This window comes from Chelonia mydas, chromosome 3, assembly GCF_015237465.2.
Source record: "Chelonia mydas isolate rCheMyd1 chromosome 3, rCheMyd1.pri.v2, whole genome shotgun sequence".
In the NCBI taxonomy this organism is placed as follows: domain Eukaryota; kingdom Metazoa; phylum Chordata; order Testudines; family Cheloniidae; genus Chelonia; species Chelonia mydas.
Genome location: NC_057851.1, coordinates 37860682 through 38912932, shown reverse-complemented (window position 1 = coordinate 38912932; position 1052251 = coordinate 37860682). Strand labels below are relative to the sequence as shown.

The 1052251-nt window shown below is 42.1% G+C and overlaps 6 protein-coding genes and 5 long non-coding RNA genes across 31 annotated transcripts; 6 read left to right on the top strand and 5 right to left on the bottom strand.

Annotated features, from left to right (window-relative positions):
* Positions 1-13180: 13180 nt before the first annotated feature.
* LOC102943044 (protein CLN8) lies at positions 13181-30067 on the bottom strand. 3 transcript variants are annotated; one of them, XM_037894190.2, is made up of 4 exons: positions 26192-26394; positions 23886-23974; positions 22183-22836; positions 13181-18871 (listed from the first exon to the last, which is right to left on the bottom strand). In XM_037894190.2, the coding sequence occupies exons 3-4, from the start codon at positions 22723-22725 to the stop codon at positions 18548-18550; spliced, it is 867 nt and encodes a 288-aa protein (XP_037750118.1). In that variant the 5' UTR covers positions 22726-22836; positions 23886-23974; positions 26192-26394; the 3' UTR covers positions 13181-18547. The 3 variants fall into 3 exon arrangements, with proteins under 3 accessions (XP_037750118.1, XP_037750117.1, XP_007058806.1); XM_037894189.2 differs by lacking the exons at positions 23886-23974; positions 26192-26394 and adding an exon at positions 29977-30067; XM_007058744.4 differs by lacking the exon at positions 23886-23974 and having other exon boundaries at positions 26192-26397.
* Positions 26515-32567, top strand: LOC114019253. 2 transcript variants are annotated; one of them, XR_005224596.2, is made up of 3 exons: positions 26515-26855; positions 30024-30109; positions 32025-32567. It is a non-coding gene; the product is annotated as an uncharacterized LOC114019253 (long non-coding RNA). The 2 variants fall into 2 exon arrangements; XR_005224595.2 differs by having other exon boundaries at positions 32022-32567.
* A 42916-nt stretch (positions 32568-75483) lies between these two features.
* LOC102944149 (protein CLN8) lies at positions 75484-94366 on the bottom strand. Of its 2 annotated transcripts, XM_037894187.2 has the most exons (4): positions 94288-94366; positions 90922-91053; positions 83404-84056; positions 75484-81473 (listed from the first exon to the last, which is right to left on the bottom strand). In XM_037894187.2, the coding sequence occupies exons 3-4, from the start codon at positions 83944-83946 to the stop codon at positions 81150-81152; spliced, it is 867 nt and encodes a 288-aa protein (XP_037750115.1). In that variant the 5' UTR covers positions 83947-84056; positions 90922-91053; positions 94288-94366; the 3' UTR covers positions 75484-81149. The 2 variants fall into 2 exon arrangements, with proteins under 2 accessions (XP_037750115.1, XP_007058811.2); XM_007058749.4 differs by lacking the exon at positions 94288-94366 and having other exon boundaries at positions 90922-91367.
* Positions 94367-99118: 4752 nt separating this feature from the next.
* On the bottom strand, positions 99119-111803 carry LOC102942825 (protein CLN8). Of its 4 annotated transcripts, none has more exons than XM_037894183.2 (4): positions 111752-111803; positions 110544-110629; positions 103699-104348; positions 99119-102609 (listed from the first exon to the last, which is right to left on the bottom strand). In XM_037894183.2, the coding sequence occupies exons 3-4, from the start codon at positions 104251-104253 to the stop codon at positions 102286-102288; spliced, it is 879 nt and encodes a 292-aa protein (XP_037750111.1). In that variant the 5' UTR covers positions 104254-104348; positions 110544-110629; positions 111752-111803; the 3' UTR covers positions 99119-102285. The 4 variants fall into 4 exon arrangements, with proteins under 4 accessions (XP_037750111.1, XP_043398268.1, XP_037750113.1 ...); XM_043542333.1 differs by lacking the exon at positions 111752-111803 and adding an exon at positions 105306-105477 and having other exon boundaries at positions 110443-110577; XM_037894185.2 differs by lacking the exon at positions 111752-111803 and having other exon boundaries at positions 110475-110609.
* LOC119565751 lies at positions 110371-119968 on the top strand. 3 transcript variants are annotated; one of them, XR_006289407.1, is made up of 4 exons: positions 110371-110485; positions 112036-112171; positions 117135-117223; positions 117743-119968. It is a non-coding gene; the product is annotated as an uncharacterized LOC119565751 (long non-coding RNA). The 3 variants fall into 3 exon arrangements; XR_006289408.1 differs by lacking the exon at positions 110371-110485 and adding an exon at positions 111427-111477; XR_005224594.2 differs by lacking the exon at positions 117135-117223.
* An 11872-nt stretch (positions 119969-131840) lies between these two features.
* On the bottom strand, positions 131841-147541 carry LOC102942600 (protein CLN8). Of its 3 annotated transcripts, none has more exons than XM_007058742.4 (3): positions 147140-147541; positions 135778-136430; positions 131841-134498 (listed from the first exon to the last, which is right to left on the bottom strand). In XM_007058742.4, exons 2-3 carry the CDS (start codon positions 136318-136320, stop codon positions 134175-134177), a joined length of 867 nt encoding a protein of 288 aa, XP_007058804.2. In that variant the 5' UTR covers positions 136321-136430; positions 147140-147541; the 3' UTR covers positions 131841-134174. The 3 variants fall into 3 exon arrangements, with proteins under 3 accessions (XP_007058804.2, XP_027677034.2, XP_043398269.1); XM_027821233.3 differs by lacking the exon at positions 147140-147541 and adding an exon at positions 141012-141468; XM_043542334.1 differs by lacking the exon at positions 147140-147541 and adding an exon at positions 140911-140929.
* Positions 147542-148959: 1418 nt separating this feature from the next.
* On the top strand, positions 148960-156663 carry LOC122464946. Its single transcript, XR_006289409.1, has 3 exons — positions 148960-149014; positions 149814-150202; positions 156301-156663. It is a non-coding gene; the product is annotated as an uncharacterized LOC122464946 (long non-coding RNA).
* Positions 156664-172370: 15707 nt separating this feature from the next.
* On the bottom strand, positions 172371-867309 carry DLGAP2 (DLG associated protein 2). Of its 5 annotated transcripts, none has more exons than XM_043542330.1 (15): positions 867017-867309; positions 814139-814248; positions 730692-730746; positions 520703-520735; positions 366893-366925; positions 268117-269186; positions 252733-252944; positions 237583-237730; positions 228961-229180; positions 208179-208528; positions 195221-195306; positions 193533-193948; positions 181822-181913; positions 178111-178263; positions 172371-175867 (listed from the first exon to the last, which is right to left on the bottom strand). In XM_043542330.1, the coding sequence occupies exons 2-15, from the start codon at positions 814151-814153 to the stop codon at positions 175649-175651; spliced, it is 3102 nt and encodes a 1033-aa protein (XP_043398265.1). In that variant the 5' UTR covers positions 814154-814248; positions 867017-867309; the 3' UTR covers positions 172371-175648. The 5 variants fall into 5 exon arrangements, with proteins under 5 accessions (XP_043398265.1, XP_007058803.3, XP_043398264.1 ...); XM_007058741.4 differs by lacking the exon at positions 814139-814248 and adding an exon at positions 294039-294104; XM_043542329.1 differs by lacking the exon at positions 814139-814248.
* On the top strand, positions 379867-391228 carry LOC122464944. The gene is made up of 3 exons (XR_006289405.1): positions 379867-379991; positions 380649-381008; positions 391147-391228. It is a non-coding gene; the product is annotated as an uncharacterized LOC122464944 (long non-coding RNA).
* LOC122464945 lies at positions 855182-866144 on the top strand. Its single transcript, XR_006289406.1, has 3 exons — positions 855182-855608; positions 860718-860778; positions 865222-866144. It is a non-coding gene; the product is annotated as an uncharacterized LOC122464945 (long non-coding RNA).
* A 110-nt stretch (positions 867310-867419) lies between the features above and the next one.
* Positions 867420-976564, top strand: ERICH1 (glutamate rich 1). 6 transcript variants are annotated; one of them, XR_005224590.2, is made up of 7 exons: positions 867420-867559; positions 884454-884618; positions 912617-912748; positions 959486-959860; positions 965278-965472; positions 973298-973478; positions 974669-976564. XR_005224590.2 is itself a non-coding variant. In XM_037894181.2 (7 exons), exons 2-7 carry the CDS (start codon positions 877444-877446, stop codon positions 973369-973371), a joined length of 966 nt encoding a protein of 321 aa, XP_037750109.1. In that variant the 5' UTR covers positions 867428-867559; positions 877301-877443; the 3' UTR covers positions 973372-976564. The 6 variants fall into 6 exon arrangements, 3 of the variants coding, with proteins under 3 accessions (XP_037750107.1, XP_037750108.1, XP_037750109.1); XM_037894181.2 differs by adding an exon at positions 877301-877468 and having other exon boundaries at positions 867428-867559; positions 973298-976564; XR_006289404.1 differs by having other exon boundaries at positions 867467-867788.
* The last annotated feature ends 75687 nt before the right edge of the window (positions 976565-1052251 follow it).

Here is a 1052251-nt window from a genome sequence, read left to right as displayed (position 1 = left end):
TGTTTTCAAGGGCGGCTCTTTCCGTCAACTTCTAGCGGGACGGATTCAGGCAAAGGCAGCTGCTCTAGTCGCCCAGAGGATGTGACACACATATGCCAGCAGTCACCTCCACAGCCTCAGCAGAATATTAGAGAAGGCACCCCACCGCATTTCACGGAACAGACCAACAGCAGTGACTGCAATTAATTAGCACATTTTGTAATGATGGGGAGTTATGGGTGTGAGAAGCTTCCCCCAGGGTGCCACCTGGAACTGGGGTACCACTGAGCTCTCTGACCCACCAGCCTGGGATCCCTCTCACACTCTGCTGCTGTGATAAGTTGCAAAGCCCTCCCAGCTTGCACTTTCACCAGCATTCACACAGGTAGGGACACACCAAGCTGCAGTTACATGCAGGCTCTTTAACTGCCAGCCTCGGACCCCAGAGCAGTACTGTCCTGCCTTGGTCAAACCTGGCCAGTATATGGGTTTAATACCCAGTCTGCCTCTCCCTCAATGTGAAGAGGACCATGCACACTTGTGGTAATCAAGTTGAGATTTTCCCCAGATCCCTTAGTCAAGCGCATGCTGGTTTGGATTAAAACATAAGATACATTTATTAATTACAAAAAGATAGATTTTAAGTGATTATAAGTGATAGCAATCAGATCAAAGCAGATTTCCTAGTAAATAAACAAAACTGCAAACTGAGCTTAACATACTAGATAAGTAAGATATGAATTAGCAGATTCCCACCCTGAGTGATAAAGAGGCTGACAGATTCTTAAGGCACAAGCTGCCTTGGCTCTGCAGCTTGGGTTTCCCAGGTTTTCATACACAGGCTAGAAATCCCTTCAGCCTGGGACCATCACTTCCTCCAATTCAATCTTTTTTTCTCAGGTGTTTCCAGGTGTGTCGTTGTAGGAAGAGTGAGGTACCATTATGATGTCTTTTATATCTTCTTCTCACTTGCTGGCAAGCTCTTTTGCTGTGACCTGGGTCAAACAGTTCCCATTGTGTAGTGCTATCTCTGAGAGGTTTCTATTGTAAGCAGTTCCTGGGGTAATCCTGGTGCTTGTGTGCATTTCCTTAGTAAGACATTAACATTGTTTGGCCTTTTTACTGTTGTACCTGAAAGGCTGCTTGTGAGTGTTTTCAACCTCAGAACATGTTTCAGTAACACATACATAGTCATATGTATGTACTTCTCATACGACAATAGCACATACAATCCAATGAGAGATGAATGTCTACCAGATCAAGACTTTTAAAATGATACCTCACAAGGCATACTTCGTGCAAAACATATCCTACTTAAACGACAGTGGTGAATAAGGGGGTTCTAGGGTGTCACAATGGGAGGGGTCTACCTACATTTTTGATCCTGAGCCACCATTAGATTGACTCCTGTTACAGACGGCTGGTGCCACTCCAGAGGGGCAGACCATCCCTCATGATTTAGAAAAGCCACAGAGTGGGTCTCTGATGCTCCAATTTAGGGTGCATGAAGTATGGTAGCTCCCAAATGACTTAGCAAGGCTGCAATCTGCGAAGCATCACTTTCCCCATTCCCACTTGCCCCGTGGCCATGCCCTTGACATCCAAACCTGCACACAGCTCGCCTTTATAGCAGTGACTTAGAAGGAGATAGACAGCTGTCCAGGGGAGGAAGTAAATGCTCCCTGGCCCTTCTCACAACCCTCCTCTGTTGGATGCGGTCCATTGAGCTCCACTCCACTTACACAGCGAAGAGGAAGGGAGACAGAAAGTGGCATAGGCTTGTGTCAGTGTGACTGCCTATAAAGCCAATGAACATGCCTGGATATCACTAAGGACCCGATCCAAAGCCAATGGAAAGACTCCCATTGATGTCAATGAACACTGGATCATGCCTTCAGGGCAGAATTGTGAGACAAGTGCAAGTGAAGGCATAATTTGGTCTTTAGAATCTTTTCTACTATTGCTGCATGAGATGCAGAGCATGGAGCTTGGCTTTTAAAACCCAAGCTGAGTTTGCGAGGCCCACAGTAAGGAAAAAGACCAAATCTCTTTACCTAGATGCTGAACCTATTTAATACAGAAATCCTTGTAAGACAATAAAACATGGAACACCACAGGGCCATTTTTACAGTCACATCTCAGAGAAGCAACAAGCTTTAAACAAGACTTGGGAAAACTTCACAATATTTTCACAGTGGCTCAGTCGTTTCTCCTGTTCTGATTTCAGTTTTTAAAAACATTTGACAGCTTGCTCCTGCCAGGTGCTGAGGCCTCCTGAAGATTGCTTAGTACCTTCTGAAGTCAATGTCCAAACAAACCTTCCTCTTCTCACTACTGATACTCTCCCACTTTGTAAAGCGGTCCAGCCTCCTTCCCTCCACGCTGACAGACAAAAGCAGAACAGACCATGAGGCAGTTCCCTTTACATTTCAGCAATTCCAATTTATGAAATTTTAATTTCTTGACAGCATGGTGTAGAGTTATGTCTTCCACGCTAGATTGTGGCTGGAATTTTAGGGCCAAATGCTGCCTTGGATCTACCTTATCTATCAAGGTATCTAAAAAAATACCTCTGACCTGAATATCTAAAGCTTACACTCTTAACAGCTATTAGTGGGTTTGGTGGCCTCAATTTTTGGGTCCCCAAATTAACAAACCTAAAAGAAACCAGATTTCCAGATATGCTGAACAACCCATCTTCTGTAAATCAGGTCTTTTAAGGTGTCTCAAGCTGGGCGCCCAGAATCACAAGCCTTTTTGAAAGAGTAAGTGTAACTCCATGCAGGATGGAGGCACACATGTCTGATTCACTCTCACTTCACAGTGGATATTGTGTGTGCACAGCATAGGCCAGAATTTAGCCTTTATTGGGAGTTTACCTGGTTAGAGGCCTAAAGCTTTAAGCTGAAGTGCATGCATGAGTTTTAAATGTGTTGGCTACTGTCCATGCATGCCACTGGCTGCTCTCTACTGGACAGAATGTGAGACTTGCTCAAAAGTGTTTGTCATATAATGGCTGATAGTTAACTCCCACCTTAAACTTAAATCCCTCCCAATACAAGGCATTCCACTGTGCATTTCTCTCCCTGAGGAGAAGATGAAAGAACAAACAAGTTCCTGGTTAAATCTACCATATTACAGTGCACAATGGATCTGATGATTTCAAAGCCCTGTGTCACTATGGCTGCAAATAATTTGTTGAAGCTCTAGTTCAAATATAAGCCCTCTTCCCCTCACTTCAGTGAGATCTCCAGTGGCCTGGTAAATTGAGATTAAAGTGCCGTGGAGGTATCTTTCACTTATGCACAATATTGTTTAAACTGAAAATGTTTGAGAAAATGTGCTGCTTATTTGCTTGGACCGCTACTTCTCTCTTCTGTCTCATATACATTACCACAAGATACTCCTGCAGCTTCCTATTGCTGCCCTATGAATGGAGTATGATTTCCTGGTTCTGGCCCCCATTGTGACTGCTTTCCACTGGTTTGCTGCTGTTAAGCAGCTGCTCAGCCACACAACAGGCCGTTCCAACATTGAAGAGGTCTTGTCAGATGGAAGCGAAGCTGGGCTCTGGAAATCCTTGGCTGCAGGAACAGCCCTTAGTGTGGGTGCAAAATAGCACAGCTCTGAGACTGGTGCTCACGGGGGCATTACAAACCAACCTCTGAGCAGCTGGATATATAATCAGCTTTGCTCCTCAGCTGTATGTCCTACTGAGCAACTCAGCTGGATGAAAGGATCTAGGCCACTGTAGCTATTCTGGAGTCACTTTAATTTCCAGATACAAAGGAAATTAAACTCATTTAAAATCAATAGATTCAAAAATGTCAGTTTGTTTAACAATGTATTCTCTACAATTGCTGTCAATTTTAATTTAATCTCTTCCAATGTTTTCTGTTTATATCTTTTTCTGCTTAATACAGTTAATTATCATGTTAAGTGAAAAAGTATCTTAATACGAATCACACAGAATCAATATAGCCCAGGTCCAAAACTGATGTAAGGCAAACCATTGCAACCCTAGCTTGTAGTGCTTATTCTTTTGAGTAGTATATTAAACAGTTTGTGCATTTCCTATGCTTTGGATTGAGCACGTCACATATGTGCATTTTCCTGTAACTGAACTGAAGACCATTATTAGTTTTTATATATTTGTTGTAACAAACTGAAATAAAAATACTCCTGTAAAAGTTGATGGCTTTGGGACCATATGTGCACTATCCTATATATTCATATAGAGATACTGCCACCTTGTGTGGAGAAATATAGATGTTTTTAAATACTCTTTCAACACTTCATGTACTCTAGGGATGATTGCACTGACCAATGATAATATATTACAGTTATTGCTGTACTATGTAACGTGCTTTGGGATACTTGGAGTATGAAAGGTTCCTATAACTAAATGCTATTCTAGGCTCACTACATTGTCCTATTGTTTGATGGTGAAGTGTTTTAGGCCCATATTTTTAAAGCTATTTAGGAATTGCCACACTCAGTGTCACAACACCTAACCAATCTAGGAGCCTAAATCCTCTTTTCAAAAGAGATTTAGACATGTAGGAGTCTAAATCCTATCAACGAACAATGGGATTTAGGCTCCTAAGTGCTTTTATCCCTTTTAAGCACAACAAAGCATAAATAAATTTAAAAATATGGGTATCTAAGTGCTTTGTTGATGGGAGCATGCTAGCACAATCAAACAGAATTGTATAATGATAGACAATTCAATATGCTATACTAAAGTTTAAGTAGAGATTTTATTCTGCAGTATGACAATTCAACAAAAAGAAAAGGAGTACTTGTGGTACCTTAGAGACTAACCAATTTATCTGAGCATAAGCTTTCGTGAGCTACAGCTCACTTCATCGGATGCATAAAGTGGAAAGTACAGTGAGGAGATTTTATATACACACAGACCATGAAAAAATATACATTGTAAGGAGAGTGATCACTTAAGATGAGCTATTACCAGCAGGAGAGTGGGGTGGGGGGAGAGAAAACCTTTTGAAGTGATAATCAAGGTGGGCCATTTCCAGCACATTTCCAGGAGTTAACAAGAACGTCTGAGGAACAGTGGGAGTGGTTGAGTCATTATACTAAGTGAAGCTATTTCCCCTTGTTTATTCCTCCCTCCTCCCCCCGCACTGTTCCTCAGACGTTCTTGTTAACTCCTGGAAATGGCCCACCTTGATTATCACTTCAAAAGGTTTTCTCTCCCCCCACCCCACTCTCCTGCTGGTAATAGCTCATCTTAAGTGATCACTCTCCTTACAATGTATATTTTTTCATGGTCTGTGTGTATATAAAATCTCCTCACTGTATTTTCCACTTTATGCATCCGATGAAGTGAGCTGTAGCTCACAAAAGCTTATGCTTAGATAAATTGGTTAGTCTCTAAGGTGCCACAACTACTCCTTTTCTTTTTGCGAATACAGACTAACACGGCTGCTACTCTGAAATTCAACAAAAGAAAATGCTTCTTAAGTTGCCCAGCTTTCATCTACATTTTTAGTCAGGTTGTATTTTACGTATTTGCTCACATTGTGATCATGTACAACTATGCATTATCAGTACACAGGTACACCATACTACTAAACTAGCACTTAAAATCCTCACACCCAAAATGCATGGAAAAAATTACAAGATAATATCTTTTGAAGTGACTATAAAATGGTTAATTAAATTAATTTTCATATTACTTAATTTGTTTTAAAAAATCAGAAAAAGGAAAATAGAGAAATAAAAGTGATATCATTTATAAGCTTTAAGACCAGAAAAGACCGTTATGATCATCTAGTTCAGGGGTGGGCAAATGTTTTGGCCTGAGGGCCACATCTGGGTATGGACATTGTATGGTGGGCCATGAATTCTCATGAAATTGGAGGTTGGGGTGCAGGAGGTGGTGAGGGCTCCATCTGGGGGTGCAGGCTCTGGGGTGGGTCCAGAAATGAGGAGTTCAGGGTGCAGGAGGGGGCTCTAGGCTGGGGCAGCGGGTTGGGGTGTGTGGGGGCTCCAGCTGGGGGTGCGGGCTCTGGGGTGGGTCTGGGGGTGAGGGGTTGGGAATGAGGGATTGGGGGTGGAGGAGGGTGCTCTGGGCTGGCACCAAGGGGTTCAGAAGGTGAGAGGGGGATCAGGGCTGGGGGTTGGGGTGCAGGAGGAGTTCAGGCGTGCAGGCTCCAGGCGGCACTTACCTCAAGCAGCTCCCAGAAGCAGCGGCATGTCCCCCCTCTACGTCCTACGCGGAGGCGTGGCCAGGCAGCACATGCGGGGCAAGCCCCAGACCCTGCTCCCCAGTGGGAGCTCGAGGGCTGGATTAAAACATCTGAAGGGCTGGATGTGGCCCCTGGGCCGTAGTTTGCCCCCCTGATCTAGTTTGACCTCCTACATAACAGAAGCCATGGAATTAATTTAGCCAATAATTTCTTATCAAGCCCATATGCTGTGATTGAGTTAGAGCATGTTTTTAGAATGACCTCCAATCTTAATTTAACGATTTCACGGGATGGAGAATCCACCTCATCCCTTGGTAATCTGATCCAATGGTTAATTATCATTAAAGGTAATGTTAAAACTGTGTTCCTTATTTCTAGCCTTAATTTATTTAGCACAGCTTCAAGCCTTTGTCTGACTGCAACATTATAAACATCTCTAATTGTCACAAATCTTCTCTTCGCTTGTAGATTGTGATCAAATCAACCTATTAATCTTCTCTTCGATAGCTAAATAGATAGAGCATCCTAAATCTTGCACTATAGAGCAGGTTTTCCAGACCCCAAATCCTTCCTGTTCTTTTCTGCCTTTTGTCGTGTCTTCTTTTCAGTGTGATCACTAGAACTGGACACCATTCCAGTAGTGCTCACACCAATGCTGTAATTCCTCCTTGCTACTTTTACTAAATTCCCATCCGATGAAGTGAGCTGTAGCTCACGAAAGCTTATGCTCAAATAAATTGGTTAGTCTCTAAGGTGCCACAAGTACTCCTTTTTCTTTTTGCGAATACAGACTAACACGGCTGCTACTCTGAAACCATTTATACATCTGTAATTCTTCTGCCAGGTGCTGTCAGCAGCAACAAGTGCCAGGTTCAAAAGCTAGAGGATCGTTTAAGGGGTACATCTACACAGGGATGTGTAGGGTCCCAGAGCTCAGGCTCCAGCCCGAGCCCAAATGTCTACACAGCAATTTTTCAGCCCTGGAACCCAAGTCCTGCCAACCTAAATCAACTGATTCCAACCAGCCCTGGGGTTTTTATTCCTGTGTAGATATATCCTAAAATTCTAACAAATACCACCAGGTGGCACCCCTTCCTGGAAAAACTAAGTACTTTCCCTGGACTCCATTAACAGGCAATATTTCCCCACTCACAAGCACTGAGTTCGTGTATGAAACAGGGGAAACTTTTTAAAGGGGAAAAGGGGATACAGAATCAACTTGGAAGAACAAAACAACAATAGAACTCTCTCTCCCCCCCCCCCACCCAAATACCCACCATCACTGTATGTTCAGCAGTAGTACTTTAACAGTTTCCCACCTGTTGGTGTCATGCTTTATAAGGCAATGTCCCTTTAACAGTCAAGTTCCCCTCCATATCCACTTACAGCCCACTCACCACTGGTGTCAGCAGTTAGAGAATCCCGGAGTTCAAGTGTGTCTCTAGCTTCTAGGGGAAGTATTGCTTGGTTCATTAAGGTCAGTACCACCAGCTATGGTGGTTTCAGCTTTATTGGTGCTGGGGGACCTCACTGGAATTCACTCAGCTCTGATGCTGCTCTCTGTTGCTTCAGCAAACATCCACCTTTCACTGCCAAGCCACAAAGCTGTCATTGCACTGTCTCTTTGATATGTGTGTAGGGATTTGTGGCATATAGGGCCCTTGAGCAGAGTCCTTGCCATCTGGAATGCACTCCCTGCCAGAAAGTAAGAACCCCTCTCTCACTGACTTGTATCTATTCCACCACGCAACCATGCTAGACTGGTGTTAGATTAGGATGACCCCTCACCCAGGTGCCCTTTTGCCACCCAACAAGGATAACAACATTTCATTGTCCTTTCACCCAAAACTAGCTTTTCTCCAAAGCAACCAAAACTTGCACATAACGAAGATGCAAATGAGGCCTCGCTCATTCATTCTCTTGCCCCTGTTCACAAGTAGATAGTGGCAGAGAGATCCTTCCCTTTTGGTTTCAGAATAGCAGCCGCGTTAGTCTGTATTCGCAAAAAGAAAAGGAGTACTTGTGGCACCTTAGAGGCTAACAAATTTATTTGAGCATAAGCTTTCGTGAGCTACAGCTCACTTCATCAGATGCATTCAGTGGAAAATACAGTGGGGAGATTTATATACATAGAAAACATGAAACAATGGGTGTTACCATACAAACTGTAACCAGAGTGATCACTTAAGGTGAGCTATTACCAGCAGGAGAGCCGGGGGGGGGGGAACCTTTTGTAGTGATAATCAAGGTGGGCCATTTCCAGCAGTTGATAAGAACGTCAACTGTGGATGTGGATGGCTTACAGTCCTTCTGCACCGTCCGCTGCCAGCCAAAGATGTAAAAGATAGATGGAGTGGATCAAAACAAGAAATAGACCAGATTTGTTTTGTACTCATTTGCCCCCCCCGCCCCGTCTAGGGGACTCATTCCTCTAGGTCACACTGCAGTCACTCACAGAGAAAGTGCAGTGAGGTAAATCTAGCCACGTATCAATCAGAGGCCAGACCAACCTGCTTGTTCCAATAAGAACAATTACTTAGGCGCACCATTTCTTATTGGAACCCTCCGTGAAGTCCTGCCTGAAATACTCATTGATGTAAAGCCACCCCCTTTGTTGATTTAAATTCCCTGTAAGCCAACCCTGTAAGCCGTGTTGTCAGTCGCCCCTCCCTCTGTCAGAACAACGGCAGACAATCGTTCCGCGCCTTTTTTCTGTGCGGACGCCATACCAAGGCAAGCATGGAGGCCGCTCAGCTCACTTTGGCAATTAGGAGCACATTAAACACCACACGCATTATCCAGCAGTATATGCAGCACCAGAACCTGGCAGAGCGATACCGGGCGAGAAGGCGACGTCAGCGCGGTCACGTGAGTGATCAGGACATGGACACAGATTTCTCTGAAAGCATGGGCCCTGCCAATGCATGCATCATGGTGCTAATGGGGCAGGTTCATGCGGTGGAACGCCGATTCTGGGCTTGGGAAACAAGCACAGACTAGTGGGACCACATAGTGTTGCAGGTCTGGGACGATTCCCAGTGGCTGGGAAACTTTTGCATGCGTAAGGGCACTTTCATGGAACTTTGTGACTTGCTTTCCCCTGCCCTGAAGCACATGAATACCAAGATGAGACCAGCCCTCACAGTTGAGAAGCGAGTGGCGATAGCCCTGTGGAAGCTTGCAACGCCAGACAGCTATCGGTCAGTTGGGAACCAATTTGGAGTGGGCAAATCTACTGTGGGGGCTCCTGTGATGCAAGTAGCCCACGCAATCAAAGATCTGCTGATATCAAGGGTAGTGAACCTGGGAAATGTGCAGGTCATAGTGGATGGCTTTGCTGCAATGGGATTCCCTAATTGTGGTGGGGCCATAGACGGAACCCATGTCCCTATCTTGGCACCGGAGCACCAAGCCGGCAAGTACATAAACCGCAAGGGGTACTTTTCAATAGTGCTGCAAGCTCCGGTGGATCACAAGGGACGTTTCACCAACATCAATGTGGGATGGCCGGGAACGGTTTATGACGCTCGCATCTTCAGGAACTCTGGTCTGTTTCAAAAGCTGCAGAAAGGGACTTTATTCCCAGACCAGAAAATAACCGTTGGGGATGTTGAAATGCCTATAGTTATCCTTGGGGACCCAGCCTACCCCTTAATGCCCTGGCTCATGAAGCCGTACACAGGCAGCCTGGACAGTAGTCAGGAGCTGTTCAACTACAGGCTGAGCAAGTGCAGAATGGTGGTAGAATGTGCATTTGGACGTTTAAAGGCACGCTGGCGCAGTTTACTGACTCGCTTAGATCTCAGCAAAACCAATATTCCCACTGTTATTACTGCTTGCTGTGCGCTCCACAATATCTGTGAGAGTAAGGGGGAGATGTTTATGGCAGGGTGGGAGGTTGAGGCAAATCGCCTGGCTGCTGGTTACGCGCAGCCAGACACCAGGGTGGTTAAAGAGCACAGGAGGGTGCGGTGCGCATCAGAGAAGCTTTGAAAACCAGTTTCATGACTGGCCAGGCTACAGTGTGAAAGTTCTGTTTGTTTCTCCTTGATGGAAACCCCCCGCCCTTGGTTCACTCTACTTCCCTGTAAGCTAACCACCCTCCCCTCCTCCCTTCAATCACCGCTTGCAGAGGCAAATAAAGTCATTGTTGCTTCACATTCATGCATTCTTTATTCATTCATCACACAAATAGGGGGATGACTACCAAGGTAGCCCAGGAGGGGTGGTGGAGGAGGGAAGGAAAATGCCACACAGCACTTTAAAAGTTTACAACTTTAAAATTCATTGAATGCCAGCCTTCTGTTTTTTGGGCAATCCTCTGTGGTGGAGTGGCTGGTTGGCCGGAGGTCCCCCAACCGCGTTCTTGGGCATCTGGGCGAGGAGGCTATGGCACTTGGGGAGGAGGGCGGTCGGTTACACAGGGGGTGTAGGGGCAGTCTGTGCTCCAGCTGCCTTTGCTGCAGCTCAACCATACACTGAGGCATATTGGTTTGATCCTCAAGGAGCCTCAGTATTGAATCCTGCCTCCTCTCATCATGCTGCTGCCACATTTGAGCTTCAGCCCTCTCTTCAGCCCACCACTTACTCTCTTCAGCACGCCACCTCTCCTCCCGGTCATTTTGTGCTTTCCTACACTCTGACATTATTTGCCTCCACCCATTCGTCTGTGCTCTGTCAGTGTGGGAGGACAGCATGAGCTCAGAGAACATTTCATCACGAGTGTGTTTTTTTTTTCTCCTTTCTTTCTAATCTTCACTAGCCTCTGGGAAGGAGAAGATCCTGTGATCATTGAAACACATGCAGCTGGTGGAGGGAAAAAAAGGGACAGCGGTATTTAAAAAGACACATTTTATAAAACAGCGGCTACACTCTTTCAGGGTAAACCTTGCTGTTAACACTACATACATAGCACATGTGCTTTCGTTACAAGGTCGCATTTTGCCTCCCCCCACCGCGTGGCTACCACCTCAACCCTCCCCGTGGCTAACAGCAGGGAACATTTCTGTTCAGCCACAGGCAAACAGCCCAGCAGGAACGGGCACCTCTGAGTGCCCCCTGAACAAAAGCACCCTATTTCAACCAGGTGACCATGAACGATATCTCACTCTCCTGAGGATAACACAGAGAGATAAAGAACTGATGTTGTTTGAACGCCAGCAAACGTACACTGCAATGCTTTGTTGTACAATGATTCCCGAGTACGTGCTACTGGCCTGGAGTGGTAAAGTGTCCTACCATGGAGGATGCAATAAGGCTGCCCTCCCCAGAAACCTTTTGCAAAGGCTTTGGGAGTACAGCCAGGAGAGCCGCGAATGCCAGGGCAAATTAATCCTTTCACATGCTTGCTTTTAAACCATGTATAGTATTTTAAAAGGTACACTCACCGGAGGTCCCTTCTCCGCCTGCTGGGTTCAGGAGGCAACCTTGGGTGGGTTCGGGGGGTACTGGCTCCAGGTCCAGGGTGAGAAACAGCTCCTGGCTGTCGGGAAAACCGGTTTCTCCGCTTGCTTGCTGTGAGCTGCTATCATCATCATCTTCTTCTTCTTCTTCTTCTTCGTCGTCCCCAAAACCTGCTTCCATGTTGCCTCCATCTCCATTGAAGGAGTCAAACAACACGGCTGGGGTAGTGGTGGCTGAGCCCCCTAAAATGACATGCAGCTCATCATAGAAGCGGCATGTTTGGGGCTCTGACCTGGAGCGGCCGTTCACCTCTCTGGTAGGCTTGCCTCAGCTCCTTAAGTTTCACGCGGCACTGCTTCAGGTCCCTGTTATGGCCTCTGTCCTTCATGCCCTGGGAGATTTTGACAAAGGTTTTGGCATTTCGAAAACTGGAACGGAGTTTGATAGCACGGATTCCTCTCCCCATACAGCGATCAGATCCCGTACCTCCCGTTCAGTCCATGCTGGAGCTCTTTTGCGATTCTGGGACTCCATCATGGTCACCTCTGCTGATGAGCTCTGCATGGTCACCTGCAGCTTGCCACGCTGGCCAAACAGGAAATGAGATTCAAAAGTTCGCGGTTCTTTTCCTGTCTACCTGGCCAGTGCATCTGAGTTGAGAGTGCTGTCCAGAGCGGTCACAATGGAGCACTCTGGGATAGCTCCCGGAGACCAATACTGTCGAATTGTGTCCACAGTATCCCAAAGTCGACCCGGCAAGGCCAATTTAAGCGCTAATCCACTTGTCAGGAGTGGAGTAAGGAAATCAATTTTAAGAGCCCTTTAAGTCGAAAAAAAGGGCTTCATCGTGTGGACGGGTGCAGGTTTACACCGATTTAATGCTGCTAAATTCGACCTAAGTCCCAGTGTAAGTGTAAGTGTAAGTCCCAGTGTAAGTCCCAGGGCAATCTGCCACATTAGGCACCACTGAGATCCTCAGAATGCTCGTTCAACTGCCACTTAACCTTGTGGGTGCCTATGCTTCCACTGCTCAAGTCCCCAGCTGTCTACGTTTCTGCTAGTGAACATATGCACAGTAATCTCAGTTTAGGCAGATGGGTGCCTCGTTCATGCCTAAACCCCAGCAGGATCCTCAAAATAAGCATTCCCCCAGCTATCTCACCTGTGGGGCCCAATTGAGTAGATGTGCTCTGAGTAAAGCTAACCCCACACAAAACAGCTAGAAGAGGAGATGGTTGTGGTGATGGTGCCCCTAATAATATTTAGGCCGGTGGTTAGAGCACTCACACAGTTTTTATTTGGCTGGAGGGGATTTTTTTCGGGGGTGGGGGCTGGGAGGGATTGGCATCAAGGCAATTCGTTTAAGCAACATTTTAAAAACAAGTTAATGTTATTTTTTAAAAGGCTGGAATAGTACATCTTTTAAACATTGAATTGTAATTTATTTCACTAGACCTCTTCGGTTAAGATAAACCTGAAAATACTTATACATGTGTAAAGTTACTAACATGCAGGTACTCAAGCAGGGTCTAACTCAGACACAGACCACACGGCTGGGACACACAATACACAGACTCAAGGAGTAATGTCAAAGTGCTGCATTTTTAATCCCCTTTATAAAAGAAAAACATTCTGACCCTGCATTGATATTAATGATCTGTAATCATTAAATGGGCAGTTTTTCACCTGTTTCTTTATAAACATTGTTAATATGAAGACCTTTATCCTTTAGTTATTCACAATTGCTGAACATGATGTTATCCTTATCAAATGTAACAAAACATTATAAATACACAAAATGATACATTTAGTATATACATTGCAAGCTTATTTAATCACTGCAGGTTACCAGTGGACAAAGTTGAATAGTCAAAAAGCAGACATTTCATCAGTAAAAACAGTGAATGGAAGAGTCACACAAATTATAATAATTCCACAAAATACTTTTAAGGATGCAAAGAAGCCAAAGACAGAGTGCCATCTAAAAAAATGTTATATTGTACAATGAACCCAACTACATTCAGTATTTTAAAAGACAGTTTAAACGGACTTCTAAATCCATGTCAAGTGGGAGTCTCCCTGAGGGCAAGAGTAGAGTGTTATAGAAAGAGAGGGCACGGTATATAAATCCTCAATTACTATACAAGAAGAAAAATTTGCAGGACTTGGATACAGTTGGCAATGTAGAGGAGGGCTTGAGAGTTTGGGCTGGAATCTATACAGCACGGATGTCTATGTGCTTAATGCATGATCATGCTAGGTTTGTAGTTAAAAACAAAAACATTGATTTAACAAACGAAAAGAAAACACAACACCAAGTCAATGCAAAGTACACAGCCCAGAAGAGTGGAAATCAGAACAAGATACGTGGCTGGAGTGTTTTGGATCTGTTTGAAAAGGTATGGAGCACTGGCAAGAAGGCTGACAAGAAGTACTACTGTTGTAGCTGTGTTAGTCCCAGGATATTAGAGACACAAGGTGGTTGAGGTAATATCTGATGTTGGTCCAATAAAAGGTATTACCTCAAACACCTTGTTTCTCTAAGAAGCACTAAAATGATTAATCCTGTTCATGACAAAGGCAAAGATAAAGTCTGGAGCATTGAACTGGGGAAGGGTGTACATTAACTGGCCAGCATTCAGGGTTATCCAAAAATTTTGCAAGTGATGGCAGCAACATACTACGGGCTTGATCCAACTCTTGCTGAAGTCAATGGGAGCTTTTCCATATGGGAGTGTGATGAGGTCCTCCTAAAGGAGTACACTAAGTTTTACATTAGCAAAACCTACAAATGAACTACAATTAGTCTGGGCCTACAGCAATAAAGTCTTAGCAGCATTTAGACAGGATTAATATCTCATCCTTCAGAACTAAAGAAACAAAGAAAATAGATGCTACTGGTCTAGGTCCAGAAGAAAGAGATATCTGTATGCATCCGCGTAACAGCAATAAACCCGACCAAACTGCCTACAAGTGGCAGCATAGCTAGTACAGATAGGTAATTTTGTACACGTAAGGTTACTTGTTGAGATTATAATTTTAGAGGGATTCATGTTATACCAATAAAATAAAAAACCAGCAGGATCTTATTAAAGGGGAAAAGGCAAAATACCACATTTATTTTGAATACAGAAAGAATCATAGTAAGCAGTTAGTTATCGCTATAACATTCCATTCAATCTCATATTTATTCACACACACACACACACACACACACACACAGGTTCTGCAAGGTTATCATCATAGTTACCAGCCTTAGAGTCGCTCACGCCAAGCCACTGGCCTGGACATGAGGAGGGAGCAGGGCCTTGTCAGATGCTCATCTGATGCTCCTGGAAGTTGGTTTGCAGAATCAGACCCTAAAGTTCTCACTTTCTAGAGTCCATTTTTATAGGAATTTCTTCCTATGCCAGTCTATGGGAATTGCTTCATCATGCTGTTGCTGAATCAATCAGCAGATGGCACATTCCTGACGGCTCCGTGCTGCCAGATATTATCTTGTTCTTTGGTTCTCCCATTCTTGAGGCTGTTGGGTGGATTCCAGTCTGCCCTCCGGGGGTCCTCTGGTTATTTCCACTTGACGCCTTCTTCAGCCGATGGACACTGGATTCTTAGGCTGGCACCTCCCTGATCATTCAGTTATTATCCACACCAAGCATCCATCCACATACATCCTCTATCTCTATTTTAATCACAATTGTTAACAAAGTGAGATGAATACAACAAAAGGGTGGGGAGTCTCTGGGTGCTGTTTCTGTTGTTACAGAGTATTGCTTTGAGTCTCTCTGTGTGAGTGGTTGTTGTTACAAAGAATTGCTTTGAGAACAGACTTTGTCTTAGAATGTACTAACACAATTAGCAGCTTGCAAGTTTCACACAGAGGGAGAGAAACGGTTCCAAAAACCAAGAGACTTCTAAATTCCAGGGTATTACTAATTAAAACTATGGGGAATCAAACTCATTTGTGATTTTAATACAGAACTTCTTTAATATGATCCAACATTCAGACCAGAAGAACTTCCTTTAACAAGTTCTGAGCCTCCCTCCTTCTCCACTGCCCCTCTTCAAATAAAGCAAAATAAAGTATACTACACCCAAGATATCTCGGTGCTCAAGGTACACTATCAAGGTGAAAGTCACATTAATAAAAATAATGCCCTAGCTACATTTTTCACAAGACCAAAGAACACTTCCTCCACCCAAATAAAAATTCAGTTTAGATACATAACATCACTCTCTGGCTCTTTTGTGTTAGCAAACACTGGTAGGTTAATAAAATTATTCATAAAATACCACTGAGGTGCAGGATGCTTTAAGAAGTATAAAATATTACAAGGTTCCTGTCCTGAGCATTTTACACTGGCTCCAGGATTATGTTAAAATTTCCTTTCTCGACCTTTTCCTAAAAAAGAAATGCTATTAAAATTGTATATATATCCGTGTAATAAAAGCTATTCTGTTCATAACAGGTTTTATAAACTCAGTTTTACAAAACCTATTATTTCCCCAATTGTTTAAAAAACAAAACAAAAAACTACACGGTTCCTTCAAGATACCTATCCAGCTGCCTAATCCCACTGGAGAACACCCTTCCAATATCCTTTTGAATCTCCAGCACTACGGCTAATCCCAGCCCCTCCAAGTGCTAAAACCAAGGCCACGCAAACTACTACAAAAATTACAAGTATATCCCAATCTCCTGTTTCACCCACTTCTGAGGCTACTTCTCTCCTGTCCTTAGGCCTCTACAAATTCTCCAGTCTCCTGGTTTCAAGAAATTCCCCAACCTCTGTGTCTTCTCATCTCCATGCCTTCTCCAGGTAGCATCTTGCTCCCAAGTGACCAGACTTGCTGAGCACCCAACACAAACCTCTGGCAGTGAGGTATGGCCTCTCTACACATTTGGGTCCCAGATTTTCTTTTCTGTTTATGAGGAATTGATTCATCCTCAGCTCTTTTCTCAAGCATTTTGTGTGTGACTTTTCTGCTCCTGAAAAGTGCTTGATTGGATTCCCTAGGGCAGTCAGTTCTTTATCTGCAGGACAGGATCAATGTGTGCCACGCTGCCCAAACAACAAGACTTTACTCTGATCTGGAGGGGCCACACCTATGGATAACAGAGTAACTGATTTTCATGGCCTCTCTCATAAGACTGCCAAAAAGGTGGGGGTTTGGAGTACTGTCCACTGGGAACTGGACTGAGACCACAAAATATATTTCATGTAGTTCATTAGACAACCTTCAGATAATCACTCTATTGCCATCAACTGGGGCTGGATTTGAACCTAGGATCTAGAGGTGAAAGGGTCTATATCTCAGGAACAGATTTTTGATGTGTTCCCTAATACGTTTCTGCTTGGGCCCCACATCATTCTGATCATTCAGAATTTCCCCATTCCACCTGGTATGCGCCAGTGAAATGCTTCATTTACACTACATACAATGTGCTAATTTATGCTTTTCCCTTATAATTAGGAAAACAGTGTATGTTACCCACACGTCCACATACAAAACGGTTAGGAAAATGAGCCTTGACCTAAAATACTTCCATGCGTCTTATAGAAGCTAGTTACTTTGGGAAATAAATTTACAATTAAGCAGAGTTCTTGTCAGATTGTGGGACGTGCCCCAAGCACATTTTTGTTTTTGCCAGTTTTATATGTTAAAACTAATGCATCACTCCTGCCATTAGGTGCTACTCCTGCACAGAAGAGTCTATTAGTCACTTGTCTACAACCTCAACCAGTACTGATCCAATCAAGCCTGTAACTGGGTATGATTGCTTTAGCCAGTTGTCCAAGGCTAGTTAGCCTTAAACCAACAAATATTTTCTTTATATCAGGGAAAGATTTAGGGTTGTGCTAGACAGATGCTAGCAAAGTATTATCATCCTCAATGAGCCATTTTATTGTAAAGAAAATAAAGATCCTAAATAAAAAACCAGAGAAGATGCCAAAAGTATGTTGTAGGAGTGTTATCATACAGAGGAGTGTTCCTGAAGATTAAAGCTCTCTGTGTGGTCACAGAAGAGGTTCCAGAACAGGCAACAACCACATCCTTCATTTGGAGGAAACATCTGCACAAGTGAAAAAGATAGCTCAATTTCCCCTCTAGTCAGCTGGCCAACCAACCAGGTTGTCAATCAGTGCCGACAGCTGGGATGATTTTGTGCAATGGACCCTTGTACACTAGAAATTGGGCTAACAAACAGCTCATTATGGACTCTTGTGGTACTTTGCATTTTCATAGATTTTTAAGGCCTGGGGACCAATATGATCATCCTCCTGCATAACCCAGGCCATGGAACCTCACCCAGTGATTTCAGCTCTGCACCAAGCCCACATCTTCTGTTTGACCTACAGCATTCTCTCATATCTTTCAGAAAGATATCTAGTTTTGATTTAAAGGACTTCAAATGATGGAGAATTCATTATAGAATTTTATGAGCTAATGGTAAAAGCATGGGTCTGGGAGCCAGGTGTTCTGCATTCTAGTCCTACTTTTGCCACTGACTAGCAATTTAACTTTGGACAAGTTACTATCAATATCTCCCATGCATATTCAGTGGGACTATGCTAATCTCCCTCAAGGGAGGAGCTGTGTGGCTTAATTGGCTATTTGTAAAGCACTTGGAGAGTCTAAAATGAACAATGGAAGCTTACTTTTCACTGCTAAATGACAGAGCACTGTCCAACATCAGAAAAATGCTGGCATAAATCCTGACTGAGTTAAAGATTTTGACTGTTATTTATATTATATATATATATTATATAAATAAAACAAATTTTAAACACTTGATAAATGAGTATAGAATACGGATATCAATCTACCAACTGATCAATATGTTTATAAACATCTTGTAAGCAATTCTATTTTCATGCACTCAGCAGTAAACCTGCCCCATATTCTTCTGGCCTTATTTTACTGTTACCATAATATCTGTTGCAGCACTATAGCCTCTTCTTTTCACCTGTTTCACCATTTAATTTTCCAGAAGATCCATTTTTCACTGCTGTCTTTGAAAAGTTCCAGTCAACTGGCCTGAGGAGCTGATGAGTCTTTTTGTATGTCCAGTATGGGTTAAGTACTATTGTAAGTGCACATAATCCAATGAAAAAGACAGTAAAATATGGAAGTCCCATATTTTCCACCACATCATTCCAATTGGAAACGCACACCCACCACATGTGATAAGTAAGGATCATGCGACAGTGAAAAAGGTGGATCATTACCCACTGGTTTGCCTTCCAAAAAAGGGTATTAGACCAGCCAATCTGGAAAAGACAACAAACAAAGAGAAATGAGATTGCTGCTTCAAGATAAGGCAGTCAGTTTTTTCCTATAAATAAGACACATATTTAGCTTTCCTGTTGTGTTAGATGCAAACAGACATACACATATATTCTCATTTTCCTCTGGAGTGCTAAGAGGTGCTATATAAATGTGCAATCTTTTGCCCACAAGAATTATAAACCATTTCATAAACTACGGGCATCTAAGCTCCCTCTAAGCTGCGTGGCAGACTACAAAGGGTCACCCAGGCGTGCAGCCACAGGGGCCTGAAGAGAAGAGAGGTAGGGGATGGGCGGGGAGGGTGTTGGATCATATTAAAGAAGTTCTGTATTAAAATCACAAATGAGTTTGATTCCCCATAGTTTAAATTCCAGGGTATTACTAATTAAGAGGTCTCTTGGTTTTTGGTACTGTTTCTCTCCCTCTATGTGTCAAACTTGCAAGCTGCTAATTGTGTTAGTACATTCTAAGACAGAGCCTGTTCTCAAAGCAATTCACAGAGAGAGAGAGAGAGAGACTCAAAGCAATACTCTAACAACAGAAACAGGACCCAGAGACTCCCCGCCCTTTTGTTGTATTAACAATTGTGATTAAAATAGAGATAGAGGATGTATGTGGATGGATGCTTGGTGTGGATAATAACTGAATGATCAGGGAGGTGCCAGCCTAAGAATCCAGTGTCCATCGGCTGAAGAAGGCGTCAAGTGGAAATAACCAGAGGACTCCTGGAGGGCAGACTGGAATCCACCCAACAGCCTCAAGAATGGGAGAACCAAAGAACAAGATAACATCTAGCAGCACAGAGCCGTCAGGAATGTGCTATCTGCTGATTGATTCAGCAACAGCATGATGAAGCAATTCGCATAGACTGGCACAGGAAGAAATTCCTATAAAAATAGACTCTAGAAAGTGAGAACTTTGGGGTCTGATTCTGCAAACCAACTTCCAGGAGCATCAGACAAGGCCCTGCTCCCTCCTCATGTCCAGGCCACCTGGCCAGCGGCTTGGCGTGAGCAACTCTAAGGCTGGTAACTATGATGATAACCTTGCAGAACCTGTGTGTGCGTGTGTGAATAAATATGAGATTGAATGGAATGTTATAGCTATAACTAACTGCTTACTATGATTCTTTCTGTATTCACAATAAATGTGGTATTTTGCCTTTCCCTTTCATAAGATCCTGCTGGTTTTTATTTTATTGGCATAACAAGGGGAGCAAGTTGAGGTATACAGGGCTGCCGTGGGCCTCGGCCCCGGAGCTGCTGCTGGCAGGGAGAGGGCTTGGAGGAGTCCTCTAGCCCCAGTCCCAGGGCTGCGGCAGGTGTGGAGAGGGCTGGGGGAAGAGGGGTCCTCTGGCCCCAGCCCCGAGGCAGCCTGCACCCCAAACTCCTCATCCCCAGCCCCACCCCAATTCTCTGCCCCAGTCCTGAGCCCCCTCCCACACCCCTCATCCCCGGCCCCCCCGGAGCCTGCACCCCCAGCGAGAGCCCTCACCCCCCTGCACGCCAAGCCCAACCCTCTGCCCTAGCCCTGAGCCCCCTCCTGCACCCCAAACCCCTCATCCCGGTCCTCCCAAGAGCCTGCACCACCCACACCACATCCCAACCCCCTCGGCCCCACCCCTGCCACACATCACCTCCATATTCGTGCACATAACAAAATTAATTCCGTACATGGATATAAAAAAGTTAGAGGGAACATTGATGGGCATACATCACTTACATGCACATTGTCTTCCTCCATAAACCATTTCATAAAGTATCCGAACAAAGCACATGTCACAATAGTGCAGTGGGGGCTAGTAGGGTCTGGGAATTTTGGCTAACACCACTTAGGCAAACGATGACTCTCTGCCTGCTCTAGCATCTATATGCACAAAAAGTACCTCTGCGTTTTTTTTTTAAAGTTTTTATCAAAAGCACCTCAGAAGGGCTGAGGCGAGCTGCAGTTTTAAAGAATCCAAATATTTTCGAACTGAAGTTTAAACCACTAAGACATACCCTTTGGAACTGATTAAGGCTTGGGAAGCAGGGCTGATTTCTTCTTTCCCTACAAGCATGGCAGATCTCTTCTAGTCTATTCTCCCTTCCCCACATCCACAGAGGATATAGAACATACATAAACACTCATGTGTGAGCACACATCTTTATTCTCCAGCAGTAATTTAATGGCCTATATCATGGCTTGTTGGACCTGATGAGCCACTCTCACGTTACTATTTAGACATAATAAAAAACCTTCTAAAATTAGAATTTAATCATCTAATTTTTGGTCCTATGCACAAGATCCCAACAAGTGAGTCAGAAAACTAACTTTTTTAAAAGAAAAGGAGTACTTGTGGCACCTTAGAGACTAACCAATTTATTTGAGCATGAGCTTTCGTGAGCTACAGCTCACTTCATCGGATGCATACTGTGGAAGCTGCAGAAGACATTATATACACACAGAGACCATAAAACAATACCTCCTCCCACCCCACTCTCCTGCTGGTAATAGCTTATCTAAAGTGATCATCAAGTTGGGCCATTTCCAGCACAAATCCAGGTTCTCTCACCCTCCACACACACACACACTCACTCTCCTGCTGGTAATAGCCCATCCAAAGTGACCACTCTCCTTACAATGTGCATGAAAATCAAGGTGGGACATTTCCAGCACAAATACAGGTTATTACCAGCAGGAGAGTGAGTTTGCGTGTGTGGTTTTTGGAGGGGGTGAGAGAACCTGGATTTGTGCAGGAAATGGCCCACCTTGATGATCACTTTAGATAAGCTATTACCAGCAGGAGAGTGGGGTGGGAGGAGGTATTGTTTTATGGTCTCTGTGTGTATATAATGTCTTCTGCAGCTTCCACAGTATGCATCCGATGAAGTGAGCTGTAGCTCACGAAAGCTCATGCTCAAATAAATTGGTTAGTCTCTAAGGTGCCACAAGTACTCCTTTTCTTTTTGCAAATACAGACTAACACGGCTGCTACTCTGAAACCTATTTTTTTTAAATCTCTTACATTTTGTTTCTTTGTTATGAAATAGGGAAAACAAAAAAATGTTTGTTTTACACTAGTTAACTATTTTTAGGGTGTTCTAATTAAGGATTCTCTTGGTCAATTCATTTTCAGTTTGGAAGAAAAAAAAAAGTCTACCTTGATCGCAGAACTCATCTCCAAATTTGGAGGCCATTATTTATTTGTTTGCAGATATATATATTCATGGGGAGGGGAGTGAAGGGGCAACATTTTTAAAGGAAACTTCTACCACCAGTAATTAACACAAAATCATGAGCAAGTTCTTACCTTTAAAAGTACCCAGGAGAAGCAGGTTGAAGGAGTGCTCATCTCAAGTAGCAGTCCAATCAGTGGTAGATAGTGTCCAGATTTTATGTTTGTTATCAGCCCAAGAAAGCCACCAAGGGCCAGTAAATGATGAACTACCAAGAACCCATCAAACGTTTTGAAAACAATATTATTCAGATGAACGCCTACATTTTCAAGCAAAAAGAAGCCAGAGGCTATTAAGCAATTAAACCAGCTCCACTTTTGCTGTGAATACACTTTGTCAGCTTGAAAAACTGGATCTACAAGCATGGCCCACAACCCAGCTACGCAACTCTGAACTCCAAACACGCCACGTGTGATAGTCATATTCCAGAAGACCTTCTCCTTTGCTGACAAAACACAATAAGTGGCACTGATCCATGAGGACAGCCAGTGAGCTAGAAGAAATACTCCCAGGTAGATGAAAAAACCAGCTGCTATTAATGTCAAACGAACTTCCCACAGAACATAGTCCCAGTCAAATATGGCTCTGGACATCGCACCATCATTTGCAAGATTCATTTCTTTCTTCTATACTTCGAAATATCAGGAGGGAGTCTGAAGCACCTTATTCACAGGTTGGTCTATTTTAAGGCTGCTGAGCCTGTGCCATTACATACAGCAGGTACCCATCTGAAATTTAAAAAAGAAGAAGAAAGGAGACTTGTAAAGAATAGTTCTGTGTGTGCGCGCGCGCACACATGTATATAATATAAATAAATAAAACACAGGCACAGCCATTCTTGAAAGAGTCATTTATGAAAGCTCACTAGTTTCACTACAGTAAAGAGTTTGTCCTTCCTGGTCTTTCTTCCCTTCCTGTTACTTCTACATACATAGAATAATTTTTTTTTTTTTTTTTTTTAAATCTTCAAGTCTTCTGTTGCCTTTCAAAATCATTCCTCAGGAAGACCTAGTAGCGTTAGCAAAACATCTCAACTGTCAATACCGTCAACACACTGCTAAAATAATTCGACAGTTTATCTGCCAGTTCCTTACAGAATACTTGGCAATTGTTATATGACCAATGTTTATTACTTCTAACAAGGTTCACAATTCAAGTGCAAAGAGCAACAACTACCATGGGCATATTAACAGACCTTTGAAACAAAGAAGAATGTACTTTTTGTCTGTTATAATGCGAAGCTTTTACAGTCTTTTTCTCTATTAAGTCCTATGTTGTGAAAAATAAATACAACTTTTCAAAGTTGTAAAATAAAAAAAAAAAAAAAAAAAAGACAGCCCTGCTTCATAGTTCTTTCTTCTGTGAGTTGTTTTAATTATGTATGCAGGATCAGAGGTGTGCATGTTGTTTTGTTTGCAATTTGTAATATCAGACACCAAAAAAAACAAGGCACAATTTGACAACACCTTATGCTAGTAAATGAGACTATTTACATGAGCAAGGGGCTTGCAGATCATCTGGTGAACAGAACTGTACAGTCAATTTCTGAACAGAATTAGACCACTTTCCAAAACGTCATTTATTCCTGAAGCTAACTAACAGGATAGGACATAGAGAAACAACCTCTCTATTGTCTCCCCCACCATCACAGTAATATCATTATTAACTATATAGTCCAGAATTTTCAAACTTGGGAGTATAAAGTTACATTAAAACTTCCTCAACATGATGTGGTTTAAAGATGCTGAACTTTTTTGTTTGAAAATATCATAATCACCAGTTCATTTTGCTGATGCATCAGAGTGGAGTCAGCAGTCCACCACCACTGGACACAGCACATCCTGTCAAATATGACCATGGGAAGAACTGCCAAAAGAATATCTAATTTAACACAGTTTGGAGGGGGATGCAGAAGAGGAGGCCATATGGATCGTTAATAACAAATAAAAAGATTCTGTGAAAATGCTCTCCCTCCCTGCTCCCCAATATAATAAATCACAGAAAAGGGGGACAATATCCTCATAGCTACAGAGCAAAGGAATGTTGCTTATCATCATTTACACCAGAGCAATCCCACTGCTTTGCATCTTGGACAAGTGGGAGTTAGTGATCCTCATTTGATACAATATTACACTCTCTCTGCACAGATGTATACAACTATGCAACATGAAAGCAAGTAGAGAATCAGGTCCGTTAACATAAGTGTAAGGGGACTGTTGCCCCCTTACTAACATTCAGTGGGGGTGTTTTGATTGGCTAGCTCCCAGTACTAAAAGGGGAAGGGTCTATGGGAAACCAGGACCTTAAGACTGATAGTCCCCAGGAACAAAGGGGAGAGGCCAATGCTCCAGGTCAGCCTGAATGACAGGGCGGGCAGGCTAATCAGAGAGTCAGGAGGACAGGGAGGTCCCGTCCGCGTGAGCTGGAATTGCCTGGGTCAGACAGAGTGGGGCAAAGCTAAGGAGAAAGCAGGGGCCCCAAGCTGAGCTGGGGAGCAGAGCCGTGCCAGATCCAGAGGGACCAGAAAAGCAGCCCAGAGAGAGCAGACACTGTCCTGGGAGCAGAGCTGCAGCCCCAAAGCTAGAGGCACGGCCCAGAGAAAGCGGACTTGCCCTGGGAGCAGAGCTGCAGCAACCAGAGCCAGAGGGGCCAGAAAAGCAGCCCACGAAGCAGGTCAGTGCTGGGAGCAGAGCTGCAGCAGCAGCCTGCAGAGCAGACCTGTCCTGGGAGCAGAGCTGCAGCAACCAGAGCCAGAGGGGCCAGAAAAGCAGCCCATGAAGCAGGTCAGTGCTGGGAGCAGTCACAGAAGCAGCCTGCAGAGCAGACCTGTCCTGGGAGCAGAGCTGTAGCAACCAGAGGCAGAGGGGCCAAAGAAGCAGCCCAGGGAGCTGGAGGCAGAGCAGCAGCGCTGAGACAGAGTGGTGGAGCTGGGGCTGGAGCAGTCCGGAGCTGGGTGTGGTGAGCAGCTGGGGAGAGCGAGGGGGACCCTGGGCAGCGGGCCCAGCACAGGGAGATGCCTCAGCCAAGAGGCTCTGCAGGCCAGGCCTGGATCGTAACCCCGACAGGGTGGGGGCGACACAGGGAAAGAGGGTCCTACCACTTAGAGCCTGAGAACATGTGGCCACCACCAGAGCAAGCGTCCACCCCACAGCATCCCTGCAGCACAGCCAGGGCCTGAGAAGAAGGCCTGGGACTTACAAGGAACAGACTGAACTGCCCTGACATTCCAGAGACATTGTTTGTGATGTTCCCTGCCACAGAGCGGGTTGATGCGTTTCCTTTAACCTTTCCCATTTTTCCTTATTCTTTTTAAAATTAATTCTTGATTAAATAACTTGCATTTGCTTTAATTTGTATATAATGGTCAGTGGGTCAGAGAAGTGCCCAGTGCAGAGAGAGAGAGTACCCCGGAGTGGGGAAACCCTAGCCCCTGTCCTAGGTGACCACAGCAGGGTTGGGGGTCGAGCCCCTCAGGAATCCTGGGCTCAGCCTTGTTGGGGTTATGAGGCCTCTGCCAGAGAGGAGAGTGGAAGGGGAGTCCTCAAGGGCAGGGAGGCCTCTGGGTAAAGGAAGTGGGAGCGAGGACTTGGATCCTTTCGCTAACTCACTTCACTGGGGTAATGCAGAAGCCAGGAAAGTTCCCCACAATAGCGGGACTATTCCCCCGCTTACATAAGCATAGATACATTGGTGTGAAGAGAAAGCCCCAAAAACATTTCCTCTCTAAACTCCCCACAAAAAAAAACCAAAAACAAAACACAACACACTCACCCCACCCCAACTACATTCAGAACTCCCCTAACTTCACGCAGTGCCATCATACTTCCAAGATAGCGGCTCTCCTGAGCATTTAACGAAACCAGCGGTTACCAGCGCTGTCTAATCCCCATTTCCTCCTCAGAAGAGGAAACAATACAACACACAGAAAGTATTTGCGAATGAATCAGCTCAGGAGGGGGAAACAACAACAACAACAAAATAACCACGTGCGGGTTCTCCGAGGCCCACCCTTAACATTCAGCAAAGCGAGGGCGATAGTTAATAAACCCCTTCTCCCCCCGGCACCCTTTGCTTGCTACTTACTGGCTGGTCTGCTTCAGCAGCACGCAGGCCTCCTGCGGGCTGTGAGCTTTCTCCCCGCGGCCTCTGTGCTTTCCTGTCATGCGCTCAACACACAGCGATCAGCCGACTGCATAACAGTGAAGTCTGGGCGGCTGCTGCTTCTGCTTCTGCCTTCGCAGAGGCAGCTGGAAAGGAAGTGAAGCAGCCTTAAGCCCCAGCTCTCCGCTGCTGCAAAGGGACATACCCGCATACGGGATAATATGCAGCTGCTCCGGTCCCACCCTTTGCGTCCGGCTGACGTAAACCATCGCTCCCTCCCCGGCGGGGGGAGGGCAGCGCAGCAAATACCCCGCCCTAGCGCTCCCCTCGCCTTGGAGCATGATTCCGCAGCGCCGGAGGGAGGGTCAGGCCAGGCCAGGCCAGGCTCTGCCAAGTTTCGTGTCGCACTGAGGGAAAGGGCGATCGCGCCCCGCCCAGCACGGAGTCCTGACAAAGCACTGCACGGTGGAGTGTGTTGTCATGGGCAGCCGCAGCGAGAACCACTGAGCTGTGGAGACACGTGGGAGCTGGAGCCGAGGGACAGACCCCTCCAAGACCCCGCTGTGGGGCAGGACGTGTGTGCGTCCTGCACAGAAATCGTGTGTCACACACGTGGGTTGGCTGTCTCGTATGTGTCCGCACTGTGGTATGTTGTTATACCATGCCATGTTATTTTATCAGGGCTGCCACGTTTTGTGCAACTTGCTGTGGGGCATTTCTCGGGGAGAACAGTCGAGTGATTGCCCTCGTTGGGGCCGGGGGTGCGGTAGGAGCCAGGGGTGTCCAGGGAAATCGGTGGGGATTAGGGTTGTGGAGGGAATCGGGGAAGGACAAGAAGTAAGATGCTTGGGGTTTGTTGAGTGGGGCAGGGAGGAAGAGAATAAATTAACCGGGGTGGGGAAGAGCCCGGACCAGCTGGTGTCCGGAGACAGGAGGTTGGGAAGCTTTGCGATCCTCACGCCTGCCTAATGCGGGGGATATTTGGAACAGCCTCCCCCAGCTTGCATTTCTTCCAGTTATCTAGTCCCCTCCCCAGCTCCTTTCCCTGTCTGCCCATCCCCCAGCTTTTCTTCTCCGGGAGTTTGCGTCTCGCTGTTGCCTGGGGCGCCACCATCTGATGTTTGCTGCTGACAGCGGCTCACATGGGCTGAGCACCAGCGTGGGGAGCGGGGCAAGTCCTGGTTAGTGACGTGTAAGTTTGCTTTGCAGTTCTGCCCTAGCCCAATGCTGCAGCCTTTGGGTTCCTGCTTTTTTTGTGTGTTTGTTTATTTAATTCTCAAGATTTCTATTAGGTTTTATTTATTTATTTAAATGTGGGGCTTAAGCAACCTGGCACTGGCCCTCAGGACAAGGTGTTATACCAATAAAATAAAAACCAGCAGGATCTTATTAAAGAGGAAAAGGCAAAATACCACATTTATTGTGAATACAGAAAGAATCATAGTAAGCAGTTAGTTATCGCTATAACATTCCATTCAATCTCATATTTATTCACACATTCATTCATACACACACACACACACAGAGGTTCTGCAAGGTTGTTATCATAGTTACCAGCCTTAGAGTTGCTCATGCCAAGCCACTGGCCAGGTGGCCTGGACATGAGGAGGGAGCAGGGCCTTGTCAGATGCTCATCTGATGCGCCTGGAAGTTGGTTTGCAGAATCAGACCCCAAAGTTCTCACTTTCTGGAGTCCATTTTTATAGGAATTTCTTCCTATGCCAGTCTATGGGAATTGCTTCATCATGCTGTTGCTGAATCAATCAGCAGATAGCACATTCCTGACGGCTCCGTGCTGCTAGATGAAAAGGAGTACTTGTGGCACCTTAGAGATTAACTAATTTATTTGAGCATAAGCTTTCCTGAGCTACAGCTCACTTCATCAGATGCATTCAGTGGAAAATCCGATGAAGTGAGCTGTAGCTCACGAAAGCTTATGCTCAAATAAATTGGTTAGTCTCTAAGGTGCCACAAGTACTCCTTTTCTTTTTGCGAATACAGACTAACACCGCTGTTACTCTGAAACCTGTCATTGTGCTGCTAGATGTTATCTTGTTCTTTGGTTCTCCCATGCTTGAGGCTGTTGGGTGGATTCCAGTCTGCCCTTCTGGGGGTCCTCTGGTTATTTCCACTTGACGCCTTCTTCAGCCGATGGACACTGGATTCTTAGGTTGGCACCTCCCTGATCATGCAGTTATTATCCACACCAAGCATCCATCCACATACATCCTCTATCTCTATTTTAATCACAATTGTTAACAAAGCAAGATGAATACAACAAAAGGGCGGGGAGCCTCTTGGTGCTGTTTCTGTTGTTACAAAGTATTGCTTTGAGTCTCTCTCTGTGTGAGTAGTTGTTGTTACAAAGAATTGCTTTGAGAACAGACTCTGTCTTAGAATGTACTAACACAATTAGCAGCTTGCAAGTTTCATACACAGAGAGAGAGAAACAGTACCAAAAACCAAGAGACCTCTTAATTAGTAATACCCTGGAATTTAAACTATGGGGAATCAAACTCATTTGTGATTTTAATACAGAACTTCTTTAATATGATCCAACAAAGGCATTTAATTAGGAACACCCTAATACAGCAGTATAAAGTACATTTAATCCCAATCGATTTAGTCATTTAAATATCTGCAACAGAGTTGGTATCTCACTGGCATCTATTCTCTTCCTTTCACACTGACTGCAAATTGGCCCCCAGTTCAGCCAATTTTTCTCTGCCCCTGACACTTCAGCATTTGTCCCTGCACTGTGTACTCCAGAGCTTTTCCAAGTCCAGATTGAAATGTCTCAAGAAATGAGGATAACATTCTCGTTTTATTCAGTTAATAGTTACAAAGTGTACCAGCTGAATTATTTCAGTAATTCACCTGTTAGTTTCTTCCCAGTACTTATCCTTGTTGGCAAAGCACCTTAAGGATTAATGGATAAAAAGCTCTGTGTAAAACCTAGGTATTAATTATTCTGCAGTACCATAGTAGACAAGAGAAGTACTTTCAAAGAATTACACTGCTGCCTGTCTTTTACCCCCTGCCTATGTTTCTTCCTTTCTTGTGCTTTCTTGCTCTTTGCAAAATTCCTCTCCTAACTCAGAAACACATTAGAGTGACTGGAATTCAGTAGCTTTCATTTATATCAGTGCACATCACACACCTTATTACTATAATAGATTAAAGCAAAATAGCATGGATTTATTATGGCACACCTGTAATTTTTAGTACACCTTACAGTTAAAAACAATGCAGAAGGTAGACTTGTTCACAATGTATTTACCCTATAATTTGCAAGGTGTGTTTTTAAAGCCTTGCATCCAACAAATACAATTTCTAAATAGTCATGTACAGCTAACATTTCCAGAAATACCTATGAAACAAGGAGTACTAAGACAAGGGAAAACAATTTAAACTTATGGGCCAAATTCATCTCTGGTGTATCTGTACTGCCTTCAATACAATCACACCAGGGAAGGATTTGGCCTAATTTTTGTAAACAGGTTGTATTATTTTTAAAATCTTAATTTCCTAGCTAGAGATTTTGAAAAATTAAGTTAAATATGCATGTTAAATCAAAGATATGGGTCTTTTCTTTCTGAGTTAGTGTTGGTTTGTACTCTATAGCAAATATTAAAATGGCCAGTAACATATTAAAGCGCAGTATTTTAAAGATGTTTTGTTACAATCATAAATCTAAATGCTGCAATAGTCACATAAAGTGTTAATGATACGTTCACATAGGAAGATAGTCAAAAATTGTAACTTACAGTTCACCCAAGGTTTTTCCCTTATTTTTTATCCTCCTTCTTTACAGAGCCTGCTGCTCAACTTTAACTTCTTTTTGCTGCTTCCCGAGAAGAGCAGAAACAAATAATTAGAGATGTGAAACTATCAAATCAGGTGATCAGAAGTCACATTCTATAGTTACAAAACTCTATCCCTTTAGTGCAAAAGGCCAAAGCAATATATAGAAATAGAAACAACCTCTGATTTTATAGTTAAAATTAGCTGATTGTAATTGATTGCTTTGTCTCAGTTTCATGTTTTGAGTGTCAACTCTTAATGAGCAACAAAGCTGAACTACCACTCCAGTTTTAATCATACAGTAGGGAAGGATGTCAGTGGCCAAACTGTGCATAATCTGTTAGTCTTTAAAGTGCCACCGGACTCCTTGTTGTTTTTGTCAGTGCACAAGATGATCTGAGGCTTACAACATGGAGATCAAGGGCCTAATTCACCACTGTCATGCACCTTGGGTGCTCATTTACACTTCATTATGAATTATTATTTGTATTATGGTAGTGCCTATGGACCAATGAAAAATGGTGCCCCAGTGTGCTAGGTGCTGTACAAGGAGACTAGTAGACAGTCCTTGGCCTGAAGAACTTAGAATTTAAATAGACAAGAGGGATAAAGGGTGGATGATTGGGATATAGGATATTCCAGCACATTTCCAGGAGTTAACAAGAACGTCTGAGGAACAGTGGGGACAAAGAGGGGAGGAACAAACAAGGGGAAATAGTTTTACTTAGTATAATGACTCAAGGTGAGTCATTATACTAAGTAAAACTATTTCCCCTTGTTTGTTCCTCCCCCCCCCCCCCAGCCCGTGAGTCATTATACTAAGTAAAACTATTTCCCCATGTTTATTCCTCCCCCTCCCCGCCTGTGAGTCATTATACTAAGTAAAACTATTTCCCCTTGTTCATTCCTGCCCCCCCACCTGTTCCTCAGAAGTTCTTGTTGAAATGGCCCACCTTGACTATCACTTCAAAAGGTTTTCTCTCCCCCACCCCACTCTCCTGCTGGTAATAGCCCACCTTAAGTGATCACTCTCCTTACAATGTGTATTTTTTTCATGGTCTGTGTGTATATAAATCTCCTCACTGTATTTTCCAGACTAACACGACTGCTACTCTGAAACAGGCCTAAGTTAGAAGTTCTAAAGAAAAGTTGCCATGAGCTTGTGATGCTCCCCAGAACTACCCAGATTTCTGAGGCATCTAGTCACTACTTGCCCTTAGTGTGAAACAGTCTTGTCTTTGCCTGCTGTGGTTCTGCTCCCTAAACCCAACAGCCTCTGGACCACCCCCCCCCCCCCCCCCCCGAGCATTGCCTTCCAGTGTTCGCAGACCTAGCCCTCTCTGTGCAGGCTAGTGCTGAGTACACACCAGCCCCCTCAGGGTGCTCCCTGCAGTATCCAGCCCCTGTGTCTAGACCAGGGATCGGTAAGCCCCCTGGCAGGCCGGTCCAGTTTGTTTACCTGCTGTGTCTGCAGGTTCGGCCAGTCGCGGCTCCAACTGGCCGCAGTTTGCCGTTCCAGGCCAATGGGGGCTGTGAGAAGCCGCAGCCAGCACATCCCATGGCCTGCACTGCTTCCTGCAGCCCCCATTGGCTCGGAACGGCGAACCAGAGCCAGTGGGAGCCGCGATCAGCTGAACCTGCGGATGCGGCAGGTAAACAAACCGGCCTGGCCCACCCCGCCAGGGGGCTTGCTCTGGCGGGCCGTGTGCTGAAGATTGCCGATCCCTGATATAGACTGTGAAGGTTATTACCAGGTAAGCCATTTCCAAAAAGAGAGAGAGTACACATAGCTTGAGTGGTACAGCTCAGGATCAGGTCCTTTATAACATTACAGCACTGAAATATATTTACAGCGAAAACAATCTTAAGTTTATTAACAGATTAAGACTTCAGATACGCTGAGAAAGGAAAATGAGTGGAAACAGATCTGGTTACACATATAAAACAAAACATAAAATGCAATCCTAAGTCTATACTTATTAATGGTTATCTTTCCTATTTTATCAAGTAGATATTCTCCCAAAGATCAGGGCCGGCTCCAGCTTTTTTGCCACCCCAAGCGAAGGAAAAAACAAAAAAACCAAGCCTGGTTGAGCTGCCACCGAAGAGGAAGAGAGAGACTGCAGGGCCCGCCGCCGAATTGCCGCCAAAGACCTGGACGTGCCGCCCCGATGACGGACAGAGTGCTGCCCCTTTCTATTGGCCGCCCCAGGCACCCGCTTCCTTCGCTGGTGCCTGGAGCCGGCCCTGCCAAGGATTCAGTCTTTGACGGAACAGCTGGTTTTCAGACAAAACCAGGATCCAAATTTTCATGAATATCCCTACACTCTTCCAGTGGTTTCGTCAGTATATGGATTCCAAGATGGCTTTTTGCTTGTCCTTATGCAGTACTGAAGTGTAGTACTTGGTAGTATTTAAGTAAGCCAATATAAGCAATACAAGGAAGAAGTTTATAAGGGAGGGGTATACAGCTCCCAAAAATTGGATCTAATTCTTAGCCTGTACGCTGTATCCAAAAAACAAACATTAAAAATGTGGTGTGATGTTATTGACATAAACTGTGATGGTATAGATCACTGTTGCAACCAAGGTCCTATAGTTGCACCAAATCTTGTACAAAGGAGGTCAAGTAAGGTGTCTATGAAAAGGTTGTAATTTGCTGGTTATGATTATGCTGTCTGTATGTGTGTATCATTTTTGTATTTGAAGTTATGAATATTGGCTATGTACTTGTATCTCAATGTGTTTGATTCTAATTAGCATCAGTGAAGCATTTGGTCAGCTTCTTGAGAAAGGACTATTCTGAGTAAGTGCCCAGTCAAGAAACATTTGAGTGACAATGGACCTTGGGAGACTCCAGTCCACATCTGAGGAGCCTTCCTGAGACCAAGGTAGCACATTCAAGGTAGCATGTGAGCAATGGCTGCTGCCTGCAAACTGAGTCATGGCTGGACATGTGACTTGCCCATGTGACTCCAAACTCCATCTTGCTGCTGTGATTTTCCACAGTAAGAACAAAGGGGTCCTTCCACATGGCAGAGGATATAAAAGGCCCTGGAAACTCCTCCATTTTGTCTTCAGTCCTGCTTCTGACCGCTGGATGAACTATGCTTGAAACTAAAGCTCTGAACAAAGGATTGAACAACCCATCCAAACTGGGATGTTTGTACTCCAGAGACTTGATTGGTTTAAATCAGCAGTAATCCCATCAAGCCTGAAACAAGCCTGAACTAAGAACTTTGCAATTGTTGTATGTATTTGATTCCATTTAACCAATTCTAACTCTCTTCTATATTTATTTCTTTTTATGAATCAACCTTTTAGATTTTAAAGGATTGGCAACAGCGTGATTTGTGGGTAAGATCTAACTGGTATATTGATCTGGGTCTGGGGCTTGGTCCTTTGAGATCAGGAGAACCTCTTTTTATTTTACAGGGGTATTGGTTTTTATAACCATTCATCCCCATAAGGAGCAGTGCTGATGGTGATACTGGGAAACTGGAGTGTCTAAGGGAATTGCTCGTATGACTTCTGGTTAGCCAGTGGGGTAAAACTGAAGTCCTCTCCATTTGGCTGGTTTGGTGTGCCTTAGTAGTAAAGGACCCCTGACCTTGGGCTGTAACTGCCCTGCTCTAAGCAATTTGTCCTGAATTGATACTCTCAGTAGTGTCACACCAAAGGCCGCTTTATTACATGCAGCCAACATAAATTAGGAGAAATCTTAAAGGAAAAAACTCTAACAGGTGAGAGAATTTGGGCTTGTGAAGTGGGATTTCTCCTCCTCTCTAGAGACTGAAACCAAGCAATATGGACTGAGGATGCTTTGCATATGCCCAAAACGGAATTATCCTTGGACATGCAGCAGAGACTGCCTGTAGGGAGCCAAGGTGGCTTCCCTCCAAACCAGAGGGTAAAGAGCCACCCTCTCAACCTGAGTGGGCGGGGCCAGACCAAGCTTATACCAATCCCCGGAAGGGGAGGGGTGGGACAGGAAGTACAAAGGGCAGGGCCCTTTGCCCAGTGGGGAGTGCACCGGGGGGGAGACAGAGACAGGCCGCTGGCTGCTCCCTTGCGATCCTGCTGCCGACCCAGGGGAGGCCCTGGGCCAGGAGGAACCTGAACAGGAGGAAGGCCTGTGGCCAGCCACTGCGTACCTGGAGGGGCCCGGCTGTAACCCGAGCCAGCATGAGTCAGACACAGAGGGGGAGCTGGAGCTGCCAGCGGCAGAATACCCGGACGAGCTGGAGGGACCAGAGAGACCCGCTGGAGAGACCGGGTAGGAAGTAGCCCAGGGGCAGAACTGCACCGTGGATGTGGGTGTGTTTGGTCAGTGGGCGCAGATGGCCCCCGCTGACCGAGTGGCAGGACCTTCGCCTCCTGCCACTGTCAGGGCCCTGGGCTGGAACACAGTGGAGTTGGGTGGGCCTGCGTTCCCCTACCCCGGCCAACCTGCCTTGGGTAGCAGAACTGCGCGACAAACCCGTGCCGGCGCTCCCCTGCCTGAGGGGCGTGCTGCAGACTCGTGCTGGCGCTCCCCTGCCTGAGGGGCGTGCTGCAGACTCGTGCTGGCGCTCCCCTGCCTGAGGGGCGTGCTGCAGACTCGTGCCGGCGCTCCCCTGCCTGAGGGGCGCGCTGCAGACTCCGGCCAGCACACCTTTCCCGCTAATTCCCCAGCACCCGAAAGGCGTGACTAAGGCCCGCCAGTGGGACCATTGCTCTCCATCGCCCCCTAGGGGCTCGGAGGACCGATTGAAACCTGTCACAAGTGGTGGAGAATGCGGGCAGGCGATCCCTATCCCTGCAGAAAGGGGTTAGCGCGAGGGGGCCTCTGAAGCTCCCCTACTGGAAAGATGGAAAGGCTTATCAAGTTCCTGGCTGAGAGCCAGCAACAGCAGCAGCACCAACTCGTACAGCAGCTGGGGGCCCACCAGCAGCAGTTGCTTCAAACCCTGGGGGCCCAGCACTATGAACACCAAATCCAATGCTTCCAGCAGCTTGCAACCCTGTGGCCAGGCCATGTTGGGGCTCAACTGGAGAGGGTAGCCACCCCAACCCCTCCTACCCCACCGATCAGTCTGGCCAAGATGGGGCCTGAGGATGACCCAGAGGCCTATCTGGTGACCTTCGAGCTGGTTGCCTCAGTGGCTGGTTGGGCACCTGACCAATGGGCGACCCTCCTCACCCCATATCTGATGGGGTTGGCCCAGAAGGCTTACCGTGGGCTCCCAGATGATGAGGCCCGCATTTATGCTCAAGTGAAAACATCTATCTTGGATGCCTTTGACATTACCCCAGAGACTTTTCGGCGACAGATTCAGGAAAAGGTCTACCCACCGGGCGCCAGACCCCGGGCCGTGGCCCAGGAACTGAAGGACGCAGGTACCCGATGGCTCCAACCCGAGCGTCGAACCGCAGCTGAGGTGACTGAACAGGTCATCCTCGAACAATTCGTGCACATCCTCCCGCCCCAGGGGAGGGCTTGGGTGTTGCGGCACGGGCCACAAAGTCTGAGCACAGCCATCGCGCTTATGGAGGACTTTCTCACGATAGGACCGGCCATCTGTCTCCCAAACCCTGGACCCAATGCACAGAAACTTGAAAGGAGGGTGCCCACCTCCAAAACCAACGCACCCCACCGTACCAGACGACCAGATGGCAGCAGGACCGAGTTTTCCCGACACCCCGAGTCCTCACCACGCTTCGGCCCTGGAAGCTTAACCCAACCACCGGGCCCCAGCCAACTCTGCAGCCCCACTGGTGCCCCCACGCGGCTGGCGCGCCCAGAGGTAGGACCTTGTTTCCGATGTGGCGAGCATGGTCATCTGCAACGGGGCTGTCCTGTGATGGACGGCAACTTTGGTCTGGTGTGCACCGGGGAGCGGCGGGCCAGTCCGCCCTCCGTGGCCAAACTGACAGCGCCCATGGAAGTCGCCGGGGTCCCCGTGGTGGGTCTAGTTGATTCGGTCTGTGGGTAGACCCTTGTCCACCAGGCACTCTTCTTGGACACCAAGCGAACCATTGGGAAAGTACGGATTCAATGCATCCACGGAGACGTAAAATCGTACCCCACGGTTCGGGTCCCCATCACGGTGAACGGAGCAACTCGGTTAATGAATGTGGCGGTGGCATCATCCCTCGCCTATCCAGTGATCCTGGGCCATGACTGGCCAGACTTCGTCTAGGTGCTCCAATCCCTACTCACCAAAGAAGCGCTCAAGGGAGCCCCACCTGAGAGGAAGACAGGACCTGACTCGAGCTCCAACCCTGGAGCTGACCCAGGTCCCACCCCTGGGCAGGATCGCCTGGAAATGGCTGGTCCCCCTCCTGACCTGGTGGACTTTAGCCAGGATCAAAGGGAGGACCCTACGCTCCAGTTTGCCTATGAGCAGCTGGCCCGGGTGGATGGTGAGGTCGTGGAGGCTCGGCGCACCACCCAATGGCCCAGGTTTGAACTCAACCATGAGCGGCTCTACCGCCTTGACCGAGACCCCCAGACCCAAGAGGTCCGGACCCAACTCGTGGTCCCACGTATTCTTCATCGGGCTGTCCTGAAGCTTGCACATGACATCCCGGCTACCGGCCATTTAGGGCAGGAAAAAACTGTGGCTAGAGTCCTGGCCAGGTTCTTCTGGCCCGGCGTCCACCGTGAGGTGAAGGATTACTGTGCGTCGTGCCCGGACTGCCAAAACTTGCAGCCCCAGCAGGGGTACAGAAGGCCCCCCGGTCCCTTTACCAGTCATAGGTGTACCGTTTGAATGGGTAGCAATGGACCTGGTCGGGCCTTTTCCAAAAAGTAAGGCAGGCCATCAATACATCCTGGTCCTGATGGACTTCGCCACCCGCTTCCCCGAGGCCGTCCCCTTAAGAAGTATCACCGCCTGCACTATCGCTGCGGCGCTCATGAAGATCTTCGCAAGGGTGGGCCTCCCACGGGAGATACTCACTGATCAGGGGACCAACTTCACATCTAAGCTGTTCCATCACGTATGTGCCCTATTGGGGATTAAGAAATTGCAGACCTTGGTCTACCATACCCAGACTGACGGATTGGTTGAACGGTTTAACCGGACCCTGAAGGGAATGTTGCGGCATTTCCACATCCAGGACCTCCGCCAGTGGGACCAGCTGCTCCCTCCTTTACTACTGGCAATTCGAGAAGTCCCACAGGTGTCCATGAAGTTCTCCCCGTTCGAGCTCCTCTATGGACGGCAACCCTGCGGGGTGTTGGACCTCTTGAGGGAGACTTGGGAACCCAACCCGTCCGCAACACAGGGTCTCTTGCAATACGTCTTACAACTGCAGGGGCAGCTGGCGAGGGCGGGTGAGCTCGCGAGGGAGAACTTACACACAGCCCAAAGAGCCCAGGAGCAGCACTACAATCGGGGCGCCCAGGCTCGATCATTTGGGCCAGGGGACCGAGTGCTCCTCCTGCTCCCCTCAGAGTAATCAAAGCTTTTTGCCCGCTGGCAGGGTCCGCATGGTAGGGCCTGTCACCTACGAAATTCGGCAACCTGGTCGCCGTAAGGGAAAAACAGATTTACCATGTAAACCTCTTAAAACCCTGGCAGGACTGGGAAGGGCTCCTAGTTGCCCCATATTCCCCTGAACTGGACCTGGGGCCCCAACCGCCCGAGGAGTCGGATAATGGTGAGCCCCAGCTAGCAGAGACACTCACAGTCGAGCAGCAAGAACAGGCACTCTGCTTAGTAAGGGCATTCCCCAAGACATTCACCATGAAACCCGGGCGGACTACGCTCACCTACCATGTGATCCAGACGGAACCCGGGGTGGTGGTCCGAGAGACAACCTGGCCATTGCCTAGGCGAATGCGGGAGGCCGTAGAGGAGGAAGTCCAGGCGATGGTGGATCTGGGTGTTATTGAGCGCTCCCAGAGCGAGTGGCGGAGCCCCGTCGTCCTCATACCAAAGCCAGATGGGAGCCGGCGGTTTTGCATTGACTTCCGGAGGGTAAACGCCATTTCAAAATTTGACGCCTATCCGATGCCCCGCGTCAATGAGCTCCTCAACCAGCTCAGGGAGGCCTGTTATATCACCACTTTAGACCTCACCAAGGGGTACTGGCAGATCCCCTTGGATCCCAGGTCCAAGGAGAAGACCGCGTTTGCCACCCCTTCAGGGTTATACCATTTCACCCGGATGCCTTTCGGCCTACATGGGGCCCCGGCAACCTTCCAGCGTTTGATGGACCGGGTGTTGCAACCACACACGAAGTACGCTGCGGCCTACCTGGATGATGTAGTCATCTATGGCAATAACTGGGAGGAACATCTTAACCAAGTAGCGGCGGTCCTCTGGGACCTCTGTGCAGCCGGGCTTACGGCCAATCCAAAAAAATGCCGACTTGGGCAGGAGGAAACCACTTACCTGGGATACACCTTGGGCCGGGGACAGGTCCACCCCCTCATCGGGAAAGTCCAAGCACTCCTGGAATGTCCGGCGCCGACCACGAAGAGGCAGGTGCGTCAATTCTTGGGCTTAGCTGGTTATTACCGGTGGTTTGTACCCCACTTCGCAAGCATTACGGCCCCGCTAATGGAGCTCCTGACCAAGGACAGTCCCCGCCGGGTGCATTGGTCCAACGAGTGCGAGATGGCCTTTTGAACTATGAAAGAACGGCTGTGTAGCGATTCAGTACTCTTCAGCCCTGACTTTCATCGTGCCTTTATCGTTCAGACTGATGCGTCAGGTGTAGGGCTTGGGGCGGTCCTCTCACAGGAGGTGGACGGGGAGGAACACCCTATTGTTTACCTCAGTCGGAAGCTGTTCCCCAGAGAATGGAACTACTCCGTCGTGGAGAAAGAGGCCCTAGCAGTTAAGTGGGCAGTCGATGCTCTCCGCTACTACATCCTCGGGGCCCCCTTTATACTGGTTACGGACCACGCACCCCTGAAGTGGCTTAATAAGATGAAGGACAATAATGCCAGGCTGATGCGGTGGCATCTAGCCCTGCAGCCCTATGCCTTCACGATTCACCATCGGGCGGGATAAGACAACGCCAATGCGGATTTCCTATCCCGTCTCGGAGAGGGTGAGGATGCCAGCTCCGAAGATCGGGAGCTGGATTTGAGGGGTGGGGCATGTAGGGAGCCAGGGTGGCTTCCCTCCGAACCAGAGGGTAAAGAGCCACCCTCTCAACCTGAGTGGGCAGGGCCAGACCAAGCTTACGCCAGTCCCCCACCTAGTGTTACCATACACACTGTAATGAGAGTGATCAGGTAAGGTGAGCTATTACCAGCAGGAGAGCGGGGGAGGAAAAAACCTTTTGTAGTGATAATCAAAGTGGGCCATTTCAGCAGTTGACAAGAACATCTGAGGAACAGTCAACTGCTGGAAATGGCCCACTTTGATTATCACTACAAAAGGTTTTTTCCGCCCCCCCCCCCCCCCCCTTTAGTAATAACTCACCTTACCTGATCACTCTCCTTACAGTGTGTATGGTAACACCCATTGTTTCATGTTCTCTTTGTATATAAATCTCCCCACTGTATTTTCTACTGAATGCATCCGATGAAGTGAGCTGTAGCTCACGAAAGCTTATGCTCAAATAAATGTTAGTCTCTAAGGTGCCATAAGTACTCCTTTTCTAATATGCCACAGTATCTGGGGTCACTTATAGTATCTGACACTACGGCCAGGCTTAGCGAGTGCTGTCTAATAGGTCCTTCATTATTACTATAATTACAATTTCTAGAAGTATTTGAAAATGGCCTTCGGGTTATGTCCTCCTGAATGTGATGTAGATCATGTCTTACCTCATTTCTCAGAGCCAGGTTCATAGTATCAGAGTTCTCCCTGTTCTCCGTGCCTGAGATTTGTTAAGATAGTTAGTTCCTGGGTAACTCCCTGGGTTGCCTTGTAGGAGGTGTAGTCATCTAATCTGTATTATTCCTGGCCTGTTCTCAGGTGAAATCTCTGGCTTTCTGTGGTAAGCCAAAAATACTGACCTACCAGGGAGAGACAAGGCCATTCCCCTGATAGCTAGATGTAGCATGGAAGGGTAGCATTGGCTGAGAGTGGCTCTCTTTATGATTTATACAATATGTCAAATATGCCTGATCAGGGCTCTAGGTACCTTTGCTGTAAATTAAAAGTACTGTCCTAGTAGTTCAAACCAAGGTTAACAAAGCCAAAAACCAGAGAGGAAAAACCTGTCTGTTACAAATACCAGCACGCAGTGTAAAGGTCTCAGCCCCTGATCCCAAAATCATGGGGTAGGAAATGGAGAGGGCACTCTATTCTGGTGGATTTTTCCATATGGAAAATTTGATGATCTTTTATGTCGTCACATAGTTTTAACACGAAATTTTGCCTGACATCTTCATCTTTATTGAGATCTGTTCTTCTAATAGCCGCTAATCTGCATTCTATATTAAAACCTCTGGGTCTCGATCTCTGGGATACATATATGCACACCCTGCCTCCAGGGCGTCAGCTGCAATACTAAATGCACGATCTCACTTAATAAATATTTTATACTCCCCCTCAAAGTTCCTCTGGGTGGTGTCCAGTGAGAACAGAGGCCAAATTCTTACATACAAAGCTACAGTTATCCCAAGCAGAAACATTGAGCATATGTTCATTTAATGCAATCCCATATTTTAGATACCTTTCTTAACATACAAAACTTATTCTACCACAAAATCACCTGTCATGCAGCTCAGAACTTGGCAAGTATCTTGGATAAACTCAGGAGCTGCTGTACTGCATAGTACATTCATTCGCCAGAGCTACTTTGCCTAGTTCTGCTTTGCAAGCTCTGCGTGAGGTCCTCCTGGCTCTGCCTATAGTTCACAGTTTTCACTTTCATACTGTTTTGTGAAGGCCTCAACCCTTTTAAATCAATGTCATAGAAGGAGGCTGTGATGATAAAATACTTTGTGAAGTGTTTGAGATTTTCAGATGGGAAAACTAAAAAATACAGTTAAATTTTGCTGACCTCGGTTAGGAGCTAACCATTAACGGAGAGTAACTATGGATGGACCAGATAGGCTTTTGTTTGAACCTGCTGGAATTTTGCTGGGTAGCACAGATAGTTTAGGATTATAAGAACCTCCAGAGGGATGATTCTGTCCCCCATCCACCAAAATTATTGCCTACTCTCCCCCACCCAAAAAAGACACTGTGTGGAAATGCTGAAGGGACACACATGCTCCTGAGAAGCGCCAGACGTTCCCTCCTCCCTTATTGGAGTCATCTGAACACAATTTGGAGCTGCTCATCCTGCTGTGTCCAGCTTCCCTGGGGCCTGACCCTTTCCTGCCTGATGCTCTTTCAAGCCTCACCAGTAGCAGCTCTGAGATCATTATTTCTTCACAATTTCCTACTTTCCTGTGAAGGCTGTGTGAATCTCATCCTTTTGTTCTCCTCTGAGCCCCATTTCTTCCCATTTTGTGAAAGATCCTCTCAGGATCTCTTTCCCTTCCCCCTTCTCCCTCAAAGAGGCTCTCTAAATCTCAGACTCTCAGTCTCCCTCATATCATTCACCCCAAGCCTTACCTGTTTCTCTCCCCTGAATGTCCTGGTTCATGAAGAGAAGGGGCTGCTGCTGGTGCTCCACTTCCATCCCCACTTCCTGTAACCTTCTCCACCTCGTCTCCTTCTCATCCTCCTTTCTCCCTGTCACCACAAGGTCCACAGTCTTGCTTTCTCATTTCCTTTCCCTCCCCTATACTCATGTCTCTCTCTAAATGTCCAAATCTCTCTAACCACATTGCTTCCTCCTATCTCAAACCCATACAATATGCAAATTTTTCCCTTGTCTTCTCCCTGGGTCCCAGCTCCTTAAGAAAAGATGGACTCTCCCTCCCCTCTCTTTTTAGGTGTCTAGAAACAAACACTGGTGGTACTACTATCTCCCCCTTTTGTCCCTAGAAATAAATAAATAATAAATATTAACATACCCAGGTTTGGTGAAACTTCTGGTTATTGTTGGTTCCCACTGAGTAGGATACTGTGGGTGACAGCTCAGCCCTCAAGCTCTTCCCTTATGTCTGGACAAGTCTTAACAGTGTTGGCTGCATCAGACCAATCTGCACTGGTAGTCAGACTCTTTCTTCATAGCTTTACTCTTCAGGGGCTGGTCTAACTGGTCTTTTAGGCATAGCCTGCCTCTTTAGAACTCGTTTCTCTACCTTTCTTCTCAGATTCCTCACATCAGGTACATCTGATGCCTCTGTAGGAGCTGGTGAAATAAATCCTTTAATCTGTATCTCGCTTGGGGTATTTATAAGACCTCTTAGGCCACCATTTCTCACCAGTGGCCACCAGGGGGTTTCCCTGCGGCCACGGCAGTTTCCTGGGCAGTGTGTGTGGGGGGAGCATTAGCCCCTGCCCTTCCTCCCTGTTGCTCCTACATGCCCCGCCACTCTGGAGACACAGGTGGGATGCACAACGCTTAAGGAGCAAGGTGAGGAGGCAAGCAGCAAGATGCGGGGGGGGGGGAAGGCAGGGCAGTAAGGAGATGAGCGGCAAGCCAGCAGCAGGGTGAGCAGGCAGGCGGGGGGGTCTGGCTGTGAGGAGGTGAGTGGGGGTTCTCGCAGCGGGCTAGGGGGTGAGTGGCGGGTGGGCGGGTGAGAGGAGGCAAGCGGCGGTTGGAGGACTGAGGAGGGATGCAGGAGGCAAGCAGCAGGCAGGGGACTGAGGAGGCAAGCGGTGGGCGCATGGGCAGCAGGTGGAGCCCCCCTTTGGGGAGGCTAACCCCCAACTCCACCCCTTCCACCCATGTCTCCCCCCTACTCCCAGCAGCCGGATCCCCAAGACCCCCGACTTCCCCTGCAACTGGAGCCACAAGCCCCCCGCCTAGAGAAGCCCCGAGCACCACCCCCCTCAGCTGGAGGAGCTCCAGGTCGGCCGAAGCCCCGAGCCCCCCTCCACTTGCCTAGAGGAGCCCCGGGTCAGTTGCAGCCGTGCCTCCCCTCCCCAGACCCAAGCCACCCAATTATGTTTTTCATTATTATTTGGACTTCTGTTATGTCAAAGAATTTTTAAATTTATTTCAGAATTGTTGTACAGACAACCACATTTAATAAAAAAGCAAAAGAAACAATAATAAAAAAAAGACAAGAACATGCAAAGCACCTTATTTGTGTTTCTATTCTGTTATCTCTGTTCTTTACTAGACCTAACTGTGCATTATTTTTATTGAGTCTGCAAAAAAACCAAAAACAACCCCCCCCGCAACCTTACATGAATAAATAACTATGATTCGTATGTATAATATGTGCATATTACTTAATTAACTTCAGTAAAAATAAACAATTTTAGGAAAAAGTGTCAGTGCAGCCACCTGCAAGAGTTGGTGGCTACACTGAGGCCACCAAAAATTTGTTGCAAGAACCCCTGGCTCAAGATAATTTCTGCTCAGGCAAGGCTAGGAGTTTTGTTTTTGTTTTTTTTCCCCCTCTCTCTCAAACTATAGCAACAATTTAGGGAAAGAACTCTGAAGGGTTTATTTAGATTATGCTGGGCTCAGATGTACTAAAAGTTTGGTGCCCCTTTCAGATCATCACATACATCTCTAGGTAGAAAATCAGCATTGCACTGTACTATCATTTTCTAATTTAGCTTTGTATTGAGAGTGCCTACCTGTTACTGTTTTGTCTTGTTCTTAGACTATTAGATGATTTACACCAACTGATGATCTGGCCCTCCCTCTCTGTTTTGTACTGACACATCCCACTTCTTTCTCCCTAGTCCTTGCTGACTGCTTCAATTTTTCTGAATTATCCCTATCTCTTTTACATTGTTTCACATCTGTTCCTGCTGCTTGTGATGAGTTTGTCAGATGTTCCAATTCTGAGTGGATAAAACTGTAGATTCTTGTTAGCCTTCTCTATGGAAATATCCACAACACAGTGAGATAACAGAAGAAACGCTTCTTTTTTTCTTTTTTGTGATCCTATTGAAGCCTGCCCACTGCTAAAAGACCTATCCCCAGCCTAAGGGGAGAATCCACAGGACCTGGAAGCCAAATGATTCCGGGGGGCAACTAATGAGATAACAGGGACAGGAGTGAGGTCAAAGGGTCAAACGAAGGGAACCTGACGGGGACACCGAGCAGAGAACCACAGACAGTGCCCACTGCTCCTTGAAGGCGTCAAGGGAGCCAGTGGATGCCGCCCGGAGGAAATTTGCGGATGATACTAAACTGGGAGGAGTGGTAGATACGCTGGAGGGCAGGGATAGGATACAGAGGAAACTAGACAAATTGGAGGATTGGGCCAAAAGAAACCAGATGAGGTTCAATAAGGATAAGTGCAGGGTCCTGCACTTAGGACGGAAGAACCCAATGCACAGCTACAGACTAGGGACCGAATGGCTAGGCAGCAGTTCTGCGGAAAAAGGACCTAGGGGTTACAGTGGATGAGAAGCTGGATATGAGTCAGCAGTGTGCCCTTGTTACCAAGAAGGCCAATGGCATTTTGGGATGTATAAGTAGGGGCATAGCGAGCAGATCGAGGGACGTGATCGTTCCCCTCTATTCGACATTGGTGAGGCCTCATCTGGAGTACTGTGTCCAGTTTTGGGCCCCACACTACCAGAAGGACGTGGATAAATTGGAGAGAGTCCAGCGAAGGGCAACAAAAATGATTAGGGGTCTGGAACACATGACTTATGAGGAGAGGCTGAGGGAACTGGGATTGTTTAGTCTGCAGAAGAGAAGAATAAGGGGGGATTTGATAGCTGCTTTCAACTACCTGAGAGGTGGTTCCAGAGAGGATGGTTCTAGACTATTCTCAGTGGTAGAAGAGCACAGGACAAGGAGTAATGGTCTCAAGTTGCAGTGGGGGAGGTTTAGGTTGGATATTAGGAAAAACTTTTTCACTAGGAGGGTGGTGAAACACTGGAATGCGTTACCTAGGGAGGTGGTAGAATCTCCTTCCTTGGAAGTTTTTAAGGTCAGGCTTGACAAAGCCCTGGCTGGGATGATTTGATTGGGGATTGGTCCTGCTTTGAGCAGGGGGTTGGACTAGATGACCTCCTGAGGTCCCTTCCAACCCTGATATTCTATGATTCTATGAACTCTGCCTGTATGTGTGAGTGGACAGAGGATCGGAAATAGACTCCACAGTCACAGGAGACCCCCTTGATGGGCAAAAGGAAAAGAAGTTGCAGGGTATGAGAGGAACGCAACAGACAAACACGATTTTTAGCAGCCAGTTATATTCTAGTATTCTTACAGGAATCTTTCCATTGACATCAATGGACTTTGGATAAAACCCACAGTCTTTTCTCTTATATCGCCGAGTGTATCTCTGTTTGCCTGAAAGGAGTATTGTTTTGGCTTCCAAAGCCAAGGAGTTAAAAATCAGCAAAATGAGATGATGCAATTGTTTTAACTTCACTAGCAACAACTGTTCAGATTAAGGTCTGGCAGGCTCTTGAGGTCCCAACCTTGCAAAGATTCACTCATATGCTTAAATTGACACATTGAGGGTCAGCCCATTGACTTCAGTGGGACTACTCACAATGGATAAACAAGTACGTTTTTTTGGGATAATGGCCAAATCTAGTAAAATGGGTCTAAGGTTTCCTCAGACAAAGATGATGCTATGCATGGTCCCCCTAACGGGCCTAGTGATTGCCAGGCTAGAAAAGTCAAACCTCTTTGCACTCTGCGGATTATGCTGTCTATACAGTCTTTTGACCATAACCCCTTCTTTTCAGACTGACAATTATTGCCTACAGTGCTTTAGCAATTTGCTAGCTGTAGCGTGTATGCTGTTGCTTGCTGCACCATTTCGTTTGGAAAGCGCTTGAAGATGTTCTCACTTAGCATTTCCGAGATTCAGCACAATGAGATGTAAAGCATATTCAGTACAGTTTTGCAACACCCTTAAGGCAGAATTGATAAGACACATGGGCATTTCTGAACAAAGCACTTTTCACCAGAGGAACTCTCCCCACTTGTATAGAATGAGAATACAGCAAATATGAAGTGGATTTTGTTTCCATCTTAGAAAAGAGGAACAGCTTTTATAACTAGAAGTCTTTTAACCATTCCTAGCTCTTTATGTTGGTGTTTTGGTTGTTACAGCAGAATCATGTAGAACAATGATAAAGACTGAGAATGAAAGCCCTGCTAGGAGGCATATTAAGAGGTCTTTACTGTGAACAGAGAGTAAGCTAAGCGACCAAGGAAAGAGCTGGTACTGTACTTTCAATGCTGCCTATATCAATGTGCAGAGAACAGACACTTGCTCAGCCAGGGCTGCAGGAATCAATGGATCTGATTCTGCATTCTGTTACACCAATGTAAATCAGAAGTAAGTCCACCGAATACAGTAGACTAACACTGCTGAGAACAGAATATGGGCCAATTAGTTTGTCTCTCTCTGCAACACAGGTTTCACTGTGCAGATCTGGCCATGTGACAGACTGATGGGATGAAGTTGTGAGACCTACACTACTCAAACATTCAAGTACATAAAAGGTTGTTACAAAGGAGGAGGGAGAAAAATTTTTCTTCTTAAGCTCTGAGGATAGGACAAGAAGCAATGGTCTTAAATTGCAGAAAGGGCAGTTTAGATTGGACATTAGGAAAAGCTTCCTAACTGTCAGAGTGGTTAAGCACTGGAATAAATTGCCTAGGTAGGTTGTGGAATCTCCATCATTGGGGATTTTTAAGAGCAGGTTGAACAAACACCTGTCAGGGATGGTCTAGCTAACACTTAGTCCTGCCTTAAGTGCAGGGGACTGGACTACGTGACCTCTCGAGGTCCCGTCCAGTTCTATGATTCAGTGTTCCACCAACAGCTAGCCCATATCTATAAAGCTTATGTTGTTGATTCAAATTTCCACCTTGCCTTTTTGAAAGCGTCTGACTTTTTGATGGGCTAGTGGGATGTCCCACTGTGACCATCTGTAGCTCTTGTATAGTGGGTCATGAGCAGAGAACACCTAGGGTTTGTATGGAATAAAACCCTCCTTAAGGTCTGCCCTTGTATGTATTAGGACTTTTATTTTAGACTCTATACTTGCAATGATAAAAGTCAAACTCTGATTACATGGATTGCACATTTGCACATGGAATAATTTCATGGGATTTTGCAGCTCTTTCAAATCCACCACACATTTCAAGGGACAGTGCTGTACATTTTAGCCAACAGAGATGATGCTTGCTTCTCATATAGAAATGTGGTGAAGTATGAGTAGGCCCCAGAAATGTATTTCCTAAAAGTAGACTTGACAATTGTCAAGCAAGGCCTGGTAAAATAAAAGGAAACTGAAGTGATACAAATCAGAGGCAAGTTAGAGATAAATTAGGGCATAACCCCAGGTGATGTTGAACATATGTTTTGGTCCTAACTAGTTTTTATAAGTGTTTTAGATAAGATGTTCATGTTTTGGAAAACACTATCTATATTGATAGTTACTGGTATGGCACTGTTGGGGACACTGGGGCATGGCCACTAGGTAGCTCGAGGGATAGAAGACCACGAGTGTCGATGAAGCCCTCTCGCACTAGGCCCAAGTGTCCTTGGCCCCCCCTCTCCCACCTGGAGGCACTCGCAACAGCTCTGCATACTAGGCCCAAGTGTCCTTGGCCCCCCGCATCTGGAGGCACTCACAGCAGTTATGCTGAGGATCTGCAACAATATGTTGCAGAGTCAGACTGCCTGAAACTAAGCAAGGCCACACAGGGCAGATATGGAAGAAAAATGCTGAATAAAGCAGCTTTATGTATAGTTTAACAAATGATACAAAAAACAAGGGAACTAGCTGGTAACTGGATTGGCTGGCTATATGGATACTTAGGGCAGCTTGCTATTGGATAAGTATGCTGAAGAAAGGATGTATAAAAGCCTGTGTAACTTCCTGTTCTGTGTGCAGGATTTGAGATTCTATTCTCCCTGTATCTTTTTGAAGCTTCAAATAAACTTTTCTGCTTCTCCACCCCGTTGTGATTATTGGGTGAAGCACACCGGGTAGCGAACCAACCCCTGCTATTGTTTTGCCTCTTGGCACTGGGTGCCGGCAACAGCTTTTGGCATCCCTGGGTGGGCGACGAGGCTGCTATTTAGCCTTGCCCAGACCCCTCCTGGAGGTTGAGGATTGCGGCGAGAACCGACGCCCACCGCGCACCGGTGCGTTCATCGGGGGCCTCGGAAGAGACGCGAATTGATCGACCTCGGAGGGCACAACGGTGCAACGCACTCATATAGTGGAGAAGCAGCTGTGGACGACGGTGAGGAACCAGTCCCTTGGACATAGGGGAGAAACAGCTGCGGACGACGGTAAGGAACCGGTCCCTTGGATAAGGTAGGAACCTTTTGAAATCCGGATTGTATGCTCTGTTGGAACCTGGGGACGCCTGGGGACGCCTATATTACCCTGTAGGTATGGGACAGGGACAGAGCTCGGGGGTTAGAGCACGGTATACGCCCCTAGAGTGCATTCTAGCAAACTGGAAGGTATTTGGTGCGGATCCGATGACTAAGAGCCAATTAAAACGATTCTGTACAGTTGACTGGCCTCAATATCAACTAGAGGACCAGGAGTGGTGGCCACCAGGAGGGTCAATTGATTACAACACGATACTCCAATTAGTTTTGTTTTGTCAGTGAATGGGTGAATGGAATAAACATTTGCAGGCACAAGCGTTTATGGCTTTAAGAGACAGAACAGAGTTGTAATTCTGCAGAGCTGTAATTTGACTCCAACTGGTTCGGTATTAGCTAATGTTAGTCCCCAGACCCCCACCCCCACTGTAATGGCAGAGCCGGTGTCCCCTTCGGCCCCCACACCCCCACCTTATAAGGGTAGGATGCCTTGGGTTACAGAGATTGCCCCCTCAGTGGGACTCTATCCTTTGCTTACCAAGACTGTTGTGGCTTGCCCAGGGGCAGAGGGATGTCAGGCTACCACCATGCAAGTTTACACCCATGTGCCATTCAATCCAATAGACTTAGCAACTTTTAAAACACAAGCTGGGGAATTCTCCACGAACCCAAGCTGGTTTATTTCAGTCTTTGAGGGGTGCCTCAGTAGTCACAAGACAGATTGAGACGACTGTAATATCCTCCTGAGAACCCTGTTGTCTGAGGTACAGTGGAATCAGGTTACAGCTAAGGCAAGGGGAGCGTCAGCTTTCAAGAGAAAGAAAGGAAGCTATCTGTCAAGTTCCTATCCCAAGTAATCGTAAGCGGCTCAGGGCATTTCTGGGTATGGCAGGCTTTTGCAGGATATGGATCCGAGAGTTTGGACTGTGGGCTAAACCCCTGTATGACTGTGTAAAAGGAGCAGATCATGACCCCTTCTATTGGACCCCAGAGGCTGACAGGGCATTTAAAATCCTGAAAAGAAAATTGATGGAAGCCCCGGCACTGGGCCTGCCGGATCGCTCTAAGCCGTTTCAGTTGTATGTACATGAACGAAAGGGGGTGGCCCTAGGAGTGCTCACACAGCTATTAGGAGCATGGAGACATCCCGTGGCTTATTTTTCTAAGCAACTGGATCAGGTTGCAAAGGGTTGGCCGGCATGTTTACGGGCGGTCGCAGCTACTGCCCTAGTGCTTGAGGAAGCCGAGAAGCTAACATTGGGAGGGGTTATGCAAATCTATACTCCCCATATGGTCTGAGCCTTATTGGATGCAAAGAGAGGGCTTTGGCTCACCCAGGCTCGGATTGCTCAGTATCAGGCTAAGCTGTTAGAGAACTCTGAAGTCACCTTACAACCTTGCCCCTTCATTAACCCAGCCACCCTCTTGCCAGAAACAGAGGAACAGAAACATGACTGTTTAGAGATCATAGATGCCCAGTACTCCAGCCGTCCGGATTTAAAGGATGTACCCCTCCCACCTGCAGATTATGAGTGGTACATTGATGGTAGCAGTACTGTAATAGATGGGCAAAGGAAGGCGGGTTATGCTGTTGTGACCCTCCATGACACTGTGGAAGCTGAAGGTTTGCCTGCTGGGACCTCTGCCCAGCTTGCCGAACTAATAGCCCTGACCCGTGCACTTGAACTGTCAAAAGGAAAGCGAGTCAACATTTTTATCGATTCAAAGTATGCTTTTGGTGTGCTACATGCTCATGCTGGCCTATGGAAGCAAAGGGGAACGCTGACAGCCCAAGGCTCCCCAGTCAACTGCGGGCCCCAAATCCTCCGGCTCCTAGAAGCCGTACAACTTCCCTCAGAAGTGGCGGTGGTACACTGTAAAGCCCATCAAAGGGAAGATCAAGACGTGGCCAGAGGTAACGCCTGGGCAGATAGAGAGGCTAAGCATGCTGCCACCCTGCCATCCCCTCAGACTGAGAACGCCCATATGCATGCCCTTATCCCATCAGTAGGGGAGCTTCCAACCCCTCAGTACTCTGGGGAGGAGAGACAGCTAACTGACAAACTCGGTCTCCGGGAAAAGGAGGGATGGCTCCATTCCCCGGAAGGGAAGGTCCTCCTACCAAAGGGCCTGATCCAGCCGGTGCTGCAGAAACTACATCAAACCACTCATGCTGGCAGGGAAGCACTTATCCAGCTAATGGGAAAATACTTTATCACTTCCGGACTCCGACCCCTGGCTGCCCAGGTAAAAGCGGACTACTTAGTCTGCCAAAAGAATAACCCCCGACCAGGACATCCTGTGCCACCAGCTGCCCTAGAACCCACTCTGGGCCCTGGACAAGTGTGGCAAATAGACTTTACTGAGTTTCCCCGGAGGCAAGGGTTCAAATATCTCCTTGTCATAGTGGATCGGTTCAGCGGATGGCCAGAAGCCTTCCCATGCCGTAATTGCACTGCCAGAATAGTGGCCCTCAAGTTTGTTAAGGAGATCATTCCTCGCTTTGGACTCCCCCTGTGGATGGAATCTGACAACGGGACACATTTCACATCAAAAATCATTCAAAGCATCTCACATGCCTTACAGATCCCCTGGAAACGCCATACGCCCTGGAGACCGCAAGCCAGTGGTGTAGTGGTACCAATCAGACCCTTAAACGGCATCTCTCAAAAGTGTGCCAAGAAGCTTCACTGCGATGGCCTGATGCTTTGCCCCTCGTCCTACTTCGTATCCACGTTCTCCCTAAGGGTAGATTAGGGCTTAGGCCCTTTGAAATTATGTTTGGAAGGGCATGGCCTATGAATGGCACCCCGGTTCAGTCAGGGGAATGGGAGCTGGGTAATGGTTTTTGGTCACAGTATATGTGTTCCCTGTCTGCTGTTCTCTTGTCTCTTCACAGGTATACCAAGGATTCCCAGCCTCTCCCCTTGGACTCTCCCGTCCACTCCTTACAGCCCTGTGCTTGTTTGTACCTGAAAAGACGCGCCTCTCCAGGAAAAGTGGAAAGGACCCTATACCGTCCTGCTGATCTCCCATACAGCGGCAAAGATCGAGGGACACAAGAACTGGATCGATCACTCTCGTCTGAAGGCAGTACCCGCCCCCTCGTCAGCAGAACAGTGGACCATCCAACCTGCTGACTCCTCATCTAGTGACGATCTCGGGCTAAAGCTATTGTTTAAAAGTCACAAATAGTGGGCACCTTAACGCTAAAATGGGCCCACCCAGGTACTGGAGACCCTGGGTTGGGAAGACTCCGGTGATAATTAATTGGGTAACATTGTTATTCTCTGTATTGGTATTTCCAAACCGTGCATATCGGGAGCATAACTCCTTTGTTTCGCTTGCGCACCATGTTGCTACTTTAACAAACCAGACTGATTGCTGGGTATGTGCTCCAACTCCACTATCCCCCAAAACGGGAATGCCCCTTGATATGCTGCCCCTGACCCTAGCAGAATTAGCTGCCACCAAAGAGCAGGAAAGAAAGGACTCACCGTTCTGGAATAAGACCTCTTTACAGCAAGCCACCTATCAGGACCAGGAGTATTCAGTTGCAGTACTCACTGAGGGAGTATTATGTTTTATCCAAAACCAGTCTGATTACTATGGGCGTCCTGTGTTTTTACACAGTGGGCTGATGGGTATTGGATAAAGACCAAAAGGGGAGGACAGCAGTGTGGGTGTAATGGTTCCTCCCCTTTTAGGGAAACTCTTACAAATAATCTTACCACAAAAAAAAGTGTTTGGAAATATAACTTGCCGTCCAGTTAATATCTCCAATGTAGCAAGCCAATGGTGAGTTTGTAGTGGTCCCTAGGGTGAGTGTAATTTGAACGGTACAATTAGAAACACCCCCACTTGTACCCAATCAGGAGGATGGGATGCCCCCTTAGGGGCATATGAACTGTTTGGAAAAACAGCCTTAAATATCCCAGGAATCCCCTTAAGAAACAGTCCTTAATGGGCCCTACAGGGTCACTATTTTGTATGTGGCCGAAAGGCTTACAAGGTGCTGCCAGCCAACTGGACAGGTAGCTGTTATATAGCTCATGGAGTTCCTCATCTGTCAGTAACTGCCACACTGCCCAAAGGAAAGTTTAGAAATGCCCAAGACACCTTTGTTGAGTCATGAGAAAAGACCCTGCGGTGACTGACTACGGCATTGGAGGGCAATATGAAGAATTCCCTCACAACCGAGAAGCTTGTAGGGTGCTCTGTACTGGGAATAGCACCACTGTTTTCAGGGCCAGCCATGGCATGCATAGGCCGCTATACTGTAAGGCTGAAAATGGTACTTGAGAAAGTGACCCTAGAGTTAGAGGACTCAGTTAGTGATTTAGGGTCAGCAGTAAAAACATTAAATAAAGAGGTACAGCAGCTCAGGACGTTTTCCCTCCAAAACAGGCTGGCTTTGGACTATCTCTTGGCATCCCAAGGAGGGGTTTGTGCCCTCGTCGGGCCCTGATGTTGTGTATATGTAAATGATAGCAGTTATGAAATCTATGAAAAGGTGGTACAGGCTGAGGGCCATGCCCGAGCCAGAGCACAGGTTGCCTATACTGCCCCAGAGAGCGATTGGTTGCAAACCTTGTTTTCAGGCTGGGGTTTGTCGTCTTGGCTTGGTGGTTTATTTAGCCTGTTATTGAAATTTCTCTTTCCTGTATTGCTTGTATTAATGGTATTATGCTGTGCAGTATCATGTGTCAGGGCCCTTTTGCAAAAGTTAATAAGTCATTCTCTTCAGGGCTATCACAAAGTGCTTATCAAAGTCCTACTGTAAAAAAAAATAAGTAGCCCAAGTGAGAAAACTCAGAGCCAAGGCTGTTGAGCGTTCTCAAAGGAGGGAGTTGTTGGGGACACTGGGGCATGGCCACTAGGTAACTCGAGGGGATAGAAGACCACGAGTGTCGACGAAGCCCCCTTGCACTAGGCCCAAGTGTCCTTGGCCCCCCCTCTCCTGCCTGGAGGCACTCGCAGCAGCTCTGCGTACTAGGCCCAAGTGTCCCCCCGGCCTGGAGGCACTCACAGCAGTTATGCTGAGGATCTGCAACAATATGTTGCAGAGTCAGACTGCCTGAAACTAAACAAGGCCAAACAGGGCAGATATGGAAGAAAAATGCTGAATATGTATAGTTTTAGTTTAGCTTTATGTATAGTTTAACAAATGATACAAAAAACAAGGGAACTAGCTGGTAACTGGATTGGCTGGCTATATGGATACTTAGGGCAGCTAGCTATTGGATAAGTATGCTGAAGAAAGGATGTATAAAAGCCTGTGTAACTTCCTGCTCTGTGTGCAGGATTTGAGATTCTATTCTCCCTGTACCTTTTTGAAGCTTCAAATAAACTTTTCTGCTTCTCCACCCTGTTGTGATTATTGGGTGAAGCACACCAGGTAGTGAACCAACCCCTGCTGTTGTTTTGCCTCTCGGCACTGGGTGCTGGCAACAGCACCTACACAGATGTTAATTAAGACAATGCTTAATGTTAAATAGCCAATGAGAAAATAAAAATTTTTTATTGTAAAAAGGTGGATTTAATGCTAACTAATTAAGGGGCATTAATATAACTGATTATAAAAAGGGTAGTATGCTGAGTTTAGATAGGTGCAGCCATCCACCCATAAGGAACCATGAGAGAAAAGATTATAACAATTCTTCCTATTTAGGATCTGATCTCCCCTGGATGCATCATTTCATCTTAGGATGTGAGTATCAACATAGTGTATGGTTATACTGCAATACGTGCTTGCTTTAACTCATGGTTTTCAATCTTTTTTCATTTTCAGACTCCTAAACATTTTCAAATGGAGGTATGGACCCCTTTGGAAATCTTAGGCATAATCTGCGGACCCCAAGGGTCTGCAGACCACAGGTTGAAAACCACTGTTCTGTGGTAATGACAACCTTTCACTGACCCATTAGACATAGTCTGTGGGTCTCCAGGGGTTCATGGACCTCAGGTTGAAAGCCATGGCTTGAGCTCATTATTTTATTTTCAATCAAGTCTAATTTTTGTGATGCTGGCAAAATCAGATCCCAACTCTTGCCCAGGAGGCAGGCATAAACTCAGAACTAACAAACTCATAGCTGGAGACCAGACCAGTTCACTTGTATGTTAGTTTTGTTCAAAACAGGTATTAGTTCGATAAGAATATTTAGTGTTTAGGCTCTATGAAATGCAAGTAAGTTGCTGCATGCGTTAATCTCACTTGAAATGTCTGAATTCCATGTGATAAGAAAATATGTAAGTTTTACTTTATAATGTTGAAAATGTTTGTTCTGAACTTGTGAACTCTGGACCAGGAATCGTCACCCCTGCCTATCCAGAAGGGCTGTCAAAATCAGATGGGTCATCAAGGAATATCGCAATACTAAGGATTGGCAAATGGCCCTATTACTACTGGGAAATGCTACAGGCACGGAAGCTCGTCCTGTGGTCTTAGAAGCTGAATGAAGGAAATAAAACAAAGCCACAGGAAAATTTTCCATCTTTGGCTGTTTGAACTCTGAAGGGACAGAAACTCTAAATTGAAGCTAGAGATCCCCTAGCTGCCTCCTGGGGCTGCCCTGAAAAACACTTTGAATTGACAGATCACCACAATTCTGTCACTCTTAGGATTTAGGTGTTAACTCATTTGTGTGTATATGTTTGCTTTAATCTGTAAATATCTCTTATTCCTTTATCCTAGTTAATAAATCTTCAGATAGTTTATTACAGGATTGGTTACTGGCATTGTCTTTGGTGTAAGATCTAGGGTACCAATTGATCTGGGGTAAGTGACAGGTCTCTTGGGACTGGAGCAACCAGAATGTGATGTGATTTTTTGGTGGAAATGACCATTTATCACTAAGCCCTGTTTGTCTGGATGGCATGATAGACTGGAGAGTCTAAAGGGACTGTCTGTGACTCCATGGTGAGACTGTTATAATCCAGGAGTTCACGTTTGGTACTGGTTTGGTGAAATCTAATTATAGAACATCTCACCAGTTTGGGGTATATGTCCTGTTTTTGACAGTCTGCCCTGTAGTAGGCACTCACAGTTGTGACTCACTCTAGATAGCATGACAATTTTATCACTCATTGTGTCATTCACAGCCCTCCACTAAATTAAATTATCTGTAACCACCCTGGAGGCGCAAACCTTCAAGAACTCAGTTTGATCTTATTGCTTCTGTTTAAACTACTAACTGGGAACACAAAAAAATCAAAGTTACAACATGCTGTCACAAGCTGCTTATGATATACACTGTTAAGAACATAGGGCCTATTTTCTTTTCTGTATGTTCATTTTACACTGTTGTTATTCCACTAAAGTCAATGGGTTTACTCCTGCTTTACACTTTTATGACAGGAGATTCAGGCCAATAGAAATCACCAGTGAAGGGAGGCAATCAGGGCCATGCCGTACATTGCAAACGACTACTCTAATAACAAAAGGAAAGACAGAAACTTCCGGGGAAACCTGATCAGCTGCAATGTTCTCCAGTAGCAACAAGAAGTGAAACACTGAATTCCTGGAATCCAAATATAAGGGGCCGGATCCTATACTTTGCCCTGCTGTGATTTACTCCCTTTTGCAGTAGTTACAAAACAAAGGAAAGTAAAAGTTCTGCATACTCTACATTATGTACCGCGTGCAGATCTATGGGAGTGGTTGGAAGACAGTGGCTGCCAAGGTGAGGCGCAGGTTTCCCTCAGCAACAGATTGCTGGCCAACAGCAATCTAATAAACTAATCATTGGTGACATCAGCTGCATGCATGTAAACTCATCATGTCACACTGGAACAAGGTTCTCAACGCCTTAAATGATTTCTTCTTGGAACAGCTAGACCTGGAGCATGGAAGATGAGAAGCTGTTTTCAACTTCATTCAAAGTAGGAGGGGTTAGGTCAAACAGTCCCACCATTTAGCAGCCATCACACTGCATGGGGCTGGTCTTGACTCCCAGAGGAGAGCCCAACGTCCTCTGCAAATCATGTTCTCCATCCTTTATTGGGCAGAGCTGGGCTAATGAAGACAACTGCCCAACTGACTCTAGACAATATGCAGTTACTGCAATGTGTGCCATGTAATGCAATTTCTGATACAAAAGGGTCCTAAGACATCTATCCATTACATTAGAAAGTGTGCTGCAAGGGACCCACAGGAAGGAATACTTGTGCAAATAGTAATCATTACAGCACAGACCAAACTTCCCGCAGGCCAGGCACATTGTATAGCTACAAGGTGTGAAACATGGACTTGTTATCAATGACACATTCAGAAGCCTGACTGCTTCCATTTGTGACACCTACAACAATTCCTGGGTATCAAATGGCAGGACCAGGTTTCCCACACTAAAGTCCTGGTGAAGGCTGGCTTAGTCGGCATTGAGGCTCATTTGATCTGCGCCCAATGGAGATAGACTGGCCATAAAATTTGAATGCCTGAGATCCATCTACCAAAACAAGTCTTATATTCCAAATTAAGCTCCAGCAACTATAAGCATGGAGCACAGATGAAATGCTTTAGAGTCACAAAAATTTCAGACTCAACCTTTAAACAACTGGTGATTGATCGCATTGCATGGTGCCACTCTAATGGTTGGTGTTCACAACTTTGGGAAGAGTCCCGTTGAACAGCTGGAAGCACGGCACCAGGCAGAGAAAAAAAACATACAGCTCAATTAGCACAGCTAGGGAAATGGCTCTGTGGCCAGTGGTAAAACACAGTTCTTCCTGAATTGGTCTATGGAGTTATGTGAAGACCCATTTGTACAAAGTATGATTGTCAACATCGTCCTCAAAATCAAGGTGACTAGCATCGTGGCTATAAGTGGTAGGAGAAACAAACCCCTGGGACAAAGAACAAAATACAGTAAGATTTGGTTAGAACAGGATGGGAGACACAGAATCCACAACTCCGGCACATGAATGACTGGTACACAGGGGGGATGCTAGCAGTTGTTGAAATAGCCCCACACCTGAAACCACTACTCATACTTACCCTCACAAAAACTTAGCTGTCAGCAAACATCACATGGAAGAGAAGGAACAAACTGTACTAAAGGAGATGGGCAAAGGACTGTCATAGCGCTGCAAATACAAGTGATAAGGGAGTGGTACATGCAGTCCATTAGATAGTTAGACATCCATATTACAAATCCAATGGCCACTTTTCTTGTCTGTTTTCCAGTGTGTAAGAGCTGTGTATGCCTTCAGTCTCACAGTGATTCCTGTAGGCTCAGACAACAGCTTACATCGATCTGATGACCGTAGGCCATGGCATTTGTCAGCCTGTGTGCCACCAATCCTGTTGTACAGAGTTAGGTCAGTCACCATAGCAGTAGCAGTTACATAGGAGGTGTTATCACATGGCTACTCTGTCTGAAGGAACTGAGAGGGACATCAGTCACCCTAGTAGCTTTACAACTTCAGAATACTGTATAAACATTACCTAATCCTCCCTACATCCTGAACAGAGGTTAGAACTGTTCTTCCCATTGGACAGATGAAGAAACCGAGTCACACAGAGGTTAAATGAGTCACCCGCAAACAAACAGCAAGTCATTAGTCGAACCAAAATTAGGACTCAAGAATGTGCGACTTCCAGTACAGATCACTAGATTATGCTGCCCTGCATATCCCCAAGATGCCAACCCTAGCACTAATTTGTGCTCAGAAATATGGTAATACCATGTGTGATGGGGGTGCGACTCACCACTGCAGCGCCTCTAGCTGGCTGTCTTCGGAATTAGCTCTGCACCCTTTTGGTGGTGCCTTGTCCACTGTCACATCTGCTCCTGGACCACTGTTGCCCCAAATACCATGGCATCCTCTTCAGGACACAGCTCTCCGACTGTGTCACACTCAGTTCTTCCCCCTTCTGGGGGAACTGGGGTCAACAGTCCAGCCACTTCCTTCAGTGGCAACCACAGCCAATTGTTTGGCTACTTCCTCAGTAGCAAGGGGGGACCCAGGTCCACCCACTACTCCGGGTCCTGGCCCAGGGACCCTGTAGATGGTAGCCACGATCTGTGTCCCCTCCAACCTCTCTGTACCTCTCCCTGGGCCACTTCCCCAAAACCCTCAGCACTTTCTTCACCCTTACCTCAGGGTTTCAGTCTGCCAGTGTTAGCAGCTAGTCAGGAGCTCTCTCTAGCTTCCCTGGTCCCTGCCGGTAGCACTGCTCTGTCCAGGTGCTGGCACTCATTCCTCATGCTAGGAGCCTGATTTTCCCTCCTCAAGCTCCAGGCAGCTACTGAACTCTGCTCTGCCCTGCAGTCCTTATATGAGCCTCCAAGGCCATGATTGGGTAACTTCTCTCAGCCCCTTTCTAATTGGCTGCCTCCAACACAGCCTCCCTAGGGCTACATTAACCCCTTACAGGCCAGTGTGGGACAGGTGCCCCATCACACCAAGATTCACACATGACAGTGCCATAAGTAGTGCCATACCTGGCAGCTGCACATTTATATTCATTGTGGTGTATGTAGCTGTGTTTTAGGAGTATAACACTACAGCTGTGTGATACATAACAAGTTAACCTATTGGCTCACCAGCACATTGCTCCTAGAAAGTGGTGCAGTACCTTCAGAAAGCGTGCAGGGAATGGAAACCAGGAATTTCATGATGGATAATGGCATGAGACACCCATAAGTAGTATGTAAATACAGCCCTAAGTTATGATAGCCTCCCTGGGCTGCCCTGTGGGCAATTGTGCCATGGAGAATGCTCTTTTGTGCTGCTACCATGTCCCCATGCTAGAGCTTTCTGGAGAAGGGCTGGTGAGACTCTTAGGGCAGTATAAGCTACTCAAAGGAATTCTCCCATGGTCAGGCCTAGTGTTTATACTGCCCTGTATTAGGCTGCTGCAACAGCATACAGGGGCTGTGGCAAAATGGAGAATCCCTCCCCAGTGTACTCTGGGATATTAAGGACCAGATGTGGACTCTGGGCTCAGAGCAGAGACTGTAGCTGTGGGGTCACTGCAGTACAGTAAATTCCGCTTATTAGCAACTCCTTGGCTTCCAGCAAAAAGTTGTAGGAAGAGGAGACCCGAAACATAAACTCTTGTATCAGAGGCTCAGTCTGAGGCCTGAAGCCTGAACCAAAGTACTTCCAGGCAGTGTTAAGCAAAGCTGGGCTGTGAGCCAGAGGCAGGTCCCACTCACAGAAGTTGCCAAGAAAAGGTTGTTAGAGGCACGTGCACACACACAAGTGCTAACGAGAGGAACTTGTGCCAAGACGGCATCAAAACACTCCACAGACATAACAAGGAACAGGCAGGTGCATCTTAAAGACAGGGTCAAAAGGACAACATGACGGATAGATTCCTTTGAACTATGATGAGTAATCTGTCCTGCAACTGTATAAAAGTACGTCCGGGAGCGCACATGTTTGTCCAGCCGAGGGGGCAATGGAGTGTCCCGCCACTGACTGAGCTGTGTCCATTGCCAGGGAGCACATATTTGTAGTATGTCCGGTAGAGTCTATAGGGAACTATTACTGTGCTTTGTTTGACAATAAACCTGGCTTGGGTTCCTTCGTACCTTACTAGAGTCTGTGGTTTTGGGGGGTTCTCTCGGGGTCTGCTGTGTCAGCTATCTGCGCAGCTATCTGCGCAGAGCTGGGGCAGCACACAGAGGGAACACGCACGCAGCCGACTATTATCATCATCGAACAAGAGCAGAACACCACACCGGTAGCTATCGACAACAAAAGTTATTACTCGGTAGTTGCTGATAAAGCAGGTGTGTAGGGCAGCAGACAGGGAGGGAAGTGCTGGGATGAGTCTTCCCTGGCTGCAGCCCTGCAAATCTGTCTACAGCCAGGGCGGCAGTAGAGAGCTGAAGCCCCGATGAGGGGACTTTCTATGTGGAGCAAGGGCCCTAGGGGTCTGTGGTGCTGCATTATACTCTCTTCAGGAGCCAGGGCTCATAACATCCCACCGCTTTCTTCCCTGCTTGCAATCTTGTGGCAGAGTGCAGCCTGGAGAAGGCATGGTAAGGTAAAGTGCAGCTCTGACATTCAGGCCGCGTTTCCTTTCCCTACTACTGCCCTGCCCACAGCCTCCCCTGCCACCTCGCAGCCCCTGACCTCCTGGTGCAGTCCCTGGGCACAGGTTTGCCAGGCTGCAGCCCCACAAGGAAGCACTGGGGCAGGGCCACAGGCAAGTTTGCAGGGCTGCAGCCAGGGACGGCATGTCCCGGTGCTTCCTTCCCTGGCTGCAGCCTCACAAACCTGCATGTAGGTGGGGACTTTCTTCAAAGAAAGTTGCTAATAAGCAGCATGTCATCGCCACTCTCTGCAACTTCCTTCATCTTGGCTGGAAATTCAGGGTCGTATTCTGCCCTGGAGCTACCTTATCTAATCTAATAAGGTATTTTAAAAGGCCCCTCTCAACAAACCATCCAAAGCTTACTTTCTCAAGAGCTATTACTGGTTTTCATTGCCTCAATTTTTGTGTCCCCAGATTTCCACACCTAAAAGGAACCAGATTTCCAGATATGCTGAACACTCTTCTTCTGAAAATCAGGCCTTTTCTGATGTCTCAAGTTGGTTACCCAAAATCACAAGCGTTTTTTAAAATATAGGTGTAACTGCATGCAGGATGGAGGCACACATATCTGATTCACTCTGGCTTCAATGGGAGTTGTGTGTGTGCACAGCACAGGGCAATGAGAGGCCTAAACCTTTTAGGTTGAAGTGCATCATGAGCTTTTAAGTGTATTGGGTAGTGTCCATGAATGCCACTGACTGCTCTCTACTTCACAGACTATTAGACCCACTCCAGTGTTTATGATAAATGGCCCCTTCAAAATCTCATAAATCCCCTCTCAAAACCTAAAATCCTAGGAAAACAAGACACTCCACTGTAAACTTCCCACCCTCTCCCCTGGAGGAGAAAACAACCCTGGGTTAGATCTACCATATTACAGGTGTGCAGTGCATCTGATGGCTTCAAAGCCCTCTGTGGCTATGGCTTCAAATAGTTTGCTGAAGCTCTAGTTCACATATAAGCCCCTCACTTCAGTGAGATCTCATATCATCTGGTAAAAAAAGTGCTGGTCATTCAGATTTAAGTGCCATGTTGGCATCTTTAAATTATGCACAATATTTTTTTACATTTTTAAACAGATATGAGAATATCTCCCTTATAGCTTACGTGTTCGGACCACTTCCTCTCTCTTCTCCACACACCTTGTGCACAAACTCTCACGTAAGTAAATATTTCTCAGAATTGCACACAATTCTATGAACGGAAGGGTCTTATCCTATTTTGTCAAATGGAACCAACCACATAATTTCAATTCCAATGTTTATGTGTGTGACAGAGCTGTGTATCTGTGAATAAGAGTTTTAAAAAGCCCTAGAGCTGTGTTATCCTATAGAATCAAGTTAAAATTGATGTTAAAATGTACTTGACAAATATCATGTTCCGTTCCTTTAAAAGGAAGTTAAGTGCAAGGAGCTTGCATTTTTTAGATCACATGTTTTTAAATTTGCTGTAGGGAGAATGATTTTGGATACCACATTCTCATTTCACAGACTTACATCTGACTTTTGATGTTCCCGCAGGTGTGGCCTTGCTGCAATATACATATAATTTACTTTTAAATCTCATACCTGTTACTACAAGATATTCCCGCTGAGCTCTATTACACAACAATGAGTAGAGTAAGATATACTGGGCCTGGTTCTGGTCCCCATTGTGGCTGCTTTCCACTGGTTTGCTAAGCAGCTGCTCAGACATGCCATATATCTTCTCAAAGGTGAAGAGGATTTGTCAGATGGAAGTGAAGCTGGGCTCTGGCAATCGTTGGTTGCAGGAACAGCCTCTAGGGAGTGTTACAGATGGGTACAAAGCACAGCTATGAGGCTGCTTGTGCAGAGGGCAGTTCAAACCAGCCCTGAGCAGCTACTTATATAATCAGCTTTGCTCCCCAGCTGTATGTCCTGCTGAGCAGCTCAGCTGGATGCTAGGATCTAGGCCCCTGTATTCTGGAATCACTTTGATTTCCTTTTATCTTGAAATTAAGCTCATTTAAAATTAATAGATTCAAAAAAGTCCACTTGATTAGCAATGTATCAAAAACTTAACAATTCTCCATTACAATTACTATCAATTTTAACTTGATCATTTCCAAATTTTTATTGTTTACTCCTTTTCCCCCTTACAGTTCCTTTTTCTTTGAATATGATAATTATCTTACTATAAATCACAGAAAATCAATATGTTCCAGGTCCAAAGCCAATGAAAACTAAAGCACTGCAACAGTAGCTCGTAGTGCTTATTGCTGTAAGTAGTATATTAAATAGTTTGTGCATTTCCTATGCCTTGGATTGAGCACGTCACATATGTGCATTTTTCTCTAACTGAACTGAAGACCATTATTAGTTTTTTGTTGTAACAAACTGAAAAAGTTGATGGAAAACTGGAATGGTTGATGTCGTTGGGAACATATGTGCACTGTCCTGTATATCCATAAAGAGATACTGCCACCTTGTGTGGAGAAATGTAGATGCTTTTAAATACTCTTTCAATATTTCATCTATTCTAGGGATAATTGCACTGTATAATATATTACAGTTATTGCTGTACTGTGTAACGTGCTTTGGGATACTTGGAGTATGAAAGGTTCCTATAACTAAATGCTGTTCTAGGATCAATACATCCTCCTGTTGTTTGATGCTGAAGTGTTTTAGACCCAGATTTTTAAAGCAATTTAGGCACTGCTACACTCAGTGTCACAACACCTACCAATCTAGGAGCCTAAATCTTGTTTTCCAAATAGATTTAGGCATGTAGGAGTCTAAATCCTATCAACAGACAATGGGATTTAGGCTCCTAAGTGCTTTTATCCCTTTTAAGACAACAAAGCATAAATAACTTTAAAATATGAACATCTACATGATGGGATGGGAAATTGATTGGAGCATGCAAGCACAATCAAACAGAATATGTACAATGATAGACAATTCAATATGCTACACTAAAGATTAAGTAGAGATTTTATTTTGCAGTATGGCAATTCAACAAAAGAAAATGCTTTTTATGTTGCCTGGCTTTTGTCTATAATTTTAGTCAGGCTATATTTTATCTATTTGTTCACATTGTGAATGTGTACAACTATACAGTAGCCAGTACACAGGTAAATTTACACCATCTTACTAAACTAGCAATTAAAAGCATCACACCCATGAATGGGAAAAATGACAAGATGTTTTCTTTTTAAGTAACTTTAACGTGGTGAGTTTAATTAATGTTCTTATTACTTAATTTTTCAAAAAAAAAATCTGCAAGAGGAAAAATAAAGGAAGTTAAGTGATATCACTCATAAGTTTTCAGGCCAGAAGGGACCATTATGATCATCTAGTTTGATCTACTACATCACAGAAGCAATGGAATTTACACAATAATTTTTGCATTAAGCCCATATGCTGTGATTGAGCTACAGCATGATTTAGAATGATGTCCAATTGTGATTTAAAGTAATCAAGTGATGGAGAATCCAACACATACCTTGTAAATTGCCATTGGAGGTAATGTTCCTTATTTCTAGCCTTAATTTATCTAGCATTGCTTCCAGCCTATGTCTGCGATATTAAAAAACCCTCTACCTATCAGAAATCTTCTTTTCTAGCAGGTATTTGTAGACTGTTATCAAATTGCCTATTAACCTTCTCTTTGATAGATAAATAGATAAGAGTGTCCTAAGTCTTACACTGTTAGGTAGGTTTTCAAGAAATTAAATCGTTCCTGTAGCTTTTTTCTGAACCCTTTCCATTTTTGTCTATATCTTCTTTTAAATGTGGCCACCAGAACTGGACACAGCATTCCAGGAATGCTCACACCAATACTGTAATTCCTCCTGCCTACTACTACTCAATATTTCCTTTTATACATCTTTCAGAGTAGTAGCCTTGTTAGTCTGTATCCGCAAAAAGAAAAGGAGGACTTGTGGCACCTTAGAGACTAACAAATTTATTTGAGCATAAGCTTTCATGAGCTACAGCTCACTTCATCGGATGCATTCCGATGAAGTGAGCTGTAGCTCACGAAAGCTTCTGCTCAAATAAATTTTTTAGTCTCTAAGGTGCCACAAGTACTCCTTTTCTTTTTATACATCTGTAACCCTTCTGCCTGGTGTTGTCAGCAGCAAGATGAGCTGGGCTCAAATATTTAGAGGGGCCTTTTTAAAATCTAACAAATGCCACCAGGTGGAGCTACCTCCCAGAAACCTGAGGAAAAACTAAAGAAAAGGAGTACTTGTGGCACCTTAGAGACTAAACAATTTATTTGAGCATAAGCTTTCGTGAGCTACAGCTCACTTCATCGGATGTAGCTCACGAAAGCTTATGCTCAAATAAATTGGTTAGTCTCGAAGGTGCCACAAGTACTCCTTTTCTTTTTGCGAAGACAGACTAACACGGCTGTTACTCTGAAACCTGAGAAAAACTAAATACCTTCTCTGGGCTCCCTTAACAAGCAATACTTCCACACTCACAAACAGTCTGTGTGAAAAAAGGAAAACTGTATACAGGGAACACAGAATTAACTTGGGTATGGGGGAAAGGAACAATAGAACTCTCTCCACACATACATATATACTCACACACACTCTCTCTCTCTCTCCCTAAAATACCCACCACCACTGTATCTTTCGCAACAGTACTCAGTTCCACACCCGCCAGAGTTAAAATATTGTAAGGCAATGTCCCATTAACAGTCACCTTTCCCGTCTACTACAATCCACTCACAGCTGGTGTCAGTGGCTAGAGAAGTCCCTGACTTCAGGCAGGTCTGTCTCTGGCTCCTAGGGGAAGTGTTGCTTGGTCCGGTCAGATCAGTACCACCACGTAACCCAGCTATGGTGATTTCAGTTTTTGTGGATCTACTGGAATTCAGCAAACATCCACCTTTCACTGCCAAGCCACTTCAGATCACAAAGCTGTCACTGTACTTGCTGCTTCTTAGTAATGTCTACAGGGATTGTGACAGATAGGCCCCTTGAGCAGACTCCTTGACATCTGGGATATACTCCCTGCCAGAAAGTAAGAGCCCCTCTCTCACTGGCTTGTATCCATACTCCACTACGCAACCACCCCAGACTGGTGTTAGGTCAGGGTGACTCCTCACCCAGGATATATTTGGTGAAGTTCTTTTGCCCTTTTGTCACCCAACAAGGATAGCAACCAAAATAAATAGTTACCTACCTTTCTGTCGCTGTTGTTCTTCAAGATGTGTTGCACATACAATTGTAGATCTGTGCATGCCTTGTGCACAGATTTTTTCCATCAGCAATAGCTGTCAGTATGGCTTGAGGGTACTGTCAGTGTGTGCCACTGCATACCGGTATAAGAGAGCAGAGTACTCTCATCCCTGGCTGCACTCCAGAGCCCGCACCCCCAGCTGGAGCCCTCATCCTCCTGCCTCCCCTGCCCCAACCCCCTTCACCAGCCCTGATCCCCCTCCTGCACCCGGAACTCCTCATTTCTGGCCCCACCCCAGAGCCCGCACCCCCAGCCATAGCCCTCACCCCCTCCTGCACCCAACCCCAATTTCATGAGCATTCACGGCCCGCCATACAATTTCCATACCCAGATGTGGCCCTCGGCCAAAAAGTTTGCCTACCCCTGACTTAAAACCTGGCGAGCGAGGCATCCTGCTGATATCAATCCCAGTGCCAAAAGAGAAGAAACAGTCCACAAAGGATGCAAAAAAGAGAAACTTATCACTAGTTTATGTAAAGAACTATCTAACACAGACAGCTGCAGTGGCACAGGAGCTCGCAAACACAGCTGTAAACAGGGGAGTTTCAGGGGGAGTTTGTATTGTGGTGTTTGTTTGGGCTTTGTTTTTGCTGTGGGTGGTGGTGTTTTGGTGTGGTTTGTGTTTCCCAGATTAACAGGATTTAGGTGGGAAGGCTATGACAGATACAGAGGCAGCAGTGGGAGTGACCCATGTAGTGGAAGACACAATGAGGATGACTGGATGTGGAAGCTGCGGTATGTACCTGATCTTGGAGGGGGTACCTGGTAAGAGTTTTGTCTGCATGAAATGCCGTCCGATAGAGCTGATGGAGGAAAAGATGTGAGGTCTGGAGATGCAGGTGGAAAGCAGAAAGCCTACAGGGAGTGGAAGATGGGAGGGATCAGCAAGGAAAGCTACCTAATTGAGGTCAGAACATGTAGGGATAAAGTGAGACAGGCTAAAAGTCAAGTAGAGTTGGACCTTGCAAAGGGAATTAAAACCAATAGTAAAAGGCTCTATAGCCATATAAATAAGAAGAAAACAAAGAAAGAAGAAGTGGGACCGCTAAACACTGAGGATGGAGTGGAGGTCAAAGATAATCTAGGCCCAATATCTAAACAAATACTTTGCCTCAGTCTTTAATAAGGCTAATGAGGATCTTAGGGATAATGGTAGCATGACAAATGGGAATGAGGATATGGAGGTAGATATTACCATATCTGAGGTAGAAGCGAAACTCGAACAGCTTAATGGGACTAAATCGGGGGGCCCAGATAATCTTCATCCAAGAATATTAAAGGAATTAGCACATGAAATTGCAAGCCTATTAGCAAGAATTTTTAATGAATCTGTAAACTCAGGGGTTGTACTGTATGACTGGAGAATTGCTAACATAGTTCCTATTTTTAAGAAAGGAAAAAAAAGTGAACCGGGTAACTACAGGCCTGTTAGTTTGACATCTGTAGTACGCAAGGTCTTGGAAAAAATTTTGAAGGGGAAAGTAGTTAAGGACATTGAGGTCAGTGGTAAATGGGACAAAATACAACATGGTTTTACAAAAGGTAAATCGTGCCAAACCAACCTGATCTCCTTCTTTGAGAAAGTAACAGATTTTTTAGACAAGGGAAACGCAGTGGATCTAATTTACCTAGATTTCAGTAAGGCGTTTGATACTGTGCCACATGAGGAATTATTAGTTAAATTGGAAAAGATAGGGATCAATACGAAAATTGAAAGTTGGATAATGAAATGGTTAATAACAAGAATTTTAGTTATAAACTGGGAACGCATCAATTAGAAGTAACGGAGGAGGAGAATGACCTTGGAGTATTGGTTGATCATAGGATGACTATGAGCCGCCAATGTGATATGGCCGTGAAAAAAGCTAATGCGGTCTTGGGATGCATCAGGCGAGGTATTTTCAGTAGAGATAAGGAGGTTTTAGTACCGTTATACAAGGCACTGGTGAGATCTCACCTGGAATGCTGTGTGTGCAGTTTTGGTCTCCCATGTTTAAGAAGGATGAATTCAAACTGGAACAGGTACAGAGAAGCTACTAGGATGATCCAAGGAATGGAAAACCTGTCTTATGAAAAGAAACTCAAGGAGCTTGGCTTGTTTAGCCTAACTAAAAGAAGGTTGAGGGGAGATATGATTGCTCTCTATAAATACATCAGAGGGATAAATACCGGAGAGGGAGAGGAATTATTTAAGCTCAGTACCAATGTGGACACAAGAACAAATGGATATAAACTGGTCATTGGGAAGTTTAGACATGAAATTAGACGAAGGTTTCTAACCATCAGAGGAGTGAAGTTTTGGAAGAGCCTTCAAAGGGAAGCAGTGGGGGCAAAAGACCTATCTGGCTTTAAGATTAAACTCGATAAGTTTATGGAGGAGATGGTATGATGGGATAACATGATTTTGGCAATTAATTGATCTTTAAATATTCATGGTAAATAGGTCCAATGGCCTATGATGGGATGTTAGATGGGGTGGGATCTGAGTTACTACAGAAAACTCTTTCCTGGGTATCTGGCTGGTGAATCTTGCCCATATGCTCAGGGTTTAGCTGATCGCCATATTTGGGGTTGGGAAGGAATTTTCCTCCAGGGCAGATTGGAAGAGGCCCTGGAGGTTTTTCGCCTTCCTCTGTAGCATGGGGCACGGGTCACTTGCTGGAGGATTCTCTGCTCCTTGAAGTCTTTAAACCACGATTTGAGGACTTCAATAGCTCAGACATAGGTGAGAGGTTTTTCGCAGGAGTGGATGGGTGAGATTCTGTGGCCTGTGTTGTGCAGGAGGTCAGACTAGATGATCATAATGGTCCCTTCTGACCTTAATATCTATGAATCTATGAATTACTAAGTATAACTATTTACAATGAGTGAGCAAACCACTTGAATTAGCAAGTCTGGGATCTCGCTGACAACCATCACTGACAGTAAGAAGGAAAGGGTGGGGAGGGAGAAGGACAGGAGGCTGGGGTGGCTCCCCTCTCTTATACCAGCATGCAGTGGCACACGGTGGTGACAGAGGGTGCTTGAGCCATCCCAACGGAGGGAAAAAAACTACGACATCTGTGCACAAATCACACACAGACCTACAGTGGAATGGACATGAGCAATCACTCAAAGAAGAACTGAGCTGGATCCAAAACAACCACACTTTCACATAACAAAAATGCAAATAAGGCCTGGCACATTCAGTCTCTTCCCCCTGTTCACAAGTAGATGGTGGCAGAGAGTTCATGCCCCTATGGAGTTTCTGTGTTTGGAGTTCTGAAGCTACTCTGGGCTGCTTTTTCCTTTGTTCACCAACAAACGATAGAATTGAGTGCCCTACCCTCCAGAGCTTCAGGCCACAGGGCTTACACATCTAAGAATCGCATTAGCCCACTTAGCCACAGCACCACACTGGAGCTCCTGTTCAATTGGTTATCTATTATGACCCCTAGATCCTTTCCAGAGTCACTGCTTTCCAGGATACAGTCCCCCATCTTGTAAATGTAACCTACAAGTTAGAAATGAACTTTCCTTGTTGGATGCTCCTTGTCTTCTCAAAGTGCAGCCTGTGACAGATATGGCAATGTCCTGCAATGTCCCTGGAAAACCTTATTGAATTAAGTTTCATTATCTTTAGAGCCCGTTGTATGAAATGCAGAGGTTATGTAATACTCTGAGCCTGGATGCTCAAAGAACTATATTGAACATTGTGGCAGACAAGAACGGTATTTTGGGACAATGTCTGACATAGATTTCCTGGGAAATATCTAGTGGGCTGTGAATGCAAATTCCTCCCCCACTCCCTCTGGTTATGCAAAATCCCAGCCTTTTGAAGCTGCACCCTTTTGAAGAAGGATCCACTGGAATCTGAAGATCAAAGGCTGACGCTGTAGAAAGAAACAGGCTGATCTACCCAGTCTGGTTGCTAGTTCTGAGCCAAGGCTATTATAGACTCGTAAACACAGAAAAAACCCTCTGTGGGGTTTGAAGGACAGACTCCTACTCCTGTGCTTGTTGGTGCTGAAGGGGTGACCACTGGTAAGTCTTTAGCGTGCATGTAAGAACTTCTATTGTTTTTTAAATGTTTTCTCTGCAATGCTTTCACCTTAGGAATAAATGTGCTTGCTTATAAGAGACTGTGTGGTAACTTATAACTGCTGGTAGCTATGCTGTTCATAAGCCTTCAAAAAGAAAGCAAAGCGTAGCTGTTGGCCTGTTTAGGCAGTCTGTATCACTGAGAATATCCTGGTCAGGAGGGAGAGAGAATGGATCTCCGCCCAACAGAGGTGACAGCTCGGGAAGCTGAAGTGGGTGTACGCAAGGGATCATGGAGGAGGAATAATGATGCAGTTCCCCTGAATTGTGACACAACCATTAGTTCACTGAACACATCTAGCTTTTTGTGCATGAGAGGCGTACATCAGACTGGCACTGACTTGATTTAGTGGTAACTGGATCAGGTGCAAAAAATGACTAGTACCAAAGCAATGTCTCTGGCTCTCATGAGGATGTGAGCATGTTGGGTGTTACTATATCTCTGAGAACAACTTCAATTTATACAGTGCTCGAAGAAGTCAATGATCTAGTAAGGATAAAAACAGTAAAAACGGCTAGTGCAAGACATTGTATGCGGGGGGAAAGGAGGATGGGAGATTGTTGGGGAAAGACAATTACAAATAAAAGTTATGCTTAATAAAGCAATAAAAAAAATCAATTAGGTCATCAATTAACGTCTCCCACATCTCTGGGCTGCTCTTCCTTCAAGTCCCTTGGGCCTCAGAAGGTGACCCTGTTGGTCTCATCAGAACACACATGCTCGTGCTGGCAGCTCAAAAGGTGACACGGTCTAAAAGAACTGCAGGAATTCAAACAACGTGGTCAAAACAAGCTACATATTTCTTATAAACACAAACACAGAGTAGTGCTGCAAACCTCAAAATTTAAAAAATCATGGGTCTGTCCTAAAAATCATGAGAGTTTTTTAAACAATTACATAATGTTTTTGGTCTATCTTTTGAGTTTTTAACTGCCTCTAGTCACCCCCACTGTGTATGTATTAATTGCAGCACTGCCATCTCTCATGAATTTATGGAATAAGGTCATTTTGGTTCTACCTGCAGGAGCTCTCGGTGGAAGACTCGAGATTAAATTACACAGAATTGTATGAAATGCTGCCTGAGCTTCCAGCTACTCCCTAAGCCCAAATATTCTAACTAATTGATTCTCTTCCCCTCCAACCCTACATCTGCTCATCCCCATGTCAGCAATTAATTATACACTTCCAACCCTCACATCAGCTTTGCCCCACCAGTCACAGTTTAATTCTGCCCAAGCTCAGCATCTGCCCCTCAGCAAGTCTACTCCTCCTACAGGTCCAGGAGTTCATCACCCCACTCTCTCCTTTCCCAGGCCTACCGTTGCAGGGATGGAGGAGGGAGCAGAGAACAGTAAGCAATTTTCTGTAAGGGGAGATCAAAGCAGCCTAAACCGCTGCACTCCTTCTGCTTCCTCCTCCGCTCTTGTGAAAATGGCATGGCTCCTCCCACTCCCTCTCCTTCCATACCCCAAAACTCCTCTTCGTTCTTGAAGGGAGAGCTCTGTCTGTTGTGACGTTGCACTCCATACGTTTATGGAAATATGCTTATGAGTGTGAATATGATGTAACTGGAATATGCTTTATGCAAAAGGTCTCTTGTAAGGTATCATAACAAAGGTAACAAATACTGAATATATTCCTACTATTTGTATGCATGTATCATTCTTGTATCTGAAGCTAGAAATATGAAGTATAACTCTGAAGTCCTATTGTAATTATGCAAAGTGTGGGCCATCAATGGTGGTTTAGAATCTTGATGGCTCCCATTGACTAAGATAATTGGTTGTAAATGGTTTATTTACCTGCAAGCCTTCCTGATTACGTGTGGGCCAGCCCATGGGGAATAGAGACAACGGGTCTTACAGTGAATGTGACATGTCACCTGATAATGAAATCCATCTTAAATCTGGTACTTTTCCATTTAGAAGGAGGGGTGGGGACCCAGAGAGACAAAAGATTCCCGCCTTGTGCCAAAGCTATAAAAGGGGGTGGAGCAGGACAAAGGGGGCTGCCAGTCATAAGAAAATCTCTGCTTACCACCTGAGATGTCTGCTGAATCTAACAAAGACTGTACCAGGGGAAAGGATTGGGCCCAGACGAGGAAGGCGTCTAGTCTGTGAAAGAAGCTTATTGGAACATCTCTCAGGGTGAGATATTACCTGTAATCAGTTTCTTAATGTATTAGGCTTAGACTTGCGTGTTTTGTTTCATTTTGCTTGGTGACTTACTTTGTTCTGTCTGTTATTACTTGAAACCACTTAAATCCTACTTTCTATACTTAATAAAATCACTTTTGTTTATTAATAAACCCAGAGTAAGTGATTAATACCTGGGGGAGCAAACAGCTGTGGATATCTCTCTACCAGTGTTATGGAGGGTGGACAATTTATGAATTTATCCTGTATAAGCTTTATACAGAGTAAAACGGATTTATTGGGGGTTTGGATCCCAGTGGGAACTGGTTGTCTGGGTGCTGGAGATAGGTAACCTGCTGAGCTGTTTTCAGTTAAGTCTGCAGCTTTGGGAGCGTCGACGAGACCCTGGGTCTGTGTTGCAGCAGGTTAGTGTGTCTGGCTCAACAAGACAGGGTTCTGGAGTCCCAAGCTGGCAGGAAAAACGGGCTCAGAGGTAATTTCAGCACGTCAGGCGACAGTCCCAAGGGGGTCTCTGTGACTGAACCCGTCACAGCTGTCTCCTGCATCTGCCCTTATTGGCTGCACTTCCTCAGGAGGCAGGGAAGTGAAAAAGGCAGTCAGTCAATTACAGAGCAGTTTCCACAGGACAAAGCTGGAACTCTGTGTAGGTGGAGCTTCTGGTGTCATAAGAACAGCCATACTGGATCAGACCAATAGTACATCTAGCCCAGTATCCTGTCTTCCGCCAGTGGCCAATGCTAGGCGCTTCAGAGGGAATGAACAGAATACAGCAATTATCAAGTGATCCATCCCGTTGTCCACTCCCCGCTTATGGTGGTCAGAGGCTGGGGACACCCATAGAACCGATTTATCTGATGATCTTGGCTAATAGCCTTTAATGAACTTACCCTCCGTGAACTTATCGAATTGTTCTTTGAACTCAATTATAGTTGTGGCCTTCACAACATCCCTTGGCAACAAGTTCCACAGATTGACTGTGCAGTGTATGAAGAAATACTTCCTTTTGTTTGTTTTAAATCTGCTGCCTATTAATTTCATTGGATCCCCCCTGGTTCTTGTGTTACATGAAGGAGTAAATAACACATTCATTTTCTCCACACCATTCGTAATTTTATAGACCTCTATCATAACCCACACTCCTTTGTCTCTTTTCCAAGCTGAAAAAGCTCAGTCTTTTTAAGTTCTCCTCAGATGGAAGTTGTTTCATACTCTTCATCATGTATGTTGCCCTTCTCTATATGTTATCCAATTCTAATATATCATTTTTGAGATGGCGTGACCAGAACTGCACAGAGAATCATGGCTTCCTCAAGGGCTAAAATCATGGCTACACTAAGTTTAGTGCCTAACCCATCTGTTCATTAAGATTCTTATACTGTCTTGTCCTTCCCTGAGAACTGTCTGCAGAGAAACAGTGGTTGCAGGACATCCTCTGAGTTACACACAGCAGCAGATTTGCATTCTCTTTTCTCCCATGCTAGGGGTTTGAAAGCAAAGGACTGCAGATTGCTTCCTTTAAACTCTGCCTATGTCTGCTCCCTCCAAAAATTGTGGAGTCCTTTCAGTAGTTTGCTGTGTTTCAGCATTAACTCCCCTCCATCCCAGATCACTAAGTACTACTTTGCCTAGGGGAAAAACACAGTATTGTTAACTTCAAGAGATCAAAAATCATGAGTTGAACCCCACAAAATCATGAGATTGGCCCAAATATACCATTTTTAAAAAAAGATTGCATTGTGTTTTTCAGGTCAGTCTCTTGATTTTTGAACTCCTCTGCCCACCCCCAGGGTATGTACATGTGACAATTAGTGTTGCCCACTCTTTCTCATGTACTGGCTAAGGCGATTTTGGCCCCTGCCACAGGAGCTCTCACCCCTACATCTGCCCATTTCCTGCCCAGCAATTAATCCTGTCTCCCAGTCTCCCATCAGTTTTCTCCACACTCAACCCCCCTCAATTCAGCCCTCCCCATTTCAGTCCCCCAGCCCCCATCATCACTCCATCAGTTCAGCCCTCATACCCCATTGACCCTCCACCACCCACAATACAGCCTCCCACCCTCCTAAATTCAGTCCCCCTGCATCCTCAAGGACATAGTTCAGCTCTCCCAGCCTCACATCTGCTCTTCTTAGGGTTCTCCACCCTCCCCAGGCCTGGGGGTGGGGGGAAGCGGTGGAGCCCCCTCCCACTTCCCAGCGGCAGGGGAGCAGTCGCCCCAGGCTGACAGCAGTGGCCTCCACCGGGCCTGGGGCAGATGACAGCATTTCTAAGTAAAATTAAGCCTCACTTTTTGAACTCTCAAATGTCAGGATTTTCCCCCCCAGACATTTGAGAGGTCTATCACAAGATAATGAGTGACGCTTAATTTTACTCAGAGATCATGACTCTCACAATCAATTTGCGAGAGTTGGCATGTCTGCAAACAGGAAGGAACAACAGGAACATGTGTCCCTGCACCCCCATTCAGCCACCCCTCCTCCCCACTCCCATTCAGCCCCTCGCTCAATGCTGTCATCCCATTAACTCCTGTGCCCCATCCCAGTCTGTCCCCCTAACTAGCCCTTCTGAACTCCAGTCTATGTGACCCCCCAGTAGCCCTGTGTTGCAAGCTCTGTCTAACCCCCTGTATCCCGTGTCTCCTCACCTGGCCCCATAGGCAGGGCACTTTGAGGAATGCAACCTCTCCTGCTTTCTATCCACAGCTGGCTGCTCCAGCCTGTGAACCAGCAGCCATCTGTTCTGGTGCCACAGCAGCCCCTGCTGAATGAAAGGAATCTATTTTCTGCAGCGAAAAAAAAAAAATCTGTGGGGGATATGAATTCTGCACCGGCACAGCAGCACAGAATTCCCCCAGGAGTACCACTTTATACAAATCTAATGTAGTTAGTCACATCACCCTGCCCTTAGATTCATGGATATTCTAATGCTATTCTTAAATGTCAAACACGGGGGGTTTATACTGCATCCTGCAATCTAAAACTTTCTTCCCAATTTACAAAAGATGAGCTGATTAAGAAGCCTATGTCTGGCTACGTCTACACTATGGACCTTACAGCGGTACCGCTGCAGCTGTGCCACTGTAAGGTCTCCTGTGTAGCCGCTCTATGCCGGCGGGAGAGAGCTCTCCTGCCAGCATAATTAAACCACCCCCAACGAGTGGCGGTAGCTATGTCAGTGGGAGACTCTCTCCCCCTGACATAGCGCTGTCCAAACTAAAGTTTTTCACACCCCTGACCAACAAAAGTGCTAGTGTAGGCATAGCCTATGTTAGTAAACTGCCTTTAGAAAGTTTTTATTCGGTTGGTTGGGGTTTTTTGCATGCTGAGCAATTTATTTAGGCAAAACTTTAAGAACAAACTAATGCTTTTTTTTAAAAGGTTGGTATGGTTTCTCTTCTAAATATTGTACTGTAATTTTTATTTCACTAGACCTCTTCCTCTTTGGTTAGGATAAACCTTAAATTACTCACGTACATGTATAAACTTATTCACATGCATGTCTTTGGGCTCATGGCCTAACAAACACAGGCCACACAGCTGAGACACACAATACACAGACTGAAGGAATAAGCTCGAAGTGGCGCAATTTTTAATCACTTGTACAGAAGACAAACACTGTGAAGCTGCACAGACATTAAGAATCTGTAATACATTCAAAGTGCTCGATTTTCTACCTATTCCTTTATAAACAGTGTTAATGTGAGAAATTTATACTGGGGTTATTTCCGGTTGGTAAACATGAAGTTATCCTTAACGTGTAATAAAACATTGTCAATACACGGAATGATACTTTAGTACACACATTGTAAAATTTATTTCATCACTGCAAGGCCCCAATGCAAAAATGTTGAACAGCGAAGAAGCAGACATTTCATCAGTAAAACAGAGAATGGAAGTGCCACACACATTATAATTATTCAACAAAATACTGATTTATTCAAAAAGCCAAAGATAGCATATCATTCAAACATGCTTTGTTGTACAATGAACCCAGCTACATTCAGTGTTTTCAGAGACAGTATAAACTGACTTCTAAATCCATGTAAAGTGGGAGTCTCCCTGAGATCAACACTAGAGCATTCTAGAAAGAGAGGGCACTGTATATAAATCCTCAATTACTGTACAAGAAAAAAAATTATTACAGGATTTGGACACCGCTAGCAATCTGTGAGAGTTTGAGCTGAAATCTATAATACAAAGAATTCTGCATTGTTGTGCTAGATAATGGTAGGCTTTGTAAGTAAGAATTAAAATTGATTTAACAAACAAATCAGGTCAATGTGAAGAACACGGCACGTGAAAGCTGCAATCAGAACCCAATACCCAGCTGGAGTGTTTGGATCTGTTTGACAGGATATGAAGCACTGGATGATAAAAAGTACTACAATAATTAAGCCCATTCTTGATGAGGGCAAAGATTAAGTCTACAGCACTCAACAGGGGAAGGGAGTATATTCACTTGCCAACATTCAGGGTTAGGCAAAAATTTTCCAAGTGATGGCAGCAACATACTAAGGGCCTGATCCAACTCTTGCTGAAGTCAAATGGGAGCTTTTATTTTATATTATATATATGGGAGTGTGATAAAGCCCTGCTAAAGGACTACACCAATTTTACATTAGCAAAACCTACAAATGCACTACACCTAGTTTGGGCCTGCAACAGCAACAAAGTCTTAGTAGCATTTAGGCATAAGTAATTTCTCATCCTTCAGAGCTAAAGAAACCTAAAGGAAACAGACACTACTGGTCTAGGTCTAGAGGAATGAGAGATCAGCATAACCTCAGTAAACCTGACCAAACTGTCTACAAGTGGCAGCTCAGATGAGGAACATACATAAGGGCTTGTCTTCACGACGGGGGTAAGTTGACCTAACTCACGCTACTCCAGCTATGTGAATAATGTAGCTGGAGTTGACGTAGCTTAGATCGACTTACCGCGGTGTCTTCACTGCACTGTGTTGACAGGTGACACTCTCTCGTCGACGTACCTTTACTCCTGAAGGCATTCTGCACCAAAAAGTTAAAAATTCTCTGCACAATATTTTAAAATTCTGCGAATTTTATTTGTCAAATAAATGTGGAGGCTCCATCATGGCATTGGGGAGCACAGGCCACTGGGTACACAGAGGTGGGGGGACACGTACTCAGCAGTGAGGCTGCACCCAACCCTGACAAAGTGCAAGGGCCAGGCCTGTCCCAGAAACACCCAGGAGCCATGCCCCTCCATGCCAGGTGCACCAGGTGTGGGCACGCAGGCTCAGCAAGGCAGGATCCAAGTGTGGAGGTACTTGGGGGTGGGGGTTGAGAGGGTTCTGTGTGGGGCAATCTGGGTGTGGGCAGCTCAGTGGGGGATCCGGATGTGTGTGTGTAGGGGGGATCTGGATGCACAGGGGCTTGTTGGGGGGTTCTGGGTGCAACGGGACTCTGCAGGTGGGTCCAGGTGAAGATAGTTGGGGCTCAGCAGGAGGGGTGTCTGGGTGTGGGGGGCTCATTGGTGATGGGATTCAGATGCTGCAGGAGTGGGGTTCAGTGGGATGGGGATCTAGGTGCAGCTGGTTGGAGCTTTGTACATTGGGGATCTGAGTGCGGGGCTTGTCGGAGGTTCTGGGTGTGGGGGAGGGGGTAAGGCTCAGCAGGAGGGTTTGGGTATGAGCAGGTCTGGGGCATGGGGATTGTGCAGCTGGGGGAGCAGATCCCTGTACAGCCATCCTTCCCCCTACAGCTGAGGAGGGATGGTGCAGGAAGCGCAGGGCGGGAGTTTGCAGAGCTTCCTACAGCTGGGAGAGAAATCTGGGAGTGGGTCTGACACAGCCCCGGATGCCGTACAGGGGAAGAGGAAGTCCCGTCCTCCCTAGCCAATCTGGGACTAGCAGCTGACCCTAGTGCAAGTACGAGCCACCATGCCAGTCCCGCCTTCTGCCCCACAGTGGTTCACCTCTCTGCCGGCTGCCTTGGCACCTGAAACATATTGCTGGGGAGGGTCACATGACCGCTCTTTTGGCTTCCTTTTGTTTCCCCATCAGAAAGTCTGTGGGGAAGCAAAGAAATCTGCAGGGGACATAAATTCTGCGCATGCTCAGTGGCGCAGAATTCCCCCAGGAGTACACCTTACTCTTCGCAGGGAACTGGAGTACCAGGGTCAACCAGAGAGTGCTCTGTCGTTGATTTGGCGGATCTTCACTAGACCTGCTAAATCAACACACGCTGCATTGATTGCAGCAGCATAGATCTCCCCGGTAGTGAAGACAAGCCCTTACTTGTATATAAAGGTGATTTTGTACACTTAAATTTACTTGATGAGATTATAATTTTTGGAGGGATACAGACCAGTAGAACTTCCCTTTAATAAGTTCTGAACCTCTCTCCTTTCCTGCCACCCCTCTTCAAATAATGTAAATGAGTTTGATCCAGCTTCTTATACTATACCCATGATATCTGGGTGCTCAAGACACACTATCAAGGTGAAAGTCACATTAACAAAAATCAGCATTTCTCAACCTGTGGGTCAGGGTAATGAGATGAGTTATTGGGAGCGGGGGGTCGTAAGTGCAGGGCTGGTATTGCAGGAGAGAAGCAGGGCAATTGCCCTAGGCCCCTCGGCACAAGGGGCCCTAGGAAGCAAAGTTACAAGCTAAGTTACACCCCAGGAGGTGGGGCTCAGGCTTCGGCTTCTGCCCCATCACCTAAGGGTCAAGACAGAGCCCAAGCCCCACCTCCCGGGGCTGAAGCATGTAACTTAGATTCATGGGGCATCCTGTGGCCCCGGGCAATTATTGCCACACACCCCCCCCGAGTATTATTCATAATTTACTAAATGATATTTCAGGTGGGGGGGTGTCACAATTTTTTTTTTTCAAATCCAAAGGTTGAGAAACACCACAAGCAGCCTGAGAAACACTGATAAAAGTAATGCTCTAGCTACATTTTTCACAAGACCAAAGAACACATCCCTCTCCAAAATAAGAATTAAGTTTAGGTACATATCAACTTCACTTTCTGGTTCCTTTGCACTAAAACACTGGTAGGTTAACAGTATTATTCACTAAATACTACTGTTGTACAGGATGCTTTAAAATAGGGGTCAGCCATCTTCGGCACGTGGCCCATCAGAGTAATTCACTGGTGGGCCGCGAGACATTTTGTTTATGTTGACCATCTACAGGTACGGCCCCCTGCAGCTCCCAGTGGCTGCAGTTCGCCATTCCTGGCCAATGGGAGCTGTGTTAAACGGTGGCCAGCACATCCCTGCGGCCCACGCCGCTTTCCACAGCTCCCATTGGCTGGGAACAGCAATCCGCTGCCACTGGGAGCTGCAGGGAGCCGTGCCTCTGGACGGTCAATGTAAACAAAATGTCTCGCAGCCCACCAGCGGACTACCCTGATGGGCCATGTGCCGAATGTTGCTGACCCATGCTTTAGAAGGCATAAGATATAACAAGGTTCCTGCCCTGAGCAGCTTACACTGGCTTGGGAGTATTTTAAGTTTCCTTTCCCTACTTTTTCCTTAAAAAAAAAAAAGCTTTTAATTGAAAATTCAAAAATCAGTGTAATACAAACTATTCTGTTCATAGAAAGTTTTATGATCTCAGATTTACAAAACCCTATTTATAGTTTAAAACAAAAAAAGTAGGAGAGAGCTGCACAGCTCCGTTAAGATATCTATCCAGCTGCGTAAGCCCATTAGGGCCCACCCTTCTTATATCGTTTTGCATCCCCCAGCACTACAGCAAATCCCAGCCCCTCCAAGTGCTAAAATCAAGACCGGATTCATTAAGTACTGCTTTGCTGAAGAGACTGAACATGGACCTTCAAATGATCCAAACACCCCAGACATACCATACCACACATTCCAGGAGACGGATACATTCCAACATGGTCAGCCTTTAACTTGGCACTACACAACGTGCCTGAGTGAATGACCCGAGTATGATTGCTGGCAGTCATACATGCTAGCTCCACAGATCACTCAGTTCAGTTAACATTCCTTATGCAGCTGGAACACATGAACAAATACATCTTCAGAACTGAATGAAAATGACATGGGTCTCTGCAGGCCTGTTCAACAGCCGCACTGCCAGGTTTCCATACCTTTTCAGAATGTGACCGTACTGGAAGGTTGGCTGGAAAGACCAAATTATTTTACAGGAAGGCATTTCATTCAGCCTCTGAAGACTCTCTCCTCGCTCTCAAGGTGCTCAGACGGTCACTGTTGAGGTCACAAGCGCGCTACAGGCGTTCATATGCTGAGTTTACCATTTGAAAACCAACTTATGACACTTTCAGAGCTACATAGGTGGATGTTTTCCAAGCAGCAGACAAACAAATATTGCCATTGACAAGAAATGCATTTACACCTACTATCAAGCAATGGAATAGCTCCAGGATGATCGAGTGCATCCAAAACTACCCTCCCCCACTAGGCACAGATGGGTCTTGGAGGATAGACTGATCACACCAATTATGCAGGAAACACCATGCACTCCCAAATCAATCCTTCTGCTAATCAAAATATCATGTGCAAAGACCAGATGCTCACTGTCTCACAAATGTCTGGCTAGCCATCTGCCTTATACAGAGATGTGTTAGTGTGACACTGATGAGGATCAATGTGACAACATGTCTAGCAGTGGAGCCATAGATGGAGATGACCCTGATGATGACTTTGACGAATAAATGTTTTCAGTCCTACATGTCAAAGTTAAGCTCCCTGGGATTACCAAAGGTCAATGTGTTTTTTTCATGTTAACAATGCATTTCTGTATTCAAGAATAATTAAAAAAAGGGGATATATATATTATAGAAAATAATGAACTATCTACATAATTGTTTTGGGTTGGTCATGCTTCGTACCACTGTGTTCATGGGAGAAAGGGCTTTTGAATAATACCCAGCTTGACCAATTTCTGACAGTTATATTATCAGAATTTCCACTAACAGGAGACCCAGAGATGGGGCAAGCAGGTGCCAGTGAGACCCACCCTGCCACATTGCAGAGGGTGACACCATTGAAATTATGATTCTCTAGATTTTTACAAATCAAACAATGCCTCCCTTACCTATCACTAACTTGCCACTTTCCCAAAAATAAGATTTTATTACATAATGCTCTGACATGAATCCTGACTGAGTCAAAGATTGTGTGTGTGTATTTTAAATATAGACACAATTTTAAAACACTTTTGATAAATGAGTATAGTGCACTAATAGCAATCTACAAAGCGATCAATATATTCATAGACTTCTTGTAAGCAATTCTGTTTTCATGGACTCAGTAGTAAACCTGCACCATATTCTTCTGGCCATACTTTACTATTATCCCAATAACTGTTGCAACACTATATCATCTTCTTTTGGAATGTTTCACTATTTAATTTTCCAGAGGATCCAGAAACAGCAGTGAAAAATGAAAAGTTCCAGTCCACTGGACCAAAGAGCCGCTGAGTTGATCTGTATATCCAGTACGGATTAAGTATTAATGTAAGTGTACTTAACCCCACGAAAAAGACGATAAAATGTGGAAGTCCCAGATTTTCCACTACACCATTCCAATTGGAAATACACACCCACCACATGTGATAAATAAGGACCATGCGGCAGTGTTGCATATGGATCAGTACCCATTGGTTTGCCTTCCATAAAAGGGTCTTAGCATAGCCAGTCTGAAGAGAAAACAACAAAGAGAGAAATGAAACTGCACCTTCAAGCTAAAGCAGTCAGCATTTTCTAGAATTAAGATATTGTGACAAAGTTCCTCCTCTGCCTTGGTGGGTCCTGTACTTTTTGGCGGATTTGCTCGCCTCAGAGGTTCACGGCAGCCCTCAGTTTGGCCGCTTCTGCTAGAGGCTCAAACCTGCTGTTCACTCAGCTAACCTCATCACTGGCCAGCATGGGGGAAAACGGAGAACAATCTCCCCAGTCTCTGTTGTCCCACCTAGTGGGTCGGGACAGGCCAGATCCCTTTCCAAATTAGACCTTCCCTTTGGGTGTTGCTCACAGACCAGGTCAACTCCTCCTGTGTCCGATCAGGAGTTGGAGGGGGGGGCAGGCCCGCCCTCTACACCAGGTTCCAGCCCAGGGCCCTGTGGATAGCAGCTGTCTATGTCTCCTGTATCAGCTGCACGACAGCTACAGCTACAACTCCCTGGACTACTTCCTCATGGCCTCCCCCCAGCACCTTCTTTATCCTCACCACAGGATCTTCCTCCTGAGGTCTGATCACGCTCGTACTCCTCAGTCCTCCAGCAGCACTCCTTCTCACTCTCTGCTCCTTGCACGCCCTCCACTAACTGATGGGAGTCCTTTATAAACCAGGTGTCCTGATTAGTCTGCCTGCCATAACTGATTCTAATATGTTCTTAATTGGCTCCAGGTGTCTTAATTAGCTTGCCTGTCTTAATTGGTTCTAGCAGGTGCCTGATTGCTCTAGGGCAGTCCCTGCTCTGGTCACTCAAGGAACAGAAAACTATTCATCTAGTGGCCAGTATATTTGCCTTCTGGCGAGCTTTGCCCGCCCACTTCCTGGATCCCAATAGGGCCAGACTCCTGTAACCCCCCCTTAGGCTTCGCCCGCCCACTTCCTGGATCCCAATAAGGCCGGACTCCTGTACCCCACTGCTCTGGGTCTGTCACAATATATATTAACTATATTAACAGTGTTTAGTGTAAACTGTCAAACAAACCTTCTCTAAATCATTTTTCTCGAGTGCCAAGAGATTGCACATTTACATAGCACCTTTTGCCCAGAAGAATTCTAAACCACTTTGCAAACTATGTGCATACAGCATCACTTAGATGCAGCCACCTGTTGGATGGAGGAAGACAATCAAAACAAAGCACATGTTACAAAAGTGCAGGGGGGACCAGGGTCTGGGAAGTTTTGGTTAACACCACTCAGGCAAACCATGACTCTCTGACTGCTCTAGCATCTATATGCACAGATAGGACCTTCATGTTTAAGGTCTCATTAAAAGCACTGCAGAAGGGCTGAGGTGATCCTGCCAAGGCTTGTGGCTGTAATTCTAAAGAGTCCAGATATTTTATAATTTAAGATTAAACTACTAAAAATTTATTGCTGGGAACAGATTACAGTTTGGAAAGCAGGGCTGATTTCTTTTCTCCCCACAAGCATGGAAGATCTCTTCAAGGCTGTCCTCCCTCTCTGCATCCACAGAAGATACATAAACACTTATCAGCTCCACCATTCTCATGTTACTATTTTCACTCTTTAAAAATATCTTTAAAAAAATAGAGTTTAGTCACCTAATCTTTAGTCCTGTGCACTAGATCCCAACTAGTGAGTCTGTAAAGTAATTTTTAAAATCTTCCCTTTTCATTTCTTTGCTACAAAATGGGTAAAACAGATTTAAAAAACATTTGAACAATATTTAAGTATTTTAGGGTGTTATAATTAAGGATTCCCAGGACTTCAAGTTTGGAAGAAAAATTCTTCCCTGATCCCATCACTAATCTCCCAATTTGAAGGCCAATATTTCTTTGCAGATTTTTTTTTTTTTTTTTTTTGAGGGGGAAGCAATGGGAGTTTTATAATGGAAACTTCTATCACCAACAATTAATACAGCAAGTTCTTACCCTTCGAAGCAGCCAGTACATGCAGATTGAAGGAGTGCTCATCTCAAGTAGCAGTCCCATCAGGGGTAGATAGTGTCCAGATTTTATGTTAATTATCAGACCAAGAAGCCCACCAAAGGCAAATAAATGATGAACTACCAAGAACACATCACATGTCCTGAAAACAATATTAGACACATGAACAACTACATTTTCAAACAAGATGAAGCCAGAGGTTAGTAAGCAATGAAACCAACTCCACTTTTGCTGTGAATATACTTTGTCAGCTTGGAAAACTGGATCTATGAGCAAGGCCCACAACCCAGCTACACAACTCTGAATTCCAAGCAGGCCACGAGTGATAGCTATATTCGAGAAGACTTTGTCCTTCCCTGACAAAGTGCGATAACTGGCACTGATCCATGAGGCCAGCCAGTGAGCTAGAAGAAATACAATGAGGTAGAAGAAAAATCCAGCTGCCACTAACTTCAAACGAACTTCCCACAGAACATAGTCCCAATCAAATATGACACTCAAGGTTTCAGCAGCATATGCAAAATTCATTTCTTCTTCTCTAATTCAAAATATTTGGAGAGAGTCTGAAGCTTCTCAGCCACACGTTGGTCTATCGTAAGGCTACTGAGCCTTTGCTGTTACATGGAGCAGAAACCCACCTGCAATTTAAAAAAAAAAAAAAAAAAAAAAAAGATAGAAGAGACTTGTAGAGACTAGCTGTGTGCATTTTACACACACACACACACACACACACACACACACACACACCCCATTTATGAAATCTCACTAGTTTCACTACAGTTTAGAGTTTGTCTTTCCACTGATATTTCCAAACAATTTAGAACTGACATAAAAAAAACCTACTCAAGGCTGATAATTAGCCTTCAAGAACTCTACTGGGTATATAAAAGAGAAGATGAGAGAGGGAAACTCTTTGTTTCCTTACTGGCAGAATGATTAGTGTCAATGGATGTTACAGTCACAAAACCTTTACTTTTTGTTCCCAAGTTATATAAAAATATAATACTTTTTCCTGGTCATTTTCCTTACTGGTTTTTCTTCCCTTCCTGTTACTTCTATATACGTAGAATACACACTATTCTTTATCTTTTTCAAGTCTTCCTTTGCCTTTATAAATCATCCCTCAAGAAGTCCGTCTGGCTGAAGTGTTTTGCTAATGCTACTGACACCACATTTTTAAAACAATCTTTCACCAGCTTATATGCTACTAGCATCCCCCCCACACCTTCCTCACAGAAGACTTGAAAATTGTTCTATGACCAATGATTTTTACTTCTAACAAAGTTAACATTCTAGGTGTGAACAGAAACAACTCCTATGAACATAAACAAAGGGGGCCAGTGCTAAAGGGAGAAAAAACAAAACCACTGAGGCTTACAATTCTTTAGCAGCATGTTTAAGCATAACTGAACCTTCATTTTTCACCTGTACAGCCCTCTGGATAGGTCTACACAGTGAGTCTCGAGCTCCGATCTACACACTCGGGCTTGCACCATGGTGCTACAGACTCAGGCTCGAGCTACAGCACTAAAAACAGCTGTGTAGATGTTCAGGCTCCAACTGGTGCTTGGATTCTGAAATCCAGGGAGGAGGTGAGTTTGAGAGCCTGAGCCATGATGTCTACAGCGCTGTTTAGTGCCATAGCGTGAGCCCGAGTCTGTAGACAGAGTAGACGTACCCTAGGAATTTTTAGGAATCAAATGTACACACCCAGTTTACAGGGTATAGATCAAAACTGCAACAAACCAGCCACTCTGAGCCTGATTCTCATTTACACTAAGGCCACTTTACACTGCCTGGAAGTATAAAGGAGCCCTGAATTGTTGGAACAGAATAACATGGTTGTGACGTTATTGACATAAACTGTGACCATATAGATCATTGTTGCAACCAGGGTCCTATGGTTGCACCAGGTCTTGTACAGAGGAGGCCAAGTGGGGTGTCTATGGCAAGGTTGTAGTTTGCTGGTTATGATTATGCTGTCTGTATGTGTGTATCATTTTTTTGTATTTGAAGTTATGAATATTGGCTATGTACTTGTTTGATTCTAAGTAGCCTCAGTGAAGCATTTGGTCAGCTTCTTGAGAAAGGACTATTCTCACTAGGTGCCCAATCAAGAAACGCTTAGGTGACAAGAAGAAAAGGAGTACTTGTGGCACCTTAGAGACTAACCAATTTATTTGAGCATAAGCTTTCGTGAGCTACAGCTCACTTCATCGGATGCATACTGTGGAAACTGCAGAAGACATTATATACACAGAGACCATGAAACAATACCTCCTCCCACCTCACTCTCCTGCTGATAATAGCTTATCTAAAGTGATCACTCTCTGGAATGCTGGAAATGGCCCACCTTGATTATCATGCACATTGTAGGGAGAGTGGTCACTTTGGATGAGCTATTACCAGCAGGGGAGTGAGTTTGTGTGTGTATGGGGGTGGGGGGGGGTGAGAAAACCTGGATTTGTGCTGGAAATGGCCCACCTTGATTTTCATACACATTGTAAGGAGAGTAGTCACTTTGGATAAGCTATTACCAGCAGGAGAATGAGTTTGTGTGTGTGGTTTTTTGAAAAAGAGGGGGAGGGGGGTGAGAAAACCTGGATTTGTGCTGGAAATGGCCCAACTTGATTATCATACACATTGTAAAGAGAGTGGTCACTTTGGATGGGCTATTACCATCAGGAGAGTGAGTTTGTGTGTGGGGGGGTGGAGGGTGAGAAAACCTGGATTTGTGCTGGAAATGGCCCAACTTGATTATCATACACATTGTAAGGAGAGTGACCACTTTAGATAAGCTATTACCAGCAGGAGAGTGGGGTGGGAGGAGGTATTGTTTCATGGTCTCTGTGTATATAATGTCTTCTGCAGTTTCCACAGTATGCATCCAATGAAGTGAGCTGTAGCTCACGAAAGCTTATGCTCAAATAAATTGGTTAGTCTCTAAGGTGCCACAAGTACTCCTTTTCCTTTTGCGAATACAGACTAACACGGCTGTTACTCTGAAACTTAGGTGACAATGGACTTTGGGAGACGCCAATCCACATCTGAGCTTTCCTGCAAACGTTCAAACTAACATGTAAACAATGGCGTCAGCCTGCAAAAAGCTGAATCATTCACAGACATGTGACTTGCCCAGGTGACTGCAAACTCCATCTTGTTGAGGGGATTTTACACAGGAGAATAAAGGGGTTTCCACACACAAGAGAAAGACTATATAAGGCCCTGGAAACCCCTCCATTTTGTCTTCAGCTGGCTCAAGAGATAGCCTCTCCACCCCAAAGAGATGCCTGAAAGAAACTGGAACAAAGGACAGTAACTATGGGGGCATGAGTGATTGCTGGACCCAGACTAGGAAGGAGTCTAGTCTGTGAAAGAAGCTTATTGGAACATCTCTGAGGGTGAGATTTACCTGCATTTAGTTTCCTACTGTATTAGGCTTAGCCTTGCGTGTTTTTGTTTTATTTTCTTTGGTAATTTACTTTATTCTATCTGTTATTACTTGGAACCACTTAAATCACTTTTTGCTTATTAATTAACCCAGAGCAAGTAATTAATTCCTGGGGGAGCAAACAGTTGTGCATATCTCTATCAGTGTTATACAGGGCAAACAATTTATGAGTTTACCCTGTATAAGCTTTATACAGAGTAAAACAGATCTATTTGGGGTTTGGATCCCATTGGGAACTGAGTATCTGGGTGCTAGAGACAAGAGCACTTCTTAAGCTGTTTTCAGTTAGGCCTGCAGCTTTTGGGGGACGTGGTTCAGACCTGGGCCTGTGTTTGCAGCAGGCTAGCGTGTCTGGCTCAGCGAGACGGGGTACTGAAGTCCCAAGCTGCCAGGGAAAACGGGCTCAGAAGTAGTCTCAGCACATCAGGTGGCAGTCCCAAGGGGGTCTCTGTGACCCAACCCGTCACAGTGGCCTCAATGCAAATGAGAATTGCGTCCTATATCTATAGTACATATGTACACACACTTTATTATTTTGTTTAGGAAAAAAAGAAAATCAGTAATGTTATAAATATTCTTCATTACAGGTTTACATAAATGGACCTTTGATACACGCAAGCATGTACTATTGGCCTGTTATAATTAGAACTTTTTAATCTTTTTCTATATTAAGTCACAGTATGAAGAACAAATAAACTTTTCAAAGTTTAAAAAAAAAAAAAAAACAGCCCTCCTTAGAGTTCTGTCTTCTGTGAGGTGTTTTAATTATGCATGCAGCATCACAGGAGTGCATGTTTGTAGTCTTGCATACACAAAGAAAAACAGAAGTAGGAAAACAGAGGTTAACAATGGACAAAGCATGAATTCCCAAGGGATCTTGTAAATAATATGAAGCTAGTATATAAAGAAATAGAAAAAGAGTAAAGTGTGATAGACTTGCAGCTACAGCTTTGCTTACTAGTAGTTTGTAGCACATGGATAGCTTGTGATTCATACAGGGCCTGTTTCACCGAATTAGTAAGCCAATCATAAAGCATGTGATACAATGTAGAATATAATGCATGTGTTAGTCTGTTTTAGAATATGTATATAATCTGATTTATAACTATGTACTTTGGAGTTGTGATGCACCCTAACCTGCCCCATTACACCTGAGTCTGATCACCTCAGGTACAGATTTCCGAAATGCCAATAGAGAAACCTTAGTAACGAGTCCTGATCTGGACTGAGTTTTTGGATTCCACAGAACTGGATAAAAGTGTTCTTGCAGAACTGAAGTGTTCTGAATCAGTCGAGCGGAAAAGGTCTCGGAGGGAATCCCAACAGTGTTGTTTTGCTTGCAATTTGGAATATCAGACACCAAAAAACAGAACATAATTCTACAAAATGATAGTCTAGTAAATGCATGAGTAAGGGCTTGTAGGATCATCTTGTGAACAAAATTGCATGGTCAACTTCTGAACAGAATTAGACCACATTCTAAAAAGGTCTTTTATTCCTGAAGCTAATTAAGGACATAGAGAAACAACCTCCTTATTGTCCACCCCAGCATCACAATTATTATTAATTGTATCGTCCCGAATTTTTAAGCTTGGGGGCATAAAGTTAATTAAAACGCCCTCCACATGGTATGGTTTAAAGAAGATGAACATTTTATTATGTTTTAAAGTATCCATAAGCACAGGTCCATTTTGCTGACGTATTGGACAAGATTGCCATGACCGCTGGACACAGCACATCCTGTCAATGTGGCCAGGGGAAGAACAGCCCAGAGAGTATCTAATTTCACAGTTTGACTGGCAGCTCTGGTGGCAGGCAGAAGAGGAAGCCATATGGATCGTTAGCAGTATAGGTAAAAAGCTTCTACAGAGATGCCTTCCTTTCCTGCTCCCCAATATAATAAATAACAGAAAAGGAAGATGGCAGCCTTACAGCTAGAGAGCAAAGGAATATTGCTTATTTATATTCTCAGGGGGCCTGATTCTGCTCTCCTTACACCAGAGCAACCCCACTGGCCCTTCCTTCCCACTCCCTTGCATCCTGAAACAGTGAGAGAGTTAAGAATTCTAATTTGCTAGCATTTTCACTCACTCTGCACAGATATATAGTAGACACCAGAATTACAAACACCTCAGGAATGGAGGTTGTTCATAACTCTAACAAAACGTTATGTTCTTACTTTCAAAAGCTTACAACTGAACATTGACTTAATACAACTTTGAAACTTTACGATACAGAAGAAAAATGCTGCTGTCAACCGTCTTAATTTAAATGAAACAAGCAAAGAAAGTTTCCTTATCTTGTCAAATTTTTTTTTTAAAGTCTCCCCTTTTTTTCAGTAGTTCACATTTAACACAGTACTGTACTGTATTTGGGGGGTTTTTTTGGCTCTGCCGCTGCCAGATTTCTTACTTCGGGTGTAGTGTAGTAAACTGCTCTGCATCGTAATGTACTACCTATGGGTCCTGAGCATGCTCAGTTCATCTGCTGAAGCCACTGCCCTTCACCCTGCCCTTATTAGCCGTATGTGTGTGAGAAATTCCTATCTGTAGGATAGTACCACCTGCAGCAGTGACAGGTTCTACTTTGCTAAAAAGGCCATCTGATGTAGCTAATTCAAGAAGTCTCACATGTAAAAGCAACCTGATAGCTTTCTTTAACAGTGTAACAAGCCTTGTGGATTGGGGGGGGGGGGGAAGGAAGATGGTCGACATGGTCTCTCTTGCCTTTAGTGAGGCTTTTGATACTGTCTCCCATGACCTTCTCATAAACAAACTATGGAAATGCAACCTAGATGGAGCTAAAATAAGACTGGTGCAAAACTAGTTGGGAAAACAGTTCCGACAGTAGTTATCAGTGATTCACAGGCTGAAAGGGCTGAGTCAGGCTGAAAGGGGATAACAAGTAGGGTTCTCCAGGAATCAGTTCTGGATAGGTTTCTATTCAAAATCTTAATCAATGATTGAGATATGTAATAGAGAGTACACTTACAAAGTTTATGAATGATAACCTAGGAAGGAGTACTGGGGAAAGGGATCTGCCGGTCACAGTGGACCACAAACTGAATATGAGTACTGTGGAAAGGGATCTAGGGGTCCTAGTGGACCACAACCTGAATGAGTGAACAGTGTAACGTTGCTGCAAAAAAACAGAACATCACTCTGGGACGTCCGCTCTACTCTGCGCGGATTAGGCCTCAACTGGAGTATTGTGTCCAGTTCTGGGTGCCACATTTCAGGAAAGATGTGGACAAATTGGAGAAAGTCCAGAGAAGAGGGGGGGGGAAAAAGTAAGGTCTAGAAAACATGACCTATGAGGGAAGTAGCATTTTTTTACAAAAGCTGTTTCTTACAATCTAAACCTATCAATAATTGCTACAGATAGCACTTTTCTACCTGTAGCAATTTCACATACACTATAGTGCAAGGAACTGCTACCTGTATGCATTTGTTACATCAGTAGCAGTTTACTGCAAGAGCAGTTTCTTACAATCTATACACATCAATAACTGCTACTGGTAGCACATTACTACACTGAGCAGTTTACTACACTACAGCTGTTCCCAAAGAGGTGTGTGGTTAGCGTGAAAAATCGGGACAGGGGGTGGAAAGTAACAGGAGCCTCTATAAGAAAGAGACCCCAAAATCGGGACTGCCCCTATAAAATCAGAACATCTGGTCACCCTATGTGTGGTTGACTGAGCAGTTCCTGACTCCGGTGACATTCTCCTGTATATAAATAGGCAACGTATAAGGAAGTGGAGAATCAGGCCATTAACATCAGCATAGTTACAAGGGTGTGAAGAGAAAGCCCCAGAAACTTTCCACTCTCAACTCCCCACAAAAAAAGACAAACACCTCCCCCCACAGCTACATACAGCCCTCTAAATATGGTGGTTCACAGGCTGTGTGAAATTCCCCTGACTTCATACAATAGCCTCTCCTGGAAGTAGGATGTTTTCTCAGCATTTAAGCAAAACCAGCAGTTAGTTAACGCTGACTCATCCCCATTTCCTCCCCCTCCTCACAAAAAGCAACAGTAATGCTACTTACTGGCAGGTCTGCTTCAGTTACTCTGCAGTTCCTCCCCGCAGCCTCTGCGCTTTCCTGTCTTGTGTTCAACAGCTACAATCAGCCGAAAAGTCCGGGCTGCTTCTTCCACCTTTTATGCAGAAGTAGCTACCCCTAGAATGGAAATGCAACAGCGTGGAGCCCTAGTTCAGCACCGCAGAAAGAAGAGGCTCCTGAACGCGGAATAGTGTTAAATTTATCGCTTTTCCTGCCCCACCCTTTGTTTCCTGCCCCACCCTTTGTTTCCGCCCGACGTAAACTGTCGCTCCTGCCCCGAGGGGGGGGAGTGGAGCGCACGAAATAACCCGCACTGGCAAACCGGACTCTGGGGTTGTTCACAGTTTACCTTGGATCTCAATTCTGCAGCGCAGGAGGCGGTCAGGCCGCATTCTGCCTTGCTGCTGCAGCCAACTTTCGCGTTGCACTGAGCAAAAGGGCGGTCGCCCCCGTACAGAGGCGTGAGAAACATTGCATGGTGGAGTGTGTTGTCATTGGCAGCCGCAGGTGGTAGGATGCAAAAACATGTCCGCTGCAAAGCCAGCCTGAGCCCAGCTAGAGCCACGGAGAGAAACGTGGAAGCTGGAACCGAGGAAGAGACCGCCACCTCTCCAATACCCCGCTGTGGGCAGGACGTGTGTCTGTCCTGCTCAGAAATAGTGTGTCACGCGTGTGTTGGCGGTATCGTGCCTCGACTGGGGTCTATGAAGGGACCCACGTCTTGGTTTTGTGCAGCTTGGTGTGTGACATTTCTCACCGGCCATAGAATCCCAGATTTCCCTCACCGGCCCCGGCAGGGTGGGGATGCGGCAGGATACTCTCCAATGTGCCCTGCAGAAGCAGGACTGGGGTGCAGTACCGGGTTTACCACGGCACCGTGGCACCATGGCGCCGGGACCAGAGTGAGAAGGGGCCCCGGGGAGCCCGATCCCCCGGCCGGCTGAGACGGCCACGCAAGCTGCCCCCACCCCTGCTCCTCCCCCGCCCTGCCTCTTCCCACCCCTGCTCCGCCCCAGCCCCACTCGATTCCTTCCCCTGAGGACTGCAGCCGGTGTCGGGCGTGCACTCACTGGGGGGCAGTAAGTGGAGCGACCCGGCCCCAGCCTGCTCCGCTCCGCCGGCTCGCAGCTGCGCCACCGGTGAATGCTGGGGGGCGGTTCGCCCCCACCCACCCCCCAAATCCCGAGCCAGGCGAGCAGAGCAGAGCGGGCTGGGGTCGGGTCACTCCACTTCCCACCGCCCCGTGAGCGCGGGGTTGGGCCTGCCCTGCAATCACTGGGCAGCAGGAAGTGACCCGGCCCCAACCCGCTCCCCTGGGTCGTGCTGGGGGGCCAGTTTCCAAGCCTGGGGAGGAGATGGAGAGGTGGGGAAGGGGCATGGGATGGGGAAGAGAAGGGGATAGGGGAAGTGGGGGCAGAGGGGAAGCTGGAGCCCAGCATATGGCATCCCCTTGACCGACTGGGTTACACTTGGAATCACACTTTCAGGCTTTTCTTCCCAACCAGAGGGGTATAAACTTTTTTTTTTTAATTACAATCTGAATCACACAAATGTAGGTGCTGGACTTTAAAAAAAACACCTAGTATTGAGAGACTCTATAAAATCCCACCAGTTGCAAACATACTGTGACAAATTTTATTTACCAAATTAAGTTGGTTCCTCAGGAGAAATTAAGTGCATTCAACTATCTTTGGCATTTTGTGCTAAAAGATCACTGCACCAAAAGCTGGTTTTGAGACACAGATGAGGTGCTTTGTTCCTTTGTAAAGTTTATCTGATTGAAGATTATTCAGGACTAGCCAATTACATCTGGAAACAAGCTCCCCTGTTAAGCAGGCCCATCGAACCCTCACCCTGAAAAGCGCCACCTCCCCTGCATCTGTACCTCCCTGATGAGCCTTAACCACCTCTCCCTGGACTCCCACCCAAATGAACCCCACCTCCCCTGCACCTCGACCCCCCTGCTGAGCCCCAAACACCTTCACCTGGATCCCCTGCAGAGTCCCATTGCCCCTGCACATGGAACCCCCCAATGAGCTTCTGTGCATCCAGATCCCCCCCAGTGAGCCACCCACACCCAGATTGCCCCACAGAGAACTCTCTTACCCCACCTGGATCCCCCCACACTAAGTCCCTCTGCACTTGGATCCTGCTGCCGGGCTGAGCCTGCTCACCCATATCTGGTGCGCCTGGCACAGGGGGGCAGGGCCCCAGAGCGTTTCTGAGGCACGCCTGGCCCTTGCACTGTGTCAGGGTCAGGTGCAGCCTCACTGCTGAGTCCCTGTCCTGAGGTGGTGTGGAGGGAGGCTGTAGGGTATTCTCCCGCCTCATGCAACCAGTGGCCTGTGCTCCCTACTGCCCTGTTGGAGCCTCCACATTTATTTATTGACAAATAAAATTTTCAGAATTTTAAAATATTGTGCACAGAATTTTTAATTTTTTGGTGCAGAATCCCCTCAGGAATATGGGGTGCTGTGCAGCTGTTATGGTGGGACTGTGAGGAAGGACGTGGGCAGTGGGGAGTTCTATGGGCAGGGGGCGCTGGGCGAGTGGTGTGGTGTGCAGAGTGCTGTGCAGTTGTAGTGGGAGGCCAGCAGGGGAGGTCTCTGGGCGGGGTGGGGGCTGGGCATAGAGATCTGTGGTAGAGGTCTCTGGGTGAGGGGGCACTGGGCATAAGGGGGGGCCCTGGGCAGGGGGGCGATGTGGTGCGGGCCCGCCCTCAAGGGGAAGGGGCATGCTGGCAGCACAGGGATGGACAGGCCAGTGTGTGTCTTGCAGCTGCAGGTTCGTAAACAGTGCACTCCTGCTGGGCTGCGCAGAGCGGGGCTGCTCCCGCCGTGCTGTGCCTCACTGCCCCCAGCCTGCCCTTCACTCTGGAGGCTGACCATCCCACCCCCTGCAACTTGCCCCATGGGGGCCCGCAAATATGTTTGGTGCCAGGCCCACAAAAAGTTAATCTGGCCCTGCTGTGGTAGTGATGAGCGGGGTTGGCGAAGGCAGGGTGACTGGGGAAATCGGTGAGGATTTAGGGTACTAGAGAGAGTCTGGGGGAGCACGTGGAGTAAGATGTCTGGGGGTTGTTTGGAGGGGAGGAGAACAGGCTAACTGGGGGTGGGGGGCGGAGGAGAGAGAGGAGAGGTGGGTGATGGAGCCTGGACCAGATAGGGAAGGGTGATTGGAAGCATTGAGACCCTCAAGCATTACTGGGGGCGGGGGGGAGTTTGGAGCTGCCTCCCCCACCTACATTACTTCCACTTAGCTTCCCCCACTCTAGCTCTGTGCCCCACTATTTAGCTCCTTTCCCTGTCTGCCCCTTCCACCTTCCGCCCAGCCCCCAACTTTGCAGCTCACCAAGTCTCCTCTCGCTGTTGCCTGGAGCGCGGCCATCTGCTGCTTCCTGCTGATACTGGCTGGGAACGAGCGTGGGGAGTGGGTTAAGCCATGGTTAGTATGGTTTCAGTTTCATCTTGCAGTTCTCTTGCCCTGGCAAAATGCTGCCGTGTTTGGGTTCTTGCTTTTCAAAAAATTCTTAGAATCTAACATGAATAGAAATATGTATTTATTTCTAATTGATGGAACCTAAATTTGGGGCTTAAAGAACCTGATATTGTCCCTTTAATTATCAAAAAATTAATTTTAGAAGCCAGGGCCGGCCCACAACATTTTGGCACCTGAAGCGGGGAGCTCAAATGACACCCCCATGCCCACTCGCTTGGGCCAAAGCTTTGAAAGGTCTCAACTCTGCCTTCTTCCTGTTCTACTTCTCTCATGGAAATGCTCTGCTACCTACCCCAATAAAGAAGAACTAACAACTTAAAATGCCTTGTTCAAAAATTTTAGTAACACTTAACTTTCAGATGCCTGAACAGCAAATGTAACTTTTCTTGTCTGCATAGTAAACACTGGCATTTTTATCTGTTTTGTTGGATCATATTAAAGAAGTTCTGTATTAAAATCACAAATGAATTTGATTCCCCATAGTTTAAATTCCAGGGTATTATTAATTAAGAGGTCTCTTGGTTTTTGGTACTGTTTCTCTCCCTCTATGTGTGAAACTTGCAAGCTGCTAATTGTGTTAGTACATTCTAAGACAGAGTCTGTTCTCAAAGCAATTCACAGAGAGAGAGACTCAAAGCAATACTCTAACAACAGAAACAGCACCCAGAGACTCCCCGCCCTTTTGTTGTATTAACAATTGTGATTAAAATAGAGATAGAGGATGTATGTGGATGGATGCTTGGTGTGGATAATAACTGAATGATCAGGGAGGTGTCAGCCTAAGAATCCAGTGTCCATCGGCTGAAGAAGGCGTCAAGTGGAAATAACCAGAGGACCCCCGGAGGGCAGACTGGAATCCACCCAACAGCCTCAAGAATGGGAGAACCAAAGAACAAGATAACATCTAGCAGCACAGAGCCATCACGAATGTGCTATCTGCTGATTGATTCAGCAACAGCATGATGAAGCAATTCCCATAGACTGGCATAGGAAGAAATTCCTATAAAAATGGACTCTAGAAAGTGAGAACTTTGGGGTCTGATTCTGCAAACCAACTTCCAGGAGCATCAGATGAGCATCTGACAAGGCCCTGCTCCCTCCTCATGTCCAGGCCACCTGGCCAGTGGCTTGGCATGAGCAACTCTAAGACTGGTAACTATGATAACAACCTTGCAGAACCTGTGTGTGTGTGTGTTTGTATGAATGAATGTGTGAATAAATATGAGATTGAATGGAATGTTATAGCTATAACTAACTGCTTACTATGATTCTGTCTGTATTCACAATAAATGTGGTATTTTGCCTTTTCCTCTTTAATAAGATCCTGCTGGTTTTTATTTTTTTGGTATAACAGTTTGAATAATCACAGTGATGCTTTCCGTACCTTCTTGGTTGCAAAGATTTGAACTGCTTCCTGAAAGTCCACAGTCTGGGCCAGCTCATGCTCTATTGAGATGGTTGCAAGGCCGACCAGCCTCTCCTGTGTCATTGTGGAGCATAGATGTATTTTTCTTAACTTCAGCTTGGAGAAGCTGTGTTCTCCACTGGCAACTGTTACAGGAAGCAGCCTCAGTTCGCCTCATGGTAAGGCCAGCCCTGTAGGTAGGATTAATCTCTCATCCTTCAGAGCTAAAGAAACTTTAAAAGAAAAGATGCTACCGCTCTAGGTCTAGAGAACTGAGAGCAATCTATGTATATCTGCATAACAGCAATAACCTGACCAAATGGTAATTCTGTACACATAAGCTTACTTGTTGATGTTATAATTTTAGAGGGATACATACCAGGTGAACTTCTCTTATCCTCCCCTTTAACAAGTTCTGAGCCTCCCTCCTTCTCTGCCTCCTCCCCACCCCCCTTCAAATAAAGTAAATGAATTTGATCCAGCTTCTTATATTATGCCCATGATATCTGGGTGCTCAAGGTACACAACCAAGGTTAAAGTCACATTAATAAAAATAATGCCCTAGCTATATTTTTAACAATACTGAAGAACACTCCCCCCTTCCAAATAAGAATTCAGTTTTGATACATATCAGCTTCTCTTTCTGGTTCTTTTGTGCTAGCAAACACTGGTAGGTGAACAATGTTGTTCATTAAATACCACTGATGTGCCGGATGCTTTAGGAGGTATAAAATATAACTAGGCTCCTGCCCTGCCCCTGAGCAGTTTACACTGGCTCAGGAGAATGTTAGGGGAAGGAAATTTACTTTTTCCTAAAGGGAAATACTTTTAATTGAAATTGTAAAAGTGTAATAAAAGCTATTCTGTTCATTATAGGTTTTATAAAATCAGTTTTAGAAAACCTATTTTTCCCTATTAATACTTAAAAAATAAGAGATACAGCGCGCACTGCACAGATCTATGGAAATACTTATTCATCTGCCTAAACCCATTGGGGCCCACCCTTCTAATATCCTTTTGCACCCCCAGCCCTACTGTTAATTCCAGTACTAAAATCAAGGCCGGCTTCACTGAGTACTGCTTCACTGAAGAGACAAAAGCTGTATCCTCAAATGATCCAGACACCCAGGATATACCATACTGCACAATTTCAGGAGAAAGGTACATTCCGACATGGTCAGCCTTTAACTCAGCACTACATGAGGTGCCAGACTTCCTGTCAGAATTTACTACATACATTATACTGAGCATGCTCACACGAACTGAGTACGCTCAGTAACATCTGCTGAAGCCACTGTCCTCACTCTGCCCTTACTTGGAATCAGATTCTGCTGTATGCTCTTTGGCGGGGTAAAAAGGGGGCAAATCGGAGGGGGGGGGGGATAGGCACGGTCTGAGCAGGAGGCGGAAATTTACTGGATGGTGGAGTCAAGCAGCTGGAGGCAGGGGCAGGAGAGGGGCTGAAGAGGAAAATCAGGGATGGGGGGGCTAGAAGCCAGGGTTCACCTCAGGGGGACAGCGCTGCACAACCATGGCAGAGGGCAAAGCCCTGGCACAGGGAGGGGCAGAGGGGGGTAACAGTTACCCCAATGGGATGAGCCACCTGCTGTGTTTTCAAAAACAGAGAGGGGGGAAAATGGGCTTTTTTATTTCCCTTCTCACAGGACAGTATGCCTCAGCACGGGCTTCCCAGGGCTAGGTTCTTAAAGGCACAGTGTATCCCAATGCTGAGACACTACAGCTCCTCTCTATCTGATATAACATGCTGAGGTGCTACAGGAGACTTGATTCAGTGAAATATTTTACATATAGCCCCTCAAAAACTGTGTGTCACATATTTTAAAAATAAAAAGAAACCCTTATCAGTTTGTCTACATGAAGTCTCATAACAGTTCACAAATTTGTCTTATCTGCTGCGATTCCCTGAATTGTGCTCCTTCCTTGTAATCCATTTTGAATATAGCTTTGCTCCTTTTACAATGTTATTTTTATTACTCTTATTACTCTTACCACGTCATCATTTACCTTTTTTATCATTGTGCAGATGCATGTCATTGTGCTATTTTTATTTTAATAGCAAATAGTCATCAAAATATTTATATGTAAATAGTTGCTAGGAGTTTGAGCAATGATTCTAGTATAGCACTAGCTATGTTTTTTACTGTGATTTTTAATTCTAACTTTTTCTTCTTATTTTTATAACACAAGTTTATTCTGTTGGATCATGTGACTTCCAGTCTGACTGATGTCCTGGCCTGTTGTCAAAACTTCACTGGCATTTGATCCACCGAAGGGGATTGCCTTTTGCAACGGTTATTTTGCCTCTCAATCCCAGCCCCAAGTGCTTTTTCACGTCATTGCTTGTGTGTAGAACTTGAGTCTCAAATATTCAATAAGAGCAGTACACTATCTCATATTACATCCATCTCAAGGGCAAAAATCTTCTGTAACTGCTGAACATAAGAACGACCACAGTAGGGGAGACTAATGGTCCATCTAGCCCAGTATCCTGTCTTCCAACAATGGCCAGTGCCAATGCTTCAGAGGGAATAAACAGAACAGGCAATCATTCAGTGATCCATCCCCTGAAGTCCACTCTCAGCATCTGGCAGTCAGAGGTTTAGGAACATCCAGCCTCAGAGCATGGGATTGCATCCCTCATCATCTTGGCTAATAGCCACTGATGGACCGATTGTGAGGAAATTATCAATTTTTTTTTTTTAACCCAGTTAATAGTTTTGGCTTTCACAACATAATGAAAACACATCTACAACCCCAAGATAGCATGAAAACCACAAGAATTCCAAAATCATGAATTATACACCCTCAAGTCATGACATTAAAAAACAAGAAATTAATTATACTGTTTCTTTTTATGTGCCTCTTTGTTCTTCAGCCTTTAGGATGCAGTAGGCCTAGTTCCACAAAAGCAGGAGCCTAAACACTTGAATGAATCTTAGCCTAGCCTCATACTTTTCCTGTTACCTCTCCCAAACATTTCATATACCTAAGGCCATACCTACATTACAAACTTATATTAACTCAAGTTACATCACCATAGAATCTCCACGTTAGTATGTCACATGTGCGCATGTCGATTTGACTCCTTGTATTGGCACTGAGCATATAGAAATCCTTGTATCGATTAAAAGTGTGGTGCATCATGGATAGATATCCCACTGTGCAACTCGCCACGGTTGACTGTACTGTATTTTTGAGAATTTTGGCAATGCACACTGGGGCCAAAATGCGTCGCACATTGATCAACTTCACATAGTGCGGTGTTCACCATCCCATAATTTTATACATATCCCATATGTAAAATTATACATAATTTTTGCACCTTTTTTCCCTAAATCCCACAAACCCACGTGACCCTCCTTACCATCTGCCATCTCTGACAGAAGCATAGACCCTGCATAGCTCTGCACGTGACACAGCAAATTGAGTGATATAGAGCATAAGACTGATATGATCATATGAAACCAAGTGTGTATATATATATATATATGAGCACTAAGTCATTGCAACCATTCATTAAATAGAGAAACGATCACAAAACATGTACAGCAACTGTAAGAAAAAGCGAAACCTACTTACACATTTCTATTTAGAGTTTTGGTCACAACGTAATTATCATTTGAGTACATTGTATTGATTTTTCAGAGCGCATGGTGTACTGCATATACTGCAACTTTGTCACTTGCAGAAAAGAAAACGAAGCTTGCATGATAGTAAGAACACAACATTGTATGAGAAACACACACCGTATGTTGGAACGGATAAGTAAGCAGAATATGATGGTCTGTCGTACAAAAACAAAAGCCATGGCTCAACATCTAGCCTATTGCATAGAGACCCAATGTAATAACCAGCCTAAGGATCAAGATTCTTGCAATAATTCTAGTAATAAACATTTTCACCACTGCTGATAGTCATATCTTGAGTAATGATTATATGTTGAAGGAATATCATTTTATAAATGTTATGAGTAAACAGAAATTATGTTTAGTATTGGTAGTTCTGTAATTTCATTTTCTCATCTAGTACTTATCAAAGATCCAGTGTGACTCTTGTAAGAGGAGGGAACATATGCCTTGCCTTCCAGAGGGAACTAATGAAGAAAACCTAATTGATGAGAAGAAAGAGTACAGGTGCAACAAGTATGCATAGTTCAGATGTTAACATAATATGTACATTATATCATTGTTTTTTTAAGAGAAATATTTTAGTTTTCTTGGAATAACGCAGCTGGAATATAAACAAGTAATAGAGAAGTTTAATTTTACTGTTCATTTCAGTATAGAAAAAAGGTGTTAATAACTATCAATACATATATTTTGATGCTTGTTTTTTAAAATTTTTTGGAACGGAAAGTAAACAGTTCTTGTTTATATACCTGGTTACAATAATAAAGTTTGTAAATACCTCTCTTTATTTGAGTCCATGTTTACAATGGTGATTTCAAAATGGTAGAAAATTGTAATAGGACATCAATATGCACCATGGCTTGCTACCTTTCACCTTTGTCCAGGGGTAGCTAATTGAGATGGGTGGTGATGCCCTGTCACAATCTGTAACCCATGGACCAGAGGATGTGAAAGGTACCCTGAATCAGATGATGTGAAAGGGGAGAGGTAGCAAATTGCAACAGATGACCCACCCATCACGATTAGCTACACTGACCAGACAAAAGCTCAAAGGTAGCAAATTACCACAAAGGGAACCTACTTCTTCAGAATTCACTACCATTGCCCCAAAATTGGGGAAATGTAGCAAATTCTGATAGGGCAGCTTATGTATCAGAGGCTGTTACTGGTAGCACAATGTGTCGGTAGCAGCTTTTCATGCCTCGCTGGCCAGCCATACGTGCTAGACCCAGGGATCGCTCAGTTCAGTTAACATTCCTTATGCAGCTGGAACACATGAACAAATACATTGTCAGAACTGAATAAAAATGACATGGGTGTTTACAGCCCTGTTCAACAGCCGCACTGCCAAGTTTCAACACCTTTTCAGAATGTGACACTACTGGAAGGATGGCTGGAAAGACCACATTATCTTACAAAAAGAAAAGGAGTACTTGTGGCACCTTAGAGACTAACCAATTTATTTGGGCATAAGCTTTCGTGAGCTACAGCTCACTTCATCGGATGCATACAGTACTCCTTTTCTTTTTGCGAATACAGACTAACACGGCTGTTACTCTGAAACCTGTCATTATCTTACAGGAAGGCATTTCATTCAGACTCCGGAGTCTCTCTCTCCTTGCTCTCAAGGTGCTCAGAATGGCTGAGACAGTCACTGATGAGGTCATAAATGCACACTAGGGGCGTTCATATGCCTAGTTTACCATTTGAAGAACAACATTATGACACTTGCAGAGCTACGTTGGTGGATGTTTACCAAGCATCAGACAAACGGAGAAAAAGCGTCATTGACAAGGGATGCACTTGTACCTGCTGTCAAGAGGGTAAAGTATCAGGCAATAGAATGGCTCTGGGACAATTGACCGCATCCAAAACTGTCTTCCCCTATCGGGCACTAATGGGTCTTGGAGGATGGAACGATCACACCAGTTATGCATAAAATACCATGTGCTCCTTCAGCTAATCAAAAGCTCATGTACAAAGACCAGATGCTCACGACCCTGCAAATGTCTGGCTAGCCGTCTGCCTTAACAAAGATGTGTGAGTGTGTTGTGGATGATGATCCATGTGACAATGTGTCTAGCAGTGGAGCCCTAGATGGAGATCACACAGATAATGACTTTGATGAATAAATGTTTTCAGTCCTACATGTCAAGGCTAAACTCCTTGGATTACCACAGGTCAATATCATTTTCATCTAAGCAATGCATCCCTCTGTTAAAGTATAATTTTAAAAAGTTGATATTTCAATATTTTCTCAAATAGATATATACACAATTGTTTTACGTTTGTCACCATTATGTTCGTGGAGAAGGATGTTATTCAAAAGGCCTAACTTGACCCATTTCTGACAAAGTTGTATTATCAAAAATTCCACCAGCTGGAGGACCTGGAGATGGCAGCTGAGGGAGGGGAGAGGATGGGTAGGCAGTTAGTCCCTCTTGCCACTGAAATTATGATTCTGTAGATTTTTACATACCTTGCCTTTTTATCACTAATTTGTCACTTCCCCCAGAATGAGATTTTACTACTTTATGCTCAGGCTAAAATTATTGGTATGAATCCTGACTGAGTCAAAGATTGTGTGTGTGTGTGTGTTTGTGTACTTTAAATATAGACAGAAACAATTTTAAAACACTTTTGATAAATGAGTATAGTACACTGATAGCAATCTGTGAGAGGATCAATATATTCATAGACTTCTTATAAACAATTCTATTTTCATGGACTTGGAAGTAAACCTGCACCACATTCTTCCGGACAGATTTTCCAGTTACCCTAACAGCTATTGCAGCACTATAACCTCTTCTTCTGAAATGTTTCACTATTTAATTTACCAGAAGATCCATTTTCCACTTCTGTATTTGGAAAGTTCCTGTCAACTAGACCAAAGAGCCGCTGAGTTGATCTGTACGTCCAGTATGGATTAAGTATTAATGTAAGTGTACTTAACCCCATGAAAAAGACAATAAAATATGGAAGTCCCAGATTTTCCACCACATCATTCCAATGGGAAATACACACCCACCACATGTGATAAATAAGGACCATGCGGCAGTGAAACATATGGATATTTACCCATTGGTTTGCCTTCCAAAAAAGGGTATTAGCACAGCCAATCTGGAAGAGACAACAACAAAGAAAGAGAAATGAGATTGCAGCTTCAAGATAAGACAGTCAGTGTTTTCTATAAATAAGGGACATATTTAGCTTTCCTGTTGTGTTTAGTGTAAACTGCCATACAAATATTCTCTCAATCATTTTTCTCTTGAGTGCTAAGAGATTGCACATTTATATAGCACCTTTTGTCCAGCAGAATTCTAAACCACTTTGCCACCTGTGTGCATACAACATCACTTAGATGCAGCCACCTGTTGAAGGGAGAAAGACAATCAAAACAAAGCACCTCTCACAAAAGTTCAGGGGGGCTACCAGGGTCTGGGAAGTTATGGCAAACACCTCCCAAGCAAACCTGGACTCTAACTGCTCTAGCACCTCCATGCACAGACAGGACCTTCAAGTTTAAGTTCTCATGAAAAGCATCACAGGAGGGCTGAGGTGAACCTGTCAGGGCTTGTGGCTGTAGTTTGAGAGTCCAGATATTTTAGAATTTATGCTTAAACCACTAAGACAGACCGCTTGGAACTCACTGCGGTTTCAGAAGCAAGGCTGATTTCTTCTCTCCCTACAAGCATGGCAGATCTCTTCAAAGCTGCTCTCCCTCTCTGCATCCATAGAATATATATACACACTCAGATGTGTGAGCAAGCATGCACACACCTTTAGTCTCCAGCAGAAATGGAATGGTCTATATTAAGCTTGTTGGAGCTGATGAGCTAGTCTTATGTTACTATTTTCAGTCTTAAACAAATATTTTAAAAATAGAGTTTAGTCACCTAATCTTTAGTCCTCTGCACTAGATCTCAACTAGTGAATCTGTAAAGTAATTTTTTAAAAATCTTTCGATTTTCTTTCTTTGCTACAAAGTGGGCAAAATTTTTTAATATCTAACTATTTTAGCATGATATAAATAAGGATTCCCATGGTCATTTCACTTCAAGTTTGGAAGGAAAAGTTCTTCCTTGATCCCAGAACTAATCTCTTAATTTGGAGGCCAATATTCCTTTGCAGATATTTTTTGAGCAGGAGGCAATGTGAGCTTTATAATGGAAACTTCTATCAGCAATAATAAATACACCAAGTTATTACCTTTAAAAGCACATTGGAGATGCAGGTTGAAGGAGCACTCATCTCAAGTAGCAGTCCCATCAGTGGTAGATAGTGTCCAGACTTTATGTTTGTTATCACGCCAAGAAGCCCACCAAAGGCAAATAAATGATGAACCACTGAGAACACATCAAACATCCTGAAAACAATATTAGACACATGAATAACTACATTTTCATGCAAGAAGAAGCCAGCAGCTATTATGCAGTGAAACCAGCTCCACTTTTGCTGCGAATGCACTTGGTCAACTTGAAAAACTGGATCTATGAACAAGGCCCACAAGCCAGCTCCACAACTCTGAACTGCAAACAGGCCACGTGTTATAGACATATTCCAGAAGGCCTTCTCCTTTCCTGACAAAGTGCGATAACTGGCACTGATCCATGATGACAGCAAGTGAGCTAGAAGAAAGAGTCCCAGGTAGATAAAAAAGCCAGCTGCTAGTAACTTCCAACGAACTTCCCACAGAACGTAGTCCCAGTCAAATATGTCTCTGGATGCTGCACTGTTTGCAAGATTCATTTCTTCTTCTCTCATTTGAAATATCTAGAGGGAGTCTGAAGGTTCTCAGCTATGTGTTGGTCTATGTTGAAGCTACTGAGCCTGTGCTGTTATACGGAGCAGAAACCCATCTGCAATTAAAAAAAAAAAAAGAGAGAGACATGTACGGAATGGCCCAGTGTATGTATATATATGATCTCCCCATTTATGAAAGCTCCACTAATATTTCCCAACACTTCAGAACTGACAGAAAGACCCTCAAAATAAAATAACCTACAAAAAGATGGCCCAGTGGGCTAAACACTGTTAGGTGGCTACCTTACTTTTTTCAATAACCTAAAGAAACCACAACTGAGGTGTACAATTCTCCAGCGAAATATTTAAGCATTTCTGAACCTTCATTTTTTCATCTGTAGAGCCCTCTGGAAATGTCTACATCAGTGGTTCCCAAACTTGTTCCGTCGCTTGTGCAGGGAAAGCCCCTGGCAGGCCGGGCCGGTTTACCTGTCGCGTCCGCAGGTTCGGCCGATCGCGGCTCCCAGTGGCCGCGGTTCGCTGCTCCAGGCCAATGGGAGCTACTGGAAGCAGTGGCCAGTAGGTCCCTCAGCCTGCGCCGCTTCCAGCAGCTCCCATTGGGTCTGGAGTTCCTGACTGATTGCTTGACTCAGCAGGGAATCTCCACAACTGTGTGATGGGGTGTATCGACTCTACACTGGGCAAACAGAAGCGATCCCCGCTTGATACACCGAGCCCCCATGAAATACCCTAAAAGTCTTAGGAATCAAACACACACCCAGTTTATAGGGTACAGATTAAAGCTGCAACAAACCAGATGCTCTGGGCCTCATTCTCATTCACACCAAGTCCACTTTACAATGCTTTGAAGTATAAAAGAGTCTTAAACTGTTGGAGCAGAATAACCGTAAATGAGAACTGAGCCCTTGTAGACATGGTTTTTTTTGTTTTTTTTTAAACACAAAATAATAATCAGTAATAGTGTAAATATTCTTCTTTATTATATGTTTACATTAACCGACCTTTTATACATGCAAATATGTACTTTGTTATCAGAAAAAACTCTTACCTACCTTTCATAACTGTTGTTCTTCGAGATGTGTTGCTCATGTCCATTCCATGCTAGGTGTGTGCACACTCACGTGCATGGCTGCCAGAATCAGCTGTGTACAGGATGGTCTATAGGGAGGCCCTGGCTACTGCCTTGCCCTCGTCCATGACGGCCAAGAATTCCTGTCTCAACTCCTGAGACAGGGAGTTCGTAAATTTGGCCACTGAGTTCCAGACACTGAAGTCATATCTCCCCAGCAATGCTTGCTGGTTGGAGAGACGCAGTTGCAGGCTGGCCGTTGAATAAACCTTTCTCTTGAGTAAATCCAGCTTTTTAGCATCTTTATTTTTAGGGATTGCTCTCATTTGCCTCAGCCTGTCTTGTTCATTGGCAGCTGAGACCACCAGTGACCCTGGAGGAGGGTGGGAATACCTGTACTCATTGTCCTTGGCAGGGACATAGTAGTACTTCTCTGCCCGTTTAGGTGTTGGGGCAGAGAGGACGGGGTATGCCACAGTGTCTTGAATTGCTTGAGTACCCTGTCATGCACTGGGAGTGCCACCTTAGAGGGAGCTGCAGCAGCCAATATATCAAAAAGGCTGTCCGTAGGCTCCTTAAGCTGCTCTGCCTCCAACCCCAAGTTCGAGGTGACAAATCTGAGGAGCTCCTGGTGGGCTCGAAAATCATCTGGTGGCAGCAGGTTGTCTCATCTGGAGAGGACAAGGAAGAGGCCATCATCACGGGAGGGACTGACTCCTCCTCCACAACCAGGGCAGACGGTCCCGGGGCCATTGTGGGTTTTGGTACCGGGGTCTGGTTCCAATTCAATCTCCGGTGGCCAGGTCGGTGCTAGGCTCTGCCTCTCAGAGACTACTGAGGACATTGGCGAGGAATACGATCCTGACATCGGTGGGAGCCCCTAGGAGTCCAATAAGGCCATTGCACTGGCCATTGTCCCAGTGGCCAACCCATCGATGGACCCACAGCGAAGTCTGGTCCAGACGGCCAGTGTCATGAAGGGGAAGGGATAGCTTCCTCCTCAGACTCACACTCCTCCCTCAGTGACCCAGAAGGAGCTGTTGCTACTGTCTCCAGCTGGCTGTGATGCAGAGACAGAGGTGGTGCTGCACTGGAAACTGGTGGCGGGGGCTGGAGACTGGTGCCAGAGACATACGGTGTGGTGATGGGGAGCGGTGCCAGGGGGCCAATGACCGGGAAGCTGGAGAACGGTGTCATGACGCTGGAGATCAATGCCGTGGATCTGGCGACTGGTGACAGGACAGGCACCTGCACCAGGTTGAGGCCCACTGGGGCAGCCCTCTTCCCTCTTGAAGTGAGGGCTTCCCTCTTGAAGTGACCACCTTCGCCAACTCCACAGACGGGCGAGAGTCTCTAGGCATGGACAGAGCTGAGAATGACATGAGGTCCTTTTCTTCCTGAAAAGCCTCCAACATTGAGGGAGCTTGTAGGTGTACGGGTTCCGAGCTGTTCCCAGGTGTCAGTGGTGGGTCCTTAACAGGCTGGATGCCTTAGAAGGCATAGCTACCGCCAACTACAGCTCTAGGGAAGACGAGCAACCTGGCACGGGTCTCACTTTGTCAGAAGTTCCGCACCTGTCCTTCCGCAGCACTGGGGAGCGTCTCCTGTTGCCGTGCTGTTTTTTTGTGCCTCTTCTTTGGCATAGGGGAAGGGGAACGGTGCCAGGAAGAGCCCGATGCTGGCGGAGCACTCCACACCAAGGCTGACATGCTTGGTGCCAAGTTGGAGTGGCAAAGCTCTGAAGCTGGACGAAGGGCAGCTTCTATTAACAAGGCCTTCAAACAAATGTCCCTGCCCTTAAGCATGAGAAGCCTGAAGCCCTTGCAGATCCTGCACTTTCTTTGATGTGAGCTTCCCCGAGGGACTTTAAGCAGCTCACCACTCTAACTGAACTACTACTAACACTAAAAATTATGTCTAGAGAAAAGTCCAAGGAAGTCCACAGACAAAACCACAAGGGAGCTTCCAATTGTAAGAGACAGTCCAGCAACCATCGTGGGTAGTAAGGAACTGAAAGGGCACGGAGTTGGTAGCACCCCATATACCGGCGCATGAGCGTGGGGCACCAGGGGCGCTGGTGCTGTCCGTATGGATACCACTGGAGCTGTCCGTATGGAAAAAGTTCCAGCAGTCATGCACACACCTACCACGTAATCGACATGAGCAAACACTCAAACTTTTTAAACTTTTTGTGCATTAAGTCATGTTATGAAAAATTTAGGTCCGTCAAGCAATTAAAACAATTAATTGCAATTAATTGCATGATTAATCGTGCTGTTAAACAATAGAATACTATTTATATAAATATTTTTGGATGTTTTCCACAATCGCTCAGACAAACAAGTTTGTTTACATTTGCAAGAGATAATGCTGCCCGCTTCTTGTTTACAATGTTACCTGAAAGCAAGAACAGGCATTCACATGGCACTGTTGTAGCTGGTGCTGAAAGATATTTACATGTCAGCTGCTCTAAAGATTCATATGTCCCTTCATGCTTCAACCACCATTCCAGAGGACATGGGTCCATGCTGCTGATGGGTTCTGCTTGTTAAAGATCCAAAGCAGTGCATACTGATGCATGTTCATTTTCATCATCAGAGTCAGATGCCACGAGCAGAAGGCTGATTTTCTTTTTTGGTGGTTTGGGTTCTGTAGTTTCCGCATTGAAGTGTTGCTCTTTTAAGATTTCTGAAAGCATGCTCCACACTCCGTCCTGATCAGATTTTGGAAGGCACTTCAGATTCTTAAATCTTGGGTCAAGTGCTGTAATTATCTTTAGGAAATCTCACATTGGTACCTTCTTTGTGTTTTGTAAAATCTGCAGTGAAAGTGTTCTTAAAACGAACAACATGCTGGGTCATCATTCAAGACTGCTATAACATGAAATATATGGCAGAATGCGGGTAAAACACAGAGCAGGACACATACAATTCTCCCTCAAGGAGTTCAGTCACAAATTTTATTAACACATTATTTTTTTAACTAGCGTCCTCAGCATGGAAGCATGTCCTCTGGAATGGTGGCGAAAGCATTGGGGGGCATACAAATGTTTAGCATATCTGGCATGTAAATACCTTGCAGTGCTGGCTACAAAAGTGCCATGCGAACATCTGTTCTCACTTTCAGGTGACACTGTAAATAAGAAGCGGGCAACATTATCTCTCGTAAATGTAAACAAACTTGTTTCTCTTAGCGATTGGCTGAACAAGAAGTAGGACTGAGTGGACTTGTAGGCTCTAAAGTTTTATATTTTGTTTTTGAGTGCAGGTATGCAACAACAAAAATCTACATTTATAAGTTGCGCTTTCACAATAAAGAGATTGCACTACAATACTTGTATGAGATGAGTTGAAAAATACTATTTCTTTTGTTTATCATTTTTACAGTGCAAGTATTTGTAACAAAAATAATATAAAGTGAGTACTGTACATTTTGTATTCTGTGTTGTAATTGAAATCAATATATTTGAAAATATAGAAAAACATCCAAAATATTTAATAGATTTCAATTGGTATTCTATTGTTTTTAGAGTGCGATTAAAACTGCAATTAATCATTATTACTTTTTTTACTCATGATTAATTTTTTTAGTTAATCACACTAGTTAACTGGAACTAATTGACAGCCCTAGAAACATTATTTAAAGTTTTCAAAGTTTACAAAAAGACAGCCCTGTTTCTTACAGTTCTCTTCTGTGAGGTGTTTTCACAAAGTATGCAGCATCACAGGTGTGCACATTTGCAGGCCTTGCATGCACAAAAAAACCAGAAGTAAGGAAATAGGACAAATGGACCAAGCATTAATTCACAAATGTCCCTGGAAATAATATGTAGCTAGTAGATGAAGAAATAGTCAGAAAAAGAGTAAAGTGTGATAAGCTTGCAGCTGCAGCTTTGATTACTAGCACAGTTTGTAGTGCATGGATACCTCATGATGAAGGATACGATTTGGGCATGGATTCCATGACTTTAACAGATCTCTGTAAATTTGGGAGTGCTCTGGCTGTGCAACTCTCCCCCAGTGTGGGGCTCCCCAGAAGCTCCCCCATGCTCCCGGAACAGTGGGGCTCCAGCTGTCAGCCCAACCCCCTCACCTCCAACCCCTTTACCCCCAGCGTGGTGGGGCTCAGGCTTTGGCTGTCAGCCCCATGCAGCGTGGCTCAGACTTTGGCTGTCAGCCCCACCATGACTTGATTTTGTACCTTTTTACAATGACTGTTCTGTGAATTTGGGTTAATTTAACACAGTTTGACTGGGAGATAGAAGAGGAAGCCATATGGATGCTTAGCAGCATAAGTAAAAAGCTTCTACAGCGATGCCTTCCTTTCCTGCTCCCCAATATAATAAAAAGAAAAGGAGTACTTGTGGCACTTTAGAGACTAACCAATTTATTTGAGCATGAGCTTTCGTGAGCTACAGCTCACTTCATCGGATGCTGTAGCTCACGAAAGCTCATGCTCAAATAAATTGGTTAGTCTCTAAGATGCCACAAGTACTCCTTTTCTTTTTGCGAATACAGACTAACACGGCTGTTACTCTGAAACCTGCCAATATAATAAATAACAGAAGCATCCTTATAGCTAGAGAGCAATGGAATATTGTTTGTTTATATTCTCAGAGGGCCTGACTCTGCGCTCCTTTGCACCAGAGTAACTCCACTGGCCCTTCCTTCCCACTGCCTTGCACCTTGGACCGGTGGGGAGAGAGTTAAGAATTCTAATTTGGTAGCATTTTACACTCACCCTGCTCAGATGTAGACAACTATGCACCGTACAAGGAAGTGGGGAATCAGGCCATTAACGTCAGCATAGTTTACACTGGTGTGAAGAGAGAGTCCCAGAAACTTTCCTTTCCCGACAGAGAAAGCAAAACACCCTCCAACCCACTCCCTCCCCTCAGCACAAGCACAGTTACATCCAAGCTGTGTGAAATTCCCCGCACTTCATGCAGTAGCCTCTCTCCAGGAAGTAGGATGTTTTCTCAGCATTTAACCAAAAACAAAAGTTACTTAACGCTGTCGAATCCCCATTTCCTCCTCCCCACATGAAGGAACAGTACAACACACAGGAAACTATTTGCAAAAGAATCAGAACAGGAGGGGAAAACAACAACAACGAAATACCAAGATGCAGGTTCTCCGAGGCCCGCCCTCACCATTCAGCAAAGTGAGCGCTGTAGTTAATAAATCCCTTCTCCACGCGGCAGCCTTTGCAGGCTACTTACTGGCTGGTCTGCTTCACTTGCTCTGCACTTTCTCCCCGCAGCCTCTGTGCTTTCCTCTCACCTGCTCGACAGCAGCGACCGGCCGACTGCAAAACAGAGAAGTCCGGGCTGCTTCTTCCACCTTTGCAGAAGCAGCTGCAATAGCCTTGAGTCCCAGCTCCCCACAGCAGCAAGGAGAGACACCTGCACACACGGGATAATGTTGCTTCCTCCTGCCCCACCCTTTGTTTCTGCCTGAAGCAAACCGTCCCGCTCTTCCTGGAGCGGAGAGTGGAGTGCAGCAAATGACCCGCTTTGGCAAGCCCGACTCTGGGGTGGTGGTTCCCAGTTCTTGGATTTGAATTCCGCAGCGCAGGAGCGGGGGTCAGCCCACACTCTGCCTCGCCGCTGTATCCAAGTTTCTCGTTGCACTGAACAAAAGGGCGATCGCCCCCCAGTACAGAGTCCTGAAGTTTGTTGCACCCTGGAGTGTGTTGCTATTGGCGAGGATGCAAAACGTGTCTGGTGAAAAGCCAGCCTGAGCCCAGCTCGAACCACTGAGCTGTGTAGGAACGTGGGAGCTGGAACCGAGGGACAGACCCCTCCAAGACCCGGCTGTGGGCAGGAAGTGTGTGTGTGTGTGTGTATCCTGCACTGAAACAGTGTGTCACACACGTGTGTTGGCTGTATCGTGCCTCGACTGTGGTATACGAAGGGGCCCACGTCTTGGTTTTGTGCAGCTTGGTGTGGGACGTTTCTCACCGGCCATAGTCACGGATTTCCCTCTCTGGGTGGCGCCCCTCCCCAGGGCAGGGTGCGGGTGCGGCAGGAGCCTCTCCAATGTGCCCTGCAGAAGCAGGACTGGGGCGGGGATGAGCGGGGGTTGGGGAAGGCAGGGTGACTGGGGAAATCGGTGGAGAGTACTGGAGAGAGTCTGGGGAGCACGTGGAGTAAGGTGCCTGGGGGTTGTTTGGGGGGGGACTGCGGAAGAGAACAGGTTAACGGGGGGTGGGAGGAGGAGAGGCGGGTAACTGAGCCTAGACCAGGTGGGGAAGGGTGACTGGAAGCACTGAGAGCCTCAAGCATTATTGGGGGGAGGGGAGATATTGGAGCAGCCTCCCGCATCTACATTACTTCCACTTAGCTTCCCTCACTCTAGCTCTGTGCCCCATTATTCTGCTCCTTTCCCTGTCTGCCCTTTCCGCCCAGCCCCCAGCTTTGCTACTCACCGAGTCTCCTCTCACTGCTGCCCGGAGCGCTGCCACCTGCCGCTTCCTGCTGACACTGGCTGGGAACCAGCGTGGGGAAGTGGGAAGTTGTCCCGCTTAGTCTTCTTTCAGTTTCATTTTGCTTATCTTACGCCCTAGCAAAATGCTGCCGTGTTCGCGTTCCTGCTTTTAAAAAAAAATCGTAATATTAGGTTTTATGTATCTCTTTTTCTCTGACGGAACCTAAAGTTGGGGCTTAACCAATCTGACATTTGTCCCTTTAATTATCACAACATTAATTTTAGAAGCCAACACCGAGATGGCCCTGATCAGGAATTTCCAAATGCAACTTTCTGGTGGCAGCTTCAGAATGAAATTCACCTTGTGAAGGGGTTCAAGTAAGGTTCTGTCTACCAGTGATTAGTACTCAGGCTTAAGCAGGTAAGGTGAATTTCAGCCCCCCCCCCCCCCCCGCCAGGACTTCTCCCCACCCCCTCAACAAGCTTAAACCAGCTTTTCTAGATAGCATTTAGATTACCGTCCATCTATTAACCAGACAGAGTACATGTAGATTCTTCTGTATGTAACCCTTCTGCCCATCAGAGTTGACAGCAACAAGGGCTGGGTTCAGTATCAAATTTGGGACAGGGAGTGCCTGGACAGACACTGGAAGTGGTATTTCTTATGAAACCCTTCTACCAGGTTCAGTCAGCAGCAACAAGGGCTAGCTTCAATATCTAGGGTTTCCTTCTGACAATACAACACAGATCAGGCTCGAGCACCACTCATTAATGTGGGAAAATTACATACCACCCGTGGGTGCCTCTAGAGACAATACTTCCCCTTTTGCAAGCACTGAGTTTGTGTATACAAAAGAAAACTTTTACTAAAAAGGGGAAAGGAACGGATCCAGGAATTAATTTGGGAACACACCACAGGCATGATTCAAAATCATATGACCATGATGAAAACACCCACCCTAGAGTACATTGGGCAATATCCTTGGCCTCAGGTTCTCAGCTTGCAGTGAGAAAGTCTAACGAACAAATGTTCATTTCACACCCCACTCTCCACTCCCTCCACTGCACCCCTCACAGTTCTTCCCCTTGGTCAGTGAAGACTCATAGTTCAAATGAGTTCATCTCCCACTCCAGGTATGCCACTCCACCATCGTTCACTCTGCCCCTGTGCTATCAGCCACTGCATCATCCACTCACTTCACCACTGCGCTGTTGGCCACTGGGTCACTGTTCACTCCACCTCTGTACAGCAACATCTGTGATGATGTGATGGGGTGACCACCCCACACAGGACTGGAAGGGGTTAAGATGACCTGATGGGCCAATGAACTCCACAAGCTGCCCCCAGAGGAGAAGCCAGGGATCAGGGAATTGACTGGAAGCAGGCTCAGCTGGAGGGACCTATATAAGTCAGGAAGCTGGCACAAATGAGGCTTCAGAGGTATAGTCTGTAGTCACTCCTTGGGAGGCACGTTTGGGACTATAAAGGGTCCACAGTTACTCCCTGAAAGGAGAGTGTGGTTTGGCAAACCCAGAGAGGGGAAGAGCCAGAGACGTAGGTAAGGCTCCAGGGAAAAGCAGCGAGGTATGGGATAGGTCAAACCTTGGCTGCTGATGAGAGGGCCTCTGAGCTGGGACCCAGAGTAGAGGGCCAGCCCAGGTCCTCTACTAGCCATTGGTGAAGTTGCACCAGCGGAGCAGCAAGCAGGAAGACTCCTTGAGCCCATTTGTTAAGGGAGACTTTGATACCCCGGAAGGGGGGAAACACAGATGGTGACCCACCAGAGCTAAGTCATGGAAAGGAGGCTGCGGTTCCTGGAGTGAGAGGGATCTACAGGGCGAGAGGACGACAGAAGAGACCCCATGGGGGGAGGGCACAATGCCTGGCTGGAGCTAATACCCAGGATGGCCATCAGAAGGCACTACCAGCAGTGAGTGAACCCCATGACAGAAGTTTTGAGGTCCCACCACTTAGCACAGTTTTCAGTGATTTCAGCTTGTTAGTGGGGGAGCCTCACCGCTAGTGCTGGCTGTGGCAGTCTTTCACTGGAGACACTATCCCACAGCAGGCTTAAGGCCTAGGCCTGATTATCAGTGATTTCAACTCCAGTGGTCTATAAAAAACCAAAAGACTCTTAATTAAGTTTAATCAGCTCGGTCTTTACACAGTGGAGGGGGCAAAGTCAAAGTTGTGTCTAGGACTGTTAGGCAGAACCCACACCACGATTTATACTTTATTATGAATTATTATTTGTATTATGGAAGTGCCTAAGGACCAATGGAGAATGGTCCCGCGGGCGCTAGATGTTGTACAGAGTCACAAAGGTCTGTAGGCCTAACTTGACATGAGTAAGTTGACATAAGTAAGGGGAGGGATAGCTCAGTGGGTTGAGCATTGGCCTGCTAAACCCAGGGTTGTGAGCTCAATCCTTGAGGGGGCCATTTAGGGATGGGGCAAAAATTGGGGATTGGCCCTACTTTGAGCAGGGGGTTGGACTAGATGACCTCTTGAGGTCTCTTCTAACCCTGATATTCTATGAACTGACTGAGTTCTATGAACTAAGACCTTATTTCTCAGTGGGCCAGACTGAGAAGGTGAATGGAGGACTAAGCTGTAAATAAGGGCTTAACAAGCACTGGACTGGAGTCAGTCTAGCTAAGATAAACAGGGACACCTTAAACTAGGGACAAATAGACCAAATAAACTTGGAATGTGGAGAGCAGCTTATACTTGAACAGCACATATAGAGCATGATGTAGAGGGATTGGTTCCTGAAAAAAGGGTAGCATAAAATCCCTCCTTTACCTGTAAAGGGTTAATCAGTTCCATTAACCTAGTTGACACCTAACCAGAAGGACCAATGGGGAAAGAAGATACTTTCAAATCTGGTGGGGGGAAGGTTTTTGTTTGTGCTCTTTGTTGCTCTCTCCAAGACCAAGAGAGACCAAGGAAGTAATCCAGCTCCTACTGAATGATACATCTAAAATTACAGAAATAGTAAGTAATAGCAAGGAAATGCGTTAGAGTATCTTTTGTTTTAGCTTGTGAATTTTCCCTATGCTAAGAGGAAGGTTTATTCCTGTGTTCTGTAACTTTAAAGTTTTGCCTCGAGGGGAATCCTCTGTGTTTTAAATCTTATTACCCTGTAAAATTACCTTCCATCCTGATTTTACAGAGGTGCTTCTTTTACTTTTTTTCTTTATAATAAAGTTCATAGAATATCAGGGTTGGAAGGGACCTCAGGAGGTCATCTAGTCCAACCCCCTGCTCAAAGCAGGACCAATCCCCAACTAAATCGTCCCAGCCAGGGCTTTGTCAAGCCTGACCTTAAAAATATCTAAGGAAGGAGATTCCACCACCTCCCTAGGTAACGCATTCCAGTGTTTCACCACCCTCCTAGTGAAAGTTTTTCCTAATATCCAACCTAAACCTCCGCCACCGCAACTTGAGACCATTACTCCTTGTTCTGTCATCAGCTACCACTGAGAACAGTCTAGATCCATCCTCTTTGGAACCCCCTTTCAGGTAGTTGAAAGCAGCTATCAAATCCCCCCTCATTCTTCTCTTCTGCAGACTAAACAATCCCAGTTCCCTCAGCCTCTCCTCGTAAGTCATGTGTTCCAGTCCCCTAATCATTTTTGTTGCCCTCTGCTGGATGTTTTCCAATTTTTCCACATCCTTCTTGTAGTGTGGGGCCCAAAACTGGACACAGTACTCCAGATGAGGCCTCACCAATGTCGAATAGAGGGGAACGATCACGTCCCTCGATCTGCTGGCCATGCCCCTACTTATACATTCCAAAATGCCATTGGCCTTCTTGGCAACAAGGGCACACTGTTGACTCATATCCGGCTTCTCGTCCACTGTAACCCCTAGGTCCTTTTCTGCAGAACTGCTGCCGAGCGATTCGGTCCCTCGTCTGTAGCGGTGCATGGGATTCTTCTGTCCTAAGTGCAGGACTCTGCACTTGTCCTTGTTGAACCTCATCAGATTTCTTTTGGCCCAATCCTCCATTTGTCTAGGTCCCTCTGTATCCTATCCCTACCCTCCAGCGTATCTACCTCTCCTCCCAGTTTAGTGTCATCTGCAAACTTGCTGAGGGTGCAATCCACACCATCCTCCAGATCATTTATGAAGATATTGAACAAAACCGGTCCCAGGATCGACCCTTGGGGCACTCCACTTGATACCGGCTGCCAACTAGACATGGAGCCATTGATCACTACCTGTTGAGCCCGACAATCTAGCCAACTTTCTATCCACCTTATAGTCCATTCATCCAGCCCATAGTCTTTAACTTGCTGGCAAGAATACTGTGGGAGACCGTGTCAAAAGCTTTGCTAAAGTCAAGGAACAACACGTCCACTGCTTTCCCCTCATCCACAGAGCCAGTTATCTCGTCATAGAAGGCAATTAGATTAGTCAGGCATGACTTGCCCTTGGTGAATCCATGCTGACTGTTCCTGATCACTTTCCTCTCCTCGAAGTGCTTCAGAATTGATTCCTTGAGGACCTGCTCCATGATTTTTCCAGGGACTGAAGTGAGGCTGACTGGCCTGTAGTTCCCAGGATCCTCCTCCTTCCCTTTTTTAAAGATGGGCACTACATTAGCCTTTTTCCAGTCGTCCGTGCCTTCCCCCGATTGCCATGAGTTTTCAAAGATAATGGCCAACGGCTCTGCAATCACATCCACCAACTCCTTTAGCACTCTCGGATGCAGCACATCCGGCCCCATGGACTTGTGCTCGTCCAGTTTTTCTAAATAGTTCTGTTTTTAAGAATCTGATGGGGGTTTTAGTGTCCTAAAAACCCAAGGGTCTGGTCTGTGCTCACCTTGTTTACTCTCAAGCCTCCCCAGGAAAGGGGGTGAACGGGCTTGGGGGGGATATTTTGGGAAAACAGGAACTCCAAGTGGACCATTTGCTTAATCTCATTTGGTGGTGGCAGCGATATCGTCCAAGGACAAGGAAGAATTTGTGCCTTGGGGAAGTTTTTAATCTAAGCTGGTAGAAATAAGCTTAGGGAGTCTTGCATGCGGGTCCCCACATCTGTACCCGAGAGCTCAGAGTGGGGAGGGAACCCTGACAGGCACATGACACACTTTGCAACCAGGTTGCCTAGTTCATTTCTAAACCCAGGCTGGCTCCTCAGACTAGGCACTTCCCCAGCTATCTTGCCTGTCCGGCCTGATCCAGAAGACGTGGTCCGAGCAAGTCTCACCCCACACAAAACAGCTAGCTGAGGTGGTAATGGTAGTGATGGTGCCTCTAATAACATTTAGCTCAATGGTCAGAGCACTCACCCAGGATATGAGAGAGCTGGGCTCAGTACCCCCTCTACCTGATATGGAGAAAGATTTTAAACATGGTCTCCCTCCTCTTAGGAGAAACCCTAATCACTGAGATATGGGGTATTCTGGAACCAGTGTCTCTTCTGTTTGGAGGCTAGGGACAGTTGTCAAAAGGATAGGAGGTAAGGCGAAGACATTTGCATGCTTAATTTGTACTTTTATATTTTATACTTCATCAAACACAACAGTATTCTGTGTGTTCCTCTGAGAAGGGCCACGTTTTCTTGAGCATCTGGTAGGTGTATGTGCGGTGGGGAATCAGACAGCATAAAGTACCCCGAGCCACGCAGCTTCTCTTTTCTTCAAGTCTCCTCTTAAATCATACACTCTTCAACTGGGTCTTTATTTCTCCCCAATCACTCTGCAGTAAAACTTATTGAGTGTAACGCCATTATTTTCAATGATTTCTCAGGTCTTTCATCTACTATCTTGTGTTATTTAATGCTACAAAGTATCTAGGATTACAGCTCAGTAAAAGTAAAATGTAGAGTGTTTTATGAATAGATAAATTAATTCTTTAGGGGGCCTGTTGCTGTGATGATAAATACAAAAAATATAATTATTGCTCTGCAAGTACTGCTAGAAAATATCACCTAAATATATAATTCTACCAATGCTTTTGATTGTTTTTTTTTTTTCAGTTTGACACCTCATAAATGATTAGAAATTTGGCAAGACAATGGAAGAAATAATGCCTCATAAAGATATGGATCGTTTCTGTATGACCAACGCGTACTGATGCTAACTCACGGTAGCTAACACAGAATGGATAAAAAACTGTTTCACTAAAAAAGGATTTCAGTCATTTGTCAGTTTCCCTAAAATCTGTGTAAGCTCTCTTAACCCCATGCCCTGTTTTTTTTTCATATTAACCTTTTAAATGTTTAGGATCGTTTAATTTTTTTTAAAATGTATGCAATTAAAAACAGAATGTTTAGCAAAAGGATATGGAGAAGCTGTCAATTTTAGGTTTTTTTTAAAAAAAAAAAAAAGCTCGGGAGCGGAGGATGTAGAGGGGGTGGACATGTCTCATCGGGGAACGGTAGTAGTTAACGGCTCCCAGTGTCTGATGCTACAGCTATTATTTCTGTCCTTCATACAGTTACAAAGCTATGGCTTTTCTTTTGAAATGTGGTTATTTTTAAAACCCTTCTCAAAATTTGTATATTTCTTCCCAATTTACAAACAATGAGCCGATTTAGAATCCTACATCTTAGCTCTGTAAATAGCCTTTAGAAAGTTTTTATTTGGTTGTGGGGTTTTTTTGCATGCTGAGCAATTCATTTAGGCAAAACTTTAAAAACAAGCTAATGCTTTTTTTTTTTTTTTTTTTTTTAAAAAGCTTAGGATAGTATCTCTTTGAAACATTGTACTGTAATTTTTATTTCACTAGACCTCTTCCTCTTTGGTTAAGATAAACCTGAAAATGTTTATGCACATGTGTAAAGTTATTCACATGCACGTCCTCAGGATCAGGGCCTATCTGAGACACACAATACACAAACTAAAGGAACAATCTCAAAGTGGAGCATTTTTCAAATCACCTGTACACAAGACAAACATTGTGAAGCTGCATTGACAATAATCCATAATACATGAAAAGTGGGCAACTTTTTTTACTTATCCTTTTCTAATCAATGCTAACATGAAAAGTTTATACTATGGTATTTCCCAGTTGCTGAACTTGAAGTTATCCTTAACCTATGTAATAAAACAGGTCAGCAGTCTTTGGCACATGGCCTATCAGGGTAATCCACTGGTGGGCCACGAGACATTTTGTTTACTTTGACCATTGCAGGCACAGCCACCTTGCAGCTCCCATTGTCAATACACAAATGATATTTTTAGTACATATATTGCAAAGCTTATTTCATCACTGCAAGTCACCAAAGGAAAAATGTTGAGCAGTGAAGAAGCAGACATTTCATCAGTAAAACAAATGTACACTCCTGAATTACTATATTAACCTGGCCGTGAAGTCACAAATAGTCCCCTTAGACACTCCTGCCACTCTCTACCACCCAGACAAACTGGACTTTATGATGAAAAGGTTGTTAAAACCAAATTTCATCACACATTAGGTCTTTCAGCCCCAAGGGGTCAGTTACTCACCCAGGTCAATGGATTCTCAGGATCTTCCCCAAAAACAATGCTGTAGCCAATCCTTTAGTAAACTCTAACTAAAGAATTATAAGATAAGAAAGAATATAGAGTTATTGCAAGGTTAAAGCAGATGAACTGTATTACACCTGAATTAGAGTTTGTAGTTCAAATGATAGCAGAGATTAAATAATCTGCCAGTTTTGGAGTCTTTTCATAAATCTCTTCGGGCTTCCCAAAAGGTTTTTTAGGTATCTCAGTCTTGTATGTGGAACACCCCTTGACCGTGTTCAGATGGATCAGAGATAAAAGAATCGCTCTGTGCCTTCTTATAGAAGAAAACAGTCTAGCGCTTGTCTCTAGTCCAGCATAGGTTCTTGTGTGTATTCCTGAAGCCAGCTAAGACAATAGGATGTACAGAAACAACCTCCCTATTGCCTCTCCAGCATCATAGTTAATATTAACTATATAGTCCAGAATTTTCAAGCTTGGGGGCAAAAAGTTGATTAAAACGTCCTCCACAGGAGGTGATTAAAAGAAGCTGAACGTTTTCTTTCATTTTTGTTTTAAAATATCCATGATCCCAGGTCCATTTTCCTGATCCATTAGACTAGATTGCTGTGACTGCAGGACACAGCACATTTTATCAAAGTGGCCAAGGGAAGAATTTGAGATATTCCCAGAGAATATCTAATTTAACACACTTTGATTGGGAGCCCTGGTGGGAGGCAGAAGAGGAAGCCATATGGATCACTAGCAGCATAAATAAAAAGATTCTTCTGACAAGTTTTCCCTCCCTGCTCCCCAGTAAATAACAGAAAAGGAGGATGGCATTCTTATAGGTACAAAGAAAAGACATGTCCAGGTTCCTTCCCCACTCTGAACTCTAGGATACAGGTGTGGGGACTTGCATGAAAACCTCCTAAGCTTACTTTTACCAGCTTAGGTTAAAACTTCCCCAAGGTACAAACTATTTTACCCTTTGCCCTTGGACTTCCACTGCCACCACCAAACGTTTATCTGGGTTTATTGGGAAAACATTGTTTGGAAACGTCTTTCCCCCCAAAATCCTCCCAACTCTTGCACCCCACTTCCTGGGGAAGGTTTGGTAAAAATCCTCACCAATTTGCTTAGGTGACCACAGACCCAAACCCTTGGATCTTAGAACAATGAAAAAAGCATTCAGTTCTTAAAAAGAAACATTTTAATAGAAGAAACAGTAAAAAAGAATCACCTCTGTAAAATCAGGATGGTAAATACCTTACAGGGTAATTAGATTCAAAACACAGAGAATCCCTCTAGGCAAAACCTTAAGTTACAAAAAGACACACAGACAGGAATATTCATTCTATTCAGCACTACTTAATTTCTCAGCCATTTAAAGAAATCATAATCTAACGCATATCTAGCTAGATTACTTACTAAGTTCTAAGACTCCATTCCTGTTCTGTCCCCGGCAAAAGCATCACACAGACAGACTCAGACCCTTTTTCTCCCTCCTCCCAGCTTTTGAAAGTATCTTGTCTCCTCATTGGTCATTTTGGTCAGGTGCCAGAGAGGTTATCCTAGTTTCTTAACCCTTTACAGGTGAAAGGATTTTTCCTCTGGTCAGGAGGGATTTTAAAGGTGTTTACCCTTCCCTTTATATTTATGACACTTAGCTATATTATAATTTACACCAGAGAAACTCCACTGTACTGGCCCTTATTTCCCACTGCTTTGCATCTTGGATAACTGAGAGATAAGGATCCTCATTTGGTAGCATTTTACACTCACTCAGCACAGATGTATACACCTGTGCACCGTACAAGGAAGTGGATAATCAGGCCATTAGTGTCAGCATATTTACTCTGGTGTGAAGTGAAAGCCCCAGAAACCTTCCTCTCCCACCTCCCCATAAAAAAGACAAAGAAAGCAAAACACCCCTTTCCCCCACCTCTCCAGTACCAGCACAGCTACATACAACCCTCTAAATACAGTGGTTCACAGGCTGTGTGGCATTCCCCGACTTCATGCAGTAACCTCTCTCCTGGAAGTATGACGTTTTCTCAGCATTTAACCAAAACAAGCAGTTATTAGACAATGTTAACTCCCCATTTCCCCCTCCTCACAAGAAGGAACAGTACGACATATGGAAAATATTTGCAAAAGAATCAGTACAGAAGGGAAAAACAACAACAAAATAAGAATATGCAAGTTCGCTGAGGCCCACTCTTTACATTCAGCATGAGTGCTTAATAGTAGAACCTCGGAGTTATGAACACCAGATTACAAAGTGACTGGTTAACCACATACCTCATTTGGAACCAGAAGTACGCAATCAGGCAGCAACAGAGACAAAAAAAAAAAAGAAAAGCAAATACAGTACAGTACTGTGTTAAACATAAACTACTAGAAAAATAAAGGGAATAATTAAACCAAAAGATTTGACAAGGTAAGGTAACTGTTTTTGTGCTTGGTTTCAGAGTAGCAGCCGTGTTAGTCTGTGTCCACAAAAAGAAAAGGAGTACTTGTGGCACCTTAGAGACTAACCAGTTTATTTGAGCATAAGCTTTCATGGGCTTGTTTCATTTAAATTAAGATGGTTAAAAGCAGCATTTTTCTTCTGCACAGTAAAGTTTCAAAGCTGTGTTAAGTCAATGTTCCATTGTAAACTTTGGAAAGAACAACCCTGCCATTTTGTTCAGACTTATGAACACCTTCCATTCCTGAGATGTTCCTAACTCTGAGGTTCTAATGTAGCATCCTTTGCATGCTACTGACTGGCTGGTCTGCTTCAGTTTTTCTGCTCTCAGCCTCTGTTTTTTCCTCTGTGCTTTCCTGTCATGTGCTCAACACCAATCACCAGAAGTCAGAGCCGCTTCTTCCACCTTTGCAGAGGCAGCTAGAAAAAAAATGGAACAGCCTGTAGCGGTTAGAGATACTTGCACACCGGGTAATATTGCCTATTATGTCCTCCTGCCCCACCCACTCTTTGTTTCTGCCTGAACTAAACTATCACGCCCTGACAGGAGGAGGGAGTACAGGCAACAAATAACCCGCTTTGACAAGCCAGACTCTGGGGTTGTTCACAGTTCTCCACACACTGCCCTGGTGCTGTAGCCAAGTTTTGCATTGCACTGAGCAAAAGGGCGTTCACCCTCCAGTACAGTGTATGATTGGAAAACATATGACCACGAGTAAAATGCCAGCGTACATTGTGCAGCATCCTTTTCCTCAGTTTCTCACCTTGTGGTGTGAAAGTCAAACAAATGTTCCTTTAACACACCACTCCCCTCTCACAGAATCACAGGGTTGGAAGGGACTTCAGGAGGTCATCTAGTCCAACCCCCTGCTCAAAGCAGGACCAATCCCCAATTTTTGCCCCAGATCCCTAAATGGCCCCCTCAAGGATTGAACTCTCAACCTTGGGTTTAGCAGGCCAATGCTCAAACCTCAAATGCTGAGCTATCCCTCCCTCCACTGCACCTTACTCACAGATGTTGTCCTTGGTTAGTGAAGGCCCAGAATGCAGAGGTGTGTTCACGTGAGTTCGCCTCCCAACCTGCGGAAGAAAATGCATCAAGCAATGCCTCAGCTGTTGCTGCCATGCCACTTTGTGTCGCTGCCTGCTGCCGTGCCGGTGTTCACTCCACTGCTGGGTGCTCTGCTGTTGTCCACTCTGCCACTGCGTTGCCGTTCACTCTGCTGCTGCGCTGTAAGCTACTGCATTGTCACTCAAGCACGGTGCCAGTGGTCCCTGTGTTGTCATTCACGCCGCTGCTGTCCCTGTACTGCAACCTCTGCAATATCTTGAGGTACCACCTCTCAGCACAGTCTAAGTGATTTCAGCTTGTTAGTGGGGCAGCCTCTTTCGCTTGTGATGCTGTCCCACAGCAGCTCTAAGGCTTAGTCCTGATTATATGTGATTTCAACTCTAGTGAGCCATAAGGAAACAAAAGACTCTGAGTTTAATTAGGTCTGTCTTTAAACAGTGGAGTGGGGCAAAATCAAATGGTGTCTAGACTCTTAGGCAGAGCCCACACCACCATGTACACTTTATTATGAATTATCTGTATTATTGCAATGCCTAGAGACCAATGGAGAATGGTGCCCCAGTGTGCTAGGTGCTGTACAAACAGAATCACAGACAGTCCTTTATTGGACTAACTTGGCATGAGTAAGTTGACATAAGTAAGACCTTATTTCTCAGTGGGCCTGACTGAACAAGTGAATGGAAGACTAACTTGTAAGTAAGAGTTTAACTAGCATTAGAATAGAGTCAGTTTAGTTATGGTAAGCAGGAACATCCGGGTAGTAGGGACAAATGGACCAACTAATCTTGTAATGTAGAGATCAGGTTATACGTGAACAGCACACAGAGCATGCTGTACAGGGATTGGTTCCTAAAAAGTAGCCAAGCCAATCATGAAATGCATAATGCAATGTACAGTCAGGAATACAGGTCTTAGTAATGACGTATATAAGGAAAAGTTTTGCTGTGTAACTTTGGATTTGTAGTGAATCCTGCAACCACCCCCTGCATTTAAGCCTGGCCAGAGTGTGCATAGTGTTGCTATATGTCCAATAAAAGGTACCTGAATGAAAAATTCTGAAGTCAAACTGAGTTTTTGGGAACCGAGTGAAAGAGGGTCTCAGGGGATTCAACATGCTTTCCCTGAAGAACTTAGAATTAAAAAAGACAAAAGAGACAGACAGGGTGGGAGAAAGAGATATAGAAACATAACTCCTCTTTGCTTCCCAGGTTACTCGGGAGCAGGCAACACTCGCATGTATGCCAGGTATGATGCTGTCAACAGTAGAGGAGATCCTGAGTATCCCAGTGGTGATGTTGCATAGATGAGAATCTCTATCCACCCCTCTGCCGCCCTTCTATTTCTATGGAAATTAACCTTGGTGGCATTTCCACCTGGCTGGGCCCTGCACACGCGCGCGCGCGCACACACACACACACACACACAGAGTCTGACTGTAACAAGAAATAACTAGAAAGAGTAACAGGCCTAAGTTTAAGACGTTCTAAAGAAACATTTCCATGAATTATAACTGAATACAGACTAACACGGCTGCTATTCTGAAACCTGAGTTACTATGTTTAGGTGTATAGAGAAGGGAAACATTTTTCTTCTGATTCTCTGAAGATCTTCAGTCCTGGGATTCTCAGTCCTGGGTCATGGCACTCAAGGGAGAGAGACAGGCAGAACTTTCCAGTCTCTCAAGATTTCTGAGCTTCCTAAGGGTAGCAGTGGCATGTAGAAGTGTGTACTTTCCTTCCTTCCCTCCCACTGATTGTTGAAACACTACCCCTGAGCTTAACTGCTGCTCTTGAAACTTTCCCTTCTCCTCCCAGTTAGAGCTGAAAGCAAAGGTTCCCCAAAGAACAATAAATCAAGCAACAAAAAACTGAACAATCAAGACCTTAAATGAACAGAAAAATAACAGCCTGAAACTGGAGAGATAGACACCACCTCAAACAGATCTCCCTCCAACCTCTGATGGAGAGGAGTGAACAGATGAGGATCTATCAAGAAGATACTTTCAGAGAATCAGAATCAGCAGGTAATTTGTCTAAAGAGAGCATCTAGCCAGGATTCTCAAGCTAGGGAGTAAGCAGCTGAGGGATACCACAAAACCTAAACAACAACACTAAATGTTGTCAGCAAGAACTAGGTCAATGCAAGCAATGTAAGGAAGAGATATGACAGGTCTCATGTTCTTTTTGGGAGCTAACTCTTAACCTGTATGGTGTATCCAAAACACAGCAATGTGGCCAACTTAAATTAGAGGACATTCAAAGGAAATAAACCCTAATGGGTGAGAGAGATTGGGCTTGTGAAGTGGGATTCCCTCTCCCCTCTAAAGCCTGAAACCAAGAAACAGGGGTTTTTAAATGCATGGAGTGAGGATGCTGTACATTTGTCCAAGATGGAATCCTCCTTGGACACGCAACAGAGACTTCCTTACCTGAGATCAAAGGACCCCAATATGGCCTTCCAGATTTAGGCCCGCCAGATTGCATTTTGCAGTAGTACAATCAGGAAGCCATTTTTATATGGTTCACTCAGTGATGTCACTGCCCAAAGAACTGGTGTCAATTAAACAAATAGAACCCTTGAACATAAAGCATATGGAAAAGGACATCTCTGGGATAGACATATGGCCATGGAAAGAGAATAAGTAACTCTTGATGTCAGATAGGAGGGATTGTGGCTGGAGTATGGTGTCTTCCAGGAATTTCATCAACCATTGATGAAATGGTTCCTAAGAAGCTGGTATGAACTAGTGCACATTATAATAGCTTCAAGGGTGCTTTAACATGTGCTATGTGATCAATCAGATCCCAGTCAAACCCAGGATTGGGGGAAGGAAAATGGCTGAAAGTCATCTTTGCCCCTCACCTCCTCTGCACCAAGCACAGCTTCCACATCCCTGAGGATCTGACTCTATTTACCAAGAATGATTGGACTTCTCACAGTATCTTTTCTTGACAAATTGTCCAAGAGTACATGAATGAGGGATTGAGATACCTAAGGCTCAAGTATAGCAACAAGTAGAAAGCAGGGCTGTCAATTAATCAAAGTAAACTCACACAATTACCTAAAAAAAATTAAGCACAATTACAAAAATTAATCACGATTAATTGCACTGTTAAACAATAGAATACCAATTGAAATTTATTAAATATTTTTCAGATGTTTTCTACATTTTCAAATATACAGTGCTCACTTTATATTATTTTTATTACAAATATTTGCACTGTAAAATGATAAACAAAAGAAATAGTATTTTTCAATTCACCTCATACAAGTATTGTAGTGCAATCTCTTTATCATGAAAGTGCAACTAACAAATGTAGATTTTTTTGGTTACCTAACTGCTCTGAAAAACAAAACAGTGTAAAACTTTAGAGCCTACAAGTCCACTGAGTCCGACTTCTTGTTCAGCCAATCGCTAAGACAAACAAGTTTGTTCACATTTACAGGAGATGCTGCTGCCTGCCTTGTAACCAAGCTTGTTTGTCTGAGCAATTGGCTGAAATAGGACTGAGTGGGCTTGTAGGCTCTAAAGTGTTACATTTTTTTATTTTTCAGAGCAGTTATGTAAAAAAACAAAATCTACATTTGTAAGTTGCACTTTCATGATAAAAAGATTGCACTACAGTACTTGTAGTAGGTAAATTGAATTGAAAAACACTATTTCTTTTGTTTTTTACACTGCAAATATTTGTAATAAAAATCTTATAAAGTGAGCACTGTACTGTTGTAATTGAAATCAATATATTTGAAAATGTAGAAAACATCCAAAAATATTTAAATAACTGGTATTCCATTATTGCTTAACAATGCAATTAATCGCGATTAATTTTTTTAATCGCTTGACAGCCCTAGTAAAAAGGATGGCAAACAGTGCAAGCAGGGTTGAGAAATTCAGTTTAAAAACAGATTTCAGTTATGAGCTTTTAAGATGTATTTTGCAACTTAGTAAATTATGTAACACATTCATGAAATTTGCTCTTTATGCCATGACCAACCCGGGAAAAATATGTGATTTCTCTGCAATTTAAGTTGACCACCTTCCTAACAGAACACAATTGTTTTATGACCAATTTTTTTTACTTCTAACAAAGTTAACATGCCAGGTGTGAACAGAAATGACTCCTATGGACATAAATGAAGGGGGCCAGTGCTAAAGGAATAAAAACACAACAACAACAGAGGCTTACAATCCTTTAGCACCATGTTTAAGCATCACTGAACCCTCATTTTTTTCAGCTGTAGAGCCCTCTGGATACACCTACACTGCATTTTAAAACCCACAACAGTGAGTCTTTGCGTCCCGATCTACAGACTCGGGGTTGCGCTATGGTGCTAAAAACAGCTGTCTAAATGTTCAGGCTCAGGCTGGAGCTTGGGTTCTGAAATCCAGGAAGGGGGTGAGTTTGAGAGCCTGAGCCGCAACATTTACAGCCCTGTTTAGTGCTGTAGCGTTAGCTGGAATCTGTAAACTTGGTCTCAGAGACTTGCTGCCACTGATTTTAAAACTCAACATAGACACATCCTAAGAGTCATTAGGAATCAAATGCATGAACACAATTTACAGGGTACAGATCAAAGCTGCAGCAAACCAGCCACTATTGGCCTCCTTCTCAGTTACACTAAGACGACTTTACACTGCCTGGAAGTATGAAGGAGCCTTGAAGTGCTGGAGAAGAATAACATGGCCTCAATCCCTAGCTCTATAGTACACACACTTTATTATTTTGTCTAGGAAAAAAGAAAATCAGTAATATTGTAAATATTCTTCTTTATTATATGTTTACATAAATGGACCCTTGATACACACAAGTATGTACACACAAGTCTGTACTTTTGGTCTGTACAGGTGTAGGAGAGGGCTCCGGGCTGAGGCAGTGGGTTGGGGTGTGAGAGAGGGTGAAGGCTCTGGCTGGGCAGTGCAGGCTCTGGAGTGAGGCTGGGGATCAGGGGTTAGGGGTGCAGGAGGGGGTGCTGGGCTGGGGGGGGTGGAGCCAAGGGGTTAGGAGTATGGAAGGGGGCTCCAGGCTGAGGCAGAAGGTTGGGGTGTTGGAGGGGGTACGGGCTCTGGGCTGGGGATGCGGGTTCCAGGGTGGGGCCAGAAATGAGGGTTTCAGAGTGTGTGAGGGGGCTCCAGGCTGGGGCAGGGGGTTGGGGTGCAGGGGATGTGAAGCTGGGGGTGCGGGCCCTGGAGTGGGGCTGGGGATGAGGGGTTTGGGATATAGGAGGGGGCTCCGGGCTGTGATCAAGGGGTTTGGAGGTGGAGCAGAGCTGGGGCAGGGGGTTGTGGGGGGACAGGGCAGGGGTGCAGGCTCCGGGCAGCGCTTACCTCAAGCAGCTCCCAGAAACAGCGGCATGTCCCCCCTATGGCTCCTACACGGAGGCATGGCCAGGCGGCTCTGTGCACTGCCCCGTCTGCAGGCACCGCCCCCGCAGCTCCCACTGGCCATGGTTCCTGGCCAAAGGGAGCTGCAAAGCTAGTGCTTGGGGTGGGGGCAGCGCGCGGAGCTCCCTGGCTGCCCCTGTGTGTAGGAGCCAGAGGGGGGGCATGCTGCTGCTTCTGGGAGCCACGTGGAGCATGGCAGGCAGAGAACCTGCCTTAGCCCCGCTGCACTGCCGACTGGACTTTTAACCGCCTGGTCAGCAGTGATGACTGAAGCCGCCAGGGTCCCTTTTCGATGGGGTGTTCCGGTCAAAACCAGACACCTGGCAACCCTATTTGTAAATAATATGTAGCTAGTACATAAAGAAATAGAAGAGTAAAGTGTGATAAGCTTGCAGCTTTGCTTACTAGCACAGTTTGTAGTACAAGGATAAATAATGATCTAAACAGGGCCTGGTTCACACAATTAGTAAGCCAATCATAAAGCGTGTGATACAATGTAGAACAAAAAGAAAAGGAGTACTTGTGGCACCTTAGAGACTAACCAATTTATTTGAGCATGAGCTTTCGTGAGCTACAGCTCACTTCATCGGATGCATACTGTGGAAACTGCAGAAGACATTATATACACAGAGACCATGAAACAATACCTCCTCCCACCCCACTCTCCTGCTGGTAATAGCTTATCTAAAGTGATCATCAAGTTGGGCCATTTCCAGCACAAATCCACGTTTTCTCACCCCCCCCCCCCCACACACACACACAAACTCACTCTCCTGCTGGTAATAGCCCATCCAAAGTGACCACTCTCTTCACAATGTGTATGATAATCAAGGTGGGCCATTTCCTGCACAAATCCAGGTTCTCTCACCCCCTCACCCCCCTCCAAAAACCACACACACAAACTCACTCTCCTGTGCTGGAAATGGCCCAACTTGATGATCACTTTAGATAAGCTATTACCAGCAGGAGAGTGGGGTGGGAGGAGGTATTGTTTCATGGTCTCTGTGTATATAATGTCTTCTGCAGTTTCCACAGTATGCATCCGATGAAGTGAGCTGTAGCTCACGAAAGCTCATGCTCAAATAAATTGGTTAGTCTCTAAGGTGCCACAAGTACTCCTTTTCTTTTTGCGAATACAGACTAACACGGCTGTTACTCTGAAACCTGTCAATGTAGAACAAGCGTTCTCAAACTTTATTGCATCACGACCCCCTTCTGACAACAAAAATTACTACATGACCCCGGGGTGTGTGGGGGGAGACAAAGCCCAAGCCCTGCTGCCTTGGGGAGTGGGGGGGCACAAAGCCAAAGCCCAAGTCTTCAGCCCCAGGCAGGGGGCCTGTAACCTGAGCCCCGCCATCCAGGGTTGAAGCACTCATGTTTTGGCCTTGGGTGCTGGGGCTCAGGCTTTGGCCCCAGGCAGTTGGGCTCGGGCTTCACCCCTGGCCCCAGCAAGTCTAATGCCAGTCCTGGCGACTCCATTAAAACAGGGTCGCGACCCGCAGTTTGAGAACCACTGATGTAGAATGTAATGCATGTGTTAGTCTGTTTTCGAATAGATAGGTATAAAATCTGATTTATAGCTATGTACTTTGGAGTTGTGATGCACCCTAACCTACCCCCTACACTTGAGCCTGATCACCTCAGGTGCAGATTTCTGAAAAGCCAATCAAGGAACCTTAATGATGAATCCCAATTTGAACTGAGTTTTTGGATTCCACAGAATTGGATAAAGTGTTCTCCCAGAACTGGACCAAATGTTCTGGGTAAGTTGAATGGAAAAGGTCTTGCGGGGTGATGGGGGAAATCCCAACAATGCTATTTTGATTGCTATTTGTCATATCAGACACCAAAACAGAGCATAATTCTACAAAACCATAGTCTAGTAAATGGGACTACTTGCATGAGTAAGTGCTTACAGGATCATCTTGTGAAGAGAATTGCACCGTCAACTTCTGAAAAGAATTAGACCACATTCTAAAAGGTCTATTATTCCTGAAGCTAACTAAGAGGATAGGACTTAGAGAAACAACCTCTCTATTGTCTCTCCCAGCATCACAATTATTATTAATTGTATAGCCCAGAATTTTCAAGCTTGGGGGCATAAAGTTAATAAAAACTTCCTCCACATGATGTGGTTAAAAGAAGCTGAACATTTTCTTTCATTTTTATTTTAAAATATCCATAATCACAGATCCATTTTGATGATGCATTAGACTAGATTGCCATGACCGCTGGATATAGCATATCCTGTGAATGTGGCCAGGAAAATAACTGCCCACAGAATATCTTCTAATTTCATATAGCTTAACTGGAAACTCTAGTGGGAGTTAGAAGAGGAACCATGGGGATTGTTATCAGCATAAATAAAACAATCCTACAGAGTTGCTTTGCCTTCCTGCTCCTATACTAAATCACACAAATGAAGATATTATCCCCCTAGCTATAGAGCAAAAGAATGTTGCTTATTTATAGTCTCATTTACACCAGAGGAAATCCACAGGGCCTTATTTCCCACTGCCTTGCATCTTGGACCACTGAGAGTTAAGGATCCTCATTTGGTAGCATTTTACACTCGCTCTGCACTTATGTTTTTATTATACACCTTGGCAAAGTACAAGGAAGTGGAGAATCAGTCTCATTAACGTCAACATATTTACACTGGGGCATAGGTGCAGGGTGTGCTGCAGCACCCCTGGTTTGAAGTGATTTCCATTATATACATGGTTTACAGTTTGGTTCAGTGGATCACAGCACACTCTGTTCTAGCACCCTGCACTGGGGTGAAGAGAAACACCCAGAGACCTTCCTTGCTCAACTCCCCACAAAAAAAGAAAGCAAAACACCTCCCTTTCACCCAGCACCAGCACAGTTACAGACAGACCTCTAAATATAGTGGTTTGCAGTGTGAAATTCCCCTGACTACATGCAATAACAGTTTGGGACTACAATGAGGTAATGCTCACCTGACTCTGAAGGGGGGGGGCAAAGCCAAGAGGGAAGAAAGGACATGATAAAAGGGAGAGACGATTGCCATGCTCTTCCTCTCTCTTCCACCTCCATCTTCAGACACTACCACCAAGCAACTGAAGTGCTGATCAAAGGGGAGAGCCTGGCTGAAGGGCAACCAGACAGCCTATGGTGAGAAGCATCTATGTTTGTAAGGGCATTGAAAATGTTAAAATCAGCTTAGAATGTGTTTTGCTTTTATTTCATTTGACCAAATCTGACTTGTTATGCTTTGATTTATAATCACTTAAAATCTATCTTTTGTAGTTAATAAATTTATTTGGGATAACAAGCCTGGTACATATCAATTTCTTTGTTAAATTGACAAACTCATATAAGCTTGCAGTGTCCAGTGGGCATAACTGGAGGTTCCTAGGGTTGTGTCTGGGACCGGAGATATTGGCTAGTGTCATTCAGTTGCACAATCCAAGCAGTGGCTCGCCAAAAGTGCTAACTCACGTAGCTGGGAGCAGCTTCCAGGCTAGAGGCTATGCGTGAACAGCCTGGGAGTGGGGATTCTCACAGCAGAGCAGGATAAGGCTGGCTCCCAGAGTTGAGAATTGGAATGACCTAGCAGATCACAGTCCAGATTTCACTAGGGGAACATCACACTATGTTGACAACAGGGGGCGCTACTACCCCTGAAATGGATCTTAACTGGCTCCCGGTGGAGCAGATTATGGTCATACCAGTGAAAAAGGTCCACAGTAATTATCTTCAATACACAACAGTTTATTGAGAAGGAATTACAGAAGTGGTAAAGGGTTATATTAAACACATAACTCCTATGTGAGACATTAAGAGCTACACATTAAGAGCTATACATTCCTCTTAATGAGTCTCTCTTTCACAAACATACATAAAAAGGCCCTGCGCTGGTCCCACAGTTCCTGCTTGGCAAACAGAGAAGGTGGTTGCCAATTTTATAGACGGCTTCTTCTCTCCTGGTCTGTTTTTCTCAGCCCTCTGGTCTGTCTCGGATTCTCTTGAGGCAAGGTCTTGGTTGCCTTGAGGCCCCTCTGGTTCACAGTCCTACTCGAGCCCACGGAACAGAGTTTTGACTACTCTGTCGAGCAGCGTTGCTTCTTCAAACATCAATTAAGGAATCCCAAACACAGTAATTTACTTTGCTTGACTCTTATACTCTTTTTCCTCAGAGGAGTCACATGTCTTAAAAGCATGCCCAGTGGGTGTGTGATGACTAATTTTTACCTAATTAGTGTTTTAGAAGGAGCTGGGGGTGGTGGTACCAAACGAAGATCACCCCACCTTTACTCATCAGTCATTCACTCTGGCTCTCTGTGTGAGTCCTTGCGCTAGGGTCACTATAATCAGGTCGACCTGTGCTCCATGCTAGAACTTTATACATGTGATATTTATTTTTGCATGGGTCCATATTTGCTGACCAATAGGTTCAATATTGATTGTACACGCAGACTTTTCCAGTTTTTTATCAAATTTGCTTCTGCTTAAGAGGAACCTGCTCCCAGGATCCTCCGCAGCCCTTCAGCCATGTTTAAGTTATGTCAGGTTATGCTCTCACCGTTCATTCCGTATGGCCACACCAATTTGGCACCATCCCAACAATGCTATTCCCCACTCATCGCTCAGTTCAGTTAACATTCCTTATGGAGCTGGAATATATGAACAAATACATCTTCAAAATTGAATCAAAATGTGTTGTGTCACTAGACCTGGGTCTTTATAGACCTGTTCAACAGCCGCATTGCCAGGTTTCCAGACCCTTTTTGGAATGTGGCACTGCTTGGAGGCTGGCTAGAAAGACCAGATCATTTTACAGGAAGGCATTTCATTCAGCCTCCGAAGACTCTGTCCTTGCGCTGAAGGTGCTCACAATGGCTGAGACAGTCACAGATGAGGATGTAAATGCACTAGAGGCGTACATATGCTCAATTTACCATTTGAAGATGAACATTATGACACTTACAGAGATTCATGGTGGATGTTTTAAAAAAAAGAAGAAAAATGGAGAAAAATTGCCATTGACAAAGGATGCATTTATGTCCGCTATCAAGAGGGCAAATTATCAAGCAATGGAATGGCTCCAGGATGACTGCGTGCATCTAAAACTTACCCTCTCTTACTGGGGACGGATAGGTCTTGGAGGATGCACTGATTGTACCAGTTATGCATGAAATACCATGCACTCCTAAATCAATCCTTCAGCTAATCAAAATTTCATGCACAAAGACGAGATGCTCAACATCTTGCTGATGTCTGGCCAGCTGTCTGCCTTATACAGAGATGTGTGAGCGTGGCATGGATGAGTATCAATGTGATAACGGGTCTATCACTAGCCCTAGACAGTAATGACACTGATGACAATGTTGACCAATAAATATTTTCAATCCTCCATGTCAAGACTAAACTTGTTAGGATTACCAAAGGTCAGTGTCTTTTTCATGCAATCAATGCTTCCTTGTGTTAAAGAACAACTTTAAAAGTTGATATTTCAATATTTTCTCCAATATATATCTACCTAACTGTTTTGGGTTTCTCATGTTTGGTACCATTGTGTTCATGGGAGAAAGGGCTTTCAATAATAGGTAATTTGACCCATTTCTGACAAAGTTCTATCATAAAATTTCCACCAACTGGGAGGACCTGGAGATGGGGAGCAGGGGAGAGGAAAGTCAGTGAATCCCTCCTGCCATGCTCCAGACAGTAACATCATTGAAATTATGATTCTGTAGATTTTTATGAATCAAATGACACCTCCCTTACATTTCTATCACTAATTTGCCCCTCCCCCCCAGAATGAGATTTTATTACATTATGCTCCCAGACTAAGATTACTGGCATAAATCCGACTGAGTCAAAGAGTGTGTGTGTATTTTAAAGACGGACAGCAACAATTTTAAAACATTTTTGACAAATGAGTATAGTACACTGATAGCAAACTGCAAACAGATCAATACATTCATAGACTTCTTGTACGCAATTCTATTTTCATGGACTGGCTAGTAAACCTGCACCATTTTCTCCTGGACATATTTTACTGTAACCCGAATAGCTGTTGCAGAACTATATCCTCTTCTTTTGGAATGTTTCACTAGTTAAATTTTCATAGGATGCATTTTTCACTGCTGTTTTTGGAAATTTCCTGTCAACTGGACCAAAGAGCCGCTGAGTCGATTTGAATATCCAGTATGGATTAAGTATTAATGTAAGTGTACTTAACCCCATGAAAAAAACAATAAAATATGGAAGTCCCAGATTTTCCACCACATCATTCCAATGGGAAATACACACCCACCACATGTGATAAATAAGGACCATGCGGCAGTGAAGCATATGGATATTTATCCATTGGTTTGCCTTCCAAAAAATGGTATTAGCACAGCCAATCTGGAAGAGACAACAACAAAGAGAAAGAAATGAGATTGCACCTTCAAGTTAAGGCAGTCAGAATTTTCTAGAAATAAGAGACACACATATTTAGTTTTCCTGTTTTGTTTACTGTAAACTGCCATACAAACATTCTCTCAATCATTTTTCTCTAGAATGCTAAAAGATTGCACACTTATATGGCACCTTTTGTCTAGCAGAATTCTAAATCACTTTGCATAATACAGCATCAGTCAGATGCAGCCAGCTGATGATGGAGGAAAATGATCAAAACAAAACATATGTCACAAAAGTGTGCAAGGACTAGCAGGATCTGGGAAGTTTTGGCCAACACCACTCAGGTAGACCATGACTCTCAAATTGCTCTAGCATCTACACATGCAGAAGGGTTGAGGTGATCGTGCCAGGACTTGTGGCTGTAGTTCTAAAGAGTCAGGATATTTTAGGATTTAAGTTTAAACCTCTAAGACAGTGGTTCCCAAACTTGTTCCGCCGCTTGTGCAGGGAAAGCCCCTAGCGGCCCAGGCCAGGCCGGTTTGTTTACCTGCCGCGTCTGCAGGTTCAGCCGAACCTACAGATGCGGCAGGTAAACAAACTGGCCCGGCCCGCCAGGGGCTTTCCTTGCACAAGCGGCGGAACAAGTTTGGAAACCACTGCTCTAAGACACACTCTTTGGAACAGATTATGGTTTGGGAAGCAAGGCCGATTTCTTCTCTCCCTACAAGCATGACAGCTCTTCTCAAGGCTATTCTCCCTCTCTGCATCCACAGAATATACATAATGTACATAAACACTTGTTTGTGTGTGAGCACACATGGACATATTTTTAATCTCCAGCAGATATATAATGGTCTGCATTAAGCTTGTTGGAGGTGATCACACATTCTCATGTTACTATTTTCAGTCTTAAAAAAAAAATCTTTTAAAAATAGAGTTTAATCACCTAATCTTTGCTCCTGTGCACTAGATCCCAACTAGTGAGTCTGTAAACTAATTTCTTAAAATTTCTTTCTTTTTGTTTCTTTGCTACAAAATGGGTAAAAAAAAAGTTAAAAGATTTTCCAGAAAATATTTAATTATTGTTAGGGTGTTATAATTAAGGATTCCAATGGACACATCACTTCAAGTTTGGAAGAAAAATTTCTTTCTTGACCCCAGAACTAATCTGCCATTTTAGAGGCCAATATTTCTTTGTTTGCTGATTTGTTTTGAGGAGGAGGCACTACGAAGACTATGATGGTAACTTCTCTCACCCATAATTAATACAGCAAGTTCTTACCCTTGCAAGAATAGAGGATATGCAGTATGAAGGATTATTCATCTCAAGTAGCAGTCCCATCAGGGGTAGATAGTGTCCAGACTTTATGTTAATTATCAGACCAAGAAGCCCACCAAAGGCAAATAAATGATGAACTCCATCGAACACATCAAATATCCTGAAAACAATGTTAGACACATTAACAACTACATTTTCAAGCAAGAAGTAGCCAGCGGCTATTAAGCAATGAAACCAGCTCCATTTTTGCTGTGCATACACTTGGTCAACTTGAAAAACTGGATCTATAAGCAAGGCCCACAAGCCAGCTCCACAACTCTGAACTGCAAACAGGCCACGTGTGATATCCATATTCCAGAAGATCTTCTGCTTTGCTGACAAAGTGCAATAAGTGGCACTGATCCATGAGGACAGCCAGTGAGCTAGAAGAAATACTCCCAGGTAGCTGAAAAAACCAGCTGCTAGTAACTTCAAACGAACTTCCCACAGAACATAGTTCCAGTCATAAATGGCACTGAACGTTGCACCATCATTTGCAAGATTCATTTCTTCTTCTATTATTCAAAATATCTGGAAGGAGTCTGAAGTGTCTTATTCACACGTTGGTCTACTATAAGACTACTGAGCCTGGGCTGTTACATAGAGCAGAAACCCATCTGCAAATAAATAAAATAAAATAAATAACTCAATACTTGCAGAGAATGGTTGTATGTGTGTATATGTGATCTCCCCATTTATGAAAGCTCGCTAGTTTCACTACAGTTTAGCATTTGTTACTGTTTCCACTAGTATTTCCCAACAGTTTAGAACTGACATAAAAAAACCTTGGTCAAGGCTGATAATTAACCTTCAGGGTCTCAACGAGGTACATAAAAGAGAAGATGAGCTATAGAGAGAGACTCCCTGTTTCCTTACTTGCAGAACTGTTCATGCCAATGGATGTTACAGTCACAAAACATTCACCTTTTGTTCCCTAGTTATGTAAAAATATAATACCTTTTCCTTATCATTTTCCTTACTGGTTTTTATGTAGACTACATACTGTTCTTTATCTTCTTCAAGACTTCCATTGCCTTTATAAATCATTCCTCAAGAAGTCCGTCTGGCTGAAGTGTTTTGCTAACACTACTGACAACACATTTGTAAAACAATCCTTCACCAGCTTATATGCCAGAATCATTCCCCCCCACGCCTTCCTCACGTATCAGTTGAAATCTGCTTTATGACCAATGTTTTTTACTTCTAACAAAGTTAACATTCCAGGTGTGAACAGAAACAACTCCTACATAAACATAAACAAAGGAGGCTAGTGTTAAAGGGAGAAAAACACAACCACAGCCGAGGCTTACAATTCTTTAGCAGCATGTTTAAGCATCATTGAACCTTCATTTTTCACCTGTAGAGCCCTCTGGATAGGTCTACACTGTATCTTAAAATCCACAGCAGTGAGTCTCTGAGCCCTAATGTACAGACTCAGGTTTGCGCTATTGTGCTACAGACTCAGGCTCCTGCTACGGTGCTAAAAACAGCTGTGTAGATGTTTGGGCTCCAGTTGGATCTTGGGTTCTGAAATCCATGGAAGGGGGTGAGTTTGAGAGCTTCCTGCAGTAACCATTGGCCAGGAATGACGAACCATGGCCACTGGGAGCTGCAGATGGCCGTGCCTGCAGTCAATGTAGTCAACGGTCCATGTAAATACTGTCTCGCGGCCCACCAGTGGATTACCCTGATGGGCCGCGAGCAGCCCGTGGGCTGCAGGTTGCCCACCACTGGGTCAGTGCCATAGCATAAGCTTTGGGCTCTGAGGCTCTCTGCCACTGATTTTACAAGGCAACATAGACAGGAGATTTTAGGAATTTATGAGTCTTTAGGAACAAACGTACACGCCCAGTTTACAGGATACAGATTAAAGCTGCCACAAACCAGCCACTATGGGCCTCATTCTCAGTTACACTAAGGCTACTTTACACTGCGTGGAAGTATAAAGGAGCCTGGAACTGTTGAAGCAGAAAAATGTGTGCTAAATGTAAATGAGAACTGAGCCCTACCTCTATAGTACATGTACACACACTTTTTTTTAAAGATAAAATAATATCAGTAATAGTGTAAATATTTTTCTTTATTATATGTTTACATTAACAGAACTTTTGATACATGCAAGTGCATAGTTTTTGTCTGTTATAATTAGAACTTTTTAATCTTTTTCTGTATTAATTCATATTATGAAAAATAATTAAAACTTTTCAAAGTGTACAAAAAGGTAGCCCTGCTTCTTACAGTTCTCTCTTCTGTGAGGTGTTTTAACTATGTATGTAGCATCACAGGTAAGCACATTTGTATGCCTTGCATGCACAAAATAAAACCAGAAATAAGGAAACAGGACAAATGGACAATGGACAAAGCATGAATTCACAAGTGCCCTGTAAATAATAAATAGGAAGTAGATGAAGAAATAGTCAGAAAACTAGTAAAGTATGATAAGCTTGCAGCTGCAGCTTTGCTTACTAGCACAGTTTGTAGTGTATGGATAGCTCATGATGAAGGATACAATTTGGTCATGGAGGTCATGGATTCCATGACTTTAACAGATCTCCGTGACTTTGGCAGGGCTCTGTCTGTGCATGTCCCCCTCTCTGCCCTCAATGTGGCGGGGTTCAGGCTTCATCTCTCAATCCTTTGCGGTATGGCTCAGGCTTCAACTTCAGTCCCACTGTGACCATAACTGATTTTGTACATTTTTACCATGACTGTGAATTTGGCTTAACTTTACTGTGACAAAATTGTATCCATACTCATATGATCTATACAGGGCCTGGTTCACACAATTAGCAAGCCAATCATAAAGCCTGTGACACAGTGTAGAATGTAATACACGTGTTAGTCTGGTTTAGAACCTGTATATAATCTGATTTATAACTATGGACTTTGGAGTTGTGATGCTCCCTAACCTACCCCACTACACCGGACCTGATCACTGGAGATGCAGCTTTCTGAAATACCAATAAAGAAACCTCAGTGACACGCCTAGATTTGAACTGAGTTTTTGGATTCCAGAGAACTGGGTAAAGTGTTTTCCCAGAACTGGAAAAAGCATTTTGGATAAGCCGAATGGAAAAGATCTCAGATGGAATCTCAACAATGTTGTTTTGCTAGCAAATTGGAACATCAGATACCAAAAAAAAATAAATAGGGCATAATACTACAAAATCTTATTCTAGTAAACAGGACTACTTGCATGAGAAAGGGCTTGCAGGATCATCTTGTGAATACAATTGCATGGTCAACTTCTCAACAAAATTAGACCACTTTCTAAAAGTTTTATTTTTCCTGAAGCTAACTAAGAGGGTAGGACATACAGAAATAACCTCTCTATTGCTTCTTCAGCATCACAGTTATTATTAACTGTATAGCCCAGAATTTTCAAGCGTGGGGGCACAAAGTTAATTAAAACTTTCTCCACATGAGGTGTTTTAAAGAAGATGAACATTTTGTTTCTTTGTTTTAAAACATCCATGCCACAGATCCATTTTGCTGATGCATTAGACTAGATCGCGGTGACTGCTGGACACAGCACATCCCGCCAATATGACCAGGGGAAGAACTAATTTAACACGGTCTGACTGGGACCTCTGGTAGGAGATAGATGAGGAAGCCATATGGATTGTTAGCAAAACAAGTAAAAAGCTTCTACAGAGATGCCTTCCTTCTCTACTCCTCAATAGAATAAATAAAAAGAAAAAGAGGATGACAGCCTAATAGCTAGAGAGCAAAGGAATATTGCTTATTTATATTCTCAGAGGGCCTGATTCTGCTCTCCTTTAAACCACAGTAACTCCACTGGCCCTTCCTTCCCACTGCCTTGCATCTTGGACCAGTTAAGAAGAGTTAAGAATTCTAATTTGATAGCATTTTTCACTCACACTGCACAGATGTACACAACTACGCAACATACAAGAGAGTAGAGAATCAGGCCATTAACATCATCATAGTTACATTGGTGTGACGAGAAACCCCTGAAAACCTTCATATCTCAACTCCCCATATAAAAGACAAAGAAAGCAAAATGCCCCTTCCCTGCCCTCCCCCTGCCCAGCACAGTTACCTACAGCTCTCTAAATACAGTGATTCACAGGCTGTGTGACATTCCCCTGATTTCAAGAAACAGCCTCTCTCCTGGAAATAGGGTTGCCAGGCGTCCAGTTTTCAGCCGGAACGCCTGGTCGAAAAGGGATCCCGGCACCTCCAGTCAGCACAGCTGACCAGGCTGCTAAAAGTCCAGTTGGCCACAGTGGGGCAGGCAGGCTCCATGCAGCTCTACACAGCTCCTGGGAAGCAATGGCATGTCCCTCCGGCTCCTAGGTGAAGGGGCGGCCAGGGGGACTCTGTGCGCTGCCCCCGCCCGCAAACACCGTCCCAAGTGCCAGCTCTGCAGCTCCCTCCGCATAGAAGCCGGAGGAACATGCCAGCCACTTCCTGGGAGTCGCATGGACTTCCTCCATCCCGGGAAATGCCAGGGCTGCCCAAGGTCAGTGCTGCTCAGACTCCGCACCCCCCCACACCCGCCAACCTCCTGCCCCAGCCGTGAACCCCCTCCTGCCCTCCAAACCCCTCATCCCTGGCCCCACCACACAGCCCACACCCCCAGCTGGAGCCCTCATCCCCTCCCACACCCCAACTCCCTGCCCCAGCCCAGAGCCCCCTCCCACACTCCAAAAATCCTCAGCCCCTCTCCCCAGCCTGGAGCCCCCTCCTGCACGCCAAACCCCTCATCCTCAGCTCCACCCCAGAGCTCGCACCACCAGCCGGAGCCCTCACCCTTTTCCGCACCCTAAACCCCTGCCTCAGCCCCGTGAAAATGAGCAAGTGAGCTAGGGTGAGGGGAAAGCACAGGAGGGACAGAGGGAGTGGAGGCAGGGCATTGGAGAAGGGGCAGAGCAGGGGTATTTGGCTTTCTGCAATTAGAAAGTTGGCAACGCTATTCTGGAAGTATGATGTTTTCTCAGCATTTAACTAAAACCAGCAGGTAGTTAACGCCGTCTAATCCCCACTTCCTCCTCCCACAAGAAGGAACAGTACAACACACAGAAAATATCTGCAAAAGAATCAGTACAGGAGGGGAAAACAACAACGAAATACCAATATGCAGGTTCTCCTAGGTCCACCCTTTACATTCAGTAAAGTGAGTGCTGTAGTTAATGAAGCCCTTCTCCACGCACCACCCTTTGCATGCTACTTACCAGCTAGTCTGTTTCCGTTGTTCTACAGTTTCTCCCCGCAGCCTCTGTGTTTTCCTGTCATGTGCTCAACAGCAGTGAATTCAGTGAAGTCAGGCCTGCTTCTTCCACCTTTGCAGAGTCAGCTAGGTATAGTTTGACTTCTATATTTGGGAGGCTGGCTCCAGATAGGCCAGTGAGGTATGCGTGGCGAGAGGGGCAAATTCTGGGCCTGCCCACAGGGGTGTCATTTCAGATTGGACAGGGGGCACAATTTTAACCATGACTCCAGGGGCTACTTAGGCAACTGAAAACGCTAACGTTTTTCCAGATAATAACTTAGCAATATCTGACAGGAGCATTGTATCTAATTCTTATATCAAGAAAGAAAATTAAATAAATATTAGACCCACTCAGCTCTAACACTAATATGTTCTGACATCTTGTGGCAAGTCACTTAAGGGCCACTGGTTAGGTTTAAAATTGTAATGTATATTCTTACTCAGATACTTTTACTAAAGTCAGAAGGGACCATTATGATCATCTAGTCTGACCTCCTGCATATTGCAGGCCCCAGAACCTCACCCACTCACTCCTGTCATAGATCCAGAACCTCTGGCTGAGTTACTGAAGTCCTCAAATCATGATTTAAAAACTGCAAGTTACAGAGAATTCACCATTTACATTAGTTTAAACCTGCAAGTGACCCCATGCCCCATGCTTGGGGCTGGCAGTAGGGGAGGGAGCTAGGGGACAGAGAGGGGGTATGGGCTCCTGGGTTAGGGTGCAGGCTCTGGGGTGGGGCCGAGGATGAGGGGTTCGGGGTGCAGGAGGGGGCTCCAGGCTGGGGGGTGGGGCCGAGGGGTTCGAAGTGTGAGAGGGGGCTCCGGGCTGGGGCAGAGGGTTGGGTTGTGGGAGGGGGTATGAGCTCCGGGTATGGGCTCAGGGGTACAGGCTCTAGGGTGAGGTCAGGGATGATGGGTTTGGGGTGCAGGAGGGGGCACTGGACTGGGGGTGGGTGGGACCGAGGTTCAGAGTGCAGAAAGGGCTCAGGGCTGGGCAAGGGGTTGGGGTGCAGGACGGGGGTGTGAGATGCATGCTCCGGGATGGAGCGGGAGGGGGGTTCCAAACTGGGGCAGGGGGTTGGGGCTTGGGGGGCGGGCTCCGGGCAGCTCTGGCTGGTGCAGTTCGCAGGGGCTCCATGACGTGCTGACCTCAGATGGCCCCTTAAATAGCAGCCTTACCAGTTCTTCCCCGGCATTTCCTGGGGATGAAGGAAGCTGGATGCGTCTGGGATTCACTCCCACCGCAGATTCCCAGCCAATGGGAGCTGCGGAGCCAGCGCTTGGGGTGGTGCTGGCAGGCGGCGGCAGCATGCAAAGCTCCCCTGCCCCAGGCCGCCCCTCCGCCTAGGAGTCAGATGTGCTGCCGTTTCCTGGGAGCTGTGCAGAGCCGGGCCTGGAGCCTGCCTTAGCCCCGCTGCCCCCTCCCCCCGCACAGCCTGGTGCTCGCTACCTGTAGCAGTTACTCATCTGTAAGGGATTATAAAAAACTGCTATCTAATGTAGCAAATTCCTACAGACAGCAGTTTCTCGCACTATACCAGCAAAGTGCGTGCTCAGTCACAGTCTGCTGACTCTGGGAATCCAGAGCTGCAGCTACTGCTCCCTGTGCGGCAGTATACTTTCCCCTAAGCAGCAATTTTGCTCCCTTAACATCATAATTATCTGCTGCTGCTTGTCACAAGTGTGCTGCAGCCTTTCAATCTGCAGTGCTTCCTTTACCGCTTTTACTTGCAGTGTGGAATTCTCAGTCTTGCACTGAGCCTTCTCCCCAAGGCAAAACTCCAGTTGCTGCTGAATCTGATTTAAGGACTCTCCCAACATTTTTGACTCCTCTAACCATAGGCGCCGACTCCATGGGTGCTCTGGGGCTGGAGCACCCACAGGGAAAAAATGGTGAGTGCTGAGTACCCACCGGCAGCCCCCATCAGCTTCCCCCCACGCCCCTAGCACCTGCGGACCGTCGGTGGGCCCCACAGATCAGCACCTCTCCCTCCCTCCCTGCGCCTCCCGCCCACTGCGATCAGCTGTTTCGCAGCATGCAGGAGGCTGGGAGGGAGGGGGGAGGAGGGAGGATGCAGCACGCTTGCGGGAGGGGGTGGAACTGGGCAGGAAGAGGTGGGGCGGGGTGGAGAGGGGCTGGGAAGAGGCAGGGCAAGGGTGGAGCTGAGTGGGAAGAGGCGGGGGTGGGGCCTTGGGGTAGACCGGGGGCTCAAGCACCCCCGGCACTTTGGAAAGTCGGCACCTGTGCCTCTAACTTCTGTATTCTGAAACTGTACTCCTTATTCAGGGGACCCATGAACTTGCCCAATGCCCTAATTGGTTCTGGGGTGTAAAGTCTCTGAGAAAGAGGGGTTGTCCCTCTCATAGTACAAATCAGAGAAGTCCTTGTCCCAAGGGTTGGTCCCTTCCTCTTCGTTGCACAATTTAGGGAAATCACCATCAAAGTTTCTTCCTTTGCCCCTTTACTGCCACTATCACCTCTTTTCTCGCTTGCAACGCACCTTTCAGAGCACATTTCTGGCACGGACCAACCATTCTTCTCTTTCGTATCGGTGGGCACAGCTCTTACTGCAGCTTGCCCATCTGATGCTTTTTGTTTCCACGCTGTCACTTCCTGCCTTAACTTGCCCTGTTCTAGCGGTGCATCATTTGCCTCTTTCTGCACGGCTACAATCTGAGCTCCTTGTGTTATGATAGTTGCTCTTAGAGTGTCAGCCTCTACTTCCAGCATATTAGTGTCTGCTTTTAAGTTAGCTGTTTCGGCCTTTGCATTAGCTACTTTCTTTTCTTTCTCCTCTGATTCCTTCTGTGAGGTATGACTCTAGCGCTAACATATGCTGTGCTTTCCACATATTAGCCTCCACTCTTAGACTAACCAATTCCTTGTCCTTGTCTTTTAATGCCTGCATTTCTGCCCTCAGATTGTTCACTAATTCTTCTTCTTCTAATTCTTCTTTCCTCATCCTTAGGCTAGTCACTTCTTTATTTAGGATCACAGCTACCATTTGCAAATGTTGTAGAGAAGGAGTTCTCAACCTTTTTCTTTCCAAGGCTCCCCCCGACATGCTATAAAACTCCAGGATGCAACGGGAGGGGCTCCAGGCTTCAGCCACCAGGAGGCGGGGAAGCTCGGGCATAGGCAAAGTTTGACTGATATTTTGGAGGAGGGGGCAGGGCCTGGCGGGTCTTGGGCCAGCTCCACACGGTGGTGCCCAAGGAGGGAGCATCACCTCCACCCCCTAAATTCATCCCTAGTGTATCTAGACTGCCTTCAATTCAATCACATGAGGGAAGGATTTGACCTAATTTTTGTACATAGTTAGGGTGACCATCCATCCCATTTTTAATGGGACAGTCCTGTATTTAAGCCTTATTGCAGGTGTCCCGCCTTTTTTTTAAAAAACGGGCAAATTGTCCCATATTTCCTGCTCCCCCTGCTGCTCAGTCAGTGGTCAGTCAGCGCAGCCCCAGCTGTGTCCTGGCTTGAGCCCTGCTGGCCCCTGACCCCCAAAATAGAAGTCATACTACGCCTACGCCCGAGGCCACCCCCCCAAGACCCCTGAGGCCCCCCTTTCCCTGCTGGACTCTGGAGTTTTTATAGCATGTTGGGGGGCTACTGCATAGTTCTGATTGATTGCTGTGGAATACAAGCAATTTTACAAGGTGTCCCGTATTCAGCATAGGGAAATACGGTCACCCTATACATAGCTGGAATTATTTTTAAAAGTTTACAGGGTACAGATTAAAGCTGTAACAAACCAGCCACTATGGGCCTTATTCTCATTTACACTAAGGTCATTTTACACTGACTGGAAGTATAAAAGAGCCTTGAACTGCTGGAGCAGAATTACGTGACCTAAATGAAAATTGAGCCCAATATCTAAGGTTCATGTGAACACATTTAATTTTGTCTAGGAAAAAAAAAAAGAAATTATTCATTATATGTTTACATTAACAGACCTTTGATACATACAAATATGTACTTTGTTGTAATCAGAACTGTTTTATCTTTTTCTGTATTAAGTCATATTATGAAAAAATAAATACAACTTTTCAAAGTTTAAAGAAAAGACAGCCCTGTTCTATGAGGTGTTTTAATTATGTATGCAGCATCACAGGTCTTGTATGGACAATGAAAATTAGAAGTAAGAACACAGGACAAATGGACAATGGACAAAGCATGAATTGACAAGGGGCCTTGTGAATAACATGTAGCTAGTAGATAAAGAAATGGAAGATGCGTGATAAGGTTGCCTCTGCTGCTTTGCTTACCAGCACAGTTTGTAGCACATGGATAGCTCATGATGATCTATACAGGGCCTGGTTCACAAAATTGGTAAGCCAATCATGCCTGTGATACAATGTAGAATGTAATGTGCATGTGTTAGTCTCTTTTAGAATAGGTGTATAATCTGATTTAAAACTATGTACTTTGGAGTTGTGCACCCTAACCTACCCCACTACACCTGACCTGATCACCTCAGGTGCAGCTTTCTAAAATGCCAGTAAAGAAACCTCAGTCACAAGCCCAGCTTTGAACTGAGTTTTTGGGTTCCAGAGAACGGGATAGAAGTGTTCTCGCAGAACTCAAGTGTTCTGGATCAGTTGAGTGGAAAAGGTCTTGAAGGGAATCCCAACAATGTTGTTTTGCTTGCAATTTGGAATATCAGACACCAAAGGGCATAATTCTACAAAGCCTTAGTCTAGTAAACGGGACTACTTGCATGAGAAAGAGCTTGCAGGATCATCTTGTGAACAAAATTGCACGGTCAGCTTCTGACCAGAACTGGACCACATTCTAAAAGGTCTTTTATTCCTGAAGCTAACTAAGCGGATAGGACATAGAGACACAACCTGCATATTTTCTCAGCCAGCATTACAGTTAATATTATTAACTATAAAAGCAACGAGGACTCCTTGTGGTACCTTAGAGACTAACAAATTTATTTGGGTGTAAGCTTTTGTGGGTTAGAGTCCACGAAAGCTTATGCCCAAATAAATTTGTTTGTTAGTCTCTAAGGTGTCACAAGGACTCCTCGTTGTTTTTACTGATACAGACTAACACAGCTACCCCTCTGAAGCCTGTCATCATTAACTATATAGTCCAGAACTTTCAAGCTTGGGGGCATAAAGTTAATTAAAACTTCCTCCACATGAGGTGGTTAAAAGAAGCTCAATGTTTTCTTTCACTTTTGTTTGAAAATATCCATGATCACAGTTCCATTTTGCTGAAGCATCAGACTAGATTGCTGAGACTGCCAGAAAGCACATCCTGTCAATATGGGCAGGGGGAGAACTGCCCAGAGTGTATCTCATTTCACACAGTTTGACTGGGAGCTCCAGTGGGAAGCAGAAGAGGAAGACATATGGATCGTTAGCAGCATAAGTAAACAGATTCTACAGAGATGCTTTGCCTCTCCGCTCCTTATAGGTACACAGCAAAGGAATATTGCTTATTTATATTCTGAGAGGGCCTGATTCTGCTCTCCTGAACAACTCCACTGGCCTTTCCTTACCACCGCCTTGCATCCTGAATCAGGGGGAGAGTTAAGAATTCTAATTTGGTAGCATTTCGCACTCATCCTGCACAGATGTAGACAACTAGACAATGTACAAGGAAGTGGAGAATCAGTCCATTCATATCAGCATAGTTACACTGGGGTGACCAGAAAGCCCCAGAAATCTTCCTCTCATATCTCCACTAAAAACGAGAACGAAAGCAAAACGCCCTCCCCCGCAGCACCACCCACAGTTACGTACAGCCCTCTAAATACAGTGGTTAACAGGCTGCATGAAATTCCCCTGACTTCATGCAATAATCTCTCCTTGAAGTATGATATTTTGCAGCATTTAACCAAAACCAGCACTCAGTTAACGTTATCTAATCCCCATTTCCTCCTCCTCACAAGAAGGAACAGCACCGTACAACACACAGAAAATATTTGCAAAAGAATCAATACAGGAGGGGGAAAGAACAACAACGAAATAACCATATGCAGGTTCTGCTAGAGTTTTAGGCTCACCCTAAAATGAGTGCTGTAGTTAATAAACCCCTTCTCCACACAGCACCCACTGCATGGTACTTACTGGCTCGTTTCTGCTGTGCTTCCAACCGCAGCAGCGATCAGTCGACTGCAAGGTAATGAAGTCAGGGTTGCTTCTTCCACCTTTGCAGAAGCAGCTGCAATGCAATAGCTTGGAGCCTCAGCTCGTCACTACAGTAAACAGCTAATATTGCTTTTCGCTTCCTCCTGCCCCACCCTTTGTTTTGGCCTGATGTAAACCATCGCTCCCTCCCCGGAGGGGTGAGTGGAGTGCGCCAAATACCCCGCTTTGGCAAGCGGGACTTTGTGGTTGTTCACAGTTCCCCTTGGAACTTAATTTGCAGTGGCAGGAGTGGGGTCAGACCACAGCCTGCCCTGGTGCTGCAGCCAGGTTTTGTGTTGCACTGAGTAAAAGGGCGATCGACTCCACTAGCGAGTCCTAACAAAACATTGCACAGTGGGGTGTGTTAGTCTCCACAGCCCCGCTTAGTCTCCTTTCAGTTTCACTTTGCGTATCTTATGCCCTAGCAAATGATGCCGTGTTCGGGTTCTTGCTTTTTTAAAAAAATCCTAATAATTCGGTTAATATTAGGTTTTGTTTATTTATTTCTGCTAACGGAACTTAATTTTGGGGCTTAAACACTGTCCTTTTATTTATTAGGAAATTTTAGAAGCCAGTATGTCTGTGTGACACTGAGATGGCCCTGATCAATAGTTTCCAAGAGCACACTTTCAATCTCACCACACCTACAGCGTGAAATTCACCTCGTGCAGGGTTACAAATAAGGCTCTAGCTAACAGTGATAAGTACTCAGCCTTTAAGTAGGCAAACAGTGAATGTCAGCCCTGTTGAACAAGCTTAAATTAGCTTTGATACACCACATTTAGAACAGGGTCCATCTGTTAACCAGATAGAGTAAATGTAAATTATTCTGTAATTTTTCAGTACATGAGCAGTTTTTATTTTACAAAGATTGCTAGAGTTTTTCATAAATTGCTAAATTCTCCTGCATGTATTTTTTATTCCTAGTGTTGTATTAAAACAATATTCAGATGATTTTATTCACTGTACAAAATGTTTCCCAGTCTTATGACATACGTGCAAGCAGGGATTTCCCGATCCCTCCCCCATTTCCCCCACCCCACCCCCCAGTTTTGTGAACTAGTTACATGCAATGTTGCCAATTTAGTGATTGTTTGGAAATTTGAATTGAAATTGAAACGTTAATGCACACTTTAAAAGCATCCGAGTCCTATACTGATTTGTATATTGCACAAGAGATGTGTAATAGATTTGCAACCGGCACATGATAAGTAAACAAACACGGAGGACTAGAAGTTTAGTCTAGAATCCTGCACGTTTACTTATGACCCAGCCAGACCTATTTCAATGCCCATTTGTCCACGTTGCCACTACCATATGCAAAGCTGGTACATAGGGTGCCTGGGCAGAGACTGGAAATGTTATTATTTATGAAACCCTTCTGCCAGGTGGAGTTGTTGGCAACAAGGGCCAGGTGCAATATCCCAGGGGTTCCTTTTGCTCATACAACACAGAACCAGCTCGGGCCCCACCCAGCAACCTGGGAAAATTACACGCAACCCTTGGGTACCTCTAAGAGGCAATACTTCCCCTCTTGCAAACACTGAGGCCTGGTCTCCACTGAGGGGCTGGGGGTGAGCTAAGTCGGTCTAAGTTACGCAACTTCAGCTACAAAAATAGCGTAGCTGAAGTCGACGTACTTAAAGCTACTTACCGCGGTGTCTTCACTGCAGCAGGTCGACTGCTGACGCTCCCCCACAGACTCCGCCTACCGGAGTAGAGTACCGGAGTTGACGTGAGAGCGCTCGGTGGTCGATTTATCGTGTCTTCACTAGACGTGATGAATCGACCCCCGCTGGATCAATCGCTCCGGAGGTAAGTGTAGACATGCCCCAAGTCTGTATAGAAAAGAAATCTTTTTCCACAGCCTCACATCCCGTGTAGTTCCCTCGGGCAGGCAGGTTTGCTGGATTGCAGCCCCAGTAGGAAGCCCTGGCCATAGGCAGGTGTGTAGGGCTGCCAGCAGGGAAGGCACTTCCCCGCACTTCCTTCCCGGCTGCAGCTTTGCAAGCCTGCCTGCAGGTGGGGCCTTTCTTTAAAAAAAAATTGCTGGTAAGCAGCACACCATTGCCTGTATCTGAATCCAATTAATACTGATGTTAATGGGATTGGCTCTGAGCAATAGGTTCCCATTAACAGAAGTTGCTAATATCCTAATATCAGGATTGCTATTAATTGTAATCTACTGTACATAGATTCACAGCTTTTGTGGCTAGAAAGGACCTTTGTTATGATAATTCTAGTCTGACATCCTGCATAACACAGGCCATAGGACTTCCCTGAATTAATTCCTTCTTCAGGTCGGTTGTACTACAGCATGGCTAGATTTAAAAATTCCCAGTGATGGAGAATGCACCACAACTGTTGGTAAATTGTTCCAGTGGTTAACAATTATCCTCACTGTTAAAATTTGTATCTTATTTCTAGTCTGAATTTGTCTAGCTTTAGCATCCAACCATGGGATCTTTTTATACCTGTGTCATGTAAGTACTTACAGACTGTGATCAAGTCACCCCTTACCCTCCCTTTGGTAAGAAAAATAAATTGATCTCCTTGAATCTATCATTGAGACATGTCTTCCGTTCCTTTAATCATTCTCATGACTCTCTTCCAGTTTTGCCAACATTGTTCTTGAATTGTGAACACCAGAAAAGGACACTGTAGTGAGGAGGAGTGGCCCCCTCAGATGCAGACGCGGAGGGAACGCTACAAGCTGCCTGGTGGGAGGAGTCAGGAGGGCCACGCCCTGCACGCCGGAAGCAAAGGGGCAGGACAGGAAGGGGAATTATAAAAGGCCAGCCCAGCTGCACAGTTGGGAAGAAGCTGCTGGAGGCAATAGATGCTTCTTCCTCACTGCTGGAGGTGAGCACCAAGGAGAACTGCTGTTGCCCCAGGGACCAGCAGGAGCTTCCAGGGAGCCCTGTTGCTCTCAAGGCAGAGGAGCTGCTACCACTACCCTTGACCGTGTACCCAGAGGAGGTTGAGGATGACCCCTGGATCCAGGTACGCCCGAGGGGGAGAGAAGGAAGCAACCCAGGGGAACCAGGCAGTCTGGTGGAGAGCAAGCCTGAAACCAGGTCAGCGTGTTGTGGGTGGATCCCCGCTGACCCAATAGTAGATGGGGCCCTGGGTTGGGACATGATGGAGTTGGGTGGGCCTGTGTCCCCCCGCCACCCTACCCCTGGGGTGGCAGTACTCCCCCCTCAGTAGGCCAGGAGGCCTGTACTCCTCAGCACGCCCCAATCCCGAGCCCCATGGACTGCATGTGTGTGTGGCACTTGCCCCAGACCCGAGCCCCATAGACTGGACTGGGGCTACACCTAGGCTGGATTGCAGGCCTTAGACTTAACTGGCAGCTGCCCTGCCCTGCCTAAGGGCTAGGTGAATAGACAACTGCAGCTCTCCCTGGTCACGAGCCAGAGCCCAGTTTATGTACGGACCGCCCCACTTGAAGGACGCACCCCGCTGTGAATTGCTAATTCTCCCCTCCCCCACACTTTTCCTCTGATTAGAGAAGGCTCTAGCAGACCCAACTCACTGTAGTGAGGAGGCATGGTCCCCTCAGATGCAGACTTGGAGGAATGGCCCCGCCAGCCTACGGACACAGTATTCCATCAGTGGTCACAGCAATGCCAAACACAGAGGTAAAATAACCTCCCTTCTCCTGTTGAAGATTCACTCTGTTCAGACATCCAAGGGTCACATTAGCCTTTTTAGCCACAGCATCACACTGGGGGCTCACGTTCAGCTGATTATCCACCTTGAGCCCAGATTCTTTTTCAAGATTCTTGCTTTCCAGGACAGAACCTCTCATTCAGTGAGTGCATGTCTACACTACAGCAGCTACAGTGGCACAGCTATGGTGCTGTAGATGCGTCCTACACTGACAGAAGGGTTTTTCCTGTTGCTGGTGTTAATCCATCCCTCTGAGAGGTGGTCTCCAGGTCAAAGGAAGAATCTGATATTTCTAGGTATACATCAGGCCAACATATGGCCTATATTCTTTGTTCCTATATGGATGACCTTACATTTGGCCATACTGAAATGTAAATTGATTCTCATCATATCAAATCTGGTATGTGTTTATTTTTATGTCAGCTCGGAACATCTGCATCCCGTCTCCACTCACTTGCTCCAGCGTTGGAGGTTCCCTGTGACAGAGACTTAATGCAATATTGTATAAATACTTCTGTATGCATCTTGTTCAGTATCATAGACCCATTCCAGACACACTGTGACAGTGAGAAGGTTCAGTTTGCTTTCCCTCCATTCTTGGGTTCATTCTGGCCCTGCTGAAGGCAAGTTTTGTCACTGATTTCAGTGGGCCCAGGATTTCCCCCTTGGTGTTTAAGTAACCCACACACCTTCTGGGTGCGGTGTTCTGTCCCATCTAGTGGCACTGAGACCACTTAACGAGAGAGATAAAATGAGTCTGCTCTACAGCCTTAGCTAATAGCCAGTTGGCTTTTAGCTCACGCAGTAGAGGCTCATGCACTAGGCTCCAGAGGACCCTGGTTTGATCCCGCCCACCGAGAACCAGGGTCTGTCGGTGTTACATTTACACTTACACCATTTGTCAACCTTCAAGACTCTTTTTAGATATCTCAGATCAAAGATGCCTTTAGTCTTCCCTCAAATCAATCACTCCATCCCTTCAAATCATTTTTGTTGCTGTTCTCAGAAGTCCTTCCAATTTGTCAATATCTTTCTTGGCATGGCCAGAAATGCAATTTTGCAAAAACCATTTTGTTAAAAAAAGAAAAGAAAATCTGGTGGAATCCAGATCTGTCACCAATACTGTATCTGTTCTTTAACATTATTAGAGGGGGCACTGGTAGCAGCTCCTATATCTAGTTTGCCTAACACTTTCCATTATAAAAGATTTGCAACATTTTTGAGAGACTTTAACACCTCCATTGTTTGAAGCAGGCTTTTGAAGTTAGGCTGAGAGAAAGCTTTGGGGCCAGAGAAATGCCTTTTCTTTTTCTATTGAAATTCCAGTCAGATTAGATGGAGATATAAGCTTTAGAAAACTCTCATTTCACTTCTGTCACATGTGCTGTGAGCCACATGTTGGCAGCCTGAACAAATAACACCTGACCATGAACATTATAATATAATGCTGCTACCTGAGAAGGCTGGCTCTTGTAGACCATCCTCCAGCATCTCCTGGGCAGACCACATAGGGATGGAGCAATACTTGCAGGGGCAGGACTCCCTGACAGTGGCCCATCCTACCAGGCCTCAAACAGCTGACCATGGCATGACAGCTCCCCCTGAGTCAGTTTTCCATTCTTCAGTCCTCAGATCCAACCAAGGCCCATCCTTAGTTTCTGCCACAGAGCCACAGAGCAGCAGCCATCAAACCCACCCAGGAAAGGAATGCTGTCCCTCTCAGTCTAACAAAAGGCCTGCCTCTGGGCGTTATTTATTAATGTAAGTGCATCCATTTTCATGCCCTGCCAAGTGAAACAGTTCTCTGATCCTGAGGTAAAACAAGTAAAAAGGCAGCCATCTCAACTGTACTAATCCACAGCTAAAAACGACTAGTTTCGAGCAATGAATTTATCTGTGCTTGGTTGAGGCCTAAAGCCTTGACAAGAGCAGGCATCTGGTCTGCCAGCATCACACTCAGTGCCCTTGCCTTCCGTAGAGATTGGACTGTATACTGGAGAACATGGTCATACGGTACGGCCAAGATTTTCAGAAGGAATTAGTAATTTTGGGGGCCCAATTTGGAACACCTCTGAAAATCAGGCCCCTCTAAGGTGCCTCATATTGGCCACCCAAAATTACTCGTCACTCTTTGAAATCTTGGCCTGTATTCCTACCATTTAGGTATTTTACCCCTTTGATTTCAAACTACGAAAACAAATATAAAATTAATTGTAATTTGATCTCCTTAAAATAACCATAAAGTTGTTTTCCAAAGTCTTCTAGCCATATTTCCGGTAACACTAAAAGCACTGTAAAAAATAATAGGGCTATCAAGCGATTCAAAAAATTAATCGTGATTCATCGCGCTGTTAAACAATAATGGAATACCATTTATTTTAATATTTTTGGATGTTTTCTACATTTTCAAATATATTGATTTTAATTACAACACAGAATACAAAGTGTACAGTGCTCACTTTATATTTTTTATTATAAATATCTGCACTATAAGAAACAATTCATCAATTCATCTAATACAAGTACTGTAGTGCAATCTCTTTATCATGAAAGTTGAACTTACAAATGTAGAATTAGGTACCAAAAAACCTGCATTCAAAAACAAAACAATGTAAAACTTTAGAGCCTATAAGTCCACTCAGTCGTACTTCAGCCAATCGCTCAGACAAAGAAGTTTGGTCACAATTTGCAGGAGTTAATGCTGTCTGCTTCTTGTTGACAATGTCACCTGAAAGTGAGAACAGGCGTTCGCATGGCACTGGTGTAGCCGGTGTAGAAAGATATTTACATTCCAGATTCACTAAAGATTCATGTCCCTTCATGCTTCAGCCACTATTCCAGAGGACATTCGTCCATGCTTATGACAGGTTCTGCTCAATAATGGTCCAAAGCAGAGCAGACTCATTTTCATCATCTGAGTCAGATGCCACCAGCAGAAGGTTGATTTTCTTTTTTGGTGATTCAGGTTCTGTAGTTTACGCATCGGAGTGTTGCTCTTTTTAGACTTATGAGAGCGTGCTCCACACCTTGTCCCTCTCAAATTATGGATGGCACTTCAGATTCTTAAACCTTGGGTTGAGTGCTGTAGCGATCCTTAGAAATCTCACATTGGTACCTTCTTTGCGTTTTATCAAGTCTGCCGTGAAAGTGTTCTTAAAACAAACAACATTCTGGGTCATCATCTGAGACTGCTGTAACATGAAATATATGGCAGAATGCAGGTAAAACAGATCAGGAGACATACAATTCTCCCCCAAGGAGTTCAGTCACAAATTTAATTAACGCATTATTTTTTTTAACGAGCATCATTATCATGGAAGCATGACTTCTGGAATGGTAGCTGATGCATGAAGGGGTATACGAATGTTTAGCATATCTGGCACATAAATACCTTGCAATGCCGGCTGCGGAAGTGCCATGCAAACGCCTGTTCTCACTCTCAGGTGACATTGTAAATAAGAAGCAGGCAGCATTATTTTCCGTAAATGTAAATAAACTTGTTTGTCTGAGCGATTGGCTGAACAAGAAGTATCATTGAGTGGACTTGTAGGCTCAAAAGTTTTACATTGTTTTGTTTTTGAGTCAGATATGTAACACCAAAAAATCTACATTTGTAAGTTACACTTTCACGATAGATTGCACTACAATACTTGTATGAGGTGAATTGAAAAATACTCTTTCTTTTGTTTATCATTTTTACAGTGCAAATATTTGTAATCAAAAGTAATATAAAGTGAGCACTGTACATTTTGTATTCTGTGTTATAACTGAAATCAATATATTTGAAAATTGTAGAAAAACATCCAAAAATATTTTTAATAAATATCAATTGGTATTCTATTGTTTAACAATGTGATTAATTACAATTAATTTTTTAATCAAGATTAATTTTTTTGAGTTAATCGCATGAGTTAACTGTAATTAATTGACAGCCCTAAAAAATAACAACAAAAAAGAAAGTAAAAACCACCTTATACTTACAGGTCTAGATAAATGCTGCTTCACCGTGTCACTTTACTGCCATCTTGTGTGAAAGCAGAAACACTACACGAGTTTATTTTCTATGTATCACTAAGAAAAGGTACCCTTAAAATATACTAACAAGAGTCAGAAGGAAAAATGGGATGGGTACGGGAGGGGTTATAATAAAATCTGCAATTTAAACATTTGGCCATATTTAGTCCCTCTCAGAGCCTGAGCTGGAACTCCAAGAGTACCTTTCAGAGGACCAGGAAAAGGGATTCATTTATCCTCAGCAGGCACCCCAATTTTCTTTGTGGCTAAGAAGGATGGCTTCCTGTGCCCTTGTGTGGACTATCAGGCTCTGAACAAGGTTACCATTCTGAACTGATGCCTTTGGCCACTCATGAATGTATTTCTTGAGAGACTTCATTCCACAAACATTTTCACCAACTTGAACCTCCACAGGGTCTACAACCTGGTCTGTGTCCAGGCAGGGAATGAATGGAAAATGATGTTCTGCACCCACTACAGGGTCTTCGAATACCTAGCCATTCCCTTCTGGCTATGCAGTGCTCCCACAACCTTTCAGGACTTTATCAACAACACATGTAGGGATATGTTGGACCAGTTTGTAGTTATCTATCTTGATGACATTCTTATCTTTTTTGAGAACCAGACCCTTCCTGACCAACATGCACTCCATGTTCTGGAAAGGCTCCACCAAAACTACCTCTGTTGTAAATTAGAGAAAGGCTAATTTGATTGTAGCACAATCAAGTTCCTTGGATAGGTAGTGTCCTCAGACAGGTTAATTATGGATCAATGCAAAGTGTCTGGCATCTCCAAGTGGCCTGTTCCCATCGACATATGTGGGGTATAATGGTTCCTCGGCTTCACCAACTTCTATCTGCATTTCATCAAAGGATTTTCCCACCTGGTAGTTCCAATTACAGCACTCCTTCAGAAGAGGAGCCTATTCATCTGGTCCCCTGAGGCCCAGTTCACCTTTGACCAGCTGATGAAGGCTTTTACTATTTCTCCCATCCTTGTCTATCCTGACCCTACCAGAGTTTTCATAGTGGAGACTGATGCATCAAACTTTGCTATAGGAACTGTGTTATTGGAATAAGAAGGGCTGTTGACTGGTTTTAATCAACTGGGGACCAGTCCTAGAGATTCATTTCCCTTGTCTCACATCTATCAACAGGGTTTATATGCCCCAATGTAAAATTAACAAAATTTGTGGGTGCAAAATACAAGGTATGTTTATTAATCAAAGCAACAGTTAATCAGGTAAGGATAAACAGGTGTAAACTATAAGGACTCCCAACACAGATAACAAAGAAAACAGGTAAGGGTGAGACTGCGATACTAGCTGTGACCAAAAAGGATTTACTCCCTCCCCAGAACAGGTCCCAGGCAGGGGTATGGAGGACTAAAAGGTCTCTACCATCTTCTTGCAGCTTTATCCGAGGGCCTCAAGATGGGGACCGGCTCCAGATTCCATTCAGGTGGACCAGCAGGTGAAGAGTGGACCTCAGGATACAGGCAGGTGTTGGCTCTGTTCAATGTTGATGCCTCTTCTGTTCTTCCCCTGCGACATCATGGGCATAAGTAAAATCCCGAACAAGGATGGCAGTTGGCAGCTCACCCTCGCGTGCAAGTATGATAAACCCTCCCACAACCCTACAGCACGATGCTCAGGCCTGCACACCTGAGGTAAACACAGCACTGTGATATTCCCCTTTCGAGGTAGATAGCAGCACTACCAGCACTCTGCCACTCAGATGGGCAGCCCTGTGTTGCTGACGTGCTAGCCCCATATATATATATATATATATATATATATATATATATATATATATATATATATAAGTGCTAGACTGCTCCCACACACACTTGGTAAGGCAACTCCCATCTTTTCATGTGCTGTGTATTTATAACTGCCTACTGTATTTTCCACTCCATGCATCTGATGAAGTGGGTTTTAGCCCATGAAAGCTTATGCCCAAATAAATTTGTTAGTCTCTAAGGTGCCACAAGGACTCCTCGTTGTTTTTTAGAAAATACATTGACTCTGTGACCTGTGTTCCTGGACCAAAAATCCTCACAGAAGGGCATTCAGTCTCTTTGAGCCCTGACCCTCCCCGTCACAGCCCTGGTCAACTGTGTCCCTGGATTTCACAGTAGAACTACTCTGCTCCCATGGATGTACAGTTGTATTGGTCACTCTCCTGACCAAGATGGCACACTTTTGTGTGGTTCCTACTGCCCTGGGAATCTCCAACCTCTTTCTTGAATATGTCTTCTGTCTCAGTGGATACTGACTGACATTGTATTGGTCCAAGGCCCACAGTTTGTTGCCTGTTTCTGGCAAGAGCTCTTCAAACTGTGGATTGTAGAACGCCTGACCTTGTCTGCATATCATCCACTGCTTAACTGGCAGGTGGAGCAGATAAAATGGATTCTTGAAGAGCACCTCTGATGCATCCTGAATTACCATCAGGGTGACTGGGTCTCCATGCTCCCTTTTAGCAAATTTCCTGATAGCAAAATGATCTATGCCTCCATGCAGCAGAGCCTGTTCTATGCCAATTACAGCTTGCACCCTCACTTCCATCCAGCACTTCCTAAGAGCTCCTCAGTCGCTGAACCTGCTGATCTGGTCACCTATCTGCATCACATACCACAAGAGCTCATAGACTATCTAGAAGCTGCTAAAATGCTCTATCAGCAGTATGAAGATAAGAGCTGTCAAACCACGCCTAACATAGCTATCAGGGACAAGGTCTCGGTGCCAACATCTGGTCTCCCCAATCTGTGGCCAGGTTAGATCACCAGTATGTGAGGTTGTTCGAGATCATCGAGCAGGTCAATCCTGTAACATTCAGGCCTTGTCTGTCAGAGTCAATAAAAATCCACCCAATCCAATATGAGCCAACAATGTGATGCTTTTTCCCTTCTAGCCCTATATTTCTATGATTCTATATGAATTTCCAACATACATTTGTACTGCTGTGGCTAGAACCTGTGACATAGGCCAGGTCTCCACTAAAAAGTTATGTCAACCCAGCTACGTTGCTTGGAGATGTGAAAAATCCACACCCCTGAGCAATGTAGCTAAGCCCTGGCGAAGACGGTACTAGGTTGATGGAAGAATTCTTCCATCGACGTTGCTACTGTCTCTCTGGGAGGTGGATTAACCACAGCGACAGAGACAACTCCTCCCATTTCTGTAGTGAGCGTCTACACTGAACTGCTATTGCAGCACAGCTGTGGCTGCACTGCTGCAGCATTTCTAATGAAGACGTAGCCTTAGTTGGCTTTTGTAGCCATTGCCAATGACTTTTATTTTATTTTTAGTATGTGACACTAAAGCCACACTGTAAACCTCAACGGTTGTTCCTCTTTAACTCGTTACTTATCTCCATAACATTACTCAGCACAGAGATTACTAAATCAAAGTAAGAAAGAGATGGACATCACAGGCATGTTATTGATGCAGCCTAGTGGGTGGAGTGTCTATTTCTAACAGGAAACTGACGTCAAAAGAACTTGAGACAGAAGGTACAGATGACAGGGAGCAGCCACTGTCCTCCATACTCTGCTGGAATTCCAACTAGGCTCTCTAACAGTTCCTTTTGCTTCTCTGCCTTGATTCTCTCCTCAAACAGTGACTATTAGTAGCCTCTGGGAATTGATCCCTTACTGATGCTTTGAAAGTCCACAAAAGTAAGGCCTAACTCGTCTCTGAACTCTTTTCTAGAGAGGTAAACAGAACACATATTTAAACTTCAGAGGATGAGAATGGAGATACCTGCAAGGTCTTTTCCACATCCTACCTGGAAGTTATGTTACAATCCTCATCAGAGAAAGGTTACTGGGCATGGCACAGTGCCACCTGGAAGCTAGATTTCCTTTACTGACTGTTCTTCTCAGCCACCCCAGATGTTGGATACTCCTGGGGGAATTCTGCACCATTGCACGTGCGCAGAATTCATGTCCCCTGCAGATTTCTTTGCTTCCCCACAGAAAAATGACGTTCTGACAGGGAAACTGCAAGAGCAGTCACGCACCACTCCCAGCTGCATGGGCACATTGTTTCAGGCACCTGGAGCATCCATCAGAGAGGTGAATCACTGCAGGGCTGGGGACACCCCAGCCAATGGCTCCTACCCTGAGCCAGGATCGGCTTCTAGTCCCAGCTGGGTTGGAGTCAGGAGAGGATGGGACTTCATCTTCCCCTGCAAGAAGTGGCTGAGGTGGTGTCCAACCCATCCCCAGAAACCTCCCCCAGCTGCAGGAAACTCAGCATCCTCCCCTGCTTCCTGCCCGCATCGATGCTCAGCTGTGGGGAGAGGGGGGTCACTATACGGAATCCTCTGCAGAGTCCCATTGCCCCTGCGCCCCCCCGAACAAGCCTCTCTGCATCCAGATTCCCCCACACCTAGACCCACCTACTGAGCTGCCTGCACCCAGATTGTCCTACACAGAATCCTCTCACCCCACACCTGGATCACCCCCATATTGCATCCCTCTACACTTGGATCCTGCCTGGTTGAGCCTGCCCACCCATACCTGGTGCAGAGGGGCAGGGCCCTGGAGTGTTTCTGGGGCAGGCCAGGGCCTTGTGCTGAGACAGGTGCAGCCTCACCACCGACTCAGTGTCTGTGGGGTGGGAAGGCTGAAGGGTGATCTCCCACCTTTGTGCAGCCAGTGGCCTGTGCTTCCCACTGTCATGCGAGAGCTTCTGCATTTATTGATTGACAAATAGAACATGCAGAATTTTAAAATATTGTGTGCAAAATTTTTAATTTTTTGGCGCAGAATGCCCTCAGGAGTAATTGAAGAGGGATAGCTGAAATCCTCTCAGGACTCATATATTGAGAGCCTATAGTTACAAAGAAAAAAGTGAGGGATACTAATGGACAATTTGTGGCACCTTAGAGACTAACCAATTTATTTGAGCATAAGCTTTCGTGAGCTACAGCTCACTTCATCGGATGCATACGATGAAGAGAGCTGTAGCTCACGAAAGCTTATGCTCAAATAAATTGGTTAGTCTCTAAGGTGCCACAAGTACTCCTTTTCTTTTTGCGAATACAGACTAACACGGCTGTTACTCTGAAACCTGTCATAATGGACAATTGTTTTTCTCAAGTCAGCCTTCCATCCACTGTGGAAAAAATCAGTCTGCTTTTAACTTGCTGTTCTGAGTTCTCTTTTCATCTCCAGATTCCATTTTTCTTTCCAAATCATAAAATTAATTTTTAAAGAACTTTGTAAAACGTCACTAATTCTCAGGCCACCAGTCTACATATCCCACAATTTTCCACACACAGAGTGGCAGCCTGTTTGCTAAAGCAAAGATTTAATGGCCATCTATTGTAGTATGGTTTCATGTAGCTGACACTCCATTATATTTACAAAATATACCGCAACTGGGAGACTGTGACTTATTATACATTATTGAAATTAGATGCCCTTTTTTGTTGTTCTGTGCTATTTTTGATCTATTGAGTTTTTCATGCACTAACAAGGATTATACATCACCTAGAGCTCTGCTTAGATGTTTCTGTAATTTGAATAAAAAACCAATAAATAAAATAAATGAACACCATATATTTTGTGATGCAGCATCCTTGCTTCTTTTTTTAACTCCCCCTACGCCTTTTTGCTTGTCCAGTAATTTACAATGGGTCTCCACGTCATTAATTAAAATTAGTGAAGTTCTCCTGTGTTCAGGTAGGAACTTATCTTAATGCCATAGTGTAGAACTCTGCTTGCTCGACTATAAATTCCTGAATTTGCTTGTAGCCTCCTCTTGCTTACATGCAACACAAGAGCACTGACATTGGAATAAGAAGGACATGCAAACAGAATGCAAAAGAAACATAACTCACACTCTGCTGCCCAGGACTTTCTTTGTGACTAGTGGGCTCTGAAGGAAGCTGAGATTTTTCTAGTGGTGACATTTGCCTGATTCTAAAATGGAGCTGTTAGAGCACCTCAGTAAGATGGGTGCAAGAATTTTTAAATATGGGCAAAACAATGTATTTTTCCTTGATCTTGTTTTTGCAACTGGCTAAACTATTTTTGTTGACATATTGCAAAAACTTCAGCCCGAAGCTGACACCTGTCATGAAAATTTTCAGGTTAAAGTGTGGCAAAATAATAAGCAATTAAAATCAGAGTCTTATGCTATTAACTCTAGGTGGCACTACCCGCTCTGCCTGCAAGTATAGTCACTTTCAATGGTGACTCTTTGTGGGTGTGAGTGTGAGTGTGGGTGCGCGTGGCAGGTGGGAAGGGAGAGGAGATTATACTGAATGTTTCCAAAGGGTTAAAAGAAACACAAAATAAAAATAAAGGTCTTGATTGCAATGGTATGGAATCCGTCATAGAACTGGATATATATAAATAGACCCACATTTAATGTTATGAATAGCTTGTTGCATAGGGCATTTTTTGTTCAAAAGCATATAGACACATGCAAAATTTTGTAGGCTACAATATACATTCAGTACAATTGACAGACACACTAAATAAAGTCTTTTGCCCTCCACTGCCCTCCCAAAAAAACTACATGGACAAGCAAGGAAGCAACTACATCCTCCCCATGGAAAATGCTTTGTTGTTCCACCAGCTGCAGCTAGCTAGTTATATGTAATTAATCCATCTTCATATACCTTTAAGGCTTCAGCTATGTAAGAAAAATTGGGACCCATGGTAAAGTGACTGGAATAAAATAGCTGAAATAATAGGAGCTACTGCCCAAAACAAAACAGATCGCATGCTAAGCCAATCAGGAGCTGAGCTGGGGGGAGGGACGAGCTGAATGACAGTGCTATTCTGTGCCACTGCACAATGCAGAATTTTGCAGAAATTAATGTTAATGTGTGTGCAGAATTTCCTTTTTTCATTCCAGTAATGGGCTGCAGAGCTGTTGGCTGCCATTAGGGGCCGCTGGACCTGACAGAACCCAGCTTGCAAGTAGAAGACAAGGCCAGGGGGAGGGGAAAGGAACTGGAGGGGTCCCAGAGGCTGTAGTTCTCAGCATGCCCTGAAGGAAGGAGGAGGTGATACGCAGGAAACTCTGTGCAAGCCCAGGACTGAGCATCAGGCTGTTTCTCCCGCTGGCTGCCTGGGCTCTGGGGGGTAGAGGGTGTGAGTGTCTGGGCTGGGCAAGGCTGTGGTTGGGCTCTGCAGGGACAGAGTGAGAGTGTCTGGGTCATGGGGGACCTGGCAGTGGACCTCTGGGGAGTAGAGGATGTGAGTGTCTGGGCTTGTGGCTAGGTGCTGGTGGGGAGGAGTGTGAGTGTCTGGAATGTGGGGGAGGGAGTTTCTGCACTTGGCGGGAGGGCGCAGTTGGCCTCTGGGGAGTAGAGAATGTTAGTGTCTGGGCTGGGGGGGCATGTGTGGGCTCGGGGGGGGGGGTAGGGGGGCGAGTTTCTGTGGTGGGGGAGGCGCCCTGAAGCTGGCCTTGGGGGATAGGAGGTGTGAGTGTCTGGGATGGGGGGGTACGGCTGGGCTCTGTGAGGGACGCGGTGTGAGTGTCTGGGCTGGGGAGGGCCCCATGGCTGGGCTTTGGGCGGTAGTGGGTGTGAGTGTCTGGCCCCCCCCGGTTGGGCTCTGGAGGGGAGGGGGCAGAGAAACAGGTTGTCACAGGAGTTTCTTTAACTCTCTGCTACTGTTACAGACATACTTGCTGACAGGTTTTTGAAATAAATAACCAAAATAATTGAAATTGGTTTGATTATATAGTATTATTTTGATAATTAAAATTTGCAGAATTTTAAAATATTGTGCGCAGAATTTTTAATTTTTTTGCGCAGGAGTACAGTGCAGAGGGCTGTGTATTGTGTCGGTGGAGCTGTGTGTAAGAGTTTGAGCATGAGAGAGAGCAAGAGCAGACAGAACTAAAAACACCACAGAAGCAGACAAAGCAGAAAGCCCAAGAATAGCTAGGGAAGCACTGAAGCTGAGAGCGATCTAAAACAGAGAACTTTTTGGGGAGAGTGCTGGCTGGAGAGAGTCCTGAGATATTGAGCAAGGAACCTGTCTCCTGGTTGATTCCTACTGGGTTCAGGAAAACAGAACTTTTGAAATCTAAATATGGGGGATCAGATTATGAGCTGCTCAAATCAGCCGGCACAGCCCATGTGCGCTGGGAATAAGGTGGCATTAACCTTTTTTTATGCCGTCTGAATTTTGGACCTGGCTGGAGGGTGAAAATTAGAACAACCCCAGAGGCCTGGGTAGAAACAACTGAGAACATATTCCAAGTAATGTATTTGATTTTCAGCTACTGCAAACATGTTTGTGAATTTCCTTGTTCTCTGTTACCATCTGTGACAATATGGTTCCCACCCATTTTTGCTCCCTATGTAATTTCCCCTAGGTATTTTCTATGCGTACCACACCTTTTTCTTCCTTCCATCCTGACTCAGAGTTGTTGCCACATCTTGCCCTCCATAATCTTTTCCTAGCACAACTGGAAATACAGCAGCAGCGTAATCAGAAGCATTAAAACTTTCTGCAGAGAGACCAGGGTCCCAGTGTACTATCTGACACAATATTCCATGATGGATCATCCCAGAAAACATCTACAAATGTGTCACTTGTGACAATAAAGTCAAATATCATGCAACTTATGGGCTAGACATACTGTCATACTTCCTGACAGTGAGATGCTAGGTCCCAGAAAAATGAGAAATGGTCGCAACATTTTAGGGCATGCGGGTCAAATGGCACTGAAGTGAAATACTTGTCCTAGTTGTCAAAGGCTCAATGGAAATTGCTTCATATGACAAGTCTTTCGAATTGCCAAGCGGCATGCCTCATTCAATGAAATAGTGCAAACTGCCACTCCAGTTGTGTAAGCAATTTCTCTTTCGTTGTACTATTTCAATACGTTCTGAAATGGTTAATTAAAGAGAATACTTTAACTCTGAACATAACAAACTGTTTTGATTATGCTTGGTTTATTTCACATATGAAAAACATCCATATAAAATATCAAAGATAAGGAGAAAATACCTACATATAGCATCATATTCACGTCAGTCATTTATTCATGATCCTTAAGGTCCCCTCTTTGGCTATGAGGATACAAATCCATACTATCCCCAAGTGTTGGATTCTTTGCTCTTCGATTATGATTATGATCAGAAAGTAAAATCAGATATAGTTGTACAGCTTCCTATGGATTATTACAAAGGATATCTGTACATTGTTTATTCTACCTGCACATAGAATAAGTTAATTGAGATTTCTTGCTGATATGTCTGCTTGAGTAAAGTCATGAGAACAAATGATGAATAAGAGGTCTTGATTTTGACCAAACATTGTGGCATTCCATCCCTCCTACAAAGAAGTAGGTAGCTGTCCTAATTCACAGCCTGCAGGATGCCAGGATGCTGTGAAGTAGTCATCTAAAGCAGGGCTCTCAACCTTTCCAGACTACTGTATCCCATTCAGGAGTCTGATTTGTCTTGTGTACCCCCAAGTTTCACCTCACTTAAAAAGTACTTGCTTACCAAATCAGACATAAAAAACACAAAAGTGTCACAGCACATTATTACTGAAAAAATTGCTTACTTTCTCATTTTTACCATATAATTCCAAAATAAATCAATCGGAATATAAATATTATTTCAGTGTATAGTATATAGAGCAGCTGTCTGTGTGAAATTTTAGTTTGTACTGACTTCGCTAGTGCTTTTTATGTAGCCGTTTGTAAAAGCAGGCAAATATCTAGATGAGTTGATGTACCCTCTCAGAAGACCTTTGCATACCCATGGTTGATAACCACAGCTCTAAAGTCAGATTATTGGCAACCGCTGGAGGCAGGAGCCTTACAGAGAGGTTCATAATAGGAACTAATCAAAAGTTGCTCCTTCACATATGTACTTTAAGCAAGATATGGTGAAATAAATTTTTACATCCCCAGAATTAAGCTTACATTCCTGATTTGATCATAAGAAATGTAGAATTTCTAGCTGTATTAATCTGTACATTTCCTTTCCCCAGCAGCTTTCTCTTTAGCTTCCTTTTCAGCTTCCCCTTTCTGTGTTCCTTTCAGCAGTACTCACTGAGCAGCTGTGCATGTAAACACTTTGAATCAGTTCCTCTGCTGGTGTAAATCATTAGCCCCAGTGGAACCACACTGCCTTTCACCAGCAAGTGGTGCGGTCCATCATATCTATCAGTTTAATTGTATGTATAGATACACTTTAAAAATCAGGTCAGTTTTTTCTAAGGTGTTGTCAATTTCTTTCTAGTTTAGATGCATTTGATCAAATTTATTTGGACATATTCCAATACCAGATAATATTTATGTGTCTTCTTCACTCCTCATTTGGAGTTTGTTTCCTGAACTGTCAAAAGTATATTATGTCACATCTCTAATATTATTTCTGATGTCATTTGTAATACGTCATTTCTTTACAATATTATTAATAGTTATGTATTCATTGCATTACAGCTTAATTTCCTTTTTATAGCCTTTCATTTAAAGGAGTTTATTCTATTGAGTTCCCAGATTCCCTATAGAGCTGTATTGCAATTGGTGGCCATGATATCACACATCACCGACTTAAATACGGAGATTTCTGAAGCATTTCAGTGCCAGGTTCTGCATCAAGTGTGATGGGGTTCAGCTGCAGTGGCACTGAGTTCTTGTAGCATTTTAGGGTCTGATTTTCAGAACTGCTGAGTGTCACAGCTCCAGTTAAAGTTATGGATGCTTAGCACCTCTGAAAATCGGGTCCTTGGGAACCCTGCAGAAGACTGTCGTTAGGTATTTGTAGCTAGTAATAAACAACATTAGCACACAGCAACACTAAACAGTTTAACTGACTACAAACTATTCAGTTTCAAGTATTTGAAATCTGTAAGGGGCCATTACTCTCTGTTAATGAAAAATACTGCATCCACTGGAAATTTCAAAGAGACTTTAGACAGGCACAATATTATTACCCAAACTGGAACTTGGTCAGGACACCAGGCTTACCAGCTTTGTTCACATGGGAAAAGCTAAGGGATCTTTAATGATCACCAGTAGTCAGGACCTTTCTTTTATGTCTCTATCTAAAGACTGCATCTCTAGCGTCCCATTTCCTGCTAATACTGTGCTGGGACATCAGCCCAGTATGGACTCGGGGGGAAGAACATCACCAAAAAGTCACAAGCACTTCGGTGGCACCTACATTTACCTTGAAGGCCTTTATCGAAGCACTAACCTTGCCTCATGTTGCTTTTCTTTAGATTGGACAGAAACACAGCTCACAGTAATGGCCTACCCTTCTCTACACTTAAAAGTATAACTATGCTGGCATAGTTAAAGCAGCAACTCCCTCTCCACCTCCGAGTGTGTACACAATTATAGTAGTATAAAAGTGCTTATAGCAGGATAGCTTTGCTTATTCCAGTTCTGGAACTAAGCTATACTGAAATAACTGTATACCTGGATAACTGTGGCCACAACTAGGGCTTTTAGCAGCTGGCATATTTATGTTGGCAAATAAGCACACACATCTCAACCCCACATATGTACATGTCAGTAAAACTATGTAAGTGCAGCCCAGCCCTAAAACTACTGTGCAAGAAACAGTATACTTTTTAAGAAAAACAACATTAACAATTCTGAGAGCAAATGCATTTCCAGAAAGGATCCTTGATTTTAGAGAACCCCCAAAAGTTGATTAGGGAAATGGGTATTGGAATGGCCGCCGCTTGTGATCAAGGCACATCTTGGTTGCAGAATATCAATGCAGAACTGCTACTAATGCCTCTTTCTGCCAAAACAGAACTTGGACTGGAGACAGATACAGACAGAAAGAAAAGCTAGGCTGCCTTAGGCCCTCTCCCTGAATTTCAGTTCTTATAAGAAAATCACAGACTTTTAGCACCGAGAAAAAAATTCTTGGGATTTCCCCCATCTTAATATTAAAAGCAAAAATCCTCTCATCCAAATTGTGGGCAGGCAGACTACTGAGTTTCAAACAGATACTAAGCCAGCTAAGTAATTTCCCCCTAATACCTCTGCCTGCCCCCAATAAATTCATGATTCTCACAGTGTCTCTTGTACCTCCTTCTTCTAGTCTCAGAGATTCCAAACTCATCTTCATGCACTTCGATTGGCATATCAAGAAGTGTGGGCAGTGCAAAGCACTACTCAGGTTTTCTTCTGAGACAACTTTGACCATTTACTCTGGAAGGAGCTACAAAAACATGACACACTAAAGTTCTTATTGGCTAATTAGTTGCTAAAAGGTCAAATACATACATGGAGAAACACTGGGATACATCTTGTACAACCAATATGATCTTCTGTTGTTTTTTTACATTCCAGTACAAACTAATTGCAAACAATTCAGCTTCAATTATTTTAAATCTGTACGAGGCCATTATTTTCTCTGTTAATGAAGCACAATGAATTGATTCAAAATGTATGCAGATTAGATTCTATATCTCTTGTATGAATATTAATCAAACAGTGTAACTGTTAGTATTGCTCAATTCCAAATTGATTTATCACATTCCTTCAGATATTAAGTATGCATTGCTTTGGCATTCAAACAACTATTTGTTAAAACTATTACATTTAAGTTGAAATTGCAGGTACATGAAACTTTGCATCTGTAAAGTTCTTTCACAGTTATCATATGATTTGTTACACAATAATAGTAGGGGGGTCTACGAGTTTCCTGATTGGGGCGGATATTCATTTTCCTGTGTATTTTCAACTAATGCAAATTGTTGAATTCAATAAAGAGTAAATTCCAGTTTTCTCAAAAAATTTAATTGCAGAATTATGTACAGGAGATGAACATAAACAATACATAAACCAGTTGAAAGAGGCAACTTCATAAAAGAGCCTGGGGCAAAAGAGTGAAGCACATTTTCTTACAATCAGCTGGAGGTGAGTAGAGAATCATGAAAAGGAATAACTCAAGAATAAAACAATTCTCAAATATGTCTTCAAAGTAACAAGTAACATTCAGGTAAAGAAGATATTACCTAGAAGCAAGAAATTATTGTAGCAATGAAACAGCATACTGTACATTCAATTTAGGTATCCTGCATGCTACTAAATAGAATTTATCAAAAGAACCATAAAAGCATGAAAAGAGAATTACATAAAATAGTTTAATTCTAGTGAAGTGTAGCTTTGTACAGATGGTGAATATTTGGCACTCAGTTCATCCTCATTGTTGATATGATTTCTTATGTATATATATTTATATATATATATATTTATATATATTTTAATGTTAACTAAACAGCTAGTTTCCTGGTTCTAACATTCCTTGAAATTTTATAGGAGGCATTTAATTTAGTCCTTAGGCCACACTTAAATATTTTGGCATGTTACATGGTAAATGGATGTAGGAGTTTCATCTCTGTACAGAAGAAACTGCACAGTCATAGTGTCTTTTCTTCAAGAAAGAACAGTTCTAGAGCAGTAGAAGTCACACGACTTCAAAGGGAAATTTTGTTAATTCAGAAAAATCGCTATATAAAATGGAGTAAAGAATACATACATGCTGAGCCCTTTTAAAGTGAGATGGCCATACTATTTAAACCTCCAAGGGGAAAATCAAAGATGGATATGAGGATGTGGATTCCACAGGTAACTATAAACAAAGCTAGTAGTTTTCTCTGTAATGACAGTTTTCATAGACTTGAGCCCAGTTTCAAGCACTCTGTGGTGACTATGACCTAGTTGAAAGGGAAGATCTACTACAAAAAGATCTGCATGCGCTAACTTCCCCAGTAAGTGTTTTCTACTTCAATAGGACATGCTGCATCAGATTCTGATCTCGGTTGTACTGGTACAAATCTGGCATAAACTCCATGGACTTCAGTGGAGTTTATCAGGGTTTACATTAATGTAACTGAGATCAGAATCTAGTCCCAAAGCTAAAGAATATTTATCACATAGAGCTGGAGCTTTGATTGCAGTTCAGCCCCAAAGATGGAAACAGCTTTGTGTAGAATGACAAACTAGAAAGAGAAAATTCTCAAAATGGGCTATACTGATTTGTGGATTTTAAACATCTCTGCGGCAAAACTAATGAGCATGTCTTCAAATAAACTCCCATTCGTTCCTCGTTTAAATACTGTTTTGTCTGTCAGCTCAGTGTTAAAAGAGTGCAAGACTGTTTTGCAACAAATTACCAATTTAGAAATGTGACTACCAATGATCGTTAACTGCAGATATAAGGCTAGATTCTCATCTGGCATATATCGGCATTAATGTCAGTGGAGCTACAGGGATTTACACCTGCTGAGACTCTGACCCATAAAGCTCAATTCTGACCTCAGCGAATGGTAAAGGGTACAACACCCGTATCACCAAGGGCAAAATTAGGACCATAATGTCGTTCCCTAGTCATTACCTTTTATGAAAGGTGGTACATGTTTAGTAACAGGGGTTCTGGGATGTGTCTTTCATATGTAATGAAAACATTGTACTGGCCACATACAGTCATTAAGAATTACATTTATTTGTTTATTTTGTAAATACAAGGAGGTGTGTTAATCTCAGTATCCTAGAGAAATTCAATGTTGGGCAAGTTTCCTTTTTACTTTCACTTTTACACATAGTGTCCTGAACATACTGTTATGTAGTGTTTCAGCTGCTATATTTCACCTCAGAGATGGGTGCATTTCAGTGATGGACTAAGTGATCCCTATGCGTCTAGAGAACTTAATTCTAGCTAGGAATTTGGGTGTGCACATGAGCATGCCACAAAAATGTGGCATCACTTATGATGGATGATGGCTGCCCCTAATCTGCCCCCGCCCAAATATTGCATAGAGGTTGTCTTATCAATCTTTCATAAAATGAACTGTTAGGGTCATAAAAGGTGTAATCAAAGAGCCTGGTCCACGCACGTGCAAATGCCTGCTCTCTCAATTTCAGAATATTTTATTTCTTTTTACTTCTACTTGTGGCCTTACTACAGTCCACAAGGGGGCAGTGAATAGAGCAGGTTTCTCCTATAATACAGGCATACATTGACTGCTTTTGCAGCAGATAGTCCAGATCATCCTCTGCTGAAAAAAACCCATGGGAAGGAGTTCTGGTGGAGGAGATATCTGCTGAAGATCCCTAATGGAGATTCCTCCATATCATCCCTTGTGGGAGAGGGATGGTTTGCCTCAATGGAAAAGACTGAGAGGCGAGATAGAAAAAACCTGGCAAACCTGTACTACCCACATACTCTGTGCCTTCTGCACTGGTTGTGGCTCCTTCATGAATCATTATCCAGTTCCCTGATAGAATAGCTCCTAATAGACTCTCCCTTGGCCACAGTGGCCCTAAAGACTATCAAGTATGAAGGAGAGGCAAAGGCTATTTCTGAAAAGGTGCCATAACCTGAGGATGCACTCTCTCTTCTGCCTAATTTCTTGAGGGACGACCATGTGCATTGCCCGCACCCCTGTTATGGTCACTCCTTTCTCTTGACTCATCCAATTTCTACCTCTTCCTCCTCCAGCCCAGACCCTGGACTATGCAAAGAGGCCTCCATACTGTTCTGAGGGGATTATAAAACTCCCTTTTGGTGTGGAGGGAATGAGGACATGATCTAGCCCTATACCAGTTAAACCACTTTCCCTGCATGAGCCAGAATTTTGCCAACCCTTTGCAAACCAGCTAGTAAAGTGCTTTGAGATCCTTCTGGATGAAAGGCACTATATAAATGTAAGTGTTGACCTCCCGTACACCGGGGAAGCACCACTCTGAATATTAAAGGAGTTACTGATATTTGTCACCTGAATTTCAATTTATGTGTGACAGCATTGTCTAGTGATTTGCTCTGAAAGCAGTGCGGAGGAATAACTGACTACTGTTGAGCATTTTAACTCAACTATCAATCAGCATTTCTAAAGCCCTTCTCACAGTGGACTTTATGCTTTTATACAATATTAAAGGAGGCAGCTGTACGTAATTTCCTATGGGATAAATTCAGCCTTCAGATTAACATGCACAACACACAATGCAGTCAGACAGGCCAAACACTGGCCTCCTCCACTGACATTAATTCTGTAGTCCAGGTGTAAACAGGAACAGAATTTGTCTCAGAATGTGCTGCATGCAAATGACTGAGATGAATCTGGTCCTTAGTTTGCTAATATAGCTACCAAGTAGACTAAATACGTACCGGAATAAAACAGTTCAGGGACCTAACACAAAGTTTACGTTCAGAAGAGTTGGCAATGAGCAGTAGAACTGGATAATGTGTGTTGTGAGAGAGGAATGAACAAAGAAGCCCAGGAAGAAAGAGAGGCTGTTGAGAAGCAAAAGTCAAAGAAGGATTCGGTGAGATTCCTGGTACATTTATGGCCGATAGCTAAACTACAGTGCACAGTCTCTTAGTAGTAAATTCTATCCCTTTCAGTATCACCAGCTGAGTGGAAGTTTCCCCAATTTGTAGAATCAACAGTGTTAATGTAGTGAAAATTAGGGCACTGATTTACTGATACAGCAGGAATTATGATTTAAAAAAAAATAACTTGTGTTATATGAAGTGCATTATGTGTATGAAATCCACATTCCTTTCTATTTATGCTTCAATTCTTTTCTAATTGACCTCAAATTTAACATACAGTGACAAAGTTTAAGCATGAACTAAAATGTAATTTTTGGTATTAAACTGTACAACATTTTCAGTTTTTACACACTGCCAAGGGCCATTCTGATCGAAGCTGTCAAGAAATAATAAAATGCATTTTAACGTATTTCAGCAATTTACAATGAACTTTAAATCTAAAAAAATATACAAAGCAAAAAATAAGTATAACAAATATCGAACCTTAAACCGGTCAGGTCTTGTTCCTACGTCAAATATAATACTCTTGAGAATTCTGTTTATTATACTTGTGTTTTACGGACAATGAAATAACAAATGACTGTATCTTTCATCCTTTACGGATAAAATCTAGTATACAAATGGCCTAGCTAATGAAATATTTTGTTGTTATGAGAATTCTGACTTTTAAAGATGTTCTAAGTATCTGTACAGCATGAAGTCGCTAAGAAAGAGATATTCAGCTACACCTCTACCCTGATATAACGCGACCTGATATAACACAGGTTCGCATACAACGCAGTAAAGCAGGTCCTCCCCCCCTCCAGGGTGTGGGAGGCAGGAGCTGTGCAGGGGCACTTCTGGGGGATCCGCAGGCCCAGAGTGGCCCGGGTGATTAGCGGGGGGCCAGGAGCAGCCTGCTTCGCTTCCCTTGCCGCGGCCCCAGCCGTGTCGCTCAGGGGAGGGGGCTTGGCAGAAGGGATTCCCCCTCCCCCCCGCACTCACCGGCGTGGCGGAAGTGAAGCAGCCCAGCTCCAGCCCACAGAGTGGACAGGGCTGGGGCCACGTTGCTCCGCTTCCCGCCGCCGGCGGTGAGTGACTGTCAGGGGGCAGGGGTGTGGATAGGGGTCGGGGCAGTCAGGGGACAGAGAGGTTGTGTAGGGGGTGGGGTCCTGGGGGTGATTAGGGATGGGGAGGTTTCTGGAGGGGGCCGTCAGGGGACAAGGAGCAGGGGGGCCAAAGCAAGTTCGACATAACGTGGTTTCACATATAACGCGGTAAGATTTTTTGGCTCCTGCGGACCGCGTTATATTGGGGTAGAAGTGTATTATGTTAATAGAACATTGTAAGTTACTGAATTTTCTCCTACATGGTCCTGTAATCCATTCCTATGCATGAAATGAATGCAATTTCCAGATTTGACAGGGCCTCTCTATAAGCGATAGTTACTGAATACTGTGTATCTTATAGCAATGATTCAAGCAGATCGGGTGTGACTGACTTTCAACACAAGTATTATAAACATAATTTTATTTTTTCCAACTAATTAGATGTACAATACATAGGTAAACATGGCTTATCATCTGCCTTTATTGATACAATGTTACCTGCACAACAAGTTGAATATATTGCACTTAAAAATGTAACATGCACAGATAACATTTTATCAGCTTTAGCAGTAGGCATCTATTTTACTTTTAATTCTTCTTCTTTGGAACAAAGAGGTGGAACAGACAGGGAATCATACATATCCAAAGACTCACGGTGAGTATATTCCCATCATTGCATGGACATTGTAAAATTTAGGGTCTGATTTGCTCACACAGGTCTGTTTTAGCCAGACATTTAGAGTCCAATTTAGTGATGACACACTAACATAAAATACCCCAAAATATTTACCAAAATCTGATGTGTAATTAAAACCTTTATGGACTGCTCCAAGTCAACATTATAACATAATCTGGTATCTAAATTTAACAGCTAGTCTAATTTTTACAATTGGACTTTACAAGTTCTGAATACTGACAGGTCAAATGCTGTTTGCCTTAATCATGTGATCCCTTTGTCTTATGTGGGATTACTCAAGTGAATAAAGCAAGTGTGATTTAGCCTGGAAGTATCCAAGGAAATGAGATAAAACATATCAGGTGCCATAAATATATATATAGGTCTATTTTAAATTTCCTACATCTAGGAAATACACTGGCTTTATTTTCATGTGGATAGTTCTAATTCGCAGCTCCACTTAACATTAAATATCACTTTTAAAGACTAAAGATGCCAATAGGTATTTAACATTTGTATTTAAAATAGTACAACAAATATAGGAAGCAGCATCAATATTGTACACTACCCAGGATTCAGCTCTTTCTGTATACAGAAAACGCTTTGAACACCCTGGGGGGTGAGGGTATACTAAGTTTTCATTTATATAAGAATACTTCAGGGAGGGGCTTTTTGTTGTTGTTGTTTTTGGAAGGATATACATTCATCTTGGTTTTTGCTTCCAAATATAGTTTAAGGCTATTTGGTAAAATATATACCAGATATCAGGCTCAATTTACAAAGTTTTCTCCTTACAGAAACTTCTCAGCTATTCAACTCTAAAGATTCATATCTTGAAGCTAAACATGCTTATATCAGCTTTGCTCCAAAACCAGAACTCATGCTTAACAAAATGCTCAGAAGGAAAAAAACCGAAGAAACTATCCCCAGATTTGAAGCAATGTCAGATCTATGTAACCTGTGTTACTTAATGTTCTCAGTCATGTGGCAGGCTGCAGGGTGTACCAAGTACATATTTAAAGTGCTCATCAAGGTGAACAAACCAAAGTGCTGGAGTATAATTAAGTAGCTGTTCTGCCTATGGCGAAGTATATAGTATTTGTTAAAGCAGTAAACAAAAAATGAGTTAGTTGGGACTGTCTGTGCCATAGTATTCAGAGTAGCAGCCGTGTTAGTCTGTATTCGCAAAAAGAAAAGGAGTACTTGTGGCACCTTAGAGACTAACCATAGTTGTAATACTCTTTTGACCTAGAGCAGGAATCAGAACCCTGGTATCAGGATCTGTGGGTTATATCTTTTATTACATCTTTATCTGAAGACGTCTAAGAGCTGGGATGCTCAATTATGTCTGGGAAGGTAGATGAAGTGGAATAATACGATCTAAATTTATTTCAAATGAACATTTAAAGCCTCTTGATTGTCATGGTTCCTACTTTTCTCTTGTAATAATCAGAGGCTTGAAAAAATTACTTTCCTTATATTCCATGTCTGGAAGTCATTTTACAATCAAATCATTCCTTTAAGTCTGACACAAGCAAGAGAATCATCTTGCCTTAACTGATACTGCATAGGAAAAAGATTTCTGGAAAAAAAATGTAAACAACAGTTCACCTTTACCTTAAGATAACCATTTAAACTTAGATATACTTACCACTCACATTCATATTTCTTAAACTGGTTACAACATCACAACTGGCATTTTAAACAAGCAAATATTTTTTTTCAAGGATACCCTGGAAACTCAATTGATATAGCATTTTGAGAGTTTAAAATATCACATGTAGCATAGCTTTTGAAATTAAAGAGAGAAGATTGTTGGTAAAATAAAAAGTTAACACATAAAAGAACTGTTAAAATGCAATGAGTGTTCCAAAGGAGTAAGTATAACTGTTCTCTTTACACATCTTGCTACAGAAGATCTAACTTTTTAAGGCTTCCACTTTCCTTTCCCCATCACTCAAGTTTTCTTGCATTATAATTTTGCTTTGATTTCTGAATGTCGTTATACTGCTATCACAAACATTTCTCAGTGGGCATTCCCAGTAGGACCAGGTTTGTATGCTTCTTGGTTCCTGATGAACTTCGGAGTTTTAGTGGCTGGATATTCCTGTTCATCTCCAGAAACTTGACTTGACATGAGAGGCCTAATGTTATTCTGCAGTAACAAAGATGGGTAGAATGGCAGAGCACATGGGCAAATATTTTAGCTGGGTTCAAGGAAAAGAAACTGGAGGTCAGAGAGATAAATGGGTTCTTTCTTTCCTGCACTTCACATTTGTAGCACCTTCTACTTGGATTAGCTAATGCCTCTAGTGAATGGTGAGATGCACCCATTTATAGTTTGTTATTCTTATCCTTAATTATCACATAATTTATAAAAATATAAATAACAAAAAAGTAAGCTGGGTTCCATCTCAAGAGGTGTTTCTTGTTGTCCTCTGAGAACATATTGGATAAGTCAGGTCTCAACAAGCCCTATCCATTGTAGCTGATTGTAAGTCAGACAATAAATACAAAAAGAAGTAGTTCTTGCAATGAGCTCAGCAAACTCTGAGGAAATCAAAAGCATTCCACTGTGCTTATGGCACAAAGAACACAACAGCAAGGGCATATTCAGTGGAGAGAATGAGACAAAAATTACCAGGTAAGTGACAAACTGTACAAGCATTTCTTTTAAAAAAGGACACTCTGCAGCGCTCTGTCTTTAAAGCCGGGTTTGGGCTTCTGGGATATAGATCTCAATGCTGTCTGCCCGCTCTGTGGCTGAATTCTGCCGAAAGGAGGCTGCTCTCTTAGCAGCCATTAGTCGTCTTCTGGCTTCTTGACGTTGTCTGTCAGGTAGGTCGAGAGATTTTTCTCTCGTTATAGGGAATTTTCCTTTTGGGGGCTTCTTTGGTACTGGAGGAGGAACCTTCCTTTCTTCCTGCAATGGTTATTGAAAATTGAAAAGTGAGTTAAATGTGAAAGGCACCATATCAATAAAACATGCACATTAGAGAAATGTCAATTGAAAAAATACTTGTCACACAACTAATAAACATGCTCAATTTATACTCTGAGATGAGCTAATTAATGTAAAACATTAATCATCATCAGTTCTGGGGACTCTGGGGGCGAAACCAGCTATTGCAGAATCCAGTGCAAATTCCAATGCATTGCATTGCAGTACAATAGCACAGTATAAAGAGTGTCTCTCCATTTACTCTCATTGCAGGTACTGTACACATGCATGCTGCAAACCTCACTTTCATCTTTGTGATAATTTTATTTTACCTGGCACATCATTATATCCATTATGTTCAGAAACACAGGCTGATAAGAACTCAGTGTATCTGGATGTTCTGGTCCAATGAAAAGCCTGTCTAAGATTAGCAGGACATGATTTTAATTAAATTAATCATACTGAGTTTAGCCTCAGCTGGGTATGAGATAGCAGCTGTGTATATATCTCTATTAGTTTAGTCTCCTCTCTGAATTGCAAAAAGGTAACGTACAAAAACAAACTAGACAGATGGAAATGTAGGGCTAATTGTTCCATACATCAGCCCAGAATACCTTAAAAAATCATATTGAGAAATTATTAGAATATAAAGTGATTCTTAATACATGTTTGTATAATGCTTGTGGGAGCTCAATTCTGCAGCTATTAAGCCTGATATTGTTTTGAAAAATGAAATGCAGATTTTATTTTAAAATTTGGATCTCCCATTTTGACTCATTTGCTGAGTGGGACTGTGAACTGAAAGCTTTGGATGATATGTATCCTCCTGCATCAGTGGCATTGTTATCATGATGCAGCTTTTCGCCATTAGTACATGTTAATGCTGCAATAATTATCGATACAGTGGGTCACTATTTACATAGGACACACTGGTAAATTGTTAATTTAATCCACTGCAAGACCTATGTCATAAAGATCTTTTGAGGGGCATGAATTGTGTAGGTTTTCTTATTGCAACTGGTGAACCTAATAGTCAAATGCACTTATCACTGGTTAGATTTTACAGTATTTGGCAGTCTTGTTCCAACTTTCCAAAATAAAGGACTTATTGCAGAGTCCTGAGAGGGGACACAGGCACCGTTCTTCCTGAAAGCATGTTCTGACAGAATACTTTGTTTTTATTTGCTATTTTCAGCCAGGAGCATTACATCCCAGTGCCTTTCCTCCCATCTTCTCTCTCTTTACTAGGATTTAGTTTCCTCCTTAGACAATCACCAATGCTGCCACTATAATCATCTTTTACTTTCACCCCCACCATCAGCAAAAGCGAAACTCCCTACCCACCAGCTACCTGGCCAAGCAACTCAAGATGAGGAGCAGGCAGTTATACTAAATGCCTGAAGAAGTGACAGAGCACATCAACTTCTGACAAGATACCTCCGGTCGCATTCCAAAGCCAAATAAGTATTCAGTTGGGGCCAGCTTCACTGACTCTAAGCTAAAGACACCCTCCCTGTTAGTACAATATTGTAATCAGCAGAGATGGAGCCAGGAGCGTAAAGAAGAAAGCAGATACACAGCAATATTGCCACTGTGGCTCATTTGCAATCTGTGCTGCTACTGGTGTGAACAAGGGGGGCCGCAGGGATGTGGAGCCCGAGAGCCCAAGTGCAGACAGCATGAAATTCACAAGGATGCAACCTCTATCCACACAATGTTCACAGGCCGATGTGCAGTCCTCGAGATTCTCAGAGGGGATGGTGCACAGCCCCAGAGATCTTGGGGAGTCAGATCTCCCCATTAGGAAGGAAGTAGAGGATGCAGTCCCCAGATATTAACTGCTCACAGTGTGACAGCATGAGGGACTTTATTTCAGTTGCATTTTCAATCTGAATGAATCAGAGCATCTTTCAATTCCAATCTGCTCCTAGTCATTTGTTATCAGAATTCAAGGGGCCAAATGACAGTGGCTAGGCACAGGGCTGGTAGGGATATTTATACCTTTATTATTTATATCTTACAATTTAAACCAAAAATGGGAGAAGAACGTAAAAATAAATCTCAAGGCCCTGATTCTGGACCGTGTCATCTGTTAATGAGGCAATGGAAAATAGTCACTTTCTATTTTCAGGTTTGAAACCAATCACTTTCTGGACTGACTGTAACACCAGGAGGCCTTATCACTACAATCTGAAGGGAAATTTTATTGTATCTGGCCTGCTTACCTTCCTTTCAGGTGATTCTATTAGTTTCCATTCATTGAGTTTCAGCTGGTGCAATTCATCAAACTTCATGCTGACGTCTTCAATTGAAAGCTGCAATAAGTCCCAGAATCCTGCTAGGTCCTGGGAAGTTGGCCTTGGCATGGCACTGGGGTCCTGACATATGCACAATAGAGAAAATATAAATAGACCGGAAGCCATTGAACAACATTCTTTAAAGCGCCTTTGTATACAGTTGAAAATGCCTGGTGACCGTTTCTATTGTTACAGTGATACACAGTGCTGAGGCAATGTAAATTATGAGGCTGGGAACTGTGACTGAAAATAACAACCCCAAAATCTATGAGTTATACATTATACACTGATTCTTGTAGCTTGTGCAGATTCTTGTGCAAAGCTGACCTGCACTTTTAAAATGTAGTAAGCTGTCATACAGACTATGTTTGCGGATCATTACAGAGGAAGGAGAACATGAGAAACCAATTTTTTTTATCCCACTAGTGATATCTGAGTAGAAGACAAAAATAATCATGTTATGAATTAATTTCCAGCTTATGCTTACTGTTGCTATTACATTTTCTCAGGTATTAGGGTTTATGTACAGCACAAATATCTTATCTAAGACATTTTAAAAGTTCTATTGGTTGGTCCCAAAAGGGCTGGGCAAGCTCTTCCCTCAAGATATTTTGATTAGGTAGTTTCTAGGCCAAGGGCAGGCAGCATGACTTAATGGACAGCCAATAATAGTGGTAATGAGTTGTCCTGAAGACCCTTCATCTGATTATGAATCCATTTCGGTACTAAAGGGAAATTATATAAGAAAAGCTATTATGGGGACATAATCCTTTGCTGTGTAGGCATTTTCTTGAGAGTGCTAATCCAGGTAGGGACCAGCTGGACGACTTTAAAGAGAGATGGCCTGAGTGGTAAGGATCTCTGTGAAGACAGCAGTAAGGAATCTTTCCCTCTAGGCCTCAGAGCAGCAGTAGAGACAATCTACAACCACCACAGTAGACCTTTGCCTGCAGCAGCCTCCACACACACTGTAGCCCAGTCTGTGGGGAGTCAATGGCTGGTGAATCTGATAAGAAGGGGGAAGGACATCCCCCTTCATGAGTAGGTCTCTAATTAGTTCACTTGAAACCCCGCCTTTCGCTGCTAAAGGAAGTATCTTTTTTTATGGGAGCTCAGTGGATTCAGTGGAAACTTCCTATGGGGAAAGATGACGTTTAGAGGGACTTAAAACATTTAATTTTAAAATTGTATCTATTCCAACATAATTTGTAGCCTGTGTCCAAGTAAGTCACAGGAGCCAGATCCTGAACTGGTGTGTAAACTGGTGTGACTCCACTCATTTTAAGCTATTGGTCCCCTATATGCAGCCCACCAGGTGAGTCTTGTGGCAATGTACAACATTTAATATAGCTTGTATTTCAACCTGTTCTTCCTCCACTACAACACAGCCTTCTCAATTCTTCTTGTCATTTTTCCAATTTACTTTACAGACCCATAAGAAGATGCCTGCTGGAGGCTACTTATTGTGCGTTGTCATCCCCTTCTGAATTGAAGGCAACGGCTCTTCTGTACACCTAGTTCTGCTCATACCTATTTCAGTACAGTATATTTTCCAACGTAGCTGCTGTTGACTGGAGCTTGTTTTGTATTCTCTGGACCACAAGGGGGCTGCCTCCTGCTGCTAATATGTATAAATCCATAATGTACATTATTTTCGAAGGGTAACCCCAGCCAAAAGGACTAATATTAGAAACATCTAAGCTTGGAAAAGCCTTGTTCAAGTTTGAATTTATTCAGCAACTTTTCATTTTTTGGATCTAATTTTGAATTCAGGCTTTGCTTCTAAAACTAGATTATTTATGACTGCAGCCTTTATCCTGCAGGGAGCAAAGAACTAACAAAAAGGGCCTTGACAATGCTTATGTGTTGGTCTGCTGCAACCATGACACCCTTGAGTGTGATCTCATTAGATCTCACAAGCTGAGCAGGATCAGTGCTGAATAGAACATTGGTGAGGAATCATCAAAGAAAACTCAGCAGTTACAAACAGTGGTGCAGGTGATTGTGTAGGGAGTAGTAATGAACCAACAATGCTCTTTCTAGTTGTTAGTATGGGCCAGATTCTCAGCTGATGTAAGTTGGCATATCTCCTTTGAAGTTGAAAGAGCAATGTGATTTACACCAGTTGAGAGTCTTTTCTAAGACTTTTAACCAAGAGCTTGACCAATTGTGCTACTAAAAGATCTCAGAGCACTTCTCGCAAGTCTAAGGATGAGGGTTCATTGTCTTAGATAAATTCTTTTTTGGGTAATTACATTCTGTCTTCCTAAATCCTCACTGTAGTTTCAACTGGTATAAGGTGGAATTTTCCCACTTCTTGTCCTAAATATTTATTTAGTCTTACTGTGTGCTGTTGGAAAGCTGCTGTGTTCTACCCCAAAGAGAGGTGATTGCATTTAAGTGGTGGATTTAATGCTAAATGATCTGTATCTGGCTAAGTTCCCCACTGATGTCAGTGGGGTGGGATCAGGACCATACACAATATTCAAAGTAAGACATTTTTTAAATGACTTTCTCAGTAACATTTTGGATACAATTTTCAAACCCTGGATGTTTAACTTTGTAGGTGACAAGCAACAAAATGTGCATCTGCAGGGTGAATATACTGTCATGCCTTTAAAAGGTTATTCAGTAAATATTAATGAATGATCAATTTTGTATAGCTAGTCACCTAGGTCATGTCTTCTGTGACACATGCTACAGAATTTAGCACTTTTTAAATAGAAGCAGAGAGGGAAACAAAAGGTAAAGATTATATTCAATGTTGAAAATGAACCTGAGGAAGTAGGAATGGGTTTATCACAAAATGTACTTCACTAGAAGAATGATGTTCTTGTACAGATAAATATCTTGTACCAACAGTTTCCATATCCCTGATAGCAGTTGTCATATTATATTAATGAAAATAACATTTAGAACTGAATTAGACTCTTGGGGACTTCCAAAACAATCATTTTACCAGATAATGCATTGGAGTTCCTCTAGCTCTAGGACTTTTTATATATTATTGGCTAGGCAAAATATGGGGCCCAATGCTGCAAGCACTCCGTGCGTTCATTTCCCATTGATTTGACAGGATCAGACCTGTATATATGTAGTTATATAACTGAAACACATGCCATTCTGTTCTCTTTGTACTGCAACTTTAAATCAAGGGAAGTCTTCTCTTCCCTACTACTAAGGTGGCTGCCATTCTCAGTTTAGATACAGAATATTACAAAATGAAGTCACTGTGTTTTCTGTCTCACAGAGAGTTTATATTTGTTTATTTTCTTTAATCTGAAATAAAAGTTGCCTAGCCTGAAATTACATGTTTACTCTGTGGGAAAAATAAGAAGCTCCATTCTATATTTTTATGGCCAGACTCAGCTTAAGAAGAAAAAAAGAGAGTTCTAGGACAAATAAGGGCCATGGGAAGCCTCCAAAGTGAAACGGCAGGACTTCTACAACTTTATGCAGGTGCAGTAACTAGATGGTTAAATTTGGCTCTGAACTGGAATGTTAAAACCAATTTTTTGTGGATCAATGTAGGTATCAACTTGCTTAAACTATCCAGTAATATGTATGCCATGCAGTTGTAACTGCCAGTCCCAGGATATTGGAGGGATTAGAGAGAGGTGGGTAGGGATATTGACTTACCAGATTCTGTTGACAAAGCCAATAAAACTGCTGGAATTTCTGAGACATAAGGAGCTGAGCACTTCCAACAGCACTTCGGATCTTACCTAGAACTGAACAAGCAGACAGGTTTTTGCCAACCGGTGTCTTTGAAGCAACGTTAATGCAAAACTGTAATGAGATACAAGTACTGAGTTGAACTCCTATTATTTCAGACTATTAGTAACTATTTTGTTATGTTTTAGAGACTATGTAGACAAACTACTTCTGAGGAAGATGCAGTTATCAGGAGGCTCTGAGGCTGTGTATAGCATTATACCCAACCTCCCTGCTCCCCTGGCAATAATAAACAATACATTACTAATTGGAAAGAATGCAGGGATGGTTAACGTAGGAAAAGAGGGCAAGCCTAACACTGTCTCCACTTCCTAGGAAATCAAAGATTTGAGAAAATATTAAATAACTTGCTGAGGCAGGCACTCAGATTTTAGTTTTAAGGCAAACCTTGATTTATACAGTAAATGACAAAAACCAAAGCTCAGTCCCAAGGGTCATCATCCTGATGTTATTTTACCAAATGCTTTAGTCCCTATCCAGCAAAGCACTTAAGTATGCACTTAACTTTAAATACTTCAGCAGCCTATGAAAGTCAATAAGACCAGTGGATTGTCACAAGCACTGTTCTAAATTGTTATTCAACTCCACAGTCCATCAGTTTTTCTAACCTTATCTCACAAGCATCATCAGGCACAACTAACAATCTGGAGCTCAACCCAATAATATCTTTACTCCACAGTGGAATATGATTTATTGATGATGCTAACAGGCTTGGGATCAGGGCCTAAGAGCACATCATAGGCAGCAGACTCTGTTAACTAGCCAGGGCTTATTCCATGCATTAACATTCTAGTAACTAATTAAAGTACTACATCTTTCTAAAGCACAGTCTCTATAAAATATTAAGTGCTAGCTCATGTGTTAATATCTTAATATAAAATAATTATGAATCAAGAACAATATTGTATTCGTTTTCCTTAAAACATTGTTTTATACTGAAAAGAGACTTTGTAAAATGACATTCACAAAAACAACAAGGAGTCCGGTGGCATCTTAAAGACTAACAGATTTATTTGAGCATAAGCTTTCGTGGGTAAAAACCCCACTTCTTCAGATGCCTGGAAAATGGCATTCAGGACTTCTTCGTTAATTGTCTTTGAATGATGTTAATACTAAATTTGCCCAGTTTATGGGTAAAAAGATGATGCCTGCCTTGTAAACCCAGTCTGGGAATCTCACAATCAAAATGTTCTCTCTCCTGGTGAAATCCAGCCCCCACTGGAGTTTTGCCATTGATTTCAATGAAGCCAGGATTTTACCCTCTAGCTCTGAAAGCTCAAATGATAAAGATCCTTCACTCGGAACTCCACTAACAATTCTGTGGATGCTGCCCCGACCCTGACCAGAACCCAGTACCCTACTACAAGAACCTCAGAGGAACCTGAGCCTGAATGCCTCCCAGGGATCTTCCTGGTATGGTGCAGGTACATGTTGACCCATACTTAGGACTATCCATAAAGGCCCAAATTCAACAGAGCACCTAAGCATATGAGCTTACCTTAGAGACTAACAAAGCATATGAGCTTACCTTAGAGACTAGCAAATTTATTTGTAGCTCACGAAAGCTTATGCTCAAACAAATTTGTTAGTTTCTGAGGAGCCACAAGTACTCCTTTTCTTTCTACCAAATTCAGTAAACCCTACTATACTGATTTGTGTCAGTCTTGTAGAGGTCTAGAATGATATTTCAGCAGTGCTAGAAACAAAGGACTGAAGCAGATACTGTATCAGAAGTACACTGCAACACATCACGTTTCAAAAGTTAGCTCTTAGCAGGGGGTAACATGTTATAGCACTGGGATTGGTGAACCAATATGTATTATTAAGAGCCTACCTTTTGCTACAATCTTTCTTAACTTTATTTACATTTAAATAAGTAAATCATACTTAGAAAGTTATAACAAGTGAGAATCTCTCTTATTCATGTTTCTCAGCTTTACTGTAATTAAATTAAGTATTGAAATACTTCAGTTCATAATCTTTAGCACAGAATTAATACACAGCCAAAATCTTGTTATTAATTTCATGCATTGGGGAGTTATTCTGATGAGTGCAGATTGATTATCTCCATGAAGGGATGATGAATGTTAGAGACTGTAGAGGTTGAGATGTTTGTAATCCGTAGAAAGAATTTTGCTAATCAAAGAACGATGATGAAATTAACCAACATATCTATCAATTCCATATAAGAAAAACCTACTAAGAGAAAATCAAGGTTGTACAGGTAAGCACTCAAAAGTCAGGAAATGGTCATGCAACTTTAGCTTTGTTCCCTCATGAGTGTGAATTACAATACACTCTTTAATTAATTAACTAATCTTCTCCCATTGAGTACCACTATTTAGGACCCTGCTCGTGCTCCATCTGAAGAGAATGGGAATTGTACCACTGACTTCAACAGGAATAGGTTCAGGTCTTATAGAGAGATTGTGAAAGTTATTTGTATACAAGATGCACAAATAATGCCACAGAAAATTTTCCACATGGACCAAGCATGTTATAATACTGCAGAAAAAAATCCTGTGTGATACTAGATCATATTATTTGGGATTTATGATGTAATCATACAATTAAATACAGTTCTATATCACATGTGCACAAAGGGGTAGATAAAGGTTATACAGATTTACACAAAAGTAACCATGATTCTGCTTAAGCACTACTCCCCGTAGGTTAAAATAGTTCTGCTCAGTTGCAGTCAATATGATAATAATGAGGAAACTACCAATAATAAATGTGTTACTGAACCTCTTAAAACACTATCATTTTTTAATTCTCAGGCATTAACATCTAAGTTATATATAATACATATATATGAAATCATAATTCTATATGAAAGTTGTCATTTTGATTGTAATCTACTTCTAATTTTTTGTGCTTGTGAGTAAATTATATTCAGTACTTACTATATAATTTTTTTTTAAACTTAAATCTTCTTACTGAACTGCAAACCTCGTTCACAACACGCATGTTTTTTAGCACTATGTATAGGTTTGTTAGTCTGGGATGGCATTTTACTGCAGCACAAGTTGTGTCAGTTAAAAATGTCAAATAGTGTAACTGTCAAATATGTCTATTTTAGTTCAATAACTTGTATAACCATGAGAATGGAAGATTAAAAATATATGACATATGTCAGTGGGGTGGTTTGGAAATCAGAACTAAACCTTCCTCTACTGAGTCAGTGGGAGTTTTGCCATTGACTTTAACAAGCACAGAATCAGGCCTATGCCATGAATCTTACATAATTGATAAAGTACACTACAGAGTCTTGACTACATACCAAACCATTGACATTCTAGCTGCTTTTTAAAAATGAAAGTGGGGAGCCGCTGTCTCAAATCTGCAGTGAAATCTTACAGGGCACGCTCAAAAGCACGACACGCTTAATTTTAGCTTGAGTAATCCCACAGCTTTTCATGCTATTGAGATATTACCTAACTGACAAATTTCCATGGAATTAATCTTACATTATGTCTACTGTCACAAAAGTTGCACAGTGGAATCCTTGGGAACAGAATAAGAATATATGTAGATCCACTTTCCAGCTAACTGAAGGAGGATTCAAAGAGGGGGAAGATATAGGCAGAACACTTAATGTGCTAAGAGAGATTCTTAGATTCCCTACACAGTGTTTTATTGGCTTTAAAATACTGTTTTGGGGAAACAAAGATATTCTTTAGCCATTTAATTTTCTATTTAAATTCCAACAGATGCTGATGGACTGGATACCTGAACAGGAAAGGGAAAATATGTAAGTAAGCTTTTTAGTTAAAATAAAAGTATAACTTTTACTTAGAATAAGACACCTGGAAAGCTTTCTTATTAATTGGTGGACATACTAAAATATACTAATTGAGATTTTCAGAGCAGTATAGGGGATTTAGCCACACCTCTTTCATTAATTTTAATATATATTGCTAAATTTCCTGCACTGCTTAGGAAATGTGAACCATTCCACTTAGGAAATGTGTCTCCAAAGCATGGATTCAAGACGAAGAAGACCCCAGTTGCAGACTGAGCTTGCTCCCCTCCTGTCCAGGCGTCAAGTATTATGCTAATCCCTTCATTGGGAAAGCAATTTTCCCCTCCACTGGGCAGTGTTAGCTTTTAAAAGCTCTAGAGGGCTGCATCCAATTTTCATCATTGTGGGGAAGGGTCACTTCACTGTGGCCCAAGACTGCTGTGGTGAGAAGGGAAGGCAAAGTAAACTTGTTCATTTCTAATGAGAATCTTGCTTTGCTACTGTTAGGATTTGTAACATGCTGCTGGGGATACCCAGAATTGTGAGACACTGTGTTACCTCTCTTCCTCAGCAAGAGTTAGCTTTGCTGGCAGTTAGACTGTGTGTCAGCTCCCGGTCACCCTAATCTATCTCCTTCACCAGCAAACTGCTCCAGGCTTGCCTGGCCCAGATCTTGCCTAGGAGGTAACGATCAATAAACTTCAGCCCCTGAGTGCCTCAGAGATGTTTCTCTGCAATGCACAGCCCCTACCACTGTGCATCCAAGGACAATATTAAGATTGCTGCTCTGTTAATTGGTCAGTACCTCACATCTTATTAATTTAACTGGGGTAGATAACACCCTTCCCTTCAAATACAGCACAGAACTGGCTTATAATAAATGTAAAACAAGTTTACTAACAAAAGAGCATGGATTAAGTGATACCAACTAAAAGAGATAAAAAGTGGAGATAGTTACAAGCAAATAAAAGTGAAAACACGCATCTGAAAGTCTAAACTTTAATGTAGCAAGTTACAGTCTTTGTTCAAAAAGGTTTATTTTACCCCCAGTCTCTTACCCAACTTTTTACTGGCCAGGACACATCACAGATATCAAATCACTTGGTTTCTTTGTCTCCCAAGGTGAAGGATCAAGATGGAGTCTCTCTGTGTTCCTTATATCCCAAAGGGATGTCACTGTCTTACAAGTCAGGACGGCCTCCTGGGGGCTCAGTCTGCTCTCTCGAGTTTAGGACCAGGATAACCCCTGCTAGTTTAGCAATGGCTTTGTTTACTGCTAATATGTAAATCGAGGTCAATCCACATTCCTTTGTCTAGCACAGACCTGTTTATCGCCTTTACCTAGATTAGGCTGTCTTGTCTTAAACATGCTCTAGTAACATCATACAGAGGGAATTTCTAACTTCACATATAAGGTTAACACATGCATTTTATAATAGTATTAATAATCAGCAGGTTCCTAGCTTTCACATGATACCTTACAAGGCATACTTTGTACATATATCATTGCAGTTGTATGTAGGGTGTGACTACAGGTGTGCCTAGGGTCACAGTATTTTGCTGCAGATAACCATCTCGTCCCTGAAAATCCAGAGTGGTGCAAATCTATGGGTGCTGCAAGGTAGGTGGAGCTTCTGGTATATAGGTCTTTGTGTGGATTCTGGAGAAACTTGGAAGGAACAGCAGCATGGGAAGGGAGAAAGAGTAACAGGTAACCAAAGAAAAGGGGCTCCACCAAGACCTGGAAAGTAGAAGGAATAGTAGCAGGAACAGGTGAGGGAAGGCAAGAGGGAAAGCTGGAGAATCAGAACAGAGGCATGCAAGCAGGATGGGAAAAAAGTAGTGAGGAAAAGGTAGGCATGAGGTGGAAGAAGGGTCATGTGAGCAAAACAGGTGGTGGTGGGTGAAGCGAATGTGTCGAGATGATGAGTCAGGAACATATCAAGAAGGTGGGGGAACTGATCAGAGAAGCTAGGAGGAGACACAACACTGTAAAAGAGAGATAGTCTGCAAGAGAGGAGGAGATGCTGCTTTCTGTCTGTGTAAGAATCAGGATTGCAGTGCAATAGGACCTACCATGAGAAATCCAAATATACACCTTCCACCCGGAGGAATCTACTGTCTTATGGACTGAAGTGGTTACAAAATGAATCAAGGTAGTTTGAACAGTAAATTTCATTCCAAATCTTTCCAAGTCTGTTTTCTTTTCATACAGAATTCCACAAATAGTAGACTACTTTTTAAAAGTTTGCATTTTAGGCCTACACACACAAGTTGCCCTGATATACGTAAAGGTGTGATTTTAAATCAGTTTAGTTAATTCAGTAAAACTTTGTGTGTGGACACTTAAATTAATTTAAAGTTGGTTTATATCCATTTAGCTGGCCCTGCAAATTTACAGGGCCAAGCTAAGCTGATATAAGTCTGTCCACGCAGGGGTTTTCACTAGTTTAATTAACCAATTTAACTAACTTGGTGCAAACTGATATACAGACAAGCCTTTAGTGGATCTTGAAAGCTGCCAGATTCACAACATTAGAATTTAACTCCTCCCAGTATATTTAGCAATTCAATAGATCCAGCTCAGGTAGCAGCAATGTAGATCTTCTCCATAGTGCTCTGCTACTATGCCTCTCCCATCTAACCTAGAGACACTGCCTCAGGGGCCATAGGATATCATAGTTGCCATACCCATTCTGTGGCCTCTCACATCAGCAACAAGCGAGCCAATGGTTGAGGTACTTTGTGATATGGAGAATTTTGCCAGAGAAACGCATTGCCACTGACAAGTAATTTTCACCCAAAGCCCTGAACATCTGGAATCAGAGTGTAGTGACATTTGGGCTGTCTTAGGCATTCACTGCGTGTAATTCACCATAGTACTTGGGAATTGGGTACAGTATCTAGACTAGGTTGGGTGACTACACTGAGGCAGAATGAAAATGCTTTTGGACTAGGCATACTTATTTAGGGTACTGTATGAACTGTAAATGTATCTGAGTGTTTATCTACTTTCCCTCATCTCTTAATTTCCATATATTTGAATGTTTGGGTGGCTTTGGCTGTTGGTTTGGCTTTCCACTGTAACATTCCTTGATGTGCTACTCCTAGAGGTATTCTGTGCCTCTGTGTGTGTGCAGAATTCATGTCCCCCCACAGATTTTTTTTTCTCCACAGAAAACACATTCTGACAAAGAGTCACTGCAGTTATGCCTTTTGCCCATCAGGGGCCTCTGTAGCACCAGAACAGAGGGCAGCCGGCTCACTGGCTGTAGCAGTGAGCTATGGAGGAAGGAAGGAAGAGGAGGCTGTGTTCCTCACAGCGCCCTGCCCCTGGGGCCAGGTCAGGAGGCACATATGGGTGGGAGGATAGACAGAACAGGGTACGTGGGGTTGTTGGGGGGGGTCACATAGACTGGGGTTCAGAAGGGCTAGTGGAGTGTCATAACCTGGGGTGGGGGCTGAATGGGAGTGGGGAGGGGGATGCAGGGACACATGAGGACACAGGCAGATGTGCCTGACTGATTGGGAGAGGCTAGGGGTCAGCCAGGGTCTGCATGGGGGAGGCTCCCCAACTCCCTAACAATCCTCCAAAAAACCCTCCAAAAACCCCCAAAAAACTGTTCCATACTTCTCTCACACTCAACAACCCTCCTGGTTCACTCCCAGGCTCCTTTCCAGAAATTATTTCCCCCTCCGTCAGCTCCTCTGTTACCCCTGACTCCCCCAAGCCTTTGCACTGCTTCTTAGGGGTGCAGGAAACTCTTTTCTGTATTGTAGTTTAAATGAAGTATTATTCAAAGTTCTGTATTAATATGCCTAGTAAGGAATCTATTTGTAAAAAAAAAAATCCCGAATCTTTTTTATCATCTGTATTGTAACAGACATACTTGTTGACAAGTATTTTGAAGTAAATTACCAAAATAACTGAAACTGGCATGATCATATTGTGTTATTTTGACATATAACATATGCAGAATTTTGCAGAACTTTAAAATATTGTGCACATCATTTTAAATTTTTTGCTGCAGAATTCCCTCAGGCATAACAATGCACACAGGTAGTGTCTGCTCGTTAATTTCCAGGTTCTGAAGAAACAGGACAAATGTGGAACTTAAGAGTACCACAGTATTCCTGGCTCCCCTGCCTCTCCCTATGTTGTGGTGTGGTGTCTTTAGTTCCCACAACTCTCAGTGCCCTGCACAGCTTACTTACTCACTGCCTTATTTTGCAAGTCTCCCAGCTGCCATTAGAAATCACTTGCCTGCAGCACTCTGAGCACCACATGGCTCCTCACTCTCCTTGTGCTGTGGAGCTCTGGAACATGGATAGTGATCTTCTCATTACCACCCCTCCAACAGTGGTAAGCCTAACGTGGTTTCCTGAATACAAAACTGAGACTCTAATTGCTATTGTTTAGAAACACATATCTTTGCAAAATAGCGTGGGCCACTTTTCCAGTGAACATGGTCAAATGACTTACCCTGGAAACAGCCAGAATTTCCTAACTATAAAAACACCAATATCTACCCACATAAATAATAAATGACATTTACAGAAATAAATGCACTAGTATAATTTACTGTTAACTGAGCAAATAAATAAGTAAATAGATAAATAAAGAGAGGGACTTCGAGACATGAAAGGTTATTTTTGGTGCAGTGATTATTCTTTCCTTCTCAATGAGTGAAGATCTTAAAACAACATTATGGGAGAAAGGCTACAGTAAAAGAAAAAAATCAATAGGGCAATCAAACAGTTTTCTAAGATCTCAAGGCTATTGTGCTAACACAAAGTGAAATTGCTTTTTAAAACATAACTCTATTTTAAGCCCTCTTTTTCAAGATTATCTGTGAAATATAAATAGTTGTGTAAAGTACGAGGTTCGCCTATGGGATATACATCTATATCTACACTTGTGGTACAATTAATAGATCTGACACTCAAATAAGGGATTCAGCATTAACAGTGACATTTTGAATGGGCAAACTCTGCTGTGAAGTTTCTTGGGTATAGTATGTTCCAGTGGAAGATGAAAAAATACACTTGGCTGCCTCTGGCCCAGGCACTTCTGATTATTTTCTTCATGGATCTGCCAAATGTTTAAATACATCAAGATAAATTTCATGCTGGGTTATCACTAAACCTGGGGTATGGTAGATAGAATAGCACTCAATCTGCCAAGGCCTAAATGTGGGATGCAGTGTGTGAAAAAGACCCCAAAATGAATAAAATTATTCATGCAGAAGACTCAAAATGCTGTGGAATTCATTCCTTTAATATAAATAACTCTGTTGATAACTTCATGATTCTTTTTTTTCCTGAAGCAAATCATATCAATGCAAATTTGTTTGTAGTTAATGCATGTAAATTTGAGAGTAAAAGGAGGGATGTCCATTGAAATGGGGGACCTTTGAGACGTATAGCTATATAACGCAGCAGTATGAATGCCACATGTTACAATTAGTTGGAGCCAAAATCTGCTCTCAATTACACCACGTAAACCTGTAATAACTCAATTGACTTCAGTGTCAGCAACAGCAGAATCTCCGCCAAAGTGCAGCTCTCTGAAACATAATCCTGTAAAAACCCCATCACAGGGAGTCCATGTTTAGTTTATCTCAGTGACTCCATCTCAGCAACAAGAAACTGGGTTTTCTCCTTCTCTTGCACCACCACCAGTAATAGAGTTGTTCAGCAAATGGGAGAAAAATAAAATCATGACATTTCAATTCTCATTTCCTCCACATTTATTTTTTGTTGAAATTGTCTCACCAGATCTAAACAGCAATAAAAATGTAGCAAGCCAAATGATGCCCTCATTGACATCTGTCCCACACAACTATCTGAAAAGTATGGTTACACCGGTGCAGCACTGTACTTTATGGTAATCTAAACTGCAGGATGCTCTAAGCACAGGGGATGTTAAGGATCCAGATATCAATATTAATCCAACATGACATAATCAAAGCTTCCTAAGGTATTTAGAAAACTGTTTTATGTTCCGGAAAGTAATGACCCCAACCAAATGCAGCTGTATCTACCAGTTGAGGACTGAACAGTGACTGAGAACAACAGAGAACCTTGGAATCTGTGTCTTTAAGCTACTTGACTTCATCAAAGCAAATGATTTACAGATTGCAATAGTACAAGGGCATTCGATTTGGGGGAACTGAGAAATCTGATGAATAAGGTACATGAGAGGGGATATTAAAATCCACTATTATGGAAGAAGTCTAGGGAGTCTTAAAAGCCACTCTAACAAAAGCACAATATTATAAAATTATTATTATTATTATTATTTAATAGCACCTAAGAGTGTACTAAGAAGTTCACAGAATGAAGATAAACTTCCTCATCTGAATTGCTTACAATCCAATCTCAGACATAACACAATGAAAGGAATGACAAAAGAGAAAAGGAGGGGGTTGAGGTGGAAAGACTGGCCTTGCAGCAGTATGATAATGCAGTTACTCAGCAAAGGCTTTTGCACAGCATGGTGGAGCAAAATAATTAAGGATAAATAAAAATGAATTAATAACAGAACAGCCTGTCTTTCCTCTGAAAAAGAGGAGTCAAGAAGTAGAAATGGGACAGTGGACTGTGCGACTGTCCAGAGATGTGAGGGTAAAACATGAATCTGACATAGAAGAGAGGAAGCAGTCAAACAAGAACATTCAGAGTCAGGCAGGGCTTGAAGAGTAAATATGTGGGCAGCAAAAGTCTAAATGAATTGATCCTGTGCCTGAGGAAGTCTGAACTGAAAAAAAACAACTCAAATTGGCTGCGATAGGAACATTGTCATGCAAACTGAAAACTGGCCAAAAAGCCTGTCGATAAAGGCTAAAATATACATGGCAATGGATAGAGTTGTGGGGAGGCATCTAACAGATTGGTAGGAGCAGTTTTATTTATCAGCATCATTCATGCCAACATGGCTCTGGCTCCAAGAAACCTGCATTACTTTTTAGTTCACTCCATCACTTCTCTCATGGTGTCCACAAGAAGCGAGCAAATAATAATGATTCTCTCTAAAAATGCAACAACAAAATGTAACTGAACCATCTAAAAGGACACATGCCCAAATAACTACAGAATCCCGTTGCTGTAACCATTGTCTTTCCTCACTCTATTTCCTCTCCAATCTTTGTTTCCCCCACCATCACTCCCGCCCCTTTATGCCAGGAAAAGGGCTGGAGTAGAGTAAAAGGGTTCTAAAAGGCCTGGATCCAGCTGGGAGAAAAGTTTTGTGGTGCGGAACTGAAGAAGACTGTTGGAGGCTGTCTCTCAAGAATCCTCTCACATGCCCTGGCGCAGGATTGCCAGAAAGGTTGTGTCAGGGGTGGGGCTCAAGCATGTAGCACTAAAGAGATTCTGGGCAATGCTCCTGCCATACTTAGGCATGGACAGGTTGCCATAAGATAGAAGCTCCTCAGGACTAAATTACACCGAGGCCTGCTATGACCCCTGGAGCAATTCAGAATCAGGTGAGCACAAGAGTGACTTATTGTGACATTAGCTCCTCCTCTCTCTCTTAGAGGCAGAGCACAGAATCTCACTCATGATGTCAAAAACCATGGCTGATCCTGCAACTGACTGTACAGATGGACCCTCATTGACTTCAGTGGGGCTCCATTCAGATACAGCAGTTTGCCTGCACAGTCAACTGCGGGATTGGGGGCTTTAACTGTAAGCGCCTCAGAGCGGAAACCTTCTCTCTGTTTGTCTTGTAGAGGGTCTAAGACATTTCCAAGTGGTATAGAAATTGATTAATATATAAAATTAATATATACAATTAATAATAAATATAAACCACAGCTTCACATTCTCTGTCAAATGTATATAACAAAAGATACTGAGGTGTTCTTACTTTCTTCAGAAAGATCATTTTCTTCTGCTTCTCTCTCCATCTCTTTACACCATCCTTCCATCCTCTTCGTTTCAGTATGTAGCAACTTCATAAACCAAGACCCATCCCGTCGACATGGGGACATCCGACCAGTTTCAACTGTCTCAATGGCTGGCTCCAGCCAGGGTTCTGGTGGTGGAAGATTTGAGGTGTCAACCTGGGTCCTGTAATCTTCTCTGTAACTGAACAGTCCCTGTGTCCGTACAGTTCTTACTGCACCATATTGGGTAGGAGTGCTAGGCTCTGAATGCCTCTGGAATGATGAACCAAACTGAAGTCCCTTGTCCTCCATTGTTATGTGTCCTGGAAAGCCCTCCAGTTCCAGGTCAGCCTGAACAGCTGCTGTCACACTATTTGAACGTTTAAACCGTCCATGTCTTGGGCAAGGAAAAAAAAGAAAGAAAAATACGTACGTTGAGAGGGAATAATGTACTGGCAAAACACATCTGATTTTCTTTCTGCATCTAATAGTAAAAAATATTTTTGCTGGCATACAGGATATTTTTCAATTAATCTTTGTCAAAATCCACCCTACAACTGATTTAGTTACTTAACGTAAGAGAGTGAACGACAACGCAAAAAATCTATATGTCGTCTATATGGTGTCATTATTGATCTGAACAAAGATATAAATGAAAATGGTTTAAACCACCTTTGGAAGCAAATATTGATCTTTTCTCACATTACATTATATTGCACAACATTAATAAACAGAACTGGAAATCGCACCAAAGACCTGCAGTGCTGCATGTACTGTTGAAATGAAGACTATCAAATAAATATTTACAATTATTTCAAGTACTAAGTGTCCTACTCAAAGACATTCTGAGTTAAGGCTGTCAAGAATTTTGTAATAAATGTAAAAAGTGGTAGGAGGCTGGTGTGGTTTTATGTTTGTTCACGTTTAAACACTATATAGAACTATCATGAAATGGTGAGTGTCTTGTGATATACTTATCTTGGATACTGAAATATTAGAATAAATTCATGTTCAGTAGTTGTAACAGAGGCTCAAAGGATTGTTCATGAAATATACAGGTCAATTGTTCAAATTTAGCTCATGTCAGTTGTAAGCAAAGGTGATTACTATCCCCAAAGGCTGTTTGATGGCTTCTGTGAAATTAGATAGCAGTCCCAGTCCAAAGCCAGGTGGACAAGTGTCTAAATAAAAAAACCTACCACCACCAGAATTAGCACATTTGTCAGCAGTCTCAGCAGACTGGACAAGGATTGATTGACCATGGAAACTGACTCCTAGAAGTAGTCCCTTTAGGTCAGGGTTGAGGTAGGCCCCATCCTGCAAATGGACTGTATAGCATAAAGATTCAGCCATGGGGATCCCTTTGCAGGGCTGGCGCTTCAGTGTGCTTGCACCTGTTCTGTGATTCCTCTGATTAAGTAGGAGCACTAAATTCACCTTACAAACATTAACTTCCTCCCAATCGAAGAAAAAAAACCCTGGAAACTCTGAGTAAATATGAAGGGAGAGCTAAAGCATCTCTTACAACATTAGCAGTTGGCCAACATGCACGTATGAGCCTGGCCTTGTGAATTATTTCTAGACAGCATCATCTATGTGTTTGCTAGCAGTTTGTTCACAAAAGTGTTTTGTCTTCTGAAAGGTTACACTTTTATTTTGCATGAGTTACCGTTTGTCATCTTCCACTTGCACTCCAACGGAATGGTATTCCCGTAGGCCTCTGCTCTCGGTATCTGAATCAGTTGCCGTTTCCACCTAATTCAACACAAAAGATACATCTGCAGAAGTGAACATTGACAATCCAACATTATATCTACCTACCTTTATATCAATTAATTATATATTTCTTTAATCACTTCAAAGAAACACCTAACCCACTAAAATCATTTAAATAAGCATTCAGTCTGGCATCATTGTTTTGGTGCTGTGTTTTATAAAACTGTGCATAACCACTTCTACTCTGCTCTGTAATTCCCTTTCTTAAATGTATACAGATACAATTACTCAGTTTAATGCAGGCAGAAAGTAAGATTGGCTTGACTATTCTATTATTAGAACTGGGAACCCATAGTTTAGCCCCTTTATATATTATTAGAATACAACCTTGTTATTTCCCAGGATTTACAAAATAAAATAAAGAAAATAGCCCCATAAAAATTGCAAGTCATAAAAAGAAATGTTACAATGAATGGATTCTATTGACAACTGTGCCGACAAACAAAGAAATATTTAAGTGATAAAGAAGATACAGCATAATACCATAGCTCACCTTTCTTAACAACATAATCTTGAGAATACTGTATCAACTAAGTCAAGAATTTTTAAATAGTATTCCCCTCTGCAATACTCTTACAAAATATATTCACAATAGAGTTTTCACCTTTATTGGCACTACACATCAAAAAAACGACTACTACTACTACAACAAAAATTACTGCAGGATTTACTGTAAACACACACACAAACACACATGTTGCAGCATGAAAATTATGTGGAATCTAAGAAGAGTCAAAGAAAAAATAATTAAAATAGAACGTTTTTCTCTTTTGGAGGATATTTTGTTTGTTAAACAAAATGAACGGTAGTTACCCATAAATATAGTTAACATTACAAAAATATGTTTCCATAATATATTGGAAATATATATATTCCATTATATATTAGAAATAATTGTTAACTTAAGATACAGTGTTACTTTGAAATGGGATTGTATAAAACTGGCAACTTTTTATTCGCCAGGTCTCTCTCTGTGCATTCAGAGTCACATCTGCTGACTTAGTAACAAACATATATTTCTAGTAGCTTTTACTCCTGTTAGTTAATCATGTTGAGCCAACACAGCTAAGGTAGAGTAAACTGGTTTCTATTCCTTCTAGTCCAGTGGTTCTCAACTGTGGTCCACCGCCTGTTCAGGGAAAGCCCCTGGCGCACCGGGCTGGTTTGTTTACCTGCTGCGTCCGCAGGTTCGGCTGATTGCGGCTCCCACTGGCCACGGTTTGCCACTCCAGACCAAGGGAGCTGCGGGAAGGGCGGCCAGCACGTCCCTCGGCCTGTGCCGCTTTCTGCAGCCCCCCATTGGCCTGGAGCGGTGAACCACGGCCACTGGGAGCCGTGATTGGCCGAACCTGCGGACCTGGCGGGTAAACAAACCGGCCCGGCGCGCCAGGGGCTTTCCCTGAACAAGCGGTGGACCACAGTTGAGAACCACTGTTCTAGTCCATCATCAACAGAATTATTCACTAAATTACATTTAAGAAGCAAATAAATTAAACCTGCATAAATATACTGAAGATAATGGTGTTGCACAGATCTCACTAGATCTTTGCACTAATGGAATGATTTGGAAACATCTCCATGGAGAGAGCATTTCAGAGAGTTCCTCTTCCAAAGTGCCTTCCTATGGGCATTTCTGCAGGAGCTTTGGATGACTATAATTTACCTAATATGTAACTGACACAGGAATTTATAGGAATGTATATATAGTTGATCTACACTGAACTTTTATGTGACTGAAAACACAGTTATCAGTAAAATTACAGTCCAGGTGTCAAAATGGCCCTGGCACGCGTTCCTTCTAAACAGGAAACTCTGCCAAATTATCCTCCCATCCAGCTTGCCAAAGCTGACACTAAGTAAATGCTCTGGTGATTGCTTTCACATTTTAATACCTTTCATTTGCTTGCTGTGCCCTGCAGCAGGAGGAGGATGCCAAATAAGGACTTTTGATGTAATTTGGAGAGCAAATATTGTAACACCTGACAAACAGAAAACAAACCTGCAAAATGGAAGCAAAGGCTGAAACAAGTAAAAGCGGGAAAACATCAGTTTCATCTAACAATGGTGGGGGGGGAGTGGTGAACAATTTCTGCGAAACATAGGCAGTGTAAGGTCACCTTCTGGGAAAAAAGGGAGATAATTCAAATTTGATCAGATTGGCCAGGCTTCAATTAGAGCTGGTTGATAATTTTTCAACTAAATGTTTCTTTGTAAAAACAAACAAACAAAAAACAGACTTTTTGTGGAAACGTATCCATTTCAACAAAACCTTCAAGCAGGGTTTCTCAGGATGAAATTTCTGGTCAAAAACAGAGACCCACTCCAGAACAGCTAATAGCCCAGTGGTTGGGGCACTCCCCAGGGATGCAGAAACCCATGTTCAAATCTCTCTCTATTTGATTTGAAGCAGGAACTTGACCATGAATCTCCCACATCCCAGGAAAGGGCCCTAACTACTAGGCTCATGGCTATCCTGAGGTGGGTTTCCCTGTTTTTTGTGAAATATTTTGAAAGGTCTTAGTTTCACCTTGATGCAGAACAAAAAACAAATGTAGAGACCTTGAAATATTTTGCAAAACAGAATTCTTGTCTTCCAGCCAGCCTTAGCTTAATTTACATAAGATCGGGCATACAGACCAATGGTCCAATTAGCCCAACATCCTGTCTTCTGACAGTGGCTAGTGCCAGACGCTTCAGAGTGAATTAAAAGAGCAGGGTAATTATCGAGTGATCTATCCCCTATCATCCAGTCCCAGCTTCTGGCAGTCAGAGGATTAGGGACACCCAGAGCATGAGGCTGTGTCCTGATGATCTTGGCTAATAGCTATTGAGGTACCTATCTTCCACAAACTTATCTAGGTCTTTTTTTTAACCCAGTTATACTTTTGGCCTTCATAACATCCGCTGACAAAGAGTTCCACATGTTGACTGTGCACTGTGTGAAGAGGTACTTCCTTATGTTTGTTTTAAACCTGCTACCTATTAATTTCATTGGGTGACCCTGTTTCTTGTGTTATGTAAAGGGGTAAATAACACTTCCTTATTTACTTTCTTCACACCAAAGTCATGATTTTATAGACCTCTATCAGATCCCCCTTTAGTCGTCTCTTTTCTAAGCTTAAGAGTCCCAGTCTTTTTAATCTCTCCTTGCATTTTTGCTGCCCTTCTCTTTACCTTTTCCAGTTCTAATATATCTTTTTTGAGTTGGGACGACAAGAACTGCATGCAGCATTCAAGGTGTGGGCATACCAGAGATTTATATAGTAGCATTGTGATAATTTCTGTCTTATTATCTATCCCTTTCCTAACAGTTTCTAACATTGTTAGCCTTTTTGACTGATGTACATTGAGCAGATGTTTTCAGAGAACTATCCACAAGGACTCCAAGATCTCTTTCTTGAGTGGTAACAGCAAACTGAGACCCTGTCATTTCGTATGTATAGTTGGAATTATGTTTTCCAAAGTGCATTACTTTGCATTTATCAACACTGAATTTCATCTTACATTTTTTTGCCCAATCACCCAGTTTTGTGAGATCCCTTTGTAACTCTTTGCAGCCTGCTTTGGACTTCACTATCTTGAGTAACGTTGTATCATCTGCAAACTTTACAACCTTACTGTTTACATAATTTTCCAGTTCATTTATGAATATGTTGAACAACGAGTACAGATACTTGGAGGAGCCCGTTATTTACCACTTTCCATTGTGAAAACTGACCATTTATTCCTACTCTTTCCCCCCCGTTTTTTAACCTGTTACTAATCAATAATAGGACCTTCCCTTCTTATCCAATGACTGCTTACTTTGCTTAAGAATTTTTGGTGTGGGGCCTTGTCAAAGGCTTTCTGAAAGTCGCAGTATACTATGTCAACTGGGTCACCCTTGTCCACCTGTTTGTTGACCCCCCTCAAAGAATTCTAATAGATTGGTGAGGCATGACTTCCCTTTACAGCATATCATGTTCATCTACATGTCTGGTAATCACGTTCTTTACTATAGTTTCAACCAATTTGTCTGGTACTGAAATTATTTGCCTGGTATCAACTCAGTTCAAGTTATTTGCCTGGTATCAACTCAAGTTCAACTCAGCACAGGGGAAAAGGTAACACGTTTGGTTTTGTGGTGTGGCTCCCAAAACTTGGATGAATCTTACCGAAGTAGATTTATTCTCTGTGATCCTTGAATATTTTATTACTCACTAGCATGCATTCCAAATAGTTTAATATTTGAAACCCTGGCCATGCCATCAGCAATATGATATATGGTGACAGACAGTCATGTAGCCCCAGCTCCACAAAGTGACTTAGGTGTTGCAACACTGAGCATCACAACGCCTAACTTTTAGGCACCCAGAAAATCACTGGAACTACACTGGTATCCACAAAGCCTGAGTTAGGCACCTACATTCCCTATATGATGAACAGGGAGAGACAGGTGCCTAAAATGAGATTCACAAAATCCAGCACACTATGTGGGGTGCCACCTAAAGTAAGAAATGGGAGATGCAGAGGAGAGGATTGTGTGCTAAACCCCACCCTTCTTATGTAGTTAGAATCATAGAAATGTAGGGCTGGAAGGGACCTTGAGAGTTATCCAGTCCATCCCCCTGTGCTGAGGCAGGACCAAGTATATCTAGAGCATCCCTGACAGGTGCTCTCCTCCAATGTGCTTGCAACCAAGGTCGGTATCATCCCAAATTTTATAAGCATATGTGGACTTTCAGAAAGCCTTTGACAAGGTCCCTCACAACAGTCTCTTAAGCAAAGTAAGCAGTCATGGGATAAGAGGGAAGGTCCTCCCATGGATCAGTAACTCGTTAAAAGGCAGGAAACAAAGGGTAGGAATAAATGGTCAGTTTTCAGAGTGGAGAGAGGTAAATAGTGGTGTCCCCCAGGGATCTGTACTGGGACCAGTGCTGTTCAACATATTCATAAATGATTTTGAAAAAAGGGTAAACAATGAGATGGCAAAGTTTGCAGACAATACACCATTACTCAAGAGAGTTAAGTTGAAAGCAGACTGAGAAGAGTTACAAAGGAATCTCACAAAACTGAATAAACGCAGAGCATAAATTAGAGTATAGCTTGATTTGTTTTGCAGCCACTCAGCGAACTGAAAAAAAGATACATGAATTGACTAAACTATTTTTTGCAAATTATTTGCTCAGCTCTTTTAGCTATTAATGTTTAGCCAATAGATGGCACCGCTTATTTCAGCATTATTTGTCTGCTCTGAACATTGACTCTGTGAAAATCGCATAATGGAGTTTCAGATTTACTGTCTCTCAATGAATTCCAAACCAAATACGCTCAGTTTTGAAGACAACAGACCTCAACCTACTATCTGAAAGCAAAGCCGGGCTCTTCCCTTTTCCCTTATCATCACCAGCAATAAAAAGTTTTGCAGGCCACATTATGCCTCTCATGACCCCATGCAACCTCATTGCCCGCAGTGGCTTTGCCCTGCTATAACTGCTTGGCTCTGTGTGCAATTATAATTTAATAAACATTTCTGTTGATGGAGAAGAGTTCAGCTCACTCTCCCTTACCTCTATTGGCTTTTCAGAGCTAACAAGAGTAAAAAGCAAGAAAACCTGACTTTTGACACAATAACAAGCAAATCTGACTCTAAACACACAAGGATTAGCACTTACACACACTAATCTGATGTATGAGAAAGTTTCATTTGTACATAGTCACTTTTCAAAGTAGAATAATAGCTTAAAGTAAAACTGCTGTGAGAACTTCCACTGCTTTAATTAGCTGAAGGAATATTTACAACTAACAGATGCATATGTTTCAATTTTCAAAACACTTTTTAGAAATGCACATCAGGGATTATCTCTCTCTGTATCTGTGAATGATTTCTGTGTTGTAGAGGGGGAGCATTTTACTGCTATAATACTTCTCAGCAGGAAGTCCAGGTTGCTGAATATGGTGGGTGACAAAATAAGTGCTAATTATCAGATGAATGCATGAAGCAGGTTGGAAACTTTCATGGTTCTTTTAAGTGAGTTCTATTGGATAAAAGAAATAATTCAGAAAATTTAGAAAACAGGATTCATATTAAACTAAAGTTAGATTACCAACAACAAATTCTAATACATAACAGAACGGTGACTATTTTCAACATCTTTTATGCATTCAGAGGCTAAATGGCAATTCTTCCGTAACAAACTAAATGAGCAGACAGTCTGCATGACAACATCCTGGATCTTTCGTAATATGAACTTTTCATTATGTTACATGACAATTAAGAAAATCAATAGGATAATTTGTGAAAGAAGATTACATTATTACAAGCTTTTTTTTAAAAAAAAGTCGTTTTGTTTCAACTACAACCACTTCTGCTAAGCTTTTTAGCAAGGGAAGAAATAGCTATTGGATGAGGCAAGTCCATTAATTGGTTACATCCATTATTTTATGTGCACATATGGGCAAAGAACAACTTTAGGGGTCAAATTATGGCTGCTTCACAATGGATGTGCTGGTGGGGGACAGGGCGCACAGGGAGATCCTTCCCTGTGCTCTGCCCTCATTGCTCCCATATTTAGTATCATCATTTGATAGCCAGTGCTCTTCAAGTACCTAGTGAGCGTGTACGTGTGATGAGGGTGAGGGGGAGTGAGGGTGAAGGTGGGAATGCTAGTGTGGCCAACGCTGGTTTCCTGCTCAGAGAAGGTGTGTGTAGGGGTGGTATAAGGAGTGATTATGATTCAGAGATTTTTAGGGCCAGAAGGCACAGCATAGCTCATATAATTTACCAAGTGATTCCTGCATCAAGCCCATAACTTCTGGTTGGGCTACAGCATATTCTTTAGAAAGCCATCCAGTCATATCTTAAAGATTTCAAGTGAGAGAGGATAAGTTGTGTCAACGGTTATTACCCGCACTGGGTGTGTCTACACTTCAATTAAGAACCCCTGGCTGGCCTCTGTCAGCTGACTCGATGCAAACATTTGAGCTCGGATATGGGATCCTGTGGGGAGAGGGACCAGCCCGAGCCCGGGCCCAACCTTCTATGCTGCAATTAAACAGCCCTTAGCTCAAGCCCCATGATCCCAATTTGGCTGACACGGGCCAGCCGCAGGTGTTTGATTGCAGTATACACATACCCACTATTAACAATGTGCACTTTATTTCTCGTCTGGATTGAGTTTCCAACCACTGGCTCTTGTTATGCCTCTGTCTGCTAGACTGAAGAGCCCTCTGCTATCAGAAACCTTCTCTCCATGTAGGAACTTACAGACCATGATTAAGTCACCATTAAAGCTCTACTTGAATAAACTACATCGACTGAACTTCATAAGTCTTTTGTTATAAGGCAGATTTTCCAGACCTCCACCAATTCGTGTAGATCTTTTCTGAACCCTTTCCAATTTGTTTACATCTTTTTAAAAGTGTGGACATTAGTATTCCAGTAGTGGTCTCCTAATGAATATACAGAGGTAGTAATGCCTCCCTACTTCTAGTAAATATCCCCCTGCTTATACATCCAAGGTTTGTATTTGCTGTCTTAGGATTAGTCTACACACAAAATTTGTACTGCTTTAAGTATACCTGTACAGTTAAAGCAGTACAACCCCCTAACATGCATGCAGTTATATTGGTAAAGGTGCTTTATACAGGCATAACTGTATGATTAGGGCTAGTGCCAGTGTTGCTGTTTCAGTAAAAAAAGAAAAAAGAAAAGAAAAAAATAATCACACTTGTAAGTGCAATAGTTAAAGAAAGACAAAAATCGTGTTTAGACCAGTCTTTAGCATCAGACTGGCAGCTCATGTTCAGCTGGTTATTCACCACAACCCTAACTCCTTTTCTGAGTCACTTCTTTCCAAAATACAGTTCCCTAGCTTCTGCGCATGACCAACATTCTTAGTTCCTGGATGTATGACCTTGGATTTAGCTGTAGTAAACTGCATGTTGTTCAAGCTTATCATGCAATACAGATAGCTCTGTAGAAGTGACCTGGCCTTATCATTATTTGCCACTCCACCAATTTTTGTCTCATCCACAAACTTTAATAGCAACAATTTTATGTTTCCTCCCAGATCATAGATAACAATATTGAACAGCACTTGACCAAGAACAGATCTTTATGTGCCTCCAATAGAAACACCCTCACTGGATGATGATTCTCCATCTACAATTACTTTTTGAATTTGCTCACCTCCATGGTGACAAGGCTGCATTTAGAGGACTGTTTGCTATACCTGTTTAAAAAGTATAGCAAGGGCATATGTACAAACACTACCACTTGGGAGGTGCCATGAATGCAACTCTTGCTCTTAAGATAGTGCTGCAGAAATCTGCATTTTGGAGTTGCCCAAGAAAGGTTGATACCACAGTAGGGTCTTCCAATTAAATGCCTGTATCGTGACTGTGACTCAGGAAAGTGGCACTTGATAGGTTCTTGTCTCACAGAATGCTACTATGAGAGAAAGGAGAAAAATAAAACAAGAAATTTCTAATAATCTCTAATGTTTTCCATGCAATATATACAAAAATAGTGGAATCCACTTCGCCTTTCATCCAAGGCACGTATTCGGTTACATCATGTCATAATGTAAAAAACTCATGGAGTACAGCTGAGACTAATTGTACCACTGCAGCCCATGAAGCTTCATACTACAGCAATCATACAGTGGATTGGCATAACATCATAGAAATGTAGGGCTGGAAGTGACCTCAAGAGGTCATCTAGGTCATTTCCCTGTGATGAAGCAGGATTAAGTATACACAGACCATCCCTGACAGGTGCTGTCCTCCAACGTGCTTGTAACCTTCCCATCTTGGGGCAATCTGAAAATTTTAAAAGCATACTATCCACTCCATTATCCAAGTCATTAATGAGGATGGTGAATAGTACCAGACCCAGGACAGATCCCTGCATGACCCCACTAGATACATCCTCCCAGATTAAGAGCAAACCATTGATAACTGGTCTGTGAGTACAGTCTTTCAACCAGTTTTGCACCTACCTTACAGTACTTTCACCTATGTCGTATTTCCCTAGTTTGCTTATGAGAATGTCATGCCGGACAGTGTCAAGAGCCTTACCAAAAACAAGATATATCACATCTACTGCTTCCCCCCATTCACTAGGCCAGTAACCCTGTCAAAGAAGGAAACTAGCTGGGTTGGCATGATTTGTTCTTGACAAGTCCATGCTGACTATTCCTTATAATCCTATTATCCTCCAGGTGCTTACTAACTCGTTGCTTAATAATTTGTTCCATTATCTTTCCAGGTATCAAAGTTAAAATGACTGTTCCATAATTCATCAGGTTCTCTTCGTTCCCCTTCTTTAAAGATAGGTACTGTCCCCAGTACTGTCCCCTTCCCCAGTCCCAGATGACCCGTACCTGCTGATAGTGGGAGCGCAGAGTAAGAGCAGCAGCTTCAACAGTCCATGTGAGCATGCTCAGTACAAGCAAAGCAGCAAATGTGGGAGGGCATGTGACCCTGTGTGGTACCCCCCCCCAATGTCACCTCTGCCCAGTCCTCTGGGACCTCACCCACCCTCCAGGAGTTCCCAAATATAAATGCCAACAGTTTTGAGATTGCTTCATCTACTTCCTTAAGTACCCTAGGATGAATTTCATCAGGCCCTGCCGACTTGAATACATCCAACTTATCTACATAATCTTTAGCCCATTCCCTTCTTATTTTGGCTTGCATTCCTTCCCCCTTGTTGTTAATATTAATTGTGTTGAGTATCCGGTCACCATTAACATTTTTAGTGCAGACTAAAGCAAAATAGGTTTTGCATTTGTAACAATTACTGTAGAGAGGGTCCTGCAAAAAATAAATACAAATTACCCATTTTGAAGGGTCCCTGTACATGACAAATGAAGGGAAAAGAGTCCATTTTTCTATACTACATATCACAACTTTCTCCAATAATGTAATCATGATTTGGTCTTGGCATACATTGGGTTTGTTTTTATATCAAAGTGCTTTCTTGTACTCCCATGACTTTCTGGTACTTTCATGACTCTCACTACAGCAATGACAAAACTGCAGACTTAACTGCAATTAATGTAATAGAACAGTGTCTAAATTTTAACCCAAGTGTAACATTTTACAGTTTGCCCATCTTTGGGAATAGAGGGCTATTGAAGTCAATGACAAAACTCCCTGGCTTGAATGGTGCAGGATTAAGGACAGAAAATGTTTCTTTTTCATATAAAGGGCCAGGCTCGGTAGCTGTTCCACATGCAGGAACTCTACAGTTCCACATGCAGCAGCATTGCTAGATTGGTGTTAATGTTAGTAATCTATCATCTTCACAACCTGTAGGGTAGCAAGACTTTCATAGGAGCAGACTGCCTTATGTTTCAGACGGTCTCATATTGTCTAGAACCGTAATAGCAGTCATTTTCACACCAATTTGTTAAATCAATGCAACATTAATAATGCACTAATTATCCATCCTCGAAGATGCAAAATTTATTAATGCAAATATATTCAGATGCAACATAACAGCACTGCATTGCATTCTAATGAGAAAGCTAATAATGCAGTCTATCAAGGTAATATGTAAATAAAAACCATCCTTATCTTAGGTGCTTTGATGCAGAAGGCTAACATAACTGAAGTTGTTTAGTCTTATTTCTGAGGCAGGAACTAAATTTTTTCTGTATTTTGAAATAAAATTATTCTACTCTGCTTTATTATTCATAGCAAACAAAGCAAAGGAATATGACAAAATGTATCTTCTGCTAAGAAATGTTGCCAATGAATATTTTTCACACAGATGTAACATTTGGAACCTACTGGAGAAATCACCAGTACAAATATATTGTGTCCTGGGATAATTTTGTAATTTTAATCTTACATACAAAATCCTCCAAAAGATGCCCAGGAGGTATCTGCACTTCTGAAAATATGTGCTTCAGCCTTTTTAGACTCTGACCTTTCACAAACAGCTTTTATCATTTACAGTGATCAAACCTGAAAACCAGAATTAGGAGCCAAGCACCAAATGCTGTGTGGCTGCAGATATTCCACTGTGCCTGTGTAAATCACTGCATGGATGTATTAAGGGATTACGAGCACACATTACCAAAAATACTGCACACAAAGAATCATCAGAACCCTACTAAAAATGTTGGTCATCAGCTGTAGGAAGAGACTGATGTAATCAAAGCTTCCGAATTAATTGTTCAAAGACAGGAGTTGAGGGGAGGCACCACTATTGTTATATACCTTTAGTTCCAGCGGCTGTCAAGAACAGACGAGAACACCACACATACCTTTCCTGTTTGAACTGTGAATTCTGGGTTAAAAGTCTAAAAGTACCAAAATTACGCACTGCTCTTTTCAGCTTTCCATCATTATCCACTTAGCCCCCTTTTTGAACAACCTCATAGGATGCACTACTGTAATGGATAGTGGCAAGACTTAATTCCTTCCTAAAGCATTTGAAAAGTGATACCTGAGTATTTTGCTGCTAATGTCAAATTGGATTCTAGTCTTTAATATAACCAGCTGTGGCAAAGAACCTTTACACTGAGAGGTGAGCAGGCAATGTTACCCAAATCCTGTGCCTTTTCATAGGTCCAACACCTGAGCTGTGTAACACCAAAATGTTATCATACTGTGATGTCAGTTACGAAAGTTCTTCATCTTGGTTGGTTAATCAGTATTTTTTCAGGGAACATATTTAAGCCTAATGGCAATGGAAGAACTGCTGTATAAAAAGAACAGTAGATCCACTTAATGGGCTTGCCTCTTAATGGGGACTACAGGCCATCCACTGGGATGTCTCGATTTACTAGATTCCATTGCACTGTCCTCTGGAATGATGCTGCAATATCAGTACGGTCACTGTCACATGTACCCTTATTCCAGGAGTGGTGTAAAAACCCATGGCAATTACTTTGTGTGTAATGAAAGGCAGAGGAATTTAAACAGATGAGTAGTCCCACTGCAGTTAATGGGAACATTTGCATGCTTAAAGTTAAGTTTATGCCTTAAGTGTTTGCAGGCACAGAGCCTGCTCCTCCCTCCTCAAAAGTTCCTGAACTGTTTGCACGGTTACCTGCAGTATATTTATTAATAATCAACATTTGCTAGAGATATAACTAAATGACAACCAGCACCTAGTGTCTGCCAGTCAGCAGAAGAAATATGATTTAAAATTTGCATTCTAGATCATCATATTTCATTCACCTGAAACGACAGTGTGACAGTATGTTCTATAGACTGGCAGACATTTTGTAACCAAAAAAATATTTTTTGTGTCACACAAATTTACTCAAAGGACTTTCTTATTAATTCTACATAATGTCTGTTCAGTTTACAATTCCCTGTTCATCTATACTGACACATTTTTTATCTTTTTATCCCCAACAAAGCTCCCGGTCCTGGTTTGCTTTGGGTGAGTTGAAGAAGTTATTTTTAAGTAATAATTAAAAAAACCCCAAACCAAACAACCATCTAGCCAAACAATAAACACAGAAGCAGCATCAGTACCTATCCCCCATGGTCAAAAAGGAAAGATAATGAAAAAATGCAGTCCAGGATTTTAAAGCTGACATATTTCTATAAAAAAGACTATGAATTCACAGAGTGAAGGAGATGAACATTCTGTTCACCTGTAGATCCTCAATATAATTTCATATCAAGTGTGAATGACAGGTAACCTCCCTAGAGATTTATTCATTCATTTCACTTCCAGGTTATTGCACAGCCACTTTGCCATGAAGCGAATTACAATTAATGCTAAGCAGCCAGGGGTTGTTTGTTAAATTATTAGAGTCAGTGAAGCTCAATGACTCATTCTATGCTATTTACAGAACCAAGGCAAGCAATTCATCACAGAACAGATGTTAATGATAGGCTACCTGAATCCCTATAGAGGACCGTCGACTCTTAAGAAACTCCTCAGCTTTTGTCACTAAAATGGCCTTGTCACTGGTTCGTACTGAAGTGATTTGACTCTCAGAAGCATGGCGCTGTGCAGCGGCAGTTTCCATGGCAAGATTCATGGCCTTGTTACTGTCCAAACTGTCTGTAGAGTTGTACATCCCTCGACCATCTTGTGGCCATGGGGAAATCCTCTGAGTCCGGCTATCATGATATGCATCCTGGGTGGATTCTGTGCTGCTCTGTGCTGTAATTGAGATGAGTGGCTTGGAAGTGGTACGTGGGGGTACCGGTGGTGGCGTTTTTTTGTAACTTGTATAAGTTACAGCTACAGAAGGAATAAAAAAAAAAAGAAATCAAGATTAATTTGTTAATGGCAATATTGTGCTTTATTGGAGAAAAATGTAAAACAGAGACTGTGCTACTTAAAAACCAAAGACAATTGCAAAATAGTGTTCATCTGCAAAGCTCGCTATCAGCACAAACTCTTTCTCATCCTAAGATGGGTATCCATAGCAACAGGTTTATTTTATTTCATCAGGGAAGCAAGGATTGAAAACGCTCCTCATACTAAAATGAGAACCCTTGATTACAGTGAAGATGAAAGGAGTTAGCACAGATTTGTGTGTGTGTTTGTGTTTGAGTACTGAGAGTGATGTTCAGATTTGTACCCGTTAGTGCCCATGGGTTGGTTCTACATGGGAGAAAGCTGATAACAGGAATGAGGGATGATTTTTTCACCTCATATAATCATTTGAACTCTGGACTCTTCACTGATTCAGTGGGGATTTAAGAAAATGACAGCAATATATTGAAACAAGGAATTCTTCGACAGACTCTTCCACTGAGCAGCAGCACATTACACTTTTGATCTTTTTAATACTAATTTTAGGTTTACTGTTGGATATAGATTTACTATCTGACAATAATATGACTACTCAAATGGGAATAAGGATTAAAATATATATGATTAAAACAAGCTACAAATATTAGTCAAGCAGGAAATTCTGTACATACAAATGTTTCTAAAATGCAAAGGCTAAGAATGACCTTTAAAACCAAAACAGACTAAAATACTTTAATCTACAGTGACATTTTATCCCTATTCCTATCGTAAATTTTAAATGCAGTGAGAGTATATTGAAGGGTACTATTTTGAAATAGACAAAACCAGCAAAAGTACAGATCTAAAAAGTAGGATGACATTGATGCTGAAAGAACAGGCTACACATCAGAGGGACAGTGAACTAATATCAACAGGATGAATCAGGTTTGCTTCTGGTTTGACTCTAATCCCATCACACAGCAGAGAGTTTGACAAAGCATCAGGTGCATCCAGGAGAGACTAAAAAAGGGAGAATCCCGACCAGGAGAAATCTCTTGCTTTTTGGTATTTCAGGGAACAGAAAAATAAGTTTGCAGAGTGGTAGAAAACACTTTATTTATTTTGTGATCACTATCATACCATAAACAATCTGAATTTTTAAATCCAACCCACCTGACTCGAAAGGGGCTGCTCTAGCACCAGGTCCATTCACCAGTTCGTACTGTTTTGGTAGAGGAGTGATTTGTTACTGAAATAGACCAGTACAACTCCTAGGGTGGATGCAATTATATGGATACAATAGTGCCTTATAGCAGTATAACTCACTCCCCTTCCCATACAGGAATAGCTATAGCACTTTTACATTGATATACTTGTGCCCACACGAGCGGAGTTCTACTACTTTAACTATTCCACTCTAGCTAGCGGCACAACTTGTGAGTGCAGATACAGCCTAATAAATCTACTGTTAACAGCAAGGGTTTGCATTCTGCAGGATTTTGTAAAGGTGACTCAGGTAAGCCAGCGACTCAGGCAAAGAGTGCCTCCCGCTGGAGAGAGGTCACATGATAAGCAAAGAAATAGGACGATCCAGTTTTTTCCAGCTAGTATGAGTTCTATGTTACAGTTAGAGAGAGGAGGGGCTGGCTAAGAAGCTGCTAGCCATTGTAACTTCTGCTGAGCAAGAATGAGAGGGTTACCACATGGGGAAAGTGGAGCCAGGAGAAAACCGCTATTCTTCCATTTTCTTTTTATCATTGGTAATCACAGATGAAATAGGAAAAAAGAGTGAGTACTGCGGAAGAAAATCCTTCAGTAGGAGCCCAGTTTGAACTTACCACTTATTTAAACTGCTCCAATTCTGGTGGAAATTTGAGGAGGCTCTTGCCTTTGAGTTAAAGAAGTTTAAAGGAACAGGGTCAATAGATAGTGCCATCAGATTCAAGAGATGTCAAAGACCTCACAGACCAGACCATGAAATGTTTGAAATACAGAAGGTGTTGTGGTGTTAGTGGTGGGCTGAGTGGACATTGGTGACCAAATTCTAGACATAGGACAAACAGTTCTTGTTTGTCACTGCACTGACTATTGTTACTTTACTTAAAGGGCACTTGTGGTGACACATAGACATAGCAATCTTAAACTGATTATAATGAGTGGGAATGGGCAAATGACAGGTTAATGTGTAAAGTGTTTGAATAAAGAGGAAATATGTTTAAAATGTTGAATTATAAAACTGGAAAGTTCATCATTATATATCCTTACATACTATTCAGAAATCAGATTATGATTTTTCTGCCTAATTCTGCTTTTGCCTTGTCTTGCTTCCTTGACATGGAAGGGAAACTGCAAAACTGGGAAGGGGTCCTGAGTATAAATCTGAACCTGGGGCTCAAAAACATAACTGTTCCAAGTGTGGTGCTACCATCTAGGTCTGGTGGTCATTCTGTAGTGGACTGTATGCCCAGGTAACTAGATTCTAGACAGTAAACATTAAGGTTACCGGACTGAAATGGCTGTTCAGGAATACTGAAACAACACTGAACGATCTAGAAAAACATAAAACATTTATCTTTAATCAATAATTACAAATATCTTGATTTATAATTTTAATCAACTATGAATATTTTCACTTCTCCTTAAAACAATGGAATGCCTGTCTCATCAATTTCCCTTAAGCCATCCTTGTCTGTAAACACTAGGGCAACTATTCATAAAAATCAGAATAGACTATAATAAGAACAGACTTTAATAAAAGAGTTTATTTGAGAAAATGAGACGGAAGAGACAGTCCAGATTCTGAGAGTTGATGCATTTTTTTAAAGGATGGTTGTGCTGTTCCATCACCAAACTTATCTCCTATCAGATTTGTAACTACTGGTTGAGAAGACAAAACCAAATAAAAACAAAACAAAAACACTTTTCAAATGCCAAGTAAGAGGGCAGCTTTTCAGAATATAGTTGTCCTCTCAGAGATGGAGATGACCACAGTATTTGGAAATTACGATAGTATCTGCAAAGCTTAAACAATAGCTCAAATTAATGATGGTGCTAGAAAAGGTAGATGCAGGTGGTCATAGTGCTGGAAAGCATTAGAAATAGGGCTACTGGGATGAAATGAAGTGGGTGAAATCCAGATAAGGAGATTAAACTAAGACAGGTTATCTGCGTTATAACTAATTTATTATGTTTCACCAGCTGTCTTCATCCCAAAGAACAGCAGTGAGCAATGAAGCATATGGTGAATGTGATAGTGAAACCTCGTGGGCAAGCATAATCCTAATATACAGGCAATAGGTCCCATTTCTACCTAACAAATGTAAATATTGAACTTGTTCAACATACTTCCACTGTTAGCTTAATTTCTATCTAGCTTTTCTAAAGGTCCTCTCTTAGAAGTTTTAGTGTGGTTGTTGTTTGAATATTACTTTTTGGGGGTAAGATTTAAGAGTTACTTCTGTGAACTTTCAGAGTAACAGCCGTGTTAGTCTGTATTCGCAAAAAGAAAAGGAGTACTTGTGGCACCTTAGAGACTAATCAATTTATTTGAGCATGAGCTTTCGTGAGCTACAGCTCACTTCATCGGATGCATACTGCTTTTGGCCTTCTGCTGGGTGAGCTGTCTTACAAATACATTTTATGACTTATTTCTGCAAAACACTGGAAAGCATTTGCGTCATAATTTACCCCCCCTGCACCCCTAGATGTGCAATGAGAGGGAGAAACCAGGAAAGAGGTAATGATGAAAAAAGATCTAAGCACATAAGCAATCTTAATATATATTTACAGTGAGACATAGCAGCAAAAAAGTCCAATGAATTTCCAGGTTGCAGACACAGAGACAGGGTTTCCAACTTTCTAATCGCACAAAACCGAACACCCTTGCTCCGCCCCTTCCCTGATGCCCTGCCCCGTCTCCAAGGCCCCGACTCCCACCGTCGTGCTCTCTCCACCACCCTCACTCACTTTCACTGGGCTGGGGCAGGGGGTTGGGGTGTGGGACGGGGGTGAGGACTCCGGCTGGGGTTGCAGGCTCTCTGCTGGGGATGAGGGGTTTGGGGTTCAGGAGGGGCTGTGGGCTCCGGCTGGGGGTGTGGACTCTGGGGTGGAGCAGGGATGAGGGGTTTAGGGTGAAGGAGGGGACTCCAGTCTGGGGCAAGGGGTTGGGGTGCAGGAGAGGGTTCGGGGTGCAGGGTCCCGGCGGCGCTTACCGCAGCTCCTGAGAAGCGGCAGCCAGGTCCCTGCAGCCCCTAGATGGATGGGCAGCTCCTGGCCAATGGGAGCTGCGGAACTTCCCTGGTCGCCCATGCATCTAGGGGCTGCAGGGACCTGGCGGCCACTTCCGGGAGCCATGCAGAGCTAGGGCAGGCAGTGAGCCTGCCTTAGCCCCGGCCCCCACTGCCTGGACTTTTAACGGCCCAGTCTGCAGTGCCAACTGGTGCCGCTAGGGTCCCTTTTCAACCAGAATGGTTGAAAACTGGATGCCTGGCAACCCTACACAGAGATCAGATCATTAGGCAGGGAAGTTAAAATCCATAGCTACACAGCTGGTGAGAGCACACCTGGATCTGTGTTCTATAAGGGCTGCTTTACTGCCAGAGAGAAATAGAAACTTGGAGGCACTAACAAAAATTGTTCAAATACTGGAGGGGCTGATTTATGGGGAAAGATTAAAGGGCCAATCCCAGTAGTTTAATCACTCAAGTAGTTCCAGTGAAGCCAATGGGATTATTTGTATGACCAAGATGAGCAGGATTTTGCTCTAAATGAACACAAAATGTATTGCTTAGCTAAGTGATAACTAAATAGAAGGTGATGGGGGCAAAAGAACCCTGCAGTAGGCAGATGTGGGAGCTGTCCCCTACATTAGGCCTCATCTTGATCTCTAATATTTATAGATTTGCTAAAACCTGAAGCATCAGGGTTAGTATCCCTTCCAAAACTTTTGTCAGCATTAACTATTATGCCTCTGGATATTCTTCTTATCTATAAAAGTGTCCAATTCCTTCTGAATCTTGCAAAGTTCCTTGCCTCAGTGATCCTCTGCGGCAATGAGTTCCAGAGTCCCCTGTGGCAATGAGTTCTAATTGCATGTTGTGTGAAAAAATATTTCCTTTTCTCAATTTTGAATTTGCCACCTTTTAATTTCATTAAATTTCCCCTTGTTCTTATGTTCTGGGGAGAACAGAAGCTCTCAATCTACCTGCTCTTTACCATTCGCTATTTTGTACACTTTTATCATGCCTCCTTTTATTTGTCTCCTTTCTAACATAAACAATTCCAGTCTTTTCAATCTCTCCTTAACTCAGTTTTTTCCTATACCATTTTTCCTATAATGTTCTATTAGCTCCGAAGTCCTGCCCTTCAGTGGAACAATTCACACACACAGTGTGAGGAGGCCTGGAGCAAGTCAGTGCGGCCACTGAATACATAGTGCGGGTTGAGCAGAGGCATGCCCAAGCTTCCTTGGAAATGCCCTGATTCCGTTTTTATGTAAAAGCTTATTTTCAATGTAAAACAGCATTCTTGGATAACACAGAAAATGCCCAATATATTGTGAAACATGCAAAATTTGATGTGAGTTTTTTATTTCTCCATTTTGCATGAATGATTTTGGCGTTTAATCGCTGGCCATTTTCAATACACTGTGCAACAATCTTGCTGCTGAACACAGAGGCACATATAAAGCAAAAATGACAGATTGGTTCCACACTGACAATTGATCTGTGACATCTGCAGCAGCTCTGAAGCAGAAACAGAAAAATGAGTTGGCACCAGTAGTCAAGACATATTATGGGATAGTTTTAACCTGAACACATAAAGAAGTACGAATGAAAGAGGTTGAGACTGTCTTTCCTTTTACATTTGTAGGTTACCTCAGCAAAGATAGTTTTAAATTTATAAACAGGAAAAACCTTTTTATGGAAATCAGAATTTACAGCTTGTCTTCATCAGTTAGTTACTGATCATCCCAAAGCAAGGAAATGAAGTGTACAGGTCAAGATACACAAAAACCTCCCTCCTTATGCTAAATTATACAGATGTTTTATAGGCCCCTTTGAATAACAGTATGGGCTATTTAGATACTTGCCCATTGTTATTACAAACATATACAAGCAATTCCCTTGTGTTTTCCTATTAGAAAATAAATTTTTAGGCAAATTTATGTCAGGACAATAAAATGCTTCTATGTTGATTCACAGTGGACTCGATGTCTAGTTGGCAGCCGGTATCAAGCAGAGTGCCCCAGGGGTTGGTCCTGGGGCCGGTTTTGTTCAAGATCTTTATTAATGATTTGGATGATGGGATTAATTGCACCCTCAGCAAATTCGCAGATGACACTAAGCTGGGAGGCGAGGTAGATACGCTGGAGGGTAGGGATAGGGTCCAGCGTGACCTAGACAAATTGGAGGATTGGGCGAAAAGAAATCTGATGACGTTCAACAAGGACAAGTGCAGAGTCCTGCACTTAGGAAGGAAGAATCCCAATCACTGCTACAGGCTGGAGACCGACTGGTTAAGAAGCAGTTCTGCAGAAAAGGACCTGGGGATTACAGTGGACGAGAAGCTGGATATGAGTCAACAGTGTGCCCTTGTTGCCAAGAAGGCCAAAGGCATATTGGGCTGTATTAGTAGAAGCATTGCCTGTAGATCGAGGGAAGTGATTATTCCCATCTATTCGGCACTGGTGAGGCCACGCCTGGAGTATTGTGTCCAGTTTTGGTTCCCCAACTACAGAAGGGATGTGAACAAATTGGAGAGAGTCCAGCGGAGGGCAACAAAAATGATTAGGGAGCTGGGGCACATGACTTACTAGGAGAGGCTGAGGGAACAGGGGTTATTTAGTCTGCAGAAGAGAAGAGTAAGGGGGGATTTGACAGCAGCCTTCAACTACCTGAAGGGGGGTTCCAAAGAGGATGGAGCTAGGCTGTTCTCAGTGGTGGCAGATGACAGAACAAGAAGCAATGGTCTCAAGTTGCAGTGGGGGAGGTGCTATCTTCCCTCAAGTTACACGTGGTTTGCACACTATATAGTCCCTTATTACATCACGTATAATATATATAACTCTCTATCACCACTGAGTTTGGCCCAAATATGCCCATTAATGACGCATCCTCTAAACCATGTTCAACTTTCATTAGTATTTGCATTATGATATCTCTTATGAAGCATAATCAGAAATCAGTATGGTAGGCACTGTACAGATACGTTGTACAGAAGACAATCTCTGCCTCAGAAAGCTTACAGTTTAGGTTTCAGACGGGACACAACTGGTATAAATCCAAAGTATTTCTACTGATTTATCTCTTCAATGAAAGGTATTTTTAGATGTAACTGGTATAACTGAAAGCAGATTTTCCCCCTTACACCTCGTTGCATTTTGCTGAATTTTCTGAGTATTGTAGAAACAGTTCTAGGAATAATTCAGTTACTCAGTCTAACCAATTTTTTTCAATGCAAATATAATTTCTACTAGAAATGAAATGCTCTTCAGACTGAGATTATTACAAATAACTAGGCCTAGGATTATCTAAGTGAATCAGAAGATTTCAAGACGAAAGGCAAGAGGTGAGACCTAGTATTTTGGATAGGACATCGAATTTCATGAGGTCACAGTTCAGCCATCTTCAACAGATGCAGCTTTCTAATTCACCCACAGTTGTCAGTGCATGTGCACAATGTGATCACCCTTTTCTTATGAATCAATATAACCATTAATTTAATGACATTAAACACTAACTCAAGGGGAAGATGCCATTATCCAGGCTGACAGGAATAAAGTTAATTGCATGATGAATTTACTCAAAGATACCAGCAATTAAGAAGAATGGTTTCCCCTTGCAACACTTGGAAGAAGACAGGGAAAGCGCAACAGAGTTCCTGAGTAACAAGCTTTATTCATCCTGGGTCTGGTTACTTGCTTCAGGAAGACACAATGTGCCCCAGATTTTAGAGGAGCAAGACAACTGAGCTGCTGTTGGAAAGAATGCACTATGTTTTCTCCTATTCTCTTGACTAGTGCAGAAGGAAGGCGAGGCTAGTACTACCTTGGAACTTCTTTTGCTCTGCCAGAGTGCAAAACCTGCAACTGTGCAAGAGGAAAGTTTCCTTGTGCCAGCCAGTTTAAGGGCGTAACAAAATTTGGACCCAAACATAGAGAGTACTAAATTCATTATGTGATCTTCTGATCGTTATGAGAATTCTTATAATCAAATTCATTTACATCATTGAAAATGGTCACCTGTCAAGTGTCCTTAAAGCACCGCCTTGCTTTGTTAGAAATGCTTTCGCATGCAGCAGGAATATGGAACTCTTTTTTTTTTTTTTTAAGTACGCATGGCTGCAAAAAAAAATCACTTTTAAAAACAAAGAATAATGAACATTAAAAGGACTACTGACTGCAGAAAGCAAATGGAGCTTTTGAATTATGATATCTTGAGCACTTAAATGATTTTATTTGCTGATCAAAGGATGACCCCTTTGAGGGATTTCCTATAAATCCATGCCCCATTTGAAGGATAAAAGCCCTTCCTTTAAAAAAGAGGTGTCTGAGACATGGTTTTTACATTTAATAAGCAGGTCATCAATCGACTTCACAATCTGGTCTCTAATGGCCATGTAAAACAACTTTAAGAGATTAGGATAATGTCACATAGGTTCATTTCATATGTACATAGACAAAAGGAAAGTAGAAGTGTGAGATCTAGCCAGTGGTTTCTTACCTGCATCAATACATTTCTGCGCTCAATAATAATGAGATGCTTTAGAAATGATTAGATATAATGACAGGTTTCAGAGTAGCAGCCGTGTTAGTCTGTATTCGCAAAAAGAAAAGGAGTACTTGTGGCACCTTAGAGACTAATCAATTTATTTGAGCATAATGCTCAAATAAATTGGTTAGTCTCTAAGGTGCCACAAGTACTCCTTTTCTTTTTGCGATTAGATATAATGCATATGTGGCTTTGGGTAAACAAAGATGGATCAACTGAAGGAATGGGCAAAAGTTAACATAAATTAGTCACTTGGGCCTAGCCGGAGAGTCTAGTAGCACTTGTAATGCACAGGATCCACATTTACAGTCTTGAGCTTGGTCCCTCTCTTACATGCAGAAACAGTATATACTCAGTATGGACCACAAGGAAAGAATGCCTCCCCTTGCTGTGACCCTCCCCACTACCTGACATTGAGTGCTGACGGGCTCCCGAGGGAAAACAGGTCACCATGATGTAGGGCATTTAAAAAGGAGAGCCACAAGAAACTGGGAGGATTCTGAAACATCTCAAACAAAAACAAGTCTTCTGGGTATAGATCTTAGGGAAATATTCCAATTCGTAGGAATTTTTCTTGATCTGAATAGAGGAAAATACATTTTTGCACTTCTCCACAGACAACTGTTACAATGCCCATTCCTTGCCATCCAATTTAATTACTCCATGCAATTATTATTATTTAAAATCAAAACTGATCAGAGAGCAAAAAGCACATGAAAGTCAATTAATCTGGGCCAAAGAAAGTTAAATTGCAGGGAAACTTGTAATTTATAGAATACTATTTAAGACACAAAATAGAAGGAGACACAACACTTGCACCTGGTGAAATCAATAGTATGTGTGCAAAGTGAATGTAAAATGCTACCATATCAGAATGGCAGTGTTTCACAGACACTTTGCATTTACATTGGACAAGTGTAAATGACTACATAAGGTGCAGGATGCTGGCAAATCAGGCTTCAAGAATATATCCTTGTTATCCACTGGCCCTTCCACCCTGCTGGTCTGCTCTTTGGTTTCTCAGTCATTTCCTGCCTGGGTGCCCACTTCGGCCTTTTGTTCTACGGGAAAATGATCTTTTCATCCTTATCCTGGAACCAGAGTGCCCCAGACTCCAGAGCCCTTCTCTTTTGGAATATTTCTGGGTGTTTTACTTCTAGGACAGAATTGGATATTGCAAACTTACAACCAAATTCTTTAAAAAACAAGTTATTTTGGAAATTAAAGAAAGAGTATATTTTAAACAAAAATTAATGATTTTCTTATCATAGCTACATTTTTACTTTTCCCCAAAAGCTAATTAGATTGGTGATCTTAATCACCATTCCAGGACAAAGAGGCTTACATGCTCACATGTTTCCAGAGATCAAATCTGAGGCTTGGGCTATGCTACCAACTTATGTCGGGATAACTATGTGGCTCAGGGGTATGCAAAATCCACCCCCTTCAGTGACATAGTTATGCCGACCTAACCCCTGGTGTAGAAAGCAATATGTTGATGAGAGGGTCTCTCCCATTGACATAGCTACTGTCTCTCATGGAGATGGAGTCCCCACACCAATGGGAGAAGCTCTCCTATTGGCTTAGTAGCCTCTTCACTAAGCACTACAGTGGAACAGTTGCACTGCTGCAGCGCTGTAAGTGTAGTCAAGCCCCTAGTTTGGCCCACTAGCATGCCCTCCTGCCCATTGCCAGGGAGTTTCTCTTGTCTCTCTCTCTCTGTCTCTTTAAAAAGAATCATTCTTGCTGCTTTCCAGAGATGGGCAGGTGGGAAACCGTTAATATAGTCACAGTGACCTTTGTGTGCTGGTACTTCCTCGGGGAGTGCTCTGCTTTCCCTGCACTTCAGTTCTACCCGAACTTTTATCTGTTTTTATCACAGACTAGAGTGAAATCTAGCTAAATATTTAAAGTTAAATAGCTTCTTACATAGTTTGGTTGTTGGGCCATTGTGTTGTAATAGTTCCTATTCATTTTCCCTGATGGTCACTCAAAGGTAGATTGGTTGTCAGAGATCAGATTTAACTGATCACAAAATACAGTGTTTAGAAATCAAGGATAGGAGTACACATCTGTCACACATCTAATATATAATTAAGAATTGGCCACATATTACCACATTCTGGCACAATCCTTAAGATTAAAAAGCTGCAATTAACCATGTGCTCAGGTTTTTTGATGGAGCGGGTTAGTTACAAAGAATTCTATCATGCCTTTAAGGCACTGGCCTTACGTGGGGGGCAGTACATACGTGCTTCATCTCAGGGTATATCTATACGGCCATCAGAGGTGCAGATGCACCGTGTGCAGATGTACCCAAGCTAGCTTTCCTCTGGATAACACAAGTACCAATAGCAGTGAAGCTGCGGCAGGACAGACTTCAGTGTGGGCTAGCTGCCCAAGGAAGTACCCAACACACTGGGCAGGTTTGTACAGCTCATGCTGAAGCCCGTGCTGCTGCAGTTTCAATGTTATTGCTACTTGTGTTAGCTAGAGTCAAGATAGTTTGGTTGTGCTGCAATCATACCCCCTCGCCCTCCCGACTGCAGTATAGACATACCCTCAGTGGCAGCTCATCTGGAGCATTCTGGCATGCAGCAGAGCAAAGCAACTGCACTGTGTGTTCCTCTCTGCAGCCAACCAACTTTACTGGTCCAGGGCAAGGGTTGCTGGTTGTGACTGGCTTCTGCAGGAAGAGAGGAGATAGCTCCACGATCTCTTTCCCCATGCACAGCCACACAGCAAATCGTAATAATCTGGTCCAAAGTCTTGTCTGAAGACCTGCTGTATAGAAATGTTAATGGATGGGACCAAATCCTATATATTTCTGTAGTTTTGAATTTGCTTGTAAAGTATTAAACATTGGGCCAGATCCTCAGCTGGCGTAAATCAGTGTAGCTCCAATGAAGTCACCAACATGGAAGTCAATGGAGCTAGGCCAATTTGCACCAGGAGAGGATCTGGCACATTATCATTATCACTGTGTGCAGTACAGATGGGCTAGGTTAGTGTCTATTGTGTCTGTATTTAAAAAAATATCGGACTGTTTTCTGAAACACCAGGTCACTGCTGCTGGACAAGTCTTATACCAAATGATACTTTTAATGCAGCATGTGATGTATCATCTGTTCTTGACATCTCAGCACTGAATCGAATCCATGAAGCCATTTGAGACAATACAAAAGCTTTATTGTTCATGCGATATGCAAGATGAATTACAAGCCATTGGGTGTGGTGCAGAAATGACTAGTTACAATTCTGTGGCTTACTTGATGATCATAACAGACCCTTCTAGCTGTAAAATCGATGAATCTATGTGATATCGTACAGGAAACCAACAAAACAAATAAACTGGGAAATGTGACCACTAAATTTTGAAAATGTTGAAGTCTAAAGAGTAGCATTTTAACACACAGCAATCTCCTAATTAGAACTTGAAGGAGAACAATATAAAAGGAATTACAATATTCAAGTCATTCAGTGTGTAAATCATTGCCTCCATATTGGAAGAATCTAGCTCTGAAGGCAGCTCATTCTACATAGACGGTAAGATCTATTTTGACAGTGTAATTAATGTTAGTCTCAGAACAGAAATGTAAATCAAGCAAGACATCAAGGTCACACACTGTAAGCGTGTACTAAAGTTAAAAGAGAGATGTGGGCAACACCAACGTTGTGGAATCGTTGATGGACTAGTTACGAAGGGTTCTATTTTAGATCAGTTAATTAGCAAGAAATTATAGTCTAACCAGAATTTAGCATCCTGTAGACAGCAAAGTAGTGTTGACAGCTGTTTCACCGTTCTAGACAATTTCTTTGTTCTTCTAAAATATTTAAATTGCACTACAAAACATGATCTTAGATTTTCAGCAGCAGGAAGGAGGTGGGAAAAATGTGAATTTAATAATGCGGCATTTAAAAAATATATTACAAGCACTGAAAATATGTTCTTCGCTTATCAAAGGGCAGCAGAGAGGAAAAGGAACTACTGGGTAATCCTGCTCCTGTTAAAATCAATGGGAGTTTTGCCACTGGCTTTAAGTGAAGTAGGGTCAGTCCCCATATTAGTATAATTCAGTGTTTCTCAACACCCTCCCTGGCCCAAGAAGGGTCATGAAATACGATCAGGGGAGTCACAGGCTATTGAATATATTATTACAATCTACAGCCAAGAAAATCTTCTCCCCCAGCCCGCCTTCCCACACACGTTTATCCTTCAACGTCAAGTATTTCTGCCAATCTCTAAACACACACATACACACAGGGTTATCATTATGATTGTTGATACGTTTTTACTCTTACTTTTATAGGTGGTTGTGAAAATGTTTGACTTTCATTAAGGAGTCACCAACCTGAAAAAGCTGAGAAATACTGGTATAATCAATTAACCTTAAAAGAAGTATCATGCAATGAAATGGTACAAGATGGTGCAAGATGACAGTTCTCCTAGATTAATGATAATTATAAATTACTAAACCAACTTTAATAATAAAAATAATACAACAATTCATTTTTATATGGTGCCTGTCATTTTAAAAGGCTCTACAAACAGCTAACCCACACAATACCCAAGTGAGATGGATAATCATACCCTGTGTGTACAGATGGGGAAACCCACTTACCCAAGGATACAGGAGTCACTATCAGAGCCAAAAATAGAGTGGCTTCCAGTCCTGTGTTCAGACCAAACATCTGACTCTTTTGTACACAGCATGACTGATACATTTCCCTATATTCAGTATCTCCATAGCCTTGAAGAGGAAGTGTAACTCATCTTTATGGTTCAGATGGCAAGAAGAATGCTTGCTGGTTTAGTAACAGGCACCGTGCTGAACTGCAGCTCACCAGCTAAATGAAATATCAGGCATCAGGGGAGTCCTGAAGCATGGTTGTTGGAACATAACCTCACAAGTCTCATTTTCATTAACAGGACTTCTGTGACTAAATACCTACAGATCACACTCAAAACTTCCCCATTTGATCTAGTTATTAGAGATAGTTTTATAATGACAGAACTGAAAATAATTTTCAGCAAGAGAAAGGAAATCTGAAAGTCTGAGGATATTTTATTATTGACTGGTGGAGTGAACTATAACTAGGGCCCTACCAAATTCACGGTTCACTTTGGTCAATTTCATGGTCATAGGATTTTAAAAATAGTAAATTTCATTATTTCAGCTATTTAAATCTGAAATATTTCATGATGTTGTAATTGTAGGGTCCTAACCCCCCAAAAAGTTGTGGGGGGGTCACAAGGTTATTGTAGGTGGGGTTGTGGTACAGCTATCCTGACTTCTGCGCTGCTGCCTGCAGAGCTGGGCCCTCAATCTGCAGCCACCACTCTCCGGCCGCCCAGCTCTGAAGGCAGCAGCGCAGGAGTAAGGGTGGCCTGGTATGGTATTGCCACTCTTCTGCGCTGCTGCTGGTGGAGAGCAGCCTTCAGAGCTGGGCACCCGGCTAACAGCCGCCGCTCTCTGGCTGCCCAGCTCTGAAGGCAGCAGCGCAGAAGTAAGGGTGGCAATACTGCGACCCCCCTAAAATAGCCTTGCGACCCCCCCACAACTCCTTTTTGGGTGAGGACCCCCAATTTGAGAAACGCTGGTCTCCTCTGTGAAATCTATATAGTATAGGGTAAAAGGACACAAAAGGCCAGATTTCATTGGGGGAGACAAGATTTCATGGCCGGTATGCATTTTTCGTGGTCATGAATTTGGGAGACCCCTAGCTATAACTCAAACTATCTCGTGCTATGTGACCAATTGGATTTGGAATTACAGTTCAATAGTTTAATAAATATGGAATTCTATTTATTGTACCCTTTACTAGTCTGAGTGCAACTGGTTGAGATAGGTTCATTTAACTAAACAAATTCCCCATTATTCACCAGTGGCTATTTGCTAATCCATAGATTCTCCCAGCTACCAGCTGACAGAAAAGGGTCAAATACTGGTTCAAATTATGGTGAATGATTCCAAGGAACAGGTACCTTACAAGTTCCAGAACTGGTTATTGGTCACTTTACCACCCTCTAGAGCAAGAGTTTTCTGCTATACCAATATAACCCTTCCCTCCAGTTGTTAAAACCTAAATGGGTCTGGGATTCCTGTCTGAGAGACAGCCTCTCACCTTACATCCCAGTGACTCAGTGAAGATCAACTGCAGTGCACTCATTACTCATTCCTTTGGGGTAAAATTCTCCTAGTCCAGAGTTGGGTCTTTTTTCATTTAAGAGCCCCTGGCTTTGGACCTCATTCCCTTTGGTGGTGCTCCAAGACCAGTTTAATGAGCTTCAGGGCACACAGGAAGATGATTACTATGCAGATCAGCTCTGTTTGAATGTGATTGTTTTTTTTTTTCCTCTTTTGGTTTTATTTTAACTGATAGTTTGGGGATTTTTTTTCCTATTAAGGCATTAGGATCAAATAATCTCTCTCTCTCTCTCTCTCTCTCTCTCTCTCTCTCTCACACACACACACACTCACACACACACACACAAATCCTCTATCTAAACCTTTAGTGGGCAGCACACACCCGGAACACTACTGAATGGCAAGGGGGAAGCAGCAGACACCCGGCTTGCCTTAGAGATGGGACTATGGATGCTAGTGTCACCATTTGATGTACTTGTTCAGGTTACATTGATCCACCTTTCATCTTGGAAATAAGAAAGTAACAGGAATAGAAACCCTCTCCTTTGCTGCTGAGGGACCTCCTCTATAGCAAGCATTTGGAGGAGGCAGATGATTTCATTCTTTAGTGCCTTCTCCTGATACGGATCATTGAAGAAGTATTAGGAAGGGAAGGTCGGGAGACTGCAGAGTGTGAATTGGATGGAATAAACCGTTGAATAACCTCAGAACTGACTGGTCTGAAGTAATTCCACTCCCTGCTGCCTGAAAAAAAGAATGTAAGTGGTTGGAAATGGAGTGTACTGGCCTTTTAAACTGTTGAAAAAAATCCACTGGGCCCAGCAGTGTTGCATTCTAGGTTTTTACTCTGGGAACATACCTGGGCAACAAGGAAGGCAGCTAACAAGGAAGAAGAAGTGGTCTCAGGGTTGCAGTGTGCAGTTTGGAAGAAAAATCCAGGCTGCTAACTCTGTTTAGAGCCTGAGGCCACAGTTTCAGAGTGTAGGTGGGTACAAGCTCCATATTCCTGCAGTAATGAGGACACACTGAGCATTGTAGTTTCTTGGCAATGCTGAGAGTCATAGAGCAGGATTTCAGCACGGCATGCTGGGAAGCAGATTTTGTATATTAGTAGCTTTCTTCCCTCATAAGGAGAATTTGACAGACCTGCAGAGATCCAGAAATACTAAGGGTCTCTTGCTGAGACAGGAAAGTAAGGTGTCAGTTTAAGCTATATTTTTCCTTTCAGGCCAGTGTTGTCCTGGGAAAAGTTTGGGGGTATGCATGTTTGATTTTGAACTTAGCTATAAAGAAGAGTTTGTGATATGTAAACAAGAGTGGGGAAAAAGGCATCTCTGGGAATGGGAATTCTTGGTGTTTGCTTTGGACTTTGCCATATACCCTCTTAACCAAAATAAGAACGGGGCTGGGCAGTGGAATCTCAGAATATGGCATCACTACTAGCAGCAGCGACAAGGGTGAGCAGCTTCAGTGACAGTATAGCTACAGTGGCAAAGAAATCACTTGTTCACTCTCCCCACTCCCCTGGGGATGGAGGTTAACCCACTTGAGCACACCCCTGGACTCAGGGACTTCATTGCGCTCAAGCAACAAACTGTGAGTGAGGTGCAACAGTGGGGAGTGGAATGTTAAAGGGACATTTGTCCACTGAACTATCACAGCACAAGATGGGAAACTGAGGCAAAGTGTTGCCCAAGATACAATGGGGCAAGTGTTTTACTTATTGTCGGCATATTGCCAAGTCATTTTTTTCCCAGATTAATGCTGGACAACACAGCATTAATGCTCCCCTTAATAAAATTTTCTTTTGTTATACACAGACTCAATGCTTGTAAGTAGGAAAGTGATGCCTATCACAGGTGCCCAGGGGTGGTGTTTAGTTTTCCCAGATTTCTGGGTGGGGGCTTGAGCTGGTTTTGTTTAAAAATTGAATTCAGCCTTTCCTGCTACTGCCACCACTTGGCAGAAAGGTTACAACATTATCCATTTAACAAAACAATGGAACATAAGAACGGCCATACTGGGTCAGACTAAAGGTCCATTAGCCCAGTATCCAGTCTTCCAACAGTGGCCAGTGCCTGGTGCCCCAGAGGGAATCAACAGAACAGATTATCATCAAGTGATCCATCCATTCCCAAATTCTGGCCATTCTTATAGAAGATGGACAGAAAGTTCTTAACCACAGTGAAGCATAATTAGTCTTGGCAAGAGTCATACAGACGAGTGGGATTTACCATTGGCCACCAACAATGTGGACTGCTTTGGGGTCATTGTCACTTATTCTCACTGGACCATAAGGATGAGTGGGGCACTGGCTTCTTCCTGATTTAGATAAGGCCAAAAGTATAGTTACTGTCCCTGAGTCTTCATGTTCACATTCATCGCTAATTTGGTGTTTCCTTTCTTGGAGTAAGATTACATCATTTTGAATTCTACCAAGTAAGTAGCCTCAGTTCACTGTTTAGGTGGTATGGCAAAAAATAACCCTGTTTTACAACCTGGCTGAGGTTAGGAGAGAGTTTTGCTTCCTCCCACAGAAGAAAAAAATCAATCTGACAAGCAAGGATGGATAGGGATTCGTCCAATGGATAGCCCAGTTTACCGGCACAAAAAGCTAACCCACAGTAATCATCAATATTCAAGAGCATGTCCTGGGATCACGTATGTCTCTCGAAAGTGGTTTAAATATTGGAAGAGTTGACTATTGTAACCCTCTTTCCAAATGTTATGAGGACATCCTAATGTTTCTAACAGGATGAGCAAATATGTCCTACGTACTATTGAATAAAGCGGTAGCTTTCCTGCCATTCTGAATGAAACCTATGTGTCTATCCACATTTGTAAGCATCTTTTGACAAACTAAGTTTTATAAATGTATATATAAATATACATCCAAAATAGATAGTTCCATAATTAAATTCAGAGATGAAATATTTACATTTTCTCTTACATTATTAAATCTTTTAGCTAAGTCTAGTGCTACAATTTCTAGTCTGTGCTACAATTTCATTTCTTTACAACATTGATAAAAGGCAGCCACGGCTCCTATTACTAATATTTAAACTAATAATGAAATTGTGTTTCCTGTTAATTTTCTAAGAAATGGCTTTAATGACTTTGCCAAGAAGGGCTTATAATAGCAGCAGCGGGGAAAAAATCTGACCAAAATTAATCTTCCTAAAGATTCAAAAGGGTGAATTTGCATTGAAGATTGAAATGGAACTTTAACCTTTGTCGCTTTTATTTGAAAGAAGCCTATGGGCATGTTAAATATCGGCCAGCCTTTTACATTGTATTGTATCTAATAACTTCTTTTACAATTTTCAGATAAGTAAAGGAGGAAGTAAGGGGTTATTTGAAATGTAGCAATAATATGAAATGAAGCATCTGTCTCTAAAGTGCTAAATGCTGAAGACAGAAATATGAAACAGTTATTCCATGGTTTTACAGCTAATGACTTGTTTGGAAACTGGAAATTTCAATTAATATTGAACCACATAATCAGTGCTCTCCCTTGCAAATCTAATAAATATTTCTGATTTGAATATTTGTCTTAGGTCAGTAACCCCATAAAAGTTACGAACAAACTTGTTCAGTGGCACAGGGATAATAATTTTTATTAGAGAATGTCACAAACTGAAAAATCTGAAAACAGATCCAGATTTGGAACCTTCTAAAGTCTATGGCATTTGGAAACAGAGTTCTCTTTAGGGCCCCATTTCTAATTACCAGTTTTCCTATAGTCTTTTTTTTGCTATGGTGTCACTATTCCCTGACCTTGACTAATAAGAAATATTATGTATTTAGACAACAAAATCTATCTGATAAATCATTCCAGAAATAGGAAGGAAATCATGCGTGAAATGAAGGTTAGAGTTTTCAAAACCACATAATTTCACCAGCAGACTGCTAATCAATGTATAGCATTTTTCATGAGGAAAGAACAATGGGACGCAGTCATATTTATTGTCTAATCTGATGATTTTGCCAAACATATCATATTCTATTCAACTTTATGACTCCAGGAAAAAGAAAGTGCTCTCCTGAATGGGAAGGCTGTGTTTAAGTTGAAATGCAAAGTCACAGCATCTCAGGTAGATAAGTCAACCAACTTGTCTTCTAAGTTAGATCTAGAAATATTCTAACTTTGGTGCCTAAAGTCAGGTACCAAAATCCATATTTAGGCACCCACGTTTGACTGCTCTGGTCTCAGTCCATGCAACAGTATCTTCATATTCATCATACAGCGCTATACAACAGCTGGGAAGAATGTAGTCCCATTGGTGGCTATTAAAAGTTTTATTGCTTTATATATTTTATCCCTTGATGACAGAGTTATTAAAGCTTCTAAACGTGGGATGGAAATGTGTATACATGTGGTGAGGGAAGTAACAATAACTATTTGTATTTTAGGAGTTGCTTACAATATTCCATTAAGCTGTGTTGTATAAAATGATACATTGAAGATAAAATAACACAGAATGCTCTTGGTAGCACTGTATGCTAATGATAATGAAAGACAACAATTGCTTTCTGCTCAAAAGCTCCTACTGCTCTGCTGTATAGTAAATATGTCAAAAATCAATTTAAGTAGGCTTGTTTCATTTTTTGTTTGGGCTATATTTTTACTTTCTGTGAATGTGGAATCTCATTTCAGCAATATGAGGATAGGTCAGTATCACTGAGTGTGACAGGAATATATTTGGGAATGTAAAAATAGATTTGGATAACTTCACAAATGTTATAATGGATTCAGTTTAGTTTTCTAACTTATCTGTACAATCTTTGCTCACCTTTCTCTATAAATGACAGTTTAAAATAATAAAATAATAAAATTAATCTCTTTGTTAAGCAACTTAAAAGAAAAAAAGTAGCTCTAAAGGTGTGAAAGAATCCTAAAAATGAGTGGAATAATAATGAATGATAATGATTACTGATGAGTAACAGTGAAGATACGTGAAATATGCCACTGTATATGATCCTTATCTGTCATACCCTTTCCAGAGTTAAGTAACTTACACCCTACCCTATCCCTAAGAGTTTGGACCAGATATTTAAACCCCATCTTCCCTTCTTGCACCGGCAATTTAAGGGCCTAACTGATTGTGAATGTAACTGATCTCTTTTAGATGTTTAACTTCAAGATAGGCAGGTGCAATCAGTTATTTAAATATCTAAATAACACCATTTTTTACCTGCAATTATTTGCACTTGCAAAACTGTGCAGGTGAGCAAAGCAGGTGAAGTTAAGTCTAGGCTCAAATTCAGGCCCATTATATTCCAGGCCCACTTACAAGTTCTAATGAAAATGAAATTATTCAAAACTACACATTCAAACATGCAGGCACTACAGTACAATATTAAAGGAAGGCCTGATTCTCAATGTACTATATCAATATAAAAGACAATATCAATTATGATAATTACACAGGGAAAAACAGGCTTTCAGTCTCATGCACCATTTTCCATCCTGATTATTTTTACATGTGAAGGAGGCCAGAATAGATTTTCTTACCTGTTGTTGACCTGACAGTTGAGGTGATGTTGGAAGATCCCATAGCAGGGATACATTCATCATCTTGGGAGTAACCTGCCTGAATGGCCCTCAGGTAACTGTGGCTTCTTGTTCGGAAGCATCCAGGGAGGTCAAGGGCATCCATTGCCTGAGCTTCAACTTCACTAAACACTGATTCACACACCGACTCAAATTGCCCATTGACCTCTGCTTCACTCATCTGAATAAATAACAACAATGCATTTGATTTTTGACTTGCTTTGTTTTGTGATCATCATGGCTTCAACGTCTCTCAAGTGGACACCTGTGCGTTGATGAAGAACTGTTTAGCAAATAATTAAAGATTAGGAAACCCTTCTGAACACATTCACATTTTAGCACTTTACATTAGCCATATATAGTATGTTTTAGATGACCATCGTTAGTTTCCATTTGGTTTATTTATATTTAATAAATATGAAGAACACTAACAGATACATCCAACAATCCAAATCTCTATACACTGATTAGGAAATCTATCCACTATCACAACTGGAGAGACAAGACCCATTCAATACCATTTAATTATATCTGGTCTTCTACCTGAGACATTGAATCAAATGAGTCTGAATTTTCAGACTCTTGAGTTATATTTACCGTAGCCTGCAAGCATAGTGGAGAAGTGGGCTGAATAGTACCTTCTGTGCACAACTCAACAAATTTACTGGCCACATTGCTGTGTGTGTACAGCACCCTTTAAAGGGGATGTTGCAGATTGTTCTTTTCCCCTTGCTGTGCGGGAGCTCCAGGAGCTATCTATGTCACCCAGTGCCACAATTTAAGCCCAAAGTGTGCTAACTGACAGAAGAAAAGAATCACTTGCCACTTGCATTGCAACAGAACAGATGCGTCTGCAGCTGTATGAGTTGCCCTCGATTGGGATGGTGAAGTGTCTGTCTGTGACTGAGAGCTACACCACACTCTGGACCTTTTTTATTAAAAATTGTCAACAAAAATCAGTACCTGGTCCATGAGTAATTGGACATGGGCGAGGCCTTATTTTTTTCTCTAGAGACAGGATTAGGGAGGTAAATAGACCAGCAGGCTGGAAACAGAATGTCTGTATTTAGCTAGGGGACACCAAGGAAACCATTTACAATGGACAAAATAACAATGGATAAGATAAGTTGGGACCATAAAGATGAGGTAAACAGTAAGCTGTACATGGACAGTGCAGGGGGCAGGGATTGGTTTCTATAAAGTACGGTAACTAAGTCAAACCCCAAACACATGATGGAATGTCTAGTGAATGAAATGTGATGTGTACATGTATATAAAGGAAGGGTTTTTTTGTGTGACTTTGGATGTGTGGTGCACCCCATACCCAGCCCTTACGGTTGAGTAGGATCAACTCACCATAGCTTTGATGCATGCCAAATAAAGGAACCAAACTGACAAGACTGGAGTCAGACTGAATTCATGAGGAACTAAGTGGAAGGGGCCTCAGAAGAACCCTAACATAGTGGTGCCGTGACTTGGATACGCTCGTCTAGAGCTGGTAACATATATACCCTTAGTATGAGGGTCGCAACCTAACATTAAGAGAAATGGCATTGGTAGGGTTTAAGGGTTTAAATATGAGGAAGTTAGTATCATGCTGGAGAAGTGGATTAAATCTAAGGGAGGACCCTATAGAGAAAGATTAGAGGGAGACTGGATCCAGGTGAAAAAGGAACTCCAGGGAGTCGTATTCAATTTTTTTTTAAAAAGAATGTTTGGCAAAGCACAGCAGAGGTCTATTGAATGTCACTGACATTTTCAAAAAATAGGATCCATTGGCAGCCATAAAAATAGTATCTAGTGTGTTTGTTTTTATATTAATGCAAAGAAAGCCCAGATCAAAGCAGCAGCTTTACAAGGATTATTTCTAGTGGCTAAAACATTACAAACAAAATGTACTACTTTGAAAAATGAATGCTAAAAGCATAAAAAGCAAATCAAAGTTGTAAGAGGAGGAAAGAAACTAAATGGAAAAGATTCCTTAAAAAGTTAAAAAAAAATCCAAAGTAAAAAGCAGCCATTCAATTTAGAGAGTACAGTTGTGCAGGCAAAGTATACTAACTTAAGAAATAAGAGCAAAAATCATAAAAAATAAGCTTAGACCACTGAGGAAAAGTCAGTAAGAAATGTGTTATTCTAGGAAATAAAATAGAAGAGTTACAGTCCCAGAATTTGGTAGCTAGTAAGGTCTAGGGAAATGTCTTATTAAACAGTGAAAAACTGAAGTGAGTACTTTAAAAAAAGTACATGCAGCTAAATTTTTGCACAAATTAACACTGGAGATCTTGGAGGGGACTAAATAGTCAGGGGCAGTAAAAGTAATAAAGTGTTAAAAAGGACTTTATTACTTTTTACTACCCCTAACTATTTAGTGTTTAGTGTATAAAATGTTAAAAGGGACTTTAAAGTGTTAAGAAAAAGAAAGAAAATAAAAAGAATACTTGGTTTAATAATGAAACCCAGTTATGGCAATATAACTCAGTGCAGTCATGCCTAGTGAAATTCTTAGTAATCAAATTATGCAAAGGAAGGTCAAGTGGTGACAACTACCACCACTATGCTTTTCTCTCCAACATGACTTACAGCCACTCTAAAAAAAGGGGGTGGGGCACTTTGTGTCTGTAATAAATTAATTGTGCTGGCTGCTGCAGGTATAGGGACAATCTGATTTAAATTGTCTGACTATGGATGAGTTAGTTAAAATCACTGAAGGAATTAGGGATTTCTGCATGGCTTAACTGCTTCTGAATGTAGTAGAGGAAATGCAACCTGGGTACAGCAAAGTAGTGGAAATGGAATCTGTGTAAAAAAATAATTTAAAGCAATGCAAGGGGCATTGATCAGCTCAAACAGCAAACTGTGAAAAAAGAAAAAAATGTTTTAAAAAAACTTCCTGTCAAAAAAAGCGAAGTGTAACAGTCAACTTACTAAAATCTCAAGTAGCTAAAACGCAAAGAAAAAAAGAGAAAGAAAAAAGGTAACAACAGTAAAACAAAATGTTGCTAAAATACAGCGGTTTTTTTATTTTAGCTATTTGAGATTTTAGTAAGTTTATGTTACACTCTATATAGTATACATATTGCTGTAATTGCTTTTAAAGAAGTATGGCATTAAGTCAATGTGTTCTAATAATAATATCTTGTGTAATATATGAGGGATACATGCTATACAAAGTAAAAGCAGCCTCGAGTGATATGGATCAAGAAAAACTTGCCCTCTTCTATCACCACATAAAAGTTAAAAATTTGGCACAAGATAGGTAACACCAGTTGGAGAAGGGCACGAAAATTAACTAGGGTCCAATACCATGAAGTTAAATGTAAAACCACTGTAACCCATACAGTGTGGAAGAAATTTATTCTCCCTCCTCAAATACTGTGGAAAGACCATGCAAGATCTGGAAAGCCCTAGACTTGTCCTGCTGTTGGCATCTAGGAGACACTTATGGGTGCAGGTGTACTGGTTTACAGACAGAGTTGTCAGCATGTATGTTCATTCTGGGGGAACAGTCTCTGAATTTCACAGTTCAGTTGAGATGCTGGGACACTGGTGAAGTAAAAACTGCTCATGGAGGTAATAAGTATTGTGTGGTGGCTGAAGAAGACCACTCCTGGTACAGACCCAGGAAATGTTATTTTAATTGGCCTATATTTTGTTTCATACCTACATTTCCTGTATTAATAAATGAAAAAGTACCAGTTTTTATAATGTAATTAAAATAAAAGCAAAGTTAAAATTACAGAAGGAGGCTTTAAAGGCAGAGCAAGCCTATAATGTCATGGTAGGATAGACCACCAAACCAGGAAGAAGAAGTGGATGAGGCTTTTTTAAAAAAGAACAATATAATCCAAAATACAGGGTTTGGTGGTGATGGGGAACTTCAACTACCCAGATATCCATTTGGAAAATAATACAGCAAGGCAGATTATCCAGCAAGTTCTTGGAATGCATTGGAAACTATTTTTTCTTTCAGAAGGTAGAGAAAGCAACTAGGAGACAGACTGTTCTAGATTTGATTTTGACAAATAGGGAGGAACTGGTTGAGAATTTGAAAGTGGAAGGCAGCTTGGGTGAAAGTGATCATGAAATGATAGAGTTCATGATTCTAAGGAATAGTAGGAGGGAAAACAGCAGAATAAAAATAATGGATTTCAAGAAGTTAGACTTTAGCAAACTCAGGGTGTTGGTAGGTAAGATACCAAGGGAAGCAAACAGTTCAAGAGAGTTGGCAGTTTTTGAAAGTGATATTATTTGGGGGACAAGAACAAACTATCCCACTATGTAAGAAAGATAAGAAGTATGGCAAGAGACCACCCTGGCTTAGCTAGGAGATCTTCAGTGATCTGAAACTCAAAAAAGAGTCCTACAAAAAGTGGAAACTAGGTCAAATTACAAAGGATGAATATAAAAAACAACACAAGCATGTAGAGACAAAATTAGAAAGGCCAAGGCACAAAATGAGATTAAACTAGCTAGAGACATAAAGGGAAACAAGAAAGCATTCTACAAATACATTAAAAGCAAGAAGAAAATCAAGGACAGGGTAGGCCCATTACTCAATGAGTGGGAAAGACATTAGCAGAAGTGCTAAATGCCTTTTGTGTTTCAGTTTTCACCAGAACGGTTAATAGCAATTGGACGTCTAACAAGTGAATGCCAGTGAAAATGAGGTAGGATCTGAGGTTAAAATAAGAAAAGAACAAGTTAAAAGTTACTTAGACAAGTTAGATGTCTTCAAGTTGGCAGGGCCTGATGCAATACATTCTAGAATTCTCAGAGATCTGACTGAAGAGATATCTGAGCCGTTAGTGATTATTTTTGAAAACTCATGGAAGATGGGAGAGATTCCCGAGGACTAGAAGAGCGCAAATATAGTGCCAATCTATAAAATGGGGAATAAGGACAACCTGGGGAATTATAGGCCAGTCAGCTTACCTTCAGTACCTGAAAAAATAATGGAGCAAATAATCAAGCAATCAATTTGCAAACACCTAAAAGATAATAAGATGATAAGTAACTGTCAACATGGATTTGTCAAGAACCAATCATGTCAAACCAACCTGATAGCTTTCTTCGACAGGGTAACAAGCCTTGTGGATGTGGGGAAGTGGTAGATGTGGTATACCTTTATTTAGTAAGGCTTTTGATACTATCTTGCATGACCTTCTCATAAACAAACTAGGGAAATATAGCCTAGATGGAGCTACCTAAAGTTGAGTGCATAGCTGGTTGGAAAAACCATTCCCACAGAGTTGTATCAATGGTTCACAGTCAAGCTGGCAGGGCAGAACGAGTGGGGTTGTTTCAAGGAGGAGGGTGAAAAATTGTACTCCTTAACTTCTGAGGACAGAACAAGCAATGGGCTTAAATTGAAGTAAGGGAGGATTAGGTTGGACATTAGGAAAAACTTCCTAAGCGTGCGGGTAGTTAAGCACTGGAACAAATTGCCTAGGGAGGTTGTGGAATCTCTGTCATTGGAGGGTTTTAAGAACAGGTTAGAAAAACACCTGTTAGGAATTGTCTAGTTGTTACTTAGTCCTTCCTTGAGTGCAAGGTACTGGACTAGATGACCTATTGAGGTAGCTTCCAGTCCTACATTTCTAGGATTCTATGTAGAATTACACTCTAGTGGGCTATACCAGAGGAGGCAAGTTTGCACACCCCAGTTTGTACACCGAGCCTATTATTAATGTTGGTTCAAATTACTAAAACTACTGTTGTCATGGGGAAAAGAGTAAGTTGTACATGGACAGTGAGTGGACAGAGCATGGTGTACAGGCAGTGATTCCTACAAAGCAACCAAGCCAATGCCAAAATGAGTGATGCAATGTAAGTGAATGTATGTATATATAGAAAGGGGGTTTCTGTGTCCCATAGGTATACCCTATGCCCACCCCTTATGGTTCAGTCTGATTAATTCAGCACAGGTTTGCTGTATGACAAATAAAGAAGTTTAAGTGATGAAACTGGAATTACACTGAATTCTTAGGGAACGCAGTGGAAGAGATCTTGGGGAAACCCCAACAGAAATAATCTGCTCTGTACTGACAGAAACTATGTAAATACCATGTGTCACAGCCATAAATGGTGTTAACTGGTGCTGCTCCATTAAATATAGTGAATTAGGCTGATTTAAAATCAGGTGAGCATCAGTTCCCACATACTGATTTCATTTTTAAACACTCTTTCTAGCCCTATTCACGTCATATTTTTCTTTTTTATTATTTTTATTTAGCCAATCACAACATGGACTGAAATATGTTAACGTCAAGTGCTTGGTGTTAAAAAAGAGCTTAGTTTTACTATGTCCATTTACTATGTCTATTTACACTGGACAATTGTTAATTTCACCATGAATTTGTATGATTCATTTTGGAGACATTCTCGGATAATTATTAGGAATGTACTAAATATCAAATTGTAGCATTTGGCTGGATAAGTGGAAATAATATTCGTTCAAAGAGAATTTAGAAGTTGAATAATGGAGAGAGCAGTAAATGACAATAATATGTATTTTATTTAATCATTTATTAAAGCAGAATGAAAGAAACAAAATCATATAAATATCTAGTCAACCTCATAACCTCACCAGCCTCCACATCTGGATGATATTGCTTTTTATTATATATTGTGGTCAATAACTCTTATTCATTTTTTGGGGGGAAATCACTGCAAATTTTCCATAGTTTTCATTAATCAAGCATACAGAAATTTCTTACAGAACCTCTGAGCCCCATGAAAGGCTGTTATTCTAATTTTCTAGAAAGGCATCTTGGCAATTAAGTTCACTGTGAAATGAATTATTTTGTCCTTCATAAAATTATCATTTTTATATTTCTAATAAATGAAGTCTGGGAAGGGAAAAAAAAACTTATTCTAAATCATCTTTTGCTTACACGATTGACCAAGAGAGTTATGATAACTTATGCCAAGATTTTCAAAAGTGACCAGTAATTTTTGGAGCCTCCCAATTTGAGATACTTTAACAGTGCTTAATTCAAAGTATTAACATTCATCACTTTGTGAAAATCAGGGCCCTTGAAGGCATCTCAGGTTGGGCACCCACAAATGGAGGCACCCAGAATCACCTGTAACATTTGAAAACCTTGGCCTCAGTCAATAATTACATGATGAAATTCCTTACTACTTTTTTCAAACAAAGTTTGTTGACACTTGCAAAATAATAATTTTAAAATACAAATTGCAAGAGTGAATATATACTTCTTAAATATATAGTCCACCAGTATCCCTCAATTCAGTCCTGAGCAGTAGAGGGTGGGAAGGGAACCCATTGATATAACAGAAATAAAAACACTGAATTGCTATCATATTGATGGAACATGCAGAGTGCAATGTCATAGGAAGGGACCAGGAAATAGCAAAGGCTCAGAACTTGTTAACTGAATGTATTTAGTTTATATTCTGTGTTATTTAATATATATGTTTCTGAGTTGGAAAAAATTGAACAGTGAAATGGCAAAATATGTAGATGACACAAAATTATTTAGGTTGGTCAAGACCGAAGGACATAGTGAGGAACTTCAGTAGGATCTAATTAAGCAAGCTAATTGAGCAAAGGATGGCAAATGAAATTCATTGTGGACAATAGCAAGATTGCGCATCCTGAAATAATATGAACCATCATATACACTACTCTAATGAGTTAGGAAAAGGTCCTAGTCATCATTATGGACAGCTCAATGAAAAACACTTTCTCCATGCATAGTGATTGTCAAATAAGGCAAAGGATATTAATGTATATTAAGGAAGAAACAGAATACTACTTAACATAATATCATTATATAAAGTGATGGTATACCTCACTGAATTCTGGTCATCCCATCTCGACAAGGATGAAGCAGAAATGGTAAATGTCCAGACAGGGGCAATGACATTTTTTAAAAGCCTGGACAGACTTCCACATGAAGGGACATTGAAAAGGTTAGGTTTGTTTAATTTAGAGAGGTATGAAGATGAAAAGGTGACATGAGAGAGGTATACATAATAATGAATGGTCTAGAGAACAGTCTCTGAGCGTTCCTGTTCATGCCCTCTTCCTGTACAAGACAAAGTGGAAACCCAGTGAAACAAAAGGCAACATTGAATATATTTATATGTAGGGTGGATTTCTTAAAAGGTTTCAGAGTAACAGCCGTGTTAGTCTGTATTCGTAAAAAGAAAAGGAGTACTTGTGGCACCTTAGAGACTAACCAGTTTATTTGAGCATGAGCTTTCGTGAGCTACAGCTCACTTCACGCATCCGATGAAGTGAGCTGTAGCTCACGAAAGCTCATGCTCAAATAAACTGGTTAGTCTCTAAGGTGCCACAAGTACTCCTTTTCTTTTTTCTTAAAAGGGAAATTCTGATTTTGCAGTTTTTTGGCATAATTTGCAATTTGACTGTCTCTTTTTAATCATACCATCTTCATTCAATATTAAATTACTTGAAGCTTGAATTACTTTGTGACTACTTACATCCTCAGTCCTCTAATATTAATCAAGAAAAACAAATTTTCCATTTTTAGTAGCTAGTCCTGTATATGTAAATAGCCCACAGTAAAAGATTTAACAATAGATTCCCACCTGACTAACACAGCTGGCCTGACTGAGTGTGCTCACTGCTCTCATATAGCTCTGATTCCTTGATCGGAACTTTGGGGAATTGTAGTTTGCGGAGGGATCCATGTTGTGGCCCCCAGGCACATCACTTGCAGCTTGAAGGTAGCTCTGACTATAAAAGAAAGGGGAAAAAAGAGGAGGCTATAAAAAAACTCCAGATGGAATCAGTTATGACACTGAAAACAGCAATTGGTATTAGCATCATAAATGCACTCCCTGGGACCAAATTCTTGATCAACGTAAAAGGCACAGTGCTACTGAAGTCAGGAGAGCTGCATCATTTAATATAAGCAGAGAATTTGGCCTTAAGTTTACTACCAAAATGATCTGAAGCATTCAGCATTTTTACTGTAAATTAATATCACTAATATTCCCCTGGCTACAAATGTTACATTTTACTAAAATAAAATGTGAACATCAATATGAACAACAACTACTGCAGGAATGGAAATGTATCTACAGGGATAAAAATCACTCTTCTCTGTCATCTTGTTTCATCAAGGTGCTGGATTTCAAGATGCCTTATAGGTTAAAAGTATCAATACATTTACAGAAGATCAAAATATCCTGTGGATCAGCTAAAGAACATGATTTGTAATGGCACACAACACAACAGCATAAATCTCCTGAACCGGTCTTTTTACAACACACCTCTCAAGGTACTTTTCCCTGAGTGTACTGTAGACCTTACACCACCACCATCACCTCCTGTCCCAGAGGATGGTCTTGTTTAAAGAGACACTGGCTATGTCTTCCCTGCCAAAAAAGTTTTCTTTTTTCTTTAAACTTGATAACTAACCTGCATTAAGTTCTCTTGCTCTCCTAGTGGAGAAAAGACACAAATAGGGTTTACTATGATGTAGCTAAGCAAGGTCAACACTATATTCCCAGCGGCAGCTGACCTCCCCTAGCTACATCACATTAAAAACTACAGAGCCGTGTCTCCAGTAGGATTTTACAGCAGGATACTGCATGTCATTATCTCGCTGTAAAGTCATAGCTTTTTAGGCAGCTTGAGTTAAAAGCAGCTGCCCTCAATTCTCCCCTTGCCAATGTCTGCAGTTTTACTACATAGGCCTGGTCTGCTATGCCCATTGCTGTAACTGACTTTTATGGGACTGGGAAGGAATGTTCCCCTCACTGCTGGATTGATCAGGGTGGGTTTTTTTGCCTTTCCCACAGGAGCTCACATACCCAGTGGGTAGGTCAGGAGTTTTAAGGTTCAAGTTGTCTCATCTTAACAGGTGTCCAGGTACTTGTTCTGTAGTGGGTCCAGTTCCGTGATACCTGGCATTGGAAGGGGACTCAGGGAAAACATCACCTAAGGAAGCTGAGGAATGGGGTTGGGGGTCCCAATGTATGGTACAGCAAGGGGATAACACCCTTTCCTCAGCCCCTTAACCCTCAGATGGGAGGAGGGCCGTGGTATCCCAGCAATGGGCTGGGATGAGCTGTGGAGGGCTTAGGGTCTGACTCATTTCCACCTAATGACTAAGAAAGGAATCATGCCCTGCACTGTACAAGCTGTAGTTCCTAGATAATTTAATACGTTTGCTGCCCACTTAAACCACATCCCTCACATCTTGTCTTTCCTTCCATGCTTCTGGGACAAAGATGCTCATTCCTCCCTCTCCCTTACACCTCATGCACTAGCACGGGCACTAAAGCAACCGGCACTTGCATTCCAGGCCTGGGACTAGATCTCTGCATGTTCACAGGGTGCAGGAAAAAGAGCAGTGAGCCTCCGCATCCATTTACAGCATGCTCAAGCACCATGCACAGTCTAGGCACACTAGGAACAGGGAACTCTAACGCCAACAAGATATGGCAACACTAGACTTCTTTTATCTTGAGTTAATTGGCAATTAATTTGAGGTAGTTAGCGCATTGGTGCCAGTCTGAACACTCCACAAACATTTGATGCAAACTACAAATATTTATTCTTTACCCCAGGTGAAGTAAAGTTCTTTGTCCCAAGTTAGCAGAATCTTATCATTATTAATTATTATTATTTGTATTATAGTAGCATCTAGGAGCCTCAATCATGGACCAAGACTGTACTGTGCTAGGCACCGTATAAGCAAGAACACAAAAATGGAATGCTAGGTTTGTTCTTTACCCACGGCAGATGGGCAATTAATTCATCTGAGGGTTAAAAAAATACCCTAGTACCAACAAACCTCAACAGTGTTAGGAAACTCAAAATGGGCTGCAATATGGTTCCTTTCCCCCTATGTTGGTATGTCATGGGGACAGCACATATTGCATGCACTCTGTTACAACATAGCATGTAGCAGCAGCTGCTCTGTGCTCTGACCCAACGTTGCTGGAGGCACGGTCTGCCTCATCATCCAACATACTGTGTTTGCACCACTGTACTTCCTCACCACGCCATTGTAGCAGTAGATTAAAGTCAAAGATTGCCTTTTTGCCAAAGAAAAATCACTTTTCTGATCCCAGTGTCTGCTTCTCAGCAGGCTGCTGAATGCTCTACATATATTATTGCAAATAGTGTTAAAATAAATTAAAATAAAAATCATTTTTTAAAATAAAATGAAATAAGCGTCAAAGTTTGGTTTCTAATTTGTCCTCACTGGAAATGTATTTGTAGATATGGGGTTCAATTAATAAACTTGTTATGTCATTTTTCTGCTGATCAGAATGTGGAATATGATTGCCCAATATTATTTATGGACTAAAATTGTGCAACTGTGACAGCCAAAGGTCACAGTTCTACCACTTGATCGAGAAGATAACTGTAATTTATTCTTAGTACCAGAAGATCTTATATTCTCCTCACAGACCAATAGCAGAGGCCAAGACACTGCTAAATGCTGGAGAAGGTCTAACATTCCATACAGCAGAGCTCTATAGTACATATACACACATTCCAGTCATGAGGGTTGCAGCCATTTCCTCTCCTCTTCCCCTTTTGTAGTGGTGGATGTTAATGGAGGAGATTTGGCTACCAGCTCTTTGCCTCTTCAGTTGCTTTCCCAGGAATCCAGGCTCTTTTCCCAATAGATAGCCCAGCATCCATAACAGGAACTGGAAACAAGGAACATCTAGCTCTGCCTAGACTATCAGCAACTGCCCTGCAGAGCACAGTGTGAGAACCACTGCCCTAAGAAGAAAGGCTTAGGGGTTATTGAGAATTGCTCAGTGCAGATTTCCTATTCTGCCACAGCACTTAGCATACTAAACTGGTTGCTCATGTGCAACTAAAGAGGGCAACATGCTGTGTTATGATGATATAACTGAACAATGGCATGGCATGGCATCTTCTGGAGTACTGCGAACAGATTTGGTCATTTCACCTTGAAGATACAGTGGATTTTGAACACGTCCAAAGAAGGACAAGAAGGATAGAGACACAGCAAGAAAAAACTTAAGAGCTAGCAAAAACTATTTATTTACCTTTGAAGATGCCCTTAATTTTTTTCTTTTATCTTTTTTCCCATTTAAGGGCAACCACTGGACACTGTATTTATCTCAGGCTTTATTTATGCTTGGAGCTCAGGGTGTGATTTCCATCTTGTGTAGATGCACCTGCGCTAGCTCTACTCAAGCCAGTGCAAGAGAAATAACAGCGTAGCTGGGGTACTGATGGTGGCTTGGGCTAGCCACCCGAGTATGTATCCAGTGGGTCTAAGTGAGTATATACTCAGGCGGCAATGGACAGGCAGCAATCAGCTGGCTTGCGGCGTTTTGGAGGCACGAGGGAGGAGCGAGGACTTGGCGCACAGGCTCCCCTTGCCTCCCGAATGCCGCAAGCCAGCTGACTGCCCCGGGCAGGAGGGAGCTGGAAGGAGCGAGGACCCAGTGTGCCTTCCCCCTCCCTCCCCTGCCTCTGCCCACAGCAATCAGCTGGCTTCTGGCATTTAGAAGGGAGTGAGGGGGAGCCTGCGCGCCAAGTCCTCACTCCTCTCCCCCCCCCTCGCCTCCAAAACGCTGCAAGCCAGCTGATTGCTGCTGGGGGGGCGCAAGGGGGGAGGCGTGCCGAGTCCTTTTGTCTGGCAAAAAAAAATTTCCCTGGAACCTAACCCCCCCATTTACATTAATTCTTATGGGGAAATTGGATTCTCTTAATATCATTTCACTTAAAGTCGCATTTTTCAGGAACATAACTACAACGTTAAGTGAAGAGTTACTGTATTTAGGAACCAGGTCTAATTTTATTTATCCTGAAAAGGAAAAAAAGAGGAGATTTGAGAAAATTATGAAAGACTTAGTGAAATGTAATCTGTCCATCTTTTCCTCCTACCCAATTTTAGAAGAAGAAAAAGGAGATGCTAAAAGAAATTAAAGGGTAGTAATGTATGTTTAGAACCAAAGAAAGGAAGGATTTTTTGTTTTATTGTTTTGGCTTTTTTAAGGTAGCATAATATCTCGTCAACCTGTGGAATTCATTGAACCAAGGAGTAAACATAAAAACTAGTGTGGCTGAATTTTAAAAGACTGGAATTGCTAATAACATCTGCAGTTAGGCAAGATAAGCTAATATCATGGATGATCAAATATCATGCTGTGCCTAGGGATCCATTTCCTCCAGCATTACATATCTAGCTTTGTACTTTACAGCTGAATTTTCAAAAGTAACCGCTGGTTTTCTCTGCTGCCAGAGAAAATAACAATTAGTTTGAACCTTTGTGTCTGCTATGGTCTATTGCTATTTTTATTGCAAAGCTAATTTGAAATCAATAATTTTAATCATTATTTTTAAAGTACGCATTTCTGAGGAGAGCGAAGTGCTAACTTCATATGATTTATAAATGGCCATATCTCTTCAGACTATCATCACAAAAGGGTCTTCTGTTAAGTTAACAGCAAGCACTTTTATTTTCAGAAATCTGCCTTCCTTTACTTTTTATGTGGCCGTTAAACAGATACAATGGACACAAAATATATTCACATTGGTACAGTCCAATCCTGGGCTTTAGCAGATTTTAGGCAGTGCTACTCACTGGGAACAGGCTGTTTTAACTTAGGGCTGGTCTTCACTACAGGGAGATTGATGCTGCAATCGATGCAGCAGGGGTCAATCTAATAAAGACCTGCTAAATCAACTGCAGAGCACTTTCCAGTTGACCCCGGTACTCCACCTCTCCGAGAAGAGTAAGAGAAGTCGACTGGAGAGCGTCTCCCATTGATGCAGCACAGGGAAGACACAGGCGTAAGTCGACCTAAGCTATGTCGACTCCAGCTACATTGTTCACATAGCTGGAGTAGCGTAACTTAGGTCGACTTACCCCGGTAGTGAAGACAAGCCCTTGGACACCTCTCTAGAGTTACAGTGGGAGTTGGTTCAGCCTCTGGAGCAGCCCAGGGCTAGAAGGGTGCAAACGGTATGTTAAAACCATGTTAGTTGCACTCCCCAGGGCTGTGAGTTCTGTGCTTAGAGGCGAAGCACAGAATCTCACTGTTGAGTTCTTAAAATTCCACCAAGTTTATGAAAGGTGTGTCTGATTTACAGGAACCCAATATCATTCAATGGAATTCACTCTGAGGGCAAAACATGCCCTGTAGGACATAGGTAACTGTAATGTTCCAACACTGTATTTCTGACTTTTTAAAAAAATGTCCAGGATCACCACCATATTAGTACAAAATCTAAGAATGAATGATAACGTTAAAGAAAATACAACCACCTTTAACTGTCAGTAAGTGAGATGCAGAAGCATTATTTTGTGATAAAAAGGTTACATAAAATTTGTTAAAGACCTGAGGCTTCACACTTAACAAGCAGGTATATTAATATTAGCAGTGTTTCATCAGTCATCATAACCTATTTTATTGAGGGATTTGCATTTCAATGGATATTCATTTCTCTACCCAGATGTATCTTAATTCAATGTTTGGATATGCATAAAATAGCTCAGAAACCTGGATCTTACAAATGAACAGTGCCATTCTGTAGAAGCTGAGATTCACACAGTAATTGTGGAGCCCTGCTGACGTCAATGGGGCTTTCTGCATGGGAGAGTGGAAGTGCCCACCTTCAGTCAATTGCAAACCCAGGACTGTAGATACTAAGTTTGACTTTCCCTTAAGGATAGCATAGCTATTTTGGGTTCCTTGAAATATAGCAGGTGCCTATAAATCTAGTTAATTTCTCTATAGTGGAAAATTTACTTTCTATGCTTTGCCAAACTATAATACTTTCTTTTTGGTCTGACTATGATAGAGATCAGGTTTTGGGCCAAATGAAATTAAAAAGGTTTTCTGCATAGGAAAGTAGCCATCCATTTTCCTTTTTTGACAAACTCATCTTAGATATTGCACATTCCATTTATTAAAATGAGACCATGTTAGGAACAGGGCATAGGATGCTGTTTCTTTCCCTGTGAAATTTCTATTAATTATTGGAAGGAAACGGAGGTCCTCTTTTTTATGTCAGAGAAATTTAATGCCTTCTTAATTCTGTAATATTATCTTTAAAGGAACACTTAAAGATGATTTAATGGCTGGTTGTTATGGTGAACGATCTATGATGTAAAATTTTGAAATTTTTTTTTAAAGTTGGTTCTGTTTAGTTGTGATTAATGTATTTAGGCAGGAGCACGACCAACACTGTGATTTATATCATAATTCAGTATGCAGAATATTTTTATTGTAGCAATTTTCTAATCATTACCCTCACTTCATGCTTTTCTTCCCAAAACGGTGGCCTACAGAAATCAGAGATACAGGGTAAAATTGTCAAAAGCCTCTACATGACTTAGGCACCTAAGTCCCATTGACTTTCAATTAAACTTAGGCTTCTAAGTCACTTAGGTACTTTTGAAAACTTTACCCATTTTCTCTGACAGGCTGCTTCTCATATTCTTCTGCTTTTACTTGATTTATTTTTCCATTATGTACATATCTATATTTTTGTAACAGGCCCTAATTCAGCAAAACACTTAAACATGGGCTAAAGTCCATCTGTACTGAACAAGGCACGTAAGCATGTGCTTAAGTTCCATTATAGTTGATGGGATTTAATCACACAAGTACTGTACTGAATAGGGCCCTCACAAGATGACTTCATGTAACTTAAAAAATGAAATAAAAGTCACATCAGGAAAACCAGAATTTAATTTATGCATTTTTTTCTGCTTCTCTAACTAAAAACCCCCTTTTTTTTCAAATTCTTGCCTCTGGCAGAGAGCATTTATATGCATTGACTTTTTATGGTAGGAGATTAAATAAGAAAAACAAAAACGCCTCTTAACTCAGCCTTTTAAATTAAAAGAAAAGTAAAAGTAAGATACAAGTTGAGAGCAGAAGTGAACAGGCAACTTTGGGAAAAAAGGCTTTGTCATCAGAAGTTGTAAATTCATGGTTGTGATACTTGCCCTTGTACATGATTGTTTCTGTACATCACTGGGATGAATTACAGCTTTGTGAAGCTTCACACACTCTTGTCAGAGCCTGAAGATTTACCCCCATCACCCACTGACATTCCCATCCTAATCTGGTGGCTTTGTATTTCAAGCCAATAACATAGTGGTAGTGTTCTCTACTGGTCAGGAGTTTGGGGTTAGATTATTTCCTGGGTTTGGAATGAATGCTGGTAAAGGGCAACATGCTCAGCAACTGGGGGAACAAAGGTATCTTGCATTGATCAAGAGCAACGACTATTCTTTCTGCAAGGAAGAATGGATGGGATTTCCTTCTGAACCCATAAAACAGTGATACTCAACAGGTGGCCCATGGGCCAAATGTGACCTGTCAAGGCTTCCTGTGTGGCCCACCAGCTCACCTTAAAAATATTTATAATTAAATTTCCAAACAGTGATGATCGGCCTATCATTTGCCTATGACTTCCTTAATAAGTAACTTACTGGCAGTGCTTAATTTGTAATGAAAGAAGTGCCGGGCTCAGTCCTGGCAAGCCCCGGCACAAATTAAGCACTGGCTGGGTGGCTGGAGAATGGCCGGGTGCTGGGGTTATGAACTGCCAAGCTTAGAGGTGCCGGGACAAATTCAGCCCCAGAACAAATGAAGCACTGCTTACTGGATCTTAAGTTCTCAAGATCGCATTGGCTACGATTGAGCTAGGACACCACCCATTTTTCATTAGTGATGGAAATGGAGCCAAAAATGAATGTGAGTGGGAGTAAACGTCATAAAGTCGACAGCAAAAAACAAGCTTTTAACCCAAACTGGACAGCAGATTTTCTTTTTATTATGCCACCTCATTTAAACACAAAACCTTTGTATTTAATATGCCAAACCACCATATCCATCTATAAGATGGTCAACATGAGCACCAATTTGAATCAAAGCAAAGTAACTTCAACACGGCTTATCCTCCTGGCAGTGTTGCAAGGTGTGACAAACCTGAAAATCTGAAGTCTTCATATCACACTTCAAATGTCATTCTTACAACATCATTGACTGTGCAGGAAAAAGCAACAGCTGCTCAGAGACATCCCGTGCCTACTGATAGTGGGGAAGCAGAGTGAGGGTGGCTGGCTTCAGGAGCGTTACTGAGATCAGTCTGTGTGACCATGCTCAGTACAAGCAAAGCAGCAAATCCTGGGGGAAGGCACGTGACCCTGCATGTCCCCCTCTCCCATGCATTGCCTTTGCAGCTGGTTCTCTTTGGATAATGTTGGTACTAGCTAAAAAGAAAAAGCCTTTCCTGGATGCCAAGTCTGCGAAGGAGTGCATGTTGGAAATGCTGGAGGAGTTTTTTCACGGAGACAAAAACAAAGATGACATTTCATTGACATTGTGAACCATGTGAAGCAAGATCCCTCTCTGATTCCACGGCAATGTGAAGATTGGAAGTAATTTATGAGGATGATTTGTCAGTCCTCCTTTCCAATAAAAAAAAAAACGCCAAATACATGTCTCTTGCAGTGGACGAATCAAGTGATTTAAGTGACACTGCCCAGCTATCACTGTTTGTTACATTTTACGAGGGTAAAATTTTCAAGGAAGAAGTTTTGTGCTTAATACCATTAGAAACCTACACAACAGGAGAGATCATTTTTGAAAAGGTAAAAGGCATTTTTGAAAAAAACAGTTTAGATCTGCAGAAAGTAAACTTACTTGTTACACATGGAGGTCCCTCCAGGACAGGGAAAGAGAAGGGCTTTGCTTCACATTTGGCAGCAATACACCCATCATTCACCAGACTGTCCTGGGCGGTAATTTGTCTGGGGACTTTAAAAAAAGAATGGGTCTTGTAATCAGATTGGTGAACTACATATGCTCAACTTCTAGCTTGCAACATCATCTTTTTAAAGCTCTTTTACTTGACGTTTCAGACGAATATAGTGACCTGTAGCAGCACAACGTTAGTTGGTTAAGTGGGGGATACATGTTACAAAGGTTTTTTGAACTTCAGAAAGAAATAATATAATTTCTTTCAAACCACGAGACCAACAAGGGTTGCAAGTTCTTGGAATTTATGAATTATGCCCCCTCTATGTCACAGGTAGCTTTTCTGTGGGATATTACTGGTCACTTCAATTTCCTCAACTTGCAGCTCCAAGGCTGTGCAAGCAGTGTTGGGGAATCTGTTTGAAAAAGTATGTGCCTTTCAGAGGAATCTTGACATCTTTCAGACAAGCTTAACAGGAAAGATGTTGCACTTTCCCACATGTTGTGTTGTTTCTACAGATGAAATTTAGATGAAAACTGAAGTAGAATGAGAAAGCTTGACACATGAGGCCTGGTATGAAGCTTAGGGCCTGAACTAAAGTAGTCAGGGCCTGCTGATATAAAGCAAAATCAGGCTGTGAGCCGAAGTCAGGTCCTGTTACAAAACATGCCTACTTGCAGGTTCCCAGAACAGGCAAGAACAGGGCTGGTATTTCAAAAACGCAAATGTTCCTAAGAAGTGCTATGCACAGGACACTCACGTAAACACATTCCAGAAGGGTGGTACCAGAACACCCTGATATCAAGTATAGTCTACACACACTTTCCGAAGATAATAGGGACACACTGACTCCTCCTGAAGATAAGATCAGGATGACAGCTGATGGATAGAGATGTTTTGATCAAATTGAACCAACATGTACAATGCAAAGAGTGGTAACTAACCATGTCAGAGGGGCAACAAGTAACTTATTTGTAACAGTATATAAAAGAGGGATCACAGAAGGTGTGTCTTTGTCCAGCCGAGAGGGGAACAGAAAGTACCGCTGTTCACTGAGCTGAGTCCATTGTAATGGGCATACATTGATCCAGGAAACCAGGAACATGCTTTGTTGACAATAAACCTGGCCAAGCGTTTTCGCTGCTGATCAGAGTCTGTGGTCTTCTTGGGCAGTTCCATCAGAGCCTGCTGTACAGGTTATCTGGCCAGAGCCAGTGCAGCACGCAGAGAACACACACATGAAACAAACAACTGATGACAAAAACAATGCACGAAATTCTAAACAATCTGACTGAAAATTTTAAAATGTGATTTGAGAATCTTAAAATTCCCAAGGATTTGCTTTTATTTGTTCATGAACGGTTTGCTGGCTCTGCTAATGGACCTTGCCCTTCTGATGCAAAGAACATTCTTGATTCAATTGATGACGATGTCTTTCAATTAGAAATTGTAAAGTTTCAGAGCTCAGTTGTCTTCAAAGCAAAATTGAAAGAAGTGAGACTTTGTAATTTCTGGACTCAATAGGCTGACCAGTTTCAGAATAGCCAGAATCTAGTCTTTTAATGATGTTCAAATCAACGTACCTCTGCAAATCTGGATTTTTTACCATGAACATCATAAAAAACCAACATCACAATCATCTGACAGGTAAGTATCTTCACTAATGCACGCGCCTTGTCCTGACCTCCTACAAATCACTCTTCACAAAGCTTGCCAGAGATTGTTGATGTCACCTCTCCCATTAGAGACTGCCAGAAACAAAGGTAATAATGTTGATTTATAAACTTTGTTAGAAGATAGAACACTAATACTTATGTTGCAATTAAGGTCTTTATGTATTGGCAGCTGAAGTTTTTTTTGTTTTTGTTTTTTTGCCAGCCTTCTGCGCAAATGGCCTGCCTCTTGTTATAAAATTCTCAAATGGGTCCATGGGTAGATCTAATTGAGTATCACTGGCATAAAAGATACTTTTTACTTTACAGGCTCATGGATTCCAAGGCCAGAATGAATGATTGTGACCTCCTGTATAGCACAGGCCACTTAACTTCCTCAAAATAATGCTTAAATTATATCTTTCAGACAAACATCCAATCTTGCTTTAAAAATTTACAGTGATGGCGAATCCACCATAACCCTGGTAAACTGTTCCAAGGGCTAATTATTCTCACTTAAAAAAAAATCACACCTTCTTTCCAGTCTGAATTTGTCCAGTTTCAACATCCAGCCATTAGCCAGATGGCTTGCCCTTCAGCACTGCAAAACATCTCTTTTCCCAGGGGCTAAGCCTGTTACCCCTCAAGCATTCTCTCCCAACCCAGGGAGCAGTCTAACCCAGATCTCCTGAATGACAGTAGAGGAAGTAGCTATGCCATTGGCCTGGCAATTGCCCTGTTAGTTTGATAAGGCTTTGTAAAAAGCTATCTTGTTCTTGGTAAATCTCCACTTTCAGCCCTTTGGGTAAGTCTACATGGGGATAAAAAACTCGCTGTATGACTGCCAGGGCTGGCCTGAGTCAGCTGACTTGGGCTAATGGGGCTCGGGCTGCAGGGCTAAAAATTCCTTTGTAGATGTTCAGACTTGGGCTGGAGACCAAGCTCTGGGACCCTGCAACCCCAGCCTGAGCCTGAATATCTACACAGCAATTTTCAGCTCCAGAGCCTCAGCCCTGCAAGTGCGAGTCAGCTGACCCAGGGGAGCTGTGGATTTTTTGTTCCTGTATAGATGTACCGTCTGAGACTCCTAGCTGGCTGCTGGTTCACTGCAGAAACTTGGAAAGCTGCTAATGAAGTGTGCAGCTGGACTTCTACTGTCAGGAGGATGAAAAAAAGCAACGATTAATAAAAAGAGCAAATACAAGATTAACATAATTTTTCTGCAGCTAATTATTCTTCCCATCTCCTCAACTGAAATTATTCCCTCAGCACCACACTCTACAGAAGCCATGTCTAAATAAATACAGAACATATTTTAAAAAAATAAGTTTTAAACTTAACAATTTAAACAGGGATGGATCAGCTACATGCAGCAAAGGGTGACAGTGAAATAGTGTATTAATTAATATAGCATGGAAGCAGGATTAAATTTGGCCCTGCATGATCCTTCACAAGACTATACAAAGACAAGCTTCCTGTCTGCATGCCTACCAAGCAGTCTTTCATGAGAAGGATGCTATATCCAAACTCACCATAACTGCCACCACCCTGGGATCATGGGGTGCTGGCCACTGTCCGAGGCAGATGATTGCAGAACAGATCCGGTACAACAAATTCTATATTTCTTTTTTGTTCTTATGTTATACTTGGGCTATAAAGGGTTAAGCTTCAGCAGGAAGTTCAAACGTTTTAAATGACACCATGCAATGTCATACTTCCTGTTCACTCCAATGGACTCACTCACACACATAGACAGGAGAGTCTCTCCTGAATACAGAATACTGAGTACAGCCAGGCTAGATTATAGCAGTATCAATACTGTGCTTATTTCTTGTTATTGGTCAAATACATAATTTGTCCTCAATACCTGTCAGATTCATAAATTAAATATCACAACACATACCATATATATCCAATGCATATGGAGGATCTATTGCTATAGTAAAGTCTGTTATTTAGAGAAGCAGTAGGCAAAATATACACAACACATTGTCATTTTTATTGTTACCTGACCTAGCTCATTTTCACTTCACTCTTCATATTTACAAAGGTAAGTTTCTCTTGAGGTGCTTCAAAAGCATAATGGAAAACTCTAGCACCACATGATTATTCATCTGCATGACTGTTGCCAATAAGATCAGAAATTCTATAACTTGAGGTTAAATGCTTTTCTACCAGCAAACAGTGGATTGAATGGAAAAAGTTAGTGTTTTACTTCCTAAAGTCCATATTTTGATGTAGGATCCCAGATTATATATCAGACAGCCCCCTTGCAAACCTAACCACAAAGCAAAAAATGTTGAATTTTTCCACTCCTGACCAAAGGAAGTCAAGACAATTTCCAAGACAAATATGAGCATTGGCACTATTCCAAGAAGGAACAAACATGAAATAGGACAGATATTTGAATCCGCTTCTGTTTCCAACACAGAAGGCTTTTTTATATTATATTTTACTTAAATGCATTAAATTACACTGGTAAGTCTTTCACACAATGTTATAGCAGTAGGATTTGCACTATTCTAGTGTTTGCTTTGTGTATCATAATACTATTAAAAGAAAATGCATCTGTCAGATGAGAGACTAAGGGACAGATTTTTAAAGGGATTTAAAGGTATGCTATCTTTTGAAAAAGCCACTATCGGAGCCTACCTGCATCTTTAGCCACCTAAATACTTAAAAAACCTCTTCCTTAGGGCTTGTCTACACTTAAAATGTCGGTGCAGTTTTTTTTTTGAGTCAAAGACATTAGTGCTCTTGTAGAGCTCAATTCTGAACCATTTTATGTACCGGAACAAGGGAGTAAGGAGTATAAGTACCTACTTACTTCTCTGTACAAGCTACCTGATCACTGTGGACAAGCCAATCAATGCAGCTGAGCTGGTGCATCAGGGGACATAACTGTATCTGGTATTGGGCAAGTTGATACCAGGAATCAGAAAGTGGCTCGCAGTCACAATCTTGTTCATGGTCTGGTCCTGAAACAGTTCACATACGTGCTGCCCTTGGCTCAGGGCTTGTGGCAAAGCCACAAATAAGCCTTTAATCATTTTCTACAATGCTAAAATGAACCTGATCCTGCTACAATTGAAATCAGCAGCAAATCTGCCATTGATTTCCGTCATTTGTAGTATACTGCATTAGTACTGTTCTGTGTTTTTAATATTTTGGTTTTGTACAGTATATTTGCAAAACATGGCAAAATCGATAGACTATTTTCACAATGACCTACTGATAAGCTCCTGCATTATGAATACAGTGGATTATAAAAAGCTGCCCTTTATAACATATATCTTATTTAAACGTGTAATTTTTGATTTCTACAAAGAGAACAGAACGTCCTTTACGTTGCATAAATAAATAGCACACTACACTCTTAGAACTGTCTTCTGAAGCAAGATTTTAGATTCCATGTTGCTTTCATGACATTGGTTATTGTTGGTACTGTGAACATTATTTTTCTTCCAATCTGCTAACTAAATTCTTTTATTTAATGAAGCCAAACAGATGATAATTTAATTGAGGTTTTTTATTATTACTATTATTATTATAAAAGTGTGCATCACCAAGGTACTGCATATATGGTAATATCTACAGCACAGTTAATGGATAAAGGTCAAATTGTCAATCAGCCTCAGTCTCAGTTTCTTCGCTTGGTGCATTTCTCACAGAATTCCGAAGCTATGTGGAATGTCCATTAATGGAAGTTGCAGAGTTGGAGCTATGCTACCACTTTGAACATTTACCTCTCAAAAATACTCCAATGTGTAGTGTTGTAATGGTACATTTTTAAAAAAAGACAAAAATAAAAACCTACTAGAAGCATAAGGCTGGCTCCATTATGTAAATACATATCCAGACAATTATAATATGTAGAATCATAGAATATCAGGGTTGGAAGGGACCCCAGGAGGTCATCTAGCCCAACACCCCGCTCAAAGCAGGACCAATCCCCAATTTTTGCCCCAGATCCCTAAATGGCTCCCTCAAGGATTGAACTCACAACCCTGGGTTTAGCAGGCCAATGCTCAAACCACTGAGCTATGTACATTACTTATTTGACAGACCACCCATTATGGATGCTCAGAAAAACACGTTATACTGTTTTTTTAAATGAGTGTGATACAATATACTTGATACATGGGAAAGTTGCAATATGGAAAGAATCATGTTGATAACGAAAAGTTATAGATGACACAAATGTAGTATTGCTGTATTTTTTGCTGTGTGTATTTATCTATTTATATATTAAATATATATATTTCATGAAACCCGTTTGTCGTAATCACATCAAAACATCATAAAAAATGACCTGAGTCATTGTGGCTTTCAGTAAGATATGTGACAAAGTTTGGTGAAGCTTACTTTGGGTGATCTCCAAGTGGTCTCTGTCCAATGGATTTTAATAATGACTCTGGTCGAACTGCTACCTTTGGTGATGTTTTAGGGCTAGTGTCAGAATCTCCGCTTTCCTCATCTCCCATGGCTTTAATATAACTCCCACTTCTCATTCTCCTGCAGGGGATCTCCTCGTCTTTACCGCCAACAGGGTACCCTCCCCATTCATCTTGAGGCACCTGGTACCAAACACAAAATATGCAGGAATCTCATCATATTTTAAGAGACAGCCTTAGATATTCCATACTTCAAAGACATAGTCATTTAGGTTTGACTCTTCAGGCACAATGACACTGGGTAAAATTTTCAAAAGTTCCTAAGTGACATAAGAGCCTAAGTCACACTTTTGAAAGTGGCTTATGTGCATAGGAGCCTAAAACTCATCGAGAGTCAAGCACTTCTGAATACTTTACCCATTATCCTCATATTGGGATTCTGTAGCCTTTCAGACATACCATCGCTAATGAAATATAAAAAAACTACATTTAAATAACATTAAGATGTAGTTCTGTTACAACCTGATGGAATTCAGAGAGATGGCTACTGTTGTTCATAATTCAGACTCTTATGAAACAAGCGTAATGGCGGGAGTTTTCTACAGTAATTTTTGTAAAGAACGATAAATAAATAACTCAGAGAAGGCTGTAGTATAATCTCATTCTATACCAGCAAAACAGGCAATTAATTACTAATACATACATTTTAGGCAGTTTTTGAAATGCTCATTATGTTTAGTTACTAGACAATCCATCACTCCTCACTAGCTTTGTACATCAGGAGATCTAGGTTCAAATTCTGACTTAGGAAACAAGTGAAAATGAGTTTGATGGCTACATGCTCATAACTGTCTGCATCACAAATCTTCCAAGTAATTCAGCATGAGATGAAGTCTCTACCCAACGTAAACTCAGAATTGGAAGCAGTGCTGTTTCAAGCTATGATATGGGCATGCAGAAACTCACATGGTTAAAATTAAGGGCATACATCGGTGCTTTGCTAGATCTGGGCCATAGATCTCAGCACCTTGGAAGATCAAGCCCTTTATCAGCATAATGCCTTCATATATTATATAGAACCATTAAAAATATATATATATAGATACCCTATAAAGCTGGAGGACTGCGAGGTAAGAATTTATAGTGGAGATTCTGAAAAGTTAGAAGGTCTAGTCAAGTCTGTCAAACTAAATATATTTGGAGCTGATCCAAAGTCCATTCAGCTCAATAGAAAGGCTCCCATTGACTTCAACAGGCCTTGCATCAGATCCATGGAGAGTGACACCAACTTATTCTCTCAGCTCCTCACTCTCCAAAATGCACTCATACCCCACATGTAGGTGAGCAGGACTTGTGCTGTGGACCCCATCCAAAGAGGGTCAAGGGGGAAATGAAAAAAGAGGAGGAACAAGGGGAGGGGGAGAGAGAGAGAGACAGAGAGACAGAGAGTGAGTGGGAGGGAGATGCTGAACCAAAGACAGAGAGAGAGACACACACACTCTAAACACTAAAGGTAACACTTGATAGGGAGAGCATGCGCAAATCAGAAAAGAAAAACAGCTTGAAAAGAGAAATTGTATTAGAGAAAAATATACTCTGAAGTATTTTAAAAGAAGAAAAAACATAGGGAAAACACCGGCAGGAGAGAAGAAAGAAAAGATGCAACAAGAAGGAAGAATAACAAATAAACAAAAAAGTTGCCATCTGAAGCACTGGAACAAATCTTAAAGTTAGCCAGATTTGGATTCTGGAAGGAGATGATGGGAAGCTAAGAGAAGAGGGTGATTATTTCTCCCCAAGCTTGAGATCTCTAGATACAATAAATCACCCACATTTTCCTTTTAAAACTAAACACATATGGAAGCTCTCTGTGGGGAAGGATTTTCAAGGTTTGCTGAGAACTCAAGAATATCTGCGAGCAGTGTTAGGGTAACAGATGGAAATCTTTAACATTTTGAAAAATCAATACTTTTTCTTAAACTTTATTACAACACATCTGTCAATTCTCTTGACTGCCAAAGACTGAACAATATATTGCTAAAGAATTAGATCAGTAAATTCATTATGATGAAATACTTGATACCAAACAAACTTATTTATACCTTTTGTTTTGTTGCTAGTGTTCTGATGCCAGCATGGCTACGAACAAGGTTCAAGTAACTGAAAAGCATTCTGGTTACTGGCATAGAAGTGGGTTCCTATGTGCTTTATTTCATTTCTCAATTTCCAACATTAAGGATGAATTGCAGCCTCTTGTCTAAACACACTTTTCCAAATGTCCATAACTTATTGTAACAACTTGATTTTGCTCTGAGATTTACACTGCTTTGTCTCAACTCTAAGATGATTTTTTTTTTAAAAAAAAAAGTGTGAGAAAAATCAGGTCAGTTGTTTTTGAGTTATTCAAGTAAGAAAAAGCCTACTTTCCCCATATGCTCCAATCTGAAATTCTGTACTTCTACAACTCAAAAATGGCTGAAAGCTAAACATGTTAAAAACAAGTTTATATTTTGAGATTCTTATTTGCGACTCAAGCTCAACTCAAGCCTTGTTTGTAAAGTTATGAATGTTTAAAGTTTGCAATTTCATCCTAACAGCAGTTCTACCTAGAAAGCTGGTAAACAGCTTTTCCAGGACAAGTTTTCCACCATGGACACATTAATATTTCATCCTGTTTGGGCTGATTAGATTTGTATGGCTAAGTGACCTGATACAGATAAAGTTGGTTTTGCAGCTAAGTTCATAAGGACACTGGAATCAGGAAAAGCCCTCCACCGAATTATTCTTGCATGTAATATAACAGAGAGAACACAGGTACACCCAGAACCACTCTGCCCCTTTTACATTAAGAGCCCTTACTGGCTAACAAAAGACCCCTGTGATTGAAGAAGGTGATTGGTAGTCCAGTCCTCAAAAAGGAAAAAAACCTTCTGGAAGATCCAGAAGAGAGAAAAGGCCACTAACCCCATAGCAAGTGGTAACTGTGAGTGGGATTTTCCGGATCCTGGGTAGAAGGAGGGATGTTGCATAGTGGCTCAATGGAAACATGTTTTAGTGGGGTACACATTTCCTCACATGGGACAAGAGCCAAGCCCCAGAGAAGATAATTGGAGTCTTTCCATTGACTTCAAAGGACCCTGCATCAGCCCCTGTGAACTTCTTCCTACAAGATTTGAAAAACTTGGCAATACTAAAGCTCAGCTTCAGTATGAGCAGGTTCAAGATTCACTTCGGCTCTTTGTACAGTCATTATACTGTAGGTTAAACACCTGCATTTTTTTTTTAAAATTCAGCCCATCTCAGATGCCAACATTTTCCTGAACCACAGCACAGCACAGCATGAACATAGTTCTCCTTTTTTATTATTTTGAAACACTAACAAAAATCTGTGACAGATCGTGTAGGGGGTATTAAATGTATGCATTCCAAAACGTTAAAGTGGTTTTACAGCTTGCAAAAATGCCTTTTACAATAGTTATCAGCCCCTGAAATTCCCATCTGCAGAGTTTGCAGCTGCTAATTGGGAATAATTACCCTAATTACCTACTTGCATATAGTGATGAGTGCTGATATTTATAATTTCAAAAGAGCCTTCTTCCTGTTCTAGATGTTCACATAAAAACTTGTATTTGAAGTTTTTATCCACAAAGCAATAGGACTGCATATTACCATATGCATTTTCCTTCAAAAGAACAATAAGCTGATAAGGTCAAGATCTTTTTATTTAATTTGTCATTTGCTGCTGATTTGGTTATAACAATTATGGACAATGATGAGTTTTCTTTAACAAATTCTGTGCTCTCATGGTGTGAGGAGGAGAAGGGAGTGCAGGAGTTAGGGAATCTCTTCATTCTTGTGTTCCTGTTCCACTGTGGGATCTTAGGCTAATCACATAGGGTCAGATTTTCCAAAGAGCCCAACCCCAGCATTTGAGATCAGATTTTCACATCAGGCTCAGCTTCCATTTAGGTATGTAGCTAATTTCCTGAGTTTCAGAAGTGTTCCACAGTGCTGGACTCATACAAATCAGGCTGCTTATTTGGTGTTTAAACAGGAGCTGATGGCTTTTGAAAATCTGGCCTCAGTTGTGGGTTCTGAGCTCCTTTGAAAATCTGACTGTAATCTTTGTTGCTGCAAGGTTAAAATGAGAATTACCTACCTCACAGAAACACTGTGATGTTTAATTATCATGTAAATGTAAAATGCTTTGAAATTTTCAGATGAATGGGGCTATATAAGTTAAAATTATCATCAAAATCTTACTTTATTAAGATAAATCTAAAATCTTATCATCATACACAATCTATGCATGAAATTAGGCTAGAAATATAAGAACAAGAGTTGAAGCTGTAGCCAAGGATAAAAGTATCAGGTATATTTAGGACATAGAGATGAAATTAATGTTGTAACACAAGACCTATAGTCCCCAGGCTTGTAAAATATTTAGTTTAGCCAAATTAGACTTTAGGAGTTAGGATAAATTACCATAAGTAAGTCAATAGTAAACCTGCTGAGCTTCTGTTTATGTTTGTGATATGCTGATGTTTTGAAAATAACTGCTGAGTTTGAAAATAACTGCTGTACTATACCTACAAGAGATCTGTAGACACCACAAGATGAGGTAGGTAGAGTGAAATGTTGGAGACTTCCTTAATTGCCTGTTCCTATGGTGATAACATGACATAAATGTTAATGAGTATTAGTGGGGTGTGGAAGTTCAAATAAGGAAAAGGGGTTAAAACCTTCATAAATATGTATGAACCCCACTCAGTGTCAGCATAAGACATTATAAAGGCTGTACCACAGTCTGTGTGTCTTGGGGTGGGAGACTCTAGGATGGCAACCTAGATGATGATGATGGTGACTGTGAGGACTAACACTTCAGGTTTTTCCACAAGGGATGATGTAAGTAATGCAAACATTGTGCATTTTGTACTGGCCTCTCTACTTTACCAGATTGCAGTGTGTATTGTTTTGATGGCTAAAAAATATAATCGTTATAGAAAGAGAACTATGTAGTCTCTGCTGGGCATCATGGGGTTCCCCCTTCTATTGATAACCGCTCTACTGTAGTCAATCTTGCGGGCTAAACTCTCACAGATTATAGTAGAGGTAAACCCTCACTTTGGGATGGGTAATTGGTTAAACTAAGTAACTCATTACTATAGATAAGGCTACACATGCAAGTCTTGTTTTCATTTAAAACTTTCTAAGCCTGATCAAGAAGATGCCCCAACAAAAAGGAGAGGGCAAGAACTAAAATTTAGATGACAGATTCCTTTCCCCACCCCCAATCTAAGATTTCTTCAAGAGTACCCAGCATGTCATTGTATATAGCTATAGATGGGCAGATAAATGCATGCACTAGAAACTACTTCTAGATGTGTAGAAAATGTCTCTGCAGCCATGAAGAAAACTTCCCAAGATGATGGAGGAACCATTCAACTAGAGTGCTAGCTTTTTTGAAAGACCCACATGCTTCTTCAGAGGGTCCCTATAGGTGAGGGTAAGCAATTCTTCCTAGCATAACCATCCACTACAGAATCTACATTAAGGCTAGTGCCCACACTCTGATTTTGTCATGAGTATAACATGTATAATTTGGAGGAAAAAGTGTATAAATTAAAGTAGATATTGATGCTTGCCTGAATGTTTACTAGTATTTGGTCTGCTGTGTGGGAAGCATGAACACTGATGAGCTTATTCTCTTGAGAGTTAATAGGAAGTACCCAGCATTCCTATGAAGAAGGCTTAGGAGAACCTTAGAGGTTTGCACAGAGCTGGCAGTTTCTCCATGGAAAACTGCCAGGACTAGTCTGGAACTTACTTGCTAGTCCTTGCTCTTGTTTTGCTCTTGGATTTCTCCATTTTGTTTTCTCAGAAAACCCACTTTGGAGGCCTATCCAATCAGAAGAAACTAAACTAGAGAAAGTTCTGGAACCAGAGGGAGCTCAGTCATGCTGTTTTTTTGGAAGACACCTGAATCGCTGTTCAGAAAATCGAAAAGGACAAAAATACTACCCTGATCTAAATGTTTTCACCTTGGGGTGACGGTGATGGCTCTATAAAACCCAAACTGAGTAGACTATTCCTGGAATTAGATGTGAAAGGACAAGAAGAATACTGTGAGCCTGACTGATAGATACACTGAGACTTGGATTCTTAATAGCTTCTCTGTTTGTTGCTTTTTTTCCTGAAGCTTCTCCTTCGCTTTGTGACTTTTCTCTGAATATAGAGGGCTATGCTTTTTGTTTTCTCCTCAAGCAGCACCTGTTCAATAAGCATCTAAAGACAATATTCTATTGCTGCACTTTAAAAAGAAAATAAAAATAAGAGATTCATTAGGCATTGACTGTTTTCCTTGATTTACTGTGTCCTTGGAGGGTAAATGCCACAATGTCATGCTTGGCATTGTGGCAAGCTCCTGTTGGCATATGAAATATTTGCAGCAAAATTTGAAATGGTACAATTGAAAGTCTTTTCACCTTAGATTGTGGATTTGAGAATTTGGTTCCAGTTTTGAAGGAAATATTTTTTTCCTGAGAAAACACAAAACCTTGTGAGTAAATGTTTTTTGAGCCAGTTACTGGGCCAAAAAAAAAAAAAAAAAGGGGAGAGAAATTCTATGAAAAATATGTATGCAATTTTCCATAAACATAAAAACGCAAATAACTTTATTGTCACAAATTCTAGAATCAGATGTCTCTAACCCCATACAAATTTGACTGGCTCTATCTCCTCCAGCCCTATTGACTATGACTCTCAAGATTTTGGAAGTAGGGAGGAGTTATAGGATGAATCTGTACCTATAAAGAAGGCCTTGTTTCCTTAAATACATAACCTTTTATCTCCTCAACACCATTTTCAGTGCACATATCTTTCTCAATGCACATATTATTTAGTTATTCTGATTTTTTTTAAAGTGCTGATTCATTGCTCTACGTACATGTATTATATAATTAAAAACATTCAAAATGCTTTATAAAATGTACCAGGAATTCCTCCTCAACATCAGTGAAAGCCACCGCCTCCATTCCCTTCAAATTTCATAAGCCGCCCCCATCCCTGAGCATGTGGGAGAACAGAGAGATCTTGCAGCATGCCCTGAAGATCAACTGACACTGTCAAACAAGTGGGTAGTTAATTTCAGAGCTGAGGACCCCTTGCTGGGAATGTCCTACCAACAACTCTCCCATTTAAACCAGGGGGACATCATCGTGAGAACCTCATCTGATATAATCTGTCATGGTATCACATGCAGAAGGAGGTGGTCAGATAGATCCCAAACCATTTAGGGCTTTTATAGGTCAAAATCACACCTTCAGTTGCACCTGGAAATGACCTGGAAGCCAATGCAGATCACAAAGCACAAGCGTAATATGCTGTGTGTGAGACACTTCATGAAGAAAGTCAGCCGATACATTCTGTATTAGCTGCCATTACCAAACTTTTTTTTCAAGAGTAGCTCCAAGCAGAGCACAACTGCAGGAACTGAAATTTGAGGTGAAGAAGACATGGGTCCCATGTATTCATGGATTCTGTATCCACAGAATATCCACTTGCTACAGAACTGTGCTCCAAAATCTCAGCTTAAACTGAAAGACATGAATCTAGTATAAATATATGAAGTGTCACCTGCCTTACTCTTCAGAGAGCCTGGAAGCAAAAGCTCAAAGAGACATGAAATGCCCCAATCAGGGCCCCATAGTCTCTGTGATTCCATGGCAAAGGACTCCATAGCCAGAGATGAAGAATGGTTTAGTGGCTAAGGTACTAGCATGAGACTCTGGAGATCTAGGTTTGCGTCCCTGCTTTTCCACAGACTTCTTGTGTGACCTTGGCCAAGTCTCTTTGTGCCTCAGGTCCCCATCTGTAAAACAGGGACAACAGAACTTCCCTACCCCACAGGAGTGTTGGGAGGATAAATACATTCTAGATGGTGAAGTGCTCAGATACATACCATGGTAATGGGGCCACACTGTGGCACAGATAAATAGAGGGACTTTTCCAAGTTGCCACAGAATCCAGTCTTTCTGATATGGTAGTCGCTATTTTGTTGTAGCCACACACCCCCTTTTCTACCTACCCTTTGTTTCCCTACCCTTACTGGGACCTGCCTGTAGATGCACCTTGTTCTCTAGCTTTCCCCAAAAGCTGAGTTAATTGAATTACAGAGCAAGTTATAGGGAGCAAAGAACAGGGCATAGGGAGCTAGAGCTGGAGTCCAGCTTGTAACCAGGGGGATCTGGAAATGTAGGCTAGCCAGCTGGGCTGCCTGGATGATGGGACAAGGCCCAGAGGACTAGGAAGATGACCAAATGAACCTGACCACAAGCTTCCCTGGCACATATGGGAGGAAAAAGGCTTTGAATGATTCCGGGACCTTTGCCTGGAGTGTGGAGCCAGGCTACCTAGAGGATATAATGGAAACAAAAAAAAAATCCTCATCCATTCACTATAAAAAGAATCACTGTAAGAATACTCAGATGAATTTTGCATCCATTAGTATTTTAAACCAGGAACCATAGTTGTGCATCTTTATATGAAGAGGTGCGAATAAAGTGTGTTTATATGAGGAGGCGGGAATGAAGGGTATTTCATAGTGACAGACAAAATTACATTGCTCTGGAATTTAAGGGTGGTGGTTGTGTAATTTGTTTTCATTGTGCCACAGAAGTAGATGGAGCTCTGGGCATATCTTTTTTGCCACAAGTCTTCTCAGGCAAGAAAGGCTGAGTAAAAGCTGACTCTTGGAATTATTGGTAACTAACCCCTTCTGAGGAGCTACATCATTCTACCTTTGCATTTCTCCAATCACTCTACCTCACCTAAGGGTAATCATGCGTCTTCCCTCTCTGTGGCCACAAAAGGCCCTGCCTGAAGTACAAGTGGTGTCGTTCTGATGTACAGAGGAAAGAAATCCCACATGCTGGATTCAAGCCCTCCGCAGACGACAGAGCCAAGACTATGGGGCTCCCTCTGCATCTTCCACAGATGGGTTTGGTGTGGGAGAAGGGTGAGTTGGAATATCAATCACTGACCATTATTTCAAATAGTGAGGACACAGCACAGCCTACAGTAGAGACAAGGAGAAGCTCTGCTGTTGCTCTGGAGTCTGGGGAGAAGAGAAAAGCCTTTATTTCCTGCTGTCCTGGAAATCCGCACACCAACTTTGGCTATTCAGACTTGATGGGAGGCAAGAGGATTTGGCCCATAAGGAGCAAGTGACATCCAGGGCATTATTTCTAGATAACCTAGCTGGCCTAATGTACCCTTGCTGCATGAACCAAAAAGTGTAGCCCACTTTTTAAAAATATTCACTTTCAGGACTCCAAAAATCTTAGATGTTAAACAACTGTAAAATCTACAAGAGTGCATCAGTTTATAATCACTGAGGTACATGCAGAAGGTTGTTGATTGTAGGAGTTGTAACAGAAAGCCTATTTTGTGATTGAGTAAAGTAATAATGGAACAAGAAAAGTTCTCTGACTGCATTTCCGGGCACCAACACTTACTGCACAGCAAACTGGGGTGTAAATCTGCATTGCTGCAGCATGCTGTGCACTAACTGTTGGGGTGAACCCTGCTGCTGTGCACTAGACGTTCCGTAGAGCACATTGACTTACTGCTGTTTCAAGCCACCTATTTATTCCAAGCAAGACACCTTTTTCCTCGATGGGCTTTTCCCTCAGTCATTATGTGGGCATTACTGAAATGACAGCACAAATGTCTTTTAAAACGCCTCTTTTTAAAAGGGCTATATAGAAATGCACATATATTTTATCTCTCATCCACTCTTCTCATCCTAACAAATGAGTTTTATGGTTCTGATCAGCTGACTCAAAACTCCATTGGCAATTATTTAGCCGCCAGAGGAAAGTCAGTATTTTTGTTACTTTGCAGCTGTTAGGAGACATTTTACTGTCTGTACAATTCTAAAGGGGGGTATATTTATTCCCTTACTTGAAGTAAGAGGGACCATGAATACATAGCCTCTAAGATATTTAAGCACATAAGCAACTAACTTCAAAAACATCCTTTAAAGATGGGACTATAAGATGACCCAGAAAGGGTGGTAAAATCATGACCATTTGGGGTCAGAGTCCATTCTTTATAAGATGTTTTTAAAGTGAGTGCTGTGACCTCCATGACCGAAAACTGCACTATCTGATCAGCTCAGTCCTAGGCAGCCAAGGGGAGTGTGTGGTTATCTAGCCTCAGTGGCAGTAATCTGAGCAAGTACCCCCAGCACATGTGTGAATTGGTCCAGGGCTCTAGAATATCAAGTTACTTGTGGCTGCAGGCTTCTTGGGCCCCTGCGGGTAGCCCTGGACAAATGTGGCAAAGACCAACTTTCAGCCTACCTCTCTGTTTAATGTTGAACCTTATTTTGACAACAAAAACACGCTGGAAATATAAAGGAGAATCATTCTTAATAAAATATTGGTAGGAATACAGCCTCTCCTTTCCCATCCTGGTGACACCACTTGTGCAATAATGTCCGCTTGCACTGGCTGTTAGAAAGATATGAAACTATGAATATTTTTGTTACTTTGTTTGGAAAACCCGCCTCGGCACATCTGCAGCAGTATTTTAATCAGAAATGGTAAGTGGCTTCTTAGCACTTAGAGGCAGCACACTATCATGTCATCAATCACTGTAATTACTGGAGATGCTCAGTGGTTTTAGTCATAACCTTGACCAATGGTGGAGTCCATATAATTATTTCACTTTTCTCTTGCAAAGAGCAGCACTCCAGCCTTGGCCATGTAGAGACCTCTGTATCCCTGGAAACTGGGAAGGAGGAGTGTCAGTTTAGTGTAAAGTTCCTAGATCTTTAAAGCCGTTCAGGGAGCACGTACAGAATTGTACAGAGATATATAATGGATACTGGGAACATTATGAAATGAATGCATATGAGTAGTTCATTGTAACACACATTAGGAGTAATTTATACTCAATAGTTATTCAGCACTGGAAGTAGTTTTGTATAGTTGGAATATAGGGTTTCATGTGACAAAATCTGGAGCTTGTAATCTGCCTTCATGACAGTGTAGTGCATATAGAGTTGGGTTAGGATGAATTCCACCCTCCCAGCCAAGAGACAGCACACAGCTGTGGCACAGACCTTCTGAGGCTGTAACTCTACCGTATTGAAGCAACAGTGGCCTCAGTGGGGTTCCAAAACTAGGACCTGTGTAAGTGACAATTCAGTGGTCCCCTCCGCTGGCCCCTCCTCAGCGCTCTTCTCCACATCGGCGTACCTGAATCCAGAGTGCAGCCCAACTGACACTGGGTCTGTTTTTTTAAGATAACATGAAACGGAAGGACAGATAAACCCAGTGTTTTCCTTTCACGCTACAGAGTCCACTGCTGCTATTATTACCTGCATGCTAGCAATGTCAATGCAGATAACGGATGACGCTAGCACTTCAATGCATCAGGAAGGCAGAAGGGGGCGGTAGCCATTTTTAGCACAACATGCTAGTTTCTTTTTTAAGTGCTGACTCATTCGCAGTACCATTGATGTGTTTACCTCGATTTTATGCTGCTGCTTCAAATACTGTTGAATGGCTGAGGACGGAATATCAATCAATGGCACATAACACTACGCTCCCAAACTGTACTGATTGTTAGTTGTACATTTTTGCCTGAAGTAGTTTCCTTTTCTCTTCCAGCTGTGCTCAGAGATATTTGAATACTGGAAACTGTAAAATCCTTTTAAGTTTATAATTTTACTATTGATACTTAGTTCACTTCCAGCTTTCTCCCTGAAAATCCTTGTCACACCTAGGGATTCATGTCAAACAGTAAAATAAATCAAATAATAGGCTTCAGCTTCAAATGTGTTGTACCTAATTAGCCAAAGAATCCGATAACTGAAGATTAAAGACATTTCCTTGCTCCCAACATCTTTCTACATAAAGGGATAAATTCTTTGGGGAGCAGCAGCAACCACTATAGTTAAAGCTGCACAAGAGTTTCCATTCTAACCCTCTGTTTTCAGTTATTCATATTTTTTCAAAATTGTCATCTTTCACATTGAAATTTTCCTGGCTTGGTCACTCCCCAAAGATGAAAATCTGAGTACACACAGTTCAGCTGTTTCTCAGCAAGAGGAAGAGTAAGGATGAGACAGTGATTAGGGGGTAGCCTGGGACTTGGGACACCTAGATTTACGCGCCAGACCTCAGGCTCTGCCACAGGGTTCCTAAGTGACCTCAGGCAAGTCACTGGTCTCTCTGCGCCCCAGATCATCACCTGTAAGGGGGGGCAGTAGCATTTCCCTACCTCATAGGGGTGTTGTGAGGATAAATAGATGGACAATTGTGAGGTGCTCAGATACCAAAAGTGATTCAGGCCATATAAATACCCAAGATAAACAGAAAGGAGTTAAAAATATACACTTCCTCTGTGTGAAAAAAAATATCTGCCTAGGATTCCATAGTTACATGGCCATGATCTAAAGGGACAGTTCGAAGTTTAAATTTGGTATGGAAAACACCCTTGTCTTTGAACCTTTGAATGTCACATACTTTTAACGCTATACCCAGAGAGGTTTTACATGAATTTTTTTTTTCTGCAAAACTGATCATGTGGGCACCTCAGGTAAATGCTTTGCATGGCTGATTTAGCTGAATAATCAACACCTTAATATCTTCAATTATTCTGAACTAGCCAGGATCCATTTCCAAATATGTCTGTCAAAAAGAGGTGCTAGCAGTGCCTTTATTTTTACCATGGGGTCCTGAGAACTGTCTCTACCTTTCTGATTGACCAGCCTGAGTAAATCTTATCATTTAGTAGGCACTCCCATGTAAGGTAGGAAAATATTCTCCAATTTTACACATGATGTAACTGAAGCCAGGGAGATTAACAAATGATTTAATCCACTTCTGATAGGAAATATGTGACAGAGCTGCTAACACAGCCCATCTCTCTTATATGAATGATTCATGTCTCATCTAATAGATAGTACATCTCAAAGAAAATGCCTCAAAGCTATCTTTTTAATTACGTCATCTGTAGAATGGGATTTCTCATACTTGCTTACCCAACTAGGTCTAGTGCAGACGTGTCTAACACCCAGCCAGCTTGATGGATTTATGTGACCTACATGTCATGTTCAGAGTCCACAGAATACAAACTTCAATACAAAAATTAACCATCATATTTCTGAAAAAACTCTCTCTAAAATAGAGCTAGGTGCAGTACTCTTTTTTGGTACTTCTGTGGCTCCTATTATTGTGGCATCTAAGCACCTCACAATCTTTAATGAATTTATCCTTGAAATATCCCATGAGTTAGGGAAGTTCTATTATCTCCATTTTACAGATGCAGATCTGAGGGAGAGGCTAAATGATTTGCCCAACGTCACACAGGAATGTCTCTGGCAAAGTACAAGCTTGAACCGGGCCTCCCTAATCCTAGTTTAGAATCCTAATCTTTGGACTGTCCTTCCTTTCTAATATTTTCCTGAATTTGCAAACAGCCTAAAATAATGATTTTGAGAAGAATGAAGTCTCCTGCATCCCACTCATCTCACTGGGCTGTTGACTCTAAAGCTTAATGATAACGCTTCCAATTTCAGCATTAACTGTTTCACTACTGATCATTTTAGCAGAATGAAGTGTGGGGGAGTGAGGCTAACTGGGGTTAAGAACTGAGAGTTGCTCGGGGGAGAAAGAAGGAGACACAAAGACAGGATTGAGTGAGAGAGAGAGAGAGAGAGAGAGCGCAACACAGAAAGGACGGAGAGAAAGAAAGTGAAACAAAGGACAGAAATCGGAAAGATATGGAATGTTTCTACAGATGTTTGACAAGATACAGCTCTTGCAGCATTGGTTGTTGAGGGAGCATGCTATTTCACAGCCGACCCCCTGGCGGCATGGGTGTGGCCCTGCTGACATGCCATCCTCGTTCTCTCCTGCTTCTCCCAAATTACTTTAAGTAATATTTAACTGCAATCAAGTTATATTCACTTTCTTGGGGCCTAGTCTTTACAAAAATACAGTCTCTCTGGGCACACCTGGCCCAAACCCTATCCCCTGGTTAAGGGAGTCCACAGCCGTCCTTCATGAGGCTGTGCAGTGCTTCAAGCCAGTTTCCCCAGAGCATCAGTAGCTGGGTTCCAGTGCTGTTTCACAGACTCTCCTTTCTCTCTCCTCCGTTAACAGCTGGGTTTTTATCCTATTCAGGAGATAGCTCCCTGATTAACACCTGGGCCCTATTCCCCTGTTTGTCTGCTGCTCCCTTAAATACCTGGTCCTTAAAAGGGCCATGTTGTGGCATAGGGTTGGCTGCATGAAGTCCCACTTCCTTCAAGGGGCCAGACCACCCTGTTACAGTCCTGTTCAGCTTGGAGAGACCAAAAGCACTGCACAGGACTAGAACAAACATTCCTCCCTTTATTCTACATTTATTGGCTTCCACAGAAACCAAAGAGATTTGGAGATACTTACGACACAAAAGGTGAGAAGGGATAGAGTGGGTTAATGTATGGGACAAACAATTTCTATAGAGAGAAAATCTGATTTTAAAAGAAAATGAGAGTGAAGGCACTCACAACAGCAATGGAGTTTTCAGGCTAGTTAAGTTGTCTAAATATCAAGATTTGAAATATTTACTCTCCCTGAGGCCATCTATTCAAATTTCAACAGGAATGGCTCACACCTTCATCCTCATGTTAGATACACTAAATGTCATGCAGCTCAGTACCTGAGTTTTTCAGACAAAGCCTTAAAGAGACAGGACCAGATTCACTGGTACCCTCAGCTGCTTTGCACCACTTCAGGGATGCAAAGCAGCCATAAACCCAGTTTCTCCAGCCAATTAAACTACTTTGCAACACGACATCAGAGCAGCAAAAGCAACTGAGCTTACCAGTAAATTTAGCCCTGTGTTGTTAAGAAGGTTTGGGAGGAGACGTGGGAGTGACAGAACAGAAGGAAAGATCTCTCAAGCTCTCACCCTGACTAGCTTAATATCTTTAATTTATAATGGTCTTCTATACATTTATTCTAGACAAAAACTGCTGTGCAAAGTGCCCCTTTTTGTAATCTGAAACACAGACTTCATTAAGATTTAAATACAGTGTAAACCCAGGTACTGAAAACAAATTCATTAAAATTAGACTAGTTAACATTACGTCAATTTTATTCACATTTCAATCTGAATCCTATTAATAAAGAATAAATACTGCAGATTTCTCACCTCCAAGATATCTGCAGTAGGTGAATACCATAATGTTTGAGAGACATTTACAGGGCACCCATGTAGTTTTACAATGACTTTCTGGCATAAATTATAACTAATTGCTTTTCTATTACAAATATTAACCAAATCTGGCTTTTACCTGAAGGTAATGGCACGGCCTCAAGGAAGGTTTGATTTCCTGATGAACCAGAGGCTTATCTAGGTTAAGGGATGACTTGCGATATGCTTCTTTAGCCTGGCTTACTGTAAGTGTAGACCAAGAACTCCTTTTCATGTATTTACCATCAGGGGTCATTGCTAGCCCTTCACAAGCAGAACATTTCACATCATTGTTACTTTTGGAAGTCTTTAGTGAGAGATCCCCAAAGTGCCCCTGGAGAGCTTCAGGGTAGCAGTGGGAGATATGATCTACATGATGCCTATTAATCACGCTAGGTGTGCGATAAGTGCTATCGCTGTCCAAATTATCATCAGAACTCCACCAGCTACTCATTCCAGATTTATGCTTGGTCTCTGGTTTTCGCTCCTTACTTTTACTCCTTTTGCTATGCTTGGAATGATGTCCATGATGATGGTCGTCCCCTCGACTGTCTCCCTTTGTCCCATTGACATTGCCCTTGGATGATCCTTCCAAAGAATGAGACTTAGTGAAAAGTTTCTGGACTGAATGAACAAGATGGCGTATTCTTCCTGGGCTTTCACTGCGTTGTTCTGCAGCTGTTGAGGTCCTCTGATATTGTAAAGTGTGAAATCCATCCCTGTGGAGAGGAAGTTGTTTCTCAAACTGATCCAGGAGATTGGCAGGAATTCGGTTAATCTTAGGGTTAGCGTGAGACATGGCGCAATCGTCCCTCGTTTCGTAATGTGAGCTGTAGTGCATTCTGGGGAAAGTGCTACTTGACATGTGATCGCCCATAACCATGGGCATCATCATGCACTCTGAATGGATGGAGCTTCGTGGTGAGCAGCGATGATGGTCCAGTGGGCAGCTCTCTGTAGGGCTGAGAAGATAGGATTGCCTTGGCTCCTGCCCATGGTGGATATGATCGTGGGTATGTTCACAATCTTCAGGGGATGCTAAGCCACAAGTATGAGCAGAACATAATTGTGGTTGGTTGCGACTACCAGATAATCCTTTCATGTTCCTCGGAGCAGGCGAGAATCTTTCTTCATTGAAGTGCTGAGAAGGTGACCAGGAGTACTGCTGGTCTGTTGACAGAACACACACAGTTCAGTATTGTAGCTAATTAAAATATTAATTTTAAAAGTACAAATATGAAAATAAAGCATTTTTTTCATAGAAGGTCTCAGGGACTTCAATCAGAGACTTCAGTTTTCAAATTAAAGCTGGTTAAATATTTGCTGTGAACAATTTATTTGGTGAATTTAGACCTTTTTTTCCTGTTTACAAGTTGTCTACAAACAGATCTAGATTTTTCTGAATGTGTTCATTATGCAAATCCATTCAAATAATTTTGATGGATACATTATGAGCATTTAGTTAATTAATTGATATTTTGACTTCACTACTCAAGTTTTGTGACTGGTCACCTAAGTTATGTGGTATTGTTTCTGTTCCCCAATTGGATGACCTAACCCTTATAAACTATTTTGTCACAAACTGAACTTCATTTTTGATTAAGTGAATCTCAGCAACAGACCCCGAATTTGCTATTCAAAAACATATATACAAACTAAACTACAAGTAAGAAACAGCAAATAATAAAGGACTATGAACACACTGAATTCAACCTGGTTTCCATTTCCCTAAACTTTTCATGAGCAGGTGTCTGACATTATTTGAGCATCTCTCATCAGTAAGGCTATGTTTTAGTCACAAGTTTTTTAGTGAAAGTCATGGACAGGTCATGGGCAGTAAACAAAAATTCACAGCCTGTGACGTGTCCATGACTCTTATTAAATACCCCTGACAAAATTTTGGGGGGAGGGGTGGCTCGGGAGGGCAGCCCCAGGGGGATCTGTGGGTACTTAGGGGAAGGCACAGCCCAGGGGGCACCACGGGTGCTCGGGGGGGGGGGGGGCGGGCGCTGCAGGTACTGGAGGGAGGGGTTGGCAGGGCTGGGGCAGGTTCCCTACCTGGCTCCTGAGAAGCGGCTACCCCAGCTCCTAGCTTCACATGCAGCCTCCGCTCCACCCCTAGCCCCGGTTTGGCAGCTCCCATTGGCTGGGAACAGCGGCCAATGGGAGCTGCGGGAGCGGTGTTTGCAGGCGGAGGCAGCATGTGGAGATAAGATCTGAGGGATGGGAGTTGCTGTCACCCTTCTGAGGCGACCCCCCAAAGTAAGCACCGCCCCACACCCCAACCCCCAGCCCTGAGCCCCTGAACTCCTGCTGCTGCGAGGTGGGGGGGCCTGAGACTGCCCCAGCAGCAGCCAGTGCGCCTGGCCCAGGGGCTGCCCGAGCTGCTCAGGCTGCCCCCAGTCCAGGTTTACCAGCCGCTGCAGAAGATACAGAGGTCACGGAAAGTTACAGAATCCATGACTTCCGTGACCTCTGTGACAAACACGGAGCCTTACTCATCAGCTATCTAGATGCACTCCCATAGCAGTCACTTTCTTATACTGTACAGTCATCTCCAAAACGTACTATTTGTCCCAATTATACATTTGTCCCAGAATACTGTACATTTCTTTCAACCACTCTGTGTTATTGCTGGTGACAGCAGATACCATATATATATACATGTAGAAGCTATCGCTTCTATTATAGTTAATTATTTGCTCCTGTAGTTTTTGTAGTAAAGTTGTGGCTACTAAACAAGGGTGATTACTAATCAAGGGTGGCTTGTAAATGAAGGTATACGGTATTCAGTTTTTGATTAATTCGTCTCCTTTTCTTATGCAAGTCCTTGCAGCTGTCAAATTCTGCAAACAAAAATTTGAAAACCCAAGGAATATTTCAGTTTGATTTCGGCATTCATATTCCTCCTCAAAATTCAGCTTATGAAGGCAAACTTTTCAAAAGCCGATAAATATCTAGGCTATTTAAACCAATCCTTTAGAGGATCATCTATGCATTTAAGAATTTACACTTCCAACTCACTTCAGCACCATCTTTCTGCAAACTTGCTCTTGAGAACGCAGTAGTGGGTAAGTTACTGCAGGTGCATGCTACAAACAAGTAGAGACTTCAACAGAAATGGAAGCCGGAGAATATGCTTCTTGTCATAATCTGACATCAGCAATCAGCTTTCAAAGGCAACACAATAGTGAGGGAGCAGCTGGAGTGATCTTTATACACCTATGAAAAGTCTCTCTCCCCTCTCAGGACCCCATTGGTTGCCTAAAAATCAAAGCCTGGCTCTGGCTACAGTGCAAATGGGTATCTTCCTCTTTGCAAATAATACAATACCCATGATAAAATAGCAATTCATTGATATTCTTTGGCAAGAGCAAAGTTATAACCAGAGCAGTCTGGTATATTGTTGGATACTTAAGTAATAATTTATTATATTTAATAGAATTTTAAGTAAGGTTTTAAAGGAAATTCAATATTCAATTAAAACAACAAAATCTTATTCTGTATCTTGGGTGAAATCCTGACCTCACAAAAGTCTAAACTGACTTAAACGGGATCAAGATCTCATCCCCCGGCTTTACTATGGTATTAAATTAATCTTTCTCTACTCTTTTCTACTTCTGTTTTGCTTATATCAATCTATTTTACCTATTTCTGGCCTGTTATCATATTAAAATGAAAACTCATTGTTCTATACACAGATTCTAGTCTATTGTAGTGGTTAGCGCAGAATCTCCAGCACAAATATGGCTACCCAAAAGAAACAAAAATAGAAATGTTCCACTGGAATGACCTAATTTTGATTATCCAATGAAAAGCAGAACTATTATATAGACAAAGCAGTAAATTATTATAACAGTCCATTTGGATTTAGTCACATCACTAGCACAGTATTTAATGGTAGTTAACCCACTATATCACCAAGAAGTATCATGAAAATAGTAATACTCCATGCTTTGCATTTACAAAGCATCTCCCATTAAAGGATCTCATAGAACCTAACAAACATTACTGAATTAGTCCTCACAACATCTCTGTGAGATAGAGAAGGTATTACTTACCTCTTTTTTAAAGATGGAGAAACTGAAATACACACAAACTTATGGCAACTTTTTCCAAAGTGGCCAGTACTTTTAGTTGACAGCCTAAGAGCAGTGAAAGAAGGCCCCTCAGTCAAATCAAGGAACCAGAAAAAGTCAACTCTCCAGCACCGGTTAGGGTTGCCAACCCTCCCGGATTGGCTGGGAGTCTCCCGGAATCGGCCTCAAACTCCCTGTGACTATTAAAGGCAATACGGGAGATTTTAATAGGCCAAAGTCCGGTTGGCAGCGCAGCAGGGCTAAGGCAGGCTCCCTACCTGTCCTTGCTCCGGGTGGCTCCCAGAAGTGACTGACAGGTGCCTGCACCCGCTAGGCACAGGGGCGGCCAACAGGTCTCTACGTGCTGGCCCCGGCCCGAGTGCTAACTCCGCAGCTCCCATTGGCCGGGAACCACAGCCAATGGGAGCTGTGGGGGCAGTGCCTGCAGGTAGGGGCAGAGCATCAAGCCACCCTGGGTGCCCTTGAGCCTATGAGCTGGACACGCAAGTCGCTTCTGAGAGCCGCCCGAGGTAAGCGCTGCCCAGCCAGAGCCTGCACCGCAGTAGGTTGCAAATATTTTCAGCTGGCTATAGCTCTAGGGGTGTAATCACGTTAGAATGGGTGATCTAAGAGCAACTTTTCCATCTCTAACATCTATGATTCTTGCACAGTAAGATTGCACAATGATTGGGTATAATTGCTTGTATACTGTTATATAAAATCACATCTTTCACATACTTGGGTGGGATTTATGTATTTTTGTCACCATTAATTGTGTTCTCATTGACTATTGTGCAACTTTATTACAAAGCATATTTTAAAAAATTAAAAATCAAAACGAAAAGGAGATTTTTTTCCAAGGAGAAATATCTTATAATAAATAAAATTCATAATTACATTGATATGCCAACAATCACCTAGAGCAAGGTCCCAAATCACTCAGCTAAGAACTCTACTTTGGACACAAAACAGAATGTTCTAGAGCATCACTCGTGTCCCATTACAAGTCTTCTAAAGAATTTCATTTACTTATTTACTTTCAATATGAATTTATCAAATTCTTGGGGTTTGTCCTGTACATTTCCTCTCCCCACTATCTGCCCTACTCCTGAGGATCCCAGTACCTGGCCTAATTTGAATATCAATGTCAGAGCAAGCTTAAAAAATATAATATAAACAAGCCAGAATGTGGCAGGATTTTTGCCCTGTTTCTTAAAGGACACAATAAAAATGACAGAATGATCTTATTCAGTCACTTTTCTACAAGAGCAGGCCTTATATTTTCTTATAACAATATTTTACATTTTTTCATAATTGAAGATACTAATGTCTCCTACAAATAAAGTTGCACTGCCAGTTAGTATATAAAACTAAGGAAGCTTTGAACATAGCAAATTAGAGTAATCCAGACCAGTTTGGCCAGAGTAACTAGGGGCTGAGGAAATATATCATGTTAATCCTGCAACAAGAGCTGTGGCTTTTACTGGGGTTCTATTGGAGAAAGAGAGGAATCTTTCATTGACTTCAAGGGACTTTGGATGAGGCCATTAGAGACAACAGGACTAGTCCATATATACGATTTATTCCTTTCATGGCAATGACCCAAATATATGTTGGCATACATGGATAGCATATAAGGATGGCACTTGACCCTTAGTTTGAAGACCTATTAACAATTTTTAAAATCCTGTAAAACTCTTTAAAGCTGCCCTTTCTATGCTATGGAACACTGCAGCAAACTTAAACTCTGACGGATGTCAGAATTGCATCCTTTCCCATCCATTTCCTCTATTCCCCCAGCATCTGTCCCCTCCTCTTCCTTCTTCCACCTTCTCCTGGGTACTCCTTTGCACTTTCCAATTTTAAAAATGCTGCTCTTCTATTTCAAGTAGCTGCTAGGCTGTTCTCTTCTCTCTAAGCACTGACCATAATTCTTGAGAACATGCCAGTTTCTCTACCTTGTGTCAGCATCAAGGGAGGGGAGGCAGCTAGCATCAGCTTTGATTACTGAAAGCATTGCTTGAAATTGTGAAGTAGCTCTGTTAACATTAGTGTGCTAGGGCAAGAGACCTGAAAAGCTTTAAGCAATGACAAATCAAGGATCTGCATCTGTAACTTCCTGGAACTCTGCTCTTTGCTAAAGGGAATCAGTGTGAAAAGAACTGGAAATTTCTCAGACATTCAAATCAAGTATCTATCACTGCAAATTTAGCTCTACAAATCTGTCTGTATGTCTCATATTGAATGCAAACTGAGAAAGCATAAAAAATGATAATGCCTGGAAGTAATGAACCATACCCACTTGTATTGGAAAATTGCTCTGATTTTCATTGAAAAATTAATTTATATTTGCAAATGTTTCATCAGTAAAGCAACACGTATCTGGCTGGTGAATCTTGCCCATATGCTCAGGGTTTAGCTGATCGCCATATTTGGGGTCGGGAAGGAATTTTCCTCCAGGGCAGATTGAAAGAGGCCCTGGAGGTTTTTCACCTTCCTCTGTAGCATGGGGCCCGGGTCACTTGCTGGAGGATTCTCTGCTCCTTGAAATATTTAAACCACGATTTGAGGACTTCAATAGCTCAGACATAGGTGAGAGGTTTTTCGCAGGAGTGGGTGGGTGAGATTTTGTGGCCTGCGTTGTGCAGGAGGTCAGACTAGATGATCATACTGGTCCCTTCTGACCTTAGTATCAATGAATAAACACACTTAACTGCTCACATTTTAAGTAGACTAGTTCTTTATTTCTAAGTATGCCATGCAAATAACTTAGGAGCCTAACTACAGCTCATTGCAGGGACTCTGGCACACAAGTAGGAGGAAAAAGAACTAATAATTTAAAAAAAGCTTGCATGGATGTTTTGCCAATATACAGAGGGAATTTAAAAGAATTCTTCTGTTTTTGCAAAATTTTGAGGACCTCTGTCACTTAGGGCCTGAGCCAATGGTCCTGAACTGAAGAGGTGTTGAGCAACCACACTTCCAGTTGTATTTAATGGAGCTGCAACTGCTCAGCACCTCTGAAATCTTGCCATAGGTTTCAACGGGAGCAGGAACAGGCTGTAGGGCCCATTCCTACAGACATTGTGGCTTTAAAGGGAATTTTGCCTGAATAACAACACCAGAGCAGTTTTCCTCTGTTAAATTGTTTGCTTATAACTTATTCCAGCACTGAAATTGAACCTTTTGTTGGTTGCAATGGTTGACTAACTGGCCAACTGGAAGTAGAGTGACCAGATGTCCCAATTTTACAGGGACAGTCCCGATTTTGGGGCTTTTTCTTATATAAGCACCTATTGCCACCCACCCCAGTCCCAATTTTTTACACTTGCTATCTGGTCACCCTAACTGGAAGGAACAAATACTGGAAAGGAGCTATTCTAGTCTCATGAGATTTCCACTAGATTTTCTAGTCTCAAGGAGCTAGTCTAGTCTCATGAGATTTCCAGCCTATTTATGGAGACCAAAGAGGTTCAAATAACATTTACATAAGCATCCAAATCATTTGGATGCTTACCTGATCTGAACCTCTGAATTTCAGAGGTTGGCTTTTTACTACCTTTATACTCACTCTGCAGCTGCATTTGCAAATGAGGATGTGTATACAATATGCCATATGTATGGATCCAGGCATAACACAATTGCAATTTTATCTGAACCAAGCATTTATGCACTAAGGCCCCAATTTTGCTATTCATCCTGCATGGGGGCATCTCTTGTCCTGCATGGAACCCCAGTGAGATAAATTTAGTGAATGGGGCTGGGTATGGGTGCAGTGGGTGACTGATGCACAGTGAACTACAGGATCAAGGCCTTTGTTACTCTGGTGTATATTTTAATAGAAAGGAAATTCAAGCTCTTTGAATTGCTCTGTGGTATGATAAAGATGCTTCAGGGAAGGGATACCTAATATTAAATCTGTATAAAAGCTTCGATAACCCAAGATAACGGTGGGAGGCACAATACAAAAGATGTCTACGGATAGGGTAACACCTCTGCTAGATGACTGTGAAGCTGCAGTGATGGAAGAGAGCCACACATCCTACCTCTAGACTAAAGATAAAGCACTGGATTGCTCTTGCTACAGTGAAGGGACCAAGAATAAATTTTTGAAAAGTGCTTCTGTGACGTGGGAGGCTAAATCCCATTTTCAAAAATGATTTCAGTATTTAGAAACCTACATCCCATTGAAATTCAGTGAGACTAGGGCTCTGTCTGAAGTGCCTGAGTCATTTTTAAAATTGGGTTTTAAGTATCTAAGTCACTTGGGTGTTTTCAAAATTTTACCTCATGTTTCAATTTTAGGCAATCATCATAATTAGGGCTGTCAAGCGATTAAAAAAATTAATTTCGTGATTAATCGTACTGTTAATAATAGAAGACCATTTATTTAAATATTTTAGATGTTTTCTACATTTTCAAATATATTGATTTCAATTATAACATATAATACAAAGTGTACAGTGCTCACTTTATTTTTATTACAAATATTTGCATTGTAAAAAACAAAATAAATAGTATTTTTCAATTCACCTAATACAAGTACTGTAGTGCAATCTCTTTATCATAAAAGTTGAACTTACAAATGTATAATTATGTAAAAAAAATAACTGCATTCAAAAATAAAATGATGTAAAACTTTAGAGCCTAAAAGTCCACTCAGTCCTATTTCTTGTTCAGCCAATCGCTCAAACAAGTTTGTTTACTTTTGCAGGAGATAATGCTGCCCACTTCTTGTTCACAATGTCACCTAAAAGTGAGAACAGGTGTTCTCATGGCCCTGTTGTAGCCGGCGTTGCAAGATATTTACGTGCCAGATGCGCTAAAGATTCATATGGCCCTGGATGTTTTAAAAACCATTCCAGAGGACATGCGTCCATGCTGATGATGGGTTCTGCTTGATATGATCCAAAGCAGTGCAGACGAATGCATGTTCATTTTCATCATCTGAGTCAGAAGGTTGATTTCTTTTTTGGTGGTTCGGGTTCTGTAGTTTCCGCATCCGAGTCTCTTTTAAAACTTCTGAAAGCAATCTCCACACATCGTCTCTCTCAGATTTTGGAAAGCACTTCAGATTCTTAAACCTTGGGTTAAGTGCTGTAGCTATCTTTAGAAATCTCACATTGGTACCTTCTTTGCATTTTGTCAAATCTGCAGCGAAAGTGTTCTTAAAATGAACATGTGCTGAGTCATCATTCAAGACTACTATAACATGAAATATATGTCAGAATGTGGGTAAAACAAAGCAGAGACATACAGTTCTCCCCCCAAGGAGTTCAGTCACAAATTTAATTAACACATTATTTTTTTAACGAGCTTCATCAGCATGTCCTCTGGAATGGTGGCCGAAGCATGAAGGGGCATACAAATGTCTAGCATATCTGGCACATAAATAGCTTGCAATGCTGGCTACAAAAGCCCTATGTGAATGCCTGTTCTTTCTGGTGACATTGTAAATAAGAAGTGGGCAGTATTATTTCCTGTAAATGCAAACAAACTTGTTTGTCTTAGCGATTCGCTGAACGAGAAGTAGGATTGAGTAGACTTGTAGGCTCTAAATTTTTTGCATTGTTTTGTTTTTGAGTGCAGTATGTAACAAAAAAAAATCTATATTTGTAAATTGCACTTTCACGATAGAGAGATTGCATTACAGTACTTGGATGAGGTGAATTGAAAAATACAGTTTCTTTTGTTTATTATTTTTACAGTGCAAATATTTGTCATCAAAAATAATATAAGTGAGCAGTGTACACTTTGTATTCTGTGTTGTAATTGAAATAAATATATTTGAAAATGTAGAAAAACATCCAAAATATTTAATAAATTTAAATTGGAATTCTGTTTAACAATGAGATTAAAACTGCAATTAATTGCGCTTAATTTTTTTGAGTTAATAACTGGAGTTAATCGACAGCCCTAATCATTATCTAAAGGATACCTCTCATTTTGGGCCCAATCCTGCAGCTTTCTTACCCCACTGACTTGAGTGGAACTACTTGCGTAAGTCAAGGATGCAAGACAGAGCCCTTCAGATGTAAGTTTACCGCCTCATCTTCTTATACACAGAATTTCATGTCAATTTAAGTTATTTACATCCGTTCATAAAGATATTGGACATTCAGTTGTCACTCATCCTATGCTAGAGGACATATTTCAATGTTGTCGTTAAAATGTACATTCCCACGGAAATTCTTGTATAAATAATATAACTTAACTGCCTGTTCATTGTACCACAATAAAAAAAAATATTTGGCACAAACACAAATGAAGCTCCCAAGCCCTTCAGACAACCTGCTCCCAAATACCTGGAAAAAAAAGATGGACCTTGCACAATGTCCAAGTAGGTTCACAAATTTATGGGCATCAGAAACGCCAATCATGAATCTGACGTTATGGTTTCAGGTTGACTTAGAACTTGCTATCTTATATAAGTAAAAGAATTGGAATTCACAGGCTTGCAAATGCTATGGGTCTGATCCTGCAAGCCTGCCACTTGCAGCACTCCCATTTAAGACTGGCCCCTGTAAATCCTTATGCACATAAGTAACTTTACACACATGAACAATCCCACTGAGTTTAATGGGACAACTCATGTGCATAAATGCATGCAGGACTGGATCCTAAGTCAATAAGAGCTCTGCATGTGCAGGAATTGTAGGATGGTACCATATGTTGGTATTTTTACTGACATTTTTCTGCAAAGCTGACTGCATTTAAATCTACAGTACATTTAGCCACAGAAGAAAGGTTACCTTTTCAAAGAAGAGGCCCCAAAACTTCATTTTTTTACATGAAAATTTGGATTCCATAGAATACAACAAAATCTGTGAAAGTAATAATAATACTTAATACTTAGCACTTCACAGTGCTTTACAATTTCAAAGTGCTGAACAAACATTTCATTATTCTTCACAATATCACTGTGAGGGAGGAGGTAAGTGAGCAAAATGATGTTTTAACCCATCATTTTTCACAGAATCTGTCCATATGTGGAATCTAGTGAAAAAATATGAAGATCAGAGTCTGACAAGAACATAAAGCACTGGCTTTTGCTGACCCATGTAAGTGTCATCTTAGAAAGAGCTAAACTAACTTATCAGTTATTTCCTGCCACCTTTTATAGACAGAGCTGTTTGGAATTGAAAGATGAATACCTTGTAGTTAGTAGGCCAAATACAGCCTGGAAGTAACACCTCAAACTCCACTGACATCACTGGAATTGCAACTGTGTATTCCAGGGCTGAGTTTGGGAAACTCACCAGTTCACCAGGAAACTCAGTAAGAAAGGACAGCAAAATCAAAGACCCATATGAATTTGTCCACTATTCTCCATGTACAGATGAAATCCTGGTCCCATTAAAATCAAGGGCAAACTTCCCATTGACTTCAGTGGAGCCAGGATTTCACCCTAAATGCTTACTGGATCAGCTTTAGCTAGGGTTGAATATTATCAAATTGCAATTTGAGCCTGATTGGTACAAGTACATTAGAAGCCTCGACAAATCACACAGCACAAGAAAGTAACACTCAACAAACTAGACATTTACATGGTACAATTCCAAGTAAGCATTGTTTGACATTTACCAGGCCAAATCATTTAGCAATGGCTATCAGTTTTAATGAGTTTTAAAATTTCTGTCAGATGCCATTTCAAGCCTAATAGGTAGCAGATTTGCTTAAAGTGGAATTGAGTTAACGGGAGGTTGCTGTAGTTGATAGACATTTATGCAAATATTCCCCTAGGTACAGAAAATGGCCATTTTGGTCAAAGAACCTAAAGGCATCATTGACTGATTAATTCTCAAAGTGTTCCCATTTCACTATTTTAATGTGGTTTATTTAAAAAAAGGTAGACCATGATAATCTTTCAGATTCCCTATTTTTTTTACATCATTCACCCAGTGATGTTCCCTAGTCCTACAATCTATGTCTGGTTGAATAACTAGTCCCAGGGGTATTTACGATTTCAAGTTAAAGACAAATTTTTCTTCTTTTTTCCCCTTATGTTAAATAAATCTAAAGATTTAACCTCATTTTGTTGGAGTGGGAGAGTTATGATGGAAATGGAAAGGACAGGAGAGGAGTTCCTAGGGAGTGGCTGAAAAGGAGGAAAACTGAGGGTGGCCGCTAATTGAGGGTTACAGAAGGTGAGGATCAAGCTGGAGGACTATCAGAAAATAGTATGATTTTTCTGAGCCAAGGCAGAAAGTTCAGTAGTGAAATCCCGACTCTTCTGAAGTAAATGGGAGTTTTGCCATTGATTCCAGTGGGGCAAGGATTTCACCTCAAGGATCCAAACCTTTCACTGTTCATCAGAATTAAACCACCAATCCCTTTTGGATTCTTCCCATTTCTGTAGTAAGAAACATTTCTCACCATTAATAAACTGCATTGGAAAAATAAAATTTGCATTTCTGAACCTTGTCCTGGCAGTGCTCCTCTGTCTGATTTCAGAAATATGGGAGCCCGATGTAAGAGAAAATAAAATGCAGGCTCACTTAAATTACTTCTATGTCAGTTCACTGGGTAAGCATGATCTACCATTTGCACCTCTATTGTATATTACAATAATGTACCTTTCACAGCACATAAGTGCTTTCATAAAGCTCTTCTGGCCTTAGATATAGTGGATACCATTTAGAGGCCAGCATTTGCCAACAGTTATAATGCAATGGTATCTGAAATATATATCACAAGTCTCCCCTATACTTAGACACCTATAAATGTTGACTTTTTAAATGGTAATAGGTACATAATATATTTCATTTTTCTAATGTAGTTTATAAATATGCTATATTCATAATTCTTAACCAAGCTCAGGCAACCAAGCTCAGGCAACATGACAGCAGATGAAATTTTGTGTTAATAAATGCAAAGTAATGCATGGTTCATGGAAAAATCTGAATCACTCATACATCTAACTGGGTTCTAAAGTAACTCTAATCATCTCAGGAAAAGGACCTGGCAACCCGCTCAATGAAGACCTCTGTTCAATATAGAGCTGAAGTCAAAAAGCTAACAAAATGCTAGACTACATAAGAAATGGGATGGAGAAAAATATGGAAAATATTATGAAGATGTTATATAAATCAATGGTTCATCCTCCTCTGGAATACTACTGCAATACTGGTCACCCCATCTCAAAAAGCTTTTCAGATTAAAAGGGGTTCAGAGATGAGCATGAAAAAATCACTAGGGCATAGGAAAGCTCTCATCTGAAGAAAAATGGAAAAGATAAGGACTAGCAAGGAAATGATTAAGAAGAGACAATAAAAGTATACAAAAATAATGAATGCTATTGAGAAAGTGGTTAAAGAACTTCTATTCTCACTGTTTCATAACCCAAAACCAAAGGGACATTCAGTAAAACTGAAAGGCAGCAAATTGAAAATTGATAAAAGAAAATATTCTTTCACATACTGTGGAACTCATTGCCTCAGGATGTCATTGAAGTCAAGTGCTTAGCAAGATTCAAAGAGAAATACATACACACATACATGAATAGCAAGAACATCCACAGCTATAATAGTAAGAACTACAATGAGAAGTTTTAAAGTGTATCTAAAGCTCATGCTTCAGAGTTTAAGCCAATCTCTAAATATTAAGGGTTAGGTGGAAACTCCCCTAGAGGCCAGATTATACAACCTTTGCCTATTGCAGGATTTCTTGTACCTTCCTCTGAAGTGTCTATCACTGTCCACTGCCAGATACAGGATACTGTAGTACATGGACCACAGCTCTGAGCCAATATGGCAAATTCCTATGTTTGAGCTGCACTCAGCAACAGCATAGAGCCTCTTAACTTCAGCAAGAGCAGATGCTCCTTGGACAGCTGAGAAGAGATGATAAAAGATAGGTCAGGGGGTGGAGCTGGCATTGCAATGAAGGTAACCAGGTGGCTGGAAGCGCACACATAGTCTGGGTTTCTGGTTGGTGCCCTCACAATCTCTCACCAAATCCAAGTCCTGAAAGGGAGGAACTAACTGAACATTTCCCAGCCTCATTGAGCCTTAAATCCCAAGTGGACATTCAGAATTAAAAGACAACATCTGAGATGGTCTGGTTAGGGCATCAGAGGAGAACTCAGGAGACCTACAGACATCTTATACAGTTTTGGAGAAGTCACTTAATCACTTTCTACCTCAGTTCCCCACCTGTAAAATGACTGAAATAATCCTATTTAGTTTGTACACTCTTCAGAGCAAGTATAAGGGATTATCTCTCACTGTATGCTATATAAGGCCTCTCACAATGAGGTTCCAATCTAATTTGGGGCCATAGGTGTTACTGTAATACAAATAATAAATTAAAATATAGTTTTATCATAAAAAGACAGTAAATATCCAGTCAAAAGAATGGGAACAAGTACGCAGAGTCTAATACAATATGACAACTGAGCAGTTCATGAGGGGCCACAGCTAAAATTAAACCTGTGTCACTCAGCATTCTTAGCCCTGCCTTGGATATGGCTGTACAGTTGAACAAATCAGTGCCTCATTTGAATGCTGTATTATGCAGATATTCTGACAAGATATTGTCTAATATAAGGGTTAGTGAGAAAATATTGGATAATAGCCCAGAATACAAATATATATTCTTCCAAACACACTTCAAACTCTGAAATCTGTATTGGCCCCTTGAATACGCAGCAAGAGCACAGCAGCCTAGATAAACACAACGCTACAGTGCTGAATATGAGTAAAAGAAAGTTGGACTGTAATTGCTATGATTTTCCTTTGTTATTTGAAACTTTTCATTTGGATGGAGTTTGAGTGTTAGGAAAACAGCAAGAGAAACTGCCATTCAAGCCTAGTTCTTTTACATATGAAAATATCAACACAGCTGGTGGCTTGTCTTTTTAAGCACTTTGATCTGCTTTGGGAGAGAATTCCACCGTGGACATTTGCTACAAAGTAGTAGAACTTGTTACCTTTAATGGCTCTTAAATATGCCAGCACATCAAAACAATGGTCCCTCGTGTTTGACAGTAGGAACTACTTTAATGCCTGGACGTTCCAAGGCAAGTTTTATATATTGTAGATACTGTTCCTAGAAAAGTATATTCTGAGAATCTGTCTATTTGTCTGTAACATCTTCATGTACCTAAGCAGAGGGTGTTCTAATAAATTGTTTCTTTATTTAAAGACTGTCTTTATCAGCCAATGACTATTCTCTGTGCAAATACTGAGATTCCAAAATGGCCCCCAAAAGAAGAAAATAGAGATGCCTTAACCAGAACAAAGAAACTTTATACCTATTAATAACCATCACTGAACGGCAGTAAACTTTAAATGAGAAGGGAAATGTCTATCTGCGATCTTGTATAGGCCTTTTCAAGGTCTCCAGTTGTCCCTTGCTATGGCTAAAGTTACACACAGAGACTTTCACTTAGGAATCCCCAGAAGGATTTCTCATTAAAAAGCCCTCCAAAACTGGCAGATCCCTTTGATCCATGGGAAGCTAGTGCCACTCTGGCTCCTGGCTCCATTTGCTCCCAGGGACCCAGGGCTGTACTAACTTTTTTGAGAGGTTTCAGAGTTGTAGCTGTGTTAATCTGTATCAGCAAAAAGAACAAAGAATACTTGTGGCACCTTAGAGACTAACAAATTTATTTGGGCATAAGCTTTCATGGGCTAAACCCACTTCATCAGATGTATGCAGTGGAAAATACAGTAGGAAGTTATAGATAGAGAGAACATGAAAAATGGGGGTTGCCGTACCAACTCTAATGAGAGTAATCAATTAAGGTGGGCTATTATCAGCAGGAGAAAAAAAACTTTTGTGGTGATAATCAGGATGTCTCATTTCAAATAGTTGACAAGAAGGTGTGAGTAACAGTAGGGGAAAAATTAGCATGGGGAAATAGTTTTTAGTTTGTGTAATGACTCATCCACTCCCAGTCTTTATTCAAGCCTAATTTAATGGTGTCCAGTTTGCAAATTAATTCCAGTTCTGCAGTTTCTCATTTGAGAATTGATACCCTTAACTGATTACTCCCATTAGAGTTGGTATGGCAACCCCCATTTTTTCATGTTCTCTATGTGTGTGTGTGTATATATATATATATATATATATATATATATATCTTCCTACTGTATTTTCCACTGCATGCATCTGATGAAGTGGGTTTAGTCCACAAAAGCTTATGCCCAAATAAATTTGTTAATCTCTAAGGTGCCACAAGTACTCCTTGTTCTTTTAACCTTTTTAGTAACTTTTGGTACTGAGTGTGAACCGCCCCTGTCCTTCCCTATTTCTTCCCTGCCTTACCCAGCTCCATTCCCTTCTCTGTCTACCTGGGCATGTGGAGAGATTTAGGGTGGCTGTATTCACATCCTACATACTGTTGTAATAATCTTTGTAAAAAATATGCCCAGTTTGGTATAATTTGAAAACTAATAACTCACTGATCATTAATATTCATGTGTGATTATGAAAATAGCATGTATTAAGAGTTATGGATATATGCTGGGATTATGACTAAAATGTATTTAACCAGGCATGTCGGGGCAGATGATAAACAGATCTGCCCTGGCAAAGAAATGAGTTTACTTCTCTGACCAACCCAGTCATCAGGCAGACAATGAAGGCACATTTACATGTAAACAGTAAATAGGGCCATCAAACTAACAAGGGGAATGGGGGAGATTGCAGGAAATAGAACAATTTGCATTTTAGCAGGTACCAGCAGGGGAAGAAAGAGCATGGAGCTTCCTCCACCACTAGACTCCACTTCACATTCCTCACAGTTTGAATAAACTTTACTTTGAGAGGTGACCCTCAGAAGAATCCATTTCAGAGGTTTACTGATCGATAAACACAGGGGGACCGAACCTCAAGTGATAAGCAATTGAATCGAAGAACTCAAGGATCTGAATGTGCAGGAGGCTTGGAATTACTTGGACGTATGCCACCAGTAGAAAAGAAACCTAGATATAATATATACATTTTTAAAGTTACCATAGGGATAATTACTCCAGCCAGGACAGGCTGGGCATTTTAGAACTCACTACTCAAAGAATTAAATTTAAGCGTAAGAGAGAAATAAAAATTATGAAATGCATAGAACAGTCAAAAAACTAGAACAACACACTTTGAAAGAAGTATCAAGTAATAACAACAACAATAATACAAGTATGTGTTGGGAGGTGAGTGTGAAAGACAGAGTGTGTGTGTGTGTGTGTGTGTGCGCGACAGACACACACAGTGTGTGTGTGTATGTGTGTGTGTGTGACAGAGAGAGAGAGAGACACGCGGTGCCCTGTACGTACACTGCCCTTTGTAGATCGACACTCAGCAGTCTGAAACCTGCTTGTTCAGACACAGCAACAGCTGACAGCAAGCTCCCTCCGTCCTGAGCCCTGTTGTGTCCCTCTCCGCCGCTCTGTGGAGATGCGGTACAGGGGCAGGGGTACACCCTGACATAAGTGCCCTCTCCTCCCCTCCACCCCCCGCTCTGCACACAAAAGTAGAAATTCTACAAGGAATGGAAGATGGGAAGGATCAGCACAAAAAGCTACCTCTTGGAGGTCAGAAAGTGAAGGAGAAAAGTGAGAAATGCCAAAAGCCAAGCAGAGTTGGACCTTGCACAGGAAACTAAAACCATCAGTAAAAGGTTCAAATAGCCATATAAATAAAAAGAAAACAAGGAAAAAAGAAGTGGGACTGCTACACACTGAGGAGGGGATGGAGATTAAAGATAATCTAGGCATGGCCCAACAAATACTTTGCCTCAGTTTTTAATAAGGCTAATGAAGAATTTAGGGCAGTGGCAGGGTGGCCAACGGCAATGAGGAAATGGAAGTAGAAATTACCACATCAGAGGTGGAAGTCAAACTCAAATATCTTAATGCGACCAAATTGGGAGGCCCAGATAAACTCCATCCAAGAATATTAAAGGAATTGGAATGTGAAATTTAAAGATCAGTAGCAAGGATTTTTAATGAATCCATAAACTAAGGGATCGTACCTTGTGACTGAAGAATTGCGAATATAGCACCTAGTTTTAAGAAAGGAAAAAAAAGTGATCCAGGAAACTAGAGGCCTTTTAGGTTGACCTCGATTGTATGCAAGGTATTGGGACAAATTTTGAAAGCAAAAGTAGTTAAGGACATAAAGGTAAATGGTAATTGGGATAAAATACAAGATGGTTTTACAAAAGATAGATCATGCCAGACCAACCTGATCCCTTTCTTTGAGAAGATAAGTTATATTTTACACAAAGGAAATGCAGTAGATCTAATCTACCTGGATTTCAGTAAGGCATCTGATACAGTTCCACTTGGGAAATTATTAATTAAATTGGAGAAGACAGGGATTAACATGAAAATTGAAAGGTGGATAAGGAACTGGTTAAAGGGGAGACTACAATGGGTCATACTGAAAGGTGAACTGTCAGGCTGGAGAGAGGTTACCAGTGGAGTTCCTCAGGAATTGGTCTTGGGACCAATCTTAATTAACATTTTTATTAATGACCTTGGCACAAAAAGTGAGAGCATGCTAATAAAATATGTGGATGACACAAAGTTGGGAGGACTGGAAATACCATACAAGAACATCTAGACAACCTTGAAAACTGGAGTAATAGAATCGGGATGAAATTTAATAGTGCAAAGTCATGCACTTAGGGACTAACTACAAGAATTTTTGCTACAAGCTGGGGACTTATCAGTTGGAAGTGATGGAGAAGGAAAAAGACCAGGGTGTACTGGTTGATCACAGGATAACTATGAGCTGCCAATGTGATGTGGCTATGAAAAAGGCTAATGCAAACCTAGGATTTCCAATAGAGATAGGGAAGTGTTAGCACCATTATAAAAAGCACTGGTGAGACGTCATCCGGAATACTGTGTGAAATTTAGTTTCCCATGTTTAAGAAAAATGAATTCAAACTGGAACAGATGCAGAGAAGGTCTACTAGGATGATCAGAGGAATGGAAACCCTACATTATGAGAGGAGACTCAAAAAGCTTGGCACATTTAGCCAAATCAAATGAAGGCTGAGGGGAGATATGACTGCTCTCTATAAATACAGCAGAGGGATAAATACCAGGGAGGGAGAGAAGTTATTTAAGTTAAGTGTCAGTGTTGACACAAGAACAAATGGCTATAAACTGGCCATCAACAAGTTTAGGCTTGAAATTAGATGAAATTTTCTAACACTCAGATGAGTGACATTCTGGAACAGACTTGCAAGGGGAGTGCTGGGAGCAAAAACCTAACTGGCTTCACGACTGAGCTCTCATATTGGTTATTAGTGCTATGTTACATTTTAACCTTATGTTTGTAGAGCTGTAGAAAGTGATACTGTTTTAACAAATTTGGAACTAATGCCCAGGCTGGTTTATGTGTCTGTAAGGAGTAGAGCATGACTAGACAGCTGAACTCAGGGTCAGCTGAGCCTGTGCATTGGTTGACTTGGGGCTAAAGGTAAGCAGAGGAGAATAGCACCTGTTCCACTGTTGAAACTGTATAGCTACTCAGGGATTTTCAGGAGCTACTGCTTGCCACAACCTCTAACAGCTCTACCACGTATAATGAATTTTCTCTCCCACTCAAGCCACCAGAACTGAAGAGCTTTCTTCATCCATAATGAGTTCCTACAGAGAGCAGGGAGAGAGTCTAGACTGGGAAAAAATTATTTTCAAATATACTACCATGGTAGGCAGGTGGAAAATACCCTTCTCTCTGCTACCTTCAGACTGAAATTTTTTAACCAGTGTCACTCTCTCTTTTCTACTCGGCTGACAGCTCCATTCTGGGTGTTTGGGAGATAATGCAAGTTCTCAGTGCCTCCCCTAATTTTCATTGGGACCTAGTGCATCTATATGGCAGGCAAGGAGGACTGTCATAGACTCAGCCCATGAGAAGGTGTGACTGTGTATGTGCTACATGACAGTCTCCAAAGTGCTGAGCTATAGCCCTGAGAGTGAATGGTCTAATTCTGCCATTGTCTGATTACTGATGAAGACAAAGTTACTTTTGGCAGTTATGAACTGCACAAAGGAAAGGGAACTGTGTGTGAAACTCTCAGTTTTAAAATCTTCGAGATAGCAAATGAACTCAGAACTGAAGTTTCTGAGCATCTGTATAAGAGCTTGGCTAGAGTTGGGAAATTTGACCTGGTATAATTATGCTGATTTAATTACACTGGTGTAAACCCCTAATGGAGACACACTGCACCAGTGCCAACTGTGACTGGTACTTTGTGAGATTTCCCATGGTCACTTATATCCACTCTGGGGCTTGGACTGGCATAGCTATATCAGTTCAAAAATTCCAGCAAAGATAGGGTCTAAGACTTACTACGGAAGAGCAGCAAGTGGAGGAAAGGACACTGAGTGCAAATCAGGATAATTATTTTGTTTTTAAGGAATAAAATAAGAAACCCCAGCATATTAGCTGTCTGTAATGAGAGTAAATTTAAAACATACAATATGTCTTTGCAAGATGTAAAGATGGAGGGAGGCATAGCTCAGTGGTTTGAGCCTTGGCCTGCTAAACCCAGGGTTGTGAGTTCAATCCTTGAGGGGGGCCATTTAGGGATCTGGGGCAAAAATTGGGGATTGGTCCTGCTTTGAGCAGGGGGCTGGACTGGATGACCTCCTGAGGTCCCTTCCAACCCTGATATTCTATGATGTAACATCACACTGAAAGTACTTGTGCATCCCTAGCAAGCTGGCCAGGTAAGAGGGCAAAAATCATTTGTACCAAAAACCCACTTTACTTCTTGACAAACAAATGAACAAATAAAACCACTGTCTAGTCAATAGTAGAAATGGGCAAATAATTCATTATGAATATTAGCTCTTTTCCTGTTTGAAAATTGACTGCGAGATGAAGTGGCGCTAAAGCAGAGGAGAATAGCACTTGCCCCACTGTTTTCATTTTCTAAATGAATTATTTGGAATTATGAGCTGCATCATAATTATTGGTCAATAGACATAGGTAAGCAGTTAATTGCCAGGGGTCAGTAATTAAAATCCAGGCTGTTTAATCAGTTTTCATTGGATATTTAGGTTACATGGCATGGTTCTGTTCCCTGGTTGGATGGGTAACACTTAGAATCAGATTTCAGGTAAGAATATATGCAATTTCAAGTTCAAATTTGTTTTCCAAAAATATTCTCCAATATTTGATTAAAATTCTCTGTGTTTATGGCCATTCCTGACAGTAAATGCTCCACTAAAATATTTGCAGCTGGGGAACAGAAAGGGCACATAGTAGCTATATTTAAAAATATGAATATGTGTTCATAGAACTATTTTTCTTTTTAGAATTTGCACAGGTATAAAGTACACAACACAGATATGTAAAGAAATATTAGCACACCTTCTATTTAAGAGGCAGCAGATAAATTTTAAGCTTAAGAGGGACTTTCATGCCTAAATATAAAAGCATAATTTTATATCTTTTTCAGCATATAAGGAGGAAGTATCATCCTTGGGACTTGTGAGACCTGGCTTCAATTCCCTACCCTGCCACAGACTTCCTGTGTGACCTTATGCAAGTCACTTTGGCTCTTTGTGCCTCAGTTTCCATACGTAAAATGGGAATAATAGCATTTCCCTCCCTGTCGGGGCTATTTTTAGGATAAATATATTAAAGATTCTGAAGTCCTCAGATCCTAATGGGGGCCATATAAGCACCTAAGATCCATTTTTTCTTAGTGTGTTTACTAATTACAAATTTACATACCACTCCGGCAATCTGGGGTGTGTGGGGGGAAGGCCTCTGAGTCTCATTGACTCCCATTACATTCCATGATGCTCTAATGATCTGCCATTAGGAATCATTAAGAAGAGAGATAGTCTAGTGGATAGGATACTGGACTGGGATACAGGAGTGTTGAGTTTTATTCACACTTTTTGTGACACCTTAGGCAAGTCTGTAAAATGGTGATAATACTTCCCCCTACATCACCAGGCAGTTATGAGTGTAAAATCATTTAATAACTGAGAGATGCTCAGTGATAAGGGTTGTATAAGTACCTGGCGAGACATATCAAACTGAAGGATCAGGGTTTAAATGTTTATTTCAGAAAAAGTTGTATCCATCCTAGCTTTCTTTCCTATCAATACTGCCTTAAGTCATAATGTTCAATTTGTGACATTAAAACCATTTTTACAGCAATTCCTCATATGAATAGAGTCAAACACAAGACGCTGCCCACTGAGTGGTAAAAACTTGTAAAACACAAATATCTTTATTGCTACAAATGGGAATTAAAAAACCAACTGTCTCAATACATTTTTAATAATGGTTATCTTTTCCCTATCTATTCCAGTATGAAAATCACCCATTAAAACTTTTTTGAAATGCAGCCTCTCCTCTCACCCCGGACCCCAAACTTTTCTTTTACAATTTGGTCCCTTTAAATATAATACATTTTCTTTATTTCGCTCAGTGACCTTAGGCTAGCATTATTTCTGTGGTGTCCAAAGTGAACAGTCACTTTACAGGCCAAAACAAGATGAGGTCTCTGCTCTAGGACTTTACAGTTTAAATACTAGCATAAAGCATAGCTTCACAGAATGCTACTCTCTATGGGCCCAATCCTACATTAATAATAATATTAATAAAACTGTGTATTTAGAGATCACACATCATCATAGATCTCAACATATTGCATTGCAGCCGGCAAGTTTTAATAACTTAAGTTTTGCAGATCCAGAGATTTAAAGTGACTTGTTCAAGGTCATGCAGCACGTCAGACTTTATGACTCCCACTCTGAGGCCCTTCCTTGTTGACCATGTTGCCTCTCAGTGGATGTTCCCAGTGGAAACAATGGGGATTTGGGTATGGGAGGAATGCTGGATCAAGCTGGATAGTAGATTTAATAATAACGAAAGCTCTTTCAATACTGTGATCTCCATTAAACAAACAACAATGTAGAAACCTCTGAAATATTACCCTACAGAATAAAGTGGGTTCAAAAGCTTTGGTAAGCCTTTTTAAAAGAATCCAATAAGCTTTTGGCTGTATAAACTGATGAGCTGTTTTGCAGAATCAATACTATGCCAGAGTTGATCTCGGTCCTGTCCCTTGATAGCTTCTCTCACTTTATGCAGGGGATTATTAATAATTCTATTTGGCACTTATACAGTGCTTTAAAATTTGTGAAATACTGTACACACATTAGTTAATCCTGACAATATCCCTGAAAGGTAGGCAGGTAATATTATCCAAATTTTAGAAACAGGAGAATGGAGGCAGAGAGATGAAGTGATTTGCCCTAGATTAGGGGCAAATCTGTGTCAAAACCAGGACTTCTCGGATCAGCGTTCTATGCCCAGATCAAAAGCCCACACCTATGGGGTTGGAGTTCATCAAAGACATCATGTATTTTTTCTCTACTGCAGGCTGTTTCTAATATCATTTTAATCTTAGAAAACAGGGGCCCTGTTCTCTGCCAATAGGAGACTTCCACTGATTTCAATTGGAATTATCCATATCCTGCTGGGGACAATAGGTGCCTACACTTCTCCTGTACTAACTGTTGTTTGGGTTAGAGTACAAGTGATAAAAGCAAGCTTCCCTTTTAGGATCTGATCTGGTTCCCACTGATTTCAATGAGCACAAGACCAAAAGCCTTATCAGAGACATCTTACTCTGGTTCACATAATAATGAATTGGAAATAATGGAACAAATTCTATGGAATCCTGCACCCCCAGTCATGCATACCGAGGCTTTACATAAAATTGCCATGAGGGTGCCTCTTGTCTATCACGTATCTTGGTGATCTGTCGGTTAAGGAAGCAGAATCCCTGGTTTCTTCTGCAGAAGTAAGGTGGGAGGATGCACAACAGGTCCATGAGGAAAGAATTAATTGGAAGCTTACACTGAAACTCACAGAACTTCCTACCCCTACATGCCCCTTCTCCTATATGGGAAGAATGGAGACCTCAGATTCTTTGGACTTAGAATCCAAGAGAACAATACTGTGACGCTGCACCCCATATTCAAAAAAATATTGTTGTAATATGAATATGACATAACTTTGCATATGTTTTATGCAAGATGTGACATGTGAGGTATCATTGGAAAGGTTATGATTTGCTGAATGTGATTATCCACTTTGTATGCATGTATCAGTTCTGTATCTGAAGTTAGGAATATTGACTATGTAACAATTACAACTGTGTGTGTACTTGGGGAACGCCTACCAGACAGTAGGCAATCAGCCTGAATGGGCCATTAGAAAAGACAACAGAATGTGTCTTTGAAGATGACAATATCATTTTGGGTTTACACTCCAGAGGATGTGTGCACAGGAGAGCTCGGCATTCCCCTAGCTGAGCCCTCTTACAGAGAGCTAATCCCAGACTCTGTGTGATTCTACAGCTGGATGTGTTCCTGCCTCTGTGTGTGCTGAAAAGGGGCTTGAGAGCCTGTCACAGCAGCACAGAGTAAGGTAAACTCAGGCTGGTAGGACAGGCAGGCTCAGTGGGACCCCAGCACATCCGGTGGCACCCCAAAAGGGGGGTCCAACCCAACACAAATACCTTTGTGTGGTATGACTGGTATGACAGCACACAGTATTTAGTGAATGCTTATACTGTAACAATATCACCTCTCTTTGTGTCTTCTGTTCCTTTCCTGATGCAGCTTTTTTTCTGATTGACTGTTCTTTACATTTGCTACTGGTTTTAATTACTTTTATACAATAACCCCACAATCTTTTCCTAATCAGGATGCTGGATGATAGATCAATTTAGCACATATTCCCGAGGCTGGTTCCTTATTCCTTGATTAATTATTTTCCATTTGCTTACATGGAACTCCACTAGCTACCGCCTACCCCATCACCTAAAGGAGCCGCATATTTCTGCACCAGCTTGCATTGACCTATATATTATTTGCTTTGTCTTCAGAAACGCTGCAGGGGAAAGTTCCCAGTAGGTAGGCTGCAGTGGCACAACGTGTCTACAACTCCCACGTGCTAGGGAAGGGGACAGCTGGGAGCCAGAGCGGCATAAAAAGGAGGAAGAAAAGGAGTACTTGTGGCACCTTAGAGACTAACCAATTTATTTGAGGAGGCGCAGTGTTGCCTCCATTGATAGCAATCCGGTGTTGCGTCCATCGATAGGGACCCTACTGAGCCAGAATTTTAAACTATGCCTACCCCCATACAGTATGAGAACACACAGAGGCCAGAGATGGAAATATTTAACTTGTGACCCTTTACTAAACTGAATAGTTTTCATCACTTCTTAGTACAATCTTCTATCCAGCACTATTAATGCCATATCCCATAACTCTTTCCCTTAACCTTTAATCTGTAATGTGCAATCTTGGTAAATGCACATTTTTCAAAACTCATATATTCTTCTAGTGATATCTACAAAACTCCCACTGACTTCAGTAGGTGCAGAGTTAGGCCAGCACTGATTGCTTTTGAAAATCCTACCCCAAGAGATGAGCTAAACACAATGGCCTCCTGTCCCTGAATCACTACTCCTTAATCAAACTGTGGTCTTTTGGGGTTTTTTTCTTAACCAGACCCTTTAGGATAATGATCAAGATTTACTTTCAGTTTACAATGTAGTGGTCTAGACAGAAATGCTAAATATTCCTAACAAAATGCAAAACTACTCAAAAAGAAAAACAAATAAATAAACCACACCCCTAAGATTTTAATTAATTTGAAAATATGCACATATGGGTGAAGACCTTTACTAAGGTACATTAACATTTTGATAAAGACTATATACCTTCTTAGTTTATTTTCCTTTCGGGTCTTTTTAAAGAAAAAAAAAAGGTTTTCTGTAGTACTTCCCAAATAATTGGGAATTGAATCTAGATAGCTTAGGAAAAATTAAAGCTCCATCAATTTCCTTCCTCACTACTTGGTTGCATATTATCCAGACCTGATTCTTAGTCTCTTTTAAGTGCCTCTAACCTTGCTTAGCATAAAGTTATCTGAGAGAGAATATCTGTACCTAGCTCCTCCTCTGTTGTCCCCGGAAAACTGATCCCCGACTTGAGCAGATCGCCACCCTCTTCCTCTGTAAAGACAGAAACAAAGTAACTATTTAATAACTCTGATATTTCCATATTCCTGGCTATAAGCTCTCCATTCATTTTTAAATGACTCACCATACTGTATGTGCTGAATGATGTGGCCAGGGTGAGGGGAAAGGGATCTTAAATTCTCAAATACTTGTTGCCCTTCTTGCTTTTCTAAATTTATTTTCATGCTTTTTGTTTGGTTTTGTAACTTTCCCACCTGGGCAGATTCTTTGTATCAATAAATGCCTTTTGTTTTAGCTTGCATGTTGCTTTTTCCATCTCTGCTTAGTCCCATTGATTTCTGGTGCCCTTTTAGGTTTTCCTTTTTTAGTTACTTTGGAAAGAATTCTTATTGTAACTTCTCCAGCTGTGTCGTAAATACTTCCCATTTCTCTCTGCTTATTTTACTGCTATAAATGCTTTTCAGCCTATTTTCTTTCACTCACGACTTAATCTTTTGAAGTCTGAATGTATAAGGTCCAGTAATTTTCTGTTTTTGACTCTTCTGCCATTTTAGCTCATTTTAGTTCTGCCATTTTAGTTCTCTTCACCACAGATTTCCTTGTGACCTTGGGAGAGTCACTTAGCCTCACTGTGCCTTAGAATAACTTTACTTGCTCAGAAACTACAGTAACAAAGAGCATATAAGTACCTAAAATTATCCTTATCCTTACATTCTCTATTTTTTGTCATGTCCCTTTTTTGGTCCTTTCTTCACTTTTTTTTCTGATACAGTTCCCAGGAAATTCTTTGAGTCAAAACAGTCTTTCATAGTATTTCTCCCCATACCCTGTTTTTTAATCAAAAGTGCAAGTGGTCCAAAGTAGAAGAGTGAGTGGAAGTGAAGGGGGAGGTACTTCCTGTCTACCACTGCTTAGGCAACTGGGAAACGGGGCACACATTTTCAGGGAACAAACACAGTGACATATTGGGCTTCTCTAGACTACTTTTTGTTGAGTTGTAACCTGAGTAGCTGATTTCCAATTAACTCACATTCATGAATACAACTGTTATTCTGAGGTGGACATTCAACGTTTGAAATAGGCTACAAATTAGGCCACACCTGCTTTTCTTTTCAGGTACCAAGATTATATAACCACCACATCAGGTATGTAGTTTGTGCGGTTTGACTTATAATGAAAACAAAATTACAGTTTTTGCAGATTTCAATGCTGTATTTAATAAATGTATACACCTTGTATATTTCTTGGCCTAGTAAATTTTCTAGTCTGCAGTTTTTAGTTGTGTTGTAATGTGAATTAACTGATTTCCAATTAACTCAAATTAAATAACATGGTTGCAAATGTTAATTTAGACACTTACAGATGTTTGTTCCTGGTCATGCTTCACTCTAGGCTTCAGCTAATACAACTGATTTTATAAGAGTGGGAAGTAGAATCCAGATAGTGTATGGAAAAAAGAATTAGAAAATATTTTAAAAGTTTCAGAAAAAGTAACATGTATTCCTACACTTATCATAGTTAAATAAACTTTTTTATTCACGTTCAACCTCCTAGAAATCTAGTCAGTCAAATGACAGAAAAGGAATATCATATGATTTTAAAAAATGACTGGCACATGTATTCAAATTAAATTTCATTTGGAGAGGTAATGGACAATTCTAATTGAATATAAGCACAAATTAGACAGTTTCCATGGAGACTGTGTCCATGTGATCTGCATATACTGTAACTCATAAGTGAAGCCTCTAATTCTGCTGCACTGGAGTCTGGAATCAAGAGGAAGGCATGAGAAAAATAGAGTCCCCCCAAAACCTAGAAGATCCTTTAAATTCTTGCAAATAGTTAGCAAATATCACAGGAAACTTAGTGAAAAAGAAGTTTTCCTTTAAGACAGTAATTTTGTGCAAGTAGCTGTATTTTGAAATCACAAATGATGTATCCATCCAAAACACCTAAACCATCATCAAAAGAAAACAAAAAGGAAAACAGAAATGTATGCAGTAACTCCTCCCACGCTAGAAGTCTGTAAAATTCATATTTACTCAACCCCAAACCACACTAAGATTGTAAGAAAATTTCTGAAAATACCCTGCATATGTTTGACATATTTTAGACAGAAGAGGAATATAACTCTTCTGTCTAACTTAATTCTTTTTCAACTGCCCTTGCTGCTAAGGAGCGGGGGCATGGGAGGGGAGAGGAGAGAATGGCTGCTACACAAGCAAAGGGAGATGAAGAAGATGGATGAATAAACCCAAAAGAGGTCAGAGAAAAGATGTAGAAATGGGATATTAGCACAAACAATCAAGGAAGGATGGTTACAGCACAGGATCAAGATTCAGGAGACCATGACTGTGATTCTGGCTCTGACACATGATTTCCTGTGTGACCTTGAACAAGTCATTTAATCTCTCTGTGCCTCAGTTCCCCATCTGTAAAATGAAGATAATCCTTCCCTACCTTATAGGTCCCTTGTAAGAATAAACTCCTTACTGCTTGAGATGCATTCCACTAGTATAATGTATGGCAGTAGGTAGATAGTTAAATTGCATAAGGATGTAAGAACTGCCATACTGCAGAGTAGTCTTCTGCCTTGAATGGTGGCCAAATGCTTCAGAGCAAGGCATAATACTCATGTAAAACACCTTGATCTATAACTCTGCTGTGGGGGAGAGAATTACTTCTAGTTTATGTCCCAGGCACGAGGAGTAATTCTCCTTATATTTTTTATCATAAATTTATAACTATTCACATGTAACCTCACTGCTTAGATTTTTTTCCCCCCAAATGGCTAGTGTCAGTTCAGTCAGCCTTTGAATAAATTCAGTTCATGCCTTCTGCACTGATGAAGCCAAAGTTAATCAAAGTTCTCAGTGACTGTTGTGGCATTACAAGGATAATCTTTGTCTGAGGTTCTTAAACAATTATTCCAACATACTGTAATTCCTTTAACAAAGGCATGGATGGCTTTTGTTTGGTCTGGTTACATTTTTTCCCATGAACAATCATTTTTATTACCGACTAACAAAATTAAAATAATCTGTCCGTCATTAGTGTTTTTCCTATGTAATGGTAATGCAGCAGGGCACATTGTGTGGCATGCTCATAGCATTCTTGTGTCATTCTAGCATTCTTCTAACATTCCAAAATACTTACATGCAGGGATCACCTGTTACTTTCCTCATTCTAGAACATAGATCCAAATTGTGCCAGCTGCCCCACCGCCTGCAGTGGCACTAACTCCAGAGGATTTGAAAGCAGCTGCTTTACATGATAATGCTAACCTTAACGTGAAACTACTCGATGAGGGATAAAGTGCAAGGGCTTAGAAAAAAAAAAGACATTGACAATAAAGGTGAGATTATGAAAATAGGATGATTTACATTTTAAGGATTTGAATAATATAAAGAACTCACATTCTGCAGACAACAGATGCAATTACTAGTTAAGTCTCCTTCAAGTGCACACATTCTCACATTACAGATTAATATAAAGTGAAGTCCAAAATCTGTCCTCAGAAGAACATAACACTCCTGTTGACTTCAATAGGAGTTGTATGCAAGTCTCATGGGGAAAATGAACAGGCTAAAAAATGCCTGGATATCTATTTGCTTTTGTGAAAGCTGAATTTCTAAGAAAGCGATGCGGTGATGCACTCATCTATGAAAGCAGCCATGCCTCAGGCCCCAATTTTCTGTTCTGGCTGAACTCTGCTTGGTGCAGGAATAAGAACATAAGAATGGCCATACTGGGTCAGACCAAAGATCCATCCAGCCCAGTATCCTGTCTACCAAGAATGGCCATTGCCAGGTGCCCCAGAGGGAGTGAACCTAACAGGTAATGATCAAGTGATCTCTCTCCTGCCATCCATCTCCACCCTCTGACAAACAGAGGCTAGGGACACCATTCCTTACCCATCCTGGCTAATAGCCATTAATGGTCTTAACCCCCATGAATTTCTCCAGTTCTCTTTTAAACCCTGTTATATGTAAGGGGACTGTTGCCCCCTTACTAACATTCAGTGGGGGCGTTTTGGTTGGCTAGCTCCCAGTGCTAAAAAGGGAAGGGTCTATGGGAAATCAGGACTCCGAGACTGATAGTCTCCAGGAACAATGGGGAGAGGCCAATGCTCCAGGTCAGCCTGAATGACAGGGCGGGCAGGCTAATAAGCGAGTCAGGAGGCCAGGGAGGTCCCGCCCTCCGTGTGAGCTGGAATTGCCTGGGTCAGACAGAGTGGGGCCGAGCTAAGGAGAAAGCAGGGGCGCAAGCTGTGCTGGGGAGCAGAGCCGTGCCAGATCCAGAAAGAGCAGACGCTGTCCTGGGAGCAGAGCTGCAGCCCCAAAGCCAGAGGCACAGCCCAGAGAGAGCAGACTTGCCCTGGGAGGAGAGCTGCAGCAACCAGAGCCAGACGGGCAGAAAAGCAGCCCAGGAAGCAGGTCAGTGCTGGCAGCAGAGTCACAGAAGCAGCCTGCAGAGCAGATCTGTCCTGGGAGCAGAGCTGCAGCAACCAGAGGCAGAGGGGCCAAAGAAGCAGCCCAGGGAGCTGGAGGCAGAGCAGCAGCAGTGCTGAGACAGAGTGGTGGAGCTGGGGCTGGAGCAGTCCGGAGCTGGGTGTGGTGAGCAGCTGGGGAGAACGAGGGGGACCCTGGGCAGCGGGCCCAGCACAGGGAGACACCTCAGCCAAGAGGCTCTGCAGGCCAGGCTTGGATCGTAACCCCGACAGGGCGGGGGCGACACTGGGAAGAAGGGTCCTACCACTTAGAGCCTGAGCATGTGGCCACCACCAGAGTAAGCGTCCAACCCACAGCATCCCTGCAGCACAGCCAGGGCCTGAGAAGAAGGCCTGGGACTTACAAGGAACAGACTGTGAACTGCCCTGACATTCCAGAGACATTGTTTGTGATGTTCCCTGCCACAGAGCAGGTTGATGTGTTTCCTTTAACCTTTCCCATTTTTCCTTATTCTTTTTAAAATTAATTGTTGATTAAATAACTTGCATTTGCTTTAAATTGTATGTAATAGTCAGTGGGTCAGAGAAGTGCCCAGTGCAGAGAGAGAGAGTACCCCGGAGTGGGAACACCCTAGCCCCTGTCCTAGGTGACCACAGCAGGGTTGGGGGTCGAGCCTCCCAGGAATCCTGGGCCCAGCCTTGTTGGGGTTACGAGGACTCTGCCAGACAGGAGAGTGGAAGGGGAGTCCTCAAGGGCAGGGAGGCCTCTGGGTAAAGGAAGTGGGAGCGAGGACTCAGATCCTTTCGCTAGCCCACTTCACCGGGGTGGTGGTGAAGTCAGGAAAGTTCCCCACAATAGCGGGACTATTCCCCCCGCTTAATATAGTCCTAGCCTGAATTGAGGTTCAGCGAGTCGAGGTGGTCACTTTATGTTCCTCATATTCTGGGGCCAGTCAGCAGAAGGTTCAGGCTCCAGTATAGGTTTAAAGCAGTCTCAGGTCAACTCTCACTACCTCCCCACTGTTTGTCTGCTCTCCAAGGAACTCTGCTGGCAACCAGGAAGAGCCTCAGCCTGATGAAACACTTCATCTACACTTCAGTTTTTTTTATCTGAATTAAAACATATGCTCTTAACTGTTGCTCAGAGCGTAAATTGTAAAATAATATTTTAGTGAACATGACTGAGCCCTGGTCCCTTCCTACCTTTATAACAGCAACTGCCTCCTCTTAGGCAGCACCGATTCCCACACCATATCCACCCTGTTCATATAGCATGCTTCTACTAATAATTGCCTCCTCCCACACTGTCAATCCCCTGTAACCTTCCGGGGAACAAGCTCCCAATCCAAGTGCAGTAAGGGCTCACCCTCTGCTCATTGACATCCCTTCCAAAGGTGCTCTTCAGCAAGGCTCCTAATCAGTTATCTGCCTTCACCACCACAATGCTGCATGGGAGACAGACTGAGCTAAAATTGATATTAAACTTCGTAAATAAATTAAAAATCGATGAACTGAGTTATCAGCCTCCTCTGGGTCTCCTAGTGCATCTTGCCTCAGCTATGTCTCTCTTTTAGCCTGTAAACTCTTTAGGCAGGTACTGTTCTTTTTTGTGTTTTGTATAGCACCTGGCATATTGCCAGTGGTTAGCAAATAATGGACTACCCTTGTACGTTGTTTTGACAGTATACCAGTGTGTGGCAGATACACAGAGCAGGGGAAGCAGTGGATTTAAATTGGAAACCATGATTGTAACAAAAATTAAAGATTACATGAAAAGGTTTAAACTCTTGGGGGCCACTTTTTTGGGTGCCCTCCTTGGGTAATGGGAATAAAAAAAGAAATTTGGTCACTTTGCCAAGTTGCTCTTATTTTTCCTATCAACACCACTATTGGTTTTATCCCATTTCCTTTTACATCCCATCTGGCCACTTCACAAACTGGAGAATTCATTGCGCATGTAAATTAAGATAATGATTAGTTTGGCTTTTCTCCTTATACAGGCAAAGTTTTCTGATAGGTTATGTTAGTAAATGTTGAATAAGTCCTTGTATTTAATTTAGTGCCGTTTGCTACTATCAGTGCAGCAGATAAGAAAGAAGGATTGATGAAGCCTGGATCTCTCTTTCTAGTCTAATCCTTCCACTTTGTACATACAACATAGTTCCAGCCAGCTGAAACCTGACTACACAATCTGGCTGTTTGAAAATGCTAGTCAGTCACGGAGCCTGTTAAATAAAGCTGAAGAAGTTGCCTGTGTCTGTATGGTTCTGTTTCCCAGGAAGCCTAAACGAAATATGCTGTTGGGGATCGCTGGATCCATCTGGGTGCAGCATATCCTCCCTTTTAGCTGGAAAGCATACATGGAGCCCAGGATGCCTTGGCACTGCTCTAGTGATTGCACTCTGAGGTCATGGATCCAGAGGGTAGCCCTTTCAAGCTAGCCAGTAAGTGGGTGTTCACAGAGCCAGCCAGAATAGCTACATTGCTTGGACTCCTTTCCAAGCTCCTCCATTTATTTTGTGCAAAACGTTTGCATGCCCACCTCTGCCCCAAGAAGTATTAAGGAGTTTTAAAGATTGTCACAGCAGATACACTTTCAGTCACTGCAGAATTTCAGCAGCCTATTTCCTTAAAAAGCTGATTTGTCCTTACCGAAATCAGCAATGATCTTATAACGAAAAGAGGAAACCTGCAATAATGGCCCTGTAGAGAAAAACTCTTAGTTCTGTGAGACAGTGTGCTTCATAGATCCTAAAAATTCCCCAAAGCCCTTTTCTGCTGACTTTTCAAAACTAGAAGGGTTCGAGTCCCATTTCAAGCTCCATGGTAGACAACCAAAAATGTACACCGTTAAATAACAATTCGTTACTAAATAAAATTCATTAGCTAAGCAGCATGAATGATGTCCTTATTCAGCAAGCCAAATACTTCTGAATCTCCTGACTAAATCTCCAGTCCTTTGACTTCCTTCTGGGCTGATCTCAGGGCTTTGGCTCCATCCTCCAAGACTTCCTCAATAAAATCAATATGGTAAAAATGTTGTACAGTAGATTCCATTTGTTGGCAACCCCACAGCTGCCAACATTATCCAGCAGCTGCTAATAAGCAGAAGGCAGGTTTACAGGGCAGAAGCCAGGGAAGGAAGCACTGGGATACGCCTTCCCTGGCTGTATTGCTGCAAACCTGCCTGTAGGCAGGGCAGCAGCAGGGAGCAGGAGCTACACCCCAGAGGTTGGGGCTTTTTACAGGGAGTAGGGATCATGCTGGGCACATGTGGAGCTGTACACCTCTGTGCACTCTCCAGGGGTCGGGGCTCAGTACGTCCCAGTGCTTCCTTCACTGGGTGCAGTCCCCCAGCAGGACATAGTCCAAAGAGCACAGAAAGAGGTACCATGCACCTCCAACATCCAGGCTGCTGCTCCCCTCCCCATAGCTTCCCCTCCCAGCCTGCAGCCCCTTGCCTCCTGTGTAGTCCCTGTATGCAGACAGGTTTGCGGAGCTGCAGCCCCAAAAGGAAGTGCTGGGACGAGCTGAGAACCGGCCGCAAGCAAGTGTGCAAGGCTGCAGGCAAGGGAGACACGTTCCAGCACATCCTTCCTTGGCTAGAGCCCCGGAAACCGGCCTGAGGTGGGTGCTCAGGACCCTTCACCACTTTCTTCCCTGGCTGCAGCCTCGCAAACCTGCCTGAATCTGGGGCCTCTCTTCCAAAAATGTTGTTAATAAGCAGCATGCCATTGCTGATATCTGAATCCCACTGGCTTGAAAGTCGATGGGATTGGTTCCGGCAAAATGGTGCTATTAAGCAGAAGTTGTCAATATCCGGCTTCCTATTAATCGGAATCTGCTGTATATGTTTTCTGTGCCTATTGTACCCTTCCTCAGATGGGAGCATGTAGAGGGTGCTTTCACAATGATCTTCTGCTGATGTTTATACATTCTTCATACGTCCTTGCTGTACACTGAATGGTAAATGGGGAAGCCATGTCAGGAAACTATGTTGAGTAACTCTGGCATCATTGTGTGCTTGTCATTTCAAAACGAATGCTGCATCTTGGTGTCAGAATGCTTGTTTAGTGTGTTAATTTACCTGAAATCTTACTAGAAATGAGATCAAACTGTGGGTCAATGCACAGACTAATGATTAGTGTGGAACTTATGGTAATTGTAGTTGTGAGAATGTACTAGTGGTGAGTCAGACATTATAGGCCTGGAATCTCCCCAGGCAAGACAAATTTCCATTGCTTTCAGTTGAGTTGATCATGTTTGTGGAAGAAGAATCTGGTGCCTGGGTTTTATTCACTGATTTTCAGGTTACATTGACCAGCTACTATATGACTCTGTATCTCAGCATATCTACCTGGGAAATGGAGATAGGCATTGATCATTTGTAAAACATTTTGAGATCTAAGGCATCATTGTAAGTGCAGTATGAGTCCATCTAGAATGCACTTTAAGTCAGCATTTTAAAATCCAATAACTTCTTGCTTTAAATGATTAAGAACATCATGTCAAATTATATTAGGCACAACACAATTTTTGTAGCATTGTAGCTGCAAATGGAAAGATAGACAAGCAATTGTTCCTTACTACATTTGCGTCCAATATGTATTACTTGGCTGTAAGAAATATATACAGCTTTATTGTAATTATTACCTAGGAAATCATGGCATTCTACTTTTATAACGTTGTTTGACTGGATTGCAAGAGGCCCACAAGTACTTTCAGTCACTGCCAGGTTTGTCCCAGTTTTCCAGATGTGCTGTCAATATAACCTCTAACATCAGAGACAAACTGAATTTGCTGAACAAGAAATATTGGATTAATCATAGTATTCACTGGTTTATGAATACTGAAGACATTTAATATGAGAAGGATCTGTCCCTGATGAGGTATGGAATATGAACAAAAGCAGGAGTTCTCCTTCTGGAACTAAAAGAAAACAGTAATTAGTGTCAGTTGTAGCTTTGATCACTTACAATAAAGCCTTTTGGCACTAGATCACAAGGCCACCATATATTTGTAGAGATGGGACAAGTCTGGGTAGTTTGTTTTTGCAAATCCGCACTCATATTTTGTAAGCTCCAAACCAACACAATGAAGCTTCTTCTGAATACACATGCCTCGTGAGGAGAGAGAAGGATTCAATTAGAAGAGACTCAAAATCGTTCCCCTCTATTCGACATTGGTGAGGCCTCATCTGGAGCACCGTGTCCAGTTTTGGGCCCCACACTACAAGAAGGATGTGGAAAAATTGGAAAACGTCCAGCGGAGGGCAACAAAAATGATTAGGGACTGGAACACATGACTTATGAGGAGAGGCTGAGAGAACTGGGATTGTTTAGTCTGCGGAAGAGAAGAATGAGGAGGGATTTGATAGCTGCTTTCAATTACCTGAAAGGGAGTTCCAAAGAGGATGGATCTAGACTGTTCTCAGTGGGAGCTGATGACAGAACAAGGAGTAATGGTCTCAAGTTGCAGTGGGGGAGGTTTAGGTTGGATATTAGGAAAAACTTTTTCACTAGGAGGGTGGTGAAACACTGGAATGTGTTACCTAGGGAGTTGGTGGACTCTCCTTCCTTAGATATTTTTAAGGTCAGGCTTGACAAAGCCCTGGCTGGGATGATTTAGTTGGGGATTGGTCCTGCTTTGAGCAGGGGGTTGAACTAGATGACCTCCTGAGGTCCCTTCCAATCCTGATATTCTATGATTCTATGATCTGATCTCCTTTAGCATTTTTCTAACCAAGTGGGGAATTTAAGTATCGATTGTAAACAATGCACCATTCCCTCTCAGATATAAGAGTAACCAAAACAAGGAGCCAGAGATCAGTTGCCCCTTTTCAGATATAGTCCTGTCCCTCAGCTCCCATGAGCACTTCAGGGCTTTCACTTTAGTACAGGGACTTTGGGGTCTGGGCCCTTGAAGAGTCAAGGTCTTCCCCAGCTGCACCCCCTACCAAGTTAAAGGCTTCTATTGTCCGGTCGTTGGGAAGGGGGCAGGGGAGCCCAGGCTCACCCTCTCCACCAGGCTCCAATCCAGGGTCTGATGGCAGGCAGCTACATTCTACACTTTGAGGTGCTACGCAGCTGACCCCAGGACCACTTCCTACCCAAGTTTCCCTTTTCCCCATGGAGTAAATTACAGAATTACACATAAAATCTCTGACCTTCCAGTCAGTCACCAGTCTCTCCTTTGTAAGTTTCTATCGGGTCTGTTTTTCTAGGTCTCTGGCCATGAGAGCTCCTGGGAAGTACTTCCTCATAGCTCAGAGCAGAGGTCTGCTCCCTCCCTGCCTGACCCCTTCTGAGCTACTCTGCATCCCCTTTAAAACCACACCTCCAGCTGGTGCAGGCTTTGCAGGTGCAACTGGGCAGGGCTGCCTGGGCCCAGAGGTGCTCCTTAACCCCTTGCTCTCCAATGTGTGATTTCTATACCCCATCACATACTCCAGTACAAATAAATAATAATAATGATGATGTTGATGCATAAAGAAAAATATAGGGCAGTCTCAAGATGTGTGTGTGGAAAGAGGGGAAAGGGGAGAATCAACGTATAGGATTTTATTTAAAAATGTGTACAAATGTATTTTGTTCATTTCCTAAACACTGAACAAAGAGTAAAGGACAAATCAGAAACTTGAAAGGGTCCTTAATGTCTATTTCTGCTCTTAGAATAATGATAGGTTTCAGAGTAACAGCTGTGTTAGTCTGTATTAGCAAAATGAAAAGGAGTAATTGTGGCACCTTAGAGACTAACCAATTTATTTGACCATAAGCTTTCGTGAGCTGCAGCTCACTTCATTGGATGCATACTGTGGAAAAAACAGAAGATGTTTGTTTTTATACACACAGATCATAAAAAAATGGGTGTTTATCACTACAAAAGGTTTTCTCTCCCCCCACCCCACTCTCCTGCTGGTAATAGCTTATGTAAAGTGATCACTTTCCTTACAATGTGTATGATAAACAAGGTGGGCCATTTCCAGCAGAAATCCAGGGTTTAACAAGAACGTCTGAGGAAGGGGGGGTAGGGGGGTTAGGAAAACAAGGGGAAATAGGTTACCTTGCATAATGACTTAGCCACTCCCAGTCTCTATTCAAGCCTAAGTTAATTGTATCCAATTTGCAAATGAATTCCAATTCAGCCGTCTCTCGCTGGAGTCTGGATTTGAAGTTTTTCTGTTGTAATATCGCAACTTTCATGTCTGTAATCGCGTGACCAGAGAGATTGAAGTGTTCTCCGACTGGTTTATGAATGTTATAATTCTTGACATCTGATTTGTGTCCATTTATTTTTTTACGTAGAGACTGTCCAGTTTGACTAATGTACATGGCAGAGGGGCATTGCTGGCACATGATGGCATATATCACATTGGTAGATGTGTAGGTGAACGAGCTTCTGATAGTGTGGCTGATGTTATTAGGCCCTGTGATGGTGTCCCCTGAATAGATATGTGGGCACAGTTGGCAATGGGCTTTGTTGCAAGGATAGGTTCCTGGGTTAGCGGTTCTGTTGTGTGGTATGTGGTTGCTGGTGAGTATTCGCTTCAGTTTGGGGGGCTGTCTGTAAGCAAAGACTGGCCTGTCTCCCAAGATTTGTGAGAGTGTTGGGTCACTGTCAAGGTTCCTCCCCCACTCTGAACTCTAGGGTACAGATGTGGGGACCTGCATGAAAACCTCCTAAGCTTACTTTTACCAGCTTAGGTTAAAACTTCCCCAAGGTACAAATTAATTTTATCCTTTGTCCTTGGAATAACCACTGCCACCACCAAACTCTAACTGGGTTTACTGGGAAATGTAGTTTGGACACATCTTTCCCCCAAAAATCCTCCCAACCCTTGCACCCCACTTCCTGGGAAAGGTTTGGTAAAAATCCTCACCAATTTGCATAGGTGACCACAGACCCAAATCCTTGGATCTGAGAACAATGAAAAAACATTCAGTTTTCTTACAAGAAGACTTTTAATAGAAATAGAAGTAAATAGGAGTAAAGGAATCACCCTGGTAAAATCAGGATGGTAGGTACCTTACAGGGTAATTAGATTCAAAACATAGAGAATCCCTCTAGGCAAAACCTTAAGTTACAAAAAAGACACACAGACAGAAATAGTCATTCTATTCAGTACAATTCTTTTCTCAGCCATTTAAAGAAATCATAGTCTAACGCATACCTAGCTAGATTACTTACTAAAAGTTCTAAGACTCCATTCCTGTTCTATCCCCAGCAAAGCAGCATACCGACAGACACAGACCCTTTGTTTCTCTTCCTCCTCCCAGCTTTTGAAAGTATCTTGTCTCCTCATTGGTCATTTGGTCAGGTGCCAGCGAGGTTACGTTTAGCTTCTTAACCCTTTACAGGTGAGAGGATTTTTCCTCTGGCCAGGAGGGATTTTAAAGGGGTTTACCCTTCCCTTTACATTTATGACAGTCATCCTTCAGGATAGGTTGTCGATCCTTGATAATGCGTTGGAGGGGTTTTAGTTGGGGGCTGAAGGTGACGGCTGGTGGCATTCTGTTATTTGGGAGTGGCTAAGTCATTATGCAAGGTAACCTATTTCCCCTTGTTTTCCTACCCGCCCCCCCCCAGACGTTCTTGTTAAACCCTGGATTTCTGCTGGAAATGGCCCACCTTGATTATCATACACATTGTAAGGAAAGTGATCACTTTACATAAGCTATTACCAGCAGGAGAGTGGGGTGGGGGGAGAGAAAACCTTTTGTAGTGATAAACACCCATTTTTTCATGATTTGTGTGTATAAAAACAAACATCTTCTGTTTTTTCCACAGTATGCATCCGATGAAGTGAGCTGTAGCTCACGAAAGCTTATGCTCAAATAAATTGGTTAGTCTCTAAGGTGCCACAAGTACTCCTTTTCTTTCTTAGAATAATGACACCTTTTTTCACAGATCTGCACCCTGTGTGCATTCAGAGTCATAATTTCTTAATCTGGGAACAAAAGTATGTACCACCATTCACTTCTGGTAATCCAGCTCAGATAACACAGCTAAAAAAGAATAAGCCAGATTCTATTCTTTCCAGTTCATCAACAGAATCACTCACTAAGGTCCTGATCCTGCAAGCTATTGTACATGGGCAGACACCTGCAACTATGCAGAGCTGAAGTCAATGGCATTCCACAGAAGCACAGGGGTTCACTTACACAGTACAGCTTACAAAGGCAATCACGTACACCTTAGCTAACCCACTAAAGGCACTGGCATTAGATAAATGTCACTGGAGCATAAATTGGCCTTTTCCCCCCACTTGTAACAATGCGTGTTCAGGAAAGAACCCCGCCTGAGTCTTGGCTCTTAGGATGAGTTTGCAGTTAGAAGAAAAACTATGTATCTATTTGTAAACTGAAAATATTTGAACTGGGAATGACTGAGCCCCTGTAAACACGTAACTTCACAATATTATTTTTACAGCGTCACTTAGCAGAAAATAATTTCACTTTAAGCATGTCAGAATACATGCAATAAAATATTAAATATAGTATATCTGTATTCAGTGATTTCTTTTTGAAGTGTATTTGTTTTAATAATCTTTAGGTATAGCATTATACATTTGCTATTGTGTTATTCAATTCTGGGAGACTGGAAGGAGAATTGTGTGGTAGTCTTAAAGTTCACATTGAAAAAGTAAAACCAATTACTGGCCTTCGAAACCATATTTTTTTCTGCTCCATGTCTTTGTTTACTGAAAGATATAAATAGGGGCATAGAGTGGGTCAGGGAAGTGGAACTAGAATATTAACATTATCACTTCTGCTTCAGTGCTCAGTTCAAGACTGAAATGGTAGTGGCAAACTCATTGGCTGAAAATGAATCGGTAGGGTCTGTACAATTCCCAAGGGAAAGGTGTCTACATCTCAAAAACCAACACTCACAATTAGCTGTCTCAGGAGCAAAGGGGCAAGGAGAATAAACTAAGCTCTCAACCATTTAGATGCCCTCTTGGTCAAGGTCGAGTCACATCAGTATGGCAATGTGGGGAATTTTGCCTCCACATGACCATTATTTACATCTAATTAGACAAATTCCAGGGCTGTCCCTCTGGCATTTTAAAAAGATACTGCAATTGCTTTAAAATTTAGAGTTTGTTTTATTTTCCAGAAAGCCATGAATAAGACCCATATGTTTTCAGCCAGTTGGTTCCCCAAGCACGGGATTTCCAATGTGTTTAATTAATGCTTCATTGCTGCTCTGTTAGGACAATGGCAGTGATTAGTTTTAATGTTGGACTTCCAGCTCCAGTTTGTGTACAACCAGTCCACATTCCACCGCTGCTCTAACAATTGCTAATGGCTTACTTGGAGAGCAATACAATTTTTGCATTTGTACTCTGGATTCAGGGTAAAAAAATAATCTGAATGAAATTATACAGCCTGTCTACCCACAACCTTCACATCTGAAACAGACCAGAGGGAAATTCATAGTCACCAAAACCACACCACGTATTAATGTATGACAGAACGAACATGATTGTGTGAAAGTGGACAGCCGTTAAAATTAATTACAGCAAAGTCACATTCAGAGAAACAGCATACACAAATCAATTCTACAACTCTTCCTCTCTAGCCTAGAGGGCCTTATCATGTTAAAGCCAACCACTGCCACCACAGGTTTCTCATGCAGGTTATGAAGTCATCTCCTAAAAGAAGTCAGCTATGACTATAAGATAAAACACCTTAATTCCAAAAAGATGTGCATAGCCAGGGAATGCATAAAAAGGATCCATTTGTGAAGCACTAAAATGGCTTCCATTTAAATACTGTAAAATCTTCATCATGAACTAGTGAGGTTTTCATTTTTAAGTGCTATCTGTGTTGAGTAAGGCAGTCAGTCTAAGCATCATCCATACTAAAAGCAGTATTCATTATATCCTAATCTAATTTAAATACAAGTCCGACCTGAATGCAAAGCTGAAGCCTTCATTCTACCACTATAATTGCATTAGGCTCTATGTTAAAACTTCTGCATGGACTGAGTATCTTATTTTATAAGATGACTATGTTCTAATGTCAATATACTGACATTTATCAACAGTTATAGTCCTTTAGATATTCCCAGGCTTAATCAGCAAACAAAATGTGTCTGTTTAAAAACTTCTGAAAGATTTCTGAGGAAATGTGTTAAAAGGTTTTCTTTTGGTTAGTAATGCACAGATGTATCATTGGTAACAGAAATATGTTATATCTTGTCCTCTCATACCTATGCAGATTGTCTGATTTACTGTCTAAGGCCACTTCTGACTCCTGGTTTTTGGGATGAAAGGCATGAGAAATCCCACAGGTTAATGGAGCTAAACTCATTTCTTACACAGAACTATTCCAGGAAGGTGAGGAAACGTGTGGGAAGGAAATGTATTTCTCATCCCAATCCAGGGATTTATTTCACACATTTTGTTCTAAACTATAATGCTAGGGCACACCTATTGTTTTCTAGTGTTGTGCAACATGCCAAAATTATAATTCATGTATATGTACTCTGTGTATGAAACCTGTCTACAGTACAGCTGGATACATGCTGTACTGTACACACAATAGCAGTCTCTTCATCAGAACAAATCTTTCAATCCCATTCTGGGGAGAGATCCTGCATTCCTGGATTTCAGTGGGACTTTAGTTGTTCACAGAATGGGAGGATCATCTAGCTCTGTGGTTCTCAACTCTGGTCCACTGCTTGTTCAGGTAAAGTCCCTGGTGCACCAGGCCGGTTTGTTTATCTGCCACGTCCACAGGTTCAGCCAATCGCGGCTCCCACTGGCTGTAGTTCGCCGCTCCAAGCCAATGGGGGCTGTGGGAAGGGCGGCCAGCACATCCCTCGGCCCGCACCTCTTTCTGCAGCCCCCATTGGCCTGGAGCGGCGAACCGCAGCCAGTGGGAGCCGCCATCGGCTGAACCTGTAGACACGGCAGATAAATAAACCAGCCCGGCATGCCAGGGGCTTTCCGTGAACAAGCGGTGGACCAGAGTTGAGAACCACTGACTTAGCTAGAGTTATGTCTGTGGAGCATTTAGAACCAATGGGGCTATTTTATTAGCTATTTTATGCTATGCCTTGCATCTTGTATAGTTATTTATTTCTGGGCAAAGTGTGGGCCAAACACGTGTAAGACACTCCTAATGAGAGTAGTAGCATTTTGTGCTTGCTTCGCACAGCTGCAAATGACTTCACAAGATGCATAAGAGTTTGGGGGTATTGGATGAGGATTCATTTCATTACATTTGGGAGAAATGTCATAATCACTGATGTAGTTGCTGATACCCATTCTCTGAAGTTTTCAGTTATGGAAGAAAGGGGAAATGAAATTATCCAATTCCAGAGGAAAGTTCCATCTGACATTATGGTATCCTCTAAGAACTCAGGGAGCCTCAGGACACGGGAATTAGGCATCTTTTGTGAAAATTCCAATCTTATCGTTACGGCATGCGAGCAAGAGGCACTTATCAAAAGCTGATAAGAATAATGCGTAAGCCACCCACAGCTCTCAACTCGGAACCATGCAGAAGAGATCCTCTCTTCTGGGAGCACTAGGGCTATGTGGTCCCACTCCTCCCACAAGCGATGCATGTGGCCTTGGGGCAAGAAATTGCAGGAAGGAACCAGCCAGAGACTTAAGGTAGGTCTACACTAGAAAAGGTTTTCTAATATAGCGATACCAGAAAACCCTCTTAGTGTAGTCATATCTTATGCGGGCAAAAAAGTACTTTTGCTTGTGTAGCTTATACCCATGGTTTCCCAATCAAAATAAACTTTCTTGCTGGTTTAACTAAATCAACAGTAGAGTAGGGGTTTTGCTGGTATAGAAATGTAAAAAAAAATTCACACTCCCAACTTACATTATTATACCAGCAAAAGTTATTATTGTGGATGTGGCCTTAAACTGGCAGGAGCTGCTGTGAAGTAGTGTAAGCAAGCATGCCGGATAGTGATGTCATCAGGCTGCTTTCTGCAGTCTTCACTCTGAATGTTCTTCTCCTCTGTACTGGTTGGCTGTTCACTCCAACCCCCTCCCATCTCCTTCCTCACAGGCTCCAGCTCTTGCTAGCATGCTTCCTTCCTTTGTCTTTCCATTTAGCCACTTCCCTTCTAACAAAACCCCATCCAAAAGAGTTCACAACAAACACAAACCAATAAAAAGCACAATCATAGAATTTAAAGTTTACAAACCATCATGACTCCCTCTGCTTGTGTGTTGTATCCCTTTCCTCTCTATTTTGTCTTGGCTATTTAGAGTGCAAGCTCTTTGGGGAAAGGACTGTCTCTTATCTTGTGTTTACACAATGCCTTGCACAAGGGGGCCCCATTCTCAGTTAGCCCATAGGCAGTACCATAACAAACATAATACATACATAATCATAATGAAATAAATATGTATGATTGTTTGGCCACAAAATTATGGTGCTGCATATAATGCACTTACGACAGAATCATTACAGTGCGGTGCAACACTGAAAAGAAATTCAGACAGCTCCAACTAGACTGAAAGCACTTTAACAATGGCATTTCCCTCCCTCCTCATTTTGTGGAAGACAATAAGAGTGAAGATGAGAGACAAGATCAGGAAGAACAATATAAAACATCAAGAAAACAAATGCTTGAGAGTGGTAAGTAGGAAGATGAAATTAAGGCATTTAACTTCAGTTGCTGACAAAGACTGGAATAAAATAAATGGCAAGTAAATATCATGACAAAATATGGAAACACAATAGACTTCCAGATTTTTAAACTCATCAGCCTACGGTAATACTTATACAAAAGTACCTATGAATGGATTAGCAGTGTACCTTTACCCTTGTAGCATGGAACCTGCATTGGCAACTTGTCTCAACCTGAGGGCCATGAATAACTTGCATATATATTTACTTTAATTTACATGACTCTGAATTGCCCCCAGTGATGAATCCAAAAATAAACAAAACGTAGTATGAATTAAAATAATTGTTAACATTACATCCAACATTAATATAGCTTCTTCAAAAGCACTGTAGCACTGTAAGTGGTTTATATTTTATGATATGTAAGGTACTATAATTATGCTATTGTAAACTATTTCTGGGTCCCCTTCCACTGGTGGCTACTGACTCCCTTTTTCTCTTGGTGGCTTTGTTTCGTCTCCCTGGCATACAACTAGGAGCCATGTGAAGAATTTATGAAAAAGAAAATGTAAACATGAAATATAAAAGCTATCCACAGAGAGATTAATTAATGGAATAATATTCTTCTAAGGGCAGTGACAGAAGCCCCATTGCTTGTTGTTTGACAATAGACTAGACAAAACTGTGGAAAATATGTCATTTGAAAAACATTTTCCATTAGCTGAGGAATATGTTTCTAGACCTTTTCTGTCACTAATTTCTAAGACACCAAAACGTAGGCATAAATGCATAACATTGATAAAAAATGTTAACGCTGGTGAAATGAGAATTAAATATTATTTTAGCTGTATTAGCTGAAACTGATGCAACCCTGTGGTTAGTTTGACAAAATTATGAGCTTGCCATGCCAAAAACCATGGTGTATATTGATAGGAATATGTTTATATAAAACAAGACCATTTGTAACTTTCTCACAAGAAACCAAAGGAGTCAGAAAAAAATCCAACAAAATGTTTTCATCGAAATTCATGGATTCATCAAAATGTTCCACGTAGATGGTTTGATTTTGACTATTTCCTCCAGAACACTGCTTGCCAGGCAACTTTTGAAACCTGCCTGGTTTCCTGCCAGCTTGCCTGGCCGGCCCACCTGGAGGGCTGCTGGGCCTTCCATGGTCCACAGCTCTAGGGCACCCAGCCAGGTGGACTGCCTCAGAGTTGGGGACCCTAGGGACTTTCAGGATCTGTCGTTCCAGAACAGCCATTCAGGCAGACTGCTGATGAACCTGGATCCCAGGGCTTAATGTCCGTGCCCTCAGTGCAGCCCGTCATGCGAACTATCCCAGAGTCATGCAAGTGAGACTTTCCCTTTCACAGAGATTTTTTGAAATTTTTGGTTTCAAATCTGAATTGAAATGAAACTAAGTTTCAAAATATTTCTCTGTGACTTTTTTTCTCCTTTGTTTGCTATTCTCCAGTCATACAGTGCCACCCTGATTTGATAGATATTTTTAAAATCCTTGCTACCAAACTTGCAATTTCATGTGCCAGTTCTTTCAGTATTCTGGGATGGAGATTATTGTGTGTGTGTCCCCCCGCCACCCTGACCTGAGTGTATTAAACTCTCTGAGAGTTTTGCTTCCACTTCAGATGTGGTAATTTCTATTTCTATGTCCTCATTCCCATTAGTCATCCTGCCTTGTCCCTCATGTTCTACATTGTCATCCTTACTGAAAACTGAGGCAAAGTATTCATTTAGTTTTTGGGCCATACCTAGATTATCCTCAATCTCTATCCCCTCCTTGCTGCACGGCAACTCCAGTTCTTCTTTTCTTGTTTCTTTTTATACATACATGGGGAAAAAACCCTTTTACTATGGATTTGAATTTCCTTTACAAGGTCTAACTCAGCTTGACTTTTGGCCAGTCTCACTTTATCTCTACAATTTCTGACTTCCAAGACGTAGCTTTATTTGCTGATCAGTCCCTCCTCCATTCTAGGTAGGCTCTCTGCTTACTCCTACTATCATTGAGTTATGTCTGGAGCTCTTTCCTATGTCCTCCCCCCTTCACCTTACTTAGGATACAAATTCCAGATAGCTTTTGCACTTTTGACTTAAAGAGGATTTATTTTCTACAACCAGCTCGTCTATAACATCCTCACTACTTAGGCAAAGCAGCTTAAAATAGCATCACCTATTGCTGTTCAGTGACTATTTGGTAAAGAAATCTGCCAGCTATTACATCAGAAAGCCACAGATGGTACCATTACTAGTAGCATTTGTTCGCTAATATATATATGGAATGTTAAGGTCTCCCATCAGTTCACAGCCTTTCCATACTTACTCCCCTCACTTTTCCCCCTCCTTCCCGTCAATATCCCTCATCCTTTTGCTACCCTCTTATCCCTGTTGACTCATCCTTTCCACACTGACCTTGTCTGGAACAAGCATGGCATTTGCCAAGCACCACTCTGACCACTTTATTTTTATGCTATCTCTTTTAGCTACTCTTGTCAGTTTTCTATTTATATTGTAAACTGCTTGGGGCAGGAACCTTGTCACGTTGTGATTGTACAGCAAGTAACAAAATGAAGCCAAGAATAGAGACTTTGGGTGTTACAATATTTTGGGTCAATACAAACAACAGTAAGAACAAAGAGTCTTTAAAGTGAAGGTAAGGAGCTTGAACTTACTGTGGAAGATAATGGGAAAACAAGTGATGGGGAATCACACAGTCAAAGTAATAGAAAAGGAAAATGATGTTAACTATGGCTTTTTGGATACACTGGATGGGAAAGAGAGGAGAGCAGAGAGAGGATGATATTGCTGTGGTTAATAGTGCAGCATATCATGACAGAGAACATGTTTTAGAGACAAGAAGGGGTAGTTTTGAAAAAGGATTTTAAAGAGATGATGACGACAACCAGCTTTCAGAGAATAAGAGAGAAAGGAGTCAAATACTACACTGGGAGCACGTCTGAAACTAGACAAAAAGTTCTGCAGCTACTGATGGGGCTGCCAGCAGGCTGCAAAAGAAAACCTTGCAGGTCATATGCAGACTGCATATAAAGACTTTTGTCAGCTAGGAGAGGATCCAGGATTTCCAAGTAATTTCCTACTTGTAGATCATTTGCAGATAATGAATCAGGCCCTAGATAAAGCTATTGATTATCATGAATCATTTTAAATAGATTTTGACTCTGCAGAACCACTTCTAACTGTGGAGAACACGGTGCAGCAGCAGCTGCAGGCACTGGAGGGATAAAAGAGAAAAGAACAGTATATAAGAATCCAGAAGCATAACTCTCTTAGATGAATGGCAATGGGCCAAAGCTTGGTGAGATAAGTGGAGAGACTGAATTGAAGCCTGGAGGTAGATAAAGAGCTGTTTTCACTTCAGGTATTCATTGGAGATCTTAACAACTTTCTGTCAACTTCTTTGTTACCATGCCATAATGGGAAAATTTACCTTTTCAACAGAGATTCAGGCTATAAGATTGAAAAAAGTTTTCCCAATATTTCTATGATACATATTTTACCTGACAACAGGCAAAATTCATGTCAAATTCTCCATTTCAATTTTCAAGGGGAAAACGGAAGTAGGTCTAATTCCTGGTTCTTTTGAAAACAGAAAAATTAAGATCAGAGACTTTATGCTAAATATTAATGAAGCAGAGACACAAACAGATCTCGGGGAATAAGGTCAGCGTTGGGAGTCAGGAATTCCTGGGTCCAAATCACTGTTCTGCTACTGACTTGTTGTGTGACCTTGAGCAATTCACACAATCATTCCGCCTCAACTTCTCCATCTGTACAATTTACTTATGTGCCCAACACATATTGTGAAGATTAATTCACGGTGCACAGTACTTACAAAGCACCATACAATTGCTAAGAATAACTGCACTATCAAAGGGCCAAATCCTGAGTGTCTGTCTTAAGTTTTACTCAGCAATATAAGTTTTGCAAAGCGGGAATGCTCGCTCCTCAGCCAGCGTGTCTGCAATGACCCTCTGAAAACAACCTTACTGAAACCTGGATAAGAGAGAAGCAGTAATTTCAGGGCTATGAGCAAATCTGATCTATTTTGCTGGTGCCACCATTAGTCATCCTTCAGAGTGGGGGGTTGTTCTGGGAAGAGTACGCTTACATAAACCTAGATTTAGGGTGACCTTGGGTTCCCTCCAAATTCAGAACATAGATCTGTTGACCTTCCCTAAGTCCAGCGAAGTATGTTATCAGGTAGATATGTGATATATAAAGTGTTTTATTTTTTGGATACGAAGACAACTTGTTTTCTTCCTGGCATTCTAGTCTTCCATGGTTTTTCATTCAAAATAACTGAAGAAGAGAACACAAAACCTATTGAATGGCTTTCTTTTGGGTGAAAAATTTAATTTCACTCACATGCTATTTTTTATACAGCAGAACAGATATATGTGGGGGAGGTTTTCCAATCTTATGAGAAGAGAGGGTCCCTGCTACAGGGAGCTTACGATTTACGGGCTTGATCCTGCACACACTGATTTCACTTGGAGTAGTTAGACAGATGATTTCAGAGTATGACCTCATCCCATGAAGGGAGGGAGAAGGAAACAGGGAGATAACAAAACAAGAGAACCATGAGAAAAAAAAATAAGGGGAACAATTTTTCCTTGTCCTTTAAACTCATGTCATATAAAGGGCAAGTGTTAACATGAAATATAAAAAGTGTCCTTATTCACCTCAACTATATTTTAATTTTGTATTTTGGCAGCTAGACTATCTGCCTAGTCTCATATACATTTGAGTTTTCTTTTCAATTTGATAACATAACTTCAGGTTGTGTAGATGCTGATGATGGTAGAAATTTTCAGTGTGTTTAAAAGTAATTATATTTTATTATTTTTACAGTAAAAATAAGGCGAAGAAATCAAACTTGAGTATGTATTCAGAGGCTATATATGATACCCGAGAGAGAGAAGATGGGTAAGGTAATGGTTTTTATTCGACCAACTTCTGTTGGTGGAAGTCACAGCTAAATACAAGGTAGGACAGATTGTTACACATAGGAGGCTAACACACATATTTAGCTGTGACATTCTGGTTACCTTCTCCAGACCTGAAGAAGAGCTCTGTGAACCTCAAAACCTTGTCTCTTCTACTAACAGACTTTGGCACAATAAAATATATTACCTCACCCACCTTGTCGCTCTCATATCCTTGGACCAACATGGCTACAACAATATGGCAAATAAACTATAAAATACATGGCAGTTACTGTGACACTCTGGGGTTCAACTCAGACCAGTAAGGGGTTGTGTCACCACCTGCCCTGTAACCTGGGTGCCTCTGTGTCATGCAGCTTTGGTTCAGAGCCCTGACACCAGGAGCATGTTTACAGCACCACAGCCTCAACCCAGGCTTCCACCAACCTGGTTACTCCTTCCAGGGTGACACCAACACCCTCCCAGTCCCAGCTTCTCCCCAAAAATGTCTTTCTCTACCATGCTCAGCCTTTCTTACTGTAGCATCCACAAAACCGTAACAAATTCACTGCTCCTTTAAACAAACTGTACACGGCAGTTTATTACTTAACTGGGATTGGCAAACCTTCTGCTTCAGTCAAAGCACTGAGTTTGTTTGTGGTAAAAGTAAAACATGTTTACTAACAAAATGACATAGGATTAAGTGATACTAAGTATAAGGAATAAGGATGGAGATGGTTGGAAACAAACTAAAGTAAAAATAACTTCTAAGCCTAAAGAATTTTTTCTCCCCAAAGTCATTCTTTCATCATGGCTGGCCTGTTTTTGAGCCAGGACCCAATACACAGAGCTCAAAGCGCTTTGACTCCTTACGTGAGGGATCAGTTAGGGGTTCTCTCCCCCTCTCTCTACAGTCTAGTAAACCTATGAAATATATCCTTCTGAAGTGCATCCCTCGAAGTGTAGATGCCATGCTGTCTGGTGTAGACACCAAACTGGCCTCTCCTACACTTGTGATTTTTACAATGCCAATGAAGGTCTTGGTATTTCTGACACACTGTCCTTGGGCATACCTGGCTTGAGGTGTTAGTCCCTTTTCTTTGTCTGGAAAAACCTGTTTATCAACTTCAACTGACATTTCTGGTTTAAGCACATTTTAGTCACATATTTCCAGCACATCTGTATAATTCTTTGAAGGTTAACAACACATATAACATACAAGAATATTAATTATCAGTGAGTTATTAGTTTTCTAATGATATATTACATGCCAACTTTTGGATAAATATCATGAGAACATTGTGTGAGGTGTAGTAAGTATGTCAGGCCTGACATGAGCTGCTGAGACAGAATAGTGAACCACCACTAGGCTTCTGTGTCACAGTTACTAACGAAACCTTCAGAAGAGGGGGTCAAACCCCTCATATGATTATGGTCCCATATTTCAATGCCACGTGAGTTAGACATTTTATAATCATTTGAAAGGAGGCTCACACCTGGAATTGCCACATTTGGAATGCATCATCTGTAAATATTATACATGACTCTGTTAGCCCTAGACTATGCTGCCCTGGACTATGTGTAAAGCCTGTTTCCACAGCATCCTTTACTTTTAGATGTACTGTGTACATTATTTAAAAGCCTTATGAAACGCGAAATATTTCTCTGTACTGAGTCATCATAAGCTGAGGGAAGGAGGAAACAAAGTAACGCAAGTTATAAAAAAAATCACTGGACTTCTTCCTCCACCTTCTCCATATCCCACAGGTCACTGCCTTTTAAAAAAAAAAATTCAGCTTGAGCCTACCTTTATACTACAGGAAGGACCAAGGCACTCCGGTTTACACACACCATTACTGTATTGCTTTAGGTTTTAACTATATTTAAGGCAAAGATTTTGTCACGGATATTTTCAGTGAAAATCACAGAAAGGTCACAAACAAAAAAGAAAAATTCATGGAAGCCGTGACCATTCAGTGACTTTTACTAAAAATGTCCAGGAGAAAATGGGGATCTGCGGATCCCCAGGCTGCCTAAAAGGGGGCAGCTGCACAGTGACTAGGAGTTGCCTGCAGTAGCTGGGGGCTGCGGGATACCCCTGCCACCTGCAGCTCCAATTTTATAGGGACAGTCCCAATATTTGGGACTTTCTCTTATATAGGCACCTATTACCCCTAACCCCATCCTGATTTTTCACACTGGTCACCCTAATTACAACCCTGACTGAGCTCCCCCTTGTGGGTGGTGACCAGGGACTACCAGCGTGAGTGAAAGCCGAACACCTTCAGCCATGTAGGCTGAAAGCACGTGAGGTAGATCAGGGCAGCACCTGAGGAAGAACCCAGGCTAACTCTGCGGTGGAGGAATAACTGATGTTCCCCAGAGAAGACTAAGCTTTTCTTTATTTTAAAGAGGCATTTATATGGCAGTCACCATAGTAATCTAAGTGCCTTTCAAACAGTGATAGATTTAGCCTCACAATTCCCCATAAAGTAGAGAAGTATTTAATATCCCCATTTTGTAGATAGAAAATAGGGAAACTAAAAGATTACAATTCAGATTTTTGAAAGTGATTGTGGAAGTTTCTGGTTTTGGGTGCTTTAAGTGGGACCTGATTTGCAGGCAGTGCTGAGCACCTACCCTTTGAAAAATCAAGCTTCTTTAAGGGGTCTCAAGTTGGGCAGCCAAAAACTGAAGCACACAAAATACCTTGGCATTTCTAAACTTTGTTGTTTGTAAAAAACACCATCCTTCCTCCTTAAGGTCCTAAGGTGATAGTAAGGACATGGATCATGCCTTGGTCAGCACCAAGCATGAGCAAATCCTCATCAAATCAGCAATAAATCATCCACCAGAGTCCATCTGCTAACCGGTATGATGGCCTGGGGAATAATATTCAGAATTGTCGATCTTCTGCTCCTCCCAAAATACAGGCTTCTACCAGTTAAGCTTAGGAGAATCTCTATTAGTTGTAACCACTTTTGAAGGTTTTTATAAGCTTTTCAAATCAGCTGCCAGATGGGGAGACGTTCACAAATGTTTAATTTCTTGATTTTATCCAGTGGAAGGCAGTGGTGCAGAGCCATTGTCATCAGTGCATCACAATGCCCCAGATGCCATCATCCACTTTGAAGATGAGACCTGTATCATGTGATCTGTTCATGTTCTAGGGCAGAGGTGGTGAAACTCACTGACTCTCTGATCCACATCTGAAAATCTTCAGAAGTTCGAAAGCTGCACCCCGGCAGCCCTCTGTAGCTGAAGCCCCGAGACTCCCTTCCCTGCTGAACAGAAAGAAGCCTCTACCCCCACCACAGGTCAGAAGCCCCAAGCTCCCCACCACATCTGGTAGGTGGAGAATGGTGGGGTTGGAAGCGGTTCTGCAAGATGCACTTTAACTGTAAAAGAGCCCATGCCGCTCACATACTGCAGTTTGGCCACCCCTGTTCTAGGGCAAAGGTTCCTAGGTCCATGGACCTCTGGTAGTGTACAGGGAGCAGTCTTCTCCTCCCTATTTCCACATGCTAAATGGCATTAAAATGTTAGAATAGTTTTCCAAGACTACTTTCCCATGAAAGCAATTGTTGTAGTTGCTACAGGGATATTATGTAACTAGATGGAGAAGTGGTCTGGGAAACAGTCTCTATATTAAAAAAGTGGTCCAAAATATTCTGCACCCCCTCTCCTCCTGCCTGGCCTTCTCTTTTGGTTCTGGTCTGGTCCTTTTAACAGCTCTTTCTCATGCCATGTGTATTCCTTCACTCCACTGGGGTTTTTATATTTGCCAATCCTCTGCGTTTGTTACTGTAGATAAAAACAAGTCAATAGTCTTTGACTAGTAATCTACATTGTCATGCTAGGGCTGCTGGCTCTGCCTTAAGATGGGGTTGGTTGTTTTCCCTCTGGACGGGGCAAAACAACAACAGGTCATGGCACCTGTATTGTTTGTTAAGTATCCATGATTGTGCTGTCTACAACCATGTCTGCCGTTCTGCAGGACTCTGCCTCATCTGTGCTTGAAAGGATTTGCTAGCCTTGCTATAGAAGTAAACCTATGGCAAAGATACAGCTTATACAAGGGATATATCTACATTACAGTGGCTACAGTGGCACAGCCACAGAATAGTGCTGCAGTATACACAGTTCCTACATCGATGGAAGGGGTTTTTCTATCGATATAATTAATCCATCTCTCCAAGAGGCATTAACTAGGTCAATGGAAGAATTGTTCCGTCGACCTAGCTGCACCTACGGGGAGCATTAGTTCCATCGCTCAGGATGCAAAATTTTTCACAGCCCTGAGCAATGTAGACAGGTTGATCTAATTTTTAGGTGTAGACCAGGCCTGGCAAAAAAAGAGTTATTTTGCCGATATAGCTTAAACCAGTTCCCTGAACGGATTGCGCTATATCTGCAAAATGACTTTTTTGCAGGTGTAACTGTGCTTGCACTAGGGCTTTCAGCAGCATAGCTGTTAGTCGGGGGTGAGGGGAAAAAAAAATCACACCTCTGACTGACAGTTATGCTGTCAAAACTTATAAAACAGGCCAGACTTACGTTATCACTTTGCACCCATGCAGCAGACATTATGATAGCAATCAGATGGACAGGGTACATATAATAATCATTAAAAATAATACAGGCATCTCATACATTCTTCACAATGGGTATAGGTCCGTCCATTAGCTACAGTGGGACTACACACATCCTTAAAAAGTAACGCATGTTGCTTTGCTGGATTGGGGTCACAGTGCTCAGTACCTGGCAGGACTCAGCCCTTAGTAACATGGGCCCTGATCTTGCTCCCATTTAAATCAACAACAATACTTCCATTGACGTCAATGTGCAGAATGGGGTCCTTGAGCAGTCTTTCAGTGTCTAAATGGCCATTTACATCCATATTCATTCTTAACCCTGAATTCCCTTACTTACGAGAATTTCAGTCAGAACCATTTTTAACATTCTTTTTTTCAACAATCCTGAAGTTGATGAATCAAGTGGCTGACTGCTTTGGAATTTCTATATTTACATCAGCGTGCACCTCAGGAATATCAAACTGCACAACTTTTTAAAGTACTAAAGAGTGCTCTAAAAATTGAAATTTGGTGATTTTCACTGAAAAATACTTCTGAATTTCAACATACAGGAAAGTTATTTGTTAAAATTTATGCAATTCTATAGATCTACCTGTTATTCCCTTGAGGACTATTGTCCAAGGTGTCCTATCACATTAAAGCATAAAAAACTACAGTATGTTATTCATAAAACCATACAACCTCACAATAGTTAACAAGCACCTTACTTACTTCTATTGATTTTCCTCGTCCCTTGAATTTCAGATTAATTTTTTGCTGAACTGATTTTGTAAATCTTGACATGATATTGTTACCAGAAACTGTGTTTGGCAAACAGTGGCATCTTGGCCAACTACAATATTTTCAAACACAATGTGATGGCTGATGTCTGTGGGTTACCTAGCAATGATAACAGTAACAAAAGAACAGAAAGATTCCCACAGCGACTCTTCCAGGTATTCCTTCTGTTAATGTTTCACAGGGTTAGCAACTGCATAAATGCATGTATTTTTATGTAATTTAGTGACACAAGTGCATGATTATCACACTGACAGCTTCTCTGAAAATATATTTGCCTTCAACGATTTATCTTTTCAACAATGAGAATTCTGGCAATTTCATTCCGTTTGGCACAAGGCACTTAAATATTATTCACAGGCTGGAAAAACAACAGAACATAAATACCCCACCATTAATGCTGTAGCTTTGCCCCGCCATGTTTACAAGCCCTCAGCTGTGCCACAGCTGATACTAACCTGTTGCTAAGGAAATCAAACGATATGAATAAGCAACCTTTTTTTTTTTTTGGTCTCTTCGAATGTGCCAAGGAGATGGTGCTTTAATAGAATTTCCTTGTGGTTTCTGCAGCAAAATCATTTGGGGCATGTTGGGCCCATGACAAACATACTGAAGGTTCTGATAAATGTGATTCCATCCTATACTGCATTTTGTATTAGCACATATCCTCCACTTTCTTTCTTATTTTTGTCCTTTACACTCTGTTGTTTCCTAGTATTATAAAATTGTAATTAATGGAAAAAAGGAAAAACTTTGTCCACATCTTTGTAGAAATGGATGAATCTATGTAATTGCAGCCTACTTGTCATGACTGGGATGTGGGCGCTCTGGTCTACCAGGTAGGACCGGGGATCATGCCTACTGGTCACAGTAGGACTAGGGCCTGGTGGTTGGAGCAGGAGTGAGGCCTAAGGTCAGAGCCAGAGTCAGCAGTCTAGCCAGGGATCAGAACTGGAGTCAAGGATCAGAAGTAAAGCCATTAATCCCTTCATGCTTAAATAGTGCACCTAGACCAATCAGCGGTCACAGGGGGCTACCAACCAGGTCTCCCATAGGTAGAATTTCGTGTGATGCTTAGCTCCACAGGCTTGATAGTGCATAGATCATGGCTGTCCCATGGGTAGTGGCATAGACGTGTCAGTCATAAGGAGCCCTGCAGCCCCAGCATCTAGTTCTCTTGATCCTGTCACTGCTTTATCTGTGGGAATTATTCTGTGTACATGTATTACTCCCTTGAAGTTCACATTTGTTTATTTTTTATTTAAGGGATGTTGGCTATATTTTCTTGAGAGGAAGGATGGTCTGGTGGTTAGCTCAGAACTTGGGAGACTTAAGTTCCTTGGCCTGCCACAGACTTCCTATGTGAATTTGGGTATGTCACAGTCACTCTGGGATTCAATTCCTCATCTGTAAAACAAGGTTAAAGCCGTACAGGGGTATTGTAAGGACAAATATATTAACAATTGTGAGATACTCACATCACATCACAAGAGGGCAGGGGCATATATCTACCATAGATAGAGAAGTTTAAAGGAATGGGTATGCTTCTTAGTTAAAGTAGTTTATAGGGGAGAGGAAATTTGACAAACCAATCTATTATATATACCCTTGCCTATCATCTTTTCGCTCACAACATCCACTCTGTGCCTACAGATTCCAAGAGGAACAGGCAGCTCAAAGCTCCTTACAAATTTCCTATTTGTAGTGTAAAGTGCATGTAGAACTGGACAGAATGTATGTAACACCTCTCTTTGATCCCCACCTTGAGTAAAGTCAAGCAATAAATAAAGTCTGGGAAATAGAAAAGACAGAGGCAGCAGAAATGCCAGTCATTTTCACAGTCTAATGATTACCCTTTACTCAGTTTTCCATTGCAATGCAGAAAACATGGTAAAATTAAGAGCATACTGTTACCCCTTTGGCCGAGGAGAAAGCTGAGATTCAGGGCCTTATAGGGTGGTTTCTGTTTGGATGAGAAATTCGTGATATGCAGTCAGGTTAATCTTTGATGTAATCCATTTATTTGTAGAAATATACACCAATCCTGATTCCCTGAGCCGCAGTAGAACTCTAGGGCAAACAGCCTTTGCAGAAAATCCAAGCTACACACTCCAGCCCTGTGCTCAAGAAGCCAGTCGCTCAGCCTCCGCTTCTTTTCAGGGTCACACTGCAACTGTTTCTGTGTCAGGGCTCACTCAGACCTCCAACTCAACACTATTTCCAGCAGCTTAACACAAAGGGTCTCTCCAAAATGACATAATATTACATTAGTGTTTGGAAACAGCCTCCAATTGAGTGCGTAACCCACAATACCTTTAATTACCCTTTGGGGGTGCTAATTATATATCATTTCAACTTTCTAATGGCAGTTTTGCCCTGGCTGACTAAATCATGGAGTGACAACCATTATAGGTGGTCATTTCCTATTTAAAAACAATATATTATCTTTGCACGTGCTTTTCTAACACAACCATAATCATAGTGTCTAAGTGTCATAGGAGGATAACTGTGTTATTCAGTCTCCTAAAATGATGATGTAATCTTAGTTAAAGAAAAGAGATTCAATATAAAAAGTCTGTACAATGCATCATTTGTAGAGCTATAGCCAGCACACGCGTATGCTGTACCTTTGTATGTACTAGTACTACTCTTGTTGAAGGTGATGAGTACACTCCTGTGTGGAGCTGAATGCAGGACTGGGGCCTGTGTTGCCCATCTGTTCCTGTAGAGGCAGCTCAAAGAGACTGCTTAGCCACTGCTTTATTGAGCTACTTTTGCCTGAGTATAACTGTTTATACCTTTGTAAAGAAAAACTAACAATGCAATTACTCAATTTAGGAATATAACTATGTGCAAATTTGTAAATGCTCATCATAATGCACTGAAATAATGTAAACCCCCCGCCCCCCCCCCCAAAAAAAACCCCAAAAAAACAAACCCCAATCCTGGAAAAACTGGGGAGAGTCTCAACCAATACCTCATGTAGATTTTATGAAGTTTCCTGTCTTGTTTTTTTACTAGGTATGTTTTCCTCTATGAAGTCTTTCAGGAAGATGCTTTGCACTTCAGAAGTGGCAGAAGTACCAAGTGATGCAATGGTTGCCATGGTGAGAAGATTTTTTAACTGAATGGCAAAGTGCTGCAATACATAAAATCTGCATACCTTGTTAGCACATAGGTTACCGCCATCCTGGGGCTGCAGTAACACGTAGCCTGTCTTTTGAAAAGCAGAGTATGAAGCTGTGCTTCATTTTCAGTCGCGGCTATTTCTTTTGGGGCTGAGTGCCCCCTTGGGTGCACAACTGAAACATCCACTGAGGCAGAATTCAAATCAGGCACATTAATTACAATTTTTACATGATACAAGCACACCCTAAATTGGTTTTGTTGCATATGCAATGTGACTTTCACAGGGACACAGAGCATGCTCTTTTTTATCTTTGTATATATTTATTTAGGAATTAGGCCTCCGGTCACACAGAAGCCTTTCTGCCTCCATAGAAAATATCCAGGTAAACATTTACTATTAATTAATGGTTAAAGATGCCCCTAAGTTTTGGCACTTCAGGAGTACAGTAAATCCTGTTATGTCAAAGACACAAAGGAGTAACATGCATAAAGATGCTGAGGTCACTTTCATCTCTACTTACTACATCTGTAGCCAAAAGAGCTACATGCAGTGCTGGTGAATGGTGTAATTGATCTCTTTGATGTTCACATTTTATAACAAAGACATGGGACAGATACCTGAGTTTTGTGGTTTTTAATAATGAAAAGATATAGTCTACCTTCACATTGGGAGAGCTCACACTAATATGACCACATCTATTATTTGTTTTATGGAGACTCAGTTCATAAGGATCCTGAAGTTCAAATGCTTATCTGAACCTCTGATTCTGTCTGCTTTGTCCTTCTTTACCCAAACAGCCTCACATACGACCATAGATCCTACCACACTTTGGCAGGAAGTACAATCTATGCAGATCCCCTGAATATGGAGAGGAAAAATGGGCCACTCTGTCACCTTTTTCTCCATTTGCCACCAGAAAAGACAGGAGCAGGCAACCTGACCCCATAGGTGCAGGAATTAGGGGTGTGTGTGGGGATGCTGCAGTACCTCCTACTTTTGTGCGGGGTCCTGGCTGTGGCCCCAGACTTGGCCCCCTTACTCCGTCCATGTTCCCCACTCCCGAAGCCACAAACCTGCTCCCAGCCACAGCTCTAAGGGGCAGTGAGGGGTGTGGATAGAAGTAAGGGGGGAGCACAGTTCAGCACCCCCACTCTAAAAACTGCTCCAGCGCCATTGCCTGACCCCATACTTGTGTGAAATAGGGGAGGAAAAAAACCTTTCCCTGACATGATAAAAGGTTTTGTTCAAGTTTAGTTATACGCTCTTCCACATCTGGGGGAGAGATATGAGTACATTTCACACACGTCCCCTGAGTAAGGCACTATTCTAGCCCAAACTCCTGTCTACTTGCCTCTTGCCATGCCCCACAATCACTCTTGATCTCAGGACTGCTTCCTTCTCTCTCCCCAGTAAGGTACCCTGTCCTGTGATTGGTCCCCACCTAGCCTGGGAGGGGGAGTCCCCTAAACCATGGCCGATTGCTCTCTTTCACACACACACTCTCTCTCTCTCTCTCTTACTAGAAGGTGTGTGCTAATGAAGGGGAGGCCAGAATTGGGAAGAACTTCCACATAAGCGGCTGCTGATCAAAAGGTTTGGTGTTTATGTTCAGAAAAGTTCCCCAGAGTTTAGCTGCTTACCATTATCCACACACCCAACAGCTTGGATGCTTCATCTTACAACTGAGCTGCAAGTCTTATACTAGAATAGATTTCACGTAAGGCTGGGAATACGTCAGTAAAGCTTATTCTTATAGTATTTCTGCACTTCACTCACCTATGATCCCTGCCAGTTAATATTTTAATTTTAGCTAAAAACTTTAAACTTTAACTTTTTGCAGAGGTTATAATTTGAAATGAAAGTTTAGATGTGTATAAGTGGGCCTAATTAGAACCCTCTTTCAGGGGGTGAGAGTGGTCCAGCTACAAAGTTCCTTGGAAATGTTTGGGCTATGACTCAACTTAAGGACAGGATGGCATAAGGTTGACTTTGGCCAGTATTGTACATTACTGGTCAGATTCTGATTTGTATTGACAATGCATAAAAACACTTAGGCAGAGCTTCCTTTTAAAATCTATTAATTTAAACTATTTCCAGAAAAGGAGAGCATAAGATATAGGTACAGATACATGTTTTCAAATGCGACTAGTGATTTTGAGTGCCTAATTGAAGGTGCTCAGCTTTCAAAAAATCTGGCTCAATAAGGTGTCTCAAGTTGTGAACCCCGAACAGAGGCATCCAAAGATCATCAGGTTTCAGAGTAGCAGCCGTGTTAGTTTGTATCCGCAAAAAGAAAAGGAATACTTGTGGCACCTTAGAGACTAACAAATTTATTTGAGCATAAGCTTTCGTGAGCTACAGCTCACTTCAGTCACTTTGAAAATTTTGTGAGTTGTCCCTTTCTATGGATTAGTCAAACAAACACGATTCTGCATCTTGAATACTGCATGCAGATGTGGTCGCCCCATCTCAAAAAAGATATATTGGAATTGGAAAAGGTTCAGAAAAGGGCAACAAAAATGATTAGGGGTATGGAATGGCTGACATATGAGGAGAGATTAATAAGACTGGAACTTTTCAGCTTGGAAAAGAGACGACTAAGGGGGCATATGACAGAGGTCTATAAAATCATGACTGATGTGGAGAAAATAAATAAGGAAGTGTTATTTACTCCTTCTAATAACACAAGAACTAGGGGTCACCTAACGAAATTAATAGGTAGCAGGTTTAAAACAAACAAAAGGACGTATTTCTTCACATGACACACAGTCAACCTGTGGAACTCCTTGCCAGAGGATGTTGTGAAGACCAAGACTATAATAGGGTTCAAAAAAGAACTAGATAAATTCATGGAGGATAGGTCCATTAATGGCTATTAGCCAGGATGGACACAGATGGTGTCCCTAGCCTCTGTTTGCCAGAAACTGGGAATGGGCAACAGGGGAGAGATCACTTGATGATCACCTGTTCTATTCATTCCCTCTGGGGCACCTGGCATCAGCTATTGTTGGGAGAGAGGACACTAAGCTAGATGGATCTTTGGCCTGACTCAATATGGCTGTTCTTATGCAGAAGCTCCATGATCCTTTCTGGCTCAACAACAATACAGAATGTTTCCTACATGGTGGCTGAATAGATATTTATGAATTCACCCAAACTCTCATCCTCTTATGGAGTGAAGTCTGTTATTCTACTAGATGATAAATGGGGATGTACAAGCATATTCACTGCCTCCTCTGGTATCTTATCAGGACTTCAAGTTGACCCACTGCTGTCTGAGAGGAAAAAGACTAATATGGGCCATGTGGCCCAAAGCCTACATATAGGTTCCTATTTTTACTTGTTGCATGTTCTCAGGTCACTTTGACAGTTCTATAGCTTTTAATTAGATCAGTACTGATTATACAGTTGAGTCATATGTGCTGATTAGTAATGAAGCCAGCTCATATCTGCATTCATAATCGGATCTAAAGAGAAATACTTATTATCTTTTTTCCTAGGAGATACAAAAGAAATATTTCATCGAAGGATAAAATGCAGAAAAGTATTCTTGTACTTAATTATAATAAGGATGAAATTCATTGATCATTCTGATTGGCTGTTCTCCACTGTGAAAGTTCGTTTGTGAACCACACACTTGAAACCACATTGAATAATTTATTAACCTTTCATTAACATGAACTATGTGGTTCCACAGTGTCAAGGAGGTGATTCCAGGCATTGAATATTATGAGATAATTGGTTGTGATTTATTTACCTCATGATGTCCTGGGCTAGGGTGGTTAGGAAAGACTTCATTGCTAGTGGGTTTGAGCCCAATACTGTAAACCTTCAGTATGAACTTCACAGGAGTTACACACATGGGAGCTGCAGGATTTGATTTGATTTTATGTGGGGATTAATGTCTGGTTGGGAATTACAGGCCTGAAACAAACCTGAACTGGGGAGTAATCCTCAAATTCATATTGGTATTAAAAAAAAGTAATGCAACAGTCCCTGCTGACAGACAAAACAGAAAAAAAGTGTAGGAATGGGCTGGGAGAAAGAGGTAATAGTAAAATGACAGTTTAGCAGATTGAGTACAAGACACAAGTTGTCTATAATATTACTTAAAAACAGCTGCATTCACAGACAGTCAAATAGAGAAATGTCATTGATTTGAGTGTTAGGCCTTACTTTGCTCAGAAAATTACTTAAATGCAGCAGACTAAAAACATCTTAAAACAATAACAATATAGCCATTCAACACACTGACACAGATAAACTGTAAGAAGATTTATAATTGCTGCTGTACTGTGAACGTATTCTTTACGTTATATTGCGATATAGTAGTTTTTTACTATTAAAGTGTTTTTCCATTGTGCTACCAGAGGTGTAATATCTCAGTCACCCTAAATTGTACTGGACTAACTGGCATTATAATAAAATGAAATTGTCTCAGTCATTCAGGAATTCACAAATGCTGTATAGTTAGTGCAGCCCAACATGAGTATTTAGTTGCAAAGAGACTATCTAGGTAATTAAGGTGATCAGGAGCTGTCTCTTAGTCTTTCAGTGTAAGAGCTATAAAATAATATGCTCTCCTGAACAACTGTAATAGTGGTTCAATTTCTTATAACAGACTTATGGCTCCCTGATTCTCAGTCTATTTCTGATATATGTTAGAGCTAGCTAACAGTCTAATGACCATAAACCAGCTGGGTTTAGCCAAGTCAAAGCATGGTCTGGACACTCCTCATTCTCTGAACCTGACACATCTCCACTGGCCCCTTCCACACTTCTTGTACCAGAAGAGGTAACAAGGGAGGTATAGGAACTGGTTATGCTCCCTGTTGGTGGTTATCACTCAAGAATCAGCCCCATATCTAAAACTCAGTAAAATGTTTTCTGTTAAAACCAAAATCTCATGAAACTAACCAGGTTTTAGTTTTTATTATTAACTTGAAACTTGCCAAATTAGAAACTAACATTTAATTTCCCTAGATTATGCTTTCTAAGGCTGCCTATGTGGAACCAACTCCAGGACATCATGAACAAGCTGAAGTCCCAAAGAAGAAGGCTATAGGCATTCCCTTGTGCAGGTTACAACATCAAGTGATGCAGGTTCGATAACAAGAACAACAGAAAATACAAATACACATTCATTTAATGCCACTTTCTGCTATTCTGGTATCCACTTGGGGCTTGAAAAAGTGACCGTTTCATCAAAACTACATTGTTATTGATTATTCACAGGGTAGCAGAACTTGAGAAAAGGCTAATGGACATTAATGCCTATATTTTTAAAAAAAACAGGTGATGATAGCTGTGATGCTGCACTCCGTTTGTTTTATGGAAATATGCTTATGAGTGTGAATATGATGTAACTGGAATATGCTTTATGCAAAAGGTCTCTTGTAAGCTAACATAACAAAAGTTATAACCTTCTGAATATATTCCTCCTATTTGTATGCATGTATCATTCTTGTATCTGAAGCTAGAAATATGAAGTATAACTCTGAGGTCCTATTGTAATTATGCAAAGTGTGGGCCATCAATAGTGGTTTAGAATCTTAATGGCTCCCATTGACTAGGACAATTCATTGTAAATGGTTTATTTACCTGCAAACCTTCCTGTGTACGTGTGGGTCAACCCAGGAAGAATGAAGACTAGGGGACTTACAGACCATGTCACATGATCCTGGAATCCATCTAAATCCTTGTACTTTTCCATTGATGAGGCGGGGGTGGGGACAAGCAGAGACAAAAGATTCCCACCTTGTGCCAAAGATATAAAAAGGGGGTGGAGCAGGACAAAGGGGGCTGCCAGTCATGAGAAAACCCCTGCTTACCACCTTAGATGTCTGCTGGAACTAACAAGGACCGTAACAGGGGAAAGGATTGGGCCCAGACTAGGAAGGAGTCTAGTCTGTGAAAGAAACTTATTGGAACATCTCTGAGAGTGAGATATTACCTGTAATCAGTTTCTTAATGTATTAGGTTTAGACTTGTGTGTTTTTGCCTCATTTTGCTAGGTGACTTGCTTTGTTCTGTCTGTTATTACTTGAAACCACTTAAATCCTACTTGTTATACTTAATAAAATCACTTTTGTTTATTAATAAACCCAGAGTAAGTGATTAATATCTGGGGGAGCAAACAGCTGTGCATAGCTCTTTATCGGTGTTATAGAGGGCAGACAATTTATGGATTTACCCTGTATAAGCTTTATACAAAGTAAAATGGATTTATTTGGGGTTTGGATCCCATTGGGAACTAGGTGTCTGGGTGCTGGAGAAGTAACCTGCTGAGCTGTTTTTGGTTAAAGTCTTCAGCTTTGGGGGCGTGGCCCAGACCCTGAGTCTGTGTTGCAGCAGGCTAGCATGTCTGGCTCAACAAGGCAGGGTTCTGGAGTCCCAAGCCGGCAGGGAAAATGGACTCAGAGGTTATTTCAGCACATCAGGTGACAGTCCCAAAGGGGTCTCTGTGACCGAACCCGTCACAATGGCAACTACAGACCATTTAGTTTAACCTACCCCCAAATAACATACTCAGTTAATCATTAAGAGAAAGATTATGGGCTTGCCTACACTACCGCTTTGGTCAACGTAACTTATGTTGCTCACGAGCGTGAAAAACCCACCTCCTAAGCAATGCAACTTACATCGACCTATGCGCTGTCCACACCAGCACTAAGTCGGCAGGAGATGCTCTCCCACCGACATAGCTTCTGCCTCTCGCTGAGGTGAAGTAATTATGCCGATGGGAGAGCACTCTCCTGTTGGCATAGTGCATCTTCACCAGATGTGCTGCAGCTGCGCCAATGTAGCGTGGTAGTGTAGACTAGCCCAATGTAATTAGAGGACTATGGGCTAAAAAACAAACATCAAGATAGATTTCCTATGAATGTATCTTGTCAGTGAAATATGAATAAGTTTTTTAAAAAGATGATCAAGGAAGTAGATGATGGGAAGGTGATAGAAGCAATCTATCAGAATTTCAGCAATGCAGTTGATAAAGTGTCACATAAGAAACTGGTGGATAAAATAGAGGGTAGGCACAAGTACTATACTGACAACTTGGATTAAAACTCGGCTGTCAGCCAGACCTAACAAACATGAAATATTTGGGTAACTGGCTAAGATAAATAGTCCGGGAAGCTTCAGCTTCAGCATTTCCAGACATTTGACTTCATCTTAATATTCTCTTAAATATTTTATGTGGAATTTCTTAGGTTTCCTTTAAAAGGAAAAAAAGAGGTCTGGGGAAATCCACAGAAGGAGCTACAGCCTTCATGGTTTTGAAACTCTTCTGGAACAACAGATCCCACCATCTTTGACTAAGCCACAAGAACTAAACAGCATCTGGAACTCACCCCTCTCTGCTTATTTCCCCCCATTCCGTCTATTTCCAAACAGCTAAACTGTTCTTCCTCAAACTTAACAGAATAATTCACCTCTGGACAAAAAAATCACTCAAAAAATTGCAGCCTTAATGGTTAAAGTTTCTGGAAGGTCTGAGCTAACAAAACAAGAAGTTACTTTGGAAATTATTTCATGATCAGGGCCCTGTTGTGAGTGATGCTGTGGAAGACACAGAGTAAAACTCTGGCCCACTGCAGTCAATGGCAAAAGTCCCCTTGACTTCAATAGGAACAAGATTTCAGCCACAGTCTCTGCCCTAAAGTACTCACAGTGTAAGCCCCTACATAATGCTGAGGGACCTATGCATCCATGTGGAGCCCTATTGAAGTCAGTGAGCCTGCATGAAGGTAGGCATGTGAAAAGTGACGATTTCAGGACAAATCTTTGAAACAGAAAGCAAAACTGAGTGGAGAGGCATGAGAATCCATGTGGATTGAAACAAAAGGAAATATTTGCTCAAAGGTCATTTCACACAGCCCTCTATGGTTTAAAACTTGCATTTACTTCAGTGGGAGCTGAGAGCCCTCAGCAGCTCAGAGTCATGAAGGAGGTAAGTATATCTCAGGATCAGACCTTGTGTAACGTATCAGTTTCCATAAAAAAACATACATTTCAGTTTACATTCAGACTTCATGTAAAAAGAGAAACCTATGCAGATTAAAGCAATTGTGACAGAATAAAGCAAAAGAGTATACTTGCCTGACACAAATATCTGCAAAAACATTCTCTAGCTTTATTAATAATAAATGTATAAAGAATATTAACAACTACAAAACAAAAATATGTCATACATAGCTTTTCTTTATTTTGCAATGTTCTAAGTAATTGCTCATGAAAGCTTTAGCCTAGTCTCATAAGACTTACTTACAGAGATGTACATTTTCATCTGGATATGTGATCAAGCCTTTAAAAGTCCCATGAACAGTGTAATGTTTTAATGCATAGCCTGTGTTCAAGGCTTTTCCTCAACCCTCCCACTTCTCTGGTTTTTGTCATGCAGACAGCAAGCAGCAAAAGACCAGAAGTCCAAAGTGCAGACAATGTGATGTTTACTGGGGTTAGTTTCTAAGCAAGCATATTCCGAAGCCCTTCACATCAGTCGGGCTTATCTCTATACACCAACAGAGTCTGTTCCCCAGTGTTCTGTTCCCAGCTCTGACGCCGCAGAGCATTTACGCCATGTTCCCCTTCCCAGCTCTGACAACGCAGAACCTTGCCTGTGTCCCTGTTCCCCATTCCTGTTTCCTGCCCAGCCTTAGCAAGCATGATTCCAATTTCCCTTCCCCCCACTTTCTGTTTGACCCCAGTTTATATAGTAATATTCTCAGCTGTACCTCAACCAATCATTTTACTGAAATTTAATTAACCAATCCTAACATATTGTAACATAATTCTCGAACCAATTATATCCCACTACCCTAATTAACTTACACCTAGCAAAATTAATTATACAGCAGACAGAAACAATTAGAGAACCAGACAGATTAACAATAGAAAAGTGGGGGCCATAAAGATAAAACATACAATAATGAGGGTTTCACAACCACAACCATTGATAAGTGATTTCTTGCCAGACAGGATGCTATCTTAAGATCCGTTTCTTTATCTGGTGGTGATGGGTATTATCAGGACAGGATTGTATTCCTAACAGCCCGATACCACCTTATTTCAATGTGACTGGTTTGGAATGTGAGGATGTGACTGTACACTTCCCAGTTTATGGCTGCCCCTGCTGCTTAGCCAAAGGCCTTAGCCTAAGAACAAGGCCTCAGAATATCCTAGTGAGAGAAAGCCTTTACACAGATGGACTGTGATTTTGAGTCTGTTTTTATACCCCTAGCTAAGTGATAAAAATACACCTAAGTTCTTAAAGTATAGGCTTTACAGGCAGGCTTGAATATCTATATTCTAACAGCCTGTACAAGAGAAGTATAATATCAAGGAAGTAAATAACTCAAATTTCAGCTTTTATGATATGCATAGATGTATTTTCAGATATAGCGCAGTAAATACAAATTGTATGCTGGGCTAGTCTATGCAAAAACGTGTTCTTATTAGTTACCTTATCACTGTTTTATCCTCCTGCCACAATGGAACCCTAATTCCTTACTTCTGTAGGTACCACTGTAATCTAAACAAACATCATCATCATGAAGGCAACCTCTGGGAGATAAGGAATAGAGTAACTGCAACAATGCAAAGGATATAGTGGAATAAAATAATATACTGCAAAATAACACGGGAGATGCTTGGAATGAAAGTTACTGATCCTATTCAATGTATATTTGAACTGCCGGCTAGTGCTGGGTGAAATTTTTCAGACAACATTTTTGCCAAAAAATGCAGATTCAGACCAAAACATTTATAAATTTGTGCTGCATTTGCTAAATTGTGCTAAATTGTGTCAGTCAATACAAAACAATGTTTTCATTTAGAATTTTATTTAAAAATATCCTGCAAAATACATTTTGTTTGACCCAAAATTAAGTTGTTTGATTTGCCAAATATACATTACTTACTATTCTAGGATATATAACTCTGCTTTCATTTGGGTCATTTGGTTTATAGAGCAGAAAGTGAATGAATGAAAGGAGGCATTTCGTTTTACTACAAAATGTGGTCAAAAGGAATCACCTACCTTGTCTTATCAGCAATTACTAGTGAGATTTTCACTTGGCTGCTTAGACTGCCTCTGTCTAAGACATGCGGTAGGATTCAAATTGTTAATGAAAAGGTTTATTAAAGCCAGCTAAAAAAAGAGCATAAAAGGATGTCTGAATAAATAATAGGCCTTCTCTAGGGAAACTCCTTGATGTAATTATATTTTAAATAATGTGTAAAACAATGGTACTTGTTTTAGAAAAAGATGGTTGAAATACCATAATATTCCCCTTGGCCTCCTTTAAATCTTATCTCATTTTATCTTTAACTTCTGTATTGGAATTATGCTATAGATTTCCTCCCTCTATTATTTGAGGCCAACTACAGACACAATATGAGGGATCAGGGTCTCTCAGACCCCAATACCAAGTAGACAAATTCATGTATGCATAGATCTGCCTTATAGGAGGAGTGTACTTTGTTGTTTTAATTTATTTATGAGTATAATCAAGCTGGGAGCATCATCTTTTTTGAAATTTCAGAATACTGACCTAAAAATAATGGCTGTAAACCCTCCTTCAAAATGCCATCACACCTTCGGGAGCAGGATTATATTTCTCCAAACACATACAAGTAACTGCTCATACATGGAAGCAAAAACTTCCAGGGAGCATCTCAGATCCGCATGTTTGTGAGTGCTAAAGTTAGTATAGGGACATGTACACATTTGAAAATGCAGCCAGTCAGGCATTTCTCTAGACTACTCATGGAGAGAGTGCAAGTTATTCTAAGAGTAGGAAAGTTACATGATTTTCAGAAATCAGAATAGAAATCTGGGGATAATTTCTGGACTGGTGTTCTACTACAAAAACATCCAAAAAGCAATGGCTGAGAGAGCCATAAGGCAAAACTGTTATGCTCCAATGCTGGCTCCTCCCTAACTTGTAAAATTCTTTTGTTGTTTATTTGTTATTATATGGTGTTTTTCACCGTAACATCTTGGCCCCTAACATGTCACCAGCCATCCACACGTGCCTCATGTACTGAGACATGAGTGGCCATTTCACGGTAAGGGCCTTGCAGACACTATAGAGCATGCTGGCTTCAAATGTTTTTGTTTCTGTCTTGCTGGAGGCTGTGCAGGAGTCTAGAGTTGGCCAGAATGTGGCTATAAAATGCTGCTATTTTAGCACTATGAGGACATGATCCTGCATTTCTTGCATTTCCAAAACTCCGTAAAGAGCATTGTCCTTTTTTGGAAAATGCCCTTCCTGTGTGGCAAACCATTCTGCATGGACATGAGTACTTGTAACAAAGCACTTTTGAAAGCATGGTAGAGTCCTGAAGATCAAGTCAGGTGTTTTAAATTACAACTACACTGTATTCACACTTGAGTGTTATGTTGATAGCATACACACAGAGAAGCTAGATAAAAAGATATATACTTTTGCTGGAAGGTTGCAACCAAACATTAATTTATTTCTTAGACTCCAGAATGTTAACACACACAGTAACCAAAAACAGAGAGAGAGAGAAACAGAGCAGGTTGCTCCTTAAACAAGGAGGCACAACTCTCCCACCTCACTGTAGACTGTCTGGCTGCAAACTGCTAGGTTCAGATTGCACGTTTCCCCACAGAGCCACCTACCCTGTAAGCAGGACCAGGAAACACCCCCACTCTTAAAGTGATAGCTTGCAATTCCAACATAGTCCTCAACACACATTGAGACACTTTCTTGAGGTCTTATTCTGCTCATACTTACACCAATTTTTCAGTGGTGTTACTCCATTCACTTCACTCATGTGTGAGAAGAATCAACCTCTTGGAATTAAGCAAAAAGTCTGATTCAAAGTCCACTGAAATCAATGGGAATCTTTTCATTGACTTCAGTGGCCTTTAGATCAGGCCCATATAGAGCCGATGTCATCATCTGTCCCCAATGACTACTTTTGAAATATTCACTTATCAATTCATTAGGAATAGCACTCAAACACAGGATAAAAAACCCCACAGTCTCCGCTCATTTCCCCCCACCCCCCAACCTCCCAAAAAACCCATCACTGAAGGCCTTTGGGGACTTGAAGTAAGAACAACTCAACAGCTAGAAACAGCTCACTGCATTTACTGACTATATATTTAATCATTTATTGAAGTGTCATTTACACTTTCTAGGACAGAACAACAACAAAAATCAATTAATTAGGATTAAGGAACATCATTAACATTTTCTATAAATGTATAGACAAATAGGTTTATAAAACACAAATAGTGCATGTATATTTTATAGTAAATTACAAAAAGTTTAAATATGGTAGATATTTTATCAATCATTCTCTGCCCATTTTTCTATTGAATGAATAGATTTGTGTTTCAGAGCTTTCTTTGGACACCATATTTAGTATAATGCTCAATTCAGCAGAAGACAGGGGCACTTTTGATTTAATTAAAAGAAAAATAGTTTTGCAAACCAAGGCTGCAAGATCAAAAGATTAAAGTAAAGCTTGCTCACAAGCTGGCTATTTTCTATCTAACAAGATATTTGCTGGAGTCTGGTTTATATGGTTTAGTGACCACACTAAGTCTGCATTCTATTTGTAGCATTCACTTTTTGCCTGATAAATCTAATGAACAATTTTTCTTCCTATCTCTGGTAAACCAATTTTTCTCAGCATAAAAAGGGTAAAAAAAGAGATTTAATAACTTTGTATATACCGTGAGGCAGCAACTATGCAGCACTGTGGATATATTGCATAAAACGTGCCATTCGATTGCAAACAATGTTGGGTAGTTAAAAGGCATATCTCTGAGTATCCATAACAACCTGTCATATGGAAGTTAAATGTACTAATTTCTTTTTTGACAACTGACCTATTTTGTATCTTTCCTTGAACTTTACTTAACTTGCTTTCCTTGAAATGTCTTTTTAGAAGCCTGTGGATTTTCATTACTAGCAAACTGAAGAAATGGCTGGATGGAGTTAGCTGGCAGCCTTTGAAGAGACATTAGAGACTGTTCTGTGCAGTAGCTTGGAGGCAGCAAAGTTCTTTACTGCTGAGATATATTATATGCTCATGTTCTTGTCACAGCATCGGTATAAGTATCAAGCTTGTTCTCTGTTGTATGTTGATAATTTTCTAGCTCTGCCTGTCTGAATTGCTAGGTTCCGGGTGTCATTTTTCTCGTTTCCTGTGGTTTCTCATTTCTCCTTACTTTGGCTATTTTCTCCTTCCTGACTTTTCCTAGAACATAAAGCACTGAACAAATGTAATATTGATGCATGTGGCTTATATTGTAACCCCCTTTGTTTTGGGTTTCTATTCTCCCTTATTTCATTGTAACTGTTGTAGTTCTTCATACAATGAAAATATATTTAATTAAAAAAATCAGAGCAAGCAAATACTTTATGAAGAAGAAAGCCATAAGGGGAGAGAGAGAGAGCTACTAATCTCCTTTCATGTTATTTATTGGGATGAGGGGTGTTTTGTTTAGTACTAACATACCACACTAAAAAGAAAAGGAGTACTAGTGAATAAATTGGTTAGTCTCTAAGGTGCCACTAGTACTCCTTTTCTTTTTGCGAATACAGACTAACACGGCTGCTACTCTGAATACACCACTAAGTAATCACAAAATACCCACTACTCTACCTTCCTGTAATTTAATATCAGATATTATCAACATCCCAGTAACAGCGCTGTGAAGGAATAACAGCAAAAATAACCGATATTGCCATTTCCTCTTTCAGGGATAAAGTAACTGTTCACCTTGCTCTTGAGTTAGTGAGGTACCAGAATGTTACTCTTTGTGAGGCTACCAGAGATTGCTTTACTTGATTTGGAATTAAGTAATACAGTGCTTCTTCATTAAAAGACGATTCTAAAGAGCCAAGAAAAAATAGCTTTGATTTAACTGTAGTGGTTTTTCCTCTTCCTTTTCCTGTTTCTGCTGGAATACAAAGAGCCAGTTGAAGTGGAATGTCACACTGCCCATATTGATAATTGTCTGTTTCAGGCCTTCCACCATTTCAACTGAATTGGGGGGAGGAGAAGAGGTCCAGCAGCAGTGTGCTGACCATGCATATTCTAAACATTGGACAATATAGTTCACTGGACAGAATTTTTACAATCAAGTAAAAAAAATAGACATCGTGTGTACCATACTGCGGGAGACCTGTATTTATCCCTTCAAAGAAATCATTTTTGCCACGCCAGTCATTCAAAAAGATCTCACTAGCCTGCTGACAGTACATATGGCAACACCATTTAATTGGGATTTCACAGGTTGTCCCCCCCACCACCACCAGCACATATCCAAATTTTGTGGCACATAAAGACTCGAAAGACAAAAATAACACATTTGAACATTCAGTTTCTATGGAGACTGAAATAAAAGTAAAATGTCTAATGTAGTTCTTATTCTGCCTGATGTTCCACAGATTAGAGTACTTCACAATGCCTTAGGGACAGTTATTATTCCAAAAAAGAATTTTTCTGATATGCAACCATGTGTTCTAGTTACATAAGAATTACTGCTGACAGTTATTCCAACCCCACCCTACCCCACCTTCTTCATTTAGGGTATTTCATGTCATTTTCAATACCAAAATTAGTCAGAACATGTGATGAATTTCAGAGGTCAGGACTCTGAGAACTCTACTGTTTACCCCCAAAGAATTAGAGAATCATGGTTGCCATCCATAAGAGTAAGCAGCTCTAGGATGTCTGATGCTGCTGGCACAGAGTAATGAATGTTACATTAACTGTCTGACCTTTTTATTCAGTATCAGCAAAAAATTCCTGAAAAGCACAGCTTTGTGATTAGAGTTGTAGCAGTACTCATGAGACTTCTAGCTGACAGCTGTTACAGAGACCAGCTTAAAAAAAATCCATTTTAATTGGCACGCCATTCAGGCTTAAAGATAATAATTTAAAAGATCCTGTTCAAAGTGATCATCAGCATTAACAGTGTTTTCCTGATTTTTGTGCTTCTTTAAGGCTCATTAGCTAGCCTAACATATCAGCCAACTTTTATTTTGCATATGCTGCAGGTAAATTTTATTCAGATGAGCTAGAAACATACAAGATTCAATATATATAAATATGGATTCCATCTAGAGGGCCAGAATCTCAACATAGCTCCACTGATTTCCATGCTGATATGCCTGTTTGCACCAGCTACGGATCTGGCCTGGTTTGTTTTGTTATAAAGAGTTGATTCTCTGGTCCGCTAAGCTCAGTTTGTACCAAAATGGAACAAAGTTGCTTAAAAGTGGCTGGAGGAGGCTGTGAGGCAGACTTGAAGCCAAACCAGGGCTGTTCCCTCAGCTGCCCTCAAACAGCCCGTATTAATTTGAGACCTGGGTTCAGAAGCTCCTCCCGTTAGGCTGGAGGGGGGCCGTTAGATGTGGGCAGGCCAGAGATGAAAATAAGCCGGTACGCCCTGGTACCGGCTTTCCCAGGGGGCAATTTAAAGGGCCTGGGGCTCCCAGCAGTGGCTGGAGCCCCAGGCCCTTTAAATTGCCTCCAGAGCCTCGCTGCTGGAGCCCTGGGGTAGCAGCTGCAGGGCTCCGGAGGCTATTTAAGGGCCCGGGGCTCCCCTGTTTCTACTGCCCTGGCCCTTTAAATAGCCGCCGGAGCCCCGCCACTGTTACTCCAGGGACTATTTAAAGGACCAGGGCAGTAGAAGCAGGGGAGCCGCAGACCCTTTAAACAGCCCCCAGAGCCCTGGGGTAACGGGGGCTCCAGGGGCTATTTAAAGGGTCAGGGCTCTAGCTGCCTTTGCTGCCCCGGTCCTTTAAATAGCTGCTGGAGCCCCGCCGCTTCCCCAGGGCTCCGGCAGCTAATTAAAGGACCAGGGCAGTAGAAGCAGGGGAGCCCCCTTTAAATAGCCCCCGGAGCCTTTAAATAACCCCCGGAGCCCTGGGCTGCTGCTGCCCCGGTTGGAGGGGGAGGAGGAGGAGAATGGGGGGCACTTACCTTACAGGGTGGGCTGGGGCTGGCTCTGACCCCCTCAGCCCCGCCCCTTCCGCCCTAGGTCCCGCCCTTTCCGGGACCCAGAGCTGGCCCCAGCGTACTGGTAAGTCACTCGACTTACTTTCACCCCGGGGCAGGCTTGCATCCACCGATTCCTTTCGACACTTAATAACTGCCTCTCCAACAGAGTTGTAGTGAGTCACCAATCAGGTATGAGGCACCAACTCAGCTGCACTAACTTATTCTTCCTGCAGGTTTCAGAGTAACAGCCGTGTTAGTCTGTATTCGCAAAAAGAAAAGGAGTACTTGTGGCACCTTAGAGACTAACCAATTTATTTGAGCATAAGCTTTCGTGAGCTACAGCTCATTTCATCGGATGCATACTGTGGAAAGTACAGAAGATCTTTTTATACGCACAAACCATGAAAAAATGGGTGTTTACCACTACAAAAGGTTTTCTCTCCCCCCACCCCACTCTCCTGCTGGTAATAGCTTATCTAAAGTGACCACTCTCCTTACAATGTGTATGATAATCAAGGTGGGCCATCTCCAGCACAAATCCAGGGTTTAACAAGAACGTCTGAGGGGGTTGGGGGGTAGGAAGCCACACTATCAGAGGCTCGTTCACCTGCACATCCACCAATGTGATATATGCCATCATTTAGCAAGAAATGTCAAGAGTAACAAGAAGGGTTTCTTCAGGTATGTTGGCAACAAGAAGAAAGCCAAGGAAAGTGTGGGCCCCTTACTGAATGAGGGAGGCAACCTAGTGACAGAGGATGTGGAAAAAGCTAATGTACTCAATGCTTTTTTTGCCTCTGTTTTCACTAACAAGGTCAGCTCCCAGACTGCTGCGCTGGGCATCACAAAATGGGGAAGAGATGGCCAGCCCTCTGTGGAGATAGAGGTGGTTAGGGACTATTTAGAAAAGCTGGACGTGCACAAGTCCATGGGGCCGGACGAGTTGCATCCGAGAGTGCTGAAGGAATTGGCGGCTGTGATTGCAGAGCCCTTGGCCATTATCTTTGAAAACTCGTGGCGAACGGGGGAAGTCCCAGATGACTGGAAAAAGGCTAATGTGGTGCCAATCTTTAAAAAAGGGAAGAAGGAGGATCCTGGGAACTACAGGCCAGTCAGCCTCACCTCAGTCCCCGGAAAAATCATGGAGCAGGTCCTCAAAAAATCAATCCTGAAGCGCTTACACGAGAGGAAAGTGATCAGGAACAGTCAGCATGGATTCACCAAGGGAAGGTCATGCCTGACTAACCTAATTGCCTTTTATGATGAGATTACTGGTTCTGTGGATAAGGGAAAGCAGTGGATGTATTGTTTCTTGACTTTAGCAAAGCTTTTGACACGGTCTCCCACAGTATTCTTGTCAGCAAGTGAAGGAAGTATGGGCTAGATGAATGCACTATAAGGTGGGTAGAAAGCTGGCTAGATTGTCGGGCTCAACGGGTAGTGATCAATGGCTCCATGTCTAGTTGGCAGCCGGTGTCAAGTGGAGTGCCCCAGGGGTCGGTCCTGGGGCCGGTTTTGTTCCATATCTTCATAAATGATCTGGAGGATGGTGTGGATTGCACTCTCAGCAAATTTGCGGATGATACTAAACTGGGAGGAGTGTTAGATACGCTGGAGGGGAGGGATAGGATACAGAAGGACCTAGACAAATTGGAGGATTGGGCCAAAAGAAATCTGATGAGGTTCAATAAGGATAAGTGCAGGGTCCTGCACTTAGGATGGAAGAATCCAATGCACCACTACAGACTAGGGACCGAATGGCTAGGCAGCAGTTCTGCGGAAAAGGACCTAGGGGTGACGGTGGATGAGAAGCTGGATATGAGTCAGCAGTGTGCCCTTGTTGCCAAGAAGGCCAATGGCATTTTGGGATGTATAAGTAGGGGCATAGCGAGCAGATCGAGGGATGTGATCGTTCCCCTCTATTCGACACTGGTGAGGCCTCATCTGGAGTACTGTGTCCAGTTTTGGGCCCCACACTACAAGAAGGATGTGGAGAAATTGGAGAGAGTCCAGCGAAGGGCAACAAAAATGATTAGGGGTCTAGAGCACATGACTTATGAGGAGAGGCTGAGGGAGCTGGGATTGTTTAGTCTGCAGAAGAGAAGAATGAGGGGGGATTTGATAGCTGCTTTCAACTACCTGAAAGGGGGTTCCAAAGAGGATGGCTCTAGACTGTTCTCAATGGTAGCAGATGACAGAACGAGGAGTAATGGTCTCAAGTTGCAATGGGGGAGGTTTAGATTGGATATTAGGAAAAACTTTTTCACTAATGTGAAACACTGGAATGCGTTACCTAGGGAGGTGGTAGAATCTCCTTCCTTAGAGGTTTTTAAGGTCAGGCTTGACAAAGCCCTGGCTGGGATGATTTAACTGGGAATTGGTCCTGCTTCGAGCAGGGGGTTGGACTAGATGACCTTCTGGGGTCCCTTCCAACCCTGATATTCTACGATTCTATGATTCTATGTGCCAGCAATGCCCCTCTGCCATGTACATTGGTCAAACTGGACAGTCTCTACGTAAAAGAATAAATGGACACAAATCAGATGTCAAGAATTATAACATTCATAAACCAGTCGGAGAACACTTCAATCTCTCTGGTCACGCGATTACGGACATGGAAGTTGCGATATTACAACAGAAAAACTTCAAAACCAGACTCCAGCGAGAAACTGTTGAATTGGAATTCATTTGCAAATTGGATACTATTAACTTAGGCTTGAACAGAGACTGGAAGTGGCTAAGTCATTATGCAAGGTAACCTATTTCCCCTTGTTTTTTCCTCCCCCCCCCTCCCCCCCAGACGTTTTTGTTAAACCCTGGATTTGTGCTGGAGATGGCCCACCTTGATTATCATACACATTGTAAGGAGAGTGGTCACTTTAGATAAGCTATTACCAGCAGGAGAGTGGGGTGGGGGGAGAGAAAACCTTTTGTAGTGGTAAACACCCATTTTTTCATGGTTTGTGCGTATAAAAAGATCTTCTGTACTTTCCACAGTTTGCATCCGATGAAGTGAGCTGTAGCTCACGAAAGCTTATGCTCAAATAAATTGGTTAGTCTCTAAGGTGCCATAAGTACTCCTTTTCTTTATTCTTCCTGCAGTGACTCATTCTTCGGGCATGTGGCAGCAGCCTATCCAGGGGCAGAGCCTAGGTCAGATGATGCACAGGCTAAGGTATTTCCCCCATCATGCCAGAGCTACAGATCAGTCTGTGCAAATAGCACAACCCTGCCAGGAATTCTCTTGGTACCTCACAGTGTATCAAATTCTTGAGACTCCCAGACTGCTCTTGACCCTCTTCCTGTTCCTGCCCACACTTGCCTGAGCCCTATTCCAGTCTTGTCCTTGCCCTATCCTAATCTAGTTCCAGCCCTGTTGCTGACCTACTCCAGCCTTGCTTCTGCTTCCTCACTCTCCCTGGACCCTCAGACTCTGACTGCCCAGCATCAACCTTTGGCCTGTATCTGGACCCCAGCTACAACACTGACTTGGCTTGTCCCTAGACTCTGACCACCCAGGTTCAACCTCTGGTTTCACCTGGACTCCAGCTATGGTACTATTTCTGGCTTGACTATGTACTCCAATTTCTGTTCTGATCCTGGCTTGTGCCTTCAAGGAACCACCTTTTCCCAGTCCCGACCAGATGTCCAGCTTTGACCTCAGCTCCAACCACTGTTCCTCCACTTATTCTAATGGTGTAAATTAGTGCTGCTCCTGTTCAACCCTGACTTGCACCAGGACCATATGGCTCTGAATTGAAGAGCCACAACTGCCTCCTTGCACCACCTCTTCTCCATAGCCTTGTTTTATTTATGGTTCTATTCTGCACTACTAGTACCGTATATTATCGTTCTTTACTGGCAATGTACACAAGTGATACCCTTTCCAACTAACTTAGTGTAGTACCAATGTTACTGCAGAATAGCTCGTGGAGAATGACTTGGCTTATTCCTCACTAGAACTCAACTGGCAATTTTATAATACATCATAAGGTCTAGGTTTAAATGCCTGAAATGACAGATAAATTTATAGTCACCTTAGAATGGGTATAATCTTTAATTCCTTGCATATCTAAACTTCCATTTGAATCAATGAAAGCTTTGGGTGCACATGAATGAAGAATTGGGTGCTTAATAAATAAAAGTTTTACACCATTACAGTACCTCAATATTCCACTGATAACTCATATGAAATTGCATAATAGTGAAAGATGGATGAAGCTTACAGAATATGAGGTAAAACTTTCAAACTAATTACTTAGATGAGTTTATAAATACTTTTGTCCTATAATTTTAAAGAGTAAGTCAGTTTAAACACCTTCCTAGCTGAAGAGGAACTCTTTGCGACATATTAGATACAGAACCACAATCCTAAAAGCAATTAGGCTGATATACAGGCCTGTCGAGAGAAATTTAGGGCCCAGGACATCATATTTGCTGGCGCCTCCACCCTCCCATTTCATCCCACTTGCAGATGTTTTGGGGAGCATCCTGAGCTCAGGGGCCCAGTACAATTGCCCCCTTTCTCCACACCCCCATCAGCCCTGTTGATACATAAAGTTCATGTGTATACAGTATATGTGTATATGGCTGGGGGGGAAGGACATTGGACAGAAACACTGGTTACTGGGCATGCATGGTTTGTGAAGGTGGGGAAAATATGCTGCATTGTTACTGCTTTCCCCTTTCATGGTTTTAACATAGCTTGTCCCTTTTTTCTACATATTGCCTCCCTGCACATAGTGGAGAACAGCCTAAGTGTGCTCAACTGTAAATATTCTCTAGTCAAAGAAATCAACAGTTAAGGTGATATTAACATTTAGACCAACCTCAGTTCCTGTTTTACCAGGAGCCTTTCCATTGATTTAAATGGACCTGGGAGCAGGCCACACAGAGGGTATGATAGAATCCAATGTCCTAACAATACCAAAATGTACTCAAAGACATATCTCCCCTTTGGATCTTACAGCATCCATCTATCCAAAATGTACATATCCAGCACACTCAGAGGCATAACCTTAACTCTGCCCGAGATGAAGGTCACTTACTAATGGATATGCTTTCACTTTCTTACTACCTAAATAAACCTGAGTGCTTTTTCTATTATATTAATTCTATCTCTAAAAGAGTCTTCAATTATTAAGCATCAGAGGGGTATCCGTGTTAGTCTGGATCTGACTATTAAGCTATCAAGGGCCCAAATGTACTCACAAGCCCTGTGGTGAGTTGGTGTGCAGCCACCATATCACATGGGAGCTAAAGGGGTATTCTGCAGGCTCAGGAGGTGCATACTCCCGTGAGAGTGGTGGAGGGAGTGGGCAATGACATGGCCCCACTTTCTCCACGCCTTTTTCACTACAGCTATGCCTGTTTGCTGTATAGAAGTACAAGGGGGGAGGGTCCTCACTATGCCCTCTCTCATTTGCACACTAGTGAAAAAGTTGTGGATAATCTGATCCTACATATATGTGCTTATCTACAGTAAAACAGTATGGGATTTATAAACTAACAGGGTACTAATTTAGTGCTTGAGATTAGCTATCAGCTCCTTTTCTGAAGAGCTGATGGGAGAGACCAGAGGGGCTGGTGTGGTATTTCTGCAAATGGGTAAGAATGATTTTACTTTCTTATTTTTGCAAGAGTTTTAGAACATATAGGGTACCATCAAACAGTTCCAATCCTGAAGGGCCTATGGTCTGCATCTTGCGCTACATAACTGTGCTAAAATCTAATCCAGTACTCCTTGTGCACCCAACACTCCCAGTGGAAGCTCTCTGGAGGAAGGAAAGATGGATTAGACTTTAACCATGTAACTATAAAAATAAAGAATAAAAACAAAATTATTATTCATCCTTGCTTGAAACAGACATGCTACTTTTTAATGCCACTGCATTTCTCACGAAAACAGAGTAATAGATTTCTTTTTAATCTTAGAAGTTTCTGTTTGTGATCAGACTTTTTTCTTGCTGGTCATAAAAAAAAGCCTGCAGAGAGACTTAAAGAAACTGCAGTTTTAATAATTCACATTATCATCTCAATACATTCTGACTTCACTCTGCTTCATATCATACTACACTCTGTATTTGAAAATGAACTGCAAAAGATGTTGACCAGGTACTACATGTGTTATTTTAAAGACTGAGGATTGCAATATTGTATGAGAATTCAAAAAAGTCAACCAATAAAAGCTAAAAACTTAAACAACAAAACAAAATATTTTACATCAACTTTTTATACTTTGTCGAGACTGAATAAGTCAACATTTATTCAAAACATAATGTTCATTAACACAGAAAATATATGCAATAGTCAATTAATACAGCCCCACTGCAATCTAACTCTTTGCATCGGTTACTGAAGTTTTGACTTGAATGGGGTCAGGATTTCACCCAATAACTTTATTTTCTCTCATAGTAAGACCTGTAAACCTTTATCAGGTTAATTGATACCAAGAGAAGACAGAAATTTAAAAAATGAGACAAAGGAGAAAAGTTTCCGATCAGATTTGAAAACAGAAAGAGGTGGTTAGGGACTATTTAGAAAAGCTGGACGTGCACAAGTCCATGGGGCCGGACGAGTTGCATCCGAGAGTGCTAAAGGAATTGGCGGATGTGATTGCAGAGCCATTGGCCATTATCTTTGAAAACTCGTGGCGAACGGGGGAAGTCCCAGATGACTGGAAAAAGGCTAATGTAGTGCCAATCTTTATAAAAGGGAAGAAGGAGGATCCTGGGAACTACAGGCCAGTCAGCCTCACCTCAGTCCCCGGAAAAATCATGGAGCAGGTCCTCAAGGAATCAATCCTGAAGCACTTACAAGAGATGAAAGTGATCAGGAACAGTCAGCATGGATTCACCAAGGGTAGGTCATGCCTGACTAATCTAATAGCCTTCTATGATGAGATTACTGGTTCTGTGGATGAAGGGAAAGAAGTGGATGTATTGTTTCTTGACTTTAGCAAAGCTTTTGACACGGTCTCCCACAGTATTCTTGTCAGCAAGTTAAAGAAGTATGGGCTGGATGAATGGACTATAAGGTGGGTAGAAAGTTGGCTAGATTGTCGGGCTCAACGGGTAGTGATCAATGGCTCCATGTCTAGTTGGCAGCCGGTGTCAAGTGGAGTGCCCCAGGGGTCGGTCCTGGGGCCGGTTTTGTTCCATATCTTCATAAATGATCTGGAGGATGGTGTGGATTGCACTCTCAGCAAATTTGCGGATGATACTAAACTGGGAGGAGTGTTAGATACGCTGGAGGGCAGGGATAGGATACAGAGGGACCTAGACAAATTGGAGGATTGGGCCAAAAGAAACCTGATGCGGTTCAATAAGGATAAGTGCAGGGTCCTGCACTTAGGATGGAAGAACCCAATGCACAGCTACAGACTAGGGGCCGAATGGCTAGGCAGCAGTTCTGCGGAAAAGGACCTAGGGGTTACAGTGGATGAGAAGCTGGATATGAGTCAGCAGTGTGCCCTTGTTGCCAAGAAGGCCAATGGCATTTTGGGATGTATAAGTAGGGGCATAGCGAGCAGATCGAGGGATGTGATCGTTCCCCTCTATTCGACATTGGTGAGGCCTCATCTGGAGTACTGTGTCCAGTTTTGGGCCCCACACTACAAGAAGGACGTGGATAAATTGGAGAGAGTCCAGCGAAGCGCAACAAAAATGATTAGGGGTCTGGAACACATGACTTATGAGGAGAGGCTGAGGGAACTGGGACTGTTTAGTCTGCAGAAAAGAAGAATGAGGGGGGATTTGATAGCTGCTTTCAACTACCTGAGAGGTGGTTCCAGAGAGGATGGTTCTAGACTATTCTCAGTGGTAGAAGAGGACAGGACAAGGAGTAATGGTCTCAAGTTGCAGTTGGGGAGGTTTAGGTTGGATATTAGGAAAAACTTTTTCACTAGGAGGGTGGTGAAACACTGGAATGCGTTACCTAGGGAGGTGGTAGAATCTCCTTCCTTGGAAGTTTTTAAGGTCAGGCTTGACAAAGCCTTGGCTGGGATGATTTGATTGGGGATTGGTCCTGCTTTGAGCAGGGGGTTGGACTAGATGACCTCCTGAGGTCCCTTCCAACCCTGATATTCTATGATTCTATGATTCAGAGACAACTGCTGGAAAGCTATTGCTGATAACAGAAGGAAAGGCTCCCTTAACAAAAGTAGCAAGATAATGTGCTGGAACATGGTCTATGAGACAGGGTGAGGTAAGTTCAGAGAAGTTTGAAAACAACAGTCAATTTTGAATAGGATCATGAAATGTATCCCCATGAGCCAGTGCTTGGAGAGCAGGGATGACACAGTTAATCTTCTTTGTGCAGGTCAGAAAACAAACAGCAGGGGGCAGATTCTCAGATGATGTTAACTGTCCAAACTCCACTGATTGGTGTCATAGCTCCTCCACGGATGTAAATGGGCATAGCTCTGTTAATGTCAATGGAGCTATGATATTTACACCAGATCAGGATCTACCCCCCAGACTTCTGCGCTGGCTGGAGTCTGGAAAGCTCAATCATAAGAAGACTTTAGAGAAGGCAGTTGCAGTGGCCAAGGTGAAAGCAAACTAAGGCATGGATGAGGATTTCAGTCCAGGTAGAGGCATTGTCAATAATATGGGGCTGAACCAAAGGTCCACTGAAGTTGATGGGAGCCTTTCCATTGATTTAAATGGATCTGGGAGCAGGCCATACAGAGGGAATGATAGAATCATAGACAGATGTAGGAAAAGAAGAGCTGAGGGGTCAAAGTGGCATAAGGAAAGTAGAGGGAAACTGAATAACTGAGTCAAGAAGGGAGATAGAAGGTACAGAGCTGTGGCTGAGGATGCTTCTCTTGGCGCAGCAAAGCATTCTCTCAAAGTGATTGGAGATGAAGGAAGCTCAGATGAACCAACAAGTTCACTTGATCAAAACAGGCAGATAAGAGTCATAAAAGTGTTGGAAGATCTGTATGCAGCTGAATAACTGTAAAAGTGGAAGTTAATGTTAGAGTAGAAGAAAATGAAGAGACAAAATGCAGATAAAAGGCCAAAGGGCTAAATGATACCTTTGTTATTGATGGCTAAGGTGAAATAGGATATGAGAATACTATTTGGAAGAAATGATAATCACACATTGCAACAAAGTGGGAATTTTCTGTAATATTTTTATGATGCTTATGTGTGCCTCAGTTTCCCCCTATACTTTGCACTGCTACCTAGTGGTTGGCGGGGGAGGGATTAAGTTTGCTCTCAGGGTAGACTAGGAGACATAAGTGCGTGTATGTCACTTCCCTGTCTGGAGGGAATAAATAGAGCTGTTAAGAAACTGGCTGAAACTGACCCAGTCCAACAAGGGGTCCAGAGATACAATGCAAGCTCCAATGACTCATGGATTGACACTCTCAGCAAGGACTATGAGCAGAGAACTCAAGAACAAAGGACTGAGAGATATACAGTTGGGAAATAAGTGTGGTCTTTGAGCTCTGGAGGAAGCATGGGCTGTCACCTGGGAAGTGACTGAAGGAAGGAAGGAAAATCAGAGAGAGACAGAGCCTGAAAACAGAGTTCATTGCAGCTTGGCTGGTGAAATGTGGCTTGGCCGGTGAATTGTGGCTTGGCCAGAATGAACTATGCTAACCTAAGGACTTCCTATGCTGTGTTCCAGCTGACTAATAAATCCCACTCTGTTTTGAAAGCACGGTTTGGGGTACCTGCAAACAATTGTTGCGGGGCATTAGTCCCTGAAGAGTGTACAAGTGCCTACCAAGAGTCTATCTCCTCACTGGGCAGAGTGCTGAAATAAGAGTGCTAAAGTCCCAGAGGCTGAAACTGGGAGGCTGAGAGTTTGAGTGGCCTACCCTGAAGGAAGAGTGTTATCCCTTGGGTCTGGCTCACACGAGGGGTTCCTTCTAGAGACTGTTCAAAAGCTGGAGGTGTAGCACAGATCCTGTGGATCTGTGACAAATGTTATTTTATAATAAACCAAGACAAAATCACTTTGCTTTTTTCAACTACGGGTAGGGTGACCAGATAGCAAATATGGAAATTCAGGACAAGGGGTATGGAGTAATATGCACCTATTTAAGACAAAGCCCAGAATATCAGGACTGTCCCTATAAAATCGGGACCCCTGGTCATCCTAACTACAGGTATATGAAAAGTAAAGGATTACTATGACATCTGGGCATTATTTAAAAAGAAATCTGAAATCTCACCTATCACAATCCATATGTAGTGTTGGATCTTTAGTTTTCCAAAAGCTGCTTATTTTAATAATGCTTTGAAATAGGATGTTTTGTTTATTGTAATGAAAACATGAGGCCATTCCATACTTAAAATAATTTAAAGTAGGAGAAAGTTCCCTCACTTAAAAAAAGTTGCCTATACTGTTCAAAGTGACTATTCCATGCTATTAGATGAATGAAAAGTATTATCCTGCTTGAGGGAGAAATACTGTTTGGAACATTTTTACATTAATTTTATTTATGAATATAGAGCTGCATTAATTATTAATTGCTTTCCTCTTTTATTTTTTTTTACATGGATCAGCACTTAATATAAATTCAGTTTTTCCACCCAAGGCAGCCTCAAATCAATTTACTTCCAGTCTCTTGCGTACAGGTAGATAAACCTCAGTTTCTTACTGGGTGCACAACTTCATAAAACAGTGTCCAGGGGGAAAACAGGCATTTCCAACTCAAGCATATAAAATGTGTGTATTCCAATTTTAAAAAAAAGACAACACAAAACAGTTTCAAACATGAAAATAAATAGTTTGTCTTTGAGAAAACTATAGTACTTGGTACTAAATAAGAAATGAACAGTTATCATAACAGCTGCTTCCTACTATGGTATAGCATGCATGGTACCAATTTGTACTGAATGTTTGCAGAGACAAAAAATTATTATGGATGCATTGGTGTGAAATTTCATATAGTGTTAGATTTCACGCAATTTGGACTTTTTTATAGTTTAGTTCAATGTAATAATTTGTTTAATAGAAAGTATTTGAAATTGGGCTCTGACTAAAATTCCTCAGGGTTTCTAATATTTTATCATGGACTAATATCGATAAACAACATTGCCTTTCTACATAAAAGTGGATGACAGGTGAATCTTGAGTATAGGGGGTACAATGCAGTTTTTTAAAAGAAATACTTAGGATGAAAGCTCATATTTTGCTGTTATTTGTTGTTACCTCCACAAATAATAATTTAGTGGTAAAGAGACTGTGCAGAAGAGAAGGGTGAGATGAAGTCTAGCGCATGATTGCAATGTCCTGAATACATAGTGTGTGGTAGCCTTGTTCAAAGCTCAGACTTCAAAAATCACATTCTTCTATACCTTTATGTATTTTAAAACATCAGTAATGTCTAACTTAAGTCAGGATGCTATCTCCCCATTGTATTGAAAATTGCTAAGTCTATCTTTATGAGGGATGTTTCCAGGGGATAGTATATTATTTTCTCCAGTAGAATTATTGCTCCATATTGCCAATAAAAATAAAAATCTAAAACTGCAGGAAGTATTAATATTATTATGTTAGCATAAGATGCCATATAAATTCTAGATAAAGTTCTTATATAAAACATTCTACAGTTCCCATAGCAACAGGCAACATCCTTGAGCTAACACAGGTGCTTTCCATTCTAAGACCTTCATTGTCATCACAAATACAAAAGTGATTCTTCTAAGAAGCTCATACTGTGACAGATAAAACACCAGAAAACGTCTGATGGCGGTATAGCCCTCATTTCAGAGGGAGCTTGACAAATTGTTCCCCTCTCTACCCACCTGACTTTCATAGGGTTTTCTAGGGTGCCCATCACTGTAGTGTTTTAAGTTAAATATGCCAGGCAAGGTTCCTAATCTTCTGCTTTTCTCTATTAATTGATAGAGAAGGCACTAGTTATGATACTCATCTACATGGTTTCCCATCTTCCATTAGTTGGTTATGGTGGGAAGGTCCAAATGAGAGCCTTTCACCAGGCACTTAAAGTTTGTCAAACTCTGAATTAATCTGACTCCCTCTGGAACTTGAGGAACAAGCTGGAGCTACTCCCGTGGGCTCCATCTTCCCCCCCACCAGTCAGACAATATGGGTAACATTCACCCTGTCTTGTTGCAGGAAGGCCAGCACAACAAGTACGCTGAACTGCTTAAGTCTCTTGTGCTTACTCCACCCTAAATGCACTCAAGTCAGATATACACAGTCCCAAGTTCCAAAATGGATCTTGTTATCAGGCCTGAAGCACTTTCAATGTTGCATTAAAAAAACCCTGGTTTTTTTCAATACTTCATAATCAGCAAAAAGTGGCTGTGAAAATTTTAAACAGCTGATGTAGCATGATGCCAAAGCATATTCTCACCAAAGTGATACTTGATTTCCATACCCGGGTAGTTGTGGCCTAAGTCAGAAGTTTGGAGCACCATAATCTTTACATATGCTCAGAGCCAGATTGAAATGCCCTGGCTCACAGTGAGAAGTTTATCTTATCCTGAGTAGCGTCTTTTGCCAAAAGTGGTTCCAATGAAGGCAAAAGGATTCTTTCTGCAGAACTATTCAACCACTGAGTCTCATTATGAGTAAGAGTACCACAATCTGTCCCCTTATCATTAATGGTACATTTGAAAGTGATCTTAAGACCTCCACTGAGCCTGACACCCATCCTGACACCCCCAACCCACAATATTTGGAAGGTGAAAGTGCAACACTGTTAACTTAACAGCTGTCAATTAATTATGCATGTTTTGGGGATAAAGATAATTTTTTTGACTTTCAATTTATTTTCTCATATTTTTGTGTTGGACAGTGCCTCAAAGGCAAAACTGACACAGTTACTTGGACAAGCAAATGTGGTGCTAGAATATAAATACCCAGCACTGTGGGTAAGTACGGGAAACGTGAAACAAAACAAAGAGACAATATTACAGTTCAAGGATGAACATCTGAAGTACAGCTTCTAATGCTGATGAAACTAAACTAAAAGATGCATTTAAAAATTAAATCCTGGCAACTAGTATTTTTCCATCTGCAGTACAGCATCTCTCTGTTTTGTGCACCCACACAAAGTAGTAATCCTTTTTTTTAATTTTGTCTTAACTCCTCCTATCGACCCTTCTTCTGAACATACATGGCCTGCCTCTGATCTCATTTACTCCAGTATCAATCAGGAACAAGTCTAATTAAGTAAAGAGAATTAAACTGATGTAAAACCAGAATTAGGCCTACCAGGTAGAGAAGGAAAATTACCACTAGAAATAAATAGTAATTATTATTACCACAGTAATTTGCTCTATGCATTTTTACTCCACACACAGGCTACTGTACTTGCTCACATATGATACATAGCAAATTAACCCCTATACTAAGGGTCAGCACAAAGCCATAACGCTCAAGTGGAACTTAAAGAGTGCATTTGCTTTCTACTGACCCACAGCACAGGCATGAGTTTTACCCTCATGATGAAGTACTTCCTCCCATACAGATTTCAACACAGTAGTCTGCTCTTGAGTCACAGGGCAGGTTATCTGCTCCTAGAGGATAGAATAAGCAGCAAATTTCCTGCATCTGCACAGTGACAAAGTACTAGCCACCAAGCCAGGAACTGGCTGTCTCCATAGTGTACCAGCAGCGCACAAACTCCAATATTAGAAACCCAGAAAAATCACTGATTTTTAATAAACAAATCTCAACTCTAGGACATCAAAGACAACTACAAAATTACAGAATTTTCCAAAATTTCTGGACACAGAACTCATGACCACGTTAGGTAAGAGGGGGAAAAAACCCAATTTTTAAAATATATTGTCTGCAGTAAACCTGATTCTCCTCTGATTTACACTGGAGTAAGATCAGTCAGTCAGCATTTACTGGACTAACTAAAAAAGAAAAATGGCAAACGCAAGCTTTCAAGAATTACACTAAAATCATACCATCCATCAGTCTAATCTTAAAACAGTAAATACTATGGTTTATATTTCTACTTTTAACATTCTTATTATAGTAACTGTCTGGAGAGTAGATTCATGTCATACCACTACTTATTCTTGTTAAAATCTTTGCAACAGGAAAAGGTATCAGAATTTTATTCTATGCAATACATTAAACTTGTCTTAGTACCCATTCAGTTTTCATTAAGTTGGTTAGCTGCCAATTCCTCCCCTTCACAGCCTTGGTAACATGTGGGCTAGGCTGGTTGCTTATCACGTCAAGAACTAAGTAGAAGTCATGGCTTTGTCACAGTAAAAAATGTAAATGTTAAAAATGTACTTAGAAAAAAACCAAAAAGCGTACTGGTGTCACATTATTTTGAGGACGCTGTCCTTTATGTATAATAATAATGATTAACTAATAGCTTAAAACTATTTTAAAATATAGGTTGCTCTCCCATATTCCACTGTGCTGGATATATAAAGAGCCAAAATTCATAGAGGAACCTTACTTAATATTGAGCTGTCTGGGGTCATAAAGATTATGAATGTTCTTGTAACCCTGACAAAAAGCATACTGTGGTATAGAAAAATGTATGATACTAAATGAAGCTGTCATTTTGTAAAGTGTTCTGGGAATAATCTACAGCTGGTGTAAATTGGAATTGCTCCATTGAAGTCATGAACTCTGAACTACGGAGCAACATCTATATGGTATGTTTCAGAGTAGCAGCCGTGTTAGTCTGTATCCTCAAAAAGAAAAGGAGGACTTGTGGCACCTTAGAGACTAACAAATTTATTTGAGCATAAGCTTTCGTGAGCTACAGCTATATGGTATGTTAGCGAGGTTAGTTAGAAATGTTACCAAATATTTAATAATACCACCTCTGTATTTTAGAGCACCTCCTAGATGAAGGTATCAAAGCATATGATACATGTTAATGAATTTAGCCTTGGAGATTTTTTATCCATATTTTTAAGATAAGGAAACTAAGTGACTTGCCGAAGATCACACAAGAATCTACTTAGAACTGTAACTTCTGACTTTTAGACCACAGACCTTAACAACCATTCTTTCTATTCCAGACAGTATGTTATGCAAAGTAGTTAGTTTCTTTTCAAGCAAATGTAGGATTTAATGCAATATCAGAACAGTACTTTTACATTTTCTGCATGCGTCTAACAGCTACAATAATTTTATACACAATAATTCAGAGAACTGCCAGAACCTATATTTTAAAATATCATGTTGGCCGATTAATGACACAAGCAAACCTAATTGACCACTTCTGCAACCCTTAGTCCAAATTAATTTCCTTTAGGATTTGCCCTTGGCTATAATTCCAATTTTACACCTTCCTTCACATGAGTTCCCATAGAATATAGAATTAGCTTACAACATCTGAATATCATTCTTTTGAAAGAATGGAATAGATTCTTCATTCTGACCTGTTTCCTTCAACATACTGATGCATTGGAGCTATTTAAGATGTATTGCAATTTAACAGGCTTTTGACAATGTCATTTCGAGCTGCGTCCCAGACTAATGTAGAGCAAGAACGGATGACTGACAATGCAGAAAAATCACTGCCTTAGTAGAATGTTCAGAATAACTTGACAAGCCCAACATCAGAATTACTGCTGCCTCTGCAGCCCTCAAATAATTATGTTTCAGATTTTCAAGGAAGAAAATGTTTAATTGAATAGAGATCAAGTAATGAATTAATTTATTTTGTAAATCAAAGATACATCATCCTGCAATAACTATGGTCCAGATGAAATTTTCATTTTCCCTTCAATTCTGTTTTAAAGTAAAGAATGAGACATATAATCACGCTGTTTTTATATTGCAGCCTTAATGTCAAGCACCCCCAGAGCACTTTACAACAACAACAATTAATTAATAAAATGACAAACAAAATTAATTAAAAGCACAACTGAAAAAATAAGTCATTAACTTAACATTATATACAGTCAGGAGTTCACCAGACTTTATCTAGAAGGACAGCAAGTTTCACAAATGACTGGGAAGGAAAAGATAAAATCTCTCGCACTTCAGCTATATTCAACTGTTATCAAAGAAAAGAAAAGAAAAGAAAAGAGTGGCGATAGACAAAGGAGAGGGAAGCCAACTAATCATGTGGTGAGAAATATACCCCTCTGCAGAGGGTCACCACCTTACCTCTCACATGTACCTCTTTTCAAAGAATGTTACTCATTTTGGTTCCAAAGTTATCTTAATTCCAGTGTCCTCTTGGTTTTTCTTGTTGAAAAGTATTTATTTACATCCAGAATAAAGTATCATGAAACTGAGATTATAGAAAGAGTTATTTTCACCAAAGGAAAGAACCCCACATCATTTTCAGATTCCTGCATGAGTAATTTTCTGTGTCCCTCATTTTGGGTCTTTAACACACACTGTGTTCCATGTTTGGCAACAGAGCTATTGGCAATTTTCTAACAAACCATTTTTAATTGAAATTGAAACATTCCACTGGGAATGTTTTCATTTTGACAAAAAACAGTCATGTTTCCAACAGATGCCTGCCTTGTTTCCTGCCTCCTCAGCAGAATGCCTTTCTGGCTACCAGATAGATCAAGCTCCTTGGCCTTCCAGGCTCCTCAGCAGCTCACCTGGTGGACTGCCACAGAGCCGGGGATCTCAGGGCTTCCAGCCTCTCAGCACCTTGGCAGCTCATCTAGCAAGCTCCTGGGGAGCTCAGGCTCCCAGGCTTCCAAGTGGCTCAGTAGGCAGGCTGCTGAGAACTCAGAAAGTCCTGGGAGCTCTAGCTCTCAGGCTCCTTGACAGCTTTCCCAGCAGGCTGCTGCAGATCCAGAAAACTGAAAAGCCCCTGGGAGGTGGGACTGGAACTTTTGGAAAAATTTCATATTAGTTCTTCTGAAACTGATTTTTTTTATATTCCTCCCAAGAAAAATTCTGTATCTCTGTCTTTTTGTTCTGATTCCGAATGTTTTTTTTTTTTTTGGAACTGCAAAATTTTCCGTGGAAGAGAAATTCCGGTTCCCACACAGCTCTGCTTGGCAGACTGAGAGTTACGGTCAGCAAAAAGCATATGAACCACTTAAATTCCACTTCAGATGTTGAGGGCTTACGTGAAATTTATTTGGTGTATAGGCCTTTTACTGGCATTCTGCTCAGGTGAAAATTTCATCCAAGTTGAGCCGCGAAAGGCCATGCAAAAAGTATCCAGAATTAATGCAACTTTAAAATTACTGCTGAACCATGGACCAGTGGCGCCCACCAAGACAAGGGCAATTTATGAGAATATTCACTCATTTCTGACCTTACCCACAGAATTCTGCAAAACATGGGAAATACCAGGAATAGCCAATGAGTCACAATAGTTCTTTTTGTTTTGTCATCACACCATTCCCCATACATCGGTGATTTGATGTCTTTACTTTTTTTGTGTTATCTATCAAGATTGCATTGTTCGTTCCTCAGCTTGGGTCCTCTGCTCTGATTTATTGTGGTGTAAATCAGGATTAATCCCAACTAAACTTCAGTTTAAGTGTGAGATTGGAATTGAATCAGTCTTCAAGAGGATAGTTAGAAAGTAGCATCTTTATAATATAATATCTCCCACAATGTCTTTGAACAGATTGATTTGTCATCCAAATGGTAATGACTTTAGATGTCACAGATTTTTGATGCTGAGAATCTTGGATTAAACACAGCCCCTGATCATCTGTTTTACAATGTCCACCTCTCCCTAATGTTCCAAAGAATTCTGAAAAATCACACGGAAAATTTAGAGAATGTAGTTAGACAATGTAAGATTTACTCTAACTTATTACTGAATGCCACAGTTGCCAACAGCATGATTGAGCAGGCACTGGCTGGTAAACTATGATTTCAACCACAAGCAATGGAGAAGAATACAATGTTCACATAACATCTAAACTTAACAGGATGGTTAGTCTGAAATATGAACAGTTCAACAGATTACTTACTAGCTGTAACCCGTGGAATAACACACACTCTCTAAAAGGACAAAGTGCCATTTCTTCAGGTATAAAAGTAGTCACAAACCAACTATCTTTCATTGTCAGGTGCATTCAAGGAGTTAGAATGTATTCTTATTGGCATTTTTTAGCCATCCCTCCCCTAATTCTTCCTATAAGACAATATACAACAGCTGTATGAAGATTCGAGAAAGACATATCCTGTTTGCCTCTTGAAAGTCACTGAGTTACCATGCAAATCTGTATCTAAGGATAGATTTTTGAGTTCAGAGTACAATGCTGAAACCTCAAGTACCACAAACCCTGAAGATTCTTTTGCCAGCATTGGTGAAAAGCTATCAGAATAAAAAATGAGGCATTTTAAAGTTTGGCTTCATTACCCAAAATGAATGAAGAACTGTTGGAACAAGTATTCACCCACAATCTTAATCCTGAAAGAGGTTTGGGCTTCATAAACTGTGAGCTACGCAAAAGATGTGCAAAAGCTCAGCCTTTGGATCTTATTGAAAAGGGCCTATCAGGAAGCTTTTATCAATTTGGGAAGTTAGTAAAGAAAGGAGGAAACATTCCAGAGCTGGTGTTGGAATGGAATTTGAAGAAGATACAACAAAAAGCTAAACTACTACAGAACAATTATACAACCTATATATCAGCCGAAGGGAGAAAAATCAAGCATCTGGACATCCTGAAGTCTCTAGTAACTTCTATGCAACTATGTCAATTTATATCAGCTGAGAATCTGGCATTATGAATAGACCCTTTTTTTCATCCACGACGATGTATATTGATATGTATTTGGCAAGTCCTGTGGATGACAAACACAAAAAGAACAGGGTGTACCTGGAAGTGAGATATGCTTGTGATACATCACTTTCTCTACTTAAAACAAGTGACATTTTCCACCTGGTAAAAATCTATCAGAAACTTCTAATAGACACTATTCTACCTATCTCTAATTCTACTTAGGCATGCTGTACTCAAGACACAAGTTACAATACAGGATTTGAATCTTAGAGTGGAAAAGATTTCTATATATTATAGATTCCTAAAATCACATCAATTTTAAAATTATATTACTAAGTTTGCCTAATGATTCATGTGAAAAGAATGCCAAAGGCTTGTAGAACATATTTTATATGAACTTTATATTGCTATTATTATGTTTAAGCACTGAACAGATTAACATTTGTAATACTAAAAAGAAAAGGAGTACTTGTGGCACCTTAGAGACTAACCAGTTTATTTGAGCATGAGCTTTCGTGAGCTACAGCTCACTTCATCGGATGCATAGTCTCTAAGGTGCCACAAGTACTCCTTTTCTTTTTACGAATACAGACTAACACGGCTGTTACTCTGAAATTTGTAATACTGGTACTGCAGGAAATAACTATATTGTTGAATCATTTCAAAATTTCTACAATAGTCATGAAGAAAATTCAGACCATATGTACAGCAGAGTTAAAATAGTTGACTTCTTGTTTTCAAATGTGTTTTTCTATCTTAAGTGTTTCTTCTCCATATTTTAAGACCTGCACAACATAAAACAGATTGTTATTAATAACCACCTTTAACCTAAGGCACTATGTAAATAATACAAACAGTCCTATATCTGTCCCAATTTACAAGAGTCTAACATATAGGCTTGAGGCAGAAATTACTGAGGGAGATCCAATGTCCTGTGGTATGCAGGAGGACAGACTAGATAATCATAATTCATTAACAGATTCAAACGCCAGAAGGGTCCATTGTGATTATCTAGTCCAACCTTGTGAATAACACAGGCAAAAACTTCCCCGAATCAATTCCTGTTTCAACTAGAGCACATCTTTTAGAAACAGATCTAACCTTGATTTAAAAATCACCAGTCATGGAGAATCCATCAAAACCTTTGGCAAATTGCTCTGGGGGTTATTTCCTTTCTGTAAAATATATATGCCTTATATCCCGTCTAAATTTATCTAGCTTCATATTATACCTTTGTCTGCCAGATTGAAGGGCCCGTTATCAAATATTTGTTCCCCATGTAGGTACTTAGAGACTGTGATCAAGTCACTCCTTAACCTTCTCTTTGTTAAGCTAAATAGATTGAGCTTCCAGCATCTACCACTGTAAGGCATGTTTTCTAACCTTTTGAAGTGAGCTGTAGCTCACGAAAGCTTATGCTCAAATAAATCTGTTAGTCTCTAAGGTGCCACAAGTACTCCTTTTCTTTTTGCGAATATAGACTAACACGGCTGCTACTCTGAAACCTGTTAATTGTTCTTGTGGCTCTTCTCTGAACTCTCTCCAATTTATTAATGTCCTTCTAGAATTGTGGTCACCAGAACTGGACACACCATTCCAGCAGTGGTTGCACCACTGCCAAAAAAAAGAGAGGTAAAATAACCTCTTTACTCTTAATCTATGTATGTCGAGTCCAAAAACCCTTCTAGTTTTTTGTCTGCTTTGCTTCTGACTGGGACAGTCACATTGGACTTCTGGGGAAAGTGAATCTATATAGTGAAAGCTGCCAGTAAGGGAGTACTGGCATCAGACCCACTTAATTCCTTCCTTTAAAGACTAAAAGCATTAGTGGCAGTTGCCCTTCTTTTTTCCCTTCTCTCCAGCATCACAATGGAGAAAGCACAAGGAGTATATGAGGGAGGAAAGAAGAGGCTGATACGATCTGTCTCTTTAATGCAGCACCGTAGAGCGCAGTCAGGGAAAGAGGGACTAGTAGCATCCAGTCCCATCAATACAGCAGCACCAGAGTGCACCCCGGGGAGCAAGGGGCAGGCCGGGCTTGTTGAGGTCTTGCCCCTCAAGTGAGCTACTTCGTTCATTGAAAGGGTGCAGAGCTAAGAGCTGCACATGCTTGCAGGCTGCCTTTGTAGCCCCTCTGGGCAGAATCAGGATACTCCAAAAGTTTGTGACTTAGATGCAGAGCTCCATGCCCCCCCCCCCCCCAGCAGCAGCAACAGGGACCAATCAAAGGAAAGCTGAGGCAGAAGAAAGGAGGAGCTAGCCAGCCGTGATTTCAAGAGGGCAGAAGGTCGGAGCCTGTACTTGGGAGGAAAGGAAGAGGAAGGGTGCTATGCCCTGGCAAGGTAAGTGGGGTAGATAAAAGTGGAAACAGAGGGCTGTCACCTGGAGAAAGGGAGGGAGGGAAGCAAGCAAAAGGGGCTACCCTCTCATTGTCAGGAGAAGCAGTGGAATGATGGCGCGAGTTATAGCCCAGGAGCTGTTGGGGAGCTAATGTATGTATTGAGGTAATGGAGAGAGCCCCTAATGGATTTGTCAAGAACAAATCATGCCAAACCAACCTCACTTCCTTCTAGGGTTACTGGCCTAGAGGATGGGGGCAGGGAAGCAGCTGGTATAGTGATATATCTTGATTTTAATAAGGCTGTTGATACTATCCCACATGACAGTCTTATAAGTAAACTAGGGGAGTGTGGTCTATATGAAATTACTGCAAAATGGGTGCATTGACGGTTGAAAAATAGTACTCAGAGAGAGTTACCAATGGTTTCCTTTCAACCTGGGAGGCCATATTTAATGGGATTCTACAAGCATCTGTCCTGGCTCCCGTACTGTTCAGTATATTCATTAGTGGCTTGGATAATCAGTGTATGCTTATAAAGTTTGAAGAGGACACCAACCTGGGAGGGATGAAAGCACTTTGGTGGACAGGATTAGAATTCAAAATGACCTTGATAAACTGGAGAACTGGAGAACTAAAATCAACAAGATGAAATTAAATAAAGACAAGTGTAAAGTAAGAAAGAAAAAAAATCAAAAGAATACATGCAAAATGGGGAACAACATGTTAGGTGGCAGTACTGTAGAAAAAAACAACCCATAAGAACGGCCATATTGGGTCAGACCAAAGGTCCATCGAGCCCAGGATCCTGTCTACTGACAGTGGCCAATGCCAGGTGCCCCAGAGGGAATGAACAGAACAGGTAATCTTCAAGTGATCCATCCCCTGTCATCCATTCCTAACTTCTGGCAGTCAGAGGCTAGGGACACCCAGAGTATGGGGTTGCATCCAGTGTTCCCTCCCATGTGCGGAATGAATTTTGTTACGTACACCAATATGGAGGTGATGTGTGGTGAGGGTGGAGCTGAGGGGTCCGGCGTGTGGGAGGTGGCTCAGGGCTGGGGCAGAGGCTTGGGGTGCAGGAGAGTGAGTGCTCTCGCTGGGGGTGTGGGCTCTGGGGTGGGGATGGTGATGAGGGGTTTGGGGTACAGGCTGCCCCAGGGCTGCAGTAGGGAGACAGAGGAGTCCCTCAGCCCTCTCTTGCCGTAGCAGCTGGGGGTCAAGTGAGAGGCGCCTCTCCCTGGCCACAGCAGCTCCGGTGGGGCTGGGTTGGGCTAGGCCAGGGAAGAGGCACCTCTCCTGGGCTGCGGCAGTTCTGGCAGGGCTGGGCCGCGCTGGGCCGGGGAGGGGCTCCTCTCCCTGGCAACGCTGGGGGCCTGGGCTGGGCCAGGCCGGGGAAGGGGCTTCTCTCCCCGGCAGCTCACCTCATCTCAAAAAAGATAAATTAAAATTGGAAAAGGTACAGAAAAGAGCAACAACTATGATTAAGAGTATGGAACAGAGCCCATATGAGGGGAGATTAATACGACTAGGACTTTTCAGGCTTGGAAAAGAGATGACTAAGGGGGGATATAAAATCATGAAAGGTGTGGAGAAAGTGAATAAAAGTGTTACTCCTTCACATAACACAAGAACCAGGGGTCACCCAATGAAATTAATAGGCAGCAGGTTTAAAACAAAAGGAAGTACTTCTTCACATAATGCACAGTCAATAAGTTCATGGAGGATAGATCCATCAATGGCTATTAGCCAAGATGGTCAGGGATGCAACCTAAGTTCCCTGTAAGGTGGCTGCACAGCAGGCTATCAAAAGCCATGCAGGCGGGGGGGCGCCCCTCCCCTGGCCCGGCCCAGCCCAGCCCCACCGGAGCTTCCAGGGAGAGGTGCCCCTCCCCCAGCCCAGCCCTGCCAGAGTAGATCACAAATTGAACATGAGCCAATTATGTGATGCTGTCGTGAAAAAGGCTAACATAATTATTGCATGTACTGACAGTAAGACGCAGGAAGTAACTGTTCCATTCTGCTCAGCACGGGTAAGACCTCAGCTGGAATATTGCATCCTGGTTTGGGCACCTCACTTTAAGAAAGATGTGGACAAACTAGAGAGTGTAGGGGAGAGCAACAAAAATACAAAGACCCATACATTTTGGGTGGTTAGAGTTTCCTTCGATGAAGAGCCTTAAATCACATAACTAACATGTCCATACAACATAGTGATTTTATGCTAGGGGTGTGAATCCACTTAAAGATCCACAGCTTTAGACCCTTACACCCCCATAGTATCTGTGTGAAGTCAGTGGGGATCCATATGAATATAAACAGGACAAGGGCCTAAGTCAGCAAAGCCAACATAGTTACACATGTGACTAGCTGAACTACCACAGTAGGAGCCAATTAATAACTAATGACCAAAGATAAGCATACAGTCTTCGCCTCGGGGGCACTGTAAAGCATCCCACACTGGGGATAAATCTCTCTGTGAGGAAAGAAAGTGTCCCAGCTCTGCCAGAAAAATTGTGTGTGTGCAGGGGACAGGTTATTGGCTGCATTTGCCAGGGAACGACATCTCCTTCCATAACAAATGCTAACAAACCAAAAGCTGGTGCCTTGGCTAAACTAAGCTATGATGAAGAAACAGCAGCCAACTGAGCAATATCAAGCAGCACTGAAACTGAGGAAATTGTTTCTCTGGGCTAAATAGATCTCCATTTTGAACCTATATAAATCAAATCCCCATTTCCAGGCTTTTACTCCTCATGGACACAGATATTATCAATCTGCATCTCTTTGATGGTCGACTATGCACAGGATATATGTATCCCTGTTATGCAAAGGGCCACTTGATAGAGTTGCATGTGCTTACACTTGGGATGCATTTGGCCTTTACACTGGATGTTTTCTTAGCAGAACAAACATGGAGTCTCCTTCCCACTACTTTGCTTCACACAAAATAATACTGAAGCCCTACTGTTAGTCTGCTTGAGTAATCTCCTTCTGTTAAAGTGGCCATATTTTCAAACTAAAAAGGCTGTTTTTTGTTGTTTTTAATGAATGTGTACTGATGCTACTTCTGCCAACTTCTGACTCAACAGTGATTTTATTCCTGTCTTAAGAAACAGATTTACAGAACCCTTAGATTGACTGGGGGTACATTACTCCATGAGTATTCTCATTTATACCAGTGGGACTACTCATAAAGTACTTAATGAGTAAGGATGGTGAAATCTTGCCCCCACATAAGCATCTGAAAAGCCAAGCACAAAACCTCCCCCCTTCTGTAGTTATTTAAAACAACACCTTTATTGATTGCATGAAAACAAAGATAAACTTGATGTGTCCCAAAAGACATTCGGGCACTTAGATATCATATGAAAGACCAAGACTGTTCTAATAAAACGGAGACATACAATCTCTACCTTTGGGTCAACAGCTCCTTGGATACCTAACATGTTATGACTTGGATTTCACCACCTGTTTCATTTTATTGGACTCATTGCTCTACCATGAAGGGAGATTTTGAGTAGAGGTGGACATCTGGACATTTGTAAAACAGAGAAAGCTTGCAGCATTACGGAGACCGCTTATTTAAATGGACTAATGCATCATAATTTTGATTGATTACGTAAAAACGACATTCCAGGCACAATGTAGAAATTCACTTGATCAATGAGCATCAAATCTAGCTCCTGACTGGAAAATTCCCAACCCAAAACGTTTACATTGGTTAAGTAAATTATGGCTCTGAGGATATAATAATGCTAATCCAGCCATCACAGGGACTATTTTTATTTTAAATCATGTTGGTCATGTCATATTAGATATAATTGTGTGCAGGAAAGTTGTGAGAATTACTATAATGGTGTACCCCACCCTTGTTTGTCTCTCTACAGGACACCATCCCGTGACTGTTCAAAACTTCAGCAGGGTGGAAACAGAATCTTACACTTCCTAAATCATTATCCAGGCATAGGCTTGTTAATGTTACCAGATTATTAAACTGATCTCCACTTTGAACTCATTTCAATTATTCTAATTTGGATCTGAAATTTTTAGTTCCACAATCTTTTTCCTCTGGTTTGTTTTTACTTTTTAAAGACGGTGTTATTCCCATTGCAAACAGATTTTCAGTTATATTTTTTTAAGATTGATATTGGTATCTCCTTTTCATGTACCTGGACTAAAAATCTTAAGGCATAGCCTTCACATGAAATGGCATGTGGGGGAAACCACACAATTTGACAAAAAAACAAACAAAGAAAAAAGCATATAAACAAAATAAATATAAAACGCACAAGGTTACACAATATCTAACTGAAACTTTACCTGGAAATGCATGCCCTGTTAGAGAATCCAAACCTGAAATTAAAACAGTAAAAAAAAAAATCTTTAACACTAATTTAATTGGCACCACGATCACGTATCATTAATATAAAATTTGTCACAGGCAGCAAAGATAAAAACCTCATTAGGTAGTGTGTATAAATTTGGGTCCGTATGACATAGAAAAAAGCAGTATGTAAATATGAAACTCTTGTACAATTTAACAAGTTCACTTGCTTTGTTATAACAACTTTAATCATGCTTCACTATAGTTAGGTTGGGTTTCGCAAGTAATTCCTTTACAAACCACGGTTTTCAGAGGTTTATTCCTTGAATGTGAACATGCGTTCTGAGGTTGTACATATGAATTTTTAGCCCATAGTAATATTTTTCTTTTTCTTACAAATATAAAAAAAATGATTCTTTAAAGATCTACGTTCAAAAGATGATGAGTCTGATATACTACTGCAGGAGTAGGGAAGTGTAAATTACTCCCGTATCCCAGGAGAATTCACTTTGAGGGAAAGCAGACAATGATACCAACACAGCAAATCCTTCAGGCTTTTTCCTACTGGTAGGACAAGAATCGAGAATTGTAGCTGTCTGGAGTAGTACCCTGCCATTTACAATTCTTTATTTTTAACAGAGACACATTCGGTAACTTATGAAAGATGCTCTATAACTCACACACTTGCGTTCATATTTAGGTCTGTAGATGGAATTGAACCCAAGCTCTGCTTTGTAAAACAGGGTCACAGAATCATGACTATTTAACAAGATTAGCAAGGGCTCCTTTTGTATTAGGAAGACAAAAGTAAAATATATTTGATTGGCCAAAAAAGTCTTCCTACCTAATGTAATATGGAATGGGGTGTGCAGACCTTTTGATCATACAGCAAACCCTCATAGGTCAATAGCACCCCATCCCAATTCACGACTATCACCCTCACAATGGTATTATAAAAGATATGCCACCATCAAGAGTTCCCTCCTCCCTCCACTCAGATTGTGAGATAAAAGTAAGCAGCTGTGTGTTCTCCAGGACAGCAGAGCAGGGGAGTTCTGTGCTTCCCATTAAAAGAGAAGAAGAGAAAAGGTGTTGGAGGAGGAATTGGAGGAGAAAAGCTCAGTGGCTAGTTTACTCCCCTATGTGCTTACTCCCCTATGTGAGTTCACTTGGTGTTATTCTGAAATTAATTTAGTCTTTATTTTTACCTGGAGATTGGTTGCTCAAGGATCTGAGTAAATTTATTAGAAATGTGCAGTAGGAGTTTTAAATAAACACAGCCTTGAAAAAGGATTTTCCTTCCTGTTTGTAACAAACATACAAAAAAGCAGATGTGATTTGAATATTTGTCGATGCAGCTCAAATGTTGAGCCTCCTATAGTACAGTTTTTATTTTTTTTTAAAACAGTTGTGGTGAGAAAATATATATTCTGCTGGATAGGCTGACACACAGCTTCTCCCATTAGAAGGTAGAAGGAAAACATTCCTGACTGTGATAATATATAAATGTCCAAATGAGAGAAATTTACTGAGTACCAATAACATGCTCAATGCTATAAAAGAACAAAGAAAACATGATTCCTGCCCTAGAAAATACGGCTTTCCAAAAATCATACAAAGACACTGCACACTACACATATTCTACATGCATGTTAGGTCAGTGGTTCTCAACTTTTACCATCTGAGTTACAACAGAAAAAAACATTTTTAGATCTCCCTCTCCCATAAGAAAGGGATCATGGTCATGACTACTTTCAGTACCTGTTCATGACCCCTTGACCATCCATGTGTTACAGATTATACACAAGTGCTAACACTCACCTTCCCCCAAGTTAGGCGCCTAAATCCTTTGGTGGATCTGGGGCTTGAGTAATTGCTTGTTTATATAAAATAAAATAAAAATAAAAACATGGACATAGACTGTTACCTATGAAATACATGTGTACATCCACTGGGACTCTGGGTAGAATGACTGCAAAACTGGATACTCTGCAGGCAATGCACATAATGCATCTGTCTCAAAATAAATCAGCACTAGTTTGTTGTACTACATGGATAGCATGTGTTTATTTCCTTGCAACTAGACCTACATGAGTTGAAAATAAGGTAGTTCGTCACCCTCTTACAACTCTACTGTATGAAGTTTTGAATAAAGTAAGTCCTCCTTTGCTAGTTGAAACCACTGAATTTTAGGATACATTGAACTCACAAATCATGATCCACAAGCCCCGCTTCCATCATTACTTTCCCACAATAAGTGATATGAACGGATACTAAAGAAGGCGAGCAGTGTAAAGGTTTCCCAAATGCAGACAAATACAGTCTGCTGCTCTTCCTTGCTAAACTTAAATACATGCAATTATTACAGTTAATAATGGAATGAAATCTTTGCTGGGTGCCTGGAACAACTGGGGTTTCCAGTCTCTGCCATAGGGATTCTATAACTCTGTTACACCAATTAAAGGCCAGGATGATAGGAAGGGTTTTGAGCTGCTCTATTTTGTTTGTTATGCACAGAACTGAAAATGGGAAGAATTGAACTAAAATTAACTAAATTGGTAAGAAACAGGGTGGCAGTGATAAATCATAACATTAAGGTCCATATGTTACCATTAAGCATATATTAAAGAAATAAGAAGATGGTTTATAGTTCAAACGGTTGGTAATTTAAGTGTGCATACAATGTTGGCACACAGCCAAGGACAGAGAGATGGCAGTTTTGGTCTATGGCTAGTGCGTTGGTAGGCGGATATGGACAGAGGTCAAGTAAAGGTCACTCCAACGCTGCAAGGAGAGGTCAGTCCAAAACTAGGTTAGGGTCACCATCCCATAATAGCAAATATCCCCTAATACTACAACTGATTGTGTAACAGCTTTAATTGACAGTTATAGACCAATCACAACTGCTAAATGTAAGTATGGCCCAATCAGAGAGGATCTGAAGGTGATTAGAGGATAGGTATGCTAATGCTAGGATTGGGAGACAAGCCAATCAGAACAGGCCAAAAATTTTATAAAAGACAGAGCGAGCAGGCAAAAGTCAGTCAAGTAAGGAGCAGGAGATAAAGAAGGAGAACCAAAAGAACATCAGAAGAAGCAGCAGCAGTGCTTCTAGTGCAGAGCAGAAGGATCCTGACAAAACAGAGGAAGAATAACCTATGGAGAGTAAGCATGCTAGGTATAGTGTAGGATATAAAACAGAAGTAGGGTTAATGAATATGTATGGTTGGGATACTAAAGATGAGTGTCTGTAGTGTGTATGTTTATGTTACCATGTATAAAGTTTAGAGTTTATTAAAATTGCTGGCAGTGTCCTATGTATGACTGATCACCAGGTGCAGAACATAATCACTTAAGCCATTCCAACTGTATAACATTACAATATTGGGTACTTCAGCTTGTATACCTGTGCTAAGGGATTTATGTTTTAACTGATGTTTAGATGAATTGCATTAGGAAAGGCTGCTTACACTAAATAAAGAAAATACTTTTGGAAAAGTATTGCCTGGGTGTCAATCTTTTGACCAGAGGGCTGTATCCATGTTCTCCCAGGAGTGAGCAAATCTAGTCTGTTCTGGGGAGTTTCCTGAAGGACATAGGGAGATCCTTGGTTAAGCCCAGCAATTCTACTAGGGCAGGCCACCTCCTTTCTCCTTGCAGGAACAGATTAACAGATCAACATCTTGGGAACCTGGAAGTAAGATACAGGAGGGATACTCGGGGATCCCTGAGTCTGTTCTTGGGATAACAAGAAGAAAAGCAATAGTCCTTATTATCAAAAAGACTTTGCATTCCCTGGACTGATTTTCAACTAAGTATACGGGATCAGGTGGAATACAAGTTTCTTGCATTCCATTTATCATATCTATTGCTCTGATGTGGTGGTTTTCAGTTTGATTCACACAAGATTTCCCAAACAAAAAATAGGAACATTGATTAAAGTGATGTACATGCAGATGAAACACATTTCCAAACTGCATAACTACTATGTCCACAGTAGCAATTAGCAATAAATTATATTCACAAAATGCATACCTGATTGAGACAGTAATTCATTCATTTAAATAGAAGGGAAAAAAAGACTGATTTGAAGTTAGTACTGACTTCTATTTACACTGTAGAAAATGTAGATGATTTTAGAAAGGGAATGGGGATATACTGTTCTTTAGTACGCTGCAATCATTTCATTAGCTCAGTGCAGAACAGGCATTAGAGAGAGTACAGGCTTTTTATATAGATAAGATCATTGTTTATTTCTTAGCATTGATTTGATTAGGATTTCCAGCATCACAAAGATGAAGTCTTCTCTATTTCCTGTCTCCAGGGCACAATTCCTCACATTTGAATAATAGCACATATTGTACACTGCCATATGCAGAGCTTCGTCTTTCACCTGGGTGGTTCCTCTAAAGCAGGATTTGCACTAAAATAGTGATGTACAATATATCTTCTTCCTGGATTAACATCCCAGGGTTGTACTGCTGCTGCATTGTATTGAAAGAACACTGACACCTACTCTGGAAGCACAGTCATTGTGATGCCACACTGGGAAATGTATTTCAGGTGTAGAACACATGTAAGTAATTGTAATGTTAGGAATCCTTCCCTGGAATATTAGTGAGATACTGAAATGCCAAATTTAATATCTGTGCACTGATTCATTCATAGCAGAGTGAAGAGAAGCCAAAGAAACTCTAAACTATGCTTCTTTGCAAATATATGTTCCTTGGTTCTAAATGTTCAATAACTTCCCTGCCAGGAATTACATTTTCTCCTCTAATTCTTTGTGGTAGGCAAAAAATATTACAAGAAGGCTGGATCCTAATTTACTCTGGGCAGGAGAACAAGAAAGCAGCAGTAGAAATAAGGGACCAAGAGTCATTCTAGGTGTGTACTGTAAAATAGCTCAGAGGACCTGGGAACAGTGCATTTTATAGTGGTCCTTTAGAAAGAAAAAGGCGTGGAGTCAAGGGCCGAGGACTGGATCCAGAAGAACTGCCCTACAAAAGTTTGGGACATGAAGGAGGGATATGAAGAGATGTGAAAGACTGGTCAGGGCCTCACAGAAGCAGGAGAAGTGGAGTGGGGATGGACAGCAGAGCTGCAGTGGCTGGAGAACTGGGATGACTTGCACAGGTCAGAAGCTGCAGTTGCAGCTCTTCCAGCCAGGACATGGGAAATAAAAATCTATGTCAGCCAGTGTGGGGATGGGGGAGGGAGCAGAAGCAGTGGTGGAGCAGCAGTTGGAAAGTATCTGAGTTCTAAAGTTATCTATTAAAAGTTGATGAGAGCTTTTGTGTTTTAGTCCCATTATTTTTTCCCCTGATTTTGGAGAAGTGAGACATGAATCTCAAGTTCTTCTCTTGCATGTCCTATCTGGCAGACAAAGTGGGCTGTTTTTGGCAGGATGCATTTTCTCCATCTCTTCCATTCTCTATCTCTTCCCTTACTTTGTTTTCTTTTCTCTCTTGTGTTCCATCTCCCCAAGCCTCTCCTGATTTTCTTTCGGTCCCCTCATCCTTCTTAGATTTGGGATGTTGGGAGCTCAGCGCCTTCTTCCCACCCTGGGATCTAGCTGAGACTCTTGTGAAAAACATCCCAAGTGACAAGTCTGCACTCCCTAGAAGAAGATGGCCACTAGTGGATATACCTTTTAGGTTTGGGGACCATCCTTAAATAAAACTAGTAGGTAAGACAGAACGGCATCTGTGCCTCTGTATGATGGCACTATAATGGAAATTTGCTTCCGCTGCAGAAACAATATACATTATTAATTAAAAGACTGTTGTTGCTGTAAAGACAATTCCCAAACAATTCTCATTTCTAGACCTAGATCTTCAGTAATTATTGTTATTTTATCCTCTTGCCCCTATCTCAATTAATAAGACTCAGTTTTCAGACTCTTTCTCATGGTCATTGTTACATTATCACACTTGTTTGTCATTATTTCTGTTAACAGTGCAATTATGATTTTGAATGTGAATTTATGTTTTCTATAATGATCCATCTGATAAAAATGGAGAAAAATGAGTTTGCAGATTACACAGACATTCATAATGTTACAGTAGTCAGCTTAAGAACCCCATAAATCATTTGCACTGGTTGTTTGAACTCTGTTTTTCTACCATCTCAGCAATAATTCAAGAAGAAAAATAATAGTTTGGTTAGATAGTTATGAAAACTGTCCAACAATGCACTATATAAACCTATTTATTTCTTGGTTTTATCTAGGTACAGCATAGTAGTGATTAAACTACACATCAAAATGGGCCATTCAAATCAAATCCACAGGGGCAATCATGAATTGGTTCTGTCAGGTTTCGATCCAGTGCTGTCACTCGTTTCCCAAAGACACTAAATTCATTTTTATCTATTCTGAGTATAACCACATGAACAATGCAAGAACTGTTTGGGATAAATGGTTGTATGGAAAATTAAGTATCTTACTGTTAATAAACCTGATAGTCGGACATCTCTAAAAAGCACAAGTTAAAGTGTCAGGACAAAAATGAACTTAGTATAGCCAAACCAAAGCATTCAAAATTCATGAGTCAGGCCCTCAGAATCATGACACTGGTTTAAAAAATCACGAGATGACAAAATATAATGAAGGTTGGGTTCTTTTTATTTGTATTCTGATTTTTGAGTCTTTAGGCTTGAACTTTCAAGCCTTTCACTGCAACGAGGGCTAGAAACACACTTTTTTTTAAACTAAAGTTGGGATTTTCAGGAGCTGGGGCTATAAAAAAAACCACCAAATATTGTAAGATTTGTGATAAAATCCCAAGAATTGGTAATGTTGTAAAATGTACGCTACCTCCAAAGCTACATTATTCCCGGGACATTGTCAACTTACATAATATTATAAAATTTCTGTACCTATCTTACTAGAAACACCTTATTAACACAGAAAGAACTGTAAAAAATACTGTTGACTCTTGCATTTATTTCAGCTTGGACAATGAAAACCAATTAAATCAATTATCTTTAGTTTAATTAGTTTCACTTCGTCATTCTTGGTACTACAGAAACTGCAGTGGAATGTGTATTTGTAAAATAAATAACTCTCGCATGGACTTTTTTAAAAATGGTTTTAGGTTTTAGATTTAACTTCCTCAAAAATGTAAAGCTAAGCTCCAGGTCAACTTTGAATCGATGGAGTCCCATTAAGGCAGCCTCTGATGAGCATACCCAGAAACATTTTTTCAAAAGAGAAAAACTCGGGATCTATTGAAACCAGCCATCTTAACTGGATCGCACTTTATATTGTCCTCCCACATTCCTTCTGTTTTCCTTCCCCCCTCCCCCTTTTTTTTTAAACTCTGCTGACTGAAAAATTACATTTTCTGTATATTTAGGTAGTGTTCATTGGTCCATCTTTTTCCTTCTGTTGATCCCAAGCAAGCTGCTTGCTTAATGTTTCTGAGCGTAACCACAGTCTTGAGACTGCTTTATCTAAACTCAATAGAGTAAAAAAAAACAACCCTATTCTTTAATATCCTACAGAACATTCAGCCACATACAAGTGCCTCAAGTTTGAAATACTAATGCTTTGTATTTGTCTTACTGCCTTTCATCACAGCAATTCAAAGAACATTACACCACATTCCTCTAATTCACACTCTGACAAAACACTGTAACTCAGCAAGGTCCCCATGTACATAATACATAAATGCACACCTGATGCATTAAAAGTAAACAAGAAAAGTCTAAAATTGGTAATAAGGTTTTGTGTTAAGAGTGTCAGAGAAATATGGTGTGTGTATTGTATTATTTAAATGTTGCCAATGCAAGGCAGATTTTTATGAAGGACCATTACTGTGAGGTTTAGCTCTTAGACTCATAGACTTTAAGGTCAGAAGGGATCATCATGATCATCTAGTCTGACCTCCTGCACATTGCAGGCTACAGAACCTTGCTCACCTACGTCCATGATAGACCCATAACCTGTGGCTGAGTTACTGAAGTCCTCAAATCATTATTTAAAGACTTCAAGTTACAGAGAATCCACCATTTTCACTAGTTTCACAAGTGAACTGGACCATATGCTGCAGAAAAATCCTCAGCGTCTCTGTCAATCTGACCTGGGAGAAAATTTCTTCCCTACCCCAAATGCAGCAATCAGTTGGACCCCGAGTATGTGGGCATGCTCGATCCTGAGTGATCCCTTTTAAGGGATTGTGTTGGAGATTTAACACTTAAGTAACCTAAACTGCAATGAAACTAAGTTTTTGTTTGAATTATATCGATTTACTGATGGATAAACTAAGACACAGAGGTATACAAGATCCGAAGCTGGTCATTCTGCAGTGGATGGAAGCAAGCACTAAAGGGCTCTGAGAAAGCAAGGTGAAATCTTAAAGCAGAACATGGACAGTTCTTGTGTTCTGAAAATCTCTTGTCTAGCTATTAAACTCCTGAGTCCTCACTTGCAATATTATTAAAAATAAACCGATTTTCACCATAGCCTTTTCTTTCTTTTAAGGAGACTCAAATGAAAGGCTGCTTTTTGACCACTCTCATGGTTCCAGGGAAAGCTGTACCTTTGATTTCTCTCTCAGTCCCTCATGTGACAATCCTATATCTACCCTTCTCATACCATGGAATCCCACAATTCATCCACTTTGAGATAGAATCAACAGGGTACAGCACCTCTGTTTATCAACCAAGTTTCCTCAGCAGGTCCAACTGGGTTTGACCCCTGCCATAGACCTCCACCCGGGAGCCATGACACAAGACAGCTTCTTCAAAACAAAGTAATATTTATTTGTCCATAGGAAAATACCTATAGGATAGCAAAAGGTTAAAACTCAAAAGCCTAGCATTTCCCTCGTGGCTTAAGTGGGCCAAACTACTATTACTCTGCAGACCTTATATCTCTTTCTTTCCTACCAGAGGCTCGGCTTTTAACTGCTTTCAGTCTCTGTGTTTTGGATTTCCCACCTGGATCCCCTTGAGGCTACAAACTGCAAGGGTCTCCCTCCTCTCAGTTTGACTCCTGATTCCACACTAGTTAAGGTAAATGTCAAAGGAATTAACACAGTGATACTCAGACTGAGGCTTACAAATTGCAAGTGGATCTTTAATGTGTCTTCTGTGGCTCTTTGTAGCACATGATATTAAAACACTGTTATATTTAACTATTAACAAATCTAAGTTATTAACCAATCAGGATGCTTTTGTTATGCTCTTAACCAATTGTAGTTGATAAAATAATATTTCAGTCATTTTGCTGTAAGAATCTATCTATATGAATTGTAAATGAAACCATGAATTCACACTATTGTGGCTCTTTTGGGTAATGTTGATCACTAATTTGGCACCTGAGCCACTGAGGTCTGAGTATCACTGAATTAACATCTACATTGTCCATTTGAATATCAGCAGCTGATGTTGTCTACAGCCATTGACTTTTGTTCCTACAGACTGAGGTCTAATGAAGACTGATTTAACTCCGAGTTAACATTTAGCCAGCAACACAGTAATGACCAAACCCACAGGAATCCTCCATGTTGTCAGGGGGTTAGATTAGATGACCCTTGCCATCCCTTCTAACCCTATGGTTCTATGAATACAGATATCTATACATTCTTTACAAGCCCTTTACTTTTACCCCTGGTTTAGTCATGCCTGACTAAGTGAAGCCGCGCTTATCAGCGCTGAGTTCTTTTGAAAATACTGGTTAGGTGATAATTCTGTAAGGGGTATTCCCTCAATATTGCTGCAAAATGGCTATCAATAAAATTATAATTTATTCTTATGTTAGGTCCTTATAAACTTGCCTGCACTGTTACTGAATTTAAGAGATACATGTTTTTCTACATGAGTCTTGGAGAATATAATAATTTACATGCCAACATTTTTGATTGCTTGTTTTATTAAATAAGAAGTTTAGGTTAACTATAGATTTCAGAGTAACAGCCGTGTTAGTCTGTATTCGCAAAAAGAAAAGGAGTACTTGTGGCACCTTAGAGACTAACCAATTTATCTGAGCATAAGCTTTTGTGAGCTACAGCTCACTTCATCGGATGCACACTGTGGAAAGTGTAGAAGATCTTTTTATACACACAAAGCATGAAAAAATACCTCCTCCCACCCCACTCTCCTGCTGGTAATAGCTTATCTAAAGTGATCACTCTCCTTACAATGTGTATGATAATCAAGTTGGGCCATTTCCAGCACAAATCCAGGTTTTCTCACTCCCCCGCCCCCCCCACAAACCCACTCTCCTGCTGGTAATAGCTTATCTAAAGTGACCACTCTCCTTACAATGTGTATGATAATCAAGGTGGGCCATTTCCAGCACAAATCCAGGGTTTAACAAGAACGTCTGGGGGGGGGGGGGTAGGAAAAAACAAGGGGAAATAGGGGCACAGTTGGCAACAGGCTAAAGGAACCTATCCTTGCAACAAAGCCCGTTGCCAACTGTGCCCACATATCTATTCAGGGGACACCATCACAGGGCCTAATAACATCAGCCACACTATCAGAGGCTCGTTCACCTGCACATCCACCAATGTGATATATGCCATCATGTGCCAGCAATGCCCCTCTGCCATGTACATTGGTCAAACTGGACAGTCTCTACATAAAAGAATAAATGGACACAAATCAGATGTCAAGAATTATAACATTCATAAACCAGTTGGAGAACACTTCAATCTCTCTGGTCACGCGATTACAGACATGAAAGTTGCGATAATAAAACAAAAAAACTTCAAATCCAGACTCCAGCGAGAAACTGTTGAATTGGAATTCATTTGCAAATTGGATACAATTAACTTAGGCTTGAATAGAGACTGGGAGTGGCTAAGTCATTATGCAAGGTAACCTATTTCCCCTTGTTTTTTCCTACCCCCTGCCCCCCAGACGTTCTTGTTAAACCCTGGATTTGTGCTGGAAATGGCCCACCTTGATTATCATACACATTGTAAGGAGAGTGATCACATTAGATAAGCTATTACCAGCAGGAGAGTGGGGTGGGAGGAGGTATTTTCCATGCTTTGTGTGTATAAAAAGATCTTCTACACTTTCCACAGTGTGCATCCGATGAAGTGAGCTGTAGCTCACGAAAGCTTATGCTCAAATAAATTGGTTAGTCTCTAAGGTGCCACAAGTACACCTTTTCTTTTAGGTTAACTATAGAAATTCAGGAGATTTTTGCCAAAAGACAAGCCGAGCATCAGGAAAGAGAGCACCTTTTTGACTATAAAACCATATTCGTTAAACCCAAGTATGTTTATACAGACTCTAAAATGCAGCTTTTATAACATCAATCTTGGTTTAACTTTCAATACTATATTCTTTTCTGCTATGATTTGGAAGGTGTATTTAAGCATTGGTTACTGTGATCTGTGCTGTGTATAAAATCTATATTAGAAATCTTTAGTGGAACATTGTAAATATACTGCAAATGGCAGGACATAAATCCAAGAACCATTTTGGTCAAAAGACAAACAACCAATGAATTGTCTTATTAAAGAACAGGACATGTCTCTTGTAGAAAATATCATCTGATTCAGATAAGGTTTTATCTAAACAACAGGCTTTACAAAATATTTAGTTGTGAGAAAGATTCCTGACTTTAAAAGAATATAAGGATTCACAAAGAAGTGATTCATAAGGAATGTTACCAAAAGCTACAAACCTAAGTCATAAAAGCAGGCTTCTCTTTACCCCATTCTCCTTTGCAAGAAAAAAGCCTCAGTTTCAAAGCCTCCAAAAAAAATTATAGAAATACTGAAAATAATTTCTTACAGTTGGAAAAATGAAGTCTTATGGTTGGGAAATGTTTTGCGGAAGACCTTTCTTCTAAACTCCGGTTTCTGCATAAAGGTGAAATCTTTCTAATTCCTTAGATTCTTAAAGATGGCATGAGCCTCTTTTGAGATGTATGTTTGCAAACATTTTGCATTTAAATGCAAGCATCTAATGTAATAACTTCCTATCAATGCTATGGTAAGATATTTTATGTACTGATATGGCGTTCAGTGACCTCATTTTAACTGATTACTAAAGAAAGAAGCCATTTGAGTATATACTATTTATATTAATTGGGGAATTAATTAGTTATCTGGCAATGCTTAAGCAATTTCCTTACCAAGCAGAGATAGACAAGAGCTCCCTCTCTAAAGACCATTTAGAAGAAGAGACGATGAATTCCTGGATGGCTATTTAAAAGACACTAAAAAGAGTTTTAAAAGACTATTTTAGAACTGAAAAACTTTTACATAGAAAGTAAAGGTCGGGACTTATTTGAAATAGAATTTCAGTTGGTATTGGCCCCTAATGAAACTGACCAGATCTCTCAGAAAGTGGACTGAATTAGAGAAAAAGCTAACTCTAACTTTAAAGATGTTCTGAGGATTTCCTAAAAAGGAATGAGGAGTACTCGTGGCACCTTAGAGACTAACAAATTTATTTGGGCATAAGCTTTTGTGGGCTAAAACCCACTTCATCAGATGCATGCAGTGGAAAATACAGTAGGAAGATGTATATACATACACACAGAGAACATGAAAAAATCGGTGTTGCCATACCAACTCTAATGCGATTAATCAATTAAGGTGGGCTATTATCAGCAAGAGAAAAAAAAACTTTTGTAGTGATAATCAGGATGGCCCATTTCAAACAGTGGACAAGAAGGTGTGAGTAACAGTAGGGGGAAAATTAGCATGGGGAAATAGTTTTAAGTTTGTGTAATATTTCCCCATGCTAATTTTCCCCCTACTGTTACTCACACCTTCTTGTCCACTGTTTGAAATGGGCCATCCTGATTATCACTGTAGCGGGGCGGTCACCCCACTTCGGCTCAGAAGGGGTTAAAAGCCAGCCCTTGGAGAGGGCCAGGGCTGAGAGAAAAGGCTAGGCTGATTGGGGAAACAGCCACAGCTGGGGCCACGCCCCAATCAGGCCACAGCAGGCCTATAAAAGGGCTGTGAGCCAGGAGCTCAGAGAGACTCTCTCTAGGTTTTAAGAGAGAAGGACTGGCTGCTTGGGAGAAAAGAGTACCTGGAGCGGAGCAGGGCCCAAGGAGCTGGGGAGCTCCAGCCTGGAAAATCCCCAGGCTGCAGGCCTTACTAAAGGCCAGGAAAGGTATGGAGGCTACAGAGGTGTAACCTGGGAATAGGCAGAGGCAGCTGGTCCAACCCCCTTGCCAATGATAGTGTTTTTACAGACTGCAGTCTGCCCCAGTGAGTGGGGGCTAGATGGTGACTGAGACAAGGAGGGGATAGAGGGTTGGGGGTTCCCCTGGGAAGGGGGACCTAGAATGCAGGGGCACTGCCAGGGGGAAGTACCCCAAGGTAAAGGGGCACCGGGGTCCGGGAGGGACATGGGGCCAGTGGAAGGTGAGACACCGGCCTGCAGGGGGCGCTCCAAGCTGGATGAACTAATTCCCAAGACAACCAGCAGGAGGTGTGGCACCTGAGAGTCTCAACCTTGCTACAATCACTACAAAAGTTTTTTTTCTCCTGCTGATAATAGCCCACCTTAATTGATTAGTCTTGTTAGAGTTGGTATGGCAGCCCCCATTTTTTCATGTTCTCTGTGTGTATACACACACACACAAACACACACACCTACCTTCCTACTGTATTTTCCACAGCATGCATCTGAAGTGGGTTTTAGCCAACGAAAGCTTATGCCCAAATAAATTTGTTAGTCTCTAAGGTGCCACAAGTACTCCTGATTCTTTCTGCTGATCAGACTAACACGGGTACCACTCTGAAACCTGAGACTTTCCTGTTACAGGGACAAAGGCAGTATAACCATCAGCTGAGGAAAAATTACAACTCCACCACATATGTAGTAGCAGATCACCTATTTATCAGCTGAAACTGCTAATAAGCAACCCATGAAGATGCTGAGCCAATGACAGGATAACAGCCAAGCCTGAAAAAGGTGTGTGTTTTCCTTCTTGTATGAGGTTATAAAACCATCTAGATTGAACAACCAATGCACTCAGATCTTCATCCACTCATCACAGCCACACATCTTTGCTCAGCCTGTCTCTAGAAGCAAGGCTACTAAGAAGATAGTCACAAAGCGCCATCAAGAAGCAGCAACCTTTCATTTCAGAGGACACCACCACCAAAACTTCAATATGAATTGGTGAGATGAAGTTGTAAAGCACTGCCAAGGAATCTGATTTCTACTTTCCTATGATTATTTTAAGGAGAAACTGAAATGCAAATGTAATTTAAAATACTAAAAACTTCTCTTGTTAAACTCCAAATTGTTTAGACCATGTATTCCTAGAGAGGAGATACAGGCTAACCTTTTGTAAACATTAGGAAACAGTGGGATTTAATTTTGGTCTTGAGATCCTTGCATGAATTCTTTTGAGTAACAAGGTGGGTGAGGTAATATCTTTTATTGGACCAACTTCTGTTGGTGAAAGACAAGCTTTCAGGCTACAAAGAGCTCTTCTTGAGATCTGTGCAGAAGAATGAAAGATTTTTTTTCTTCTTTTGAGTAACTGATGTAAATACTTCCTTTTCATAGGACTTAATTAAGATTACTCACTTTTGCCCATTTATAACCTGAATGTGATCTATGGTATACCAAACAGGACTCACTATATCCTTAAATGAAATTTGTTTGCCCATCTACAAACTGTTTTAGTTATCTATGATACACAAAGAGGACCCTCTATTAGTTTTGGGAATATAATACTTCAGTCCCTTTCAAGGTTAGGCCCACTCTCAAAGGTGTAATCTATACATAAGGCTCTCCAGAAGAGATTGTAGCAACCACTGAAATAACCCATTGTTTTCTGTTTGTGGGTTTTTTCTTTTCCTTTCTTTTATAAGAGTCAGCGTTAATAATTGTGATTTTGCTTGTCTTTAATTGTGGCGTCCACTAAGGCATGGCAAAGAATGTAGGAGTAGGATTTTATATTTGTATTAGAGATTATAATGATTGACGGTTATAATGATGTAGTATGTATTAATGTATGAAAGTTATAATGTTTACTATGTAAATATTTAGCATGTTGAAGGCCCGGGCCCCAATGTGAACTGTTTTGGTCACAAGATTTAGTAAGGTTTAATTTATAATGTCTTTTGCTCAACGTAAAACACTGCTGTTTGTAGACCTTTGAAGGTCTCTGTACAAGACAGTGTGAATGAGGAGTGTATGCATCAGGAAAAGATAAGGTGTGAAAGCCATTGTTAAAGTCAGATCCTCAAGGAAGGAGGAGTGAAGAGACTTAGGGTATGTCTACACTACGGAATAAGGTCGAATTTATAGAAGTCGGTTTTTTAGAAATTGGTTTTATATATTCGAGTGTGTGTGTCCCCACAGAAGTGCATTAAGTGCATTAACTCGGCGGAGTGCTTCCACAGTACCGAGGCTAGAGTCGACTTCCGGAGCGTTGCACTGTGGGTAGCTATCCCACAGTTCCCGCAGTCTCCGCGGCCCATTGGAATTCTGGGTTGAGATCCCAATGCCTGATGGGGCTGAAACATTGTCGCGGGTGGTTCTGGGTGCATATCGTCAGTCCCCCCTTCCCTCCCTCCCTCCGTGAAAGCAAGGGCAGACAATCGTTTCGCGCCTTTTTTCCTGAGTTACCTGTGCGGATGCCATACCACCGCAAGCATGGAGCCCGCTCAGGTAACCGTCACCGTATGTCTCCTGGGTGCTGGCAGACGTGGTTCTGCATTGCTACACAGTAGCAGCAACCCCTTGCCTTCTGGCAGCAGACAGTACAATACGACTGGTAGCCGTCCTCGTCATGTCCGAGGTGCTCCTGGCCACGTCGGCTGGGAGCGCCTGGGCAGACATGGGCTCAGGGACTAAATTTTTGGTGACTTGACCAGGTCATTCTCTTAAGTCCGGCAGTCAGTCCTATTGAACCATCTTATGGTGAGCAGGTAGGCAATATGTCCTTCTGCACCGTCTGCTGCCAGCCAAAGATGTAAAAGATAGATGGAGTGGATCAAAACAAGAAATAGACCAGATTTGTTTTGTACTCATTTGCCTCTTCCCCTGTCTAGGGGACTCATTCCTCTAGGTTACACTGCAGTCACTCACAGAGAAGGTGCAGCGAGCTAAATCTAGCCATGTATCAATCAGAGGCCAGGCTAACCTCCTTGTTCCAATAAGAACAATAACTTAGGTGCACCATTTCTTATTGGAACCCTCCGTGAAGTCAACCCTGTAAGCCGTGTCCTCAGTCGCCCCTCCCTGCGTCAGAGCAACGGCAAATAATCGTGCATCTGAGTTGAGAGTGCTGTCCAGAGCAGTCACAATGGAGCACTCTGACTGGGCTAAAACATTGTCGCGGGTGGTTCTGGGTACATATTGTCCGGCCCCCGTTCCCTCCCTCCCTCCGTGAAGGCAAGGGCAGACAATCGATTCGCGCCTTTTTTCCTGAGTTACCTGTGCGGACGCCATACCACCTCAAGCATGGAGCCCGCTCAGGTAACCGTCACCGTATGTCTCCTGGGTGCTGGAAGACGTGGTACGGCATTGCTACACAGTAGCAGCAACCCATTGCCTTCTGGCAGCAGACGGTGCAGTATGACTGTTACCCGTCCTCGTCGTGTCCGAGGTGGTCCTGGCCACATCGGCTGGGAGCGTCTGGGCAGACATGGGCGCAGGGACTAAATTTTTGGTGACTTGACCAGGTCATTCTCTTTAGTCCTGCAGTCAGTCCTATTGAACCGTCTTATGGTGATCAGGCAGGCAATACGGATTGCTAGCAGTCATATTGTACCGTCTTCTGCCGGGCAGGCAAGAGATGACGATGGCTAGCAATCGTATTGTACCATCTTCTGCCAGGCAGGCAAGAGATGAGGATGGCTAGCAGTCATATTGCACCATCTTCTGCCAGGGAGGCAAGAGATGAGGATGGCTAGCAGTCGTACTGTACCATCTTCTGCCGAGCAGCCATGAGATGTGGATGGCATGCAGTCCTTCTGCACCGTCTGCTGCCAACCAAAGATGTAAAAGATAGATGGAGTGGATCGAAACAAGAAATAGACCAGATTTGTTTTGTACTCATTTGCCTCTTCCCCTGTCTAGGGGACTCATTCCTCTAGGTCACACTGCAGTCACTCACAGAGAAGGTGCAGCGAGCTAAATCTAGCCATGTATCAATCAGAGGCCACGCTAACCTCCTTGTTCCAATAAGAACAGTAACTTAGGTGCACCATTTCTTATTGGAACCCTCCATGAACTCCTGCCTGAACTACTCCTTGATTTAAAGCCACCCCCTTTGTGGATTTTAGCTCCCTGAAGCCAACCCTGTAAGCCGTGTCGTCAGTCGCCCCTCCCTCCGTCAGAGCAATGGCAGACAATCATTCTGCGCCTTTTTTCTGTGCGGACGCCATACCAAGGCAAGCATGGAGTCCGCTCAGCTCACTTTGGCAATTAGGAGCACATTAAACACCACACGCATTATCCAGCAGTATATGCAGCACCAGAACCTGGCAAAGCGCTACCGGGCGAGGAGGCAACGTCAGCGCGGTCACGTGAGTGATCAGGACATGGACACAGATTTCTCTGAAAGCATGGGCCCTGCCAATGCATGCATCATGGTGCTAATGGGGCAGGTTCATGCTGTGGAACGCCGATTCTGGGCTCGGGAAACAAGCACAGACTGGTGGGACCGCATAGTGTTGCAGGTCTGGGACGATTCCCAGTGGCTGCGAAACTTTCGCATGCGTAAGGGCACTTTCATGGAACTCTGTGACTTGCTTTTCCCTGCCCTGAAGCGCATGAATACCAAGATGAGAGCAGCCCTCACAGTTGAGAAGCGAGTGGCGATAGCCCTGTGGAAGCTTACAACGCCAGACAGCTACCAGTCAGTTGGGAATCAATTTGGAGTGGGCAAATCTACTGTTGGGACTGCTGTGATGCAAGTAGCCCACGCAATCAAAGATCTGCTGATATCAAGGGTAGTGAACCTGGGAAATGTGCAGGTCCTAGTGGATGGCTTTGCTGCAATGGGATTCCCTAACTGTGGTGGGGCCATAGACGGAACCCATATCCCTATCTTGGCACCGGAGCACCAAGCCGGCGAGTACATAAACCGCAAGGGGTACTTTTCAATAGTGCTGCAAGCTCTGGTGGATCACAAGGGACGTTTCACCAACATCAACGTGGGATGGCCGGGAAAGGTACATGACGCTCGCATCTTCAGGAACTCTGGTCTGTTTCAAAAGCTGCAAGAAGGGACTTTATTCCCAGACCAGAAAATAACTGTTGGGGATGTTGAAATGCCTATATGTATCCTTGGGGACCCAGCCTACCCCTTAATGCCATGGCTCATGAAGCCATACACAGGCAGCCTGGACAGTAGTCAGGAGCTGTTCAACTACAGGCTGAGCAAGTGCAGAATGGTGGTAGAATGTGCATTTGGACGTTTAAAGGCGCGCTGGTGCAGTTTACTGACTCGCTTAGACCTCAGCGAAACCAATATTCCCACTGTTATTACTGCTTGCTGTGTGCTCCACAATATCTGTGAGAGTAAGGGGGAGACGTTTATGGCGGGGTGGGAGGTTGAGGCAAATCGCCTGGCTGCTGGTTACGCGCAGCCAGACACCAGGGCGGTTAGAAGAGCACAGGAGGGCGCGGTACGCATCAGAGAGGCTTTGAAAACCAGTTTCGTGACTGGCCAGGCTACGGTGTGAAAGTTCTGTTTGTTTCTCCTTGATGAAACCCCCCGCCCCTTGGTTCACTCTACTTCCCTGTAAGCTAACCACCCTCCCCTCCTCCCTTCGATCACCGCTTGCAGAGGCAATAAAGTCATTGTTGCTTCACATTCATGCATTCTTCATTCATTCATCACACAAACAGGGGGATGAATACCAAGGTAGCCCAGGAGGGGTGGTGGAGGAGGGAAGGAAAATGCCACACAGCACTTTAAAAGTTTACAACTTTAAAATTTATTGAATGACAGCCTTCTTTTTTTTGGGCAATCCTCTGTGGTGGAGTGGCTGGTTGGCCGGAGGCCCCCCCAGCGCGTTCTTGGGCGTCTGGGTGTGGAGGCTATGGAACTTGGGGAGGAGGGCGGTTGGTTACACAGGGGCTGTAGTGGCAGTCTGTTCTCCAGCTGCCTTTGCTGCAGCTCAACCATACACTGGAGCATACTGGTTTGGTCCTCCAGCAGCCTCAGCATTGAATCCTGCCTCCTCTCATCACGCTGCCGCCACATTCGAGCTTCAGCCCTCTCTTCAGCCCGCCACTTACTCTCTTCAGCCCGCCACCTCTCCTCCCGGTCATTTTGTGCTTTCCTGCAGTCTGACATTATTTGCCTCCACGCATTCGTCTGTGCTCTGTCAGTGTGGGAGGACAGCATCAGCTCGGAGAACATTTCATCTCGAGTGCGTTTTTTTTTCTTTCTAATCTTCACTAGCCTCTGGGAAGGAGAAGATCCTGTGATCATTGAAACACATGCAGCTGGTGGAGGAAAAAAAAAGGGACAGCAGTATTTAAAAAGACACATTTTATAAAACACTGGCTACACTCTTTCAGGGTAAACCTTGCTGTTAACATTACATACATAGCACATGTGCTTTCGTTACAAGGTCGCATTTTGCCTCCCCCCACCGCGTGGCTACCCCCTCAACCCTCCCCCCTCCCTGTGGCTAACAGCGGGGAACATTTCTGTTCAGCCGCAGGCAAACAGCCCAGCAGGAATGGGCTCCTCTGAGTGTCCCCTGAAGAAAAGCACCCTATTTCAACCAGGTGACCATGGATTATATCTCACTCTCCTGAGGATAACACAGAGAGATAAAGAACGGATGTTGCTTGAACGCCAGCAAACATACACTGCAATGCTTTGTTGTACAATGATTCCCGAGTACGTGTTACTGGCCTGGACTTGTAAAGTGTCCTACCATGAAGGACGCAATAAGTCTGCCCTCCCCAGAAACCTTTTGCAAAGGCTTTGGGAGTATATCCAGGAGAGCCGCGAATGCCAGGGCAAAGTAATCCTTTCACATGCTTGCTTTTACACCATGTATAGTATTTTAAAAGGTACACTCACCGGAGGTCCCTTCTCTGCCTGCTGGGTCCAGGAGGCAGCCTTGGGTGGGTTCGGGGGGTACTGGCTCCAGGTCCAGGGTGAGAAACAGTTCCTGGCCGTCGGGAAAACCGGTTTCTCCGCTTGTTTGCTGTGAGCTATCTACAACCTCCTCCTCATCATCATCTTCTTCGTCCCCAAAACCTGCTTCCGTATTGCCTCCATCTCCATTGAGGGAGTCAAACAACACGGCTGGGGTAGTGGTGGCTGAACCCCCTAAAATGGCATGCAGCTCATCATAGAAGCGGCATGTTTGGGGCTCTGACCCAGAGCGGCCGTTCGCCTCTCTGGTTTTCTGGTAGGCTTGCCTCAGCTCCTTCAGTTTCACGCGGCACTGCTTCGGGTCCCTGTTATGGCCTCTGTCCTTCATGCCCTGGGAGATTTTGACAAAGGTTTTGGCATTTCGAAAACTGGAACGGAGTTCTGATAGCACGGATTCCTCTCCCCATACAGCGATCAGATCCCGTACCTCCCGTTCAGTCCATGCTGGAGCTCTTTTGCGATTCTGAGACTCCATCATGGTCACCTCTGCTGATGAGCTCTGCATGGTCACCTGCAGCTTGCCACGCTGGCCAAACAGGAAATGAGATTCAAAAGTTCGCGGTTCTTTTCCTGTCTACCTGGCCAGTGCATCTGAGTTGAGAGTGCTGTCCAGAGCGGTCAAAATGGAGCACTCTGGGATAGCTCCCGGAGGCCAATACCGTCGAATTGTGTCCACAGTACCCCAAATTTGACCCGGCAAGGGCGATTTAAGCGCTAATCCACTTGTCAGGGGTGGAGTAAGGAAATCAATTTTAAGAGCCCTTTAAGTCGAAATAAATGGCTTCATCGTGTGGACAGGTACGGGTTTACATCGATTTAACGCTGCTAAATTCGACCTAAAGTCCTAGTGTAGACCAGGGCTTAATGACACCAGAGAACCACCAGAGCGCATCCATATTTGAGGAAGGGCAGATTGACGACCCTGTGGTGGAGGCTGGCACCCCTAAAGACAAGGTAATTGATTAAATCGAAACCAGGACAGGATGACCCTCTCGGAAGTGCTTTGGAGTGTTAACATCAAAAGATAACACCAATTAAGGTAATAAATAACACAGCAAAATCCACAGACTTCAGTGGAGAAAAAGGACTATAAGTACAGTGTGCTTTGCCATGGAACTTTGGGTTCGTCTCGCGACAACTCCAGGAGCATCGGATCGCGACCGACAGAGGCTGGCTCCCCTCTGCGACCAATCGAGCTGGCCACTAGATTGATCCAGATTCTGGATTGGTAACTATAAACATCTACTGGGGGGACTGTATGCATGGTGTATGTGTTGTGTAATAGAAGATATGCTAACTGCTGTATTTTCAATAAATGCGGCGTATTGGGATCTTTTCAGGGAAAAAAGACGTGCTTTTTATAAGCATAACATTTTTGGTGGAGAATGCAAAGGGGGAAGAATATGCTTTGTAATAGTTGAAAATACTGCCAAATATTACTAAAAGGTATACCATATGTATAAAGTGATAATTCAGGTGCGCACACCCCCAGTCATAGAAGTGCCAGGCAATAGGGGGAGGATTAGAGTCCTCGCTCTGACCTGTCTGCATGGCAAAACTATATCGATAAGAGATATATACAAACTGTCTAGGTATATACACCCCTGGTTGCAGGGGTGTCAGGTCATAAGGGGGAGGATTAGAGTTCTCACTCCTACCCATCTGTTGGGGAAATTTGCATAGGTGAATATACCCTCAGTTGTAGCAGGATTGAGCCCAAAAGGTAGGGGGCTTAGAGTTTCCCCCTCCTGTTCCATCAGGCAGATTTCTTTTTTAGTGGGTATAGACTTTTGTGTTTTATAAGTCCCAGCACAAGTGTGGGCATGGAAGAGTTATAAAGGTAAAAGATTCATAAAGAAATATGTTCAGGCGGTATTTTCTATGTGAGACCCAAATCTGAAGGATATAGGAGTGTGGGCAAATAATGTTAGCACTTGTGTAAGAAATGTTTAAAAGGAAGCAATCCAAAGATGATACTTTGTTAAAGAGATTAATCCTTTTAAATAAATCTTGTTCTGTTAAACCAAACTCTGAAGGATATAGGAGTTTGGGCAGTGTAGTATTTTTTGTCAGTGATATTGTGGTGATTTCACAACTTTGAAAGAAATGTTTAAGGAAAGGGACCAGGAGTGGTAGGGGCTAGTTGAGGAGCCCACCCTCCTTGCTAAATTGGTAGTGGAACAAAGCGTGTGCCCATGGAAAAGGATCATTCAGCGAGGAAAGCAGGATTGGGCCCAGACAAGCAGGCTGGCAACAGATAAAGAAATTGGAAAACAGGTTGGAAGCCCTGAGGGCATAGTGGCAGGAGTAAGAAATGGAGTAAGTGCAGGCATGGGGAATTCAGATCCCTGAAACAATACTTGGAATGGTAAAATCTGAGTTGATTAAGGTGTCCTTTTGGGAGATAAGCAAGTGATTTAAGGAAAGAGTGAAAAGTTAACTCTACAGAGACTGCAGGGAATTAAGCAGTTAAACTTTGTAAAAATGTTAAAAAGGAAAAGTGTTAGAGAAAAAGCATTCTTGGTTTCCTTGCAGCTATTCTGAAGGAAAAATGGGCCCTTTTCCAAAGGAATGTTTGTAAATAAGCCAGGCAAAAAGAGACAACCTGATTTAAATAATTTGACTATGGACAATTTAGTCAAATTTTCATTTGCTAAAAGAACATAAGGAGTTTCTATTGGAACTTAACTGCCCCCAAATGTATAAAGGTAGTGTAATCTATGTAAAAACGGAGCAGTGTAGAAGAGATGTAAAGAAAATGTGTATGTGTCTCTGTGTGTAAATATGTAAGGTTCTAAGGACCAACTGATTTTGTTTTGAATAATGCCACTAAAAATCCATTTGACTCCTTAATTCTAAGTTGCAAAACTGTCCGACCTTTTTGCCAGACACAGGTAATTAGTATTGTTTGGCTTTGGAATTTAGCATTTAACCCTTAAGGGGTAACTCAATACTTTACAAAATTTAAAATGTTTTTAAATACAGACCAAAGTCGTGGCTGCAGCAAAGCAGTCAAAATCAGGAGAATAGGAAGAGATTCTGGATTCCTTTTGTTTGGTTGTTTTTTGTAACAAACTAGCAGATGAGAGCTGTAGTAAAAGAATAAGAAATTTTAAAAAAGACAGTGCCCCTCTGAAGCAACAGCAGGGATGAGGTGCACAAAACAAAAATAAGCAGTGGTAGAAACTCTGAGCCTTAAGATGGCTCTGTGTAATCAGACTGTCACTTTGATAAGGATACATGAAAACTCTAAGCACAAAAGAAACAGTTACACCTTATGTAAAAATTGATATGACTAATATAATGTTATAGAAGTTAAACTACAGAAGGAATGTGCATTTTCCCCAGGACATGTGCAGTGTATATTGTAGAAGGGGTAAAAGAAATGCAAACATACCATGCTACTTAATTAAAATCCTATTAGGGCTCCAAAGGGAGCCACAATAGGTTGTGTTTTCTTTTTCAGATCGCTGTATGTTTTGAAAGCAGGAGTTAAAAGTGAAAAGTAATCAAAACTCTGAAAGTTGATTGTGCCCCTTTTTAAAACAGAATCTCTGAGCTGCTGATGGCTTTGAATCCAAAAGCAAGCCAGAAAGCATCTGTGTTGATGCAAATTACCTAACTGATTAAAAAAAAAGAGAGAACTGCCCATAAATTAAATAAATAAAGCTGCAGATAAAGGACATACAAATTGTCTAAATAAAAGGTATAGTATAACAAGATACCTTTAATAGATTTAATGCTAATATTATTGTTAATATTAAACATTGAAATAAATTTAATGTTAATAAGTACCCCTGTAACAATGTATAGTGTATATGATTTTTGGAAAATCCTTTAAGGTCATATGGTAATGATGCCTCTCACTATTACCTATAAATAAACTTAAAGCTTAACACAGCAGGAAAAACATTACAAACCTGGTCTGCTGTATGAAAAGGGAAACTGAGGTACATCACCTCATGAATTTAATAACTGAACAGTGGAACAATTTCCCCTAAACCCCTAAAAGGTAGAAGCCATTAAAACTTGGCCTGCTATAGAACAAACACAGAAAAGTATGCAGGTAATTCCTCTGTTTTGCCTGCAATTAGCAAGGGTATTTGTAAAAGAAAGGGATATTTTAAGCAATCTGCCACCCCAACAGGGGTAGAAACACGTTTTTTTGTCTTTCAGAAAATCAGGAAAAGCTGATACCAGCTGAAGAGCAACCCAAAATACCATGACCATCAACTGGCGGGACTGTGTGTGTGTGAGACAGTAAAAAGCATATGCTAACTACTGTATTCTCAATAAATGTGGCGTGTTGCCTTCTCCCCTATATAAAAAGCACACAAGATCTTTTTAAGCATAAGAACCCCATGTGACTGAAATAGCGTGAGTCAAGTACCCAGACAAGCATTAAGAGAGGAAAATTATACCACTTCTTGCTTCTCTAAACTATGAATTTTAGTAGTTTGAGATAAAATTACTTGGCTCTTAAACTGAAATGCCCCTTTCATCCCTACAATTCCCCAGATAACATTTTAAACCAATTTTCTATGAGTCCACAACTCCAAGTGATTTGGACATGCCCACCAACAACTTAATTTGAAAATCAACTAGATACTGGTGTATATAGGCATCCAAATGGCTTTTTTTTTCCAAAGGCTGCATAGGAGAAATGTGCCTTAAGTGACTTAAGATCATACAGCACTGATGGGAATAAAAACCAGGCATTCTGACTCCTAATAGCCACATAACCATTCAATTGCATTCACTCCCTACCTGCATACATTTATAAATCATTGCTTTATAAAGCAATGACTGTTTTGCATGAGTTAGTGTAAAACACATGCATGCCAAAACACAGGACAGGCAATGTTAATTTCTGTACTTCATGTCATTACTGATAATATTGCAACATCATGCCATCACAATTTGCATCTGTCAGAAATATAAAGGGAAGGCTAACCACCTTTAAATCCCTCCTGGCCAGAGGAAAAACCCTTTCACCTGTAAAGGGTTAAGAAGCTAAAGATAACCTTACTGGCACCTGACCAAAATGACTAATGAGGAGACAAGATACTTTCAAAGCTGGAGTGGGGGACGACACACAGGGTTTGCTCTGTGTGTGTCTTTTGCCGGGACCAGAGCAGGAATGCAGGTCTTAACTCCTGTAAAGGGTTAATAAGCAATCTAGTTAGATATGTGTTAGATTCTGTTTTATTTAAATGGCTGATCAAATAAATTGTGCTGAATGGAATGTATATTCCTGTTTTTGTGTCTTTGTAACTTACTGTTTTGCCTAAAGGGATTCTCTATGTTTTGAATCTGATTACCCTGTAAGGTATTTACCATCCTGATTTTACAGAGGTGATTCTTTTACTTTTTCTTCAATTAAAATTCTTCTTTTAAGAACCTGATTGCTTTTTCATTGGTCTTAAGATCCAAGGGTTTGGGTCTGTGTTCACCTATGCAAATTGGTGAGGATTTTTATCAAGCCTTCCCCAGGAAAGGGGGTGTAGGGCTTGGGGGGATTTTGGGGAGAAAGACGTTTCCAAGTAGGCTCTTTCCCTGTTTATATTTGTTAGATGCTTGGTGGTGGCAGCAATAAAGTCCAGGGACAAAAGGTAAAATAGTTTGTACCTTGGGGAAGTTTTAACCTAAGCTGGTAAAAATAAGCTTAGGGGGGTTTTCATGCAGGTCCCCTCATCTGTACCCTAGAGTTCAGAGTGGGGAAGGAATCTTGACAGCATCCCTGCATTTTAAGGCAGGATGATAGATTAAATAGAGTATAAAACAGATTTGTATCTAGTACTTTATGCAAATCTCAGTGTAGAGAGACTTGTGGACTAGCAACGGAAGTCTACTGCTCAAATTATGGGTGTGGGCATTGGACATAAGTGCCAGGTTAGATTCAATAGTGATGTAAACAAAGGCTTGTGTTACACGAGAGCTCATTGCATATTAGGTCTAAATGGTAAACTTGTTTAATATAGACTGAATGCAAAAATTAGTGTATGTACAAAACAAATCACCTTACATGCAGAAAGTGATAGCAGGCCAAGCAACTAACAAAAGTATAATACAAACTACACCAGCCCTTCACACATGGCATCTTTGTGTCACTCAACAACACCCAATATGTAACATCCAAGACTGTTTCGGTCATCATGGAATCTGGCCAGAGATGCTTACACCAGGTTTCATTTGGCCCATCATGCCTAGTTGTACACATTTATTTCATTAAAAGTGCACAGTTGCATGCAGTCAGACCTAAGAATATACTTAAAATATGTAGAATGTTATTCCCCAAAAGTTTAAAGCTGACTGTGTTAATTTATTTACTAGGTTTTATTTTAACTAACCTAACTCTGCATAAAATATGGGCAGAAAAATGCAGAATGCAATTGTCCTATCTAATGCTGCCATTCATGTCAAACATACCAACATATTCCTTTGAGACCATTCCTTCCTGACTCCTAATTCTTTCATTCTGTCTTAACCCTGCTCTTTTTTTCTTAACTACTCCATTCCTCTCCTCTGACTTTTCCTGCTTTGTTCAAGTACACTATAGTAAATACTTATCCTGAAATAATAATACTCTCTTGGCCCAACCAACATCTGCAAGCACAACACCAATTTCCTCGTGTTTTACATCTAGAATCTTTGAGTGTGCTATCTCCTCCCACTGCATCAGCTTCCTTTCCTCTAATTCTTTTCAGAGCACTCTCCAATTTGGGCTGCAACCCTCCACTCAGCTGAAACGACTCTCACTAACATCATTGATAACATCGTCCTCACCATCAAAGGGCTTTTTCTGTCTTCATCCTACTTGAGCTTTTGCTTGTATTAGATACCATTGAACACTCTCTCCTCTGTGGGTTTTAGTGACTCTGTGCTCTCCTAGCTCTTCTCTGTAAGGGTAGAGATCATCTTCTATCAGAGGGGTAGCTGTGTTAGTCCGTAGTCACAAAAACAATGAGTCCAGTGCCACCTTAACGACTAACAGATTTATTTGGGCATAAGCTTTCATGGGTAAAACAAAACACTTCCTCAGATGCATGGAGTCAAAATTACAGATTTTCACTCCATGCATCTGAATAAGTGGGTTTTTTAGCCCATGAAAGCTTATGCCTGATCATCTTCTAGACACTGGTATGGGAATGACCATGCTAATAACTGTGTTAAGCCTCTGAGCATGTCCTGTGTGAACTGGATGTTTTCAAATGCCTGTGAGGAATCTAGTTGAGCTGAGTGTCACAAAATGGACTCAATTACTGTGACTCGAGGCACCCCTGTATTCACACCCAACATGCTACTGCAATTATTTTTGTACAAAATATGCCTTGTGAGGTATCATTTGAAAACTAACACCACATTGGTCAATAATATTGTAAAATATATGTAACCGTGCTGTATGTGAAATTATGGATATTTAGCGATATTATGCTTTAAAGTCTGAGACTAAAAGGTGTTTAAACTAGCCATACTGTGGGAGTTGATAAACAGGTTTTCTCCTGACAAAGAAAAGAGGCAGACACCTCAAAGCAGGTGCAGCCAAATGGGCTATTTATTTGCATGGGAGGCTGAAGGAGGAAGAGATAATTTGCATAGCAGCAATCACCATTAGGGTGGGAAGAACCAGTATGGAGCTTATCCTCCAGACTTCATGGCTCCTTTAGTTAGCATGAACTAAGGAATTTATCTGGGGGTGCGTTCAGAAAAATACATTTCAACGAATCACTGGACTATACAGAGAGGGGGTGAGAACTCAAATTATCCTTCATTTTAAGGAGACAAAGAAACTGAGCTATTTGATCTCTGCCATGGGTCCTGGCCAAGCCAGCCAGTAAAAAACTAGAAAGACAACTGTGGGTGAGAGAAACCATCTTGAACACAGGCTGTTGCTAGATTAAGTTTTAGAATTTTAAATGCACGTTTCACTTGTTTGTTTGTAATCCTATCTATCTTTATTTCTTTTACTTGGTGTCACTTAAGCCATGCTCTTTGGTTAATAAACTTGTTTTGCTTTTGTTATAAATCATCAGTGCTGGGTAAGTTCAGTAACGTGGGTGTTTATAGTAAGCTGACACAGGTTGGAGTTTTTTACTGACTCCGCAGAGGCAGCAAACTTAACACTTTTTCTGTGAGGGTCCAGCAAGGGACTGGACTCTACAGTAGGATGATTGGAAAGGTACAAAGGTCAGCCTGCAAGGAGTAACCAAGTTGGGCAAAGCTAGGGTGAGGCTGGTGGGCTGCTGGCAAGCTCTTGGGGTCAGAGCTCTGAACAAAATATGCACAGCCACCAACGGTTACAAGGCAGACATTCACTGACCCTCTTACTGGCCTGGGTGAATCCCCAAATGTTACTATTACTTATTAGACAGTAGATGGAGCTGTCCCAGTCACAGGGTTAGCTGCACTGCTGTCAACTCTTGTTGGCTCTCTTAGTGCACCCTCGATAGCTGCCAGGTCTCAGGCTTTTTCCTCTCCCGGGTGGAACTCCAGAGTTCATCCACTTTCACATCTGGAATACAGCCCCCTGGCACCAACCATGACTAATCCCGCAGGTTCCCCTGGGGTTGAACCCTACTTTGGGATTGTCATAAACATAAAGGGAAGGGTAAACCCCTTTAAAATCCCTCTTGGCCAGAGGAAAAATCCTCTCACCTGTAAAGGGTTAAGAAGCTAAAGGTAACCTTGCTGGCACCTGACCAAAATGACCAGTGAGGAGACAAGATACTTTCAAAAGCTGGGAGGAGGGAGAAAAACAAAGGGTCTGTGTCTGTCTGTATGCTGCTTTTGCCAGGGACAGAACAGGAATGGAGTCTTAGAACTTTTAGTAAGTAATCTAGCTAGGTATGTGTTAGATTATGATTTCTTTAAATGGCTGAGAAAAGAACTGTGCTGAATAGAATGACTATCCCTGTCTGTGTGTCTTTTTTGTAACTTAAGGTTTTGCCTAGAGAGATTCTCTATGTTTTGAATCTAGTTACCCTGTAAGGTATCTACCATCCTGATTTTACAGAGGTGATTCCTTTACTTCTATTAAAAGTCTTCTTGTAAGAGCACTGAATGCTTTTTCATTGTTCTAAGATCCAAGGGTTTGGGTCTGTGGTCACGTATGCAAATTGGTGAGGATTTTTACCAAACCTTTCCCAGGAAGTGGGGTGCAAGGGTTGGGAGGATTTTGGGGGGAAAGACGTGTCCAAACTACATTTCCCAGTAAACCCAGTTAAAGTTTGGTGGTGGCAGTGGAAATTCCAAGGGCAAAGGGTAAAATTAATTTGTACCTTGGGGAAGTTTTAACCTAAGCTGGTAAAAGTAAGCTTAGGTTTTCATGCAGGTCCCCACATCTGTACCCTAGAGTTCAGAGTGGGGAAGGAACCTTGACAGGGATCTTGGATAGCATATGTTTGCAGCGATACAGAAAAAAAGCTTCTTCAGAATAAAGCATCATTTATTTTGCCAAAAGATTTTTGCAGTGCTTAAAGAAGCAGATTTTAAAATGACAATGAGAAGTGCACACATATTCCCTTACCTAAGCTGTTACCTCTCTATCCACAGCTCAGGCAGTGTGCCTAAATGCAGCCTGTATTCACACCCTACACACTGTTGTAGTAATCTTTGTACAATATGCCCTCTCTGAGGTATCATCTGAAAACTAATAACTCACTGGTCAATAATATCACAGTGAAATGTCTGTAAAGTTAGATGTAAAGTTAGATGTAAAGTTATGGACATAAATAGAAGTGATGACTGAAATGCGTTTACCAAACACGTCTAAGGAGGGGGTAAATCTGTTCCTCAAAGACAAAGGACAAACTAAAACTTCTAGTCAGGTGTCATCAAAGCTGACCGGCAATCACCTGTCAAGTGGCCATTTTTTGGCAATGAAGGGGGGCAGGAACAGATTGATTTGCATTTTAACAACCAACAACACGGAACCTCTTTCACCATGAGACTCCATGTCTCCATCCTCACAGCGGAAAGGAATTTTATCTAGGGATAACCTTCCGGAAAATGATGACAGGTTTCAGAGTGGTAGCTGTGTTAGTCTGTATCGGCAAAAAGAATGAGGAGTACTTATGGCACCTTAGAGACTAACAAATATATTTGAGCATAAGCTTTCGTGGGCTAAAACCCACTTCATCAGATGCATGCAGTAGAAAATACAGTAGGAAGATACACACACACCCCCTATGAAAAAATGGGTGTTGCCATACCAACTATAACGAGAGTAATCAGTTAAGGTGAGCTATTATCAACAGGAGAAAAAAACCTTTTGTAGTGATAATCAGGATGGCCCATTTCCAAGAGTTGACAAGAAGGTGTGAGTAACAGTAGGGGGGAAAAATATACAAAGTAAAACTATTTTCCCATATTTAATGACCCATCCACTCCCAGTCTTTATTCAAGTCTAATTTAATGGTGTCCAGTTTGTAAATTAATTCCAATTCAGCACTTTCTCATTGGAGTCTGTTTCTGAAGTTTTTTTGTTGAAGTATTGTGATTTTTAGGTCTGTAATCGAGGGACCAGGGAGATTGACGTGTTCTCTGACTGGTTTTTGAATGTTATAATTCTTGACGTCTGATTTGTGTCCATTTATTCTTTTACGTAGAGACTGTCCAGTTTGACCAATGTACATGGCAGAGGGGCATTGCTGGCACATGATGGCATATCTCTCATTGGCAGATGTGCAGGTGAACGAGCCTCTTATGGTGTGGCTAATGTGATTAGGTCTTATGTTGGTGTCCCCTGAATAGATATGTGGACACAGCTGGCAACGGGCTTTGTTGCAAGGATAGGTTCCTGGGTTAGTGTTTTTGTTGTGTGGTTGCTGGTGAGTATTTGCTTCAGGTTGGGGGGCTGTCTGTAAGCAAGGACTGGCCTGTCTCCCAAGATCTGTGAGAGTGAGGGATCGTCCTTCAGGATAGGTTGTAGATCCTTGATGATGTGCTGGAGAGGTTTTAGTTGGGGGCTGAAGGTGACGGCTAGTGGCGTTCTGTTACTTTCTTTGTTGGGCCTGTCCTGTAGTAGGTGACTTCTGGGTATGCTTCTGGCTCTGTCAATCTGTTTCTTCACTTCAGCAGGTGGGTATTGTAGTTGTAAGAACGCTTGATAGAGATCTTGTAGGTGTTTGTCTCTGTCTGAGGGGTTGGAGCAAATGCGGTTGTATCTTAGAGCTTGACTGTAGACAAATGGATCATGTGGTGTGGTCTTGTAAGCAGAGTCAGGATGAGCTCCACCCTGACATCTGGTGGTGAGGGGTGGCAAGTTGTGGAAAAGAACTTCAGGGGCTGATCGCATTTGCACAGGCACACCCACCCCACCTAGAATGAGGCCATAACTGCCCAAATGGTCACTTTGGCTGTTGTGGGATCCCCAGTGTCTCTGTTATTGGGGCGGGAAGAATAAATTGTTACTACCCTGATTGTGGGAACTGTGCTTGGAACTGTACTTGGCCTTTTGTTATGATGGAGGGACTCACCATCAACTAAGTAGCACTCGCTAGGCAAGGGACATGGGTTCCAAAACTCTGTGAATTGAGAGAGGCTTGAGACAGGTATTAGTACCTGGTGGTGTGGGCCCCTTTGTGAGGGCCTGAAACACCAATTGCACCTCTGTCTCTCTCCACTGTGGAATGTCAGAGCTAATTTTGGGTCTATTACGAGTCTTGCTACAGGTACTGTGCTGAATTCACTTTGGCCTTATGGTGCACCAGCATTAAGGCTCCCACTACTATGAGCTGGAATCACTGAGCACTGTGTCAAATAGCCGGGAGCCGGAAGATCTAGTGTGCAGTGGTGATGTTCGTGGATAGGCTAGCAGAGTGTTCGTGAGATGGCGAGCTGAGCAGAGCTGTTCGTGAGACGGTGAGCTGTGCAGAGCAGAGCCATTCGTGAGACGGCGAGGAGAGCTGAGCAGAGCTGTTCGTGAGACGGCGGAGTGGAGTGTTGGTGAGATGGTGAGCTGTGCAGAGCGGAGCCGTTCGTGAGACGGCGAGGCGAGCTGAGCAGAGCTGTTTGTGAGACGCCGGAGCGGAGTGTTCGTGAGACAGCGAGCTGTGCAGAGCGGAGCCGGTCGTGAGACAGCGGAGCGGAGCAGAGCAGAGCCCTGTGGGGCAGTCAGCTTCAGGACACGTAAGGTGCCCCTTACCTCTTTCCCCCCCACACAGGCACATTTTAGCCAGACTGGGGAGTAACACTATGCAGATGAACTTTTGAACTCTGGGGCTGGACTTTTTGGACTTTGGGTGATTTGTGGATTGCTGGACTCAAGAGACGTTTGGGTTCTGGGACTCAAGAACCCGAGGAAAAGGATGTGGCCCAATTTGCTGGGGTGGGTCTTTGCTCATGGTTTGGTTAATGAACACTAGTTGTGGTGTTTCCCCAATTTAATGCTGATATTGTTTACCTCATGTTATTAAAGATTCTCTGCTACACCGAGACTCTGTGCTTGCGAGAGGGGAAGTATTGCCTCTTTGAGGCGCCCAGGGGGTGTGTAAGATTTTCCCAGGTCACTGGGTGGGGACTTGAGCCACTTTTGCATTTGCTTTGATGAGAGGGAACCCCTGTGTACTGAACCTGGCCCTTGCTGCTATCAACTTGGCCTGGCAGAAGGGTTACAGTCTGAATGAAAGCTGGAGGCATGTAGGTAAGTATAGCGGTCAGTAGGTTTCCGGTATAGGGTGGTGTTTATGTGACCATCACTTATTAGCACTGTAGTGTCAAGGAAGTGGATCTCTTGTGTGGACCGGTCTAGGCTGAGGTTGATGGTGGGATGGAAATTGTTGAAATCATGGTGGAATTCCTCAAGGGCTTCTTTTCCATGGATCCAGATGATGAAGATGTCATCAATGTACCACAGGTAAAGTAGGGGCATTAGGGAAAGAGAACTGAGAAAGCGTTGTTCTAAGTCAGCCATAAAAATGTTGGCATACCGTGGGGCCATGCGGGTACCCATAGCAGTGCCGCTGACTTGAAGGTATACATTGGCCCCAAATGTGAAACAGTTATGGGTGAGGACAAAGTCACAATGTTCAGCCACCAGGTTTGCCGTGACATTATCGGGGATACTGTTCCTGACGGCTTGTAGTCACTCTGTGTGGAATGTTGGTGTAGAGGGCTTCTGCATCCATAGTGGCCAGGATGGTGTTTTCTGGAAGATCACCGATGGATTGTAGTTTTCGCAGGAAGTCAGTGGTGTCTCGAAGATAGCTGGGAGTGCTGATAGCGTAGGGCCTGAGGAGAGAGTCTACATCGCCGGACAATCCTGCTATCAGGGTGCCAATACCTGAGATGATGGGGCAAAAATACCCCAGGTTCTCTCTCCTTCACTCTTCAGCTCTCAAGCTTCAGCCTGAGCTGCAGAGTCTACACAACTATTTTTAGAGCACCAGCATAAGCCCTGCTAGCATGACTCTGTGGGCCTGGGATGGGGGGCTTGGTCTCAGAGGCAGTGTAGACATACTCTGAGTGTCTCAGTCAGACTGCCACCTTTTCACCACCATCCTGGCAGCCTCTGGCAGCTCACAAAAAACACCCCTCCTTTTCTGCTCGGGGCACCTTTTTAGCTGGTCAGTGTCTTTTTAGATCTCAGGTTTAGGCTTGGGAAGAGTAAAATATCCTAGCCTGGATGGAGCCAGCTAGGTAACTTGTCCCCGCAGCTGATGGCCCAGCCATTGTTACCTTAACTCCTTTGAAGCTGGGTACCTGAGAGTTTGTGGCATTGTTTTACCTCTCCTGCTAGGCCCTTTACCAGGTCCTTTACAGGACCTCCTTTGATATAGCTTGATGCATTCAAGCAGACAGCAGTAGACAATTCAACAAGGAAACCAAGTCACACATAATGTTCATATGAAATAAAAACAGACCATTTTCTCTGTTTGTCATGTGTGTCATGTTATATGACTAAAAGAGCAACTATTTCCTCTGAGTACACTGGATTTGCAAAGAAACCTTGTAGAAAAAAAAATGGCACCTACTTAAGCAACACTGAAATTTCTCACATCACCGTGAAGGCTGCAGAGAAATCACCAACGTGCAGGCAATGATGTGTTCCATGTGGCAAGCCCAAGAGTGCTGCTGGTTAATAATGCTTTTACGTGGGGAAAGGAACAGGAGGCAGAAGATAAAGGGGATTTGGCATAGATTATGCATAAATTTTGTAACCTCCAAAAATGCTACTTATGAGAGATGTTTAATAGTCTCAGGAGAAATCTGAAGCAAAGCTTGTCTAATTATCAGGAGGATATAAAATAACAGGGCAAAGGCATGCAAAGTGACTAATACAGCTTATTTGAAAAAACACTGTAACTTGACTTTCCATACAGAAAATGCAGATATACGACCTCTGTTAGGATTAAAAACCTGCCAAGGCACGAAGCTGGTATAAGTAGTAGTTTGTTGTAAATGCCACAGAACTAAACACAGAGAGTACAGACAACATACTGGGAGAATTCTCAGATGTCTTCCAAGGCATGGGGTGTCTGGAAGGAAGACCACAGATTAAGACTGACAGATTAGTATCAGGAGTGATCCACCCACCAACATGAAAACTTACTGTAGATTTAGCAGCTAAAGTAAAAATTGAACTTGATTATACGGGAGTTATTGAAAGAATAGAACAACCTATACACTGAGTTAGTTAATTCCATTATTGCAATAGGAAAGCCAAATAAAATATGGATATGCATTAATCCAAATGATTTAAATAAAACAATATAATTAATATTGCTGACAAAATGGCAGCGATGCTTGAAAGAGAAAAAATATTCTCAATATTATATATGGGATATTTTTAGAATCTGAAATAGAAACTTTTAATTAATTGCCTTAATACACTAATAGTCTTTGTGTGTGTAAGCAAATGCTATTTGGAATTAGTTCTACTCCCAAGATGTCTCATGAAGTTTAAAGTGGTAAAGTTCTAAATGGATGATTTTCTAATTTAAAGACAGGACTCTTTTGGAGGCCAAAGGTTTGTCAGATCAACATACTGGTGTTGTGGTTCAAGGAGAAAAAAAATCCCTTTTCAAGTCTGTTTTAATTATGGAGAGATGATTGCAGTCAACTCCAATTATAAAGCCCTATTTTAGCTCCCCCCCACCCCAAATCTTGGCTTGGAAAATAAAGTATGATCTGAAAATGGCCAGATTTACTATGAAGGGAAAGGAGAATAGTTAGCTTCAGACTTTGCAGAAACAGTCAAATTGTCTATGAGTTACAGGACGTTAAAAATATACCCTAAAATGAAATTTAGATTTCTCGGTCTCCCTCCAGCTCAAACAGATTACTATCCTTTCAAACTTTCCATATATATCCACATGCCCATGGCTATATTTGAAGAGATTAGATTAAAATTAAGCAAATCTATTACTAATTTTTGGGCCCAATCCTCCTTCTACTGATATTGATGGGAGTTTTCTTCCTACTGAGATCAGTGAAAGCAGCATCAGGTCAATAGCTGTCAGCTGTTCTCTCAACACAACCAACAGAAGCCTGTATTTTTAGTTGGGGGGGTAAGGCAGGGGGATCGGTAGTTTGGATTTTTAGCTAGAATGCCAGGTTCAAGTCGTGTCTATGACAGTCTCTGTGCTATTTCATTATGGAGAGGTGATAGCCTCTCATTAGTTAAGCTTTCACAATCCCATTTATAAGGCTAATTTTGACCCTCCTAAAAATAGAATTTCTGCTGCTTTCACATTTTTAAAGTGAAGTCTCATTGACAGCTACAATGTTTTATGAAAATTTTGGTTAGATGGATGAAATCTTTGAGATTAAAAGACAAACACAGCTCCTCTTTTAATTTTTTTTAAAAAAAGGAGTACTTGTGGCACCTTAGAGACTAACCAATTTATTTGAGCATGAGCTTTCGTGAGCTACAGCTCACTTCACTGTAGCTCACGAAAGCTCATGCTCAAATAAATTGGTTAGTCTCTAAGGTGCCACAAGTACTCCCTTTTCTTTTTGCGAATACAGACTAACACGGCTGTTACTCTGAAACCTTTAATTTTTTTGTGTCTTAATTTTTCCTTCAGTCCTTTTATTACATTACATCACAGCATTTGAGATGTAGATACCTTTCGACTATGGTTTGTGTAAGAAGCTGTTTTCAAGGGAAGAATAATAAAATATTTAAGGAACTATCATTAACTGTAAATTAAACACGAGTCTCTGTCAATGAAGCAAACAGGAAAAATAACAATGACAGATAATATATTAATGCTGTATTTGTGAGCAAGCTAGGTCTGCTTGGATGAACAGCTAGGTATCAGTACATAACAGTTAGGTATTACTATAATTTTCAAATATGCAAATAAACAGCTCCAGGATGTAGTAAAATAATCCATCCTGCATACACCACCAAAATGCCCATTTGGCTTATGTACATGTCCAGTCTTCAGAGGAATAACTGAGGTTCAGAGAGTTTAAGTGACTTGATATAGGTGACACAGGCAGCTGCGTCAGAGATGGGACCCTATTTTATCCACTAGACCACAGTGTCTCTCATAGAATTGATTCACATAGTGGCTCGGAGGCCAAATATGAAATGGTAACAGTAGTGCCTCTCAACTTTTGTACAGTGCTTTGAGAGCCGCAGATGACAAGACAAGTTGTAAATGCAAAGAATTAGCTGCCACTTTTTTTTTTTAAATAGGGCAACTAAGCCAGAGTGGTTCAGTGACAGCTGCTAGGCATTGTGGTCAAGTTTGTCAGGCACTGGCTCTAGAATCAAGATACTAAGTTCTAGCCTTAGGTTAGACACTTTTTGTGCTATCATTTTTCATGAAGTACTCTTCACCATCATTCAGAATGACAGAAGGCTGTTCTGTGTAAAGTTGTGACCTATGCATTTCTTTATATTGGATAAGCATCTCGTTTGTTTATGTGGACAAGAAAAGATTTTTGATGTGCTTGACTACTCATTTCCTTATTTTTAAGTGCTTGAGTCCGTAAAATATGTGGTAAGTTACTGTAATCTAGTTACCTAGCAATCTTAACCGGTCTTTGAAATGAAGTTATTTTTGTTTGTTTTGGATTTAAAACTCAATCTCGTCTCTATAAAATAATAAAGTGTCCCAGACATCTGAATCCAGATACTACTCACAGTTAAGATATGGTACACTCATCCAGGTCCTTCAAAGTCAGACAGTAAGTCATTCTCTCTGAGGAGGGTCCTTTCTATTATAGAAATAATAACCCTATCTGATCTTACAAGTGTGGCTGCCTTCCCTCTTCCTGCCATCAAAGCAGCGGGAGGGTGGCAGTCATTTCCAGATAACCCATGATATAGAATTTGGACTGCATGCAATGGATGAGGTAAGGCACCACACAATGAATAATGAACATAACAATAATCTTACTTATCTGTCTCATTCACTGAGCAACATCCAACCTATGCACTGAGGGCACAATCATGTTTCCATTGAAGTCAGTAGGAAAACTCCTAGGGCGTAAAACTGACTCCACTGAAGTCAATGGCAAAACTTCCGTTGACTTCAGTGGGATCAGGATTTTGTTCCTATTGATTACAATGGGAGTAGAAGAGAGCCCTAAACAGGGCAGAGGTCTTGTGGGGCAAAATAATATAGTATATGATAATAGAACTAAAATCTGTACCATCCTACATATTTACAAGGGGCAAAGCTAAGGCTGCACCGACATTTCCAGACTTTTGACTGCTTCACTCGGCTACCTTAGAATTCTTTTATAATATTCTTTACGTTTTTTGTATGAAATGTATGATCAGAATAGGTCACATTCTTCTATGATATAATCCCATTGGAGACAGTGGAGTTACTCCAGTATTGCCTTTGGTCCAACATTTAATATACTTACTTTTATAGGTATTAAATACTGAATAGCCATAGTAGCACTTAATAGGCTTAATCCTGGACATAGTCCTTCTGAACATGCTTAGATTAAAAAAACACACACACTCACATGGCTGTGGCAGAATAAGCCTTTGAGTTGGACTCTAAGTAATCTCTAGACAACATACCTGAGAGTTGGAAATTAAATCTTGCTACTGATATGCAAACAAGTACACAAAGCATCATATTTGATTTAAAAAGCCAAATTTTCAGTGGCTTGGTCTCCCTCTGAGCCTGCAAATAATCTCTGGTAAAAATCTTAATGAAATATCTAACTATAGATCAGGGTGGGGGGCAAGTTGTTAGATGTGCAGCTACTAAGATTTTCACCCCCAGCTTAACCTCTGGATGCAAAATCATAGAATATCAGGGTTGGAAGGGACCCCAGAAGGTCATCTAGTCCAACCCCCTGCTCAAAGCAGGACCAAGTCCCAGTTAAATCATCCCAGCCAGGGCTTTGTCAAGCCTGACCTTAAAAACCTCTAAGGAAGGAGATTCTACCACCTCCCTAGGTAACGCATTCCAGTGTTTCACCACCCTCTTAGTGAAAAAGTTTTTCCTAATATCCAATCTAAACCTCCCCCATTGCAACTTGAGACCATTACTCCTCGTTCTGTCATCTGCTACCATTGAGAACAGTCTAGAGCCATCCTCTTTGGAACCCCCTTTCAGGTAGTTGAAAGCAGCTATCAAATCCCCCCTCGTTCTTCTCTTCTGCAGACTAAACAATCCCAGCTCCCTCAGCCTCTCCTCATAAGTCATGTGCTCTAGACCCCTAATCATTTTTGTTGCCCTTCGCTGGACTCTTTCCAATTTATCCACATCCTTCTTGTAGTGTGGGGCCCAAAACTGGACACAGTACTCCAGATGAGGCCTCACCAGTGTCGAATAGAGGGGAACGATCACATCCCTCGATCTGCTCGCTATGCCCCTACTTATACATCCCAAAATGCCATTGGCCTTCTTGGCAACAAGGGCACACTGCTGACTCATATCCAGCTTCTCGTGTACTGTCACCCCTAGGTCCTTTTCCGCAGAACTGCTGCCTAGCCATTCGGTCCCTAGTCTGTAGCGGTGCATTGGATTCTTCCATCCCTGCACTTATCCTTATTGAACCTCATCAGATTTCTTTTGGCCCAATCCTCCAATTTGTATAAAAACCTGTATTTACATTTTTGTGGGCATAAATTATAACGACAAATTGAAAGTCTAGGTCTCAGCCGCAAAATAGTCTTGTCATAATACAACACTCAGTCGGGAGTTGGTTTCACCCTGGCTTGATATTCAGTCACAGACAGACACTTTGCATCCTTTCTGATGAGACCTAAATTACAACATCAGAGAGGATTCCAATGAAACATATCACACAGTTAGGACCATTGTAAGACTTGAAGGTACGTGATGTCTTGGCATGAAGCATTTATTTAATTAAACACAGAATAAGAGTAGTTTTCTATAGCTGCTACTGATCATAAGGTTATAGATGAACACAGAGAGTGCCAAATTCTGCACTGTTACTCTTGTGTAACTCTGGAGCATCCCCAGTAAAGTTAATGGAACTACTTTGGAATTACACCAGGGTAACTGAAAGCTGAATCGGGCCCAAATATGTAGTTTTCTATAATGGTATTTAAACAACAACCTCTCCTTTCCATGATTTTAGCATACCTAAATACTGAATGTTCTACACTATTTTATAAAGAGTATTACTTAGATATGGGATGGAATATTCATAAACTGAGTAATTGTGCTCAAAAACTGGATCTGTGTAGTCCCTATTTCTCTAATGGATTGAACCAGACCTCTGGAATACCCCCTGATTTGGGGACAGTTTGGATTTAGAACTGACCTTTGTATGTCAGGCTCATCTCTCATTCTTGCATGAGATACTAATTTTCATGTCATGTTAGCAGTAAAGAATACATAGCAGCTATAACAAAATATGTTCTGCAATTTACAGAGCTATCACACAAAATCTTTCAATGGCCCATTACCAGGAAAAGAAACTCTTGTTTCCATTGGTAACAGTAAAAAGTGTTAATTGCCTTTGTAGCAATACTTGTGTCACTTTATTTTATAGTATCCCTGCCAGAAACTTGAGTTACACTGCACGAAAAATCAATATTTCCAGCTACAAACAACTTGTGGTTCTTTTTCTCAAGTTTAAATTTAATGGTTAAACTGAATGGTTTTGTGCTTATTTATTAGGCATAATATCTTCACTGAGTTACATTCATGAAATATTTTATCCATCTTTTGCATTGATTATTTTAATTGTTTTATTGCAATTGAACGTAGCATGTAGAATGTGTGAAAGATTGAAGCTATAACAGTGAGGTAAGAGAGAATTGCAGTCAACAGCCCAAGGCAAGTTACGTTCTCAGAATTTGCTTTCAAAATCTTGGGAAAGATACAATCATACTCAAACAATTTTGCATTCTTCATCTTTTTGCTGGGAGGTATATTTTTACTCAAGACTATAGCACTCCAGGGGATGCTTTTCAGGCTGATTTTTATTCTGTAAGCAAATCTGCAGTCTTCCAGTTTTTAAACAAATATATTTTTCAGTGATTGCAGAAGTGTTAAATCCTTAAGGTGTTTCATCCAAAGCTTTGATTTTTATTTATTGCTTCTGAAACTTGCTTAGAGTCACAAGTGTTATAAATAAACAAACATGATGGTGTTCTATAGTTGCTGTCATAATTGTCAGAGGATTATCTATTATAGATTTCATTTTTGTTTGCTTTCTGTATTTGAATGAACAACACCTTCTTCTTCTCTTACATGGAATCCTAAAATATCTCAATTAACTCTTGGCCCCAAAAGATAAGTATTCTTAGATCCTGTACCTAAAGAGCTCCTAGATAAATATTTTCTACTCCAGTACCACTCTTTCCACTCCACTAGAATCCCTACCTTTTTGCTTCTCCTCTTCCCTTAGATTTCTCCTTTCTTCTTCCTGCACCAATCACCAAAATACCTTGCTTCCTCTCTCAGCAGGTCAGCATCTGAATATTGACGACATATATCCCCTTCCACTGCTCAACCTATCTTTCTGCATGTGGCCATTCTGGGTCCTACATCACTTCTCCTCTTCCGCAAGCTTTAGATCCCAACGTGTCCCACCTTTCCCTGATGGTTCCTGGCCACAACAAGGCATGAGAATCAGATCACCATCACGACAAGAGGTAGGCTGGGACTCATTCCTTAAAAAAGTCCTAACCTGTACTATCTCACAACAGCCAGAAACCCTCCATCCACCACAGCACATTACTTCCCAGCAGTTTGGCAGTAACCACAGCTCTCAGGCTGTACGAGCTGGCTAGCTCCCAGGGAGCAGCCAGTGCTCTAAGGATTAAGGACCAAATTTTGTCCTTGGAAACATACCCAAGGGCTCCCACTAAATCAGAAGGGATCCTGGTGGATTCAGCCAAGGGCAGAATTAGATCCTAGGTATAATTTATTAATGTGATCAAGTTCCCCTCTTCATAAGAGCTCACCATTCTTATTAATGTCAACAACCGTGGAGTAGCACATACCATCTCAACATTTCATCGCAAGAATATAAAAATGCTGTGAACCTTGCCATATTTAGCCTGCAGGAACCAAATGAGCAAGAAAAAAAAACAGTATTAAATGGCTCAGTCATACTTGACACATACTATAACCTCCATTTCAATTTCCCCTCCAATCACCTGGCTGTGTGTGTTGAAAACTGGGTAATATAACATAATCAATAAAAAATAAAATAGGGAATTCGATAAAGTAGAACTAAACTGACCTCCTTAAGTATGATGTACACTACCTCAAACTGCTATGGTAATTTTCCAACTTATGCCTTATGGTGTGTTGCATAATAGTTGGAATAAAAAAAAATTAAAAAAAGATTCTTACGAAATTCAAGAACTGTATAAAACTGTGTAACTCAGCATTCCTCCCTCAACCCCCCACTGATTACCCAAGTCCATAAGAAAATGCTGAATAGCAATCAAGAGATATCAGTAGTTAGATTTCTTAAACTTCAGTGGCACACCAAGCTTATGCTGGAGAGTTGCTCTTGGGCTACAGTTCACAAAGAGTTAATTTAGCAGGCAGTATGACCTAGTGGATAGGGCACTAGATTGGCACCCAGGAAACTTTGATCCTATTTTCAGCTCTGCTGCTGGCCTGCTTGGTGACTTTATGCAAGTCACTTCATGCTTGTTCCTCAGTTTTCCCATCTGTAAAATGGAAATCATTAGACTTATCTGCTCTTTGGAGCTATGCAAGAGCCAAGTATTATTAATTATTAGTATTCTACAGTATCACCTTTTCTACTGCAATGTTCATTAATTCTGTCTCAAGCATGTCATTTGTACACAATTAGAATAATGTGTACATGCTGTGTATATTACAGGAAGCTGCCAGCAGTATTTTGAACAAACAGTGGATTGGAGTTTGTCAGCCAGTCAATAATAAATCTATATAGTTTTTATTCTATCAACACAGGAGGATTTTATACAAAGTTGCAATGCACTACAAACAAACCATTTTAAAAAATACTGAATCAAACAGGTAGTTTAAGACTTACAATGTGATAGTGGAATTCCAATACAAAAGTACATTCTATGACTGAGTGCAGAGTGTAAATGCACACAAGCCCTGAGAGAAACAATCTGTTCAGACGGCAGTCCAGATCAAACCAATGTAGAAGAAAAAAATAAGTGAACAAAATAATGTAGAATATTGTAAATAACAAAACCTAGCTGTCAAAGCACTACCTTATAATGAGTGCAAATTGTTCTCTTATTGCCTGCAATGTGATGAATGCTTACAACTCCATACTAAAATCACTGGGATCTGAGGGGAGTGAGCACCTCCCTGGACTAGGCCCTTAATATGACAGTAAAAGTAATGGATATTCTTGCAACTGGTGAAACTACCTATTAAATCCTTTGCTAAGTGTTAATATTGGCAGACTGACAAACAAAGAGTTGCAAACTGGCATGAAAAGGTTTCATCTTAGTGATTGGCTTAGAAAGTGATGGTCTCTTGACAATAAGACATTTTACATGATCAGTGTGAGCTAAAAAATAAAACGCAGTATTTTATGTGAATGAAACCCTCAGTATTAATGCAAAAAGATTATTTTTTAAAATGATTTAACTGAAATTTATTTTTGGGTTAGAGGCATGGTATGAAGCCATTGTTTCATCTTTCATGAGCTGTAAGAGATGCACAGCTTCACATATTTCTACTCATTATACTTATCGGTGTATTATACTATTATTATTATTATTATTAATGTTATGCTGGAGCTAAGGCCTCCCAGGGAGTGTGTCTTTGATCTATGGGAAGTCACAAAACTCTTTTAAGCTCTGGGCATGACAGCAGCCTTCAATTCAAGCTAAATGAGGGAGCAGTTTATGAATAGCTAAAACAATAGAAGCCACTGCCCAAATCACAGATGAGCATGGCGAGGCCTTAGTAGGAGTTTTGAGCTATGTGGTCTGAGGGGTTTTCCCTGGGGTGTGAGTGCAAATGCAGGGGCTGGATATTGTTTGGTTGAACTGTGTACATGTCTGTTAAGCAGAAAAGCTAGCAGAAAAAGCAGAAAATCAAGAGAAACGCTGATAATGTGACCCTGAAAGAAAGCTGAGAGAGAGCTTTTGGGGCAGAACGCTGGCTGGAAAGAGGCTTGGAATTATAAGCAAGTAAATAGTCTCCTCTTGTTTGATTCCCACTGTTTGGGAAAACAGGACTTCATGAACATTTTTTGTGAGAATACAGGATTGCATCAGAGAAATACCTGATTCCATCATCAATTTCTCCTCCTAATATCAACAACCTGCAAGGCCCCAAATACTACCTCAGCCGAAAAAGGAATAACTCTCTCTCTTATTATTGGTTTTTGTATTACATAAATAATCAGAAATCTGGAATAAGGAGGTAAGAATGAGGGGACTTCTCCCCCTTCAGTGCATTCAGAGAGAGCACAAGTTTCAGGGTATAAAACTTGAATCTCAGGCAACTGTGACAAAATCTCATTATGCAACAGGAAAAAAAGATCCTGTATACAACAGAAGAATATCAAAAAGATAAATTTGAAGGCCACAGAGCCCAAAGAACACAGGAAAATGGAGACAGGGCAGAGACCAGACAGACAAGAAGCCTCAGCATGAAGAAAGGACCAGCAATGAGCCCAGCTGTCAGAAAGAATGTCCTTCAACAAGAAGCCATCATCAAGCCTCAAGCTTCATTTGGTGAGAGAAAGTCTTGCATCTGTGGAGCCAAGGATTATGTTAACTTTATTTTTGACCCTTACATTTTATTTAATTTGAAGTTAAACAAACAGCTTCTGCTATTAAACCTTGAACAACTGGACATCATGTACCTGTGAAGAAAATATAAGATGGCGGAGTTAAATAAATAGATTTTGTGGCATTGAAACTTGAATGTAAGATTCTTAATTTTTATTTATCCTTTATTAGTTGTATGGCAGTAGTGCTTAGAGGCCTTGACCAGGCACTGTACAAAATGATAGTAACATGCCTGTTTTAAATCCCTCTTTAAGTGAGTCAATGGTGTGACAGACATTTCAAACACCTGCAATATCTTTGGGGACCTGTCATAAATATAAAGGGAAGGGTAACCACCTTTCTGCATACAGAACTATAAAATCCCTCCTCACCAGAGGCAAAACCCTTTCACCTGTAAAGGGTTAAGAAGCTAAAGATAACCTCCCTGGTACCTGACCAAAATGACCAATGAGGAGACAAGTTACTTTCAAAGTTGGAGGGTTGCGGGAGAGGAAACAAAGGGTCTGTCTGTATGTGTGATGCTTTTGCTGGGAACAGAACAGGAATGGAATATTAGAACTTGTTCATAAGTAATCTAGCTACAAATGCGTTAGATTTCCTTTTGTTTAAATTGCTGGTAAATAAGCTGTGCTGAATGGAATGTATATTCCTGTTTTTGTGTCTTTTTGTAACTTAAGGTTTTGCCTAGAGGGATTCTCTATGTTTTGAATCTGATTACCCCATAAGGTAGTTACCATCCTGATTTTACAGAGGTGATTCTTTTACTTTTTCTTTAATTAAAATTCTTCTTTTAAGATCCTGATTGCTTTTTCATTGTTCTTAAGATCCAAGGGTTTGGGTCTGTGTTCAATTGGTGAGGATTTTTATCAAGCCTTCCCCAGGAAAGGGGGTGTAGGGCTTGGGGGGATATTTTGGGGGGGAAGACGTCTCCAAGTGGGCTCTTTTCCTGTTCTTTATTTAACACACTTGCTGGTGGCAGCATAAGGTCCAAGGACAAAAGGTAAAAGTTTGTACCTTGGGGAAGTTTTAACCTAAGCTGGTAAGAATAAGCTTAGGGGGTCTTTCATGCAGGTCCCCATATCTGTACCCTAGAGTTCAGAGTGGGGAAGGAACCTTGACAGGACCATACTGTATTAAGTGTATTAATAGTGTATGTATTGCTGAGGGCCCGCAACTGTAAGCAACTGCAGGGGTGAGGGTTCCTATAGCTCCTCCAGGAATCAAAAACAGTGGGGGGTGATTAAGGTGACTCACTTAGGTTGTAAACATCTCCAGAGGGGTGCCACCAGAGAGGCTAGCATATACTGGTTTAAACTGGGTTTTTGTTTTTTTTTAAGAGACAAAGAAAGTGATTCTGGCACAAAAAGGGTAGATTTAAACTGACTCAGGACCTTCTTTCTGATCCAGCAAATGGACAGGACTTTCTGTACAAGGGAGGCCCCAACCCTGGCAGAAGGGTTGGAAAGGCTTTGGCTTACTAAGGCCCCATAAAACCAATGGGTGATTCCTGATATGTTTTGTGTGTGTTTAAATCGGTTTAATATTTTTATGAGTCTTCTGTAATATTTTTACCTTAAGAATAAATGTACTTGCTTAGAGAGAGCGGTGTGGTAACTTGCAACTTCTGGCAATATGCTGTTCATAGCCCTCAGAGAGAACACAGTGCAGCCTTTAAACCTCCAGTCAGAAAGGAGAGGTATCAGGGTCCCTGCCAGACACAAGTGATGGCTTAAGACCTGATACCTGAGTGGGAACTCCTGGAGTAGACCACAGAGGGGGCGCACAGGTGCAGTTACCCTGAAACAGAGACAGATGGACTAAGAGAAAGTTGAGAATATTGAGCAATTTGTTTTAGTAATTATTTAAAACATTCCTCCAATCCTTGTTGGGGCCTTTGGGTGCTTCCATAGTACAATGAATACAACTAAAAATAATATGGGCTTCTACCAGAGGCAGGATAGAAAATTAGCCTGATCAGCATTTTCTGGTCAGATATGGCAGTGTTTCCCAAACTTGGGAAGCCGCTTGTTCAGGGAAAGCCCCTGGCGGGCCGGGCTGGTTTGTTTACCTGCCGCATCCAGAGGTGGGATGTACCGGCCGCCGCTTCCTGCAGCTCCCATTGGCCTGGAGCGGCGAACCGCGGCCAGTGGGAGCCGCATTGGCCGAACCTGCAGATGCAGCAGGTAAACAAACCGTCCTGGCCCACCAGGGGCTTTCTCTGAACCAGTGGCGTCCCAAATTTGAGAAACACTGAGGTATGGCAACTCTTATGCTTGTAAAGGGACACTACTCGCATTCAATGTCAAACATCAGAGAAAGAAAAGGAGTCTCTAAGGTGCCACAAGTACTCCTTTTCTTTTTGCGAATACAGACTAACATGGCTGCTACGCTGAAACATCAGAGAGTTTTCTCACTCCCATAAAAACTAAGTATGAAAACTGGTTTTGTTCTCCTGCTACCTGACAGTGCCAAGAGAACCTTCCATGCAAACAGGATTGTTCCTGTTGGAAAAAAGTTTGGAAGAGAGCATTGAAAATGGCTAAAGTGGAAGTAAAATGACAGCCCTGATTAAAATTACTAAAGCAAATAAATATGGTACTTGTTCACTTTGTTAATACTACTGCCTAACCTTAATATTAAGGGAAACTGAACTGGGGCTTTAGATTCCTCCTGACAATAAAAAGGTGTGAGAATTGTTATGTTCCTCAAAAAACGTACCACAATATTGAGCCCATTTTGCCACCTAGTCCTGGGTGTGGGGGAGGGAGTCTGATGTAAGTGGCAGAGGGCATGGCAAATTAAACCATCCATGCCCCCTGCTTGCTCAACTGACAGAGTTCTTACAAGCAAGTACCCAAGCACTGAATACCAAATAGGAAAGTGGGGCATAAAGGGGTCATTTTGCAGTGCAGGATATTTTACTGCAATATTTTAATGCAATTTAAATGACTGTGGTGATTTCATATTAATTTAAGAGCTTTCATAGTAAATGAACATGAAGCACTAATTCATCAGGATGGGGAGAGGGGAAGAATCCTACAATAGCTGCAACTGCAGTTTTATATTACTAATTAGCTACTCAATACAACATACATTAATGCAGCTGTTCTGGTGAACCATTAAACTATAAAGATATGAAGACAATGAAAGGAGAATGACCTTCTATATGTCAGAGTATATTGCTGAAGGCATCTGCAGCTAATGAGCCTGTGCTTGATCATTCAGAAAGAGTAAACAGGTTTATTAGCTTACTCAGCTGGAAAATGCTTACTGAAACAAGTATTTGTTGCTGCTGCTGCTGTTGTTGCTGCTGGTCATATGACACCAAATTTAATTCATGGCTCCTTTAGCTCTAAACTGAACACGATGTTTTCAAGCTGTTATTCAAATGTCCTGAAATGTGAGTGGGGAGCAAGCGATTAATGTGAACACTGGAGAGAAAAAAAGTCTCTCTATTTGCTGTCCTAAACTCTTACAACATCTGATTTCAATTTGGGGCTCTTACAACTTTAAGTACCTATTTAAGTACTTGAGGCTATGTCTACACTACAGCTGGGATCCACGCTCTGAGATCGATCCACCGGTGGTCGATTTAGCAGGTCTAGTGAAGACCCGCCAAATCGATAGCAGATCGCTCTCCAGTTGACCCCTGTACTCTACTTCCGACGAGAAGAGTAAAGTAAGTCAACGGGCGAGTTTCTCCCATCGACCCTCCACGGTGTAGACCCTGCGGTAACTTGACCTAAAATACACTGACTCCAGCTACGTTACTAACGCAGCTGGAGTTGCGTAGCTTAGGTTGACTTACCACGGTAGTGTAGACGTAGCCTAAGGAATCAAACAAAGCAATTTCAAAGCTGCCTGAAGTCCATATCAAGGTTACTACAACTGTAAAATTAGAGTCCCGCATAGGTACCTCACATTGTCTTCATAATTTCATATTATCAGACCTAAATCAGCATGTATATTCAGAGTAAAACTATAAAATTTATTTTTCAAAATACATTTCATTGGATTACATTGGATCTGATTCTGCCACTCATACTCACATTGAATAGTACCATACTCCACCAGCTATGCACTACACCTGGAATCATGGTCAGGCACTTGAGCCTTCGGATAAGCCTGTACAACCTAGATCCACAGGTGGAAGGGACCCTTTACACCCTCCCCCACATTAGATACAGAAGGAGTTTACATCCACCGCAGTGACACCTTTCCCACCCTAACTCTGGCCCTATGGAAGCCTTTCCACATGATCTGTTGAGGAAGGAATTGGAGATAAGACTGACTAAAAGGTGCGCTGGGTGGGCAGGGAAGGATACAATTTACACATGTACTTGCTCCTCAAAAATTAGTAAAAAGGAGATAATACAACTTTGGGCCTGTTATTTTTTCCAAGGAACCCTGCTACTCATCAGAGGCCACTGCAACCAAGCAGAAGCTCTAGTAGTACAGATCCAACAGACTCTTGCTTCCAGAGAACCCAAGTGGAGGCCGTCAGGCTCTAGAGCTGATGTAAATGGCCTGGGGTTGCACCAGGTTTAGAGTGTCCCTTGAGGACTTTTCCATAGGGGTGACAAATTCCACCCCCACATTGGACAATATTGGAGAGGTTTCTGCAAAGGGTGTCCTCTGGAGAATTCTTTCCTCTGAGCCCCACTTTGACTGGTTTTTCCATGGGAGGGGATGATCTGGATCTTTTAACTAAGTACACCTAAGAAGGATTTAACAGGTATTTGGGAATCAATCTTGCACCACTGAATTCAATGGGAGCTTTGCCATTGACTTCAATGGGATCAGGATCAAACTCTTTGTTTGGGTACAATAATTCTCTAATATTTCATTCCTTGAGCCACTTCTACTTCTATGCAGTCATATTTGTTGCTACGTTTTTATATATATGTACAGGATGTTTGCCAGAATGAGATTTTAGATGAACAAAATAATGATGTTAATAGAAATGTTTCTGTGGAAACTCAATTGCTTTTTTTTTTTGCTTTCTGGAGACAAGTAAGTATGGCCATTACCATTAACTCCCAATGTGGCTATTTTGTGATGAAGTTAAAAAAAATAAAAAGTTACTGTAGAAAACAGCAGGGCTTTGCTAAATTCCTGAGTTATGCTTTACAAACCCTAGTAAAATTTGGTAGCTCGTATTGTGGTCTGAAATATTATTCAATTTTGCAAATTGTCCATTTTGTAAATTATGTGATTATTCTGAATATTTTCACGTAATTTTGAGAACTCGAACATACTTCAGAAAATTTCCCATTATTGTATTTCATTGTACAAACCACAAGCCAGGTTTTGCTGAATGAAACTTGCCTTTTGCTTGTGATAGCATATATGTAAAACTGCCATGACGACAAGTGATTCTAATCAAACTTGCCAGTTTCACTTATCAGTGTGAACCTTCCACACAGTCATACAAAGCACATCCAAGAAGTTGCGGGTTTGTGACCTTATCGTCATTTTTTAAAGATATGATACATATATTTAAATGAAGGTAAAGTATGTATATTATAAGTCTGTTTTAAAATAAGTTAATACACATCTTCACTTATAACTGCATATTCAGTATTGCAGCTTAAAATGGTATTTACCATATTGATCTGATTACAATACATTTTGGCATTTTCCTGTCCGTTGAATGTAGCTTAGAGGTGAGGGATTTATAGTAAGATAAAATAAATGCTTCCTTTTGAACTTGCCAAGTATAATACATTGCTAAAAGAAGCAGCAATACTGGGTATGATTTTTATTAGAAATTTTATAGTTTTCATATACAATGTTAGGTTTAATAATATGTTTCAGATATATGATAAGCATATGAATTCATATCTGCTAACTTACTGAAAGGACACGTGTACTAAAACTGGATACATCATCCCACACTACAGCTGCCTGCATCAACTGCAAAACCCATATAAAAAAATCCAAACAGCTTTTTCAAGTGAACACATTATTCTTGCAACGCGGCCATGAAGGAAACAAGTTTTATTGAATCTGGCCCTCCAGAAATAGAATCTAAGCAATTTTCAATAACTTAAATTACTGTATCTTTAACATTTCACCTTTTCATAGAAGATTAGGGTTGGAGGGGACCTCAGGAGGTCATCTAGTCCAACCCCCTGCTCAAAGCAGGGGCAACACCAACTAAATCATCCCAGCCAGGGCTTTGTCAAGCAGGGCCTTAAAAACCTCTATGGACAGAGATTCCACCACCTCCATATGTAACCCATTGCAGTGTTCACCACCCTCCTAGTGAAATAGTGTTTCCTAATATCCAATCTAGACCTCCCGCACTGCAACTTGAGACCATTGCTCCTTGTTCTGTCATCTCCCACCACTGAGAAAAAGCCGAGCTCCATCCTCTTTAGAAGGCTGCTATCAAATCCCTCCTCGCTCCTCTCTTCTGAAGACTAAACAATCCCAGGTCCCTCAGCCTCTCCTCGTAAGTCATGTTCCCAGCCCCCTGATCATTTTCGTTGTTCTCCGCTGGACTTTCTCCAATTTTTCCACATCCTTTCTGAAGTGGGAGGCCCAAAACTGGACACAATATTCCAGATGTGGCCTCACCAGTGCCGAATAAAGGGGAATAATCACTTCCCTCGATCTGCTGGCAATTCTCCTACTAATGCAGCCCAATATGCCATTACCCTTCTTGGCAACAAGGGGCACACTGTTGACTCATATCCAGCTTCTTGTCCACTGTAATCCCCAGGTCCTTTTCTGCAGAACTGCTGCTTAGCCAGTCAGTCCCCAGCCTGTAGCAGTGCATGGGATTCTTCTGTCCTAAGTGCAGGACTCTGCACTTTTTCTTGTTGAACCTCATCAGATTTCTTTTGGCCCAATCCTCCAATTTGTCTAGGTCACTCTGGACCCTATCCCTACCCTCCAGCATACCTACCTCTCCCCCCAGCTTAGTGTCATCTGCGAACTTTCTGAGGATGCAATCCATCCCATCATCCAGATCATTAATAAAGATCTTGAACAAAAACAGCCCCAGGACCAACCCCTGGGGTACTCCGCTTGATACCAGCTGCCAACAAGACATGGAGCCATTGATCAGTAGCCATTGAACCTGACAATCTAGCCAGCTTTCTATCCACCTTATAATCCATTCATCCAATCCTTTTTTAACTTGCTGGCAAGAATACTGTGGGAGACCGTATCAAAAGCTTTGCTAAATTCAGGGCATATCAAGTCCAGTGCTTTCTCCTTATCCACAGAGCCAGTTAACTCATCATAGAAGGCAATCAGGTTGGTCAGGCATGACTTGCCCTTGGTAAATCCATGTTGACTGTTCCTGATCACCTTCCTCTCCTCCAAGTGCTTCAAAATGGTTTCCTTGAGGACCTGCTCCATGATTTTTCACCATAAATCTTTCTGGTTTTACTTAAAACATGTTAAACATATCCAGCTAGACAGAAATGCCTAATCAAGTGATCTTTTTCGAGAAAATGCTTATTGTAAATAAATTTTCTGACTTGTTACTCCTGAATGCAGATCTTTAAGATGCTATTTACTCTTGTTACTCTATTTACTCTCTTTACATCACAAAGGCTACGTCTACACTGTCACTTATGTCAGTATAATTTATGTCGCTGAGGGGTGTGAATAAACTCCGCCCCTGAGCAACATAAATGATACTAACCTAAGCGCCGGTGTGGACAGCGCTATATCGGCATGAGAGCTTCTCTCATCAACATAGCTACTGCCACTTATTGAGGGTGGATTAATTAAATCGACAGGAAAACTCTTGGTTTACAGCGGCTACACTAGAAAGCTTACAGCAGCCCAGCTACATTGGTGCAGCTGCGCCGCTGTAAGGTTTCTAGTTTAGCCACAATCTAAATTACACACACACTTTTGATGGAAATTATATACTGTATTACTTGTATTATGGTATGGCCTAGAGACCCAAGTCAGGACGTCCATTGTGTTAAAATGCTGAACAGAGACAGTGGCACAGTCCATACCACAAACATCTTATATAAATAAAATCTAAGCATGTGATACTAATTTTCATAAGATTTGTAAATATTTCATCATAAACTTCTAATTTTTAGTACATTTACAGCTAATAGACTTTTTATATTGAGGATACTTTAGAAATCTTACATACACAAAATACACATGTGCAGATACATGCACACGTTCACACACTCTTCTGTAGTGGAAGACCTATATAAATTGTTATATTCTAAAGTAACAAGTACCCCATAGTATTGTGAGACAAAAGGCCCCCATTGTTGTTTAATTCTCAGGAAGGCTGCGAGTTTATCCCACAGACAACAGTGTAGGCTTATTCCCCCAGTATTTTTATGAATATAGATTTTTGCCATATGATACTCGACTCCTAGGCAGGGAAAATGTATAATTTGTAATAAAAGATTAGAATATTTTAGAATACGATTATTTTACTACTGGATTTTGCATCCAATCATTTAATACTGCCCAGCTCCAGAAGAAATCACTGGAACCATGACACTTAAAGGATCGCTTTCATATTTGTCATCCTCTTTGCAACAGTTTGCCCTTCGAACAGCACCAGGAGAAATATGAGAGTGGTAATTTTTTTGGTTCAGGTTAAAATTAATTTTTAACATCCATCTGGTAGCGGTTATCAGGCTGCTATCCCCAGTATCCTAGCCATTTTTCAGTTTGGTTAATTAAATTCTGCCTCTCTAAAATTTTCACCTGCAGTTTACAATTGCTTATAGTATTCTTTACCACTCATTCTAAAGTACGGTGTAGAGTTACTGTGGGATTTCATGTTCTATCCCAGAATCTATATCTATCTAGATATGCCCCATTCACACAATGAATTCCACGTGGGAAATGGGGCCATAGGCTATTAATCATAACAGGCATTACATATTAGAGTGGTCATTGTTTTACTGTATGTTGGAGCCATTGTACTTATTAGGACCTTGACACAATCAAACAATTTAAATAAAAAGTATGTTACATTTAGTTACACATGTTAAGCACAATTATAACTATTATACATCACTTTACTATCACAGAGCACAAGTGCTCCAGAATTAATAACAACTTGGTATGGCATACAACCTCACATGGTGGGTGCTAAGTAAAATTTGAAACATCTGACCCCAACTGTGGGTACTGAGCACTTCTGAACTTGTGGCCCTACATACACAACTCCTATAAGAAAGAAAATGCCATGTGAATTTAGTCATACGTGTATAAATAAATCCATACATGCTGGGATGTTTACATGGATGAAATTCACCCTAGTGCAGAGACCACAGCACCACTTCAGCATTCAAAACAGGGAAAATTCAGACTTGCACTAAAAGGGTATCTTTCTGATCTGTTTGGGCAACAAAAGTGACACAACAGGGCCAGAGCAGGTGCTGAGGATCTGGCCTTGTGATGGGGTGCACAAATCCCACGCTAGAGAAGGAGGAGCTAAGGAGCAGCTCTGGAAGTGGCCCTGCCCTTCTGCACCGGCAAAGCCTGCACAAGCTGGAGGCAGAGATTGCAACAGGAGGCTGACAGTGGAAGGGAGCAGACCTATGCTCTGGGCTCTTGGGAAGGAGCCCCCCCCCCAGGAGCACTTGCTGCCTGAGGCTTGGCGATACTGACCACCTAGCCTGCAAAGAAGGGACAGGTGACTTTTGAAGGTCAGAAATTTTAATTTTGTGTTTGGTTCCTTATTTTTCCTGTGGCAAGAGGAGACACTGGTAGGAAGTGATCAAGGGAGGCAGCTACATAGCACCCCAAGGTGCAGGTTTTAGCTGCCTAACTTTTGGCCCTGAATTAGAGTCCAGTGGAGAGTGTGGGCCTGGGCTACCCTACCAACTCCTTAGGAGGGCACAATGACCAAAGTCTCTCCCTTGCTAGGGAATCTAAATTGGGGAAGATCCTGAAGGTGCAAGGGTCTGGACCCTAAGACCCCCATCCAAGAAGGAAGCGCTGAAGCCCTTGCTGACTTCTGAAGATTTTCACAAAACTGGATTCCTTATGTGTACCCTGAAAGAGGTGACTTGAATCTGTGACCTGGCCAGAGGGCTGAGTTGCTAAAAGGACAGATCCCCCACACAGCGGATCTGTAGTGAGAACAGGAAATGCCTGGGAGGAGGATAGCATGCCACACCCAGCCTGACCATTAGGTGTCACTGCAGGTGAGCATTCCCCTTCACAGGCCTATAACGTCAAATTTTGCAGCTCAATATTGTATTAATTTCTCCACTGGGTTTGTAATGTTTAAAAACAATCACTCTAGTAATGCTGGAATTAAAAGAGCAATGTGTGCTTCTGTACCAGGTCATCTTTGGGGACTGAATGAATTTATAAAATTAATGTTACATATGAGAAAGGGACCCGTCTGTCTTTACGTACTATTGTTTCTTAAGTAGTTCTTCACAAGGAAGCGTATATTGTTTACTTTTGCAGGTCTGCCTTATAGCCCAGTGATGTTATGTATGCGGACTTCCAGATCTAACCACCCACATGCAAAACATAGTTTGCATGTGAATCACTCACTGCAGCAGAAAAGACTCACCCGATTTCCAAAAGGGATTATGTGTATCTAAAAGGAAAGCATATATAAGTCGTAAAATAACAGTAGAGGACATTTTTATATATATCACTGTTTTTACTTATTTATTTATCATGGCTATTATGGCAGTGTCAGGGTGCCAACTAAGAATGGGACGCTATTGTGCTAGGTACTGCAGAAAAACAGAATGAGGGACAGTCATTGCCCCAAAATGGTTTAATCTAAACAGACAAGACAAACACTGGGGGGAAATATAGAACCCACAATGGGATGGTGACTGTTAGTTCTACAATTTTATTTATTTGCTTTTGTTTTATGATGTAAATCCTTTGAGGTTATGTTAGATGGGGACTAGTTAGATGGAAAGGCAAAGGAAGGGAGGGGCAGTAGAGGTTGGAGAAAACAGCGATTAAACACAGGGGAGAGGAAGTTCAGAGTGAAAACTATAGAAAGCAGTGTGATATGAGTGTCTATTAGTCCCTGCTTGAACTTTTCTAAACCTGCTGTGCTGACTTCAATCTCTGGCCGGCTCCCCCCGCAATCTCTTCCCCAAAGCCCACGATGGGGAGGAGGAGAAACCACATGGGCCATAGTGGTCCCAGAGGAAGATGGGGTGTCACCTGCACAGTTCAGAGTCTGCTGCTCAATGTTTAAACAGAAACTACTACTACTACTTTTTTTTTTTTTAAGATGGGATTTATGTAAAATTCTGGTGGGAGAAGGTACCACAGACTCTGCAGTGAGGATATTGCCTCTTTCAGTGGGCTTTACCATGACCCTTTTTTAAAATACAGTTATAGAGTCTTCATTACTAGTAACTCATGAAGACATACTTATCCCAGTGGATATTTGTGATCATATGTATTTTATCATAAAAATAAACATCACAGTGCAACACAGTGTTCTCATTATGCAGCATGTTTGATCATTTTGCCTTCAGTACTTTGTTTTGTTTGCCACCTTTTAGTATACATGCCTTTTCTGTGTCTCCATGTAAGCTACAAGATCCTATTTTCCCATTAGCCTGAAAACCTGAAGAAACCTGCAATGAAATTGATGTGGGTGTTCTGCATCTTGTAAACAGGCCAGGCATATGATAGTCCTTTTCACTTCCCCCACATTTTTCCTCAATATACTTTGGAAAAGAAGAATCAGGCGAACTGTAGGAAAAACACCACAACTCATGCTGTGTGAGGTATTACCTGGCAGAGTTTTGTTCTTGGGAGTTTCAAATAGGTAACTATAAAAAGATCTAAATCCATAACATTTGCTCTTTTGTTGCTTGTTTTAATCTCACTCTCTTCACCTGTGTTGCACTGGGAATGCTTTGGACTGTTGTAGGTGAGATACATGCGCCTCAGAAAAAAGTGGAAGACGATGATGGTCAGAAGAGCTAACCATTAAGTACTGTGCTATCAAGAACAGTTCATCTTTTTGCATAAGGCAGTGGGACCCGAGAAAAGTATTTTAGCATTGAAACAGTACACTTATTTAACAGCATACTGTGCTGTAGGATGATCACGTGATGGGTTCCCCCCAGGGTACCACCTGGAACTGGGGTACTGCTAAGCCCTCTGACCCACCAGCCTGGGCTCCCTCTCACACTGTGCTGCTGTGCCAAGCTGCAGACACGCTCCCGGTATTACACTTCCACCGGCATACACACAGGTCAGGACCTATCCAGCTGCAGTTACATGCAGGCTCTCTGACTTGCCACTGCACGAACCAACAGTAGAAAGGCTAAATCCAAGGTAACACTCAGCTCCCCAGGCACACTCAGCTCAGCTCAGCCCCTGCCCCTCAATGTGGAGAGGAATATGCATCAGCCTCTCTGAGCGAAGATTCCTACGCACTTCACTCCAAACTCACTGGTTTAGATTAAAACATAAAATTTTATTAATCACAAAAGTTAGATTTTAAGTAATTATAAGTGATAGCAAACAGATCAAAGCAGATTACCTAGCAAACAAACAAAAATGCAACCTAAACTTTAATATACTAGATAGATTGGATATGAATTACCAGATTTTCACCCTAACTGATGGTACAGGCAAGATTCTTAAGGTACAAGCTGCATTAGCTTTACAGCTTGGGTTTCTCAGGTCTTTATACACAGGCTAGAAATCTCTTTAGCTTGGGTTCAGCACTTCCCCCAGTTCAGGCTTTGTTCCTCAGGTGTTTCCAGAAGTCTTCTTGTGGGGGGAGTGAAGAACCCCAGGTGATGTCTCTCCCTGCCTTATATAGCTTAGCATATGACAGGAACCCTTTGTTTCAAAACTTGGTTTCCAGACCAGTTTGTGGAAAAATATTGACATCTCAAGATGGAGTCCAGAATGACGTGGCCTGGTCACATGTTCTTGTGGAGTCATAGCAGCCATTACTTACACACTGTGTGGAGTGTTGTCAGGAAGACTCACCAGGTGGGAGATAAGCTTCTCCTAAGGCCTATTGGTTATCCTAATGGCTCACTGCCTTGAATAGGCCCTTCCCAACCAGATATCTAGACTGAAAGCATCTTGTCTAGTGGGCGTTACTCAGGAATAACTACATCTGAAGTCTAGATACATATTCAGTATTTATATCTTCAGATACAAAAATGATACATGCATACAAATAGGATAATATTCAGCAAATCATAACTTTTCCAAATACACCTTACATGACCCGTCCTGCATACATCATAATTTTGCTATAATCATATCAGAATTATATCACTATGAATAAAAAGCGGTGCAGTGTACATATTACTCCTAATTTTATATTATTTGAAAGGAAAGCTTTTGTATTATGTCTATTTTAAAAATAATGTAGGGAAATCCAGCAAATCTGAAACAAGTTGCAGTTACCAGGAGATTAAAAATTAGTTCTTTACTTTCAAACTGGCCTACCTAAGGTAGGTGGACACCTAAATCCATATTTAAACACTTAAGCTATAGTGGTCTGGTTTTAAGAGTTGCTGAGAAACTTGTAGCTTCTACTGAAGTTCCTGGAAGCAGCAACTCAGAAAAAGAGGACACTTGTTTAAGTTCCTAACTTCAGACACCAAGTCTGAAAATTTGGATCTGTATCTCAGACCAAGCTTTGAGAGGGCTACAGACAAACTGACTCACCTGAAGATCTACATGTACTGGCTCAGAATCGATGATGAAAGACGAAGAAAATACAGCAGCAAAACAAAATACTTGTTGTTAGATAACAAATATTGCCACATAAAGGAACAAATCCAGTTCTCTTCTGTATGAGAGTGAAGGCTCCCCAGGAAGTAAAATGGGTGTGCAGAGGCAGGCAGGCATAGGTGAGCCAGTGGAGGGAATAGAGACTAAGGGGCTGCATAGGCACATTCAGCTTTGGGGGATGAAGTAACCTATAGAAGCGTAACATCGACATACCCCAGTTAGGATCTGTGACCTCTGAACTTAGTGTATGAGCCTCTCCTGCATTAGTTAAAAGCCCCATGACTCTTAGCCAAGGCTGTAGCAGACTCATCAGTCTCTAGCTGGGGTAGGTTCTACACCAAGGGGGCATGGGTTACATTAGTAGATCTGCAATCACAACGAAGCCTGCTGGTAAGATTTTTGCCCTCTCTCTCCAGCTAGTTAGGCCCCAGGGTTCTTGGCTCAAGTTTGTGTCAAGGAAAATTAATTAGATAAAAGATATTTGAGATTTGTCCTAGAAATACATGTATGAGTAGCCCAGCCATGTGAAAACTAAGACCTGAATTACTAAATTTGCCACTTCTCTTCTCTTAAAAAAAAAAAAGGGGGGGGGGGGGAAGAAATGCCTAGCTTTGTGTAACTGTTACCACAAGTTCTCCACTTTCTTTACAGTTATATGACCAAATAAGAAAAGTTAAGTTAAGCAGATACAAGACTGAATGTCTCCTTTGGAGAATGAACATGAGTACTGTAGATACATGCCAGGGAAATACCACACTATAGCATAACTATAAGCATTTTTTGATGTCTTCGAGATAAGAAAGCTTTCATGTAAGCAACGTTAGCCCTACAAGTTGTGAAATAATCTTAGGAATCTAGAACTAATGCAATGCTCTCTCCTTAAAACTGCAGGTAGACAATCCCTCTTGGAAAGGAGTTAAATTCCCCATTTATCTCAATGGGGTGTTAACTCTGAAAACTAATGGTAATTATTTTAAATAAATTCAAAAATGCAAATAATTCATTAAACATTTGATATTTGGAGACTCTGCTAGGGAGGAAAGAGTAATGTTAGGGAGGGGCTGAAGGAATGGGAAGTTCTGGGGGCAATGAAGACTCTGAGATAAATGTATTTGGGAAAAGAAAGAAAACTGAGAAGAGGATAGATTTTTTTTAAACAAGCATTCATTACTCTCCTGGGGATTCAGAAGTTCTGAAAATCTGAAGGTTCAGATCTCACACTGGAACTGTAAACTCCCAGAATATAATTCTAATTAACTATGGCTAGGCAAAATTACATACATTAGAATTTACAAAGCAGGTTCCACAAAAAATAATTTGAACATTATGCAAGAGCTGTTTAGACAAGTCCTGCTCTATAAATTAATATTATATATATATATATATATATACACACACACACGCACACACATATATATATGTATACACAGAGAGAGCGAGCGAGCACGTGCGCTTCGGACTGAAGAAATATTGAAGGAAAAGAATTAGCAGTTGTGAATATTTGATATCTAAAAGTAGCATAATGTACAGGGATCAAGGATGTGCCATGTTTTGAAAATGTCAGGGTTTTTATGGGCACCCCAGTTAAAAACCACAGAAAAACACAGATATATGTCTATGTAGCCATGGTATATTGTATTTAAAAACCCAGAGACTGGCCAACTCTTCCAGTAACACAGTACGTGGCTATGCAGGAGATACTTTCAGGACTAAAGCTCCTACACCAGTGAGGATTGAATATGCAAGGGTGGCAGAAGTGTCACCCTCCTGCTAGACGAAGATCATGGCTAATGTTACTCTATAATTCACCTCTGAAAAAGCAGCTATGAGTGGTTACAGAGGGAGCTCTGAACTGGCCCCTTTGGCCAGGAAGATGCATATAATAAACTTGATGATTCAGAGAGATAGAAAAATGGAGGAGAGCATGAGGGGTCTGGAGAGAACTTTGAAGAGATACAGGGGACCCCTAGAAAAAAAAATGTATACTTCTGAATTCAACATGACAATGACTATAATTATACCCCGCAGTAAGCACCCTGCACACACACACACACACACACACTTAGCACTCAACAATGATTTCTAAATGCTTGTTAGTCACTTCTGACTTAATCTACCCATTGTTCCTTGAATATGGATTGCTGAGAATTTTGTGGTCTATTGTAAATTTTGACTGTAGAAGGTAAAGGTAACATGTCTGTTTATAGTGCACAGGCAACCAGCCTATCATTAATCCTAACTGACTAACTACCGCCCTCACCAAAAACTTGACATCAGGATGAAATTGTCAGAAAAAATATCAAGGGAAGTTTTAGGGATTGCTTTCAGAAGCTGTTCTGAATAACCAAATAATTAATCCTGATATAAATCAGTTGGCTTCTCTCAAAAGTGAGAAATAGTTGGCAACATTATCTTTATAGTACAGTAAAAGCTTTGTTATCCGGCATGTTGCGGGAATGGGGGGTGCCAGTCAGTCAAAAATTCCAGTTAACTAAGAGTTATACTTACCAATGGAATACCAATTTTCAAAGAATTAGAATACAATTAAATGAATAAAGTATAAAATACTATACAGGTTCTCACCAATCCAGTAATAGTACTGCACTGCAGAGTGGTTGGTTTCTTAAAGCACTTAGGTGTTGTCATAAATATAAAGGGAAGGGTAAATCCCTTTGAAATCCCTCCTGGCCAGGGGAAAGCTCCTCTCACCTGTAAAGGGTTAAGAAGCTAAAGGTAACCTCGCTGGCACCTGACCAAAATGACCAATGAGGAGACAAGATACTTTCAAAAGCTGGGAGGAGGGAGAGAAACAAAGGGTCTGTGTCTGTCGGTACGCTGCTTTTGCCGGGGATAGAACAGGAATGGAGTCTTAGAACTTTTAGTAAGTAATCTAGCTAGGTATGTGTTAGATTATGATTTTTTTAAATGGCTGAGAAAAGAACTGTGCTGAATAGAATGACTATCCCTGTCTGTGTGTCTTTTTGTAACTTAAGGTTTTGCCTAGAGGGATTCTCTCTGTTTTGAAACTAATTACCCTGTAAGGTATCTACCATCCTGATTTTACAGAGGTGATTCCTTTACCTCTATTTACTTCTATTTCTATTAAAAGTCTTCTTGTAAGAGAACTGAATGCTTTTTCATTGTTCTCAGATCCAAGGGTTTGGGTCTGTGGTCACCTATGCAAATTGGTGAGGATTTTTACCAAACCTTTCCCAGGAAGTGGGGTGCAAGGGTTGGGAGGATTTGGGGGGGAAAGACGTGTCCAAACTACATTTCCCAGTAAACCCAGTTAGAGTTTGGTGGTGGCAGTGGATATTCCAAGGACAAAGGATAAATTAATTTGTACCTTGGGGAAGTTTTAACCTAAGCTGGTAAAAGTAAGCTTAGGAGATTTTCATGCAGGTCCTCACATCTGTACCCTAGAGTTCAGAGGGGGGGAGGAACCTTGACAGGTGTATTCAGGTAAATTTTTCTATACAGTAGGTTATCTTATGACACTACATACAGTATCACTACGGGCAGCACATGGCATATGCCCAGATCACTAAAAATACACTTAACACTAAAACTATACTGCAGATAATTTAATCTTTCTTTGATGATTCAGAAGGCACATCAGGATCTTGCAGTGCCTCAGGGTCATCATTATCAACATCACTCATCATTGTAGAGGTAAAAGGTGTAGAAGATTGGGCTGAACCTGTAATGACCCTATGACACACCCTGGAAGCTGTTCTTTTGAATAAATCCCTGATATCAACTTGCTTACTTGTCTGCTTTTTTGCATAAAAGTAGAGTGCAGAATGTGCAATTGCATAACCTCCTGGGCAGTATACTAGTTCCGATTACTAGATTGAAGATTTTTATTGGGAGATATCAGAAATGCTGGTTAATAGAGCTTTCCAGTTGATAAAGTGCCAGATAACACAGCTTTTACTGTACAACTACACTTAGCATTATTCACCATTCCTTTAAATTTAAAATACCATATGTGGAATCTATTCCTACACTGACTTCCTTGTCTAAATTGCTAAATATTCATAATTATTATTAAGTTATATTACAATAGCAACTAAATCCCCAGGCAAGGGCCAGGGACCCAGTGTGTTAGCTGTTGTCAACACACGAAATAAAGCAGACCCTGCCCACGAAAGTTCATACTCTTGGCTCCTGACAAAATGTAACAGGTAGCTGAAAGGGGAACTAAATCAAGGTAACAGTAAAATGAACATACTGTATATTGCAGACCAGGGATTGGCAACCTTCGGCACGTGGCCCATAAGGGTAATCCGCTGGGGGGCCGTGAGACATTTTGTTTACATTGACTGTCCACAGGCATGGCCTCCCGCAGCTCCTACTGGCCGCAGTTCATCGTTCCTGGGCAGTGGGAGCTGCGGGAAGTGGTGGCCAAGATGTCCCTGCGGCCCGCACCGTTTTCCGGAGCTCCCATTGGCCAGGAACGATGAACTGCAGCCACTGGGAGCTGCGGGAGGCCATGCTTGCGGTCGGACAACGTAAACAAAATGTCTCATGGTTCACCAGCAGATTGCCCCGATGGACCACATGCTTACGGTTGCCGACCCCTGTTGCAGACAATACTCTCAGCTCACCACCTGCCTACCCAAGAATACAATTTAGACTATGTTGTCAGATTGCAGTTCAGCAGCATTTGCCATCTTGTATGAACAATATTTATTACTGAACTGTATTGACAAAGTATTACAGCTCAGTGTTCTTGGTATTTCTAAATTTGACTCTGACAGAAAATGTGACTATTACAGGACAGGAAAGAACATGAGAAGCAAGTTTTAATTAATATCAATTACTTCATCAGGTGTATTTCTACTGTGGTTCCACAGGGATTGGTTCTGTTTAACATTTTTATAAATAACCAGGAAGAAAACATAAAATTGTCAGTGATAAAGTTCACAGATCCACCAAAAATTGGGGGAATGGTAACTAATATGGAACAATCTGGATCATTTGATAATCTGGGCACAAGCAAATCATATGCATTTTAATATGGCTAAGTGTATACATCTTGGAACAAAGAACGTAGGCGTACTTACAGGATGGGGGACTCTAGCCTACAAAACAGTGCTTCTGAAAAAGATTTGGGGTTTGTGGTAGATAATGAGCTGAACATGAGCGTCTAGTGTAATGCTGTGGACAAAGGAGCTAATGTGATCCTGAGATGCATAAACAGGGGAATCTTGAGAAGGAGTAGAGAGATTTGCTTCTGTATTTGGCACTGGTGTGACCACTGTTGGAATACTGTGTCCAGGTCTCTGGTCCACAATTCAAGAAGGATGTTGAAAAATTGGAGAGGGTTCAGAGAGGAGCCATGGCAATAATTAAAGGATTAGAAAACACGTTTTATAATTGAACTCTCTAAATCTATCTATTTAGCTTAACAAAGAGAAGATTAAGGGGAAACTTGATTACAGTCTATAATTACCTACATGGGGAAAAATATTTATTAATGGGTTCTTCAATCTAGCAGACAAACAATGTCTGGAAGTTGAAGCTAGACAAATTCAGACTGGAAGTAAGGCACAATTTTTTAAGCATGAGAGTAATTAGCCATTGGAATAATTTACCAGGGGTCACAGTGAATTCTCCATAACCGCTGATTTTTAAATCAAGATTGGATGTTTTTCTAAAAGATATGATTTAGGAATTATTTTTGGGAAGTTCTCTGGCCTGTTATACAGGAGGTTGGATTGGATTATCACAATTGTCCTTTCTGGCCTTGAAATCTATGAATCTTTTATAGTCTTTATAAAAAACATTTAACCATGTCTGGGGAAAAAAAAACACTAGCCTGTCACGTGTGTCAAACAAGAGGCTGCTGATCAACACTTAGTCAATTAAAACATAAGAATGGTCATACAGGGTCAGACCAAAGGTCCATCTAGCCCAGAATCCTGTCTTCCAACAGTGGCCAATGCCAGGTGCCCCAGAGGGAATGACTAGAACAGGTAATCATCCAGCGATCCATCCCCTGTCGCCCATTCTCAGCTTCTGGCAAACAGAGGCTAGGGACACCATCCCTGCCAATCCTGGCTAATAGCCACTGATGGACCTATCCTCCATGAACTTATCTAGTTCTTTTCTGAACACTATTATAGTCTTGGTCTTCACAACATCCTCTGGCAAGGAGTTCCACAGGTTGTCTGTGTGATGTGTGAAAAAATAATTCCTTTTGTTTTAAACCTGCTGCCTATTATTTTCATTTGGTGATCCCTAGTTCATGTGTTATGAAAAGGAATAAATTACACTTCCTTCATTACTTTCTCCACATCAGTCATGATTTTATAGACCTCTATCATATCCCCCCTTAGTCGTCTCTTTTCCAAGATGAAAAGTCCCAATCATATTAATCTCTCCTCATATGTCAGCCGTTCTATATCCCTAATAATTTTTGTTGCCCTTTTCTGAACCTTTTCCAATTCCAATATATCTTTTTTGAGATGAGGTGACCACATCTGCATGCAGTATTCAAGATGTGGGCATACCATGGATTTATATAGAGGCAATATGACATTTTCTGTCTTATTATGTATCCCTTTCTTAATGGATTCCCAATGTTTTGTTCACTTTTTTGACTGCCACTGCACAATAGCGGATGTTTTCAGAGAACTATCCACAATGACTCCAAGAACAATTGAGTGGTAACAGCTAATTTAGACCCCATCATTTTATATGTATAGTTGGGATTATGTTTTCCAATGTGCATGACTTTGCATTTACCAACACTGAATTTCATCTGCCATTTTGTTGCCCAGTCACCCAGTTTTGAGTGATCCTTTGGTAGCTTTTTGCAGTCTGTTTGGGACTTAACTATCTTGAGTAGTTTTGTATTGTTTGAAAATTTTGCCACCACACTATTTACCCCATTTTTCCAGATCATTTATGAATAGGACTTGTCCTAGTACAGACCCTTGGTGGACACCAGTATTTACCTCTCTCCATTCTGAAAACTAACCATTAATTCCTATCCTTTGTTTCCTACCTTTTAACCAGTTACCAATCCATGAGAGGATCTTCCCTCTTATCCCATGACAGCTTGCTCTGCTGAGAGCCTTTGGTGAGGGATCTTGTTAAAGGCTTTCTGAAAATCTAAGTATACTAAATCCACTGGATCCTCCTTGTCCACATGGTTGTTGATCCCCTCACAGAATTCTAGTAGATTGGTTAGGTATTGTTTCCCTTTACAAAAACCATGTTGACTATTCCCCAACAAATTATGTTAATCTATGTGTCTGACAATTTTGTTCTTTACTATAGTTTCAACCAGTTTGCCTAGTATATCACATGTGGAGCCCTTTTTAAAAATTGGCATCACATGAGCTATTCTCCAGTCATTTGGTACAGAAGCTGTTTTAAATGATAGGCTACAGACTACAGTTAGTAGTTCTGCAATTTCACATTTGAGTTCCTTCAGAACTCTTGGGTGAATACCATCTGGTTCTGGTGACTTATTACTGTTTAGTTTATTGATTTGTTCCAAAATCTCCTCTAATGACACCCTCTGACGCCATATTATCTTATGCCAACAATTGATACCTGAGCCAATCTGATTTCCTGGCTTGTTTAGCTGAGTGTTAACCTATGATAGGATGGAGTTTGACTTTGCGATGATGTGCCAATTTAGGGAATTCCTCTGTACAAATTATGAATTCTTTGTGAGGTTATGCACTCTATGAATAGATCTGTGCCAGACTGCAAACTCCATTTTGAAGATGCAGGCTTTTGTCTTCTCTATCCTTTCACCGCTTTGTTGGACTGAAATTCCAACAGGGGTAGTGGCAAAGACCTAACAATAGGCAGCTGTTACATTGTGATGGACCATATTCAAAAAGGCAAGGCAAAAGGCTGGTTTCTATTCAGGAAACTGGTTGGTTAGGGAAGAGGTGCAAGATGCAAGGTCTGTGCCCTGAGAGTTTGCCTAGGGAACCAAAGACTTGTGAAGTGGCTGGGCTCTGTTCAGGCTCCAGAGGCTTAAAACACCTAGGGACCCAGCAGCTGGGCCCCTTGACAGTATTCTGGTGGGTGGTCAGTAAGGGAAGCCCAACCGGATCTGTGACAGAAAACAGAACCTTGCAAAAACCATTTAAGGTCTAGTTTGACAAGTTTTCTGTTTTAAAATTGTTCTAATACACTTAGAGAACTTCACAAATATTGTTTAAGAAAATAACTAACATCTCTATTGTAGCCATACATTGTGAGTTCTTTGGGAAATGACCACGGAATCTGGACAACACTGGGAGTGAAGCTCAAAAGGGGGAATCCAGTTGCTGAGCTAGGAATCCAGGTGCTGAACTGAGCTGCCAGGGATTCAAGACCCTCTCCTAGTAACATTTCGGACCTGAATTTGTCTGAAAAACAGAGTGCATATGTTAGACTAGTGTGATACAGCATGGCCAGAGGGCAGCAGGAGAGTGTCAGAAGGGAGCCTTATTCCCTGTAGAAGGAAGAAAGTTTGCTATAAAATTAATTAAAGCACCTGAAGCCAATTAAAGCACCTGAAGCCAGTCACGTGATAAAAACTCCCTGCTTCAATCAGACAAGAGGAGGACTTAAAGGAGAGTGGATTGGTGTTGGAGCAGAGAGCAGTTTGGAAGGAAGCAGAGAATATGGAGAAGTGCTGCGGTGGGCTAAGAAGACCAAGATCCTAGGTAAAGGGACACCTGGTTTGTGCAGAGGGAGGGCAGGAAGCCTCACAAGCTGAAGGGCAGGAGAGGGAAGTAGCCCGGGGAAGGAACCGTTAGTTCTAGTGGTTTACCACTATCCCTAGGGCCCCTGGGCTGGGACCCGGAGTAGAGGGTGCGCCCAGGTCCCTCCCTCTCCACTCCTCTCCTCTAGGACACTAGTGGGGCAGTTAATACCCCAGTTCAGGGGCAAGAAATGGTGCCCTGAACCTCCCCCCAAGAAGAGAAAGCGCAAGATCTATCGTAGTAGTGCTGGCAATTTGCCACACTAGGCTGGAGGAAAATCATCCATATGTAGTTCATCAGCAATCCCTTGGAGTTTGAGGATGACTGTCTTCTATAAAAAGATAGCCAGTTATCACTGGTGGATCTGCAGTTGGCTAATGAGATCCACAGATCTTGTCACAATTGGGGCAGGTATTTCCCAATGGAAGGAGAGGATCTGGATTGTTGAATCAGGCTGAGGGGCATACTTTCCTCGTTTCTCCATTTCTTGTTGTCTCAGTCGGATCTCAAAATACTTGGATCCTTGCCACAGGGTCCCTTTCCATTTTGCTTGGTTGAGGGGTGGGTTTCCTATGAGCTTGTCAATATTGCACTTCTTCATGTTACCTTATTTGGCTATCACATATATGGTAAATAATTTACAACCAGATTCTGCCACTTATGCGGAGTATCAATTTACTATGCATATAGTCCTAGTGATTTCAGTGAGATTAACTGCAAAGTAAGGTGCTATATTAGTATGACACAGCATGAATAAGAGAGGCAGAATCTGGTTGTAAGTTTTTGATATAATTACAGGGAAAATATTTTACAAGGAAACGGCTATTGAACAATTTCTCTAATGTATTAGGCACAAATGTGTTATCTTTCAGCATCAGACATATATGTCTCTTCCCCCCCCTGCAGACCACCACCCCCACACCATCTGTTATAGAATGTCCAAGAAGATCGAAGTGTTCTCCTACTGGCTTTTGTATGTTATCATTCCTGATGTCCGATTTGTGTCCATTTATTCTTTTACGTAGGGACTGTCTGGTTTGGCCAATGTACATGGCAGAGGGGCATTGCTGGCACATATAACGTTAGTAGACGTGCAGGTGAATGAGCCTCTGATGGTGTGGCTGATGTGGTTGGGTCTTCTGATGGTGTCGCTAGAGTAGATATGGGGACAGGGATTGGTTCCTGGGTTTGTTTTTGTGGATGGCAGAGGTTGAAAGCAAACACAAAGCAATGAGAAAGCCAAGAGAGAACACTGGGCGTCCTTCAGAGGGAGAAGAGAGACTGTTCTTTGGGACCGGCGGGGTGAGGGGTGGGAGGGGCTTGGACGTTGTGAGCAAGGAAACTGCCTGCTATTATTTGTTCTTAAAGGCCTTTGTGTACATTCTATGTAAATAAACATGATTGCACCAAAGAAATAGCTGACTCGTATCATCAATTCTTCCTTGATGGCAAGGCTTCAAATATTAAGAACATAAGAATGACCATGCTGGGTCAGAGCAATGGTCCATCTAGTCCAGTATCCTATCTTCCAAAAGTGGCCAGTGTTAGTGTTTCTGTGGTGTGGCGTGTGATTGCTGGTGAGTATTTGCTTCAGGTTGCAGGGCTATCTGTAAGCGGGGACTGGCCTGCCTCCAAGGTCTGGGAGAGTGAGGGATTGTTTTCCAGGACAGGTTGTAGATCGTTGATAATGTGCTGGAGAGATTTTAGCTGGTGGCTGTACGTGTGTCAGCAATGCCCCTCTGCCATGAACACTTCAATCTTCCTGCACATTCTATAACAGATTTGAAAGTAGCTACACTTGAACAAAAAAAATCAGATACAGACTTCAAAGAGAATCAGCAGAACAAAAATTCATTTGCAAATTCAACACCATTAATCTGAGCTTGAATAGGGACTGCGAGTGGCTGGCTCATTACAAAAGCAGCTTTGCCTCCCCTGGAATTGAAACCTCCTCATCTATTGTTGGGAGTGGACTACATCGACACTGATCGAATTGGCCCTGTCAACACTGATTCTCCACTTGTGAGGTAACCCCCTTCTCTTCATATGCGGGTATATTTATGTCTGCATCTGTAATTTTCACTCCAGGCATCTGAAGAAGTGGGGTTTTTACTCACGAAAGCTTATGCTCAAATAAATCTGTTAGTCTTTAAGGTGCCATCAGACTCCTTGTTGTTCAAGGTAAAGTGGCCCACTAACACCTCTCCAGTCAAAGGGGGGAAAGGGGAAACAATGTTGTCCGGGGGGGGGGGGACCTTAAATGGGTTATAAGCCATAAATTCAGTGTGTCTATTCAGTCCATGATTGTTAGTGTCTAGCAACATTATGAACTTAAATTCCCAGGCTCATCTTTTGAAGGTTTCCTTTGAGGATGAGGACTGAGAAGTAAGATATAGAGAAGTGGAGAACCTTTCATTCAAGAGTGTTGTGATTATCTTATCTCTCCCACATAGCTGTTATTTTGGGGCACCAAGTGCACTGGATGAGGTACATCACACGTTGTGATAGACATGTGAAGGATTCATAGATCTTGAAAGGTATGTTGTGCGGGGTGTTAATCATCATAGCAATGGAAATATGTCAACAGGTTTTTCATCTGGCAGGGTCTGGTACCACTTTGACTACCCCAGGGACTTTCTACATGCTTCCCAAGATGCACAAACAAGGGAACCAAGGCAGATCCATCATATTTGGCTACAGCAGTCTTACTGAAGGAATATCAGGACTCTCAGAAACCATCATCAAACCACTCACCACACAAAGGGCCAGCTTTGTCTAGGACACAGCTGACTTCCTCCAGAAAATCCGAAACAATAAAACGCCATCTCTCAAAAGACCATCCTGGTCACTATGCATGTCACTTCCCTATACACCAGCATCCCTCACAATGATGACTTTTACAAGACCATGGCCAGCCCTCAGATATACACTCTAAATAGATCACCAAACTCATCCATTTCATGCACCCCAAAAATCAATGGCATACCTTAGATATATCTATGATATTTTCATCTTCTGGAGAGATGACCTAAATTACCTCACAGATTTCCACCACAAATTCAACAACTACCACCCATCCATTAAACTCTCTCTAGAAAACTACCACACTGGCATCCACTTCCTGGACACCACAATCAGCTTCAACAGTCCTTTGACCCTACAGACAACTGTCTGTTGTCTGGAATGGCTCATACCTGTGAGTGCCTGCCAGAGGGCAGACTGTCACAAACAGAGCAGACACTCCAAATCTGTAGTACGTTCTATAATTAGATTTCACCACGCCAGTGAAAAGACAAGGGAAGAACTCCTGGATCATTGTAACAGTTTTACCATGGAGTCATAGACAGTCCCCTTAGACTCTCCAGTCAATCTTGCACCAAGACAAGCTGAACTTAGTGATGAATGGTCACTTACACTAAAAAAAAAAAAAAAAAAAAATCACAAAATATTCAGGTTGCTTCCAGTCCCAGGAGACCAGCCACTTATTCCAGATCATTTGGTACCCTAGGTCTTACACTAAATACAACACCTGTAGCCAATCCTGTAATAATTATCTAAAGGTTTATTAGCTGGGAAAAAGAAATAAGAGTAATTTACAGGTTAAAGCAAACAAACATATACTGTACACACAAATGAGTTGCAATCTAAATTCTAAGAGTGACCAATTCAAAATGTCTTTCAGAGTGGACCCAAGGGGAACCCTTGGGGATCTGACTTCAGCTGAGTGTGTCTGGCTCTGTGAGAGTTCAGACAACTTTAGATGAAAAATATTCATGTCCACTATTTTTATTTCCCTCTTCCAGCATTCAAATGGATGGGGCAAGGTCTTCGGCACATAATTGTCCCATCCAGACATGGTGAAGTAACAAGGCTTTTGTCTTATAATGGCCCACTTACTTTTCGAAAGTACAACATTTTCATGTGTGTTAAGGTGCATATCCCAGATTTTCTGCTCCAGAGCATATTCTGTGATGTCTGAGTGGCTGGCTAAGAGATTTCTTGGCGTATTTGGAGTGGTTACGGGATCTGTGAAAGTAGGTGAGGGGGATGATTCCCGAGCCTGGGAAGTTCACAAGATCAGAGCAAACATTTTCACAGTTACTAAGCAAATCTTACATATTTCCTTATACTATGGAATACAGATATTACAAGCAAGATTAATGCATGCATCAACAGACAAGTGTTTCTTAGATTCTAAACACATTCTTATAAGACTAATACTGATTTTGAACAAAATTAACATACAGATGAGCTGGTTTGGTCTCCAGCTATGAGTTTATCAGTTCTTAGATAATGCCTGCAGCCTTGGCAAGAGCTGGCACTTGGTTTACCAGTGTCACAACAACCATATATAATTGCAACACCTACTTTCACAGATCCCGTAACCACTCCAAATACGCCAAGAAATCTCTTAGCCAGCCACTCAGACATCACAGAATATGCTCTGGAGCAGAAAATCTGGGATATGCACCTTAACACACATGAAAATGTTGTACAGTTTTTCTTTGAAGATGAGGACTTGTAACAGGGCACAGGTGGGCCCCTCGATCTTCTACTGCTTCTGCGCCCACAAACCAGCCAGAAACCTCTGCTTTGGTGCAATCTCCTGTGCTCTTTATTTACAGTACAAGTTCCCACCACCTTGTAGCTACAGACAGCATCAGGCTGACAGTCTCAGGGACTCCTAGCTTCTGCAGCCAACAGGGGAGAGCAGCCTCTAACTCCCTGGTTCCTCCCCTTCCTCTCTCCTTGGCTTCCTTCCTGCCAGCCTTTATGTAGACCCTGGCTAACGAGGCCAGCAGATGTTCCCTATTTGTTAGTTAGGCCTGGGCTTACTCAGCCAGCTCCAATTCCCCTTTTCTGATTGGCGCTGGTGTGACAGAGGTCTGGCTCAGGGTTTCCTAGCCAGCACCCTGTCACAGGACTCATAGGTCAGACACAGAGTGATCACTTAGTGAAAATTGTTCACCAGAGGTGTTTTTGTCTTTCACAAAGCAATCACCCTGTATCTGACCTATCAGTCCTCATCCTCAAAGGAAACCTGCACAACATTTTCAAAAGATGAGCCTGAGAGTTTAAAAATCATCACTCTGCTAGATACTAAAAATCACAACCTGAACAGAGACACTAGATTTATGGCTTATTACAACAATCTGTAACCCACTAACCCCTCTTTTTGTCCTACGTCTGCAGTGGTGTTAACAAGCCACTCTACCTTGAATGGTCCCTTACAATATGTGCTAACTGTGCTAAACAATCTGTTCCACCTTGCATTTTACTGTGACACTAGCCCTGCCTTTCCCAGATCTGAAGAAGAGCTCTGTGTGACTTGAAAGCTTGTCTGTCTCACCAACAGAAGTTGGTTCAACAAAAGCTATTACCTCACCCACCTGGTCTATCACAACATATGGTGTACCTCAACCAGTGCACTAAATGCCCCAATAACAACTATGTGCGTGAAATGAGACAATCACTGTGCTTTTGAATGAAAACACCATTTCACCCACAGGTGAACACTTTTCACAAAGCAACCACTCTATAACTGGCCTCTCAGTCCTCATCCTCAAAGGAAACCTGCACAACACTTTCAAAAGATGAGCCTGGAAGTTTAAGTTCATCATGATTGTTAGTGTCTAGCAACACTGACTGAATAGAGACATTGGATTTATGGCTTATTACCACAGTCTATAACCTGTTTCAGAGTAACAGCCGTGTTAGTCTGTATTCACAAAAAGAAAAGGAGTACTTGTGGCACCTTAGAGACTAACCAATTTATTTGAGCATAAGCTTTCGTGAGCTACAGCTCACTTCATTGGATGCATACTGTGGAAACCTGTTATCCCACCCCACCACCTCCATCCCCCTCCCGCTCCTTTCCTAACTATGACTGGGGAGGTTTTACCAGGCCACTTCAGCTTGAATGGTTCCTTGAAATATGTGTTAACTACTTATGCTAAACAATCTGTTCCACCTTGTATTTATCTGTGACACTGAGTACATTTCCTAAACCTGAAGAACACCTCTGTGTAATCAAAAGCTTGTATCTCTCACCACAGAAGTTGGTCCAATAAAAGATATTACCTCACCCTCTTTGTTTCTCTCATGTCCAGGGACCAACTCGGAATACACGAATGACAAATGGCACACTTTGTCATATCATTTTGTTATTGTTTTCATACAAAGTGAGCAGCAGCAATGACAAATGGAATTTATTACTGATTAATATGAAAAAGGCATGTCTATGAACAGCTCAACAAGAACATTTGGGCATCAATCCTGCTGCCATTGAAATAAATGGAAAAGGAGTACTTGTGGCACGTTAGAGACTAACCAATTTATTTGAGCATAAGAATTTTGCAATTGACTTCAGTGGAAGCAGAATCAGACCCTACATAAATGTGTTCATAACTATGTGATAATAATTCAAAAATTAAGCAGAGATAAGAGTAAGGTGGCTGAAAATAATGTAGACAGGAAAGAGATTATATTACATAGACTGTCTAGAACAAGGGTTCTTAAACTGGGGTCGGACCCCTCAGGGGGTCATTAGGTTATTACATCAGGGGTCACGAGCTGTCAGCCTCCACCTCAAACCCCACTTTGCCTCCAGCATTTATAGTAGTTTTGAATATATAAAAAGTTTTTTTTAATTTATAAGCGGGGGGCAGGGGAGGGTCGCACTCAGAGGCTTGCTGTGTGAAAGCGGTCACCAGTACAAAACTTTGAGAACCACTGGTCTAGAACATATAAGACAGAATGCCTCTTCTGGAAGTTTCTGCTGGTCAGTCCTGTACCACTGGAACATTTGTTTAGAAAACAAAACCCTAAGCTTTGTACTGGAAGAAAACCTTGTGATTATGAATGGATGCCCTGATGCATTCCTGAGTTAACAGAAGGGAGTTCTTGAAGAGGCATCAATGGGGAGTTAATTCTAAAGCTTATTTATGTAGCTGTAAAGTGCTGACTAACTATTTCACATCTAATCAAATTAGATGATGAACCACCCAGACTGATGTTATATAACAGATACCTAAGACAGAAAAGATTTGGGCTATTGTCATCATATCCAGCCACTGCATGATTGTTCCTGACAATATTATTTGGGCATAAGCTTTCGTGGGTAAAAAAGTGGGTTTTTTACCCATGAAAGCTTATAACCAAATAAATCTGTTAGTCTTCAAGGTGCCACTGGACTCCCTGACAATATTGTTGACCTACCAATCAAGCAGTTAGCCAATATTTGGAGCCTTGCCAGGTTGTTTCCATTAGGAGGTTAGGAGAAAAAATTAGAACATAAGAAGGGACAGGATACGGAGATAAAGTTTCTAGATACCATTAGTGACTGTTTCTTGGGGCAGCTAGTCCTGAAACCCACAAGGGGAGAGACAATTCTTGATTTAGTCCTAAGTGGAACACAGGATCTGATCCAAGAAGTGAATATAGCTGAACCACTTGGTAATAGTGACCATAAATTTCATTATATTAACATCTTTGTGATGACAGGTGAGGGGTGGAGGGGAATACCAAAGAAGCCCACCATTAACTTCAGAAAGGGGAACTACACAAAAATGAGGAAGCTAATTAAACAGAAAATAAAAAGAACAGTCACAAGAATTAATGTTAGGAACCAGTAGGAAAGAGAGAGAGAATAAGTCAGAAAAATCATAATGCCACTGTATAAATCCATAGCACACCCACACCTTGAATACTGCATGCAGTTCTGGTCACCCCACCTCAAAAAAGATATGTTAGAAATGGAAGAGATACAGAGAAGGGCAACAAAAATGATGAAGGGTACGGAACAGCTTCCATAGGAGGAGACATTAAAAAGACTGGGACTTTTCAGCTTGAAAAAGAGACGATTAAGGGGGGATATGATAGAGGTCTATAAAATCATGAATGGTGTGGAGAAAGTGAATAAGAAAACGTTATTTACCCCCTCACATAACACAAGAATCAGGGGTAACCCAATGAAATTAATAGGCATCAGGTGTAAAATAAACAAAAGGAAGTACTTCTTCATACAACACACAGTTAACCTGTGGAACTCATTGCAAGGGGATATTGTGAAGGCCAAAACTATAATGGGGTTCAAAAAATAATGAGATAATTTCTTGGAGAATAGGTCCATCAAAGTCTATAGTCAAAATGGGCAGGGAGGGATGCAACCATGAAGCCTCGGATTGCCAGATGCTGGGACAGGACAATAGGGGATGGATCACTTGATAATTGCTCTGTTCTGTTCATTCCCTCTGAAACATCTGGCACTGGCCACTTTTGGAAGATAGGATACTGGACTAGATGGACCATTGGTCTGACCCAGCATGGTCATTCTTATGTTCTTAATATTTGAAGCCTTGCCATCAAGGAAGAATTGATGATACGAGTCAGCTATTTCTTTGGTGCAGTCATGTTTATTTACATAGAATGTACACAAAGGCCTTTAAGAACAAATAATAGCAGGCAGTTTCCTTGCTCATAACGTCCAAGCCCCTCCCACCTCTCACCCCGCCAGTCCCAAAGAAGGGTCTCTCTTCTCCCTCTGAAGGGCACCCAGTGTTCTGTTTGTTCTCTCTTGGCTTTCTCATTGCTTTGTGTTTGCTTTCAATCTCTGACATCCACAAAAACAAACACAGCTGCAATCAGTCAATGCCCATCCCCCTTCATTTACAGTCAATCCCCAGGAGACTCCTCTTACTCTCCTTGAGTTACTTCTTGCTCAGGCCTTTTCATCAGGCCCAAAAAGGTGGCTTCTATTGTTTCAGCTATTTTACTCTATAAAAGAGCTTAATGGCTTCTTCCATTGAGCTGGAATGAAAAGTGATTACCACATCCATCAGTTTTAGTAATGTCTGTGATTGCCTATAGATCAAAGACATGACCACTGGCAGCTGTTAACACCTTCCAGAATAACAGTGTATTTTCCAGTCCAGTTTCAAATGTCCAAGCAATGAGCACACAGTTTCCCAAGGGAAGTGGTGTATTTCATAGAGTCCCAGATCTTGCTGTTAGGAAGGTCCCTGATTTTACCAGCCTACATTTTTCTACATTCTGCCCCTTTTCTTCCACTGCCCACGTCACCCACCCTGTCATCATTGCTCCTCTGCATTATTCTCTCCCTCCTTTCTTCACACTCCCTTGTTTTATTTACTCACCTTCCTCCTGTAATCTGCCTTATTTCAACTCTGTCTCCATAATAATTTAAAAAAAATAAAAAATGAAAAATGAATATTTTTAGAAAGAGCACTACCAAGAGGTACCCATTGTTACCTGATCACTTTGTTTGCATGGCCTGCCCCTTCCTCCAATCTTTTGTCTGTAACCTTACTTTTATACTGTAAACTCTTCAGGACAGGCGCTTTTCTGTGTCCGTGCAGAACCTAGCACCACAAGGTTCTTATAATGATTAGGGCATTTGAATATAATAAATAAATAACCACACTTCTAGCTAGCCTCCAGAACTATGTGTGCCACGAGATAAGGGGCAGAAGCAGAGGAGGAAGATGGGCAACAATTTCCAGGTGTGAAGAGAAGGAGTTTACCATCCACTAATGAGAAGGTATGAGCAAACAAGGAAGATGACAAGGTAAGTTGAACAAGAGAATTCCACCAGATTTTTCCTATACTTTGACCCCTGAATAAGAATGAGAGCGCAGCTAGCCAACCAAATAATTTCTTCAACAGTCTGCTCACTGCTTTAAATCTATGTCAGGCATATGGGCAAGGATGACTTCACAAATATATAGAACCAATATTCAGAGTAAGATTGAGGCAGTTCTTCTATTTAAAAGGCAGTTCCATAAGTCAGAAACCATAAATTGGTGGAATTCAACTGTAGTAGTTACAAGTATAAACAGAAGGTAAAGATAATTACTCTTTGTGATGATTTCTCTCTCTGGGAATTTCTGCTTCTGTACGATTTTCATAAAAATTGGGACTCAAGATAAGAGCTCACATTTTTCAGTTATGATGGTAAGAGCATCATTTGACCTCACAGAGTCATAATTAAGGAACAAAAGTTAAAAGTATTGTTTTGAATATTGATTTTTTCTATTAACCAATTTTTTATATTCTTGTATCCAAGTGTCCCTCCACACTCTATGTAAAATAATCAAAGCGTCCCTTTGGATGTATCATTGAAAATTTAATATTGTTTAGGTCTGCACATTCATTCTGTTTTCGAAGTTCAATCAATCCTTTGCTGAGTAATGATTAGTCCCTAGAATGTAATAGGACTAGGCCTTTTTCTGTTTTATGACAAGAATTTTTACTGCTTTTCTACCTCAGGCATGGTAGCAAATTAAAAATTGCAATTTAGGAAGAAAATTAGTCCTCTTTATCTTAAGACGTTTATTCTCAACAGAGTTTGCAAAGAGATGACTCCATCAATTAGAATGCAGTTTATTTAGGAGTAAACAAAAGCTGTGGACTTGGAGCTGAAGTTAATACAATGTTCATTTCCCAGTTGCAAAGACCTGGTCAGTACTGCTGTGCTACAGTGGAAGGAACCCATCCATCTTGAAAGAATAGTCAAATTAATGTGAGCAGAGCAGATGCCTCAGCTGATCAATAATATCCCCTTGACAGTCGCTAACATATGGCAAAACATAACATCTGAAAAACAATGAGGAAGAATAAAACAATAAGCACCTGTTACACTACCCTGATTTTATAGCCAAGGTGACACTTAGCATTTTGAGTTGAATGCAGAGCATCAGATACAAAATTTGATATCTTGTCTAAATGTTTAATCTATACCAAAATCAGTCAAACTGGGGGTCCTGATCCAAAAGGGAGTCACCAGAAGTGTTCCCTCTATTTTTTCTCATGCATGTGCAGAATAAATTGTTATGTGCACTAATATGGAGATGATGTGTGACATATCACCTCCATATTGGTGCACATAACAAAATTCATGTGGCGGGTATGGGGCTGAGGGGTTCAGAGTGTAGGAGGGGGCTCAGGGCTGGGGCAGAGGTTTGGAGTGCAGGGGGGTGAGGATTCCAGCTGGGGGTGCAGGCTCTGGGGCTGGGGATGAGGGGTTTGGGGTGCAGCCTGCCCTGGGTGCGGCAGGTCCGGGGCTGGATTGGGGCCGGGGAGGGGTGCCTCTTCCACAGCCGCAGCAGGTCTGGGGCTGGGCTGGGGCCGGTTGGGAGAGGCGCCTCTCCTTGCTGTGGCAGGTCCGGGGCCGGGGCCCTGAGCACCTGCGCGGCACGTAATAGGCTGCTGCATGGCCACACATCTTAGAGGGAATTTAGGTGACAAGGCTATTGTAGGAGGGTTACAAGATCAGAACATAACCAAGGTAGGGTGAGTGGGGCAGCCACTCAGGGTGCAAAGCCAGGGAGGGGAGGAGTAGAAAAAAGGGGCAGAAAATTCCAAAAAAACCCCGATACGGGGTAGAGCCCTGCAGCGAGCACGGTATTGCAACCTTTACTTCTGCACTGCTGCTGGCGGTAGTGCTGCCTTCAGAGCTGGGCGGCTGGAGAGCAGCGGCTGCTGGCTGAGCACCCAACTCTGAAGGCAGCGCCACCACTGCCTTACCATTGGGGCTTGCTGTTCATAAATATTCCAGCAAGTGAACTCACTTGCAGTTTACAGGAGTGTTTCTGCCACCTATAAGGAACAAGTGCCCATTATTAATAGAAAGTGAATTATGAATTAGTGAAAATTAGCATTTGCATTCTTGAACTTCACGGCCTGATATGATTATTGCAGGACAAGGCAAGAACAACAACATTTGCATCAGAAGTCTGAGTCTATGAATTATGCTCATCCAATCAGGAATCAAATGTATCATGTGACCTCTGTGTCCAATATGATTTGAATTTCAATTACTCAATTTACTGAATACTTGGAACAAATTGCACATGGACAGTCTAGATACTAAAAAGTTTTGGAAGAAATTATTTGCCACGTGATTTTGCATAAGAATAGATTTGAGACAAATATACTGTTCACCAAGAATTTGCAGAGATCAATGAAATTCAACCATTACTCACTGCAAAATTGTTCACTCACCTCTAATTCTTACAATAGTTATTGGTCATAAAGGGTTAGGTTCTGCCTGGCCTTAATGTCAGCTCACCGAAGTCTCCCTCAGTCTAAACAACATGCATCTGGCCACATGAAGGGTAATACATTGCATCTCATAAAGGGGTGCAGAGGTGTAGCTGCCTCTGCAAACCCAAGAACCCTGAAAGTCTTTTTTCTCCAGCCACTCACTATTACTTACTCAGAGCTGTGCCTAACTGCCACAGTGTGGTCCAAAGGAAGCATATTTGTTGCAAAACTGATCACCAGTAAGGACAAAAATCATTTGAACAACAGGGGAAGAATATGTACTACATCAGACATCCATGTAGGAGAATGGGTCTCCCACTGGCTCCAGATCATGGCCTGCCACAAAGCAGTAACAGAGCAACTACTCTGAAGAAATATATTACTGAATGCAAGAATATTAATAACCTAACAAATGGTATTCTCCAAAAAATATGAATGACCTCTGGAAAAAAAAAAAGGAAAAGCGAACAGCAATATTGCATTTTGAAAAAAGGACCAAGTACAGCTAACAAATCACGCAGCAAAACAGAACACAAAGGAGTCTATTACTGTTAGACATTGAAAAGACAACAACCCACTGATCAAAATCTAACAATCTCCCACACAATAGATAGCTCTGTAAGAGTCCCATTAACAGCACACAAAAGCAGCTGCAGTTTCTATAAACCCACAAGGGACATAATACAGGTACACAAAGAAAAACTGTGTCTATACATGTAAAAGCAACAAACCAGAGAATTGCCTCTACTTCTAGATATTAGCTCTACTAGCAAAATTAATATCTGTATTTGTAATTATAAGGCTCTTTGCAAATCAGCAATGGGGCCTGATCCTGATTGGGGCCTCTGGGTACTATTATAATACAAATAATAACAGCAGCAGATAAAAGCTAGAGTAGCACTGCAGAGCTATAAAACAATGTATTTATTCGCATCTGAGAACTTTACGAATATCTTTACGAATATTTACAAACTTAATCCAGGGCAGATTTGCATATTTTCAGTTCTGCTCTGAGCAGGGGCGGCTCTACCAATTTTGCCACCACAAGCAGTCACCGCCGAATTGCTGCCGCGGGACATGGACTGCCACCCCATTCTAAATGCCGCCCCAAGGACCTGCTTGCAAAGCTGGTGCCTGGAGCCGGCCCTGGATCTGAGTCATATTATAACTAGATTAAAACATGCCATGATAGATTGCTGGCATTCAAAAGATGTACAGTATAAACTGCCTCACAGAAAAAATCAGCCATGATAATTCACTGAATCTAGGACAGGAAAGGTACCAGATGCTAAAGGAGGGTCCAGATTTCAGCAGGGATCTGGGGTTTTGGTTTGGGCCATGTCTACCAAAAAATACCTAAACAGAATTTACACCATGTAAAATATACAGTATACCTATATGCATCAGAACAGTTCCCTTTAGTAGCAAAGCTAAACTACACAGTGCTCAGGGTGCTACTTTGATTGCCCCACCAACCCCCCCCAAAAGTGAGGAAATTTAGAAGTAAGGCTGCAAATCCAGGTGAAACCCTGGCCTCATCAAAGTGAATGGCAGTACTCTCACTCACGTCACTGAGGCCAGGATTTCACCATCTGTCATGAATCAATTTATTGTGCCTATGTCAGAATGGATTTTCAACCTTCCCTTTGAACTTCCTTACACTAGTGGCTTTAAATCAAATCCTTTACTATATTTTATTTTGGTATTATCAAAGGAATAATACATGTGTAAAAACAAAAGTTTGTTCACTGGATATTATATTGATAGTTTATTCCTTAAACACATCGAAAAGCTAGGCACAACACATGGCAAAGTGAAAAGAGTTTTTGCCTATTCCATGTGTTCACAGTGACTTACAAATATATTTTAATTTTATTCAAAGACATTCATTCCTCCCTCCAGTATCTCTCTTACACTTAGGTTTTAGCTGCATGTCTCTACACTACTCAACACACTTATAATGTACCCCACACACCGCAGAATCTCCTGTTCACTATGAGCTTTGGTGTGTCATTTGAAGGACTTAAAAATATGCACTAATTCCAGCAAACTTGGTCATCATTTATTATCTTTCAAGAACATCCTTTTTATTTTTGCCTTATAATTGGAAAAGGGAGCAGGGGGAGAAAATTTTGAAACTAAAACCCAGGAAATGACATCACTGAAGGAACGTTGGGGAGTTTTTCTTTCTCTCTCTCTTATTATGTATTATTTGTATTTGACATGCATTGGGACCCCACTGTCCTTGGCATTGTAAATGCATAAAATTCCTCCCCCATACAGCTTACAGTCTAATAGGGACCAGATGTGAGGTGTGGGTGGAAATCCCAATGGAGAAAGGAAGGGGTAAGACAACAACTACTGCAATAGCAACATTAGCTAACATCAGAATCACTGCTTCCCAGGATAGAGTCCCCCATCCTGTAATTATGGCCTACGTTCTTTGTTCCTAGATGTATATACATTTACATTTTGCTGTATTAAAACACATACTGTTTGCTTGTGCCCAGCTTAGCAAGTGATTCAGACAGCTCTGTGTCCGTGACCTGTCCTCTTCATTATTTACCACTCCTCAATTTTTGTGTCATCTACAAACTTTATCACTGATGATTTTACGTTTTTTTCCTGATCATTAATAAAAATGTTAAATAGCATTGGGCCAAGAACCGATCCCTGCTAGAAAACACACCTGCCCAATTATGATTCAATGTTTACAACAGACCCATCAGTTAGCCAGCTTTTAATCCATTTAATATGTATCATGTTAATTTTATATCATTCTAGTTTTCTCGTCAAAATGTCATGGGGTAACAAGTCAAAGCACCCTAAAGACGTCTAAGTTCATCAACACTCTTATCTTCGTCAACCAAACTTGTAATCTCATCAAACAATTATATCACGCTAATTTGACAGGATCTATTTTCCATAAACCCATGTAAATTGGCATTAATTATATTACCCTCCGTTAATTCTTTATTAACCGAGTCCTGTATCACAGTTCCATTATCTTCCCCAGGATTGATGTCAGACTGCAGGCCTATAATTACCCAGACAGGCCTTTTAAAATATTGAGACATTAACATTCTTCCAGTCTCTTGAAGCTTCCCCAGTGGTCCAAGACTTATTGAAAATCAATAGTAATGGTCTAGTAAGCTACACAGTCAGCTCTTTTAAAACTCTTGGATGCAAGTTATCTGGACCTGCTGTTTAACATCCTCCTAAGATATTAGCAGAATGGAAAGAGTATTATCATCGTCATAAGATAAGACTTCATCATCTGTTCTTTTCCAACAAATACAGAACACGAATATTTATTGAACACTTCTGGCTTTTCTGGGTTATTATAGATAATTCTACTGATTCCATCTAGGAATGGACCTATACAATTGTTAGGATTCTTTTTTCTTTCTAACATACTTAAGCAACTGCTTCTTATTGTCCTTAATTCTGCTGGCCATAGATTTCTCATTGTGTCCCCTTGCGTCCCTTATCAATTTTCTACAATTTCCAGCTTCTGATTTATATTCATTATCATCAACTTCCCCTTTCTTCCACTTGTTACATTTTTTATTATTATTTTTACAGCTACCTTCATTTCTTCTCTAAAGCAGGTTATTTTTTAACCTTCTTCCTCAGTTGTGGGACTGTGGCTTTTTGGGCATCTAGTGCAGTGTTCTTAAACAATTCCCAATTATCATTCAAATTTTTCTGATTGAATTCTTCCTTTCAGTTGATCGGGTTCATAATTGTTTTCAGCTTTGTGCAGTTGACCCTGTTAAAGCAGCAAGTATATCTATTACTGGTCTGGACTTTATTCTGTTTGCACATTATAAATGTGATCAAGTCCTTTCCACTTGCACCTAAACTGCCATTAATTTTTAGTTCTGTGATTTAGAATTCCCCCATTTTGGATGTAACACTTTGTAAGTTAGAAAATTGTCATCTGCAATACTTAGAAATTCCAAGGATGTTTTAGTCCTCGCAGCATGAGACCTCCAACATAAGTCACTTAGATTGAAGTCCCTGATGATTACACCGTTTATTCCCTTACGCATTGTAGATGGTCCGGAGTAGACACCAACTAATACCCCATCTTGTGCTTATCCATTAGATCATTGATCCATCCGCATTCAAATCCTTTTCCTCTGAGTTATCAGTGACTCAGAAACAGGTAATGCCATTTTTTACATAGAGTACCACTTCCCTTATTTTTTTTTGCCCATAAATCCTTCCTAATAGGTAATAACTATCGATTTTAACGTTCCAGTAATGCAAATCACCCCACCACGTTTCAGAAATCAAATTTATGATAATAAATTAGCAACTCCAATTCCTCTTGTATTTTACCCAGGCTACTACCATTTGTGTATAGGCAATTAAAGAATTTCTTCTCTTCATGCCCCTTGGTTCCTTGATACATTTTGTTTTCACCATCTCGATTTTATGCTAGATTGGTGCTTATTTCTTCCCTTTTTTTACCCTCCCCCTTTCTGTTATCAGTTTAACACCTTCTTGACTATTGTAGTCTGTTTGCACTTGAGGAGATTGGTTTCCCTTCTACTGAGGTGGAGGCCATCCAAACTATACAGCCCCCTTTTCCCATAGAATGGAGACTGATGTTCCACAAAATTGAAACCCTACAACCTGCACCAATTACCTAGTCAGACAGATACTTGTGCAAGCTTAGAAATGCATAGTTGTGCCCCAATTCTGCAAAAACTTATGCACAGGAGTATCTTTGTTAGTCAAAAGTGTTCTGTCAACAAGCTTTTTTTGACAGAACGACCCAAAAATTCAAAAAAAGATTTCTATGAAAACAGAACTCTGAAGCTGAACTCCTCCCCTGAGAAAATTTCAGTGAAAATAATAATCAGTGGGACTCAGGCTCCTAAGTGACTTAAGCATTTTTGAAAATTTTATCCATATTCTTTACATTTGTGATTACATTATCAATGTTATGTTAATGCTACATATACTGTATGACAAATATCTGCTGACATATTTTAATATTTATCATAACCCATAGACTCAAGAGGGTACTTAAGGTCACCTTCATCAGGTTTATCATCAGTTACTGAATCAGGATAACTCAGTCATACCCATTTTACAGATGGAGTAAACTAAAACAGAGAGAGAGGGATTATACCTAATGTCACGCAAGGTAGAATTCACCCCCATCGAAAGGACCAGCCTGAGACCTGTGCACCACTTAATTTCCTGTCTTGGGGACTCAAGTGGTGTATGGATGTTGTACTGATCCTCTGCACAGGGTTGAATTTCTCCAAGACAAATGAAGTGACAGACACACAAACAGGTCCCAGAAGTCCTAATTCACGGTCTGTTGCTCTAACTAGAGAGATCTATTACAAGCACTACTACTGCCACCAAACAGAAATACTTTCTCGATCACCTTTGGTAATTTCTTCAACATTTTTGCTTTCTGAAAAGGGACAGATTTGTAATGGAACTAGGGACTGGAAACAATTAGCTTATATAAATATATATGTATATCGTACTCCTTTAGTATCACATTAACTTTGTCTTTAGCAATCCTAACACTGAAATGCTCCAAGATGGATTAAAAGTTTGTCTACTCATTAGAAATATTTATACATATTCCTATGAGGCTGGCAGTAGTGTGTTTAAAAGATATTTACACAAAAGTATACCTATAATTCAAACCTACCCACAAAAGTAAAGGAAACTGTTCAGTGTTTAAAATTTATAGCTGTGTTTTAGAAAGACACAGATGTTATCAAAAACAGGAGATGTAGTCAAACAAGTGATAATAGCAACTATGCATTGGTTTTATAGCTGAAAGACCCAACAGATGGCCCAAGATGGTAGCAAGTGAGCTCAACATGTATGTGATGTGTCTAGTGTTAAAGAACAGGACTACAGTCACAATATTAATTTATTTAACACTAAAATGCTTGGAAGCACGATTATTGCTTTTCTTTCCCACAACACATTTTTAAACACTAGCTGTACTCATGATCAATGCGAATTGCATTGCATAATTCCATTTTGAGCAAGCTATGAGCAGGAAGATGGCACCCGGACATCCATTAGACCAGTGGTTCCCAAACTTGTTCCGCCACTTGTGCAGGGAAAGCCCTGCCAGGCCGGGCCGGTTTGTTTACCTGCTGCGTCCGCAGGTTCGGCCGATCGCAGCTCCCAGTGGCTGCGGTTCGCTGCTCCAGGCCAATGGGAGATGCTGGAAGCGGTGCAGGCCGAGGGACGTACTGGTACCGGCCCGGCCTGCCAGGGGCTTTCCCTGCACAAGCGGCAGAACAAGTTTGGGAACCACTGCATTAGACTAATAGAGGGATGTGGAATGGAGTAAAAAAAGCCTTGCAATGATGGGAAAATGCCAGCCTGTAATAGCATAAGGAAACTATCCCTTTTTCCAAGAAACTTTCTCCAGTCTTAAGAGCTCTAATAGATTGCATCCTCACATTACTGTTCTGCCAGCAAAGGGTCTATTGGCAATAGGGTGACCAGATGTCCCGATTTTACAGGGACGGTCCCGATTTTGGGGGATTTTTCTTATATAGGCACCTATTACTCCCCACCATCTGTCCTGATTTTTCTCACTTGTTATCTGGTCACCTTAACTGGCAATAAAGGCAGATTTTTCATTCATTTCACTGTGATTTTACTGTACACACTTCAGGCAGAAATGATTGTTCTTAATTCAGAGGAACTAATAAAAAATCAGAACTGAACCAGTTTCGCTTTCCATTTACTTCTCCTGTTAAAACCAAAGGACCTGATTCTCATCTGGTGTACACTTGCATAGCTCCATTGACTTCAAAGCCCCAGCACTGATTTATATCACTGAAGGATCTGGTCCATGATATGATTACACACAACAATAAGCTAATGGAACCATCAAGCATACAGAAGAATATCACTTGCAATGTTTGCTACCTTACACTTTCCATTATATATCTTAGTTTTTTATACAGTTTCTGTGATGGGGTGTATGGATCCCACACAGATCAGGAAGATGCCAGTGAGGCCCTGGGAGCAGAGGTAGCCCCTCCCCTGAAACCCTGTCAATCATGTATAGGGAGAAGGCCTATAAAAGGGAGGAAACTGTAGCCATCGGGGGCATGGGGGAGAATTTAGGATTGCCATAAACAGCAGATTGCAGGAGCAACTCCTGAAGTTACAGAGTGAACTCCCAGCCAGAAGACCTTCACCCTGACCCTATAGAGAGTGCAGCAAACTCCCAGGGTAAACCTGACAGACTGAGCTTGACTCAGAAGCCGAGCCAGGGAGATTTCTCAAAACCCTTGATGTGGGTGCTGTATCATTGGCATTTTCCCCTACCTTCCTTTTGAGGGGCCCTGGGAAGGGGAGGTACCCTTGAATGCATTGGTGTTTGTGACTTTCGTTTTGATCCCCCATCTGGAGAGACTTAAGAAGGCCTACAAAGGCCTGCAAGGAACTGGGGCCTGTGTTGGAGCCTCCCAGTGCAAATAACTGGGTGTAGTCAGGTTCTCCCACTACCTGGGGGAAGAACCGCAGGGGACTCTGTTACAGTTTCATATGGTTTTTATATCATCTATCACTGTGGTATTAACATTAGATATGTTAGTAGTTCCATTGACATCAACAGGACTATCTCCATGCTTAACATTAAGCGCATGCTAAAATGCTCTGCTGGATTGAGGCAGGAAGTATTTCACTTGTCATCTCAGGGAGAGACTCTGTAAAGTCTCCATACTTCATGGAAGTTCCTAGTAGTCTTTTTAGTTTATCTTTAACATGAACAATTTTCTCCTTGGTAATGAGGTAGGGAAAAACAAAGAAATTCCAAGTTTATTAACAGTGCACTAAACATCTTCAGGAGACTAAGGAAAATCAGCAATACTAGTTTTTGTTGTGTTTTTGTTTTTTCTTTTTTTGCGGGGGGGCTTCCGGTAATTGGTATTGGTTAGTTTGTTTGCATTATGGGGCAGCGTTCTCTCCTTACCGACTGCAGAAAAGAAAAAACAGCAAAAGAAGGAAAAACACTTAAATATAATAACAATAATGCAGAGTTTCTTTTTGTTTGTGATTTATGCATTTGTTTAACTTTTCTTGATGCAGCTGAGCTAATTATAATAAAGGAACAAATTCTACCCTGGCATAACAAGGTACAACTCCCAATCTTGTTCTTGGATGTTATGTGGTTAAAAAGCCCTCCGCTCCAGTGGAGCCCATATTAATAAAATGTCTGGGCTTGTATCTCCATGTATTTTGATAAATATGCAACATTGAGGATAGTTACAAGGTACACACTGGTATATGATCATATAAGGCATTAAAGAATTTAATGCAACATATGCAATTTGTAGCAGTGATTGCAATAAATCACTTCACAGCCTTAAAGACTGGTATAGGTTCATCTTACATGCACTTTACTAAAGTAATAAAGACATTTCATTGTCTGCAGTTCCTCTTCTCCTTCCATCACCATCCACAACCAGAAGACCCGTCCATATCTATCCCGATGTTTCCTCTCTCCTTCCTCACCAGTCACCTCTTCTAAATGAGCCTTCTTTCACCTTTCTAGCCTGACTAGTTCCTCTCAAAAATCCCAGTCTGACTTGGCACTCATTTCCCAAAACATGCTCTCTTTCCTTGTACAGCCCTTGGGCTATGCTCCAGCAACCCAACTGATTTAGTAGCAAACTGTACCAAATCTCCTACAGTGACTATTTCGGAAACTTCTCTCTTGGCTAGCCTGGGCACTGGGACAAGATTTCATTTCCTTTGCACTGCAATGACAGCAAAGTCACACCTCTTTAAGTTAATAAGACTGAAAAATGTAAGTGTCGGTGCACAAGTGTGTAATGTTTTTAGTGTTTAGGCTCATTGAACACAGCCACTGACTTCATTCTCCACACACTGCACTGATAGCAATGTCACATACTCATAAGTTAATGTGTGAGAGAAGAAATAATAATAAAGAAGGATAGCCAGAGGCAGACAGGACCAAGGGCAAAAACAGAAGTTTTAACAATAGTATGGGAGGTTTTCTAAGGTCTGTTTTAAAGTTAGATACAGAACAGAAATACACAATAGCTACCACATAAATGTTTTTACATGTCCATCCTTGCTTTCAGTCCTGCTTGACACTGAACTATGCTGGGTGCAGATGCGTGTATGATATACTTGTGGGGAGTGTGTGTGCGTGCCCTATCCCTATCATCAAGATATTGACATGCCATGGGAAGACTAGCTGGCCCAATTATTGTAGCCCAATAAATAGCTTCCTGAGTCATGAAAAAGCTAAAAAAACAAGTACAAATAAACAACAGTATTGAAAATACAAAGAGAAATTCCCATGCTCAGGCCTGGTCTCAGACCAGAATGCTAGAATTTACTTGTAATCCTAACTTACTCTTTTCTCCCTTATGTCTCTAGTTTGCTAATTTACCCAACACCTCCAGAACATTGTGAGAGCTCATCCTGACTGATTAAATCACTATTTATCTCTTAGCTTCCTGCCTCAATCATTTTACTATGTACTATAGTCTTCCAAAATCTCTATTCTCCAAACCTCAGGGTTTCCTGAATGCTGTAGCCAGAACTCTCATTCCAGAAAGCAAGACCACATCACCTCTGTCTTTACTGGCATCCTACCCCATCCTAAATCGTATTCAAAAGCTAGTTCCTAGCCATGGGCAGAGGGTGAAACGCCGGCTGGGGGAGGCTAGCCCCCAGCCAGTTCCGCCCCCTGTTCTGGCCCCACCCCTCCTTCCCCCGTCGGAGCCACCAGCCCACTCTCCCTGCCGCCACCAGCCTCCACCCTTGTCCCAGGCCCAGGCCCAGAATACCGAGTGCTGGCAGGCAGCGTGTGGCCCTCCCCTGCCCTCAAGCCGTGGGTGGGCAGGCAGGCAGCACACGGCTCCCGTGGCCCCGATGCCCCCAGGGCCCCCCTGACACAGGGCAGGCAGCCTCAGCACCACCCTCTCCCCCCCCCCCCCAAGAACTGGGCGGTGGAGCAGCACTGGGCAGCCCAAGCCACGCCAAGTCCCGGCCGCAGAAGGACTGAAGAGGAGCAGCCTGCCTGGGCTGGGGCAAAGGGGGAAAGTGCAAGCAGGAAGGGGCTTCAGGGAGGAGCATGGGCAGGGCCAGGGCTGTTTGGGGAAGCACAGCCTTCCCCAACCTATTGGACGCACCACTCATGTTCCTAGCCATTCACTACACTCTGGTTGTGGCCTTCCTGTTGTCCTTTCTTGTCTATTCCCCATTGTTGTGGGGGGTTATTCTTTGTTCTGTGCTGTCCTAAACAACTGGCACATAATCTTCTTGCACTCAGTAATTTTATTTCTGTACATCATATGATAAAACTTTCGTTTACGCCCTCAGTGGTGAAAGAACAGGTTAAGGACTATTTAGAAAAGCTGGACATGCACAAGTCCATGGGTCCAGATCTAATGCATCCAAGGCTGCTGAGAGGGTTGGCTGATGTGATTGCAGAGGCATTGACCATTATCTTTGAAAATTTGTGGCGATCGGGGGAGGTCCCGGACGATTGGAAAAAGGCAAATATAGTGCCCATATTTTAAAAAAGGGAAGAAAGAGAACTCAGGGAACTACAGATCGGTCAGCCTCACTTCAGTCCCCAGCAAAATCATGGAGCAGGTCCTCAAGGAATCCATTTTGAAGCACTTGGAGGAGAGGAAGGTGATCAAGAACAGTCAACATGGATTCACCAAGGGCAAGTCATGCCTGACCAACCTGATTGCCTTCTATGATGAGATAACTGGTTCTGTGGATATGGGGAAAGTGGTGGATGTGATATAGCTTGACTTTAGCAAAGCTTCTGATACGGTCTCCCACAGTATTGTTGCCAGCAAGTTAAAGAAGTATGGATTGGATGAATGGACTATAAGGTGGATAGAAAGCTGGCTAGATTGTCGGGCTCAACAGGTAATGATCAACGACTCGATGTCTAGTTGGCAGCCGGTATCAAGCAGAGTGCCCCACGGGTCGGTCCTGGGGCCAGTTTTGTTCACCATCTTTATTAATGATCTGGATGATGGGATGAATTGCACTCTCAGCAAGTTCGCAGCAAGCTGGGGGGAGAGGTAGGTATGCTGGAGGGTAGGGATAGGGTCCAGAGTGACCTAGACAAATTGGAGGATTGGGCCAAAAGAAATCTGATGAGGTTCAACAAGGACAAGTACAGAGTCCTGCACTTAGGAAGGAAGAAAGAATCCCATGCACCGCTACAGGCTGGGGACCGATTGGCCAAGCAGCAGTTCTGGAGAAAAGGACCTGGGGATTACAGTGGACGAGAAGCTGGATATGAGTCAGCAGCGTGCCCTCGTTGCCAAGAAGGCCAACGGCATATTGGGTTGTATTACTAGGAGCATTGCCAGCAGATCGAGGGAAGTGATTATTCCCCTCGATTCGGCACTGGTGTGGCCACACCTGCAGTACTGTGTCCAGTTTTGGGCTCACCACTACAGAATGGATGTGGACAAACTGGAGAGAGTCCAGCAGAGGGCAACGGAAAAGATCAGGGGGCTGGGATACATGCCTTACGAGGAGAGGCTGAGGGAACAGGGGCTATTTAGTCTGCAGAAGAGAAGAGTGAGGGGGGATTTGATTGCAGTCTTCAACTACTCAAAGGGGGGTTCCAAAGAGGAAGGAGTTAGGCTGTTCTCAGTGGTGGGAGATGACAGAACAAGAAGCAATGGTCTCAAGTTGCAGTGGGAGAGGTCTAGGTTGGATATTAGGAAACACTATTTCACTAGGAGGGTGGTGAAGCCCTGGAATGGGTTACCTAGGGAGGTGGTGGAATCTCCATCCTTAGAGGTTTTTAAGGCCTGGTTTGACAAAGCCCTGGCTGGGATGATTTAGTTGGCGTTGGTCCTGCTCTGAGCAGGGGATTAGACTAGATGACCTCCTGAGGTCTCTTCCAATCCTAATATTCTATGGTTTTCTGTGTAGAGCTTTTTCTGACACTCTATAGGAAGGATGCTATAGATACAAATCACATTCTGCTCTGGAATGGATATCACTACTAGCTACACATGGTTTGGAAACAAACCACACCTTTTGTATTATTTCACAGGAGTGTTGAGTGCGTAGGAACAATTTACAGCAGGGGCTAAGGGTTTTGACAAAAACTAATGCAATGTGGTGCACAGATGAAATCCAGACTCCTATTTCTTACTGGTTGCACTGGATTTTTAATTTAATCACAGCAGGTAGGATAATGTCAGACCTACATGGATTTTAAAAGATCTTACACATGTATGCATTAACATACTTTTTATTAACTCTATCTAAACCGTTACTGCTTTAGCAGTACTTAACTCATTAACTTGGGAACCACCTTCCATAGCTTGAATATGAAAGTTCCTGTATTCTGTTCCATATTTTTATTCTGAGTTAATATCTCATTGCTTATAGAAAATTTTTGGTCTAACAACATTTCTGTAGAAAAGAAATACACAGAAATATTTTAAATTTCTGTTTACATATTATTTGAATAGGATGCAAATAAAAAATCCCACATATAATTTTTGGCACTCAATGGAAGCATTTATTATATCTCCCAGTAAATGTTCCTGGTGCAAAATGTATTTGGCCCATTGAACAAAAAGGACATTTATAGAAAATCACTTGAAAAAGTTCCCAAGAAGTTACGCTAGCTAGAAAATAGCGGAGCCCAGCCCGGGTTCCTCACTCCTCTGCGTGGCCAAGAAATGGATGTAAAAATCCATTACTGAAACGTTGTGCTACTACTGGCTTGCTAACACAAGCAACACAGGCACCAACTCCATGGGTACTCCCGGGCGCAAGCACTCACAAAAGAAAAAAAAAAGGGGGGGTGCTCAGCAGCCACCAGCCACTGCTTTCCAGCGGGGCCACCGATCAGCTGTTTAGCTGCTGGCAGGGGGCACTTGGGGCAGGGCGGAGAGCAATGAGCGGTGGGCCTAGGGGAGAGGACATAGTGGGGACAGGAAGAGGTGGAGCAAAGGCAGGGCATCAGGGAGGGGTGGAGCCTCAGGGCAGAGTAGGGGTGGAGCATCCTCGGGGAAAAATGGAAGTCGGCACCTGTGAGAAGCAGTACATTCCCATAGAGAGAGTCTGCCAAGTTGTATAGCTGTGGCATTGATATTAAAGGCCCTGTTCTTGTTGAATATACTTCTCATGGGGAGGAGAGCTGAGGGATAAGTGTCTTTCTATAGTCTTCCTTTATACAAACAGCACATGTTCGGTCCTTCCAGGTGCTGCTGGAGCGTTATCAGAGCTGTTGCCAAATTGTACATTTCTTCTACTGATGTTAAGGGTCCCCTCTATATGTGTCACTGCTGCTTGTGAGGCACTGTGAATCTGTCTCTCTCTGAAACAGCACATGTGCTTCCATCATGCCCCTAAATATTTTACTCAGTGCCTATTTCAACAAAATTTGTAAGTTGGAGTCCCAGGATAATTTCCAGTACAATCGAGCAGCTGAGATTCCCCATGTCCAAAACCGCTTGAAATTGTTTGCGCTTCTTTAGGATTTTGACTAAAGGAACAGCCCCATGTGAAGTGATCTTTCAAAGTTTTCTTCACTGATTACATAGCACTGGCTTCCCGTAGCAGTAAAACAGATTTGAAAACTGAATCGCCTTTAAAAGAGTGAGGGCGTCATTTACAGAAAAAAAGAAAGATTTTTTAAAATGAGCTCCTTTGTAAATTGGCCAGATTTTTTTAAACACACTGTGACACTTGCAATCTCTCTCTGCCCTGGCTTTGCCCATCCCTAATTAAGAACATAAGAAGGGCCATACTGGGTCAGACCACAGGTATATGTAGCCCAATATCTTTCGACAGTGGCCAATGCCAGGTGCCGCAGAGGGAATACACAGAACAGGTAATCACCAAGTGACCCATCCCCTGTTGCCCATTCCGAGCTTCCGGCAAACAGAGGCTAGGGACACCATCCCTGTTCATGCTGGGTAATAGCCATTGATGGACTTCTCCATGAACTTATCTAGGTCTTTTTTGAACCCTGTTATAGTCTTGGCCTTCACAACACCCTCTGACAAGGAGTTCACAGGTTGACTGTGTGTTGTGTGAAGAAATACTTCGTTTTGTTTGTTTTAAACCTGCTGCCTATTAATTTCATTGGGTGACCCCTAGTTCTTATGTTATGAGAAGGAGTAAATAACACTTCCTTTTTTCCTTTCTCCACACCAGTCATGATTTTATAGACAGCTATCATATCCCCTGAGTCATCTCTTTTCCAAGTTGAAAAGTCCCAGTTTTATTAATCTCGCCTCATATGTCAGCCATTCCATACCCCTAATCATTTTTGTTGCCCTTTTCTGAACGTTTTCCAATTCCAATATATCTTTTTTGAGATGGAGCGACCACATCGGCGTGCAGTATTGAAGATGTGGGCATACCATGGATTTATAGAGAGGCAATATGATATTTTCTGTATTATCATCTCTCCCTTTCCTAATGATTCTCAACAGCCTGTCCGCTTTTTTGACTGCTGCTGCACATTCAGTGGATGTTTTCAGAGAACTATCCACAATGACTCCAAAATCTCTTTCTTGAGTGGTAACAGTTAATTTAGACCCCATCATTTTATAGGTATAGTTGGGATGATGTTTTCCAATGTGCATTACTTTGCATTTATCAACACTGAATTTCAATTATGAATACTATATGACAGAGAAGACACATAACTCCAGTACTGATTTAATAACAATGGCGGCTCAGATTCTGCGTTAGTTTCAGAATGGAGTACACACTTCATTTGATCTACCAAGCTCTTCAATCTTTGTCCAAGTGGACTTTCTGACCAAGCCTGCTTTTCAGTCACTACTGACAGTGGAGGTAATCTGATGCTATCCTACATTCATCACCAGTATCTACACAGTAGGTGCTAGGTGGAATGGCTATTGCTTTAACCATTCATCACATTCTTTGTGGAACTCTACACCCAGCTATGTCAGGGATATTCACTCTCTAAATCAGAACTGATAACTCACTTCTTTCCCCTTTGTGCTTTCTGTCATTTTGATCAGCATTAGAGACTGTATTATTAAATGATTGTACATCTTCTGCAAAGTGCCTTGAGATGTAATGGCATGATAAGGTGATACAGCACATAACTCAAAGCTGTTTTCTCTAGCTGTCTTTCTTACAAGGTACACCAACTCCCTTTCATAAGATGTATAACTTAGTGCACTGCAAAAGGTAAACGCCAGGGCCATTGAGTGGTTCTGCAGCTATGGAAAAAGGAATGTACAAGTGAGAGAGCTTCAGGAATTAGGTAACAGACAGTGGAATTGTCATTGGTTAAAAAATGTTACCACTGCAACAGAAGGTTGCAAAATACCATCAAATCTAAGGGATTCTTTGCATTGAACTCAGCCGTGGAGTATCATGCTACCTCAGAAAATGTAGAGAAAAGCTGCTTTATGAAGGATTCCACCCTCTAACACTTGCTTTTATTAAGAAAATGTAATCCCAAAGTGGACTGGAAACTGAATTTTACCTGACGTTTCATCTTTCCAGCTGTCAGATCTTTTAATAATCATAATTTGAAAAAAGAAAACAAATCTTGGTGTAAACAGAATCAAAAGTAGTAGTATATGAGGCAAGATTAAATGGCATATGGGATCAGGGAGATGATAGAGATGTTATGGGAGAAAGTGTGAAGGCCCTTTTGTAAGCAGATTACATAGACAGAATGAAAGGAAGCAGAGTGCATTGTGCAAGTGTAACTCACATGTCTTCTGGGTGTGGTGTTCTGTCGCATCTAGTGGCACTGAGACCACTTAAAGAGAGAGATAAAATAAATTTACACTACAGCCTTAGCTAACAGGCAGTTGGCTTTTAGCTTATGCTGTAGAGGCTCATGCACTAAGCTCCAGAAGTCCCTGGTTCGATCCTGCCTGCCGACTACCAGGGTCTGTCGGTGTTATACAAGCAGGAAAAAAGAGGCAACATGTAGAAAGGAACTGAACTGTAAACAGTCTTGAAGGTGAGGAGAAGAGTTTGAATATGATTTAGATACACAGGCGGTGAAAGGAAATGAAAGGTGGAAGGATTATCGGTAAGAGTAATGTGAGAGAAAAGTAAGTATGGAGGTGGCATACTGAGTAGAGGGGAGAAGTGCAACATGATAGTCAAATAGGCCAGAAAGAAACAGGCTGTAATAATCCAGCAGAAGATTACTAGTGCACAGTCAAAGGTTTTGGTAGCAGGGATTGCTTTTGGAAGCAAGGTTTGCTTTTGGAGATGTGCTATGATAAGAAACGTAAGTTAGCAACAGCTTGGATGAAGGAGAGAAAAGCCAAAGAAGAGTTGAGCCCAGGAGAAGGGACAATGGTTGTGTTATCTAGTGTGACGAGAAGGGAGTGGGCAGGGAAGATCTGAAGGGGGAAAGATGATGGTTCTGACAAATACTGACAGTAAATGAAATTCTCCCTCAGAAAACCACATGCATAATTAGTTCTGGTGAGTACTGGTGATCTAACTCTGCAAGGATCTGCTTTTAATATTTCCTCCCTCTTCTTGTTTGAAATGATCAGTTCCAGTGAAAAGCATATAAAATCCAAATACTGTACCTCCTTTGCTCCAAGAATTTTTGATAAATTAACTATATTTTCTGGCACAGTCAATACAATTGTTGCTTATAAGGTCACTATGCCCTACAATCAAAAGTGATTAAAAATTATTTGTTTCTTCAAAAATACAATACAAAAAGTCTATTAATATAGGGAAATAGTTTATAAATAAATACAATTATCCCAGTGCTTTAAATCAGAAGTACTGTAGATGCACATTACTATTTTATGAACTAAACTTTAATCTTTTATGAATTGTCAAGAAAATTACCTACTTCTGAGATAACAGAAAATTTACATGTATCCATTCAGGGGAAAAGTACAGAACAGAACTACAATATCTTATTCAACACCCCTCCTGTGCAGTCCAGCAGAAAATGAAGAACGCACAATTAGTGACCATCTCTGAAAAGTTTGGTTTAAGTGACTTGACGAGCATCACACAGAAACTCTATGGCAGAGACAGCGAGACACCCCAGTTTTCCAGGGCAGCATCCAACTGACTAAATCGTAAGACCATCCTTTTCTTCCTGCAGTCTCCTGCCTCATTCACAACACAACACTGATCCTTCCCCAGAGCAGGTCCATCCTGTGGACCGAATGAGGAAGGGGCTCTGTGGAAAAAATAGTAGGTAATCATGTAATAAATGATTGTATCATAATACATGCACATATGGGAGCTGGATTAATGTTGCACAGCAAACCTTAAGTTTTGGTACTTCCTAACTTTGGAGCACTTGACTATGCATCCTTCAGTTTTACTGGGGCAGCAAAACACACACCATGGCCACGGCCCTCCCAAATTTCAGGTCACTGCTCCAATATATAAGTCCCTGCTCCCAAAAAAAAGTTACCTTTTTTTTTTTTTTTAAAACACGGACAACTTATTTTTCCCAAGCTTCATTCTTGGTAAGGGCTGAACCGTTTTGGCTGAAATTTTCCAAAACCCAGACTGAAGAAGACACCTGGCATGGAAAGTTTCAGCACGAAGGGTTAAATTTGGCAAAGTATAAGCTACTAGGAAACTGAATCTTATAATGGACAGGTTTGGATAATCTTAATAATAGGCAGTGTTAGCGGTCCCACTTTAACATATAAATATGCATACAAAACAAATCAAAGCAGCAGCTTTAGCACCATTCAGTGACATATCCTCAAATTTCCCTCCAAGACCTGTCAAACATCATTTTCAGACTATTTCAAACCACGGAGCAGAGCAACCTCCAAAGTCTAAGGGACATCACAAAAGCCCTCTATAAATGTGGTCTGGCTGAAACCATACTCCTTTGCAACTTAGAAAAAAAACCTGTATACTAAATATCCTCACAAGTTCACAAATTGTACCTTAGTCTGTGCAGCTGAACCTGTATGCATTATACCACAGGTAAAAAACAAAAGACGACAACAGCAGAATTTAAAATTTTGTTGTAACTAAATGAGAAAAGTCCTATTCTGCATTAAGAACAAACAACTGAAATTGGATATTTTAGTGTACTTTAATCAGGATCTTTTTATAAAGACCAAGAATGTGAAGTATTTTTCATAACTAAGTACCATATAGTCAAAATTGTCTTTGATTAAGATTGAACATGAAACCATTCGGCCTCTAAAAACACTGCAATGCCATGTGTGATTATGTCAAATTTGATTTCCATTTTTAGTTCCTTTCAAAGTGATTGTCTTCTATCAGCTCCTTATATATTAGATGGGGCTGTTAGTAAGGGTCACTAACTTCCCCTGAAATCTACCTCTGGAAACTGACACATTAGCAGTTATACACATTTTATATTTCTTTTTAATAAAACATTACATTAAAAAAACACTTTTGGTACAAGAAGCCCAGTGCAAACTTAAACACTCAAAAGTCAGGAAATGTCAGAAATAAGATTGTCTGTGCGATCATAATGTTATGTGTATGCATTTTGATATGGTCTTTACATTACACGATCACATACTATTTTTTCCCACAGGGCCCCTGCTTCATTCAGTTCATAGGAAACTTTCTTCCACATCACCTCTCTCTCTCTCTCTCTCAGACTTTACACTTAAACATATGTAATGTTACTCTTAACCAAATTGTTTCTGTTATTTTCATCTTCAAATAGCACCATTTAAATAAATACAAAATCAACTCAGATTAAGCATCCATCTTTTCTTTTCTAAGGCCCAGCCCTGCATATTAAGCATATTCATGCATTAGTCATGTGAACAGTCCCATGCAAGTATGTGGGTTATTCATATGAGTAAAGCTATGGAAGGGCTTAAGAACCCTCAGGATCAGGGCTGACATGCATATTTATGTCAGAAAATGGGGGCTGATTTTCTGTTGCCCTATACCTTGTATAGTCATCACCTGTGGCAAGTGATTGTAAAGTGGATGTAAAATGCTACCCAACCAGAATGGTGGTAGTTTAACATACTCAGTCTCCTGCCCCACTCTACACCCTCCACTCGCCCCCCACCCCGGGTTCTATAGTAGTCACATTGCTTCACAAGTTATAAGCCCATAAGGAGGAACATGAAAGAATAAGGATATACAAGGCATGTAACCCCAGGCTCTGGGCATCCCTAAACCTCTGACTGCCAGAAGCTGGGACTGGATGACAGATGATGGATCACTCAGTAAATTGCCCTGATCTGTTCACTTGGTCTGAAGCATCTGGCACCAACCATTGGTGGAAGACAGGATACCAGGCTAGATGGACCATAGGTCTGACCTAGTATGGCCATTTTTGTGTTTTACACTTTCAACTATTCTGATGATGATGTCTGCTCTATCAGCTATTTTTAAAAACTGCACCATTTCAAATTGCGTGAGACGGCATTGAGCCTTTGAAGTCCACATAACGGTATGAAAAAGAGTGTACAAGTGTCTGTTCCAGTGTGTGTGCTGTTTTTCCACTAAAGATGAAATTATTTCAGCTGGTCTATAAAATATCATCTGGCACCCATACTTCTTAACCTTCCAATTACTTTTCGACCCAAGCAACTGGAAAACAACCAGTAATGACTGGTAACTTTAAATTATAGCTGGCCTGGGCCAGATTCCAAACAGCAACCTAGAATTGAAAAGCTGTGAATCTCATCAACCTCCTTAAACTTTTACTATTACTATCAGAATAATTCTGGAATGATAAATTATGTTAAATAAATCATGCTCATAAACACAATACATTGCATCTTGCAACAAAACCAAACCAAAACCAGGATGAAGAGAGAAGAAACATCTGCAAAAATGGTCAAAATACATTTAGAATATCTATCCACTCTGGATCCAATCCTGCTCCCAGTGAAGTCAATTTAAAAGATATGTCTTTTGAAGATTTACTACTGTTCTTTTTGGGGAGAAATTTTCTTAAAGACCTTATACCCTAGACCAGAGATTCAGATGAAATTATAACAGTAGCACTGCAAATAGGAGAACAGATGCATATTCTGCATACCTTTAGGTTTGTTCCCTTGCAAAAGAATTTGTGTACCAGGAATGCATACTGACCTCAGCAGCGGAACTGCAGATCATGACGTGATTCTACTACAGTACTACAATATAAATCAAAGGAGGTTTGTAATTTCCATTGTGGATTTTGGTGGACACACATGGGGAATCAGAAGATTCAGACTAAGCCCCGGTCTACACTACAGGGTTAAGTCGAATTTAGCCGCATTAGGTCGATTTTTAAATGAATGCGTCTACAGAACCAACCCCATTCCATCGGCCTAAAGGGCTTTTAATATGGACTTCTGTACTCCTCCCCGGTGAGGGGAGTTGTGCTAAAATCGACCTGGCTTGGTTGAATTTGGGGTAGTGCAGACACAATTCGATGGTATTGGCCTCCAGGAGCTACCCCAGAGTGATCCAATGTGACTGCTCTGGACAGCACTTTGAACTCTGATGCCAGGTACACAGTAAAAACCCCGGGAAATTTTGAATTTCATTTCCTGTTTGGTCAGCGTGGCGAGCTCAGCAGCACAGGTGACCATGCAGTCTCCCCAGAATCGCAAACGAGCTCCAGCATGGACCGAAAGGGAGATACTGGATCTGACTGCTGTATGGGGAGAAGAATCTGTACAGGCAGGCCAAACTCCAATCAAAAAGAAGAAATGCTAATATATATGCCAAAATCGCACAGAGCATGGTGGAGAGAGGCTACAACAGGGACACACAACAGTGCCGCGTGAAAGTTAAGGAGCTCAGGCAAGCCTACCAAAAGACAAAGGAGGCAAATGGGTCACTCCAGCTCAGAGCCCCATACATGTCGCTTCTATGATCAGCTGCATTGCATTCTGGGGGGGACCCTACCACTACCCCACCACTGTCTGTGGACACCTGCAAGGGGGGAGTCTCATGCAACAGGGAGGAGGATTTTGTGGATGAGGAAGAGGAGAAGGAGAATGCACAGCAGGCAAGTGGTGAATCCGTTCTCCCCGGCAGCCAGGACCTTTTCGTCACCCTGGAGCCAATACCCTCCCAAGGCGGGATCCCCTGAAGCCGGAGAAGGCAGCTCTGGTGAATGCACATTTGTAACTACAGTATAGGGTTTAAAAACCAATAGTGTTTAGTGTTTGATTTGCCTTGAAGAATTTGGATGCATTCGCAGCCAGTACAGCTAATGGAAAATTCTGTTAACGTGTCTGGGGATGGAGCAGAAATCCTCCAGGGACATCTCCATGAAGCTGTCCTGGAGGTACTCTGAAAACCTTTGCAGAAGGTTTCTGGGGAGGGCTGCCTTATTTCATCCTCCATGGTAGGACACTTTACCACGCCAAGCCAGTAGCAAGTAGTCTGGAATCATTGCAGCACAAAGCATGGCAGCGAATGGTCCTGGGTTTTGGTCGCATTCAAGTAACATTCGGTCTTTATCTTTCTGTGTTAGCCTCAGCAGAGTGATATCATTCATGGTCACCTGGTTGAAATAGGAGAATTTTTGTAAGGGAACAGTAAAAGGACCCCATTCATGCTGGGTTGTTTGCGCTTGGCTAACAGGGATCATCCTGGAGAATAGCCATGCGGTGAGGTGGGGGAAGGTGTGTGCTGCACATCCACCCGAAAACCGCAGCCCCTCCTTTTAAATGTGAAACCCAACCAGCATTGCTTGTTATGGGAAAGGATGGCGCTGCAGTTTGAAACCATTTCCACATGTTATGAAGGTGGAAGAAGCCAACCCTGCATACCAAAAGGCTTACCATGGCTGCCTGGAAACCAAATTCTGTTGCCCAGCCGTGTGTGATGTGTCACCATACCAGAAGGCACTCAATATAAAAGGCAAAATGCGATCTTGTACCTAAAGCACATGTGCTGTCTGCTGTGAATTGCTTGATTCACTGTGAAAGAGTCTCCCTTTTGTTCTCAGAAATGTATCATCTTAAATTTTACTCTCCCTTTTTATCTCCCCCCAGGTTCAAATGTTTCTATGCTTCCCCTATCATCTCCATCCCTGAGGTTATCGCAGATTAGAAAGCAAAAAAAATGCACTCGCAATGACATGTTTTCTGAGCTCATGCAGTCCTCCTGCACTGAAGTGCACAGTTTAATGCATGGCAGTGGCAGAGGCCAGGAAAGCATTAACTGAGCGCAAAAAGCAGAGGCAGGAGGTGATGCTGAGGCTAATGGGGGAACAAATGGACATGATGAAGCATCTGTTGGAGCTGCAGGAAAGCCAACAAGAGCACAAACCCCTGCTGTATCCATTGTATAACCGCCTACCCTCCTCCCCAAGTTCCATATCCTCCTCACCCAGATGCCCAAGAACGCGGTGGGGGGGGGAAGGGGGGGGGCGGGAGGAGGATCTCTGGGCACCCAGCCACTCCACTCCAGAGGATGACCCAAGCAACAGAAGGCTGTCATTCAAACAGTTTTGATTTGTAGTGTGGCTACAATAAGCAGCGTGGCCTTGTCCTTCCCTCTTCCCACACCCCACCCCATCCATGCTACCTTGTCAGTTATCTCACTTTTTTCTTTATTAATAAAGAAAGAATGCATGGTTTCAAAACAATAGTTACTTTATTACCTTTGCCAGCTGTGATCGAAGGTGGGAGGGTGGTTGGCTTACAGGGAATTAAAATCAACAAAGGGGATTTGCAGCAAGGAGAAACACACAGCTGTCACACCGTAGCCTGGCCAATCACGAAACTGGTTTTCAAAGCCTCTCTGATGAGCAGTGCGCTGAGCTGGGCTCTTCTAATTGCCCTGGTGTCTGGCTGCTCAAAATTGGCCACGAGGCGATTTGCCTCAACCTCCCATCCTGCCATAAATGTCTCCCCCTTACTCTCACAGATATTATGGAGCACAAAGCAAGCAGCAATAACAATGGGAACGTTGGTTGTGCTGAGGTCTAATCTAGTCAGCAAACAGAGCCAGCGAGCTTTTAAACGTCCAAAGGCACATTGTACCACCATTCTGTACTTGCTCAGCCTATAGTTGAACTGCTTCTTACTACTGTCCAGGCTGCCTGTGTACGGCTTCATGAGCCACGGGAGCAAGGGGTAGGCTGGGTCCCCAAGGATAACTATTGGCATTTCAACATCCCCAGTGGTAATTTTCTGGTCTGGTAAGTAAGTCCCTTCTTACAATTGCTTGAACAGCCCTGAATTCCTAAAGATGTGAGCATCATGCACCTTTCCCGGTCATCCCACGCTGATGTCGGTGAAATGTCCCTTGTGATCCACCAGTGCTTGCAGCACCATTGAGAAGTACCCCTTGCAGTTTATGTACTGGTTGGCAAGGTGGTCTGGTGCCAAGATAGGGATATGCGTTCCGTCTATCGCCCCACCACAGTTAGGGAACCCCGTTGTAGCAAAGCCATCCAGTATGACCTGCACATTTCTCAGAGTCACTACCCTTGATGGCAGAACGTCAGTGATTGCATTGGCTACTTGGATCACAGCAGTCCCCACAGTAGATTTGCCCACTCCAAATTGATTCCCGGCTGACCGATAGCAGTCAGGTGTTGCAAGCTTCCAAAGGGCTATCACTACTCGCTTCTCAACTGTCATGGCAGCTCTCATCTTGGTATTCCTGCGCTTCAGGGCAGGGGAAAGCAACTCACAAATTTCAAGGAAAGTGGCCTTAAGCATGCGAAAGTTTCGCAGCCACTGTGAATCATCCCAGACCTGCAACACTATGCGGTCCCACCAGTCTGTGCTTGTTTGCCGGGCCCAGAATCGGCGTTCCACTGTATCAACCAGCCCCACTGCCGCCATGATGTCCCAATTGCCACAGCCTGTGCTTTCAGGAACGTGTGTGTCCATGTCCTCATTAAAATCCTCCTCGTGCTGGCGTCTCTTAGCCCGGTTCTGCATGTACTCTAGGATAATTCACAAGGTGCTTACAATGCTCACAACAGCAGTGGTAAGCTGAGCGGGCTCCATGCTTGCCGTGGTATGGCATCTGCATGGGTAACCCAGGAAAAAAGGCGTGAAACGATTGTCTGCTGTTGCTTTCACGGAGGGAAGGGAGACTGATGACATGTAACCAAAACCACCCTTGACAATGTTTTTGCCTCATCAGGCTTTGGGAGCTTAACCCAGAATTCCAATGGGCAGCAGAGACTGCAGGAACTGTGGAATAGCTACCCATAGTGCACCGCTCCGTAAGTAAATGCTAGCCACGGTATTGAGGACACACTCTGCCGACTTAATGCTCTTAGTGGGGACATACACAATTGACTGTATAAAATCAATTTCTAAAAATCGACTTCTATAAAATTGACCTAATTTCATAGTGTAGACATACACTACGAAAATGTATGTGACAATTTCTGTATGTTATTTTCTCTGTTGCTTTCAATAGCCACTTAGAAATAATCATAGAATCACAGAATATTAGGGTTGGAAGAGACCTCAGGAGGTCATCGAGTCCAATCCCCTGCTCAAAGCAGGACCAACACCAATTAAATCATCCCAGCCAGGGCTTTGTCAAACCAGGCCTTAAAAACCTCTAAGGTTACCACCTCCCTAAGTAATTGATTCCAGGGCTTCACCACCCTCCTGGTGAAATAGTGTTTCCTAATATCCAATCTAGACCTCCCCCCACTGCAACTTGAGACCATTGCTTCTTGTTCTGTCATTTCCCACCACTGAGAACAGCCTAACTCCATCCTCTTCGGAACCCGCCTTCGGGTAGTTGAAGACTGCTATCAAATCCCCCCCTCACTCTTCTCTTCTGCAGACTAAATAACACCTGTTCCCTCAGCCTCTCCTCATAAGGCATGTACCCCAGCCCCCTAATCTTTTCCGTTGCCCTCTGCTGGACTCTCTCCAATTTGTTCACATCCCTTCTGTAGTGGTGAGCCCAAAACTGGACACAGTACTCCAGGCGTGGCCACACCAGTGCTGAATCGAGGGGAATAATCACTTCCCTCGATCTGCTGACAATACTTCTACTAATACAGCCCAATATGCCACTAGCCTTCTTGGCAACGAGGGCACGCTGCTGACTCATATCCAGCTTCTCATCCACTGTAATCCCCAGGTCCTTTTCTCCAGAACTGCTGCTTGGCCAATCGGTCCCCAGCCTGTAGCGGTGCATGGGATTCTTTCTTCCTTCCTAAGTGCAGGACTCTGTACTTGTCCTTGTTGAACCTCATCAGATTTCTTTTGGCCCAATCGTCCAATTTGTCTAGGTCACTCTGGACCCTATCCCTACCCTCCAGCATACCTACCTCTCCCCCCAGCTTGCTGCGAACTTGCTGAGAGTGCAATTCATCCCATCATCCAGATCATTAATAAAGATGGTGAACAAAACTGGCCCCAGGACCGACCCGTGGGGCACTCTGCTTGATACCGGCTGCCAACTAGACATCGAGTCGTTGATCATTACCTATTGAGCCCGACAATCTAACCAGCTTTCTATCCACCTTATAGTCCATTCATCCAATCCATACTTCTTTAACTTGCTGGCAACAATACTGTGGGAGACCGTATCAAAAGCTTTGCTAAAGTCAAGCTATATCACATCCACCACTTTCCCCATATCCACAGAACCAGTTATCTCATCATAGAAGGCAATCAGGTTGGTCAGGCATGACTTGCCCTTGGTGAATCCATGTTGACTGTTCTTGATCACCTTCCTCTCCTCCAAGTGCTTCAAAATGGATTCCTTGAGGACCCGCTCCATGATTTAGCCGGGGACTGAAGTGAGGCTGACCGGTCTGTAGTTCCCTGGGTTCTTTTTCTTCCCTTTTTTAAAATATGGGCACTATATTTGCCTTTTTCCAATCGTCCGGGACCTCCCCCGATTGCCAAGAATTTTCAAAGATAATGGCCAATGGCTCTGCAATCACACCAGCCAACTCCCTCAGCACCATACATATTTGTTTTGTATTTTATTCTTTTTTACCCAGCAAGCATCCATTTCTCTTATGATTCCTTTAGGGAACTGCAAACAGCAACATGGCTATGGCTTGTTTAAATTTTCTGTTGACCAGTGTTAAAAGTATGAGGACAGTTTGTTAGTTGACTTGCTCTCTCTCTCAAGAGGCTGCCGGAGTGGCAACCAAGCAACCAACCAGAGTAGTCATTCAGACATCATATAGTCTTGCCTGACAGCAGAGTGAATTTTATATATATCTGCAGTGTGTGTGTGTGATAAACCTATATACATATTAGATCCAATTCTGGACCTTAGTTACTTCATAATAGCTCTTTAAATTATAAAGACTCTTTAGAAAGAAAATGAGTCTCAGCTGGATCTCACATGTCTCATTTTTTGTAAAAGCAAGGACTTAACCTGCTACTGGATCTGTATGGGTGCAGTATCTTCCCTTGCAGACCCTTTTTGTGGCTTTAATGTATATAAGGAATGCATGTTTTATATATTATAAGGCAAATCCTGCTCCACACTCCCACTAGGACTAGTCATGTGAGAAAGGAGAGCAGGATTTGACCTTGTGTCATTGATGATGTATTTTCAAAACAAGGTTTTGGTTATATTCAAACCAGGCATGTAGATTTGTTCCCATACTACACTGCCACAAACAAAATGATTTTTTAAAAAAGGCAGACACAATAAGAAGTTACTTCAAAATCTAGTTGACTTTGATAAGGAAGTGACAGTGCAACTTGATCATTTTTTGCAATCCATGTCTGTACAAAGGCAGACTGGAGACAGTATTGATAGTCTTGGCTGGGTCAAAATGACCTGTAGCTCACTAAGATCAGCAGCTACTGAATTATACAAAACAGACTTTTTATTTGGTATAAGCATTGAATAGTTTGTCCCAATTTAGAAAAGGTTAAGGGATATGCAAAACAGGCTGTATTAGTAAACACATCTGTGCATATCTTGCAAATATGTTCTATTAAAAGAGTAAGAATATTCAACAGGCCTTGCTAAATTGAGACACTGTTCTCCGGACTGGGAGTGCATAGGAAAATGATGATAGACTTATCTATCCATCATCTAAAAAAAGGAAATGACTACTGAAATCACCCTCATTTGAGAAAAGGAATTGATTTCATCAAGAATAATTTTTTACACTCTTCCTTACTATCTCAAAAATGTAAGCATCAATCCTACTAAATGGTAATTAACACATCCAATGATCCTCGAAGCATATGTTTTTGTTGTACAGTATAATTACCCATAGCTTTCTACTAAAGAAGGAATTGTGTTAAGATTTATGAGAAAAGTAAAGGATTAAGCAGTTTTTATGTTGTGAGATTTTTAAAGTGCAGAAAAATGTTTTCTGCACTAGTCAGACAGCCTGGAAAATGCATAAAGTCTTCATGATGTTATGCAATACAAGGATTTAAATAATATGCCACGGTCTTACTGTTGTGGGGCTGTCACTATTCTTCACATACCTTAGGTCATTGCTGGTTGTGAAGTAAGATACCACAGAGCATGACAATGCTAGCTAATGTTCCCACTTTCACAAAGCGCTTACCACCAAGGGTTCACTTTCCTGCATGAGGCTGATGGCTGGCGCTAGTGGGGGCCAATGCCTCTGCTTCCTTAGCTGACAAAAGAACAAATTCGTGCCGGGGAGAAACAGACACAGCTAATTTCATCCATTGTCGGTTCTGCTATACTGTATATTAGAACCGTCCTGCTACACTACATATTAGATTTCAGCGATACAGGAAAGCCTCCGATTTATGTGCTTGAGCTGTGCTTAATTACATGGTAAGGATAATTGCTTCTGAAACCATTCAGTGATATTCCATTTTAATCAGATACTTCTAGCAACATAACACATGCTTATTGCATTAAAGTGAAATCCAAACTACAGAAGAAAAACGCTTGAAAAAAGAATCTGTTTAAAAAAAAAATCAGGAGTGGCTGAGCATCTCAGGAGATCATCATGGCAGTTATTTGCCCTCCCTGTGCAGCTGCCAAATTAAACTTCCACTCTGTCACGCTCAGTTCGGCTCCGGACTAAGTTCAGAGGTGATATGTAAAGGTGATGGGCAAGTGACCCACTGGAAAGTGAGTATGAGTCTAGGTAAGTAAGCGTATGGGATTCTAGAGGGGGGTCTACCTTGGGGTAAAATATATTTAGAGGGAGCTAAAAGACGGTATAAATTCCATCAGTTCAGACGCCCTTATTTAGGCTGAACTCTCAACTTCACCCTACATTTTTAAGCGCAGAATCCTGGTGCTCTGCAGTCCAGTTTTGAACTGTTGAGTTGCTTGTAGTAGTGAATGGGCTCTGCCTTGAGTGGAGGAGTGAAATGGAGAATGCAGCTTAGCAACACGAGTCTGCCTGTTTCTAAAATAGAAAGCTTTTTGTCCTCTACTCACTTGTCTAGAACTGCTTAAATAAAACCCGTATTATATGTGTACCAAAAATAATTACAAAATGTCCAAAGCAAAGCAAAGCTGGTTTTGTTTTCTTCCAGCACAAGGATTGAAGCAAAGCAAAATGTCGCAATGCCTCCTGTCATAAATATAAAGGGAAGGGTAACCACCTTTCTGTATACAGTGCTATAAAATCCCTCCTGGCCAGAGGCAACATCCTGTTACCTGTGAAAGGTTAAGAAGCTCAGCTAACCTGGCTGGCACCTGACCCAAAGGACCAATAAGGGAACAAGATACTTTCAAATCTTGGGGGAAGGAAGGCTTTTGTTTTGTGCTCTTTTTTTTTTTTACGTGTTTGTTCTCTCCTGGGACTGTGAGAGGCCAGACAAAAATCCATCTTCTCCAACCCATCCTAATCCAAGTCTCCAATATTGCAACCAGTATAGGGTAAGCAAGGCAAGGCGGATTAGTTTATCTTTTGTTTTATGTGAATTTTCCCTGGGTTAAGGGGGAGGTTTATTCCTGTTTTTTCTGTAACTTTAAGGTTTTGCCCAGAGGGGGATCTTCTATGTTTTGAATCTGAATACCCTGTAAAGTATTTTCTATCCTAATTTTACAGAGGTAATTCTTTTACCTTTTCTTTAATTAAAATTCTTCTTTTAAAAACCTAATTGATTTTTCATTGTTCTTAAAATCCAAGGGTTTGGGTCTGTGTTCACCTGTACAAATTGGTGAGAATTATTTTCAAGCCTTCCCCAGGAAAGGGGTTGTAGGGCTTGGGGGGATATTTGGGGGGAAAAGTCTCCAAGTGGTTTCTTTCCCTGTTTTGTTACAAACGCTTGGTGATGGCAGCATACTGTTCAAGGACAAGGTAAAGTTTGTACCTTGGGGAAGTTTTTAACCTGGCACAGGAGCCAGCAAACAGAGCTGTAAACAGGGGAGTTTCAGTGGGAGTTTGTATTGTGGTACTTGTTAGGGGTTTGTTTTTGCTGTGGGTGGTGGTGTTTTGGTGTGGTTTGTGTTTCCCAGATTAACAGGATTTAGGTGGGAAGGCAATGACAGATAGCACAGAGGCAGCAGTGGGAGTGACCCATGTGGTGGAAGACACAATGAAGATGACTGGATGTGAAAGCTGAGGTATGTACATGATCCTGGAGGGGGTACCTGGTAAGAGTTTTGTCTGCATGAAATGCCGTCTGATAGAGCTGATTGAGGAAAAGATCCAAGGATTGGAGATGCAGGTGGAAAGTCTGGCTGAGTTTAGAAGGGGGTTCGAGCAGATTATGGAGCAAAGACATGAGGCAGCTGAAGGGAAAAGCTCAGACTTGCAGATGGGGAGACTGCTGGGTGAGGAAAGTAGACAGTGGAAGCATATGACTAAAAGAACCAGGCAGAGGAATAGACGGGCTAGTGAAGGAGAAATAGAGCTCAAGAATAGGTTTGCAGAGTTGGAAAATGAAGAAGGGGCTCAGCAGGTGGTCACTGAAGGTGGAAGGGCAAGGAAGAAGAGAAGAGCAGCTAGCCCTATAGGAAAAGGGAAAGAGCCAATGGAGACTACACCAAATATGAGTCCAGGAAGATACAGGATGGGTTGAAGAGGATTATAAGGGAGAACAGGAATAGAAAGAACTTGTAGCCAGAAGAAACAGGGGATAGACTGGAGAATAGCACAGTCACCAGGAAAAGGCAGGTCTATGTGATCGGGGACTCTTTACTGAGAAGAATAGACAGGCCTGTAACCAGAACTGATCCAGAGAATAGAACGGTGTGCTGTCTTCCAGGTGCTAAGATACGGGATGTAGACCTGAGGTTGAAAAGGATCCTAAAGGGAGTAGGAAAGAATCCCCTAATTATCCTTCATGTGAGAACAAATGATACCGGTAGATTCTTGCTGGAACGTATCAAGGAAGACTATGCTAGGCTGGGGAAGATGCTTAAGGAAATCAAGGCTCAGATGATCTTTAGTGGGATTCTGCCTGTTCCTAGAGAAGGGCAACAAAGGTGTGACAAGATTATGACTACCAACAGTTGGCTTAGGCAGTGGTGCTATAAGGAGGGCTTTGGGATGTATGGCCACTGGGAGGCATTCATGGACAGAGGACAGTTCTCTCGGGATGGACTTCATCGGAGTAGGGAAGGAAATAGACTTCTAGGATGGAGGCTGACACAACTGATTAAGAAACCTTTAAACTAGGAATTTGGGGGAGATGGTTGGGAGATGTCCAGGTAATCTCCATGCCGGATTTTAGCACTGAGAGGGAAGAAAACAAAGTAAGAAAGGATACAGCCATGGGTAGGAGAATGGACATAAGGAGGAAGGAGAGTGAGGATACAAGTCTAATAGGTCATACTGGTAGAATGACCATGCCCAGTTGGGTACAGAATGTGAGGCCAAACATCAAAAATTAAGATGTTTGTACACCAATGCGAGAAGCCTAGGTAACAAAATGGAGGAACTAGAGCTACTGGTGCAGGAAGTGAAACCAGATATTATAGGGATAACAGAAACATGGTGGAATAATATTCATGACTGGACTACAGGTATTGAAGGTATGTGCTGTTTAGGAAAGACAGAAATAAAGGTAAAGGTGGTGGAGTAGCATTGTATATCAATGATGAGGTAGAATGTAAAGAAATAAGAAGTGATGGAATGGATAAGACAGAGTCCGTCTGGGCAAAAATCACATTGGGGAAGAAAACTACTAGAGCCTCCCCTGGGATAGTGCTTGGGGTGTGCTATAGACCTCCGGGATCTAATTTGGATATGGATAGAGCCCTCTTTAATGTTTTTAATGAAGTAAATACTAATGGAAATTGCGTGATCATGGGAGACTTTAACTTCCCAGATACAGACTGGAGGACAAGTGCTAGTAATAAAAATAGGGCTCAGATTTTCCTAGATGCGATAGCTGATGGATTCCTTCAGCAAGTAGTTGCTGAACCGACTAGAGGGGATGCCATTTTAGATTTGGTTTTGGTGAGTAGTGAGGACCTCATAGAAGAAATGGTTGTAGGGGACAACCTTGGTTCAAGTGATCATTAGCTAATTAAGTTTAAACTGAACGGAAGTTCAAACAAAAATAAATCTGTGACTAGTGTTTACTTCAAAAGGGCTGACTTTCAAAAATTAAGGAAATTAGTTAGGGAAGTGGATTGGACTGAAGAACTTATGGAACTAAAGGCAGAGGAGGCCTGGGATTACTTTAAATCAAAGCTGAAAAAGCCATCGGAAGCCTGCATCCCAAGAAAGGGGAAAAAATTCATAGGCAGGAGTTCGCAAAAAGAAAAGGAGTACTTGTGGCACCTTAGAGACTAACCAATTTATTTGAGCATAAGCTTTCGTGATGAAGTGAGCTGTAGCTGAAGCTCACGAAAGCTTATGCTCAAATAAATTGGTTAGTCTCTAAGGTGCCACAAGTACTCCTTTTCTTTTTGCGAATACAGACTAACAAGGCTGTTACTCCAAAACCTGTCATAGGCAGGAGTTGTAGACCAAGCTGGATGAGCAAGCATCTCAGAGAGGTGATTAAGAAAAAGCAGAAAGCCTACAGGAAGTGGAAGATGGGAAAGATCAGCAAGGAAAGCTACCTTATTGAGGTCAGAACATGTAGGGATAAAGTGAAAAAGGCTAAAAGTAGAGTTAGACCTTGCAAAAGGGAATTAAAACCAATAGTAAAAGGTTCTATAACCATATAAATAAGAAGAAAACAAAGAAAGAAGAAGTGGGACCGCTAAACATTGAGGATGGAGTGGAGGTTAAGCATAATCTAGGCATGGCCCAATATCTAAACAAACACTTTGCCTCAGTCTTTAATAAGGCTAATGAGGATCTTAGAGATAATGGTAGCATGACAAATGGGAATGAGGATATGGAGGTAGATATTACCATATCTGAGGTAGAAGAAAAACTCGAACAGCTTAATGGGACTAAATCGGGGGGCCCAGATAATCTTCATCCATGAATATTAAAGGAATTAAAAGGAACATGAAATTGCCAGCCCATTAGCAAGAATTTTTAATGAATCTGTAAACTCAGGGGTTGTACTGTATGACTGGAGAATTGCTAACATAGTACCTATTTTTAAGAAAGGAATAAAAAAAAGTGATCCGGGTAACTACAGGCCTGTTAGTTTGACATCTGTACTATGCAAGGTCTTGGAAAAAATTTTGAAGGAGAAAGTAGTTAAGGACATTGAGGTCAATGGTAAATGGGACAAAATACAACATGGTTTTACAAAAGGTAGATCTGCCAAACCAACCTGATCTCCTTCTTTGAGAAAGTAACCGATTTTTTTAGACAAAGGAAACCCAGTGGATCTAATTTACCTAGATTTCAGTAAGGCATTTGATACTGTGCCACATAGGGAATTATTAGTTAAATTGGAAAAGATGGGGATCCATATGAAAATTGAAAGGTGGATAAGGAACTGGTTAACAGGGAAACTACAGCGGGTCATACTGAAAGGTGAACTGTCAGGCTGGACGGAGGTTACCAGTGGAGTTCCTCAGGGATCGGTTTTGGGACCAATCTTATTTAATCTTTTTATTACTGACCTCGGCACAAAAAGTGGGAGTGTACTAATAAAGTCTGCGGATGATACAAAGCTGGGAGGTATTGCCAATTTAGGGAGAGACCGGGATATCATACAGGAAGATCTGGATGACCTTATAAACTGGAGTAACAGTAATAGGATGAAATTTAATAGTGAGAAGTATAAGGTCATGCATTTAGGGATTAATAACAAAAATTTTAGTTATAAGCTGGGGACGCATCAATTAGAAGTAACAGAGGAGGAGAAGGACATTGGAGTATTGGTTGATCACAGGATGACTATGAGCCGCCAATGTGATGTGGCCGTGAAGAAAGCTAATGCGGTCTTGGGATGCATCAGGAGAGGTATTTCCAGTAAAGATAAGGAGGTGTTAGTACTGTTATACGAGGCACTGGTGAGACCTCACCTGGAATACTGTGTGCAGTTCTGGTCTCCCATGTTTAAGAAGGATGAATTTAAACTGGAACAGGTACAGAGAAGGGCTACTAGGATGATCCGAGGAATGGAAAACCTGTCTTATGAAAGGAGACTCAAGGAGCTTGGCTTGTTTAGCCTAACCAAAAGAAGGTTGAGGGGAGATATGATTGCTCTCTATAAATATATCAGAGGGATAAATGCCGGAGAGGGAGAGGAATTATTTAAGCTCAGTACCAATGTGGACACAAGAACAAATGGATATAAACTGGTCATCGGAAAGTTTAGACTTGAAATTAGATGAAGGTTTCTAAACATCAGAGGAGTGAAGTTCTGGAATAGCCTTCCAAGGGAAGCAGTGGGGGCAAAAGACCTATCTGGCTTTAAGATTAAACTCGATAAGTTTATGGAGGAGATGGTATGATGGGATAACATGATTGTGGCAATTAACTGATCTTCATGGTAACTATTCATGGTAAATAGGCCCAATGGCCTGTGATGGAATGTTAGATGGGGTGGGATCGGAGTTACTACAGAGAATTCTTTCCTGGGTATCTGGCTGGTGAATCTCGCCCATATGCTCAGTGTTTGCTGATCGCCATATTTGGGGTTGGGAAGGAATTTTCCTCCAGGGCAGATTGGAAGAGGCCCTGGAGGTTTTTCGCCTTCCTCTGTAGCATGGGGCACGGGTCACTTGCTGGAGGCTTTTCTGCTCCTTGAAGTCTTTAAACCATGATTTGAGAACTTCAATAGCTCAGACATAGGTGCGAGGTTTATCACAGGAGTGGGTGGGTGAGATTCTGTGGCCTGCATTGTGAAGGAGGTCAGACTAGATGATCATAATGGTCCCTTCTGACCTTAATATCTATGAATCTATGAAACCTAAGAATAAGCTTAGGGGGACTTTCATGCGTGTCCCCACATCTGTACCCTGAGTTCAGAGTGAGGAAGGAACCCTAACACCTCCATTCAAAGTGAAAAACAGCATGAGGAACTGAAAATGATAGACCCCTGAAATTCATACCAGGCAGACAGCCAGTACAAGGCCAATGTACTCAATATGGGACCTAAGTGATGTATGGTAACTAATCCTGAGTTGCCACCAGGATCTCTAGTACTAAAAGCGTGGGCCTCTATCATTTGAGTTAATGACAAATAATTATGCGAGCTGGTTTTAGTAACAGTCTCATGTTTTCTGTGGAATAGTCACTAGAGGGGGATGCATGATAGAACACTAATCATGTAGGCTTAATGCTGACCTGCACAAGAATGTGCTCCACCCTCAGTCCCCATGAGTAACAGATCTAATCCCTCTGTCCTTTTAAGGGTCCAAAGCCAAAAAAACCGCCAAAAATATATAAAAAATGCAGTTGAAATGTCTGGAGTAAATGGAAGTGTATAACTCCACTTAGAAAAAGTACATAAAACAATCCAGAGGAGGAGTTCAATATTCTGTGTGTGTTAGACAATGCAGATTGAACAGACTGGAGCATTTATGAAGGGTTTTTTTTTAATCTACTCCTTACCTTAAATCAAGAGATGTAAATTGACACCATAACTGCTCAGGAAAAATCGTCCTGGGATGGAGCTATGGGTCATGACTGTTGACTCTTCTATATGTGATGTAGATCATGTGGTTATGTATGTGACTGATGTGTTGTGTTTCACACATGTATGATGTATACATTTCTAACCAGACAGATCTGAATTAAGCCCCAGTGGCTCCTCCTCAGCCTTTTGGAACACTGTCACTACAGGCTAGGAATCAATTCAGATGGGACTCTGTGTTGGTGTAGCATCCTCTTTCTCCTCTCCCCTCAGTCCCCACCAGAATATATACCAGCTTTGTTCCCTCTAGACCTACTTAGCCTAACACTGTTATTGTAGGTCTGATAGGTCTTAGTTTTCAAAAGAAAAGGAGAAAAACATTCTTAATATGGCACTAAAGTAATAAGGAGCACCTGTGCTATCTAATGAGTACTTATACTCAACAAAACACATTGATGGAACATGCATGACAGAAGAAACTAGATCTATATAGTTTACATTCCAGTCAATATTTTGAATCTTCCTACACAACCTTCAAAAATCAAAACAGATTAGTAAAGGGAGTGCAAATGTTGAGCTAAAACTGAATTGTTGGTTTTAGAATTCAAATGAGGGCTCCAATCCCCCAAAGATTTGCAGAACATCTGTCACTGTTAGAGTGTGTCATATGATGTAGTTCATACTTACAGGCAGTGCTTAATTTGTGCCAGGGATGAGCTCCAGGACCGCTAGGCTTGGCAGTTCATAGCCCTGGTACCTCTGGGATTGCTGCATCAGTTATGAATGTAATGAAATTGCTTGAGCTGCTACACCTCTTTCATTACAAATTAAACACTGCTTACAAGATAGGGAAGCAGTGACTGAAAAAGATTTGGGGGACGTGGTGGATAATCGGTTGAACATGAGTTCCCAGTGTGATGCTCTGGTCAAAAGAGTTACTAATATCCTTGGATACCTAAACGGGGGAATCTCAAGTAGGAGTAGAGAAGTTAGGTTATTTTACCTCTGTACTTGGCACTGGTGTGACTGCTGCTGGAGTACTGTGTCCAGATCTGGTGCCAACAATACAAGGATATTGATAAATTGGAGAAGGTTTAGATTGAAGTATTAAAAAACATCCCTTGCATGACTCAGGGAGCTCAGAGTATTTAGCTTAACAAAGAGAAGGTTAAGGGTGACTTTATTACAGAGTATAAGTACCTACATGGGGAACCAATATTTAATAATGGGCTCTTCCATCTAGCAGAGAAAGGTATAATACAATCCAAGGGTGGAAGTTAAAGCTAGACAAATTCAGACTGGAAGTAAGGCTCACATTTTTTAACAGTGAGGGTAATTAGCCGCTGGAACAAGTTACCAGAGGTTATGGTGGATTCTCCATCACTGACATTTTTAAATCAAGATTGGATGTTTTTCTAAAATATATGCTCTAGGAGTTATTTTGTGGAAGTTCTGTGGCCTGTGTTATACAGGAGGTCAGACTAGATGATCACAAGCAGCCCTTCTGGCCTTGGAATCTATGACTCTATTATGGCAACCATGCAATTACCCACTGATGGGAAGAAGGCCATGAGTGGTTCCCCCAGGAATTATATTTCAAATCTAGAAATGATAATATATTTAGCCTGTAATGTCATTCCAACTGAGTTTTTCTAAAGATGGTGTTGTTAGGCCAAGGCTGCCTGCAGGAACTAAACTAACTCAGCAGCCACTTGGGAGTCCCACTCAGTCCTGCACAGAAACTCACCGCTCATCCCTCATTCTCCCCGCCCCCTTAGCAATAGAACCAGAAGTGGAAACAATTTTCTTCCCCCTTTCCTGCAGCTGTTTGAGTCCCAGATGGTTGTAAAGCTGGCCTTGTCCCAGGAATGGCATGGTACTGCAACATGCCTTTTGGAAGAGGGTAGTTTAAAATTGGATAGATTAATGAGCCTGGCAGGTATGGGTATAAAAGGCAACATAGTCAGCAAATGATGACCCTCTGCCCCTTATGTAGCTCCTGCTCCTTCCTCTCCTTGCAAGGAATTACCTGCCTGCCTCATCCCACTGGCAAATAAACTCTCCTCCTCAGGGTGAGATTAGCCATTAGGCAGTACTCCATGGTGGTGCCCTAGAGTGCCTTACTTCCAGATGCTCTGACTCCAGCAACACTAACACTTTTCCCCCCTTCCAGCTAGCATGCCCCAACTCACCTTCCTGCTGTGCAGAGGTCAGTAGCACTCCCTCCTAAAGGGGAGGATTAGAAGACCTTGTGGAGGCCCCAGAGGTAGGGCCAGGGAACCCAGCTGGCATTTACTGGCCTCACTTGCTAGGTATGTTATTAAACATGCCAGGACTTCCAAAATAGGTGCTGCAACTGAGAGCTCTTCAGGGTAAGTGCTGCCAGTTACTAAATGTTTAGACTTTATAGCACATAGTTCCATGGGGCTCTGACCTGGTTAAGGCCACAAAACACCACTACAAGAGACATGTTAAACAATAAATAATAATGCAGTGTATCATGTAATGTCAAAAGGAGACAAAAAAATCAGGATGCAAAGCAATGAAAATGGAATATAATGGCAATATACAGAGAGAAGCACTGGGACAGGTGGGAGAGAGTCAACCAAGAACTGGATACGGGAAAGGAGACAGAAAGAGGAAGGGAAAATGAGAGAAATCTCTACTTTGAAGAACAAACACTAGAGGATTAGTGGTTTCTATTTATTCAGGCTCCTAATTGAATTGCTTGAATTATTACTGATTCTTTACATAGTACAATTGGTGCACTCAGCATTTTAAAGACATAAGGAGAAAGTTTACAATCGAACAGACTCAAACCAGAACTAAGATTTATTTTTTTTAAACACTGAAGGTAATTAACCATAGGAACAGATTACGAAGGGTTATGGCACTTTTCCCATCACTCAGAGTCTTTAAATGAAGAGTAGATGACTTCCTAGAAGACAGTGTGTGCCTAGTTCAACCACAAGTTGTTCAGCTACATTCAGGAATCACAGGGAGAAATCAATGGCCTGTGTTATACAGAAAGTGAGACCAGATGATCATAATGGTCCTGACTGGCCATAAAAATCTATCAATCTATGAAACTACTGATATCATTTGTGGGAAGGGAAAGTTTGTTAATAATTTCATTTAACTCAATTTAAGTGGTTGAAGGGCAGTGGGATGCTAACTGGAAGAGGTGGATTTTAAGGTGTGAAGGAGGACAGAAGTTGTTCAAGGCACAAGGAGCAAGATGACTATATTGTAGATGTTAAAGTTTCTGAAAGGAGGGTAGAGTGTAACATGCCCAGAGTTCTGGATGCGGGCATTTTGATTAAACAAACGTATAGCAGGCCATAGTTCAGCCCCCAACTAAAACCTCTCCAATGCATCATCAAGGATCTACAACCTATCCTGAAGGATGACCCATCACTCTCACAGATCTTGGGAGACAGGCCAGTCCTTGCTTACAGACAGCCCCCCAACCTGAAGCAAATACTCACCAGCAACCACATACCACACAACAAAAACACTAACCCAGGAACCTATCCTTGCAACAAAGCCTGTTGCCAACTGTGTCCACATATCTATTCAGGGGACACCCCCATCATAGGGCCTAATCACATCAGCCACAGTATAAGAAGCTCGTTCACCTGCGCATCTACCAATGCGATATATGCCATCATGTGCCATGTACATTGGTCAAACTGGACAGTCTCTACGTAAAAGAATAAATGGACACAAATCAGATGTCAAGAATTGTAACATTCAAAAACCAGTCGGAGAACACTTCAATCTCTTTGGTCACTCGATTACAGATCTAAAAGTGGCAATTCTTCAACAAAAAAACTTCAAAAACACACTCCAATGAGAGACTGCTGAATTGGAATTAATTTGCAAACTGGATACAATTAACTTAGGCTTGAATAAAGACTGGGAGTGGATGTGTCATTACACAAAGTAAAACTATTTCCCCTTGTTTATTCCCCCCCCCCCCCCCACTGTCCTTGTCAACTGCTGGAAATGGCCCACCTTGCTTATCACTACAAAAGGAGCCCTCCCCCCTCCTGCTGGTAATAGCTCACCTTTCCTGATCACTCTTTTTACAGTCTGTATGGTAACACCCATTGTTTCATGTTCTCTGTGTATATAAAATCTCCCCACTATATTTTCCACTGTATGCATCCAATGAAGTGAGCTGTAGCTCACGAAAGCTTATGCTCTAATACATTTGTTAGTCTCTAAGGTACCACAAGTACTCCTCTTCTTTTTGTGGATACAGACTAACACGGCTGCTACTCTGAAATAGACAGGGTTGTCACTATATAGATACTTAAAGGTGAGAGTGAGGAAATGTGAAGATGCTGAAGAATGAGATTGGACAAAGACAAAGGAATATGAGAACTGAGTGACATGCACAGAGTGAAGAGCAAGGATCGTAACTGCAGCTGCAGTATGATGGAGGGACCAGAGAAGACAGACTGGAGAGTAAATGGCATTAATTCCCTGGCAGATGCCTCATAACTCATGCAGACTCTGCCTTTGGGGGGATTCCCAGTTTATTTGCCTTGTGGGCCGTTACCTTTAATTCTAAGATATAGCACACTCCCAACTTTTAAAATAATGTGTAAAGTTATATATACACCATTCACTATTCTGCTGTTAGCTAGCATTATAATGCACAATTTGTATATTTACATATTAGATACATAGATTCACATATAGATGGTTGGATTCATCTACCTAAAAACACACATTTTGCACTTCAAAGCAAGTTGGCCCTTTATCTGGTAATTCCTCACACTGGGGAATTGTGCAGCAGGTTAGTAATCGACAGATAATCTACTTAGGTTCTTAGAAACAAGTTTATGAATCTCTATAGAGATTAATAATAAAACATGCTATTCAATTTTGTTCCCCAGGAATACTACAAGTTGGATTTTTGTGTTTGAAAAGCAGATTAGCATTTAGCTCTTACAGAGAGAGCCAACACTTTTAAAAATTGTTTTATGTAATTACAAAAGTAGTTAAGTGGATTGTGGGGTGCAGAAATATACCTGCACAAAACAAAAGCAAAACAAATGTTCATTCAAAACTAATATTATAGAAATAAGTGTCCTTGTGTTAGATTACTGCCATAGCAACATATTCCCACCACCCCAAGAGTACTCTTTTTCCCTGATTTTTTTTTAACCTTATATCAATAAAGGAACAAACAGCAATCAAGTTGCAATCTAAGATAATAAGAATGTCATCTTATGAGCAATGTGGGTGTGAGGCCAGTCAAACTAACCTTTCTACCGTGGCTGGTACTTTGCTGTCAAATCACAAAGTGAGGTATCAGAGTAGCAGCCGTGTTAGTCTGTATCCGCAAAAAGAACAGGAGTACTTGTGGCACCTTAGAGACTAACAAATTTATTTGAGCATAAGCTTTCGTGGGCTACAGCCCACTTAGATTCATAGATACTGAGGTCAGAAGGGACCATTATGATCATCTAGTCTGACCTCCTGCACAACGCAGGCCACAGAATTTCACCCACCCACTCCTGCGAGAAACCTCACCTATGTCTGAGCTATTGAAGTCCTCAAATCGTGGTTTAAAGACTTCAAGGAGCAGAGAATCCTCCAGCGAGTGACCCGTGCCCCATGCTACAGAGGAAGGCGAAAAACCTCCAGGGCCTCTTCCAATCTGCCCTGGAGGAAAATTCCTTCCCGACCCCAAATATGGTGATCAGCTAAACCCTGAGCATATGGTCACTTTCATTGGATGCATGCAGTGGAAAATACAGTAGGATGATTTTTCTACCCAGAGAACATGAAACAATGGGTGTTACCATGCACACTATAACTAGAGTGATCAGTTAAGGTGAGCTATTGCCAAGAGGAGAGAAAAAAAGGCATTATGGCTGTGATTCACCAAAGAACATGTAGACGCCAGTCACTTAAAATTGAGCATATGCTTCAGTGCTCTGCTGAATCAAGACCTTAAATAATAATCTGCTAAATTATTTTAAATACTGAGCAATTTACCATAGTTGTATTTTATATTCAGTGATGTGTCTACTGCTCTTGATCCAAGGTGCTGACAGCCAAGTACTTCAGAATGTCTCCTGAGATCCTGCTGAGAGATTTCTTTCATTTCCTCATGGCCCTGTGGGTCAGTAGCATAATGCAAAAGTGTCTTGTGATAATGATACTTTGATTAACTCATAGGCCTATCTACTTCATAATACGGCATGAGCAATCTTTTCACTGCTCCCAAGCCAGATTACAGACTCCAGAAAAGGATTCTCTCCATGTACAAAATACTTCAGCTTCTTCTGCTGAAGGTGTTAATAGGAAGTTTGTTCATCTTTAGGTACTGAAATATTTATCTTATGCTCATTCCAAACACGGCCCACATCACATTAGTAGTTGCTGCACATCCCAAAACATTTCAACTAACTGTGATTCTGTTGTTTTTATTCAGTCCGCTCAGTCACACTGTGCTTTGGGACAAACCAATGCCCAGAGATGTCTATTCTTTGTAGTTACTGAAATACTTCAATCTCCCTAGATCTTTAATAGTTATGCCATCATTGATCAAACTTGCTGCAGACCTCCTGAGAGCTGTAACAGTTTTCATTCATCATCACGGAGCCCAAGTAATTGAAGCTCCAGGGCAACTCTGTCAACTGTCATACTTACTGGGATATGATACTTACTGTGTTGTCATGACTGCAGTTTCATGGACAATGTGTTAGAGAATGCATTGGAAATGGAGCAAGATTACTCTTTTTACAGATATAGACACTGTTTTCTATATGAGATGAGTAATAAACTGTTCCTAAATCTTGAATTACAGTTAATTTTGTCATCCGTTCTCTCTGTCCACAGAGCACCAAGCTGATTTTTTCTCCTTTGAATAAGGGCCTGGCAAATAACTGGTAAGTGACCTGAAAGATAATGAGAGGTGATGACCTGATACTTGACTCAGTTTTGTAAGAAATCTACTGTACTGAAGAAGCAAGAAGAACATGAGGTAAATACATAATATTTCAAGAGTGGCAGAAAACTCTTTGTCAGTGTCAATTAATCTAATCTTCCATGTAGATCAGCATTTGGCCTAAACTGCAAAAATCTGTATCTGGATTTGGATCTCAACTTCCCCAAGCTCAAGGGTTTTGCTTCAATTCCAATTTTATGTTTAATTACATTATTATTTGATATCTTTGAACACCTAATTTAAATACCTAATTTTTCATAACAAGAACACACTACAGAGCTGTAAATGTCACTGAGATAGCTGAGCTATTGAGACTGTTACCTCCCATTTCCTTCGTGTGTGTCCATTTGATTTGAGGATCATGACCATTTCATCACTCACCCTAGTAAAACGGTAGGAGTCACAATTAATTTGCCAGTAAACAAAACTGGCTAAGGAATAGGATATTTCTCCTTCTCCTTTAGCCTCTCATAAACATTGAAAGCATGAAATTGAACATTAAATGGCCAAGCTTGGATTAGTCAGTTATTGTAGGTTTCAGAGTAACAGCCATGTTAGTCTGTATTCGCAAAAAAAAAAAAGGAGTACTTGTGGCAGCTTAGAGACTAACTAATTTATCTGAGCATAACCTTTCGTAAGCTACAGCTCACTTCATCGGATGCATACTGTGGAAAGTGTAGAAGATCTTTTTATATACACACAAAGCATGAAAAAATACCTCCTCCCACCCCACTCTCCTGCTGCTAATAGCTTATCTAAAGTGATCACTCTCCTTACAATGTGTATGATAATCAAGGTGGGCCATTTCCAGCACAAATCCAGGGTTTAACAAGAACGTCGGGGGGGGGGGTACGAAAAAACAAGGGGAAATAGGTTACCTTGCATAATGACTTAGCCACTCCCAGTCTCTATTCAAGCCTAAGTTAACTGTATCAAATTTGCAAATGAATTCCAATTCAACAGTTTCTCGCTGGAGTCTGGATTTGAAGTTTTTTTGTTGTAATATCACAACTTTCATGTCTGTAATCGCGTGACCAGAGAGATTGAAGTGTTCTCCGACTGGTTTATGAATGTTATAATTCTTGACATCTGATTTGTGTCCATTTATTCTTTTACGTAGAGACTGTCCAGTTTGACCAATGTACATGGCAGAGGGGCATTGCTGGCACATGATGGCATATATCATATTGATGGATGTGCAGGTGAACAAGCCTCTGATAGTGTGGCTGATGTTATTAGGCCCTGTGATGGTGTCCCCTGAATAGATATGTGGGCACAGTTGGCAACGGGCTTTGTTGCAAGGATAGGTTCCTGGGTTAGTGGTTCTGTTGTGTGGTATGTGGTTGCTGGTGAGTATTTGCTTCAGGTTGGGGGGCTGTCTGTAGGCAAGGACTGGCCTGTCTCCCGAGATTTGTGAGTGTGTTGGATCATCCTTCAGGATAGGTTGTAGATCCTTAATAATGTGTTGGAGGGGTTTTAGTTGGGGGCTGAAGGTGACGGCTAGTGGCGTTCTGTCATTTTCTTTGTTTGGCCTGTCCTGTAGTAGGAGACTTCTGAGAACTCTTCTGGCTCTATCAATCTGTTTCTTCACTTCCGCAGGTGGGTTCTGTAGTTGTAAGAATGCTTGATAGAGCTCTTGTAGGTGTTTGTCTCTGTCTGAGGGGTTGGAGCAAATGCGGTTGTATCACAGAGCTTGGCTGTAGACGATGGATCGTGTGGTGTGGTCAGGGTGAAAGCTGGAGGCATGTAGGTAGGAATAGCGGTCAGTAGGTTTCCGGTATAGGGTGGTGTTTATGTGACCATCGTTTATTAGCACTGTAGTGTCCAGGAAGTGGATCTCTTGTGTGGACTGGACCAGGCTGAGGTTGATGGTGGGATGGAAATTGTTGAAATCATGGTGGAATTCCTCAAGGGCTTCTTTTCCATGGATCCAGATGATGAAGATGTCATCAATATAGCGCAAGTAGAGTAGGGGCATTAGGGGACGAGAGCTGAGGAAGCGTTGTTCTAAATCAGCCATAAAAATGTTGGCATACTGTGGCGCCACGCGGGTACCCATAGCAGTGCCGCTGATCTGAAGGTATACATAGTCCCCAAATGTAAAATAGTTATAGGTAAAATAGGTAAGGACAAAGTCACAAAGTTCAGCCACCAGGTTAGCCGTGACATTCTTGGGGATAGTGTTCTTGATGGCTTGTAGTCCATCTTTGTGTGATCACCGATGGATTGTAGTTTCCGCAGGAAGTCAGTGGTGTCTCGAAGGTAGCTGGGAGTGCTGGTAGCATAGGGCCTGAGGAGGGAGTCTACATAGCCAGACAATCCTACTGTCAGGGTGCCAATGCCTGAGATGATGGCGCGCCCAGGATTTCCAGGTTTATGGATCTTGGGTAGCAGATAGAATATCCCAGGTCGGGGTTCCAGGGGTGTGCCTGTGCAGATTTGATCTTGTGCTTTTTCAGGGAGTTTCTTGAGCAAATGCTGTAGTTTCTTTTGGTAACTCTCAATGGGATCAGAGGGTAATGGCTTGTAGAAAGTGGTGTTGGAGAGCTGCCGAGCAGCCTCTTGTTCATATTCCGACCTATTCATGATGACAACAGCACCTCCTTTGTCAGCCTTTTTGATTATGATGTCAGAGTTATTTCTGAGGCTGTGGATGGCATTGTGTTCCACACGGCTGAGGTTATGGGGCAAGTGATGCTGCTTTTCCACAATTTCAGCCCATGCACGTCGGTGGAAGCACTCTATGTAGAAATGCAGTCTGCTGTTTCGACCTTCAGGAGGAGTCCACCTAGAATCCTTCTTTTTGTAGTGTTGGTAGGGAGGTCTCTGTGGATTACTATGTTGTTCAGAGGTATGTTGGAAATATTCCTTGAGTCGGAGACGTCAAAAATAGGATTCTAGGTCACCACAGAACTGTATCATGTTCGTGGGGGTGGAGGGGCAGAAGGAGAGGCTCCAAGATAGGACAGCTGCTTCTGCTGGGCTGAGAGTATAGTTGGATAGGTTAACAATATTGCTGGGTGGGTTGAGGGAACCATTGCTGTGGCCCCTTGTGGCATGTAGTAGTTTAGAAAGTTTAGTGTCCTTTTTCTTTTGTAGAGAAGCAAAGTGTGTGTTGTAAATGGCTTGTCTAGTTTTAGTAAAGTCCAGCCATGAGGAAGTTTGTGTGGAAGGTTGGTTTTTTATGAGAGTATCCAGTTTTGAGAGCTCATTCTTAATCTTTCCCTGTTTGCTGTAGAAGATGTTGATCAGGTGATTCCGCAGTTTCTTTGAGAGCGTGTGGCACAAGCTGTCAGCATAGTCTGTGTGGTATGTAGATTGTAATGGATTTTTTACCTTCAGTCCTTTTGGTACGATGTCCATCTGTTTGCATTTGGAAAGGAAGATGATGTCTGTCTGTATCTGTACAAGTTTTTTCATGCAGTTGATAGATTTCCACTCCAAAAGGCTAAATGCAGTGCCTTGCATAATGACAGGTTTCAGAGTAACAGCCGTGTTAGTCTGTATTCGCAAAAAGAAAAGGAGTACTTGTAGCACCTTAGAGACTAACCAATTTATTTGAGCATAAGCTTTCGTGAGCTACAGCTCACTTCATCGGATGCATACTGTGGAAAGTGTAGAAGATCTTTTTATATACACACAAAGCATGAAAAAATACCTCCTCCCACCCCACTCTCCTGCTGCTAATAGCTTATCTAAAGTGACCACTCTCCTTACAATGTGTATGATAATCAAGTTGGGCCATTTCCAGCACAAATCCAGGTTTTCTCACCCCCCCTACACACAAACCCACTCTCCAGCGAGAAACTGTTGAATTGGAATTAATTTGCAAATTTGATACAATTAACTTAGGCTTGAATAGAGACTGGGAGTGGCTAAGTCATTATGCAAGATAACCTATTTCCCCTTGTTTTTTCCCACCCCCTCCCCCCCAGACGTTCTTGTTAAACCCTGGATTTGTGCTGGAAATGGCCCACCTTGATTATCATACACATTGTAAGGAGAGTGGTCAATTTAGATAAGCTATTACCAGCAGGAGAGTGGGTTTGTGTGTGTGTGTGGGGGGGGGGGGTGAGAAAACCTGGATTTGTGCTGGAAATGGCCCAACTTGATTATCATACACATTGTAAGGAGAGTGATCACTTTAGATAAGCTATGAGCAGCGGGAGAGTGGGGTGGGAGGAGGTATTTTTTCATGCTTTGTGTGTATATAAAAAGATCTTCTACACTTTCCACAGTATGCATCCGATGAAGTGAGCTGTAGCTCATGAAAGCTTATGCTCAAATAAATTGGTTAGTCTCTAAGGTGCCACAAGTACTCCTTTTCTTTTTTCAGTTATTGTAGGAAGTCATTTGTTCTAGATCCAAAGTTTGAAATTAACACTTGGGTACAGATGACTACAGGAAAGACTGCTCCAAAAGGCTGTACCCACAGGAACCAATCACCTTCCTATTGTTTAAACTGGGACTGTCAACTCAAGCACCTGAGCTGGTGCAACTGCTGCAGTGTCACACAAAGGGTATGTCTACACTGGCAGAGTTACTCTGCCAGCAGTTACAGCACCGCTCAGAGAGCGGTGAAGGGAAACCACTGTTGTGTGTTCACACGGTCAGCTGCCTGCACAATAGCATGTTCACAGTTATGGCACTTGCACTGTTATTTGGAACGATGCACTCTGGGCAACTATCCCATAAAGCATCTCTTTCTCTTCTTCTGCTAAGAGTTGTGGGAAGGCGGAAGGGCATCCTGGGTCCTGGGTCCTGTCCCAGTGCAGGGCACCCTGGGTCCTGTCCCAATGCCCCTGTGAAGCATTGCTTTGCATCCCAGCAATCCCTGTGCTTCTGTCCACATTTGGTGCCATCTTTCAATGGTTTGTGTACTGCGCGCTCTGCCTCTTTGGTCTGCAGGAATGGATCCTGCATTGTTCACCAATATGCTGCTCACTCTCACTAACATGTCACAAGTGGCGGTGGAGTTATTCCTTAAACTACAAAGGCAAGAGGAGTTCGACATTGATCTCGCCACGCATAGCAGCTACGACACGAGATTGTTTGTGGCATTCACGGAGGTGCTGACCACAGTGGAACGCTGCTTCTGGGCTCAGGAAACAAGCACTGAGTGGTGGGATTGCATCGTCATACCTGTCTGGGATGACGAGCAGTGGCTGCAGAACTTTCAGATGAGGAAAGCCACATCCATGGGACTGTGTGATGAGCTCGCTCCAGCCCTGCGGCGCAAGGATATGAGAATGAGAGCTGCCCTGTTGTTGGAGAAGCAAGTGGCAATTGCACTGTGGAAGCTGGCTACTCCAGACTGCTACCAAATAGTCGCTAATCAGTTCGGAATGGGACTCGTTGGACTCATGTTGACGGAAGTGTGCAGGGCCATTAATCGCATCCTGCTCCGAAAGACTGACTCTGGGCAACGTGCGTGACATTGCGGATGGCTTTGCACAAATGGGCTTCCCTAACTGCAGAGGGGCGATAGATCACATACATGTTCCAATTCTGGCACCAGATCACCTAGCCACTGAGTACATTAATTGGAAGGGGTATTTCTCAGTGGTTCTCCAGGCACTTGTGGATCACCGTGGGCGTTTCACAGATATTAATGCAGGATGGTCCAGAAAGGTGCATGATGCATGCATCTTTCGGAACACTAACCTGTTCAGGAAGCTGCAAGCAGAGACTTTCTTCCAGGACCAGAAGATCACCATAGGGGAAGTCGAAATGCCCATTGTGATCCTGAGAGACCATGCCTACCCCTTAATGCTGTGGTTTATGAAGCCATACATGGGGCACCTTGACAGTGGCAGGGAGAGTTCAACAACAGGCTGAATGAGTGCAGAATGACGGTTGAATGTATTTTTGGCCATTTAAAGGCCCGCTGGCACTGTCTATATGGGAGGCTGGACCTGGCTGATGACGATATTGCTATGCTTACAGCTGCGTGCTGTACACTCCATAATATTTGTGAAGGGAAGAGTGAAAGCTTCACACAGGGCTGTACCACTGAGACTCAGTGCCTAGAGGCTGCATTTGAACAGTCAGAGACCAGGGCTATTAGAGGGGCACAGCGTGAGGCCATAAGGATCAGGGATGCCTTGAGGCAGCAATTTGAAGCTGAAAGCGAATAATATTTGTTGCTATGCTCAGGATTGCAGTGCTTGTAATGCTAGGAGGTAATTGTGATTGGTACAGACGATGCACTGTGAAGGTTTAAGAAAATTTGCTCTTGCTTTGTTGGGCTCTGTTTGCGTTCAATTAATGGAAGAAAGACTGCTTTCAAACCAAAACAATTCTTTTATTAAAAAACAACAACTGGAGGAGAGAGACAAAACAAAAAAAACACATCAGCACTGTGGGGGATGGGGGAAGGGAGGGTCCCAGGAGGAGGTGAAGTCCCAGGATGGTTAAAGATTTGTGTATGTCCAGGTATCATATGCAACCTTGTCCTTTGGAGTACAGTGAAGTGGGTACTGTTCTTCAGCAGGGCTAAACTGCAGAGGGATGGGTGTTGAGTGCAGAGGGCATTGGGAGTCCGCAGGGCTGGATTGTGATGGGGGAGGAATGGTATGCAGTGGGTACAGACTGGAGCGAAGAGGTTGATAAGAGTGTGTTGGCAGCGTGCGTGGAGGGCGCATGGAAAAGAGTTTTGCGACAGCGGCTGCGGAGCTGCTTGGTTTGCAGTGCTAGTAGCTGCTGGAGCGTGTCTGCTTGGCGCTCCATAATGTTTAAGAGCCGCTCCATGGCTTCGTTCTGGCACGCCACATGCTCCTTCCTCTCACTGTCCTGCCACTCCTTCAACTCCTGTTTTTTGGCTGTGGAGCGCATCATGACATCACGCAGAAAGTCCTTTTTAGTTCTTCATGGCCACTTTCTAATTCTGCACAGCCATTCAGTCGGCAGGAATGAGGGAGGTTGGGCTCCCTAGGTCATATCTGTGAAACCAAAATGCAACATTTTACAGAAGCAGTACTGTTTGCAACACACAGACCACTGATTCCATGATTTAAAACCCAGCCACTATTCACATACTTGTCACTAACTGGCTGACCCCAGGCAAGCACACATGAGCCACAAGACCCCCAAAATGGTGAGTAACCGCAGGGGCAGGGGAAATCAGTGTACCAGGATCATACTGTACACTGGTTATGTGGCTCTTGGGGAGACCCAGCCTTATCATCATTACTGTCCTCACATTTTCCACAGGCTGTGTTCATTATGGAAGATATCTCGCTGCTGAGGGAGAGCAGGGAATCAAGGGAGGGTCTTCTCCAAGACTGCGGCTTCCGCCTTGACCCTTATGCGGCTCACCTGTGTGCAGAAATGGTCCCTCCCCGCAGTGACAGCAGAGTGGCGTAGGAAAGTTACCCTTAATGGGGAAAGAAACAAAGCAGCTCTGCCAAAGAACCTGTGGCCGCGGATTGCCCAGTATCTCCGTAAGAATTTTGTGGAGATCTGAGGCAGATTCCCGGGAAGTGAGGGAGTCAATCAACACCCTGTTCCACCGCTCAGAGTAGGCATGTGGTGGTACGTGCATCATACAGACACAAGCCTGCTTTCTGCAACCCTCCTGCCTCCAACAACTTGCTTCGGCGATTCCAAAAATCAAAGCCACTTACCAGGGGCCTCCTCTCCTGTTTGCGCTTTGCCAACATCTAACAGCTGTGACTGGCTAGCCTCCTCCGAGATAGAGAAGAACTCCTGGCTGCATGCATCTCTGACCTCCAAGTCGTCCTCTGCCCCTGGGTCCCTCTGCCCCTCCACATGCTTGTCCAAGATCTCCTCCTCCTCCTGGCTTGGTCCACTCTCGACTAGCATGCGAGCCATCAAAGTATCCACAGTGGTCTTCACAGTGGAGGTGGGGTCGCCACCATGTATCACGTCCAGCTCTTTGTAGAACCAGCAGCTCATGGGCTCAGCACTGAGACCAATGCATGTGTCACCGAGCAAACAGGAAGGGGACTTTCAAAATTCCCAAGGAATTTAAAGGGTGTGGCTCACGGTTGGTCACCTGAGAGCAGCAGGGCAGTAGAGTTCAAACCGATGACCAGAGAGGCGAGAACAGGCATTGTGGGACACCTCCCCAAAGCCACTTGCAGTGCTGTAACAACCAGGGTTTCTACACTGGCACTGCGGTGCTGTAGCCCCAGCACAGAAAGCTGTATGCCTCTTCAGGGTGGGTTTTTTACAGTGCTGCAACAGCGCAGCTTGGCAGTGTGTACACTTCGGGAGTTACACCGCAGAAAGCTGCTTTACTGCTTAGAAACTTGCCAGCGTAGACAAAGCCCCAGAGGCAGTCAGGATGATAACCGGAAATGAAAATATATAGGTAAAAACTAGCTCCAGAAACTTCATCCAGAAATCAGCTGGCAACCAGTGCAGTAATATTTTTGTTTTAGTATTCCAAGTAATAAACATTAAATTTGCCTTTGTAAATACGGAGTCATTAACCCTATTAATTTAGCTTGTGTTCCGTCCAAAACATGACATTTTTGTAAAATGTCACCAAAACACTGGTTTTGTTCATTTTGTTTTTGATTATCCACATCAACATTGTTTATGAGGAAAATGTGACAAAGGGAAATATTAGACTTGCAGTTAGTCACTCAGGAGAACATGGAACAATTCACTAACTGCGTGATCTCAGCTGTATGCAGCAATGTGATGAGTTCTCCTTCATTTCACTCTTCCACCATGTATAACTTGGGACTGCACAAACAGGACAGCAGAGAAGTTCACAGTCATTTACTTCCATTAGTGGAGGCCCATAACACCCCACATAGATTGCACCTTTTGTCCACAAAACAAACCACACCCCTGAAAAGGTGAGTTTATATTGACTGTTGACACTCAAAGGGGCCCACTTCTGTTCTCAGTTACATTACTGTAAATCAGGAGCAACACTGAAAACTGAAGTCAATGGAACTGAACAAGTATAAGCAGTGTCAAAAATAGGTCCAGTATGTGCATCCCTACTGATATTGCCATAGTATGAATTTTGAGATGGAGACAAATATAACCCTAATCATGTTAATGTTATTACCTATTCTCCTGAGCACAGAAGATGTTGAATGAGTTTATTTTAACTAATATTAGAAGTATAAGAAACAGAAATAGGGGTTTGGCAAGAAGTCAATAGTGCTGGGAAGCTAGACTTATCACAATAAGAGCAATCATTTCTCCAATAAATTATGCAACACTCAATAATCAGTGGTACCTGTGCAAACACGTAAAAGCCCCTGTGTACATATATAAACACTGTTTAGAGTAGTCTTCATTTTTCTGAAAGGAAACAGAATGAAGAGTGGTGTGGGAATCCAGAGTTATAAATACAAGGTGTGACAGAGGAGATGATTTCCACTGGGCGAAAAATATTGTGTAAGGAGGTAGTGAGTTGGAGGGAATGCTAAAGCTGTGAATATTTACAATGTGTTTACCTATTTCTACATTGGTATGAGAATATTTACAATGGTTTACCTATTTCTACATTGGTATGAGAATATTTACAATGTGTTTACCTATTTCTACATTGGTATGAGAGGAAAAATCCAGTGTTTCCTGGAATCACCCTGCTGTGTTCCCACATTTTGGTGTAAAAATAATTACCATTTGTTTCCTTAAATTACACTGCAGTGTTGCTTCTTCTGAAAAGTGTCACTTAACCTGTGCAAATTTTATTTGGCTTGGCTGTAATGTATTATTGATTCTTTTCTTAGATCGCTAGGCCAATCAAAAGTATATCAAGGAAGTTAGCCAAAAACACAGTAGATTTGACCTTATAGTTCCAATGTACAAACACTGTCATAATACTCCCAGAGATTATTTTAATACATATAATTTTGGGGGCCAGATTCTCAGCCACTGCAAATCAAGCATGCTCCACTGACTTCAATAAAGCTAGACCAATTTACACCAGTTGAGGACCTGCCCTTGATTTTTTATTGCAACTTATTTTTAAAAGTGATTCCCCAAAGGAGTACTCATTTATAATCAGGGGCTATAAACGCACCAAAATATCCTTATCTGGCATACCTACAGCACCCACATATTTTAACAATTGTTTTAGAATATAAAATGCACTGCTTAGTACTACATCTCTGAATGTTTGAAGGTCATCTAGGCATGATTTGTTTTCTTCATAGTTCTCAACTAGAGCACTTATATTCTCTTTAGGCAATGCTATCCATTATAATTTATCCTGGAAAAAGGACCTCTGAGATAGAAAATAATAATCCCCCATATCTTGTTGGTCATTCTCTCCTTTTCTAGCTGGATCATTAGCTGTAATTATATGTTATATTTAATAATGGATCAGACACAGTGGCCTCAAAATGCCAGTGTCGAGCCACTTTTGTTCTTTTTATTTATTAATTTTTAAAGTAATTCTCTCACCATTTTCTTTCTAAAGATACCCTTGGAAAAAAATAAACTGACATATAGTGATACAGTCCAGCTGCTACAACTGACAGTCTGTCACTATGATTTTTCCTAAAAATAATAGTTTATTCATGGGGTCCAGGGTTGGCTTTGAGACACAAGACCCACAAGCATAATTCTTTTGATTATTGTGGATCTCAGCAGACCAGACCAGTTTTCCGCTGTAGAAATAACGCTTGATCGCTACAAGTTCCCTCCAGCCACTTCTTACAGGTAAGCTGGCTCCTCTGCTGAGAAGTCAAGGTGGCCTCTACACACAAGGCACACACTCAGTATCATGCGACTCAACATGGTCAAGTGAAATAAGCGTAGGACTGAGAACAAGGGACCCCATATTCTTTGTCTAGCTCAGGTGGTGACTCCCTTGGTCACCCTGGTCAAGTCCTGTAGCCTTCTGTCTGTGTTATTTCCATCTGCAACCTCCCTATCTTCCTGCAGAAATGTGATAATTAGTTAGTTAATGACTAGTTAAAATTCTTTACAAAGCCTCAAGCATCCCCCTATACCCTCACTATGGTTGCAGACTTGGCCTTTTGAAAAGTTAAAATGCTGGCAATGATGAACGGCCCCTGGCACAAGGATCTGGGCTCCTGTGTCTTACAGCAGGAGGCTAGTGAAAAGTTCCTCAATTCCCCTTTTTCACTATTTAATCAGTTAAGTTTGGTGTGTGCGAAAGAATCCTCTTACTTATCCAACCCCAAATCCTGTGGCTGTTACAGTGGACAGTGATTTAACCATGATGGACAGGAGTCGGTTGGGCCGGGCAGAATAGAAAAACTGTTTTACAGGCCTACTCTAAAGCAGGTATTTTATTACAAAAATCACTGTAGGCTTTAATACTACCATCACTAGCCTAAAGTAAATTCTAGTTAGTGACTACTAGCAGCTATCAAAAGATTTGTGCTAGAAATAGACGATCTATATCAGCCAGTTATCCCTGAAGTCAAAGAGAGTTCTGCAATTGCAGGATCAGTCCTCTTCCATGTTTTAAAGGAAAGAGGTGGTTATGGGCTAGAATTCATTACCACTCATTTAAATTCTAAAATATGCCACTCCAAGGAAAAGGTATCTAAGGCAATTGTTTACTTTTTCCCCCCAGACCTGTGCTCTCAGCAGCTGGCTAGCTAAAATATACAAGGATGTAGAGTAGGATTCAGATAAAGAAGAAAGACAGAAGTTGAATAGATAGACTTTGTTTGATCATAAACTCTCTACTATCTTTGTGTAGGCATAAATTGAATATTTTGGCCAAATTCACAAGCACCTTACAGCTAATTTGTGCTGCTCCTTTGAGGCAAAGCAACCATTAACTTAAACAGCCAGTTAAGCCAAGTTTTCAGCTGCTTCTTTGCCAGAGAAGTTCAAAATGATCAGAATATAGCAATGAATCTGGCATTTTAATTTTATTTTTAAGCCACTTATATACCCCCACCTCTCCAAAAAACCTAACAAAAACAAAAAAGAAGCCACATACATGTTTTTCTTCAGCACCAAAGTATTTTACTTTTCTTCCGTGCCAATAAAATGATCTAAAGATTATTGAAGAAAAGGTGAAAGTCATAATCTCATGGGCTACAGTTCATGCTCACACTAAACTGTTGAATGAAACAAACTTAGAAGCCTCAGTTCAGTTCATGATTAACAATAATGCACATCATAAATGTGATTCTGTTGCTTTAGTTTTGAGCTCTCTCCCTGAAACGTATCAAAGTATGGGCTATTGAGTTAGAATACTCTTTCTAATCTCTGAACACTATAATCTCTGAACACTGTAACCTCTGAAGGACATCTTTTATATGAGTGATAAAGCAATAATTTGTAAACCAGGTTCAGCTGTGCTCTATTCACAGCTAAACCTGGTTTATAAATACTGACATTCAAAATTTTTCAAAACAGATTACAGTTTATTGATAGGACTTGAAAGATGCAGTATTAGCAGTTTCAGAAGTTGCTATTGTCACGCCGACAGACCTCGGTTGTTGGTGGGCGGGACCGAACCTGGGGTCTCTGCAGCTTAGTGAATGAGTCTCTCCACATGAGCTAAAAGCCAACTGACTGTTAGCTAAAGCTGTAGCGCAGACTCATTTTATCTCTCTCTCTAAGTGGTCTCGGTGCCACTAGGTGGGACAGAACACCACACCCAGAAGGTGTATGGGTTACACTATGAACAAAGAACATTCAAGTTAAACTTTTATCATGTATGTAATAGTATAATGAAAATATAACATTAAATAAATCCTGTGGGATAAAGGTTTCTACAACATTGTGGAAGGCAAAGGCTTCTCCTTATTAAATATGGGCACATTATATAAAAGAAGTTTGTATTGCAATGCACACGAATTAACACAAGTGCAACAATGGATGTTTCTTGTAGCCAATTATTTTAGTTTATTATCCATTTATTGTATGATGTTATGATTAATCAATATGTTGTATGACATTCATTTTATGTTAATTAGAGTTCATTTGTAGGATTATAAACGTATAAGATTGATAGGACTATAACAGGGTTTAAAAGAGAACTAGATAAATTCATGGAAGTTAAGTCTGTTAATGGCTATTATCCAGGATGGGTAAGGAATGGTGTCCCTAGCCTCTGTTTGTCAGAGGGTGTAGATGAATGGCAGGAGAGAGATCACTGATCATTACCTGTTAGGTTCACTCCCTCTGGGGCACCTGGCGTTGGCCACTGTCAGCAGACAGGATACTGGGCTGGATGGACCTTTGGTCTGACCCAGTATGGCCATTCTTATGTTCTTATGATCAGTATTTAGAAGAATCATGTATTAGACCTGAGTAAGACAAGCTAAAATGCAAGAACCTGTAGGCTGAGGCCTAAAAGAGTTTAGCTTAGCTATTTTAGGCCATGGAGACAAGAAATGGATGACATAAGTGACCAGAAAATAACCTGATGCCCTAAGGTTATGGGAAAAGAGGTACCAAATATTGCAAAAAATTACCCAGAAGGTTAATAAAGATCATATTAATAATCATAAGATAATAAAAATACTGTAAAGGTGCATCTGTCTCCGACATGCATCATAACCACAGCATACTAGTTGTGCGTCAATGCTAATGAGAATAAAGGGAATGTACACAGCCTATAGAAAATTAGGGTTCCTTAAGTTTCCAGGGGACACAGACCAATAAGAGAAAAGAGGGTTGACACTTTTATGGACATGTGCACAATGTATGTATAGACAGAATCACATTATAAAAAGGGGATGCCCAGAACGGGAAAATCGAGCTTCCTATGGGAAACTCCAGGAGGAACCCTCCCTCTACTGATGATCAAGCCACGAGAGACCCATCAGACCCTAACATTATTGTTAAGGATGGGAGTATAACTGTATTTGTAACTTGTGTATAGGTCTGTATAGAATTTCGATATGTTTGGGTAATCATAACTTTAATTGTAACTTGAATAAAACTTGTAAAACAGTCTAAACATTGTACTTGTGAATATATGTGTGGTCACTACCCTTGGTCTTTATGTGTTTCTAGAGACTGACACTAAAACAAGTAGCAAAGGTGACTTTCACTCTGTTAAGCTTGAAACTGTAGCTGCCAGAGCTGAACCCACGGTGGTATAATACCACATTACAAAATTCACTTCAAATAAAATAAAAGGGCTGCATTCTAATTTAAAGAATGGGTCCACTCTGAAAAGTGACTAAGTAAAAATGATTCTCCTTTTCTTAGTTAAGCCACCTGTTCCATTTATGTATTTGAGTCACATCTGTGACAAAACAGATTTTACCGTCATTACTGCAGAGTTTACGAAGGTAAGAGAAAAGGAGCTGGACTACCATCCATTGTGTATTATATCACAGAACAGTTTATTGCATCACAACAGTTACACCTCTAGAAACACAGTGAAGGCAGTGGATTTGTAAAAGCGGCACTCAGGAAAAAATACTGGGAGTCTAATTTGGCCGGCAGAATCTTTAGAATAGGTGAGAATGTGTAAGAAGAAAGAATCCACGCTGACTCTCAAATCTCAGCGAGATGATCCAGGGCTAGCAGTTAGAAAATTATCTTTTTATTTGTAAAATGAGCATATTAGAGCTGGAAGTCAAATTAAAAACTGAACTACACAATAACTTATGGGGGGGAGGGGTAGCTCAGTGGTTTGAGCACTGGCCTGCTAAACCCAGGGTTGTGAGTTCAATTCTTGAGGGGGCCACTTAGGGATCTAGGGGCAAAAATTGGGGATTGGTCCTGTTTTGAGCAGAGGGTTGGACTAGATGACCTCCTGAGGTCCCTTCCAACCCTGATATTCTAGGATTATGATTTATTTCAGAGTCAAGCAAAAATGTTCTAAATACTATGAATGGAGCACCAAAGAGTATGCATATCACAGACCTGTGCAATGCCATTGCAATTAACAGTCATTTGTATCATATAACTTATAATAGGCAGTCAGTTACAAAATACAATAAGGTTCCAGCCACATATTCAGTGCTATATATTTATCACAGACAAATTTTGCCTCTAACATTTTACTAGATGTCTGAGCTAGTCTCATGTCTAAAGAGGATGGGAGAGCTGATGGAAAAGGATCAGAAAGTCCATAAGCCAAAAAGCATTCTGCTTGAAGGTACGCACTTTAAAATTCTATTGCATGGTCTGCACTCCATCTCCACAGAATACTTTGATTAATATCAACAATAGTTCGGCACATGGTAAAAGTGCACAATTTTCATGGATCATAGAAGTGAATGGTGCCCTAAATTATCTAAAATTTGTGACTCACTGGTTCAGTAACACTTCATCTGATACTTTTTGGAATACCAAGGGACAGACAGCATCTTTGCACCTTGCTGGTGAGGAATTCTGCCTATAAAGCTGGCTTAACTGGTTAGCACAAGGGGGAAGGGTATTCTCCAATAGCACAGAAGCTCCTACCAAGAGGTTCTCAACCTATTCACCACTGCGGGCCGCATATGCGACTCTCTAGGTGTTATTTGGAGTGGGCGGCATCCACACAATATATATATTACCTGTGTAGTCCTGAGGATGTCACATGGGCTGCAAACGTGTGCTGATTGGGCCAAGAGTTGAGAACCTCTGCCTACACAAAGGTTGTGTATTCAGTAGAATTATACACTGTTTCTCATCAATCAAAGGTTGAACAGGGATAGTGAAGATATACAAAGTAACAAGATTGAGGAAAAATTTGGGAGATGTTACCGTGTAACTTAAAGGCTTACAAGTTGCTGCTTTACATATTCCAAGGAATACAGTTTAAAAAAAAAAAGATAAACCTGAGCATTACAATCTATTGAAATGAGCAGTTAAGGGAAAGCAGATAATCTTCAAACACTCAGACTATTCATACAGTCTTAAATAAAAAATGGGTAAGATACTGCACTGCATATTCAAAGAACAACCTTAACCCTGCTAAGAAGTTTCAACAAAATGCTGAAGTAGAAGTCGGCATATAAAAAGGAGACTTGAAATCCTCCTACCTGCCCTCAGGTAGTGCAGTACTTATGTCCACTTTTATTTTTAAAAAATGCAGTATAACAAATAGTAGAATAGCAGTAACCAACCAGCCAAAGAATTTATTCCTAAACCAAAGATACCCACATCTTGGAGGTGGTATTGACCTTGTTTATAATGGTTCTGATCCTGCAAATGCTTAAATATGAATGTAACTTTATTCATGTGGATAGTCCAATTGACATGAATAGAACTAAAGAATGTGTGTAACTTTACTCAGATGAACAGACCCATTATTATCCCTAGGAATATTCACCTTATAAACGTTACATACATCCATAAGTGTTTGCAGAATGTGGGCCCTTGAGACTGACTCTCCAATTATTGAAATGAAACAGGGTTTTGCCATTGACTTCAAATGAGAGCAGGTTAGATGCACATTTATTTTAACCAGTGGCATGTAAAACGAATGGACAGACCTCGCTTTCTATGGCTGGGATTACATTTCATTTGAACAGATTAATTTGGTTTGTCTTTATCTGCACATCCCCAGTAAAGTGAATGAGGAGTTCAGAAAATGAAGCCCAGTGGTGTAGGATTTCATACATTTGAAAAACAGGAGTATCTGAACAATAATGTGCTGAATTTCTCTTCAACACAAGTGACATGTAAAGAAAGAGAGACTTTGCCCTGGTCTACACTAGGACTTTAGGTCGAATTTAGCAGCTTTAAATCGATGTAAACCTGCACCCGTCCACACGATGAAGCCCTTTATTTCGACTTAAAGGGCTCTTAAAATCGATTTCCTTACTCCACCCCTGACAAGTGGATTAGTGCTTAAATCGGCCTTGCCGGGTCGAATTTGGGGTACTGTGGACACAATTCGACGGTATTGGCCTCCGGGAGCTATTCCAGAGTGCTCCATTGTGACGGCTCCGGACAGCACTCTCAACTCAGATGCACTGGCCAGGTAGACAGGAAAAGAACAGCGAACTTTTGAATCTCATTTCCTGTTTGGCCAGCGTGGCAAGCTGCAGGTGACCATGCAGAGCTCATCAGCAGAGGTGACCATGATGGAGTCCCAGAATCGCAAAAGAGCTCCAGCATGGACCGAACGGGAGGTACGGGATCTGATCACTGTATGGGGAGAGGAATCCGTGCTATCAGAACTCCGTTCCAGTTTTCGAAATGCCAAAACCTTTGTCAAAATCTCCCAGGGCATGAAGGACAGAGGCCATAACAGGGACCCGAAGCAGTGCCGCGTGAAACTTAAGGAGCTGAGGCAAGCCTACCAGAAAACCAGAGAGGCGAACGGCCGCTCCGGGTCAGAGCCCCAAACATGCCGCTTCTATGATGAGCTGCATGCCATTTTAGGGGGTTCAGCCACCACTATCCCGGCCGTGTTGTTTGACTCCTTCAATGGAGATGGAGGCAACACGGAAGCAGGTTTTGGGGACGAAGAAGAAGATGATGATGAGGTTGTAGATAGCTCACAGCAAGCAAGCGGAGAAACCGGTTTTCCCGACAGCCAGGAACTGTTTCTCACCCTGGACCTGGAACCAGTACCCCCCGAACCCACCCAAGGCTGCCTCCTGGACCCAGCAGGCGGAGAAGGGACCTCCAGTGAGTGTACCTTTTAAAATACTATACATGGTTTAAAAGCAAGCATGTGAAAGGATTAATTTGCCCTGGCATTCGCGGCTCTCCTGGATGTACTCCCAAAGCCTTTGCAAAAGGTTTCTGGGGAGGGCAGCCTTATTGCGTCCTCCATGGTAGGACACTTTACCACTCCAGGCCAGTAACACGTACTCGGGAATCATTGTACAACAAAGCATTGCAGTGTATGTTTGCTGGCGTTCAAACAACATCCGTTGTTTATCTCTCTGTGTTATCCTCAGGAGAGTGAGATATCATTCATGGTCACCTGGTTGACATAGTGTGCTTTTCTTCAGGGGACACTCAGCGGAGCCCGTTCCTGCTGGGCTGTTTGCCTATGGCTGAACAGAAATGTTCCCCGCTGTTAGCCACGGGGAGGGGGGAGGGTTGAGGGGGTAGCCACGCGGTGGGGGGGAGGCAAAATGCGACCTTGTAACGAAAGCACGTGTGCATATATGTAATGTTAACAGCAAGGTTTACCCTGAAAGAGTGTAGCCACTGTTTTATAAAATGTGTCTTTTTAAATACCGCTGTCCCTTTTTTTTCCCTCCACCAGCTGCATGTGTTTCAATGATCACAGGATCTTCTCCTTCCCAGAGGCTAGTGAAGATTAGAAAGAAAAAAAACCACACTCGTGATTAAATGTTCTCCGAGCTCATGCTGTCCTCCCACACTGACAGAGCACAGACGAATACATGGAGGCAAATAATGTCAGAGTGCAGGAAAGCACAAAATGACCGGGAGGAGAAGTGGCGGGCTGAAGAGAGGGCTGAAGCTCAAATGTGGCGGCAGCGTGATGAGAGGAGGCAGGATTCAATGCTGAGGCTGCTGAGGATCAAACCAATATGCTCCAGTGTATGGTTGAGCTGCAGCAAAGGCAGCTGGAGCACAGACTGCCACTACAGCCCCTGTGTAACCGACCGCCCTCCTCCCCAAGTTCCATAGCCTCCACACCCAGGCACCCAAGAACGCCGTGGGGGGGCCTCCGGCCAACCAGCCACTCCACCACAGAGCATTGCCCAAAAAACGGAAGGCTGGCATTCAATAAATTTTAAAGTTGTAAACTTTTAAAGTGCTGTGTGGCATTTTCCTTCCCTCCTCCACCACCCCTCCTGGGCTACCTTGGTAGTCATCCCCCTATTTGTGTGATGAATGAATAAAGAATGCATGAATGTGAAGCAACAATGACTTTATTGCCTCTGCAAGCGGTGATCGAAGGGAGGAGGGGAGGGTGGTTAGCTTACAGGGAAGTAGAGTGAACCAAGGGCGGGGGGTTTCCATCAAGGAGAAACAAAGAGAACTTTCACACTGTAGCCTGGCCAGTCATGAAACTGGTTTTCAAAGCCTCTCTGATGTGCACCACGCCCTCCTGTGCTCTTCTAACCGCCCTGGTGTCTGGCTGTACGAAACCAGCAGCCAGGCGATTTGCCTTAACCTCCCACCTCACCATAAACGTCTCCCCCTTACTCTCACAGATATTGTGGAGCGCACAGCAAGCAGTAATAACAGTGGGAATATTGGTTTCGCTGAGGTCTAAGCGAATCAGTGAACTGCGCCAGGGCGCCTTTAAACATCCAAATGCACATTCTACCACCATTCTGCACTTGCTCAGCCTGTAGTTGAACAGCTCCTGACTACTGTCCAGGCTGCCTGTGTATGGCTTCATGAGCCATGGCATTAAGGGGTAGGCTGGGTCCCCAAGGGTAACTATAGGCATTTCAACATCCCCAACAGTTATTTTCTGGTCTGGGACTAAAGTCCCTTCGTGCAGCTTTTGAAACAGACCAGAGTTCCTGAAGATGCGAGCGTCATGTACCTTTCCCGGCCATCCCACGTTGATATTGGTGAAACGTCCCTTGTGATCCACCAGAGCTTGCAGCACTATTGAAAAGTACCCCTTGCGGTTTATGTACTCGCCGGTTTGGTGCTCCGGTGCCAAGATAGGGACATGGGTTCCGTCTATGGCCCCACCACAGTTAGGGAATCCCATTGCAGCAAAGCCATCCACTATGACCTGCACATTTCCCAGGGTCACTACCCTTGATATCAGCAGATCTTTGATTGCGTGGGCTACTTGTATCACAGCAGCCCCCACAGTAGATTTGCCCACTCCAAATTGGTTCCCAACTGACCAGTAGCTGTCTGGCGTTCCAAGCTTCCACAGGGCTATCGCCACTCGCTTCTCAACTGTGAGGGCTGCTCTCATCTTGGTATTCATGCGCTTCAGGGCAGGGGAAAGCAAGTCACAAAGTTCCATGAAAGTGCCCTTACGCATGCAAAAGTTTTGCAGCCACTGGGAATCGTCCCAGACCTGCAACACTATGCGGTCCCACCAGTCTGTGCTTGTTTCCCAAGCCCAGAATCAGCGTTTCACAGCATGAACCTGCCCCATTAGCACCATGATGCATGCATTGGCAGGGCCCATGCTTTCAGAGAAATCTGTGTCCATGTCCTGATCACTCACGTGACCGCGCTGACGTCGCCTTCTCGCCCGGTATTGCTCTGCCAGGTTCTGGTGCTGCATATACTGCTGGATAATGCGTGTGGTGTTCAATGTGCTCCTAATTGCCAAAGTGAGCTGAGCGGCCTCCATGCTTGCCTTGGTATGGCGTCCGCACAGAAAAAAGGCGGGGAATGATTGTCTGCCATTGCTCTGACGGAGGGAGGGGCGACTGACGACACGGCTTACAGGGTTGGCTTCAGGGAGCTAAAATCAACAAAGGGGGTGGCTTTACATCAAGGAGTATTTCAGGCAGGACTTCACGGAGGGTTCCAGTAAGAAATGGTGCACCTAAGTTATTGTTCTTATTGGAACAAGGAGGTTAGTCTGGCCTCTGATTGATACATGGCTAGATTTACCTCGCTGCACCTTCTCTGTGAGTGACTGCAGTGTGACATAGAGGAATGAGTCCCCTAGACGGGGAAGGGGGGGAAGCAAATGAGTACAAAACAAATCTGGTCTATTTCTTGTTTGATCCACTCCATCTATCTTTTACATCTTTGGCTGGCAGCAGACGGTGCAGAAGGACTGCAAGCCATCCACATCTCATGGCTGCTCGGCAGAAGATGGTGCAGTAGGACTGCTAGCAATCCGTATCGCCTGCCTGCTCACCATAAGATGGTTCAATAGGACTGACTGCAGGACTAAAGAGAATGACCTGGTCAAGTCACTCCAAATTTAGTCCCTGCGCCCATGTCTGCCCAGGCGCTCCTGGCCGACGTGGCCAGGAGCACCTCAGACATGACGATGATGGCTACCAGTCCTATTGCACCATCTGCTGCCACAAGGCAATGGGTTGCTTCTACTGTGTAGCAATGCAGTACCGTGTTTGCCAGCACCCAGGAAACATACGGTGACAGTGAGCTGAGCGGGCTCCATGCTTGCCGTGGTATGGCGTCTGCACAGGTAACTCAGGAAAAAAGGCGCGAAACGATCGTCTGCCCTTGCTTTCACGGAGGGAGGGAGAGAACGGGGGCCTGACGATATGTACTCAGAACCACCCGCGACAATGTTTTAGCCCCATCAGGCATTGGGATCTCAACCCAGAATTCCAATGGGCAGCGGAGACTGCGGGAACTGTGGGATAGCTACCCACAGTGCAACACTCCGGAAGTCGACTCTACCCTCGGTACTGTGGAAGCACTCTGCCAAGTTAATGCACTTAATGCACTTAGAGCATTTTCTGTGGGGACACACACACTCGAATATATAAAAACGATTTCTAAAAAACCGACTTCTATAAATTCGACCTAATTTCGTAGTGTAGACATACCCTTTGTGAAAAAGAATTTGCGCCCTTAAATTAGAGTAATCTCACCACAAATTAAATCAGTGGGGGCCATTGTCTGGCTTTTTGGAAAGACTTCCTGCTGCAGCGGCAGACAAGATCAGCATGGGGATTCTGACCCATTTCCCCACCACCCAGGGGACTGGAAGAGAAGGGGGACTATATACGTCCCCACCGGTCCCCAAAAGCCCTCTTACTTGGACCAGGTGAGGCAGCACCCACCCTCCTAACCATGTGAGTGGTGAAATACTGAGGTTTTTTGGATCCACTGTGGGCATTGCGCTAGTCATTCATTTCTTGGGGGGCTGGGAAAGAATTTCCACCTGATCATCTGATTGGCCAAGGTGAGGGGGAGTCCCCTTCCCCACAGTGAGTTTGGAGGAGAGGGAACTTATCTGGGGTAAAACATGGAACGGGAATTACGCTATAATGTTGCAACTCATTATATAAACAGGGTGTTTGTCCAGAGCAGCAGAGGGCCAACTCTCCCCTCCTTTATAGGCCCGCCCCCTTAACCCTCAATTGAGAGGGCTGGGGAATGGTGAGGTCCTAGCAGGGGGTTGGCTGGGGATCAGGATGGGTAATGGGGAGGGCTGGCTGAAGCCCCCTGGGTATATATTTAAATGATTATGGGATTACTTGCACTGTGCACTTTTATCTGCTGAGTACTCCCAGACATTTAAGAATAAAGTTGCTGCCTAATTAAACCACATCCAGTGTCTTCCAACATAACCAGACAACATGATATTGCAGCATTTTCAGCATTGCAGCATGTTGAGATCCTTGGTTTAATTCCCAAAGGATCCACTGTAGAGAAAACTTTTATCAAGTGTTAGAACAACACATGCATAAAATACAAATATTGGAAGGATTTCACTGTTGCTTCAGCAGTTTGAGAAATGCTCTAGACTGCACTAAGTGTAATCAGCTGCGGAGAGTTTCTTTTCATAAACTAGTCCATTAGCTGACAGACTACCTGAATAAATCACTTCCTCTATGTGCCCAAATGCAGTTTTGAAGACTATCATGTCAATACAATAGCAACATGCTGCTCAACGCTGTTTTAAAATATTAAAATTATTGTAATTTATTAGACAGCATTGCTTAAAAACCATAGCAGACTCCATGAACTGTCATAAGATACATATATTACAGAAGAAAATGACAGGAAGCAGTACATTTCATCTCCTCGCATCATGTCAAAAAACAAAACAAAAGCGCACACACACAAAACAAGGCTCAATGAATCATGTAGAAAACATGCTAATTTGTTGCTATCAAAAGATATTAAAGAACCATGTCAAGATGCATCAACATTAGAGATATTGAAAGACATACAGGACTATTTGATCTCCATTCTGTTTCACTGATACCTGAACATCTATTAGGAGCAATGCATACAACTGATGAAAATGCAGATGAGTTGGTTAATCCAAATTGTCAGCATTTTTATTTTAATATTTTATTAATCTCATTTCAAAAATCTCTAACACATCCTTTTGATTTCCTATGACCATTAGTCTTATTTAAGCTAGGTGAAATATAAATACTATGGAGCCATCATATAGCCATACAGATGGAACATTATCTATATTGTGAACAGTATATTGCAATATTAAGAAATTCTTTTGGAACTAAATATTGCCCAGATTCCTTATTTTAATAAGGAAAACAATGAGAATTTCTCCAGAAACACTCATCTTAACCAAAAACACAGCTGACATGAAAGCTGGCAGTATCTGAAATAGTATAGTTCCAGTACTTTAATAATGACCTTTAAAATGACGGATCTTAATTTAAAGAAGGAACTTTTTGCATAGAGCAGGGTTTTTTGTAACTAAACGTTATTCTTCAGTTTAGTTTTTAAATTTTTCAAAATATTACCAGATAATTAAGCATAAGTAGAATTAGGCAGCCAAAAAAGAATTTGAAGAGCAACTAGCCAAAGGCTCAAAAACTAATAGCAAAAAAATGTTTGAGCGCATCAGAATCAGTGGGGCTACTGGATAACAGAAGTGCTAAAGGAGCACTCAAGGAAGATAAGGCCCTTGAGGAGAAACTAAATGAATTATTTGCATCAGTCTTCACTGCAGAGGCGTGAGGGAGATTCCCACACCTCAGCCATTCTTTTTAGGTGACAAATCTGAGGAACTGTCCCAGATTGAGGTGTCAACAGAGCAGGTATTGGAACAACATGATAAATTAAACAGTAATAAGTTACCAGGACCAGATGGTATTCACCCAAGAGTTCTGAAAGAACTCAGATATGAAATTGCAGAACTGTAGTATGTAACCTATCATTGAAATCAGCTTCAGTACCAGATGACTGGAGGCTCAATTACAGGCCAGTAAGCCTAACTTCAGTACCAACAAATTGGTAGAAATTATAGTGAAGAGTACAATTATCGGACACATAGATGGACACGATTTGATAGGGACGAGAAAACATGGCTTTTGTAAAGAGAAATCATGCCTCACCAATATATTGGAATTCTTTGGAAGGGATCAACAAACATGTGGACAAGGGTGATCCAGTGAATATAGTGTACTTAGATTTTCAGAAAGCTTCTGACAAGGTCCCTCACCAAAGGCTCTTAAGCAAAGTCAACAGTCATGGGATAAGAGGGAAAGGTTCTCTCATGAATTAGTCACTGGTTAAAAGATAGGAAACAAAGGATAGGAAAAAAAGGGTCAGTTTTCAGAATGGAGAGAGGTAAATAGTGGTGTCCCCCAGGAGTCTGTACTAGGACCAGTGCTGTTCAACATATCCATAAATAATTTGGAAAAAAGGTGGAAAACAGTGAGTTGACAACATTTGCAGAAAATGCAAAATTACTCCAGACAGTTAAGTCCAAAGCAGACTGTGAAGAGTTAACGAAGGGATCTTACAAAACTGGGTGACTGGGCAACAAAATGTCAGATGAAATTCAGTGTTGATAAATGCAAAGAAATGCACATTACAAAACGTAATCTCCATACAAAATGATGGGGTCTAAATTAGCTGTTGCCACTCGAGAAAAAGATCTCACTCATTCTGGATAGTTCTGACAGTTCTAGATATTTTATACATTTGGCTAGTTGTCCAAAACTCAACAATATTGTTGGTTTTGATTACAAAATATTCATAATTTGTTTTCTTTTATTTGGATAAAACCCTAACAAAAATCGGTATTTCTAGCTGTTTTTTCCCCAAGCGAGCTGGTAGAAAGATATTAATATGTGGAAATTAGCATATTTATCTGTCCAGGAAAAAAATGATTTAAAAAACAAAATCACATAAAAAAGTCTTTGATCAGATCAACCACTTGCTAGTGTCAGCAATGTGAAGGTATTTAGAGTCTAGCAATCTTGAAACTTCAGTTTTTTGCCAAAATGTAGTACTTAACACAAGTTGGTTTCTCCTTAGACAAAAATACAACAATCTAGATATGTTCTTCATTTGAAAATGTAAATCTGCAGCAATACAAACAACTCATCTTTTCATTATTAATATGTATCCAATTTGTTACTTCGAAATGTCCGGGGTCAGAACAACTGAACAAGACTTCTTCACGAGCTGTAAAGGCAACGAGAATAAACCCTATCTTAATTTACAGGCACTTGAAATTAAAACAAAAACAAAACAAAAAAAACATGTATTCCACATCTTGCAGCCCTTCCTCCAACTTTGCAGGACATAATATTATCACATATAATATTCTGTATGCTGATATAACTTTGCACATGCAACCCCAGAATATTTTCTGAAGTTCTTTAATGGTACAATTAAGATGACAAGATGACCAGCCCTGATTTGCTGAGTCACCAGTGAGGCTCAATTGTCTTGTCTGAGCTCACACAGTGTGGAGAGGGAGAAAGGCACCTGAGAATCTGGGCCTAACTCCCATTGATTTCAGTGAATTGGCCCAGATCCTCAAACAGTATTTAGGTACCTAAATTCTTCCCTTCCCACTCACTCAGAGGTCTGACTCTCAGGGACCCACATGATCCAATTAAAATCAAGATTCACAGGACCATAAGAATTGTCATACCAGATGAGACCAATTAGGACTACATCCAGTATCCTATCTGACTACAGCCAATACCAGATGGTTCAGAGGAATGGGCAAGAAAATGGGTAATTATGGGATAACTTGCTTGTACAGTCAAATTTCTTCCTAATCTCTTCAATTAGAGCTTGGTCTCTGCACTAATGCCTAAGAATTTATGTACCTAAAATTTGTTTTTCTTTAAATTTTTTCTAATATAGCTGTGGACATTCTCATTATTCATGGAAGCATCTAGTGCTTTTAAAACCCTCTGTAACTCTTCTCCTCCTCCTCAAAGGTATGTTGTGGCAATGAGTTCCACAGGTGAATTGAGCATTGTGTAAAATAGTATTTCCTTTGATTAGTTTTGAATTTTCAGTCTTTGTAATTCACTCACTGTCCTCTTGCTTTGGTATAAGTATGAATAATTGAAAGGGCCCATTTTTAATAGAATTTGTTGTTTTGTACTTGTTACGTTCCCTCATTTGCATCCTCTTTAGAGTAAAGGGTCCCAATCTTTTCAATTTCTATTGATGCAACTTTTTCCTCAATGCATCTGATTGCATTTGTCATCTGTTTCTACATCTCTGCTATTTCTAATAAATCCTATTTGAGATGGAGTGACTGCCAGATCATCCAACCTGACATTCTGCACATCACAAGCCACTAAACCACACCCAGTTATTCCTGTATTGAGTCCAATGACCTGAATCAGTCTAAAGTATTACAGCCCTTTGGAGACTAAGCTAGTGTGTGCCACAGGCTAAGAATAGGAGATACCAAGGTGCACTATTATGTGCCACAGGCAGAGACCAAGAGGGAAGGAGGGGCATCAATTCCTAAGGCCCTTGTAATGGGAACCAATTTGGAGAGATATACCCAGATGAATCCTATCAGTGGGGCCAGAATCATACCCACAGCCTCTGACATTACTCTCATATATATGGCATAGTATTTCTTGTTCCCCACTCCCTCTTCACATCCTAATCTTTTCCATATGCATCAGATGGAGAAAAGGTATAAAACAAATTTCATTGTTCACTTTTAGTGTGATTTAAAGGCAAGCCCTTAAATGAACATCGTCTCCCTGATGTTTGTTCTGTAACATGAAGCACTAACAGTAGTTTGTATTTGCTCTAATCAAGGTCTTCATCCTTCTGTTTTTCTGGCAGAGTTGACAGCAGCTTAGTATGGTATATTATCTTCCACTTTTTCTGCCCCTAGTTCTGAAGCCAATTGTGCATAGCTTGATGAATGAACACTCACTCCCTCTCCTTGCATATGGAATGTTCAGAGGAAAAAAAATCTCATCAAAATATGATCTGATATGTAAATTACCTCGTGAATATGTAAATATGTGTATTCCTTAAACTCACTGAAGCAAAAGAGTGTCAGTGGCACTTCAGCGGGTACATATCTAAAAACAACATGTAAAAACAACTACCTTTAAATTCCATAGGCAAATTAAGGGCTTCATTCAACCTTTTTTGTGTATATGTGCATAAATACAAAATCACGACAGATCCTGCAATGCTATAAGGTCCGCCAAGATCCTTCTTTTTAGATCTGTCTGAGAGCATAGTCTGAGTATGTTTGGAAGTAGTCCTGATAAACTTCCAAAGGGAAGGTTTTAAAGAAAAAAAGGTATCGATCTGTTCAAAGTGACACTTGTATCAAATTCTGAGTGAAAAGAAATGAAAAGTGATGATCTCCAAATAGTCACATGATTGAACATGGGTACTGTTCTGATACTCCATTCATTTAAGACCAGACAGCACAGGGAGCTCTCCACATTCTACAACAATATGAAGCTCTCATACGAATACATCTGGACTTTTGGAAAATTCAATCCAAGTTGCTACACACTAAGGGATAATTTTACACAGGGTTGAAGCCAGCCTCCTTCTTGTAGGCCAAATTTGTGCAGGCATTTTGCACCTTCAAAAAATCAACAACTCAGGGGTGGAGAGAATCTGAATACTTGTCCCTCTGAAGTGCCTGACTGGCATCCAAATGCAGGAAGTAGGTTTGTGGGTACATGCTCAGGTTGTGCTCACACATGAATTGTATGCGCAAACTGCACCAATAATTCAAGCGTGGTTGCAATTACTATGGAATACTTGGCCCTAAGATCCCAATTGTAAAGTCTAACCCCTTCATAACATACATTTAAGATACGATTATATTGAATACATACAAAAATATATTAAATATTAAGTTGCTAAGTCAAGCATTTAAAAGTTAGGATATGCTAGAATGAAAGTTAACTTAATTGACCCATCTTTTGTATATGTCTTATGAGGCAGCCTTTAATTATATGATCACATACATCCCACCCACAAGACACAGGATGGACCTGCTTTGGGGATGAATCAGGACTGTGTAATAAAGAAAGAGCCTATGACGGACAGGGAAACTTCTTGCAATATCTTTGGGGGTCCATTGTTTTAAATGAATGGTTTGTGTGTGATTGTGTTCTACTTCCTGGGGAAGGGCTACTACAACTCCTCCTCAACAACAACAAAAGTGATGATTAATGCAAGTCAGCCAGGTTGAAACCCCGCCAGAGAGGTACCACCTTCTGGGAAAGCTCATATAAGATAGTTGAAACTGGATCTTTCAGAGACTAGACAAAGAAAGGGTTTCTTGGATAAACAGCTTGAGTTTAAACCGACTCTTGGGGTTCTTTCTAGTGCAAAAAACAGACAGAACCTTCTGTCCAAGGCTGGGCTCCAATCCTTGTGAAAAGGATGGAAAGACTTGACCTACTAAGGGCCACATAAGACTAATAGATGACCTTTAGTAAGTTCTTAGCAGATGTGTAGGTTCTTCTACTGTTTTAATGTGTTTTTTTTTGTAATGCTTTCCCCATAAGAATAAATGTGCTTGCTTAGAAGGAGTTGTGTGGTAACATAACTGCAGACAATACACTGACCATACCCTTTTGAAAGAAAGAAAAGCACAGGTGTGCAGTGAATAAGGCAAGGGACTGCAGGAAGAGAAAAGGATGGTCTCAGGTTTCAAGTAGTTGAATGCTGCCCTTGAGAACTGGATTCTATCCCTGCCTTAGCCACAGAGTTCCTGTATCATGTTAGTCAAGTAACTTAAACCAAACTTGTGACAGGTGGTCACTAACTGTATGTTCCTCCTTTTCTAGTGCCTGATTTAGGACCCTGAGATCTGAGTTGTAGAAGTGCTGCGCACTCAGAGCTGCCACCGTAAGTCAGTGTGTCAAGGGAGCTGTGCTTTGAACACTAAAAAGCACCTTATAGGTTCAATATTGTGAAAGATCAGGTTGTAGGCATCTCACACTAGACATCCAGAAAAAAAAAATCACTGGATACTTTGAATTAAGTCTTCAGCTTCCTGCATTGGTGGTTCTTATGTTGTTCTCTGCTAGATTAAAGACTCCTTGACTACCTGGCATTTTCACTCCATGAAAGTTCTTATACTTTTCAAAAAAGTCACCTCTTACTCTTTACCATCCTTTAAATGTGGACACCAAAATTTTACACAGTATTCTAGTATCAGTCTCATCTATAACCTATACAGAAGTAAAAATCACTTCCCTGCTCATATGCATTACTCCCTTGTTTACACATTTAAGGATTGCATTAGCCCTCTTTGCCACAAGATCGCACTGAGAGCTCATGGTCAGTTGCTAATCCACTCTGACCCCTAAATCTTTTCAGAGTCACTGTGTTCCAGGATCAACCCCCCATTTTGTAGGTAAGGCCTCTATTGTTTGTATCTGTAGAACTTTGCATCTGGTTGTATTAAAGGACATTTTGTTTGAATAGACCCAACTTCTCAAGCAACCCAGATCACTCTGTATGACTTCTCTGTCATCATTATTTAGCATTACATCAATATTTGTGTCACCCGCTAATTTTATCTGCAGTGATTTTCTATTTACTTCTGGATCATTGGTAAAAATAGGGAATAGCCCAGGGCTAGTCCCAATCCCTGTAGAATCCTGCTAGAAACACTCAAATTCAATGATGATTCCCCTTTGACAACTACTTGGAGATTTGTCAGTTAGCCAGTTCTTAGTCCATTTAATTTGTGCTTTATTTTATTGTGCTAATTTTTTAATCAAAAGGCAGTGCAGTACTAAGTCAAACACCCTACAAAAGTCAAAGTATATTACATTTATGCAGTTACCTTTGTCAACACAAGGAAAACCATAACGATGGAATACATAAGCTACAAGCTAAAAATGGAAGTGAAAGCTTTATGAGAGCGCTGGCATGTGTTATTAATATTGTAAGCAATATGAAGGTGGAAAAGAATGCATAAGTCTCTCCCCATAACTTAGTTCCATACTTTTAAGGTTCTGAGTAGCTGGAGTGTGCCCTGCTACCAAATGTAGTTTTTGTTTGCTAATTTCCCAATTTTTTTTAATATAGGTTTAGTGTATTTCAGAGGACAGCTCATGAAAGTCAGGAAAAAGAAGAGCTGCATATGCCTAGAGATCACAGGGAGCAACTGCTGCTGAAGTTACTCTTGACTTCATCCACACTCCTCAAGAACATGAGAAGCTATGTTCTGCCTCAGTAAATTCTTTGTCTAGAACATTTTCTCTCTGTTTAAAAAGTTACTCAAAGTCAGTACAGCAAGAGCAACCCTTCATGTTTAGCACCAACAACCTTTCAGCACAAGGGAACTTCGGTGAAGGAATCTGCACCATCCCTCACTTCCCAAAACAGCTTGTAGCCTCTCATGGACTCCTGGAAATTAGATGCCACCAGCAGCAGCCGCAGCAATAGGGTGAGAATGTCTGTATTGTACCAGCAGATCTGACTAATGCACTCCCCCTTCCCTACTAATATGAGGAATACCTCTCAACAATTAAATATGCTAATGTGGTACAGCTGCAAGTGTGACAATCGCCATCTTAGACAGTAAAAGGGACTGAACTGATGAGCTCTGGATATAAACACTTGAATCTTTACAACTTGTGCTAAAGAACCAGGCTTTCAAGCTGAATGTTGTCACAGTCTCATATCCTCTGTGAGCTTAGACAAGGCCATGTTACACATACACTGAAGAGTTGATCGCACAAGCAAAATGTGTGATAAATAACAAATATGAAAAATGCATTTTATTGATTCACATGACTATTTACAGATCATAGGGTTTTAAGTAAAAAACCTGTTTTGAAGTGGCCTTTTCATCATGGGAATCACATAATCCTTACCATGCCTCCAAACAGATCAGCAGCAGGGTTTGAATCCCTTAACTTTCAGATCACTACCTTAAGTTCTTATTATTTGAGCTGCAGGAGTAAGCACAAACTCCTGTCTAGATGAGCCACTGGAGAAGGACTTCACATGCTCTTCCCAGTGTGTTTCACAACTAGTTACTAGTCCACAGTAGAATACTGGTGATCAGGAATCCTGGATTCCTCCTGGTTCTGGCAGAGCAATGTGGTTTTTAGTGGCTAGAAATAGGATAACTCAGTGTGACTAAACCCATATGGAAAGCAATGTGGTATAGTGGATCAGATGGGGGTTTGTCATGTTAAAGACCTGGTGTCCGGGCCTGCTCAACCTTGAATAAACATTCTGCTGATTTATTTTAAAATGGGGGAGGAGGGGAGGAGTGTTCAGAAGCACTTTTCTAACTGTCTTCTAGGGAAGGTTCCCAGCCTTAGTCAATCATGAGCATAATCAACTGGATAGAAATTTAAACAGCATTTAGAAGAGGTAAGAACCTTGCGGCAGCCTCTTTCCTAGATTAGGGAACTGCCCCCTAAGCTACAGGGGTAGAGGATGAAACAGTCTCTGACTCCCTCCCTTGGAAATGAATAGAAGTGTATTTTCCATGACTAAAAAAACTTGGAAAATTCTCTAACGACAAATACTACCTAGCTGAGCAACAGTGTAGCCAATGGACAGATCCTATAGTGTTTTAGATTTCTGGAGCCGGGAGGAAGAGACAATCCAATGAAATAATTGCCAAAATGGGTGATTTTTGAACTCTCATTAGTCTCTCCCTATCAATTCATTTTTCATCAAACCACAATGAAAAATTCATATAGTGCTCAAAATTTATATTGTGTGTGTGGAGTTTTTTGCCATTTTATTGAAACTGCTACAAAACAAAAGTGTAAAGCTCATGTTAAAATGAAACTCTGTAAAGCAACCTTAACTCTGGTGCAGCTACCACCGCTCCATAATATTATGGTTAAAACCACTGAGTTTGCTCTGCACCTGGAGATCAGAAAGTACACTCAGAAGCAAAGAAAAAACAGACTGTAAAAATCCTTTTCACTTATCTTTGCTGAACTTAATGAGTATGCTTTAAAAACTGTAGCTAAGATTTAACAATTAGCATACCAGCAGCACTGCACTCAAGGAGTTAGTTGGTGCGCCAGAAGAAATTCTCAGCTATAACAGTTTGTTTCTGCTCATCTAAACAGCTGAATACCAAGTTAATACAGGTCCCACCAACAACACACTCACTGACCATTTGATACATTTTTTTTAAACACAGAAAAATAAAGGGCTTGTTATTGAGTAACTGTTTTTAAAAAAAAGTCTGAACCCTGTTGTTCACTTTTAAGGACATGAGTTTTTGAATTCAAGTTTGCAAAACTGAGTATGTACTTCTGGTTTTCTGGGGAAAATGAGCATGATTGTGGAAAATCAGTTTAGTCATGCACAACAACAACAGTATTAATCCAACACACAATTGTACACTGAGATAGTGAAGTCCTCAGTTTGCCACATAAGGCCACTGAACATCTGTTTTATGCTTTTCCTTTGTTTGGTCTAATTTTTTATAAAGTGCATGGAAAAAGCACTGCAACTAGAACGGTAACTTTTTGTAAAAGGAACACAAAAACATCAAAACAAACCTCTCAGGATGACTAATAAATCAATACGAGCAGATGAAAAATGTTCTTATGAACTGGATTGTTTCATTAGTTGCAACACCCCAAGACTTATCACATCAGACACCATCTTTAAATCTCCTGAATACAGTTATTAGCTTCTCCTCCCCACCTCAAAATATAGAAAGCTTTGTTTTGCTTTTCAGAAACTATTCTGAACAGATAAAGTGCTGAAAAATTAAGCTGCTAGTGCATAATCATGCTTCTGAGTTCTGTAAAATGGCTGGACATGGATCCATCATGGCCAGTATTTTGGATTACTTTTGACAGAGAGGTTCCAGATAGCTGAGTTAGAAGATAAAATGTAAGAGGAAAATTGTTTAATAGCAATAAGGGTAATAGAATATGAGGTTTTTCTCCAGTAATGGACTCTCTGCTTCAAAGAGTAAAACCCTCAGATTCACCTCAATGCTTATTTAGGTAAATCCTACATCTCATTTTAGTGTTAATCTGGCACTGAAAAATAAATATCATTGGTGCATATGTTTGCATTAATGTTATTGCCTAATTATCCTTGTTTCAAAAGTAGTATTTATTCACTTTACCTGTTAAAAAAGAGCCTCTCTTAGTACTCTGAGTTACAATAAACATGAAAATGTGACCCTTTACAGATTAAGTCATTTTCATTTACATTATCCAATGTCCTTTTTTTCCAAATGATGTCTTCAAGTGCCTCATCAGTGCTTCATATCCAAAATTACACTGGCAAACACAAAAACTGAACAAAAAGCAAATATTTCCATTTTTACTGTAATGGAATATTTGTCATTTAAGATAATTTCCTTCTGCCTGGAGCGTGTACTGTGCTTTACTCAGTTTAATTTGATTCATTTTGGTATCTAGCACAGCAAAGTGTGAGTGTTTCTTGTGTTAGCATCATTTCTAATACCATGTTCAATCTACTGTTACCCGTACAAATGAACTAACAGACTAAACAGATCACTTGAGTCAAGCCTGTGCATTATCAGCTTTGAAAATGATTAAGAATATAGAAACACACTCACCCTCAGGCTCACCACAGAGTGTACACTGTGACTCTGAAAAGAAAAAAGAAGAGATAAAAGTCATTTCTTCTGCTCATATTTGAGATCATTACTTCTGCTCAAGAGATACCAAATCACAATCATTTACAAATGTAACTCAAACTGGCAGTACTCAAATTGTGCATGAATGAGAAGTATCACAAGAACGGCCATACTAGCTCAGACCAATGGTCCATCTAGCCCAGTATCTTCGTTTTCGACAGTGACCAATGCCACTTGCTTCAGAGGGAATGAACAGAACAGGGAAATTATCAAGTGATCCATCCTCTTTCATCCAGTCCCAGCATCTGGCAGTCAGAGTATGGGGTTGCATCCCTGACCATCTTGGCTAATAGCTATTGATGGACCTATCCTCCATGAACTTATCTAATTCTGTTTTGAACCCTATTATACTTTTGGCCTTCACACCATCCACTGACCACAAGTTCCACAGATTGACTGCATTGTGTGAAGAAGTACTTCCTTTAGTTTGTTTTAAACTTGTTGCCGATAAATTTCATTGGGTGACCCCTGAATCTTGTATTATGTGAAGGGGTAAACAAACACTTCTTTATTCACTTTCTCCATACCACTCATGATTTCATAGATCTCTATCATATCTCCCTTTACTTGTCTCTTTTCCAAACTGAACAGTCCTAGTTTTTTAATCTCTCCTCATATGAAAGCTGTTCCATACCCTTCATTATTTTTGTTGTTCTTCTCTGCACCTTTTCAATTTTTAATATATCTTTTTTATATGGGGTAACCAGAACTGCATGCAGTATTCAAGATGTGGCCATACCATGAATTTATATAATGGCATTATGATATTTACTGTCTTAGTATCCAACCCTTTCTTAATGCTTCCTAACATTCAGTTAAGCTTTTTTGAACGACGCTGCACACTGTGTGGATATTTTTCCAAAAACTACCCATAATGACTCCAAGATCTCTTTCTTGTGTGGTAATAGCAAATTGAAACCTCATAATTTTGTATGTATAATTGGCGTGGTGTTTTCCAATGTGCATTACTTTGCATTTATCATCATTGAATTTCATCTGACATTTTGTTGTCTAGTCACCCAGTTTTGTGAGATCCCTTTGTTAAGTCCAAAGGGAACGGCAAAGAGTTAACTATCTTGAGCAACTTTGTGTTGTCTGCAAGCTGTGCCACCTCACTGTTTACCCCTTTTTCCAGATCATTTATGAAAATACTGAACAGCAGTGGTACCTGTGGGACACTGCTATTTATCTTGGTTCATTCTGAAAACCGATCACATATTCCTACCCTTTATTTCCTGTCTTTTAATCAGTTATTGATCTTCACGAGAACTTTCCCTCTTATCCCATGGCTGCTTGCTTTCCTTAAGTCTTTGGTGAGGGACCTTGTCAAAGGCTTTCTGAAGTTCAAGTACACGATAGCCACTGGATCACCCTAGTCCACCGGCTTGTTGAACTCCTCAAAGAATTCTATTAGATTGGTGAGGCATGATTTCCCTTTATAAAGCCATGTTGACTCTTCCCCATCAAATCGTGTTCCTCTATCTGTCTGATAATTCTGTTCCTTTACTATAGATTCAACCGCCTTGCCTGGGACTGATGTTAGGCTTACCAGCCTGTAATTGCCAGGATCTTCTCTGGAGTCTCTCTTAAAAATTGGGGTCACATTAGCTATCCTCCAGTCATCTGATAAAGAAGCTAATTTAAGTACCACCACAGTTCGTACTTCCTCAATTTCATATTTGAGTTTCTTCAGAATTCTTGGGTGAATACCATCTGGTCCTGGTGACTTACTACTGTTTAGTTTGATTAATTTGTTCCAAAACATCCTCTATTGACACCTCAATCTGGGACCATTCTTCAGATTTGTCACTTAAAAAGAATGGCTCAAGTGTGGGAATCTCCTTCAGATCATCTACAGTGAAGACTGATGCAAAGAATTCATTTAGCTTCTCTGCATCATCCATGTCTTCCTTCAATAGCAACTCAATCATCCAGCAGCCCCACTGACTGTTTGGTAGGCTTTCTGCTTCTGATGCACTTAATTATTTTGTTGTTAGAATTTGAAGAGCAACTAGCAAAAGACTTTTACCTTATTATACTTTTACACTTGAGTTGCCAGAGTTTATGCTCCTTTCTATTTTCCTCAGTACAGTATGACTTTCAGTTTTTAAAGGATGTCTTTTTGCCTCTGCCACTTGTACTTTGTTTAGCCATGGTGGCATTTTTGGTCCTTTTACTGTTTTTTTTATTTGGGGTACACATTTAATTTGAGCCTCTATTATGGTGTTAAAAAGTTTCCATGCAGTTTGCAGGCATTTCATTTGCATGACTGTTCATTTCAATTTCCGCTTAACTAGCTTCCTCATTTTTGTCTAGTTCCCCTTTCTGAAATGAAATGCTACTGTGGTCAGTTTCTGGTACTTCCCCTTCCCCTCCCCCCAGGATATTAAATTTGATTACACTTTGGTCACTATTACCGAGCAGTTCAGTTATATTCACCTCTTGGACCACATCCTGTACTCCATTTAGGATTAAATCCTGAACTCCCCTTGTGGATTCCAGGATTAGCTGCTCCAAGAAGCAGTCATTAATGGTGTCTAGAAATTTTAACTCTGCATCCCATCTTGAGGTGGCTTGTATCCACTCAAATATGGGGATTGTTGAAATCCCCCATTACTGAGTTTGCTATTTTTATAGCCTCTCTAATCACAATTACCATCACCATCCCAGTCAGGAGGTTGATAGTATGATTCTATGGTACAGTTTGATTCATTTAATATTTTGACTATGTTTTCTTTCACATATAGTGCCACTCACCTACTAGCACAACCTACTCTGTAATTCCTATATATTTTGTACCCTGGTATTACTGTGTCCCATTGATTATCATTGTTCCACCAAAGTTTCTGTGATGCCTATTATATCAATAGCCTCATTTAATACCAGGCATTCAAGTCCACCCATCTTAGTATTTAGACTTCTAGCATTTGTATACAAGCACTTATAAAATTTTTCACTTTTTAATTGTCTGCCTCCATGTGATGTAACTGAATGTGACTCTTTTGTTTGACCGTTTCTCTTCTCTTGTACTTTATCAATTTCTATTGTTTCCTCTTTATCAGGATATAGAGAATCCCTGTTAATAGATCTTCTCCAATGGAATGTCTCTGTCGGACTCATGTGCTCCTCTGCACCAGTCAGCATTCCCCCAGACAGTTTAAAATCTCTTCTACCTTTTTCACTTTACATGCCAGCAATCTTGTTCCATTTTGGTTTAGGTGGAGCCCATCCTTCCTGTATAGGCTCCTTCTTCCCCAAAATGTTCCTGGGTTCCTAATAAACCTAAAACCCTCCTGTCTACATCATCATCTCATCCACTCACTGAGACCCTAAAGTTCTGCCTAACTGTCCCTGAGCATGGAACTGGAAGCATTTCAGTGAATACCAACATGGAGGTCCTCGACTGTAATCTCTTACCTAAATTTGGCCTCCAGGCCCTCCTACCTTTCCCCTATGTCACTGGTACCTACATGTACCATGGTCACTGCCTACTTCCCAGCACTGCACGTAAGTCTGTCTCGATGTCTTGAGAAATTCATGACCTTCGCACCCGACAGGCAAGTCGCAATGAGAGTCTCCCGGTCAACATAAACTCAGCTATCTGTATGTCTCATGATCGAATTCCCCATTACTATTACCTGACTCTTCCTAGTAACTGTGATTCCCTCCTGTGGAGAGATATCCTCTTGCTCAGAGGATATCATGATATCTGGAAGGTGAGTTCCAACTATGGGATCATTTCCCTCCTCTTCAGTTTGATGTTCTCCTTTCCCAAGACTTTCATCCTCCTTAACAGCAGAAAGGCTGTCAGACTGCGGGTTGGATTGCTCTATTGTGTCCCTGAAAGTCTCATTCCATTTTTATTACACCAAAATTGCAAAAATTACTTTTAATGAAAATAAAGTTCTGTACAAGGAATTTTTTAAAAATAGGTTTTACTCAAATGTTTAAACAATGACAGATCTGACTCTCAGTTACAGCCATGAAATCCCACAGAATCTAGTGTAGTGCAAGGGTGTAACTAAAAACATTTGGTACCTTAGTATTTTGGATAGGGAAAACTGCATGTAGTCATTGGCATCTGAAATATATAATGCGCTCTTAACTTTATTACTAATAAATAATAATGGGGGCAGAGTTTACACTTTTCTTCCAGAAGGTTTCTAAATTCTCTGGGTCAAGTCCTGCAAATTAGGGAATAATATGAGTTATGCCCCTCATTAAAATATTCAGCAATAACGCTAAGGAATAAAGACCCCTGATGCTTCTGTCCCTCATGTACATATCCCCAATGCAGTGTTTGGCAAAGCATGCGAGCCCCCGCTAGTCACACCTACAACATGCTCCTTTCCTCCTCTCCGAATTTCTCTGTGGGGAAATGCCAATGAGTTCTGCTCCTCAGCAAGGAGGGGAACGCAGAAACTTCTTGCAAAAGATTCCTTCTTCCTGATATCTCAGCGCATGCTCTCTCTCTCTCACACACACACAGTGTTTCAGCTGAGTTTTCACCCTTACTTGGCAATGAAGGGCTGCCTGTGATTAGGCTGTTTGTCTTACATGTGTTTTGTATAGCAAACACAAAAAAATCTCTATCCCCTGAAATACCTCTACCTCTGGTGTGGTGACTGTATCAAATTGTGGGATAACTATAATGTAGGACAAAACCTGAAAAATACCATTGTCAGTTGAAATCACAGGGAGTAATTAAATCGGTGGAATATAATGACATTGAAGTAGCCCATTAACGTCTCTACTCCTAACTATATAGCACCATATACTTAATGACCACAAACAGTCAGAGCCTCTGCTTATTTCCCAGATGAAACATGGCAGAGAGACTGCTACAGCCATACTTAGACAGAAGTTCAATACTCACTCACAAAGAACACTGCCATACACAATCACCATCCCAGAAACTTTTTAAACTATCTGCATATGTTAAGATTTAATCTGCAAATCTACATTTTCAGATTTTGTCCCTTTAAAAAAAAAAAAACGAAAAACCCAACAACCACCACCCTCTTCTCCTTGCCAAAATAATGCCACTCCAAGTAGGTATTTTTAAGATGCTCTGCAACTAGATAAGAACAAATTGCATATCGGCAACAAGTACAGCATAGACACAGCCACATGAGTGAGATTTCAAGTCTCCAAGCGCAAAATAAATGTGAACCAATGTCTTAATACTAAAAGTTTAGCAACTAATGTACTCATCCTCTCAGTGGCATATGTTACAGCCTTGACTATGCTTTATCTAGGTAGATGTTACATAAATGAACAACAGCATTCTCCCCCTCGGCCTCTGCCGCCACCTTTTAAAAGTTTGTTTCCATCAGAATCACATGTAAGTGGTTTTGGTGATGCATATTTTAATTTTCAGTTGGCAGGCACAACTTCTAAAATGTGAATAAAAAAGTATTCATTTAAATCAACCCATAACGGTATTTGTACTGTAACAACAAGGAACCTCAGAACTTATTCCATAATTCATCCCTTTTATTCCCTTGCCTTTTATTGACTTAACTCTTCCATTGCATTTTGTCCTTTTAGGCCCTGATACCACAAACACTTAAATAGGTATTTAACTTTAAAGCATTAGCACATGTTGACTAATATGTAAAGACTACTCACATGTGTAATTAAATAATTAAGAACAAGACACAATAAAATGATGTGTTAAAACAAGTTTATTTAATTTTATTTCATATTTCTTATTTTTGTTATAGTAATGTGAACAATCTGTCTGATGGGTGGCAAAGTCAGATACACTGATAAGCAGTTCCTTCTGGAAAACTCTGAAACTGATTTTTTTTTTTTTAAATACACGTCCTTAAGCAGTAATGGAAGAACCTCAAGAGTTTCAACATGACTGATTGAGACACGGCGCCCAAAGTACATTAATTTGACTAAATTATCTCATCTTCTTTGACTTAAGGGCCCAATCCAATTTCTACTGAATGGCAAATAGTGGACGGGATTTAAAATCCCCTAGAAGCTGTTAGTCTTGACATTAAGGAAGAACCACCTCTGTGCAAGAAAAGGGGCATGGGGGCTGAATTGATTACCAGCTTGACATTTACGGTGAATCCATGATATTATTCAATTTATAGAAGTCTCTCTCAAGACAGAGAGCTACGCCTGACACAAGGCAATCAGAATCTTACAACAGAAAACCAGCAAGCCCTTCCTATATTTTAATACTGTCAGTTGGGTGTAACATGGGAAACAGATGTTTGAGAAGAAAAAGAAGGAAGTTAACAGTGTAAGTAAATAACAGTGCAGTTGGTGGATGGACCAGAAGACTAAACAAAAGGTAAAACAATGTCAAAAAGATAGTGACATATGTTGTGTGCCGTTTAGTAAGGGAATGATGCTGACAAACACGGTGAGGGTCTCTAAAGCACAACAGAGGTGGACATACTGCCTGCCTCAGTGCCAGGGCCGGCTCCAGCCACCAGTGTCCCAAGCAGGTGCTTGGGGCGGTAGTTAGAAAGGGACAGCAGTGTTTCCGCGGCGGCAGCAAATCAGCGGCAGCTTCTCCCTTTTGCCATCCGCGGCGGCAGCAAATCGGCGGCAGCTTCTCCCTTTTGCCATCCGTGGCGGCAGTTTTTTTCACTGCTTGGGGCGGCAAAAACTGTAGAGCCGGCCCTGCTCAGTGCCACTACCAGTGGAAAGTTAGAAAACATGTACCAGAGTAAAGCTGAAAAACTAATTAAAATCAGGTGAGACAGGCTTGTTTCTGGGTCACTGATGGGTGAATGATGCAAGGGGCAGCTCAGAAGATCTTTTTTTTTAAGTCTTTCTTCAGGTTTCATTGAGAGAGGCAGCATGGCCATTCATAGCTGCTTATACTGACCTCTGGGGAAGAATGGGCTCCAGACTCAGAACTTCTGGCTCATTTGCTGACCCTGTGTGTTCTATTAATGATTGCTATTCTGGTTTGTAGGCTTTCACAGCATGACCAGTGTGGTGGTCTCTCATTATTCTCAAGAATTCTCAGCAACGTCTTCCAAAGGTCCTCATTCACTGATGTAATCACCATTCACTGATGGCATCACCATCCTCTTCCTCCCCTGTTTCTAGTGCATCATAGTACCAGTTTGTTTGGCCAATATTGCTACAGGATTGCTGTAAATCTGTAGCAGAGTATCTACTCTAATAGCACACATTGAAAAATAAGGTTCAATCACCATGGCTAGTGCCAAGTGGAGCTTTCATCTCAAGACTTAACTGGCACTTTCTTCCCCGATTTGTTAGTTTCAGGTCCTTGCTATAAGCAAGTCATAAGCTTCCTCCTTCACCTCTCAGCACACTAAGAGAAGGCTGACTGGGGATTTTCATTTTGAAATTCTCAATTCTTGCCCTGCTGAGAATGAAAAACACTTGAATTGACTGTGATGTCTCTGTGTGGATTAGGAGGAAGCAGACTAAGTGGATGTTGATGATTCATAAGTGATCTTATGCTTACAAATTTCCTTTATTCCAACCAGCTACTTGTGGAGCACCAGGTCTCCTTAAAGTTCTGCTTGGCTCATCAATCACAAAAATAAAAACAAAACTTGTTCTATTAGACACGTGAATAAGAAAATGTTTGAGACACTGTATCACGTGAGTATTGTTCATAAGAGTACAGTTCATTCTAAGAGGTCTCAGTAGTGATTGTATGTTTGAAGATCCAGCATAACTATAGTAAGGTTTCTGTGGATATCCATTTGAGAAAAACCTTGAAGGCCACACTGGCTTTGCTGGTATGCATGGCAGGACATAATGTATTAGTATGCTACCTATGAAAGAATGAACGATATTCTGTTTGGTATTCATAATAGTACTGCTCTAAAATTAGATCCACTAAGTTTCCATTGACCACACAAAAATACGCATATTATGGTTGTGTGTACATGTGTATATATAAAAACCAAGGACTTGAAATCTCATTTAAAAGTTATTTCTTAAAAAAGTCTTTCAACTTTTTCTCAGCTAGATCTAATATCTAGGAAGGGAAGATTTCTCTGGGAGGTGGGTCCATATTTCAGTGTTCTCTCTCCTGTCGGTCAATTAGCCCTCAATTCTGTGAGCACTCACATGTGAGTTGCCGGATTAAAGGAAGTATTTGTGACAGGGTCATTGTTGGGCTCCTAACAAATTACTTCTGGGTCCCTGGTCAGGTGCAAAAGACAAAACGGTTTTAATTTGGCTTTTCCCCCTTCCAGTGAAGCACCATCTGCAGCAGTCATACTCAGAAACAAACAAGCAAATCACTCATAGCAACTCAAAACAATAGTTCCATGTCAAACCTACCTTCCCTCAGGAAGGTTCTGTCAGGCAGGAGTCTACTCAGTTCCTGGCCCTAGCCAGGCTGCTCTCAAGGAATGGAAGCTGAAGAACTGCTCTCCCTCCCAGCCAGCTCCTAACTGAGCTGGATTCTCCCTTTTCACCTGCCTCTCTAAGCCCAATACCTATTGCACATGGAGCAAGGCAGAGCTGATTGAGCCCATAGCAGATAGTTAACCCTTTACAGTGTTTTATACCCCATCACAGTATTATGTTAAATATTATATATTAAATCTACTTGGGGAGTTGAAGGAAGTGTTTCCCACTGCTGATACTGGTCCTTTCACCAGGTTCACAAGAGCTATAGATAGATACCTAGATATAGATTAGCACCTTATTTGTTGTTCCTCTCTTGACCTGAGATTCCCAATTCAGTCTTTAATTCCGCCCCCCCTTCATAGAATCATGGAATATCAGGGTTGGAAGGGACCTCAGGAGGTCATCTAGTCCAACCCCCTGCTCAAAGCAGGACTGATCCCCAATTAAATCATCCCAGCCAGGGCTTTGTCAAGCCTGACCTTAAAAATATCTAAGGAAGGAGATTCCACCACCTCCCTCGGTAATGCATTCCAGTGTTTCACCACCCTCCTAGTGAAAAAGTTTTTCCTAATATCCAACCTAAATCTCCCCCACTGCAACTTGAGACCATTACTCCTTGTCCTGTCATCCACTACCACTGAGAATAGTCTAGATCCATCCTCTTTGGAACCACCTTTCAGGTAGTTGAAAGCAGCTATCAAATCTCCCCTCATTCTTCTCTTCCGTAGACTAAACAATCCCAGTTCCCTCAGCCTCTCCTCATAAGTCATGTGTTCCAGTCCCCTAATCATTTTTGTTACCCTCCGCTGGACTCTCTCCAATTTTTCCACATCCTTCTTGTAGTGTGGGGCCCAAAACTGAACACAGTACTCCAGATGAGGCCTCACCGATGTCGAATAGAGGGGAACGATCACGTCCCTCGATCTGCTGGCAATGCCCCTACTTATACATCCCAAAATGCCATTGGCCTTCTTGGCAACAAGGGCACACTGTTGACTCATACCCAGCTTCTCGTCCACTGTCACCCCTAGGTCCTTTTCTGCAGAACTGCTGCCTAGCCATTCGGTCCCTAGTCTGTAGCGGTGCATTGGATTCTTCCGTCCCAAGTGCAGGACTCTGCACTTGTCCTTGTTGAACCTCAGATTTCTTTGGCCCAATTCTCCAATTTGTCTAGGTCCCTCTGTATCCTATCTACCATTCCTCCCAGTTTAGTGTCATCTGCAAACTTGCTGAGGGTGCAATCCACACCATCCTCCAGATCATTTATGAAGATATTGAACAAAACAAAACCGACCCTTGGGGCACTCCGCTTGATACTGGCTGCCAACTAGACATGGAGCCATTGATCACTACCCGTTGAACCCGACAATCTAGCCAATTTTCTACCCACCTTATAGTGCATTCATCCAGCCCATACTTCTTTAACTTGCTGACAAGAATACTGTGGGAGACAGTGTCAAAAGCTTTGCTAAAGTCAAGGAACAACACGTCCACTGCTTTCCCTTCATCCACAGACCCAGTTATCTCGTCATAGAAGGCAATTAGATTAGTCAGGCATGACTTGCCCTTGGTGAATCCATGCTGACTGTTCCTGATCACTTTCCTCTCCTCTAAGTGCTTCAGAATTGATTCCTTGAGGACCTGCTCCATGATTTTTCCGGGTACTCAGGTGAGGCTGACTGGCCTGTAGTTCCCAGGATCCTCCTTCTTCCCTTTTTTAAAGATGGGCACTACATTAGCCTTTTTCCAGTCATCTGGGACCTCCCCCGATCGCCATGAGTTTTCAAAGGTAATGACCAATGGCTCTGCAATCACGTCCGCCAACTCCTTTAGCACTCTCGGATGCAACGCATCCAGCCCCATGGACTTGTGCACGTCCAGCTTTTCTAAATAGTCCTGAACCACTTCTTTCTCCACAGAGGGCTGGTCACCTCCTCCCCATACTGTGCTGCCCAGTGCAGTAGTCTGGGAGCTGACCTTGTTCGTGAAGACAGAGGCAAAAAAAGCATTGAGTACATTAGCTTTTTCCACATCCTCTGTCACTAGGTTGCCTCCCTCATTCAGTAAGGGGCCCACACTTTCCTTGACTTTCTTCTTGTTGCCAACATACCTGAAGAAACCCTTCTTGTTACTCTTAACATCTCTTGCTAGCTGCAACTCCAGGTGTTATTTGGCCTTCCTGATTTCACTCCTGCATGCTCGAGCAATATTTCACTCCTGCATGCCCTTAGTACACTGTTGGAGACATATGGCTAACTAAGGTCCTCTCAATTTTATAAACACTTAATGTGAGCAACTTCTATTGGACTAATAGTTATGATTAGTTCATGGTTTTAAAGTGATTTGAAGTGGTGTATCTCCACACTGTGTACAAGGACTAAGTATTATTTTTGGAATAAGCATGAAGTAGATAGCTAACATTTTTTGCCTTCACACTGACTTTAATTTCTCCTTGTTTTGACATCAAAAGAAATAATATAAAAAACATAACAGCTGCATCATGAAAAGCAAAACTCGGAGTTATATTTATCCTTATATTTCAGCATAATGATTTACAAAAGAAAATATGCCAAAAAGGCCAAATATTACTGTTTGTGAAACAGAACATTCATATCTTACACATAGCACACACCACAATTATGATTTGTTATGCCATAAACTGAACTCAAATGGCCAAATTAACTCCTGGTATAATTTCACTCAAGTAAATGAATGAGCTAAATTTGGCTTAGTCACTAGTTATTTACCAAACTGACTGACTAACATTTTTTCAGTTTGAATATTTTAATTAAGATACACAGAACACACAATATTCTTTTCTTAACCACTTTCTTTTATACAAAGTAACACAGTTTTCCCTCTTTAATATGGCCAGAGAAGTCAATGGGCTTCAACATGTAATACAAATAGTTTTACAGAGCCATAGATTTTAAAGCCAGGTGGGAGCATCATCATAATCTAATCTGAGCTCCTCTGTAACAAAGGTCAGAACTTCACCCAATAATTTCTGCATTGGGTCCATAACTTCTGTTGGGCTATAGCACATATTTTAGAAAGATATCCAGCCTCCATTAAAGATTGCAAATGATGGAGAATCTACCATGTCTCTAGGTTTGCTTCAATGGTTAATTACTCTCAGTGTTAAAAAATGCACCTTATTTTTAGTCTGAATTTGTCTAGCTTGCACTAAAAGATCATCATAAAATAGACACAACAATCTTCTTCCTATAAAGTAGTATATGCTAGCCAAGACTTTCAGAAGTGACTAGTGATTTTGGCACTTAAACCGAAGCGCCTCAGAGGATGGATGCTCAGAATGTTCTAAACTGCTATTCCACCAACACTGATATACAGTAACTCCTCACTTAACGTTGTAGTGATGTTCCTGAAAAATGTGACTTTAAGCAAAACGATGTTAAGCAAATACAATTTCCCCATAAGAATTAATGTAAATGGGGGGGTTAGGTTCCAGGGAAATTTTTTTCACCAGACAAAAGATTATATATATCATATATATATAATTATATATATATATATTATATACATACATACACACACACACACAGTATAAGTTTTAAACAATTTAATACTGTAAAAGAGCAATGATGACTGTGAAGCTTGGTTGAGGTGGTGCAGTCAGAGGGTGGAAGAGGGTGGGATATTTCCCAAGGAATGCCTTATTGCTAAATGATGAGCTAAATGATGAACTAGAACAGCTGAGCCCTCAAGGGTTAACACATTGTTGTTAATGTAGCCTCACACTCTACAAGGCAGCACAAATGGAGGGAGGGGAGACAGCATGGCAGACAGAGACAGAGACACACCCCCTGTGTGTGTGAGAGAGAGAGAGATGCACATTGCCCCTTTAAGAACGCAGACTCCACTCTAAGTATGTTGCCTTTTTAATTAGATCAACAAGTTGAGACAGCCCCTGCTGCCAGCACACTCCCTCTGTCCTGAGCTCTGTTCTGTTCTCCCCCGCTATGGAAATGGGATAAGCGAGGGGCAGGGGGAGACCCTGACATTAGCTCCCCTCTTCCCCGCCCCTGCACAGCAAGCAGGAGGCTCCCGGGAGCAGCTCCAAGGCAGAGGGCAGGAGCAGCACATGGCAGTGGGGGGAGGGACAGCTTTTTCACTTTTTGGCTCTCTGCTCTTTTCTATCTACTGTTATCTTTGTGCTTTTATCTCTATCATTATCCTTAACTATGAATTTAACAGCGATAATACTAATTTTTCATCACTTTTAAAGACTCTTATTTGTCTATCTTAAGCAGGTAAACTTGTGACTTCTTAATTTGTTTCAGTGACAGTAAATGCCTCAAAAGAAAGGTCTTCTCTTGGGAATGACGAACATCCTCTAGCACAATTTCACATTTTCCATCTTACTTATTCTTAGTGTATGCACAATGTGCTTTAGGTGGCACATGACCAGGATTCATCAACATTTTTGGTCTTCTGGTGGATCATTAGCTTTCCTGGCTGAGGCCAGGTACTGACAGGGAGTGCAACATGAACGCTGATCCCACTATTTGATTCCTATTAGCCTACATAGTCCATAATCTGAGTGTGATCCATGACCTTGAACTTTTCTCATCCTACTGTATCTCCTCTTTCTGAAAACCTACCTATCACTATCACTGCAACATATGTCACTGTCCTGTGTCCTGACTCCATCTCTGCTAAATCATCATTCGCATTCTTGTCTTGACTCATACAACATTCTTCTCCACGTGGGTCTCCCCACGCTCCACCATGTGCAGAATGCTGCTCTCAGCCTTCTCTCAAGTAAAGAGAAGGATGGCCACACCAGCCCATATTCAAACAAACTCATTCTTTTCAGGATCTAGCTCAAAGTTGGTCTCCTCTTTTATAAAAAAAATCTTCCTACCTATTAAGGAGGGATGGTCTTGTGATGAAAGCATCATGATGGAACTCAGCAGATCAGGGTTTTGTTATATCTTTTCTGTGTGATCATGGACAAATCATTTAACCTCTCTCCATCTCAGCTTCCTGTCAGTAAAATACTGACTACAATACTTCCCTGCCTCATAAGAGTGTTTGTGGTGTAAAATTCCTTAGCACATGAGATGATCCAATACACTGATGAGCATTCTAAATGAGACTACAAATAAAATACTTCAGATCATGTGTGTGTGTGTCTCTCTCTCCTCCACTTCCCTGTACCCTCACTCTCTGTGTAACACCAGTCTTTTCTGTCTCTCCCTCATGGGATCTGACCACTGTTGATTTGAAGAAACAACTTCTCTGCTGCTGCTCCTGTGTTCTGAAATAACCTTCCTGAATCTCTCTGCCTCAACCACACTCCAACTCATTTTAAAGCTCAGCTACAAACATGTGTAGTCTCTCTTGCTTATATTTCTTAAAATTTCCTCTCTCTTCCAGTTATTACCTAACTCTGTAGGTCATAGGTTTGAATGAAAGAAGCTATAAAAATAAAGTATTATTGTACTGCACTGTGCATGTCACACTGATGAAGAAGGGAGTTCATAGGATTTTGAAAATACACGAATTTACAGAACAGCAAAAACCCATAAGCTACATAATATAACTGAACACCACTGTTGAAAATCAGAATTCCAAGCATTACAAGAAGAATGGAGATTATTTCTGTTATGGAGTGAAATATAGTTGTCCTCCCAGTAAAATATAGTTTTCTTTGTTAGAACACAAATCTTTGGAATGAAACAAAATCAAGTAGGAATTCCAGTAAACTTTAAAAATCCATTCTAACATTAGCATTTAATACTTCAAATTTTCATTTCACTGATATCAGAGGAAGAAGGGTGCTGCAACTGTTTGTAATACTATTGCATTACCCTCAGTATGTGTTTACCCTGATGTCACTGAAATGGAATTTACAATTCTTTCTGTGTCATTTAAAGAGAAATAAAGTATTTTGGGATTTAGTGAAGCTAGTAGATAAGGCACAATTTAGGGCTGTGCTGAGAGACCATTAGTCATTTTCAGGATTTTGGTCCAATATTTGTATCTAAACACAACTATGAATAGTGTCCATAAAAGCTGATTGTATTATGAATTGTGTTTCATTCTCTATTTTATGTCTCCCTATTTATGACTCACTATTTTAATCTACGATCCCTCTTCTTTTCTTTATCTGGAGCTCTCTCAGCCTGTTGATTTCACACTGTAGCACAGTGCCCTCAGATGAAATGCAAATGTGACAGACCTGTGGAATAAATACAAAAGATTTTATGGTGTCCCCCAGGACTCTAATTTCAGAACTAGCATGTTTGATTAACTCCAAAGATCGAGTGAGTCCTTCTGACAGTTTCCCAGTTCAAAATGAATGTGTGAGCATTTCCTGCCCTATGCTCACATATCCACATAACTAAGAGAGGTCTCATCTCACACAGATATCCATAGGCAGAATTTTTAAACTCTACAAAAATGTCTTTAGGGATCTTATGAGTGAAATGGTGCAAGTACAGAACACTTTGTGAATGCAGGGGCGTCTCGTGACACAAGGTTTCACCAGGACTCAGAGCCAGGACTCAGTCCTATTTTTATAGTAAGGGCACTATTAGCCTTACCCAAAGCCCACTGAAGTCAGTGGAAAGGGTCCTGTTTTACCTCCCTGTCATGCAGCCAAGAAGTGGTAAGAATAACTGTGCCAGCATCACTTCCTAATACTATTTAACTATTTCTTATTGATTTTGAGTGTGTTCATGCAAACAGTGCAAACAAAAAAACCAGACTCCAGAGAATATTTAAAACATACCAGGGATTAAATAGGAACTTGGCTTATTTCTATGAACAGTCATAGAAGAGACAAATCTGAACAGATTCAGATAGTTATGCAGTCAAATAAATAATTATTAATAAAATTTCTATTTTAAAAGACCTTTCCTGAAAAGCACTGCACTAACATTTAAATGCAACAGCCAAATATCAAAGTATCACAAAGAATGTATATAAAAATTGAATGATACTAGCTATTTAGAATCATTGTGACTGTAAGCCAATAAATGCATTTCATCCTTGTGGACCCATTTCTACAAAAACACTTATTATTGAGCACATTGCTTGCTTCCAAGAATAATCTCCTTCATTGCTAGTCTAACTCTGACCCTTCCTTCTGTTCATTTACAGTGTGGCCACTCTTGAATGGGGTGTGTAGTTCCTGCCAAAAGGAAAAGACTTCTTGAATATCTTAGACCTTCCACATCAGTCAATTCTGTTCGCTATCTTTAATTATTTAGATAATGGCATAGAGAGTACGTTTGTAAAGTTTGCGGATTATATCAATCTGGGAGGGGTTGCAAGTGCTTTGGAGAATAGGATTAAAATTCAAAACGATCTGGACAAATGGAGAAATGGTCTGAAGTAAATAGAATGCAATTCAATAAGGACAAATGCAAAGTACTCCTATTTGGAAGGAACAATTAGTTGCACACATACAAAATGAGAAATGACTGCCTGTGGAAAGGGATCTGGGTGTCATAGTGGGCCACAAGCTAAATATGAGTTAACATTTAACACTGTTGCAAAAAAAGTGAGCATCATTCTGGGATGTGTTAGCAGGAGTGTTGTAAGCAAAACACAAGAAGTAATTCTCTACTCTGCGCTGATTAGGCCTCAAATGTAGTACCGTGTCCAGTTCTGGGCATATTTCAGGAAAGATGTGGACAAATTGGAGAAAGTTCAAAGAAGAACAACAAGAATGGTTGAAGGTCTAGAGAACATGACCTGTGAGGGAAGATTGAAAAAACTGGGTTTGTTTAGACTGGAGAAGAGAAGACTGAGAGGCAACCTGATAACACTTTTCAAGTAAATAAGAGGTTGTTACAAGGAGGAGGGAGGTAAATAGTTCTTGTTAATCTCTGAGGATAGGACATGAAGCAATGGGTTTAAATTGCAGCAAGGACGGTTTAGGTTGGAGATTAGGAAAAACTTCCTGACTGTCAGGGTAGTTAAACTGTGGAATAAATTGCCTAGGGAGATTGTGGAATCTCTATCATTGGAGATTTGTAAGAGCAGGTTAGACAAATGTGTCAGAGATGGTTTAGATCAGAGGTTCTCAAACTGGGGGTCAGGACCCCTCAGGGGGTCGCGAGGTTATTACATGGGGGGGTCGCGAGCTATCAGCCTCTACCCCAAACCCTGCTTTGCCTCCAGCATTTATAATGGTGTTAAATATACAATAAAGTGTTTTTAATTATTAAGGGGAGGGTCACACTCAGAGGCTAGCTATGTGAAAGGGTTCACTAGTACAAAAGTTTGAGAGCCACTGGTCTAGATAATACTTAGCCCTGCAATGAGTGCAGGGGCCTGGACTAGTCCCTTCCAGTCCTATGATTCAGCAGGACTCCTAATGACAGCAAGCTCTATACCCACAAGGATCAGGCCCTAGGGATAGAAAACAAAATACCCACTGCAAAGATGGTCAAGAGCTGAAGAGAAAAGGAAAGACCTACTGGCTATATTAGATTAGCAGCTGAATTATATCAGGAAAGATGGCCCAAGTGGGGTGAATGAGTTAAAAATAAATTACAGACATAACTTTTATAACATACATATGTATTCTTATTGTGACTCACATCTTACTTTACATCAACCACACTATACTCTTTTCTTGTATATACCACCTTCCCTTTTGCTGCTTACATAAAACAATAACTTTGTACAGTCAATTCTGCTAATCTTTAATAAAAATTAGAAATTAAGAATCCACAGTGGCATCAGCAAAAATAAATGGGGAGCGTGCAGAAATGGAATAGAACAACAAAAATGGAAAGTACTTCTTAAAAAGAACTGTGGTCAGTCAATTTTTAGAAAGGGGGAAGGAATAAGGGACAGATGAATGAAGCAGATATTTATGTGACCAAAATGGTGAATCAATTTATACCTAGAGACAGGAGTACCACCAAACATACTCCATCTCCATCCCCCTTTTATTTCTTCATTTTCAGTCTGTCTGCTGCATCTTCAGGTTTGGTTTTGCTGCTGGTTTTACTGTTAGCTATTAAAGGATATGCAAAAGAATATACACATGATATCCCCCTCCCACCCAGCAGTGCACGGGGGGGCATCATGAGACAGAAATTGCAACAATTTGACACAGAAATTGCAACAAGATCTGTTCATGAGACAGAAATTGCAACAATTAAACTGACTACAGAGAACATGCTGCCAAATACACAATAAGCAAGCTCTACTCTCTCATATTTTAGTTATAGTAATCTTAGATGTTCCTTGTAACAATAGCCAGTACAAAGTTTCCAGATGAAGACATGATTTCCAAGTTGAAAATGTTCCACCTAGCCAGGATGGTCAAGAGCCAGTACGGCAGATCAAAGACAAATGGGATCCCAAAAAATCACTATCATATAGGTTAAAATCCACTTTGAACGCAACCAGGTGTAGTGCTAAGAGCTTACGGTTCTTCTGAAGATGGAATAATAAAAGGAAAAAATTAAAGGATTTTGGCTAAGGTTATCAGTTAAAAACTGCAACATAAAAACATTTGAGAGAAGAGATAAAGGTTTTATAGTGAAATGACCAAAAGCATATAAATGGCCAATGGGACCACTAAGAAAATAAGAAAAACACAATTATTATATAAAATTTCTTTCCTTGTCAAGATTCTAGTCAGGAAAATATCAAAAGTAGTTTTTGACAATTATATTTGAGAGGGACAGGGACTAAAACAATATACAATGAAAACAGAATATAAAATGGCCATTAGAGAGAGGAGCCTAAAGCAGAAAAAACTCAACAACTTTGCAATGTTCCAAAAACTTGACAACTAACTTCACAACATCCTTTAAAACAAATGAAATGACAAACAATAAGACGTACGCAGCAATCACTAACACCTAACTATTTCACCCCGATGAAAATACAATGTTAATGCTCAAACCATTGCCAGAATGCATTCGCAGTGCTTTCACAGCAGATCTTTCACTATAAAGTGAGTGGCTGGGTCATTACACATATTGAATCTATTTCCCTATGTTAAGTACCCTCACACCTTCTTGTCAACTGTCTAAATGGACCATCTTGATTATCACTACAAAAAAGTTTTTTTTCCTCCTGCTGATAATAGCTCATCTTAATTAATTAGCCTCTTACAGTTTGTATGGCAACTTCCACCTTCTCTGTATCTGTGTGTATATATATATCTTCTTACTATATGTTCCATTCTATTCTATAGAGCAGTTGACATGCTCTATGCATCTGATGAAGTGGGCTGTAACCCACAAAAGCTTATGCTCTAATAAATTTGTTAATCTCTAAGGTGCCACAAGTACTCCTGTTCTTTTTATAAAGTTACGTTATAGTTGATAAGCAATAGTAAATAATTGCTCAACCTGTACTTCAAATTCATTTCCAGAACTGACATTCCTAAAGGTTTGAGAAATAAAATACTTATGATCGCCCACCAAAAAAAGTATATTTTATTTAAAACAAATCAAAAGAAGTGAAAACCTGCTGTTGATGCAGTTTACCAGAAAGAGAAAAGGACTGGTAAACAACAGACATCTAATCTGAGTTGAGTCAAGAACTCACGATGTGACTTTGAGCAAGTCCTTTGATCTCTTTATATCTCATTTAACTAAATCATGAACCTGGATTCTGCTTTTAAGAGAAGCTTCTAAAGGTAAGTACATTATGACTACTGACTCAAAAGATCAGACATTAGAATAAATCAGTAGCTATGTATGACTTCATGGTTGCCACTAGGCTGCACACCATGGCTACTTGGGACTCCACTACTGTGGTGGGAATAGACTACAGCAGCGGTTCTCAAACTTCAGCAACCCAAGGACCCACATTTTGATTTAAAAATTTTTGAGGACCCCCAAGCCTCCGTGCTCAGCCCTTGCCCTGCCCCTTCTCTGAGGCCCTGCCCCCCCTGCTCACTCCATCCCCCCACCCTCTCTCACTTTCGACAGGCTGGGGCAGGGAGTTAAGGTGCAGGAGGGGGTGCAGGGTGAGAGCTCTGGGAGGGAGTTTGGGTGTGGGAGGGATGCGGGCTCTGGGAGGGAGTTTGGGTGTGGGGTGCAGGCTCTGGGCTGGGGCAGGGATTTGGGGTGTGGGAGGAGTTGAGGGGTGCAGCGGCAGATCCCTCTGGCAGCGGCTCTTAGGTGGTGGTGGGGGTCAGGAAGTCTCCGTGTGCTGCCCCAGCAGCTCCTAGTGGCCTCAGTTCCCAGCAAATGGGAGCTGCGGAGTCGGTGCTTGGGGTGGAAGCAGCACGCAGAGCCCCCTGCCCCCTCTCCTCCCCGGGGCCACAGGGACATGCTGGGCGCTTCTGGGTGCAGCACAGAGCCAGGGCAGGTAGGAAGCCTGTTCCCCGGTGTGCTGGGAGGGAGGGACGGAGGGAGGGAGGGGAAGGAGTTTTTCAGCGGGATCCACAGACCACTTGGAGTACCCTCGGGGACACCCAGGGGTCCACAGACCCCAGTTTGAGAAATGCTGGACTACAGATTTGCCTGCTTCAAAAGCACAGCCCCACACCACTAGAATTAATGGAAACTCTCTTAGCAGTAGACAGACAATCTATAAAGACACACATCTGAGAAGTTCTGGATAGCAGCCTGCTCCAAAGCACCCTGAAGTCAACAAGACGCTTTTCACTGACTTCAGTGCGCCTTGGATCAGATATTACACACAGCAGAGTGCAGTAGTACACATACAACCTAGTTATTCATTACTATTTAATCATGGACTATCTTCTAAACTAAGCATACCATACATATATTACTTTGGAGGTCATTCTCCATCAACAAATTAAAAATTCTGCGCACAATATTTTACAATTCTGCAAAATTCTGCAAATTTTATTTGTCAGATAAATGTGGAGGCTACAGCATGGCATTGAGGAACATAGGCCACTGGCTGCACAGAGGTGGGAGATGACTAGGGCATTTATATTCTCTGGGAGGATAGGGATCTCAGAATGGGCAATAGTACTGTTGTGGAATTCTCTACTCACCTCTGGGGCACCTCCATATGGCTGCATCTGGGGAATAGTTCCATCCAGTATGACAACCCTCTATCTCTTGTTCATACTGTTGCCTCTCATGTTCCAGGAGTTGCAGTATTTCCTCTTTGAGACTCGGGATGCTCCCTCTTCATGGCTTGGCCCTCTGGCCAGATCACTGTAGTCTTCCCCCATCTGGGGTATCAAAGTCTCACTAGACTGGCTGACCTCATCCCCAGCAGTCCTCCACTTCAAGGCTATGCCACTCCCTTACTGGCTAGTAGGGGAACTTGGGCCCACCCTCTACTCCAGGTCCCAGCCCAGGGGCCCTACAATCAGCAGTCAAGGTCTGCTCTATCTCAAATGCTGCCATTTTCCCTGGGCTCCTTCCTATTCTGCATCTAGCAGCTTCATTCTCCACCACCTCTCTGGGTAACCCTTCCTTCAGGACCTGGATTCCAGAGTGTCTCCCACTGCATTTCTTCCTTTCCCTGTGTAAGCCCAGAGAATGACTGTAAGCTTTCATGCTGAAGCTTCCATTGGTCCTCACTTTCTGGCCACATACCAGCCCCACTGCTCCTACACAGCTGGGCTCAGCACATCCTCAATCAGTGCTCCCCTATGAAACCTAATTTTCGCTCAGGTGTGGCTTATCAGATTACTTAACCCATTCTGAGTCACATTAACCCTTTCCAGGCTGGTGTGGAGTGAACACCCCATCACAGGTACAAACAAGGAAAGGGAGTAATAAGCATAGCTCTGCTGAAATCAATGGAGATACTTGATGGAGGTAAATTGGTGTATCTGGCCCAACCTCTGCCAATTTGCAGATGATAATATAATTATAGACAGAAGCAATAATTTAAAAGAATGCCATCAGATTTAAAAGGAGTTGGATTATTTTTGTGATTGGATGAACAGATGGTGAATGCAGTTTAATGCAGAAAAATGTGAGATAATTAGCATGGGAGCCAGGCATCAAGTTAGAGAATATGTACTAAATGGACATCTTCTCCTGCATGCTGATGAAGAAAAGAATTTGGAGGCTATTGTGAACAAATAATTGAAACTATCAGACCAGTTCACAGCTGCTGTAAGAGGCAAGATGATAATAGGTTATATTAATAGATGCAATATGAAATAAAAGAGGTTATATTATTAATGCCTAACACACTTGTTAAGAACCATCTGGAATGTACAGATCTGGAAAGGGCTGAAGTGGGTAGAAAGGAAGTGGTGTTACTGTCCAAAAGCACAATCCTGCAAACAGATCCACAAGTGCAGGTTTTTATTCCTGTGCAGAGTCCCACTGAAATCAACAGGGCTCCATCTTTGCAAGATTCATATTCCCACTATTACTCATTTGCCAAACACATTCTCCAGTATCACTTCTTATCTGATGGTTTGATAGAAGGAAGGAGCAGCAATTTGGGGTGGAGGATATGGGTGATGCCTCTGGAAATGCATGCAATTTTAGGACCTGGAGCCTGTAAACTCTTACCAATGTGAGTAGCTTAATCATCTCACCCAAGTGAGCAGTGTTAGTCATAACACATGTGAGTCAAGTTAGTCGTGTAGGTGTTTGCGGGATGGACTGGGTACTTCATACAAAGATGGCCATAGAATATTCAGTTTTGGTCAAGTCTTGCACCAACCACAGAAATCATTTGGAGTTTTGACACATTGTCACTATGTTAACTATGGCATTTAACAATGACTTTATCAGTCATTATATTAATGATAATTTGATCAAATAATCTGATTAATTTAATCTATAATATTTATTAAAGTTTCCTTTAATTGTGTTTCACTCTTAGTTTATTAAAATTATGTTAAATGATCAGCATTTGATTTGATATCTTATCCAGTGCAAGAACACAGATAGGAGAACTATATGCTAAGATCCAAGATAGCTTGTTTATATTCTCAAAAAATTCTGGTACTGATAATCTGTAGAGCTCTAGAAACAATTGGAAATAAGAATTTTCTCATAATAATCCCCCATTTTATCCAAAGAAGAAATATTCTGAAGGAAAAAAACCCCAGAAGAGTCAGAGGAAAAGACATGTTTCTTATGGGCATTTGTTAAGATAAAAAGCTCCAATCCTGCAGAGTGATCTGCCCACACAGTCCCTTACACCTACACAGAGTAACATTGACTTTTTAAACATTTTTTTTATTAATTAAGATTGAGAATCTTTGGCCCAGAATTTTAAGAAAACTGTGAATCTTTAAATTATTGAATTTCAGCATATTCTCAAAGGGCTTGCTTGTCTTTTGGCTTACACTCCCCCACAAGGCTGTAAGGAAGAGTTAAACCTTCCCCTTATGCTTCTCTATGGGTTACCTAGATCTTGGATTCAGATGTGCAGGAGCAAACAGATGCTTTGTGCCTGCTACTTCCCACCTGCTCCTTCCCCATACCCAGAGCAAGTGAGTGGGAAGTGAGTGGAGCCTTGTTTTCATGTACCAATGAACCGGGGATCAGCGGAAATGAACCAACAAGGAGCAGAGTAGTGATTTGCTACTGGTATTGCCCACTATTCTTCAGCTATTGGTGCACCTATGTAGCCGAGTTGGTTAAAAAAACAAAAAACAAAAAAAAAACACACCGGAATTTCCATGTCAGGGAAAATTTCAATATTTTGACATTTGTTTTCATCCTGAATTGAGACAGTCAAAATGTCAAATTTTTGTGGAATTATACATTGACATTCCTGAATTGAACTACATTGAAACATTTCATTTTGGCGCAGTGCAACATGGAACCGAGTCTGTTTGTGTTGCCACAGTGCCTCATGGGAGTTGTGATTCAGGTGCCTCAAGCCCCCATTCTCTTCTATAGTCTGAGCTTCCTAGCTAGACTGCATCTCCCATGATGCACCAGGCATGTGACGCCTATAATGTGCCACAGCATTTTGGAAGACTGTAGGCTAGCCAGAGAGTTTGGCCAATAGACAGAATGAGGGCATAAGGCATCTGAACTACAAATCCCATGAGGTGCCACAGCTATTAAGGGGGATGCAGTTCAATATTGAATTGACTCAAAACAAAACATTTCAACTTAATTCAACAAAATAAAATATTTTGATTTGGGTTGACTGAACCCAAAGTGGAATTACTACATTTCAATTTTCCTGATGGGGGAAAAATTTCAGCAAAATCAAAATGTATCTGGGGAAAAAATTGAGTCTGCAGAAATTGCATTTTCTGTCAAAAAAAGAAAAAAAGATGGATGGAAATTCCTGACCAGTTCTCTTACACAATAACCACCCTTCCATAAAGTATGGCTAATACAATCCTCTCCATGTGCAATAAGTTCTGAATTCAATTAAGCCTTGCCAATACAAATCCAAGTTTCTGCCATCCCAAAAGAACATTTATAACAGTGGTTCTTAACCTGGGGTGCATGCACCGCCTGGGGGTGCGAGATGCCCTTTCTGGGGGTGCGAGACATGCCAAATTTTTTCAGAAGGGAAATCATCAAAAACACAAATTAAGCACAGGCACATAAGTACAACTACTTTGTTTCATCAAACCTATGTATTTATTAACATTATACATTTTTAAATGATTACTGTAATATACAAACAAAAAATATATCTAGGTTTAAAGAACTGACCTACTTCAACGATTTTTGATAAGGGATGCGAGAACATATTTTGAGAACCAAAAGGGTGCAGGCTGCAGTAAAGGTTTTAAAACCACAATTTATACAGTATAATTGCGCTTACTGCTTTTGATTAAACTCTGTCTTTTTTCTAACTTAATTATCGTCTTATGCACAGATGGGGAAGCAGGATACAATTTTTTAAAATAAAAAAAAAATGAATTGGAAAAAAAAATCCTTGTGGGCCACTACAGGCTACCTTGTTTCTTTATTACACTTCCAACTTGGGCAATCAGAGCAAGGCTCTCCTTTCTCCTGGTCACTACCCATGTCTGTCACACATTTTCTCTCTCCACCGACCTGGGCAACCAGACAGACTGTTCTAAAATGGAAAAGCAAACTCCTCTTCCTCACAGACTCAGGTTAGTGACAAGGAGCAGAGTGTTTGACTACTATAAAAATACATTACAAAGCATTCAAACATTTAAAACCTACCCATAAAAGAACCTCAGATGCATTATAATGCCCTTTTAAGTGCTCCCTTACTTGTCTCTAGTAGATATTATGAAGTGATGGGGTTTGATGTTTGTTTTGTTTTGTTTTACTGTCTGGACAATTTATTGCTGCATAGTTTTTCAAAGAAAAAAAGTAGTTATGAACTGGACCTAGTGGGTGTCTGAGGCTGAAGATGTTATGATTTTGATTCTAGGAATGGGTGTGAATATGCACTATTAGTTAATATCCATATGTGTGTGCAAATGGTTTCTAACAGCCTGTTGTGTACAGCCCATTGTAAGCAGGGTGTGGAGTTGCAATGCCCCAACAGAAGCAATGGGAGGCAAAAATTCCAGTATGACCTGAGAGAGGAGCTCACCTATTTCTAATGGTTTCATGCGTGGGGTATGGTGTGAAGTGGAAGCCGGGGCATAGGGTACAAAGCAATCCCTGCACTCTCCTCTGCACAGAAACTGAAATGATACTAAACTGGGAGGAGTGGTAGATACGCTGGAGGGGAGGGATAGGATACAGAAGGACCTAGACAAATTGGAGGTTTGGGCCAAAAGAAATCTGATGAGGTTCAATAAGGATAAGTGCAGGGTCCTGCACTTAGGATGGAAGAATCCAATGCACCGCTACAGACTAGGGACCGAATGGCTAGGCAGCAGTTCTGCGGAAAAGGACCTAGGGGTGACAGTGGACGAGAAGCTGGATATGAGTCAGCAGTGTGCCCTTATTGCCAAGAAGGCCAATGGCATTTTGGGATGTATAAGTAGGGGCATAGCCAGCAGATCGAGGGACGTGATCGTTCCCCTCTATTCGACACTGGTGAGGCCTCATCTGGAGTACTGTGTCCAGTTTTGGGCCCCACACTACAAGAAGGATGTGGATAAATTGGAGAGAGTCCAGCGAAGGGCAACAAAAATGATTAGGGGTCTAGAGCATATGACTTATGAGGAGAGGCTGAGTGAGCTGGGATTGTTTAGTCTGCAGAAGAGAAGAATGAGGGGGGATTTGATAGCTGCTTTCAACTACCTGAAAGGGGGTTCCAAAGAGGATGGCTCTAGACTGTTCTCAATGGTCGCAGATGACAGAACGAGGAGTAATGGTCTCAAGTTGCAATGGGGGAGGTTTAGATTGGATATTAGGAAAAACTTTTTCACTAAGAGGGTGGTGAAACACTGGAATGCGTTACCTAGGGAGGTGGTAGAATCTCCTTCCTTAGAGGTTTTTAAGGTCAGGCTTGACAAAGCCCTGGCTGGGATGATTTAACTGGGACTTGGTCCTGCTTCGAGCAGGGGGTTGGACTAGATGACCTTCTGGGGTCCCTTCCAACCCTGATATTCTATGATTCTATGATCACTGGCCCTAATGAGAGCTATGCAAAGGCTCCTTGCACCCTCCCCAACCTGTGCACCTGCATAAATCAGATAGTATCTGTTGTTAAGCGAACACATTCTTCCCACACTTTCATGCTAACTGAAGTAAACAAAAACAAACACTTTCACAAACTTTACATCAATTAAGTGTATCTTATCTCTAGCTCCAAAGACATTTTTAATCGTATGCTTTTAAGCTTCTGTAGCTCCCTAACTTCCTCTCCCACACTGATTATTCCTCAAATATATAGTTACAGTCTTTTAAAAAATAATATTCATTCATTGGAAATTACTATATTTGACAAATACAACTGAGGTGCAGAAGCTCTGTCTCCTTCAGCTACAAATATCTGATCTTTATTGAAATTGATTAAAGAAAACACCTTAGAAGGAGGTGGGAATGGTTTCTCTGTCCCTGTGCCTGTGTTGTCTATCAACTCAGTCTCTTCTGATGAGAGTTTGTGTGTGTTTGTGTAAAGGGGAGTGATGGATTGGCTGGCAAAAAACGTTTCGGTAAGATATTTGTAGACAATTATCCTCTTTGCTCAAAAATCCCATTATTCTAGGAGAGTTTAATCTTATTATACCTATTTATTTAATCTTTCATTATGAAGGGAAAACAATGTAGTTACAAATCAACTGAGACCACATTTATAAATTAGATCACAGAGGCTGAAAGATAAAGTGTTTATATGAAAAACATTAAGACAGAGCTTAGTTAATGCAGGCATGTGGAAAATACATTAAGATGTATTATCAAGGTAAAATGATGTATAGGGACTCTTATCTAGAATTCATAGTGGCAATCTCATATCCCTTGCCAATTTAGAAAAAATTAAGACAACAATCAGTTCAGAAGTTGTAGCCATTTAAAAACATTCATGCTACAATATAACGCCCCCCCCCCAATGAAACCATTCTCAGCCAGTTATCACCTCACCCCCTCCTCAGATTTCCATGGGATTTGCAGCATGTCCAAAGAGTTAACGGATCTGAGCTTTGACAGACCACTGGTAAAGCCAATTCTAAATGAAAGGAGCCTTTCTCAGAGAACGCCCTGCCAGCAGCCCCCTCCTGTTTAAACTGAAGGGGCTCCAGTTTGAGTGTCTATTCTGATTGCAACCATGGAAGGGTTGCACAAAGGCAGAGGTGGCAGCCAGTGAGGATTACAGACCATGGGTATAATATGCTCTTTCTGTGAAGCTCCTCTGCTAAAAAAGCAGGTGGCCTCATTCTGCACCAGCTTCAAATTCTGAACAGTCTTAAGGTGCAGCCCAAGGAAGAGCCCATTGCAGAAAGGCACCATTGCCGGGACTGCATCAGGAAGGAAACAGGGACAGAACACTTGAATTATAAATCCTCCCCCTACAGTAAAAGTGCTAATTGGCTAAAAAAGTCAGTTTGCATGGGTTGGGGGCAGGCTGTGAAGACCCTATTCATGAGGTAGAATTGCATCTCCCTGTGCATTGCAGGGCTCTTTTCCATGAATGGTCCATCGTAGCAAGATGTGAGAAGCAGGGTTTAGAAGAAAGCGCAAAGAGGTATGGAACTATGCAAATCAACCAAACCTCCCATGTATGGAGGGCATGGTGACTGTGGAGGCTATTATAGCCAATGGATGGCAGTAGAATCTCCACTGGCATTCTGTGGCCTGGAAGTGGAGGCAGGATTCCCCATCTTGATGCAAAATAACGTGCTGGAACTCTGAGGTATTTCTAACAGCTGCTATTTAAAAAATATATATATGCCCTAGATAAATGTTCCATTCTTCTCCCCCAACATGTGTGCACTTTTTACATCAACACCTCTCCCACTCTCCCAGTAGGACACTGTCCTGAGGCCCACCACATACAATGAACAGTTCTACACCTGTGACAGGCTTAAAATTCACTTTCTTGCAATCCCACAGAACTAGTAGCAGGAGCTTCTTCTCACTGGAAAGTTTATTTGGGGGCAATAAGTAACATCAAAGGCTAAATGGGAGTTTTGTCTGAACAGAGACATCTGGATTTTGACCAAATTACTAATACAAATATCAAAACTCCTATTTCTGTGTTTAAAACTGAAATATGCTATCTGGCTATATCAGAAAGGGGAGGATAAATCCAGTCCCCCTTCTTATTTTACTAATCTTTTTTGTTTTAATTTGTGATCCTGGCACACTAGAAGACAGTAGATTATTTCACTTGGGATGTGCACCATAATAGTTCAATAGCTACAATATACACATTCTACATTCCTTATTCAAATGAATGACACAAAGATTGGCTGTCTTATGTGAAGTCAGTGAACATAACATGCCAAAGACATCAGAACAAAAGAGATAATTTGCAGATGATGTTAGTTATGTGAGAATAACAGTGATATTTTATCACTGCAGAGTCAGAACAATAGAACTAATTTGCAAGATAAAGTTTGAGACAGAAGCTAGAAAAATGGCATTTTAAATCATCGTTAGAGTCTTAAGTTTGTGATTTTTACTTTCCTGGAGATTGGTATGATTCACTGTGGAAAGATGAGGCTAGATTAGATATTCTCCTCCACCCAGCAGTACTTTGTGGACTAGATGCACAAAGGGCACTATTAGGTGACTGCCTGGAGATTTAGAAAAATAGCAATCATGTCCAAGTTCATGAACCTCTGAGCGAGTCAGTTCAAGTTTGGATAGGAATGCACGGCAAAGCTTCACCTTTTTTTTTTATATTCCTCCCCCTCTAAGGCACCCTTGGTGTCATGCTCACTCTGACTTCCACAGACTACCAGGATAAGATCCTTCCTTAATTTCCCCTGGGGCACATAGATATCTGATAAGAAAAATAAAAATATTTACCTTTTTTCTTGACTGGTGATTGATTACAGCTGGCTGGAAAGTAGGGAAAACCCCTTTCACAATAAATTTTGTGCTTTCTTTTTTTTCTTTTTTTTTGAAAAAGAAAAAGAACAGATTGACTTTTTCTGACCTTCTCTATTTAATATTGAAAAGAATGAGTTTGTATTGATTATGCTAAAGAAGTAAAATATACCCAAGATTTTTCCTGGAAGAATTAAAAAAAAAGTCTCTTCCAAGTATAAAATTGAAAGAAGTCATCCTTTTAAATGTGATGAGCTGATGTCTTAGTGCATTTCCAAATGTACGGGAGTCCATATGAGAACAAATGCTGTGTCATGGGTTCAAGACTGAGTCAGAGGGGAAAATGCTATTTTGAGTTAACAAAACCATTTCCAGAAACACATGTATAGGGTCTCCTGTTAAAATATTGACAGGCATGACTTACCCTACTTATTTTATGAGATTTCATAAATTAACCAATTAATTAAGATGCAGGATTAACAGATTAGAAAAAAACCACACTTTAATTTACATCATCACTTGATGAAGCTCAGGATATTATAGAGATACCCCTATTGCTTTTTCCTGGGAAGTACTGTTTTAAAAACACTAAAATCCCTATTGTGCAACCGAATCCACATGGGCAGATCCCCATACAGGATAGAGGATTCTATCCTGGGAAGCAGTGACTCTGAAATAGATTTGGGGGTCATGGTGGATAATCAGCTAAACATGAGCTCCCAGAACAACACTGTGGCCAAAAGGACAAACACAATCCTTGGATGCATAAATGGAAGAATCTCAAGTAGGAGTAGAGAGGTTATTTTACCTCTGTATTTGGCAATGGTGCAAGCATTGCTGGAATACTGTGTCCAGTTCTGGAGACCACAGTTCAAGAAGGATGTTGAAAAATTGGAGAAGGTTCAGAGAAGAGCCCTGAGAATGTTTCAACTCCTTTAATATCTGTTCTAGTGATAGACTCAAGGAACTCAATCTATTTATCTTACCAAAGAGGTGGTTAAGGAATGACTTGATGACAGTCTATAAGTACCTGCATGGAAAACAGGCCCGAGGTGCTGGGGGGTCAATGAGGTCATGCTGGGCCGCCTGCTGCACATCCGGGCCCATGTGGAGGGGCTGACCTCAACGTTTACGCCCCAAACACGGGCCCGGACTGGGTACGCTTTTACCAGCATGTGTCGGCCCTCCTCGGCATCCTGGATCCTCATGAATGCCTGGTCCTGGGTGGGGACTTCAACACCACCCTCAAGGACCGGGACCGTTCAGGACTCGAGAGTTCCCAGGCCGCCGCGAGCATCCTCATGGTCCATGATCTCCCTAACTCCCTGGTGGACGTCTGGCGTGACCACCATCCAGATGACGATACCACCTTCACCTATGTCCAGGTGGAGGACAATCGGTCGCGCCACTCCAGGTTGGACTGAATTTATTTCTCATGTTTCTATCTGGCACGGGCCAACGCCTCCAGCATCTGGACGGCCCCGTTCTCGGATCACCACTTGGTGACCGGGACGGCCTCTCTCAGTTCAGGGGCTGGCCTATTGGCATTTTAATAACAGCTTGCTGGAGGATGTGGGCTTTGTGGCATCCTTCCGGGAGTTCTGACTGGCCTGGTGGGGGCAGTGACACACCTTTCCCTCGGCACGGCGGTGGTGGGATGTGGGGAAGGTATGCGCGTGGCTCTTCTGCCGAGACTACACCCAGGGCGCCAGCCGGCGGAGGGATGCGGTGATAGAGCAGTTGGAGCAGGAGGTCTAAGAGCTAGAGAGGCATCTGGCCTCCGGCCCCTCTGTGCAGCGTACCGGGAGAAGCGGGAGGAGCTCCAGATCCTAGAGGACCATTGGGCCCAGGGTGCCTTTGTTCAATCCCGCATCCCTCTCCTTCGGGAGATGGATCATGGCTCCCGCTTCTTCTAATCTGTGGAGAAAAAGAGGGGTGTCAAAAAGCATGTCACCTGCCTCCTGGCGGAGGACGGCACCCCCTCATGGATCCGGAGGAGATGCGTGGAAGGGCCAGGGCCTTCTACGCCAGCCTTTTCTCCCCAGATCCGACCAATGCCGAAGCCTGTAGGGTGCTCTGGACCGAACTCTCGACAGTTAGCACCTGGAGCTGCCTCTCTCTCTGGCCGAGTTCTTGGAAGCCCTCCATCTCATGCCCACCAACAAATCTCCAGGCATGGAAGGGCTGACCGTGGAGTTCTACCGCGTGTTCTGGGATCTCCTTGGCCCAGACCTTGTCACTGTCTGGGCCGAGTCCTTGAAAAGCGGGGTCCTCCGTCTCTCATGCAGGCTAGCCATGCTCGCCTTATTGCGGAAGAAGGGGGACCTCCGCGACTTACGGAACTGGCGTCCCTTCTCGCTCCTCAGCATGGACTACAAGGTCATAGCGAAGGCCATCTCGCTGTGGCTGGGGTCCGTGCTGGTGGACGTGGTCCATCCCGACCAGACCTACACCATCCCAGACCGGACCATCTTCAATAACTTGTACTTGGTCCCAGACCCTTTGGAGCTGGGGCGTAGGGATGGTCTGTCGTTCGCCCTCCTGTCCCTAGACCAGGAGAAGGCGTTCGGCAGGATGGACCATGGGTATCTCCTGGGCACTCTGAGGGTGTTCGGCTGCGGGCCCCAGTTTGTGGGCTTTCTCCAGGTGCTGTATGCTGAGGCGGAGTGTCTGGTCAGGCTCAACTGGATCCTGAGCCTGTCAGCGTTGGCGATGGGAGGAGTACGGCAGAGGTGCCCCCTCTCAGGCCAGCTGTATGCTCTGGCAATTGAGCCCTTCCTCTGTCTCCTCTGCCGGCGGTTGATGGGGTTGGTGCTTCGGGAGCCAGAGCTGCGGCTGGTCCTGTCCGCATATGCCAACAATGTGCTCCTTGTGGTCCAGAACCCGGGTGACCTGGTGTGGGTGGAGGCCTGACAGGCCATTTACTCGGCGGCCTCCTCCGCCTGGGTCAACTGGGTCAAGAGCTCTGGGTTGGTGGTGGGGGACGGGTGGCAGGCGAGCTCCCTCCCACCCGCACTTCAAGCCATCCGGTGGAGCGCGGGTCCAGTGCTCTATCTCGGTGTTTACCTTTCTGCCACGTATCCATCTCTGCCAGAGAACTGGCAGGATTTGGAGGCCAGGGTGGGTGAGCGGATGAGGAGATGGACAAGACTGCTGAGAGGGAGGGCACTGGTGCTGAACCAGCTAGTCCTGTCCATGCTCTGGCACCGGCTCAACATCCTGGTCCCGCCCCCGGGATCCTGACCAGGCTCTAGAGGACAGCCCTGGAGTTTTTCTGGACAGGACTGCACTGGGTCTCTGCAGGGGTCCTGAGTCTTACCCTGGAGGAGGGAGGACGGGGCCTAGTCTGCCTTCGTAGCCAGGTCCACGTCTTCTGCCTCCAGGCCCTGGTGCAGGTAGTCCGGCACGGAGCACGCTGGCACATGCCTTCCTCCACCACCTCTGAGGGCTCTGATACGACTGGCAGCTCTTTTTTCTTCACCCAAGGGGTCTTCTGCAAGACCTCTCATTGCTGCTGGTCCTATCCGAGGACCCACAAAGTCATGAGACCTCCTTGTCAACCTCCTCCTGGCTCTAGCTAAAGTCACCATCTATAACACCAGGAAGAAGATGTTGGACGAGGGGGTGCTCTGCGACTGTGGGGCCTATTTCCGTTCCTCCCTGGTCTCACGTCTCCGGGCAGAGTTCCACTGGGCAGAGTCCTCTGGCTCCCTAGATACCTTTGAGGAGCACTGGGCACTGTCTGGGGTTCTCTGCTCGGTGTCTCTATCTGGTACCCTTATTTTGAACTTGTGACCACCACTCCGATCCCTGTTTTTCATTAGTTGTCCCGCATATTCATTTGGTTCCTGTGTCCAGTGGTCCCTCCTGCTAGGCTGGGGGAGGGGCCTTTAGAAGTGGGCGGGATTGCACCTGCCCACCTCCCAGGTTTTCCAATAAGTCCTCCTACTGCTTGCTGCCAGCTCACCCTTGGGGGCAGCAGCCTACCCACATTAGGCCGGATCACCTGTGTCGGCTTGGTGCTTTGCCCCACGCAGAGGTGCCAGAGCTCTGAGACTGCTAATTCCCCTGTGAAGCATTGTACTTCTAGGTACAATGTAGTGAGGGGGTGTGGCCTCTCTTCAAGACTGAAGGGGGAGGGATGGTCACAAACCATTACACAATCAAAATATTGACTAGTACCAGATCCTGGACAGGCCCCTGTGGGACCCCACTAGTTACATACTCCCAGTTTGACAGTGAACTGTTAATAACTATTCTTTGAGTACAGTTTTTCAACCAGTTGTGCATTCACATTACAGTGATTTAATATAGATCACATTTCCCTAGTTCGCTTATTAAAAAGTCATGTGGGACTGTGCCAAAAACCCTTACTAAAATCAAATCTACAGCTTCACTCCTTTGACAGGGCCACTGGCCTAGTAGATGAAGGATAGTAGATTGGTTTGCCATGATTTGTTCTTAATAAATCCATGTTACCTGTTCCTTCTCACCCTACTATCCTCTAGATAATCAGTTTCTATGTGTTTAATAATTTGTTCTGGTATTTTTCCAGGTATCAAAATTAGGCTGACTGATCTGTAATCCCCCAGTCCTCTTTGTTCCCTTTTTAAAAAATAGATACTAGGTTTGCACTTCTCCAGTCCTCTGGGACTTGACTCATCCTCCACAAGTTCTAGAAGACAATCACTAATCTTTCCGAGATTGCTTTAGCTAGTCCTTAAGCACCATAGGGTGAATTTCATCAGGCCCTGCAGACTTGAATACACCTAACTTAACCTGTTCTTTCCGTATTCTGGCTTGTGTTCCTCCCCTCTTGTTGTTATTAGTTGTGTTAACAATTTGGTCACCATTAACCTTTTCAGTGAAGACTGAAGCAAAACAGACATTCAACACCTTTACCGTCTTTGTGCTGCATGTTATCAGCTCTCCTATATTTTTCTTCATCTCTCTTGCTAGATGTAATTTACTTTGTGCTTTAGCCTCTCTCTTTTTTTATCCCTACATGTTTGTTATTCTTTTGTACTCATCCTTAGCAATTTGTCCATGTTTCCACTTTCTACATCCAATATATGCTGTACATTTATCCCCCATAGACCTCCAATCCCTTTAATCCTCCCATACCTCATAACAAAGTGCTTCATTTGGATCCTTCTTCCATGCTGCCCTTTCCATGTAAAGTGTAGCAAGCACTATCCCTCTTCCTCAAGTACAAACATTTAAAAGATAACCAATAGTTACTGAACACCACAAATACATTAGTTTTGGGTTCTGTTAGGTTTGTATTAAGGCACTGGACTGGATTCAGGATACCTACATTCAGTTCCCTATTCTGTGATTGACTTCCTGTGCAGCCTCAGGCAAGTCACAATCTGTGTGCTTAAGTTCAGCATTGGTAAAATAAAGGAACTGTCACTTTCCTACCTCACATGTGTTTTGTGAGGATAAATCCATAAACACTTTAGAGGTGTTAACTTGTAATACTAGTGTAATTTGGGCTATCATTACCTTAAACTGATACCTTAAACTAGAAACAAGATTTCTGTTTATCCACAGACTAGACAGGTAGCAGGATATGGACGTCCAAACTTCCTCATATTCTGCCCACAATTATAGAAATTCTAAGATATCTGTTCTGTTCTGCATATTACAGATTAATTATTCACAAGTATGGCAGAACAGACCTCTTAGAGTTGATGTCATTGGATAAAATGTCAAGGAACTTGCAATTGAGCTGGGAGCTTTGTGGCATGCATCAGGAAGAGAACAGACCTTCCAGGGATTGCTAGATTCAGTCCCGCGCCAGACTGAAACAGAATCTATCCACTGTATTAAATGATGAGAAGTTTGAGAAATAAAAGATTAGTTCATGGATATGAGTCCAATGTCCAAGATCTTTCAACTTGTAAGCATGGATCCTTGATCCAAAATAAAGTGTTATTTATTTGATCTATGCTACCTAATCACATTTGCAGTTTCCTCTAGGAGGTCTAGCTTGTAACTATGCACCCACACACAAGAGTATGGTAGAATAAGAACCCCACACTGACAGCCCTATGCAAGCTACCTAAACTTTGGGCCTGAATGAGTAGAAATAAGTCAGACCATTCACTTGCTTATTCCCTCCTTGGAGCAGATGGGCAGAGAAAGGGCATGGCTGGAACTTTAGCTCTCTACTCCTACTTGTTGACCAGAGCATCTGAGCTGCTGCAGAGCGGTCTTAATTTACTAATAGTAAAACAGCAGTAAATTACTATTTCCGAGGAGCGAGGAGGAAGCAGGGGAGAAAATGTGATTCAGAGGGTATCTGAGTCACCATGCTTCCCTACTCCTGGCTTGGGGCTGTGCCTAAAGGCATGATATAGCCCCATATAAAAATAGTAGAATTGTGTCAGCAGTTGCCAGTTTCTCTAAGCAAGCAAACAATGCTTATATAATGCACCTTTAAGAGTTAAGGGAAGAGGAAGAATCTACGAAGTTATGAAGCAGAGCGTTTCCTGTGTTCTTGTACTAAAATAGCTCTGTATTTCATGTTTGTGTCTGTACATAGCACAGGAAGTCCCCTCTGAGGAACAGAAATCCAGATGGGTAGTTTTATAATGATGGTTTAAATGAGATACCATGAATCATGGGTCTGTTATAGGAGTGGGTGGGTGAGGTTCTGTGGCCTACAATGTTCAGAAGGTCAGACTAGATCAGAGGTGGGCAAACTATGGCCCATGGGCCACATCCGGCCCGCGGGACCGTCCTGCCCAGCCCCTGAGCTCCCAGCTGGGGAGGCTAGTCCTCGGCCCCTCCCCTGCTGTTCCCCCTCTCCTGCAGCCACACCTTCGCATGGGCAGTGCTTTGGGCGGTGGGGCTGCATGCTCATGCAGGGCAGCGCGTCTGGCTCCGGCTGGGCAGCGTGGCTCCAGACATGCTGCTCTGAGCGGCATGGTAAGGGGGCTGTGGCCAGGGGACAGGGAGAGGTTGGGTAGGGCAGAGGTTCGGGGGGGCAGGCAACGGGGAACAGGGGGGATTGGATAGCGTGTGGGGGTGTGGATAGCGGTCGGGGCAGTCAGGGGACAGGAAGCAGCAGGGGTTGGATAGGGGTGGGGTCCTGGGGGGTGGTTAGGGGAGGAGGTCCCGGTAGGGGGCGGTCAGGGGACGGGGGTGGGAGAGGTCGGATAGGGGGCGGGGGCCAGGCTGTTTTGGGTTCACAGCCTTCCCTACCTGGCCCTCCATACAGTTTCGTACCACGATGTGGCCCTCAGGCCAAAAAGTTTGCCAACCCCTGGACTAGATGATTATGATCCCCTTCTGGCCTTAAAGTCTGAGTGCCTATTCAAAAGAGCATGAGGTTTTAATTAAAAAAAAATTGGAAAAACTATTAGCTAGGTAAAAGAACTTACATAAATGTGTCTCAAGGTCACTTTCCAACTCAAAGTTACTGGTATGTCAAAGCAGTGGGATGAAATTAGCAGCACTGGTATAACGAAGTATATGGTGAGCAAGTATCTGACATTCGGTAGCATTTTCCTGCTTCAGCAAAACAATCTACATTTCCCTGTCCAGAGGTACAATAAGTTAGCCACACACCCTGCCCTTTGACACTACTGTCCTTCTTTGTAAGAGTAAGGCATGAGTTAAAGTAAAGGGAATGGCAGGGAAGATATCTCCCTCTATGATTTTGTGATGGGGTCTATCAGGACTCCTCTTCCCCTTGTTGGAGGTATAAATACCCAGACGCTCCCCACCCAAGAAAAATCCACCCAGATTGGGTAACCAACATGACAGTTCTCCAAAGGCCTACAAGGGCTAGGAGGAAATACTGACCAATCAAGAACCAGCAGGACACTTAAAAAGGCTTGCCCACTTTTGCTCAAAGACTGAGCTGAGCCAGAGGCAGAGCGCCTCAGGGTCAACCCAAAACCTTTCCCAGAGAGCTCCAACAAGCATTTGCATTTTTTCTTCTCCGTTTAACGGCGCAGATAGTTGAATCCTGAGTAGCTATTTTTCTTTAGGAACCAACACCAAGCTTACAGCCCAGGCTGCCCTGCCCCAGGTGGCCAAAAATTGCAAATTAGATGGGGTGTAGCTACAATACCACATGTGGTCCTTAAGAGGGCACTGCAGAGTAGCTCTGCCTGCCACAGACCTGCTTAAAAAGTAGAGTGGAAAAAAAACACAAAACAAAAAATTGCATTTTTAAATTGTATACGATTTTAATTAAACATGTGGGGAGTTAGCGGAAGCACCAGGCATGTATAAATAAGACAAACGGTCCAGGCATGTCAAGGGTTTCTTTCCAGAGGGGGTGAGTGGTTGAGTGGAGGAGGTGAAAGTGAAGCTGAAGGACAAGGAGATTGTAACCCACTTCCCATACTGGGGGTGGGGTCTTTTACATCAGGCTGCACGTGATGTTTATATATAGTTTATCCTTTTACAATATATACTACATGGTTTATGGGAATGAACCTTCCTCCCATAGTGCAATGTTTACCCTTTACTTCTCATAAAATTATGTTAGCCACATTAATTTTTACATGAAGTCTAACTTCATTTTGTGCTTATAGAGTTTTTATGTATCCGCCCCATCAAAGTGATTGTCTGATTTCTCAGAGCTATTTCAAGGCTCAGTGTTTCTAACACAGCTACTTTTGTGACCCCTCCCCACTTGCTGTTACTTTTGAGGTATACCATGTCTTCAATTTTTTATCCTCCTCCTGCAGCTCTTTCAGCTGTTTTATTAATACAAAAGGATTTAGTGATTTTTTTTTTTTTACTGTCATGGTTCTAGCCATTTCTACCACAACTACAACCTAGTCCTTATTTTAAAAAGATACTGAATTAAAAAAAAAAACAAAAAAACTACCACACTGAGGTACTTAAATGATTAAATGCTAAGTAATAAACCCAAACAACACCAGCTACTTGTGTCTGGCTTGAGAAGAAATAAAAATTTAGCAAAGAATACCAGGAAACATTGACAGCTGCTCAAAAAATATATCTGTCAGTTTTTGCAACTTTAAATGAAAGAATCAAGTGGATTTTTAGTGGAAATAAAAAAAATTGTTTAAAAAACATAAAATGGGACTTTACAAGCCAGCAGCGTTTGTTTAGGTCCTTAAAACCTTGCATAATTACACAGAATGTATTTTGTATTTCTTTTAAATATTTTTCTCAACACCCCTTATATTGCTCTAATTATTTTTTACAAAACTATACTCAGATTACATTCCCTCCTTGTACCATCAGAGGCAGCCAAGTTCATATAGAAACCCCTTATTTCCTTTTTAGTGATTTTTACTAAATTGTTCATAGTCAAATGAGTCAAGTCAAATTCTCTCTCTGCCTACAGCAGTCATTTACAATTATTTACAGATAGCCATAATTAATCACATGAAACAGGTAGTGTATGTAGGGAGAAGTTAACACTGGCAACAGTACTCCTGCACTGAACAGCTGGTTTAAGTTAGTGGTTACCTGATTTTGAATATAGTTTGTTAAAAGAGGGAGAGGGCCTCCACAGTCTGCTGCAATAATGCAGCCAGAACTCCAGGGAAAGACTGGGATATCATTTTAGTACTGTAGGGGGAAAGTAATGAAGACATCTTAAATACTCTTTTATACTCTGAAACCCATGCTGAAAAGTATACCAAATTCCCTGTTTAGCAATCACACTAAATTGAGAAAGGATTAAACACCAGAAAAACTTTTGAGGAACTTTTGCTATGATCAACCCATCTCTCACTTTTTAGGTTGCCAGCAGCATACTCATCTGTTTTATAAAATCTTCCTCACTAGAATTCCAGCAGTTATTTTTGCCCTTTCAAATGCTACACCCACTCCTACTCCATTATACTCAGCTGAGCTGTCTTTAGGCTTTCAGATCACTACTCTTAAAGGAAACCTACTTTTAAAAAATATACTTGCTTTATCTTAATTATAAAAATGTGTTAATTAATATAATAATACATTAAACTAAAGACCACCATCTTATCTTTCTGCTATCTTAGGTTCTGATCCTAAGCCTTGCGCCCATTTGGAGTCCCACATCCTCAAAGGACTTGGTAATGGAACAGGGGACTGCCCACATGGCTCCAGTCACAGGATAAGGATAAGTGTACCAGAACTGAGTAGTATTCCTTTAAATAATCATGAGTCCTCCAGTGGCACTCACTGTGCTGTTTGTTTTAGAAATCAGCCAGAGATGTAGTAAGTAGGCAGTTAGATCTTTCATATCTGTGTATAGTTAGTAAACACAGTTATGTAGAACCCAACAATGCCCATGCATACCTCCAAGTGTTCTCTAAAGTGGGTTAGGTCCTGCCCTCAATGTGGGAGGGTGCTTCTCTTGAAGGGGGAAAGGCCAGGGGAAGGAATTGCAGAGTGAGTCCACCCAACACTCACTCCAGAATGGCAGTTCCCTGTCCTGTGCGCGTGGGAAAGGCCGGGGTGGGAAGTAAGGCTGGGAGCAAGGAGTGAATGGGAGAGCAGCAGGGCTAAGAGGGAACTGAGTCCAGGTAAGCCCTTGGGACAGGAGCCATTTTAACTGGCAAAGCAAGTTTTGTAGGTCAAAGCATGACAGTCCCACGAAACGTGGGACTGTTGGGACGTCTGCCCATGTGGTTTCTTCATATTGTTGTTGTTGTGTAAAGAGCAAAAGACATAACAAAGGGACTGGATGATGAAGCCAGCTTCTTATGTCTTCCACTTAAGAACATAAGAATGACCCTACTGGGTCAGACCAAAGGTTCATCTAGCCCAGTATCCTGTCTTCCGACAGTGGCCAGTGCCAGGTGCCCCAGAGGGAATGAACAGAACAGGTAATCATTAGGTGATCCATCCCCTGTCGCTCATTCCCAGCTTCTGGCAAACAGAGGCCAGGGACATCGTATCAGAAAATGTTGCTGCACTATGTACAGAAATATTGCAGTACATACTCTGGTTAAGCGATATCATTAGTAATGTGTACTTTGTGATGCAAAAGTCCCATATAGAAAATAAGAAAAGAGAATTATTATACACTGTATATTTTATTTCCTGCTCTCAGATATGTTGGCTAAGCTGTTTAACAAAATGGCTAGGAAACCTGTGCTTTATTGCTCAGAGTAAGGCAAAAAGTGTTGCACAAATTGCAAATCACAGCTGAGGGGCAACTGTATTCTATTAAACTGACCAAGTGGGATGGAGCCAGGACTACAGGGATCTGTTGCCATCTCTGCACTTGATCCCCTGCATGACCTAAGGCAAGTCACATTTTTTAATCTTCAGTGTTCTAGTTTGAAAGATATGGTGACAATATATCTTTATCACTTTGACAAAGAGCTTTGATTAATACTGTATATTATATAGTAAGCTCAGTGTAAGTGCAAATTATTTTAATACCGTAGTTAAAAATACAAATAGATACTAACATCCTGAATAAGTCTTATATTAACACCGTTCGTATTTATCAGAAATATGGATGTGGAAACCCTGCCCACAAACTTACCTACAAACAAAGCCTGAAGTATACAATGTGAGATGCATGCCCCTATAAAGTGCAGAGAAATACTTCACTCTGTATCTGTATGTTACTGATTCTTGAAATAAAGATCTTAAAGAGTCCTTAGTTACTGAAGAGTTTAAAAAAAAGAAAATAGGACAAAGTACAATACCTACTATTATACACAGACCTGGACTCAGGCCTTTAGTTATTTCACATGAGTATTCTCATTCAAATCAGCGGGAGTTTAGCATGTGAAGGACTACAAGTTTGAGGGTCTTAATATGTATTAGAATACTGGCCTATAATTAATCCATCTTGTTCCATTTCCTGTATCCACTAATTTAAGACCACTCAAGCAGTCAGCATTTTCTTCTGTTTGTTTTTTTACAATTTCTTCCCCTCAAAGGAGACCCTGTGCTCTTATATTCCACAGCTTTACAGATAACCTTATCACAGCTAAATTAACAGTGCATATTCTCCACAAACAACCACTCTGAAAGGCTTTTTAGACTATGTTCTAAAGTTAATAATTTATTGTCTTGCTTCATTAATAATAAAAGGTTTAAATTTTGCTACAAACTTTTGTGTAAAGGAGATCTAAGGAAGACCAACTTTGGAAGTGCTATATAAAAGCAATACTACTACAGAGCAATGTTATTTTAAACAAGGAAAACCTGTCTTTATCAGCATTCATGAATAGTAGCTCCTATTGTGGAGCATGACCAAAAGATCATTGACCTCAAAACAGGTTATGCATCTTCAATCCAGAATGCATAACATCTCACAGTCAATTAAGACACAATAGAGCCTGTAATCGTGAAGCCTATTGCCTGATCATTGCAGCTTAATTGAACTTCAACTTTAGTTCACAGCTGATCTAATAACTTGAATGCTTCAGGTGCTCAGATACCACAGCAATGAGCTCATTAGAAATACTTAGATATACAGATGTCTAATAAATATTGACAACCTTCAGCGATGCTCAAAAGTGAACTACAAAGCTTTTATAAAACAAATCATAAAACAAAAATCAGACCCCAGCCAAAACCCAAAGCCCTCTTTTTTAAAACCACTAGCAAGTGAGAACATGGGCCAGATCCTGGTCCCCACTCCAGCTGCTTTATGCAACTCTAGCAACCATAAGAGCCAGTAGAGCCAAACACTAGCATTCCTCCTACCTAGGAGTATCTTTGTGTGGCAGAAAGCTACTGTCCAGGGAAAATGGATCACAGACTATTCCCTGTTGATCCCCAGCTTTTGAGACAGCTCATTGCAAACATGGGTGGATGGTCATAATATAGAGCTGCTCTGGCTGCTCAGTGCTACCACAGGATAAGGCAAGCATAATGGAGGGTGAATACCCCACCCACACTCTTCTGCCAGCAGTCACTTGTCCAGATTGGATAACATGGGGCCACATGTTTAGATGTAAAAGGATAACTGGGAAGCTACAGCAGAAAGTATGAGATCATGCATTTGAGCTCATAGATTAACTGCACACATAAACGTGGATGGGCATTTTTTTAAATGTGCACACTTGTAATAGGTAAGCACCCTCTTTTGCTATACAAGAGCTCAAAGTCAATGAAACCATACCTATTTATACCCATTGGTAACCAGGCTTTCAAATTTTTTGTGCACACTCAGCTTCACAACGCAGAAAGATAAAATAAATAAAAATAATCAGAAGTTTAGCCCTAGAATTTAGCCCTAGAATTACAATTGTTTTTAAAATTGGAAATCAGCTCTACGTTCGTCCTGCAGCAGCTGATAATAAATAAATAATAAATAAGATACTTCACAATTACAGTATTTGGAGCCTTTAATCTGAGGATTTTAATAGTGCTTTGAAAAGCATTACCTAATTAAGTCTGACAACATTACTGCAAAGAGATAAGTCCATATAACTCTGTCCCTTCTTTTTAGCTCACAATAAAAAAAATAAGTGGAAACTTACTTTCAAAGAGAATAAAAACGTTATCTTTTTCCTCTCTCCCTGCTCTGTGCTAGTTTACAATCAGCAAACCTGCCTGTTCTCTCTGGGCATGTCTTCACTGCAGTGTTAGCGCAACATATAACTCAAATGTTGCCCGTAAACAAAGTCCCATCTACATACAAAATTTCCATTTTCAGATTAAGTGGTAGTTTAATCTTGAGCTAGCTAGCCCGGCAGGGCATGTGGGTTGAAGCTTGAGTGCACTGACACTGGTGCTAGGAATGCAGTGAGGACACAGCTACTCTGTGCTGCTAATCCAGTCTGTGCTGATCAGCTGTTATTTTGCAATGTGACTGCTGTCACTCAAGCTAAGCTAACTCAAGAGTAGTTGAGAGTTGGGATAGGGTCCAGAGTGACCTAGACAAATTGAAGGATTGGGCTAAAAGAAATCTGATAATGTTCAACAAGGACAAGTGCAGAGTCCTGCACCTAGGACAGAAGAATCCCGTGCACTGCTACAGGCTGGGTACCGACTGGCTAAGCAGCAGTTCTGCAGAAAAGGACCTGGGGATTACAGTGGACAAGAAGCTGGATATGAGTGAACAGTGTGCCCCTTGTTGCCAAGAAGGCTAATGGCATACTGGGCTGCATTAGTAGGAGCATTGCCAGCAGATTGAGGGAAGTGATTATTCTGCTCTATTCAGCACTGGTGAGGTCACATCTGGAGTACAGCGTCCAGTTTTGGGCCCCCCACTACAGAAATGATGTGGACTAATTGGAGAGACTGTCCAGCGGAGGGCAACAAAAATTATTAGAGGGCTGGGGCACATGATTTATGAAGAGAGGCTGAGGGGACTAGGCTTATTTAGTCTGCAGAAGAGAAGAGCGAGGGGGGATTTGATAGCAGCCTTCAACTACCTGAAGGGGGGTTCCAAAAGAATGGAAGCTAGGCTGTTCTCAGTGGTGGCAGATGACAGAAAAAGGAGCAGTGGTCTCAAGTTGAAGTGAGGGAGGTCTAGGCTGGATATTAGGAAAAACTATTTCACTAGGAGGATGGTGAAGCACTGGAATGCATTATGTAGGGTGGTGATGGAATCTCCAACCTTAGAGGTTTTTAAGGCCCGGCTTGACAAATCCCTGGCTGGGATGATTTAGTTGGGGTTGGTCCTGCTTTGAGTAGGGGGTTGGACTAGATGACCTCCTGAGATCTCTTCCAATCTGAATCTATGATTCTGTGAATGCTGATAATCAACTCACACCTCTCTCTTTTCTTTAATTTCTAAGGGGGGGATAGTTTCCTATTTTATATAAACGGGGGATTACTGGTTTGGGGAAAGTTGTTCTGAGGGAGGCATCATTTGCCAATCCTAATGAGAGTGTTTATTTTGGGAGGTTTCAGAGTAGCAGCCACGTTAGTCTGTATTCGCAAAAAGAAAAGGCATACTAGTGGCACCTTAGAGACTAACAAATTTATTTGAGCATAAGCTTTCGTGAGCTACAGCTCACTTCATCGGATGCATTCAGTGGAAAATAAATAAATTGGTTAGTCTCTAAGGTGCCACTAGTACTCCTTTTCTTTTTATTTTGGGAGTCGCTCTCCACTTCATTTTGGTTTTTGCAACCCTTGCTCTCCTGGTAATTAGGGACATGATGAAAGCTGGTGACTCAGGATGCCTGTATTAGGGTTAAAAGAACGAGGATTACTTGCGGCACCTTAGAGACTAACACATTTATTTGAGCATAAGCTTTCGTGGGCTAAAACCCACTTCATCAGATGCATGCAGTGGAAAATACAGTAGGACGATTATTATATATATATATATATATATATAGACACACACACACACACACACACAGAGAACATGAAAAAATGGGTGTTGCCATACACACTATAATGACAGTGATCAATTCAGGTGAGCTATTATCAGCAGGAGAAAGATTTTTTTCTCCTGCTGATAATAGCTCACCTGAATTGATCACTGTCATTATAGTGTGTATGGCAACACCCATTTTTTCATGTTCTCTGTGTGTGTGTGTGTATATATATATATATATCGTCCTACTGTATTTTCCACTGCATGCATCCGATGAAGTGGGTTTTAGCCCATGAAAGCTTATGCTCAAATAAATTTGTTAGTCTCTAAGGTGCCGCAAGTACTCCTCGTTCTTTTTGCTGATACAGCCTAACACGGTTACCACTCTGAAACCTGTATTAGGGTTAAAATGCTTTACAGCAGAGGAGTTATGTGTGTGTGTGTTGCTGGTGAAACCAGTGAGGATTAACCAGCAGAATGCAGGCTCTGTAGGACCGAGAAAAACCTTTGAAGAAGATCAAACTACTGAAGGGAGGCGAAGTCAATAGTCTAATATAAGTTTAAATATTGCTATATTGGTCTAAATGCTTACTGGCATCAAGATTTGTGCTCTATGTATTACAGAAATGTCTAGACTGTAATGGTATACCCCTCCCGCATTACATGGATTGCAGTGGGTGTTGTTTGAGACAGGCTGGGGGGATGGGATTTCAATCAAAGGTGTTTTTTTTAGTGGGGGGGGCAATGTTGCCTATCACCAGCTTTAGAGGCAGCAGATGGTGCTGTGTGGAGATGCAGCCTGCATTTGCAGGATTGGTGGGTTGTTCTACAATGTGGTCTCCTCTCACACCTCTGGTGCTACAATATTACTCATTAACTTTGTACTGGAAATGGTTTTAGATCGTGGAAAGGTCCTAATACAGGATCATTGGGCAGCCAACCTCTCTTATTAAAATCTCAGTTCTATAGAAAGCTTAGAACAGCGCGTTCAGCATTCTCAGAGTCAAAGTACGGAGCAAAGGGCTGTCCTGAGCCTTTCAAGTGGACTACCCAACAATTTGCCTTGGGGTCTGCTGAGAACATCTATTCATCCTATTTAAGACTATGTATTGTGAAGATCTTCTTCTTTCTATTAAAATAAAGCAATTGATTCAAGCCCCAGAACTGATGTCTCATGGAAAGCTGTTAAATTTAAACCACCATTTTCCACACACCACTTCACATGATTGTGACAATATCACCATCCTCAAGTCTTCAGGCATCATGAGATGAAAAACAGGGGGGCTATTTTATTTCCCTTTGGCCTGTCTGTGGTCATGCAATCTATCTGGTCCTATACGCAATCGCCCTACTTCTAATCCTCTATTGCTGAGGCCAATCAAGGGCCACTCTGCCATCGGAATAATTTAGAGTAGCCTAAGGGCCACAACTTAATTATGCTGGTTGTATGGGTTGCCCCCTAGGGACAATTTCACCTGCTAGGAATTCACTGAGTGAAGAGTGCCTTGCTCCCACTCTCTCATGCCCTCAGCCACAAGCCTGGAATGCCTTCTGTGCTGAGGAGGGGAGCAGAGCCGTCAACTTTACACGACACAGGGCGCCTAAGCAACTCAAAGCAGCTGGACAGTGGCTGAACATCTGACCCTATATTTCTAGCTAACTTTTAGCCCAAAATTTCTTAGTAAATTATGCTAAAAATGTGTACTTGTGTTCCCTAATGCTGGTATTGTATATAGTTATGTACAACATGACAAGATTAATATTCCAGAGTAAACTTTAAATGAGACTCCTAATTTGAATCACTCTTTCAAGCAATGTTTGCCATCACCACATTCATCATAGGATAGTATGTAGCGAGGTTCAGTTTCTGTATTAGAACTGAGCATGACATTTCTAGAAAGCCTAAAAGAGCCTTAAGTTAAAATTCATGCCAGAAAAAAACAACTAGAAAATATGTATTTTTATATTCAAAATTAAAATGCACATGACAAATGCAGTAGTACAATTCGTGTGACCAACTGAAAATAGCACTTCCTTGAAATGGTAGCTATCTGTATTTTATCAGTTTTACAAGTTGCTTAAGTACAAGACATTTACTGATAAACAAATATTGATTTTTAATAAGGTCACTATGAAGATTTAGTGCTGAGAGGTTAACACCAGAGTATGGGAATCGGATTTCTATTGACTGCAAAGATCAATAGACTTTAATAGTGACTGAAAAAAACCAAACATTTCAGGTAACATATGTGTTTGTCACATCTATTTTCTACTTCCTTTCAGATCGAGATATGTGAAGGACAGATGCAAAGGGCATGAAAAGCATGAAGATCTGGAGCCTGATTTCTCTCTCTCAATTATAAAAGGAGGAGAAAGAGAATGCATAAAACTGGAGGACAGAAGTTAAGGCAATTGGACAATCTATTCAAAATCCCTCTTTAAGACAGCTGCAAAGCCAGCAATGACTGGTGTCAAACAGAGTGCACTGTGACCATATGAAGGGAGTTGCCATAAAACCTTCCTCACCAATGGTGTCTACCAAGAACAAGCAGAACAAACCACAGCAACTGATATCACTGGGGATATGAATGTAAAAGCTACCACCACTTCTGAAGCAGACACATGATATTTACAATTCTGGACAAAACAGACCTTGGAATGTGCTATGTAGGAGGAAATGTTATGACCTTTCTGTACCTGCTACTGGTTTGATGGCCTTCTAGAGACTCTTTCTGACAGTGCCTCCGAGTCACTGAAGGACTGGATTTGTGCTGCAGTTGGGTTAGACAGGCATTGTACCTGTTGTATCTCGGTTGTTTGTACAGCCATATGGCCTGCCCGTTTGAAAAACCATATAATGCAGTTTGGTGTGCTGCCTCCTTGGCTCCAGAGTACCTTTGCTGGGCCCTCATGTTTGTGAATGCACGGATAGCATAATGGACCTGTACATTCCAGAAGTTTAGGACTCACCCCTCATACTTACCTTACAACCTTGCTGCTTTCTGTAAGTAACTGAGCATTTCTTGCTGTCCGGAACTAGCTTACCTTGTCATCTCACTCACCTTCACATCTCCTACCTAGATGAGTGTCTAGCAGCTCTTATTGCCATATCTAATTCTATTGTCCTGCCTACTCTAAATCACAGGCTGAAATGTGCCATTTAAAGTAGCTCCAAGCAGCTTTAAATTGAACCTCCTTTGTGCATTATGGTTATGGAGGGCAGAATTCCACACAGTAGGTTTAGTATTGACTGCACCTACATTTGTCCTGGCCATACCCTCTAGTTTCAGCTGACTGTGCTCATCAGAACTACTAATCACATACATCACGACAATCAGTGGGAATATAATAGCAATACTTTCCCCTAGTCTGCATCACTTTACTCTACATCTGGTGCAATATGCAATGGTTGTCTATGTACATTGGAAATTATATTTGGGCCCCTGGAATGAATTTAACAATGCAGGTAATAGTGCCAATATGCAAGATTAAGAAATCCAGTTAAAGAGTGTTCTGACTCCACCTTTTTGTATACAGCCAGTAGGTTCAGAAGCAGGTGGTTATTTATTGGTGGAACAATTATCAGTATTGGCAATGATCAGTTAGGAGTGAGATTTTCAAAAGCATCCAAGGGACTTAGGCACACAGTTCAAAATGACTTTTAATGGGCTTGTGCTCCTAAATCCCCCTTAGGTAACATTTCAAAAAAGTTCAGTCAAACCAGGGAAAGAAGTTACTGATTTATTTTGTTTTTACCTCCCTGTCTCATCTTATACTTTGTCTTGTTTATTTAGACTGTAAACAATTCAGGTTAGGGCTTGTTTCATCATGTATTTGTCCAGCACCTAGGACAATGGGACCTCTATTATTACTTATTTGTATTACAGTGAGAGACACCACAGAAACAGACACAGAAAAGCCCTGGCGGCAGCAGAACAAGGACTGAAAGCCTACAGAGAGTGTCTGAGAAAATGCCTCGAGAGAGAACTTTTGGGGCTGAGTGCTGGCTGAAAGAGGCTTGGAGTTGTGAGCAAAGAAACTATCTCCTGTTTGATTCTTCCTGTGTTCAAGATGACAGGGCAGGGCTGTGTACATGCTTTGTAAATAAACAAGACTGCATCAAATAAATACCTGACTCCATCACCAATTTCAAGTCCTAATGAAAACAACCCACTGAGATGATTTTTTTCCCTTTTACTCATCACTAGCACCAATACTTTATTTATGCTTAGAGTAAAGATATGAAGATACTCTCCTTCTACCAGCTTTCACAACTAAAGTGCAGTTTTGCTCTGAAAAGGAACTATATAAAAATGACAACTTAGTAATCAACAGAACTGCATTCTGGATACATCCAGTCATATCTTTTTGACTTGAATGACAAAAATAAGTTTGTGATGCTACTCCCCATATTCTTCATAGAAATATTGTTATAAGATGATGATATTATCTAGGATGTATTTTATGCAAGATAGGTCTCATGAGATCATTGGAAAGGTTATGATTTACTGAATATGATTATCCTATTTGTATGCATGTATCATTTTTGTATCTAAATTTAGGAATATTGACAATGTAACAATTAGAAGTGGGTTTACATCTGGGGAATGCAGAATGCAATCAGTCTGTATGGGCCATTAGGGCGAACAATAGGACTTTGAAGATGCTAATCTCCCATCTTCCTGGGAAGTCTTCCTGAGGACTTATGGCTGTTTTGACACTGCAGGGTCATGTGATCATGTCACCTGGTAATGGACTCCATCTTGGACTGCTAGTATTTTTCCACAAATAGGGTGGGGCTCAAACTGGGAAACAAAGGATTCCTGCCATATGTAAATTCTATTTAAGGCAGGGAAGCGAGTTAATCAGGGTCGGTTCTTCACTGAATCCCTGCCCAAGATGACTGCTGAAAACACCTAAGATTGATCTGGGGAAGAAAGGACTGGAGCTATGCTAGAAGCTGTGTGGCCTGTGAAAGGAATACTAGGAGTTCTAAGCTGCAAGCAAGAGCAGTTTGTCTTCAAGAAACTCTGCAACCTGCTTAAAACATTTTGGGTGAGAAATTACTACTTGTAGCCAGTTTCTTTAGTGTAAGCTTAGTTTGCGTGTTTGATTTCTTTGCTCAGTAATCTGCTTTGATCTGTTTGCTATCCCTTATCACTTAAAATCTATCCTTTGTAGTTAATAAATTTGGGTTTGTTTTCTTTAACCAGTTTGTGCAATTCATAATTGGGGTTCAAAAAGCTGTGCATATCTTCCTCCACATTGAGGGAGGAAGCAAATTTCATGAGCTTACACTGTACAGTTTTCTGTGCAGCGCAAGACAATATAATTTTGGGTTTACCCTCCAGAAGAGGTGTGCACTTGAGCGCTGGGCAATTTCCAAGCTGAGTCTTCCTACAGAGAGCTGATCTCAGTGTCTGTGTTTCTGCAGCTGGGTGTGGCCCTAGATGCATGTGTGCTGGAGGAGGTTTGAGGGCCTAGATAAAATGACTTTATTCTGAATAGTTAAAAAAAATATTTACAGTTATTTACTCAATCCCAAATTTAGCAAAGCCATAACACAGGGAGTTAGAAAATATAATACTATACTCCAGCACAGTCTTGCAGCAAATTAGAGGGGCTGGTTTAAGGAGTTTTAAAATGCAGATTTAGGTAATCTTCAGTTAGTTACAAATAGAGTGGTAGTCTTAATGCTGAAAACTATGAGCCAGGGCATGAACCACAAAATCACTGCCGGAGTGGCACAAAGTGACCTTATCATTGCAATGAAGGGAGAGAGGATCCCCCCTGCATGGGAGAATCCTGGACTGACCAGCTTTATGCCAGCTCTTCTGGTCCTTTTGGTGTAGGAGGTATGTTGGGACTAGCCAAGGCATTCCAAGGAAGGGAAAGGAGTGGCTGGCTGGAGCATGATGTACTCTGCCAATCCCTGAACAGCAGGATTTTCACCTCAGGACCATTCTAACCAGTGTAAATTAGAGCAGTCATTTGGCTAGTCTGATTTGTTCCAGGAGCTTCTGCCGCTTCACTGCAGAGAGATCAGAGGAAGTATAAAGGTGACTGAGCGTCTCAGTTCCTTTGGGGCCACTGAAGATTGCGCCATGTCTTCTGTGGGCTGAAAAAACTAAAACACTCATTTTCTTTACTATTTAAGCAGTATCTCTAAGGGGAGAGGAGGGGAAAGCCCTCAGGTAAAATTAGATCAAATTTAATATAAGCTGGGGGGAGAGGTAGATATGCTGGAGTGTAGGGATAGGGTCCAGAGTGACCTAGACAAATTGGAGGAGTGGGCCAAAAGCAATCTGATTAGGTTCAACAAGGACAAGTGCAAAATCCTGTACTTAGGATGGAAGAATCCCGTGCACTGCTACAGGCTGGGGACCGACTGGCTAAACAGCAGTTCTGCAGAAAAGGACCTGGGGATTACAGTGAATGAGAAGCTGGATATGAGTCAACAGTGTGCTCCTTGTTGCCAAGAAGGTTAACGGAATATTGGACTCCATTAGCATTGCCAGCAGATCGAGGGAAGTGATTATTCTGCTCTATTCAGCACTGGTGAGGCCACATCTGGCTTACTGCATCCAGTTTTGGTCATCACCACTACAGAAAGGATGTGGACAAATTGGAAAGAATCCAGCAGAGGGCAACGAAGATGATTAGGGGTCTGGGGCACATGACTTATGAGGAGAGGCTGAGGGAACAGGCATTATTTAGTCTGCAGAAAAGAAGAGTGACGGGAGTTTTGATAATAGCCTTCAACTACCTGCCGGGGGGTTCCAAAGAGAATGGAAACTAGGCTGTTCTCAGTGGTGGCAGATGACAGAAAAAGGAGCAATGGTCTCAAGTTGAAGTGAGGGAGGTCTAGGTTGGATATTAGGAAAAACTATTTCACTAGGAGGGTGGTGAAGCACTGGAATGGATTACTTAGGGAGGTGTAGAAACTCCATCCTTAGAGGTTTTTAAGGCCCGGCTTGACAAATCCCTGGCTGGGATGATTTAGTTGGGGATTGTCCTGCTTTGAGCAGGGGGTTGGACTAGATGACCTCCTGAAGTCTCTTCCAACCCTAATCTTCTATGATTCTAATATAGCATACATTTGGATTATTTATTAAAATTAGTTTGTATGTTCTGAATATGGAATTATCAGTATTTACAGACAGATTTTCAACAGCACATTATGTCTATATCAAGCCTAATGGAATTGAATTCAATTGGTAGTAATTCTCAGGGGGGAAAAAACCTCAATTACATTTGAAAAATTACATATTTTAAATGTATATTAATTTACAAGAAACATTTAAATTTCATTTAAGATTAATTACATGAATAAAAAGGGCCATGTGTGTCAATTTCTGAAGTTTTCATAATTACCTACAGGATAGTTGTTAAAAAAAATGCTATTGTGGCTTAGAAGCTGTTTCAAGGTCTTTTCTTCAGACCTAAGTAAAAGCTTCCTACCTCAAAACATCAGAGGAAATATTTTAACTCATGCATTAATAGATAAATATTTTATTAAGTGAGAACACTACTGTATGTATGCAGAACATGCTCCCACTATTCCTCCATTGTAAGGAACTCCCTGAATATCTGGAATCAGCTCTTTTCCTCTTGTTAATTAGAAGAACAAAGCTTTTTATGAATGCCCAAAGAATGACATTTGCCTGGCAGGCACATCACAATCTGCAGTTTAAAGCCTTTTGCTGGTATGAGGTTATCGAATTCATTTTTTTCATATTTAGAGGATAAAATATTAGATGAATCATTCATCCAAAACAGCACAATTATTAATAGAGTAAATGTTTCCATTGCCTCAGATCTGTTTGCAAGAATGCAATCTCATCCAGAATGGTTTACTTCTCTTCACCTTCAGCCTTGGTGATTTTGTCATATTTATGTTCTCTTAGAATGTTAACTTCTATTAGCTGATCATGAACCACCAACAGGGAAAATATGTCCTGGATTTGCACAGAAGATATTAAAGTAATTTACTAGTAGGTTGTGTGGAAGACAGAAAAGAAATATTATGTTATTTATGGCCTCCTTCATGCCTGGCCAACTTTCCTTTCTTATTGGATCATCTATTCGTGTGTTTTCTCCTGAGGACACTTCTCTCAAACGTGTCCTGCCTTAACTGCTGCGTTTTCTGCTTCAATATATTGAGTTTACCATAAATCTCTTCCTTCTAGATCGCATAAATTCATTCTTCAGAGAATATAGGAAGTAGTATGTTATCCTTCAAATTAGAAACTCCAGTTCAAACCCTGATCATTGCCTTGTGATGGAAGGCGAAGCAGTGTGAACTCCGAAAGAGTTCATGATTAGTGCACACTCTTGGCTTCATTGTTTTGATTCCAATTTATTAAACCAGCAGATTTATACTGCTGGATAGTGTGAGTAGGTGCCTTTCCCAGTGTGTTTTTAAAAGGAACTCACTGCACTGTGCAGAGTCACATATCATAGCTCAAAGAGCAGTGAGTCAGATAGGCACTCAGAAACCATGGTAATGGGTGCAGTAAAAGAATGTGAATAGTCAAAACTTGCTCCCCTTCCTGAGGTTTGCTTTTACTTTATTAAAAATAAGATAATGAAGTTCAACTCAAGCCTTTTCCCTTGGCTTGAGAATATAACATTCCAGGCTGCAATCCAGACCAGTGACGGGCTGTGTCACTCCTGCCCTGCAACCTTAGGTGCCTTATAATGCCTTGCTGCTGTCGCTCCCACGTGGGCCACTCACAAACTGCCTTCCAGCATCCAAGCCACATCTGAGTGTCTTTCTATAGCTGCAGTCTGTCAGCACACTCCAGCCACAGTGTGGCTTCCACCAGTCTTGATTACCACGTGCAAGGTGACCCCAACACACTCAGAGTCCTAAATTTCCCCCCACCCCAAATGTGTATTCTGTACTGCACAGTCTAGCCCTCTCCTGGACAGTTCAGATTACAAAGATTTGTTGTCCCTGTAAGGGAACAATATACAACAATTTGCCACCTTAAATGGAGTTGTCCACTGTAATGCGGCTAGCCGGGGCTCGACCCTCTCCGGGCCAGCGGGGAGCCACACCGGCTCACGACACACAGATAATGTTTGGGGAAATTAGTCTGGCCACGGGAGTCTCCCTCGGCTGCCCTTGCGGCAACTGGAACAAGCACCGTAAGCCCAAGCCCTAGGTCAGGGCGCGGCAACAATAAGTCAGGTGCTCAGGTTCTCCGGCAGGGGCTGAGCAGTAGCAAACAGTATATAGAAATAGGCCCAGGCCTTGGATCAGGGCAGGGCAACCAAGTCAGTAGCTCAGACCCACAGGCAGGGGCTGAGCAAACAGTTCAATGTGAGCAGGCCCAGGCCTCTAAAGGACCTGGAAGAGGGGGAGACTGCCATCCACAAGTTGGGTGGCAGGGGGGACGCAGGCCCTCCCACTCTACTGCATCCCAGCCCAGGGCCCTAGCAGCGGCAGAAGACCCGCTTCTATGTCAGTGGGGCTCCTGGCCGCAACACACTGTCATAGGCTCTGGCAGTTCCTCAGCCAGACTACAGTCAGCTGCCCCCGGGCTACTTCCTGATTCCCCCTCTTGGGGTACCTGGGTCCAGGCGGTGTCCTCCGAGGCGTCCAGCACCATGGGTTCCTCAGGGTAACTGGCAAGTGGCAGGTCCGGCAACTCCTCCAGGTAGCGGCTTCTGGGCAGGTTCAGCAACTCCTCTGGGTAGCCGCCGCAGGGCAAGTCAGGCCAATCCTGGCATGCACCTTGGGCCACGGGGGCTTCTCAGTCACAGGCCAGGCTGGAGGAGTCTTGCCTCCCCAGCAGCTGGGCCCCCAGTGAGCTCTGAGGGCGAGCTTTTATGCTTCTGGGTCACCGCCTGACCTGCTGAGGGGCAGGCTCAGAGCTCCCTAGCTCCGCCCACTCCGGCACCCGGATGGCACCCGGCACTCCGGCACCCTCTTCGGGGTGGCAGGAAGCCACACCGCCTCACTACACCCACATAGTTCACAAGGCTAGATTAATATTAATTAAAGAGCAAAAAAAGAGGTTTATTTAACTACAGATAGGTTTTGAGTGAGTACAAGTAATAAGGCATTAAAGTTTGAAATGGTTACAGGAAAAATAAAGATAAAACACTTTCTAAATTTAACAAACTAGCCTTGGTTTAAGGTGAAGTTCTAACCACAGGTTCCCAGTATCATTGCTGACCAAGTATCAGGTCAGGATCTGCATCCAAAGTCTATAGGTTTTTTATTTTGTCTTCTTGATGGAAAAGAGAGAAATGGACTGGGAGAGAGAACCTGGGGTGGGTTTGCTGCTCATTTTTATAGTTCAGACACCCTTTGAAAATGCATTTCCCTGAGAGTGACCCTAGATAAAGTTATTTTTAGCCGAGAGCAAAGAGACATGGAGTCTCGTGGCAAGGAGGGGAGAGGTTGTTTGCTAAGATCAGATTGCTTTGTTCCTCCACCTCCTCCCCTCCCCCACCAGTCCTTGCCAAAGAATGGCCAACTTGATCAGTGATGGCCCATTAGTTTTGATGACACCTGGCTGGGGCGTCAACTTGCCCTTTGTCTTTGAGGAACAGATTTACCCACTTTCCAGACTTGGCTGATAAACACACGTGAGTCATGATTTCAGCTTATGTTAATCACTTGACATATAATGATGCTATATACACTTTACCATGATATTATTGACCAGTTTTAACTGACACCTTACAAGGCATATTTTGTACAAAGAGTATTACAATAGCATATAGGGTGAGAATACAGGAGTGCCTTCCATCACAGAGTGTCCTTAGGCTTGGGGAGCCTCATGACTTGGAATTCTCAGTTACACTAAGGCTCCTTTTCACCACTCTGGCAGCATAAAGAGCCTTAAAATGAGTGTACATGTATTTTAAACCAAATTTAACATCCCTTTATGCTGCCAGAGTGATGAAAAGGAGAATTTAGGTCTCCATTTCAAGCTAGCTACTCCCTTATATCTGGCTAGAGAAACAAGCCACCTGCCTCAGTGGGTCAGCCCCCCCCCCCCCAACATCACCCTTTCCCTACAGTAACATCTGCTAACGGGTGAAGTGTTTCAAGCAAAAACTGACAACCTTTTACAGATTGTTTAATAAATATTTCATCATTCTAGCTTGGATTACTTACTTCTTCATTTGACTTGACTTTGCTCTCTCTAAATGAGTATCCCATCTCATCCTTCCATCATCCACTAAAAAATAATTTTCCTTCACTTCTCTCAGAAAACACTCATTTTTTTCTAAGTGTTTCATTTGGTGACCCTGTGTTCTCAGTCTAGTAATACCTACTATTCTATCCTTTCTGGGATGATGAGCAAATTATCATCATTTATTATTTTATGATGTCTAAAAATATCATCATCATCGGCAATCCCTCAAAGTTGAGGATGATTATCTTTCATGGATTGTCCATTTCAAGTTATCTGTGGGTCCGTTGATGACTGATGAGGCCTATTCTAGAGCCACAAACTCTTCCACATTGCAGACATGTATTTCCACATGGGTGAACCTGGGATGTTGGTTCGTGTCAGGGTGTGCTCTTTCTGTTGCTCCCATTTTTCTGTTACATATACCTGGTTCTCAAATTGCAGCGTTCCCTGCCGCAAACAATTCCTCCATTATTCGGTCCTGGGCTATACATTCCCAGGAGTTAATGTCAATGTTGCATTTCCTCATATTAGCCTTTAGGACATCTCTATAGTGTTTTTTCTGCCATCCTCTAGCATATTTGCCTTGGCTGAATTGAGAACAGAAAACTTATTTTGGCAATCTGCTCGTTATATCAGCTTGCAAGAGGACCCTGATATTAGTGCATCTATCAGCCCATTTAATTTGAATAATCTTACTCATACAGCATTGCTGATACTTTGCCAGCGCCTTTCCTATATGTTGTCCACATTTCAGCCCCATACAATAGGGTGGGTATCACAATAGCTTTATAAACCAGAAGTTTGGTTTTAATTCTGATGTTGCAATCTTCAAACACGCTCTTTTTCAGATGACCAAAAGCTCGGCTAGCACATTTGAGCTGGTACTGGATTTCTCCGTCAATGTCACCTGTCTGGGAGAGTTGGCTTCCAAGATATGGGAAATGCACAACATTCTCTAGAAGGTTATCAAGAATCTTTATTGCTGGTGCTAGGAGTTGTGCTTGCTGATAGTGGACCTTTGTCTTCTGGATCTTGTGTGTCAGTCCCACTATCTGGTATGCTTCAGCAAAGACACTGATGACCGCCTGAAGATCTGTTTCCAAGTGAGCACACACTACAGCGTCGTCCGCATACTGAAGCTGAACGACTAAAGTCAGTAACGTTTTGGTTCTCAATCAAAAGTGGGCCATGTTGAACAGCTTACCATGCATTTGATAGATTAGCTGCACTGCTGTCGGGATCTTGTCAGTGATCAAATAGATTATCACAGTGAGGAAGTTGGAGAAGAGCACCAGGGCAATGACACAACCCTGCTTAACATCTGTCCTAACCTTAAAAATAGCCATAGTAGATCCATTACAAAGGATCACTGCTTTGCAGGACCAGAAATGTAATAGTTGCTTCACAGAACACATGGAAAGAGATTACATATCTAAATTTATAATGTGGTCCAATGAGTATTGGTGACCAACAGTAGAGAAGGGTATATAGCTATATAAATCTATATTCATATATAAAGAGGGATAACACTATAATTATGGAATAAAAGACTTTAAAATCTGACCCTTGCATTGGTTCCTGGTTGAAGCCAATTTTACTTCATTATTTAACAGATCAGAAGCTATACTATGTGGCTAGCCAAGCTACTGCTTTTGGCCATAGTAGAGATAATAAGGTTTACAAGGCTATTATTTTATTATTTGATGGATGCTGACAGTACTTTCAGTGCTGTGCAGAATATAAATATGGGACTGCCAGATGACAACATTTGCTATAGCCTAAGAGGTTGCCATGTGGAAGAGATACCAAATATCACAGGTATGCTACAGAGATTCCAGCATGCTGGAATTGCAGTACATGAGAAAATATGCCATGTCAGTGCTTGGGTTATTCACACACTTTGGGATAAGCAGGAAAGGACCAGCACATCTCATAATTCTTAGGGTTTTTGTACATGTGTAAACCCTCCATGGGCTCAGCTGCACAAGAGGGAGCACAACTCCTGGAAGTGCTGAGTAACTTCAAGCTCCTGTTGACTTCAATGGAATTTAAAAGCACTCAGCGCCTCCGGGATCTTCTCTGCACCTTGCAGGAGTGACCCCTCTATGGAGCAGATTTAAGCCCTGATACTGCAAATACTTCTGCACGTGCTTAGTTTTACACAGTCAATGGGACTACTCGTGTGAAGTCCAGCATGGGCAGAGTCAGGGTCTTACACAGGATCTCTAAGAGGAATTCTCATGCTAGAGGTAAGAAATCAGTGGTAGAAAGGATTTCAGAAGACCAGTATCAGGACTACAAAGGGATGGCATAACCAGTGCTTGGACTGGGGAGGCAACTGGCAAAGGGAGGAGAGTGACTGTATGCTTCACAGAGAGCAACAATATGCTATAACTTTTTTCTTAAGTGTGTTCGAATGGGAGTTTTACCCAAATGAGGACTTTAAGATTAAGACCTTGGAATTCTCTCCTTAATTTGATAAAATGTTTGGGAAAGTCCTCTGCCAATGTTAAACAATGCCAAATTTACACTGGCTGAGAATCTGGTCCATTGTGTAGAAATAATGTGAATTACAATAACAGGACTAAATCTGACCTGTTACATTCATGTAATAAGGGACTGTTTATTCATCTAACATCAGGTTTGTCATATTTAGTCTTACCGGGAATGCTAATTAAAATCCCACAGGATCAACTTGGTACATCCACAAAGAAGTAGATAAATTGATAGCCATGAGACTTATAATGTGAGAAAGGGTCTTCTGAGCTACCTGTTAACCACTTTATATGCACATTATCTATTTTAAAGATTCCCAGCACTGTATGGAAATAGAGATTTGCCCCAGTGACCTAGATCAAAATCTCTACGCATCCCAGTTGTACGGCATATCATGTGCCACTTGTCTGCATTTCTGCCACCCTGAAACCATTTCTGTGTATTTCTGTGGTGTTGTACAATGCTTTGGGATCTTTTATGGTGAAAGGAATTAAATGTGAAGTCATTTTCTTCACAAAACATAAAATCTCTCTCCCCAAGGTCATATCATCACTGTAAAATTAATAGGAGTGGCTTCTGTGGACAAGGACAGTACATGGCCTTAAGTATCATTAATTGAAGAATTCTCCAATATGTTTCTATGTGACAGAATTCTAGTTGTGTCTAATTCATTACATAATATAGTTTGTATGCTGTTGCTTATAACTATATCAATTTCACTTAATAAACTTAGTTGTTTTGTAAAAAATGCAGTATAACTTAAGTGTAAAATGTATGCAAATTGTATACCAGTGTATCAGTACACTATTTGGGCATGCACTCTTGCAATATTACTGTGAGCATACTACTTCATTGTCACTTTGACAGTCCACATATCCACAATTCACACACAGAAACATGCTGTCTCCCCACTTCTTGGCAAACGTTTAATAGCCAAGAGCGTACTTCCATGAAGATCATAATTTCTTTTACAAAACAGTGATGGCTAGTGGCGTTCTGTTATTTTCTTTGTTGGGCCTGTCCTGTAGTAGGTAACTTCTGGGTACTCTTCAGCCCCCAACTAAAACGTCTCCAGCGCATCATCAAGGATCTACAACCTATCCTGAAGGACGACCCATCACTCCCACAGATCTTGGGAGACAGGCCAGTCCTTCCTTACAGACAGCCCCGCAACCTGAAGCAAATACTCACCAACAACCACACGCCACACAACAAAAACACTAACCCAGGAATCTACCCTTGCAACAAAGCCCGTTGCCAACTGTGTCCACATATCTATTCAGGGGACACCACCACAGGGCCTAATCACATCAACCACACTATCAGAGGCTCGTTCACCTGCACATCTACCAATGTGATATATGCCATCATGTGCCAGCAATGCCCCTCTGCCATGTACATTGGCCAAACCGGACAGTCTCTACGTAAAAGAATAAATGGACACAAATTAGACGTCAAGAATTATAACACTGATAAACCAGTCAGAGAACACTTCAATCTCTCTGTTCACTCTATTACAGACCTAAAAGTGGCAATATTACAACAAAAAAAGTCAAAAACAGACTCCAACAAGAGACTGCTGAATTGGAATTAATTTGCAAACTGGATACAATTAACTTAGGCTTGAATAAAGACTGGGAGTGGATGTGTCATTACACAAAGTAAAACTATTTCCCCATGTTTATTTTCCCCCACTACTGTTCTTCACACATTCTTGTCAACTGCTGGAAATGGCCCACCTTGATTATCACTACAAAAGTTTTTTTTTTCCTCTCCTGCTGGTAATAGCTCACCTTACTTGATCACTCTCATTACAGTGTGTATGGTAACATCCATTGTTTCATGTTCTCTGTGTATATAAAATCCCCTTACTGTATTTTCCACTGCATGCACCCAGTGAATGAGCTGTAGCTCACGAAAGCTTATGCTTAAATAAATTTGTTAGTCTCTAAGGTGCCACAAGTACTCCTTTTCTTTTTGCGGATACAGACTAACACGGCTGCTACTCTGAGTCCCAGTGAGTGGCTGTCCTGCAAGAGGATGTGGTACTGTAGCCTAAGTCGGAGAGGATGGCAGGCAGCCGCAGCAGCCCTGAGGCATTGGAGTGGCAGCCCAAGCTGAGGTAACTGGCAGTGTATTACACTAAAATACAGACACCCCTAACAATGCCAGTAATCTGTGTATTTGCACAGAGGGAGTTTTAGCGTAGATGGTGCCAAACACCATGGATGCTGCCTTTTGGAGTGACTTATTATTTGTGGCACTTGGCCTACATGCTTGCACTTTTTGTTTGGAAGCCATACACTCAACTGCAGTCTACTGAGGCTATTTGAAACCAGCCCTCACAAAGTCTCTCACACCAATCCTTCACCTCCAAAAACACACAGACTTTCAAGAAGAAAACTGTCTAAAGAAAATTATAGTTTGGATAGTAAATAAAACAGTTCGGATGCACCAGTTCCAAGTACCATGGGTTCCCTACATTATATACCATATATGTAAATTACTGTATGTGATATACACCAATTTGAAGGATTTTCTACTTTGTCCATGTAAAATGCTCAGGAAATATAAAAGTCATGTTACTAGAATGTAATAAAATTGTAATTCAATAATTTTGTTCAAACTGCTAAACCTCTAGTAGAAGGGTGATAGTTTAATACTGTAGTAATATAAGAGAGGGGTTATCACAACATGTAGGAAAAGAATACTGTTAAGTAATTCCATTAATTTACAGAAGGATAAATTCTCTAGTCTTTAATCCTGAAATCAAAGAGAGTTTTTCCTCAAATAAGAAACTAAGAATTTGGCCCAGTGTTATTAAGAATGCTAGTTGTTTTAAAAAAGGAAGCAGTGTCAATGCCCTAGTTTTGTGGGTTCAGATTTTCAAAGTCGATTTAGCCACACACTGTCTATTAATTGTAAAGAAAGACATGCAGCTAAATCTCCTGACCTGCTTTGACAATCTCAAACATAATTTAATTGATGTATATACAGAATACTTAAAATAATATATTCTGGATTTAGGAGTATTATTAGCATACAAACAACTTGATTCTATATATTTGGTACTATGTATACTGCTAGAACAAATAAGATCGTAACCTTGGTTAGGTATCTTGATTTGATTTTGTTGATAGAAAACTTCTCATGTAAGTGAGAGGCTTTTGGAGAGTTTGTTTTCAAAACTTTCAGTGAATTCTTCTCTAGTGACTGCAGTTTGGGAGTGTGAAGTGCTGTAAAGTAAATGAAAGCTGACTTGAAACCTTGTAGAGATCTTTGAGATGCTCTCAGGAAAACTTTGAACGCTATTGAGAGATTATGCATTGTGGAATGGTCATGAATTTAATCTGCCTCCAAATATATGTATTCTGTTAGAGTACCATTTTTATCTATTCAATTCAATTAATATATGGCAGATCTACTCATAACTCCTAATGGCATTAGCAGAATACTGTTGAAAGGCTGGGCAGTAATGGAACTACCTATTAGGATCCCCAAATGAGAAGAAACAAGATACTGGCCATAAGTCAACCCGTACCTACCAGGCTCTGGTAAAGTATTCAATAGAGGTAGCTCTACTATGCTTTCATTTTCTATACCATGCATTTTTTTCTTGAAGTAGGGCCACAGTATAAAGAGACTACAAAGCGACTTTCATTTAAAAACAATTAAGCTTGTAACCCTTCTGGTTGTGAAGATTCCCTTCCAAATATGAGTTGATGCAAGATTGTCTTCCTGAGTCTACAGAGGCAGCGTGAAACAATTGTTCTAAAAAAGGTGTTAAATGAATGGTAGATATGTGGCCATATTCCCTTTTCAGAGTAACAGCCGTGTTAGTCTGTATTCGTAAAAAGAAAAGGAGTACTTGTGGCACCTTAGAGACTAACCAGTTTATTTGAGCATGAGCTTTCGTGAGCTACAGCTCACTTCATCGGATGCATAGCATATCGTGGAAACTGCAGAAGACATTATATACACACAGAGACCATGAAACAAAACTTCCTCCCACCCCACTCTCCTGCTGGTAACAGCTTATCTAAAGTGATCATCAAGTAGAGCCATTTCCAGCACAAATCCAGGTTTTCTCACCCTTCCCCCCCGCCCCCCCCCCACACACATACAAACTCACTCTCCTGCTGGCAACAGCCCATCCCCCTTTGAAACCCCTCTTTATAATGCGCATGATAATCAAGGTGGGTCACCTCCAGCACTAATCCAGGTTCTCTCACCCTTTCTCTCCCAAGAAATCTCACAAATCTTGGGAGAAAGGCCAGTCCTTGCCTACAGACAGCCCCCCAACCTGAAGCGAATACTCACCAACAACCACATACCACACAACAGAACCACTAGCCCAGGAACCTATCCTTGCAACAAAGCCCGTTGCCAACTGTGCCCACATATCTATTCAGGGGACACCATCACAGGGCCTAACAACATCAGCCACACTATCAGAGGCTCGTTCACCTGCACATCCACCAATGTGATATATGCCATCATGTGCCAGCAATGCCCCTCTGCCATGTACATTGGTCAAACTGGACAGTCTCTACGTAAAAGAATAAATGGACACAAATCAGATGTCAAGAATTATAACATTCATAAACCAGTCGGAGAACACTTCAATCTCTCTGGTCACGCAATCACAGACATGAGGGTCGCTATCTTAAAGCAAAAAAACTTCAAATCCAGACTCCAGCGAGAAACTGCTGAATTGGAATTCATTTGCAAATTGGATACTATTAATTTGGGCTTGAATAGAGACTGGGAGTGGCTAAGTCATTATGCAAGGTAGCCTGTCTCCCCTTGTTTTTTTCCTGCAAAACCCCCCCCAAGACGTTCTGGTTAAACTTGGATTATTGCTGTGCACATTGTAAGATGAGCTGTTGCCAGCAGGAGAATGAGTTTGTGTGTGTGGTTATTGGAGGAGGGGGTGTGGGGGGGGGTGAGAAAACCTGGATTAGTGCTGGAGGTGACCCACCTTGATTATCATGTGCATTATAAAGAGGGGTTTCAAAGGGGGATGGGCTGTTGCCAGCAGGAGAGTGAGTTTGTATGTGTGTGTGGGGGGGGGGGAAGGGTGAGAAAACCTGGATTTGTGCTGGAAATGGCTCTACTTGATGATCACTTTAGATAAGCTGTTGCCAGCGGGGGAGTGGGGTGGGAGGAAGTTTTGTTTCATGGTCTCTGTGTGTATATAATGTCTTCTGCAGTTTCCACGATATGCTATGCATCCGATGAAGTGAGCTGTAGCTCACGAAAGCTCATGCTCAAATAAACTGGTTAGTCTCTAAGGTGCCACAAGTACTCCTTTTCATATTCCCTTTGAGAGTCTCCACCTAATATTTCCTCAGGTCAGTGAAACATCTAGCATAATAAAAATAAAAATATATGTACAAAATAATACTTTGTACATATATAGCACCTTTCATCTGAGATGTTTGAGCACTTCACAAATTTTAACTGAATCCCATAAAGCCCAGATCAGATCATTATTATTCCCATTTTGCAGATGCGAGACATTGATGCCCAGTCAGTGATGATGGTTAACAGAGTCACAGAGAAGTGAAGAGGCTGACCCAACATCACACACTAGACCACTGGCAGAGCTGGGACTAGAACCCATGTCTCCTGACTTACAATCCATTGTTTTAGCCACTGGACCCTACTGGTCCCAAAACCTTAACTTTACTGCATCCATGGTATTTAAAATCATAAGGTCTTACTTCTTTACCCAAGACCTAGAAATAGAATACATGCATTCTGACTTCTAGTCTCAAACTTTAATCACTAGATCCCCAAATATCTCTGCAGTAAGAGTAATAATAATACAGCTGCAGGATCAGGGCCAGAGAGTGTGTCTAGGAAACTATTAAACAGTCACTCTTTACTACATGGCTATGTTCCTGTCTAGAACAACTGTGCTACTTTCAGGCAGCACTGATCTGTAATGCTGATGACCATTGTATGTGTCGAAGGTGAGTGGATACTACAAAAGAAGAGTGATACAGACAACTGAAACAGAAGCCCTGAGAAAAAAGGAAGGAATCGATGGATCACTTGATGATCACCTGTTCTGTTCATTCCCTCTGGGGCACTTGGCATTGGCCACTGTTGGAAGACAAGATACTGGGCTAGACGGATCTTTGGTCTGACCCAGTATGGCCATTCTTATGTTCATCTATATCATTCTGTATCAGGATGTGTTTTTGCTGCAAGTGTATTGTGAGCTACCAAGCCCCCTGTAAAATGCACTGTCTATTCCTGAAACCACTTTTCTTGGCATATGTTATTGCTTTCATGCCACAACTTTATGTTAACAGTGATTTCATCTCCTTGTGTTACTTGCAGAACTCTTGCTAGCTAAACAGATTGTTTTTCTTATCCACCTCATTTTATACATCATTACCCTACACTTTTCTTCTGTTATGTATTTGTAATTTAACATGACATTAAACTATCTTCATAGTGCAGTGCACTATGACACAGGATTTGATGCCCCCTTTTTAACATCTGCCTCCATGCTGATGTTTCTATTTAAGGCTCTAAAAGAATTCCTATTGAAGTCATTGAGTATCTAACTCCCCTCTACTTTCTGCTATGGATACATCTAGCAGCTACTTTAAAAAAAATTTCCCTATTAAAATAATCACAAATTAAATATGTATGATGAAAACTCAATGTTTTGGCTTTCCTAAAAAGGCTAATAAGAACATAAGAACGGCCATACTGGGTCAGACCAAAGGTCCATCCAGCCCAGTATCCTGTCTATTGACAGTGACCAACGCCAGGTGCCCCAGAGGGAGTGGACGTAACAGGTAAGGATCAAATGATCTCTCTCCTGCCATCCATCTCCACCCTCTGACAAACAGAGACTAGGGACAACATTCTTTACCCATCCTGGATAATAGCCATTAATGGACTTAACCTCCATGAATTTATCGAGTTCTCTTTTAAGCCCTGTTATAGTTCTAGCCTTCACAACCTCCTTAGGCAAGGAGTTCAACAGGTTGACTGTGTGCTGTGCGAAGAAGGACTTCCTTTTATTTGTTTTAAACCTGCTGCCCATTAATTTCATTTGATGTCCCCCAGTTCTTATGTTATGGGAACAAGTAAATAACTTTTCCTTATTCACTTTCTCCACACCACTCATGATTTTATTTATCTCTATCATATCCCACCTTAGTCTCCTTTTTTCCAAGCTGAAAAGTCCTAGCCTCATTAATCTCTCCTCATATGGGATGTGTTCCAAACCCCTAATCATTTTAGTTGCCCTTCTCTGAACCTTTTCTAATGCCAGTATATCTTTCTTGAGATGAGGAGACCACATATGTTCACAGTATTCAAGATGTGGGCATACCATGGATATATATAAGGGCAATAAGAAATTCTCCGTCTTATTCTCTATCCCCTTTTTAATGATTCCTCTGGTCCTGTTTGCTTTTTTGATTGCCGCTGCACACTGCGTGGATGTCTTCAGAGAACTATCCACGATGACTCCAAGATCTCTTTCCTGATTAGTTGTAGCTAAATTAGCTCCCATCATATTGTATGTATAGTTGGGGTTATTTTTTCCAATGTGCATTACTTTACATTTATCCACATTACATTTCATTTGCCATTTTGTTGCCCAATCACTTCGTTTTGTGAGATCTTTTTGAAGTTCTTCACAGTCTTCTTTGGTCTTAACTATCTTGAGCAGTTTAGTATTGTCTGCAAACTTTGCCACCTCCCTGTTTACCCCTTTCTCCAGATCATTTATGAATAAGTTGAATAGGATTGGTCCTAGGACTGACCCTTGGAGAACATCACTAGTTACCCGTCTCCATTCTGAAAATTTACCATTTATTCCTACCCTTTGTTCCCTGTCTTTCAACCAGTTCTCAATCCATGAAAGGATCTTCCCTCTTATCCCATGACAACTTAATTTACATAAGAGCCTTTGGTGAGGGACCTTGTCAAAGGCTTTCTGGAAATCTAAGTACACTATGTCCACTGGATCCCCCTTGTCCACATGTTTGTCGACCCCTTCAAAGAACTCTAATAGATTAGTAAGACATGATCTCCCTTTACAGAAACCATGTTGACTTTTGCCCAACAATTTATGTTCTTCTAAGTGTCTGACAATGCTGGCAATGCATTGAGTAAGCATTATATAACCCGACAGTGAGACTGAAGCTACGTGTTTTCTTTTCCCTTGATTATGAAGCTAACCACATAATAACATGCCAGTTATATAAAACTTATGTTAAAGAGAGAAGAGTTTTTAAGGAAAATGTTTACTCCTATTGGGCCAAGTCCTGCAATCCTTACTCAGGCAAAACTCAAAGTGAAATTCAAGTTCTTTTAAAAAAATAAATAAATCTTTGCTGTTTTCCCATTGCATTTATTCCTATGCTGTAGAATTTTTCACTCTTTTAAATTCTCCTCTTTTCATATTAATGATGTTGACTCGTACAGTGTTCTTGAGATGTCGTAAATGAAATCCACACTAGAATAGGCTGGGAAGGGAGTAAGAGTCTGTCCTGAAAAGAGAGGCAGAGAACTAAAGGTGTAGGCTGAGAAGGGCTGCCCAGATCTAAGAACCATGATATCAGGTAAACCTGTCTGAAAACATAGGTTGGAGTTTATGTTGTCTTACAGAGCATTTGTTCATTGATAAACTCAAGAGTTTGTTTTGACCCCACACAGAGTGTGCACACTGTGTTTTCACCTGCTCAAAATTGTCTTGTAGCCCAGGATTTGAAACACTAACTACGTGTCTATCCTGGATTTAAACTGAAAAAAGCTTTACATACATTAATACTCATGGAACTTTTATGAACTGAAGAGCTTTGCCTTGGCATTATGAGTAGAGAATGAAAACTACTAAAGTAGAAGAGCTAAGCAGACTCTGCCAGCCTTTTAACAATTCTGAAAGTTGCAGAAAGCCCAGAAGAAGAAGAAGAGTGGACAACATATGACCAAGGATGAGAATAATCCAATTTTTTCTCCTATTTCCTTTCCTTTTCATCCTCATATATTTCTTCATCTGACTTTGTCCCAAAAGGAATACTGTAATTGTGGTAAATGGTTCAAATAAAAGAGGGTTATGCTAATTGAACTATGCAAAGATGTTATTGTTCCTGCTTGAGATGGGGTGTCCATCCCACACTTACCCTGAAGGGGTCAATGGAAGCCAGATACAGTCTATCTCTCCCTGCCAGATTATATCCTTGATTAGATGGAATCTCACCTGAGCAGAGGTGGACAGGGCTAGTATAAACCCAGGAAGTTGGCAGCAGCAAGGGTGGCTGGGAGGAAGTTTGTGGTCACCCTCTGCTTAGTAGAGCAGGAAGGATGGGAACCAAGGGAAAGAGTAGGATGCTGAAGTCTGGCCCAGAGGCAGGGTATACCCTGAAGAGAGCAAGGCGGAGAAGAGAGCCTGTGGGACATGGAGTAGGGAGGAGCCCAAGGAGGAAGCAGCAAGGTTGGGGACTGAACAGACCTTGGCTGTGTGTTGTAGGGTCCCTGGCCTGGAACCCAGAGTAGAGGGCGGACCCGGGTTCCCCTACCTGCCACTGGGGAAGTGTCACCGGCAGGACAGTGAACTGGATGACTTCCTGGGTCACTGTGGGAGAGAAAGAGTGTGGTGAGTGGAGCACCCTATTACACTCCTCCCTTACTGGACAAAATAACCTCAATTTTAATATCCAGAGGCATCTTGACAGAGTAGACTAAAATGCAAGCTAGTTATCAGTTAAAATATGGCCAACGATCAAATCACCTGTTCAATCTGTAAATATGACATTTATGACTGTCATATCAACTTCTTAAAACAAATTTGTTTTGAACAACCTTACCATAGTTGAACCTTTGTTGCTTTCTAGCTGTGAGCTATCGGCTCATGCTACAGGCAAAATCATGGTGTGCTGCTTTTGTATGTATGGATAAATCACACTTGTCTTAACTGTGATTCCTACATAAACCTGTGTATAGCTTGCTCTTGCAAACAACAACTCTAACCTCACTATGTGTCAGTGGAGCAAAACTCCAATTGACTTCCGTGGGACCCGAAATGGACCAATACTCTAGAGAACAACATGTAAGCATTTAACTCATCAGCAGTGATTTAGTCTTCTGTTCTGAAGATACTTTACTTTGCTTTGCAAGAGAACCGAAGCCACCCTTCACCAAAAAATGAATGAAGTTTATACTATCAAACCATACTCCTACTTTGCTCTTAATCAACAGACTATTTCCCAATGCTGTATATCTATAGGTCAAAATTTACAGCTCTGTAACTTGCTTATTTCTGGGAGGCTTTCTGTGCATGTGTCATGGTTGCTCTTGTTGCCACTGAGGATTTAATACATTTCTATATTATTTTTAAAATACAATTCCCATCTCTGAAAATACAGAGTTGCAGGCTGTTCAGTCCTGGAGCTCTATTTATTTCCACTTATATACTTTTTGCCACAATCTGCCTTAGTGTGACCCTTAATTTAAGTATGATATTCTCTTTTCTTTCCCAATAAATCCAATCTGTTATGACATGTTTCTTCTCCCCTTGATGAACATAAAGGCAAAGAAATATTTCAATTTCTCAGCAATATATGTCTTCTCTGCCACCAAGTCCCTTTCACTCTGCCATGAAGTGTCTATATTTGCAGCAACCGGTCTTCTTATAGGTAAGTAAAATTTTGTCTTTACTTTGTTTGCCAGTCTCTTTTCATTTCCAATTTTTGCCTCATTTTTATGTGCATTCTTTCACTTCACACTAAGACAATCCCTCTTGCAGCAATAACCCTGGTGATGTATTAATAAGACTCTTGTATTTATATAATGCCTTCTATCCCAAAGCACTTTTCAATTTACATTGATAAGCTATTAGGGCATGTTTGTACAGAGAATTAGGGCATGGCACACTAGAGAACTGTAGTTTCCGATGCCAGCTTGCCATGCAATATCTGTCCACATGGACCCTGCTGATGCACATTAAAAGTTCTCTACAGAAATAAGTCAAAGCACACTAAGGAACTTTCAGTGCACAGTAACAGGGCCCATATTGGCAATCAGTGTACAACACTGTAGATCTGCACCCAGGCTTGTTGCATACTAACTCGTAGTATAGATAAATCCGAAGTGTCATTTCACCAACCAGTGGAATGCAGCTACCTCTGGAGCGAAGCATGGTAACTGCTTAACACCAACATTACTCAACACTTTAGGACAGAAAGTGAAGAATATCAAACAGTGATAGGAATATCAAACATATTCAGCTAGGCAGAATATAATTATGAAACTGGACTAACCAAGTGCATTGGAGTTAACCTCCTGACAACTGAAATGAAATGCAAGGAAATGTAAATGGATATTTAAGGGCCACAAGCATTCAGGTCCTTAATTTCACACCAATACTTTCAGCCTCACAATTTTCTTTTCTTTTATCACTCTTTGTATTCTGATGCTTATTCACACTGGTAATTTTCTCCTTCTAAATTTTGGACATATGCATTCAGCTTCTCTGAAACTTGCCTTGAGGTACTTTCCATTTCCCTCCTACCTCTTCATTTCAGTTTACGAGTGTGATTTGTTCATTATGCATTCCAATTAGTGAAGTGGGTAGTGAGTTGTTACAGTTTATATCCTATGATGGCATCTCCATTTCCTGGGGACTGAAAAGTTGAAAGCCCAATATCATGAATCAAAGATGCCCAAGAGATACAGAAAAAATATAAAGGCCAGCTAGCTTACCACTTAATTGTGGTATATACATAATGAAAACAAATTGTTTATTGAGGAAGTACCATGCAAAGCTTAATTCCATTAGAGTCAGCCAACATTAATTTATAAGAGGAAAGTCTTGCATAATTAAGTCAATAGAGTTCTTTGAACATAATACTGCCATGGTAGATAAGAGAATGATGTAGAAGTTATGTACTTTTCAAGAAACATTTGATAACCAATTATCCTTCATGTGGAACCTTAACATAAAGAAGCCTGACATAGAGTATAAAATAGTTTATAGAACTGGAAATTGCAAGTAGTCCTAAAAGAAAACCAAAAATGATTTGACTCTTTTTGGCAACCATAAACCAATAAACTAAATACGATACTCAACCAATCAACTACCAGTCAGGATACTTGGATGCATCAGAATGTTAGAACACAAGTCCCAAGAAGGGACCACATACTGCTGCATTCAAATGGTTGAGTAGGTATCTTTCAAATTTAACCAAATGTGGTGGGGTGCTTACCCCACACGTGCTGTGAAAGGCTTAATACAGGCCTGTGAGACCAATTAACCAACATGGGTGCACCTCCAGGTGGGCCAGGCCTAACTCAAGGGGGGGGGGCGGTTTATTTTCCCCATAAAGAGCTAGGTGAGCCCAGTTGTGGGGAGGAGACCTGGAGGAGAGGAGGCGGAAAATTCACTCTCTCTGGGAAGCAGCCTGAAAGAAGGCTGAGCAGGAGAGATGAGCAGATAGGCTGTTCCAGAGGTGAGCTGCAAGCCTGACTGGAGCATGGGCCCTGAGGAACTGTAGCCTGCCTGAACCAGAGTGAGGGGAGGACTGTGCCAGCCCCTTATTGAGGTACAAAAGCTAGTGGTTAGACAGGAGAATAGTCTAGACAGAGCATCAGAGGCACACCTCTGAAGAGGTGGCTGCCAGCTGAGCCCAGTCAGGCTGAAGGTTTGGTTTTGTATATACTTGTGTTGGACTTTAATAAAGTACTCTGTGGCCCCAGAAGGAGCAGAACCCTGCAGAGTAGTCTGGCCAGAGGACGAGGCACTGTGACAGTGAGAATTGGCTGAAGGACAATGGAGGGAAACTGAAGCAAAAGGTGCTGCAATGGTACAAGGGGGCACGTTGGGGCAGCAACTTGCCACACTATGAAATTCATACTTATTCACAAGCAGGAATGAGAAGTATACTTTACTATAAAAATATCTGTACTCGTTTTAAAAAAAGACTGGATATGAAGATACAATATTATGGAAGTGTAGTCAGCCTGCAAGATAAACTCTAAGCTTTGTAAGACCCACAATCTCATTGCTATTTTTTCGATTCACTCCTTTTTTATTAGGAAGTAGTTCCAAGCACTGAAGTCTATTATACTGTGAAATAATCTCCATAGAGAAGTCATGAAATCCTACAATGCTTGGATCATTTAAAACTGGATAAAAAACTAAAAAAGGTGTACCATAGTGAACAATCTTGCATAGGCAGTGAGAGAAATTAGATGGCCTGAATAGTATCTTGGCCAGATTTGCAGCTGGTATATGCTGCCATAGTGTCATTGAAATCAAGTCCCTGAAATCATTTGTAAGTCATTTACACCATCTGAGAACATAGCCCTATTACTCTATCTTTTCAGAATGAAGACCCCTACAGGACCTGTGAGTCTGTCATGATTTCAGAGCAATGGTGCTGTATTGAGGTCAATACAGTATTCATGAAGTACCATCCAAACTCTGCAATTACCAACTCAGTTGTTATGTGTCTATTTGGAAATTTCTACTAGTAAAATGCCATTTATTCATAAACACTCTAAAAGCTAATCATATCTAACTTTTATGCTTTTGATGAATCTTGAAAAGTTACTGGTTATTCTTCACTTGGAATCCCATGACAAGTTTTTAAATCTAACCTCTGATGTCATTCTACAATGTAAGTGAAAATGATGGACTAAACTGCATCAATGCCTATAAAATTCACTGATTGACTGAATGCTGAAATCATTTCTTTTTTTCCTGCATCCATGTTCATACAGCACATACACAAATCTGCCTTGATTTGAGTTATTTTAATCTTATTCCTATTTTTCCTATCTAGTTTCCATCACTCTGTAACAAGCCTATCAGTGTTGTATCTGAGTGCCTATGCTGCATGTGCCCTGTGCACCCACTCAGAAGATCTTCCAAAAAAAAACCCCCAATCCCCCCCCGACACTTTCTCTGAGGCCTACAACCAAATTGGCCTCACACTTACCACCAAGAAAACTAAAGTACTCCACCAACAGGCTCCTGTAATTCAGATCAGTAAAGAGATCCTGAAGAACGTCAAGCACTTCCTTTAACTTGGCAGCTATCTGTTGTAAAAAGCTGATACCGACAAGGAAATTCAACACTGCCTTCAATGCGCCAGTGCAGCTTGTGAACACTTGAGAAAAGGTTTCTTTGAAGATCAGGAGATCAAGAATCAAACCAAGCTTCTCATGTACCAGGCCGTCGTTATTCCTGCTGTCTTGTATGGTGCTAAAATCTGTGCATGTACAGTAGACACCTCAAGGTGCTTGAAAGCTACCATCAACGGTGCCTCCGAAAGATCTTCCAAATCGAGTGGGATGACTGACAGACCAACATTAGTGTTCTGTCCCAAGCCAAAACCTCTAGCATTGAAGCTATGGTCATCTGCCACCAACTCCTTGGGCTGGTCATGTTCTTTGAATGCCCATAAGTCAACTCTAGAAGAAGGTCATGTTCTTACAACTAAGCCATGACCAACGATCAAGGGGCAGGCAAAAAAAGCACTTCAAAGACACCCTCAAAGCCAACATGAAGAAGTGCAATATTGACATAAACTCATGGGAAAACCAAGCCCTGGATTCACCAAAATAGAAAAGGACTTTGTGGCAAGGATGCCAGTATTTTGAGCTCGAACAGAGACAACAGGAAATGGAGAAACAGGAAAGGAGGAAAAAATATGCAGCAGCCCAATTTAACAATCCAGATCTGCCCCTTCCATTGGGAAATGTCTGCCCCAACTGTGACAAGGTCTGTGGATCCCAGATAGGTCTCATTAGTCACCTGCAGATCCACCAGTGACAACGGCTATCATTTTATTGGAGGACAACCATCCTCAAACTCTGAGGGATCAGCAACAGACACTGCATAATGAACCTTCTTCATTCCACATCTTGTCAGCCCTCTGCTTAAGTTACAGGAAAGTGTTTGTGATCAGATCCAATTACTCTTTCTTTCTCTTTATTATATCTATCTACCTTTGTGTTTTCTGCCATAGAGGATACTTCACCACATTGAATTTGAAACTACTTTGATAAGTCTTTTAATTCAAATGCCAGTAAGGTTGGAAAGAAAGACTGTATTTTTTCAGGATTAAAAGTTGTTTGCTGATTATCATCTCATTTTAATAACTCTTCCCAGCTGTCATCCTACTGCCATTTTAAACCAATATGAGCCCCCCCAAAACCCAAGGCCATAAGTAATTTGTCTAAAAAGTTGATACGAGGGATCACAGGCCTTGAACCCAGGTCCAGGGGTCCCAAGCCACTACTCAGCAGCTCGCTTGTATCAACAGGGAGTGGGAAGTGTTGGACCCTAGCTCACTGCAGGTACTGCCTATGAAGTTCTTGATTAGGAGAGATGTCCAGCCTCTCCGATTGGTTCAGACTTGCTATTTAAGCCATAAGAAGGTACCAGAAGTTGTCCTAAGTGAATTCCTGGCTGGCTGCTACACTGGACATTGCCTCCTCACCTGAGCCCTGCCTTATTCCTGGTTCCTACCCTGCTGCCTTATTCCAGGTCCCTGCCCTGTTTCTGGTTCCCACCCTCCTGACTTGTTCTGAATATTGACTCTGACCCTCGGCTTGGCTCTGGGTCCTGACACCTGCTCTGACCACCACTGATCTAATCACTAAATCTGACCACAGATGTCCTGGTCCACCACAGTTGACAGAGTATGCTTCAAATATTTCATTTCAATCTTAAAAGCAATTACTTCATCAAAACTATTGGCTTTGACAGTTTTTAATGTGCTTTCAAGTCTCATTCTTTCACCTACAATGTTTTGTTGCTTTCTTAATTTTGCAGAGTCAGCATTTTTGCCAAAATATCACTTAGAAGCCATGAGAAAAAGCACATATTCAACTTCCCTTTCACTCCCCCCATCCCGCTTCGCTTCCAGTGATGTGTTTAGTTCTTTCCCAACTAGAATGTTCCATGCTTTTATTTCCAGAGCATATCTTTTTTAACCTAGCAAAATCCAGTTACAAGGGGATTAACAGCAATTGATCATATGGGAGGAAACATCTTTGCAGTTTGGACATAAAACTGAAAGCTCATGATGGATAGAATGGAAAAAATAGTGATCATCATTCCAAGAAGTTAACTTATCACATGAGATATGAGAAAAGCTGTCTTGTCTTGAAGACCAGAATGAGAAGGGACATAAAGATACATCTCTGGAAACCAGCACCATAATTTCATCTTAGTCCACACAACTGTCCCAAAGTTTGGAAATGTTCAGCAAGACCTAAGCACAGCGGAGTGATTAAGGTCAATATTTAGCTTTCAGCTTGAATCTCCTAGTTATTATGGTTAAATAAGATCTTAAACATTGAAGTCTTGATACTACATGGTGTTGAGCAAATCTTGGGAGCTGAGAACCATCACATTCCTCTTACTTAAAAACCTGCTCTTATGTGCAGATATTCATTTGTACGTGCAATGGATGTTTGTGCAATTTCAACAATTTGGCTTTGTATCTTCTTTAAAAAAATAGATAAAAGTACAAATTGCTGTCATTTGACTTGGAACTGAAATACATTTTGATCTGAAAACAAAGTGTTCATAATGTGACTTGGCTGAGCCAAGTGAAATGTAAAGCACACATTTTGTTGAAGATACTGCAAATACCAATAAATTCATGATCCCCTCATATTATAAACTTTCCTTTTATGTATTCATGTGACTATTGGATTATTTGGACAAACTCCTGTTGTCTTCAATAGGCAATAGGTCCCAAAGTGAGCGACCAAAAGATGTTTCCAGCTCCAAACAATAAAATAAAATGAGCCTATTCATAAACCATGAATTGCAGTGTATAAATTAGCAGTTATAGTGAAAGAGACACAAGCAAGAGAGGAAGACTCCAACCCTTTTAAAAATGAACCAAAATCAATATTCCTTTTCTATTATCTTTCATCCTGTAAAAAGTCATTTCAACCACAGCTTCCCTCAATTCTCTTCTTGTGATATTAGAGCAATTAACTTTCCACTCATGAAGTCTCTAAAAAATTGTGTGACCTCCAAATATTCTATCTTACAGGTTTTTTACCCCTTCCCTTAACACATCTACAGATCTTGAATTGCTGTATCTTTACCCCACACAGCTGCCATTAAACATAGCAGAATGACAACATTCCTTAAAGCTTATACTAGGATATCCTCAACATTCTCATTACAAACCAGTGGAACCACTGAACATGTGAACAACTTTTCTGTGAGGGGAAAAATGAATTATACAACCTCCCTTCTCCATTCAGGAAGCCAAATTAGTAGAAAGCGACCGAGATACTTCTCCCAAGAACTTATACAGAATATTGGTTCTTATACATTTTCCTCTTTTTCCTGCTCCTCTTTATGTAGCCAAATGCTACTCAAATTATTCTTGAAAGATTTTATACATTATTAATCTCTTATAAGAAACTCCTGAGTGTAAGCATAAGTCAAATATCACTGAAATTTTAGTCTTTTATCACCCCTTATCTCTGTGTGATCAATGTTCCCTCTAATTTTTGGCAGGCCGTGTGCACAAAAAATTTCTTCTGTGCAAATTGTTGTGCTTCTGTGCAAATTTTTGTGCACGTGGTGTTTCGCCATGTGCACGGGTGTTTAGGATCTGTGTGCACGTGCACGCACACGCGCACAGCTTATAGGAGGGAACAGTGGGTATGATATATTGGTTCCAAGTTATTAGCACAATGTATTAAGTACAGTAACTCCTCACTTAAAGTCATCCCGGTTAACTTGTTTCGTTGTTACGTTGCTGATCAATTAGCAAACATGCTCGTTTAAAGTTGTGCAATGCTCCCTTATAAGTCGTTTGGCAGCCACCTGCTTTGTCCACTGCTTGCAGGATTCTCTGGAAGGGCAGCCCCTCCTCGTGGAGATTAGAACCGGGGGGGTCCAGCAGCCCCCTCTCCCCATCAGCTCCCCTAAATTCTCTGTAAGGGGAGGGCAGTTCAGCTGTCCCTCCCCCCACTGCTGTGCTGCTCCTGACCTGCCCTCTGCCTTGGAGCTGCTCCAGGGGGCTTCCTGCTTGCTGAGGATGGGGGGGAAGAGGGGTGCTGATGTCAGGATGTCCCCCTGTTCCTGTCCCCACTCCACAAAGCGGAGGAGGGGACAGTGCTGAGGACAGAAGAGGGGAGCAGATTCAGGAAGCTGTTGCTTCCTGTCTGAACTGGCTGATCTGCTTAAAAGGGCAATGTACTTGATGTGGGGGTCAGCGTACGTAAAGAGGCAATGCCCGTCTCTCTCTCTCTCACTCATGCACGCACCCCCCCAGCACTTTGGACAGTCAGCACCTGTGCAGCCATGCATGTGCTGTCAGGAGGAGGAAGTGGTGCGCTCCAGCTGGATAGCGTGCGGTCATCATCATGTTCAGTTTTTGCAGGGAAGTGTTTGCAGCTGCTGCCCTGTGTCTATTGTGTTTCCTCCCTCCTGCCTTAGCTCATGCTGCATTGTAAGGTGTGAGGTGAAATTAACAACAGTGTATTAACTCTTGAGGGCTCAGCTGAAAGGCATTCCCTGAGAAATATTCTATCCTCTTACTCCACCACCTCAACCAAGCTTTACAATCATTCATTGCGGTGTACAATATTAAACTGTTTGTTTAAAATTGTTTAAAACTTATACTGTATATGTATATAATGTCTTTTGTCTTGCAAAAAAAAATTCCCTGGAACCAACCTCCCCCATTTACATTAATTCTTATGGGGAAATTGGATTCGCTTAACATCATTTCGCATAAAGTCGCATTTTTCAGGAACATAACTACAACATTAAGTGAGGAGTTACTGTATTCTACTCTGTGATTCTGAAGAGAACAGTGGCAGTTGCTTAAATGATGATAGAGATTAAAGGAACTGTACTGTATTTTTATTCATTGTACTATATGTAGTTCATTAGAATGACCTGGGCTTTGAATTACTCTTACAGCAAGTGCGGACAATTTTTGTAATATACTAAATGGTGGAGAGAGAAGTTATTGATGGAAAGAGCAGAAAATGATCATGAACAGCTTTCTCTATTAAAATATTTACTTTAGGTGCCAGTGAGCAGGTAACTTTGCCTACCTGTACAGTCCACACTGCACAGAAAGTCCAAACTCATCCCCTTCCAGGAGTTTGGCTTTAACAAAGAAAACAATAAGATTTAAAAAAATCAGCTTGAGGCTTCTTCCCAGATCCAGCTACTCCTAGAGTTTCCCCTTCAAGACCTCTCAGGCCACAACACAGATCCTCCCCCAGGCAGAGAGCAGTTCCCATTTTCCTGGGAGAATCGGCATGTCATCCATTCACAGCAGGGTATCAGTACCTACTGACTTGGTAGGGTGTTTCAAGCAAATACTGCTAGCCTGTAACAGTGCCACTGAGAAATCATGGCCGTAGATCCTCCTGAGACAAGGAGGAAATATTGCTATAATCTAGAATTACATTATACCTAATTTTCAGTTTTATATGTTACTTGGTTTAAAATATCCCTGAATCATATGCAATGACTAAGATCCATAAAACTAATTTGGAGAGGAGACCTTTGAAAGAAAAAAAAGATTGAATAGTGTTCCAAAGTGAAGGCTTTGAGAGATGCGGTCAGCATCTCGTCTTATTTGTTTGTCCACCCCCTCCTACATACCCACTCTGTTCATTCCTTTTTAAGGAAGATTATTGTTATACACTTAAACAGAAGAATAGATGGAAGAGAATAACTTTCACCTTTTTCCTTATGATGTATTCTTCCCATTGTGCCATAAATGACGCAATTCGCTTAATTTTATACATGAAAGGTCTTTAAAGACAAGCAGTCAGCAGAGATGTAAGTCATATACAATATGTGTATGAATTCATCTCAGAGGAAAAGTCCCTCATATGTTCCACAATATAAACTAAAATAAATAGATGTGATTAATAGTGGAATCTCATGACGTCTGCAAAATAGAAACCTCACTTTTTTTCAAGAACAGATACAGAAATAGATCTAGATACTTTCATACGTAAGGAAACTTTTGTGGTGCTTTTAGACACAATGAGAAATAAAAGAATTTTTTCAATTGCAGTTGTTTAAGGTTACAGTGGTTTAGAATCATAGAATCATAGAATCATAGAATATCAGGGTTGGAAGGGACCCCAGAAGGTCATCTAGTCCAACCCCCTGCTCGAAGCAGGACCAATTCCCAGTTAAATCATCCCAGCCAGGGCTTTGTCAAGCCTGACCTTAAAAACCTCTAAGGAAGGAGATTCTACCACCTCCCTAGGTAACGCATTCCAGTGTTTCACCACCCTCTTAGTGAAAAAGTTTTTCCTAATATCCAATCTAAACCTCCCCCATTGCAACTTGAGACCATTACTCCTCGTTCTGTCATCTGCTACCATTGAGAACAGTCTAGAGCCATCCTCTTTGGAACCCCCTTTCAGGTAGTTGAAAGCAGCTATCAAATCCCCCCTCATTCTTCTCTTCTGCAGACTAAACAATCCCAGCTCCCTCAGCCTCTCCTCATAAGTCATGTGCTCTAGACCCCTAATCATTTTTGTTGCCCTTCGCTGGACTCTCTCCAATTTATCCACATCCTTCTTGTAGTGTGGGGCCCAAAACTGGACACAGTACTCCAGATGAGGCCTCACCAGTGTCGAATAGAGGGGAACGATCACGTCCCTCGATCTGCTCGCTATGCCCCTACTTATACATCCCAAAATGCCATTGGCCTTCTTGGCAACAAGGGCACACTGCTGACTCATATCCAGCTTCTCGTCCACTGTCACCCCTAGGTCCTTTTCCGCAGAACTGCTACCTAGCCATTCAGTCCCTAGTCTGTAGCGGTGCATTGGATTCTTCCATCCTAAGTGTAGGACCCTGCACTTATCCTTATTGAACCTCATCAGATTTCTTTTGGCCCAAACCTCCAATTTGTCTAGGTCCTTCTGTATCCTATCCCTCCCCTCCAGCGTATCTACCACTCCTCCCAGTTTAGTATCATCCGCAAATTTGCTGAGAGTGCAATCCACACCATCCTCCAGATCATTTATGAAGATATTGAACAAAACCGGCCCCAGGACCGACCCCTGGGGCACTCCACTTGACACCGGCTGCCAACTAGACATGGAGCCATTGATCACTACCCGTTGAGCCCGACAATCTAGCCAGCTTTCTACCCACCTTATAGTGCATTCATCCAGCCCATACTTCCTTAACTTGCTGACAAGAATACTGTGGGAGACCGTGTCAAAAGCTTTGCTAAAGTCAAGAAACAATACATCCACTGCTTTCCCTTCATCCACAGAACCAGTAATCTCATCATAAAAGGCGATTAGATTAGTCAGGCATGACCTTCCCTTGGTGAATCCATGCTGACTGTTCCTGATCACTTTCCTCTCATGTAAGTGCTTCAGGATTGATTCTTTGAGGACCTGCTCCATGATTTTTCCAGGGACTGAGGTGAGGCTGACTGGCCTGTAGTTCCCAGGATCCTCCTTCTTCCCTTTTTTAAAGATTGGCACTACATTAGCCTTTTTCCAGTCATCCGGGACTTCCCCCGTTCGCCACGAGTTTTCAAAGATAATGGCCAAGGGCTCTGCAATCACAGCCGCCAATTCCTTCAGCACTCTCGGATGCAACTCGTCCGGCCCCATGGACTTGTGCACGTCCAGCTTTTCTAAATAGTCCCTAACCACCTCTATCTCCACAGAGGGCTGGCCATCTCTTCCCCATTTTGTGATGCCCAGCGCAGCAGTCTGGGAGCTGTCCTTGTTAGTGAAAACAGAGGCAAAAAAAGCATTGAGTACATTAGCTTTTTCCACATCCTCTGTCACTAGGTTGCCTCCCTCATTCAGTAAGGGGCCCACACTTTCCTTGGCTTTCTTCTTGTTGCCAACATACCTGAAGAAACCCTTCTTGTTACTCTTGACATCCCTTGCTAGCTGCAACTCCAGGTGCGATTTGGCCCTCCTGATATCTTTCCTACATGCCCGAGCAATATTTTTATACTCTTCCCTGGTCATATGTCCAACCTTCCACTTCTTGTAAGCTTCTTTTTTATGTTTAAGATCCGCTAGGATTTCACCATTAAGCCAAGCTGGTCGCCTGCCATATTTACTATTCTTTCGACTCATCGGGATGGTTTGTCCCTGTAACCTCAACAGGGATTCCTTGAAATACAGCCAGCTCTCCTGGACTCCCTTCCCCTTCATGTTAGTCCCCCAGGGGATCCTGGCCATCTGTTCCCTGAGGGAGTCGAAGTCTGCTTTCCTGAAGTCCAGGGTCCGTATCCTGCTGCTTACCTTTCTTCCCTGCGTCAGGATCCTGAACTCAACCAACTCATGGTCACTGCCTCCCAGATTCCCATCCACTTTTGCTTCCCCCACTAATTCTACCCGGTTTGTGAGCAGCAGGTCAAGAAAAGCGCCCCCCCTAGTTGGCTCCCCTAGCACTTGCGCCAGGAAATTGTCCCCTACGCTTTCCAAAAACTTCCTGGATTGTCTATGCACCGCTGTATTGCTCTCCCAGCAGATATCAGGAAAATTAAAGTCACCCATGTGAATCAGGGCATGCGATCTAGTGGCTTCCGTGAGTTGCCGGAAGAAAGCCTCATCCACCTCATCCCCCTGGTCCGGTGGTCTATAGCAGACTCCCACCACTACATCACTCTTGTTGCACACACTTCTAAACTTAATCCAGAGACACTCAGGTTTTTCCACAGTTTCGTACCGGAGCTCTGAGCAGTCATACTGCTCCCTTACATACAGTGCTACTCCCCCACCTTTTCTGCCCTGCCTGTCCTTCCTGAACAGTTTATAACCATCCATGACTGTACTCCAGTCATGTGAGTTATCCCACCAAGTCTCTGTTATTCCAATCACATTAATGGTTTATATACATTAAAACACAGTTAAGTTATTCCAAAGGTAACACCTTTCTGTTCAAGGTATATAGATCATTGGGAAAGATACAAGGATGTCTCATTGAGAGACAGATATTGTCCAGTGGTTTAAACCCAGGATTTGAAATTAGGAACCACTGAGCTCAAATCATTGTGCACGGTCATTGACTTGGCTTGGGGCAAGTCCTTTAACAACTCTGTCTGTCTCTCCTTTGGTAAAATAGCACTAAAATTAATTCATATTACATAATGTGTGTTTACTATGAAAACCACAAACATTAAGTGCTAAGTAGAAGGGGTAAGACAGAGCTTCAGGATTTCCAAATAGGAACTAAACACCAGTGCTAAATTCCACTTATGACTGAACCAAGAAAACATTTCCCAGAAAAGTAAAGGTAATGAAAATGCAAAAATAGTAAGATTATGTTCACAATTTCTTTTTGTACAGTCATTAACTAAGGAATCAATTATTTTATTGTCATAACCTTGCATAGTTTATTTGGATAATTGCTATTGTTCAAGAGAGCCTAATTTCTGCGAACATGTTATGGAATTCATCATAGGGCAAAAAGCTCCTAGGCGGGCTACTACTTTAATCTATTTATAGGCCTCTTAAATAATAATGCAGAACAGTTGTATTCACAAAGTAAACATTTTTCTCTTCCTCTGCTTTCACTTTATAGTTTCCCTTTTCCTGGGGTAGATTGTGTTCCCCCGCATAAAAGGTGGTGGATAGCCATTCTTCCGAAAAGGAAACATACCTCAAAGTCACAATTCCTTCCTTGCTCCAGGGGAGTAATAAGGTGCTGCTGGCTCATACCAGTAGCAGATTCCTTCCCTGAATCCTGCGCTGGCACAGCTATGATGGCCGGAGCATTGGAGAGCAGAGCCAAGGTTCTCCATCTACCCACGCCTGTCTGTCTGCACCCTGCACATCTGCTTCAGGGGGGAATTCAGGGGTGCATATTGCTGTTTTACCCCTACATGCCCAGAGTGGTCTTAGGAATCCAAAGATGGGCATGGAGGAGACTCACTTGACCTTACACCTTTAAATGACCATGCAGTTCAGGATATAATCTCACTCTTAGTTAATATGTCAGTAGCAACCAGAGGCCCCAGTACAATGTATTTGTGCCAGGTACTTTACATACATGTATACCTTAGAATGTAAGCTCCTTGGGGCAGGGACTGTCTTTTTGTTTGTAGAGAGACTAGCACTACAGGGTCTTGGTCCATGAGTGGGGATCCCAGGTGCTATGGTAATACAAATAATTAATAATAATACTAATATGACAAAGTCTAAGTATTTAACCCTTTTCGGATGTGTGTAAGATATTATCCAAAACAGAGTTTTAATGTCTTTTAATTTAATCTGTTCAGAAAATAGGTGCCACCTATCTGAAATCACTGCTAAAACTTATCACTAATAAACAGACTTGCTAAATACAATTATTCTTTAAAAAGCAATAATGTATATCAAATAATTCCCTTGTCACTTTTCAGTCTATTCTGTTAACAGACTTAAATGTTCTCCAGTCCCCCCGCCCCCCCATTCAAATTTAGCCAGGAAGTAAAATAGACAGCTGCACTTTCTCCTAACTCCAGAACGTCCCCCTAGGTTTGCTGACAGGTAGAGTAATTTTTAAACTGGGAAACTGAATTGAACTTATGCACATACCATGCCTAAAATGCTTACTGAACACTATCTATAAAATTGCAAAGGGAATATTGGACTGTTTTTCATTTTTAAGCTAGTTCTGCTCTATAGAAATACTTGTTTTAAATAATTGTTTATAAAAATAAATTTTAAAAAATTAACTGTGTTGTAACTATAGGGGAGTGATTTTACAACCATCTATAGTCATAACGGGGCTTAAGAAACAAGTGCTTCACGCATTAGGAATTTTACAGGCATCTGGTAGCCACTGCACCAGTGCAGTTCAGTCCCAGCTTCTTGGAACAACAAAGGGATGAGATTGATCCCCTTGTGGATGGGACCTCTGCCACTGAGAGTACATGTACATTGCAGCTGGGGTGTGAATGGCACTTCATATAGACATACTCACACTAGCTGTACTCTAGCTAGCTCACTAAAAATAAAATATAAGATGTTGTATGCAGGCTTCACAAGCCCACCTAACCCACAGGAGTAAGTACTTGCTTGTGCAGCCCATACTGAAGCCCGTGTCTCAGAAGCCTTGCTTCTACTTCTAGCAAGCTAGCTAGAGTGCAGCTAGCATGGGTATGTCTACACAAGCTGCCATTCATACCCGCAGCTGCAGCGTAGGAATACCCTGTCAGGGACTCCACCCAGTACACTCTGGTAATTGTGGAAGAGTGTGTGTGGGTTTTTTTTCCCCCCTTGGTTGGAAGTACTCTGGGCTAGGGATGTATCTCGGAATGGGCCAGAGGATTATGAGAAGTGAGAAGTTGCTTTCTGTATCTTGATTCAGTACTGGTGGGTGTGAGCCTTCCTACTCTTGGTTACGTGTTGACTACTGTCCGCATTCTGTGGCAGAGAGTGGCAGTAACTGTAGGAGGTATTCCTCTTCCATTGAGGGTGACATCCCCTTCACTGAATCTTTACTTCCAACTTCCTCCTCTCTTGTTCACACTCACCTATGACCTATCCTCAGTGGTGGGCATGGGGATTGAGTAGGTTGAGCATCATGGGTGTGTGAAAGGTAAGAGATGGGTGCCTGAGAAGGAGATTAATTTCACTTCTAGGGTGAAATGAAAGAGGACAGGAGGGTTGGATTTATTGGATTTAGGCAAGGGAGAAGTTATGCAATGCATGTGCCTCCCCAGCATTTTTGGCTCAGTCAGGATCAGGGCCTCATTTTGCTGGATGGTGTACAAAAACAGAAAGACTGTCCCTGCTTTAGGAGATTACTATCTACCGTATGTAGATAGTATGTTTCCATTCAATCTGATCCAGCCAGTGCAGTTGAGCATCTCACCCAGGGTATAGCTAAGGCTGGGGCACAGATGGCAGCTGGCTGGCTAAGGCACGTCCCCCTATCTTAGAGGGGAGGAGAAAGAAGGTGGAGTCTCCATCTGAGCAGCCAGGGAGAGGCGGGCATTTTTGTGAGCATTAAGGGTTGACATTTCATCCCCAAATTCTCTCTCACACTTTGGCAGAGGAGTAGAGGGCATTAAAAAGTTGAAAGACAGACTAAAGACACTCATGATTTTGGGGGGCAATCTCATCGTTTTTCAATGTCTGACTCATGATTTTCTATCTCTTGGGTGGGCCTGACTCTGGATCTGCCTCTGCTGGTGGTTGTTCAGATTTGCTGTGGGTTTGGCTAGATTCCCACCTGCTGTTACTAGCAGTCATAGGCAGGAGGTTGCAAGCATCTCTTTCAGGTGTGGATCTCTCTGCCACCATCCACTGCTCAAGACAGGACTGCTTCATGGTGCACTACATTTTAAATTCATCTGTAAACTGAAGGTGGCACCGCATGCTTGGTAAGTGGTGTGAACCCCAATGCGCCACAATCTCGGATGGCTGCTGTTGATTTCCCGGTGTACTTTTAATCTCAGTGGCTAGGGACTTGCCCATTTGAGGCACTGTCTTTCTCGCAGTTCCATACTGCTGGAGTCTGCAATCAGCAGAGGTGCCTGCGCTGGAGAGCTGCTGGCAGGGAATTCAGCTTTAGAATATAGCCCTCAGCTTTAGAATATAGCCCTCTAACCTTCATCTACAATAACCTCAACGTATTGACCTTAGGAAATGGTGCAAAACTCATCAGTTCCCAGGGAGGAGAGAGAACAACAAAGAGAAGATGTGTGATGGGATGTGTGTATCTGTGTTCAATTCCCTGGCTGGATATTTCTGGCTATGGGAATTGGGCTGAAATTGCTGGATGTATAATTTATTAAAGAGACTGTATTATAAATATCTGGCAAGGCTACAGGTGCTTGGGACTAATGCCTTTTGTTATTCTGTACAGAACAATCATAGAATCATAGAATATAAGGGTTGGAAGGGACCTCAGGAGGTCATCTATTCTAACCCCCTGCTCAAAGCAGGACCAATCCCCAATTAAATCATCCCAGCCAAGGCTTTGTCAAGCCTGACCTTAAAAACTTCTAAGGAAGGAGATTCTACCACCTCCCTAGGTAAACCATTCCAGTGTTTCACCACCCTCCTAGTGAAAAAGTTTTTCCCAATATCCAACCTAAACCTCCCCCACTGCAACTTGAGACCATTACTCCTTGTCCTGTCATCTTCTACCACTGAGAATAGTTGAGAACCATCCTCTTTGGAACCACCTCTCAGGTAGTTGAAAGCAGCTATCAAATCCTCCCTCATTCTTCCCTTCTGCAGACTAAACAATCCCAGTTCCCTCAGCCTCTCCTCATAAGTCATGTGTTCCAGACCCCTAATCATTTTTGTTGCCCTTTGCTGGACTCTCTCCAATTTTTCCACATCCTTCTTGTAGTGTGGGGCCCAAAACTGAACACAGTACTCCAGATGAGGCCTCACCAATGTCGAATAGAGGGGAACGATCATAGATCTGCTGGCTATGCCCCTGCTTATACATCCCAAAATGCCATTGGCCTTCTTGGCAACAAGGGCACACTGTTGACTCATATCCAGCTTCTCGTCCACTGTCACCTCTAGGTCCTTTTCCGCAGAACTGCTGCGAGCCATTCGGTCCCTAGTCTGTAGCGGTGCATTGGATTCTTCCATCCTAAGTGCAGGACCCTGCACTTATCCTTGTTGAACCTCATCAGATTTCTTTTGGCCCAATCCTCCAATTTGTCTAGGTCCCTCTATATCCTATCCCTACCTGGCACCGTATCTACCACTCCTCCTGGTTTAGTATCATCCGCAAATTTGCTGAGAGTGCAATCCACACCATCCTCCAGATCATTTATAAGGATATTGAATAAAACCAGCCCCAGGACCGACCCTTGGGGCACTCCACTTGATACCGGCTGCCATCTAGACATTGAGCCATTGATCACTACCCGTTGAGCCCGACAATCTAGCCAGCTTTCTACCCACCTTATAGTGCATTCATCCAGCCCATACTTCCTTAACTTGCTGACAAGAATACTGTGGGAGACCGCGTCAAAAGCTTTGCTAAAGTCAAGAAACAATACATCCACTGCTTTCCCTTCATCCACAGAACCAGTAATCTCATCATAGAAGGCGATTAGATTAGTCAGGCATGACCTTCCCTTGGTGAATCCATGCTGACTGTTCCTGATTGCTTTCCTCTCGTGTAAGTGCTTCAGGATTGATTCCTTGAGGACCTGCTCCATGATTTTTCCAGGGACTGAGGTGAGGCTGACTGGCCTGTAGTTCCCAGGATCCTCCTTCTTCCCTTTTTTAAAGATGGGCACTACATTAGCCTTTTTCCAGTCGTCCGGGACTTCCCCCGATCGCCATGAGTTTTCAAAGATAATGGATAATGGCTCTGCGATCACAGCCGCCAACTCCTTTAGCACTCTCAGATGCAACGCATCCGGCCCCATGGACTTGTGCTCATCCAGCTTTTCTAAATAATCCCGAACCACTTCTTTCTCCACAGAGGGCTGACCACCTACTCCCCATGCTGCCTTGCCCAGCGCAGCAGTCTGGGAGCTGACCTTGTTTGTGAAGACAGAGGCAAAAAAATGCATTGAGTACATTAGCTTTTTCCACATCCTCTGTCACTAGGTTGCCTCCCTCATTCAGTAAGGGGCCCACTCTTTCCTTGGCTTTCTTCTTGTTGCCAACATACCTGAAGAAACTCTTCTTGTTATCTTAACATCTCTTGCTAGCTGCAGCTCCAGGTGTGATTTAGCCCTCCTGATTTCATTCCTACATGCCCGAGCAACATTTTTATACTCTTCCCTGGTCATTTGTCCAATCTTCCACTTCTTGTAAGCTTCTTTTTTATGTTTAAGATCAGCAAGGATTTCACTGTTAAGCCAAGCTGGTTGCCTGCCATATTTACTATTCTTTCGACACATCGTGATGGTTTGTCCCTGTAACCTCAATAGGGATTCTTTGAAATACAGCCAGCTCTCCTGGACTCCTTTCCCCCTCATGTTATTCCCCCAGGGGATCCTACCCATCAGTTCCCTGAGGGAGTCGAAGTCTGCTTTCCTGAAGTTCAGGGTCCGTATTCTGCTGCTTACCTTTCTTCCCTGTGTCAGGATCCTGAACTCGACCAACTCATGGTCACTGCCTCCCAGATTCCCATCCACTTTTGCTTCCCCTACTAATTCTTCCCGGTTTGTGAGCAGCAGGTCAAGAAAAGCTCTCCCCCTAGTTGGCTCCTCCAGCACTTGCACCAGGAAATTGTCCCCTACATTTTCCAAAAACTTCCTGGATTGTCTGTGCACTGCTGTAGGGCTCTCCCAGCAGATATCAGGATGATTAAAGTCGCCCATGAGAACCACGGCGGGCGATCTAGTAGCTTCTGCGAGTTGCCGGAAGAAAGCCTCATCCCCCTGATCCGGTGGTCTATAGCAGACTCCCACCACTACATCACAGTACATACAGTGCTATTCCCCCACCTTTTCTGCCCTGCCTGTCCTTCCTGAACAGTTTATAACCATCCATGACAGTACTCCAGTCATGTGAGTTATCCCACCAAGTCTCTGTTATTCCAATCACGTCATAATTCCTTGCCTTCACCAGGACCTCCAGTTCTCCCTGCTTGTTTCCAAGGCTTTGTGCATTTGTATATAGGCACTTGAGATAACCTGCTGATCGCCCCTCATTCTCAGTACGAGGTAGGAGCCCTTCCCTCACAGACGTTCCTGCCTGTGCTTCCTCCCGGTATCCTGCTTGCCCACTTACCTCAGGGCTTTGGTCTCCTTCCCCCGGTGAACCTAGTTTAAAGCCCTCCTCACTAGGTTAGCCAGCCTGCTCGCAAAGATGCTCTTCCCTCTCTTCGTTAGGTGGAGCCCATCTCTGTCCAGCACTCCTCCTTCATGGAACACCATCCCATGGTCAAAGAATCCAAAGCCTTCTCTCCGACACCACCTGCATAGCCATTCGTTGACTTCCACGATTCGACGGTCCCTACCCCGGCCTTTTCCTTCCACGGGGAGGATGGACGAGAACACCACTTGCGCCTCAAACTCCTTTATCCTTCTTCCCAGAGCCACGTAGTCCGCAGTGATCCACTCAAGGTCATTCTTGGCAGTATCATTGTGCCAACGTGGAGAAGCAGGAAGGGGTAGCGATCCGAGGGCTTGATGAGTCTCGGCAGTCTCTCCGTCACATCGCAAATCTTAGCCCCTGGCAAGCAGCAGACTTCTCTGTTTTCCCGGTCAGGGTGGCAGATAGATGACTCAGTCCCCCTGAGGAGAGAGTCCCCAACCACCACCACCCGCCTCCTTCTCTTGGGAGTGGTGGTCGTGGAACCCCCAACCTCAGGACATCGCATCTCATGCCTACCAACCAGCGGAGTCTGCTTCTGCTTTCTCCCCCCAGACGTATCATCTGGTCCAAAATATAGATGACTGAGAAGTCTGGATGCAGCTGTCTATTTTGACCTTCAATGGTTTTTACTTAAACTTTTATTTCCAATGCGTCACTTCAGGCTGGAATTTGCAAGGCTGCCTAGGGGATTTAGATGCTAAACTACCATTGATTTTAATAGGAACTTAAGCATTATTGAAAAGTTGAACCTCAATGTATTTGAACTTGTGGGCACTGCAGCCCGACTTCACTGCCCCCTTCATGGCACACAGCTGCCTCTCCCGCATGATGGAAGGACACACCTGTCACTCTGCTCTTCAACCAACAGAGCTGCAAATGCTGCCTGCCAGTAGCTCTTCTGAGTGCCCCTTCCCATCCCCAGCACCCCCTGCTCTTCTGAGTGCCCCTTCCCACTCCCCAGCACCCCCTGCTCTTCTGAGTGCCCCTTCCCACTCCTCAGCACCTTTTGCCTTTCTGAGTGCCCCTTCCCACTCTTCAGCGCCTCCTGCTGCTCAGCCATCCCCACCAGCATATAGATCTCCCTCATCTCTCTCCCCTCCTATATTCTTGCACCACCAGAATCATCTCTCCTCACACCACTGCCACTTAGTTCCTGTTCCCACTCTCCCTGCAATCCTCCTTCCCAGCAGGGAGTGGGGGAGAAATTAAAGATCAAAGATGTTACTATCTACATTTATGTACAAAAAAAATCATGCAGATTCAACTGCATCACAGTTCTCAATTTCTATTCACTTGGGGACCAATGGTGTTCCTATTGAAGCCCATGGAAGTTTTGTCATTGATTTCAATCGGAGCAGGATTGGGCCCTGCATCACTAAATGTTCAGGGTGTGCCTGAATAAAAATATATGTAGTACAAATAGTACACATATATGGCTTTCAAAATCTTGATCCATAATGTATCAATTCTGAAGGGCACAGCTGCTAGGCACACTTTTATTTAACTGGCAGCTGTAGAAATATTTAAGCATCCAGCTCAATTCTGGAAGGAAAAAAAAGCTTTTTGAAAAGTTAAGGAAACCTAAGCAGTGAAAGCAGGCAACAGTAGAGTGTAATAATATGTTATATGCAGTGAACCTCAAACATTTTGATCAAAACCAATTCTGTCCACTTCCCCATCTTCAAATATGAAGATGCTGTAAATCTCCTGGGTCTGTTCTCCAGCCCAATCCATTAAGAAGTATTAAATACTTCAGGGTTGGGGGGAGGGTTGTTTTGGGGGGTTTGTTTGTTTGTGTTTTTTCTCCGATCTAGACACTGGTGCATCTGTATATAACTTAAAATTTGTATCCACTTCTTCCAGATTCCTGCTTCCTTCCTTTCTAAATTCATCTTGAACAAAATCTTCAGTTTCACTTGCAACCCCATGTGATATTTACAACACATGCACAATCTTATTAGTCAGCAATATTTTTATTCAGCTGCTGCTTTTGCAGCCTCCTGGCAGAGTAACAATAAACATTTTAACAAACAAGTTTTTAAATGCACCAGACCGTACTACACAGCTGTTGGTGGTCTCTAATCAAACCTTCAAAGGATTTATACAATCTCTGTGGCACCTTACAATAAAAATCATTACTATATAAAGACATATCAGATCTTGACTTATAGTGGGCCTGACTCTCCTCCAAATTACACCAGTGCTTGTCTATTGATTTCCATGCAGTTTTTCCTGACATGCATTGGTACTCCATTGAATTATGCTGGTATAAGCAATAGGAGAACAAGGCCCATTAAAGCTGCCTAAACAATCTACTTCCATTGCTTAACTCTAAGACTCAACAGTGTGTGTGTCACAATGGGATATCCCTTCACTTCATGTTGCTCACTGAGCATGAGATAGAAGGCTTAGCACATAAAGAACAAAGCATGTTGAGATATCTCACCACAACACACACCCTGAAAAGTCTTACTGGAAATATAAACTGGGCCTAGAACAGCAATAGGTAAAATAATAAATGGATACCCCACACTTTGTGTGTGCGCGTGTGCATGTTTAAAAGCACCACTAAAAATAACCCCACAAAGTGTAAATAAAAAGTAAAAAACCCCTGAAACTTACCTCTTAGTTTACATTGATTTAATATATTTTTTCTTCTATTTTTCCATTTTCCTTGCATCTTGGGAATATAGTGGTTTTCTCCACCCACTTCCTTCCTCTCACCTCCTCCCCCTCCAATCTGGCCTCCTTTCCTTCCCGGGAGGTTTTTAAGCTTTAATTTGAGAGTAAAAAGCTGAAAAATATTTGATAAAATTTGTTTTTAATTAGAGAATTGAGCTCCTCACCATGACTGATACATTTGTGGGAACTGTACCAAACTGCTTGGAGCTACTGCACCAAGTAGCCAGTACTTCTCTATTAAACCCACCCTGTTTATTTTATTCCAGAGTACCACGGAAAGGTTATTTCGCTGTTTTATCTGTAGGCAGTCCAGTTTAGAAGGCTGCAGCTAGAAATGGAGCTGAATCCTAAAGTTCTCTGAACTTGAAAGTGACTCTGAACCTCAGATACCAGAATTCCAGTGTGGGCCCCATTTCCAGCTAGAACTGGAGTAGGAAGCAACAGCTGTGATTCTAGCAGATGCTAGAATATGATCCCTGTCTTGACCCAGTCACACAGGTTACAAGTCATGTTTTTGTATGAGTTTAACAAGATGTTTGATACCACGTTGAAAATGACCTTTCAGAGTTGGCAGGGAGTTGCATCTTTCTACCACACATGAGTTACTGGAAGAGGAGGAGATGAGTGGAAAGGGAGATTTAATTCATTTGAGTCTGAGATTGAGAGTAGTGAGAGGACTGAGTGGAACACTTTGGAAAGGTCTCCCCTCCAATAGGCAGAAGCCTGGACCTAGTGCGAAGCTAGCAGTTCATGAGCTCAGTGCTGCAAGATTCTGGGCAGCTCCAGGGTATGCCAGGTGCCCGCAACTCCCAGCCATGTCAGTGGGAGTTGAAGGCATTCACCATTTCCAGGAGCAGCTAAGCACCCTACAGGTTCAAGTACTGTAGCCTGTTTGTGCTGTAAATTAGCAGATAACTCCTTGCACTAGGACGGTGGCCCCCAAACTTTTCACGATCATGTCCTCCCCTTACCTCTGTCTGCACCCCCTTCGCCCCAGGAGCCAGGGCTGGGGGGTGGGAGGGCTGCAGACAGGGGTAAGAGGCCGGGGTCGCAAATGGAGGCAGGTCTGGGGCCGGGAACAGAGCTGTGGCCGAGGGCTGGGGCCATGGACACAGCTGCAGCTGAGGCTAGGGCCAGGGCCAGGGCCAGGGCCAGGGCCAGGGCGGAGCTGGGGGCAGAGCAGGGCTGGGTGGTGCTCCCTCCCCACTTCTTGTGAGGGCTGACCTGGGCCCCACCATGCACTGCCAAATGTTCCTCTGTGCCCCCCTAGGAGGGTGTGCCCCACAGTTTGGGGACCTCTGCCCTAGGAAGTGTTTTGTATCTTGGCTGTATTTTATTTGATATAATCTTTTCCTGATTCTTTGATGAGAGATTCATCATCTCACACCCTGCATAACTCACCTACCTCTTGAATGTTTACAAGTATTTCAAGGGTGTAGACTGTTTTATTCCCCCTGTCCCCATTGATTACTTAACCAAACTATGTACATTTAGCTCTTTCAATCTTTCCTCATAAGTCAATCTCCCTAACTCCTGAATTCTATTTACCCATCTTTGAACTCCCTCCAATTCACCTGTTCATGTAAAAGATGACAATATCCTCCCTGCTCTGTGGCACGATCCATCTGCACATGCTTCCAAATATTGCATAGGCCCTTTTGCTACCATACTGAATTGCAAACTACTGCCCTGTATCACCCACAGGTGTCTTTCAGGATTAGCGTTTCCAGTATCTACCTACCTACCTACCTACCTAGGATTAATTTATCCCAGATGGATTCCCTTCCATTTTCCCACCTGAAATACAATGTTACTTTTTTGTCCATGTTTCTAATCTTTAAATATCTTGTATTTTCTGTGCTCCCTGCTGTTTACATCATCTGCTGATTTCATTAACATGCTGTTTACGCCTGCTTAATATTGTTAATGAAGCTACTAAATAAGGCCGAACCTATGTCCAATCACTTTGGTACCACACTGGACAATTGATATTTCCCATCAGGAAAGCTCCTACCATCACATTGGTTCACAACAGACTTACAAACCGATCTGTCAGAACCACTTATTTTAATTGATTTTAGTATATTAATAATTGCAGGATTGATTGCGCTTCATTTGTCATGTGCCATAAAAGCTGTTTGGGAAGCCTAGCATAAAAAGGCTCAGTGTTTATCTAGATACGTGGTTGTACTGGGAGAATGACAGGAGACACTGGATATGTTTAATTAGGCCACAACTTTATTATTAACTGTCTGGGAGTACTCAGCAGATTAAAAAAAAAAAAAGAGTACAGTGCAAGTAAATCTATGATCATTCCACTATCTCTCTGGGCAGGGGGTCCATTAGCCCCCCTTCCCTTTTCTATCCTGATTCCTAGCCAACCCACTGCTGGGATCTTGCCATGCCCCTCCCTGAATGAGGGTTAAGGTGGACTAGGAATTGTTGTGGGGCAGTTGGGTCCCTGCCGTGCCAGTCAAGGGAGTTCAACTCCCCATTTCCACTCCTTTAACAAACACCTACTTTAAATCTTTTACCAATCCATTTATCTGATCACTGTATCTCTTTCCTATGGAGTACCTGTACTGGACATTTATCACAAGGAGGTGCCAGCTATTAGCTTGGCTGCCTCCCCATCCCCATACCCCGCTGGGTTCCCAGACATCTAATGCCTCCTATAATATTGACCAAAAACGTCAGTCCCCAAGTGTGAAAGGTGAACTCCATCCTCCCTGAATAATTCTGGTGCCCCATATGCTATGTCAGGATGCAAAATTACTGACTCCCTTATGACCCCCCATGAATTTGGGTCATAAGAGAGTGGGCGAGAGGGGGCTTTTCCTACCTGGCTTACCCCTATATACTCTCCCCTCCTTTCTGGTCAGGTCACCTTGGTGGGACGAATCATCATACCCATACTGATCCGCTCTGATCCATGCTTCTCTACCTCTTAATGAAGTATTCCCTTCCTCAGGCAAGCCAGACAATGCCCCTCTCCAGCCTCTCTCCCTTGCTTAAGGTGCAGTGAGGTCATGGAGTTTGGATTGATACTTGTTTCTGTTCTCTTTTTGCCTCAACACATTCCAATTCTCTATTTTACACTACATTTTTTCTCTTTATAGAGCATAGGTGCTTCAATGAACTCCATGAAAACCATAAAACTGATTTGTCTGAAAACTGATAAAAAAAAAGTTGGATAGCAAATAAGAACAAAGAACAGTATTAAATAGAAGAATATTATATTTATCTATCTATATATTATAAATACACAACACACACATAGTTACAACTAGAGTTCCATTATAATGACCTAACCAAAGAAAAAAAAATCAACTTTGAACAGAAACATGCCTTTGTCCTCAAAACTAGCGATTATTCTCGGGTTAATTTTGTTGATTGTTCAAATTTTTTTTCATTATAGGATTTAAAAAAAACCTTGAAATTAGGACAAAAATGTCAGATATTTTTAATCCTCTAAAACTAAAAAAAAATCTTGTCTTTAATATTTCACACTTTTATTACTTAAAATTCCTTATGCGAAGGCCACATTTAGAAAAAATATTGAAAATAAAATAATCTGTATTTTTCATCGTTAGTGATTAGCTCCCTGTCAAAAATACTGGCATGCAAAATTTTAAATGTTAAAGTTGTAGCATTTAAAATATAATATATGAGTGAGTTTGTGGAGGAAAAAGCTTCACGGGCAAAGGGACTCTTGAAAGTGATGGACTTTAGCACATATAATTTTATGTGCTGAAAAGTTTTTGCTCTCTCCTTACTACACACTGCTGCTACTCTCCCCAGAGAAAGCCAGATCAAGGATCCACATTCCCAGTCAACAGACATTTTCTAAGAGCTACAAACACAGTCAAACATTGAGACCAACAAGACAAGTCCATGCTGTTCTTCTAAGTTCAGGGTCAGTGAACCGGAAGCCCCCCATGGATTGGAGCAGCTGGGAAATGTCTGGATCTAGAATCTAGGTCTTCAGACTTAGTTTTGAATCAGAGCGAGGAGAGAGCTGATAAGAAAGGAAGACCAGGCATATTTAAGCTCATGAAGTTTTTTCACATAATTCATTATGCACCGAGGTTTTGATTTCAGAGTATCCTTTCTGTACTGCAAATAATTCAGCAATTCAGTTTTATGCATAGAAAGCTATGCACAATGAAAAAAGTTCAGTGCTTAAAGACTTGAATGGAGCTTGGTACTCTGGAATCCCCTCTCTAAAATTTTGAATCCTCATTTGTGGGAATATGGACCTTAGTAGACCAATGTGGCTTTACCTATGATTTGTTTATTGACAATTCAAGCTGTAAACCCATTTCTAACATGGCTATTTTTCTAGATTATCACATCTTTATATGGCTGAATTGTTCTTTTTCTGTATTGGCTTGCTGTTAACATGACATACCTTTTCTGGTCCATCTTTTATAACAACATGAAGAAAATCACAGTAACTGCAGAACAACCTCTACATACGTTATATTTAATAAGCTTTGTTCATCCCTGTTCTAACTCCACCAACTTCTGTCAAGAACAGGTTTATATTTAACTATATCTGTTAGGGTACATAATTTTAGTTAACATCCTTGGGAAAGCAGTGGCAACAAACAAATTCAGTGATTTAAAAAAATTAAAGATGGAACGTAAAGGTCCATAAAGGTAAAACAAAGCACATTCACTGAAATGTCCTAAAGATTAGGCTTAATGTGCTGTCTATTTTACTATGTTAGTTCAGTAACAAAATGAGAATGAGGTGCACAAAAAAAAATCATATATTTCTGGGCTATATTATCAGTTACTAGCATACATGGTAAACACATTTTATTTTATTTATATTATTATTTATTGCCATAGTGCCTAGGGACCCCAACCACAGACCAGGACTTCCTTTTGCTAGGTGCTTTAAAAACACACAATAAGACAGTCTTTGCCTAGGGGAGATTACATGGTAAGTGTAAGACAAGAGACAACAAGAGATACAACAGACAGATGGGGAGTGCAAGGAAACAACCAGATAAAACTGATCAGCATCAAAAGCAGTGGTCTTAGCACACCGATTGCCTAACAATTATATATCATCTGTTGCATGTAGCAAGGTGACTGTGATGGGATACTCAAACCCCACACTGGACTGGAGGGGGTTGAAGCACAGTTCTGGACCCAGGTGGCCCTACCCCTCCAGCCCTGTAGAGCATACTCCACTGGAGACAGGGTTGAAAAGGCAGCAACCCAGCTCAGAAGGGAGGAGGCTGGGGAGGGGGACAGACATATCCAGAAGGCTCCTGACAAAGGCGCCGGAGATATCTCCCTGAGGGAATCAGACTAGATGCCGAGACTAGCTGGAGCTGACAATTCAGTTTCTTTTTCCCTGATTTTGGACCAGAAGCTGAGGAAGGAAAGCAGTGGCAGGAAGTAAGCCTGGGAAGGTAACTCAGAGGGCCCCTCGGAGGTCAAACATATTGACCTTCCTAGGGTCCTGGGTCAGTGGCCAGTGGAGTGGATGGGTCAGGGCTCCCCTACCACTGCCCCAACTTGGGGGGTCCTAGCCATTAGGCCACCTAGCCCAGCAAGAATTCTTACAGTGACTCACAGAATTTCAACATATACACGATATATGACTTCAGTGTTAGACCTGTGCAAGTTCTATCTTACAATACTGGAGCAGAACATTTATTTATTTCAACAGAATATGATTCCCTTCCCATCCCAGCTTCAGTTCTTGGTATTGCCCTGACAAGCTTTGGTTGTCTGTTACATTCAGTTGCGGGATATCTTATCTCCATTGAACTAAATGAGAACTCTGTCACAGACACTTCATGGGGTCAAGATTTCCTTCGGTAATAGGAGCGTGCTTTGGCATCATATCACCCTCATGATTCTTATTAAAAATGCTGTATACCTTATAGTATATTTCTAATAAAAACAGTAGGGTTTGCACTTATCTTGTGTCCTTAGTCTGTGAATCTCAAAAGCACTTTACTAACACATTATGCTGTAGGATACAAATGTTGGCTTCAATGGGAGCCATGGACACACAGACACAAAACATGGCCCTACATAATTAAGCCCCACAGCACCACCATGTGATAAATAAATGTTGTTATTAACCATCTTTTACAATGGAGAAACTGAGGCACAAATTCTGAAGCACTTAGAGGAGAGGAAAGTCATCAGGAACAGTCAGCATGGATTCACCAAGGGCAAGTCATGCCTGACTAATCTAAATGCCTTCTATGACGAGATAACTGGCTCTGTGGATGAGGGGAAAGCGGTGGACGTGTTGTTCCTTGACTTTAGCAAAGCTTTTGACACGGTCTCCCACAGTATTCTTGCCAGCAAGTTAAAGAAGCATGGGCGGGATGAATGGACTATAAGGTGGATAGAAAGTTGGCTAGATTGTTGGGCTCACGGGAAAGTGATCAATGTCTCCATGTCTAGTTGGCAGCCAGTATCAAGTGGAGTGCCCCAAGGGTTGGTCCTCGGGCCGGTTTTGTTCAATATCTTCATAAATGATCTGGAGGATGGTGTGGATTGCACCCTCAGAAAGTTTGCAGATGACACTAAACTGGGAGAAGAGGTAGATACCCTGGAGGGTAGGGATAGGATACAGAGGGACCTAGACAAATTGGAGGATTGGGCCAAAAGAAATCTGGTGAGGTTCAACAAGGATAAGTGCAGAGTCCTGCACTTAGGACGGAAGAATCCAAAGCACCGCTACAGACTAGGGACCGAATGGCTCGGCAGCAGTTCTGCAGAAAAGGACCTAGGGGTTACAGTGGACGAGAAGTTGGATATGAGTCAACAGTGTGCCCTTGTTGCCAAGAAGGCCAATGGCATTTTGGGATGTATAAGTAGGGGCATTGCCAGCAGATCGAGGGACGTGATTGTTCCCCTCTATTTGACATTGGTGAGGGCTCATCTGGAGTACTGTGTTCAGTTTTGGGCCCCACACTACAAGAAGGATGTGGAAAAATTGGGAAGAGTCCAGCGGAGGGCAACAAAAATGATTAGGGGACTGGAACACATGACTTACGAGGAGAGGCTGAGGGAACTGGGATTGTTTAGTCTGCAGAAGAGAAGAATGAGGGGGGATTTGATAGCTGCTTTCAACTACCTGAAAGGAGGTTCCAAAGAGGATGGCTCTAGACTGTTCTCAGGGGTAGCAGATGACAGAACAAGGAGTAATGGTCTCAAGTTGCAGTTGGGGAGGTTTAGGTTGGATATTAGGAAAAACTTTTTCACTAGGAGGGTGGTGAAACACTGGAATGCATTATCTAGGGAGGTGATGGAATCTCCTTCCTTTGAAGTTTTTAAGGTCAGGCTTGACAAAGCCCTGGCTGGGATGATTTAGTTGGGGATTGGTTCTGCTTTGAGCAGGGGGTTGGACTAGATGACCTCCTGAGGTCCCTTCCAACCCTGATATTCTATGATTCTGTGAAATAGGTTAAGAGACTTTCTTGTGGTCGAACAGCAAGTCAGTTAGTGTGAAAGGAATAGAATACAGAGATCCTGATCTCTTGGGCTCACCACTATACCATACTTCCTATTATTTAAGAGGTCTGAAATATCATATGATTATCTTATCTATCATGCCATATACAACATAAGTAATGGAGGTTAAGATTACACTCCAGCTAAATCCTAAGATAACCATGCTGGTCTGTACCATTAAGTTTAGAGAAGATTGTCTGTTTACAGATAGGCCGTGGCCAACAATTCTAACACAATGCTATATACAGTACCAGTCAGTATGTGTCTGTGTCTGCATTAAACAAACAATAGAGAGCACAGTATACTGATTACATTCAAATTAAAAGAGAAAAACGCAAAGCATTGGAAAAACACTGAAGCAGCCTAGCATTGTGATGTGCAGAAGAATGCAAACTGCAGTTCATGGGTGTCTCCATAGAAACAAGACATATGGAGGGTGTAAGACATTGTCAGAGGACTACAAAATTTAAGCCTCAGCAGAAAACAGAAAAGCACCTGAGGGATTTTTTTTTAACCCAGGAAAACAAATTAATTATTCATTTCCTATCTCTGAAGCATCTATATTTCCAGATGATGAATTATTTGATATACATCAAGGATTAATCTGTGGACCACCCAATCCTGCAATTTGGTAAAACATAGAATCTATATAAAATGTACTGTTAATTTTAAAAAATAGATTTCAGAGTAGCAGCCGTGTTAGTCTGTATCCGTAAAATGAAAAGGCGTACTTGTGGCACCTTAGAGACTAACAAATTTATTAGAGCATACGCTTTCGTGAGTTACAGCATCTGATAAAGTGAGCTGTAGCTCACGAAAGCTTATGCTCTAATAAATTTGTTAGTCTCTAAGGTGCCACAAATACTCCTTTTCTTTTTAAAAAATAGTAATTCTAATAATGCCAAACAAGAATACAAGTAAACCTGTAATGATGAATAATTAGCAGCTCTATCAATGTACAGTAAATGCTCAACACTGTTTTCATACATGATTTCCACACACTGCTAATTTATGCAGATGAATCCTAGCCTGTTTGCAGGACCTTGTCTTGAACAGTTCATGCAGGTTTCCTGAGGAGAGAAAAAGGCAGCAGAGAGATGCCATTTCAATAAGATGAGACTCTCCAAACCTCTACAGCATTCCTCCTATTTTAAATGAGCAGAGAATCACTGTGTGCAGCTGCAGTAGCTATTTTTAAAGGCTCATCTCCTTAACTAAAAATGTCAGATCTGAAGATCATAGATTCCAAGCCATTGTGATAATCTAGTCTGATCTACTATATAACACAGGCCACAGAACTTCTGCAAAATAATTCCTACAGAATATCTTTTAGAAAAACATCCAGTCCTGATTTAAAAACTGTGATGGAGTCTAAATTTGTCTAGTTTCAACTTCCAGACATGGATCATGTTATACCTTGGATTGAAGAGTCCATTATAAAATATTTGTTCTTCGTGTAGATACTTATAGACAGTAATCAAGTTACCCCTTAACCTTCTCTTTGTTAAGCTAAATATATTGAGCTCTTTGAGACTATCATAAGTCCTGTTTTCCTTTAATCTTTCTTGTGGATCTTCTCTGAACCTTCTCTAATTTAGCAATATCCTTTGTGACTTGTGGGCACCAGAACTGGACACAGTATTTCAGCAGTGGTCACACCAGTGCCAAATATAGAGGTAAAACAACCTGTCTACTCCTACTCAAGATGTTCATCTGATTATCTACCACCTACCCCCTAATCTTTTTCAGAGTCACTGCTTCCCAGGATAGAGTCCCCCATCCTGTAAATATGGCCTAATTTATTTGTTCCTAGATGCATACATTTACATTTAGCCATATTAAAATGCATGTTGTTTGCTTGCACTGAGTTTACCAAGCAATCTATAATGTTCTATACCAGTGACCTGTCCGCTTCATTATTTACAATTCCATCCATGTTTGTGTCCTCTGCAAACCTTTATCAATGATGATTTTATTTTTTCTTCCATATCACTGATGAAAATGTTAAATAGAGGAGGGCCAAGAACCAATCGCTGCAGTACACACTGGAAACCAATGCCAATTATCCATTTACAATTACATTTTGAGACCTATCAGTTAGCTAGTTTTTAATCCATTTCACAAGCGCCATGTTAATTTTATATTATTCTCGTTTTTTTAAATCAAACAGCATACAGAAGTCTAAGTCAATCGCATCAATGCTATTACCTTTATCAACCAAGTTGAAATCTCCTCACAAAAAGGTATTAAGTTCATTTGACAAGATCTATTTTCCATAAACCCATGTTGATTTGCATTAAATTACATTACCCTCATTTAATTATTTATTAATTGAGTCCCATATCAGCTGCTCTATTATCTTGCCTGTGATCATTGTGAGACCAACAAGCCTATAATTACCCAGGTCACCTTGTCTCTCCTTTTTAAAAATTGACACAATGTTGTCTTTAATCCTGTCCTCTAGAACTTCCCCTGTGCTCCAAGACGTACTGAAAACCAGCATTAATGGTCCAACAAGCTCCTTAGACAACTCTTTTAAAACTTTTGGATGCAAGTTATCTGGACCTGCTGATTTTAAAATGTTTAACTGTAGTACTGTTTAGCATCTTCCAGAGATAGTAGTGGAATGGAAAGGGTGTTATCATCACCATATGCTGAGACTATATATCTGTTTCTTTTGCAAATACAGCACAAAAATACATATTGAACACTTCAGCCTTTTCTGCATTATTATTGATTGTTTTACTATTTACACCCAGTAACAGACCAATTCTATTTTCAGGGTTCTTTTTGTTCCTAATATACTTTAAAAACTTCTTATTGTCCTTGACTCTGCTTACCATGGATTTCTCCTTGTCCCCCTTTGATCCCCTTAACAATTTTCTACAATTCCTAACTTCTAATTTATATTCATTACCATCAACTTCCCATTTCTTCCATTAGTTATATATTAAGTTAGAGAAACATAATTTGTTTGTATGTAATCAGGAAGCCCAGGCCAATTTCTCTGCTTTGCAAGTTTTGTGGTGGGGTGGAGGCACCATCAGGGACCCAGTTACAGATCCCTGATTTTCTGCCTAGACCTGGCACGTGTTAGAGTAGCCTCTAAGCCCATCTGCTAACTAAGCATAGGCAGAGTAAAGCATAACCAAGCCACTTCTGTTTACTACCCTAATATATCCCCTTCACCACGGGCTGTAATGGTTAGGAGAGGGCTCACTGGTTCTGTGTCCACTGACGACTATCTCATGCTGGGGGGAATTCCCAGATAGGAAGATATGTGCGGTTTCCATTCCCTTTGTGCCTTCAAGTAGAGCGAGGCCATGAATTTGCCAGTTTCCAAGAAGCTGAGATGATGGATGCAAATAGCTATTTTGTGCTACAAAGGTGAATAGGGCTTTGATTTGGGTGAGAGATACTCTAACTTTTGACAGAGGTCATTCTGCAGGTTCAAGAACTCCTCTGGGGGCTACATTAGGAAAATCCTTCACCAGTAAAGAATCTTGCCCAACCCAATGCCCTGGCATGGAACATGTTGTTACCTACTAAGATGCCATGTCAGCAGCTATGGTGGCTCCAAAACAACTAGGACTGGGATCCTAGTTGTTTTAAGGTAGCTAAAACTGTGAGGGTTGGGGAAAAGAGGAAGAGGATGTTAGGGAGATTCCCAAACCTGAGCCGTCTTTTGTAGGTGACAAATCTGAGGAATTGTCACAGATTGAAGTGACACTAGAGGAGGTTTTGGAATTAATTGAGTGACTTAACAGTAACAAGTCACCGGGACCAGATGGCATTCACCCAAGAGTTCTGAAAGACTTCAAATGTGAAATTGCAGAACTAATAACTATGGTTTGTAACCTGTCCTTTAAATCAGCTACTGTACCCAATGACTAGAAGATAGCTAATGTAACGCCAATATTTAAGAAGGGCTCTAGAGGCGATCCTGGCAATCACAGACTGGAAATTCTAACGTCAATACCGGGCAAATTAGTTGAAACAATAGTAAAGAATAAAATTGTCAGACACACAGAAGAACATAAATTGTTGGGCAAAAGTCAACATGGTTTCTGTAAAGGGAGATCATGTCTTACTAATCTATTAGAGTTCTTTGAGGGGGTCAACAAACATGTGGACAAGGCAGATCCAGTGGACATAGTGTACTTAGATTTCCAGAAAGCCTTTGACAAGGTCCCTCACAAAGGCTCTTACGTAAATTAAGTTGTCATGGGATAAGAGAGAAGATCCTTTCATGGATTGAGAACTGGTTAAAAGACAGGGAACAAAGGATAGGAATAAATGGTAAATTTTCAGAATGGAGACGGATAACTAGTGGTGTTCCCCAAGGGTCAGTCCTAGGACCAATCCTATTCAACTTATTCATAAATGGTCTGGAGAAATGGGTAAACAGGGAGGTTGCAAAGTTTGCAGACAATACTAAACTGCTCAAGATAGTTAAGACCAAAGCAGACTGAAGAACTTCAAAAAGATCTCACAAAATGAAGTGATTGGGCAACAAAATGGCAAATGAAATGTAATGTGGATAAATGTAAAGTAATGCACACTGGAAAAAATAACCCCAACTATACATACAATATGATGGGGGCTAATTTAGCTACAACTAATCAGGAGAAAGATCTTGGAGTCATTGTGGATAGTTCTCTGAAGATGTCCACGCAGTGTGCAGCGGCAATCAAAAAAGCAAACGGGATATTAGGAATCATTAAAAAAGGGATAGAGAATAAGACGGAGAATATCTTATTGCCCTTATATAATACTTGAATACTGTGTACAGATGTGGTCCCCTCAACTCAAAAAAGATATACTGGCATTAGAAAAGGTTCAGAGAAGGGCAACTAAAATGATTAGGGGTTTGGAACGGGTCCCATATGAGGAGAGGTTAAAGAGGCTAGGACTTTTCAGCTTGGAAAAGAGGAGACTAAGGTGGGATATGATAGAGGTATATAAAATCATGACTAGTGTAGAGAAAGTGAATAAGGAAAAGTTATTTACTTGTTCCCATAATATAAGAACTAGGGGCCACCAAATGAAATTAATGGGTAGCAAGTTTAAAACAAATAAAAGGAAGTTCTTCTTCACTCAGCGCACAGTTGACCTGTGGAACTCCTTGCCTGAGGAGGTTGTGAAGGCTAGAACTATAACAGGGTTTAAAAGACAACTGGATAAGTTCATGGAGGTTAAGTCCATTAATGGCTATTATCCAGGATGGGTAAGGAATGGTGTCCCTAGCCTCTGTTTGTCAGAGGGTGGAGATGGATGGCAGGAGAGAGATCACTAGATCATTACCTGTTAGATTCACTCCTTCTGGGGCACCTGGCATTGGCCACTGTCGGTAGACAGGATACTGGGCTGGATGGACCTTTGGTCTGACCCAGTATGGCCATTCTTATGTTCTAATCTTCTAAAAATACCCTATTGGCAGATGAGAATGAGGGGCTACAAAAATACATAGAACTGGGTGGATAGTATAAGAGGATGTAAGTTAAAGATGAGTGGGGACTGTTTTTATGTTACACCTTCTTCTGGCTCCTCAGAGTATAAGTCATATCCAATTATGTCTCTTACAGAGCAGCAGAGCTGGTGAATGTAGTCAGTGATTCTGAGAGCAGTATGGAGTCTAAACATCTTTTCTGAATTTGACCGAAATTATCCAAGCCCTAGCACTTTCCCAAAGAATGCAGAAAGGACTCTCCCATTTTCTTCAGACTTACTCCAGGATGTATCCAAGAGCAGAAATATTTCTATAATTAATAAAGCATATCACTTTCCAGTAAACAACCAAAACTGATTCCAGACACTTAGGGCTAGGAATAAAAGTGATTATAGCTCAGTTGTGCCCATGTTTATGTTTTTCAATATTTCTAGGAAAAATAAAATGATTGTTATATACACAGGGGAAGAGTGCATGGAAAGACACTTATTTACACCAGAAGAAGATATACAAGTTTTCTGATTTGTGCACAGCAGCTGAAAGCAGCTCATTGGCCACGGGGCTGCTTTTGGTTCACAAATGGCAATCTTGAAGTTTGGAGTCAAATGCTAACAATAAAATCTGCTTCTCAGAGGAGCCAGGAGAAGTTAAAACTTTCTTAAAAGCATATACATGGGATGAAAATAATTTGGAAGACACAGCAAAAAAAATGAAAAATAGTTACAGTGACTCCGCTCTGGGTGAATAAATGAAGAAAGATCTAGGAGGATGTATTTTTGCTCAATGTCAGTCTTACTATTGACTTTGGATCAGGTGCATAGTTATTGGTTTGATCTTGCAAATCTGGCTCATGTTTCTCATATAATTAAGGACTATTCACAGAATGAGAGCAGTCCATTTAAAAAGCCCGAAGAAAGTTCTGTGTAGGATTTTACATTAAGTTGTTTGCTTTGATGACTTGGAAGACTGACTATGCTTCTCCTTTAAAATTAAAAAAAAATTGACCTGTAAATGCTAAAATATTTCATTTTAATTTACTTTGCAGTGGTCATCTCTCTATTCATCCTGATTAAACATAGATGCTAACAAAAGACAAAGAAAGAATAGAGAATTCTGAATTCTAACCCCACATCTCCCTTTTTGTACATGTTGTCCATTTGCATAACAAAATAGTTTAAAAAGAAAAGATCAACATTTGCATTAGCCAAGTTATACATGAATAAAAATGAGACTGAATCACAGATAGGGACACCAAGGGATAGCACTCAGGAACAGTCAGAGGGAGGGAGGGGAGGAGACACACACACACGCACACACACATGCACCCAGAGGGATAGTACTCAGGAACAGTAAGAGAGAGAGACACTAATAAAAATATTACTGAAAAACAGAACAGGGAAAAATACATGCCAGAGATGTATTTTGCCCAGTGTTTTGTATAGGGCACAACACATGACATGTTGCACACTAATTCTGCTTGAGGAAAATCCCTGATATTACATTGAGAAGTATAAATCAGAACCATGTGTGTTTCCTTGTAAATTTAATTGTCTGTGTGCAAGCTATCAGTCTACATTTGGACTGGATTTTCCCATCAGTGTATCCTCATGAAGCATTTTATCTGAAACAATATGATTTTATCAATTAGATTATTTCCCCTCCATGATAATCTGAGTAGTTTGACCAAGGCCTTGGCCAGAGTTGCATGACAAAAGTATGAAAAATAAGCATTTGCTTTTGAAACAGTACATAATATTTAGCACAGCAGGATGGCTCTTGGCAGAGATTCTGAACAATTTTTTTTTTCCAGGATGGATCACTTTATAATACAGGACAGTCATGCAGACCACCATCTATTGCTATTTCCATAGCGTGGACCTTATTCTCTCCTATTTGTGATCACACAACATACCTGTGATAACTACAGTAATTATTTACACTCTAGAGGGACATTAAGAAAGTATCTAATATTATTTGTTGCCCTGGATTTGAGGGCTATGTATACCCCAGAATGTGATCAAGCTAATTGCAAGCATATTATGTGCATTCAGCCACCCTGAAGTAATGAAATACAATGCCACATAGTTAAGGGTTAGACAAGCTTTCAGAAGCAAGGTCAAATCTAGCTACAGTTTCTGCTAATCAGAATGGGAGGAGGGGACAAACAAGTAAACAATTGAGACTAAAAGAGTTAGTGGTTGGAAAACCTTGAGTCTAGACGCCTTTGATATTAAAAGTTTATTGAAAGTTAGAAAAGTGATGATATAGTAGGGGTCATTATGACCTTTGCGTTTTGTAGAAGTTAGTTATAAAAGATTTGCTAATAGAGTGTACTTTGGAGCAGTCCTCTGCAGCTATCTTGAGAGATGTTTTTTCCTGACACCCTTTTTTCCCAGTGGGTGAGCAACTGGCCACTGAGAACCTGTGTTAATTACTCAATACCATTCCAGATGTTAGGCAACTATCTGGGATGTGCTAAACCTATTGCTTATGTTTGTGTGTGATTAAATCTAATAAACTGCAGTGTTAGACAAGAGCATGCTTACTTGCATGAATCTTATCAGACGGAAGTGCTGTGTGCCTGGAGTGAAATAGTTAATTTGCCCCTGTTGGGGGTTCTGAAAACCCCAGGTAACACATTTAGCAGTTAGAAACAAGATCAGCCATCACTGTGTCACCAACCAATTCTCCATGTACCACCTATGATCCTTGGACTACAATTTGGAGATCACTGGTTCTGGAAATTGGTAGTGGCATACAGGGCTCAGATTACTGATTTAATGACCTACATGAAAGCAGTTTGTGTTCTCAGTATAGTTACTCTTTAAGAGCTGTCCACACCGCAGTTGGAAGCTGTGGTAGATCAAGATCATGTCTGAGGCACATCACTGAGGCAGCAATGGGGATTCATGCATGGACACTGTCCATGCTATGCCTGTCTAATACCTTTCATAATCATTACATTCACTTAAAAAAAACAGGCATGGATGAGTGCAATTCTGCCATAAAAATGGAGAGACTGAGCGTTACACTGGTCAGTGCGCTATTATTGTTAGTGGAGATTTAATAGCTAACTAGTCCATCAGTGAGCTGATTGTGCACCTAATTTTACAATTTAGAAACACTGTTACATACTTCAGATATCCTTAAGGAAACTCCATGGATGGAACTGAATTGATGGTTACTCCTTTAATAACAATCAAAAACACAGTCTTGACACAATAAGAAAAACCCAGAGAAATGAAGACATTTTGAGTAAAAACTTGGAATTCAACACTGCAGCACAAAGGATAATGATACAAAGTTTGCTGAGTACTCATCAGTGGCGTATCTAACTCTCTATGAATGAATGTCACCATGGTAGGCAATCTTCTATACCCTGGCTGAATGTCTTCAAATTGTCTACATTGGTGTCATCAGTATACTCCAGGATACAAAATCTATGCTTTTTTAGGTTTCCCTATGTTTTATTATTTTTATACTTATATAAATTTAATTCCTTTAGTTTTTTTTTTCATTTTAAACGGTAGAAAAAATATTAATATCATTCATTGTGATGAAGGCTCTGTAGATTTATACTGATGTTACTTTGCAAGCAGGGTTCTAGAAAGACATGCACTAGTACAGTTTGACATTGAAACCATTTAGCCATTGTACATTTGCATTATGTCACAATGCCAATACTGCATCTGCAATATTGCAATAATCTGCAACTGCATCTGCAATATTGGCTTGAAATCAGTGTCACAATGAAGTCCTGTTCAAGTGAGCTGGGAATTAGCCTTAAATATTCTATATATTATATGGAGTAACTTGTGTTCACAAATACAGCCAAATCCAAATCCTATCCTGGTTAGAGAACACAGACACACTGGCTGATACCTCCTAGAATCATAGAATATCAAGGTTGGAAGGGACCTCAGGAGGTCATCTAGTCCAACCCCCTGCTCAAAGCAGGACCAATCCCCAACTAAATCATCCCAGCCAGGGCTTTGTCAAGTCTGACCTTAAAAACCTCAAAGGAAGGAGATTCAACCACCTCCCAAGGTAACGCATTCCAGTGCTTCACCACCCTCCTACTGAAAAAGTTTTTCCCAATATCCAACCTAAACCTCCCCCAATACAACTTGATACCATGACTCCTCGTTCTGTCATCTGCTACCACTGAGAACAGTCTAGATCCATCCTCTTTGGAACCCCCTTTCAGGTAGTTGAAAGCAGCTATCAAATCCCCCCTCATTCTTCTCTTCTGCAGACTAAACAATCCCAGTTTCCTCAGCCTCTCCTCATAAGTCATGTGTTCCAGTCCCCTAATCATTTTTGTTGCCCTCCGCTGGACGCTTTCCAATTTTTCCACATCCTTCTTGAAGTGTGGGGCCCAAAACTGGACACAGTACTCCAGATGAGGCCTCACCGATGTCGAACAGAGGGGAACGATCACGTCCCTCGATCTGCTGGCAATGCCCCTACTTATACTGCCCAAAATGTCGTTAGCCTTCTTGGCAACAAGGGCACACTGTTGACTCATATCCAGCTTCTCGTCCACTGTAACCCCTAGGTCTTTTTCTGCACAACTGCTGCCTAGCCATTCGGTCCCTAGTCTCCTTTGTAGATAGAATCCTGGAGGGCCAGTAGAATAGGGGTGGGGTCAAAATGTTCTGGTATGCACTGACAGCAGCGTGCATGCTAGATTTCTGGGGACTGGACTCTCCATGCTTTCTTTTTCATGGACCAAAACACTTTGGGTTAAATTGTTTAGGCCAACATGTCACTTTCTTCTTTCTAATGATATGGAGATATTCTAGCCCACTGCTTGTATTTGGGAGAGGAGAACATGCCTCACAAGAGCTGGTCAAATTTTTTTGAATGATTTTTTCCATAATAAATGCCCTTTTTCTAAAATTGAAATATGTTATGAAAAATTGCTGATGTCAAAATTTTGGTGTTCCAAAAATAATACTAGGAAAAAAGACTTGGAATTTCTTGTGAAATGCTTATTGAAAACACTATAAAACTTATCTAAATAGTTACCACATTTGTCAGTTTACTGAAAATTGAGTTTTTGGCAAATGATAAATCTCAACCATTTTGCTAATGTTTTTGATAAATATGTCAAAAAATTAGGAAAAAATGTGTAAAGTTTTGAACATTTGTAATTGAAAACAACTTTGATTTTTTTGTGTACAAATCTAACTCACACTCTTCCACTTTATATGCACTAGTGTTTCAAAAGGGCAAGTTTTAGCCGTGTTTGCTTTTCAATTGTGCATGCTCATAACTAGCTATACTTTTCCATATTTACTATCTAAGGATTAAAAAAACATTTGCTGAGTTATACGACCATCTATATTGGGCACTAATTATTATTCTTTAAATCATTTTTAAAAATAGATCATCAGACCAAGTAAAGCATTGAAATCAGAAATAAATGCTACTCTATAAATTGCTCATATTGAATATTTTGGTAATTAAAAAAATAGTTTTTGGCTCTCTCTTAATATTAGATCACCAGTATAAAAAATACTGTCTATACTCCGTCCAAATATATAACATATGTTTTAAGTTCACTAAATATTTGTTCGAAGTGGAAGACAACAGCTGCTAGCAATGTAGTCACAATATCCCCTCTGTGCCTGATCCAGTCACTGACAGACATTTTTCTCTGTTATTATTTTCCTGATGCTGACACAATATAATTGCATGGCAAAAAATATTTAATTTTAGCACAAAAACATTACTTTAAAATGGCAGGTTGGAAGTATCCCAGTTATCCAATAGTTCAAATAAAATAAATAATAATAATAATAATATGTAACTCTTTATATAGTGCTTTTCATCAGTGGATCTTAAATGGTTAATAAAGAACATTGGAATCATTACCCATTTTACAGATGGGGAACTAAGGCACCAAAGAGACTTGCCCACGTTCACCCAACAGACCAGTGGGAGAACTGGGAATAGATCCATAATGGACTTGATTAGTTCAAAACTTACAGCATTTTAAACAAAATTAAAAGCATATTGGCATTGATTTCATGTGACACACATGAAAGTGCTAGATCCATGGTGACTAGGGGTTACAAAATCTTACTGTCTGTACTCCAGGAAAACAGGATTTTCTTTCTTTTAAAATGTAGCACCTGTCCCCAAATTAGATTCTTAATGGAAAACTGACTTGACAAGTGTGATGTAGTTTCTTTTGTTTTCAGACTAAATCATTTGAAGATCTCCTAATTGTATTTCTGATTTCAGAACTATCTTGTAATAATGAAGACTGGAAACTCTAGAAAGCAGATACGCTATCTCACCCGTGAGAAAAAAAATGAAAACATGCAGCCTAAATAAGATTGCTATCAATACAGTGATATTTAAACTGCTAAAGGGAACCAGCCAGAAATTTAGAGTTGAAATTTTTAAAGAGGAGTTGTCTAATTAAATTAATACCCTAACATTCTTTTGAAATTCACCACAATTTAGTCAATTAGGAAGGTTTCCAGGGCACCAAGCTGCTTACAGACATGTACAGCAGTTCTGCAGCACTTTCAAGCCAAACGAAGCATAACTCATGGGTGTCTTACAGTTTACCACATCTGTAGACTTGTATCAAGCTGTCTACTCCTTACTGGAAACCCATGGGGAGAGTACCAATGAAAACAGGTCTTTCCTCTTGTAGAAATGATTTCCTCTTCCCCCAGCAAGTACAGAGGGACTTGCTGGCAGAGTCAGGTGCAATTTCTATTTAGGTACAAAGTGGCACCCATCTTCATAGTATCTGAGCATCACCCCTGTATATATCCTGAAAACAGCCTTGTGTGAGGTAGGGAATTATCAGTATCCCCATTTTGTAGACAGAGCACTGAAGCACAGACCGATCAAATGATGGGATCAGCATCACAAAGGAAGTCTGTGGCAGAACCAGATCTTCTGAATCTCACTCTAACACCTAAACTACAAGACCTTCCTTCCAGAATCTCCTCTTCATCAGAGAGGATGAATATAACCCAGATTTGTTCTTTCATATGTCCACATCCTTTTTCACTGTTGTCTAGCATATTAATGATGGCATCATAAAACTGAAAGGAGCACATCTGAACCAGCTGGATTATAGTGTGTACTTCAGGCACATGCAGGAAGCTGATATAATTGGCCCATCACACTTCAGGAGTCTGGCATGTTGGTGTCGCAGAGGCAGACCGACAGAATTAGACTCAAAGCTGCTGTGTAGAATGCTGAAGGTTGAGATATTTATGAAAGGATTAGTGAATGACCCTATGGACCAGATAGTTTTTGTTTGTTTATTTAAGTTAGGAGTGGGATACTCAAAAGCACTTAAGTAATCTATGAGTAGATGTCCCATTTAGTTTCAAATCCCACCCTAAAAGTACAATGACAATATAACCAGACTTGATCTTTGGCTCACTTAATTACTTGATTTCTTTAAGCAACTGCCCACATTTTGCTTGAATAATTGCAGATCTAAGTAATAAAATCAGGCCAAAATTTCCAGGCCTGCCACTGGAGCGATTATACATCCTAGAGCTCCTATCTGAAGGAGGCATTTGTGGTGTATGCAGGTGTGAAAGATGTGCAGTACACAGAAATCAAGGCACCATTAAGCATCGACATTCTTCCTGTGCCCAGAGTTCAGAAACAGTGGTTGTTCTCACACTACAGAACAGACTCTCAGAGGACAGACATACTGTGCTCTCTCTCTATATCTGACCGAAAGTATGTTAGCTCTTTTTTGTGGGTGGATGATGCATACATAACAGCATTTCTTTGGGAGACCTGGTAAGCAAGGTATGAGCTTCTACGAGAACAGAAACTGCAAGTATCTCTCACTTTTACATAACAAGCGTAGATGTGCTTGGTCCTGTCTTAGCGTGGGGGGCTGGACTAGATGACCTAGATTCATAGATACTAAGGTCAGAAGGGACCATTATGATCATTTAGTCCAACCTCCTGCACAACGCAGGCCACAGAATCTCACCCACCCACTCCTGTGATAAACCTCGCACCTATGTCTGAGCTACTGAAGTCCTCAAATCATGGTTTAAAGACTTCAAGGAGCAGAGAATCCTCCAGCAAGTGACCCGTTCCCCATGCTACAGAGGAAGGTGAAAAACCTCCAACGCCTCTTCCAATCTGCCCTGGAAGAAAATTCCTTCCCGACCCCAAATATGGCGATCAGCTAAACCCTGAGCATATGGGCAAGATTCACCAGCCAGATACCCAGGAAAGAATTTTCTGTAGTAACTCAGATCCCACCCCATCTTGATGTCCCTTCGATTCCTACATTTCTGTGATTCTACAATAAATGCATATTAGTGCTTGCTTACTGAAACACAAACATACACAATCATACAGTCCTCTATTCTCACATTCATAGATTTAATAGAAATCAGTCAGGATCTGGACAACATTGTGTTATCTGGGAGCCAGGAGAAAAATGAAAGGCAGCTCCTCACTGCACACAAGTTCACATGAGAGTGGTACTACTTAAAGCTTCAAAGGAATTAGGAAACAAAAGGACTGCAGGAGGTGTTATGCATATTTCAAAGGTGCCTGATCCCAAGCCCATTGAAGTCAAAGGGAAGCCCATAGTCATTTACATCTACAGTACACATGGTGCTTTTTAAGCCCTTCTACATTCTTTTCAGAGGCAGAGTTGCATTACAAGATTGGATTGAATCAGGAATGGAACAAGGAAGCTGGCTCCCATAAAACTACGTCTGGATTTTCAGTGCATGAAAGAAGTGTAAGACTCAATCCTACCACATTTACATGAATAGTCCCAAGGAATTCAATAGACTACATATGTGGGTGCTACAAGATTAGATACTAATTACACAAAATGATTTTATGGCTTTATATATGCGTATTTTTGCTAACTGAAAAAAAATACATGCTTAAACGTAAGTTTAAACAGAAATTGACATCCGTTTTTGTTCATTTTGTTACTTCATCATCCCAACTCCCATTTGTCTGCTTGATCCATCTACTGAATCCTGTCTGATAGCTAAATTGTAAACTCTCTGGGGCAGAGACTATCTTCTTTGTTATTTGTTTGTATGGGGACTAACACAAGGGGGCCCTAATCCTTGATTTTGGGATTCAAAGGTGCTTCTGTAAAAGAAATCAAAATAATAGACAAGTTTCAGAGTAGCAGCCGTGTTAGTCTGTCTCCGCAAAAAGAAAAGGAGTAGGTGTGGCACCTTAGAGACGAACAAATTTATTTGAGCATAAGCTTTCGTGAGCTACAGCTCACTTCATCAGATGCCTTCAGTGGAAAATGCAGTGGGGAGATTTATATACACAGAGAACATGAAACAATGGGTGTTACCATACACACTGTAACGGGAGTGATCAGGTAAGGTGAGCTGTTACTAGCAGGAGAGCTGGGGGGGAGGGGAGAACCTTTTGTAGTGGTAATCAAATTCCACCATGATTTCAACAACTTCCATGCCACCATCAACCTCAGCCTGGACCAGTCCACACAAGAGATCCACTTCCTGGACACTACGGTGCTAATAAGCGATGGTCACATAAACACCACCCTATACCAGAAACCTACTGACCACTATGCTTACCTACATGCCTCCAGCTTTCATCCAGACCACACCACACGATCCATTGTCTACAGCCAAGCTCTGTGATACAACCGCATTTGCTCCAACCCCTCAGACAGAGACAAACACCTACAAGATCTCTATCAAGCATTCTTACAACTACAATACCCACCTGCTGAAGTGAAGAAACAGATTGACAGAGCCAGAAGAGTACCCAGAAGTTACCTACTACAGGACAGGCCCAACAAAGAAAATAACAGAACGCCACTAGCCGTCACCTTCAGCCCCCAACTAAAACCTCTCCAACGCATTATCAAGGATCTACAACCTATCCTGAAGGATGACCCATCACTCTCAAAGATCTTGGGAGACAGGCCAGCCCTTGCTTACAGACAGCCCCCCAACCTGAAGCAAATACTCACCAGCAACCACACACCACACAACAAAAACACTAACCCAGGAACCTATCCTTGCAACAAAGCCCGTTGCCAACTGTGTCCACATATCTATTCAGGGGACACCATCATAGGGCTTAATCACATCAGCCACACTATCAGAAACTCGTTCACCTACGCATCTACCAATGAGATATATGCCATCATGTGCCAGCAATGCCCCTCTGCCATGTACATTGGTCAAACTGGACAGTCTCTACGTAAAAGAATAAATGGACACAAATCAGATGTCAAGAATTATAACATTCAAAAACCAGTCGGAGAACACTTCAATCTCTTTGGTCATTCGATTACAGACCTAAAAGTGGCAATTCGTCAACAAAAATCTTCAAAAACAGACTCCAACGAGAGACTGCTGAATTGGAAGTAATTTGCAAATTGGATACAATTAACTTAGGCTTGAATAAAGACTGGGAGTGGATGTGTCAATACACAAAGTAAAACTATTTCCCCTTGTTTATCCCCCCCTACTGTCCTTGTCAACTGCTGGAAATGGCCCACCTTGATTATCACTGCAAAAGGTTCCCCCCCTCCCCCCACCCCTGCTGTCCTGCTGGTCATAGCTCACCTTTTCTGATCACTCTTGTTACAGTCTGTACGGTAATACCCATTGTTTCATGTTCTCTGCGTATATAAAATCTCCCCAGTATATTTTCCACTGTATGCATCTGATGAAGTGAGCTGTAGCTCACAAAAGTTTATGGTCTAATAAATTTGTTCATCTCTAAGGTGCCACAAGTACTCCTTTTCTTTTTGCAGATACAGACTAACACAGCTGCTACTCTAAAACCAATAATAAACAAGTTGCTCTAGTTGTTGCAGCTATATCAAGAGACATAAGGTTGAAAGTTTGGCCCCCAGAATCTCTCTGAAACTTTTCATCCGAGGATAGAATGTGGGCATGTGACAGACACGTGAGAACTGCAGTCTTGAATCATTGGTCACGTTAAGTCTTATTTAATGCTGGCTACAATATAGTACACTATATGGCCTCAGTCTTCAGTCAGACGTTGTCATAGTTGGCTTTCAGTGTCTATTTGGTGGTTGCTGGGAGAAGTGAGGGATAGAAAATCCAGACTTTTTGTATTGTGTTAATTGAATTTTAAACATTATTTGGGAATTCACAAAATCTAGGCTGCCAAAACATTTGGGTTGCAATATTTACAGAAGGGATACCACCAACTTCACCTACTCAGTTCAAAAAAATTAAAAAGGCATCCACTATGAGTTGAAGGTACTTCACCTGCAGAAATTTGAGGTAATACAATCAGATTTTCCTGTTTTAAGATGTTTTCTCGTTTCTGCTGCTGTGTGTAAATACCTGCACAAACAGGGGGAAACCAAATGACTGTACACAGAGAACAATAAAGCTGACCAGATACAAAGGGCTGTCAAATACACCAACTGAACAAACAGAAAAAATATTTCTTTCATCTCTTTCAATTACTTCTATCAATTGGAGGCACAAAATACATCTGATACTGTGAATACTGTGAATAGTGTGAATAGTGAGCTGACAGTGACCTGTTTAAAGAGATACTGATAAAGATGACAGGCTAAAAGTGCAACTAGAAAAGTAGTTTGGGCTAGAAAAGTAAATTCCATAGAGAACTTTGCAAAGAGGCCAAAAAATTCTGTGCACAGTCAAATGTAGTGCTTACTTGCTTGAGTCCTCATTCATCTGAATGGGACTATTCACAGTAGTAAGCGCTGCGCCTGGTAGTGCAAGCTTGCAGATTTGGGCTATCTCTGAGACAAGAGTTACCAACCAATCGCACTCTCTTCAGTGAGCTGAAGGTTTACTTCCCAATCATGGAGACTCACAGGAATGAAAAGACTCAGCGCCACAAAGACAGAAGGCATCAGACTCCATGCATTGCTACGCTGCCTTCTGCTTCCAAATTGTAGCACGGCTCCTTCAAGAGCCACACTGCACTACCTTTGCTTTGGGTTCCCCTGCAGCTGCACAGTACTAGCCGTAGAATGAGAGTTAATCTTGCTTCATACTACATTAATGCCTGATTGCAAACACACTGGTTTCAGAAAGGGAGAAATATAGGTGAAAATATATAAACCAGAGAATGGCTGGTAACCCTATCAATCATCTCTTGCACCAGTACCCCACAGAACTCCGGCAGGGTCCTAAGGAGCTGCAGGTGGATGATGCTACAGCCTCAAAGCTCCCCTTTGTGTCAGCTGAGGAAATCTGCTCTATCTGACTCCCATAGCAACACTCACAGAAGTACAGGGCATTAAGCATCCATTTGCTTTGTTCACAAGAGCGTGCATCATGCCATCCATTCACTCTGCCTCTTCCCCTCTTGTGAGCAGGATTTGTATACAAAGTCCACAGAGTTCTGCTCTTGGAAAATTCCAGTAGCCATTCTGCTCATAAGAATAGTTCCAGGCAGCTACCAGGTGAGGAGGAAGGACAGTATCCATTAGCCCTGCAATGAAAAATAATGTATTGCCCTCATCTTGATCCCAATGAAGTCAATAGAACTTTTGTTATCAACTTCAGAGGGAGCAGGTTCAGGCCCTCTGTGTCCAGAATTTGATTTGGTGGGTCACCCATCAGATTACCTCAGATTTATACACACTGTTGCTGGTCTCATTTTGGAGTGGTTGATAGAATGATCCGGATCTAGAGGAAATGTTTGTTACCATACAACAACAGGTTACTAAGAGGCAAGTTTAATTTGGGATCTACCAACCAAGAGTGTTTTTCTAAGAAACTGGACGTTCCTGTACAATATGCATGTGACTTTCAGCTCTGGATTTTTTTTTATGGTCATTGGTCAACTTTAAAAGCTTTACAACTTTGCCATTGTAGCTAATTACCATTACTTCTTCCTCAGATATTGCAGTAATATTTATTACAGTACTTGCAAATAGCATCTGTCAAGATTTTAATGGTGTCCACTGCACAATTTCATTTCACTACAATAAAGCAATATATGCACTACTTAGTGGCTCCTTCTGTCTTCCCCTAAATGCTTTATGGTGGTTGCTTGATAGTAACAGACCCATTACCCAATTTTTCCTTTGGCAAGATACTACTAAGAAGAATTACTAGCTTGGTAAGCAGAATAACTTTGTTCTTTCCTGTATACTTAGTTGACATTAATACTGTTCTGTATGATTTTCAGCACCTTGTCAGTCTTAATATCCATTTTGTAAATGTACCTGTCAAAGACAGTTAAATTATATCCGAGATACAATTCATGCTAGACCTATGAATACAAATATTTCATTGTTGAATTTATAAATATTTCCTAATGAACAATGAGAAACCAAAAACAATGTAATTAAATTTAACTGCAGCCTTTTTGGTCAATAGTGTATGGCCTACCATGTACTCTACCCCTGGAGACAAATGTTTGAACCATGCTAATAAAGGTAACACCAGTGGTTACATGGTGTATATGAAATTGACAGCCAGCGTAAAATGTCTTTCCGTGCAATCATATTATGCTGTCATGTGTATGAAGAGCTCCCCTTTGAAATGAGTGTGGAAAATTAGCAAACATTGTTACCCTCAAATATCTCATTATTATTTAATATTTATATTATGGTAGCACCAAAAGGCCAAAAAAAAGCTGGGCTCATATTTGCTCCTTCATGTGTGAACACAGCTCTTTTATGTCAAGAGTTGACCAGGGGCCTCTATCAGAGATCACTTACCCCAGTATTATCCTAGTGTAATTCCAATGCACTTACTCTTGATTTACTTTGGTGTACATTGGTGAACTAAGATCAGATCCAGGCCTCTGTCCCCTAAGAATATATTTAAATTAGAAACTGTGCAAGTTGTTGTTTTCATTTAAGCTAAGAGCAGCCTTAGAATTAAAAAAGCTTAATTTTTTTTTTTTTTTACTTTCCAAGTGCATAAACCCCAAATTTTTCAGAAAAATATGGTCAAGATACTACTAATATAACACAGCTTCAAAGAATACTTATGAATAAAACCTATGGAATCTCTTTAATATGACACAATCTATAATATATAGCTGTATGACACTTGGGTACAAAATTTCCTTACCTGACATAACTGTTTTGAAATGTGGATCATTGTATATGCTCTTTGCATGATTACTGATTAAGTTCCCTGTATCTGTTAAATATTTTTCTTTATGCATAGTATTAAAGCAATAATAATATGAAGTTAAAAAAAATAACATGATTGCATAGCTTTCATTCATATGATCTTCAGAATAGCAACTGTTATTCTAATTATGTTGGTTTACTTTGTATTTCATAATTAATAAGCTGTTATCAAATAATTTTCTATTGCAAAAAGGCAATGAAGTATATATCCAAAATTGCTATCAATCTTAATTTCTTGAAAATAAAATTTTAAAATTGTAGATCGTTTAACAAAAAAATCAAATTGTAACTTGCTCAAAATTATTTTTTCTAAAAGATACACTATATCAGATTAGATGAACCAGGATACATAAAATGTTGCATGCCAGAATTACAAAGTATGTAGCAGTGTGACATATAATAAATGCAGAAACTGAATTACATCTTTTGCTTAATGTAGATGAATGCAGTCTATGGAAATTCCTTCCTTTTCTAGATCACTTTAAGATGTATTTACAATGAAATAACTTTCACAGAATATATTTAGAAAGCCAACTCTATGCATGTTTTAAATTTAAAAATAGTCTTTATTTGGGGAGATGTTAGCAAAAGCGGAAGGTAATGCCTGACAGTAATCTGATGCTTAATGTGCTTATGAGCTGAAGTAATTTCACTTGCCTTCCAGCATTTCAAACACAGTATATGCAATGTAAAACTAGATACCTAGGGCCACAAATTTTGTCGAACATGTAGATTTTATAAATCTAGTAAACATTATTTAACTGCATTTACATATCAAAGCTTGCATTTTAAAATGTACTGTATTGTGAGATGAATAATCATGCTGATCACTTGTTGCTAAATAAAGAGCACAGGAAATGACTGGAAAGCATGCTAGATATTAATCCTATGAACGACTTATGAACAAACGTAAAGCACTGATATTAATGCATGTTTACAGAATAATTACTCAGCTAGTGCATATATCAAGCCTTCCCTAAAACTTAGCAATAGGAATGAAAATAATTGAAGGCCATTAAAACTTGTGAATATATGACAATTATCCTATAGCCTTGTTTTTATATATATAATACACAGTTTACTTCGGTTTTCTTGATCACTAAAGAGGATGCCTTTTGCTACTACATCCCTGTACAAACTTAAAAGAAGAGAAGCTATTTTAGCTAGATACTTGAGAGTTAATTAAAAACATGGGCAGTGTCCATAGTATAATTTTACTAACAACTTTTGATAAGTATAATCTGGTGTGTCAGTGCTAAATATTCAAGACAGAACAAATGTCAAGTGTTGAGAAGCATGAGCCATGAAAAATAGCTGTGAAGGATGCACATAAATTCATACATATCAATCCATCCAGACACCACTCACTTGTTACAAAGTTTCCTCATCCTAAAGACCCTACTGAATGAATTTTACCAGAAGAGACCTAGCAACCTAGTGATCCTCCAGACCCCTACTTATACATATTTATTCTAAAATAATCCTTAGATAAAATTGTAACCTTCACTATACGATTAATATATCAGCTAATTCGGAGTACTACATTTGAGTGCACTGACACTAGTATTTTAGGTTCAAAGCTTTTTCAAGAGTGTTTCTTTTAAATAGCATATTTTTACCGGTAGTGTTTCTATAATATGAACCAACATAGCACTTCACAGCATACTAAATCTGCCTTTTCTCTTTTATCCCATTTAGAGCAGTTGATAAGAGATACTACTGAATCTTCTTCTGCACTACAGAGAAAACTGCCTTTTGGTAAGGCTTTTCTTTTCACAGCTTTCAATAAAATAAAGGGAGTTGTACCTGCAGGTCCTTATATTTACTAATTCCCATCAGCAACACATCTACTTTAACAGAAGTATCAAAACAAAATGATTCTTGCCTTACAAATTATTACAGGATTTACTGTAATGAAGGTTAATACTGGACTGAACTTATTTTATTTTAGTATCACATGTTTAGTTCTAGACTTCTTTATGTGAGCTGTTTTCCTATTTACCGCTACAATTAAGGTATACCATGTAATACAGCAATATTATAATAAAAAATAATGTAGCAAAAGCATTTTCCTTAAAGACAATACAAGCCTATTGCTTGCATGGGAAAAAAAACATGGTGCAAAGTACTTGGGGAGGGAGAAAGAGAGCAGGTATTGGAAATTAATTAGTTTCAGGATAATTAATACATTATTTTCTGACTGATAAAATGGTGTTGAAGAAAGTATAAACTGAAAGTAAAAAAGTAAGAAATGAGTCATCTTTGACTTACCGTCTTAAAGACTAATGATGTATTACAGGCAGCATCCAAACACAGAGCATGGAGCTTCTCACAAATCAGAAAAATATGCAGTCAATGAACAATTCAAATTCATTGTAAAAAATGCAGGCCAGAAATCAAAGTATGTATCCAGGGGTCTGGTTACTCACAGCTTTGACTTGCCTGCTAGAGAGCTCTGCAAAACAAGTCTACTGCAGCAGTGTGGCAAGCATAGGATTGCAATGCATGTCCCATATATTCAAGCATAATAGAAAACATGGTCTGGAGCTTATTCCATGTGGATGTGGGCTTTGTTTTGTGTAGGCAGAAAAAGGAGGGTTTTTTTTTTCAGATAATAGAATTGGAAATGAAGATTTGTCTTGATTATTGTACAATATGATTCCCCAGGATATCAATTACATAAAGCAGGTGCCTCTGTCTCCTGTTTTCCAGATAAATACTTGTAATCTCATTTAACAAATGATCCCTATTTAGACAGGAGCCACCTATTGTGATGATATCATTTGCTCTAGTATCCATAAATGGACAACTTCCTACACAGCATCACGGCCCCTGACAACACAAATCTTGATAATATTGAGGGGGCAGGGTGATTGATGGGGTCCCATCAATCTACAGCAGCTTCTGCTGATGTGATATCATGAATCCTGCATAATCATCCACAGAGCTGCAAATGAAGAAGAAACTGCCTGGTGGAGCTCATTTAAAAAAAAAAAAAAAAAAACCTTTTAGAAAAAAGTGTTGAAGGCAAATAAGATAAAACCACTGGCACCTTCTCAGAATCCTCATGTTTTCAGGGAAGCACTGGGGAGTTTAGAAAAGCAAAATCCATTAGTGGTTAAGATGTGTAGGTGACAGTTTCTTTTTAGCAAAGTAAGAAATTCTGTATTTCTTGTTTCTAGCGACTGCAAAATATATATTGACAGCAAAAGTACCAATGCTTCCATGCTGCACAAATATTAGCCATCCTTATGGAATATTTTTAGGACTCTGCCTGGCAGTGCTATTTGCTCAGTAGATAAACTTCTAATACAATATACTTAGACTGTTTTCCTTTTGTGTTTCAAATTCGTTCAGATAGATTGATTTGGTTAAAACTCTGATTGCATCAGAGCAACACTCAAGCTGAGATTTGCTCAGCAAAGCATTCTGTTAGACATGTTTATTTGTGAAGTTTTATGGTGGAGGTCACAGCTAGCTAAAATCAGTTGCCACTTTGCCGGTTCCACATGTGGCCCCACTGGTTTCAATAGGACTGTTCGTGGAGTAAGGTACGATTCAATGTGACTAAGGGTGTTGCAAATGGACACATGGTGGGCAAATCAAGATTTGAGGGGACAATTAAAGTAAATGGTAATGCAGGGTGTTCTTACTCTCCGTCTCTTTTTTTTTCCTTTTTTTAAGTCTAGTGGCTCGGTTGCTAACAATAGGTAGACACAGTTTTTGTACTTAGTAACTGCTATTCCTCTGATCAACGATTGATGAAAATGGTGAAATACAAACATTCAAGGCAGAAAAATGTCAAGCATTGAGAAGCATGAGCCACAAAAACTAGGTATGTAAAATGTGCCTTAATCCACACATCCATCTTTAAAAAGGCAAGGGACTGACAAGATAGCCAATGGGTATCTTCCAGAATCTAGCTTAATTGCCCCTGTGCCAAAAAGACCAAGAAGTGGCTCAACGCCTCTTTAGTCCATAAACAGAAGGCTCTATTTCCTGCCATTCAAGACAGCGTACTAGGACCCATCTACACTATGTCTTGAGCAATGCATATTACAAACACGTTCAAGATGGTTAAGCATGTTTTCTCTGAAAATACAGACAATGCCACTGCAATAATAAACATAGTTGTAGCTACAATAAATTCCACATCAGTGTGTCCAAGCTTTTCCTCTAAACAAAAAGGCTAATGGGAAAGCATTCAATAGACTTTTGCACAGTTTCTTAACACAGTTCTAGCATAATTAGTCATAACTGTTTAAATATGGAGCCATACTTGAAAATTGCCCATTGATAATGGGTAGACTGGTGGCCTTTTAAGAGATTTAATGAAGTATCTTCGTTTCCATGAAAAGCTTTATACCTGTCAGTTATGCACATAGCTACCTCTGAAATTATGTGTTCCTATTACTATTACCCTCATCTTCTTACGCATTCCCTCCATTGTGTACGACACTTGCCTGTTGCATCTTGGTTTTTTTAGATTGTAAGCTCTGTGGGGCAGGGAGTGTCCTTTGCTATATGTCTGCACAGCACTCAGCATCATGGGGCCCATATTACAAGCAGTACAGCAATAAATAAAAACATTTCAGACGTGACTAACAAGCTCTGTGACTCACAGCAGGGCTACAGCCACGTCCTGCCTACACCAGTGCTCCCACTGTTCTACCAGTGAAGCTACACTAGTGCTATTGAAATGTGAGAGATTTCCTAAAAAATGTCTAATGTAGACATGGCCTCACAGGGTTCCAAGTGAAGTAGACAAAGATGTCCATTTGAGAACATTTAAGGGTGATTTAAACACTGGTAAGCGCTTTCCTTCTCATCCTTCGTTTACTGATTGTTTGCTTTTGGCATTGCTTGTCCTCATGTTGCAGCTAGTTCCTCTTTGCTCTGGGTGTGGTGTACAGGCAATGGCAAAAATGCAGCCTTGACAGAGGCACACCTTAGGCTTGGTATTGAGATAACATTGGGAGGAAGCAGGAAAGCATAACATTGGGGTCCAGAAGACACTAATAATTTTCATGCATTTCCATGATAAAGTGTGAAGAGACGCAGTTAAGGAAAAAATGGGACATATGTGGATGTAAGAGGGATGCAAGACTTCAATTTCTCCATGGCCTAAAAATTGTCGTTTTGGCCTGGTGTGAGATTACAAAATGGGAAGGGGAAAGCAGCAACCTAAAATGAAAGTTTGTGAGAGCACCATCATCCACAGAGTAGCCTAAGGAGAGGGCCCATTAAGTGTTTCATGATAAAGATTCTCTGAAGGATATGCCAGAGGTAAAATGAAAATCATTTATTTTCTTACAGCTGGAGCACAATATAGAGTTCCTTGTGGCACCTGAGCCAAGAGACACACATATCACACATCCTGCCACGTTACATTAAACTGGTTTTGTGCTCACCAGCAATACATAGCAGCAGCAGTACATGAGAGAAGAGACTACCTCCTTATTTGCCTTCCTAAGCAAGGGTGTATGCCAAACGGAGTTAAGGAGCAACACTGGCTCTGGGCCTTGTTGGGGAAGCCCAGATTTAGCAGTAGGTGAGAGGCAGAACAGTAGGTAGCGGTACCACATCCTGCTGATTGCTGTCAGACAGACAGCAGTTAGGGTAGGCTGGGCTGCCCCACTTTGAAGGAAGAGATGAGACCATTTGGGGGTACTGAGAGGAAGAGTTCAGGTGAAGGATTAGGCTGGGAGGCACAGTCACTGCATTGAAAAGGTATCAGGGAAATTCTGTCTGAGGGGAATGGTGATAAATCAGACCAAGTAGAATTGATTGAACAAAAAGATAAATGGTAAGATTGTACAGAACATAAAACAAGATCCTACCCCTTTAAGAGCAAGTGGCTTTCTTCTGTCACAACCCCAAATGTAAAGCAGTACTTCAGTCAAGCTCACAGCAACACTGTCCATTGTCCACCTCTGATCCTGTCTCTGGATTTCCTTTCTGCCCTTCCTTCCATTCAGGTTTGTCCTTTTCTAGCATCCTTGGGAATTAACTTTGTCCCCACATTTGGGCCAGCCCATAAACCTGCATGGATGATTTAGTTGGGGATTGGTCCTGCTTTGAGCAGGGGGTTGGACTAGATAACCTCCTTAGGTCCCTTCCAACCCTGATATTCTAGGATTCTATGATTCCTGCACTGGGGGTAAGCAGCTTGAACCTTCTTGAAATTTCTACACCCTACACTAAGTATAACTTATGACTTAAGTGGTGATGAGTGTCCAAGCCAGCACTGTGGTGACTATGAGCTGATCCCTACATGTACTTGGCTCTCTGAGTTTATGAACTTGAAGGAAAAGATGAGAACACCTGGGGATACTGAGAAGAGAGTTCAGTTGAAGGATTAGGCTGGGAGTCCACTTTGCTTTGAGGAACTAACACAAAGCATCTCATGCCCCATAAGTTTCCGAAGCTCCATTCTAGTAGGGAGGAGAGAGAGCAAGATATTATATCCCAGCCTTAGCTTCCAAAATACACACATTGACATGTCCAAGAGCTAGTTGCTTTTGAGAAGAAACAGAAAGATCTGCTGCAGTGAAATGAGGTTTATCTACTGAATTAACTGAGAGGAAAGGCTGCCATCCCCAGTAGGTGCCATTGTAACTGATATTAATTAGTTTGGAAATAGAAATATTACAACAAGCAGAAGTATACAACATATGATTTAAAACACACACCACATTGGAATTATTTACCCTTAAACTGCAAACAACCAGTAGTAATAAAAATAAAACAGAGCTCCTCACGTCATCCAGTTACAAGTGCACAGTATGAGAACAATTACTGTGCACTATGTGAAATTTGATGCTTCCTTCTTTAATTGTATTACTAAAGACACCTCTTATTTGTGACTATCAACTAGAAACAGGCAAATTGGCACATGGAAAAAACCTTAGGATATAACCTCCACCTGTAATCTTTTCTCATTTCTAGAACAAAATTGAAGTTTTATCACGGTTCCTGAACCTTCAGATTTTGTAAGTTGTTTTCACATTTGGTTTCCAGCCAGGACCAGAAATATCCTGTAAAGGGTATTTCTGTGATTTCTCTAGCTAGGGGTAGACATGTCAGAAATCTCTTGCGGAAGCCTGTTCTTCCAACGTTTCAGCCCAGCTTAGTGGACACATTGGGTTCAGATAACACCACAATGAGGTATACCTAAATTAGGCACGAAAACTTAAGCAATGCTTACACAAACCTACATACTGGACCTTCTGGGAATCACCATCAGAGCTTTAGTATGAACAAAGGGACATTTTCAAACTGTTCAGGCCCAAATGTAATTTACTTTAACACTACTATGATGTTGGGGAACAACCTCTAGTTTCTACTTATTTTTCAAACCTCACTATACACATATTACATAAGTGTTATAATATCCGGTAGGAAAATAAATTACTTTCAATCTTCTACATGAATATTAAAATAATGGAGAATAAAAACCATGCAAAAAACTGCAGATGGAGCAATGAGGTATTTAGTTTTTGCAAAACCTGGCTACTACAGTCTTAAAAATCAAGAAAAGCAGCAGTGGTTTGGATCTAAGTCCATTTTACCTAATTCATTAATAAACAGTGATGTTACTCTCCAGTTAAAACTGAAAGCACAATTACAATGGGCTATCTTGTGTCATCCAATCTTCAGTGGAATTTTCCTGTTGATTTGGAAAGGGAGTTTTGTTTAAACACTCAGAGCACAATATGGCTTAAGCGTCCATTTAAACTGCCTCTGAATATAAACAGTAACTAATACAGCCTCCTACAACAAACCTCAACACTGTTATTGAGAGAAAGATATTGCAAAGAGGGGGGTCCACAGTCATTGTACATCTACTAAAAAGCAGTTTTACAGCTGCAGGTGAGCCACTGATGATCGCCTGCTTCTACAGGTCTAATGCTTGGTGCTGTTGCATCGTTCCTGATTGCTGCTGTTGTGGCAAGACAATCCCCCCAGGGACAGCAAGAGGGTCTCTAAAAAGCTAGGGCTCTGTACATTGATGATCAAAGCCATACTTTCACCCCATCAAAGAACCAGGCTGATGTGATGTCATAAACTTGTGCTGCTCAGAAAGAGGGTAGTTATGTCTTGGGATAGCTAGGGTTTCTTCATCCCAGCCTCTGTCATTACCCAGCGGCAGTGTGTTGCTGTAATTAAGCCCGGAAGTGATGAATATGTGGATTACATGTCCTCATTCAACAGGAGGAAGCACAATTTACTGGCCAATCAAAAAAGGTAAAAACAAAACAAAACAAAAAAATCCTACCATATTCCTGGCCATTCTGTTATATAAGCCTCCAAGAGCAGAAGAGAATTTAGAAGACTCAAAAAACATGTAGCACCATGAAAAAAGGAGGTCAACCATCTTCAATCAAAGGTGGTATTATGGTTTTGGACAACTCTTCAAAATATTTTCCTCTTCTAACCAGCATCACCTCAGTCTTACGAGGGTTTCACTTAGAGATTGTCTCTGTTCCTGCTAGTCTAAACTTTTTCTTTTTCTTTTAAAATTTGCAACCTGTTTCCTTGCAGAAACAGGCACTAGGCTACTCACAATGATTATTATGAAAAAAAATATGCCACTCACTCACCAGGCCTGCCCTATCATGTATAAATTTACAATGGTCAAGATATAAAGCCTTACTGTGTTTAAATTTCAGTCATTATTAAAATGATCCATAACTGAATTGAAGCATTATTTTTAGCCAGCCTTACAAACAGTTATCACAGGTAACATTACCTCAGGCATCCCTGGATTGGGAATGTTAGCTTTGCCTACCCACTTGCAGAGCTTCCACTGATCTGAGTAATAATTACCTGAGGTTACCTGTGCCATGTGCTCAGGGTATATAACATTTTACAATCCTGACCCTTGTCATGCAACTTTGTTCAGGAAATAAAGACCAGTATCTTATCAGCACTCCCATGTGCTGATTTATTATACCCTGGATTAACTGGGTAGTTCAAAGGCTTAAAAGGAACCTCCAACAGTGATTCCTGGTGAAACCATGGCTGTCTTTCTACTTCTCTTGGGGCTTTCTACATGTTCCCCTCCTTGAGTGCCTTTCTGGGGTAATTAGACAGTGACGTCTTTGGTGGAGGTGGAGGAAGAGGGGGGTTCTGATGTGGGACAGGGAGCTGTTGCTAAAAAAGTCATTCTGGTTACGATGGAAACGTTTTGGCATAGAGGAAAATCCTCAAGCATGACCTAAAAGTGATCAGACTCTGGTTAAGTATCGTCTCTTCTGGAATTCTGCTCCCTTGACCAAGAATGCCTTACCCTCCAGCTCTCTCATGTTTCAGCCTAGATTTTGTGAACTGCTGACATTCACTGCGAAGTGCTCTGGCTTGGTCTCACAATGAATTAGAAGATGTTGTAAATCGGTGAAAGGGCCATTGCCATTTCTCCAACAGGACGCAGAGCTGCTGCAGATTCATAAGAGTTTAAGTGCAGAAGTGACCATTAAGAACATCTAGTCTCTATGTCACAGGCCCTTAAATTTCACCCACTTACCCCTGTATTGAGCCCAGTAACTTGTGTTTGGTTAAAGCATAACTTGTGGTTTGGCTAAAGAATATCTAAGCATGTAGCTTTAGGACTGATCAAAGACAGATGTTTTGATACAGAGCTGATTCCTCTCAGCTACCAGATCACATTCGGATGGTACTGGGACAGCAGACATCTTGGAACACTGGACAGTAAGGCTGCAGCTCTGGGAAGCAGAGGAAGCTCCTAGAACCTGTCCTGAGGGAGGAAAAAGGAGCCTTTCACTTGAGACCCAGGCAAACTTCTGGTTTGAAGAGACAGCTGGAGGGTCCATAGATCCAGCCTTGGGAAGGTAAGGCCTCAGACAGGCTTGAGTATGATACCAGAGAGAACGGACTCAGGACAAACAGTGTGAAAAGAAAGGGCTCTGAGGAACCCAGTAAATGGCCAGAGGTAGCTAAGGAGGTGGGTTAGGGGTCACTAGGGCCAGAGGATGGAAGCAGGCACTGGTTCACAGTCCAGCCTGTAGTTATCACTGTTAATTTTGCTATGCACTAACAATGTAATCTATTGCTGTTTAGTGTAATCCCCTTACCTGCATTCCCTTTACATTGTGTCTGACCTCATCTCTGCCAGACTGTAAGTAAAGCTCCCTGCTTGTTTTGTGACCTCTGCAGAGAGTGTCCTTCCTGCATGAAGACAGTGAGTGTTAGGTGTCTACATGGCTGTAACCGCTGGAGCACCTACAGCACTTGCCTCCAGAGTTTGTGGTGCGGTTGTGACTAGAGTGACTCAGGACATTTAGTCACAGCTGAAACATTTTATGGAGATGTATGTTTTGACAAAGCTTTCATCAGGAAGTTGGGAGGGAGGGAAGAAGGGAGCAAGCAAAAGTGTGAGCTCATGCTCTATAGCCTAGTGGTTAGGGTAGTGGTCTAAAATAGGGGAAACCCAGATTCTAGTCCCCCTACTGCCTCATTCAGAATGGCTTGGGATGAAAATCTGTGCTCTGAATGTGAAAGGAATATAAATTACAAAGCCTCAAAAGTTGCTGTGATGTGGAATTGTCATCCTCTGCTCAGCTACAGTCATGGCTACTGGCTCTAACCAATTTCTGAATACGACTGCTTGCTCCGGCCTATCAAAGAAAGGGTGAGATCATTTATTTAAGTCAAATGAGGTAGAATCCTTCAGCTGGTCTGGAAGGGAAAATGAAGAACAGTATTTTTATTTGTTTTGTACACCTGTGACTAAAGACACTTTTGAGAGGCAGTGTGGTCTAGTGGATAGGCACTGGACTAGGCCTCAGGAGACCAGGGTACTGAGCTTGCCACTGACCCGCTGTGTGATCATGGGCATGTTGATTCATCTCTCTGTGCCTCTGTTTCCCCACACAACCTTTGTCTTATCTATTTAGTTTGTAAGCCCTTCAAGACAGAGACTACCTCTTACCATGGGTTTGTATAGTGCCATGCATAATGGGGCCCCAGTCTCTGTTGGAGCCTCTTCAGGACACTGTGATACAAACAACAGCAACAACTTTACACTCTGCTTATTTATCTTCTATAAATTTGAGAGGTCGCATTTTAAAATATCAGCAAGTCAATGTTACGCTCCTCAAAGGCCAATCAACCCACTGTGATTTGTTCAAGAGAGTTTTCCAAAGCTTCTGAAATTGGGATAGAAATTAAAGAAGGTGAAGTCGTGGTGCTGAGAGGGGATGCAGTGCACTAGTTCCTTTAATTATTCACTACAGAAAGTGAATTATGAAGCAAATTATTTTGGGCAGGTTTTAACCTTGCAGTCCTCAAAACAATGCATCCGTATTAGGGTGTGCACTTTATTGCTGCCTTACTGAAACACACACCATGCATGGATCTGTGGATGACAAATGTCAAAACAGTGAATAAAGCCTGCTAAAGCTCGCAACACGATATTTAAAAAGGAAGGCTATTTTATCATGTGACTTTGCTTTACTGTCTAAGAACAAATAGAACCATACCGAATGCTGCATGTGCTACTTACATGCTTTCAGAAAAGAACAGCTACCGTTTTCATGACAAAGTCTAAGAAAGCTGTGGTTATTTTGTTTCATTGGGTTTTAAAAGCAAAAATAAAAGGCATTCATGAAATCCCATGGCAATGAAATCCCATGCTTTATCATTTTTGGTTCACCTACGTATTTGTTTTTACAGCAGTTTGTTCCCAGTCCAAATAATAAGCTTTTCAGTTTGAGCCACAGTAGTTTTCTAACCCATTTATGAGTTGTATCACTCCAGAGACTTCTAGCAAAAACTATGATGGCTGAAATGTGCAATAAGAAGACTACTTAGTGGTGGCTACTGAAAATAATCCTGTTATTTCTGGCACAGCAAACAAAATAAAGGCATGCATTTCACCAAGTCCTGTGTGTCTGTAGAATGATAAAAGGAGCTAGACTCTGCCAATAACAGCAAAAAGGAACAACAAATGAAATCCTCTAGAAATATTACAGAATAGCCTCATGCTGCAAGTATCATGGGGAATCTTGTTAAATCTGGCTACAGGCCTAAGTATAATATGGCGAATATACTGGTTTCATTACTAGATGATCTGTCCCTGACAATGGACAAAGGTAAAGTGTCCAGGCTATTTTTTATATATCTGTTGGTAGCTTTGAAACCTTTGATCATGAGGGTTTTTTGACTAGACTCGGAAACCTAGCACAGTTGAGTTGTACTTCTGTGATTCTAGTCCTTTGGGGACAGGACACTTATACACCTGAACCCACTGTATCACATTGTTTGTAATGGTTGCCCAAATCTGTTCAGGAAAAGCTCACTGATTTTTAAGTTGCTAGGATGTTGCAGACTAGGACCAAAGAACACTGGCAATGCTTATATGTGCAGAAGTCACTATGGTTACTGCCCGCACTCACTATGCCTAGAATGAAATCCTTCATTTTCATAAGCATTAAAATTCAGCAAATGTACCAACAATATTGAAACAGAGAGAAATGTTCTTCATGTGATGCAGCTCTTTTAGCTGTGTTGCTTTTATCATTTTAAGTTAGGTCTTTAATCAAAATATAGTTGTGTATATATATAATTATTTTATGCCTGTTTAAAGTGAAAAGACTTGCATTAGAAATCTTGCAGTGTGAATACCTCATTAGATGCAAGTTTCAGCACTCAAAGATGAACAGCTCCCAGTTGCTGAGAATATAAAATCTGCAACCCAGGAAATATTTCATGTGTAATGCCAAATAAGTAGCACTAGTTGTGGCTTTGGCATGCTGATTCAGAGTAAATGCTCATAATAATATAGGAGTGCTTTCAGTCTAAGGGTATGAGCCTGTGCTGTGGGAAAAGTTAGTCTTGGTTAGTTTAATTGTCTCTTGTAATGAAAAATAAATGTATAAATCTAGAATCAAAACTTTAAAACATTACTAGGACTACAAATACATCTTTGTTTTGCTCTATTTTTGGTGTCAGAGTGACTATTTTTTTTAATCTTCTTATACGCATTACTTCATTTGCTACCTATACAACATCCACTGGTGGGGTGTTTCACAAGGTTTTGTTCTCACTTTATACTCCAGAAAACCCCATACACTCTGATTAAGTTGTGTACACTAGCTGAAACCTTCATGGACACTAAAAATCTTTCCTTACTTTTTCTCTTCCACTAGCTTCTTCTCATTGCAGTTCCTCTCAGGATGCCAAATGACTTTGCTGACCACGATTACCTGTTATTCCGAAAACCGGACTAAAAAACAGTCACCACATGCCTACATCTAACTTGGTAACCTATGCCACCAAATCCTTATTACAGCAAATTCTCTCCAGCAGAGGAACAATGGCCTCTTAAAATTTTCTTTATCCTTCTCTAGTTTTACTTTTCCTTGAAAGGTAGTTCAAGGTCTTTGTACATTAATTTACACCACTGAATTGGAACTTCTTGGTTTCTATGGTACATGGAGCCTGCAGATGAGATGACAATCTAGGAGTTTCTAACAAAAAGAATGTCAAATCAAGGGCGAACAAATGGCTTTGCATTATACAAAATACAATTTTTTGCAAACTTTCCACACTTAACATGAGGACATCTCATGTGTTCTTCCACAGAATCACTTAAGCAGATTGCATTAAATTGCCCTGTTCTCCTTCAGGCAGTAAAGCTAGGATGCACAAGTTCGGCATGAGACATACAAAAAGGTTCAATAACTTATTAGTAGACAATTAACAATTACTATATTGAACTACATTTATAGATATTTAACTACTCTACCATCACAATAGCGGCTATTCTAACAGGGCTTTCACACAGCTTATATGTGCCTCCCTGGGGGGCAACTCACATTTCCCTCCCAGATCCCCCCTCCCCCATACACACACACACACACACTACATGCATTCTCCGTGTGGTATTGCTCACCCCAAGCATTCAAGAATCATGATTAGCAGCGCCCCCCCACCACCAAAAAAAAATCACGAGAGTGGCTTAAAAATCATGAGAATGTTCTAAAATAATAAATTTTGGGTTTTATTTGCCTTGGCTCATGATTCCTAGCTTTTCTCAACCACCATGAAGGCTAGAAACTTACTTGTTTTTATTTAAGGAAATTGAAATTATCATGTAATCACCTGAGTTCAGCATCGTGGACACTCAATGTCACAAGAAATCATGAGTAGGAAACACTCTACTTTTGACGCATAAATCCTATTACTGTTCATGGCAGTTGGGTAAGTCAAGGGGGAACGTATTACCCAGAATTTCAAAGTGGCTCAGCTATTAGTGAAGAATAGCTGAATGCATAGACTGTGTTTACAAGCTTCAAGGAAAAACACACCACAATCTGCCTACCTGCTGCTGCCTTTCATAAGGCTTGGCACCAGCCAGCCAAACTATAGTACACCTTCACTATAACACCCTTCATAATTACAAATCTTCGGCTATAATGAACCTGGTCCCTGGATCCTAACTACACTACTGTACAAAAAATGGCTTCTGCGCATGCATGCACAATTTTTATCCAGTGCTTCCGAAAAGGAAGTGTCACAAAAAATCGCATTGTGCCTCTGAAACAAAAGCGTCACAAAAGTATGAGCCAGTCCCCCAAAGCGAAAATCAATTTCTGTTGCAGCAAAGCTAGAAATGATTGATCATTTGAAAAAAGGAGCAATGTAGGCAGATCTCCATCGTGAGGACGGGCTATCAAAAAGCACGATTGGAACATTAAAAAAAATAATCTCCAAGCATTTGTCCATAAAGTCAACACTGACAAAGGACTGTCACAGAAGAAATTAAGAGAATCTGATGATGATGCCCTAGATGAAGCAATCTTGTTGTGGTTCCAGCAGTCCAGAAGCAATGGCAATCCTGAATCTGGACTGAGCATCTGCAAAAAAGCAAACATCCAGGCAAAGCAAATTAATCCTGTAACAACATTCAAAACATTTGATGGATGGCTGTGGCAACGTCAAAAAAGACATGGCATTTGGGAACTGAATATTGTTGGTGAGTCCTGTTCATGCAATGACAAGGCTATGGGCAGCTTTCTCCCAAAACGAAAGCAACTTTTGTTAGAAGGAGGTTATACATTGCAGCAGATATACAATGCCGATGAAACAGGGTTGTTTTGGAAATGTGTGCCTGACAGGACATTTTCCCAGAGGGCAGATATAGTGAAGGGATATAAAGTGCTGAAGGAAAGGGTGACATTTCTGTTCTGTACATATGCAAGTGGAAGTCACGAAATTATCCCGCTTTGCATCAAGAAGTCACAACAGCCACAATGCTTTCATCACATTAATATGAAGTCACTTCCAGTCAGTTGCAAGAACTCCAGAAAAGCCTGGATGATGGGGGGAAATTTTAAACAGTGCTTTTTTGAAGACTATGTCTGTAGTGTTAAGAAACATCAATGTCAAGTGCATCAAAATGGAAGAGCCCAGTGACTCCTGGACAACTACCCACACATCTCCCTGCAACCCACTTAGTGACATCTGATGGAAAAATTAAAGTTGTCTACTTACCTAAAAAGACAATGTCAGAAATCCAGTTGATGGATGGTGGGATTATTGCAGCATTCAAGAAGCAGTACAGAAGAAGGCTACTGAGAGAAATCCTAGTCACAAGGAATACAGGCTATGTGACTTTTTTGACATCCTTCACTCTGAAAGATATGATATATCTTGCAGCTGATGCACGGTCCAGTATTCATTCAGGAAATGTCAAAAACATTTGGAACAAGACATTAGGACCCTCCCTGCAAACTGTCAATCAAGATGCAGAAGTGCTGCAACTGCAAAATGACAACAATGAGCAACTTCTGTCGGATGTCCGGACGCTTCATTTGCTGGATGGTGTCGAGAATCCTGAAGCTGTAGTGAAGGACTGGCTTCATGTGGATGATGAGTGTGCAGTGACCACCATGCTGACAGATGAAGACATTGTTGACAAAGCGTTGGGAGCTTAGATGCCCAGAAAAATGAAATTGATGAAGCAAACAAACCAGCGCCCCCTGCCCCACTTGCATTTGAGGCAGTTAAGGGGTTAGAGGCTGCTCTTGCATGGATGGAAACATAGGATTTGGAGGCAATAAAAATCCTCCAACGCTGGTTCTCCACTTGTGAGGTAACTCCCTTCTCTTCATGTGTCAGTATAATAGCATCTGTAATTTTCACTCCATGCATTTGAAGAAGTGGGTTTTTTACCCACAAAAGCTTATGCCCAAATAAATCTGTTAGTCTTTAAGATGCCAGTGGACTCCTTGTTGTTTTAATAAAAATCCTGGAACTCCATCCAGTGCTGATGTTAGCTCATACAGCTTCCATGCAACCATTATGGCAAAGAAACATTGATTATTTTTTTTAGAACTGAGACTCAAATCAACATTTGGACTTTTTATTTTTTGAACTGAAACAAAACTGAAAATGTGTTGATAAACTTTTACATTTTTCACATTTGACTGGTTTTGAATGTTCTCTTTCAATTTGGGATTTGTGGTTTTTTTGTACTGTATTCTTTAAGGAAATAATGCAGAATACTGGATGCATGTTACAAATAGTTATTAATTTTTATTATTATTATTAATTAATTCAGCTAACATCTTTATCCAAGGTAACTTCATTAAGTTACTCCAGCAATTTATCATTCGTTTTGATTGTCCTTTCATTGTAATGAATCCCTGGCTATAACGAACAAAAGGCTTGGATCCCAACAGGTTCATTATAGCAAGGGTCTACTGTAATTTTAAAAGCTACAACAAATACTTCTGAACAGCACTCTTTTTTAGCATTTTTCAGCAGATATGAATACATGAAATGGGCCTGCCTTCTGATGAAGTACTATTAATTGCACCGATTATTGGGTCCAAAACAAATAGAATAGCAATTTAGTACCAGTTTGTCAAAACTGTGTAATTGTGGGAGGGGATCATGCTAAATGGCTAATATGCATTTGGAAAGTGCTGCTCCATGGATTTGTTTTGGTAGTTTTGCTGTCATTCTTCACCTCTTATTTGAACTCCTGGCCTATTCGCAGGGAGAAATGCCAAACAATAAAAGTGTGACTATTTTATGCAACGTACTATTAGCTTTGTAATGCCATGTAATATGCAGCATGTGACAGGCTGGTTGGCATGTAAACATTCTCTTTGTTTAATTAACATGCATGCAATGTATCACAAAAATGCTGCAGCCCTATAGCTTTCATTTGGAACCTAACATCTTGACAACAGACAGGACAGGACAGAGGGTGTGGCTGAGATTTTACAAGATGTGGCCCATGTGTGACCTTTAACATTTTGAAAACATGGTCTGGAATAATCCATTATGGAACAACCCTTTGGACTAGCTCTTGTGACAAATATGGATGTGCTTCACTCCGAGTTAGGGATCTTAATCTCTATAAATCTATGAATTATTATTTATGGAGCCTTGTACATAACACCACAAATACATAGAAAGCATGGTCCCTCTGTAACATAAGGACTGTGCAGTCTAATACAGACTCACAAATATAGTACATGAGAAGGTAGTACAAAGGGAATGTGGGAATGTCATCATCATGGAGAACCCCACTAACAGGTTAAGGAAAGAGGTGGGTTTTAAGGAAGAAAAACTGAAGATGCAGAGGAGAGGCCACCAGGGGACAAAAAGGAAGAGCTTGTTTCAACGCTGGGCATGAAGCCTGGAAGATGATGCTAAGCAAAATGTGGGATAAAGAGATAAAGGAACTGGCTACGAGTGAGAACTAGGAGGAGTATAGAAAGCTTAAAGAAGAGTATATAGGGATGAAAGCAGAATTAAAAGGTCATGGCTGTAATTGGGGAGAAATGGACCCTAAAGCCAGGTCCACAATGTCCAAATCTGCATGGAAGACAGAGGAAAATTTGTAATTGTATCCATTGACATGCTCATGTATGGTAATTTACAGGCAAAAGCAAGATTTCACCCGTAGTAATTATATATTAGTAGTCATCTTTATTGTAACACAAGTGGACAGCTCCATCTAGAGGGCAAACAATCCTTCAGCTGTTCAAATTTTATAACCATATCTCTAAAGCCTTTTATTTATTTTTTATGTCAGTACATAATCACAAAAAATACCCATTCCAGGCACCCTTGACAGATATTTAAAACTCACAGTCCAACTAACATCGTAGTAGCCAACCAAAACCATCTCTCCACAAAGAGAAGCCAGTTCATAGAATCAAATTTCACCTATCGTACTTCCTGTAAAACTTTAATCCCTGAAAAAAAAAAAAAACGCACCCCCACACCTCCACCAATCCTGCCCCCAACCTCAACCCTCCTCAGTGGCTGCCCATTAGACTGACTTTGCTGAATCCCTAAAAGTCAACAAAACCTGGGCTATTACAAACCTAGTGGAGCAGAGGAAATGAATTCCAAAGTCAAAGGGCATTTGAATGCTTGCCAGTAGTTCCCTCTTTTATATACTAAGAGTTGCAGCTCAGGTGTTTCCCACTGATCTGTCAACAAATAGATAGGTTTACATTTTTATTACATACCAAACTTAAGTCAATAGTTTGAAGTGATAGCTTAAAACTGTTATCATGGACTACTGAGAAGGATGTTTATAGTCCTTTCTGTGGCAAAGACCATCCTTACTGCACTTAGAGTAAGTCAATTTACTATTAATTAATAAATATCTCCAGCCAAACAGCAGCAGCATTATGGAGCAAAGCAATCTCGAAAACAAACACTAAATCACACACCTTAAAAACTGCATTATGTTAGAATTCACCCCACCTCCTCCATTGTTCTGGTTTCGACTCTCTGCCAACCATTTGTTACAGCAGAACTTTCCTGCTGCACTAAACAGGCTAAAAAAATTTGCTTTGAATGGCTATTTCTGAACGTTTCGTTTGGCCTTACAGTTACACAGTAAATTAGAACTCAAAAGATGTGTCACAGTTTAATTAACAAAATTAATTCCACTATAGATCAAGTACTCCTACTATCCATATTTATATAAATAGGGAAAATTCTATACAGACGTCATCCCATTTCCTCACAATTTTTCAGGCTCCCTAGAAATACACTGCCAGATCTACAGCTGGTATAAATCCGTATTGCTCCACTGAAGCTACTCAGATTTAAACCAGCTGAGGATCTGGGCCACAGCACAGCAAGTAGAGACTCTGACTGTCATTGCATTAAATTAACTCAGATTACTCATTTATGCCTGTTTAAAAAACGTCATAGTGTATTATGCTCTGCCCATGACTAGCGGATGCATTAGTTTATTGTATTCATTAATGGGGAAAGGTGGAAATCAGAGAGTGAGTGTACTCATATTAGCACATTATGGAAGTTGTGTAATTAATTTTTACCAGTTCAATATGCATAATTTATAGAAAATTGTTGTAGGTACATGAACTGGGTACCACAAGCAAGATACTTGAAGGGGGAAAGAAAGAACTCACTATATGCTTTATTTGCATGACTGGCTGTCCAATTATTATCTTCTATTGCAAATATAGTAACTTCTCATTTCACGTCATTCCAGTTAACATTGTTTCGTTGTTACCTCGTTGATCAATTAGCGAACATGCTCATTTAAAGTTGTGCAATGCTCCCTTATAACGTGATTTGGCAGAAGCCTGCTTTGTCCACTGCTTGCAGAAAGAGCCCTGTTGGAGCTAGCTGGTTGGGGCTTGGAACCAGGCTGGACCGGCAGCCCCCATCAGCTCCCCTAAGTTCCCTATGCAGCAGCTACCCAGCAGGCTATTAAGTGCTGGGAGGTTCAGGTGTCCCTCCCCACTCTGCCATGTGCTGCTCCTGCCATTTGCCTTGGAGCTGCTCCCAGGAGCTTCCTGCTTGCTGTGCAGTGGGTGGGGCAGAAGAGGGGTGCTGATGTCAGGGTGTCCTCCTCCCCCAGCTCCTGTCCCCCATCTCCACAGAGCTGGGAAGGGACAGGACAGGACTCAGGATGGAGGGAACTTGTTGATCTACTTAAAAAGGCAGTGTACTTAGAGTGGGCTCAGTATACTTAAAGGGGCAATGCGCGTCACTCTCTCACACACGGTGTGTGTCTCTGTCTCTCCCTCTCTCTCTCTCTCTCTCTCTCTCTCACACGCAAACATAGACGGTGTGTGCCTCTGTCTCTCACAGAGACACACGGTGTGTGTCTCTGTCTCTCTCGTCACACAGGCACCCTCCCCCGGCACTTTGGAAAGTGGAGGGAGTGGTGGGCTCCAGTGGGATAGCGTGGGTTCACCATCACGTTCAGTTTCTTCCACAGGGAATGTTTGCAGCTGTGTCTCCTCCCTCTATTCCTGCTGCCTTGTAGAGTGTGAGGCTACATTAACAACAGCGTGTTAACCCTTGAGGGCTCAGCCAAATGCTAGTTCATCATTTAGCAGTAAGGCATTCCCTGGGAAATATCCCACCCTCTGATTCCACCACCTCAACCAAACTTCACAATCATCATTGCTGTGTACAGTATTAAATTGTTTGTTTAAAACTTATACGGGTGAAAAAAATTTCCCTGCAACTTAACCCCCCCCCCATTTACATTAATTCTTACAGGGAAATTGGATTTGTTTAACATCATTGCGCTTAAAGTAGCATTTTTCAGGAACATCACTACAACATTAAGCGAGGAGTTACTGTACCTCCCTGTTTCTGATTTTTCTTATTTATCCTCCCTTTTTTGTGTTCTTTTTACAGTAGGCAAATAAAGCTAAATAAGCTAAACCACCATTTTTTTTTTACAATTCTACTGACATTTTACTTTTAAAAAATCAGGCATTTCCCCCCTAAAGTAATGCATATTCTTTAAAAGGAGCACCATTACATTTTTTTAAACAATTGCTTCTCACAATTTCTTCATTCTTTCAAGATTATAACTTGACTAAGAATTCCAAAACATTTTAGCATCCTAATGTTATCCAACACAGAATTCTAGAAGTTAATGTACTTTTATATTTAGGATAAAATAAAGAGGCAGGCTACAGGATCCAGATATAAATTAGGTTGAGCTTGAATTAATATGCAAACTAGATACCATTAACTTGGGTTTGAATAGAGACTGGGAGTGGCTGGGTCATTACACATATTGAATCTATTTCCCCATCTTAAGTACCCTCACACCTTCTTGTCAACTCTCTAAATGGGCCATCTTGATTATCAGTACAAAAGTTTTTTTCTCCTGCTGATAATAGCTCATTTTAATTAATTAGCCCCTTACAGTTTGTATGGCAACTTCCACCTTCTCTGTATGTATATATATATATATATATATATATCTTCTTACTATATGTTCCATTCTATGCATCCGATGAAGTGGGCTGTAGCCTACGAAAGCTTATGCTCTAATAAATTTGTTAGTGTCTAAGGTGCCACAAGTACTCCTGTTCTCTTTGCAGATATAAATCAGTGGCTAGAAAGTGGTTAAAGCAAAGAGCTAAGAATTAGAAGATGACTCTATTCCTGGATTTACCACAAACTTGCTTTGTAACTTTAAGCAAATTTAACCTCTCTGTGGCTCACTTTTACGCATTCGTTCATTGGGGAATGACACAGTGACATGGGCCTTCTGTGATAATGCAGACTATTAAGAAATGAGTGGCTGCCTGACTACAAAATTTGTGACAGTTTTCTTGAAATTTTGTAAAAAGAACAGGATTACTTGTGGCACCTTAGAGACTAACAAATTTATTTGTTAGTCTCTAAGGTGCCACAAGTAATCCTGATCTTTTTGCAGATGCAGACTAACACGGCTGCTACTCTGAAACTTGAAATTTTGTGGCATCTCTTCTGACAGAATTTTGAAGTCATTCATGCTGGGCAAGCTTAACTGGCTTAGACACAATTGCTATGTATGCTCTCATATGTTTTATACATACAAAGTTGCAAAACTGTATGTTACTCAGTGGGGTTGAACATCTGTAAACACACATGTGAAGGAATGTCTATAGGCCAAACAGACATTGACTTTATATGACACTGACTAGTTCTCCTTTTTGTTTTTGCTCAAGTAGTTTCTCAGGCTGTGAACTCAGTATGGTGCCATGAATTCTACTTTGAATTCACAGGTCCTACAGGCATAAACTGACTTTTTGCTCAAATTGCTTGCATTGTACGTCTCTGGCCATGCTGTACAGAATTGTGAATTGTTTTAACGGGGCTTAGTCAAGGCTCGGTCTGCTGGGTAAGGCAGGCTGAACAGCTGCAGAGGTAGAGGCACCAGTGCATCTTATAGCTACCTATTCTCACCATGTCTGAAACAGGTCCTTGCCCTTGTCTTTGGACTTGTCTACACGACGAGTTAGTGCACAGCAAGCTAGGGTGTGAATCTACATTGCACCAGCTAGCCATACACCAACTTGTGTGGATCATACTACAGCAGAGAAAGTTCCGAAGCGTGGAGTTAGTGCATGGCAAGTTGTTGCACTTAGATTCACACCATGGCTTGCTGCATACTAACTCTCTTAGTCTTTTTGCATGGCATTGAGAGTGAGACAGCTGCAACGCACCTTTACAGACACAGAGGTCAGTTGACTTGATTCATACTGAGAAAGAATGATGAAGTCACAGTGCCACTGCTAAATGGCATCCAACTTTTGCAAATGAATGTATTAAGCAGAAGGCCCATTGTAATACCAGCAACTGGTAATCACTCTTCTGGTCGCTATTTTGTTCTGCTTCAATAGAATGCAAACCCATGCAGTGGAAGATACGGTTACTTACTGTAACTGTGGGTCTTCAAGATGTGATGCAGACATGTATTCTACTTAGTGTGTGTGCACCCTGCATGCTGGAACCAGAGATTTCGCCTAGCAGTACCTGTAGAGGGGCAGCGCTCACACCTTGTGTCTGTAGCCCCTCCCTTGGCTATATAAGGTGGCACCACCCTGGACCCCCTCAGTTCCTTTGCACTGAATGTCCAGAGGAAGACTCTAATGCAGAAAGGACAGCAGGTGGGTTGGGCAATACTTGTCTGCATCATATCTCGGAGAACCACATTTACAGTAAGTAACTGTTTCTTCTTCTTTGAGGAGATGGAGACGTGTATTCCACTTAGGTGACCCACAAGCAATACAGCTTGTAGAAGGTGGGACTCGGAGCCTATCAGAGTAGGGATTGCAGGACCACCCTTCTGACATTAGCGTCCACTCTGGAACATGCGGTGATAGCATAATAATTGGTAAATGTACGGCTGGATGACCATGTGACTGCCTTACAAATGTCTAATATGGAAATGTCATTGTGGAATTCTACCAACATTGCCTGTGCTCTCATCAAATGAGCCTGTGTCTGCTGAGGAGGCGTAGCTGATGCTATTTCATATGCAGTCCTGATACAATATGTTATCCATCTAGAGACGGTCGGACCAGAGACTGCTTGTCCCTTCATGTGGTCCACATATGACATAAACAGGTGAGGTGAAGCACGAAATGGTTCAGTCCTGTTCAGATAAAGGCTAGATACTGTCTAACATCTAACATATTGAGGCGCTGCTCCTTCAGGGAGGAACGCAGCTTAGGGAAGAATGCAGGCAAGTACACCACTTGATTCAAACGAAACTGAGAGACCACTTTGGATAAGAACTTTGGGTGTGGCCGATGCGTTACCTTGTCCTTGAAGAACTCTATGTAAGGTGGCCACGCTGTCGGTGCAAGGACAGTGCAACTCTATGTAAGGAGATTGATCCAGGTGCAAACAGCTGTACCGGAGCACTGTGATGCCTTGACATCAAGGGTGGGGACAGCCACCACAAAAGCATCTGTAGTGTCAATGCATCGGTGCTGAGAAGGGTCCTGGTACTAAGGTCCTTGTATTAATTCTGATGCCATTTCCATCCCTATCACTGGGAGGGGTGCACCTGAGTACAGTGCTGAAAGTCCTGACGATTTGGTGGTACACTCCATTGGGGGAGCCACTGAAGCCACCAGTCTTGGAAAGTCTTGGACCAATGGTAAGGATGGAACCGAAAAGCATAGTAGGTCCGCCACAGCCTGGTATGCTGTCATCACAGATATAGTTGGCACTGGCATCACTCCCATTGGTACTGGACTAGGTACCAGTCCCCAGCTGGTCCATGCTCTTATTAGGGAAGGCAGAAGAGTCTCCCATGACCTGCTGTGCTCACAACTGGTCTTATGAGACCTCTTCTTTGATGCTGACAATGGAGAATGACTCCTGTGCCTCTTCAGAGAGGCACCTGTCCCAACAAGAGAAGAGGCAGCACTTTCCGAGTCCAAGGGCGATCTGTGGCCCAAGAAAGGCCTCAGTACCGGGTCAGGCCACATGACCTGTTTGAGGCGAAGATGCCACGCCACCTCAGTCCTTTTTCTGAAAGATCTACAGACTGAACCTGCGTTCTTTAAGGTGGGCTTTGCCAAGGCAGAGCAAGCACCATGTGTGCGGGTCACTGTTAGGAATCTCCACTCCACACGTAGGGCAATGTTTGAACCCCGATTAGGGCATCACCAGTGAGCACTACCGCTAACACTATACTCTATTACTTTTTTTTAAATGACACTAACTAACTAACTATGTACAATAAAATAGGCTAAGAAAGGATGAATACAAGTTTGTGACACTACAACCACACAAAGCTCCAACTCCAGCCAACAGGCGGTGAGAGGGAACTGAGGGGGGCCAGGCCGCCACCACCTCATGTAGCCAGGGGAGGAGCTACAGACATGAGCACTGCTCCTCTATGGGTACTGCTAGGCAAAAGTCTCCGGCTCTGGCATGAGGGGCATACACACACCTATGTGGAATACATGTCTGCATCTACTTGAAGAACCATCAGTGGGGTAAAGGAAGAGCCCGGCCTGGAAATGCCCTTGGCATCAGCAACTGCCACAGTAGCCTTTGCAAGATGTTGCTGACAACACTTTCAGCCACATAGCCACCCTAACTGTGAGGCTAATACAGCCGAGAAGTATATGGTGTAAGCCTTTGCAAGATGCTGCTGACAACATTTGCAGCCACATAGCTACCCTAGCTGTGAGGACAATACATCCTATTTGACTCTGCAAATTTCACTGGGTTTTAATGGCCTGATATAGTGCATGAACAGGTGTCTTTATTACTGTCACTTATTTACATAATCACAAGCACCCCCCACAGCTTCAGCCTAGTTATATGTGGTTAGAAAGTCAGGAATACACAGAGGATGATGTAGACTACGCTACTCAGCTTTCACTGAAATTTTGGAGGAAGTAACTTTATTAAACCTAATAATCAGTTTATATCATGACACAGAGAAGAACAGTTAGGCGCATGGTGAACAGCCCAGAAAACTTGCAAAATATACAAGCCATATATCATAGCTTGTATACCAAGAAAATCTCAGTTTAGGTCTGAAACTACATCCTTAAATTCATATATCAGTGTATGTGCCATGGTAAGGTAGATGGCTTTTACTGTAAAATACTAGATTTCCCATAATATTTGCACTTTGCTTTACTTAATTATCTCCCTGTTTCATCTAAAAACAATAGGACAGCTGAACATCTTCAGTGAAACTTAACCACAATAACATTCATCAGTGTAATCCTGCAATTTCAAATCTTGAAACCAGAATTAGACTATTCCATTCACTGTAAATCAAATGTTCTTGGTCTAAATTAGTCATTTGCTTTTTATGCCAGATAATCCTTCCTGCTATTCACTTTGCAGGGAATATACAGCACAATACGAAGGAATTTATGATGATCAATACTGAAGGTAGAACTATTAGGATATCTAAAAAAGAGTGTACAGGAGAAACATCCAGGCAAGCCCATTATATATTTCTTAAATCTTTATAGGCCATAAAGTAAATAGTTTTGCTTGTTTTGTGATGTGTGTTTTTGCCAGCTACTTCCACTGCAGTTTATGTTTAGAAATAGTTCGTAAAATCCAATATGTGGGAAAGTTTAGTTGGAGACACTTTCACACTCTAATAACTGGCAGGAAGGCAAATTAATTTTAATTCCCCCAAAGAACATTTATGTTCATGTTTGCAGTGATCAGAATTACAAGGATACAGTCCAGATTTTTTGTTTGTTTTGTTTTAAATACAGCCTGATTCAACTAAAATCTTGCCTCTTCTAGTCCTTTCCTTTTCCAGGACACTTGTTATAGTATGACACAGTCTTTCATCATTAAAAAGAGCTAAAAGCAAAACCTATAACTTGTAGCATGTTACCCTGCACTTTTCTTACCATCTTCTAACACACTTCTAATTTGCACAAGATAAGATATTTTGCTATTTGGCTTGGAAAGATGGTTGATCCTATGTATGTTTTCATCAAGGTGAAATAATTCTTCACTGTTTAAAATCAAGCTAAAAGTTCTCTTAATGATAGGGGAGGGAAACACAAGTAAAGTGAATGTAAAATGAGCAAGCTACATAGATCGATCTGTTTGACTGCCCAGCATTCCAGCCCTTGTGTCATATGTCATCATTGTTCTGCACGCAGGTAGTTAACTCCATCATTTTTATATCACTACACTGATGAAGGGAACGAGTTGGAAAAAGTGTAAGCAAGTATTATTCTGATTTTTCATTATTATTTTTACTATTTTTTACATTAATTTGATAAGAAATATACCACAGGAGCAGGGCTTTGGAGTGGAGCCCGGAGCTGGAGTGCGGAGCAGTGGAGCTGCAGGTTTTTGCCCCAAGCTGGAGCACATAAAATCTTGTCTGCTCCACTGCTCCAGGTTTTTTTTTCATTTTCAATCCAAAATGAATGATATTTAGCAAGAAAGTCCTAAAGATGCCAAAAAGTTTCAGATTGTATAACAATTGATATTAACATCTACTTTACCACTTTACGTAACATGTCACAGTTATTCTCACTTCGGCCGAAATCAAGATTTAATGAACAGATATAAAATTACAAAGTTTTTTGGAGATATGTTTTATTAAACAATCAGATAATTATCAGACATCCGGCAACACTGCAGACTGCTCCCACCCTTGTGTCAAGGTTAGGTGAGTACGTATTCGCATAGATTAGTTAGATAGTTAGATTAGTATGTGTTGTTACTTCTTTTGTAAGGGTTGATCAATGAGATGCGCTGAGTGCTGCGATTTCGGAAAAGTGTGATGCAACATGCAACATTTAAGATATCACAAACAGGTATATTGCAAAAAGAAATGTTTTTGTTTATTGATATATTAAGATATCGCAAGAGATATTAACCACTTAAGCTCATTTCTCACATGGCCTCCCGTTACCGGTACATTTGTTCATTTGTACATGTTCCCTTATCACTCTGGCGGACTTATTTTATTTTATTTCTGTTCAACGGTCTTTTGGTAGCGTTGTTTGTAATTTTTAATTTACTGAAAAAGTCGCATGCAGCAGGCATATAAATATACAGTAAACATTTTTGCATAAATTAGGAGTGATTTTTGTGATATATCCAGAGTGATTGGAAAATGTCCAACACAAGTTTGGGGGTGAATCCTCAGGTCATTTTAAGAAAAAAAGTTTCTGTGAACACGTGTCCTAAAATTCTTCCTAAGGGAGCTACAGTCCCCTCAAGGAGGTGATGAAAAGTTAATTTCTGATTAATGTCTCAAAAATGCTTTAATATAAAGTAATGAAATTATGTCTGTGTCTTAGCGTTAGTATGTGCTACCATATTACTTTATCCAAAATTATTTAAACCATAGGCGTCCCGAACTGGTGGTTGGTCATTTTTATTTCATATTTCAAGAAAGGCTTGACGACTGCCCCTGGCTACGAGAGGTAATATTATATTCCATAATAAGTTAATAATTTTTGGTTATTATTTATTATTACATTTAAAATTTATGGTTCCAAAGTTGAAAAATAAGTAATAAGTAAAATTGTTTGTGTCATTCTAAGCATCTAAGCAGATTAAAATTTTTAAACAGTTTTCTCAGAAATGGTTAATTATACAAAATAAATTAAGAGTACCATTTTAATGCATGTTTTAGCATTAAATCATATTCCAGGGTTGTATCTGTTAAATAGTTGAAGATTTAAAAAAATATTAAATAAAATTGGCCTAGTCCCCCCAGTTCACGATGCCTGTAGTTTAAATAATTTTATTTGAATGATGTTGTATGATAGAACGTTGGAAATAAACTTTAACGGGAAAGCGGATTCAAATTGCAAGCACAGTCCTTTTAGTAAAGAGAACAAATTTTCAGAAATATGTTTTTCTTTCATCAGGCTGGAAACATTATAAAAGATAGAGCAAATAACAGGTTCTATCTTATATAATCTATTCAGGCTGATGAAGCAAAAACATATCTCTGAAAATTTGTTCTCTTTACTAAAAGGACTGTGCTTGCAATTTGAATCCGCTTTTCCGTTAAAGTTTATTTTCAACCTTGTAATGTGTAGCCTCTTTACTTCCCAACAATTAATGTTGTAGAACAGCGATAGCACGTACTAATGCTATGGCACATACCAAATTTCATTGATATATCTATATAAAAGCATTTTTGAGATATTAATTAAAAACTTGGAAAATATTTCAAATATTTTTACTGCAAAATTTCAAAAGAAAAACTAACTTGCAATTTATAAATAAATTTTTATATTAATTATTGTGATGGGGCAAGGCGAGATGGCTATAGAAAAGTAGTGGGAGATAGATATATTAGCTCCAGGCTAAACAAATCCCTGGTACCGGATAAGTGAAATGGCAGCTGCTCCAGGTCAGTTAAGACACCTGGGGCCAATTAAGAACTTTCCAGAAGGCAGGGAGAACGCTAGGTTGATTGGGACACCTGAAGCCAATCAGGGGCTGGCTGAAACTGATTAAAAGCCTCCCAGTTAGTCAGGTGGGTGTGCATGTCAGGAGCTGTGGGAGGAAATTGCACTGTTGGAGAGACTGAGTAGTACACACCATATCAGGCACAAGGAAGGAGGCCCTGAGGTAAGGGTGAAGTGGATCTTGAGGAAGTGAGGGCTGCTGTGGGGGGAAGTAGCCCAGGAAATTGTACATGTCATGTTTCTAAAAGGTCAGCTGCCATAGCTGATACTATTAGGGTCACTGGGCTGGAGCCCGGAGTAGAGGGTGGGCCTGGGCTCCCCCCTTCCTTTGCTCCCTGATTAATCACTGAGACTGGGAGACAATAGAGATGGTGCAAGGAAGGATAACTTCTCCTCACCTCCCTCGCTGGCTTATGATGAAAATGGCTCAGTAGACTGTGACCCTTGTCTGTAGAGAGAGAAGGGTTACGTGGGTCATAGTGAGCCTCTGAGGCTAGCAAAATCCGCCAGGAAACGTGGGACCCACAGAGGCAAGGACAGAGCTTTGTCACATTATGTATATTAAAAATACTTCTTACTTCATCAAGACTGCAAGAAACATATTAAAATATTAAAATATACTTTAATAATAATTTTGTGTAAAAAGAAAATGCAATCATTTTTGTCCAGAAAATCCAAAATAAATTCGAAGTACCTTAAGTGGTTAAGATATCACAAGCAGGTACATTATAAAAAAAATGTAATTATTCTGTTAATTGCTTTTCAAAGATCACAACAAGAAACATTTGGATGCAGAAGCAGCACAAGAAGATTTGGCCATGGCTTCAACAAAAAAATCAAATCTGCCCCCATGATTGATAGCCGATTTACAGAAAAAGGATCTCAACCACGTCTTTACTTTTGAATTTGAAAAGCCCAAATTTGGGCTTTTGGGAAAAGCAAAGAAGAAATCGGCAATGTGCAAGGTGGAAAAGGAAGTGAATAGCAAGCGCAAACCATGTAGCTTCAAGACAAGTAAAGCAAGTGCCATAAAAAGTTTTAACATTTGGCGGCATGCAAAACATAACCATCCTGAAAAGTATGCGTCTCTGGTTACAAAAAAGGACCAGGAAGATGAGGCAAAACAGAAAGCTGACGCGGCTCAATGATGTTCATGTGGCTCTTTGAAAACTCCTGGAGAAAAGATTTTTTGCGGAGCTTCATCTGAAAAAGAAACCCAAAATTGAGCAACAAAACTTGACTCACATTTGGACGTCCTCAAAGGTTACAGTCATCATGGATGCCAATACTTTCCGTGAATGGCTGATGGAAATGGTTTGCTTGAATTCAACACCGCTTGCTACCTTCAGGCTAAAGAACAAAGGATTCCAAAAAATTGCAGGTGAAATGGGTCGGCAGCTTGGCGTTTCGATGGGGCAAGATGCGGTTCGTCATGTAGTTGTCAGCACAGCTGAGTCTGGTCACAAAGAGCTCAAGAAAGCTTTGGAGCAAAAATTGTGCTACCTGAAAATGGATGTGGCAACCTGTGGACAACAGATATTTCCTTGCAGTCAATGCTCAGTATTATGAAGAAGGAAAAGATAAAGCTGTGGTAAAAACCTTGGATATAATAGACACTGAAGGGCGTCACAATTCTTCATACGTTTAAAGTCAAGTAAAAGCTATTTTAGAAAAAATTGGGATCAGTGAAATGCAAGTGCTGAGCATCTGTGTTGACAATGCAGCAAACATGACATGTGCCATCAAAAATTTCAGTGAGGACAATGAAACCATTTCAACCTCTGAGAACAGGGATGTGGACAGAACTGAAGCTATTTTGCCTGATGAAGGAATTAAAGGAATGGATGAAATCGAACTCAACATAGATGCTGCTGCACAATGGGTTAATGACCCTAACCTCATACTTCCAACATGGCTTCATGAGGATGACTCAAAAGTCCAACTGATGAGGTGTGGTATTCACACTCTTCAGCTGGCAATCTGGGATGGACTGAACAAAGAACATGCGAAGAAATTTCTGGCAAAAATTCAACAAGTCATTCTCAAGCTATGAACCCCAAGTATTCAAAGTGTTCTGCTTGATCTACATGGGGTAACTCAATCATTGGATACTGTGACTCGCTGGGATTCAACATTTGCGATGATCGATCGACTTCTTGTTTTTCAGTCTTACTGTGAACAAGTGGCTGCTGCTGGAACAAGAGAACTCAAGTTGACAAAAGTTGAGTGGGACGAAGTGAAGAACCTGCAAGACCTCTTGGCAAAGCCAAACAAAACAACCGTGAATCTTCAAGCTGTCGATGTAACCCCGGGAATTTTAATGAAGGAATGGTGAAAACTGTCAAAATTCTTGCAAGAAAATGTGGACAAATTGCAGAAGGAATTCTATCCTCCATGCAGAAACGTGAAGAGAAGCTTTTTGACAATATTCATTTCCTTGCTGGAGTTTATGTTGACCCACAGTATTGGATTCTTCTTACCTCAAGGGAAATACCAAAGGCAAAGAAAGGGCTCCTTGATATTGCTCGACAACTCGAAAAACAAAATCGATTGCTACATTTGAACTTGGCGAAAGAGGTTGAAGAAAACGAAACACAACAAAAGGAGTCATCAACAATCGAATTTGCAGTTTCGGAAAGTTCACATCCTTCAGAAATAGCAGGCTGTTCTCAAACTTCCGTCTCCACTCTGAACTTGTTTGAGCGTCCATCCCTGAGACATCTTCAACCGTCACAGGGAAATGGAGATAATTCAAGCACCAATTCTTCAGAAGATGATGCCTTCAAAAAGGAATTGGATAAACAAGAAAGACGCCGGTGAATTTCTGCAATTCATAATTGCAATGAAGCATTATTCAAGAGAAACTTTTTGGAAGATTGCGAGGTGATGGAGTCTATTGGTAGGCTAAAAGTTAAGTCTGTTTTTGAGGCCATTCACAGCTACCCACACCGCATTCAGGCTGCCTGTAGAATTGCTTTGAGCATGCCAACAACTCAAGCTAGTGTAGAGTGACTGTTTTCAGCTTTAAGGTTAATTTTAACCTTAAACATTTGTGGCAGGCTATGAGAGACAACGTGATTGCTGCAATAATTTTTTACAGAATGAATTATGAATGATTCCAGTTTGTATCACTGTTGATGACATTTAAATTGTTTTAAAAGTCTGAATAAAAATAATGGTTTTTTCAAAATTACAGTATGCACTTTTTTATTTAGTTAAAAATTAATTTGAGTCGGAGCGCGGAGCAGAGTAGGAGCGGACCTGGAGCAATCACTATTGGTGCCGGAGCACAGCTGGAGTGGAGCAATTCAAAAATCTGATTGCTCCAAATCCCTGCACAGGAGCCTAAACCAGTCAGCATTTTTAATAAATGAAATTAATCAATCTGATCCATACTGACTCAGGTCCTCTCTTTACTTAGGCAAAATGTCCATTGATTTCATTGAGTGACTAGGGATTATTGCAGAGAGCCCACTTTTAATTGAAAAATAACAATACTTTTCTAAAATGCTTTAACTAAAAATATTGGGGTTTCAGCACTGGGCGCCAAACTTCAAATGAACTGCTTGATGATTTGGCACAGCCTAAGGTACTCTTTAAGCTATTGTGAGCAGATCTGTACTTACAATCAGTTACAGTGAAATAGGATAGGATATAAACAGATCAAAACTGGGCCCAGACTCTATGTCAACTGCAGGATCAGGACCTTGGGTGAGAAGAAATATCTAAGATATAAATGAAAGCTTTTTAGAAAAGGGTATTCTGCACACTGAAAAAGCATTTTCCTAGTTTAATCTATGTACAAGAAACACACTTGAAGAAAATTGAAGATAAATACTGGAATACTTCTTAGACACAGCTACCACATGTCTCTCCAGGGAAATCTAATAGAAGAGAGGCGGCAATGCTCCTTCATAAACACTTCCCTTTTGTTGTTTCAGCACAACTCATAAATAAAAGAGTGCAGATATATTTCAGCTAAGCAGCCCTTGAAACACCTTAGCCAACGTATATGCTCCCAATGAAGATCAAGCTTCTTTTTTTGATTAGTTTGTTAGGGACTTAGAAAATGTTAGATAAGGGGATATTATTTTAGGGGGAACTTCAACAAGGTGCTTAATTCCATTTTAGATAATGCAAATGTACACAGTGGGCATTTGGGAGGAGCAAGTGCAAATGTGTTGCATCGCTAATTAATCTGGACATCAGAGACTATATTATTCTGCTACTCCTGGATCTTATTCTAGGATTTGTATGACTTTTGTTTCTAAGACCTTGGTTAATTAGAAATAAAAATGGTTATTGGTTGATTAGGACAACAAACCTATTCTGGGAGTTATAAAGATTGGGACTCAGTGGAAAAACAAAGGGCCTGGCAGTAACATAGAGCTTTGCTGTATGACCTTAGAATTTAAGAACTGGAAGAAAATTTTCAGAAATATGTAGAACAAAATTATAAGGAAGTGATCAATAAAAGTGTTCTCTTGGATGCTGGAAAGACAGTAATGAGAGGAACCCTTATAAATAAAGTATCATACCTCAAAAAGATGAGAAGTCTTGAAAAAGAGTTTGGTTAAAGAACTCTCTCTTTTGGAAGGTAAACATAAATCAACAGGATCTAAAAGAGTGTATAAGAAAATAACTGAAATAAGAGGGAAGATTAACCTGTTACCACAGATAAGGCTGATTGAACAATTAGCTATATTAAACAAAGATATTATGACAAAGGCAATCAAGTTGATAGGCTTTTAGCCAGACAGTTCAAAAAGAAACAGGATAAATCAGCCATCCCTCTGATTAGAAATAAAAAGAGACATTTAGTAATGGAGAAACATCTCTGAAATGTTTGCTAACTTTTTCCACACTTTGTGTGCTTCAGAACATCCAAATCCTGAATGTGTAGATATTTGAGAAGTGTGAAACTACCTGAGCTCTCAGAGAATGATGAGGCACCCTTGATAGGCCAATTGCTGTTGAGGAAGTTGAAGATGTAATTAAGAAGTTACAATCCAATAAAGGTCCAGGTCCTGATGGGTTTTCTGGGGAATATTATAAAGCTCTAAAGTAAGTGGTGGTCCCTATTTTAACTGAATTGTTTAATGGTATATTTCAAGGGAACAAGATTCCAGACTCATGGAAAGAGGCGAAAACTGGGTCATTCCCAAAGAAGGAAAAGATCTTATTGGGAATCATAATTTCTTTAATTAATATGGATACTAAAATGTATGCCATGATGTTAGCAAACAGATTGAGTGTTATCTTGTCCAAATATGTTCACCCTGACCAATGTGGGTTAGTTGTTGGCAGGCTTCTATCTCATAATACCAGAAGAACGCTGGATTTGATCTAAAATGCTAATTCTACAAATTCTTCCTGTGTGCTGCTTTCTTTGGATGCTGAAAAAAGCCTCCAACCGGCTGTAGGGGGAATACCTTAGAGTAGACAGATTTTGGTAACGTTTGGTTTTGAAAATCACTTTATAGGGGCGTATTGGCCCTATATACTCATCTTCATGTGTCTGCTTTAGTTAGTGGTCATCAATCTCTTCCTTTTAATTTTTCTAGGGGTATGAGACAGGGTTGCCCATTATCCCTCTCCCCGTTGTTTGCTTTAGCAATGGAGTCATTTGTAATAAATGTGAGAAACAGTTCCTTGGTAAAGGGTATCAAAACTTCTGGATTAAAAAACAAAATAGCTTTGTATGCTGATGTCTTTTTATAATTAAAGGAACCAGAAGCCTTGTTAAAAATTATAGAACAATCAACTTTGGAATCTGAGCAGGTACCTGGTTTCAAAATACACCTGTGGTTTGCAGTGTCATTGCAGCCATGTCAATCCCAGGATATTAGAGAGACAAAGTGAAGAAGAGCTCTGTGTAGCTCAAAAGCTTGTCTATTTCACCAAGAGAATTGCTCCAATAAAAGATATTACATCACCCACTTTGTCTTGACAAAGAACCTGAAATTTGAGGAATTTATATTCCCCAAAGCCTCAGAACAAATAGTTTGGCAGCTAAATAAATTTAAATGGATAAAGTAATCTTGAAAATATTTAGGAATAAATATTTTTGAGAAATATAAAAATCTTTTTTAAGGTAAATTACCCTCTACTGTGAAGTAAAATAGTAAAAGGCTTGGAGTAATGGAACAAATAATAAATTTCTTTGCTAGGCAGCATAGCCACAGTAAAGATGAATCTCCGCTCAAACTTGTTATTTTTGTTTCATATCCCTAACATTACATTAAAACATGGCAGGATGCACTATTAAAATTCATAAGGAAATGTAAAAGACAAAGGGTGTGTTATAAACTTCTGTATAAGGCTACAAAGAGGCATGGTTTAGCTTTCCCTAATTTGGCTTATTATTAGGCATCACAATTCAAAGATGTGATCAACTGGGTTAGCAACAGACCATCCAAGCACTGTGGAAAACTCAAACAAGACTGGAACCCAAATAGAGCTATTCATTGTAACTGCTGGGTTAAGAAGAAATTTAGGTCATCAAAAATAAAAAAAACATTACTCATTTATCCCACTTAGCAGCTTTGGACAAATTTTCTAAATTCCTGTCGCCTAGGTCCTCTCCCTTAGCTACTTTAATTAATAATCAGAAATTTATCCCTAGGAAATATCAGAGTGACTATTTGTTGTGGGTAAGCGCTGAGATTACTCAATTTGGACAGTTGCTCCTTGGAAATCATACCGGTATGTAGTAATGGAAATAACTTAAAGATCCTGTATTTTCAGTATTTACAACTCAAACATTTTATTGTGAAATCTGGACATGAGGCAGCTCTATCTAGACCTTTAAACACAATTAAGAAATTGACCCAGAAGCAAACTGGAACAAAAAGTTTCTAAGATATATACAATTTTGATTGAAAAGAAAGTTAATAATGAAAAGATGGGAGAGAGATTTGGACAAAGATATTTATCTGGATGAGTGTGTCTTTATATGGGAAAGGAGATATCTGTATCTTCAATCTGTGTAGCTCTTAAAGAAAAAATGCATAAATTACTGTATAGATGGCATCTGACTCCAGTTAAGATCCATCATATTTTTGCTACTAGGAAGGGGTTGGACAGGTTGTGGGGAAAAGGGAACATACTGAAATATGTGGTGGTGGTATCTAGGAATTAAGACCGTTTGTGAAAGAAATTATTAAAAAGATTAATCCTATGACAAAATGCTGGCTTTCTGGAGATGCTCTGACCTGCTTACTTAATGCCCCACTAAAAGATCTATGTTTTAAACAGAATAACAAATTTGCAAGACTTTGTACTGCGCATAATTGGAAAAATGTGACCCCCTCCTCTCCTTCTATGCAATTGTGGTATAGTAAAATATGGATTGTCCTTGTAATGGAAACGCTTTCACACCACAGATGTACACAAGAAAAATGCAAAAAAGAGGATAGGTATTTAGAAATTTGATAGGTCTTTTTAGCGTAGTCAGAGAAGGAGACCGTCCCAACCAGCAAGCTAGAATCTTTAGCCTGCTTCTTTGAATATTAACCTGATCCTGAATAAGTAATGTGTGATGTAGTACGCTAACTTTTTATTACAAGTCTGCCTTAATAAAAGGGGATAATGAGTAATGACACGTTCCAAAAGACGGATTGCACTTCCTGGGTTCTTTATGTCACGGCTGATATTTCTAAAGAGCCTAAGGGTGGGGAAAGGGAGAATAAAGGGTTAAAACCACAACTGAATTTAGACCCCTAAATCCCACTGGCTTCTTTGAAAATCCCAACCTACCACCCTGTCCCTCTGCCTTGTGTTCGTTCCTTTCATAACCAAAACACATATTAAAAACAATGAAATGATTCAGTGTCATTATAAAAAGAAAAGGAGTATTTGTGGCACCTTAGAGACTAACCAATTTATTTGAGCATAAGCTTCCGTGAGCTACAGCTCACTTCATCGGATGCTCAGTTGCATCCGATGAAGTGAGCTGTAGCTCATGAAAGCTTATGCTCAAATAAATTGGTTAGTCTCTAAGGTGCCACAAGTACTCCTGTTCTTTTTGCGAATACAGACTAACACGGCTGCTACTCTGAAAAGTGTCATTATAGGATCTGCTGTGCGGATAAAGCAATTCATTTTATATTAATAGTATAGGCTGTATCATATTACATAAATAAAACCCATATAGTGTGATACAACCATCTGCTAGAAAAGTCACAAATTTGACTGCGACAGATGCTATGAAAAACCTACAAAAATACAGGAAGCAGACAACAGGGAACAGTGAGAAGAAAAAGACTTTTCTGGACAGTTTTGCAAGAAAAACATTTCTATCTTCAAAAAGGAACAAAATCCTTACCATGATCTTATTTGTCTGCAGCACATGCTATAATTGTGAACGCTTCTCCTTTCCCGTCCCCTTCAGCCCCTTAAGTGGCTCAGAGCTGAAGATAGTGTCTTCATAAGGGATGGGATCTCTACCAGTATGTGCCATTTTCTGCTGCTCAGGCAGTTCTTCAGAAATTTTTTTTCTTAATTGTGTAATTTTTCTGGAGCTATAACTTGTCAGCTTTTATTAGCATTTTTGTCAGCACTGCAGCTGCGTGCATACATTTAACTGCTAAGCAACAAAGAGTATGTTCTGCAGAGTGCATTCAATTACTGGCATTCCCTGCACCATGCATTGGTACTAATGCATTTACATTATTTAAATTACGTACTTAAACATGAAGAATGATATTATTATGAAAAATATGTGTTATTTGTTTGCAGTAGCATGTAGAAGCCACAATCAGGGATGAGGCCTAATTATGCTAGGCATTGTACAGATGCGGGGGGGGGAGGGGAGTCCTTACTCTAGAGAGCTCACAATCTAAAAGGAGAGAGAATAAACAGACCTACAGAAATCAGGAGGGGACAAGAGTCACCATTAAAACGGAGTTTGAGTATTTAAATAAATGAGTAGTCTAATGGCCACAGGTGACTGTTTGCCTAACCAATACTACTAGATGGTAGTGATTTACAGGCATTGTGAGACTACTCCCATTGATAAAGTTACTTACGTGCTTAAGCATTTGCTGCATTGAGGCTCAAAGACACAGTCCAATAATGCAGTGTTACAATAGCTTTTCAATTTGGGAGAAGAGATATGTCTACAGCACAGCAGGAAACAATCTTTGTTTCCATTGTCTCCATTTAGGGCCCAGGCAAACTGAGGTCACAAGGATTTGCTTGCTGAAAGTAACTTGAGTTTCATCACTGCCCAGTCTTTGCATTTAACTGCATTTTTGGTTGCTATCATTTAATTATTGCATGCAGAACGATGGGTTATTTGGAGGAGAGTTAGAGTTGATATTCCTGAGTTATATGCATTTCATCATGAGAGAGGCTCTGAATCTCCTTTTGCTTTGATGAAAGATCACTTGGTAAAGAAGTTCAGCATTTGTAGTCCTGAAATATGAGAGCATTCTCTTTCATGTCAAATTTTGTTATTAACGTTCCATTAGCATTAGTTATTATGGCCAGCACTATCAAACTTGGATGCCTAAATAAAGGTAGGTTTCAGAGTAGCAGCCGGGTTAGTCTGTACTCGCAAAAAGAAAAGGAGTACTTGTGGCACCTTAGAGACTAACCAATTTATTTGAGCATAAGCTTTTGTGAGCTACAGCTCACTTCATCGGATGCATTCAGTGGAAAATACAGTGGGGAGATTTATATACACACAGAACATGAAAAAATGGGTGTTATCGTACACACTGTAAAGAGAGTGATCACTTAAGATGAGCTGCTGGTAATAGCTCATCTTAAGTGATCACTCTCCTTACAGTGTGTACGATAACACCCATTTTTTCATGTTCTGTGTGTATATAAATCTCCTCACTGTATTTTCCACTGAATGCATCCGATGAAGTGAGCTGTAGCTCACAAAAGCTTATGCTCAAATAAATTGGTTAGTCTCTAAGGTGCCACAAGTACTCCTTTTCTTTTTGTAAATAAAAGTAGACAATTTCAGGTATCAGTGGGTGTTGCAGGTCCTCAACAGTTATGAAAAACAGGCCATTTTTATTAAGTGCCCAAATATGGATTTGGATTACTAACTTTCACAATGACATTTAACCATTTTGTAGCATGGATGGGGACACAGAGTGTCATTTCGGCTTGATTCTTGGACCCAGTTCTGACCCTTGAAAACAGGGTGTGTCTCCTGTGATTAAAAATGGGTCCAGCACCCCTGTGCCAGTGCAGGTGCTCCCAGTTAAGCCAATGAAGGGGGCAGGGCTGCAGCTGGGCTATAAAGGGTGAGGAGGAGTTCAGAGCTAGAAGGGGCGGGGGTGGGACTGCAGAGTGAAGCTGTAGGGAGACTGAGTCTCCGGCAGTGGTGTTGGGGCTGGGAAGACCCAGCTGAGACTACCTCAGGGTGGAGGGGCTATGCTCAGCTTAAAGCTGGCTAGAAGATTTGTTTGCTTCTTTTTGCTTTCTTTTCTGTACTTTCGAAATACAGAAACCAGACACCAAGAATGGCTGTGATGGTAGAGAGAGGATTACCCTAAATGAACTGTTGCCAGAGACCACATGTAACGTGATGAGATTCTTAAACTAATTAGCCCAATGAGAACAATTAATCAGCATTTATATACCTCTTTTGTTCAGAGAGTAACTACGTAAGCCTTACAAACACACAAACTTTATTGCCATTTTACAGCAGGGGAAACTGTTGCTCAGAAAAATGGTGTGTCTTGTCCAAGGGCACAAAGTGAATCCGTGCTAAAGCCAGGATTAGAATGTAGGAATTCCTAGCTCCAAGATGAGTGATACAGTGGTTAGGGCACTAGCACAGGACTTGAGAGACCTGGGTTCAAGCCTGTGTTCTGCAACAGAGTCTCTGCATGACCATGACCTTAGTCTTTCTATGGCTCAGTTCCTCATCTGTAAAACAACAAACTCTCTACCTCACAGAGTTGTTGTGGGGATAGAGATTATGAGGGGTGCAACTACTAGGGTGAAGCATACTATGTAATGGTGTGTTACACTGTTCTATATGCAAATACCAAAATGTGGATAATTGCTATCAACATATCGCTGAATTTTTCTAATTACCTCCCCTTACTCACTATGCACCAGAAAATACACAATTTGGGATATGTCTCTACTGTATCAATAAAACTAGTTATATTTTCTAAAATACACACCTGAGATATTCAGCATATGTACCATGGATCCTACTCTTTAGCCATATTTACATAAGTAAGGACAGCAGGATCACATCCCTCAATGCGTTTTGTCCTTATCATGGGCTTGGTCCTGCAAACACTTCTGGGTCTAATACTTACTATCATCATTATTCCTATTGAAGCCAATGGTTTCTAAGACCAAGATCTAGTAGTAAATATTTGCAGGATTAGGCCCTTAGTGACAAATTGAAGGCACATATAGTCTCTCATTTTATTGTGTATGTTCTGAATTTATGTTTCAATATAAAAATATACAGTGTAGCTCAGTTAAAGTTGCAGAAAAATAAAGAGGGATTACTGAGCCATCATACTCTCAAATGCAGAACTCTGCTAAGGCACACAGCAACAGCTTTACTACTTCTATTTCTCCATAGCTTTCTTTTCTAGCTTTCACATCTGGGGATGTGAATTTTAGTGTCAGTCCATTTGACCTCCAAAATGGTGAGGCGATGGGAGGGTGCCACAAATACAGAGTCAACTGAGGGCAGGGGACATATGAAAAGTATAGGGGAATGGGAGCAAAGGTCAAACAGATAAACAAAGGAACTGAGGTGGACATTAAACAGAGCACAAAAAGATGCCCGACTGGCATCCTTGGAGACCAAAGCCCTCCAACTATATATCAGATACATCTCATGTAGTAGCACCAAATGCTTTCTCTTGCTCTCCCATAAGATAAGAACATGAGATCGGTCATACTGGTCAGACCAAAGGTCCATCAAGCCCAGTATCCTGTCTTCTAACATCAAGTGGTCCATCCCCTGTTGCCCATTCCCAAATTCTGGCAAACAGAGGCTAGGGACACGATCCCTGACCATCCTGGCTAATAGCACGTGCTAACCAATGTGTCTGTATCCTAAACTGGAGGGACCACCTCTCAGGATGGAAAGGCATGTGAGCCAGCAAGCCTATTCATTCCTTCTTGTCTCTTCTGAGATGGGTAAAAATTGTTACAATTTTTGCCCATTGTGCTGATGATTTTCATTATACACCAGGAACTGGACTGAGATCAAACTTAATTCACACAGACCACTAAGAGACATAAGATAATTTTCTATCAGTACGTAAGCTGGAGAACTTAATTTCTAACTCTAATGTCTTTATACATTCATCACTGAAGATCAAGTCCAAGCCAAATATGAAGTTTGGTTTAAAAAGCCATTTTCAATTGATTTGAGTGTAAAAAAAAATCTGAAACATTTCTGAACTGGTAAAAGATTTTTTTCCCACAGTTGGTTAACTCAAACGAAGCCAAACAGATAAAATATTTTAAAGTAGTCACTTTTAAATTGAGAACCATCATTTGGAAACAACCAACTGTCCCATTGCCCAATGGTTGCTTGTCCAACATATCTATCGCCAGGCAACCCTCCTAACATCCTTTACTCCCCACTGCATTCTTCACCTCCTTCATTCTCACTTGTGTGTGATCTATTTATTAGCTATTAGATTTGAATATATCTTATTATTGCTCTGGCTTCGTGATACAAGACAAGGAAAGATCTTGTTCATTATTAGATCTGAGCACTAGCATGGTGAAAACAGCAATTCTCCAAGGATCTGAACGTCAATCAACATGGTTTTTCTTGTTGGGATTCTTCTAACTAGGAACCAAAGCCTTGCAGAAAAGGACTTATTAGATGTGGATTTGGTTGCAGGAAATATTGCAAGTTTACATAATGTAGTGTCTCAGAGGAAAGAAGGGCAGTACAGTGAGACTTCAATAACTCAATCCTGGAGTCTTTGTTCTGTACTTGTAATGTGGATGTGGGGAAAGCTTCATCCACAATGCTTCAGAGAGGGTAAAAACACCACAAGGGACAACATTTTCAAAAGCACTGAACTGACATAGAGCCTAGCACACTTAGGATTCTAACACACATTGAAAACAAATGGGACTTAGGCACTTCTGCAAATGGGACTGTGGGCTCCTACATAGACAAGACTTGGCACCCTTAAGTTTAAAATTGTATCTTCCATCTTTGCTCCGATCATGATAGAGGAAAATTCCAGCCTGATCCTGAAGCTTGCAGCCAATCCAACCCAAAGCATGTGATCAAGATTCGCCACTTGTATTTCAATACAAGTTCAAGCATGCAGGATTGCAAATTATGAGACACAAGGGATAATTCAGATCTGAGACCAATAGCTCTCTGAACTATGATAATAAATTAGTATAATCTTATCTTCTTGTAGAGAGATCCTCAAGCCATATTTCACTGAAAGAGGTCTAACTTCTGATTCCACGATCTTACATCAGCACATTTTAACATGACAAAGAAGAACACACACAAACTTTCAGTGGTCCATGAGACTTAAAATTCTGCATGCCCAGGCAAAAGTATTCAAATTTGCCTCATCTGCTATGAAATCAGTGCTTCCTCTAACCTTTCTATGACAAGAGAGAAGCAAGACACAGCACTTTCATGGTTGTCTTGAATTTAGAACTCTTCAAGAGATTCAAAGAGTAGTCCATCAGAACTAAAATCATGATACTAATTCCTTTCATGTTTTATTTGCCTTTGTCGGGATTAATTCCAAAATTAGGTCAACTGCAGATAGATCAGGAGACCTATAGAAAAAAAAAACCATCAGAAACATTTTAACATTCAAGAAGATTAAATTTCCCCTCAAAAAAGAGTATTTACTTGGTGGGAGGAAGCCTGCACTCAGTTTCTGATATAATGAAGGGGTCGGATGGGATATTCTATGGGTTTTTGTTTGCATTACAGACAGACAAAGCATTTATGATAAAATAACGTTTGAATATGAAGAGGGAAAAAAAATCAACAAACCAACCAACCAAAACCTAATCTGAAATACTAATGGGATACAGAAGTGGTAAAATGTAGTTAGTTGTACAATGTGATACTCTATTACGCACAATATGATTTTCTGTGTAGTAGTACAGTGCAGTGGGTTGTGCCTTAGAAGCACTGATAAATACCAAATGCTTTCACAAATGGAACAGAATCTTTCATGATATACACTTGGAAATGAGTGTGGTTCATAACTCCTGCCACAACAGAAGAAAAACTAGTGTAAAAGCTATGCAGATGTGTACATTAACCTCCAAAATTACAAGTAGCTCTCAACAGTTCCATGATACTGTACAGCCATGAGAAATCTGGCTTCAATTTGAAGACATCTCAAGTTTGCAAGCTCTCTCATGGATAAGTAAGACATCTGTAAAATTCCCTCCGACTCTTTCCAATTCCTCACTTGCCGTACACTTTAAAAATTTAGGTCTCTGATCATGAGTATGGGTTTGTCCTAGAAAAGCAAATAAGTATTATTATATACTATTTTTGAATAAAATGTTGCAGTTTTATCAATAGATTTGGGTGCTATAAAACACTGTAAGCAAATACCATGTGATATAGTGATCTGACTTTATATTTCCATATTTCAGACTGAATTTTTGATGAACATCTTTTCCAGTTGAGTCTGACATTCTGATGTCGTCATGCTGAAGCAACTGGACAAAGACCTGCTGGCTTCTAGCAACTTGTCCCCTTCAGACATGTCTTCAATGGTCTTATCAACCTCACTATTTGAGTGAAAAAGATGTGCTACATAGTTATGTTAGCTGGTGCAGTACCATTCAGTGTGATGCTTAAAGACTACCGCTCAAAGCAGATTCCAAAAATGGTCAATAATTTACAATATCTTGTTCATTTTAGTGGTTACTGCTTTATTTATTTCTCTATTTGGCAGAAATGTATCTTGAATTCAGAATTGGAATCTCGATGCCTGTCCTGTCTAGGCAGAACAGGAATTCAAAGCATTTTTTTTTCCTTTTTAAAAATTTCTACTTAACTGACTGTTGATCTTGGTCTCTCTCGAGTTCTGTTTGCTTGACATTTTCTCTATTCAATGACTGTGCAAGGAAGTATATTAGATGCTACTATATTGCCAAATTTTCCCCTTAGATGTAGGCAGGGCTCCCCTTAAGATCATCAGATGATAAAATTCAGTCACTAACTTTTTGCATGCTGGCAGTTGCTCATTTCCTTATTTCATGTAGCACAAGAACCAGGGGAATCTTTATAATATTATCCCAAAGCTCATGAAATAGTCATCCTCTTTGTTCTTTAATACTGGATTCGTGCCTATGGATCAGCAACTGAAGATACGCTATGACAAGAATGACTTTTAAGATGACTGTCTTATTGCACATAGCAAGTTCCACATTCTTGACAATGATAACTGGTACAGACACCACACACCGCTCTGGTGAAATGAGAGATGTAGGATTGACCTACCCGAAGCAAACCTATGGAGATGATATTTAAAGGGATTCAGAGGTCAAGATTCAACAACTACGATGTACTCTCTCATTCTCTCCATCTTTAAAAAACTGCATTCTGATCCTAGATGCTGCTGTTTTACACAGCTCTTATTGTACCCAATGGTGGTACAGTTTTTTTCAGATCTGCAGACAGCAGTGATGTTTGAGAAATACACCAAGATATATTGGGCACACCAGGGCACAGTTCTGATTTAAATCAGCACAGGGTGGGATGCAGTTTACTTTAGTAAGTTGCTGAGCTAAGCTACATGGGTGTAAGTCCCTCTTCAATCCAGGGCATCTCATCTTATTTAGGGGGCTGCACTAGTCTAAGTGCATATTTTCTTAGCATGCACAAGCCATGAGGCTCCAGAGAGCTCCATTAGAGGGCAATGCAGCAGCTACTAGTTAGTCTCTAAGGTGCCACAAGTACTCCTTTTCTTAGAGCCAAGGAGGAAGACGTTTAGTCCCAAACCCACCCACCAGAGAAGACCAGGACCCTAAACTACGCTGGGGAGCATTTTATAGCCTAGAAAAACAGTCATGGAAGCAGAACAACTTTTCAAGTATGCTGACAGTACAGATTTCAAAGACATCGATACAGGATACTCATCCATATACATACACATCTGATGCCCCTCTACAGAAAGATCAGTACAGCGAAAAGAATGCATGGAAACATGGCCAGTGCCACACACTTTGATGTCTTGGGCTGTTGCTAGATGGTAGTTCATGGGGAAGTCCTTAAAGAGAAAGAATCCTACAGTGCTCACTCCACCGTTGGACAGGAGCTGGTCTGAACTGCTTCGGTGCAACAGTTCCCAGCCCTGGCCACTCTTGCTGTCCGAGCAGTAAAAGGGAATGTACATCTGTAAAGGGGCAAGGTGCTCTCCCCTTCAATAGAGGTGATGATGCATGAACAAAAATAATCCATCTTGACTCCCTGATTCTGGGTTCAGATTGCAGGTCTGACAGTTAGGAAAACTGCCTTTTTATTTGTAAAAGAAATTTTGATATGAGAAAATGAATATGACACTTTTATTAAGATATAATTTTGGAGTATTTTTCCCATTGTCTGGTAAATGAGAACTAAGGCCCCAATTCTGCAAACAGTTTCATTTTAATGGTTAGCGCCTAAACCTATGTGCAGTAGTTTTGGATACTGGGGCATAATATTTTCATATTTGATATGCAAGAGTCCATGCTGAAATGAACTAAAACAATATTTATGGAAGCCTACTAATTTTTAATAATGGTGCAATTTAAAAAAAAATGCAATCTAGTGTCTAAAATGTTATAATTTAATCTGGTTAAACAGATCTCCAAAACTAGCACCAGAAGTATTCCATGTTTTTATTAGATCTGTTTCCTGAAGTTCATTTTTAGCACTATTTCACTGTTCACCACCTGATTAAATTGCCTACTGTTTCTAATTTAATGAGAGACTGAAAAATTCTGAATGGTAATTGAGGACAGTTGTGTCTTTAAACGAAGAAAGTGTGTGGGTAGCTAGCTGAGGCAGAGAAGAATGCTTATTAGTGTGGAGGTGGAAGAAGGCCTTACAGAGAACAACAAATAAAAGTCTATTTTACTGGGAAAATACTGTACTTGATTTATGCTACTCAACTGGAACTTTATATCTCAAGCCTATATTAGCCAAAAATTCTCCCTCTAATGGCATACAATATGGGAATCTAATGTTTTGCATTTTACAATATAAAAAAATTGTAAATATAGCCTAGAACCTGTTAATATTTTTGTTGTGGACTGCTTTCTTTTGGAAAATAAAACGCTGTTAGTGGAATTTGAGGCCACTCTTGATTAAATGCAAATATATGAAGAAAGTAGCAGCAGTACAAGTTTTCTCACCACTATGTCTTACGCTAGAGAACTTGAAAGCAAGAAATGAATCCAATTTGACTTTAGCTGAGTCCTGAGTATTTACTGGACAAGGTCTCTGGAATATGCTGTACTATCTGTAGTGAGTCGTTCACAGTGTCATTTCAATCCCTGGAACATTTTTTTTTTCCTTCTAGTAAAGTAAGTCACACTGTGGCATTGACATGGATCAGAACACGGATGAAGGGGAAGTTTTCTTATTCAACCTGTTTCTCTTGAAATTTGTTTCTGTCCTCCTACTTCATCTTGATATCAACATTTTATAGGAAGTCAAGTGAGTAACTGTGTAGAAGTCTGAATTGAAACACATATCTACAAAGTTATAATACATCACTAAAGCAATACTGCATTTTATTAAAACACAGTTGCAACCAATTAAAACCTGTTTCTTCAAAGATCACTAGGGGGAAAAAGTTAATTAAGTAGATCCTGGATTGAAAGGAAAAGTAATATAGAAGGGCTTCCAAATTAGCCTATTCTGGTATTGTGATTTGAAGAGTCCATTGCCCTTTTTTGGATTTCAGCAGAGAACATCAAGTGAGACAGAAGTTGACTGATATCACTATCTAATAGTGTTCCCCCTTACTGCTCCCACAACACAGACTTGAATAGCAATGACCCCAAAAGAGCTGTTTTGAGTCAAGGATCACCACAACACAGGGGGAGTTTGCTAGGATGTCTCTGTTTCTCCTGATGCAGGACAGATCTTCCAGGAGCAGGATCTACCTGCTTTGGGGCACGGTGTGCAAATGGAATGGCAAAAAGCATTCAGATTATGATTTAGAACTAGGGACAAAATCTGTCCTCAGTCGTGATTCTGGTTCATGACTATATTCAGTGTCGGAGTTTGTTTGTGCATATATATAGATTTTTATATATAGATTTTTTTTTTACACTTATATATAGTGTGTAAAAAAAATCTTGGTTTTCTTCCCTGATGACAATTAGTTGTGGGGAGTCACAATTGCCTATGGCTGAGTGAAGAGGGCAAACATTAACTTTCTGAAATTCCTCATTCTTTATTGTTCTAGTACCATGCATTTACAAGGCTCTGTGCAAGTGGCAAAACATGCAAAACAATCACCAAGTTCCTGCTCTGAACAGCTTAAAAGATTGACGCATGAGTAAACATAACACAGGACTGTCCTGGATTCCAAGCAGTCAGGAGAGATTTGGACTCCAACAATGGGTTATTTCACTTCAGTTTGAAGGGGGATATTTTTAATGGGGGCAAAGGGGGGAAAGATGAACCATACCTTAGGGTTAGAACACCCCAGGTGAGTATAGTATACATTCTGAATCTACTGTTCTATTGGAACTTATCTCCTCCTTTTCTTTTTTCAGTGTTTCTTTTCTCCATTTGTGTTCATTTTTCTCTCAGTTTCACTCATTTTTTCAGTCCCTGAGCAGAATGCAAGCCCAACTACATATCAGTTCTAACTGAACTTCCAAACCTACCTACACTTTCTGAGTGAGTTTGAAATTAAGCAAAGAGAGATTGTGAAACCCTACCAAAGTGTAAGTGATATGTTCAAACTCCACAGCCCCTGGAACCACTGTTATTATTATTGCTTGTATTTAAAGTAGTACTTAGAGGCCACCAATCAAAGATCAGGGATCCACTGTGTGAGGTACTGTACGTATATAAAGCCAATCCCTGATTCAGACAGCCAACAATCTAAGTATAAGATGAGCAACAACAGCCTGACACAATGAATAGATGAGGGAAGGTATCAGCAAGACAATTTTGATAATACAAATAAGTAACTGTCATAGCTTTTAATTATGAAAATATAAAAAGGTACCTTATAAAGATATCTTATACAAGGCTGATGAGTCCACATTATTGTGACATCCCCTAGGGTACAATCTGGACTGTGGAACCACTGTGTCCCCTTAATTCTCTAGCCTGGTGTCAAGGTTCCTCCCCCACTCTGAACTCTAGGGTACAGATGTGGGGACCTGCATGAAAACCTCCTAAGCTTACTTTTACCAGCTTAGGTTAAAACTTCCCCAAAGTACAAATTAATTTTATCCTTTGTCTTTGGAATATCCACTGCCACCACCAAACTCTAACTGGGTTTACTGGGAAACGTAGTTTGGACACGTCTTTCCCCCCAAAATCCTCCCAACCCTTGCACCCCACTTTCTGGGAAAGGTTTGGTAAAAATCCTCACCAATTTGCATAGGTGACCACAGACCCAAACCCTTGGATCTGAGAACAATGAAAAAGCATTCAGTTTTCTTACAAGAAGACTTTTAATAGAAATAGAAGTAAATAGAAGGAAAGAAATCACCTCTGTAAAATCAGGTGGTAGATACCTTACAGGGTAATTAGATTCAAAACATAGAGAATCCCTCTAGGCAAAACCTTAAGTTACAAAAAAGACACACAGACAGAAATAGTCATTCTATTCAGCACAATTCTTTTCTCAGCCATTTAAAGAAATCATAATCTAATGCATACCTATCTAGATTACTTACTAAAAGTTCTAAGACTCCATTCCTGTTCTATCCCCGGCAAAAGCAGCATACCAACAGACACACAGACCCTTTGTTTCTCTCCCTCCTCCCAGCTTTTGAAAGTATCTTGTCTCCTCATTGGTCATTTTGGTCAGGTGCCAGCAAGGTTACCTTTAGCTTCTTAACCCTTTACAGGTGAGAGGATTTTTCCTCTGGCCAGGAGGGATTTTAAAGGGGTTTACCCTTCCCTTTATATTTATGACACCTGGGGTGCCTTTTACTCTGCTTTAGTGTCAGAATAGCCACTCCTGGCCTGCTCACACAGCCTTCAGCATGCCAAATGACACGCAGCTGCATACATGAATGCTTTCCCAGCCACACATGAACTATATATAGGGTGACACCTGCAAATCCCCCAGTCCCAGCCTTTCACCCAGAAATGTGCATCTTACACTGCTCAGGACCCCCATCCCATCCTGAATAGTGTAAACCAGTGGTGGGCAACCTGCAGCCCACGGGCCACATGCAGCCCATCAGGGTAATCTGACTGCGGGCTGAGAGACATTCTGCTGACGTTGACCGTCCACAGGCACGGCCTTCCGCAGCTCCCAGTGGCTGTGGTTCGCCGTTCCCAGCCAATCGGAGGTGTGGGAAGACCCGCAATCAGATTACCCTGATGGGCCGCATGCAGCCACAGGTTGCCTAACACTGGTGTAAGCTCATTAAAATCCATCATTACCTCAAATGAAATGATTATGCACAAGACTTTGAGGAATCTTTACTCAGGTTAACAAACACTTCAATCAAAACACACTGGTTTAGATTAAAAAATAAAACAAGTTTATTAACTAAAGAAAGACAAATTTTAAGTGATTAAAACTGGTAAAAGCATAAAAAGTCAGAATTGGTTATAAAAGAAATAAAAGATTAACATGCAAGCTATTTCCTAAATGTTACCAAGCTACATAAAATTTGAAAACAAAAGGATTTCTCTCACCTAAAACTTTCAGCAGTTCATACCAACTGAAAAGCCTTCCATTTTGGACCACTCCCCCCAGTGCAATGATGGTTCTTTGTCTTTCAAATGATTTTGCTGCTGTGAATAGAGATGGGGGAGGAGAGGTGTCTAGAGGCATTTCTCCTCTCCCCCTCAACTTTTCATACTCTAACTCAGTGGTGGACAACCGCACTGCGTCCCGCAGCTCCCATTGACTGGGAATGGCAAACCGCAGCCACTGGTGGCTGCGGGCGGCCGTGCCTGCAGACTGTTAATGTAAACAGACTGTCTTGCGGCCCGCCAGCGGATTACCCTAATGGGCCACGTGCGGTCCGCGGGCCATAGATTGACCACCACTGCTCTAGCTCCTTGTGATGGAAAAGTCTTTGCTGGGTTATGGGGTCAGGCAGTTCCATGGTGTTCGTGAGCTGCCTCCTGTAAATTTCTTCTTTACAACTCCCCTGATGACGAATCTCTGATTAAGCAATTAACAGTTTCTTAACACCTGTGCTTTTTGTATGTTTCTGAGGCGCTAGTCTGTGGGCGTTCCCCAGAACCATAACCCATTTTAGTAATACTATACAGTAAAATTTCAATTTCACATGTAGTGTTGTTACACACATCATAGCAGTACAATGATATTCAGCAGATTATGATTTTTCAAATGATATCTCACAAGGCATATTTTCTATAAAATATATCATAGCCACATAAAAGTGGTGAACATGAGGATTCAGGGTGTTACATGGGATACAGGGTGTCACAATTTCCTTATGGCATCAGCGTGTACATGAGAAGAAGGGAGTGGATGAAATTCATTCATGTCATAGAGAGTCTAACAAGGATAAGTGATACTATGATGAAGAAACACATTCCAACAGTACATACAATAACAATCTTTTCTAGTTGCGCAAAGGTATTTCCAGTCAGAGGTTTTATTTGTGCCTTGGAATCTCTCCCCTCACCCACCTCCACAAGTTTATTTAGTGTTCTTCTCAGTAGCATCTAATGTTCCTCCCCGTCAAAATGTTTCACCATAAGTGGAAGCTTACTGTTGGCCTGATTAAAGTATGCATCTAACTTTAAATATGTCTTTAGTTTCATTGAAGTCAGTGACACTACTCATATTCTTAAGTGCTTTTCTGAATCTGAGCCTGTACATGCAAATGCATTTTGGAAATTGCAACACTCTGAAATAAGCATGACAATTTTATTATGTTTCACTATAAAAGAAGTTTTATGTATCTGAGTTCATGATATGTAAATGCTGCTCTGTGATCCTGATGGTCATTTACACTTAGGTCCCTTTCCACCACACTTGCCTTGTAAATAGGCCTTACAGTTAGCATAAATCACATCTTATTCCCATTTAATGCCCCCAAACACAATGTGAGAATCATGTCCTGAATCACATCTCATGTAAGAGACATGTTCATTACGTATAATAAAGTATGTGAACATACAGTGTAATGAAGCAGTCACTGGTCCATACTGAGTTTATTTTAATCTGTGAGGTACACACTGTTAGTAATTTGGCACATTTTTCAAAGATACAAGGACATTTAGTTACAAAACTACTGTACAACTAATTGATAACTGACAAGAAACTGTTCTGCATAACACTTGTTTCTTCTGGATTTAATTTAACTTTAAAAAAATCTGAATATTAATATGTCACAAAAATAGTAGCTTGTGTGTGAAACTGCTGTGTTTCTACTGAAGACACCCCCACTTCCTCCTACCAAACAGCTGTCTACAATAATATATTCCATTTTTTTTAAATGCTAGGGCACCAAAGAATGACAGAAGACTGGGAAGTCTTTTTCTTCCTCCCCCACCTGGTTTATTCAAGGCATTTTAATTTATTTTAATTATATTTTATTAATTATAAAACTGCTGTTGTGTTTCATAACTTAGGCCAGATTCTGTAATAAATCAGTATCAAAGATCTACATGTAAGGCTGTGGTCTGAATATCCACAGAGACGGAGCTCTCTGTCACCATCTATTGGTGAACTGGAGGAAGACAAAGAATGAGTCGAACTGTCTGCATGTTTGTTATTGTCATTCCAGTGTGAAAATTCTAGTTATTTTGTTTAAAATTTAAATATTGGAAGTAGGGATAATGAAATTTTATCATCTTTCATGGCAAATGAGCAACAGAACTGTATTCAATATGCCCTGGGTGAGAAGCCATCAGTCTTGAATAGTTGGGTAATGGGACATGGACAAAAACTGGCAAGAAGAGGAGGAGGAATGGGCTCCTATCTTTGGCTACAATTAAATCACTGATGACAAAGACTCTGCTCAAGGTTACTAGCTGTCATTTTATTTTGAATAAAGTAAAAAAAACACTTTTAGACTGTGAATATAATATCACAACATAATTCAGACTTTTTAAAAAACAAAGGGTCAATACACTTGTGTGTTTGTATCTAATGATAGACGTCTAATAGAAATTTGGGGAAATTCCTTTTTCTTCCAGCTTCAGTGGAATGAAACAACAGATTTCAGTGCATAACAAAATCTGTGCTTGGTGGTCCATTTACTTGGATTTGGCTTCTGGGCAAGGATCCAACAGCAGAGAGGTTAAAACTGCTAAATTATATAGTTTGCAGAGTTTGGTACCTGTGCTGATACCAGGATATGAGACACACAAGGTGGATGAGAATATCCATCCAAGACAGATCTGAAGAAGAGCTCTGTGTAAGCTCAAAAGCTTGTCTCTTTCACCAGCAGAAGCTGATTCAATAAAAGACATTACCTCACCCACCTCGTCTCTCTCAAATTATGTGGTCTCCTTTAGATATTCAATAAAAGTACCAGATACATGTTTCCATATAGAATGTGTGTGGGACCTGAATAGGAGCAACAAATAATTATTCCTTTCTCTTATGTGCAAAGACAGCATAGAAACAATGCCAGAGAGACGAAAACAAGCATTCTTATGTTAATACTAATACTACTAAAAGACTTAGTGGTAATTGTCATTAACAGAATTTGAAAAGCTAATTTCCCATTTGGATATTAATTAAAATACAATTCACACAATCTAACTTCATTATTAACTGAGGGAAAATACAAGATATGCCACAAAATTACTGTACAGATACACTTATCTTATATCAAAACCTAAACATTGTGCTTTTATGAGTGAAAACAGCATGAGAAGAGAATCAAGAACCTCCACACCAGTAATTGCAGAATGGCCAATATCTAGTCAACATCTGCTCCAACTCAATTAGACTGTTTATTCATTTCATTTCATTGCCACTTTGTAGCCTACAAAGAATCATTCTCATTTGTTCAACATTCAACAAATGTATAATATTTTAGAAAAAAAGTATTGTATTTTTTTCAGTAGTAGCATGAGAACATGTAATAAAACATCAATCCATACTGCATGTGCAAGAGGAGGTGAATTTATGGTAGCAGACAACCTTTGCTGTTTTCTAGATTTTGTTTTAAAAGAAAATCAAAAGTAGAGAAATTCTATCAATGTGCAACTATTTACTAGACAACAGCACAATGCTCTGTCTTCCATAATACGTGCAGTTATTGGGGCAGGAACCCTTGCCTTATTTCACATGCATCTTTACATATTATAAGACAGAGCCCCACCACCTTCCATCTTTGTCTCAGATGACCACAGACACTATCTACCTATCGAGTTTCCTAAATGGTCTGCCCCCAGAGTGTCTGAGCAGCTCCAAAGTAGTTACAGGAACAATAATCTCTCCTCTGCCCTTTTCAGCATATAGAAGTAAATCACTTTTTCATGCATATGTACGGGTCCAAAGAAATGAGTTTTGTGTGCAGTTTGGAGGTCAGTAGTCATTCTTATCTTATCCGGTATTCCATGGTTTAGTGCCAGCTCCCAGGAAAGTTCTGTCTCCTGCATACTCAATCTTCTCCACACTGGAACAACCAAATTATTGACCAATGGAAAGCAGCTGTTGTGAGTGGCGATGGTTACAGAGAATGCTAGACACACCTACATATTAAAATACAAATTCTCACTGACCTGCCTAATGCACGGAAATGTAATTCCACTGTTCTGTCCTGTCTTGTCTCATGTGTGGCCAATGGAACCTTGACAGATTGTTAATTTTAACATTTAAGAGAAACCTTTATGTGAGAGAGCAGTTTTTAAGATAATTAAGATAATCAAATCAACTCCACTTTTCACCAGAGCACCAAAAGGCATATTTGTGAATCAGGAACTCTGTCCCTGTCAAATTCCAAGTCCTTCCACTTCCTGCTGAGACACTAAAGCTGTTCATGAGAAGATTGCAAAATGTTTTATAATGGCAAAAGGGTATTTTCCCCCCACGCTTCCCCTCTCTTGAAAATGGCTGAACTACTTTTTCCAAAACCCTCAAAACATTATTTGAGCTGAGAACAAAATTAGCAAATATTAGCATGAAAGATACGAGATTAATAAAAGTTAACGATTGAAAATGACCCCCTCAAATGATCCTTTCTGCAGCCTTAACTATAAAGCTTCACTTATCTTTTAATCTCTATCCTTTCTCTAGTAGATATCTATATCTCAGATGCATGATGGCCATTAGGTTTGGGCTGCGCTGTATTCAATGTGCAGGTGACACCCAGCTCTATAGTGCCACTCCATCAGACTGGATAGTGTCATTAACTGGTTTACCTAGTGTCTGATCTGAACTGGGCTTGGATGAGGACAAGGTGGCAGAGACCCAAGCCTAAGAAGACTGAGGTAATGCTCTTCAGCTAAGAGAGAAACCAGAAAAAATGGCAGAGATAATAATAACTTCTTCTGCCCACCTTTCATTACTCAGGTTTGCATTGCATGTGTGCTCCTCAGCTGTTTCCAGAGGTCCAAATATGAGCAGTGGCCAGGAATGCTTTTTACTCTATACTTCTGGTGACAGGGCTGTGACCTTTTGTTTCAGATGCTTACTTTCCTACAATAATCCACAAATTGTCACCTCCAGACTGACTTTCAACAATGCACCTTAAGAACACCCAGAAACTAAAAAAGCGTAAAATGTAGATCTCCTGTTGCCTGATCCAAAGCCACTGAAATGAATGAGTCTTTCCACTGATTTCAGCGGGATCTGGAACAGTTTTTCTCCAAGAAAGCACATTCTGTTTTCTTTGGTCTGCATTGGGTACCAAAAATGTTATAAGCGGAACCCTGCTTGCTCTCTCTGCATCAGTTATAGGTGGGGCTGGTATCAGCATCGATTAAGGTTGCCTGACAGGTCCCATGATAACACCCTGCTTAAAACTTTACCAAACTGGGTAAATGGGTGGACATTTTCCATGCTAGATGTCTGCCTCAGGCTGAATTTGTCTGTAAAATTTCAGACAAAACAGTTCAGTTGTTATTGAGAACAAGGTTTGGGGAAAATATGTTTGGCCCATGTTAAATAAATTCTAGTGGCCTTTTCCTTGAAAATCTGTAGACACCCCATACATTGGAGAATAGACTTGGAATTTGGAAAGGGGTGGCCTTTGTGGTGGGGATATGGCTTGTGCTGTCCCCATGAAAGTCTGCCAAAATTTGGCCAATTTGCAAAAACATCACACTTGCACATGCTGGATAGAGACGACTTAGATTTTAGCAGCTCGATTCCCCAAAGATTCTGTCCACAGAGTAAACTCCAGCCTGGGGTTCAGCAGGACTTTCATTGCAATTGCAGTTCTGGGCTTGAACTCAGTAACTGAACTGAGAGAAGGGAGCCTGTTTTTCCTGTGCTCTTGGGGTATATTTACAGTGCATCTAGACACCAGTGTCTGGCCCATGGCAGCTGACTTGTGTCAGGGGCTTGGGCTAAGGGGCTGTTTAATTGCACAGTAGACGTCCAGGCTTGCGCTGTGGTCCGGGCTCTAGGACTCTGTGAGATGAGAGGGTTCCAGTGCTCGGGCTTCAATCTGAACCTCAACATCTACATTGCAATGAAACAGCCCAGCAGCCCAAGACCCAGGAGCCCAAGCCAGCTGAAACAGACCAGTCGTGGGGTTTTATTTGCAGACGTACCCTCAGTGACCTCCCTGCTAGACCCATGCAGCATGGAGGGAGAAGCCACCTGATCTGAAAGCAAAAGGAATAAGAGCCAGACTTGCAGGTAGTGTGGGAAATAAAATGGGACAGGAACCTGGGTGGGAGGAAAGGCTGGCCAGTCAAGGAGACTGGAACTAGCACAGGGAGACAGGGAGGGAAACAGCGTGGGGGAGACCGGGAACCAGTAGGTGCAGTGGGGGATAATGAGACTGGATGAGAAGTGGTAGGAGGGATATTGGGACTGGGACCATGGAAGCCAGGCTAGAGAAGAAAGATTGGATGAAGAGCTGGGGGGCAGGAAACTGGGACTGGCTAGGCAAGGAAATTGAGGACAAGGAGGTGGGGGGACAGGGATGGAGAGTCCAGAGGGGGTAAGACTAGGACTTGCTGGCAAAGAGACTGGCACTGGGATGAGAAACCTGATGAGTCAATACGGGGACTTGGTAGGTGAGACAAATGAGACTGAGACGAGGAGCCAGAGATGGAGAAAAGACAGGACTGGGACAGGGATAGTTTGGAGGAGATGGGGCAGGAAGGATGAAGCTTGGAGGCGGAACAGACAGAGTCTGCACCCACTAGAGCACACTCCCCTGAGTCTCATTATTCCTTTTCTGTCAGCAAATACCTGGGAAACCCAGAAGCAAGTCTGGGGGAGGGATAGCTTAGTGGTTTGAGCATTGGCTTGCTAAACCCAGGGTTGTGAGTTCAATCCTTGACGGGGCCATTTAGGCATCTGGAGCAAAAACTAGGGATTGGCCCTGCTTTGAGCAGAGGATTGGACTAGATGACCTCCTGAAGTCCCTTCCAACCCTGTTGTTCTATGATCCTAAGTCCCATCCCCCTATAGTGCGGATCCACATGGAGGATGGCAACCTACTCCTGCTATGTTACTCCATTAGCTTAAGCAACAGGGGTCTGTGCAGTGGATCTAAAAGTTCTAAACCTAATGATGGCCCATGTGGATGCCAATATGGTGCCTCATGAGGGATTTTCTGTTTTTTCAGTTTGTTTTTCAAAAATCTAGAAAATTGCACACACACCAACGACATTAAAAGAACATTCTTGAGGTTACAAAGTAAAGCACTAAAAATTAGGAAATGCCAGAATTAAGGTAGTTTGTGCAACCTTTATTCAGTCTACTCGTTCATATGTATGTATTATGATACAGTCTTTAGTAACATGATCATATACTATTTCTTCAACAGGACCCCTGCATCACTCAGTGTACAGTGGTTAGACTGTGCTCACTAATGAACTCCTTGTGAGGCCTCATGCCTTATTTACTGAATGCTATTCAAACCTTGCTCTGAAGGCAGAATTATTAATTTTGCATGGGCTTTTCTATGGTACTCATCACTATAGGGTCTGAGTGATTCACGAATATTAAATGAGAGAGAGAGAGAGAGAGAGAGAGAGAGAGAGAGAGAGAGAGCGCGCGCGCGCACTTCCCAGGATGTGCAGGTAAGCAGACAGAAATATTGTAAACCTAGAGGATAAATACATATTTCTCATTTTTAAACAAGTTCTCCTCTGACTTGTAAACATGGATGAAATGTGACATGAATGCACCCCGTCTGGAAAAGGAGTGCTTTTACGTATTCAACAAATCAAAGATCTATTTAAAATACATATTACAAATAAATAAGAACAATAATGTTTCCAATTTACAACAAACCCACAAAGGCAAGTAATCTTAAAAAAAACTGAAAATCTCTCTACAAGTGTCTGTGTGGGGATTATTGTGCACATATTCAGGGCAGCACGAATTTGCATCCAAATTAATAGTGCACATGATTAACGTTGACAATACTGATATTTGTACAGCACCTAGCACAATGAGATTGTGGGGTCCTGATTGAGGCCTTTGGTGCTACCAAATACAAATAACGATGCATAATTCTACTTCTTACTACTCAATGCCCAAGTTCCAGAGTTTGATACTCTTATTCACACTGTATAGTACCAGTGGTGCAGTTGAAATGAATAGGACCATTTGTGAAGCAAGGCATTACTCAGCATGAGTAAAAGTATCAGAATTTGGCTCCTAAGGAAGAGAGATGGATTGTATGTATCCCTCTGCATTCCCCTCCTCTTCCCCCCAATTTTTTTCATATATTATCCATAGATAAACCTCATTTTTGGTAGAGTCATCAATTCACAGGGAGCAAAGTCCCCGTATTACACAATCCTTTGCAGGGCAGGCACACAGTCAATTACTGCCTCATCTGGTTTCATATATGTTCCTCATCTATTTTAGGATTATTTTATTTTATTTTAGGATTTTATTAAGGATCTACAACCTATCCTGAAGGATGACCCAACACTCTCACAAATCTTGGGAGACAGGCCAGTCCTTGCCTACAGACAACCCCCCAACCTGAAGCGAATACTCACCAACAACCACATACCACACAACAGAACCACTAACCCAGGAACCTATCCTTGCAACAAAGCCCGTTGCCAACTGTGCCCACATATATATTCAGGGGACACCATCACAGGGCCTAATAACATCAGCCACACTATCAGAGGCTCGTTCACCTGCACATCCACCAATGTGATATATGCCATCATGTGCCAGCAATGCCCCTCTGCCATGTACATTGGTCAAACTGGACAGTCTCTACGTAAAAGAATAAACGGACACAAATCAGATGTCAAGAATTATAACATTCATAAACCAGTCGGAGAACACTTCAATCTCTCTGGTCATGCAATCAGAGACATGAAGGTCGCTATCTTACAACAAAAAAACTTCAAATCCAGAGTCCAGCGAGAAACTGCTGAATTGGAATTCATTTGCAAATTGGATACTATTAATTTAGGCTTAAATAGAGACTGGGAGTGGCTAAGTCATTATGCAAGGTAGCCTATTTCCCCTTGTTTTTTCCTCCCCCCCCCAGACGTTCTGGTTAAACTTGGATTTATGCTGGAAGTGGCCCACCTTGATTGCCACGCACAGTGTGGGGAGAGTGGTCAGTTTGGATGAGCTATTGCCAGCAGGAGAGTGAGTTTGTGTGTGTGTGGGGGGGGGGGGGGGTTGAGAAAACCTGGATTTGTGCTGGAAATGGCCCACCTTGATTATCATGCACATTGTAGGGGGAGTGGTCACTTCGGATGAGCTATTACCAGCAGGAGAGTGAGTTTGTGTGAGTATGGGGGTGGGGGAGTGAGAAAACCTGGATTTGTGCTGGAAATGGCCCACTTTGATTTTCATGCAGGTTGTAAGGAGAGTGGTCACTTTGGATAGGCTATTACCAGCAGGAGAGTGAGTTTGTGTGTGTGGTTTTTGGAGGGGGGTGAGGGGGTGAGAGAACCTGGATTTCTGCAGGAAATGGCCCACCTTGATTATCATACGCATTGTGAAGACAGTGGTCATTTTGGATGGGCTATTACCAGCAAGAGAGTGAGTTTGTTTGTGGGAGGGCGGAGGGTGAGAAAACCTGGATTTGTGCTGGAAATGGCCCAACTTGATGATCACTTTAGATAAGCTATTACCAGCAGGAGAGTGGGGTGGGAGGAGGTATTGTTTCATGGTGTCTGTGTATATAATGTCTTCTGCGATTTCCACAGTATGCATCCGATGAAGTGAGCTGTAGCTCACGAAAGCTCATGCTCAAATAAATTGGTTAGTCTCTAAGGTGCCACAAGTCCTCCTTTTCTTTTTGCGAATACAGACTAACACGGCTGTTACTCTGAAACCCATCTATTTTAGGCTAACTCTTTGCAAGCTATTGTCAGGAGCTTTATATATTTGATAGTGTAATCTTCATTTGCTTATTATTTGTTTTTTATTATTATACCATTATAATCTCATTACAGTCTGTACCAGTTTCAATTATTATATTTATTTTTCCTGAGTCATTGTAATTGCTTTAAGTTTTTAATAATGTTTAAAACTTCTAGACTCTGAACAGGCATCATCATTCCAATTATAAAATTCAGTTAAGGAGTTGTCACTGACTCTTGGATTACACAATAAGTAATCTTTTGCAGTGTGTGATACATGGAGCGTGCCCTGGCCAATGACTCAAGCTTAGGGTTGCCAGGGGTCCAGTTTTCAACCGGAAGCTCCGGTCGACACCATCAACAGGGCCATTAAATGTCCCGTCAGTGGCACAGTGGGGCCCCAAGGCTAAGGCAGGCTCCCTGCCTGCCCTAGCTCCACGCAGCTCCTGGAAGTGGCTGCCAAGTCCCTGTGGCCCTTAGACGCATGGGTGGCCAGGGAAGCTCCGCGCGCTCTCTCCGCCCCCAGGGCCAGCTTCGCAGCTTCCATTGGCCAGGAACCGTGACCAATGGGAACTGCGGGGCGGTGCCTGCGGGGACAAGGGCAGCGTGAAGAGCCTCCCTGGCCGCCCATGCGTCTAGAGGCTGCAGAGACCTGGCAGCCACTTCCTGGGAGCCATGGGAAGCGTCACCAGGACCCCGCACTCCAACCTCCTGCCCCAGTCCAGAGTCCCTTCCCGCACCCAAACTCCCTCCCGGAGCCCGCACCCTGCCCTCTCCACATCCCAACCCCTTGTCCCCATCCCAGAGCCCACACTCCCAGCCAGAGTCCTCACCCCCCCCCACATCCCAACCTCCTGCCCCAGTCCAGAGCCTCCTCCTGCACCCCAAACCCGTCATCCCTGGCCCCACCCTGGAACCCACATCTGCAGCCAGGGCCCTCACCTCCCCCACACACCTCAACCCCTGCCCCAGCCCAGAGTCCCCTCCCTCACCCAAACTCCCTCCTGGACCCTGCACCCCCCCAATACCACAACTCCCTCCTGCACCCCAAACCCCTCATCCCTGGCCCCACCCCAGAGCCCACAGCACCAGACAGAGCCCTCACCCTCCCACACTTCAACTGCCTGTACCAGCCTGTAGCCCCCTCCCGCACCCCAAACCCCTCATCCCCACCCCAGAGCCCGCACCCCAGCCAGAGTTCTGACCCTCCTCCCACCCCCCTCCCCCAGCCTGGTGAAAGTGAGTGAGGATGGGGGAGAGCAAGCAATGGAGGGAGGGGGGATTGAGTGAGCAGGGTGGGGCCTCGGAGAAGGGGTGGGGCAGGGCTTCAGGGAAGGGGCGGGGCAGGAGTGTTCAGTTTTGTGTGATTAGAAAGTTGGCAACCCTACTCAAGCTTTCAAAAGGGGATTCACCATTAATCACTGTACTGTATAATAAACAGACTTACCAATTTGTAAAAATTCATGGCAGGACTGTTTTCACATGAGTATGAGAGAAACTCTTTTAAAACACTTAACCAGAAGCCTGGTGTATTTATTTTCCCAGTTATCCAACAGTGGACATCACTATTATTCTGCTATTGGGAAAGCTTTATAATTTTAAATTAAGACAAGAATGTCTGAGTTTACTGTTATGAGTTAAACATTATGTTCATTAGGTTTACAAAATATAGGCAATGATCATGAATACAGGCGAGAAGGAAAAAGTCAAATACCCTTTAGTGACCATGACACTGAATATGAATCTACAAGGAAAATCAGAAGTTAAAGGTAGATAGATTTGTTTCCCCTTCAGATTACCCATTCTCAAGTGTGAATTTAGGATAAGGGTGTCCCACAAAAAGTGTCTGCAAGTCACCTCTGCAAGTTATTCTGCACAAAAGGAACCTGCACCCAATCAAAGCCCCACTGAAATCAATAGGGTTCCATGTGGACAAAGGACCTGTCCACGAGGAATGACTTGCAGAATTGATGTCCCAATTTCTAACGCATGTAATAATTGATTTTTTAACATTCATGCATTCTGTACAATCATACCCCTAAGATTAAATATATTTGCATGCGTCAGAACTATTGGACTTCAATATTTCCAGAGATACAAATCATTTTAAAATGCTTTTGATGCTGTGATGTTTAAAACATCTTCATTTTTAAATGAAAATTTGACGGATTACTTCAAAATGTAGGCAACAATTTTTCAAACTGTATGTAAGTTTTTCATTTCAGAAATAGGGAGTTTTGCAAACAGAAGTAGGCCAGATTCAGCAAGGCGATTAGGCACATGCTTAGAATCATCTCTAATCAGAAAAGCACTTACGCACATACATAATTTCCATTCTAATAATGGACAAAATTTGAATGCATAAAGGTTGAAGAAGAGTTCTAATGTTTAAACATATTAAATGTAAAGAGAGAAGAAGCATGGAATATGATTTGAGATTCATAACTTAACATCGCATGCAAAGGATAAGAAGTTTATCTAAAAATGTGTTTACCTAATAGGTGTTCACACCTAATAACATTATCTATTAGACACACAACTTCAGAATACTACACATTCTTAATACACTTCTTAATTTCACATTTAATTCAGCGAAACATGCTGTGCCCTGCAGCATCTTCTGTTTAATTTAAAAGATGCATATGTCTCATCTTGATTTTAGTAAGGCTTTAGACAGAGTCCCACATGACATTCTCAAAAGCAAATTAGGGAAAAGATGGTATAGACGAAATTACTAAAAGGTGGTTGAATAACTGGTTGAAAGATCATTCTGAAAGAGTAGTTATCAATGGTTTGCTATCAAACTGGGAGGACAAACCTATTGGGTCTCGGAGGGGTCTGTGCTGGTTTAGTACTATTCAATATTTACATGAATGACCTGGATAATGGAGTGGAAATTATGGTTATATAATCTGCAGATGACACCAAACTGGGATGGGTTGTTAACACTGTGGCCCATAGGATTAGAATTGAAAACAAATTGGACAAACTGGAGAATTTCTTTGAAATCAACAAGATGAAATTCAATAAAGATAAGGGCAAACACTCAGGAAGGAAAAAATCAAATGCACAACCACAAAATGAGGAATAACTGGCTAGGCAGTAGTACTGCTGCAAAGGATCTGGAGTTATAGAGGATTACAAATTGCGTATGAGCCAACAATATGAAGCAGTTGTAAAAAAGGCTAATATTCTGGGGGTCTATTAACAGGAGCATCATATGTAAGGTGTGGGAGGTAATTGTCCTGCTCTCCTCACCACTGGTGAGGCCTCAGCTGGAGTACAGTGTCCAGCTTTGGGCATCACACTTTAAGAAAAATATGGAGAAACTGGAGATAGTCCACAGGAGACCAATAGAAAGGATAAAGAATTTAGAAAATATGACTGTAGGGAGCCAGGGTGGTTTCCCTCCAAACCAGAGGGTAAAGAGCCACTCTCTCAGCCTGAGTGGGCAGGGCCAGACCAAGCTTACTCCAAACCCCAGAAGGGGAGGGGTAGGACAGGAAGTATAAAGGGCGGGGCCCTTAGCCCAGTCAGGGCAGCACCAGGGAGGGAGAAAGACACAGGCTGTTCTCTCCAGACCCTGCTGCTGAGCCAGGGGAGGCCCTGGGCCAGGAGACACCTGACCTGGAGGAAGGACTGGGGCTACCAGGATGCCAGCCGCCAAGTACCCGGAGAACTGGAGGAGCCAGGCTGTAACCTGGGCCAGTGTGAGCCTGATGCGGAAGGGGAGCTGGAGCTGCCAGCAGTGGAATACCCTGATGAGCTGGAGGGACCAGAGGGACCCGCTCGAGAGACCATGTAGGAAGTAGCCCAGGGGCAGAACTGCACAGTTCAGTGAGTCAGTATTGGTCAGCGTGTTGCAGATGGCTCCCTGCTGACCCAGTGGTGGGACCTTCTCCTCCTGCCACGGTCAGGGCCCTGGGCTGGAATGCAGTGGAGTCGGGTGGGCCTGCGTTCCCCTACCCCGGCCAACCCGCCTCGGGTAGCAGAATCCCAACAATGCCACGGGCTCTGGCCGGCACACCTTCCCCCGCTAATTCCCTAGTGACAGAAAGGTGTGACCAGAGCCTGCCGGTAGGGCAGTAGCTCCCCACCGCCCCCAGCAGCTCAGTGGACCAACTGAAACCTGTCACAGTGACCTATGAGGAAAAGTTAACCACTACAAAAGTTATTTTTCCTCCCTTGGTATCCTGCTGTTAATTGAATTGTCTCATTAGACTGACCTCACACTTGGTAAGGCAACTCCCATCTTTTCATGTATTTATACCTGCACCTGTATTTTCCACTTCATGCATCTGATAAAGTGGGTTCTAGCCCACGAAAGCTTATGCCCAAATAAATGTGTTGGTCTCTAAGGTGCCACAAGGACTCCCCATTGTTTTTGCTGATACAGACTAACACGGCTACCACTCTGAAACCTGAGCTTGTTTAGTCTTCAGAAAAGAAGACTGGGGATTGAGAGGACATGACAACAGTCTTCAGATATGTTAAAGGCTGTTATGGAACAGTGGATGGTGATCCACTGTTCTCCATGCCACTGAAGGCAGGACAAGTAGTAATGGGCTTAATCAGCAGCATAGGAGATTTAGGTTAGATATTAGGAAAAGCTTTCTTACTATAAGGATAGTTAAGTCCTGAAATAGGCTTCCAAGGGAATCCCCATCATTAGAGGTTTTTAAGAACAGGTTGGGCAAACACTTGTCAGGGATGGTCTAGGTGTTCTTGGTCCTGCCTCAGCACAGGGGGCTGGACCAAATGACCTCTCAAAGTCCTCTTCCAGCCCGACACTTCAATGATTCTGTGCTTTGGGTGTGATGTTAGGCACGACCAGGCATATTCCTGGTGTCCTTGAATCCTCTTTTACTTTGAGAAATATTCACTTTGATTTTACTAGGAGCTTTGCGTAAGGTATTTAAGATGGTGTCTATATTACTTTGTACGGTTGGCTGGTTCTCTCAGGAGTAAGCAGAAAGGCATTGTGACATGACACAGAAGAGTGTTTCTAAGGCACAATGCTTCCCAGGGCTACTCCTGGAATGGTGTAGCTTGACTGCAGCTAATTTCAGAATCTATCCCTTAAATAGTTATCATCTGAACACAGGTCCATAACCACTTATCTTCCCAAATTAAGGAGTCTGAGAGTGCATAAAGAAAAGCAGGAAAACTATAGCAAATAACACGATGACCATCATGTCAATGGTTTGACAGGGGATGTGTTTTTTAAATTGCTGAGCACAGAAGTTGATGTGAGTTGAGGATGCTCAGCACTTTACAGGAGTCTCTGAGCAACTTGTAGGATTGAGCCCCAATACAATAACCAGTTGCACCATTCAATGTTAGAGTAATAAAAATATGCTAGCTGGAAAAAGTAAATTGCTCAATAGACGATACTACATATTAACTTTAAAATGTCACCAAAAAGGGAAATGATCAATCCAAACAAAAAATAGATGGTGACTTATAAACAGAAATATTCCAGGAACCAAATTAAAATGCCACACCTATAGAGAGACAACAGTGAATGCAAGAAACCCTCCAGGGAACAGCCAGCTATTAGGTAAGGAAATCAGCAGAATATCTAAACAAGAAAAAGCTGCTGGGTAAAAAAAATGGATGGGAAAAAATAAAACTACCAACAAAGGGGAAAGATTGAAATTATTGACGACACTGAAACATGAAAAAAGAACCGGTGTGGTCTGTGACTCTTGTTTGAGTCCTGAGGGACTCTCCTCATACAGAAGACTCCACTGCCGCCCTTCTCTTTTTTTAAGCCAAGGGGATCCATTTTGACTGCCTAATTGTAACCATCACAGTGTGGAACAGGAAGAGAGGTAGGAAAATATCAAGCCACTTAGGGTTTTACAGATCACAACAGACACCTTAAATTCAGTCCAGTAGCCTTCGGCCAGTGCAGATCACTGTGCACTGGTGATGTGTGCTGCTACCGAGAAGGCCTGCTCAGTAAGCAGGTTGCTGCATTATGTGTGCCAGTTTAAAGATTCTGAATCAGCCCCGTCCATATCCCACATCATCTAAAGCTTCCGTGATATGCAATGCACTGCAAGATAAACAGAAAGGGAGCACTACAGACTGATTTCAGTTTAAATGCAGCACAAGCAGCAGGGCCCTACAGCTGTCACTTCTGCTTCTGGTGAGAGAGCCAACATCTCTCCCACTCACTTTCCCTGAGATTTGTGCATCTTCGTAGGGTATTTATAAAGGCAGCTATCACCAAATAAAATTATAATCAATTGATCTAACCTAATACTTAACAGAACAGACATTAAGTGACGAGCACATGAGTCAGTCAGTACCCAAAATAATAATAAATAATACCTGCCTCTTATACAGAACTTTTTCATTAGTAGATCTCCAAGTACTTTACAAAGGAGGTCAGTATCATTAACCCATTTTACAGATGCAGAAACTGAGGCACAGATGTAGAGTGGCTTGCCCAAGGTCACCTTGCAGGCCCAGCTCTCCTGCTCTATTCACTAGGACAAAAACAAATGGAGACTGTCCTTGTTTCCAAACATTCCTAAGTTTATTGACACTTTTCCCAGTTCCATCCCTTTTTTAAGTAAGCCACTCCCCTCAGAATATTTCTTCATTTGAAAGATGCTTTTCTTTGTGGACAGATTGTGCCATTACATCAATGGGCTACAGGAAATAACACATTAATAAGTGATAGATATATGCCTCAGGTGAGTTCAACCTCATAGCATCAGCCATCCAAGAAGCCATCACCATAACCTGTGAGGGCCCAGTCCAATGCCCATTAAAGCTAAAGGAAAATGTCCCGTTGAAATCAATGGGCAATGTATCAGGACCCAAACGCACAAGCTAGAGTAGTTTATTGCTATCAGTCTGGCTTGTTCATTTTTCATTTAATCTAAATAAAATATATGAAATATTTTTTCTAAGGGGTTAGGTGTCGTTTCAGCCCATTATGAAAAGTAGATTCCTGGACAAGTATATTTACTGATTGTTAATTTATTCTAATACTCTCATTGTACTGTTCCCTGGACCACTTGGCCTCCTTCCCTTAGCAATCTTACCCGACCAAAATCTGGCTGTCCTTCAGCAGCAGTTGTTGGCCCTGAAGCCAACTGAGCTTGCTTTTGTTTCTTTTTTTTCTTTTCTTTTTTTTTTTTAAGAAAAAACAAACATAATTCTGTGCTGCAATGTAAGCCCAGGGTCAGTTGACCCATATTAGGGACCCATGGGCTTGAGCATCTACATTGTATTTTAACCCTATGTTAAGACTTTTCTAATCTGTGCTCGAATCTTGGGCTCTGGAGTTCACTCTGCAGTGTACAGACCTGAGTCAAAATAACCATATCCCAGAGTCCCTAGCATCTCTCTCAGCCCCCCAAAATGTGACCAATCTAGCCCTAGGACCATGGTGCACTGTGAGAAGACCAGGAAGCAGCTCGCTTTGCAGACAGTTTGATAGGTTCGCTCTCCATTGCAAAACCAGGAGGCTCTCTGATCATGTGCTTGCAGATTGGTGATCAGAACAGAATGAGTTGACACTGACCTAAGCTACTGCCGTTTGCAAAGGACAGGGTGGCTTCCATTTTCAATAGAGTGGATTGCAGATTGTTAGGATAGAGAGGACTAGAAGTTGATCAGTGGAATTTGGGATACTCCCAGAACCCGAGTCCAGTGAAACTGTGTCTGCACTGCAAAGCAACAAGACTCGGACCCTGGGTCCCAGTTTAACTTGAGCTTGGACAGTCCAGCCTCTGCATGGTCCTGGTAATCTGTGTCAGAGCCCGAAGTTAGTCCAATTGCCTTGTAGGTGCAAGGGACATTAGGCTTGAGCCCGGGCTTTGGGTCTATGGTGCAACGTAGACATCCCCTAAAAGTCAGTCACTAACCACAGCCTGACTCCACTATAGCTCAGGCCTGCACTGGGGCACTGCGGAGCTCTGCTAACACAGGGTGGAACTCCATGAGGCATTGCATCTGCTAGGCAGATGGGGGAATGTTCTCAATCCCCTTTGGACGGTGCAGCACATACTCCTCTCTGCAGTCAGCCAGCTCTGCTAGCCAGTATGGAGGTGGCGGGGGAGAGGGAAGAAGGGGCATGGCCAGCACCTTACTCCTCCCTTGGTGTGCATAGTACTCCAGGAAGTGCTAGGTGGGAGCAGTGCCTGTGTTGAGAGTAGTGGAAGGCCTGCAACAGCACCTGGCTCAAAGTGAAAATGCTGTTTACACTCTCCACTACTGACAGGCATAATCTGGCCCACGAAAGCTATTTCATCTCATGCACTCTTAGCAACTGAACCACATCTTTAAGAGCTATGCCCCTGGAAAGTCATACATAAACAGCCAGGGCAACACACAGGTCCCAAATATTCACAAAAGAAAAGAGCAGGGTTTGTGATTTTTATAAAGCTATTAATCTTTGAAGCACTTTACAAACATTAACAAATAAATCCTCACTGCACTCCTGTGAACTAGGTACGTATTATTAGAAGTAATGTGTAAACTAGAGTTAGGTGAAACTTAGAATGTCCGGTTTGCAGGAAGTTTCCACATTTCTTTTCATTTTGACTTGGAACAAATCAAATCACTTTTGAAATTTACCACAAACTGGAATTTCTGAAAAATATTCAGCTTTGGAAAAATTTTGTTTCAGAATTTTGAAGTTTCATTTTGGATGTTATTTTGTGGAGGTTTTTATTTTTATAAATATTATTTTTACATTCTATCATGACATAACAGTATTAATGTTTAACATGCACTACTATTGACATGTCATAATATGACAATATAATAGTTGAAATATTCTATTTAAAAACCATTAAGGACCATTGCTACTTAGTACTGATTGAAACATATCTTTCCTTTTCCAGATGAAAGTGTCTTCTGTTAGCACTGTATGGGAAGAAAATGAACATGTGGGGAAGTGAACAAACAGCTCCCGAAAATGAACATTTTTCATTTTTAAAAAATTGTGGGAATTTTCACTGAAATCGACATTTTGTAAAATATATTTATTTTGATGAAAATGGTATTTTCTGTCAAAGATTTTGGAAAAAAAATTCTGATTATCACTAGTATAAACCACTGGTATATACAATCCCATCACTTACTTGTGTGGGTGATCAACCACCAAAGTGAAAGCACCACATATGTTAGCATGGATTTAGTCACAGTGGAAAGAAAAAAAAATACTGCATGTTGGACGGCAGCACAGTAACACATATAATACCTGTCATTGGAACAATTTGGATGGATATTAATCAAATGAATACACTATAAAAAGATTCATATAATGCAGTACATGTTTACTGTATCTTCTTACTATAACAGTTTCCATAGAAACAAGATGGAGTTAGAAAATTTCAGTAGTGGGCAACAAATTCAAATGATTTTTTTTAAATGAATCATTATAGTATATAGTTAGTGCATATATATATATATATATATATATATATATACACATACACACACACACACACCTGGCATATAAATTTATTGTATGCATTTATGCCACAATACATGGTTCACTAGTCCTAATATATAAGTGCTTATTACTGTACATTATTTCTAAGTCTTCACAGTCACTAAAGATTGAGTTGAAACATGAAAAAGGTGTACATTTAATCTCTTTAAAACATTTTAAAGAAGGATTTTTTTCCCATTAAGTGGGATAGCATCATCAGCTGTGAAGAAGTTATTTAAAATACAAGAAAATCAACTGGGGACGCAAGAGTGGTATGGACTGAACACAGCCTGAAGAATTTTATTTTCAAAATTCATTCCCGTTTAGTTTGAGGCGGATTTTGATTTTTTTTACCCTTATATTTATATCACCTACAGTTTAATTGTGACGTAATTTCTTATGCACTGTGGGCAGACTTCAGTGACTCACCACCTCCAAATATATTTGTGAAGGTCGTTCATGAATTAGAATTCTATCAACCGGAACCTCCTGCATTGTTCAGGCTATATTTGACATGGAAATTCCAGGCTCATGTAAAATTTTAATGACAGAGTAAGAAGGACGGCCCTTACAGATTTTAAAAGGAGGCACTGAGATAATATAGTTTAAAACTGTCACAAATGCCATCAGGGCTCCGAAATCAGGTCTGACAAACCATCTACAATATGCAGCCCTCAAGCCACAGCTGGTTCACCCACTGAGGCTGCTATCAGCGGAATATAGTTATGAGCTATAGCTACAACCCCAGTGATGTTTGGATTGGGCAGGCAGGGGAGTAAGGCACACAGCTCTCAGCTGTTTTTCTCCCATAGCTGCTCCAGCTGTTGACACTCACTGGCACTTCCTGATTTGAATGTTTAACCACACAGTTTTAATATTCTTCTAATATAGTTTTTTGTTTGTTTGAATTAAATGGAGTAAACAATATATGTTATCAACTGCATGCACTAGTAAGTGTGCATGTGATTCTGTGCAAATTGTTATGCTTGCCCATCTAAAGGTTAAATTTTGAATATTTCACCATAAAAGATGTCTTTTGCCAGATGCTTTTCTTTACTGATTTTACAGGAGGGAGAATGTTATGAGGGAATGAATAAATTTTCTGCTGCCTCTTGGTTCTTCAGCTACTTAGGAGATTGTTTGGAGACTGTCAGGAAACCGGGTCTTAGGCAGTCAGGCCTAACTGTCAGAGCAGGAGTAAGGCCTACTGGTTAGAGTAGGAGTCAGCCTAGTGGTCAGAGTCTGAATGCCAGAGCCCATGATCAAGGCAGAGTCAGTCAGGAATTGGAGCTGAAGGTCAGAACTGGGTTACCTGGAGTCAGGGAAGACAGGAGCAGGGCTGGTTTCAAGCAGGAGCAAGGCTGGGATAGGACTGGAACAAGGCCAGGTGCAAGGCAGGGTCTAGGCAAGAGCAAGGCTGGGTGCAGAGCTTGGAGTGAGGCCAACATAAGAAGGCTTAGAATCTGCAGGCATGTGTGTTAAGCAGCCCCTGGTCCTCCGCAGCTGCTGGGTTCAAGAGCAAGCCACCTGACTGCCTTAGCCAATGAAGTGGTTTTGCTGTGGCCCAGCTGCACTCATTGGCTGCCCAATGACCAGCCAGGTGCAGCTGCAGGTCCTCATTACTGACAAACCTCTACTGAAAGAACTAACCATCATCTGTGCAAACTGTCACAGGGTTTCATATCATACATAGTGCACAACATGGGCTGTACAATAACCACCAGTAACAATATCTGTCATGATACACATTATAATGCAGAAACATCTGCCATTTCCTATCACAATGAAAAGGAGACAAATTACAGTACTACCTATGGTAGATGACTGCAGGCACTGGTGACTATTATTGTATTATTATACAATAGTATCCAAAAGGACTGTAAAACCAAGCCAGCCAAGGTTACAAGTAAAGCTATGCAAATTTAGCAAAGTCCTTTTAAACTTATAGGGTAACTATAGCTTGTTTGTTTTTTTAATCCTCACATTTTGATTAATAACAATATAATTCTACAGTATTTAGTAAAAGGAGATGAAATGGGAAGTGAAGGGAAATTTATGTAAAAGGAATAAGCTGGAAAAAAATATAATCAGAAAAATGTCCCCACGCTCTGAGGGCCCCCTGTATGTATTCTTTGGATGAAGGAGGACTTCTCAGATCCTCTGGAAAATGGGTATAATTAGAGGAAAGCTCCCATGCTTCTTTGATGACAGAGAGACTTACAAGTTCACTTCAGAAGTTGAGTTTGTGTTTCCCTTTCCCTGCATACTTGGGTTCTCCCCATCTTATTCTTTGCCTTAAGAATGTATCTTTCTGCTCTTCAAAAAAATAGATAAAAATCACTGGCAAAAGAAAGAAGTCACAGACTAGAACCCAGGTGCTAGAAAAGCAGTAGAGGATCAGGAGAGTAATGGTTCCTTCTCGTCTTCACTTGTTTCTTTTGCTTCTTATTGCTGAAATAGGAGCTGTTAGCACATTCTCACTCTGCACCTGTGTTTGCAGACACAGTATCTTGAAAGTACTTCCAAGTCACCTCTTCACATCTGGCATGCAATCAGATAATATTGAAACAGGAAATGCAGATCTCACTTGAACATTCCCTGTTGTCTTACATAGGTCAGAAGATCATTTCTGGTTTGCTTATAATGGGACCCTGATCCTGGCAGTGGGAAGAAAATGCCAGCACAGACTTCTGCACCTATGCAGAATCAATGAGCCCTAAGTCTCCTTTGGCATTACCTATTCTGATTCCTTGAGACCTATGAAAACTCTTTTCTCCTTGCCATTAATTGGTAGCTATTCCACAATATGGTAAGGACTAATATTTTACCATGTGTATACACAAGAATTTTACCTTATTGACTTGAAATTGACAAGGAATTTCCATTGTTTGATTTTCTGTTCTCAGTTACATGCTTCCTTTGACTCTGCCCACATACTGCACTGTGTTGGCATGCCATGCATTTTGGCCCTGGACTTCAACGCTTTATCCACACAACTCCCACTCAAAAGAATGACCTCATAAAGTAGACTTCTTCTAATGTGATATAGGTACTGCCTAAATACTTATTTAGCAAATAAACTGAACAAGTCAATAAACAAATCTCCGGCTTATTGAAATCAATCATTCTTTTTACCTGCTGTTTTCATTTAGCTTAATAGTTACCCTCTAACTATATTATAACTATTAGCAGTTGTGTGCAGTTTGTGTTGCTTATTGTATATATTTTTTCCTCTTTTTTGAGGTGCTTACTTGTATACATTAGGAATTCTCTAGTAATTATGTCAGAAATATAGAGCAAGGCAGTGTTTTCTTTTCTTCTTTTCCTTCTTCTCATCTTCCTCCTCTCCGGAGATGCTATGTTTTGGATAGACTTTCCTAGCTACATAATTAAGCAGCCACCATCACTGCCTGAAAGAAGACAACAACAACACTCTCTCCCTCCCATTCTGCCTGTAGGATTAATCTTGAGTAAACTAGTAGATTTTTTTCCCCTTTTGCATCTGAGTCTAATTGTGTATATGCTAAGATTACTGTAGGAAAGCTGAATCAGAGATATGGGTTTTATTTTTAGTGCAGAAAGGGGTGAAGCTAGTGCACATTCTGGTCTCTTGTGAGAGAGAGTGCTGTAATCCAGGGATGGCTGCCTCCCATACACAAAAACCTCCCCATATACATCCACAGATTTATGGGTTTGGGGAAACATAACTTTTGTGGGGAAGGTCATGGTCACAGATGGGGAAGTATAACTAGTACCAATCACATGGAGGGATTTGACTGTCACGTGAGAAACCTTGGACTGGACTCTGCATTCAACAGGGAGCCTGTACAAAAACTTGGCAGTGGCGTGATGTGTTCAAAGCACACCTGCGTTACTTAGCAAATGGGCATCCGGGCTTTGTACCAGTTTGAGGTTTTCCAGGGTGATAGATTTCATTCCTAGATGTAATAAAATTACAATATTTGGGCCCAGAGGTCATGAATGTATGCACAACCACCACCTTGGTTAAGTCTGTCTGTGTGGATTGAACTCTGAAGCTATAGATCTGAAGACATGAACTGCTACTGCTTGAGAAAATGGATCTGGTCCCTTAGCTTGGAGGCAATAGCAGACTAACAAACCTCTATATCTTCACACTACAGGAGGTCAAAAAACCACTCTGGGTTCACGTGGGGACCGCAGTAGTCTTCTGACCAGTCACAGATGGAACTTCAAATGTTCACAGCAATGACTATTTTGACATCCAGCAGCACTGAGGAGTCCAAAGGGACCTTGATGATGCAAATGCACTTTACAGTCAGCGTATTACAAATAGAGGCTAGGGAGCCTAGGTGCCACACTAATAGAAGTAATAAACTTTCCCCCCTTCCTACCAGCATCACTTTCATCGTGCCAGATTTCGGGCTTTGCCAGCTGCACTTTATCCAGGTGCTGTTCTTATGCAGACATTGGGAAAACTCAGGATGACGTTATTCACATAGGAAATTTAGAGCCTGGTCTAGTCTGCATACTGCTGGTAATTCAGCCCATGTTGTCTCAGCAGCTAACCAATGATTTCATGTAGATGGTGAAGAAGAGAATGTTGAACCAAGCTAGCACTCTGGCAACATTCTGTCAATACAGTAACCAGGTGCCTTCATACAGCTTTTTGAAAAAAGACATGCTTTAACTCATATGAAACCCACTGATCAGGAGAGTTAAAATCCTATTTTACCATCTTTACCACATACCTCAATTTTCTGCTCCCTTTTTTTATTTTAAAAAGATCATTGTATTCCCACTTATTAGGTTGCATTTCCTTTAAAAAGTGAATTGGTCCTTAGGAGAGTACTGCTTCCTCTGCAAGTGTAGTGCTGAGAAGATATAGAATCATAGGACTGGGGGGGCATGCCTGGGCTCTGGGGGGAGAGGGAGCCTTTGTCTCAGCTGAGGGAGCCATGGCTGGGCTCTGGGAGGAAGGGGCTCTGTGGGGGAGGGGAGAGAGTATCTGGGCAAGGGGGGCCCTGCCGCTAGGCTCTAGGGGGAGGGGGGGGTATCTGGGCAAAGGGGCCCCCAGGGCTGGTCAGGAGGGTAGGGAGTTCAGGTGTATTGGCTGGGGAGGAGAAGGGTTGTGGGTGAATGACCCCCCAGCTGGGCTCTGGAGGGGAGGGGGCAGAGAAACAGGAACTTGGTTGGCAGAGGAGTTTTTTGAGTTTCAGATCATTGAAGATCTCCTGATTAAGTCAGAGTGGTCTCTTGCCACACTTTGTATCTTTTCCACGCTACTAAATAGGCAACTTAGCCTACCATAAAGAGGTTGAGGGGGCAGCATATATTTGAAAATAAAATAAGGATGTTTATTTTGTAAAAGTGTGCATTTATAATAAAGATGCCTGGGTTGTGGCATAGTACATCTGGAAATAGAAGTAGTGAGGGTCCCTGATCGACCAAAATAAACAGCTTTTATAGGAAGTTTAACATGGACTAAAATCTTTACCTGAGTTTTTCCCCCCCAAGATTGAAGGTTGCTAGAATAAGGAGTTTTTACACAGGAAGCACAGTCAGTCCCTAGGTGGATGCTTCAGTAATCCCTTTTGGCTAATCAAGAAACACTCATCAGCTTCAGAGCCTGCTGTCCCCAGCCCTCCTCCACTAAAAGAAGGGTTGATGTGATGCACAGCTTGGGGAAACAGGTGCAACAACTGTGGGGAATGAGGAGGACATGTCTCTCTTAATGGCTAGCCTCTTTGTATCAGGGGGTAGCTCTGTTAGTCTGTATCCACAAAAAACAACAAGGAGTCCGGTGGCACCTTGAAGGCTAACAGATTTATTTGTGTCTCCCTATGTTTCCCAATAGTGGTGAAGCAATATAAAACAATTCAAAGAGAGCAAGAGTGGAAAGGAGAAAAAATAATGGATCTTTAGGTTTCAAAAGGATCTTGCATTAGATTCTCAAAAGTGCCAAATTCACTGACGTCGCAATTTAAGGAATTTTGGTATAGGTCTCTTCAGACAAAAAAAAATTAGCATTTTTCCCAAAACTGTTTCTTGTGTTTTTTTTAAATGCAGTTGAGATGGACTCCATGTAAATTATGAAATGCATAATTATCAAACCCAAAAGAAAATAAATCCATATATAGGCTGAATTCTGCCCTTCTGAGCCCTCAGAAGGGCATACGTGGCTTCAATTAAAGCCAGTGCACCACAGACCACAATGCAGGAATCCATGCATCTCAAAGTTTTTCATAACCGTACGTCTTGACAAAGCAATTGTTTTACTGAGCAGCACCCCTCCCATTCACTACTGCCTACTCCCCCTCCCCTTCATGGCTACACAATCCTTTTCCTGTCCCAGTGATGATCCCATACATACCTAGGGCAACTACAGCAATTACTTTCATGACAATAATATGGAGGATATATTTCATGTATTTTTAGCTTCTATTAATGAAATTTGACAGGAGGAAATAAGGAGCAGAGCCAGCACTGTAGGACTAGCCAGCTCTTCGCAGAGCAAAGCAATCTAGAGACCATGGTTTGGGAACTTCTGGATTAGACAGAAGATTAAGAAAGTACTTATTCTTGCTTTATTTTCACCCCTCTAATTCCCATTTCCATGGAAACAGGGCTGGAAAGTACCAGCAGGCAGTCTACAGCTGAGCAGCCGAATGAGAACACTTGTAGAATGCAGCAGGCAGACAGCAGGAGAAGTCTACAAGATCTGGTTTCAAAACCCAGCTATAGATTTTAAGCAAAGGGAAGTATTATGACTAAAGCAAAAAGGACTTGTCAACAGGTCTGGGTTCTGTCCTTAGCCCTGCCACAGATTTCTGTCTGAAACTGGCAGGGAATTTAACTTCCTCCATTTCCTCATTTGTAAAATTGAGGCAGAAAAGTATTATTCACATGACTGGAGTACTGTCATGGATGGTTATAAACTGTTCAGGAAGGACAGGCAGGGCAGAAAAGGTGGGGGAGTAGCACTGTATGTAAGGGAGTAGTATGACTGCTCAGAGCTCCGGTATGAAACTGCAGAAAAACCTGAGTATCTCTGGATTAAGTTTAGAAGTGTGAGCAACAAGAGTGATGTAGTGGTGGGAGTCTGCTATAGACCACCGGACCAGGGGGATGAGGCTTTCTTCCGGCAACTCGCAGAAGCTACTAGATCGCACGCCCTGGTTCTCATGGGTGACTTCAATCACCCTGATATCTGCTGGGAGAGCCCTACAGCGCTGCACAGACAATCCAGGAAGTTTTTGGAAAATGTAGGGGACAATTTCCTGGGGCAAGTGCTGGAGGAGCCAACTAGGGGGAGAGCTTTTCTTGACCTGCTGCTCACAAACCAGGAAGAATTAGTAGGGGAAGCGAAAGCGGATGGGAATCTGGGAGGCAGTGACCATGAGTTGGTCAAGTTCAGGATCCTGACACAGGGAAGAAAGGAGAGCAGCAGAATATGGACCCTGAACTTCAGGAAAGCAGACTTCGACTCCCTCAGGGAACTGATGGGTAGGATCCCCTGGGAGAATAACATGAGGGGGAAAGGAGTCCAGGAGAGCTAGCTGTATTTCAAAGAACCCCTATTGGGGTTACAGGGACAAACCATCCCGCTGTGTCGAAAGAATAGTAAATATGGCAGGAGACCAGCTTGGCTTAACAGTGAAATCCTTGCTGATCTTAAACACAAAAAAGAAGCTTACAAGAAGTGGAAGATTGGACAAATGACCAGGGAAGAGTATAAAAATGTTGCTCGGGCATGTAGGAATGAAATCAGGAGGGCCAAATCACACCTGGAGCTGCAGCTAGCAAGAGATGTTAAGAGTAACAAGAAGGGTTTCTTCAGGTATGTTAGCAACAAGAAGAAAGCCAAGGAAAGTGTGGGCCCCTTACTGAATGAGGGAGGCAACCTAGTGACAGAGGATGTGGAAAAAGCTAATGTACTCAATGCATTTTTTGCCTCTGTCTTCACGAACAGGGTCAGCTCCCAGACTGCTGCGCTGGGCAACACAGCATGGGGAGTAGGTGGCCAGCCCAATGTGGAGAAAGAAGTGGTTAGGGACTATTTAGAAAAGCTGGACGTGCACAAGTCCATGGGGCCGGAGGTGTTGCATCTGAGAATGCTAAAGGAGTTGGCAGCTGTGATTGCAGAGCCATTGGCCATTATCTTTGAAAACTCATGGCTAGCGGGGGAAGTCCCGGACGACTGGAAAAAGGCTAATGTAGTGCCCATCTTTAAAAAAGGGAAGGAGGAGGATCCTGGGAACTACAGGCCAGTCAGCCTCACCTCAGTCCCCGGAAAAATCATGGAGCAGGTCCTCAAGGAATCGATCCTGAAGCACTTACACGAGAGGAAAGTGATCAGGAACAGTCAGCATGGATTCACCAAGGGAAGGTCATGCCTGACTAATCTAATCGCCTTCTATGATGAGATTACTGGTTCTGTGGATGAAGGGAAAGCAGTGGATGTATTGTTTCTTGACTTTAGCAAAGCTTTTGACACGGTCTCCCACAGTATTCTTGTCAGCAAGTTAAAGACGTATGGGCTGGATGAATGCACTATAAGGTGGATAGAAAGTTGGCTAGATTGTCGGGCTCAACGGGTAGTGATCAATGGCTCCATGTCTGGATGGCAGCCGGTATCAAGTGGAGTGCCCCAAGGGTCGGTCCTGGGGCTGGTTTTGTTCAATATCTTCATAAATGATCTGGAGGATGGTGTGGATTGCACTCTCAGCAAATTTGCGGATGATACTAAACTAGGAGGAGTGGTAGATACGGTGGCAGGTAGGGATAGGATACAGAGGGACCTAGACAAATTGGAGGATTGGGCCAAAAGAAATCTGATGAGGTTCAACAAGGATAAGTGCAGGGTCCTGCACTTAGGACGGAAGAATCCAATGCACCGCTACAGACTAGGGACCGAATGGCTAGGCAGCAGTTCTGCAGAAAAGGACCTGGGGGTGACAGTGGACGAGAAGCTGGATATGAGTCAGTGTGCCCTTGTTGCCAAGAAGGCCAATGGCATTTGGGGATGTATACGTAGGGGCATAGCCAGCAGATCGAGGGACGTGATTGTTCCCCTCTATTCGACATTGGTGAGGCCTCATCTGGAGTACTGTGTCCAGTTTTGGGCCCCACACTACAAGAAGGATGTGGAAAAATTGGAGAGAGTCCAGCGAATGGCAACAAAAATGATTAGGGGTCTGGAACACATGACTTATGAGGAGAGGCTGAGGGAACTGGGACTTTTTAGTCTGCAGAAGAGAAGAATGAGGGGGGATTTGATAGCTGCTTTCAACTACCTGAGAGGTGGTTCCAAAGAGGACGGATCTAGACTATTCTCAGTGGAAGTTTCCCCAACAGAATTACTCCAGATTTACACTGGTGTGATTGTGAGCAGAATGTTGTGCATCTGGTCTGGGGTTCATAGGGTGTGGGCCTTCTGTTTCGGTATGTTCACACATCTCATCCTTTTGCCCTGCTGTTGGCCTCAGGTAATTATGTAGACAATGTGGGATCCACATGACAGGACAAGGAGTAATGGTCTCAAGTTGCAGTGGGGGAGGTTTAGGTTGGATATTAGGAAAAGCTTTTTCACTAGGAGGGTGGTGAAACACTGGAATGGGTTACCTAGGGAGGTGGTAGAATCTCCTTCCTTAGAAGTTTTTAAGGTCAGGCTTGACAAAGTCCTGGCTGGGATGATTTAATTGGGGATTGGTCCTGCTCTGAGCAGGGGGTTGGACTAGATGACCTCCTGAGGTCCTTTCCAACCCTGATATTCTATGATTCCTTCTTAAAGAGGGCACTGGGCAAAATCCACTATAATTAGCCATGCATTTAAATATACAAGTAAAAGCCTATTTTGTTACTGGTATAGTGTTTTGGTTCCTAAACTCTGTAGTGTTATGCTCTCTGAGAAGTCGTACTGGCTGCTACACAAGTCATGTACACCCGGTCACAGAAGCCAAAACCAGACTGTCCGGGTAAAACTCGATAGGTGGCAACCCTATCAAGTCCATGGATTTTGAACATTTACCATCACTCATTTAAAAATAAATAATAATAAATTAATAATAAACCACTGGTTAATATAATAACGGCAAAACCTGCACTCTTTCCCGAATCCTGATCCAAAACTCTAACAAAAGCAGCTAAACCAAATGATAAATGAATGTAGATCTACTTTTCAGAGGCAAGTGCACAAGTTTAACTTCTTTAGTTAAGTCAAGTATAAACAAAATTACATCTGAATATAGGAATTATTTTAAAAATCTACCTTAGATTTTCTCCTAGCAAGTATTTGCTGTTCAAATAAATTGGGGGGGAGGGGAAGGAAGTGAAATAGCATTTTCTTAGCTAACTACTTTGGCTAAAGAAGTAGATGGTCACCACTGTGGTGTCCCTGATACTACATCTATGCCAGGTTTCAGAGTAACAGCCGTGTTAGTCTGTATTCGCAAAAAGAAAAGGAGTACTTGTGGCACCTTAGAGACTAACCAATTTATTTGAGCATAAGCTTTCGTGAGCTACTAAATTGGTTAGTCTCTAAGGTGCCACAAGTACTCCTTTTCTTTTTACATCTATGCCAGTTTATCAGGTAGAAATCATCAGTTTTGTAAAACAAAGAACATCCAAACAGAGTATGACTGATGTGATTTTAGCTCATATAATGGCCACATGAAAATGAAAGTGGATATAAACACAGAATAATGAGAGTTTTACTGTTCTGTGAAAATACAATAATGAAGAGCAAAAGCTGGAAATTGAATTGATGAAGAATGACACAACATAAATCCATATTTCGCTAGAGTTGCTGTATAACTTTTTTAACCAAACTCTTTATCAGACTCAAATTAGCCACATAAAGTTCAATACACTGTTTCAAACCTATGTTTTACTTCAAAATCAGGTATAAACTCCCCTGCAAGGTTTTAAAAGGGCAGGAGGACATCACTAGTTTTAAACCATGTGGAGAGGAGAGCAAGGCCCACCGTAACATGGTGTCAACCCATTTAAGATTTAGCAGATATTAATATTTTTAAGGAGGCTGTAATGGAAACAAAAGGTTTTCTTCCCCACCCCCCCTGCTCCCGCTCTCCTGCTGGTATTAGGTCATCTTTAGTGATCACTCTCCTTACAGTGTGTATGATAACACCCATTGTTTCATGTTCTCTGTGTATATAAATCTCCCCACTGTATTTTCCACTGAATGCATCCGATGAAGTGAGCTGTAGCTCACGAAAGCTTATGCTCAAATAAATTTGTTAGTCTCTAAAGGTGCCACAAGTACTACTCCTTTTCTTTTTGCGAATACAGACTAACCCGGCTGCTACTCTGAAACCTGTAAAGGAAACAGTCATTCCAATCTTAGCAAATGTGGAACTACATAAGAGGGACTCAGATGAACAGTGTATTCCACTCAGGTGGAATGAGAAAGGACTCATGAGAATGAGAAATGAGAAAGCATCGAGGACTGTATGATTTGGTTTAATCTGTTCTATATCTATGTCAGCAATTCACAGTTTGACAGATCAAACCAGCACAAAATACACACAGAGGTCAGTTACCCTACCACCATTGTTGCATTTCATAAATGTACCTTGTTGATGAGACAAAAGTAATAGATTGATCATGTTGCACTGCTTTGGGGAGAGCAAATAGTAAGAGGAGGCTGGACAGAAGAAAATGGAGCTTTGAAAAACCAAGGAGCTGATTCTCATTTAGTCCAGAGTCCATTTAAGACCACTGTACACTGCCAGAGTAGTGTAAAGGTGGCCTTAGTGTAAATGAGATTCAGGCCCCAGTCTAATCTTTTTTTTTTTTTTTTTTTTTTTAAATACACCAGTCTCTGACTCACTATTATGTTTACATATATTTTTCCTCTTTTTAGTAAATAAATGTCTGAGCAGACCACTTGCCCTCTATTTGAGGAGCTTTCATCACCATCTTCAACAAGGTTGGAAACAAGAACATGTGTCCAACAGCATTAACTCAAGGCTCTGATTGTACCTATGTTTAAATACGCTTTTTAAAAACTCTGCAGAACAGGCTGGTTTAAAAGGCTAACAAGCAGACCTGGAAATGCTGCCTCCATTTCAGACGTAGACACCAAGCAGGTGCCATGTTATCTAGTCAAAAACAAGCACTTCACGTGCCATGGGAAAAGCTCACTGTACCAGTATTCTAGTATACTTTGACAAGGTTCCAGCTACAAGTGTTGGTGCTTGTTTTGAACATCTCCGAATGATCTCGGTGAGAAGGGACTCTTAGCTTGGCTAAAGATTAGACAGAGCTCCTGGTGAGCAGGGGACAGAACATGGTCAATACATATTTATAAGGGGAACCAAAGCTGATAGCATTCTGCGCGCGCACACACACACACAACAGATCGTGGTGATCCCAGTGAAGTCAGTTATTCCCAGTTGGAGCTCAATGGAAAAAGGGATACAATTCAACAGATTGCAGTGTGCCCCCTGTTGAGGTCATTAGTATCTTTGTATTGTACACTGATTGCCTTACAAGAGGTTTAATCACTCTGTTCAACAAGTTATTTAACTTTTTTTTTTTAATAACTTTAAAGCCATTAATTTATAAAGTAGCCTTGGATGGTTAATTTATGGGTAACAGTAGGAGAGTGAGAAGGCATGACCATTCAGGATATGGCTTTACCACATAAAAAGCAAGGAAACACAGTGTTAAGGTTTCTGTTCTGTGACATTCCCTTGTCCCACTGTGCTTAAGCATTGTGCAAATCAAAAAAAATAAAGTGATGTCCGGTGAAGAACACAGATCTCATGTAATGGATCCTTAATGCAAGAACTACTGAAAAGGACATACATAATGCTTGTGCAAACTGTGTACTTTTCAATTTGTAGTTAAATTCCTTATAAAAATGTACATATGATTACATAGTAGTCATCTTTGATCTTTAAATATTCATGGTAAATAGGGCCAACGGTCTGTGATGGGATGTTGGATGGGGTGGGATCTGAATTACTACAGAAAATTCTTTCCTGGGTGTCTGGCTGGTGAATCTTGCCCATATGCTCAGGGTTTAGCTGATCGCCATATTTGGGGTCGGGAAGGAATTTTCCTCCAGAGCAGATTGGAAGAGGCCCTGGAGGTTTTTCGCCTTCCTCTGTAGCATGGGGCACGGGTCACTTGCTGGAGGATTCTCTGCTCCTTGAAGTCTTTAAACCACAATTTGAGGACTTCAATAGCTCAGACATAGGTGAGAGGTTTTTCACAGAAGTGGGTGGGTGAGATTCTGTGGCCTGCGTTGTGCAAGAGTTCGGACTAGATGATCATAATGGTCCCTTCTGACCTTCGTATCTATGAATCTATAGTAGTCACTTCTCATATGTCATTCAGCATATTTAAATACCACTACAGGACACCAGTCTGCCTCATAGACTAGTGATCAGCAAAATGCTCAGTCTTCTACTTCAATGTTAATTTATATAAAAAGCTTGTTTTTAGTTATGAATCCATGACACATCAATACAGAAACCATTCTGAACCAATCTTTTGATATTCTCTTTTAAAATTTTTATTACTGTGAACAGCTGAGTTACTCTCTCTCCTCATGGAGTTGTGTTTCTCTTCAAAATAGCAGATAGATTCTGTTATGTCACATTTCAGCTTGGACTGTATTTTTACAGTCAAAGTAATAAACCCTTGAAAATAAGTTTAGAGAGGAAAATCTAAATCACCTTCACAATGGAAGTAATACAACACCACTGTTTCTTGCTACATTGAGGGTATAATAAACTACATTTAAAAATATTCAATATCAAAATTCACAGAAAATTAATCTTTACCACTTCAGAATCTTAATAGCAGTTGCATAAACAAACATTTCCTGACTGCTTTGCATATCTTTTGGCTCTCACAATTATGTCATTCTCAGAAGCTTCTCTCTCATCTTTAGATGTTTCTTCTTAGGACTTAATAGTTACAGAATTTTCTTCTAGGATTCTGTGGAAAGAACCTAAGAGAAGACTAGGATTGGAAGAGGTCAGGAGGTCATCTACTCCAACCCCCTGCTCAAAGCAGGACCAATCCCCACTAAATCATCCCAGCCAGGGCTTTCTTGAGCCAGGTCTTAAAAACCTCTAAGGATGGAGGTTCCACCACCTCCCTAGGTAACCCATTCCAGGGCTTCACCACCCTCCTAGGGAAATAGTTTTTCCTAATATCCAACCTGGACCTCCCCCACTGTAACTTGAGACCATTACTCCTTGTTCTGTCACCTGCCACCACTGAGAACAGCCTACCTCCATCCTCTTTGGAATCCCGGTGGTTGAAGGCTGAAGGCTCTTTGGAATTCAGGTGGTTGAAGGCTGCTATCAAATTCCCCCCTCATTCTTCTCTTCTGCAGACTAAATAACCCCTATTCCCTCAGCCTCTCCTCGTAAGTCATGTGCCTCAGCCCCCTAATAATTTCCATTGCCCTCTGCTGGACTCTCTCCAATTTGCCCGCATCCTTTCTGCAGTGGGGGCCCAAAACTGGATGCAATACTCCAGATCTGGCCTCATCAGTGCTGAATAGAGGGGAATAATCACTTCCCTCAATCTGCTGGCAATGCTCCTACTAATACAGCCCAATATGCTGTTTGTAGCCTTCTTGGCAAGAAGGCTACACTGTTGACTCATATCCAGCTTCCCATTCACTGTAATCTGCAGGTCCTTTTCGGCAGAACTGCTGCTTATCCAGTCAGTCCCTAATGTATAGCAGTGCACTGGATTCTTCTGTCCTAAATGCAGTACTCTGCACTTGTCCTTGTTGAACCTCATCAGATTTCTTTTAGCCCAAGCCTCTAGTTTGTCTTCTCTTTCTAGTACCTGCATTTTAAAAAATTTGCTGTGTTTCATCCTAACTCTTTTTTCCCTTTAACGTTTGTGTGTTTCATTTAATGCCTTCCCTACCCCACACACTTTGTCCCTCCATCCCTCCCTTTGTTTTTTTATACAGAAATGGACCCCGCTATTATTTATTAGGATCATCATAGTGCCAAGGAGCCACAGTCACAGACCCCAACATGCAAAGTGCTGTACAAACAGAACAAAACACTCTGCCGCAAAGGCCTGACCATCCTAAATCCAAGCACCCTCAAATTTTGGAGGAGTTTAAAATCTGGACCCAAACCTGCATCTAAAGTTTGCCAGTAAGGTATTTCTCAGGGCTCCATTGTCACCAAGCCCTTCATAGCATAGGCGCCAACTCTGTGGATGCTCTGGGGCTGAAACACCCATGGGGGGTGGGGGGGTGGGAGGGAGGGAGATAGTGGGTGTTCAGTACCCAGGAATCAGAGCTTAAAAAGTGTGGAATTGATGAGTTCTGTGCTGCTGCTAATATCTTCTGCCCTTGGGGCAGAAGGTTTGTTTAGAATCAGAGACAGGATGATTAAGATAACAAAAGGCTTGTCATTAAATTAATGGTTGTTAGATGATCCTGAAAGCATTGCCAGGCACTCCAGTTAAAAAAAGATAGGAAACAAAGGGTAGGAACAAATGGTCCATTTTCAGAATGGAAAGAGGTATATAATGGTGTCCCACTAGTGGCTTGTACTGATCTGGGATCAGTGCTGTTCAACATATTCGTCAATGATCTGCAAAAGGGGTAAACAGTGAGGTGGCAAAGTCTGCAGATGGTACAAAATTATTCAAGATAGTTAAGTCCAAAACAGACTGCAAAGAGTTACAAAGGGATCTCACAAAACTGGGTGACTTGGCAACAAAATGGCAGATGAAATTCAGTGTTAAATGCAAAGTAATGCACATGGCAAAATATACTTGCAACAATACATACAAAATGATGGTGCCTAAATTAGCTGTTACCCATCAAGAAAGATCCTGGAGTCATTTGCAGTATTCTGGAAGCACTATGTTTTCCGAGTACTGCAAATTTATAAGAATCCTTCTCACTGTGCTTGTATCATCCTGAACTGCGGAATGCTCATTCTCCTGCTTCAGAAGACTTAAAAATTATCTCCAGTCATCAATGGGACAGATGCAACTAAATAATGTAGCTGTCCTTAACATGCATCAAAATAATACCAGGGAACCTAGATGTAAATAAGATTGCTGAAAGTTTCATCCAGAAAGCTACAGTGAACCATAAATGTCTTTAAACTGGGAGGTTAGTGAACACAGCTTGTAGGTGATTGCAATGATCTTAATATTCTGTAATTCATGATAATGTAATTATGTAGTTCATAATTGAATCATTAAAATAGTAAAGATAGCAATGATAAACACATTCAATAAGTAGAATAAGAAAGAAGTTTATAAATATGCTGAAGATAGCCTCCCCCCAGAACTGATAGATTGCCGCCCCCCCCCCCCCCACCCCTCTGAAGAGGCATCCACTGGCAAAAACAAGTCAGCTCCTATGCTTCATAGCCACATCCCTACCTCAGCACAGTCTGCCAGGACCAGGAGTCCAGTAGCAGAGAGAACACAGGTTCTCCACCGATAGCAAGGGTGTGGGAAGTGGACAGCGAGGAACAAGGAAAACCTTAACTCCACTCTCTGCCAAGGGCCAGCCAACAGAGTTGAGTCAGTGAGCGATGGGAAGACTTCTCCTTGCTGGTGTATCTGACTGGAACCCTTTATTCAGAGCTTAGCAAAGGCTCAATTTCTCCTTCTATGAGCCCTGCAATCTATACCCCACAGCTCTGGCTAGAGTCAAATCAAGGCAATATATAGGTCTTCCCCGAGTTTTCGTTAGCCCCTTATTCACTGGAGTCCAGTTGCTGCACATGCAGCCTCTTTGCTTACTATTGGATTGCCTCCTGAAAGCAAATGCAAGAAAAATTATGCTTGCTGCCATATTTTGTTTTCCAAATATACTATGCATTGTTATGGGAGCTAGGAACACAAATTTACTTTGGGCACTGCTGGCAGCTCTGAATGGTGTAAAAAATTACCAACTGGGCATATTGTGACATACCAGCCACACACATGCGTGCAGTTTGCACAGCAGTGTCACAAGGCAATTACAGAAGACTGGAGTTATTTATATACAAATTTCATGTGAATGACACTGTACAATGAATGAGGTGCACCAAATAAACAAAAGAACGAGGAGTACTTGTGGCACCTTAGAGACTAACAAATTTGTTTGAGCATAACCTTTCATGGGCTAAAACCCACTTCATCGGATGCATGCAGTGGAAAAATACAGTAGGAAGAGGAGCGTGTGTGCGCGCGCATATACACACACAGAACATGAAAAAAAAAAAATGGGTGTTGCCATACCCACTTTAAACAAGAGTGATCCGTAAGGTGAGCTATTATCAGCGGGGGGGAGGAGGAGGAACCACACACACACACACACACACACACACCCTTTTGTAGTGACAATCAGGATAGCCCATTTCCATCAGTTGACAAGTTTTGAGTAACAGTAGGGGGAAAAAATAAGCATGGGGAAATAGTTTTACTTAGTGTAATGACCAATCCACTCCCAGTCTTTATTCAAGCCTAGTTTAATGATGTCCAGTTTGCAAATTAATTCCAATTCAGCAGTTTCTTGTTGGAGTCTGTTTTTGAAGTTTTTTTGTTGTAGTATTGCGAATTTTAGGTCTGTAATCGAGTGACCAGGGAGATTGACGTATTCTCCGGCTGGTTTTTGAATGTTATAGTTCTTGACATCTGATTTGTGTCCATTTATTCTTTTATGTAGAGACTGTCCAGTTTGGCCAATGTACATAGCAGAGGGGCATTACTGGCACATGATGGCATATATCACATTAGTAGATGTGCAGGTGAATGAGCCTCTGATAGTGTGGCTGATGTGATTAAGTCCTATGATGGCGTCCCCTGAATAGATATGTGGACACAGTTGGCAACGGGCTTTGTTGCAAGGAGAGGTTACTGGGTTAGTGTTTCTGTTGTGTGGTTGCTGGTGAGTGTTTGTTTCAGGTTGGGGGGGCTGTCTGTAAGCAAGGACTGGCCTGTCTCCCAAGATCTGTGAGAGTGATGGGTCGTCCTTCAGGATAGGTTGTAGATCCTTGATGATGCACTGGAGACGCTTTAGTTGGGGGCTGAAGGTGACGGCTATATGGCGTTCTGTTATTTTCTTTGTTGGGCCTGTCCTGTAGTAGATGACTCCTGGGTACTCTTCTGGCTCTGTCAATCTGTTTCTTCATTTCAGCAGCACTCCTTGTTCTGTCATCTGCTACCACTGAGAACAGTCTAGATCCATCCTCTTTAGAGCCCCCTTTCAGGTAGTTGAAAGCAGTGTCAAATCCCTCCTCATTCTTCTCTTCCGCAGACTAAACAATCCCAATTCCCTCAGCCTCTCCTCATAAGTATGTGTTCCAGTCCCCTAATCATTTTTGTTGCCCTCCGCTGGACTCTCTCCAATTTTTCCACATCCTTCTTGTAGTGTGGGGCCCAAAACTGGACACAGTACTCCAGATGAGGCCTCACCAATGTCGAATAGAGGGGAACGATCACGTCCCTTGATCTGCTGGCAATGCCCCTACTTATACATCCCAAAATGCCATTGGCCTTCTTGGCAACAAGGGCACGCTGTTGACTCATATCCAGCTTCTCGTCCACTGTAACTCCTAGGTCCTTTTCTGCAGAACTGCTGCCTAGCCATTTGGTCCCTAGTCTGTAGCGGTGCTTGGGATTCTTCTGTCCTTGTTGAACCTCATCAGATTTCTTTTGGCCCAATCCTCCAATTTGTCTAGGTCCCTCTTTATCCTATCCCTACCCTCCAGCATATCTACTGCTCCTCCCAGTTTAGTGTCATCGGCAAAGTTGCTGAGGGTGCAATCCACACCATCCTCCAGATCATTAAGGAAGATACTGAACAAAACTGGCCTGAGGCCCGACCTTTGGGGCACTCCGCTTGATACTGGCTGCCAACTGGACCTGGAGCCATTGATCACTACCCGTTGAGCCTGACAATTTAGCCAACTTTCTATCCACCTTATAGTCCATTCATCCAGCCCATATGTCTTTAACTTGCTGGCAAGAATACTGTGGGAGACAGTGTCAAAAGCTTTGCTAAAGTCAAGGAACAACACGTCCACCGCTTTCCCCTCATTCACAGAGCCAGTTATCTCGTCATAGAAGGCAATTAGATTAGTCAGGCATGACTTGCCCTTGGTGAATCCATGCTGACTGTTCCTGATCACTTTCCTCTCGTGTAAGTGCTTCAGGATTGATTCCTTGAGGACCTGCTCCATGATTTTTCCAGGGACTGAGGTGAGGCTGACTGGCCTGTAGTTCCCAGGATCCTCCTTCTTCCCTTTTTTTAAAAAAGATGGGCACTACATTAGCCTTTTTCCAGTCATCCAGGACTTCCCCCAATCGCCATGAGTTTTCAAAGATAATGGCCAATGGCTCTGCAATCACATCCACCAGCTCCTTTAGCACTCTCGGATGCAACGCATCCAGCCCCATGGACTTGTGCACGTCCAGCTTTTCTAAATAGTCCCGAACCACTTCTTTCTCCACAGAGGGCTGGTCACCTCCTCCCCATGCTGTGCTGCCCAGTGCAGTAGTCTGGGAGCTGACCTTGTTCGTGAAGACAGAGGCAAAAAAAAAAAAAAAAAAAAAGCACTGAGTACATTAGGTTTTTCCACATCCTCTGTCACTAGGTTGCCTCCCTCATTCAGTAAGGGGCCCACACTTTCCTTGACTTTCTTCTTGTTGCTAACATACCTGAAGAAAACCTTCTTGTTATTCTTAACATCTCTTGCTAGCTGCAACTCCAGGTGTCATTTGGCCTTCCTGATTTCACTCCTGCATGTCCGAGCAATATTTTTATTCTCTTCTCTGGCCATTTGTCCAATCTTCCACTTCTTGTAAGCTTCTTTTTTATGTTTAAGATCAGCAAGGATTTCACTGTTAAGCCAAGCTGGTCGCCTGCCATATTTACCATTTCTTTCTACACATTGGGATGGTTTGTCCCTGTAACCTCAATAAGCATTCCTTAAAATACAGCCAGCTCTCCTGGACTCCTTTCCCCCTCATGTTATTCTGCCCAACAGTTCCCTGAGGGAGTCGAAGTCTGCTTTTCTGAAGTCCAGGGTCCGTATTCTGTTGCTCTCCTTTCTTCCCTGTGTCAGGATCCTGACCTTGACCATCTCATGGTCACTGCCTCCCAGGTTCCCACCCACTTTTGCTTTCCCTACTAATTCTTCCCGGTTTGTGAGCAGCAGGTCAAGAAGGGCTCTGCCCGTAGTTAGTTCCTCCAGCACTTGCACCAGGAAATTGTCCCCTACACTTTCTAAAAACTCCCTGGATTGTCTGTGGACCGCTGTATTGCTCTCCCAGCAGATATCAGGGTGATTGAAGTCTCCCATGAGAACCAGGGCCTGCAATCTAGTAACTTCTGTGAGTTGGGGGAAGAAAGCCTCATCCCCCTCATCCCCCTGATCCGGTGGTCTATAGCACACTCCCACCACGACATCACCCTTGTAGGTATTTGTCTCTGTCTGAGGGGTTGGAGCAAATGCGGTTGTATCTTAGTGCTTGGCTGTAGACAAAGGATCTTGTGGTCTGGATGAAAGCTGGAGGCATGTAGGTAAGTATAGTGGTCAGTAGATTTCCAGTATAGGACATCCCGTGTAGATTGGTCCAGGCTGAGGTTGATGGTGGGATGGAAATTGTTGAAATCATGGTGGAATTCCTCAAGGGCTTCTTTTCCATGGGTCCAGATGATGAAGAAGTCATCAATGTACCACAGGTATAGTAAGGGGCATTAGGGAATGAGAGCTGAGGAAGCGTTGTTCTAAGTCAGCCATAAAAACGTTGGCATACCGTGGGGCCATGCGGGTACCCATAGCAGTGCCGCTGACTTGAAGGTATACATTGTCCCCAAATGTGAAATAGTTATGGGTGAGGACAAAGTCACAACGTTCAGCCACCAGGGTTGCCATGACGACATTATTGGGGATACTGTTCCTGACGGCTTGTAGTCACTCTTTGTGTGGAATGTTGGTGTAGAGGGCTTCTGCATCCATAGTGGCCAGGATGGTGTTTTCTGGAAGATCACCGATGGATTGTAGTTTCCGCAGGAAGTCAGTGGTGTCTTGAAGATAGCTGGGAGTGCTGGTAGCATAGGGCCTGAGGAGGGAGTCTACATAGCCAGACAATCCTGCTATCAGGGTGCCAGTGCCTGAGATGATGGGGTGTCCAGGATTTCCAGGTTTATGGATCTTGGGTAGCAGATAGAATACCCCTGGTTGGGGTTCTAGGGGTGTGTCTGTGTGGATTTGTTCTTGTGCTTTTTCAGGGAATTTCTTGAGCAGATGGTATAGTTTCTTTTGGTAATCCTCAGTGGGATCAGAGGGTAATGGCTTGTAGAATGTGGTGTTAGAGAGCTGCCTAGCAGCCTCTTGTTCATATTCTGACCTATTCATGGGGACGACAGCACTTCTGACATCATAATCAAAAAGGCTGACAAAGGAGCTGTTTCTGAGGCTGTGGATGGCAGTGTGTTCTGCATGGCTGAGGTTATGGAGCAAGTGATGCTGCTTTTCCACAATTTCAGCCTGTGCACGTCGGCGGAAGCAGTATATGTAGAAGTCCAGTCTGCTGTTTCGACCTTCAGGAGGAGTCCACACAGAATCCTCCTTTTTGTAGAGAGCGAGAGCGTGTGTGATGTGACAGGGTCAGGCTAGATGGCTACAGAAGAGTAATAGAAGGCATATATTAGTCCCAGATTACCCTTTTCCCTGCGCAAGGTGACGGGGCAGTTCCAGAACAAGCAGGAACTTGCTGGAACCAGTTAAGGCAGGCAGGCTAATTAGGACACCTGGAGCCAATTAAGAAGCTGCTAGAATCAGTTAGGACAGGCTGGCTAATCAGGGCACCTGGGTTTAAAAAAGGACCTCACTTCAGTTAGGGAGAGGCGTGTAAGGAGCTGGGAATGAGAGGATGTGCTGCTGGAGGACTGAGGAGGACAAGGGTTATGAGACACCAGGAGGAAGGTCCTGTGGTGAGGATAAAGAAGGTGTTGGGAGGAGGCCATGGGGAAGTAGCCCAGGGAGTTGTAGCTGTCATGCAGCTGTTACAGGAGGCACTCTAGACAGCTGCAATCCACAGGGCCCTGGGCTGGAACCCAGAGTAGAGGGTGGGCCCAGGTTCCCCACAAACCTCTCAACTCCTGAGCAGACAAGAGTTGACCTGGACTGTGGGTTCCACCAGAGGGGAGGTCTCTGGGCTGTTCCCTGACCTACATGGTGGATCAGAGACTGCAGGTGGTGTTGTTCTTTTTCCCCATGCGGGCCAGTGATGAGGTTATCTGAGTGAACGGCAGATTTGAGCCATGAAAGCGGCCAAACTGAGGGCTGCCGTGAATCTGGGAGGTGAGCAAATCCGCCAGTAAGTGCGGGACCCACCAAGGTAGAGGAGGAACTTTGTCACAATATCTATCTTCCTACTGTATTTTCCACTGCATGCATCTAATGAAGTGGATTTTAGCCCATGAAAGCTTATGCTCAAATAAATGTTAGTCTCTAAGGTGTCACAAGTACTCCTCGTTCTTTTTGCTGACACAGACTAACACGGCTACCACTCTGAAACCTGTCACCAAATATAAACAGGTGTCTCTCGCCTAAAACACAGACCAAGATTTTTCGTAACTAGGTGCATTAAGGCACCTAAATAAGGGGCTTGACTTTGAAAGGTCAATGAGTGGTGGGTGTTCAGCATTTTTGAAAGTTGGGCCATTTATCCAAGTGGATAAATTCAAAAGCCTAATTTTAGGCATCAACTTTTGAAAATTTTGGCCTTAATATCTGCAGGACACAATTATGTACCAATGAAATCAGTGTGAATGTCACCATTGACTTCAACAGGATCGGGATCAAGCCCTATGAGTAAGCCAGAGTAATACAGAATACACTAATGAACAAACACCAAATGGAATGTTGTCATTATAGCCATTATCTTGACAGAATTTTTCAAGATTGTTTGAAAACAGGAAGGAATGAACGAACGAACGAACTTTGGCTTTTACACTCAGTCTGTGCTCATGTTATTAATGATGTCCAAATTTGATAGGCAAGACAATCTTTGTTTTATTATTTTAGGTCTTGCAGTTTAAGAAATATGTAAATGAAATTAACTTATCTTTAATTACAATAATATACCCATGAGTCACATGATGTATGGGTCAAGTTCTACATGCTAGTAGGCTGAGGGAAAGAAATCTGATTTCAATTTATTATTTTTGAGAAAATGGAAGTGCTTCGTGCATTGATATATGTTCAACAGATCACACAAATGAGCTGGTGTTTGTGTGTTTTCTCAAACTCTATGAAATTAATGCACAACTTCTTCCAAGTATTTTAAAGTGTTCACACAATTTGTCACACAACCAAATTTCACCATATTTATGATGATTAATCATGTTTTATAAATCTTCTTGTTTCATGATGACTCCAGGTTTCAAGCAAGGGCTTCTGATGAAATAAATGTATTTCAAATTGATACTTTGTTTTTCAGGGTAGATACAAATATCTCTTCTCACTCACCTTGAGATTTTCCTTCCATATAATTCTTCAAAAGTCAAACTTACCACATCATAATCTATACACAAAAGAGTAAGAACTTACCTAAAGTAGTAATTTCACATCATCTTCCACTCTATTCTTTTATGCATTGAGAAACACTTTAAATAAATACAGTACAAGTATTTATAACTCAACTGTCAGTATGAAAAGTTAAGAACCACAGGGACCCAGCCACAAATGGACTTCAGTGTTAAACCTCTTTGTATTATTAATAATAATTATTTTTCTGGCTAGCAAAGTAGTTCGGGAGTTAACATATTCAACTTTATAAAGCAAGATCTGTTAGCAATTTCCTACAAAGATAATAGCCAAAAATAGAACGTAACTTGTAAACCTACTTCACCTGAAAATGGATCACTTAAACAGAGGAATCAACTTACTGTTTGAAATAAATATCCAATTTTTCACTTTTCAGTCCTATTCTAGAAACAAATCTTCTCAATCTTCTACAATTGTGCTTTCATGTTTCTCTGCATCTCACAAGAAAGGCACATTAACAGATCAAAAAATTAAAAAGAAGAGGTTTACCTGTATTCCTGTCTGGTAATATACAGCAATGCTTCTGCAAAATGCCAGGCAGAACCTATTGCAACACAAAAAAAAAAATTACTATTTGAGGGAAAGGTGATGTTTATTCAACATAAAGTAAATAGTTCTTATAATGCTCTGCGAATCCAGCTGTTCAGTGGAAGTTCAGCTGTATAAGAGCTGAAGTCAATGGGAGTTTTAAACGCCTGATGGCCACAATGAGGATAGTAGTCTCCTGTCAGCAACAACTTCCTTGCAAAACTATACTCCCCCATCTCCCCATGAGTTTAATATTGGGTTTATCATCAAGTATTGACAGACAAGAACATTAAGTGCCTGAGCTGGTATGTCTCCATAAAAATTTTGCATAGCTTGTCTTCAAGGTCATCTAACAAACTGCAGCAAAGAAAATATGAGAAATATACTCAACTAAAATATAATAAAAAACACTCAGATCAATAGATACAGAGTATAATCTTCTCTCGATGGGCAATCATTCCCCCTTCAGAGGTGTCAGAGCAATAGGAGCTGAAGAGGTAATATGATGAATGAATAAAGCAAAGGACTGGGCACCAGGAGATATGTGGATTCTAATCACCCCTTAGATACTGATTCACTATGTGACCTTGAATTAGGGTTGACAACAGTCCCTTATTACAAGGGACATTCCTTATTTTTTCATCTCTGTACAACAAGATTGGGAGCTGATGAGTGCTGCGAGCAGCAGCAAGAAATGCCCCTGGTGAATGTAGGTGAGTATTGCTTATTAGTACAGTAAAACCTCAGCCTTATGAGCACCTGAGTTACAAGCTGACTGGTCACCCACACACCTCATCTGGAACTGGAAGGATGCAATCAAGCAGCAGAAAGAAAAAAAGCAAATAATGTACAATACTGTGTTAAACGTAAACCACTTAAAAAAAAGTTTAAAAAACAGATTTGACAAGGAAAGGCAACTGTTTCTGTGCTTGTTTCATTTAAATTAAGATGGTTAAAAGCAGCATTTTTCTTCTGCATAGTAAAGTTTCAAAGCTGTATTAAGTTATTGTTCAGTTGTAAACTTTTGCAAGGACAGCCATAACATTTGTTCAGAGTTATAAACATTTCAGTTACAACCAACCTCCATTCCCGAGGTGTTTAACTCTGAGGTTCTACTGTAGTAGTATTTATAAATTAATAAATAATGAGGAGGAGGAGGAGGAGGAGGACGACGACGACATCAGAAGGAGGGGTGGGGCAGGGGTGCTAAGAAAACAGTCCCTTTTTTTTTTTTTTTAAATACAACGTTGGCAACCCTACCTTTGGCAAACCACTGATGCCCACAGTAAGAAATGGCCTCTTATTTTAGAGGCCTTTTTTCTGGACATAGGATTTTAGATAGTTAAGGCTTGATTTGCTGAGGTGCTAACTTTGGGCACCCATTGTCCACTGACTTCAGTTTAAGTTATGCTTCCTAGCATTTCTTAAAATTAGAACCTAGGAACCTAGACCAGGAAAAACTATAAACACCACATCCAAGTCTCTTCTAGGCCTCCCTTCAGGGCACAGTTCATTATTTCAAACAAAAAACATGCAAAGTAACATAAAACAAAACTATTCCCCTGATCAACACAGGCTAGGGGCCCAAAGACCTTTCACTCGGTGATCCTCTCTCCACTCCAGGACCAGTCATAAGAGCCAACCTCCCTCTTGCAGTTCTCCTCCCAAATGAGTACACCCAGACTTATAAAGGAAATACCTGACCCCTTCCCAGCAGGGTCTGATCATCGAACAGGGCTTTACAGCCTCAGGGCTTTACAGTGGCAGACCACCCTGATACCTTAGACTAGTGTTTCCCAAATTTGGGATGCCGCTTGTTCAGGGAAAGCCCCTGGCGGGCCCGGCCGGTTTGTTTACCTGCCATGTATTCAGGTTTGGCTGATCACAGCTCCCACTGGCCACGGTTCACTGTGCCCGTCCAATGGGGTCTGTGGGAAGGGAGGGATGTACTGGATGCCGCTTCCTGCGACCCCCATTGGCTGAGCACAGCGAACCGCGGCCAGTGGGAGCTGTGATCGGCTGAACCTACAGACATGGCAGGTAAACAAACCGGCCCAGCCCGCCAGGGGCTTTCCCTGAACAAGCGGCATCCCAAGTTTAGGAAACACTGCCTTAGACCATCCCATACTTTGCTGCACTTTGGGCTACCCACATTTGCCACCCTGATACAAGAACCTAAAAATCCTGGTCAGAATTAGAGATCACTTTTGAAAATGTTGACTTATCCTTGTGCCTTGGTTTTCCCATACATACACTTAAGAACATAAGAGCTGCCATACTGGGTCCGACAATGGTCTATCTTGCCCAGTATCATGTCTGACAGAGAGCATACCAAACAGGACCATTACGAAATGATTAACCCCCCTGTCTTCCACTCTTGGCTTCTGGTAGTCAGTGGTTTAGGGATGCACTGAGCTTGGGGTTGTGTTCCTTACCATCTTGGCTAGCAGTCATTGACAAGCCTATCCTCCAGGAACTTAACTTCTTTTTTTAAGCCAGTTATACTTGAGGCTATCACAACATCCTGTGGCAATGAGTTCCACAGGTCAGTGTTGTGTTATGTGAAAAGGTACTTCCCTTGTTTGTATTAAACCTGCTGCCTATTAATTTCATCGGGTGACCCCTCGTTTTTGTATTGTGTGGATAAAACTTCTATAAAATCATTAATATAGAACTCTACCATAACCCACCTTAGTCATCTCTTTTCTAAGATGAACAGCCCTAATCGTTCTAGTCTTTCCCCATATGAAAGCCATTGCCTACCCTTGATCAACTTTGTTGCCCTTCTCTGAATCTTTTCCAGTTCCACTATATCATTTCTGAGATGGGGCAAACAGAACTGGACATAGCATTCAAGGTGTGGCATACTATGGATTTATATATAGGGACATTACAATACTTTCTGTTAGCCTTATCCATAGTCTTGTTGACTCCTTCAAAGGATTCTAACAGACTGGTGAAACATGAATTTCCTTTACAAAAGTCTGTTGCTTCTTTCCCCAACAAATCATGTTTATCTATGAACCTGATCATTCTGTTCCCTAATATAGTATCTACCAATTTGCTTGGTGCTGAAGTTAGGCTTACTGGCCTGTAATTGACAAGGTTGCCTTTGGAGTGCTTTTTTAAAAAAAAAAAAAATCAGTGTTACATTAGCTATCTTCCAGTCATCTGGTACAGCAAGTTATAAAACTCAATGGTGCTGTGTTCTGGAACTTCCCCTAATATAGAATCTTCTGAAGAGCTGTTATACACTGAAGTGGTTTCAGTAAAAAACTGCCCTTTCTTTAAAGCTGAGAATCTGAAAGGTCACCAAGGGAAAGACATTTTTTTCTAATTGTTTGGATGTAGAGGGGATCTGCATAATCCAAAAGATGCAAGATTGGGTCTCTCAATTTATCCCTGACATTGCTGAGATGAACCCCAAAAGCCATCTGATTCAACATCTCTGCCCTCTTTTGGATAGCACAGAAAGCTTGTCACAATCCCCAAGATGACAAGTTTCAGAGTAGCAGCCGTGTTAGTCTGTATCTGCAAAAAGAAAGGGAGTACTTGTGGCACCTTAGAGACTAACAAGTTTATTTGAGCATAAGCTTTTGTGAGCTACAGCTCACTTCATCGGATGCATACAATCCCCAAGATGACACACTTCATAATAAAGATTGTCTGTTTAGTGAGGAGTTCTGACCTCCCTCTGAGCCAGAGGGGGAGGAATGACTGCCACCACACTACACTCTGTTTGCAAAGGACAGGACACTCTGGTACACTATTACCTCATATGGAGAGAGAAAATACCTTTACTTGTTTAAAGATGGACAAGATTTCTTATAAACTGAAGATAGAGGAACAAACATTACATGTCACGTGTGAGACTACTAGTTGCATCTCCTGTCTTATTGTAAAAAGAAAAGGAGTACTTGTGGCACCTTAGAGACTAACCAATTTATTTGAGCATGAGCTTTTGTGAGCTACAGCTCACTTCATCGGATGCATACTGTGGAAACTGCAGAAGACATTATATACACAGACCCCATGAAACAATACCTCCTCCCACCCCACTCTCCTGCTGGTAATAGCTTATCTAAAGTGATCATCAAGTTGGGCCTTCTCACCCCCCCCCACACACACACAAACTCACTCTCCTGCTGGCAATAGCTCATCCAAACTGACCACTCTCCTTACAATGTGTATGATAATCAAGGTGGGCCATTTCCAGCATAAATCCAAGTTTAACCAGAACGTCGGGGGGGGGGGGGTAGGAAAAAACAAAGGGAAATAGGCTACCTTGCATAATGACTTAGCCACTCCCAGTCTCTATTTAAGCCTAAATTAATAGTATCCAATTTGCAAATGAATTCCAATTCAGCAGTTTCTCGCTGGAGTCTGGTTTTGAAGTTTTTTTGCTGTAAGATAGCGACCTTACTTGTTAGTCTAAGGTGCCACAAATTTATCTGGGCATAAACTTTCATGGGCTAAAACCCACTTCATCGGATGCATGCAGTGGAAAATACAGTAGACAGACACACACAACATGAAAAAAAAAAAAAGAGTTGGTATGGCAACACCCATTTTTTCATGTTGTCTGTGTGTCTGTCTACTGTATTTTCCACTGCATGCATCCGATGAAGTGGGTTTTAGCCCACAAAAGCTTATGCCCAAATAAATTGGTTAGTATCTAAGGTGCTACAAGTACTCTTCGTTCTTTTTTAAAAGATTTACTGTTGTTGCCTGTGCAACCTTGATGCTGCTCCTTTATGCATAAGGATACGGTCTAACTACATGATCGCAAACTATTCCCCCTCCCCCCCCGCCCCCACAGGGTCCCTGCCTAATGTGCTTCATTGGACATAGGACACAAGGGGACAGAATTAAGGTTGAACAGGCAACTGCAAAGCTGCCATTTCTGGACTTTTGAGTGATTGCCTTGGCAAGCTAAAATCATGTTATTAATTGCACTTTTGTATGCAATATACTTCTGAGTAGGTGAGTTACAGTATGTATTTTCCTATGGCACTACTTATTACTGTAAGAGACCTGCAGACCAGAGGCCAAATCCTACTTAACCTAATCATAGAAATAGTCTCATTGGCTTCAGTGGGACTACTTAAATAAGTAAGGAGAGCAGGATTTGGACTCAAGTAGCCAAGTGTTCTTATACCAATTCATAAATCAGCTGGAAACTTGAGTTTTAAAAGAACAGCATTATTACCACCATAATTTTCAGAAAACTAAAATTGTTCTATTACATTTCATGGAGGGGTTTTTTTTAAGTACAATGTAATACATCTGAACTGACATTCTTTATACCTCTGGATATAAATAACAGCATCAGCGCTTAGGTACTGAGAGTGAAAAATTAAAAGCAGAGAACAAAGAAAATCCTAAAATGAAAAGGGACAATCTTTCAAAGCAGTGTTATACAGACACGGAGATTAGAAAACACAGTCTTATTGAGTTATCTTGTACCACAGCTGAACATTTAGTTCCTTCCCACTCAGGCACAATTTTTTTTTCTGCAAAATCCCAAATCCATGAAGCAGCATAATGTATTTCTTAGGAGAGCTTGATTTTTTTTTCCAATCAGATTAGAGTGAAATTAAGAAAAACAAAAGCAGACATTAAAGAAAAAGCAAATGTACAGGAGACAGACTAAAGCTTTAGAACTCAATTATTTGCTCCCATGTAAGACTACTGTAGAAGAATGGAGAATCAGGCCCTTAGGGCATTTTATTGCCCATTTCCTACATCAGGACTAGAAATATTGCAGAAGAGACTACAACAATTCTTGCGGTCTTTTCTTTACACTGCTGCCCTGTATAAAACCAATTTCTGGCTGGCAGGAGTTTAATATCAACCTACCACATACTGATTTTTATACCGTACCCATCTCTATGGCATCCGAATGCCTCTTCTCACGGCTCTCCTCCCACTTTCTCCCCTCCATTTCTTTACTCAGTAGAGGGAGTCAGAATTCTTTAGCAAATTATCTCCCTTCCCTCCACTTTCTCCTCTCTCCTGCTTTCTTCCTTTAAATTAACTTACATACTGCAATCCTATTTCTTAAAATGCCTTACTTTTCTTTAATTATATAGAGAAGTCTTGGATTTACGTTTTAATTGTTTGCATCTCTACCTGAACAGGTAATCCTCATCCAAATTAGATCAGATCTGGAGTGACTGGAACAGCAGTAAGCACAATTGTAGTATGTTGTAGATAGAGAAATATAAAAATGCAGACACAGAATGGAATGCTGTTTTATATAATGCCCCCTTTCCGCAGCAAAGGTAGAAATACAAGTTCGCAAGACAAAGCCAGCAGGGTTTACCTTCAGTTGTGTGATAGACCCCCAGTGAGCAACTCAGGAATTCCCATACTGGATATCGGACACTTAGTCCAGAATTCCATCTCTGACCGTGCCCAGCGTCAGATGCTTCAAAGAAAGGTGGAAGAATATCACTGTAAGCAGATGTAGGGTAACCTGTTCCCCCACTTTAGAGACTGACAAATGCCAAAGAACAAGGTTTAAGATCCCTTTCAACAATTCTCTTAGCATTAAGTATTCTGTGCAGCAAGGTACTTCAGCATATTCCTAGCTTGAAGTCAAAGACAACTGCTCACATGCTTAATTACAAATGTGCTTATGTATCCAAATCAGAGCCAAAGTTTCTCACAATGTGAAATGAAGAGGTAGAGTAGCATGTGTTTTAATGCCGACACTTTAAATCCTATTTTTCCAATTTAAAAAAAAAAAATTTATTTATTTTAGGTCTGATAGGGCAGAGCAAGTTGAGCCATGTCACTTGCCAAGGTCTAGCATTCAGATAACTCCTATCTGCAAAAGCATGTTCACTCATACTGCCATAACTTGGGACAGAGTCACTAACAAGACCTGGCATTTTGCTTCTTTTATATTTTCCCCTTTTACTCTGTGTTTCATCTTTCCCACACCTGAACTGAAAAAAAGTTTTTCCTCCCCCCACCCAAGGGTCTCTGAGTCTCTCTCACACACCCCACACCCACTCTCCCCCCAGTGGTTCTGTGTGATCTCCCCCCCACCCTTCCGGGGGTTCTAGGAGTACTCCTTTCCTGAATTCACCCCTTCCCTGGGTCTCTTTCTGTCCCTCATCCCCATTCTCCCCATGCTAGGAACACTGTGCCACCCTCTCAGCATAGCAGGGCTCCCAGATTCTCTCCCAACAGGGGATCTGTGCACCCCCATTCCTCCATCTCCACATTCCCCATGCCAGGGGCTATGGCATACCCCATCTCCCTGCCCACCTTATTAACTAACTGACTGGGAGATAAATCATTCAGGGTATCCTCCTATTAGGAGGATGAGCAAAAGTACTGTTATACTGGAAAGCATCAAACCAGTTGATTGATCGATAAGTCAATTGCAGGCGCACTTGAAGCTGTGGCTGTGCTAAATGGATGGCAGGCATTCCATGTATTCCCCATTTCCCACCCACTCCCCATCAATAGAGTTTTGTCCATTGATGCCTAGAATATTCCCTGAAATTTTGGAATTAATTGGCTGCAGAATTCAGAAGTTACAGTTTGACAGCCAGACAGACAATAATGCCATCAAGTTGAGAGGAATGCATTATAAGCTCAGCCAATAAAATATTTTGTTAAGAAAATACAAATGAGTGCTTTGTGAATTCTGAGCAAGCAATCTTTGAAGTTCTTTAACTTCATTACTTAAATCCTACAAAACCTCTTCAAAGTTAGAAATTATTAAACCCCAGTCCCCTTTTCCTCCTTTCACAAACAGAGAATCTAAACTTTTTGTAGTAGAATTATTCTTTCAAGTGACTATGTAAAAATTATAGCAATTTACTCAGCAGTTCTGGTCAGTGTGTGTCTCCAGCCATCCCTATGTCTGTAGTGAGAAGCATGTTTTAATGCTCACTACTCCTGTTAGCACTACACAGCTAGTATGGCTGTAAGACTGAGCTGGATTCTATTTTTTTCTTGTCCATCAACATAGTTGTTTACTAAGTTACAAACAATTACAACTGTGCAAATCAACTGAAGATGAAAAGGTTGCATAGGTCCTAGGTTACGGAGGGCCTAATGGTTTTGTATAGGTGTAACTCAGACAGAATTTGACCTAGAAAACTTTTATTATAGTAGATATGAGAGAAAAAAGAACCCAGCTTGATTTTAAGATCCCATGGTGAATCCCTGATAAGTCACATCTGCCTGAGCAGCAGGTCTATACCTTATTTGCATCCAGTAATCCCCAATTATCTGGAGCCAGTTCAGCCCCTGGCATAAACTGGAGTAGCCTCAGAGCTGCTATAAATTACAGCTGCCTGCAACCACCTCCAAAGGACATGCCCTGACATGCCCCGACATGCCCCCAGAAAAGCCAGCAAGTTTACTTTATATGGTTAAAAGTAACTTGTGGAACACATTGTCATAAAAACAGACTGGATTACAAGAGCTCAGTAGGATTTAAAAGATTAGATATTTATATGGATAAACATCCACAATTATATCACAAATTAAAAATAATAGGATATGAACTCATTCTTCACAACATTAAGACAGCAGCTAACTGCTGAACATTAAGAAGAAACTTCTCCTATGCAGTGGTTATTCCACAAATATCCACTAACGAGCTTTTTGCCTCTTTATCTGAAGCATCTTGGTACAGGTGAGTTGGAGGCAAGATACTGGACTAGATGATCTAGTTTGATCCAGCAAGGCAAATCCTCTCTTTTTTCTTAAGAGTGTTACAAATTACACCTGATAGGTCATGCACAAGAACTGCTACGAATTATACCTGCTAGGTCACGCACAGTTCGAGTCTAGGCTGAGGCACACCAACAAAGTCCACAACTGTAGAGTTTCCAGAGACACTAAGTTTATTACGCTCGAGCGTGGTGCCCCCCACTAGTCAGGAGGGGACCCCAAATGCAGGTTATACAGAGATTATATACCTTTTAGCAAAGCATGTTGCCCTCGTGCATCGGAAACCTTAGCCAATAGACAAACCCTTCCCTTATCTACCACCTATCCCTGCTAGGTACATTCCCCGTGCTAGACCATTACTTCAACTACACAACATGGTCCTAAAGCAATGCACCAGTAGCCTTTCTTATCAGGATGGGAGGCTCCCATCAAGGCCAGGAGGCAGGGAGTTAGGAACAGACAAAGAACAGAAACCAAGAGTCGAGACAGGCTGGAAACAAGGGGGAGGGTTTTCACAGGAATGCAGTATCTGAGGAACAATGCTCCCGGTGCATGATGTGCTTGCTTTTAGACAATGGTGGGCCCTAAACCAAAATGGAGTCACATATGCTAACTTTTCCTTAACAAGAGGCACACCTTTACACTTGTAAAAGTGGCAAAGAGTCCTGCGACACCTTATAGACTAACAGACGTATTGGAGCATGAACTTTCGTGGGTGACAGTTCACCCACGAAAGTTCATGCTCCAATACGTCTGTTAGTCTATAAGGTGCCGCAGGACTCTTTGCCACTTTTACAGATCCAGACTAACACGGCTACCCCTCTGAAGCTTTAAGCTTGTGTTATTTGCAGCTTCTCTGTGCTAAATATTGTTGGTTTCTTCTTTCCCAAACCTAGTGGGATCAGTCTTACTTGTTTTTCAGATTACAGATCATATTTCATTACATTTTGTTTGCTTTTTCATATTTTTCAAATGAGGCTCATGTTTAGTGCAATATTTCTTCATGATCAGATACAAGGACACTTTGGGATAAGTTGTATGTACCATTGCAGAATTTGTAATGCTAGTGACTTCTATAACTGTGCTGAAATTTCACTAAGAATTGTCCTTTGCTTCCTCCTGTTATTATAGATGTATTTTCTATTTTTGCCTCTACTGATTTGGGTTTTCTTGCATTTGGAGATTTATTCTATTTTTCCTTTATTCCTTCCTTTTTGGATATCATACTGTGAGGTGCTGAGCATCACGTGAGATGTTGAGAACCCCAACTCCGAGTGATTCATTGGGAGTGGAGGACATTCAGTATCTTGCAGGATGAAACTCTTGCTGCTTTTGGGAGCTATTCCCCACTCCTTACTTAGGACAAATGAGGTATTTAGGACTGAGCCTCTTATAATCACCAGCTTTCTACCAGACTTCCGAAGGGATACTTCTTCTCTAGGGGGGGAAAAATAGCTCTTCTATTTGCAAGCTGTTGTGAGCTGCAAGTTATTATAAATCAAATGTTGTTTTCCTTTATAGCATTACTATATTTCATTTTTCAGAACATACAAACACTAGTGTCAATAGAGGTGCTGAAATGCTGCATAGAAAAGTTGTGTTTGCGGCCTAGACAATGCTCAGCAGATGAAGCTTATTATGGAGCCAATGTGACCAGTTTTCTATCATCAAGAGTATTACATTTCACTATGCTTTTTAGGGGAGACTAGTCTTGATAATATCAGTGAGATCTTTGGTTTCACTACAATTCCCATAACTATTCAAAGGTGATCTAAAATAGCCAGCAACTCCATTCTAAGTATTACTTTATTCCATGCTATTATGTGCCATATCCACAGGGATTAGCAACAGGTTACCAGATTATTTGTGAAATTGCTCTGTGGAATATCTTGTTGTTGAAGACCAAGCATAAATAGAGTGATCTTGCTTTCCACTTCTAATCCAGACCTGCATATACTCTACAGCAAAAATTTACCTAAGAGATCTATGTCAAAGCAACACTGGCCTTGCCATTATGAATGGACTATCTCAGAAACTCAGTACTAGTGCCGGAAATATTGAAGCACTAAAACTTGGGCATTAAGTGCTGCTGAAATTGGCAAAGCATTTGCAATACCTCTCAATCATTCTCTGTTAATTGTCAGCATCTCTGCCATCCTAAAGAAACAATCTTACATAGTAGCTCTTTATTAGCTCCCATCTGTTGGCAAAGGCAGGCTGTACAAAACTTCTCCCACCCAGAGGGATTCCAATAAAAAGTCTATCTTGTTAGTTGTATTTCATTGTATTGTGATGATATGTCCTGGACTTGTCCAATTATGTTTCTTCAAAATTCTACGAGACTGCTGTTGTCCAATTCTCAGTTTCATATTCATACTGGTCAGCTTTCATATCAAATTACTGTCAAAAAGCACTTGCTAGAGATTCACTTCGTGGGTGGGGAAAATCATTTCTTCCCTCTCCCCCGATGCCGCTCTACTATCAGTCTCTGCAAAATTCCACCTTTCCATCTAGATCAGAGGTTTTCAATCTGTGGTAAGCAGACCCCTGGAGGGTTCGCAGACTATGTCTAAGATTTCCAAAGTTGTCTGCACACACCTTTATTCAAAAGTTTTTAGGGGTTCACAAATGAAAAAAAAAAAAGATTGAAAACCACTGATCTAGATAGCAGGAGGATACATGAAACAGGTCCAGGATATTTTTTCAGGAAGGACAACCTTTGTTGAACAATTTAGAGAGGAAATACAGAGAAATCAGATTTAAATTACATACAGTTTTCCTTTTCTTGCCCACTAAAACAAAATCTAAGGTTACAAAAGGAAATACTCAGCAATAATCAGAAGTTTGCTGAAAAATATTTTATATGTGAATGTATAATCTATATTCTGGGATCAGAACTTTGTTCTTCTTAATGAAATGAAGCCATCAAATAAGACTTTTATATAGCCTTATTTCATTTTCATTTTCTTTATGTACATGTGTTAAGAGTTGTATTAATTTAGAATTCTCTTTCAGTTGGTAGCAAATCTGCAACCAGATGGAAATTTTTTAAAACCTTCTCCATGATTAAAAAGAGATCTGGAAGAAGTAACACAGGGCTGTAATTTGAAAAGACATTGTGGGCAAAAGCAATAAAGGTTGTTTCCTTCTACCTCCAAAATTAAGGATTAATGGGAGAGGATTCCAGTAATGGCAAACCCAACGAACGTATAGTATATGTTCTATCAAAATCAAATTAAAACGAAGGACAGAGACCCTCCTCCCAACAAAAAGATAAAATCTCATAAGGGATAGATTTTCAACTGGTGTAAATGGACGCAACTCATTGGCTTCAGTTTACACCAGCTTATGATCTGGTCCTCAATGTCACAAAACAAAATGAAGCCCAACTTGGTTTTTAAAACATCACTTCCCGATGTCCCAGGAAAGAAAACATGAGTTAGCTCTACCGCAGATTCTTGTCAATACCAATAAGAGCAGTTACAATAGTCCCAAACTTGAAGACCACTGCTACTTTTAATCACCAAATCCTCACACAGCCATCATATCCTACACATTTTCTGAACACAGCCTTTGAAGAGCAAACATTTATTTTGGGGGAAAAAAAACTAAAAAACAAAAGCATCTCAAAAGGGATTGAGGAAGACTGCACCACTTCCTGTTTTTAAATTACTTCAAATATTATCATATAGAAAAAAGGCTACCTTCTAGCATTATTTTAAAATAAGAGTTGGCAGCAACAACAACCTCAAGCCTGTCCCTCCTGGATTCCTCTAATATTAGACACCCAAATAGCAAGAGCAACAAAAACAACACTTCTTCCCCCTTTGACTGGTCAGAAGGTTACAACCTATTCTGTCAGATCCAGACCTGGCTATGGAGCTCTATACACTTGTGACCTTCAGATTCAATTATTGTAATTGACTGTACTTATGAAGGAATCCACAGCTACTAAAAATACCCCATCCCTCAAGTAAGTGCAAAACACAGCATGAAAAATGCAGGTCAGTGGGAGCATGTCTAGCTAATTCTCAGACAGTTGCACTGGCTGCCCATTGAATTTCAAGTCCTTATCTTCACGATCTGAGATAGCTTGGTCCCAGCTCATACAAAGACCATGACTACAATCTCCTGAAGCAGCTGTGATTCTCAAAGATGATGAATCTCTCAATTAATAAAGCAATTGAGAACAGCAGACAGAGACTTTTCAGCTGACACTACAGTTCTTCCTTCCAGAATACAAGGACAAACCTGACAACGCTCAGGACAAAGTGCAACCCCCAGTGGTTCAGTGTAACCTCCCCTACCACCTGTGCTCTCACACAATCCAGTAGCTATTTACACACACCAATGAATTTGCATGCGCTCAGAATAGGGCACTCAAATACAAGGAAGGGCAGGAAAAGAGAGAAGACATTCTAGCTACTCCTACTTGCCTATTAACACCAGGGGAAAGGGGGCAGGGGGTGTAGCAAGGTGATGACTCACCGGTGCAGCATCTCCTGCTGGTCATCTTGGGAATTAGTTCTTTCCAGCCTTCAGAGCACTAACTGCAAGCTGGTGTCCCTCCCGGACCCCAGTGCCCCTTTACCTGGGCATGCTGCCCCCTGGCAATGTCCCCACACTCTGGGTCTCCCCTTCTAGGGAACCCCCAACTCTCTAAACCCACCTTGTCTCAGTGACTACTGCCAGTCATCATCTAGCCCCCCGCTCACGGGGGCAGACTGCAGTCTGTAATGGCCACTCATCATTGGCAAGGGGTTAGGTGCCTTTGCCTATCCTCAGGCGGCTCCTCTGCAGCCCCAGTACCTTTTGGGCCTTTAACAAGGCCTGCAGCCTGGGGGCTTACCAGGCTGGAACTCCCCAGCTCCCTTTGCCCTTCCCCAGCACTGTTCCGCTTCAGGTACCTTACTCCTAGGCAGCTAGCCCTTCCCACTCCAGGGCTAGGGTGAGACTCCCCTGCTTCTGGCCCACAGCCCTCTTATAAGGCTACTCACTCAGCTTCCCCCAGCTGTAGCCCTCTCCAGGGCTGTTTTAACTCCTTCAGCCCTGGAGCGGGGTGACCACCCCGCTACAGGGTGTAAAGGGAGGAAATGAAAAAATTAGGTTTCCATGTAGAGCATTCACATAGCATATTTAATTCTTTAAGGTGTTCAGACGCCATAGTGAGAGGCATAGTATTAATAAAAACCCTCCAGCTACAGAAGTAGGTGAAAACCAAAATGATGTTGCTACCAAAAAAGCAATTTCAAACAAACACAGCCATATGGAATTCCCATTTCAATTTCCTGCTAGTGGATTATTAAGTTTGAATAATGCAGGAATTTGCTGCAACTAGCAAAGGAAAACTGAGAGAAATATAATAGGTACTCACCAACTGGAAGAAAGTGAGAGAACAAGATTCAGCCAGAAGCTGCTAGTTACAAAATACCTACTCTAGGGCTGTAGAGGTTTAACTCCATGAAATTTAAAGGGCCAGCCCTAGATGGGCATGTGGGGAAAAAAGTTCTTATAAAAAGCCAACTTTTCACTGGAGACAGTTGTTGAAGACCATGTGTGTTTAGGAACTTGACTGCGGAATTTGGGATGATTCCAGGATCTGTTGCAGACATTTTGTATTCTAATTAGCAAGTCACTTAGGGCTAAATTCACAAATAACTTGGGCATGGTGATGCTTTGGTTTCCAGAAAATCACTAGAATTCAAAAAGCCTGAGTTTGGTGCCTAGCTGCCTGTACAATGAATGGAGGAAAATGGCATCTCAGAATGGGATTCACAAAAGCCAGCACAATAGGAGATGCCCAACCGAAGGGTATGTCCGAAGCCCCACCCCTCTCCAAGGTAGGCACCTATGTCTGGGTTACAGGGAGGCTCCTCCCTCTGCTTGGGATTCTCAGCTGCAAACCTGCTCTTGGCAGTAAGTGCCTATGACGTTTTTGCAAGAGGTCAGGGCAGCAGCCCTCCATCATAATTTTTAGCCCAATGGTGAGAGTACTCACCCAGGATGTGGGAGCCCCTCAATTCAAGTCCCCCCTCTGCCTGAGTGGAGTGAAAGGATTTGAAGAGGGATCTGCCACCTGTCACCACTAAGCCAGTCGTTCTCAACCAGGGGTATGTGCACTCCTGGGGATATGCAGAGGTCTTCCAGGGTACATCAACTCATTTTATTTGCCTAGTTTTACAACAGGCTCCAGAGCCCTGCAGCAGGACTGGGAACCTGCTGGACCCACTGCCGTAACAGCAGGAGAGAGATTAAAAATTCAACATTGCAGGAGCGGATGGGAGTGGGTATTGCAGGGCGGGACAGGATTGGAGCAGGATTAAAAAAAATAATCCTCCCACGCTGCAAACAATATGAATGCCCTGGCCAGCAGCAACTCAGAAGTAAGGGTGGCAATACCACACCATGCCACCCTTACTTCTGTGCTGCTGCTGACAGCAGTGCTGCCTTCAGAGCTGGGTGGCCAGAGAATTTTTAATTGAGATGAAACGTGGGATATGCAAGACAAGTCAGACTCCTGAAAAGGGTACAGTAATCTGGAAAGGTTGAGAATCACGGCACTAAATTATGGGAAATTCTAACGGAGGATGGGGGACGCCTTCAATCTCTCCTGGTGAAGCTGTTGCACTCTGAATAAATACTGAAAGCATCACCGTGCCAGAGAGAGGACACAAGCATGAGAATGACTCTGTCATGTGAGAGGTGGGAGACCAGGATCCAGGCCCCTTACTTCAGTGACTTTTTAAAATTATTTATTCACAGTGGAACAGGTCCAATAGGAGAGAATGAGGTAACTCTACATCAAAATATCCCATAATCCCATGGTGGGGGCACTCACCTAAACAGAGGCTGATCCATGTTCAAATCCCTTCTCCCCCCCAGGTGAAGAGGGGAAGACTTGAAGTGGAGTCTTCCACATCCCACAGTGAGTACCCTAATCCTGGTCTAGAAGTTATTAGAGAAGTCCACCCCCTGTTTTGTGTGAGCTCATCTATAGGGGCCCAGTTATGATGCTCAGAGCACTCTTACTGGATCAGGCCCTGCTGGTGAGTTAAGTGGAGGAATGCCTATCTTTGTGCATCACTCTGGGCTTTAGGAGCCCTGACACACTTGCACACAGGCAAATAGATAGGTGCCTAGGGAACATTTACTGCAAAATTTAGGGACTGAACAAATTTAGACACCTACAAGGTTTAGGGGCAGCTGAGCGGGGACTCTGTGAATTCCAGTGGGGCCTGATTCTGGGATCTAGGTACCTAAAGGGGCAGTTAGGTGCCTAAGTCCTTTTGTAAATCTAGCCCTTAAATCTGTTTGTACCTAGAAAACAGAGCTATCACTCCTTTTCTCCCATCCTTTTCGGTCTTCTCTAGTTAGATTATAACATGAACAGAGCACAGATTGCCTCTTCCTATGCATCTGTACTAGGCTTAGCACAATGGGGCCATGATCTTCGTTGGGGCCGTAATCACAAGGCAGTCACAAAGGTCCTTCAGAAACGGCTGTTTGGTATGACACTTATCACCGTTATATCACACTGTTCCACATGCAATGCTTGTGTGGTTCGTACTGATACAATATGGACAGAGCACATTAACAGCAAGCATAGTTAAATCTTCTCATCCCACTGAACTTTAAACCCTACAATAAACAGGTGGATCATGGCCACCGCAAAGCACACATCTCTTTCCAGTGCAGTGCTGCAATAGAAAGGTCAGCTGGTGCACTCTTGCTATATGTCATACCTTAACAGGAGTAGGGACAGATACAGGGCCTCTGTAGTAGATGACCCCTGACTCAGAATTGCTTCCTCTATTGAGATGACATGTCTGGAATTACTTGACCTTTAGGACAAATAGTAAAACTCATCTGTTTACTCAAGGCTTAAAACCCAATCCCACAAAACATGAGCTCAGCAGAAGTCCACAGTAATTCTGGCTGATTTGGGGAGGGTAATTAACCATTGGAACAACTTACCAAGGTTGATGGTGAATTCTGTCAATCACTGTCAATTTTTAAATCAAGATTGAATGTTTTTCTAAAGTATATGCTGTAGTTCAAAGAGGAATTGTTTTGGGGAAGTTCTATTGCCTGTATTATACAGGAGGTCAGATAACTTGATCATAGTGGTCCCCTTCTGACGTTGGAATCTATGAAATTCCCTCCTGGGAGCTCCCAGAAATGCATGCTGCAGTGGATAGAGCATGTACTCTTCTTGTTGCCTGCCCACTGAGGGTTGTACTGGGACTGATGGCCTCAGCTGTGCACCATTCCTTTGCTCCTTCGCCATACTGTAGGTAGCCCCTAAATAGGATTGCAACGTCAAATGGAAGGCTCCATACAGTCTCTCCCAACCCCACCCACATGCAGCAGTCCTGCAGGCTTTTGTCTGGGAAACCACACTGGGATACGTTTATACTCTGGTTTGTCAAGTGAGACATCTATTTAATTTGCGGTTGTGCAATTAAATAGTATATTATTTGAATTTACACAAGTACACAGAGAGGATGGGTGTATGTTTTAAGAAAAATGAAAGCATCCTGAGTGCTGGTGTCAAAAGCTTTGGGTGTTATTCCCCTTTGTGTGGAATATAATACTGCATATGAGATTTATACTAAAGCTTGACAGGCTAAAAGGTTTTGATAACTCTATGCAGTGCAACCAGACAAGCAAATCGATTAAGTGGTAAGAGTAGAATTATAATCATCCACTGTATCTCAAGTAGAAACAAGCTGATCCTCATTAAAATTTAAAATGGATAGTTTAGAGCTAGGACATGGAGATATAAAACTGTCCCTATAGCATGCTTTGGTTTATTGCCTAAAGCCACAGGTGTGTAAGAAAAATCCATCTGAAAAGTGATGAGTGAGGTCAAAGTGTGAAAATGCAAAACAATCCATCCTTTTATAGGAGATCAAGAGAAAGACCTTTGAGAATGTCCTTTGACTACAAATACAGTGATATAGTTTAAAAAGCATCCCAAACTATGGAAAGTTCACGAGCATTTAAGGGCTTGGTTCCATGTGAATAGGCTCATGTGAATAGTTTCACTGTGGATAGAGGGGGTACTCACTTTTGTCAGGATTGTATGCAGGATGATACCCTGAATTAGTAGGGAAGTCCTCAGACACTTTATGAATCATGTAATGAATAGTCAGTTAACTAGTATACATGATTGCTTTTTAAAGTTACTCTCGTATGCCCAGGGCACATTTTAGTAATTAAGAAGTAGTAGATCTGGAGTGGGATCGGGTGTAGAAAAAGGAAAATTAGGACAAGAGAACTCCTCTCTCTATCAGAATCTGAGCATTATAAAAGTATTTATCCCTTATGGTTCCAAAAATAAATTTTCGAATGTAATCAGGAGTAACAGGCTAAGAGTGTAAAACAACAGCTGTACCAGAAGTGTAAATTCCTCACCTTCATCTCAATGAGGTATTTACTCTGAAGAGTTAACTGTCAGCACTATTAACTATTCATTTCACTGGCCAGGTTGAGAACAGGACACCAGCCTTGGCATTTCCAGAGATAGCATCTTTATTAATAATAAATAAAATAATAATAATTAATAATAAACAACATCTAGTTCTTACGTAGCACTTTTCATCAGTAGACCTGAAAGAGCTTTGAAAAGGAGGGCAGTATCATTATCCCTATTTTACAGATGGGGAAACTGAGGCACAGAGCTGCAAAGTGACTCCCCCAAAATCACCAGGCAGGCCAGTAGCAGAACCAAGCCTTCCAAGTCCCAGTTCAGAGTTACATCCACTAAGCTACACTGCCACCCAATGTGATCATCCTTTCGCCCATAATACTACCTGAAGTAGCAGTGCCCCCCCCAAGGATTCAAGATTATAGAGAAAGGAACAGAGGACTTCAAGCAAATCACCCCATCTGGACAAGAGTAAATGACAGCAAAGGAAGAATGAAAGAAAGAACACATAAGGTTTATTTTTAAGAACAGTCATTACCTAAATTTAGGTTTCACAAATCTTGCATGCAAAGGACAGGGATGGTAGAGCCTTGTTCGTGCCTTAAGCAATGTTTGATGGTGAAGGAAGGATTCGCATTCATAACATGGTTTGATTTTTTTTCTTCTAGCGCAAACACACACTTTTTTAATGAATGCCTTTCCCTTAAAACAATAACTTTGGTTTTACTGCCCACCTGAGCTTTGTCTGAAATTGAACAATATTGCAGCTTGTGGCAAAGCCCGGCTCTTTTTCAGGGCTTTGGGAAGGTGGATTTATTGAAGGATAGGTTGTGAGACAGAGTGAGGCATCAGCTGGCTATTATGATTGGACTGATTTGCTTATGGCTATATTCTTTGGGGAGGCAGATTATATAATTTGTGGGGACTATTGTCAATGCCTCTCTTGAAAGCACAGCATAGAAAAAGTAGTCCAAGAGGCAAGAGGGCAAGGATGGTTTTAAGTCACCTTTCCACTGTCTGGATTCTAGGCTAGCTGGGAACTGATGAGACCTCAGTGTAAATTACAGCAGTCCCAGGGCTTGCTCTAATTTAAAGCAGCCTCTTGGGTAATGACCCAGAATCTCCCTAGTGTAATGTGCTATTGGAGATGTGCCTTTTCATCCCTAGCATCCCGCCGTCCCCTTTGAAGAGGCTTGCAAGCTGAGCAGTGTTTACAGTCCCCATACACCAATGGGGGGCATATGGAGACTGGGGTGGCAGGAGAATCTCTCCTTGTATGTGTATCTACATAATGGCAGGCAGTCCAGAGCTTTTAGAAAGGTGCTTTATTTATTATATTAATTATTATTATTATTTTATTTTATAAATCCAAATAAGCAAACTTTGTTAAAGGGGAAATTTTTACCAGCTTTGGAATAGATATTTGGCTGATTTCAGCCTATTTATTTTTAATTCTTCAATTCATGCTGCCTCCCCAGAAGAAAAGGTTAAAAGACAAGCAATGCTGAATTATACAATCAGGCTGACTGATAAGCCCACCCCATTGAAACATACTAAAGAATCAGCATCATGACTACCAGACAAGCTGTCTCCATTTACATATGCTCCTGTTTTAGCACTTTAATTATCCTCTTGGGTCATCCCATTTTCAGATGCTTCTGCACTTATATTACCTTCTCATTTGTCTACTCCAGCCCCTTCTCTGTTTTCATCAACTGAAATCTCTGCTTCTCACCTCCCAGACACACGTGCTCCATAATCACTAATGAAACGGCTTGAACCTGTCCCATCAAGAATTATTTGCAAAGATGCTGGACTATTTTTGAATAGGAACCTTAACACTAGGGTGTTCTGCTATGTACACCTGTGCCAGGTTGCAGCCATATTATGCTTCACTGCATCACAAACGTTATCCAAAAGATTACGGGAAAATGGTATTTTCATCACAAGCATGTTCCAAAGCATGACCAGACAATTTATTTATTCAAATGTTCAGAACGGGTGTTAGGATATAGATATTCAGGTCTGTCTGCAAAGGCCTGTACTTTAAGAATTTAGGGTGTATTCTTATCACTTGGCTAGTTAGAGGTATAAAAGAAAGAATCAAAATCACTGTCTGCCAGTGTAAGGGCCTTCTCTTACTGTGACAGTCTGAGGCCCTGTGCTTAGGCTTAGATCTTTCTCTAAGCAGCAGAGGCATCCATAAGCTGGGAAGCAATGGTCAGATCCTCACATTCCAAACTAGTCACATTGAAATAAGGTGCTATTGGGCTGTTAGGAATACAATCCTGTCCTGATAATGCCTATCACCCCCAGAGAAAGGGAAGTGCCTAGAAGATGTAAAAGGAAACTTAGTTTGATAGCATCCTGTCTGGCAAGAACTCACTTATCAATACTGGGATGTGAAATCCTCACTTCTGTATTGTTTTGTCATTATAGTTCCCATTTTGCTATTGTTTGTCTGTATAATCTCTGTCTGGTTCTGTGATTGTTTCTGTCTGCTGTATAATTAATTTTGCTGGGTGTAAACTAATTAAGGTGGTGGGATATAATTGGTTACATAATCATGTTACAATATGTTAGGATTGGTTAGTTAAATTTCAGGAAAATGATTGGTTAAGGTATAGCTAAGCCGAACTCAAGTTTTACTATATAGTCTGCAGTCAATCAGGAAGTGAGGGGGTGGGTGTGTGTGGGGAAAATGGGAACAGGGAATGGGGGTAAGGAAATTGGAATCATGTTTTGCTAAAGGGGGAGATGGGAATGGGGGTAAGGAAATTGGAATCATGTTTTGCTAAAGGCAGGAATGGGAACAGGGACACAGGTATAAGGCTCTGTGCTGTCAGAGCTGGGAAGGAGGATACTAAGGAAGGAAACTGGAATCATGCTTGCTGGAAGTTCACCCCAATAAACATCAAATTGTTTGCACCTTTGGACTTCGGGTATTGTTGCTCTCTGTTCATGCGAGAAGGACCAGGGAAGGAAGTGGGTGAAGGAATAAGCCCCCTAACAAGGGGTTTTCAACAAGTATAGTGGGCAACAGAAACATGGTTCACAAACTTGAGGTTATTTGTGAAAAAGTCCTTCATGGACCTCCATAAAATACCAGCTATAATCTTGAATCACAGCAAAACAAAATTTTATATAGAACTTTCTGGTGGGGGTTAAGAGGGAGTATACATGGGGACTCTCTTACCAGCCCTAGGAAGAACTAGTGTCATGCTCACATCTGTTTCAGGCCCTTGTCTGACGGTACAATTTATTACTCAAACACAAAAACACATGAAGTGTAACACAAAGCAGTTCCCCTGATGAACACCAGCTGCAGTCCCCAGAAACCTTTCCTCTTTCTTGTGTCTTTCAGCTGGAAAAAGACAAAATGCCCCTGCTCCTTCAATCCCTTGCTGAGACATGACAGTCAGGCAGCCCTTAGTCTTTCATGTGTGTTTCACTCTGTGACTGGGAGCCTGATATTTGAAGTCTACTGCATCAGATTTGGCATAATAAGGTTAGGGAGAACAGCAAGATTCTGTATAAGATTATATAGGGCTATGGTTCTCAACCTCTCCCATGTCATGATGCCATGTTACAACAGAAAAATATTTCAAGGGCTCCCTCCCATGTAACCACAAACAAAGGAAAGGTAGTCACGAAAGTCCTTCTGGATCTATTGGCGATCCACTCATTATACAGGCTGTTCTTGCTCATGGATGTGGTGCAGTTGATTCTTTGATAAAGAGAGGGAGCTCTGTTTAAACTAAGGCTCATCCACCTCAGAGTGCTGGAATCCTGTGGGAAATATGCTGTGCGCTTGTCACCATTAGTGACAAGAAGCTGGAATCATCTAAACTGTTATCCTGGAAACACACAGTGCATAGTTAGCTTACCTAGTATTCTTGGCAAGAAATAAGATACTTATGAAACACATCAGCAATTCCAAGTTTGTGAATGTAGTTGCAGATTTAAACAACTGACCCTGAAGAAACGGAAGGAACAAACCCTTTGCTTAAACTATTTGCACAATAATGTCATCTTAGAGGACTTCAGGGAGGAGGATTTACAGAAATCAATAGGACTGGAAGAGGCATACCGAAAAAGGTATTAATTAAGCTGCAAATGCAAGAGTAGATCTCAAGGGACTTGTGTGTTTGGGCTTTGACGGAGCTAGTATAATGAATGGATGTTGTACTGGCACTCAGGAACTCATTTGCAGTTAGTACTCAGTTGCATTTCCATTGTGCAAATCACTATCAAGAGCTCTGATTCAGCAGTCCATCTCCATGCTTAACTTTAACCATGTGCTTAGGTGCTTTGCTGAACTGCATTCTTGACTTTGGTGTCAGTACATCCACTGAGATTCCTGCAGTTCTTATATGTTAGTGCATGTGATGGGATGTATAAACCTCACATTGGTAGACAAGGGTTAACAGGAGTCTGAAACCTCAATTAGCTCACTTCATTGCACCTGAAGGGATGTCAGACTCAATTACTTATGAGATGCAGCAGGGGAAGGGCTGGGACTGTTTCAAAAAAAGAGTGGTGGTGCTCTGGGGAGCAAATGGGTGACTGATGGGGGAAGGAGAGATTTGAGACGAAAGGGGCCCAGAATTCCCTTTCTGTAGGAAAATGACTACAGGAAAGTTATGGAGTTGGAACTAGTCCCGTGGTGGTCCATGAGATGGGTGCAAGGCTCCAGGGAGGTAGCCCTGTGGGTCGGTGTTTCTGAAGAGGAACAGTGAGCTGTGGAGAACCCAGAGGGACTACAAGCTCAAGCGCAGGTCAGACAGAGGTAGCTTAAAATGTGTTTAGTTTCATTTGGGGTTGTGTCTCCCGCTGGGGGATGTAGGGAGGAACCCCTACTCAGAAAGATGAGTGGGACTGAAGAAGAGTCTAGGAGTGGCAGAAGATATGGTATTGATAACCAGCATTGTGCTGGACACTGTTTATTTGAGACAGTTTCACTTGGAGGGGATGAGACTTCACATGACTTGGCCAGACAGCCAAGCTATGAGGAGAACTGGTCCACCGCAAGGCCTGAATAGCTGAGAGATGAAGCCACTGACAGGAAGGAAGGTCCTGCAATGCTGTGTCCAGCCACAAGCTGGTGAGTCACTCTTCCACAGAGCACAACTACAAAAACAACATGACAGTATTTCAGCACCCTCACCCCTCAAAAAAGTGACCTTACTAGAACATCATGTAAAAAAATGTCTGAGATGATACCTCTCGGCAGACTTACAACTATTGGATGACTTAATGCTATGATTATTTCCCACAAACTTTATATATTTCGGATATCTGGAGGGCATAAAAGACTGCAACACACCAGGAGATGCAAATAGTCCCCTTTACACTTTGCCGGATGTAGTTCATCATGTCACTTAACATTCCTGAAGCAGCTTTCTGAGAGAGAAAAGGGTCCTGCTGGACTACAGTGCATTCCAACTGACTAGTTGGGGCTAATAGACATTTTTAAATGGTGAAACAGATTTAGGATTAGCTTCAAAATAAGGATGAATTTAACAAATTATTTGCAAAAGCAAAACAAAGTACTGTTGACCCAGAATTGTTAATGTCTCATACTATCAAGTGATGACATAATCAGCATAATGTAACATCAGGCAATGCCTAGCAATATTACAAACGATGATTTTTTTCCTTCCATTTATGGATGCTTTATGTACATAGATAAGCAATAAATGTTGAACCTTAAAGTAACATTTCTTCTAATTATAGTGTCTATGGGGTAGGTCATCAGGCGCAGCTCTAAGCAAGGGGTGGTATATGAACTGCATCATGGCAGAAGTAGCCCCAGGAGGCATTGTGACTCTGAGTCACAATTTGCATTCTGCTAATAGCAAACTACAACACCCCCTGTGCTGGCTCAGCTTGCTCTGGAGCATATGGGTGGGGAGTATGTGGGCAGGCAGTACCTGCTTACTCCTACCTACCCAGACCCATGTTCTGGGCAGCTCACACATATAATCCAAGTCAAAAATCTAGCCCGGTACATTTCAGAAAATACAATCACTGTGAATTTAATTTATTTACTGGATTATATTATAAATTCAGGGATCTGTTCTTGATTTCACATACACAAGTGTAAGTGCAGTTTACTCTGGTGTAAATGGGGCCTAATTCTGATCTCCAGTCTCTAGCAATCACTAGGAATGGAGGAAATACTGGCAAAGAAAGCAGGTCCTAGCCAGTGCAGTCACTGAAACTCTGAGACAGATTCACTGGTATGCTTTGGCTGATTTGTGCTCCTACAGCAAGGTAAAGAAGCCATACTGCTGACTTAACTAGTTGCTGTGCAGAGTGATCACTAGCTTGCCTCACCAGAGTGGCACAAAACAGCCAGTCCCTAATGGTGAATCTGGCCTTATGCATCAGCGTGAGACAATATTCTTTCACAATATCCACGTATGAAGGGTATGTGATGCACCTAGGGTTGCCAATTTTTGGTTGGATGTATTCCTGGAGGTTTCATCACATGATATAATATTTAATTAAAGATTAATCTTTAATTCCTGGAGACTCCGGGCAACCCTAGTTGCACCTGAGATTAGGGTCACTGATAAACTGTTGTTCTTTCTAGTTTACCTGGGAAACAACTGCTATACTAGAATGAATGGAGGATGTTACAATGGGCTAACGTTGTTTCATCATTCAGAGATGACCCTTCAGTCAGAAAGACAGAAAATGAAGCTGACCACTTTGCAAGAGAGACAGGATCTCAGATTATTGCTTGCCTAAAGTATTTGGTGTCAATCAGTTACACGCATGTAACCAGTTTGTGTACTTGTTTATACATACATCATCTATTGTAGCATCACAGATTTGCTAGTTAAAAACCCCTAAAATGAGAATGTAAATTAAGAGGGACAAATCTGTAACTCCTAATCTTTCTGTATCTGTAAACTGATGAGGTGACTTTATATCTTTCACATCAGCCAAAACTATAATTGACTCTCATAAAAAATAGAAGTTATAATAACGTGCCCATTCCCTTCTCCCAAATTACCCTTCCATAGCTGACTTCAGCCAAAAGGTAGCTGGGTTATTTGGTTTGAGTTCAGGTGTTTTTATTTACGTATTTATTTTTTGTTCCCGTTCTTTTTGGGAAGTTTGAATGAAATCTGTTCAGCTCTCTGAGTTTAGTGTGTAGGATAAAATGTACTGCTTCTTTCTAGGAAAAAAAATAACCTAAGGCATTTTTGTGCATAAATATCCCCCATATAGCTGAAATTTTACATTTCAAATTTCATATAGAAATAGTAGTCAAGAGAAAATAATTGCTTTGTGAGAATGGGGGTGATTGCAGAAGAGAATCTTCACTAGAAATGTTTAGCATGAGATCAGTGCTATTGTAACCCATATGCTTTATACTGCAGCATTTGACTTTGTTTCTCTAGGGGAGTGGAAGCGAAGCAGTGAGGAGGGGACATGGATGTTAGGGCTAGTCTACTCTTGAAAAGCTACAGTGGCACAGCTGCAGCTGCACTGCTGTAATGCTTCAGTGTAGACACTCATTCCAGGGAGGGATGGGTTCTCCCATCAGTGTAGTTAATCCATCTCCCTGAGAGGTAGTAGCTAGGTTGATAGAAGAATTCTTCCCTTGACTTAGCACTGTTTCCACTGTGGGGGTTAGGTCATCTTAACTAATTTGCTCTGGGTGGAATTTTCATACCCCTGAGCGACATACCTGGGTCAACTTAACTTGGCCTTTTTTGGATACTCTGTCTCTGCATCTGTACAGAGGGCACAGCAGGACAACTCAGAAAGACCCAGAACAGGCTATGGTAGCTACTGGACATGCTCAGTAGCTGTTCTGAGGCTGTATAGGAAGCGTTTATTGGGGGCACCCCACGCGGCAGGTCATATTCTATTCACCGTCTGAGCCAACCAAAGAGAAAAGCGGGAGAGCAGAGAGATAGAAGTTTATAAATAGAGGAGTTAAAAACCGCAATGGACTCAGTGGCTGGCTGACACAGGACTAAGAACATGGAATGGCAATACTGGGTCAGACCAGTAGTCCATCTAACCCAGTATCCTGTCTTCCAACAATGGCCAGTGCCAAATGCTTCAGCAGAAATTAACAGAACAAGACAAGTATTGAGTGACATTGTCCAGTCCAAGCTTCTGTCAGAGGTTTAGGGACACCCAGAGCATGGGGTTGTGTCCCTGTCCATCTTGGCTATATCCACTGATGGACCAATCGTCCATGAACTCATCTAATTCTTTTTTTGAACCCAGTTATACTTTTGGCCTTCGCTACATCCCCGGCAATGAGTTCCACGCGTTGATTGTGTGTTGTGTGAAGAATGACATCCTTACGTTTGTTTTAAACCTGTTCCCTATTAATTTCATTGGGTGACCCCTGGCCCTTCTGTTATATTCAGGGGTAAACACTACTTTTTTCACTTTCTCCACACTATTCATCATTTTATAGACCTATCTCATATCCCCCCTTCAGTCATCTCTTCCAAGATGAACAGTTCCAGTCTTACTAATCTCTCCTTGTATGGAAACTGTTCCATACCCTACATCATTTTTCTTGCCCTTTTCTGTACCTTTTCCAATTCTAATATATCTTTTTTGAGATGAGGCAACCAAAACAGCACACAGCATTCCAGGGGTGGACATACCATGGATTTATATAGTGGGATTGTGATATTTTTTGTCTTAATATAAATCCCTTTCCTAACATTCTGTTAGCTTTTAAGACTGCCACCACACATTTAGCAGATGTTTTCAGAGAACTATTCAGAATGACTCCAAGATCTTTCTTGAGTGGTAACAGCCAATTTAGAACCCATCATTTTTTATGTATTGTTGGTATTACATTTTCCAATAAGCATTATTTTGCACTTACCGACACTGAATTTCATCTGCCATTTTATTGCCCTGTCACCTAGTTTTATGAGAACGCTTTGTAACTCTTAGCAGTCAGCTTTAGACTTACCTTGAGTAATTCAGTATCACCTGCATACTTTTCAATTCACTGTTTACCTCCTTCTTCCAGACCATTTGGGTATATAGTGAACAGCACAAGTCCCAGTATGGATCCTTGGGGGACCCCACTACTTACCTGTCTCCATTGTAAAACTGACCATGTATTCCTGATCCATAAGAGGATCTTCCCTCTTATCCCACTACTTTGCTTAAGAGCCTTTGGTGTGGACCTTGTCAAAGGCCTACTGAAAGTCCAGGTACATTATATGAACTGGATCACCCTTGTCCACATGCTTGTTGACACCCTCAAAGAATTCTAGTAGACTGGTGAGGCATGATTTCCCTTAAAAAGGCAGTATCTGGCTCAGTTAAAGAGAAAGAATGGGGCAGCAGTTGATTAAGTAAGGGTTTTTAATTCTTGCCCAATTTAGCTGGGATTATAGGGAGACTATGGTGTGCTATCAAATGAGAGTCTTAGAGAGATCCAGGAAGTGGATATTTTATATGATGATTCCAATAGCTGTACCACTTTGAACACGGACTAGAGACCTTGGTTTCACCAGCAACTAAGAGGACCTAAGCTATTAACCCAGGGCTGGAATGCTGCAAGTTGTGGAGATCCCCAGAGTCTTTGCTAGTTGACAGGGTTCTGAAGTGTTTGAAAGGACTGAGACACTGCCATTTCTCAAGCTTTGAAGAGACAGGTGATCCTGCATACTACAGTCACACCATAAAGACTGAGAAATCCTCTCTGAGAGAAGATGAGAGGGGAATGTGTTTTGATGTGTGCTAAAGTATAGAAAATGTTATGAAAATTGACTAGGAACTATTAACATCCATTTATCAGGGTTTTACACACAATAGCCCCAAGGTTTAACTCTGTGTACTACTTTTTGAAAAGTCAGAATTCTGGCCAGTACTTCAGCAAAGAGTTAAGCTAAGGTGAAGGGAAAAAAGAGGAGTGTAATAATTATATGGTATATTCATAGATACGAAGATCAGAAGGGACCATTATGATCATCTAGTCCGACCTCCTGCACAACGCAGGCCACAGAATCTCACCCACCCACTCCTGTGAAAAACCTCTCACCTATGTCTGAGCTATTGAAGTCCTCAAATCGTGGTTTAAAGACTTCAAGGAGCAGAGAATCCTCCAGCAAGTGACCCGTGACCCATGCTACAGAGGAAGGTGAAAAACCTCCAGGGCCTCTTCCAATCTGCCCTGGAGCAAAATTCCTTCCCGACCCCAAATATGGCGATCAGCTAAACCCTGAGCATATGGGCAAGATTCACCAGCCAGGCACCCAGGAAAGAATTCTCTGAGCACCCCCTGCTTCTCCTCCCCCGCACCTTCTAATTACACTGCAAAGAGCAGGAACTCCATTTTGGCCAGAATCCCATTTACTCCACTCAGCAGCACCAGCAACTACAATTAATAGAACTCCAAAGTTCTTGAAGGAATCCGGATAAGACCTTGGAATCCTTATGGGATAAGCTATACTGTGACAAGGGCAGCTGCACTTCCCAGAGCACATCATTGTTCTGATAGAAATGTAGAGCTGGAAGGGACCTTGAGAGGACATGTATTTTTCCCCTTCCCCCGCCCTTCCATGCTGAAGCAGGACCAAGTAAACCTCCTAGACAATCCCTGACAGGTGTTTGGCTAACCTGTTCTTATAAATCTCCAGTGATGGAGAGTCTACAACCTCTCATGGAAGCCTATTTCAGGACTCAACTATCCTTATAATTAGGAAGTTATTTCCAAATATCTAGCCTAAATCTCTCTTCCTGCAGATTAAGCCCATTACTTCTTGTCCTGCCTTCAGTGGACATGGAGAACAATTGATCACCATCCTCTTTATAACAGCCCTTAACATATCTGAAGACTTACCAAGTCCCCACTCGGTCTTCTTTTCTCAAGACTAAATACACCCAGTTTTTTTTAACCTTTCCTCCTAGATCAGACTTTTTAAGCCTTTTATCATTTTTGTGGCTTGCCTCTGGACTCTCTCCAATTTGGCCTCATCTTTCTTAAGGTGTGATTCCCAAAACTGGACACTGTACTTCAGCTGAAGCCTCACATTTACCAACTAAACTGGGAAAATTACCTCCATGTCCTACATGCAACATTCCTGTTAATATACCCCAGAATGATATTAGCCTTTTTTGCAACTGCATCACACCGCTGATTCATATTCATTTCTGATCCACGCTAACCCCCCACATAGACTCATAGACTTTAAGGTCAAAAGGGACCATTATGATCATCTAGCCTGACCTCGGGCACAACGTAGGTCACAGAATCTCACCCACCCACTCCTGCAATAAACCTCTCACCTATGTCTGAGCTATTGAAGTCCTCAAATCCTGGTTTAAAGACTTTGAGGTACAGAGAATCCTCCAGCAAGTGACCCATACCCCACGCTGCAGAGGAAGGTGAAAAAACCCCAGGGCCTCTGCCAATCTGCCCTGGAGGAAAATTCCTTCCCAACCCCAAATATGGCAATCAGCTAAACCCTGAGCATGTGGGCAAGACTCACCAGCCAGACACCCAGGAAAGAATTATCTGTAGTAACTCAGATCCCACCCCATGTTAACATTCCATCACAGGCCATTGGGCCTATTTACCACTAATAGTCAAAGATCAATTAATTGCCAAAATCATGTTATCCCATCATACCATCTCCTCCATAAACTTATTGAGCTTAATCTTGAAGCCAGATAGGTCTTTTGCCCCCACTGCTTCCCTTGGAAGGCTGTTCCAGAACTTCACTCCTCTGATGGTTAGAAACCTTAATCTAATTTCAAGTCTAAACTTCCCAATGACCAGTTTATATCCATTTGTTCTTGTGTCCACATTGGTACTGAACTTAAATAATTCCTCTCCCTCCCTGGTATTTATCCCTCTGATATATTTATAGAGAGCAATCATATCTCCCCATAGCCTTCTTTTGCTTAGGCTAAACAAGCCAAGCTCCTTGAGTCTCCTTGCATAAGACAGGTTTTCCATTCCTCGAATCATCCTAGCAGCCCTTCTCTGTACCTGTTCCAGTTTGAATTCATCCTTCTTAAACATGGGAGAGCAGAACTGCACACAGTATTCCAGGTGAGGTCTCACCAGTGCCTTGTCTAACAGTACTAACACCTCATCTTTACTAGAAATACCTCACCTGATGCATCTCAAGACCACATTAGCTTTTTTCACGGCCATATCACACTGGCGGCTCATAGTCATCCTATGATCAACCAATACTCCACGGTCCTTCTCCTCCTCCGTTACTTCTAATTGATGCGTCCCCAGCTTATAACTAAAATTTTTGTTATTAATCCCTAAATGTATGACCTTACACTTCTCACTATTAAATTTCATCTTATTACTATTACTCCAGTTTACAAGGTCATCCAGATCTTCCTGTATGATATCCTCTGAATTGGCAATACCTCCCAGCTTTGTGTCATCCACCAACTTTATTAGCACACTCCCACTTTTTGTGCCAAAGTCAGTAATAAAAAGATTGGTCTCAAAACCGATCTCTGAGGAACTCCACTGGTGACCTCCCTCCAGTCTGACAGTTCACCTTTCAGTATGACCCACTGTAGTCTCCCCTTTAACCAGTTCCTTATCGACCTTTCAATTTTCATATTGATCCCCATCTTTTCCAATTTAACTAATAATTCTCCATGTGGAACCGTATCAAATGCCTTATTAAAATCGAGGTAAATTAGATCCACTGCATTTCCTTTGTCTAAAAAATCTATTACCTTCTCAAAGAAGGAGATCAGGTTGGTTTGGCATGATCTACCTTTTGTAAAACCATGTTGTATTTTGTCCCATTTACCATTGACCTCAATGTCCTTAACTACTTTCCCCTTCAAAATTTTTTCCAAGACCTTGCATAGTACAGATGTCAAACTAACAGGCCTGTAGTTACCCGGATCACTTTTTTTCCCTTTCTTAAAAATAGGAACTATGTTAGCAATTCTCCAGTCATACGGTACAACCCCTGAGTTTACAGATTCATTAAAAATTCTTGCTAATGGGCTTGCAATTTCATGTGCCAGTTCCTTTAATATTCTCGGATGAAGATGATCTGGGCCCGCCGATTTAGTCCCATTAAGCTGTTCGAGTTTGGCTTCTACCTCTGATATGGTAATATCTACCTCCATATCCTCATTCCCATTTGTTCCCACATAATTTTAGCAGTACTACCATCTAGCTCAGGGGTAGGCAACCTATGGCACGCATGCCAAAGGCAGCAAGTGAGCTGATTTTCAGTGGCACTCACACTGCCCGGGTCCCGGCCACCGGTCATGGGGGCTCCGCTGCCGGCCTGGGATACCAGCCCCCAGCCCTCTGCCAACCAGGGTTCCGTCCGCTGGCCCCACTCAGCCCGCTGCTGGTCCCAGCCACCAGTCCGGGGGGGTTCTGCTGCGGGCTTGGGGTTCTGGCCACCGGCCCGGGGCTCTGCAGCCGCCCCCAGCTGTGGCCCACTGGCCCCAGCCTGGAGCAGTGAGGAGTGCAGACAGGGGCAAGAGGGGGCGCAACTCAGCACCACTGTTCTTGGATATTTTTAAGTTCTGATTTGCTTCTTACATCACTATCACGCCACGTGGAACAGCGCACTGCATTTGACGTTGAGATTAGAATGTACATGCAAGAACTGGAATCAGAGTTTTCTGAACGATTTCAAGATTTCCAGCAATTTGGTCCAATGCTTTCTTTTCTAATTAAACCTGAAAAGTTCAACGAAAGCAACTTGGATTTGTCTGTATTTCAGTGGATGGGTGTTGAAGATTTCGAAATGCAGCTCATTCAGTTAAAAAGCTCAGAATTGTGGGCATCAAAGTTTGGAGATCTGCAGATTGCCCTTGAAGCTACCGAGAGAGATATCATGGAGCCTCTATTCTGACCTGCTGGACGTCGCGGCCAGTGAAATTTTAACTCTTTGAAGAAAATTGCGCTTGCTATGCTTTCAGCATTTGGATCCACATACCTGTGTGAACAGTTATTTTCACACATGAAATCTGTCCTCTGTCCCTCTCAGAGCTGGTTAACAACTGATCACTCAGAAGCCTGTGTGCAGCTTAAAGTATCCAAATATGTACCGGACATTGGAAACTCAGCAAGGAGAAGCAAGGGCAAGGATCACACTAAACTGATAAGATCTGCATTTTAATTTAATTTTTAATGAAGCTTCTTAAACATTTTAAAAGCCTTATTTACTTTACATACAACAATAGTTTAGTTATATATTATAGACTTATAGAAAGAGACCTTCTAAAAAGGTTAAAATGTATTACTGGCAAGCAAAACCTTAAATTAGAGTGAAGAAATGAAGACTCCGCACACCACTTCTGAAAAGCTGCCAACCCCTAATCTAGCTATTATTCTCCATTTTCTAGTTGTGCATTTGAGTTGTTTTTCTTCCTAGGTGTAGTACTTTGCACTTGGCTTTGATTTGTTGATTTCAGACCACGTATCCAATTTCTGTAGGTCCTTTTGAATTCTAGTCCTGTCCTCCAAAATGCCAGCAACCCCTCCAGTTATCATTCACAAATTGTATAAACACACTCCCCGCTCCATTATCAAGTAATGAAAATATCAAATACTACACCAAAGACAGACCTCTGTGGGACCCCACTAGATACCTCCTCCCAGTTTGATAGCAAACCCAGAGATAACTGTTCTTTTAGCCATGATTGACAACTGTCTTATGAGATGAACAGGAGAAGCCTGATTTGCAAAGGTGTTGTGCATCCAAAACTCCAACTGGAGAAGAAGTTACTTACCTTGTGCAGTAACAATGGTTCTTCGAGCTGTCCCCCCCTATGAGAGATTCACTGCAGGTATGTCTGCATCCCCACACTGCTCATCAGAGAATTTTGGTTAGAGTCTGTCCTGCCTGTGCATGCACTGCTCCTCGCCGTGCACACTGGCTAGCCAGCATGCATGGGCATTCCCTCCTCAGTTCCTTCTCTACCGCCAAATCAACTACGAGAACTCCAAGGTAGAGGCGGAGGAGGGTGGGTTGTGGAGTGCTTATAGGGACACACACCTCGAAGAACCATTGTTACTGCACAAGGTGAGTAACTTCTTCTTTGAGTAGTGTCCCTATCGGTGCTCTACTGTAGGCAACCACTGGAGGCTGGGACTTGGGAATCAAGTCTGATACAGATATTTGGCATCTGCAGCCAAATCCCCCAGGATGGCATAATGTTCTGCAAAGGTATGCGCAGATGCCCCGGTGGCTGCTCTACAGATTTCCAGTAATAGGGATACCCATGGAGAAGGTGACGGACGAGGAGACTGATCTTGTAGAATGTGTGCATAGTGAAGATGGGGGTGCTACATTACACAATTGGTAACAGAATTTAATACAGCCAGAGACCCACTTAGCCCCTGAGCTGAGATCGCAGTACCTTTTTGACCTATCTGCAACCAAGAGGAAAAGTCTTGGAGATTTCCTAAAAGCCTTTGTCCTGTCCAAATAGAAGGTCAAGGCTGTTCTCATGTCAAGCATATGGAGGATGGCTTCCCTGTTATCCTCATAAGGTCTGGGATAAAAGGCTGGAAGCTGAATAAGCTGATTCATGTGAAATGCAGAAGTCACCTGGGGGTGAACTTTGAGATGTGGCCTAAGTGTGACCTTGTCAGGGAAGAACACAGTAAAAGGGGGATGCCCCATCAAAGCCATTATCTCCCCTCTCCTTCTGGCAGAGGTGGTGGCGATGAGGAACACCATCTTCGTGGAAAGGTGAGTTAGTGAACAAGTGGCCACTAGTTCAAATGGCAGTCTAGTCAGTCCTTAATACTAGATTGAGGTCCCATAGGGGAGTGGGAAGCTTGGGTTGTGGGGAAAGGTTTGCTATGCCCTTAAGGAACCTCTTCCTATCCGGGTGGTAGCAGATTGAGTATCCTTCTACCTCTTGGTGGAAGGTTGCAATTGCTGCTAGATGAACCTTCAGCAAGCTAACAGAGAGACCCAATTTCTTTAAAGTCAACTGCTAGTCTAGGACAACTGGTAGGATGGTCGCAATAGGGGTGACACCTTTGGGCTGGCACCAGATCTGGAACCTCTTCCATTTCTGAAGGTAGGTATGAGTAGGTCCCTTTCTACTGTGTAACAGCACCTCTTGTACCTCCTCAAAGCAAGAAGTCTCCATGTGTTGAATCATGAAGGAGCCATGCTCTAGTCGCAGAATCCACAGACTGGGATGGACAGTGTGTCTCTCGATCTGCAACAGGAGGTAAGGAGTGTGGGGAGAGTTATTGGTGGACAAAATGCCAACTGTGACAGGTAAGGGTACCACATCTGCCTGGGCCAGGTGGGAGCAATCAGTATGACATTTGCTTTCTCTCTTCTTATTTTCAACTGGACCTTCAGTAATAGAGGGAATGGGGGAAAGGTGTAAAGAAGTCCCTTGTCCCAAGGAAGGAGGAGAGCATCTCAGATGGAGTGTCATCTGATCCCTACCATGGAACAGTACCATAGGCACTGAGTTTCTAATCTGCCCGGGGGGTGCACCCTCCTGGCTCTGCCCAGGCCCCGCCCCCACCCCACCATTCCCCCAAGACCCCACCCATACCCTGCTCCTTCCCACCCTTGCTCCACCCCCGCCCTGCCTCTTCCCACTCCGACTCCTCCCCCGAGCATGCTGTGCCCTAACTCCTCCCCCCTCCCTCCAGTACCTCCAGACGCCGCAAAACATCTGATCCGCGGCACATGGTAGGCGCTGGAAGGGTGGGGGAGGTGCTGATAGGCAGGGCCCACCAGCGGGCAGGAGGCACTGTGGGGAGAGGAGGTTCTGGTTGGGGGGCTGCTGGTGGGTGCTCAGCACCCACCATTTTTTTTCCTGTGGGTGCTCCAGCCCCAGAGCACCCACGGAGTTGGCGCCTATGAGCAGTACTGTTAACATTTCTTGTTCTGGTAAGTAGCAAATAAGTCTATTACCAGCATCCCCCATTATCGGAACATGTTGTGTAGTATCACTGATGAGTTCCCATTCGTGGTTGTGTGGGAATTTGTGGCTGAGACTGTTGGCCATCATATTGTGTATTCCCAGTAGATAGCTGCTAATATTAAGACATTGAGGGAGATGCAACAGTTTCATAGTTTTAATGCCTCTACGCACAAGGAATGAGACCTGGCACCTCCCTGTCAGTTTATGTAATAAATGCAGGCCATATTGTCTGCCATTACCCTTGTGTGCATGTCTTTGATTAGTGAGAGGAAGTGAGCACAAGCATTTCTGACTGCTCTAAGCTCGAGCAGGTTGATGTAGAGACATATATCTGCTGGAGACCATTTGCCCTGTATTGTGCTACTATTGAGATGTACACCCCATCCTATGAGGGAATGCATCAGTGGTCAGGAGTAGAGATGGGGAAGACTGAGCAAACAGGATTCCCATGCATACGTTTACCAGGTCCTCTAATGCTGGAATAATCATTGATAGAGTGACTATCTTGAATGTATGTGCTTTGATGTATTTGTTGAGCACTCTGAGGTCCAGTATGGGTCTCCAACCTCACTTTTTCTTTGGTATCAGGAACTAGCGAGAGTAGAAGCCTTTGCCTCAGATATACAGGCACAGACTTTATAGCTCCAACGCTGAGTAGACGGTCCCTGACGAGGGAGGAGGGAAAGGTGTTTGGGGAGGGAGGAGAAATGGATAGCATATCCCAGGTACTGTGGAACAGGGTAAGGCAGTCTCCGAAAGGACAAACGAGGTCTTCCAGCTTGAGGTGGCAAGGAGAGAAGTTTACAGGTGCCACAACCAACCCATCAAAACTGATGTCGGCTTCTTCCTCTGTGGCTCATAAACTCTTTGTGACAAGTACTGAGACGTATTGTGGTGATCAAGATTTAAACAGTGGCTTAGGGCTTATTTTCACTTGTGAGCCAATATGTATATCGCTTGGGATTGAAGAGTTGCCCACAAATCCTTCAACATGTGAAGAGATGTGTTGGTCTTTTCAGGGAATAACTTCGTCCCCTCAAAAGGAAGATCCTTTGGTTTGGACCTCTTTAGGGAAGCTGGACAAATGCAATCACAGAACCTTTCTCATAACAATGACCGTGGAAATTGAGAGGCCACCGTGTCAGCCACGTCTAATGTGGACTGGAGGGACATTTTAGCCACCAGTTGGCCCTCGTTGATTATGGCCTTGAATTGATCTTTATGGGAGTCCAGAAGCTGTTCAATAAAGGAACCTATTTTTGTATAATTCTTGTAGTTGCATTTTGCCAGCAAGGCCTGGTAACTTGCCACACAGGACTGGAGGGTGGCTGATGCCAAACAGGTCCAGATGTTTCCCATGTCAGTCATATGGGGTAGATTTAAACTGGTGCTGGAGGCCCCTAGAATTAACCACATCTATAATGATGGAATTGGGAGGTGGGTGGGAAAATAAAAATGTCATGTCCTTTGCTGGCACATAATACTTTTTGTCCGCCTGCTTACATGCTGGTGGGATGGATGCAGGTGTATGCTATATGACTTTGGGAGGATCCAGAAGTGACTCATTAACTGAGAGGGCCACTCTATAAGAGGTGTAAGAGTGTAAAATATCCACCAATTTGTGGTGAGGCTCAATCACTTCCTGTAAGTGTATTTGCAGGGCTTCTGCCACCCTCTGACCTAGGTTCTGGAATGATTTAAAATCATCAGCTATGGATGGCAGAGGAGCCATCATCACCTCATTTGGTGAGAACAAATGAGAAATGAGCTCAAGGCGTGTCTTCTCCTCTGCCTCCGCCCCAACTTCCTCCCCCAGCTGCTTAGGAGGTTCCAAAGCCTTCAAAGTCGCAGCTGAAGGAGGATGCTGTTAGGATATAGATATTCAGGCCTGTCTGTAAAGGCCTCTACTTTAAGAATTTAGGGGTATTCTTATTACTTGGCTAGTTAGAAGTATAAAAGAAAGAATCAAAATCACTGTCTGCTGGTGTAAGGGCCTTCTCTTACTGTGACAGTTTGAGGCCCTGTGCTTAAGCTAAGGCCTTTGGCTAAGCAGCAGAGGCAGCCATAAGCCAGGAAGCGAACAGTCACATCCTCACATTCCAAACTAGTCACATTGAAAAAAGGTGCTATTGGGCTGTTAGGAATACAATCCTGTCCTGATAATTCCTATCACCTCCAGAGAAAGGGAAGTGCCTAGAAAATGTAAAAGGAAACTTAGTTTGACAGCATCCTGTCTGGCAAGAACTCACTTATCAATAGCTGGGATGTGAAATCCTCACTTCTGTATTGTTTTGTCATTATAGTTCCCACTTTGCTATTGTTTGTCTGTATAATCTCTGTCTAGTTCTGTGATTGTTTCTGTCTGCTGTATAATTAATTTTGCTGGATGTAATCTAATTAAGGTAGTGGGATATAATTGGTTAGCTAATCATGTTACAATATGTTAGGATTGGTTAGTTAAATTTCAGTAGAATGATTGGTTAAGGTATAGCTAAGAATATTACTATATAAATTAGGGGCAAACAGGAAGTAAGTTGGGATTCGAAAATAAGGAAAAAGGAACTTGTATTTAAGCTTGCTGGAAGTTCACCCCAATAAACATCGAATTGTTTGCACCTTCGGACTTCGGGTATTGTTGCTCTCTGTTCATGCGAGAAGGACCAGGGAAGTGGGAGAGTGAAGGAATAAGCTCTCTAACAGATGCCTCCTTGCCTGTCGGTATGCCACACTAGGGGCCTGGAAGACGTGCTGCATCTGGGCCTGCCAAGGGTCCCAGCATGGCCATTGAGGGGGCTGGCAGCTGGTACCATGGTTGTCTAAGCTATGGAGGCTGAGGGTCAGATGGACGATATGCCTGATGCCCATAGTGAGATTGGGTTCCATATGGTGGGTTTGAAGAGCGGTGGAAACCCAAATCCTCTCCTCACTTTCCAACTCAGATGATGAGAAAGGTGGTGTGAGGCAGGGATATGCCAGTGAGTCCAGTGCTCTGGGAGAACTCAGTACTGGGGCCCCTGTACTGAGTAGGGGTGAGTCTAGTGCATCGGACACAGATCTGTCACGCACTGGAAATCCAGCGGTGTGAATGGTGTCGGTACCGGTGGTGGTTGTCAGTGCTGAGAGGTTTTTACCAATGAGTCAGAGAATCGGACCTGACCGTACGGTCCATCAGTGTCATGCGTACCGGGGCCAGAGCCGATATGTGTGCTGACATATCCTTTCCCGGGGCGGATCTTCCATGCCTCTCACGCCCCACACCAGTACTTCTTTACCCGTGCCCATCAAGTCTTTGGGCAGACGACTTGATTTGTCCTCTCAGGACTGTTCATACCCTGGGTACCAGCTTCAGGTGGCTTTGGCGCCATCAGTACCAATGATACCGATGGAGCTGGAGATCATTTAAAGCTCAAACATGGTTTGCTATAAGGACTCTCAAACCTTTCCTTAGTGGTCTTAAGTGAGTGTCTCGTCTTCTTGGGATCACCTGCCTTTGAAATAGAAGGCTGCAGTGAGAGTTCTTGCCAGGGCTCCAGAGGTTGAAGGGCCAACTCCATGAGCAGGAGTTTGAGCCTTGTCTCTGTCTTTCCTGGACCTGGGTTTTAATTCCTGGCACCAACCACACTTTTGTGGATTGTGCTTTTCTCCCAGGCAGCAAAGGCACTGTGAGTGTCCATCAGTCTCTAGGATAGATCTCTTGCAACTGAGGCACTTATTGAAGTCTGGAGAGCCAGGCATACCTTTGTGTGGGGGGAGGGGAGTGTGGGGGTGTTTCTTTTTTTTCTTTTTTTCGGCACGGCCAACAAAAAAACAAAGGACATAACAAAGGAAAAGGGTTCAAGGGAAGCAAAAATTTACAAACGGAACTAACAATCCGTGAACGGTCAGCTATTAGCTCTGTCTCTAGCTAGGAGTGATTGAGAAGCAACTGAGGAGGGAATGCCCGCACAGGCTGGCTAGCCTCCCGGCAGGACAGACTGCTACCAAAATTCTCCACTCAGCAGCACGGGGAGCACAGAGACATCTACAGTGGAGTATCCATAGGGACATTACTCAAAGAAGAAGTTAATGATACTCAGCAAGTATGAAAAATCAGGCTTGTAAGCTGTTAAAATGGGAGCAAGGGGGCCAAAAGGTGCAACTGTTTCCCCCCTATGAAATAAAAGGGAACTTATCTAGTAAGTCACCTTCAGTATCTGTATGAGACTAAGCCCCATCATTCATCTTTAGTAACACATTTTCCTATTGCATGCACAGACTCTTCATAAAACTGAACTTTCTAACACTATTTCCACACAAACGTAGTTTAGTTCTTTTGAGACCTCAAAAGAGCTACATAAGGAAGATGTTAGAATTCTATCATCATCTGAAGGAGAATCATATCTAGTCAAAATATCCAATTTAATTAAATTCTTAAAGTTCCTTGCACGGCATAGAAAGTAAGTTAGGTTTACCATTGTAACATTAGCTGCTTCTTCAGTCGAGTTGGCAGAGTGCTGTGGACCACACGTATGCATCTTGCTGAAGTGGATATTAAGCTGCCTAAGCTTTTGAAAACAGAGCTCTATTCTCTTAGTCTACAGCTATATGTAGGGCTATTCCTCACTTCTGAATGAACCAAAATCTGATGATAAAAAACAACTCAAAATAAGATCACAAACTCAAACAAGTGTGCCATGAGTTAGTTTTGGCCAATTCTTTGGCATTTTATAGATATTGTCTTCTTTTCTCATGTTTGGGAGTATTGGTTTCCCTAAATAAACTTAGCTTCACCCTGCACTTATTTCAAATTTCTCAAGTGGACGAAAACTGCTCTGTTGCACAATTCTCTGTGGGTGCAAAGGAGCTGAACGGCCATATATCTGGCTAGGTGGGAATCTCCTTGTAGTGTGTATTTGGCATTGCAAATTGCATTGCAGTTTCTGGCAGAGGGTGTGGCCAGGAAAAGGGGTATGGTCAAAGTGCTACAGCACTCTGGCTGAACAACCCCTTGGCTACTATAACTTGCACCAGGTGTCAAACCAGATGGACCTAGAATGTGGGGAGCACAAAAGCGGTGTGGTGCTACCTTCACTCCTCTTTAGACATCCCCATTCCCGGGCTGAGCAGAGTTTGATCAGAACAGAGCATCAATCCATTGTTAAGCAAGAGTCTTAACAACAATTTCCTCAATATGCTTTACCTAACATTTCTCATGAGTCAGGTTTTTCCAACTCTCTCTCTTTTCAACAGTGCCTATGAAGACCAGTGTAGCTCAGGAAGTTGCCTTGAATTTAATTTTCTGTGCAATAGCATATGGACCCATGCATGTGAGTTCACAGCATCTTATGAAATGCTGGCAATGCAATAACACCCTGCTGTCTGCTCATTGGCTCCAAAAATGATGTCTCCTTATTTACTAGATTTAAATGTTCAAATATTGAAGTCAATGAAGAAGATGTCTTACACTAATGCTTTAAGAGCAAAATGATAATCTGCAAAGATATGACCAGCAATTTACTGGACTCACTTATGCGTTAGATACATTTTTCTCAAGCTTCTAAGTACATAACAACAGGATCACATCTCCACATTCTCAGTCTAATCATGTATTGGTGTCTCTGTCCTTTCCTGAGGCCTTTTCTCCTTTTCCCATAAATCCAGGTCTGTAGTTGAGACAATCTGATGTAATTGGTCTTTTATGACACAACATCCCTGCATAATGTGGCAGTGGATGACAGAAAAAATATAATTAAAATCAGAGCTACACAAGGCTGCATTTCTTTCTACCCTTCTTATTAGGTGGATAATTGACCCAGAGGGTAAATGAGCAGCAGTTCCTCACAGAATTGTCAGCAGTTCTCTGTGGATCAGCTGATTGTCTAAACCATGAAAGCACTGAAGCCAGCTGAAATGTTATTGTCTATTATGTTGTTATCTGGAGCATAGAATTGAACAAACAATTCCCCCTACAATTGCTTATTTTATTCACTTGCAAAGGAGATTTTAGTTGCGGGGCCCCGGAATGGGGGGCCCAAGGGGCCATGGCCCTCCCACTTTTTGCTACGGGCTTGGCCTCCTGCCCTTCCTCTTCTCCCTGAGATCCCACCCCTCTGCCAGGCCAGAAGCTGGAGCCCAGCTTGCAGGGACAGCCTTTGGGAAAATAGCACCCTGGGCAAATTTGTATTTTGGAGAACCCTGGCCCCAGCTGTCTTCCCAGGCTCCCCACCGCCATCACCCCAGCCCATGCTGCCTCTCCCTCCACCCTTCATTGCCCCAAACTCCCTTCCATGACCTCACACTCCAGGCCCACCCTGCTTCTTGCCTCTTAATCACAGCACCCCCCGACCACGTCTCCCCACGTAGAGCCGGTCTTGCCCTCCAGTGACTCACATCTGGATGCCACGGTGATGAGCATCATAGGAAACCCTACAGCAATCTCATTTATTCCCAGCCAGTGCTACAGGGACCCCTCATCTGGTCATTGAGCAGGATAGCCAAGACAATGTAGTAGGTGGTCTTCTGCACTCTGAAGGGGTGAGTGGCCTTTGGGGCAGAGTCCTATCTCTCCTGCACCTCTGAAACTCTCCCACTCAGCATGGCATCTAGCTCCTCTGCCAGAGCCCCAGAGGGTCAGCAGCCCAAGTGGAGGCACAGGGACAGTAGGGCATCACAGGGCGGTGGCAGCAGAGAAGCCTGGTGACCTGAGAGCCCCAGAAATGGGGGAGGGAACCAGAGGTGTACAGATAGAATCACACTGGTGTGGGGATACCAGGGGGGCAGTGGTCCTCCAGAAGGGCAGATCTCTCCCCACCCCAATACTGAGCATCCCCAATATTCAAGTGCCCCTCCGCAGGGAAGAGGGTTATTGGGAGAGGGGGAGGTTAAAATGCTCCAGCGCACTGAAGGTAGCTAGAGTGGGTGGTGAGGATGGAAGGTTGGCTCCGGAAGTATCCCCAACCCCCTGTACTAACACCTCCCTTTGGGATGAGTAAGAAAAAGGGGGAGCCCCTGAGAGCTGGGGAGCATGGGGAACTGTGGGGTCAGAATGTGCCATGCAGGAGAGGGACCTCAAAGATGTGAGGGACACCCTGAAAACTGGGAGGCTGGGGCCTGTGGGGCAGAGGAACGGGCCTCCTGGGAGCTGTATGGGCATGGAGAGGGACTGGGAGCTGTGGGCACAGGGAGAGTTCCCTGGGAGCTGGGTTAGCATGGAGGGAGCTGGGAGCTGTAGGCACAGGGAGGGGTCCCTGGGAGCTGGGTGGGCATGGAGGGGGCTGGGAGCTGTAGGCACAGGAAGGGGTACCTGGGAGCTGGGGGCACAGAGAGGAGTCCCCTGGGGGCTGGGAGATGGGGGCACAGGGAGGAGTCCCCTGGGGGCTGGCGAAGCAGCAGGCACAGGGAGGGGTCCCTGGGAGCTGGGGGGAGAAGGAGCTGGGATCTGGGGAACAGGGTCAGGACCCCCTAAGACTTACTAGTCTCTTTGCCCTGCACTTTTAGTTCCCAGTCCCTTCCCTTCCCAACCCGGAAGAGGCCAGCAACTTCCACCTCCCATTGGCTGGCCAAGATGCCACACTCACCGTCCATTGGGCAGCATGGCTTTCATTCAGGCTGCCCATGGAAAGAGGAATGGTAGGGCTGGGACAGTCTGGGGGGAGGAAGGGGAAAGAGCCCAGCTCCTAGTTGCAGAGTGAAGAGGCAGGACTAGGAGCTGGGCTGGGAAACCACGTGGGGCGGTGAGCAGGGGGCCTCTGCTCAGGAGCAGGGAAGCAGACACTCCTGCCACGCCAGGCTGCACCCCGCAGGCAGTGACGGGAAGCCTGAGCCCCTGGCCTCTGCATCACAGAGCCCCCTAGCTACGGCTCCCTGGGCAGGGGCCCACATTGCCCTGCCCTTAGGCCAGCCCTGACAGCCAGGGGAAAAGTAGCCCTGGCAGCTAGAGGGAGCCACAGACGTTCCACCTGCCTGCGGTCAAGGGGGCAGAGAGCTGCCCCTGGCTCGTGTCCCAGCTCCCCTCCCAGGGCAAGTGGAGGGTCCATGGCTCCCCAGAGCTGCCTGCATGGCTCTTAACCCAACCTGGCTCCAGATTCTGGCCTGGCCTGGGGGCAGGTCCTTGGGGGGCCAACGAGATGCCTGGGCAGCTGTGGGGAGCTGCAGACCCTCCACCTGCCCTGAATAGGGGGGCCACTCTCAGGGCCCTCCCACTCTGGGCAGGTGGAGGGCCTGGGTTCCCCGGCCTGGATCCAGCTTTGCCAGGGGGCAGGGCCATGCTGGGGGTGGGGGCCTTGTGCCCCTCCCCCAGTTTTAGGAGGAATCCATCACCCCTGCTTAGGTACAAGGTGTGACAATTTTGGGAATTTGCTGTATCAATGTATTTGGAGTTCATCCATATGTTGTCAGGCCTGTGTTACATCTCCCAGACCAGGAACAATGGAGGGTCGTTAAACCTTAAAGGTGCCCATTCAAACAGAAGCCCCTTGGGACTGGATGGTCTGTCTCACCAAGTTTGCTTGAAGGAGCTGGGGTTTGGAGAGTGGGAAATACCCAAACCTGCTGTCATAAATATAAAGGGAAGGGTAACCACCTGTCTGTATACAGTGCTATAAAATCCCTCCTGACCAGAGGCAAAACCCTTTCACCTGTAAAGGGGTAAGAAGCTAAGGTAACCTCGCTGGCACCTGACCCAAAATGACCAATGAGGGGACAAAATACTTTCAAATCTGGAGCCGGGGGAGACAAAGGGTTTTGTCTTTCTGTGTGATGCTTTTGCTGGGAACAGATCAGGAATGCAAGCCTTACAACTCTTGTAAAGGTAGTAAGTAATCTAGCTAGAAAATGCATTAGATTTTCTTTTGTTTAATGGCTTGTAAAATAAGCTGTGCTGGAGGGAATGTATATTCCTGGTTTTGTGTCTTTTTGTAACTTAAGCTTTTGCCTAGAGGGATTCTCTATGTTTTGAATCTGATTACCCTATAAAGCATTTACCATCCTGATTTTACAGAGGTGATTCTTTTACCTTTTCTTTAAATAAAATTCTTCTTTTAATAACCTGATTGATTTTTCATTGTTCTTAAGATCCAAGGGTTTGGATCTGTGTTCACCTGTACCAATTGGTGAGGATATTATTATCAAGCCTTCCCCAGAAACGGGGGTGTAGGGCTTGGGGGGATATTTTGCGGGAAGACGTCTCCAAGTGGCCTCTTTCCCTGTTCTTTGTTTAAAATGCTTGGTGGGGGCAGCTGTTCAAGGACAAGGCAAAGTTTGTACCTTGGGGAAGTTTTTAACTTAAGCGGGTAAGAATAAGCTTAGGGGGTCTTTCTTACAGGTCCTCACATCTGTATTCTAGAGTTCAGAGTGGGGAAGGAACCTTGACACCTGCAAACAAAGAAGTTGGGTGCAGACAAGGCTGCAGATGCAAATCCCCAAAACTCATCTCACTTGCCTCCCTCGGATTTTCACAGGTCAACTTTGGTCCAACTATACAGCCTGATCTACTGCCTCCATATCAAGATGGAGGACATTTCAACCCAGATGATGTCTTGGACAGACCAACTCCTTATTAAGGCAGTGGTCAGAAACCTTCCATTGCTCAGGCAAGAAGAAAGAGCAATGATCCTGATGCAACAACAAAGACTCATGGACGCCAACAAATTTCAAAGCCTTCTAAAAGACTACACAATTCCACCCGCAGACTGAGGAGTTAAGGGCCTGGTGGATCCTTATGATTCCACACTGGCCTTGACCATTGATATGCTGGCCCACCAAATGGGTTCTTCCCCGCATCACCCACATGGATCTCCTTGGTTTTCTGACACCCTGCAACAGAGAGAGAGGTTGAAAATCAAGCACTGATGGTGGAAAACAAACGCTGATACAGAAAAGAAGAAAAAAATTCTTCATTGCCTGTGCTGAGGCTGTATTACTGGACAAGAGAATCTTTCCATCAGCCTCGATCAAGGCTTCTGAATCCCACCTCAAGGAGTTATCCAGGGTGGTAAACCGCTTCATCAATTCTGAATGCCTACAACCTGCATCGCAACTGAACTCTTCACAATGCTTGCTATCATCTTACTTTGCTGACAAGGTCACACACATTTGGGAAGCCTTCTCAAGCAGCATGGATCCGCTCAAGCACCCATCAAGCAACAGCCCACCTGTATTCCCAGAATCAGTACATTCACTCATTAAGAAGACTCCCCTAAGGACTCTTGACCCAAGACTTGTGAATTTGACCCATGCCCTTCCTGGCTTTGTGAAAGAGTCCATGAACAATTGGTTCCACTCCTAACTGAAATAGCCAATTCCTCATGCAGAGATGGAATCTTCCCTTCCTCTTTCAAACACTCAGTAGTCCAAACAACACTGAAGAAATCCAACATGGATACTTCAGTCCTAGCTAACTATCATCCAATGTCAAACCTCCTATTCCTGAACAAGTTCATAAAGAAGCTAGGGAAAGGTCAAATGCAAGCTCATCTAACTAACGCCAACATTCTAGACCCAGCATGTTGGATCATATTAAAGAAGTTCTGTATTAAAATCACAAATGAGTTTGATTCCCCATAGTTTAAATTCCTGGGTATTACTAATTAAGAAGTCTCTTGGTTTTTGGTCTCTTGGTTTTACTATTTCTCTCCCTCTCTGTGTGAAACTTGCAAGCTGCTAATTGTGTTAGTACATCCTAAGACAGAATCTGTTCTCAAAGCAATTCTTTGTAACAACAACTACTCACACAGAGAGAGACTAAAAGCGATACTTTGTAACAACAGAAACAGCACACAGAGACTCCCCGCCCTTTTGTTGTATTTATCTTGCTTTGTTAACAATTGTGATTAAAACAGAGATAGAGGATGTATGTGGATGGATACTTGGTGTGAATAATAAATGAATGATCAGGGAGGTGCCAGCCTAAGAATCCAGTGTCAATCGGCCGAAGAAGGCATCCAATGGAAACAACCAGAGGACCCCCGGAGGGTAGACTGGAATCCACCCAACAGCCTCAAGGATGAGAGAACCGAAGAACAAGATAACATCTGGCAGCATGGCGCCATCAGGAATGTGCCATCTGCTGATTGATTCAGCAACAGCATGATGAAGCAATTCCCATAGACTGGCATAGGAATAAATTCCTATAAAAATGGACTCTAGAAACTGAGAACTTTGGGGTCTGATTCTGCAAACCAACTTCCAGGAGCATCAGATGTGTATCTGACAAGACCCTGCTCCCTCCTCATGTCCAGGCCACCTGGCCAGTGGCTTGGCATGAGCAACTCTAAGGCTGGTAACTATGATAACAACCTTGCAGAACCTGTGTGTGTGTATGAATGAATATGTGAATAAATATGAAATTGAATGGAATGTTATAGCTATAACTAACTGCCTACTATGATTCTTTCTGATATGATTCACAATAAATGTGGCATTTTGCCTTATCCCCTTTAATAAGATCCTGCTGGTTTTTATTTTGTTGGTATAACAAGCACAATCTGGATTCAGGCCAGGACAAAGAACTGAAACTGCTTTAGTGGCACTGATGGATGATCTCCTCCTGTCAATGGACAGAGGATTCACATCCATTCTCATCCTCTTGGACCTCTGCAGTGTCTGACACCATTGTCTGACACTGCTGTCTCATCTGAAAGAGGAGGTAGGATACCATGGTGATGCACTAAAATGGTTTGAGCACTTTCAGGAGGGATGCACCCAAAGCATAGTGATAAGAAACTGCACTTCTACCACTAGACCCCTCAATTGTGGAGTTCCATAAGGATCAATTCTCTGGCCCTTTACAAAATCTACTGCAACCACTACATGAACTGGCCAGAGAACATAGACTCAAGTGCCAGCAATATGCAGATGATACACAGCTCTATCTATTCTTCACCACATATGACCACACCACTTCCACCAAGATGGCCCAGTGCTTGGATGAGAGCAGCTCATGGATGAAAAACTGGTGGCTGAAGCAAAAGAGAGGTGATGTTGGTGGGCAGAGGAAAGTTTCTAAGGAGTTTGTAGCCACAGTGCAGTTTCCTTTGATTGAAGATTTACATCCATAATAGGTCAGTTCAGTCGGTAGTCTAGGTAAACTCTTGGTTCCTCACTGATGCTGAGCTCTCACAGCAGCATCAGGGAGTAATGCTTTCTACCATGTCTACTTGGCTCGTAAACTCCATCCCATACTGGCAGATGGAGACCTGGACTCATTTATTCATGCCTTTGTCACCTCTCAGATGGACTACAGCAGTGCAGTATAACTGGGCATGAACCTTCAGCACTTAGGAAAGTCCCGTTGGTACACGACACTGCAGCATGACTCCTCAGCAACATAGGCTACAGTGACCACATCATACTGCTTCTGCATTTTCTACACTGGCTTCCCACAGAACTCGGATTCATGGTCTTGGTCCTTATCTTAAAAGTGCTCCGTGGCTTCAGCCCTGGATACCAAAAAGACCATCTAAAGCTCTAGGACAAAGGCTGTGGTTGTCAACTTTGCTTCTCTGGCCCAACTTCTCTGGGAACTCTCAGCAGTAAGAACAAATCTTGTTTGTGCAGGAGACTAACTGCTCTGGACATGGTCTGAGACTGTGGTATGCACTCCCCGAAGAACTGAGGGACCATCACAAATCTCACCACTTTCCGCTCCAAGTGCAAGGCACATTTCTTTGACTTTGCCTTCTCTAATATGAACACACAGCAACAGGTATATTTAATAATTTTCTTTAAAAAATACTTCCCAAACAAGACACTCCACTCCATATGCTTCTCCTTCTGAGGTGAGGATGACAGAACAAACGACACCTGACAGATGTGTAGTAACATTTGCCTACTGCACAGCTGGAAGACGCTCAGATACTATGGTGATAAGCATGGTATAAAAAGCTATATAGAACGGAATAGGTGTTAACAGTGAATCTCAAATGCCGCTGAGCCTGAGAGCCTCAAGAGAAACTTTGTGGGACTCAGACATGGGATGCTTGGGCAGGAGAAAGGAAGAGAGGGACATTTTTTTGCAGCAGGGGGCCTCTTTTTTAAACTGCAGGACCAGTTCACAAAGATAAACTTTGTGGATGACACACAGATGGGGGGAGTGGTAAATAATGGAAAGGACAGGACACTGATTAAAAGCAATCTGGATTGCTTGGAAAGATGGGTGCAGGCAAATAATGTCTTAATAGAATCAAATGTAAAGTTATACACGTAGGAACAAAGAATGCTGGGCATACCTACAGGATGGGGGACTCTATCCTGGGAAGCAGTGACTTTGAAAAATACTTTGGGGGTCACAGTGGGTAATCAGCTGAACATGGGCTTCCAGTGTGATCCTGTGGACAAAGGGGCTATTGTGATCCAAGGATGTATAAACCCGGGAATCTTGAGTACAAATATATTACTGCTGTATTTGGCAATGGTGCAACAGCTGCTGTAGTCACAGAATAATAGAAATTTAGTGTCTGGAAGGGATCTCCAAGTCATCTAGTCCAACCCCCTGGATTAAGGCAGGACCAACCTTTTCTTATAAACCTCCGGCGATGGAGAGTCCACATTTTCCCTCGGAAACCTATTCCAGAGCTTCACTATCCTTACAGTTAGAATTTTTTCCCTAATATCTAATGTAAATCTCCCTTGCTGCAGATTAATCCCATAACTTGGACATGGAGAACAATTGATCACCATCATCTTTATAACAGCCTTTAACATATTTTAAGACTTATTAGGTCCCCCCTCAGTCTTCTTTTCTCAATACTAAAGATGCCTTGTTTTTTTAAGGTTTCCTCAGAGGTCAGGTTTTCTAAACCTTTCATCATTTGTTGCTCTCCTCTGCATTCTCTTCAAATTGTCCAATCTTTCCTAAAGTATTCCCAATATGTCTGCTTCTGGAGTCCACAACTGAAGAATGATGAAAAAATGGAGAGGGTTCAGAAAAGAAGAACAAGAATGATTAAAGGATTAGAAAATCTGCTTTACAATGAGAGATTCCAGGAGCTCAATCTGTTTTTCTTAACAAGTCTTTGTACCTAAAAGGGAAAACAAAGCTTTAATTCTGGGGTCTTCAAACTAGCAGATGATGGTCCATGGCTGGAAGTTGAAGCTACGCAAATTCAGACTAGAAATGAAGTGTACAATTGTAACAGTCAAAGTAATTAACCATTGAAATAACTTATCAAGGGTTGTGGTGGATTCTCCAGCACTGGAAATTTTAAAATCAGGATTGGATGTTTTTCTGAAGGTTGCGCTCTAGTTCAGACAGAAACTAATTCAGAGAAGCACTATGCCCTGTGTTTTACATGAGGCCAGAGCCAATGATCATAGTGGTCCCTTCCGGCTTTATCCATTAAACTAGCTTCATAAGAGCGAGAGAGATTCCGTGATTGGGAGGAGAAGCTACATGCAGGAAAAGGGATCCAGTCTCCTTTAGAGGTGGTGAGGAAATTAAGGCAGGGAAATGTGTACAGGTGTTTATTATTTTGTCTAGATCTCCATATTTCTTGTGCTATCTCAATAAAGAGTGATTTATTAGGGGAACCCTGAGAAAGCTTGTGTGTTTGCTTGCATTCACTATCACATGTCCCTAAAGAGGAACTGTAAACCCAGCGCACCCACAAGACTGGAGCTCTGGAAAAGGGTGTGCTTAAGCTGCAGGGGAGTCTGAGATGTTAATCCTGGTCCTTGAGCCTGGGGAAGCTGGGCTGTGGTCTGTGCCTCACGAGAATCTGTGCCTCACTAGAGTTTCAGAGAGGCCAAGAAAAGAGACAGTGCCACAGCCTACTCAAACCACAGAAAGCTGAAAAGCACAAAGGCCCAGTTCAGTGGGACCCAAACAGCAGTCTGGTAAATGTGCAGCAGAGGGAGCTTTACCAGGCTGTATGTATGCTGAGCTTCAGTTCATTGCAAATTTGACACTATCAGCTCAGGATTAAACAAAGACTGTGAATGGTTAGCCAATTACAAAAGCAGTTTCTCCTCCCTTCGTGTTCACACCTCAACTGCTAGAAGAGGGCCTCATCCTCCCTGATTGAACTAACCTCTTTATCCCTAGCCTGATTCTTGCTTGCATATTTATACCTGCCTCTGGGAATTTCCATTACATGCATCCAACGACGTCGGTATTCACCCACGAAAGCTTATGCTCCAATATGTCTGTTAGTCTATAAGGTGCCACAGGACTCTTTGCCGCTTTTACAGATCCAGACTAACACGGCTACCCCTCTGATACATTTCAACATAGTTTGGATAGAAACAAGCATTTTGGCAAGGTATTGTGGACAATACTGCTGCTCTGCACTTAGCTGAATGAACTGTGGAAGCTGCTTATACAAGACATGTGGGAGGCTGTTCGGTGAAAACACAGAGCAAATGGAGAGGTGGGTGGAAAGAGAGATTGGCTAGAGGGAGTGTGGACTGAAGGAGTGTGAAGCTGGCAGAAATAAGCCAGGGGGAAATGTCTGTTCTATGGAGAAGAGGGTTATAACAAATGAAGATTAGATGAGGAAACAAAGCGGAAACAAGAGAGAGCAGAAGTCAGAACAGTGTGACCAACACATCTGGGGACCTTCCCATAATTCATAGTTCGTGACAAAAGAAAAAAAACTTGCTTAATGGCCTAGCTTAGATACAATAGGCTTGACCAAAACTGGGTACAAGCAGCCAAGGTGGTCTGTAAATAGTGGTATCTAAGCTAGGCAATTAAGCCTTTGAAAGGCAGCCATTAATTGTGTCCATTATTGTGGACAATACTGCTGCTCTGCACTTAGCTGAATGAACTGTGGAAGCTGCTTATACAAGACATGTGGGAGGCTGTTCGGTGAAAACACAGAGCAAATGGAGAGGTGGGTGGAAAGAGAGATTGGCTAGAGGGAGTGTGGACTGAAGGAGTGTGAAGCTGGCAGAAATAAGCCAGGGGGAAATGTCTGTTCTATGGAGAAGAGGGTTAAAACAAATGAAGATTAGGTGAGGAAACAAAGCGGAAACAAGAGAGAGCAGAAGTCAGAACAGTGTGACCAACACATCTGGGGACCTTCCCATAATTCATAGTTCGTGACAAAAGAAAAAAAACTTGCTTAATGGCCTAGCTTAGATACAATAGGCTTGACCAAAACTGGGTACAAGCAGCCAAGGTGGTCTGTAAATAGTGGTATCTAAGCTAGGCAATTAAGCCTTTGAAAGGCAGCCATTAATCATCATTAAGGGTCTTCCTATCTTCAGTGGTCCATTTCCTAAATAAATCCTATTGTGGGAGGTGCAGAAAACTGTTTTTTTTAAAGCAGGGATAGTGGCCCAGGATGGGGGAGGACTTCATAAGAAAGATCTTTGCAGACAGAGCAGAGAGTTGTGCTGCTCTGGGCAGGCAGTTTGGAGAGGAATTTGCTTTCAAGGGGTGTGAGCTACACACTTTTCTTTTTGTCTCTGTAACTAAATGCCTTATTTTTTGAGAACTGTCAACCTAGATATGTTAAGCAAACTATTTATTCCATGTTCTTGCTATTTTTAATAAATCTTGCTGCAATGGGTAATTTTGCTCAGACATCTCCCACAAAAAAAAACCCCACAACCCAAGGAGAGATGCTGAAGTGTAAAGAGATGCTGGAATCTATAGTCTCATTCAAGGTGCATGGACAGAAGTGGTGCTTCCAGTAACTTGTGTTGCCATCAAAGTATGGCAAGGGAACACAAAGGGAGACGCTGAAGGATCAAGCAGGAGAGAAGAGCTGGTAAGGGTGTTGGTCACACATTGCAAACCAAAAGATCCCTGTACAAATATATGCACACAAAGGGATGGGGTTTGGGAGGAGAGAGAGAAGTGAATAATTATAGTTCAAGTAACTAAGTGCCAAATTCTAGCATGGCCTAAACATGGTCCAACTCCATTCAATACAATGAGTTACCCTGGGTGTTGGTCAGAGTAGAACTGGGCCAGAAGTAGCAGTATCTCAACTACATTAAGAAAAGTACACACAAGTAAGGCTACAATTTAGTCATGGGTATTTTTAATAAAAGTCATGGACAGGTTACAGGCAATAAGCAAAAATTCACAGCCCCATTACCTGTCCATGACTTGTACTATAAATATCCTGACTAAATCTTAGCTGGGTGGCCCCCCGGGCACTGCTGCTCAGGGGGCGCTGCTCTGGGGGACTGCTACTCAGGGAGTACTGGGCGGTGGGGGGAGATTGCTCTGGGGGGGGTGTCTGGAGGGACCTGGGGGGGCCGCTGCTCTGGGAGAGGCCTGGGGGGGGTACTGCTCTGGGAGGAGCTAGCGGCACGAGCTGCCGGGGGCCGCCAAGCAGCAGCTGCTCTGGCCTTCTCCCTGCCACCGCTCCCGCTGCCCCCAGGACCGCTGGTCCCTGGGGCCAGCTGCACTGGCCACTGCTTGGGCAGGCCCTGTGGCCAGTGTGCTTATTAAAGCCCCTCCTCCTAGAATCAAAAAATTGCAAGAAAATATAAGTTTCCATTTCAAAAAAAGTTTCTAGCCCTCAGGGTTGTGAAGGAAAGGTTGAAAATGTGAAATGAGTGCAACCAAAAGGCTCAGAAACTAGAAGGCAAATAAAAAAGAATTCAAAATGAATTATTATTTTTAAATCATCATTTTTAAACTAGTTTCATGAATTTGGGGGGGGCTGATTTTTGAAGGGTACAGGCTGGCTGGCAATGATTTAGATGACTAATCACACCCTGTGAATTTTTGACAGTCAAAGTAAACAGTTTGTGAAGAACCGACAGGCTAGAAAATGTTTGTCTAGACTCTAAACTATTCAGGGAAGTCTTATACAAAACTGGCAAAGATCAGGATCATTTCTTGTGAATGATTCACGAACAGAGAAAAAGAGCTGAATCAATCAAGTTATGTTATTTGCAATATATACTTCCACCAGATGCAGTAGTGAGTATCGACAGGAACAAAAAATATACACAATAATGTTTAAACTAAAAGGAAACCAAGAGGGTTTACAGAGATCAGCGTATTTAAAATACAAGTAAAAACTGATGAAAGGGCATACGCAGTAAGATTATGTGCCAGAGACAAGAAAACAAAAAAGGAAGAATACAAGAGGTAATCAAAAGGATTGGATAGCTTCCTGTGGTAAAGAGGTATGAAATCCTGCTACACAAATCCAAAAATAGGAGAGCTAGAGGAGTGAGTGTATGCAGAGAATTAGAAATGATTGAAACATGAAATCAATGGAGAATTAATATGGAAAGCCAAATTAAAAAAGAAATTGGAATATAAGTGGGTAGTGTCATATGTGAAAAGGCCTTGAAACAACAAGGTTGAGTCTATAGATAGAAAAATCTTATTAGGCTACCTTGTATATCACTGTGTCAGGGCAAAGGAGTTTCCTGCTGGATACTTTCTAGTGTTTTGCTCAGTATGTTTTTAAACAGATGGTATGAAAATGTGGATCTAGTGTATGCTCAGTACTAAATTACAACCCTGCTCACCCAATGTTTGGACTAGATGACCTCTCGAGGTCCTTTCCAGTTCTATGATTCAGTGTTTATCAGGTAAAGTAAGAAAACACAATGATTACACAGAGGAAAAAGGACTATTGATTTATATGAATATTTGTAGCTATATTAGACAGAGAAAAGTTACAAAGAATATACAGCCTTCTCTATCAGGTTAATATGCCTTTTAAACTAATCACTAGAGTTTGGGGTTAAAGGAAAATTTCCCCTGTGGGCATACCACTTTGCAGTTATGCAGTGTGGAAGTTTTATATCTTCCTCTGAAGCAGTATGGCCGTTCCTATGTTCCCAGGGTAGGAAAGAGGAAATATTATTGTAATTGAAGGTCACACCAGAGCAAGTCAAAAAATAAATAAATCAGTGAGTAAAACAGAATGATCTATCTACATTAGAGATTTCTGTAGCACCTGTCCTCTTGCACCCATCACCATAACATCTAAACTGCTACATAATTTGGATTTGATACTAAAATTCTAAAAGAGATTGTAGATTACATTAAAAAGAGTAAGGAAGTGTATTTTATAGCTGTCAGCAGGATAGGTATTTAGGTTCCATCTCTTCCAGCAGATGGAGAGTTAATGCAACTCCCATATTCAGGCAGTGATTTGGGGCAATTGAGATGCAAAGTCCCTCCATAAGACACACACAATGCAGCCTTTCATTAACCCTGTAGCAAGAAGCTCTATCTCTGCTGTAGCAATATGCATGAGACGGGAAAATCAACATACTTGGATTAGCAGGAATAGGGTCACTGGATCCCAATGCTGTCACAGGATAAATGTCTCAGGCTCAGAAAGAAATGTCTTGGCTTCTCTTCTATGTTTATTTTTAATAAATGCCTCAGCATTAAGTACAGCACTGTAACTGTGGGAGACCATTCTCTTGTGACAGCTTTCTATTCCACTGACATTATCTCTTCATTAACTGTGAGTGTGAGGGTTGGTCAAAATAATAGAATAGGCACCTGCCAAAAAGGTCTTTGAGAACTCAGAGGAAAGAAAATGTTTACATCAGTATATGGGGAAAATAAAATCAGTTGATGACTAAGAGCCCTTACACTACATCACACAAAAAAGAAAGCAAAATAAAAAATGGAAAGCTCTGACACACGTACGTTTGGTGGACATGAGTAGCTACAAAATATTTAAGGAGCATAGCTGTGTATGCAGTATCCTTACAAAGCACTGCCAACGTAACAATATGTATTTTAAAGGCTGGTTTTAAATTTCGGTACAAATAAACATTTACTTTACCAAAACAAGGTACTCATAATGTTTATACAAAAAATGCACAAAATATGAAGTGAAAGTAGTCTTCGTTATTTTATCATGGCCTATAGATTTCCAACAGACTACACTGCATATTCCAGCTATTCCCACTATTCATCCGAATCTGAATCTTTTCCACACTGTCAGATGTTCACTTAGGGCACAATAAGGTTCTGCCATTCCTGTCCATCACGCTGTTTGCTGGAATGACTACCTTGTTGTGTTTCTGTAACTTAACTTTTGTTCGAGGATAGGTTGTCACTGTCGAGGATAGGTTGCCTGTCAGTTAACCCCTAATCTAGAGTACCAGTGGATTGTTTTTCATTTGGTCCCCACCTTTTGCTTTGTACAGCTTTAGTGCCCCTACCAGGTGTTAAAATTCCCACTGGCATAGCTCTCATGGTCACTGGAACACACAAGCCTTCCCACCACGCCAAGGTGCAGTCCCAGGGAAGGCCTCAGAACTAACATACTGTTCTAACAGGGCTGCTTGAGAGACACCAAATGTGGTGGTTTGGGGATCTGTCTATGACTATGAAGTTACGAAATCCATTTTGATTTTATGACCTCTCTGTTTTATTGTTGTCTTGCAGTGTATCCTCGCATCATCCCTCTTGTGTTATGGAGAAGGGGACTGGCAAGCACTGTCTGTTCCTGAATGGGGGGACTAGGTGGATGAGGTAATATCTTTTATTGGACCAACTTCTGTCTCGTCTCTCTCACCAACAGAAGTTGGTCCAATGAAAGATATTACCTCACCCACCTTGTCTCTCTCATATCCTGGGACTGACAGGGCTACAATTACACTGTTCCTGAATCGGACAGTTGATGAGGATCATCATCAAATGAATAATCTTGGGCAAGCAGGACAATGGAGACTACCAGCCAAGGGCCATTCACTTGCTAATGACTTTTATCAGTTTCACCACGCCCCCTGAAACAAACGTTGTCCTACATGGGAAAGCAGCATGACTGGGTCATGAGATCTCCTGCAGGTGAAATTGAATAAAGATAAGTGAAAAGTACTACACTAAGGAAGGAAAAATCAAATGCACAGCTACACAATGGGAAATTACTGCCTAGGTGGCAGTACTGCTCAAAAGGTTCCGGGGGTTATAGTGAATTACAAATTGAATATGAGTCAACAATCTGATGCAATTGCAAAAAATTGCTAATATCATTCTGGGGTATATTAACAAGGTTGTTGGATGTAAGACCCAAAAGGCAATTATCTAGATAAAAAACTGTTCCCTGTGCAGAAAAACTGGTTTAGCAGGGAGGGAGTCACCTTGGCAACAAATTCACCTGGCAGGGGTTTGTGCTCCTATGGGGAAGTTGGCAAAGTTATCACCTGAGACAAGGCTGAAAGTTTTAGAAGGGCAGAAGCTGGTTTGTTAGATAGGGGTCCAGTCCAAGAGAGAGAAGTCACCTAGTATGTAGCATCCTACTGTGTGCTCCTTGGGGAGTTCTGGAAACCAGAAGATTTATGCTTTTGGATGGCGTTCTGAGAGAAGGGTGTGTTTGAGTATCTCGGGGGTCAGTGCTGGGTCCTGAAGGCCTAGGGCAGGTGAGCTGAGGAGCACCATTTCTGAACAGGAGTAGCAGACTGACAGTGTGCCAGGAACTGTGCCAGAGAGGCCAAGGGAGGAACCGGTGCTGTAGCCTGCTGAGACTCTAGAAACCTAAACACACCCCAGGGGATCCAGAGCACAAAGGCTTACAGCAGTCCTAGTGGGTGGCCATGAGGGACCACTCGCTAGGATCTGGGACAAAAGGGAACTCAGCTAGAGCCCCAACAAAAAGAGAAGACAGTCTTCAATCCAAAGACAAAATGAAATCTAAGGCCAATGATGTGAGGGTTTTTTAAAATGTAGTTTTTTATCAATATCAGATCCATTCATCTTATACAAATCAGATTAATTATAAACATGACCATGAAAAATTCAATTTGTGCATTAATCTTGGGCATCTAGCTCCTGATTTTCCACTGAAGCCTTAGTGGGTTTTAAGTACTGCATAAGTCTTGTGCTGGGTCTTTGCATGAGGGCAAATTTCACCTAAAGGTCACTGAATAAATTCTCCAGTTATTATCAGTTTTCAAGTATTCAAAATGAACAAGAATTTCCAAAGGCTATGTGTTTGAACTTAATGAATGTAATAAAATAAGTTGGAAAATCAAGGGAATAATTTCATGCATTTAATTATTGCAGTATGTTTTTACTTACAAACTGGTTAAAATGCATCTCTCCTGTTTAAGATCACTTTTTTAAAAAATATAGAAAAGGCTTTTCCCCTAGGGAACCTACTGAACCATGGCCAACATAGCAGCACTTTAATTAGTTTCTTAATTTATCTCCATTTCCAAATATAATATGGAAAGAACCTTTGTTTCTGGATTTCATGAATATGTTTCTATGCATGCTAAAAACACTTCACTAATCATTTGTACTACAAAGTTTAAAGTGATCTGTTTTTGCAAAAAGCTGAAAATTGTCACAGAACACTTTAAATCATCTTAATTTGCAAACTTCTGGAAGAATTTGCAAGGGTACAGCAAAACTCAAATGTCACTGTAAAGTTTACAAGGGTTAGATGGCCTGGATCCATTTAAAAGCTAAACATGATGCTCAATCACTTCAGCTCTCTTTCCAAAGAGACTCATAGAAACCTACCCCTTTCAAAATTAAGATTTTTTCCCCCCAGATCTCTCAGGCATTTGTCAGATGTGATCCTAGTGTGTCTCAGGTGTGCTCTTGCCTGCCTGTGGTAAGACTGCAGCAAGTCTGAGAAAGCACTTCAAAGGCTGTCACTTACCCTTCATTTTCAAATGTCTTTTTACACTAAGTCATCCTCTTGGCATCTCTTGCTCAAGTCACAAATGGAAAGAAGGCTGAGAGGCACTAGGAAGTGCAGCACAGAGAAACATACATCTCAAAGGGAGGTATTTTGGCATAATAAGACACCATAAGTGCGTTTCTAACTTTTGTTGCTAGACTGGACAAAACTGTGCTTTTACAGCCCTAGCAAGCTAAGACATTTACTTTGCAACCTCAAAAATTGCCACGAAATGGGACTGTTGTTCTCCGGACAGCTCTATTAAGAACATGCTTATGTGGTTTCCTAAACAGGGATGGACTTAAGTACTTGCTTAAGTACCTCCCTGAATCAGGAACTCTGATACATAGTTGAGATATTATTTATTTAGTGCCCAAAAGTGCTAGGCATTTTAAAGACAAATAAGACAAGGCTCTTCCCAAGGACCTTATAATCTAAATAGACAAGGAGTAGCATCAGATGGGATGTGACAAAAGCAAGTGAATGAGCAAATGGTGATGTTCAGCAGATGACATGTTAATTCTGTATTTTGTTTTCCTTTTCAATCTGACCACTCCAAGGAGGGTACAAGGCTTGCTAGGGATTGCAGTATTTCCCTATCCTTAGAATGAAAAGTAACTCTGCCACTACATGGCTACAGAAAATTGTAACTTTTTAAAATGATGCCCACAATCATCACTTGTGCATCAATTACGCATTTCACCCCAAATGCCTGGTATCAATATTAATACTTTGAATCTACAAGGACATTGTTCAGGTGAATAACCACTATGATCCTTATTTCATAAACTAAGGTTTCAGAGTAGCAGCCGTGTTAGTCTGTATTCGCAAAAAGAAAAGGAGTACTTTGTGGCACCTTAGAGACTAACCAATTTATTACTGGTTAGTCTCTAAGGTGCGACAAGTACTCCTTTTCTTTTTATAAACTAAGTAACTGAGAAATGGAGTTAACTGGTTTGCTCCTGGTAATACACCAGCGAGCTTGGAACAGAATCTAGAGGCTGCGTTCTCTGGGGGTTCTGACCACATTGCACTGCTCCAGTGGTGCACAGAGATGAGGAAGTGGCTATATAGAATCACAGAAGTGGAGGACTGGAAGGTACCTTGATAGGTCATCAGGTCCTATCCCCTGGACTGTGACAGGACTAATTATTATCTAGACCATCTGTCATAAATGTAAAGGGAAGGGTAACCATCTTTCTGTATACAGTGCTATAAAATCCCTCCTGGCCAGAAGCAACATCCTGTTACCTGTGAAAGGTTAAGAAGCTCAGCTAACCTGGCTGGCACCTGACCCAAAGGACCAATAAGGGAACAAGATACTTTCAAATCTTGGGGGAAGGAAGACTTTTGTTTTGTGCTCTTTTTTTTTTTTTTACGTTTGTTCTCTCTTGGGACTGAGAGAGGCCAGATAGAAATCCATCTTCCCCAACCCATCCTAATCCAAGTTTCCAATATTGCAGTCAGTATACGTAAGCCAGGCAAGGCGGATTAGTTTATCTTTTCATAGAATTTCATAGAATCATAGAACTGGAAGGGACCTTGAGAGGTCATCTAGTCCAGTCCCCTGCACTCAAAGCAGGACTAAGTATTATCTAGACCATCCCTGACAGGTGTTTGTCCAACCTGCTCTTAAAAGTCCCCAATGATGGAGATTCCATCACTTCCCTAGGCAATTTATTCCAGTGCTTAACCACTCTGACAGTTAGGAAGTTTGTCCTAATGTCCAACCTAAACTGCCCTCACTGCAATTTAAGCCCATTGCTTTTTGTCTTATCCTCAGAGGTTAAGAACAATAATTCTTCTCCCTCCTCCTTGTACCTTTTATGTACTTGAAAACTATTAATATGTCCCCACTCAGTCTTCTCTTCTCCAGACTAAACAAACCCAATTTTTTCAATCTTCCCTCAATAGGTCATGTTTTCTAGACCTTTAATCGTTTTTGTTGCTCTTCTCTGGACTTTCTCCAATTTGTCCACATCTTTCCTGAAATTTGACACCCAGAACTGGACACAATATTCCCTCCACTTGAGGCCTAATCAGCGCAGAGTAGAGCAGAAGAATTACTTCTCGTGTCTTGCTTACAATACTCCTGCTAATACATCCCAGAACTATGTTTCCTTCTTTTGCAACAGCGTTACACAGTTTACTCATATTTAGTTTGTGATCCACTATGACCCCCAGATCCTTTTCCACAGTACTCCTTCCTAGGCAGTCATTTCCCATTTTGTATGTGTGCAACTGATTGTTCCTTCCTAAGAGGAGTACTTTGCAAGAAAGGAGAGCAGCAGAATATGGACCCTGGACTTCAGAAATCAGACTTTGACTCCTTCAGGGAACTGATGGGCAGGATCCCCTGGGAGAATAACACGAGGGGGAAAGGAGTCCAGGAGAGCTGGCTGTATTTTAAAGAATCCTTATTGAGGTTACAGGGACAAATCATCCCGATGTGTAGAAAGAATGGTAAATATGGCAGGCGACCAGCTTGGCTTAACAGTGAAATCCTTGCTGATCTTAAACAGAAAAAAGAAGCTTACAAGAAGTGGAAGATTGGACAAATGACTAGGGAAGAGTATAAAAATATTGCTCGGGCATGCAGGAGTGAAATCAGGAAGGCCAAATCACACCTGGAGTTGCAGCTAGCAAGAGAAGTTAAGAGTAACAAGAAGGGTTTCTTCAGGTATGTTAGCAACCAGAAGAAAGTCAAGGAAAGTGTGGGCCCCTTACTGAATGAGGGAGGCAACCTAGTGACAGAGGATGTGGAAAAAGCTAATGTACTCAATGCTTTTTTTGCCTCTGTCTTCACAAACAAGGTCAGCTCCCAGACTACTGCACTGGGCAGCACAGCATGGGGAGGAGGTGACCAGCCCTCTGTGGAGAAAGAAGTGGTTCGGGACTATTTAGAAAAGCTGGACGAGCACAAGTCCATGGGGCCGGATGCGCTGCATCCAAGAGTGCTAAAGGAGCTGGTGGATGTGATTGCAGAGCCATTGGCCATTATCTTTGAAAACTCATGGCAATTGGGGGAAGTCCCGGACGACTGGAAAAAGGCTAATGTAGTGCCCATCTTTAAGAAAAGGAAGAAGGAGGATCCTGGGAACTACAGGCCAGTCAGCCTCACCTCAATTTTCCCTGTGTTAAGAAGGAGGTTTATTCCTGTTTTCTGTAACTTTAAGGTTTTGCCCAGAGGGGGATCCTCTGTGTTTTGAATCTGAATACCCTGTAAAGTATTTTCCGTCCTGATTTTACAGAGATGATTTTTACCTTTCTTTTTTTTTCTTTTAATAAAATCCTTCTTTTAAGAACCAGACTGATTTTTCCATTGTTCCAAGATCCAGGGGTTTGGGTCTTTGATGATTTTGTAACAAATTGGTTAGGATATTATTCTCAAGCCTCCCCAGGAAAGGAGGTGTGTAGGGCTTGGGGGAATATTTGGGGGAAGATGTCTCCAAGTTGTCTCTTCCCTGTTCTTTGTTTAAAACGCTTGGTGGGGGCAGCATACTGTTCAAGGACAAGGCAAAGTTTGTATCTTGGGGAAGTTTTTAACCTAAACTGGTAAGAATAAGCTTAGGGGGTCTTTCATGCGGGTCCCCACATCTGTACTCTAGAGTTCAGAGTGGGGAAGGAACCCTGACAACATCTCTGACAGATGTTTGTCTTACCTCTTCTTAAAAATCTACACTGTCCTCTTTATAAAAAACTTTCACATACTTAAAGACTATTATATGTCTCACCCACCCCCAGTCATCTCTTCTCCAGACTAAAGAAAACTATTCTTTTCTATCTTTAATCATTATTGTTTCTGTCTTCTAAACTCTCTCCAATTTGTCCACCTTTTCCGCAAAGCATGGTACCCAGAAGTAGACATAGTACTCTTGCTGAGGCCTTATCAGTGCTGAAGGAGTAGAATTACTTCTCGAATCTTGATCACAACTCTCGTTAATACATCCCAGAATGATGTTCACTTTTTTGCAACAGCATTACACTGCTGGCTCATAATTAGTTTGTAATCTGCTATAACCCCCAGGTCCTTTTCTGCAGTACTCCTTCCTATGCAGTCATTTCCCATTTTCTATTTGTGCAATTGATTATTCTTTCCTAAGTGCAGTATTTTGCATTTGTCCTTATTCACTTTCATCCTGTTTATTTCAGACGATTTCTCCAGTTTGTCAAGATCATTTTGAATTCTAATTCAGTCCCTCACAGCGCTTGCAAATCTCTCTGCTTGGTATCATCCACAAACTTGTTTGGGTTTAAGTACCAGGGAGTAGCCATGTTAGTCTGTATCCCCAAAACCAACAGGGAGTCCAGTGGCACCTTAAAGAGTAACAGATTTATTTGGGCATAAGCTTTCGTGGGTAAAAAACCACTTCTTCAGATGCATGGAGTGAAAATTACAGATGCAAGCATTATATACTGACACATGAAGAAAAGGGAGTTACCTCACTAGTGGAGAACCAGTGCTGACAGGGCCAATTCGATCAGGGTGGATGTAGTCCACTCCCAATAATAGATGAGGAGGTGTCAATTCCAGGAGAGGCAAAGCTGCTTTTGTAATGAGCCAGCCACTCCCAGTCCCCATTCAAGCCCAAATTAATGGTGTTAAATTTGCAAATGAATTTTAGTTCTGCTGTTTCTCTTTGAAGTCTGCTTCTGAAGTTTTTTTGTTCAAGTATAGCTACTTTCAAATCTGTTATAGAACATCCAGGAAGATTGAAGTGTTCTCCTACTGGCTTTTGTATGTTATCATTTCTGATGTCCGATTTGTGTCCATTTATTCTTTTACATAAGGACTGTCCGGTTTGGCCAATGTACATGGCAGAGGGGCATTGCTGGCACATGATGGCATATATAACATTAGCAGATGTGCAGGTGAATGAGCCTCTGATGGTGTTGCCGATGTGGTTGGGTCCTCTGATGGTGTTGCTAGAGTAGATATGGGGACAGAGTAGGCAACGAGGTTTGCTACAGGGATTGGTTCCTGGGTTAGTGTTTCTGTAGTGTGGTCTGTGGTTGCTGGTGAATATTTGCTTCAGGTTGGGGGGCTGTTTGTAAGTGAGGACTGGCCTGCCTCCCAAGGTCTGTGAGAGTGAGGGATCGTTTTCCAGGATACGTTGTAGATCGTTGATAATGTGCTGGAGAGGTTTTAGCTGGGGGCTGTATGTGATGGCCAGTGGTGTTCTGTTATTTTCCTTGTTGGGTCTGTCCTGTAGTAGGTGATTTCTGGATACTGCACGGCCTCACAGTATGCCAACATCTTTACGGCTGACTTAGAACAATGTTTCCTCAGCTCTTGTCCCCTAGCATCCCTCCTCTACTTGCGCTACATTGATGACATCTTCATCATATGGACCTACCGGAAGGAGGCCCTTGAAGAATTCCACCTGGCTGTCAACAATTTCCACCCCACCATCAACCTCAGCCTGGACCAGTCCACACAAGAGATCCACTTCCTGGACACTACAGTGCAAATAAGTGATGGTCACGTAAACACCACCCTATACCGGAAATCTACTGACCGCTATACTTGCCTCCAGCTTCCATCCAGGACACATCGCACAATCCATTGTCTACAGCCAAGCCCTAAGATACAACCAAATTTGCTCCAATCCCTGAGACAGAGACAAACACCTACAAGATCTTTATCAAGCATTTTTAAAACTACAATACCCACCTGGGGAAGTGAGGAAACAGATTGATAGAATGAGACAGGTACCCAGAAATCACATCACAGAAACACTAACCCAGGAACCAATCCCTGTAGCAAACCTCATTGCCTATTCTGTCCCCATATCTACTCTAGCGACACCATCAGAGGCTCCAACCAAATCAGCCACACCATCATGTGCAAGTAAGGCCCCTCTGCCATGTACACTGGCCAAACCAGACAGTCCCTACATAAAACCTCCTCATCTATTATTGGGAGTGGACTACATCCACCCTGATCGAATTGGCCCTGTCAACACTGGTTCTCCACTTGTGAGGTAACTTCCTTCTCTTCATGTGTCATTATATAATGCCTGCATCTGTAATTTTTACTCCATGCATCTGAAGAAGTGGTTTTTTACCCATGAAAGCTTATGCCCAAATAAATCTGTTAGTCTTTAAGGTGCCACCGGACTCCTTGTTGTTTGGGTTTGTTCATCTAGACTCCTTAATTAGTTGAATTGATTCCCAGTATCACTGTCTGTTTTAACTTTGTCTTTGTACACAGTGTTTGTCGGTTGTATCCTTGTATAATGCAAGGCACTACAAGGTAAGAATAAAAGCACCTTTCATATAAAGCAATCAAGATGTACTTTAAAAATCCAAAGTACAAACGTGAATCAGAACAGGACTAAGAAAATAAAGAGATTAGATTGGATTGAGTCTATTAACCAGAATTATAAATCCCAACCAGGACTATTTTCTTAGCACACAATACACATTTTAGCTTTCATTCAGAAATAGTAGCTGGGTCCAGACAGCTCATAAGGAAGTAGATCAGAACCAGCGATATAGAGTCTGGCTTGTGCCTTAGTCTCTACTTTTGTGGCCCCAGTCGGAGTTGTGTAAGAATAAGACTCATGAAAAGCCTTACATCCCTTACTGGGCAAAATAAACTTCTAGTGCTGTGAACATCTTATAAAATCCTCTCAAGGAAGCATCCAAACCTTCTCAAACCAAAAACCTAAGTCAACTGTATCTCTGATGTAACTCCACAGAATTCAGTTTGACCCCATATATCTGGTTTATCACATATACAATTTGACACTCTATCCCAATGCTTATTGAACATTTAACAATATAAGCTCCACTTTCATTCAACTTTTTTGGAGTAAACTTTAATTAGAGAAGACTATGGTATTCTTTAGTGGTTAGGACAAAATGAAATCTTTAAGGAATCTTGATGGTTTGTCATGTAGGATGGGACAGCTTTCTTATGAAAGAAAATGTAAGAACATAACAAAAGGGGGTGTTCATTATCAGTCTAAAAATACCTTTAATTGAGAGCATAACACAGAATGCAGAGCATCAGACATCTGACCTAAATTGCACTCTGCTTTATAAGGCATTAACCAATTTCAAAGTGATTTAATATTTCCCAGAGAGGCTGTAAAATTTCTTTATAGCTGCAGTTACTCACTTCAGTCTATTGTGAGTGAGTTAAAATAAGAGTAATATCATTGCGCACAAGTTGGAGCCCATGCAAAAGTTCTTCAGGGAGACCACAGGACAAGTCATTGCTGTAGTCTAACTGAGCGGTTATCAAAGTGAGCTCTATAGTCCCCATATTACTCTGAAAGTACTTTCTGAAATTTGGAAAGTAATTCGGAAGTGGTAGCACTAGAAGATGATTATAGTCCCAGATAGAGCGAACTCTGCTGTAATCCAACCATAAGAGATCTTGTTTGTAACTGAAAAAAATCAATCAAGTCAGTGTTAACAGAAAATGCATGAGTTGGAATAAATGAGGAAGAACACTGAACGCCTGTGTTTTTTTGGATGTGCCATCCATAAATAAACTTCATTTATTCAAGACAGCAGTACTAAGACCACTGCAGAGTGATCAGTCAGAAGCATGGAATAATTCTGACCACTATCCTGATAATAGCCATGTTTCAAACTCACAGAGATGAAAAATAGCAGGAGGAGGAAGAAAGCACCACATAGCAAAAGTCCCCCAAATGGTTCCTGGAATATCCTTCAGTGTATGTCAACGAAGACCAGTGAGCCAAATAAAAGGTCAAACTGCTGTCCCATCCAACTGCAAGATTCAAAAGGCTCGATTCTGTGCATTGAGTTCCACTAGGTATAAGGGAAACTGTTAGAAGCCAATTATATCTCCTTCATTCTGTGCCAGGCCAGCTCAAGTAGCAGTCAGTGAGTGCAGTTTAGTAGCTGCTCTAAGTTATGCCAGTGGCATGAAGTCCTAATCGACCTTACACTTGTTGAGAATCAGTAAAGCAGAGCATACCTTTCAGCATGCCCCCATACCACCATCTCTCTCCCCATGCTGAAGGAAGAGGGGGTTGAGGTCAGGGTTTATGCCTGCAGAGAGTTTCTCTTCACAAGGAGCATTCTCTGCTTTCAGCATCCAGCCCCTCTGCACTGATTGTCCTGGAGAATCTGGCTCAAAGTCAACAAGACACTGGTGAAGCTAGCAAAATCCACCATGTGCTCTGCACAATTTGGAAAGACCTATGTGAATGTCAAAATTTTCACAAAGATTGCTAACCCTTGCAAAAACAGCCCCGAGCTTTGACATGTCCTTGAAACCCTGTAGCGTTGTTTTGTTTTTTTGGTAAAACACATGTACCTTTGACTTCCATGTTTTGCCTTCTTTCCCTGTTCAGATACTCCATTTTAGGCACACAAAAATGAATAGGTGTTCTACGGTAAGTGTATAGAGGAATGTGGCATAAAGCAGCACTTACTTCACTTTTATGGGTTGCCCATCTAAATGATTTTTTGTTTGGCATCTGTGCCCCAGTGAAACTATCTTGCCACATTTCCAGCAAGCACATTGACAACTATGCAGTTCTAACAAACAGGCCCCAGTGTTGGTAGAATACACTCTATGAGCATCAAAAGGGTGTTTGTGGAAGGCAGGATTCCTAACTGGGAAAATCAAAATGGCTGCTTTTACTGTCCCACTGCACCACACAGACATAGTTAATTACAAGCCCCCACTACAGTAGCTCAGAACTTAGTTAATATATAATTAAAAAATGAACTGATGGGATAATGTATTTAATTTTATACATAGTTTAAATCTGAGGTAGATTAATGCAAGTTTGGAATTGAATTGAATTTATTTGAATTTGGAATTTGAATTGAACATACAAAAACAAATGAATAAATAAGTTGGGTTTCACAGTATACATGCTAGGAGAAAATGCTCTCTGTATCTACCATAGCATCACTTTAAAGAATTAACACGAGTGTATATAGTTATTGAAAACCAGTTGCTGATGTCTGGAACATTTTCAGTATGATATTTAATATATCTGTCACAAATCAGCATCTTAACCAGAATGGGAAATGCACTTTAGTGTTCCGCTTTAGTTGATAGTCAGGTCAACAGCTGTTTCAGGGGACACCTTCTGTAACCTTGTCTTCACTGCTAAGGAAAGGTATGATTTTACCCCAAGGTAATTCACACTCATGCACTATCCCAAGGTAAAGACACAGTAATGACAAAGCACTTCAGTTTTACCTCGAAGTAAACTCACCGAGATCAAACACAGTTTTACTTTCAGTAAAACTAAAGTGCCTCATCATAACTACTGAGTATTTCCCCCAGGACAGTTCACATGTGTCAGTTTACCTGAGGTAAACATGAGGGCTGTCATGCAATTAAAAAGATTAATCATGATTAATCGCACTGTTAAAACAATAATAGAATACCATTTATTTAAATATTTTTGGATGTTTTCTACATTTTATAATATATTGATTTCAATTACAACACAGAACACAAAGTGTACAGTGCTCACTTTATTTTTATTACAAATATTTGTGCTGTAAAAAACAAAACCAATAGTATTTTTCAATTCACTTCATACCAGTACTATAGTGCTATCTCTTTATCATGAAAGTTGAACTTACAAATGTAGAACTGTGTACAAAAAATAACTGCATTCAAAAATAAAACAATGTAAAACGTTAGAGCCTACAAGTCCACTCAGTCCTATTTGTTCAGCCAATCACTCAGACAAACAAGTTTGTTTACATTTTCAGGAGATAATGCTGCCCGCTTCTTGTTTACAATAAGAAAAGGAGTACTTGTGGCACCTTAGAGACTAACCAATTTATTTGAGCATAAGCTTTCGTGAGCTACAGACTTTTGCATGGCACTGTTGAAGCTGGCATCACAAGATATTTACGTGCCAGATGTGCTAAAGATTCAGATCTTAATCTTCATCTTCAACCACCATTCCAGAGGACATGCGTCCATGTTGATAATGGGTTCTGCTCAATAACAATCCAAAGCAGTGCAGACCGACGCATGTTCACTTTAATCATCTTAGTCAGATGCCACCAGCAGAAGACTGATTTTCGTTTTTGGTGGTTCGGGTTCGTAGTTTCCACATCGGAGTGTTGCTCTTTTAAGACTTCTGAAAGCATGCTGCACACCTCATCCCTCTCAGATTTTGGAAGGCACTTCAGATTCTTGGGTTGAGTGCTGTAGCTATCTTTAGAAATCTCACATTGGTATCTTCTTCGCGTTTTTTTAAATCTGCAGTGAAAGTGTTCTTAAAATGAACAACATATGTTGGGTAATCATCCAAGACAGGTATAATATGAAATACATCATCGAATGTGGGTAAAACAGAGAAGAAGACATACTATTCTCCCCCAAGGAGTTCAGTCAAAATTTAATTAACACATTTTTTTCTAATGAGCGTCATCAGCATAGAAGCATGTCCTCTGGAATGGTGGCCGAAGCATGAAGGGCTTAGCATATCTGGCACGAAAAATACCGTACAATGCTGGCTACAAAAGTGCCATGTGAATGGCTGTTCTCACTTTCAGGTGACATTGTAAATAAGAAGTGGGCAGCATTATCTTCTGTAAATGTAAACAGACTTGTTTGTCTTAGTGATTGGCTGAACAATAAGTAGGACTGAGCGGACTAGTAGGCTCTAAAGTTTTACACTGTTTTGGTTTTGAGTGAAGTTATGTAACAAAAAAAATCTACATTTGTAAATTGCACTTTCACGATAGAGAGATTGCATTATGGTACTTGTATGAGGTGAATTGAAAAATACGATTTCTTTTGTTTATCATTTTCACAGTGCAAATCTTTGCAATAAAAAGAATAATATAAAGTGAGCACTGTACTCTTTGTATTCTGTATTGTAATTTAAATCAGTATATTTGAAAATGTAGAAAAACATCCAAAATATTTAATAAGTTTCATTTGGTATTTTACTGTTTAACAGTTTGATTAAAACTGCGATTAATCATGATTCATTTTTTGAGTTAATCGCGTGAGTTAACTGTGACTAATCAACAGCCCTGGTAAACATGCAACTTTCTTTTAGCAGTGAAGACAAAGCATAAGACATCAGAGATGAAAAAAAGCAGCTAAGCAGTTTCACCTGACTGATAGTTGGGCACAAAGTAATTACTGGTGTGCACACAGCACTTCACACACAGATGTATTTAAGAAGAGAGATGTAGATTACATCAAATTCATTATGTGCACACAGGCCCCCAGAAAAAGAAATTTACTCTTACGAAGTAGATTCATTTGATTCAAATATTCAGATTTGATAGTGAGCTTACATGAAGCACACATATTATCATTTTCATGCCCTCAATTCCCACTCTCTCTTTGCTTTTAGAGCAGTACAGGATTTAGTGCTCTTCTTCCCATCTGAATGATTTGATGTATTTATAATGCTGGAGCTACTCCTCTGTGGCAAAGATGATCAATTGTGGATGTTGCCACCTTCTTGGGGGCGGGGGGGAGGGGCAGGAACACCTTAAGGGGGGGTGCAACCTCCCTCCCTTTCTTTATGGAATGTGGAAAATTATCCCAATACTCATGGGAAGGGATCCCAAAACTTTTTGTTGTCACATGGAGTTGCAGGGCAGAGGGCCAATAAAAGACCTATGAACAACTTAAATCTCACTTAATAGGGTCAAAATAGATTTTCAGCAGGATTTAATTGAGTTAATTAATCCCAAGGTAACTGCACCTCTGATCCCTTCATGGCCTCTTTGAGGGAACTCTGCGATGCTCTCCCGCTAGACCTAGGCTATGGACTTTTGCAATTCATCTTGATTATTTTAGCAGGTCTGCCTTTAGTCCTGTTCTCTCATGGGCAATGACAGGATTAACTAGTGACCAACTGTCTCCCATAAAGTAGAATACTATTTATTCAGAACAAAAGCAAACTCTGAAATCTTATCTTAAAAGCAATAAACGGCTTATATTCCAGTTTTAACGAACAGGAGCGGCTAACAGGAGTTTTGTGAGGGAGTTCTCCAGGGGCAGTGTGAGCAGGGGCTAGAACTCAACATTCTTTAAACTTAAAAGCCCCTTGATACAAACAAAACAACAACAAAGGACCCAGCTGCAGGAGTAAAAAGAGAATGCAGGCAGAAGTCCCACAACAGAGTGGTTGCTATCCAGTTTATTGCACCCAATGCAGCATGTATGATTGCTTGCCTTATGGGCAGGTGGTGTATATGTGCATTCGGTGCAAGGAGCTCCTGGCCCTCAAAGACCGTGTACGGGCTTTGGAGACCAGAGTGGCTGAACTGGAGGAGCTGAGGGAGACGGAGAGGTACACAGATGAGACTTTCCGGGACACAGTAGAACGGTCCCACCCCCATGGCAAGAACCGCATGGTGACTTGCCTGCCTGGTGCGAAGGTTGCGGATTTCTCGACACATCTAGATAGACTTATGTGTAGTGCTGGGGAGGAGCCAGTGGTCGTGGTACATGTAGGTACCAATGACATAGGCAAGGATACAAGAGAGGTCCTGGAGGCCAAATTTAGGCTGCTAGGTAAGAGATTGAAGTTCACGACCTCCATGATAGCATTCTCTGAGATACTCCAAGTTTCACGCGCAGAGACAGTTAGACAGGCAGAACTCCACAGTCTTAATGCGTGGATGACATGATGGTGTAGGGAGGAGAGGTTTAGATTTATTAGGAACTGGGAAAACTTTTGGGAAAGGGGGAGCCTATGCAGGAAGGATAGGCTCCACCTAAACCAAAATGGAACCAGATTGCTGGCACTCAACATTAAAAAGGTTGTAGAGCAGTTATTAAACTAAGGGCTGGGGGAAAGCCGAAAGGTGTGGAAGAGCAAATGGTTTGGACATCCCTTAGGAGAGGACCTATTAATAGAGAATCTCTATGTCCTAGTGAGGACGAGAGGATGGAAAATGATAAAATACAGGCAGGGTCTGATCAGAAACGGTCAAATAAAAAAAGAGTCCCATTCAATTACATCGTGTAATGCAACACCGCTAAAAGGAGATAAGTTTTTAAAGTGCTTATATACCAATGCCAGAAGTCTAAGTAATAAAATGGGTGAACTAGAGTGCCTCATATTAAATGAGGATATTGAAATAACAGGCATCACAGAAACTTGGTGGAGTGAGGATAATCAATGGGATACAGTAATACCAGAGTACAAAATATATAGGAAGGACAGAACAGGTCGTGCTGGTGCGGGAGTGGCATTATATGCGAAAGAAAGCATAGAATCAAATGAAGTAAAAATCGTAAATGAATCAAACTGTACCATAGAATCTCTATGGATAGAAATTCCATGCTCTAATAAAAAGAATATAGCTGTAGGGATATATTACCGACCACCTGACCAGGATAGTGATATTGACTGTGAAATGCTTAGGCAGATTAGAGACACTATTAAAATAAAAAACTCAATAATAATAATAATAATAATGGGGTTTCAATTATCCCCATATTGACTGGCTACATGTCACCTCAGGACAGGATGCAGAGATAAAGTTTCTAGACACCTTAAATGACAGCTTCTTGGAGCAGCTGGTCCTGGAACCCACCAGAGGAGAGGCAATTCTTGATTTAGTCCTAAGTGGAACACAGGATCTGGTCCAAGAAGTGAATATACCTGGACCGCTTGGTAATAGTGACCATAATATAATTAAATTTAATATCCCTGTGGCAGGAAAACACCACAGTGGCCCAACATTGTAGCATTTAATTCAGAAAGGGGAACTATACAAAAATGAGGAGGTTAGTTAAACAGAAGTTAAAGGGTAGGGAGCCAAAAGTGAAATCTCTGCAAGCTGCATTGAAACTTTTTAAAGACACCATAATAGAGGCTCAACTTCAATGTATACCCCTGTCAAGGTTCCTTCCCCCTCTGAACTCTAGGGTACAGATGTGGGGACCTGCATGAAAGACCCCCCAAGCTTATTCTTACCCGCTTAGGTTAAAAACTTCCCCAAGGTACAAACTTTGCCTTGTCCTTGAACCCTATGCTGCCACCACCAAGCATGTTAAACAAAGAACAGGGAAAGAGACCACTTGGAGACGTCTTCCCGCAAAATATCCCCCCAAGCCCTACACCCTCCTTTCCTGGGAAAGGCTTGATAAAAATCCTCACCAATTTGCATAGGTGAACACAGACCCAAACCCTTGGATCTTAAGAACAATTAAAAATCAATCAGGATCTTAAAAGAAGAATTTTAATTAAAGAAAAGGTAAAAGAATCACCTCTGTAAAATCAGGATGGTAAATACCTTACAGGGTAATCAGATTCAAAACATAGAGAATCCCTCTAGGCAAAAGCTTAAGTTACAAAAAGACACAAAAACAGGAATATACATTCCATACAGCACATCTTATTTTACCAGCCATTAAACAAAAGAAAATCTAATGCATTTCTAGCTAGATTACTTACTAAATAACAGTTGTAAGGCTGCATTCCTGCTCTGTTCCCGGCAAAAGCATCACACAGACAGACAGACCCTTTGTTTCCCCCACTCCAACTTTGAAAGTATCTTGTCTCCTCATTGGTCATTTTGGTCAGGTGTCAGCGAGGTTATCTTAGCGTCTTAACCCTTTACAGGTGAAAGGGTTTTGCCTCTGGCAGGAGGGATTTTATAGCACTGTATACAGAAAGTGGTTACCCTTCCCTTTATATTTATGACAAGCCCAAATTAAAAAACATAGTAAGAGAACCAAAAAAGAGCCACCGTGGCTAAACAACAAAGTAAAAGAAGCAGTGAGAGGCAAAAAGGCATCCTTCAAAAAGCAGAAGTTAAATCCTAGTGAGGAAAATTGAAAGGAGCATAAACACTGGCAAATGAAGTGTAAAAATACAATTAGGAAGGGCAAAAAAGAATTTGAGGCACAGCTAGCCAAAGATTCAAAAAGTAACAGCAAAATTTTTTTAAGTACATCAGAAGCAGGAAGCCTGCTAAACAACCAGTGGGGCCACTGGACAATAGAGGTGCTAAAGGACCACTCAAGGATGATAAGGCCATTGAGGAGAAACTAAATGAATTCTTTGCACCCCTCTTCACGGCTGAGGATGTGAGGGAGATTCCCAAACATGAGCCATTCTTTTTAGGTGACAGATCTGAGGAACTGTCCCAGATTGAGGAAACATTAGAGGAGGTTTTGGAACAGATTGATAAATTAAACAGCAATAAGTCACCAGGACCAGATGGTATTTACCCAAGAGTTCTGAAGGAACTCAAATGTGAAATTGCAGAACTTCTAACTGTAGTCTGTAACCTATCATTTAAATCAGCTTCTGTACCAGATGACTGGAGGATAGCTAATGTGACACCAACTTTTAAAAAGGGCTCCAGAGGTGATCCCAGCAATTACAGGCCTGTAAGCCTGACTTCAGTGCCAGACAAACTGGTTGAAACTATAATAAAGAACAATATTGTCAGACATATAGATTAACATAATTTGTTGAGGAGGAGTCAACATGGTTTTAGTAAAGGGAAATCATGCCTCACCAATCTACTAGAATTCTTTGAGGGGGTCAACAAGCACGTGGACCAAGGGCATCCAGTGTATATAGTGTACTTAGATTTTCAAAAAGCCTTTGACAAGGTCCCTCACCAAAGGCTCTTATGCAAAGTAAGCTGCCATGGGATAAGAGGGAAGGTGCTCTCATGGATTGGTAACTGGTTAAAAGATAGGAAACAAAGGGTAGATATAAATGATCATTTCTCAGAATGGAGAAAAGGAAATAGTAGTATCCCCCAGGGGTCTGTTTTGGGTCCAATCCTATTCAACATATTCATAAATGATCTGGAAAAAGGGGTAAACAGTGAGGTGGCAAAATTTGCAGATGATACAAAATTACTAAAGATAGTTAAGATCCAGGCAGACTACGAAGAGATACAAAAGGATCTCTCAAAACTGGGTGACTGGGCAACAAAATGATAGATGAAATTTAATGTTGATAATGCAAAGTAATGCACATTGGAAAGCATAATCCTAACTATGCATATAAAATGATGGGGCCTAAATTAGCTGCTACCACTCAAGAAAGAGATCTTGGAGTCATTGTGGATAGTTCTCTGAAAACATCCCCAATGTGCAGCGGCAGTCAAAAAAGGGAACAGAATGCTGGGAATAATTAAGAGATAGATAGATAATAGGACAGAAAATATCTTTTTACCCTCTATATAAATCCATGGTACGCCCACATCTTGAATACTGTGTGCAGATGTGGTCACCCCATCTCAAAAAAGATATACTGGAGTTGGAAAAGGTTCAGAAAAGGGCAACAAAACTTATTAGGGGTATGGAACGGCTTCCATATGAGGAGAGATTAATAAGACTGGGACTTTTCAGCTTGGAAAAGAGACAGCTATGGGGAGATATGATTGAGGTCTATAAAATCATGACTGGTTTAGAGAAAGTAGATAAGGAAGTGTTATTTACTACTTCTCATAACACAAGAATTAGGGGTCACCAAAAGAAATTAATAGGCAGCAGGTTTAAAACAAATAAAAGGAAGTATTTCTTCACACAACGCACAGTCAACCTCTGGAACCCCTTGCCAGAGGATGTTGCGAAGGCCAAGACCATAAGAGGGTTCAAAAAAGAACTAGGTAAATTCATGGAGGATAGGTCAATCAATGGCTATTAGCCAGGATGGGCAGGAATGGTGTCCCTACCTTCTGTTTGCCAGAAGCTGGGAATGAGCAACAGGGGATGGATCACTTGATGATTACCTGTCCTGTTCATTCCCTCTCGGGCACCTGGCACCGGACACTGTCAGAAGACAGGATACTGGGCTAGATGGACCTTTGTTCTGACCCAGTAGGGCCATTCTTATGTTCTTATGTGTACTTAAGTTCTTACTTTACTAGGCAGTCACCCATCTTCCATACTGAGACCCTGATAGGATTAAAGTACTTCAGGTCCTTTCCACAGGGCCCGTCTGTCTTGGTAACAGTTTCACATCAGTTCTTGAATTGCATGAGATTGGCCTTGTGAGATTTATGGCAATTTCCTGCAAAAACTTTGGCACATCTTACTGAATTAAGTATATATGCATTGTATTAAATGCAAACATTATGTATTATTTTGGACCTGAATGATCAAAGAACTATATGAAACAACGTGGCAGACAAGAATGAACTTTTGGCACAATGTGTGTTCAGAGGACTTCCTGGGAAATATCTAGATGGAAGATGTATGCAAACTGATGTTCCCCCCCTCTATTCTTTGAAACTATACTCTGAGGAGGGGGTGATTGTCTGTTGATTACCTGTTCCCAAGGTCCCAAGATCAAAGGTTTAAACTGTATAAAGGAGTGGTTCACAGAGTCATAGGAGTGCTTGTTCTGAGCTAATAGCTGTTTTGAACTTGTAACCACAGAAAAACCCCTTCATGGGTGTCATAAAAGTAAAGGGACGGGTAAACACCTTTAAATCCCTCCTGGCCAGAGGAAAAACCCTTTCATCTGTAAAGGGTTAAGAAGCTAAGACAACCTCGCTGGCACCTGACCAAAATGACCAATGAGGAGACAAGATACTTTCAAAGCTGGAGGAGGGGGAAACAAAGGGTTCTCTCTGTCTGTGTGTTGTTTTTTGCCGGGACCAGAGCAGGAATGCAGGTCAGAACTCCTGTAAAAAGTCAGTAAGCAATCTAGTTAGATATGCATTAGATTCTGTTTTGTTTAAATGGCTGATAAAATAAGTTGTGCTGTATGGAATGTATATTCCTATTTTTGTGTCTTTTTGTAACTTAAGATTTAGCCTAGAGGGATTCTCTATGTTTTGAATCTGATTACCCTGTAAGGTATTTACCATCCTGATTTTACAGAGGTGATTCTTTTACTTTTTCTTCAATTAAAATTCTTCTTTTAAGAACCTGATTGATTTTTTTATTCTTAAGATCCAAGGGTTTGGGTCTGTGTTCACCTATGCAAATTGGTGAGGATTTTTATCAAGCCTTCCCCAGGAAAGGAGGATGAAGGGCTTGCGGGGATTTTGAGGGGAAAGACGTTTCCAAGTGGGCTCTTTCCCTGTTATATTTGTTAGACGCTTGGTGGTCTAACAGCAAAAAAGTGGCAGGGACAAAAGGTAAAATAGTTTGTACCTTGGGGAAGTTTTAACCTAAGCTGGTAAAAATAAGCTTAGGGGGGTTTTCATGCAGGTCCCCACATCTGTACCCTAGAGTTCAGAGTGAGGAAGAAACCTTGACAGTAGGATTTGAAGGACTGACTCCTACCGCCCTTGTTGGAATTGGGGGGTGATCTCTGGTAAGCTTATTAGCATATGTATACGTTCTTCTGTTGTTTTTAATATGTTTTCTCTGTAATGCTTTCACCTTAAAAATAAATGTGCTTGCTTAGAAAGGGCTGTGTGGTAACTGTGGGCAATTATGTTGTTGATAGCCTCTGAGGAGAAAGCAAAGCAGGCCTGCTTAGGCAGTCTATCTTGATGGGGTGCTCATAGTGTAGGCCAGGAACTATAAAGCATGGAAAAACCCCAGCTAGGAGAGAAGGAGATACAGATCTCTGCTCAAGAGAGGTAACAGCTGAGGAGCTGGTGGCCTAGAGTGGGTGCCCCTGCTGGACCATGGAGGGGGAATACAGGTACAGTTGACCTGAATTGTGGTAGACCACCTGGATCAGGGCAGTCGTCATACTATTTCAGGTTCTTTGACTACCAACCTCTTGAACCAGGTCAAACCAGTATATGCTGTTTCCTCAGGGGCCAAAACTGCCATATACTTGTTATCCACATTAGGCATTTGCATTAATTCTTCCCCAGTATGACTTTAGTTCCTGTAAAAATATCTTTTAGCCCACCCACTGAGCCAAAAACACACTCCCTAGCCAGCTCATGAAGATATACATAACATTTATAATATAATAGTGATTCAGTAGTCTTTGAAGATTCCATGTGATCATAGTGTGACACCCTGGTACCCCCTTCTTCACCACTGTCATATAATTAGGATATGTTTTGCACAAAGTATGTCTTGTGAGGTATCATTTTAAAAGTCTTGATCTGCTAGACATTAATATCGCATTGGATTGTATGTGGTATCATTGTTTGTGAATTTATGAAGTTTGGCTATGTATGTGTTACTGAAACATGTTGTGAGTTTAAAAACACCCACAAGCAGCCTTTCAGGTACAACAGTAAAAAGGCCAAATAATGTTAATGGCTTATTGAGGAAATGCACACAAGCACAAGTATTACCCCAGGAACTGTGTACAATAGAAACCTCTCAGAGATAGCACTACACAATGGGATCTGTGAAACCCAGGTCACAGCAAAAGAGCTTTCCAGCAAGTGAGAAGAAGATATAAAAGGGGGAACGGGCATCATGATGGTACCTCACTCTCCCTACAACAACACACCTGAAAACACCTGAGAAACAAAGACTGAACTGGGGGAAATGATGGTCCCAGGCTAAAGGGATTTTTAGCTGGTGTATGAAAAGCTGGGAAACCCAAGCTGAAAAGCAAAGGCAGCTTGTGCCTTAAGAATCTGCCGGCCTGTTTATCACTCAGGGAGAGAATTTGCTAATTCATATCCTACCTATCTAGTATGTTAAACCCAGCTAGTGGTTTTGTTTATTTACTAGGTAATCTGCTTTGATCTGTTTGCTATCACTTATATAGGGGGTCCCCAGTATACGTCAGGGTTATGTTCTTGAAAAGGGCGACGGATACCGAAACAACTGATACTGGGGAATTTTTCCCCATAAGAAATAATGGAATAAGAGGGGGATGCGTTCACATTGTCACCACATTCGCCTATGACAATGCTCTTTTTGCCTAAACAATGTACCTTTTTACAATGACAGGTTATATAGTACATATTTTACACATAAAACATTGAATAAAATAATGTAGAATCCTACTAACACTGTTCAAACACATAGAACATTTTAATATAGTAAATACAGTAAGATAAAACAGTGTCAATTACGCTTAATTTAGGTAGGGGTGGTGCTGGGTATACTTGGGCTGGCTATTCGGTTGCAGAAGTCCTAAAAAGGATTGTATCAACGTCTGCTCTCCTGCATGAACCTTTGAATGACAGATCTCCCTGTAGCAAGCCACTGCATCATTGAAACCCTGGAGACTTTGGCAGAACATTCACAAAAAGGATTTCCGCTCTGTATAATTTCCGTCATCTCATCCAGCAATCCAAAGAAACAGGAGAGATTCTTTGCCGTCAGACTCCTGGCTTCCTGCCCTACGTTATCTTCATCATCATCCTTCTTTTCTTAGGATATCCGTTGTTGGTCCAGCTCAATCAGTTCCTCATTTGTCAGTTCTTCAGCATGAGACTCCAACAACTCCTCTACATCCTCCTCCTCCACCTCCTTGGAGCCAACATTCTTTGTCAACTTGACGATTTCTTGCTGGAGAGTAGGAACGGCATCAAATCCCACAAAGCTGTGAACAGCATCTGGCCATGCACGGTGCCAAATGCTGTTCATACATTGCGAAGTGACCTCCTCCCCCAGTGCGTCAATGTTTTCCATGTCATTCAAGATGTTGTAGGACTTCCAAAACTCCTTTACACTGGGCTTTTCTTTACCTGCCGTCTCCTTAATCAGCATGGAGAACATCCTCCGTAGGTAATAAGCTTTGAACGTGGCCATTACACCCTGGTCCATAGGTTGCAGCAACGATGTCGTGTTGGGTGGCAAAAATAGGACATTGACATTCCGGCAGAGGGCTTCATAGTCCAGTTTGTGGGCACTTGCATTATCCAGCAGAAGGAGAATCTTAAAGGCCAAATTTTCCTTCTGACAGTAAGCCTTAAATTCAGGGACAGCATGGTCTACAAACCACTCACGGAAAATATTGTGTGTTATCCAGTCCTTTCCGTTTGACTTCCAAATTATGGGGAGACGAGACTTAACGTAGCCCCTCATTGCTCTTGGCTTTTCACTGTGGTAGGCAAGCAAGGGTTTCAACTAGTAATCACCTTCTGCATTTTTCCCAAGCAGGAGGGTTACGCAGTCCTTTGAGGCTTTGAATCCGGGAGCAGTCTTCTCATCATGATAAATATAAGTCCTCGTTGACATCTTCTTCCAGTAAAGACCCATCTCATTGACGTTAAAAACTTGTTTTGGAGAGTAGCCACCTTCTGAAACAATTTTCTTTAGCTGCGCAGGAAACATTTCAGCCGCTTCTTCATCCACATTAGCCACTTCTCCTGTGAGTTTTACATTATGTAGATTGGCATGCTTCTGGAATCTGTGGAACCACCCATGACTAGCATTGAAGGTCTCCTTTTCTGCTATGGAGCTCTCCCCCTCTCCTTCCTTTAAATCATTATACAGGCTTCTGGCCTTTTCCTGAATCAAGCTTAAACTCACAGGCATTTTCTTTTGATGGAGGTCATCAATCCAATCAGCCAGCAAACATTCCATCTTCTCCATTGTACTGCTTCTCTGTTTTGTTATCTTCATCTATGACAATTTCATAGCACTTCTAGTGCTCTCATGAATTTGATCAGCACTCTTAAAAATCCTGTGTGTATCGTCATAGCAGGCAAACAGAGAATAAGAGGAACGTTGGCTGCATGCCCACTTCTTTCAGTACGCTTTATAACATCTAATTTCACTTCTAGTGTTACACTTTTACATAGCCTCTTAGACACAGGCCCACTCTTAAGACTTTGAACACGTTTTCCACTCATGATGGGTAGTACTGTATAGTACTGTACTCACAGCCTGCCCCGCCTCTTCTTGCCCAGTTCTGCCGCATTCTCCAAGCTCGCCCCCTCCCTGCTCCTTCGCCTCCCTTCCAGTGTCTCCTGCATGCCGCTGAACAGCTGATCGTGGCTGGCAGGAGGCGCTGGGCGGCGGGGGAGAGGAGTTGATCCCGGCAGACAAGAGGTGCTGGCTGCCGGTGGGTGCTAAGCACCCACAGAAAAGAGACACAAAAAGTGAAGCAAGTAAGTTGCAAACGACAGATATGCAGATCGGGACCAACATGAATCGGAACACATTCCCCTATTGATGAGCGAAGGATATGCGAAACGATGGACAAGGGGGAGATGCATACCAGGGACCCCCTGTAATCACTTAAAATCTATATCCTTTTGTAGTTAATAAACTTATTTTATGTTTTAATCCAAATCAGTGTGTGTTTGACTAAGGTGTCTGGGGAAAATCTCAGCTTGGTTACCACAAGTGTGCATGGTCCTCTTCACATTGAGGGACAGGCGGATTGGGTATTAAACCCATATACTGGCCAGATTTGACCAGAGCAGGACAGTACTGCTCTGGGGTCCGAGGCTGCGAGGCTGGTGGTTAAAGAGCCTGCATATAACTGCAGCTGGGTGTGTCCCTACCCGTGTGAATGCTGGTGAAAGTGCAAGCTGGGAGGGCTTTGCAACTTGTCACAGCAGCACAGTGTGAGAGGGATCCCAGGCTGGTGGGTCAGACGGCTCAGTGGTATGCCAGTTCCAGGTGGCAACTTGGGGGAACCCGTCACACATAGCATCTGTCACATCTCAATATAATAGTGTGTAATAGTGTGAATATTCCATGCTTCCAAAACATCACATCTGTCTCTCATAGGCCTCATGCTGGCCCTCTGCAAAAGGGTGAATTTTAATTTGTGCAGCTCTTGTGAGTGTCAACAGGTTAGGGGCACGGTAGCCATCTCAATACAACAGAATAAATAATCTATTAGATCCTATGTGGTTTAACAATAACTAACTGTATTTATGGTTAAAAAATGTTTAATATAAACTAATAGCAGAAAGCTAAAAATCGGATGAAATGCAACACAAAAACTGCCATACACTGAACTGGTGACACCACATACCCGCAAAGCTCATAGACCAAAGGTGGGCAAACTACGGCCCGCGGGCCACATCCAGCCCGTGGCAAAGTCCTGCCCGCCCCCTGAGCTCCTGACCGGGGCGGCTAGTCCCCGGTCCCTCCCCCGCTGTCTCCCCTCCCCCACAGCCATGCTGCTGCACGGGCAGCGCTCTGGCCCGCCACTCCAGTCGGGCAGCGCAGCGGCGTAGCTGGCTCCGGCATGGTAAGGGGGCGGCGAGCCGGGGTTAGATAAGGGGAAGGGGGTCCCCGGGGCAGTCAGGGGACAAGGAGCAGGGAGCAGTTGGATGGCGCAGAGGTTCGGGGGGGCAGTCAGGGGACAGGGAGCAGGGGGAGTTGGATATGGGTTGGGGTTCCCGAGGGGCAGTTAGGGGCAGGGGTGTGGATAGGGGTCGTGGCAGTGAGGTACAGGGAGCGAGGGGGATAGGGGGTGGGGTCCCAGGGGGCGGAGGTTCTGGGAGGAGGGTCAGAGGACGGGGAACAGGGTGGATTCGATAGGGCATGGGAGTCCCGAGGGGCCTGTCAGGGAGTGGGGGTGTGGATAGGGGTCGTAGTAGTCGGTGACAGGGAGTGGGGGGGGGGGGGTTGGATGGGGAGGCCTGGGGGGGAGCAATTAGAGGCGGGGGGTCCTGGGATGGGGCGGTCAGGGGTCAAGGAGCAGGGGGGGTTGGATGGGTCGTGGGTTCTGAGGGGGGTGGGAAGTGGGAGGGGGCAGATAGGGGGCAGGGGCCAGGCTGTTTGGGGAGGCACAGCCTTCCCTATCCAGCCCTCCATACAGTTGCGCAACCCCGCTGTGGCCCTTGGGCCAAAAAGTTTGTCCACCCGTGTCATAGACAAATGAAAGTGTGATTTTAGAAGCATTCTATATCTGTAGTAAGTTCATTCCAAAATAAGTTGTGCTATTCTGAATTTACGTTTAAATAGGTGAGAATCTAAAACAAAGATCCCATAAAAGATTAAAATTGAATCTAGGTCAGCAAAACAAGAGTAGTTAGGGAATTCACACTGGAAAAAAACTTGAGTCCAGGAGATGGTTTTCAAGGTTATTAACACTGCCTTACATTCAGCCATATGAAGAAGATTCAAAAAGAATGTATATATATTGCTAGGTTTAGACAACATGGTGATCTTTGTAATTCATCCTTAATTACATCTATTATTGTGTTAGTTTATGTATGTTAGCAAATATCTTCCCCCATGTAGGGACATATCTCGTCACACATCAGGACTAGCCTAAGAATGGAATTTAAGACTCTGCTGGCAATTTAATTAGTTTTAATGCTGCAAGGATAAGTAGCCTGCCAGCATTAATGGCCAATACTTTGTTTACAAAACAGATCAAGAAGTGAGAGCCATCAGAACAAATGACCTCAACTGCTCAAGGTTAGGGAACTTAGAACATAAAGTTTGAAACAGGAGTCTGAAAAGATAGCGATAATAGTTGGTATATTTCCTTTTGCATGTTGAGTTCCTTTCCAGGAAACTCCTGTATTATCAAACTCATTCCCACAAAACCATTAATGATATTAAAGATATTTTTAAGATGTAAGTATTTGTTGAAATAGTTTATTCAAATTTCTCTGTGGGGGTGTTCATACGCTGTTCATTTGATATTTGTGGTGTGTGATTAGTCATCAAAGTCGCATGATATTGTTTCTGCTCTTTGAATGGATGAGTTAAATTTAAATTATCATAATGAACAAATAGCTTCTGGTGTGATTTTTTTTAGATAAATTGTTCATGTGAATTTCAAGATTCATTTACACTTTCACCAGCACACTGTGGCCATATGAAAAAATGGCCACACAAACAGGGACCAAATACACTTCAATACATGAACCACGTCTGTATTATTCAAACACAAAACTATGATTACAGTCAAGCTCTGTGGTTAATATTCCATACAACTATATGAATAACCCAAAATTTGATTTGCTGGTCCTACCTCTCTCCTGTTACAGTGTTAAAAGAAATTAATTTTTTTTTAAAGCTCACTGTTGTCAAGGGAGCCAGAATTCCAGTAACAAATTGGTCCTTTTAACGTATTCAAAACAACTTAAAATGAAACTCTAAAAGGACTCTAAATATGGCTTAAGGCGTGGACTTTTTATTTAGTTTCGACTTCTGGATATGCAACAACAACAAAGAATAAACAATAAATATAGTTCTTTTATAATTTGATAAAAGTGACATTTCCCCAATTTAAAAAAGTTTATAAAAATACTTCAGGCTTAACAATACCATGTTCAGAAATTTAAAAACAAAAATCCCCAAAACTCACCCACATACAAATACCTGGAGTCTGATCCTTCTCCACTTAGAGAGACAAAGTGGATGAGGTAATATCTTTTATTGGCCCAACTTCTGTTGGTTAGAGACACAATATTTCAAGCTTACACACAGCTCTTCTCCCATTAGTTGTTTGCATATTTTAATGATTTGCTCATGTGAGTAAAGGATGCAGGATTTGGCCTCTAATAAATATATTTCTTAAAATGGGATTTTATCTTGACAACACTGACGCTTTAATTAGAGCAACACTAGGGGGCACTGCTGTAATAGTCTTTATACGATGTTTGTAAACATAAGTGCACTTCTTTCCACACATTTTAATTTCTTTTGGTTTTAACAAGATTGCAGAATTTGTTGGTTTGTTTTAATATTGAAATGGTAGAAATTAAACTTGGTTGCAATTAAATTGCTAACTTGAATTCTAATTAGAAAACTTTATAATGTAAACGTTCCTATGTCAACAGCCAGCATGAATGTTCAGGATACCAATGGTTCTTCTTTGGGCCAGATTTTGCCACTTCTACTCCCCTGGAGTAGGACCACACTCTTGGAGTAGTCCCACTGATTTCAATATGACTCAGTATCAGTAAGCACGGCAGAACTAGCCCCCATATGATGTTATCAAACACTAGGAATCCAAATAGCCATTTTGTATTCTCAGTGCAGTGGGGAAGTAGTTTCTTCACTGGAAATAAACGCATTTCCTAGGAGGTTAAAATAGTACCTGAGTTGTCCCCATAATGTCTGAGCCTTGTGCACGTTGCAGGCATTCGCAAGTAGCAGCAGTGGATGAACTTGCAGTGGTTACACTCGCGCTTCAGAGGATGTGAAATCCTAAGATGAGGAGTGAATAGAAATGGGGAAAAATATGATAAAAATGCAAAAAAAAAAACCCACCCCCATCAAAAAAAAGGAAAGTATAAATCCATGTGGTGTGCACATAAAACAAAAATAAAACCATGGTCCCAAGCAGCATTTAATTAAATTGAGCACAGCAATGTAGCAGGAAAGCAAGCAAGCACAGAGACTGCACATCAACAATCAGACCATGGAAAAAGCTTTAGATGTGTTTAACTTTGCCACTGTGTAGTTGTAACAGTTCTCATCACTTCTTCTGCTCTTTACATGGAAAACCATGAGCTAGTTCCGATTGGATTACAGACACAATTTAGTGTCTGATTCCTCTGCTTGTGCATTTGCTAAATAGAGTATGTATTGTACATTGGATGCTTACATACAAGTATTGGATTAAAATAAGTATTGCTGTTTCTTAGACTAATCAACATAGCATCATATTTCATTAATAGCCCCCAACAAACAGAAAATGCAATCCACTAACCTTTCCCTTACAAATCCCAAGAAATGTGAGGCGCATCTCACATAAAAAACAAATAGTGTTTTAATTAAGAAAAAATAATTAATGTAACTTTTCTGATTCTACCAGACAATATATCCTAGGTACAAATCAATAAAATGAGCAATAAGATCACAGTCAATTACGTGGTGAAAGAGAAAAAATATCCATTTCCATTCCCCAGAAAATTAAATACTGGGCTAGATTGTGACTTGGGTTATATGTTCCTGCAGTGATCCCTCTGAAACCTCTACATGGGCTACCCAGACCTTGAGTGTAGCCTCTACTCCCCACACTGAGCCAAAGGGCAGGGAATGGACAGTCTTGACTCTAAAAAAAGGAGTACTTGTGGCACTTGTGGATGCATCCGATGAAGTGAGCTGTAGCTCACGAAAGCTTATGCTCAAATAAATTGGTTAGTCTCTAAGGTGCCACAAGTACTCCTTTTCTTTTTGCGAATACAGACTAACACGGCTGTTACTCTGAAATGTGGCACCTTAGAGACTAACAAATTTATTTGAGCATAAGCTTTCGTGAGCTACAGCTCACTTCATCGGATGCTTATGCTCAAATAAATTTGTTAGTCTCTATGGTGCCACAAGTACTCCTTTTCTTTTTATGGATACAGACTAACATGGCTGCTATTCTGAAACCAATCTTGACCATGCCACCTAGTGGAATCTACAGCTCTGAGTTAGGCACCCAGGCTCCCTACACAATGTATGGAGAGAGATAGGTGCCTAAGTACAGGATTCACAGAAGCCAGGATGCTGAGCAGAGAGCTGCCTAAGGCAGCTAATAGAAAATGCTAAGAAGAGGGGTGTTGCCTGATCCCTGCCCCTCAAAGAGAGTTAGGCATTTAATGGGAGGAGTCTCCTTCTGCTCAAGATTCTCAGCCTTGAACTTCTTCCTGGACTTAGTGCTGACCTGGATTAGGCACCCTTTTCACTACATATACATATATACACACACAGGTTCAAATCATTCATTGGAGCATAATGGGAGTGAGAACTGACTCTATAACCTGGTGATTAGGGCACACAGTTGGAAGGGGAGTCCTGGTTTCTGGTCCCTGCTCCAATTAATATTTAATTATCTTGTAAAAAGTGGAACAGCTTTGACAAGAGATTTGGAGAGCACCCCAGAATGGTCCCGTGGCTAGGGTATGTTACTAGGAGATCTGGGTTCAAATCCCTGCTCTGAATCAGGCAGCATGGGGACTTGAACCCAGGAGAGCCACATCCTGATGAGTGCTCTAGTTATTGAGTAAATGGGGTGAGGAGTATCACCATGTCTCCCTTCAGCAGTGTTTTATGTGGCACTTGATCTGATAGGCAGCCTCTGGGCATGCCCTCTGGATCGGGCCCCACAGACAAAATAGACCAGGAAATACCTAGTTTGTGAATCCTGCTGGGGCTTAGCTGCGAGCTAGGTGCCAGGTGTCAGGACTGAGGGAACTTTGCACATGCTCAGTGGCAGAAATATGGGTGCCTATGGGCATCTATTGGCAAAATCATCGGCACCTAGGGAATTTAGGTCCCCCAGAGTTAAAGGGTAGCTGAGCAGGGTTTTGAGGGTCTAAATTTTTGGTTTAGGATGCTAAGTCCCTTTGTGGATCTAGTCCAAGGTTCCTGGAGCTAGCCTTGGAATGGTGCAGCTTACACACTGCCCACTGCTTGGGGCTGTGTCTAACAGCACACTCCAGCCCTGGGCCTGGAAAGCAGCTATAGCTCCTTAGATTTTTAAAAGTTAAAAGGAACAGAAAGCAGCTAAAGAAAAGCTTAACAAAGAAATATATTGCACCCTATTTTTTACACAGTGGTTATTTTTAATAAAATGTTTACTGCTATAACAATAAATGCATCTGTATTATTGACATAAAAACGTGGCCTCTGCAACACTGGATCTCTTTGACATTATTTAAAATAACAATAAAACAAAAACAAACAAGGAGCAAATTCCCAGCTGAAAAACTCCAACAAATCTCCCTCCCCAACACAACCCAATGGGTCAGTCTGAGGAACATAAGTCTGATGGGAAAAGAAATAGTCAGTCCTGAAAGGGATGGGGAAGAATCTTCAATTGGTATTGGGACTTCCAGTTTTCAGTAGTCATTGCAGTAAACAGTGTATGTTTAAATACATGCGCAAGAAGAAAGAGAAGAGAAGGGACTAATTGGGTGGAAGTAGCCCCAGCAGCTATGACTATATAAGCAAACCGGAAGGCTATGCTTGGAAGGCAGAAGCAGGCAAGACTGGTTGCTACAGTATTCTCTAGAAGTAAGTGAAAAGGCTAGCTATTGATTGTAAGTATAACATATAATAAGGCACAGTGGTGGTTAAAAAGAGCTGGAGGAGTTGTGGTCAGTGACTGATATTGAAAAGAACTCAGGGAATTATCCTATGACAGTACCCTACTGCTGGGCTAAAAGTTACCAGGGAACTCCTACTCCTTCCCTTCTTTGTGGGTTTTTGGGAGAGGAATACCTATGTTCCCCTAGTTCATGCATTGTTCTAGAGTTTAGGAGTCTAGATGCCATTGCCTACACTGAGGCTGCAGAAGCAGAAACATAGGCACATAAACAAAAATCTAGCCACCTATAAGGTTTGCGAGTGGCTGAGCAAGAGTTTTATGAATCCCTGTGGGGCCTGATTCTGGGATGTAGGTGCCTAAAATGGTAGGTAGACCCTTAAGTGAAGTGAAGTCCTTTTGTGAATCTAGCCCTCTATGCTTCAGTTCCCTATTTGCTAAATGGGGGTGTTATGAAGATAAATATATCAAAGGCTGTGAGATGCTCACATAAGTACCAAAGATAGATGTAAGAGTATGTGCTTCTTTTTTTTTTTTAAGGCTAGTTCTTTGGTTTGACTTACAACTGAATTTTACATTAGCAAAAACACTTGTAATTTTTCAACACAAGTTCATTTTTATAAAAGAACCAGTAGTATGACTTTCATATAGCCTTTAGGATCAAAATAAAAATTAGCATGACTTTGCCTACCAGCATTAAACATTAAATCACAACTCTTCTTCCATCACACTGACAAATATTATCTGCATACACCAAATCATTTGTATACATTGCAGCTTCCCCGCTACATGTTTCACTGTACATACTATGGACTAGACCCTCACCTGCTATAAATTGGTGCATTTCCACTGAAGTCAAGGGAAACACTGATTTACACCAGTTGAGACTCTGGCTTTACATTGAAAACGGAGATCATCGTTCAAGAATAAAGTTACAATCTGGCTCTCCCAGTATTTTAGCTCATATTCACATGGAATGATTTCACATATATTCTGAACAAACTGGAAGATACCAAAAGACCTGATGATTAACAATGGATCCAACCACGCGTGGCACACAATCATAAAAACACAAACTGTATTGACCATAGTCCTTGTGTTATTTAAAGGTGAGGGTGGGCCTTTAGACAATGTTGTGGTTTTCTCAAAGAACATTAAGAGTTAGAAGCCTCAAAATTCAAATTCCAGTTTGTACTTTAAATATCATACCACCTATACAAGCTTGTTCTGCCTCTGCATCAGTGTCACAGAACCAAAAAAACAGAGTCAATCATATCATGACCAGATAACATCCTAATAATACGTGACTAGATAGTGACTTGGACTATGTGCCTTTGCAGAGAATAAGAAGGAGTAAGAGAGCCTCCCCATAAACTTCTCTGTGGGCCACTCAGGCCTTGGAGCCAGGCCTACATGGATAACCAGGTACTGCCCACCTATTTACTTGAGCTGCCAAAACTCTCAGAGCAAACTAGCAGTAGACTTCACATTTATGTAAAATCTTTCTCTATATATGCATAAATGTGAATTGATTTGCATAAACTTGCCTTGAGATGCTCAGAAAGAGGTGAAGGGGGACAGAGTGAGAAGGGAGAGAGAGACTCCAGTAATTCATCCTCTACCTGCTTCCACTCCCTCCCCCCATGGAAGCATTTCATTCTTCTTTCCCATCTCAGCATCAACATTTCACACCAACCCCCACCAAAAAAAAAAAAACTTTGTTGTGCTAAAAATAAACAAATCCCCAACCAATTTCACATCAAAAAGCCCCCTCCCGCCCCCGACTTTTGGAGACCCATGGAATGGAGAATAGTGCAGGGAGGATCATCTTTTCTTTCCAACCTCCCAAACCTGGGTGGGGGGGGCTAAGACGGACTTGAAGTTCTAGGAAGATCTTGGAAGCTGGACTTGAAGATCTAGGAAGATCTTCACTCTCCCCACTTCTCTCTGTGCCCCCCGGACAGCACAAGGAACCATAACAGGACCTGCAGAGCCTGTAGGAACAGCTGATCTCTAACTGGCTGTACTAAAAAGTACCCTCAGCCCATTAGCTGGGAAGTGGGAAGCAGAAGCTCTTCAGGCTTCCTGACTTGAGACACTAGGCTGACCCTGAGCACAGAAAGCAGTTTTGATTGGTTGCTCCTCTTCACGGAGCCCTAGCAAGGTCTGAAAACCAGTAGAGTTGGCAGACAGGTCTATTTACTCCCTCCATGGAGCAAATGTAGGGAATAATGTAAAATCTCCTCATTCCCTTGGCAAATGACTATCCTGCTAGAGCAAGCCTGTTAAGCCTTTCTTAACTTCACAAAAAAGACAGCTGATACCAAAAGAGACCACATTCAAAATTCCCCAGAAAGAAAAGGGTTTCTATTAATGCTATAGGGCCTTACTCTCATTTACCTTAAGGTCTTTTACTGATGTAACCATGGGCACCAGGTTTGTATAATTTTTGGTGCCGCCTAGAACAGGTCCAAGCAGAGCTGTGCCGTCCATAGGACAGACCCCGAAAGCACGGTAAGCCCAAACATTGGTGGAGCCGGGCCCACATTCCTAAATATTGGTGGAACTTGGGCACCACGGGTTCATATAACTCGCTACCTATGGGTGTAACAGTGTCTAAAGAGGGTGTAAATTATATTTTCACTTAGTTTCGGACTCTTTACATTTCCAGAATGGTGTAAAGTGGCCTCAGTGCAAAGGAGACTCTGGCCCACTATGCTCTGCATTTAAACTAATTAATGGCTGGATCAAAAGTTAAGTAGCTTACACATGATTTAGCACAGTGGTAGAGAATCACAGTTTTATAGCATAGGCTTATATATACATTGCCTTTTCTTAGTTCTAAAATTTCTTTCAAATTATAGACTGCTGTTTCAGTGTCTTCAAATAACCACTATATCAAAGCTTTTGCATCAACTGTAAATCAAAGAATTGAATGAACAACATGTATATTCTATGGTAGATGCTATTCCCCCCGGGGATTCAGGAAAGTAGAGGTGCAGTATTACAGGGTCAATTGGTTAGGTTCCCTTTGAAGTCTGAAGGCTAAAGGATATGTGTAACAGCTTAGACAAGTGTAACCCAGAAAGAATTGAACACTAAAATATCCCTCACTCTAACATTTTTGTGTTACTTTAAGCTAATATACTACATAATTGCTTACTTCTCTTTGAACTTACATGAGACTCAGGGAATTTTAAGCATAAAGCATGCAATACATGAGATAAAAGGAAATGTAAAGCATCTTAACATCAGATGAAGCTTTACAAGTGACAGCTTTAATGTAGGGATTATCTGTATTTATGAGTACATTTTTTACCTGATATTCAGCGGACTCATTTGCAGACCCTATGTAGACATGTGTTTGAACATTCATCTAGTCATGTGCATCAGCAAAGGTGCATATGCAACTTGGGAATTTATGTGGTAATATGTATTGGAAAGGAGAAGCATAAATGCATACGCACAAAGATGTGTTTACCGAGGGAATGAAAGTCAGGCCTTTTCTTTCTATGAAATCTCTCACACCAACACAGATACTAGAAATTTGTTTCCTCTCTGGAGATTGCTAGAAATACTGCATTTTTCATGGTATTCCCTACAGAGACTGATAAAAGCATACGGTTGCCAGGTATCTAGTTTTCGACTGGAATACCTGGTCAAAAAGGGACACTGGCGGCTCCAGCCAGCATTGCTGACCAGGCCGTTAAAACTCCAGTTGGTAGTGCAGCGGGGTTCAGGTAGGCTCCTTGCCTACACACAGGAGCAACCAGGGAGGCTCCTACGCACAGGGGCAGCCAGGGTGGCTCCTTGCGCTGCCCCCACTCTGAGCGCCAGCTCTCCAGCTCCCTTTGGCATGGAACCGCAGCCAATGGGAGCTGCAGGGGCAGTGTCTGCAGGCACAGGCAGAGTGCACTGCACACCGCGCAGGGCCGCCTGGCCGCCCTTGCGTGTAGGAGCCGGACATGCCTGCTGATTCCAGGAGCTGCCCAGAGCCAGTGCAGGCAGGGAGTCTGCCTCAGCACTGCTGCACCACCGACCGGCAGACACCTGAGGTAAGCGCCGCCCAGCTGGAGCCAAAGCCCGAACCACTGCCACAGCCCTGAGCCCCCTCCCGGAGCCCGCACATCACATCCCCTCCTGCCCCCAAACTCCTGTCCCAGCCTTAAGCCCCCTCCCACACCCAAACTCCCTCCTGGAGCCTGCATCCCCTCCCGCAACCTAACCTCAACCCTGAGCCCTCTTCTGCACCCAAACTCCCACCGGGAGCCCACACCCTCTCCCACACCCCAACCCCTGCCCCAGCCCTGAGTCCATTCCCGCACTACAAACCCTCAGCTCTAACCCAAGCCAGAGCCCCCTCCTACACCCCAAACCCCTCATACCTGGCCCCACCCCAGAGCCCGCACCCCCAGTCAGAGCCCTCACCCCCTCCTACGCTCCTGCCCCCCGCCCCAGCCCGGAGCACCTTCCCGCACCCTGAACCCCTCATTTCTGGCCCCACCACAGAGCCCACACCCCCAGCTGGAGCCCTCACCCCCTCCTGCACCCCAATCCCCTGCCCCAGCCCAGTGAAAGTGAGTGAGGGTGGAGGAGAGCAAGCGACGGAGGAGGGATGGAGTGAGTGGTGGCAGGGCCACGCAGAAAGAGTGGGCCGGGGCGGGGCCAGGGTGTTCAGTTTTGTGTGATTATAAAGTTGGTAACTCTATAAAAGCACCTCCATTTTCTATCCAGCCATAGATGTCTAGCCAACACTCAAGAAATATCAAGCAGCAAAGGTTGTGAATTGGACATAGTGTATGGTGTAAAATGGAGGTGGAATAAGACACAAGTAAGTGTCTCACCAATAATATTTTCAACATGGTGCGGTGAATATTTTCAATGTGGTGAAGTCGAGTGGTTATCTTGTGAATTGCTCAAGTAAACATTTTATATTTCAGGACATCTATCCAGGAAGGAAGCAAAAATAAATCTAAATATCTTTAAAGTTTTGAGGTACTTTTCACTGAGCCGCATTGAACTGCTGGCTCCGCCTGTCCACAGTGGGTGAGTAATGTAGGAGGCCAACATTTTTCTTTTGAAAGCTTTTGTAGAACAAATGTGATCAAAACAGCTGAAACTTTCAGACTCTTCAAGTATATACTGATGCCTCTAACATCAAGGTTACAGGACACTTTTCAAAATAGTTTCTTCTTCAAATGCACAGCTCTTACTCTTTGAGTGCAGTTCAAAATATTGTGAATTTAAAATCTGTCAGTTGAGTTAAACTAATTAAAAATGGGCCCTATAAGTAATCTATCACTAGTTGTGTGTCCCATTTTCCCCTGAATAATCTTAACCTAACAACACAGAATCTTCATATTTGAAGTGCAAAACTCAGCTATGATGAATGTGGGGGTGCTCAGTGGTGCGTGCTGACTTGTACTCCAAAATGTGGCTTATGTACTGGATTTCTGAGGGGGTGTGCTGGAATGTCAGAGGGGAGCACTCAGTCTTGGCACACTTCGCCATAGTCACCAGACCAAGGATTGAAGGCCAATGAGGCTGAATGGGTCTAACTGCCAAACAATGAAGCAACTATCATGGCGATTTACTCTTAGATGCTGTTTTTTGCCAGATGCCCAGGCAGGCTAAAGTAAAAGGAAGACTTCCACCGAGACCCTGTAACAAAAGTCATCAATGCATATAGGGAGGGAGAGGCTTTGAGAAAAGAGAAGAAATTCTTGAACTGCCTGTACACCCATGCTAGCAGCCTGCATAATAATTGGAATTGCTCTTTATGAGTATAAATTTGATCTAGTTGGTATTACTGAAACCTGGTGGGATGATTCACATGACTGGAATGTTAAAATCAAGAGTTATAACCTATTTAGAAAGGACTGAGTGGGCAAAAGGGGAAAGGGACTGGCACTCTGTCAAAAGTCACCTGTTTCGAAGTCACTGATAACTCAGAAGAAAATGGTCTTGAATGCTTACAGATAAATGTCTTAACAGATAAGCACAAGATGGGCTATTAGTTGATGTCCACTACAGACAACCAAATCACACTAGGGGACAGGATGACTGCGTCCTTATGCACCTATGTACAATGTGTGTGTGGTGTTGGGGGGGGGCGGTGGGGTAGGGGGACTGATCATGGAAGGCTTCAATTTGAGTGACTTATGCTGGAGGTCGCATGCTGCCAGTACTAATGCATCCTTGGAATTTCTAAACATTACACATGAAAATTTCTCAACTCAAAAAGTGTTGTAGCCAACATGGGGGAATTCTACGGCAGACCTTGTCCTAACAGATGAAGAGGAACTGATCACAGAACTAAAAATTATTGGTAGATTAGGTACAGCTGATCATGATTTGATCCCATTTATAATGTGCAAAGAGAATAAAGTCCAGACCAGGGCCTGTGACAGAGTGCTGGGCAATAGCAGCTGTATTAGCACTCTTGTCACTGGATCACCAGTTAAATAATCCCAGAGTGAACGTGAGGGGCAAAACTCTGCCTAACTGATAGATCGAGAATGGGCTGGAGAGAGCTACAAGGCTAACTAATCCATTAGCCCAGAAAGTAAAAAGGGACAGGCAAGAAGCACTAGGGAGAAGAGGGGGAAGACAGACTGATTGACTGGCAGGTTTTTGAGAGTCAACACTAGGGGAGATCTCACAAGAGGAATCATAGAAGAATCATAGAAGATTAGGATTGGAAGACACCCCAGGAGGTCACCTAGTCCAACCCCGTGCTCAAAGCAGGACCAACCCCAACTAAATCATCCCAGCCAGGACTTTGTCAAGCTGGGCCTTAAAAACCTCTAAGGATGGAGATTCCAGTGCTTCACCTCCCTCCTAGTGAAATAGTTTTTCCTAATATCCAACCGAGACCTCCCCCAACTTGAGATCATTGCTCCTTGTTCTGTCATCTGCCACCACTGAGAACAGCCTATCTTCATCCTCTCTGGAACCCCCCTTCAGGTAGTTGAAGGCTGCTATCAAATCTCCCATCACTCTTCTCTTCTTCAGACTAAATAACCCCTGTTCCCTCAGCCTCTGCTCATAAATCATGTGCCTCAGCCCCCTAATCATTTTCATTGCCCTCTGCTGGACTCTCTCCAATTTGTCCACATCCTTTCTGTAGCTGGGGGCCCAACACTGGATGCAATACTCCAGGTGTGGCCTCACCAGTGCTGAATAGAAGGGAATAATCACTTCCCTCGATCTGCCAGCAATGGTCCTACTAATGCAGCCCAATATGCCGTTAACCTTCTTGGCAACAAGGGCACACTGTTGACTCATATCCAGCTTCTCGTCCACTGTAATCCCCAGGTCCTTTTCTGCAGAACTGCCGCTTAGCCAGTCAGTTCCCAGCCTGCGGCAGTGCATGTGGATTCTTCCATCCTAAGTGCAGGACTCTGCACTCGTCCTTGTTGAACCTCATCAGATTTCTTTTGGCCCAATCCTCCAATTTGTCTAGGTCACTCTGGACCCTATCCCTTCCCTCCAGTGTATCTACCTCTCCCCCCAGCATTGTGTCATCTGCAAACTTGCTGAGGGTGGAATCTAGCCCATCATCCAGATCATTAAATGAAGATGTTGAACAAAACTGGCCCCAGGACCACCCCTGGGGCACTTCGCTTGATGCCAGTTGCCAACTAGACATCGAGCCATCTAGACTTCTTCTGTCTTCCTCCTCCTTGGCTGAATGACCTATGAAGTGTATACTATTATAAATACTGAGCTGCACAATTTGTAAGGGTGGTGGGGAGAACACTGTAAATAAACTGCAAAAGATGTTTGACCAGAAGAAGTCCTCCGAGGGGAAAAATCTTAACAATAGTATAAGTCCATCACTGAATGGAAACTGTCAAATTATTAATAATAATGCAGAAAGGGCAGAAATTGACAATAAATTTGGGGAAAACCCGATGATGTAGTCTGTTCATATGGTGATAACTCTTTCCATTCCACTATTATCTCTGGAGGATATTAAACAGAAGCTACTAAAGTCTGACATTTTAAAATCAGCAGATCCAGATAAATTTCATCCAAGAATTTCAAAAGAGCTGTTGGAGGAGCTCACTGGACCATTAATGTTGATTTTTCAAAATGTCTTGGAGAACTAGAGAGGTTCCAGAAGACTGGAAGAAAGCTAACATTGTGTCAATTTTTAAAAAAGGGTAAATGGGTTTACCGGGGTAATTATAGACCTGACAGCCTGACATGGGATCCCGGCCAAGATAATAGAGCAGCTGATATGATACTCAATTAAAAAAGAATTAAAGGAAGGTAATTTAATTAATAAAATCAACATGGGTTTATGGAAAATAGATCCTGTCAAACTAACTTTTTTATTTTTTGAGATTACAAATTTGGTTGATAAATGTAATAGGGGTTGGTATAATATAATTGAATATCTGTAAGGCATTTAACTAGGTATCATACAACATTTTGTTTCAACAACTAGAACAATATAAAATTAATATGACACACATTAAACGGATTTAAAAACTAGCTAAATGATGGGTCTCAAAATGTAACTGTAAATGGAGAATCATTATCAAGTAAGTGTGTTTCCAGTGGGGTTCCACTGCGATCAATTCTTGCCCTACACTATTTAACATTTTTTATTAATGACCTGGAAGAAAACATCAGTGATGATTTTTACAAAAAGTCTGTAAATGACACAAATTGGGGGAGTAAATAATGAAGAAGACAGATCACTGATCTTGGATTGATCTAAATCACTTGGTAAACTGGAGGTAAGTAAACAATGTGCATTTTAATAGAGCTAAAAGTAAATGTATACATCTAAGAACAAAGAATGTAGGCCATACTTACAGGATAGGAGACTTTATCCTAGGAAGTAATAATTCTGAAAATGATTGGGGGTTGTGGTGGATAATCAGCTGAACATGAGCTCCCAGTGCAACACTGTGGCTGAAAGAACTAATGAAATCCTGGGATGCATAAACAAGAGAATCTTGAGTAAGAGTAGAGAAGTTATTTTATGTCTGTATTTGGCACTGGTGCAACCACTTCTGGAATACCGTGTCCAGTTCTGGTGCCCACAATTCAAGAAGGACGCTGATAAACTGGAGAGGGTTCAGAGAAGAGCCATGAGAATGATTTAAACGATTGGAAATGACAGACTTTAGAGTGACAGACTTGAAGAGCTCATTCTCTTTAGCTTAACAACAAGATGGTTAAAAGAAAAGGAGTACTTGTGGCACCTTAGAGACCAACAAATTTATTTGAGCATAAGCTTTCGTGAGCTACAGCTCACTTCATCAGATGCATCATGACGAACATGGCTGCTACTCTGAAAGATGGTTAAAGCATGACTTAATTAGTTTATAAGCTTCTACATGAGGAACAAATATTTAATAATGGGCTCTTCAATCTAGCAGAGAAAGATATAACATGGTCCAACGGCTGGATGCTGAAGCCAGACAAATTCAGACCAGATATAAGGTGTAAATTTTTTGATGGTGAGGGCAATTAACCATTGGAACAATTTACCAAGGGTCATGGTGGATTTTTCATCATCACTCACAATTTTTCAATCAAGATGGATGTTCTTCTAAAAAGATATTGTATGTTCTAGGAATTATTCTGGTGCTTGTGCTGTACGGGAGGTCAGACTAGATGATCACAACTTCTGGTCTTGGAATCTATGAATCCATAAAAAAGCAACTTCCCTGAAAGCTGGGACTGGGAGACACTCAGTCTGGAAGACAAACTGGGACCAGGCTGGGTCCCAAAAGCTCCTTGGCTTCCTAAAAGAATGTAAGTTGTGTCTGTTCTGTTCCTGTGACTCGAGGGAAGACAATGTAATGTAGCTTGCAGTGGAGTATAAAATCAGATGAGACTAAATATGCATGTAGGTGGCTTGTTCTGAAATCATTTCCTCTCATAGTTTGTTCCACTGGCTACCAAACATACTTGTTTTGAGAAGGCTGTTGGTCACTATATCACTGGTGACAGGCTCGTGAAGGGAAGAAACACAAGTATCTGGGTCAGACCTGCATGGTAATAAGCAGCTGGCATAGATGGGGTGTTATACCCAAATCTCAGTCTAGGAAAGGGAGAATTGTGTAATTGCACCCCAAGGCAGACGGGCCTAACATACAATGGAGTGCACTTAGAGAGACCAGAAAGGGGACAGAGGAGCAAGCAGCCCCCTAACCATGACATCAGTCTAAATGATGGAGTTGTGACTCATGACTCCATAATACTTTGAAAACACTAGCTATTATTACTATCTCTCTGTCAACAAAATACATATGTATCTGCTTTTAGCAATTACAAAACGACCAGCTATTTCCTAGTATGGAGCTGTATTCCCTGAAATTTTCATTGTTGTTATAAAACAGAAGAGCACTTTATGAAAAAAAATCTTCGAAAACTATAAACTGTTCATTCTAGAGACAAAAGAGAAAACTCTGGCTTAAGCTTTTTAAATTCCACAGGATACTAAGAAAAATTATGTGTAACATAAACACAGCACTCAGGTATTTTTGAACATCTTCTATGCAAAAATAAATCACTTTCTCTCCAGAGATATTTTTGATGGAGTGAACTGAAAGTGTATTATAGGGGAGTAGGAGGCACAATGGGTGAATACAAAAGCTATTCACCCACGAATGGAGTGTTCAAATCTAAAAGGAGGATTGTGTGATAGTCTTGTTTAATGGACATTAGCCAAAATAGATGTCACATAATTCATCATTACTGGCTACTCTGGTAGGGAGGTAGGTGGTAGTAGTGGGGATTTTTAAGGCAGAGCTGTAGATCAGAATTAAGCACAATTACAAACTGGATGGTGAAGCTTGCACAGCACTTCTGTTTCTGGCAAATGCTATCATCCCTCATTTTCATGAGCACAAAAGACAGCGAACATTGTGTTTTTAATTCTTCAGTTTTCAACCTCAGCTTTCTCCTCTCGATCCCATGTGGTTTATATGTAACTTTTTTCAAATACTATTCAGTATGTAATTAGAGACTAAAGATTTTTTTTAAGATATACTTTGAAATATATAGAGCAATTTTATTTTTAATCACTGTTTTGTTAGTATACTATGGGATCTCTCATATAATACATTTTGTGCAAATTATCTTCTCTGAAGCTGATAAGCAAGTTGAAGTGTTTATCTGTAAGGGAGTGTCTATATGTTGTTTAGGGTGACCAGATGGCAAATGTGAAAAATCGGGACAGGGGTTGGGGGGGTAATTGGTGCCTATATAAGAAAAAGCCCCAAATATCGGGACTGTCCCTATAAAACTGGGATATCTGGTCACCCTAATGCTGGTAGATTCTCTCCCCAGCCCAGGAAAGAACCTCTGCCACCGCTGAGCCTCTTTCAGACCCTTACCTCAGGGAACAGATTATTATTTGATTACAAAAAAACACACCACAAAGCTGTTCCCCTGACCCAAGCATGGCTGAGAGGCCTTTATCTTTGTCTTGCCAAACTGGAAAAAAAGACATACCCCTTCCTGTAAACATATGACAAGGTCACTATGAATAATTTTGTATGGTGTTTTCGCCAAACTAGTTTAAAAAAATAGTAATTACAGGTACAGCCTTGAAGCATTATCTACCATGTGCAAGTTTCTTCAGATTACTGAAATTCATTTAAACTAAATAGCTTTCTTTTTAATTTACTAAACTAAGCAACCAGTAGCTTGCTTTAATTTAGTGAATTAAGCATACATGGCTTAAGCATATTTTTGTTAAAATTTTAAATTATTTTGATTAAGTCCTCATAGTATAATCAACACAATTACTGTTTCAATTATTTTTTGCTAAAGTTACACTCTACCTTTAGAATTATCTTGGCTGAATATCAGCATTTGACTTGCAAAATCCAGGAATGGTGTCCAAAAATATGTTCGAGCTAATGTACAGTATGTACTATCAACAGAACAGCTCAATTTTGCATTATAGTTAGATCTGAGTATCCCATATTAAGCTTAGGTCTAGGTTCCAGCTTTTATAACTATATTGTTTAACCATAAAAATGAAGCCAAGATCTAATTTTCTTGGTCACATCAGTGAAAAACAATCAGCCTTCATATAAACAAAAATATTGGGTCATATTCATCTTGGTGTAATTCCATTGATATCAACAAAAATACTCCAGAAAATAATTTAGACTATGACGTTGTCATTCAGCTATGAATACTTACTATCAAGCTTCCTTATTAGAACACAGTTAAACAAAGCCATTGCTTCATTTAGTGGCTCCAGGCCTGATCCAATGCCCATTCGAATCAATGGGAGTCTTCCCATTGACCTTAATGAGCTTAAATCAGGCCTACAGTGCACCACATGCGAGGTTTACATTCAGAAGCAAATTCAGGATTCAGCTTCTTGGCCAGAAAACTGACGCTGTCTATTTGAGGTAAGAGCTCCAGGGACTGACCATACAGCTCTGTAGCAAGAGAGGTGGTCAGCTCTCCCAGATCCATGGCCAGTGCAGCACAACAAAATGGGAGGCGGAGGGGGGCAGCGTGGGATTACAAATCATTGCATGAAAGGGCAGCCCAGAATAAAAAAGCTAATGAAAATCCAACAACACATTTTGCTATCTTGATGCTCTGATTCACTGCACTATGCACCTCTCTTATATAATCATCTCCTGCAACACGTAAATAAGTACAGTCTGTCTTTCGTAGCCAGGAGGCCAAGGCAGAAATGGCAAGCAGCTGATAAAGAAAAATGCCTGTATCTGTGCTATAAACATAATGCAAGTGCAATAAGTTTCCAGGTGCAATTCCAGGTGTTCGTTTTATCCTGTAAAGCCCCTCCTGGTTTAGGACTATGAAAGGGTGCTGCTAGCCAATGAATCAAACTGTAAACCCTGTACATGACGGAAATTATTTCAAGCCAGGGGTGTGGCAGCACCTCTAGTTCCAGCACTTATGGGACTATGTTACCTGAGAAATTGCCTCTTTCCCTTTGACGTGATACCATAGCCTCTCTCCCTCTGACGTGCTACCAGAGAAATTGCCTGTCTCCCTCTGTTGTGGAGTCGTGCTACCAGATCAGAGGAGGTGCTCAAGTAGGGTTCCCACAACAAAACAAGAGGGGACTGCTAGCAGAGCCTTCTCTGTGATAGGCCCTAGGTTTGGAAATCGCTTTCCCCTATTGTTTACCTCAGCCCAGATCTGTTGAGTTTTGCAGTATGCTCAGAAAATTCTCTTCTCTCGCTCTTTTTTTTCAGGCTATTGTGGAGGGAACAGGCTCAGGGTAATGGTAGTTATTATATTGATGGGCAGTCCTTTTGTATTATTAAATGTGTTTTAACCTATGGGATAGGCAGTCACAGCAAAAGATGGCTGCCGGTAGCTATACTTAGTCCAGTCAAAGAAAAAGAAAAAAGGGGTCGGAGGGGACAACAAAATGTGTTCATCAACTGGTTATTAAATTTGTCTGATCAGCACAGGGCCTATTATAAAGATAAAGATTGGAATATTATATTTGTAATAGTAGTATCCTTCTGCTGATAAAGACAACAAAAACTCGACAAGGTTTCATTTCAGTTGTTTGAAAAAGGGAATTATCTACCTGGTTTCTCTTCTTTTCTCTCTATTTGATTTGTTTCTCATCTGGGACTATGACTTCTCTTCTTTCTGTGTTTCTCCATTTTTCTCTTTCAGATACTAGTCCCCATTTCCTCCATCTAGCCCATCAAGTTAGGGGATTGAGACAGAAATTACTGGGTGAGGTTTACAGATTCCAAGGCGAAAAGGAACCATGATGATCATCTAATTTCACCTTCTCTATAACACTGGCCGTAGGACTTCCTCAGAATAATTCCATTTGAACGACACCATATCTTCATTAAATCCAGTCTTGATCTCATGACTCAGCACTCCACCCAGGTCATTTTAAAAGTCTCTCTCCATCTTGGGTAGCAAAGTCCAACAAATAATCCTAAAACCTTGTATCAGGTCTCTAGCCCCTGACTCAGAGCCTAACGGTCTTTTGCCCCTCTCTCTGGGCTCTGAATTGTCCTGACCCCCTTACAGAAGGGGCCACCTGCTCACTGGCTGGTAGAAGATGGGTCTGTGTTCCCCCTTGTTGGGTTTCAGTCCAAGGTCTGCTCTGTCAAACAACTTTCCACTGCCTCCCTGGACTCCTTCCTACCATTAGTCTGTTCTCAGGCCTTTTCCCCAGCCCCTTTCTTGGCTCTTTGTAATAACACCACCTCCCAGGGCTTCTCCCTAGAGGTCTGGCTTCTATCCTTTATGTCAGGGTCCACCAGAGAAGCTTACACCAATCCTGTGTGTTCCAGAAATCTTGACTTTCTAGTGCCCAGAGTGTGACTGCATAGTTCTTCCTCCTCTCCCTGCAGCGCCTTAAATTCCAGTTCAAATGCCCTTTATGCTTTACCACTATTGCCTCTTGTGCTTCATTATCTTTGGCCAATGACAGAGCCAGGTTTTGCTACTGCGGAGGGAGGGGTAAAGAGGGAGCCTGTTCTATGGCCTGGGTTATGCAGGAAGTCAGACTAGAACCGGGGTTCTCAAACTGAGGGTTGGGACCCTTCAGGGAGACGCAAGGTTATTAAATGGGGGGTTGCAAGCTGTCAGCCTCCACCCCAAACCATGCGTTGCCTCCAGCATTTATAATTGCTGTTAAATATATTTAAAGTGTTTTTAATTTATAAGGGGCAGAGGGGTCACACTCAGAGGCTTGTTATGTGAAACAAAAGTTTGAGAACCACTGGACTAGATGATCGAATGGTCTCTTCTGACCTTAACATTTATGAAGTGCTGTGAGTCTTTCTTCCCCACGCTATGATGTTTTCCTCTTTCTAAAGCATCTTCTAGAACGAATCAGTTAGCCTTATCCAAGCTGTGCCTGTATGTTACAGCCATACCTGAAGCACAGTGAAATCGGCAGGAGACTATGTTGTGTTCACACTGGCAATGATGCAATTAGATGGAACGCAATACTATACAAGAGCACAGTCTCAATGATACTAACTATATGTAATGTAGGACTCCCCTACTCAGCTAAAGGAAGGGAGGAAAAAGCAAACCGGTGTGGGACAACTTGGAATTCACGTGATACTGCACTGAATATGATGCACAGGGATTTTTTCAATACTGATGTGTCCTGTTCAGAAGGACATATCAGAAAATGTGAATAGTTAGAACTGTCAGGATACCAGTGTAACAACTAAAGAAGATATAAAGGGGAAGAGGACTTTGAGTTATTATTCATAAGGTCCAACAGAGAATTTTGAGAAAGCTGGAATACCATCTGCAGTACAGAGTGGGAACAAAAGGTGCATTGCAAAACTGCAGAAGCTGGAATAGCATCTGCGGTACATGGGCTTAATCCTGACAACATAAGATTGATTGTGAATAATCTCATTGATTAAAGTAGGTCTGCTCACGTGTGCAAGTGTCTGCAGAACTGTGGAATGCTAAACTGTATTATCCTGTTCAGCCACTTGATGCCACTTTGTAAAATACCTTATTTAAAGTTAACCTTAGCCATACCTGGCAGAGGATTAAAGGATTGTAATAAACACATCTGGAGCGTATAAGCAAGCTCTGTGACCAGTCCATTTTTGGTTCAGAAGTACATGACAGGATCTGTGTGTCTGTGTTTATACATACATGCACACACACCTCAGCAACCTCTATATTAGGTTACCTAAAACTTTCAATTATAAAAAATTCTTGTGACGATTTTTGAAGAGTTCTTACATCATTCCCATGGTTTGCTGCAGGACTTAGAAATTTGGCAAGCAAACACGTCGGGGGTCAGGGAGGTGCCTGCCAAATTTGGAATTCACATGCTGCACAGAATGAAGCACAGAGAAAATCATGATTCATAGAGTTTAATGCCAGAAGGGACTACCAGCTCATGTAGTCTAATCTTCGGTACATCACAGGCCACCAACACACTAAATCCAACAACTGGACATAGTTGGCTTCAGGAGTCTAAACTACTCAGAAAAACCAATGCCAGAAAAGACACTGGATAATCTAGACTGACCCTCTCCATAACACAAGTTACAGAATTTCCCCAAATTAATTGAGTGACACAGGCAGAGAATGGCAGGGAATTGTTTAAGTGAAATATACCCACATGATCCCAGCAAATAATGTATGCCCCACATTGCAGGGGAAGGCAAAAAAAACCTAAAACCACACAAACAAACAAAAAAGTCACTGACAATCTGACCTGGCAGGAAATTTCTTCCTGCTCCCACCTAAGATGATCAGTTAGACCCTGAACATGTAAGCAAGAACCAGCCAGCCAAGCACCCAAAAAAGAGATTTCTCAGTACCACTTCAGAGCAACAGCCACGCTGTCCTGTGTCCCATCTCCAGATGTTGCTATCTCTGATTCTTGAGACAAAACAAACAAACATAATACAGTAGGAACAAATCCCTTCCTGCTTCCTGCAGCTCACTGGAGATTTTAGTGAAACATGAGATTTTAGGAACATAAGACATAAACCACCAAGGACACTCAGGTTGTTGAGCCCTGCCCCACCCTCTCAAGCAGAAGTACTACTTCCCCTTCTGCCTTAGCTGCATTGACATCAGAATACTCCATTTCTGACATCTGTAAACTGTTACGGAAATCACTATAATATCACAGATTCCACACACAGACGTGATTCTCCCTGCTTTGCCACTTGTGCAGTCATTTATTTACACTTTGCTAACTAAGTACAAAGTGGGTGTAAAACACTAGCATTCTGATGCAATCACGTTTTACATTTTTCCCAGATGAAAAATCGCTTCACAAGGTACAAGGCAGGTGAGATTTAGACCCTGTAATTTCCCTACAGGCACACATACAGAAGAAGAGGTTGGGTTAGTGCAAAAAAGATACTTGTACATGTAGCTTTATTAGCAATGATGACTTTCTATACTAAAAGTTGAAAATGAATTAGGAAGTCAAGTGATGACAGGTGTAATAAGAAGCCTCCTTCTCACTGTACTGAATTTGAAATCTTCGTTATTTTCTTATACTTTTCTCTTCATTTTAATTAAAGTAATTTAGTTTACTGAAGGAACATGATGACTTACTGTGCACCTGGAAACATAACACACAGTATTTAAACTAGTTAGGAAAACGAGCAAGTTAGATTCTAAAATTTGCAATATAGAAACCTAAACATACACAGTCACATCCTGGCCCACATTCAAGTCACTCTGAACAGGACAGTTTTGTATTCCAACTGTGAGTGGAAATTCCAATGCTGTAGGCCTCATACCATCCCGGCACACATATCATCCAGGCACTGGGCTCTGGATTTGGTTCTAAGGGAACAACCCTTCACATCTGAAATGGGGTTCAAACACCCAATGGGGTGTTTCAAATTGAAGTCCTACATTTATACCTGTAATTCCCTACATTCACAGAATGATAGAAATGTAGGGCTGGAAGGGGCCTCAAGAAGTCATCAAGTCCATCCCCCTGAGCTGAGTCTGGATCAAGTATACCTAGACTACCCCTGGTGTTTGTCTAACCTGTTCTTAAAAAACTCTATGAATTATAATATGAATTGTAAGCTACAGAATACTAAAGGAATGTCTTGTGGCTACAGCACAAGAATGGGAATTAGGAGATCTGGGTTCTATTCCCAAATCTGACACATTTATGTAGATTCTAGACTTATTTAGCTCTTTGGGACAAAAAAATTTCTTTGTACTTGAATGTAAATCACTTAGCATGCTTTGGCTACTATTATGGAAGTGCCACTCATGGTTCTATAGTAAAGGTTAAGTTGAATTTTGTACTTCAAGCAGGGTTTCAGCTATTTTCTTATGTATTAAGAACAACGTGTATGCTCCCCAAATTTACAGAACTTACTGTTTGAGTGCATCATTCATTTTCTGAAAAGTTACAAGTAAATTGGCCAGGGCCCTTTGTGAAATTTAGTACCATGTCTGACCATTTCTTTGTCCCAAATGATCTTAATAATAAAATAACACAGACTCTTCAGAATTCCTATATATTTAAAATTCACTAAAACCTTGTGCACAGGCTATATTTGAAGAATCTTTTAAGGATTAATGGTAATTTTTGCTGTATTTTTCATAACAGCTTCTTCAGTAGAGGCTGATCAATAATGTCCTTCATGGAATTCCACAAAGATCTGTCCTCTTTCAAAATGGCTACCATCTTCCGTTGTTCTCAATTACAGTGAAGCTAAAGGACTGCCATTAGCAAAGAGCCCCTTTGCAAAATGAGTTATCGCCTGCAAGTGTTCCCACTGAGGGGAAGTGCCAATTTGAAAACAGTAGGCAGCCATTTTGGAAGGAAGCAATTTTTTGTGGATTTGGTGGAGAACATTTGCCTTTAGCCTCTCTTGAAGAAGAAACATTCACTTATGAAGAAAGGCAAAAGTGACCATTAATCCTAAACATTTATTTTAAATAATTCTTGCACCAGATCTACTCAACAAGGAGAGGAGGGGGAATATGAAGGAATGTAGGAGGAGGACATTGTGCATGGGCAGAGGAGCAGGTTAGAATTGTGTGTGTGTAGAAGAATGTGAAGGATAGCAGCTGTGAGAAAGTGGCTTATATGTTCTGGTTGCTTTGTGCTGCTCCAGAGACGATACTCTCTGTGTTTCTTTGAAACTCCCACTTTTGGAAAACAGTCAAGAGCCTGATTCAATATGGAGAGGGGAATGACTTGTTTCTATGGCTGTTCCCTGATACAGAGGGTAGAGCATGGTCATGTGATGGGGTCATCTGTCTGGACATTCCCCCAAGTTATTAGCTACAAGATTTTTCTTGTTTGATTGTTTCTCTAGCAAACTCATGTGGACTATTCCTTTAGGACTTTTTCCTCATGGCTCGATATACTATATCAGGTGTTTGTGTGGAACAACTAGGGGTTTATTTCTTTTTTTCATTAACTGAAAGTGTTTGATATAAAAATGAGTCTTTATAGTCACTGCTTGAAATAGACCCTTTGGAGATGCTCACTCACCTGATATTTGATGTGGAGTAGAGGATAGTTAAATGCATACTCTTCAACAACCAACCTTTGGGCTGGAGCTATATATAATCTTCTTAAAAATAATTTAATATCTGAAATGGTTCTGCCTATATTGCTCTTGGTGAAATATGGTAAATAACTACGATAGGTGAAGCTGCACCCTCTGTGTTACAATGTTTTTGTTGTAATTAAAAAATAACACTTAGCACTTTAGACATTAACTAATTAATCCTCCCCTCTCCCCTTTGAGTTGATAAGTATCATCACTATACTGATGGCGAAATGGCAGCAGAGACTGAATGACTTTCCCAAGGCCGCAGAAGAAGCTGGTGTTAGAGCCAGGTCTAGAACATAGCAGTGCTATGCTCAAGCTAGCAGTGCACACCTCTCTTGGTTGTGACTCTTTAATTGGTTGTAAAGCACTTTGAAATCCTTAGGTGAAAGGTAATATAGATGTGTGAAGTGATGGTGTTATTAGATCTGATTCTTCTCTGGCTCTGGTTTCTCCCACTCATATTACTTACCTGTGTTTCAGTGATGAGATTTGCATGAACCTCAAATTCCCACAACATATGTTACTATTGGAAGTACTAGACCATTGCCTAACTCTGCTCCCACTGAAATCAATTGGAGTTATCCCATTGACTTTGATGGGAGCAAAGCTAGCTGAGTGTTTTTGAAAGTCCCAAACAAAGTCTCCAAGTAACATTACTGATTTTCTAGAATTCCATTAGTTAATAAAGTCTTAGCAAGATTTGACTGTTCTTGAGGCCTAGAGGGCTGCATTTACAATAATAAACATCAGCAGTTTAATATTAATGACTAAATCCTCAAATGGGGTTCAATCCGTAGATGGAGCCCTACCTCACCAGACATCTTCTCCTTCTGTCTCCCAAGAGGCAACTTTTATAAACCTTTCCTGAAGCACCTGTGCCAGGTGAAGAAAAGGCTAAGCCGCAGGAAACACTTTGCTCATCAGGAATCAGGCATTATAATTATTTGCTGTTTATTTGTATTGTGGTAGCAATTCAGAGTCCTAGTTATAGACCCGGACCCACTGTGCTAGGCGCTGTAATAATACAGAACTAAATGACAGTCTCTGCCCCCAAAAAGCTCACAATCTAAGTAGTTGCCACTACACCATGTCACTGTTGTGGAGAACGGAATAAAGTAATGGCCAATTTTCCTTCACTTGGTATATTTACTCTGGGAGTAGGAAATATAAAGAATTATTATGGAGATTGGTTACTTAGTTCTGCTGTTATAGCCTTCTCTAATTCGTTAATTCAATATTTTATTTTTAAAAAAGGTATCAGTTGATACTAAGAATATAGGGGGACTAGATGGAGGAGAAAGAACCGGTTGTACCTTGAAACTTATTAAAGGGTTATTTTGTTGTTCTACAACTCCGTATCTTATGCATAAGATTCAACAGAAAAAGATGCACGTTTAAGTGAGAGCATTCACTTCATAAGCGTAGATTCAAAACCTAATCCAAAATTCAGTGAAGTCAATAGGAGTCTCCATATATATTAAGAGGATTTTGGTCAGGCCCCTTCATAGCTAAACATTATTAACATGATCCATTTTGGCCTATTTTTATGTGTGTCCAAACTTCCAAATATGGACAATGTGTACCATTTAACTCCTATTTTAAGATTAGGAAAAAAATTATACTATCACATTCAAACTATGAAATGCTGGTCTTAGTTTGGGAGTGATTATAAATTTTTTTTGACTGGGTTTGATTAAAATTTACCTCAGTCAATTTTGACTCATCTAAATACAGAATATAAAACACTGACTTCAAGACCTTTTTTTCTGTGCTCCAGCCACTCAAGCATTTTTGTTTTACAGTCTGAAACTTGGCAGGCCTTTAAGCCCCAAGGACTAAAGACTTTACTTAATCAGGAATAAAAGGATGTTTTCAATTGGCAAAGATATGTGTTACTGGAAAAGACATAATGAACATGGACAATTCATCATTTTTATGTTCCTAGCATTGCCGAAGTTTAATTTTGACCAAACATTCCATTGCTGTGGCCAATTTATATTTAACTATTAGCACCCATTTTGGCTCATACTAATGGCAAATAGTATTTATTTGGTATGTTAAGTCCATGTGAATTACTTTAATGGAAAACATCTTTCACTGACATTTGAGAGTCATCTGAAACATAGGTTTTCTGCAATTCTATGTCTAAGGAAGGACAGAAATAAGTATAAAAACAGCAATGTATAGACTGCTGCTGTTTATAAAATTGATAGACAAATCAACCAAATACAGGATGCATATATTTTGGGAAGAGGAAATTATGCAGTCAGATCTGTTAAAGCTAAAGATTCTAGGAGACTGTGATGTTGTGTAATTTATAGTGTCAGGTAGCTAGTACTACTCCTGACTACAAATGAAAATTCTTCTGCAGCTTAAAAGGTAGAATTTTGAGATAAACGGTTTACCTGAGATTCATTCCTCACAAGTAAAGAAACACGAAATGAGCCTACTTCTTCATTTGACTCTCACCTGCGGCTAAACATTGCCTTCAGATTACAGGCATGCAACTCTAATTGAAGCCAGTACAATTTATGTACATATCTGAGGACACATTTTTAGCCTTGCTTATCTTCCTAAATCCTGAACTGCACCTGTGATTCTTACCTACAAAACTTTCTCAATGTCAAGATATTTTATGCATCTGATTCTTTTATATAGTTAACTTCAAGAAGTGATTAGAATGACACAACACTTACCACAAGAAGAGGCACTTCATATGGCTATGAGAAATAGCACCATTAGCACAGACTGCTATCATTGGCTTATTCTGTGCATGCACCAGCTATGCCCTGTACCCCTTCTTACTAGTGATAATCAGCTCCATCTAAGCCCTGGTCTACAATAGGCGGGAGTCAACCTAAGATATGCAACTTCAGCTACATGAATAGCGTAGCTGAAGTCGGCATATCTTAGGTCGACTTACCTGGCCATGAGGACGGTGGCGAGTCGACCGCTGCCGCTCCCCCGTCAACTCCGCTTCCGCCTCTCATGAGCTGGAAGTTCCTGAGTCGACGGGGAGCAAATCCCCGAATATCTCAGCAGGTCAATCCACAGTCAGGTGACCTACTTTAAAAGACTGACCAGGTACGGAAACCAACCCCTACCCCTCCCTTTGGTTCTAATTCAGACTTTTCTCCCTTTAAAAGCCTAATATTAAGTGCAAACAACTCAAGTAAATGCAATGTTAGGAAAGAATTTTTAAATGCACATAGATGAGAATATAAATCTTAAGCACCACATGACAACTGTGGGCCTGAATCCAATCACCAGTGCAAAATCAGTGTAAATCAGGAATAATTCCAATGAATTTGACTGAATTACACTGGTGTCAATCATTGTGAGAGTTGTGTCTAGCCCATGAGTTCTAACCACTTCACCTCTCCTATGAACCTCAGCTCTGAATTTCTTGCTTTTGGAAGCTTTAAAATCTAAACCTTAATATTGAACTAACAGATTTTTTTCATTGAATTTTTGAACAAGCTGACTTGACATAAGGTGTCAATGCATTCTTGACATAAGGCATTCTGGTAAGAGGCTGGCAATACGGAAAGTAAGACATTCAATATCAAAATGCCTGACTGGATAAGTCTGTTTGTCTGATCTCAGTTTCTCAATGTGCATCTTCAAATGTTTCCAAAACCAAGATCTATCCATACAGGCATCCAAAACATATCAAGTACTGTTGCTAAATTTTGGCTATGAAAAGCAGATATAAAGCATGAAAAGGAACTAGCAGAACATGTCCCTAGAAGTTGCTAGGCAACACTTGATAATAGCATACATATAATATATATGCCATTGGCATTATCCACAAAGTTAAGTGTTTTTCAAGTGTGAATATGAACACCATTCTATACATTCAAATGGAGAATCAATAGTATTAGGCATTTAATGACGAGAGGGGAAGGGAGGAGAGAAGAGAATTAAAAAAAAGTTGACAAGGAACATCTGCTCCAGTTTTTAAAAACAGCTTTAAAAGAATTGCTTTGATTATAGAAATCAAGTAGAGTTGCAAGATATATAAGGATGGTATGGTCATGCTTCTTTGCCCTTGTGGGAAGTTATTCAGCAGTATTCTGCACTTGCCAGAGTTTGGAGAGCTGGACCTTGAGGAGACAGCACGGAAAGAATTTGCAACAGTCTAAATGACAAAGGCACGAATGCAGACTTCATCAACGATGAACTTGGCAGTGGAATGTGAAGGTGACGGGAGGAAGACTTGCTGAAACGGATGTGGGAGCAGGGGAGTTTAGGGTCAAGAATTACACATCAAGATACAGACACTGGAGACAAATAGGAAGTCTGAAATGAGAGGGATACAAAAAATGGAGCTGTGCATATCCATATGCCATTTTTATGACTTAAATGAGGCGGGGGTTTTCAAGAAATGTTTAACAGAGGTGGATATTAGTTGGTTCAATTGTCAGATGTCATCTGTACTGGCACACAGAATAAGCAATGAGGATCACTTAGTTATTACTCATGTAATTTTGATTTTAAATTTAGTATTGCTATTGTCTGACAGATTTTATTTAAACCATAAGTACTTTAATCCCCTGAAGTATTCTTAAAATAAATTGTGCAGTATCAGATCTTTCAGAGATAATTTCTAAAAGTTATCAAAATTATATACAGTTTTGTACATGATGAACAGTGAAAGAATCCTTATTCCTTTGTTTGGAATCATTTAAGGAAAGTGCAGAAGAATGTTAACTGTGATTTTCCTAGAATAAGACAACTCAAGGAAAAGTCTGAATTCTAGTAATGAATGAGGTGGCAAGTTATGACAGGATTTGAACTCTTCATTTGCTTCTCCAGTGCAGAAACAAATGTAAGAAAAATCAAATTTAGACAGCAGAGGGCACCAAAGCTATCATGTCATTGCAACATCTGTCCATAAATACAGAGCCCTAAGAAAGTCAGCATCTCTTTGCTCTTATGGCCCTGATTCAACAAGGTACTCAAGCACTTGTAGAACATTAAGCATTTATTTCAATAGGACTACTCACGTGCTTAAATTCTGCATGTGCTTAAGCACCTTGCTGAAGCAGGGGTTTAGACACCACTTCATCTGCTTCACAATAAAACTACAGTAACTGCAAACTGATTTCTTGATCTTCTCCCTCTGAAACAGGACAGAGCTCGGAGGCACAGCCATTTCTGACAAATAATTAGCCAAAGTTTCTAAAAACCCTGGGAAGCTGGAACAAAACATATATATTGGAGTGTTGAGGGGAGAAGATGTAAGAACTAGCATCTTAACCTTTCTTAGAATTCTAGCTTTCCTTTAAGCTCCTGCTCTTGGAAAAACTGCAGTTGAGGTTTATTGCTACAAGCTTCGTTGTAGAGCCTATGATAGTGACACACTGTATAACTGCTTAGTGGTAAGACTGCCTGAATGCAGACTCCATAGACAAGGAAGCAGCCTTCGGGGGGACAGATGGATGGACACACACCCCCCAAATTGTGGTCCACATATTTCCATATTAATTCCTGCCCATTCCAACAGCTTAGGAGACTTATATCTGGTAACACTCCATGAAGAGACACTCAAGTGATCTTAATGACTGAAAATAAGACTTATCGAGCTGGTAACCAGTCTCCACCTACGGGGGGGGAGGGATAGCTCAGTGGTTTGAGCATTGGCCTGCTAAACCCAGGGTTGTGAGTTCAACCCTTGAGGGGGCCATTTAGGGATCTGGGTCAAAAATTGGGGATTGGTCCTGCTTTGAGCAGGGGGTTGGACTAGATGACCTCCTGAGGTCCCTTCCAACCCTGATATTCTATGATTCTATGATCATAAGCCCAAAGACAATGGCTCACATATAATTTGGGAGTTGTGACAGTCTTTCTGTTATGTGTTTGTTCAGCACTTAGCACAGTGAGGCCTTGATTTAGGATTGGGGCTACTAGGCATTACCACAGTACAAATAATAAATAGTAATAAAATAATAATAAATAATATGGGTAAAATAAAGACTAGGACGAGGATCATTATCCTAGCAACAAAAAACAGGACCTCTTTGGCAAAGAAACTGGCCTCTAGTAATACCAAATGTTATATAACAGTCAAATCACCTTAGTTTGTGAGAACCAACAAGACCACAGCCCAAGTAAACCCATAATTGTTCACCATTTGGATGGCAGGAAAACAGAGGTGATAAAGCATTCTTAAAGAAAGATAATTGCTTTTTGTTAAACCTATTTATTACCTGAAAGGGTGAAAAAAATACTTATTCCCATATATTTAAAAATATCCTTGTAACATGTTTTATAGATAGGGCTACAACAAAAACAGATGAAGTTTGAAGCTTAATATAGTCATAATCCTAAAGTCAATGGGACTTCTAACATGCTTAAGTTAAGTACCTTGCTTAAGTACCTTTCTGAACTGGGGCCTAAAGACTAGACTGGGACTTCATTGCAAAATCTGGCCTTAGGGAGTTTTTAAGATGATTTTTTGCTCACACACACAAATGGCTGAACATTAATATTTTAAATATTTAAGATGACTAGATGTCACTGAGAAATGGACTAATTTGTGACAACTGAATAAAAATTAACTGAGTTATAAGCATTTAAAAACTCAGGTTTGCACATGGGAAGTTTTACAATGTTTTACAATGTTCTTATTAGTTTCTTTGAGAGAGGACACATGTTTATTATGGACTTGTCAAATTTGGAGCCACTAGCTTTAAAACTCTGTGACCAACCCCAATCTTTTCTTAATTTTTCAATAATTTTCATTGATGTTAATGGGACTACTCAAATGCATAAAGTTAGGCATGTGCTTAAGTATCTTTCTAAATTGGGGCCTAAATGTGTTAAAAGTACATATTTTTTTCACCTTCATTTAATTTGAAAATTGGCTGAAATAATTTTGCTTCAACTTTCCCAGATATTTACTTCTTGAATGACAGCAAGCATGAAAAAGTCAGCCCAGAAATGGAATTTTTCAAAAGTTCTGAGCATGTGAAATTCGGGGGTTAAAATAAAAGCCTTAATTTAATCTTATCGACAGCGACCATTAGCAGGTAGTGCTATTCAGTATCTACTTTGGAAATTCTTCTTAATTCTAGGTGCAGATAGAAAAAGGGAGAAAGGATTCAGAGAATAAGCATTATTTATTTATTCAATGTTATATAATGCTCCTACACACACATACCCTTACTTACAATAAATTACAATCAACCACCAAGATTAAATACTTGCTAACCCAATGTTAGCCAACATTACCAACATCAATCCCTCATTATAACAAGCAAACTCCAATACCAACTCAAATGTTAGTTTGAGAATAGAAATGTCTTGGAAAATAGAAGATCCTTGAAGTATGGAGAGATGGCCTCTAAGATACACAGGACCTGGACCATGAAGGGCTGTAGAAATTGCAATCAACCCCTTGAATTGCATCAGGAAACTGAACAGAAGCCAATGCAACCTATAAAACAAAGGTGTAGCGTACTCCCTGCAAGTATTGCTAAATAAATATACAGATATATTCTGTACCAGCTGAAGTGTCTGAGTGATCTGTTGTTACCATCTATAGGGAAAACAAATAGTGAGATTTTTATTAACATATTTATATTATGAAAGTTCTCAAAGAATGTCATTATTGTTTCCTGGTGAAGCACATCTACATTACAGGAAACTGTTTTCATTTTTTTTTTTTTTTAAATACAAGTCTTTGTTTTTACCAATACATGAAGGAAAATTAACATAATTTTTCTCTGAATAGTTGTGAAATGACAATCTAGTATATACAGATTGCTAAAGGGTTTGAGTCTATTCCCATTCCAGTCAATGGGAGTTTTGCCACATACTTGGATAGGAGCTAGATTGAGCCTGCACATGGAATTTTTTAAATGAAATCAATAGGAATTTCATCTCTAAAATGACTATAATATTATTAGTACTAATTTGTTGTGTCTGGTAATTCTCAGTTCTTTGTTATAGTAATCTTCCATGTCTTTCATTTATTTTATTATGTTTTAGTCACTTATGTTTCAGATTTTTTTCAGTGAGAAAACATGTAGTTTATTTTAAAAACATGAGAAATTAAAAAAAACAGATACAAAGGGCTTTCTAAGGTTGTGTAGTGAAAAAGTACGTAAAACAGGAAATGCAAAAGTTAAGATTATATGCATAATCTTAACCCCAGCTCCACTCTCCCTTGTAGAGATGCTTTTTAATACTTTAATTAAATGATCACAATGTATTGCTCAAATAATATAACAATTTTTCTAACTTACAATAGAGACCTGCAAACAGCATCTTGTAGTATTGTTTAGCACAAAAAACAATGCATGAAAAATCATTCATATGAAAAGTACACAAAAAAATAAAAGCAACACACTATAACTAGTTTATAGTAAAATGTAGTAATCTGGGTTAACAAAGTGGGTTTTCATAAATAGAGTTTTACAATTAAATACTTGAAAACTTTTTCATCTATCTAGGTATTTAAACCATGTCTGAGCACCTTACAAATTTATTTGCATGAATATATAAAGTTATCTGTTTCTCTACATCTCTCAATGTTCCAGTCATCTGGAATTTGTTGACTTTTCTCAGGGGAGGGAAGGCAAGACTGAAGAAGTGGTTCACATTTTGCTCTGAAGATGTGAATATTCATGATCATTCTGATTTCTTCCTGAAGGGAGTTCCACAGACAAGGGCTTGAGGCCAAGAAAGCTCTGCGGCCTGTCTCCCAAATCTGAGACTGAACTCTGGAGCTGGTAGTTCCATTGTTCCAGACAAATGTAGCTGTTGCAGGAAGTCATGATCATGCCAAGTGAGCCATTCCTCCAGGTGACTTGGACGGGCCCTATGAAAGGCTTTGAAGATGAGGAGTGAACTGTAAATTTGATTCATTATTCAGCCAGGACCCAGTGAAGAGATAAGAACACTGGGAAGATGTTTTGTTGTTCAGAGGATAGACCATTGTTTTCTGAACCAGTTGGAGCTTTTCAAGTTATCCAGTTTTATTCCTAGATAAAGTGCATTATAGAAATACAACCTGATAACTACATCATCATCAGTTAGGCTTCTTTAGTACATTTTTATGGAAATACAGTTAAATATTGAGCAGTTAGAAACAACTATGTCAGCTTAAAAAAATAAATTTTCAATTTGGTTTAACTTCCAGGATTGAAAATATGTTTTCCTTTCAAATCCTGTAGAAGTGTTCGGGGATCCTTCAGAAACAAAGATCAGGGCCACTTCCAGGGGTATGCAAGCAGGGCGGTCTCCCAGGTTGCCAATTTCCAGGAGGTTGCTATATTGCTCAGTTTTTTTTTCTCTCCACAGATTGGCCAATTTTTGTTTTTCTCCTCAGCTGCTCATTGGGTGTGGGGGTGAATGGGCAGCGGGTGCCAAACAATGTTTTCTGCCCTGGCCGGCAAAACGGCTAGGGCTGTTCCTGGCAAAGGTGCTAAATAACTTCATTTCCAGCCACCCACCCATATCCTTTCCGGCATAACCATAAAGCTGCAGCTAAAATAATCTTCCTCTCCCACTTCACTAACCATTCACTTCCCTAACTCTTTCTCACTTGTTTCCTCTTCCAACATCGGGTTCAAACACTTCATACTCAGAGCTTTGCACCATTCATGTGTCCATTTTTGTTTCCTTCTACTCCTCCATCACTGTATGCTTCCATCACTCTTATCCTTTGCTTGCTCTCTTTATAGTCCCTTTGTCTCTTCTCCTACTCACAGATCCATAATTATTTCCTATCATCTACTTTGCCTGGAACTGCATTCCTCTTCTTGGTTGCCAAGAAATCTCATAACTCTTCTTCAGGTCCCTCCTCAAGACTCTTGGCTAGCTTTCCAACACTAATCTAAGCCCACTCTTTCACGTGACCTTTTAAATAACACAGCATGACAAACAACAAATGCTTGGTAATACAAAACAGTTTGTGACCAGCTTTCCTTGTAAAGCAATGCTCTCTCAAGCTGGCTGTCTTTTAAAGAATCCTTGAGGATTACAGGGACAAACCATCCCAATGTGTAGAAAGAATAGTAAATATGGCAGGCGACCTGCTTGGCTTAACAGTGAAATCCTTGCTGATCTTAAACACAAAAAAGAAGCTTACAAGAAGTGGAAGATTGGACAAATGACCAGGGAAGAGTATAAAAATATTGCTCGGGCATGCAGGAGTGAAATCAGGAAGGCCAAATCACACCTGGAGTTGCAGCTAGCACGAGATGTTAAGAGTAACAAGAAGGGTTTCTTCAGGTATGTTAGCAACAAGAAGAAAGTCAAGGAAAGTGTGGGCCCCTTACTGAATGAGGGAGGCAACCTAGTGACTGAGGATGTGGAAAAAGCTAATCCACTCAGTGCTTTTTTTGCCTCTGTCTTCACGAACAAGGTCAGCTCCCAGACTACAGCACTGGGCAGCACAGCATGGGGAGGAGGTGACAGCCCTCTGTAGAGAAAGAAGTGGTTCGGGACTATTTAGAAAAGCTGGATGAGCACAAGTCCATGGGGCCGGATGCGCTGCATCCGAGAGTGCTAAAGGAGTTGGCGGATGTGATTGCAGAGCCATTGGCCATTATCTTTGAAAACTCATGGCGATCAGGGGAGGTCCCGGACGACTGGAAAAAGGTTAATGTAGTGCCCATCTTTAAAAAAGGGAAGAAGGAGGATCCTGGGAACTTCAGGCCAGTCAGCCTCACCTCAGTCCCTGGAAAAATCATGGAGCAGGTCCTCAAGGAATCAATTCTGAAGCACTTCGAGGAGAGGAAAGTGATCAGGAACAGTCAGCATGGATTCACCAAGGGCAAGTCATGCCTGACTAATCTAATTGCCTTCTATGACAAGATAACTGGCTCTGTGGATGAGGGAAAAGCAGTGGACTTGTTGTTCCTTGACTTTAGCAAAGCTTTTGACACGGTCTCCCACAGCATTCTTCCCAGCAAGTTAAAGGAGTATGGGTGGATAGAAAGCTAGCTAGATTGTCGGGCTCAACGGGTAGAGATCAATGGCTCCATGTCTAGTTGGCAGCCGGTATCAAGCAGAGTGCCCCAAGGGTCGGTCCTGGGGCCGGTTTTGTTCAATATCTTCATTAATGATCTGGAGGATGGCGTGGATTGCACTCTCAGCAAGTTTGCAGATGACGCTAAACTGGGAGGAGAGGTAGATACGCTGGAGGGTAGGGATAGGATACAGAGGGCCCGAGACAAATTAGAGGATTGGGCCAAAAGAAATCTGATGAGGTTCAACAAGGACAAGTGCAAAGTCCTGCACTTAGGATGGAAGAATCCCATGCACCGCTACAGACTAGGGACCGAATGGCTAGGCAGCAGTTCTGCAGAAAAGGACCTAGGGGTTACAGTGGATGAGAAGCTGGATATGAGTCAACAGTGTGCCCTTGTTGCCAAGAAGGCCAATGGCATTTTGGGATGTATATGTAGGGGCATTGCCAGCAGATCGAGGGACGTGATCGTTCCCCTCTATTCAACATTGGTGGGGCCTCATCTGGAGTACTGTGTCCAGTTTTGGGCCCCACACTATAAGAAGGATGTGAAAAAATTGGAAAACGTCCAGCGGAGGGCAACAAAAATGATTAGGGGACTGGAACACATGACTTATGAGGAGAGGCTGAGGGAACTGGGATTGTTTAGTCTGCGGAAGAGAAGAATGAGGGGGGATTTGATAGCTGCTTTCAACTACCTGAAAGGGGGTTCCAAAGAGGATGGCTCTAGACTGTTCTCAGTAGTAGCAGATGACAGAACGAGGAGTCATGGTCTCAAGTTGCAGTGGGGGAGGTTTAGGTTGGATATTAGGAAAAACTTTTTCACTAGGAGGGTGGTGAAGCACTGGAATGCGTTACCTAGGGAGGTGGTGGAGTCTCCTTCCTTAGGAGTTTTTAAGGTCAGGCTTGACAAAGCCCTGGCTGGGATGATTTAGTTGGGGATTGGTCCTGCTTTGAGCAGGGGGTTGGACTAGATGACCTCCTGAGGTCCCTTCCAACCCTGATATTCTATGATTCTATGATTCTAAACTGGGAAGTAATACAACTTTGTCAGTCTTCCTTTTGCTTTGCAATGAAACCATCAATTTAATGAAAGTTTTGTTTCTAACACTTCAAGTCTGGTAACTTTCAATAGCTACATACATGCTATGGAATTCCAATAACTCAAACACCACATTTTCTACAGTGCTTTGAGAAAGTGTAGGTGAGGAGTGGGGGGGTTAAAAAGCAATGAAGCATAAATACAATCTTTCTTGGGAAAAATATTTTATTTGTATATACCTATCCTCTTCTAAAGCCACACCACCTCTCTTATGGTCAATTATTTTAAAGCATTAATCAATAAAAATGGTTGAGTATGATTTTTTATTAAAAAACCCAACAAAGTAGATACTATGAAAAGTTATGCAACATTAAAGAAGTCAAAGGGCTGTATTTTCTCTATTTCTAGAAACCCTGGCCTGAAATTAAAAATGGTTACGAGACAGAATGTGTTGTATTTGAATTAATAACTAAGCTGAAAAGATTATCCGCGGATAGAAGCCAGTAGAGTTCCTGGAAGGAATTTTTGCATATTACTAATCAAGGGGATCATTAGCTGACAGTTCTAGTGGAGAAACATCTCTATCAAAGTAAGTAAGGCAAAATTCTCCAGTCAGATCTGCATTGTAATTTTAATATTTTGCTCTCCCTCGATTTCATTTGTGGGGCTCCTACTGATATCAATACTATCACCTCTCCCTGAGAGTTTTTTTTTTTCCACAGCCCTGGGCAAGTTCTCCCTACTGGACACTCACCAGGCTGCTGCGTTTGAATCCCACACTGGATCATGTGCTTTTGGCTTGCTGAGTCTGAGCAGGGTCCAGGCACTCCCTCTGGCTTTGTGTAAGCAGAGTCAGGATGAGCTCCACCCTGACATCTGGTGGTGAGGTGTGGCAAGTTGTAGAAAAGAACTTCAGGGGCTGATCTCATTTGCATAGACACACCCACTCCGCCTAGAATGAGCCCATAGCTGCCCAAATGGTCACTTTGGCTGCTGTGGGATCCCCAGTGTCTCTGATATTGGGGCAGGAAGAATAAACTGTCATTTTCCTGATTATGGGAATCAAGGACAGTGGAACTGTACTTGGCATTTTGTTATGATGGAGGGACTCGCCGTCAACTAAGTAGCACCCGCTAGGCAAGGGACATGGGTTCCAAAAGTCTATGAATAGAGAGAGGCTGGAGACAGGTATTAGTATCTGCTGGTGTGAGCCTGAAACATCAATTACACCTCTGTCTTTCTTCACTGTGGAATATCAGAGCTAATTTTGGGTCTATTAGGAGTCTAACTACAGGTCCTGAACTGAGTTCACTCCTACTACTACAAGCTGAAATCACTAAAGAGCTAAAATTAGTGAGAGCTGAAATCACTGAGCACTGTGTTAAGTAGTGGGGAGCCTGAAGATCTATAGCAGAGCGGAGCAGTTTGCGGGACGGCGGGAGCGGCTCGTGGACCGGCTAGTGGAGCAGTTCGTGGGACGGCACCAGCTGCTTGCGCAGCGGAGCTGTTTGCGGGACAGCTGGTGGAGCGGAGCGGAGTGGCTCGTGGGGCAGATTGGAGTGAAGCCCTATGGAGCTGTGGGGCAGTCAGCTTCAGATTATGTAAGGTGCCCCTTACCTCTTCCCCCCCACACACACACATTTTCACCCAGACTGGGGAGTAGTGCTCTGCGGATGAACTTTTGAACTCTGGGGCTGGACTTTTGGGTTGCTGGACTCAAGAGACGTTTGGGTTGTTGGACTCAAGAATCCGAGGGAAAGGACATGGCCCAATTTGCTGGGTGGGTCTTTGCTCATGGTTTGGTTGATGAACCCTAGTTGTGGTGTTTTCCCAATTTAATGCTGATGTCGTTTACCTCATGTTATTAAAGATTCTCTGCTACACCGAGACTCTGTGCTTGCGAGAGGGGAAGTATTGCCTCTTTGAGGCACCCAGGGGTGTGTGTAAGATTTTCCCAGGTCACTGGGTGGGGGCTCGAGCCAGTTTAGCATTTGCTTTGATGAGAGGGAACCCCTGTGTACTGAACCCAGCCCTTGCTGCTATCAACTCGGCCTGGCAGAAGGGTTACATTTGCATCTCTAGGCATGCTCTCAGAATACAGAGACTCCATCTACTACCTGCTTCTGGGAGCTGGGATTTTGCAGCCCAACTGCCTAGATTTAAATGCCCCAAGGCCGCACCCGACACCCCAGTGGCTTGAGCATACCCTTCCCAGAGCTTTAAATGTGTTGGCACTCTAGTTTACAGTTTATCCCATCAGGAACATGTGTCAGCTGAAGCAAACAGAGACAGACTTTGTGTAGAGTTTCTACTGCAATCACTCTTTCGTTTAGACACCACAAGAGGTATACTGTACAGATCCAGGCAAAATAAGAAATGCCTGCATAAAAATCCCTGCCTCCGTTCCCTTCCACTTTTGAGCATTCTTTGGGATTTGAGTCAGTGTCCTTTCAGGGTTCTAGATCCTTCTCCAGGACTCCATTCCTCCCAGTCCGACTTCTCTTCCAAATTGCTGACCTCAGCAGACAGCTCCCTAGCCTTGGCTGGTCCCATTGTCAAAAAGTTCCCTTTCTCTCTACAAAGGTCTGTCTTTTTTCTCTCCCCAACCCACTGAGCTTTTAAATGCTAGGAATAAGACCTGGATTCTTTGCACACCTTCTGGGAAAAATTCTACTTCTTCAACCTCTTTCCTGGCAGACAAACTTGGTCAATCTGTTTCCCTGAGGCTTCAGCCACCCATTTAGAGTGAGTCAAGGAATAGTTTGATTATTATTTTTTTTGTTGGAAAATGCTGATTTTTGTCAGCTGTAACTTTTCCCAGGAATGTACCAGGTTTGACACAGCTTTCATCGAGAGACATTTCTCAGGTCCAGGATGGAATTTCTGGTCAGAGAGAGAGAAAGCACACTCACTTCCTCCTCTTGCCAAGATGGCTGAAGCTTGAGGTGGTGGGGCTGGAGGAGGTTTTGTTTCTCCAGTGAGTTCTCTGGATGTAATGGTGAGAAAGTCAAGGACTGTTTGGAGTCTGATGCACAAATTACTTTGCATGGACTGGTGGATCCTGTAGTTCTCTTAGCTGTTTTAGCAACTGATGTTATGAGCCTTGTTACTGTGGGGCCTGGGAGTTGTGCCCCCAGGCTGAAGGCACGTTGCATAGTGGAACCGGCCTGCGACTGTGCTGGGGGTGGGGAGAGAAAGAAGGGGTGTATATGAAGAGGCAATCAATAGGAGTACATGTTGTTCAAAAGAAAAGAGTTTGCTCTGGAGCTTCCTGCTGTTGTGGAGTAGCTGCCAGAGGGAGCAGATATGGTAGAACTGGGTTCCCCCTCTCTGGGAAATGATATGCAGAGTGTGTCGTAAGTGTCAAACTGTGCATGGGGTCCTCAGCAGTACAGTGACGCTTTGCCATGGTTGTGGTGTGTCACAAATGTAGAGGCAAGTGGCAACTTAGCTGCCACATCTGTGGCTTCCCCTTTCCCTGTGGAAGATGGAGTAGTACTTGTGTCTTCTCTGTTGCAGGGGCTCCAAGGATAAGGGTCAACTGAAGGGAAAAGTAGCTCAGAAGAGGCATTCTTTAGATTCTGAAGTGGGATCTTTTGGTTTTTTTCGTGATCCCGAGGTCCCCAGCAACACAAAGGGAAGTCCCAGTGCTGTTGTGAGTACAATGGCCTCTTTTGAGTGAGCATCTGAGGAAAAGTGATTATATGAAAGGACGTGGGGTATTTGTTTCCAGTCATGGAGCTGCCACAGAATCATATGCAGAAATCACAGCTGGTCAGGATCAGGCTTCTGGTCAGGACTATTCACAGTTGGAAACATTCTCCTAGGATTTCTTGGGCGAGATACGTGATTCAAATGCACTACACAGGAGATGTGGACAAATGTCCCACTAGAGATTTTATTACCGGGACTCTGTTAAAAACTGTAGGATTCTCTCCTACACAATTGAAAGTCATAATTCATGTGCTAGGCGGCAGAGAATCTGATACCAGCTTTTAATCCTAGGGTGAAGTTGAATTTTTCTGGGAATGGTTTGGATTTAAGAAAGGAATGAGGGTCTGGGATGGTACAGTAGCTATTTCTTTATTTCAATCTTCTATTAACCCAGTTCCTGTTTTTTTCCACAATGAAAATATACAGGGAGCAGATATTCTGCATTGGTTTCCCATTAAGCTTAAATCTAAAATTTACAATACATCTAGGAATTGAAATGGTGAATTTAAAGGCCCCTTCTAACTTTTCCTGATAAATAAAATAGTGCAACATCTTTCCAATATATTATATTTAGGTTCTATGTATGGTTACTGTAGGTATCCCTGGAAGCCACACAATTGTTTTACCTGTGATTCTACAGAGCATTTTAGTGATGACTGGGGGGTGAGAAAAGGCATGCCCTGTTGATCACATATTCACAAGACTGACAACTGCAGGGACCTTATTAGATGCTATATCTGTGGGAACAGTGGACATGTTTATAGAAAGTGCCCAGAAGCATGGGACAGTAGGAAAAGATATCACTCCCAGTCATACAAAGCCAGGGGGTCAGAGGATTCCAAGCAGCTCTGCAAGGATTGATGAAGGGCCCATTTTGAGCATCTGGGCCACTCTATCTTTGTGGGAAGGACTGATTTTGTCCTTCACTGATACAGGATTGGGGATGGGTCAGGGAGAGGATGTGGGAACCACTGAGAGTCAGGACGCTAAAGACTGGAGCATTAAACCTGGTAATATGGGGGATGGTCTTGCCTTAGAAACAGAGATAGGGAGGGGGCAAAAGAGAAACTGGGGGAGGAACATCTGCAGACACAATTGGTTACACAGGAATCTCAGGCACCAGGGATGGATAGACAAGCTACTAATAAGATAGACTCTCTAATTAGAGAGCACGTTTTGATGTGCCCATCTTCAGGAACAGCAATGTTTCTTGAAATTGGAAAGTGAAACAGAGGATCCAAAGACAATGCTCAGTTTATCCTGAGGGTGGCCTACAGTTGCCTGAATTACATAGAGGGTTGCCAAGTGTCCAGTTTTTAAACCAGAACACCCAGTTGAAAAGGGACCTATCTGGCTCCGCACGGCTCCCTAGAAGCAGCTGGCATGTCCCTGTGGCCCCTACACAGAGGCGTGGCCAGGGAGGCTCACCGCTCTGCCCCTGCCCCGAGCGCAACTCCGCAGCTCCCATTGGCTGGGAACCGCGGCCAGTGGGAGCTGCAAGGGCAGTGCCTGCGGGCAGGGGCAGTACGCGGTGCCTCCCTGACGCCCCTCCTCCCCCCACCTAGGGGCCACAGGGACATGCCAGCTTTTTCTGGGAGGTGCTTGAGGTAAGCGCCGCCTGAAGCCCACACCCTGCACCCTCTCCCATACCCCCTGAGCCCCCTCCATCACCTAAACTCCCTCTCGGAGCCTGCACCTCGCATCCCCTCCTGCACCCCAGCCCTGATCCCCCTTCTGCATCCAAACTCCCTCCTGGAACTCGCACCCCATACCCACTGCCACACCCCAAACCCCTGCCCCAGTTCAGAACCCCGTCCCACATGCCAAACACCTTGGCCCCAGACCAGAGCCCACTCCCGCAATCCAAACTCCTCATCCCTAGTCCCACCCCAGAGCTCGCAACCCCAGCTGGAGCCCTCACCTCCCCACTGCACCCTAACCCCCTGCCTCAGCCTGGAGCCCCTCCACACCCTGAACCCCTCATTTCTAGCCCCTCACCAGAGCCCACACCCCCAGCTAGAGCCCTCACCCCATCACATACCCCAGCCCCCCCGGCTCCAGCCTGGTGAAAATGAGCAAGTGAGTGAGGGTGGGGGAGAGTGAGTAACAGAGGGAAGGGGACCTCATTAAGGGGTGAGGCAGGGTGGGGCAAGGATGTTCAGTTTTGTGCAATTAGAAAGTTGGCAACCCTAATTACACAGGATTTTCACCAATCCAATGAATAACAGGTTTTCTGTATTTGGTGCTGCCTCGGGCAAGGGGGGGCAAAGAGAGGAGCTTGTGGACACGTTACAAGCTTATAGGGTAGATAAAAATTGATTCATTAAAAAACATCATATTTTTTAATTGAAATCAGATTTTGTTTAATTAAAATTAAGTACACATTGAAATAAACCTATTTAAAATTAAATCTGGAATTGACAGCCTAAATTAAGGCCCAAATTTATTAAGTTTTAAATTAAATACAAAAATAATTGTAAGTGCTACATGTTAGCTGCCAAGAAAGCTAAATACTTGCAACCAGAGTTTGTTGAAATACTTCTGACAGCAGTAGCCTCTTCTACAGGTGCAGAAAGAATATTTTCTTCATTTCAGTTTATTCAACTAGTTCAGTTCAACAGCTAGTTGGTTCAAAGTTAAGAAATCAATTGAGTGCTAACAGAGCAGGAAAACTTGTTTTTCTCTTCCAATTTATAAATAAATACTAGGTAAGATAATTCCTTCATTTAATAAATCAGTTAGTTCTAAGTGCAAAACTTATTTTGATAAACCTTTTTCTTCTGTATCCAGCACTTTTAAGGTAGTTTAATTTAATTATAATAATAATACTAAAACAACTGCTCTTTTGTTCATTTTTATTTGCATTTCCATACAAATATAGCTTCACATAAATCATAAGTAAAAATTAATAATCACCTGATAAATAAGAAATGCATCATTCACCATTTTCTAACACAACAAAAAGTAAAAAATAAGAATTTGAATACATGTCAGTTACACTATATACTTGTTTAAATAAATGTGTCTTAATAGCGTGTATCATCCTGGTTAGCAAAAAGAGGCATCAATTTTTAATGTAAAGGCTATATTTAGTTGCAAATCAACATGTTTAGCTGCAAATCAAATGAGAATCAATCTTGAGGAAAATAACTAAAAAGTACAAATCCAAAACACAATTAAAACTAATGAGTTAAATCAAGGTTTCCTACTTGCTAACTGAAATCATGATTAAAATTGGTGATTTCAGTTGTTTTGATTTGAGTCAATCTGCCCTGCAAGCCCATTTATTGGGGGATGAAGATTGGGGAGTTACTAAACTTGAGCAACTTCAGGAAGAACCATGCTCTTTGGGATCAAGATCTGGGAGTCTGAAGATTAATGAATCAGTCAAAAAAAGGGGGGGGGGGGGGACAAAAAGGAAAGGATGAGAGAAAGGGGTAAATCAGAGGAATTAAAAACAGCACCAAGATGGTCAACTAGACAGGGATTGCAAGTACCTGTGATAACTCAGACCTGAGCCTTTGTTTAGAAGTTACTGAAAATAGCAGTTTGGAATGTGTACTCCATCCTGTATGTGTGCTAGAGGCAAATGGTCTTCAGATTTTGAAGGGTCTTTAGATTTTATATCCATGTTTGGATTTAGTAGGGATCCAAGAAACAAGATTATGTTCTAGGAAAGATGTTTTGGTTGCTCAGAGGACTTGGAGGAGGGGTCCATCCTTCTGGTCCACTGGGCCTGCTACTTATGATGGAGTAATGGTAAGATTTATACATCTGCAATATTGGTGCAGAGAATTGCAGAAATGCAACTAGGAAAGGGGTTGTTATTTGATTTCTATTTTTTGGGTGTGAGGTATCACTGTGTTGCTATTTACAGCCCATAGCATCAAAAACTGAGGAAAGATCCTTTTTATGGAGGCTACTCCTTTCTTATTGCTGGCTCAACAGCTGGCTTTATTTTTGGGCCGGGGGGGAGGTATTTTAACAGTTTATATGTAGTGACCAACAGACAAAATAACCTAAAGTCTTACGAGTTGATGAAACGTATTTACAAGCAGTATGAGTTGCCACAAAGTTACAAAATGTTTCGGGCATTCTCATTTAAGAAGGGCTGGGGTGTTTTTTAAAAGGGAATCAAGTAGTCGATTGGACAGGTGTATGTGAACCCTACCTCAGTGACACAAGATGTGGGTGCAGCCTGTAGAGTTCTCTGATCACTGCTTGGTCCAGGTTGAATGGGACTTTTGGCTGAGGTTACTGGACACTAAATATTTGTTTACTCAATAATGCCGTTGATAATTAGAAAGGCTGAAGGCATCTTTATGGAACGAGAAACTGTCAAGAGTTTTCGCAAAAAGAAAAGGAGTACTTGTGGCACCTTAGAAACTAACCAATTTATTTGAGCATAAGCTTTCGTGAGCTACAGCTCACTTCATCGGATGCAAGAGTTTTATGCATCCCAGATGAAATGGTGTAAATTGACCATGTGCAACTTGGTGCCCGCTGTATGTTTCTTTTGCAATGTTGAAATACAACTGATTACTAGTGTTATTTAGCATTGCAGAGTCATTTGAGAGTTCATAGTCGACCACAAGCTAGAGAACATGTAGACAGGAGGATCTTAGAGGAAGAAAGAAATGATTTAATATCAAAGGAGAAAGCTGGAATCAGCTACATTTGAAAAGGACTTCGGGACAAAAGGCAGGGCAGCCTCCTCTGATGTATTTACAGGATGTAAAGGAAAGAATGCAGTGGGATATGGTAGAATTACAGAATCCTAACATGGCAGGTCTGCAGGGACCTGCTGGAACTATCTCAGTATAGCAGAGTATTGCAGTGAGCTCATTCAGGGATAAAACATTCCTCCTTTTCAGCAGCAGCAAGTTGTTCACTATTATTGCACATTTTCCTGCTTTGGCATATGAGGAATGGTACTAGCTTGTGAGGCTAACAGGGGAGACAGAAGTTCCTGCAGCTACGTTGTCAATAAAGGAAATTCCCCTTGGGGCTGATGCATAGATGGCAAAATCAGAGATTTGTTGATCCCTTTCCTATGGTGCTTCCATGGACTTTCACCAATGCCTTGACTAGAGGCAAGTTAAAAACTTCCTTTTATGAACGCCCTTTCCCCCCCCCCCAACCCAGAAAAGGGGGAATTGGAAGATATCAGTAATTGGAGGTCTATTGTCCTTTTGAACATGGATTACAAATTTTTTTGCTTCCATTTTAGCCAAAAGTTTGGGGAAGATAGCAGGGAAACTATTACATCCCAGACACTATAACACAGTTAAAGATTGCAAACACTTTGTGTAGTTTGCAGGAAATATTTGAAATTGGGCTATGGAGAAAATGGGAGAGTAATGTTTAGCCTTAGATCAGGCTAAAGCCTTCAGTAAAGTAAACCTACCATATTTATGGTTGGTCCTGTTCAATATTGTATTTCCCTGCAGTTTATCAACCTGCTACAGATCCTGTATCTTCATGTACTATGTTTCCCCTACTAAATGGGTGGAGGGGAGAGGAGATTCAAGTACATTCTGAAGTAAGACAAGGCAAAAATCTTTAATATTGCTAATCCTCAATTCCAGTGAGGTTGTGAAAGATTTTAGTTGTTGCAACTCTCCCTAAAGAGGTCAGAGCTGAGAGGTATTGATCTGCAGGAAGAAGAAGATATTGCAGTAGTTCAGAGATATTAGAGCAGCACTTTTAGAAGTGAATACCTACAAATATTGGGATTTTTTAGGATAAATTCTAAATTAATACTTGGGGGAAACATTGACTGAATTAGTCTTAGATACAGTATTATCAAATGTTGCATTATTAGCAGAATTAGGATCTCATCACTGATGGAATTCTTAGTTTCTCAGGTTTACTAATTTTTGAGACCTTCAACACTTTTTCTCACCTCTGGGGCGGGGGGGTGGTTGGGGAAGCTTTCTGCAAGAAAATGGGACTGTCTGAATTTTGGGTTCTCACTTCATAACATAAACAATGTTGGACTTTTAAATGCACAGGTGCACTTTCTAAATACTCTACTATAAGCAACTCTGTCAGGAATATCTGCTGAACCTCCAAAATGAACAAATTGTTTAAGATCCCATATAAAATAATCTACCCAATATTAATGAACAATAGCTATTTTGTCTGAATCTTTGAACCTTCAGCCAAATGGAACTTACTAAAAAACGATTGGTAGTCAGCAGATCGTATGTTCTTTGTCTGCTTCCATTTCAGAAAATAAAATCAACAAACTTAAATTTCTGAACCGATTGATTTTGCTGCTTTCTTTCCATTTAGCCATTCTGAGAACTTCATTAATAGTAGGTTCTTTATTATCAAAATCTCTTTAGTACAAAATTACCCTCTTAAAGCTGAAATAGTTAAGAGCAACTCCTTGGATTGAAAGAATATCAGATTCAGTGTTAGATGGAACTTCCAAGACATTAAAATAAATTTTTAAAATTAATTGCCTTTAAGTAACACACAAATAGCAAATCCAAGTCAGAATTAATCAGCCAGAAAAATGTGCCAGTGGTTAGATGATAGAGCTATGAGCTGCCATGAAGGAAACCATGCAGCCAGCTTCATGTTCCAGCAGCCAGCAAGAGCTGAAAACAGAGGTTTGAATTTTACTCCAAAGGGAAAGTGAGCTTTATGAGCTTAGCAGCCATCCTTCTCACCAATGAGAGCCCAAAAGACTTACCAGCCAGTGGAAAAGAATAATATTTTGCATATATGTAGCATTTTTCAATTGTAGATGACAACATTTTACTAAGGTGGGTAAGCATAATTAAAACTACATGTTACAATCAGAGATCCTATTCAAGGAGGGGGAATAGAAGGAAGAGAATTTATGTAGACAAACAAGAGACCTCAAATGTAATTGTTTTACTGATATCTCCTGTTTTATGAAATAAGATCCAGAAAGCTACTGGTAATGCAGATTTATAAGATTTGGAAGTGAGATGGAGAAAGACAATTCAGATAAGAGGAGAACATCGCTTACTTTCCCATCAGAGTGAGGATAATTTAGGGTGAAAACCACTGCTGTACAGAGAATACAAGATAGGTCTTGTACTGATCAACTGCACAGAGTGAATTTCACCCTTAGGACATATCTGCACTGCAGAAAAGGTGCGTTCTTAACCCAGTTAAAATAGCAGTGAAGACACAACAACTCAGCTTTTAACTTAGGTTAGCAGTTTGAATTCAACTCAAGGCTGCCCTATAGGCTTACCCTTGACCTGTTAACTTGACTTAAAAATCAAATTGCTGTATCTTCACTGCTATTTTAACCAGAGTTAGCTAAGTCAGGTTATCTAACCCAAGTTAGAACATGTTTTTTTGTTTTGTTTTTTGAGTGTAGACAGAACCTTAAGTGAATGAAACAAATGAGTCAGCTTCTCTCCTACTCTTTTAGGGCTCTGTTTAGACAAAATCTGATGTGTACCAAAGTTTATGCTACATAGCTTCATATCCCAGTGGCTTATTAAACCATAAATTGTCAAGGATTGAACAGGGGTAGGGCGTAGGTCTGTTTTTTGGGTTGCCCCGGGGGGCGCAAAAAGGAAGTGGAGAGTTCTCTCTCTTTCCTGCCTTCCATTCAAAGAACAACATTCCAGGAACAAAACCTCCACACAGGCTACTGAAGCAATTTGTTTTATGTTGTTTTTATGGGCTACTTGTGAAGGTAGGAGAATGACATGAAAGCTGGGAACTTCATTCTACTCCTTACTGAAACAAGACACCCACTAATACAAAACTGTTCCTCTCTGGTACCTGACTGATGATGTTTCTGTAAAGCACCAAATTACTCAAAATCATTTGTTTTTTACTTGCTTGAATTTAATTCCACAGTACCGTCACTGGCAAAGCAGTCCAACTGCTCACTGTGGAATATAGGTGCACAAACTGATGTGCTCATAGAAGCTGCTCTCATTATACTGTAAATGCCATCTACAAATGCCATTACTACTTAAAGAGGCAATGTCAATAATAAAAAAATACTTCCATGAACAAAAATTACCTACTAAAGTTACCCATGACAACTAAGAGTAAAGAGGAAATATTTTGTTTACTCTTTCAATTTGTTTACTTTGTGCCTCTGATAGCATTTTGTATGTAATCAGTTTCACTATTGTCAGATTAGCCAGTTATTTTTTTTTAGCAACAGCTGTAAAAGCAGTCACTGGAGTTAGTGGATGCTGACTCCCATTCTGTGATGAGAGTATCAACTATTAGCATATCTGACCCATATCAGGTGACTGCAGCCTTGAAAAAAAGACTCCACTATTCCTCTGTGTCACACATTTCATTATGAAAATGAGAGAGGAAAAACATTTTTAAATGATAGAAGAATGTGGCTATAAAACATAGAAGTTAGTAGGAGATCTAAGGGCTAGTGTCTTGCTTCAAACTATTTGAGAGACACAAGAGGGTGAGATAATATCTTTTATTATCTCACCCACCTTGTCTTTCTAATAGCCTGGGACCAACACAGCTAGAACACAAGCTATTTGCGATTCACTTCTCAAAACTCACCAAGACAGAGAAAAAGGAAAAGTCAGTGAGGAAAATGGAATAGTTGGGTAAGCTGTGTAAGAAGTATAGTATCTAGGACATCAGAGAGCAGATAAAAGCAAAAAGGCAAAAACTGAGAGTCAGAGAAAGAAACATAACAATAATTAGTTCTGCTGAAGTGTAATATGGTTCAGGGGGCACATGCTTAGTATTGAGGTATTTATGGAATGTAGCATGACAATTTGTAGTCTATTACAGGTCTATTACAATAGGGATTCTGATTCATCCATACCTAGTTATACTTATGTTTGATCATAGCTGTTGACATACTGTCTATGTTATACACAGGTATTCTTAACTAGTGGAGGAAAGGAAGCTGTACGGTTCATGGATATCTGAGTTTAGCAAGGTAAATTATACAGCATTTATTCCCCCCCCCCCCCCCCCCCCCCCCGATATTAAAAGGAAGAGGTCCTCCCTCTATCCTAATAATGAAATACTGTATCAATACAGAAATATTTGTTCTGTATAGTACATTTGTAACAACTGATATAAAGTATCGTTACCATCATACTTGAGGGGCTAACATTAGTTTTCTGCTTTAATGGGCCTCAATCGTCTGTTTTATCATGCATGTTTAAATAAGCTAATTCACTATGGTGATGAACGGAAGTAGCTAATAAGGATTGTCTTGTTCATGCGCTAAAATTGCAGCAGCTGTTTTTGTTTGACTGATGTTGTTTGAAAGAGCCCCCTGATGGTAAACCATAGAAAAAACAAGGGACATTTCAATGTTCTCTCTATTACCAATATTACTTATAGGATTATAACAGTCATAAAAAGAAATTGCTTTGACTACATTTAACTGCAAAAGATTTTCCCCCTTGCATAGTAAAGATAGGTGCACAATTTTAACACATATCTTAAACCTAAAAAAAATTATTCCATTGAGTATTCCGCATCATGTATTCTAACAAAGTTCTCTATCAAGCCAAAGTTCCATCACGGAAGATATTATTTATGAATCCCTTTCTAATATTATTGTAGCATCCACTATTAGAGTAAAACGCTGTACTTGTGAAGAGAAGGGATAGCTCTATCAGGATAATCAACATATGATGAAGACAGTAAGGGAGATCTCATAGTGCTGAGCTTCAATGGGAATTTGTCATAGGTTCCAAGGCCAGACGGGATCATTGTGATCATCTAGTCTGGCCTCCTCCTTTAAATCGTGATTTAAAGACTTCAAGTTACAGAGAATCCACCATTTGCCCTAGTTTAAACCTGTAAGTGATCCATGCCCCATGCTGCAGAGAAGGCAAAAGAAAAAAGTCAGGAAAAGAACCAGGGTCTCTGACCTGGGGAAAATTCCTTCCTGACCCCACAATACAGGACATAGGAATTAATTCAGGGAAATCCTATTTGAACTCTAGTATATCTTTCAGAAAAACATCCAGTATTGATTTAAAAATTGTTGTGAGTGCTCAGCACCTTTCAGGATCACATATGTTGAATACCTAATAAAGCAACCACTTGCCTTCACAGTTATCACATTTTATTAATGAATATTCCAGTAACTTGACCTTAGGCATGAGTGAGGGCTTTATTAGAATACAATTATGCCTCAAGTGATCTCAGTCAGAGCTGAGGGTGCTCGGGACTTTGCAGATTGAAACCCTAATCAAGCAACTTTTTTTGTCTTGAGAATATACCATATCTAACAGTGTTCAAATTCAGTGGGACTTTTTCCTAAGTAAAAGCTGTGAGTGAAATCCTGGCCCCGTTGAAATCACTGGGAGTTTTGCCATTGACTTCAACAGGGCCAGGGCTCCACTCTGTAGATTTTGGCTCTTGCTTAATATAGTACTGCTCCTGATCACCTCTGTTAAGCATTCAGTAAACAAAGAGTACTTATTTAAAAAAGGTTTCACTGTAAATGTAGTTTAAAATTACACTAGATATTTAAATAATCTGCAAAGTAGGACTACAAATTATAAGAAGCTAGTCAATAAGTATTTCCTACATTTTTTCCTAATGGAAATTAGGTATATTGCTTGAAAAGTGCATGCAAATAGCATTTTATAGCACTAAGGAAAAAAAATGCTAAAAAAAATCTCAAATAGAATCAACTACATTTGACAGATCTAGCCTTTATTTTTTGTTTAGTTAAATTATGCAGACATAATAAATGTATTCTTTATTCTAGGATCACACAGGCTCTGAATGTAACACTCAGAATTAACTCTCCAGTGCATAACACTCCGTCATAAAATCATTAACATAATCTGATACAATTTTAAACTACAAACCAGATATCTTCAAGAGCATACAAAATGATTCATGACTAAAAACAACAAAATCCCTTTTAAAAGTAATAAAATCTGGTTGATCTTTTTAAAAATAATGCAGCTGGAAAAATATAAAATTGCATTCATGAAACTAAATACTTTGTTTACTCCATGTGGAATGACTTTTTAATAGGTTTTTTTTATGTATAATTGCTGAGCTCTGAAAGTACAAAAAATGGAAATCTTCTACTACCCCCGTTTTGACCTAATAACTTTCCAGAGAGAACACAAATACTGAATGGAAACTGATAGCGTACATTAGGTATCTTGAATATATTTGCATTAGAAAATAATTTCAACATCTGCAGCACATCTAGAATCATTTCTTAAAATCAATCCTTTACAGCTAATGTACTCCCATGGTGTATTCCAGGACACAGTACAAAGAATTAAGCTCACACCACCCTAGGAAAAAAATAACCCACACCAGGGTTGCCAGTAATCTACAGTTGGGCTCCTTCACATGTTCAAGAAAAGTCTTGGTGTAGAAGTGTTCATACTTCTAGTCATAATCTACATAGACAGGGTGACCAGATGTCCAAATATTAAAGGCTTTGTCTTATATAAGCAACTATTACTCGCCCCGCCCCCATCCTGATTTTTCACACTTGCTGTCTGGTCACCCTGTGTAGATGATCTGAAGTATTGGATTTCTTCAGATTTTGTCAGTTCTCCAGTTTTGCAGCATTATAGCTTCCAGATAAATATAGATGAAACACACCATCAATTAAAGAGCACTTCAGTTTGATAGTCTTGTTCCTGGGTATACACAATCAAGACTGATTCAAGTTTAGTGGAACACATGATTTTGTTTTAAGTGCTTTAATTTGGAAGTGTGTCAACTATCACTTGCTTCCAAGACCTAGTAAACCAATTTAAACCTGTGATGTAGTAAAATACAAATGGAAACAAACTGCAAAAAGGACATAATTAATGTCTGAGTTAAAAAAGAATTTATAATACTAGGGGGAAAATGCCACTAGTTGTATGTATAATGCACTTATATAAAATGAGCTTACGGATAAGAATACACAAATTACGACTGAAAAAAATCAGGGCCCTAATAGTAAAATCATTAGATTGCAAAGTCTGTCAAAACGTGGACAATGAAAGAAATAAAACATAGTGTCATCATCTTGACTAATTTTTGATATGTATATATTCATCTTTGCATAGTGAGACTTCCCCGTTGAATCAGAATGACTAGATTTGGTCTAAAATTGATATTAGGATTGTTTAAACTTTAAACAAACAATTTAAAGTCCTAATCCTGCAAAGCCTTATTCAAATGCAGTATTTCCATTGAAGTTAATGAGACTACCCATGTCAGGAGGGACTCTGTATGGGTGCTAAGGATCCAACTGGAGTGGAAAAACTTCACCAACCATTTGATCCTAACCCCTCAGAGTTACAAGGGATAAGAGGAGGGTTGAGGAGAAAATGGCTCTGGGAAGCTTTTTTTAAAGAGGTGCAAATTAGGAGTTCTTTATGCTTTTGCTGGCAGATTATTCAGCTGAATTTTGCATAACTGATGTTACTGAAAATATTGGTCTTGGTAAAATGATGGGGGGGTTAGATTACTATTTCTGAGATGAAAGATTTGAATACCTACAAATTGTTATTGTACTCCTCCTTTTCCCCTCATCCTCCAATATGTACTTGGTGCATACAAAATTTTAGTCTGTTCTCTGCATCTAATGATGAGATCACACCATCTGAAATTCACTATCTAAATCGTCATGAAATAGAAAATGCAACAAAACACACTGAAATCTGTCGCAATTGCTAACACAGCCTTAGTCACCAGCAGCCACCACAGGACAATTTGGCTGATAGAAAATCCTGATTAATGACTTCTTCATTTTAGCATCAAGGCAACAGGCTGAACTGCTATGACTATTGGCTCTTCCTCTTTACAAGCCTTATATAATCTACTAGTTTCCAAGAGCAACGAAAGATAGGGGGGGGCATATTAGAAATATTTTATAACTTTCCAGTCATGATATTCCTACATAGAGATTAGATCTGACTTTGTTACAGTAGGGGGAGAGTGTGGGTGTGGTTCTATCTCCCTAGAGGGTTTCTAGAGAGGTGTTCAATCCTTTATTCCACAAAGTAATTAGACATGCTAGTTTGTAATTGATTCCCCACCACAAAGAGTGTAGTTAAATTATTAATTTTTTTAATACTTACAGTGTATTGTACATAACGTGTTTAGTACATCAAATGCAGCTGCATGAAAATGCCAAGTGCTTAAGTGATTTTGGTTGCCACAAAGGCACTTAACATGCCTTTCTGAAAAGCAATCCTCAATATTTCCTGGTCACTAGTGAGCTGTAGCTCACGAAACCTTATGCTCAAATAAATTTGTTAGCCTCTAAAGTGCCACAAGTCCTCCTTTTCTTTTTGCGGATACAGATTGACACGGCTGCTACTCTCACTTATCTGGGATATAATTTCGACCTATGGGTCCCCTTCGCCCCTCCTTTTATCTCCCTGTTTAGGAAGATGGAGGAAGTCACTGGAGCTTCTTCACCTTACCCAAGTTGGCTACATTGATAAGAAACACGCAATATGATTTATTGCCTTATCCTTATTGGGTCTCCGATACAAGATGCAGACTGCACTGATCAAGCCAACCGACCCTCAAAGCCGGAGTTACCCTCCCCAACAGGCAGCATCCCAGCTCCAGGCAAGGGACAACGCCAGCAGCATCTCGGTTCCATTTCTTGAAAAGCGTCCGGACTCAGCTATCCAAGCAAGGGAAATGGATTTCCCCTTTTTCGCCAAATCCAAACTCCCTCCGAGCCCGTTCCCGCTCTTCCCTGCCCCTCCTTTCCCTTTAGCAGCACCCTGCGCAGCCCTCTCCATGGCACCCCCTGTTCAGAGCTGAGCCAGTTATCAGTTACCTCCGCACACAGGATAATCACACACACCCCAGCATCCCCCCACCTCCAAGCCGTTGCCCTGGGACTAATGCTCATTGCTGGTCGCGTTAGAGAACCGCCGCCGCCGCCAGTGCAGTACACCACCGAGAGGACGTGGAGGAAGCGGCTTGGTTACACCAGCCTTTTCCCTGGTTTCATCCTCACATAGCAAAACCTTACAATGATGGTCTGTGAAAACCCACCATCCTGGCTTACAGCACTTTCGTCCCTTCCAGGCAAAGAAATCAGATGCACGGTGTCCCCCTTCCCACACATCAATTCTCCATTCCAGCCAAAAGCCTTACTCTGCCCTACTGCATGGATATAAATCCGGGAGGAGGAGCCCCCTCTCCGCCCCCCCCCGCCCCCCGGCTGGTCAGTCTGTAACATACACGTTTAACATGTTCTCTGTGTGTTTCTATCAGGCATGGCGCGCGCGCGCATTTTGTGCAATGCTTCTTTTAATCGCAAATCCCCTGAACCCCTGTTTCACGCTCCAGTCAGCTGTAGGGCTTCCACTTTTGCACGCGGGGCCAAAAAGCGCAATTGTCACCGTCTCTTGCCTTCTGCAAGAAGAGCCGCAGCTGACGGTTTCACACCCTGTGCCGCCGGTCAGCACCTTGGACACCCAGCGGCGGCAGCAGCCCAGTGAGCTTCGCAGCGGCAGCCCCCAAAATCAGCTGCATCCTCATCAGCACAGAAGTGCTGGGACCCGAGCGAGCGTAGCGACAACCAACAACCCCAGCAGCAGCTGCTCAAACCCAACATCCCAGCGGTGCTCAGCAGCTGATGCGCCCCCAGGCAGTGCAACGAGAAAGACCCTCTCTCGCAACCCTCACGCCGATACCTAACAGTAGCAGCCCCATCCCTAGGACCTGCAACAACCCTGCTAGCACCTGCTGCCGCTCTCTAACGTTGCTCTCCTGAGGCACAGCTGCAGATGCCCCCCGCCCAACCCGACAGCAGCAAAGCAGCTCCTGCTAAGACCAGAATGCCACAAGAAACCCCCGACACCTCACCAGATGCACTCCACCCCCAACAGCCACACCGCCCCCACGATTCCAACAGGATTTAGCTGCGTCCACAAAACAAGCCCAGCAGCAGCTGTACCCTCGCCCCCAAACGCGCTCAGCAGCTGCACTTCTCATGGTTTTTAACAAGAGTCTGTCAGACTTCGCAGCCCAAGACCCACGCTCAGCCCCGTCGTTTCACTCCCGTCTCTTCATGCTGACACCCCAAGTCCTGCATATCCTTGGCCACTGTGCCCCCGGTCTCCCGCCTGCAGAGGCTACGTTAGCCTGGGAGCAGCAGTGCCCCCAGCCTGGGGCGCTCACCGGCATGAGACAGAAGATACCCATCATCGTGTCCTTACCTTTTTCAGCGCTGACATTCTAGTACATTATTGATTTAGCAGGTGCCGGGTTGCATGTTGGGCTGGCGGGTCAAGTGAGGGGGAAGCCCGGGCAGGAGGTGGCGGAGGAGGAGGAGGAGCGGGGTGTGTTTAACATTTCCCCCCCTCGCAGCGGTCACACACGCTGGGGCATTGCACCGCTTGCTATTCCCCTCGCGCGAGCCATGCGCTGCTGCCGCCGGGGCTGCTGCTGAGCTTGCAGCTGTCAAACCCCGCTCTCCACACGGCGCGCGCGCTCTGCGCAGCCGCGCTCCCCCGGCCGGAGCCCGGCAGGCGCGGCGCGGGGGCCGTCCGGACGCAGCCGCCATGCCAGGAAGGTCCGCTCTGCGCCCCGGGCGGGGGCCGCCCCTCCGCCGGCAGCACCAATGGGCGCCGTCCCCGGCCCGGGGTGGGCGCGGCCGGCTGTAGGGGGAGCGGGAAGGGCGGAAGCCTGGGGCGCGCTGTCGGGGCCTTGCGCCGCGGCCGGAGCTGCGTGTGGGGCCATGTCTGTCGGCAGGAGGCAAGGTGCGGTCGCGGGGCCGGGCTCGCCTCGGGGTCGGGGCGCTTCAGGGATCCCCTGCCTGCTCCGGGGCAGTGGGGGCCGGCGGTTCCGCTCACCCGCTGCTCGGTCCGGGAAACGTTTCCAAAGTTCCCGTGAACCCTGCCCCGGGGACACACGGGCGCGTTGCCGGCTTCCCCGCGCGCCCGGGCGGTTGCGGAGCCGGACCGGGAGGCAGCGGGCGGCTGTTTGGGGGTGAGGAGCCCTGGGGCCAGGGACTAGGAGCGGGGAGGAAGCCTGGGGGCTGGATGGGGCTTGTTACTGGCGGGGAGAGCCCAGTAGCCCAGGAAGGGGAGGCTGGAGTGGGGGATTCAGAGTAGCAGCCGTGTTAGTCTGTATTCGCAAAAAGAACAGGAGGGCTTGTGGCACCTTAGAGACTAACCAATTTATTTGAGCATAAGCTTTCGTGAGCTACAGCTCACTTCATTGGATGCGTTAATCGGAGTGGGGGAGTGAGCCTGAAGTAGCTTGTGGGAAGGTTGCTGTCATGGGGTCGGGGGGCGGGGGTGGGAATCGCCCGAAGCAGCCTAGGAGGTGCCAGGGGCAGCTGGGAGAGAGTCTGGGGTGTGCCTACAGTGCCTGTGAGGTTTGGTGGTGATCTGGAACAGCCACTGCTCTACCTTGCCACTTCCCTTCCCCCCCCACCAGCCGAAGCTCCTGTCCCATGCCAGGGACAGCATGCTGCTCCTGCTTTACTGCCCACCGCTCCACATGGGCTCAGAGCTAGCATGGAGAGGCTGCCTGCAGACCCAGCACCACAACAAATTCTGATAGCAGGGAGGAGAAGCTATAGGAAAAACTTGCTGCATGTACGAAATTCCACGAAGTATGCAGATAGGCAAGGACAGGCATGGAGCTGTCTGTGTGAATGTCATGTCCAGTGTGTGACACTTACTAGATCTGCAAGGATAGATTATGTATGTAGATAAACGTGTGGCAGCCTTTGGGTGCTCTAATTAATTGGCCTTGTGTCGTTAGAAAGAGTGCCTTGCAGGGTGTTTTTTTTTGGGCGGTGGGAAGAGCGGGGATAAGCAACAAGCCATTAAAACAAGATCCTGCCTGCCCTATGTGGACCCTGAAGATTGCAGTAATTTTAGAAGACTAGGTGCTTGTAGCTGTGTTGTTGAGCAAAAGTTACCCTTCTCTTGCTGTGCACTTGCTGCTGCTGCCTCCTTTCACCCCAGAAGTTGAGTTCCTGTTAAGGTTCTGTAATGCTTCTATGCAACCCCTTTCTAAATTCATCTTAGTAGTCTTCCCCTTTCTCTCCCCTCAAAAAACCTCTCTCACTTTTGGCTGAAACTGTCAATGCTTTTTGTTGTCCTCGAGATGAGTGTGTGCGCACAAATGCTTGGAGCTGTTTTGTGCAGTTGGAGTTATAAAATTTTGGGAAAATAGACTTTTTCCTATTTTTGCAATGTGACTGCCTTTGAGGGATTTTTGGTTTGGGGGGCTTGTTTTTTTGTGTGTATCTAATTCTAAAAATCTGAACATTGAAAGTTGCAGCTTTGCACTTAAATAATCCTAATGGAACAGTGTCACTGCTAGGCTTCTAAAATGCAATTATTTTTCACAGTTTTTTATCAGTTTTAAAACTTAATATGGAGTAAGAACAATAAAACATTTTATGTTGTAAAGTGTGTATATGCAGCTAGTTAAGTATACCCTGGCTGGTTCTGAATCTTGTAAGCTCTACAAGTCTATCCCCTACAGAGCAAAGACTTTGCAATTTCTGCAAGCCAGATAATTATGGATTGTATTTATTTATTTGAAAAACAAAACAGGAATTATATAAATCTAATATAATGTTAGGGATCCTGAAATAGTCCGTTAGAGAATCATGGAAGGGATCCTCTTTGAGCCCCTGCTTCATAAAACCTCCTGCAGTCCATATATGTCAGGTTCTTCTCCATCAAACAAGGGAATAAGACACTGTTCTTCAGGATTAACTCTTCAGGCTCTGCTTCTGTGTCTTCCTTTTATCTTAGCATAAGGAGGAACCAGCCACTGCTTGAAGAAAACTGCAGCCTTAACCTGTGGAGGCTGGCCTGAGACTCTTGATATAAGACTTGCTAATGGAGCCAAGGTTGCCTGGCTGATCCCATTAATTGATATTTCTTTCACGCATCTTCTCTGATACTATTGAGAGAGAAACTTAAGTAGCAGTTGAAAGGGAGAAATGTCTATTTGGAACATCTGTTTTTGTGTATGATAGGAGTAGAACAAATAAGGCAAGCAAGTCCCAATCCCCTTAATTTGGAGGAATTTTCAGTGTTCAGTACGGTGTGTGTAACTCTCCTGCTGTTAACAAATATTTATATGGGCCGCATCTCTGCAGTATTTCCCTGGAATGTGATCTGTTTAGCTTCTTGTAAAATAAAGACAACTGAGTGAGTTTCTTCCCTAGGAAAAATGCATGTGTTTCCCCCTCCCCCTTTTAAAAATAAATATTGAACCCATTCATGATGCTCATACAATAAACCAGGGTGTATAAGCATTATATATCTTGTTACTTATAAGGACCTACCTGGGCATTTTCCCCCTCCCCCCTCCCCCCAACTGCAAACCAAGGCAGGCATGGAATTTGCCTTCTCCCTACTTGTGGCTCCCTTGGCCTGACTGGAGATGCCCTCCCTCCCCCCGCCCCGTACAATGCCTATTACCATAGTATCCGCGCACCTCAGAACACAAACAAATTAATCTCACAGCACTCCTGTGAATTACAACAGTATTACTATTCCCACTTCAGTTTGGGAACTGAGGTATGAAGTGATTCACTTGTCCACTGTCACACATGTAGTCTGTGCCAGTGCTGGAAACTGAATCCAGACTGTCTCCATCTCAGTCTAGTTCTTAACCACAAGACTGTCCTCCTTTCAAGCAGGAAAGATATTGCAATTTGTGCAATAAGTTGTTTCCTTTCTGAACATCTATCAAATTATTTTATTTTAAATGGTGAAACCTATTTTGAATACCTTTCATCTTACAATTTTCAGTACTGCTCCCATTAGAAACACCATGTTAAAGTATTACTATGTCAGGTCACACATTAAAGAGAGATGTTCACTTCCCAGACTGTGCTCCAAATCAGTCCCCAAAACTTACTAGGGTCAATTATAGTCAGTCAGTCTGTAATCCAATGCAGTGACAAAAATAGATCCACCCACTTGAGCTTCTCATGAGTGGCAGGTCCTGGAAAGACAAACTGAAAGGAATTCTGTGGAAATAGTAGTAGAAAACGTGGAACTTCTTTGCTAACAGGTATTGGGTTTGGAGAAAGATGGTACGAGGGGTGGGGAGTTATATTATGCAGATTACATTTTAATATCTTTTCAAAACCAAGCAAATTCTGGGCAATCTAGGCTTAAACCTAGCCAAAACTGACAGTTTAGGCTTGGGACCTCTACTTGCACACGATGTGTATTTTTGTTAGATATATCTTTAAAACAAAAAAACCACCATCCCAGATACTTGAAAGTATAACCATGCACCAAAATGAGTTATGAAAACACTAATGACTTGCATTAGGAAGGAGGGAAAAGGGTCGGTCTCTCACTGTGTACGAGTATGATTATAGTCTTTAATGGCACAATCACTTTTTTTTCTTTCTGTGAACCCTGCCTTATATTGGATGCACAAGGAAGCAGAATTTGCACAGGGAACTAAAAAAGGCTTATATTTCCTCACTCCAGAATGTCTGACCCTAAATGACCCTTACGTCAACCTAAATAATTTGGTCTTTGTGTAAAAACACAAACACACACACACACAATGTACTCATTAGAAGTTGTGTAAAAATAATTGTAACTTGGGTATTTTGTTATAGTTTAACATGACTCTTGATTTGCATGATGAAGATTTTCTAAAATGAAAGTATATAGAATTCATATATTCTGTTTGGAAATAATTATAGGATCAAGTTATGCTAAAATGGGTGTTGTGGATACCACTGGGGACAGAGAGATGATAATAAGGATATATTGATAAGAAAAACAGTATAAAATAAAGAACTAATGTGGAAAAACTAAAAGGGGAGATTATCCAAAATTTAGACATGGATTAAACAAGAAGAAACCTGTAATTTCTAGAAGAGCTCCTCCCAATAGTCATGTAATTGAAATTCAAGTGGCAGCAAATATGTTCTTTAATTTTATAGATGTATTCATAGGTGTCCATTAGACAAAGTCTCTCAATATAATTAAGTGCCCCACAGGGGCAGCAATTGTGCTGTGAGGCTGGCTGGGGTTGGCTCTCCACTCCGGATGTTACAATCTCTGGGGTTTCAGCACCCAGGGTGTAACTACAGCGGGGCGATCAGGACAGCTACCCATGGTGCAAAGTGGAGGGCATGGAAAAATGGGACACTGTGGGTAGCACAATTCCTCCTGGAGCTGCCCCTACCCATGGAGCCTGGCTGCCATGAGATGCTCCCCTGGGCAGTAGCAAGTAAGCATCTTCATTTCAAACAGTTTGAAAACCTCTGTGCTAAATGGAGGTCAGAAATCTGGAGGGCCTTGTGGCTCCACCCCCCACTACCCTGTTTTTTCCTCCCCCATGGCTTTGTGCCTTGAGCGGCTGCCCCACTTGCCCTGCCGTGGTTGTGGCCCTGCATTATCATGACGGCTGGGCCAGAACTGAGTGGTACTGGGACCCCAGAGGTTGCTGTTCCTGGAGCAGGGAGCCGAGCCCAGCCAGCCCCTTGGGACAGGAGCTGCCACGCTACTTTTTCAGACATTCTGGTGACTCAGTTATGGGTTGAGAAACCCTGGTCTAGACCATCCCTTAGAGGTGTTTTGTCTAACTTGTTCTCAAAAACTACTCCAATGACTGGGATTCCAGAACCTCCCTTGTTAACTTCTGTTGACCTCTGAAGCAATATGGCAATGCATAGTATTACCATCTCACAGGAAATCTGGACTCAAGCTGTTTGCAACTTTGTGCAAGGCCAGTGTAGGTTTGTAGGCCCAATTACAGAGTGGGGGACTATATTGTGGAAAGCATGACTCTGAAAAGGATCTAGGGACTGTAGGGAATAAGCAACAGAACATGAGCTGCCAGTGCAATGCTATAACAAAAACGATTTAATCAGAGGCAAATTAAGATATATTGGGGCACTGGGAATGAAGAACACTTGGGCCCACCACATCCCCTCCAGGCATGAGGTCCCGCCCCCTGCTCCTCCCCTTTTCCCCCAAGGCTCCACCCCCTGGCCTGACCAGAAGCCAGGCCATGGTAAGAGCTGTCCAGGGAGCCTAGGCCACTATGGGGAGCCCTGGTCCCTCCACCTGCCCTGGGTGGCGTGTCCTGGGAGGGGGGGCAGGGACAAGGGCTTGGGGTTGCTATCTGGCACTCCAGCCCCCTGTCCAAGGCAGGTGCAGGTTCTGGAGCTCCCCCACAACTGCCAGGGGTCTTTGTGCAGTTCTTACCACAGCTTAGGGCAGTGGTTCCCAAACCATGGGGCACACCCCGCTAAGGGGGCACAGAGGAATGTTCGGGGGGGGGGGCATGGCAGGGCCCAGCCCTCTCCCAGCTCTGCTATGGCCCTCCCACCAGCTGTGGCTCTGCTCCCGCCACACACCCACTCTCAGCCCCTGACTGTGGGGCCCGGCCCCACTCCTGCCCTTCTCCTGGAGATGGAGGGGGTATGGACTGGGTAAGGGGGGGACGTGACTAAAATAGTTTGGGGACCCCTGGCCTAGCATGACCATATGTCTCATTTTGGCCCCAGACGTCCTAACTTTTTTTGCAAAACTGGGCATTTGTCCCATTTGCTCTCGCCTACTGATCACCAATTCGCAAGAGCAAATGGGACAAATGTCCAGTTTTTCCAAAAAGGAGAGGGGCGGATGAGTGGTGGGCCTTGGGGCGGGGTGGTTATGAGCAGTGGGTCTCGGGCCAGCCCTGCGCAGGGAAGATGAGGGCTTCAGCGCGTGGCTCAGGCCAGCCCCACACGAAGGAGGAGAGAAGGCCAGCTTTGTGCGGGGGCAGGAGAGAGATGAGCTCAGGGGAGCTCCATGCCACACGGGGGTGGGAAGGAAGGGAGAGGGCTCAGAGCCGCACCACGCCAGGGATGGGAGTGGGTTGAGGGGGCTCAGAGCAGCGCCACGCTGGGGAGGGGAGAGGGGCTCAGGTGAACTCCGTGCCTGGTGAGGAGCGGGGAGAGGGGCTCAGTCCAGCGTCACATTTGGGGGGGGTGCCTCAGTCCAGCGTGGGGCTGGGGTGGGGCCTTTGTCCAGCATGCAAGGTGGGAGATCCTTGGGCCACCTCAGTGTGAGGCTTGGACAAGCAGCAGTCAGCCAGCTCTGCCTCAGGGCGGCGGGAATTGCTCATCACCTCCACACAGGTTTCTTTGGTTGGGCTGGAGGCAGGGCTGCAGGGGGAAGAGGAGGAACGAGGAGCAGGGGCTGTGGCTAGAGTTCCAGCCACTCCTGTGGTGCTCTCCAGTTGGTTGGGTACAGTAATCCACCACTGGATCTAATGCTATCCTTGTATGTATAATCAGAGGAGTAGCGAAGAGAGGGTGACTCTTACCTCTTATGTACGGCATTGATGAAATGGACAATGGAATACGGTATCCAGTTCTGGTGTCAACATTTTAAAAAGAAGACTGAGCAATTGGACAGGTGCAGAAAAGAGCCAAAATGATTTGAGAGCTGAAGAAAATGCCTTAGTGCTGTGGTTCCCAAAATTCTTCTGCCGCTTGTGCAGGGAAAGCCCCTGGCGGGCCGGGCCGGTTTGTTTACCTGCCGTGTCCACAGGTTCAGCCAGTTGCGGCTCCCAGTGGCCGTGGCTCGCTGCCCCAGGCCAATGGGAGCCACTGGAAGTGGCGCGGGCCGAGGAATGTACTGGCCGCCGCTTCCAGTAGCTCCCATTGGCCTAGAGCAATGAACTGGAGCCACGATTTGCCGAACCTGCGGATGTGGCAGGTAAACAAACCGGCCCGGCCCGCCAGGGGCTTTTCCTGCACAAGCGGCGGAGCAAGTTTGGGAACCACTGCCTTAGTGGAAGACTTAAAATTGCTCAATCAGCTTATCTTATCAACAAGAGGATTGAGGGGTAACTTTACTACAGTGTATAAGTACCATTACAAGGAGAGAACACTGTACTAAGGAACTCTTTAATCTAACAGAGAAAGGCATAACAAGAACCATTGGCTGGATCCCAAAGCCAGGCAAACTCAAATTAGAAAGTGGGCGCAAAGCTTTAACAGAGGATGATTAACCATTGGAACTGCCAAGGAAAGTGGTGGATTCTCCATCTTTTGATGTCATCAAATTCAGACTGGATGCCTTTTCTAGAAGGAATGCTTAAGCCAAACACAAGTTATTGGAGCTCAGTACAGGGGTAACTGAATGGAATTCAATTTCCTGACAGGAAGTCGGAGTAGATGATCTTCTGGCCTTAAAAGCTAGGAATAGTAATTCTACCCAGAAGCCTGTTGCCAGCCAGTGAAAACCCTAAAGCTCTGGTCTAACATACTCCCAGTGTGAGACTCCATTTAATAAACGGGCTGTGGCAAACTGCATTAGCTTCAATTTCTAAGTGGTCCTCATGTCACTCCATGCACAGTTTGTTGTTTTTCAGCAATCTAATCTTGAAGTGACCAAGATAAGGATACAGCTCCTATCTATAATAAACTGCAGCACTTTTCTTGCAGATTTGGGTTGGGATGGGGAGGGTACAACTGCTGCGTTAGCATCCAAGAACAGCACAAATGTAACAACACACCTAAAATTGTACAACAGTAGCCCATCTAAGTCCAGCTGCCACCTGAGCCTGGGGGAGAGAACCCAGAGTTAGATATGACTGGTTATCAGAAGGACTCTATATAATATCATATGCAATATTCCAAGGAATGTGAATGTAGGGAATAAGCACTGAATGGAAAATTGCTTGCTGTTCTGGGCACTTCAGTAGCAGACACTGACTCATTGGCAGAAGTTCAGAGAGGAGAATGAAAAATTATTAGGAGACAGGAGGGATCGCTCTAGGAGGAAGGATGTCAAGAGCTAAATATGTAAAGGAGTACTTGTGGCACCTTAGAGACTAGAGCTCTGTTTGGTACAAAGGAACTGTAACTAGGAATAATGGGACTATGTTATGAATAAGCTTAGTCTGGATAAGCCTAGGGTGGGAGGAGCACCTTCTTTACAGAGAAGTTTATTATACTATTCAGTGATCTTCCAAGGAAAATTGTGGAAGCTCCTTGACCAGAAAAGTTTAAAACAAAGGACAAAACCCTTAAGAAGCCCAGTGAAGAAAAATCATGCAATGCTTTTATATATTTTCTTTCTTGTGTGAGAGATGAACTAGATAACCTAAAATGTGTTGGGGTTTTATTTTTTTTTCCATCTGTGTTTTCTGTGTAGACTACCGAATCAAGACAATCTCTCTTTCCCGCTCTCCTGTCCTATAGTACACTGTCATTCCATACTTGGAGGAACAGGTGTTGTTGCATTTTACACATGGAAAGACTTCAGAGGAGGTCCTGACCCCTAGTCGCTTTCCTGTGTAGCCTTTCTTAGTTGAAAAACACTTCTGTGTTTGATGGAGACAGCAATTAAGTAGGGAAAATCTCATGTTTCTAGTCAGTTTTTCCTTTTAATCCAGATGTAATGTGTAGAGCATGTCTGATATTATTTGCTTTCTTTTTGCTGCCCAAGATGCATCTGAATAGGTAGTGGGCAACCAACTGTGTTACACGGCAGGGGTGCTCACAGTATGTATGGCAGGTAGCCAACAGTGTATGTCAGGCACTCCATGCAGAAGGCCTCTGGAGGAAACTCACTCCTCCTACACTGAGCCAAGAAAGGAGCTATTATGATGTTGATTGGGACTTTAATTTTGTGTAATCAACACAAGCAGGATAACTAAACAAACTAGAGTCTCAAATAACTGTTAGATAACTTTAGTAACAACAGGAGAACCTTTACATCTGGAATTTTATGCTGGTGTTGGCCTATAGTGTTAATTTTTGCCTTATTTTCCAATTTCTCTTGTACAGCTTTGGTTTTGATCAGCACTTTGTGCTGGACAGCAAGTCTATATGAGTTACAACTGTCGTTGCATTTCAGTTTTCAGTTTCTCTTACTAATATGGGGTCTGTCTCTTCTGGGAGTGGGTGGCAAGTCTCTGGATACCACATTGTGGTGTTCTATTATGTAGTTCAAGCTTGAATACCTCTCTTATACTGGCTTGCTTTCTCTTTAATGGGGGTTAGTGCTTGGTGCATTGTGTGTGGGGTTTTGTTTTGGTTAAACATTTGTTGCTTTTATTTTTGCAATGTATTATATACCTCTTTCTGTATACGGCTTTTATGTTTAGTTCTGCAGTGACTAATGTTTGTCTAGCAGTTTAGTATCTGTCACAACTTGCTCTCATTGCTAAAAATAGCAGGTGCCTATTGCCCACACAGAGTACCAGGAAAGATAAAACATGTGGTCTGTGGTTGCTGCTTTGGTTGCTTGTACAATTGAAACATCCCACATTTTTAGTGCTTATTTTTTCATATATTTCAGCCTTTCACTTTGACAAGAACCTGTGAACTACGTATAGATTTCGTTTCCCTCCTACCCTATCCAACTAATCCAAGAATCACTACAGCTAAAATTTGTATCTTTCAATCTTGGATTTAAAATGTCAACTGAAAAATCCACAGGCTGTTTGTGACATGATCACACTGAAATATTATCTTGTATTTCTATGTCCAGCTCTCTAGATCCTCAGACACAAAACACTGGGTACTCATATACAGCTTTGGGCACTCAGCGTTTAGAGATTGCACCTGTGAAGTGCTGAATGTTTACAGCAATGGTTCTCAACCTGTGGCTCAGTCGGCACGCAGCTGCGGCCCATGGGACATCCTCAGGGCCATATAGGTAATATTGGATGTGGTAAATATGTTGAGAACCACTGGTTTACAGTGTGATGCTGATCGTCCTCAACTTTCTTTGGCTTGAATGGGACTTCTATTAAGTGCAAACCTTGAATTTGTCATTTAGCACCTTTCAAAATATAGCCTTTCTTTAATATATATTTAACTCTATAAAAGCCCCTATCCAGTCCCTTCTAATGATTGTACAGCATCTGATTGCAATGTCAGAATGATCACACGGTCTTTAAACTTTTCTTACTCCCTGCTGAAAAGTCTCTCCTCCCGGAAATCTATGCAAACTGACACCTGGCAAAATAAATCAACCTTGCAGGATGTCATGAAGGTCAGAGAATCTGGGTTCTCTTGCAACACAGTGTAGAAGGGTGTTCCAGGATTGATGACCCTTGCTTTAAAAACTGACACAAACCCCTCCCATTTAAACAAGAGGAATAAAATCCGACTCAGGAAAAGATGTCAGGATGTGTGGGCAGGAGGGCAGTATGTGCACGCGTGTTTCCAGAATCAGCCTATTTTCTTCAATAGTGACAGTAATAAGCTCATAATTTGTTGGAAATTCTGGCTGGCATTGTGGTTGCATAAATGGATATTTAAATAGATCCCAGGTCCTTTGCATTTTCATTTTATACATGGATACCATAATTTGAGACTAGCTTGTTGTGGTTTGGCAGCTGTTTTTCTCTCTTGAAATCTACATCTGCTGTTTGTATCTTCTTAATTCATATTTCCAATAAAATGTAATTGTTTTTTTTTTTTAAGTCATACTGTTGAAATGGAGCTAAAACACTCCATAACCCTTCATTCTAAATATCATGTGTAGATCACAGCTCTTCATAAAGGAGAGGAAGCCAGGGTACGGAGAAGGAGCCAGGTTTTCAAAAGTGGATTCTAATTTTGGGTGTCAGGCCCTATGATATGCAAGTTCAGATTTTCAGAAGTACTAACTAAGCCTATGTAACTTCAGTTGAAGTAAGTGGGAGCTGTGGATATTCAGTAACTTTGAAGCCAGGCTATCTGCTGGCCCACTGCCTTCATTGTTTGTTTAGATCTTAATCTTCTGCAGATGTATCTGCCTGCTTTTTTTTTTTTAGGTTAAAATTTTGTTTAATCTCCTTTAGTCCATTATATTTTTCTCTTTGCTAATGTTTGAAACACACTCCAAACTTCCAAAGGAGGCTAAATTAGTGTGTTGCTTTTACCTCTTAATGTGTAATGAAGAGCATAGATATAATTTAGCATTCATCCCCATTTTACTCAAGATAAAGCCCCTCCCTCTTGTTTTGATATACTTTGTATTTATCATTGATTTCCATGTGTAGTCCTTTATTTGGTCTTAAAATCACATGACAGTGCACATAATCCAATCTGAATTAATTGTTCGAGTAAAATTTCCATTTATGACTACCAAGTTCTGGCACTGAATAAATTAAAACTATTTTTGTTCAAGCCAAAAAATAACCTTACCTAAAAAGGTTATCTCCTTCATAGCCCTAACTTCAAGTGTTCTCAGATTTATGTAAATATAGAAAATGGTTTCCTAGATTAGAACATGCTTTCATCTCAGAAGGGTTGTAGGGCACCATTGTGACCAGTGCCAATAACTGCTACTGTCTCACTGAGCAAAGAATATATATTCGTACACTGGAGACACACGGCATGGGGAAAATCTTCTCTGTACTTAATATCGCTACATCTTTCCTAACGCTTCTAGGAAGCTTTTCCTTTAATGAATTTAGTGATTGTGAAAGGTGCTGGATTGGAACCAATTTGTTTGTATCCTTATCTGTAGTGGTCACTTGAAAGGGTGACAGAACACAGTAATGCAGTCTCTGTTGTTGTAAATTTGGCACCGCTCTTGAGCACAAAACTTTAATTGGGCTAGATTTTGGTTTGCCAGAAATATAGCAATGCCAGTGAGTAAGGGTAGGGGGAGAGCAAGGCCACACGCCCTGCCATGTGCAACTGCAGTAGGGCTGCTTAAATCAGAGCTTGACACATGGGAAAGGAAGGCAAAGAGAGGGCAAAATGCATGCCTGGTGCACTTGCCCTGACTCCCATGGTACACATGTACACACACAGGTCAGTAGCAGGGCAAGCAAATGCCCCATCAAAATGGGTGAAATAATTTACCCCTCCTTTCCTTTTTCCCCCTCTCCAAAAGCAGGATGTAGGCACTGGAGGAACTGAAACTGAGTCATCATTTCTTCTTGGGGCAACAGGTAGTTGCACCATCCCATCCTCTGGACTGAGTCTAAAGGCTCTCTTACCATTTATTCCCCCCCCCTTCCCCCCACCACATTATTCTCAATACACTTATTGAATAAGAATCTAAGCCAATGAAACTATTCCTCTAGTTAATGAATAGAAATTGTGATTACAGCATAAAATGCCTTTTTCCCCTGAATGTCCCACACTCGTTGTTCATACCTTGTCATTTCCTAGAGGCACAAGACTTCATTCATAGTAAAATAATTTAAGCTTTTAAATAGTGCTGTGAGCCAGTTTAAATATTTAAAGAGAATCTTGTTCTGAATGAAATTATAATGGGTGTATGTATACTATGGTAGATGACTGTTTCCCCTCATGTCTTTCAAGTTGCGTAGTGCTAGTCACCACTAAGTGCCAAACTGTGCTCACTTTTCTGATGTAAGTTGTTCAATTGAAGTCAATAGGACTAATACTATGAGTGAGTTGAGCAGAATGTGTCCGTAAAATGGGACTGATACTGCTAGGGACCTGGCAAGAGTACTACTACTGATGTCAATGGCACTAATTATTATAAGTAAGGATAGAAGTATCTGGCACTACATTAGGGACCTGTGATGGGTTGTCACCCCTGGGGTGCAGTCTGAGAGCTGGAGGAACCACTGCACCCCTCTAAGATACACAGCTGGGTGGGGACACATCCAGCCTAACCCAGGCACCGTTATTATCCAACATGACAGCAGGTGGTACTACCTGAGTGCAAACAACAAACACCAGCCAATTTCACAGCTCCCCAGGCTCCTTCCCCCCACCCCCGCGTATAAACCCAAAATTATACCGTCTTGCATTGTACAGGGAACTGTACGGCGTAAGCTCATAGAGTTTGCCTGCCTCTCAGTGTGGAGTGGAAATGCAATAGGCCCTCTGAGCTAAGATTCCCAAACATTTCACTCCAAACTCACTGGTTTAGATCAAAACATAAAATAAGTTTATTAACTACAAAAGATAGATTTAAAGTGATTATAAGTGATAGCAAACAGATCAAAGCAGATTACCTAGCAAATAAACAAAAGCACAATCTAAGCTTAATATACTAGATTGGATATTAATGGCAGATTCTCACCCTAAAAATGATACAAGCAGGCTGCAGATTCTTAAGGGGCAAGCTGCACTTGCTTTACAGCTTGGAATCCCCAGGTCTTTCATACACAGGCTAGAAATTCCTTTAGCCTGGGTCCAGCACTTCCCTCAGTTCAGTTTTTGTTCCTCAGGTGTTTCCAGGAGTCGTCTTGTGTGGGGAGTGAAGACCCCCAGATGATGTCACTCCCTGCCTGATATAGTTTTAGTATATGGTGGGAACCCTTTGTTTCAAAGGTTGGTTCCCAGGTCAGTTTGTGGAAAAGTACTGACATCCCAAGATGGAGGGCAGCATCATGTGGCCTGGTCACATGTCCTTGTAGAGTCATAGCAGCCATTACTTACAGCAGTGATGGGAAACCTGCGGGCCGCTAGCAGCCCGTCAGGGTAATCCACTGGCAGGCTGCAAGACAATTTGTTTACATTGATCGTCCACAGTCATGGCTGCCTGCAGCTCCCAGTGGCCGCGGTTCGCTGCAGGGACGTGCTGGCCACAGCTTCCCACAGCTGCCATTGGCCAGGAACGGTGAACCACGGCCACTTGGAGCTGCGGTGGGCCATGCCTGCAGACAGACAAGATCAGCAAAATGTCTCGTGGCCCACAATCAGATTACCCTGATGGGCCGCAGATTGCCTGCCTAGAGGGAATACTATTCCTTAAAAATAGCTTTATCATGTATCATTCCATCCTATCAGCCTGTTAAAGTAATAAAACCCCATTTCTCCAGGCAACATTATAATTATTTCGTTAGAATCCCACAGTAGGTTACCCTGAGGATAGATGTGCCTTTTCCTGCCAAAACATTAAAATTGGATCAAAGGTTAGATAACTATCTCCAAACCTATTCTCCTCTGCTCTGTAAAAATCTCTGCTTGACCAGGCATACATCATAACCCAAGAGTGTCACACTCTAGACAACAGCTTTCTGTGACTAAAACAAAATATGGTTTAGGTGACTAAAATACTCAGGCATGCTCATTAGGAAGAAGGCAATTTTAGCTATAGCTTGGTTTTATCTAAATGACCTTTGCATTTAAATAACTAGTAGCAGTTTGTACTGCAAGCGTGAGATGATAGGGTGAGGTGGAAGGCAAAAGGGCATGTGAGAAAGTTGCTACTTTAATAGAAATAATAGTGTTAGCATGTGCTATTGCTACCATTCTCATTGCTTTTACACACACATCATAGAATCATAGAATATCAGGGTTGGAAGGGACCTCAGGAGGTCATCTAGTCCAACCCCCTGCTCAAAGCAGGACCGATCCCCAATTAAATCATCCCAGCCAGGGCTTTGTCAAGCCTGACCTTAAAAACTTCTAAGGAAGGAGATTCCACCACCTCCCTGGGTAACGCATTCCAGTGTTTCACCACCCTCCTAGTGAAAAAGTTTTTCCTAATATCCAACCTAAATCTCTGCCACCGCAACTTGAGACCATTACTCCTTGTTCTGTCATCAGCTACCACTGAGAACAGCCTAGAGCCATCCCCTTTGGAACCCCCTTTCAGGTAGTTGAAAGCAGCTATCAAATCCCCCCTCATTCTTCTCTTCCTCAGACTAAACATCCCCATTTCCCTCAGCCTCTCCTCATAAGTCATGTGTTCCAGTCCCCTAATCATTTTTGTTGCCCTCCGCTGGACTCTTTCCAATTTTTCCACATCCTTCTTGTAGTGTGGAGCCCAAAACTGGACACAGTACTTCAGATGAGGCCTCACCAGTGTCCAATAGAGGGGAACGATCATGTCCCTTGATCTGCTGTCAATGCCCCTACTTATACAGCCCAAAATGCCATTGGCCTTCTTGGCAACAAGGGCACACTGTTGACTTATATCCGGCTTCTCATCCACTGTAACCCCTAGGTCCTTTTCTGCAGAACTGCTGCCTAGCCATTCAGTCCCTAGTCTGTAGCGGTGCATTGGATTCTTCCGTCCTAAGTGCAGGACTCTGCACTTATTCTTGTTGAACCTCATCAGATTTCTTTTGGCCCAATCCTCTAATTTGTCTAGGTCCCTCTGTATCCTATCTCTACCTTCCAGCGTATGTACCTCTCCTCCCAGTTTAGTGTCATCCTCAAACTTGCTGAGGGTGCAATCCATACCATCCTCCAGATCATTTATGAAGATATTGAACAAAACCGGCCCCAGGACCAACCCTTGGGGCACTCCACTTGATACCGGCTGCCAGCTAGACATGGAGCCATTGATCACTACCCGTTGAGCCCGACAATCTAGCCAGCTTTCTATCCACCTTATAGTCCATTCATCCAGCCCATGCTTCTTTAAGAATACTGTGGGAGACCGTGTCAAAAGCTTTGCTAAAGTCAAGGAACAACACGTCCACTGCTTTCCCTTCATCCACAGAACCAGTTATCTCGTCATAGAAGGCAATTAGATTAGTCAGGCATGACTTGCCCTTGGTGAATCCATGCTGACTGTTCCTGATCACTTCGAGGAGAGGAAAGTGCTTCAGAATTGATTCCTTGAGGATCTGCTCCATGATTTTTCCGGGGACTGAGGTGAGGCTTACTGGCCTGTAGTTCCCAGGATCCTCCTTCTTCCCTTTTTTAAAGATGGGCACTACATTAGCCTTTTTCCAGTCGTCTGGGACTTCCCCGGATCACCATGAGTTTTCAAAGATAATGGCTAATGGCTCTGCAATCACATCCGCCAACTCCTTTAGCACTCTCGGATGCAACGCATCCGGCCCCATGGACTTGTGCACGTCTAGCTTTTCTAAATAGTCCCGAACCACTTCTTTCTCCACAGAGGGCTGGTCACCTCCTCCCCATGCTGTGCTGCCCAGTGCTGTAGTCTGGGAGCTGACCTTGTTCGTGAAGACAGAGGCAAAAAAAGCATTGAGTATGTTAGCTTTTTCCACATCCACTGTCAGTAGGTTGCCTCCCTCATTCAGTAAGGGGCCCACACTTTCCTTGACTTTCTTCTTGTTGCTAACATACCTGAAGAAACCCTTCTTGTTACTCTTAACATCTCTTGCTAGCTGCAACTCCAGGTGTGATTTGGCCTTCCTGATTTCACTCCTGCATGCCCGAGCAATATTTTTATACTCTTCCCTGGTCATTTGTCCAATCTTCCACTTCTTGTAAGCTTCTTTTTTGTATTTAAGATCAGCAAGGTTTTCACTGTTAAGCCAAGCAGGTCGCCTGCTATATTTACTATTCTTTCTACACATCGGGATGGTTTGTCCCTGTAACCTCAATAAGGATTCTTTAAAATACAGCCAGCTCTCCTGGACTCCTTTCCCCCTCATGTTATTCTCCCAGTGCCAACAAGACACTTTAAGCAGTCTTAAGATGCTTGTGTAGCATTCTTGTAAAATGTTCTGTCCTGGCTGCAGAGGATAGCAGCGTACAATTGCTTCCACCAGCTAACATTTACTCCTTTAGCTCGGGGCGGAGGAATGCTGGCTATTCCAGGTTCAAAATTTCACTGATGACCCTTGAGGATGGGGGGTTTACGTGCAGATGGGAGCTTGCGCTTACAGCTGGAGGAAAGGGAAGCAACTCTTAATTGATTAGAGGGTTAAAAAAAGGATCTCAAAATACAGTGACTTACATCTATTGTAAAGATGTTTCTACTTTTATTTATTATAGTTATTTTTATTATCCCATAGTGTTCATAGGGAAAGTACTGAAGAGGCTCTTCGCTGCTACTCCCTCCGCTTCTCATGTGCCTGTTCCAAGTGGAGAAGAGATGGTACTAAAAACTCCCACGTCAAAACCACAGCAGAAGGATTCTGAGAATACTCAGGCTTCATCAAAATGTGCCAGTTCGCCAGGTAATATAATCTGCTAATTACTGCAATGTGAAAATACTTGGGTTTTGGTCATAGTTTTTAAAGAGAAAAAAGTTATATATGAACACACAGTGCAGAGCCTTGTCCTATGTATGCACTGAGCCCCAAATTTTAAACACAAAATTACTTTTGGGTTTACCCATCAAGTTCCCTGCAGTGCATACCATTCGGCATCTTGATCAAACTAAATTTTTCACTGACAAAAAAAAAAATCCTTTGTTAATGCAAAGTTAGAGTTGCCTGGTGGTATCGTGTGTCCTTCCAGAATGTCAAGTTCAGCAAGACTCAGAAGTCTGAGAGTTAAGGTATGCACCAGAGCAACCTTGATTTTTGTACATCCTGGTTTTCAGAATTCTGAGTTTTGTTGAACTTGAAATTCTGGAAAGGCACATGATTTTACCAGGCAACCTTAACTCTGCACTAAGAAAAGGATATTTTGTTAGTGAATTTCCTAACTTTTTTTTAAACATAAAAACGCTCTTTGTAGGAGTTCTTTGTTTGGACAGCTGTAGTTATTACAGAGGTGTACGGTAAAGATGCTACTGTGACCTGCTAAAGGCCAAAGATGCAATGTGATTCCTAAGTGGTCTGTAGTTCACCCCGCAGTACGTTTTGTTATAATGTAATGGTTTGTACTTTGAAATGTTAGGAGTGTGGAGTGGCTGACAGGACAGGGAGAGAAATTGCGCATTGACTGTTACAGAATGTTGATAGACTTTCTGTGTTGGTTAAGCATGTGAGAGAAGACTGTGTGTGTCCTTCTCTACACAGAACCTTCCCCATATTTCCAGCTAACCCTCCCCTTCCTGTCTTGCCAAATCATTATACTCTAGAAGCAAAGTTGTCCGTTGCTGTTTGGTGCCCATTGCTGGTGCAAACAAATCATAGGCAGCACTTTTCTTTGTTACATAGGCAGAGCTGTACATTGAGTTGCTTCTCATGGGGAGAGGACTGTGCTGGACTGGCAGAGAGAGGAGGTGGTGATGGCAGAGGCAGTGAAGGGATCAACATGCAGCCAGGGTAATCATTGCTCTAGCTAGGCTCACCCACTTAATCTCCACTCCTAACCAGCCTGCCTGTTCACACTGGGAAGACATGTACCTCAACTTTGTATTTCGTTGGTTAGCCACTCTCCTTGTTCTGGAATGCTCCTAGGCGCCACTCTTCAGTCTAAACTCTGTGTCAGTTATGTTTCAGAATAATTACTCAGAACCCAAACTTACCACAGCCCAGTTCTCCCCTTCGACTGCTTTTGCTGTTATCGCCTCAACTCCCCTCTCTCTGCCAGTCATGGTGGATAATCATGAGTTTCCAGTGCAACACTGTGGCTAAAAAGGCTGTGATCCTTCGATGTTGTAACAGGGTGGCCTTCTCCTTTAAAGGCCGGAGGCCTGGGGGCAGCCAGCCCTGTTTATTTAACCCGTGAACATGAATGAGGGTTATGCTGTACTCCACGAGCATGTAGTGTTAACTCATGAACTAGTGGTCCTCCAACTATGCTGTTCTTTGGACATGTGTACTTGTGCTTAAGTGACAAATTCAGCAAAAAAAAAAAGTTTCAATTTAGTGTGACAAACATATTTTTCCTCTATCAAAAAGTATGTGGGTAAAATGTACCCCAAACATGTTGTACTGTTATCCTGTATTTTTAGTAGTTCTATATACACTTTTGCCTCTAAGAGAGTATCTTTTATTGTAATAGTGGTGACTGTCTTCCTCACTAGCAAGCTGTTTTTTAACATAAATGTAACTTGCATATGACGATTAATAAAGTATATGTGGGGTAATGTGGGTATGTTGCAATAACTCATGAACTAGTGGTCATCCAACTATGTTGTTTTAGGACATTGCATATACTAACTGATAATGAATTGCAGTGACAGTAGTTGCTGCATACAATTACAATAAGGTAGAAAGTTCTCCAAGGATGTATGAAAATTGCATATGGGCCCACGCTGAATGAGACTCCTGCTAGCTCTTTCAATTTCCTAGTTAAATAAGGTCTTGTTGTGTTTTTTTCATCATAAACATTAAAGAATTATTCTTCACTTCTGAATACACTTGCTGGACAGTCCCCCACAACATAATTGATGTAACTTTCTTTTTTTCTCAACACTGGATGGAGATTAATCAGATGAGGCTGAGAAGGGGACAGCTGTTGGCTATAAAGAGTTGTGGGGGGATGGAGGGAGTAATACAGAGAAGCTGCAGGAAAGAACCATCTACTGCTGTGGCCCTGTGGAAGACAGACTGGATGGGAAGTCCTAGGACTGAAGTAGTGGCTGGGTAGAAAGCCCTATCTGGAAGTTTTTTTTTCCTTTGTGAGTTTGTGGTTGTTTAGCCTTTCCCTCCAGGCTCCAATTTTTATCTTAAAGTATAAATGATTAGGGGACTGGACCACATGACTTATAATTCCCCAGGCAAGTGAGTGAGATTGGTAGTGTACAGATGTATAAGCAGGGGAATCATGTATGAATAGGAGGTCTATATTAGCTCCTTTAGCAACTGCTCCTGGAAATCCAGTTCTGGTGTCTGCAATTCAAGGATATGGATGAGTTGGAGAGGGCTCAAAGAGCCGTGAGGTGGATTGGAAAACAAGCTCCTCAAGTCTCTCATTATAAGGCATAATCTACTTACCTTAACAAAGAGAAAGTTAAGGGGTGACTTGAACAGTGTCTGTAAGTACCTATATGGGCGAAAATATTAGATAATAGAGGGCTAGCAGACAAATGTATGACAAGATCCAGTGACTGGAAGTTGAAGTTGGACAAATTCAGACTAGAAATTAATATTAGCCAAGATGAGCAGGTATGGTGTCCTCTGTTTGACAGAAGCTGGAAATGGGCAATGGGATGGCTCACTTGCTGATTATCTGTTCTATTCATTCCCTCTGAAGCACCTGGCATTGGTTGCTGTTGGAAGACAGGATACTGGGCTAAATGGACCTTTGGTCCGACCCAGTATGGCCGGTCTCATATTCTTAAATAAGGTGCAAACTTTTAACAGTGACGATAATTAAACATAGAAACAATGTAACAAGGGTGTGGTGGATTCTCAATCAGTGGAAATCTTTAAATCAGGGTTGGATTTTTTTTTTTTTTTTTTTTTGTAAAGGATGTGCTCTAATTCAAACAGTAATTAATTCAGTGAAGTCCTATGGCCTATATTATACAGGAGGTTGGACTGGATGATCACAATGGTCCCTTTTGGCCTTATAATGTGTGAAATTGTTTGCCGATTACTGCTGACCCTCTATTCTCTCTCTCACATGCACGCACACACAAACTAGTCAGACTCCCTCACCACTGCTCCAACGTTCTGTTCTCTTGCCACCCCAACCTGAAGCCTTCCACATCTCTGCCGCCTCCCCCATCATGGAATTCAGTCTCTGCAACAAGGCCTTCTTGCAGTGTGGAGGAGGAGGAGAACAGTGCTATAAAGGTGACTGAAATGGCTCCCCAGGCATTCAGATTTGTTAGGTGATCTCAGCCTAATTTTTTTTTCTAGTCTCGATTAGGAACTTCCAAATAATATTTGCACGGTCACTGACTAAAGTGCTTTATATCTTCAATGTCCTTTACAGATATTAACTACTATTTAAAAGAATCCTACAATGTTTGTGAGTAAATATCTTCATTCTCCAACTGGGTAAAACATGAGGCATATAGAAGTGATTTATCTCGCTTTGTCGATGGCAGAACTGTGATTAGAACTGAGGCGTTCTAGCCCTGAGTCCTTTTCTTATACCAGGCTGCAATTCAAAGCTAACACCTTCCAAAAAGATGTCTTGTTCCTATGTAAAATAGTAGGTAATTTCACATGGACACGAATCTGTCTCTTCTGAAGACTGTTGCTGTGTTTCCTTTAGACTTCATGCATGAACACAGGCTCTTTTTTTAAAAAATTACCTTCTCGTAGAATAAATGTTTCTCTCTAAAGCCTATGAATAAACTTCTCTGACTAGAGTTTCCTAAATGTGCAAGAAAAAAAGCCCAAAACACAACAATCCCCCTTTCTAGGAGTGCAAACATTGATATTTGCCCACTTTATGACCAATAAATCCTAATAATGACTTGTTTCAGAGTAGCAGCCGTGTTAGTCTGTATTTGCAAAAAGAAAAGGAGTACTTGTTGCACCTTAGAGACGAACAAATTTATTTGAGCATAAGCTTTCGTGAGCTACAGCTCACTTCATCGGATGCGTTCAGTGGAAAATACAGTGGGGAGATTTATATACACAGAGAAAATGAAACAATGGGTGTTACCATACACACTGTAAGGAGAGTGATCACTTAAGATGAGCTAATACCAGCAGGAGAGCGTCGGGGGGGGGGGGGACCTTTTGTAGTGATAATCAAGGTGGGCCATTTCCAGCAGTTGACAAGAATGTGTGAGGAACTGGGGGGGGGAGGAATAAACATGGGGAAATAGTTTTACTTTGTATAATGAGACATCCACTCCCAGTCTCTATTCAAGCCTAAGTTAATTGTATCCGGTTTGCAAATTAATTCCAATTCAGCAGTCTCTCGTTGGAGTCTGTTTTTGAAGTCTTTTTGTTGAAAAGTGACAATTCTTCAACAAAAAAACTTCAAAAACAGACTCCAAGGAGAGACTGCTGAATTGGAATTAATTTGCAAACTGGATACAATTAACTTAGGCTTGAATAGAGACTGGGAGTGGATGTCTCATTATACAAAATAAAACTATTTCCCCATGTTTATTCCTCCCCCCCCCCCCCCCCAGTTCCTCACACATTCTTGTCAACTGCTGGAAATGGCCCACCTTGATTATCACTACAAAAGGTCCCCCACCCCACCACCCCACGCTCCCCTGCTGGTATTAGCTCATCTTAAGTGATCACTCTCCTTACAGTGTGTATGGTAACACCCATTGTTTCATTTTCTCTGTGTATATAAATCTCCCCACTGTATTTTCCACTGAATGCATCCGATGAAGTGAGCTGTAGCTCACTTCAAGCTTATGCTCAAATAAATTGGTTAGTCTCTAAGATGCCACAAGTACTCCTTTTCTTTTTAATAATTACTTGATAGTTGGAATTCTGATAGGGATAAATATCAGTGCTCGTGTTTTGTTGCATTATCACTGTAAAGATAAACAAAGAACACTAGCACAGTAAGAGCCCTATTTTTGGAAAGATGCAAAAATAGGAACTCATTGTAAAAGTCTGTTTTAGTTTTTAAAAACACTCAGGCAGCACCTGCCTAACTGTTAAAAAAAAAAAAAAAAAAACACTTTTCATAATGTATGGTTTTAAATAGGATACAATTTTTAAAATTTGTTTTAATTCTCCCAAAAGTGACAAATTGGTAGTACTGCGTAGTATTAGTCATGTGTTGCTGCAAAAGTTCTGGGGCGAAAGCTCAGGAAAAAGCCCAAAATAACTGAGGAACTCCAGAGAGAAATCCATGTCCTTTGTGGCGGATGACTTGGAGAGTAGATATCATTCACAAGCTCAGTCTAGTCATTATTCCCTTTAAGAAAAGAAAGCTGTTTGGCACTGGAACTAGAAGTTCACTTCTGAATCTAAGAAACACTTGTATCCTTCTCTGCCTTTCTAGGGGGTTCTATTTTTTCCTATTTCTTAGGTCTACCCAGGAAACTAGTATTTTGCCTTTGGTAGCTATCTTTTGGTCTTGAAGGTGCTTATATCCCTACCTGTCTAGAACATTGTACAACTTTTTCAAATTCAAAATTGGTCATGGTAAAATCTTCACTCTTTGACAACGGTCACATTGGCTGAAATGATTGGAAAACTGAACCGTGCTGATATTAGTCCTCTTCAAGTACAGACAGAAAGACAGAATTGTTCTCCATCAAGCTTCCCAAAGTGTTTTCAAATGCCATATTAAATAACATGTTGCAAAACCTGTATCACATCAAAGAAATGCCTGGCAACATGAAGTTTATTAGGAAACTTGTTTCATATGGGCACGAGAGACTCACTTTAATAGACAGCATTAAAACTTTACACCTCCTGGCTGATGGAAGTAATATTCTTGGCTTCTGACTTTTGTTAAGGCCTGACCTAGCTATAGCAAGGATAAATATTGGGAAAGATGGTTTCTCTTGAAATCTGCAAAGCTGGAACCTGATGGGTGGGGGTTTTTGTCTTTAGAGCTCCAGTCATATGGTGGAGGGGCTTTGTAAGTAAGTAGATAGACTATAAAGTAGGCTTGCTCACTTTTGACAACATATTTCTAAGGGCGTCTTAGAATCATGTTTTCTCTTGCAATTGTCTACACTGTCTCACTTGATCTGCACAACAGCCTCATTTGGGATTTGGTACTGATTGAGTCTGAGAGGTGCTGAGCAGCAGACCTGTGCTGAGGAAGAGGCTGAAAAATAATTACTCTACGAACAGGATCTGTAGTGTTCAATTATTCTCTTCTCTGCAAAGCCCACCATCCCACTTGGCTTTTTCTTTTTCTTCACCACTGAGTAAGGGAACTGAAGTGGTTTAAGGTCCTGCAGAAACAAGTCACTTGAATTCTTTTGTCTTTTCAAGTCTGAAGCAGCACTAATGGGGAAGGGAAGCAAACTTAACAAACATTATTTAAGTTTAATTAAACAGCTTACAGTGCAGCATAAAAGAACTGCATGTAATACTGTATAATTGACCAAAGTACAATTAAAACTCTTGAGAGTATAAACTTCATTCATGATGAATTTCTGATAGTGAAACAGGCTGAATAAATTCTTTTATATGAGGAACTCCTGTTTCTTCTTTGAGTAGTGTCCCTGTGGGTGCTCCACTTCAGGTGTCAGTGCGTCATTGTGCCGCAGATCAGAGATTTTTCAGTAGCAGTGCTCAATCAGGGCGCACGTGCGTGGTAGTCCTCTCAGGTGCCATTGGTGCCTCATGTAGGTTGCACACACCCTGACCCTTCAGTTCCTTCTCAACTGTCCTCAGCTGCAGACGGAGCCTAGTGGCAGTGCTGCTTTTTTGTTTTTTCTCTCTAGAAATAATTAGATTTGTTTAATTAGTTACCATTTTACCCAAAACCACATGGGAACTCACAAGAGGCCATTCTACACACACTCGATGTCAGACGAGCCATAACATTTTATTTAGACAGAACCAAACCGTTCCAGAAATCCCCAAGACTTTATTTCCACAACAGAACACTCCAAGGGCTGAACACTATATCAACCGGAGACTATCTAAATGTATCCAACATTGCTATTGACTGCGCAACAAGGAACCCCCACTGGGGATCTGATCCCACTGTACGCATGACATGGCCACATCTATAGCCTTCCTGAACAATGTCCCTCTAATAGATATATGCAGGGCTACCACACGGGCCTGAGAGCACACCTTTGGAAAACATGATGCCATCACTCAGTGCTCTGTCAGATACTATACTAGGCCTTACCATGCTTTCTGCAACAACACACATGACACCAAAGCTCCTACCATCCACAGCAGGGCACTGCTCTACAGACACCTGAAGTGGAGCACACACCGGGACACTACTCAAAGAAGAAGAGGAAGTTGCTCAAGCTTGTGCAGTAACAAGCGTTTTTCGAGATGTGTGTCTCTGTGAGTGCTCCACTACCCACCCTCTTCCCCTCTACTTCAGAATTCGTTCGTCGAGCTCTGCAGTAGAGAAGGAACTAAAGGGTCGGGGTCATGTGCGTGCTACATGAGTTGCCAATGGCACCACGAGGTGACTACTCTGCACGCGTGTCCCAACCGAGCAGTGCTACTGAAAATCTCCAATCTGCAGCGCAGGGACACTCCGACACGTGAAGTGGAGCATCCACAGGGAGACGCATCTCGAAGAACCCTCGTTACTGCACAAGGTGAGTAACTTCCTCTTTTATTCAGTGTCAATAGATTAATTTTTTCTAAACCCCCCCCCCCCCCCCCCCCCCCCCCCCGGCCACTCCTTGATTTTGACTTATGCAAAATTGTGCTATGTAGGGATACCAGTGCTTTCAAAAGCCTTTTCAGCCTTAATATCAGAACAGGACCTGCACATTTGCTGCCTTTGAGTCTGTCTCTTCTGTAACAGAATATGTTACAGTTTCAGGATAACTGGCCCTCTGACCTCCTGTTGTGTTAATTCTTTGGGCTCATGTATTCCATCTAAATTAAAGATGATAACAGAACCCTGTCACTGTCAAACATTTAACAGCTTTAAACAAGGTTCGGTACACAGAGACCTCAGCCTGCATAGTACCATAGAGAAAACACCATTAAAAATAGTTTAAACGTTTTATTAAAGATAGAGAAAAGAAGGGGAAAACAGTTCAAGCATTTGAAATGTAAAGTATTAAATAAGGCTTTCATTTTAACAACTCGTTTGTTCCCTGAAAAAAGCCCTTTGTTTGACTGTCTCTTAGATGGAGTTAAATGTGGTAACTACTGGTCTTTTGGGGGAAAGAAAAGAAGTTAATTGAAATGGGACGGGGCTGTTGCTACTGCTGTTAGTTTGATTCTGTTTTCTAGAAGGCGAAACAAGACCAACACGTACAAGGGGAAAGGAAAGAACTGCAAAGGTAGAAAATGTAGCTTTAGTCTCTGATGTTGGCTATCACTTGCAGCCTCACTGCTGGAAGAACTCAAGCATGGCACTCAGTCTTATTAGCGACTCCAAGACCTGGACTCTGAAACTTGTACCAGCATCAGGCTATTTAGGACATTGCCTTTATTTGCTTCTTTGGTCACACGCTTACAACAGTGTTGCAAAATATGCAGTCTTTGCTGGCTAAGCCAGATTGTTATTACAGAAAGAAAAAGAAGAAAGATAGGAAAGAAAAGAAATCTGGTAGAGAAGGAAAAGGACACGTTGGGGCATGGGGAAGAGAGAACAATGTCTGATATCCCACGTGGTGGTCAGGATTCAACAAAAGGTGGTAGGGGCGGTGATGTCATCTGCCTCTCTCTGTTAGGACATCTTTCAGGATTGGAAAGGAGGTCGTCTGTGGTCCAAGGAGATGGTGGGGGTGGCAGCCATGATGGTGAAGCTCGTTCCTTCTCCTTTTTCTCATCTTTCAGTCAGCTAGTATCAAGGTTTCCTTAGTCTGTTCATCTATATTTCCCCCAAAGTAGTTTTTTAAAATCCCAAAAAGCAGTGATGGGCAGAATAGTCTGTCCTCTTATTATTTTGTCCACTAATAGACCTCTAGTTTTCGACGCACCAAATCTGGTTAATTGATTTTTTTCGGACTCAATTCTCCTGTTTCCCAGGTATCATTTTTAACAGTCCTTGAATTATCTCAGCAAGCCTTTTTATTTATACCAATTCAGTCTGTCTCCCTCTTGTAACTTTTAGCCATCAACATCTATTATAAGTTATTGTGATTCTTTATGAATTTTCACAGTTGGGCTTATAGTTAGGGTTGTATAATAATGTTTTTAGGAAAGGGTTAAAAGAACTTTTATTGGTGTTTGCCATGGTACTAATCAGGTTGAAGGCTCTGTAGACCAAACTTTGTTTATAGCTGTTTAATATTTAACAGCAACAGAGTCTTGTTAACACCTTTAATTGTTTGGGCCCATCTATTCCATCTAAATTAATAAACACCCCCCCTTCCACGGCTGCTTCAGAAGAATGCCACTAAGGCCCCCAGCTGTTGCCTTTCTCTTGGCAGGGACATACATCCCACTCTTTACTGGCTTGGGGCTTTTGCAGTCCTCTTGCCCTTCACTCTGATTATCCCCAAGCAGGTCTGACAAACATCTAGCCTCCTGCTTTTTAGTTATTCTACAAGGACAATGATGGTGACTTACCAGATACCATGCAGCTGTTTCAAAACAGAGTATGTTTATTCAAGGATAAAAGCATACAGAGAAAACTTAAAACAAAAACAGCTTATCAGTAGCTCCCCATCAGTTCTGTGGAGACCTTTGCAGGTTCCAATCTTTCCAACCCTCCAGCAAGTTTGGGTCCTGCCCCCCCTTGCACAAAAGGTGATGTATTTTTGCTGAATCAAAAAGACTCTCTCTCAGTTCAAGCTGGCCCTTTTAAACAAAAAGCCCTTTCTTCTGGTCTCTGGTACTGCTCTGACCCAGAATATGCAAGCCACCCAGGGCGTGGTACTTCTCTGAAGCTGTTTACAATCACAGGGAGTGCAATAATTACCCCACATGCTGCTTTTAGTTCCTGGAGGAGCTGTGGTAACCCTACCTGGGAAGTAGAAGAATTCCTAGCCCACAAAAATATAAAAAACATTGATATATTTAAAACAATATGTTTCCTAAAGATACCGCATGTGGTTGCAATATCTGTTCCAGAGATTTTTAACCCAAGTGACAAATGTCTGGGAAAATAAAACTTTAAGATGCAGACAATATTTGGCTTGCTGATTTGTCAGAATTGTTGAAGTAAACATGCTTAAGGATCTTGCAGCATACAATGCAGTAAACACCTTTGGAGACTAAACAATTCATCTTCCCTTTCGCTGTTAATTACTCCTGAAAAGCTGTCTATTGTGAGTAAACGAGTGAGCTGTAGAGATTATAACTATCATAAAACAAATCAGAATGTCACACTTTTCTTTTGGTCCCTCTAGGGTGTGAAAGTATACAGGTGTCTCATTCTAGTGGCATAAATAACCAAATGTGAATGAATATATACTAATACTCCATTCACAGTTAGAAACCATCATCCTGTCACCATGCCAAAAATGGTTCTCAGTTGATGCATCTTACACTTGGCATCAATTCCCCCCCCCCCCCCCCCCCCCCCCCCCCCCCCCCCCCCCTAAGGTCCGCGTGGGCTACATCTGTTATACATGCAACCCTGGCCATCACAAGAATGGTCTTGACACCAAGACTTAAATCCCCCACAGTGAAATGTGTTTTGCTGCTGATGGACCCTTTCCACCCCACCCACACGCGCACACTTACTTCTCTTTTTGGTTGCATCTTAATTTCTAATAGTTTAGCTGTCAGAGCGCTGCTTGCTTCTGTAACAGCCAAAAACACTTTAACAAGTAGTTCATCTAATAGTATGTAACAGTTGCCTAATTGGAGTAGAAAATGCTAACATTAGCTGTAAGTAAAAACAAACTCTAAACCTAAATGTAGCCAGCTGCAGGGAAACTATCTTAAGAAAAGAAACAGTAAAGATGGTACATCTATAACAACTTGATAAAATGGACTTGTCTTTACTGGCTGGGGTAGAGGATATAATGAGCTAAGTTTGTCCCTTTTGTAACTCCCTTAACTGTATAGGCCGTACATCGAGTAAACTTGGGCCAAATATATTTTTTATTTTTGGGTGTTGTCCTTTTTCCACTGGAGTAGAATGAAGGGAGGATCTTCTCCTCTTCAGATTCAGTCATGCAAATCCCCACGTATCAGAAACTCAAATACCCGAAGAGATGTAGTTCCAAAATATCCTCTAGGTCAGGGGTCAGCAACCTTTCAGAAGTGGTGTGCCGAGTCTTCATTTATTCACTATAAGGTTTCGCATGCCAGTAATACGTTTTAACGTTTTTAGAAAGTCTCTTTCTATGCGTCTTTAATATATAACTAAGCTATTGTTGTATGGAAAGTAAATAAGGTTTTTAAAATGTTTAAGAAGCTTCATTTAAAACTAAATTAAAATGCAGAGCCCCCTGGACCAGTGGCCAGGACCTGAGCAGTGTGAGTGCAACTAAAAATCATCTCGCATGCCACCTTGGGCACGCATGCCATAGGTTGCCTACCGTTGCTCTAGGTATTGGCATGTCTGGTCTGCTGTAGCCAGAAGAATCTCTAGACTGCCCATGGAGAAAAAGGGCTTTCTGATAATAAGCTGAAAATTAATTACCTCACTGGGAATGAGCAACAGGGGATGGATCACTTGATTACCTGTTCTGTTCACTCTAGGGCAGGGGTGGGTAAACTATGGCCCATGAGCCTCATCCAGCCCGTCGGACCTTTTAATCCGGCCCTTTAGCTCCCACTGGGGAGTGGGGTTGGAAGCTTTCCCCACTCTGGTGCTCCAGCCGGGAAGCGGGGTCAGCGGCTTGCCTTGCTCTGCTCTGCTCTGCTCGTGCAGCAGCTCCATCTAACTCCCAGAAGCAGAGGCAGCCAGGGGGCTCCACAAACTACCCCCACTCCAAGCGCCAGCTCTGCAGCTCCCATTGGCCGCAAATCACAGCCAGTGGGAGCTGTGGGGGCTGTGCCTGCGGACAGTGCAGCGCGCAGAGCGGTGTTGCCCCATCTCCGTGTGGGAGCTGGAGAGGGGATGGGCCACTGTTTCCAGGAGCCACTTCAGGTAAGTACTGCCCGGATCCAGCACCCCTGATTGCCCTTCAAACACTTTGATTCCAGCCCGGAGCACCCTCCTGCACCCCAAACCCCTCAGCCCCATCCCAGAGCCTCACTTCCCCCCCCCGTCCCCATGCGCCTCTGCCCCATTTGAGAGCCCCCTCTGAATCCCTCCATCCCAGCCCAGAGCACCCTCTTGCACCCCAAACCCCTCATCCTCAGCCCCAACCCAGAATCTGCACCCCCAGCCAGAGCCCTCATCCTCCCCCCCCCCCCCCCCCCCCCCCCCCCGTGCACCCCAATCTCCTGCCTCAGCCGGCCCTCCATACGATTTCCATACCGAGATGTGGCCCTCAGGCCAAAAAGTTTGCCCACCCCTGCTCTAGGGCACCTTGCATTGGCCACTGTCATAAGACAGGATACTGGTCTGACCCAGTATGGCCATTCTTATGTTCTAACTGTACCTTCCAGGGGTTCCAAACAGTTTAAAGACAGGCTGGATGCATCCCTAAATAATTAATCAACGAACACATTAGTGATTTCTCCCTTCAGTTGCATAATTAGTTACTCCATTTTTCATTTGCATTTGTATCCAAACTTTATGATTTGGAAATTCAAACAAAAAGTAGGGAGTACCTTTCTTACCAGACTCGCGTATTTCTAGGGCAACACCTCCATATTGTCTGAGCATAAAATCCTCCTCTTTTCTTCTAGTCTCTGTCAGATAAAGGTTCCATGTACAGTGCCTTGCACAATGAGGTCCTGGTCCATGACTGGGGCTTCTGGGTGTTGACTGCTACAGTGTTCATGTCTTGTTTGTTGTGGGCCACAGTAACACAACCCAAAGTGGGCCTTCCTCTTACTGTAATAGAGAACCACCACCCAGGACAAATAGGTTCTGTTTGTATTTGAAAAAAGGTCATATCCTTTCTGCCAACGCACATAGGGCCAGATTCTCGTAGTATTTAGGCACTTATTTACATCTTTAGTTACCTAAATACCTTTGAAAATCTGGTCTGCATGCCTTCCTGCAGGCACTGCAGCACCATCTATATGTAAAAACTGTCGTCTTATTCTGGAAGATCGGAAGTTTTTTGGCATTTTTTTTTTTTCCTCCTCCAGATGTCCCAAAGAGTGAAGTTTCTGCTTGGTCTTTGACTTCCAGTGGCTGAAACAGTTTATAAAGAAACACTTCAAGTTAAGAAACCTTTCAGTTAATTCTGACTGCAATTAGTCCAGGGGATTTCCAGACATCCATAGACTTACAGGATGCATATCCTTTTATTCCCCACACCTCTGTGATTCCTAAGAGTTTTTCCATGGGTCCCTCTCTTTTAGCATGACCGCCTCAGGATCTTCCCCATCGTTATGTTGATGTTGTGTTCCCCAAAATAGGAGAAACTATGTACTTGTACAAGGGGCTTACAGGGGACCCACAACAAGAAGCCTGCACTCAAGAAATGTGTGTTCATGGTTTTTGTTATGTTTTTTGGTTGGGGCAGGATTGTTTTGGTACTTTGGTTGTTCTGCCTTACTATTAATAGGAAAAGTCCTATGAAAGATAAGAGTTGGAGCAAAGGATATTCTTTTGCCCCGGGCATGCATGTGACCCTGCTACAAGTGCATACTTGTATCTTGGTGACCCTGACCACTGCTTTAGTACTTAATATGTGCTAGGGCTTGCTGGGGCTGAGCATCAGCACCTCTAGGCTTGGCGGTTCATAGCCCTGGCACCCTGGGCTCCCAGCCAGCATCTGCCGCTCTCTGGCCACCCAGCTTTGAAGGCAGCACCACTGCCAGCAGCAGCACAGAAGTAAGGGTGGCCATATGATACCATGCCACCCTTACTTCTGCACTGTTGGTGGTGGCCACTTTACCTTCAGAGCTGGGTGCTCAACCAGCAGCCGCCGCTCTCTGGCCACCCAGCTTGAGTTCCAGCACCTCTGTCATTGCAAATTAAGCACTGCCCCCCCCATTCATCCCCCCGCATTGCTCCCAAGCTCTGTTGCCTCTTCCCGCCCCCAGCTTCTGTCGCCCTAAGCTCTCTTCTACGGCCTCACACTCCAGGCATGCCCCGCTCCTGGTTGCTTGACCTTGGCACCCCCCGACCATGGCACCCCGGGCAGTCGCCCACCCATAAGGCCGGCCCTGATGGTCATTTGCTAAACTGAGTTGTACTAGAGCACATGCTGGCCATTTGTTAAGAATGTGGTCAGATCCTTCACAGCAGAAACACAGCCCATGGGGCAACAGCACTCCTTTTCCTTAGGGGTCACATGACGGCAGACAATATACAGCTGCACGGGTTCAGAGTCCATTTTGGAGACGGGTTCCAAGGGATGCTGGGTGTGTGGTGGCCCGGACCCCTTCCCTGCTTGTTGTTGAAGCATATGATGAGGTCAATGAAAGCATCTACGTTGATCAGCGCCTCCACCTAAATGGCATTCCACAATTAGATCCACATCTTAAGCACTAAGGCTATTATTTCTAATGTTCCTGGTCTGAGCTCCCCAGCTGATGGAGGGTTGATTGCGGGAAGGGAGAGCTCCATCTCATACCTCACCACATGTGAGTACTAGGCCACTTGCCTGGTGCTGAACCTGCCTCATCTTTCTGCATCATAAACCATGGCTGGACACGGTTGAAGTTTCCTGCTCCAGCAACCTTTATGGAATCTCTCATTTTGATGCCTTGTTCCAAGTTGTAGCCACACAAGCTAGCTCATCCTTAATCTCCTTTCATAGTCGTCACCGCAACTGGTAGAGCTGAGCTGTTTTGTTCCACTCAGTGTAAGAGACTAGTTGCCAAAGGTGGGTAGCATAGGAGGAGGCCAGTCCCTGCCCCGACTGAGTTTGCACAGGGCTGCCTCTGCTGAGCGGGCATGGTTGGACTCCCCAAATATGGCGGGAAATGCCTGGAGGAAAGTATCTCAGAGAGCGTCAGGGTCACTTGTTCAAGCAGGGGAGAGGTCCGATCGAATGCATCTCCCATTATGAGGCTAGTAATGAGTTTTCCTTTTGCTTGATTGATGGGGTAGTATTGGGGTTGAAGCAGAAACAACAGTTGGCATTGGTTAATAACCTTCTTTCTCCCCCACCTCCCCATGTTTTTGGTAGTCCCCATTAAAATGTTCTGAGAAGAGGACTGGGAGTTCTGGGTCCAGGTACACGGCCATAGCACATACCCTAGTGTAGCATTCTCGCCCACAGTCCCACATTTTCATCATTGAGCTGGGTAGAGAACTTGGTTCTCTGTTGCAAGCTGTGATACTTGGGCTCACAGCATGGGGAGCTCCTTCTGGGAGCAATCAACCTATGCTGGCATCTTGGTAGGGAGTGGATCGTTACCTCCATATTCCCTCAGAGTAGGCCTTCACCACAAACTAGAGTCGTCCAGGCAAACTGTCAGGATCCTGACAAGGGCAGTTGGGACCAAGGGTCAGAGCAGGGTCAAACCTGAGGCTGAAAGTAGCAGGGGAGTTTATAGTCAATCTCTGAGAATCCGAATCCCAGTCAGGTTTCAGGGTCTGGATCAAGAGGCAAGGTACAAATCAAGCTGAGGTCAAAGCCAGGAATTTAAGAGAGGAAAGCAGGAATGGTCATGACAGCTACAGGATATCAGTGCTGTCACCTGGATACTTCCTGTAACACCCACTTTGGATTCATATAGGCCAGGAGCCAATCAGGATGCATGAAGCTGCTGCCTGTTGGATCCCCTGAGGCAGGACTTTACACGGTCTGTGTTTGCAGCAGATTGTAGGTAGTGGAGCATGAGCCAGTTACAGCTGCTGTTGGGTGGAAGCGTGGAGGTTTTTGCTACTGATCAGCTTTGCAGGCCCAGATTCAAGACCAACTGGACCTTACACCTGGGACATTTTTTCAAGAGACTGGGGAGGTGAGTTGATAGAAGCCTAGCCTCTAGTCATCTTTGTTTTCATTAGATATGTTGGAGTATCTGATGGATGAGTCATTGGAAGCCTTCTAGGTTAGCGTCTTTTTATTTCCATTTCTTAAGACTAGTCAGTTATCTTAAATGTCCAGTTAGAGCTCATTCCAGTGGTGGCTGCTCTTCAGAGGCAAAACCATAGGCATTTGGGGTCAAATTTGACATTGTGTCCTCTCATTGTGTCCTCTCACAAGTGCCTGCCTCCTCTACCCTCCCCCACAATACAAAACCATTATTTGAAGTTAGTAGGATTGCTTAAGATGTAAATCTGTGTTGAATTTGTATACTATACATTGTTTTTTCCCAAAATATGTGTCTTACTATCACTGTTGCACTTAACAGGAACTAATTGCTATACTGATTATTTGTCAATTATCCAAAGTAAGGAAGGATATTAGAAGAAAATTCAGTTTAAAAACTAAATCTTTGAGCAAACTTGTACTTTGTATAGGGTTATGGATAACTTTTTTTTTCCTGTGAATGTTCCAGGAAAAAGTCTCAGTAATGATATAATCAGTTAATCACTGAAGGTAATTAACAAATTGCAGCATAGACATGGCCTTTTGGATTTGAAGCTGCTGCATTCTATAAAAATTACATTGATTGACAGAGGGTTCTATTATTAGACTTTTGGAAGGAACATTCAACCAATGAGATCTACAGTTCTGGCTGAAATATTTGGCAAAGTGCTAACTTATAAAGCCATATTGGAAATATCACTATGTGCTCTCCCAATATGTCAGAAATCTGTAGACATCTGACAGAAAAAATAATGCTGAACACAAAATATAATTGCCTATGTCACAGTTCAGGGCAATGGCAACCTGTATTCCTCCTCCAGCAAGGGCTCCTACTGTAGGCTCCCAGCTACTCAGCCATCACCTCTGTTGGACAGACACCCATGTCTCTCTCCCTTCTGACCAGGGCTTTTCCAGGCAGCACAGTTCCCTGCCTACCCTGTGAGTTCCCCAGCAAGGCAAACTGCCTAAGCAGGCCTGCTTTATTTTCTTCCAGAAGCTATGTAGCAATGTAATTGCCCACAGTTAAGTTACCTTACAGCTCTTTATAAGCAATCACATTTATTTTTAAGGTGAAAGCATTAACGAGAAAATATATTTAAAAAAAAATAAAAGAACCAACCTGCATGCTAATAAACTTACCAGAGATCACCCCCTCACTCCAACAAAGGCTCTGGTAGAAGTCAGTTCTTCAAACCCCACAAAGGATTTTTTCCTGTGGTTACAGGTTCATAACAGCTGTTACCTCAGAACAAGCACCCCTATGGATAGGTTGTCCTTTCTTTTATACAGTCTAGGACAGTGGTGGGCAAACCCAGTGGCTGCAGTTTGCCGTTCCCGGCCAATGGGAGCTGCGAGAAGCGGCTCCCAGCATGTCCCTGCAGCCCACACTGGTTCCCAAAGCTCTCATTGGCCAGGAATGGCGAACCGCGGCCAGTGGGAGTTGTAGGCGGCCATGCAAATGTAAACAAACTGCCTGGCAGCCCACCAGCAGATTATCCTGACGGGCCACCGGTTGCCCACCGCTGGTCTAGGACTTTGATCGTCAGAGACTTTGAGTAGGTAAGCAGCCAGAGAGTGGTTCTCTCCTGAGGGCATAACTTCTAAAGATTGGGTCTGATGGTGAGAATTTACATTCCTCTCCCCCTAGGTATTTCCTAGGAAACCAACTTTATTTTGTCTATCCTGCATGTTCCTTCTTGTCTGGCACATTGTTTAAAATACTTCTTTTGAAGCTCAGAACACTTCCCAAGGTATACACTGGCCACTTTTCCCCCCCTAGAAAAGTTATGTAAAATCCCACAATAATAGATAAATGCAAAGTTTGTAATACAAATGACTCCACAGCTATTTAAATTTAATTCAGTATCTTCCAGAGATATTGCAGGAAATTGGCCAATACATCACAGCCTATATTGATACACAATAAAGTACATGATAAATAGCTTGATACTTAACTCTATAATTTGTTTTTATCCTTTTACATAAAACAGCTGGTGGAGACTAAGCTACTGTATTTACAAAATAGCTTAATTTCAGTTAATGGCCTAATAATGTTGCCTGTCATTGTAGGTGATCAGACTTTGGATTTGCTGAAGATCTGTAGCTGGATCTCCTCAGTCATGATTTGTGTATCTTCAAACTGATAGTCAATAAAATGTACTATAATCCTGTCTTGTTTCACAGTATACTGTAAAAAATTATCTTCATACTTCAGAATGAGAATTATGCATTGAGCCACATTTTCTTCCTTTTTTGTGATTCCCTTCTAACCAAATTCAGCCCTGCTAAAAGCAGCCATGTCACTGACTTTGCTTTCTCTTTAAATTGGTTTCTGGTCTTCCAAAAATTCAAAGTGGATTTCTGTTTTCTCTTCCTAATAGCCTCCAGTGGTAGGCTACATATTAAATGCTAAAGGAGTGAAGAGGTAAATTTATAGATTGCTGCATTTTTTCCCCAATTATTATCTTTTTCAAATAAACGAGTACTCTGTGCTTACATTAACACACCAAATGTTTAAGTCTGAAAATTTAAATTTTCCATTAGGTAAACTTATCTAGGTTAATAGATTCAAAGGTTGACTGTTCTAAATGAATCCTTTTGCTCAAACTTAGTTTGGATTAATCCATAGGGAGTCTGTTAGGAAACTCAGTAGCCTAGAAGCATGCCTTTAAGCTGATCTTCTAAATGGTGATGTCCTGGCCTGAATGGTCCTGGTCAAACTTACTGCAGGCAAATGCATGGAATGGAGGAAAGGAGAGACACATGACAGTGCTGGTTCTTTTTTTCCTCCGTAAGAAGACAGAGAGGAGTTCCTCTGACTACTTGTAAGCCTGCCTGAAAATGTAAAAGTAATTATGTAAGAGAAGTGGGAAGGAGTAGAATTTGCTTCATGTCCTTATACCTTTTGATTCCTTAAGAGGAATAAAAAGTCACTAATTTAGGGCCTTTGTTTAACTATAATAAACTGAAGGGGTCACACAGACACGTGTTGACAATATGCTTTTGCTCTAAACTCAATTTTATATAAGGATCATATGCCCAGCTTTCTGTTAAGTATGACAGTTTTTAATAGAAGAAAAGTCAGGTTAGGAGCATGATTTAATTTTTTGTAGAAATGTATTTGAAATGAGAGGCAACATATTAGAAGTAATTTAAGAGATCACTGGTTAGTATAAGAAAATACATTTTTAAAAGATATTTAAGAAATCATCGAATCATGGGACTGGAAGGGACCTCGAGAGGTCATCTAGTCCAGTCCCCTGCACTCATGGCATGACTGTGAACCACTGATAACTACTCTCTGGGCACGGTTTTCCAAACAGTTTTGCACCCACCTTATAATAGCTCCATCTAGGTTGCATTTCCCTAAGTATTATCTAGACCATCCCTGACAGGTGTTTGCTCTTTAAAATCTTCAATGATGGAGATTCCACAACCTCCCTCAGCAATTTATTCCAGTGCTTAACCACCCTGACAGGAAGTTTTTCCTAACCTAAACCTCCTTTGCTGCAATTTAAGCCCATTGCTTCTTTTCCTATCCTCATGGTTAAGAAGAACAATTCTTCTCCCTCCTCCCTGTAACAACCTTTTATGTACTTGAAAACTGTTATCATGTGTCCTCTCAGTCTTCTCTTTTCCAGACTAAACAAACCCAGTTTTTTCAATCTTCCCTCATAGGTCATGTTTTCTGGATCTTTAATCATTTTTGTTGCTCTTCTCTGGTGTTTCTCCAGTTTGTCCACATTTTCCTGAAATGTGGTGCCCAGAACTGGACATAATACTCCAGTTGAGGCCTAATCAGCATGGAGTAGAGCAGAAGAATTACTTCTCATGTCTTGCTTACAACACTCCTGCTAATACATCTCAGAATGATGTTTGCTTTTTTTGCAACAGCGTTATGCTGTTGACTCAAATTTAGCTTGTAGTCCACTATGACCCCCAAATCCCTTTCCACAGCACTCCTTCCTAGGCAGTTATTTCCCATTTTGCATGTGTGCAACCAATTGTTTCTTCCAAAATGGAGTACTTTGCATTTGTCCTTATTGAATTTCATCCTATTTAGTTCAGACCATTTCTCCAGTTTGTCCAGATCATTTTGTATTTTAATCCTGTCTTCCAAAGCACTTGCAACCCGTTCCAGCTTGATATCATCCGCAAACTTTATAAGTGTACTCTCTATGCCATTATCTAAATCATTGATGAAGATATTGAACAGAACCGGACCCAGAACTGATCCCTGCGGGACCCTACTCATTATGTCCTTCCAGCATGACTGTGAACCACTGATAACTACTCTCTGGGCATGGTTTTCCAAACAGTTTTGCACCCACCTTATAATAGCTCCATCTAGGTTGCATTTCCCTAGTTTGCTTATGAGAAGGTCATGCGAGACAGCATCAAAAGCTTTACTAAAGTCAAGATATTACCACGTCTACCACTTCCCCCCCACCCCCGCATCCACTTGTTACCCTGTCAAAGAAAGCTATCAGGTTGGTTAGACACAATTTGTTTTTGACAAATCCTTGCTGACTGTCACTTACCACCTTATTATCTTCTAGATCAGGGGTTCCCAAACTTGATTCGCGGCTTGTTCAGGGTAAGCCTCTGGTGGGCCATGAGACGCTTTGTTTACCTGAAAAAAGAAAAGGAGTGCGTGTGGAACCTTAGAGACTAACCAATTCATTTGAGCATAAGCTTTTGTGAGCTACAGCTCACTTCATCAGATGCATTCAGTGGAAAATACAGTGAGGAGATTTATATACACACAGAACATGAAAAAATGTGTGTTATCATACACACTGTAAGGAGAGTGATCACTTAAGATGAGCTATTACCAGCAGGAGAGCGGGGGGAAGAAAACCTTTTGTAGTGATAATCAAGGTGGGCCATTTCCAGCAGTTAACAAGAACGTCTGAGGAACAGTGTGGGATTGGGGGGGGGGGGGGGAATAAACATGGGGGAATAATTTTACTTTGTGTAATGACCCATCCACTCCCAGTCTCTATTCAAGCCTAAGTTAATTGTATCCAGTTTGCAAATTAATTCCAATTCAGCAGTCTCTTGTTGAAGTCTGTTTTTGAAGTCTTTTTGTTGTAATATTGCGACTTTTAGGTCTGTAATCGAGTGACCCGAGAGATTGAAGTGTTCTCCGATTGGTTTATGAATGTGTTAATTCTTGACATCTGATTTGTGTCCATTTATTCTTTTACATAGAGACTGTCCAGTTTGACCAATGTACATGGCAGAGGGGCATTGCTGGCACATGATGGCATATATCACATTGGTAGATGTGCAGGTGAACGAGCCTCTGATAGTGTGACTGATGTGATTAGGCCCTTTGATGGGGGGTGTCCCCTGAATAGATATGTGGACACAGTTGGCAACGGGCTTTGTTGCAAGGATAGGTTCCTTGGTTAGTGGTTCTGTTGTGTGGTGTGTGGTTGCTGGTGAGTATTTGCTTCAGGTTGGGGGGCTGTCTGTAGGCAAGGACTGGCCTGTCTCCCAGGATTTGTGAGAGTGATGGGTCGTCCTTCAGGATAGGTTGTAGATCCTTGATGATGCGTTGGAGAGGTTTTAGTTGGGGACTGAAGGTGATGGCTAGTGGCTTACAGCTCCCAGCGGCCACGGTTCGCAGTTCCCAGCCAATGGGAGCTGCAGGAAGCGGTGATCTGGCCCTCACCGCTTCCCACAGCTCTCATTGGCTGCGAGCGGCCGTACCTGCAGACACTCAGGTAAACAAAGCGTCTTGCGGCCCACCAGGGGCTTACCCTGAACAAGCCGTGAACCGAGTTTGGGAACCCCTGTTCTAGTGATTGCAAATTGATTGCTTAATTGTTTGCTCCATTATCTTTCCAGGTACCGAAGTTAAGCTGGCTGGTCTGTAATTCCCCGGGTTCTCCTTATTTGTCTTTTTATAGATTGCCACTATATTTGCCCTTTTCCAGGCTTCTGGAATCTCTCCCGTCTTCCATGACTTTTCAAAGATAATGGCTAATGGCTCAGATATCTCCTCAGTCAGCTCCTTGAGTATTCTAGGATGCATTTCATCAAGTCCTGGTGACTTGAAGACACGTAATTTGTCTAAGTAAATTTTAACTTGTTCTTTCCCTATTTTTTAGCCTCTTCTGATCCTACCTCATTTTCACTGATAGTCACAATGTTAGATGTGCAAACACCACCAATCTTCTTGGTGAAAACCGAAACAAAGAAGTCATTAAACACCTCTGCCATTTCCACATTTTCTGTTATTTCTCCCCCATGATATATGGGGGGAAAATGGGCCATGACATATTTTATAGACCCTTTCTGTTTCAGATCTCATTACACCTGATTTTTGCTTTTGTTGAAGGAAATGAGTTTTCTATTAACATAAATGTGAAAGGAATTGGACACTATCCCTTAGAAGTGAAATATGCTTTTGAACCTTGTGAGTGTCAATATGATGCCACATATGGAATTTGTCTTTTCAGTTTGCTTTTTTTAAAAACCTAGGAAATTATACACACACCTCCCAAAAAAATCACCCCAAACCAAAAACAAAAAAACTATGTTAAAAGAACATTAAGTTTGTAAAATCAAGCACTCAAGGGCTAGGAAATGTTAGAATTAAGGTTGTCTGTGCAACCTGAATTTGACCCTCTTGTGCATATGCATTATGATAGTGTTTAATTCTATGTCCACATACTATTTTGTTTCACAGGACCTCTGCTTCATTCAGTGTACAGATTGGACAATGCTCACTGAATGAGCTGCTATTAAATATTGTGTTTTGAACATTGTTCAGTGCGTAACCTCATGCTTTATTTACTGCACACTATTCAAATCCTGCTATGAAGCCAGAATTAGTAATATTCTCATGGGCTATTTTATGGCACTCATCAATATGATACCTGACTGCTTCTCAAACATTAATTTATCTTCACCGCATCCCTGTGAGATGAAGTATTATCCCCATTTTACAAGCGGGGAACTAAGGCACAGGGAGATTAAGGCTAAAATTGTCCACTGATTTTGGGTACCTTGAGATGAGATGCCTAAGACCAACCTGACTTTTCAGAGTACTTAGCATTATAACACTTCATGTTTGCAAAGCACAGCTCCTATTGACGTCAGATGTAGTTGTGAGTGCTCAGCACTTCTACAGATCAGATCCGAGGGCATCAGGCTGGACAAGCATAAAATTAGGTGTACGCAGTTAGTGACCACCTGTGAAAAGTTTGGTTCATGGGACTCAACTAGCATCAGATGGGAGTTCTTTGGCAGAGACAGGGTTAGAGGCCGGTTCTCTAGGGTAGTATTCAACAGCCTTAACCTCCATTCTCTTTCTGCAGTCTTCTGCTTCATTCACTACAAACCTTCCAATTTCTGCAACAAATGAGGCAGAGGCTTCAGACAGCAGCCTCCTTTACCACACAACTCTGACTGATCCTGAGAGCAAGTTCTCCGCATTGAAGGAGACGCGGATCTTGTGGAAAAAATAGTATGTGATCATGTGATTAAGGTTGCGCTGTTACAGTCTTTAATTCTGCCTGTGCAGCCTTCAATTCTAGCACTTCCTACCTTATGAGTAGGGCCCTACCAAATTCACGGTCCATTTTGGTCAATTTCATGGTCATAGGATTTTTAAAATTGTAAATTTCATGATTTCAACTATTTAAAGCTGAAATTTCATGGTGTTGTAATTGTAGGGATCCTGACCCAAAAAGGAGTTGGGGCAGGAGGGGAAATCACAGTTACCTCCCGCCCTGTGAATCTGTATAATATAGGGTAAAACCAGATTTCAGTAGGTGACGCATTTTTCATGGCTGTGAATTTGGTAGGGCCCTACTTATGAGTGCTTGACTTTGCAACCTTAATATTTCAATGTATTTTTGCTGCGTTATATATAATTAGTTTTTATCCTGTACATTGTCTAACAAATGAATTCTGCACTGTTGTGCATGTGCATTATGAAACAGTCTGTGGTCATGTAACTAAAGCCTATATTTTTCCAGGGGACCCTTGCTTCATTCTGTGAACAGGAGGGATTGTGTACACTGAGGAATCAGGGTTGTTCACTGAATGAGGCTATTGTCTGTAGGATCTCTGCCTCAGTTGCTACAGATGCTAGGAGTGTAGTGAATGATTTAGGGAACTATAGGAAGGACAAGGGAGATATACCTATACAGTGTTAGCAAAGACTGAGGGTTTGTCTGCACTTGAAATCCTACAGCAGCACAGCGATAGCTGCGCCACTGTAGTGCTTCAGTGTAGACATTGCCTACTCAAACAGAAGGGCTCTCCCATCAGCGTAGGTAATCCACCTTCTCAAGAGGTGGTAGCTAGGTCAATGGAAGAATTCTTTGATAGCCTAGCTTTGTCTCACCAGGGGTTAGGTTGACTTAACTATGTCATTCAGGAGTATGGATTTGTCACACCCTGAGGGACATAGCCAGGGTCGACCTAACTTTTAGTGTAGACCAGATCTAAAATACTGTGCATGTTAAAAGATCTATATACCTTTGCCCTAGACCAGTGTTTCCCAAACTTGGGACGCCGCTTGTGCAGGGAAAGCCCCTGGTGGGCCCAGCCAGTTTGTTTACCTGCCGCATCTGCAGGTTCAGCCAATTGCGGCTTCCACTGGCCGTGGTTCGCTGTGCCCAGCCAATGGAGGCTGCTGGAAGCAGCAGCCAGTACGTCCCTCGGTCCGCGCCGCTTCCCGCAGCCCCCATTGGTCGGGCACAGCTAACTGCGGCCAGTGGGAGCTGCAATCGGCCGAACCTGCGGATGCAGCAGGTAAACAAACTGTCCGGGCCCGCCAGGGGCTTTCCCTGAAGTTTGGTAAACACTGCCATAGACTTTTGATTGAGGAGTACAAATTTAAACACAACTCAAGTAAGCATATGGTAATTTTTTTCAAAGTATTTAAAATTACCCATTGAATTAATCACTTGTCTACCTTGTCACAGAAATTATTGCTGTCCTGCAGAGAATCTGGTGATACATCTTCACAAAAAAGGCTATTTTGTGTAAACACCTTTTCCTAGAAATGTTTGAGATTCCTGCAGCATTGGTGCTGCAGTTTACTTTAAATCAATATGAGGCAGTAGCTGTCATCACAATTAACTCAATGGAATTTCTTCAACCATTAGACATGTTTCTCTTTCTTCTTGCATATCTATCCAAACTATAAGTGCTGAAATCTTATCGCATAGTGGCACTCTGGAGTCAAAAGATTTAAATTGAAAATGACCTTGCAAATTGTGTTTAATGTTTTGAGTAAACATTTTTTTGTAGGAATCAAATCCAAAGTATCCAAGAATATTGCACTGAAAAATTAGCAAACGTTGAAATTGTTCAATAGAGTGAACACATTTACGGGCATTCAGATGTCCTTGTCTTTTAATTCTAGCACTGATTAATACTTCATCATTAATCAACACTGGTGGAGAAAAATCAGCCCCAGGTACTGGCCATTCAAGGTTTTGGCATCAGCGTAATGAAATGAATTAATTGAAGAATAGTTTTAAAATTAATTTTGGCGGTGGTTTTTTCCAGAGTGTATAATTAATTAGTTTATATTTTCTATCTTATTATTTCTTTGTTTTCCTTTGTTAGCCTTTAAAATGAAAAGATTTTAATCAGCATCTGTCAAATTTTCTGGCTTGCTCAAAAAAGCAAATGATTTTCCAACATGCTGTCAGAAATTAATGGGTACATCCTAATGATGCATGGAATTGTGATACAGCTTTTCTGAAACCCTGAACTCTCTGAAATGTCCTTATTGCTGAGCTGTAGCGCCACAAATTATGTTGAAGTTTCTTTCATTGTTTTTAAAGAGTATTTTATATGAGACACGACCAACTGTGTGGTTCAGCGATCTGTGTACTTGCCTTTCAGGCTAACCAACAGCTGACCTGGTTGATATCCTAATCCAGGGTGGCCAAACTTGTGGCTCCGGAGCCGCATGCAGCTCTTCATAGGTTGATATGCGGCTCCTTGCATAGGTTCTGACTCCGGGGCTGGAGCTATAGATGCTAACTTTCCAGTGTGATTTGGCGGGGGGTGCTTACTGCTAAACCCCCTGCTCTGCCCCACCCCAGGCCCTGCCACCACTCCAGCCCTTCCCCCAAGCCTGCCATGTCCTCACTCTTCTCCCCTCCCCACCACAGCCTCCTGCACACTGCATAACAGCTGATTGCTGGAGGCATGGGGAGGGAGCGGGAGACACTGATTGGTGGGGCTTCCGGCAGGCAGGAGGCACTGGAGTTGCGGGGAGCTGATGGGGAGCTGCTGACATATTAATGTGGCTCTTTGGCAATGTACATTGGTAAATTCTGCCTCCTTCTCAGGCTAAGGTTGTCCATCCCTGGTCAAAGCAATTTGATCTTGGAAAAGTGCATCCTCAGCAATGTGTGCCTTTTCTAGATATCCAAATAGCTAAAATACCATCATTGCATAACAATAGCGACAGCACTGCTGCTGCAGTTTAGTACTGGGATCAGGGAGAAGAGGTACCTCTTACCCAAATCCCCTGCGCCTGACAACCATGTTGTCAGTGTCTGCATTTCAGGGTCATATGGACTGATCCTTCTCTTATCCCTAAGGGCACAAATCACCTCAAAAGGACAGAGAAGTAGAGCCATGGTTCTGCCCTTCACAGTTTGCAGAGATAGCTGGCTATAGAGAGAACACATTGTATCATTCAGAACAATGGTGCGACATGTGCAGACTTCCCAAGCCTCCTGGACCTCGGGGAAGGATAGTCCACCCTCTGTACAATTCCTCCTGTAGTCACTCCAAATTTGGCATTTGGACAAATGCCATAGTCTAGACCTTGGTGTATTGAAATGGAATGGTTTCCTCCAATTGAAGCTCAGGGAAGTTGTGTGGTTACTGACCCACATCTGTGTGGTTATTTTTCAGTGGCTATGTAGTGGTTATATCTCTTGGCTCAGCTTGCTCGGATCTCATCTTCCTATGCCAGAACAAATATGCCTCAGCTTCTCACTCTCACCCATTTCCAAATCCCTTTAGTCCTCTGTTCTTCTGAGCTGCTGAACAAAGCTAGCCTTTCCATTCTCTAAAATGGCTACTTTAAGAGGTGCTGCCAACACCACCACAATGAATCTTTCCTGTAAAAGATATGTAAATGGTAAACAGCGACTTGCTGGGCACTCTCCTCTCACAGAACTCTGCACAGAGCTGAGCCACACTCAGACTGCCACTGTGAACGGAACTATTCAGACCTGGCCAGGTGGTGCTTTTCAGATTCTCTATGAACCTTTCAGAGTCACAGCCAAAGCCGCATCTGAGAAGTCTCTCCAAATAGGGGCAGTAGAACCCCACTTCTTCCTATTGCTTCATTATTGTCTCTGCTGATGGGAAAGAATTTATTACTCCCCATCCATTTTTTAATAAACACTTAATAGAAAAAGTGTTCATTTCATTCAAAGGAGGAGGAAGTAAGGCAGTTTAAAAATATATATAACTTAAATGGCTCATTTTGGGGGACACTTCTTCCAAAGCTTAGAAGAAGGAAAGCTCTGAAAATAGGGACAACACATTTCAGAATAACTTCAGGGTCCTCCCTAATTGTTCTGTAGCAACCACAGAATTTAACGTCCATAGTTTATCCCAGTTGTTTACAAAATAATTTAATAATTCTCCTTGTTTGAAATGTTCTCTGTCTTTTTGATCTGTTTTCCTAGATGTCCTATTGCCATTGTGTCTATGCACAGCTGAAAAACTTGTATGAGCAAATCTATGCAAAAATCAATAGACAGACACTTTGTTTCTGCCTTACAGGTGGAGAAAATCAAATCCTTCTTCCAAGGTTATACACAGTAAGTCTCCCTCCGGATAGCTACGTCCCAGGTAATCCAAGAACAGATAGTCCCACAAATGCTGAACACTCAGAGAGTAGTGATGATGCAGCGGGTAAGGAATTGCTCTAAATGACAGTTTCTATAATGCATTTTCTTTAAGAAAGATATGTTAACACAATTATCAAGTAAAACCTAACTGGAGCACCCAGGTATTTAACTCTTGCTGCCAGTGGGTGTCGCTGTTTTGCAACAAAAAGAAGTGCCTTTTCTTAAGATATGTGTCCACATGGGCTGACTTTCTATTTTAGAATTAAAGGGCCATATTCTGCACTTGGTAAAATCTTTGCAATGCCACAGATGTTAATGAAGTTGCAGAGATGTAACTAAGGGTAGAATTTGACTAGCTCCTTCTTTTGTAGCTCAGGTGCCACATATGAAGAAAGAGCTCAGGTTAGCTGTGCAGTGAAGATGTACTCTAAGGGTTAATTCCTGCTGGAGTTCTCCACATGTACACAGCAAGCAAGCAATGGCTGAAGCTCACCCAGTTGCTGATACTCAAATGGACAAGGGAGAAAAACTTCAAAAGAATTAGTATCTCTCCCAGTATGGAATCAGGACTCTGGCTGACCTGTGGAGGTGCAGTGTGTGAAAATCCCAGCTTCTAACCTCATGGGATCTACAAGCAGGAGTCTGGAAACAAAGAACTTGAAAGCAATTTAAAAGAGCAGCCTGGGGAAATGGGATGGGGGGAAGGAGAGAGAGACACTGGGGAGAGAGAAGCAGACTGTATCTTTGACTTAGTCTACAGGATGAAATTCAATAAGGACAAATGCAAAGTACTTCATTTAGGAAGGAACAATCAGTTGTACACATGCAAAATGGGAAATGGCTGCCTAGGAAGGAGTACTGCAGAAAGGGGTCTTGGGGTCATAGTGGACCACAAGCTAAATATGAGTCAACAGTGTAACACTGTTGCAAAAAAAGCAAACATCATTCTGGGATGTATTAGCAGGAGTGTTGTAAGCAAGACATGAGAAGTAATTCTTCCGCTCTACTCCATGCTGATTAGGCCTCAACTGGAATATTGTGACCAGTTCTGGGCGCCACATTTCAGGAAAATGTGGACAAATTGGAGAAAGACCAGAGAAGAGCAACAAAAATGATTAAACATCTAGAAAACATGACCTATGAGGGAAGATTGAAAAAATTGGGTTTGTTTGGTCTGGAAAAGAGAAGACAGAGAGGGGACATAACAGTTTTCAAACACATAAAAGGTTGTTACAGGGAGGAGGGAGAAGAATTGTTGTTCTTAAGGTCTGAGGATAGGACAAGAAGCAATGGAGGTTTAGGTTGGACATGAGGAAAAACTTCCTAACTATTCCAGTGCTTAAGAACCCTGACAGATTGCCTAGGGAGGCTGTGGAATCTCCATCACTGGAGATTTTAAAGAGCAAGTCAGACAAACACCTGTCAGGGATGGTCTAGATGATAATTAGTCCTGCCATGAGTACAGAGGACTGGACTAGATGACCTCTCAAGGTCCCTTCCAGTCCTATGATTCTATCATTCAAAAGTCAGGCCAACACAGCTTCATTGGTCAGTGATGTGAAAAAATACACCCTGACAGACATAACTATGCCAGCCTAACCCCAAGTGTGGACACAGTTAAGTCCGCAGAAGAATGCGTCCGTCAACTAGCTAATTAGTTCGAGGAGGTGTAGGCTGTGGGGAGGAGTTCAAAAAAAGTTCTTCTGTTGGTGTAGGTTGCATTTACACACTTGGGCGCTATGCTGGCACAGCTAGGCTAATGTAGCTATGCTAGTATGGTCTCTGTAGTGCAGACACAGCCGTGTTCCCTATGAGGAGGAGGAGGGTACCAAGTGTAAGTCAGGCCTGCCTAAATCTTGAGGGAAATGCTAATCTTCAGTGTTTGTTGTTTTAACCCTTTTTTTCTTTGACTGGTATGTTCCTACAGGTAAGTATGTAATACTTTGTGTTGAACAAGCTTTTCTCTGTTACTACATTTTCATGCTGTTCTCAGTCCGGGAGGGAAGTCTGTAGCACGGCCAAAACACCTGCAGAGTAACCTGCATGTAATGTGGAGACCTAAGAGATGCTGTAATGTGGAGACCTAAGCTCAGAATAGAGCAAATCATGGGATTTCCCTACAGAGACAGAAGGGCAAGCATGAGCTTGTCACTTGAAAGAGGTGCCCACAGAGAGAATGAACGAGGGATCAAAGATGTACATTACCCTGGAAATGTGACATCACAAAAAAAAAAGTTTAAGGTGATTTTTCTCCGTATAAAGACTGTGGGCAGTACAGAAGTATTTTTCATTAAAATCCATTTGTAAAAACATAATATACGCTAGCAAGCTTATTTTATTAAAATTCTGTTAGGATTTAAAAATAAAAACCAATTTTGCTAAGCCATTTCTCTTCTTCTAATTGCCTTTTAAGGTGGCTGATCTTCCCTTGTAGGAAGCTATTTGAGAACCAGATTTAAATTGTGCACTTTTTTCTTCGTGTTAAATCAGACTTATATTCTGAATAAAATGCTTATTAATTTATTTTTTAAGATTTTATTTTAATAACACAATCATCATATGACAGGTTACTGGGTTTCTACTTTGCAGTGCATATAGTAAAAATTTCTTGTCCTAAGTTTCAAGGCCTCGATGAACAATTTCTGCTGACCCCTTTAACTTGGTCTCCTTTCACATCCCTTACACAGACAGGTATACTTACACATGCCCCTTTTCCACATTTCACAAACATGAGTGAATTAGGAATCCCCATGCTCGTGTGGCACTATCATTTTATAAGTGGAGAAAATGAGGCACTTAAATGACTTGAGAGTAAAACATGGGATGATAAAGATGGTCTACTGATTAGAGAACAGGCCTGTGAGTCATCTCAATGCCCTATGGTTTAACTATCAGACCATCTTCATTATGACACCAGTCCTGGACTACTGTGGTTATGTTCCTCATCTGCTGTTTAAATATTTAAAAGTGTAACTGAAGAAATATTTGTGCATATTGGATACCAATATATTTTATAATAATGAAGTATAAAACGTACAATGGTATTATAGCTCCGCCTTTAAAGATAGTACAAACATTGCATTCCAGTGTTTGCAGTGACTGCTTTACTGATTTATGCCTCTCACCTCTTAAGCATCCTTTCATTCTTTTTATTTTAAGTGAATAAATGTGTATATCAAATACATCTGTTTCACTCTGCCAGTTCTGAGCTCACTTTTGTGGTTTAAACTTACTTTTTCCAGTACTCCAAAATTTTTATTGCAAACATAATTTCTCAACCTCTTTTTGCAAGGAGTGTTCGCACAGAACCACTCATTGACTGTTCTGACCATTGGAAGGCAATCTCTGATTTAGCTGATGCCTCCGTCAGATGTTCAGAAGGAGTCAATTTAGAGACTAATCGCTTGTACAATAGTTGATAAATGCAATTGTAACAGATTAATACTAATCCGACAAAGATTTACGCATATGCCTAATTTTATGCACATGTGTAGTCCTGTTTGAAATGAAAGCATATAAACTTCACCAGTAACATTAAATCCATGCATAAATCTTGGTGGGATTGAGGCTAAAATCTCAAAGAAGACTCAGACAGTATAGCAGGAACAGTTTAAATAATTGCACGGTGGGGATTTTTCCCTGGGCTTTTTTTAACTAGGTGTAGTTACAGGCTGTAAAAAATATGAAATATGTAAAACAAAATTTCTTAAGTGAAAGTAACAGCATCCTGTGATGTGATCCTTAGGGCAGACACAAAGCTATCCCATATCACTCTCTTGATGCTCTCTTGCTAGCAGAGTCTCAAAGCTCTTAACACATTACAGCATATTACCTTGTGACATTTTACTGATGCTAATTGTTTTCCATTTCTAACTTCCTGGCTCAGGAAAGTTTGTTTCTTTCTTGATCTGTCTGAAAATATAGAATAAACTATAATAAATAAATAAATATAAAATAAATTATAATAAATTTATATTATAATGATATGATTATAATATAATAGAATGATAAATAATATAAATTATATTATAAACTATAAACATAAATAATATAGATGTATAATATAAAATAATAATAAATAATAAAATATAGATTAGAATAAATATCTTGGACCTGATTCTGGTCTCAGTTATATCCCAGTAGTGACTCTTGAAGTATAAAATTAGTGTGACAGTGATCAGAACTGGGCCCCAGGTGAAGGTTCACTATTGGGTTTAACACTCCTATTAATGGATGGCTGGTTCTTCATATCAACAGCTATAATGTTGCTTATAAACATATCTGATATTATAGCTAGATAATTCTTTTGTTATAATATACTGGTAGTGCCACTACTAATGGCAACATAACACAACTTCTGAAATTAAGACAAAATCTTTTCTGCATATGTAATTCTCTGTTGCAGCAAACCCTTAAGAATAATTTACCCAGGCCAGACTCTGTCTATCTCCACCATCCAGATCAAACCAGTTCAAATTGAGGAAACAATTCCCTTTTGGCTTAATTCCCATTTTATTTCCTACTTCATTATTTTCCGTTGTGCCGATTGTTTTATTTGGAATTTATGCCAGTAGTAAACAAGACTTCATAGCGGGTGTCGCAGTTTAGGGCAACTGTATTTCCCCTCTGTGATCCAGCACGTGCATCCACTTTAGACTCCCGGCTCCCCAGTTGTCACCTCTATTGAGCAGATACACATGTCTCTCTCCCTCTTGACCAGGCTATTTCTAGGTTGCAGAGTTTCCTGTTTACTCTGTGAATTCCTCATCAAGAAAGCTTGCCTCAGCAGGCCTGCTTTGCCTTCGTTCCTCAGAGGCAATATACAGTATGACTGCCCAGAGTTAAGTTTCCATACAGCTCTTTCTAAGCAAGCACATCTATTCTTAAGATGAAAGCATTACAGAGAAAAAGTATTGAAAACAATAAAAGAAACTACACACATGTTAATAAGTTTACGAAAAATCAGCCCAGCTCCAGCAAGGCCTCTGGCAGGTGAACAACTCTTCAACCTTCCTTTCCCCTCTCCCCACTCCCCTGGGTTTTTTTTTTTCCTGTGGCTACAAGTTCATAACCACCTTGGCTCAGAACAAGCCTCACCATGAATCTGAGTCACTGCTTTAAACAGTTTGGGTCTTTGATTTGTCCTCCTGTAACAGGTGATTAGCAGACAAAAGGTTCACAGCTCCAGCAGGAACCTCTGGGCAAAACTTCAAAAGGCTGAGTTCTTGTGTAACCAAAGGGTTTACATTTGCATTCACCTCCCTCTGGAAATTTCCTGGGAAACTAGCTTAACTTTAAAAGTTCATTGTTTCAACTGGTCCCTTTTGAAGCTCATAATATTTCTGCTCGTGGGAGAATTCTGTGTCACTGCACAATACAGAATTTGTGCAGAAATTCTTGTTCTGTGCAGAATTTCCTCCCCCATCCCCAGAAATGGGCTGCAGAGCTGCTGGCCACCACTAGGAGGCCGCTGGACCTAGGGTGACCCAGATAGCAAGTGTAAAAAATCGGGACCGGGGTGAGGGATAATAGGTGCCTATATAAGAAAAGGCCCCCAAAATCGGGACTGTCCCTATAAAATCGGGACATCTGGTCACCTTAGCTGGATCTGGCAGAGCCCAGCTTGCACATAGACACTTCCTGGTAGAGGAGGAGGGAGCTGGAGGATTCTAGGCAGCTGCACATCCTGGCATGCCCTGAAGGAAGGAGGCAGTGTGCAGGAAACTCTACACAAGCCTGGGACCCAGCATCAGGCTGTTTTTCCCTCTGGATCCCTGGGGTCTGGAAAGGTAGGGAGTGTGAGTGTCTGAGCTGGGGGGGGGTGTCATAAATCTAGCCCCCCATCTGGGCTCTGGATGGAAGGGGACAGAGAAACAGGAACTGGGTTGTCATAGCAGTTTCTTTAACTTCTCCTCCTGGGGGAATTTTTTTGCGTCTGTATTGTTACAGACGTAGTTGCTTACAGATATTTTGAAATAAATTACCAAAATAATTGAAACTGGAATGATTGTGTAGTTTTATTTTGACAAATAAAATATGCAGAATTTTGCAGAATTTTAAAATATTGTGTGCAGAATTTTTTTTGGCACAGAACTCTCCCAGGATTTCCAGAGTTTAGCTTAATCAGATCTCCTCCCTAGAGATGCTATATAAAATCCCACAATAATACATAAACATTTTAATTGTTAATACTGTGAACTCGTAAGATACTTAAACTTTAACTTTATTGAATTAATTCAATAAGGTTTGTCCAGGATATAGCAATTTCGAAATTGCCATATCTGTCACAGAGTGTTCATGCCACTAATCCTCTCTTTGGTTACATCATTGTGCCCAAGTCCCTCCTTCAGTATTCCTTTCAGGAGTTGCAAAAAGTGTTGCGATGTTACTGTGAGCTGCAGTTACCCAGACAGGAAAAATTGGGTTGGAAAGCCATAGAAGCTTTTCTCAAAATCCCGGACAATCTACACAAAATTCTAGACCTTGACTACACAAAGTTCTGTTTGAATTCTTAGCCTGTTCAGGTGTGTTTAGGAGTGTATGAAAATAAATACAATCCCATGTGCACAGAGGAATATGTGCCCTCACACATGTGTCTGTGTGTACGCATGATTCTTTTAAAATGTGTATTTATATGCTTGATTTATAGCTCCTAGAATCATAAAATGTGATCATTTAAAGTGAAACACAGGGTGCTGTGGGCATGTATCAAAATAATTATAGTGACATTCTTTTTTGAATAAAGAAAAGGAGTACTTGTGACACCTTAGAGACTAACCAATTTATTTGAGCATAAGCTTTCGTGAGCTACAGCTCACTTCGATGCATCCGATGAAGTGAGCTGTAGCTCACAAAAGCTTATGCTCAAATAAATTGGTTAGTCTCTAAGGTGCCACAAGTCCTCCTTTTCTTTTTGTGAATACAGATTAACACGGCTGTTACTCTGAAACCTCTCTTTTTTTGAATAATATCTGTAAAATGTTCTCATTCATATTTTTTTACTGTGATCCTAGTGTATGGAGTGCTGCCATCAGTTTAGGCATTAAATCTAATTTAGTTCCTTTAGAAGTGCAACAATAGTATAATGACAAGAGATTAATTGTATTTGGGTACAATATCAATGGTAATTGGATTGTAGAGTTTTCTAGGTTTATTCCGCTGCAAGGTCAGACAGGAACTAGCTAATGTATTCCTGCAGGTGAATTTGCCTTCTGAGATATTGCCTCCTGAATTGATGGGTCCTGCTGCTAATCCCACTTTCATTCGTCTCGATTTATTTGGCCTGTATAGTTTTTTATTGCCTGATCCAGTGTTCACTGAAGCTCGTGGAATGCCATTGATTTTAAAGAGGGAAGATACAACATCATCAGGCATAAAAAATAGGAGCAGATAGCCCTGGAAAAGACATTTTACTACACAAAATTCAGTCATGGTAAAATGGAATATCAAGCCTCTAGGTTGAGAATTTAAACACAACCTGTTTTGTTTTATAAATTGAAAAAGTTACATATTAAAATGAAAAAGTTTCAGCTTTAGAATGTAGCAGGGTCAGCCCTAAGACCCTGCAAATCTCTCTATCCATTATTCCTCTTCCTCTTTTCTGTGATAGTTGCCTTGTGGTTGATCTGGCTAGAAGATAAGAATTCTGATTTATGACAGTCTTGTCCAGGATTGAGTCTGAGGAAGAAAAAGAACAATAAAGTATATCTATGTGAATATCCATCACTCTGCACATTATTCAAGTGCTTCAAGCTCTTTTCCCTATCATGAAGGATAAATAATATACGTTGCTACTGTATTTACCCTTAGTTTAATTACATATACATCATTGTGACTGCATAAGTTATTTTAAGGTATTTTGAGGTAAAAGAGGCTTGGGTTGCATCTTGATGCTTCATCTCTGATGCTTGATACTTGTTTTGTACCGTTCCAATACATATAACAGGATTGTTTGAAGATGACTGGGCTCTGCTCTTGGGTTCCTTCTATAAAAGATCTTGTGGGGGAGGAAGGAGGGTTGTTTTGTATTTCCATACATGTGCTCTTCAAAAGCTGTATTTTCTTTCAAGAGAAACTTGCGACATAGACTCAACAAATATTCTTAAGATTAGGATCTGAGGGTTGGATGCACAAAATAAGTTAAGCTTTGTGACACTGAGAGTCATACCACCTGGCTTCTAGGCTCCTAGAAAATCACTAATTCACAAAGCTTGATTTAGGTGCCTAGGCTCCTATACAATGAAAGGGGATAGATAGGCACCTTAGATTGTGATTCACAAAAACCAATATGCTAGCAAGGGAGCTATCTAAGCTAGCAAGTGGGAGATGCCAATGATATGGATGTGTGATAAGACCCACCACTCTCTCAGACAGAGGCAACTATTGCTGCTAGCAATTCATAGATGGGGAAGGAGGTTGACTTCCCTCATCACTGGTAGCCTGGTGGTTAGAGTACTCATTGGGATGTGGAATACCCCTGGGTTTAAGTCCCCCCATCCCTATGAGGGGGCGAAAGGATTTGAACCCGGGGTATTCCACATCCCAGGTGAGTACCCTAGCCTCCCAGCTAAAAGTTATGAAGGAACTCCTTTTTCTCAGCTGTCTTCTGAGATCTCACCTTAGGGTCCCAATCCAGTAGGCAGCCTCTGAGCACAATGTAGACAGCCAACAGCCTGTCTACCCTGGTTCATTAATTTCTCTAGGGCTTAAGTGAGAGGTAGGCATCCAGATGCCTAGAGAGAGGCAGCAACGTGCATGCTCAGAGTCAGAAACATTGGCGCCTAAGGAACTTTTACTACAAAAACGTTTTGGGGCCAAGTGAGTTTAAACACCTTCAGGGTTTGGCTGAAGTTTTGTATATCACAGTGGTCCCAAAAGTGGGACGAAGGCACCTAAAACAGGGACTTCATTTTGAGCAGATATTGAAATATTTGCAGGAATTGGGCCGTAGTGATCTAAAACCTGATCAGTCATGTTTGATGCATTATAGAGTTCTAAATAGAAGAGAGGTAGGGAAAAATGCAGAGAAGTTCTTACTTTCTCTTACAAATATTTCTCTGTATTCACTGTGATATTACATATTTTTAAACTCACGTAGCTAACTTTCTTTTAGCGGTAGACTTGAAGCTTTCTAACAAGGGCATTAACACAAACTTCAGTGTTGAAGCTATAGATAAGCTATCATCCATCAAATTCTGGTAGCTAGGTCAATATCTTCCTAGCTTCAAGCTCTTTAATTTTGATCTCTGACTCTGCCAATTTTTTTCCATCTTATCTCTTTACTTAAATGTACTTCTTCAGGATAAGCCCCTTGTGATGCACCATCTTGTTTACAAGGGCATTCTGAATGAAAGCAAAGCAATGAGAAGTTGCATTATCATGTTTTCACTTACTCTGACTTACTACACAGCATTAGCTGAACTTTTTTATAAAGCTAATGAACTGGAGTTGATCTGCAAACCTTTTATTTCTTCTTTCAAGGTAAGTTAAACAATAATGCTATGCCATGCAATAAAATGTTAACTGTTTTTGTTTAATTTAACTCCTTTTCCTCAAAAAGATAAATCCTTAAAAGGAGCAGTTGCTCCAATATGTTCAGTAATGCTCTCCATGAGAGCCTGTCATAAGCAATGATAGTGTATAACATATAATGTAACTTTATCATGCTTGATGTAAAGCACAGGGATCTACTCTCTCTGTGAAGAGCATTAATATTATGTTTATTTTTTATGTAGTGCCCGAAAGTTTCTTAGGTGTTTTCCTGGATGCAGGGTAGAACAGATCCCTGAACCGGAGATCTTATATTCTAAAACAGGGGCAGGCAAATTTTTTGGGCTGAGGGCCACATCAGGTTTCCGAAATTTTATGAAGGGCCGGTTAGGGGAGGCTGTGCCTCCCTAAACACTCAGGCGAGTCCCGGCCCCTGCCCCCCTATCCCCTGACAGCCCCCTTGGGGCCCCTGCCTCATCCACTCCTCCCTGTCCCCTGACTGCCCCCCGCAACCCCATCCAACCCCTCCTCTCATTCCTGACTGTCCCCTTGGGACTCCTGCCCCACCCAACGACCTCTTCTCCCTGACCGCCCCCAGAATCCCTGCCTCTGACTGCCCCCTGCCATCCCATCCAACCCCCCCTTTCCTTCCTGATTTCCTCCTGTGAGACCCTTGCCCCCATTCAACCCTATTCCCCGCCCTCTGACCACCCTGACCCCTAGCCACACCCCTGCCCCCTGACCACACCACCAAACTCCCCTGCCCTCTATCCAACCCCCAGCCCCCTTACCGCACTGCCTGGAGCACCGGTGGCTGGTGGCATTACAGCCATACCGCCCAAAGCACCAGGACAGGCAGCTGCACTGCCTGGCTGGAGCCAGCCATGCCACGGCGCAACATAGAGCACTGGGTCAGGCCGTGGCTCTGCAGCTGTGCTGCCCAGCAAGAGCTCGCAGCCCCGCTGCCCAGAGTACTGTGCCAGCAGCGCAGTGAGCTAGGCTGCAGGGGAGGGGGAGAGAAGGAGCTGGGGGCTCAGGGGTCGGGCAGGAGGGTTCCACGGGCCGGATGTGGCCTGTGGGCCGTAGTTTGCCCACCTCTGTTCTAAAAAGACAGTATGCAACCAAAAGAATTGGGGAACCTAGATAAACAGATGGGGGCGGGGGAACCCTGCTGCTTTCTTTCTTTCTTTCTTTCTTGGTTACCCCCCTTTTATTCCTGCCCGATCTCAGTTATGTATTTCCTGGTTTTTAAACTGTAGTGTTGTGTATGTAATCTACTATTACTGCTGACGTGATGATGAGCTACATAATCTCAAGTGAGATGAGACCATATACCATTCTTTCAGTGTAAGAGAGTAGGGCCAGATTGTGGCTTGGCCTATCTGCTCACATAAGGCCCACCCCTGTATTGCCTCTCCAGACTAAGTCCAGGTACAAAGGAGATAGTAAGTTCTGCATTTCCCCCACTGTAAGCAGGTGGACAGAAAGCTATGGGGAGTAGGTGAAGCCATGGCTTCACCCTCTCCATGTGCTGGCCAGCAAATGTGAACTGTCTTGGAGGATAATAATCTGTTACTGGTATCCATTCAAACAGCTTTGCTGGCTGGCACATTGGGAGGGGAGAGACAAGGCTCTCCTTCTCTGCCTGCTGCCCTCCCATCCTCCCATTTTTAGGGTTTGGGGGTGGAGGGAGAAGAGGAGGAGGAATGTGTATGAAGCATTGCACCAAGGTTTGGGAAGGCTGTGCAGAGGCATGTCAGTGTGCCTTATTTCCTCCTATGTCCCTATGCAGACACACAAGCTGACCCATCATCTAGCCCAAATCTCCTGGACTGCGCTCTGCCTCTTATACTGGGTAGGTTGCAAAAGTACAATGTAGCCTTACATAAGTACACGTTCCAACTTTCCTTCCTGATAAACTGGGGCGACTAAGCCACTTGGTAATAGAGCTGAGCGTTGAGTTTCATGAAGGAGAATCTCATCTTGTGGTTTTACTTTTTTAAAGTATAGTTCTGTTGCAAAAAGAGTTCTGAAAATAGGAACAGCCATACTGGATCAGACTAATGGTCCATCTAGCCCAATATCCTGTCTTCCAACAGTGGCCAATGCCAGGTACTTTAGAGGGAATGAAAATGTAAATGAAAGTGACTACTGGAGATGAAAAAAACCCAGTACTTCTGCCCCAGGAGGCTGGGGCAGAGAGGGAGAACATAAAGATCTCCCTCCTCATACTTTTTACTTACAGTAGAACCTCAGAGTTTACAAACACTTGGGAATGGAGTTTGTTTGTAACTCTGAAATGTTGGTAACTGAAGAAAATGTTATGGTTAATCTTTCAAAAGTTTACCACTGAACATTGACTTCATACAGCTTTGAAACTTTATATGCAGAAGAAAAATGCTGTTTCCCTTTTTTTAGTAGTTTAACACAGTGCTGTACTGAATTTGCTTTTTTTTGTGCGTCTCTGCTGCTGCCAGATTGTGTACTTCTGGTTTCAAATGAGGGGTGTGGTTGACAGGTCACTTCGTAACTCTGGTGTTTGTAACTTTGAGGTTCTATTGTAAATAAGTCAGTTAAATATAGGGCTTTATCCCAAAGAATTCTTAGGGCAGTAATTTGATCCTGTTAGACAAGAATTTTTTACATTTCAGGGAATGGTGGCTCTTCCACAGGTCTTCCCAAAAATATTAGTTAGCTCTGTTTGTAAAACATTCAGCCCTCATTGAAATGGGGATTTTTCTGCCCCTGGCGTACTCAGGCAGCTGCTGCTTCTTGTGCTATTAGGGTTGATTTGTTCAAGAAGATCTGGTGCAGGCATGCGAGGAAGGTTTAGGAATATAAAAATCTGTTGTTGCTGAGGAGATTTATGTTTGAATCATGTGCTTGGCCACTTGCTCACTAGGTTTATTAGAACTTGGAGTGAGTGTACGGAACCAGTGCACCCCACGCCTGTAGCGAGAAAGAGGGTTAGCCTTGCCACGCAGCAACAAGCCTGTTTGTTTGATCAGTAGCAGCATCTGAGTACAAATGAATATTGCAGCAATATAGAGCTTATTCAGAAATCAGGAGGGAAAAGAACTAAGGGGAATTGACAGAAATTTTCATGAAGGTACATGAAGTTGGACTCTTACTACTCCTCCCTCTACCCTCTTTGTCCCATATTTATATTTTTTGTCCCTACCTTCTCTTTTATGCTGTATAGGGTAAACTAGACTATGCAAGCTGCCGTCTACTTTGTGACCCTGAACAACTTGTTTAATCTTTCTGACCCAGTTTCAGCAAAGCATTTAAGCATTGCTTTAGTCTTATTGAAGTCAATGAAACTTACAAATGTGCCTAAAGTTAAATGCTTTGTTAAACTGGGGCCTCTGTGTTTCAGATTCCTGTATGTAACATGGGTATCAGAATACTTCTCCACTTTTGAGAAACACTTCGAGATCTATGGTTGAGTAACACTCTCCAAGTGTGTGATTATTTACTACAGTAACCTGAGATGACCTTGTGGAAGAACAGATTATAATTCTGGATTTTGACCAGTTTGTTTTTAAAAATATAATTTGAGAGCCTCTTGGAATCTTGACTCAACCACAGTTACTTTTGCTTTCAGTTAATTTAAAATAACTTGAAAAATTTCTGAACAGTTCTTGCTTATCCATCATTAACAAGCTCTGTGAGTAACTTATTAAACACATTAGAATCACACCATATAACTCAGTCATGACAATGCCACTAATATATTCAGAAAATCGAGATAATTATATTATTTCTGCTCTTGGATACTCTCTCCTTGTCAACATTTGTCTTTGGACTGATGAGAGTTTGAGATTAGTGTTCTTTTACACACACACACATTCTCTCTCTCTCTCTCTCTATATACACACACACACACACACACACACACGGCAGATCTTAAAAGATGTAATACTAGAGGCAGAGGCCGGAGCCCCGGGCCCTTTAAATCATCGCCAGAGCCCCAGCTGGAGCAGGTTGGGCAGCGCGGAAGGGCTGGCTTAGGGAGGCTGACCCCCGAGGCCTGCCCCTTCTGCCCGAGGCCCCGCCCCTTCAAGTCTTTTTTTAATCTTACTTTCACCCCTGTCAACAGGGCTGGATGCAGTTGACCCAAGGGTACTGTAGGAATTAGCTGAAGAAATCTCAGAACCACTGGCAATAATATTTACACTCCCATGGATGATGGGAGAGGTCCCAGAAGATTGGAGAAGGGCTAATGTAGTGCCTATATTTAAAAGGGAGGGGGAAGGAGGAGCCGGGAAACTATAGACTAGTCAGCCTGACTTTGATACCTGGGAAGCTACTAGAGCAATGTATAAAACATTAAATATGTGAATACCTGGAGGACAATACCTGGAGAACAAATCAGGCCAAACCAGCTTGATTTCCTTCTTTGACAAGTAACTAATTTGGTGGATTGGGAGAATGTGGTAGACATAATATACCTGGACTTCAGCCATGCTTTTGACAGAGTTCCACATGACATTCTGATAAGTAAACTGGAGAAATGTGGGCTTGACAGAATTACCATTAAGTGGATACAGAATTGGTTAAACAACTTTAAACAAATAACTATTAATGGAATGATGTCTGATTGGAGGGAGGTCTCAAGTGGGGTTCCATGGGGATCTGTGTCTGGTGTTCAAGATCTTTATTAATGATCTAAATGTAGGTATAGAGAGCATATTGGTCGGGTTTGCAGATGACACAAAGCTAGGGAGGGTTGCCAATACTTCACAGGATGGAGCTGCAATTCAGAGGGATCTTGATAAATTGGAGAACTGGATTATAGACAACAAAATGAAATTCAGCAGACAAATGCAAGGTGTTACACTTAGGGAAGAAAAAACAAATGCGCAGAGTGGGGAGAAACTCGCTTGGCAACAGCACTTCTGAGAAGGATCTGGGAGTTGTGGAGGATCACAACCTCAACATGAGTCAACAATGCGATGTTGTTTCAAAAAAAGCAAATGCAATTTTAGGGTGCATTAACAGAGGCATAGCATGTGTCATAAATATAAAGGAAAGGGTAAACCCCTTTAAAATCCCTCCTGGCCAGAGGTAAATTCCTCTCACCTGTAAAGGGTTAAGAAGCTAAAAGTAACCTCGCTGGCACCTGACCAAAATGACCAATGAGGAGACAAGATACTTAAAAAGCTGGGAGCAGGGAGAGAAACAAAGGGTCTGTGTGTCTGTCTATATTCTGTCTTTGCCGGGGATAGACCAGGAATGGAGTCTTAGAACTTTTAGTAAGTAATCTAGCTAGGTACGTGTTAGATTATGATTTCTTTAAATGGCTGAGAAAAGAATTGTGCTGAATAGAATAACTATTTCTGTCTGCGCATCTTTTTTGTAACTTAAGGTTTTGCCTAGAGGGGTTCTGTATGTTTTGAATCTAATTACACTATAAGGTATCTACCATCCTGATTTTACAGGGGGGTTTCTTTATTTCTATTTACTTCTATTTCTATTAAAAGTCTTCTTGTAAGAAAATTGAATGCTTTTTTTCATTTGTTCTCAGATCCAAGGGTTTGGGTCTGTGGTCACCTATGCAAATTGGTGAGGCTTTTTATCCAACATTTCCCTGGAAAGGGGGGGTGCAAGTGTGGGGAGGATTGTTCATTGTTCTTAAGATCCAAGGGTCTGGGTCTGTAGTCACCTAGGCAAATTGGTGAGGCTTTTTACCAAACCTTGTCCAGAAAGTGGGGTGCAAGGTTTTGGGAAGTATTTTGGGGGGAAAGACGTGTCCAAACAGCTCTTCCAGTAACCAGTATTTTGGTGGTGGTAGCGGCCAATCCAAGGACAAAGGGTGGAATATTTTGTACCTTGGGGAAGTTTTGACCTAAGCTGGTAAAGATAAGCTTAGGAGGTTTTTCATGCAGGTCCCCACATCTGTACCCTAGAGTTCAGAGTGGGGAAGGAACCTTGACAGCATGCAAGTCACAGAAGACAATGGTACCGCTCTATGCGGTGCTGGTTAAGCCTCATGCATCCAATGAAGTGAGCTGTAGCTCACGAAAGCTTATGCTCAAATAAATTTGTTAATCTCTAAGGTGCCACAAGTACTCCTTTTTTTTTAGCTGGAGTACTGTGTCCAGTTTTGGACACCATTGTATAGAAAGGATGTAAAGAAATTGGAAAGGATCCAGAGGTGAGTGACAAAGATGATCAAAGTTTTATTAAATTATATTTATATTCAAACTCTATTTAACAAACTTGAACGCTTCCTCAGTGGATGGCACAATTCCTCAGTGAGTTTCATTCTCATCTACATCTCAAAAAAGATATAGTGGAATTAGAAAAGGTTCAGAAAAGGGCAACAAAAATTATTAGGGATAAGGAACAGCTTCTGTGTGAGGAAAGATTAATAAGATTGGGACTTTTCATCTTGGAAAAGAGAAGACAAAGGGGGAATATGATAAAGGTCATAAAATCATGACTGGTGTGGAGAAAGTAAATAAGGAAGTGTTTATTCCTTATAACACAAGAACTAGGGGTCACCAAATGAAATTAATAGGCAGCAAGTTTAAAACAAACAAAAGGAAGTATTTCTTAATACAACGCACAGTCAACCTGTGGAAACTTCTTGCCAGAGGATATTATGAAGGCCAAGACTATAACAGGGTTCAAAAAAGAACTAGATAAGTTCATGGAGGATAGGTCCATCATGGTGAATCAATGACTATTAGCCAGGATGGGCAGGGATGGTGTCCCTAGCCTCTGTTTGTTTTCCAGAAGCTTGGAATGGGCGATAGGGGATGGATCACTTGATGATTAACTGTTCTGTTCATTCCCTCTGGGGCACCTGGCATAGGCCACTGTCGGAAGACAGGATACTGGGCTAGATGGACATTTTGTCTGACCCACTATGGCCATTTGTATGCTCTTATTTTTTGGTGTTATCCTTATTCTCATTCTGTAGTGATATATGAAAAGGGAACTCTTAGCAGAGATTTGATGGCTGTGCAAGGATCTCCAGAAAGATATATTGAAGGATTTATATCTGAGAGAAGAGGATTTGATTATTTATCACTAAGGATGAGAAAGTTTTACCAACTTCTCAGAGATTGAATGTTTGTCTTTCTGAGACTTTCAACTTTCTCCTCTATAGCCAGTTTCTTTCGCTTAAGTGTAGTTGACATTTTGTAATTAGTTGCAGAATAAGGAGCATCACTAACTGCTAGAAATGTTAGATAACTTGGAAGAATTGTCTGAGAAATTTGTGCTTTCAAAGTGTCTCTCCTTGCAGATCCTTGTTAGTTAGCTCTTTTATGCAATTGCTCAAGCTTCTTCCTTTTGCAATACCTTTTCCCACATATGTCATACTAATGGATGCAATCACTGCTGTCATTTTTAGATGAAATGTTAATCAGGCAGCTTTATTCAAAGAGTTCAAATAAATACCCAGTGTTTGATTAGTTTTTCTTACTACATTTTGTCTTGAGTTCATGAGAAACTCAAGGTCTGGTGGTTTCACACACTGTTGTAAATCAGGAGCAGCATCACTTAAGTCAGTGGGATTACTCTAGTTTCATGGTGTTGAGTGGGATCTGAATCAAGTACTCTGCTTGGTTTAAAGTTATCTGGGTGGTGGAGAACTTGTCTTAACTAGTCACTTCCCAGTTCTGCTAAATTTGGAAAGGTAAAGGAAATATAGGGATCATTTTTTTAAAACTTATTAATATGAGGCCTGACTCGAGCACCTTTTATTAAGGCTCCAATGCAGCAACTTTTTAGCATGTTCATTTCAAGGGGATTAATCAATGCTTGTATTTAGATACATGCTTATGTACCTTGCTGAAGTAGAGCCTAGATGAGTAGTACTCGTGTGCTACTCCAGGCAAAAAGGGCATCACTCTGTCATGACTGAGCTTGTGAAAGTTTCCAGACTGACCTATATCTACTGAACCCAGTAAAGCTTTGCCTCACTATCCAGCCAATGTACTATAACTTTGACATCCCAGTATAATGGTGATTTTTGATGATGCATATAGCTGTCCAGTAGGCCCTTAAAACAGACTCTTATTTCAGATGAAAACAAGCTTAAATCTCATGTAGATGAGTATGAAACTCACTGAGGAATTGTCATCCACTGAGGAAGTGTTCAAGTTTGTTAAACAGAGCATGAATATAAATATAATTTAGTAAAAACTATTTCCCCCCCTCAAAGTATAAATTTGTGTGTAACAGAAGTTCCATTCCTTTCATAGCCCTCACCATCTGTAATTCTGTCTGATTCCTAAATGCCAGCATCTCCACAACCACATGTATCATGGTAAGAAGTCTTGAGCTTCTACATACTATTGACTTTTTAAGCTATTCCAAGTGGTGTTAGACATTGTTCTTACAGCAACTGTAAGTACAGTAGGCCTTTTCAGGAACCTAGGAAGACAGAATTTCTACCTAGAGAGCTAGCTGTGGTGTCAGTTAAAGACCATAAACATTAGGATGAGGATGTGGTAAGGAAGGCAAAGATTACAGCAATTTTACCACACAGTGATTTAGTTTAGGCTTGGGCATATATTAATGGTTCAATGGAGATTTTAAAATTATACTTATAAATGGTTCACTTTGTGTACACATTGGAGAAGAGCAAGTCTTAAAGATTTGAATGACAGAACAGTAGGTTATAAAGTATTTGGAGCCAGGACTATGAATTTCTCTGAATGTCACGAGATGTAGAGAAACACCACCATCACCCCGCATACACGTAGTGAAGAGACATTTAAATGTTGTTTATGGCATTTACATTGTTTTATTTAGCTCTGTATAATATATTTCTCCCTTCGCCATCCTGAATTAAGTTCTTAGCTTCTCAAAGGACCTGACTGGCCTGTCTCACTTACACTCCTGTAAATCAGGAGTAGCATGAAGTCAGTGGATCTACATGGGTGTCACACTGGGGTAAGTGGGAGAATTGGGGCCTTTGGCTGACTGTTTTAAATTATATATTTCAGCATTCCCAAGCTTGTTTGGTTAGACATTTCTCCCCTTTATGATGGGTTGTGCCTATCAGCCCCTTTGTGCTTTCACACCATGCCATGGTTCAAGGGCAGTGTCTCACCAATTTTTTTCTCCCTTTCTTTTCCTGGTTGTTTTCTCATTCTTTATTCTATCTTATACTTTTTCTTTCCTGCCCCCCACCCACCCTGTCTCTTTTCCTCTCTAGACTGCTGCTATATGTTCTCTCTTCCCCTGCAGCTGTGCTGCAGGCTTCCTGTTGTCATAGTGATAGCAGGCAACTTGCAGGAAGGGGAAATGAAGAAAACATGCAGCTTCTGTCTTGTTGCAGGGACCTACAGAGGAGGACAGGCACATGGACCTGCCTCAAGGTCCACCTCATTCAAACCTCTAATGCTGCTAGGAACCCTAGCGGTGTTAGAACATACCGATTAACCCTGTCCTCATCAATGCACAATTTCCTTCTGAACCTGTCCTTCCATATTTAAATTGCCTGCAGCAGCATGATACAGTGAATAGGGCCTTGGACTGGGAGTCAGAAATCCTTAGTTCTGTTTGTGGTGCTGACTCACTGTGACCTACTTTGAGTAATTTGCTTCACCTTTCTACACCTCAGTTTCTCTGCCTGTAATATGGAAATAATTATTCTAACCCTCCTTTTATAGATCTCAAAGAACTTTACAGATTTTTATTCATATATGGTATTCTGATTTTGGCATCAGTTGCATGGTGGTTGGTATGTAAAACTATAATCCCCAATTGCGCCCTCTCTATCTACTAACCTTCCAATATCACCACTGAATATTGTATTGTTTCTCTTACTCAGTTAGGCCCACATGTCCACTGGTGCACATCTAATTATTCTCTCTGTTTTGCACACACCAGGCTCAAGCATATGACCATGAGCCACTGCTACCCCAGAAATGTACATGTGCAAGATGAGGTTGTGTGGGGTCATGTAGGTTTACACATACATTTGGAAGCTTCTGCACCTATGACAGGTGCAATCACTTAAGTGCACATCTACTTGAAGCTGTGGCTCTTACTCTCTAACCTAACTTATTCCAATGGACTTGTTTCAGTTCCCTCTCATCATTAAAAAGGGGGTGAGGGGGAAGAAGCAGTGTGAGTTTGAAATTTCTACTATTGTTAACTTATAACTGCCTAAAGGCTCCAGTCAAGGTCAGTGGCCCATTGTGCTAGACACTGTACCAATACAGAGGAAGAGACTGTCCCTGATGTGAAGAGCTCTGTCAGTTTTAAGACATGATTCAACAAGTCCGTGTAACAATCTGCCTGAATAAATGGGGAAGGAAGATGAGGGTGTGATGTTTATGGAAGTATGCTTATGAGTGTAAATATAATGTAACTGGAATATGCTTTATGCAGAAGTCTCTTGTAAGGTATCATTACAAAGCTTATAATCTACTGAGTGTGTTCATCCTATTTGTATGAATGTATCATTCTTGTATCTGAAGCTAGAAATACAGTAACTCCTCACTTAAAGTCTTCCCGGTTAATATTGTTTCATTGTTATGTTGCTGATCAATTAGGGAACATGCTCATTTGAAGTTGCACAATGGTCCCTTATAAGTCGTTTGGCAGCCTCCTGCTTTGTCCACTGCTTGCAGGAAGAGCAGCCCGTTGCAGCTAGCTGGTGGGGGCTTGGAACCAGGGCGGGCCGGCAGCCCCCCATCAGCTCCCCGCTCCCCTAAGTTCCCTGTACAGCAGCTGCCCAGCAGGCTATCCATTGTCAGCAGTTCAGCTGTCCCTCCCCCCACTGCCATGTGCTGCTCCTGCCCTCTGCCTTGGAGCTGCTCTCCAGAGCCTCCTGCTCGGGGGGGCGGGGGAGGAAGAGAGGGGGTAATGTCAGGGTGTCCCCCTCCCCCCTGCTCCTGCACCCCGCTTATCCCATCTCCATAGAGTAGGGGACATACACAACAGGGCTCAGGACGCAGGGAGCTTCCTGGCAGCAGCTGCTGTGGTCTCAGCTTGCTGATTAACTTAACAAGGTAGTGTACTTAAGAGTGGTGTCAGCGTACTTAAAGTGGAAATGGGTATCTCTCTCTCTCTCCCACACACAGGGTGTGTCTGTCTCTGTCTGCCATGCTGTCTCCCCTCCCTCCATTCATGCTGCCTTTATAGAGTGTGAGGCTACATTAACAACAGTGAGTTAACCCTTGAGGGCTCAGCCAATTGCTAGTTCATCATTTAGCAGTAAGGCATTCCCTGGGAAATATCCCACCCTCTGACTCCACCACCTCAACCAAGCTTCACAATCATTATCACTGTGTACAGATTAAATTGTTTGTTTAAAACTTATACTGTGTGTGTGTGTAGATAGATAGATAGATATAGTCTCTTGTCTGGCAAAAAAAAGAATTCCCTGGAACCTAACACCCCTCTCCCCCCATTTACATTAATTCTTATGGGGAAATTGGATTCGCTTAATATCGTTTCGCTTGTAGTCGCATTTTTCAGGAACATAACTACAACGTTAAGTGAGGAGTTACTGTATGAAGTATTACTTTAAAGTCCTACTGTAACTATGCAAAGTGTGGGCCATTAATGGTGGCTTGGAATCTTGATGGCTCCCATTAACTAGGACAATTGGTTGTAAATGGTTCTGTTTACTTGTAAGCCTTCCTGTGTACCTGGGTGCCAGCCAGCAAGTACTGAAGTCTCACAGGACATGTGAACATGTCACATGATGCTGAAATCCATCTTAAACGCGGTGCTTTTCCATTTAGAAGGAAGGATGAGAACCCAGAGAGAGACAAAGGATTCCCGCCTTGTGCCAAAGATATGAAAGGAGGTGGAACAGAACAAAGGGGGCTGGCAGTCATGAGAAATCCCCTGGTTTCCACTTGAGCTGGAACTAACAAGAACTGTACAAGGGGAAAAGATTGGGCCCAGACTAAAAAAGAGTCTAGTCTGTGAAAGAAACTTATTGGAACATCTCCGAGGGTGAGATTTACCTGTATTCAGTTTCTTAAATGTGTTAGCTTAGATTTGCATGTTTTGTTTTATTTTGCTTGGTAACTTACTTTGTTCTGGCTGTTGTTACTTGAAACCACTTAAATTCTACTTTTTATTCTTAATAAAATCACTTTTGTTTATTAGTAAACCCAGAGTAAGTGATTAATACCTGGGGAGCAAACAGCTGTGCATCTCTCTCTACCAGTGTTATTGAGGGTGGACAATTTATGAGTTTACCCTGTATAAGCTTTATACAGAGTAAAACGGATTTATTTGGGGTTTGGATCCCATTGGGAACTGGGTCTCTGGGTGCTGGAGATAGGTAACCTGCTGAGTGGTTTTCAGTTAAAGCCTGCAGCTTTGGGGGCTTGGTTCGGACCTGGGTGTGTGTGTTGCAGCGGACTAGCATGTCTGGCTCAACAAGGCAGGGTTGTGGAGTCCCAAGCCATCAGGGAAACTGGACTCGGAGGTCATTTCAGCACATCAGGTGACAATCCCAAGGGGGTCTCTGTGACTGAATCAGTCACAAAGGGCAACGGGAAAAAGAATGGGCCTTTACATAAACCAGTCATGTGGCTGGCTTTAATAATAGAATTCATATATAATGTGTGTGCTCTTTTTTAATAATGTATGTTACAGCATAAGTTATAGAAAACAATGTTGAGGCAGTCTCCATAGGAATCCTCACTGACCTCTGCTAGAAGATAGAATCATGCCAATCCAGCAGTTTCCTTTTTATGGCCGTCTCATTCTACGTGCTGATATAACTATAATGGCCCTTTGTAGGGTCATGGCCACAGGTTGTTACAGCTTTTAGGACACTGGTTCCAATCTGTCACAGGTTAGGAAATTTAATGGCTCAAAGGGTGGTGCTTTAAATGTGTTCGTCGCTGACTTCTATCAGCACAGATTAGTAGTGACTGAAAGTCATTGCCATTAAGTGCTGTTGGCTGATCTGTGTGTAATGAGTTGCTAGTGGACAGTCATACTCAATACAACATTCAACCTTAAAGTTGACTTAACCTGCACTTTGTAGTGTTGTTGTCGCTCTCTTAGTCCCAGGATATTAGAGAGTCAAGGTAGGTGAGGTAATATCTTTTACTGGACCAACTTCTGTTGGTGAAAGAGGCAAGCTTTCAAGCTATGTAGACCTCTTCTGGTCTGCTTAGCTCAAAAGCTTCTCTTTCTCACTAGCAGAAGTTGGTCCAACAAAAGATACTGATCAGCATTGTTGTGGGTCGTGGGTTTTTGTTTGTTTGGTTTTTTTGTTTTTTGAGATACTCAGATGTAGTGGAAAATGTAAGGGTTAAATGGACATGAACTCACTTTTATGAGTTATCTGGAGCAGAGTTGAAGTTACATTTGAGTGGGGTGGTATATTCCAAAAAGTTACACTTAGTTGCTGTATGTATTATACTTATTCTCTAAATAAATAACACCTATGCCCTAATTATTTCTCATCCTGCTGTTGTAATGTACTCCTATCCTGCACTCCATGACCAATATGGTACTATCCAAAATGAATCTGCTGAAATTCTTTCTTTCCCATCGATCAAATCACATCATGTCCTTCTTCAGATTCCTTCACTAGCTTTCCCTTTGGCCGCTGTACCAAGTTTGAACTGCCTGCAATGCCTTGTGCAACTCTGCCCTGACCGATGTCTTAGATCTTGTTTCTTATCATGTTGCTAACTCCACTTATGTCAGCCTTACCACCCCATTAATTTCTTTATCTTGTTGCTTGCAGTGCTGGTGGCTACAAAATTTGCTGATTATTTTTTTTAAATTGAACAACCTCCTGATCTTGTACACCACACAACTTTATGAGCATAAAAAAAACCTCCAATTTTTCTAACTGCTATGCTTTATGGGTTTGTAATTTTCATGTCCTCCCCTTGTTGTAAAAGTTGAAAATTGTTTACACCATGGTCAGGTGTATTTGGAATAGAACTACTAGTAACTTGGGGCCAGATCATGGCCTGTTGTGGGAATGTAATAGAGTATGTTACCAGAGTATGTTACTCTGCAGAGTAGTAACGTGCCAGTCAGTGCCAGGGAGCGTGCACAGCATCAGGTATAGAGCGGGTGCCATACATATCTATCACCTATTTCCCAGGTTCAGTGGGGAACCAAGAGGCAGATTATGACTAAGCATCAATCTGCTTCTAGGCTGCTTTGACAGTATGCAGCCACATACACAGGCCTTTTATGGCAAAGTCACAATTTAGCCCTTGATAAAGAAAGCCAATAACTTCAGTGGCTGGACCCATAGTTCACAAGCTGCTGCAAGATACTTAGTTGCTTGGACCCAGTGTGATGATGCTATATTTCAAAAACTCCTCCACATGAAATCTGGAAGTTCAGATTGATTCAGGCTTGTTGCTGCCAATGGGCCATTTATTCAGCTAGTGTAATCAGCATAGCTTCATTGAAGCAAATGGTGCAATGCCAGTGTCCACCAGCTGGGAATCCAATTGTATGTGTCTGCATTGGTGAAATCAGCCTTTTCCCACCTGTGAATCATTGCCAATATCCAACATTGCCCTTCCTTTGTTGATGCAGAGACTTTGATCCATGCCTTTGTGATGTCCTCTTGGATCAATTATTATAATGTTTAACTTGGCAATCTAACCCATTTGTTTAATAGGTTTCAATTTAGCTTAGAATTTGAGTAGTGCTAGGAAGTTCAGATCTGAGTCTGTCTTAGCTCAATCGATCTAATGACCTAGTTAAGTCTTTCATTAATTCTAACCAGCTTTGCTCATATACCTTATAAATAAGGATCAAGTTAGCTTCCCGAGTAACTCCTTACTTTCCTGCTTAGTTGATGATTGTTAGCAAGAGCTTCCTTGCAGTTTCGCCTGGAAAAATGTGTCTCTACTGCTTTTGCTGAGGCCACGTGAGAAATACAGTAGAATCTCAAAGTTATGAACACCAGAGTTAAACTGATCAGTCAACCACACACCTCATTTGGAACTGGAAATACACAAACAGGCAGAAGCAGAGACAAAAAAGGAAATACAATACAGTACTGTGTTAAATGTAAACTATTAAAAATAAAAGGAAAGTTTAAAAAAAAAATTGACATGGTAACGAAACTGTTTCTGTGCTTGTTTCATTTAAATTAAGATGGTTAAAAGCAGCATTTTTCTTCTGCATAGTAAAGTTTCAAAGCTGTATTAAGTCAATGTTCAGTTGTAAACTTTTGAAAGAACAACCATAATGTTTTGTTCAGAGTTAGGAACATTTCAGAATTACGAACAACCTCCATTCCTGAGGTGTTCGTAACTGTGAGATTCTACTGTATGTTGCTTTTCTAGCCATTATGAACCTGCTTTATGGAACTAGATGCTTCCTTAGGGCAGAGATACCAGGCTTCCACCAAAATAATACTAGGGGATTGAAGTTTCCTAGAAATATTTCATTGGTGGGTATTTACTAAAAAGCTGCATCTATGACACTTTAATAGGGAAGGAGAGAGGAGGTAGCGTAGGTTTGAGAAAGTTCAGATGGAACACTGGATCAGGTATCAGTGTTCCGGTACAGCATGTTTAATCCCCAGTACACAGAAACGAATGTGTATTGTTGTTCTGTTGTATTTCTGACAGATAACAATTACACTGTCAACATGTCAGATATAAAATTAAGAAAAGATTTTCATACTAGGGCTTGAACAATAGAGTGATAATATAGCAAAGGCACAAGTAGTTTCTATTAACTTCTAATAATTTGTACCTTTTGTCACGTTGTCTGGAGTGGCTCAAAACTGAGAGTGCCTGTCTCAGAGCAGACAGTCGGAAAACAAGGACTGACGTCCCAAATGATAGATTTATTAACTAAGAAAAGGAAATTAGAGTTATTGAGAGGTTAAAGCATGCAAACTATATGCACGGGTGAGTCACAGTTTGTAACTCCAAATGGTGGCAGTGATATAATAAACTGACAATTTTCCAAACATCTTTCAAGGCTACCCAGAATAATTCTGGGGATCTCCATCTTCTCGATCACTTGTTCTGCCCTATTAGAATGTAAACAGTGCAGAGATACAGGATTTTCCTTTGAATCCGTATTGGTCAGACCAAAGGTCCATCAAGCCCAGTATCCTGTCTTCCGACAGTGGCCAGTGCCAGGTGCCCCAAAGGGTATGAACAGAACAGGTGATCATCAAGTGATCTATCCCCTGTCACCCTTTCTCAGCTTCTGGCAAACAGAGGCTAGGGGGACAGAAGACAAGCTAACAGTCTCTCTACACGTGTAGCTTTTTCCTTTGATAACAGTGAGTGAGGAAGGCAAATAGACTTTTGACCTCTGACCATATACATAATGGCCAATTCCTGTGAAGTTAGTATTTTCTTTTAAAGTCGGTAAGTTCTTCATTAGCATTTCACAAGATTTTTATTTGATGGATAATTTAGTTGAATGTTTATTACATTATGACAGAAACAGAAGTGAAAACAATGCATGTAACGTCCCATTAGTTTTATGAAATTTAAACACCCAAAACAGTTACACATTTACAATCTCGCTGATCCAATGCACAAGTGAATTTACCTGAATACACTCTAATATCACTGGTCAGCCTGCATTTCATCTTCTTAATAAGCACTTAATAAATATGTATTTCTATCCATCCCAAATATATCATGAGTTAGGACATTTAGCCAAATGTATTTCATGTCATTGTCTCTAACAACTGAGGCAGCTTCAAATCTAGCCTTGCAATGTTTTATGGATCATCTGTATGTATTCATAGAGTTTAAGGCCAGAAGGTACTATTAGCTCATTTAATCTGACCTCCCCATATGTCATAGAACATTAAATTTCATCTGATTACCCTTCTGCTGAGTGCAATAACTGACTTGTGTTGAGTTTAGAGCTGGATTGGAAAAGGTTTTCCCATCCTACACAAATATTTGTGATGTCAACATCGCTCTCTATGTGAGTGTGAGAGAGACTCCTTTTCTTCTCAATAGTCCAGTGGTTAAATAGGCACCTCAGATGTGGGAGACTCAGTTTCAGGTCCCCATTTTGCCTGAATTGGAACAAGGACTTGAACATGTGTCTCCCAGACGAGTGCCCTGACCACTTGGCCATTATGGGGTGTATGTCTCTTTCTCTGATTTTGACCAGAAATTCCATCCTGGACCTGAGAAACTTTCCTGACAAAAATGTTGTCTAAATTGATACATTTCAGGGAAGAGTTTTGATTCTTGTGTTCTGTGATAAAAACTGTTTTGTCAGGAAATTCCCGACCAGCTCTAGTTTAGCTAAAGCATGTCTTCTGGAAGGACATCCAGTTTTGATTTGAAGACATCATGTGATGGAGAATCCACCACTTCTCTTGGTAGTTTTTTCCAATAATTAATCACCCTCAATGTTTAAAATTTTTAGCCTTATTTCTAATTTGAATTTATGTACTTCAGCATTCAGCCATTGGATGTTGTTATACCTTTCTTCACTAGACTAAAGAGCCCTATAATATCTGCTAGTATTGGAGAGGGAGTTGGTGTACAGAAATTGGAGCAGTGTGATGATAAAGCAGTACAGAGAGGCAGACAGCAATTGTTGCTGCCTACATTATTAATAATAAATCCTATTCTTATGTAGCACTTCTAATGAGTAGATCTCAAAGCTCTTCATTATATTTTAATGTATTTATCCTCACAGCATTCCTGTGAGGTAGGGAAGCATTATTATCCCCATTTTACAGATGCGGAACTGAGACATAAAGAAGCTAAGTGACTTACCTAAAGTCACATAGGAAGTCCATGGTAGAGCAGGGAATTGAACCAAGGTCTCCTACAAACTGGCCAGTCCCCTAACCACTGAACCATCCTTCCTCTTCCTTCATGTCTGAGTTGGGACACAACTGTGTGTAGCTGGTGCCTTGAAGGTGGACTTGTCCTAGTGAAGCTTTGCTTTTATTTTTGTACAAAGTACACAAGAACTAGTGTCATCATCATCATGTTCCCATTACACCTCTGGCATTTTAGGGCAGCAACAAAGCTCCTCCACTTCTGTCTATTTCTGGCAAGTTTCAATGGTTCCCCAGCTGTGCCCCAGGTTTTTCAGCTCAGCTTCCACAGCTCTTTGCCATGTTGTTTTTGGGTGGCCTCATTTTTGCTTGTCTTCAGGTGTCCATCTTATTGCTACTCTGGTGATGGAATCAGTTTCCATCTGAAGCACATGGCTAATCCATCTCCAACTCCTCCTGACAATGGTGGTGCTCATACCCTCTTGGTTCCACTGTGTCAATAGATCTTGGTTTGAGATTGTTATGGACCAAAAGACATGGAGGATTTTTCTGAGGTGGGTTGTATGAAATGAAGACAGTTTGAATATGTCATACTTTCTCATTTCCCAGCATTCTGTACTGTAAAGTAATGTTGAAAGTACGCAATTCTGATAAATCTTGAGTTTGGTTTTGGTGGTGTATTTTGATGATTTCCAGACTGTATTTAAGCTCCTGAAGGTGTTCCTGGCTTTATTGATTTTGATCCAGATGTCCTGGCTTCTTCGCCCATCCTGTTAAAGGTCATGATATCTGTCTTATTGAGATTGATTTTCAGTCCAGTTTTCTGGCTGAATGCGTTGAGTCGAGTTGTTTTTTCTTGTATATGGTGTTGGGTATGTGATAGGAGAGCCAAGCGAGATCATCTGCGAAGTCCAGGTCTTCAAGGGATGAGAAGGGTGTCCATTTAATGCCTCTTGGCATGTCTTCTGTTGTACGCTGCATTACCCAGTCAATGGCAATGTTGAAGAGGATTGCAGACATGACACACCCCTGATGTAGTCATGTTTTGACTTCAAAACTGAGCTCACTGTGATCAGCACTGCATGTAAAGTTGAAATAAAAGCTTTTGATGGTGTTGATTATACAGAGAGGGATTTCATGTGCCCACAGAATGAGCCATAGGCTGGTCCTGTGAAAGCTATCAAAAGCCTTCTCAAAGTTTATGAAGTTTATGTAGAGCTGCTGTTGCCATTCTAAGCATTGTTCTTTTACACACAGCTTCATTCTAAGCATTATTTATCTGTAATAACTAAAATACTTTTCCATATGTTAATCTAAGCAAAGCTTTAATGTATAACTGACTTGAATGTGCAATAGTGTGACTGGTAACAGTTCTATTCCTCTAGTTCAGCGATGGCCAACCTGCGGCTCCGGAGCCGCATGCGGCTCTTCAGAGTTAATATGCGGTTCCTTGCCTAGGCACTGACTCCGGGGCTGGAGCTACAGATGCTAACTTTCCAGTGTCCCAGGGGGTGCTCACTGCTCAACCCCCTGCTCTGCCCCAGGCCCTGCTCCCACTCCACCCCTTCCCCCAAGCCTGCCATGCCCTTGCTCCTTCCCCTCCCCCACAGAGCCTCCTGTGCATGCGAAACAGCTGATTGTGACGGGCAGGAGGCATTGGTGGCTGGAGGGTGGGAGCTGATGGGGGCCTGCTGACGTATTACTGTGGCTCCTTGGCAATTACGTTGGTAAATTCTGGCTCCTTCTCAGGTTCAGGTTGACCACCCCTGCTCTAGCTCCATAGCTACAGTATTTTTGTGCTTTTTAAAATTCTTTTTAGCACTAGTTTAAATGTGCACATATCAAAATGAAACAGTCCTTGCTGAAATATCATGGGTTGTGTAAACTTTCAGTGTATCATGTGTCTTTTTAGGTCAAATATATGGAAATTTTGTAATACACTTTCCTTCTTTTAAAGGTACAATACATACTATATAGGAAAACCCACTTATAGTGAAACTGCGCATTTCCACCATGTGAATTCTGTTGGTGAACCTGATCTGTTGGTTTTTGTGCTGTCATATAGTTTGTTAATACAATGGAAGCCCTCTTTTAGCAGCGAGAGCACAAGATGATGAAAAAGGGACAGTTGCTTGCCTGGTGTCATGAGTAGTATGTCTTTCTTTCAGTGACTGAGAGAAGTTGAGCACTATAATTTACAACCTCCTTTGTTCTTGTCTCGTCCCAGCTGCATAGCCAACCTAGGGGGAAGTATATCTGCTTTTTCTCTCCATCAGCTGGCCCTCATTCTCAGTCATGGCCATACTAAGGTCAGTGATATTGCTGCTGTCTCCAGGGAGCTCACAGCCACACACTGCAGTGAATCACTCGGGTCACTTGCTTGCAGGATTTTTCAGGAGGTACATACATTCCAGCACGTAACATAGTCCCATAGGCACAGGCCTTGACAAGCTCAAATCTCTTCCCCACTCAAGCTCTGAAGCGTGTGCATGCATCTGAACGTATTGGTGAATCTCACGCCGACCACATATACATGTCAAGCTGGTTCAGCTGATGTGGAGAGAGTATTTTCAAAATTCGGCTACATCCAAGACTGGGAGAACAAAAAGATTGCTGCGAGCCCGCACTTCGCAGGGCTTTTGGAAATTGCACTGAAAGACTTCGCATAAGCTAGTGAACATTTATAAATATTTTAAAATATTGGGCCCAATTATTAAATGTAAATATTTATAGGCTAATAGTTTTAAGTCTACAAAAGTAAACTGTGTATTCAAATGAAAAGGTTTATTTGGGGATTAGAGATATATTGTTTTCTTAAACTCAGAGGTGGCACTGTGTTTTGAGTTCTGTTTTAGTTCTGCAGCAAACCACATTGTATTCCGTTCATCAAAGCATTAATTTACTACATACTTTCCCCCTATCCTTCCATCCACCAAAATAAACCCCAGTATTTACCCAGAAAAATTAATAGTTTTTTGAACCAATTTTCAGCTGTTTTTGTTGTTGTTGTAATAAACATTCATAAATTCCTGGTGGAAAATTAAATTAAATAAAAACCGAAAATGAAGGGCCCTATGAATATTGTACTTTTGTTTTAAAAAATCAATCCTTTTATTTATTAAAAAATATATACATCCAGTGGTCTGGCTGTATATCCTCATATATAAAATTTAAAAAAAAAAAAGGTGAATGTCACAAGAAACTGAATCCTTTTCACCTCCCAAGTCTCTACAAAAATTTAAAACTAAAAAAAAGAAGCAATTTTTTATCCCCTGCATAATTTACCTTTAAAACTCACTGCTACAGCTGTTTTTGAGGCAAGAGGTTAGCAGAATTAAAAACATGATTAGATGTGTGGATGGGAACATCCACAATTACAAGAGATGAATAAAATGTATAAGGTATATAAAACTTTATTATAGAAGCACCTTGGCTGGCTTCCCTCAGAGCAAGGATACCACTAGATGGACCACTGGTCTGAGCTAAATAGACCATTGATCTAATCTGCTATAACAGTTCTTACTTTTCTAAGGTTAAAAAAGTCTACAATAAATCAACAACAGAAGTGAATTCTAGTGAAAGACCGCTTCAGTGATAGCACCATGGGGCAGCTCTTCATCTGGTGTAAAGTGGTCATAGTTTCTTTGACTTCAATGGAGTTACAACCATTTATACCAACTGAAGATCTGTCCCCATGTCTCCAGCTCCTCACAACTAAGCCAAGAGCCTCAGGATATGTCATCTGCCTCTGTGTTACAGCAGAAGAGAATGACAGGTTTCAGAGTAACAGCCGTGTTAGTCTGTATTCGCAAAAAGAAAAGGAGTATTTGTGGCACCTTAGAGACTAACCAATTTATTAGAGCATAAGCTTTCGTGAGCTACAGCTGTGAGCTGTAGCTCACGAAAGCTTATGCTCAAATAAATTGGTTAATCTCTAAGGTGCCACAAGTACTCCTTTTCTTTTAGCAGAAGAGAATTAGTCTCTGAGGTCACCAGAATCCCGCCTATGCAAGGCTCCCTTTCCATGTAAACAGTAAGGTAAGGTGGTACAAATACTGTCTTGTTTGCAAAGCCTTCTGTACAGATGTTTCACTACTGTATGTCTACAGTCACTGATTCTTAAAAACTTCCTAGGATCTGGCTGCCCTAAATTGTCAGATTTGAGTTGTGCAATTTAAGCGCAGTGCGAATAAACGCTTTCTCAAAAATAGAGATCAGTCAAATCAGAGAGATAAGAGGGTGTAAGTGGAGTCACAAGGTGTAAAAAGCTTTGTTCTCTAAGAAGATCCCAGGCTCTGGAAATTGTCAGATTAAAATGTTTGGCACAAAGCCATTGCAGATACAACAGCACATCAGTAATGTGATTTGTAACCCTAGCACCACTCTGAACATGTGTAGCTTCGTTGAAAATCAAGTTAGAGATGCCCTACTTGAGTTGTAATGAAGTCCTGACAGTTCTGAATATCATACTGCTGGAGCAATTCTGAAAGTCTTCATATTTTCTGGAAATGAGGAAACCCTACACTTTGCATTCCAGTGTTGAAAGAATAATGTCAAATGATAAACAGGAAGGAAAAAGGACTCCAAGATGTTTGGGCAGGGATAGGACAACAGACACCTCCTACAATGTGTTAAATTGGGGTGTTAAATTGCTGGGATTTTTTAAAATGTTTTAACAATATTGATCATCAGCTTATTTGTAATGTCCCATACTTCTAATCACCACTGGAACAGTAAAACAGTAATGTAGCTGGGTGACATCAGCAAAAAATGCCCACACTTATTTTAATGGTGAATAATGAATGATAGAGGTAGCATATAAATGCTGACAAACTCGTATAGCAAAGGGGAATTCCAAATCTAGTAACAGAGATCGGATGAGAAGCTACCCATAGAAACTAACAATCTATAAGCAGATACGGTGAGAAGGAGGTCGGAACAGTGTCGGCCAAATTTACTTGCTGTCACAATCACTACATCAGTCTGTTGTGGCACACAGTATTAAACATTGCTGAAAGGTCAGGAAGGATGAAAGAGAGAGAGTTCCCTTCTCGCTATGTTAAGTAACACACTTGTAAGCTGCCATAAGGCAATCTTGACACTGGGTGCAGACCTCCAGCCACCTAACTACATCCTGTATTTTTGTACCTAATGTAGATAACAGACTGCTTATTAATGATTCACCAATATAGATAATGAAAACTTCATCCGTTTCTCCGTTTGGCATTTAGGTAAATAAAGGTATAAAACACATGAAGACTGCCTGGTTCCCCATTCGTGTCCTTATATGTTGATATTGTACAATAAATGGTGCAAGGTAAAGGTTTTATATCTTCTAAATAATGGACTTTGGCAGTTGTAATTTGATACCAATCAAATACTGTAATCCACCATAATCCAAAAGGATTGATGGGTAAATGCTAGAAGAAACACTCTGGTCTGCTGTCTTGGTGTATCGAGATCAAATCATCTTTCAGTTTTTGGCTGTCTTTGACCATTTTCTGTTTGTTTTCAGATTGGAAGAAATCTGACTAAAATTAAACCAGAGGAATTGTGATTTCCTCTGAAGCTTGTGTTCTTCCCTATCGCTAAAGAAGTCTTTACGATTAACTAACTGCATACTGAATGGTACACACAATGAGAGAATCAGATCTAGCTCAAGGTGCTCCCTACAAAATGCATGTTTCCCAAGCTACACATACACATACAGTAAAACATTTAAGAAAATTAGATCCTTGTTTCTCTGGTACCAAATCTTCTCACATATCAGTGTCTGTCACCCCAAATCTCCAGCTCTGTGTGTGCAAATATGGAGAGGAAGAATGGACTGAGACTTGGGAGGGCTGGGTTCCATTCTCAGCTCTACCCCTGATTTCCTGTCTGATCTTGAGCAAGTCAATCAGGGTCTGATCATATGCCCACTGATGTTAATGACAAATCTGCCATTGGCTTCAGTGATGAAAGATCAAGGGCCAAATTCACAAAGATACTTAGGCAATGAGTCTATTCTCAAAGCCACTGCTTAGCTGTTGCCTAAGTTTCTGCTGGTAGGCATGCACAAAGCTGCCTAAGTCCTGACACTCACCCACAGCCAACAAGCGGCTCAGAGCTCTGGAAAAACCAGGCAGTGACGCAGGATTCTTAAATTAGTCATTCCACCTGCCCATCTTGTCTGCAGGCTCTGATTCCCTCCTGATTCTGATTTCCTTAAATCATGAGCCAGCTGCGAGAATAAATTAATTCATTAAAGCTTGTGAAGTATTCAGATATTTCAGTAATTGGCACTTTATAAATACCTATGTAGACAGAATATCAGAAAAGTGAAAAGAATTACTGTGCATGCTTGTAAAAATTATATGGCCAGTGATAGTTGAAATTGTATGAAGTGAAAAAGATGACACATTTTCAGTCTATAAAGATGCCGGGCAATGCTCCAGCAAATAGCAAAAGCAATAGCATCACCACTAATCTTGGTTTATGGTGTTAAATATGTAATGTGAAAAGCTTTATTTTGGATGCAGATGCCATATTTTTAGGCTTATATGAAGTATAATGTCAAGTGCAGAGAGGTTTGTGTATTTTTCCTTATTACAACAGGGATCTTATTTCACTGATGGTGCCATATCACTGAACTGAGATAATAATGTCCATGTCCTTGGTGTTTAAAGGAAGAGGTGCTGAGCAACCCCAGCTCCCCCTGAAGTAAATGGGAGTTAAGGGTGCACTGCACGTGGCAGACTCAAGACCCATAGGTCAAAACTTCCAAGAATCTGCTAACTTTAGGTGCTTCTGTGTTTGGATGCCCAACCTTGGGACTAATTTTTCAAAGTACTGAGCACTCCCAACTCCAGATCACCACAGTAGCATTTTACACAGGGTATTTATGGTATATCCCTGACTAGAATCCACATATTTGTTAAAATAATTTTAGTTGTTTAAAAAAATTATAAATGTGTACATTTCATAAGAAATTTAAATCAATGGGGAAGTTTCTTGAGCCAGATCCTCAGTTGCTTGTAAATCAACATAGGTCTGTTGACATAAATTGGTGCTATGCCAGTTTACACCACTGGAGGACCTGGTCCAGGATGTTCTTCATTCCGTTTCTCAGAATACACCTGGGGTGTAGTTAATGTAGCATTGTGCCTCCTCATCCATGTCTTAGGGCATGTCTACACTTACCTCTGGAGCGATCGATCCACCAGGGGTCTACTAGATGCGATAAATCGACCGCTGAGTGCTCTCCCGTCAACTCCGGTACTCCACCGGAGCGAGAAGCATAGGCAGAGTCGATGGGGGAGTGGCAGGAATCGACTTACCACAGTGAAGACACCGTGGTAAGTAGTTCTAAGTATGTCGACTTCAGCTACTCTATTTTCGTAGCTGAAGTTGCATAACTTAGACCGATTTAGCTCCCCCCCTTCGCCCCCCCAGGCCTTATTGCTTACATTAAGAAGTTTCTAACTTAACTATACATTTTAAGCCATTTAATAAACAAAATGAACTTTGAATATCCAGTGTTAGGAAATAGCTGGCACCTTGAAGCATACCTGTTTTCATCCACTATTTTATGTGTGTACAAATTTTAATCTAAATCTGAATTAACAGCACAAAACAACCCCTCTGGAGGAGATACTGAAAAATAAAAATACTCCAAAGCTTTGCATTCCTTATAATACTTCATTAGACTTCATTCTCCACTCTTTTAAAAATGGCTATACTGGCAGCTAAAAATTACTAATTGTAGCCTTAGGAACTACATCATAAACAAGGTTACACCATAACTAACAATCAGGCATGCTGTCAGAAATTTAAAAAATCAGTAGAGTTTATTACAGTGCAGTAAATTAAAGAAGATTTTAAAATGTTTAAATATCTGATAAGCATGTTAACTAAAATAGATAAATTAGGGCAGATTTTCCATGTTCATCTATATCATTTTGGTCTTTCAGAAGTCCATTTTCAAATTGCAACTAAAATTCTGTTCTTCATACTATTAATTGTTAGGAATTAAAATAAATATCACATTTTTTCCCATTAAATCACTTGTCATTTAATAGTCTGTAATCCATTAGTCCAAATTAGACCTTATATCCTACATCAATTTATCCTGACTAACTGAAAATGCAAATTTTAAATGCTGCTCAAGTGTTTTAATATTCTGGCTTTTCTCATAACTTCTGTTTTATGTTTCTGAGGAAATGGGAACCCTTTGGGTTCTTTAAACTTACGATTCGTTGAAGACCGAATCTGAAAAAATGATTGTGAAGACGACTCTGTGAAATGTTAATCTGTGGCCTACAAAAACTAGAAGAAAATCAGATTGATTTTATTGAAAATGTGTGGTTTGAAATGTTTAAAATGTCTTCAGTTTTATTCATATAAATTGTTGGGGCCGGGGGGGAACTCCCAGCAACCACACAAACTTGATGATATTTTCAGTTCAAATACAAGAACATAATCTTATTAAGAAAAGAATCTCCCTATTTAACAGCAATTAAGCTCTGCAGCTGCTAAGCTGTAAAAGTTTTGTGGGCACCCACAGCTTGGTACCTTTACAGCATTTCTGATTCAGTAGCCCTAAAAAAAGGATAATAATTGTCATAGAAACCTGGCTTTAACTTTCATTGCCAATTCTCCCCAGATTGTGAATCTTTACATCTGCCTACTTTTTTTGCTCTAAGAGTCTGTCTTCACCACAAATTAAGGTGTAATTGTAACATGGGTAGGCAAATCCATGCTAGCTTTGATCTAGTTAGCAAGGATAACAATAGCAGTGAAGACGTGGCGGCACAGCACAGACTAGCAACCCAACTAAGTATTCAGGATCTTAGGTAGGCTTCTACTGGGGCTGCTAGCCTGTGCTGAAATCTGTGCCACCATGTCACCATGAGCCACTCTCATTACAACTACAAAAGTTATTTTTCCTCCCTTGGTATCCTACTGTTAATTGAATTGTCTCATTAGACTGACCTCACACTTGTTAAGGCAACTCCCATCTTTTCATGTACTTATACCTGCTCCTGTATTTTCCACTCCATGCATCTGATGAAGTGGGTTCTAGCCCATGAAAGCTTATGCCCAAATAAATGTGTTGGTCTCTAAGGTGCCACAAGGACTCCTTGTTGTTTTTGCATGTCTTCAGTACTATCGTTACCTGTGCTAGCTACAGGAAAGTTAGCACAAGTATGCCAACCTATGCTACAGTTACACCTTCAACTTGCAGTGTAGACATCCCCTTTTTGTCAAAATAGTCATTACAAATGGTGTTGGGGAACTCCAATGAGAAAATGTAGGAAGTGCTGGTTAGAGTCTAAATGTGAAGGTGGCTGACTGAAAGGTCCTGGTTGGAAGTCAGTCAAGAAAAGTCAAAATGCATAAAATGGAATTTAATATAAAAATTGATAGAGATCATTAAGCATTCAAGATACTTATGTTTAAAAAACAAGCCATTGAGTTATCATAGCTCCAAGAGCCAGATTCATTCCTATTTTTTTTAATTGTATTATTTGTATTATTGTAGCACCTAGGAGCTCTAATCGTGCACTAGGACTCCATTGTGCCAGGCACTGTATAAACACAGAGCAAAAAGACATTCCCTTCCCGAAAGAGCTTACAATCTAAGTGTAAGCCAAGAGATAACAGATGGAGACAGACTGACAGGAGACTACAAGGAGACGATAAGGCCGGCATTGGTCAGCATGATAGGCTGTTGTCTCTGCACCCCAGCAGCCTAACTGTTGTCATATTTTTGTAGGCATCATGGCAAAAGAGAGTTTTGAAGGAGGATAATGAATTTGTTTTGTGGATGTTTATAGGGTGCTCCTCCCAAGCGTGAGGGGCAACATGGGAGAAAACATTTTCAGACAAGCACCTTTATGCAACAAGTGGGTGACAGAGGCTGGCATCCTGGGCTGATTGGAGATGGGAATCAACATCTCAATAGTAAATGAGCAATGATAGGTAGAGTGGGGAATGGGGATAGCCCACGACGGGCTTTTGAAAGTAAGACAAGCTGTTTATGTTTGATGCGATGGAGAAGGGGAAGCCTTTGGAGAGATGCAAAAAGAGGGGTGACATGGTCAAAGTGACAGGTTAGGAAAAAGATCTTTGCAGCAGCATTTTGAATGGATCTGAGCGGGGCAAGATTGTATATGTGAAGGCCAGAGAAAAGGATGTGTGGTAATCAGATCTTGGATGCAAGTTTTAGCTGAGTGGTTGGATAAAGAAAGGCCATATCTTAGAGATGTTATTCAGAAAGAATCTGCAAGATTTAGAGGTAGCCTGGATATGAGGACCTAGAGCAGCATTTCTCAAATGCAGCCACCAGCGGATTTTTTGGGGGCCATGACAGCCTACAAAGTATGGGCGGAGATTGGGGTGGGGGGCAAAGTAGTGACCACTACCTGCAGGGTCCAGTTGTTGCTCCTGAATAGCTGTTACCAAGGGCAGTGAGATGCGCTACCTTAGTGTTTGTGCTGACACTGCCAGCAGGGGTCAGTGCCCTCACTGCACAGCCTCCTCAGGGGCTCCGGGCATCGCCCCTGGAGACACATAGGCACGGCGTGCAAGGTGTCGGCGGCAGCTCTTGTTGGGCAGTTCCCCACTCCCACCTGGCCAGGACACAGGAGCCTGAGACTCCGCAGTCAGCTGGTGAATTCCTGATCCAAGTTCCCTGGGGCAGGCTCTTGCTGAAGGGCCACGGAAGGCAGGGACAGAGAGACAGGTTTGTCAGAGCAGCCCCCAGTAAAAGATGGTGGCCACACTCTGAGGCCGCCAAAAAATTTGTTGTGAGAACCTCTGACCTAGAGAGAGATCTGAGTTGAAGATGGCACCCAGATTATAGATCTGGCTGACAAGCAGGGTGGTGGTGTTCTCCACAGTGACTAAGTAAAGAAGCTTTCTGTAACCACTCGTCCCTATGTAAAGTACCAGCACTCCTGATCGCAAATCTATTGAGGTCGGTAGGATTCAAGATGCTTTGGGTTGGGGCTTTCATGTATTGGGTATAGATATCACTAGGGAAAACAAATTCATTAGTAGGAGCTCTCTGCAGCCTGTGGATTACTGCAGCCCATGTCTGCATGAAGTAAGAACATAACATGAACTGAGCTGAAACTAGACAAATTCAAATTAGAAATAGGACACAGTTTTAGCAGTGAGGATGATTAACCATTCGAAGAAACTAGCAAGGGAAGTTGACAATTCTCTATCTCTTGATGTCTTCATATCAAGGTGGGATGTCGTTCTTAATATATGCTTTAGTCAAACGTACAAATTATTGGGCTCAATACCGGGGTAACTGGGTGAAATTTAGTGGCCTGTGATATACAGGAGTTGAAACTAGATCAGAGGTCGGCAACCTTTCAGAAGTGGTGTGCCGAGGCTTCATTTATTCACTTTAATTTAAGGTTTCACGTGCCAGTAATGCATTTTAATGTTTTTAGAAGGTGTCTCTCTATAAGTCTATATATTATATAACTAAACTATTAACGTATGTAAGGTAAACAAGGTTTTCAAAATGTTTAGGAAGCTTCATTTAAAATTAAATTAAAATACTGATCTTACGCCGCCGGCCCACTCAGCCCGCTGCCAGCCTGGGATTCCATTCACCTAGACCGGCAGTGGGCTGAGAGGGGCCTGCGGCCGGGACCCTGGCTGGCAAGGGGCTGGCAGCCAGAACCCTAGACCAGCAGCGGGCTGAATGGGGCCGGTGGCCAGGACCCCAGACCGGCAGTGGGCTGAGCGGCTCAGCTCGCTGCCACTCAGCCCTCTGCCGGTCTGGGGTTCCGTCCGCTGGCTCCTGCCAGCCAGGGTCCCGGCTGCCGGCCCCGCTCAGCCCGCTGCTGGTCTGGCATCCCGGCCCTGCCCAAGTAGAGTGGGTACCTACCTTCTCCCTGGTTCTAGCCCATTCTCTTCCTCTCTCTTTGCACTGAGCTGAGGGTGGGAGTGCACAGGGCTGGGGGTGAAGGAGCAGGCTGGGGGTTGAAGTGTAGGGTCTGGCCTGGAGCTAGAATGAGGGAGGGGGCTCAGGGTTGGGGCAGGAGGTTTGAGTGTGGAGTGCTTACCTGGGCAGCTCCCATTTGGTGCAAGGGGTGCAGGTAGAAATGGGGTGAGGTGTAGGAGCTCCTGTTTGGTGCTCACGGTGGGGGTGAGAATGTGGGGGGTGCAAGAGTCAGGGCATGCGGTGTGGGGGGGCTGGGTATGGGTGGGGGGGCTGGAGTCAAGGCTGGGGTCGTGGGGTGTGCAGGGGTCAGGGCAGAGGGCTGAGAGTGTGTGAGCAGGGTGCAGGAGTCAGGGCAGAGGGCGTGTGAGGGGGGTTCAGGAGTCAGGGCATGGAGTGTGGGGGGCTGGGTTTATGGGGGGCTGCTGGAGTCAGGGCTGGGATCATGGTATGCAGGGGTCAGGGCAGGAGGCTGGGGTGGGGGGGGTGCAGAGATCAGGGCAGAGGGCTGGGGTGTGTGTGAGGGGGGGGAAGGGGTCAGAGCAGAGGGCTGGCGGTGTGGGCTGGGGTCGTGGGGGTGCTCCCAGCCCCCTGTCTAGAACGGCTCATGGCAGGGGTCTGGAGGGGATATGCTCCAATTCCACCCACCTTCCCCAAGGCCCTGTCCCCACCTCTTCTCCACCTCCTCCCCAGAGCAGCGAGAGCGCTCCGGCTCTGCTTCTCCCTCTCCCTCGCAAGGGCCATCAGCTGATCGGCAGCAGGGAGGGAGAGGAGGAAGGGCAGGCAGGTAGCACGGCAGGGGGAGGGGGAGCTTGCCTGCCCTGCAGCAGCAACTGGCAGTAACAAGCTTCTTCACCCTGCCCCTGTGCGGGGGGCGGAGAAGAGCGGGCCAGGGTGGGCAGGATTTTTAACGACACGTTGCTGCCTGCCAGGGTTTGGCAGCGGGCGCTGAGCGGAGCCGGCGGCTGGGACCCGGTAGGCAGCAGCATGCCATTAAAAATTGGCTCGCATGCCGTCTTGGGCACACATGCCAGAGGTTGCTGACCCCTGAACTAGATGATCTGCTGGTCCCTTTTGGCCTTCAGCTCTATAAAACTGTGAAGAATGTGTCTGGTGCAGGCCTACTCAATCTTTTAGGATGAAAAAGTCAGTTTGTCATAGAGAGTTGAGATTTTTACTTTATTATTGTTCGGTTTTTTTTTACAGGAGTGCTAAGATATAATGGTCCTTGCCTTGTAGAGCTGATAGTCTTTTGTTGTCGTCTTCAGCACCAACAAAATTACATATGAGTAAAACCATTACAGCTGCATTTTCTGTGTTTCAGAAAATCAAGAGACTGGAAATACCAAAGTCTAGTGCTATGCTCTTGAGATCTTTTCAGAATTGTTATGTTTTCCCATGCACCATAAGTCTTAATGCATTTGCTAGCCACTGTTTTTTCTCTCTTGGATCAGTTACAGCCTGCTGATATAATTTAAGTTACACCAAAAATAGCATATTTTTTCTCTCTCAAACAACCTAAACCAAAGTGAAATTCATCTTCAGTGACTGCTTGGTGCACCATGGAAAAATATGTAGTGACAGGGAGGGAAAAAAGAGCTTAAAACACATGGAAAATACGGACACAACTGATTTCATTTGAGCAGAAGATGAATGCTGTTCTCTGAATATAAATACCACAGACATCTTCCAAAAAGCCCATTGTGTGAATTAGAAAGTCCCTGAGCAAATATGGTAAAGTTGACTGCTGCAGTTGAGGTATCCAATGCATTTTAAAAGAATCTTTTTGTAAACCTGTTATGTACAAGAACTATATTTCTTCAGACATTACGCTTGACTCTTTATCTTTCCCCATCTCTACTTTTTTTGTACATAGCTATCTTTTGGGGGATAAGTAGTAAGAAAAATCACAGTGCCCTCTTGAGTTTGTGTTGAACCATGTCCAGCTTTGTCTTCCATGTCATAGTCTTCTATGCCCTTGTTGTCACCATGTTGTACTGCACACTACTTTGGAAACCACTAGGAAGCTTCAGCTAGTGAAGAACACAGCAACCTTCCTGCTTTCTAGATTGGGTCAACATTAGCACACTGTAGGGGAGATTTTCAAAGGCACATAGGATTTCCAGTGGGAGGTGGGCATGTACCTATTCTTTGTGCCTTTAAAAAAATCTCCCTCTAAATCTGTGCTCTGTGCACTTCACTGTCTTTCTGTCAGTTTGGGGTGCTATTGATTCTAATCTGTAAAGGTCTTCTGGCCTGATTTTCAGAAGTGGTGAGCATCCACAACTTGAATTCAAGTTAGTGGGAACTGCGGGTGCTCAGTGCCCTAAAAATCTGGCCCTATGTGGTGTAGAACCCATCTACCTTAGGCACCCTCTCTTTCCCTAGTGACTGAAGCCAGCTACTGTGCATTTACTCAGTCTCCATGTGGGAGTGAAAGTTAAGTGTTTCAGTGGAGATTATTTAGATGCTTTGATTCACCAGAGACAGTTTGCTGACATTAAGGTGGCAGTACAAGACACATCTTTTCAGTTGCTGTCAATGAATTTCTCCTTATGGTTGGGCCAGGGGGAAGACACAGAAATGGGGAGTATTTGTCAGGCTTAGTGTGTACAGTTTAAATGCAGGTTTGTATTTAATTGTGTCATGTGGCCAGATGCCATGGGGATCGATGCATAAGAATATCAATTAATGTCAGTATGCAAGAGAAAAGCATTACTATTTAAAATCATTTCTATTTTTCCTTGAAGACCTAAACTGGGCTTCAAATGTATGAATATTGTATAAATGATTCATTCATCCTAATGAATATTAATGATCTGACTCCTTTATTTCAGACAGGAGCAGTGTTTATGATGTCTTTATGATAGTATTCTATTTAACTACACATTTAACATGTTCTTATTAGAATTGCTTATTCAATATACATTCTTAGAACATACTAATATCTCAGAAATAACAGACTTCTTGAATCAATAGCAAGAAGTTGTTATTAGAGCAAAATTTATGTCACTTGAATTTTTCAAAGAATCCAAGTAGCTCTACAAACTGATATATGGTGCAACGGATCAATCAAAATTAATTTACAGTGGAATCTCACAAATTTGAATATGTATTGCAAGCTGGTGAGTTTTGCTGATTAGGAGAGGTCAGATTCTAATATGTTGGACTCATCTTAAATAGTAGTATCTTACTTCTCAGAGAGCCCCTTTGAAATCAGTCAGTAAGTAAAGATGGCAAAATTTGACCCTAAATTTCTCATGCATGGGATCAATGCTTGTGATATGACACATCCTGATGGGCAAGCAAGGAGTATAAAGACATAAGCATTCTTATACTGCAGTGATCCCAAAACTTTTTCTGTCATACCCCCCATTACCCATAATGGTACCTGTCCGTGTCCCCCCTGGGAACCATGATTGGGAGCTGGGGCCAAAAGCAGAGCCACGGTTGGGGCTGGGAGCAGGGCCACGGTTGGGAGCCGGGGCCAGGTGTGGTGCCACGGCTGGGGCCCGTGGTAAGGGCAGGGAGCCCCAGTCAGGGCTGCAGCTGGGGGTGGGAGTGGAGCCGCAACGGGGACCGGGAGTGGGGCAGGAGACCAAGACTGGGGCTGTGTCTGAGGCCGCAGCTGGGGCTGGGGGTAGAGTGGGACTGGGTGGCCCTCCCTCTTCGCCCCCTGTGGGGGCTGGCCTAGGCCCCTCTGTGCCCTTACGAACATACTTCTGCACCCCACAGTTTGGAGACCACTGCTATACTGGAACAGGCCAATAGTCCATATGCACAGTAACAATACCTAGGACCAGATGCTTCAGTGAAGGTGAAAGAAAACTTGTGGTGGCAGTTGTGGGCTAATGTTTCCCTCAGACAGAGATTCTTCCTAACCCCCAACAGCTGTTAGAGGCTGGCTTATACCCTCAGCCTGAGGGCCTATATACTGTCCAATACTCTTATTTATTTTTTAATATTTCTATTATATAATATAACTAGATATTTCTGTTGTTCTTGCTGTCCATATAAATAGCTAATCCTTTTTTAATCTTTGCAAGGTCACGGCCTCAATATTGTCTTGTGTCAGTGAGTTCCACAGGCCCAACAGTGCATTTTATGGAAAAAATATTTACTTTTCTCAGTTCTGAATTTGTCATCTTTCAAGTTCATTGAATGTTCCCTTGTTCTTGTATTACGTAACATGATTTTTCTTCTCCCTATAATTCCTTTATTTCATATATTTTTATCATAGCCTCTCTTTTTCATCTGGGCTGTAATATAAATAGTCCCACTCTTTTCAGTCTCTCTCCAGATTTTTCCATTCTCTTAATTGTTTTCGTTGCTATTTCCTAACTCCCATCTATTCTGCTATATTCTAGTGAAAATGGGGTGACAAGAACTGAATGTACTAATGCAGAAAAGGAAGTGATACTGATTTATACAATGGCTTTATAATATTTTCTTTACTATTATTGTGAGACAGCTTTCCCTTCACCCTCTCCCCTGGTTCTTGTCATGCAGACAGAAAGCAGAAGACCAGAAGTCCAAAGTGTAGACAATGCAATGTTTATTGGGGTTAGTTTCCAGCAAACATGTTCCATAACTCTGATGCCGCAGAGCCTTGTTTCCCAGTGTCTCATCCCCTGCTCCTCAGAAGGCATCATTATACCTGAAATGCATGCCCACAGCCCCACCCCTTACAATTTAGGGTCATGTTGCATTTTGGGGTCTTCATCCCACATCTTCTTTTACCCCATGGGAGGGGTAAGGAGTGAGGTTGTGCTCTGGTCATTAACGGGCATTTCTTTGGTCTTGTAGTGTTTTATACCTTCCCCCAAACCCTTTTGCCCCTCAACTGGTTGCTTGATTTTGCCTTGAGATAGGGGTTGAGGCAATCTGAAAGTGTGCTCTGAGTAACATTTTAACTGCTTTTATCTATTCCCATTGTACTAACAGATCCATCTGACTAGGCAGAAGCAACATCACAGTGTCTTTGTCCTTTGTTTACACACATTGGTATAAGAGTATCAAAAGACTATCCCAGGCTAACAAACAGACCTATATGCTAACAATTATCTATCCCATTTCTTATCCATCCTAACATTCTTATTTATTTATTTTTATCAGTGATGCACACTGAGCAAAGATCTTCATTGAGCTGTCCACACTGATGACCAGGTCTTTTTCTTAAGTTGATACAGTTCATTAAGAGCCTACTATCGAGTTTTTCAAATTATTCCCTCCTGCTGTGTGCATTACTTTGCATTTATCAACACTGAATTTTTTTCTGCCATTGAGCGTCATATCAGTGGTACAGTATCTGATTGGCCAGCAGGGAGTACCATGGAGTACAAAGTGGCAAGTTCTTTTGTGAACTATAATACCAGAAAAATGTAGAAACACTGTAAGATGTTCAGAAAAGACCTGCAAGAAATGACTAGAGGACAGGAAGCTTAACTTAAGAAAGATGAAGAGAACTAAGTACACCTTATAAAAATGCTGCCTCTGATTCTGCTCTAACTTACACTGGTGTAAATCAGGTGTGACTCCATTGAAATCAATGGAAGTACACCATTGGGAGCCAGTATACATGAGAAGAATCAGTTCATTCTGCCTGCTCACCCTGCTGTCTCCAGACCTCCTGCTGTCCTGAGCTACAAAGGATAGGAAAACCTTTGGACTTGACTCAAAATTTCTATTATCTTAAGCCCTTTCCTCCCTTTTGAGACGTTTTCTTGGCAGTTTCAAGTCTTTTGGGGGTGCCTTGCTCCACGGTATGAAATTGTTGCCCTGAGCCTTAGTGGTCTCAGGCTGTCTTAAAAATGTCTTGGAGCATTTGGCAGCTGAAACAGGTTACAGATGCTTTCATGAGCCGAAACTGATGTGCTTATGTAAAGAGACGGTTAAGTAATCTCAGAGAAGAAAAGTTATCAAATTTTACCATAGGATTTACTTCTTATTACCAACTTAATCCAGTCAAGGCCAATGTAGATCTTAAAATGCAACATTGGTGCTTTGTTTATATTTTCTTCCCCCATTCATCCCTGCCTTTAGCTCTCATATTTTACTCCTCCAGCACTACAGACTGTATTTTTCCTACATCCCATATGTCCAAATCCTACATAAAGATGTTTAGCTCAAATGTCATGCATGTGAAATGCTCCACAGCCTCCTTCATAGAAGGTATCAAAAATGTCTTTGCGGTGAGTCATCCATAGCTAAAGAGGAATTGAGGGTTGTAAAAGAGAGAAAGTGGCTCAGAGCTAACTGAGTTCGAGACAGAAGAGGAAGCACAAATGAAAAGTCCCCAACTACTGAGAAAATAGAGGCCAAGATTGGAGGGCCAGACAAATTGTGGATGTCAGAGGCAAGCGGACAAAGTGTGCAGAGCAACCAAGAGTGTGGACCTGATTCACTAGCATAACACTGGTGTAATGATGTAGAGAAACTCTTTGATTTCAGCAGAGTAACACTGGTGTAAAACTAGCTTACAGAGAATCAGGACCTGTGTTTTCAATTGAATTCAGAATGTGAAGATAAAGGAATAAGAAGGGTTAAGTGGTCTTGCTTTCTGAAGTGAGACAGTAGAATGGCAGCAGTGTTCAGGGCCCCCTGAAGTTTGAGAGTAAGGATGTCATTAGACCATAAAAGAGAATTGCATTTAATTAGACAGAAAAATATTTTAGGCATAAATAAGGATTTCAGCAGCAGTACAGTCAACGTTAGGGTGGATTTTGGCAATATTCTGTGGGTAGTAACAGGCAAGACTTGCATTCTGAGGAGATGTGTGGGAGAGGAGGTAAGTTCAGTGTTATGGATGATGTCAGAGTTCTGGTTTGGGTGCAAAGCTACGCTCTGAATAAAGGAGCATGAAAGCCAAAGGAGGTACTTCATCCCCTTGACATTTCAGCCTGTTAAAAAATGAAACAGTCAGGAAGTTATGGTGTTATAGCCAGGAAATGACATACAAGAGAGGCAGTGAGAGAGATCAGCAATTGTGAGTCAAGGGCATTGTTACCTTAAATGTCTTTCGCCATAAAGGTGATGTCCAAGGCCAAAACTATCAGTGGTGTAAATGGAGAAGAGGAAAGAGCCGAAGACTGAGAACTTTTAGGCACAGCCCTACAGTTGGAACATATAGGAGCTCCATCAATCGTTTGTAGGATATTGCATACAATGCTCTTCTGTGCTTGATCAACTCCACTAGCTGGTGTTCAGACGTATGGGGTCTTGGCTCTGTTATCAGCCACCCGTGGTAGCCTAGCAGAAGCTCCACCATCATTATGTTGTGCCCCCATGCGTGGCAAGGGCGGGATGCTTTTTTGTCCTCTTCCCTGAGTAGGGTCATACTTAATATGGCCATGAGTCTTAAGGCCTTTCATACCAATGGGATGAAAAGAAGTCTCCATCAGCAGTGGAAGGGGAGAGACACTGGCCTTCCTGTCTGATGCATTCAAGGAGATGTTTGCAGTTGCAGTTGTTGTAGCTGTGTTAGTTCCAGGATATTAGAAAGACAAGGTGGGTAAGGCCATTTCTTTTTCTGGACCAATTGGACTCAAGAAGTGTGATAGGTAATACTGAAAGCCACACTGAGGAAAGAGAGTAAGATTAGGGGTATCTATATATGTCAGAATTTGGGGGGGGAAGTGGTTAATATCCCTCTTTTAAACCTACAGTGGAGGATTCTTGCGGACAACCCAAGAGAAAGCGCATTCGAAGGACGAAACGAAAGAACAGTGTTGGAAATCCTGATAATTTACATGGAGAACAAACAGAATCTGGGAAGCATGAGACTCTGTTTCAAGATAATTTACAGCTGCAGCAGACAGATGGCAGAAAAATAAGCAAAAACAAAAAGAGGAAAATGAAAAAGAAACGACAAAAAGAAAAGATGAGAGCAACTGGCTTGCTAACAAAAACCACTGGTGTGGATTTTACGTATCAGCCTGAGAAGGACAACAGTGAAGGAGCAGACTTTAAAGACATATATGAAAAAGCAGATGGCATTCTGGACTTCTTGCAGGCAACGCAAGAAATCTATTTTGCTGACAGTATGTATCAACCTTTTTTTCCAGTAACAATAACAGCTTGAAATTAGGGAAAAATATGCTTATTATTTCTATATAAAATGGGCTATATCCATTGCTAGTATAACTGCATTGAAGTCAGTAAGGGCTGCAAGTGCTTAGCACTTCTAAAACTCAGTTCCCTTTTTTAGGTCTCTAAATATGCAAGTAGGTGCCCAGATGTAAAAGATGAGATCTGTGGTTCCCCATCTTTAAAATGTGTATAATATTTTGTAATGCATTTTGTGAACCTTCGATAAAAAGTGCTAAATCATCCAAATTGTTTTTTTTTTCTGTGAATCAACATCCAGATGAATTGCTTGATGTCAGAAACATTCAAATTACAGAAGTAATTGCTGTTTTAATCTGAGTTTTCTTGTCCTTATTTTCCAACCTGTTTTTCAGGAAGCCTCCCCCTTCTCCAGTGTCTGATTCATTTGTTTCAGAGTAGCAGCCGTGTTAGTCTGTATCTGCAAAAAGAACAGGAGTCCTTGTGGCACCTTAGAGACTAACGCATTTATTTGCGCATAAGCTTTCGTGGGCTAAAACCCACTTCATCGGATGCATGTAGTGGAAAATACAGTAGGAAGATATCTATATCTATATATAGCTATATATATAGATCCATATATAGATATATACATAGAGAACATGAAACAATGGGTGTTATCATACACACTATAACGAGAGTGATCAGTTAAGGTGAGCTATTACCAGCAGGAGGGGGCGGGGGAGAAAAACCCTTTTGTAGTGATAATCAAGATGGGCCATTTCCAGCAGTTGACAAGAACTTGTGAGGAACAGTAGGGGGGAAAAATAAACATGGGGGAAATAGTCAACTGCTGGAAATGGCCCATCTTGATTATCACTACAAAAGGGGTTTGTTTTTTGTTTTTGTTTTTCTCTCTCCTACTGGTAATAGCTCACCTTAACTGATCACTCTCGTTATAGTGTGTATGATAACACCCATTGTTTCATGTTCTCTGTGTGTGTGTGTGTGTGTGTGTAGATATCTATCTTCCTACTGTATTTTCCACTGCATGCATCCGATGAAGTGGGGTTTAGCCCACGAAAGCTTATGCTCAGATAAATTTGTTAGTCTCTAAGGTGCCACAAGTACTACTATTCTTGATTCATTTATGATGTACAGGGAGAGCTACAATGACTTTCCAACTCACCAGTCACCCAGAGAAAATGGGGAAGCAGTAGGAGCTTTACTGGAGGACCTAAGGATCTTGTGGATGAGATGCATAGCTGAGGTTTTAGTAACCTGTGGCCATTAAAGATGCTGTAGCACCCTTCAAAAGACTATCAACGTGTTAGATCTGATGTCCTATTATATTCTAATTCAGGTGACTGGGATCAGGCACATCCCTATTGTTTCAAGTGGACACAATATTCTTCTCTTGTCGTCCTATTAAAGTATTGTTCTGTGGAGCTTCTGTCATGAATCCACTTGAGAAGTAACTAGTGATGAGTGAAGTGATTTTAATTATGGGTGAAGTGATTCCCTGTGCATATTCTAAAGCAATTTAGTATAATGAAGAATGGAACATGCTTTGTAAGTGCAAAATACTGTTGTTTACATTGTTGGGATCCAGAACATAGCTTTAAAACTGGGACATGTAATGTCACCTTTTCACAACACACAGCTTTGACATTCCTGGTGGAACTATGTGGAGAATTTCAAATAGTTTGCCTGCATATAAAATGTCTATCATAAGCCAAAGCTGTTGGACCCCAGTCTCATAAAATTCACCTGTAAGGTATAGAACATCTTTGAAAAATGACTGTAAAAATGGCATTTGGGGAATTCATATTTATTTTTTCCTCAATGATTTTCAGATAAAATTTGTTCAGATTACATGTAAAAAGATGTCTACTCTATCTCAGGTCTGTATGTCTTCACTAGCAACGTTAAAGCGCTGCTGTAGCTGCCAGTGCTGGGAGTGTGGCTCCCAGCGCTGGTGCACTGTCTACACTGCTACTTTACAGCGCTGAAACTTGCAGCGCTCAGGGGGGTGTTTTTTCACACCCCTGAGTGAGAAATTTGCAGCGCTGTAAAGTGGCAGTGTAGACCAGGCCTAAGCCTGTTATATGAAAGCCAAACACCGTTTTTCAGGCTCATATATTGTCATCAGTAATAAAGATTTTGCAGTTAGAATTTATGACTAAATTACGCTCTTGTTTAAATCAGTGTAAATCAAAAGTAATTCAACTGACCTTAATGGAGTTACTCTAGAATTACACTGTTGTAATTAGGAGTATATCTAAATTTGAGCAGGGAGTTGTGATTCACAGTTCATGTAGACCTGTGTACCCACCCAGACACCTTAGATACATACTCGGGAAGCTAGCCCAAGCTGCTACCTATGGTACCCCAGTTACACTGTTATTTCCAGCATGCTAGCTCAAGCAGAGCTAGTGCAGGTATAGCTACACAAGCTGAGACACTCACCTCCCAGCTCAAATGTACCCTGAGAGTAGAATTTGACTCTTAGTTAACAATTCATTGAGCCAGAATGGAATCCTGTTCACTTTCCCATAGTTGTGTTGGCTGCACAATTCTAACGAAAAGTATTCAGACTGTCAGTTTCCAAAATAGGCAAAGCTAAATTCTGTCAGTGATTGACAGATTGGCCCTAACTCCAAAACTGTAGCGCAGACAGTAAACCCAACATGGACCTGATTATTCACAAAAGAGAAATTGTCAGGCAAAAGCAAATCTATGTTATGGCTTAGATGTCGCATCTACATATCACGGTATGACTGACTTGCCTGTTAGACAAATGAGGGTTTATATATAGATCTGAAATTATGCTGTTTGCTTTTATCACAAGCTTTCTCATTGGGTACCCCACTTCCCTCCCCATTTTTAGATAAAATTGGAAGCCATGCTTTCAGCATGATTTACCAATGACCACGTTGCATTATACCTTTATATTTCTGTTAGAAAGATTAATTAGGAGGAATCTAAACACATCACTTACAAATGTTTTTATTAGAAAAGCTAACTTTAAAGAAAGCCTGTCTCGAGGGGGTTATAGGGACAAACCATTCAAAGGTACTGGCATTGGAGAAGTTAGGAGAAGCAACAGCACAGTATGAGAAATCATAGTTTCCTTTCTAGTTTTATTGCATGCTATAATATATATTTTCAAAGCATAAATATTAATATGCAGGAATAAGATGATCAGTTGTCTCCCAAAAAGCTTTACAGCAGACCCTCTCTCTGTATATGTATATCCATAAAAATATGTGTGTGGTACTGTACACAGACACTTGCTTTGACTATAGTACAGTTTTTTCCTTAGTCCTTCCTACTTTATCATAAATCACAATTTGTTTTTATTAGAAAAGCTAGGTGGCGAGTTTAGATTCCTCACAATTCATTGGTAGTCCTACTGGTGTCGTGTTTACTTTCCATATTCAGCATCTAACGCAGGTATGTTGGCAACAAGAAGAAAGCCAAGGAAAGTGTGGGCCCCTTACTGAATGAGGGAGGCAACCTAGTGACAGAGGATGTGGAAAAAGCTAATGTACTCAATGCTTTTTTTGCCTCTGTTTTCACTAACAAGGTCAGCTCCCAGACTGCTGCGCTGGGCATCACAAAATGGGGAAGAGATGGCCAGCCCTCTGTAGAGATAGAGGTGGTTAGGGACTATTTAGAAAAGCTGGACGTGCACAAGTCCATGGGGCCGGACGAATTGCATCCGAGAGTGCTGAAGGAATTGGCGGCTGTGATTGCAGAACCCTTGGCCATTATCTTTGAAAACTCGTGGCGAACGGGGGAAGTCCCGGATGACTGGAAAAAGGCTAATGTAGTGCCCATCTTTAAAAAAGGGAAGAAGGAGGATCCTGGGAACTACAGGCCAGTCAGCCTCACCTCAGTCCCTGGAAAAATCATGGAGCAGGTCCTCAAAGAATCAATCCTGAAGCACTTAGAGGAGAGGAAAGTGATCAGGAACAGTCAGCATGGATTCACCAAGGGAAGGTCATGCCTGACTAATCTAATCGCCTTTTATGATGAGATTACTGGTTCTGTGGATGAAGGGAAAGCAGTGGATGTATTGTTTCTTGACTTTAGCAAAGCTTTTGACACGGTCTCCCACAGCATTCTTGTCAGCAAGTTAAGGAAGTATGGGCTGGATGAATGCACTATAAGGTGGGTAGAAAGCTGGCTAGATTGTCGGGCTCAACGGGTAGTGATCAATGGCTCCATGTCTAGTTGGCAGCCGGTGTCAAGTGGAGTGCCCCAGGGGTCGGTCCTGGGGCCGGTTTTGTTCAATATCTTCATAAATGATCTGGAGGATGGTGTGGATTGCACTCTCAGCAAATTTGCGGATGATACTAAACTGGGAGGAGTGGTAGATACGCTGGAGGGGAGGGATAGGATACAGAAGGACCTAGACAAATTGGAGGATTGGGCCAAAAGAAATCTGATGAGGTTCAATAAGGATAAGTGCAGGGTCCTGCACTTAGGACGGAAGAACCCAATGCACCGCTACAGACTAGGGACTGAATGGCTAGGCAGCAGTTCTGCGGAAAAGGACCTAGGGGTGACAGTGGACGAGAAGCTGGATATGAGTCAGCAGTGTGCCCTTGTTGCCAAGAAGGCCAATGGCATTTTGGGATGTATAAGTAGGGGCATAGCGAGCAGATCGAGGGACGTGATCGTTCCCCTCTATTCGACACTGGTGAGGCCTCATCTGGAGTACTGTGTCCAGTTTTGGGCCCCACACTACAAGAAGGATGTGGATAAATTGGAAAGAGTCCAGCGAAGGGCAACAAAAATGATTAGGGGTCTAGAGCACATGACTTATGAGGAGAGGCTGAGGGAGCTGGGATTGTTTAGTCTGCAGAAGAGAAGACTGAGGGGGGATTTGATAGCTGCTTTCAACTACCTGAAAGGGGGTTCCAAAGAGGATGGCTCTAGACTGTTCTCAATGGTAGCAGATGACAGAACGAGGAGTAATGGTCTCAAGTTGCAATGGGGGAGGTTTAGATTGGATATTAGGAAAAACTTTTTCACTAAGAGGGTGGTGAAACACTGGAATGCGTTACCTAGGGAGGTGGTAGAATCTCCTTCCTTACAGGTTTTTAAGGTCAGGCTTGACAAAGCCCTGGCTGGGATGATTTAACTGGGACTTGGTCCTGCTTTGAGCAGGGGGTTGGACTAGATGACCTTCTGGGGTCCCTTCCAACCCTGATATTCTATGATTCTATGATCTTCCTACCTATCATGTTAAGAAGAAACAGGCTGCATGTCAGTACAGCATGGTATTGGTTTTAAGGAAGTGTAAATAAAAAGGAAGGAAATGTATTTTAAAAGTAAAGGTAATTAACAAATTTTCAATAAACATGGAGAAAGTTCCTAAATTTATTTGGCTTTCTTTGTTCAGATAAATCAAAATGCACGGATTCAGCTATGAGTTCAGCAACTGTCCAAGAGATTTTACAACATCTTGAATCTCACAGCATGGCTTCCTCAGATGTGACACTTCTACATCAGATGAAATCCCTTGTACTTTTGCAGGATATTGAGAGATTGAAGGGCATTTTGGAACAATTCCAAGAACATTCCATGATGCTGCCAGGTATGTGCAGTTAACTCATCATACTGCTGATGTTCTTCTCAACATTTAGAAATGTTCAAATATTCAAATTTGTCATGATTCTCATACAGGGACAAAACAGTAACTAAATAACTACACAATGGTGAAAGTAAGATTATTACTAGATTATGAAAGCATTGTTCTTCACAGGGAAGACATTAATTTGCCTTTTTTTGGGGGGGGGGGGAAGAGTTATGACTGATATGAAACCACAGTAGTGGCCAGTACTGTAAGGTGCTGAGTGTCCTCAGCTCTCAAAGAAGTTAGTGAGAGGTGAAGGCTCTCAGAATTGCATAGGAAGAGATGAGCTATTTGAATAGGTTTAGTCCCTGTTTCTTCTCAATGCTTAGAATAAGAAACCAGTATTGTGAACTATACCTATACCATTGTGTATAGTGCTTTAAAGCGTCTTGAAAAGTAATGAGTAAGATAGTGGTAGTTGTGACTATCAAGGTAGAATTCAGATGAATGAGTAGTTGTATCATCCCTGCCATTTAACCTGGGGTGTCCTTTCCAGTGTCTTGCTGCTGTAACCGCCAACCTGGACTGCTCACAAACAGCCTCCAGCACGGAACTCAATCCCAGCTATGTCTGTGTGTGCTGCAGACAGCCAGGCACACCTTGATTCTTATCAGTCTTAAAAATTACCACAGGGTGACACCAACACAGTCCTACTCCCAGATTTCACCCCAGAAATGTGTCCTGTACTGCCCAGTCCTCTCCTGGACAATGCAAATATATTAAGTCCGTTACTCATTTTAGGAAATAATATGCACACAATTTGTTACCCCAAATGGAGTTACCCAGATGCTTCAGCTTGAACACACTGGATGAGATAAACCAATAAAACAAGTTTATTAACTACAAAGAAAGATGTAGTTACAACAAAAATAGAGATAAAAAGCTTACTGGTACCTAACTTAACAAACTATATTAGATTCAAATCAAAGTTTTCTCACTACGTGTTTCAGCAGTCTTACTGGCCAAACTCTTTAGGTCAGGACCCCTCTCCCAGAGTCCAATGGCTGCTTCCTTTGTCTCTTCAGATGTAGTGAATAAGATGGGCCAGGAGAGAGAGGGGTCCCTTGTAGTGTTTTTCCCTCCCTTTTATAGTTTCAGTTCCCCTCTTGGAAAACATTTCCAGCTGAGACGCAGGAGACAAAGGGTCTATGTGGAAAAATATTCCCTGCTGGGTTTTTTTCACCTGTTTGAACTTCCTTTGTTTTCCCTCCCTGTTCGATAACTCTCTTCACTGCTTAAATGCAAATTAAGGGAAGCATACATTCCTTCCTTTGTCTAGGACAGACCCGACTTCTGCCTGGGCAGGGCTGTGGGGTTTGGAACATGTGTTAACAACATCATACGGGGAATCTTATAACCTCACACACAATGTTGCCACACACATTTTACCAGGACAGTACTGACCAGCAAAGTATGAATTTTCAAATGATACTTTACAAGGCATACTTTGTACAAAGATTATTACAATAGAGCAGAGGTTCCCAACCTATTTATCATTGCGGGCAGCATATGCCGCTCTTTGTGTTATGTGGGGCACATCCACACCATATAAAAATACTACCTTTATGGCCCTGAGGATGTCATATGGGCCACAGCTGTGTGCCAATTGGGCCACAGCTGTGTGCCAATTGGGCCACAGCTGTGTGCCAATTGGGCCACAGCTGTGTGCCAATTGGGCCACAGCTGTGTGCCAATTGGGCCACAGCTGTGTGCCAATTGGGCCACAGCTGTGTGCCAATTGGGCCACAGTTGGCCCATAGGCCGCGGGTTGAGAACCACTGCAATAGAGTTTAGGTTATGAATACAGGGCTGTATTCTGTCCCAGTAGTGCAGTAACTGAGTAAGTGAAGACAGTAGCCATTAGATACCTGACAGTAACTCATAGAGGACTGGCCATTAGAACCTACTATAATTTTATGTGATGGTAACACCACAAGGCCCCAGTAGAGTTTGGTGCATCATTTTGCTGTTCAGACCCAGAAAAGAGAGAACCTCTGCCCTGAAGGGTTTACAGTCTGAGGCTATTAACCAGAACTCAGCTATTATTCCCTACTCTTTCAAAAAGTACATTTGAAATTTTTCAATACTTGAAGACCTGGTGGATTGGCAGTGCATCTGCATGTGGAATAAAATGCATGTGTACAGTAAATGTAAAGAATCATCCTTCACTGTGATCACAGGTGAACTGCTTAAAGTTGGAGCTGGAATTTTAGGGCCAGATTCTGCTACCCTTAAGTACGTTGTATATCCAACTGATTTCAGAATAAATACTCTCAAAGCAAAATACAACTCAGCATTAATAGGGGTAACAGAATTGGGCCTTTAACAAAAGGCCTAATTCATCTTCCATTAAGTCAATGAGAAGTGAGAGCTGAGTCATGTGCAAAGTCATTATAGTCACTGTGCGCATGACCCGGAACCCATTGAAGTGAATGGAAATCTTTCGACTGGCTTCAGTGGGCTTTTGGATCAGACTCACCTTTTCTCTGTCTCTCTCTTTTTGGTAAAACACAACTGTTGAACAGAATAAGGAAAAGAAAACAAATTAACTTTGAAAAATCCACTCAGAAAATGAAAAATAAGCATTCACAGCAGAGTTGCCCTTTGAAATAAGTATTTTTTCCTCTTTTAGAAGACTGAAAACATCCCTATTGGTGTACAGCCTTATTTATTCTTCCAGTTGATTTTCTCCTCATGTCTTTAGTCACTCCTAGTTCAGTTCTACTGTCACTCACACCTATTTTCCACTGGTCAATACAATCAAATTTCTATTCCTCACGTACACCAATGTAAGAGAAGAATCCAGCCTTCTGTATCTTAAGTGTTGTTATTTAAAGTTCTGCTCTATACTAACTTACCTCAGCAGAGGTAATCACTTTTTAACTTTATTTTTTGAAATCTCAAAGAGCTACAATGTAATGGTAAGAAATTACTTCCGACATAATTTTTTAATTATGTATTTATTTTTCTACCTTTTAATTAATAAACTTTTTTCTTTCATAGTCCAAAAAACCCCAGAATTAATCTACAATAGAAAGCTGATAAAAGCAGACAACCTTCCTTGTAGCTATTACAGAAGTTTGCTGCCTCAGCAAACTCCAGCTGCTCATTACAGAAACACAATTCAGGGCTATTCAAAAACATAAAACATTGAGTACTTCTTAGTAACCACAATATTTCCCAAACATGAGATCTAAATTCTATCAGGACTTGCTCATATGATTCTCTTGCCTTTGTTTCTGGAGTGTGGGGGTTTTTTTGTTTTTTTTTTACTGGGCTGTGATGCCCTAGAATAAAGGGTAATTCCTCATTAACTTGATGAAAAGAAAACAGTTTTTATTAGTATTAGCAAAGAGGCTTATTTTTGCAAAACAAACCCATTTTTTTCTCCTGTGCTTCAAGAAGCAATAAGTTAACAAAAGAACCCCTTTTACCTGTGGTTATGATTCAGTGTAAGACACCTGGGTCAAACGGCTAATAATTTGTGGGGGGTATTTTTTCTTTAATGAAGGATGTTGCAGTGGGGAGTCATGAAGAAGAATGAATAAAAGTCTTTACGCAGACCCTCTCCTTATACATAATAATGTATCTTCCTCATCTCTGAACTTTATAATGGTGTTATTGCTTTAGCCTGTTATAGAAAAGATAATTGAATAAAGCATTTATCTGGAATTCTCTCCACACCTCCCAGAACATTACTGTGATTGGGAGGTATTGTTCAGTAGACAGAAGAAAGAAAAAAGGAAATTTACATTTTATTTTAAGTTCTTAGTTCCTATTCTTTGGCAGAGCATGCAATGGTGGTGGTGGAGATGTCCGGAAGAGGAGGTGGGAAACACATCAGAGTTGCAGGGAGAGGACATGGCAGAGACTACTTAGGACAGTGAAACTGTAGAGATACGCACTTCAAGCTGTCATTCTCTCTCTGGCCCTTAGGACTTCGTACCAAGTGAGGAAACGTACCTGAAAAGAGACGGGGAAATCCAGGACACCTATGATAATGTGGTGCACTCTAACCAATCTAGAGGTGGTCCCCTAGCTCACTCCAGAACCAGAGGAAGGGGATTGGGGGGGCAGACTGAGGGAGTTGGATGGTTTCCACCTCAGTAATCACCCCAAAGTTAGAGGTGATCAAAAATTTTCATTTTTAAAAATAAGATTAAAAAATGGCAATTTTTCTAAAAATATTTTTGTTCATTTTCAAAATTTAAAAAATTGTGAAAATGTTTGCAAGGAAAACCTAACATTTTTCACTTCTTTTGAATTTTTTCACAAAAAACGTGTACCATTTTCTATCCCAGTGGTCTCCAAACTTTTTGGATCATGCACCCCCAGGTCCAGCTCTAGGGAAGCGCCAAAAAAAAAAAGAGTTACCGCCGGCGTGCTGCCAAAGACAGAGCGGGGACAGCTGAACTGTGGCCGAAGAATCAAAGGTCCGGGAGCGCTGCTGCCATCATGCCGGCAGCGCTCCTCCTGCCGCGCACCCCCAGGGATGGTCTTGTGCACCCCTGGGGTGCACACACCCCACTTTGGAGACCACTGTTCTAGCCCTCTCTACCCAAAATGTTCCATACACCTGAAGAGGGTAGGGATAGGGGTCAAATATAAAGGAATCTCTCATAGTAGAAGTTTCACTCACCTCTTCCAGAAAGTGTGGGAAACAGAATGCTGCTTGTGAGTCTACGCTGGAGGGGAGGTTGAGCTGCTTCATGTCACCTTATTGTGCATGAGACAAAAAATGGTCTGTGACTAGAAGATAAAGCTTTTATATGCTGTTGGGAATTGCAAATTTTAGAATGAGTGATTCTTAGTCCTAATTCTGAGTGTGTGTTAAGAGCATAGGTAATTATCCAATAGAAAAATAATGTCATTATTCCCTGATATATGACCTCTTCAGTTTCTACTCATTAGCTCCCTTCCCTTGTCTGTTAACATTTTCTCTTTGTTGGCGAGTACCAAGTCTAAAATAGACTCCTCTCTTGTTGCCTAGGAAATTATCACTCACTAAAGAGCTGAAAGCTACTTTTTGCTGGTTTTCTTTGAGAGATGTCCTCTAAAAATATTTCGTTTGTGTTTTGCAGGCCAGGAAAAGTAATAGTTATGCTGCACCTAGGTACAGTACATATGCCTTCAAGTTATTCAAAATAACATTTTTGCAGAGTATTCATACAAAAGGAAATAAAATAGGAAAGCTGCATTAAAATGACTTTACAGAGCAGTCTTAAATGTGATAGGTATATCTACGGTACTGATTGCTGTGCAATCAAAAATATAGTTAAATAGAAGGGAATCTCTGTGTTAAGGCTGAAGTTCTGGCCAGACTGTGCTTTTATATAGCTGCACATTGCTTAGCACAAGCTCAGTTGATATGGAGGTAGATATTACCACATCCAAGGTAGAAGCCAAATTTGAACAGCTTAATGGGACTAAATCAGGGGGGCCCAGATAATCTTCATCCAAGAATATTAAAGGAACTGGCACATGAAATTGCAAGCCCATTAGCAAAAAATTTTAATGAATCTGTAAACTCAGGGGTTGTACCGTATGACTGGAGAATTGCTAACATAGTTCCTATTTTTAAGAAAGGGGAAAAAAGTGATCCGGGTAACTACAGGCCTGTCAGTTTGACATCTGTAGTATGCACAGGGTTGGAAAAAAACTTTGAAGGGGAAAGTAGTTAAAGGTCAATGGTAACTGGGACAAAATACAACATGGTTTTACAAAAGGTAGATTGTGTCAAACCAACCTGATCTCCTTCTTTGAGAAGGTAACAGATATTTTAGACAAAGGAAACGCAGTGGATCTAATTTACCTCTATTTCAGTAAGGCATTTGATACGGTTCCACATGGGGAATTATTAGCTACATTGGAAAAGATGGGGATCAATATGAAAATTGAAAGGTGGATAAGGAACTGGTTAAAGGGGAGACTACAATGGATCACACTGAAAGGTGAACTGTCAGGCTGGAAGGAGGTTACTAGTGGAATTCCTCAGGGATCGGTTTTGGGACCAGTCTTTTTTAATCTTTTTATTACTGACCTTGGCACAAAAAGTGGGAATGCACTAATAAAGTTTGCGGATGACATGAAGCTGGGAGGTATTGCCAATACAGAGAAGGACCGGGATATCATACATGAAGATCTGGATGACCTTGTAAACTGGAGTAATAGTAATAGGATGAAATTTAATAGTGAAAAGTGCAGGGTGGTGCATTTAGGGATTAATAACAAGAATTTTTGTTATAAACTGGGGACACATCACTTGGAAGTAACAGAGGAGAAGAAGGACCTCGGAGTATTGGTTGATCACAGGATGACTATGAGCCGCCAATGTGATACGGCTGTGCAAAAAGCTAATGCAGTCTTGGGATTCATCAGGCGAGGTATTTCCAGTAGAGATAAGGAGGTGTTAGTACCGTTACACAAGGCGCTGGTGAGACCTCATCTGGAATATCGTGTGCAGTTCTGGTCTCCCAGGTTTAAGAAGGATGTATTCAAACTGGAACAGGTACGGAGAAGGGCTACTAGGATGATCCGAGGAATGGAAAACCTGTCTTATGAAAGGAGACTCAAAGAGCTTGGCTTGTTTAGCCTAAGCAAAAGAAGTCTATGGGGAGATATGATTGCTCTCTATAAATATATCAGAGGGATAAATACCACGGAGGGAGAAGAATTATTTCAGCTCAGTACCAATGTGGACACAAGAACAAATGGATTAAACTGGCCATCAGGAAGTTTAGACTTGAAATTAGACGAAGGTTTCTAACAATCAGAGGAGTAAAGTTCTGGAACAGCCTTCCAAGGGAAGTAGTGGTAGAAAAAGACCAACTGGCTTCAAGACTAAGCTTGATAAGTTTATGGAAGGGATGATATGATCAGATAGCCTAATTTTGGCAATTAATTGATCTTCATCTATTAGCGGTAGACATGCCCAATGGCCTGTGATGATATGTTAGATGGAGTGGAATCTGAGTTACTACAGAGAATTCTTTCCTGGGTGTCTGTCTGGCTGGTGAGTCTTGCCCACATGCTCAGGGTTTAGCTGATCACCATATTTGGGATCGGGAAGGAATTTTCCTCCAGGGCAGATTGGCAGAGGCCCTGGGTGTTTTTCGCCTTCCTCTGCAGCGTGGGGCACGGGTCACTTGCTGGAGGATTCTCTGCACCTCGAAGTCTTTAAACCACAATTTGAGGACTTCAGTAGCTCAGATATAGGTTAGAGATTTGTTACAGGAGTGGGTGGGTGAGATTCTGTGGCCTGCGTTGTGCAGGAGGTCAGACTAGACGATCATAATGGTCCCTTCTGACCTTAGTCTATGATTCTATGAGTTGGGGCTCTGAGTGCAGCTGTAATATAAATAATAATAAATAAAGGGTAGGTGAAATCACTCTCCATTCAGAGAATACCTAAGGAAATGATGCAGATCACAGACTGTTTCAGCCTCAACTATACACTTGTTGTTGTGTCATTTTAATCCACTTTTCAGTGTTGTTGATTACGAAATAATTCAGTGGTTGCACTAAACAGTATAAGGCCAGAGTCAGCCCTGGTACAAGCAACTAATCTATGAAGAGTCGCGCTTGCTTATTCCAGAAATGAATTTGGTCTGTCGTCTTCAAATTTATATTGGTGTCTCAAGCTCCAAGGGTTATTTTGTTTTTCTTAAATGGTAATGTCAGATGAAAACATATGTTTATAAAGCTTTCTTTTTTTTACCTTCAGGTATTTGATTGCTGAAAAATACCACAAAAATATTTCAGGAAGAATTTGTTTTCTTCTTTTCAGATCATGCCAAGATAATCTCTTGTCTGTTCCACTACTGGATTACAGATATCCTTCCTGGGAAGAACAGGAAATAAAGCATGTGTGTGTGTCCATCTGTGCAGAGTTAAAATTTAATATACCAACTGTAAGCTGAATAGCGAATGTTCAGAAATAGCAGCGTACATGCTGTATATTCAGCAAGGTAAATGAGGTATTTTTCATATCATTGACTGTCCTCCAAAAGATAATGAGCAATATAAAAGTACTTTGATTTTGTATTTTGGTTGGTTGGGAACATCTTACATGTGGACATGCATCAATCAAATCATTTAACATAGAGCCTGAATCGGCAGTTGGATCTGTGCAAACAGATGCATCTTTTTACGGGATTAGGGACATATGGGATGGTTTCTAGGTGCTCAAAGATTCAAGAGGTACATTAAACTTAAATGTTTGTTGGTAATTTCTTTCTAGAAAATGTGCTTCTTAGCCATTATTGTTTACAGAGTGTCAGAATATATTCTAGGTGGAATTTATAGTACCACCTATTGGTAAGGTAGCCCAACACTTCCCATATAAGACCTTTTTTTTTTTGTTGCATTTAATTTTGCCAAACTTTAATCACTTGAGCTGAAATTTTCCATGCTGGGTGACCTGCCGCAGGCTGACTTTTTTGGAAAGTTCAGCCACAACAGTTCTGCTGTTTTTGAGAAAGACAAGAAGGAAAATAAAGTTGTTTTTAAAACTCTGAGAACATCTCCTTTCTAGCCATGCTGTTTTATTAAACATTTAAATAATTTTAAATTACATATATATTTATAAATTTATTTTTAAAAAATTCTGATTATCTTTTCTTTAGAAAGCTCTAATAAGTTCCTCCATGCACTGTAGCAGGGACCTGAAATTTGGCAAGGGCTGGCATTTGTGTCAGGGATGTGTCTCTCGTGGTCGTTGTGAAAATCTGTCCAAATTTGTCAAAGTTATAAACCTTTGAAATATTGCAGTTCGCAATACTCGGTAGAGATTTGCTAGAGTTTAATAGCTACCGTCTCCAAAGATTCCATCTCCTCACAGTTCCTGTGTGTGACTGGACTGTGCAGGCTCCCCCCAGCCCAGAGCTACAGAGTGAAGTCTGACTTTCCCTATAATGGCTACTCCGGGCAAGAGTGGATCTGGGCACCAGAAGTGAGCTCAGGGAACCTGTCTCTCCTGTGCCATTAATAACCCCCATATTGGCACCCAGGCTTGGAGTGAAGAGGTAAACCGGGACCCAACATAAGGAATATGAAGGGATGAGACTAGGACTTACCAGTGCAACTTTCATTCAGCCCCCTTATGCATATGCATTATGATAGTCTTTAATTACATGATCACATCCTATTTTTTCCACAGGATCCCACCTTATTCAGTGCACAGGATGGACCCCTCTGGGGATCGATCAAGGTGGTTTTGCAGAAGTGGGAAGGTGTGCAGTGAAGGAAGCAGGGTATTGTTGAAAGAGAAAGGATTGTCTCCTGGTTAAGGCAGCTGAATGCTGCCCTGAAGAACTGGATTTTATGACTGCCTCTGCCACAGAGTTCTTATGCTAGGCAAGTCACTTAAATCAAACTTTTCACAGGTGGTCACTAATTTTGTTCTTCATTTTCTGTTTACCTGACTTGAGAGGCTGGGGTCTGTTTTGCAGAAATGTTGAGCACTCACAGCTGCAAACATCTGCAAAGCCACTTCATTGTCCTCCTTCAAATCCCTCCATAAAATTCTTCTTTCCTGTGAGGCCTACAAACTTGACAGTTTATTATGCTGACCAAAATTATCTCATAGTTTCCTTGTACTCCCCTGTCGGTCTGTCTGCTCCATTGATTGACTCTTGTCGTATACTTACATTGTAAGCTCTTTTGGGCAGGGCCGTTCTTTTCTGTGTTTGCACAGTACCTAGCACAGTGGAGTACAGGTCCATGACTGGAACTCCTAAGCTCTACTGCAATACATATAATGATGGTGATAAGTGAAGTCAGTGGGAGCTATGCTTTGAATATATAAAGTGCTATACAATGCTAAGCACCTTGAAAAGTCAAGCACTGGGTATCTCAGATTGGGCACACAAAATCAGTTGACACTTCTGACCTTGATTTCCTGTGCCTCCGTTCCCCACGCCTTCACATCACAAGGGTGTTGCGAACATTTGTGAATGTTTGTGAAGTAGTTGGATGCTATAGAGAGGAGCACCATAGAAAAGCCCATGAGGAAATTAATAATTTATTTTTTCAGAGCAGGGTTTGAATAGTGCCCAGAAAATAAGGCATTGCACCGCACAGTGAAAAACTAGGAGAAAACAAAATATTGAATAGCTGCTTATTAAGTGAGCACTGTCCAACCTGTGCACTGAATGAGGCAGGAGTCCTAAGCACAGCATACTTGTGTTCATGTAATTAAAAACTATATAATAAAGAACGTGCACAAAGGGTCCAAATTCAGGTTGCATGAGCCAGCAGCTTTAATTTGGCTGCTTGCACTTTGGCAGCACACAGGAAAGGAGAATTAGTCACTGCTGCTGGCAGCACACCTCAGGCATGTTGGGACTGGATGGGGTGTGGTCCATGGTTCCTATCCATTTACTCACATGCTGTTGCTGGTAAGATGGGCCCGTTACAGTGTAAGAGGATGGAGAGCACTGAGTGATTGGAAGAGGGTGAGATGTATAATAGAAATAGTTTCATATCCATTCCTCCCAGCGCTGGGACCTATTTTATTGAATTGTTCCAGATGGAAGAACATTGTATTAATAATGGTAGAACATTGATTAATGTATTTGATCTTCCACAAACATCTTCTCTGTACTGTAATATTAGTTCATTTTTAATTAATCAACATTTAGGTGGATTAGACAATTTTGTCCTCTATGCAGTTAGGACTGGAATGGAAAAGGTGCTGTCCAAGTAGGAAATGACCGCAACGAGCCAATAGTGAAAGGCTGTGTTCAGTATGATAGAATTCTACAGTTGGAAACTCTAAACCATGTCTTGTAATAATATTTCCATTTTAATGCTTGGTCTGTTCCCTCACCATAAAAAGGATTTGATCATGTGCAGTATTCATTTAAAACAGTGCAGCTCAAATTTAAGTTGCTGCATACTTAAAGGGGCCAGACTCTGATACCGTCACTCACAAGGAAGAACATTTTACTCCATGTGTAATCTCAATGACTTCTGTGGGACTAGTCGCAGAGTAAATTGCTACTCAATGTGAACAAGGCTATCGGAAGTTGGACCAATAAAAGATATTACCTCATCTACCTTGTCTCTCTCCTTTTTGTTTGACAGTTTGAATTCTAACCCTTAATCCAGAGGTCCCCAAACTGTGGAGAGCCCCCAAGTAATGTTTGGAGGGGTACAGCTGGGGCCCACCCAGCTCCTCTCATGGCTCCGGCCCCATACGCTGGGTCCCAGCTGCTGGCCAACGCCCCTGGCCGAGGTTCCACTCCCAGCCCTACCCCTGCCTCCAGTTATGGGCCCAGGGTCAGACCCCTTACTCTGTCCATGTCCCCCCCTCCCAGAGCCATATCCCTGCTCCCGTCCCTGATTTGGGGGGGATGCAGACAGAGGTAAGGAGGGGCATGAGGTATAAAGTTTGGGGACCACTGCCTTAATCCATTTTAACTAACTGAGTTGCTGGTTTAGTGTTTTCTCTCTTTTTCAGCCATGACAAGCTCCATTTACACATTGGCATATTAGAATAGAATTAGGACAAAGAGAATATTTCACTCCTCTCCACAATTTTTGTTAATACTCATTAATTAATAAGATTCAGTAACTGCTTATCCCTTGTAGTAAAATGCCTTATGTTCCATTCCTCCTCTTCACTTCCAGAAATTCCCAAATGTTTGCTGATTGCTTCTTCAAGAGGCTCCACATTCACCATACACAATGATGGTGATAGTGGACAGCATTAATCCTTTTGTCTTTTTTTTTTTTTTTAAAAGAGACTGATTATTAGAAAATGGGAAAGTTCTTGTGTCCCACTTTTTAAAGACTGTTATGTTGGCATAGCAGAAATTGCTTCATGTGAGCATCTTAACTTTTGTCATTTGTCATGAATAATTTCATGCAGTAGGGAAGAATTTCTATCTAAAGGAAAACACAAATATATATGAGATTGTTAAGGAAATAGTGACAACTGAGAGATGGTGTATCACTTGAGGACGTTGTTGGTTATTCAAAGTTTGTTGTTCTTCTGTACAATTTGTAATAGTATTTTGAAGCCATTTATTTAAAAATTGAAATGTACCTTTGGGTTACACACTACGATACAAGGATATTGTCTTGTAAACTGTCTAGTCCCAAAAATCATGATAAGTTCCTCATTCAAAAAAAAAAGAAGTATTTAATATGAATTAGAAGTGGGGAGAAGGTTGTTTTTAATCTCTTAATTTGTTTTCACTGTAGCCACTGTAAAATCCGTGCATTTTGTGCAAAAAAGTCAAGTACTGCAAACAAAACAAGCCTAAGAAACATTTAATGGTTTAGCCAGTTGGGGTCAATGGTGTTTGATATCTTTATACATGACGTGCAATATGAGATCAATTGTACGCTAATCAAACCTGCTGCCGTTAAACTAACTTGGATTATAAACGCAGTTGAGGATAAAATAAAACTGCAGGAGATCTTGGAGAGTTATGAAATTTGGGCCAGTTTCAATCAGATAAAGTTCTCTGTGGATGAATCCAAGGTTATAAGTGTATATTTGTGTATGAGTGTATGCAGTAATGCCATACTAAAATATAAGATGGAAGAAAACTGGTTTAAGAGCAGCGTTACAGAATGAGACTCAGGAGTAATAAATGTAAGTGCACAGCCACACCATGTGGATAAATAAAGCAAACCCTGTTTTTTTAGTAATACGACTGGCGTAACTAATATAAGTGTCATTTTCTTCATAGTTTCCATTTTAACATCCTGTTTTTAGTTCTCAAAACTTACCAAAATTTTGACCTTTCAGGTTGAAATTTTCCAGGCTTGTGGTCACTGCCCAATTTAATTAAATTAAAAAGTGAGAAATTCAAAACCAGTAAAAGGAGTACTTTTTCACACATTAAACAGATTAAACTGTGGAACTCCCTGCTACAGGAAATCACTGATGCCAAGAATCTAACATGATTCAAAAAGGGATTGAACATTTATATGGATAACAAGGATATGCAAAGTGATCATTATTAATGGTAAATTTTGGATGAGACATTAGACCTTATGCTCTGTTACAGTTTAGCATAAGGGGGGCAGATTACCCCATCTCTGCCTGTGTTAGGGTTTTTAGCGTTCTTTCTGTGAAGTATCTGGCCACTGTCAGAGACAGAATACTAGATTAGATGCACCTTGGATCTGGTCCCAAATGATAAGTGTTTTTAGGTGGGTTTTTTGTTTTTAAGTTTTAGCAAAAAGAGTTTATCTGTTTAGAATTCTGAGGAGAATTGAGGGGTATACTCTCCCCTTTATTTTAAATACATCAAAAATCCTGGAACGTTTATTGAAACAGCCCTATAACCAACATTGCTGAGTTATGAAAACTGAAAATTGGAATAATCATAATCCTCATTGAGCAGAAGTGCCTTGTATTGGTTAAATTCTGAATTCATTAAGTCATGAACTTTTCAAAGATGCATGCTGTGCATGTGCAGTACATTTTACATTGTCTTTCTTGCTAAGTTGGTAAGGAGCACAGGTGGGAGCCTTGAAATCATGCACCTTATAAGCTGTTCAGCTCCTAAGGAGTATAAGACAGAGACTTTCACCTCTGGTATGCAAGAGAGGGAGAGTGTCCTAAGATATGGAGGGGAGAGGTGTTCCAGCTTCTTCGAGCCAGATAGTTTCAGCAAACATTTGCTATTGTCAATTTTTTGCAAGCCCCCAGAACTTCAAAGCCTGGCAGAGTTAAGTTTTTCTTTGTTTGTTTGTTTTTCTCTTAAAAGCCCCCCTAGGAAATGCCAAAGAAAAATCAAGAGAATATTAAGGACCAAATAGTGAGTGCCCCACACATGGCTGTGCAGGATCTTCAAGGTGTGCAAGAATTGTTCTCAATTAGAGCTGGTTTGAACATTTTCAGCAAAATTTAATTTAGCTAAAATATACTATTTTGTCAAAGCTGAAATGTTTCATGGAGACATGTCAGTTTCAAAAAGTTTTCCTGGGGAAAAGGGGGAGAGACTTTCATGATGTATAGACTGATGGTTATGGCACTGGTCTGGAATGTGGGAGAATCAAGTTCAAATCCTTGCTCTGAGTGATCTGGGATGAAAAACAATGCTTTTAATCAGACAGCAGGCTCTTGAATCGAGTACCCTAACCACCAGGCCACACACCAGCTTTCCACATTTATCAAATTGAAAAGCTCAGGTGATTCTTCCAATAGTGTCCCTATAGGTACTCTAGGTGTATTCATGTCCCTGCACCTCAGATCAGAGATTTTAGATAGCTGTGTCTGTTTGACTCACACATAGAATCATAGAATCATAGAATATCAGGGTTGGAAGGGACCCCAGAAGGTCATCTAGTCCAACCCCCTGCTCAAAGCAGGACCAAGTCCCAGTTAAATCATCCCAGCCAGGGCTTTGTCAAGCCTGACCTTAAAAACCTGTAAGGAAGGAGATTCTACCACCTCCCTAGGTAACGCATTCCAGTGTTTCACCACCCTCTTAGTGAAAAAGTTTTTCCTAATATCCAATCTAAACCTCCCCCATTGCAACTTGAGACCATTACTCCTCGTTCTGTCATCTGCTACCATTGAGAACAGTCTAGAGCCATCCTCTTTGGAACCCCCTTTCAGGTAGTTGAAAGCAGCTATCAAATCCCCCCTCAGTCTTCTCTTCTGCAGACTAAACAATCCCAGCTCCCTCAGCCTCTCCTCATAAGTCATGTGCTCTAGACCCCTAATCATTTTTGTTGCCCTTCGCTGGACTCTTTCCAATTTATCCACATCCTTCTTGTAGTGTGGGGCCCAAAACTGGACACAGTACTCCAGATGAGGCCTCACCAGTGTCGAATAGAGGGGAACGATCACGTCCCTCGATCTGCTCGCTATGCCCCTACTTATACATCCCAAAATGCCATTGGCCTTCTTGGCAACAAGGGCACACTGCTGACTCATATCCAGCTTCTCGTGTACTGTCACCCCTAGGTCCTTTTCCGCAGAACTGCTGCCTAGCCATTCGGTCCCTAGTCTGTAGCGGTGCATTGGGTTCTTCCGTCCTAAGTGCAGGACCCTGCACTTATCCTTATTGAACCTCATCAGATTTCTTTTGGCCCAATCCTCCAATTTGTCTAGGTCCTTCTGTATCCTATCCCTCCCCTCCAGCGTATCTACCACTCCTCCCAGTTTAGTATCATCCGCAAATTTGCTGAGAGTGCAATCCACACCATCCTCCAGATCATTTATGAAGATATTGAACAAAACCGGCCCCAGGACCGACCCCTGGGGCACTACACTTGACACCGGCTGCCAACTAGACATGGAGCCATTGATCACTACCCGTTGAGCCCGACAATCTAGCCAGCTTTCTACCCACCTTATAGTGCATTCATCCAGCCCATACTTCCTTAACTTGCTGACAAGAATGCTGTGGGAGACCGTGTCAAAAGCTTTGCTAAAGTCAAGAAACAATACATCCACTGCTTTCCCTTCATCCACAGAACCAGTAATCTCATCATAAAAGGCGATTAGATTAGTCAGGCATGACCTTCCCTTGGTGAATCCATGCTGACTGTTCCTGATCACTTTCCTCTCATGTAAGTGCTTCAGGATTGATTCTTTGAGGACCTGCTCCATGATTTTTCCAGGGACTGAGGTGAGGCTGACTGGCCTGTAGTTCCCAGGATCCTCCCAGTCTCTTGCTCTGCGCTCAGTTCCTTTTCAACTGCCTTTGGCCTGAGAGAGACCCTTAGCAAATCCCATTAACAGAGTTTCTTAGTGTTTTCTTGTTTGTTTCCTTCAGTATTAGATGTAGTAATAGAGCTTCCGTTAGTTAGTCTTAATACTGCCTTCTTTTCATTTCTCTCCCCCACTTCAAAAAAATGACTTTACTTGTAGAATAGTTATTGTCCAAGCCTAAGTTAGTTCTCCTTAGTTTCTTCCCATTCAGGTTGTGAACCCTAAAAGGGTATGCCCAACTCCCCTGGATTTAAACATTGCCTCTCCAGTGAAGAAAACTTTCCTATCAGCAATGGCCATTCCCACTGCATTCATTGCCTTGGAGAGTCACTCATGTCTCAGAAGTGCACATTTTGCCTCAAACTAAAATTGAGAGTTGGAAAGAACCATGGGCAAAAATTAAGACTGCTCCTGATGGAAAGCTCACTCCGACCAGCCTCCAACCCTGGACTCAGGACCCGCTGTACAGTGATCCATGACAAGGGCAGTCCTGTCAACATCATGGGCTAAGTACTCTCTGATGACTTCAAAGAGGAAATCCTTCGATTTCTCTCAGTCTCAAACAGGCAACAAGTTGCCTGAATAGGGAATCAGCCAAGAGAAAGAGACCCTGACAAGGTCGACTATCCAACCCACCGCTAGGTACCCATGAAGCTGCAGGATCCTCAGGTACCACTACCACTGCTAAGCCCGAAGATCCTAAGGGGCCAGGCTTGGGTAAATTGGTACTGGCAGGGGAAAGAAGCAGCAAAGAATGGTGGTCTAGTTCCTCTAAAGTGGCGCTGACAGAGTCTTCTAGAGTCTCAGTCATGAGTACTTCAGCCCCGCAGAAGTCTAGGACAACATCTGCTGGTCATTTGTTGGAGCACAAAAGACCTCCGGTACCGTTGATTCTCTACACTTCAACAGTTCTTATTCAGCCGGCCTCAGCGGTACCGCCGGCTGTGCTGGTACCACAGGGATTTTGGTTCCCTAAAGACTTGATGATCTCAGAGATGCCTGACTCACCTTTGCTAGGCACCAACTTGACCATGGTACCAGTTATGTCCTATTCCCCTGACTTACATGCGGTGCTGAGACAATCTCCTCCACCGTCCATGACTGCTCTACCCCGTTAAGTGACAAAGAGCATGATGAGGATGACCTATATTAAGTGTCTGAAAAGCTCTCCATTACAACACCATGGATCTAGCCACCTAGAAACTGATGCACCTTCAGTTTACCATCAGGGGAGACATGGCCCCACACAGTTGGTATGGACATCCGTGGGTGCCATCATGCATGCCCTTTGTACCACCTCACTGGTCATACTGGGATCCATGAGTGGCATATAGACACCAATTCTTGAGGACCTCTAGGGTCACCCAAAGGGATAAAGGAAGGTGAACTCCCTCAGCTTCATTAGCCAGATCCCCTGATCCTGAAGTGGAGACCTTTGAGGAACAGGAGAGACTAGACAAGGAGGCTACTCCTGCAACCCACATTTCTTCTTCTTCTCCTGATGAAGCTGTTATGCTTCCTCTACCAACTACAGCAGACAACTTGAAACAGTTCCAAGACCTCTTTTAAGAGAGTAGAAGATTCACTACAAATCCCGCTTGAAGAAGTCAGAGTCACAGCACAAACTGCTTGACATCTTATAGATGTTGTCCTCAGCCAGAATTGCGCTCCCCATCAATGAGGCCTCGTCACCCAGCAAAAACTATATGGCAGACCCAGCCACAATACCCACAAACAGGTGGACAAAAAATATTGTATGTCCTCTAAAGACATGGAGTTTTTATTTTCTCAGCCATCCCCAAATTCCCTGGTTTTCAATGCTGTTAACAAATATGGCAGACAGCAGCACGCTAAAATGACAGCATACAACAAAGACTGGAAATGACTGGATTTATTTGAATGGAAATCATATTCATCAGCAACCTTACAATTTAGGATCGCTGATTACCAAGCCCTCATGGCAATTACTGTAAGTTAAATGCCTTTATTGAACATATCAGATTAAAGAGCAGTTTCAGGTGATTATTGCTGAGAGCTCCATGCAAGGACAGCATTACAGGCATCTCTGGATGCTGCTGGTACAGCTGCTTGTTCCATCTTGACAGCAGTGGTCATGAGGAGAGCTTCTTCACTTCATCTCTCCAGCTTTCCGAAGGACGTATAAGCCACAGTGGAGGACCTCCTGAGGGATCAAAATTATTTGCAGAAAGAATCACATCACAGCCTTCTACATCCAAGCAACAATTTGAATGTGCTGGTCGAGGCCCCAAGTTACCACCTGCAATTTCATTTGCTGCAACAACCCAGACATCTCCACCCATTCGGCAACCGCCTTATTCCTTTTCATCAAAACTGGGAGTGTATAACCACAGACAAGTGGGTATTAGAGATCATCTCCAAGGAATATTCAATCTACTTTACCTCCCTCCCTGTATCCACCCCCCCCTTCAGGGACCTTTCTCATGAGCACCTTTTACATGAGGGAAACAAACCACCTCCTTAAACTAGGAACTATAGAACCAGTTCCCACACAACACAGAGGGAAGGTGTAACCGGGTGGGGGAACCCCGTCCAGTGCAGGCCGAATCTGTTCCGTCCCCCTTAGGGTGTAGGGACGGGACGTAAGTATCCCACGTTTATGCCTCTGTAGCCAAAGTCAGTGTTTTCACCCCTGTTAGCATGGCAATATGGCCTAGTGGCCAAAGTCAATATGTTCGCCCTTATTAGCAGGGCAGCGAGGCCTAGGGACTCAAGTCAATAAATTTGCCCCAGTCAGCTGGGCAGTAAGGCCTAGTGGTCAACAGCAATAGATTCTCCCCAGTCAGCAGGCAGTAAGGCCTAGTGGCCAAGTGGCCCCAGTCAGGAAAGGGGGGGCCGCCATTCATAAGGCGGGGGGGGTAGCAGCCTGGGTAAAGGGGCCTGGGGCCCTCTCTCTCCACTGGGCCACAGCCCAGGGCCCTGGTAGTAGTAAGAGCACGTGCCAATGAGTCAAAGTTCCGGTTTACTAACTGGGCCATGATCTAATTCCCCTGGGCTGCTTCCTACCATGGTTCCTGCTTCTGTGGTCTAGGCATCTCTGCTGTCTCCAGGTTCCCCAGTTCTCACGGTCCCCGGTGACTCCCGGACTCTGTGAGGCCTCTGGGTATCTTGACGTCTGCCTGGGTTGCAGCATTTCCAGCTCCTCCAGCCTCCGGCTTCAGCTGCAACATGCGTCCTTCCTCCCTGGCGGTCAGCTCAACTGAGCTGTGCTGCTCCCTTATATACTAGTGCATTTGGAGCATGCCCTGTAGAGCTGAGGGGTGTAGCTGCCTCAGATTTGTAAAAATACAACATTTCAAGCTAGCTACCTTGGCAGGAACTATCCCATCTCTGGATCAGGGGAACTGGTTCTCGGCCTACAAGACCCTTACTTTTATATTAGAATCCACCCATCCCACAAGAAGTTCATAAGATTCACCCTGGGTCAAGATCATGTCGAATATAAGGTGCGCCTGTTTGGTCTCTCATCTGCACCAAGGGTGTTCTCTAAGGTCCTTTCAGTGGTAGCTGCACACCATCACAAACAAGGCATCGTGATATGTCTGTATCTAGACGATTGCCTGCTCAAAACACATTCCTTCACTGATGTCTTGAGAGAGACAAAAGATGATAGATCTAATCCTACAGTTGAGACTACAACTAAATACCCCCAAAGTCCACTTTTGACCCCAGTGCAACAACTGGAATTCATAGGAGCCTACCTAGATGCAGTAGAGGCCAAAGCCTTCCTCCCATCATACAGGTTCAACACCTTAGCCAGCTTAATCTCAACAGTTCAGGCCAGTCCCCAGATCTTGGCCAGAGCCTGTCTTCTACTGGCACACATGGTGGTGGGTGCCTTTGTCTTAAATCATGTGAGACCCCACATGCGTTGCCTTCAAGGGTGGCTCAGAATGGTATACATCCCGAGCAGACACAATTAAAACACACTACTTTAAATGCCCTCAGCAGTCAAAAACTTCTTGATTGGTGGACAGATCCTCACAATGTCTGCACAGAAGTCCCCTTCACTCAACTATGCCAGATACTGATGACAGACACAATCCTAATAGGGTGGGGTGCCCACCTGGACACCTACACCATTCAGGGCAAATAGTTCTCTCTCAAATCCATATTGGATATCAACTTACTAGAGCTCAGAGCAGTCAGCAACGCTTGCTTACATTTCCTACCACTGATCAAAAGCAAACATATAGATTATGATAGACAAAATTGCATATATGTTCTACGTAAACTTCCAGGGAGGAGCAAAATCACCTTCCCTGAATGCCAAGGCAGTGAAACTATGGAACTGGTGCATTCATCAGCATATCAGCAACCTACTTCACAAGCATACAGAACACTGCAGCAGATATACTCAACAGAAAAATTTCCCAAGATCATGAATGGGAAATAGACACTACCCTGCTTCACAGCATATTTGTACATTGGGGAATTCCAAAGAGAGATCTGTCTGCCACAGCCAAAAACAAAAAATGTTCCCAATTCTGATCCAGGGCAGGCCTGGGTCACCATTCTATCAGAGATGCTTTTATCCTCAAATGGAATAGACAGCTATTTTATGCTTTTCCATCAATATCCAAGATTATACTCAAGGTTAAAAAAAAAAGGCCAGGTTTGTTCTTATAGCTGCCATGTGGCCAAGACAGACCTGGTTTCCGTACCTTTCTCAGTTGACCCCCCATTCCTCATCTCCTCTCTCAAGACGCGGGCTAGAACATCATCCCAATCTACAAGTTCTCCGACTCAAAGCGTGGCTCCTCGATGGTTCCAAACCTTAGAAATGAACTGCTCTGGGGATGTGAAGGAGGTACTGTTACATAGCAGGAAAATAACTACTTGTCATACATACATTCAAAAATGGAAGAGATTCCAACTCTGGTCTGATGCAAGACAGGCTACATCTGCATCCTCTCTACTGAGTGTGCTATATTACATCTTACAATTAAAGAAATCAGGTCTATCTCTAAGCTCAGTAAAAGTACATCTCAGCCATATCCACCTTCCATCAGAAGACAGACGGACGTTCTGTGTTTTCTCATCCTACGATGAAAAGGTTTCTTAAAGGTCTGAGTAACCTCTACCCTCAAACCAGAGACCGTACACCAGCATGGGACCTTATCTTTGTCTTAAACAGTCTTACAAAGATTCCTTTGAGCCTATGGCCACTTGCTTGCTTCTATACCTCTTTATGAAAACCATCACGTCTGATCAGAGAATGAGAGAGCTAGGAGCCCTAATGGAGCCCCCAACCCTTACAATTTTCTCAAGGTCATATTATGACCGCACCCCAAATGTCTACCAAAAATACCTTCAGCCTTCCACATCAATCAGCTTATCCACTTCCCAGCCTACTTTCCCAAACCTCACAGGGATAAAAGTGGGGAGGCAACACTGCACACACTCAACATCTGGAGAGCATTAGCATTCTTTTAGGAAAGGACCAAACCTTTTAGAAAATTTCCAAAACTATTCCTCTCCATCACAGACAGATTAAAGGTACCTGGTCTCTAAGCAAAGACTCTCTTTAGGTGGATATTGAACTGCATTATCCACTGCTATCACATGCATGACCTTCAACCTCCTTCTGGAGCTCGAACTCACTCTGCAAGATTTCTCTCCACTTCCATAGCTTTCCTCAATAACGTTCTGATCATAGAAATATGCAGAGCAGTGACTCGGGCATCTACTCATACATTTTCTGAACATTATGCAGTCACCCATGACTCAGCATCTGATGCTATATTTAGCTCGACTGTACTGTCTTCAATATTGGACTCAACTCCAAAGCCCCACCCCATCCATTAGAGGTAGTGCTGTAGAGTCACCTAGAGTGAAGCACCCATGAGGACATTATTTGAAGAAGAGGAGGAGGTAGAGGTTACTCACCTTGTGCAGTAACTGTGGTTCTTCGAGATGTGTGTCCTTGTGGGTGCTCCACTACCCACCCTCCTCGCCTCTGCCTCAAAGCTCTTATCAATCAGCTATGTGGTGGTGAAGGACCTAAGGGTGGTTCACCCGCACAGCAATATATAGCAGCAGAGCCTGCGACACAGAGAGCACATGTGCAGGCCAAACAGACACTGAATCATAGAATCATAGAATATCAGGGTTGGAAGGGACCCCAGAAGGTCATCTAGTCCAACCCCCTGCTCGAAGCAGGACCAATTCCCAGTTAAATCATCCCAGCCAGGGCTTTGTCAAGCCTGACCTTAAAAACCTCTAAGGAAGGAGATTCTACCACCTCCCTAGGTAACGCATTCCAGTGTTTCACCACCCTCTTAGTGAAAAAGTTTTTCCTAATATCCAATCTAAACCTCCCCCATTGCAACTTGAGACCATTACTCCTCGTTCTGTCATCTGCTACCATTGAGAACAGTCTAGAGCCATCCTCTTTGGAACCCCCTTTCAGGTAGTTGAAAGCAGCTATCAAATCCCCCCTCATTCTTCTCTTCTGCAGACTAAACAATCCCAGCTCCCTCAGCCTCTCCTCATAAGTCACGTGCTCTAGACCCCTAATCATTTTTGTTGCCCTTCGCTGGACTCTTTCCAATTTATCCACATCCTTCTTGTAGTGTGGGGCCCAAAACTGGACACAGTACTCCAGATGAGGCCTCACCAGTGTCGAATAGAGGGGAACGATCACGTCCCTCGATCTGCTCGCTATGCCCCTACTTATACATCCCAAAATGCCATTGGCCTTCTTGGCAACAAGGGCACACTGCTGACTCATATCCAGCTTCTCGTCCACTGTCACCCCTAGGTCCTTTTCCGCAGAACTGCTGCCTAGCCATTCGGTCCCTAGTCTGTAGCGGTGCATTGGATTCTTCCATCCTAAGTGCAGGACCCTGCACTTATCCTTATTGAACCTCATCAGATTTCTTTTGGCCCAATCCTCCAATTTGTCTAGGTCCTTCTGTATCCTATCCCTCCCCTCCAGCGTATCTACCACTCCTCCCAGTTTAGTATCATCCGCAAATTTGCTGAGAGTGCAATCCACACCATCCTCCAGATCATTTATGAAGATATTGAACAAAACCGGCCCCAGGACCGACCCCTGGGGCACTCCACTTGACACCGGCTGCCAACTAGACATGGAGCCATTGATCACTACCCGTTGAGCCCGACAATCTAGCCAGCTTTCTACCCACCTTATAGTGCATTCATCCAGCCCATACTTCCTTAACTTGCTGACAAGAATACTGTGGGAGACCGTGTCAAAAGCTTTGCTAAAGTCAAGAAACAATACATCCACTGCTTTCCCTTCATCCACAGAACCAGTAATCTCATCATAAAAGGCGATTAGATTAGTTAGGCATGACCTTCCCTTGGTGAATCCATGCTGACTGTTCCTGATCACTTTCCTCTCATGTAAGTGCTTCAGGATTGATTCTTTGAGGACCTGCTCCATGATTTTTCCAGGGACTGAGGTGAGGCTGACTGGCCTGTAGTTCCCAGGATCCTCCTCCTTCCCTTTTTTAAAGATTGGCACTACATTAGCCTTTTTCCAGTCATCCGGGACTTCCCCCGTTCGCCACGAGTTTTCAAAGATAATGGCCAAGGGCTCTGCAATCACAGCCGCCAATTCCTTCAGCACTCTCGGATGCAACTCGTCCGGCCCCATGGACTTGTGCACGTCCAGCTTTTCTAAATAGTCCCTAACCACCTCTATCTCCACAGAGGGCTGGCCATCTCTTCCCCATTTTGTGATGCCCAGCGCAGCAGTCTGGGAGCTGACCTTGTTAGTGAAAACAGAGGCAAAAAAAGCATTGAGTACATTAGCTTTTTCCACATCCTCTGTCACTAGGTTGCCTCCCTCATTCAGTAAGGGGCCCACACTTTCCTTGGCTTTCTTCTTGTTGCTAACATACCTGAAGAAACCCTTCTTGTTACTCTTGACATCTCTTGCTAGCTGCAGCTCCAGGTGCGATTTGGCCCTCCTGATATCTTTCCTACATGCCCGAGCAATATTTTTATACTCTTCCCTGGTCATATGTCCAACCTTCCACTTCTTGTAAGCTTCTTTTACCTAAAATCTCTGATCTAAGGTGCAGGGACGTGAATACATCTACAGTGGAGCACCCATAGGGACACACATTTTGAAGAACCACAGTTACTACATAATACTACATGTAGTGCCACAGGACTCTGTCACCTTATAGATTAACAGCTATTATTGCTGTTAGTCTGTAAGGTGCCACAGGACTCTCTGCCGCTTTTACTGATCTAGACTAACACGGCTACCCCTCTACTTGACTACATAAGGTGAGTAACCTCTTCTTCTGTCCAGAAACAGACATTTGAGCCCCGTTGTGTTTTTGTGTAAACATTTAAAAGGTTTGGTTTTGTTCCAGTGAGGAATCGTTCTAAACATAGTTGTTCTCCTCCAGTCAGCCCTGCTCACAATAGCGCTCTGGGAAGTTCAGGGGCAAGGAGGAGGATGGGCCAAAGATTGAATAGATTGCAGTCCCCACCCCAGGCCTCTATGCACAAGGACAGACCTGGAGAGACTCCAGCATAATCTTTCTAGTTTTCTCCTGTGACAGGGGGCCTCTGCACCAATCACCTCTATGCAGAGATGTGGAATAAAAGCCACAATCTAGCCCTATGGTTGCATGCATGGGTTAAACATTCAGAAATCGGAAAATGCAAAGTTGTCCATGAAGCCTGAACTCTACCCCTTTGTATGTATGCATTATGATGTAATCTTTCATGACATGATCACATACAATTTCAGTTTCTCAGATAAAAGTATATACCAAAATTGTGAAACACTTAACTACACATGTAGCATCTTTTACATCATAAAAAAGTCTAGGAAAGGAGTACAAAAATTTCACAGCAAACTACTTGTATAACATGCTACACATGAAGTATAACAGAATAGTAGTCAAAGTTTGCTGACATTTTTACAGTGGGCCACTGGTTGTAGCTAAATAAGCGTTGTAGTTAATTACTTCAGCCCTGACCTGTACCTAATGCAGTTTGTACTGAATATGTTGTGTGCAGCTAATTTTAGTGTCGTAAACTGCTTTATCTTCTGCATTGCACCTAAGCAATTCTGATTGAATAGAGCAAGTATAGTATATGAATGATGACAATATTTTCCTTATGGAGGGAAAAAAATGAGATGTCTAAGCCAATACGTATATATTATACTAAACCTTGATGACAGTGGAAACTACTATACATTTAAAAAGTGTGGAAAATTGTATAAGATGGGGCGTGTGTGTGTGTGTGTCTAAAGTTACAGAAAAAATGTGTGAGATGTATTCTATTATTTGAGAAATAGTATGTGATCATGTAATGCAATTGCATTTTAATGAATAGACTCGAGGTGTCAGGATTATACATATATCTGTAAACATTGGCATTTCGTGACTTTAGTGCTTAAATGTGTTACCTTAATATTCTCATTTCCGTTTTTTTGTATGGAATCTATACCAATCAAGTGACAATTTCTCTTTTACTCAGCCTTACTAAGAACACATTGTATAACTACAGTACGGCATCCGAATTATATAGAATAAGCATTGTTTGCTTGGAGTCAAAACAAAGGCTACAAAAATAAAGGGTTGTAGGACATGAATGTGAGACTGAAGGAATCAGATATGTTGATTGTACAGAAAAGGACTCTCAAAGAGGGTATGTGACAGAGGCTAAAAGAAAGGGAAGAATTATGCAGGCTAGCCAAAGGAGGCCGTATATGGATTAGTGGTATGAACCTGCATAAATTAAACTTCAAGCTGGATATTAGGAGAAAAAGTTCCTACAGCAAGGTCAGCCACACGATAGACTTATCTACTTAGGGAAGGTGTTGAAGCACCATCAGTAGATGTACTTAAGAGAAAATTGGATTTGACCCTTGGAGAAGTAGAACACATGAACTCCTAGATGGCTACTGGGACTGGATTTAATGACCCAGGCAGATCCTTCCAGTCCTGAAATCTATGGACATAAGAACGGCCATACTGGGTCAGATCAATGGTCCATCTAGCCCAGTATCCTGTGTTCCAACAATGGCTGGTGCCAGATGCTTCAGAGGGAATGAACAAAACAGGACAATTTCAAGTGACCCATACCTTTTGGCAGTTGAAGGTTTAGGGAGACCTGGAGCATGGGGTTGCATCCCTGACTGTCTTGGCTAATAGCCATTCCTGGACCTATCCCCATAAACTTATCTAATTCTTTTTTGAACCCTGTCATACTCTGAGCCTCAACAACATCCCGGTGACAAAGAGATCCACTTCTACGAAAAGTACTTCCTTATGTTTAAATTAAACCTGCTGCCTAATGATTTCATCATGTGATTTCCTAGTTCTCGTATTATGTGAAGGGTAAATAGCACTTAGCTATTCACTTTCTGCGTACCATTCATGATTTTTACACCTCTATCATATCCACCTTTAGTCGTCTCTCTTCTAAGCTAAATAGGCCCAGTCTTTATAATCTCTCCTCATATGGAAGTTTTACCTTCTGTTAATTTTATGTACCTTTTTTTTCCTTTTCTTTTTTTTCCCCTGAGATGGGGAACTTCACGCAGTATTCAAGTTGGGTGTGTGAAGCTGGCAGACCCCATGCCAGTTCATATCAAGGCCCCAGGCCTTACTGAACACTGATAGATCCATAGCTGCAAACCAGTCTGACTTACTTGTGTGTTAGTATTGTTAAAACAGATAATAGAGTTATAAGAATGTGTTTAGACATTATGGAATGCTTTATGTAGGATGCTGCATGTATTAATCCTACTTATAATATCTGTATTCCATGTTACAAGGTGTCAAGGTTCCTCCCCCACTCTGAACTCTAGGGTATAGATGTGGGGACCTGCATGAAAACCTCCTAAGCTTACTTTCACCAGCTTAGGTTAAAACTTCCCCAAGGTACAAATTACTTTTATCCTTTGTTCCTGGATCTCCACTGCCACCACCAAACTCTAACTGGGTTTACTGGGAAACATAGTTTGGACACGTCTTTCCCCCCAAAATCCTCCTAACCCTCGCACCCCACTTCCTGGGAAAGGTTTGGTAAAAATCCTCACCAATTTGCATAGGTGACCACAGACCCAAACCCTTGGATCTGAGAACAATGAAAAAGCATTCAGTTTTCTTACACGAAGACTTTTCGTAGAAGTAAAGGAATCACCTCTGTAAAATCAGGATGTTAAATACCTTACAGGGTAATTAGATTCAAAACATAGAGAATCCCTCTAGGCAAAACCTTAAGTTACAAAAAAGACACACAGACAGGGATAGTCATTCTATTCAGCACAGTTCTTTTCTCAGCCATTTAAAGAAATCATAATCTAACACATACCTAGCTAGATTACTTACTAAAGTTCTAAGACTCCATTCCTGGTCTATCTCCAGCAAAAGCAGCATACAGACAGACACAGACCCTTTGTTTTTCTCCCTCCTCCCAGCTTTTGAAAGTATCTTGTCTCCTCTTTGGTCATTTTGGTCAGGTGCCAGCGAGGTTACCTTTAGCTTCTTAACCCTTTACAGGTGAGAGGATTTTTCCTCTGGCCAGGAGGGATTTTAAAGGGGTTTACCCTTCCCTTTATATTTATGACACAAGGTAATGTTTAAATATTTGCTCTGTAACTATAAAAATGTTTGCTAAAATTGTAAATCCTCACAGTCAGGACTCTACAAGGACTCCAAAAACTCTTTCTTGAGCAGTAACATCTGATTTAGACCCCATCATTTTGTATGTATAGTTGGGATCATGTTTTCCAATATGCATTACTTTGCACTTGTCGATATTTTGTCTCTGCCATTTTGTCACTCAGTTTAGTGAGATTCCTTTGTAACTCTTCACAATCAGGTTTGGACTTAACTACCTCAAGTAATTTTGTATCATATGCAGACTTTGCCACCTCACTGTTTACCCCATTTTCTAGATCATTTTTGAATTTGTTGAACAGCACAGGTCCCAGTACAGATCCCTGGGGGACCCTGCTATTTACCTCTCTCCATTGTGAAAACACTTGTTTTGCTTTGACCAGATTTTGGTTGATAGGTGCTAGTCACTTGGGGGACAATACCCCTAGCTGCACCTTATCAGGGAGAGCTTCAAGCCAGAATGTGCCTTCCTGTGATTCAAAGCACCCAGGAGGAGCATGCCCACTTCACCAATCCTTAAGATGGTGCTGCATGCTCTCCCTATGTTACTGGTAAGATCTTCTGATGAGAGTTGGGTCCATGGGCCCACCTTCTCCTTCCCCCTTTCTGCCCCCTTTTGCATAACTAGTATCCCAGGGGGAGCTAAGAGGAAGTAGTCCAGTCTCAGGAGAGTGCAGGGGCTGCAATTATTCCTAGTCCTGGCCCAAAAGATGCAAGAAGGAATACTTCTTTATGCCCTTCTCCTCAGTCCCCCTCTGTGCAAGGGGCAGACACAATCTGGCTCCAATTGTTTATCAAACGGCTTCAATAATTGACTGCTGTCTGATTTATGCCCTCTCCCAGTGACAATAATAAAATGGAAGTGAATACAAATGCACACCCATGAAGTAACCATCACTAGAAATATTTAACTGATTACCCTTTGAGTTTAGAAAGTGAATCAATAAGTGAATATATAATTGAATAACAGAGGTCGTCACCAAATTCTGTAGACATAATGATAGCTGTTTGATCTATATCTGATCATGCTGAAGGTCCTAAAATGAAGGTCATGTTCAAATCCAATTGCAATTCAGGAAAAGTATGCTGGCTTATTAGCATTAGTATAGATTCTGTTTACACTGGTAAACAGATTAAAATACTTGACATGTTGTTCAATTAAATGTGAGATTGCTAACTGACAGACCCAAGTGTATTGATTTTTCCAGCCACATTAAACTAAATACATGGCACAGTGTTTCATTATCTTTTGTGCTTAACCCTTTCACATTAACCCAGTGTAAACATGTATGTGCATCAAATAAAATAATCTTAAACTTCTAAATTGGTAGGCATCGGAAAAAAGATGGATTCTTCTTGAGGGATTCTGATATATTATTATCACTAGATGTGTTTAGCCTCTTCCATGAGTCACAGTGTTATCTAGATGGCCACAGGCATGCAAAAAGACTCCCACTCCGTGTTCATTCAGTAAGTGGATAGCTTCATAGAGTTTAAGGCCAAAAAGGACCAATAAATCATCTAGTTTGGCCTCCTGTATATCACATTAAATGTCATCCATTTACTCCTGTACTGAGCCCAATACCTTGTGTTTGGCTAATGGATATCTTCCAGAAAGGCATCCAGTCTTGATTTGAAGACATCAAGAAATGAAGCATCCACCATGGGAAACAAATATTTAATAACAGGGTCTTCCATCTAGCAGAGAAAGATATAACTCGATCAAATAGCTGGAAGTTGAAGCTAGACAAATTCAGACTGGAAATAAGGCACATATTTTTAACAGTGAGAGTAATTAACCACTGAAACAGTTTACCAAGGATCATGATGGATTCTCTATCACTGACTTTTTAAATCAAGATTGGATGTTTTTCTAAAAGATCTGCTCTAGGAATCATTTTGGGACACCATTCTATAGGACACCAGATCGCAATGGTCCCTTATGGCCTGAGAATCTATGAAATTAGGCACATTTTTAGAAAGGACGGTGATTAGCCATTGGAACAAACTACCAAGGGATAAATAGGTATAGATTGTAATCAAATCACCCCTTAACCTTCTCTTTGTTAAGCTAAATAGATTGAGCTCCTTGAATCTATCACAAAAAGCCACGTTTTCTAATTCTTTAATCATTCTCATGGCTCTTCTCAGAACCATCTCCAATTTATCAACATCCTTCCTGAATTGAGAACACCAGAACTGGACACACTATTTCAGCAGTGGTCGCACCAGTGCCAAATACAGAGGTAAAATAACTGTTCTGCTACTCCAAGATTCCCCTATTTATGCATCCCAGGATGGCGTTAGCTCTTTTGGCCACTGTGTCACGCTGGGAGCTCATGTTCAACTGATTGATTATCCATCATGATCCCCAAATCTTTCTCAGAGTCACTGCTTCTCAAGGTAGAGCCCCCCATTCTGTAAGTCTGGCCTATACTCTTCATTCCCAGATGTATACATTTACATTTAGCTTAATTAAAATGCATATTGTTTGCTTGCGCCCAGTTTACCAAGTGATCCAGATCTCTCTGAATCAATGGCCTGTTTTCTTCATTATTTACCACTTTCCCAGTTTTTATGTCATTTGCAAACTCTCAGTGATAACTGTAGGTTTTCTTCCAACTCATTGATAAAGATGTTAAATAGCATAGGACCAAAAACCAATTCCTGCAGGACCCCACTGGAAACATACCCACTCAATGACCATTCTCTGTTTACAGTTACATTTTCAGACCTATCAGTTAGAATTAGTTTCTACTTTGAGTTTTCCTGGCTTCAACTTCCAGCTGCTGGTTTTATAATGCCTTTCTCAGGTAGATTACAGAGCCCTTTAGTACCCAGTATTTTCTCCCTGTGAAGGTCCTTAAACACTGTAATCAAGTCACCTCTCAGTCTTCTTTTTGGTAAACTAAATAGATGGAGCTCTTTAAGTGTCTCACTGTGAGTCTCCAGCCCGTGAATCATTTTTGTGGATCTTTTGTGCACCCTAACAATTTTTCAGTGTCTTTTTCAAAATATGGACACCATAGCTGTGTGCAGTATTGCCATGTACAACTCCCTGTTTATACATCCAAAGACTGCATTAACATTTTCTGGCACAGCATCGCACTGGAAGCTCATAATGGGATGCTTGTCCACTATGACCCCTCAATCCTTTTCAGTCACTGCTTTCCAGGAGACAGTCTCCCATTCTGTGCGTATGGCCTATATTCTTTGTTCATGGATGTATACCTTTGCATTTGCCTGTATTAAAATGCATTTTGTTTCAGTGGGCCCAGTTTAACAAGCAATCCAGACTGCTCTGTATGACTGCCTTGTCGTCGTCATTTGCCATTCTGCCAATCTTTGTGTCATCTCCAAATTTTATCAGCACTAAATTTATATTTACTTCCAGATCAGTGATGAACATATTGAATAGCATCAGCTTAACATCAATCTCTGTGGAACCCTCCTAAAAACACCTTCATTTGATGATGATTTTCTATTGATACAAATTTTTTGAGATCTGTTCATCAGTTCTTAATCCATTTAACCAGTTCTTTATTGATATTATATAGTGCCATATTTTTAATTGGAATGTCATGTGTGTTACTAAGTCAAAAACCTTACAAAAGTCTAAGAACTAGCCCATATTGATGGTCATAGTATACTACTATCCATAATATTTTCTATGAGTGGAACATATTTTAAAAATGCAGTTACACAGAAAGAAGAATAATTGAAAACTGTTTACAACAAACCACCTTTCAATAACATCTCATGTGTTTATTTTAAATTTGCTGCTCTGCAGGGAATGGTTTGTGTTAGTTAAGAGTGTTTATTCAGAAAGGTTCCACGCTTCCAAGCATCAAAGGAAAATTCATATTCATTTTCTTTCTTTGCAAGATGTGATCCATATCATTAACTCTGCCACCAGTAAGGGAGAGTGTTTGTTTCTAATGTTTGCAGTGTTCAACAAGATGATCAGATGAATGTGTCTAGTCTGTACATTATCTGTTCTGTTACATTCAGCTAATGGGGGAGGGAAGGACCTTTGAACTGCACATTAAGTACGGATTAATGATAAAAAAGTGAGATCCAGAAATTAGCCTGAGAATCAACATTGGCAGTTTTTATACTACGACAGTCTTTCAGGGCATGACAAAGCAGTTGTGTGTGATAACTTCATGAGTGCATTATGGCAGATTTCCAAAGTACAAAAGCAAAATGTTAGCTGTGACTGCTAGTACAAAGTAACATTTTCTGCACTCAGTGCTATTGTTAGGGAACAAGTGCTTTTCACCACGGTGATAGGGGCTCTTAGCTACTGAAATTGCTCAGTGAGGACCAAATTGTTCCCAGCCCTGAAGAGGTGGCATCATGGGCCAGGCACAGTCATGATAGGCAGCATTATTTCTTCTCTCAGCTGGTGCTAGGCAGCTGAAAGGGTGTCTGGTGTGAGGGCAAAAGCCCCAGTTACCCTCTGCCCAAAGCTGCCCTAGTCCAGAGGGGAACACAGGCAGACTCCCAGGAGGATTTCTAAGTGAGACAGAATTCCTGTTGGGGTTCCCATGTCAGTGCAGTGCCTCCTCACCCAACCAACTCCCCCCAGTTCAGGCTGCGTCACAATCTGGCCCTGAAGCTTCACTATGGAAAAACAAAGGAAAAACAGTTGCATAGTAGCACAGTAACAAGCACAAGCACAATCACAGCAGGACCAATTAAAACAGGAACTAAACATGACAGGAAAGGGAATTTAAAACAAAATGTAACTTGAAGTATCCCATCCTTCCTACTGTAAGGGCCACAATTAGATTTGTTTAGTTTTAAGGGGGAAGGGAGAATTGAAATATTTTGCACCATACACAGTAAAATAAAGGAAACAGAGGGACATGATTTTTATAGCTACATAATGATTGGTTTTCTCGATGTGGATGATGACCATGAGCCAGTTTCTGCCGCTCTCAAAAGTCTCATTAACATAATAGAATTAGAATAGGATTTGGCCTATTGTGGTCTGTGTGTAAATGACCCACATGTGAAGATAGGAAAGAATGAGTTCCCCCAATGCTGATCCTCACAAAGTGATTTGTGGGATTCTAACAGTTTCTTTGGCTCAGGCCTCCATTGGAAGGTAAAAAAAAAAAAAAAGTCTGCCAATATGGCCTGCGAGGGTTCCTTCCTGTCTTCAAATCTGGTTAGCTACTTAGTTTGGCTTATGTGCACAAGCTATCTAAGTTAATCCTCTAACCCTGCTTTTAATCAGGGGTATCCTGGCTACCCTAGAAATTGCTTTTACTTAAATCCTATGGAAGGGGATAGGGTCCTGACTCATCTCGTTGGGGAGGATGGCTTTTCAAACTCTTCAAGAGCATTTCCTTTGCTGGGAGCTAATCAGAAAAGAAACTATGAAACATATAAGCCTACAAAAGCTATAAGCTGTAACAAACCCTAATCAAGTCAATCTTTGTCACTCTTCCTTTTTCGAGAACTGAGAGAAAAACATTTTGAATGAAAATTGTCTATGATCAAGCAGACCATCCAAAAGCCCACTGGCGAAAGGCATCTTACAGTCAATTCCTTTTCTTTCTCTTCTCTGGGCAATATCCAAATCCATGGACCTGGATATTATCCTAGTCAGAGAACCATGGGCTTGCAATGCCCAGTGCTTCAAAAGCTGCCAATGTGCCCCTCAGGAATATTAATTCCCATTCCTAAATCTGGCAGTCAGTTCAACACTGTGCATGTGAATAAGAATCATCATAACTGAGCATTCACTCACTGTATACCCTGAGGCATGAGGAATGTATTCTCGCTGTATACCCTGAGGAATGACTTGGGTCTGACTCTGGACCCAAGAATACTCTGCATCAGGAAAACAGCTGTAAAACTCCCTTTTATTTTGGGGGCAGAGACCCCTTCAGGGCATACATTACAGATGGACAGCTTTATCAGTGCAATGCAGTTCACCATTGTGCTGCAATTGGTAAGATGCACAAACATAAGCTTTCAGCGACCTTTTTTATAGAAACTGCTGCCCATCTGCACGAAGGGCACCTTCCATTTCTAGTGCCCTCTATGTTTGTTGCTGTGCCTTGCTTTTCTATGACAACTAGCAACAGTTTAGTAAGGTGGTCTATGCACCTGTTTCACAGTAGCACATTCAGATTAGTGGCCCAGTACGTCTGTATTGCTGCCACTCTTGATTGGGTTAACCTTTATCTGGGTATGGTGCTTCATCTTGTATGGTGCCAAACAAACTCAGGGAAGTTTCAATAGCTTCCTGAAAATGTGCACTTACTTTCAGCTCAGCAACTGAATTGCCTCTGTAGGATAAAGGCTTTTAGTACTGCAGATGTTAGAAATAGATTGATCCTTACACTGTATCACAGAAAGTGTAAGGAATGAAACTTTTGTAAAACTGAACTGCTAGCAGGTTAATGAAGGGCAACTTTTGGCTAACAGTCATTTCAGCACTGTGCCTTCCAACTTGGCCCATGGATTCATCTTGACTCCATGAAGTTGCATGAGCCAAGGAACAATACCATGAATCACACAGTAGCTTAATGTCTATCATTGGCTCAGATGGGAAGAAGCTCATGCTTCTCGGGTCTGGATTTCAGAGCTGGCTTGAGCTGAACTGGTTGATCAAGTCATCAGAAAGCATCAGTCAGTTTTTATAGTTACTGCACTGCAACAACAACAAAATCCATAGGTGAAATGCAAAATTGAAACATGCAGTTGAAACCATTGCTTGGCTAAAGGCATTGTCCGTCTGTCAACAGTGAAGCAGGTACCTTGACTGACATTGAAATTGTGTTTAGACTGCAAAATTAACAGTCTTTTAAAAGGAATGAGAGTGTGAAATTCTCTGAAGGAAGTACCCCTGCAGTGCAGTCTCAAAGCATTGAGGTGGAGGGGAGTCTAGATCACAATCTTAGGTTCCCGCTCTGCATGAAACTCACCAAGCAGAGCCCATGCTTGGGAGTTAGTGAAGATCTAGGGGCCTTTCAAAGACCATAGCTATGTACTCAGGTGGCTAGCCCTTCTCACAGCTAATGCCACCATGGCTACATTTCTATTTTTAGCATATTGTGTCTTTGGAATTTACACCTCCAGTATAAGCATATATTTACAGTGCTTTTTGCTGTTTGGGTTATTCAGCTCTAGCTGTTTCACACCAACTATTTTGGGCTTTTTCCACCTTGTGAACAAGCCCTAAATAAGGGGTGAATAAAGGGGAAATCATGAATGAAGAGTGAAAGTAAAGGAAGAAAGATAGGAGAGTTTGGTTGAGCTTAGGGGAGAAAGTGGGAGCAGAGGAAGGTGAATGTGAGTGAAGGTCACAAGGACTGCATTTACCACTATAACATTTGTGCTTAGTCTGGTTGTCATTCTGCAGACAAGAAAAATGAACATGGGTCCACATGATGGCTTGTAGCCATGTTGAAATCATTTGACACAGCAAAATGATAGAACAGTGGCATCTTTGCAATCAAAAGGGCTAGAAACTTTTTTTAGGCCTTTATCCTGGAGAATACAGCAAAATCTTAGGAGAAATCCCAAATCCCCACATCCTGTGGCTGTCAGAAGTGTGGATTTTCACTGTTCCTCCTCTTGTGTTACACTTTCACTCCACAAAGGTATTTAAATTCTTTATATCATTTCCACCTCACCTCACAGTGAGGAGGCCTCAGCAGTCAATCAGAATAAAGGCTGCCTAATGAAAAAATAGACATTGTACAAATGTTTCACTTTTTAATTAAAATATTTTCTATGATTTAGTTACCTCATGGGTTGTTTTACCCTGTGTTTAAGTTGATGTGAGAATCTTCCAGTGTTCAGCCGTAATGTGTACAGCATAACTAATGTACCTTTACTTGAGATTATACTTAAGAATACCTATCTAATCAAGTTAAATAGTCAACAACTGTGCTGGCACAAGGCCATTCCAAAAATAATAGATGCCTTGTTAAGGGATTAGGATATTTAAATAAGAACACAGAATGGAAAAGAAAAGACCCATACGTAATCTACAATGTAGGAATGTGGAAAAAGCTAATGTACTCAATGTTTTTTTTGCCTCTGTCTTCATGAACAAGGTCAGCTCCCAGACTACTGCACCGGCAGCACAGTATGGGGAGGAGGTGACCAGCCCTCTGTGGAGGAAGGAAGTGGTTCAGGACTATTTAGAAAAGCTGGACAAGCACAAGTCCATGGAGCCGGCTGCACTGCATCCGAGGGTGCTAAAGGAGTTGGCGGATGTGATTGTAGAACCATTGGCCATTATCTTTGAAAACTCATGGTGATTGGGGGAGGTCCCAGATGACTGGAAAAAGGTTAATGTACTGCCCATCTTTAAAAAAGAGAAGAAGGAGGATCCAGGGAACTACAGGCCAGTCAGCCTCACCTCAGTCCCTGGAAAAATCATGGAGCAGGTCCTCAAGGAATCAATTTTGAAGCACTTCGAGGAGAGGAAAGTGATCAGGACAGTCAGCATGGATTCACCAAGGGCAAGTCATGCCTGACTAACCTAATTGCCTTCTATGATGAGATAACTGGCTATGTGGATGAGGGGAAAGCAGTGGACATGTTATTCCTTGACTTTAGCTAAGCTTTTGATATGGTCTCCCACAGTATTGTTGCCTGTAAGTTAAAGAAGTATGGGCTGGAAGAATGAACTATAAGGTGGTGTGACAGGGTCGGGCCAGATGGCTACAGGAGAGTGATAGAAGGCAGATATATTAGCCCCAGGTTAAGTAGGTCCCTTTTCCCTGGGTAAGGTAATAGAGAAGGTTTTTTGGAAACTAACAAATTTATTTAAGCATAAACTTTTGTGGGCTAAAACCCACTTCATCGGATGCATGCAGTGGAAAATACAGTAGGAAGATATATATTGTGACAGGGTTGGGCCAGATGGCTACAGGAGAGTAATAGAAGGCAGATATATTAGCCCCAGGTTAAGTAGGTCCCCTTTCCCTGGGTAAGGTAATAGAGAAGGTTCCAGAACAATCAGGAACTTTTTGGAAACAATTAAGGCAGACAGGTTGATTAGAACACCTGCAGCCAATCAAGAAGCTGCTAGAATCAATTAAGGCAGGCTAATCAGGGCACCTGGGTTTAAAAAGGAGCTCACTTCAGTTTGTGGTGCATGTGAGGAGCTGGGAGCAAGAGGCGCAAGAAACTGAGAGTGAGAAGGTGTACTACTGGAAGACTGAAAAGTACAAGCATTATCAGACATCAGGAGGAAGGTCCTGTGGTGAGAATAAAGAAGGTGTTGGGAGGAGGCCATGGGGAAGTAGCCCAGGGAGTTGTAGCTTTCACGCAGCTGTTACAGAAGCCACTGTAGACAGCTGCAATCCACAGGGCCCTGGGCTGGAACCCGGAGTAGGGGGCGGGCCTGGGTTCCCTCCGTCCCCCCAACTCCCTACTTGATACCAGAGGAGTTGAACTGGACTGTGGGTTCCACCAGAGGGGAAGGTCCCTGGCCTGTTCCCTGATCCACTAGGTGGATCAGCAGAGACTGTGGGGATTGTTCCTCTTCCTTTCCCCATGCTGGCCAAAGATGAGGCTAACTGAGTGAACGGCAGATTTGAGCCATGAAAGTGGCCAACTGAGGGCTCCCATGAACCTCTGAGGTGAGAAAATCTGCCAGTAAGCGCAGGACCCACCAAGGCAGAGGAGGAACTTTGTCACAGTGGATAGAAATCTGGTTAGATCATCGGGCTCAAAGGGTAGCGATCAAAGGCTCCATGTCTAGTTAGCAGCCGATATCAAGCGGAGTGCCCCAAGGGTCGGTCCTGGGGCCGGTTTTGTTCAATATCTTCATTAATGATCTGGAGGATGGCGTGGACTGCACCCTCAGCAAGTTTGCAGATGACACTAAACTGGGAGGAGTGGTAGATATGCTGGAGGGTAGGGGTAGGATACAGAGGGACCTAGACAAATTAGAGGATTGGGCCAAAAGAAATCTGATGAGGTTCAACAAGGACCAAGTGGCTAGGCAGCAGTTCTGCAGAAAAGGATCTAGGGGTTATGGTGGATGAGAAGCTGGATATGAGTCAGTGTGCTCTTGTTGCCAAGAAGACTAACAGCATTTTGGGCTGTATAAGTAGGAGCATTGCTAGCAGATCGAGGGATGTGATCATTCCCCTCTCTTTGGCATTGGTGAGGCCTCGTTTGGAGTACTGTGTCGAGTTTTGGGCCCCACACTACAAGAAGGATGTGGAAAAATTGGAAATAGTCCAGTGGAGGGCAACAAAAATGATTAGGGGGCTGGAGCATATGACTTATGAGGAGAGGCTGAGGGAACTGGGATTATTTAGTCTGCAGAAGAGAAGAAATGGGGGTGGGTGGGATTTGATAGCTGCTTTCAACTACCTGAAGGGGGGTTTCAAAGAGGATGGAGCTTGGCTGTTCTCAATGATGGCAGATGACAGAACAAGGAGCAATGGTCTCAAGTTACAGTGGAGGAGGTTTAGGTTGGATATTAGGAAAAACTTTTTCACTAGGGGGTGGTGAAGCACTGGAATGGGTTACCTAGGGAGGTGGTAGAATCTCCACCCTTAGAGGTTTTTAAGGTCAGGATTGGTCCTGCTTTGAACAGGGGCTTGGACTAGATGACCTCCTGAGGTCCCTTCCAACCCTGATATTCTATGATTCTATGTAAGGCAATTACAAGAGAACAGAAACAACAGTGAATGTGTAGAAAAAGGTGCAAGAATCAAAATTCAGCTGGCAAAGACCTCATGAAAACTCTTTAATTTAATGTAAAGTTTTGAATCATCTTCTGTCACACTAAGAAGGCTACAGTACTTTATCTCTTGGTATGTTGTTGGGATGCGCTTTCTATAGTTTAGAGACAGCAAACAAATTCTCTGACATTTAATATTTTATTATTGGCCTGATTCACTATTGTATTTCAATGGAGTTAAATTGGCATAAAACTGGAGTAATACAGTGGTGATTCAGGCCCATGAATGTTTCCCAGGGTAGATACAAGCATGTACAGTTTCTAAATTAGGAAGTATTTGTGGATTCTGAAAATCTCCTTATCAATTATTGCTGAATTTAAACAAATAACTTTCTTAAAAGATTATTTAGATACAGGGTAATTTAGGATTTTTGCTCCTTGTTCCAGTACACTTTGCTGAAGCTGTAATAATTAAACATGTCAATATTTTCCACTTTGATATTAATCCATTGGTTAATTTTGACCTAAATCACATACAAAATATTGTCCATCCCTGCCCCCCCCCCCCCAAAATATTTTAAAAAGGCTTCTGTAGCCTTTGCTGATCAGATATTTTGGAGGTGACATCTAAACATGTATTGCTAGGTTAAAAAAAAACAAAACTTGGATTCATGACTCACAACTTCTAAAACAAACCCACATAGAATACATTAACCCACACAATCTGTGTTGGTATGATAAAAATCTGAATGTTTGGTTTGTGGGGAAAAGTGACATGTGGGTTCCAAGAATGACTGGAATTAGGTATTTCTGGTATAAATCAGTGCTCTGGAATTACAGCGGAATAATGTCTATTCTGCTTCATCAACTTACTGTGTGCTCTTAAAACAGCCGCTGTGTTCCACCTGAAACATTTCAGCATTGGGCCAAGAGAATTATATACCATTTTATAAATCATTAAAAAAGAATTTATGTGTTGTGTGGACCTTGTGTCGGCCCTCTGCATTGGGGATCATTTCATCTTAAAGGCATATAGCCCTGCATATTCACAAAGGCCTATCACAAGAGGAGCTGAATAAAACAAAAAAGATCCACTACCAAACATCTTTAGTGAGCATTGAACAGGATCCTTATTTGTACTATTCAATCATAGCAGTGAGTGGAGTTGAAGCCACATTGTTGCTGGCAGCCCTCTCTCCCAAAGTAGGGCTAAGAAAATGAGATCTTTTTGATTTTTTGTGTGTAAAAACCAAAAACCAAAACCCCCCAAAAATGGAGTGAGACCTACCCCAGAATTGTCAATAGCTGCTGTTTAGGGCACTTGTCTGGGAAGTGGGAGACCAGGTTCAAGTCCCTGTTCTGTTTGATTTGAAGCAGCTCCTCTTGTGATAGGTCTCCTACAGGTAAGTGCCCTAACCACCAGGTTATTGGCTGTTGTGAGGTCTCTCTCTGGCTTTCATTTTGACATGAGAAATTTTTGTCAAACCCAGTACATTTCTGTGAAATATTTAGATTTTGAGAAAACAGCATTTTTAATGGAAAAAGGTTTCTTGAAAATTTTTCGACCCGCTCTGTCTATGAAATGACCCATTTTTCCATACCCTGCACTGTCTCAACATTGGAAGCAGATAAAAAATTGAGAAAATCATCATATGGTTTCTCCAGCCATGCAACAGGTCCCTTGAGAGTTCCAAGAGCAGTGAAGCTGATCCCTCTCACCAACAGAAGATGGCCAATAAAAGATATTACCTCACCCACCTTGTTTCTCCAAAAGCAATGACGTTCACAGGAGGTAAATGACATAGTTGGAACAAGATTTGCTAGAGTGGCATTTATGGCTGCAGCTAGAGTCTCTCAGTAGGACATTGTACTGTAAGGCAACATTACAATGTAAAGTGTAGTGAGGTTGAACTACTTTGTTGCCAAAGCACTGTGTTGTGTTAAGAAGACACACTGATTTTTGCTGGAACACTTTTGTACTGTCGCATAACTGCAGAATCCATCTGCTAGTCACTAGAATAAAAGTAGCATTGGAAAAAAAGCCACCTCCAGTCATATGATCCTTAAAACGCATGAAATTTAAAGCTCTGCTAATAATTTTTTTTTTAATATGGAGAGCTATCTATCTCATAGAACTGGAAGGACCTTAAAAGGTCATAGAGTCCAGTCCCCTGCCTGCACAGCAGGACCAAGTACCGTCCCTTATTTTTGTCCCAGATCCCTAAATGGCCCCTTCAAGGATTGAACTCACAACGCTGGGTTTAGCAGGCCAAGGCTCAAACCACTGAGCTGTATGCTTCCAAAGAGATGCAGTTCTTCTGCCTGATGATTTAGAGTGCAAGCTTTTTTGTGCAGGGATCATGGCTTTTTTTGTGTTTGTACAGCAGCTAGCACATTGTATGCTGCTGGAAACAACTACTAATAATAAGAAAGTAGGCTACCCTTGCTGTTTTTATAGTACAGATTCTACTGTCAAACTCATATGGGTGTGTTCAGTGAGTCTAGAGATGCATTCTGTTTCAGTTGGTTTTTCCACTTATAATGAGAAGACGGGCGTGATCCAAAGTCCACGGACGTCAACGGGAGTCTTTCCATTCACTTCAGTGCCCTTGGATCAGGCCCTGAATGTTTCCAATAATAAAAATGGGTAAAATAAGTCACATGGGGCTATATTCACAAAGGAACTTCGGCATTGTGATTGCGAAGCATCACAGTGCCTAGCTTTTAGGTGCCCAGAAAATCACTGGGATTCACAAAGCCTGAATTAGCATAGACTCCCTGTACAATAAATGGGGAGAGAGAGGTGGCTAAGAATGAGATTCACATAAGCCAGCATGTTAGGTGGCTCCTTGCCAAAGCTAGCCAATAGGGGACGCCAAGGCAAGGGGTGTGTACTAAGTCCCACCCCTTAGAGAGTTCAGAGCCTAAGTGTAGATGCAGGGAAATGTCTCCCTCTGGCTGGGAATCTCAGCTGCAAACCCTCTCCTGGCATTGGGTGCTGTTTTTGCAAGAAACTGGGGAGGGGTAGCCTCTCCCTCATAATTTCTAGCCCATTGGTTAGGGTGCTCACCTGGGATGTGGGAGACCCCTGCTTCAGGTGCCCTCTCCACCTGAGAGGGAGAAGGGATTTGACCAGGGATGTGCCCTCTGTTAGGGGCTTGCCCTAACCACTGGGCTATAGGATACTCTGGTTTGTTGCAGGGGAGGCTGCTCCACTGTGGATAAATAATGAAAGAATCATTGGGCCAGGCAGAGAGCATGAGAATGACCCGGCAATCACTTGGGATGTGGGAGCCCCAGAATCCAGTCACCCTGCTCCAGTAACCTTTGTTTTAATTATTTAGCCACAGTGAATGAGGAGAGACAGGCCTAGCTCCATGAGAGGGGCGGGGCTTAGCATACATCTCTCAGCTTCTGCATCTCCCATTGACTAGCTTAGAAGAAGCATCATCTAGCCTGCTTGCTTTTGTGTATCCCATTCATAGGTGCCTGTTGCTCCGCATTCATTCTATAAGTGCCTAACGCAGACTTTGTGAATCCCTGTGATTTTCACTGTGCCTAAATTTTAGGCTTATCTAAGATCATAGTCTTACTCTGGGGCTAGGAATAATAAAGCCCAGGACTCTGGGCTCCCAGTCTCCCAGCTGTAAGGAATATAGCAGACACCCTGGGTCTGATTCTGCCCTCAGTTACATTTTTGTTAATCAAAAGTAACTCCACTGAAGTCAATGGAGTTAAAGTGGTCTAAAATTGTTCAGAATGTGTTTTGTGGGCCATATCATCAGCTAGTGATCCTTTTTTATAGAAGTCTGGGGGCTTGTCTACACAGAGCAGCAATGTGCACCACAGGGGTTTGATTTCTGAAGCACACTAACGTGTTGCACACATGCATCATCATCATCAGCGGTCCCTTGATTTGAGGATGATCTCTACCACAGATTTACATACGGATCCTGAGATGACTCAGGAGTCTGATCCTGGAACACCAATCTGCCTGCAGTAAGTATAGAGATTTCCTGGTGGGTTAGCTGCCTGCTGAGAGAAAGTTCTCTCTTTTTCCTTCCTTCTCTCTCTCTTTTTGGCTTCAAGGGCAAGGTGCGTCTCCTTGAAGTGGGCCACTGCCTGTTGGAGGATGTGGTACCATTGAGGTCAGTTGGTGGCTTGCTCCTCTCTGCTTGTGATGTCCACATCAGTTTTCTTAGGATATGCTTTCAGTGTGTCTTTGTGGCCTTTCCTTTGACCTCCATATGATCTCTGACCATGGGTGAGCTGAAAGTAGAGGACTTGTTTTGGGAGGTGAGAGTCGGGCATCTGCACACAATGTCTAGTCCAGCGGAGTTGGTTCATGAGAATCATTGCTTCAATGCTGGTGACGCTGGCTTCAGTAAGGAGACTGGCATTAGTGCAGTGATCTTCCCACTTGATGTGAAGGATCTTCCGGAGGCATCGTTGGTGATACCTCTCCAGACTCTTGAGGTGCTGTCAATAGGTCACCCAGGTTTCGCATCCAAAAAAGTGTGTAGGAATAATAATTGTCTTATAGACATGGATTTTGGTATCCTGCCATAGGTCATGGTCTGTGAAAAAGCGTTGGAGTAATTTCCCAAAGGAAGCACTTGCACTCTGGATCCTGTGCTGGATCTCACTGTCTATTTTTGTGTTTTGAGAAAGTTGGTTACCAAGGTAGCAGAAGTACACGATAGTCTCCAAAGTCTGTCCCTCGATGGTGATTTGTGGTGGGTCATGTGCAAGGCCTGAGGCAGGTTGATGGAGCACTTTAGTCTTCTCAATATTGCGTGCGAGTCCTAGGCTTTGGTAAGCTTGTGCAAAAAAAAAAATCCAGTGTGGCCTGTATCCTCTTAAACTGATGAATTCCCCTTGCTGAGGAAATATTGCTAGAATCTCAGTGTGGTTTTAGACCATCCCGCAGGATAACTGCCAAATCCAGGAAAAGTCTTGGGAGCAAAATCAGGATCTATATATAGCCTTCATCGATTTGACAAAACCCTTCAACTCCATCAATTGTGAAGCCCTCTGGAAGATGCTGGCCAGATTTGGCTGCCCTCCAAAATTTATTAAGGTCTTAAGACTTCTTCATGATCAGATGACTGCCACCATTCTCTGTGATGGCCTGGAGACGGACCCTTTCATCATCAAAACTTGGTTTAAGCAAGGATGCGTTACTGCCCCAACCCTGTTCTCCATCTATTTAGCAGTCATTTTTGTCCTCGTTAAAGACTACTTCCCCAATGGAGTTGACATTCAATACAGAATGGATAGGCAGCTTTTTAATCTTCAACATCTCTGCTCAAAGTCTAAAGTCCCTCAGGGCGTCCATTACTAATCTTCAGTATGCTGATGACTCTGCCATCCTCACGCACACTGAGAATGTTGCACTCTATCCATCCCGTGTAGACTCTTCTGGTGTGAACTAAAGGTTCCCTCAATTGCTTATGCAATTGACTTGGGCTTTATTCTGTTTCAATCAGTACTGCCTTAAAGTGCACTGGGGAACGTCCAGTGTGCACCAGCAGGGCCTACATGGACCAATTAGTGTACAATACATCAGTGCACTTTAGAAATCACACTCCTGTAGTGCACATTGCTCCTCTGTATAGACATGCCCTTAATTAAGCATCTGCTGAAAAGTAAATGAATTACGATAATTCTTGATAACTGGTGTCATTCTGGAATACCTAATGAAGAATTGAAAAGAAATACATTTCATGTTTTTGCTGTATTTAAGTGATAAATATTTCTTCACGAAGCATTACATTTCAATATTCAAGGGCAGATTGTGCTAAGATGGAAAGATCCTCAGCTGCTGTAAATCAGCCTAGTTCCATGGAGTATTTCACATCCTTAGCTGGTGTAAATTTGTGTAGCTTCATTGTGTTCACTGGAGCTATGCTGATTTGCACCAGCTGAGGATCTGGCACTGAGAGAGAGAGAGAGAGAGTGAGAGTGTGTGTGTGTGTGTGTGTATATATTTATATATTTGGGGGTAAAGTCTGCCTTGCCCTTATTCATGGGGGTACAAATTGATGTAAGGGATCTTCCCCATCCTTACCACAGTCTAGCCCTGAATATTTCTATTTACTGAAAGGGAAATGAATTATAAAAGACCAGATTCTGCCACCCTTACTCACATAGAGTAGCACCTTACCCCATGAGTAAGGAGGGCAGCATTGGGACCAAAGTCACTACAGGTAGATGGCATCCACAATTAAGAGAAAATGTATTTGTATTATTATTATTATTTATTTGCATTTGAGTTTTAAAATTAATTGAAAATGTTCAGCCAAGTGATGGGGACCCAATTCCATGAGTTAAGGATGTAGCAGTAGAAAAAGGGACCATACCTATGCTGCGTACAGAATATATTAGAATAAACATAGAAAAGAAACAGCCTACTTCTAAATGTCTACTCAAATTTTTATAACCCTAATATAGCACATCCTTTTAAGTTGGATCATGGCTAAATTAAACTGACTATGGGGTAAATTGCCATTCAGATACAAATATATTTATGTAAGATATTAAATCAGTAGAATCCAATTTGCTTTGTCACTGCACAATGCTTCAATGACCTCCTTCTTTATCTCAAATCCTATCTGTTAAACAGGCTTAGGGCCTTGTGTTCTAAAGCAGGGCAACTGTTCCTTTGTTTTCCTAATGAGCTTCGGACATATCTAAAGAGTTTTCCAGTATTGCAGACATGCCTAGCCCCAGGCATGATAGTTAAGGCCTTCTGCCAACACAGAAGCTTTACAGATGGATCACATGTGACAGCTTATGCAATTGACTTGGTCTTTATATACTAGTGGGACACTGGCATGTAAAGGGCTTATGGAAAGATCTGCACCAGGTCAGGAAAAATGTACTCATCCCTCTAATATTGCTTCTCAAAGTGTTTTGGCATTATAACAAACCAAATTTGATTTAATTTTTTATTTCATTAAGATGTCATCTTGTAAAGAAGCCCCCAGAGTTTAGTAATACTGTGTTCTAAATTTTAGGAACTGAAACTCCACGAAAACTCTGGTAAAATGGTTATTCGTCTGCGGAGGATCACGCCTGGGTATATACGATTATTGCAGGTATGAAAATTCTCTCTTCTTCCTTTCTCTTTTAATTAGAAGTTTGAAATACTGATATCTGTCTTGCTAAAAGGGATTCTAGTTCATAACATCATGTGACCAACCCAAGAGAACATTGGCTTCTGCTGGGTTAACTTTCAGAAGAACTCATAGAAGTCTTAATTAAGCATCTGCTGAAAAGTAAATGAGTTATGATAATGCTTGATAATTGGTGTCGGTCTGGAATACCTAATGCAGAATATTTGGAAGAAGATACATTTTAAATTTTTAATGTATTTAAATGATGAATATTTCTGAGTGAAGCTTTAGATTGCAATAACTTAGTTTCTTTGAGACAGTAGAAAAATGCTAACGGCAAAGAGAATGACAGCATTCCAAAACAGCTAAAACAGATCATTAATTAAACATGCCTACCTAGTTTGGTGATTTGGATGAGGAAAGCTGGAACAAGTATGAGCTCCGGAAGTGAAGTACCTGGAGAAAGAATTCTGCTAATATATAAAATGCCTTTAAATAAGTTTAATACTTGGGAATAAAATATCAATATAAAGCAGATTGTGAATAAAGGCTGTTGGGGCATCCTCCTTAACTCAGTTCATATTTGCAATACTTACATTTTTTCATCAGTGGGTCCAACAGCTGTAACCAACATAACACACATACTCGAAAGCATAAAGTATTATAGCTTACAGACAGTATGGTTGAGCTCAGGATACTGTTGCAGTCTTAACAGAAATTCCTTCCTGTTTGCCTCTGACTTGTGATATCTTTATATAGTAATTTTTTGTGTTGAAATCTTTCTTTTTACATGTTAAAGTATCCTGTTGTCTATGAAATTTTCGGGATTAGAGCAGCGAACTCTCATTCAAGCATACATACAAAAACTATGGTCTAGGAGCAATATCCTGGCTCCACTAAGTGAGGGTTTTGCCACTAATTTCATTGAGGCCAGGATTTCGCCCTAGGTGAGCAGGGAAAAGGGTACAAGAAAGAAATCCCTGAATGGTGCTTAAACAATATTTAATGTAACAAATGGTGCCACTGGAAAGATACGCAGTACATTTTAACTTATGACTGATGTTCCAAGGACTTAATTAATTAATTTCCATGCATTTATTTCTTTGATTCCTAAGAAGATGTATGTACCAGTCAGCTATAGTCTCCATTCCTTATTCAGACTTTCAGTAAAGAATTAATGTCTAACATTCAAGGAAGTGAGATTGCGTTAGTAGCTGACTTGTAGAAGGGGAGAAATCTTAATATTTCTCAGTACAAGGAGGTTTTGCCTGATATTTTTCAGCAGAAAGCAGAGTCATGCCACATGAAATAATGTGAAGGGCGGCAGGGGGGAGACTGTCTTGGAAGTTGTGATGAGCTACCTTAGTATCAAACTCAGCAGAACTGGCATGTAACTTGTCCTGGTTTTCCCATAGACTCAAGCTGCTGGAAAAATTGTTATCAACACAACAGACATATTGATGCAACGTACAGCTTTGCTCCTAGGAATGTTTGGGATCAGTATATCTGGTTATAGCACACGCCGGCTAACTCAAGAGAAGAGACTCCCCTTGAACCTTTAAACTGATGGAATATGATCCAAGAAATGGAAGTTTATGTCAACAGAACTGATGAATTATTTGTCTCTCCATTATCAGCTTGGAGGTCATAAGACACTTTTTAAAAGCAAGCTGGAAAAGATGGAAGAAGAGTTGTAGATCTCGCCGGCAAAAAAATAAAATAATATAAAAAAAGACTAATGATTTGGGGAAGCATTAGATTTGCAAGCAAGATGGAGTGTTTGTACATGTGATGGATTTCTGTCAGTATACAGTATGAACACTGAGAGAAATGTAAATGTATGAAGTACAGTTAAAATCAGAACAAGGGCAAACAGATTGATGGGGCGTGCTATGCACAATTAGGGTCACCTTTTTTATTGCTTCTGCAAATCATCTACAATACAAAGCCTTGTTTTGAAAGGGAGGGTTGGAAGCAATATATTTTTAATGACAAGCAAATAGCAAAACACATCCCATGGACTGCTGGCACTGTTTTTTATATCTATCTATCTATCTATCTATCTATCTATCTATCTATCTATCTATCTATCTATCTATCTATCTATCTATGTGTATTACAGAATTTGCGGGAACTTCCATCTAATATTACGTGTTACATCTACAATCCTTTGGCTACCTTTGTCTGGAAATGTTTATACAAAAATATACTCAGATATTCCAGTGTAATAAACAAAAAAATGCTGCAGATTATATACCGTGCATATGGCATGAAAAAGGAAGGATAATGCCAAAGCAAATATATGAATGTCTTTATTGGTGTTTTATGTCTTGATATGATTATTTTAAGTCTCGTTTGCTTCTGTGCATGTGGCTGTGTAGCTTTTTAAATTTTCTATTCTAGAAGGGAACAGTACAAATAAAGAATTGTCTCTTGTGCAGAGTTCAACCTGTCTGATCACATTCCTCTGCTTAGCCTCTTGATCCCACAACGCATATTCTGATTAAAATAGAACTGGAGTTTGTGCTTTTCCCCTCCCCCTCTTGTGTTTCTGTGCAATTTTATTTAATGAGCATTTTACTCAGGCAAGCTCTATAACTATTATTCATTTTGTTTTAACTGTTTCAGAGATTTTGTGCAAACAGCTTTGTAGGCACTTTTATGTGTCGGAGAAAAACACAGTTCTCACTCTCTGGTTGGGTGCAGCAAGTCAGATCTGTAAGTAGTTAGTATTTAAACTCTTGTGTTCTAACCTAATAACCAAATGTAATACTATTTTTCTTTTTTCAATGTTAAAAATTATTTCTTCTGTGAACAATATTTATAGTCTGCCACTAAGGGGCATCCTACACAGCTGAATATTTTCAGGTCTCAAGATTGTTCAGTGCAACATTATAAATCACAGAGAGATTCAGATTTAAACCCCGCTGTGCTATTTTTGTTTTTTGTTTGTTTGTTTTCCAGAACCATGTGTGATTAAATTCAAGCAAATTAGAAAATGAATTTTTAGCAGGTCATTTTCCGACAAATTACCTAGCACCTGCTGTCACTTTGTTTCTACTTAAAATATAAAATGGTGTGGTGGAATAGTCCATCTTTTGCCTTCACTTGTGAGGAAGTAGAGAAAACTACATCTTTTAGGCAAAAATAAAAGTAATAGTGCGTTTGGAAAATATTTAATCATGTCAGACCTATCGCTGAGGGATTCAGTACATAGATTGTTGCACAAAATGTCTGTATTTCTTACGACTTTCTAATCAATGTACACTACATTGATCAGCTGTATTTTTGTAGGTTTCAGAGTAGCAGCCGTGTTAGTCTGTATTCACAAAAAGAAAAGGAGTACTTGTGGCACCCTAGAGACGAACAAATTTATTTGAGCATAAGCTTTCGTGAGCTAATTAATTAATTTTTGTACTGTATCCTGTGTGCCATTCATTCAGCGCCTGTGCAAAGGTGAATATAAGATAACTGGATATTACCACTTCCACTAGCTGTGTTAAAATAAAAGCTTTTGCCTAGATACGTGTATCATATATTGGACCTGCTTTTAAGTAGAACTAACACAACAAAAGAAAAGGAGTACTTGTTGCACCTTAGAGACTAACAAATTTATTTGAGCATAAGCTTTCATGAGCTACGGCTCACTTCATCGGATGCATGCAGTGGAAAATACAGTGGGGGGATTTTATATACACAGAGAACGTGAAACAATGGGTGTTACCATACACTCTGTAAGGAGAGTGATCAGGTAAGGTGAGCTATTACCAGCAGGAGAGGGAAAAAAACCTTTTGTAGTGATAATCAAGGTGGGCCATTTCCAGCAGTTGACAAGAACGTGTGAGGAACAGTAGGGGGGAAAAATAAACATGGGGAAATAGTTTTACTTTGTGTAATGACACATCCACTCCCAGTCTTTATTCAAGCCTAATTTAATGGTGTCCAGTTAGCAAATTAATTCCAATTCATCAGTCTCTCATTGGAGTCTGTTTTTGAAATAAGATGCTCAGAAGATATACTACAACTGTATAAAATGGCTACATTGCAGCTATAATTTCAAAGTTATGAAACTCATGAGGAATGTGTGTTCTTTTTCAGAACATTTGCTTTTAATAATTTTGCCAGATTTATTTGGTACTGATAAAATTGATGGATTGACTGCACTGGCGACAGACAAGTATAGTGTGGGGAGATTTGACATAAGCATATGTCTCTAGAACGTCAACAATATCCAGCCATAGGCAACTTATGTGACCACAAAAGTAGTTTTAGTATAATCCAGAGTGTCTAGCAGTGCAAAATTAGGGTTGTAGGCAGGCTTAATTTTCAGCATGTTCTTAGGTCCCAATGAAGTAAAAGTGATTTAAGCATGTGCTAAAGTGTCTTGCTGAATCGGGGTACTAATGTGCTGATCTCCTTGCCTCTCCTTGGACCTCAAAAAAGAAAATTTGTATTTTTGACATCTTCACCTTTTTAGTGTATATGACTTTAAATTTGAAAATCTTGGCAATTCAGCAATTCATCAGCAATTTAACACAGAGCAAAAGTGTTGAGTGCTTGTAAGTTGAAGCTGCTTACTTAATACTGTAAAGCTTTTTAGAAACACCAGAGATCTATTTAATTTGGCCCATAATTTGTTAGTTTTGAGACATTATATGCCAGGAATTACTTTTTATCTTCCCTAGCTGTGTGAAAATATGTAAATAGCAGAGCTGTATGAGTAAACACGAGACCTTGCTCACTAATGTGTGTTAAAAGCTGCTTCCCAGAATTTATCTCTTGTTTTTATTAACTCTCAAAGTCAGGCACATCTAAATGAATGTCTCTTGATGCCAAACAATCTTTAACTAAACTAATCCACATTGGTCAGCAATAACTTCTCAAATCTGCATTACAGCTTGATGGTTCCAGTTAATTATTATATTCTACCAGCAGCAACCTCAGAAGATTTTGTAACTGTTTAGTTTGCATGCATAAGTGTATCTCTTAAAGTCAAATGAAATGAAAATGTTAAATAGTAAATCAAATATTTTAATTATTCTTTTCATCAGACAGAGATACTGAGATTGGGAAGGGATCCTGTTGAGAAATACACTGGGATTGGTTTGAGCTATTTGAGATAAATGCTGTAGCCCATGTATATCAAAGAATGTCAAGAAGTCAGTACAGAGACTTGAATAATGTGTTTTACTAATGACTTGTGTTTATATATGGATTTACTGAATATATCTTCTAACATAATGATTCTCAACCTCCTCCATACCTGGACCACCCCAAAACCACCACCTCAGCCCAGCTAGCTGGGATCTAGCTCTCCTTTAGCAATATGGGAAAGACAGTATGATTGCATCTTCCCTGGTACCGCTTCACAACCTCTCTCTCCCCCATCCCCCTGGGGTCACAACCTCAAGGTTGAGAATCCCTGCACTATAACAATGCCGATCTGTAGAGACTCTTGGATATAACAGTAGCTATGCTAGTACTTTGCCTTGGAAAGTATGGGCTGGTACTTCAAAAGATTGCTGTGGTTGTGTATCTGTGGCAAACAAAGTTGTGAAAGATTTGATCTTGCTTCTATTGAAGTATTGGTATTACCTTAATGGGAGGAAGATTGGGCCCCAAGTATCCAGAGATTGGCTAGGGAACTGCATAGAGACTGAAGGAAAAAGCAATGGAGGTTTTGGAGTTACCGGATATAATTTATGTAAACAGCTTGCTAAAACGCAGTCATAAATATAAAGGGAAGGGTAACAACCTTTCTGTATACAGTGCTATAAAATCTCTCCTGGCCAAAGACAAAATCCTTTCACCTGTAAAGGGTTAAGAAGCTAAAATAATCTCGCTGGCATCTGACCCAAAATGACCAATGAGGGGACAAAATCCTTTCAAATCTGGAGGGGGGAAAAAGGTTTTGGTCTGTCTGTGTGTTACCTTTGCCAGGAACAGACCAAGGATGCAAGCTCTCCAACTCATGTAAAGTTAGTAAGTAATCTAGCTAGAAAATGCGTTAGGTTTTCTTTGTTTTTTGGCTTGTAACTTTGCTGTGCTGGAGAAAATGTGCATTCCTGTTTTTGTGTCTTTTTGTAACTTAAGGTTTTGCCTAAAGGGATTCTCTATGTTTTGAATCTGACTGCCTGTAAGATTATCTTCCATTCTGATCTTACAGAGTTGTTCTCATATCTCTTTTTGTTCTTCTAATAAAGTTCTGATTGTTAAGAATCTGACTGGGTTTTTTGGGTCTTAAAAATCCAAGGGGTTTGTGCTCATCGTGTTTATTCTCAAGCCTCCCCAGGAAAGGAGGTGTAAGAACTTGGGGGGAGTATTTTGGGGGAATAGGAACTCCAGGTGGTCCTTTCTCTGCTCTCTGTCTAAAACACTTGGTGGTGGCAGCGTTTTACCTAATCCAAGGGCAAAGACTTTGTGCCTTCGGGAAGTTTTTAATTTAAACTGGTAGAAATAAGCTTAGGGTTTTTTTCATCTGTACCCTAGAGTTCAGAGTGGGGAAGGGACCTTGACAAATGCATACACCATAGAACAATTACGCTGAAAACTCAGGAAAGGTAATGAAAAAGATTACTTCAAAGGGGATCCGTGTGGGCTCAGGGGCCTAACTGTGGTACAGTTTGCCTAAGTGATGAACAAAAGTGGGAAGAGAACTCAGAAAAAGTATTTCCTGAACTGTGAATCCATTGTAAACAAATTCATGGTGTTCACAATGTTTGTAACTATGATTGTTTAAGTTAGACTCCACAGTGCTCAAATAATAATCCTCATAAAGCTTAAATGGGAAAGTGCACGTTTCCTTCCCTGAATTATGTATATGTTTTCACTATGGAGAAGAGATGCTGCAGTTTGAATAATCAAATCACTTGTCTAAGATATTTCCTGCCCTCCAAACATTGTAGGATTTTAGACTTGTAAAATTGCTATCAAGTTTCTAATTAAAAAATGAAAAGCCACGAGGGAGGTTTTATCTCTGTCAGATGCTTCACTTTTGTAACTATTGATAACACAACCGTTGCCCCAGGGATGATGATGACCCAGAGAGCACACATGGGCAGTAAACAAGGAGGCAGTATTGGTCTAGTAGATAGGGCATTGGCCTAGAAGTCAGGAGAGCTGCGTTCTAATTCCAGTTCTGCCAGTGATCTGTGGCATGGTCTTGAGCAAGTCTCTATTTCGTCTCTCCCTTTTTTTCTTGTCTGTAAAGTCTATAAGTCTTTCAGGGCAGGGATTTATCTCTCACTCTGCGTTTATGCAGTGCCTAGCATGGTAGAACTCTGATCTTGGTTGGGGCCTATAAGGTGGAACTGAAATGCTGCTTTTACTACTACTAATAATAATCATAAAAAGGAAGCCCAGGTTAATATGGACTTATTCTGTGCAGAAGCTTCCCTTACAAGATATACCTCTGCATGTCATTATCTGCATTGTTAGATGAATAGACTACATCTAAACTGCAGAGTACCTTTTAATGCGTATACAGGTGTTTGCTTTCAGAAGAGTCCTTTGAGATTTTATACAGATTACAGTGATTGCAGGACAAATGGTTTTTTGACAGTGTTTTTGATATTAGTGCTCATCATTTCATGGTCTTTACCCTTTGGTTTAAAAATAGTCAGCAACAGCACCAAGAAAGAGAATAAGTGGATACAATTGTCTGTTCTTTTCTATACGACTCTCGCGTTACTGTTCTACAAATACAGTAGTTTAATAAGGTTGCTGAAAGGTAGTTTAATCAAATAGTAGCGTAGTAAGGTTCAAGGAGCTCCATTCACTTCAGCTTTTAACTGAGCATCTAATCACTTACTTCCTCAGTAATCAAGAGCCATATTGTGCCATTGATTTGTAAACAGTGCTTCTCACTGATTCTAATGGAGAATTCTGTTTAAAAATCAGTGACACAATGTGGCCTGAAAGAGATGCTTCTTCACTTTCATATTGGAATTTTATGCACACATACATCATTCTTGCCTAAAAGCTGTTACCCAGTAAGTTATGTGAGTGATTTTACTTCAGTCACTCTTGTGATCTTACAAAATACGAGCATTTTAATCTCCATCTTCAATAATAATAATAATGATAAGCATTTTTCAACTTAAAAAATTCTATGATCAATAACACCCCCAGAATGCACTGCAGGTGGGTAATACTGACAGCCCTATTTTACAGATGAGGGAAACTAAGACAGAGAGGTTAAATTGTGACCAGTGCCACAGAGGAGACCCAAAGTTAGAGCCACAGAATTAGATCTCAGAAGTTCATGGAACTCCCTTCTGTTCACAAAGCACTAGTCCATTCTTCCTTTGTCTAATGGAATGTGAGTGTTCTTACTATACATGTAAATGTCCATTTGTTTTTCTTTTAATCCTGCTGATCTCTTGTTTATAAAAGTAGAGGAAGAACCTTGCTGCTAAGGACTTTGGCAATTTAAAAAAGGTATCAGAATAAATAAGAGAATTGTCTGTCCTCCAGTGTGTATTGTACACCAAGGAATTTACTGATTTGAAATTGCACACTGGAGAAGTGGTGATGGTGCAAAACTGGGCAAAGCACAGAACCTTGAGCAGAGTCCCCTCACTACTGGTTGTGAATAATTCAGCGAGCATAGCTCATGCTTACACTTGAGTTATACCTAAGTTACTACAGTGAATTCTTTCCCACGTGTCTGACTGGTGGGTCTCACTGACATGCTCAGGGTCTAACTGATCACCAAATTTGGCGTCGGGAAGGAATTTTCCCTCAGGTCAGATTGTCAGAGACCCTGGGGCTTTTTCACCTTGCTTTGCATCATGGAACATGGGTCACTTGCACATTTAAACTAGTGTAAATGGTGGATTCTCTATAACTTGAAGTCTTTAAACCATGATTTGAGGACTTCAGTAACTCAGCAAGAGGTTATGGGTCTATTACAGGAGTGGATGGGGGGTGAAATTTTGTGGCCCATAATGTAAATAAGATGATATTCAGTAAGGAAAAATGCAAAGTGCTCCTCTTAGGAAGGAACTATCAGTTGCACACATACAAAATGGGAAATGACTGCCTAGGAAGCAGTACTGCAGAAAGGGATCTGGGGGTCATAGTGGATCACAAACTAAATATGAGTCAACAGTGTAACACTGTTGCAAAAAAAGCAAACATTCTGGGATGTATTAGCAGGAGTGTTGTAAGCAAAACATGAGAAGTAATTCTTCCACTCTACTCCACACTGATTAGACCTCAACTGTAGTACTGTGTCCAGGTTCTGGGTGCCACATTTCAGGAAAGATGTGGACAAACTGGAGAAAGTCCAGAGAAGAGCATCAAAAATGATTAAAGGTCTAGAAAACATGACCTATGAGGGAAGATTGAAAAAAACAGGTTTGTTCAGTCTGGAAAAGAGAAGACAGAGAGGGGACATAACAGTTTTCAAGTACATAAAAGGTTGTTACAATGAGGAGGGAGAAAAATTGTTCTTAACCTTTGAGGATAGGACAAGAAGCAATGGGCTTAAATTACAGCAAGGGAGGTTTAGATTGGACATTAGGAAAAGCTTCTTAACTGTCAAGGTGGTTAAGCACTGGAATAAATTGCCTAGGGAAATTATGGAATCTCTATCATTGAAGATTTTTAAGAATAGGTTAGACAAACACCTGTCAGGGATGGTCTAGATAATACTTAGTCCTGCCGTGAGTGCAGGGGACTGGAGTAGATGACCTCTCGAGGTCCCTTCCAGTTCTATGATTCTATGTGCAGGAGGTCAGACTAGATGATCACAATGGTCCCTCCTGGCCTTAAAGTCTATGAGTCTATGATCTGAATTTCTTTCAAAAAGATAGTAAGAATTCCACCTCTTAAAAACTAGTGCATATGATTGTGCTATACTCTCTGAGCCAGACCTGTAGCAACATGAGAGCTCTGCTTGGCACAGATGGAGAGAAGGGGAGAGCAATGGTGCCTTAAGTCTGTCTTTGTGGTATACTCTCTGAGCCAGACCTGTAGCAACATGAGAGCTCTGCTTGGCACAGATGGAGAGAAGGGGAGAGCAATGGTGCCTTAAGTCTGTCTTTGTACTACCTTGCTCCCGTGGGTTACCAGGGGCCATTCAACCCCTTGCATAACTTAGAGCAGCCTCAGAGCTCTTCTAATGTCTCCTGGGTTGTAACAACCCCCTAAGGATTGGGGTTTCTTAAGTATTATGTGCTCTGGCTGCACATCAAGATACACCAGGGAGATTGGCACAGAGCTGGCAACGGAAGCTCTACACTAGCAGGGATTCACCATACTGACTCCATGTCACCATTCCCCATATCAGCTGTCCTGTTAGAGCAGCTTTCTGGTCCCTTTGTACTACAGGAGTAGAAAGAGAGATTGAGAGAGAGCATTCAAGGGCAAGGACAGAGCTCTGATACTCAAATTACAGAAGAGCTTAATAATGAAGGGGTGTGAAGAAGAATGCCATTATATAACCTACTCTTTGTGCAAATCCCTGACCCTTACTTATCTAGAAAACAAAATCCTTCCTTGGTTCTTAGTTTCTGTCTGTAGTGTAGATCTGGTAAGAATCTGAACTTTCATCAGACAACTCCGATTCTTTTTTTCCTTTCCTTTCATTCACTTACAGATTACACACTGTGCTTCAGACCTGGAGCTTGCCTTGGTATTATTTTCACCTTTCATCTCTTACTGGAATTTGATAATATCAAGTTTCAAGAGGAGGTGTCTGAATAGAAGCTTTAAGAAACTCTAGGACAGTGTTTCCCAAACTTGGGACGCTGCTTGTTCAGGGAAAGCCCCTGGCGGGCTGGGCCAGTTTGTTTACCTGCCACGTCCGCAGGTTCGGCCGATCGCGGCTCCCACTGGCCGCAGTTCGCCGCTCTAGGCCAATGGGGGCTGCCGGAAGCGGTGAGGGCCGAGGGACATACCGGCTGCCGCTTCCTGTAGCCCCCATTGGTCTGGAGCGGCGAACTTCGGCCAGTGGGAGCCGCGATCGGCCGAACCTGCGGATGCGGCAGGTAAACAAACCGGCCCAGCCCGCCAGGGGCTTTCCCTGAACAAGCAGCAGCCCTAGTTTGGGAAACACTGGTCTAGGGGTATTTTCCATATGTAAAATAAAAAGGGTCATTTTCCCCCCATAATTTGTAAATCATTGTTCATAACATTTTGAAACATATTTAAATCCCCCCCTGCTTTCCACCCTTTCTGTGTGTGTCCCTGTGTCTCTTTCCTTTGCCATGTAAAAAAGCACAGAGACCTCAACTGATGCTATCTTGCAAAAAGGAGTAAAAGGAAAGGAGATGACCATAATACTGTGAAGAATATAGGAAGCACAATGTGCACCCTCCTGTCTAGCTGAGATGAGCTCAGATAATCATATGCAGAGGGCCTTGGGATGAATTTGACTATCTAGTGCTGTACACACAGCAGTTTGGCCAAGTGAGGGAAATGGACCAAAGCACCACATTCAAAATGTGTATTGTATCAGGCCATTGTTGATAGAAAGTATTCAAGGTGAGAATATGCCTTTGATTTACGTAATGGCATTACAATATTTTCTTTATAACTTGTTATCCCTCCTTAACACAGCCTGACTTCTGCTTTGTTGACTGCCATTGTGCATTAAACAAACATTTTCACTGAGCAGTCTATCAAGAAGCCCTGGGAGGCAAAAACTCAGAATCCTTGTGTCTGCAAAATCCCGACTAGCTAGAGATGTTCCAGATGGTGGATTAATTAGTGCATTCTCCCAGACGAACACATCCTGCTGTGTGGAACACTCAGCTTGTTTTTCCAAAAATGTCAGCTGAGTTTGAGACTCTTTCCAATGAGTCTGAGGAACTGGAATCGCAGCAGTGGCCAGCAAACCCAACCTCTTCTTTGATAGAGGCTGCCCAAATCTCAAAACCGAAGGTTGTCAAGACATGAACAAAAGTCTCTGTGTATGAAATAGAACTATGACTTTCATGGTTGATGAATGCTAATGAGGAGTGCTTAGCCTGAAGCCACTGCTAACTTAGACTGTAAATGCCCTTTTCAGAAATGACAGCCTTCCAACCACCCTGAAAATTTCAATAGTCCAACTACACTTCAGGAATCCACAACTCAGCACATACAATCTCATCAACTACCGCCTTGTCCTTTAGCTCCCCTTCTTGGGCAAAGTTATCAAGACGGTGAACTGACTCTAACAACACCTGATCTTGCCATATCCTGATCTGAATCCTTCCCAGTCAGAATTCATACCAGGATATGGTATGGAGAAGACACTTTTTACACTAATGGATAATCTTCTTTCACTCAGAGAGAGAGGACAAACCTCCATCTTAGTGTTGTTAGATCTAGTCACAGCTTTCAATGCTATTCATCATGAGATGGTCCTGACTCATTTATGAGTCCTGGCAGGGGTGGCTGGAATTGCATTAAGATGGCTTCCTTCACACCTTCATTGCCAACAATATGCTGATGACACCTACCGCTACATCTCTTTCACATTAACTGCAGGCATTGCCATTGGCCAACTATTTTAGTGCCAGAGAGAAGTAAGTGACTGGCTGAAAAGAAGCGGGCTCCAGCTGAATGCATGTAGGACTGAAATAATGTTGGTACAAATGGAGTAGCAGTAAGCTGTCTTTGCTCATTCTTATTGGATAGATCCCAGAAAGTTATGATGAGTAATTGCTCATTGTGACTTTCAAGAGCTCTCACCTTTATGTTCAACCATTAACAGAAACAGTGTGATGTTGTAAGCTTTGATGCCAGGCATACCCTGACAATACCCAGCTGTACATAAATCTAGCAGAGACAGTGCCAGTATCGAGCATCACAGTTCCTGGGAAAAATAAATATCTGGATGAAAAGCAGCTGTCCCAAGTTCAAACTAGGTAAAGCAGACGTGCTGCTCACAAAATGGAGGAAGCAGGTTGAGGCTGAACCATCATTGTTCATTGAGGGCATTTGCTTTCTGATTGTCAAGAGGGTGAACAATGCTGGATCTAGAATGATCTCCAGATCTGGACAGAAGCTCCCAAAACATTGACCTTCTAAGCAGATGGAATCCTGGAGTCATGTTGTTCAGAACATTAACACCAATAAGGCACTTTGAGAGGTTCCTGTGTACCAAGAAGGGCAGCTTGGAGTAAACCACTTTGTCCTCCTGGAATGCAATGAGCTACTGGATGGCCATTCTCAAAGTGTGTGAGGCACAGATTGTGATAACAATCTGAGAGTCCCCAGTTTGAATGATTGTTTAACAGCCCTTTCTACCTTCCAGTCCAGAGTGGTCATGAAGAAACACACTGACCTCCAGAGGCAGAGAATTAGAATAGGAAGCCACCACTGAGTCATATTTTCTGTGGGACAACCAGAGGTTGTGGGAGTTGGGGTTCAGCTTAGAGACTGAGGAGGTTCTTTGGCAGAATGGGTGCACAGTCAGGAGAGGCACAGCCTGTTTGCATCATCTTCCCAAAAGGCACAGTCAACTTTGAAGGGGTCCCCTGGGAGAACATAAAGTGCTCTGCCCTACTCGCCAAGGAATTTTCCTCCACTAGAGAAAGAGTTAAGTTTTTTGTCGTGTGGGAGACCAAGTATCTGCACTTCTCCAGCATGATCTCCTAAGGTTTTCTGAGGTGTGCTGAGGGGAGGGGAAGGTATTGTGCTAAAATGCACAGGTCCAGCTCTGATTCTAGCTCACCCTCTGGATAACTATATCTGAGAGAGGGAAGCAATAAAGGACAAGGGTTTTGTTGCTTTAGGGGTGGAAAAGAGGTACCTTCAGACGAAGCAGAATGGCCCATTTAACTTGCTCACTAAGCATGGGGAGCTCTCCTGGGAAGCCTCTTTTGGAGGGGAGGAGAAAAGAGCCATTGTGTGAGAGAGCTTGGAGCCAGCAAAGGCCCTTTGTATCCAAGCTATGGATCTTGGATGAAAGGCCTCCCTTGTGCTGATGGTAAGATAGGGCCCTCAGACTGGATATCCTGAGAGCCCCGCATCTGAGATGTAGACTTCCTGAAGATCCCTTTCTTTGGTGTTGGGGCATGGGGGACTTTAAAGCAGCACTGTGGGTACTGAGTCCTAGGATGAGGACTAAATTTAGACATGTTCATTAGATTTAGAACCATCATGTTTTGCACAAGACTGTGGTGAGCGATCTCAGAAACCATCTCTCTTTGTGTGGCCAACTATAACAGCTATACTCTACTGGGGCATTAGTACCACTGAAGGTCCCCAAAGTGAAACTATCAGGGGCTAGGCATTCTCCCTCAGGCCCTCAGCTATTCTCTACCACAGAAGATCAAACTGAACTTGTGTCCTGCCAACTTTAGGGCAAATGTAGGACACATCTATTTGTATTAGCCTTCCCTAAATCATGATGCCATGCTCCTTGTCAGACAGAAATGATATTATTGTAACGTATATCCATGGCACTTTGATACAATAATGATACATGATAGATGAACAGATACTGTACATTATTTTGTACTTGACTGTGTAGAAATTCAGCTGCCATTGGTCTGCATTGTGCAGTCATTTATGTGTTTTGTGGCCATTCCAAAATGGAATTAAGAAGGGAATTGTGCTGCACAGCTGACGTTCTTGGTTCCTTAAAACTAGTCTTAAAACATACCTTTTTATAACCTAGTAAGCTTTTAAATTCAGCATTAATATGGCAATACCTTTTTTGTTGAATTCTTTCTGTAAATGAAGTGTTTGCTATATAGGGGTTGTTACTTATTATTATGTTGTTCAGCCCTGGGTAATGTTAAAGGATTGTATATAAATATTTTTTTCATTTATTTTCAGTACATGCATCTGTATGTACATAGTTGTGTAATAGCTCTGTGGGTGATTACCTGTAGATCCATGGTGTACTGTAAATACAGTGCTGTGCCTTGTGCTGTGAGAGCTGACAAGATGCCAAGGACCTGCAATCATCCACTTTATTAAGGGAGAGAGAAATGGAGACACGGTCAATGGTGAGCAAAACTCAAGCTTTATATTTACTTCTGATCGTGGAGATTATTCTTCGCCTCCCTTCCTCATTTGTAAAATGTGGATAATAAAACTTCCTTTCCTCCACTCTTTGTCTGTCTCATCAACTTGGTTTCTAATTTCTTTGTGTTAGGAACCAAATTTTCATGATACATCTGTACAGTGCCTATCACAGTGAGGCCCTGATCCTTGATGGGAGCTGCTAGGTTCTACTTTCATTCAAAAAATAAATCATTTTAATTTTAAGTTCTTCAAGGCGAGTCTCTTAATATCTGTTTGTGCCGTGACTAGCACAATCATAGAATCATAGAAATGTAGGGCTGGAAGGGACCTTCAGAGGTTATTTGGTCCAGCCTCTTGTCCAGCTGAGGTAGGACCAAGAACACCTAGACAATCCCTGACAGGTGTTTGTTCCACCTGTTCTTAAAAACCTCTAATGATAGGGATTCCACGACCTTTCTTGGAAGCCTATTACAGAGCTGAACTCCCTTATAATTAGAAAGTTTTTCCTAATATTGAACCTTAATTTCCCTTTCTGCAGATTAAGTCTATTACTTCCTGTCCTACCTTCAGTAGACATGGAGAACAGTTTATCACCATCCTCTTTATAACAGCCCTTAATATATCTGAAGACTGTTATCAGATCCCACCTCACTTTTCTTTTCTCAAAACTAACAATGCCTAGTTTTTAGGGTGTTCACCCCACACTGGAAAGGAAGGAGTTAAAAGCAACCTAGGGAAGCTGCACAGGGAGCAGCCAATTGTCGAGAGGCTGTATGGGGCAGCCAATCAGGGCCCAGCGCTTACCTAAAAGGAGCTGCAGGGCCAGAGACAGTCAGTGGTTGCTGTCTGGAGCTCAAGGAGGGAGGATTGGGCTCCTAGAAGGTAGATGGAAGCAAGCACCTTAGACAAAGCAGCTGTTGGTGGGGACTGAGGGAGCAAGAGGGAGCTCCTGGATGGCTGCCCAGACATGTGCCTGTAGGCTCTGAGAAGAGGAGGAAGAAGATGCTGGGGCTGCAGGGAAGTGGCCCAGGGAATTGAAGCAGCATTAGTGGAGAATTAAGGAGAGGCAACAGGAGGCTGCTCTCTACAGTGTCCCTCGGCTGAGAACCAGAGTAGTGGGCAGGCCTGGTGATATCAGTCAGCTCTGTGTTCTTGGGGAACCAGGGCGCAGTATCCAGCCTGTCTGACTCATGGAAGACACGCCCCCCTTCCCCCCCACCAGCCTCTGCTTGAACCAAAACTGATCAAAGAAAAGACTTGCAGAGAGCAGTGAAGGGTGTTTGGAGACACACCTAGACCCCTCCTGACAAGGGTGACAAGAACAAAGGCCACTCCCCTAGCCTTATATGCATGAAAGATCGGACAGGGAGACATCTCCATTAGCATACAGAATGGAGAACAGAGGCAACTCCCCTAGACTCATCTGCATGAAAGATAGGACACGGAGACATCTCCATTAGCATATAGCATCTTTTCTACCTCAGGTATTAACCTTTAGTAATGTAACCGTTATGTTGGTTTAGGCTCTCCTTGTGTAGTTATCACTATTATTCAATCAATAACTTTTGTGGTTAAGCTGGTTGCCTCCCCCCCCCGAACTTTACTTTTCTGTGTCTTTAGCTTCCCCATTTACTCTGCAGCAACGCTTCTTTTGCCTAAGCTAAAGATCCCTGTAGCACCCAAAAATCTTGTGGGGTTTGCTCATCAGGTGGGTTAGTACCAGAACAATTGTGATGTGAAAGTGGGGATAGGAACGTGCTGAACCTATGACATACAAGGGTGGCAGCTTGAAAGTGCTGCTCGACCCAGCCTGCTCAGGCTTACTCTATTCCAGTGCGGTACTTGTGGCACATAAAGGTGACAGCTTGAAAGTGCTGATTGACCCAGTCCGCTCAGACTTGCTCTGTTAATGTGTGTGTGTGTGTGTGTGTTCATCTGGTTCTGGGGCTAGAGGAACCCAGCCCTGGGAAACCTAGGTCCTGCAAAATAGCTCTATTGGGAGGGGACTTGCAGAAGGGAGAAGTAGAGCTCTATATGAAAACACAAGTGACATAAGCAGTACATTAATAGAATTACAGAACACCCTCTTCCCCCAAGAAGAGTAACCCTAATAAATGAGCATACCCCAAAGTAACGGGCAAATCTGGCAACACTGGGTTCCCCCCACGATGGGGAAGTGGCTGGACAATAGGACTGGGATACTCACCTCTGCAAGGGGGAAACCTGGATGGCGACACAGCAGAGGGTTGAGTCGTGAAGAGCATGCTGCAGTTCTGGAAGCCAAGAGAGGGGCTGTAAACGGAAGCAGAGATGGAGAGATGGTGTGAAGACTGTCAATGGGGGTGTTGGCCTCAAGCTAATCCCCAGAGCAACCAGGAGGAGGTGCCAGTCCGGCGGCAAGAGGTACACACCATGACAGTCAGGTTTTCTAAAGCTTTTATCATTTTTATTGCTCTCCTCTGGACTCTCTTCAGTTTGTCCACATCTTTCTTAAAATGTGATGCCCAGAACTGGACACAGTACTCCACCTGAAGCCTCATCAGTGCCAAGTAGAATGTCTCATTTGCCTCTTCTGTCTTACGTATGATGGTCCTGTTAATACACCCCAGGATTATATTAGCCTTTTTTGCAACTGCATCACGTGATTGACTCCTATTCAATTTGTGATCCACCCTAACCCCCAGATCCTTTTCAGAAGTACTACTACTTAGCCAGTTATTCCCCCTTTTGTAGCTGTGCACTTGATTTTTCCTTCCTGAGTGAAGCACTTTCTATTTGTCTTTATTGAATTTCATCTTGTTGATTTCAGACCCATTTTCTAATTTGTCAAGGTCATTTTGAATTCCAATACTGGCCTCCAAAGTGCTTGCAACCCCTCCCAGTTGGGTGTCCTCCACAAATTTTAGAAGCATACTCTCCATTCCATTATCCAAGTCATTAATGAAAATAATGACTGGACCAGACCCAGGGCTGACCCCCTGGGACTCCATTAGATTTGTCCTTGTTTGGCAGTGAGCCCTGATCTTGGTTAGGGTGTTAGTTACTGTAATACAAAAATGTATAAAAATACAATTGTAAAAACAATTGCCTTTGACAATTTTCTTTCTTAAAATCTGTTAATTAGAACTAGTGACCTTCTGGACACCTGCAGTCCTATCTATCACAAGAGTCCCCCGTCCCCCCCTTCTAAGCCCGACATTCCATCTGACACCTCCCTATATTCCATATCTTTCTTTATTAGTTTCTATATTTTTCCCTCCCCAGCTGCTTATGCTGTGTGGTAGGTGTTTTATGGGGAGTGATGGTAGCAGCCTATGATGATTTATTTATTTATTTATTTATTTGCTTATTTATTATTTGTATTCCAGCAGTTCCAGCTCAGTCCCCAGCTGAGCTCAGGGCCTTATTGTGCTAGGTCCTATACAAACGTTGATAAGAAACAGTTCCTGTCCCTAAGAGTGTACAAACTAAACAGACAAGAAAAACAAGGGGTGGAAGAAAGAGAGATAATATCCAACCAGAGTGTAACAAATTCCTAGGTATTAGCTCAGATAAGCACTTGAATGGTTGAAATTTGAAAGGACAGACCAGTGATCTCTGGTGTTCTCTGATGGAAAAGTCAGAGTTGAATGTTGGGATTTTTTTTCCCTCCTGTACTCAGTGCCTCAGAATGACTGAGTGTACCAAACATCAATACTCCAATTCAACAGGAATGTGGAAATAATTATTCTCTGTCAGTCAGTCACCTTGTTGCAAATATCTGCATTATATAAGAAAATATTGAAATAGAGATGTTGTACCAAGAATCCTGGGATGCTGTACAATTACTGAAGCTGAAACTGGCAGGTTATTTCCTAGTTATCTAATAGATATAATCACTATATGGTTATTTTCTAGGATGAGAATCCATTTACTTGGATGACCTGCATGCCATTATTACCAGAGTGTATGCATTTCCCTGTACCATTATTTCTCAGTAACTACTGTTTTGCAAATCTCTTTATTCTGATGGACTACTATAATCCCTCTGATCTGACTGGCTCAGATTTTTAATCTGTTTGACTGCAACAAAAACTGTCCTCTTAGTATCTTGTTACCCTCAGAGATACTCTTAAATTGATGTGGAAAGGAAAAAACTACAAATAAGCAAACAAAACAGGGCTGTGAAACTTGTGAAAGGGGAATAGGATGAATTACACGTTAAAAATCAGTTGACTCATTTCCCTTCTTACTTCTGTTTGTCTCTGGTCTCCTCCCCTTCAGGACAGTTCTTATCTCTTTAATAACTGCTTTATCTTGCTGTTTGGTTTAGTTTGTGACTTACATCAATGGTTTATATTGTGCACAGCCGAACTCCTGCCTCCCAATTAAGTTTTTAAACAAATGTAACTAAAAATACACCCAGAACTTGCAATTCCTTACCCACATGAGTAATCTTTACTCACTGGAGTAATCTCATTGATTTAATCAGGCTACTTCTTCACGGAAAGATTGAACACATGAATAAGGTTTTGGAAGATTAGTTCCATCTAGTGAAGCTGTTCTACTTTATATGAGACCTTTAAATTCATTGGTACAGAGACAAAGTGGGAATGACTTGATAGCTGAATGCACTCTCCGGGAGACCCAGATTCCAGTCCCTGCTCCAATTCATGTTTAAATATTTCATATCAAGAGGAACAGATTCAGCAGGAGAGATTAGATACCTAGCCCTATGTGTTTAGTATACTCATGTCAGAGGGGAGAGACATGGGTTCAAGTCCCTGCTCTGAATCCAGCAGAGGGGGGCATTTGAACTTCAGTCTCCCAACTCGTAGGCAAGAGTTCTGACCACTGGGTTATTGGGAGGGAGGTGAGTTACCATCCCCTCTCTGTTTTGTACAAGGCCCCGTCCAGTAGGTGAGCTTTTATGTGGCATTTGAGCATGCCAACTGGATCAGGCCCAACAGGTGAGAGAGGCAAAGAAACTCCTACCTTACAAATCCCACTGAGGCTTAAGCATGAGTTAGTTGACAAGCAGCTTGGCAGTGTTAGGTGGCTGTGCACATGTCCAGCAGCAGAAATGTAGGCAGCTCGCTGACTTTACTGCTGAAAACGTAGCCATCTAGGGACCTTAGGTGCCTTCAGGGTTAGGTGGCAGTTGATCGGCAGTTTTGTGAATGCCAGTGGTGCCTAAATGTTGGACTGAGGTGCCTGAAGTGCCAGTTAGTCACCTGAGTCTCCCTTGTGAATCTAGCTCTTAGCCTCTCAGTGCCTCTGTTACCTATGTGTAAAGTGGGGATAATAGCACTTCCTTGCCTCAAAGGGGAATTGTAGAGATAAATACATTAAAGATTGGGAAGTGCTCTTATACTATGGCAATGGAGAGCATATAAGTCCTTAGAGGATAGATGCCTCTCCAACTTATGCTAGAGTTGTGCTCTAAAGCAATGGTATTCAACCTGTAGTCCGCAGACTATACGTCTAAGGGGGCCATGGATGGTGACTATGAAAATGCAGTTTCAGATCCCAGAAAAGGCATTCCATTTTTCTGATCAATCAAAAGTAAGTGAAGACCCCCACCTACAGGTCAAAATCCGGCAGTGTTGTCGTTACCATAGAAGCCCACAGTTCAGTGCCCTTTCTCTTGCTGCGTCAAACGCCATGCTGAGCAAGTGCAACATTTATAGTTGAATTCTGTTCAGTCTAAGACGTCCATGGTAAGGGTCGGCAGACCACAGATTGAATTTCCGCACCTCCATTTGAAATTTTGTAGGGATCCACAAATGAAAAAATGTTGAAAACCACTGCACTAGAGCATAAATGGAATTTAAGCTGTGCATGGGCCTTGTGCATTCCCCCCTGCACAATGGTGAATTCCTCCCTATGACGGTAGACTGGAGAGTTCACTGTAGTGAACATATTTTTTGCAACAAAAATGTTTAAATTCAGATCTTCTGGTGAGCTTTCTAACATTCTCCTGGTTTTCCAAGCAATTCTAATTAAACAATAAAAGAATTAAGTTGTTGCACTTGATGTTTCATTTATAAAAAAGACAACCACAAATAAGTGCACTACTCTGACCAGTTTTCCAAAATTAAAATTTACATATAGTGACTGCTTCTCCGCTGAAGCTGATGTTTTATTTTGAAGTTGCAAAGGACATTAATGTACTCACCTGTAGCTCACACATTAATATTCATGCTGTCCACTATTTAAAAATACATGCCACACTCACCAGTTGTGTAGCTGGTATTCATGAATAAAATGTCATAATACAGGGTTTTCAGTTAAAACATGTGTTGGTGACTATCTGGGATATATGATGGGGTATACCTGCCCAGCACTGGGCAAGCAGGCGTTAACCCCATGCTGTGAGCTGAGGAAGCCATGGCCCCTCACATCTGCTGGGCATGCTCCAACTGGAACCACTGTATAAAAGGGAGCAGCTCAGCTCAGCTGGGATGACCACTGATGAAAGCAGATGTGCCCTGCAGACTTCTTCTGGGAAAGTGCCAGAGCCACCAGACACCGACACCAGCCAGGTTGGTGCCTCTACCAAACCCGAGCCGAGGCCGACAGAGGCCAGGCAGTGATTGCTGAGGGACCGCCCACATTGGAAGAAGGGGTAAGAAGCAACCCAACAAATGGGACAGTAGCAACGGGTAACTGAGACTGAGCAGTGAGTTATCTGCTCTCTAGGGTGCTGGGTCGAGATCTTGTGGAGAATGGTGGTCCAGCTCTCCCAACCGTCTGACTCACCATGGATACCGCCAACATGCAGGGAAGTGAATTGGACTGCCGAAGGCCATTACATACTTTAGCCTTACTATTCTCAACCCTGGGACATAAAAACATAAGAACGGCCATACTGGGTCAGACCAATGGTCCATCTAGCCCAGTATGCTGTCTTCCAACAGTGGCCAATGCTAGGTGCTTCAGATGGAGTGAACAAGTAATCATCAAGTGATCCATCCCCTGTTGCCCATTCCCAGCTTCTGGCAAACAGAGGCTAGGGACACCATCATCCTCCATGAATTTATCTAGTTCTTTTTTGAACAGTAGAGACAGCCCTACTAACTCTGGCCATTGGGCCTTACTGCCCTGGGAAGAAGGGTGGCTACTTAGACTTGGGTCACTGGGCCTTCCTGTCCTGAACCCCAAGATAGCCCTATTGTCTCTGATCGTTGGGCCATACTGCCCTGGGGAGGAGGGCTGCTACTTAGACTTTAGCTACTAGGCCTTATGGTCCTGAAGCCCAGGCCTGCCTTAGTGACTTAGGCTATGGGGCTACACTGCCCTAAGAGGCTAAAAGGGTTTACCTACCCCTCAACAAGATGTCATAGCCATTTTGTTTCCTTCAGACCATATTGTGATACCTTACTCCAATTTAGTAGCACTTACTTATTGGTATCAATAGGTCTACCAATGAAGGAAGGTACTATTCAGTGTGAGTTAGGGGATCAGAATCTGTTCTTTTTATTGGGGAGATGTTTTTAAAGGCTTTATGCATTTTATTGAATCTCATATTCATTGTAAATGCTCCAGGACTGGAACTGTGTTCTGTATAATGCTGAGTAGATTGTCGTTGCAAATAATAAATAATAGTAATGATCTCTGATGAAATAGACATCTCCAAATAAATATTATGCAATCCTGTAGTACCTGCACCACTACACATATCATTTTTCAGAAAAATAGTAAGAGAAAATCTTTCCTTGCCCATTAGTGGTGCTGCTCCAAGGGAGGATGCATTGATGAGGAGTTGAAGTGGCATATGTGAATTTTACTTTTAACTGTTGTGTTGGCCACACGTAAGTTGCCAAGGAAACTATGCACATCTTAGACTTACTGAAGATAAAAGAGAGTTGACTTGGGCAGTCTGGATGGATCTGTTGCTTGGAGTGGAATGAAATCCCAGGCTTGCTTGAGGAGTGAACTGAAAGGCTTGAAGTGTTACCTTTCACTCTCAGGGAGTGAGCAGCTGGCCAACTGGCAGGTTTGAGACTTTGGATAGCTGACATCATCCATTTTCAAAGCAGAAACTGGGAAGAGAAGCCTAATTTAGAGTTTGATGGGGTGTGGTGGCTGCTTGGAATTCAACTTAAAATTTTAGTTTGGTATCCCCAAAATATACGCATGTTCTTTTAATAATATATCATATTGTTATACTTTCAAGCCTGCTTCAGTTCCTTTACTCTTTGTGTGTATCTGTATATTGCCCAAGATCTAGTGTTAGACTCTCAGAGAAAATCGGAACCCCTTTTTTTTCTGGTTACACCACCTTATGAAGATAATAGAATTATAGAAAGGGGGAAATGTAATCTAATGTGACTTCTTTTAACGAACATGACCCAGGGAAACTGCCCATAGCCCCAAATATATTTAAACAATTCAAGGAGTGTTAATGGGCTATCAACAAACTTGTAATTTATTTTCCCTCTGTTGAAATGGTCCATTGAGTTGCGTTTCACAGATAATCGATCATCTAGGGACTGGAACGCATCACAACCTCTTTGTTTGTTCTTAATTCCATCTACACTACAAAATTAGGTTGAATTTATAGAAGTCGATTTTTTAGAAATCGTTTTTATATAGTCGATTGTGTGTGTCCCCACACAAAATGCTCTGAGTGCACTGTTATGCATAAAGGGGTAGATTTCCAAACAAGCCTCCTAAATTGTGTCTGTAAAATATGTGCATGCAACAGTCCACATGTACAAATTTCTGTATTTGTAAATGTAAATGGGCAGGTTTTGTTTTCATTGAAATTTTACTTTCAAAATAAGTTGCACAAGGAAGGAACAGCAACAAGTGGTGTTGTAGTGAATTCCTTCCACATCTATTTGCAAAACAAAAGAAGAGGCAGAGAAGAAGGAAAAGCCACAAAAAATAAAAACAAACTCCTCACCCAAAGTATTTATTTTTCAAATGATGAGTAAACCATCCTATTGGCATGTAAATATACCATATCAATTGTTTGAGATGAGAATTAAAAACAGAAAGAAAGAATTTCCTTCCTTAGGGTGGGGGTGGGGGGTGTGTGCATGTGGGTGGATGGAGCCACTAAAAGATATTATCTCAACCACCTTGTCTCTCTGGCTCTTTAAACAGCAGAGGAAGGTGAAACAAAATCTAATGGCTGGAAGCTGACACTAGATAAATTCAGACTAAAAATCAGATTAAAAATTTTAACTCTGAGGGTGATTAACCATTGGTACAGTTTACCTGGGGATGTGGTGAATTCTCTGTCACACAAATTCTTTCAATCAAGATTGGTATCTTTCTAGAAGATATACTTGAACCCAGGCAGAAGTTGTGGGCTTGAGGCAAAAGTCATTGGGTGGTTCTGCCCATTGTTATTCAGGAGGTCAGACCCCATGATCACAATGGTCCCTTCTGGCTTTGAAAAAAATCTACGTGTCTTTGAAAAGCATGCAATGAAATGTGCAGTATTATTAAGGGAGCGAAGGGGTGGTGTGGATGGAGAAGAGTTTTCAAAAGCACTCAGCGGTGGCCTACCTCAGCGAAGTAAATGGCGAAAATTTCATTGACTTCAGTGGCATCAGAGTTCGGCCAATGCTAAGCTCTTTTTGAAATCCCACCCATGTGTGGTTCTTACAAGGAATCAAGGCCTCTCCCATGCTATGCTTGTTAAGTGGGGTCCTCTGTAGAAAGCATGTCACATCAACCACCTCTGCATGCAAACAAGTTTCACTTAGGCAACTCCTTGAAAAATCTGATCCATACATTTGCCATTTTAGATATTTAGATTTATTGTGCCAAATTCACTGTTGATATAAGTAGGCACAAATGTGATTTCAGTGGGGTTGTGTCCACTGATGCAAGCAATAGAGTTTGTTTGTCATCTTAAGACTTACACATTTCCAATAATTTGGCCACTTCCCCATGTAAAACTCCAAACTGAAACTTAGGTCTCCTGAAATACCTCCATTCTTCTCTGGGAAGAATGGGCTTGGACAAACAAAATGCTGTCTGACCAAAAGTCTGCCCTGGTTTTCCCATTGCTTCCTCTGCCCTTAGAAGTAACTGTTCTTTTTGTTTGAAGAATTTCTTCCACAGTCAGCGTGATTGAGGTCTGGGGTACTCAGGTGGCACTGAAATTAGAGTCGACCCTAGGATAGTCAATAGGACATTAGTGTGCTGAGCCAGCATAAGCCCCATTCTGAGACATTGATTGGGTATAAAATGCTGTTCTCCATTTTATGCTTTTTACAGGTAGATAGGCAAGTGAAATGCAGAAAGGCATCTCTCCTAGCATAAAAGCCACATACATGCACATTGCAACCGTATCATCTTGAGGCTAAGAAAAAGACCCTAGTAGTGAAGTACAGACATGGGACTGGGATTCAGTTATAAGATGGATTTGTGGGGACAAATTCTTAAGAGAAAACCATTAGCAGGATCTCCTATATTAAGGATATCCGGGGACAAGATGATCTATAATGAATTTCTGCTTTTTAGTAGCTATGAGCCTCCATCCTTTATTCACTAACACCCTTTAATCTCCTCTCCTCTGGCTTCTCTTGATAGGTTTATGTATTTTTTTTATTAATGTGGCTTTTTTAGCCGGTGTTTCAGGTTCTATCACTACCTAATTTTATTTATTTCTCATAACATAACCAATACAGATCTTTCCAGCTCATGCCATATGGAACCTAAAACTTGTCGCAGCGTTTGTGAAAAATGGCTGTTTTGTCTGAGGCAGTTTGGTAGACAGACACTTTGACGTTGGTGCTGCTGGATGAGAAATGGTACTTGTTTGAACATCAGGTTTTTTACGAAATATGCCACTATCTTGTTATCAGAGAATGTTAAAATTGTTGAAATGTGTCCCTTGTAAGCAAAAAGAACTCCATGATTTTTGAAAAATGTCAATTTCTAAATAAACCCAGCATTGACTTAAGTCAGTTTGTATGAGTCCAGATTCTGACACTCTTACTCACATTTAATAGTACGTTACGCTTCCAGGAGCCTTATTCACCTCAGTGAAACTATTTGGTGTTACTCATTGTGAGGGGGGTGTCAAAATCTGGCCCATAATGTACATAATCTGTATAAATGTCACCTCCTGGTTTTTGCCCTTTGACCTTGAGAAAGTTGTGCAAATGGCACTTACTTACAGTCAATAGGAAGAATCTTTCCTCCTAATTTTTTCTACCCTTATTCATGTATTGATACAGAGAAGGGCAAGCAAGCTTTTGTCTCCCAGATCTTATAACTCTAATGACAGAGATGCAGGAGTTGGAACAGGTAGGGTATGTCTACACTGGCAAAGTTTTTGCATCACAAGTTATACCACTTTTATTAAACCGCTGGAATTAAACTGCTGTTGCGTGTCCACACTGTGCTCCTTGTGACACTGGAGCGCATCCACATTAGCAGCTCTTGCAATGGCAAAGACAGCAGTGCCTTGTGGTAGCTATCCCACTGTGCAACTGGCCACAGGGTGCTTTGGGAAGGGTTTGCAATGCCTTATGGGGCAGGCACAACGTCACATGATGCAGGTTTCCCAGTCCCATTGTTCCATGGGCATCTACACAGGCCGGATTAACTTTTTGTGAGCCCAGCACCATACATATTTGTGGGCCTCCATTGGGGAAATAGGGCATGTGATGGGGGGCAGTTGGCAGAGCGAGGGGCCGGTTGGAGGCAATGTGGCGCAGAGCAGCGTGAGAGCCCCACTCAGCCCAGCACAAGGGCACTGTTTACAAACCCACAACTGCTAGACGCACACTGGCCCACCCAGCCCTGCGCTGCCAGCATGCCCCTTCCACACTGCCCCCCTGCCCAGTGCCCTGCCCTTATGCCCAGCACCCCTTCACCCAAAGACCTCCCCCACAGATCCCTATGCCCAATGCCAACGGACCTGCTATGCCCAGCACCCCCTCCCCAGAGACCCCTCCCGCTGACCTCCCACCACAACTGCACAGCATCCTGCACACCATACCCCCTGCCCAGCTACCCCACCCACAGATCCCCTACTGTCCAACACCCCCTTCACAGTCCCACCATCACAGCGGTACAGCACCCCATATTCCTGAGGGAATTCTGCATCAAATTCTGTGCATAATATTTTAAAATTCTGCAATTTTTTTTAACAATATATAAATGTGGAAACTCCACCATGGTAGTGGGGAGCACAGGCTGCTGGCTGCATGGAGGTGGGAGAATACCCTGCAGCCTGCCCCACCCCCCTGGGACAGGGACTTGGCAATGAGGCTGACCCTGACCCTGACACAGCACAGGGGCCATGCCTGCCACAGAAACACCCTGTGCCAGGCACACCAGATGTGGGCAGGGAGGCTCAGCCTGGCGGCAGGATCCAAGTGCAGAGGTACTTCGTGTGGGGGGGATCCAGATGGGGGTAATAGGGTTCTGTGGGGAGAGGGGGTAAGAGGGTTCTGTGTGGGGCAGTCTGGGTGCAGGCATCTCAGTGGGGGATCTGGATGCACAGGGAGGTTCCAGGTGCAGGGGCAATGGGAGTCTGCAGGGGGTACCAAGTGAAAGTGATTGGAGCTCAGCAGGGGGAGGGGGAGCTGGGTGCAGGGGAGGTGGGGTTCAACTGGGTGAGGGTCCAGGTGTAGGTGGTTGGAGGTCAGTGGGGAGGGTGTCGGGGGGGCTCATTGGGGTGGTACAGATGCAGGGGAGGTGGGGCTTGTCAGGATGAGGGTTTGATGGGCCTGCTTAACAGGGGAGCCCCAGCTGCTGCCAAGCGGATCCACATGCTGGGGCCTCGCTTCCCTATCCCATGCCCCTTCCTCACCACTCCATCTCCTGCCCATCCCACCCCCTTCCTTCCCCCGCTTCCCCATCCCCTTCTCTTCCCCATCCCATGCCCCTTCCCCACCACTCCATCTCCCCCCCCCGGCTTGGAGATCAGGGGGAAAACTGTCCCCAAGCATGAGCCAGAGAAGCAGGCTGGTGCCAGGTCGCTCCTCTTCTTGCCGCCTGGTGATTGCAGGGCGGGCCCGACCCTGCACTCATGGGGCAGCGGGAAGTGAAGTGACCCAGCCCCAGCCCGCTCCGCTCTGCTCCCCTGGCTCCCAGCCTTGGGACTTGGGGAGCAAGGGGGAACCGCTCCCAGCATTCACTGGCGGCGCGGCTGGGAGCCGGTGGAGCGGAGCGGGCTGGGGCCGGGTCACTCCAGTTCCCGCCACCCGGTGAGTGCAGGGAGGGCCCGACCCTGCAGTCACGGGGCAGCGGGAAGTGAAATGACCCAGCCCGCTCTGCTCTGCTCCCCTCACTCCCAGCCTTGGGACTGGGGGACAGGGGGAACTGCCCCCCAGCACTCACTGGCAGCATGGAGTGGGCTGAGGTCGGGTCGCTCCACTTCCCACCGCCCCGTGACTGCAGGGCGCGCCCAACCTCTGCTGCAGTCCCCTTGGATTTGCTCAGGGGAAGGAGTGGAATGGGGTCAGGGCTGGGGCGGAGCAGGGGTGGGAAGAGGCAGGGCGGAACAGGGGCGGGGGCAGCTTTCCTGGCTGGCCCAGCCGGCCTGGGGATCAGACTGGCCGGGGCTCCTCTGACTCTGGGCCCGTAAACCCGGTACTGATCCTACTACATTGCCAGCTGCTTTTCAGCTGAAGTGATTGGGGCGGTGTGTGTGTGTGTATGTGGAGGGGGAGAGACGGACAGTGTGTTTTGGGGCACAGAGACTGTGTCAGCATGCTGTCTTGTAAGTTCAGACAGGGGCAGGAAGCAATATCAGGACAGCACACAAGGGCTGTCAGAAATGGTGCTTTGAAAGGGGCGGGGTGCATGTCTCCAGGGCAGCCGAGTTCAAAACAGTGAGCAGAGCGGTCACTTGAGGCATTATGGGACAGCTCCAGAGGCCAATTACAGCACAGAAAGCAATCAAGTGTCTACACTGGCATAGAGCGCTGGAGCCTCTGTGCAAATAGCCTTACGACTCTCGTTGAGGTGGTTTTTTTGCAGCCCTGCAACTGAGGAGTTTCTGCGCACAAAGAGGCTTGGCAGTATGCACACGTCTGCAGTTTGAGTGTACAAAAGCCGCTTTACTGCGCAGAAACTCGCCAGTGTAGACAAGCCCTTAGTTAGTAGTCAAACTCATTGATCTACAAGTATATGGGCCTGATCTAAAGTTCACTGAAGTCAAGGACAGACCTTCAATGGGCTTTGGATTTGGATTTAAGTGCATTCTACTGCTGTCAAGGAAACATTACAAAAATGTAGCCAGTCCTGTGTGTTGACTCCCTTAGGCTCATTTGAAAAAAAGAGAAAAGTTTGAGATGTTTCTAGAAATCAGGGAGGAGGAAACTATTTCATGAATTGATTTTTTTTATATAAAAATCTTGCTATTATAAAAGCAGTAAGAAAAATATCAAGGTAGTCTCTTAAGTAGAGACAGCTATCTTTTTCAATTAATAAACTGAAGGCTTATTAATAATAAAGGCCAGATTATGGAGAACCATAGAGGACAATTTCAGAAAACAAAACAAACAAATATCACTGGTCTGATCAGCTAAGTGTCAGTGTGGTTAGAAAATGGCAAAATGCTCATTCTTTTTGGCAAACTGGAAATTTGTTCCTGGGTTTGGTTGACTGATGCTATTTCTGAAAATTCCAACCTGTGAAGTATTGGTCTTCTAGAAAATCTTTAGGGTAATACATATCCTTCCTTTTTCAGTGCCTTCTGAATATTCTGCTTTATCAATTAGAGAATCCCAGTGTCTGGTATTAGTGTCTGGAAGTTTAAAAAGCACATTCATTCTGAGAATTTTTTTTTACCCCTCTAACTACTCAGTCTAATCAGCTCTTCATTTACTTTAGTAAAGTGACTTCACAGTTGTGACAAATAGCAAAGTGAACAGTGCATATTACTTTTCTTAGGCTATGAATCTTTTATCTCCCCGGGAAACATAATGAAATCCACGTTCTCAGTAAAAGAGCCACCTTTAGAAATCTTTGCTTGGTATTTAACCTTAGTCCGCATTATTGCTTAGGAATTCAAAGTATTCCCCAAAGAAAAAATAAACATGGAGACAGAAATGTCAAAGTCAGTGATTCGCAGCAGGATGTCATTAAAAGAAATGGAAGCTTTGTGTTTTCATATCCACTGTTATTTCCTTAACAACAGCATCTTAAATAACATCTTTAACATATAACTGAAAAACCAGCCCGGAAAAAGAACTAGACACCACAGTATAATTTCTCAAAATAAAAATTAATGGTGCTCTGCAAACGCTCATATAATAATACCTCTGATCCCCCACTCTCCTGCATGAAGAACTTGATCCTGCACCCACTTGAGCCAGTTGCAAAACTCCCATTGATTTCAGTGGTTCACAATCAAGGCTAAGGCTTTATTTGTATACTTCACTGACTCTTGTCTTTATGCCTTGTTTCATACTGCCATTAAAGCTTAGTGCTATATGCCCCATCTAACAGCAATGTAATGTCTTACTCTGGCATCGTTATTATATTTGCATAGCCTCTGATGAGCATGGTGCCAAAAAATGCATAAGGCCTGATATTTTTGCAGTGTATTAACTCCTCTGACCAGATCCTCAGGTGTGCTAGAATTCCACTAAGAAGAGGGAATTGAACAAGTGGCTTTAAGCCTCTTTCTGCTGTCCTGATCCCCAGGGCTTCCAGGAGCCAGGTCAGACCGCTGTGTAAATTAGAGCAGACTCAGGGCAGAATGTAACTACCCAAATTAGAATTTGGTCAAAATGGACACGTACTCCTGCCAAAAAGTTCCATGGGATATGAAATGACTGCAAATGGTCAGGACCTCCAGCTTTTCATCTCATCTGAATCACAGTACTCCTAGCAGCACAGTGCTCTTGGCCTTCGCACCATGTTAAGACTTTCGTTCAGTTCCAATGAAGAAGGAGTCACTAAGATCTACAGCAACATGGGGTTTCCTGGGAAGTCCATCATCGAAGTACTAACAAGGCTCAAGCCTGCTTATCTTGTGAGAGTTCTTCAGCCTGAGACAGTAAGGCTGCAGGCTAAAGAAAGGAGCTAGCCTTAAGGCTAAGCCTTGCCTTATATTTTCCCTATTACTATCTGGTACTGCAAAGTTTTTTTTTAAAAAATGTTATACATTTTAAGTTAAGAAATAAATATATAAGAAGCATTTTCATCAGCATACAATAGGTTTGTTTAAAGTTACTTATCTTACTTCATAGTAAGGCCATGCTCCAATAAGCTTCCATTGTAAAGGTAGAATTACTAGCATTCTGCATGTTGGCATGTTTTGTCGAGGTAAGGTTTACATTATGAATATGCCGAATGTCCATTTTAGGGTTTGTATTTGGAGCATAATGTGAAAGTTGGCAGATTGACAAACTGGCAGCAGAGTTTGTTTAATCAGGTTTATTGAGACATGCAAAATCATTTAAATCTCTTTTTTTTTTAATTAAAGAGAACATTTTCCCACAGAACCAGAATTAAGTACACATGTAACATTCTCATTGGATCACATTTCTTCATCCAGGAGTGAGAGTACCCTTGCATTTTCATGGTAAGATTGTTTTCCAGAAGCTTGTCCTCTGGAGAGCACAGTATACCTCGGATTGGCAATTTTGTAATCAGCTTGTCGTGATTAAGTGCTTGCTGCTATACAAAACACAAAAGAAGAGCCAACTAAAATATTAACCAACCAATTCAGACCAACAAAGTACCACATATCCAGGAGATGGATCTATCACAAAGCAAAGCTGAAAACAATATACATGACAGCATAAAATTGATTAAAGCTTGTACTATAGGTTCCATGGAAGAAATGTGTTTCAAGAAGAGATCTGGAGGAAGAGAGGGAGGCTATCTGGTGTACCCAGAGAGGAAGGAATAAGGGGCAGTGTGAAAAAAGGTGAGAAGAGAAAAGTGGGTGATGGATCCAAAGGTAATAGAAATACAGACGTGGCAGAGCAGAAGGAGTGAGTTAAAGAGCAGAAATAGATTAGAGTAGATATAGACAGGCACAGAACTGTGCAGATCACTGAAGGTGATGACAAGACGTTTGTGCTTGATGTGGAAGACAATGAGATTTCGTGTAACCTCCTCATTGAATTCTGCAACTGGATCTGCACAGCACAGCAGGTGAGATACACAGGAAGATGATGAGGAGTACTTGTGGCACCTTAGAGACTAACCAATTTTTTTGAGCATAAGCTTTCGTGAGCTACAGCTCACTTCTGAATCTGGCTGTGGCAAAGTTTGCTCTGTTCTATATCTGATCACCAGTTTTCCTCTTCTGCTGCACTGAATCAGTATCTCTGAAATGAGCAAAGAAAAGAAAGCCTTGAGTCCAAAGGTTCTGAGATTCATAGCGATGCTCTTCAAAGAGGGATGGGCAACTGCCAGTACTCGAATGTAATCTGAAAAAACGGTTATAAATAATATTACAAGAGTGAGGTGGCATGGGGAGAGAGAGGAGTACAGAGGAGAAAGAAGGAAGAATTAGAAGAGATCAGAACCACTTCCATTCAGATGATCTACTATACCTAACCGAGAATTGTTTCTGGGGATTTTAGTGAGAACCCAGAAAGCTAATGTTAGTTCCTTCATTCTGAAGCCCACAGACACCTTTGTATTACAGGGTTGGTTGAAACCAGAGTTTCTTTGTCTAAGATTGTCTATATACAAACACAGCCCTGATTACTTAACAAACAATGATAAGTAGATCACTTCCTTTATTCTGCTCTGATGGGGGCTTTTGCTGAATTCAATTACTGAATAACTTATTCCTTTGTTTCATTAGGTCTTCTTGGTCTGATTCTGCTGTCAATTACATTAGTGTAAATCAGGAATGACTCCACTGAACATTTTGGAATTACCCTGGTGAAAACCTGAAGCAAGTAAGATTTGGATCAAGCCTTCTCTGGTCTCTCAAGCTGTGTCCTTTACTCAGAAGGCAAGTATCATGCCTGTCATTATGTTGATGGATATTATTTTTGTTGACCCTTGGGCCAAGGGGCTACCCAATATTTGGGGTGTAGCTGGGTTGGTTCTGTTAGGACAAAACATTGATGATAGAGTCAGATTTTTTTTGGTGCAATCCTGTTTATTTGCGAGGAATGGACACAAGGCCCTCTTTCCCTGAGCATATTGGGAACAAATAGGAGGCAGTTTTGTGGTTCAGAAATCCAGCCCAATGCCCCAAGCAGCTCAGTTGCTGCTTCCTCTCAGGACCATGCTACCAGTGCTTCTTTAGCGTTCTCCTAGCTTTCCGATTTCTTTCTGCTTCTGACACTCACAGACAGAAACAGCTGCAATCCAATCAATGCCCCAGCCCCTGCATTTTCAGTCAGTTTCAGGGAAGCCCCCACTGTTCTCCCTGAGTTACTTTATGCTTAGGCCTTCCCACGTGGTCTAGTGTTTTGGGCATTGGTTTCTATCGTTTCAGCTATAAATAAGTTTAATTGCTTCTTCATTTATCCTGAACGAAAGCTGGCTGGCATGCACGTCAGCTTCAGTGAGGTCCAAAGACACTCCCGCTGGCAACCTTTAACACATTATTTGCATTACAATAAATAATATACAAAATGGCTGTTCCACTCGCTGTACTGGTATAAAAGAATGATTATTTACCTAATAGTGATGTTTTTATCCATGTGGATCCCACTGTAAGTTCACATGAACCTCCATGTATGCAAGATCCGACTCATTTGAAAAGCAGTATCAATTGGGCTGCACCTGCTATCTGCATGACCCCCATTACCCTCTCTCAACCCCCAAAGGCATAAAGGGCAGAGAAGCCACAATAAACTCTCAGTTTCCTTGATAATTCAGAATCCCAGATAATAAGGACTCTAAAAGAGCAAGGATAGAGGCTGGGTCATGGATCCACTATAAAGTACATAAATGTTCTCTCTTCAAGTATGTGTCTGTGTGGTTCCCACTCTGGGTGACTGATATGGAGTGCCCAAGCTGGAAGGTGAGATTGAGTAGTCCGGACACTAACTATAAAGTTATTGCAGCACTACCCTCCTGAAATTAGCATCTGATCTTGCTGCCGGGTCAAGGGCATAGTGTTTAACAAAAGCCAGCAGGTTATTTCATGTAGCTGTCTTGCAAATTTCAGATATGGAGATAGTTCTGAAGCATGCAGCAGGAGCTCTAATGAAGTGCACTTTAACACTGAGGAGAGGGGTATATCAGCCATGTGGTATGCAGTGCATAGCCCATTTTGATTTTCTCTGGGAGGAGGTGGCTCGACTCTGAACTACCAGAGATGGCAGTGAAGAGATGGAAAGAGAATCTAAAGGGCTAGGTTCTGTCAAGGTATATACTAAGTCCAAGATGTGGATTTTTTTCTCTCCTGGAAGAAAGGAATGAGAGGGTTAATGAGGACCTGTGGAGCCAATGGGCAATGCCCTGCTCCACCTGCACTAGGTGTCAGACATGGAAAGGGGGGTTAAAGGGAGGAGATCTAGCCTAGTTCAGAGCTGTGCAGGAAGGAGAGCAGAGTTCTGCTACTCCTGATGTGAGGGAAGCCGGGTTGCAGCCCAGAGACTGAGCTGGCTTATCGGCTGGACAAGCCTCCTGCTAGAAGCTTGGCTGAAGTATGGCCTATGTGAAGATAAGCCCTGAACAGAAGAGTGGAGCCACACTGGTGTTTTATTGGATGACCCTCTTTATGAGTTGTGGGGTTTTGGGTTTTTTATTTTTGTTTTGTTCCCAATTTCTTTAAAACTATAGCACCCTGGAAGGGTAGGACTGAAGTGTGCCTTGGCCAGGGGGCCAAAGCACTGCTACCTCAGACTTCACAGAGACAGTAGTCTAACAGCGAAAACTCATGGCTAGGTGATGCATGGCCTTACAGCAGGGGTTGCAGGTGTGGAGTGACCAACTGTTGAGGAAGACCGTGGTGTTCTTTGAGAGTATATAGGCTTTTCCCTAGGTGGATAATTGGAGGATCTATTCGGATGACAGGTAGTTGGGTTTTGCATAGACTGACATTGGTACCTGAAGGGCTTATAGTGAAGGGCTGTGATACATATGCCCAAAGAATAGAATACAGGCTTGGAATCTTTGAGAGAAAGCAGTGCATTGTCCATATGCATGCTGAGCAATTCTCTTCCCTCAACTGGCAAGACCTTGGTAATGCCTTGCACTTCTTTTGGAATGCAAGAGGCTTGGAGCCATGAATCTCTGCACATGATCACAGTGGTGGCCATGGATGTAGCTGCTGTGTCCAAAGCATCCACGGAAGCTTGTAGTGATATTTTTGGTACTAAATAGCCTTTTAAGATAATATCCTTTAGCTCTTCTCTGGCATCTTGTGGGTGCTTAGAAATGAAGGTAGATACCCTCACCCATTTTGAAAATAAGACCTGATAATTGGTGATTTGGAACTGTAATCATGATGAATAGGCCTTTCTCCCAATTGATGGCTGTTAGTATGGTGCTTGGTGAAAGTATGCATTTTTAAATAATTTTGATTCCAGGTTGATAGGCACCTTGTAAATACCTAATATAGACTACAGTAGACCAGATATACCTGACAGACCAGAAAAGGGGACTCAATCTGGTGTTTGGAGCAGAGATCAGAGAGCTATGACAAATGGGTCATACTTCTTGCTTCAGCTGCTACCTTCTGGTGTGTCCTTGAGCAAGTCACCTCTCTCTCTGTGATTCAGTTCACGCATCTAACCTTCACAGGGGTGTTCTAAGACGCTAGTTGATGTAGTAAATTACTTTCAGGTCCTTGGATGATGTGCAAAATATTGCTATTTATAACCAAAAAGCTTGCATATTTCAAACTCCAAGAGTTTCTTCAGGGGTATACTGAAATAGTATGGTTTCAACTAATCAAAGCAGAGAAATTCTGTGGAGTCACAGACCAGCCTATGTTAGTAGTAGTATTTTTCACTGTCCAAAAATACTTGTTTTTGGATGCTGAAAATAAAATGAACAACAATTATTTTTCACTAACTATACAGCAGGCAGATCCCTGTACTATGAATAACTGAGGGTTTTTATTCGCCAAACTGAGCAGAAGGATTTGTATGATTATATGACCGTTATTTTCTATCTTTTGGGCTTGTAACAGTAACCGCTGGATGCTGACTTCTGTCATGTAGCACGTATATTAACCTTTTCTAAACTAGACCCAGATAATGTGTCTGGGACCAAGAAATAAAGTTCAGTCTTCCCAGCGTTCCTGGGACTCATACCTTTTATAACAGGCCTCTTAACTTGCTTCCTGCAAACACCTTGGACTTCTATCTTTAAACTGTATGAAACCGAGTATTACAGGCTATAGGAAAACATACCAGTTATGTAGTATTTACTGGGATATGAACAACACTTGAAATACATGTACTGTATATGATCTGTCCTATCCTCTGGTCTGACAGAACTCCAAATTCAGGGCTGTTCTACTTTGTAGCTGGCTGCAGAAGCCACAAGAGGTAATTCCAGCAGCTGGGAATCACTGGAGTGAAGCAAGAGAACTCCAGGTACAAATTCTCCATTGGCCATGCTCCTTATGTTTAGGGAGGGAGGGGACATAGAACCAGTTACATCTACTTTGTACCACCAGAGGATTCCCTGAAGTTAGTTAAACTGGCTTTATAGTCCCTTTCAGTGACAAGGCCCAGTATCTGTCCCTATAACTGTAATGACAAACCTCAGAAACAATGCAAGAGAAATAAACCAATGCATCATTTCAGTATTCTAAACAGCATTTCCTTTCCTTGCCATTAGATACAAGTGAATCATCGTTCCCTATTTAAGATTAAAGCAACTCAGTGAGTAATACAGTAATGCAATACAAGCTAAAATTCTGCTTTCACTTCTTCAAGCTCCAAAAATAAAGTGCAGTACCTATTGACCGATCATTTGTCACAACAGCTGCAGTTCAGGATAACATTTTAAAAGGCTTTTCATTTGTCTTTGTAAGACTCTTTGGCAAAAGGATTTTCCTTTCCCAGTAAAGTACAGGTTGCAGAATGCTGAGAATTTGTCTACGCTTGGCAATTTACCAAAAGAGCTATTCTAGCTATTATTCTGGAGTAGTTATTTCATTATAAGCCCCACATGGATACTCTTTTTCTGATTTTTCTTGGAAAGTAAATTAAGCTAAATTGTAAAGAAACACACTTATTCTGGAATAAGAGTGTCCACATGGGGGCTTATACTGAAATAATATTCTGGAAAAATTATTCTGGAATAGTTATTTCAGTAAGTTTCCAACTCAGACAAGCCCTTACAGAAGGTGATCCAAGAACTTCTTCCACTGGAGCAGGAGATGCCAAGTACTGCATTGTGGTACTGTCAGTTCACAGCTAAGAAGCTGCTCTGCACTGTGTATCATCATACTAAAGGCTGAGTTAAAGATACATGCATAAGGGAATATTTTTGTCTATAGCAGTAGCAGAATCCAGAAGAAAGTTAAGAGCTGTAGAGGGCACACTATAAAAGGAAAGAAAGTTGATACTTGTATTTGTTAATATTTCCATAGGACCAGATTATAAGTCAATAGAACGTGGCTGGCACTGAGGAGTAAGATGCCTTCTCCTCCTCCCCACCATACACAGGCATGGTAACACTCCCCACATCACAGCTTCAGCAGGTGAGCATGGAATGGGTGGAGTCATGGTTCTGCCTCCCAATGCCTTGAGCCGGCAGTGTTAAGACAGCACAAGGGAGGAAGAAAGATACTGTACTGTAAAGGACTGCAGTAAATAACTTCCCCATGGAGTGAGAGGAAGTAGAGAAGGAGCTATGAGTCAGGGGATATGTCTACACAACAGCTGGGAGGTGTGATTCCCAGTGTGAGTAGATGTACATACACTCTGCTTGAGCTAGTGAGGCAAAAATAGCAATGTAGCCACAGTGGCATGGGTGATGGCTCAGGCTCACTACCCGAATCTCAAACAGGGTTGTTCTCAAGCAGAGCTAGAGCATGTACGTCTACCTGAGCTGGAAGCCAAACCTGCTAGCTACAATGTAGATGTACCAAGTGTCACAGGTCCTTCACAGGGCTCCTTGTGGGAGGTGCAGCAGCTGTGCAATGACCCCTACGCAGGGGTGAGCCTAAGCCAGAGCATCTTTCATCCTGAGCAGCCTTGAAAACTTAATTGCAGATGTCCAGTTCTTAAACATGTATTTCCTCATTTTTGAACTGATGCATATCTAGATTAATAACGTGTATGTAAGTCAGTGTCCACATCTCCTAATAATGCACTGAAAATATTTTAACAAAATGTTTTCCCTGTAGCCTACAATAAAATTCTATATACAGGGGTCATATGAGGACCAATTCAAAGCCAAGCCACCTTCATCCACCCCCAAAATCTCCCTATTTTTCTGGGTCCCTCATTACAGGGCCTAAAATTCAGGGTGTGAGCTTTTCATCACCACTTGCCCCAAGCTTCTTTACCCTAGTTTCTGGGTGTGGAAAGGGAAGGCAACAGCGAATGTACCCATAAATAGTGTGTTTTTAAAAAAAGTTCTGAGAACAGGGGATGGATCTGTTCATTTAAAAGGAGAAAGGGAGAACCCCATGAGCCCCAGCCAGAGCAAAAGCAGATGTGATAATTCTCTAAGGTGGCTTAAGTGAGCTCTGTCAGCACAAAATAGCTTGCAGCTGGAATATGATCAGGAAAAGAAAGCATATCAGCCTGTCTTCTGTGAGGTAAAGCTTGTATGACCTGAAGACCCTCTTTGGGTGCAGGTTTGGTATCATTGGCTGACCAGCCCTGTGGCATATGCTTTCAGAAGGGAAGACTGAGAGATTGGAGAACCTAACCGCTTCCCATTTAAACAAGAAACAGTGGGAGTGTCCTTTGACTGAAAAAGGTTATATTTTGTTCCTGACAAACATACTAAAGATACAAGTGATAATGTCAGAAAAATCTGAAGTCAAGAGAAGGGATGAAGGTATTTAAGGGGAATATGGGGGAACCTTTGTTGGGGATTTTTTTAAAAAAAAATTCAGCTCCTGTCGCAATCTAGTTCCATTCAAAGAGAAATGTTCGCTTTAGTGTACTCATGAGTCTGAACAATAAGTCATTTCCAGTAAGGGTAAACTAAGGGTATGTACGGAAGGGCTGAACTTTATCAGGGGCAGGGAAATCAGACCAATTTTTCTGTCAAAATGATGCTACAACTTTAACAAAGTGGCCCCTATGAGACAGCTCCAGCACAGCAGTGGCTTTACCTCTTTTGTAGCATTAATTACAATGTTACTTTAAAAAAGAAAGGCAAACCCCACGGCATTTGATGTACAAACCAAGATAAATTTTAAATAAAAAAAAAAGCCATTGGTGTTTTCCTTCAAAGGTTATGCTCACATTCGCAGTCCACCCCATCTGTTCATGAGATCTGCTGAGATTAAAAATAGTAAGGAAGATAAATATATCATTGACCTAAGCAATTTGAATGGGAGCACCCAAGAAATGATGATAGCTCAGTTGTGGACAGTAAGGAGGAAGTATTACCATAATTTCATTATTTTGCCAAGCTGTGGCTGCTGCTCTTATTCTGCATCATCCTCCAGGCTGCGCAGTTCCTGCCAGTACCCACAAATCAGAGGATTTGACACAATCCACATAATCTTCTTGTAACATATCTGTTGCTGATCTCTCGCAAAAATCAAGAGAGGAGCATAATTAGGGGGATCGTTGTTAACTTTCACTCAACTGTAGTTACAGAAATACAGACATACAGTGACACAAATAAGAACTTCACTACTGTGGCTGTAAATTATTGAGTCTGTAGAGGAGGCAGAGAGGCCCTGTAACAGACCTATACTGTCTGAAAATGAAAACAGAGCCCATATCACATCACACTGAAGGAGAAGAAACTGAGGAACTGACAGCTGTTTGCTTGGTAAGTTAACACTTTCAGAATAAGGAAATCTGTATCTGCTTTGTCAAATATACAACTGATTTTTTTTTTGAGACTGTCATAGAAGAGAAACTCCTGCATGTCTTCCCAAAACAAAAATTCTTTTATGGGGGTGATTATCAGATGACAAGCTTGGGGGTTGTTTTCACTACAGTTGGTTGGAATATTTTTATAATATTAATTTTGATTTCAAAAAACCCAAAAAAGGGAAAAATGCAAAATGTTTTTCCATTTTGTGAGTAGCTCTAGCTTTCGCCTGTTCTCTGTAGTGAGCAATACATAGTTTTATAGTAGGAATTAAAAACAGTGCTCACTTCTCTGTAAGTCTTTTTATATATGTGATTTTTATCTTCCCCACAAATGACTTATATTTTACAGTTGTCTGTTTTCTATATTTTTCTAGTATATCCTCTTATATTGCTGGATGAATTTTTCATATTTTGTACCCTTCTCCTGTGAAATAGTTGCACACCTCCTGAATTTAGTTAGAATTTTCTAACAGTTTATGCTAATACACTGGCAATGAAGATGGATTTTTTTTGTATTCCCAAGTGTAGGCTCATTTAGTAAGTTTCATCTCTGTTAATTTTTTATACATGAAAGAAGGATGTTTCTTTTGATTATTCATTTATTGGCTCCTTCAAGCTTTCTAACAATCAGAAGTTACAGGCTGAACTAATAACCGAGTATTCATACAGGAATATATTCTATTTAGTAAATGAAATGTTAATATACGGTTAAAATGGCTGCCGTCTACATGGTGTTATAGAATTTAAGGTCACATCTTCACTAGAAACTTTTGCCAGTATAATGATGTTGGTTAGTGGTGTAATTTTTAATACTAGCAAAAGCCCTAGTGTTGATACAGTTATATTGGCAAAAAAAGCATTTCCAACAGCGTCGTTTATTTAATTTGGAGAACTAGTATAAACCATACTGGCAAAAATCACATTTTTTCCCATAGAAGTTGTATCTACACTGGGAGGGTTTGCCTATACAGGTATAGCCACACTAGCAAACCACTTGTGGATGGCAGCAGGTGACAGCATCATGGTCTGTTGCCAGCAGAGACTTGTAATGAGGCAGAGGATATAGTGGATCAAACTGAATGAATAAACAATGTGATGTGTTGTGAAAAGGGCACATGTTATTCTGAGATGTATTAACAAGAGTGTCATATGTAAGCCACCTGAAATAATTATTCTACTCAGAACTGGCGAGGCCTCAGCTGGAGAGTACTGTGTCCAGTTTTGGGTACCCTGCATTAAGAAAGATGTAGACAAACCAGAGAGGGTCCAGAGGAGAACAAAAACTTATATTAGAAAAATTATTTAGAAAACATGACCTAAGAGGAAAGGTTGAAAGAACTAGGCATGTTTAGTCTAGAGAAGAGAAATGAGAGAGGGGACCTGATAACAGTCTTCAGATATGTTAAGGGCTGTTATAAAGAGTACTGTGATCTATTATTCTCCATATCCACCAAGGGTAGGAGAAGTAAATTAAGCCTATTACTACAAGAGACTTAGAAAGTTTCCATAATGTCAAACCTAACTATAGGGATAATTAACTTGTTCCAGTGCTTATCATGGGAGGTTGTGGATTCCTTGTCATTTGTGATTTTTAAGAACAAGTTAGACAAACATCTGTCAGGGATGGTCTAGCTATAGTTCAATGTGTTGGCATTGGGGGATGGACTAGATGATCACTTAAGGTTCCTTCTGGCGCTGCATGATTCTAAGATGTCCCTCACCCACAGTAGACGTCAGTTATAATGCATCTTTCTGAGAAATAGCTGGGTTAATAAGTA

Bases quoted from the DNA above. Each gene is read 5' to 3' on its own strand.
- LOC102943044 (XM_037894189.2), bottom strand. From the start codon at position 22,725: ATGAATCTTGCAAATGATGGTGCGATGTCCAGAGCCATATTTGACTGG. The intron at 18,872-22,182 runs GTAAGAACTTGC...TGTCTTTTCCAG, and splicing joins TCTCCTGGGTACTTTTAAAG to ATTGGCTGGTCTAATACCCT.
- LOC102944149 (XM_037894187.2), bottom strand. From the start codon at position 83,946: ATGAATTTTGCATATGCTGCTGAAACCTTGAGTGTCATATTTGATTGG. The intron at 81,474-83,403 runs GTAAGAACTTGC...TTTTCTCTTCAG, and splicing joins TGTACTGGCTGCTTCGAAGG to ACTGGCTATGCTAAGACCCT.
- LOC102942825 (XM_037894183.2), bottom strand. From the start codon at position 104,253: ATGAGAGAAGAAGAAATGAATCTTGCAAACAGTGCAGCATCCAGAGAC. The intron at 102,610-103,698 runs GTAATAACTTGG...TGTCTCTTCCAG, and splicing joins TCTCCAATGTGCTTTTAAAG to ATTGGCTGTGCTAATACCCT.
- LOC102942600 (XM_007058742.4), bottom strand. From the start codon at position 136,320: ATGAATCTTGCAAATGATGGTGCAACGTTCAGTGCCATTTATGACTGG. The intron at 134,499-135,777 runs GTAAGAACTTGC...TGTCTCTTCCAG, and splicing joins TATCCTCTATTCTTGCAAGG to ATTGGCTGTGCTAATACCAT.
- DLGAP2 (XM_007058741.4), bottom strand. The intron at 520,736-730,691 runs GTAAACCTCTTC...TTTTCTTTTCAG, and splicing joins ATTACCAGACAGGAATACAG to AGTCACAGTGTACACTCTGT. The intron at 237,731-252,732 runs GTAAGCTTCACC...TTTCTTTTATAG, and splicing joins CCACTTGGAGATCACCCAAA to TCAGAGCTACCTTCAAGCTG.
- ERICH1 (XM_037894179.2), top strand. From the start codon at position 867,421: ATGGGCGCCGTCCCCGGCCCGGGGTGGGCGCGGCCGGCTGTAGGGGGA. The intron at 884,619-912,616 runs GTAATATAATCT...TCTGCCTTACAG, and splicing joins AAAATGTGCCAGTTCGCCAG to GTGGAGAAAATCAAATCCTT. The intron at 959,861-965,277 runs GTATGTATCAAC...TTCTTTGTTCAG, and splicing joins AGAAATCTATTTTGCTGACA to ATAAATCAAAATGCACGGAT.